At 42.7% G+C, this 1,091,747-nt stretch overlaps 11 protein-coding genes, 4 long non-coding RNA genes and 2 other non-coding genes across 47 annotated transcripts; 8 read left to right on the top strand and 9 right to left on the bottom strand.

Moving 5' to 3' along the window:
• Positions 1-71,872: 71,872 nt before the first annotated feature.
• On the top strand, positions 71,873-92,331 carry LPL (lipoprotein lipase). Its single transcript, XM_053370836.1, has 10 exons — positions 71,873-72,166; positions 78,671-78,846; positions 80,505-80,684; positions 81,704-81,815; positions 83,165-83,398; positions 84,772-85,014; positions 86,600-86,720; positions 88,220-88,402; positions 89,834-89,938; positions 91,454-92,331. Coding segments are annotated over exons 1-10 (1,470 nt in total). The 5' UTR covers positions 71,873-72,051; the 3' UTR covers positions 91,455-92,331.
• A 56,765-nt stretch (positions 92,332-149,096) lies between these two features.
• Positions 149,097-169,622, top strand: AMTN (amelotin). 3 transcript variants are annotated; one of them, XM_053371501.1, is made up of 12 exons: positions 149,097-149,179; positions 153,548-153,611; positions 156,183-156,251; positions 158,756-158,800; positions 159,745-159,801; positions 161,269-161,352; positions 162,670-162,762; positions 163,771-163,830; positions 165,840-165,935; positions 166,821-166,856; positions 168,282-168,308; positions 169,155-169,622. In XM_053371501.1, the coding sequence occupies exons 3-12, from the start codon at positions 156,198-156,200 to the stop codon at positions 169,602-169,604; spliced, it is 1,002 nt and encodes a 333-aa protein (XP_053227476.1). In that variant the 5' UTR covers positions 149,097-149,179; positions 153,548-153,611; positions 156,183-156,197; the 3' UTR covers positions 169,605-169,622. The 3 variants fall into 3 exon arrangements, with proteins under 3 accessions (XP_053227476.1, XP_053227477.1, XP_053227475.1); XM_053371502.1 differs by lacking the exons at positions 149,097-149,179; positions 153,548-153,611 and adding an exon at positions 155,961-156,090 and having other exon boundaries at positions 162,673-162,762; XM_053371500.1 differs by lacking the exons at positions 149,097-149,179; positions 153,548-153,611 and adding an exon at positions 155,965-156,090.
• Positions 169,623-184,272: 14,650 nt separating this feature from the next.
• On the top strand, positions 184,273-202,436 carry AMBN (ameloblastin). The gene is made up of 9 exons (XM_053371662.1): positions 184,273-184,401; positions 187,980-188,097; positions 192,089-192,136; positions 193,987-194,106; positions 194,899-195,138; positions 195,448-195,495; positions 198,533-198,577; positions 199,494-199,538; positions 201,564-202,436. Exons 2-9 carry the CDS (start codon positions 188,044-188,046, stop codon positions 202,038-202,040), a joined length of 1,077 nt encoding a protein of 358 aa, XP_053227637.1. The 5' UTR covers positions 184,273-184,401; positions 187,980-188,043; the 3' UTR covers positions 202,041-202,436.
• A 14,892-nt stretch (positions 202,437-217,328) lies between these two features.
• Positions 217,329-226,854, top strand: ENAM (enamelin). Its single transcript, XM_053371461.1, has 8 exons — positions 217,329-217,395; positions 217,495-217,539; positions 219,047-219,088; positions 219,843-220,190; positions 221,509-221,550; positions 222,986-223,036; positions 223,592-223,633; positions 223,980-226,854. Exons 1-8 carry the CDS (start codon positions 217,342-217,344, stop codon positions 226,692-226,694), a joined length of 3,339 nt encoding a protein of 1,112 aa, XP_053227436.1. The 5' UTR covers positions 217,329-217,341; the 3' UTR covers positions 226,695-226,854.
• A 3,831-nt stretch (positions 226,855-230,685) lies between these two features.
• Positions 230,686-265,588, bottom strand: LOC128405218 (uncharacterized). Its single transcript, XM_053371625.1, has 8 exons — positions 265,446-265,588; positions 262,626-262,755; positions 254,990-255,105; positions 246,573-246,678; positions 235,418-235,561; positions 234,412-234,542; positions 232,418-232,588; positions 230,686-230,956 (listed from the first exon to the last, which is right to left on the bottom strand). The coding sequence occupies exons 1-8, from the start codon at positions 265,527-265,529 to the stop codon at positions 230,831-230,833; spliced, it is 1,008 nt and encodes a 335-aa protein (XP_053227600.1). The 5' UTR covers positions 265,530-265,588; the 3' UTR covers positions 230,686-230,830.
• A 40,494-nt stretch (positions 265,589-306,082) lies between these two features.
• LOC128405248 (uncharacterized) lies at positions 306,083-317,951 on the bottom strand. Its single transcript, XR_008328248.1, has 3 exons — positions 317,854-317,951; positions 306,348-306,417; positions 306,083-306,249 (listed from the first exon to the last, which is right to left on the bottom strand). It is a non-coding gene; the product is annotated as an uncharacterized LOC128405248 (long non-coding RNA).
• Positions 317,952-322,890: 4,939 nt separating this feature from the next.
• On the top strand, positions 322,891-849,232 carry NRG1 (neuregulin 1). 15 transcript variants are annotated; one of them, XM_053371933.1, is made up of 15 exons: positions 322,952-323,557; positions 532,728-532,802; positions 704,798-704,981; positions 710,509-710,633; positions 720,750-720,800; positions 722,533-722,583; positions 816,123-816,249; positions 822,739-822,797; positions 827,861-827,884; positions 830,366-830,401; positions 833,001-833,103; positions 836,205-836,331; positions 839,640-839,770; positions 841,090-841,297; positions 843,123-843,895. In XM_053371933.1, exons 1-15 carry the CDS (start codon positions 323,395-323,397, stop codon positions 843,771-843,773), a joined length of 2,115 nt encoding a protein of 704 aa, XP_053227908.1. In that variant the 5' UTR covers positions 322,952-323,394; the 3' UTR covers positions 843,774-843,895. The 15 variants fall into 15 exon arrangements, with proteins under 15 accessions (XP_053227913.1, XP_053227910.1, XP_053227920.1 ...); XM_053371947.1 differs by having other exon boundaries at positions 323,481-323,557; positions 532,732-532,802; XM_053371938.1 differs by lacking the exon at positions 720,750-720,800 and having other exon boundaries at positions 322,891-323,557; positions 843,123-849,232.
• Positions 442,026-442,099, bottom strand: TRNAN-GUU (transfer RNA asparagine (anticodon GUU)). Its single transcript has one exon. It is a non-coding gene; the product is annotated as a tRNA-Asn (tRNA).
• On the bottom strand, positions 516,318-516,396 carry TRNAM-CAU (transfer RNA methionine (anticodon CAU)). Its single transcript has one exon. It is a non-coding gene; the product is annotated as a tRNA-Met (tRNA).
• Positions 769,808-878,146, bottom strand: LOC128405384 (uncharacterized). 2 transcript variants are annotated; one of them, XR_008328272.1, is made up of 4 exons: positions 878,001-878,146; positions 847,205-847,352; positions 844,351-844,407; positions 769,808-770,112 (listed from the first exon to the last, which is right to left on the bottom strand). It is a non-coding gene; the product is annotated as an uncharacterized LOC128405384 (long non-coding RNA). The 2 variants fall into 2 exon arrangements; XR_008328271.1 differs by lacking the exon at positions 769,808-770,112 and adding an exon at positions 835,244-835,571.
• Positions 878,147-920,956: 42,810 nt separating this feature from the next.
• FUT10 (fucosyltransferase 10) lies at positions 920,957-932,975 on the bottom strand. Of its 4 annotated transcripts, none has more exons than XM_053371949.1 (5): positions 932,853-932,961; positions 929,833-930,141; positions 927,884-928,178; positions 923,477-924,312; positions 920,957-921,965 (listed from the first exon to the last, which is right to left on the bottom strand). In XM_053371949.1, the coding sequence occupies exons 2-5, from the start codon at positions 929,911-929,913 to the stop codon at positions 921,741-921,743; spliced, it is 1,437 nt and encodes a 478-aa protein (XP_053227924.1). In that variant the 5' UTR covers positions 929,914-930,141; positions 932,853-932,961; the 3' UTR covers positions 920,957-921,740. The 4 variants fall into 4 exon arrangements, with proteins under 4 accessions (XP_053227924.1, XP_053227926.1, XP_053227925.1 ...); XM_053371951.1 differs by having other exon boundaries at positions 929,921-930,141; XM_053371950.1 differs by having other exon boundaries at positions 929,833-930,138; positions 932,853-932,954.
• A 7,148-nt stretch (positions 932,976-940,123) lies between these two features.
• FNTA (farnesyltransferase, CAAX box, alpha) lies at positions 940,124-953,641 on the top strand. Its single transcript, XM_053370781.1, has 9 exons — positions 940,124-940,374; positions 941,495-941,580; positions 943,313-943,427; positions 944,067-944,171; positions 945,763-945,889; positions 946,095-946,243; positions 946,902-946,964; positions 949,998-950,169; positions 952,898-953,641. The coding sequence occupies exons 1-9, from the start codon at positions 940,241-940,243 to the stop codon at positions 953,027-953,029; spliced, it is 1,083 nt and encodes a 360-aa protein (XP_053226756.1). The 5' UTR covers positions 940,124-940,240; the 3' UTR covers positions 953,030-953,641.
• A 6,198-nt stretch (positions 953,642-959,839) lies between these two features.
• On the top strand, positions 959,840-1,005,094 carry KCMF1 (potassium channel modulatory factor 1). 3 transcript variants are annotated; one of them, XM_053370300.1, is made up of 7 exons: positions 959,840-960,443; positions 988,007-988,174; positions 994,242-994,381; positions 998,107-998,208; positions 999,917-1,000,091; positions 1,000,601-1,000,883; positions 1,002,989-1,005,094. In XM_053370300.1, the coding sequence occupies exons 1-7, from the start codon at positions 960,428-960,430 to the stop codon at positions 1,003,248-1,003,250; spliced, it is 1,146 nt and encodes a 381-aa protein (XP_053226275.1). In that variant the 5' UTR covers positions 959,840-960,427; the 3' UTR covers positions 1,003,251-1,005,094. The 3 variants fall into 3 exon arrangements, with proteins under 3 accessions (XP_053226275.1, XP_053226277.1, XP_053226276.1); XM_053370301.1 differs by lacking the exon at positions 959,840-960,443 and adding an exon at positions 961,064-961,168; XM_053370302.1 differs by lacking the exon at positions 988,007-988,174 and having other exon boundaries at positions 960,348-960,443.
• Positions 965,325-965,684, bottom strand: LOC128404607 (uncharacterized). Its single transcript, XR_008328144.1, has 2 exons — positions 965,596-965,684; positions 965,325-965,490 (listed from the first exon to the last, which is right to left on the bottom strand). It is a non-coding gene; the product is annotated as an uncharacterized LOC128404607 (long non-coding RNA).
• A 4,194-nt stretch (positions 1,005,095-1,009,288) lies between the features above and the next one.
• Positions 1,009,289-1,012,791, bottom strand: LOC128405251 (uncharacterized). Its single transcript, XR_008328251.1, has 2 exons — positions 1,010,812-1,012,791; positions 1,009,289-1,010,656 (listed from the first exon to the last, which is right to left on the bottom strand). It is a non-coding gene; the product is annotated as an uncharacterized LOC128405251 (long non-coding RNA).
• Positions 1,012,792-1,013,336: 545 nt separating this feature from the next.
• On the bottom strand, positions 1,013,337-1,066,201 carry HOOK3 (hook microtubule tethering protein 3). Its single transcript, XM_053371674.1, has 22 exons — positions 1,065,880-1,066,201; positions 1,055,121-1,055,206; positions 1,049,203-1,049,275; positions 1,045,440-1,045,490; positions 1,043,832-1,043,964; positions 1,043,294-1,043,361; positions 1,038,396-1,038,458; positions 1,037,231-1,037,314; positions 1,036,132-1,036,295; positions 1,034,935-1,035,075; positions 1,034,134-1,034,335; positions 1,032,593-1,032,703; positions 1,029,838-1,029,925; positions 1,029,035-1,029,104; positions 1,028,659-1,028,799; positions 1,027,274-1,027,361; positions 1,021,556-1,021,590; positions 1,021,126-1,021,208; positions 1,019,883-1,019,983; positions 1,019,358-1,019,462; positions 1,017,707-1,017,778; positions 1,013,337-1,015,380 (listed from the first exon to the last, which is right to left on the bottom strand). The coding sequence occupies exons 1-22, from the start codon at positions 1,065,934-1,065,936 to the stop codon at positions 1,015,240-1,015,242; spliced, it is 2,157 nt and encodes a 718-aa protein (XP_053227649.1). The 5' UTR covers positions 1,065,937-1,066,201; the 3' UTR covers positions 1,013,337-1,015,239.
• Positions 1,066,202-1,066,227: 26 nt separating this feature from the next.
• RNF170 (ring finger protein 170) lies at positions 1,066,228-1,091,411 on the top strand. Of its 9 annotated transcripts, none has more exons than XR_008328250.1 (9): positions 1,066,228-1,066,362; positions 1,077,983-1,078,072; positions 1,079,654-1,079,797; positions 1,081,551-1,081,626; positions 1,083,679-1,083,787; positions 1,084,398-1,084,471; positions 1,085,578-1,085,682; positions 1,087,880-1,088,049; positions 1,089,135-1,089,232. XR_008328250.1 is itself a non-coding variant. In XM_053371675.1 (9 exons), the coding sequence occupies exons 2-9, from the start codon at positions 1,078,068-1,078,070 to the stop codon at positions 1,091,102-1,091,104; spliced, it is 888 nt and encodes a 295-aa protein (XP_053227650.1). In that variant the 5' UTR covers positions 1,066,230-1,066,362; positions 1,077,983-1,078,067; the 3' UTR covers positions 1,091,105-1,091,411. The 9 variants fall into 9 exon arrangements, 8 of the variants coding, with proteins under 8 accessions (XP_053227658.1, XP_053227657.1, XP_053227650.1 ...); XM_053371675.1 differs by lacking the exon at positions 1,087,880-1,088,049 and adding an exon at positions 1,090,835-1,091,411 and having other exon boundaries at positions 1,066,230-1,066,362; positions 1,089,135-1,089,239; XM_053371676.1 differs by lacking the exon at positions 1,087,880-1,088,049 and adding an exon at positions 1,090,835-1,091,411 and having other exon boundaries at positions 1,066,230-1,066,362; positions 1,077,978-1,078,072; positions 1,089,135-1,089,239.
• The last annotated feature ends 336 nt before the right edge of the window (positions 1,091,412-1,091,747 follow it).

Raw genomic sequence — 1,091,747 nt, 5'->3', positions numbered from 1 at the left:
TGTGGGAATGAATGAGCCCAGAAGTGTGGCATTTGTGAGGCAGTGGCTCGCAAGTTCTTCTGCCGTAGCTCATTTTTCACCAGTGGTTCAGAAAAGTCAGCAAGCTGTCCAGTTATAATGAGAAGAGAGAGACAGCAATAAAGTGACAGAAGCGATTAGCATTGTCTAAGAAGGAAGAGGTGACCTTGGCTTCACTGCTCTGTGTATCGTCTCTGGTGGAGTGCAGGCAAAAAGTGAAGATGACTTTAAAAAGATGGGGGGGGGAGGAAACGCCCACTGTTTTGAAAGCTGGGGAAGCAGGTAGAGGTGAGAAAAAAAGAGAGATTGCAGGTACCAACATGTGCAAAGCCATAATATTGCATTGTGATTCTCTCTGGTGTTTTCCATAGATGGAACAAATTGAATTATTCAGGAGCCTTCTGTGTTGCTTGGCTGTTGGTCTCTATGGCTGTTTGCTGAGTGTTGCTGAGTGGTGTTTGCAAACTCTAGAATAGCAGTTTTTCTTGGAATGGCTGCGATGTAGGTTCGGACATGGTTTCATCCTAAAGCTTGGAGTAGGAATTATCAGGTGGTGGGAGGTATTCACCTTGCTTCCACTGAAGATGCAGAGTCACGGGGTGGTCAATATGCCTTTGCACAGTTAAACCACTATAGTCTGATGATCAAAGGAGAGGTAGTGACTCTTTATACCCTTCCCTTGGAGGTTAATGAGCTTTGCATCAGCTAAGATTTGGGAAGGAAGGATACATATTGCAGTCATGCAACAACTGGGTGACCCAGTTACGACTCTTTTGAAGGAGAGATGACTGTGTGTGTGTGTGAGAGAGAGACAGAGAGAGAGAGAGAGAGAGAGAGAGAGTGCACAGAGGAGCTGATCCAGTATAATGCCCATATTTGTGTTGGCTACAGTATGCTTTAGGGTGCCCAGATGCAAAGGAGAGCTGGGCTCTTGTATATTTCTAACAGCTTTGTAGGAGTTTCAGGCTGAGAAAAGCTGCTCCTTCTGAGTCTACTTCTTCTGCAACTGTTTAAAGGCACACAAGCACTATCTTCTTTTGCATTTCCCCCTATATATACCCACCCCTTGACAATCTGCACTGTGGGGCAGAGAGCTTTTCTCTTGGCCAGATAGCACTGTCTTGGGAGTCTCATCTGAGAGGTGGGTGATGCAGACATTGCTGGAGGCTTAGGGTTGTACTCACTGCAATGCCTACTCAGTGAAATTAATAGACACAACTAATTTTGGGCCATTAATTGCAGCAGGTCTGTTTTGAGTGAAGCTTAGTTGAGTGCAACCCTTAGTACTTGGTACCACTTCCCAGGTGCAAATTGGCAGTGTCTTTTAGAGCAGTGGGTGGCTTTGTATTCTAGGGGACAGGAGTACTTGTTTTGTTTGCCTGACAGTGGTCCTTGGGCTGGAACTGCCTTTTGTGCAAACCTGATCTCTTCACTGATGGTTCTAAGGATGGTTTGAGTTTGAGCATGGCTTCTAAAGAGAATGAAAGAACTTTAAATTTCAGAATATATATATATATATATATATATATTCTCTACACACACACACACACACACACACACACACACACACACACACACACACTTTGAGTATTATTTTCTTTCCTGAATGAATGAATCTGTGGGTGTTTTAGTGACCTGGATTGGCCCAAAGGCCAATGGCCATCTTTGCTTTAGAAAATTTGCAGGGAGAGGAGAGCTGAAAACAGTAAAAGAGCTGAGTACTGGTAGTTCAGGGAAAGGAAGGAAGGAAGGAAGGAAGGAAGGAAGGAAGGAAGAAAGGGCACCTGGGGAGATCCGTATCCTCAAAGGAAGGTTCCCCAGTGAAACATTCACCTTGCTCTTTTGCCCATGGATAAAACATAGCTACTACTGACATGCCATCCTCTTTTCCCCCCACTTCCTGTTGTTGAGAAGCTAAGGATGCAAACTGAGCCCGTTGTACACCGCGTTCCTGTGTGGTAGCTTAAAAAGGCTGGGTAACCGCAGAGAAACCTTCTGCTGATCATTTTGCAGTACTACAGGGCACCAAAATAGCCCCCAAGATGGCAGTTTTAAGTTGCCCAATTGAAAGCTGGAGTGTGCTTCAAACGTGCTCTCGTTCGCAATGTGTACCATAATGAATGCCGAAGCCTCATTGTGAACGTTGGCGGAGCAAATAAATTGAAATGTTGCATTTTATATCTGTTCTTATTTATTTATTTTAAGAACCGTAGGGGAATTCTAATTATTTATTACTAGCAAAATGTCCGTCATGATGACGGAGCGTATGTGTTGAGGGAGTGCTTGTAAATTGCAAGGACAACCCCCACCCCACCCACCATTCCCACCTTGCGCCTCTCAGAAGGTTTTGCTTTCAGTGCAGCATCGTTCCCAAGAGTAGCTCTTTGCTTTTTCTCAAAGCACTACATTTATTTTTCCTGCATATTTGCTTCACGGGAGAAAACTGAAAAATGCACTTGAGGAAGCTAAGCTTTTTCCCTATCCCTGGTGACATGGGGACTCCAGCCGTTTGGGGCTCTGTTTCTTGGTCACGCTAGAGTGCGACTGAACTATGGGTTGTGGCTTTTATATACATTCAGATACTTCTTTTATATTCACTTGAGAAGCAAGCTATAGATGTTCTGATCTAGCATTTCCATAGTGGAGATAGGGACATACATACTCAGATAAAGGTGAACGTTGATATAAAAGTACATCCCTACCTGGAATTATAAGCCATGTGCTTGACCTTAACTGGGGCCAGTTATTCCTTGAAATTATGCCTTGTTATTGTTTAATCACTTCTCTTTCTTCTCACCCCTCTTGGCCTTAACTTTCACCCCTGGATCTGTTCTTTGTGCAACAGCTCCACAGTCCACAACACTGCAGAGTAGTTTCTATATCCATGTGTATGTTAACTTGGCTTGTACAGTATATTTATAAATACTCTGTTGGTTGTACAGTAGATTTATAAATACTTGGTTGGTTGGTTTCTTGCTTGCTTTTAAAATTGAGAATCCACATAGTCCACAGTGTAGTAGCAATCTGGGTTTTCAAAAGGAAATAGGATTGCAAGCAGCACTTAACCTTCTGTACAAGAATTGACCCTCAATGGAGGGTGGCCGACTAGGCTCAATGGGGCGCTGCTCCACCCATGTTAGTCTCTCCTCCCAGTTCCCACTAGCCTACCTTCTTACTTAAAACCAGTCCAGGGAGAGGCACTGGCTGTCAGCTTCTTCCCCCTTAGGCTCAGTGTTGCCCTTGCAGAACTCAGCGGGGAGGAGAATTGGAATAAAAGTAGAATTAGTTGGCTCTACCTCTCATTGGCACTGGTCCTGTCTACTGTTTTTGGCTCCCTGCATTCCACCCCACCACCTTCGATGGGCACCAGCCAGAACTGATGATGAGGTTATGATGAGATGGCCAAAACAGATTTGTAAAGTGTTGCTTTGTCTGCTCACCTACCGCAAGTAAGAATTGTCTCCAGGGAAACCATTCAGGATAGCTTTAGAAAATTCATTTACACAAATGACTAGCGTGGGTATGTGTGGGCAGATAGGCTTATAGAACTTTGGGTGTTAGTAGTTTCTGTGGTCTAACTTGCAAAGCTGGCCCAAATGCATCTTCAGCCGATGGGTTTTTGCCTAGTCAGGTTGCTCTCACACAAACTGAAATGGTTGGAAAGTATTCCAAATGCTGATTCCTCCCCATCATGTGCACATGCGCAGAGCTCTCTAAGTCAGTATTTCAATTTTCCTCTGAGGAGTCTATAAGTAAACTAAGTTCTGCTAAGCTGAGATCTTGCATCTGTTCCTGTTTTATTGCAATTAAATGCTAAGTAAAAATTATGTTAAGAAAGAAAGAAAGAAAGAAAGCTCTTCGTTCATTTAAAAAAGACGATTTGCAGCCTAGCCATTGTTCAAGGAGTCATTTATATTCTCCTTTAATTGTGAATATGACATTCCTGAGCTCAGGAAGCTTCTGGCAGACAGTTTGTATGGCATATGTGCTTGCTTTTAACATCTTGCAGTCATATCTTGCAGCTTCTACAACTTGGCACCTTCCCTGTGCCAAATTTGTGATCCGTTCCCAGGATCACTCCAAATGGTGGATTAAATCAACTTAATTTTCCGATTTGCAGTGTGCCCTAGGTACCATTGTCTGCAAAGAGGTAATGTGCTCACGTTTCTCAGCAGACAGACTTGTCTGAAAATTGTTGATTGATTTAAATTCCTCTTTCAGACTGTCAAGACTGCTTTAACTGGTACATGGCAGAACAAAACTGTCTTTTCATCAGGCACTGTGCTAGAGTTTACTAGGTTGCCAGACATGGTTGTAAGTGTCAGAAGAGATCGGGGTCTTTATGTGAATATTTTTAAGCAAGCTTCCATCCCTAGCCTCAGCTCCCCATCTGCAATAGGCAGAAGGTAGCACTGGGCTGCCAGATAGGGTTGTTGCAAGGCTTGCTTTGATAATTTATGTTCAGTGCTTTGACCACTCTGGAAATGTTCAAGTGCTAAGAATGATTCTATCCCAAACTTCTGGATTTCATTTTGAATTTGGGCAGAATGAAAAGATGCGGATGGCAGGAGCATAGTGGGTCAATACCACGTCTGGGCTATTGCTAAGGAAAACAGGCAAGATCATGAGACAAAACATGAACATTTGCTAAATAATGGGTCTTGTATTCTTGATGAAAAGGCCTGTAAAATATTTTGGACAGCTGGCTAGTGTCTCCTCAAAATAAAAAACAACAACAATTCTTTATAGAGGCATATCGTAGCACTTAGGAGGTGTCATACTGCATGTGAATTTTGCCTTGAGAACTTGAATAGACTGGCAAATTTAGAACTTAAATTTCACCTTTGTACTAGTAACGTGTGCCATGCCTTTTAAGTGACTGTGTGTTGTATGACAGGTAGCTGTTGTGGCAGAATACAATAGGTCTCCTATTGTATAATGAGCTTATTGTTTCTGGGTGCTTTGTTTTAGTCATCATTTCCTATCTCCCCCCCCCCCCCCAAAAAAAAATCAGCTTTGAATGGATGTAAACTACAGCAAGCAGTTGCCTCTTTTTCAGATGCGGCTTTAGGAAGGAATCGGCCAGATGCATTAGCTATTTTGTTCAATTTACATAAGGGTTGCTGGATAGTAATTCCAGAAATGTTCCCTTTAGTCCAAGCCTTCTCTGACTTCTGTGTTCATAGCAGAGATGGCATTTAAACCGCACGTCCTTCCCACTTGTTGAGACTTATGTTTAAAGTTTTTCTGTGTTTAGAATAGTGGTTTGTGTGAAGCAACAGTAACCACCTTTGCTCAATACATAGCTGCAGTGAGCTTTCCATCCTCCCTTACGCAGAGGTATGTGAGATTCAAAAGCTTACATATTCATGTGACATTAGAAGTTAGTCCAGTCGGGACCCACTTTATTTCTTTGTTACCTCTTGAAGAAATGGTGTAGCTGACTTGACATTTGCAGTGACTCTGAGGATGAGGTTTTATTTATTATTTCTAACAGGGAAATGCCAACTCAAGGAGATCTTTCTGTACCATTGTTTTGTGGTTATTCATTTGATTTCTTGGTGGAGACATTTCCCTGTCAAAGCTGATTGTAAACGGTTAGTGGGAGTTTAAAGAAGTACTGCTGCATAATGTGTCGGCATATGAATCAATCGGTTGTGCATAGCAGTACTGAAATGTGCTCATGGGATCAGAAATACCATTAACAGGGACTTCATGCCTTGCTTCTGTTTCAGTAAAACACCCTTAACACTTGCTTAGTTCCTCCACTGAAATTATACACAAGGGCTGGGCTGGACCCTGCTCTAGGTCTTGAAAGCCCATGTCCTGAGCGGTGAAGCTTTCACCATAGCAACACCGAAAAGGTAGCACTCCATTTCTCTTTTCTTGGATCGCCCAATGTCAAGGAAGAACATTTAGAGCTTACCCACACTTTAACTTTTGTCTCCCTCTTTCCAGGTCTGCACTTAAAAGTTCAGGGTCCAAGCGTTTTATTTTTCCTCCGGAGCTTTTCCTGCAAAAACATGCTCTTTAGCGCTCAAAGCAAACATCAATTTGGCTTGTCGTTTACTCCGATTAAGCTTTAAAGAGCGGGTTTTTGTGGGCAAACCTCAGGAGCAAAAGCGGGGGGCGCTTGGATAGAGAGCTTTAAAACGTGGACTGTACCTGGAAATAGCAGAGGAAAGCATGGATAAGCCCTTAAAGTCAAGGCAGAACATGGAGCTCATCTCTTCCTCCTAAGCTTTCCCTCTCACCTCTAGTTCATCTGAGGCCTGCACACAGAAGAATCAGAGTTAAGATGGAAAGCATATCTCTCGAGTATCCCTCACATTGAGGGACATAGTGCATTACGCACCACTGCCAGCCTCCAATGACTTGATGATCTTATCTCAAGACAAGGAGAGTAGGCCAGACTTTTTTCAAAGGTAATCAAAAGTGTGTCCTAATGAAAAACATGTGGATACTATTGTAGAAGGCAGCATGTGGAAGAGTTTGGTGGTGGTGGCATTGAAGGCTGCCATCGGCTGTGGTGGCTTGTGACAGGTCGTCAGAGCCACACACAGTCAAGAGCATCAGCCTTGAGTTGAGTTGATGGAACTCCCTCCTACAATTCCAGCAACCATTGAGAATGCTGGTGTCGAGGTTGAACTTCAGCAGTCCTATACACAGTTGCCACCAAAATGGTTTGTTCTTGCTGGTACGAGCTTATAGAACATGACCTCTCTGGGGAATGTTGATCATAAGCATAATAGGAAGACAAAACAATTGTTCCTGTGCACTCATGCACACACATACACACAAACCTGCATGCATGCAAACAAACTGGTGCAAATTCCTTTGTTACCCCTTTATTTTTATTTTATTTTTAAGGAATTGTCCGTGTATATTCTAAGCTAAAATCTAAACAACAACTGAGGTTGAATTATAGACTATACTAGCCTTCATCCCGTTACACGACTTGAGGTTGGAATAACAGACTATAACCCTAACCATGTAGGTTACCTGGCCTCCATCAGTCTTGGTTCACGGCCAAACCTTTCCCCTAATTGTTGTCCTTCCACTACTGTTCATTGGCCAATTGTACTATTGACCAATCATTTTCTTCTTAGATACGGAGTAGATTTTGTTATGCCAGGCAGGATCCTGAAGCTACCCTATGTGCCAGGATTCTGCCCATGAAGGTTAATTTCTCCCTATGGGAACAAGAAGGGGCAAAGCACAACCTACTTCCTTCATACCAGTAGCCAAAGGGTCCAAAGCATTTTGTTAATATTCTCTACAGGTACTATAGAATTTCCTTTAAAATCTCTATTCCCTTTTTACAGGTACTAGAAAGGCAATTTCATATTTAATGAAGGCACTTATGGAGATCCTCTTCCACATGGTAGATGGACTCACTTATGTGGATATTGTTTTTATATCATTGAAATAATATTTTGGGGATTAAGTTTACATTTGCTTTTGGTTTTTTTCCTGTATATAAATACATTTCTGTCTGTTTTACCATTGCTGGAGTCTCCCTTCTATGGTATGCAGACAATAATTTGCCTGATGTTACAAAGCTGTGAGATATCGTAGTTCCCCCCCCCAGCCCCTTTCTTGTGTACATGTTCATGACCATGACAACTACGTTTTTTAAAAAATGAGTTGGAATATTCTTGCTTTGGCGCAACGAAAACATAAAGCCTCTTGGATGGATTTTTATGTTTATGGAAGTGAACAAGCTGGTGAAGGATTTCACTTATGTATATGATATATGTATATGTAAAAACAAAACAAAAAAAACTAGAAAAGAAATAAACCAAATGTATTTCATCTGCTGGAACGGAAGTTCATTATTTAAGCTTGCCCTATGGTACCATTGCCAAAGAACAGCATAATTATCTGATTGGTTTTCACTTTCTCTGAACATCCCCACATTGTGAGTCATGTGTAATAATAATAAGGCACAAATCCCCATTCAGTTTATTTTTTAACCCCCCCCCCATTTTTTTAATTGATATTCAGTTTAAGGTAACATTTCGTTTTACAGCTCCATCAACTTTCACTCCCAAGTTTTTGTGGGCTCTTGACCCAGTGGGCTGTCATCAAACACTGCTAGTGTCCTGAGGAAGATTTTGAGCATTTATCAAGCATGGTAGTCCACTGGAAAAGCTATTAATTCATACTGTGTTCATTTGTGCATTTTTCACCCATTGAATAAAGGCATATCACTGGCCTATGAAACCATCATCATAATCTAATCCTCTCAGTGCTCAGACTTCCTTGGCCAGCTTCTCTGCTAATGCATTAGACCATTCTTGTCTTGTACATCCAGCCTTTTCTCCATGGAATAAATACACTTGTTGACAAACCTGGTGACACTTATGACAATTGCTTTTTTCTTCCTTAAATCACTATTCAAAACAAATCTGGTTACATAACAAAAAGCATAAGGACAACTGGTTGATTTTTTTTAGGCTGATAATTTCAGGGTAAACATTTCACATGAAAGACTGACCACTGGATAAGACCCAACTAGTTCAACCATTCATGGAATATTTCGCTTCACCTCACCTATCTGTAAAAATGGCAAGCAAATACATGGCAAAGTTCTAATATGTCTTAAAGGCTCCCTGGGACTACACTACCTCATAAGACATTGGTATATATTTCCCAAACAACATATATAACCCCTGAACCCCATTCCCAAACCTGGTATCCCCTCCTTGCACCTTACCTGCATCCCCTGTGCTTATCGACCTTGGGCAGTTGCCTCTGGATCACATTTTGGACCTGAACCAAGTCTCTGCGCTGGACCCTGACTTGCTTGGATGGTGTTGCGCCTTCAAACCTGCTGTCCTTGGTAAGTGTTCTGGTAAGAGGCTTATATCTCCTGGCACTGGGACATTAGCCCCCAAGGGTACCCACTGGAGTTTGACAGTCAGCATCATAATCCCTTCCCAGCACATCTCTTGCCCAACACTGAGAGAAGGGCTACTTTAAATGACCAAGCTGCCTTTCTTCTGGCAGAGAACCCAAGATAGCACACACGTGATTCCTAGGTAGTCAGCCCTCCAGGAACTGACCAGATGCAGACCTGCTTAGCTTCAGTAAGCTGGTGGCCTTCAAACCATATTCTGGGATCGTGTTTATCTGTCTGAACAATTTGGAATTGATGGAAGAAGTTGAAGTTCTTGCTTTTCCCATCTTGCCCCGAGAAGTAGGTATGGTGATGAGAAGTTTTACCAATAAGATTCCTGTTTGCCATTCAATAGTTAAAATTAAGCTGATATGCCAGCCAGTAAGAGTCACGCTCTTGATTTTACCCAATTTTGATCAGGCTGTTAACCTATCCCAAAATATTACGCTATTACATGAATGTTAATGTCATGGATATTCACCATCTCTATATCATCATCTCTCTCCCCCACCCTGCCACTGACAGCTCTGATAAGCATTTTCTGCTGATCCCTTTAATCTTTACTCATCTCGATTGCTCAGAATATATTAAGCAAGAATGGAATGGAATGGAATGACAAAGCAGTAGCTTCCGATTGCAAACTGGAAGACAGTTGTGCCTATTTTGACTGGGGCTGTATATTGTGCATTCAAGCCTTTGTTCGTTCATTTAAGAAATTCACATCCCACCTTTCGAGGTGGGGGGGGGGGAGGAAAGGAAAGGAAGAAATCCTTGCAAGGCAGCTTTACAAAAATTTTAAAGCAGGATCCAATAATTTAAATACACTTAAAACCAACCAAATCCCAAAAAATAACAGCAGTCACTAACAACCAGCATGCATCATGTGTCAGTCAAATGCTGAATGAGTAAGAAGCTCACACACTATTTGATTATTGCACCATCAAAGCCATCTTTGTTTGTTACTTGTGTGTCAAGGCATGTTGACATTGGGGGCAGGGCATTTAGCTCTGCCCTCCCCAAGCCATGCAGCTATTCCTACTCCCACCATAACTTACACAGGGGAGCTTTCTCTACAGCTGGATAGCTATTTTGGGAGTTCTAACAAACCTGGTAATGGTAGGAGTCACTGTATTTTTTGCTCCATAGGACGCACTTTTTCTCCTAAAAAGTAAGGGGAAATGTCTGTGCGTCTTATGGAGCGAATGCCTACTGATGGCGGGGGGGGGGGGATCTGCTGCAGTCGCGAGCAGAGGATTGATGGTTCCCCTTCCTTCCCTCCTCCATCGTTCGCTTTGAAGCAGCCCAGCGGGAGAGGAGCCGCTTACACAATCTGGGGCACAAAAACGTGGTTACAAAGCACGGATCCACATGGATTCTCAGGATTTTTGCATTGGGCTACCCCAAACTCACCGTCAGAACACATGTCTGTGGACACAGCATGAACCACAAAAATCATACGTCCACTGTTTTGTTCAGAATATTTTTTTTCTTTTTTTCCTCTAAAAACTAGGTGCGTCTTTTTGTCAGGTGTGCCTTATGGAGCAAAAAATACGGTAACTTCAGGGATGCAGCTAAATGTGAACAATGTGAAGAGGACTTGGGTGACAACTTGCCTGTTGGAATGCAGCTTTGGAGATCAAACATCACAAACCACGCTTCCATATAACCTCATCCTAAACCCAGTGTTTTTCAATGGCATACATTTAGTTGTCAGTCACCAAGTGTAAAGAAGAGAGATCAACAGATGAACATGCATGTCTGAACCAGCCCTTTGAGACACATTGAAATAGCTGTGATGGGTAGTAGGCTACATTTCTGTTCTAGTAAATAAATACGACACCCACCCCTTTTCAGGGCATCTTCCCTCAGTCAATTTTTTTCCCAGTGCTCTTCCCCCATTCCCGCAAACTGTGCTCGTGTATATGTCAACAGTGAACCGCAGCAAACCCAAAACACATTTGCAAGCTTTGTCGCATGTTCATGTTGGTCCAGAAGGACTCAGAAAGAGAGTATGAGAAAGAAAAGAATCTCCAGCCATTAAGCTCATAGGCACAGTTTGTGATTTAAAGCACTGTGTCTGAACGCCATTTTGTTGTTGTTGTTTCAGAGTTTCCCCTGCTAAAATCTCTTTAAAGTGCAATTGGAACAAACATCAATCCACAGTATACCTGAATTGATGTTTGCTCCAGTTCAGCTTTAAAGAGCGGGTTTTCATGGGGAATGCCTGGGGCAAAAAAATATTTTACATGCTCAGACACAGAGTGTTAGCTTGCAAACCTCTGCCTGGAAAGAGTGATGTGAAAGCCAAATATGAATAAACCCACAGTCTCTCAGCCTGTTACCTCTTTCCACCCCCCAATTATATCGTCAACATTTTTAGCATATACAGTCAAAACACAATTCCGTCTTTTATTTTTGTAGACTCTCCATCCTGTTTTCCATGGAGTTGTTGTTTCTCCCCTTCTGCTGCACCCTATCTTCTATCAAATCATAACCACAATACTATAATCTAATTACTTCTGTTGCTCAAAGCTCTAATCCTCCTTGCAAGCTCATCACACTGGCGGAGGAACGGGACACACACGGGGGGAGCGCACCGCCCCCTGCGCCATAAGGGCCGCCCCCGGACATGCGCCATGCACCCCCCTGTGCCGGGCACCATGCCCCTGCAGGCAGCATGCCACACCCAGCAGGTGGCATGTCACACCCCCATGGGCGACGTGCCACGCCCCTGGGACACATGCCAGCCACACCCCCGCCTTCTCTCCGCCCCCGGTGACAGAGCATGCAGCTTCACCACTGGCACATCATACAGTGGTACCTCAGGTTAAGTACTTAATTCGTTCCGGAGGTCCGTACTTAACCTGAAACTGTTCTTAACCTGAAGCACCACTTTAGCTAATGGGGCCTGCTGCTGCTGCTGCGCCGCTGGACCACGATTTCTGTTCTCATCCTGAAGCAAAGTTCTTAACCTGAAGCACTACTTCTGGGTTAGCGGAATCTGTAACCTGAAGCGTATGTAACCCGAGGTGCCACTGTACTATAATATTTCTTTAAATAGTCCGAAAAAGGCATCCATTCTTCCATAAGCACCCATCCTTTTGCTGTTAATGTTGCCAGTTCTGCCTTGTGCATTACCTTACTTACCTATTCTTCTTTGGTTGGAATTTCTTCTTCCTTCCATTTCTGCACGTACAGAATCCTAGCTGCTATTGCTGTGTACATAAAAGTCTAAACTACCCCAAAGGGTTGTGAGGGTAAAATGGAGAGAGGCCATGTATGCTGTCTTGAGCATGGTGGAATATACGCGTAAAAAATAATAATGAATCATTAAATTAAATAATACTGCCACCAGCACAATTGACTTATTTGTAATGCTAAAGAAGGGATGAGTAAGGTTGGCACATCACTTCCAGCAGACCTGAAATCTTACCAGCTGTGTGACTTGCATGCAGTTGTTAAAGGCACCAAAGATGGGCAGGGTAGAAAGTTGGCATGGTACCCTATTGCTCTCTGGTGCCAGGAGGAGGACCAGCCTAGTCTTACTGTATCTGTGAAAACGAGACTCATCCTGCCAGATGCCAGGAACAAGTGCTTCCCAATGCGAAGGGAGGAATGTTTGCTCAAATGCTGAAGGCCAGGCAAAAAGCCAAACTGTACTTCTGGTTTTAAAAGCGGGGCAGGGAGTGGGAGGCTACTGAAGAGCAACCAAAAGGAAGGATAAGGTAATCTCAGGCCCTGGGCAAATTCTTGTGTATCTGGAATGATGCAAATGATTCCCCCCCCCCTTTCTGCGGCACCAAGTTGGAATGATCTTCGGTAGCCTTGCGGCTATGCAATTGCAATTGAGAAGAATGTGAGAAGAGTCACTGAGAAGCGGGGGAGGCCAATTGGCTGTGTTTTCCTAATGCTTTACAGCAGCTAATCTCCCACTTCCCAGAATACAACTGAAAATTAACTGGACCAAATAACTAGCAGCCTTTTTGGTCTGGTCAATTTCAGTTTTAAGGTGATGGAAAGTGCCCCAAGAGGTGAGCAAATCTGTCGGCTTTGGTTTCTCGTAGTTTGTCATGTTTTCCAATACAGTGGTACCTTGGGTTAAGAACTTAATTCGTTCTGGAGGTCCATTCTTAACCTGAAACTGTTCTTAACCTGAAGCACTACTTTAGCTAATGGGGCCTCCCGCTGCCACTGCGCTGCCTGAGCACGATTTCTGTTCTCATCCTGAAGCAAAGTTCTTAACCTGAAGCACTATTTCTGTCCTCTTGGTTCCTGAGGCTTTCCAGTCAACTTTGCCATTTCAGCATAGTCCATCAACTTGATTTGCCATTCCTCTTTGGTAGGTTTTATTTTATTAATTTTTTATCTTATACTTTGGAAATGTACATCCAGTTTTTCCCCCTTTAAATTTTTTAGAGAGTGAGGCCCTAAGCTAAAGCTTGTTTAGCTTATACGTAAATCTGACAGTGGGTAGACCAACCTCTGGCATGTGGCTTTCAGACTGAAGAAGGCTCCTTACCCCTGCTTTATATGCTACTGGAGCAGAGGAACTTCCTTCCACCGATGGGGAGTGTTGAAGTGAGGGTAGCATCAGAGGACGTGTGCTGTCTTGCCGTTCAAAACGAATGTTCTTTCCCCCTTTTGTGCAACAATGCGTTATAAAAGGAAGCGATGTCTGCAGCCTGAACACTAAGCTGAGCCACAACGACTCTTTGTTAGCGCCAGTGCCTTTTATTTTAACAGTATTTCTTAAGCACTGGGAATCAAGAATTGTCAGTCTGCATATGCAGGGTGGAATATTCCTGCCAAGCTACCGGGGAGTTACATGCTGTGTATAAATATCAGAATGTACTTGCTTTCCATCTCGCCTCTGAAGCCAAATTTCTCTCAGCTAGCCAAGGGACTGTATGGCCCTCCTGCTGAGATAGCTGGGGGTCTCGACCTCCTTTGAGAACATCAAGTCTCTCAGCTGCCACCCGTCTCACCTAGCTTTCCCCCCGCCCCTTAGGAGTTTGTAATTCTAAGCATGCCGTGCTCAAACAGGCCCCATCACGCAAGACCCTCTTGCACTCCTGTGCTTCTCAAACTAGTTCAGTACTTTGGCTTTCTTTGAGAGGGGATCTCTTTGTTCATGACTGAGACACACATGCAACTCAAGAACAGCATTCCAAGTAGATGCTGTAAGCCACATTGAGCATGGAAAGGCAGCATACAAGTAAAATTATGTATGATGTATGTATGTATGTATGTATGTATGTATGTATGTATTCTTTGTTTCTTGTTCCAGAAGGCAGTGGGTACAGATTTTTCCTCAGGGTTTACTCCCAAGGCCACAAGGCAGTGGAGGTTTAGGACCAGAGTTTTCCTTCTCCTAGATGGGCTATGAAGTGTAGGTGGGTTCCCACGAGGCAAGACACAGTGATAACAGCAAGAACCTTGATTGAATTAACAGAACTGAACAACAGGGGCAAAGCAACTGCTTACATACATTTCTGAAGGCCTGGGCCACTCCCACTCCCAACATGATTGGCTATCTAAACTTCCAAGCTGCGAATCATAACTCTGAGTTTAAGGGGCAATGGCAGAGGCCCAAATTCTGAAATGTTCTGTGATTGGATATCATGTACCAAATCAGAAGACAGGGGCTCATAATTCTTCATTCAAACTCAAGCTTAGGCAAACACAGACCACTGAATACATAACAGGCTACCTTCCCAAGTTGACGAGCCCCATTTGCCCCTCACTTCTCTCTACAGCATGTGCAGAAACTGCCTTCTTGACATTTGGACCCACATTTGGTCTCAGCTGCTCATTCTGCCAGAGCCTGTCTTCGCCTGCAGGGGAAATCCCTAACTGACCGACAGTCTGAGACTGTGGGCATAGCTGGGAGGTGGGGGGGGGAAGCTGCCCCCTGGACCAAGTAAAACAATACAAATATTTAACTAACTGACCAATCACCTCAGTTCTGCTCCCCCCTAACAACAGTCCTGCCTCCACTAATGAAAATCCTGGCTACATCCATGTCTGAGACACACCGGCTACTCTCACCTGGTTTAGCCACCCAGTCAAAGCCATTCCTGGGATGTGTCTGTTGACCCATGCCGACAGCTTCTAGGAGCCATAGAGTGCAGGGTAGGGACAAAAGGTGGACAAACTACTCCAGAAGGAGCACATTGTGTCCCCCACCAGAGGTACAAAGTACATTTCCGGGCACAATTCAAAGTGTTGGTGTTGACCTTTAAAGCCCTAAATGGCCTCGGCCCAGTATACCTGAAGGAGCGTCTCCATCCCCATCGTTCTGCCCGGACACTGAGGTCCAGCGCCGAGGGCCTTCTGGCGGTTCCCTCACTACAAGAAGCAAAGCTACAGGGAACCAGGCAGAGGGCCTTTTTGGCAGTGGCGCCTGCCCTGTGGAATGCCCTCCCATCAGATGTCAAAGAGATAAACAACTACCTGACATTCAGAAGACATCTTAAGGCAGCCCTTTTCAGGGAAGTTTTTAATGTGTGACATCTTAGTGTATTTTTGGTCTTTGTGGAAGCCGCCCAGAGTGGCTGGGGAAACCCAGCCAGATGGGTGGGGTACCAATAATAATAATAATTATTATTATTATTATTATTATTATTATTATTATTATTATTATTACAAACCAAGGGAGAAATGCTGGGTCCCTCGGCCTGAAAGCAGAGATGAGCGCCACACCCCATAGTCAAATTTAACTGGACTTAACTGCCCAGGGGTTCTTGACCTTGACTTTTACTACTCTGCCCCTAACACCACGTACACCGTACCCAAATCCAGAGTGGAGTTCCTAAGGATGGGTGGCTGGCGCCTTGTATGCCGCCTTCTGGTAACTTCTGCAGTCAAGAAGGTGCCAAAGGTATCACTCTGCTTTCCTTTAGATCACATCAATGAGGTTGAGAGGGAGGTCTTGTCGTCTGGGCAGCCCAGGACCTCCATACACACTGCTCAGGCCTGCATCCAGGAAGGTTACCACAGCAAAAACAAGGCAGAAGAGGTTATTAGTGCATGTGCTTGTATATGTGTGCGGGCTGGGAGAGGGGATTTGTTTACAGGTATATGTCCGTATAGGAAAAGCTATGATTTTCCCAGTAGTGATGTATGGAGGTGAGAGCTGGAACATAAAGAAGGCTGAGCGCCGAAGAATTGATGCTTTTGAATTATGGTGCTGGAGGAGACTCTTGAGAGTCCCATGGACTGCAAGAAGATCAAACCTCTCCATTCTGAAGGAAATCAGCCCTGAGTGCTCACTGGAAGGACAGATCCTGAAGCTGAGACTCCAATACTTTGGCCACCTCATGAGAAGAGAAGACTCCCTGGAAAAGACCCTGATGTTGGGAAAGAGAAGGGGAAGGGGACGACAAGGAGAAGGGGACGACAGAGGACAAGAAGGTTGGATAGTGTTCTTGAAGCTACCAGCATGAGTTTGACTAAACTGCGGGAGGCAGTGGAAGACAGGAGTGCCTGGCGTGCTCTGGTCCATGGGGTCACGAAGAGTCGTACACGACTAAATGACTAAACAACAACAACAACAACATATGTGTGGAGTAGAAGGAAGTGTGGAGGGTGTCAGTCCTTAGTCACACACACACACACACACACACACACACACCGTTCTCACCTACTATCACAGGTGACATCCAAGGCTAAAAGGTCACTCTGCTATGTGACAAACACCTGACAGGTGTTTGAAAACAGCAAACACCTCCCCAGAAAAAGCAGCAAACCCAGGAGGGTTATTGAGCCCCGTAATACGTAGCTAGAGGGTCATGACATTCTCGGGCCAGGGCTAAAACCCAGCTCTGATAGAAAACTGCCTAAGAAGGAAGGAGAACTGAATTTCAGTCATGGAACTCATGCCCACGTTGTGTTTCTCAGGCAACTGAGACACTTGAGTGGTGGGTGGTAGCTAGCAGTTTCAGCTGTATCCAAGAAACCAAGAAAATCCCAGTCCTGTGTGTGTGTGTGCGTGCTAGCAATTTGTGACTACATTTAAGACAGGCTGGTGTAGTTCAACTCAGGCTGACCGAAAAGCAAAATTCTTCAGAAGGCCAATAAAACAGCATAGTCACGCCACAAAAGGGGCGGAGGCTGGAATCGAATTTGTTTGGCCCTTTCTGGCAGAGTGACCTGCCATTTTGTGTGCTCTGTGGAGGCGGCAGCTGACATCTGTTGATCTTTTTCTGCTTCCTGCTCGTTGCACAGATTACGGTTTTTTACCTGTGGCAAATCGGTTCCCCCCAGAGATAGCTGAAATCCATGCTGGTGTTAGGGTGCACTCACAGTTAGGAATTTTGATAAACGATTTGATGTGTAAAACCTTTGGGCTGATTAAGTATGAAGAGCTCCATTGCTCTGGCATCCAGACAGATGCTCGCTATGCTGTTTTGACCAGCTGGTGGGGAAACTGGGGGGGGGGGGAGCGTCACGCTAATTAACAAGAAGCTTGGCAATGATTATTTATTACCCTCCTTTCCACACACCCCACCCCCAAACTTTGTCGTGAAAGGGGAAAAGCTACATAACCCTTTGAATTTCAAAAGTGGGCTTTGCTGTTTGAGACTTCCACACAACCTATTTAGCATTCATCCCGATTTGTTTGCATGGAGATTAGACAATGTTGGCTATTTAATGAGCATTTGTTTATATTTGTTTGCAGAGAGGCTAGATGACATTGCTTCGAAGCAAGTGTTATCTCACACTTTCCAGGGCATTTTCCTTACTGGAAAAAGTCTAGCCTTTCAGAGGAAATGGATTTGTTGCGCTAGACATCCTAATCAACCATAATTGTGCAACCTGAATTTGCCAGATTGTGACAGTGTCAGTGAGAGTCTGGGCATGCCGTGACTGTAACTGCTGGGGGAAGACATGCTCTCAGTCCCAATTTTTTTTGGGGTGTGTGTGTGTGTGTGTGTGTGTTGTGACTAGAAATAACCAACCAAAGAACAACAGCACTGAGAACAATTATATGCCAGAGCAATGAGCATACAGATGAAATAGAATCCAGAATGTAAAACCAAAGGAACATTTTTATAACAAGTTATTGTACTCTGACTGTTCCACCTAAAACCAGCAATTTCCAGCATGCCAGGACACGCTGTGGCGCTGAGAAATGATTTAACGAAAGGACACAAGGCTTTTGTGAGCACAAAGACAGAAGCTGTGGAGAAGCATACTCGTTGTGTCCTTGGGACTTATGACTCTGTCATAGATTCAGTCAGACTATATGTTAATCTAGGCCAGCATTGATTGTTCTGAATGGCAGCAGCTCTCTAGAGTCTCAAGAAGAGAGTCTTTCCCATCACCTGCTCTCTGATCCATTTTAAGTGGAGATGCCAGGGAGTGAACTTCTGAATACACAACATGTGAACTACTACTGAGCATGACCGGATGCTCTGATCTTGCCTTTTTGTGGTGGCGGGTATTTTGCCTGTCGCCCTAAGGTAAAGGTAAAGGGACCCCTGACCATTAGGTCCAGTCGTGGCCGACTCTGGGGTTGCGGCGCTCATCTCACTTTACTGGCCAAGGGAGCTGGCGTACAGCTTCCGGGTCATGTGGCCAGCATGACTAAGCCGCTTCTGGAGAACCAGAGCAGCGCACGGAAGCTCCGTTTACCTTCCAGCCAGAGCGGTACCTATTTATCTACTTGCACTTTGAGGTGCTTTCGAACTGCTAGGTTGGCAGGAGGAGGGACCGAGCAGCGGGAGCTCACCCCGTCGCGGGGATTCGAACCACTGACCTTCTTATCGGCAAGTCCTAGGCTGTGTGGTTTAACCCACAGTGCCACCCGCGTCCCGCCTGTTGCTCTAGATGCAGATAAATTGGCAGATCCATCCCTCCTCAGAGAAGGCTGTACATTTTGTTGCTGGCTGAATGGCAACCTATCAGAGACTCTGTAGGAACCATAGAATCATAGAATTGTACAGTTGGAAGGGTCCCCGAGGGTCATCTCGTCCAACCCCCTGCAAAGCAGGAATAGCAATAATCGCTTCCTCTGTGCCAGATTCAGGCCAGAGGCCAGAGGGCCTCCATTGCCCCCAAGCACAGATCTAGACAGCTTCCTGAAGCACTCCAAGACCAGGAAATGCCACAAAACCCATTATTTTATTACAAAGACCTCACTCAAGATGGTGTGGCTGTCTTGCATCGGCAGGGGCTGGACTAGATGAAATTTGAGTTCCCTTCCAGCTCTATGATAGCGTGATTCCACCCGGAGCAATGACTCGCACAGCAACAAACACAAATCCTCTGAGAATGGATCATTCTTATTCTTACACACTTGAAAATAAGGCTCTCCTGTACAGTATTTGAGAGTGAAGTGGTTTTGCTTCAGAAAAAAAATATGTACCCTCAGGTATGAGAAGTTAGAAAACATTGATCTAAACAGAACTCTGACTTGACTGTGCCTCACAGTCCTGGGATTATTTATCCTTTTTTTTATTTAAAGAGGAAATGTCTTCCGATTGTGATGGGGTTCCTCAACAAATCTCTTCACAGGTATAGAGAGTTGGGTTCTCTGAAAGACCAACTGCCCTGAGACTGCCTACTAATGTGTTTTGGTAAGTGTGTTATTAAAAAAAAATCACTGGCTACCTCAGGTGTGGATAGTTTGTTATAAAGAGTAACTTGTGTTGTGGACAGATGTCCCGATCCAGTATCCAGGCCAAATACATGGGACAACTCGTATGTAACTATGCCAGCTTGTGATCAGGCCATTCCAGTAGTACCTCAAGGTGGACAAGCATCTTCTATGGTCAATTTGGCCTTCCTGTTTCCTTGGCCTAGTGATTTACTTCAGGCCCTTACTATTTCTGTCCCTTTTCCTCCTTTTCTTAAATTCCAACAGTGGCACATTCTTCAACATTTTCCCAGAGTTACCACAGAACTTTTTACATGCTTATTTTGCTCTCTAGATACCAACCATGGTCACACAGAGTCTTTCTCTATGTGGTGCAGTGATGTTAATCTGGACTCCTATCTGGACATTTCAGCAGCCCATTGGGTTGTTGCCAGAGGGACGATAACCTCACCACTAGTTTGGACAGCACCATATAGTCTTTGCCTTCTGTTTTTTTTTATCAGCAACAGAAGTTTAAGCTTGAAGTCTTTGAAAGTGTTGAAAGAGAGACATTCGAGACAGCTGCTTTTTAGGCAGTCTAACAATCAAAGCTTGAAGCAACTGCTCCTTCGAGGAAGAGGCATGTTTTGCTTCGCTGTGACGTCTTTGGACAGTTGTCTCATTCTCATAGCATCTGTTTTCCGTGTCTTGTAGGTGGTAGCTGCTTTCGAGCGAGAATCCGGCTTGTGTGTGTGGAAAACCATGGTTTATCAGCGTGCTTGACATAGGAGAGTTTGCAATCAATGGCTAACAAAGTCTTGACAGATGCACCAACTCTAGGGGCTGAACTGTCTTCGGACCCCTCAATATTTGTTTGATGAGGGTCTGGCACCCTCGACGTTGAGAGGGCCAAGCACGCTGCCACAGAAGGCTACACCAGGCTGCACAGCCTTGGGAGACACTGCAGGGACTGGTCTTGCTGCTCCATGTTTTGGGATCGGACAGAGAAGGCTCAGGATGCTTGTTTTGCATTCTCTAAAATGGGATGAAGTTTCAAGAGAAACATTTCCTTTGTGGGGGTGAATGTCAGTAGCTTCCTTGTGGGAGTAGCTATAAGCAATCAAAAGAGAAGAGAAGGGAAATTGGGGTCTGGGGTGGTCTACTCCTTAAGTCTCTTCTTGGTGAGAGATCTTCCATATACCTTTCCGGTCTTTGAGAGGAGACACTCGCCATATTCCTGAAAGTTGCGAACACTTCCCTTTGTCATTTTCAATTTCCCCAGTAAGTGGTCAGCTACACAATTGTTTTGTTTTTACTCTTGCAAAGACATTGTTTCTCATTAGGTGACTGGTATCTTTTTTCCCCTTTTCATTTTTGGTGTTCTTGCCAAGATACCTTTTATTTATGGGAACAATGGGTAAATTGGATTGTTGTGTTTACTGATATTTTAGAGCAATATTCATTTGTACAGAGCATATCTGGCCAAGTGCATCAACGGTATCACCCTCATTCCTCTTGGGAATTAAGCTTGAGACTTCAAACCCCCACCCTCCTTGCGCCATTGTAACATGTAACTTCCATTAAAGGAAGGAAGGAAGGAAAGAGATTGATTGTATAAATGGCGTAACCAGCTATTAAGATCTCAGTGTGGAGCAGCAAGGTTTTCCTTGATTTTGTAAAAGGTTTCTAAAATGGCATAGCACTTTGTTCTTGATCGCATCTTACTGGAGCCTGAATTCTCATTACTGCTCCGTCTGACAAAATGGTTAGTCAAAGCCTTCACCATTCCATACTTAAAAGGGAAAATATGGCCAATATGCAACATGGGAAGCAATGAGGCAACACAAAGAACATCCTTCTCTTATTACTAAATTGTGGTCACTGTTAAGAAACTCGCCTAGATTGTGGGCATTTCCACCTGCCTCAGGAAATATAGGCACCATCCTGTGGGTTCACAACAACAGAAAATCTTCCATCTCCCGCAGCTGATTTGGATAGGCTGAAATCCAACACAGGTGTGGAGCATTGGCCCTCCAGGTGGTGCTGAACTACAACTCCCATCAGCCCTAGCAAGCATGGTCAGTAGCCAGGGAGGATGAGAGTTGTAATGCTGCAGCATCTGGCAGGCAAAAGGTTCCTCCCAATGGGTTACAAATCTGATATCAAAATCAACATTAATTTTGGTCTTGCAACAGGAATAGGGAACTGTCACAGGAGTCAGTATTCACAAAGTTCGAAGTCAGAGTTGTCTTTATTAGCAAAAACACCATCTCTACAGACTTGGTTGAGTGTCAGGCCTAATGAGCAGAGCAGCTCGTTCCTGGCTGTCTTATTCTATGAAAATCAGTTGATAAGACTGAAAGTCCCCGCCTCCCCACAGGTGTCTAATACCCTTCCTCTCCAAGGCTTTTCCCAAGCACCCGCAGACTATGCCTGCATGCAGCCAACCTCTCCTCTGCCCTTTTCGTGCCTCTTCTGGTTCTGGGAGACAAGTATTGCAGCAGGAGGGGGAGAAACCCATGACTCATCAGCAGCCTGACTCATCTCTACTTCTGGGCCTCCCTCCTCCCATGCTCCTGCTTCAGTTTTGACCTCTTATTCTGGACTTCTTTCTGCCACAGACTCTCCCAGCTCACTAAGCCCTGTTACCTCTTCAACATCCAACACCTCCTCTTCCCAATCTTCTCTCTCTGGCCACTCATCATTGTCCTACCAACCCTCCCTGGGCTCTGAGCCTTCTTCCCTTGGGGGTTCCCCAGCTGGTTCCTCCCACTGTTCCTCTGTGTCCAACCAGTCCGTCCATGACAGAAACCTTAACCCCAGAGGCCAAGTATTCCCAAGATCTCTGTCCGGCCCTAAGAATCTTCCCAAGCCACACACCTCACTGATCCTGCTTCCCGCCTTCCTCAAATTACTTTGCCAGGCTGAAATACAGTCTTGTAGAAGGGCAATGTCTCTTGCTTGCCAGAATGGGGTGTGTGTGTGGAAATCTCCGGCTTTTGCATGGCTGGGACATAGCCTACCATACAAAGGGTAAGAGTTGAAACTGTTGCTCCAACCACTTTGTCTCTGTTTTTGTAAGTACAGTGGTACCTCAGGTTAAGTACTTAATTCGTTCCGGAGGTCCGTACTTAACCTGAAGCACCACTTTAGCTAATGGGGCCTCCTGCTGCTGCCGCGCCGCCGGAGCACAATTTCTGTTCTCATCCTGAAGCAAAGTTCTTAACCTGAGGTAATATTTCTGGGTTAGTGGAGTCTGTAACCTGAAGCATATGTAACCTGAAGTGTATGTAACCCGAGGTACCACTGTACAGTTGGAAGTACCTTGGAAGTCGAACAGGTTAATTCTCGAATGTTTTGGCTCCCAAACGCTGCAAACCCTGAAGTGAGTGCTCCGGTTTGCGAACTATTTTTGGAAGTAAAACGTCCAATGGGGCTTCCACGGCTTCCGTTGGCTGCAGGAGCTTTCTGCAGCCAATTAGAAACAGTGCTTTGGTTTCTGAACATTTTGGAAGTTGAATGGACTTCCGGGACAGATTCTGTTCCACTTCCAAGGTACGACTGTACTTGTAGTAAAATATCCTTTTCAAGTTTTCAGATCTGTTGTCCAGTTAATTGGGGCCTCTTTATACTCAATCAAAAGGTTTGTATTCATGGCCGTACTAGTGGCACTGTGTCTGCCTTGGACCCCTGCTTGGGTTTATGTGAAATATGAGTCCTGGCAATCCAAGAATCTCACCAGACAAAACAGATGACGAGTGGGAGGATTGTGATGTGGAGCAACCGATATGTGCTATTATTCAGATTTGCTTCTCCGTCCTTGCCGGTAAAATGAATAAGTGCTCATCAGGTGCTTCGACCAAGCCAAGAACCTCATGCGAAAGGTTAATAAGGGTCGCCTCTCTGAATCTTCACCTGTCGTAATTCTTCCTGGCAAGAGCTAAATTCTTAGAGATATGCGAAGTTGTTAAAAAAGCTCCAAGGAGTTCTTTAAAATTTTGCTGGGAAGGTTCATGCCAATAAAAACGACCCTTCAATGAGCCCATCTTTCCTTCTCCTTAACAGCTTGGAACTATTTTAAAATATTCCACAAGGGGTTATCTCTTTTCAAGTTAGCCTGCAGTGACACTGCAGTGCCAGTCAGTAAAACAAGCGACCTTGATAGCTAGGAATATATTCGTGCCAACGAATGTTCATCTGTGTTAAAGGCCCTTCTGCAAAATAACGGAGGAGGACTAAAAGGAATAATGCATAGTTATTCTCTATTAGGATGATTAAGAACAATAATGAACGTTGTTATTATCAGTTCTGATTATTATTTATGAAGACTCCCAAGCTTTATATGCTGGATGCTCCCATCAGCCCCAGCTAGCACGGCCATGTTGCCAGCAGCTAATGTTTGGCGCAGTCCAATACCCACCGCAGGGCCACAGATTCCCCTTCTCTGTCCTAGGAAATGAAGTTTCCTGATTGGTGGAGGATAGTGAGAACAAGCTGATGACTCAGTCCTTCAGCTCTCCTCCTATGGGATGGAGCCAAGGTGGAATGGATGGTGAAATGTGAGAAATGGCCGTCGCCTTGGCTTTGGTGCGTTACACACATAAGGCAAACGAGTTTGCCAAGCCTCCTTATTAATTTGACGCTGTGAGCAGCCATGAAACATTTAGAGCCTGTATGAAATATTCAGATTCCTCTGTGGCGATTTTTGAAAGGCCGTGTGCATAATTTAAAGGTAAGTGTAATAACACCAACGTCATTAGTGCTCAGTTTAGGGAGGCAGGAACAGAACCGGAACAATATGGATGTATGATCTTAGAAAAACACCCTCTTGAGCATAAGGCCACACACCAAAAGAATGTCTATCGCCCACACATTTTTAGCTACTATTTAGTTACGTGTTTTGTCCTACATTCAAAGAGCCCAGAGCATTGTGTATATCCACCCCCCCCCCGTGGCGATTGCCCTCCTAGGTGGGTCATAAGGAAAGGGTTAAATGAGTGTGAAGTGATTGGCCAGTGGGAACCCAGGGGGAGGAGTTAGAGTTGGAGTTGTTGGGAAGTCAGTTGGGAGTTGGAGAAGGAAAAGGGAGGATAAGTCTGTGGGTTGGTCTAGTTTTGATGTGTGAGAGTGAGGGAAACTGTTAGGAGGAGTCAGATAGATGGTTGGGATAATCATTTAGAAGTTATTAGGAAGGTATAGGCCGAAACTAAGATTAAGAAACTGACAAGAAAAATTATCTGAAACCATAAACTTGTTAAGGCTTATAAAATAAACTTGCTTATTTGATTTAATGTTAACAGCTGTCTGGACTCTGTGTGTACCCGAGAGAAACGGGTTGGTGGCAGCGGGGAAGCAATCACAGTGGTGGCACAGGGATCAAAATAGACCGTCAAACATCCGGGGACCCTGTGTGATCGCCACCCCCCCATTATCTTCACAATAGCCTTGTGAGGTAGGCTGGAAGGCAGAGAAGTGGCAGCTTGCCCAAGTTCAGCCAGTAAGCTTTGTGACTGTGTAATTTGAACTTGGCTCTCTAGCTCAGTTGGTTAAAGCATGGTGCTGATAATGCCGTGGTTGCAGGTTTGATCCCTGTATGGGACAACTGCAAATTCCGGCATTGCAAGGGGTTGGACTAGATGATCCTCAGAGTCCCTTCCAACTCTACAATTGTATCATTCTATTATTCTGCTTGGTCTGCCGCAGCACTAACCACTACGCCACACTGGCACTTGAATGTTTAGATTGTTTCTGTGGCTATGAGTACAGTTTGAATTCAGGTAGCTCCTGCACAACTTCCAGAATGAAGAGTTTAACATAAAAGAAAGAACCAGGGGTCTAGTCCTTGAGCTAAATTAAAGGTAAAAATTAATTCAGAAATTATGCATATCACTTGTCTTAATGTCGCTTATCTACAGCAACTCAATACTGCTTTTAATTCCAAACTGAAAAAGAAGACAAATCCTAGATAATACTTAACTCAGTGGGGCTTACTTCTGAGTAGCCATATTTAGGATTGCACTGTTTGTGTAACAAAATTGTATGAAGAGTAAATATATCATACAGATTTTTGAATAATTACAAAGTACGGTGACATATTTCTGGCACCCGTCAAACGCACTTCTCTTCCTACACTATAGATTTTTAACTTTTTAATTTGGCTTGAATTTACAAGAAAGGAAACAGAACAGAAAGAAAAGAAAAGAAAATCCCAACACAGTAACTGAAATGTATCATGTCATTCAAATCAGGACCAACAGATCTAATTATTCTAAATCCAAATTCTGATTCCAATAATTCTGTAAGGCTGCCATTTCTGAAAAGCCAGAGAATGATCTCTTTAATCACTGCCCCTCGGAAGGATGACAGTAAATCTGTCCATATATATGATGTCTAATAGTTTTGTCAGCCTGCCTGTAGTTATGGATAGACATTGCAAGCAATGAGCTAAGGCCATTTTTGCAGAAAGTTCATAAACCAAAGCTGAGTTCTCTAATAAGGTTCTTCGTCAAGGTAAAGCATGAGAAGAATCGAGACAATATTCTTCCATCGTACTCACAACATAAATCTGCTGACTTGAGAATCACGTCCCACAGTTAAATGGGTTCACATGGTAAGTCCCTGGGGAAGGGGTCATTGTTCAACATATTTTTAATGTTTTTTTAAAAAATAAATTTATTAAAGAAAGAACAACACAAAAAAGAGAAGGGAATGAGAGGAAAGCAACAAAACAAAGACAACACTGTCAGCTCATCTTCGCAATATATCAATACATCTGTCATCAATTACACATACAGATCCAAATGTCTGAATATGTATCCAGACATGGTTGATATTTCTAGAAAGTGCTTTCAAAAGTAGAAAGGGTATTAACATCTTCAAAATATTGCATAACAGATAGTGACTATTTACCCTCCCAAGCTCAAACTATCTTAGAAAGGACAACAAGTTAGTCACCGCTGCTCTGAGGTACCATTTTACAGGAGCCTATGCTGTGTCTCCTGTAAATTAAGAGATTATAAACTGCTTAATTGTTTTGTGGATCTTTCCTCACATCTGATTGGATGTAGCATTCCTGTGCCTCTAAACCACAATCTTAAGAACAATCTCTCTTTCCCTTTTCAAATTCCAGATGATCTGACAGACCATTTGCCCAATGGCTGAGCAGCTGCTTTTTTTACAAAGTCTATGGCAAGAATCTGCATTTGAGCATTTGCAAAATTGCATAAACCCAAACAGAAAGCAGTCATCATGAAATTATAAAACCGTATTTTAAAATCAAAGTGCTCAAACAGTAAAACACATCCGAAGGCAGATGTCATTCATAATTATGCAAGGAGAAAGGCTTGACTAGGAAGGGAAATGACACGATGCGTAGCTTCAAGTTTCAGTCATGCAGTCTTCTCCAATAAGGTCACATTGACTGAGGCTGATGGAAGTTGTCCAAAATATCTTGGTGGCCATCAGTTTGGGGAAAGCTTCAGCAGTGGCTGGATGGCAAGATTTACCAGAAGGGGGAAAGACCTGATCTTGGATGTGCCCAAATACTTCATTTTACGACCCTTTGTTGTCGTTCAGTTTTTTAAATATCTCACAATAATCAATGGTGCAAATGTTCCTGATGGGGTGTTAGGGGAGGGGTGGTACCCCTGGTGGGGGACATGTTGTGCTCCTTCTGGAATAGTTTGTCCACCTTTGGTCCCCAATCAGCTCCTACAAGCTGTCAGAATGCAACAGCAGCTACACCCCGGGAACAGCTTCAACTGGCCAGTTCTTCTTTCTCTTTGGTGATCACTCGTAGCCAAATAAGATTGTCCTCCATTAATATGGTCTTAGCAGTGTGTCCATAAGTGACTGTGGAGGCCAATTGTGGATCCACACATCCTTCCACAGTGGGGACATCCTCAAGGTGAGGATCTGCCACATGTGCCTTCCTCTTAGCTCGTCTCTCCCTTTCGTGCTTCTTCAAAGTTCACAATGCCTTTGGTGAAGGCTGCTCTCCAGCTGGAGTGCTTGCAGGCCAGTAATTCCCAGTTGCCAGTGCTTAAACTACATTTTTTAATATTTGCCCTGAGAGCATCTTTCAACCTCTATCGTTGTCCACCAGCATTACTTTATATTCTTAAGTTGGGAATAGAGTACAGTGGTACCTCTAATTACGGACTTGATCCGTTCCCGGGGGGCGTTCGCACCCCGAAAAGTCCATAACTAGAGTGCTGCTTCTGCGCACGCACTTGGCGTGATGGAGTGCTTCTGTGCATGTGTGAAGCACACAGAACGCTTCTGCGCGCGCACACGTGGCGAAACCTGGAAGTATACACTTCAGGGTTTGCTGTGTTCGCAAGCCGAAAAGATGCAACATGAACCTAACACAACATGAGGTATGACTGTAGTCGCTTTGGAAGATGATAATCAGGCATCTGAACAACATGACAGGTTAAAGCAGGTGATCAGCCATTTGCTTGCCACTGCATCTCACTGGTTCTCAGAGTTAGGGTTGTCAACACTGATTCTGGCCAAGAAGTGAGGAGCATGTGACAGATCCCACAGCCAGTCCAGCAGCAGAGCCTGGGGAACATCTCCAGATACTATTTTTAATGGCACAATAGTTACCCATTTATTTTGGGGGTACAGTTAAGATAGGGGGATTGCTGTTGGGGAAAGAAAGCCATGGCCTTGCCCCTTGCTTTTCTGGCAACTCCCCTTAAGTCTGGTGGGGGGGGGGCAAGGTGGCTCTTTACCTGGTTGGGCCTCGCAGTAGGTGAGCAGCTGAACCAAAGATCCACAGCCCTCCCAACTTGGGCCTCCCCGGACCGCGTATCCACAAGGCTGGGGCATGAACTGGATACGCGGCATGAATATTTCATTCCCCATTCTCCGAGCGAACTCCAGGCTCCCATCAACAGCACCAGTGTGTCAACATCATCAACAACTCCTTCTACCTTGTTCCTGTCACAGCAGACAGTAGAGTACAGCGGATTCCCTCCTGAACAAGACCTGCATAGTATATGCTCCAGCAGTTATTAAACACATCACTCACGGAATGATGTGACCTTCACAGGGGATCAGGCAGTAGAGTTGGCGATGCAAAAACTGATATTCTGTACCTGATCGGAATTATTTCTGAGGGAGGCAGGAGGACTGCTCAGGGGAGGGTGGAAAACTCCAGTCACGCTGCATAGCCGCCGCTCTCCAAACAACCGCAATCCTGCCATGCCTTATTTCCCTGTTTATCACAGATGGGTGCCTATTCAGCTCAGTTTTGAGAGTGGAAATATAACACCCTGTGTGACTTGGATGTTTTAAGATGCTGATAGATGGAGGTGGGAGTGTAATGCTTAGGGGTATGGCCATGAATGCATTAGCTGCCTCCAGGTATACTAAAACACTGTGCTGTAAGCCTCTTCCCTTCCCTCCACACTGCTTAATCTCAGGGGAGCTGTTATGGGCCAGCCTAGGGCCTTTTCATTTGCTCCCTCCCCCTACTGCAATCTTGATTTTAAAAACAACTTTACTTACAGGATAGCCAAACACACTGCAAAGTGCAATTAGATCTCAGTCACCCACTGTCTTAACTTATCCAGAGGCAAATTATTATTATTATTATTATTATTATTATTATTATTATTATTATTATTACCTCAGCCACTCTGGACAGCTTCCAGCAAAATATAAAAACATAATAAAACATCAAACATCAAAAAATTTCCTGATACAGGGCTGCCTTCAGATGTCTTCTAAAAGTTGTGTAGTTCTTTATCTCCTTGACATCTGACAGGAGGATCTTCCACGGGGAATGTGCCACTGCTGAGAAGGCCCTGTGCCTGGTTCCCTGTGACCCCACTCCTTGCAGTGAGGGAATCGCAAGAAGACCCTGGACCTCAGTGTCCAGGATGAACAATGGGGGTGGAGACGCTTTAACAACAAGAGACAAGAGTTCATCACTGTCGCCTTAAAGTGGCTTAAGTCTTCATATTTCCTTATAACTTAGCATATGATATTTTCTGCAAATTTTTGCCATGGCCCAGTGCCCCAAATATTTTAATTACCTAGAAACATGCAGCCTGTCTGTCATATGGGGGTAAGGTAAAAGGTAAAAGATAAAGGACCCCTGGACGGTTAAGTCCAGTCAAAGGTGACTATGGGGTTGCAGCGCTCATCTCGCTTTCAGGCCGAGGGAGCCGGCATTTGTCCAGACAGCTTTCTGAGTCATGTGGCCAGCATGACTCAACTGCTTCTGGTGCAGCGGGACACCATGATGAAAACCAGAGCGCACGGAAACGCCATTTACCTTTCTGCCTATTTATCTACTTGCACTGGCGTGCTTTCAACTGCTAGGTTGGCAGGCGCTGGGACAGAGCAACGGGAGCTCACCCCCTCGCGGGGATTAGAACCGCCAACCTTCCAATCGGCAAGCCCGAGAGGCTCAGGGTTTACACCACAGCATCACCTGCGTCCCGATGATAATACTAGTCTACCTATTACTATGGTAATACAGTACTAGGCTATCTTACAGGGTTGTTATGAGGATGAAATCATATGCACAAATCACTTTGAACAGTCAGAGGGCTTCTCCAGATCACTCATTTATGGAGCATCCTCTTGATATGTTTGAACAAAATTTACATGGGGATTGTACTTACTACATGGAAGGTTGTATTTCTATTTGATGTGCATTTGTTCTGATACGTTTGCAGGGAGGTTATAAGGCAATGAGCATTCATCCTGCTAACACGATTTCTTTATGCATTCCACATACTTCAATGCATTTACTCATCCCTTTCCAAGCCACAAAAGTCTATTTCTTTTTTTAAAAATGGACTTACACTTTCATCCACTCTAACTGCACAAGCCTAAATTTTCTGATATGTGGCATGTGCTTGAGCCCCTTCCAGAAAGTGTTCCATGTATACAGCACTAATGTCTCACAACAAACGTAATCGATCTGTAGAAAATACAACCTGAAAAAGAGAAGTTGCACGTACTTTTGTAAACCAAGAATTTATAAAACAAAAATTATTATAAAATAAAAGCAGTTATCACTTAAGGTCCTGCCAGAGGTTTATTTTAGCTTATCTTCTCCTGTGTGCACATTTTATTTTGATACTTTTTGTGATGGTCTTTTTTAAATGTAGATTGCAGATTTGAAGTACAAATTATATTATTTTGCTATTTGTCATGTCTGCTCTGTCCTTTGGCTGCCAGCAATGTAATGAACTTTAACTTAATGGGTGCTGCAGTCTAACCAACACCCGTCTGCTCAGGCCGTATGTCTGCAGAATTCATTAGATGAACTCGGCTGTGAATTTTGTGACTCGAAGGCCAAAGATTGATAGCTGCAGGGTGGGGTGGAGGGATACATTAAACAGTGATGTGGAAGTACTTCAGACAAAGAGCGGCAGGTCCTAAGAGTAATGCCCAAACAGGGGCACTTATTTGCCATGTTAGTGTTGCTGGAAGGAATCTTCCCTATCCATTACTGGTATACTGATTCGCAGGCCATAAGAATTGTCTCTATGTGCATCTGTAAACAAGGAAGTTGAGGTGATGGCACCACCACAGCAAATAATTATAAGGTGAAAAAGAACGGGAAGTAGCAGAACTTCAGGATACTTCAGGCAGGATACTTCAGGCAGCAGAACTTCAGGCAGTTATCAGACTAGCTCTGTGTTTCAAATACCTGCAAACGTGACACGAAGGCTAGCAACAGCAAATGTGGGAATCCCTTGCAGACCACAGCACTGCCTGGAGACAGTCAAGCTGGGATCAGGGGATAAATGACCCCTGAGAAGAACACAGAGAGAAGAAATGCCGTGGTGCATCTGCAGCAGCACAACCGGACACCTTCATCTGCCCCAGCTGCAGCAAAACATGTCTCTCCCGCATCAGTCTCTACAGCTACAGCAGGCACTGCAACCTTCCAACAGTTTGGCTTCACCCTCAAAAGTGCACTCCTCCATCGTTCCCCAAGACAGATGGATGCCAACCAAATTGATGGCCATTTCTTGAGTTCTTTCATGTGCTGCTGGAGGAACCAGTTTTGGAACTTGAACTAGCCAGAGCACTCCTGAAAGTGCTCTGGCTAGTTCATGGAGGAAAACAGCAGAGGGGTGATATATTCTAGGCATTACTATTCCAGCCGCCCAGAGTGGCTGTGGCAATCCAGTCAGATGGGCGGGGTATCTCAGCTAAAGCATCTGTGACAGATAGCCATCCAACCTCTGCTTAAAAACCTCAAAGGAAGGTGAGTCCTAAATGTTAAGTTGTGGGTGAACATATCAGACGACACAGCGATTCTCCAAACAGCTCTTGTTTATTCACAGGTCAGAAGAGAACTGAACTGAAGGGTTTAGCCAGTCTGCTTATATAGAGCTCCAGTACAATGTAACTGTAACAACTTTCTGTAGCTATCCAATCACTGAACGTCACTTTCTATCCCTTATTTGCATATGTGGACCTGAACTATCTACAGTATCCCCCTGCTGGCCCAGGGTGAGAACTTCAGTACATAACACTAAACCTTTCAATAATCTAAGTGATTACAGTTCTCTCCTTTCAGACGGTGGGCAGTAGTGGTACATGGTCTGAATCCAAAAGCAAATATTATTGTAAGGTCACAGAGCTGGCAACCTAAATCCCATTCTGCCATGCTTCAGCTCATCACTTTTAAGAGCTGACGTGGACTTGAGTCCTGACTGTCTCACGAGGGTTAGGCCCACAGAGCAGCGGGAGGGAACTTGAATGCTTATTTTTACTAGGCTGACAAAACCATGCCACTGACTCTGCTTGCCACACTGCTGATCTTGTCCCAGGATGGGAAACCTAGGGCCGTCCAAATTTTGCTTGACTACAACTCCCATCACCCTGTAACCAAGCGGGCTGGAGCTGATGGGATTTGGAGTCCAACAACAGCTGGAGATGAGCTCAAGTTTCCTATTCCTGGTCAGACCATCATGGTGCTCTCTCAGCCAATGTTACAGGCAAGAGGAAGCCAATGCGATTGGATATGTTCTATAATGAATATTCATGGGATGTTCTGCTTATTGCCTGCTTTGCCTCCCCCATCACCTTTCTTTATGTGGTGAGGCTAGTGGAGGTTCGGTTTTGACTCGGTCCTACTTACCTCATACAAAAGATACTGGCAGCCAAAATGCACATCTACAGAAGGATCTCTCAGGGCAAAGAATAAAGGCTTACTGTGCAAAACGGCGGCTGTGCTGGCGCTAATCGATACTTGCCTGATGGATGGCCTGCCAGGAGTCTTTCAAGCACATCAGTTCAGGAGCGAGATTTTCTGCTTGCTCACTGCTTAACAAAATAAATAGAGATGAATCCAGGCATTTAACATTAAGTTCTGATTCAGGACTCAGATTGTTTAAGATGCATTGCTATCGCTGCTGGGTTTCATCCTTGTAAAAGCATGCTACGCTCCCAATTGTTTTTAAAAGTGTTTTTGTGTGAATGTTTTTTTTAAAAAAGAACTGTGCCCTAAATATAAGAATGCTTGGGAAGTAAACATTTTTCTTCGAGGGAGGGAAGGAGCAGAGTTCTGTTTTTCAAAAGAATCAGGCCAAGTATTCCCTTCAGTTTTATAAACTTTGGTTTCTTGCACTAGGCATAAAGAAGGCTGATCGCCAAAGAATTGATGCTTTTGAATTATGGTGCTGGAGGAGACTGTTGAGAGTCCCATGGACTGCAAGAAGAACAAACCTATCCATTCTTAAGGAAATCAGCCCTGAGTGCTCACTGGAAGGACAGATCGTGAAGCTGAGGCTCCAATACTTTGGCCACCTCATGAGAAGAGAAGACTCCCTGGAAAAGACCCTGGTGTTGGGAAAGATGGAGGGCACAAGGAGAAGGGGACGACAGAGGACAAGATGGTTGGACAGTGTTCTCAAAGCTACCAGCATGAGTTTGACCAAACTGTGGGAGGCAGTGGAAGACAGGAGTGCCTGGCGTGCTCTGGTCCATGGGGTCACGAAGAGTCGGACACGACTAAACGACTAAACAACAACAACTAGGCATAAGCAGCTGCAACTTGGGGAGTAGCTGAGATTGCTCAGCTAGTAGAGCATGAGATTCTTGATCCTTAGGGTTGTGGGTTAAAGCTTCACGTTGGGTGAAATATTCCTGCATTGCAGGGAGTTGGAATAGATGACCCTCAACTCCATGATTCTCAGAAGGGTGTCAAATCCAGCCCCCACCTTACATGCTGTCACTGCCTTCAGAAATCTGGCTTGAGGTGGATAGAAACAGGCTCTTTAAAAAAACAACAACTACTGTCTCATTGAATGTTCTGCCTACCAGACTTGACCTGGCCAGTTCACTGAGACAGAAATCAGCGGGCCTAAGCTAGTTGCAACTCCCTAGTGATTTCAATTTAACCTAAGCAAAATTAAAGGAAAATCCTTTGGATTGGAGTCTGTATGCTTTAACGATAATGATAACGCTAACGATAACGATATCTTTATTGTCATTGTCCCATGCAGAACAATGAAATTGAAAAACTACATAAAACTACATAAAACTACCACAAAACTACATAAAACTACTACAAAACTACCGTATTTTTTGCACCATAACACTCACTTTTTTCTTCCTAAAAAGTAAGGGGAAATGTCTGTGCGTGTTATAGAGGGAATGCCTACGGGTGGCATGCCTACGGATTTTCCTCCTCTAAATACTACGTGCGTGTTATGGTCGGGTGCGTGTTATAGAGCGAAAAATACGGTACATAAAACATTAAAAAACCCCTAAAAACTCTAAAACCCCATTTTAAAATACACTATACTATAGAGACCCCTTATGCTGCGTTTAGAACCAGAATTGCATTTGCATAGTAACTGTGCGGTAGCCACCACAAAAGTTAAAGCAGCCCCATGTTGGTACCAAGTAAATTTTGAAATGACAAGACAAAAGAAGGGGGTTAAAAAAAAATGCAAAAACACCAAATAACACCAGTGTTTGGGTGGTTGTTGCTTAAATCAGATGGATGCTTTTAAGAAAGAAAAGTAAACACCGCTCAGAATATAGTTGTATTTGTCTGATAAGCTATGCATCATTTCACTAGAAAATTTGCATTATGTTTTGCAATGGAAAATGTGGATTGTGTGAGTGAGCAACAGCTTAGGTTTCGGTTGGCTTGTGTTTTAATAGGATAGGATTAACAACTCTGCCAGGAGAGAATGAATGCAGAGCCTTAGAACTTTTGTTTGCAATTTCAAAACTTCTCCATCTCTAGCTGAAGAGTCTCCCCAAAAAGCTGGGGGAATACAATACAGTTTAGGCTGCGATGTCATATGTACATATTTATGAGCAAGTCCCACTGAACTCAGCAGAATTGAGTAGGATTGCAGGATTGTTTTAAAAGTAAATTAGGCAAATTAAATGGAGGTTAAGGCTGTCATTGGCTTCTATCCAAGAGGAGTTTGGATTTGGATTTGATATCCCGCTTTATCACTACCTGAAGGAGTCTCAAAGCGGCTAACATTCTCCTTTCCCTTCCTCCCCCACAACAAACACTCTGTGAGGTGAGTGGGGCTGAGAGACTTCAGAGAAGTGTGACTGGCCCAAGGTCACCCAGCAGCTGCATGCGGAGGAGCGGAGGCGCGAGCCCGGTTCCCCAGATTACGAGTCTATCGCTCTTAACCACTACACCACACTGGTTGGTTATCTTCTGCCTTGACGGTTGGAGGCAGTATGAACCTGAAAACTAGTTGCTGGGAATCCCAAGTTGGAAAAGTGTTGTTGTGCTCAGGTTCTGCTTTTCAGTTTGCGATGGGCGCCTGGTTGTAAGAACAGACTGCTAGAGTAGATGGAGCTTTGGCCTGGTCTGAAGCTTCGGCTCTTCTTACATTTTTATGCCTGAGATCATGTTCCCAGCAGAATAGAGAAACTCACCTAGCAGCTTTGAGCAAGCCGTAGAGGGCTTCTGCATTTTCAAAAGCAGTAAATGGGAAATGATATGTAATGAATTAAAAAGGATGTTCAAAATAACCTTTGTATAAAAAACAAACAAAACCAGAAATTTTCCTTCTGGGAATTTTAGGGACCGAAATACCTAAATTGTCTAGAAATTTATTTATGTATGCTACTACAGCAGCAAGAATGCTACTTGCCCCAAAATGGAAAGAAGCAGAAGTCCCAGCAAAGGAAGAACGGATACAAAAATTTATGGAATATGCAGAAATGTCAAAACTTACAAACTTGCAAACAGATAAAAACATTGGCAGGATTATAGAAATAACCTGCAGTTTCATAAGAGTACATATTTAAAGTAGATGAACAAATGAGCAAATTAAATGAGTTTGGATATGCAGAAGATATTTAAAAAATAATAATTTAAGGAACCGCAGAAAGAGGTGGAAGGAAGTCAAGTTTTGAAATGTCAAAATGATTGTAAAATTAGTGAAATGTATAAACTTGAAAAGTATAGATAAATTTAAAAAAATAGAAAAGGAGGCCTTAAATACCCTGAGATCGGACTTGAGGGAAACCTATGTACTCTTTCAGGTTCATCCCCAAGGAGAACCCTGTCTCCAGGCCTGCCTGCTATTGGCCAATCTGTAGGTAGGGGACTTCCACATGTTCAAAAGCATTTGCATAGTGTAAAAGATTGATATGTGAGCAGGATATGCAGGAAAGGGTAGGAGAGTCAGATGCAATGCAGGACAAAGCTTGATGTGGTTGGTTGATAATTCTATATCTGGACAGATGCAGCCATCAGTGATGGTGGTGGTGGTGATTTTATTATTTGTACCCCGCCTACCTGACTGGGTTGCCCCAGCCACTCTGGGCGGCTTCCAGCATATACAAAAAACATAACAAAACATTAAAAACAAAAAGTTGTATAGTTACTTATCTTGTTGACATCTGATGGGAGGACATTCCACAGGGAGGGCGCCACTACCAAGAAGGCCCTGGTTCCGTGTAACCTCACTTCTCACAGTGAGGGAAATGCCAGAAGGACCTCAGAGCCTCAGGGTCCTGGCTGAATGACAGGAGTGGAGATGCTCCTGGTGTGTACATGCCCTTCCCAAACTGTCTCAGATCCTGATAAATCTTGTGTCCTACACAGGCATTATCCAATCACCTGCTCTGAATCCGTGCATGGTACTTACCAGCTAAAGAGTTTCAGGACATCAGGAGTGTTTGATTAAACTGCATCTCTTCTCGCCTCTAGGCTGTGCTTTGCTCTGTCATTGTCACCTTCCTGCCATTTCTGATCTTGTCTGCTATGCTTTCCAGAGTAAGTGGCAACATTAACTCTAATGGCATTTAGACTAATAGGACTCACTTAGTCCCAGTTCCAGCCCAGTGCTTTTGCTTGACAAAAGAGAAGGGGCTAGAACATAAATTAAGCATCTTGTGTTTGGTGAGAATGCATTGGAATGGCCCTGATGTCTACTCTATCCTCCCGCCCCTTCCTATCAGCAAAATCTAGCTAAATATTTTCCAGGCAATACAGTGGTACCTCGAGTTACAAACACCTTGGGTTACAAACACTTCGGGTTATAGACTCCACTAACCCGGAAGTAGTACCTTGGGTTAAGAACTTTACTTCAGGATGAGAACAGAAATGGTGTGGCAGCAGCGGGAGGCCCCATTGCTAAAGTGGTGCCTCAGGTTAAGAACAGTTTCAGGTTAAGAACAGACCTCTGGAACGAATTAAGTTTGTAACCAGAGTTACCACTGTAGTGAATTTCTAGTCTTGGGGGAAAGTGTCATGGGAAAGCTTAGAGGAGACACCAGTCAAGAAGCTAGACAAGAACTTGATTGTCTCTCTCCAAAAAGAATGGAACAGTGAGGTGAAAATTCGGATTCCCCCTACATGCTACCAAGTCCAGGGCCACCTAGTGTTTAACCACATGATGACACTATGTATAGACAAAAGGACAGCAGATAGGAGGAAATGAGAAGATAATATTGTCTTTAGAGAAATGTAGTAGATTTTGTAGCATTATTTTGTGGGCATCCAGGGCTGGCCCTGACCGGCAGCAGAGTGAAGTGACCGGCTTCATGTGGCACCATCAGAAGAGGATAGATGAAGGCAGGAATAGTGCAGGAAGACATTTTCAAAAGCTGGACCCATCTAGGAAGCAATGGATCTGTTAATTTTGGTTTTTTGAATGTATCAATTTATTCAATCAACAATTCAGTTCTCTACATGTCTGATGCAATCTTTCTTTCTTTCTCCTTCCTTCCTTCCTTCCTTCCTTCCTTCCTTCCTTCCTTCCTTCCTTCCTTCTCCTCATGAAAATTGGTGAGCTTTTTGGTCCACATTTTGCCCCAGTTTCCTCCAGCTATTTTTTGTGATTAGTTTAGCCATAGTTCCTGAATTTTGAAAAATGTGCTTTAGATATGCACATTTATATTAATGTCAGCAATGGTTTATATGGAAAGCAAATATATATGGACCTAGCTGTATGCTTGACCACCCACTTGCCAGCTACAAATTACTCCAATAAAACACATGTAGGCTAGAAGCTAAATAATTCAACTTACAGCTTTGTTATTTACCCTAAATCTCAAGAAAAATGGATTCTTTATTGCATTTTGCTTAAGATGCCCAGTAGCAAGTTGGGCTTTTTATGCTTTGGGGAGGGAAAATAACATAGCCCATGCAAACAAAGGATTCCTTAAGTGTTCCACCCTGGTTAGTTTCTTCAGTGGGCTATTGGAAATTCAACAGAGCATTTAGGATCATGGGATGCTGTCTTGTGCTGAGTCAGTGAGACCATTGGTCTAGCTAGCTCACAATGGTCCATGCTGATTGGCAGTGGCTCTTGGGAGATTCAGATAGGGTCTCTCCCATCCGTACCTGGAGAGGGCAGGGGTCCAACTTGGGACCTCCTGGAAGCAAAGCCTTTCAACGTCTGCCCAATTGTAATCATGCACTAGCTTGTTTTCAGCCTCAAATGAAGCTTTTTGGTGTGACTTTCCTCCAAGCCCACGGGCATGAAGACCACCAGAACATCTTGACTGCCCATTACTTCATTCAGCCTGAAGTTCAGAAGCACACAGAGCAGGACCCATCATTCTATATGCTTAGTTATAATGCCCCGGGTTTACTCCCTGGTTAAAGCAGCGATAGGGCTCTGCATGCGGCTACCTTTGAAGGTGACCCAGAAACTACAACTAATCCAGAATGCGGCGGCTAGACTGGTGGCTGGGAGCGGCCGCCGAGACCATATAACACCGGTCTTGAAAGAGCTACACTGGCTGCCAGTACATTTCCAAGCACAATTCAAAGTGTTGGTACTGACCTTTAAAGCCCTAAACGGCCTTGGCCCAGTATACTTGAAGAAGCGTCTCCACCCCCATCGTTCAGCTCACTGAGGTCCAGCTCCGAGGGAACCAGGCAGAGGGCCTTCTTGGTATTGGCGCCCGCCTTGTGGAACACCCTCCCATCAGATGTCAAGGAAATAAACATCTGACTTTCAGAAGACATCTGAAGGCAGCCCTGTTCAGGGAAGTTTTTATTGTTTGATGTTTTATCATGTTTTTAATATTCTGTTGGGACCTGCCCAGAGTGGCTGGGGAATAAATAAATAAATAAATAAATAAATAATAAGATCTGTGGCATCCCCAGATGGCGTTGGACTCCAACCTTCATCAGCCCCAGCCAGCATGTCTAGTGGCCAGGGATGATGAGAGGTGGCCCAGGACCATCTGGCCCTTTAAATAATCCTCTACCCTGTTCTTGTTTGCATAAATTGATGGGCAGAGATGAGCATGGAACTCTCCCACAAACACTACCCTATGTACCTCTTGCTTTAAGTCTGCAGTCCTCCCAACTGACTGGGAAGTAAGGCCTACTGAAATCAACAAGACTTATTTTGCAATCCTCACCCACCTACCAAGGAGTAAGCTCCATTGAATTCAGTGGGACTTACTTCTGAGTAGGCATGTTGAGGATTGTAGCCTTAGTTCTCAGTCAATGGAATTAGGACAAGGCAAAGGCAGCAGGCAGGTCAGAAGTTAGATGCTCCTCCATGATACATATCCCCTCATACACCTATGGATGTCAGATGTGTAGGACCACCCTCAGCAACACAGCCCAAGCTTTCAATTGTACATGCCTGGGATTCATAGCACATTGAATAAGCTTACAGTTTTCAAGTCAGGGTGAAGCTAGCTTGCAGGGAAATGCCTCACAATGCAATATTTCAAAAGGAACTATAAGATACCTGTGGGTTGTGAGTAATCTCTGTTGCAGAAAACAGGTGGGAACACACTGGGACCAGAGTGAATGACAATGTGCACACAGCCTGATTCTCTAGTGCCAGTTTCTAGACCATTTAAATATCACACAGCAAAGAAGGTATTTCTGAGTCTACAAGTCATTAAAATTACAGGTAATAGCTAGATTGCATACTTATCAGCTTCTGTAGTGCCTGATACTTGCTAAATATTAATGCATGTCAGGCAGGAAAATTAACAGCAGCAAATTGTGTCTATACATATTTAATAAAGCGTTCCAATGTATTAAACCATATGATTTATGCTTAAACATGAATATTTATTGCTTAGTACGATTATTGAGGGCCTGGGTCAAATCAACAGATGATTTAACCCAGTGCTAGTCCAATGATGTCAATATAGCAATGATAATCTCATACCCTTCAACATTTCTCTGATGAAAATAGGGATGTCCTGTTTAATAATAATAATAATAATAATAATAATAATAATAATAATACCCTGCCCATCTGACTGGGTTGCCCCAGCCACTCTGGGAAGCTTCCAACATTTTAAAAAACATAATAAAACGTTAAACACCTGCCGTATACAGGGATGCCTTCAGATGTCTTCTAAAGGTTGTACAGTTACTTATCTCATTGGCTTGGGGGACCCTCCAACATTTCTCTGATGAAGATAGCGACGTCCTAAAGGAAAAGTGAGACGTTCCAGGATCAAATCAGAAACTGGGACAAGACTGTTCCTGGAAAAGAAGGACACTTGGAGGGTCTGAAAGGAGATGGTGTTGGACTTTCGGAGGAAGAGAGGAGAACTAGCCCCGCTGTCCATCAGGGAGGGCTGTGTGGAGACAGTCTCTTCCTTTAAATTCCTAGGAGTTTATCTCAGTGAAGACCTTACTTGGAAAATAAATACAACCCAGGGGGTTAAGAAAGCCCAACAGAGACTCCATCTCCTCAGAGTATTGCGAAAGAACAATGTCAATCAACATTTGATTATCTCCTTCTACCGGTCAACAATAGAAAGTGTCCTTTCATACTGCATCACAGTGTGGTATGCTGGTTTGACATCAACTGATAGGAAGTGCCTACAGAGGGTAGTGAATACAGCACAAGATATTATGGGCTGTCCCGTGGATCCGCTGGATGAAATAGCGGAAGAATGTTGCTTCAGGAGAGTGAGGAAAATTCTCAGGGATGATTCACACCCTGGCCAGCACTTTCTTGATCTCCTGCCCTCAGGCAGAAGATATAGAACCATGATTAGTCGCACCAACAGGGTAAAGAGCAGCTTCTATTCATGGGCTGTTAGGCTGCTGAATGAAAAGATAACAAGAGGGCAACTGACTTCTGGGTTTGGTGGGTGTGTGTCAGTAAACACGGGGAATAAAGACTAAGAGAGCTGAGTGGGGGGTGCTCGTGTAATCTCACTGTATACAAGTTGTACAAGTGACAATAAAATATTTCAATCAATCAAAGTCTGGAACTTGGATGAGAGTGGTTGGTTCAATAATGAAGCAGCTCAGCCTGGTAACTTACAAAGACTCTGCAGGCTCCAACTCTTCCTGGTCCTCAACCAACCTTCTTATGTTCTTATGGCACCACCTCAGTTGCTTTCAGGTGGACCAACCACCATCTCATTTCTTCACAGACAGACAAAATGGAGTCTGGCCTAAGCAACTTGTTCTTCCACCGCTTATGGCACTGAAGTGAACTTCTGTAAATCTGGGACTGTCCCTGGAAAATAGGGACCCTTGGAGGTCTGCATGTGCAAGATCTTCAGAAATGGCTGTAGCAAAGATAATAGTTGGTTGCCTAGTTTCTCCCAAAGACCACTGTGATGGGCAGGGCAGGCTCAGCCACTGCCTAGAAATAACCTCTTACACCAGTGAATGATATGCTTCCAAAACAAAACTTGAGTGCAAGATAAGCAGGCTCCTCTGGGACAGATCAACGATCTATCTCAACTCACTACTTTTAAATCAATAAATCGCCTACCCACTTACGTTGCCCTTGAGTGCTTATTAAAACGCTCTCGCTCGGTGTTACTGCAAGCACTGACCTTATCCAGTTTGTAATTCTAATTTTTATTCTTTGTTTGAAACTTGGCTCTTTGCCTCAGCAATAATGGAGAATTCGCAGATTGGGTATATAGCTCGTGAAAATATTTCACGGCAACTGCCTGAGGTTTATGGCCTGCAAACTTGGGTGCCGGCTGGTCCTGGCTTTAGAGATTAGTGGAATTATCTAGCTGAACCTCACCAGACAGTAGATTATTTCATACATCTCTATCAGCCTCTTTGCAGATATGTGGTCTCATTTTAAATAAGGACCTGGCTGTAATAATTTGCTATGGTGAGTAACTTTATATAAGCAGTTTCTTTAAACTCCAGAGGGGTTAACTAACAGGGTAAAGTTCATAAGTATGAGTATTTTATAGATCAAATCTGTATTAAGCTTCTTCTAAGCATGACTATAAATGTGGGAAAGGTGTAGGGAACGTTTGGCTATCAAGATGATGCTGAACGAACTACAACTCCCATCACCCTGAACCATTGGCTATTGTTAATGGGAGCTAATGGGAATTGTTGTGGATCCAATCTGGCCCTCCCAGTGGTGAGTTTGGACCATTTGAACCTTGCCCCTCCCACTCTACACCCTGTTAAGCAGCAGCAGGAGGTCAGATGAGTCTGGCCATAATAGAACGGTACCATTAGTGTTTGCGAAGTAGGCACTATACTTCTGTCGATGCTGCCTAGAATTGCATTAGCTTTCTAAATCACTGCATCACAGTGCTGACTCATGTTTAGCTCGTGGTCTACCAATACATCCTCTTCCCCCTCCTCTCTCCTTTAATTTTGACTGAAACCCTACATTTTAAATTCCAAAGTGTCAAAGTTTCTCATCCCTAAATTCAAATGGCAAAACTGGAAATTTGGGTCTCTGTGTGTGTCAGTGAAATTCATTTCAGCTCTATAGAAGACACGGTAATGTGGTAAAATTCTAGGTAGGTTTGCAAGGGTAAGGATGCCAGGATTAGTTCAGCATCCCTCCAGTAACAGATGAACTATGCAGTGTACACCAGTGGTCATGTCCACAAAATGCAAGGTGGCAGGAACCCAAGGACATGTTCTACGGGGAATTGCCTTCTGTGTCTAGGCCTGTTGGCAGACCAACTCTGTGTTATGGAGAAAGGCTGGCAACACCAACACTGCCATATGGGAATCTCTTGCAGGTGACCACAGGGCCTGGAGACAAGCAGTCATGTCATGTATCTGTTAGAATTCCTGCTCCATGACTGCAGTCATGGGATTGTTGTCTATCACATGACGGTGTATGTTTTGACTCCACAGAGTGGGATGTGACGGAGACAGGATGTTTCTGTTACTGTGTTCCGTGAAGTGGGACTATTGTCCTTTGTTTTTTCTCTCTTTGCTGTCTGATGCTAGAGAGAGAGGGAGCCATGTTGCAGTGCTCCGTGTGTGTTTATATGTAAATAAAGTAGATTAGCCAAAATGCTGAGTCGCTGAGGTCTGTTATGCATGATGCACAAACTCTGCGGATCCCTAAGTGTGCCAGTGTCTGTTGGCATCGTTCGCTCTGATGTTCAGGCTGAAGAAAGCTTTTGAAGCTCCCGAACGATTGACCAGGAGGGAGAGAACATGCCAGTGAGGCATGTGTTTCTACCAGGGTCCTACTCAAGTGTAGGCTTAGCTCTTGACAGTATCCATAGCTGTGACCAGAGCAGAAATGACCGCTGCAGGGAGCACAGAGAGAATAAATGCCATGGTGCATCTCCAGCAGCACAACTGGACACCTTCATCTGCCCCAGCTGCAACAAAACATGTCTCTCCTTTATCATTCTGTACAGACACAGCAGGTGCTGTGACTCTCCAATGGTTTGACTTCACCCCCGAAGGTGCACCCTTGCCATTGTCTCCTGAGACAGACAGATGCCAAAACTAACAACGCCAGACCAGCATCCCTCCAGGCAGTCCAGTCCAGTCCATGCACGCCCCTGTAAGTGAGTATACTGCGTTTAGAACAAATACAGTGCAGGAAACAATCTTCTGTCACTCCAATTCAATTTTTTTCCCCACCTACACAACCTACCCAAACATCTCCTCTTTTTAGAAATTATTAAACGTATCATCACAATCCCACAGAATTTATGGGAGTATACGATTTCATATAGCATGGGTTTCTTTTTTCATATTTGAATGTTCCTACATGCAAGAAAAACTCTCTTTATGTGGAAAATGAATTCGCCAAGAAGAAACCCACACTAGAATGCTTCTCCCTGACTTGCCAGTTTCCCACAGACAGGAAGATTTTTTGTTTGTGGGAGAGCATTCAAACACGTTTTTCTCCGCATGCGATCTGAAATGGTGCAGTCCCAGAAATTCTGTGTATCAGCTCTAAATTGAAGGATGGGCAGAATTTTCAGACATGCCCCAATTAGAATGTGAAAAGCTGTTAGGGACCCCTGACCATTAGGTCCAGTTGTGACCGACTTTGGGGTTGCGGCGCTCATCTCACTTTATTGGCCGAGGGAGCCAGCGTACAGCTTCTGGGTCATGTGGCCAACATGATTAAGCCGTTTCTGGTGAACCAGAGCAGCGCACGGAAATGCTGCTTACCTTCCCACTGGAGCGGTACCTATTTATCTACTTGACTTTGACATGCTTTTGAACTGCTAGGTTGGTAGGAGCAGGGACCGAGCAACGGGAGCTCACCCCGTCTCGGGGATTCGAACTGCCGACCTTCTGATCGGCAAGCCCTAGGCTCTGTGGTTTAACCCACAGTGCCACCTGCATCCCGTGAAAAGCTGTTAAATTGTTGCAAATATGCACATACATTAGACTGGGATCTATGGCCTTTATATGCCTGTGTACGTATGCGTTTGTCTGTATACGTGTGAAAAGCTTTAAGGCTGTGTGGGCCATCAAAATCAGTGTGCCGCCTATTGACTCAGAGCTCACTGAAATGCTCAGGCAAACATGTGTTACAGTCCTCCATCTGGCTGATCCGCTCAGAAGCCATGTGTCCCACGTTTAAAAAAATCTTCTTCCTTATGCAAAGCAGGCATATCAAGAAGGATGTTTGTTCATGGTCCTGTGAGAGGACTGTACCACATGCATGTTTGACCTATGGATGGTTTTAAGCAAGCAATCTTCCATGGGCATTCTGGTACACCACAGAGACAACTTTCCAAGTATCTCTTGCTGAAAAATGAGTTTATTTAGGATTAGAGTGCTAGCCATTTTTCAGAGTAAGAGGTGGTATTTTGGCTTCTTTGCCATTTGGGATGCTTGGGAGCAGGGAGGAGCCAAATTTAAAGGTGGGAATTTCACTAACTTTCTTTTAAAAATTCCCTAAAGACTTCATATTTGATTCTCTTAAACCGATGAAACGTAAAGTGGGTTTTTAAAATAATAATAAAAATCCTCAACATTGCCACTAGGGGGCATTGCTTACTTTCATATGGCTGTAAAGAATTCTTGGAAGGTTATGCAAGTTTCTGTGAAGATGCGCGTGTGTTATAAAAGACAAATGGGACTTGCAACAAATTCTTGTAGTGAATTCCTGACACCCCTCCTTCCCCTCAGGAGCGCTCATGTTCAGTGTTTCAGCCATCCTAGCCATGTCCTTCTCTACAGTACTATAAACTACAGTATTGGGGCTCAAGCAAGCCAAATGACCCCAACCCTGGCTGTCTGCTTTTCCTTTAGAACTGACACTCAATATTCTATGGTTCATCCTGTAAATGAAGAATGCTCAGTCTTCACTGGGCTGCTATTTATTTATTTATACATACATACATACATACATACATACATACCTTGCCCATCTGGCTGGGTTTCCCCAGCCACTCTGGGCTGCTTCCAACGAAAGATTAAAAATACATTAAAACATCAGTCATTAAAAACTTCCCTAAACAGGGCTGCCTTCACATGTCTTCTAAATGTCAGGTAGTTGTTTATTTCCTTGACATCTGGTGGGAGGGCGTTCCACAGGGTGGATGCCACTATCAAGAAAGCCCTCTGTCTGGTTTCCTGTAACTTCGCTTCTCGCAGTGAGGGAACCACCAGAAGTCCCTTGGCGCTGGACCTCAGTGTCCAGGTTGAATGATAGGGGTGGAGACACTTCTTCAGGTATACTGGGCCGAGGCCGTTTAGGGCTTTAAAGGTCAGCACCAACACTGTGAATTGTGCTTGGAAACGTACTGGGAGCCAATGTAGGTCTTTCAAGACTGGTAGTCTTGGCAGCCGCTCCCAGTCACCAGTCTAGATTAGTTGTAGTTTCCAGGTTGCCTTCAAAGATAGCCCCACGTAGAGCGCGTTGCAGTAATCCAAGCGGGAGATAACTAGAACATGCACCACTCTGGTGAGACAGTCTGCAGGCAGGCAGGGACTCAGCCTGTGTACCAGATGGAGCTGGTAGACAGCTGCCCTGGACACAGAACTGACCTGCGCCTCCATGGACAGCTGTGAGTCCAAAATGACTCCCTGGCTGCGCACCTGCTCCTTCAGGGGCACAGTTACCCCATTCAGGACCAGGGAGTCCCCCACACCTGCCCACCCCGTCCCCCCAAAACAGTACTTCTGTCTTGTCAGGATTCAGCCTCAATTCGTCAGCTGCCATCCACCCTTTTAGGGTTTTTTAGGGATTTCCCCCCTGCCCAATTGCATTTCTGCAAGGCTCAAGTTCCTCCCAGGTGTCTTGATATACCTTTTGCTTGTAACTCAGTGGCCTTATTTTGGCTCACGCCCTGTGGGGCTACTGAGTTCGCATTTCTAGGAGAGATTGCTGAAGTAGGCTCTAGGCAGCCTCCCCCAATGTGGTACCCTCCAGTGTTTTGGGCTATAACTCCCATCAACCCCAGCCAGCATGTAAAGTCCCGAGGGGGGTGGCTAATAATAGGATGAGAGGAAATGTCAGTGGCACAAAGGGAAGTGGGAATGGATGCTAAATGTGGGGGAAATGCAGAAGTGTGAAGGCCAGTCACCAGTGCCCTCGGATGCTCATAAATGATCATCCGATGAGAACAATCTGTTTCTAATTCTGGAGAAGTCACATGTGAAATCCCAGATGCAGAAATGCATCATTGATGCTGCTAGTGATGTTCAGTTAACACAAGAGGTTTGGAAAAACTAATAGTTAAACCACGGGGTGGGATTTTTATTTATTTATTTTCCACTGAGATTTGCTGTGGTGGAACTAAAGACTGTGATTGGCTACCGGACGCTTCATGGGCATCATCCTGTAGTCATTTGGGCTCATTTACAGTGCACTCCGCAGCCCAGAACCTACCAGGTCTACTGCTGGAGTCCGGCAGCAGTTAACAGGTCCCGGTAGCAATACTGTTTCTGCAGGACCTGGGAGAGCTCCTAGGAAAGAAGGATGGAGCTCCAGCAATGTCCAAAGCTCATTTGAGGTCTATATTTTCCTCTTCCCATCTTAGGCTTCATCCGCACCAAACTTGTAAAGTTCTTGGAAGAGCCACTATCCTTTGGAGTCGTCGCTACCAAAATAGGTGGGTTAGTTCTATTTGGTGGGTTCACATGTTCAGCTGCTCCTGTTCCCTTGTCTGACAGGCCTTTGGACAGTTCTTGGCATGGATGGCAAGTTCTGGAGGCAGAGCTGTCAATGACCAAGCAAGCTGTCAAGCTAGCAGACAGAGTAAACAGTCAGAAAGATGAACACTCTTGAGATGAAACCAGTGTTTATAAATTGTGCAGATGGGTGAGCCAGGACAGTGTCGAAGGCATAACAGGCGCACATGAAGACACACCAACACCTTGTGCTGCCTGACCATTGCTGAGTTGGTAGCTGTGGCACCACCCTACAGCCATCTTCCTTTGCGGTGCCAAAGGACAACTGGTGGGCCAGCAGCTTTCTCCCCTAGGAAGGTGCAGAGAGTGAAGGTACCTGGTCCAGTTGAAGGTCACTGGTGTGAGAATGTCTACAGTTCCCTGGGGATTCTAGGTCAGGAGCATCTGAGAACTGTAAGACCTCTTGAGGAATGGGATGGCCCTAGCTTATTATCAGAGCAGTCACCGTCAAGCCATGTCAGGGGTACAAGAGCCAAGAAATTATTTAGCTGAAGATTAGGCTGGTATAGTACAAGAAGCGCAGTTCAAAGTGTTGGTGCTGACCTTTAAGGCCCTAAACAGCTTTGGCCTGAAGGAGCATCTCCATCCCCATCGTTCAGCCCAGTTCGTTCTGGCGGTTCCCTCACTGCGAGAAGCGAAGCTGCATGGAACCAGGCAGAGGGCCTTCTCGGCAGTGGCACCCGCCCTGTGGAACACCTTCCCATCAAATGGCAAGGAAATCAACAACTATCTTACTTTTAGAAGACATCTAAGGGCAGCCCTGTATAGGGGAGTTTTTAATGTTTTATGTTTTACTGTGCTTGATATTTTAATTTGTTGCAAGCTGCCCAGAGTGGCTGGGGCAACCCAGTCAGATGGGTGGCATATAAATAAACTATATCTTCATCATCATTCCTCTCATTCAGATCATGAGAAGGGCCATGATTCACAGGGTTGCTTCATAATTCAAAGACAGCATAAGGGCACCTGTTCCTCAGCTCAGGACCAGATGACAGACTTCATCACTGCTGACATTAGTTTATTATCATTTTTTTAAAAAACCATAGCTCTTTTCATTGTTTAAAGTGCTTCAGCTGAACTTACTCCAGATTCCCCCAATGTCAGAGTGACGTCTCCTTTTCTGATTGTTTGGACAACAAGGTAGTGATGGCTCTTTTGTGTCTGTACAGAAAGTTCCCTGGTCTCTCTGCAGGGATTCATTAAGAGCTGCCGCGAGGCAAGGAGAGAGGAAAACCACAGAGTCGAGTGTTGGACTTGGCGTTTAGCTGGGACTATACGAAAAGGAGTCTTAATGTTCAGTGAGTCAACTTGCAAAAGGCTGCAGGCTGCCTCTTCCTCTCCCCTACCGTTACTTGCTCTCGTTACGGTTTTGCAAAATATAGATTATTTTCTTAATGCAAATCCTTTGGCTGTTACTCAAGTTCCCATGTGCAGTATTGTGCATGACATACCATGCTGGAACCAGTTCCATTCTGCCCCTCCTTCTCCTGTTCCCTTCGAGGGAGACAGTGCCTGAGATTAGCTTTGCTTCATTTCTGAGAATAACTCTAGGGGACTCTGTGGTTCCGTTTCAATTGAAATGGCACTGAATAAACCATTTCCACAGAATAAACAAGCGTGGATGACAGGCCAGGAGAAACGGCTGAGTCAGAAAGTTCCTTTTCCTTCCTTCCCACCCACCCACACTAGATCAGGGTCCATAATTTGTGCTGGGGCTTCTCAGCACTTAGCACGTTTTCAGCGCCATAGCTCAGGGCTTGCTCCAGGTTTTGAGGAGGCCCTGAGAAAGGAGACTTCTTGCAGGAACCCTTCTCTGCTCAGTGAGGCCTGATGGATTCACCTGAGCTCCAAGCCCTGCTGGGAATTTGGGTCTCGCTCGCCACCCTTTTGATTCCCCACAATGCCCCACAGCAGTGCTAGGTCAGAGGTGCAGTGGGAACTTGAAAGGAAGGCTCGGCCCCATAGCTCTCTGGTAGAGCATCTGCTTTGCATGTAGTGGGTCCCAGGTTCAAATCCTGCCATCTCTAGGTAGGGCTGGGAGGGAAGCCTTCCTGAAATCCCTGGAGAGTCAGTGTGACATTATGGATGAAATATACTCGGAGTTGAGAGTAGATTTCATGCTCTTTATTCAGCTCATAGTGGTGAGGATTAATGGAAGTTCTCCCAGAATGTCTACTTTATATACATTGTTTACACATTGGGCCCCATGTGATTGGTTTCACCTGTAGGCCAATCAGGTTGCAGATTCACTTCCACCTGGAGCTGGATTGGGTGGCTCCTGTGGACCAATCAGACTGCTGCATTCTGAATCCTATTGTTCTAGGGCCAATCAGACTGCTGCATTTTGGATCCTATTCAACTCAGTACGTAACAATGGAGGTAAATGAACTGATATTCTGATTCAGGATAAGGCAGCTTCCTATGTTCCAAGATCCAGCCACCTGACACTGCTCAGTACCAGACTAAAAAAATAATGAGATAGATAGATGATAGAGGCCTCCATCAGCTGTGCCCCACTCCATCAGGGTGCTGGGGGTATGACAGTTGCCCAGTGATACCAGGTGCTGAAACTGGTGGCCTTGCCACAGCATAACCCTGGGAAGAAAATATGATCATATCCCTGAGCAGGTGCAGAGTGCAGAGTATGTTGTTCCTCAGTTGTAGAATAAAATCTTCCACAGAGTTAGAGGCACTCAACCCCAATGATCACAATGGCCTCTGTTAACTGCACGATGCTTCTCAGTTGTGTGATGATTGTGTCTTTAATTTATTTTCCAGTGTGGGTTCATAAGTTGCCCAAATCTTGTTTACTGGAAGGGCTTTTTGTTTGCTCTTTTGTGTTCTGAGTTTCCCTGGAAGTCCCGCAGGACTACTGTAGCTGTTTAGATTGGATGCTACCTCTCTGCAGAGAATCCTGCCTATGCTTTTCTGTTATCTCTGGTGCTCCACTGCATACAGAAAAACCTCTTCACCCCTCATCTGGTATTGACACAAGCCTTACCAGTGCATCACAGCTGCCCTTGGGCATATTGCCTAGCACACGAGAGGCTTTTGATGAGGCAAATACACACAGAGCGGCGGAAGTGTGCAAGATGTGTACTTGTATAACTTGGAAAAGGAGACCCAGCCAGCGGTAGTAGTTCTGTTGACTTAACCGCAGATAACCACAGGCCAAATATGCAATGGAAACAGATGCGCCCAGCACAGTGGCATAACATGGGGGAAACCACACAGGTAGTTGCCCCGGGCACAAAATTCTTAGGGGTGCAAAAATTTCAACACCCAGTGCTGCCTCTATACAGCTATGCACTTCCACCACTGTGCTCCATTGAAACTGACTTCTCCATGCAAACCAGGAAGTGACTTCTCCAGGCAATGGAATGACTCTTCTTTTCTTATCTCTGCGTCTCCGATTTCCTGGGTGACAAGGACGCCATTAGGCAGTTGAATGTGCATGTGTATTCCAGCTGTTTCCCTCCCTCCCACTGCCCCTCGGTGCTGGACACCCACGCTATGCCACTGGTCCAGCATAATGGAATACAAATAGTTTTTTTTTCCTATATAGAAATTTGCATTTGTTACTCTACAGTTATATTCCAATTCAACAAAACCAGTGATTTCCTGCTCAAGCATAGGAAGGGTGGAAAGAAAAGAGACGGAAAGAAGATAAAGTCCCTAGCAGAGAAGAATGACAGGTCAAGTTGTTGGATTCTGCTGAAATGGCTAAAATGACTGGAAGAATCAGAAATCAGGAAGACCAAAATTTTAATAAGGAATGGGGAAAATTTATAACTTACCTTAAAGCCATTGTAAACACTTAAAATCGTTAGTGGGATTGGAATATCACTTGTAGTTTAATGGTGAATTTTGGATACAATGGAGAGATAAAAGATTTGGATTATTATAAAAGATGCAGAAGGAAATGATTAACAATGGGACCCACAAAGGGGAGGATGGAAGTCTAGGAGATGCTTTGGAATCTTGTTTTTACGTTGTATGTTGGATATGTGACTGTAAAATGTTAATCTGAAAAACCAAATAAACAATTTTCTTAAAAAAAAAAAAATCCTGCTCACCCAACATCAATGTGTATAACTCAAATTACACACAATTGCATTTTAAGGTTCTGCCTTTCACCCTCTCTAACATGTTTCATGGTCAAACTTGGTGTGAGGCAGCTTCCTATAGACAACATCTCATTTATTCTGAAATGAGAAACCTTTACAGCTCTCTCCTCAAATTACTTATTAGTATTAGTGCACTACGCTTGCATCTTTACCCCTTCCTCTGAGGAGCTCAGCCTGATTTCCTGGGAGTTATGGCATTTTATCTCCACAACGTCCCTGTAAGACAGGCCAGGCCAAATGACCCAAGAGGGAGATGCTCCTGCTAAATGCAGATGGGAAGAGCAAGTGAGGCCACTTCGGGGGAACACGAGGGCAGAGTTCTCCTGCTGCAACGCCAACAGTAGCTGCCTTGGAATGTGGCACTAGGACTTGCCGATCAAAAGGTCGGCAGTTCGAATCCCTGCAACAGGGTGAGCTCCCGTTGCTCGGTCCCTGCTCCTGACAACCTAGCAGTTTGAAAGCACACCAGTGCAAGTAGATAAATAGTTACTGCTCCAGCAGGAAGGTAAACAGCATTTCCGTGAGCTGCTCTGGTTCACCAGAAGTGGCTTAGTCATGCTGGCCACATGACCTGGAAGCTGTACACCGGCTCCGTTGGCCAATAAAGCGAGATGAGCACCGCAACCCCAGAGTTGGGTATGACTGGACTGAATGGTCAGGGGTCCCTTTACCTTTACCTTTAAGAACCACCAAGGATGTGTCCACCAGCCATGCAAACGTGTCCAGAAACAAACAAGAGCTTTGCACATATGGACAAAAGGCATCAAGGCCTTGAGGGGGAAGCTTGGGAGCTCTGAACGAGCTCACAGAGAAGCCCTGTGCTCACAAGGGTTTCCCTGCTCTCTTCCCGGAGCGGCAGAATGATCCATGCCCAGGGCGATAAATGATCAGGGAAATGCAAAGCATGTTCTGTCAGAGAGGGAAAGGGGGAATCCCTTTCAGCTGCCCTCTGACCTGGGAGAGCAGACATGCCGTTGAAACAGGGAAAATCCATTCAGAGGGGAGAATTTGGAGTGGGGAAAAAGGATTTGGAGTGGGCAGGGAAAGGGAAGGTGTCTCTTCCTGCTTCCACATCTATGCCGCTCGCAGCTGTAACCTCCCAAAGCAGCTTTTTCAATCATGAAAGGGTGCATTGGTGAGGCACTGCCTTCCCTCCCCCACCCCAGTCTTTAGATGGTATTATCACACTTTGCAATGTGATAAGCTAGCCCTTGTTGTTTCTCATTCTGCTGAGTTTGGGTCCTGGACTTCTGCCACAAAATCCTGCCCTGACGACATCACTGATTTGCACAAGAACATGTAATGTTGCCTCGGTGGTGGTACTAGATGTCCCAGACAGCAGCGAACAAATGCCAGAGTCTCATGCCCCATTGCCCATCCTCTTCCATAATGTCAAGTTCAATTCACCTTGTGTCCTCCTCAGGAAGAACTTTCTGGTGGTAAGAGCTGTTTGACAGTGGAATGGTTTCGCTCGGGAAGTGGAAGACTCTCAGATCCCCTATTGGACTGAGGAGAATGTTGCAAGCTCTACATTAATACTGTGATCAGCATGAGCTCCAACCCAACTATTCTAAGACCAAGATCATGGTCTTCTCTGCCCGACCGAGACTCCATCGATGGTCGATGAACGGGATCCCCCTAGAGCAGGTTAACTGCTTTAAATATCTGGGACAAGTAATACGGTCAAATAGGTCTTTTCTGGCCCATAGAGACTATATAACAACTAATGCATCTAAAGCAGCCATCCAGATTAGATCTCTATATGCTAAGAATCAGGCTCAATCAGTGAAGATAGCTTTGAGACTCTTTCAAATGAAAGTCCTCCCCCTTCTTTTGGTGGGCATCTCTTTAGGCTCCCGTAGGGATTTTTTGAAACTGGATTCTATCCAAACGCGATTCCTTAGAGCCATCCTTAGGATTCCCCCCTCGGTAGCGGGTGCGGTTATGAGATTAGAGGTCGGCTGGCAAGCTCTACGGTATGTGGCCTTGAAGACGAAGCTCTGGCTATGGCTCAAGCTTTGTTTTAAACCAGTGGGTATTGCCCCCTTGATATTGAGGGACGATTTCCAATCATCGTGGGAAAGGGAGGTCATTAACGAGGTTCAATCCTGCGGATTGTCTCACCTTTACTTTGAGTCTATGACGTACAATCAAGCTAGAGCTGTGATCTCCCGGAGACTGAGTGACATTGCCAGACAAGAGGACATAGCCCTGGTAAAACCAGGGATGTTCCTAGGGGATCAGATTTATCGGACCATACCAGCCCCCTACCTTGCAGAAATCCACTATGTTGAATACCGCAGACTTCTTACAGCGGCTAGATTAAATGTCCTTGACTCTGCGATATTGTGGGGAAGGTACAGGGGAGTACCATACGCCCAGAGAACCTGTCATTGTGCCATGGGTGTGGTTGAGTCCACCGAACACATTCTCTTGACTTGCCCTTCTTATGCAGAGCTTATATTATTTTATAGACCCACACCTATGTCAATTTAGCTTCCTACCCGGAGAAAACCAGGTTTTACACTTGCTGAATAATGTCACTAGAGCTGTACCTTCCTTGGTGGCCAAATTTCTTTTTTTAGCTTTTAAGCGTTGCAAGACTATAATTGACTGTATTGATATGGGGCTATCTGTTTAGCCCATTTTAGTGTTGGCTAAGTTCTAAAATCTTCCTGGATGTTTTAACTGTGTATTGACAAATGTACTTTTTTCTGACTGACGGTCGAATAAAAGGTTGATGATGATGAGTGGAAGATTCTCGTTCCTTGGAGGTTTTTAAGCAGAGGTTGGTTTGGCCATCTGTCATGGATGCTTTAGCGGAGATTCCTGCATATTAGAGAGTTGGAATAGAGGACTCTTGGGGTCCCTTCCAGATTTACGATTCTACGATTCCTGCTGACAATATGCTGAGCATTCCCTTTGCCCTTGTCAGTGATGGCCAATCTATGCTCTGGAGCAACAGCAGGTCACCACAAACGGTAATAATAACATTAAGACTGAGAGGTAAATTTACCTAGGCATTGCAGAGGAGGAGGAACCCAACATAAGGCTGCAGCTTTCGGCAACAGTTCCACGTGCGTTTTGGTTATATCTCCTTAAATTGACAAGTAAAAAAGGAGATTTCACCCACAGAAGAGTTCTCATTGCACAGCAAATTGGAATGTTGCCTACCAACACTTTAGAAGACATCTGAAGGCAGCCCTGTTTAGGGAAGCTTTTAATGTTTGATGCTTTATCGTATTTTTAATATTCTGTTGGGAGCCGCCTGGAGTGGCTGGGGAAACCCAGCCAGACGGGCAGAATATAAATTATTATTATTATTATTATTATTATTATTATTATTATTATTATTATTATTATTACCACCATTGACCAGAAGTGCGATCCCATGCATGTCTACTCAGGTCAGAAGTAAATCCCATTTAATTTAATGGGATTTATTCCCACGTAACTTTGTATGCCTGAATCATGAGCAATGAAGAGCCTTGTGCAGGAATGTAAAGACTAACCAATTTATTACAGCATAAGCATAACTCATGATAACATTCCATGCATCTGATGAGTTGGGCAGCAATCCATGGAAGATGATGGCATAATAAATCTGTAGGGTTGCATCGAACACTGACAGAACTTCCCTCTCCTCTGCAACCAGTGCTATTTTTCTAGAAAAAGAGGTGCCGGAACTCACCCTTGTTCTCTTAGAATGGCAGCAGCATCCCCCTGAGAAGTGCCAGAACTGAGTTCTGGTGAGTTCCAGCTGAAAAAAAGCCCTGTCTGCAACCCCTCAGGTTTGAGAAACTGTCTGGAGCAGATGTTGGGTTGGATTCAACTCTTAATCTCTGAAGTTCCACAAGACTCCTTGCTGCAGCACACTGCTGTGGCTCTCTCTGAAAACCTGAGAAAATGAATGTTACTTTTAAAAAGCTAAGTTGAGAACAATATTAAAGCAGAAACATGTTTTGAAAGTCATTTCCCCTCAAACTGGCCTACTTTAATAATCCAAAGAACACATATCTCTAGGTTGCATGGATTTTAGTTAAGAGTATTGAGCATATGCTTAAATCTCCCCCTTGGAGAGCAGTAGGTCAAAGAACTTTAACTGGGCCATATGCGCTCTTATTTTCATAGGGTGTTTTTTTACTTTACTTTACTGTGGTACCTCGGGTTAAGAACTTAATTCGTTCTGGAGGTCCGTTCTTAACCTGAAACTGTTCTTAACCTGAGGCACCACTTTAGCTTAATGGGGCCTCCCGCTGCCGCCACACCGCTGCTGCGCAATTTCTGTTCTCATCTTGAAGCAAAGTTCTTAACCCGAGGTACTATTTCTATGTTAGCGGAGTCTGTAACCTGAAGCGTCTGTAACCTGAGGTACCACTGTATTTGCAAATATTTACCACCTGAAAGGACTGACCAAATTCTTCAAATTCACAGTTGAACTGTAACTTTCAGTGAATCCACAGTTCTTATCAAACCATGTTTGTTTTGGTTCTAGAACTGTCATGGCAAGCCAATTAAGGACGAAACCCTATACACACCAACCTGGAGAGTGATTTTTAATTGAGCTTAGTGGGATTTACTTGTGAGTAGATGCATCTAAGATTTGTGAGAGTGACTACCACTCATTGCAGTGGAGCTTGTGCATGAGAATTTCCCAGTGGATCATGCCCTAAACTTCTGACAAATCCTCTAGAAGTGGATTTTCTTTGCATTGCATTCCACAAGATCTGAGTAGCAACATCTGAAAACCAAGATTCTCCCCAAGAGCTTGTTTTCTTCTGCTAAATCAGGTAGCTAACACAGTGAGCCCCACCTGAAAGGGCCTTTTCAGTTGTGGTACCATGACTCTAGTACGCACTGTGTGTGTGTGTGTGTGTGTGTGCGCGCGTGCGCGTGCGCGCGTGCACCATCATTTTATTGGGTCATATTTCTATTGGTTTTAACTGTAAACTGCCTTGCTAATCCCAACTGAAAGACAGGGTGTGCATTTTACTAAATAAATAGAGGCTCATGGTAACTCCTGGAACATTATCGACACAGTTCAATGACTTGCCTTTTTTCTGATGAAAGCAAATGTGCGCCTTTGGCACGCATGCCTCGCGTACGGGTCTGTTTGCTTGTTTGGAATGGTGTGTGTTGACAGAACCTGTGGGCTAAGCTGATCGGAGATGGATGTACTTCTGGAAAGTAATCACCTGTGGTCTGAAACAAGCGAGTGATAAATGTCCCTCCCTCTCCCTAAACAATGCCCCTGAGAATCATAGCTGTCAACTTTCCCCTTTTTTTAAGGGAAATTCCCTTATTCCGAATAGGATTCCTCGCAAGAAAAGGGGAAAGTTGACAGCTATGCTGAGAATTATGTGTTAACATGTATACTGATCCTAGACACATTAATTGGGAAATGAATATGAACTGGTTATTTTAGGCGGACTTCAGGTTTATGAGATTATTATTTTTATTAATTAGACCCAAGATCTACCAACCAGATCCAGATGCAAAAGATATCAATGTAGAATTATACTGTTAGAATTGGGGGGGGGGATAAATTTGATCCAGTTTGCTTTTAAAAGTGAACCAAACTGATTCACACTTTCTGGAACAAAACAAAGCCACCTTCAGAATTCTCACTTCTCTGAATTTTGCAATGTTGTTCTCTGGCCAAGAAACACACAAATATGCATATACTAAGGTAAAGTGTGCACAGTGATGCATATATTAGTGAAAATACCATCCAGAAATGTATTTATATTGGGGGAAACTTCTTTGCAAAAATGTGTATATTAGGCAAAAATTGCATACATATATATAAAGGGAAATTTGCGTTAAAATGCTGGTGAATTTTCAGGAGGATTTTTCTTTTTTTAATCACAAAACTGATGCAGAATTGCAGAGAACTGAATTTAAGACTGCAAAAGTGAGAAACTTGGAGAAAATGAAATGGACAGATACACCCATCCCTAGCTGGAATTAAGGAACAGGGTTCCTTTGAGCACATTCTGAGGCTAGGCATTTGATTTCGGTATCAGAATTGCACTGCACGCAGTCCTTTCACACTCCCACTCCTGGTTATCTTCCTTCATTAATTTATTGTAGGGGAGCCATTTTCTCATTGTTATTACTGGGAGTCAGAAACCTTTACTGCAAATCACCCAAAGATCTCACAGGAGAACCTGATCTACCGTCCACCCATCCTGGTCTTAGGAAACCAAGGATAATAACAACAAAATCACCGGGGGGGGGGCTCCATTATAATGACAGCTAATACATTATCTTCCCTCTTGCTGCAAGACACTTCATTAATTCTCTTTGCCCTCCAAGGGAACAACAGATTCCGCCTCCTGTAGCGTTAAGTGGCTGGCAACTGGAGCCTGAATTTGATTATTACAACTGAGAGCCAAATTGCACCCCCGAGAGCCACACTTGGAGAGGAGGCAAACCACGTCAGCACATGCTAAAAGTGCCTGGTATGTGTGGGCATCTTGGAAAAGAGACGGAAACGACATTGGCAGGCATCCATCTCCTGTACACACATTCAAACACACCGAAAGAAAGCAGTTTGCAGTTGCAAAGCTTAGAGGTGGCCATGGCAAGGATACATTTTTCTCTCCATCGCCCCAGGCATCCACTGCCAGCTTCAGAGGAAAGGAAGAAAATGTCACCTTGTAAAGGAGACCAAGAAAAATGATAATTGAGAAGATGTATGAGAAAAGGTGGGACGCAGGTGGTGCTGTGGTCTAAAAGTTGGCGGTTCGAATCCCCGCGACGGGGTGAGCTCCCGTTGCTCGGTCCCTGCTCCTGCCAACCTAGCAGTTCGAAAGCATGTCAAAGTGCAAGTAGATAAATAGGTACCGCTCCGGCGGGAAGGTAAACGGATGACTCTGGGGTTGCAGCACTCATCTCACTTTACTGGCCGAGGGAGCCAGCGTACAGCTTCCGGGAAGGTAAACGGCGTTTCCGTGCGTTGCTCTGGTTCGCCAGAAGCGGCTTAGTCATGGTGGCCACATGACCCGGAAGCTGTACGCCGGCTCCTTCAGCCAGTAAAGTGAGATGCGTGCTGCAACCCCGGAGTCATCCGCAACTGGACCTAATGGTCAGGGGTCTCTTTACCTTTATGAGAAAAGGCAAAGTCATGGCTTGCATGATTTTCAAAGATCTCTTCCTCTCTCTTCAGCCTAATTATGTTTACGATGCATAAATAATTTCAGTTCATAGTTCATAAATGATGCAGTCCACGCTTAAGGACATGTAGTATCTAGGATGCCCTCTGATGCACAGAAAAAGCCTGGGATTGTACTGAAGCAAGACTTTACTGGACAAACTGCCCCAGAAGGAGCATGATGTGTCCCCCACCAGAGGTACTCCTCCTCCCCTAACACTCCATACACCCCAAACGACTCCTGTTAAATGTAATAGTTGAGGAGGAGAGGGAATTTCAGCATGTGCAGCTTTTCTCAGTCCTGTATGGCTCAAGTCACACCTTCCAAAATTCCCCCATCTATAGGACTATTAAACAGGAACCCCAGCAGGACCTCTGCTGCTGAGTCCCTCCTCCAAAATCCTTCGGCCCATTCCTTCATCTTGCTGATGTTGCCTCTTCATCTGGCCTCTCCAGGAGACAAGAGGGCCAAAGGAAGGAGAAGCCCTGCATGCTCTCCTTCTGGGAAGTGGTGCAGATTGGGGCCAGAGGGCAAGTGAATGGGTAGTGGTGACAACAGCAATGAGTTGAGTCCACGTGGCCTAAAATCTGGAGCCAATGCTGCTGTTACAGACTAGCAATGTGTACATCGCAATCCACCCAACCCTAGAAGACACAATGCGTCTTTGTGTCCTCTGCACACGCAAAAGCACATCATCTCACATGTCAGCAAGGCCAGGCCACCTAGGATCAGGGGGTCTGGTCCTGGCTGCAACACTGTCCCCAAGTGCTGTGCTTGTTTTCCTGTATGAGTGAATGTCACATTCACAGATATGGGATAAAATAATGGTCTTCCCGGGACTGGGGCACAGGCTAAATCTGCTCCCTGGATGCCCATCCACTAACTATCAAGCCAAAATTTATCTCCATGGACCCAGCATGGTTTCTGTTTCTGCGTCACAGGATGGAGTGTGTTTTTATTTATTTATCCCATTAAATTTTGTCCATCAATCTCTTCCCATGAGTTGCATCCAGAAGCATTTAAACAACAATAACAACAACAAAACCATCAGCAATAAAAACATCAGTAAATACGATTTCTAGGGCCAACATGGGTGAAGGCCACGATCAACATCTCCACTTAGAAAGCTTGTTGGAAGAGGAAGTTCTTTAATAGTTGTAAAGACAATGAAGGCAATGGGTATCTAATATAGAATGGAAGAGTGTTCTAAAGGCTGGTGCTTCAACAGGGTGGGTGCTTCCTGATAAGAAGTTATCCACAGGAGGCTGTCTCCTGGCACAGCCCAATGACCGAATGGGTATTCAAATGGGTGGGGTGGTATTTCAGGTATCCTGGTGCCAAGCTATATAAGGCTTTGTTTGACAGCACTAGCACCTTTAACTGATCCCAGCTGCTGATTGGCAGCCTGTCCTTCAGCAGTGACTTAACCTGATGCTGACTTTCTGACCCAGCAAGCTGCTGCATTTTGCACTAGCAGCAGCTTCTGGCTCAACCTCAGGGCAGCTCCACATACAGCACATTGCAGTAGCTCAATCGAGAGGTTACCAGCACATGGATGACAGTGGTCAGGCTGCTCCTGTCCAAGAGCATTCCTACTTGACTTACCAGTTGAAACTGCTAAAGGGCACTCCTAGACGTCACCTGGGACTCGGGCTTGGACTCAGAACCAGAGGAGACTCAGTCTGCACCAGATCCTTTGCCTCAGGCATCACCTGAACCAAGTCTGGAGCCTGATCCTGAAGAGTCCCGGTCTGCACAGGTTCCCCTGCAACAAGCACCAGCTGGGCCGAATCAGGGGCCTAAGCCTGCCCTGGCTCCAGATGCGGGGATTACCTTGTTGCCTTCAGCTGGGCCATTGCTTACAGCTGCTCCACTACCGGTTTGGTATGGGGAGGCTGAGGAGGCCCCTGGGTCTAGTAATCCACCGACGTCTCCCGAGTTGCAGAGACTAAGGTCTGAGAGAAGGAGAGACCTGAGTACTTGCAGGAGGAATGCTCGCCTTCGGGTGAAACAGGGAGGTGAGTCGCCAGGGGATCAGGACTGGCTGCTACCCCAACAAAGATAAAAGGCTGTCAGACCCTGCCCCAGGTTGCAGGAGCAACATTGCTGTATGCTAGATCCTGCCTGAGATCCTATACTTGTTCTTGCCTGGTTTCCTGCCTTGGCCCTGTCGGACTGATTCCTAGCGGAACCTCTAAATTCTGGACCGTTCCTGGACCGCGTTTCATGGGTTACCCCCGGGCCCAGGACACCATGGCCTCTAGAGAAAGATGGTTCTAGTAGGACCTCCAGACTACAAACCTGTTGCTTCATGGGGTGTATGGCTCCTTCCAAAGCAGGCAATTGACCAGTTACCTGGACTTGTGAACTGAGCTCACCCAGGGTGCCTTCCCCAGGATTCAGAACCAGTTTGCCTTCCCCAGGATTCAGAACCAGCCCACCGCAGAGTCCAGGCATTGTCTAAGACTTTCACAGACTCTCCTGATTCAGATGTTACAGAGAAGCGGAGCTGTGTATCAGCAAACTGATGGTACCCAAATCACTGCAGCACAGTGGCCCAAATACCCTGTTCACTGAATTTGTTCAGGTCAATGGTATCAAAAGCCACTGAGATATCAAGCAAAAATAACAAGAGTTGTACTCCTCCTGTTCTTCTCTAGATAAAGGTCATTCAACAAATTGATGAAGGCCAATTCAGTCCCCAAACCAGACTGGAGCCTGGGACCAAAATGGCTTGAGATAATTAGTTATCATGGCTGAGCTGGGACGGGGGAGTTCTGTCGGTCCAGGCTCAGCTGGGATATTCCAAGATCTGCCTATTCCAGACTTGCTCATCCTGAGGGGACCTTGGGCTGGATTCAATTAAACAAGCAGGAGCCGGCACAGTGTGCCCATTCCACTACCCTGTGCTCCCTGCACCTCTCAAATAAGCTCTGGAGGGAGGAGGAGAGGGGAGACTGTTTCGTCTGGCAAGCAGAACTGCTTGTACAGACGGAGCAATAATAATAGCCCAATGTTGAATTCCTCTCCTTGCATTTGGATCTTACTGTTACATGGAAGTGTTATGTTGATAATTTCCCATTGCCAATTGCAGTACAAGGTGACATCTTTGTGTTAGGTCATGACTCTGGGCCCCAGATCTTGAAAAATCATGCCTTCAGGGGGAGACACATTTGCATTTCTGTCTTTTATCCATGTAGAAAATATAGGAGCTAATTTCCCCTTTGCATCTGGTGACATCGGTCCAGAATCTTAACCCCAAACCCTGGTGCAAAATGAAGAGAAGTCAAACTCTTCCAAGATGCTTTTGCTCTACTCTCTTTACTATTTTCTTTCCTCCCCCCTCCCCAAAGAAAAATTATATTTAGCAATTGCTCGGTCTGTTTCCTAAGCAAGTCCCGCCATGCAATCAAATGTCAGACTTTCTCAGGGGGGTTGGTTGTGCCACAAAGTCCAAGCTCAGAACTGTGGAATGTATTTTAAGTACAGCAACCACCAGCTGCCTCTGAACCTCCCATGCTGCAGACCTTGGTTTCCTCGCTTGTGAAATAAGCAGCCCTTCTGAGCATCTGGGGCAAAGATCTTGGAAAGATCTTGGGAGGAAAAAAGCCAGCAGATTTTGAGAGTACCCATGCATGATATGAGACGACAGACAGACCATTGCATATTTGAAAGTTAAAGGTAGTTTGTACGACTGAACAGTGGCATGGGAGGAGGGGCGGGAGCACAGGAGCAGTTGTCCCGAGTGCAAAATTGTGTGCTCTGTTTCCCTTTCTCCCACCCATCCACTCTGCACGGCCCCTGGCAACCCACGCTACGGCACTGCAGTAGACCTGGGGTGGTGGTGAGGACTTCTCTTCTATGACCTGATCAAATTGGGCTCAGTGAAAAAGCAGGTCCCTTGGTGAGCATTGCTCAAATTCCTAGTGGCCCAGCTAGTTAGCTATTCCAATGGGCAACATTGCAGAGCAATGTTTCTCATACTACACAAAACAACTACTGTGTTGTTTTAATGGCTGCATCGTCTATTTTAATGGTGGGTGCCTATATTTTAATGTTTGTGTAAAGGTAAAGGGACCCCTGACCATTAGGTCCAGTCGTGACCGACTCTGGGGTTGTGGCGCTCATCTCGCTTTATTGGCCGAGGGAGCCGGTGTACAGCTTCTGGGTCACATGGCCAGCATGACTAAGCCGCTTCTGGCGAACCAGAGCAGTGCACGGAAACGCCGTTTACCTTCCTGCCAGAACAGTACCTATTTATCTACTTGCACTTTGACGTGCTTTCGAATTGCTAGGTTGGCAGGAGCAGGGACCGAGCAATGGGAGCTCACCCCCTCGTGGGGATTCGAACCACTGACCTTCTGATTGGCAAGTCCTAGGCGCCACCCGTGTCCCTCTCAATGTTTGTGTAGCTGGTTGCTATACTTTAAACCACCTAGAAATCCATTTTGGCATTAAGCAGCATATCACATCTTAAGTTGGAAAGGCAGATAGCAAGATAAGATAATTGGAAAGGTGTGCTAAAGAAAGAGGTTGCTATGAAACAAATCCCACAAAAAACACATTACTAATGAATGGAGATGTTTTCATGACCTCGCTTGCTGCTTATCTGAGGGTGGGGCAACTTATCTTTCTTCTCTTGGCAGCTGGATCCTTATGCTTACCATTGTATTTCCACATAATACCCTGGATGTTGCATTTCCCCAGAGCATTCTGGGGGAAATGGTGACTGCCATCGAGACTGCTGATTTTCTTGTGTTGACCACTACCCCACCACACCCTCAGAATGCTCCCAGAAGAGCGTACTCTAGGAAAATAAAATTGCTGCTACCAGGAAACAGTCCCTGGAAAACTCTGCTCCCACCACTTCTATAAGCTATGTAAAAAAACCACAAATAAGTACAAATGCATTTTTTAATGAATTAATGCAGGCAAACTTATTTTACAATGGGGTCATTCAGGAGAACTTCATGACGGACTGTGCCCAGCGAATGAATAAGATTGCGACCAAACCAAATGCTTCGGCTACATTCATGTGGACTGACATTGAACTGTAGCATAAAATGCCCTCTTCAAATACACATTTCCCCTACAATCCGTGAAAGGCCATCTTCACATTTAAATGACACGAATGCCATATTTTGTTTTCCAACACACTACATTCCAAAAAACACAAAGGAATTGAGAAACTGAAAATTCAGCACATAGGGGCATGTGCTGTTTTGGATCTAATTAAGTCCTGGGGTTCGTCATAGTATGTATTATGGTGTATGCAGAACAAATCAAATCAAAACATGATTTGCTAAAAGGGGTGGTGGCAGAACACAATGAAATTACAATGCTTCGTTCCAGTGGAATTTTGATCCACCCTGGATAGTTTTAAAAATAACAACCAATTCTCCCAGGCCTTTGGCTAATTAATCTATGACCTTTTTTTGAATTGCGTGTACAAGGGGAGCTTATTGTTTTGTTTGTTATTATGTTATGTATCATTGTGTCTTTTATATTGTATACCACCTTCCAATCCTCAGATGAAGGGTGGCATATACCTTGAATGAATGAATGAATGAATGAATGAATATCAACTGCCAGGGAGTAGAAGAGACAGCCATACACACATCCCTGGCTTCCAACACCTTGTATCTTTCTTTCCGTTAGATTATAATGGATTGTACAACAGGCAAAATACAACCATGCGCAGAATTGCAGCTGTGCTTCTGCCCTCTGTGCCTGTCCTCAAGTCAACTGATTAATTCTGTGAACTCAGATTAGGTGAATGCCAAGGTTTGCTTTTGCAAACAGCTGGAACAGCTTCTATGAGCTTCTAGTTAGGCTCCCCCCCCCCCGGGGGGATGGTCCACATAGAGAGGTGCAAATATGTGCTGGGGTAGTAGCTACCCTTTTTCTAGGTTCACAAAACTCTCTTCTAATCTCCGCCCCCCCCTCCAGAGGTCCTGTACCTTTAGCAACAGAGCTCTGGGGCCTGTGCCATTGCAGGCCACTGGTGGAAGAGGATAGGTCTGAAAGCTCAACCACATTGAATAAATAAATAGACTTTCCCTACATACAGGAAATTAGACAATTTGGGACTATCAGTATCTACGTATTAAAAACAAAAACACCTTAGGCTCCAATCCCATGCTAATTTACTTGGTAGTAATTGTACTCAGGGGTGTTTCTTCAAATAGGTGTGCATATGTATTGGGCTGCATGTTATCAAACTATAACCCCCAAAGTGCCCTCATGGAACAAACTGCAAACTCACCTGTTTCGCAGGTATTTGTGGTGCCATTTTCTTCTATACAATGCTGTCAACAGCTCATCCAAGGCAGACTGTGTAATAACTATGACTTGTAGTTAATTCATACTTGGAGTTTGATCTTTGCGGAGCATTTAAGCCTCTTAGGAAGACACTGAATGGGGTCTTTATGTATGTCAAACACAGAGTCATTTATTGCCTCTTTGGGGGTCATTGAATAGTGAGTTAGCAAAGGGATCTGCAAGAGCAACTGTTTTCATTTCTTGGCATTCCTCTATGACAGCATAACAATCATATAAACACTAGACGAGGCCTACAATTGTAGATTAGCTATTGTACCATGTGGTAGACTCTTTATGGAATACAGTGCAGTGAAATTTAGGTCATCTCCAGAAGGACGGTATTTTGTGGGAGGGATTCAGGTGCATACAAAAAATGTAAAGGTAAAGGTAAAGGTACCCCTGACCATAAGGTCCAGTTGCAGACGACTCTGGGGTTGCGTGCTCATCTCGCTCTATAGGCCGAGGGAGCCGGCATTTGTCCACAGACAGCTTCCGGGTCATGTGGCCAGCATGACTAAGCCGCTTCTGGCGAAACCAGAGCAGTGCACGGAAACGCTGTTTACCTTCCTGCCAGAGTGGTACCTATTTATCTACTTGCACTTTGACGTGCTTTTGAACTGCTAGGTGGGCAGGAGCAGGGACCGAGCAACAGGAGCTCATCCCGTTGCAGGGATTTGAACCGCTGACCTTCTGATCGGCAAGTCCTAGGCTCTGTGGTTTATGTAGGTTTGCACGAAATGAGTTTAAATGCTCTGTTACCCTGCCACAAATACCTTTTTGCTGTTAGGAAAGTGATAGGGCAATGGGATTAATGGGAAGACGCAGGACTACAGCACAAACAAATCGGAATGAATTAAGGGACAACGTTGTTTGTCGTGTAACCCCCCATTCCGCAAACAAATGGAGAGGAATGCTCAATAAAGACCAGAGATTGTGTAAGTTTTGTGCAAGCAAATCAGGATAAATGCTCAATAAACAGGTCTTCTGGGGGAACCCTGAGAGGAGAGGGAATGGCCTATTCCTAGAAAAGCTGCTTGATCTTTTTTCACCGCACAGAGATCAACATTATTGCTTGCCAATGACCAAACATCAGGTTTCTGTTAAAGGCACAGCTACAGTTGAAAAGCTGGCAATCCTAGCTTGTGGGGGTTGAATGAGAAAGGGCAGCGGGAGTCCAGAAACTTAAACTGGAGAATTATCCAAAGCTCACCATGGCACTAATGCCCTCTGTGGATATGCCATTTGTTGGCAATCTGGCGGACTCTGTTTGGCAGACTCTTGTGGCATTTCAGTCCACTGTTTCTGTAGCAGAATTGCTTAGGCAGGGTTTGTTGAAAAAGAGATGCAAAATTCTGAACAGCAAGGAGATGTTTCCATGTAATTTTCGTTGCTGGCAACCTCATTACCAAAACTTCAGATTTCTGAATTTCTGTGGCAGCCCCCGTCCTCACACCAACCAGTGCCAAAATGTTAGTATTTCACATGCCCAAGAAGATGAGAAGCCGTTTTAGATCTTGGCACATTATTCCACTATAAGCATTTCACTAAAACTATAGGACACCAAAAGGTGCTTCGGAGGTGAGGGAAGCTAACTGAATTAAATGGTTTCAAGAAATGTTGAATGAGTTTGGCCCAGCTGGCTGAAATTCAATTTAGCACTCGACATCGACCTAAATCTGAAAAAGTTGCAAGGACCTGGAGGCAGGGAAAGGTTAGAATTGAATTCAGCATTAACAGGAAGCGTGTGCAGCAATCGCCAGAAGATACAATTAGAATTGTAGGAAGGCTCCATACAAAGTTAATTGCCTTTCAGGAGGTGACCAGCGTTACTGAAAAACTAAGGAAAAGCATACATAAATGCTGTAATTCGGAACCAGGTCTAAGATAAGCAAAAGTGACTTAGGATATGAACACCCTGGAATATAAGAAGCTGCATTTATTCATTACTGAGTATTCTTTACTGTGCGTGGGTGCTCCTCTACTTCTCCTAATTTTATTTTGTTTGGAGAGAAAGGCTGTGGTCAACAGAATGAAGAGAATCTGTTCCCATGGCTCAAACGATTTGTTTAATAAATATATGTAGGATGGAAGGGAGAGGGGTGGGGAATTGGCTGGTTCAGAGAGGGCTGGCAAGGGAAGCGACTTTGTCCGTGAGGAAGACAGAGCTCTGCAGGAACTAAACGTTTTTCTCTTGGACCAAAATAAATAAATAAAACAAAAGCCATCATTCCCCACCCTCCTTTCCCACCAGCCAATCATTTCCTCACTCTTGCACTTTTATGCAGCCTGGCAAAGGGCTGGAGGGACGATGTCTTTCCCATGCTGCAGAAATAGCCAAGGAACCATGTGAGCCTGATCAACAGAGGAGGGAAAGAACCAATGGCAGAAGGGACTCGGGCTCCACACCCACCACCCACCCCTGCAGTGGGAAGGGGCCGGCACCCGGCTGCCTCTCTGCATTGCATGCTTTTAAAAAATGGCTGGCAAGACAACCAGATACACTTGGCGGGTGGTATCTGCCTCTCTGGCATTATGAACTAGACCGTACTCAAAAAATGCAGCACGGGCTGTTTTAAATCCAGTGTCTGGATTTTCCTGGAATCTGGCTTTTGTTGTCTAAATCGACTTCTTTCCCTACATGAAACAGAAGATTCCCTCCTGCTTACAGTGAAAGTGTTAAACATGCCTCTAAATTGACCCATGGGTGAAAGAGATGGAGACTGGAAGTTAGAGAAGAAGGAGAAAAGACAGAAAGAGAGAGAGAGAGAGAGTTAAGGGCATCTGAAGGACTAGAGCAGAGCGTCACTATTCTACCTGGTAGAAGAGAGATATAAAAAAAGGAGATACCTGCCCAGAAACTGAAAGCTGGATTCAGACTAAGTTAATTGAACTTAGTTCACATTGAAACCAATGGGACTGATGTTAAACCATGACCCACTTATTTCAATGGGACCTACATTCAACCAATTTAACCAGGATCCACCACGGAGTAATTTGGACAGCCTATAATGCAAACAAAGAAATAGGTCACCAAGGGTCATACCACAACAAGAACCCTATTCGCTTTTCCAGTGCCAAAACTTTATCTCTCTTGTCTCAATTATCACAACCCCAAATATTCTCTTCCTGCCCTTGTTGGTTTCTCTATTGCTGGGTGTGTGAAATTGTTAGTTAATTAATTAAATAATAATAATAATAATAATAATAATAATAATAATAATAATAATAATATATAGCTTACCCACCTGGCTGGGTTTTCCCTGCCACTCTGGCTGGCTCCCAAGAGAATATTAATATTAATAATAATAATAAAGTGACAAAACATCAAACATTAAAAACTTCCCTAAACAGGGCTGCCTTCAGATGTCTTCTAAAAGTCAGATAGTTGTTTATTTCCTTGACATCTGATGGGAGGGCATTCCACAGGGCCGGTGCCACTGCCGAGAATGCCCTCTGCCTGGTTCCCTGTAACTTGGATTCTCACAGTGAGGGAACCGCCAGAAGGGCCTTGGCACTGGACCTCAATGTCTGGGCAGAACAATGGGGGTGGAGATGCTCCTTCAGGTACAGTGGGCCAAGGCTGTTTAGGTCTGTGAAGGTCCGCACCAACACTTTGAACTGTGCTCGGACTGTGCTGGTCCCATATGGGCCAACAGAAAGAGCCAAGGAGGCCACTTACATACAGGGTCCCATAGAAAGAAGGGGGTCAGACTGGGCCCGGACCAAAGGCCTGGCAGAACAGCTCCGTCTTGCAGGCCCTGTGGAAAAATGTCAAATCCCGCAGGGCCTTGGTCTCTTGTGACAGAGCGTTCCACCAGACTGGGGCCAGGGCTGAAAAGGCTCTGACCCTGGTTGATGCAAATACATATGTAATACATTGGATTAATTAAAACAGGTCAATATGCCTGTCTGCCTAGCTATCTGCTATGTGTTCTGCTCTCCTTTTAAGGTATTTAAGACAGGGCGGTTTCCATTTTATCTTCACAACAACCTTGCGAAGTAGATTAGGGTGAGCACTGATGTCTTGACAAGGCCACCCAGCCAGCTGCAGGACATGTATCCCTTATTGTGGCTGGGTCTGTAAACATACACATTCCTTGAGCAAGTGAGCTAAGCAGAATCAATCATTTCCCAACTAGTTTATATGAAAATCTAGCTAACGCAATGTGTATCGTATTACTCCAGGATGCTTGCTCAGTCCTGGCTCTGCAACTCTTTGGATATTTCTGAGAGTTTTCTTCCAGCGGCAGATAATTGTAATCAGGTTGAGAAGTGTTTTGTGCCATGGCCTAAATATGCTCAGTCCAATGTTAGCTGGCTTTGAGCCTCAAATCCCCGGCGAAGTACGTAGCCTTAATATGCTAAACATTATTAGATCTTCGACTTAACTCTCCCACTGACACCACTGATATTTCAAAGTGCTTAACTAAGGTTGGATCACAGAATCGTAGAGCTCAAAGGGGTCCCTCAAGGGCCAGCTAGTCCAACCCCTTGCAAAAGCAGGTGCCCATAGAGAAGTCAGCCAAGGCAGTATGGCAAAGGCAACCAGTTTATTATGGTCATAGACCAGCAATTTAAAAATGGCCAAAAATATAATAGTTATAAGAACAAGATACAATAGTTATCAGAACAAGCCAGAATAAAAGCAGGCAGACAAAAGAGTCGCTAACCAACTAGAATTTTAGTTGTTACTAAAACAATTCAATTGCATGCCCAAGAAAAATATGAATGCAGCTTTTTGGGGGGGAGGGGGGTCAAACTGTGTGTTCTCTCTCACTTGTCTTCTCAGGAGTGTAGAGCTTGGTGACTGGACAAATAGAAGCAATAGAGCATGTGCTTCTCCAGTGCCTATATTATAGAGACCAGGCATCCCCAAACTTGGCCCTCCAGGTGTTTTGGGACTACAACTGCCATCATCCCTAGCTAACAGGACCAGTGGTCAGGGATGATGGGAACTGTAGTCCCAAAACAGCTGGAGGGCCAAGTTTGGGGATGCCTGAGACATTTGTATTAGCCTCCCCTCCCCACTACTCCATAAGTACCCAGGGTGCACAGGACAATTTTATACCTCCCTGCTGCTGTCAGATACCAATTCTGCTACAACATACAATGCTGCCAGATTCCGCACAGCAGCATTCAAAATTTGTCATATGATGACGACCTGTGCCACAAACTAGATTTAATGAACACTCACATCAGGGTGCTCTCTAAACTGATAGTTGTAGTCTTTTATATACTAACCTTTCACGCTATCCATTTAATGTTCCTAACCCTTCTTTTAGATTCTTATAGTCTGTTAGACATACCTTCTGTTTTAATACTTTTTAGCCTTTTACAGATTCTAAATGATTGTACCCCAGCCTAATTATGCTGGTCTATGACCGTAATAAAGATTTGATCGATTGGTGAAGAAACTCTCCATGCAGTTTGGAAAGTTGCAAAGTCCTGGGACTAAGGTTACCAGTGATTTTGACTGTAGTGAAAATTCTGGAGCAAGTTTGGAGGCCTCTGTTCGGGGGGGGGGATTTACAAGGAAGAATGCAAGAGAAGTTCAGGAAGGTTTGTGATATTCCTTGGGCGGGGCAGGGGGGGCTCTGCATGTTCCAAATTGCGAAACAGGAGAACATTAGAAAATAAGATGAGCCTGCTGGATCAGACCAATGGGCCAACTAGCCTAGCATCCTGCTTTCGCAGGGGCTGACTAGATGCAACAGCACTCTGCCCACTTATGATTCCCAGAAACCAAGAGGCAACCTTTGCAAACTCTGGAACATCTTACCAATGAATTTTGGGCACAATACCTCAGGAAACTCTCCTGCGAAAGCCAATTGAAATAAATCTACTTTCATGTGGGACATGTGCAGGAGAAATTCTTGATGGATATTGCCCTTTATCTTTAAGGTGCATTTTCCCAGACCATATGGAACACACATTTGACGCTTTTTCCTTTAAATGCCTAACACCTGTATATTTTCCCAGTGTATACTACCATGTGTGCGTAACTGCGGGTTTTTTTAGAAGTTTAAATGCAATGCACTTTGTCTGAAGTTAGTTCTACCTAAATGCAAGTTTTCTGTCCCAGGTTGTAGTCTGGCTGACTGGTGATAACAAAGCAAGCAAGCATTTTTAAAAGTCATTTAAGTCGGAGATGAGTGGGCAGATTTCAAGATGCACTTTTACAGTATTCTGAGCTCCATAATTTGATTGAAGTACTAGAACAGAAAAGAGATCGCCTGTCCCTTTCTTAACAAAAACCGTGTTCTAGAAAATTCATCTCCATTTTTCTTTATTTCAGCAGAGGGTGGGGTTTTCTTGGGGAGGGGCTCATTTTCGTATTGGTTAGCAATTGTGACTGCATTAGAAATCTTGCTCCTAACTTCTGTCATGTGCAGTGTGAGTCCGATCGATGACGGTATTGCATCTGCCCCGCTCCACCTTTGCGGGAGTAAGGCTGCAACCTTGCGCAAAACTCCCCCAGTTCCCCTGGCCTGAACACAGTGGGATTCCACTTTGGCAGGCACAGGTATCGATGAAAGTATGGTAGCTTTGGGGAGGAGATACCAGGTGGGAAACCAAACCAGTCCGTCCGGTCCCGCTCATGAATCTCCCCCATCAAGTCTGGTTTAGCAAGGATTTTCCTATATCCACGTCGTGACTTCGGGGACGGGGAGACACCTGAGCATCTTAATTCAATTCCCCGGTGGTTTCCTTCCGCGCCTTTGCAGCCCCTCGTCCTTTAAGTTTGGGGCTTGCAAGGCATTCCTCCGCCCGCCCACTGCCTTCACGGCTCCGAGCAACTCCAGCTGCGCCAAAAGGAAGCGAGCCTTGCAGAACTCTTTGAGCGAAGCCTTCCTCGCGCGCCTTGCGCAGCCAAGGGTCGGGCCCCTCCTCCCCTCCTCGAACCAATAGGTGCCGAGCTTCATTTGCATATTTCTATAAAGCGCCGGCTTGGGCGGGGTGGGGGGCAAGCGCGAGTATCTTGCCTTCGTGCCATTCCGAGGGCGCCCTCCGAATCCTCCCCGCCTTCGCACGGCACAACTTGAGGGGAAACTTTCCCGCACGGACGCCGCCCGCCACCCGCCACCTTGCGCTCGCGGAGCTTCTACCCGGCCTCTGCTACCCCGGTCTCCGGAGCGATGGACAGGCGCGCGCTGCTGGCAGCCCTGTGCCTCGTCGCTCTCGCCTCCCAGCCCGGCGCCCCGAGCAGCAGCAGCGGCGCCGCCTCCGCCACCAGCACCACCTCGGTCCCAAGTAAGTGCAGACCCGCACGCAGCCCAGAGAGCGAGGCGGCCACGCGACCAGCGAGCGCTCTGCGAAGCGAACCTGGCTGCGGTTGTCGGGAGAGAAGGAGCGTTGCGCGGCGCCCGCGCTGGCTTTGGGGTGGCGGGAAGGCGAGCGGTAGTAGCAGGTAGACGCGTCGAGCTGGCGGAGTGGAAGGGAACCCGCGGAGGCGGCTGAGGGGCAGCGAGGGCGGGAGGAGGACAAGCGGACGTCTGGAGCGCGAGGATAAGGCGCTGGTCAGTCAGAAGCGGGCGCCAATTTTTGCGGCGGGTCTTGGAAGGGCGGCTGACAGGGCGAGCGAGCTCGGAAGTAATGCGCGCCGACGTCAGGGGACTTGGCTCCCAAGTTTGAGTGCATGGGCGCCTCCGGTATCCCGGGACGGTGCCAAGTGTCAAGCGGGTAGGGGGGGTGTTCGGAGAAGTTCATACTTGAGGATGGTAGGGAAAGGTATGAGCAGAAGCGCGGAGGACCCTGTATAGGCTTGTGGCACAGTCCGCGTTTCCGCAAGCAATCCAGCCACGCGGGATGAAGCGACTTCAGTTTTTGCCCGGGACTGTGGAAGAAGCAGGTGTGCCGTTTGGTAGCGAACCTGCCCCGCCCACTAGGGCTTCTCGGTGATGAGGCGCCCTTAAGAGAAGGGTTGGACCATTGCGCGGCAGTTTTGTGCGTATTGGCGGGGAAATGTGAGGCGCCGCGGAAGGGAGAGAGGGGAAGAAGGGTGAAAGGAATGGAAGTGGCGGCAGCGGCGGGTTAGGATACATAAAGAAGTTTGGGAACGCTTGACGGGGTTACGATGCCGCAGCTCGACGCCCTGCGGAACTTGAGCCGAAAAGGAAAGGCGCGCTGAGGCGAAGGGTTTGTGGGGCTCGGCGTGCGCGTCGGGGAGGCGCAGGTTCTGTGGCTCGGGGCGCGCACGCTGCGAGGCGCGAGCTTCCTTCCCGCCCCTCGGCTGCTTTTGCGCGCTTCCTTGTTGCTGCCCGCCGCCCTTCCTCGTGTCGGCGCCGGCGCCGCGTCAGGAGTGGGCAGGGCGGCTCTCCTCCGGCACCCGCGCGCTCCGGAGGAGTGTGCTGGGCGGGGAAGGGGCCCGCCGGCTGACGGCTGCTGCTGGTGACCGCTAGTAACTCCTCCGCTCGCGAGCCCAGGAATGCCTGGAACGTGGGCCAAGGTCACCCTGGTTCAAGGGCTGCTGGGAGCCGGTGCAGGCAGGGAAGGAGGGAGGGATCGTGCGGAGGGAGAGCGGCTGCCGCCTCGGCTCCAGCTTCCGTGCCGGGGAAAGCCTGGCTGGGATGCTCCCTGGAGGATGAAAGCGCCACTCAAGGGAGGGAGGGGGGAGGAAGTGCCTATGGAAAGTTGTGTAGTAACCAGAGAGGGAAGGGAAGGGGAAAGCGCTGTTTCGCGGGTGTTTTGGTCTCCACAAGGTGCGTTGGAAGTCAGTCGTCTAATCCTCATGCACGCGCATTTATGTTCTTGTGCCTGATGGAGGCAAATATAGCCACACACACCCCAATCTCCAGATGCAACCCTTAGAGAGCCGGGAAGAAAGCTGGAAGGATGGAAGGGAGATTGGCCATACACTAGATTTGCAGTTCAAGGCAGATAGATGGACAGTGGCTAAAATTCTCCTTTCCACCCCTCACACAACCCACACAAAACTTGGCAAAGTGTTACCAGAGGGCTTCTCTAATCACACTGTGCACACTGCATGTTTTCTGTCTGCAAGATGTAGCCCTTGTTTTTTGGTATATATGCTCCTAGTAAAGTACTTTCGCTGACTACCACCACCCCATTGGGCTCCTTGAAGACGTTGTTGTTGTTATTTAAAAGCCTTAGTCGGAGTTGCTAGAGTTGTTGAAAGTCCAAAGTTGCTTGTGCAGAAAAAGCACCTGTTCATTGCTTTTTAAAAGCACCTTTCACGACTGTAGGTAACAAGTTACCATCTGGTAAGGTAGTGTTCAGTATTCAGGCTTACATATTACAGATTAGTCACTCTGTGACCACATTCCAATTTTCATATGTTGCATTATTCCAGTCTTATGGCTGCATGAGCAAAATGGCAGGACTAATGTGCTTTTAACAGATTTATGATGGGTAGAAACAGCAAGTTCTGCCTTCCCTAGCTTCACATATTCTGAAGTCAAGGTTCATTTTACAGTTCGCTTGCTTGCTTAACAGGTTGTAGTGAAGAAAGAGATCCTTTAACCATGATCCTGGGTTCACACAACACACAAAACCAAACCTTGGCTTAGTTGCTGTGCCATACTGACATAGTAAGCCTGGGAAGGAACAAAACAGAGGGAAATTCTCCTCTGGGAGGTAGCATGTTTGCATGGTAACGGCAAACCAAATTCTGACTTACCATGGCATGTGAAGAAGGCAATAATTTGAGCACATGTGGATTCTTTCAGAGTTTCTGTCTCATGCTGCTTTGTGAATAACACTAGCATGCATGTCCTGCTGAGGCTTCTTTATATTTTTTTGGGGGGACCATTCACATCTATTTTGCGTGTGTAAGATGGCAGTTCCATTCCAGAAGTTACTACAGTGGATTCAAACGCAGTGCAAGCATACCTGTGCTGCACCACTGCCCTCTGGGAGGCCAGCATAATAGACCAGCGTTGTAGATCTAGAGGACATTGCGGGCAGCAGACATTTGGCCATGCCTCTGTTTATGAACTTAATCAGTTCCGGAAGTCTGTTCTTAAACCAAAACTGTTCTTAAACCAAGGCTCGCTTTCCCTAATGAGGCCTTCCGCTGCCGGTGCCCTTCCACCGTTTAGATTCCGTTCTTAGACCGAGGTAAAGTTCTCAAACTGGGACACTGTTTCCGGTTTTGCCGAGAAATCGTTCTTAAACTGGACTGTTCTTAAACCAGGGTACTACTGTACTGTTAAGTCCTGTGTACTTCACCAGCAAAAGTTTAGGCCACCAGTCTAAACTGGGCAGAACAGGACCACACATCATCAGCTTGAAACGTTCTGTGCTATGCTCTGAAAGCATTCATAGCTAAAATGCAGAAAATGAAAAGAATGACAAGGAGAACTCTTTAGTCAAGTAGGAAAACCCCCAAAGATTTTCTTAATCCCCCTTGCAAAATACCTGACTTGCAACCAAGTTAAACACCCATTTCTCAAAGATTAGGCTTGGCCTCTGGTTCACCATCGGGTGTCAGTCGGTGGGCTTTTGTTCCTAATCAGTGAAGCTGTTTACAACATACCACTTGCCAGCCATTGATCACAGCATCTTTTTTGTGTCCTTCCTAGCGTGTTAGATCATAAAGTCAGTGAGTTACACTGCAGGAAGTTAAGTTAATAATGTAGCTTATTTAATACATATTTTCCCTATTTCTATAATAGGGGAAAATAACTGCTTGAAAGGAACTTGGCAAAGCTTCATTTTATTGTGAATTGTAGAATTATAGAAAATTTGTGACTGATAACATAACATTGGTCAGTTAACAGCTGAATTGAACTTCTTATCTGTAGCAATTGTTTCCGGAATACAGTTTGTGTAAATGCTGATACAGTAGTTGCAAATTTTGAGTATTGTTCATGTAAATTGCAGCAGTTTTGTGCACAAAGTTCAATAAATGCTCTCCTTCTGTGCTCAGCTGATATGAATGGTGGTTGCAATGTTTTATAGAGAATACTCTTTCCCTGGTTTTAAACTAGCAGCCTTCTTTTCATTTTTAGTGGCTAATGAAGCTTCTCTCCTGGGATTAATAACAGCGTCAGGTGGAGAGGGTGGGGCTTCACTGGAAAACATTAACTCTATCCCTGATTGGAGGTTTTGATTGGGCCTCCAGATGGTTGGCATTACAAATTGCAGCAATAAAATAATAATTCTAATGCAAGTGATGTGTTAGTGTTGCATCCTGCTTTTGGTGCTTGACCCTGCTTTTGATGGGTACTAGCATTCCTACTATAAGTAATTGTACTTCAGAGGTAGGAAAAACATTCCCACTAAACTTTACTTGCTTGGCAAATTCTATGATTCTAGGGCAGAGCTTTCAGAACTTTTTGTGGGGGTGACACACTTTTTAGACATGCATCATTTCGCAACACAGTACTGTAATTCAGTTTTACTAGAAAACCAGAGGTTAAACTAACCCCTTTCCACCAGCCCCGGGAGGAGGCGGGGAGCGTTCATGCAACACACCTGCACACTGCAGCTGACACACTAACGTGTCACGACTCAGTTTCTAAAGCTCTGTTCTAGGGTGTATAGACTGTTAGTCGGTCTAGACAGTTCATATTTATTTGAGCTCTTCAGAGGTGCTGTAGAAATCTTAAGAACAGTCATATATGCATAAAGGCAGTATATGTGTATGCTGTGTATACTTAGCTGGCAGGCAGCAATTCAAATGAAATAAGCTTGGCTTTTCATGCCAAGATGTCTTGCTAGGTATAAACTGGTAAGTTTTGTGTTTATGAAATTATATGAACTTACTGGAGTTGTAGAGTAGCTAAATATAGAAATGCAAAGGTGTAAATAAAATACAGACAGGGTGTCCTTCTTTGTGTTCCTGTTTGGAACAAGTACCTTTCATGACCAGAAGTCTATTACGGGGTTTCCTGTATGCATTCTGTATAGTTGAAGGCTCTTTTTATTCCATCCAGAAGTCTGTTGATTCATCACTTAATGGAGCAGCAAAGAGTTTGTTTTAACTTAGCTTAAGACCTACTCAACTATGAATTTCCTTTTCTTAGTGGTTAAAATGAATATTTATTTAGCAATCTGTGATAAACCTAAAGATGTACTTAGGAACTGGCAATAGGTTGAGGAGACAATGCATTTGTTTTGCAAGGCTACTGTGAGTAGTACTTGAGACTAAGAACAATGAGGTGCAAAAGCTGTCATAAAATACCATAAGCGGTAATATGAACTAGCACCAGTCAACATAAAAAAAAGAAACCCTGTACCATTAAACAGCATAAACCTGGGAATGCCTGCCTGAACCAAAATTCTTCACCTAGGACTGAAGGAATAAAATGTATTTCTCTTGAAAGGGAGCTCCCTGAAGATGGCAGTGAGTCCTAGCAGGTTGAAAGGCATTATGTAAAATAAACAAATGGAAAAAAATTCATTCTAACATTTATTTAGTTCTAATAAATGCACAATATGGTATGTGTGATCCCAGCCATACTAAAATATTTTCCTTCAGAGGCAGGGGAGCCAAAGAGTCACAGATTCCAAAGTCTGAGAATAATTTCCACAAAAATAAATGAGTTTAATTGCTTCCTTTACTTCCCTTCCACTATGCACACCTTTTAGCCTTCCTGGCACCAATGCACAGAAGCCAGTGAGACAAAAGTCCTACTGATTTCAGCCCAAGGAATATAGCGCTGGACTCATTTTGTAAATATACGCATGCTTAACTTTTAAATGGGAAAACACCCTTTGAAAATGCTGGCATTTCTTCACCTAGAGCTTAGGTTTGGGTATTAAACATATATCTGTTAGAGGGACCATTAAATAATAATAATAAATAAACTCCAGCTCAACATTCGTGATTTCAGTGGGAAAACCTGTCAGTTCAATATTTTTGTGTATATACATCCTAGGATACATTTAATAGAATGGTAGTTTTTGTAAGGGTCATAGAAAATAAAATCTCAGCCTAATCCAAGTCTCTGTTGTATTTGTACACATATATTAGACGCTGTGGTTTCATCATTTCCTTTGCTAGTTCTGAACAGCACTCCACAAATACGTTCCCAGAACATTGTGAAACTCTTATGTGAAACAACAAATTGAATACACAGTTAGATAAACAAGGCAGCTGTAGTACCAACATTTGCTATGTTATGAAAAGGTGAATAAATATTTGATAGGTAGAAGCAGATCAAGAGCAGCCTATTCAGCAAAGAACTGAGATTAGACCATGCTTAATGTTAAAATTAAGCAACCTTCACTGCAAAATATATTGTCTGCCCCTTTTGTTAAAGAGCAAGATGGAAGCTGCTAGTGAAGTCTAAATGTCTTGATTCAAGTAAAGTAAAATATTTGACAGTAGGGTTTATAGATAGCCAGGCACACAAGCCAGGAAAGCTTTTATAAACTGTGTTTTGTGAACTGTGCTGTGTACACACACATGCAGACAGGTTACTAATGTTTGTGAATCAACTTACAAGGCTGAGCTAAGAAAAAAACCATTGGTAATGCGTTTTCTTTGTGCAGCAAATGATTTACATGTGGATGCATTCCATCGTAGCTAGGGATCAGAAACAGGGTGGCCCATCTGCCTCTGTAGCTGCTAATACAGTTGCTAAAGCAATGGTAGCTGTGGGCTTGCCAGCATCCTAGGATGGGCAGGGGACAGTGGTCCACCACCCTCCATACCATCCTCAAGGAAGACCCTTCAAGAGAACTATGGCCACACAGGCTGTGTGTGCAATGCAGAACGATCACATTATTTGCTGGCATTCCTTTTCTTTTAAGTCATTTTAATGTTTTCATGTTTTGTTCTCACATTAGGGAGCACTACGGACAAAAAGTGGGACTTCAGCAGCATTGAGAGCAAATTTTCTTTAAGGACACCTGGGAAACCTGATGAAGACACCTGCCTCATAGTTCCTGGCCAGGAAACCAGTGTAGCGCAGTGCAGCTTCAATCACACCAGTAAAACCTTTGTGGTTATACATGGATGGACGGTAAGAGGGGTTGCACTTCTCCTGGTGCTTCACAGTTACTTTCTGATTCAGAGCCATTTGAATAGAGTCTATTAGCGATTTTTCTGTATCATTCTCATATGCAATACCACTTCAAATAGTTGTCACATTTCTGGGTGGTGGATAGAATTCTGAGCTCCATTTAGTGTTAAAAAGTCTTTAGACTTGTTCTTAGAAATACATATTGAGTGTTTCTAAGTAATTTGCAGCAAATACAATATTAAGCTTAAAAAATAACTGTAGCAAAATAAGAGCAGCAGAGTTCAGTGAGAAAGCAAGGGCCAGTCTAGTGCAGGGTTTCTCAAACTTGGTTCTCCAGCTGTTTTTGGGACTACAACTCCCATCATCCCTAGCTAGCAAGACCAGTGGTAAGGGATGATGGGAATTGTAGTCCCAAAACAGCTGGAGACCCAAGGTTGGGAAACACTGGTCTAGTCCATCATTCTGTTTCCACTGTTGGCCAGCCAGATACTTCTGGAAGCCAAGAAGCTGTCAAGTGTGAGCTGTAGGCAGCTGTCAGAGGTGGTTCAAGAGCCAGAGAGTCAGGGCTAAGGGGCGAAGTCAGGCACAGAAGAAACACACCACTGTTGAAAGACCTTACTATTCAGGTAGTGTCCCAGCCCAAACAGGGAAGGCTTTCTGATTCAGGAGGGCCCAATAAGACAGGGCCACCCAGAGCTTGAGAAGACTTCATTGCTGGGAAGATGTTCTTAGCTGCATCACTTGCCAGGGCCCCATATGGAACTGAAGGTTCCTAGTCCCAGCCCTGGTCCTTAAACAAGCAGGGCATTAAGACAAGGGCATTGTTCTTGTTTGACTCCAGCACCTGGTATTCAAGGGATATATTGCCTTGAGTTTCCATTTAGCTTTCATGGTGAATAGTAGACTTATCCATCGTAAATGGGTCCAGTTCTGTTTAGGTAGATTTCCATGTTCTGCCTCCATTCCATTGCCTCCACATGCCTCCAAATGACAGTTGCTGGGAATTGCACGTGGGCAGACCTTGTGCTCAGGTCTCGCTTGCAGGCTTTGCACAGGCAGTGAGAGAACAGGTTGGCAATTGTCAGAATAGATGCTGGACTAGACGAGCAGAGTTTTATATTCTTATTTAAATCCATCTAGACTACAGCTGATCACCACATCTTGTGACAGGGAATTTTGTGTGTGTTAACTATACTAATAATAGGTCTAAATTGGAAAATTGTGTATTCTGCATGGAGTCCCCAGTCTAGGTGTGCATCTGCATTCTATGATTTTGATAGTTCAGGCAGTGGCTGTTTATATATACACACACACACACACACACACACACACACAGCTATATATGGGACGTCGGTGGTGCTGTGGGTTAAACCACAGAGCCTAGGGCTTGCCGATCAGAAGGTCGGCGGTTCGAATCCCCGCGAGGGGGTGAGCTCCTGTTGCTCAGTCCCTGCTCAGTGATTCCCATCCCCCTAAAATATACCTTAGATGCTGCTGTGATATAATTCCCTAATCAAACATGCTTTCCTCTTAGGTTCCCACACTGGAAACCTTTGAAAATTGTGTTAATCTTGTGTGTTCATACACTGCTTCCTTGGTTGGGGGGTCCCTGTGACAGCTTGAGACAGAATAATGTGGTTTCTATTCCTGTCTTGCAGGTGATTGGCATGTACGAGAGCTGGGTCCCCAAGCTGGTAAAGGCTCTGTATCAAAGGGAACCCCATTCAAATGTTATTGTCGTCGATTGGCTGTCTCGATCCAGCTTACATTATCCAGATTCTGCTGCCTACACAAAGGAGGTGGGAGAAGACGTTGCCAAGTTTGTTGACTGGCTGGAGGTAAGCAGTTGCATTCCATTTTAGTGCATAATACATTCAAGGAAGGTTAAAGGTGTAGAATATGTACTACAAACGCTATATATTAAAGCATAGCTATGCAGTCAGCGAAATCTAGCGATGCATCTCTTGTTGAAGTGTGCCACATGGGGCTGCAGGTGGGGCAATTACATTTTTAAATATTCTCCCAATGGAGGAAACGTTCTGCATATAGACCATTACCTACTGGGCAGAAGGCCAGACTGGAGAACCTTCTTTCCGTCCTATTGGATTTCTGTCCAGGGATTTTTTAATATGGAAGAACATCTGAGAATCTGAGCTGCAGCTCGAAGCGCTACACTTTGGCAAGGATCACACCTCTTTGTCCTTTTTTCATGCGTAGATTGTCTCTTAGTTTCCTGGATATATGAATAGTAGCCATGCTCCAGTGCAGTGTCCGCCAGCCTTGGGTCTCCAGCTGTTTTTGGACTACAACTCCCATCATCCCTGACCACTGGTCTTGCTGGCTAGGGATGATGGGAGTTGTACCCTGCTCTAGCGCAAGTTGAGTGGGTTTGTGGTAGGCTTCCTGCTGTAGTATTTTTGGACTAAATCAGGGGTGAGGGCCACATTCTTGTATAGATAACCTTCTGGGAGCCTCATTCCTGTGCTGGGAAGCACTGGAAGCAAAAGTGGGCATAGCAGTAAATGTGAACTTTACCTTTGTACTGTAGGTTGGTATATACACACACACACACACACACACACACACACACACACACACACACACTGTTCTGCAGCCTCCATCCAAGCAGGAAAGAGGCATGGTCAGAGTTCAAGGAGCCAATCCAGGCAGGCAAAAGCACTCAATGAAGGTGCAAAGCAGCGCTGGGCATGACTTGGGTGTGTGTGTGTGTAGTCTGGGAGCAGCCCAAGTGCTAGGCTGGCCCCTGTCGCAAATCAGTTCATCGGCTGTTCAGTGTCAAGCAAGATAAAAACTATAGATTTAGAGCTTAATCTTTTTAATATGATTTTTTTCATAGGAGCAATTCAGTTACTCACTGAACAAAGTCCATTTGCTGGGATACAGCCTTGGTGCCCATGTTGCTGGCATTGCTGGGAGTCTGACCACTAATAAGATTAACAGAATTACTGGTAAGCAAATATTGACGCCATTGAGTTAAAAAAGGAAAGGTTGAATGCCGTGGTTCCTTCCACGTTACAAAATGAATTATCCTCAGAACAAAACCAGGAAAGGGTCATTAAAATGTTACATAAAGGCTTTACAACCTTTCTGAAATGGGAAGTAGTGCTGATAGTTATAGGATTCTGTTTCTAGCATCATCATCATCATCATCATCATCATCATCATCATCATTTATTATACCCCGCCCATCTGGCTAGGTTTCCCCAGTCATTCTGGGCGGCTCCCAACAGATTAAAAACAGAATAAAACATCAAATATTAAAAACTTTCCTAACCGGGCTGCCTTCTGATGTCTTCTAAAAATCAGATAGTTGTTTATTTCCTTGACATCTGATGGGAGGGCATTCCACAGGGCAGGCGCAGGTGCAGTTGAGAGCTATTTATATCCGTGGGAATTTTGCCATTGAACTGAATGAGAAATGGGGAGGAATTCAATGTTACACCAATCCATTGGTACAAGTATTTCTACTTTCCTGACAAAACAAATCTCCCCTGTCCTCCCACTAGGGTTCTTCCAATCCTCATTTGCGGAAAGAGAGGGGGCAAAGGCCCATTGTGCTAGTGGGAGACCTTGCATTGGCTTCTGCTAGAATGCAAGGTTAGCTGAATCCGGCCTATGGAACTCTACCACTAATATTCATTCTTTTAGACCAGAGTTTTCCAAACTGTGTTGCGACACGTTAGTGTGCTGGCTGCAGTGTGTAGGTGTGTCATGTGAACACTCCCTGCACTCCTCCTGCAGCTGCAAAGGGGTTAGTTTAAATTCTGGTTTGCTAGTAAAACTGAGGGACGCGGGTGGCGCTGTGGGTAAAACCTCAGCTCCTAGGACTTGCCGATCGCATGGTCGGCGGTTCGAATCCCCGCGGCGGGGTGCGCTCCCGTTGCTCGGTCCCAGTGCCTGCCAACCTAGCAGTTCGAAAGCACCCCCGGGTGCAAGTAGATAAACAGGGACCGCTTACTAGCGGGAAGGTAAACGGCGTTTCCGTGTGCGGCTCTGCCTCGCCAGGGTAGCTTCGTCATGCTGGCCATGTGACCCGGAAGTGTCTGCGGACAGCGCTGGCTCCCGGCCTATAGAGTGAGATGAGCGCACAACCCTAGAGTCTGTCAAGACTGGCCCGTACGGGCAGGGGTACCTTTACCTTTACTAGTAAAACTGAATTACTGTATCACGAAATGATGTATGTCTTTAAAAAAGGGTATCACCAACATGAAAAGTTTGGGAAGCTCTGTTTTAGACAATGTGCCGTACAAAAGCATCGTACTTACAGGGATTTCTAACAGTTTTCTTCCCTCCTAAGGTTTAGATCCCGCTGGCCCTAACTTTGAATATGCTGAGGCATCCGTACGCCTTTCCCCAGATGACGCTGTCTTTGTAGACGTCTTGCACACTTTCACAAGAGGGTCCCCAGATCGCAGCATTGGAATACAGAAACCTGTTGGGCATGTTGATATCTACCCTAATGGAGGTATCTTCCAACCTGGTTGCAATGTCGCGCAAGCCCTGCTCCTGATTGCAGAAGGAGGACTTCAAGGTGAGTTTTCAAGTCTGGTTGTTAATAAAGGCATAAATATGACCGAAAGCTAGTGGTTAATTGTGTTCATATGTGCTACTGAACATTAAATTCTTCTGAAAACATGCTTCCCTTTTTTCAGATCCTTTGCAGAAACATCCATTAATTTTATACTTGTTTGAATTCACGCTTATTCCAAGTTTAGCTAGATTTTTTTTTTTTTAGTTTCCCAATCACATTATCAATTCTCAACTGGGGAATTCAAGAGATGCAGTGGATGAATGGTTAAGACAACACTCAATATTCTCCAGAGGTGTTATGCATTAGAGAGCTGCTTATTTTTATGTTGGATGGCTAGGTCCAGCATATCCACTGCAAATGGGGGCTTGACCCACAATATTTTACAAGTAAAATGCAATCAACAGTGTCATAGAATGCATCATTCTTAAATGTGTCAGAAACACTCGTTTTTAATTTATGATAGCTTAATCAACTATAGCCTTCAAGGTAATAGTATTTAACCTATATCATATATATGTTAGAATTAATCTTCTTGCTCGTCCCTATTACAGTGGTTCTTTCTTCTTATCTATAGTGAAAATCCTTACATCAGAATGAGCAGAAAAATCACATTTCTTCAATGGCATTTTCAGAAGTGCCAAAATCATCTCCACGCTGTAACACTTTGTCAGACCTCATTTTAAAAGTTTTTGCTCGTTTGCATTGACTTCATTTGACTTGACTTTGGTTAGACCAGAATGACATTATCATGCAGCCGAATATGATTGGTTACAGAGCTTTTCAGCATTATGGGATGCAGAGCGGGATCTACTATGAAACTATTGAAGCTTAAAAGCTTCAGGGCCCCCAGAAGCTACTTTAGTCTACTTAAGGTAGACAAGGTTTGAGTCGCACAACTCAAATTGATTTCATTTTTTGTTGTGTGTATTTCAGCAATCCCAAAGTCTGAGGGTCAGTATCACAGATGTTTTAAAGGTTGTTGTGAACAACCCCATTGAAGAAGATAACAGTTGGTTACCCAGACCTTGTTACTGGTTACAAACTGGCCCCCATAACAGTTCAAGCTTCAAGGCCCCCAGAAAGGATTCTCCACTGATTGGATGCACTGTGTGTATCTCCTTCCTTATTGGAGGGAGATGACTGATGTGACTAAAGTGAGGGTGGCAGGGGTAGCACTGAGAAAGCAGCAGCCAGGAGAAACTTTTCTTTTTCTGGGGGGGAAATCTGCGTCATTGAAACTTACTAATTTTGGCCTCCTCAAAGTCAAAACTGGAGGCCATTTACTGCGCCTGCATATATTGTATATGTTGTTTAACAAAGGGCACACATCTGTAAACTGCATCTGTAACATAATGGCTTCCTTTTCCTTAAAGACGCAGATCAGCTGCTGAAATGCTCCCATGAACGCTCCATTCACCTCTTCATCGATTCCCTCTTGTACGAGGAGAAACCAATCATGGCCTATCGCTGCAACTCAAAAGAAGCGTTTGACAAAGGGCTCTGCTTGAGCTGCAGAAAGAACCGCTGCAACAACTTGGGCTACAAAGCCAACAGAGTAAGAAGCAAGAGGGGAACCAAGATGTATCTGAAGACTCGAAGTCAAATGCCTTACAAAGGTAAACGTGGTGACTTTCTCTATTCTAACAATCGGGGGGGGGGGGGTTGTATGAATATAAAAAAATTAAAGAGAATGATGGAAAAGCCTGGTAGCTCTCTTGCATAAAGGTAAAGGGACCCCTGACCATTAGGTCCAGTTGTGACCGACTCTGGGGTTGCGGTGCTCATCTCGCTTTATTGGCCGAGAGAGCCGGGATACAGCTTCCAGGTCATGTGGCCAGCATGACCAAGCCGCTTCTGGTGAACCAGAGCAGCGCACAGAAACACCGTTTACCTTCCTGCCAGAGCGGTACCTATTTATCTACTTGCACTTTGACGTGCTTTCGAACTGCTAGGTTGGCAGGAGCAGGGACCGAGCAACGGGAGCTCACCCCATTGCAGGGATTCGAACCGCTGACCTTCTGATCGGCAAGTGCTAGGTTCTGTGGTTTAAAGTAAGATGAGCACCACAACCCCAAGAGCCGTCTGTGACTGGACCTAATGGTCAGGGGTCCCTTTACCTTTACCTTAGATACTGGCACAGACTAAATGCCTCTGAGGGCCTTATTCCTACTAAGCTCTTCTGGTTAGAACAACTAAAAACAAGTGCCTGGGTGCAAAAGTGTCGCAATAAGTTTAGGGCTCACAATCTCCAAATGGAGAAATATTTGGCCCTGAGTTCACAAGACCTTAGAAATTGGATCTTTGACCAGAATGCCAATCAAGATAGAGCATCCATTATAGCTGCTTGTTACTCTTCCTGGTACCCCCAAATTAAGATCAATCCTTCAAGACCTTGAGACACTGACTTTCCCGTGACTGAGTGGGGCATTTGTTGAACTAAGGTTCCAACAGATGCCCTCAGCATACTTAGAGGGGAGATACCTGGGAATTCCCAATATGCAACGCAAGTGCATTTATGGATGCAATCAGGTTCAGGATATCATGTGCTACCTGCTAATTTGACCCCTATATATACAATATAGGGCCAATCCCCCCAGGAAAGTGACAGTCGAACTCTGATAAAGATCTACAGATGACACACCTGGTAGCCAAATTTGCTCTGGCAGCTAAGAAGCTCTGTTCCAGACATGTTAATGTTCTCTAATTTTAAAATTTTATGCTGTAAACTTTTTACGCTGTAGACTTTTATAGGGTATGTCATGCAATTTCAGAGGAAAGCTTTGCCTTGCCCTCAGCTGTACATTGTAAAGGCCTTTGGCTATGCACAATAAATTGATTGATTGATTGATTGACATTGTTAATTCATTCCATTATTGTCCAGAATCCAGTCACAATGCAAAAAAAAGCATTGTTTGCAGATATGAGATAATCAGATAAAGTTCTATGATTGGGTATAAATTGATTTATTTGTTAAATTTATACCCCACCTTTCCATCACATGATACAGAAGGTGATTATCAGTGGATTTTATGATCTTTTCTTAATTCATAGAGAATAAATCTTACAAAACTGACTTTGTGACTTGCATGCAGAAGTATTGATATGCTTGAATAAAAGTAGCGGCTTCTAACTCAAGATAATTAAAAAGAATTGAATTTAGGTTTTTCATCTGTTGCTTTTGTCTCTCTTTTTGTTGCTTAGTCTATCATTACCAAGTCAAGATCCATTTTTTCGCAAAGGTGAATACAACCAAGAAAGACCAGCAATTCCGTCTCTCTTTCTATGGCACGAAGGATGAAAGTGAGAATATTGCAATTTCACTGTGAGTATTGACAAACAACTGCATTTATTTTGGGTAGTAGAAAAACGTTAAATGTATGGACATACAGACAGACACACAGAGTTATGCAGAGACTCTATAATCAATCAGTCATGCAGATGCCTGCTTCTCAGTCTGCATCTTGTAGTCTGTCTGAGTCCAAAACACACGCCTCAAAACACTTCCGCATACAAAGGCAGCCATCCAGTTTGAGAAATAGTTAAGGAGCTAAGCAGCTACGCAGGGCAAAGAGTAAAATCACTTTGCCTCTTTCTGTATTGTGGGACTCAACTGACCAGGTATGGCAAAAGCTTCAAATTACTTAGGAGTTGTGTTGTGTAAATGATAAAGCTATGAGTTGTGTATGCAGATCTCCATTCATTCACTTTAAAATAAAATGAAGAGTTCAGCTTCAATAGGTGCTGTATTTTTATGTCCTTATGTCTTGTGACTTAATCACATAGATAACTGAATTTTTATTGCCGAGTTCCTCTAATCGTATCTTTGTGTACAAAGATTACAGTCACGAGACAATTAGTGGCACCTAAGTCCACTACAGATTTAAAATTAAATCTGAACTTCTTTCTCCCATGTGAGACGTAGTCTAATAATGCTAATGAACAATGTGTTCTGTCTCTACTTCTTGCTCTCGTTTTGAGTTGTCTCAGCTTGGTATGTTGCAAGCCACTGTCCTACTTTCTCTCTATGTGGGGCTCTCTATGCACTCTATGTGGGGCTACCTTTGAAGGTGACCTGGAAACTACAACTAATCCAGAATGCGGCAGCTAGACTGGTGGCTGGGAGTGGCCGCCGAGACCATATAACACTGGTCTTGGAAGACCTACACTGGCTCCCAGTACATTTCTGAGCACAATTCAAAGTGTTGGTGCTGACCTTTAAAGCCCTAAATGGCCTCGGTCCAGTATACCTGAAGGAGCGTCTCCACCTCCATCGTTCTGCCCGGACACCGAGGTCCAGTGCCGAGGGCCTTCTGGCGGTTCCCTCACTGTGAGAAGCCAAGTTACAGGGAACCAGGCAGAGGGCCTTCTTGGTAGTGGCACCTGCCCTGTGGAATGCCCTCCCACCAAATGTCAAAGAGAAAAATAACTACCAAACTTTTAGAAGACATCTGAATGCAGCCCTATTTAGGGAAGCTTTTAATGTTTAATAGGTTATTGTATTTTAGTGTTTTGTTGGAAGCCGCCCAGAGTGGCTGGGGAAACCCAGCCAGATGGGTGGGGTATAAATCATAAATTATTATTATTCTCTCTAGTGTGCCTGCGTGGTTGCTACAATAAGGATTGACATAGTGGGTGGAATTGATTATTTAGTGGCACATCTTTGCTCCTATACGTGTTTGATACAATGTGTGATATGTCCTATGAGCCAGCACCTTAGTCTTTTCCATGTTTCCTCATTTAAGAAACAACTGCATTCTCAGATAACTGAATTCTTATGTTTCAGAGACGTATTGCCTAAGCATAGATTTTCTTTTTTAACAGGCCCGAGATCTCCACAAACAAAACCCATTCATTCCTGATATACACAGAAGTTGACATTGGGGACTTGCTCATTGTCAAAATCCAGTGGGAGAAGGGCTCATTTCTCGACTGGGCCGATTGGTGGGGTACTCCAGAGTTTGGCATCCAAAAAGTCAGAGTCAAGGCTGGAGAAACCCAGAAAAGGTAAGAGAATGGATTGTGCCTTATGACTCTCTCTCTCTCTCTCTCTCTCTCTCTCGTGTGTGTGTGTGTGTGTGTGTGTGTATCATTTACCTTGCAGCGCATTTTGCTTTCATTTAGGACTAGTTGCCATCTATTAATTTTCTATGAAAGTGGTATGATGAAATTTTCTGTAGATGGGAAACCCAGATGTGTTCAGGCAGAGCTGGTGAACCTGTGGCCCTCTAGCATGTCCCATGGTCAGGGAACATGGGATTTATAGTCCAGCAATATCAGAGTTCCACGGGTCCACCAGACTTGAGTTAAAACATCTCTACTAGTAGAGTTGAGAGAGACCTTGGCACCATGAAGTGCACCATGTGAGCAAAAGGCAGTTCTTCTCATGCAAGGGAGGCTGACTCCCTTCACCACCACTAGCCTGCTACACCATATCCCACATTGTTTGAGGGTCCTCTGATTCTTGTGATAAGCTGCTTTGGGGATGCTGGAGGATGGAGAGGAACAGCCCATTCAGTGAGTGGAATACTTGGCGCTCTCTGGACACTTTAGACCATGGGTTGGCAAACTTAGGCCCGGGGGCTGGATCTGGCCCAATTGCCTTCTAAATCTGGCCCACGGACAAGCCGGGAATCATCATGTTTTTACACGAGTAGAATGTGTGCTTTTATTTAAAATGCATCTTTGGGTTATTTGTGGGGGTTCATTTCTTTCCCCAAAATATAGCCCGACCCCCCCACAAGGTCTGAGGGACAGTGAACCGGCCCCCTGCTGAAAAGTTTGCTGACCCCTGCTGTAGAGTGTCTCCCAATCAGTAGACAATATTGAGCTCGATTAGCCAATGGACTGTCTTGATATAAGGTAGTTCCATATAGTCCCAGAGAGAGCATAGAGGTGGGCTTCCTGTCCTCTAGAGTGCAAGGAATCATCAATACATTGTGCAGAAAGCAAGGAGGAAATGCTGTGGTAGGTCCAGTAAAAGTTTTACCATACAGGTTTGCTGACAGTGTCAATAGGATAATCGGCAAGCAACATCCCCTCCCCCCCGGCCCAGTGTTTTTCAATTTAGTCTTCTGCTAAAGATCAGACTTCAGTGGGGGTATATAATTGTAATACTCTGCTCTATACAATGGAAACTTGCAGTATTAAATGTTTTACAAAATATGGACCAGGTCCCTGCCGCAAAATCTTTGTGGTTTGTAAGCAGAACTTGCGTCTCTGGAATAATTGAAAGTGCCATATGTATAATTTCATCATAGGTTATGTTCATCATGTTACTTTATTTCTCCTATCTCAATTATAAAATGCCACTATTCAGAAGACTTTTCCAGTGTAAGAAACAGATTAAATAACAAGAGAATAAGATGTTGCATTTAGGATGGTGTATTAATAGCTGTTTTGGGAAAGAGCTATGGTAATATTCTGTGTACTCTGCAGGTTGGTGTTCTGCTCTCGCGATGGATTCTCTTACCTCAAAAAAGGAGGCGGAGCTGTGGAATTCGTGAGATGCCTTGGAAAAAACTCCGTTGATCACGATTCATGGTAAGAACTTTGCAGCTGTTATCACTGAGAACTCGGTCATGAGTTGCCACCACTGCTCTGCCACCACTTACAACACTGCTCTGCCCCATCTCAGTCTGATTCAGGCAAGCTGCAGCAGAGGCATTGTTAGTTAGCAAGGTTAGTATCTTGAGTACAGCAGCTCCACCCCACCACACAGGTCACTGTAGAATCCAACCCATGCCTGCTCTTCCTAAATGGTGATTAAGAGCCAAGTTCCATTATAAGCGAAATCAGGTGATGCACTCTTGCTAGACTGTACCTCAGTGACAGGGGGCCAGTTAGGGCCAGAGGTGCCACCTTGAGAGCGATTGGGTCGGTGTGTGCTGTGTGAGCATTGTGCCTCCCTCCCTAAGCTGGGCAGAATCTTTCTGGGGTTTGGGAAGGAGGTGCCAGGCCTCTGACAGGGTGCTGGAGCTCTGCTGCCTCTTTCCCAATGCTACCTGGATTTGAGAAGGTGGAAGGAGGGCTTTTGGACCCATTGGAGCAGCGTGCTCCTGTCCCTAAGCCAGGCAGAAGCTTCCTGGGCTTTGGGAAGGAGGTGCCAGAGGAACATTTAAGGGGCTAGCCTAGACCCCCTTAGTCCACTGACCGCACATACTGCAGGGTTCTCCTCGTTCTGTACGTAACCTGCTAGGGCATTGTAGAGAAAGTCGAACATAACGCTTCTCTCTGATTGTGTGCAGGCATCCTCACATGGGATAGAATTCAAACATATGCTCTGCATTCTGAGGGAGAGGGGGGGGAAAAGCACAAACCACCAAATACTTCCGGGAATGTTCAGGGATGCAGGAGAGGATATATTGTTTGATTATACCCTTTCCAACTTCTGTTAACAAGTTCTACAGTTTAGCTGAGTAACATTCCCCTTTTTAAATTTGCACAGCGGATGCGTTTGCTCAGGCTCGCTAAAGCCTCTAAAATACGTTTCCTTGGTAATTCCCCATTTAATCCCTCACAAAAAGATAGACATGACACAGTCTTCTATAAAAGTATAAAAAGAGTTTACTCACACATTCTGTTCACAAATGGATCCCAGAAGGCAGACCTAAGTTACAAAAGTAATATACACCTGGAAACGATCCCATAAGGAGACAGCTCCTTTGTCCTCTCTTGGCTGGAAGCAAAGACGAATGTGGTCACAGAGAGAGAGATGGCTGACCAGTCCTGCTCTTTGGTTACCTTTGCAGGTGAGGTCACACCTAACTCTAGTCACATGCAGAGGAAGTCTGTCCCAGCCTAGGAGAAACAGGAAGTTCCGACTGGCTGGTCCAGACATCCCCTTTGATGTCCACTCTAGGGATGTTGTACTTGACTGCTCTTGTGTTTCACATCCCACAATACTGAACCCTGGTGGACTCATGCCGACAAGCTATTTTAACTGCCCCCTCTTCTGCCTTCTGTCAGCAGTTCCCACCTCCACCCCCAAGTTCAATCCTGCTGTGCCCATGGATCTCATGTTCCTCTTTCTTTGCCACCCCATTGTTTTCTTTTTAGAGACCAGGTCAAGTCACGAAATAAATATCAGCGCTTGAGTTCCTCGAAGACTAGCAAGTGGGTGAAGAAGTTCCATTCAGGGAAAGAGCCAATATGTTGGCTGTTCGGGGGCTGAACCCATTGAAATATTTATCGGTCTTCTGCAATGCTGTCTACTTTCTTCGTTGCTCTAAGAGACTCTCGCCCAACCCAGGCTCTAGACTGGTTGCACCAGAATGCGGTTGGGGTTGCCCAGTTGAACGCATACCCAACTGAAATGAATGCAGTGCAATAGACAACATTTTCAACGAGAATTCAAGTCTTCGCTGTATTCCCAATCCAGCAAATGATATGCATGCAGAAGCCTGCTTAAAATATGGGGATGCCCTTATCTGGGTCAGAGCATTTTTGCGCACATTAGCCAACTGTTCTTTTTAAAAAGAAGCCTCTCACATTGCATTGAGAGCAAACTACCATAATTTTCACACCACCCTGTTACAAAGTTTTTCACTTTTTTATAATGTACTGTGTGTAAAAAAAAAACCAAAACTATTTATTGAAAGGCTAGATATTTCAACTGATGAGTTTGTATTTTTATAGGTTTTTTTTAATGATCACTTGGACATTTTGCTGGACAATTTCCATTCAGGTCATTCATTCAGTGTTGCATCCTTTGACTGAAAGGCAGTAATTTCACTTGAAGGGGGAGGGCAATACATAGTTCTCACTTAACATATTCCTGTTATATACATTTCTCCTCCAACCCTGAGCATGACTGAAAGACTGCAGGGTGAAGTCTCTGCAGTTGGTCAGCACTTATGTACACTTAGGTATTACTTATTGAACACTTACTTTTTAAATAGGATAATAAATTTTCCAGAGAAGAAGCTAGCATTTTTTTTAATGTCCTATCTTCATTTTTTAAAACAAGAATGCAGTGCATCTGTATAAAAACATATGCACTCTCTGGCACTGTACCAAGCAATTAGTAAAAAGGAGTAACAGTGTGTTAAAAGATTGCAGGAACACTATTTCCGTTATCATTTTCAATTTGACAACTCCTAGTCTTGAGCAATTGTTACAGCTGCAATCATTGTTCCTAGGGCTAGGATAAAGGACAAACACCTCTTTGTTGCTGTTACAGAAACAAACACCTCTTTGTTGCTGGTATTCTTAAATTTGGGGATGGAACCTCTTTTGTTGCTCAGCAATATGAAGAACAGCAGAAGCTTGAATCACAGTGTTTATCTGAAATCATCCAGGTTTTAACAAAAAGCAGTATTGCACACTTTTAGAATATGCACACTTTCAGATTATGCACAAGCATTACACCCTTTGAATCAGAAAGTCATGGACACATGGACAAGCTATAAAACAAAGGGGTCTTAAGAAGTATTTACTAGAATGCTCAGAATACTTTAGTAATCATTTCAGTTTTGTAGCCGATAACTCAGTTAAAACAAAAAGCTGTTTTATGAGGATACCTGAAAAAGCATACCTGGAAATATATATGTACTGACCTTCTATCTCTTGTTCTGAGGGGCTATCTGACATCTAATATTCATTGTTTGAGCAAAAACATGTCACAAATAAATTGTTACCAAAATTCTGTGTGTGGTGACAAAACTGTGGTCCAGTACGCACATACCCCAGTCTAACACAACAGAAACTGCATCCTTCAAGAACATTCTTTTTAAAAAAGAATTTATAATAGTTTAGTTGGCTCAAAAATGATTTCTATGCCCTGATGAACCTGGTGTAGGCAGGATGATTTTGAGTTTGATAACTAAGTATTGAAGGAGATCTATAAAGATAAGGCAGTGTTTCTTCTTGTCGAAAGTTCATACTTCCATTTTCAAATTCCTGAAAAGTGAGGGTTCAGTATCTATAAATGTATTATGAATTGCACATTTCAAGGCAAAATCAAATATAAATATCAACAGCATTTGATCACCAAATGGTGAAGTATTTTATATGTGAGAAAATAATACTAGGCTTTAAATGTTCTTATTTATTATCTGTAAAATACCTGTATGTATATGTGCCAAAAGGTTAGTTTGTATATATTGCTGAAGTTATCATGGCTATATGCATAATAAAAAAAAGTGCCAATTTTTCTAAATGAGAAATTATCAATCAGTTATATGAAAAATGCTGCAATGAAAAACCTTTCCCCCTCCTCAAGATGCATCTCCATTTTGTACTACACTGAAATATGAAAGCTTATTAAAAGTTAATTTAGAATGAAATCACTGGCGTGACTTTCTTTGGAACAGGTGGGGAACTAGAACTGATCATACTTACAGAAAGAAATTTAGCAATGCACTGGAATATATGTATGAAATTAACACTTTCATCCCGTCTGCAAGCAACACCCTGTCTCCATAAACATGCCCTCTAAATAGGATGGGCAGTCCATTCATATAACTAAAATCCCAGCAAAATATTGAGAAAATGAAAACTTGGTGTGATACATTAGGACAGTCCATGGGAGGGGAAATCATTCCTTTGTTGCTTCGAGGTTTTTCACATCAATTGTTCATAAGGTGCAAATTGTCCTAGGATCCCTACCAGAAGCTAACTCAATTATGTAGAACGTTTGTGTTTTTTCTTAAACCACTTGGCACTAAGGACATATCTTACATGGTGTTAACAGTTTCACATTAATTAACTGTTGTGGCATCCCTCAAAGAATATCATCATCACGATTTATTATTTATACTCTGTCCTTTGGGCTGGGGTTCCCCAACTACTCTGGGCGGCTTCCAACAAAATATTAAAAATACAATAAAACATCAAACATGAAAAACTTCCCTAAACAGAACTGCCTTCAAATGTCTTCTAAAAGTCAGATAGTTGTTTATTTCCTTGACATTTGATGGAAGGGTGTTTCACAGGGAGGGCGCCACTACCAAGAAGGCCCTCTGCCTGGTTCCTGTAACCTCACGTCTCGCAGTGAGGGAACTGCCAGAACGCCCTCAGAGCTGGACCTTAGTGTCTGAGCTGAACAATGGGGTGGAGATGCTCCTTCAGGTCTACTCGACCGAGGTCATTTAGGGCTTTAAAGGTCAGCACCAACACTTTGAATCGTGCTCGGAAATGTACTGGGAGCCAATGTAGGTTATGTGTTAGGTCGTTTTAATTTGGCGAGGGTGCAGAAAAAGAGGTCCCTGTCTCACTCCTCTCCACAGAACTACAGTTACTTTTAAGGTCATGAGGCAAGTTGAGGTTGAAAAGCCTTGGGCGGCAGAATCCACAGGGTTTAGCAGATCTGGCCTCTGAGGAATGCATCACTCAGTGCCACAGTGTCAGTGACAGCTGCGGCTCACGTCTTGGAAGTCAGATCTGCCATCTGTTCAGCAGCCCCTTCCTCCCCGACATCTCACAGCCCTAGTGAAGGAATGCCATTTAGTGGTTCGCCTCGGGTGCCAGAATGTGTTGAGGCTGGCCTTGTTTTAGTTGCTTCCAGTGTGGAAGTGTGTGCTAAATATTGCAAATGGGTATCTCAAATGGGTCGTTGGCAGCTGGCTAGTGTCTTGTTTTAAACAAACTTGCTGCAGTTTCCATGGAAGGGATCGATCGATTAAACTGGGAAGAATGAGGGCTGACATTCTGATGCCAGTGATTATGTGAAAAACATAAGTGCGTGAGGAGCACCCATCACACAACAAACAACCATCTGGAACCCCCACCCACAGGGAGTGGAAACTGTTGTGAAACCAGTTTATTCTGTATGGTAGATATACCCCCTTTTAAACCCTCAATGGTTTTCACGTGGCTGGAAATACTGAATTTTTTGCTCCATAAGGCGCACCTGACCATAGGGCGCACCTAGTTTTCAGAGGGGGAAATCAAGGGAAAAAATATTATTTCCCCTCCAGCTCAGGGAGAAGCGGACAGGCTGTGTGCAGCCTGTCTGCTTCTCCAAAAGCTTATCGGGGCTGCCGGGGGAAGCCCGGTTTCCTCCCCCCCCCCAGTCCCAAAGTGCAGCCTGCCCGCTACTCTTTGGGGCTGGAGGGGGGAACCCGGTTCCCCCACCTCCCCCAAAAGCCCACAGGAGCCATGCACCCTTCAAGGAGCGCACGGCTCCTGCGGGCTTTTCTACGAGAAGGGAGAAGGGACTGAAGCGGCCAGTCAGTCCCTTCTCCCTCCTGGGGAAAAGCCTGCAAGAGCCGCGAGAGCTTTTTCTGCCTGCCTCCCCCCTGCATTCGCTCCATAAGATGCACACACATTTCCCCTTACATTTTAGGAGGGGAAAAGTGTGTCTTATGGAGCGAAAAATACAGTAAGTTCAAAACAGTAGCGAGGAGCACAGGAGTCTGTAAATCGGGCTGGTGGTGTTTTGTTTTCATTTATATTCAAAAATATAAATTATATTCAAAAATATGTATTGCCCTTCTCCGTCATTGATTCTATGATGGCTCTGACTGAGAGCACCCAAATGCAGAGGCCATAAAAGTCTTATTGGTTTCATAAATTTAAGACAAATGAGCCAAATGCCAGCTCTTTTAATGCTGATGCTCTATTTTTAGTTTTCTAGCTCCCTGATTTTCAGGACCTTTTTCGTAAACTGTTATCAGCTTATCAGGTTGCCCACTTATCCAAATAGCTTGGCTAAATAGTTATGCAATTTTATTTAGAAATAAAATTGTGAGATATCCTGTTGTGAATGGGAGATATAAGAAGCATGCATATGGTCTGGGACTACCCAGTTCGAAGCTTTCACTAAAAGCCCACGTAGCTTCAGTGGCAAGGAATGTTTATTCCCAGCTTCAGCTGATGCACTAGCTACAATAATTTCTGAACTGGGATAGCTTCGTGTAAGTAACCTATGTTCTAATATGTCCAGACATCGGGCTGTCCGTGAAGTTTGTCTGGAAGCTTAAGCTAATGTTTGAAAACACTGCAGTCAGTCCCTGTATGCCATCCACAAGGCTCAATTCAAGGCTCTTGAAGTATAGAGCTGCTGACATCTCTTTAAAAAAGACAGGGTCTTTTTTTAAAACTGAAAGTTGGTATATACTGCAAATAAGAGAAGGCAACGATTTATTTAAAGCCAAAAAAGCTCTCAAAACTACCGACAAAGATCAGTAGTAAGACAATCCCTGCTCTCAGACTTGCAATCTAAAAATCCCTCTCCAGAATCCCCTGAAATTAAATCTCCTAAGGGGTCAGGAGAGGCCACCCCACAACCTTCAAGGAATAACCAGTTCCCACTAAGGGTAGAAGTACTGCACTTTCTTCTAAATGGAGTTACATAGGACTGTTAGAAAGCACAACTCAGCTTGCTGTTGTTACTTGGCTAAACAACTGAAGTAAAAAAATAACCTGGGCAAGCTCAGAAGCACTGATCTCATTACTCCACTGTCAGTGAATGTTTAGTTAATAATAGCGCTCCACAGTCTGAATTGGTGCTGCCTCCTCAAATAAACTAATATTTTACCAATAGCTTCCCTTCTACATGCTTCACTCGTTTTCATATAAAAATACCCTGCATGTGCTCAGAGGGATTTTTCCATGGCCAGGGAATATGTTTTTGAGACTGAAAAACCCTCTTGAGAAATTTAATTAGTCGTACTGAAACTCTTCTAGCTCCACTTTAAATTACTCTCTCCCCCCACCCCCCCGAAGTAGGAACCTCTTTGGGAGCCTAGAAGTGTGAAGATGGTGAGGGGAAACAGCTGAGGAATTTTGCTGGTCTTATCAAAACTTGTTTGGCTTGCTTTGAAATTCCCCAGATGTTTTGCACAATCAAGAGGTCCCAAGTGTGCCTCAAATCTGGCTTTAGGCAATACTTGAGGCCAAGCTATAGGTATTCTAGAAGCCAAGGGGATTATACGGTGGTGAGCACTGCTGAGATAATATATGTGGTATGTTCTAAAGTACGATATGGATGACATATATTGATATTTCTAGTAGTAATAGCACTAGCACCATTGTGGTAGTGGTTACAGGAGGAACCTGTTGACAAAATATCCATCGCTTTAGTCCCGTGTGAGTGAAAGCTGACTTGCAGAGTCAAGACAGTAGACGCAGATCTTTGTCCTCCTCATATGATCCTCACAACAGCCCTGTGAGGTGGTTGGACCTGAGAGATGGTGGCTGACGCAAGGTCATTCCAACAAGTTTCAGGGCTGAGTGGGGATTTGAACAGGCCTCTCCACTCCTGGTCTGTCACAGAACACAAGGGGGGACCTTATCCAGAAGGAGGGACTCATACCATCCTTGGCAGCCTTCCAGGACCTATGTGCAAGGGGTGGGTGGTTCCAAAGGCAAAAGTGGACAGGTGTGTTGAACCAAATGTGATCTGCTCCGGAAGGTCTGATAGCACCATCTTGGCACTCAAGATGACCCCACAATCAATTGGTAGCGGTTGTAGCCAAGAGCTCATATAGGTTTATGTTCAGCTTGCTTTGAGGGTACCCTTTTCTGTGGGCTTGGGATACTGGGCTCCGAGGCCAGAGAGAGGGCTATCTGTGATGTTTTGGGTACTGGTTACCTGCCAGTCAGGTGATTTACGTATTTTGCTTTGCTGTATGAAGAAGCTAGTAGTATCCGTGCTGCTGTCATCGCATACATAAATAATCATCTCTGCTCCTTTGGTATCTCCGCACCTAAAATTCCTAACAAAAAGCCTCTGGATACTATTGGCCCAGACATGGAAAGAAGATAAAGTCCCAACCAGAGATGAATGGCTGATGAAGATGATGGACTACATCGAAATGGCGAAATTGACTGGGAAAATCAGAAACCAGGAAGAGAAGAACTTTAAGAAGGAATGGGGAAAACTGACAATGTACTTAAGAGAACACTGTAAACAACTAAAAACATTGGCGGGATTTGAATAATGTTTGTAATGTACTGAAAACTAAGGTAAAATTGGATTATATAAGAAAAATAGAGAAAATAAGTGAAGCAGTGGAAAAAGATTGAAAATGGGTAACCGTGGAAGGGTAGGGGGAGTGAAAGGATGCAGGGAATCCTAAATGATGGTGATGATTGTTTGAATTTAAATTTGCAATGTAAAATTCAATTAAAAAGATTTATAAAAGAAAAAAGAAAAGAAGAAGCTATGCCCTTTTGCTTGCATGCGGACAAGCTATCTCCTTGCTGCAATGCCTGCAGGCTGCAGAGTCTGTCCTGTGTCTGTAAAGGCAAGGGGAACTAGCAGGCTGCTTCACTGTAAGTCTATGCCTTTCTTTAATAAAACATTAGAACTGATCGCTCTGATGTTTCAGAATTCTTCCTTGGAACTCTTGCGTATCACAAACTCCCAAGAGCCCTGCTCTGGCTCTGTGCTGAGCAGCGACGGAGCAACAGACATAGCGTTTCCTCTGCACAACGCTTGCACACAGATACTTGCACTCCAGCCACCCAAAGTAGTTTCTACTCATCCACATCTCTCTCCATCCTGGGAAGAAAGAGGCTTTCTCTTTCAGTTCAAAGACACATCCCAGCCACACAAATGCCAGAGCAAAGCATTTCTGCAGGAAAAAAAACCCACTGGAGGGAACAAAATCGTTCAAGATCTACTATTTCCAATAGCCAGCGTCCCTCAGATCATCAGTCCAAACTGGCCTGAGTGCTGGGAGGACTGAGGCGAATGTTGTGGTGAAAATGTTTAAAAAAGAGGTTAGAGGAGATTGTTGTTGTTTAGTCATTTAGTTGTGTCCGACTCTTCGTGACCCTATGGACAAGAGCATGCCAGGCACTCCTGTCTTCCACTGCCTCCCGCAGTTTGGTCAAACTCATGCTGGTAGCTTCAAGAACACTGTCCAACCATCTCATCCTCTGTCGTCCCCTTCTCCTTGTGCCCTCCATCTTTCCCAACATCAGGGTCTTTTCCAGGGAGTCTTCTCATGAGGTGGCCAAAGTATTGGAGCCTCAGCTTCAGGATCTGTCCTTCCAGTGAGCACTCCGGGCTGATTTCCTTAAGAATGGATAGGTTTGACCTCCTTGCAGTCCATGGGACTCTCAAGAGTCTCCTCTAGCACCATAATTCAAAAGCATCAATTCTCTTGTGATCATCCTTCTTTATGGTCCAGCTCTGCAGGGTCACCCAAGATGGACAGGTCATAGTGGAGAGTTTTGACCAAATGTGATCCACCTGGAGCAGGAACCGGCAAGCCACTCCAGTATCCCTGCCAAGAAAACTCCGTGGACAAAGCTAGAGCAGATATTTCCCCCCCAAAAATCCTCTGACATTGACAAGAGGAGTTCACAATGGGAAAAACTCCACCACATGTGGAAATATGTGCCTGGCAAATTACAGCCCTTCCAAAAACCAAGAAGGAAGAGATCGTTCTTTTATTAATGCACCAATGTTGGGCTGTTGCTGTAGAATTCCACCACTATATCAGTCGAGCATCTTCTCTAATCCCTGCTAAGACTTATTTCAACAGTAGTTTTCAATAATCTGGCATTCTAGCTTGCTTCCTACATTGACTTTCTCCACTTCCTTCAGCCCGGCTGCACAGTTCTTTATCTTTAAAATGGGCAGCTCATCGATGGAGGTCTGTCCTTCAAAGAGAGGACTGTGGGACACATGTCAAGCAGCCCACATGACCACTCCAGTCCACTTTCTCACAAGCTTTCTTTCCACATTAATTGTGTGGTGTGTGATACAATGACGTAGCCTGGAATGACATGGTAATTCATAGGCGATGGCTGCTCATATCAAGTATTAGAGATATATTAATGAATTGGGGTGGGGGGGAGTGTATCTGAATGTGGAGAGCACAGCTGCACTCAGATCCTGCTTGATTTTGATGCTGCCCATCTGGTGATGCGACTGTGACAACAGAATGCTTGGCGAAACGGGCCTTGGGTCTGATCCAGCAGGGCTTTGCTTAGGGTTTTAAGCATCCAACAAAAGGGGGGCAGATTGAGGCCATGGGCATAAGCATAATGGGGCAATATCTGGTTATATGCCTACTGGGAATGAGGAAATGTCAAAAAGATGACAAAATATGGCCAGGGGACCGTGCACTTATCTGGAAGCAAGACAACAATGCAAAAGGAGATGCATAGCAGGCGGTCTGATCTGAAAGCAGAAGATTAGGAAAGTGTTTGCTGTCTCTGTCCTGAAAAGTTCAGCACATCAGCTCAAGACATTTGGCTGCCCCCAGGAAGCTGCACTGCACAATCCAAAAGTACATTTCCTTATTCCACCATGTTGTGGTGTTGTGGTTTTTTTAATGAAGCCTTTCTCACCAGGCATGTAGGTCAGATATTACAATAACTTAGAATTAAAACATTCAATGGCATTAAAAATAGTCGACATAGTTAAAATTATTGGAAATTCCACAACCAAGTTTAAAAAGTCAATAATTTTTGAGTAGCTGTTTGCCAAGAAAAACTAAATTATATTAAATTCAAGTAGGTAGACGTGTTGGTCTGCCATAGTCAAAATAAATTTTAAAAATTCTTTTAAAAGATAGTTAAAAAGACTTTTCTTAAAAACCTTAAAACTCCCTTAAAAGAATCAAGCCTTCAAAAAAGTTATATGATCTAAGAAAGTCTTTAAAAGAATCTTTCTAAAAGAATTTGAAAATTGTAAAGTAGCACCTTAGAGACCAGCTGAGTTGTTTTAGGTATAAGCCTCCGTGTGCATGCACACTTCTTCAGATACATATAAATTATATTAATTTAGCCAGCTTTTTAGCACCCATCATTTCTGGAATTTGAAAGCTGAAAAATTCAACACTCCCTATTTATATAGTTATATGCAATGCATTAAAACAGCAATCAGCCCCAGTAGAACTATGCAATTACAATATAATATGCATGGTTGGAAAAGAAGATTTGCATCACCAAGAGCAGAGGACTAAAGAGGACACCAATTTACATTAAAAATGCATATGGTAATTTTATATGTGTAGGCACAAAGTTAGAAATGATCACTATAATTAGAAAAGCAGTAAATCTCAATATAATCAAGAAGACACCAGGAAACTTCCATGCTTGCTCATTCTGCTGACCAGGTGATGCTGTTGATGCCAATTTCAAAGCTCTCACCCTTCCTTCTTCTACCTCTTTATCTTTAAACCAGTCTCAGACTTGGACAGCTGTCAAACAGAGTACGCTTTCAAACAGGATTCGGCAGCCTGATTAAAACCATCACCAAAAACCCAGTTTTCAAAGCCTGCTTAAAGGCTTGGCAAGGAGGAGCCTGTCCAATCACACTTTGAACACAGTTCCACAAAGGTGGGGCCACTGCTAAAAAAGCCCTCTCCCTTGTCCCTGCCAGAACGTTTGCTCTCCCAGGTAGGTACACAAACAGGGCCTCAGAAGCAGAACTCAAAGTGTGGGCAGGCTGCTCGAAGTCCAGTATAAAAATTAAGAACCTCAGTGATTATTTCTGAATTTCCATCTATGTATATAAATTAGCAAATACAAATCTGTGTCCTTCATGGTTCTACCCCTTGTATGGTCACACATTTCTTCATTTTTGGCTGTGTATACACCTTGGGTCAGCAAGTTGGGGGGGAAAGTTTTTTATTATGTATGTGTGAAATTTTGGAAAACGTAATTTTAAAAAATGGAAACAAGTCCTGAGAGATTTTGCATGAAGCAAAATTCTCTGGTGTGCAGATGCACACACACATACACACGAAGAGCCAGAAAACAGCGTGGAGAGTCAAAAATCAGTTTGTTTGCCAGAATCAAATGGGAGGATGAAGAAAACATATTTCCTTGTCAAGCTTCGTAACATGGCAAATATTCAATTAATTTCAGACCATTTTTATTATTCTTGCTTTACAGCCATCTTCAGCCAGCTGAGGAAGAGACATCTGAAAGTGGATCAAGATAAAAAGAAAATCCAATATAAAGTTATCTTTACTCCTCTTAAAAACAGTCATGCAAGGGAATGTTATCATATGTTGGCACAATGCCTAGTGACATAGGAAGTTTGATCTTGGCTGAGGTCCCAACACAGTATCAAAGAAATGATGGAGAAGAAACTGGTTTGCTTTCTTTATCCTGCTCAGTTAGACGTCGTAGAGACATCTCTAGAGGCCCATTTGAATATCAGTCTTAAAATGCAGCCTTCTTCATTAATTCATTTTATGGAGCTTCATGGAGAGATTTAGTAATCTGCATGATATGTCTGTCTGAACCCTACAGAAATTCTTTTCACTTCCCTCAAGGCTCGAGGCCCACAGCTGAAGATTCACACCTGGTTTTCCAAAAAGTTTGCTTTGCCGCAAAATGCAATATTTTGAAAAACAAAAACAAAAATACTGTTCAAAGGAGAGTACCTCCTTGAAACCCTGTGAGATACTGTTGCATTCACCCCACTTGAAAGTCAGCATGGTATAGTGGTTCAAGTGTCAGACCAGAACGTGGGAGGCCCCGATTCAAATCCCCATTCAGCCACGAAGCTCACCTTGGGACAGTCACCACCATAGCGGTCAACTTTTCCCTTTTCTTGCGAGGAATCCTATTCGGAATAAGGGAATTTCCCTTAAAAAAAGGGAAACGTTGACAGCTATGGTCACCACCTCTCTGCCTAACCTACCGCTCAAGGTTGTTTGTGGGGATTAACTGAGGAGCAGGGAGAATCATGTACCTTACCTTGAGCATCTTGGGGGAAAAGGTGGGTTATAAATGCAATAAGTGATAAATACCGTATTTTTTGCTCTGTAAGACTCACTTTTTCCCTCCTAAAAAGTAAGGGGAAATGTGTGTGCGTCTTATGGAGCAAATGCAGGCTGCGCAGCTATCCCAGAAGCCAGAAAAGCAAGAGGGATTGCTGCTTTCACTGCGCAGCGATCCCTCTTGCTGTTCTGGCTTCTGAGACTCAGAATATATTTTTTCTTGTTTTCCTCCTCCAAAAACTATGTACGTCTTGTGGTCTGGTGCATCTTATAGAGCGAAAAATATGGTAAATTTCTTGTGGTGACAGGTTCCAGGGGCTTAACCAGGATTGGTTACCTTTAGAAGGAGGTCATGGGAGGCTAATTATCTCACCACATTTGAACATGACTGCAATATATAGTTTTTGCAAACACAAAAACTTTTAGTAATTACACCACAATAAAACACTTTTGTGAGGAAGGTCAAATGAATGCTTTAGAAATGAATGGCAAAGGTGTTAAAAACAAAGGAAGAAGAGATTTCTTCAGAACGACATCAAGACAACAGCGCCACAAGGCATGATGGGCATCAGGAATAACCAAGATAGACATAATATTTGGCAAGGACAAAAAGGAACAATATGGTTAAAATAAATACCAGATTGGATTGTAATTGGATTGAGTAGCGGTTTTGAAGCAGAATTAAAGGGAATTATTAAACCTTGAAATCTAGCACGCAGGGGCCACCTAAATTATTAATTGGCTATTTGATTGATTGGTATTGAATTGGTATTGTAATTTGGTATTGTTATAATAAGGCTTACGTTGGATTTTTGTAATTGAAAACTAATAAAAATTACTGCAAAAGAGAGAGAATGCTTTAGAGAGAATTCTACAAGTGCTTTGTTAGACTGAGCATTGAAGTCAGTTCCTTTAGCCGTCAGCATCCCCTCCATTCTCAGAGACACAACAGCAGTTTCCAATTTTTCAATAGTTTGGGTTCTCAACAGGCGCCTTGTCTACCTCTTTAGCCTGTTTAATCTAACAACCTGCCTTCCTTGCTAAGTTTTTTGAAGGCAAACCTCAGAGCCACCTGAACAGCCCTGCTTTTCCTTAGTATCAGGACTTCTGTTGGGTTTTATTTATTTTACTGATTATCACATTCATTTTCCACCTTCCCTCCCATTCTACCCCTCCTCATTTCATCCTCACAACCCGATGCGAGATGAGACAACTGGCCCAAGATCACCAGTGAACCCCATGGCTGTGATTGGGGATTTGAACCCCTGTCTCCCAGGTCCTAGTCCAACACTACCCACTAGACCTCACCGGTCCTGTGCCAGACCAGCATCAAGCATGACCGAAGCAAGAGCCACCAAAGCTGAAGGGATCTTTCCCCCTCAGTAACCTTTCTTACCTGGTGCAGGCAAGACAGGTTCAACACTTGCTGGCATCAGAGGGAAGAAGGAGTGATAGAAGCCTCACAATAATTCGTTTCCAGAAAAATCCTGCTGGGGAGTCAGGGGCATCAAAGACTTTGCATCATCCAAAGCCAGAAGCTGCCTCGCAGAGTGGGTGGCGCCACTAGGCTAGCTTGCCAACAGGTGTGTTGCAATTGCTTAGCAGAAAGAAAAGTGGGTGGAAAGGGTGACAAGGAGGTCAGTACAGGGCAAACGCGCTGGCAGGAACCCCAGATGGGCTCTGCTGGTGTATTTCACAGCATCAACCTCCCCGCTGCTTCACCCCACTTCTTTACCTCCCAGTAAGCAACTGGCAAGCTAGTCTAGGGGTGCTGCTCCACTTCTGCCAAAGCCTTTCCAGTTTTTCCCCTTGAAGATTTTGTGGGAATGTTCAGGCAGGCAGGAGAGGATATATTGTTTATTAATATCCTTCCTAACTTGCACTAGCAAGTTCTATAACTTAGCAGAGTTTTGCATTCCCCTTTTAAACACACAGCAGATAGCTGGTTGCAAGCTTGCTTAAGCCTCTCAGTACATTGGTACCGTGGGTTACAGATGCTTCAGGTTACAGACTCCTCTAACCCAGAAATAGTACCTCGGGTTAAGAACTTTGCTTCAGGATGAGAACAGAAATCATGCAGCGGCGGCACAGTGGGAGCGGGAGGCCCGATTAGCTAAAGTGGTACCTCAGGTTAAGAACGGACTTCCAGAACCAATTAAGTTCTTAACCCGAGATACCACTATATTAGATTCCTGGTAAGTTCTCTTATATCCCTCTTAAAAGAATAACACACACACGCCACAATCTTGTGTAAAGTATATAAAAGAAGTTTGTTCACATCATCAGTTCACAGTTGGATCCCTGATGGCAGACTTAGTCACAAAGTATATAAATGTGGAGCTATCCCATATGGAGATAGTCCCCATGTCCTCTTGTTGGCTGGAAGCCATCTAAGCATCTCTAGCTAAAAGCTGCTGCTCCACCTGTGCAGGAAGTCAAAGAGAGAGAGGGTGTTGCATGCCTTGTCCTTTTGTTACCTGGACAGGTAAGGTCATGCCCACCTCTAGTCACATGCAAAGGAAGTATGTCCCAGCTAGGAGGAAACATGAAGTTTTCGATTGGCTGGACCAAACATTCCCTTGCATGCCCACTCTAGGAAAACAAGGAATGTTGTACTTGACTGCTACTTATGTATCACATCCCACAGATTTCCTTCTCTCTCCAACCCCCCCCCCCAATAGGCTGGCATAGATGTGTCTCTGGACTGGGAAAATATTTGGGGACTGGGAAGGCACTAGATCCTGCAGATATATATCTCGCCCTGGTACATCCCCGGCATGCTCTCAATCTGCCCTTGGCATGCCTCCTTCCATCAGAGCTAGAGAATCTGTGGCCCATTGTTGTTGGGCACTGTGGCGATCACACAGGGTCCCCGGACGTTTCACCGTCTATTGGTCCCTGAGTCCAGTCAGAGTTAAAGTGGAACATAAACTTCTGTTTATTTATTGCCGTTTAACAAGCGTGTGGTTTCATAAACGGTATCAGTCAATTACAATCATGGGGTGCCTATCCAGACCTAATACTTCCGCTACCTGCTCTCACTCACTAAACCACCTCTCAGATATTAACTTGTCTTCCTAGCTCCTAACTGCTCCTGACTCAGCTTATTTCGCTACACTAACTCAACCTACCCACAGACTCTATCCCGATTCACTCCCACTCCAACCAACCTCCCAACTCCCAATGAACTCCCCCTTTGCCCATCCCAGAGCTGGTTTTATAGTACCTCTGACTCCACCCCCGGGTTCTGATTGGGTAACCTGTTTAACTATTTCACCTCCAGCACTCTCATATGTTAACATCACAGGCACCAACCCCCATCAGCCCCTGCCAGCATGGCCAATGGCTAGCGATGCTGTGAGCTGGGAACTGAAATGTATCACATTTTTAAAAGGCCTTCTCCACTTCCCCCCAGAATGTAGAATGGAGAACAAAACATGGCAAGACATTTTGTGAGGAACAGGCATGGTCCCAGTGCAGAGTAGTGATTAGACTGGTGAACTAGACCCAGGAGACCAGGGTTCGAATCCCCACTCAGGCATAAAGCTCTTGACCTGGGACCAGTCACAGTCTCTCAAGCCTATCCAAGCTCAGAGGGTTGTTGTGGGGCTGAAAATGGGGAAGAGGAGAACCACGTACGCCACCTTGTGTATCTTGGAGGAAAGGTGAAATATAAATGTAATAACAGATGGAAAAGTACAAGAAAATGGGGACTATTCCTGGTGTAGAGGGAGAGTTGCAGTGCAGTCTGTGTTGGCCAGCTGTGCCTTTCCTTTCTAAGAAAATAAAGGTAAAGGGACCCCTGACCATTAGGTCCAGTCGTGACCGACTCTGGGGTTGCGGCGCTCATCTCGCTTTATTGGCCGAGGGAGCCAGCGTACAGCTTCTGGGTCATGTGGCCAGCATGACTAAGCTGCTTCTGGCGAACCAGAGCAGCACACGGAAACGCCGTTTACCTTCCCACTGGAGCGGTACCTATTTATCTACTTGCACTCTGACGTGCTTTCGAACTGCTAGGTTGGCAGGAGCAGGGACCGAGCAACGGGATCTCACCCCATCACGGGGATTCAAACCGCCAACCTACTGATCAGCAAGTCCTAGGCTCTGTGGTTTAACCCACAGCACCACCCACGTCCCTCTTAAAAGAAAATACATCCCATGAAACAAAGCATTTCTTCAGTGCACACATAACCCCCTCTTTTTCCTTGGTGACATTTACTCTACTCGTCTCTCAATGACAGTGTCTGCCAACAGGGAACTATATTCCATATGTCTCAACTCCTGAGAGATGTGGAGGGTTAGATCGTGATTCAACAATCTGCTACGCCTTGGGAACAGTGGGTAGCAGGGCACAGATCGAAAGTTGATGTGGAGTCAAGTTTCATTTCCTAATAAGCTATGCTACCCTGAGGAATAAGTAAGCAATTCCCTGACTGGTGAAAGAGCCTTGTGCCAAGAACTGAAAGTATGAGCTCCCTCACTGTGGCATTTAAACACGGGAATATAGGGAACGGTCTTAGACTGAGCCAACCTCTTTTTTTGGTATATTTTTTATTACATTTTAGAATATTCATTTAAACAACCCTAAAATACCAGTGACTTCCTTTCTTCTCTCTCCATGGTTCATTTTGCATCACATAAATCCCTGCATATTTTATATAAACTAAACCATTCAGTATTCCATTGTTACACCCACCAAAACATATTTACACTGCTGAATTTATCTTAATGCTGCCCATGTTTTCAAATACAGTGGTACCTTGGGTTACAGACGCTTCAGGTTACAGACTCTAAACAATGTCAAGCACACTCCATCTAGAATTTGCATATTACTGGGGGTACATGGTTTTCTTCTACTTTCTAAGTTATAGCCCAGTCTGCAGACTTGCCATGTCCGTGAACACGTGCTTAAGATAGGTGTGCAGACTGTTAGAAGATTACCATGGAGTGTCGGGAATTAGCTTTCGTATGTCAAGATTTCATGCTGATAGACAACTTTTCCCTTTTCTTGCGAGGAATCCTATTAGGAATAAGGGAATTTCCCATTAAAAAGGGGAAACGTTGGCAGCTATGCTGCCAGAGAAAAACAATTGATTATCTTTATGCTGCAAGTGCTATTGGGACTCACTCAAGAAGATAACCATGATAACCATGCTCCTGTTTCCCCCCCATTTGGTGAAAGTGTTTTGTGAATTGAAGTTTTTTAAAAAAATAATAATAATGTAAAGATTAAATTTGCATTTAACTTACAGCTGAGCCACACAATCAGCAGACTTAGGTAAGGTGATATATCTGTTGCTGGATTGTACCACTTCATAGTGCAGGGGAAGACTAAATCTGAATACTGTAGAATGCTTCCTCCTTATCAAACTCTTAAAACATACAATAGCACCAGGGAGAAAGTTAACTCCAGATTGCCTGGTTAACTGCACTAATATTTGAAGGACACTTCACTTGCTCTGGATTGTGCCCCATAATTCCCCTCATTGTATGATTCTGTGGCCTATCACAAGACGTGCTGTGAATCCCAGCTAACTCCCCTTTACTGAACTTCATGTTGCAGAAATGGCATTTGTTTGCACTGGATTCAGGACACCTAATCCGATGGTCTTTGCCTGGAGAAAGCAGTTTCGAGTTCTCCAGCAATTCCTGGCTATCTCTGTTTCAGGTCCTTCTGCTAACTTGATCTGTATCTCTGGTGCTCTTCGCAATCGGCACCTTTTAAGTTAAGCCACCCATTCAACAAAGTATCTGAAGAATTTCATCTTCCTCTGAGAAACGGTGGTGGAATTTCCCCTAACTGATGCACCAGTGCAAAAGATAATGATAAATTGTGGGATTGCTTTGTGTAAATATTGTTTCACAGTTATCTGTTTCCCTATGGTGTGGAGAGTTCCAAGAGAGAACATGGTCCAGCACTGGGCAAAGGAAGTTTGAACCCATCAATTTTAATGGACTTGAGTGTGACTAACACCATGTAACCATAGCTGTCAACTTTTCCCTTTTCTTGTGAGGAATCCTATTCGGAATAAGGGAATGTCCCTTAAAAAAAGGGAAACGTTGACAGCTATGCATGTAACCATAGTGTTTTTATGACATCCTATTACCGTATTTTTTGCTCTATAGGACGCACCAGACCATAAGATACACCTAGTTTTTGGAGGAGGAAAACAAGGAAAAAAATATTCTGAATCTCAGAAGCCAGAACAACAAGAGGGATCACTGCGCAGCGAAAGCAGCCATCCCTCTTGCTGTTCTGGCTTCTGGGATAGCTGCGCAGCCTGCATTCGTTCCACAACACACACACACATTTCCCCTTACTTTTTAGGAGGGGAAAAGTGAGTCTTATAGAGCAAAAAATACGGTATATATAAATCACAAGCTGAGAAAGGGGCAGCAACCTGGAAAATGCCTGCCTTTAAAGTATCATCTGTTTCCCCAAAGGAAACACGATGCAATCTCAGATTCCCCCATCCCAAAGGCAGCAATTGGCCAGGCAACAGAACTTCTTTCTCCTTTGCTGGCTGCATTTGAGGACATAGGGCATGCTCAGTGATAACCTTCTTCTCCATGAAATTGTCTTACTCCTATATCAACTTCCAAATGTTTGTTGAGAATCTTTCATTGCTACTTTGCCTTATCTTCCATAATTCCATTACTACCTGGGAAGTTCGTTCTTCAGCCTTTGACATGCGTTTGGTGGGGCTTACTCCCAGGTACATGAGTATACAGTAGGTTTGAAGCCTTCATGACATTATCCAACTGAGAGGTAATTTGGGCAAAGCACATGGGTTCTTCAGTAAGATAGAACAGAACAGAAAGTAGAGGTATGACACAAGATTTGGAATCATGGCGCTGGGCGACTCCATTGGCTTTGGCTAAATTTGAAAAATATGGAGTCAGCACATAAACATTGTGTTCTGAACAAAATTTAAAGGGGAAGTGGGGGCGGAGCTGATTTTTAGGAGCATGTTTCAGCAGGCTGACCAGGAAAAAAAACCACTAATGGAAGAGGAGAGGTCATGCCCAATGGGGTTTGCACAATTCTGCCCCTCTGTTTGTTTTTTAAGAGTAACTGTGACTTCCGCACAGGAAGTGAGGGGAGCACAAGATGGGAGCATGTCATGAGGTCTTCATTAACAGTTCTGGCCAATTATGGTATCAGGAGGAGGATTGCATTAATTACATGAGTTGCGTCCCATGTGCATGCATGCTAGGAAGAGGTTAAGCAGGTCACACAACCCCAAATTTCATATCTGAAGCCAGTTTGGTGTGGCATTTAGAAGGTCGGACTAGGACTGGGGAAAACCGCACTCAGCTAGTAAGTTCACTGTGTGACTTTGGGCCACTTCCTATCGCTCAAGCCCGAATTAACTCTCAAGATCTTTGCGAGAATAAAATGGAGGGGACCATGTGTGCTCCTCCAAGCTCCTTTGAGGAAATGTGGGAGAAAGACGTCAGAATGTTATAGTCCTGGGAGAATTTCTTATCCACATTTTCCTCACGTTACCTATTAAGACTAGACTGTAGCATCTTGAGATGACCACTGGGGAAGGACCATATACCGTATATACTCGAGTATAAGCCAACCCGAATATAAGCCGAGGCACCTAATTTTAGCACAAAAAACTTGGAAAACTTATTGACTCGAGTATAAGCCAGTTCACCACACCACAAACCTGGTGGTGGCGGCAGCGGCGGAGGAGGAACAAGCAGCCCAAAAGGGCTGCTTTAGGGCTGCTTGTTCCTCTTCCTCCTCCGCCGACGACAGCGGCAAAGGCGGCAGAGGAGGAAGGAGCAGCCCAAAAGGACTCCTTTTGGGCCACTTGTCCCTCCACTGCTGCCTCTGCCGCTCGCAAAAGCAGGGACAGGAGCCATGGTTGGGAGAGGCACAGCGCAGCGCAGCGCCTCTCCCAACTGTGGCTCCTGTGCCTGCCCTTGCGAGAGGCAGATGGCAGCAGTGGGACCAGCGGTGAGAAAGGGCTCCTTTCCGGCTGCTCGTCCCGCCGCTGCTGCCCGCCTCACTCGAGTATAAGCCAAGAGGGGCTTTTTCAGCATTAAAAATGTGCTGAAAAAAGTCGGCTTAAACTTGAGTATATACGGTATATCAGGAAACACCGCAGCTCATGGGGAAGAATGGTGGCTAAATGGGAAGGAAGGACCACAGCTCAGTGTTAGAGCAAATATTTTGCATGGAAAAGTACCAGGTTCAACCCACAGCAAATGCCAATTCGAAATGGGGCCTGTTTCTGCCAGTCAGTGTAGTAAGTGAGTAAAATGGACCAGTGATTTGAAGGGGAATGGATTCTTTTTTTCCTATACTGGTAAACTATGATATGTCAAAACATAACCCTATGCAGTGTTTTTTTTCCTGGGAGGGGGGAAGTGGGGGAACTCACCATGAAGTTTGTTTGTTTGTTTATTGAAGGCCTAGCCACAGTGGCTAAATGTAAGAAGTGATTAATAAACTCAAGCAGACAATGATCTGGTACTAGAAATGGCCACAACTTTATTGAGGTGGATTTTTGGCTCAGGTCACAACATTATTGATTATATAGATAAGTGGTACAGGGCGATATATAAATTCAATAAATATAAAAAAGAGAAATAAATAAGAAATAACCATTTAATTTTAAAAATGTAAGGGAACTCAGTTCCCCTGTGTTCCTGCTCAAAAACAACAGCAACACAAAACAACAACAAAACCCTGAGCCTGTGACTTATATATTTATATATATTATTGATTTTTAATTTCAGATAACGAAACATACCCACAGAAGTGGCAGCAGTGGGTGCTGCCGGGCCTGCATGGCGGAAAGGCTTCTCTTCAGCACCAGACACTTACCGGTACCTCCCAGGCAGGCCTTGCACACAGAAAGCACAAGAAAGGCCAGCACAGCGCCTGCCTGCCCGGCCTCCCACTTGTCTGTCCATTCCCAACTGCAAGGGCTGGCGAACTGGATGACTGAGCTCTCTCACTTGCTTGCTTACTCGAGGCTTTCCTCTGGACCACATCAATGAGACCAAGAGTGCGGTCTTGTCATCTGGGCAGCCCAGGACCTCCATACACCCTTCCCAGGCTTGCACCCCAGGGAGGTCACTTTGGTGCTACTAATGCAGCAGTTTGACTTCACCCCCAGAGGTATACTCCATTCTCTCTTGAGACAGAGGGAGGCCAACAATGTCATTGTGGCTTGTATATGGTTTTCCACTTGGCCCCTATGGGGAGCAGGATTAGGTACGCCTTTGGTCTGACCCATAGGAGCCAACTCCTAGGGCCCGAGGTCCCTTCTACCCCCACCCCTATAAAATATTTGAAGGGACCACTCCGTCCCCAAAGTTGGTGGTGTTATGTACTGAAGTTCTCACCCTGGGCCAGCAGGGGGATACTGTAGATAGTTTTCACTCAGGTCCTCATATGCAAATAAGGAATTGAAAGTGACGTTCAGTGATTGGATAGTTACAGAAAGTTGTTACTGTTGCTTTGTAGTTGAGCTCTATATAAGCAGGCTGGCTGAACCCTTCAGCTCATTTCTGTTCTGGCCTGTGAATAAACAAGAGCTGTCTGAAGAATCGCTGTGTCGTCTGATATATTCACCCACAACTTGAAAAGGTTGGCATTGCCGTTCAAATGGTGTGTGTGCATTGCATCTTGTGGTCGATTATGCAGGGTGAGGGTTACCTGCCCCCCCATATTTTATTCAAGTTGACACCCCTGGTCTGAACCAGCAGGGCTTTTCTTAGGGCTGAGCCAAACTATGAGTTGTAGTGCTCAGTTTTGCTTTCAAAGGCGTCTTGCAATATAGCCATGGGTTATCTGTTTAAAGAAAAAGAAATAAAACCTTCCACTGGAATCTTTCTGCTTTTGCCTAAGCAGATCTTCATTTTGTTTTTTTGTTTGGCTTTGCTTTTTTCCAGACATCCAGAATATGCAAGTAGCATGAAAACCACAAGCCCCATAGACTGATGGGAAAGCATGATAACCAGTTACCCCAAGCGACTCCCAAGGTAGACATAACTCTTCTTCATGCTAAAACGGCAAGGTTTTTCCTCATATCAGTAATTTTCCAAGGCAGGTTGTTCAGCAGCTCATGTCAGATAAGAAGATTATAACTCATTGCCTCTGCTCTGAGCTACTTCCAGCCTTAGTTTTTGCATTGTCTCCAATCCACCGCACAGCAAGCAAAGCTGCAAACGTCAACATGTGCTAATTAAGACTGGGATTGTTAGAAACTTTGCCATTACATATATGCATACAATCATTTTATTTATATGCCACCTGTGCTTCGTTCAAAGCATGCTCAAGATGGCTTGTGTGGAAAAAACACATAATTACAACATAACAAAAGCAGCCGGAAAAAACAAATAAAACCTCAAAAAAGCACATAACCTAAACTTCCTAACCTGGCTTCCTAAACTCAGCATTCTTCCACTTTTGCTATGTTTGTTCTTTGCCCTTTGCAAGGTATATCTTTTCTAAATCTGACTATAGAAGACTGTCTTGTACTAGCTAAGACTAGTATTGTCTTTTCTGATGGGCAGTGGCTGTCCAGGGTCTCAAGCAGAGACCCCTGCTCCCTGACCCTTTTAACTGGAGTTGCCAGGGATCAGAAATCCTGCCTGCTCAGCCTTTGCTTTGCAGTCCCTTCTCCAAGCAAAACATATGGGGATATACTTGTAAACATGGCCAACTTAATTTACACATTTTGTTCTTGAATGCACAATGTCGACATTTGGGGTGGCCAAGGAGGTACGTCCTTCCATGGGCCTCATCCAGTACTTAATCTGTACAGCCTGTCAGCTGGTCAGTTCCTGCTCCTGTATATTATTGGGGGGTAGGGGGAGGCATAGAGGCCACTGAGTTCCTTGATCTGTCTCTCCAAATGCCTATATCTGATCTGACCTCGTCCTTTGGCACTAGAACACTCTTATTTAATCTTCTGCAGAAAATATTACTTGCTGCCATGTGGCCTTGAGCTAATAGCTGATTTCTCAATGTGTGCATGGCCTAAGAGAGTTGAACAGTGACTTACACAACATGGGTAGTTCTGCTTCTGCATTTTTTCTCCCATTTTTAAAACCAGCTGTTCATCTCCAAGTGGGAAAATGAAGCAAGAATATTTGCTCTGGGTTATGGGTGACCAGCAGCAAAAAGGCAGGAGCTGGTGGCAGTAGGATGTGTGTCAACATTCTCCTACCCTGGATGGAAAATGGGAAGATGGAAACACACCGGCTTTGAACAGCTGCTAGGACCGGCTTGAAATGGTAGTGACCAAATTTCACAACCCTGCTCCTGGAGTTTGCAGCTGGGAGCCATTTCACTTTTTTAGTTGGAGAGAGAAATGATTTGTGTTATTCTTGAGTAGTGTGTGGGCTTCCCATGAGCATCTGATTGGCCAATGTGAGAATGGACAGGCCCTTGGGCTGTTGCAGTAAGGCTCTTTCAGTGCTCTGAGGCATGTACAGTGGTACATTGGGTTACAGACGCTTCAGGTTACAGACTCTGCTAACCCAGAAATAGTACCTCGGGTTAAGAACTTTGCTTCAGGATGAGAAGGGAAATCGTGCTGCAGCGGTGCGGCAGCAGCAGGAGGCCCCATTAGCTAAAGTGGTACCTCAGGTTAAGAACAGTTTCAGGTTAAGAACGGACCTCCAGAATGAATTAAGTTCTTAACCCGAGGTACCACTGTATAGGATTGTACTGCCTTAGGCACCCTACAATCTCTTGGTCTCAGCCCCTCACCTACAACATGAATACTCATTTATCGTTTAAGGGTCACAAGAACCAAAGCACACCTAGCAAGCATTGCCATCTTGTTCTTAGAGCCTCTTTGCAGTGGATCCCAGCACCAAACCTTTAGAGATAAATCAGAAACAATTGCACTACTCTGCATTTAGAACTAACAGAGAATTAGTTGATTTGCAAAGATATACGTTTTATATGCTCAGTTGGACATAACATCTTCTCATTCAGGTGGCAATTCTAGAAGCGTATATAAAAAGTGACCCAACAGCACTAAACTTTCCATTTGTAGATTAACATAACTTGGTTAACAAGACTAGACGGCAAACCATAAGCAGGGACTTGTAGTTTTATTTTTCACAGTGCCTTGTGCAATCAGTAAGAGGAACCTCAATAAAGTACTTGTGTAGCTCCTTGTCCAAATGATAAGCTTCACCATGGAAGCAGCAGCGGGACATGCTTTAACCCTTGCTCTGCTGCTTTCTCAGTGCATACTGGGCCCCCCTCCACTTGGTATTTGCCTTGGGAGAGAAGCTCCCATTGCTGTCCATGGGAGCTTCTCCCCCAAGGCAAGCAGCAACTGGCAAGCAGCAATGAAGGATTAGGACTGTCATCAGGGCAATGGATTAACTTCCCTCTCCCTTATGCCACAGCCTCAATTCAGATCAGAATGATTAAATTTAGGTGTATATACATGTATACATATATGCACAAACACGCTGATGAATGATATAAATCTGCTTTGGCCTTAAAATTGTGCAAAGCAGAAAACAGGATACTCCCTGGCTGACACTGCAATGAGTTCTTTCACTTTTATGATATCTCTTCAAGGGAATGAACTTACTGGCCAGATAACTCAGGCTGGAGATTCCGGTAACCTGAGATGGTGTGTGTATTTTCCAAATATGGATGGACACCTGGAAACACTCAGCCTCATGTGTTTGCAGAAACAATGCCCTGAGAATATCTGCATTGAGATGTGAGTTGATTTGGGCAAGGAGGTGTAATCTGATCAACAGTCTTGATAATGTTCCAAATGCAGGGTTCTCAAGACCAGGTTCTCAATTGCACAGGGAGTCTCCATTGGATACGCAAGACTCCCTGCTACAGAAATTTACTCCATCACATGAGGGGCTGGAAGGAATCATGTGGCCCTGTGGGTGAGGCTAAACCTGTTCCCCCAGCCATCCTGCCTCTTTAGGGTAATAATTCCTGAAGAAGACTAAAGGTATTGTAAGATGGTTCATGAGACTATAACAATGGTGCCTGGCTTGTTGTGGAGCAGTTTGCAATACTCCTTGAAAACCAGGTTTGCAGCTTGAGGGTGCTTTTAGAGCCAGTTTGACAGCTGTATCATGATGTGCCTTATCCCAATTTGAGTTGGTTGATTGACAAGGAGCATGCTCTTCTGGAAAAGAAATCATCTGGCCACAGTTTCCTATCACACTTTGGTAACATCGTTAGACTAGCACTGCAATACATTGTATGTGGGGTTGCCTTTGAAAATGCATCAAGCACGTGCACCAGATTCAGGATACTAGGCTGTTGACTGGGACCCATGTCGTGTCGGCTGCCAGGTTCTTCCCAAGCTCAAGTTAAAGAGCCCCTTTTGACCCCTGTAAGTCCTAAAGGGTTTGAAGCTGGAGCGTCTGAAAGACTGCCACATTCCATGTGAATCTGCCCATTGGCTGAGATCCTCAGATCTGAGGATCTCCTCCTTATATACCAGCCATTGAAGATTCAACAAAAGACTGCATGCCCACTGGCAGCACGGTGGGGTGGAAGCATTTCTCTGATCTCCTGCCGGGTGAGTCACTGCTGTTTACCAGGAGAGGCAGTGGCAAGGGTGGTGCGGTGCAAACACACCAGCGGAGCCAACCCAGTGGTCTTGCCAGCACATTTGCACTGCACTCCCCTCCCCACCACCTTGCCCTTCCTTGTAAGCGGCAGTTACTCACCTCTTTGGACATCTCAAGTGTCTTCAACCCACCACGCTGTTTCCTATTGACTGACTGGCAGAAGCTCTCCAGGGATTCCGGCAGGAGTCTGCCCCAGCCTTCCCTGGAGATTTCAAGGATTGAACCTGGGACATTTTGGATGCAAACCATAACTCCTCTACTTACGTCATTCCCACATTACTATTTCTTATGTACTGTCCATCTTGTTCTTTTAATGCACATTTTATTTTATCTGTCTGTAGATAGATAAGCAGGCAATGTCACTTAATCAGGCCTCCTGATCAGTAAGCGCTGCCTTGATGGAAATATATATATGAGAACAATTTTTTATTCCCTTAAAGGGTCTAAAAAGCTTGATGCACCCAGTTGGCACATAGAATATAGCAGCCCATTTGACGTCAGCGAAGCAGAGGCTGTTTGGAAAACTGGGAGGATAATCTGGTCCCCAGAGTGTGCTCGGCTGCAGTTTTAAGCAAAATAAAGATAATATTCAAGGTTTGTTGGAATTCAACCACAAAATAGAAAGAGCTCGATAGCAGTCGGTAGCTGCTTCCAGAAGGGAGCAAGAAACCCTTGCTCTTCTGCTGTAATGTACAAATGAAATTGCAACTCGCTTTTTTCACTATTCGAGATGTGGGACATTTTCCTGTGGGTATCTCTATACATGCATTTAACGCAGTACCATACCACTTTAAACAGTCATGGCTCCTGCCAAAGAATCCTGGGCCCTGTAGTTTGTGTATTATCCCCTTTACAGAGCCACAGTTTCCTCGCAAAGAGGGGTTAATTGTTAAACCACTCTAGGAAATATAGGGGGAATAGAGGTCTCCAAACAATATAAACTATAGTTCCAAGGATTCTTTGAGGTAAGCCACAAATGACTGTTTAAAGCGGCCTAACACTGCTTTTAGGGACGCGGGTGGCGCTGTGGGTTAAACCACAGAGCCTAGGACTTGCCGATCAGAAGGTCGGCGGTTCGAATCCCTGCAACAGGGTGAGCTCCCATTGCTCGGTCCCAGCTCCTGCCAACCTAGCAGTTCGAAAGCACGTCAAAGTGCAAGTAGATAAATAGGTACCGCTCCGGCTGGAAGGTAAATGGTGTTTCCGTGCGCTGCTCTGGTTCGCCAGAAGCAGCTTAGTCATGCTGGCCACATGACCCGGAAGCTGTATGCCGGCTCCCTCGGCCAATAAAGCGAGATGAGCGCCGCAACCCCAGAGTTGGTCATGACTGGACCTAATGGTCAGGGGTCCCTTTACCTTTTTAACACTACTTTTTAGAAAACTTTTCATTTGTATAATACTTTTCTATATTATTATACACAAGCTGAAGAAACAACAAAGATCACACACCTTATAACAGATCTGATACAATTCAAAAATGTAATAATAAAAACATAACTTTAAAATAAACAACCTGAATCAAATAAAGTAATATTCAGCAACTCATTATAATATAATAGCACACAGTAAAATTGAATATCAGCAAATAATAATTAAACAGAAATTCACTCTTAACAATGGCAATAAATAATTTCTAAACTATAAAAATAACAGCAAGTCACAGTGCATAAAATAACAATACAAATCGAGAAGCAAAGAGGCAGGATAAAAATTATCCCTGAACTCCTGCTTTAAAGGTAGAGATGGAGCCTCTGTTCCATCCACACCAATGGGCTTGACATACCTGCTGCAGCTGGAGAAGATGGAGACACAGTTTACTTGAGGGGATGTTGAATGAAAAGTTCCAAGAGGGCCTTTTTTTAAAAAAAACCCACACACACACAGACACAGACACACACAGACACAGACACACATCATTATTTATTTAGTGCCAAAGAGCTTATGCATTTAAGCATGATGACCTGATTACTACCCATGAAGCTTGTCTCCTTCGTATTAAAGGAAAGATAGACTTCACCGCTGTAAATTGCTAGTGAGGGTCAGAAGCTCTTCCCTCAGCAAGGACCCTTGGGGTAACAGTGCCCTTTCTGGGGTGAGGCAGCGGACCAGACATTTTTGGGAACTCGCCTTCTCCTGCAATACATATCAATGCAGACAGTGGGGCATTTTTAAAAGAAACATTACATTACATAAGCTTCACACCACTTTCTCACTTAAGTGCTATTGCAAAAATGTTTTTTAAGATGTAGTTGGAGAAGCATTGGCTAATAATATTAGTAATAATAATAGTGAAACTTGGAGGGTCTGCTGAAGTGGCAAGTAAGGTGACACATTTGGTACACCAGAATTTCCCAATTGCACTGCAATTCACATTCAGAGGTTAAGTGTGCCTTTGAGGCTGCCAAGCCAGTCTTCAAGAATTACACAACATGCAATAGTATGGAGAAAAAAGCAGACCTTTTAACACTGCTGTCTGTACACTCTGCCCTACGCTCTAAGGATAATGGAGCCAGACAGCGTCAATGCATTATGAAAAGGCTGGGAAAGAGATTGTATCTCTTCTGCCATCTACCGGCCACTAAAATAGCTACAATGGGTTGTGGAGCTTTCCATTCCAATGAAAATTGCACAGCTTCAGATACATATGAATGACAGGCTCTAAATAGTTTTAGTGGAAGCAACAGGTCTCTATCTACCCTCTAAATTCTCCTCGTCAAGAGGAGCTCTGAAATTGCCTTGAATGTCTCTGTATTTACTTAGTTATCTCAAACATTTTCATCTTGGCTCATCATATGGCTTTACAATCTAAAAGCCACAGGGTCTAAAACATTGCAATGTGATAATGGAATCAAAACTTGACAGTAGTGAATTTCTGTTTTAAATTACATTTTGGTGGCAGCTTTCCCAATTGCCTCTGTCTGAATGGTCAGGGACTCTTCCATGCGTTATCAGCAGGCAAATCCTTCCCAAGAGTAAGAGATGCAGTGATCAGTGTAGCCGCAGCTGTTGATTTCCAGCTGTTGATTGCTGAGTTGCAGAAAGTCAAAAGGTAAATATTTTCTGCAGCATAGAAACAGGGTGATAGGAAAAGTTGTAGAGGTTGGATTTCTGTCTTTTGTGGAGCTGTTAGAAGCACCTGTCCATTAAGATTCCTTTAAAAACAAACCCCAAACCCACAAGTGAGGTGCACTAAAAGTTTGCAATGGGAAATGTTCCTGTTCTTGATTCCAGGCAGCTGGCTATCACCACCTGCAGGATATTCCATTCCCCTCCTCCCGTTTTCCCATTCTGTTCCCGCCAGGATGTTTGGTCCTCATCAGTGGCTTGTGGTCAATGGACTAGGGGGACTAGGCGAGTTCCTTAAATGTTCCGGGTAAATTAGAGTATTCTAGTATTAAAAGTTTGCAACTCCTTTCCAAAGCCTGGGAAGCTTCTGTTTGGCTGAGGGAGGGAGGTGCAATGCTCACATGAGTGACATCAGCCAGCTACACCCCTCCAATAGCTCTCACAAGCTGGCACCTCTGGCCCTAACTGTTCCCCTACGAAAAAATTCACCGCATGCCACCGGTCCTTATCAAGGTTTTCCTCCCCCTTTAAAAAAACCTTTTCCTTTTCTACTAACTTTGGGGTTCCCCTAAGATTGCTGATTCCTTCCTCTTTCACATGGATGGTACCAAAAGAGGTTTGATGGAGATAGCAAGCTGTTGGCTTGCTGCTGTTTACCAGAAGGATGCAAATCTGGCACACCTGGTGGTGCTTTGCACCACGCTGACCTCGCAGCCACCTGGGCCGCCCCTCCTGGTAAGCAACAGTGACCTACCTGAGAGGAAGTTGTGTTGTGGCTCTGTCTCTTCTCTGGCAAGCCGCTTTTGCATGGTACCATTTTGGCTATAAAAGCAAACTCATGCTCCAAGAATGAGTTTGCTATTAGTGCACAGGATGCTTTTTCAAGAAAACAACAACACCAGTGAACAACTTTGATTTTGTAAATCAGAGACACCATCAAATGCATCGTCTTTTCCTCCTTGAGTGCCTCCTGCTGTAATAATAATAATAATAATAATAATAATAATAATAATTTATACCCCACCCTCCCCGGCCAGAGCCGGGCTCAGGGAAGCTAACACCAGTAAAATTACAGTAAAAACATAATAGGGCAAAAAAATAATTTAAAATACAGGTTAAAATGCAATTTAAAATGCAGCCTCATTTTAAAAGAAGCCCATAGATCAAAACCATAAGGGGAGGGAAACATAAGGGTCAGACTGAGTCCAAACCAAAGGCCATTTCTGCTTGCCATCAGTGGATTTCAAATTGTGCCCCGAGGATCTTTCCTGTGTGTGTGTGTGGTTTCTAGGGTGCCCTCTTAGAATCATAGAAGAGTAGAATTCGAAGGGACCATGAGGGTCATTTAGTCCAACGCCCTGCAATTCAGGGATCTTTTGCCCAACGTGGGGCTTGAACCTGAGACTGACATTAAGAGTCTTATGCTCTACTGACTGAGCTATCCAGGGAAGTATTTTGCGAACCTTCCTGCACTCCCCTTTAACCTGTAGCGTCAGAGGTTGAAGCAGGGAGCACGTTTTGCAATCCTCCCTGTGCTTCTTCCGTCCTCCCACAATATTGGAGGCACAAAGGAGAAGTGCAAGGATGCTCACATCCTCTGCCAACATCCAACTTTGAACCCTAGGACACCTTACAAAGTGCAGGAAATCCAGGGCAAATGTCCACAGAGGTGTTCTGCAGTGGATCATTGTGATGGGATGGTGAGCTGCTTGTGCGTAAAATCCTAGTCCCTCAGAGTTTGGCTAAGTCCACAAACCTCTGTCTCTGACGGAGCTCCTTAAGCATGGCTCCATCAGTCGCTCGTTGAATCGGACAGTGGGCGTTTACGGAACTTCTTCCAGCATAAAAGCTCCTTAACGGAAACGCGTCTTCTGGACTCTCGGCGTGACAGTTTCCGGCGAGGAGTGGGTGTCCCTACAGGAGGTCTTGAAACCTCCCCACTGTTTTCGCTTGAAGTGTCTCTGAGCCCTCCCTCCGACTCACTTTCCCTTGGAACTCCACTTCTCCCCCTGCTGGTCCCCTCCTCAGCTGAATGGTCTCTCTCACCCTCTGTGAGCCCTTTCACCTCCTGCGTCTCAGATGGCAGTTCCCTGACATCCACCTCCCCTCCAGGGCCCCCTTCACCCCCTTCCCTCCCCTCCTCTGCGGGAGGCGAGGGAGCAAAACCCCTGAATGAACCTCCCTCATCTTCCGAAGTTTCGAACACTTCCCTCCACCTCTTGCTGTTACCGGTTTCCAAGTACTCCTCCTCATCGGAGTCTGTTCCTCCTTCCAACTCCGATTCCCTGAATCCTTCCAGTTCCTCCTCATCGTCGGTGGTGCCAAAGTACTCCCTCCGGAACCTCGCTATTGGCTGAGGTTTCCTGGGGAACCTTTGGTGGAACGTTTCGATCAAGATCTCGTCACGGACCTCCTCTGCCGTCACCCAGGTGTTTTCCGACTCCGGTTCCCCTTCCCACGCGACCAAATACTCCACCTGATTACCCTTCCACCTGGAGTCGATGATTTCCGCCACATGGTTGCTGCTTTCCCTTTCTTCTATGGCTGGCCCCCGTGTGGATACCCCTTCACCTTCCCCCCTATATGGTGACAGTAATGACCTGTGGAATACTGGGTGCAGTTTCATGTGGTTCGGTAACCGGAGTCTGAAAGCCACTGGGTTGACCTGTTGGATGACCTCAAATGGTCCCAATCTTTTGGGTCTCAATTTCTTGCAACCCCCCTTGAACGGCAACCCTTGGGTTGATAGCCAGACCTGACTCCCCACCCTAATAGTTTCACCTTCCCTTCTGCTCTTGTCTGCCTGCCTCTTATATTCTTCTTTGGCCCTTTCTAAGTTGAGTTGGAGTTGACGATGGATCGCTTCCATTTCTTCTACAAAATGTTCAGCGTCCGGGACACTCCATCTCTCCCCTCCTCCCCCTGGAAACGCCCTGGGGTGGTACCCATAATTAGCCAAAAAGGGGCTCATCCCGGTGGACACATTCTCTGCATTATTGTAAGCAAATTCCGCTAGCGCCAACTTTTCGACCCAATCGTTCTCTCTGTCATTGACATAACACCTCAGGTATTGTTGGAGGATACCGTTTGCCCTCTCCGCCTGCCCATTGGTCTCAGGGTGCCTGGCAGTCGAAAAGTTGACCTCTACGTGCAACAAGCTCATAAGTTTCCTCCAGAATCTGGACGTGAACTGTTTCCCTCTGTCGGAGACCACCCTCAAGGGGGCGCCATGCAGCCTAAAAATATGTTCTACAAACAATTTCGCTGTCTCTTCCGCCGTGACTGCATGTGAGCAAGCTACAAAGTGACCCATCTTAGTTAACAGGTCTACTACGACTAGTATGGCGGTTTTCCCCTGGGATTTAGGCAGATCAGTCATAAAATCTATCGATACCGCCTCCCACGGTCGTTCTGGTGTGGGTAACGGTTCTAATAACCCCGCTGGTGCCCGCCTTTCTCCTTTGGCTCTCTGGCATTGGTCACACCTTCTCACATACTCCCGTACATCCTCCCTCACCTTGGGCCACCAAAACTCCCTGGTCACCAACCACATGGTCTTGTGTTGCCCAAAATGCCCCGCTGTGGGATTGTCGTGCAGCTGTTTGAGTACTCTCCCCCTCAATTCCCCTTCGGGTATATATAGAGCCCCTTTGTAATACAATGCCCCGTTTCTTTCTTCAAAACCTCCGGGGTCTTCTCCCTCTCTCCTTAAACCTCTGAGCTTATCCTGGGCATATTCATCATTTACCGTTCCCTCTACCAGTTCCCTTTGCCCCACCCAGGCCGCCCCACACACCCAGTGGTCCTCTGGGATAATATGTCTCTCTTCAGGCGCTCCCTCCCCCTCCAAATATTCAGGTTTGCGAGAGAGAGCGTCCGCTCTGATGTTTTCTGGACCTGGCACATAGCAGATTTCAAAATGGAATTTGGAGAACTCCTGGGCCCATCTCACTTGTCGTTGGTTGAGCACTCGTGCCGTTCTCCAATACTCCAAATTCTTGTGGTCCGTACACACTTGCACCTTATGCTGTGCGCCAATTAGTAAGTGTCTCCATCTCCGGAACGCTTTGTGAATGGCGAGTAGTTCTCAGTCATATACGGTGTAGTTCCTCTCGGATTTGTTCAGCTTACGCGAAAAGAAGGCACAAGGTCTCCATTCCGACTTATTGCTCCCTGGCTGAAGCAGCACCGCCCCCACCGCCCGGTCTGAGGCATCAGTTTCCACTCTCATGGGTTTTTGTAAATCCACATGCAGGAGCTGTTCTTCCGAAGCGAATGCCCTTTTCAATTCCTCAAATGCTTGCTCCGCCTCCGCCGTCCAAACGAATTTCTTCTTGCTGCTTAGACAGTCCGTGATGGGAGCCGTTAAGTGGGCAAAGTTCTTGATGAATTTACGGTAAAAGTTCCCAAACCCTAAGAACCTTTGCACATCCTTTTTCGTTTTCGGTGTCTTCCATTCCAGCACCGCCTGGACCTTGCCTGGATCCATGGCTAATCCCTTGTCTGATAAGCGGTACCCCAGGAATTCCACCTCCTTGGTGTGAAACTGACACTTCTCCAATTTCACCCACAGCTGGTTTGCTTGCAGCTGGCTCAGCACTTCCCTGACATCCTTTACATGCTGCTCCTCATTCTCTGAATATATCAGCACGTCATCGAGGAAGGCCACGCAATTCTTGTAGAGCAAAGGTCCCAGGACATGGTTCATGAGCGATTGAAAGCAGGCGGAGCCTGATTGTAATCCGAATGGCATAACGAGATATTCAAAAGCCCCCAAAGGGGTGAACATGGTGGTTTTCCATTCATCCCCTTTCTTTATTCGTATCAGGTTGTATGCCCCTCTCAGGTCCAATTTCGTGAATATCTTTCCCTTCCTCACCCTGGTCAAAATGTCATCAATCCTGGGCATGGGGAAAGTCACTGGTTCTGACACGGCATTTAGCCGCCTGTAGTCCACTACAAGCCTGGGTTTATCCGTGTTTTTTTTGTCCACAAAAAACACTGGGCTCCCCCCCACCGCTCTGGACTCTCTGATGAAGCCCCTCTTCAGGTTTTTATCAATAAACTCCCTTAACTCCTGCATTTCCCTGTCTGACATGGCGTACAGCTTGCCCACGGGGAGCTGGGCCCCAGGGACCAGGTTAATTTGGCAGTCAAAGTCTCTATGCGGTGGTAGTTTATCTGCTTCCCTTTCGCTGAAGACCTTGCTCAGATCAGCGTATTGTTTGGGCACCTTCCCTTTGTCTGCCACTTCCGTCCCTGCTAGAAAGGCTTTTGCCCCTTCTGGCACCTTTCCCTCTCTGCAATGTTCCAGGCAATGTGCTGACCCAAAGGAGACCACTCTCTGATGCCAGCCCACTAGCTGGTCATGCAACGCTAGCCAGCTCATTCCCAAAATGACGGGAGCCCCTCCCAGGGTGGTCACATTGAACGCTATCCTTTCGGTGTGCCTGGCCACCCTCATAACCATTGGGACGGTCTGTAGACTAACTTCTCCTCCCAACAGCTCCCTCCCATCGATCGTGGTCACCTGCAGGGGGTTGCTTAAAGGGAGTGTCTGTATCTGGTGTTCAGCTGCAAACTCCTTACTCATAAAATTACAGGAGCTGCCTGAGTCCAACAGCGCCTTTGTCTTTAGTGGGTATCCGTTTGCCAGCTCTAGCAACACCTCTATTACTAGGGCTGGTCTTGGAGGTTCCGGAGTGGGCACTTTTACTGCTCCTTGGCCTGGCTGCAGTGCCCCGACGGTGGCAGCCAGGCGTTGGCTTTTACTGGCTCCTGGACTCCCTCCTCCTTCCCCCCAACAGCTCCCGCCATCCCTTGCCATTCCTTTCTTTGCGGGCAGACTCTGGCAAAGTGACCTGGCTGCTGGCAGAGATAACATTTCTTGGCGCTCTTTCCCTCCTTCTTCCTCCCTTCACTGGGATTTGAAACTGCGCGCGCGCGCGCTGTTCCAACTTCCATCGGCTCTCCTGGCGGGAAACTTGGCTCTGGAATCTCTGGAATGCGGAAATCCCTCCAACGCTCTCCTTTCCCCTCCCGCTTCTCCAAGGCTCTTGCCTCCTGGCGCGCTCCAATGGCCAGCGCTGATTTGGTCAGCTGGTCCATAGACTCCGCCCTGGGCGCCCGGGAAAGTTCGTCTTTCACCGCCGAAGAAAGCCCTTCTTCAAAGAGCATTTGAATGGGTTCCGCCGATAGGTCCCATCCCAATTTATGTATCAACATTGTAAACTCAGTCCAGTACTCACGAACCGATCGGCTCCCCTGTTTGCAAGCCATCAATTGTCTGCGCACCAGTCCCTGTTCAATCTCGCTGGAAAACATCAAATCCATGGCGCGAAAAAACTTCCTTGTGTCCTTCAGCATTTCACTATTCCCTGCCATCAGGGGTCTAACCCAGTCTCTCGCCCCTCCTTCGAGATGGCCAATCACAAACGCCACTCGCGATGCCTCGTCGGGAAAGTCGTTAAACTGCAGCTCGAGAGCATACTGCATCTCTGTCCTAAAGGCTTGATAGTTCCTGGGGTCCCCCCCAAACTTCTGCACCAATCCTGGCATCTTTCTTGCTAGTGGGGCGCCTTTTGTCTTATCTGCATCCTGTGCCCTCCTTTCCTCTAGCCTCGCCGTTTGCAGCGCTAGCTGGAGCTCCAACACCCTGTACCTTTCTTCCAGGCTTGGACCCTCTCCAGCTCCTCCTGCTCCCCCGGCTCCGGCTGGGTTGCTCATGATGCCTCTTTGCACAAGCTGCTTTCAGGGACTGTCCGATTGCTGTGATGGGATGGTGAGCTGCTTGTGGGTAAAATCCTAGTCCCTCAGAGTTTGGCTAAGTCCACAAACCTCTGTCTCTGACGGAGCTCCTTAAGCATGGCTCCATCAGTCGCTCGTTGAATCGGACAGTGGGCGTTTACGGAACTTCTTCCAGCATAAAAGCTCCTTAACGGAAACGCGTCTTCTGGACTCTCGGTGTGACAGTTTCCGGCGAGGCATGGGTGTCCCTACAGGAGGTCTTGAAACCTCCCCACTGTTTTCGCTTGAAGTGTCTCTGAGCCCTCCCTCCGACTCACTTTCCCTTGGAACTCCACTTCTCCCCCTGCTGGTCCCCTCCTCAGCTGAATGGTCTCTCTCACCCTCTGTGAGCCCTTTCACCTCCTGCGTCTCAGATGGCAGTTCCCTGACAATCATGTATCAACAATGAAATATCTCCCAAATACAGGAGGCTTCAAAAATTCAGACTGGGGTGACTGCAAAACTGTATCATATCAAGGAGACTGGTTTCGCTAGGCTTCTACCATCCTGGAAAAGAAAGACATTCAGGGACTGCAAAACTACATATTTCAACCCCCCTAGCTGCTCAAGTCGTCTCCCAATGGAGGCCTTGTCAGGCTAGGATGTTTGTGATGACAAGGATCTGTCTTCTGCAGCCAGAGGTTGTTGAACAATGTACAGTTGCTTCTGAAATGCCTTTTTGCCGCTGCCTAGTACACAATTCTGCTTACTCAGGAAAAGCTTGCTCCGAAGTTCTCAGTTTGTGCATGTATTATGGCTACGCTGGGGTCAAGTAGGAGTACTTATTTGCCCAGCACATTCTGTTGCACAACATTAGAGAGCTAAGAAGGCAAAAGGTTTTTTTGGGGGGGGGTGAGGGAAGGAAACCACGTTACTAGGGAGCAGTGCCATAGCTACAGGGGTGCTAGCTGGGTGAAGCCTTCTGAGGAGCACCATTGAGGCTCCCAGCCTCTGTGTGTGTGTGTGTGTGTGTGTATGCAAATGTGAGTGGCAGGGTGTCAAACTGGGTCTTTGACCTGGGTGATATAAAGCCTAGTTTCGCCCCTGCTGGGGAGGAAAAGAAAACCCACGACACACTTAGAACTGTGTGTCCTGTGCTCTGTGTGAGGGTTTAAGGCTGCAATGTTATACACCTTTACCTGGGGAAAAGTCCCACTGAACTCTGTGAGGCTTACTTCTGGGTAGACAGGATTGCGTCCTAAATGGATGTTAAATGTAAAATTCAGCATCCTGGCTTTGTTTCCTCTGCAATTTTCTGCAAAGGTAAGGCTGGAAGTATGGGAAATGGGCAGAATCACCTGATATGAAAGAAGAGAGATTCGGCAGAGAATGGAGCATGCATGTCGTGCTTCACACCCGATGCTCTGCTTGACTGGCAGATGCGGAATCAATCATGCAAATAGTCAAACATATCATTTGCATAATAGATACAAAACATAAAATATTACATTTGTGAGAATGGAGTTTACCATGATACAGAAGGCCATTTTTATTCTGGATAACTTAACACAGCATTTATTTTAAAGGGATAGGCAAGGATCTCTAGCACTCGCTTAACTCTCCCACTGCAATAAATAGAGCATGGATGAGGAACCTGTGGCTTTTGGGCCAGCTCCCATCAGCCCCAGCAAACATGGTTGATGGTCAGGGATGATGGGAACTGTAGTTCATCAACTTCTTAGAGGACCACAGGTTCTCCACCCTTGCAACAGTGCTTCAAAGAGTTATTGTCGGTCAGAATGATCCACTAAATTATCACAAGACAGTGATCAAAGTGCCAAGTTTGGCAGAAGTCTTCATCAGATGATTTTTAAACGGTGTTACGTATATTCTTGTCAAGATATTTTTATACTGCTGTGCGCCATTTTGTGTGAACTTTGTCCCAAAAGCTGCTTTACAAGTGTGTATAGTTTTATAAACATTTCAATACATAAATAAATAAAATGCTAACATTCTATGCATGTCTGCTTAGACATATATACCCCATAGAGGTCAATGGGACTGCAATCCTATACTGACTTACTTTGGAGTAAGCCCCACTGAGTGCAATGAGACACTTTTGAGTTAGTTGTGCGTAGGACTGTCCTCTAAGAAGCTACATCCACATTTTCGTTTGCTCTGCCGCTTCCCCCTGGGGAAACCTGTCATTTAGTGCTGAACTGGAACAAACTACAATTGGATTTTCCGCAGATTGTCATTTGTTCCAATTTAGCATTAAAGAGTGAGTTTTCCAAGGGAAAGCAGTGGGACAAAAGCAAAACAGCTCAGACCCATGCCTAGAAAGCATGAGGCAAGCGGCAAATTGCTCAGACAAATGGAAGTGTGGGTAAGTCCTTAGTTAGGCTCTACTAAGAGACATCACATTGCTGACAAAGGTCTGTATAGTTAAACCTATGGTTTTCCCAGTAGTGATGTATGGAAGTGAGAGCTGGACCATAAAGAAGGCTGATCGCCAAAGAATTGATGCTTTTGAATTATGGTGCTGGAGGAGACTCTTGAGAGTCCCATGGGCTGCAAGAAGATCAAACTTATCCATTCTTAAGGAAATCAGCCCTGAGTGCTCACTGGAAGGACAGATCCTGAAGCTGAGGCTCCAATACTTTGGCCACCTCATGAGAAGAGAAGACTCCCTGGAAAAGACCCTGATGTTGGGAAAGATGGAGGGCACAAGGAGAAGGGGACAACAGAGGACAAGATGGTTGGACAGTGTTCTCAAAGCTACCAGCATGAGTTTGACCAAACTGCGGGAGGCAGTGGAAGACAGGAGTGCCTGGCGTGCTCTGGTCCATGGGGTCACGAAGAGTCGGACATGACTAAACGACTAAACAACAAAAAAAGTGTTATGCAGATCCCAAGTTGCACTGGAGGCTGATAGGACAAAGAAAGGAATCATGACTGATGCCCCATTTTTGAAAATATGAAATCCAGCAGTTTTTATAAGGCAAACTAGCATTCACCCATGGGCTGCTTTTGACGCATGAACTTTCAGCTGTTTCCTACTGCTTATAGATTGAGAAATAGGTTTATATAACCCATCCTTAAAGCTTTATATATTTTCCCATTTTACTGATCAAAACATTTGCCTGAAACTGCATGTGGTCTTGCTAATGCAGCCTATTGTAGACCTGGGTCATCTTTCTTCTGTTTGGTAAGCCTTTGCCTGAGAGTGTAGGAGTGTAGTCAGGTCGGTATTAACTCACGCATGCCATCAACTTGTCAACATGACGTTGCTTAATCTTGAGGCTAATTGTTTCCTTCCCTGCCCTTCTCTCTAATGCTCCTCAGACATAGATGGTAAGGGGAAATATGCGAAATTTAGAATGGTCCGTGAGTCATTTACCAATCACGGGGGAAATGTTGCTAAAGTAGTGCAATCTCACATGTTATATCCGGATAGATAAGGAAGTCAGTGGTATATTAGGCTTTAGCTTGTGGAAGTCGCTGGCCACAGGGTTACACAACCCTGCCTTTGCCAAAACAATACCAGTCATTCTTAACATGACAGGAGCAATCTGGGTACATTCATGAGGTTAGTAGTCAGGAAACTGTCAACCCCTTTGAGAACTTTAAAGTGGTCTATAAATAAATCCTTCAGGTGGGTAGCTTAGTTGGTCAGAGCCTGGTGCTGAAAACACCAAGATTGCAGGTGCTTCTTCTTCTTCTTCTTCTTCTTCTCCTCCTCCTCCTCCTTCTTCTTCTTCCTCTTCTTCTTCTTCTGCGATCACTCGCAGCTGAGTAAGATTGTCTTCCATAAACATGGTTTTAACAATGAGACCGTAAGTGACTGGGGAGGCCAGTTCTGGATCCACATGTCCTTCCACAGTGGGGACATTGGTTTCTGAGCAGGAGTTGATCATGGTGTGGATTTGCCAAGCGTGCCTTCCTCTTAGCACGTTTCTCCCTTGTGTCCTGAGTTTTAGTGTCTTCAAAGCCCATGACACCTTTGGTAAAGGCTGGAGCGCTCACAGGCAAAGTGTTTCCCAGTTGTCCATGTTTATACTACATTTTTTTAGATTGGCCTTGAGAGAGTCTTTAAACCTCTTTTGTTGACCACCAGCATTACGCTTTCCATTTTTAAGTTCGGAATACAGTAGTTGCTTTGGAAGACGATCATCAGGCATCCGCACAACATGACCAGTCCAATGAAGTTGATGTTGAAAAATAATTGCTTCAACACTGACTAGGTTGTATTGATGCTTTTGCAAGACTCTTGCTGGTTATGCACACTGTCACCAGGGTTTCCTACCTGACCCTATGTACCAGGGCTTGTCTCTATTTTCTGGGATTTGCCTCGGTTAAGTGCTATTTTTTGTCTTTATTTTGCCATTCACGGAAATGTTAGGGATGCTTTTTCAAAACACTGATAGTGCAGAGAGCTAGCAATTAAGTCATCGCAGGGGAGGACAGGTGCGCCTTCTCTCTCACGAGCCCTTGCCTGCTGGTAGGACATCTGCAAATGGGCATAAAATGCTTCCCGCCTCCATCCTCCCATAACCTCCCATTAAACCATTAATTCATTAATTGTCGCCAAATATGTTCAAGATCTAGCTGTTTAATTTTTTTTTAAAGGTACAATCAGATCCATTATGAGAACAAACACACAACAACAACAAATAATTATACAATTCTGGTCCCTTTTCTAATAGACTGTGTCTGCTTAAAGAAAGCACAGCAAAAAAAGGGGATTGCAGAAGGAAGGAAGGAAGGAAGGAAGGAAGGAAGGAAGGAAGGAAGGAAGAAAAGAAGGGAGCGAGAGAGAAGAAAGAAAGAAAGAAAGAAAGAAAGAAAGAGGAAGGAAGGGAGAGAGAGAGAGAGAGAGAAGAAAGAAAGAAAGAAAGAAAGAAAGAAAGAAAGAAAGAAAGAAAGAAAGAGGAAGGAAGGAAGGAAGGAAGGAAGGAAGGAAGGAAGGAAAACTTCCAATACTGTAGTGATGAGGCTGATGAGATTGATTTGGGATCCTAGGAAGGAACATAGGAAGGTGCCTTACACAGAAACAGACCCTTGTCCCATCTAGATTGGTATTGTCTGCACTGACTGGCAGCAGCTCTCCATATCTGGAGATGCCAGTGACTGAACATGGGACTTTCCACCTGCCAAGCCTAGGGAGTATTCTACACTGTCTTGGATTCATCACAACACAAACAAGCTACAAAGAGGAGCACTTTGCATTCACTGCATGCATGACCTGAGATCACCCCCTGGACAACCACCTCAGTTGCGGTGTAGCTGCCCAGATAGGACTAGTGCAAACAGCGGAGGATGCAGAAAGAATGTGACCCCTGATACGCTGCAGTGAGGAAAGGAAGAAGCCCAAGGGTGGAGAGAAATCTTTCATTTCTTAAGCTGCAATTGACAAGATAGGCTTTGGGGCTTTTAGACTGATCCTTAGGCAACACCTGGTGATCCTTTGTGGTGAAAGTCATCCTGTATAGGTGTGTTTGTTTGTTTCTGTTTCTTAGCTCACCTTCCTACAGCCAGCAGAAGGCTTAGCTAGATATAATACAAAGGGCACCACATTCAAAGCCATATTGATTCACCACCATGTCCTAAGCAAATCAGATTGTGTGGGAGACGAGGTCTGTCATCACAGAGATTTCAGCTGGATGCATGTAAAGGTAAAAGTAAATGACCCCCTGGATGGTTATGTCCAGTCAAAGGTGACTATGGGGTGCGGCGCTCATCTCGCTTCAGGCTGAGAGAGCCGGTGTTTGTCCATAGAGAGCCTTCTGGGTCATGTGGCCAGCATGACTAAATCGCTTCTGGCACAACAGAACACCGTGACAGAAACCAGAGCGCCGTTTACCTTCCTGCCAGAGTGGTACCTATTTATCTACCCACACTGGTGTGCTTTTGAACTGCTAGGTTGGCAGAAGCCGGGGCAGAGCAACAGGAGCTCACCCTTTCGTGCAGTTTCGAACTGCCGACCTTCCCATCAACAAACCCAAAGAGGCTCAGTGGTTTAGACCACAGTGCCACCTTTGTCCCTTGAATGCATGTAGTCCTTTCAAAAGGGCAAGAAATATTTACTAAATTGAAGAATGTATTATAGTATGGGTTACATCACCTTTTTTTATTGATATGCACACCTGAGTACAAAATACAGTGGTACCTCGGGTTACATACGCTTCAGGTTACATACACTTCAGGTTACAGATTCCGCTAACCCAGAAATAGTACCTTGAGTTAAGAACTTTGCTTCAGGGTGAGAACAGAAATTGTGCTCCTGCAGTGCGGCAGCAGCGGGAGGTCCCATTAGCTAAAGTGGTACTTCAGGTTAAGAACAGTTTCAGGTTAAGAACGACCCTCCGGAACGAATTAAGTACTTAACTCGAGGTACCACTGTAGAGACAAAACTTGTGAATTAAAGCATGCACACATGAGTGGCCATTTATCCGCACAAAATACACAAGTTTTAATTGTTTTTACCTGCTTGAATTTTATATTGTTATTAAGTTGGGAGTAAACAGGCATGTGATACACAAACGCCATGCCTGTACCCTTTTAAGGTGGAATGGAACTATATCCTAACAGACGGATCATCTATGCTGTTAAATGAAGTGTCCGCTGGCTGGGCTATCTCTCCCCGTACTTCTTCTAACCCTTCGTAACTTGGCAGCTCATCAGTCTCTGCCTCATTATCTCCCTCACAGCTCGGCTGTAATTCTTTCTTTTTTTAATATACATTTTTATTAATTTTTTAACATATCATTTCCAACAGTCATTTAACATAACTTCTTATCTTATACAATATTTTAGACTTCCGTCAACAACCTCTGAAGATTTTCCATTCTTTATCACTTGTTCTGCATTTCTTAGTTTCTCTGTTACTTTTAATTATCATTAACTAATAATTCTCTCCATAGTCTTCCTTGCAATATTACACATAATCCTCCTTACAGAACTTCTTGCAGTCCTACTAGCGTAATCTCTTTATTACAATTGCTTTTCAAATAGTTCAAGTATTTACTCCAGTCTTCTAAGAATCTCTGGTCCCGCAGGTTTCGAATCCTTCCTGTTAATTTATCTAATTCTGCATAGTCCATTAATTTCATCTGCCATTCTTCTTTTCTCAGTAGTTCTTATTGCTTCCATTTTTGTGCCAATAATATTCTTGCTGCTGTTGTTGCATATAATAACAACTTACAATCCTGTCTGTTAACATCCTCCCCAACAATGCCAGCTCGGCTGTAATTAAAACTTTGCTCATGTGCTCATGACATTGATTCCATAAAACATATTTTGTTGCACTGTGCAAAATACGAGCAAGCCAGGGCTGAACTGATACTACCCTTGCTGGTACCTTTCCCGGGAAAATCAGAGGCTCACTATGTCAGGTTCCTAATGGAAGACTGGACAAATGCTAGAACATTAGCAGTGGCAAAGCTTTTATTGGTGGTTGCAAGAACCAATGATCCCTATATTCTGAACAAAATGCTTGTTTAACCTGGATGTAGGCTGTATGAATTGTGTATTGCTTTGTAACGATTTGTTGGGTCTTTGGACCGTAATAAAGATTGTTGTTGTTGTAATTCAGACTGGCTTCCCTCCTCCCTGTCAGCTACAGGAGAAGGGTGAGGCGATCTCCACCATTCATCTTCCTCTTGATTCCAGTCCCTGACTGCAGGCTCCGGGACCCAGAGACACACATGGGCAGGGCAGGGCACGCTGTGGAAGCTGGCACCTGCATGGGCGCACCTGGTTTGCACCACCTCAAAATTGTGTGCCCAGAGCCACTGTCCCCCTAACTCCCCCCCTGCTATGCCTCTGGAATTATGTGGCCATATTCTACCCCCAAATGAGCACCACGTGAGCATGGAACATGGCTGTGTTGGGGCCTTCTTGGTGGTGTCCAGCTTGTGCCCCTAGAAAACAGCAAAGCCCCCCCCCCAAAAAACTTTTGGTGTTGTCTGAATCTGACAGTGGCCTGGTTCACAGTTCACATTTGTTGTTGTTGTTTAGTCGTTTAGTTATGTCTGGCTCTTCGTGACCCCATGCACGGAAGTGAGAGCTGGACCATAAAGAAGGCTGATCGCCGAAGAATTGATGCTTTTGAATTATGGTGCTGGAGGAGACTCTTGAGAGTCCCATGGACTGCAAGAAGATCAAACCTATCCATTCTTAAGGAAATCAGCCCTGAGTGATCACTGGAAGGACAGATCCTGAAGCTGAGGCTCCAATACTTTGGCCACCTCATGAGAAGAGAAGACTCCCTGGAAAAGACCCTGATGTTGGGAAAGATGGAGGGCACAAGGAGAAGGGGACGACAGGACGAGATGGTGGGACAGTGTTCTCGAAGCTACCAGCATGAGTTTGACCAAACTGCGGAAGGCAGTGGAAGACAGGAGTGCCTAGCGTGCTCTGGTCACAAAGAGTCAGACACGACTAAATGACTAAACAACAACAACAACAGGGCTTGTTTGGAGAGAAAGAAAACCACAAATGCAGCTTCAGGCATAAAGCTAGCCCAAACCATGGTTTTACTCCTGGCTGCTCAGCAACAAAGCCAGAAGCAAGCGAGGGAGAAGCAAAGTACGTGAATTTTTTAGCAGTGTGCACTTTTAAACCTTAAAGCTGATGTCTCTTTAATTCCTTTTTGCCTCCCCAGCCCCCCACACTGCACCAAATAAGCACCAAGTTGCCATGGAAAATGGCTGTGCTGGGGAATATCTAAGATAAAGATCTCTTATAGTGCTGATCTTGGGCCCTTGTGAAGAAGCCTCTCCTTTGAGGGGGGCGGGACTGAATACAATGGTCCTTCCAGTCTCCAAAATATTTCAAAACAGATGATTTTAAAGGTATTGCATGCACATTTAGAAACAGATTAAGCTGAAATGTTCTAATCCCAGAAGATGTTTGGCGGGATTTACCACCTAATCCCAGGAAGCCTCTGAGCATATATAACTGCTGCAGATACATCACAGGTATCAAGTCAAGAGAGAAGTCCAAGCTGCTAAGTGAAGACCAATAAAAAGGTAAGCAATAATACTTGCATTGATATATGTTTTGTGTCTTTGTACTTTTATGGTAAATAGGAATAATAGGTAGGTTGAAAAGTAAGACGAGAGCCAGCTTGCAAAATCTAAACTGCCTTAAGCTCCTTGAGTTTAGTGGAAGTAGCATCTCCTGATCTTTCACATCAAAATCAAATGACTTGTTGTGACTTAGCGCTCCATTTCTATAATTTCTATAATTCTGATGTCCTGTAAAATGTGTGCGCTCTCCACTCTTATCAGTTTGCATAGTTAGTGATGGTCATTAAGTGCATGGTGCTTTATTATGATTTTTTGTAAACCACAAACTAAGAACATATGACCGAAGGACAGTATTAAAATAGCTATAACCAATAAATGAAAAATGAACATTTACTCCGATTTCTTTCAATAGCATCCTCCTAATGCCCAAACTAAAGCAGCCACATGAGATCTGCTTATAGTGAATAAGTTCACAGAGTCCAGGGCTGTCTCCCCTGAGAGGCAGAAATTCCAAGTCCTCTGGAATCTTTCTTAATTTACCTGTGCTCTTTTTTTAAATCAGAGATGCCAGAAGGTGAGCCTGGGATTGCTTGCATGCAAAGCCTGTGCTCTACCCTTGAACTATGGCCTCCCCCTAATAAAACTGGACAAGCACAACCCAAATTAAATCTTGACTTTGGATCCTGTCCACATACTGGATTCAGTATCTCAGGTTATGGTATGGGTCTTCTGAATGGCACAGGGTACCCATCCAGGCTTGTTGACTGTAATATGGTTGGAAAATCTGCAGGTGAATTGTTTGAAGAGCAACTGTAATCAACAAATTACGCTAGTAGGACTACAAGAAGTTTTGTAAGGAGAAATATACGAAGTGTTACAAAGTAGAAAAAAGATAGAGATATTGGTTATGAGTTTGAAATGTAATAGGGAAAATAAGAAATGCATACTAAGAGATTAGATTGGAAAATTTCCAGACAGGACTGATGGAAGTCAAAAAAACTGAATAAGATGTAAAAGTATGTTTATTGTTGAAAATGATATGTTAGAAAACTAATAAAAATTTATATATATATATATATATATATATATATATATATATATATATATAAAAGGAAAATCTCCAGGTGAAACTATAGCTGGTGAAAGAGGTTTATTAAATATTGCTAGGACCACCAATTATAGGTAACAACAACAACTTTGGGAGTGAGATAGATGCCACATACCCAGAATGTTCTGGTCAAATATAGCCACATTGTTCACTTCCACTCCACTTCCGTTCTTAATTCTTGCCCCTGCCCATTCTCCCTCTCTCACAGTCCACATGTGAATACCTAAGTTCAGTTTTAGTAATGCTAGCATTCAGTGTTGACTCTATGAGATTGTTTTTGCTTATTGCTCTTAGGGATCGAACAAGCAGAATGAAGACTCTGATCCTTCTTGCCTGCCTTCTGGCCCTCACTGCTCATTTTGAGGTAGGCATTGAGAGTTGCCGTTAAATTGCAGCAAGGGCTGGGAAGTGGGGGTTAGGCGAAGGTCAGGCAGCAGCGGCATGTGGCAGTGGCGGGTGAAGGCTGGGCAGTAGCGGTGGCAGGGGGCAGTGGTGGCAGGGGATGGAGGCTGGGCACCCACAACAAAAAAAATTGTGGATGTCAGGGGCCCCTTGAGTTGGCACCTGTTTGGCCCATTTTTGCAGTTCTGGGCAGGCAGCAGAAATGGTAGACTGGCTGATCACATGCTGGCTTGCATTTCGCTAGGAGAGTTGCATGTTTGGATAAGCGGTATGATTGATGATGAACTTTGACTCGCCGACCTTCTGATTGGCAAGTCCTAGGCTCTGTGGTTTAACCCACAGCGCCACCCGCGTTCCAAGTTGATGGGTATTGACATTCAAATTGTGTGGGTGCACTGCATCATGTGATCAATAATGTGGAGCAGTGCTTACCTCCCCCCCAATATTTTATTCAAGTTGGCACCCCTGAACCCTTCCAACTGTAGTTAGCTAAACGTACTTTTTATATACTGTTGAGGCCCCTCACGCCCCACCACCCTGATGCTGCACCCTTGCTTCCCCCTTGTTTCCAATGCTGATCTTCTCTTGGGGAATACAGTGGAACTTCAGTTTTCGAGCGTCTTGGAAGCCGGACAATTCAGAACCCGAACGCCGAAAACCTGGAAGTAATTGCTTCCATTTGCGTGGACAGGTGGAGTCCCCAGATCCTGAGCAGTCCCCCCCGTCATGTGGAATAATGACTCAAGACAACGTGCTATGGGATTAAATTGGCCACAACTTTATTAAATTTCAAATGTGGGTAGACCTTGGCTCAGGCATTGGGCATTCTCCCTCCCCAGTCCCCAGCCGGGGACCTAGGGAGCTTCAGGGCTATCCAGTGTGTGTTGGGGGGGGATGGGCCGGCTCTGGAGAACATATGTTCAAGCAGAGATAGCCGCCCCCGTTACGCCACCGACGCAGGGGAGAGCAATGACCTTTCAGTGTATGGTCAAAGCCTCCCTTCAGAAACCCCTTTAACGGGGAACCCTGGTATTGCCGCCGCAAAGAGGAAGATGGATTAAAGGATTCCGCCCAAGGCCTGATACCGCCAAAGTTGTGACGTTTTGCTACAGGAAAGGCGAAACCTGCCAATGCAGGGAAATTCCTTTCCGGCCCTTTAACAGCGACCTTATCATAGCAGCGCCCGCATACCTGTGAAGAAAAGTTAACCTGCAAAACCTATGAAGAAAAGTTAACCTGCAAAGGAAGACATTAACTGAGGGTGGGTAGGGTGTGAGAAACTCTGGAGCCAAGTGAGGATTCCCAGGTAAGATCCTCCCTCTATTGTGTGGGCAGGTAATCCCTCCCCCTACCTGGCCTGGTCTCCTTGGCAATGCTTCCCCCAGGTGGGCTTGGACAACTGACTGAGGTAGGCGGGGACCTCCAGGTATCCCACCTGAGGGAAGGCAAAGCCAAGCCTATGCTGATGGGGCCGCTCCAGATCTAGGGCTGCGCGCGTCCACGCAAAGGGCGCCCCCCGGTTTAAGCGGGGAGCGGTCATTATTAACATGCCTCACAAGTCAAATGGCTTCTGAAGTGCATTTTTCATTCCACCATTGACTTTGCAGCCAGCCCATTGATCCTCCGTTTTCGAACATTTCAGAAGCTGAACGGTCTTCCAGAATGGATTACGTTCAAAAACCAAGGTTCCACCATATTGGAAATGTTGGGTGAGAAGATCAGCATCAGAAACAAGGGCAGGGAGAGAGAACCCATGCTTTTATTTTCTAAAAAAATATATTTAGGGGTATTCTCATTTTCCTATTTATATTGAAATACTGCCCCTCAATGAGGCCAAACTTAGATTCACAAAATGTTTCGGTGTATGCATCCCCCTGCGTCCCCCCAGAAAAAAAAAGCACTGGAGACAACACAGGAGAAATGTTGGAAATGGGAGAGTCAAGATGAGCATCGGAAACAAGGGGAGGGAGTCAATATAAGCATCTTAAACGAGCATGGAGATCAGCATCAGAATGAAGATCTTCACTCTCCTCTTCACTCCCCAATTTTATCCAGTGCTGATTTACACTCCTTCCTTCTTAGACGTCACTCTTTGCTGCTTCTCCCTCTTCCCCAAGAGAGGGAAGTGAGGCTGTGAAACAACTCCTTTGAGTTAGGGGAGGTTGGTTGGCTCACGACAGCTGTGATTCCCTCCCTTAGTTCACCTTCTCCACTGCCTAGGCCCGGGATGAGCAAACTTTTTCAGCAGGGTCCACTGTCCCTCAGACCTTGTGGGGGGCCGGATTATATTTTGGAAAAAATAAAAAAAATGAATGAATTCCTATGCCCCACAAATAACCCAGAGATGCATTTTAAATAAAAGGACATATTCTACTCATGTAAAAATCCGGGCTGGATTTAGAAGGCAATTGGGCCAGATCTGGCCTCCAGGCCTTAGTTTACCTACCCATGGTCTAGGCAGTGCTGCAAACTGGGTTGTTGTTGTCTTATTATTTCTTTGTGTATTTCACTTATTAGTTACTCACTACAAAAGGTTCTCTAAGCTACTGTCAGGGACTGGGCAGAGGAGGAATGGTGGAGACTGCCTCCCCACCCTGACCCTCCCAGGGAGGAGGAAGAGGAAGACAGTATAGATTTACAACAGGGGTTTGTGGAGGTCACAGCACATAGGCAGATGAGGGGGAAAGTTGGGAAATAATAGGAGAGGAGGAGCAGGCAGAACTGGAGCAGCAGCTGGCGGACACAGTGGCGTTAGAAAGCACTCCAGACCCTCCCTCTCCCAGAATCTGGAGAGCCTTAAAAGTAGGGGAGCAAAGAGCTCAAAGACAGAGGGCACGCAGCAGCATCCAGAAAAGTGACGAACGAGGAAGTGGGAGAGATGGGGGGGTGGATTTTCGCTTGTGACAACGGCGTTATCCAAGAGGCTGGGTTCTATAGCCTCTCTCCATAAAGATTAAAATAAAAAAGAAACTTTTCCTTGTCTTTATACTTTCCTGGGCAACCAGCTGAGAGCCACTGACAGCATCCTGACAGCTACATACAAAAAAAAAAAAAAGACTCAAAGGCATAACATAAAAACAAAAATAATGCATTGCAGCCAACCTAAATTTCTTAAATTTATATCCTGCCCCTCCTCCTGAATGACACATAAACAGACCCAGAAAAACAACATCATCAGAAGAAATTTAGCTACAAACAGCAGAATATTTAGCACAATTTGTCGAATGCCTGGGAGCAGCGAGAGTTTTTCACATGGGGCCATAATGGTGTTAACGATTGTGTCTGGTGGACTCCACTGGGGAGCTGCAAGTGGGGAGCCACAACTGAAAAGGCCTTCTCCCATGTTGCCATCCTCAATCTCCCTCAGAGGGGTTACCTTGAGGAGGGCCTCAGATGAAGGCTCAAGGACTTAGGTTCATATTAACTCTTCCTCGAATCTGATTCCCACTGCTGTTTAAGGTGAGAGGGCAAGGAGGTGACAACAGCTGCTAGTGCTTCTCATTGCTCCTAGCACCCACAAATTTTCCTCTTGGCAGCAGTGGCAAAAGAAGTAGCCACAGGGTCCCTGCTGAGGTTGTGGGCCTTGGGAATTACCTGAAGAAGCCAACTCCTGACATAAGCCCTGGAGACAAGGAAAAACCAACCTAAGATGCATCACAAGGCAAGGATGATGGGGCAAAAAGAAAAAGGTGCTATGAAGGATGTCAAGGCCGTTGACTTTAATGCTGGTCATTAAAGTAAGTCCCACCAACCTTATTGTGAATTGAAGACTGGTGGTTGTGGAAAATGGAGGATATTGGTCCCAGTCTGATGACAGTCCCATGTTTAACCAGGTTAGGGAAGATCACTTGGGGCATAACATGAAACTGGCTCCTATGGCAAGGAGATTGGCATTCCATAGTGAGATCTGAAAACTCATACTTAGTTCCTGGTTGTATTCTTCAGCAGAACTCACCATGAGTTTTCTGCTCCAAATCCATGACCTGGTGGCTTCCAGTGGGGATGGTAAAACTCACTAGAAGACACCCATGACCACATTGTGGGTGTGGGTGTGTTGGAATGGCAATTTGTCATCATAAGCCACAGCAACATATAGGCCACCTCTCATTTCAGCCTCTGGGGCTTCCTAAACCAAAGCACAACGAAAGCAAATTAAGGGATTATCATCACACAATAGTTGACTTTAAGAACAAAACCCAGTCATTCCTTTCCTTCCAATTCATATCAGCCAAACCACAAAGCTCATCTTGATGAGGCTATAAATCCTTTTTGTTTCCAGGTCCTTCAGACTTAAGTTCTTATCTCAACCCTACAAACATTATTATTCATTAACACATTTGCATGAATCAAACATGAGGTTTTGGGCTTATTTTTTTAAAAAATAAAGACTGATAACAGCGATACTGCCTTTCCTGTGACGAATGCAACTTTGGAGAAGCCAATAGGCTGGGTGATAAAGGGGGTCAGGTACAAATAACGTGGATTGCCGTGGGACACCCGGTCCAAGGTGCCACAACCAGTTTTTCTAGGAGTGTTGCATTAGGAAGGAACAGTCAGCAGGTAGGTAAATTATCTGTTTTTCTAATCAAAGTTGCTTTATATTTTTCCTTGTCGTGTAGAGTGATGCTTAAGATCTAAATCTGCTTTCACCGATTATTTTCTAAGTGGAAGCTGGGCTTAATCAGGCCCTAGATGAATTTATGAATTTTGAGTGAAGAATAGCCTAAAATGACTACAAGAGAGGAAGAAGGGTCCATGGGCTTAAATTAGCCATAACTCAGTGATTTCTGGGATCATGTCTTTGAGAAAATATATGATTTCATAACACATGAACCTGTGAAATTCATTGTCTGAAATTCACTGACTGAAGCATCTGGAATTGATCCCTCTTCATGAACTATCTTTCTGCCTATCTTAAACAGTATAGTAATACAGAAATTTTCTTTTTTCAAGTAACATTGATTTTTTGATATTTTTCCATTATGAATATTATTATTGTTGAAAACATCCCACTCTTTCTTCAAGGAGCTCAACAGGACTTACAAGATTTTCCATGTCCCTCACCCAGTCCTATTTTTCTAGAAAAAGAGGTGCTGGAACTCACCATGAACTCCTCCATTGTTCTCTTATAATGTCTATGGTGCCCACCTGAGAGGTGCTGGAACTGAGTTCCAGTGAGTTCCGGTTGAAAAAAAAAAAGCCCTGTCCTCCCCATATTTTTCCAAAACATGCCTGTGAGGTAGGTTGGACTGAATGATAATGGCTAGTCCAAGGTCACATAATCAGCTTTGTGACCGAGTAAGGATTTGTAATCTGGATTCCCCACTTCAAAGCCAATACTCTAACCACTATGCCACACTGAATTTCTGTTCCTATTTCTCTGTTCTGCTTCAACAGTCAACCTTTCAAGAAATAGCACCCGCCTATGAAATGACTGGTTTGGCGAGGACTATGGAGACCAGATGCACAGAAGCTTAGGGCTCCTATATTCTTATCAGACCAGCAACAATGGGGATAGCCACAGCGCCAATGTGGGTGGCGCTGTGGTCTAAACCACTGAGCCTCTTGGGCTTGCCAATCAGAAGGTCGGTGGTTTGAATCCCTGCTGCGGTGGTGAGCTCCTGTTGCTCTGTCCCAGCTCCTGCCAGCCTAGCAGTTCAAAAGCACACCAGTGCAAGTACATAAATAAGTACCACTATGGCGGGAAGGTAAATGGCGTTTCCGTGTGCTCTGGTTTCCATCACAGTGTTCCGTTGTGCCGGAAGCGGTTTAGTCATGCCGGCCACATGACCCGGAAAGCTGTCTGTGGACAAATGCCAGCTCCCTCAGCCTGAAAGTGAGATGAGCGCCACAACCCCATAGTCGCCTTTGACTGGACTTAACCATCCTTTACCCTTTTTTCTTTTCTTTTCTTTTTTCCACCTTTTAGTCACCTTTTCTTCCCAAGAATACCCCAGGCAATAACACTACATAGGGTTGCTATATTTCAAGAAGTTTTTTGTGTGTGTGCAAAGTCTCCATATTCACCAATTTTTTAACACTTCCGATATAGCCATACGCCAATTCAGCAAGTCACCACATGATCCTGCAGTAAAGTATTCTTCAGGTTGTTAAAAGAAAGAAACAAATCCTGCCATCTCACGTAAAGTAAGTAAAAAAATATTGGCGTTCACTCACAACCCCTAAAGTTCAACACAATATTGAGGGGACATTCTTTACCCCAACCTGAAACTAATGAAATCCACGTGGGCTGAATATTCGGACCAACATGAATGCAAAAGTTTCTAGAGCTGTTTACAAAGATCAGTAATAACACTAGACAGTCATAAGGTGGTTGTCCCTTTGAAGGAGAAATTTAAAATTATTGAGGAAGTGGGAGAGGAAGTGCAAGCACTGTGTTGGTTGGAGGAGGCAAGGAAGTGTGAACACAGAAGGGATGGTGTCTGGGAAGAAGTGGAAGAAGTGAGAGATGGAGGAGAAGGGTGGAAGAAAAGAAAGCAGGGAAGGCAAGCAAGGAGGGGGGGAAGAGTAGCAAAAAGCTAAAAAGAAGAAATTAGTTGGTGGGGAACTGAGGGAACAAGGAAGTGAATGGAGCTAAGGGAAACTGAGGAAGCAAAAAGGAAAGGATGGGAGGGAGGAAGGATGAAAACAAAGAGGTAAAAAAACAGATGGCAAGGCAATGGGAGGGTGTTGTGCTCCCCTCTGATCTGGCCTACCACTGCCAGATGGCCTGCACAGGTAACAATAATATTATTGTTACTATTAATATATTAATTATTTATATTTATATAATATTATATTTACAGTGGTACCTCGGGTTAAGTACTTAATTCGTTCCGGAGGTCCGTTCTTAACGTGAAACTGTTCTTAACCTGAAGCACCACTTTAGCTAATGGGGCCTCCTGCTGCTGCCATGCCGCCGGAGCACGATTTCTGTTCTCATCCTGAAGCAAAGTCCTTAACCTGAGGTACTATTTCTGGGTTAGCAGAATATGTAACCTGAAGCGTATGTAACCCGAGGTACCACTGTATATTATATATAATATATTAATTAATTAATTAATTAATAATGTTAATAATAATAATGAACATTCTTAGCCTCATGAATAATATCCTTAATGAAGACAAGTAAAGCAATCAATGTATACATAAGGAAAACTGCCTCCCCTACTTTGTCGGTGTCCTCCACCCACTGAACTTTGAGCCTGGCTATGAGAGTAAGGCTCCAGCTAATTTGTATATTATCCTGGTATGTGGCTGAGGCAATTTTTTCTACCCTGGAGTGCAACTGGCACTTGGTTCATGTCACTCGGCTGGTTTCTCTCCCAACAGAAATCATCTGTACCAGATGAGACCCGCCATCCTGTTGCTGCTCTTTTTATTTGTCGCCATGGGTTCCTCTCGCTCGGTGCGCAGAGTGAGTATAATTACTTCGTGACAGTCGCCATCTAACAGCTTGATCTGCCTGTCCAATCAATTGAAGTCACAGCCTAAACTTTGCACTCTGCTATGTTGTGCTGGTTGCCTGTGAACCTTGCCAAGGCATATTCAGCAAAAAAATTGGTTCCCCTAGTGCCTCTTAATGTAAGCACAAAAGGCGTTTGATAGAGCAGAAGGAATTTTTAAAACTGATCAGGGCCGGCCCAAGACATTTTGCCGCCTGAGGCAAAAGAGAAAATGGCATATCCTCCCTCCCTGCCACCATCTTTTTCACCACCTCACCGCCCTCCTCCTCTGCTGCCTGAAGCAACTGGAGGTGGCCCAAGGAAGCCCCAGCACACTGAAGACAGCGGAGGAGAAGAAGAGTTTGGATTTGATATCCCGCTTTATCACTACCCAAAGGAGTCTCAAAGCGGCTAACATTCTCCTTTCCCTTCCTCCCCCACAACAAACACTCTGTGAGGTGAGTGGGGCTGAGAGACTTCAGAGAAGTGTGACTAGCCCAAGGTCACCCAGCAGCTGCATGTGGAGGAGCGGAGACACGAACCCGGTTCCCCAGATTACAAGTCTATCGCTCTTAACCACTACACCACACTGGCTAGCACCAGAGGGAGGCCAGAAAGAAGCAGGTTCTGCTCTTCCCGGGTGATGCCAGAGGGTGGCAAATGCAGAAGGTGGCAAGCTTCCTCCTCCATGGGAGCTTGGATCTGCTGCCCCTCCAGTCTGCTGCCTCACTGAGGTTAATGGATGGGCCGGTCCTCTTGTTGATGCAGGGCAGCCGCACCATTCAAGAGAGTGGTACATGTGACACTAAAGCATACTGTATTTTTTGTGTGATCAGCCAGTTTGCAGCACACTCTCCCAAATCGGAGATGATGAAAAACGGGACGTGGGACCCCCAGACCCAGTTTGCAGAGACAATTGCACCACCCCTCCCCACTGCCAAACAGGGGCAAAAGCAGCAGGGGAGGGGGCCCTCCCCTTACCCCTGGGCCAAAGCATGAGCCAGGACTCACCTCTGGTGGGGGCATAGGTTCAACAGTGCGACGGAAAGCAGGAGACAGAAACCAGCAGCGCAAGGAGACTCCATTCTTCAGGAGCCGATCTGCTCCTACCCTCGGCTCAGATCCCCACTCCTCTCAGTGCTGTGGGGCGCATGTCCACACACACACACACACCAGCCCCATGCAAAAACACATGTCTTTTGGTCCTGCTGTCTCACGAGAGAGTGCGGAGCAAAAAAACAGGGACATTCTAGGATCCATTCAGGAGCCAGGATGGTTTCTGTAATTCTGGGGTGTCCTGGTCAAATCTGGATGGTAGGGGGATATGTCCATTCAGAACTGAGGAATGTCTCATTTGTGGTGGCTCAGTGGGGCTGAACAGCCCTTATGATTCTGAAAGGGAATGTTCAGAATCTGGTCTCCAGTCACATCCAAACCATCCATTCAAAACACTCTTAATACCATTTCAACAACCACGGCTTCCCGCAGAGAATCTCAGGAACTGCAGTTTCTAAAGAGTGCAGAGTGCTGTCCGGAAACTCCCTTACAGGGTTAAGCTTCCCAGCACCCGTAACAAACTATAGTTCCTGGGATTCTTTGTGGGAAGCGTTAACTGTTGAAGTGATATGAGCCCTTAAAATGTGTGTTGTAGGTGTGAGCTTCTTCTCTGATCTCTCTCCAAGACCCTAGCAGATCAAAACAGATGTTTCCACTTCTCTTCATTGTGCAATGAAATGACCAGCGTACATGAGAACATGCTTTGTTTTCACAGCCTAGAAATGGAGATTGGACCAAGTATAGGCCAACGCTTGGACTTCACTACTGGTGGTTCTCAGGAATTCCCAGGCTGCCACCTCATGTGGTGGTGGTTTTTGTGCCTTTCAAGAAGCCCTCGGTGACCTCTGGTAATGCAAAACCTGTGACACCTGGAAGAGTTCCAGATATAAACAGAACTAATACAACACCGGGTTCAGAAACAGGAACTAGTGGTAGAGGAGACAGGAACATGGGAAGAGGGGATAGTGACCCCCTGGTCACACCTACTCAATATTGAATTGCTGAGGGAGTCCACGGTTAGATTTCCTGCATTTCAAAAAGGCAAATGCAGCCGAGTGTGTGTCATGCAGATTAGGGTCAAGGTGTTGAGAAGGGGGCTTTAATTTCCCCACCCCAGTGCCATTTTATCCTGATCTAAATTGCTCTCTGGAGCTGCTCTGTGCTTTGGGAGGCAAAACATACAGGCGCTATACGGGCTCCAGTATGCTTTACGCCTTAGCACAAATAGCAGCGGGGTGGGGTGGGAGGCGGGATTTAGGCATGAGAGGAAAGGGTTAACAGTGGTTCTGAATCCCCTCCAGCCATATTTTCTTTTTAAAGAAACTGTTAGAGAACCAGTCATGAATCTTCTGCGCTCTCATTTTGTTGAGCCCTCAGATGCTGCACAGAATTGAAATGAAACACCATGTAATCAAAAGGAATTACAGAGATCTCAAACTGAGTTAGCATTCATATTGGGGTATAGTTTTTTGTTTTGGTTCTTTTAGGGTTTTTTTTTTTTTTGCTGTAAGGAAAAGTAAGGAGGATAAGTATTGACCTTAGCTGTGTTTTCTTTTATTTCTGTTTTCTTCCTGTTCCCCTCAAAGACTCAATAGTCCCTTAGTTTCTTTCAGATTTGTTTCTTTCTGTATTTTGGTAAATTATCTTTATTATTTTTTATTGGTTGAAAGCTAGTTGTGATTTTTGTAACCATTTAATATATATACGTACTTTTACATTAAATTGGAAATCCATGTTAAATATCATGCCATTGATATTTTTTTGTTAAAAAAAAATAGTGCTTGGCTGACATGGTGCTTAAATAGTGCTTAAGTTCAAAACTCTTTGACCACAGTGTCTGATTTGTAAAGTGCTGACTTAAAAAAACCAACAGTTTTCTTCAATCTTCACATCTCTGTACTACATATTAAAATCATAACATGTTGTATACCAACAGAACGGTGAGATCAACTGTGACATATGAAATAGGTTGGATGGTATGTTGCATTAATAAGTGAAGCTGAACCAAGCAAACAATTGTCTAGCTAACAAATCAATAGCCAGCCTGATTTTTGTAAATGGCATGATTGCTGTATTTCCTAAAATGGACACCAGAGGGAGGAAAAACACAAGCTACTACAGGATAGCATCTTATTTTATTTTATATTTTAAAAACAACTTCATAAGAGAGAAATAAACGACATTTGTTTTGAGTTCAACACAATTTCTAAGATCAGGAATTGTAAGGAAACGATTGGAAACATCAGTAGTAATCTTTTAAATGAATATAAGAAAGGCAAATATAATACCTTGAGCTGTTTTTGGTGCTAGAAGTAGGTGTAATGTTGTATCTTACATTCACCAAGAATCAGAGAAAAGGAAGTCTATTTTAACCGACAGTGCAGAGTCGGAATCAGTGTCGGATTTACGTATAAGCTAAACAAGCTCTCTTAGGGGCTCCCCAAAAATTTAAAGGAAATAAAACCTGGATGTACATTTCCAAAATATAAGATAAAAAACAAATAAAATAAAGCCTACATACAGCAACAGTGTTTTGTGTTGTGTAGGCTCCTATGATGTAAGTAATGGGCCCCACCTGCTAGCCTGCTCCCTAAAATATCACTGGTTTGCTATTATTATTTCATGTTATAGCAAGTTTCTAGAGACTAGATTATGATTCTTTGTAAATTGTGTGTCTAAAGGAACCTTTGTTATTGCCAAATGCCAATGTGTTTGCATTATTAAGTTTGTTATGAATAAAAAATCATTTTAAGTTACAGCTTAATAATTATTTCACTCTTAATATACTTCTTAATTGTATTTCACTCTTAATAGACTTCTTAATTGTACAGTGGGACCTCGCAAGACGAATGCCTCGCAAGACAGAAAACTCGCAAGACGAAAGGGTTTTTGGTTTTTTGAGTTGCTTCGCAAGACGATTTTCCCTATGGGCTTGCTTCGCAAGACGGAAACGTCTTGCAAGTTTGTTTCCTTTTTCTTAAAACTGTTAATACAGTTGCGACTTGACTTCAAGGAGCAAATCATAGCATGCGGTGTGGTAGCCTTTTTTGAGGTTTTTGAAGACTTTGGTGATTTTTGAAGCTTTTCCAAAACTTTTCCGAAACCGTGCTTTGCAAGACGAAAAAATCGCAAGACGAAAAAACTCGCGGAACGAATTAATTTCGTCTTGCGAGGCACCACTGTATTTCAGTTCAACAATTACTTTGATAAAATACATATTTTGTTATGTGCAAGTGGCTTTAGGTACCTATTAGGTTCATAAATTACCATATAGCATATATTCAACACAAAAAAACCCAGTGACAATTTGTTGTTGACAAAGGACAGCTGGACATATAAAGGGCCCCATTACCTTCAGTGGCTTAGGGCCTCATCAAACCTAAATCCAGCCCTGGTCGGAATCATCCAACAGCAAGTGCCACACAATACAGTCCTAGTGTTTGAGGCACCCTGGATTCAGTTGGCCTAGTTGTGCTGGAGCTTCAGTACAGGCTCCTGCAGTTGTGAACCCTTCTTAGCAAAGCAGCTAGAAGAGGAGGAGGAGGAGAGGATAGAGGAGGAAGAAAGAGCTGTTAGTGGAGAGGGAGCCTTTGCCCATCCTTTGGACCCCCTGGGAAACTCAACAGGGTGTGGAGAGCGCAGCTGAAGGGGACAGAGCTGTGGGCAGCCAGAGGAAGGGCCATCCATCTTGGGTCTACCCATAAAAGCAAGTGAGAGACTAGGGTGATGTCTACAATTTCCAGAAACTCTTCTTGTTGTGAGATTTTTGTGGGAGAGCTGAGAATTTATTTGGACCCTGGGTGAGAAGCCGGAGATTGAGAGAGCTGATTTGTATACCGTATATACAGTGGTACCTCAGGTTAAGAACTTAATTCGTTCCAGAGGTCCGTTCTTAACCTGAAACTGTTCTTAACCTGAAGCACCACTTTAGCTAATGGGGCCTCCTACTGCCGCCACACCGCCGGAGCACATTTTCTGTTCTCATCCTGAAGCAAAGTTCTTAACCCAAGGTAATATTTCTGGGTTAGCGGAGTCTGTAACCTGAAGTGTATATAACCCAAGGTACCACTGTATTAGTAACTTTGTATTAATACAGTGGTACCTTGGTTCCCGAACACCGCAAACTCGGAAGTAAGTGTTCCGGTTTGCGAACGTCCATTTGGGCTGTCAGCATTGTTTCTGGGGCCAATCAGCCAATGGTTTGTGAATGTTTTGGAAGTCAAACGGACTTCCAGAACGGATTGAGTTTGAGAACCAAGGTACCACTGCATATGTAACTGTGCACTTCTGTAATAATTTAAGTTGTCTGCTATTGCTCCAGGTGTTTTTGGTTTTTTGTTTTTGTTTTGGCACACAGCTTCGAGATATTTTAACACATTAAGTGTTGAAGAAATAATAATTTTATTTGTACCATGCCCATCTGACTGGGCTAAATTATAATGATACCCCCCAAATAGGTCTAGGGTTTGCGCCGAATTTCAAAATTCAACAGAGACTTATATCTAAAACATACATGCTTCCGCACCTCAGCTGAGCACCTTAATATGCCCCCTACATCTCCGGTTCGCATGAGCCGGAGCAGCACGGAGGTTTGCTTAGCTAAGGTGTGGCTCCCCCTTGCATCAGCTGTTAGCTGGGCTGGGAGGCTGAAGAGCCTCAGGAAAGCTCAACTGTGCCTCCAGCTCACGAGGAGACCTTCCCCAGAGTGCGTAGAGGGACCAGCTGAGAGGTGCCAGAACATTGTTCCAGCTCAGTCCAGCTGAACAAAAAGCCCTGCTCAGAGCCAAGTGGTGGGACACTGAAGACAGGTCAGTGGATAAGTGGGGTAGGCAAAATGGTTGGGTGCTGAACAAACAACAGGCTTGAGTGAGAGAGAGGAAGAAGCAGAAGCAGAAAGCACTGCAGACATAGGACAGACAGCTGAGGCGGAGGTTGGGGCTGAGGGGGCTGAGGCTGGAACAGATTCCCTGGAGCCTACAGATCCTAGTATATTCAGCTCCCCTCCTTCCTTGTCTCCAAGAGCATGGAGAGTTTTGCATGTAGCAGAGCAGAGAGCGCGGGGGGTGGGGCTCCCCAACAGAGTTTAAGACTGCTGGGAAAACAGCTGGGTGGTGGAGAAGACTTTGGGGGAAGTGGGAGGCACAGACCATCAGTCCTGGCAACTGCTTTACCAGGGCCAGTCTTGCCCATAGGTTTCTCTGTTTGTATTCAGTTTCCCTGAATAAAGAATCAACTTTACTGCTCATCTCTAAGTCCCTTTGCTGACCTGCAATAGCCCTGACACCAGGTGCAAGCAGGCCCTTTACAGAGGCGGAGCTAGGTGTGCGGGGCTAGCAGTGGGGGCGAGCTTCCCAGGGGGGCGGCATCCCCTGGGATGACACCAAGGAGGGGCACCCCCACCGCACCCCCTTTCTCTGCCAGTGGCCCTTTATCATAGAACTGTTCTGAAATCCTTTGTGATGGCCTGGGAATCAGATTCAGAGGCTGAACCTGAGGAATCTCAGCCTGCACAGGAGTCCCCGCCTCCAGGACCAGCTGAGCCGGGGCTGGGGCTTGAACCTGAAGGGTCTTCACCTGTGCCAGATCCTCAGGTGCAGGCACCAGCTGAATCTGCTCTGGCTCCGGAGGTGATCGAGGACCCATTGCCTGCAGGTGCTCCACTCTCAGCCCCGTCAGGGGAAGGTGAGGTTGCCTCTGGGTCCAGTAACCCTCTCAGCCTCTCCTGAACTGCAGAGGCTCAGGGCAGAGAGGTGGGAGGAACTAAGTTCCCGCAGGAGGAATGCTCGCCTCCAGGCCAGGAGAGGCAAGTCAACTGTGGACCGGGGCCGCCCTATGCCTCGGGGCACATAAAAGCTGGCCAGCCCAGTCCCAGGTTGCGGGAGCAGAATTGTTGGTAGCCTGTTCCTGCCGGCACCCTGTCCTGCTCTTCTGCCAGAGTTTCTGACCACACCTGATTCCTTGCCTTGGACCCCGCTTCAGCCTTGATGGACAGCCTCCATACCACAGCCTCGACCTCGGACTGGACTTGGACCACGCCGCATGGTAACCCCCCGGGACCAGCACATCCTTACTGTGGCATAGTGGTGTCACCTTGTGCAGAGGACAGGGATAAATCAGGATTATTGATGTGGTATCCTCCAGAGGTTTTGGCCTCCGACTCCCACCATTCCAGCCAGCTTGACTGGTGGTAGAACATGATGAGAATTGTAATCCAAAACATTGGAGGGGCACCACATTAGCCTTAAAACCAGGCCTTAAAACCCTAGGTAAATACTTGGGACAGGTATGGGGGGAACCTTTGGCCCTCCAGATGTTGATGAACTGCAGTTGTCATAATCTCTGGCCATTGGCCATGCTGGCAGAGCCTGATGATCATTGTAGTTCTGCAATATCTGGAGGGCCAAATGTTCTCTACACCTGACTTAGGAGATGGAGATATAGAAGCAGCCTAGCTAGGAGGTTAGGGTTGGAGCAGGAATGTTGTTATTGTCAGCATCCATCTGTCTGAAGAGACAATGGAGTGTGCCTCCAGGGGTGAAGTCAAACTGCAGCACCAAAGTGACCTCTCTGGGGTGGAAGCCTGGGTAGTGTGTATGGAGGTCCTGGGCTGCCCAGGCGACAAGACCTCCCCCTCGACCTCACTGATGTGGTCCAAAGGAAAGCAGATCAATACGTGTGGTACCAGCTCGGCTGCAGCAGTTGCCAGGAGACATTCAAGGCACCAACCAACCATCTCTGGGACTCCATTCTGGATTGGGGTAGGGTTTACTTCTTAGCCTTTTCTTCTCCTGAAGATGTCCCACAAGGCAGCAGAGGTTTAGGACCAGAGTTTTCCTCCTCCTAGATGGGCTTCCTTCCCAGGTTGCCAAGCCCCACGAGAAACAAGCCCTATAGAAGAGGGACGGAGAGATAAAAATTTTAGTGCACAGACATGCAAAGGATGAGTTGAATCAATGGTTCCTTTATGTGGAGCAGCAAATGTGAATAAGAGAATGGGGGTTCTGCAGGCTCTCCCCATTTTGGAACCTTGTTGTTGTTGTTTAGTCATTTAGTCGTGTCCGACTCTTTGTGGCCCCATGGACCAGAGCACGCCAGGCACTCCTGTCTTCCACTGCCTCCCGCAGTTTGGTCAAACTCATGCTGGTAGCTTTGAGAACACTGTCCAACCATCTCGTCCTCTGTCGTCCCCTTCTCCTTGTGCCCTCCATCTTTCCCAACATCAGGGTCTTTTCCAGGGAGTCTTCTCTTCTCATGAGGTGGCCAAAGTATTGGAACATCAGCTTTAACTATACAGACCTTTGTCGGCAAGATTTTGGAACCTACCTCTGCTTTATCTTGAGAAAAGAGGAGGCTTTTTTCTCTTTAGGAGTGTTCTGCAGGGGGAGTTCATTCTCCTTAGACACCCAGGAATAAAGAGCAAGTGTGGATTGTGTGCTTTCAATATGTTGCACTGCCAGCCCAACTGATTTTGATATGCAACTGATTGCATATCAAACAGCCCAACTGATTTTGATATTTGGCAATTTCAGTTGTGAGTCAAGGTGAGTTTGGTGTTACATTACTAGTCACCAGACAACCAGGAAGCCCTTAATTGGCAGCACAAATCCAAAGCTATTTTAGGAGATCAGTATGGGATTAGGAGCACCTTTTGAATCAAATGTGTGCATTGGTTCTTGCTCATTATGTCTACTTATGCTAAGTCTATTATGAATCACATTTTTGCTTACTGCACACTTTGAAAATAGCCCATTTATTACATGTAATTCTTAACCTAAATGGGAAACATTAGTTTCTTCACACTGTAGAGAAAAGTTGGAGAAGTAAAATTATATACCACCAGTTGATCTGTCATTTTCATCTATATTATCACAATCTAATTAACCATCATTTCTGTTTTGCTGATGCTGTGTTCACCTCTACTACAGATAATCTTGAGGACATTTTTGCCTTGTCTAAACCATTAATTATGGTATGATGGTCAGGTTACCCAATTCCAGAATTAGGTGTAGGTTTGGTGCAAGAAGTAACTTGTTATAAATATTCTTTTTGTTTCCTTTTTCTTTTTTTGCGTAATTAAGAGAGAGGTGGGGAAGGAGGAAAGCATGAAATCAAGAGGTGATCAGAAAAAGTGGGTGAGTTAACGTATGTATTTTTAGAAATGTATTGCTCGTGTAAAACAATGAATTTCAAAAGAGAGAGAATGACCTAAAAATAGGAGTTTTAGGCCCAGTCCTAAATATATTTATTATTCTGGGCACTTCCCACTAAGTTTAGTGACATTAACTTCCACCCAAACATATGTAGGGGTTAGGCTGTGTCCAATTTGCAAAACTCTTTGCATTTCATCTGAACTGACACTATATATGGTTGAGTATCTGGATGCACCTCTGTTTCTATGGTTACTGTTCAGTTTGTTCAGCCTAAGGATGTGCTCAGAATGTCCGGAGTTGTAAGGGCATTTGCCTAGCTGATTAAAGTAACCAGAGGTAGCATGTTCTGCTGGGTGGGCAAGACAATAAACGCTTCTTTATAGGAAAGCAATGTGCCAAAGGTTTGGAAGAAAAGCATGGCAAGACTATTGCAGAAGGAACTCTTTTTTGACCCCACCATTTTAAATGACTACTGGCCTATACATTCCATCTGTGAGTCAGATGCGTGACACCTCAGCTTCAGGTGTTCCTGGAAGATACTAATTTTTTGGATCTATTTCTATTCTGGCTCTCAGCCTGGTTTTGAGACTGAAATTGGAATTGGACAGGGGGGCTTGCATCCTCATGCTGGATCTCTGATGGCCATACTGACCTATCAAAGGGATTCATGGGGAGGGGAGAGATTAGGATCCAGTCCACCAGGCAAATCCAGTTCCCCACTCCTGGTTTATGAGACCCCTTAGGCTTCCACCTTGTCCCCAAACTATTTAATATTTGCATGAAAGTTCTGGATAAGTTGTCCAGAGATTTGGAGTGTAGTGTCATAGAATCCAGAGAAAAGGGCAAAGTCCCCCCCCCATTAAACCCTCCAAGGAGGCCTTTGTCGAGCCCACTCAAGCTACTACCCATCTCATGGGCTTCCTATTCCGTTGCTCCTCCCACTCACAGCCTTTTCTTAGTAACTGCAGTGATGCATCTTCTGTTGCCTCTCTACTTGCTTCCTGAACCAAATAGGAAGCAAAGACACAGCTTATACCTCATTTCTCCCATTCATCTCCCAACCACCACCACCCAGGACCAATAGCACAGCTGCCTTTGTGATCCCCCCAGGGAAAACACATACATACACTGGGGGGGGGACCTGACCTCTCCCCACAAATGTCAGGAAGAGAACAAAGGGCAGGAGCGAGCCTAATGGGCATGTGCTGGGGAGGGATGTAGTGATGCTTGCAGGTGCCACAACAGAGGCTCTGATGGGGCTGTATGGATGCAGACCCAGAGAATGAATCAGAAGAGGGACCACATTTGCAGAACACATATAATCTGTCACCCAGCTAAGACTGCACATACACCATACATGTAAAGCACATTCCTGCCCCCTCCAAGAATCCAGAGAACTGTAGTTCATTAAGGGTGCTGGGGACTTTAGCTCTGTGAGAGGTAAGCTACAGTTCTCAGGATGCACAAAGCTACAATTTGACGCACCCTTAACTACAATGCCCAAGATGTGCTTTAAATGTGTTCTGAATATTTGTTGTGTGCACAGCCTAGCAATGTTTGTGCAGAAGCACTTTCTGATTGTACATGTCCCCTCTGTAAGTTGGGCATCAGTCTGAAGAACCGGCGAGTTGGCCCTGGATATGGGTGCTCCTGAATTATGAATTATGGTGCTGGAGGATTGAATTATGGTGAATTGAATTATGGTGCTGGAGGAGACTCTTGAGAGTCCCATGGACTGCAAGAAGATCAAACCTATCCATTCTGAAGGAAATCAGCCCTGAGTGCTCACTGGAAGGACAGATCGTGAAGCTGAGGCTCCAATACTTTGCCCACCTCATGAGAAGAGAAGACTCGCTGGAAAAGACCCTGATGTTGGGAAAGATGGAGGGCACAAGGAGAAGGGGACGACAGGACGAGATGGTTGGACAGTGTTCTCAAAGCTACCAGCATGAGTTTGACCAAACTGCGGGAGGCAGAGGAAGACAGAAATGCCTGGCGTGCCCTGGTCCAGGGGGTCACGAGGAGTCGGACACGACTAAACGACTAAACAACAACAAACAACAACATGGGTGCTCCTGAGGAATAATGACATGTGATCTGAAAGTGGGGTGATGGTGGTTAATTGCCTTCTCTCAGAGGCAGGTGTGTTCCACCCCTCAGAGAAGTGGGTCTGGTTTGGTTTAGCTCATTCCATGTGTGTTCCACCTCAGTGAGAAAAGACTTCCCTCAATAACCACAGACTTTCTGTGACATAATGATACTTGCTGCTAATAAGATGTTGGGCATTGCGTGAAACACAAATGACTGTGTGTGGGTTCGGCTTTGATTACTGCCCACTTGGAAGAGAGTTTAAATTCCATGCAGGAGACGGGCACATCCCAAAAAGTCTTCAGCAGCTGGGGAAAGAGCTTCAACAAAGCAGCAGGAGGACCAAACCATTATTTCTTCTGAATTTGCCATACAACCACGTGGTAAGAATTCCTTGTAATGCCAAGATTGAAATTTGCAATGTGAATAATGAAAGATGGTGGGGGGAAAAATCATTTCTGATTCTTTCATGCAGGTACCAATTTGAAATATGAAGATTGTAATTCTACTCCTTTCTCTTCTGGGGCTGGCAATCTCTTTACCAGTAAGTAGCTTTTAATCTACTCAAGCTTGGCTGTTTTGGTAAGACACATACATACCTAGCAAGCTACAGCAAGGTACACTTAATGCACGGCATAGCTCTGGGCTTCTAGCTGATAATGGTTCAAGATGCTTCTCCCTAAATCCAAGCCTGCAGGGGCAGTGAAACTCACCATTCCACATGTAACTTGGCTTCCTCTGTGCTGCAATGCTTTCCCAAACAGGAGGCAACCTCATGCTCCAAATATTGATGCTTAGGTGTGAAAATGTTCATTTTCAGACTTTATTTTGTAATCAGCATTTGCACATACCAAATTTCAGCTGGTTGAAAGTAGTATTTTTTGGGTGTGTGTGTGTGTGTATCCTTATCTCCCTCCCCCCCCATTTCCTAGGGAGAGACTTACAAATGTCTCAATTTCACACTGTGCTAGTAATCAGGGGACTGCAATGGGCTTTGCCTATGCTACATGCTAGCTTTCTGAAAGTATTTTCAGCAGCGGCGGTATAATGTTTCTGGGGGCAGGCCTGTCAATGTCTTTCTTTTCAGACTTTTTCTGATAACTAGTCCCAGACTAGGTGTGTGCTTTCTGTGTGGCAAAATACCTTAACCACATGGGTTGCAATTTATAACACACACACCCCAATTTGAAGGTGAGACATAGAAACGTCCTGCTTTCAGGGGGGGTGTGTGTAGTAATTGGGGTGCACTGAACTTTACGTGTGCCCATTTTCAGAGCTCTAGCTCACTGAGAATTACTCATTTTCATTTCTCAAGTGAGCCAAGCAGACAGTAAGGGGTATATGTGTACATTTTCAGAGAATGAGAAGGTTTAGAAAGGTTTATATGCAGAGGAGAGATTGCCGGCTTGCTTAATTCAAGGCTAGGCATAACAACAACAACAATTTAAATAACAGTTTGCTGCCCTTTCATGCTGTCCCAAATCAGCTGCCTGAGGTGGAAGGTTTCCTTTGTGTAAAGGCAGCTGCTTGCCTTTCATTGCTCATGTTAGTTTGCAAAGCATTATGTGCATTGATTGTGCCATTTCTGTGTTTCCCAAGCTTCTGATAGCTGACACACATTTGGCTTTTAAAAAATAATAATAATAAGTAAATCCTGAATTAACATTAGGGACATGCATCGGTTTCAAAGGAAATTCTAAAAGCTTACTTTTATGTATGAGAAAGAGCTACCCACACACCGAAGTGCTCTCAACCTTGCTTTTTGAGGCATCTGTATCCTGTATGAATCTTACCTGGAGTTGCATGTCTGGACTTTCCCAGAGATATTTGAAATACCGTAGTCAGCAGCAGTGTCTGGGCGAAAATTGGTGAAATGTCCAGGAAAATCCAGACATCTGGCAACCGATGTCGGCAGTGTGTCGTTTTTGCTGATTTCCCATAAAAAATAGTTCAGAAACATTAATTTTGTTTGTGGTTTTGATAAAAAAACTCAACAACCTTTCTGTCCGCATTTTCATGGTTTGAAATATGGTAACCCTAATCCTCCAAGGATAGATCATTCTGCTATGTGCCAGGTTCAACCCCTGAATGTCTCCAGTTTAAAGCAGGACTGGGTAGCAGAGGTTGTGAATCCTTTACCAGAGGCCTTGGAGAGATTTTTAAACGCTTGGAAACAATACCCAAGAAAGAATAAGCAGTTCCGTGTATATTCCCTTAGAGTAACAATATTTACACATGTAAATACAACACTAAAAAGTTCATCAGCAGCTCAGTGCAGATGCACCTGGCAAACACAGAGTAGTGAATTTTATGTGATAATTTATGCCATAAATATAATGCAGCAACTCACAAAGCTCTGCTGATGCTTGATCTCTGCCCATCTCATTGCGCAGAAAGTTCTGTGTTCTGTTTCTGTAGACTTCTGAAACTTCAAGCTGTGATGCTGGGGAGATGTTGCTACCCTGATGCATTGCGGTAAACGGTGCACTGCCCAAGCAGTTGGTGCGACATGACCTATCAGACATAAGCATTCAGGAACTGCTGCATTACCATTATTTTATTTTGAGTAGGTTGCAATGATCCTAGAACATGAACTAGGCAACTGTTATAGGAAAAGCGAATGAAATGCAACGCCAGTGGCGGAGGAAGGGGGTGCGGTGGGGGCGGGCCGCCCCGGGTGTCACCACTGAGGGGCGGGTGACAAAATGCAGGGCAGCACTCACAGCGGGGCCTGCAGCGTGCCTGAGCCACGCGTCTCTCCTGGGAGTGACATGGTGGCTTGTGTACCTGCAGGCTTCGCGCTGCCCCAAGCGGTCTGCCCACTGCCTCCCCCTCAGCTGTAGGGCGGCTGAGTGGGAGGAGGCAGGCAGACTCTGGAAGCCCCATGGAGCATCCTGCCCCAGCTCGCTCTGCCCAGTGGGGAGCTGGCCCTGCCCTGGGCACAGGGCACACGCACCACCCCAGGCGCCTGATTGGCTTGCTCCGCCGCTGTGCAACGCCAATCCATTTTGGTGTACTTCATCTGGAATGCATTTGCTTTCTCCTTAGGTGAACCAAATGGGCAGAATCCTTGCTACAAGCAACAGCAGAGAGGTAAGCAGTGTGCTTGTGTGCATGCTTTGTATTGTTAGGAAAGGGTTTTTTAAACTATGTATTTCCTCCTCGCTTTTACAAGCTGGATAATTAGCTAGATAAATGCCCATCAAGATGGCAGTGATGCTGGAGACCGGCACAGATTCTTCCCCCTATTGTGAGTTGCTGGGTTCCCTTGGCAGCTCCTCAGCCTCAGCCGCCCCCCCCCAAACTATTAGTTCTGGCCAAAGCAGAGGTGGGCATGTTTCTCAAGGTTTGGCACTGTTCAGCACTAAGCCAGAGTGCACTTTGGGGTGAATTTGAGGGCGAATGCTCAGTAGAGGAAGCTGAACAGATGATCTCTGTGGGAATTAGACTGTGGTTCCTATTTGCAGAGTATGCGGAAGACAGACCTGGGCTATCTGACCCTTTCATTCTCTTTTCCCTCATTTAGAAACGATGCAAGACACTCTCATTTAAAGTTAAAAGAATGCGTAACTTTGTGTCCTTGCAGTTGTGATGTTGTTCTCCCCCCCCACACACACACATTGCCCTCACAAGCTAGTACCTCTGTTCAGGAGTTTTGTGTTTCCTGCAAATACTTGGCTTCTCTGATGTACTATCAGCTCTGGTGACAAATGTTCCATAAGGGCTGGTGAAGGTGTGGGGGCTGTTATTGTGCCATTTTTGTTCTTTTCCTCCTTTTGTACCAATCCGAACATCTCCTAAAAGTCTTCATCGAAACACTCTATTTTGTTTTACTGCTGTGGACATTTTGAATAGTTTTCAGTCAAAATAAACTGCCTCCCAAGCTTAAGTACATGTGTGTATAGGAAAACATCCACAGTACAAGGGAAAGCAAATTACTATATATCATAGTATATGAATAGTCTACATCACTTCTCCAATGATGAATAATTCAGATTTATCACTTGCAAGAAACTGTTCTGTAATTCAATCCTCAGATACTACGACTGATGCAAAGATACAAAGCCATGGGGAACAATCCACAGCAAACACAGGTACCTTAAAAGCAAAGTAATTGAGGTGCAACAAGTTGGGAAAGAAAAATTAAGTTTTAACTGCATTGTTCTTGTGAATGTGACTTCTCAAGATAATCTTTAACTGCTGCAGAATTAGGTCATAAGTTTAGTTCTGTATTCCTGTGTGCAAGGCTAATTTGATGGCTCAGTAGAAGTATCCAGTTCAAATGGCAGTGGAACGAGAAATGGAGTACAGGGAGCTTAGAATGCCAACAATTCCTTGTCAGACAAGGCTGTCCCACTTCAAGTTGTGCAAAGCCCACTTTAAGCTTCTCCTAACTTAGATTTGGGCTTGGACAACACCTCTAATCTTTGCAGCTGGAGACTGAGTACAAGACCCACAATCCTCAGCTGCATATGGCAGCCAAGGCTAGGTTCTGCTCAGTGAGGGAGGTGCAGAACTAAGAAGGAGGGGAGTAATGGGGGAGGGTGTCTATATTCTGAGTTTTGCTAGCGTTTATTGTGAACATTTCAAGGTTTTTGAGTACATGGTAGAAATGCTTCCAAAACCCAGGTGGTTTTTTGAGACAAATAGGAGAGTGTCTGCACATGTTATAATCCAGGAGAACTAATGGAGTCTATTCTTGCCTCAAAGGGACATTTGGCACCACTACTCAAATAGACTCCTGTCAGTATCCTTATCTCTGAGCCTCTTGCTCTCTCTCTACTTTATGGGACTTCCTCCCAATCTTCAGCATCCCCAGTAAAGCTATTTCTGTCCCTAGAAGCTGATGTGTGGTTTTAACCCCAGCCAAACTGACAGCATTGCTGTCCTTCACAGATCCACATATACTGAATTGCAAACATTCTGATACACTTCCCACCCAAATATGATAGATAGATAGATAGATAGATGATAGATAGATGATAGATAGATGATAGATAGATAGATAGATAGATAGATGATAGATGGATAGATAGATAGATAGATAGATAGATAGATAGATAGATAGATAGATAGATGATAGATAGTTGATAGATGATAGGTAGTAATAGCTTGCTCTTCACCAAATGGTTCAGGGCAAGTTACAAAAATATCACAATAAAAACAGGTGCAATTTATATTAAAATCATAAAAGACCACAAAACTAACCGATATCAAAGTTAACAAAACAGGAGCCCAGAACAGCAATGGATAGGAAGGAAAGAGGAAGGAAGACATAGACTCAACCAAAGGCAATCCATACTGGATCTTCCAACAGGTATCAGTGGCTAACTAGTACAACCTCAGTGCAATATAGAATTAATTTCATCATTAGAAAGAGAAAATCTTGGAGCAGTAGCAACACTTTGGGAGTGCTTTTCTTTATTTCGAACAGAGGCCATCTCTCTTTTAGAGCTGAAGCAATAAGAGAACATAAACCTGATCCTTAAAATAAAATAAAATAAAAATAACGTTCAAATTGCATACTTCATCCTTAATTTGTGTTCCCTCCTTGATGGTAGCAAAGGCCAAGATTGGGGCCTGGACTGCCTCCAGCAAAGCTGGTTCCAGATCAGAATCCATCAGTAAACCAGGTGCCCAATGAGGTAAGCTGGAAAGAATTCATCTCACAAGTCAGTGTTGTGTAATGCGTTTCCATGGTAGTGGGTACCGCTATTTTAGAAGTGCAGACAGAGAAATCAATGCCAGCTGCTCGACTCCAAATTGCAGGCCTTCTGGCTCATGGGGGAATGACCCAGTGGAACTGGTCTGGCTAGGTCCATTAAACAAGATGCTGCAGGTGGGCTGAAAGCAAGGAGCTTAGAAGTCCCAGGCCTTATGGTTTGAGGGCAAAAATGAGAAAAGTTTGCAGCAGGCAGATTTGATATAATGGCTCACATTCTAGAGGGAGTCTGGTGCCTGACTGCCTTCACAGATGAGGCTTCTGTTACTGTTATGGAAGGCTGCATATACATCTGCTCTGTGTGGTTCAAGACAAAGAGATCTGGGCGCTGAATGGGAAGACATTTCTCTCTTACCGCTGGTGTTATTTGTGCTACTAAATTGACTGTGCAGAGAGGAAGTGAGGTGGTTAGAAATACATTTTCTTAAACCCAAGTAAGTGGTTCCAGCTACGTCCCTCTGTACTGCACATGAAGGGGTCAGTCTATGGACTGACAAGAATAATGATGATTCTGGGTCTGTGGCAATACTAGTTCACATTCCTGCAGCAGCAAGTGTAGGACTGGTGGGTCAATCCTATTCAGAATCAGAACTGGGACTAATGGACCTCGAGAGTCCCAAATGCTCTTGCTCTTGTGTGTTTCAGAGCTAAATACCCTTGTTTTGAAGTCATTTCCTTAGTCTCATCTTTTTCCACTGGACCTACTTCTGAATAAATGTGTTTGGGATTACGTACAAAGACTTTTCACCACAGCTGACTCTGGCTCAGATTTCAACTAAGAATATGGGAGATACATTTGACATATCTCATGCCCAATATGTTGATTCAAACTATGCTTATCCATATTAGATGAGTTTGGATTTGATATCCCGCTTTATCACTACCTGAAGGAGTCTCAAAACAGCTAACATTCTCCTTTCCCTTCCTCCCCCACAACAAACACTCTGTGAGGTGAGTGGGGCTGAGAGACTTCAAAGAAGTGTGACTAGCCCAAGGTCACCCAGCAGCTGCATGTGGAGGAGTAGAGACGCGAACCCGGTTCACCAGATTATGAGTCTACCACTCTTAATCACTACACCACACTGGTGTATTTACTCTGGCTAAAATTCTATACACAATGGGGTTAACTCCTATTGAATTCTGAGTGGACTGCACTGTCCATCTGTTCCAGCATAACCAACTTTCCAGGTTATATTTATTAAATGCATGTTGATCAATGTGATTCTTTGTCACCCTTTAGCAGGTTGCTCCACTTGAATGGACGTTTGCAAATTTCCCAGTTACTTCCAATTTCCCACAAAACCCATCAGAGCTGGGAGGGCCAAACATGCAAGTAAGGAAGCTTCTTAAAGGGTTATGTGCCATCTTAAAAGCAGATCATAAATGCATTGTGCTTTTCTAACTTGTAACAGAGATTTGACTATTACTTTATTTCATTTCTCCATGTAGTCCAGGAATTATTTCATTTCAGCATATAGTCCAGATGTTGTTCATCTCCAGCTCCCACCATCCCTGACCCATAGGCTACGCTTACTGGGGCTGATGCAACATTTGGAGGTTCCCCTCCTATTACCTTCTTCTAGGACCTTGTTTTACCTTTTCCAGTGTTTTTAAATAAAACTGAAGCACACATTGGCCTGGTTGACACATCACAATGAGTCAACCATGGCTAAGCACATGTGTGTTGTGGTCTCAGCCACTTCGTTCCATTCTCCTGTTGTGCTGAGCTAAGCCATGGTTTGGCTTAAGAGGTCTTCTGAACCTGTGCTCATGATGTAGCTCTCCCAGACTCTCTCCACAAGCCATAGACCACAGGACAAACCTTAAAGCTCATAGTTAGTCTGTAGAGGGCTAAACCACAAGCCCATATTTAGATGACATGATAAGCCAAGCTATGGTTTATTTGCAGTGCAGTGCAGCTCAGCAGCAAAACAACTGTAGAGGAGAATATCAGCAGCAGGAGTCCCCATGTTAGTACAGTCATGCTAGGCCATGGTTTCACTTAACGTGGTATGTGAAACAGGCCATCAGTTCTTCACTGTTGTGAAACATTCATTGTGAAGTCACTCAACAGTAAGTTTTAAAAATGAGATTTCAAATGATTTGATCTTTAAGGGCTAACCTAAATATTCTAGAGCTGCTATTATTGATTTGAGTGATTTCTCCTATTCCGCAGCCTAGAAAAGTTCCCAGAGCAGCAAACACTGCTCTGATATCCAGAATACTCCTTGAACATTAGAATACAAAGTAATATTCTGCCTAGCAAACGTATTATATACAATGACTTTCACTGTTTTTGCATAAATCACTTTAAAAAACCTCAGTCATTTTTGTGTTACAGAACTTTCCTGGCTATAATGTACTACCATTCACCCAGATGCTCCCAATGGACCTTAATTCTGTAAGTTATTTTTCTTCCTAAGCATGCCATGTTCTATATTTGGTTTCATCACTGCAAGATTATTATTTTTAACAAAAAGAAATTGAAGAAATCATTCTGGTTTTGCTCTATAGGAAGTTTTGTTACATCTGAAGGTGTTCTGATGCAAGAAGACACCATTATTGCTGCTCCCATTAGAGAACTTCTATTTCTCTAAAAGAGTCAAAATATAACGTCATAAGCACGATGTGTCCCAATTTTTCTGGTACATCTCTCTTTCAAGCCACTGTCAATGACTTCCTTTTCTTTTTTGAATGGTTAAAGTTGTTGCTCTTTGGGGTTCTAAGAAATACACACACACACACACACACAAAATATAATATCTCCCAACCCTGTAGCAGCAGGTGCTGGTGCTTACAAAGAGGGGGAGGGGAGGGACAAGGTGCCAGAGACCTGGGTGCAGGGCGAATGGGCCAGATGAGCCAATCTGGTGCTCCCACAACCTCCCTGCCACTGTCCCAATAAGCGGCGGTGACTCATCTGCCAGGAAACTAGTGTGCTGGCTCTGCCCACCCACTGACCTCATGGTCAGATTCAAGCTGGAATGAAATTTCTCTGAAAACAATTTTCTGATAAATGTTGTGAATTTTTCTTTTTTTCTTTCTTGAACTGAACTGCTGAAGATTGTATTTTGAGGGAAAACAGCCCTAATCCAGAATGTAGTTTCTATCAGTTTCCTGCTTGAGCAGCACCCTCCACCCAGCTGCTTTTTGCCCCCAAATAGCAGCTGAGAGGAGAGGGAATTTTCAGCAGGAACCTCACATAGGTTGCCTGTCTAAAACGGGACCCCATGTCTTCAAAGTCAAAGCACACTTTTTAAAACGCTGCAGATAAAGTAAAATGGTGTTTGGCCCTGTGTGCCCCCGTTTAGCAGGCAAGTGGAAGAGGATCTATGGATCACCAGAGGCACAGGTGCAACAGAACAACCAAAGGGCTTCCAATGTCCCATGGTGGTCTGCTCCTAAACTGACACCTTCTTCTCAGAGGTTTCTGTCTGCTGTAGTTCCCTGTTCCAAACTGTGGTTGGTGCTGTGAGTAAAAAAAGCCAGTGCCCAATTCTCAGGGCTTCAGGTTGAGGCCACACACTCATACCCTCCAACATTTCTCTGATGAAAACAGGAACTTCCTATTCCATAATAATAATTTCATTCATTATACCTCGCCCATCTGACTGGGTTGCCTCAGCTATTCTGGGCAGCTTCTAACATACATAAAAACATAACAAAACATTAAACACTAAAAACAAAAAACAAAAAACCTTCTCTATAAAGTGGTACCTCAGGTTAAGTACTTAATTCATTCCGGAGGTCCGTTCTTAACCTGAAACTGTTTTTAGCCTGAAGCACCACTTTAGCTAATGGGGCCTCCCGCTGCCGCGCTGCCGGAGCACGATTTCTGTTCTTATCCTGAAGCAAAGTTCTTAAGCTGAAGCACTATTTCTGGGTTAGCGGAGTGTGTAACCTGAAGCGTATGTAACCTGAAGCATATATAACCCGAGGTACCACTGCTTTCAGGTTGTATTTTTACATAACTCCTTGGCTTGGGGGTCACATAACTCCATATTTTGCTGATGGAAATAGGGACATCCTAAGGAAAAGTGGGACATTCTGGGATCAAATCAGAAACTGGGTTGGCTTCTGTAAATACAGGGCTGTCCCTAGAAAATAGGGACACTTGGAAGGTCTGCACGCTGCCTGTCAAATGATGCAAACGACATTCTTCAAACTGACTCAACATTGTCTTGGCAGCATTGTGGCTGCCCTGCTTACCCATCATGAGCTGGCCTGGGCTGAAGGCCTCTGCTATGGCAACAAAGCTCATGTCCCTGTCATCTGCTGTGTTTGGAATTAAAATATTTATGGTTCTGAGAAATTTTAATCAGATTTTACATAATTCATTTCAAATGGAGCATTTCTTCTCTTTCTGTATTTGTCCCTGATAGTTTCAAACCCTTATTTCTTTTCACATAGCTTGCTATCCTGTTGGGGGCATTGACACTTCCTCAGACGCTGCCTGTAGCGGGCGTTGGAACAACTATGCCACAACAGCTGCTGCCACCCCAATCTGTAAGTATTTTATAGCACTTTGAGGCTGCAATCTCATACCGGATTTGTTGCTTGGTCATTTAGTCGTGTCCAACTCTTCGTGACCCCATGGACCAGAGCACGCCAGGCGCTTCTGTCTTCCACTGCCTCCCGCAGTTTGGTCAAACTCATGTTAGTAGCTTTGAGAACACTATCCAACCATCTTGTCCTCTGTCGTCCCCTTCTCCTTGTGCCCTCAGTCTTTCCCAACATCAGGGTCTTTTCCAGGGAGTCTTCTCTTCTCATGAGGTGGCCAAAGTATTGGAGCGTCCGCTTCAGGATCTGTCCTTCCAGTGAGCACTCCGGGGTGATTTCCTTAAGAATGGATAGGTTTGATCTTCTTGCAGTCCATGGGACCATAATTCAAAAGCATCAATTCTTCAGCGATCAGCCTTCTTTATGGTCCAGCTCTCACTTCCATACATCACTACTGGGAAAACCATAGCTCTGATTACCTGGCAGTAAATCCCACTGAACTCTGAGCATGCACTTATAAGATGGCACTGTAAACATACTAATGGTGCAAACCTATTATAAGTCTGCTCCAAAGTGAGCAAAGGATGGCGGCTAATAGTGTCTACACTATTCACCCTTCGCGATTTGGGAATTTATGTTGGTGCTAGTGAAGAGATACTGGTGCAACACTAGAAAAACAGCACTCACCCTTCTAGATAAGACAGCACAGCTAGAGATTGGAAACTGGAATGCAAATGAGAATAATGTCCCAATAACTTCTGTGATTACTTGTAGCTTTGTAAGGGGCAATCTACAGCTTCCAGGATCATTGGGTAGGAAATGTGCTTTAAAAGTATGGTGCGTATTTTAAATTTGTCAAGGAGGTGCCAATTATGACAACTTTTCTTGCAGATGCTTCCAATTATAGTTGTGCAAATGGGGCCACAGGTAAGAAGTTAGACAAAATTATTTTAATAATAATAATAATAATAATAATAATAATAATAATAATATTTATACCCCATCCATCGGGCATCCACTCTGAATCTCTTGGGCTCTTGAAATATAGTTGTCCCTTTCTTTTTTTCTTTTTGCCTGAAAAATGAGGGGTGAACGCCTGTCAGATATTACTGAGCTACAGTTCCCATCATTGCGGACCACTGGCAATGCTTGCTGGTGCCGATGGGAGTTGTAGTCCAACAACATCTGAAGTGCCACAGGGTCCCCATCACTGCCATGTTCTCTCATTGCACCTAGTTAGCAGTTGGGTGAGGGAAAGGAGTGACCTCACATTCCCTGCCATATCCACTCTCCACGTGCTGGTGGAAGGTCTGGTGAACCTGTACTACACATATAGGCTCCCTGCATGATTTAGCTCCCCCATGGCCTGGCAGGGGGTATGGCAGCAAGGGGGGGCTAATGGCCATGGCCTCGCTTTCCTTGCCCACCCTCCAACATTTCACTGGGGAAAATAGGGATGTCCGATGCTGTTTTTCTAGAAAAAGAGGAGCCGGAATGCACCATGAACCTCATTCTCCTAGAATCTGACATTATTGTTAATTGCGTGAGGGAATATGGCTCTAGCTTATTACAGATGCTCATTCTTATAGCAAGGGGAGATGTCACAGAGCATTTTCCTCGCAAGCAGAGGGCTGCATGTTCATTCCCCCAGCATCTCTTGGTAGGGTTGGGAAAGATGCAAAATACTGAGCTCAACGGTCTGGCTCAATGTGAGGCCGCTTCCTTCCCACGTTTTGCTCTCGAGAGAAGCACACAAGTGGAATGCATGGGGATTATTTCTCTGTCCTGGATCTGGCAGGGTGTTTTAATTCCAATGAAACCTGCACAGAATCACACACAGGCAGATACCAGATGGCGTAGATGCGTGCTAAAGAGCTAGGAACTGGTGGTGTTGCATAGTGGCTACGTTTGTTGACAGACCGAGCTGTGAACAAGGAAGTCCATTTTGTACGTTGCCTCTGCCATATAGTAGTTTGCCTCTTAAGACTACTAGGCTACTATTACTACCAATACTACCCAGTTTGCGTTGAATTCGAATAGACGTGTGTGTGTGTGTGTGTGTGTGTGTGTGTGTGTGTGTGTAAGTGAGTACGCGTGCACACACACACATACACACCCCATTTCTATTGTTTTTATATACTGAATCGTTTCATATCTGTTATTGGCATATTGTAAATTTATTTTGGGGTGCCTCATGGCAAACTACTCCTAAATGAAATAAACAACAACCACAAAGCCTGCTGGTGTTAGTATGTTGTGTACCTTCTTAAAGATATCATTTAGAAATATATAAAAATATTTCTGCAAATTTAGCTTTTACTTACCTCACCCCTCTCCTTTTTGGGTCTCTAGGGTGCAGTGCTCAGTTCTGAAGAAATGGTAAGTAGCTCGCTCCTTAATTTCTTATATTCATTTCTCAAAATAGTTGGTCAGCAATCACCACCGAGGTGTTTCAAGCCCACCCTGTTAGTGTGGCCCCCTTACTTCTGTGGCCTCCACTACATAAGAGAACAATGAAGCACCCATTCCAAGATCCTGGGTCAAGGGGGGGGAGGGTGTGTCAGAATTTAGTCTTGGTTTCAGGACTCAGTATCCCTGAGTATTTTAGTTTTAGTTTTGAATGTGAGGAAGCCTTTAGTCAAGGTATATGAAAACTCTGGACTGAGGGCCAAAACTGGACAGCTTGGAACTCTCCCTTGGCCTCCCCTCCCCATCCCCTCCCCATCCCCACCTGATGATGCTCTAGGTACAACACACTCTAGGCAACTTCCTGGTGTGGGTTTGTGTGACTACCCACTCTGGCCACACCCTCACACTCTGGCCTCGCCCTCTTTTGGCTCTGACCACACCCACCACTGGAATGTAAAGGGGCTTCTGTTAGTTGGATCTGGCCCAATAATAACTAACAAGGATTAATGTGTGGGTAGGCTTGCCAAAACAAAAAAAGGTTCATGTGCATGACAGTACACCCGTCACCAAATCCAGCTTTTCTTGGAGCAGAATTTGGTATTCTCCCATCTCACCACGGGGTTTAGGGAGATGCAGAAGTTCCAACTCAAGCACTGTGGATACATTTCTCCTCCTCCTCCTCCTCCTCCTCCTCCTCCTCCTCCTCCTCCTCCTTCCTTTCTCTTTCTCTAATGTCCAAAGAGGCTCTCTGTGATGTTGATGTTAGTCGTCAGACATCCTGACAAGTGTTCTATTGCTTGTCTTCTCCCTTTGTAGCCACCACAGTCGCAGATTGTTGGGGTTCTAGTCCCTGGAGGAGGATTCTTCCCTTTGGGCCAGGCCCTTCCTGAAGGTCAAGAAGATCTTCTTCCAGCAAACCAGGCTGGTTCTAATCAGGGCAACCTACCATTTCCAGAGGTCACAGCAGCAGCCATCCAGAAGATTTCTCCAACAGCAAGTGATGGTCTGAGCGAGGTTGCAAGCGGGTTATACCCAACCCCCTCGGGCTTCAGACAGCCAGGCCCTGTGACGAATGGTGTGTTTGCCGAACCAACTGCTGGCATGAATATGGAGCCGAGTGAACTCCGGGAACCGCCTACTTCTCTCGTAAGACTTGATAAGGACAATAATGGGAAGCAGCAGCACAATCTGTCTCGGTCACATGTGAGAGGAGACAGCTACGTGCCATTAAGCACTGTGGCGAGTAAGCCATTGAAAGAACCATAAAGGGAGACCTCTCAATTATCATGTCTTCTGTATATTGTATATCGTATGCAGATGCTAACGTGTGTGGTAACTGAGTTGAAATTTGGGCTAGGGGTGGTTGGAGGATTTTCTTGTTTTTTGAAAAAATAATAATCATTATGGATTGTATCTAACATTAATCTTGCTTAGAGGAGACCCAATGACATTAATGGACACAAGTAACTTAGGCCCCTCAACTTTAGTGGGTCTTAGTTGGATACAACCTTACTAGTTGGAAACTTTGGGAATTCCCATTCCAGAAAGGGAAATTCTCTTTTAACAGCCTTATAACACTGCTTTGCAGCTTTTAATTCCGGCTCTAGATCTTAATGACGAGGGGTTGAGTTGGGTGATAAATATTTTAAGAAAGATTATCGTGAGAATCTTTTTATTTAGTTTCATGCCTCTTTACAGTGAGATCCTTTTTCATAACAATTCTCTCTTATATACAGGGAGGAATCTTCACATGCAGAAGTTCCATTTAGGGAGGGCAACCAGAATCTCCCTTTTCCCTTTTCCAGACACTGTGCAATAATTCATTGGAAGCATAGATCCGTAGCCTGCAAACAAGTTCCATATACTGAGCGGCTATTGTGATAAATGATTAATGGCCAAATTACACATGTGGGAAGAAGACCTGAGTTTTTAAACATAGGAACTGCCCAAATCACATGTAAAAGGGTGTCATTTAAAGTACAAAAGTGGGTGCATGATGTCCTCTGTCCTATTTTTGTCTTCAACTAAGTCTGCAGGGGCCACATGCCAGTTCCTGCCTGCTAGGGTTAAGACTTGAAACAATGCTTCATCCACTTTCTTATATGATGCAAAGCCAAAAAAACCACCAAATTATAAATTCATGGGAGATAAATGTATCCTGCCGAAGATATCAGATAATGAGAGACTGTCCATCAAAGAACACATTCATTATATTTCACGATTTGACATGACTTGGTGAACAGTGTGCCACAAATGTCCCTTTCCTCATTGTGCCATATTGCATCTGATAGTAATTTCTGGCAGCAATGCATAATAAACAATGTCAATAAATATCTTTTCAGAGGCATGTGATTGGGCTTGAATTTAGTGTGCTATTCCAGCTGAAGGTTTTGATCATATTAAAGGGAATGAGAAAAATTTCCATTCACAATACGAAGCTTGTTCTGGTTATTTCTTCTTTATGGTTGCTTGGAATTGTTTGTCACGCTATTACAACTATTATGCCTGCACAAAGGTAACAGCTTGCCAGATGGAATGAGCTCCCCTCCTCCCCATGTCCTGTTCTGGGGTTTCCTCATGCACACACCCCGATTTTAGGGACACGAGGGGAAAACCCTGTTGCACAAGCAGAGGTTCATGAGATAACAAGAGTATCATAACAAATGTTGCTCAAGTTTAACAAAATCTAATAGTTTGAAATTCAAATGAGAGGTTTAATAGCTACTGTGTTATTGGTGGAGCCTCTTCCCACCTCCTAGTTTTGTCTGATTGTCATTCTTCTTGCAGTAATCCCAAGAAAACCTATTAATCCCAATTTTATTTTATTCTTTGGTAGATTTACAAAAAAGAAAAATACACACCAATAAATATTTTCTAGAAAGGAGCAACTATATATATATATATAGTTATTTATACCCTACCCATCTGGTTGGGTTTCCCCAGCCACTCTGGATGGCTCCCAACCGAATGTTAAAAACACAATACAACATTAAACATTAAAAACTTCCCTAAACAGGGCTGCCTTGAGATGTCTTTTAAAAGTAAGATAGTTGCTTATTTCCTTGACATCTGATGGGAGGGCGTTCCACAGGGCAGGCGCCACTATCGAGAAGGCCCCTCAACTTTAGTAAGTCTTAGTTGAATACAACCTTACTAGTTGGAAAATTTGGAAATTCCCATTCCAGAAAGGGAAATACTCTTTTAACAGCCTTATAACACTGCTTAAAGGTACCCCTGCCCGTACGGGCCAATCTTGACAGACTCTAGGGTTGTGCGCTCATCTCACTTCCGGGTCACGTGGCCAGCATGACGAAGCTGCTCTGGCAAGCCAGCACCAGCGCAGCACACGGAAACGCTGTTTACCTTTCCGCAATAAAGCGGTACCTATTTATCACTTGCACTTAGGGGTGCTTTCGAACTGCTAGGTGGGCAGGAGCTGGGATCGAAAGAAGGGAGCTCACCCCGCCGCGGGGATTCGAACTGCCGACCATACGATCGGCAAGTCCTAGGCACTGAGGTTTTACCCACAGCGCCACCTGCGTCCCATAACACTGCTTAGCAGCTTCTAATTCCGGCTCTAGATCTTAATGATGAGGGGTTGAGTAGGGTGATACATATTTTAGAGCTGACATGTCATGTGGGGCTGGACCTCAATGTCTCCCCCTCCTGGCCTGCTCTCCAGAAGCCACTACGAGCTGCCCAAGAGAGGAGGCTTGTGGTGGCAGCCAAGGAGAGGCCATGGAGAGGCAACGGGATGCTCCTTCATAGACACCACTGCCATGATTGCTGCTCTGGACAAGCACCAGGTATTCCTCCTCCCCAAGCTCTGCAGTGGCAGTGGTGGTGGGAAAAATAGGGACATTCCAGGATCAAATCAGAAGCTAGCCTGAATCCTCGCCAGAGTTTTCTGCCAAACACTGCAAGGTCATGAATCATGACAACAAGAGCATTCTCTCTCACAGGCTCACCCACCACAGTGTGTCTGTTTACCCAGGTACTATTTCTACACACATACTATTTCTTGCTGCAGAAGCTTACGACAGCCCTGCTGATTTGTTGCAGAAAACCCTCACTGAAACACCAGCAATTGTGGCACAACATGTGTGCTATTGCTGTTTTCCCAAGATATGTTAACCTGAGAACACAGCATGTCTGGGAGAAGCTTTCACACCCTTCAAAAAACAGGGGAGTTGTGAAGCTCCTGCAAGGTGAAATCCCTAGGCTGTCCAGCAAAAACAATCTAAGGTGTCAGGCCTGCGAAAGACCCCCAGAGCCTGAGAGTGTCTGGAGACGGTAGACAATATTGGACTAGATCAAGGTGTCCCAACCTTGGGTCTCCAGCTTTTTTTGGACTATAGCTCCCATCATCCCTAGCTAGCAGGACCAGTGGTCAGGGATGATGGGAATTGTAGTCCCAAAACAGCTGGAGACACAGGTTTGGGAAACCCTGGGCTAGATGGACATATGGTGTAAGGCAGTTCTGTATGCTTCTTGTTCATTGGCCATGTACTGCAGCCCTCCAGGTGCATGACAAACTTTCCCCAGCTTTTGCAGTCTTAGGCAAGCAGCAAGAGTCATGCAGCTCCACAGCTGGCCCATCATATAGCTTAGTGGACTGTGTGACTTGTGATAGGTCACCAGTTGTTTAAGCAGCCATCCTGCTCTGTTGCTGTTTGAGACTTTCTTCCAACCAACTGCTGAGACATGTAACTACTGCCTGTCTCTCCACAAGTCTTTGCTCCTCCACTTCTCTCCCTTTCTTCTCTTCTCCGTTTACTCCTTTGCCATTTCAATCCCTCTTCCGGAACTCCCTCCTTACAACGAAGGCACGAGGTACCTGTACATTATTACAATTTATGAACTGTCGCCCATTTTAAATGGTTCGTGCAGCTGGAATGTAAGTGGCTCTGAACACTTGGCAATGCTAACCGTGATTCCCTATTTGCTCAAATGCCCCATCTGGTCTCTTCAGAAGCCACTTATATGTATTGGGTACGCAGGAGACATCAGCTGGGTAATTTGCTAATACTTTAGGTTGCTCATGGCAGCTCCTGGTCTTTTTGTAATTAATATTTGCTCAAACGTTTCCCCAGGCTAATCAGTATTGATTGGAAAGACCAAAGCGCTCCCCAATCCTGTGCGATCTTTACTTCTTTTTAAATGAATTGCCCCTTCTCGGACATGCATGGAATCTGAAACACAGTCTTTGCAAGGAGAATATGAAAGCAAACTATTTTAGGATGGAAACGTATTTCCATTTCAAAGCCCTAAAGAAATATTTCTCTGGATCTTCCACTGGCAAAGTCTAGGCTAGAAATACATTCACTGCAGAGATTGCTTGCCTCTAAAAGCAGTGGCAGAGCTTCATGCTCCGGCACGGGGAGGTGGAGAGCAGGTGGGGCAGGGCTGGCACACGTCCTGGGGGCGTGGCATGTGTCCTGGGGGCGTGGCACCCAGCGCGGGCGGGGGGCAGCCGTGATTGCACCCCACTGGGATCGTGCTGCTGGGGGCAGTGCGCTCCCCCCCCCACTCCTCTTCCTCCGCCAGTGTCTAAAAGAAGCTCAGTTGGTTACAGCGTGGCGCTGATAACACCAAGGTTGCAGGTTTGATCCCTGTATGGGACAGCTGCATATTCCTGCTTTGTGGGGCGTTGGACTAGGTGATCCTCAGGGTCCCTTCCAACTCTACAGTTCTGTGATCCTGTGAAGACCAGACAAAGTCTGGAGCTCCAGCTCTTCAAAGACTCCAAGGGAAAGCACTTGCTCTAAGCTGGTTTCACTTCTACTTATGCGGTTGGTTTCACAAAATAGTATTGGGTGACTGTGATTCAACCCCTGCAGTGGATTAGGCAGGGTGATATGAGTCCCCAAGGCTACTTAACAGTTACACGAAGCCTCTGGGGGCAGTCTTTTGAAGATAGGGGGCAAGGGGCCACCAGTATGCTAATGACACCTAGCCCTAGTTTGTGAGATGTAAGTGAGATGTGGGATATTATTTCTTAATTTTGGGGTGGACTTAAGGGTGTTGGGGAGTAATAAGGCTAAAAGCAACATGCAAAAATCACAAACATATCCTTTATCTCCCAAAAACCTCCAAGCCAGGATGCCTTCATGAGATATAGGAAATGTGTTGCAGGGTGGGACAATGTAAGAAATGGAAAATTGCTTAGGGTGGAAAGCTGTGTAAAATAAGGAGTAAAAAGGTACAGGTAAAGGGACCTCTGACCATTAGGTCCAGTCGTGGCCATGGTCCAGCGCTCATCTCGCTTTACTGGCCAAGGGAGCCGGCGTACAGCTTCCGGGTCATGTGGCCAGCATGATTAAGCTGCTTCTAGCGAACCAGAGCAGCACACAGAAATGCTGTTTACTTTCCCGCCGGAGCAGTACCTATTTATCTACTTGCACTTTGACGTGCTTTCGAACAGCTAGGTTGGCAGGAGCAGGGAATGAGCAATTGGAGCTCACCCCGTCGCGGGGATTTGAACCGCCAACCTTCTGATCGGCAAGTCCTAGGCTCTGTGGTTTAACCCACAGCGCCATCTGCGTCCCAAAATAAAGAGTAGTTAGCCCTTATCTGTGTGTCGCCAAAATAAAAAAACCCTCTCAATTCAAATCGGATTGGCTATCTTTCATTACACCCCTAAATAATCTTCCCATTAAAAAAAGGGCCAAGATTCTGTGTGTTCTTTCTTTCTTTTTTTCTTTCTGCAACTCTGAGTTTTCCAGTTGTCCTTATCAAACTTAAGCCATAAATTCTCCTCCAAGCCTGGAAGTAAAACCTTGAAATCACCTGGTTTCTAGCTAAGATTGTACCCTCATTCCTCAAACTAATTGCCCCAAACAAGATTTCTGTCTCTAAACAGGGATGAAAAACTTGGTTAAAATAAAAACAATCCAATTTAACAAACATAAAGGCACACACCTGGGCAATTTCAGACAACAGGGGAAGTCATCACTCACACAATTTAGTTCATATCTTATATCCCCAAAGTTCATCCCATAGTTTATAATTGGGGTGTTTTTCCTTGAACAGCTGCTTCCTAGCTGAATAAAAGAGGAGAGACATAGGTAACTCTAAAATTCAGAACAAACATTGTGTAACATCAAAAGGTACCTAAAGATACAAATGGATGAAAGGAGTAAGATATTTCATTCCCAATTAAGCAACAATTCTGTGTTGCTCCAGAACAGGCTTGAGTGGGTCACAGTGATAAATCCACTCATTTTTAATTAGAATAGGGAGTAACCAGAATCCTCTTCTCCAGGGATTCCTTTGGTGCTGCTATCAGAAAACTGTCAGCCAAAACTATATTCAAAGGAAAATATAGTGTCCATCTCTCTGTTAATGTCAAAGTTTGTAAGGTGGGAAGAATGATCCATGTATTCAAGGATGTTTAGCCATCATTTATTTTGCTCCCTCCAGTCTTTGGACTTGGCACAATCTTCAAAGCTTTCTGAAACCCAACTTCGGTTCATACAGGAAGTGGATTTGCTTCTTCTTACAGCACCCCAAAACCCAGAAAATAATAATAATAATAATAATAAATTTTATTTATATCCCGCCCTCCCCAGCCGAAGCCGGGCTCAGGGCGGCTAACAACAATAAAACAATACAAAAATACAACACAAACAACACTCTAAAATCATTCATTATAAAATTAATTAAATTAATTAAATTAAACACTTAAAAATAAGTGTTTAAAAGTCCAGCAACTAAAACAAAGTAGTGGATACAAAAAATGCATGTAGTAGAGTAAAGTTTGAATAAGATGCCTATAACTATTAGGGATGCTTGCTTGCAAAAATGTGCCCATTAGGAAAAAATTGCCTGCAAAGTTGTGTGTAATAGACAAAATTCATACTAAAGCGCTGCTGGATTTTCATGGGACTTCCTATATGAAAAAACACAAACTGATGTAGAATTGTGGAGAACTGAACTTAAGAGTGGAGAAATGAGAAGCTGGGTAACTCAGTTGGTTAGAGTGTGATGCTGATAACGCCAAGGTTGCAGATTCGATCCCCATATGGGACAGTTGCATGGCAGGCATTTGGACTAGATGTTCCTCAAGGTTCCCTTCCAACACTGCAATTCTATGATTTAGCCATTACTAGGTGGCTTGATCCATGAAAAGCAGAGACATCACCATGCCAACAAAGGTCTGTATAGTAAAAGCTATGGTTTTCCCAGTAGTGATGTATGGAAGTGAGAGCTGGACCATAAAGAAGGCTGATCGCCAAAGAATTGATGCTTTTGAATTATGGTGCTGGAGGAGACTCTTGGGAGTCCCATGGACTGCAAGAAGATCAAACCGATCCATTCTTAAGGAAATCAGCCCGGAGTGCTCACTGGAAGGACAGATCCTGAAGCTGAGGCTCTAATACTTTGGCCACCTCATGAGAAGAGAAGACTCCCTGGAAAAGACCCTGATGTTGGGAAAGATGGAGGGCACAAGAAGGGGACGACAGAGGACGAGATGGTTGGATAGTGTTTTCGAAGCTACCAGCATGAGTTTGACCAAACTGCGGGAGGCAGTGGAAGATAGAAGTTGCTGGCGTGCTCTGGTCCATGGGGTCACGAAGAGTCGGACACGACTAAACGACTAAACAACAACAACAAAGGTGGCTTGAAGTCCTTTCTTAGTTACTGGAACATATTATGGCTTCCTTTCCACCATTGCCACTTATTTTTAGGAATATTGCACCAGAGGCCAGACAGCCACCAATACCGCAGGGCATTTAGGCCATTTCCATTGTCTAGCCAGATCTCTGCTTGCCTTGCTGAGTTCTAGGCAAAGCTATATTTTTCTAACCACCACAGATCGTGCTTGTGTGTATCAGCAAGCAGAGCACCATCCATTACCAGCAATTTCAACATTGTGTGCTCTGTCTGCCCCATTTTAATTACCGTTTGTGCAACAGTGAACTGCAAAAGCTTCTGAAAGTCTTGCCTCATCATTCTGATCTGAGACACTACTTCACTTTCACACATAACCCAGCCTTCTGAAATGTGCAGAGAGATCAAAATAGGCACTTCTTCAACACCTACCCAGAAACATCAACTTTCAGCCGTTTTGTCTTCTTCAAGAGCCACCCATAATTCAGACAACTGATGAGTCAAAGTCTGTCTTGGTCCATTTCCAGCCCCTTTCACAAGCATTGCTGAGGGTAATTTTCTTCTCCTGCCTGTACTAGCAGAGGTCACCCTATGGTTCAGGCTAGGCTGCCATCTGAATATTCAAGATGAAATGGAAACAAACTCATCAACATTCACCAGGTTTCCCTCTCTAGCTCTGGGGTTATGCTTCAGGCACAGCACACACTTTGGCATCAAAAGTGTTCCTTCCAGTGTTGTAACGCCAGCCTTTTGGCCACCAACAGGGTGCACAAAGACCACTTACATTACCCTTCTGTCAAGGTCCACAGTATTGGAATATAAATTGTGTGCATCCTAGAATTTTAGGAATTTTCCAAGGACAAAGCTGATATTGACAATGACTTCCATCCAAAATGGCGTCACTATAAGGCACCACCTAGACAGCATCTCAAAAAGCAGAGACATCACTTTGCCAACAAATGTCTGTATAGTTAAAGCTATGGTTTCCCAGTAGTGATTTATGGAAGTGAGAGCTGGACCATAAAGAAGGCTGATCGCCGTAGAATTGATGCTTTTGAATTATGGTGCTGGAGGAGACTCCTGAGAGTCCCATGGACTGCAAGAAGATCAAACCTATCCATTCTTAAGGAAATCAGCCTTGAGTGCTCACTGGAAGGACAGATCCTGAAGCTGAGACTCCAATACTTTGGCCACCTGATGAGAAGAGAAGACTCCCTGGAAAAGACCCTGATGTTGGGAAAGATGGAGGGCACAAGGAGAAGGGGACGACAGAGGACGAGATGGTTGGATAGTGTTCTTAAAGCTACCAGCATGAGTTTAACCAAACTGCGGGAGGCAGTGGAAGATAGGAGTGCCTGGCGTGCTCTGGTCCATGGGGTCATGAAGAGTCGGACACGACTAAACGACTAAACAACAACATAAGGCATCACCACACCTTTCAACACCACACTTGGCAGAATGTCTGTGCATGCAAGACGTTTCTGACAATTCCTTCATCCAAGTTGTTTATGAAGCCATTGAACAATAACGGGCCCAGGACAGAACCCTGTGGCACCTCACTCTTCACTTTTCCCCAGGATAACAAGGAACCATTAATGAGTCCTAGTCCAACATTTCAACCAGTGCACCACACTGGCTCACTTTAGTACCGTTTGCATGCAAATTCTTTCCAAAACCTTTTCTTTTTCTTCTTTGGTCTTTTTTGTCTTTCTTTCATCATAGATGCAACAAGTACTAAGAATATATTCCATAGCCTCCTTATTCCCGACTGCAAGGGAAGCAGGAGATGGTAGAGACAAAATTGACTTTGCCACGAATTTCTGCCTTGTTTGAACATACCTAGAGCACTTAAATAATACAATTTCCATCGACATTCTCTTGAATTCAATTCCTGAATTCTTTAGGCACTTTCAAAATTTCCCCAGAGAATCTGGCTATGTGACAAAGTAATTTTGCCTCGAGCCTTTAATTTAAAGGATGAAAGCAAGTCAAATCACATCACAGTGGAAGTCAAACGCCTGACTGCTGGTTTTGTCCTTTCTTCCAAGTTAAGAGAAAAAGTTCAGTGAAAGAAAAATAGTGCCACAGCAGGAAACAGAGACAGCTTTATTGTTGTAATTTCATTTAGACACGGGGGTATATTTAAAAGGAATATCGAGATGTAAAGGCCTTATGTTAAGGGAGGCATTCAGAATGTGTGTGAGGTACATATATTCTAACTTCATTTATCAGAAATTTACTTTAAATATATAGAGTATTTCAAATCTCCCATTTTGGAGCATTAATATTGGTTTTAGGTAAAGGTAAAGGGACCCCTGACCATTAGGTCCAGTCGTGGCTGACTCTGGGGTTGCGGCGCTCATCTCGCTTTATTGGCCGAGGGAGCAAGCATACAGCATGACTAAGCTGCTTCTGGAGAACCAGAGCAGCACACGGAAACGCCGTCTACCTTCCCGCCGGAGCGGTACCTATTTATCTACTTGCACTTTGAGGTGCTTTCAAACTGCTAGGTTGGCAGGAGCAGGGACCGAGCAATGGGAGCTCACCCCGTCACAGGGATTCGAACCACTGACCTTCTGATCGGCAAGTCCTAGGCTCTGTGGTTTAACCTACAGTGCCACCTGCGTCCCAATATTGGTTGTAGGTGAGCTTTAAAAAATGGTCATGTGACAATTCTATGTCCCCTTTGAAAACAAGTGTAGAAGTGATTTGAATTCAATGATTTTTATCTGGATGCCATATTCTGAAGGGTTTTTTTGGTTTGGTTTAGGTTTTTTTTTAAGGAGGGCATTATATGACTTTATATTTTCTGAAGAATCCATGGGATTTTGGGATGGGAGCATCCTGTTCTTAATGCAGGGGTATGTTCAACATTCATTCACTGTAGTCATTCAACTAAGTGACTCACAGGTGTGAACCATCACAAAATAATCACCTCATACAGAACCACCATGTCATTTCATAGAACCGTAGAACTGTAGAGTTGGAAGGGAGCATGAGGGTCATCTAGTCCACTGTTTCCCAACCTTGTTGTTTTTGGACTACAAATCCCATCAACCCTAGCTAGCAAGACCAGTGGTCAGGGATGATGGGAATTGTAGTTAAAAAACAGCTGAAGACCCAAGGATGGGAAACACTGATCTAGTCCGACCCCCCCGAAATGCAGGAATCTTTTTGCCCAATGTGAAACTTGAATCCATGACCCTGAGATTAAGAGTCTCATGCTCTACTAACATATCCCAGTCATATGATGTCAATTAAAATTAAATACCTTTTTTCAGTAAAGGTGTTTCCCCCCCCTTCAGTAAGGGATCTGACGTGGTGCTATAATCTAAACCGTTGAGCCTCTTGGGCTTGCTGAAGGTCAGCGGTTCGAATCTGCATGACGGGGTGAGCTCCTGTCGGTCTGTCCCAGCTTCTGCCAACCTAGCAGTTCGAAAGCAGGCCAGTGCAAGTAGATAAATAGGTACCACTGCAGCAGGAAGGTAAACAGCGTTTCCGAGCGCTCTGGCACTCATCATGATGTCCTGTTGCCCTAGAAGCTGGCCACATGACCCGGAAAGCTGTCTGTGGACAAACGCAGGCTCCCTCAGCCTGAAAAGCTTACCTACAGAAACAACAAAAAGAGATGGGCTCTTTGGCAGGTTTTGAATAAACATTCACAATCTTATTTAAGTAAAATATGAAGAAAGACAATGCAATAACATCTAAAGTATATTAATATGCAGACAATAAAAAATAATGTAACAAAACATAAGGGGAAGGTGAGGGAAGTCATTGGGGAAGGTGGGGATTGTAAAATGTAAAATTGGATAATTGTATTTGCAATTTGTTATAACGAAAGAAATTTAATAAAATATTTATAAAATAAAATAAAAAGCGAGATGAGCACCGCACCCCATAATTGCCTTTGACTGGATTTAACTGTCCAGGGTTCCTTTGCTTTTACCTTTTACCTTTGCTTTGCTATTAAATTTCTTGAGATGAAATATTACAAAACAATTCAAAGTTTTCATTTCATACTTGTGTACAACAATGCACTCACATCTTTCTTTCTTATCTGAAAAGTCAACATCGTCAACGAAATGTTTCTGGTTAAAGACCACAAACCAATTCCAATTATCATTATGTCTCTTTATCTTGTTTATTCCTTTCCTTCATTCTTGATCCAACACATCCTCTCATCAGATGTGTTGATGTCAACATAAGCATAACATCTTCTATATCCTGCTCTGACTGATCCCCCTAGTTACAGGGCATATCCAAGTTCTTGTGGCTGCCATTAAATCAATGATAATTAATTGGGGATATCCAGTGCTTTTTTGGGGGGGGTACTCTCATTTTCCTCCTCATATTGAAATACTGCCGCTCAATGAGGCCAAACTTAGATTCACAAAATGTTTAGGGGTATGCATCCCACTGCATCCCCCCAGAAGAAAGCACTGAGGATATCTGTGACTTCCTTCTATGGAGCCTAAAATAAAATTATTATTATCATTAACATTATCATCATCATTATTTATTTATTTATACCCCACCCATCTGGCTGGGTTTCCCCAGCCACTCTGGGAGGCTTCCAACGAAAAGTTTAAAATACATTAAAACATCAGTCATTAAAAACTTCCCTAAACAGGACAGCCTTCAGATGATAGTCAGATTTGGTGGGATAATAACTGTAGGTATATTATGCCTGATTACTGATGAAACTTCCTTCCAGAATACCTTAATTTCACCTGGCTCAAACAGAATTTTCTGTGGGCCCAGTTACACATCAATAAGTGGGTGAGTTCATACATGTGACTGCTTATGTGTAATCACCTACTGTGACTGGGGAAATTCCTGGAGAAATTCTAAAACTGGGAAGTCATCAGTCAGAGAAAAGTGCTTCAAAACTTCTCCAGAACTACACTGATGGTGCTTGTAAACATGCCACAATCTCCAAAGCTGGGAGTCTGAGTGAATCCCCAAATATTGGAGTCTTGATGAATCCCCAAAGCCATGAGTCTGAATGAATGCCCAGATCCTTAGGCTGTCTCAGGACCTCTTTTAACCACTGAATATTTTGCAGGATTGGTTGCCATCCTTTCCCTCTCTCTTTACAAACTAAGCCTCCCACCTGCTTGTACCTCCTGCACCTTCCTGATCAGACCTTTTGACTCCCATGTAGCCACTTTACCCAGCCTTGCTTCACTGCTGGAGAACATTCCCCAGGGCTTCCTAGTGTCCCTATTTTCCAGGGACAGTCCTAGATTTACAGAAGCCGTCCCGGTTTCTGATTTGATCCTGGAATGTCCTGCTTTTCCTTAGGAGGTCCTTATTTTCATTGGAGAAATGTTGAAGGGCATGAAGGTTGGAGTGATCCCCAAGCCAAGGAGATAATAATAATAATAATAATAATAATAATAATAATAATAATAATAATAGTTTATTATTTGTACCCTGCCCATCTGGCTGGGTTTCCCCAGCCACTCTGGGCAGCTTCCATAGAAACCAAAAATACACTAAAATATCACAGATTAAAAACTTCCCTGAAGATAAGTAAGTATACAACCTTTAAGAAGACATCTGAAGGTTTAATGTTTTATTATGTTTTTATATATGTTGGAAGCAGCTCAGTGTGGCTGTGGAAACCCAGTCAGATGGGCAGGGTATAACTAATAAAATTATTATTATTATGGAATAAAGGTAAAGGTAAAGGGACCCCTGACCATTAGGTCCAGTCGTGGCCAACTCTGGGGTTGCGGCGCTCATCTTGCTTTATTGGCCGAGGGAGCCGGCGTACAGCTTCCGGGTCATGTGGCCAGCATGACTAAGCCGCGTCTGGCGAACCAGAGCAGCATACGGAAACGCCGTTTACTTTCCCGCCGGAGCGGTACCTAGTTATCTACTTGCACTTTGAGGTGCTTTTGAACTGCTAGGTTGGCAGGAGCAGGGACGGAGCAACGGGAGCTCACCCCATCGCGGGGATTCGAACCACCAACCTTCTGATTGGCAAGTCCTAGGCTCAGTGGTTTAACCCACAGCGCCACCCGCGTCCCTAGGATGGCCCTATTTGGATGTGCCCTATCAGCACTTGCCAATGTGGGACAGCACTGGTTACTTGTCAAATCTCCAGGATTAGCCTCAGGAGATTCCTGGAGATTAAGGTTGATTCCTGGAGGTTCCTGGCCATACCTGTGGGGCTGGCAACTCATTGAGACCACCAAATAAAATCAATTACATTCAAATGCAATAAATGAGATGACATACCTGAACATTCTACAAACAGTTATCACACAATAAGAGGTACATTACCAAGTAAAACATCGAAAAGGGTACACAGTATACAAATGGTTAAGCTTACACTAATCAGTGTAATTGGCTGACAGTGTTAGCTATTATTATCAGCTGAGGAAGAACATTTAAAACAGTCGGTTATCCTGGAAGGACTGTCCTGCTGTTGCTGTTTTTGGAGCACCAACATCCTTCAACTTATTCCCTGCAAAACACTGCATGAGTTGTGCTTTGTCTGATTTTACACTTACCTTGGAAGGCATGTTGCCTCAAGTTTCAGTGATTCTTTGTGAAGTTATACTAGCCAAAAAAATCCCTTACTTTGCGACATTTTCTTAACTCATATTAGGTGGTGTCACCATGTATATATTGTACGCTGATTGTAAATTAAGATACAATTCAGTAGTGATATAAAAGTGTTGTAACCATATTATTAGACTACCGTGTTGCTTTTGGATTGTCAGATTAACATATAATGTTGACACTGGAAGAAAACATGAAATGAACTATAAACCATTAAATAAACTTCAGCTGCTTTCACTTATATATTTTTCTTTCTTACCAGAAGATGAGGTTATGTCCTTAAATCAACATTTTCTCCTGGTTTTAGTTCATTTTGTACCTGCAGTGTGTCCATGTTTTGATACAGGTTTTGCAACTTGAACAGCTGAGTGGCAGGTTGGTATTCCACAGGGCAGTGTTTCTAGAGCTGCAGCCAGGTGGAAAGCTACACCTGTGGGACAGCTACTAAAATGGAGCCGTTTCAGGTAGAACACTTCTGTTGCGGCATGGAGAGGGTGACCGCCGAGACACCTGGTGTCATAAACAAGATTTCATCTCCATTTTGCTTTGTTGCACACATTCTGTTTTTGTGCTCATTTTCTATGTGTTAGACAATGGTTTCTATAAATATAGACCTGAGGATGCAATTATAAGTAATGAGATATCATGGCTTTGAGTTTTATGTGCTGTGGTAAGGGTAGGTGGGATCTTGGTGGAAGTGTGTAATTCCCCTGCCCTTTTGCTCGGTATTGATTGGTTGGCCGGCCATTTCAATAAGGCTTATATTCTAGAGAGAGAAGTTTACAAATCATTGCTGTGAAAGCTTTATCTTCTGAAGATTTCTCAAGTTGCCTGAAGACAACAAGGGTTGGGGGATTTTCAAGACAGCGTGAAGGTAAACATTTCTTTCCATCTTCTGTAATAGATATGAGTGGAGGAAGGGGACTGTATTTCATCACAGACAAGAGTTCTGTCTCAGAAAGAAAGCAGTCACAACAGCACACTTTTCCCTGAATTTTTGGTTCTGCCTCAGGCTAGTGGGGTGTGTGTGTGTGTGTGTGTGTGTGTGTGTGAAGAACCCTGTGAAAAATAGTGACAAATCTTACATTACGAGAGCTCAAGGCAAGTGTGCTAGGCCATTTCCAGAGAGTCACTATTTTGTGGGTAGGATTTAATTGCACACTGACAACTTTAGTTTGGGCAATTAAAGTGGATTTGGTGCTCTTGCAGAACAAACCCACTCCCCTTCAAAAAAAGATAACAATGGGCCTTTTGTGATGAAGGAAGTGGTGAGGGGAAGCACTGGGGAAAAGTAGGATAATAATTGTGTGAAGTAGGTCCTATAGCCTCCTCAGAAACAAATCAGAGTGAATGTTCAAAAAGTAGGGGGTTTTCATTACCACCGCCCTGCAAACTTTGTGGAAGTTGATTAGGACAAATGCTCGCTAAACATAGATCCTCCAAGTGTCCCTATTTTTGAGGGACAGTCCCAGATTTACAAAAGCCCTCCTGGTTTCTGATTTGATCCTGGAATGTCATTAGGATGTCCCTATTTTCATCAGAGAAGGGTTGGGGGGCATGGAGTTATGTGACTCCCAAGCCAAGCAGATACCATAAGTAACTATACAATCTTTAGAAGCCATCTGAAGGCAGCCCAGTATAGGGAAGTTTTTTTAAAAAAATGTTTAATGTTTTGTTATGTTTTTATATATGTTGGAAGCCACCTAGAGTGGCTGGGGCAACCCAGTCAGATGGGCGGGGGGGGGGATAATAAAATTGTTGTTGTTCTTGAATAGGATGTCCCTATTTTTATCAGATAAATGTTGAAGGCTACGTAAACAGTCTTCAGGAAACAACCTTAGTCTTTAAGGTGCCAAATAAGTTACTTTGGTTTTGATTTTTGCTGTAATGGGTTGTCATAACTTCTTCCCTAAAATTTATCGTCAAGAAACCCTTTCATCTTCTCTCAGCTACCACGAGGCAGAATGTAATGGCTGCCACAGGCAGCTGATTTGGGGTTTGTTGTTGCTGTATTTTTATTCCCAGGGAGAGGCACTTTTCTACCTCAGGTGCTAAAGTAACTTGACTGGCCGTGTGTACAAAATACATTTTGTGGTGTGTGTGTGTGTGTGTGTGTTTGTTGACTGGGAAGGGCACATAACATTTGCTGCTTTGCTTCAGGCAGCAAAATATATTGGGCCACCCCCAACTCCCCAAGCAAGAATTTCCACATTTGTCTTCCGTTCCTCTATAAGTGAATTACAGGACAAGTGTATTTAATCTAGAAGCCCTGCCACTTGTGGAATATGGCCCCGCTGTGCTGGAGAGCTTGCTTGGGATCAATTCATTAGCATTGCTTTTTATATCTCTGTGCACTCTCAGCCTAAAATTACTTTTTGCAGTGTTAGACTATAAACATGTGACAGAAGCTATTCTTTAGGGAAGAAAAATGTTTGGCACAGGGTGTATATTATGTAGGCCTGATTGTGATTGTTATGAAAACTCTCATTATCTTGTAGACTAAAGTTTCAGACAGTTTCAGCATTATTCTTATTGGAGATTAGCCTATGCTCAAAACATGAAGCAGCAGAGCCACCAGGAACCAGAGAAGGGTTTATTCATGAGGCTCTCAACTGGCCCAAACCAGTACAATGGTACCTCTACTTGCGTTCACCTCCAGTTATGTATCCTTCAGGATACATACATGGCAAACCTGGAAGTATTTTTCTGGGTTTCGCCCCGCACGCATGCGCAGAAGCGCTCTGTGCCACGTGCATGTGCAGAAGCGACACCTCCGGTTGCAGAAATCTCAGGATCTGACCGGAGCTCCGGAATGGATCCCGTCCGCAACTGGAGGTATTTGCAAAGTCCATTTTTAAAAGGAACAAGTTTAGTTCAAGTTCCTCTTACGTGTTGAGTGCCACTATGCCACCCACCAAAAAAGTCACACTTCACACATCAATTTTTGTTTAAGGTTTTTGGCATAATTTTGGCCACAACATTATTCAAAATACAAAAAATGTGAGTGGTTGCTTAGGCATTGGTTATGACTATCTGTCCTTGCCCTCAGGGACAGAGCTGGCCTTCCGGACACCAACGGAAGCCAGCGTGGGAAACAAGTATTGGGTGAGAAAATGAAGCTGGGCATCAGTCCCCCACTTCTCACCCTCATGTTCCTGTGGGGCTTGGACAGCCCAAGTCCGATGCCAGGGACAAGGACGAAAAGAATGGCAAGCCCCTGGATTCCTTTAACGGAATTTCCTTTCCGCACCATTTGGAGGGGTAGGCACTTACCCCTCCAAGAACCAATTTAACCAATGCCTAACCGCCAACCTTACAAGTTGTGACAATTTGCTACGCAGTAGGCAAAAACCAAATGGCACCAGCCAATCAGCCAGATGGCAAAATTCCTACCAGGCCCCCGCTCCAAGGCGGACAACCCCATGACAGGCATAGCAAGGTCAAGCAATCAAGAAACCCCCCCTATTAAAGGGAGGGAGGGCGGGTGATCTGATGCAAAATGGCCAAGAGGACGCCCAACGTTGGGCGTCCTGTATTTAAAGACTCTGACCCCTCCTCCAAATTGGCAACAATCAAAACTCCCCAGCAACCCAATTAACCACTTAAAGGCTTGGGTTCCTGCCAAAATCTGCCCAGTAACAGGCAGGGTGGCTTGTTCCCCCAACCGCAACACGCGCTCTCTGTTTTGGAGAACACGCTTTATCCAAAAATGAACTTGTCTGAGTTCAAGTCTGCACTTTTACTCCCAGTTCATCCAAGCTTTTCAGTTCATAAAAACTTTATCCTCACCTGCTTCTATGCTGAAGTGTAGGGTCTGAAATCAAATCAGTAAATGGCACACAAGTAATAAGCTCTCTTACAGCCAGAATATTAACAGGTAATGATTCCCCCATAGCTGCAATACAGTACCAGAAAAGGCTTCCCTGCTACACAACTGGCACAAGGCATTATTCATTTAGTTCCTGTACCTCTCCTTTTCTCCATAAGCTACTCCTGTTGGAAGAGCAGGACTCCGTTCAACAGGGAAGATTCAAAAATGCCTCGCATTCCTCCTTCTGATTGCTTGGCAACAGTGTTAAGGGACCAAGCATCCTTAAACATGCAGAGCATCATGGGAAGGGCTCCCTCTACCATTAGGTTGAGTGTGATGTCATGATTTGGGGTATAGTGAAAAAGCAGCAATTAAATCCATTTAATTAGTGATTAAAATAAATTATTTGATTTATTAGCATTGTATTAACATTGTATTGTAATGTTGCATAATAATTGTTTTCCCCCACTCCTCCTAGGGATGTTGAGAAATGGTTGTGGATTTTTTGTTTCAGCTGATAAAAGAACTTCACCAGCCTTGGGTATTAAGCACCTCAAGCTTGGAAGGCAAACCACATTTGTCAAAGGGGTCTTTGCACTAACTATGCCACTATTTCACTGTTTACTATATTTCATTTCCAGGACCTCATCATCCTCTGAAATTCTTCCCAGGTCCTTTTTTTACTCAAGACATAACATCAGAGATATGAAAAAATGGATCCTTATCTCAGTCCTGTTAGGAATCAGCTCTGCAATGCCGGTAACTAATACAATTTTACCTCAAACTGTTGTCCATCAAATTAAGGAGAACCTGTTTCATGTTTTGTTTTGTTACTAGTAGCATAGATTGTTATTTTGGAGACTTGACATGCACAGTGCTTTCCAGAGTAGATGATCCTCTGGTTTTTTTTTCTCATGTTGGAGGGAAATATAACATCATAAATATCAAGATGGCTTCCAAGGCATTTTACAAATGGTTTGAATTTTATATGGCAAAGGCCCAGTGTTGCTACAACCCTGCTGAGACTGGGAGCAGATTATGGGCTTGGTGGCTTGCTCCTCACACAACCTCTTTCCCTATCCAGAGAAATCCCCCCCCTTCCTTTCTTCTCCCAACATTAACTTTAATTTTGCTTCAGATGAGCAGCAGCAGAAGCCATGGGCAATGCAAACCAGGGCTGAAAACTATTGTTTGCAAGTCTTACAACATTAAACAGACATGGCTTCCTCCAAAAACTCACGAGAAATGTAGTTTAAGGGTGCTAAGAGTTCTTCGGAGACCCCTATTCCCCTCACAGAGCTACAATTTCCATAGTTCTCTGGGGAAATGGGTTGACTGTTAAACCACTCTGGGAACTGTAAGTTCATATGGGAAATAGGTATCTCCTAAAAACTCTCAGCATCTTTAACAAGCTACAATTTGCAGAATTCTTTGAGGGGGAGCCATTATTGTTTAAAGTGGTATGATGATGCTTTAAATGTGCAGTGCAGGTGCAGCCTAGGTGATGAGGAGTCCCATTACTTTAATCAGGACTGCGTCATGCCTAACCCAGCTTGGATCGGGTCCATTCAGTTTTGTGTCAACAATGCGTGGTTGCACAAAGGTGAATCTGTGGCCATTTTTAGACACCTAAGCCTCAGTACAATATAAATTCCATGCAAAAGAGCAAGTCAGCAATGGCAAACTTGCTTCTTCCCTTTCTGAATACAGGTGATTAGCACCTTCTCAAATGTAAGTGTTGCAAAAGGGTGGGGGGAGAGATTCAAGAGATATTTTGTTTGTCTGCAGGTGCTTCTTCAACATGCCGGGATACCTGGAAGGGGTGGTATAAGCCTTGAGGTATATTGTACCCCCACCTGCACTTGCAAGTACAGTGGTACCTCGTGTTACATACGCTTCAGGTTACATATGCTTCAGGTTGCAGACACCGCTAACCCAGAAATATTACCTCGGGTTAAGAACTTTGCTTCAGGATGAGAACAAAAATCACACAGCGGTGGCAACACAGCAGCGGGAGGCTCCATTAGCTAAAGTGGTGCTTCAGGTTAAGAACAGTTTCAGGTTAAGAACGGACCTCCAGAACAAATTAAGTATGTAACCAGAGGTACCACTGTATCTCTAAAATATCTGGAAGTCATTATGATAACCTTCAAGGAGAGCTGGTCCAATTAGCATCTTAAAATAAGCTTTTCTGAATGATGGTGTTTGCTGTTTTAAATCATTAATGCAGTAATGAATAATTAGCCAGGGCTGCAGTGCTACAGCTGGTGAAAGGCTAGCTGAATTGTCTTAGGAAACTGTAAATGCCATCCTCCAGCAGAGAGGGAGTTCTACAGACAGGCCTTGGCACAGAGAGCCCTGCAAGTGCAGATGTTCCACTAGCAGTGGGGGTGGGCAAATCAAGGCATTCAGGGGGCATGTCAGGGTAGCCATGGATCATGGGGCCAACACTCCCTCATGCCCCTGGCACACCCACAGGTTGACCCAGAACCAAAGGCAGCTTTTGCGTAGCACGACCAGAGGTGCCACCATTGTTTTGGCTCTCTCCAGTATATTTTCTGTGATGCTTAAAGGTAAAGGTACCCCTGACCATTAGGTCCAGTCGTGACCGACTCTGGGGTTGCGGCGCTCATCTCGCTTTATTGGCCGAGGGAGCCGGTGTACAGCTTCCAGGTCATGTGGCCCGCATGGTTAAGCCGCTTCTGGCGAACCAGAGCAGTGCACGGAAACGCCGTTTACCTTCCCGCCAGAGTGGTACCTATTTATCTACTTGCACTTCGATGTGCTTTTGAACTGCTAGGTTGGCAGGAGCAGGGACCGAGCAACGGGAGCTCACCCCATGGCAGGGATTCGAACCGCCGACCTTCTGATCAGCAAGTCTTCGGCTCTGTGGTTTAACCCACATGAACAAATAAATTCTGTTGCATATGGGCTTTTATAACTAATTCACCACCCAGGACTGTACCTGCCATTATTTACTCTGCCTATCACCTGCAACAAACGATGGTTACAAGAGTTAATCTCAACATCACCTAAGAACTGTCATGCAGCACACACCTGCTGGGCTGCTGATATGCACTATCTGCTAGTGGAGGTTGTTTCACTAGGGCTAATGTGGCAGTGCCCCCAACAACCTTGGTCTGCCCTCTGCCAGCCCCTGCTTGCCTGCCTTCTTACAGACATCCAGTCCAGGGGGTGGCACTGTCTGTCAGCTTCTCTCTCCCCCTCCTCCACCATCTCAGCATTGTCTTTGCAGATGTCAGCAGGGAAAAGGATGGGGACCAAAGTAGAATTAGTTATCTCTGCCTGTCATATATTCTCTGGACCATTTGATAGATGAGAAGGATGAATTTTATGTATACAGTGGTGCCTCGGAAGTCGAACAGAATCTGCTCCGTAAGTCCGTTCGACTTCCAAAATGTTCAGAAACCAAGGTGTGGCTTCCAGTTGGCTGCAGGGAGCCCTGCAAGTCATGTCAGACGTTTGGGTTCCAAAGAACGTTTGGAAACTGGAGCGCTCTCTTCCGGGTTTGCGGCATTCGGGAGCCAAAATGTTTGACTCACAAGGCGTTCAGGATCCAAGGTATGAATGTACTCTGTGTTAAGAGCTAAATATGAAAATTACCTTTAAATTCTCAATGGCAATATCTTCAGAAAAAGCATTTGTTAACTACCATTTATGGACCAAGAGCTTTTACAACCTCAGAGACCCCAGAGATATTAAAACAGCTGATTAATTATTATGTAACAAGGGGGAAAAAACCTATTACCTTATAGAAATGTTTATTAGCAGCAAACCAGTTCAATGCACATATATTAAGGGAGGAGCGGAATAAAGAATCTGAAATATCGATCTCTGCCAAGCAGTGAGAAACTGTGTTCAGCTCTGTAACAGGGTTTCCCAAACTCCAGCTGTTTTTGGACAACTCCCATCATCCCTAGCTTGCAGGAGCAGAGGTCAGGAATGATGGGAATTGTAGTCCAAAAACAGCTGGAGACCCAAGTTTGGGAAACCCTGTTCTATAACAAGGGTGTCTCTGAGCCTTAAACAAAGACTCATACAACCTGCAAAGAAGAAAATTTGACAGATTTTCACTACCTCTTTCCTCTCCTGGATGCTAATGCTTCGGGCCATCCCATGAAACTGTCCAGTAGGAGATTCTGAACAGATAAAAGAAAAATGTGTCTGTGCACAATGCATAAGCAGCATGTGGGAATCGCTGCCACAATGCCCATTAGCTTGGATGACTTTCAAAGAGGAACAGACCATTTTAATACAGGATTGGTCTGCCAAAGGTTACTAGCTGTGATAGCAACCTCCACTTTTAGAGGCAATGTATTTCTGAATACCATTTGCTGGGCACAAAAAGTTGAGAAGGGCTATGGTTTCATGCTGTGTTTGAGGGCTTCACAAAAGAATCTGGCTAGCTGCATTTGGATACAGGATATTGGCCTAGACTGGATGTGTGTGATCTGGGTGTGATCCTGCAAGGTTCTTTTATGTTGATCTGACACAGGCATTCTACAATATCAGGGAGTTCTTCCATAATAAGTAGGCTCTCTGCATGTGCTTGGAAGTGTTATTACTTATGTTCCAGGCACTATCTCTGGCATCAAAAGATAAGGACCTTGAGTTAAATACCAATTCTGAGCATCAGAAATGGGTGGGGGGGGGCGCAATAAGAAGGAGAAGAATATTGCGAAGATAAAATGGTTGGTATTAATGTTGTGGGTTTTTCATTTCTTTTCAGCTGATGAGACAATTGGCGGGACCAAACGTGGCAGGTGTACTCCCGCAGGTAACTGCAGCTAACTACAGATACCCTCTTTGAAAAATTCTCTTTCTAAGTGAATGTAACTGCAATAGAAAATACATGATGCAATTCTAGAATATTTTCCTATATGACAAACTACCCAAAAAACCTATTGTTCCTTTGGCAATAGAAATCCAATTGTAATATCCTGCTTGCTCAGCAGATGTCTGCTTGCATCTCCAAAAAGTTATCCGGAGGGTTGGGGAATGCCTCTAGAGTAGATTTGCGGAGGCCCAAATCTTCATGGGGGAAGGAGATGAAGGAGAATTCCCATCCTATCTGCTGGCATGATGTTGGATCTTGTCTTAATATTCAACAACTGATTATTTCCTTCTATCGGTCCACGATAGAAAGTGTTCTCTCATACCGTATTACGGTGTGGTACGCTGGTTTGACAGCCATGGACAGAAAGTCCCTACAGAGGGTGGTGAAGACAGCACACAATATCATGGGCTGTTCCCTGAGTCCATTAGATGTCATCGTAGGAGACCATTGCCTCAGAAGAGCAAGGAACATTCTCAGGGATGACTCACACCCTGGCCAGCACTTTTTAAATCTCCTGCCCTCAGGCAGGAGATATAGAAGCATGATAAGCCGCAGCAACAGGTTAAAGAACAGTTTCTACCCGTGGGTCATGAGGCTGCTGAATGGAAGACAGCAACATTGCAGCTTATGTTCGGGGTTGGTGGTCGTACAACAGCACACAGAGTATAATAAGGACTGAGAGATTGTGGGAGGGAGGGGAGGCTCATTTAATCTCACTGTAAACAAGTGGTACAATGACAATAAAGTATTTCTATATTTCTATACCAATCACATTGTGTTCAACATGCGCACAGCCTGTGTACCCAGATAGTTGCGCTGTACACTTTGTTCAACAAGTGTACAGTCTATGTATCTCTGTACACAATAGCTGAGCTGTACAGATGAATGAATTGCACTGCTTCACACAAACACTTGTGCATATGTAGAGACAACTTGGGCCTGTAGGCTGTGCAATGTGTGATCAATCCTCAAGCAGTTTAAAAGTCAATTAAAAGAGACAAAGGAAAGGTACATTCTGGCTCAAGTTGGCCATGACAAAGGCTGCAATCCAATCTACAATGATTTTATGTTCAGTGTGACATATAGCTTAGTAAACGTAGAAAGGATTTGTCTGTTCCACATTGAGAGGAATGGAATCTACTGTGTTTTCCTTTACATGTCTTCTCAGAAGTGAATCCCGCTGAATTCATATAGGACTGCAGTCTTAGCCTGGGCTATCTTTGTTCCATTGGTACCTTGGATATGCAGCCTATTTTAATGCATGTTTACTCAAGACTAAATATGCTTACTAGAGAATAACTACTTACTTCCAAGCAAACTTGCCTAGGATTGCAGCTACGTATGGTCACAAACTAACTTTATCTAGAGGACTATGGATAAAAAGTGCAGAGCTTTTTATTTCAGAAGGCATTTGGAGGTCTTAGAGTTTAATGCTCCTGTTGTGCTCTTGTAAGAAAGGCTTTATGTTTTATTCATTGATATGGGTTTATGTTGTCTGTATTTCTTTACTAATTTGTAAACTAACTTGAGGGTTCCTTGGGTACCCAAAGGCGGAATAATTGTAAATACTTCTTTGTTCCACCTTCCTCTTCTGCCTCTATCTCTCTGTAACGAAATATATGGCTGTATTATCGAGCAGAAAAGAACTGGGCATGTCAACATAACAGAAATCAATAAGAAAACCCATTTCCAACTATTTATGATGCCACATTCTAATGCGAGTTTTTAAGAATGCTAAAATGTGAATTGCAGCTGCAGAATATCTGCATTGATTTGTGCCATTTCTTTAGTATGCTCAGCCTTATAGCTATGCAGATCCGTTTAATACAATGTGGATACACAACTTTCTTCCGCCACATTCATCTTACTATTGGTTAAGGGGAAGACCTCAGCAACATGAAACTCAACAGGTAAGCTGCTTGTGCTACAATAATTTTGGGAACTGTACTCAGTGTAATGAGGATTAAAAATAAGGTGCTTCCAGGGCATTAGAATTTTGCGGGAGAGATTCAATCACTTACTGGGACTTTAGGTTTGCCCAATTAAAGTGGACTAAAGCCTGAGTGCAACAAATCCTTAAAAAAAACAAAAGGCCAAAAACCCCTTCAGCTTTTTGTGGTTTGGAAAGCAATGGGGAAATGCATTGAAAAGTGTGGGGAGAATGAAATATTACCAGGAAGATGTGCAAAACAGCCTGCAAGCGAATCAGGATGGATGGAGGATAAATGTTCATTGTCAAAAAACATATCGGAATGAATACTCAAGTCATAGTCTATTTTGGGCAAAAAGATCAGGATGAATGCTGAATAAACAAGGCATCTGGATGTGATGCAATCGCTTTCATGTCTCTTAAATGATGACAGCCAAACTATTCTCCAAGATATTTGCTAGGAAGAATGGCAATTTTCTGTTTGCTGTCAGGGCACAGTTTATAGGGAGAAAGCCCTCTTGGAACACATAGGGAATGATTAAGGCTTGTGCTATATAGGCATTTAAAGAGATCATCTTTATTTCAGTACAACTCAGTCATTAGCATCTTTTGCTAATTATTTGGCATCTTGAATACTAATGAAAGCACGTGAGATTTTGCATTAGATACTTTTTAAAAAGGCATGCACTGCCTTTGGTATCATGGACATAACTTCTTAATGACTGTACCCTTTTCCTTCTGGCTATTTGTCCTCCCACGCTCCTCTCTACAGTATGAAATCAGCATGCCTGTACACCCTCCTCCACTACCATCTCAGCAGACACCCATTCTGCTTCAGCAGCCTGAACTGCAAGAGCAACCTCTCTTCCAGCTCATAAATCTCATTCCTACAAGGCAAGTCCAACTCCAGCAGTACGATATGCAGCCACCATTCCAGCAGAAGCCATTTCTGCTGCCGGAGGGAAACCAGCCAGTTGTCCAACAGCAGCCATCAGAGAGACAACCTCAGCAGGTCAGTTTTATAAACAGGTGACATCTAAGTCCCAAAACCACCAGTACAGGTTTCAGGGACTCCAGTGCTTGAAAACTGAGCTCCACCCACCCCCAGATGATAGGTTCATTTTCCTACCAAAGGCCAGTTTCTGAATTTTTGGAAGATTTTTCTTCCATAGAATTTCAAATTTCCATCCAAGCTTGGTCAGCTGAAACAGTGCTGTAAAAGCATCCAGCCTCAACTGCAAGTTAGGATTAAGGTCTGTCTTTGCTTTTCTTTTTCACTTTGCGTCTCCTAGTCTTATATCTCTAAATGTTTTCTTGATAGATACAGTTACCCGCTGTACAAGAATACTCAGGGACATTAGGTCAGGCAGTCAGTATAGAATTTTATTTCACATCGTCTTGAAAAATTAACATTGAACTCTATGCACAAATAGGCAGCGCCCATAGTTCTTTGATACTTTTCTTGGGTACGTATTATAGTACCTATTCTATATATATATTAGTTTTTGCCTTGCATTGCATTTCACTGGATGTTTCTATGCTCCTTTCTCTTGCAAAGCTCTACCCAGGTTTACTTGGAACCCCACAAGATACAGCCCAACAACCACAGCATAGATCTGTATGTTGATTCTCAAAACAGTCATGCTGCCAGCACACTGATTCCCATAGCTGAACTCTCTTAACATGAAACCACAGTGGTGCACTTAGGTGCTTTCAGGCTCAGAACTTTGTGGTATTACAGTGGTACCTCTGGTTAAGATCTTAATTCATTCTGGAGGTCCGTTCATAACCTGAAACTGTTCTTAGCCTGAAGCACCACTTTAGCTAATGGGGCCTCCCACTGCTGCTGCGCCGCCACTGCATGATTTCTGTTCTCATCCTGAAGCAAAGTTCTTAAGCCGAGGTACTACTTCCGGGTTAGCGGAGTCTGTAACCTGAAGCGTCTGTAACCCGAGGTACCACTGTACAGGGAAGGTGTGAGACAGTAATACATATTACTTTGATCACTCCAAAATGTGGTCAGTCAGTTTTTCTGCTAAGGGTGGAAGAAACTGTCAGTTTCAATTCTCTCAGTTTCTCATTTTTCTTAAATTTAGTTCTTCACATTTCTGCAATTCTTAAAAAAAAAACCCTCAGCATTTTAATTTGAATTTCTCATAATAAACACATTTTTTCATACAATTTTGTCTCAAGTACACATTTTCTTAAAGCAATTACCTATAGTATAAGGCATTTTAATGATATTTTCATTGACATATTAGCTTTTACACACACTGTCCCCTAATATATTAATTTTTGTAAATGTTGGAGCATTGGATAAGAGTCCATTTTGAAATATCCATGTGTTTCAGTTCTTACATTGCGAATTTGATGCAGTCCCCTTTAAACTGAACCACACATCTCACCCATCCATATTTGTGGGTTGGTGGGGGGAAGGGCTCCTGCTCATTCTCATGAGTTTGGCCCTGGACTTATGATGCAAAGTCCTAGCTTGAGTGCATCAAGTAAGTATCTTGCACAGGTTTAAAAATGAGCTTATGTCCAAAGTGACCTTTCTGAGAAGTTAAGCTATGCAAGAACTCTGTTTATATAGGTGCTTTCTGCACCATCCATCATGAAGGAAAGCAGTGCATGGGAACACAGAGATCTAAAGCAAAGGCAGCCATCAAGTGTTTTCCTTTCAGCCTCGCTACCCCACATGCACACCCCACATTGACCTCACAGACAAGTCTGGGCAGGGCAGTAAAGGACTAGGCCAGGCATTCCCAAACTTGGCCCTCCAGATGTTTTGGGACTACAACTCCCATCATACCTAGCTATCAGGACCAGTGTTCAGGGATGATGGGAGTCGTAGTCCCAAAACATCTGGAGGTCCGAGTTTGGGGATGCCTGGACTAGGCAATACAGGGAGGAAATCCCACTTTCTTTATTATTCTTACTAGTAGGATTTATTGACTGATCTGGAGAAAAGCCATCAGTACAGTGAATCACGTAAAATTTTTAACCTTTAAAGCCCTATACGGCCTAGGACCCTCGTACCTACGGGACCGCCTCTCCTGGTATGCCCCACAGAGAAACTTACGGTCTTCAAATAAAAACATCTTGAAGGTCCCAGGCCACAGAGAAGTTAGGCTGGCCTCAACTAGAGCCAGGGCTTTTTCGGCTGTGGCTCCGACCTGGTGGAACACTCTGTCACAAGAGACTAGGGCCCTGCGGGACTTGACATCTTTCCGCACAGCCTGCAAGACAGAGCTGTTCCGCCAGGCCTTTGGCCAGGGCACAGCCTGACTCCCTCCCTCGGCAATCTTCGCGGAGCTCTGGCCCAATGGTGGCCAGTGGCTTGAATTTAATTAATTTTATAATGAATGATTTTAGAGTGTTGTTTGTGTTGTACTTTTGTATTGTTTTATTGTTGTTAGCCGCCCTGAGCCCGGCTTCGGCTGGGGAGGGCGGGATATAAATAAAATTTTTTATTATTATTATTATTATTATTATTATTATTATTATTATTATTATTATTATTATTGCAGTACCTTAATTCACCCAGAAGAGGTGTTGGACTCTTCTTCCTTGGAGGTTTTAAAGCAGAGGTTGGGTGGCCATCTTTAATGTATGATCTAGTTAAGATTCCTTTATTGCAGAGCTTTGGGCTAAATGACCCTCGGGATCCTTTCCAACCCTACATTTATATGATTCTATAGAAGAGGTGATGACTTAAGTCGACAGTGTAGGTGCTAACTATAGGAGCCAGAATTGGGAACCTGTGGCTCTTCAGATGTAGTTGGTTTACAACTCCCATCATCCCTGACTATTGGCCATGTTGGCTAGACTGATGGGATCTGGAGTCCAGCAGCACCTGGAAACTCAAAGGTTCTCCATCCATGTCTTAGGGCATTTTGGTTAGTCTACCATTGAGAATATGGGATGCGGGTGGCGCTGTGGGTTAAACCACAGAGCCTAGGACTTGCCGATCAGAAGGTCGGTGGTTCAAATCCCCGGGATGGGGTGAGCTCCCGTTGCTTGGTCCCAGCTCCTGCCCACCTAGCAGTTTGAAAACACATCAAAGTGCAAGTAGATAAATAGGTACCGCTCCAGCGGGAAGGTAAACGGCATTTCCGTTCGCTGCTCTGGTTAGCCAGAAGCGGCTTAGTCATGCTGGCCACATGACCCGGAAGCTGTATGCTGGCTCCCTCGGCCAATAAAGCGAGATGAGCGCCGCAACCCCAGAGTCGGTCATGACTGGACCTAATGGTCAGGGATCCCTTTACCTTTACCTTTACCATGGAGAACAAGATGCTGACGGGCCTATGGTCTGATTCTAAGCTCTTCACTGTTTTTCATGAAACAACAAAGAGTACTGTTCCTGAAAGCAAAACTACTGCTAATTGGTTTTCTCCTTTGTCTAGATGCCACCCAGTCTGCATTACATGTCCTACATAGGCAACCAAGGAGTAAGTATGTTGCATTCATTTACAAGCAATGAAATCCTTATCATTATCATGTCAGGGAGACAACCAAAACATTAAAGGAATATCTGGGGTGCAGTACATCTCTGTGTGCTCTGCACACAGTATGAGAATGCTGGCAACACCAATATGGTTGTCACCCCACTAGAAGCTGTGGCCAGCTACCACCAGAACCAAAGGGCAAAGTGTATCTAAGTGCAGCACTTTTCCCTCATAGGAATGAATGGAGAAGGAACTCAGAAATGCCACCTGAATGGGGGCAGAGCTTGCCCTTCCACTACGGCCAATTCCAGCGCTCCCTTTCCTCCCCACCCAATGTTTTCCTTATCACAGCTTGATTACTTTGTCTCAGAAAGCTCAACAAGAGTATCTGAGAACTAACTTGCCACCCATCTACACATCTCAACCAATTCATCATCATAGTCTCATCCTTTTTGTTAGTCACACTAAAATATGACAAACGGATAGAATCAAGGAAATGATTTTTCCGTATGCTGCTTGCAAAAGAATAATTGCATTCTAATTTAGCTATTCAAATGTGTGTGAGAGAGAGGGGGGGGAAGGAGGGAGGGAGCACGCTTATGGGAATGATCATAAACCTACCCCTGGAAGCTACACATTGCAATTTTTTTAATTTCAAAAGACAGGAAGAATTTTCAGTGAAGGAAAGCAAAACACTCCAGAGCTCATTAACTTGTTTATGATACACTAATGTTTCAAAGGGAAGGAAATAATATAAGCAGCAATGTGGATTTTTAAACCATGTAGACAGAAATGTTTTATGAAGTACAATCAAATGGGTATAATATGCTTTAAAATGAAGGGTGTTTTCCCACCACTGTACATGTATTGGCCTGGGATGATTTGGTCCTCATATGCTGTTTACTTATATGTTCCTTAGGCGGCTCCTGCAAGACTAGGAATAGTAAGCTCAGAAGAAATGCCGGTGAGTCATGATAAGTTGAAATATGCCTCCTTAATTACTACATTAATTTACACTGTGAATGAATGAAAAAGCAAATTCTGTCTACAAAGATACCTTTTGCCAGTTTTCCCTTACCTGGTGCCACCCAGATGTTGATGGGCTCCAGCTCCCATCAGATCTTGTCTACATGGCCAGCGGTCAGTGACGTTGGGAGGTTTTTACCCTAAAACATCTGGGGGACAGCTGGTTGGGGGATGGCTGTCTTATGCTATAAACATTAAAAGTGAAGTATTATAATAGCTACCATTCAAGGGACTCTATGAATTGTAGTGATGGCATTCAGAGTTGCAAAGGAACATTTCTCAGTTACCTCACAAAAAAATTGACAGTACTTAGAGAGGTCATTACCCTCAAACTGATATAATGCTGATTACAGGATTGTAATGTCAGCAGATCTCCGTAATTCTCCTACATGGCTAGATAAGTATCACAGTACAGGTTCACCAATATTGAGTGGTGTATACAGTTTACCACTGATGCTGGAAGAGAAATATTTGGGAGAAACAAATATATAACAGGGTTTCTTTTTCTTTTTTCTTTCTTTAAGCCTGTCAGTGCCAAGGAGGGTTAAAAAAAAAAAAGCTTGGCCTTTGAATAAGCAGCCACACCCTTTTTGACACAAAACATTTCCCCTCAATTAAAAGAAACTACTCCAATCTGAAGGGACGTGGGTGGCGCTGTGGGTTAAACCACAGAGCCTAGGACTTGCCAATCAGAAGGTCGGTGTTTTGAATTCCCGTGACGGGGTGAGCTCCCGTTGCTCGGTCCCTGCTCCTGCCAACCTAGCAGTTCAAAAGCACGTCAAAGTGCAAGTAGATAAATAGGTACCACTCTGGCGGGAAGGTAAACAGCATTTCCGTGCGCTGTTCTGGTTTGCCAGAAGCGGCTTAGTCATGCTGGCCACATGACCCGGAAGCTGTCTGTGGACAAACGCCAGCTCCTTCAGCCTATAGAGCGAGATGAGCGCCACAACCCCAGAGTCGGCCACGACTGGACCTAATGGTCAGGGGTCCCTTTACCTTTTACTCCAATCTGAATCAGTAAGTGATCCCTAACACTAAAATCCTACATTAGACTCTAATTCACCAGGAGGTGAATGAGAATCAAGCCCAGAATATTCCATTAAACACATACCTGGCATCAGAAATGCCAGCCCTATTTTTTAATACTCCCTTCTCATCCCAAAACATCTAGAGCAAATGTTTCAGCACTGAAGTCACAGCCCCCACTAGTAACAGACCATGATGTGGAGCAGGAAAACATGCATTGGTTCAGTTTGCTCGACGCCTCTCTCCTCCCCTGGCACAAGCAGCAGCAACAAACCATGCTCCCTAGTTTAGCCTTTCATCTGAACCAGGGACTGTTCTCTTGTTTCACTCAGGCCACAGTTGGTAAGCCCAAGAACAAACGAAAGGGAGCAAAGGAAGGGAGTGAAAACCACAGTCTCCAGTTTGGGTATAACACTAAGCCAGGGGTTGTGCAAAGCAAGGAGTGAAGTGAGAGTCCCCTGCACATTCACAGCTATATTAACTATAGCTTACCGTAATGTGAAAATACTGCTGCCAGTGTGGGTATTGGAAGAGCTCTGCTAAATGCTACTGGGGTGGGCAAGGGCAGAGATTTAAGACATGGTTTTCATTTCATGGACATGTAGCACTGCTCCCTGGAGACCACCTTTCCTCCTAATATTACTGGGAGGTTGACACCAGTGGTACAAATGGAAATACCAGTGCAAATGGTTAGAGCATGCTGCTGATAATGCCAAGGCTGCAAGTTTGATCCCCTTATGGGAAAGCTACACATTACTGCATTACAGGGCAGATGATCCTCAGGGTCCCTTCAAACTCTACAATTCTATGAAATATCTCAGTTGAGATTCTAACTTTGGCAAAATCCACATTTGTTCTTCATAGCAGGGTAAAACTTAGCAATGGGAATTTATGGCAGTCGTGGTAATGGGACACTCTGAAATTTTTTCTCTCCCAGGGTGGTGGATTTGGCGCACCAGCCTATCACGCACCGGGCCCAAACCTGTTTGCCATGGATGCTAGATATGGAAACATGCAACCAAACCTCGGTGGGCCAGGTGATTACACTGTGGAAGACGACCAGCTTGGAATAACAGAGCAGCCTGAAGTTCAAGGAGGAGCCAACGCAGGAGCTAACCCTTCAGGCAAGGGGAGCAACATCATCTCCCTAGATGGCAGCCAGGGTGGTGCCTTGCCCAATGCCAACAGCAACCTGCTAAACCCCGCGGCCCAGAGCAAAGGACCAGCAGGTGGACCCCAGGCCACAGCAGCCCCTCCGGCAGCTGAAGGGCTCCCTGACAGCTTCATGCCTTTTAACGCTGACGCTGCCATGCCTTTGGATCCCACCATGTTCCCCGTATCCACAGCCAATGCAGGAAATGAAGCTGGCTACCCACAAGTAGGTCAAGATATGTGGCATTTCCAAGAGCCTTGAGTGCCCTTAAGGAACGCATGCCCACTCCTGCTCTCCAGGTATTTCCTGTGCTTGATGCATTGGCTTAGGAGGACTATTAATCTTCTACAGAACGAGCACCAAAGCATTAAATGTGCTAATCAATGTATGCAGCTTGTGGCAGTGATGGCGTAATTTCCCACCTCCCTGCCCCCCCATGTCTTACATTTCACATCTGGAAAAGCAACGGAGGTGCCAGATGATTAATGGCTAAAAAATGAATTCTGTTTCTGCTGGCAATCGCGGAGGTTCCCTTCCCTTTTGTTTATGCCACTTTAGCTTTCATATGCTTTAAGCCCTCACCTGATTGATATTTTAAAGAATGATTATTATTTATGAAACCTTTGGCATTAGAAACCAGAAATGCACTCAAGATTTATAAGCTTACGGTTGGTGTGTGTCTCTGATTCTGATTAGAAAGCTCACTGTGTTGCATTGATTTATGTAGGCAGCATGTAATAAACTTTTATTTAGCCATATTAATGCTTCTTGCGGCTTGCTTTTCTTAAAATGTCGAGTAAATGACAGCGCAGTTATGCAAAAGCTGTTCGCAAACATAAGCAATTCTTAACCCTCAGTTGGGTCGCCTTTTCCTTCCCAGATACTTTGCCTACTGCACATTACAAGCAGAACTTTCAGGTAACCAGATTTAATTTGGGGAAAACCAAAGTCCCCCATTCATACTCTTCCCTGAGTCTTCAGTCACTTGATGGGTCATGTCCCTAATCCCCAGGGGCAGCCATCTTGTTTTGCTGCCTGATGAAGAATGGGAAAGTGCTGTCCCTGCCTACAGCTGAAATCTCATTTACCAGGGTCACATGGCAGTAGCTTATGGTGAAATCTCTCTGGAAGCCAGCCAGAAATCTCTCTGTGCCCCCCCCAGCAGTGGTAGGGGGGCAGGGGACCCACAGAGGCACCATGCCATGGGATTCTACTGCCCAAGGTGGCTGCTTTACCCTGCCTCATGGGCCTGCCAACCCCATAAACTGAACTGCTGGCACACCCAATTTTACAGATGCAACTCCCTTCACATCCCTCCTCACTTAGGAGGACAAGTTTGGATTTGATATCCCGCCTTTCACTCCCCTTCAGGAGTCTCAAAGCGGCTAACATTCTCCTTTCCCTTCCTCCCCCACAACAAACACTCTGTGAGGTGAGTGGGGCTGAGAGACTTCAGAGAAGTGTGACTGGCCCAAGGTCACCCAGCAGCTGCATGTGGAGGAGCGGAGACACGAACCCAGTTCCCCAGATTACAAGTCTATCGCTCTTAACCACTACACCACACTTAGCATATAGATTTGCAACTGGAGAAGCTAGGTGTAGCTCAAGGGCTTTGTTGCTTTCCTAGCACAGACCTTGAACTGCCAAATTGTCATAATCTAGGCTAGGGACATGTGATGCTGGATCAGAGCAGGGTCCATGCATTCTCTCTTCAAAAGCAGCCAGCCCAACTTCCTCTGGGAAATGTTCATGCATTTCCAACACACTTTGTGAAAGATTTCTGGTGGTCAATCCAATACATTTTGCTGCCAGAGGCCATCCTGCTACTGCCACCATCAGACCCAAGTTAAAGTACAAAACTATTCAAGGGGCACTAAGGCATTTTGAGAACTGTGGCAACATATCCCACAAGCACCACCCTCTTCTTCTTTTAACAGACTATTTGCTGCCCTTTCATGACACCTCAAACCAGTTACTTGTCTTTACCTAGACCTGGTTTTATTTCTTTGGCTAAAAGAAAGAAAGAAAGAAAGAAAGAAAGAAAGAAAGAAAGAAAGAAAGAAAGAAAGAACTTGCTCTCCCACTGCTGGTTGCACCAGCCTTCACAGACATTGTTTACTGGTGTAATAAATTACTGCATTGTGACCTGAAGGCCAAATGAAGAGTCTGACACAGAGTCTGGGTTGAACTAGAGCCTCTTTATATAAGATTAAAACCCATAGAAACCCTGCAGAGGGCAACACTATTGCATACCCTCCAATATTTCTCTGATGAACATAGGGATGTGCCATTCCACAACAACAACAATTTTATTATTTATACCAGCTCATCTGACTGGGTTGCCCCAGCCACTCTAGGTAGCTTCCAACATATATAAAAACATACTAAAACATTAAACATTAAAAACCTCCCTATTCAGGGCTGCCTTCAGATGTCTTCTAAAGGTTGCACTGTTACTTATCTCCTTGACTCAGGGGTCGCATAACATAACTCCATATCCTCCGACATTTCTCCCATGAAAATAGGGATGTCCTATTTTCCCTAAGGAAAAGCGGGGCATTCTGGGATCATATCAGAAACCAGGCCAGCTGGAAAATAGGAACCTGTGGAGGGTCTGCTATTGGTGCAGGAGCAAACCTGAACCCAACTGCAGCCTCTAGAGTGCAGGCGCTGGAAGCATGGCTGTCCAGCCTGCATTCTACTTCCAGACTATACCCTGAATGTGTGTAGGAAGGTCTATACTGCTCCACCAGCAAGGCTCCATAGCTTCAGGCTGATGAAGCAGTTTAGTGTCAGAAGCAGCCCATATCCCACCTCAAAGCCCAGACAGGAAGCCTCAAGGGCAACCCATCACCCTGAAAGTTGCCTAAAGGGGGTCACCAGGCTGAAACACAGCTGCTCCCCTTCGCACACCTGAACTCCCACAAAAGGGGGCAAATCTCTATTTAGTCCCCTTTCCTCCATAGCTCACCCACTGGGCTAGTGAGATGGTTATATCCTTGCAACACTGGTCCGTCTTCAACAACCATAGCCGAAGATGAGCCTGGCCATCAATGGTCATCTGAGAAAACTGCTCCATCAAAAAACTGGCACTCCCCAGAATCAGAAGTGCCAGAGAAAATCATTTAAACAGTGCACCACCTGTGCCAGACCTGATCACCTCTTGACCACCCACTCCAAAAAATGTACCAAACATGTACCAAGCAGCCAATTGTAAAAGCTAGGTCAACAAAACAAGAGCCATCCATCAAGGCCCAACAAATAAAAATCCCAGGGCTGACAGGCAAAAGGTAGATTTAATGTCGCATTTGCCCATCAAGGACCCACTAACACAGTTCCGAACCATACAGATCAAAGGAGGTACAGTGGTACCTCGGGTTAAGTACTTAATTCGTTCCGGAGGTCTGTACTTAACCTGAAACTGTTCTTAACCTGAAGCACAACTTTAGCTAATGGGGCCTCCCGCTGCCGCCGCGCCACCAGAGCACAATTTCTGTTCTCAACCTGAAGCAAGTTCTTAACCTGAAGCACTATTTCTGGGTTAGCAGAGTCTGTAACCTGAAGCGTATGTAACCCGAGGTACCACTGTATTGGAAACTGTGCACAACTGATCTGGGATGTGATGATTTAGTGATAGGACAAGTGGTGAATAAGCTTAAACTCGCTTGGGGCTTTCTAGGGCATTATAACTAGAGGCAACACCCTAAGAGAGGGCATTGGAGGAACAGAAAAGAGGCCTAAAACCTTTCTTTAACAAAATTCCTTATCTATCTTCTGCCAGGCTAGAGACTCCATGCCTAATACCGACTTCAGATTCCTTGCAAAAGAGGGTGCTGTGGGCCCTCATAAGGGATGTGAAAACTAAAAAGAAAACCTCCTTGAGGTAAACAGTATCCTCCCTAAGGGTATAGTCCTCCAGAATTTGGCACATGGCATCCACCCTAATTGGACATGGCCTTTCTTGAGATGTACTGTCCCCAGGCCCTGGATTTTTGCCCTGGGAATCCCTGTAGCTGTACTTTAAGAATTGACACATTCAAATTATGAGAGGTCCCACAGATGGAGCAGTCATGTTGACATTTGTAGGGATTTGGTGTGCAAGAACCACAGGAGCTGTACTCCCACAAATACATCCCACTGGCTGGTACTGAGGTGGACCAGGTAGTGGACTGGACCTTTGCCATATACAGAGGCCTCATAATCCAAACTGTGTTGGCAGCCATCACAGAGGCAGTGTCGTTTATTATTACAGCTGAGCGATGTGTTGGCAAATATGGATTCTTACCATTCTTAGAAAGTTTTGAACTGGACCTTTGGGACAGCGTGGACACTTTTTGCAAAAAATAAAATAAATGAACCACATACACATTTACGTTTTTGAATATGTAAGGCCCCAGAGGCAAAATGAGGCCATATTCTGGAGCTGCTTGGCAGGAGCTTTTGGCTGGAAAGATGTGTGGAGAATAATTAGTTTAGTACTCAGAACTCCAGAAGAAATCTGTGCCTCCACAGCTATCTTGGGAGCGTTGCAAAATGCTGTTGCCATGAGCAACGAATCCTGTCCTTGTGACCATGAGCCCAGTCTCAGAACGATGTGGATGTCACGAACACCCCCTCCTTCCCTGAATTCCCTGCACATGGAAAAGCCTTTGTAAAGAAGGGGAAGGGTCATGTCTTGTGCCTGGTGGGACTGGCAACCTGACTCTCAGGGGATCATGAGGAGCAGAGAGTCAACCTCTTATTTAGCACCCGGACCCTGCGCTGCAATGCAGCAATCGCCTCTTTCTCTTGCCTGATTCTGTGTGTCTTCAAAGCACACATTACTTGTGGTGACTCAAAAGGGGGCTTCTTCACTGGTGGCATCAGTGCTTTGGAATGCACTCCCTGATGAAACATGAGAGGTCCAATCTGTATTGGCACTGCACTGTTTACACGGGCATTCCCAAGATCTTTAGATCCAAATCTCCTGTTTGTATTGATGTGTTGTTCTAACGTATATTTTAATCGTGGGTGTTTATATTTTAATGTTTGTATAACTGGTTTTAATAATTTTCAAACCATTTAGAAGCCTATTTTGGCATGAAATGGTTTATAAAGTTGTTGTTGTTAAACATGAGTGAATGGCTTATTTTGTGCTGTGCTTTGAAGGCACTCTAAGGCAGTTAGAACAATTCTTCTGCCTCTGTGAGTCTGCAAATCTCATCACACAGTGAGAGTCTGACCTCATTCTTCCTTAAATCCCCCAAAGACACCAAGATCTCTTAAAGATGTCTCGGGATGGGGCGGGGATGGGACAGGGCAAACAAAAGTAATGACCGGGCCGCCTGTATTTTGGATCTGTATATCCAACATTGTAAGTCCTAGACAAATACACACTACTGTGAATTTACAGAGCTCTGTTAACAACTGAGACTTGGTGTTTGGATAGACATTGGCCCCATGTGCACTGAACAGCACAACACACTAAAATTTACAGTTAGGAGGCATATTATGAGCTGTAGAGCACAGAGAAATATGGAAAGATTTGTTCAAGGTGTTTGGAAGGTTTTGATGAAACCCATTACAGTTTTATGAATGTAACTTGAAAATATATTCCCAGAGGGTGAAAATAGGGCAGCACCAAATAGAAAAGAGAAGGAAGGAAGGAAGGAAGGAAGGAAGGAAACCTTGCAAGAACAAGTCAACAATTTGTATTCTTGTGTTGCTGAGGAAGATTTCCACTGAAACAGGCTGTGCAATTAACTACTCATATGATCACATTTCTCCAAGCAGTGAGATGTTCCAGAGGTGCTGTTATATGTTGTTTTCACAAATGCATGCATCTTTATGCAGACTTTCCCCTAATCTACACCTTTGTGTTAATATGTTTTTGCTGGAGAACTGCACCACAAAATTCAGAGAGGTGCAGAGTTTGAGGGATAATTGGGAAGGTTTTGGGAAGTGTGAAATTGGTAATTTCACATTTAAACGTGAACCAAATTTCTCTCCCCCCCCACCCCCAGCTTGAAGCTTACTCAATATTCCCCCTCATCTTCATATTGAAAGGGAACATCAGTAGCGATAAGCAAGTGGTATTTCAGGTAAGCTTGTCTATCATTGCTGATCTTCATACCAAGAAGTACTGACTGGATAGCCCAGCTTGTTAGGCAGGGGTCAGCAAACTTTTTCAGCAGGGGGCCAGTCCACTGTCCCTCAGACCTTGTGGGGGGCCAGACTATATGGGGGGGGAATGAATGAATTCCTATGCCCCACAAATAACCCAGAGATGCATTTTAAATAAAAGCACACATTCTACTCATGTAAAAACACCAGGCAGGCCCCACAAATAACCCAGAGATGCATTTTAAATAAAAGGGCACATGCTACTCATGTAAAAACACCAGGCAGGCCCCACAAATAACCCAGAGATGCATTTTAAATAAAAGGGCACATTCCACTCATGTAAAAACACACTGATTCCCGTCCCATCCGTGGGCCGGATTTAGAAGGCAATTGGGCCAGATCCAGCCCCCGGACCTTAGTTTGCCTACCCATGGGTTAGCAAAACAACAACAAAAAACCTATGGTTACGTGAAACATACTCAATAGACACACAAGATGTAACTGGCTGTACTTTTGAATAAAGTATACTATTCATTGTATCAAATTGTAGATTTCAACAGAGGTTACATAAGGTTCAACAAAAAAAAAGCAGAAGACCCAGTAGATTAGTTCATTCTCTAGTCAGTTCATGTATGAAACTTCCGTCAAAATCTACAATTTGATACAATGAATAGTATACTTTATATATTCAAAAGTACAGCCAGTTACATCTTGCGTGTTTATTACCCATGGATTAGAGCATGGTGCTGATAAAGCCAAGGTTGCAGGTTCGATTCCCGTATGGGACAGCTGTATATTCCTGCATTGCAGGGGGTTGGACTAGATGATCCTCAAGGTCCCTTCCAACTCTTCGATTCTATAAATCCCCTTCCAAGCCAAGGAATCACCAGAATGCAGTCTAAAAGTCCCTGGACCAGTCAGCTGAATATTTATGCACTGATTTCTATTACCCTTTCTGGTTCCCCTCTCCCCCCCAAAAAAATCTTGTGATCACAATTTGCTGTGAATTGTGTTTTCTTTGCTTTCATAAAATACTAACCCACTCCATAAATGCCAGACAGCACATGGTGGTGATTGTCCAGACCAGTCCTCAAAATCCTTTCCAGCAAAATGCAATTCAGCTATACTTCTTTTCCTTAAAAATGCCTGATGTTTGGTAGTAAATATATGTTGTGAGAACAGAAACAAAGTAAGCCTAGGAGAAACGTTCAGACAGTGGTGAAGCAGTGCCAGACCTCTGGAGCCTAAAAGGAATAATCAGGAAATATGACGTCTACCCTGGTTCTGCTGATGGTTTCTGTATTCTCCTTTCATCTTTCATTACAGTTCAGCACCTTTCTACTTTCGTTTGCTCTTAGATGGATAATTTCATACCAGGGAAAACAAGCTGAAGGGAGAGAGCGTTTTTTGCCAGGAAAGGTGTGCAATGTAAAGAGTTCTCAATGCGCTCAAGGGCTGTTTATAACAAGGAGAGGGTTTGTTGTTTTTACAAATGTAAAAACAGGGCAGAATGATACACTAGCATCATGGCAGACACTGCAATCATAATTTTACATTTCTGTCACTTTTTCCAAAAGATCAGCATAAGAAGGCTCCGTATGCTGGGTGCAATGGATGGGTAAGAGCCCTGAACTAAGTTGTTGTTGTTGTTTAGTCGTGTCCGACTCTTTGTGACCCCATGGACCAGAGCACACCAGGCACTCCTGTCTTCCACTGCCTCCCGCAGTTTGGTCAAACTCATGTTTGTATCTTCGAGAACACTATCCAACCATCTTGTCCTCTGTCGTCCCCTTCTCCTTGTGCCCTCAATCTTTCCTAACATCAGGGTCTTTTCCAGGGAGTCTTCTCTTCTCATGAGGTGGCCAAAGTTTTGGAGCCTCAGCTTCACGATCTGTCCTTCCAGTGAGCACTCAGGGCTGATTTCCTTCAGAATGGATAGGTTTGATCTTCTTGCAGTCCATGGGACTCTCAAGAGTCTCCTCCAGCACCATAATTCAAAAGCATTAATTCTTTGGCGATCAGCCTTCTTTATGGTCCAGCTCTCACTTCCATACATCACTACTGGGAAAACCATAGCTTTTACTATACGGACCTTTGAGAAAGAGTTGGGGGGGGGGAGATTTGCACACATAAAATCACCTCAAAACGGTCATTTGCAAATTTTGGTGACAAATGTTTGCATTGTAGTCTCTGATTATTTGCTGGGTGCTTCTGTTCGACACCCAGGGCAGATCCACACTATGCGTTTAAAGCACATCCAGTGCAGATTTAAAGCAAATGATTGCAAAGGTTGCAGGTTCGATCCCCATATGGGACAGCTGCATATTCCTGTATTACAGGGGGTTGGACTAGATGATCCTCAGGGTGCCTTCCAACTCTACAATTCTATGATCCCCCCCACACACACACTCAAAGAATCCTGGGTGCTGTAGTTGCCCTCTCATAGAGCTACAGCTTCCAACGCTGCTGAAAAAACTACAGTTCCCAGAATTCGTTGGGGCAGTCATGTGCTTTAAATGGGCATTACGTCTGCTTTAAATGTATAGAGTAGATCCACCCATAGTCATACTAGTATTTGTTATTGACAGCTGGTTGTTGTTTTTTTATAGTATTGGAAAACTAACATGAAGTGTAATAATGGTATCTGGCAATCCCCAGAGACATATGTTAGTCTGTTGAAGCAAAGGCAACAAAGAGTCATGCCTCAGCACTTTAAAAACCAAACACCATATTTTTCCGTCTATAACACGCCCCGTGTATAAGACGCCCCCTGTTTTGGGCGACTCAAAATTAAGAAAATGGGGGGAGAGATTGTATCCGTGTATAAGATGACCCCCAATTTTAAACATATTTTTAAAAGTAAAACCTAGTCTTATACACGGAAAAATACAGTAATTGCTTATGGAATGCACCTTTATAGATTAGATGGCTGTAGTTTGCAAAAATGCCATAGTAAATCTCAGTGCTTTAAGGTGCCACACATCACACGTGTGACATTGAACCCCCCCCCCAATCGCCCTGGCACCTCTGGATGACAGGATCCACAGGGGCAGCAGATTCTGATGTAGATCTTCATTCCCCGCTTGCTCCTGATCTAGATCTTCACTTACTCCTTCTTCCCTGGCGAGAGAGGAGGGATGCCATTTTGTGCTTTGCCTCAGGTGCCAAAATGTCTTGCGCCGGCCCTGACTGGCTGTGCCTGCAGTTTTTGAAACCGTGAGCTTTAAAAATAATTGCATTATAGAAACAAAAACCTGCTGACCAATTCATCAGAGGTATGTTTTTAGTAGATTGAAGTGTTTTTAATCCAATGAACTAATCAATTAAATACCGTAGGGCTGAACACATTATTTACCCATTGTGAACAGGGACTATTCCAAAGAGTACATTCAGCATCCATCTGTAATTGCATACAGCACTTGTGACAATCACTTGTTTTTCATTCAGGAAAAACAAACCATGAACCTGGGTTTGGACTTACCACCCAGCCAGACCATGGTTTGTTTCCCAGCAGTGTGGTAGCAGCAGGAATGGGGGAAGAAGATAGTGCCCACAATTTCAGCAGCTTATGCCACCATGCTAAAGATTTTCATTTAAACCATAGTTTACTATATGGTTTAAAGTGATGCACGAATAAGGCCATTGGGCTGCATATGCTTATATGGATGGATGCACATATAGCAGTGCATATTATTTACTATGCCTTACTAGCTTGATACGTAAATTATTTGATTTCTGTAAAACAGTGCTTTCTCAAAGCTTCTTTTTTCCAATGCAATTCATGAACCCTCTTTCGATGCAAGTTTAGCTATTATTTGAATATGGTCATGTAGTTTTTTGAAGTTGCTGTTCCAAGGCTACACTTCTATATCCATTTACCTGGGAGTAGGGATGGAGGAGAAATTCAATTTTGTTTGCATTGTACCAAATTTGCATTTCTCAAGGCAACACATGAACCAAAATGCACCCGTCCCCCAGATTTTAGCCATCCTATGAAATTTGTACTTCTGTGAAGTTTGCAATGCAGTTCTCTGGTCAAGTAATGTGTACACACCAAAATGTACACACGAGGATAATGTGTGCATAAAATACGTATATTAGAAAATAACACACAAAAATGCATTATACAAGGGGAAATTGCTTGCAAAAACATGCACCTTAACAAACCCGCATACAAAACTGTTTATTAGGAGAAATTCACACTAAAATGCTGACAATTTTTCATAACGATCTGAAAAATAAAACCTCACAAAGTACAGCAGAAATATGAAGAACTCAGTTTAAGATTAGGAAAATGAGAAAATGAGAGAAAGCAGAAAGGACAGCTTTGTCCATCCCTATTCAGGAATAAGCTCCACTGAACCCAAAGAGACTTACTGCTGAGAAGACATGTATAGGATTGCACTGTAAGCTTTTCCTCCCCATGACTTGTTATTAAACATAATAAGAGACTCTGAGATTTGGCAGCTCCTGTAATAACATATGCAAGACCCTACATACAGTATCAACTGCCTGGCTGTAGCCTAGAGTGACGTCAAATGTCTCACGAGCACTGATTGGCTCCAACCTTGCAAAAACAACATTTAAATGTTGCCCTGCAGATGATTTTAGAATGGAGAGCAAATTGCTTCGATTTTCAGTCTTAAGTTGTTTTCCCCCCTCATCCCATCTCAGGATCCCAAGAATGCTTCCCCACATTTAAGAGGTAATTCTATTTCATATGACTCCCCTTCATTTTGATTTTTGAAATTTGTGTTTTACTTTGCTAAAGAGCATAATGGTTGATTAATTGAAAAAGGAACAAAAAACAATCAGTGACCGCGTGATGTATTAATTGATGTCATTTTTTTCATTACTTTGCAAATACTGTGCAGCAAAATAGATATTGCTTTAGGTTTAAAATCATAATAACAACAACAACAGCACAGTCCAATCAGAGTTATGTGACAAGTCCCACTGATTCCCACAGGAGAGATTTAAACATTCATCCATGGGACCTACTAATTTAGGAATAAATCCAATCAAACTCAGTGGGGCATACTTCTGTGAGGACAGGTATAGGTTTGCACTGTAAATCAATGTTAAAAAAGGCAGTGGGGACCCAATCCAACATGCAATTGGGACTATCTAAATTCTTAGGTATGGCTTTTGCCATGATTCCTTTGCTGTATCAACTTTGTAAATGTCAGTAATTTGTCTTTTTTATTTAAACTGTTTGAAAACAAGGATGGTTGGTGATGTGATGTTTCTTGGGATTTTGTTGTTATGTATATTGCCTGATCTTCCCAATGTCTATCCTGCATGATACAAAATATTTAGATTTTTTCACTGTCTTTTGAGATTTGCAACCCAATTCTGTTTTAAAATATTAATAAAGCTCGTTACTTCTATCTATATGGTATAGTAGTACCTCGGGTTACAAACACCTTGGGTTACAAACACTTCAGGTTACAGACTCCGCTAACCCAGAAGTAGTACCTCGGGTAACAGGGTTAAGAACTTTACCTCAGGGTGAGAACAGAAATCGGCCACCGCCATCCGCCAGCAGCGGGAGGCCCCATTAGTTAAAGTTCAGGATAAGAACGGTTTCAGGTTAAGAATGGACCTCTGGAACGAATTAAGTTCGTAACCAGAGGTACCACTGTAATGTGTTCATTTTTGAACCTAAAAGATGGAGTTGTCCACAGTAGCAGATCTGATGTGGAACTTCTGCTGGGGGTAAATGTGCATAAACTTCCCTAGGGGCATGTGTTAATCTCTTCTGCGTGATCTGCAGATTTTGCAATGTTCTACTTATGCAAGATCTTTTAGGCTCGCAGACCAGAGAGGCGAAACTTCTACTCCAGCTATGGACTTATTTTCTCCTTGGGGCAGGGTGTGGGGTGTGAACAGTGCCAGATTTATGTATAAGCTAAACAAACTTAGGGCCCCACTCTCTTGCCTGTCCCCCATACAGTGGTACCTAGGGTTACGAACTTAATTCGTTCTGGAGGTCCGTTCTTAACCTGAAACTATTCTTAACCTGAAGCAGCACTTTAGCTAATGGGGCTTCCCGCTGCTGCCGCGCTGCCACTGCGCGATTTCTGTTCTCATCCTGAAGCAAAGTTCTTAACCCAAGGTACTATTTCTGGGTTAGCAGAGTCTGTAACCTGAAGCGTCTGTAACCTGAGGCATCTGTAACCTGAAGCGTATGTAACCTGAGGTACCACTGTATACTTCTTAATTGTATCTCACTATGAATATACTTCTTCTTAATTGCATTTCAGTTCAACAATTACTTTGATAAAATACATATTTTGTTATGTGCAAATGGCTTTAGATACCTATTACAGTGGTACCTTGGTTTACAACCATAATCCATTCCAGAGGTCCAGTTGTAAACCAAAACAGGTTGTAACCCAAGGAGTGCTTTCACCAATTGGTCCTCAAAAAAAGGGGGGTTGTAATTTTTTAAAAAAGGGTTGTAATCCAAAAAAAGGGACACGCACTTCCGGGTTTGACGTGGTTGCAATCCAAAACGGTTGCAAACCAAGGTATCACTGTAGGTCCATAAATTACCATATAGCATATATGCAACACAAAAAAACAGCGACAATTTGTTGTTGACAAAGGACAGCTGGACATATAAAAGTCCCCATTACCTTCAGTAGCTTAGGGCCTCATCAAACCTAAATCTGACCCTGGGTGTGAAATAGCAGAGGCATCATATCTTCCTGTGCCTCTTCTGGGAATATATTTATCAAACACTGTATAGTCTTATATACCTACTACATCTAGGTAACAAGTGCATTTACCTGAATGGAATCAAACCAATGAAAACACATGGATCAGAAGACACATACTCAAACCCATGTCATCAATAGACTCAGTGTGCCCAGAGTGGCTGGGGCAACCCAGTCAGATGGATGGGGTACAAATAATAACCATTATTTAAAGGAGGCAACCATCAATTGGCTGTAAATGCCATTTCAGAAAGGGTAAAAAGACAATAAATTAAACAAGTTATGGAATTATGAACTGGGTGTCAGCCACTGAAGGCGCCTGGGTGAGAGAGATTCAGTTGGTCCTCCAGATGTCAACTCCAAGGCAAGAGGAGTGTGTGGTGACAGACTGGCCGCTGTGGAAATTGAGCTTTCTGGCAGTCCACTTTATGGAATGGGGGAGGGACTTGGGCCACCACCCTCAGCCCTGCTCCCTATTGAAGTCATGGCTCAGTTCTGTAATTACTGGGGTTTTTCATTATCTGTATTGTTGCTTTATACTATTATGCTGCACATTTTTAAACAGTATGCCACCTTGGGGACAGAAAGGAAATTCGTAAATTGTTGTATAACTAGTAAATGAACAACCATGGTTGAAATGGGTTATTATGCTACACATATATAACAGCAGCGCTGGCTCTGAGTTCAGAGCAGCTTAAAATTCTATGGGGCAACCCCGGCCAGAGTCTTAATAGCACAAGGATGGAAGAACGAAGAAACCCAGACAAAAGATCAGTGGCAAGGGAAATTGATGGACTATGCGGAGTTGGCGAAATTGACGTACAAACTCGTGACAAGGACAACTGTGACTTTAAAGAAGAATGGGAACCTTTTACAAAGTACTTTAAAACAACAACAAATTGAACTGGACTCCTTGGCAGGTTTTGAATAAACATACACAAATTTATTGTTGCTAATATAATAGATGGATAACTGAAGGATCTTTACATTTTTGCAACATTCAGAGAATAATATGAATTAAAAAATCAGAGAGAGGAGCTGAGGGAAGTCGTAGGGGGGGAGGGGGGAGGGTATGTGGGGGAGGGAGGGGAAATGGGGGGAAATATAATGAAGATGATTTGTTGGAATAATTTGTTATGTGAAAACAGTTAAATTAAAAAAAATTAATTGTATGGGGCAACTCAGCCTGCACTCTAAAATGTGTGCATGCATGCACACACATGCATGAGAGAGAGAGAATGTCTGATATGTGGGACATACAATAAAGTTAATTCAGGAGGGATTCCACACACATGGGGAAGGAGACAGAACTTCCTACAGCCTGCCAGGTCCAGGACAGTCAGTGGGGAAAGAGTTGGGGGTCTTCTTTTCCCCCTTCCTTCCCAGTATAACTTTCTTGATCCCCACCCTCCTGTTGCTTTCAGCAGGAGGAAAATGCCCATGCCAGCTGCAAGCCGGAGGAGTAATAGTGATGGACCTTTCTGCTACCCCAGTGAGGCACTTTCCACTAACAGGGAGGGAAATTCACAGGATCAAGCAGCCCCACAGCAGACAGGCTGGAAAGATACAGCTGCTCCCTAAAGCATTATTTAGCAGAACCCTGCTGCAGTGGTGGTGGCGCTGTGGGTTAAACCACAGAGCCTAGGACTTGCCGATCAGAAGGTCGGTGGTTCGAATCCCCGCAACAGGGTGAGCTCCCGTTGCTCGGTCCCTGCTCCTGCCAACTTAGCAGTTTGAAAGCATGTCAAAGTGCAAGTAGATAAATAGGTACCACTCCGGCGGGAAGGTAAACGGCATTTCCGTGTGCTGCTCTGGTTCGCCAGTCATGCTGGCCACATGACCCGGAAGCTGTACGCCGGCTCCCTCGGCCAATAAAGCGAGATGAGCACCGCAACCCCAGAGTTGGTCACGACTGGACCTAATGGTCTGGGGTCCCCTTTACCTTTTTATTGCAGTGGTGGGGGAACAGCTGGCCCTCCAAATGTTGTTGCAGCCCCAGCTTGCATGGCCAATTACATGCTGCAGAGGAAATTTGAGACACACAACTCTCGGGGTCTCGCAGGTGGCTCTAACGAGCGTTTTTTGGGGGCCGTGCTCTTGTGAGAGCCAAGACAGGATATTCCAGGATCCAGTCAGAGGCTGGGATGGCTTCTGTAATTCTGAGATGTCCCATTGAAGTGTATGTAATAATTAGGGGTGACAGGAGTTGGAATCCATCATCACCTGGAGGTTCACAGCTTCCCCACCCCTGTGCTTGGCAATTATAAAAAATAACTGTCCTGCGTTTCTCTCAGGTGTCGTTTGTGGGGTGTCTTCTTACGCAGTGCAGTTCTGAGGCTCCATGGTAAAGGAGACGACGTTTTCAAGACATAGTCAACATCAGGTATGCCTGGTTCTGCTTGCTGAGGTATACCAAAATCTGTTCCTGCTTCACTTCCAACTATTCTACGTATCTTAGAACTAGGCTATGTCAGTCTTCCATAACCTGGTGTCTTTCCATCTGCCTTTTAGGTAGGTTAGTATTAACATGCAGGCCACACAGATGTCTCCTCCACCCCTGGTCATGTAACCAGAATGAAGACTGGGGTGCTGATTTGCAGTAAAGAAGGCCTGAAGATGCCCTCTCTTAAAATTATTGCATGATATAATAAAGGCAGTGTGCTAAAAGGAATGGCCCAATATATGTGATGCACTGTTGATTGTGCATATGTTTTTTTATAGGCCGGAAAAGGTGAAGGATGAAGCTAACCCTCCTGTATCTTTGCCTCATGGGCACAGCTTTTGCCATGTCGGTGAGCATTTCAGACCCAGCCAATTTGCTAGGCCTCCCCCCTTTTTAATTTTCCTCTGTGTGATCACTCAGCACCACTTTTTCTTTCTTTCTACCTTAGCTGCGCAAACCCCGTAAGGCGGGATTTGGAAGCAAGAGTGAAGAAGTAAGTAAATTTCCTTCCGTTTTTCTCATTCAGCCAGATTTATCCAGCTCCGTATTTCCAGGGGCTACTCTGTCCCCCAACAATCCAAGTCCCTCGCAGGTGGTTTAGTCTGTTTCAGCTAGTAAACACTGCTTCATAGTAATGGAGCACCCTGACTCACAGATGGCCAAAGCCAGAGGTGAATATAGGGGAAGGACCATAGTGGCAGAGAAAGTCTGAGATTCAATCATTGGCATATCCAGGGCTGAATCTACACAGATATTAGAAAATAAGCTGCTTTTTAAAGAAACGTAAAATATATATGGAATTTGCCTTTAGCTCACCAGCGCCACCTAAGGTTACATTTGTATAATGCACTTAAAACATTATAGCTGAGTCCTAAGTATAGCTAGGAAAAGCCCCTGCCTGAAATTCTGGAGAGTCCAACTCACCTCTGTTCCGAAGCATTGTACAGTGGTACCTCGGGTTAAGTACTTAATTGGTTCTGGAGGTCCGTACTTAACCTGAAACTGTTCTTAACCTGAAGCACCACTTTAGCTAATGGGGCCTCCCGCTGCCACCGCACCGCCAGAGCATGATTTCTGTTCTCATCCTGAAGCAAAGTTCTTAACCTGAAGCACTATTTATGGGTTAGCAGAGTCTGTAACTTGAAGCATACGTAACCTGAAGCGTATGTAACCCGAGGTACCACTGTATATACACCCCATCCCCAAAGAGAAGCAACAGTCTCACACACTCTCTTATGCAAACATTTTCCCTTGATGAACTCAACATCTGGCAGCATAGAGTGGCCAGGTGAAAAACAGAACAGGACAGGACTCTTGCACCTTTATTTGTTGTGTAGAAGACTGAAACTCAGCTGGTGTAGCTTGTCAGGTGGGGGGGGGAGGGTTGAGCCCTGCCTTCCTTTACCCCTGTCCAACCTAGGCAGAATTCTTCCATGCCTGGGTTCAAATTTGCCCATTTCAAGTTTGTCTCTGTACAGCTGTAGTTCTCAGCTTATTGTCTAGGGCTGGGTCAGCACACTTTTTCAGCAGGGGGCCAGTCCACTGTCCCTCAGACTTTGTGGGGGCCAAACTATATTTTTTTGGGGGGAGGGGGATGAACGAATTCCTATGCCCCACAAATAACTCAGAGATGCATTTTAAATAAAAGGACACATTCTACTCATGTAAAAACATGCTGATTCCTGGACCATCCGCGGGCCGGATTTTGAAGGCGCTTGGGCCTGATCCTGCCCCCAGGCCTTAGTTTGCCTACCCATGGTCTAGGCAGCTCTGAAAACAAGTGAGGTTCGGCAGGCTTAGAAAATAATTTATCACTTCCAGCATTTTGAAATGACTGACAGGATGCAGGCCAGGGATAATTTACCCTCTCTCAGTACTAGTGAAGCCAGTGGGACTAGAATCAAGTTGATTCAACTGAAAACCGGTTCTGTTTAAATACTGTTGTTCACGGAGAGCCAGATTCAAATGAAACACAGTCTGACAGATATATTTCTTCACAGATGATGCAGTTTGGTCCGTATGGCTACATGAATTCCCCACAAGTAAGTTCACTCTTTTCTTGGTTCTTGAAACATACACTTTCTATACTTCAGTGGATAGCTCAGTCAGTAGACCATGAGACACTTAATCTTAGGGTTATGGGTTCAAGCCCCACATTGGACAAAAGATGCCTGCATTGCAGAGAGTTGGAATAGATGATCCCGTTCAACTCTATTATTCTATAATTTTATTACATGTTTTTATTATTATTTCTTTATAATTTGTACTGCACCCATCTGACTGGATTGCCCCAGCCACTCTGGGCAGCTTCCAACACATACCGTATTTTTTGCTCTATAAGACGCACCAGACCACAAGACGCACCTAATTTTTGGAGGAGGGAAACAAGAAAAAAAAATATTCTGAATCTCAGAAGCCAGAACAGCAAGAGGGATCGCTGCGCAGCGAAAGCAGCAATCCCTCTTGCTGTTCTGGCTTCTGGGATAGCTGCGCAGTCTGCATTCGCGCCATAAGATGCACACACATTTCCCCTTACTTTTTAGGAGGGAAAAAGTGAGTCTTATAGAGCAAAAAATACAGTATTTAAAAACATGTATATCCTGCCTTGCCACTAAGGATCTCAATGCGGCGCATATGGCTCTCCTTCAATTTATCCTCATGACCCAAGGCCATCCAGCGAACTTCATGGCAGAGAAGGTATCTGAACCTGGGTTTCACTAGTCTTAGATCAACACTCCAGTCAGAAATGCTTTCTCACCATGTGCTGCTTTTATTTCTCTTTTAATCACATTTCAGCTGGCTCATTTGGCAGCTTCTTTATATGGCTATCGCTCGGGTTTCCTGCAGATGTTCCCCCAGCAGCCTATGTTGCCCCAGCAGAGATTTCTCCTCTGGCCACAGCAGACACCAGTGCATCAAGTCGCCAGGCTGCCTCCACGCAAACCTCACCAAACTCCAGTGGCCAGGCAGCCAAACATCAGGCTGCAGCCAAGGCCGCAGTTAAAACCACAACTTCCGAGGCGTCCGCAGCCACAACCACGATTACAGCCGCCACCAAAGCAGCCTCAAAATACCTACCCTTCTCAGACTCACCAACAAGTGCTGGTTCATCAACCCCAAAGGGGGAAGCAGCAACAGCCTCAGGTAAACAAGCAAGTTTGATCTGGGGGGAAATTGCTCCAGTGTCCCCGGCATCTCACTGTCTACCAGCACAAGGGATCAGCAGGGACGGCCCTATCATTAGCCAGAATGAGGGATCTGCTTCAGGCAGCAGATGTTTTAGGGCAGCAGTGGAAGCCATACACACACACACACACACATGCTTCCCTCTGTTGGAGGACAGAGCTGTGAGTTCCACACAACCTTTCCTGAAGCTCCTAATATAATTTGTTTTGCTCAGGTGGGTGGCGGATCATGCTGTCCCATTGAAGTAAGAGCCGGCTGCCAGTCCAGTCAGCTTCTGTACATGGACCAGGGCTGAGAGGAGGTGCCATATTGACCTTTGCCTCAGGCAACAATATGTCTTGGGTCAATCCTTGCCTTCAACCCTTACTCCCATCGCTGCAATTTGCAGGTCAGGGAAAGAAGCTGCAAATGTTCTACTTATCACAAAATGTTAGGGTGACCCCTTGGCCTACTTTACGGCGGGGGGTCCTATATTTGAAGGCATTCTCTATTTGAAGGACTGATCTGCCCGTATATGGGTTAAAAATAAAGAACCCCAAGATGGGAGAGCTGTGGCCTTGAAATTAGTATTTGGATGGCAGACTGAGCTGGCACCAATGTCACTTGGTCACAGTCTTCCCACTATGGGGAGATTCACTTTCTTCCTATGCAAATTACAAAAAATTTGTCTAAATTGTGCCCATGCATAAGTGGCCACCCTAAAGACACAGGAAAAAGACACAGGTGGCGACCCTAGTTTTCATTTTTAGGCTATGATTATAGGACATACGCATCAGAAAGGAGGGGTATAAGGGGAAGAAAAATGAGAGCATGTGACGTATTGCACATGTGCCAGCACTGGACTGTACACACCATACGTTTAAAGCACATTTCCCCCCACAAAGCATCCCAGTTCCCCGTAGGGCTCCAACACGCTGCGGATAGCAGCCTGCCGCCCCGTGCACCCCATGTGCCAGACAGACATCGGCCAGCCCCACAAGCTCGGGGGACAGCAAGGAGGCACAGCGCCGCCGTCCCGCTGTTCCTCGACCTGCTTCGGTTTCCTCGACCTGGTTTTGGGGGGGAAATAAAGGGGGGGAAATTCCTTTATTCCCCCCCCCAAAAAAAAAACACCTAGGTGCGTCCTATGGGACGGAGCATCCTATGGGACAAAAAATACGGTAGGTGGAATCACACTATTCTTTTTTATTGTAATCATTACATAGTGACTGGTTGTTGTTTTTTTGCAGGGAGTGTTAGATTTTGTCACAATGACACCTTCTCTTTCCTCCTCCAGGCATTTCCACCACAGCAACAATCTCCTTGGCACTTCCCTCAGGTGAATGGATGTCCCTTGTTTTACACACACAGAGAACTTTTAAGGGCCACAGTTGTGGGGTATTTTGTTTTGTTTTGTTTTTGATTAAAAAGGACTTCTGATTAATTGGCCAGCAGATCTCTCCTTAAAATAAAAATGCTTCTAAGTTAAATTCTTCTAAATTCACAGGTGGAAGATGCTTTCTCAGGGCAGCCAAAGCTTCCTCCTCTCAAACATGGGAGGAAGTGCTTAGAAGCTCATTTTGGCATTAAGCGGTATATTGATGGATTCATTAATATCATTAACTGCCAATAATCATACTTTTGAAAATGATCCCCATTGTGACACGTGTGTACCTTATCTGAAAGAATGCCTACCCCCTTAGTAGAAATCTACTAAGATTTCTTCAATAGATCCAGCACCACGACAACATTGGTCCAATGCATGCTTACTCACAGATCTTTGTGATTTTTGTTTACATAGGAAGACTAGCGAACCACCGATAAATCAGAAACCACGCCTGTGGTTGGGTGATTTTGAGGAGATTCCTTGTAAAAATTATGCAGTTCCATTATGGTCCATGTTTTTGTACCATGAAAACACTGGGAAACACCAGATCTGTGGTTCTTATGGTAGAGTCAACAGGTGCCAAAATGATCTGTCATGTGATTAGGGGTGAAAGGAAGAATCCACGAAAAACTTAAGCAGAATCAGGGGGCTGCATTTTTTTGGATCGTTGTGTCTCCTAGATCTCTCCCCATTCTCTCTTATCTTCTTGGTCATTCTGATGCTGTTCAGACGCTCTGATCTCTGAAAAGCACTTAGAGCTAGAAGCGGAAGTGGGAATTGGTGCTGACCTGCTGGGAGCCTGAAGGGCCCTGCCCTGCTACTCTCCACCTGGCTTGGGGTGGGGCCTGACAGGCTCCATAAAGGAGTGTTGCTGCTGCTCCTCAGCAGAGAAGGCCCTGTTTTTGTTTTGTTTTTTTAAAAAATGCTTTTATTTTTTATCTATGTCATTTTAAATTGTGATTGATATTAATGCGCCAGAAGTGGTTTAGTCATGCTGGCCACATGACCTGGAAAGCTGCCTGTGGACAAACGCCGGCTCCCTCGGCCTGAAAGCGAGATGAGCGCCGCAACCCCACACTCGCCTTTGAGTGGACTTAACCCTCCAGAGGTCCCTTTACCTTTTTAACATTTTTACCTAGATTTTATGATTTATGTGGAAATTGTTTTCAATTTCATAGTGTACTTTTGATGTGTTTTATTTATTGTGTATGACTTTTGTTGTGTTGGTAATTACATAAATCTTGTCATGTTGTAAGCCACCTTGAGCACTGATTTAACTATGGAAAGGTGGTATACAAATAAAAGGATGGATGATGAATGGAATTGGTGCCACTTCCTCGTTAAATTACAATTATGCTAACGTGGCTGTTTTTCTTCTGCATTGTAGATGTTTGGTCATGGAGGCTTCCAACAGCAACCATTTGGTCCATATCAGGGAGTAAGATATTCCATTTAAAGGCTTTGGGGGTAGTGGGGACAATTTTGGGGACCACTTAGCTCTATCCCATAGCTAAAATGGCTTGTTTAATCAGGAATGATTGATTGACAATGCCTTTGTCTGAATTCTATTAGTATCTCCATGGGCTGCTAGAGATTGTGTTATATTCTTAAGATTATGGATGTTTTAATTGTGTTGTTGTGGTTCTGAAAAAGTTATAAAACTAAATAAACAAGCCCTGTGAAACTAATATAGATCCATACAGTGAATCCAAAATGATGTTGATTCTTCCATTAGAAATATAAAGAAACGAATTCAGTAGAACAAAGGGGGAAGAAGTTAAGCACTTTTTGTAGTGTGGTGGGTGGGTATGAATCTGTCCCTCATTATTCATCAGATAGCTCATGTCTGAGAAGCGAGGGAGAACCTTGCAAATTTCAACACATCATGTGTGCTTAGACACTGGTCTTTATGTTTTAGAATAGCTAAGCAATCTAATTTCAATGCCCTCCCCGCAAAGTCTGTCCAAACTTACTCGATTTTCTTTTTCTCCAGCGTATGCCATTTGGACAGCCACCTGCCAGCAATGAAGAAGGGGTAAATACAATTTGATATAATTGGGATGGTGTGAGCTAAACTGTATATGAAGCTGCAGGAAAGAGGACGTCTGAGGCATCCTTCTACGTTCTCCTGCTATAATGTTCACTTGGGAGCCCTCCCTTCCCTTGACCTTCAGGAAGGTCAGGATGCACAGACCACATGGCTTTAATGTTTCCTGATTCTAGTGCTCAGGACTGCTGAGTGATGGATGCAGTTCTGAGGTCAAGGCCTTTAAGCCACAGTTAAAATAACTTTTATAATTCTATTAACAATAACATTTCATTCACAATTTTATTGCATTGGGTGGTATCAAACTGTTTTACTCTCTTAATTATATTTGTAGACCCCCTATTATGGATATGGCTACCTTGGGATGGGAGGCAGAGCTCCGTATTCTGAAGAAATGCTTGAGCAAGACTTTGAAGAGGCAAAAGAAAAGGAAACCCCTAAAGAGAGCCCAACAGCTGATCCTGCAACCAACTCAACGGTCTTGGAAACAAATTCAACCATCTCTAATCAACCAAGCCAGGCAGCGAATGGCACTGCTTCTGGGCTCAGTTCAGCCGGCAATGGGGCTAATTCGCCAGGCCTTGAGAGGAACTTGCTCAGTGGAAACGGGATCCCAACACCGTCACCCACGGCTCATGTGTCAGCAAGGAATGGAGCAACATGGAATGGCATTGATCCCTCAAGTCAAAGGCCTCCATCTCCAGATGTCAATGTCATTCAAAGCTTTCCTTCAGGGGGCCAACAACCCCCAGGGTATGGTGCACATGTCTATAAGCCCCAACCAGATATGGGAGATACAAGGCACAATGCTTTGATTTCTAGAGGAAACCCCTCTACCCAAACTGAAAACCCAAAAAATTCCTTGACTTATGGAGAGTACTCTAACCACAGAGGCAATCTCCAGAATACAAACAGCAACCCTCCCTCAGTAAACAATAGACCTAACTTATATGAGCAACCCCATTATCTTGAGAGGAACCCATCAGGTCAAAGAGAAAGAGTGCCTTTTCCTAGTTCTGATCCACAAGGCCAGTGGAATAAAGTTCCAGTCTACAGGGATAATGGTCTAAATCATTCTCCATCTGAAGGCCATTCCCTGGATTCGCAGTTTAATACAGCAGGACGAGTTGAGGATGTCTATAATGAAAGAGAATACACTGAACGGCATCAGCCTTCTGGAATGCACCGAACACGTGCATTTTCCCATCAGGAAGCATTCTCAGCCACAAGCAGAACTCCATTTGAAACAGAAGCCCGGTGGTATGAGTGGAAGGAGAAGCCCTTTATTCATCCAGATCATGAAAGAGAACAATTTCAACCTTCACAAAACCGGAGGTGGAACAACCAAGAAGATCCACAGGTCTTCGGAGATGCTCCTCCCAGGTATAATTCAATGTATTCATCTGGTTCTTTTCAACGAACGGGACATTCCGCTTACTCCGAAAGCGATCTCAATGCCCAACAATCCCATTCCTTTTATCCCAGAGGATGGGAGGATAGAGAACATTCACCCACAATGAGCCCAGCAAACCAAAGAGAAAGTCCACCATATTCTCCAGATTTGCCTTCAAATCAGATGCAAAGAAACACCTATCACAGAAACGTTCTGCAGGAGCGTGAGCCATATCCCAGGCAAAACCCATGGACCCAAGAAAAACAGGTGCTTGACCTTGACAGAGAATACAGAAACCCTCCATACAATCCAACTCAACACCATGCATATCCAAAATATTCTATGGAGAATCCAGCCAACCAAAGAAGTAATTTGCCATATGAGGAAATTAACCGGTGGACTCCAGAAGAACATTCTCCAGTTCGTGGTGCAGAACGTTTGAGACAAACAGAAAACACCCCATATCGCGTGAACAATGCATTCGGACCCAGAGAAAGGAATCTGGAGAACCAAGCACCACATTCTCCATTACAAAGTGGCACTCTCCTTCAAAGCAGACCACAGTATCCCGAAAGAGATGTTTGGGTCCCCCAAATGGTGGGCCCATCTGCCCCGAAAGAAACTTCGCACTACTTTGATACCTACCCCACAGACTTCAGGAAAAACCCAGCGCATGCTGAAGACACAGAAGGAGCCATGCATGGGAGACCACCAATCTCCAGTATTGATATTGCAGAAAGAAGACATCATTCTGACACACTGAGGTACCCAGGTGATTACCCAAGAGAACCCAGAACTGTCACCTCACACACGACTGACAGCCACCTGTGCTGTGCAGGTGACTCCCCAGCGCCAAGAGAGAACTTACTGGCACCACTGCAAAGTGCCCCTCATTTCCAGTTTGCTTCATGGGAGCAAAAAGGAAGCTCGACATATCCAGAGAGCAACCATGCAAAGCACGCCAGGCATGCCCCCTACCCAGCTGGCATTCAGTCTAATCACAGGGATATTTCTCTAAAGGCTGGGGAAACAAAATCACAGAGAGAAAACTTGGATGCATATGGAGAGGAAATAGCAGGCCTACAGACTGGTCCACCCTGCTCCAAATCTCACCTAAGAAAACAGAATGAACCTGAAGCCAACTATGAAACTGGTCTACCTGTACCAAGGAACACACCTTGCTATGGAAGCAGCATCCGAGGTGACGGACACAATGTCCTTGCTTGGATCGTGGGGGAAAATCAGTCCAAAAGAGAATCTGAAAGGGCAGCTTCTATGAAGTTTGTACCTGAAAATGTACCACCGCCACCTCAAGGGATCAGAAGTGCAGCTCATGATGGTGAAGATGCTAGGAAAGGAGAACGCTCAGCACTTGGGTTCAAGAGGACTCCATGCTTTGGAAGCTGGTTAAAGCAGTATTTATCCAGCACGGGAGCTCCATCTGGTGATCAGCAGCACGATCAGTTTTATCCAGATAACCCATTGCCCACCAGGAAGCCAAACATCATGGTGCCACCTGTACCACAGCCAATCTCTAGTACTGATCCATCCCATGATATAGAAGAAGCACCATTGAAATTCGGATCCCCGGGAGAAGAATTGGCTGAGCAAGCAAAGGAAAGGACACCGGACTGTTTACTGTTCCCAAACAAATGAAATGCTAAAGAACCTCCTTTTTTTCAAGTTTGGAAAACAGCATCTCTAAAAAATGACAACGGCAGGCTCATTCAGAGCACAGATGCAGGAAAATGGAACGTACATAATTGCATAATTACAAAGAGGGGGAAATAACAGCTGAACTGTGTAGATAGCTTGTGTAGGTCATTTGGTATTTGGTTTTTCAAACCTCGCTGGCGTTTCACCCTTCAACATTCTAACCTTCAACCTTTCTTCTGGTTTTCTGTAGGACTCGACCAAAATGGGCTCCTGAAACTCTCTAAAACCTAAGCTTACCAGATTCCCCCCCCCCCAATAAATCCAGGGACACTTTTCAACTTCTCCATTCCGGAGATGGATTTTGTCAGGGGACTGATTTGTAAATCAAAGGACTGTCCCCGGGAAACGGGGATTTCTGGTAACCTTACTATAACCTGTTTGCAGAGGATGGTGAAATTCTTATTAATATATTTCGATTTATTATCTGCCTTCACCATCAGGTCCCAGGGTGGGTTACAATAATTTAAAATTCAATATTAAAAACAACTTAAAACAAATTATGGCCATAGGAATAGGTGAGGGTGGGGAAGTTATTTCCCTAAATATTCTCTTGGAAGCATGCAGAATTCAAATGGAGAGAGAGAGAGAGAGAGAGAGAGAGAGAGAGAGAGAGAGAGAGAGAGATGGACTATGTACTTTTGGCAGACTTCTCTCCTTCAGACCTTCCCTCAACATGTTTGTAGTGTGGGACTGGTCTGAGATGTCGCAATATGCCCATGTTGAGTGTGTGCAATCCTGCTGGCTCTCTGAATAGGGCCTTATGTATATGCACTAAGCCTTTTCCTTCCCTGCTGGTTTCACTTTGCACAATGCTTTTCAAAACGGCAACACCATCAACATTATGGAAACATCGGCACGGCTTTTCCTTACTGGGGCACAAATTACTTGTTTGAAACAAATGTAATCTTCCCCTTCTTTTCTGAACATTTACTTGACATTAAAGTGCATTTATTATGGACACTTTTCCTCCCTTCATGTCTGTGTGGCGCATTTTCCTGGTTCCATTTTGCTCCGTCTCTCATCGCAGAAGATGCCAATTAAACTGCCACAAGTTTAAAGAAGTTCAGAATTCAAAACTGGCAGGGTTTAATGGTGCTCTTAAAATAGCATAATTAACCAGCTTCCACGGAAAACGGCAGTCTCCGTCACTTCACCAGTGATATGATGTAATATAGTCCCGGAGACAGCAAAGTGGTTTAGTACTACCTTAAAGCCAATTAAATGTAAGAGGTGCTGATTTAATCCAACAATAGAAGTACCAGGATGTCAGGTTACATGGGGATAATGGTCCTCTCTGTCCTTCAGAAAGCAATTAAAATGTTATTTAAGCACATGGGACACTAAATGCACAGGAACACAGGAAACTGCCTAATACATAGTCAGGGAGCTGGCCCTTCTACCTTGCTATTGTCTGCTACAGTGACTGGTAGCATCTCTCCAGAGTCCTGGGCAGGTGTATTTCTCAGCAGATGTTGGGGACTGAACCTGGGATATTGGACATACCAAGTGTGTGCTTTGCCCCCAAGCTATGTGTACACAAACAGGATGGGCTGCAGTCTTGCACATGGTAACAACAATCCACACACTGAGCTGATTTCAATGGACTTAGTTAAACCTAAAGGTGGACAGGTCTAGCCTATTCTGCCTTGGATGTCTTGCATTAAGGCATTGTCCTTTTGATACATGTGGTCATGAACACACCTGCCCCAAGTAGAGAAACACAGCATGTGTTAGTAAGCAGTCAGATAGCTGGGAGCAGCCCCCCCCCGACACAGAATGGAATGTTGATAAGGAGTTAGCAGAGAGTGGGAGGGTGAGAGGTCAGCTCACTCAAGAAGCACAAGCAGACTTGCAAAGCAGGAGGAACAGCATTTCTTCACCGGAAGTGGAGGCAATTGATCATCTGAGCCCAAAGAGTTGACATATTGGAAAGGTATTAGACAGGAAGCAAATCCAGAAACGTAAGGGTCATAGGTTCAGGATATTCTGCAGAACCAGGAGGCATTCTTCAGAAGGGTCAACTGATTCATAAGCCGTGGATGTTTGCTTAGACGTCTGAGGCTAATTGTTTGCATTGCAATAAATCTTCTAGCTAATTACGACTTGTGCGCTGTGTTATCAAGATGGCAGCCTCGGCTCCTGACACATGTCCCCAAATGGATGTTTGGACTAAAGGTGGGTTTTGTGTCTGAAAACTGGGTGGCTGCTGCCTGCTTCTATGCATGTCTCAATGGGTTTAATGAGACTTATGCCCAGGGATGCCAACTTGAATCAAATATGGGGGGGAGGTAAGCCCTGCCCTGCATAATTGATCACATGGGGTGATGCACTGATACCATTTGAATGACAACGTGCATCAACTTTCTGCAATCCTTTGTGTGGCAGGGGACCATTTGTAGTACTTGGACACACACACTCCAGGGTAATGAAGATGTTGGTTGATGAAGTGAAAAAGAGGGTCAGGCTTCTGTAGCTTTAATCGTTGAGTGAATGAGATGATTTTAGCAGGTGTAGCTTGCATGAAAAGCTGTACCTGCTCAGGTTCCATCTACTACACAACTGTGAAAGTTGCCAGTTCCATTTCCCCTTTTGCAACTCATTAAATGCCAAGGTTCCAGCCACCTCTAGCTCAAGCAAGGCCTGTGGGCTGGATGCAACCCTTGACATCTCTCCATCTGACTCTTGGGAAGAAGCAGGAGCTATGGGGCAGACCATCCGCTTTGTGTGCAGGAGGTCAATCCCTGACATTTCCAGTATGGACGACACTGGGCTGGATGGCCACATGGCCTGACTCAGGGGTAGATGGCCAAATGGTAAAATTGAGGATGGAAAGAGATGGGTGTAGACAACTCTGACTTTTGCCTTTCTAGAATGGAACTCTACAAAAGTATGAGTCACATCCATTGCTCCACCTACTTTTGCCTCTTGTCATCCCCCCACTATGACAGAGGTTTTCAACCTTTTTGAGTCCATGGCTCAATAATAATAATAATAATAATAATAATAATAATAATAATAATAATTTATTATTTATACCCCGCCCATCTGGCTGGGTTTCCTCAGCCACTGGGCGGCTTCCAACACAATAGTAAAATACAGTAATGCACCAAACATTAAAAGCTTCTCTAAACAGGGCTGCCTTCAGATGTCTTCTAAAAGTCAGATAGTTTTTTATTTCCTTGACATCTGATGGGAGGGTATTCCACAGGGCGGGCACCACCACCGAGAAGGCCCTCTGTCTGGTTCCCTGTAACTTGGCTTCTCGCAGTGAGGGAACTGCCAGAAGGCCCTCGGAGCTGGACCTCAGTGTCCGGGTAGAATGATGGAGGTGGAGACGCTCCCTTGACCAACTGCATTCTTACTGCGGCACCCCTGTGGGGCTCAGGGGCCCCCTTGCTTGCAGAGCTGGCAGCCTCTTACTCTTTTTCAAACACCCTTCCTTGTGAAGTGTTCCTTCAGCCTCCTCTCCTCTCCCCTCTCCTTGGGAGTCATGCTGCTGCCACCCCTGGTCTCTGAGCTGCCCCCACCCCTGCCCCAAAGAGAGGTGCCTCCTCACACTGCCCCATAGGGGCCTAGGACTTGTCCATCCATTCCCAACAGCAAGGGCTGGTGGGCTGACTGGCTGGGCTCCATTGCCTGCTTGCTTGCCTACTCCTCAGCTCCTGGCAATCAGCACCTCTGGCCAGCCCCAGAGACACCATTTGCCTGCAGAGCTTGTAGCCAGGGCTGCTGCAACAAACAGCTGTCCAGCTCTTTGGGCAGCAGATACACAAGAGGGCATCAGAGGAGGGAGGGAAGGAAGGAAGGAAGGAAGGAAGGAAGGAAGGGGCGGGCCAGTGTTGCCCATGGCACCCTTGACCACCATTCAATGCACTCCAGGCTGCCACGGCACACTGGTTGAAAGCCACTGCACTACGGTAAGCCATCTTGAGTCCATATCAGGGGGAAAGGAGGGGTTTACACAAATATATAACAACAGCATTGCACAAAAGAGAACGTCACCCTTAGGCTGGGAAAGCTAACCCACCCTGACGTCAAACAACTATCCTCTCCTAGCAAATATATATATATATATATTAAAAGCTCAAGTGGAACACTTCGTTACAAATGTCTACATTGCCACTTTCTCGCAGGGCTGCTTGAAGTATGGGAAGAGGAGCTCCTTGACATGCTCTGTGCCAGCTCAGTAACATTTTCAGGATCTGCACATAAAAACAAGAGGGGAGCAAAATATTACCCTGAACCTTTCTCAACAGCTATAGAAAAGCAGTAAAATCTTATGACAGTCATATGGTTGGTTTTACCATATAACTACCATATACCATCTCATATATCAGTACTGTATCTGTTCATTTCACTTCATTAGCCTCAAGCCTGCTGGTTTGCGAGAAAGTGAGGGGCACTTCCTGTAAGCTACAAACTGATGGGCTTGTGAGGGAGCCTTGCTGCTCAGTGGCACTTTCTTTGTATGCAGAAGCCCCTAATTTTAATCCTTGGCATCTCCCAGCAGAGTTGAGAATATCTCCTGTTGGAAACCCTGGAGAAACTCCACCAGCTAGTATAGATTGGGTTCAGACCCTTTGGCCTGCCAGATGTTGCTGGACTACAACTCCCATCAGCCCTAGTAGCAGTCCTAGTATCTGGTAGTCCATGCCCAATGGCAAGGGATGATGGGAGTTGCAGTTCAACTATGTCTGGAAGGCCCAGGTTTCCCACATCTGTCCTGAGTTAGGTGGACCAATGGGCTGACTCTGTCTGAGGCAGTTTCCCTGTTTTCATTACATTACAAAACGACGCAGTCTTTCACAAAAACATTTGGAAGATTCTGTGCTCAGATCCCCCTTGTGAACTTCCTATAGGAAGTTCATAAGACCAGAACTATGGACTGGAAATCCCAGTCGCTTCCAATCTTGTCACAGTAACCATGCAAAGGCAAGCCAGCTGTTCTGGTCTTCTAGGGAAGATGACTCAGGAAAGAACTTCAGCCTTGTGGTTGGGGACTCTGACAACTAAGCATGCAGCATGAGCCCCTCCTCATGAGTTAGCTCCCCAAACACCCAAGCTCCCTCGTGTAATCCCACACTGGAAATACCAAGAGGCACACAAGGAGGATGCTGAATGTCAGAGATGCACACATTTCCAAGCTAGCACACAGCCCCTTTGAGTCCACTCCACTCTCTGTTAAGGGGTGTACAGCTTCAGAAGTCATCAACTCCTCCATCAGGACAGGAGGTAGAGATGTGGATCCCATGGTCCTCCAGGTGTTACTGCTCTCCAACTCTTGTTGTCCCTGACAATGCTGGTCTGGGCTGACAGGGTCTAAGAATATCTGGAGGGCCACAGGTTCTCCATCTCTTCTAGAAGACCTTATCTGAATGCCACACTCTCTTGAAACAACATGGGCTGTATTTGACACCTTGCTGCCAGCTATGCCCCTTTGGATTATGCTTAGTGCCCAAGTATCCTGCCACTGGAACAGGCAACTTCCAATACATGGCTTTCTCCGCCGACCTAACAGGTATGCCACTCTTTGTCTTTCAATATGGCTGTTGCATTTTTATTATAATTACTGCATGTTCCCCAACTCCTGATTCAATTTGGTTTTGACACTTGCAAAAGATTCCACACCCATTCCACACCCATCCACACCAAATCTGACTTACTTGGTCCTTTGTTTTCCCATGCTCATTCCCCAAATGGAAGTTGTGCTTCTCTGTAACGCCAAGCTTACTAGCAAGAAGCCTCCAGTTTCTTTTTCTTGTGGCTATCTCTGTGGCCACCTTAACAAGTTGCAGATCACTCAGTCCTTCTTTATCCTGAATATCTACAGTGAACTGCAAAAACAAAGTGGATTATTAGAGAACTGCATTCCATGGGTGAGCCACATGGGCTTCGATGGACTCAGCTTCTGGTTAGAACTTTATTCTGATTGGTTAACAACATAAAGTTATATTTTAAATGACCTTGCTAAGCGGAAACCCATTAAACTAAACAGTAGCCATATTATAAAAACTTCTGAGGAGTTATCAGGTTTGCATCTAACAGCCTTGTATATTTCTCTTTTGCTCCCTTCACACTCTGTGAAAAGACAGAGCATGTAGAATGATGTACAGTGGTACTTCCGGTTACAAACTTAATTCGTTCTGGAGGTCTGTTCTTAACCTGAAACCGTTCTTAACCTGAGGTACCACTTAAGCTAATGGGGCCTCCTGCTGCTGCTGCCGTGCCACCGGTGCGCGATTTCTGTTCTCATCCTGAGGTAAAGTTCTTAACCTGAGGCCGTCTTAACCATTGGCACCACTCGGGTGCCGGGCTCTCAGGGGCGCCAGGCCGAGAGTCTGGGGCCCGAGAGTTGGAGTCTGGGGAAGAGCCTGCCCGTCGGAGCACCGCAGCAGGCTCTTCTGCTGCTGGAGGCTCTGCACTATGAGTTCGGGGGCAAGTGAGCCAGCGAAGCGCTGAGGCGGCTCCACCCTCCTGCATGACTGGGATTGGCGTAGGGCCATGGAGAGGCCCGCCCAGCGCATGCTGCTCACACCACGAGGCGCACGGCTTTGCTCAGCCGTCAATACTGACGCTTCGGGCTGGTTTGTTGCGCTGGGCTGGGGGGGGGGATAGGAGGATCTTTGCACCCTGGTGCCGCATGTGCTTAGGACAGCCCTACCTGAGGTACTACTTCTGGGTTAGCGGAGTCTGTAACCCAAAGTGTTTGTAACCCAAAGTGTTTGTAACCTGAGGTACCACTGTGATAGGGCTGTGCTTGTGGCCCCGCCCAAACCATGTGCAGCTCCTCCCATTCATATCATTCATGAAAATGCATGGGTGCCTCTGCATGTAGTTACTGGCTTCCTCAGCTCTGGAACCTCACACAGTAGATGATGGGGACAAAGGGAGAAACAGGTGTGTGTCTGGGCAGGTCCAGATGTGTGGGCTCACTGCAGCTTTCTAAGCACTTTGTCCCTTCATGCAAGTAACTGTTGGCTGCTTTCAGCAAAACGGTTGGCAACATCTCGCTTTGGATCACAAGACAAGATGGTATCCAAAATGCTATTTCAGAATGTTCCGCTGAGTTCTCTTTAGAAGCTATGATTCCATAGGAACAGGTCAAGAGTCTACATGGACATAGTACTGGGATTTCCACAAGATTTGAGACATGTTCCATATGCTCTCCATGCAAACAGCCCTACCTGCCATTTCTAGACTACTGCATCTCAAACCCTTGGGTCAGATTAAGTGTACTTCAAATAGATACACAAATCAAAAGCAGACGATTTAGAATTGCACTCTCTCTCACGCACATCCTTCTGAATTAATTTGATCTTTCAAAAGCCAGACCAATAAGAATGCCATTCAGAAGGCTGCTAAGCCTTGGCATTTTGCAGTTCTCTGTATTTAACAGATACGAGCTTTGCAAATATGTGGACTTACTAGAATTCTGGAAAGAGATGTTGACTGTACTCATATTGCTGGTTAGATGCAGAAATATTAAAAGTCCAACAGATATAATCTTGTTACGTGTTACGTATAATATGTCATGTGCATATTCTTTAATATAGATTGGTAACCACTTTCTTTTCTCCCACAAATTATTATTAGTGAAAAGTGACAACTTTTTTTTAAAAAAGGGAAATCTTAAAAATAAATCATAATGTCTACTTACACTCAGATAAGAAGTAGGGTGCTCAATTTGTGTCAGATTTGGAGGTATTATTGGAAAATCTAGTGTAGATTTGACTATTTCTTCTGAAAAGGATAGAACCCAGGCAACAAACATATCTTCAGAGATATACCCTAAGGAGAAAATGTTCTTCTTACATTAATGCTATTTATCTGCAAGATAATGGGTGCTATCCTGTAACTAAAGTTACTAAATACTTGTCAGTGGCAGCCCCACACAGAGCACATTACTGTAGCCCAGTCTGGAAGTTCCCAAAGCATCATGGATATTCTACTACTAGGGAAGGTTGGTTTTAAAATGTGCTCTGATCCAAAGCTCTTCAGATATTCAGAGCTAGAGAAACGACTCCTAGGAAGAGCAGGACTCCCTATTCACTGAATTGCCAGGGGCAATAGCTGCACATGAGTGCAATGAGGATGGTTACATATTTCTATCTGGAATTGTCATGAATAGGAAAGTTCTTGTGGATGCAGAAAAGCTGTTTGCACACTGGGTTTCTGCGTAGAAAATAGCCTCTGGATCACAGAGTAATTTACAGGTATGTATTTACATACATAAATACTTACTGCAAATTTATGTATGTAAAAAACCAGCAGTGACGGTATACGATGCTTTGGTTTTAAAATAATAAACACGATCTAGCCATAGTTAAGCACTTTTAAGCCCCATTGGTTTCAGTTGGGAGAAAGTGAGTACATTCTTAATTGTCTCATTGGAATTAACAGGAACAGCTTGACTTCGGTTGAGTCATGTAAAAGCAAAATAATCCTGGAAACCACATCTCTTTTCAAACTCCCCCTCATTTCTGTTTGCCACATAACGAAGAATCCACAAGATGGTGCTGTGTCACATCCTTTATGAAAAAAATACATTGTTTTTGATCTTCTTTCAGTCAATTTAAGTTTCCTGTTAACATGGTATCCTATACATCATGGACCCTGGAATGCGCATTTCTTCAATCAATATTCTCAAAAAGTCAGCAAACTACCTTGATTGTCTTTATCCACTTCCTTGAGGAAAGTAGCAGAAAGTTCATCAATGGCACTGCAACTTTGCATAGGATATAAGTCATGCAGCAAATGCCTGAGTTGTTCCTTGCCAACAATGCCAGAGAATAATGTTTGGTATAGTCCTAAGCAAGGGAGATGAATAACAAACTGGAGGTTATTTTCTAAATCTGCTCCAAATATTTTTCCTGTTTTTATTATTAGTTAGAATTACTGGCCATTTTGGAGAAGTAAAAAATCCTGCCATCGTTGTCCCCCTCTCCCCAAAATTACTGATACTTCCACCTTTCAAGATTACTCACATGGGGAATTCCAACCAGTCATGGATTACAGAGTGAACAGGATGATTTTGTGCCATGGATTCCATCTAACAAGTAGTGGAGGCTAAAATCTTGTGGGTACAGAACTGAAATCTTGGGTCAGATTAAAAAGCCCGTCTAGATCTCTGAACATTTTAGATCAGGGATCAGCGAACTTTTTCAGCAGGGGGCCGGTCCACTGTCCCTCAGACCTTGGGGTGGGGGGCGAACTATATTTTGGGGTGGGAAGAAATGAATGAATTCCTTTTTTTTTAATTATTAAATATTTATTAGCATTTTCAAAAATTAAACAAGAGCAAAAAATAAACAAAACAAAAGAAAGATACAAAAATACATAACAAAGTTAAACAACAAAAAAAGAAAAAATAGAAAAGAAACACATAAAATTATTCAAGCTTATTGTTCTTAACCTTATTTCTCAGACCTCCTCACACCTCCCCTTCTTGTATTCCAATTTAAATTATCAGTTCAGCAAGTCCTTAACTTATTTCTTTACCTTAATTTATACATTTATTCTAACATACCATTATTTTACTTTGCTTCTTTTTTCCATTTCCTCCATTTATTTTTTACAATCTTATTTTCAATTAATTTAAAAAAGAAGAAACCAATTTTACCTTATTAAAAACACACATCAATACTTATGCCTCATTAATTGTTCTTAAACCTTTTTCCTAAAGTCGACCAAAATTTCCCTTCCACGATTTACCCAATTTCCTTACCACTAATTAAAAATGAAAAGAAAAACAAATTATCCTTATGTACCCTTTGGATTCCCAACCTCCACCCGCCCTTTTTCCCGGTTCCAGTCCCCAACCAATGTCCATCAGTCTTTATGTTATTTATTTAGCCTGGAGACCTCACATCCGAGGCCCTTTTATCTCTCTCAGTTCCTTTCTGCCGGTCTCTTTGATGGTCCTTAATGTTAAACCCCAAGTCTCGGAGGGGCTCCGGCCCAGCAGAATCCTTGTTGCTTCCAGCCAGTCTTCCATACTTGAACGCAAAGCCTATGGGTGGCTCCAACTCTTGTTTCAAATTTCTTACAGATCCAGATGTCCCCAAGGCTCCAGCTTTCACCTTCCGCAGATTTATAATCTCCCATTCAGACCAGGCTTTCCACATCCAATTTTTATTGTCCTTTTTTATCATCATGTCAGGCCTCATATTGTAACTCTCCTTTAACTCCTGCACATCTCCTGCTTCTCCTTCATTTTCTTCAAAGACAGCACCTTGCTCCATCATTTCTGCACTTTCAGTTTCATTTACTTGTTCAGTTAAGTAGGCTTCCTGTTTCAAGTCCTTATCAGGCTCAAAACTGTTGTTCACTGTCCAGTGTAGTAGTGATATCTTTGTAGACATAACATTGTATTCATCTTTCAAGTTTCCCAAGAGAGCGAGTGTTCTATCCAGTTCTGCTTGAAATTTACGTACTCCAGCCATTTTTGTAATGTAGTATCCCTATTACCCCTCTAGGGGGATTTTAGTTCCTTAATATTCCTTTCAGCTCAAAACCAAAAGTCCAGTTAATTTGTATCAGCCCTCGTTATTTTCAAATAAAACAACAAAAACAGCAGAAACAATGTTCTCTTTTTCCAGCTGGCAACTAGCTGACTCGCAGCTCTCTTGACAGCTGTCAAAATCTTCCATGCAACAGACTTTCTCTTAGGACGTTCCCGGGTCTCGGGGGGGGGTGTGAAATTTCAGTCCCCAAATTCTTTTTATCCTCCAGTAAATCCTTATAGTGTCAAAACCGTGAAATCAAGATCTTTCCACTAAAAAACAGGTTCTCTCGACCTTAGTTGCCCAGTCCTTTGCTTTAAATTGTTTACAAAGAGGGGGGGGTGACTTCCTTTTTAGCCCCTTCCCGCTCGTTCCAAATCCAGAATTAAGTTTTTTAACGTTCCAATCTCCGTATTACTCACGGGTTTATATTTTAGAGTCCAGTCGGTCTTGGAAGAAGTTGGCGCTCTCTGTCTATGGCTTGCGGCTTCACTCCGTAGGCGAGGGAGTACTCTCAGCACCACGCCTCACCCTGCCTCCGTTCCGAAGCCTTTAAAAAGGCTCCGGCGCGGATTGGGGGGGCGCAAATGGTGCCCGCCGAGTCTCTGTGTTCACAGGCATCCGCGCCTGTGATTTTAAGGGTCCCCGCTTCGCCGCAGCGGCCAGACCCAGACGCTACGGAGCCGATTCCCTCCGGAGCTCGGAGGGAATCCGCCATTAAACAATGGCGCCAACCCGGAAGTCGAAATGAATGAATTCCTATGCCCCACAAATAACCCAGAGATGCATTTTAAATAAAAGCACACATTCTACTCATGTAAAAACACCAGGCAGGTCCCACAAATAACTCAGAGATGCATTTTAAATAAAAGGACACATTCTACTCATGTAAAAACATGCTGATTCCCGGATGATCTGCGGGCTGGATTTAGAAGGCTATTGGGTTGGATCCGGCCCCTGGGCCTTAGTTTGCCTACCCATGTTTTAGATGGGTAGGAAGTCATAGATGGGGCACAATGATGTTAGCTAGCAACCTGGCATCAACAGTCAGGTTCTGAAGACCTTTCCACATCACACTATGGAATCTGAAGCAACCAAACAGCACCGCCACAGAAACTACTTCTCTTTTGCAAGTAACCAGTTTTAGCAGGAGTTGCTATTCACCAAGAGGCCACTGTAGATATGGCTTTGGGAGCACGACAAGGAGGTACAGCAGTGGCAATGGGTGTATAATTTCTTGGAGACTGGATCTACTGCCCATATGGATCCTGCTGCCCGAGGTGGTCACCTCATGGGTGGGCTGGCCCTGGATCTAGCCCACAGCCACTTTCTGCATCTCCTCCCTCCTCTGTGGTAGTGGCTTCAATCATGGATTTAATGGGACTTTGGTCTGAGGAAGCAAGGAAAACAATCTTCTCTTAAATATATTTATCCAATACCACACAGACAGATGAAAGGAGATTTAGCCAAAAAGGGTTCAAGAAGAATTGACTTTGGCCTCAAGGCAAATACAAGCTTAGCATTCACAATATTGTTCTCTGGTGACAATATCAGAATGCCACTTTTATAAAGCTAAACTCCTGTGTACCAATGACACTTACAATCCGGAGCACCCTCTGCCCCACCAATTTTGTTAAGGAAAAAAAGAAAAGCATGCACTTGGGAAATCAATAAATCTTTAGATGTGCGTCATTATCATTTTTATGAGTTTGGTGAAATCACAGATGCTGTATCCTCTTCATTTGGGATAATTGCATTGTTTGCATGCATCACGGGAATTAGAGTGGAATGACGGTAATTTATTGATTTGAACAAAAGGGTTACCACTCACGTGGTAAAAACAAACAAAAAGGTATTGGCTGGTTTAAAAGCCAGATGTGCCCCAAAATCCTGTCAATAACTGATGTTTCTAAGAACCATTGATTTGTTCTTAAGCAAAGCCAATCTGCAAAGGGGTTTTTCTCAAGTTTCCCATGTTGGAGCAAGTTAATTGAGCTAAGGGGCAGGATCTCAAAAGATACAAGAACTGTTTATGATTATTCTTGAGCTCAAACCTGGCACTTTTTCTGTGGGCACGACCAGTGCTATTTTACTAGAAAAAGAGGTGCCAGAACTCACAATGAAAACCTCCTTCATTCTCTTAGAATGGCAAAGGCACCCACCTGAGAGGTGCCAGAACTGAGTTCTGGCTGGAAAAAAAACACCCTAGGCATGGCATTGCTGATGTTGGCAAGGTCACAAGCTGATCTTTATTTTTTTTTAAAATAAATTTTTTATTAATTTTTCAACACATATTAAAAGACAATACAAAGACAATACAAAACAATACATAAACAAACAAACATATAAACACGTATAATTTCTTAACCTTCTTTTCCTTAAGCCTTCTTTCAGCGACTTCCCCATACCTCCTTTTTCTGCATCCCTGTTTTAAATCTTTCCAGCAACCCCTGATTTTAATTACTTATAACACTTCCTTTAAATCCTTTTTCTCATGTCCAGTTGTTTATCGCTGCAATTCTATTTTGCATTACTCAAAACATTTTAACACTCATTAATTTTACAACAGTTCTTAAGATAAACTTTAAATTTCTTCCAATCTTCTTCCACCGTCTCTTTCCCTTGGTCGCGGATTCTGCCGGTCATCTCAGCCCACAAGCTGATCTTTAAACCCTAAATGGCCTCGGTCCAGTATACTGTACCTGAAGGAGCGTCTCCACCCCCATCATTCAGCCTGGACACTGAGGACCAGCGCTGAGGGCCTTCTGGCGGTTCCCTCACTGCGAGAAGTGAGGTTACAGGGAACCAGGCAGAGGGCCTTTTCGGTGGTGGCACCCACCCTATGGAACACCCTCCCGTCAGATGTCAAGGAAATAAACAACTATCCAACTTTTAGAAGATATCTGAAGGCAGCCCTGTTTAGGGAAGTTTTTAATGTTTGAAGTTTTATTCTGCTTTTAATGTTCTGTTGAAAGCCGCCCAGAGTGGCTGGGGAAACAAAGGCCCTAGCATGATAGAAAGGAATTCATTTTTTAAAATTTTATTTTAAAATGGTTTGCAAGTAACTTTAACACACAATGGTGGATCCAAACTAAGGAAACTGTACTTCATTCCCATTGAGACCATTGGGCCAAGTGAGCCATGGTGTAAGTAAGCTCCATTGATTTCAATGGAAACTAAGAGAAATTAAAATGCAGTGCGATCAGCCCTCTGTTTATTTGGGAGTATTCTATCCTTTCTATTAATTGCTTTATTCAGCTGCCCGAATCTTTCAACATTGCTAAAATGTTGCCATACTCCCAAGCTTCTCTTTTCGTTTTCTCTCCCCCACAGCTCAGTTTTCTTCATTGAAAAACAGCCTTCAGCAGAGGATATCTAGATTATTGAAGTGTGAATCTCCTTGCAAGCCTGGCAGTAATCCAAAATTCCTATTAATTTGGAATATAAGAGTCAATTTCATGGTTTAAGTCTCACGATGCAAGCCCACATTTCAACGCTGGTCAGAGATACCAGGCTGTGTCGCAAATACTGCGGACTAATGCTCTGCCCTACTCAGAAATGCTGGGCCTTGCCAACGAACCTTATCAGGGATTCTCAAATAGCCACCCTATAGAATCAAGCAATGCCTAACAGTGACTGATGAATCTATTTTTGATGCTATTATTCTGTGACCAGAGTTAGTACAGTCGGGCTGATGAATTTTTATTTGGACGTCAGCTGCTAGCTACACATCTGAATAATTCTTCAGCCTGCAGGAAAGATGCGTTAGTATCTGTCGTGGCCCTTGGAGGGCTCTGTAGCTATCTGTTTTTGTTGCTGTTTCATTGTCACAGATTTGCAAGAATCCAAGCAAGCTTCATCTTATTCCAAGAGAAAAGAAAACAATCACGGAATCCAGCACCCCAAAACTACAAAAGTGTTATTATGGAGGTGGATCCTCGCTTCCCCTGAACGTTTCCCCAGCAAGCATCTAGTGTGGCTGTTAACAATTTGATAACTCGGAACATCCTAGTCTGATCTATCAGCCACGTCTGGATCAATAGCTGCAGCAAACAGCTTCAAACACAGTCATGGGTCCCTAAAGCATGCAAGCCCCACAGCAACGACCCTTGCTAAAAAGAAAGCAGTAGAAATCCTGAATTCTAGTCCCTACCATTCCTTCACTAATATGTTTTCCTGTCAATGATGGTGATGTGAGGTGCTTAATATATCATTCATACCTTCAGACTCACTGATTCAGTACACGAAAGTTTAAAGCCCTACAGACATGTTCTAGAATGAAGTGAACCACTCATAAGTCTCTGACGCTGACCTAGCTAGGAAGATCCAGGTATCTTCTTATTATATAATATATGAGGAGAAATGCACCAAAATTGAGTGAATATATGGTATAGGAGGAACTAGTATAGTGGTACCTCGAGTTAAGAACTTAATTCGTTCTGGAGGTCCGTTCTTAACCTGAAACTGTTCTTAACCTGAGGTACCACTTTAGCTAATGGGGCCTCCCACTGCCGCCGCACCACCGCCACGCGATTTCTGTTCTCATCCTGAAGCAAAGTTCTTAACCCGAGGTACTATTTCTGGTCACTGGAAGGACAGATCCTGAAGCTGAGGCTCCAATACTTTGGCCACCTCATGAGAAGAGAAGACTCCCTGGAAAAGACCCTGATGTTGGGAAAGATTGAGGGCACAAGGAGAAGGGGACAGCAGAGGACGAGATGGTTGGATAGTGTTCTCGAAGCTACCAGCATGAGTTTGACCAAACTGCGGGAGGCAGTGGAAGACAGAAGTGCCTGGCGTGCTCTGGTCCATGGGGTCACGAAGAGTCGGACACGACTAAACGACTAAACAACAACAACAACTATTTCTGGGTTAGCGGAGTCTGCAACCTGAAGTGTCTGTAACCCGAGGTACCACTGTACTAGGCATATTTACTTGGGCAGGAGTGGGGAACCTCAGGCTTCGAAGTCAAATGCCCTTTGTATCTGCCACTCATGACTCTTCCCAGGCCACACTCCTGGTTGGCCCTGCTTTGCTCCTTGATTGTTTTTGTCTGGCTAGAATGTCTCATCCCATCGAGTCATAGAGTTGAAAAGGACCCTGAGGGTCATCTAGTCCCAGTGGCATTGCTGGCAACATCAACCCTGCCATGTGGGAATCCCTTGCAGATGACAACAGTGCCTGGAGACAGGCAGCAAAGTTGTGGAAACAAAGTAGCGGCCAGAGCAGAAAGGACCGCTGGGAGGAGAGCAGAGAGAAGGAACGCCATGATGCATCTGCAGCAGCACAACTGGACACCTTCATCTGCCCCAGCTGCAACAAAACATCTCTCCCACATCAGTCTCTACAGCCACAGCAGGCGCTGCAACTGTCCAACAGCTTGAACTCACCCCAAAAGGCACACTCCTCCACTGTCTCCCAAGACAGATGGATGCCCACAAATTACCGTATTTTTTGCTCCATAAGATGCACTTTCCCCCACCTAAAAAGTAAGGGGAAATGTCTGTGCATCTTATGGAGTGAATGTGTGGTTAATCGCTGGCTCCGTTTCTGGCCCCGCCCCCTTGCCCAGGCCTCCATTGTTGAATGTTCTGCAGACGGAGGCTGTTTCTTTCCCCAGTGACATGTGACTGGCTGATTAAATTATCTGTCTGGAAATTGTAGAAATGGCTCCCTTTCCTTTCCTAAATAAGCTGCAGAACTGTGAGCTGAACCCCATAAAAACAGGATTTTTTCCGTCTGCAAAGTAAGCTCAACAGCTTTGAACTGATCCTCAAAAAAAGGGGCTTTTCCCCTTTGCAAAAGAAGCTGCAGAACTGTGAGCTGATCCCCCCCCAAAAACGGGGTTTTCCCCCTTTCCTGCTCTAAAAACTAGGTGCGTCTTATGGTCAGTCTTATGGAGTGAAAAATACGGTATTTATATACTGAGTACTGTAAAATCTATATTTATGCTATTTTCCTCTCATATACCTACCATGTCCATACCGTCTGTGTGTTTTGTTTGTTTGTTTTTCTTTTTCTAAGATGTATATCTGCTGAATCTTTTTTTTTTTTTTTTAATGACAGAGCCACCCATTTCTACTCGCAACAATTCTGTAAGGTAGGTTAGGTGGAGAAGCAATTGTGGGCTCATGGTCACCCAATGAGCTTTGTAGCTGAGTGGGGATTTGGTCTTCCAACATCTAGTCCAACACACTAAGTAGTCATTGGACCACACTGGCTCTCAAATGAAGTTTGATGGGTAGGCTTATAAGGAAAGACATGATCCTTCAGATATCCCGGTTCTAAGCCACTTAGGGCTTTACATGTCATAACCTATAGAAATCACAAAACAACTGAAGTTACTCCTAAGAAATTCACGTCCATATTTTTCAATCAAAGCTCCTTTCTCCCATGACTGTAGGCGAAATAATTTTAGAAAATGCTGTGAGATAAGAACTGGATTACAGTCTTTTGTTTCACAGAGAAGGCCAAGCCCCTAGAGCTATATAATTTCTGTAAAGCATTGGGTGTGTGCCTGGGGCTGGGGTTTTGAGAAGAAAGGAGCAGTTATTCCTGTTTGGTTGTTTTTAAACAAAATGATTTAATAGCAATAATAGTTGTTCCAGCAAAGGATTGTCCAGCAGCCAGCTGGAGGTAATAGCCCAAAACAAAGCAAAATTCCAGAATATCAGTTTCCCCCATCTGGCCATTAATCTGCAGGAAATGCACTGTGTGCTGTAATTGCTTTAATTAATCAAATGAACTCTGCACTTCAAAACTGGTATTCCTGGGTTTTTCAATTGAGACAGCTAATCCCATCAGGTATTTCAAAAGCAAAACCTTTCAGCACTTCTTCACTCCTTCCAAGCCTGGGTAATGAATCAATAATTTCATTTTGAATGCAGAGCAGCTGAACGTGGGCAACAGATTTATACCTACAGCAATGTGATGCCTGAGTATAATGTTATTCAACCTGTTTCTTGGATTTCCCAAGAAGGCTAATCCAATAGAATTTATCATTAACCAACTACAGGAGGAGACCCTCCCTGGAGCTTGAAGAGGACCTCTGTAAAGTAGAACATATAGTCACCTTACAGGGCAACAGGGGAGAAGAGAGGATGATAATTTCATGAACTAAGAATACCATTTTAGGATCCAGCCCCATGCCCAGGAAAGATAGTTGATGTATAAAATCATTCTGATAAAAGTCCTGATCTAAATATACAGCAGAATGGACTAAAACAACCTAATGGAATACACATAAGAAAGTGAGTAAACCCTGAACTACAAGCCAGTAATGAATTAGTATGCAAAAAGCAAGTAAACTAGAAAATCCTGTGGCTTCAATTTCTACTCACTCATCTGGAAGCAAGTCCCATTGAAATAAATGGGGCCCGTGTCTGAAAACATGTAGATGCCATCAAAAAGTAAATGGCATTTTCCATTCCAAGAGACACAAGACACAACTTTTCATGAATACTAAACTACAGAGAAAATTGATAGTGATCCCTGGAGAAAAAAATACTGGGTAGAAGAATATCCCCCGACAACACGACAAAACTACCACACACGACTGCTTCTGTATAATCATCCCACACAAGCAAGCAAACCTCCCTGGACTTGACTGGAGTTCGGCTGATTTACAAAGGCAAAGCCCATATCTTACTCAGACTCTTAGTCTGCCAATAGGTTGCAGACTGCAGTACTGAAATAGCCATACATTCATTCTCATTTGCAGCACAGGGCATTTGCTGATTTGATGTCCCAAGCCATAAACTTGTCCACAATGAGGTGGGAATTGGGCTACAACCAATGTGGGTGCAACCACCTATACAAGTCTTCATTGTTGAATAGATAGGTCTTTTTCCTTTGCTCTTTCTTCCAAGGCTCTGCCTTGCTGTGTATTCGATTCATTCATTTATTTATTTGTCATAATAAAGTGCTTGCTTGGTCTATTCTGCATGGTCTCTGATCTGGCTTTTTTTGTTTGGGCCAGAAGATAACCCTGTAGAAGATTCTTTAAGTACTTAGAACATAAGAAGAGCCTACTGGATCAGGCCAGTGGCCCATCAAGCCTAGCATCCAGCTCTCACAGTAGCCAGCTAGATGTCTATAGGAAGCCAGTAAGAAGGATCTGGGCACAACAGCAACTGAGACTTCCTGCTTCTTGTAGAGATGGACCATAGCCATCATAGCTAGCAGCCTTTGATGGGTGACAAACACATTTATTTGAGTTGTGATGGTGTCATGGCTAAAGCCACAATGATGGAAGATGCTTCAAGATGAATCTCTTGAAATATTTAGATTGTTTTCAACCTTCTTTACTGGTGTTCTGATAACAGTAAGGACTTGTGAGATAACACACATCAGACAGAGTTTTATACATTAATAGCACGTTCTGCAATTACATTCCTAATCAATGCGGAGAATACAATAGGTGGCTTTTATTTTTTTAAAAAAAACTAGTTTTGTGAGTGAAATATCAGTCTTAATCATTTCCTCAGTTATTATTTCCTCAAGAACGTTAACCCTTGATTGGGTATCATATAGATTCATCATAATGACTGTTGGATAAATCTGTCAATTTAAGCTTCTCTCGGTTTCTTATTTTCCCAGTCTTGTTCAGTTCTCCATATTTCCACATTCAGTTGTGATTTGTTTTTAAAACTCTTGAAAATTTACCAGCGTTTTAGTGTGAATTTTTTCCTTATGTACACAGGTTTGATGTAGTTCTGCCTAATATACATATTTTTTGCAAAGTGCATAATGTAATGCATTTTGTGTTATTTTCATCTATTTCTGCATTTTTATGCAAACTTTCCCCTAGTAAATGCATATTTGTGCACATTACTTTGTGTACAAAATTCAGAGATATGCAAAGTTCAAAGGATGGCTCCATTTTGGTTTATGCACTGTTTCAGAAAGTGTGAATATGGCAGGTTCCCCTTAAAATGCAAATTGAAATGGATTTCTCCTCCCTCCTTACATATGACATGAATGGATCTCTCAGTAGCCTTACCTTATTATATGTTTAACAGCGGTAAGAAGGAAAGGAAAAAGTCTAAAGGCATATCTGCTTCTTAAGTATATTCCAGCTGTTATCTTACCCAGCTAGGGACAGTATCTTAACATTTGTTGTGACAGCAAATAAGAGCTCAAGATCAGATGCCAGCATACTCTACAAGGATAATACTGTGCCGTGCGAGGCCTCTGTCGAATGTGTCAGCAGATAGTGTCTACTGCAAGATTTAACACTGAAACTAACGGAATGTTGTGCTTAAGAGCAATTGAATAAACAGAGAGGACTAATATAAATCCTGGAATTATGTCTTACCTTTTACTTTGGTCTCCAAGCTGCTTTTAGATAGCCAGGCCAAAGCATTACAGTAAGTCTGGAATGTTAACTGGTCACCATCCGTGACAGGAATTTGCTTTAACAACTGAAACAAACAGACAAACTTATTCAAAACCAAGGAGATAAATGATTTCTCTATCTTAAATACAGTGGTACCTCGGATTCCATACGGTTCAGGTTACATATGCTTCAGGTTACAGACTTTGCTAACCCAGAAATATTACCTCGGGTTAAGAACTTTGCTTCAGGATGACAACAGAAATCGTGCTCCGGCGGCACGGCAGCAGCAGGAGGCCCCATTAGCTAAAGTGGTGCTTCAGGTTAAGAATAGTTTCAGGTTAAGAACAGAGCTCCGGAACAAATTAAGTACTTAACCCGAGGTACCACTGTATTTTTCTCCCTAAATTTCCATGCAGGGCCAGCCATAACATTAGGCATAGTGAGGCAATCGCCTCAAATGACAGGTGTTATGGAGCAGCAGCAGCAGCAGCCATCCAGCCACTCCACCTGAGCCTCATATTTGTTCTCTTTCAGAAGACACAGCTATGTGTGCCGCACAGACTGTCTACCTTCCTGAACCCCCAAATATTAGCAAAGGTGGAGATTAGTACTGAGCGATCCATTGTGTATTGATGACATTGTTTTCCATGCAGAGCAAGACGCTCATCGCAATGCAAATATCTGCATTCTCCATTGGCTACATGCTCAGGATTGATGAACCCAGTTTTTGCTATAGTACACATATAACTAACAATTAAGCTCCTTATTTTGGAGATTTATAGCATCATCACTGTGTAAGATTGAGAATGAAAACAATATCTGCCAATTTCTTCTATGTGAAGTGACTGGCAGCAGCTTTGACTGTTGCACCAATTATGCTTTGCACATATCTATTTTAAGAGTACAGGACATGCATTCCCCTTGCCACAGGAGGGAGCACTAGAATCAAATTTTAAGCAAGCAACATTTCCTGCCTCTTTGCTTCCTTTCATTAAATAGGTTAACCAAATATATTAAAAAGCACCAGGCAGCCAACTGTAACTGACTTCAAAACATAATTATTTATATTACTTGCCAATTAACAGCTCTTTTTTCTCTTAAAGAGTCATCATGTTTCAGAATATAAGAATACAGTTACTTATACGTCTTAATTTTTCATCCCACCTTTCTTCCAAGGATTCCAAAAATTGTAGAATTAGAAAGGTCATTGAGGGTCATCTAGTCCAACCCTGTGCAATGCAGGAATCTTGCATTATTTTCTTGCGCCCCCCCCATATTTAATCTTCACAACTACCCTCCAAGGTTGGTTAAGCTGAGAGGATAAAAACCAAAACAAAAGTGTTGTTTCTACAGCAGCGGGCACAAAGGAACAGGGGAGAGAGAATCACTGCTTTCTCATATAAAATATTGATTCTATAGATTGGTTGCTATGCACATTACTAACACTTTCTTCCTTGGGGGGGTCACTGCTGAAAAATACTTATAATATATCATCTGGATGATGTGCTGTAACTATTCTTCAGAAATTGCCCCTGAGAGAGAACTCGAGTTTAAAGTCTCCAATATATAGAATAAATATTCCTTATCATTAATCAGTGGTTTTCCTGTTTCTTTTGTTCCACTTTCAACCGCCAGCCGCAAATCTTCCCATTCTTAATCTGTGGAATGAAGGCAAAAACTTTTATGCCTTTGGCCACATGTGTTTTGTCCTGGCTGCCAATATATAGTAGGCTTACAGTTCCAAGTTTTTAACGATGTGTAACGATTACTGGAAGTTCTTCTCGTATTTGCAAGACCTTTTGCATCGCACACATTCCTTCAACTGGGTTCTGTGAACAGCTAGTTCTGTGAGTAGCGAGCAAATTTCTAAGGAATGTTCAGGGATAAGGGCTGACTTACTGTACCTTCAAAGTGCCAAGAATCTCCATGGGAACACCACTACACGAGGACCAGACTGGCAAAGGAAGAGAAACCATTGCTGGAAGAAACTCCAGAAGGCAGTGAGGTTGATGAGTCTTGATGGCTGTGATGAGCAACTAGCAAGGCTTTTTCACATTTTTATTATTCTTTTAAGGAGCGGGAATACTGTCCTTGACCACCTTGTCTGTGAAGTAAGCTAATCCCCCACCTCAGTCCCTGAAATTCTTAGAAAATTTTCCTGCTCAGTCACAGTTTGGAGACGGTTTTCTTTCCATCTCGCTATTAGTTTGACCAAAAATATTAGGCTGGCTGTAATAAAAAAATGAACCATTTTCATACTTTCATTGCAATTAGGTTCTCCCTAAAGACATTCTATCTGTTGCAGAAATGCCACTTGTGAAATGCAAGCATATCATTTATTGACTCATAAATAAACCTTCTTCTATATAGAGATATATGTTTATTTTCATAGAACATTGTCTATTTTGCAGTGTGTTTTTTAATAAAAATAATAATATTGTAACCCACCATGGAACCTTATGGTGAAGGGTGGGTAAGAAATCTGATAAATATCATATTTTTCTTGGCTTCCACTGCAAATGTTCTCCTGTGGGGCATCCAGGGCCAAGCAAGGTTTTCCCCCTCCTTGGACAAATCCCTGTTTAAAATCCCCATGAAAACTTCCTTTAAAAAGCAGGAAGTGGAAGTGTTATGTAGGCATTTAGTCCAATAGATGCAAGCATTCAAGCTGTATGATCTCTTCATTCAAAACATAAAAGAAAACAATACTTTTTATATTAAAAAAAAACCTAAATTCCACCCTGTTGGAGGCGAGTGGAGGAGGTATTCAGACATGCCTGCCTGAATAACAGTTTAATAGAGTCTAAAGGTCTCTAGGACTCTAGGACAATTCCCCATCTTTTTCAAGGACATGATCAGAGAACAAAAAGCAGGAATAGGACTGCGACCACAGAATTCCAAGTAGAAGCTTGAATCTGAATTCCCCTGGAATGAAGAATCCAGCCCTGAAACAACGAAAGCCTTTGGGAAAAGGTGACCGCCCACCTCTTATGGCAGGAGCTAACCTTGCAAGTGTGTAGAGATGGCGAGAAGGGAAGCTTGTGCAAAGCGAACAAGGGAAGCTTATTCAAAGATAAGGATTCCATTCTCCCTATTACACGCATTTGGTTTGAATGAAATACAGTAAAATGTTGAGCCATTAGCTAAGTCAGGAAGGCTTACATCTTCCTAAGGTTGTCTAGGTGACAACAGAACACAAGCGAGAAGAAGGATGCACACAGTTTCCTGGCTCCCAAACTGGCTGTTGAGCTCTATAGTAGCCATGACAAGCAGGCCAGGCTCATAACATTGTTGTTGTTGTTGTTGTTTAGTCGTTTAGTCGTGTCCGACTCTTCGTGACCCCATGGACCAGAGCACGCCAGGAACTTCTGTCTTCCACTGCCTCCCACAGTTTAGTCAAACTCATGCTGGTAGCTTCGAGAACACTGTCCCACCATCTCGTCCTCTGTCGTCCCCTTCTCCTTGTGCCCTCCATCTTTCCCAACATCAGGGTCTTTTCCAGGGAGTCTTCTCTTCTCATGAGGTGGCCAAAGTATTGGAGCCTCAGCTTCAGGATCTGTCCTTCCAGTGAGCACTCAGGGCTGATTTCCTTCAGAATGGAGAGGTTTGGTCTTCTTGGAGTCCATGGGACTCTCAAGAGTCTCCTCCAGCACCATAATTCAAAAGCATCAATTCTTCGGCGATCAGCCTTCTTTATGGTCCAGCTCTCACTTCCATACATCACTACTGGGAAAACCATAGCTTTAACTATACGGACCTTTGTTGGCAAGGTGATGTCTCTGCTTTTTAACATATACCCTTCATAACATCATAACATATACCCTTTCTAATCTAATGCTATTTGAAGGAGGTAAAGAAGTAAGTCTCACTTCATGTCATTGTAGTTCATGTGTGGCTTGGCTTATTCTCTGTTGCAATGCAAGCAACTGTTCACTATCGCAAAGTGAAATTCACAATTTCTGCATGTCAGAAATAAGAATGGTCCTTTCCCTAGTAAACAAACTCTCTGTGTACTGATTTTTAGACTTTGTTCTTTCAGAGCAGACGGAATCCTGTTGAAACCCCTTGAGGCTGGAACATCTTATAAATATAAAATTGATCCAACAGCTTTGAAACGCTGTTGCTCTTCTGCATGACCTTGATTTGCAGCAGGTTTATGCAATTATGAACCTGTGGAAAAGTTCAACTATGTTATTTCCGATATCTTTGTTTTCAATTGCAGGGTGGATCTGTAGGCTGATTGGCTCTGGAGCTTTTCTGTATCTCTAGAAAGAAACAACTTCTTGGCTTCACAGACAGCAAAGCAATTATAAATTCCTCAGACTCTAATTAAAAACCAGATAGGTTTCCAAAACACTATTAAAGACACACTGGGGGAATAAGGATTTCAATTTATTGTCATGAATATCAAGCTCGTTTCCTTATTAGCTGCAAAGCAGTGAAGAGTAAATGTTCCATAGGCAAAGCATTCTGTTTAACAATGGGGGGGGGGAATGTACCTCAACAAGAAAATGGTGTTTTGCAATTTGTGCCTTCTTTCCACTGAAATATATCTACAGTAAATGAATCTGCACTAATGAGAAATATTTCCCATTAGGAGACACTATAATCTGCAAGCAAGTGGCAGGCATGTCGCATCTTGTGTAGGTTTATCTTTTTCGTTGTATGTTTTCAAAATCTATGCATATTAATTTTGATTTATGAGCTGAGTTCTTCCACTGGATACCTCCTTAAAATTGTTCATTCCATTTGACTGGTAACTATCTAGTTCATTAATGCCCCTCTCCTCCCAAGTTAAATGCTGTAGGTCAGGCCCGTCCAACTCCCAAGAGAATGTGATCCACTCCCAGTATAAAAATACTGGCAGTGTGATCTACCTATTGTCATTGAGGATTGACCAGAGTTGTTCAGCTTTTCTTGGGGAGAGGAGAGTTATTAAACTTGGGGGGGGGGGGAATCAGAGTTGTTGAGCTTTGTTGGGGGGGGAGAGCAGAGTTGTTGACCATTTTTTCGGGAGGACAATATATTTTTAAGGGGGAATACATACACCGCTCACCTCATTCTCAAAACACCAACGAACAACATCGAGTGGTTGAACATCTCTGCTGTAGGTTATGCATGTGCAACTGTCAAATCTTTCCCCCTGAGGAGACACAGATGTCCACCATGTCAACTTACGTAAGTGGGTGGGGAACAGAAGGAACAGCAGCTATGGCCATGGGGAATGCTCTTAAGTTTGCTTGGATCCTAAATCACATACTTTTGCCTTCCTGTGCATGAGCTAGAGACCCCACATTATCATGCCACATTTTCCTGTTCATTCAGCAACTCCTGCTTCACTTACAGCTAGTAAGTGAACTGCACCCACCTTGAAATATTAAAGATAATCGCCCCATTTATCTGGTCGCATTCAAAAATGAAACTGAGATGAGTCAAGACCCTCTCGTGGTTCTGAGGCTCTGCTCCGCACTTTAAAGTTCACATCAGATTTATTTATTATTTTAAAATGTTTGTGATCCAGACTTATACTGTCTATTACATAGTGGTCTGAGGACCTCACTGGCCTTACTCTTCGGACATCTGGATGGATTATATAAATTTATATGTTTTAATTTAAGATGGGTGTGCTGGTGGTTATTTCATGTGAGCTGAAGTTTTTGTTGTCATTTTTCCTTTTCCCTTCTTTATTTTTTAATAGCAAAATTAACAAACAAATAAAAATATTTCTTATCATGCTCACCTTGGGTGGAAACCTCTGATAAACCAGTAGATTCTACAAACAAATCACTGATGTTAAGGTAAAATTGTTGGCCTGTTTCTAAAAGAATTGTAATTTAAATATGTGCTTTTATAATCAGACAACGCATTTGCAATGGATCAGCTAAGTCAGCTTTCAAAAGCAGTTCCTAGTCCTTTAACAATGGACAAAGATTATTTTGTGTGTATGTGTCATAATATTCCAGTCCAGATATTTTAAAGGGATGCTGATAAAATGATGTTCCCTTTGAGGCTCTCATGTCTTAAGTACAATTAAGACGTTATGCAATAACAGGCTATTCTGCAGTTGTCTCATTTTAATAAGGGGAGAGATTTTATTGTTTATAGTCAATTATTAATAGCAGTGGAACTATGCAGAGTAGGTCAACTGGCAATTGCTGACTCTGATTATTATTTCATCTGGCTACAAACATTCATTCTTGGTTTTTAACTCTCTTAATAAAAAATATGTTCCCTGTCCTGGCAAAAAGACCCAGTGCCTCTTCTTTCTTAAGGCTATTGTCTACTGGGGAGCGAAGCCAGCACGGTGATGCCCCCTGGGTTTAAAACACACTGCTTTAAACTAGGTTGTTTTTTTCTAGACTGAGCTTCTCTGCAGCCAATAGACCTTTATTGGAGCCGAGTGAATGGTCAGAGAACATTGTAAAGCATGTTGCAGGGCTGTGGCGTCATTGAAGCTGAGCAGCTGTGGACCTAATCAGTGCCTGGATAGGAGACCACTGGGAGCCCCACATTAGTTGCTCTGAGAGCAAAAGTTGCAAAGAGCAGGGGGGCAAAAAACCCAAAAAAAACCCCATGATGAGCTCCCCCAACCCCGCTAACTGTTTAGTTGAGCTTATTCATTCTTCTAACATCATTACAATGTCCATGTCCTGGCTTTGCTTCAGTATCTGCTGAAGCCAGTGCTGCTGGTGCCAGAGGCAGAAAAACATAAGACTGCAACAGTTTACAGATGGGAAGTTTGCCTTGTACAGAATGAGACATGGCTCATCTAGCTCAGCAGATCTCCAGGGTTCCCAGGAAAATGCTCGGATGTAACCAGGGACCTACTGCGCCACTGAGCTATAACCCTTACCTAATGGCTATTTCTGCTAGAACTTTCCAAGGAAGGGAAGTATCCAAGTACAAAAGACCAGGTAAAACTGTGAACCCCTAGGGGTAATTATAATAATAATAAATAATAAATTTATTTATATCCCGCCCTCCCTAGCCGAAGCCGGGCTCAGGGCAGCTAACAACAATAAAATAGTACAATATTCTAAAATCATTCATTATAAAATTAATTCAAATCAAATTGATGGCAACCATTGGGCTAGAGATTCTGTGAAGATTGCCAAAGGAGGGAGTCAGGCTGTGCCCTGACCAAAGGCCTGGTGGAACAGCTCTGTCTTGCAGGCCCTGCGGAAAGATGTCAAGTCCCGCAGGGCCCTAGTCTCTTGTGACAGAGCGTTCCACCAGATCGGAGCCACAGCCGAAAAAGCGCTGGCTCTAGTTGAGGCCAGCCTAACCTCTCTGTGGCCTGGGACCTTTAAGATGTTTCTATTGTTCATAGAAGTGGCTTGGATAAAATAGGCTGAATCCAGAAAGTGAAGAAGCTGGCAAACTTTATAAGCGGGTAGGCTGAACAAAACTCTAGCAGTAAGATTGCTATAAATAAGAACGTACAGAGTCGTCTGGTTAGCAGTCAGACAGAAGCCTAATCTGCTCTGCTCTGCTAAAAATAAATGAATGTATTACTGCAACTAGAACACACTGGACATTCTTTTATACTCAAGAAACTCAGGCTGAAGGAAACTTCTTTGGCTCCCCCCAGGAGCTCTTAATTAGCTGTCAATTAGCTCAACCACCATGAGTGACTCTTGCAATTGCACCAACTAGCGGCTTTAACACTCTAAGAAGAAATGAACTCTTAGCTTACATTTTGATCCCTTCGCATTGCCATTCCAAGATAATAATACTATAATCAAGCAAAATACTAAGTTAGATCCATTCATTTCAATAGGTCTACTCTGAGTAAACTTAACTGAATATCACCCAATGTTTTCTTCTTCCACCCCCCTTTATTAAAAACAGCTTTTCCATTTCATTTTCTACCATTATACCCTGACGTTAAATACAAAACTTTCCCAGAAAGGCTGACAAAATAATAAACATATATATAAACCATTCAAGACAAATCAATGCACAACAACAACAAGTGAAACAGTAGGATAAAAACAATAACCTACCATCAGTTGAACAAATCATTACAAGGGAAATGTTAGGGAAAATAAGATGGTTTTTGCCTGGTACTGAAAGGGCATGGAGGCTGCCAAGCATGTCTCCCCTGGGAGAGCATTCTAGAAGAGGGACACCCACAACTGAAAAATGAATGCAAGAAAAAAAGATTTGCAGTTGCTACTCAGTTAAGCCTGGAGCCAAAAACCTGAGCAGCCAATTGAAGCCAATGTTGTTCAGAAAGGATGCATGTATAGCCGTGACGTAAGTTTTCTGGGCACGACTTTTGCAGTGACATCTCTATCAAGTGTGTGAGATTCCTAATGATTGTCTGGATGACTCTCCTTTCTTCCCTTGCTTATAAAGAGCAGGAAAGTTCACCCAGCGGCTGCTGGTTGTACCTTCTGGCCAAAAGGACTGTTGGTTTGCAGGAGGCGCATTCGAGGCACGTTCCCCTTCTGGTCTGGCTGAAACATAAGGAACCTACTCCAGCATCTTTGAACCTCTGGCACTGGCACTGTTCAGAGAAAGAAGGCAAATAAAATATTGACCATTTTTAAGAGTACATCCCAGAAATTTATTTATTTTTAATTACATGTTAGGTGTAACATTGTGTGGATATGCCAAATATGTGTTATACAGGTATGGTGGTAGCTCAGGTAGCTGTGATTGGCTGCAGAACCCTGTTGAATGTAAAATAACCAGAATTACTACCATGTATGGGAGGTAAAGGTAAAGGGACCCCTGACCATTAAGTCCAGTCACGGACAACTCTGGAGTTGCGGCGCTCATCTCACTTTACTGGCCGAGGGAGCCGGCATTTGTCCTCAGACAGCTTCCAGGTCATGTGGCCAGCATGACTAAGCCACTTCTGGCGAACCAGAGCAGCGCACAGAAACGCCGTTTACCTTCCCGCCAGAGTGGTACCTATTTATCTACTTGCACTTTGACGTGCTTTCAAACTGCTAGGTTGGCAGGAGCTGGGACCGAGTAACGGGAGCTCACCCCGTTGCGGGGATTTGAACCACCAACCTTCTGATTGGCAAGCCCTAGGCTCTGTGGTTTAGACCACAGCGCCACCCACGTCCCTGTATGGGAGGTGGATGTCCTCAAATCTCAAAAACCTAAGCTTACCATATTTGCACTAAAAGCAGGGAGAGGAGTCTCTGGGTCTCTCTGACCTTTGAGGCTCTCCTTAGGCCATGAAATTTTCCCAAGCCACACCCATCACAGGTTCTGCTCAACTCCACCCTTAAGTGCTTAACTGTGACAGTGCATCTTCCCAGCTTAGATAGAGAGGTCCACTCACTTTTGCCACTTATCCCTAGCATATGGCCCCTGAAAGTTTGCTCATGTGAGAATGTGGCCCTCAGGCCAATATAAGTTTCCCACTCCTGCACTAAAAAAACCCCTCGAATGAATTGAGTGATATTAGATTAAGGCCAGGTTTAATGTGGTGAATGTGTACATTTTTAAAGAATGTAAATAGCAGCTCAGTCAGCACTGGGGACACAGGGGTGGGGGAGGGTAAGTTTAACCCCTTCCCCCTGCCATAGTCCAAGAAAATTCCCCACCCCACTTGCTATTTTTATCAGGAGGGAAGGATACCAGTGACGCCATTGGAGATAAGCTCCTCCAGCTCCAGCGAGAGCAGAGTTTAGGCCGTGTATTCCCTCGTTTACAATCACACAGATATGAGCAAAATATGGGTGGTTGCTCCTCTTCTACTTCCACAAATATCTACTTGCAACTGTAGTCTTTAATAGTAAGCCTTCTCAAGGCCAAGCTTGGATCGGGATGCCATTGGGACCAGAAGGGTCCTCAGAAGGTTCCTCAAAAGATTGAGGAACCACCCGTGCCAAGGTAGTGCCTGCCACCCCTCCAATTTACGGTACTTTTCAAAAGCCATTCGTGCCATTGTGAACTGCATGGTGTCAGCTCCAGTTTGACCCTTATTTATTCAAGTTGGATGCTCCTACCATCACCCTACTGCAAAGAACAACCAGGAGGAAAGCAAAATGCCCCCAGACTGCCACTACCATCAAAGTTTTTGAAAATAGCATTGTTTGAGAAAGAAAAAAATAGGCTTTTAAAAAAATACTGTTTTTATTTATTTTGATGGTACAGAAGATAAATTTTGAAAAAACAATTGTTACAACAGTAAACATCAAGTAACTTGTCCTGATAAAATTACAGACTTTTATCATGACGTGTGTTAAAGTTTCATTTGATTACGCTAAGAGATCATGCCACATTTTCCTATGAGTGCTGGGTGGGTGCTGGCATTTTTGTCAAGGCAGATTCCAACTCAGCTGCAAAAACAGAAAGTGATTTTTCCCCCCCACTCCAGCACAAGTTTTCAAAGGAGGTTCTGAGTCAGTGAAGCTTCACCTGTTATTTGCTTGAGAGAATTTTGGTGCAACAAGAATGTGCTTGAAAGACAGATGTTGTCTTCCCTTTCTCAGCTACAGGAGTCTTATTGCTCATTTTATTACTAAATTCTGTCTGGAGATGTGCATCAAGAAATGCTGATGTGATATTCACCCTGGGTAGAAGACGGCTTGCAGGGCTTTCTGGAGAGACAAGAATCTAAGCAAGGCTAAACAACCCCCTCTCTCCAGATTGAAGAACGATTGCTTTGTTTTTTGTAACAAAAAGTCAAGTAAATTGAATTAGAAGTGTGTCTACACCAGACCTCAATATGTTTGGGGCTACTAATCTCGTCAGCACCAGCCAACTTGGCCAATGGTCAGAGATGGTGGGAGTTATATTCAAACAACATCTGGGAGGCAGCAGGTTGGTTTACACCTTGTCCTAAAGAAGGGACATCTTTTGGGGTTTTGTTTTTGGCTTTCAAGTCAATTCACGCATTTTTAGTTGCATTTCAGCATCAATAAAACTGCTAATCTTTTCAGTTCTGAAGGTAGTGTAGGGCTTTTCTAGACATCAAGCAACAGTATCAATTGCAAGCATTACTATTGTCATAAATTCAGATTGATTAATAAATCATCAATAAAGATCTGCAGTTCAAAGTGGTTCACAAGATATTTTTTTTAAAAGGTTCATTTTTAATTATTACTAAGCATACAGTGTGAATTATTTTAGCTTATGTCATGAGCCACTATGAAGGTCTATGGACAAAAGGTGGAATGAAATTAATAAATACTGCATTGGGCGTTCTACTCATGTGTAAATGCAACATGTGAGTTGGGAGAGTGGGGCCAAGTATGCCAAGCATTGTTCCTGTTGTCCTGTGTCAGCTGGAAGATGAATTTCCTCAGTCAGTAGAGCATAAGACTCTTAATCTCAGGGTTATGCAATCAACCCCCACATTGGGCAAAAGATCCCTGTGTTGCACGGGGATGGACTAAATGAACCTCAAGGTCCCTTTCAATTCTACAACTCTATGACCTTCTGGTATTTACGGAGGGTTCCAGTTGTGAAGGGACCTTCCACAAGTACCATAACCTCTCCACTTTGGAAGTTCATCCTCCAACTTAGGGAGGGTGGTGGCAACAGCAGACAGAGCTTAGCATGCTCATCAATACTTACATGTTGTTTTGACATATGAGTACAATGCCTGAATGTCAACAAAGGTCCATATAATTAAAGCTATGGTTTCCCCATGTGATGGCCTGGGTATCCGATTCAGAGGCTGAACCGGAGGAATCCCAGCCTGCACAGGAGTCCCCACCTCCAGGGCTGGCTGAACTGGGGCAGGGCCTTGATTCTGAAGCGCCTGCACCTGTGCCAGATCCTCAGGAGCAGGCACCAGGTGAATCCACTCTGGCTCCGGAGGTGGTTGAGGACTCAGTGCCTACAGGTGAGTCTCCCCCTGGGTCCAGTAACCCTTCAGCCTCTCCTGAACTGCAGAGGCTCAGGGCAGAGAGGCGGAGGGAACTGGTTTCTCCCAGGAGGAGTGCTCGCCTTAAGGCCAGGAGAGGCGGGTCTCCTGGGGGCCGGGACCACCCCTGGCCTCAGAGAAGATAAAGGCCAGTCAGCCCGGTCCCAGGTTGTGGGAACAACGTCATTGAAGAGCTGTTTCGGCCAACACCCAGTCCGGTTCCCCCAGAGTTCCTGTCCTTGCCCGGCTCCTCGCTGTGGACCCCACTTCGCCCGTGAAGGACTGTCTGCCAACCCTTGACTCAGGTCCTGGACCTCGCCCCACGGTAGCCTCCCCCCTGGACCAGCACAGCCCAGTAGTGATGTATGGAAGTGAGAGCTGGACCATAATGAAGGCTGATCGCAGAATAATTGATGCTTTTGAATTATGGTGCTGGAGGAGACTCTTGAGAGTCCCATGGACTGCAAGAAGATCAGACCGATCCATTCTTAAGGAAATCAGCCCTGAGTGCTCACTGGAAGGACAGATCCTGAAGCTGAGGCTCCAATACTTTGGTTACCTCATGAGAAGAGAAGGCTCCCTGGGAAAGACCCTGATGCTGTGAAAGAGCTGATGCTGTGAAGGAGAAGGGGATGACAGACGACGAGATGGTTGGACAGTGTTCTTGAAGCTACTAACATGAGTTTGACCAAACTGCGGGAGGCAGTGGAAGACAGGAGCATCTGGCGTGCTCTGGTCCATGGGGTCACGAAGAGTCGGACATGACTAAACAACTAAACAACAACACAATGCCTGAAAGAGACTGTAGTGGTTTGCCCAAGGCAACAGAACAAACTTTTTGGCTGAGAGTGCTTTGAACCTTGGGCTTCAGTCCTATGCACAATTACCAGTACTTTTGAGTGAACCTGTATAAGATTGCACTTAACTTAGTAGCATAGACAGGTATAGGATTGTATGTTAAAAACTGGCCAATATTCTCCTCTTATCTTTGTGGAGAGTTCAAGAAGAGGAGCCAAGTGTTAATCTAAAAATTGGTTGCAAAGTTGAACGATTTCAAAAGGCAATGTTACTGCTTCATGACTAGATGTCAGGGACTGGGCTGAGGAGGAATGGTTGGAGCCCCACCCCCCTTTTCTGAAGCTTCCCAAGGGCAGGAGGACAGCATTGATTTAGAACAGTGGTTTGCAGAAGGGCACAGCCCAGAGGGGAAAAGCTCGGAAATACTGGGTGAGGAACAGCTAGAAGAGGAAGCGCCGAGAGAGACAGCTGGTTAGATTCAGTGTCCTGGGACAGCATTCCTGACCCCCCCCCCCTTCGCCCAAGACTAGATGGGCTTGGAAAGGGATAGAACAGAAAGCGCAACAGCAATAAGCTCAGATTACCCGATGTAGGAGTGACATATATTAATGGGGACGGAGGGGGTAAACCTTTATTGGGAGAGACGCCATTTTTTAGAGAGATGTGCATTCCTTTGTCTCTCGCTTTGATTATTAAAGAATTTATGTGGTAAGAACACTCCTTTCGTTTGATCCGCTTAGTTACTGCCACCAGGGGAGGGATCCGATTCACCAAAGCCTGACACTAGACAGAGTGTGTAATGTCTTGTTTTGCAATTCTTTCCCTCCATACGATTTATAATTGTGATTGGTTTGCTGATGGGGCAAACGTCAGGCCTGGAAAGGAGTACATTCAGTGCCCTCCTGCTTCAGCAAAACTACTGATTGCAGCTGGACTCAAAGCCACCACTAGCCATTGCTTCAGGGTGGAGGGATTATTTGTTTTGTAAGAAGCTGGAAAGTTAAAAAAAAAATGTATCAGAAGCTAAAACAAATACCTATTTATGGGTTGGAAAGATTTGCTCTTGAAAAGTATAGTATAAATGAATAAAACAACGATAAATGGCATCAGATGTAATAAACCAAGTGTGTGATGGCACAACCATATGGAAATGTCATTTCATAATGACTATGTTGCTACATTGCCACTTCCCTCGCTGTCCCATCTTCCCATCAAAAGTTGCACCTTTTGTAATCAGAAAATGTCTCAGATACATTAAGCTGCCCAGCAAGGGAGGAATCAGCAAATACAGTACCTAGGTGTATAAATTCTCCTTGTGGCTGTGCAATGTTTCTCACACTTTATTACACTTTCCAGACCCCCCCCCCTCTGGTCTTCCCATGTGTGCAGTAACTTAGCGCATCACAAGAGAGCTGTTGAGGATTTAGTACATACTTGTCCATTGTTGCCTCACTGTTTATTGGATGCAGAGGAAATGGATATGTTGATGAGTTGGAAGGAGTGGGTCCTAATAAGTGCTTAATTTCCAGAACAAGAGATGCTGGATCTGGAAATAGCACTCTCAGCTAGAAGCCTGTATGCAAATCCCCAGTATGTTTGGCAGCAGGCGTGGGGTGGGGGCTCTCTGTGCTTACTCCATGAGAAAGGAAACCCACCCTGAACCTGTGCAGGGTTGCTTTCATCTATTATTCCTTCATCTGCCCCTAGCACTGTGGACAGATGGTAAAGACAGGGTTCAGCCCTGGCACAATCAACTGATCTAATGCAATATTAAAGCACGTGCATTAAACCTTGTGCATTGCGGTTTTTCAGCACCATCACTGTTTGAAGGCTCTGTGGACTTGCACATTCTCCAAACCACATGGCTAACAGGAAAAGCATGTACAATGCAAAGTGGGCTGGATGCCTTAAATGGATGTCCACCACAAACCGCATGCACTGCCTCATTCCATAATCTTGACCACACAATCTTGCATAACAATTGCTTCATTCCGATGACAAACGTCCTGCAACATCAACTCTTTTTGGAACCATGTTCAAAATCACTTTGTAGGCTTCAGGCGATGGAAACTGCACCCTATCCCAAGGCAGAGCGCTCTACTTTACGTGTAGGGTGTACGTACACCCTATTATTGGATGTAAAAATAAATTGCTTCTCTCCATGGGACATTTCGAAATCTGCTCTTTTATATTAAAATTGGGTTTGTAATTAATGTGGCAGCTGCAGTCACGTGAACAAAAGTTCAAAATCATTGTTTTTTCTTAGTAAATCATTAAGATTTTGCTTTTACTTTTTTTGGATTTTAATCTGTTAGTTTGTGTTCACAACAGACTTAACACAGCATGTGCTAGCCTTACTATAATGATATCACACATGGAATCTGGGCGGCATGTCATTCTTCCACGTATCCCCATGCCAGCATCAGTTTCTACCACAAACCAGTGGCACTAGAATGAAGACATATTATCTGGGGGGTGGGGAATATAGTGACTAGGTCTAGATAATATTTATTTATAAATACATACATACATACATACCCCGCCCATCTGGCTGGGTTTCCCCAGCCACTCTGGGCGACTTCCAACAAAAGATTAAAAATGCATTTAAACCTCAGTCATTAAAAGCTTCTCTAAACAGGGCTGCCTTCAGATGTCTTCTAAACATCAGATAATTGTTTATTTCTTTGACATCTGATGGGAGGGCGTTCCACAGAGTAGGCGCCACTACCAAGAAGGCCCTCTGCCCTCATGCCATGGCAGCAATAATAAGTCATGACTGACTGGGCAACTGTTTCAAATTGTTCCCTTGTGAAAAGTGCAAAAACATAGGAAGGTGCCTTATACGTAGTCTAATTGGTGTGTAAGGTCTGATGAAATGGACAGTTGCCTTGAGTAACCATCCAGCCGAAGCCAAGGTCTCATTTCCATTACAAACCTATGCTGGGTTCATTCCCCCTTTGACCATCATTATTTCCTCAAGGAATCCTAGGAACTTAAGTCTGACAAAGCGCTGAGGATTTTCTACTTGGGCCTCTATCCATTCCTTTCACGGAACTAACAGATTTTAAAGGGGAGAGGAAATGGCTCAAACCAGCACAGTCTATTACATGGAGAAACTATGCCGCTAATAATATCACCATAAATATACCATTAATTAAACTTATTTTGCCTACTTAATGGGTAAAAGGCGCTGTATGAAGTCACTATGAAGGGATACATTATTTTTAAGCATGCAAATACTGTACTGTAAGAAGGATTACAGGAATGTGTTCAGCAATTATTGGTGTGGACAGAAATAGCACTTTATCCTTCAAAGGCCAAGAGAGAAGATTAAGGTGTGAGTCACAGCAGTGGCTGATGCTTTTTTTTTAATATAAAAAAAGAGATGCTCTTACTTTTGCAGGTGTCGGCATGGATCGCAATCCAGTTGGCTTGAGATGGATCTGTAATTGCCGTAAGGATCTGACCGTCATTCTTTTGGAAGTGACTGGCATAGATTCCCATAGTCCAAACAAATCCTACAACCTGAAGCAGTGCAGTAAACTACTGTAAGAAGAACTTGATTCTGCTACGCCAGAGAACTAGAAATCCTCACTTTATTCTAGAGCAGAGTAGGGACACTTTTTCAGTGTGATAGCTTCGTTTCCTTCTGGGCAACCTTTCAGAGACAAAAGGCCTGTGGTGGGTGTGGGCAGAGTGAGGAATGTATATTTTACCTACAGTAAGTACACTAGGCTAGGTTCTATACGAACACCCTCCTTTCTTTCCTGCATTGTTAACTGTTAATTTTGAATGGGCTCCTTCATAGTCCTGTTTCAAGTCTTCCCAGCTTTGGGGAAAACTAAGTTTGGAATCCTAAACAGATGTGGTTAGAAGTAAGCTGCAGTGAAATCAGTGGAATTTCCTTCCGAGAAAATATTTGGTATATTTATTTTTATTTTATTTACCGTATTTTTGTTCTATAAGACTCACTTTTTCCCTCCTAAAAAGTAAGGGGAAATATGTGTGTGTCTTATGGAGCGAATGCAGGCTGCGCAGCTATCACAGAAGCTAGAACAGCAAGAGGGATTGCTGCTTTTACTGTGCAGCGATCCCTCTTGCTGTTCTGGCTTCTGAGATTCAGAATATTTTTTTTCTTGTTTTCCTCCTCCAAAAACTAGGTGTGTCTTGTGGTCTGGTGCATCTTATAGAATGAAAAATATGGTATTTATTGAATTTATATACCGCCCTATACCCGGGGGTCTCAGGGCGGTTCACAGAATAATTTGGCTGTAGGACTCTACTGCTTGCCAGAAAAAAAATTCCATTGACTTTTTGGGCCTTGCATACTAGGGGACTGGATATATATCTTTTCACGACTTATTCGTATTATGTGAATTAAACATAGGGCATCTGAAGCTACAGTTTGCTAGTAGCCATGATGACTATATACAGGGTTTCCCAAACTCGGGTCTCCAGCTGTTTTTGGACTACAGTTCCTATCATCCTTGACCACTGGTCCTGCTAGTTAGGGATGATGGGAGTTGTAGTCCAAAACCAGCTGGAAACTCACATTTGGGAAACCCTGCTGTATTCCATCTCCAGTACAGGAACAGATAGGACTCTATATACCAGTTTCTCGGAATTGTTCTGGTGGACTTCCCCATAGGCCTATGATTGGTCACTATGAGGGTAAGGATGCTGCACAAAATGGTCCTTTGTTCTGATCCAGTAGGGTTCTATTCCAAGTCTTACTTACTTACTTATTTTCTAATGCTAGTAAGAAGGTATCATTTACTAAATAGGTAAATTGGAACAAGCTCCATGCAATAGTTATCCATGAGAGTTTTTTAAGAAACTCTTTAAGGATATTTAACATTTCAGAAGTTATCTCCCATTACACTCATTTGGAAAGCACCACCTTCCCCCATCCCACCCCCATAAATAAATAAATGTGCCAGGAACAGATTTTGAGCCTGGAGTTACAGAAGATAGATAAGGAAATTGAGAGAAGCATCCATGCCTGAGGTGTGCATACTCATTTGAAAAAATCCAATCACTGTCTCCAAGCCAGCAAGTTTACATGTTGTTGTTATTTTGAAACAAATACATGTGAATAGAATGGGATGAGAGACATACACCCTATACTCAATGATGCCTCAGAGCTTGGGGAGTAGGTAGGGACCTGTGTTTCTCCAGCCAAACTAGTAACAAACTATAGCAAAAGTGCCTCTGACTTTGAGGTCATCATGTTAATTCACAATCCGAATTAACTCAAGACACAGCTTTGCTGAGTTTGTGGCAAAAAGAAACAAAGGTTCTAGGGAGTGGTCTTGCCTTGTGGCTCCCTGAAGGGGTAACCCGAAAGAGAAATACTCTGAGTCAATACTTTGCAGATACCCCCACTACCTGCAGCAGGCCATACCCTGGAAGTGGTACTGCGTACCCTGATACCCAGCTGCTGTTAATATCCAAAAACAAGGTCTTAGATGGCCTTGCATCCACACATACACCCATGCGCCTCTCTTCAAACACTGGTAGTGATTGCAGTGGTTGCTAGCCACTGGAGAAGGGGGGATACAAATTTGCCACCCCCAATTTAGTGCCCCACACTCTCTTGCTGTCCTGGACCCATTGAAATAGTTCCACTGCCTAGTTCCCCTCCTTATGCAGAAGCAACACCTGCAGAAACTAAATGGGGCAGGGGGGCGCACGTTCTTTCTTCCCACTTCAGTGGAACAAGAGCTGCTTCTCACCTCTGGCAATGCTGTTGGGGAAATGGCTGAAGAGTTGTTGTTTTTAAATTATTCCAGGAAAGCAGATTTGCAAGGGGAGGGTGGGAAGAAAGCCGAGAGAGGAGGGGGCTCTGCTCCTTTAAACTAGTTTAAGCAGTTGAAGTTACAGATATGCCTGGGGTTGCTATTGCCTGAAGTGAGAGACAGAAATGGCTGAGGAACATGTCAGTCTTGCTGCTCCCAGGCACCTTTCCTGAAACAAAGCAAAGGACTCCCTTGCCCCCTTCTTCCCACATACAAGTTTGATGAATCCATTTGAAAGAACTCCGACAAAGAGGGAGAGAGGGAGATTGCAGTTCAGAAGCAAATACTCCATACACTGACAGCTCTGCCTCGCATATAATATTACACCTTGAAAGGAAAGATCAAGCATAATTTAGAAAATGTCTCAAGATCAACTGAGCAGGGAAGCGGGGACGAAAAGAGCAGCAATGCACTCACCTCGTTTGTTTGTTCTCTCTGCAATACACAAACACACCTTTTCAGGTTGCTACAATGCACTGTATCCAGGGAAAGCCTCCTCATCTTGTTATTGGATGGAAGTTCTCAGGGTTTGTCTTTGCCCAGAAGCTCTCCACTCATGGCAAGTGATGGGGGAGGAGAGGGGGGGAGAGTCACAACAGCATAACCTGCTGTTGCCTGGCCTTCACCTCATTCTTCCAAAGCAACCAGAGCCTCTGAGCATGCTCAGGTGAACTCTCCCTTAGGATGATTTTGTATGTTATACAGGACATTGAGAACAAGTTCTGGGACTGAGATCTGGAAGACTCTCACACTTAGGGCTGACACTTTTTAACCTGCCAGCTTATGAGCAGTTCAGTCAGCCACTCACTGTGGCAGTGTACAACATCTCAGGGTGAAAAATAGCATCCTTGAGACCCTGGTGACATTTATTTTAATGATTAACTACAGAGCTGGAGATCTAGCCACAAAATCCTTGTTATCCCATAATATGCCTTCTGCAATCTGGTGCCCTTCAGAGGTTTTGGACTAAAATTCTCAGCATCCCCAGCCAGTATTGTAACCTGAAACATCTGGAGGGCACCAGGTTGGAAAAGGCTGCCATAATGCAATTACAGTGGTACCTCAGGTTACAGACGCTTCAGGTTACATACGCTTCAGGTTACAGACTCCAGTAACCCAGAAATAGTACCTCAGGTTAAGAACTTTGCTTCAGGATGAGAACAGAAATTGCGTGGCGGCGGCAGCAGGAGGCCCCATTAGCTAAAATGGTGCTTCAGGTTAAGAACAGTTTCAGGTTAAGAACGGACCTCCGGAACGAATTAAGTTCTTAACCCAAGGTACCACTGTATAGCTTTCCAGAGTGTGGTTAACAGACAAGATAACACCAGTATAACTAAAATTTCAGCACCCCATCCCCTTTCCCTCCTAATTCTATCCTACACTCACATTTTAGCAAATTTCTGCTGCTTTTGAAGAAGAGCTCTGTCCCTTTGCCCTTAAAAATGTGTTCCTGCAAATGAAAGCAGCACTGATCAAAGAATGTTTACTTTGGACACACAATTCAGTTTGCTCATTGAACATGTGAGCAAACACCACCCATGCTCTGCTTTCTCCTTATTATGGAGAGAGTTTTCAAAATATGAACTGTCCACGGAAATGATAAGCAAATGTCAGTCTTTCCTGTCACAGTTTAAGCTTTACCTAAATTGCTTTCTGTTGGGCCAGCCCTAGATTTCCAGGATATAATGTGAAGTAGAATAAAAATGTTGTACCAAAAGCACAACCTGCTACATCACCTTCCAGCTGAGATTATTCCTTTCCCTGTCATCTGATATAGGATGTCTGTCTGCACCCCTCAACTACTAAAGTTGCTTAGAGACGCAGTGGGACTTACTTCTGAGTAGGTGTGCATAGGATTGTGGAGATAGTTGATTTCAATGCAAATTACTGTCAAGTAAGTATGTTTTTGAGGCAAGGATATAAGAAGGGGATATGAACATCCCTAGGCTCCTGTTCCACTAGCATAAGAGACTTGCACTAGCAGAATGGAACTCTCCCCGGCAGCTCCTCTATATCTCAAAATCAGCTCAAAGGGGTTGCGGGACCCTTAGCAGATTTGATTCCAGCATGTAGCAGGAGGAGAGGAAACTGAAGTGGCTCAGCACCAATGGAGCTCTGCTTTGGACATAGTCCCTATTTTACTATGGTCAGGGGCAGAGGAAGGGGGATGCGGTGGGGGTAGTCTGCCCCAGGTGTCACCACTGAGGGGGGTGACAAAATGCCAGGCGGCACTCACCAGTGTGGCCAGTGTGGTGTAGTGGTTAGGAGCGGTAGACTTGTAATTTGGTGAACCGGGTTCGCGTCTCCGCTCCTCCACATGCAGCTGCTGGGTGACCTTGGGCTAGTCACACTTCTTTGAAGTCTCTCATCCCCACTCACCTTACAGAGTGTTTGTTGTAGGGGAGGAAGGGAAAGGAGAATGTTAGCCGCTTTGAGACTCCTTTGGGTAGTGATAAAGCGGGATATCAAATCCAAATTCCTCCTCCTCCTCTTCTTCTTCTTCTTCTTCTTCTTCTTCTTCTTCTTCTTCTTCTTCTTCTTCTTCTTCTTCACCATGGGGCCTGCAGTGCGCCCGAGCCACACATCTCTCCTGGGAGTGACACAGTGGCTTGAGTGCCTGCAGGCTCTGCGCTTCCCCAAATGGTCCTCCCGCTGCCTCCCCCTCAACTGTAGGGCAGCTGAGTGGAAGGAGGCAGGCAGACTCCTCAGCGGCCCCACGGAGTGTCCTACGCCGGTTGGCCCCGCCCCCAGGTGCAGGGCACACGTGCCACCCCAGGCACCCAAACGGCTTGCTCTACCACTGACTATGCTTACCAGCTAAAGAAGTGGTCTGGCTTTCTCTTTTGACTAGAAGACAGTGCCTTCCACACAGCAAGGATATAAGCATTGTCATGTGTGTATGCCTGCAATTAAAAAATTCAATTCAAGACAGAGGAGCAGTAGCCAGTGAAAAACCTGGCAAAACCTTAACTTGCTGGAGAATTGTTAGGGGTATTCATATAATATCTAACTGTCTAGGAGGTCAGTGAGTTTTTTGTTTTGATCCTGGAGCCACCAGTTGTCTTTGATATGCCACAGAGTTTTCAGCCTTTAAGCCTAGCACCTCTTGCCGGGGACCCAACAGAGATCCAGTCTGGAGTCTGGATTCAGCTTGTTGAGCATCCATAAAACATTTGGGCTGCTCAGCTCTTCATTCAGAGTTACTTCCAGATTGAATTTCAAGTGGCTAGACCCATTCCAAGGACAAACCTAAGCATGCCAAGCAGCTACCTAGCAACGCTTTCCATTTTCCTTTCAACTTGCAGGATGCAGCACACAGTAACTGCGGCAGCATGAGCTTCAGTTAAGAAGCCTTTCAAGCCACCATGGCAGCCATAATTTAAAAATATATCTGGCGGCCAGAAAAGAACAAGCAAGCAAAAACTGTGGCCTGTATGTTTCCAAATCATTGACTTGAATTAATGCAAGTCTTCCTTTTAAACTCCCCCCCCCAAAAAAAAACTTTTTTGGCAAACTTAGTACAAACTGGTCCAGGGTCTGAATCTGTTGCCAAGGACAAAACATGGGGCTGCACTCCTAGGCTCTTAATACACTGGTTGCTGTGAAGGGGAAACCTCTTAAAAACTAAAGTGTGCTGTTCTATAACAGTGTGAGTTACGTATGCTCATATTGTTAAGAAGCGCAGATTCCCACCTTTCTCTTTAAAGTGTAGATTCAACTGGTGATTCAGTCAATGATCAGGACTTGAGGGTCTGGAGTACAAAATTTTACCAGGAAGGAGCTTCCAGGCTAATTGGAAGCTGAGCCCAGAAATTACCAAAAAGTATAAAGGTAAAGGTAAAGGGACCCCTGACCATTAGGTCCAGTCGTGGCCGACTCTGGGGTTGCGGCGCTCATCTTGCTTTATTGGCCAAGGGAGCCAGCGTACAGCTTCCGGGTCATGTGGCCAACATGACTAAGCTGCTTCTGGTGAACCAGAGCAGCGCACGGAAACACCGTTTACCTTCCCGCCAGAGCGGTACCTATTTATCTACTTGCACTTTGACGTGCTTTTGAACTGCTAGGTTGGCAGGAGCAGGGACCGAGCAACGGGAGCTCACCCCATCACGGGGATTCGAACCGCTGACCTTCTGATCGGCAAGTCCTAGGCTCTGTGGTTTAACCCACGGTGCCACCCGCGTCCCTACCTAAAAGTATACTCCCTTCATGATTAGTCTGAGCCCAAATACAAATTCTTGTTGGTGTAGCAGCATCCATGCACTCTCTTCTCTGGCTTGAGTTTCCCTGGCTGCATGGATGCTGATGAGAACTGATGCTACAGTCTTTATTAAACACTGCAGTGTGGGTACTTACACCCTAGGAGATGTTAAAGATAGGAAATGTTAATAAAGTCCTTATTAAAGATCAATAGCTTCATGACTTGACAACATTTACGGGGATCAAGCAATGTATGTTGGAAGTGTAAAGCAATTAACAGTGACACATACCATTTATTTGGTATTGCTCAAAAAGAACATCTTTGTAGGAGAGATCGTAACAGGATCGTAACTTACCAGCAGGCTCTTTCCGCACTATACATTTAAAGCGGTATCATACCACTTTAAACAGTTACAGATTCCCCTGAAGAATCCTGGAGACTAGTTTGTTAATGGTGTTGAGACCCCTATTCTCTCCACAGAGCTGCAATTCTCAAGAGTTCCCTGGAAAGAGGGGTTGACAGATAAACCACTATAGGAACTGTGGCTCTCTGGGGGAAATAATGGTCTCCAAACAACTGTAGCACCCAGGATTATTTGATGGACACCATAACTGTTTAAACTGGCATAACACTGCCTTAAATATATAGTCCAGATGGGACCTTAATGATAAAACATTCCAATTGGCTAGTTATAGGCAATAAGAACCCATCAGTCATTGTGGTGTCTGAGTGGGAGGTTGGCTGACCTCTAAGATTGTAATTGAACTGTATTTCACTACAAGGAGGGGTGAACCCTCCTTTGATGTTCTAGAACTACCTTGTAAGCACATGAGGGTTTGTGGCACACTTCAAACTCCTTGAACTCAATGGAGCTTATATCTGAGTAAATATGTATAAGCTTGCATTGTACCTTTCAAGCGTACACTTTAAAATGCAGCGTTTAAAGAGTCTTATTAAAAAAAACCCCTATGTGACAGCGATTTCTGCTCTTCCTTTTATTCTAATAGTGTGGAGAGTTTTGTAATTGATTTAAGGCAGATCTTGGCACCAATCTTCAACTCACACACGAACTCTTGGCTTTATGTTGACAATCTTTTCAATTAACTGAATAAATTAATTAGCAGACATTACAGACAAGAAATGCTGTGAACTGCAGGCATTGTGTTGCTGACCGTATGAAGTCTTCCTTTCGTTAAACTGCTGACAAGGATGTTGTGCTGCGATCACCGAGATGACTGCAAATTGCTCTGGGTCTCAAGCAATGTGCAAAACAAAAGCTTTTTTGAAAATATTTGTGCATGAGTACATTACATTATTTTCATGGCCCCATAGAATGCTCATAATTATGAAGTTCAGGGTGTTACTGGAGGGTGTGTGTGTGTGTGTGTGTGTGTGTGTGTGTGTATCACAAAAGATATCTGTCTGATCCAAGAATGCCACATGGCCACAGCTAGTCTGCTCAGCCAACTCTATTCGAGCTAGAATATTGTTGCCAGTAAACAAAATAGAAGCACTATTAAAAGTTTTTAAACAGGACCCCTTCTCAGTAAGGAAAGAAGTCCTATCCCCCCCTTGGAGCCAACTGCCAGGTGACTCAATAATCATTGACTATTCCCCATTCAATCAGCACCCATTGCTCATTCCCCACTCCCAGAGGGATAAACAGAATTTGAGCCATATGTCCTGACCTAGTGAGGAACTAGCCAGGCAAATAAATTTAGAGCAGCCTAGCAAGGGGAGCCTCCTCCATGAGCTATAGGGAGTCCTAGCTGATGAAATGCCTTAGCTCCATCTGACAAAGGGTGAAGAAGAGTTAAGCAGATGTTCAAGTTCAGCAGCAGGGCAACAAAGCTGGGGCACACCACTATCCCTTGACCTAAAGCAAAACCAAGCTCTCAATAAAACAACTTAAACTACAGAAACAATTATGCAGGTAGAATGCTAGTGGGGGTAGGATAAATGCTTTTCATTGTTTTGCACTGTCTGTCACATGTACAACTATCTCCCTGTTGGACAGAAGCCGTGGGTATGTCCAAGGTGCAATGAACTCCTGGCTCTCCAGGAACAAGTTTGTTTCCTTGAGACCAAGGTGGTTGACTTGGAATAGCTAAGGGAGGCAGAGAGGTTGGTGGGATTTTATAGTTGTGCATGCTCAGGACAGGGTACTGCAAAATATTTGCAACCCATTTGTGTCCTTGTGCTGTATGCTTAAGGATGACATCATTGCAACTTATGGTGATGATGAAGGAAACAGCCAAAATCTGGCAAAGCAATTCCCAAAAGGTCTGATTAATTTTGGCACAATCCCTTTACACTGCATACATTTTACACTGTAAAAATAAGACCAGATTTGGTACTGGATTCCTCCTCTAGAGGGGCCCAATGCTTAGACAGACAGGGCAAGTATCTTTTAATTGAAAAGGAAATCTCAGGAATTACAACTTGCCATTCAAAAAACTGTATTTGAAGAACGTTCAGGAACTGAGGTTGGTGTAGGATGCTGCTGTCAGAGCCTTGTTGAGGGCCCATTATTCATAGCATATATTATTCCAATATTATTCAACCTCTACTGCTTTCCAATTTGTTTCTGAGCCCAATTCAAAGTGATGGTCATCACCTATTGAGCTGTTATTGGTTTGGCTCCAAAATTGAAAGGCCTGCTGGCTCCTGCATGCTTCTCCCCACCCACTGAGATTTTTGGGGGTGACTCTGTTCTGTGTTCCTCCTCTGTCTGGAGCAAGGTTAGTGGTATATGAGACAGTGTATATGAGACAGTATATGAGACACGGATCCTCCGATCCGTGTAGTGACTTCCTGATCCGCAGAGCTATTGAAGGTTGGGGCAGGCTACAACCCCCCAGGGCCGAGGGCCGTAAGCCAATTTCTTATGGGTTGCTATCTCAGATACGCATAAAGCTCAGGTCAATTTGCTGGACCAGGTTTGAAGCCCGCCTCTTTTCCGCGGCATACGCTATCGCCTTTTTGGCGCTCTGGGAGTTGGTGAAGCTGTGGTTGAAGTTAGCGCAGGCGGTTCAACGCGTGCCCTCCTTAGGGAGGACGTGCAGTGGTCCGAATCTAGCTTGACGGTGCGGATACGTCAGTCCAAAACTGATCAGGCCGGTATGGGTGTTCTAGTTAAGCTTACAGCGTCAGCGCAGCAGGGCCCATGCCCGGTAAAGGACACTAGATGGTACCTTTACCTCAGACCGCCCGGTTCTGGCCCGCTCCTGGTTCACGAGGATGGGTCACCTTTGTTGAGACACCAATTCACAAGGGCACTCCGCAAAGCTATTGATGCCTGTGGTTTATCTTCCCAGGATTATGCGGCACACTCATTCAGGATTGGCGCCGCCACAACAGCTGCACGCTTGGGCCTGCCAGCAGATAAGATTAAGGAAATGGGCCGGTGGAAATTCGATGCTTATAAAGGTGACACTCGTTAGAATGCGCTCTGCTCCTTTACCTCTACTTATCCGTAATTTTTTACTTTCCTTTATTCTCAGCCATTCTCAGAAGTGTCTGGATTTGTGGCCATGGTATAGTCCATTCGGCCCACGTACGGTCAGTTAGCTGTGGCCTCACCCCTAACCTTGGATTGCCACCTGGAGTGCGAGTTTCCTGGTTTTCGAGACGAGGCATTGCTTATGCCATTGCTGAGTGCGAGTTTCCTGGTTTTCGAGACGAGGCATTGCTTATGCCATTGCTGAGAGGGAGAGTTGCCGCGTTTGGCCCTCCTGACATCCTTATCCTTCAATTAGGGGAAAATGACCTTGTTAGCAGAAGAAGTGTGGACTTGTCGTGGCACATAAAAAGAGATTTGGATGAGATTGCTGCCTTGTGTCCCAGAACAACGGTGTTCTGGTCCTCCTTCCTGAAGAGAGTTGTGTGGCATGGTGTGCAGAACTGTATGGCCATTGAAAAATCCAGGAAACTCTTGACTCGTGCAATAGCCCGTTGCTTTTTGTATGGCCGAGTCATCTCTCCTGACCGTATCCGGATTGGCGACCAAGCCTTGTACCGGAATGATGGGGTTCATCTTTCAGACCAAGGGAATGACATTTGGTTAACTAGCATCATCAGCAGCATCAGGGATTGGTTACAGCTGTGAGGGTATTGGCGGCGAGCCTTTCGGCTCGGGTGGCGGTTAGGCATTGGAATAATGTGTTGTGGTGTGTCGAAGGGCTAGGTGTGGCCATCGCCTATGCCTTCAATTTTTGGGTATTCCGTTAAAGGAATCTGGTGGTCGTGTATTCTGTCCGATGCCTGCTTGGCGGGAGGCCATGGCACGACCCTCAGTGACATCAGGGGTGAGCCTATAGTTGGATTAGCATCAACAGGCTCCACCTACTGGTGAATAAACCCACTTGTTTTAGAGATCCAATGCCTAAGCCAATACCTTTTCACTGCTGTAATCAATAAAGTTGTAGCCTTTCCTTGCCCATTAACCTTATAACACGTGTCCTTGTGTATTCATTTCACATTGCGGGGGTCGGGTCCTCGAACCACAAAGACTCTCCTCCCTGGAAGAGAGGGGAGTGGTTGTGGGCGGGAGCCCGAGCACCGCCCCTAGCAGGGGGCATTAGCCCCCTGCCTCCACCTCTCCTGGCTGGCGCCCACGCCCCTTGGCAGGCACCCAACCAGGTGCCTCCGAGGGGGCGTGCTCAGCAGCCTTTTGCTGCAGCGCCAGCCTCTCCCCGGCCTCATTATTCGCCGTCGTCTTGTTGCGAGTCACCCACCCTCCACTCCGTTTGAGTTAGGGCTTAGGTCATTGGCCTTGCTATGGACCTTAGGTTGGTCGCCCTGGTTGTCCAGGGGGCCTGGTAGGAGTTTTTCCATTTGGCATTAGGCCTTTTGGTTTTTTCGCCTACCTCGTAGCAATCGTCACAACTTTTGTGGTATTGGTGGGTAGGTTAGGCATTGGAATAATGTGTTGTGGTGTGTCGAAGGGCTAGGTGTGGCCATCGCCTATGCCTTCAATTTTTGGGTATTCCGTTAAAGGAATCTGGCGGTCGTGTATTCTGTCCGATGCCTGCTTGGCGGGAGGCCATGGCACGACCCTTGTTTTAGAGATCCAATGCCTAAGCCAATACATTTTCACTGCTGTAATCAATAAAGTTGTGGCCTTTCCTTGCCCATTAACCTTATATCACGTGTCCTTGTGTATTCATTTCACATTGCGGGGGTCGGGTCCTCGAACCACAAGGCACATAGTAGCACCAAGGACAGCTCTTATGAGCAACTCGCTGAAGCTGAACAGATGTATTTCAAAGCTCTAACACTCTAATGCTCCATCCTCTTTGTTGAAGAACTAGAGAAAGGGCCATGCATCTAGCCTGAACATGACCTGCTTCTTCATACTATGGCCTCCTTCCTGTGTCATTGGACCAGTGAGGTATTTGGGAGGTATCTACTTTCTTAGACCCATGAGTCTGGTTCTGGTTCTATGGACCCTGGTGTTATGGGATCCAGTTCAGCAGGTTTCTGCCCACCTCAGGTTCTGAAGTCCCCTGGTCACTACCATCAGGGTCAGAGGCAGAAACCTGGTTCAGTGCCCAACCAGTGACACTGTAGCCTCTGACATGATGTCCTGCTCAACATTGGACTCTGACAGTAGCTGAGGAAGACAGCTGGAATGCCCTCATTTAGTGCTCTCTCTCTCTCTCAACTTTTAGATGAACAATGAAGACAACAACAGTGTTGTTGGTTTTTACTGATGTTTTATTTAGTTTGTTGTTGTTGAAAACCTGTTTTTGTATTTTAAGACTGTTGAATATTGTGTGTGTGTGTGTGTGTGTGTGTGTGTCTGTCTGTCTGTCTGTCTGTCTAGAGATATAGATGCATACATCACACAATTTCTTATATCTCAAAAAGTCGAATTCATACAATCTTTACAAACTTGGGTGGATTCAGAATTCAGATATTTGGTGGCAAGATATTAACATGTGTCCCACTATTCACAGCGTCATTAAATCTAGATTTTGTAGATTTCAAAATTAAATGCTCTTGTATGTACTGAATTCAGCATTTTATTATAGAGCTTTTATACTTTACCAGTTCTAGTGTTCTGCCTGCCTGCCAATTTACCATTTGGTTATTAAAACACTTATTGGTGTTACCTCTAGCAAACTTTAAGAATGAAAGCTGACATATATATTATATTTTAACTTCAGAAGGTTAGCCATGCCTCTGCAGAATTAGTATTATTAACATCATTATTATTTTATTTACTCAGTGACACACACACACACACACACACACACACACACACGAATGAGAGAGAGAGAGAGAGAGAGAGAGAGAGAGAGAGAGAGAGAGAGAAGCTTCTGTTCTTTCTCTGGTATCACTTAGATTTTAACTATAAAAAACCTTGCTGAATTATAAGCCAATAAAATGAACTTCCCGCCCCCTCCCAACCCTGCCCTTTTTGCTACTTTGCTTTGCATCTCCTGCCACGAGAAAACAAAGTGCTGCAATGTTCCCCAGATTTATCTGTTCATATATTTGGTTGACGTTCTACAAGGCCAGCAGCAGAAGCTGGACAGAGAATACTGCTGTAACTTTTACCTCCGTTTATGCTGAAGACTGCGTCATTTCTTTTTCATGAATTGAATTATAAATCTTTTCCTATTGATAATATATAGATCTTATATCTCAAGGTTTACTTCTTATAAGCTTGTCATCAAAAGCAGGGACAAATCTGGGGCCACTTTCTCATTGGCTCCAGAATTTTGATTGGCTCTTGAGCCAGGCATCCACAGTGGGCTCTCTTCATATGGAAAAAAATATGATGAGCAAACTGAGAATCCTCACACACTGCTTTCCATGCAAAGTAAGGATGATAGCTCCATTAGGGTGGGGTAAGGGGCTCCTGAAGCCCTGACCTCACACCATCTAGAACTGACCCTGCAATTTGCCTTAAATTCCCTTTCCCTCTCTGTAAACTGAATGATCCAAGCACACTTGATTTGCGGGATGGCAATTGTGATGTAGGAATGGCAATTGTGATGTAGCAGACCTGTGCTGAGGAAGATTCAGCTGCTGAGGAAGAAACAGTGGTTCTGGCCCAGTCCACATCTCTCACACTTACCTACCTTTTAGGACTGTTGGGCAGATAAATGAGTCCCTTGGAGGAAGGTTAGGACACAACCATGATAACATTTCGAAAAACAGCTCTGAAACATTTTCCTTCTTACAAGAAAAGAGGAACATCAGTATCCCTCCACACTACTGTGACAAAGAAATGTGCTCTGTGCTAAGAATATTAACTTAGCTCTCTAAGCTCTATGACAAATTACAGCTAAATTGTAATAATGTGCCTGCCTTTTCTTTAATGAAACGTCTGTGTTTTGCTGCACATGACTGCACTTCTGTTTTGCTTCCCCCCTTTTCCCCCTCCCTCAAATGGAAGGTGTTCTTATATAGCTCACAGATGATGTTTTTGTGCATAAACCAAAGCTCCGAAAGACTTTATCAACTCATGTCAAGCTGCTTGAAGACCTGGCACAAGCGATTTCATCCAGGACTCTTGCCGGTGATGTATTTTGAAGGGAAATATTTTGTGAGAAAGATCCAAAGAGTGATTTAAATATTTTGGTTAAAGCAGGGTTGGAAAACCTGTATCCCTCCAGATTTTGTTAGACTACACCTCCCATTCTCCCTGACCATTGGGACACAGGTTCCCAGCCCCTGATTTAAAGACTACAACTCCCATCATCCATTGGCCATGCAGGCTGGAGTTGATGGGAGCTGAAGTCAACAACATCTGGAGAAGGCCACAGGCTCCAAAACTTGATCATAAGTTATTCTAAGCAGACTTCTATCTTTATGACAAGATATCCGGCAAAACCTTTGCTTTTCTGTTTATTTCAGTTCACAGTATTGTCATACCTTGGTTGTCGAACTTAATCCATTCCAGGAATCCGTTTGACTCCTGAAACAGTTCAAAAACCAAGGTGCGGCTTTTGATTGGCTGCAGAAACACAGCAAGAAGAAGAAGAAGAGGAGGAGGAGGAGGAGGAGGAGGAGGAGGAGGAGGAGGTGGTGGAGGAGTAGTTTGGATTTGATATCCTGCTTTATCACTACCAGAAGGAGTCTCAAAGCAGCTAACGTTCTCCTTTCCCTTCCTCCCCCACAACAAACACCCTGTGAGGTGAGTGGGGCTGAGAGATTTCAAAGAAGTGTGACTAGCCCAAGGTCACCCAGCAGCTGCATGTGGAGGAGCGGAGATGCAAACCCAGTTCCCCAGATTACAAGTCTACTGCTCTTAACCTCTACACCACACTGGCTCTCTCGGACACTCAGTTGCAGTGAGAGAGCAAAATCTACCCTGCAAACATGAAGCTGAGTGGCCTGGAATTCACTGGTGGGAACTCTGAAGGGTGTGTATACCTAGTAATTGTGAGCAGAATGCCTTTTGCAAACACCCAGGGTCCTTGCAGTATACAAGTCAGATATGCACTTCAGCCATCATAATGGCGGGCACTTTGTGAGAGCTATAGAACAGTAATTATTTGCTACTTTGAAGAACACATTGTTCTGGTATGCTTGTTTTGGGGGGAACCTTTTCCACCTCACAGTATGGTCTCCGCACCACAGCCTGCCTCAGAGATTTCTGTATTAAAATTCAGCTCCTCTTGCACTCGGCTTGTGTGTACTGCAGTAAGGGGGGAAACTGTGGCTTGAAGGGAAGGCGAGCTAGGCAGCCGTTTGACACTGATAGGTATGGCAATACATCATAGCAGTATCAGTCAAAACACTGCGACTCAGGGCTAATTCTTACATATAGCTGACAAATGGGAACCAAACATGCTGCTACATGCTTAAATAATAGGCTGCAGGGAAAGGGGGGAAGAGCAGCGAGTGCAGGTACTGTTGCCATCAGAGCTGCTGGGAAACTGGGTTTGCTCCTCAGTTTTCCGGTGCTGAGACCCCGGGTGGTAAAATACTTTGGATAGGCAGCCTGCCAAGTTCAGGCTACCAGCAGTTGGTAAGACAGGGTGCAGGCTGAAGATCAACAGCCTGGATGCATGGAGGAAGAGCCTAGTGGCCTCCCTAAGCAACATGTTAATCGGAAACTGGGATGAATGGTAGGCAGGCAGGCAGGCTGGCAGAGACAGAGTACAGTGCTATTTTTCTAGACAAAGAAGTGTCAGAACTCACAATGAACACTACCCTTGTTCTCTTAGAAAGGCAATGGCACCCAACTGAGAGGTGCCGGAACTGAGTTCCAGTGAGTTCTGGCTGGAAAAAAAGCTCTGGATAGATGATGATTATAGATAGGTAGGTAGGTAGATGATAGATAGATAGATAGATAGATGATAGATTTGGTGGTTTAGAAATAATTTATAAATAAAAAATAAATAATGCCACCCCAAGAGAAAGAAGGTAGCTGATCTGGAAGCCAGTGGCACCAAGCTAGCTTTCCAGTACCACCAGCCTCCACAGGTCAGGAGGATTTGTGGCTGCTATGGCTGCATTCACACGACACTTTATTCTGTTTTCCTGATGTTTCCCTAACTGTTGATTTCTGTGCTCTGTTTAAGCTTTCACATGAAGTAAAAGCAGAATATGGCACAATTTTAATACTCGTTTCCATGTTATTTGAAAACAGGTGCGTGTTTTTGTCCTCTGGAAGCAAAGAACACAGAAAGGACTGCTAAATTAGCACTGTCTTCTGCTATATTTATGAAAGCAGCTTTTATGCCGTGTGAAAGCTCAAGTGTAACGCAGAAATTTACGGTTAGGCAAGTGTCATAAAAATGGAATAGACTGCCAGGTGAAGGCAATCTCTGTTAGTATCCCAGTTGGAACTGCCTACCTTTCCTCCTCTTGCCAGGAGCCCAGGCAGCGACACAGAGAGTGGAGACCCAACACCTGATTTGCAAGTCCTACATCCACCTGATAAAGTGTTATTTTGAAGAGTAAACCCGGCTTGGGGAGCAGTGACATACTTTGGGCTACTAATTGGCTAATAACTGTGGGAATTAAATTGGGGGTAGAGAGAATCACACACCCCATCTTGAGCTTTTTGGAGAAAAGGCAGGCTATGAATCCAGTAATTACAACCAAGAGCATTGTCTACTGTGCTCTTTTGGGTCTCTAATTTATTTAGCCAGAGTTTGCACAGGAGACTGTCAGTTCATGCCATTCCCTGCCCCTCTTGTGCTCCAGAAAAGAAGATGGTGCAAAATAGGATAAGTGTTGTCTTTACCAACAGACAATATCACTTAGTTCATTTCATCTCTGCTTCATGTATACAGATTTTCATCAATGAAGTGTGTAAGCTGCCTTTTCAGATATATGGTTTTAATAGTATACAGTCATACCTCGGGTTATGAATGATGTGGGTTGCGTGTTTTCGGGTTGTGGACCTCACTGAACCTGGAAGTACCAGAATGGGTTACTTCTGGGTTTCGGCACTCACGCACGCGCAGAAGCACAAAATGACATCATGCGCGTGCGCAGACACGGTGCTTCAGGCTGCAAACGCTGCGGGTTGCGAATGTGCCTCCTGCACAGATCACGTTCACAACCAGAGGTATGACTGTCTTTGCATTGAGACCATTTCAGTTTTCTTCTAATGGAAAATACAATGTAACTAACTGTAGCTGTCCAGGTGAACAACTAGGGAATGTTATTGAGCCGCCTCACCTTTCCTTATGCCACTGCAGGTCTACTTTAAACAAAACAATAAAAGTCTATTTAAAGCCAGTTATCTCCTTTATACTGAGATGCTTGGAAAGGTCATATGGACCTTTAGAAATATTTTTGCATGAATCAATGCACATCCAAATTGATCCAGCCCCATCTTAATGTTTTGTCAGTATCTGGTAGCGTATTTCATATGCTGCCCACTAGTAGCCTCTCTAACAGCTTCAAATGATGATACTTATTCATAGGATGGTTTGCAATGGCAAAGTGAAACCAGACAGATTGTCCAGATGTGTAAAAACTGAGGAAAGATATGGCACATTGCTCCAGGTGTCCAAAAAATATTGCATGGAATGCAGAGCAGATACAGACAGAAAGAAAAAGAAGCACTTCATAAAAGCAAGAAAGAGTAGCTTCTGCAAATAAGTTTTCTCCCTTTACCCTCCCATTACCGTCTTACCTCTTTATAAGAACTAGGCCATTATCAGTAGTGTGTGCCATCCATCAAATTATGTTATATTTAAAAAGGACTGAAAATGCTTATCAGGAAAGAGAGGCACTGGGAAAACTAATTTGATAAAGGCTTGCAAACTTGAACCCCATGATGAAGGCTGGATGGCTCTATAGGCCCTGGTAGTAAGGGCATATAGGGTTTGTGTCTGTGTAGTATGCCAGGTTGATCCTGATTGCAGGGAGCATATGAGCCAGCCAAGTAGTGCAGCCGAACTGCAGCTAAAAGCTCCCATATGGAGCTATCCAAGGTGCTGTAATCCTTGCTGCTGAGTTGTGTACCCATTACTCAGCTGCTGTGCGATTTGCCGCTTGGCACTTAGCTCCCAGAGGAATGATTTAGAGAGGGTGGGTATGCCTCCTCCCACATTTGCAATACGCAGTTGTCCAGAACACCTATATTTCTGGCCAACATATTGGTTCTACAGTTGTTACAGAAGTTTATATGGGCCTACATATTGGCTGTATACTAAGCAACAGAGCGCCCACAGCTATTTCTCTGCCCTTGTCTCTGTTTGATGCAATCGTTCTTGCTTTATTGCACATTGTTGCACACATACCCCAAACTCTGAGATGTGTGAGATTCCAGGGGTCCCAGGTGCTTAACGAGGATTCAGTTTCCTCGAAAGTGGGACAGTGAAGGCTGGCGTCTTTATGATATATGGTTTATTTACACAGATATACAACCTGAGCCTACAAAGGAGGGGCTCTCAGCATTAACACTTCAAAATGGCCTTGCTTCTCCCATAGCCATAGCCTTTGATTCCTGCAGAAATCAGGCATGGTTCTGTCTCCCAACTGCCTAGCCTGCAGCCCTGTTTCAATGGCTTCTAGGTAACACACACTTCAGCTCCACCCTTTGTCTTTCTAACTACCAGTGAGTTGAGGGAAGCGGGTCCACTCATTTGCCATACTGCCAAGATCCACTTCCATTGTTGCCTTAATAGCTCACCAGGAAACTTGCATTTTTACAGGAATTGAATCCATGCTGTATCCGGGAATTAGAAGGGGGCTCAGGCATACAGCTTACACCCCTCCAAAAAGGGGAAAAAACACATCATAACAATATTATGTGTCATATATGAGAAACTGAAGTTTCATATTTAAATAATGGATCAGGTTCCAGAATCAGGATGGAATTACTGAAAATCTTTATGTCTTCATTTCTTTTATTTTTTATTTATTGCATTTATACTCTACCTTTTGCTTTAAGGTGGCTCATGGTGGCTAACACAGTTCTCCACCTCCTTGTTTAATCCCCACAACAATCCTGTGAGGTAGTTGATGCGGAGAGGCAGTGGCTGGCCCAAGGTCACCCAGGGAGATTCATAGCTGAGTGGGGACTTGAACCCTGGTCTTCAAGGTCCTAGTCTGACACTCTAACCACTGCACCACAGTTTTCATGAAGTGTAAACAGAAGGCTTGGAGACCAGCTTAATAAGATCAGTTAAAAAAAGAAGAAGTAAAGGACCCCTCTATGGTTAAGTCCAGTCAAAGATGACTATGGAGTTGTGGCGCTCATCTCGCTTTCAGGCCAAGGGTGCCAGCGTTTGACCACAGACAGCTTTCCAGGTCATGTGGCCAGCATGACTAAACTGCTTCTGGTGCAGTGGGACACGGTGACGGAAGCCAGAGCGCATGGAAATGCCGTTTACCATCCTCCCCTCATTGGTACCTATTTTTCTACTTGCACTGGCATGCTTTCAAACTGCTAGGTTGGCAGAAGCCGGGACAGAGCAACGGGAGCTCACCCTGTCACAGGGATTTTAACCACCGACCTTCTGATCAGCAAGCCCAAGAGGCTCAGTGGTTTAGACCACAGTGCCACCCGCGTCCCATAATAAGATAGTACAAACAAGATAGTCCCTGTGCTCAGGCTTACAAACTCAAGGCAGGGACCTATAATTAACTTACGTTACTCTGTAAAGCATTACATCAATAGTGTTGTTGTTGTGTTTTAAAAGCATTTTTACCAGGCTCTTCAGCTGAAAAAAGCCCAGCTTAATAAGGTCAGTACAAACAAGACAGTCCCTGCGTTCAGGCTTAAACTAAAAAATACAATGCAAAAGGGAAGGTGGGAAAAGCAAAGCTTGACCCCAGCTCTTAAAGCTGCCCAGTTCCTATAACGACCTGCTTGAATGGAAACAGTTCTGCTATCTTTCTGCAGAGCTTATCAAGTGGAATGTGCTTCTGATCACTTCATCTGCTAAAGCCAGGTGAAATACAGGTGGAATGATGAAGGTGATTATTTCATACCATCTAAAGATAGAAACACACCAGCCTGGACACTGTGTACCAAGCATTTTGATAGCAAACCTACTAGCCCTGTCTCAGATATACTCTACAACTCTACAACCTTCAATTCCATCTCATAAAACATATGCCAAGAAGGATCTGGAAAGAATTCATCCCATTTGATCCACTTAACAATGATGTCATCTGTAGCTACTTCATCACCAATCAGTTTGTTGCCAAGAGTTTAGCACAGACTGGTGGATGCCAGTGTTGTTGTTTATTTTGCTTTTCTTCCAGTAAGTCCAAACTATAGCAGGACAAAAAGCATCACTGGTGCCAAAGTGCAAAAGACTCAAGTTAAGTTTTGACAGCTGGGGTAGAGAGAGCAAGCTTTAAAGTCCTGTGGTGTATTAGCATTTCTGCCTTATGCTACAGATACTGCCGTGGGAAGAAGAATTCATATAAGAAAAATTATGGTGGTGGAATATTGCAGCCAATGGTGGCTGTACCCATTGTGATGGATAGGGCAGAAGGCAGGGAACAAACAAACAAACAAAAATAGCCAGTGTGGGAGCCAATGCTAGACAGAGCCAAATAATTTTGGTCTTGTCCCCATCTTCCTCCTCTCTGCTGAGTTCTAGAAGTGCAACATTGAGACTAAGGAGAAGGAAGCTGATAGACAGTGCCACCTCTTTGGCTGGTTAAAAGAAAGAAACAGACAGGTGACTGAGGACAGCAATGCCCCATTGGCCCAAACAAATCAGACACCACTTATTTCAGCTGCGCGAACTGAAAACGTGAATTAATTCAAGAGAATCTGAACCCAAATACTTGACCTTTGTCTCTGTGTTTAGAAATTAGTGCTCCTTTAGATCCTACTATCTTCTTAAAAGGTAGCTCAGATTCCACCAATTGTGGAATTTTTCTTGCATTGTTTCTGAAGAGCGATATCAGCTGCACTAACCTGATGACATTATTTGAAGAATGGTGTTTCATTGTTTGTGTCAGGATGCTGTCAGTGGTTCCCAGCTGGTTGTCCAGGAAAGTATAAAGCAAGGAAAAGTTTCTTACCATCCTTTTTTATTTCAGACTTTACAGAGAGAGGTTATACAACCCAGCCTCTTGGATAATGGCGTTGTCCCAAGTGAATCTCCACCCCCCCATCTCTCCCACTTCCTCATTCACCATCATTCTCATCAATCCTCTATAGGTGCTGCTATGTGCCCTCTGTCTTTGAGCTCTTTGCTCTCCTACTTTTAAGGCTTGCCGGGTTCTGGGAGATGGAAGGTCTGGGATGCTTTCTAATGACAACATGCCAGCCAGCTGCTGCTCTGGCTCTCCATGATTTCCCAACTTTTCACCTCATCTGCCTCTGAGCTGTGATCTCCCACAAACCCCTGTTGCAAATCTATACTGTCTTCCTCTTCCTCCTCCCTGGGACGGTCAGGAAGGGTCTCTACCATTCCTCCTTTGCCCAGTCCCTTACAGTTTAGCTCCCCTTGTTCCAGGAAAAACACTAAATGGACCCTTCACTCCATGCTTACCAGGGATTCAACAAATATTCATGCCTACCTGCTCTGAAAGCAAGAGCCATTTATTACCTGTGGCATATAAATGTCCTGATGAGGTAACAGGCTTACAAATATTAGTGTGTACACAGTAACAAAAGACATTAAGATGAGTGCTGAGTCAGAATAAGGTGCAGGTTTTGTGAATATTTTTCTCCCCCATGTGAAATGCACCATCCTCTTTGCTGATTTTTTATGAGATGCCAAAGGGGGGCACAGTCATGACATACAGTGAATGTTCCTCAGAACCTTGCCTTGGAGGAAAACTCCAAAGCGAGTCTCTTCCCACCCCGGATCAGCTGTTTTTTCAGCACCACTTTTGGTCCATATCTGAGTTCTTCCTTACAACAGCCACATCATCATGTAGCCTCCAGATGTTGTGAACTACAACTCCCCTCTGTCCCAGCCAGCATTGCCAATGACCAGGGATGACGGGAGTCATAGTTCATAACATCCACAGGGAACCACATTAGCTATGCCTGATATAGCCACTCAGATATGCTAGGGGGTGGAATGAGGTAAAAACAGCACCAAAGTGAAGCAGGAAGGTACATATTTATGGATAGCAAGAAACTAAGTGAAGAGGATTTTCCCTACAGCAAACATATGGACCATTCATTATTCTGATTCCGGGGCTGTGTGTGTGTATTTATTTTAACACCAACCCAGTTTGATAGGATCTTCCTTTCGCTGCCCTTCTCTTTGCTTCCCATAGCTGACTGTGACGGCCGGCAGCTGCAGGGGGTGTGATAAGTGCAATTTATTTCCATCTAATGCAGATAGAATTTTAATAGCACTAATTCATGAATATATTTATATCCTCCCTCATTGCTTTTATTCTTTATGAATAGCTGTAGGGGGAAATGTTGGGTTATAATTCTCTCCCCTCAGGACAAGGGAAGAAAGGGTGGGGGGGAGAGGAAATGATAATACCTTGGGGAAGCCATAAGTCTAGTTTTCAAAAGGTTAAAAGAGGCAGGGGGAGAGAGGTTTTACAGGTTCCAGGGCTTAGCAGGGGAAATTGTATGGCTGCACCAAAAGCAGAAGGGAAACACACATTTGAGATAAGTGCAGCTCTGCTCTGAAATAGTAAATGAACCAAATATCTATGTGTGAAACATTCCAATGGCTTGAAACCCAAATTTCCATAGTCATGAGCTGTGACTGCTTCCACCTTTGCTGAAATCAATATTTTGCACGTTTGTTTTTTAAAAAATCTGCCCAGTTTTCAAAGTCAGATTTTATTTTTTTTTTATAAATTTTTTTATTGCTTTTTTCCAGAATCTAAATCCATCATCAATAACACAACAAAAGCGGTTTTACAGAAAGAAAAAGAAATTAAACAAGAAAAAATTCATTTTTCGAAGTCTTTTTTTTTTTTTTCATCATCCACTGGACTTCCCCATCTCCTCCATCCCTGCATTCTTTATAATAAATATAAACAGCAAATTAATACCTTGTTTCCTGTGTTTTTGTATTTTCATCTAATTATTCACTCTGAAATTAAAACTTTTCTCAATCATTAACTTTGTTTCTATCAACTCCGAATTTCAATACTGAAGCATATTTACCTCAAACCTTAGCAAATTTTTAACATTCATATATCTTATAATGTTTTTGTAAATAGTCCTTAAATTTTTTCCAATCCTCTTCCGCAGCCTCTTCTCCCAGGTCTCGGATTCTGCCAGTCATTTCGGCTAGTTGCATATAGTCCATCAGTTGTGTGTGCCATTCTTCCAGTGTGGGTAGCTCCTGTGCCTTCCAGTATTTAGCTATGAGAATTCTTGCTGCAGTCGTTGCATATAGAAAGAAGGTTCTGTCTTTCTTAGGTATCCTCTGGCCCACAATGCCCAAGAGGAAGGCCTCTGGTTTCTTCTGAAAGGTATACTTAAATACCTTTTTCAACTCGTTATAAATCATTTCCCAGAAGGCCTTCACCCTCGGGCATGTCCACCAGAGGTGGTAAAAAGTTCCTTCAGCCTCCTTACATTTCCAACATTTATTATCAGACAAATGGTATATCTTTGCAAGTTTGACTGGGGTCATGTACCACCTGTACATCATTTTCATAATATTTTCCTTTAAGGCACTACATGCCGTAAATTTCATACCGGTGGTCCATAACCTTTCCCAGTCCTCAAACATAATGTTGTATCCAATATCTTGTACCCATTTTATCATGGCTGATTTGACTGTCTCATCTTGAGTATTCCATTTAAGCAGCAAGTTGTACATTCTTGAAAGCACTTTCGTCTTAGGTTCAAGTAATTCTAGTTCTAATTTTGATTTTTCCACCTGGAAACCAATTTTTTTATCTTTTTTAAAGATCTCTAAAATTTGGGCATAGTGAAACCAGTCTCGCACCTTCCCTTTCAATTTTTCAAAGCTCTGCAACCTCCAAGTGTCACCCACTCTTTCTATTATTTCACAGTATTTTGCCCAGCCACCCCCCATATTAAGTATTTTTGTGGCTTTAGCCTCCATCGGTGATAACCACCTCGGAGTCTTGTTTTCAAATAAGTCCTTGTATTTAGTCCAGACAGAAAACAGAGATTTCCTTACAATATGGTTTTTAAACAACTTATGAGACTTTACCTTGTCGTACCACAAATATGCATGCCACCCAAAAGCATTGTTGAACCCTTCCAGATCTAGGACATCAGTGTTTTCTAGCAAAAACCAATCTTTCAGCCAGCAGAGGGATGCAGCTTCATAATACAACCTTAAGTCCGGCAGGGCAAAACCCCCTCTTTCCTTTGCATCTGTTAATATTTTAAATTTTATTCGGGGCTTTTTGCCCTGCCAGACAAACTTCATAATGTCCCTCTGCCACTTTCCAAAACATTCCACTCTGTCCACGATCTGTAGGGTCTGGAACAGAAACAGCATTTTTGGCAATACATTCATCTTTACTGCTACAATTCTTCCCAACAAGGAAAGTTTCAATCTTGACCAGATTTCTAGATCCTTTTTAATTTCAGACCAACATTTTTCATAATTATCTTTAAACAGATTCAAATTTTTCCCAGTCAAGTTGACCCCCAGGTATTTCACTTTATTAACAACGTTTAGTTCTGTTTCCTTCTGAAACCCATCTATTTCTAAAGGTGTCAAGTTTTTTGCCAAAACCTTAGTTTTTTGTTTGTTTAACTTGAATCCCGCCACCCGACCAAACTCAGAAATTAATTCCAATACTCTTTTTGTGCTGGACACCGGCTCCTGTAATGTCAAAACCAAGTCATCTGCAAAGGCCTTCAGTTTATATTGTTTTCCTCCGACCTGTATTCCTTCCACCTGCTGATCCTTCCTAATCAAATTTAGCAAAACCTCAAGGACAGAAATAAATAGCAAGGGTGATAGGGGGCACCCCTGTCGTGTTCCTTTTTCAATTTTAAACTCTTCTGTCACCACATTGTTTACTATCAATTTAGCCTTTTGTTCTGAATATATTGCATCTATGCCATTTTGGAACGCCCTTCCCACTCCCATCCCTTCCAAATTCTTCTTCATAAATTTCCAAGATATATTGTCAAAGGCCTTCTCCGCGTCTATAAATATCAAAACTGCTTTTGTATTCAAATTTGTCTGTAGAAGTTCCAGAACGTCAACAATGTTCCTAGTATTATCTGACAAATGCCTGCCAGGGAGAAAGCCTGCTTGGTCTTTATGAATAACTCCATTTAAGACTTTTTTCAATCTATTTGCCAAAATGTCAGCAAAAATCTTGTAATCCACGTTTAGGAGTGAGATGGGACGGTAGTTCTTAAGTTGAGTCTTTTCAGATTCCAATTTTGGTATCAAAGTGATGAATGCCTCTTTCCACGATTCTGGTGCCCCCTTCCCTTCCATAATTTGATTACATACCTCCATCAATGGCTGAGTCAGGTATTCCTTCAATATCTTATAGTATTTGGAGGTAAGTCCATCTGGGCCCGGGGATTTGCCTAGTTGCATGTTCTGAATGGCATTTTCGATTTCCTGTTGGGTTATTTTATAATTCAGGTCAGTTTGTTTGTCTTGTGTTAGTTTTTGTAGGCCATAGCTTTTTAAAAATTTATTTATTTCAGTCTCCACTTGGGGTCCTTGGGAAAACAATTTTTTAAAATATCTCTGGAAACACTTTCTAATTTCCTCTGGTTTCTGAATACATTCTCCTTCAACCTCTAGATTGGTAACAAAGTTCAGTTTTTGTCTCTTTTTCAGCTGCCATGATAGCAGCTTCCCACATTTATTTGCCGATTCAAATGATCTTTGTTTCATCTGTTTGATTTTCCATTCAACTTCTTGATTTATCAGTTTTGCATATTGTGCTTGATGGAATTTTATTTCTCTCAAAACTTCTTTTGATTTTGGATTTAGTCTCAACTTTTTCTCTCCGTCTTTTATCCTTTCCAAGATCTTGTCCTTTTTACCGTTCCAGAGTTTTTTCTTAATAGAATTCTGCTGTATCAGAAACCCTCTCATAACAGCTTTGCTTGCGTCCCAGATTGTTTTTTTTTCCACCGAAGTGTTCAAATTTAGTTCAAAGTAGTCTTTCATCGTCTTTTGGGCCTTCTTCACTATCTCCTGGTCTCTAAACAATGCATCATTCATTCTCCATCTGAAGGATCCAGCTGGTGTAAGTCTCAAGTCCATTTTCAAGGGGTTATGGTCGGAGCAAGTTTTAGGGCAGATCTCTACTTTTTTGGTCTTGGGTGCCAGTCCTCTAGATATCCAGATTTGGTCGATTCTTGTCCAGGATAGGTGGGCCTCAGAAAAGAATGTTCCCTCTCTACCTAGGGGGTTCTTTGTCCTCCAGATATCAATCAAGTCCATATTGTCTGTGAGTTCAAAAAAAGTCTTTGGTAATCTGCCATCTTTAGTCACATTTTGATTTTGTGACTTATCCATGTGTGTGGAGACAACCCCATTCATATCTCCCATCAGAATGATGTTATTATAGTCCATATGGTCCAGCATTGTCTCATGCAGCTTCCCATAAAATTCAGATTTCCCCTCATTTGGTGCATAAATTCCAATTATCAAAAATTTTTCTCCTTGTGATTGTATTTCGATCGCCAAAATTCTTCCTTGTTCATCTTTGAACACAAATTTTGGTGCTAGGCTCTCCTTTGCATATATCACGACTCCCCTTTTCTTTTCTTTAGCTGATGAAATAAATTCTTGGCCTAGTCGCTTGTTTATTAGCACTCTTCTGTGGAGCCTAGTCACATGGGTTTCCTGGAGACAAATGACGTCTAGTTGTTCTTTCCTCAAAATGTGAAAAATCCTTTTCCTTTTTTCAGGGGAATTTGCCCCATGAATATTCCAACTAAAAAGCTGCAGAGACATCCTGGATCAGCTTGTTAGCCGATGGGGTTGTCTCCCTTCTCGTCTATGTCTGGAGGTGGATCTTTTGTACCAGGCGTGGGGGGTGGCCAGGTACCTGCTGTCCCTTTTCGAAGGTCCTCCCCGTGATCGTTTAGGAATTTTTCTTGCTCTTCTGCTGTTCTGATTCTCACCTTCTTCCCTTTCAAATTAAAAGATAATCCTTGGGGGAATTCCCACCTGTAAGGGATTGTGTTGTTTCTTAATAATCTTGCCAGATCCTTGTATGTAGTTCTTAAGTCCAACAATTGTTTTGGTATGTCTCTGAAGATTTCTGCTGTCTTTCCCTGTATCACCAATGGGTTTTTAAAATGTAGGCCAAGTATGTTGTCTTTTTCTTGCTTGTATCTCAATATGATCAAGCAATCCCTTGGTTTATCTTTCTTGGCCACTCTTCCCAATCTAAAAGCGGTGACGATTTTGAAGTCTTTCTCTTCTGCCAAACCCCAGAACTTGGATATTTCTGCAGTCAAAAAGCCAGCCAAATCTTCCTTTTCTAGTTCTGGAATATTTCTAATCCTAAGATTACTTTCCCGGTTTTTCAGCTCCGCCATAGACAGATAGGCCTGTTGTTCAGTGACCTGTCTACTCAGTGGTCTTACTTCCCCTCTTAATTCCTCAATCCTTTTTTTGTTTTGGTCTGCTTTCGTGTTTGCGTCCTCAGCTAATTTTCGGTTCTCTGATATAGTCTTTTCAAAATTTCCTATCGCCTGTGTGTTTTGAGCAACTTGGTCTGTCAACTTATTAATCGTTGCTGTAACCTGGTCAAATTTAGCCGCTTGTTCATCAGCTTTCTTATTTAATGCTGCCAGTTGATCCAATATTTCTTTAGAAATAGGGTCTAATCCTCCTGCAGCCATATCCTCCAAAACTGGCTGTTTAAATTGTCCTTCTTGCAGACCTGTCACAATTGGAACAGATGATCTGCGTGGCTGCACAGGCAAAGTTGATTGCAATAGTTCAGTTTGTTTTGCTTTCTTGGCAGCCCTTGTTTTTCCTGCCACACTCATTCCACAACTGTCTAGGTTTCAAGGTCAAATTCAGTCAGATTTTAAACGTTAATTTTTGACATTCTAATTTGCATTTTCAACACGGACTTAACCCCCAAATTTGAAATCTGGATGCTTTGTACATCTCGGTGTCATTTTATTGTTTTGATTTTAAGAGGCATCAAAGGTAAATTGTTATAAAATGTAATCAATCGCATATTGCTTAGCATTGCTGTTTCATCCCCTTTTCTTTGTGTTTTTCCCGTTGCTGGTTCCCCCTTTCCCCATTTTCTTTCTTTAATAATTTTGCAATTATAAGCTTTTTTTTTTTTTAAAAAAAGAAAAGCATGGCATTGCTATCAGATGCTAAATATTAGCACATGTCATCTGGCCAATAGCAAATTCATTTGCACAGAGCTATGTTGCAGAGTCTCATAACTGCCTGGTTCAGAATACTAATTAGATGTGGTTGAATATACGCTGATATTCTGAGCTGAGCCTCCATGGCTCTTTGCCCTCCACTCTTGCCCTCCATGGTTCTTCCCTGGCTCAGATTATAATGTCCCTAAACACTCTTCAGGAATTCAATACCAAATGCATGAAATGGCTCTCAAGAAAGATGAGGCTAGCTTATACATCTGCATGTGTGTAAACCCCCTTAAAAATTACAATTGCAAATTGCAAATCACCTGGTTTTGGGGGGCTGGTTCACTCATCACAATCTAGGGGATAAGCAGGTTCACTCCTTCTCAAGAAGACCTCCATGTGTTTGTGCCAAACATACAGAAGTAAGCATATATGCTCACTTGTCGTCATGGGTCATATCAGAATTCCAAGTTCTGCAGGAATGGGGAGGATGAGGAAAATAAAATGAAAGAAAGAGATGGAGGGTGAGAAGGAGTAAGACCAACTTCTGCTACTCTCACCACCATCCACAATGACTGCCAGAGCCCAGAAGCTGCAGATACCATGCAAAAAGGGGGGAGTTCAGAGGTTAGGGGCTAAGTGGGTGAAACCATGACAAATACGAGGGAGGGAATTTTTAAATTAAGAAGAGTTGAAAGGCTGACTCTCCTTATTGATTGCTAACTGGTTAAAGAACCGTAAGCAGGGAATGAGAATAAATGGATAGTTCTTATGATGGAGGGATGCAATCAATGTGGTTCCCCAAGGATCAGCATTGGGACCAGTGCTTTTGTATATTTGTGTGTGTTCTGGAACATTACAACAGAATGTGTGATGCTACATTACAATTACAATTCATGATTTGCAGTGCAATCCTAACCATGCCAACTCAGAAATAACTCCTATTGAATTCAGTTGGGCTTACACCTAGATAAGTGGGGTCACATCACAGTTGCTGCCTTAATTTCTAAGTCCTGTTTCAATCTACTATGGGAGAAACTAGCATGGGTTTCCCTAAAGATATGGTAGTTAATATTTCCCCAAATTTAGTTTAGCTGTAAAAAGAACAATTTCCCCTGCTTCCTTTTCATATGTAATACATTAAAATAAGCTACATTCCCCATGTAGTTGAGGAACAGATTGTCTTCAGCATTCACTTAGATTCTTCTGCAGTGTTGATAATGGGAAGCAATTCTACGAATTCAGGTGTAATGCTGAGCTTTCTGCCTGGACAATTTAGGAAAATGTTTGTTAGCTTTGTACATTCAAATGGCTTGAATAGCTGCAAATCAACAAAGGAATAATACATGTTCTTGATATTCTTTCAGCCTATTATTAACATGCAGCTTATAAATGCAGGGGGAAACAGCAGGCTCTTTTTAATTTTTAATGCTTCAGGGCATGCAAAATTACTAGTAGTAATATAATTACATATTATGATACAATAAATGTTTGCACGGATTTGCTTAACATAGGTGCACAAACGCCCTACCTTGGACAGCCTTTGCGTCAAGTGGTTTTTCTGATTCAAATCAAATGCATTTCACAGGTGTAGCTCTCACCAGTCACCTGTTAGGAAATTTATTCTGAATAAGCACATTTCATTGTAACAGCTATTGACATTTAAATGTTACCGCAGTGATCTACTCTGGTCTCAATATATTTATGTTCGTGGAGATTTATTTTATTACAGTCATTTGGCAACTTTATACAATAGTAGATGTGAAATGAGTCACCCTGTATGTCCTCTGTGCTACTATAAATAAATAAAAAGAATTATTTGTTCATGTGGGGGAGGGGAGAGAGAGAGAGACTCATGCACTTGTAAGGGCGAGAGCTACTGGGAAGGGTTGAGATGTTCTAAGCAGAAGTCTTATGTGTCCTTCCCACATGCCCAGTGAAAGAAGACATGTTGCTTGACAAGAGTGTGGGAATGTTAAAGATAGTAGGGAAGGATATATTGAATAAGTATTATCCTTCCCTCACTCACACTAGTGAAGTGATGTAGCAGAGCAAATTCCCCTCAATACAGTGGTACCTTGGGTTACAGACGCTTCAGGTTACAGACTCCGCTAACCCAGAAATAGTACCTCGGATTAAGAACTTTGCTTCAGGATGAGAACAGAAATCGTGCGGCAGTGGTGCAGCGGCAGCGGGAGGCCCCATTAGCTAAAGTGGTACCTCAGGTTAAGAACAGTTTCAGGTTAAGAACAGACCTCCTGAACGAATTAAGTTCTTTACCCGAGGTACCACTGTATACCGAACTTTTCTGTGTATTGGACCATCTCCCCCCCCCAAAAAAAAAGTATGTGAAAAATTGTGGGTCTTCTTATACATGGGTAGTGCCTTGATGTGGACTTGGGATTGGTTGATGCCAAATTTGTGGATGTGGCAAGCTGTGTTGTTTATTGGCTGTTGCTGGGGCAATTGGGTGGGTGCTTGGCTGCTTCTGCCGGAGAGGGGAGCTCAACAACTCCGGGCAATCTCTCCCCCCCCCCATTTTCTAAATTTGGAGTCCCCAAAAACAGGGGGCATCTCATACATGGAGGGGGTGTTATACACGCAAAAGTACGGTAGTTGGAAGCTAGTTTGAAGATTCATTTGAATCTCTTAGTTAAGATTATTTCCTGGTGTCCCCTTTAATCCCTCTTAAAAGCATAAAGACATGAGAGTCTTTCTGAGTAAAGTAACAAAAGGTTTACTCACATTTCAGTTCACGGTTTGATCCCAGAAAGGCAGATTTTCCTTGGTAGTTACACAAAGAAACTGTGAGTTCATCTCATATGGAGACTGAATTCATGTGCTTCTGGCTGAGAGCCAGCAGACAGCAAACTTACATTAAGACAACAAAATGGCTGCAGGAGAGCAGCAACAAGACATCAAGAATCAAGATAACAGAAAGGCAAAACAGACTGAGAAAATGGCTGCATGACTCGGCGCTTTTATGGAGTCAGCCAGAGCCATGCCCATCTCCCAGATCACATGCAGGGGGAGGAATAAGGAATGTTGCATTTGACTGCACCAATGGATTACATCCCACAATGAGGCCTGGTGACAAGCCAATTTAGACATTGTGAGGAATGTATGACTGTCATGTAGGGCAGTAGTCTTCCTTAAGTGCTCCTTATAGCTTCCCAGCAATGTCTCGTAAAAAAATGATTCATGACTGAACATCATTGTGCTCAGACTATCCTTGGCCCCTAGAAGTGATAGCCAATAATGTACCTTGGAGGTCCAGGGGATTCTGGGAAGCCATGAGGACCACTTAAGCAAGACTACTGCCCTACATGACAGTCATACATTCCTCACAATGTCTAATCTGGGTCATCACTTGGCCTCTTGGACTTAATGAGTGGCTTCACAAATTCCTTGCCCTGCATGGAAAGAAATAAAAAGAGAATTAGTTCATTCACAACATCTACGTATCTTGATTCCAAGGCTGATTGTTCAATAGCAGAAATGTGTAGACATTTGAGATCTCTTGGCGGCTTCCTTCTCCCTCGCCCGTCACTAGAAAATGTAAGGCGATTGTTCTCAGTATCCCTGTCATTTCCTGGACTTCTGCCATTATTTTATTTTGTGTGTCATTTATATGTCAGTAAATATTTGAACTATTGAAAAGCAATTGTGATAAACAGATTATGCTAGCAGGACTGCAAGAAGTTTTGTAAGGAGGATCCGGTGGAATATTGCAAGGAAGACTATGAAGAGAATTATTAGTTAAGGACAATAAAAAGTAATAGAGAAATTAAGAAATGCAGATTAAGTGATAAAGAACGGAAAATCTTCAGAGGTAGTTGACAGAAGTCTAAAATATTGTATAAGATAAGAATGTATGTTAAAGGACTGTTGGAAATGATATGTTAAAAAATTAACAAAAATGTATGTTGTTTAGTCGTTTAGTCGTGTCCGACTCTTCGTGACCCCATGGACCAGAGCACGCCAGGCACCTCTGTCTTTCACTGCCTCCCGCACTTTGGACAGACTCATGTTTGTAGCTTCGAGAACGCTGTCCAACCATCTTGTCCTCTGTCGCCCCCTTCTCCTTGTGCCCTCCATCTTTCCCAGCATCAGTGTCTTCTCCAGGGAGTCTTCTCTTCTCATGAGGTGGCCAAAGTACTGGAGCCTCAGCTTCACGATCTGTCCTTCCAGTGAGCACTCAGGGCTGATTTCCTTAAGAATGGATGCGTTTGATCTTCTTGCAGTCCATGGGACTCTCAAGAGTCTTCTCCAGCACCATAATTCAAAAGCATCAATTCTTCGGCGATCAGCCTTCTTTATGGTCCAGCTCTCACTTCCATACATCACTACTGGGAAAACCATGGCTTTAACTATACGGACCTTTGTTGGCAAGGTGACGTCTCTACTTCTCAAGATGCTGTCTAGGCCTGTCATTGCCCTTCTCCCAAGAAGCAGGCGTCTTTTAATTTCGTGGCTGCTGTCACCATCTGCAGTGATCATGGAGCCCAAGAAAGTAAAATCTCTCACTGCCTCCATTTCTTCCCCTTCTATTTGCCAGGAGGTGATGGGACCAGTGGCCATGATCTTCGTTTTTTTTATGTTGAGCCTCAGACCATATTTTGCGCTCTCCTCTTTCACTTTCATTAAAAGGTTCTTTAATTCCTCCTCACTTTCTGCCATCAAGGTTGTGTCATCTGCATATCTGAGGTTGTTGATATTTCTTCCGGCAATCTTAATTCCAGCTTGGGATTCATCCAGCCCAGCCTTTCGCATGATGTATTCTGCATATAAATTAAATAAGCAGGGAGATAAAATACAGCCTTGTCGTACTCCTTTCCCAATTTTGAACCAATCAGTTGTTCCATATCCAGTTCTAACTGTAGCTTCTTGTCCCACATAGAGATTTCTCAGGAGACAGATGAGGTGATCAGGCACTCCCATTTCTTTAAGAACTTGCCATAGTTTGCTGTGGTTGACACAGTCAAAGGCTTTTGCATAGTCAATGAAGCAGAAGTAGATGTCTTTCTGGAACTCTCTAGCTTTCTCCATAATCCAGCGCATGTTTGCAATTTGGTCTCTGGTTCCTCTGCCTCTTCTAAATCCAGCTTGCACTTCTGGGAGTTCTCGATCCACATACTGTTTGAGCCTTCCTTGTAGAATTTTACACACACACACACACACACACACTTTAATTATTTTTTTAATAAAAAATTCGTACCCCTGGAACGGATTAAGTTCTTAACTAGAGGTACCACTGTGCCATTGTAGAACGTGGAGGTGTGTCTGGATACTGGGTGCTGGATTAGTAACCAGTTCTCAGGAAGTAGAGACTGAGGTTAGATCTGCAAATGCCCTACAAATGCTACTGTCACTGCTGCTGCTGACTGCTGCTCCTCACTTGAGTGCCTGGCTATTTTTCTTTGTCATCCTATAGATTTCTTTTTTTAAAAAAAATATCCTGCAAATTTGTAAATAAACACCTATTAGATGAGCCTCCAGTACTTTTCCACATGAATGTGATAGCACCGTAATGGCTGCTCCTAAAATATCCTCCTTCTCAAGGAAGCGGGGGAGCGTGAAGCAATAATTTAAGTCCACAAATTAATCTACTGGAGGGACTCTTAAATGCAAAACCAGGGCAGCTCAGCAATGCATGTGAACTCCTAGGGACCACAGAACATTCGCATTTGATGGAGGACACTACGAGGATGAGTGCCCTATCTATTTTGCCCACCGTGCAAATTAGCCAAGGATGCTCTCTGCAATTGGCTGCCATAATCATGCAGCTTCCACGACAGGCTATTTGTGACAACCCGTAAGGTAGCCGTCAACCTTTAACAACTTCAGAGAGGGGAAAGGAAAGCCTCCGGTGAGCACTCACACCCTGCTCATTATGTAAACGCTGCACTTGGCTGAGATGTGGCACTTGGGAAATGAATTTAGAATAGAGAGGATCTGCAACAACCCATGTACAAAAATATAACAGATCTACAGCATTTGCCTTCTGTATACATTCAGAAAGCAGCTGCATCTTCACTGCACAGTCTTATATATACACACACGCATACACTGACCAACAATGCCAGGGAATGCTTGAGTTCATTGAAGTGCAATGGCGAACTGGGAGCTAGGCCGGGGTGAGGAGGGAGAGATGTTTTTCAATGTTGGAGGTAAGCTATGAAAACAGGAGCTCACAATGACTCACTCAGATTTCACAGGGATTAATCCCTGCTAAATTGTTCCTCTAAAGAACCATTTTCTTATAAAACAGCACATGTGCAAAAGTGAAGACCCCGCAGCTCATCATAAAAGGATGATTTCATCAGTCACTGAAATTACCTCTCTTCTCTCGCCGTAGATTTGTTTGTCATAAATGCAGACATTTTGTCTCCTCTTCATTTGTCGCAATGTTTCATTTCCATCCTTAATTGGAAAGCTGAAGCACCTAAAAATGAGGTGTAGTTTCAAAGGATAGAGTTGCATTTCCCATTTTTTTTATGCCTGGGTCACAGGTGGCTTTCGGGGATTTTTTTTCTGGATCAAAATTGGAGTTCCATTTCCTACTTACATAAAAATACATCTATCCTTGAGCAGTTTTCAGATGAATGGGCGGCCATCACCACTGCAACAGCAAGGGATAGCCCAGTTAATAGTGCCATTCTTATTTCTTTCCTCCTCCTCTCTATTTTCTTTCTCTTCATAATAGCTTAGCTTTTATTTATTTCCTTCCCTTTATTTGCTACACATTTCTCATTCACTAAGAATATAAGAACATAAGAAGAGCCCTGCAGCTGGGTCAGGGCAAGGTCCCATCTGGTCCAGTATCCTCCTCTCGCAGAGGCCAACAAAATGCCTCCAAGCAGGAACTGAGCACCACAGCACTCTCCTGGGAGTGCACATTCAGGGGGAGCAGTCCCAAAGTGTGATACAATGTCAATAAAAACACAAAGTTATATATCAATAAAATACTCTGATGTGGTTTGGCACTGAAACCACCTTGGCCACCTTTGGGATGATCTCTGTTCCGGTAGAGAGATGGAGAGTGTGAGTCTGTTGATTCCCAGCTGCTTTCAAAACCACCAGCCATGGTATCTTTCTGGAGACACTGTCCAATTAGGGTGTGGGTGGCACTATGTTGCAGAGTTTGTGTTCATATTTAGGTGGCCATTTCCAGAAGGTGGCACTGGCAGATCTTTGCTTGACCCAAACGTATCTATACGTCAAGATTCTGCCTCATCCCTCAAGCAGGACCAACCTGAGATGGACAGCAGTTCTGATGCAACCAACTTTCCTCTTCTGATCCCCCAACAAACTGAAGCTCAGTTCCTTCCAGAGAAGACAGAGGCACTGTTAGTAGGTGGCTCCTCTGTCCAGATGGCTGTTTTTTGTTTTGTTTGTTTTGGGTGTTGTTGTTTGCTTGTTTGTTTGTTTTCCTGCTGGGGTGCTCCTGGATTCATCACTGTCATTAGAGGCTCATGTGGTCTCTGTGGCATGGAGTGCTTTTAACCAGCTTAGACTGGTTTTCCAACTAGACTCTTCAGTGGTTCATGCACTGCCCACTTGAATTACTGTCATGCACTGTACATGGAATCCTAGAATTGTAGTGTTGGAAGGGGACCACAAGTGTCATCAAATCCAGTTCCCAGCAAAGCAGGAATCTTGTGCCCAACATGGGACTCAAACCCATGGCCCTTGTATTCAAACTGAGCTATCTTCTATGAACATGGTGCTGCCTTTGAAGATGATCCAGAAAGTACAGCTGTTGCAGAACTTAGCAGCAAGACTTCTGATAGGAATGTGAATTAAGAACATATTGTGGCATTTCTTCTTCACTGTCATTGGCTCCTAGTCCATTTCTGGCCTAATTTAAAGTGGTGGTTTTGATCTATAAAGCCCGGTGTGGCTTGGGACCTCAGTATCAACATCACCTTACCCCATATGGGCCTACCAGAGCCTTAAGATCTCCATCACAGGCCCTTCTCTGCCTTCCCTCTCATTTTGGAGGGTGGTTTTCCCTAGAAAGACTAGACTGGTGCCCATGCTAATGTATTTTTGGTGCCAATGGCTTTTTAAATTCTTTTTTTATTCCCAGGCCTTTCAGCATTGTATTTTGATATCCTCTTAGCTTCATTTAAACATATGCATAATATCATTTAAATATTGATATTGCATTTTTGCATTTGTTTTGATGGCAGTTAGGGTGCATTTTAGCCTTTTTAAGGTTCTTTTAGTTCTATGTATAATTTGGTTATTTGCTGTTTTAGTGTTGGTTGGTTGGTTGGTTGGTTGGTTTAATTTGATTTTAGTATTGTGTTGTGTCGTGTGGGGTTTCTATGCTTTTCAATTGGTTTCAGTTGTCTGTATGTTACCCAGAGAATTAAAGAATATAATAAAAATATAAACAAAGAGTGACATCACATCTGAAGCAGTTCCATGTATCTGTTGTACCATATATATTCGTCATTGCAATTGAGCACACACACAGTTATTCCCCAGGAAACTAGAAGAATAAAGTGAAATATTAGGTGAAATTATCAACAATAAAACATGCATTGGGTACACAGATCAGATAAAAATAAAAATAAAACATGTTATAGCAGACTATAATAAAAAGCTCTGGTCTGACACAAAATTATTAGAAACCAACACCCTGTTAAGCAGATCACTGAAATGTGAAATAGACTATAGCTCTGAAAGTCAACAGAAATCTATCCATGACTATCTCTGAAGAATTTAACTATAAGAAGCCATATATTGCTTATAGAGTCATCAGCCATGTATGGATTTCATGAATTAGCAGAAAAAGTAATAGCCTGCTTCCTTTTCTGGTAGGAAGATTTTCTGAATAGGAACAAACACATACTTTACACAGCTGCAAATACGCCCTGCTTTAAATTTCAGTGATGTGCTGAACTGAATAAGTCTTTGTCCACAGAAATTTTAACCAAAAGGCTTGCCTTTTATGAACTAATATAATATATTTTTACTATTGCTACGTATCTATTGCATTTCACTTCCTGCAACAGGAAACAGTAACTGCCCAGGACTGCCCAGGGCATAAACAATGCTTATGCACTTAGACCCAGTTCAGATGTAATGGGAAAGTATGCCTGACCAAGTCTCAGGCTCACAAAATACCTCGCCTTGCCTCACCTCTTCTTCTGCATGTTGTGAGGAGGGAATCAGAAGCATCCGGTTCTGATGTTAAACTAACCACAGTTTTCTGTGTCATTCAACTTGGGAAAATGTGGTTTGTTTAAACTATGGTTCTGAAACCATGGTTTGATCGTGACCTTTTTTCACTATAGTTTAAATAAGGCAGTTTCACAAGCTCAGATGTCACAGGAAACAATGGGTCATTTAAAATCAGTGGATGCTTCCCAACTCCTCCTCTGGTGTGCAAATGAGCACAAGGACCAGGCAGTTTTGTTGCTTGTTTGAAACCATGAAATAATGCACATTCTCTATATTGATGAAATAATGGCTACCTAACAATATTGGTGCTAGCTATTATTATGAGGGTGGTCATGTCTTACAGAAGACAGGCACTTATATAAATGAGTTCTATATTTGAAGTGCTATTCAGACTGATATAAATATTTTTAAAAATTTTAGGAATGGAGAAGAGAAACCTTGAAGTTGCCTACCACTGAACCTAGTGAACTAGTGAAGCCTAGTGGTTGGCTGTTCAGAGTAATTGCTCATATGGAGAAATGTACAATACTTTGATTAACACTTGAATTGTTATTTCTAGATTTGCATCAGTAACTAAATTAGCAAATGCAAATTTCATACAACGCTATGTCCTTTTTGTCCTCTTTTTTGGGGGGCCTGTTATGCATTTCCAAAAAAGAGGGAGGTGCATTGACAAGCCACCCTTATTATAATTAATGTCAAAGTGGTGTGAGGGGTGAGATAAGAGCTAGCTAAAGTGTTGGTATAAGATCTTAGTCTAGACCAGTTGTACAAAAGCTTAGTCTCTCTGTTAATGACGAACAAGTTTTGTATCCACGTAGATACACGCACAAGCAAGCACGCTCACTGGTTTAAGGAAGCATTGAGAGAAGCACTCAATCCTCATACCTCCCTACGGAGCCTTCTTTCACACATGAAAGACCATGGCTGTGAATTGCTCATTTGGGCAGGCTGTCTCACACATATTCCCATCCAGCTAAATGAGGGGAATGTTGTTAAGTGATGCTAGCAAAATCAAGTCAGAAATTAGTTTTCTTCTAAAATCTCCATCTTTAACCATGTCTCCCATGGTCAGGGGAAAGGGAGCTTGCATCAGAAGCCAACCAACACAACACAGGCATTTTGTTCTAAATCTGCATCATAGATTGCAATGGAAAGGATTAAACGTTAACCAGAAGCTTGTAGCCAAAGAATTGGCTGGTTGGTTCAAATCAACCTATGAAATTTAAGCTTCCCTAACTACAGTGGTACCTCAGGTTAAGTACTTAATTCGTTCTGGAGGTCCGTTCTTAACCTGAAACTGTTCTTAACCTGAAGCACCACTTTAGTTAATGGGGCCTCCTGCTGCTGCACCACCGGAGCACAATTTCTGTTCTCATCCTGAAGCAAAGTTCTTAACCTGAAGCACTATTTCTGGGTTAGCGGAGTCTGTAACCTGAAGCGTATGTAACCTGAGGTACCACTGTATTTATTTGCACTTGTTACCCCATTGAGGGACCCCAAGCCCCAGTGCTCTAACACAGCAGAAACAATTTAACACATGTCTTGGTGCACAGGGGAGCAACCTACATCTGAGAGGCCACACATGGCCTCTGATTTCATTTTATGTGGCCCTCATCTATTCCTGGAGCTGTCCCATTCTTCCATCCCACCAGCTTCTTCCTTCTTCTTCATTTCCTTCTTACTTTTCCTGGCTTTAAAAAGTATTTTTTCCCCTCCCTTTAATTGGAAGGGGAAGTGTTCAATTCACTTAAAAATGGTTCAGAGTAAATACTGCGGCATTAATGTCATTATTATTTATTGTCAGCTGTGTCTCCATTTTGATAGGAATTTAGCAGTAAATGATCCCAACTCCAGTTCCTATTGAATTCAAGCTTAAGCCCCTCTCAACGAATGAAGGAGGTTTTAAACTGCTTAACTAGCTCAGGGATGGGGGGGTTGGTCATGCAGAAATATCCTGCAAGACCATAACACTGATAGCCCTGCAACATCTAAGTTGTTTTGGATTTTTGTTTAGAACATGTATGACTTAAGAAGAGATGGATTACTTGAAAACCTTGTCTTCTGGCATTTTGAGCATTAGTTGGGGATCACTTGTGGGCTCAGATATTTCCTGGAATTTGTCTAAATCTGAACCAAACAACTTATGAACCAACCCAAAGAGGTTGGCCAGCCAAGCCCACCACCAAGGACTTGAGGTTGCTGCCTGTCTCAGCCTGCATAAACAGGGGAGAGGGGTTGCCTATTTGACTGGCCATATCACATGTTGGCCATATCACATGTTGACTGGCCATATCACATGTTGTTAAGACCTAGTCTAAAGGGAGACTTACAGTGCAAACCTAATTATACTTACGTAAAATTCAATGGGGCTGACTCCCAGGTAGATGGGGTTTGAACTGCAGTCTGGAACAGTAGCAAAATATATTATCACAGAACACTCACACATACCCACTAAATTAATAGAATCCTTTTCCACAATTTAAAACACTTTGTAAAAAAAAGAAATAATAAAATATATGGCATAGTGTTAATATGTTTCAGCCATGTATCAAGAAAGATTATTAATGATTAAGATTTATGTGTGAATATTTCATTTGTTTATATATTGATTTTCTTTCTTTTCAGCCTTCCTGAAAAGGCAAGATCTTCCTAGCAGAAGTAATTTATGTGCTTATTCAATATCTTATCAATTCAGTTTTGCATATCAAGAAAAAATTACTTCTCATCTAGATGATTTCTTCAGCATCTGCACTTAATTTCTTTCTAAATGTCAGTGTGACACCGCAGTGGTAAAAAAGAGAGAGAGACCAATTTTCCAGTTAACATTCTCTACAAAGCAAAGTACAACTAGTACTAGAAATGAATGCAAATGCTTTCTGTGGAAATGTCTCTATTTACTTTCCTCAGAGAGCATGCTGCAAGCTAGCTCATGCTGCCTAGAGAAGGAATTAATAACTATGTTTATAACCATTATAAATATTATTATTTTTAATTGGGCAAATGCTTCTGAGGCAATACACTTTTGTTAATGTGTTTAATTAAATAGAAATGCCAGTTGCTACTTCTATCAGGGGCTTTTTTCAGCTGGAACTCACAGGAACTCAGTTGCTGCACCTCTCAGGTGGGGGCCATTGCCAGTGTAAGAGAACGAGGGAGACATTGATGGTGAGTTTCGGCATCTCTTTTTCTGGAAAAATAGTGCTGCTTCTATCCCAGTTTGCTGGAGTTACTCGATTTAAACCAGGCATACCCAAACTCGGCCCTCCAGATATTTTGGGACTACAACTCCCATCATCCCTAGCTAACAGGACCAGTGGTCAGGGATGATGGGAGTTGTAGTCCCAAAACATTTGGAGGGCCTAGTTTGCCTATGCCTGGTTTAAACCATGTGTGTATTGCCCCATTTCCCTGTGTGGGAAAGAACCACACTATGCATCCCTCCCTGTCAGGGAGCCCCCCCCCCTTCTCCTGAACCTTCCTGAGAACAGGAACACAGTATAGATTTAGAACAGTGGTTTCTAGAAGGCTATATTTCAGAGGTTGCAGAGGGGGAAAGCTGGGAAATATTAGGAGAGGAAGAGCAGGAAGAAGCAGCACCGGGGGAGAGACAGCTGACAGATTGAGCATCTTTGGAAAGCATTTCTGAGCCCCCCTCTCCCAGGACTAGGAGGGCATTGAGAGCAGTAGAACAGAAAGCGCAGAGACAGAAAGCTCAGATCAGCCGGCATAGGGATGATGTAGAATAGAAGAGATGGAGGGGGTTGGACTTTACTCGGATCAACGCCGTTATTTCATTGTCTCCTTTCTCTCTCTCTCTGTGAATACTGAATAAATTACATGGTAAGAACTCTTTTTGTTTATCTGGTTTGGGGCTGCTACCGGGGGAGGGATTGGATTCCCTGAAGCCTGACACTCCCACATGGCTGTCCAGTGAGCAGCATGGAAAGAAGATACACCCAATAGCTCCAATGCTGCTAAAGATGATGTCAGAAGGCTTCCAAAAAAAATTCCTATGGTGATGCTCCATGTAACAGGCCAAGAATAACTTTTTAAGGCCTTTCCCCCTTTGTACACTGTCCAAAATTCATGCAGCAGCTCCATGTCAGGATTATACCGGAAGTGCTTGCATGCCATGGACTGATGTACCGGGGAAGAGGCTCTCCAACTTTATGCATGGAGATTCAAGTTGTTGTTTTTAGTTTTACACCAGCATATAATGATCTCTGGCAGGCAATCAGCCTGATAAGCAGCAAGGACTCTCCATCAGTTTTATGTAAGTTTATTTACAAGAAAAACACACTGAGAGATCAGCTCCCCACCTGCTCTCATTAACAGTAGCTGATCAGTCTGAATCATTGTCCACCCACCAACAGGAACAACACCAAAACAACGCCTTTCTTCTCCTTCCCTTCCGTTGTTCTCTGAGCTTCTCCAGTCTCCTAGTACGGGGACTGAATGGCTGGCCTGTCTCCTCCCCACTCCCAGAAGACACAGCCTCAGACTCTGGCTTATCTGCTGGTTGCTTGGCAATGCTCTGATCGCCTTCCAACTCTTTCTCTCCTTGGGAGCTAACAGCATCTTCCCTGGGAAGAAGGGGGGGGCAGGCTGCTCTTTCTAGACTCTGACAGCCAGCTCTCATCTGCAGAGTCAGTCCCCTGCTTGCTTAGCTCAATTTCTGAGGCTGAGTCTTCCACTGCGCTCTGGGGGGGGGGGCACGTTCCTGACACAGCAGCTGCCTTGTGGGCAGGAGCAGCATGGATAAAAATCAGCCCTGAGATATGCCACCCTTTACTTTTAATCCAAAACGTATTCCCTCAAAATAAGGCTCTACAGTTTACCTTAACCATTTGGATAGGAATCGATGCAAGGATAGTGTGTTCTTCCTATTAATTCTCCATAGGAAAATTTTTGTTTTCTGATGTGCCTGGAAAATTAGCATTTTGTGAAACCTAGAAAAGGCAGATGGAGTCAGAGCTGTGCAGGTGGATCAGCAAACAGCAGTCATGACCCAAACTCCCTTATAAGGAGTTAGGAAGGACTACCTTTCCAATCAATGTCAATATGCATCCTTGCTGATGTGCCTGTTTTCCCTGACGCCCCCTCTTTGGTAAGAGCCACATAGTGGTGCATAGACCAAATCCCTGCATGCTCCAGTTGCCTGTTCAAGAATAAGCCTACTGGGCTAGAATCCTGGCAAGACACATGAATCATGACTGATGAGGCTGCATTGAGACAAGGTTAAGCTGTGTTGAAAGTGTCAAGGCATAGGGAGGGAAAATAATGGTAGGGATCTAAATGTAGCTTTGACTGCATTCTGGCAAATACAATCTGTTCTACTGATGGGCCAATTGCTTGGCTGAATGTATTTTTGCAGATTATTAGCAGGAATGCTATGGTACCCTGTGCAGGAGAAGGTAATGATTCAGATTATGCAAATGAGCATGGTTTTTTGTTTGTTTTTTAAATGGCATTTTCCAAGCGAGTTGTTCCTTTAATCCAAATAGAAACATTAGGAAGACACGACACAGAGTAGCAAATAGAATGGCTGTAAATTTTGGAAATGGGATGTCAAGCTAAAAAAAAAAAAAATGCACAGAAACCCATGTTCTACAAGCTGACTGCAGATATGTGGTGATGCTATGCAAAACAATGATCAAAGGATATGAATTACCCAATTCAGGTGACATATGTAACATCCTACCAGGATGCGCCGAAGTCATCATAGCAGTCAATTAAAGTCACATTTCCAATGCATGTTTCAAATCTGCCTGCTTTCATCTTTCATCCAGCGGCACTTTTTAAAGTAGTATTCTGAGCTGAAACACAAACATGCTGCTTTTGAGTTCTATTCAAAGGCTTTGATTCAGCAAAACATTCCAATGTATACTTTAACAGAAATCCTATTAGCTTCGATGGAATTATAAGCATGTCTTTAAATAATGCTAAATGAAACAGAGGAAGATAAGCCATAAATTCTGCTGCCGGTTTTACTGAGCAAATTATGTGGCTGAGAACACAGGGAAATTCCTTTGGAAAACTCTGTCGGAATGATCTCAGCTGTCCACGGAAGTTTACAAACATCGCTCTAATCCACGGGAGGTGGACAAAGGGCTTCTTTTTGACTCATCTGTTCAGTATGTCTGAAAAGGAAACATGTTCAGGATGGTATTCAGCTCCCACTTGCTACCAACTATGCAAGGATTTTCACTTGTTTAAAGGGATTTGCCCTCCTTCTCACCAAGTGCATGTCCCAGGTCCTCACCAAAACTGCTGCAGAGGATGAGAAGAACCCCTAGATCAGATCAGATCTGGAGGAGAGGAGGAGAATGTTCCATTGAACAAATGCACTATGAAAATTCACATAACACCACACTGAATACAACCCTTAATGTTTAGGGCTTAATGTTTAATACCCACCCTTCAGCCTAAAGTCTCTTTTTTTTAAAAAAAATATTTTTTATTAAACAGTTTTTATAATCACACAAACATAACGTAAAAACAGCAAATACATAAACAAACAAAAACAAAAACAAAACAAAAAACAAGTATCATTTCATATCTTAATTTCATATACCTTTCTTCCCCGACTTCCTCATGCCTCCCTTTTCTGTATTCCAGATTCTAATCAATTATTCAGCAAATCTTCCCTTATTTTACTTTAATTTTAAGTTAATCTTCCTTATTCTCCTTGTCTTCACCATTACTAATACTAACCATTTACTTTCCAGTCCAACATCATTCTAACTTTCATTAATTTTGTAATATTTCTTTAGATAGTCCTTAAACTTTTTCCATTCTTCTTCCGCTGCTTCTCTTCCCTGGTTTCGGATTCTGCTCGTCATTTCTGCCAAGCCCATATAGTCCATCACCTTCATCTGCCATTCTTCCAGTGTGGGTAGATCCTGTGTCTTCCAGTACTTTGCGATGAGTATTCTAGCTGCTGTTGTAGCATACATAAAGAAAGTTATATCCGTCTTTAACACCCCTTGGCCGACAATGCCCAAGAGAAAGGCCTCTGGTTTCTTAGGGAAGGTATATTTAAATACCTTTTTAAGTTCATTATAGATCATTTCCCAGAATGCCTTAATCTTCGGGCACGTCCACCAAAGGTGAAAAAATGTACCTTCCTTTTCTTTACATTTCCAACATTTATTATCAGGCAAATGGCCTTCAGCCTAAAGTCTCACGACAAGTCCTAAAAATATACACCTCTAGCTTTAAAAGCCAGGGCTACTCGCCACATTCTGCAATCTTTTTTAAGTAAAAAAACCCCAAACACACACACACTCATCCCAAGAGTGTTAAGAGTAGTCAACATGATTAAATAGCGGTATTTGCAAAACCACAAAAGTAAAGAAGGAGAGGGATGATTATGATGCCTCCCCAAAAAGCAGCCAGGATGACAACAGGGCACTGGGTGGCAGCAATTATACAATAAAAAATCATATACAAATATGAATCGAGGGGCTGAGCTATGGGCAGTTTGATCAGTTGCATTAGATTAACTATACAGTGGTACCTTGGATTAAGAACTTAATTCATTCCGGAGGTCCGTTCTTAACCTGAAACTGTTCTTAACCTGAAGCACCACTTTAGCTAATGGGGTCTTCTGCTGCTGCCGCACTGCCGGAGCACAATTTCTGTTCTCATCCTGAAGCAAAGTTCTTAACCCGAGGTACTATTTCTGGGTTAGCGGAGTCTGTAACCTGAAGCGTCTGTAACCTGAAGCGTCTGTAACCTGAGGTACCACTGTATATGAGGCAAATACAGAAAATTAGAGGACATTCAGTATAGTTCTAGCAGTGACAATGTATAGTACTACCTATGAGTATTCCTGATACCAGGGCTGGACAAGATACATTTGGTCCACTTCTTCATCCAATGCTCCCTAACTTCCTTGTGAACTGGAATGCAGCTCCTAGTCACATTATGCACATGACTGAATGTTGTAATGCATTTTTGGAGTACAAAAGGGGGCACCCCAAAAATGTGTTTTATATAAGAGTGGTGAGTGAGAAAGGACACTGCTGCATACCCATTCTCCTGACAGCTGAGTTGCTACGGGACCGCCTCTCCTGGTATGCCCCACAGAGAAACTTACGGTCTTCAAATAAAAACATCTTGAAGGTCCCAGGCCACAGAGAAGTTAGGCTGGCCTCAACTAGAGCCAGGGCTTTTTCGGCTGTGGCTCCGATCTGGTGGAACACTCTGTCACAAGAGACTAGGGCCCTGCAGGACTTGACATCTTTCCACAGGGCCTGCAAGACAGAGCTGTTCCGCCAGGCCTTTGGCCAGGGCACAGCCTGACTCCCTCCCTCGGCAATCTTCGCGGAGCTCTGGCCCAATGGTGGCCAGTGGCTTGAATTTAATTAATTTTATAATGAATGATTTTAGAGTGTTGTTTGTGTTGTACTTTTGTATTGTTTTATTGTTGTTAGCCGCCCTGAGCCCGGCTTCGGCTGGGGAGGGCGGGATATAAATAAAATTTATTATTATTATTATTATTATTATTATTATTATTATTATTATTATTACTGTTTACTGGGAGGGAGAGCGATGAGGTGGCAAGGAGGTCAGCACTGTGTCAGTGCACTGGGAGCACCAGATCAGGTCAACTGATGCACCAACACAACACTGACCTCCCTGCCACATTGTCGCTCCTCTTCTAATATGTGGCAGGCACTCAGAAGCTGGAAAACCAAGTGTGTGGTGCCTCCCATCCTCACCAGCTACTTCTGGCTTTACATAAGTGATGCACACAGAATGCACATGGGAATGTGTTTTACAGGTGAATGTGTTGAAAAGCACCTTACGGTCTTCTAACAGAAACATCTTGGAGGTCCTGGGCCAAAGGGAGGTTAGGCTGGCCTCAACCAGAGCCTGTGGCTCTGAGCTGGTGGAATGCTCTGTCACAAGAGACTAGGGCCCTGCGGGACTTGACATCTTTCCACAGGGCCTGCAAGACAGAGCTGTTCCACCAGGCCTTCGGCCAAGGCACAGCCTGACCCCCTCCTTTGGTAATCCTCACAGAACTCTAGCCCAATGGTTGCCATTAATTTGATTTGAACTGATTTTAGAATGAATTGATTTTAGAATGCTGTATTATTTTACTGTTGTTAGCCGCTCTGAGCCCAGCTTCTGCTGGGGAGGGCAGGATATAAATAAAATTTTATTATTATTATATTATTATTATTATTGAAAAGGGGATGGATGGATAGAGGAATAGGTAGATTGATAGATGGACAGACAGACAGACGGTACAAATGAGGGAGGAAATTTTCAGATTCACATGCAGTTCAGCATAAAATAGTTGGCAAGTGATTCAGTGGCGTGCCTTCCAAGCCCATTTCAGCAAAATGACCCAGAAGAATGAGATGCCATGGTAGATTATGACTGAAGGTTGCTGAGAGGTCTAGAAGAATCAATAGGATCACACACACACATACACTAACACTTTAGTTTCAGGCACTTGGGAGAGATCCTGCTACAGCATAAAAAGGTAAAGGTAAAGGTACCCCTGCCCGTACGGGCCAGTCTTGCCAGACTCTGGGGTTGTGCGCTCATCTCACTCAAGAAGCCAGGGGCCAGCGCTGTCCGGAGACACTTCCGGGTCACGTGGCCAGCGTGACATCGCTGCTCTGGCGAGCCAGAGCCGCACACGGAAACGCCGTTTACCTTCCCGCTAGAAAGCGGTCCCTATTTATCTACTTGCACCCGGGGGTGCTTTCGAACTGCTAGGTTGGCAGGCGCTGGGACTGAGCAGCGGGAGCGCACCCCGCCGCGGGGATTCGAACCGCCGACCTTTCGATCGGCAAGCCCTAGGAGCTGAGGCTTTTACCCACAGTGCCACCCGCGTCCCGCTACAGCATAGGCAGCTTCAAAACTGTCTTCAAACCAGCTTCAAAGCAGCCTTGTTTCATTTATTGATTTGGAACTTTCTGTATCTTTTACATACACCCCTAATATTTACTCACTCAAAATATATATTAAAGCATGTGTTTTCTCTCAAATAAATGTGTATGTTTAAACTACTGAGAATTGTGCTGCAATATTCAGAGATGTGTGAAATCCGGTGGACGGTCTAGTTTCCATCTGCACAGTGTGTGAAAGAAGTGCAGAGAAGCCATTTGATATAGGAACACACAAAGGTCCAATTCTTCAAGCATCCCTTTCACTTGTGGATAATAAAATCCATCTTATACATACATATTAAAGATACATAACCTTTTCCCGACTTTGAATATGGTCACCCTAATTGTTGCATTTTTAATCTTTAGAGGAGCATTGCAGATATAATTTACCAAAAGAATTTGGGGGATTCAATAAGACATGCAGTTATGAGGGAAACATGGTATAACTTTTAAGCAGAATTATCAGTGCACTCTTTTATATAAAGAGAGTTGACATACAACGTAAATGGTATTGTCTGGGGACATTTTAGAGAGAATGCTTTTTAATTGTTGGGGCAGTATATGTTTTGGAGAGCTATAGTAGCATAAAGGGAAATTTTCAGATTCACATTCAGATCAGCCTAAAATAATTGGCAAGCCATGCAATGTTGAAGCTTGGATGTTACTGCGAATCAGACCTCATTGTAGTAATGCTGGTGGAAATTACTGAGCCGTTTAACAAAGCTGAATCCTCAGTAGATTTTGCAAATTATTCGCTTCTTTTTGTGATTGCCAAGGGCTTGATCCTCAATTTGCACACAGAAGAAAACCATTTCTCCTGGCCTGCTGTTTCTCTCCACTCTGTAAATTGGGATTAGCAAGGAGTGAACAGGCAAGGAACAGGGCTGGAGAATTCGAAGTCACTCCTAAGCACCTACCATACTTTTCCATCTATAAGACAGTGGTTTTTTACCTTATAACAACGCTTAAAAATTGGGGTAGTCTTATACATGGGTAGTGCGGGGGGGGACTGTGGAAATGATTTCTGTCTTGGGTAGTAGATTGTCACTGGTGTTATTGTGGGTGATAGGCTGCTGCGACAATGTCTGCTTGTGATTGGTTGTTGCTGCGAGAATGTCCGCTGACAATTGGTCGCTGCTGTGAGAATTTCCGCTGGCGATTGGTCGCTACTGCGACAATGGCTGCTGGTGATTGGGCTCTGCTGCGGCAATTGGGCATATGATTGGCAGCTGCTGGTATCGATTGGAAATAGTATAGGAGGCTACTGTGTTGCGTTCGATTGCAAGTGTTTGGAATTTGGGTGAGCTTTTTTTCAGCATTCCACCCATTCTGGACAATCTCTCCCCCCCCTTTTCTTGATATTGCGTCCCAAAAATTAGGGGGCGTCTTATCCATGGGGGCGTCTTATAGACGGGAAAGTACAGTAGGTCATGCTCCCCCCCGAAGTGAGCATAACTGCTGAGCCACCATGAAGGAAGAAAAGTCCATTGCAAAACCTCTTTGCTTCACTGAGATGCCTGATGAGTTAAATTCTAGTGTAGCTGGCCTCTTTTATGGAAGCAGTCCCATTGAGCATCAATAAGAAAAGGTCAAATCTGGATTCAGTATAGCGTCTCTTGAAAGTGACAGCACAGAAGGTCCTCATCAACGTGTAAACAAATCACTGTCCACTTCTGATTCACTGGAGCCTTGCAAGTAGGCAGTTGCTTGGCTGTGCTTTTCAGACTGGTTGGAAGTACTACTGAACTATATATTGAGATAGTGGAAATGTTATTTATGTATGCCACTACTGCAGCCCGTGTTTTGTTAGCCCCAAAATGGAAAACAAGCAAAGTCCCAACTAAAGAAGAAGGGCAACTTAAACTGATGGGATGTATGTTGTGGACCTAACATATAGAATAAGAGAACAAGAAGAACATATGTTTAAAGAGGATTTGAAAATGTTTATTGAATATATGGGGGGAATTGTGTATATTTGAAAACGTGGGCAGCATTAAGATAAATTCAACAGTGTAAGTAAGTTTTGATGGATGTAATAATAGAATACTTAATAGTTTAGTTTATATAAAATATGCAGGGATTTATGTTATGCGAAATGAACCATGGAGAGAGGAGAAGGGAAGTCATTGATATTTTAAGGTTGTTTAAATGAATATTCTAAAATGTAAAACAGAAAATTTAATAAAAAATAGATCAATGGTCTGATGCATAAAGCAACTTGCTGTTAAAAGAAAGAAAGAAAAAGAAATGTTGTAATAACAAATTATCTTCACAATGACTTATGTTCTTGTTATGACAAAGAAATAATATTTTGAGATACAATTAATTACTATACTTTTCAACACATATTCATGAAGTCAACTATAGAGGATATGACCCTGAACTTAATCCTGATTTGTGTCCTAGATCTGGTGTAAGATGTAAGTGCTGTCAAAACTGCTTGGGAACAGTGATCACATGCTACCCAATTCAATATAAATCTGAATGAAAAATCACCCAGAAAGTCTAACATGATCATTTTTAGTTTTCAAAAAAGGGAACTTCTCAAGTGTTAGAGCATCAACTGAAATACACTTAAAACATAGGAGCTAGCTGTTGGAGTGTTGTGGGTATCAAGGAGTTAACACTCTGTGCTAAGTGGAAATGCTGACTCAGCATCATGTGATGAGTCAGCATCACAAGATAAGTGGAGAGTTGCCTAACTGGTCTATAGGCAGCTGGTGGTGCTGTGGGTTAAACCACAGATCCTAGGACTTGCCGATCAGAAGGTCGGCGGTTTGAATCCCCGCAATGGGGTGAGCTCCCATTGCTCGGTCCCTGCTCCTGCCAACCTAGCAGTTCAAAAGCATGGCAAAGTGGAAGTAGATAAATAGGTACCACTCCAGCGGTAAGGTAAACGGCGTTTCTGTGCGCTGCTCTGGTTCACCAGAAGCGGCTTAGTCATGCTGGCCACATGACCCGGAAGCTGTACGCCGGCTCCCTTGGCCAATAAAGCAAGATGAGCGCCACAACCCCAGAGTCGGCCATGACTGGACCTAATGGTCAGGGGTCCCTTTACCTTTACCTATAAAGTGGTATGGTTGACTTTCCTGTGCTGGCTTCTCCCCTGTAAGTAATCCCACCTGTGTATGCTGATTCCTGGATGTAAGAAGACTGCAACTGAAATGAAGCCCTACTTCAAATATAGCTTGACTCCTGAGTGCTTCCATACATTGCAACACCAACTCCTAGAGGCAAAGGTTTGAGCGGGGCATCCCAAAAGTTGCCCTTCAAATGGTGTGTATGTGGCACATCTGGTGATCAATGATGCGAGGTGAGGCTTACCTGTTCCCCCCAATATTTTATTCAAGTTGGCATCCCTGCTTGAAAGGAAGAGTCAAGTTGGTTAAATCTCTTCAGGGCACTTTGATGGTATTTAAATCCGGACAAATAGAAGCTCAGACAGAGTATCTAATGCAGAAAGTACAAGTAAACCTGCATGGTTAATGAGCAATCAGTGGCTAGGCACACATTACCATTTACTCTGGCTCCAGTCTACTCCCACTGGTGGTGTTTGAAGATGAGGACACATGACATTAGCCACAAGCCATCCTGTAGTTTCTTGAGATTTACTGCTATTTGGTGCATTTCCCCTTCAAACCAGCTTTCATCTGATTTGAAAACATAAGCCCACATTCTCTTTGCAGATGAGCAGGGGTGTGTACATTTGAGACAACAGTTGCACATGAGCGGCAGACAGCAGATATTGCAGCTTCATTGAATAGGATGAAACTGAGACTTGAAACACAGTAGGGGGAAATGACTTCACTATGTTTTGTGCTGCTGATGTGTGCATAGCCTAGGATGCTATGAAAGGCAAGGCAGCTTCTTTCAGTGGAGTTTGGATTTGGATTTGATATCCTGCTTTATCACTACCCGAAGGAGTCTCAAAGCGGCTAACATTCTCCTTTCCCTTCCTCCCCCACAACAAACACTCTGTGAGGTGAGTGGGGCTGAGAGACTTCAAAGAAGTGTGACTGGCCCAAGGTCACCCAGCAGCTGCATGTGGAGGAGCAGGGAAGCGAACCCAGTTCAGCAGATTACGAGTCTACCACTCTTAACCACTACACCAAGCTGGCTTTTACCCAAATGACAAGACCAGGAGTCAGCAAACTTTTTCAGCAGGGGGCCAGTCCACTGTCCCTCAGACCTTGTGGGGGGCTAGACTATATTTTGGAAAGAAAAAAATGAACGAATTCCTATGCCCCACATATAACCCAGAGGTGCATTTTAAATAAAAGGACGCATTCTACTCACGTAAAAACACGCTGATTCCTGGACTGTCCGTGAGCAGGATTTAGAAGGCGATGGGGCAGGATCTGGCCCCCGGGCCTTAGTTTGCCTACCCATGGACAAGACTATAATGGAACCTGGCAATACACACACATGCTGATAATAAGGCAAACGGCAAAAGGGAAAGCAATAACTTGAGGAAATAATGAAAACAAACTATGAACATTATCTAGATGCATTAGGAAGAGGAAACCAGCCAGCAGTTGCACTAATAGGCCACAAATTTGTGAAAGGATCACTGGAGGAAAATGAGGAAATTGTATTATTTGCAGTGGTCATCACTGTGGAAGATATTGGGCAAATTCTCCAGCCTCAAATCACATTTGCTACGGGGTAAGGTCCACTGCATGGTTGCCGTCGTTCCTGTGTTGATTTCTTTAGCTGAGAGTCTTTTGACAGCTATTTGGTAGGATATAAACGTAATGCATGCATACAGTTATTCATATATACATGGCTGCATACATACATAAATATATTTGCTTGTTCATTCATTCATTCATTCATTCATTCATTCATTCATTCAGGGTGGTGAAATCCCAAGCGCACAGTGAAGATCTCTGAAAGGATCTCTCATAATTGAAGATTGGGCACCACCGTAGCAAATGAGGCTTCCTTGAGTAAAGTGATAGAAAGATGTAAGCGTAACGTCCACAGTATTCCTACTGGTGTGCCATCATTGCCATTTCCCCACAGAAGTGGGGGACATGCAGCTCTGTTAAATTTGGACAATGGAAGCACATGGGACTGCCAGATTACAGTTCCTGCATCTCCTTCAGGGTGTGGGACTTTGATGAGACTTTCACACTATTTATCCGTCCCATGTAATTCCATAATTCAAAGGTTAAGAGTCCGTCTGGCTTCAATCCACGAGTAAGGCACCTCCCATACAGTTGTGGCAGTCACACCAAAGCATGGGTAGGCAAACTAAGGCCTGGGGGCCAGATCCAGCCCAATCGCCTTCTAAATCTGGCCCACGGACTGTCCGGGAATCAGTGTGTTTTTACAGGCGTAGAATGTATCCTTTTGTTTAAAATGCATCTCTGGGTTATTTGTGGGGCCTGCCTGGAGTTTTTACATGAGTAGAATGCGTGCTTTTATTTAAAATGCATCTCTGGGTTATTTGTGGGGCATAGGAATTCATTCATTCCCCCCCAAAATATATATATATATAGTCCAGCCCCCCACAAGGTCTGAGGGACAGTGGACTGAAAAATTTGCTGACCCCTGCACTAAAGCAACCTCTCTTTTTTGAGGCAGCTTGTTTAATAGTTGCCACTTCCAATTGCTACCACTACATAGCAGTTTTGTTTCACACATCACTTTTGCCACATGGAGCAGAGCCCACATAATTTCAATGCAGGTGGCAACCACACTGCTGAGCTCATATATGAATTGGGCCTCAGGCTAAGACAAGAAGCAGAAGAGCAGTATAATTGGAGGCAGCCCACTGGAGCCAAGACTACAGAGGTGGTCTTTCCCCTTTTTTAAAGATAAGCAGATGGTATGAATAAAGTGGCATGCTGACAACTAATTCAGTCCCATCACTAAACCCAGAGGCTATTCTAAGCCTTCTGTTTCTGACGGGAGGTCCTATCTTAGCAAACCAATGGATAAAGCTTTTTTCACCTGCCATGCAATTATCCTGTAGAACTCGTTATCAGCCAAGAGACAGTATGAAGGCTAATGGTATATGAAGATTCAGAATAGGATTAGATACATACAATGCACAGTTTCTACACTTGCGAATTAAATAGCACTAACTGACTTAAATGCTAATATGTAACAATGCTCCTGAAAGAACAAATTCTTGGAGAGTTATCAACCTTATTCAGCTCTCCACTGGTGTGTATTATATTTGAAGCCTCTCAAGTTATTCTGAAGAGAAAATGACCAAACCATATCTCTCTGTTTTTGAAAACTAGTTTCCATGTCTTTTCAGACAATGTTGCTTGTGTGATGTCATTCTGTTTAGCTGGAATAGAACACATTGCTAGAGAGATTCAGCTGGAGACCTGCAGCAAAATGGTATATGTTCCTGAAGTGTGTGGCTGAGGGGGTTGAAAAAACAAAATTTCGTGCCAAAGACAGGCATCCCTGTTTGCATTTTTTTAAAAAAAAAGTTTTGGAACATTTACAAGTGCAAGCAGTCTACATGCAAGTCAATGGAGCATGAGGATTCTGAATGCAGTTCAGTGCTTGATTGGGCGTCCGTGGTGACTGAGGAGGTAATATAGGACAATACAACATGCACAAATTGACATTGGTATGGTAAATGCAGTTCAACATCAGTGAGCCATGCTAAAGAAAAGCAAATCCCAACTTTGCATATACACTGATGGGCACTGAGTTGGCAGTTGTTGCTGGCATCCATCTGTCTCAAGAAACAATGGAGTGCACCTCCAGGGGTGAAGTCAAACCGCTGGGGAATCACAAAGCCTGCTGTGGCTACAGAGACCGGTAACTCGTAACTGTTGCCTCTCAAATTGGTTTTGCTGCATTAGCAGCACCTAAGTGATCTCTCTGGGGAGCGAGCCTGGGCAGTGTGTATGGAGGCCTCGGGCTGCCCATCTGGCAAGACCTCTCAGCTTGGCTGCAGGAGTTGCTGGAAGGAGGCATACAAGATACCATCCAACCATCTTAGGGACTCCAGATTTGTGTAGGGTTTTCTCCTTAGCCTTTTCTTCTCCCCAAGATGTCCTGCAAGACAGAGGGTAGAGTTGGTAATGACTGTCCAGAAAAGAGATCTTAATGGTGGATAGCTCAATGAAAGGTTTGATACCCAGTGTGTGTCAGCTGTGAAAAGACGGGCTCCATGCTGGAGACCATTAGGAAAGGAATCAAGAATAAGAAATGGAAGGAACAGAATGCTGACCTAGAGAGAATGTTTACTGTGATCTAGCAAAGCTCTTATGCCCTTATGCCATTACCTTTTCAAATCTATCCTTGCAGTCATGGAAGTGGGAAATGCTTTACTTTTATAAATGAAAGGTCATAGTCTGGCTTTGTGGCACCATATTTCACCCCAAGCGATGTAGGAAGCTTTATAATGGCATCCAATGTGTTGATGTCTTGGAAACCTGTTCTCAACAAATTTTGTACCTCCCATGGCACAGTACTGCACCCCAGCTTTAAGTTCCTCCCCAACCCCAAGATCTTGTGGCATGTCACCTTCTTCTTTGGCAATCACTCAGAGCCGAATAAGATTGTCTTCCATAAACATGGTTTTCATAAACACGTCCTTCCACAGTGGGGACATTGGTTCCCGGGCAGGAGTTGATCACGGTGTGGATTTACCAGTCGTGTCTTCCTCTTAGAATGTTTCTCCCTTGCATCCTGAGTTTGAGTGTCTTCAAAGCCCATGACACCTTTAGTAAAGTCTGTTCTCCAATTGGAGTATTCGCAGGCCAGTGTTTCCCAATTGTTGGTGTTTTTATACTACATTTTTTAAAAAATTGCCTTGGGACAGTCTTTAAACCTCTTTTGTTGACCACCTTTGTTTACCTTTCTTGTGTATCACTGTTGTGTATCACTGCTAACCCAAAAGCCACGTCAGGGAGCATGTGTTCCTTCAGGTGTGGTTGGGCTCCTGCTTCCATCAGCCTCAGATGATGATCCCTTCTCTGTGCCACCAGAGCAGCTGATCGCGGAAGAGAACTTCAACCATTTCAAGCCAGAATGCTAGCAACACAGAACAGAGTCCTTCTGGTCCTTTGAATCAGATAGTCACAGACAGCTGAGCCAAGCCACTGCCTGCTTTGAAACACCAAGTTCTGTTCCATTCATTTTGTATGGGCAAGTTTGTCTGGAGAAAGGGCTACTTGGGTATCTTTAATGGAACACAGGCAGGCAGCTTCCTTCTTTTCTAAGGACTTGCTGCCTCTCCAGGTTTTTTGGGGGTGGGGGTGAACCTTACCAGCACTTGTGCCTGGGTCAAGCTCCTAATTGGCCACTTTGCTATTCTGTGATAAAGCAGTGTTTGTGCTTGTCATCTTGCAGTTGCCAGGCAACTATAGAACAAAGTCCTCATGTCACCTATAAGTCAACCTTGGAAGATTACTGAGTGGACTTCCACAGAAGCGAGTTTCTGGGAGCAGTGGGAGCACCCAGCAGAGAGCTGCTTAATGCCCCCCAAGGCTGACATCTGGTCCAAATGTCTTGTTTGCCTTTTGGGCACTTTGGCTCCATATGCATCTTAATTCAGCTTGTGCTCTTAAAATGTCCTCAATTATGTCAGATTGAACCTTGCAAAAACAGCGGGGTGTTAATGAGATTATTTGTAGAAATAAGGCTGACATGGTTCTCTCCCATAACACTAAACGGAAACACATTGTTTTTCTGGTTGATAGAAAAACCCCTAAGTTTCATTTTCTAACTTTAATATGTATGTTGTTGCTTTGGGCAAAGTTTAGCATGCTTCCGAAAATATACATGGGGGCGACCTTCGCCAAAAAATAACTAAATACACTACATGGAGTGGTTGATGTGCTTAGCATTTTACAGTCAATATTACCCTCGCCCCTTGGGGCTGTTTGTGTGTGTGTGTGTGTGTGTGGTTAGACCAAGGGATTGTTTTTAAGATTTGATTACCAGTGTGGTGTAGTGGTTAAGAGCGACAGACTCGTAATCTGGGGAACCGGGTTCGCGTCTCTGCTCCTCCACATGCAGCTGCTGTTTTGGGCCAGTCACACTTCTCTGAAGTCTCTCAGCCCCACTCACCTCACAGAGTGTTTGTTGTGGGGGAGGAAGGGAAAGGAAATTGATAGCCGCTTTGAGACTCCTTCGGATAGTGATAAAGCAGGATATTGAATCCAAACTCTTCTTCTTCTTCATATTGTGAGTTGATTTTATAACCATACAATGGCAGAGTTGGAAGGGGCCTCAAGGAACATCTACTCCCACCCTCTGCAATGCAGGAATCACAGCTAAAGAATCACTGACAGATGGCCTTCCAACCTTTTTTTATAAAAAAAAATCCAGTGAAGAAGAGCCCATCACTTTCTGAGAGGGTCCATTTCACTGTTTAACAGCTGTTAATGTCAGAAAGTTATTCCTAATGTTTAGTTGGCATCTCCTTTCTTATCGTTTGAACCCATTTAATTATCTTGTATTATGCTATTATTTGTATGAAGCTTGGAGATACTGGTATAATGTTACAAGTTCCTGGTGCTTTATTATACTTATCTGTAAGATGCCTGGCAAAGAGGTTCTCCCTCTGTTATTTGCATATTCTTCCATAAGCACACATTGATTTAATAGAAGTCATCACCCTGATATTTGGTACTTCACTAGGGACCAATCAGGCAACCACATTCTGCACATAAACATACAGCAAATCCACTTTAGGAGGGATCTTTTGTTGCAGATGAAATGCGAGGGAGAAAGAAAAGCAAAGAAAATGCTAGATTTGTCTTAAAGGAAAGCAGGCATTTTTACTGCCTCTTGAATCTTGAGACATCTGGCTAGCTATAGAGGCAGTGAGGACATATTTATGCAATAGCCCTGATGGGCAGGCTCTCCCTCCATCCTTGCCCAGTTGGTATTGATTGGCTGTTTACTCTCATTAAGTGGCTGAGAAACGCAGCTACAGCCACTTGTCAGCAGAGGCTGCTCTGCTGCCCTAGTAGAAAACTAGGAACTGTATGCCTCCAGATAATGTTTCCTGAAAAACATTTCAAAACAATGCTACAGCACCTCAGGATCCAGAAGGCTCTGAAAGTGACGTCTTTATGTTAAGCAGGACCTGATATTTCTGAAATCAAGTTCCTAGTTTTCCTACAAGCACTAGTGTGATTCAGGAAGAGGCTATGCAGGCAGGGGATTGCTTGGTTCTTAACAGCTGAGCTTACTATGGCCAGGGACAGATTTTTAGAGTTTCGCCTAAAGTGATTTCTATTTGCTGCTAGGAAGACAAAGTAATGTGCTACAGTTTTGCTTGGGGGTGGCGGGTTGTACCACTATAACACAATGTTCCACTCTATGTTCTCACAATTTAATTATTTGAATCAAATAAGATATATTTGTGGGTTTGTCAAAATAATGGAAGGAATATGCTTCTCTTGGCTAAAATCCTGACTAGCCCTTCTCTTTCTCTCTCTGTACGGCAGGGTTGCTTATAAATAGCTTTTTTTAAAAATAATAATAATAATACAGATAGCTTTTTTGCTCAGCTGGGAGGTTACAAGTTAAGTTGCATAACTCAAAATGCATTCTTCATATCGCTTCTTATCTGCCCCTCTCTGCATATGACAAAACAATATAAATGGATGCATATGGACTGAGAAATAATTCATGTTCAGTAGTTCAGTTAAGTAATTTTAGATTCTGGACCCAGTGCTTTTATGCCTCCCCAACCTCTTTAGATAGTAATGGGCATTACTTCAAATAGCATTTGTGTGTGAGTGGGGACCTCTTTAGATGGTCATGTTAATTACTTCAGTTAATTCTCAAAATGTAGTAAACCAGCCCCGCTGATATTTTTTTTGGGTAGTGGGGCTCCTGCTCATTTTGCTGAGTGGGACCCTGGAATTCTGCCCCCTTTCCTGTCTGGAGAGCACTACCTTTCATGTCAACATAGGCACCCAGATAAAAGTTTTCCCACTATGGAGCTCTTTGCATGAACTGTACATTATTACTTTGAAGCTCCTAAGATCTTCATGTGGGGGAAGTAAAATATAGCTGAAGCTTCTGTTGTGGTTCTTCAGTGGTCAACTAGGAAAGGGAAGGATGATGAAAAGCAAGAGATGAATGTCTAATTACAATGGCACACAGTGCTATTTTTCTAGAAAAAGAGGTGCCAGAACTCACCATGAACATCTCCCTTGTTTTCTTAGAATGGCAATGGCACTCACCTGAGAGGTGCCAGAACTGAGTTCTGGCTGGGGGAAAAAGCCCTGCTAACACATTCTATTTCTCCTCCTTATACAAATGAGTACAAACTGTTGCCAAACATATCTTTTCATAATTCCATCAGATTAGATGGCTGCTTGTTATGGGTCCGCATTCTAAGGGCTGAACAACACATATGTTCAGATTCGTATGGACATGAATGTATGAATCACCTCCATTGAAATGGAGACACCTGACACCACTGAAGTTCCCCTAAAGCTAAGCAGCTTTGGCCCAAACTCACCTGGAAACCACATGTAAGGTGTTCTGAACGCTTTGGAGCATGAACACAGCGTAAGTGTAATAATGAGCTCCATCTGTGGTGTTTGTTGTACGATTTCTCATTGTCGCATGAAGGCACCACACGATGGTGCATCATTCACTATGCAGAGCCCATGCAGGCCAACTCAGGAGTAATTCCAAGTTAAATGATGCTTACTCTAGGACTTTTTTTCTGCCAAAATTCACAGGAACTCAGTTCCGACACCTCTCAGGTGGGCCTGACCATTACCATTCTAAGAGAAAGAGGTAGGAGTTCGTGTTGAGTTCCCACACCTCTTCTTCTTAAAAAAATAGCACTGCTCCTAGGCAAGAGTGGACGTACAATTGCTGTCTTAATGATGGACCCACATGAATGCCCATCATCTCAAGACAGTCGTCAGGTGATGAGCATTCAGACCCGGGGTTTAATTTGTGGTTCAGCTGCACCCACACTTGTCGCCTGACCAAGTTTACACATCAGTGATGGGTTTGAAAGGCATCTCTCTCAAGACGCACACATATAAACAAACTGCACACAAATACCCCCACGTGACTGTGGGGGAGAATGGTGCCATCATGCCCACACTCCAAGGGGGCGTAGTGGTGACTGAAGGCAATGCTTCAGAGGTACTCAGCACCTAAGCTCAGGCATCACGTTGCATCCTCAGACACACCCCTGTGAAGTGGGGGAGGGGCCAGGCTAAGGCAGAAAGGGGAGGAGCTTCTAGGCAGGTGAAGCATTAAAACTGGCGCGTGAGGCGAAAACATGCTGCCCCTCCCCCATACCCTAAGCAGCTGAGGTAAAAGCGCGCGCCAAAGAGGGCGCCCGCAGAGCCCGCGCGGAACGTAAACAGAGCCCAGGAAACACATGGCTGCCGGCGCTGCTGCTGCTGCTGCTGGTGGTGGTGGCCTCGCGCCTTCAGCAGCTCGGCAACTCCGCCGCCTCCCGGCCTCTCGCTGCCTCCCTCCTCAGTCAGCTTCAGCCACTGCGGGAGCAGCTCCTGGCGGCAGAGGCTAGAGAGGACTGCTAACAGTTGGGCAATATCAAGCAGCGTCTTCCCCGGCCACGGTCGCCACCTGCGCGCAGCGGCGAGGCGCGTGGGGCTTAGAGAGCAGCGGCCCCTCCCCCCCCCCCCGCCGCCCGCCCCTCAGGCGCTTTCCCGCCTTCTTCTTCCTCCTCAGTCAGCAGCAGCGGCGGCAGCAGCGGCACCCTCCCCCTCCCTCCCTCCCTCTCGGCCAGGCCAGGCGGCGCGCAGGTGGCGAAGCTCGAGGCTGAGGGGCACGCTGGCGGCGCCCGGCGCCAAGAAAGCTCGGGGCTGCCCTCGCCGCTTCCCGCCGGCCATGGCCCCTCGCCGCTGTTGCTGTCGCGTCCGCCTGCTGCGCCCGGTCGTCGTCCTGCTGCTGCTGCTGGGCGCCTCGGCCTCGGCGGGGGCGGCTCCGCCGTGCCCCTCCTCGCCGCCCAGCGTGGACTCGGTGCAGGGGCTGGCCCGGCGCGCCTCCGTGGTGATCGAGGGCAAGGTGCTAGCTCACAGCGTGGTGGAGCCAGGAGGAGGCGGAGGCGGCGGCGGAGGAGGAGGGGAAGAAGCGACGTCGCTGTTGCTGCTGCTGCCGTCGCCGCCGCCGCTCCTCACCCTGCCGGAGCAGCAGCAGCAGCCGACCGCCGCCTCTGCTTCCAGCACCACCTTCTCAGGGACAGTCCCCTCGCCAGCTCCCCGCGCGCTGGTGGCCAGCCCCAGCCCGCCGCCCGTCTCCTGGGTGACTCGGGTGCGCGTGCACCAGGTGTGGCCGGCCAAAAGCGGCGGGCTGCGCAAGGACGGGCTGCTGTGGGTGCTGCTGGCCGAGCGCGGCTCCGCCTGCGGGAGCAGCCTCAAGGAAGAGAGCCGCTACATCTTCTTCATGGAGCCCGTCGCCGCCTCCAGCCTCAACGCCACTGGGGCGCCTTCGCTGCTGCTGCCGCTGCCGTCGCCTTCGCCGCTCTTCCGGGCGTCTTCCCCGCCCCTGGAGACGGGCAGGAGTCTCAAGAAGGAGGTCAGCAGGGCGCTGTGTACCCGGGGATGTGGTAAGTGAGCTGGCTTGCGAGGGGTGTCCGAGGAGCGGTGCCTGTGCTGGGCTGGCCCGCATCCGCTTTGCGGGGCAGGTGGGGGGATGAAGGTGGGGAGAAGGATGAGGTTGGTTGGTTCTTCGTTCCTTCGCTGCTCGCCCTCTTTCTTGCCCCCTCCGTCCCCGAGGTGTGGGACTTGTGGCCCGCTCTGGATCTTTCCTCTTTGGAGCGATTTGCAGGTGGATGTGGATCGCAGGTCGTTCAAGTTGGGTGCCAACCATGGGTGGGAAACTTTGCGAAAGCTCCCTCTCTTATACACACAGCAACAAGCAGGCTACGAGTTTGGGGTTGTGGAGAGTGGGTATATTACTGCAACAGAATGGAGCCTTTATCTCTCCTGCCGATTTATTTTTTAGTTAGTTTGCTAAGAGAAGGCTGCATTTCAGGCCATCAAGAAAGAGGGGGGGAACTGGAAGGTTGCTTGGTGCTGGGCAGGGTGTCTTTACTTCACCTGAATAAAGGCCTTGGCTGTTTGTTTGTCTGTGTTTGCTTTCTTAGAAGGAGGAAAGTGCTTGGTGGGGCGATGCTTGCCAACCCTTGTTTACGTTGGTATGTTGTTGGATGTGTAACTTTAGATGAAGCTGTAGGCTTTTGAAGAAGAACGAAGGAAGAATTTGGTTGCATGTTGTATCTGGAAAGGTTGGTGTTTGGTCGTGGCGAATACTTCCTTGCCTGGATCTCCTTTGGCATATGGGAATTGGATATGTATTGAATAAATAAATCCAGCAGGGCCCAGCCGTTTTTCAACTGCTCACGTTCTGTCCAACCTTAAAGTCTTCTGATGCCTCCAAAATCATTTCCCTCAACAAAAGAAGCAATTGCTCTCTCTCTCTCAGCTTCTGGAATTTCAGTGGCTGCCAAATGTTAACAGTCCTCTAGATGTAATTCTGCCCTCCCATTCTAGATGTGTTAGTACTCATGAGAGCCACTGGATTTAACTGGATTGTTTGCAAATGCAGTGCCCTGTCTTGTTTTATAGCACCTGAAATTCAGTCTGTCAGCTCTTGTTAACGTGAGGGTTTCAAGATGATTTTGTTTTGTGGCTGGGAGAACGTAAATGGTTGTTGGAGGCAGAGCTGCTGATGCTGACCAACCAAATCCATGAATCTTGGTGATCCTTTTCATTTTGTGTACTTTCACCTCAACTCAGTTGGTTTCTGTTTTCCTGTTTGTTTAATTTGTAATTGTTACCATAATCATTTCGGCATTTTCTAGCTACCCTGTGCCAAATTACTTCAGAATGGCTGCAGAAGGGAGCTGTCCACATTAAACGGTGCTGATGTTGAGTGAATGACGTCGGGATTCCCCAGGACTGGCGGATAGATGTCACTGTAAAACAAGGGAAATACTCTGCGGGGACCTGACATATTGGCTGACATAAAAGCTGAACATTTTTCTACATCAGGTTGTTTTTTTCTTATGGTGCAGTGAGGAAAGACCATGTCTTTATCAATCCTTTGTAGTAAGGTTTCTGGTGTGATTAAACAAGATACAACAATGAACTGGGCTGCTGCAAACAAAACTAGACACTGGCATAATATGAATTAAGTGTGGGGGAAGAATTATGGGAGTATTAGAATCCTGTTTATTCTTGTCTATTCCAAAACATTGTCATACATCTCACAGGTGTGTTAACATTAATAAAGCTTCTGCTTTTCCTGTGACTTTCATTCACAACAGTTTTGAGGCTCCTGTGATCTGCAAGCTAACTTGAAATATATATTCCATTACATGTAGGATGTTGTTGTTGTTGTTGTTGAGACACACACACACACACATGTGTTTAAAAATCTGAATACTTCAGTAGTTGAGGCGTTCTATGGAAAATGAGGAAATATGCAAAGGCGAGTTAACGTATAAGAGTTAACCAGAGTGGAATGTTTTTGTTCCCTTTTTCCTGCTGTGGACCTGAAGTATGCAAATGAACATATACAGCATGACTGAGTTTCTTCTCAGCTTGAAATGTGAAAACATAAAGATGGCAATTTCTCTCTTTTTTTGCAGAACTTGAATTTTAAAATGTAGGTTGTGGTGTTGGTTAACTGTGTGTATCTGCTGTTGATTAGGTAATAAAATGTGAATAACACCCTTTGGTGAGGTGGAGGGGGCTCTCAGCAGGTTTTTGCCTTAACCATATTGAGTTTAGCCATTCCCAGAAAAATTAATGAGAGAATGGCTGATGTATCATTGCTGATGTCTCAGTTCCCTTTCTGTCCATAAATTGATGCTTGTTTATGTATTTAAAACATTTACCATCTATATAAGGCAGTTACTGAGTCAGGATTACTGCCTCCTTTCATCTTAAGATAGGATTCCACCCCTTTTGCTTAGTCTGTAATAAACTGAATTTACCCTGCTGCTGCGACTTCTCAGCATCTGACAGCCTTTGACTTCCATAAAAGTCAAACCTGGTGAGCTCCAAATGCTCTAGACACTGCAGTGAGGCCCTAAACGTTTTTTTCAAGTCAAGGACTAGGGTAAACCATCTGTTATAACAGTATTTAGTGAATGATGGTGGAGAAGTGTTAAATGGAATATCAGATGGCATTAAAACCTCTGGCTTCAAACTCAGCAGTTCAGTTCTAATACCATGCTGAATCATGACTAATGGAAGTTTAACTACAGTTTAGTGTGATGCCTGAACAGATAAACCATGGATTGCTATTGATCAGCAGTTCGGAATCAGAATCAATGTTTAAAATAGGCTTGTAAATTATTGCTTGTACTAATTATGATGTGTGAATTAACAGAAGGTAGAAACTGCTGCCTTTGGAGGCCACTGCATCTAGTGATTGGTGTGCTGAGCATATGTAAAATTAAAGCTGATGAATAACTGTAACCATGTTTTGCTTGCACACTGGGAAGCTGTACCCATAGTTTGAGTTTTAATCTATATGTAGCTGTGAGGCCTATCAGAATAGATTCACTATATGATCAGTGGTTGATATGGTTTGTCAGGGTGTATTAATTACAGAGAACATCCATTACCATATATTCAAAAGGCCAACTTCTGAATCTAGATAACTAGGTCTCATGCTTGTGAGATTTTATTTATAGATGGATATGTTTTATTTCATGTATCAATCAAGTTCTTAATTTTATGTTGTTGTTTACTTAATTCTGAAAGGAATGAATCCTTTCTCTTTATAAGTGTAATTTTTAATAGCAACCTTCTCCCCCCCCACCATACATTAAATATAGAAGATTCCCCCCCCCACTTCCCAGTTCAGGATTGTAGGAGAAAACTGGTTTTTGACTTCAAGTAAAATCTCACAGAAGAAGGGGTATTATTTCAACCATCACCAAAGTTACTTGCATTTCAGGAGTAATACATAACTCAAAGATAAAGACTGTAAACCTTAATGATGTGATTGCTCCTTACTCAAAATAAGATGTTCTATTGACATCATGGGTTATAGATTATACAGAGATCAAAGCAGTCAGATAAAGCTCTTTTTTCATGCTGCGGTAAAACTTACACAAGCTGCCTAATGAAGGAGAAGCTGTTTATCTGCCTGTTTTGTAATGTACAAATGATTAGCTGTGTGCACCCTTACTCTCTCATTAGTTGCATAAAGTCCACACTATATAAATTATATGCTTCCAATATCAGAGATGCTGCCAGCTACCATACAGTCTCCACGCAGTGCATATTTTACTACGATTCTTCTCTAACACTAGCAGCAGCTGGTCAAGCTAGAGGAAAATGCCAGCCATTTCTGGGGGGGCAATCAGTTTAGGGGGTGGAGGGAGGGATGTCAATTCCTTCCTTTACTGGTTGGTAATCATTAGGATTTGGCATTGAAAGCAGGTGGTGGGCACTGCAGCCATGTGCAAGGGTATGATTGTTGATTGGCCCCCTTCCCGCACTGATATAGCAACTTTGGGGGCGGCTAGCCCATCAATATCAGTGTAGTTACCCTGTGCTGGCAGAAGTGCCCTTTGTCTCCATTGCCACCTTCCAACAGTTACTGGTAAATGTGGGCATTCTCCTCCCCATCTTGATCACTTGATAGCTGCATCTAGCAGTTCGTTAGGGCTTTATTGGCCAACGCTGACTACCACCCTAAAAGAAAACCAATACCGAAGTGCTAGAATTCTGGACTGTACTACATTAGACTATACATGTCTCTCTCTGTGTGTGATATTTCCTGAAAGTTCAGATATATAGGGTGAGTCCTTTGAAAGAGACCCTGTGGATACAGAGTACACATGTTCCACAGGGCCTCTTTTAAAAGACTCACCCTGTAAAAAGCTCACTCTGTGTAATAAACCAGGGATCAGACAATACCAAACCCTTTTCTCTGATGTATTAGCATAGATGGAGGTGGGGTTGGTTTGTGGAGAAGCATTCAGAAGCATGTCTTCCTCACCTGCAATCTGAAGTGTTATGGTTGAGAAGTAGTGCCATTTCAGTCTGCATAATTTGTGGATCAGCTGTTACTGCACGCCACTATACACAGATGTTTTACAGATCCCTTGATTATCTGTTTCATACAGATGGGGTATGCAGTGTAGCTTCCTAGTCCCTGTGGACGGCTCCCGTTCCTTTGTCCTACATACATTCCAGTGCCTTGTACTTGGGTCCTTTTTAAGAAAAAATGGGCAGGGGAATGCCATGCAGTTGATTACAGGGGACCATCTGGCCCAGGGTTTGTTTGATTGGACTCTAAATGAGCCAAGAAACATCTGTGTACTTCTCTCTTGAATCGTGCAAAGCAGCCTTAAGTCCAGCCAAAATTAAAGTTGGCGTCTTCTTTCTGTACTATGTGTTTTGATTTGGCCTGCAGGAGAAGATTAATTAATAGCATGCACGAACTTGCTTTGTGTTCATATATATCAGGTATTTGGAGAACTGATTCCCTTTGTGCCTATTGATCTGCTGTTTTTGAAGCATCCAGTCATTTGCATTTTCTATTTCTTTCTTGTAGTCTGTTGCCTTGTTTCATTTACCTACTGTGAGGGATTTCTAAAAGCAAAACATTGCACTTGTCAGTGTATGTTGACTATGTGCCTCCATTTACATAAAATATTGCTGCAAAGGATTTTCTGTCCAGAGCTAAAGAGATTTCTTATAAAGCTGTATTAAGTGGTAAGCCTTAAGAATAGCAATAACTTTACTGCCAGTTTTACATATAAGAGTGCAGAAGCAGACTTAGACAATAGCCAAGATAGCCTGCATGTGCATCAGTATTATGTGTAAATGTGTGCATTGAGTTTGCTAAAAGCCACATAAAGGAGGGCCTTCATTACTTACTTAACTTCTTACATTCTTTCAGATTCAGTATCTATCAAGACAGTTATTTGGGTGCCCCCCCATCCTGTCTCATCTAACAGAGTAAAACTTGAAATATAGTCACCTGGGGAAACCTTATGTACAATCAATTTTAAATGTATTTGAAAAGCTGTCTGAAAAATAGTTCACTTCCTTATTTACCCACTGGGGAGTATATTTTCATCTCTATATACTAGGTTAGACAGACTCAGTACTAATGGAAGTGACATACATATCTTCCTAGACACAGGAGTTATGCAGTTCTCAGGAGGTTTGAGGTTAACAAACTTGTTTTCTTTTTTACAAAACAAAACAAGTCTCAAAAGAGCATATTGTAAATATCATTGTCCCTAAATCAGTGCAAGCTTAGGCATGTCTACTCTGAAGCAAGTCCCAAGGAATTCAGTGGGCTTCTTTCCTAGGTAAATATGTATAAAAAGGTAAAGGACCCTTGACAGTTAAGTCCAGTTGTGAACGACTCTGGGGTTGCGGCACTCATCTCGCTTTACTAGCTGAGGGAGCCGGCGTTTGTCCGCAGACAGTTTTTCCGGGTCATGTGGCCAGCATAACTAAGCCACTTCTGGTGAAACCAGAGCAGTGCACGGAAATTCGGTTTACTTTCCTGCCGCAGTGGTACCTATTTATCTGCTTGCCCTTTGAGGTGCTTTTGAACTGCTAGGTTGGCAGGAGCTGGGACCAAGCAACGGGAGCTCACCCCGTCATGGGGATTTGAATGCCGACCTACTAATCAGCTGGAATAAGCTCCATGCAAACGCAATAGTTATCCATGAGAGTTGGTTTTTTAAAGAAACTCTTTAAGGATCTTTAACATTTCAGAAGTTATCTCCCATCACACTCATTTGGAAAGCGCCACCCTCCCCCATCCCACCCCCATAAATAAATAAATGTGCCAGTAACAGATTTTGAGCCTGGAGTTACAGAAGATAGATAAGGAAATTGAGAGAAGCATCCTTGCCTGAGGTGTGCATATTCATTTGAAAAAAATCCAATCACTGTCTCCAAGCCAGCAAGTTTGGCTAGGTTGGCAGGAGCAGGGACTGAGCAATGGGAACTCACCCTGTCACGGGGATCCGAACCGCTGAGCTTCCGATCAGCAAGCCCAAGAGGCTCAGCGCCACCCGCATCCCATGGTAAATATGTATAGGATGATAAATTTAAATGATTTAACCAAATGAAAGAGAAGAGGACAAAAATAAATCTCTCTCATATTATCAATGTAGCTGCAAGCGGTAGATCAGGTTGGGTAACCTATAACCTAAAGGGCTGCATGCAGCCCTCCTTTTGGTTTCGTGTTCCAGGCTCCAGGCAGCCTGGAGGGAAGAAAATGGGGGCTGTTTTGAAATACGGAGGACAGAGCCCTCTGCAAGCGATCAGTTCACACCCCTGGCAAGAGCCGCCTGTCCCCATTCAGCAGCTTATTGAATGTGGAGGAAGAGAGAAAGAGGGAGAGTGAAGAATTTGGGTGTTCTCCCCACTTTTGGCTCTGGACTCACCCACTGCTGTCTTCTGCCCTCTGCACATTCAGCACGTTCTTCTCCCTCCACAGATTACCATTGAGGCAATGAGACCCTTGGTTGAAAAAAGGTTCTCCACTGCTGCAGTAGATTGATCAATGAAAAGTTTAGCTGGTTAACTGGTGAGGACCAAAGGCAAATTTTAATAGTTTGGTTGTTTCGGCTCTGGTGTGTTAATGTAACACAGACGTAGGAAACTCCCATGGAGTTTCCATGTATGGCAACTTAAAGTCTCCTTGAAAGACTTCAAGGTCTGCCGGAGAAGCTCTCCTTTCCATCTCACCATTGGGTGGGTCAAGGGAAGGGATATGGCAAACATCTTTGGTGTCTTGTTTCCACCAACCGTTAAAATCATTCTTAGTTTCCCAAACTAGACTGCTTCATTATCCCCTGCTTAATTGTGTTGTTGTAGCAGTTTCGATGTTGTTTATTATTGTATAACAGTTTGGGTACTTACGTGAAAAGTGATATATAAAATATTTTATACACCAGTGTGGTGTAGTGGTTCAGAGCGGTAGACTCGTAATCTAGTGAACCGGGTTCGCATCTCTGCTCTTCCACATGCAGCTGCTGGGTGACCTTGGGCTAGTCACACTTCTTTGAAGTCTCTCAGCCCCACTCACCTCACAGAGTGTTTGTTGTGGGGGAGGAAGGGAAAGGAGAATGTTACCTGCTTTGGGACTCCTTTGGGTAGTGCTAAAGCGGGATACCAAATCCAAACTCTTCTTCTTCTTTAATAATTGAATAAAATAAAATAAAAACCCTCAGGTCTAGAGTCCGAATGCATTCCTCTAGGCCTCTCTGTCTAAACCTTAGGACTTTCACCAGGTCACATGCCTTACCAGTCATGCACAGCACCCTTCTTTACCTCTACAGTAATTGTGCCATTTAATTGTGATAACGCCTCCTGCATGCTTGGGTGAAGAAGGATGGAGAGGTGCTGGTGGGTGGGTCAACAGCTGTAGAAGTCTCTGACTTGTGTGACTGAAATGTAGCCTATTGTACGAAGCCGCACCCATTTTTTGCCTCAGGCCCCACTTACCACTGGAATATGATGCCCCAAACATTCCCTGTGAGGAAATGTGTGTAGCTCTAAGGCTGAAAAAGTTCCCTACCCCAGCTGTAACAAAATGAAAAAGACAATATTAACAGATCACTTTTCTTTCTAAGAATGGCTGGTAGCTGCAACTCATTCAATTCTAAATAATCTTCAATTACCTTCATTACCTCAAAATGGGTGTCTATATTGCCACTTTTGTACATTCATTTAAATGTAATCGATCATCAGTTCATCAGTTAAATGGTAGAGGAGTAGTCAACTAAAAGTTATGTAATTCAGCTGGCAATCTGGGTTGTTTTAGTTAAATATTGCTTCCATATTAAACATAAACAAACGGGTACATCATATGGTGGCTATGTATGCTCAAAAGTGGGAGCAGCGAGAAGTCTACCCAGAAAAGAGGGATACATTTTATTTCATCTAGGACATCACCATACCAACAAGAGGAAAGAGACTCAGCAGGGTCCAAGTTGGTCCCACATTTTAGAGTCAAGATGCTTGTGTGTGTGTGTGTGTGTGTGTGTGTGTGTGTGTGTTACTGGTTCCAACAAAGTGCAAATGTAAAATACATATAAGAAAATATAGAAAAAATAAGAAAAGGGGAGAGTATCTAAGGAAACTTACTGACACTGAGTACATTATGGGAATACGTACATAACTCATATCACCCACATTAAAATAGGATACTATTTTTAATTGTTTTTTATGTTCACATTATCCTATGGAGAAATCACAAAAAGAGAAAATATGGACCAGGTCTCCAAATCATCTCTCTTAAGCTTGGTACCAGCTCAGGTTATTGGTGAGGGAGACTGAATATTTGAATGCCCCAATATATGTATTCCCTGTGAATAGAAAATGAGCATGACAGGGGGAAATTTCTAGGCTAGCTAGCTTCTTGATATTCAATATTTAAATGTGCTGGGATCCTACAGAGTCTCCAGTGCAGGAGCAGATACTGCTGCTGTGTTCTGCCTCTTTTTCATTTCTGCACTGTGTGGGTCTCATAATGCTGCTTGAGTACATCTGATCCCTGAAATAAGCACCATATGGATGTACCCTAGGTAACAGAAATGTCAGATTGCAGTGAACACTGCTTGTCAGTACGTTGTACAGACACTTTTTAAAGAATGTAAATCCTACTGCTGATTAAGTGAGTGGATTACATGACTGTAGTGCAGGCTACTTGTGTCTCTACCTCTGAAATAAGCTCACTGATTTCAGTAGACCTAGTTTTCTGAATAAAACCAGCTGAATGTTGTTTCATATGTGCAGTGATTGCAGAGATATGTCAATGGAGTTTTTGTGGTCTTAAGGAACAATTCTAATAGGGTTCTTAAGCCAGAAAACGTTTTGCAAGTTACTTTGTCCAGTTACAAATCAAACAATGCTAATCAGTTAAGCTGCCATCTGCTACATTCATATTATCACTAGTAATTATAAATATGAAAACAGATTTCTTTTTCTTCACTGGGAAGAAAGGAATAAGGATTAAAGAGAGAGACTTTAGAATAGTGTGGAAACTCAAAGCCATTGTTTGCACAATTGTTTAATTTAGTTTTGATTGAAAATATACCTTTAAGGCTTTCTGATAATGGGTGCAATTATCTATCTTGAGATTCCGAGTGTTTATTCTATGTCTATTGCCACATATAAGTCATATTTTATTGTGTAATGTTCCGGAACTGCAGTACTATATTCCTCCTTGTGCCAAGATTATCTTTAGAAAAGCAATGAGAATCTAAATTACAATGTGCCATGATTATTTTATCTGCAACAAAAAATGTGAGTCATAGACAACATGAGTGACTATCTTAAAACACCTAAAATGAATTGTACTACAGAATGTGTAGAACAAACGCTTCTTAACGAGGAACAATATATTAAGATTCACTTCTTTCTGGAACTTATATGTTTAATTTATCTCTTGGAGCAAGTTGCATCAATATTTAAAGTTCACCCTTGACTATGCAGTTGTATTTATTTTATTTAGTAAATTTAGAGAGCCGCTGTGTTTTATCCTGATAAATGGTGAGATTATTGTTCTGATAATTGACAAAATGTTTGAAACAGAATGTTTTGTCATCAAGAGTGAAACACCCACTCAGGTTATTGCAAAGATTCCAAAGCTTATTTAAAGAAACATGCACCTGTATAGGAAAAAAAGCAGACATGTCTTACAATGATTAAAATCCTCCCCAAGTGACCTTTGAGAAAACTAAACAATAGATGTTCTATCTCAACTGTCACAGGCATTATGCCTTTGAATATGAGTTGCTAGGAATCACAAGTTGGGCAAAGTGCTGTTGTGCTTGAGTCCTGCTTGTGTGTTCCTACAGGTATCTCATTGGTCCCTGTGAATACAGGATGTTGGATTAGATAGAGCATTGGCCTGATATAGCAGGTTCTTCTAATGTTCATTTCCTATTACAGTGAACTGAAACAAAAACATGGTAGGAATGGACACGTTCAGTTAGTGTTACAAAGGAGAACTGTCCCCGCTTTATGTTTTGCATAATACAATATAAAATGCATAATACAAAAATATAATATAAAATGCATAATACAAAAATAAAAGCAAAGATAGAACTGGAAAAATCTGGGGGGGGGGGGAAACATGTCATTGCACCAAACTGAAATATTTTTCTTCTCCTGCAGCCATATTTTCCAAGCTGTATATCTGCCCATATTATTTAAAACATAATAAATGAATATCACTTAGCGGAAAATATAACCCTCTGGTAGTTATTATTCTTTAGCTTTAAATAACTTGTTATTTTTTTGCATTATTGCTATATCCCATAGTTTAATCAACCAACTCCATATTTCATAATCAGCGGTACAAATATTTTCTGACACAATCACTCATTGAATCAAATCATGATCTTCACAACTGATATTATCAAGGGTGTAGCCCATTAGTAACAGGCCTCAAGCATCTGGTAACAAGTACATATAAATTATGCCTATTACACGTGAAATTTCCATCCAAACTTTTCTCATTTGGGGGCAGCCCCATCACATGTGCAACCATGTACCCGTGGCACCACAACCCTTTGAACATATGCTGGTTCCTAAAACACTTTCTAAAAATCATCCACTGAGTAAGATGCTACCTAGATACTGCCATAGACTGGCCTCTTTTAAACATTAGCAGTAGGGGAAATATGTAGTTACAAAAATAATCTTTAACAATATTTAAAATAGCACTCTCCCTCAGAAATTATGGTGGCAATGAGAAAAGGAAGCTTGTACTCCTCCTCGCCTCAATTTCTATGTTCTAGCATAATTTTAATTGCAGATTCTCAAGTATTTCTCTACTAAAGTGTGGGTTCATGTCTTTGTGCAGTTACTGATACTTAGGTTGTTGTTGTAAATCAATCAGGCTTTTCAAAATTACCATATAAATTAAATCATTTAATTCCTATGACATTTTTAAATGCTAGCCATACACATGCCGACTGCTGTAAATGTACCTCATTGTGAGTTTTCATACACTGGTAGGTCTATATACATTTAAACTTTTCTATTACGTTGAGACAAATATTGATTTTTATTATAACCCAGTTAATATCAGTCAGGATGCTCTCTAGTGGTTGTGTTGTTTTTGTTTTTAATGGGTATCTGTGCAAGCAACTGCACCTCTCTCCTTGCGTTGAAGGAGAGCCTCAGAACTGAAGAATAGAGACACAGCAAATGTCTTTAATAGCTACCTCCACACACTCCATCCTCTTGTGATGCTATGTTGTTAACATGATTGCTAACCATCTTTTTCCTTGTCCCCTCTTCCTGGTTTATTATTTAGCAGTGTGCTAAACTGCCTCATTAGAAGCTGCTGTTAGAACAGTTAATGCTACTGTATTCAAAGCTTAGAGACTCGTAAGAGAAAATGTACAGGATCTAGATAACTGCCAACTGGATAAGGGAAAGCGTTAGAACTAATTTGAGATCTTGACCTTGAGAAAGCAACCAGCATAAATGAGTTTTCAGTAAAAGCTGTGTATTGTTCAAAACTGACTTCATGCAATGAAGTAGTTAATATTTCTTTTATAACTTTCATAACCACAAGTTGGTTTTAAATAAAAATATACGTTTCCAGTTGTAAGAAACCACGAATGAATCAACTGGTTTGTTTGTTTTTTTATTGCTGTAGGTCACTTTGGATGTAATTTGTCTAGAAAAGTGACATGTAACAGACCGTCGAAGTGTCTCTATTTTCCAGGGACAGCCCCGGATTTACAGAAGCTGTCGTGGTTTCTGATTTGATCCCAGAATGTCCCTCTTTTCCATAGGACATCCCTATTTCCATCAGATAAATGTTGGAGGTTTTGGAGTTATGCAATCCCCGAGGCAAGGAGATAAGTAACTATACAACCTTTGGAAGACATCTGAAGGCAGCTCTGTATAGGGGAGTTTTAAAATGTTTAATGTTTTGTTACATTTTTATATTTGTTGGAAGCCGTCTAGAGTGGCTGGGGTAACCCAGTCAGATGGGCGGGGTATAAATAATAAAAGTATTAAAAGTATTAATGTTGTTAAATAGGGCACTTCTTTCATTGGAGAAATGTTGGAGGGTATGATATTATAAACACTCTGCAATAAAAATTAATAATAGTAAAACACAACATGTGAAAGGCTTTGTTTAAGTTATCATGTTATGGAGTTGCTCACATGTTTCCTGAGTTGCTTACATGTTTCACAGTGAATGGGTATTGAGCTAAGTCAGGGTTGGGAACCTAAGTGGCCCTCCAAATATTCGTGATCTGCAGTTCCCATCACTCCTGGCCATAGGTCATTTTGGCTAGGGCTGATGGGAGTTGGAGTCCAGCAACATCAGGAAGGTCACAAGGTTCTCCATTCCTGACCTAGGGTCTGAAATTGAATGGTAAAATTGTGTTGTGGGTGTGCATACCAACTTTCAATCTCATATTGTATGTCATTTTAAATTTGGCTTTAATTAATTTTATTTGTTTATATTTTATTGAAATATGTCATGGGTTTGGGCTAGAAATACCAGTAAAGGAAATTCTGGCAGCAGCATTGTTGTGCAAATGGTTGCATAAGAGCTCGTAGAATACTTTTCACAACATGGACTTGGCACCAAGCCTACATCTTGAGATGCGGTGCGGTTTCCTGTTCTTGCAGACATTGTGCAAGAAATTGGTCGGTGCTTGTGCCAACAGGTGCATATTGCTGGATTTCAGGTCTCTTTTTCTCATGCAAGGATATTGCGCTAAGTTAGGGAGAGTTCTTCCACTTATAAAGGGGACATTCCGCTTGCCAAGGGAACCTCTGCATAGATGTGGAGACTGAAATGAATGCTGAGAGCTGTGCTGACTCGGGGCCTGCACCATGTGTACCCCTTGTACCCCCTTCTTTGCTGCGAGCCCTGACACACAGCACACTAACAACAACAACAACAACAACAACAACAACAACAACAACAACAACAACATTATTTATACCCCACCCAACTGGCTGTGTTTCCCCAGCCACTCTAGGCGGCTCCCAACAGAATATTAAAAACATGATAAAACATCAGACATTAAAAACTTCCCTAAACAGGGCTGCCTTCAGATGTCTTCTAAAAGTTGTGTAGTTATTTATTTCCTTGACACCTGATGGAAGGGTGTTCCACAGGGCGGGCGCCACTACAGAGAAGGCCTTCTGCCTGGTTCCCTGTAACCTCACTTCTCGTAGTGAGGGAACCGCCAGAAGGCCCTCGGCCCTGGACCTCAGTGTCCGGGCTGCACACTGCTGAAAAGTTTTTTCATAAAAGATTCATATCAAGTTATTAGTACATTCCTCTTTTGCTGCATTGTCAGGATACAAGCCAGGCTCTAGCACCAAAACACTGCTTGTTCACATTAACAGTAGTGCACCAAATCAATGAGCTTGTTACAGTAAGTGCCATACTTTTAACCATTGCTTGTCTTCAAGAAAAAACTCTCTATCGGGGGGGGGGGGGGGTTAGGGGGATGTGGGACTCTTTCCTCATGAAAGTACAAAAAAATAAGTTGTACATTGTAGCCTTGTGGTCTGCATTTAAACTCTTTCAAAATGGGGGTGACAGATCTTATTTGTTTCTGCTATGTATAGCAGGCATTAGGTCTGGCATCTACAACCTTTGGCCTGCCAAATGTTTTGGACTACAATTCCCATCATCCCTGACCACTGGTCCTGTTAGCTAGGGATCATGGGACTTGTAGGTCAAAACATCTGGAGGGCTGCAGTTGGGGATGCCTGCATTAGGTTATATGTAGAATTTAGGAATAAAGAGGCAGTGGATGATCCCTTAAAAAAAAACAAACCTAAAGGCCAGCTGTTACTCAGTTCTCTCACACACCTTGATCAAAACATACTGGTTCCTGATTAGGTAGAGTTAAAGTTTAGTTGCTGAAATTTGGAGTTTATGTAGTGCACTACGCTTCTTCTTGTTCCTGAATTGTTCATTTTACTTCCATCAATGTTTTCCATCTTATTTCAGCAACTATGAGGATCACAGAGGTTCTTTAAAAGGATTGAAAAGTGGCATTCTTGATATTTCTTTCCTTTCAAAAGCCTGCAGGCTACACAAACACGTATTGCGTGCCACATACTGTGCGCAGGCATATGTTGCCCATCCCCAAGATAAAGCAGCACACAAAAAGGATTATATTAGCTAAGCTGGACGTTAATTTGCAAAGCCCACTAGAAACAGAGTCAGTTCAATGCCAATTTGATCAAATTACCTACTCCTGTAGGAAGGAAGGTTGTGTGATTTTAAGCTCTCTGTGGGAGCACTGCCCTGTTTTTTTAGAACTCTTTCTTCTTTGGCGATCACTCATAGCCGAGTAAGATTGTCTTCCATAAACATGGTTTTAATGATGAGTCCGTAAGTGACTGTGGAGGCCAATTCTGGATCCGCACGTCCTTCCACAGTGGGGACATTAGTTCCCGGGTGGGAGTTGATCACGGTGTGGATTTGCCAGGCGTGCCTTCCTCCTAGCGCGTTTATCCCTTGAGTTCTGAGTTTGAGTGTCTTCAGTCAGTCAGTTCAATGCCAATTTGATCAAATTACCTACTCCTGTAAGAAGGAAGGTTGTGATTTTAAGCTCTCTCTGGGAACACCGCCCTGTTTTTTTAGAACTATGGAAGGCTCAGTTAACACTCTTGGTGTCTCCCTTTATTCTTCTGCTGTAAAAATCCCATTTGGGAACTTAAAAAATCAGACATCCCCAATAGATTTTTAAATTTAATTTTACTATTTCCACTTAGTGTTCCTTTCTCCTTTTTATTTTACTATTCAATAAATATGCAGTTATACAATCAACATCTAATGTAAATATTTCAAAAGGCATATAGATATTAATATGCAAATATTTACTATGTTTATAAATAAAAGGAGGCCATTTTATACCCGGGCGATATTTAGATACGCTCCGCCACTAACCTAGGCTCTTAAAAATATGGTTAACACATTAACTCTCATAGAAGGCAGAGATGCTTTTGGACAGTAAGAACCATAACGTGGGGAAGGGTATTTACCCTGTTTTAGATGAGTTGGCACTAACTCTGAAGGGTTGAGTGAGGTGCAGAGCATGGGAGCATGGGAATTCTCTTGAGCCCAGCTTTGCTCTTGGATATCCAGATGAGAAGTGCTTGGATATCCAGAAGGAGAGGTGCTTTTACACAATTTTGGTAGGTGTACCAGCACTGGATTTCTGACCACTGTCACACGTTCTCAGGTTATAGCTAGACTACACTATGGCCGCCTGCTGTACCTGGGGCTACCTTTGAAGAGCATTTAGAAAATGCAACTGGTGCATAACGCTTCTGCCAGGGTAGCGCTAGGACGCAATTATTTGCAGCTTATTACTACAATACTTTCCCAACTACAGTGGTACCTCTGGTTGCGACCGGGATCCATTCTGGAGCCCCGTTCGCAACCTGAAAGGAACGCAAACCATGTCTGTGCACGTGCGGGTCGCGATACGCTGCTTCTGCGCATGTGTGTGATGTTAATTTGCACGTCTGCGCATGCACGAGCAGCGAAACCCGGAAGTAACCCTTTCCAGTACTTCCGGGTCGCCGTGGGATGCAACCTGAAAACGCGCAACCTGAAGCAAACATAACATGAGGTATGACTGTATAATGATTCCCAGTTTATTTCTGAACCCAGTTCAGAGCACTTTGATATTCAAAGCTCTGAATCAGGATTTCCAAGCCACCCTCTCCTTGACCTCACTGGTTGTGGTGGCAGAAAACTCTGCTGCTATCTAGGAAGAATTTCTGACAATGCACAGCCCTCTCCATGGGCAAAACATCAAGATGCCCACTAGGACACTCTCCAAAGGACCGTGTGATTGAATCCACTGGGGCTTTTATGAAGAAAATGTTGTAAACATTATATTTGAAAAATATTCAGAAGATGGCATAGTAATACATATAAACTCTTCTTTGGAAAGACAGTAAATAGAATGGCTTTCAAAACTGGTGAAAGTCATCGCTTACTTACCACGATCACTTTCCTCCAGTGAGGCAGGGAAATCTTTTGTCTGAGCTGCTCTTTTATAATAGCTCCAATAAAAGGCACATGCAACAAAGACAGGTCAGAGAGGGAGTATTTTTGCAGTGGCACAGAATGGCTTTGAGAAAGTTAGTGAATCAGTGGAGCTGACAGACGAGGCTCTCTCAAACTGATTGATATTTTCCAAAAGAATGATTAAATACGAAGAGTGGTGCCTTGTCACAAAGAAAAGAGCTTACCCACTAAAGATTAGGGATTTGATATTACACTGATAGATGCACACTTTAAAAAGGGCTTACCCCGGTTGTCATATTTAAGGGCACCTAAATCTTATCAAAAGAGCCAGCCTGTTTTTGTTGTATTTTGCTCAGGCATACTAGATCCAAAAAGGAGGTTTGTAAAAAACAAAACAAAAACAAAGACCTCTAGGCAAACCTGGTATGTATGTATGTATGTATGTATGTATGCATGTATTTAAAAATGTAAAAGCAATCCAAAGGATTTTTGATACATGTGACACCAAGTAGTGCTGATTATCTATGGGACATAAATAGATTTTGATGTCCAAATTTATTTTCTGTATAAAAGGATTGAAGATGCTTTGGTAGCCAAACCATGAGAATGAGATTTTAATTATTTACCGTATTTTTCTGTGTATAACATGCCACCGTGTATAAGACAGCCCCCTATTTCGGGGGATTCAAAATTAAGAAAATGGGGGGAGATTGCCCAGAGTTGTTGAGCTATTTTCAGGGGAAATTGCTGAAAGTTGCTCACCCGTCTGACCTACGCTGCCGCTCGCACTCATCACTAAAGCCACCTAGCATCCCTCCCACCGCCAATCCCCTGCCCTACTGACGCAGCGACAGCCAATAAACACCAGCCCTTGACGCAGCCACCAGTAACACCCCAAAAAGCCACTGACAATCTCAGGCTCGTGGCAGCAACCAAACCCACGTCCCCCCTATGCACTATCCATGTGTAAGATGACCCCCAATTTTTAACGTAATTTTTAAAGGAAAAATCCACATCTTATACACGGAAAAGTACGGTAGTTCTAATTTCCATTCTGTTCTAGTCTGAGAATTCAAAATGTGGCAAAATACTTTTTAAAAAAGTAAGTGATGCATATTATGGTAAATGTCAGAAACTTGGAGAAAGCTGACACACTGAGCAGTTTATAACATTTCTGTTGAGCCTGTTCAAAAACGTACAACTTAGTAGTAAATTTCATATTTTACCACATGTCAGATTTTTGGTGTAATGTACCCCATAACATACCTTATATGAGGGGGAGGAGAGAGGGGGGGAATAAGTTTGTCTGTTTCCACTGAAGGGCACTGCCAATAATAATAAAGGGACGTCCTACTCCGTAGTAGTAGTAGCAGTAGTAGTAGTAATAATAATAATAATAATAATAATAATAATAATAATACTTTTATTATTTGTACCTTGCCCATTTGACTGGGTTGCCTCAGCCACTCTGGGCAGCTTCCAGCATATACAAAAACATAATAAAATATTAAACATTAAAAACTTGCCTATACAGGGCTGCCTTCAGGTGTCTTCTAAAAGTCAGATATTTGTTTATTTCCTTGACATCTGATGGGAGGGCGTTCCACAGGGTGGGTGCTACTACCGAGAAGGCCCTCTGCCTGTTTCCCTGTAACCTCACATCTCACAGTGAGGGAACCGCCAAAAGGCCCTCAGAGTTGGACCTCTGTGTCCAGGCTGAACGATGGGGGTGGAGATGCTCCTTCAGGTATACAACTCTCCCAACGAACATCAAGCAAGCACTAATGATGTGTGGCTTTTGTAGACAGCAAAAGACCTCTCTGTTTACCCTGGAAGTTCCTGATATTGAGCTTTTTTCATTTTGTTTCTTGTTTCTTTTTGTTCTGGCTGCTGTAGTTGTTGAAGTTTCACAACCATTTGGATGTTTTAACTGCAGTTATTTATTGATTTTAATGGTTTTTATGTGCACTGTGAACAGCTCTGAGATTTATAAATCTTTAAAAAGTGGTATATAAGGTTGGTTTTTTTTAAAAAAAAATAATGAAGTTTTTTTGCTCTTTGTATAACCCCCACCAAAACACCCTGCACCATCAGAAGGCAATGTCAACAAATACAAGATTTGCTTGACATTAGCAGAAGTTGAAACTGGTTGTTTGGTTTCTGGACTCTACACTTCAATCCTAATGAATCAGCTGTTTAGCTCTAGTCCTCTGTGACACCATAGCTTCATATTCAACAGCAGCCAGAGCAGCTGTAATGACAGTGCAGCCTGCAAGCCCAGAACCAGGCTTCTTGGGGAATTCTAACATAGCCTCACTGTGATGTCAGATCAGACGCTGTCCTCAAGACTGGTAGCGCAGGTGCAAGGGCAGTGCATGAGTGGGGTAACTCTATAAGGATGGAGGTTCAACAGTACACACTGCCTGTAGTACCAGCTAGGGGTGGATCTACACACTGGGAAAAGAACGCTATAAACAAGTCAGAAATTAAATCGTTATAACGGGGGGGGGGACGCTATGGAAAATCACATAGAATATTTTTTTCCACCAGTGCCATCTGGTGTTGCACGACCATCGAATGCATAACAGATTCAAAACACTGTTTTTTTTACTAATGTAGCTGAGTTCAAGGTCTTTGCTGGGAGTCAGGTACCACAGAACCCCCTTCTCTCCACTTCCGGCTGCATGTGTTTATAAACATCCATAAAGAAAACTTGGGTCCTATTGCCTGGCTCTTCTTTGACGTCTATGGTGCAAGCCATATTTCTTCACACCCATGATTTTCCTGAGCTGCGAAAAAGCTCATGAGTCAAGGGCAGACTATGGCAAGACTGGCAATTTCCTCCTTTTCTATCAGCTGCTAGTGCAAGAGAGCTGACCCAACAATGTGCAGTCATAAGTTGTCAATCTTTGTGACGTGATACCTTATAGTAGAAGCTTGTGCTTCGTTGTAGTGCTGTAATTTATCCCAGCCTGAGGTTCTTTTAAAGCATTTATTTATTTCAAAGATTTATATCCTGACCTTTAACAAGCGTCTCAGTCAGGGCAGCTAATAAACAAAAATACCTCCCAATTAAATACACACTCATAAAATATAAATAATAAATAAAACTCCAGTAAACAACAAAAAAAATGATACGTTCTCAATCCCACATCACTAGTCTTCATGGAAAGTTGACATCTTAGTGCCATTTGTAGCAAGAACGTATCCATTCCCTTAATATGTACAGATTTTCAGTACAATAGGGTTTTTAACTAAGAATATTCAAGAGGGAGGCAGGCTGGCTATATATGGTCATATCAATATTTGTATTACTAATGCAGAATAACCCCTCCTGATTGCTGGAGGGAAGATATTGATCTGAGAAATCCCTTTCAAGTGGCATAGCAGTCTATTTAACTTCCAGACATAGTGTGGAGGGATAGGAGAATATCTCCTTTTTCAGTCTTGGAGATGTGATCACCCTTATTCCCTTTTAATTAAAACTAGTAATGTGAGTGAGTTCACAACTGGGGGAGGGGATAATGTCTTGCTGAAGTCTGCTCCTGCTCCTAGTAAACCCTCTCTGCCATTTCTGAAGTTCTTGTTTTTATTTTTAAGGTTTTAAATTTTTACTTTCGAGAAGGGAGAGAAGATAAGAGAGTAGGTCAGCTATGGTAATGGGTTCATGGGAGTTGATTTAGAGGAAATATGAACCTCCGCGCTTATTTTTCCTCCAAATTTTTCCTCCATGTTTCTTACTAGACAAATCCAAGAAGGATATCCTTGACATCTCTGTGGAAATGTTTAGCTCTAATCCAATGGTGGAGGATGTGCCTTTCAAGCATAATCTGACCAATTTACTGGTTTGAGATGCCTTTTTTCTTGTTTGTTTATAACATACTAGCACAACTTTTGATTTGCGAATGTTATTGCACCTCACCAGTCATTTATTCAGGTCTGCCAAGAACATAACAGCCCTGCAAAAAGAAGACAGACCACCAAACATAAGTTGTGACCTCTGTTTGGCTTGTTGGTTGCAAATGGTGCAGATCTGGTGTATAACAATAATTTGGTCCCAACCTAACAAGCTAGCAGACACCCTAATAGTAGCAGAATGATCACCAAATGGTGGGAAAGCATATTGAAATGTGGGCTAGGGAATCTTTCCATCATGTATAAGGGTTGCTTTGTTGCCTTCATACCTTGAAAATCTTATTTTGTCACTCAGTTATCTGTCCAGGGAACAGTTTTTCTGATTCGACAATGTTCTGAAATTTGCATGGGCCCAGATTGCCGCTTGCTTCTCTTTTTAAAATTAAGAACTTTTTCTCAAATATAAAGATGTGAGTAGTAGGCTTTGTTGATTTAATTGCAGATATTTTTATTCATATTTGCTGTAAGTATCGCCAGCTGACTTTGACCAGCCCAGGCCTTCTTTTAAAATGTGATAATATCATCTATACAGTAATGTCATAGGAGATATTATGGTGGGTACTGGTGCGGTGATTAGTAGTTGAACTTCACTGATGTCACAGTGAGGCTGCACAGCAGTAATGTAGGAACTAAAAGCACTACAACTTTCCAATCCTCTGCCAGGCAGCATAGGCTAGAAACTCCCTTTGACTGCAATTGCAATGATAGCTCATGGATTAAGATGCCACAGGACTCCTTATATCAAGACCTCTCAGATGATAGTTTAGAAGTAAGTGAGTCCAGAGTCAGGGTTACTGAAGGAAAGAGGCAAAGCAGGCATTGCAATGAGAAATGGGAGTGTGCTTAAAGCATAGGTTTAAAAGGAGGTCTGAGGAGCAAAGGGCAAGGGATTATTAGTGGAATTATTATTATTAAAGGGTGAGTGTTCTGGGATGGTGAAATATTCAGCAAATGTTTTCTGTGAGTTGCCATTTTTAATGGAATATTTTTGCCTGTCATTCTCTTGTACAGTGACTAAACATCCAACATTGCTACAGTCCACTGGCAAATTATACGCAATCCATTATTTTGCCACTTCCAAACCATTCTGATGATTGTGGGGTAGGGGGAACGACACTTCAAGTGTATTAAGGGTTAACTACTCAGGAATAAATTATATTGTGTATATGCCCTATGATTCCTTGATAATTCATAATGTTCATTCATCAGTATGGGTGACAATTAAAAAAAAACAGAAGACAGTTATGAGGTTGGCAGGCAGGTAATTATTTGCAGTGTGTTTTGCAATTACAGAATACTCAACCATTTAAAATGCCAACAAGATTTTTAATTTTTTTTTAACAGCAACACAATTTTGCATAAGGCTTTCTGGAAAAGCATTCAACGTATTTTGCTGGAAGAGAGGCTTTTAAAATGTAAAATACTGTTGAAAATTTGAATGTGAGCAGCAACAATAATGATCTGTGTTCCAATTTTGTTAATTAAGGGAAAGAGGCTGCAGGAGAAGCAATGTGAATGTGTTCACAGAGTCTCCCATTCTTATAAGCATATGAAGTTGTCTCATTAAGTCAGAGCATTTCTCTGTTTAGCTCAGTATTAGTCCCATGTTATCTGCTAGGACTGTTGCTGTCACTCTTGTGTTCCAGGTGAGGTCTCCCCTTCCCTCTGTTTTTGATACCTGGGATCTTTTTGATGGGCATGCCTAAATCAACTGAGAACCCTTTCCAATGCCCTATCATTGTCTACTCATAATGACCTGTGCTCATGATCATACTGGGTTGGTTATATGTGATCCCACTTTCAGTTCTATTTACAGCTGCCAAAGGTTCTGGGTGGACATCATGCTTTGTTTCAGTGCGTGTCCTGTAGCTTCCTGCTGAAACGCTGAAACTTTTTATGCCACAAACATTATGCTTTTGTTGTGCTATAGTGCAAGAATGGCCCTCCAGACAGCAGTAATGTGGTAACATGGTTCATTAGAACAATGAAATAAAGTGGAATGATTTCTGGATGGTGCAGTATAGATCCAACAGCAATGAACTATTGTTGGGTCAATGACACCTTGCCAAATACACCTAACAGCAACAACACACCAGGGTGATATGATTAAAAAGGCTAAGAGCCTGGTGGGGTGGATGATGGGACCTTACACCCTCTTTCTCCCAAGCTTGGGGGTATAATTAGGCTTGTCCAGTAGCCTTTAGAACCCTGGAAATCACATGGTGACTGTTGCTTTTTTGTTTGGTTTGCTGTCTATGAGCATCTTCCACCGTCCAAGACATAGGATGTCTTTCAAATAGCACTTAATGGACACGTCTTTTTAAGTGCCTTTAAAATGGAAATGCTTTTATCTACCTGTCTTCCACATCGCACATTGACTCCGAAGTAAGAGAACAATGACACCAATGACCATTGTCCAGTGGCTTGAATGGAAGACGCCAGTTTACAGGCAGCAGCAAACCACTTGCTCTCCCAAGCACAACCAAAAATTCCTCTCTTTCCTGTAACCTCAGCACAAGCGAGCTGCTGCTAGGGTAAATGAAAATGAATGAAGAGATCCATCATAAACATTCTGAACATTCTTGTTTCAATTTCTTTCATTTTGGTATGAATAGTGAATGACACAAATGTGCTGTGCTTGTTTTAGGTTCTTCTTGTTTGTCACAAAACAAATGTGCCTTCCCAGGATCACGTAGACTTCCTCCTCCAGTTAATAGGCAGTATAGCCAAGTATAGCCAAGGAAAGTCCTATAATGATCCCTCTGTTAATAGCCAAGGAAGTTGTGCCCTTCATTCTTAAAACTATTTAATGGAAAAATGTCCTTCATTAAATGCTTATTTGCTTGGAAGTCCATTTTTTAAAATGTCATAAATATATTATATATCTAATATTAGTAAGCTGCACTATGGGTGAATGAACTCCTCTACGCTTGGTTAAAAACAAGTCTCAGAGAGCATTAAAAAAAAGAAAGAGTGTTTCCTGACAGTTTTCTCCTGGCTGATCATGTTAGTGTGTGCACATTATCTCATTGCCCCCTAGGAACTGTAGTTTGGTGTTATCTGCCCTGCATTAACCACACAGCATCAACTACAAAGGAGAAAAATGGGGGGGGGCAGGCAAGAGAAGGTTTTAGATCTGAATGCAGGACAGCAGCCCCACAAAATGCCTGCAGGAAAGTTGATGGACCCAAATACAGAAGATGCTCACTAAGCATAAAGGGTGCTTTATTGAGTAATCTGGTCATTTACTTCACACAGCAATCCAGGAAACACTTATCAAGAGAAAAGGGTTAGCAATGCATTAAAGAACTTCCATGCAGATAATTTCCTGCAGCGCAGTTAGATAACATTAGACTCTGGTCATAGTAGTTTTACAGGCGTCCCCCTCTTTAGATGGAAAGATGTCTTATTTCACTTAAGCCAGCACTGCTCCAATTCACAACGAGCTGCACATTGCGCTGTGTGGGGCCCTGGACTTCTACAAAGTCCTGCTTTTACAGTGCCAGCATCACCTGGATGCTTGGTTTATTAGATGTGGGGGGTTTTGTATGCATGCATGGCAAGAATCCAACATTCCAAGCTGGAGGAAAAACTCTCAGGTAAATGGTGCTTCATTCATAATACAACTGAGTAGTATAAGGTTAGATGAAATCGGCATAACAGAAGATGCAATTTAGCAACATCCTTAGTACTTTGTAGCTTGTTTCAAAGATTATTACAAAGATTTGTCATTGCCAGGGAAGCATATAGGTGTGCATCTAACCGGTGGAAAGGATGACAAAGCTTTAAATTGTTGTGCGCCTGTATTTGTTTGTTTATTGCTGACATGAATTTCAAATCAAGGTATTGCTTATGAAGAGGTAGAAGCATGACTGTGGAGTTTTGAATTTGTAAAAGAAGGGTTCGTTTTCTTTAGGCCTACCCAAAGCCATTCTGATAATCTACCTAACTTCTGAGTAACACTTTGCATAGCATTCCAACTAGAAAGTTGTACTGTATATTGATTCACATCACTCTGTTTGAACTAGGTCATTACTAATTCCTAAAGCACATGTCTCTTGTCTATCTAGATCTCCTTATTTATGCACATCTTGTTCTTCCATTCTGTTCACCCACCCTTCAGTTAGGGATTTTTCCATACATCCAAGTAATTCTGTCATTTGGCATGCTGGTATACCAAGAGAGATGCAGTCTTGGGGTGGCTGTTCTTGTGTATTTGCACATGATTTGTACCTCATCCCATGCCCTAGTCCTTATCTTTATAATACCACATTAAAACAAGCATTGGGGTCACGAAGAGTCGGACACGACTAAACAACAGCAAAAACAAAAACGAGCATCTTATAGATGCCAACATTGCTTGTGTGGACCACTTATACTTCTCTTTGATTATTTTTCCACCACTGCTTCTCAACTGTTAGTAACTCCATTTCTTTTGTTCATCTAATTCTGATACTTCATTTTGTATTTTGGCAGGAACCCTAACCCAGTATTACACAATTTCTGGAAATTCTCAATCCTATTGAGATTGAGATGTCACTACAGTAATTCCCTTTCTGCAGGTGTCACTCTGAGTGTACAAGCAAACACAAATGTGTTTGCGCATACTTAATATTGTTCCTGAACATTCCAAACTCTCAGTGAGACGAAGTGTGCATGCAAAGATCCTAAGCGTTTGTACTTAAAAGTCAGTCCCATTGAGCTCAATGGAACTTATTCTCTATAGAGATCATGCTCAGCCTTGCCCTCTAAAAGCAAGAGGGACACTGAGGCAAACAAAAAGTCAAATAAAAGAATGTATAAAGGGGCACCCTATGTGGAAAGGGACAGGATAATTAAATAGCTAAATCAATGCAAGTGTTGCGCATATTTTATTCTATAGTTCCCTTGTCCTGGAATTAGGTGTACAACTTGTTCTGGGCGGGATTGCACTCCTCCTAAAGGAATAGGCTTATGATTCTATGATTTTACTCCTGGATTCCAGTTTAATGCTACAGCCTAAAGGTGGCTTATGTGGTACCGATGCCCAACGTAGGCTGGTTTACCAGCTAGGGTAGCCTGGTCTCAGTTACCCATGCTCTGGTGACTTCCCATCTGAACTAAAGTTCAGGGAGCGCGTCTTCCAGGATTCACAACTAAGAGGGTACTGCTTGCCTCACTCATTTATTACCTCCACCTGCAGCTTCCCTCCAGATTCTGCCCCCTCTCCAAATTGTAGCAATCTATGCTGAATCACAGGCACCATTTCCAGTTCTGGACCATGACTAGAGAGTGGTAGGTGGGTGGGATTTAAAAAGGTACTGTGGTGACAGGTGTGAGGCGGGTGCGGTTTTATCTCCAGGGTGCAGACCTGAGTTGGAGTCCTCAGTGGACCCAGACAGGCCCCTACACCCCAGAATAAGCCTGCCCCGAGCCTGCCAGCCATTGGTCCAGTCTTGCAGGCGGGCTGAGTTCTAAGTAACCAACCAGAGGGAGAGAGGTTGCAGCGTCTCTCTCCCAGCAGGAATTTCCTGGCTGTGGTAGTGGGCTGTCCCTGTCCTGCAAAGTTGCCCACTGCTCAAGTAAGCAGCATTCGCCTGCAGAGGTCCCCACAGAGATGGGAGGGCAACAGCGGTTGAATAGGAGCTCTTGAAACTGCAGTGCCTGCACACATATTTACTCCTGAGTGGTTTTCTTAGTGCTTCAGGTGGCTTGCAACTGACAACGAGCTTTGCCATTGGCCTGAAGAAAGGAAACCATCTGTCAGATAACCTATGTGATCAGTTTTAGCCAGAGTAAAGGTTGATTTCAGATTTATTTTCATTCAGAGGGCATATATGGGCATCAGCAATGGTGAAGGTAGTAGTTCTTTTCTTTAAGAAGAAAAGAAAAGAAAGTGACAGCAATGAAACCGATGGGCCACTTTTATCAGTTTCACTGGAGAGACAGCTATAATCCCAAAGCCATCTAACAGTAGAGATCTCTCTTCCCCAGCCTGCTAAGACAAATGGGTATATTTTTGTTCAAAAGGGCATCTGTGCACACAGTATTTTTTCCTTGATGTTTAACATCTGAATTGAAAACTTTGGCTCTGGAGTCTATATATGAAAGCTGAGTATCGCACACAGGGTTCTTGTGGGATTTGCATACAGGATTTCAAGAATCATTCATACTGACGTACATAACACTCTTTTCAGGCTCCGGAAGTGCAAGCTATAATAATGGCAGAAGGCAAGTATGTGGGTGGTACTCCTTGGCCATGCAAGGTAAACTGGAACTGCTAAATCTGGGGAGGAAATTGGAAGTCTCCCCTCCTAGGAATGATACAGACATGTGACTGTATATGTCAGAAACAATTCTGCTTTCTTCACTTCTGAGCAAAGTATCACCAGACTCCAACCAGGTTTTGTTGTGCTGTCAAGGACTGCTGATCCCTTTACGACATTCCTCAATTATAATAGCTAAAAGGCTTCAAGTTTGCAAAATACCCAGTGAACAAGGCTGCAATCCTACAAACCCTTGTTTAATGTTAAATTGCCTTGCAATCAGTCGGTTTTACTTCTGTGCCTGGGGCACAAAACTGAAAAACAGTTGCTGAAAACATCTTAAAAGTATTCAGCAGTTGGTGGAAATACCTGCTTTTTCATTTTATTCAGACCTGTCCTTCCTAGCTAATTTTGCATTACATAATTAATGCGTAGGAGGGTGGTTGTTGTTGTTTTCCTTCCTGCGGATTCTGGATTAGCAGTTGCAGAAGCATCAGATCACAACAAATATATTTGTTACGTATTTATTTAAAAAACACCCCATGAGCTTCTTCTTGGTCCAGTTACCTATGGAGCATGGGAAGTTACTAGAGTCATAAAGAACGGAAGCAAATGAAAAAGAGGTAGTTTCTTGATTTATGTAAGAAATAAGAAGAAGCAAAGTACCTTTTAAATTGAGATGCTTATTGGCAATGTTTAGGTCAGAACTTCTGTCTACTGGCTGCCATTTTATTTGCCATTTATTTCAAGAGCACCTGTGCTTTGTAAACTCAGTGTGACTTGCTGCATGTATTTCAAGGTGCATATGCTTTGTAAGTGATGAATAAAGATGTCAGGTGAACTTTAAAGAGAACTACTTTGTATAGAATGTCATACAACAACTTGGAAAAGCCAAGTTAAGATCCTTGGTCAGGAAACTCGTTATGTGACCCTGGGCTAGTCACTAAACCTACTTCACAGGATTGTTTTAAAATGGGGGGGGGTGTTGCATCTATGCCACATTGAGTACCATGGAGGTAAGCCAAACCATAGTAATTAAGCCTATGGGGTTTTTCTAAATAAAAAATAAAGGCGAAAACAGCTCCCCTTAAATATTTGGTGTTGACTTGTTTAGTTGAACTTGTTGAGAGTGCTCCATCAACTTGGAATGAAATATTTTGGCATGTCCTATCAGTTACACAATTATTTCTTTGACTTGAAATCAAAAATTTAAAGCAGTCTTACATATACATAACCGAGTAGTAAAAATAAATGAACGAAATCTTCCTGGTTACCTTATTGCAGACACAACTTAAACTGTGAAGCAGCACTGTTGCATCAGGAGGGGAAAGCCACCAGGGAGGTATATTTTGCTTAAAAGCTGAAAGCATTTCAATTTTAACTTTTAATAAGGCAATATCAATATATCTGGGCATGCAGAGAATGGCACTCAGTCAAAATATCTCTTCAAGTATGAAGCACAGGGAAAATTGTTCTTAAAATACATGCCTTTGAAAGAAGCAGTGGCAGCTTAGGGACTTGCTATTCAACATCACCATTTATCATCATTTATTGGAATTGTCAAATCCTTCTAGGAGGTGCATGCTTCTTGGTCTGACTGCTTTATTGCTGCATGTGTCACTCAGCATTTATGTAACCGAACTAATTTCCTAACATTGCCAATTCTTCCTTCAAATTTCTCCGTCTTGTGCTCATTGAGACTCTAGGCCACTTAATCCCTTTTAACAGTTTTAAAAACACACACACGGCTGTAAATTTCCGAAGAGACTCCAGCAGCAGCCTTATTTTCACATCACAAACCAGGCTCTATACTGATATATTGCAGTATTCAAAAGATGTAGGTGAACAAGGCTACAATCTTATAAACACTTACATTGAAGCCTTAGATTAGCAGTACCCGGAGGTCCAGCGGTCCGCCAACCCCGTGGCCAGAGGGGAAAAACAATTCCAGAGACTTCTTGGTCAGAGAAAAGAGATTTATTGCAAATCTGTGCACAGAGACAGTCAGCAGAATATAGTTTCTGAAATCTGACTGTGTTGTTACCATGTTCAGCAAGCATTTTTATACCTGAAAGCATTCACCCTCCTCCCATACCTCCCCCCCAATATTTGCTGGCTAAGGCTGCTAGCTAAGCACTTCCTCTGCTGGTTAAGCATTTTCTCTGCTCAGTAAGCACCCCCTCCCACCTTCTTGTACACGTGTCTTTCTTTTGCTAGCTAAGCATTTCCTTCGTATCTCTTCTTATCTTGCATTACTTAAAGCAGAAGCAAAGCAGGAAACATCTTGCTAGTGGTTTTTAGTTGACAGCAGTTTTTGGCTAGGCAGGAAACGACCTTCTGACCTGTAGCTAGCATCAGCAGTTTCAGATAGCTGGTTAGACAGGAAACGGTCTCCTGACCTGTCTGATTTAGGCTTTGCAAATAACTGCATTTTTTGAGTTTGAGCTTGTGTAGCCATCCTAGCAGAGTGCCGGAATTTACTATGTGTAGATAATATTAATGATTAACCGTTCCCCTCTCCCTTCACTCCCTCCTCTTCTTCTGAACAACCTAATACTTAGGTTCGTTCTGGGGTATGGGCCTATACTCCCTCATCACAGCGATGACTGTGGGTCCTAGCTTCCGTGACAGGAGTCTTTGCATCATTTGCTGCAAGCATTGCAATAAGCAGGGGATACAGAGGCAAAGAAGCAAAAGGATTAATAGCGGTCCTGCCAATAATACTATAACATTCCTGAGCCAACTGCCATCAGGGAGCCAGGAATACAACCAACCCCATGCATCACTCCCTGTGGCTTTCAGCGGGTTTTCAGCTTACATTGTTTCCATGTGGTTGATGGTGACTGAAATATTATCTAGGACATATCTATTTTATTGCTGAAGGGCCCACTGATACTCGTGCTCTATCAGCTGCCTTGCTTTTTGGGAGGTTGTGTCCCACCTCTCTGAGGAGGAGCCTATTATCTTAACCAATTTCCCCACCTGTCCTTGTGGATGCTTAATACTCTCATGATTTCCTCCCAACACACTGTATCCGAAAGGGGCTTCTCCCTCTACATATATTAACATATACCCACAGGAATATATATATCCACCCTTGCAGAGGCCTGACATACGGAGTGACCATAAGGGATCTGGTCTGGGTGGACGTTCAAGATATTTTGATATAGTGGGCTGATTAGTTGCAAATCAAAGCTCCCCTCCGAGGGCCAGTTAGTTTGTTGGGGCCAATCAACTTCACACAATGTCCTCATCCTCTGTCTTCTCAATTTGAACCCCCAATCATCATGCTTTGTGGCCGCTTTCCAGTTCTTTAAAAAACATTCCAGAGGACTACATTGGCTTGCCCCAGACCCCATTTTTTTTTTTTTTTTTTCAGATACCCCGCACCTAATGGGCTGTAAATTCTTTCACACTCCACGCACTACAGATTGTGACCTGCCGAGGTCGCCCTGGCAGAAAATGCACAACCCTGCAATCGCTCGGCCAAGGGGACGCTAAGCCCCGACCCACACTTGACAACAATTCAGTCACTGGGGTATCCGACATGCAACATATAACATACAAATCACACCATTATAATTTCAACATGCAACACACAAAACACACCAATACAATTTCCCCTCTGTTTCCCTTTTACCCAACCTTACTGGCGGCACTCTACTGCTCACAGCCAGGGGAAGCTGATCAGGCTTCCTACCACGCCCTTTCCCTTGGGCTTACCTGTTCCGCTGCGGACCCCTCCTTCGGCCGTCCTCTTTTCTCTCCCGACTGGGTGTCTCGGCTCAGGCACAGCGTGGCGATCTCCCCCTACAAACTGGCAGGGTGCGCGCTGGAGATTGCGAGCCCTGGTCCTGGTTGCTCACCCGGTCGAGTCTGGCCCCTCGGTCCACCTTTCGTGGGGTGGGGACCCATCCCGGACGAGCCCCCAAAACTGAAGCCTTAGATTAGCAGTACCCGGAGGTCCAGCGGTCCGCCAACCCCGTGGCCAGAGGGGAAAAACAATTCCAGAGACTTCTTGGTCAGAGAAAAGAGATTTATTGCAAATCTGTGCACAGAGACAGTCAGCAGAATATAGTTTCTGAAATCTGACTGTGTTGTTACCATGTTCAGCAAGCATTTTTATACCTGAAAGCATTCACCCTCCTCCCATACCTCCCCCCCAATATTTGCTGGCTAAGGCTGCTAGCTAAGCACTTCCTCTGCTGGTTAAGCATTTTCTCTGCTCAGTAAGCACCCCCTCCCACCTTCTTGTACACGTGTCTTTCTTTTGCTAGCTAAGCATTTCCTTCGTATCTCTTCTTATCTTGCATTACTTAAAGCAGAAGCAAAGCAGGAAACATCTTGCTAGTGGTTTTTAGTTGACAGCAGTTTTTGGCTAGGCAGGAAACGACCTTCTGACCTGTAGCTAGCATCAGCAGTTTCAGATAGCTGGTTAGACAGGAAACGGTCTCCTGACCTGTCTGATTTAGGCTTTGCAAATAACTGCATTTTTTGAGTTTGAGCTTGTGTAGCCATCCTAGCAGAGTGCCGGAATTTACTATGTGTAGATAATATTAATGATTAACCGTTCCCCTCTCCCTTCAACATAAGAGTAAATTTCCTTGCAATCTGTCATTTTTGCAAACCTGTAAAAAAAACTGATATAAAAATCACACTTTTCTCATTTAAATTTCTTACATTTGTGTTTATACCTAACTAGATACCGGACTGACTCTGAAAATCATATTTCTCTATCCACTTCAGCTGGAACAACTTTTCCCTCTTTTTGTTTGTTTGTTCTTATCTAAAATATTCCTGATTTGGACAGAAAATGTGAATTATAGTACAGTACTGAAATGGTATGCAGTGGTAGTAGGAGAAAAGACAATTCCACATGAATTTATAATGAATTTCATGTATCCTATCCTAACCTCCTTGCAGAATAGTAATGTGGTTTCTCTCACACACACACAAAAAAACACCCACTACATTATCTCTGCACTGGTATCACAAATGGAGTACGTGGGTGGCTTTGTCTCAGCCCCGAACCAAGAGTCATATGTATCACACTTTCTTCGTGAACAGAATATTAACGCTGTTCTGTGTTGTTGATGGCAGTGTTGGTCAACTTAGGGCTGATTCTTATATAATTGTTGCAGCTTGGGCGTTGTTTTTGCATGGTTCGTAGCAGCAGAGGCCGGTTCTTATTAGATTTAGTAGGGCAAAAGGCCAGGGGATGCCAGCAACTCATTCTTCTTCTGGCCCCATCCTTCTCCAAGTTGAGTTTCTACAAGGGCAGTACTGAGTCTAAGAAGAAGGAGGCTAATGACAGCCAGTAGCACTCCCTAGACTGGTTGTTCAGTAAGGAGGTGGGCAGGTGGGGGCAGGCTGAAGGCAAGCTGAGCTGGTTATGGCAGTGCCCCCATTTGCCCTAACAGACCACCCTTCGTTAGTTCCTAGAGATGCCAAGAGTAGCAATTTTGCAGGTGATTTACTTCTCTGGCCAACGCTGACATGGAAAGTACCCGTGTAATCCATCTGTTGCATATGGTTTCAGGTTGAAGGCATTCCTGATGCAGAATGAGACTATACAAAGCAGAACTGATTCCCATGCCATGACTATGGTTTTAAGAAGTCCACTTACCTTACGCAATGCAAGAACAGGCCTTTTCTGCAGTGGCTCTCCATTTGTGGAATGCTCTCCCCAGGCAGGTTCGGCTGATGCCTTCATAATACACCTTTAGGTGCCAAGCAAAAACATTACTCTTTCACTAGGCCTTTGGCTGACTGACAACCAGTTCCCTTTTAAAATGTGTTGGAAAGTGGTGTGAGGCATTACTGGGTCATTCTTGCTTTTATTTTCAATGTGTTCTGTGTTTTTATATTTTGATTTTATGTTGTGAACTGCCCTGAGACCTGCAGGTATAGGGCGGTATAAAAAAGGTAAAGGGACCCCTGACCATTAGGTCCAGTCATGAACCGACTCTGGGGTTGCAGGGCTCATCTCGCTTTATTGGCCGAGGGAGCCGGCGTACAGCTTCCGGGTCATGTGGCCAGCATGACTAAGCTGCTTCTGGCGAACCAGAGCAGCACATGGAAACGCCGTTTAGCTTCCCGCCAGAGCGGTACCTATTTATCTACTTGCACTTTGACGTGCTTTCAAACTGCTAGGTTGGCAGGAGCAGGGACCGGGCAACGGGAGCTCACCCATTGCGGGGATTCGAACTGCCGACCTTCTGATCGGCAAGTCCTAGGCTCTGTGGTTTAACCCACAGCACCACCCGCATCCCTATAGGGCGGTATACAAATTTAATAAATAATAGTAATAAAAATAATACCTTAAGTGGTCAGGCGGCATTGCAGCCTGGCCATGGGCCCTATGTCAGCGATCTGGCTGGTTGGCTGGGAGGACTGCAGGCCTGTCTGCAGATTGGCCAGTGGTGGGCAGGCCTCAGCCTGGGGATTCCCCAGGGGTATGGGCATCTCTTGGGTCCGCCCCTGGGGGAATAAATTGAGGTCAGCCCAGCACTTCCCCTTGGGGGCCTTGGCACGCATTCAGCCTTGCATGAGGATTTTATGGTGTGGAAAAACGTTAATATATCCAAAACTATGTACCATAGCCATGTTGCCTGCAGCTTACACCCCCAATAGCAGAGAATTGCTCTATATATTTCAAAGGCTGTCTCTGGGAGATGGAAAATCTCTTTCCCCCCACCTCCCTCTCCTGCATGTAGAAGCTTTAGATGTGGAAATTAATGGTCTGGTGCTTTCATCATATCTGGTCAAGAGCTTTCTGCTCCATGTTCTTAGGCTAACTGCTATAATCATGTTCTTAGGCTAACTGCTAACTGCTTCCCGCTTTTTGGAGGGAGGGCGAGAGTCAAAACTAGCAACAAGCCTTCACTGAAAGTGGCCAACCTTGCCTGAAGCACGGGGCCTCCTCCGGAGTTCGCCCCATGCTTCGGGCTGCAGGCTGCCGCCCCAAGCCTTGCGCGCCTGGCGGGACCTCCCGGCAGGAGCGGGAGGCTTGCGGACACCTTGCCCGAAGCACGGGGCGTCCTCCGGAGGGCGCCCCATGCTTCGGGCTGCAGGCTGCCGCCCCAAGCCTTGCGAGCCCGCAGGAACTACCCTGGGCTCGCAAGGCTTGTGGATAGCTTCCTGAAGCCTGGAGAGCGAGAGGGGTCGGTGCGCACCAAGGTGCGTCCTATGGTCGGGTGCATTCAGTGCGTTCAAGGTGCTGTTCAGTCGCCTTCAGTGAAGGCAACCCGAAGCCTCCGGAGCACAGCGGGAGCTCCCGCTGCCCTCTGAAGGCTTCAGGCGGCTACCTTGGAAGCCCGGCTTTCTCCCGCCAGCCCTCTGTGTGCAGCCTTCCCGCTGCTCCCCGAGCTTGTGGGGCTGGCAGGGGAAGCCCGGGTCCCCCCCCCCAGCCCCAGGGACCACACATTCGCTCCATAAGACACACAGACATTTCCCCCTAGATTTTAAGAGGTAAAAAGTGCATCTTATGGAGCGAAAAATACGGTAAATTGTGGATCTGTGAAATGTATTGCTGAATCAGCATCAAATCAAATGCAGAGCTCTTGAACCTAGTGGGGAGGGAACAGGGATGATAATTTTATGATCCCCAATGATGCTTCAATTATTTGAAGGGGTAAGGAGGAAGGGATAAGGAGTAAGACCGAATTAAAAACTTGCATGAAGAAAATTTACAATAAAATAAAAAAGCAGAAAAGATTACTGTCCCCATCTTATTGCCATGATCTGCCTCAATGGTGAGGAAATCATCACCATCATTTTGTGCCACTTTTCCATAAAAAGAATCATGCTCAAAGCAGCTTACAGCAAATAAATAGTGAGAGGAAGAATTATTATTATTATTATTATTATTATTATTATTAGCATGTCTGAGAATGTCATTCGTTTCTAGCAATCTTGCTCATGTGTTTCCAGCTGCTGTTCATGTATATGCATCTTCCAAGAGCAGCTCAGAAGGTGGAGACTGCAGTTAAATAATCATCTTAAACTTCTCCAGTGCTTTATATGGCACCTTCTTTAACCCTACTACGTGGCATGAGGCCCATTTTTAATTGTTTCCTATTAGGTAATATATGGTTACATAGCTGTGCAATAAACAGACACTAATCTTAAAACTTGTAACATGTAGTTTGATACTGTGCAATATACATAAAAGCAAGGTTTTAATATATATATATATATATATATATATATATATATATATATATATATATATAAAAGCCTGAGTAGCAGTATTTACATTTGCCAGTAGCTTTATACAAAAAGAGCCTCAAAGCGACTTAACAAGATAACGTACAAACAGATAAAGGCAATTAAAACCCAGAATAAAGTAAAAACAACACAATTCAAAATATCTAAAATTATAAAAAGAATTATGGAAATCTAGCTTTCCTTTTTCTGCTATTGGCAGGTTAGCATACAGCTTCTTAAATTGTTTCTATGTTTCTGCAGTCCTTCCTCAACTTCCTTGATCTCAAATAATTTTTATAATTTAGCTTCATGGTATGGCTGCTGAAGCAAAATTTGCATTCTCTTTGTAAATGAACAGATGGGTATGGGAAATATCTTGCTTGCTTGGATGTGCCCTACATCCACGGTTCTTTCTGTCAAAAAAAGTTTCCCCAAACAGGAGCAGGAAAGGAAGGAGCAAGCAATGTCATGGTGGGCAGTTTCTTAATGAGAAGGCCATTTTCTAGAGAGACTCGTCTGAGTGTCTCTGCAATCTTTATCCTCCCATTAGCCAGAAAGTGCTGCAGACCTTTTGTGAGTTCAGAATTTATGCACTACTAATGTCAACATTGAAGCGGATGAAATGATACCACTCGCTGGGCCTCCTGTGCTCTTGGCCATTAGCCACCAATGATTGCAGATCCATTGTGAGTTCAGAATCTGCGTGCATTAATGTCAACACTGAAGCAAGCTAAGAGGTGCCCCTTGCTGGCTTAGTGGTGAGATAAATACTTGGCAGTTAAGAAGCTGAGCATGAAAGATAAAGCTGTGCAGGAAAGCTCTGGCTCTTTGGGTTCCTCCCACGCGGGCAAAATGTATAGTCAAAACTAAGCTCTCCACTCCAATGCTTTCTGCTTTTGCTTCATTGCAAACAGTCCCTCTATTTCCTTATTCTCTTAATGTCAATTGCTCAGACATCGTCCTGATGAAAGCTTTTTCCTTGGGGAATCAACTCTCTATTGGACTCCTGTGTCTACATCCAAAGCACCAAAGATCACACCCTGATCTGTCTGCATTTTTGGCTCACAGCCTGCAGGTATCTCAACAATTCACTGGCAATTCTCCTCTATGGATTTTCCCATGAAACTCAAAACTACATCATCTCACCTAGGTTGGCTGAAACAGATCCATAGGATGCACCCTTTCAGGGTTGGAGATTTTCCTTGTGTACACCCTAGCACAGGGGTGGCCAACCTTTTTGGGAAACTCTTCAGGGCATCCCCTTCCTCCCAATAATTTTTGACTTGAATTCTGAGAGTGGAGCAAAATTTAGAAGCTACAGAAACAAGGGTGGGCAGTGGTAGTCTCTACTCATAATAGCAGCAGTGGGTTTTGTTTTTTTAACACATGGGCTCATATCTTCATGATCATTGATTTGTCAGCCACTTTTACATGATAAATCATGCATTCTCAACGCAGCTTGGAACATCAACAGATTTAAGTAGGTTAATTCACTAACAATGACGAAGTACATACTTTTTTAAATAGCCATGTGAACAATAAGCTAATGAAAACATTTCACCTTCATAAATGTATTCATAATAACAATACAACAACACAACCCAGACAACAGCAAAAATAAAACATCTCCATAACCAAACCTTGACCTGAGCAACAACCCCTAAACAGTTCCCCCCCTTGATGGCCTTTAGGCACTTTGGGCAGCAGGAGCAGCCTTTGCAGGTGGAGTCAGTCAGGGCCCACTCTGCCAGACCAGGTGGAAATGAGCCAGACAGAGAGCAGGTTTCGTTTTTTTGCAAGGCTTCAGTGAGACGGTCTCTGGCACCTTCAGAGTGCGATTGTGCATGGCTTTTTTGTTTTGTTTTTACTTTTTGCTGACGGCTGTGGCAGCGGCGGCTGAAGCAATGCTGCTTTTTGGTTGCCCAGCAACCATTTTGTCCCCCCCCCCACACACACACATAATGTCCCAGACACAGTATCTCTCTAGACATTTTGGGGAAATACAGAGATCTGTAGGTTAACATAAGTGATGAAAGCTTGGACCAGAAGCAAATGCTTGGATTAAAATACAGTGGTACCTTGGGTTACATACGCTTCAGGTTACATACGCTTCAGGTTACAGACTCTCCTAACCCAGAAATAGTGCTTCAGGATGAGAACGGAAATCGTGCTCCGGCGGCGTGGCGGCAACGGGAGGCCCCATTAGCTAAAGTGGTGCTTCAGGTTAAGAACAGTTTCAGGTTAAGAGCGGACCTCCAGAACGAATTAAGTACTTAACCTGACGTACCACTGTATAAACAAGTCAGTGTGTGATTACAGATAAGAAATTTCGATCCCTTCAAGATTTTCAAAGTATAGGCATGCTATAGAAGTTCTGTAAGACATTCTGCTTGTTTAACTTTGAAGGGCAGTTTATAACCTCCCACTTGGCTCACCTGCTGAAATCAGTGGACTTTTTAAACTTTGCTTAACTTGAACTAGATCATGCCCAGATTTGTAATTTGTTATATACTGTTGTTATACACACTCTAAAAACACACACATGTGTTATACATATTCCAAAGCAGCCAAGTAGTGTGTAAAAATAAACACCAACTTTAAAGCAGAAGCAATGAAAGTCATATTTTTGTTTTCTTGGGTGGCAAGAAAAACAGCTTTGCTAATTAGCATTCAGCCCTATGAATGATGCAGTTATAGCCATGCCAATGAGAAACCTCAAAATATGTGTAAAAGATAGCTGTGGTGTGAACAAAAACTTAACAGACTTCACTTCAATATTTAATTATACTATGTTGTAAAAAGAAACCACTGGAATTGTTTCTGCAACCTTTCAAACCAGATCTATCTAGTTTCTTTTTGCTATACACATTCCTTTATTATTATTCTCAAAAAAATTCAATCAATATTTAATATCAGAGCAGGCACTAATATTCAGTTCTTTCTCATCATTTACCTAAGACTGCAGGTTTCTATATGAACCAGAACAAAGCTGTAATATCAGCAAACAGTAGCAATAAGTATGTTTGCTTGTTTTGTTGCGATTCGAAACATGGCTTTAGGTCAAAAACTGCTGTCCTTGGAAAATAGAATTACACTCTGTTTTTTTTACCAAAGGCTAAAATGTAGTGAAAATATTGTTTAAGATACATAATAGATTCAGAATCCTTTGTTATTTGTTCTTCTGTAGATAGTGGAAGAAATAATCAGGGATTATAGACCCGTAGGGTAAAAGATGTACAAAAAGGCTGTTGTACCAACATTTTGTTCTAGTTTCGGATGCTCCTTTCCTCACAGGATTCTACGCTGCATGAGAAAATGGGTGAGATTCATGTGTGCTTTCACTCATTTCTCCTATGACTTGGGATCTCCTGGTTCACCTACAACAGGGGTCAGCAAACGTTTTCAGCAGGGGGCCAGTCCACCATCCCTCAGACCTTGTGGGGGTCCGGACTATATTTTGCGAGGGGAAATGAACGAATTCCTATGCCCCACAAATAACCCAGAGATGCATTTTAAATAAAAGGACATGTTCTACTCATGTAAAAACACCAGGCAGGCTCCACAAATAACTCAGAGATGCATTTTAAATCAAAGGACACATTCTACTCATGTAAAAACACGCTGATTCCCGAACCGTCCACAGGCCGGATTTAGAAGGCGATTGGGCCAGATCCAGCCCCCAGGCCTTAGTTTGCCTACCCATGACCTACAACCTGTGCTGTAAGAGGAGTGGGAGATGGAGCGCACAGCCTGTGTACTGCTCCTGTTTTCACCCCAGACAGAATCCTGTTGTAGTAAAGTACCACCAGAAATGGCCAAGAAATGGTGCAGAAGAACAATGCACCCCTATCTTGGAGGCATTATTATTGATGTGCTTGTCATCATGTGGTGCCAGGAGCAGATGCCAGGAGCAAGTCAGCAATAACTCACACGGTTTCAGTGAAGTTAATTCAAATAAACAAGACAGCTCAAGAGGCCAAGCCTAGAGAGCACAGCAACTCTTCCTGGTAGAACTTGCTCTGATGAGGCAGTTGTGAGGACTAAAAGTCCCTGCCTTCCCACAGTTCCTTCTCCCAAGCAACCTAAGGCTCTGTCATCTTGCCTGTCTTTACTTCACCCTCTTTATACCTTTTCAGATTCTGGGAGATCAAGAGGGAGGGAGCTGGTCTCCACAGGATGGGGAGACAGCCTGGCTTCCTCACCAGCTTGAGTCATATACCCCTTGGTCCCCTGTGCTCTGCAACCTCCTCTTCTGGACTGTTCTCTGCCACAAACTCTTCCTGCTCACTAAAACCTGCCATCTCTTCAGCTTCTGACACCAGCACCTCCTAGTCTGATTGCTCTTCTGACGCTGGCCACTTATCAGGTTCATATGTGAAGAGGCTCAGAATACCCAGAATAGGCACACTGATGTTAATGGCCATGGCTAACTTAGGTTTGCATATTTCAGTGGGTCTTCTCTGAGTAGAATTTAATGGGATGCAACCTGCAGTGCCTGATGCAGTGCATATTGAAGAACATCAGTGTGACAAAAGAGGCAGTGAGGTGGAAAGCTCTTAAATGGATTTGACATGGGACACTTTGGGGACAGCAAGGAGAAGATTATGACTCATGCCCCTTGGAAACAGGGACAGGACAATCGTGTGTTGAAAGGAAGGCAGAAAAAGGATCTTAGCAATATTGCTTAGAATAGAGTGAGGAGGTTCACTTTCAGCCCACCAAGAAGCACTCGTGCACATACTGGGAGAATTACGTCAAATTATTTTTTGCTTTTTGCCCAAGATTAAAAACCTTGGATTGGAAGATGGGAAACAGATCAGGTGTCGAGTCGTATTAGATTCAACATTCTTTATACTGAATGGATTTCCTTTTTTCTTAGGGTGGAATGGGTTTAGTCCCACATGTGTGGCAAAAAGAACCTTTCAGCTGATGTTTACAGTTTCTCTGAGCTTCCAGTCCAGACTGTTGCTTTTGCTTTTTCCTATTTTGAAGTTGTACCTTTCTTGACATACGAGAGTGGTTTTGAAAAATTAAGAACATTTTTGAGTTAATGAGCATATGAGCAGTTGCTTACAAATTCTTAGCTACTCATTTGATTCTGTGATTAACCACTTTTCACACATTTTAAAGCACCGAGACCAGTTCAATCATTTATTTATTTTCTTTCCATGCTAGCAACCATAAATTTCCCTAGGTATGTACTGACAGAGAGCCATTTCATACATTACACAGAGGAATACCTGAATTTGCCACATACACTGGACAGGGAGCTGTGGATCTTTGTTTATGCTACAGTTGTGCTATTATTATTATTAATTATTATGGCTACTACTACATTTATTACCAGCCCTTCATTAGCAGGTCCCAAGTTGGTTCCCACAATCTAAAATGCAACATTAAAAACAGTTAAAACAAATTACAGACACAGGAATATGGCGGCTCCTGAAAAACACACGTCTCAGGTGTCAAAAGAGAGGTTAAAGAGGTGTGCAGTAATTTACATTAGCTTTAACGTATTGTTTGCTTTCTCTGCTATGACAGCTTTCACCACAGTCAAGTTTTTACCACTGTAAACTTTTTCATAAGTAAGGAATTATGCTACTTTTTATTCCCCTGTTTCCAGTCAGTGTTAATTGGCTGTTATTGAGCCAAACTCTGAGTATCTCAGGTTTAGGATTATCTGAATATTTCTTTGATTCCAATCGGGAATCAAAGAAGCAAAAAAGATAAAATATCTAGGAGTGTGGCTAACGATGAAAAATATAAACTTAATGGCTGATAACTATACAAATACCTGGAAGGAAATCCAAAAGGAACTAGATACTTGGAATAGGATAAAACTCTCCTGGTCAGGCAGAATGGCTGCAACCAAGATGTGTATATTACCGAAACTTCTATTTTTATTCCAAAATGTCCCAGTGATTAGAGGAAGTGCAATATTTAAAAATTGGCAAAAAATTCTCTCTAAATTTATATGGCAAGGTAAAAGACCGAGAATTAGATTTAAACTGCTAACGGACAAAAAAGACAGAGGAGGATTCTCGGTCCCAAATCTGAGACTGTATTATGAAGCCTCGTGCCTTTGTTGGCTTAGAGAATGGGTTACTTTAAAAAACACAGATCTGCTAGATTTAGAAGGCTTCGATTTAAGATTTGGTTGGCATGCTTATCTCTGGCAGAATAAGGAAAAGGTGCATAAAGGCTTCTCAAACCACATTATCAGAGGAACATTGTTAGAAGCGTGGGAAAAGAATAAAAAACTACTGAAAAAAAATACCCCCTGGTGGCTATCCCCTATCGATATATTAACTACCAAAAAAACAAATATTGAAGGTGAGAGATTGACCTATGAAGACCTCCTGGAAAGATCAGAAAGAGGATGGAAAATTAGATCTTATGAAGAGTTAAAAGCAAATTAACAGGTTGGCTGCAGTATCATCAAATTAATGCCTTATGGAAGGAAGATAAAAAGATTGGAATGAATGAGAAAAAATCAAAGTTCCAGGTAGAGATAATAGAAAGTAAAACTAAACTGCTATCTAAAATGTATAATCAGCTATTAGAGTGGGACACCAAGGACGAAGAGGTTAAGGAGGTTATGGTAAAATGGGCAATAGACATTGGATATAATTTGGATTTTGAAAAATGGACGAAGTTGTGGACTAAAGGAATGAAATTTACAGCCTGTACTGCCCTCAGAGAAAATATGGAAAAGATGATGTATCGTTGGTACATCACTCCCGTGAAATTGCAAAAAATGTATAAGACTGGCAACAAAAGGTGTTGGAAGTGTAAATCTAAAGAGGGAAGCTTCCACCACATGTGGTGGAAATGTGCAGAAGTTAAAAAATTTTGGGATTCCATCTACAACGAACTAAAGAAAATACTTAAATACACCTTTGTCAAAAAGCCCGAAGCCTTCCTTCTGGGAATGATCGGAGAGGAGATTAATAACCTCCACATAATTTAATTAGCCAAAGGCCTGGGATAAGAGGAATGTTTTTGCTTGGTACCTATATGTAATGAAGGTCCCAGGTAAAGAAGAGTTAGGATTTGATATCCCGCTTTATCACTACCCGAGGGAGTCTCAAAGCGGCTAACATTCTCCTTTCCCTTCCTCCCCCCAACAAACACTCTGTGAGGTGCGGGGGGCTAAGAGACTCCAAAGAAGTGTGACTAGCCCAAGGTCACCCAGCAGCTGCATGTGGAGGAGCGGAGACGCGAACCCAGTTCACCAAATTACAAGTCTACCGCTCCTAACCACTACACCACACTGGCCACACTGGTGAGTGCCGCCTGGCATTTTGTCACCCCCCTCAGTGGTGACACCTGGGGCAGACTGCCCCCACCGCAAGCAGAGGATTTTGCCCTTAACAGTTAACACATCATGTGCCATCCATCAGGCTTGTTAGAAGCGATGCAGGCAATGAGGAGATGGAGCCAACACTGGTCTTTCATCCCAAATATTAGGAGCCTTTGGATAGGTGTTAAAACGTTAGCTTATGCTGCACTTTACAGCCATAGAATAAAAAGTCTTTATATTTTCCACTGTTGTTAAGGCAACAGAAACCACATTCTCATTCTCAGTGGACCAGGGGTTTGCCAGACATCAGGGTTTTATGAATATCCTACTCTATGTGAAATGCATTTTACAAAGATGTTAAATATTCATGGGCTTTTATGCAGCCAAATTTCTTCCTAACATTAAATGATATACGATATACTCTCTAGTGATTTTTAAAGGGGGCTGGTGATCATTGTTATGCTGGTAAAGAAGAAGGTATCCAGCTAACTGGGCTAGGCTAGGTTTTAATTTGAACACATTGGGTGATAAAGCTTTTTTGCTTGTGTAGCATCATGGCTGTGGACCAGTCACAATTTAAATCTTATCTCTGCCATGAACTTACTATATGAACTTAGGTAAGCCACTCTTTCTCAGCCTCCACTTCATCAGTATTACATGGGTGATGATTCAGCCCTGTAACAAGGACTTCTGAGCTAATATACATGAACCACTCTTCACGAAATACTCTTAGTGTGCTGTATAAATGCAAAACCTGGTTAGCATTTTCCAGAAGAGCAGCCTCATTAGTACATTGCACTGAAAAATAAATCTTGTGGCACCTTAAAGAGGTAAAGGACCCCTGACAGTTCAGCCCAGTCGCGAACGACTTTGGGGTTGTGATGCTCATCTCGCTTTACTGGCCGAGGGAGCCGATGTTTTGTCTGCAGACAGTTTTTCCGGGTCATGTGGCCAGCATAACTAAGCCACTTCTAGTGAAACCAGAGCAGCACATGGAAACGCCATTTACCTTCCTGCCGGAGCGGTACCTATTTATCTACTTGCACTTTGATGTGCTTTTGAACTGCTAGGTTGGCAGGAACTGGGACTGAGAAATGGGAGCTCACCCCGTCGCGGGGATTCAAACCGCCAACCTTCCAATTGGCAATCCCTAGGCTCAGTGGTTTAGACCACAGCACCACCCGCACACCTTAAAGACTAACAAATTTATCGAGGCAGATGCTTTCATGGACTTAAGCCCACTTCATCAGATACATTACTCTGAGTTACAGGTATATCTTTTTGTAGCTGTTCCACTGCATCTGCTATCAGAAATGGTATTATTTATAAATAAATAAAAAGCCTGCATTTGAAGACCCTGTTTAACTGACCTGGTCATCCTTACACAAAGGGAAGCCGAGTGGGGTATGCATGTGTGGAACAAGATCCAATCATGCAATGAAAATTTTCAAAAGGCATTTTTATTTAAAAACAACAACCAAACAACCTTTAATATCTTGTTAGGTGTCATGTTCTGAATCAACATGCATTTTCAAGTTTGTTTTTCAATCCTCTGTTCTGTGCATGTTTCTGCAGTCTTTCTATCGGCTTTTCTTTGTGCCATGACTGCAGATTAAAACAAGACACAACTTTATTGTTCTTAAAAAGAAAGAAAAAGATATCCCTGATACCTTGGGCATATTCCAGATGGAGTGTGAAAAGTTTCGAGAAGAGTTTCCTCCTTGTGTCCTAGCCTATGGATAAGATGGGAGGGTGGAATACAGAGTGCTGCACCCTGTAGCAACCCTCAACATGCATTTGAAAAGTAACACAGTTAATTGCTCCCCTGTTGCAAAATGTTTCCCCACAACCCACCATTACATCTGCAGGGGGAGCATAGCAGCTAAAAAATTAATGGTAAGGGAAGTTGTGCATTTCACCTCAGTTATATATGTAGTGTGATGGGCAGCTATGGTGTCTTCCTAATTCTCCCACTTTCCGTGTTGGTCATTGGGGGTGAATGATGCAGATCAGCTGGCCAACCAACCTGCCAATGAGTGTTCAGTAGCTGGTCCGTCCCTGGTCCTCTATCAGTGGCCAGATGCTCATCAACAGAGCTCTTGCTGGCTGACTAACTAATCTTTATCTCTCTCACACACACCAACACAGAAGGGAGAGAAATAGGAAGCCACTGGCATTCAACCCACTACATATACATAACTAAGGCAACTGTGGAGATTTTGCTATGTTTTTATCCCCCCCCCAAATTACCATCCCATGGGGGGCCTTTTTTGTTTTACCCCTCTCCTTCAATGCATCAAAAGAAACAATTTCAGCAAATTTGTTCACAGCATTCATTTCAGTGTTTAAAAGATTATGTGTTAATTAATGTTAGTTTTCTTTTTGCTATTTTTTAATGACTACAGTATGCTTCTCATCATAGTAAGGCACATTTCCTTGATAATCAACAATGGGAGACAAATGTTGTCTTAACTTAAATAAGGCTGAACTACCTTTTAATGTTGTTGCTTTTTTGCCATAGAAGACACACCAACAAAGATTTGATTGAAATGTTTGGGGCAACCCAATATACTTTATCTTGATACTTGGTACCTTCTCTCTTTATTTCATGGTAATTAACAACACAGAATTTAATACCCTTTATGAGCATTTGCAAATTGAATAACATCTATTTTATTTGTGCTGGAAGGTAGTCCCCATTGCTTCACTTAAGCAAGCAATTGCCGTTGGGGTCACTTAAGCAAGCAATTGCTATTGCCACACAGGACCTTAAGATGAATTTATGTTGGAAGTTCCAAACAATCAAGGAATATCAAAGATGGGGCTGAACAGATAAACGAATAGCCATGTCCCCCAAATCACTACATTTATAGCAACCCAGCTGGAATCCATCTGCCTGGCATAGGTTTTAGGCTGAAAAATTCCTGATGACGTCACGAGTTGTATGCTGGGCACTTGATCACCAGAGAGCTGCTGTCAGTTTTCTCTCCCCGATTAATATACCTGAATAATAAATTTATTTGCAAATGTTTGTTTACTGTATTCACACATTTTAAGGTATAGTAGTTAACACCCATTAGGTGTACTTTCTCAGAGAAGATTATCAATCCATGCCGTAACAACAATCCCTAGTTGCAGTTTGAGATTTCAGCACCATGGGTAGTTCAGCAGTTTAAGCTTGAAGACCCCACCCCCCGAAAAAAAGTGCTAGCCATAAAACCCTTACCTTTAAGGAAAAGCAGTATGGAGTAGAGGAAGCCCCGTGAAACCATTCACCTTTCTTTTTCTTTCGTTTTTATAAATTTTTATAGGTTTTTCTACATATCATTTCCAACAATCATTTAACATAACTTCTTATACAATATTTTAGACTTCCGTCAACAACCTGTGATGATTTTCCATTCTTTATCACTTATTCTACATTTCTTAATTTCTCTATTACTCTTAATTATCATTAACTAATAATTCTCTTCATAGTCTTTCTTGCAATATTTCAAATAGTCCTCCTTACAGAATTTCTTGCAGTCCTACTAGTGTAATCTGTTCATTACAATTGCTTTTCAAATAGTTCATATATTTATTCCAGTCTTCTAAGAATCTCTGGTCCCGCAGGTTTCGAATCCTTCCTGTTAATTTATCTGTGAAACCATTCACCTTTCAGCCTAGCCCAACCTTTCCATATCTTTATTAGAAACACCCAAGCAATCCTTGCCATCTCCCTCCAGAAGTGAGGCCTTTTTAATAGGTAGCAGTTTAGGAAACTGGAAATGATGTGCAATCCTAAAAGGCCTGGGTTCTGTCAGGGACTGGGCAGAGGAGGAATGGTAGAGACCGCCTCCCCATCCTAACTCCTCCAGGGAGGAGGAAGAGGAAGACAATACAGATTTACAGCAGGGGTGTGAGGGAGGTAGCAGCTCAGAGGCAGATGAGGGGGAAAGCTGTGAAATCATGGGGCAGCCAGCTGACACGTCATTAGAAAGCATTCCAGACCCTCGATTTCCCAGAACCCAGTGAGCCTTAAAACTAGGACAGCAAAGAGCTCAAAGACAGAGGGCATGTAGCAGCACCCGTAGAGGAAACAATAAGAATGACGAATGAGGAAGTGGGAGAGACGAGGGGTGGAGATTTACTTGGGACAATGCCATTATCCAAGAGGCTGGGTTCTATAGCCTCTCTCTGTAAAGATTCAAATAAAAAAGGACAGTAAGAAACTTTTCCTTGTCTTTATACTTTCCTAGGCAACCAACTGGGAGCCACTGACAGCATCCTGACAGGTTCAGGAACTGGAGTTGCTCTAAACATGAATCTTTTTATCGTAAACCAGTCTGATCTCAGTGTGGTTTTATTATTATTACTTGCTGGTGGAAAAACTCCACAAATCAGACTGCTTAGCAATGGTCATTTGAGGAAACGTCACAAAGGAAGCTGAGATCACACATGTACGGTGGTGTCATATTAGGTCATAAGAAGATACACAGAATTTAAAAAACAACAACACACACTTCCCTTTCCCTCTCAGAAAATCCTGATTTAAGGTGTTTCCCACAAGCCAAGTTTTTCAGGTCTGCACAATTTGTGAATTATCAAGCCAAATCCAGTGTGCCAACCACATGGCAGCTCACTGGGGGCCCTATAAACCTCTTCTGGGACTGGAAAAATGAGAGGCAGTTGCCAAGCACCTAGCAGACCACAGCATATGGAGGGCTACATTCCCCATAGCTTGGCTGGCACCATCCTTACCACAAGTGATTGCTGGTTTACCATTGAGCCCTTAACACACGCATCAGAGGAATGGTTTATAGCATTGCCCAGTTGCCTGGAGTGAATGACTGAGGCAAAGATCTAGCAGTATATCAAGAAATTGCCATCTATTTGTCTTCATGCAGTAAGCCTATTATTTTCAGAAAGTTTTCTTCATCATTGCTGCCCACAATACAATGCATGCTATATTGCTGAGGCCGATTTGAAATAATTGTGGTTTGTTTTTGTTTTAAAAAAATTGGTTCACTGGCATAATATATTTAGCTGTATTTTGTCTTTGCCCTCATGTTTTATTTTTATTTCCTTTTACTGTGTGCCTGATGTTCGTTTGGTTACCTCCCAGGCTTGTCTCCCTCTTCCTTTCTCTCAGTTACCCTGAGCCTAATTCTGTTACCTAGTAAAAGCTTTTTGAGAAGGAATCTTCATTCCTTCCTACAATTCTATAAATATTAATCATATGCAGTTGTACTTCAGTGTGCTGAGATGTTAATGTGGTTTGCATTGTGCATTTTTATAATTTCATGGATAACAAGAGAAGTGGAAAGGAAATAAACATCCATGGTGTTTTAGAACATAATGGCTCAAATGATAACACTAAAGAGCACTGAATAAATTTAATAATCCACTGACCCTGAAACACAATTGAGAAATCTCATCTGGACTTTGGTTGAAAATGTTTGGCATCTACAGAGAAATGACAATTTTTGCTCCACTATTTACATGCCTGTATAATATATACCTATGTGTATATGTACCAGTCAACTTTGGATACCACATCATGCACCTGACAATGTAGATGATAAGTCTGTGAAAGTTTAAGCATTAATAATTTTGCTCATTAATAATTTTGCTCATCTTTAAAGCTGCCATAATATACCTTGTTGTTCTAGTTCTAAGGTGTCCTTGTTCAGGTATCTTTTTTGTTCTGCATATGTTGTGTAAGTATCATTTAAATGCCAGAAAGCTAATCAATAATACTAATCCCACTAATAATAAAAACCACAGATAAAAACAGCTCGTGTCTCAGATACCCGAAAGAATGCCTTCCTCCATACTAATCTGCCGCCAAGACCATATAACACCAGTCCTGAGAAGACCTACATTGGCTCCCAGTACATTTCCGAGCACAATTCAAAGTGTTGGTGCTGACCTTGAAAGCCCTAAACGGCCTCGGCCCAGTATGCCTGAAGGAGCATCTTCGCCCCCATCATTCTGCCTGGACACTGAGGTCCAGCGCCGAGGGCTTTCTGGTGGTTCCCTCACTGCAAGAAGCAAACCTACAGGGAACCAGGCAGAGGGCCTTCTTGGTAGTGGCACCCGCCCTGTGGAATGCCCTCCCATCAGATGTCAAAGAGATAAACAACTACCTGACATTTAGAAGACATCTGAAGGCAGCCCTGTTTAGGGAAGTTTTTAATGTGTGCCATTTCAATGTATTTTTAATCTTTGTTGGAAGCCACCCAGAGTGGCTGGGGAAACCCAGCCAGATGGGCGGGGTACAAATGATAATAATAATAATAATAATAATGATAATGATGATGATGATGTATTAAGATCTGCAGAAGAAGCCTTTTTGTCTGTAAAGGACCATAGCATGAGGAACTATGGGAGAGGGCTTTCTATTTGGATGTTTGAATGACCTCCACTCTAAGGTGCTGTTGTTTAGTCGTTTAGTCGTGTCCGACTCTTCATGACCCCATAGAGCAGAGCACGCCAGGCACTTCTGTCTTCCACTGCCTCCCGCAGTTTAGTCAAACTCAGGCTGGTAGCTTCGAGAACACTATCCAACCATCTTGTCCTCTGTCGTCCCCTTCTCCTTGTGCCCTCCATCTTTCCCAACATCAGGGTCTTTTCCAGGGAGTCTTCTCTTCTCATGAGGTGGCCAAAGTACTCAGGGCTGATTTCCTTAAGAATGGATAGGTTTGATCTTCTTGCAGTCCATGGGACTCTCAAGAGTCTCCTCCAGACCATAATTCAAAATCATCAAGTGAATTAAGGCATGACGCACCTCTAAGGTGCATCATGCCTTAATTCACTGGCAGGGGAAGACACACCTCTTTGGGGCAGGTGAATATGCATGCCACTGGGGCAGGATGAGATGCATAAGGGACTGAGGATGCTAACGGGCTGCTGCATATATGGCTGATGAATTGAAGTTTAGATTGATGGGTCAAAAATTGTGCTGTTTTTTGTAACAACATCTAATAGCAATGTACCAATGCCAAGATTACATAAAAGTTATTTCGTAATGGATGCAACTCTCATGAACTAGTATAAAAATAAAGTGAAAACCACGTGGCAAGACTATCTTACCAATATGTGACTCTTAACTTTCGAAACATTGCATTGCGGAATCTATTTTGTTATGTTGCCTGCAAAAGTGTACTTGAACCCTCTCTTCATTTCATTCTAGCTGCAACAGTGAGCTCCACAAAGCCTCTGTCCTTTGTTTCCTTATTGTTTGTATTATTTGTATGGAGTTGCTTTTGAAAACTCAATAAACACACCTAAAAAATAATAATGTGAAAGCAAAATGAAATTTCAGTTCAAATAAAAAAACAAAAGGTACTGTCATTGTTAAAGGATGGATTGGCCCTTTCTAGTAACACTGCATCAAATATTTAAGGTATCATACATTTTTAAGGTGGTTTTAGCTAAATTTAATTTCTGACAGGAGTACCTTTCTTGTTTAAAAGCTTTGTTGTTTGTAACCTCCAACCCCCTTCTGCTCTGTTTTTTCCCCCTTTTATGTTTTGTAACCACCCTTCCTTTACCTTTAGTACACCTTTTATGTCTGACCCTTGACCACCAAACCAAATAAAATAAATTCAGACAAGCAGCTCCTTTTCATTGCAGGTGTATCTGGGAATTTCTAAAAACTGTGTTAAAACAGATTTAGAGTTTGGGTCTGTTTTGTAGCTATTATCAAAATGCACAGCTCTTTAAAAATTAGGGCAGTTTGTTTTCCGACTGTAATAAGCCTACTAAGATGGCTGATAAATTAGGGTGTCGCTACGTAGGGCGCATGGGCGGAGTCACTACGTATGACACGTGCGCCATATGTAGCGACGCCGCACATGCACTGTATAGCAGTTTTCCACCGGCGCCGCTCCAGTGCCATACGGACAGCTGTAGCGGCAACAGAGGGATCCCAGCACCATCCGTACGGCGCTGGAGCAGCGCTGACGGCAAACTGCTATACTGCTAGTTTCTTCTCTAGCATGGTGAATTGTCAGTTCCGTTGAATAGCATGGCGAATCGTCAGTTCCGTTGCTACCCCTGATGGCAGCCTCATTTCCTGTCACGGTGTTTCCTGAGTTTCAGACGGAAGCGGGCATTTAATGTGTGAAGTAGGAGTTGGAATCTAGCATGGTAATTGGTCAGTTTCGTTGTTACCCCCTCCAATGGCGGCTTCGTTTCATTTCCCGGTGATTTTCTTGAGTAAAAATGAGAGTATCCCTAAACATTTTTTTAAAGAAAAAAGCACTGGTTGTACACATATCCTGTATCTATCTTGTCATTTCTTATGAATGACCTACTTGCGTTTTAAGCTGGTAATGTGTACATAAACTTAGAATGCATTTGTGTTGTTCATCCAAATTGCAGAGCACATTGCAAGCTGAAGGGCCTTCTTCTACTGTTGTTATTATTATTTATTGAATATGTATTCTGCCCCCCATCCGAAGATGGTTCGCAACATAAAAATACAAAATCAGAACACAAAATGCAAAATAAAACAAGAACAGAAACAAACCAATAACCCCCTTCCCCACCTACAAATACATTTAAAAAGGGTATATCATATTACATATACACAATACACATCTGAAAGACAACATACAAACCTCTAATCTGATAAAAGACAGAGTTCTTCTGCTACTATAGACAGAAAGGCTTGATGAAATAAAAATATTTCCAGCTGTTGTCAGAACTCAGGTACCATAGGAGACTGCATAATTTCATAGGCCAACTCATTCCATAGTCAGGATCTTACCACCAAGAAACATGTTTTCCAGGTTCCAGCAAGTTGGATTTCCCTTGATGGTGGAAAAATCCACAGAGCCTCACCTGTCATGTAACTTACCTAGCTGAAGACTGCCCATCCCCTTATCTATGGCAGCCCATCAGTAGCCTTGCAGTTTCACACCATGTTCGATTTTGCCACATGCAATCCACAAGGGTTCTTTCTTATTACTGACTGCAGTCCCATTTCTGGAAATTAAATCCACAGATTAAACCCACTACACAAATTATTTTTTAAAAAAATAATATTTATTAAAGATTTTTTAAAATTATAAAAAAGAAAAAACAGAAAAAAAGACAAAACAGAAAAATAGAAAGAAAAAATACATCCATCATTCTCAGATTTTTAACTTTCATTACCTTCTTTCTTTGACCTTCTCCTCCTCCCCTTTCTTGTATCCTGGTTAATAATTATCACAGCAAATCCTTTCCATAGTTCATAATATTTTGTCCTTACATTATCTTAATCTATTTTCATCTTGTCTTATAGCAAACCTTAAAACTTAAAACTTAAAACTTATTTTTACCAACTTCTCATAAGCATATCATTAACCTAATTCTTTAAACATTTTTACTAGAACCAAGTAGTTCCATTTCAACATTTTTCTAACATTCATCAATTATTTTAAAACAGTCCTAATGATAAAAGAAAAAAAAAGTAAAACAATCCAATCTTCATCCAGCGTCCCTTCCTCCTGGTCCCGGATTTTGTCAGTCCTTTTTGTCCCATTAATCTAGCGCATTAACCTGGTATCCTTATATCCGAGGCCCTCAAGTCTCTTCCATGTCCCTTCCGTGACTCTTCTTCATATTTTCCTTTCACTCGTGGGAACTCCAGCTTAGTAATGTTTTTGACCCTTTTCAGCAGATCAGCCCCATTTCCATAGTCCAGACTAAACTCCATGTGATATTTAAACACCTGTTTCAGATGCCCTCCAAAATTAAGAGCCCCCACAGCTCCAAACATCTGACGGCCCATTACCAGACTCAGAAAGTCCAAACATCCCTGCATGGGAGGGTCAGTCCAACCCCCCATTTCCAAACCAAACCAAACTTTATCTTTCCAAATCTGGTTTTTTCCAAATTCATTTATCAAATCCAAAGGCTCGTGATCCTGTAAGGCCGCAACTCCCTCCATTTCTAGCACCCAGGATTCAGCAGCATCCTCTTTTCTCATCTGTGCTGTCATAGCACACTCCTGTTTTAGTTCCTGGGTAGGCTCCATGTAGTTTCCTACTGCCTGTTCAAAATTTCTGGCCGCATTAGTCATCAAATCTGTCTTCTGGCTTAACTGATCCAATAGGGCATTTATTTTACAGAAAGCACCCAACAGAGCTTCTGAAAACATTGTCCTACAAGGTCACAAGTCCTTTCCCACGATTGTAATCTGTAACAGCTGCAAGCTCTTGAAGTTGGTTACAATTTCACAGTCTCCCTCTAGGGGGGAAACTTCTGTTTATTCTTTCTTTTAAGAACAATAGCAACAAAGTTTCTTTTTTAAGATATTCAGTCAATATTTGTTCCTTTGAAATGCGAAAGGAAACAATGGAGTCACTGTGTTACTTTTCTTTTAGCTGTCTGTCAAAAACATTTGTCTCTGGTCAATGAGCTTCAAACGTCAGTCCTGACACTCCGTTCCAGGATCAGGACAGTGGAAAGTTACTTTACTTTAAACTCACTTCTGCAGGTTCAAACAGTCCAAAAAGAGATCCCCCTTCTTCTCCTGCTACCAAAGGGGGGGTTCCACGATTTTAAATGATGAAAGCCAATCCTTTAAAAGTAATTTTCTAAGCTCTAGTTTACGTTGTCTTTGCTTTATTCTGACTACAAAGAAATGGAAGGCTGACTTCCTGTTTAGACCTTCCCGTTTCAGTACCAAATTGAAGTAAATTTTAAGTCCAATTCCTCTCTACTGGCCAGTCCTTATTTAAAGTCCAATTGTTCAAGTTTTAAGTACTCACGGGTGATTCTTTAGATGCCAAATTGTCCCAGGAAAAAGGCAGCGCTCTCCGGCAACGGCTATGCGGCTTCGCTCCACGGAAAAAGCAGTAGACTCACAGCACCGCGCCACTTCCCCCTCTTCACTTCAGAGCCCGTTAATGGGTTCCTTTGCGGGTTGGGGGGGCGCTAAAGGTGCCTGCCGAGTCCCATGGTCACAGGCTTCACCTGCCTGTGATTTTTTAAAGGGTCCCCGCTTCGGTAGCGGAAACGACCCGTTTCGCGCGGAGCTGGTCCCTCCAGTTCAGAGGGAGTCCGCCATTGCCGATGGCACCACCCCGGAAGTCCGCCACTACACAAATTAAATCCACAGCAGAATATTCAACATATTGTAGTCTTTGCTTGGCTAGGTATCTTTACATCTTTATTCTCCTAGATGTCCGTAACCAAAGAGATTCTTATACAGAGACTGCCTCTCTTGCTTTTCTTCCTAGAACATAATCTGTTTAATTGATGTATGTATGTGTTAGTACTAATGCTACTCCCATACTGAGATGAGAAAGAGTGACCTTGTATGTTGTTCCCAGAACAAGTCCCTGGATCAATGCATTTTGATTGCAGAACATTGTTTTATTAGAGGTATTTGTTGGGTTTAATCTCCTTAACATCCCTCAACACATGGCAGGCATTAGTGATCCTTATGTCTGTAAAAGTGTTTCAAGGGACAGACCTTCAAAGCCATTAATAAGCTGATTTTCAGAGATGAGGAAAAGGGTACATTCTACTCAGTGGTGTTCAAGTATTGGATAGGAATACAGAAAATGTACAGGGAGGAAATAACACCAAATGGGAGGCAGGAGTGAGCATTTTAAGGCAAGGAGACATCATACTTACAGTTGTAACACTGGAAGATGTCCATCTATATGTGCACGTTTCTGTGCATATTGCTGCTATGAATGAATGCTTGCATACGACTCCAGCAAATATATGCTAGATGTTGGTGTCCCAATTATTATGTGCAATCTGCAAATTGCTTTTTCCAAGAATATCCTTGGGTGAAATTCCAGTAAAGGCTTTGGGAGACTGCAAGGCAACTGAGGAGTAAATGGTTTGTAAATTGCAGATTATTTTTTATAGATTTCTGAAAAGTATATAGGACATTTTTCAAAATGAATACTTGGAACAAGTGGGGAGAAGAGTCATCTTATATGACAAGAGGAGCTTTTTAAAATAAACATTATTAAAATTTATCCACTGCTAGAATGATTCAGGCACTGTATGATTTCAGGCAATGCAACTCTCTGACCTTGGGTGAATCTATACACTGGGGGGACGGGGGACAGACCACTATAAATAAGTCAGAAATTAAATCATAACAAAACAAAACTAAAAACCCGCTAGGGAAAATCCCATGGAAAATTTTATTTGCTCTCCATCTCCATCTGGTGTTACATGTTTATAACGCATTCAAATCACTGTTTTTTGACTAATGTAGGTGAGTCTCTTGTGCCTCAGTTAGCTCAATTGTAGGAAAGGGGACAGAAGCTGCATCTGGCTGAGAAAGGCAACTGGTGCTGTGGTACAGTGTTGTTTTAAATGAGAAAATTATTTACCTCTCCAGTCCTATTTGCAATCAGAGTGATTCCTGCTGAGTACATACACACACACACACACACACACACAAGTTTCTCTCTCTCATCTTTACTCAAGGATGATTTCCTTAGCCATATATTGGTGGCTAAAGCAGGGTAGGGAACACAATCAATGCCTGGTAGAGGCATTCAACATTACTGCTTTCCTAGGCCTAAAATTGATTAGGGAGGTTAGGCTAGATCAGGGGTTTCCCAAACTTGGGTCTTCAGCTGTTTCGGGACTACAACTCCCATCATCCCTAGCTAGCAGGACAAGTGGCTAGGGATGATGGGAACTGTAGTCCCCAAAACAGCTGGAGACCCAAGTTTGAGGAACCCTGGGTTATATACTGGCGCTATTGTGCCATCTTGAGGCACACTTATATGGCCTGGCATGTGGTCTGGGAATCATTGTTGCAGACTGCTTGGTGTTTTGTACATTGTGGTCTGCTTGTGCGACTCTTTTGCCAGACTATAAAAGGAGAAACGGGCAGGTCCTTTTAATTTGTCTCATATAATTCTTGCTTGACATTATAGCAAAATACCTACTTGTGGCTGAGTTCATTACGCGGAATTGGAAAATGCTTTTGAAATGCATTGCTGTTCTAAATGCCAATGGAGTGTAGAAGCAGATAAAAAAGGAATGTGAGCAGCATTTGCGGGTTTAGATTTTATTTTTATTCTGTGCGTTGATGCCCTGAAGCCTGCCCATCTTAGCAAGTTGTTAACAAAACCAGAATTTAATTACTGTTTTTTGCTGGGATAGTGACTCCAATTATTGTGTCTACCCACCCACCCACCCACCCCACACCCCGATAAAATCACTTTGCCTTACTAGAGCTATGATTGGTGCCTTGAACTAAAGTGTGGTTGGAGAATCTTCTTTGCTGTTGAGGGTTATATTCTCTGAGGCATAATCTGTCAAGGCTAGCATGTTGGAGGTGGGAGGGCCAGAGCCAACTCTTTGCCACTCCTTTCTCTTCTTTCACACCCAACAGACTGGGGGGGCGGGGGCGGGAACAGGTCACTCTAGCTGGTGGCCTGGCTCTGAAATGATGGTTTGCAGAGGGCCTTCCCCCACTCTCCCTCCTTTCACTACTCCATCCATTTCAGCTTCCCCCTCCTCTTTCTCTTGCTCCTTTTGCTCCCCCTCCACTCATACCTAATTAAACCAAAATCTGCATGCACCCATTGGGCCACAGGCTAGTCAGTGTGGTGTAGTGGTTAAGAGCAATAGTCTTGTAATCTGGTGAACCGGGTTCACATCCCCGCTCTTCCACATGCAGCTGCTGGGTGACCTTGGGCTAGTCACACTTCTTTGAAGTCTCAGCCCCACTCACCTCACAGAGTGTTTGTTGTGGGGGAGGAAGGGAAAGGAGATTGTTAGCCGCTAGGGTAGTGATAAAGCAGGATATCAAATCCAAACTCTTCTTAGTCACCGTCACTTAAAAGGCAGCACAGTGGTATCTTGGTTTATGAACTTAATCCGTTCCGGAAGTCCGTTCTTAAACCAAAGCATTCTTAAACCAAGGCGTGCTTTCCCATAGCAGCGGGGGACTCAGTTTACAAATGGAACACACTCAGCAGGAAGCGGAACATGTTCTGTTTCCAAGGCAAAGTTCACAAACCAAAACACCTACTTCCGGGTTTGCAGCATTCTTAATCCAAGTTGTTCATAAACTAAGCAGTTCTTAAGCCAAGGTACCACTATACCTGTCATTCACACTTTATGTATTTGCCGTGGGAAGCACTGGGGTAATACCTATACTGTAATACCCTCAGCAAATATGACTGCTACATAAATTGTGAAAGCGTGTAATATTCTAACAGTGGGTCACAATGGATTCTTCACTCAAAGTGCGAGTGTCTCTTCACAATGTACTTTGTACACCTGAATTTCAGCAAGTTGGACCCTCCATTCCTACTTTAGGCCGTCTGCATTTTTTTAAAGTGGCCATTCATGCTTCATCTACTTTTTTATTTAAAGAAAATAAATAGCTACAAGACTGCCCTCGATTTATTTGGAGGGATGAATAGGCAATGTCAGAGGCACTAGCCAATTGGTGCTGTTCAAATCCAGCTATTCGGTTTTAAATTCAAAACACTCTCGAAAGCTGCAGAGTTGATTTCCCCCCCCCCCTCAGAGCTTGTCTTGGGAGGAAAAACATATAGATTTGGAACAAAAACAGTGAAGTTTGCACACTTATTTGAATTAGCCAAGACAGCCTTCACAAACTGCAATAAACCCCAGGACATCAAAATACTACAGCAGCCTTTGCCAGCTCAAGTTGATGGGAGATGCAGTCAAACAGCTGGAGGGCACCTGGTTAGTGAAGGCTGAACTTTAGGGTGTTGACTAACAGACACTGTGGCAACTGATGGCATGTCCAGAGCCAATTGCAGGCAGCTATGCATCCAAGCTATCATATTATTGGCTGGCACTGCTCCTCAATGGAATTATCTCATGGAAAAATTGTTCTTCAAGGGATGATTGATAGGGAAACATTTAGAAGCAGAAACGTTATTGCATTACAATTACAGACCTGCAACACTTGCTTTTTATTGCTTGGTTATATGCCTCTGTGCTACACTATCAATGGATAATAAATAGTTGTGTATCTCTCTCCCCCATCTGTTATTGATGGCAGAATCTCAAATAATGACCACAGGCTTTTTTCTTTCTTTCTTGAAACTGATAATTTACTATTCTTCCCCTACCCCAGTTGAGCTGTTCCTGTCTTTCCCTTTGTTTTATATTGCATGCAGCAATTATATTTTTCGTGACAAAATGTTTGTTAATGTGTAGAATGCCAATTCAGCAAGCACTTGTTACTTAATTCAGGGATACATGGCAGACCTGAATTCAAAACCTGCAAGATCTCCTGGAAATTTTGTTAAAATTTCAGGAATCTTTACTCTCACTTTCTTTAAAACTCATGTGTCTAAACTCATGTTCCCTAGTAGTAGGGCTTAAAAATGCTGAAACTATTGTGCCAAAACAGCAAAAAAAAAATAATCATGCACTCTTATACGTGTCTGCTCAGAAATGAGCTCCACTGAATTCAACAAGACTTACTCCCAGGTAAGAGACTATAGGATTGCAACCTACATTGTTAATTAATGGGGCAGTGGGAGATCAGACTATTTCTCTTAACATTTGACATGGCAAATGGCATTTGTGGGTTTAGGTTATATTTTTACGCCGTGAGTTGGCACCCCAAACCCTACCCATCTTAGCAAGTTGTTAACAAAACTGTTCTAATGGTAAGTTTAGCATCAGAACACACACCTTTCACTGGTCCTGGTCCGTACCCTCCTGGCGGTGCTTTTGCCTGTCTAGAATGTATGTTTGAGCTATAATAATGCTTCTTCCTTGCCTGGACATTGGATGGAGGGTGTGGGTGATTGATTGATTGCATTTATATCCCATTTTCAGTGGTACTTCGGGTTACAAGTGCTTTGGGTTACAAGTGCTTCAGGTTACAGACTCTGCTAACCCAGAAGTAGTACCTCGCGTTAAGAACTTTACCTCAGGATGAGTACAGAAATCGTGCTCTGGCGGCAGTGGGAGGCCCCATTAGCTAAAGTGGTACCTCAGGTTAAGAACAGTTTCAAGTTAAGAACATACCTCCAGAACGAATTAAGTTCATAACCAGAGGTACCTCTGTATAGGTGTGTGTTCTAACAAGCTAAACTAAGGCCTCACTATAAACTCAAGATCTTAACACAGGGCTAAGGCAACAAGCAGTGGCCATGATGCTACATGGCCAGTTGCTAACTTTACTGCCCAGAACATTCACCTAGTGAGAGCATGGCCTGGTGTAGACATAATGCTTAACCAAGAAAACTGTGGCCTGCGGTGAGGTGAAGGGAGAATTATGTGGGATGGATAGAAAGGCCTTTAGTCCCTGGGCCTGAGGTTCCCCACCCTAGCACAGAAGTTACATTTCACAGCAGTTTGATTTTAGGACTGGTTTATTTCCCCTAAAAAGAACCCAGGAGGCAGACAGAATAATGAGACTTGTATTGCTCTATTCTAGAGAGGGAAAGAATCACACACAAATTATATTGGAGGGGCTGAGAATCTTTATATTAAATAGACGTGATTTTTCAAGTGAATCCACTGAAGTCTTGCAATTCTACAGCATTAGATGTTCCTCAAGGAAACATATTAAAATATGGTATGGTCTCTCGTGGAAATAAGTAAGTAGTTCAGTGCAATTCAGATAATAAAGTTCATTATATATGCTCCCTATGTCTAGGTTTATAAGGTTATGAGGCGTGAGATGTATTTAGTAGAAATATTTGCAGATTCCTACTTGGCAATACGTTCCGTCTCGTTGGTTGGAATTTTACCTAAACAATCTCTACTGCCCACTGGTCTTTGAACTGAGCTGCCTTGTTAATTAAGTCACATGCAGCACAATCTTATGCATGTTTGTTTGGAAGCAAGTCCTACTGTGTTCAATGGGCCTTATTCTGAAATAACTATGCACAGTCAGAAGAAAAGCCTATTTGAAGCCCAACTGGGTCATACACCTCAAGTAGACAGTCCTTCACAAGGAGCCTTGGAAACTGAGCTACAGCTCTCTGACGTAGGGGAGTTTGGGATACCCAGCAAAGGATTCTCAGCCCTCTGGCCAAACTCTTATTCTCCTTTCATAAGGTACCGTTTCTTCTTTCATAAGCTATCACTATTAAACTGGTATAAAAGAGATACAAGTCCATAGTGTAGACGTGTCCACAGATGCAGCAGGGGTTCCTTAGGGGACAATTTTTTATTTATTTCATTTCATTTCATTTCAATTTTATTTTATTTTATTTTCTTATTACATTTATATTCCCCATGTCATCCCCACAACAACACAGTGAGGTAGGTTAGGCTAAGAGATGGAGACTGCCCTAAGGTTACCCAGTGAGCTTCAAAGCTGAGTGGGGATTCGAACCCAGCTCTCCCAGGTCCTAGTCCAACACTCTAACCATTATGCTTCAGATAAGCAGCAGTCACTAACAACATGTCTGGGAGTGCAAAGATCAGAGGACCAGGATGCAAGGAGCACACCAGCCTTAAGGAGCAGGTAAAAGCCTCAGCGCCTAGGGCTTGCCGATTGAAAGGTAGGCGGTTCGAATCCCCGCGGCGGGGTGCGCTCCCGTTGCTTGGTCCCAGCGCCTGCCAACCTAGCAGTTCGAAAGCACCCCTAAGTGCAAGTAGATAAATAGGGACCGCTTACTGGCGGGAAGGTAAATGGCGTTTCCGTGTGCTGCGTTGGCTCGCCAGATGCAGCTTTGTCACGCTGGCCACGTGACCCGGAAGTGTCTCCGGACAGCGCTGGCCCCTGGCCTCTTAAGTGAGATGGGCGCACAACCCCAGAGTCTGTCAAGACTGGCCCGTACGGGCAGGGGTACCTTTACTTTACCTTTAAGACCTACCACCAGTCAAGACCTACAAGATGCTAAGTAATCCTAAGACTATTCACCCCTCTTGGAGAACTTCCAAGGAAGTGGGGGAGAGATGCCCTTAGAAAGCTAGGAAGATGCCTATTCACTATTCATGCTGGATAGTCCAGGTTTTCCTCTAAGAGCTTCCATGAAAAGCTATTAGGAGTCGGATAGACTCTGGCAACTAACTGATGGTAGCTCCTCTTTCACCTTTCTCCCCCACAAATATTCATCATGATTTTTCACAGGGCTAAAGTGGTCATGTGTAGAGGACAGTCCTCTCTTTGAAGGCATCTTCTGTTTGAAAGGCTGTCCACTTGAAATTTAAATGGAAAGAGTCAAAAGAGGGGAGAATTCACACTTCTCCAAATCCGGCTGTTCTCCAGCCAGGTATGGTGTAGAAAATGCATATATTAGGATAAAGAATGCATGGAAATGCATATATCAGTAAAAATAACATACAAGAATTAATTATACTAGGGAAAATTGCATGCACAAATGGGTGCATTAGGAGAAATTCACAGCAAGAGGCTTTGGGTTATGTATTTCTTCTTTCAGCGATAAATAAGTGGCTGCCGTATTAGGGCGTGTTGAATTTTTCAAATTCCCAAAATGAGGAGTGCTTAAAAAGTTGCAACATGACTTGGGGATTCAAAATATATTTTGGCTAAATTAATATAAATCAGCTTTGCTTTGTAAGGAAAGTGTATGTAAAATTCCATAGAAATAGTTAAAAATTATTACCAAGTACTTGTATTAATCTTAATCTATATTATATTATATTATATTATATTATATTATATTATATTATATTATATTGCATTTACCTGATCATTTTAGAAGGTAAAATTAAAATTATTTGGTTTTCCAAAAGCAGTACTGTATACGTACTTCATCAAACATAGACTTACCAGGCTAAATGTTGTCCAATCACAAAAATAATAGCAGATTTGAATTCCTCACACCCCAAAACATATATTTAAGAGTCACTGAATAAATTTGCAAAAATTAAGTTTCACCACTTAAAATGATGCGCTTACATAAGCTTCAATTGGTAATGCAAATTGATATTCAAATCCATGTGTTTTTATGTAGCTGCTGAAACATACAAAGGAATTCATGCATGCATATGTAAAGGCATCAAATGGGATACAAGTATTTACTTACTTTGTTCTCGGACTTCCCTTGGGGGTAAATAAATATCACAGCTGGGTTTTCTAATCTTTAGCCAAAGGTCAGTCAAAGTTCAGCTAGTTGTTTGTCAGCTATTCATGTCCATAAATGACACTGATATTTGAAAGCCAAGGAAATGTGTGCGCATATATCTCCCGGTAATTATTAATTTATCAGCTCAAAATGCAACTAAAAACAAATTTCAGATGCTCTAAATCAATCGCTAGTCAATAACCTCACACATATCCAAATGTATTCAGATGATGAAGGCTTTCCTAAATTGCTATAGAAGAAAAATTACATCAGGAAATGAGCGTGCTTCATTTCCCTGACACAGCCAAATTAAAATGAGACAAAACCTAAAGGGTGAGGACTATTTCTCCTGCTCATTTTAAAAACAAGCAAGCAAGCAAGCAAGCAAACAAACAAACAGTGACTGCTTTAACTTGATTTTCAGATTTACTCAAAGGATTTACTTTGCGGAACATAGATTAGATTGAATTTCATAATCTGCAGAAGATATAGAATGCAAACCAGCTGCACTGACTTTAGTGGGAGCTAGATTGCATGCTGCCAGAGGTAAGCCACAGGTTTATGGGATGGCTCATATGGGATGAGCCAGGAAAAAGGAGTTGCACCAGGGGATCAAAGCCAATAGTGGAGGCCAAAGGACAAAAAGGAGGCAGAACTATGTAGAAGGCAGAAGGCAGGACCGGGGGGGGGGATTATATAGGATGACCATGTTGTTCAACATAAGAGAACACGAATTCTTCCTATTTTTTTTCCCTATGAGAATTCAGTGGTCCACCAGGGCTGGAAAGCCCAAGCACACTGCTGTGAGCTTCCATTCACTACAATTGAGATTGGCTTTGGTTTCTCTTTTGGGCCCAGCTGCTGACTTTGTCCCTTGACTCTGATTCCCTGGTGCAATCCCTGAAACCCAGCTCATCTCACAGTGCTACCTGTGGTTCAGCCCTGGCAGTTGCTGATCGAGCTCCCACTGAAGTTAATGTGCTTGTTTTGCATTCTTTATCTCTGTCTGTGTGATTGTATGTGTGCAAGTGCTGTGACTTCCAGATGACCTGTACATTGAGCATTCATCCTGATTGGCTCATGTCCTTCTGGCTTGCACTCTTTATAAAGATTTGAGGAGTGAGGTTATCACCCCTCTATTATTATCCATTCCGGGTCACCCAACCACTGTTACAGTGTCCTTTCTCTTGGCAGATCAAGATGAGCAGGTGACAGCAAAGGTTGCAAGGTTTTTAGCTGGGGCAATTAGAATAAGATCCATTATTTGACTATTGACCCTACCCCCAAAATGTATTTTATATAATTGACTTTTTACCTTTATCCCCTGTATACCACATTTTGTTTGTTTTATTGCTATGGCCGGTGGCTGATGCAAATAAATATTCATTCATTCATTCAGCCTGATTTGCATGTGGGGATGTTGCTTCAACAACATCTTCCAGTGCATTCACCTGTCACTTTCCTTACTGCAGCAAAGTCTGGTGGGGAGATGGGGGTTTGTTGTGCAAGAGTGAATTTGTCTTCATGTGATTTAATTCCACCCAAAACCAGCAACCGTCTGGACTTGCCCTCCGTATGTGTATTGTAGACGTTAGAATGAGTTGCCTATTCCATTCAAACGCTGTCCATTTCTTTATATGAAACATTTTTGAAGGATGCCAATTTTTGTTCAGTTTCTCCACTTAATGTGGCTCTTAGAGACTGTGGCAGGTAGACCAAGGTCCCTGTCCATTTAATGAAAAGGAAACCACATCTCTCTGCTTTATGGAACTCTTAGAAATCTTAGCACGTAAATGGCGTGTTTGTCTAAAGTGGATAAAGTAGGTAAGGGATTGCAGCTTAAGCACGAGACATACACTGGAAAATACTCTGGTTTGATAATCCCATCTGCCTTCTGTCCGTATTTATGGTTTACAGTGCAATCCTAAGCATGTTTACTAAGAAACAAGTCCATTGTATTCCATCAGCTTTATTCCCAAATAAATATGCATAGGATTGTACAGTTTGAACTTTTATTATCTTATTTCTGTTGGATCCATAGGTTTTTCTTTCAAGTGCTATAGTATTCTTCACTGTTTTCATTACAACAGAATAGCTGTAGAATGTGGCACTGCGTAATTTAGCTGCCTGAAAATATCAGCTTTTCTTTTCATTATTTTTGAACATGTTGCCAATATACGCTTGACCGTGACTCGTTCTGCCTGGACACTGAGGTCCTGTGCCAAGGGCCTTCTGGCAGTTACCTCGCTGTGAGAAGCCAAGTTACAGGGAACCAGGCAGAGGGCCTTCTTGGTAGTGGCACCTGCCCTGTGGAACACCCTCCCACCAGATGTCAAAGATAAAAACAACTACCAGACTTTTAGAAGACATCTGAAGGCAGCCCTGTTTTAATGTTTAATAGATTGTTGTATTTTAGTATTCTGTTGGAAGCCACCCAGAGTGGCTGGGAAAACCTAGCCAGATGGGCGGGGTATAAATAATAAATTATTATTATTATTATTATTATTAGAGATGCTGAGTAAGACCTCTGGTGGTGAATGGGGCTGAACCAGAGGTGGAGGAAGGGGGGTGCAGTGGGGCCGGGCCGCACTGGGTGTCACCACTGAGGGGGGTGTCAAAATGCCAGGCAGCACTCACCAAGGGGCCTGCAGCGTGCCCACAGGCTCCACGCTGCCCCAAACGGCCTGCCTGCTGCCTCCCCCTTAGCTGTAGGGCAGGTGAGTGGGAGGAGGCAGGCAGACTCCTCAGAGGCCCCGCGGAGTGTCCTGCCTCTCGGCTTGCTGGCCCTGCCCCTGGGCGAAGGGCACACACGCCGCCCCACGCACCCAATTGGCTTGCGCCACCACTGGGCTGAACTTCAGTATCCTGTACAGTTGCTTCCTGTTCCCCAAGGACTAAGCAGAAGCTGAACAAAAAACGATTCACCGAGAAGTAGTAATAAAATAAAATAAAATATAAAATAAAATAAAATTTGTAGAATAAGAGGAGCCATGCACGTTGGCCAAATCTGCATAAACTGTACAGTGCACAGAATCCGGTTGTATTGTAATCAAAGTGTTGAGATTCCGGCATTGCAGGGGGTTGGACTAGAGAAGTATACATTCTATGATTCTAAGTGGGGTTTTTTAGCTGCAAATTATGCATAGTGCTAGCATGTAATCAGCAGAAAATCTCAAAAACTGTCGTGCAGTTTACCATACAGAAGCCTTCATTACCCCTGGATTTGTCATGAGTAATGATTTCCGTTTTCTGCTGTGGAACCCTTTGGAAGCGTGTGGGGCTCCAGTTTCTGTACATGCATTTAACATGTGAGGCCTCCCATCACGTTTAGGAATCTGATTGATTAGGATGTGAGACAGGCCCTTTATCTGTCCCAGCATACAAGTTGTGGAACTCCCTCCCTAGAGAAGTTTGTTTAGCATAATTTTCTTTTAAGATTCAGGTGGGCTAGTAAGAACTTTTTTAATTTTCCAAGCTTTTAATGTGGGTTAAATTTCCTTGTTTTATTGTAATTCGACTTTTTTTAAAAAAAACACTGCATTTTGTGTATTTCTGAAAACCCTTTGAGTTTATTTTGTAAATAAAAGTGGGAATACTTGGCCAACAAGCAAGCGAGACCAAATAGCATTTGCTTTTATAGCAAAGATGCACTTGCATAAAACACTTGCATTTGCCTCTTCATAGTTTTCAGTTTTTCATAATTGTTGAGTGTTCAATGTCAAAGCAATTTATTAAGGTTGAAAGCTAGGGAAGATATTCTCTCCGGGGAACATGCAGTAGTAGTATATGGTTCAGAAAACTACAAGGAAATTAGAAAGAATTTGCAAGTCTAAAATTCTAAACTCCCTCCATATCCCTTACTAGATATAAAGACCCAATGCTGTCTTAATAATGGTATATTCTCATTTTCATTCCCCATGTCAACTCAGGAACCTGTCATTGAGACATGACTGTCATATAATTCCTTGTTCATGCATTTTCACACACAAAACCCCCTAAACTTATAGACGAATAGATTCATAGAATTGTAGTGCTGGAAACTGTGCAACCTTTTCTTCAAGTGCTCAAGTCCATTTTACTCTCAGCTTAAATGTTAAAATGAAAATATTTTAAGAACTAGCCTGACATGCTTCATTAATTTGGAGTTGGTTTCTTTTTTAGAGCTGGTGAGTAATTTCCATGTCGACACAGCAATGGCAGGGTAAGATTGGAATGGATGAGATTATAGCATGGTCAGAGGTTATACAAATGAATGCCAATAATTTAGAAACAGAGTTGATTTTTTGGCACAGTTCTCCATGTAGAATTATTGTGATTTTAACCACAGGGATCTAAAAACAGAGAAAGGGAAACAGTTTTATACCAATCTGTTCCTAATTAGGATTATGCAATGTTTGCCCGTGATGTCTTTGCTGAGATGCATTTCACATTTCTGATAATTATATGTTTACAACGGCACTACAGATTAACCTAATTTTTCTCTAAACCAGATTAAAAGTTATAATTGTTCCTAAGCATCTCTTTCATCACATGGCCAAAGTAGCACCTCTGTGGTCTAGCAGATTCTATTATCATGTAGGAGATCACATTATAAATGGCCTTGGTCCAGTATACCTGAAGGAGCGTCTCCATGCCCATCGTTCAGCCTGGACACTGAGGTCCAGCGCCAAGATCCTTCTGGCGGTTCCCTCACTGCGAGAGGTGAGGTTACAGGTAACCAGGCAGAGGCCTTCTTGGTAGTGGCACCCGCCCCGTGGATGTCAAGGAAAAAAACCTGTCCCATCAGATGTCAAGGAAAAAACTTTTAGAAGACATCTGAAGGCAGCCCTGTTTAAGGATCTCAAGAAACATGACCTTAAATCATAGAGAAATGTTGCCAGTTAGGGCTAGATAGACTAGCGTTACTTGAGCTGAACAACCAATCATCCAGTTCCATTCGTCAGGTTCGTATTTTTAGCTAGACACAAGGCCGGCATGCTAATAGATGGTGATCAAATGTTCACATCAGAAGTGGGAAATTACAATTAGTGACATTCTCTAATAGGAAATTGTCTCGGGCTAGCTAGTTGCATGGCTATGATTTAAACTTGCGTCTTGACATCAAACTAGGAAGTGCTTGTGACTCTATAAACCAAAGTTGAAGAATGTATATATTGTAAAATGCTGCCATTCAGAAGGTTTTCCCCCCTTCTCCTAAATGTTTATGTGAGAGTCTATTAAGTTTCTAATGTAACCCTGGTGACAAGGTGACAAATCAGCCTTGACACAGACATCAGGAAAATTACCACAGTAGCTTATAGCAAGAGAAAGGAAAACTGCAATGTAAAAGATTCAATTTCCTGGCTTCTGAAGGATTTTGGTAGGTTGAAGCCAATCTATTTTTGCTGAATTGTGTGTATTCCCAAAGCTTGCCAGATGCTGGAATGAACAAGCAAGCAAGAGGCAGGTCCCTGGAGATAAAAAGTTCTCAATACAGAAGGGAGGAATGTGCCTGCTGTAAACAGGGAATTAAAAAAAGAAGTTGGTTTTGCTGCAGTGACAGGGCATGTGTGTGTGCGCGCGCTTGCTTGCTTGCTTGAAAGAGATATCTATCAAGAGCGATGTGCAAACGAATGTTTATTTTCTTATATTTAGTAAGTTTGAAAAATTATTAACCATCTTCACGGTGGAATCTGAAATTAGGGATGTTGCAGAACTCTGCCATTACAACACTTCTGCAGTAAATGAGGCACTAGATTTTTTTATTTTTATAATGACGCACTAATTTTGCAATTAAACAACCAAGGACACTGCTGGGACCGCTTGGGCTTTGCTTTGGACCACCTTTGTCTATCCCACTTCCAAAACCCACTGCCGGTCCTCTCCTGAAACTAGGATAAAAGGTGTAGAAGAGCAGTTCCTCGACCACACTAGTCCCAGTCTGTTTGCTTGCTTGGAAACAACAGGGCCGCCAAGCTTTAAACAAGGACTCAGAGTCACCTGCATTATGGTGATACGAGTGTCTGTGGGGACACTGGCAAGGGAGTAGCAGATACAGCTATGAATACTGAAAGCTGCCTTCAGCTTCAGTCAGGTCATAGGTCTACTTAGTCAGCGATTGTCTACACCGATGGACAGTGGCTCTCCTGGGTTTCAGATCGGTTCTTTCTCACCCTTGACTGAAAATGCTAGACATTTAATTTGAGACCTTTTTGCATGCAAGGGATGTGCCATCCCACTGTGCCTCAGTCCTTCCCAGTACTGTTGCCTGGCTGAGAACTACGGCTGCTTTTGCAAGGCAAAGGCAAGGCAAATTGCATAGATGGGTACTGTGTTTCTCCCCAGTGCCCACCCCTGTGATACCCATTCTCTCACTATCAGTGGGAAACTTGTGAGAGAAGTAGCCCGAATTCAGAATATGTTTGAGGCTTTCAAAAAAACCCCAACCTTATCAGAACTCGTTATTATTTTCAAATATAAAAAGGACCACTAGAGCTTAATCGTAACATCTCATTTTATAATATTCAGATCTGAATAATATTCAGATCTGAATATTGGTACAGGCATAGATACAAAGACCCAGAGAACACATAGTCCATTAAAAAATTTTTTTTGGAAAGATTAATCACGCTGCAAGTATAAGTAACCACTGAAAAATGACTTACAAAACAATAATTTAAGTTATTGTCTACTTCATGGAAATAACAATATTTTATTGATGAAATAGGGATGGGCTCATTTAACAATTTCCACATTCTTAAAGTTCTAGGTGATACATTTGATATTATCTGATATTGTTATCTGATGACATCCAAATTTATCAGTCATAAAATTAGGCAATTGTGGTTTATCAGCTTATTTGAAACATTATTAAATAGTTTTATAATGATGTCTGTTGGATGGATGTCAATCTTAGCACTCAAATCACTCTGCCTTCTGACTTCTACTTGCAGAAGCTGCTCCCCATATAATCCCTCAGGAAAACCTTGCATTATCATGTTGTTTCTCCTGGTTCCATTTTACAAATAATGATAATGTTTCTTTTCCAGATGATCCAATTTATTTTGCCATTTTCTCTTTTAATCTTCAGCTTACTTATCTGATATATCGAATTTTCTTATCACTATTGTGTTCTGCCCATTTTAGATAAAAGATTATTTTAGTCCTTCTGATGCAATTGTAAATGTAATCATTACACTGGTCAACAACAAATTTGTTGTCTGCGTTTTTTTCAGCTGATTTAGGATGAATCTGATGCGCTGAATCCAAAAATCACATTGGTTTTGCTCAATCAGGTCAAGTTTTTGAGCTATGGCCACATGTCTTTTTAACGTTTTTGTTCACATGTACGCTTGTGTGGAGCATTTTAGAAGAAGTTGGTGGGGGTAAAATGCCTTGTCAAATAATTGTTTTGATTGGAAATGATTATTTTAATGACAAGAAGTATTCAGGTCCGATAGTTCTGGGTGATTATGTCGAAAAGGGATCAGTTTGAAGTCATAAAACCTCGAAATCTTCCATAAATTGGTCCAGCAAAGCATAAAGTTGGGGGATCAAAACTAAGTTAATGGGGCAGCCGCCCCATGAAGTATCCTGATCTTCAATCAGCACGTCGTCCTGTAGCTCATTGTGATGAAATTCCAGTGCCTATCTTCGGAGAACTTCCTGACATTAGTGACGAAGATGCCTCCAGTGTTGAAGGACATGAAGAAGAAGTGGTTCTTGAAGATGATGCTCCACATCCATTTTCCCAAAAGGAGTTGAATGATCTAGTTTGCGACCTCAGCTTGTCAAAGGACTCTGCCGAACTGTTGGCATCCAGATTGAAGGAAAAAAACCTCCTCTCTGACAGTGCTCGCATCAGCTTCTTGCCCAACAGGCATCAAGAGTACCTCCATTTTTTCTCGGAAGAGAAGGACTTGGTGTACTGTGCAGATATTGCGCAGCTTCTGCTCAAGCTTGGAGTGCCACAGTACGAACCCAAAGATTGGAGACTGTTCATTGACAGCAGCAAGCGATCACTGAAATGTGTTCTGCTACACAACGGCAACCAGTTTACCTCTATACCCCTGGCTCACTCGGGTACACTGAAAGAGAACTATGAAGCGGTGAAGTATGTGCTGGAGAAAATTGGTTATGATCAGCATAAGTGGTTTATTTGTGTTGACTTGAAGATGGTGAACTTTTTGTTGGGACAACAATCTGGCTTCACCAAGTACCCATGTTTTCTGTGCATGTGGGATAGTAGGGACCGTGCTCAGCATTACACAAAGAAGGACTGGCCTGTGCGGGAGGAATTGGTGCCTTGCAAAGAAAGGAACATCATCAACGACCCTCTGGTGGACAGAGACAGAATACTCTTCCCACCGCTGCACATCAAGCTCGGCTTAATCAAGCAGTTCACCAAGGCTCTGGACAAGGATGGTGACTGCTTCATTTACTTGTGCCAGGCTTTTCCAGGATTTACCATGGAGAAGTTGAAAGCTGGCATCTTTGACAGTCCTCAGATCCGTCAGCTCATCAGAGATCCAGAGTTCGGAAACTCAATGAACGAAGTGGAACTTGGAAGCGTGGAAGGTATTTGTTCTGGTAGTGAAGAACTTTCTTGGCAACAATAAGGCCAGAAACTACACAGAACTTGTCAACAACATGCTGACTGCTTTCAGAAACCTGGGCTGCAACATGAGCATCAAGATGCACTACCTATTTTCACATATGGACCGGTTTCCTGAGAACCTGGGTTCAATGAGTGACGAGCAGGGGGAGAGATTCCATCAGGACATGAAAGAGATGGAGACCAGGTATCAGGGTCGCTGGGACGCAGTCATGATGGCTGACTACTGTTGGACTCTGAAGAGAGACCTCCGTGCTGCTGAGCATTCCAGGAGTTCCAAGAAACAGAAGTTCAAGCCCTGAAGTTTGAAAAATGGTGAAGCAACATGCAATTTACGTGTACTTACCTTTATCAATGCCCACCATTCAGTTTACAGAAAACCTGACCTGATGGAGAGAAACAGATGCCATTTCCTGATTCAGCAGTGCAAAAATACCCTAAATCAGTTGTAGAAATCTAGACAACATTCAAAAAGTAAAAAATTGTTGCCCAGTGTTATTGTTGTATGTGTCTTTTGATTTGACCTGCAATGAAGTTGAGCAGCCATTTTGTCAGGAAACTATTCCGGATGCATCTTTCTTCATTTCCCCTGCCATTAGAAAGTTTAAAGATGTCCAATTAAACTCAGTTCGGTTCACAATACAATCAGTGAATCATTCACTAACTCAAAAAATAAAATGTAATCTATCTGTTCTGATTATGTTAATTGGACTAAGCACAATAGACAAACCTCTATCTATCTATCTATCTATCTATCTATCTATCTATCATCTATCTATCTATCTATCTGGGGTTCCAAGCAACATGCTCTGTTAGAGCAGAAGACTGTGGTATGGATTCAGAGCGGTCTTGTGCAAGAAGAATGATGCTTCTGATTATGCAAAGCAGCACTGTCAAAGTCCACACTCAATGCAGCCCCCATGGACCCTCCTTTGAGGAAGGCTGAAAGGGGCAGGAGTGGGAACGAGAAGCTAGGAAACCTCTGTTGCTTGAACTCCGTTGCTTGAACTGAGTTCCACTTCTTCTCTGGATTCAACCTATAGCGTTATATTGAGAGATGAAGCATTTCTTGGTACCTGTCACTCCTGTTACTCCTAATTCCACTGCACAAATCATATCAATGTTTGTATTTAAATACATATTCGAATACATGCGTTGTCTAAAAATACAGATTTTAAAAACATATAATAACTTTTTATTTTTATTTTTAAATTGTATACCTCATCTATAATACATAAAGACCACCCACTTAAATTACAATAAATTAAAAGCAACGTGGTTGTAAATTATCATTAAACCTTTTATTACAGAAGCATTAAGGAAAAGTCAATTTGTTGGTTGATTAACTTGTGCTTTTTTATAATATGTTAGTTTGATCATTATCACAATAGGTCATTTTGCCCCAGTTCAATCAAGCACACTCAAAGAGCAAGGTATACTTGTTAGGTTGTGGGCGAACATAGCAGACGACACAGCGATTTCTCGAGAGCAGCTCTTTACCTGTAAGCTGGACAGAACTGAACAGCAAACAGCTCAGCCGGCCTGCTTTTATAGGCAGCCGGCTGTCAACATTGTAGCAACAACAACCCAGGGTTTCCCGCCTAAAATAACTGACGTGGACCTGAGTGAAAACTATCTACAGTATCCCCCTGCTGGCCCAGGGTGAGAACTTCAGTACATAACACCCCTCCCCACCGAGATAAGGCGTTAGTTACAATCGTAATGGTTTCCTTATATACAGCACTACACGTAATGGTTCAATTAGGCACAAAAGCATATCGGTTACATTTCCCATACTTAGACCAACAGTGATACATGTCCAACAACATAGTCCTTTAAATAAGTTGGGCGCTTGGAAACTCTGCCAGACCGCCGGGGACTGGTAGCCAAGTCTGGAGGGCCACACAATTCTTGCTGAGGCTGTGGTGCGACCCTAGGTGGCGTTGAAACCAAATCCCCTGGATCCACTGCTGTGGGTGGAGCCTCCGCAAGTGGAGTGGTCTGAGTCTGTGGTAAGTCTGGCAGACCCTCTGAAGCGGCTTGGTTTGGCTCCATGCTGGCAGTTTGCGAGGGAGGTGTAGGTGGAGCCTCGCCATCTGTAAGTGTCTCTTCTGGAGCCACAAGCGCAGTTGGGGGCACCACGGTAGTGTCCAAGTCCCCAACCCTGCACCTAAGCTGGTCTATGTGCCGGCGCCACAAGCGTCCGTCTTCGAGTGCCACCTGGTACGAGCGAGGTCCAGTGACTCCCACTACTGTGGCTGGCACCCAAGGAATGTCCCCCACATAGTTCTGGGCAAAGACTTGGTTTCCTGGAACAAATGACCGTGGCGCGTTGGCACAGCCTGGGGGTTCGGCCACGGCAAAGTCCGGGTGCAGCCGGTCGAGCGGTGACCTGAGGCGGCGGCCCATAAGCAGTTCAGCAGGACTCCGCCCTGTGGCAGCATGAGGGGTGATGTGTTGCACGAACAAGTATTCGGCGACCCGCTCGTGCCAGTCTCCCCGGTCCAGGCGCGCTAGTGCCTCTTTTGCCGAGTGCACCATTCTCTCCGCTTGCCCGTTGCTGGATGGATGAAAGGGTGCCGTTAGGGCATGGCGGATGCCCAGTCCCAAAAGATACCGCTCAAAAGTGCCTGACGTGAACTGCGGTCCGTTGTCGGAGACAAGGACATCAGGACACCCATGCGTCGCAAACAGGCCTCACAGCACCCGGATGACAGCCTCGGTATTGGTGGAGGGCATCAGGGCCACCTCCAGCCATTTGGAATAGGCGTCCACCACTACCATAAAGGTCCGGCCGTGAAAGGGGCCAGCCAGATCGATGTGCACCCTCGACCAGGGTGTCTTTGGCGTCTCCCAGGTGTGTCCCTTAGCTGCCGGTGGTGCAGGCTCGACTCTTGGCACGCTTGACAGGCAGACACCCAGGCAGTGATGGCATCGTCCATAATAATAATAATAATAATAATAAATTTTATTTCTATCCCGCCCTCCCCAGCCGAAGCCGGGCTCAGGGCGGCTAACAACAATAAAACAATACAAAAGTACAACACAAACAACACTCTAAAATCATTCATTATAAAATTAATTAAATTCAAGCCACTGGCCACCATTGGGCCAGAGCTCCACGAAGATTGCCGAGGGAGGGAGTCAGGCTGTGCCCTGGCCAAAGGCCTGGCGGAACAGCTCTGTCTTGCAGGCCCTGCGGAAAGATGTCAAGTCCCGCAGGGCCCTAGTCTCTTGTGACAGAGTGTTCCACCAGGTCGGAGCCACAGCCGAAAAAGCCCTGGCTCTAGATGAGGCCAGCCTAACTTCTCTGTGGCCTGGGACCTTCAAGATGTTTTTATTTGAAGACCTGATCCTGTACTCCACCGGGAGCCAGTGCAGTTGATATAGCACCGGATGAATGTGATCTCGCAGCGAAGACCTCGTAAGGCCACCAGACGTAACACCGAGCCAACGCCTTCATTTTGACAATTCCCGGGTGGCCAACGTGCAGAGCCTCCAGGACGAGCTGACGGAGTCCCTGGGGAATCACGACGCGGTCTCCCCACAGCAGACAGCCGCGATGAGCCAAGAGTTCATGTTGTCTGGTTGCGAAGGGCTGGAACTCTGATGCAAAAGGCCCTTGTGGCCACCCCCTCCACACCCAGTTGAGCACCCGGCTGATGGTGCGATCCTGGGCAGATGCAGAGGCCACAGTGGCAGCCGATACAGGCGCTGCTGGAAGATCCTCAATCAGGAGGAGCGATGAAGCTGGAGCTGGGTCTTCCACAAATGCTGGAAGAGGCCAACGGCTGAGGGCGTCAGCATGGCCCATCGATTTCCCCGGGCTATCTTATCGACGCCTCTGGCCTTCACCTGACCACATCCAAGATCCGCGCTATCCAGCAGGCCCCCATCCCAAAGAACAAGACGGAGTTGCAGGTGTTCCTGGGGCTGCTGAACTTTTATAACATGTTCCTGCCCCACAAAGCCACGGTGGCTGAGCCTCTTCACCGACTCCTCAGCACAAAGACGCCTTGGTCCTGGGGTCATCGGGAGACGGCGGCCTTCAACGCGGTCAAGGCTCTCCTTTCATCGGACAGTGTGTTGGTACAGTACAGTGAACTGGAAATTACAAGAGAGCATGACCCTTTAATGTGGAGATTCTAGAGGTGGAGGAAAGCCCATTAATGCAAAGGGAGAATTAGGAAGCATGAGCCAGAAATACAAAACAGCACAACTTGTTATTTGTTTTCCTTCAACTGAATGTTGTGAGAATTCTTCAGTGAAAAGCTGCCTATGTGAGAATGGTACTCTGTGTTGTCAATTTGATGAGTGAGTCAGGTGTGGAATGTCAATGTACTCAAGGAAAGAAAGAGACGCAGCTGAAATGTGCTTGGCCTTTTTTGTCAGATGTTGCACTAGGAAACATGAGGCAGAAAGAGTTGGTTTGCCTGCTCTATCAAAATGCTTCCTGTTTCAGGATTCCTGTGGTGCCTCGAGGAAGACTTCAGGAAGATGCCTCACCTGAGCAACACACGCACGCGCGCACACACACACACACACACTGCAAACCGTGTGTGATGGGATGGTGAGCTGCTTGTGCGTAAAATCCTAGTCCCTCAGAGTTTGGCTAAGTCCACCAACCTCTGTCTGTGACGGAGCTCCTTAAGCATGGCTCCGTCAGTTGCTCGTTGAATCGGACAGTGGGCGTTTACGGAACTTCTTCCAGCATAAAAGCTCCTTAACGGAAACGCGTCTTCTGGACTCTCGGCGTGACAGTTTCCGGCGAGGAGTGGGTGTCCCTACAGGAGGTCCTGAAACCTCCCCACTGTTCTCGCTTGAAGTGTCTCTGAGCCCTCCCTCCGACTCACTTTCCCTTGGAACTCCACTTCTCCCCCTGCTGGTCCCCTCCTCAGCTGAATGGTCTCTCTCACCCTCCGTGAGCCCCTTCACCTCCTGCGTCTCAGATGGCAGTTCCCTGACATCCACCTCCCCTCCAGGGCCCCCTTCACCCCCTTCCCTCCCTTCCTCTGCGGGAGGCGAGGGAGCAAAACCCCTGAAGGAACCTCCCTCATCTTCCGAAGTTTCGAACACTTCCCTCCACCTGTTGCTGTTTCCGGTTTCCAAGAACTCCTCCTCATCGGAGTCTGTTCCTTCTTCCAACTCCGATTCCCTGAATCCTTCCAGTTCCTCCTCATCGTCGGTGGTGCCAAAGTACTCCCTCCGGAACCTCGCTACTGGCTGAGGTTTCCTGGGGAACCTTTGGTGGAACGTTTCGATCAAGATCTCGTCACGGACCTCCTCTGCCGTCACCCAGGTGTTTTCCGACTCCGGCTCCCCTTCCCACGCGACCAAATACTCCACCTGATTACCCTTCCACCTGGAGTCGATGATTTCCGCCACATGGTTGCTGCTTTCCCTTTCTTCTATGGCTGGCCCCCGTGTGGATACCCCTTCACCTTCCCCCCTATATGGTGACAGTAATGACCTGTGGAATACTGGGTGCAGTTTCATGTGGTTCGGTAACCGGAGTCTGAAAGCCACTGGGTTGACCTGTTGGATGACCTCAAATGGTCCCAATCTTTTGGGTCTCAATTTCTTGCAACCCCCCTTGAACGGCAACCCTTGGGTTGATAGCCAGACCTGACTCCCCACCCTAATGGTTTCACCTTCCCTTCTGCTCTTGTCTGCCTGCCTCTTATATTCTTCTTTGGCCCTTTCTAAGTTGAGTTGGAGTTGACGATGGATCGCTTCCATCTCTTCTACAAAATGTTCAGCGGCCGGGACACTCCATCTCTCCCCTCCTCCCCCTGGAAACGCCCTGGGGTGGCACCCATAATTAGCCAAAAAGGGGCTCATCCCGGTGGACACATTCTCTGCATTATTGTAAGCAAATTCCGCTAGCGCCAACTTTTCGACCCAATCGTTCTCTCTGTCATTGACATAACACCTCAGGTATTGTTGGAGGATACCGTTTGCCCTCTCCGCCTGCCCATTGGTCTCAGGGTGCCTGGCAGTCGAAAAGTTGACCTCTACGTGCAACAAGCTCATAAGTTTCCTCCAGAATCTGGACGTGAACTGTTTCCCTCTGTCGGAGACCACCCTCAAGGGGGCGCCATGCAGCCTAAAAATATGTTCTACAAACAATTTCGCTGTCTCTTCCGCCGTGACTGCATGTGAGCAAGCTACAAAGTGACCCATCTTAGTTAACAGGTCTACTACGACTAGTATGGCGGTTTTCCCCTGGGATTTGGGCAGATCAGTCATAAAATCTATCGATACCGCCTCCCACGGTCGTTCTGGTGTGGGTAACGGTTCTAATAACCCCGCTGGCGCCCGCCTTTCTCCTTTGGCTCTCTGGCATTGGTCACACCTTCTCACATACTCCCGTACATCCTCCCTCACCTTGGGCCACCAAAACTCCCTGGTCACCAACCACATGGTCTTGTGTTGCCCAAAATGCCCCGCTGTGGGGTTGTCGTGCAGCTGTTTGAGTACTCTCCCCCTCAATTCCCCTTCGGGTATATATAGTGCCCCTTTGTAATACAATGCCCCGTTTCTTTCTTCAAAACCTCCGGGGTCTTCTCCCTCTCTCCTTAAACCTCTGAGCTTATCCTGGGCGTATTCATCATTTACCGTTCCCTCTACCAGTTCTCTTTGCCCCACCCAGGCCGCCCCACACACCCAGTGGTCCTCTGGGATAATATGTCTCTCTTCAGGCGCTCCCTCCCCCTCCAAATATTCAGGTTTGCGTGAGAGAGCGTCCGCTCTAATGTTTTCTGGACCTGGCACATAGCAGATTTCAAAATGGAATTTGGAGAACTCCTGGGCCCACCTCACTTGTCGTTGGTTGAGCACTCGTGCCGTTCTCCAATACTCCAAATTCTTGTGGTCCGTACACACTTGCACCTTATGCTGTGCGCCAATTAGTAAATGTCTCCATCTCCGGAACGCTTCGTGAATGGCGAGTAGTTCTCGGTCATATACGGTGTAGTTCCTCTCGGATTTGTTCAGCTTACGCGAAAAGAAGGCACACGGTCTCCATTCCGACTTATTGCTCCCTGGCTGAAGCAGCACCGCCCCCACCGCCCGGTCTGAGGCATCAGTTTCCACTCTCATGGGTTTTTGTAAATCCACATGCAGGAGCTGTTCTTCCGAAGCAAATGCCCTTTTCAATTCCTCAAATGCTTGCTCCGCCTCCGCCGTCCAAACGAATTTCTTCTTGCTGCTTAGACAGTCCGTGATGGGAGCCGTTAAGTGGGCAAAGTTCTTGATGAATTTACGGTAAAAGTTCCCAAACCCTAAGAACCTTTGCACATCCTTTTTCATTTTCGGTGTCTTCCATTCCAGCACCGCCTGGACCTTGCCTGGATCCATGGCTAATCCCTTGTCTGATAAGCGGTACCCCAGGAATTCCACCTCCTTGGTGTGAAACTGACACTTCTCCAATTTCACCCACAGCTGGTTTGCTTGCAGCTGGCTCAGCACTTCCCTGACATCCTTTACATGCTGCTCCTCATTCTCTGAATATATCAGCACGTCATCGAGGAAGGCCACGCAATTCTTGTAGAGCAAAGGTCCCAGGACATGGTTCATGAGCGATTGAAAACAGGCGGAGCCTGATTGCAATCCGAATGGCATAACGAGATATTCAAAAGCCCCCAAAGGGGTGAACATGGTGGTTTTCCATTCATCCCCTTTCCTTATTCGTATCAGGTTGTATGCCCCTCTCAGGTCCAGTTTCGTGAATATCTTTCCCTTCCTCACCCTGGTCAAAATGTCATCAATCCTGGGCATGGGGAAAGTCACTGGTTCTGACACGGCATTTAGCCGCCGGTAGTCCACTACAAGCCTGGGTTTATCCGTGTTTTTTTTGTCCACAAAAAACACTGGGCTCCCCCCCACCGCTCTGGACTCTCTGATGAAGCCCCTCTTCAGGTTTTTATCAATAAACTCCCTTAACTCCTGCATTTCCCTGTCTGACATGGCGTACAGCTTGCCCACGGGGAGCTGGGCCCCAGGGACCAGGTTAATTTGGCAGTCAAAGTCTCTATGCGGTGGTAGTTTATCTGCTTCCCTTTCGCTGAAGACCTTGCTCAGGTCAGCGTATTGTTTGGGCACCTCCCCTTTGTCCGCCACTTCCGTCCCTGCTAGAAAGGCTTTTGCCCCTTCTGGCACCTTTCCTTCTCTGCAGTGTTCCAGGCAATGTACTGACCCAAAGGAGACCACTCTCTGATGCCAGCCCACTAGCGGGTCATGCAACGCTAGCCAGCTCATTCCCAAAATGACGGGAGCCCCTCCCAGGGTGGCCACATTGAACGCTATCCTTTCGGTGTGCCTGGTCACCCTCATAACCATTGGGACGGTCTGTAGGCTAACTTCTCCTCCCAACAGCTCCCTCCCATCGATCGTGGTCACCTGCAGGGGGTTGCTTAAAGGGAGTATCTGTATCTGGTGTTCAGCTGCAAACTCCTTACTCATAAAATTACAGGAGCTGCCTGAGTCCAACAGCGCCTTTGTCTTTAGTGGGTATCCGTTTGCCAGCTCTAGCAACACCTCTATTACTAGGGCTGGTCTTGGAGGTTCCGGAGTGGGCACTTTTACTGCTCCTTGGCCTGGCTGCAGTGCCCTGACGGTGGCAGCCAGGCGTTGGCTTTTACTGGCTCCTGGACTCCCTCCTCCTTCCCCCCAACAGCTCCCGCCATCCCTTGCCATTCCTTTCTTTGCGGGCAGACTCTGGCAAAGTGACCTGGCTGCTGGCAGAGATAACATTTCTTTGCGCTCTTTCCCTCCTTCTTCCTCCCTTCACTGGGATTTGAAACTGCGCGCGCGCGCTGTTCCAACTTCCATCGGCTCTCCTGGCGGGAAACTCGGCTCTGGAATCTCTGGAATGCGGAAATCCCTCCAACGCTCTCATTTCCCCTCCCGCTTCTCCAAGGCTCTTGCCTCCTGGCGCGCTCCAATGGTCAGCGCTGATTTGGTCAGCTGGTCCATAGACTCCGCCCTGGGCGCTCGGGAAAGTTCGTCTTTCACCGCCGAAGAAAGCCCCTCTTCAAAGAGCATTTGAATGGGTTCCGCCGATAGGTCCCACCCTAATTTATGTATCAACATTGTAAACTCAGTCCAGTACTCACGAACCGATCGGCTACCCTGTTTGCAAGCCATCAATTGTCTGCGCACCAGTCCCTGTTCAATCTCGCTGGAAAACATCAAATCCATGGCGCGAAAAAACTTCCTCGTGTCCTTCAGCATTTCACTATTCCCTGCCATCAGGGGTCTAACCCAGTCTCTCGCCCCCCCTTCGAGATGGCCAATCACAAACGCCACTCGCGATGCCTCGTCGGGAAAGTCGTTAAACTGCAGTTCGAGAGCATACTGCATCTCTGTCCTAAAGGCTTGGTAGTTCCTGGGGTCCCCCCCAAACTTCTGCACCAAACCTGGCATCTTTCTTGCTAGTGTAGCGCCTTTTGCCTTTTCTGCGTCCTGCGCCCTCCTTTCCTCTAGCCTCGCCGTTTGCAGTGCTAGCTGGACTTCCAACACCCTGTACCTTTCTTCCAGGCTTGGACCCTCTCCAGCTCCTCCTGCTCCCCCGGCTCCGGCTGGGTTGCTCATGATGCCTCTCTGCACAAGCTGCTTTCAGGGACTGTCCGATTGCTGTGATGGGATGGTGAGCTGCTTGTGCGTAAAATCCTAGTCCCTCAGAGTTTGGCTAAGTCCACCAACCTCTGTCTGTGACGGAGCTCCTTAAGCATGGCTCCGTCAGTTGCTCGTTGAATCGGACAGTGGGCGTTTACGGAACTTCTTCCAGCATAAAAGCTCCTTAACGGAAACGCGTCTTCTGGACTCTCGGCGTGACAGTTTCCGGCGAGGAGTGGGTGTCCCTACAGGAGGTCCTGAAACCTCCCCACTGTTCTCGCTTGAAGTGTCTCTGAGCCCTCCCTCCGACTCACTTTCCCTTGGAACTCCACTTCTCCCCCTGCTGGTCCCCTCCTCAGCTGAATGGTCTCTCTCACCCTCCGTGAGCCCCTTCACCTCCTGCGTCTCAGATGGCAGTTCCCTGACACCGTGCATGGCCCATAACTACACACACACACACACACACAAACACCTGCAAGTGTGGTCATCCCAGACATGTACCCCTAACCAGCAATTAGTCTTGAAAATGTAGTTTTCACCTTTTTTTCCAAACGCTTTTTTTGGGGGCAGGGCTGTGATCTTCCTGAAGAATACAGCGGGGGAGGCAAGAAATTACCTTCCATCTCTGGTTGCAATCTCCAGGAAGCTCACCAACTCCACAACAGTCAGGGCTTTTAAGAAAGCCTCCCACCAGAGCCAATATAATGTTTCATACAAGCTTAATTGCAACTGGAGAGCACTAAGAGGCAGTTGTGGAGGGGTCCCCAGCTGCAGAGGGAAAGGTTAATGCTTCCTTCAGAAGCTACGACTCCCCTCCACCCCCAAAAGAGCCTCCCACCAGCACCATTCAGTGGTGGACTTTGGGCTCTTCAGCAGCACCCTGTGCAACACTAAAATTCAGCGCCTCCTTCCTGTGTGGTGTAGTGGTTAAGAGCGGTGGACTCGTAATCTGGTGAACCGGGTTCCCTTCCCCGCTCCTTCACATGCAGCTGCTGGGTGACCTTGGGCTAGTCACACTTTTCTGAAGTCTCTCAGCCTCATTTACCTCGCAGAGTGTTTGTTGTGGGGGAGGAAGGGAAAGGAGATTGTTAGCCGCTTTGAGACTCCTTCGGGTAGTGATAAAGCGGGATATCAAATCCAAAATCCTCCTCTTCTTCTTCTTGCACTCTATTCTACAAGATGGTTGTGGTGCCCCCTGCAGTGTAGCACCCTGTGCGTCCAAAGCAGTCATGCTACCCTAAAACCACCTCTGCACCCTTATTTATAAGATTTTCTATTCAGCCTTCACCATAAGATCCCAGGGCAGGTTAGAATGTTAGAATAGACCATTATAAAAACCTATAAAGACCATTACACTTACGAAACAAAAAAAACTGTCCAAAGGGGGAAAAGAACAGTATAAATAAAACCTTACTGTCAGATGCTAGGCTAGAGTAAATATGTATGTCTTCAATTAGTACTGAAAGAAATATTCAATTGGCTACGGTAGGAATATAGCCTTTAAAAACCATCAGTTGAGCCACGGAGGGAAAGGAGGTTAATCCCCATGCCACTTGCCCCATCAGCTGAATTGCGGGGCCCCTGTTAGTCATTTAGTGTTGCAGTGCTGTGATTGGCTCTGCTAAAGTGGTGTGGGAGAAGACGTTGATGCATAGGAGAGAGAGAAAAATTATAGGCCACCTCATTTATCAGTATAATGCCATAATAGCCAGGAGTGGGGTCTAAGGAAGCTTTAAGATTTTGATGCCTTCCAGGTCTGCCTATTTTCAGCCACTCAGTTGATGAAGTTATACCGGCAGTGCAGATATGCCAGGATAAAGTTGCCTTAGTTGTGTACCTTTGGCATAGTATCTCCAGTAGTGCCATATATCCACCATGCTGGGAACATACAAAAAATCCGAAAACATTCCATCCCTCATAATTGAACATTGCATTGTGATCCAATTCATTAAGGAGATATTTATCTTTTTTATTATTATCTTCAGTCCCACCCTAGCATATTAGGGAGGATAACAGCAGTTTGCATATGCATAAGCGGCAAACCAGATGGGACATTGGAGATCCGTGAACAGCTGTCTTGATGAGAGCTGAGTAGAGATACTCTTTCTGCAGAATAGCCATTGAATTTGACAATACCGGCGAGACCACATAACACTGGTCCTGAAAGACCTACATTGGCTCCCTGTACATTTCCGAGCACAATTCAAAAAGTTGGCGCTGACCGTTAAAGCCTTAAACGGCCTTGGCCCAGTATACCTGAATGAGTGTCTCCACCCACATCGTTCAGCCTGGACACTGAGGTCCAGCGTCGAGGGCCTTCTGGCGGTTCCCTCACTGGGAGAAGTGAGGTTACAGGGAACCAGGCAGAGGGCCTTCTCGGCAGTGGCGCCCGCCCTGTGGAACGCCCTCCCATCAGATGTCAAGGAAATAAACAACTATCTGACTTTTAGAAGATATCTGAAGGTAGCCCTGTTTAGGGAAGCTTTTAATGTTTGAAGTTTTATTCTGTTTTTAATGTTCTGTTGAAAGCTGCCCAGAGTAGTTGGGGAAGCCCAGCCAGATGGGCAGAGTAGAAATAAATTATTGCCAGCCTTCCTTAGTCTTCAAAAATATGCATTTACTCTCTATTTACCTTGATACACAATATGTATTATACTGTATAACTTAACTTACAGTCTTTGGCTTCTGCTATTCAAATAGCAAGAACTGAGAGGCTGGAGACAGAAATGTGCCTAGGAATACACTAGCTGGCACACCAATCTTAAACTGTGAGTCTGACATATCTAGCCTAGTGGATATCATCTTGTACCAGATTAAAAGAATCATTGTTATTTATCCTCACTGTCCAGTTTCTTTGGTTTTTGTATTTAATTATTGTTTAGCTTATGTAATGTGCAATAATACTATTTGTAAGCTACCAGATCATGATTGCACAGCTTCTGTCTGTTTTTCCCCCAGACGAACCATCTGCATTTGGTTCTTTTAGACCAGATTAAAGTAATTCTCTCTTTACAAGAGATTTATGTACAAATTGCTTGCTTTGGTGAAGATCAGTCATGAAGGGACAATTGCAACATCTACTTCATAAACAGGAACTCATGATAAAGGGCTCAACAACAAGAAAAATCCATGTTTCAAATAAATCAGTAAGTCTATGTTGCAAACCTCCCAAGAAAGGACAAGCAATTTGAGGCAGGATGGGTCATTCCACGGCATACATTTGGATTTCATGCACAAAGAGTTTAATCTAGGTATGGACATGCATCCTAAGGCCCCCATGGAATGGAACTTCACCAGATGGTCATTTTTCCTCCCGAAACAAGCAAGCAAACAAACAAAATCTGAAACATTTGTCCGGGGAGGGGGTTAAATAAAAAAACCCATGCATTTAGTGAGGTTGAAATGTCATATCCAAACAAATTCAAACTTTTACTTGGCAGTTATTTTTATGAGAATACTTGTAAATATTTTAAAACATGACAGCACAATAGCACACCCATTCCTCACATTTAATTTGAACACACACACATCCCAAAAGTGAAGGCACCAAAAACTGTTAGCAGACTAATTTTAGTGAAGATTGTGTGCCAGGATATGCGTATCCTGGGAACAGTCACTTTAAAAAGTTTATTGCAAGTTTGATTTTTATATTAGACTGGCATTGTGTGCATTCTGATTGTGAAAATGTAGTCACCTGGTTCTCGATAAATGGTGTTGTCAACCCTCTTCGAAATAATGATGACATAGCCCAGGAAATTCTCAGTTGCTCAATTGTGTGGGTGAGGTGGGGAGGGATGCCATGAGGAAGGAGCGATTGGATAGAAGGATAATTCTTACTGTAATAAGCCAATATATGTTGAGTCTGAACTGGGTCAAATTACCTCATACTGCCCAAAGACTTTGTATCAAATTCTAGTCTTCCCAGTATGACTACTGGAAACCAGGCCGACCCAATACATTTTGGCTTCTGGGGCGAACCACAGAATGGCAAGGGAAGAAGAGGTGAGTGAAGATCTACATCAGGAACAGCAGGGGAGGGGAATAAAGATCTACATTGGCATCTTCCACCCCTGTGGATGCTGCTGCCTGAGGCAGTCGCCTCACCTTGCCTCATGTGTGGGCCAGACCCTACTGCAAATGTGAACTGTTCTACACAAGGTTATTCTGGCTGGTTATTTTTAAGCAGTATGAGATAGCTGAAGGAAATTGGCAAACCCCCAGATAGTCTGCAATAATGAATTGAAAGCTTTGTGTTTTATTAGTTGTAAGTGCTGGATAATTATGTGGTTAAGATAATGCCAGTATAGGAATCATTCTGTAATAACTATAAGCAGAGATACAGGAACAAGCATGTGATTTGTCTAGATAGCTCTTGTTACTTACATTCTGTTATTGCAACAACAACAACAAAGGTGTTTGTCAGGGTAGTGGAACTGTCATAAAAGCAGAAAGCAGTCATAAAATGTGTTTGTTTCTCAGACCCAAATAAGACCATTTATTATAAATGTATATATTAAACACGTTCAGAAAACCATACAGTTCAGGTGTCTCCCAGGATTGTGCCACTTTAGGATACAGCTGTAGAGTGTGGAGGAATATTCTCCCAGGTCAAAGACTCATGGGAAGGCTAACATTTCAGGAACATGATACAATCAATGCAACAATTTTTGAATTTCGCTGTAGCAATTCATGAAGACTGCAAAGACTAGAATTGGGATTGGCTGTGTCACTGAGTTCTTCAGTGAGTTCCCCTTGCAAGGGGAGGCCTGCTCAGCACTTCACATTCAGCTTATTGGTGGTACTTCAATGTGTTGCCCACGAGCTTTTTGCACGTGCTGCATTCCACTTCAAAGTGTCCCATCATCTGACATCATGTGATTGACAGCATGGCAACACGCTTGTCAGATTTGGCCTGCAAGTGGAAGGAGAGGGTAAGGATCTGGTCCACTGGTCAGATCTAGTTCCCCATGCTGTGCATGAAGCCAAACTTTGGTTTAGCTTGGTGTGGCACAGCAGCAAAAAAGGTACTGGGGAGGAGCATAGTGACTGCAAACTCCTCTCCACGAATCTGCACATTTATGCACTAGAGCTTAGACAAGGTTCAGCCAATATAACAGAATTAGGCTGCAGTCCTTACCTGAGAATAAGCCCCATTGAAATGAGGAACTTGCTTCTGAGCAGACATGCAGAGGATTGAAAGCTTTCTAAATCAATTATCCAAGAATATAATGCTTTATTTGCAATGTCAACAAACTCTCAGTCTTACAGACTAGGCCTTTGTCATTTGATCAGTAAATGAAGTTTGTGCAACGTCATGGTGCTTGATTGCTTTAAAAAAGAGAGAGAGAGAGATACCGCAATACAGTACATGATGGCATCAGTATAGACCTGTAAAATAGCCATGCCAGGAATCATAATACCAGCATTTCTTGTATTATTATTTTTTGTTTAATTTTTTATTGGAAGTATTCTTCCCTTCCCCACGCTTCACCCTGGCCAAAAACAAAATAAGGTTCAGAAATGAATGAACCAACAATTCAATACTAGAACACCAGAACAGGCAACATCTTCTATTAACCTTAAAAAATAAAGCTCACATCTAGAGGTATACCCAGATGTTGGGAAAGCAGCCTCTGCCCACTCCCACCCCCTTTCTCAAATACTTCACCCAAACAATCCGCCTTTCTTTTAACAGAGGCCAAGCTTTTAGGTGGGTTGTGATCTCGCAAGGCTGTTTCTCTCTTTTGTTGCTCAAGTCAAAGCCAATTTAATGGTGGCTTTTGCTTAATTAACATGCTAACCAGTGACTGTTAAGTCTGTGGGAGTTTTTTTGTTCTGCAGTACTCTGATGCCGTAAGGTGGAAAGGCACCTGCTGGCATGCATTGCCTGTGCTTCCCTGGTGACGGCTGATTGAACCGGCGCCTGCAAATTCGACTGTACTTGACACAGTTATATTAAAAGGTCAAAGTAATTGCTGCACAGAGCCAAGGTCACGACACAGCCCAAACGTGGTTGGCACAAGGCCTTCCTTTCATGCTCTGCTGGCTTCAGTAATCCCCTGAGGTTGTGGGTTCTGATTGCATTTCCAGATGGTCTCCTTTGGTAGGAACACCAGTCATGATCTGTCCAGAAGCATCATTTATGCTGGCAAAGAGCAATGCAAGGAGGTCGCAGTAGTGCATGAATTGCAGTGGGGACGTGAGCAAAACCTTGGCTCCTGGCTAACTATTATTCAGGAGAGGAGCCTGTGTTTGTTTAGTTTCCGCAGACAACAACAGGGAATATAAAGATAAGCGGTAATTGGTACTCCTCTAATTCTCATTGTTCATACTTCTTCATTACAGAGTATAAGGGGAAGCGTTAAGACTCCAGAGTGTGCAGAACTCCTCTAAGAAATGTATCTAGCCATATTGGTAAAAGTGAAATGTAGCTGTCTGATATGCATTTTGGATTTGTTTTTTTAAAAAGAAATATTTATTGGTTTTTAAACAAACACAAGAACCATTAAACATTTATTCAGCAGTACATCTAGTACATTTGTTCTGTCTTTAGACATAAGTTCACACATTCAGTGTTCAAACCTATTGCTTAACATAACCTCTCCACTGAGAAGATGGAGCAGTTGCTATAACAAAGTCTTGATTTGGGTCATTAACATAGTTAAAGAAAGGGGTTCAAGTTTCTTGGAAAGTGACTCTTCGCATTACACCTTTAATGGCCTTTTGTGTCTGGTGAGATTCCCAGACATTCCTGCATCCCAGATAATATTTCCTCATATCTTCAGGAGTACTTCAGTCTGGTTCTTCCACTGCTGAGCTATCCCTAATCATGCTGCGCTGAGTAACAATTCTGCTAGTTAGCCTACTAGTTCTCTGTGGTGCAGGATGGAGCCTAAGTCTAGGTCCAAAGATAGTAGGACCAGGGCAGGATTTGGAGAAAGAGGTTGGCTTGTAATTATGGGTATAATGGAGAATACTTTATTCTAAGAGGTTTTTTTTAACATGGGGACATTCCTATTAAATGTGAATAAATGAACCAAGTTTTCCACAATCCTTCCAACATGAAGGAGAAAGGGAGAGATTCATTTTTGCCAGCCTGGTTGGCATTCAGTGCCAATGGAGGATGACCTTGAGTGAGGCCTCCTGTAAGGTAGCAGAGATGGTTTTAAGGGGGGGGTAATGCAGGCTGTTAGGGTTGTCATATGTCCTCTTTTTCCAGGACATGTCCTCTTTTTCATGGGTATGTAAAATGAGAGTCATCCATAATTGAAAGCAGAAGTCGGCAAATGTGTCCTCTTTTTTGTTCTTCAGAATATGGCAATACAGTGGTACCTCGGGTTAAGAACTTAATTCATTCTGGAGGTCGGTTCTAAACCAGAAACTGTTCTTAACCTACCACTTTAGCTAATGGGGCCTCCTGCTGCCGTCGCGTGATTTCTGTTCTCATCCTGAAGCAAACTTCTTAAACCGAGGTAATATTTCTGGGTTAGTAACCTGAAGCGTCTGTAACCTGAAGTGTCTGTAACCCAAGGTACCACTGTATATCTGATTATTGCTCATAGTGAATACTGTATCTGAAGAAGTGTGCATGCACATGAAAGCTCATACCAAGAACTAACTTAGTTGGTCTTTAAGGTGCTACTGGAAAGAAAAAAAAAAATTTGTTTTGACTATGGCAGATCAACACGGCTACCTATCTGTAAGTGAATACTGTAGTCATAGAGATTACTGGGTCCTAAGAAGCACATGAGCAGAGCTCCATGCTCTTTGAGGAACAACATTTCTCAGACAACAATCTCCTCCATGACCCATGGCATTAGGATTGCCAAATAGCAGTGCTGTTTTACAAAAAACAATGTCATGTCCTGGTACCTTTAACAGCAGCTTGATATGTGGGAATTAGCGGGTGAAGCTTTCCAAGGCATAGAGAATAGTCACCTGCTAATTACTACAAGAACAAAGGGCAGTTGAAAAGTTAGCAACCTTCAATAGCATCCTCTTTTGATGCTGGAACAACTTTCAAAAACAGTTTGTGCTGTGGGGGATGTCTGCTGTTCAAAGGCAAAAAGCCTAACATCTACCTGGCTACGTCCACAATAGCTATTTTGGATACCATACACAGTGTTTTATCTTCTTTTTATACAATAAAAAAGCAAAATGCACACTCAGAGTCAGACCAACAAGCAATAAATAGTTGCATGAGGAGGCAGACCTAATTAAAAAAAAGAGACTTTCCTATATCCTAGCCTACTTCAAAGCAGCTCATCACATACTTTTTACATGAGTTATCCCATGAATACTTAGAAGGTCAGCTACAGAAAAAAGCATCCCATTTCTTTCTAAATTGGGATAATTAGTAAAAGGGTAATTAATTTATATACCCAAATCCCTGTTTCATCTCTTTTGACCAGTTTGTTCAACATCACTGGCAACACTGGTCCCCCCCCCATATTTCCATAAGCTCAGCTGTACTAAAAGAAAACTTTATAATTATTCAGTGGAGGTGGTGTCTAAAAATAAATCTAAAACTAAGAATGGAAATAAATAGGTGCTGGGTTGCTTTCACACCAACCCTTCACTGGAATTGTCATTTGTGGTTCACTCACCTTTTACAGTCAGGTGCTGCCGCCAAATTATTGTAGTCCACTATTTTCCTTGTTATCCTCTCATCTTATTTCAGATCAGACTTATAGTGAACTTTTTGTACAAACACAAAATGCAATTGCAGCACGGTCCTCCCTCAAATTTGAAGTGGTACACCTATGGCTCTGGTGTTAATTATTCTTAGCGTATTAGCATCTGGATTCTTAGTACAGGAAGGAAGCCCCACCGACAGAAATTAAGCCAGTTTATACCCTTATGCATGCTTACTTGGGAGTAAGTCCCACTGAGTGCAGTGAAGCTTGCATTCTAATTAAACACATTTTGTGAATTCTATGCATGCAAAATTATACTGACTCCAAAATCGCACAATTCAATTCTGCTTTCCCCTGCAATCTTAAATAACTCTTCCAAATTAGGAATTTGCTAGTTAAGAACCTTGTGCATGATAGCTATATCATGCTCAATTTGTTAGAAATGCTGTTATTTTCCAAGAAACAGCTGTATGCACACAAAAATAGTCATGCCCATAATGCATTTTTTTATTATTGCTGAAATATCTCTTACTTAAGATTGCTTTCTGTCTGTTTTATAAACAGTGTAGAGAAAAGGGGTTTTTAATGCATGCTAACTGCACTTAATTGAACAAATTGCTGAAGTATCTATAATTTTCAGAGCTCTTAATTTTTCAAAGAAATAGGAGAGAAGGCAAATTAAATCCTTGGTTAGCTTAAAGGCAGGTTCTAATTTTAATCTTTTTGTGCTATGAAATCTTAACGCTGGCTATGAATCAGCTTTATTTCCTATCTCAATTACCTGTCAAGAGCTTTTAAGACTGTATGAGCAAGACTTTTAATCCTGCAAGGACATGATTTTCATAGGATTCCTATTGGCTTCCTTGGTGTTTCCCACTGGACAATAAAGCTTCCTGAGAGGCCTTCTGCAAGTCATTTGGTGTCACCTAGCCTACATAGAATCATAGAATTGTAGAGTTGGAAGGGACCACGGCAGTCATCTAGTCCAACCCCCTACATCACAGATTTGTTTTGAGAATAAAGGGATAATCTCTCATATGCTGTCCAGAGTTGCTCAGAGGAAGGGTGCTTTACACACTGCATAAAGCCAGAAGCCATCACCAGAATTTATTCTCTCCTATCACTATAAATATTTATCTAAGGTGGTGAAAGGCAATGACTGCAGAGGTGGCAAGAACGTTCTGCTTCCTATAGATGCCACCTTCCAATCCACAAGTAATTTTTTTGTAGAAAATACCACACCTTTTCCCACCTGCTGCAGTAGTTCTGCTCTCTGCGATAGCATCTTCTCCTGCCTCCCTTCTCTACAGATGGACTCTTTCCTCCCCCCCACCTCCCGCCAAAAAAGATCAGGCTATTCCGTACAACTGCATTTAGAAATGTCAAAACGATTTCAAGTTGGCTTGTTTCAAACAGACCGTAGCTAACATTAGCCACCATTTGTCAGTTTGTGTGACACAGCAAGCTGCAGTGGATAAGCAAAAATGCAAGTGAAACTTCTGAACTCCTGGTATCAGCAGAGAGGGAAGGCTTGCCTCAACTTGCTCATCTCATTATTAAACTACAGTGGTACCTCTGGTTAAGAACTTAATTCGTTCTGGAGGTCCGTTCTTAACCTGAAACGGTTCTTAACCTGAGGTACCACTTTAGCTAATGGGGCCTCCCGCTGCCGCCACGCGATTTCTGTTCTCATCCTGAGGTAAAGTTCTTAGACCTGAGGTACTACTTTTGGGTTAACGGAGTCTGTAACCTGAAGCATTTGTAACCCGAGGTACCACTGTATGGTTTAATGCAGGGAACAGTTGTTGCTGCCCTGTAGACAGGACACAACCTCTTTGGTACTGGGCCCTGTGTCTTCCCTTCCTTTACCCTCCTGTGTAACACAATTAGCAGAAGAGATGTACATGGGATCTCATTTGCTAAGCTTAAGTGCTATGTGGGGGCAGATTTTGGAGGGGCAGGTGCCGAGGAGGCACTATGCAATTTGATCTTTCTGAAAAGGATTAATCCTTCCCTGTGAATTGATTCACCCCCACCACCCAAAAAAAACCTGTCCATATGGTAATTAGGCTTAGAAAAAAGTTCCAGGGAACTTTTCCCCAAAACTTAATTGCACTGACAGGTGGGGGCATGCAAAGGAGGCAGCCAGGAGGGAAAGGGGGATGAATACAGAAAAGTAAAGGTAAAGGGACCCCTGACCATTAGGTCCAGTCATGACTGACTCTGGGGTTGTGGCGCTCACCTCGCTTTACTGGCTGAGGGAGCCAGCTTACAGCTTCCGGGTCATGTGGCCAGCATGACTAAGCCGCTTCTGGCGAACCAGAGCAGTGCACGGAAACGCCGTTTACCTTCCCGCTGGAGTGGTACCTATTTATCTACTTGCACTTTGACGTGCTTTCGAACTGCTAGGTTGGCAGGAGCAGGGACCGAGAAACGGGAGCTCACCCCATTGCGGTGATTCGAACCGCTGACCTTCTGATTGGCAAGTCCTAGGCTCTGTGGTTTAATCCACAGCGCCATCCGCGTCCCTATACAGAAAAGTAGGGGAGGAATAAAAAGACTGAGAAAGGGAGAGAAAGATATGCAAAGAGGGTGACGAAGAAGGATGAATATGCCAGAGCAGGGATGGAGAGGGGAGGGGTTGTCATTGCCCCTGCCCACTCTTGCACCCATCCCTGTCCAATGCAGCCCTCAGAATAGGTGAAGCAATGTGAACTGTTCAGCCACTTTTTGAGTTCTGTATTGTTAAGGGGAAAATGTTGCTTTCTGTTTTAGTAGTTGTTTGGACCAGGAGGTTTAAACTTTTACAGAGGGATGGAAAGTTCAACCCAGGAACTTGGGGTAGTTATGGGGAAATGGATCTGAAAGGTTTAACAGGGGGGTGGGTGAGAAGCTTGACAGATTTGGAGAAATGGAAATCGCACCCTGCTTGGCCAAAGTAGGGGAGCAGAGAATCTTATGGGTGAATAGAGAAGACTTGGTTGAGGGATAAAGAAGAGAAGAAGAAGAAGAGTTTGGATTTGATATCCCGCTTTATCACTACCCGAAGGAGTCTCAAAGCGGCTAACATTCTCCTTTCCCTTCCTACCCCACAACAAACACTCTGTGAGGTGAGTGGGGCTGAGAGACTTCAAAGAAGTGTGACTAGCCCAAGGTCACCCAGCAGCTGCATGTGGAGGAGCGGGGACGCAAACCCGGTTCACCAGATTATGAATCCACCACTCTTAACCACTACACCACACTGGCTCTCATAAAGAAGAGTAAAGTATTTTACAGCACACTTGCAGCTCTGTAGAAGAAAGAGAAGACCACAAATGGGCTCAGGAGCTGAAGTCGGAGCTGCAAATGTATAAGCACTGGCTAGGTTAGGAAACAGTCTTGTGTAGGTTTAGCGAATGGTGCATTCCTTTGCTATGTTATTATTTTGCTCTTACTGATAACTGTTCTGACTATTACAAAGGGTTAGTTAAAAGAGCAACTTTTCAAAAAATGTTAATCTGTTGCCTTACAAAACCTTTCAGGAAAACTTGAGATTGTTTGGGAGGATAGTAGCTTAGTGGAGAGCATCTGCTTTGAATGCAGATGGTCTCAAGTTCATTCCTCAACATCTGCAGGTAGGGCTGGGAGATATTCCTGCCTGACACCTCAGTAGGTCACTGCCAGTCAATGTAGACCAGGGTTCCTCAAACTTCGGTCTCTGGCCGTCTTTGGACTACAACTCCCATCATCCCAGTGGTCAGGGATGATGGGAATTGTAGTCCAAAAACAGCTGGAGACCCAAGTTTGGGAAACCCTGGAATACTGACCAAGGTAGACCAATGGCCTGACTTGGTATAAGACAGTTTCTTATTCTCCTACCATAATGATAAAGGTTATCTGCCATCTACACAGTGCCATTCTCAGAATATTCGACATTTGACCACAGTCAAATAATAAGAGAGTCTACCATCAATATTTGGCCAGCATTTCTATTTTAACATATTCTCAGATTTATAATAATAATAATAATAATAATAATAATAATAATAATAATAATACTTCCATGCTCTTTCCAAAAGAAAATTGTTAAACAAAAACATCACCATACCCATTTTTTTTGGTACCTCTTGTTTTCTGGGGAGAAACACAGCCATAATGCTTTAAACAGCTGTGGAAAATATCGCAGCTAACAAAATAGTTCCACCTAATGGGTCTAGAGGGGCAGATTTCACCGTACATTGAAAGCAATAGGGTTTTACCATAATTATTGCAATCAAATGTGAAGGTACAATGGCATATAAAAAAAAAAACCACACAAAGGACAAAGATTACTACGGAGAGAAAGAAAATAATCCTGGAGCACATGACATGTTACTTTTCTCTTCCATTTTATTTAATTGTAATTGTTTTTAAGATTAAACGCTCTCTGGGGACACAATCAGTTTTAAAATTGAGCTCGAAGGCAAGCAATTCTTTTAGACTATTTGTGATTCCAGGGATGTGACTATAATTTATCAGCTGAAGGGAGGAAAGCAAACTGTCCCTTGGTAATTAGGTCCTGGTGCAGGAGAATATGTGTTTTCCTTACTGTCCCATGTTGAGTGCCACAGGATTTTATTTTATTCTGTTTTTGTATTTTGTAAGGGCACTGCAGTGATAATAAATACAAATAATTGGCAGGTTGTTAAGGGAAGGAAGTTAGAGGATCACTTCTTTTGGAAGCCTAAAATTGATTCTCTTGGGAGTAGCATTGCGTTGCCTGATTCAAAAGTAGCCCATCTGTACTAAAGATCTACAGGTGCAATTTGCAAACTACCTTTGCCTAGGGTTGCATGTATATTTAGCTGGGGAGAGGAACATAACAATCAAAACTGTAAATCAAAAGAAGCTGAATTCTGTGACATGCACAAATAAATTTGCCTAATTTGTTTTGCAGTGAAGTCTTCCCTCTGTGATTTATTATCCAGTTGAATAATTTCACGAGTGGAATGACTTCTACCTGTGCAGTGGGACTTCCCCTCTCCATCCCCTGCACACACCCTAGACCAGGGGTAGTCAACCTGTTTATACCTAATACCCACTAATGCATCTTTCTTGATGGTAAAATTTCCTTACCGCCCACCACTGCTCAATGGAAGGAGGATTCAGCTTGTGCCTTGGAACCCCCTACCGCCCACCCAGAATCCTGAAACACCCGCTAGTGGGCGGTAGCGACCAGGTTGACAACCCCTCCCCTAGACCATCTCCAAATCTGCTCCAAAGGGTTGGGGAGAAACCCACAACAGAAATAGTGAGGTGGAGGAAGGTCTGTTGTACAAGCAGAAGTCATGCGGTGAGATACTTACTGCTACTTTGGATACGCCTGTTGTTTTTGTCTTTGTCCATGGAGTTTTCTTGGCAGGGATACTGGAGTGGCTTGCCGGTTCCTGCTCCAGGTGGATCACGCTTAGTCAAAACTCTCCACTATGACCTGTCCGTCTTGGGTGGCTCATAGCTTCTCTGAGTTATTCAAGCCCCTTCGCCACGGCAAGGCAGTGATTCATGGACTGCAAGAAGATCAAACCTATCCATTCTGAAGGAAATCAGCACTGAGTGCTCACTGGAAGGACAGATCGTGAAGCTGAGGCTCCAATACTTTGGCCACCTCATGAGAAGAGAAGACTCCCTGGAAAAGACCCTGATGTTGGGAAAGATGGAGGGCACAAGGAGAATGGGACAACAGAGGACGAGATAGTTGGACAGTGTTCTCAAAGCTACCAGCATGAGTTTGACGAAACTTTGGGAGGCAGTGGAAGACAGGAGTGCCTGGCATGCTCTGGTCCATGGGGTCACAAAGAGTCGGACACAACTAAACGACTAAACATCAACACTTTGGATACAACCTTATATATTACATATATTTTCCTAAAGACCCCACCAAGCCTTCTTAGGGCTCTCCTGACTTCACTAGGCTTCACACACTTTTGCTATCTGAATGGCTACATCAGCGGGTTTCCTAAACTTAGGTCTCCAGCTGTTGTTGGACTACGACTCCCATTGCCCTTACCTAGCAGCACCAGTGTTCAGGGATCATTTGGGAACTGTAGTCCAAAAGCAGCTGGAGAAACAAGTTTGTGAAACCCTGGATATACTTTCTTTCTTTTTCTTTTATAATGAAAGTTGTGGTTGTCAGGCCAAATGTTATGAGTTTTCTCTTGCACACAAACCTTGGCCGCCTTGTTAATACCAAAGTCGAGTCTACGAGAGGCTTGTGCAGGTAGAGCAAGCACCCCCAAACTCGGCCCTCCAGATGTTTTGGGACTACAACTCCCATCATCCCTAGCTAACAGGACCAGTGGTCAGGTATGATGGGAACTGTAGTCCCAGAACAGCTGGAGGGCCGAGTTTGGGGATGCCTGAGGTAGAGGAACCCTCTGCAATTTGCTGTAGAGGTTCCTTCCATTTCACATTTATTCCTATCCAGCAGACAAGCTTGAGCTGGGTTTTTGGTGTTAGCATAACATTTGGCAAAGAAATCAATAATTGCGTACAGTCTGAAGGGGACTATGTGTCCTTGTTCTACCTCTGCTTGCTTCTGTGTAGGCTCACATTTAGCTATATCCATGAAACTTAAAAGCTTGCATATTTGCTCTCCAGCTGAAATAGTTTCAGCATTATCACATGCCATCTTATCTACTTTGGCCTCTTTTCACAAAAGGGTATTCTATCTATTGTTATATCCTGTATCTGTATTATGGTGGAATAATAGTACCTAGCACCTCAGAGAGTTCAAAGCATTTCACATACATTTACTAATCTTTACAACAGTTATGCAGAATAGGTTAGCATTGTTATTGCCATGTTTCTGATGAGAAGCTAAGATTCTGATGGGCCAGGGAGGACTTTGAGGTAGCAGATTGCCTGTAGCTACTTAGTGAGTTTATAACAGGCAAATTTTGAATTGGGAATTTCCTGGTTCAAAGCTGTTAAAATGCCCCATCAGCTTCCATTGTATTCTAATCTACATGATGCATTTTCTAGTCCCCTTGCTAAAACCAGTTTTCTAACTCTGTTTTCTAACTCCAGTTTTCTAACTCTGAAGAGCACTTGCACCCAAGAATATGTTATGTTTCTGTTTGGTGAAAAATCACGATCAACAATGATATTCTGCCGGGTCCCTTTACCAGATCATTCATATTATAGTAACTTCTGTCCCAAATAAATCATATGAAGAGAATAAAATGTTTCAGGTGGCAGATGATCTGAATGTTTAGCACAAAATGGTAGCATTAGTGTTCTTTCTAATATAAATAAAATAAATCTGAAACACAGTTCCATGTATTAACCAAGGAAGTATAAGAATAAACACCATCTGGGTCCTGACTGGCTCCTGCGAGATGCTTATCTTAGATGGATTTATACATAAGCTCTTCTGGCAACAAAAGCTAGAGAGGTCTGACCTGTATCCATGCAGATCCCCCCAGCAAATAGTAGTCAAGAGTAAAAGGACATTAGTCTTGGACCAGCAATACCAAACAAGACTTTTCCTTTTTGCTGACCCCTGCTCTAGAGCATGACTAAGAAGCCTGCCTTGTTAACTTGGAAGCTTTTGAAAGATAAATCCCCAATCCATATGGGACAGACAGCACTTGAATCATAAAGGTTGTGATCCTGCACACAGTTATGAAACCTATGGAATCTAGGGAGATTTAAGCAGCTTAAATGTTGAGCAGAACTGCCGTTGTGGGCTAGAATTAAAAACAGTGGTGCAACTAAGGCTAGACCTTGGGAGGAAGCTCAGAGCTCTGCAGCACAGGGACCCCAGAATGACCACCCAGGAAGCAGCAGTTGATAGGAGCAGTGGAAAACAGTTCCTGCTTCGGCACCTGGTATGGCATGGGCACCCTAGGGTGCACACTTCTTCTTTTGAAAAGCATGTTATTGGATTTCAGTATCACACTATTAAGAACATTCTCTCAGCCAAACAGTTTTGCTTGCCAGAGACTGGGGTTTCAACAATGCTGAGTCATGTGGCATAGCTGTCAACGTTTCCCTTTTTTAAGGGAAATTCCCTTATTCCAAATAGGATTCCTCGCAAGAAAAGCTATGTCATGTGGTGCCCGATGTGGTTACATATTTGGAGTTACAGGTGCTCATTTTATTACTTTTACATACATACATACGTACGTGTGTGTGTCTGTAATTCTTTCCTTCTTCAAGTCAGCAGAAGCACACCTCATTTTACCCCTGAAGTCATGATGGTCTGTGACTTTTAAGTGAGTTTAATCTATGAAACTGTATGTGCTCAGGGTATTCTTTTTTAAAAAAGCAAAGCATTGGCAGACTGTTTCTTTGCTTAATTTTTGCTGCATCATGGAACGTTGAAGGCAGTGCAAAGCACAAAATGGTGGTGTGGCAGAGAGAAGAGAAATGTTTTTTTAACCTGCTTCACAAGTGAAATAATACACATGGACATCTCAGTGCTCTCTGCCCGCCCCGCCCCCCCCCCCCTGGTTAAGACCACCTGCCCCCCCAAAAAAACCCATTAAATCCAGGGGCCTAAAATTGTCTAGCTAAAATCACAAAAGGTAGCTCTGTGAGCCTGAGGACTTTAGACAAACTACTTGCGAAATGGTGCGGGAGAGGAGGGTATATAAAACAATTCACTGTGCTAAAAACAAGGCCACTTGTGAGAACTTAAGCAGCTATTTGGATTCTGTCTCTATAGTTACTGAAGTTTAAGTTAGTATGGAGAACTCCCTTGACTCCAAAGAGAAATTGTGCATAGGATTACAACCTTAGTTAGTTAAACATTTGTGTGTCGAGGTCCCCAAGCCACCCCAAATAATTCACACATCACACAGAAATTTTTGTTTAAGGTTTTTGGCATAATTTTGGCCACAACTTTCTTAAAATACAAAAATGTGAGTGGTTGCTTAGGCATGGGTTGCGACTATCTGCCCCCGGTGGGGACAGACTGACATTTCACAAGCCTGTGAAAGTCAGAAAAGGGGAATACATTTTGGGGATAGCGACAGAGCAGGGAACCTGCCCTCAGCCCTCCCCAAATGCAACCAGGGGCTCTTGCGTGGCCCTAGCCCCTTGACAGGGTTCGGACAAAAGCAATGGTGAGCCCCTGTATTCCTTTAACGGAATACCCTTGCAGCAACAGCATTAGAGGGGCAGGCACAGCCAATCCATGCCCCTCAACCAACCAAACCAAAAACCAATGCCTAACCGCAACCTTACAAGTTGTGACGATTTGCTACGCAGTAGGCAAAAACCAAATGGCATCAGCCAAATGGACAAAATTCCTACTGGGCCCCTGCCCCAAGAGCAGACAACCCCATGACAGGCATAGCAAGGTCAATGCGAACAACCCCAAATATAGGGAGGGGGGGACAGGCAATCCGATGCACGGAGCGAAAAGAGGAAGCTCTACGTTTTGTGCAGGGAGTTTTAACGTTTCTAGCAGTCAATCACAAAATGGCAACATTAACTTCCTCCCAACAACAAGGGAAGCCCAATCACAACAGTGGCCAATGATCAATTAACCCGCCCCACAATTTTGGAGTGTCTTGTCGGCCCCCACCGCAGCATGTGCTCTCCATGAAGGAGAACATGCTTTAGCAAATTTCTTAGACAATTTCTAGTACATAGACCTGATTAGCACCATGTATTCTCAGAAGAAGCATGGTCCTGGAAGACATCCAAAGAATGCAAGGTCTGTCATTACAGCCATGACAGTCAGCTAGGGACTAGTTAGCAAACATAGAGCAACTGCTAACAAGAACTGAATTCCAAATTTCAAAGCACCAACACCAATAAATCAAGTTTAGAACCCCCCCATCCCCTGTCCAGCCCTTTTATACTTATTGTCATGGAAATGGATTCCTTAGGGGATTAAGGAATTTTACAGAGAGGGTCAAGCTGTTTTCTTCCACACTGAGTTCAAGGTTCGCTACACTAATGTCCATCCCTTTATATTTGGCTTCAAGTAACATGCATCTGACAGTGGTAATGGATTCTTGGCAAAAGCACTGAAACATCAGGTAGCTCCACATCCTGCCAAGTTTAGGGCATCATTGCAAAAACAAACAAAACAAGGGATCATTACTCGGACCATCATAAACATTTAAATATCCATCATATCTACTTAAGCCTCCTTTGCTGTAACACTGTAATACTGGCACCAAGCAGTATTGTGAGAGGTCAGGGAAGCTAATGACCAGCCTCTTTTTCTGTCCCAAGGGTTATGGAGATCCATTTAAAAGTGGCATGGTGCAGGGAGGGAGAGAGAGAGAGAGTGCTAATACTTAGCATTAATCCAGTGAACTAGGCTAATATTATTACCATTTTCTAGGGATGCACTAATCTGTCAAATTCGGTTTCTCTCCGTTTCTACTTTTTCCAGTTCACTTCTCCAAATTTCTGCATCAGTTTTCAGTCTTTCCCAATTAAAAAAAAAAAAACCCCATGAAAAAACCATCAGGATGTTTAATGTGATTTGTTCACTAATACAAGCATTTTTGCACATGTTATTTTAATAGGAGAACAGTGTCACAAAAGGGGTGTGTGAATTTCGAAGGATGTGATTTGGTTTGCATATTTGCTTTGGAACTGTGAATTACCGTATTTTTTGCTCTATAAGACTCCCTTTTTCCCTCCTAAAAAGTAAGGGGAAATGTGTGTGCGTCTTATGGAGCGAATGCAGGCTGCGCAGCTATCCCAGAAGCCAGAACAGCAAGAGGGATTGCTGCTTTCACTGCGCAGCGATCCCTCTTGCTGTTCTGGCTTCTGAGATTCAGAATATTTTTTTTCTAGTTTTCCTCCTCCAAAAACTAGGTGCGTCTTGTGGTCTGGTGCGTCTTATAGAGCAAAAAATACGGTAGGTAGGTTTGCATTTAAATCTGAACAAGAAAATCTAATTTGCTGGACACAGGGGCACTGGTTTCTAAGGGTCGAGCCCTTTGGAGGGGGGGCCTATATTTTGAGGTAGGGGCCAGGCATCCCTGTTGTCCCTAAAGTGCAGAGCCAAAGTAGGGTTCACATGGTGGAACTGAGAGAACAAAGTGTTTGGTAATCCTTCCCTCCAATGTGAAGGGATGTGACCTAGCTAAGTCTGGCGAGCAACTTACTCTGTGGTCTTAACCCCTTATTACATAAGTTAGAGTTAAGCATGTCGGTTATATGAGGGTGATGTATCCCACAACTTTATGAGCTAACTAACAGCAGGACTATCTTTATCCATTTGTCTTTTATCTCTTCACAATGTGAAGATACACCCATCTCCACCCTTTTTCTCCTTTTTCTTTCACCAGAGTTTGCATTATTTTGTTTTGTTGTAATCAGGTGTGTGTGTGTGTGTGTGTAACTAAATAAAAATTAACAAGGAAGAACAAGGGGAGGTGTTCATGTTGATTTCTAATTGTGTTCTAATGGTTCTTTTTTATTTCCTACATTGTATTTTATTGTATTACAGTTTGAAATCTATGGAATACAGTATATAATTAAAATAAAAGAAGAAATAAAAATACAATTAAAAATCATACAGCACCCAGCACAGCTGGCCCAGACTACCCCAAACTTTCAGTATCAAGAGCATTACTTTTTGGTGCAGTATTGATCTGCACATAGGAAATGTTATATAAACCAGAACAGCTCTGTAGACTTCTGCCACTCTTGACATTACACCAACCCCACAGTGAAACAGCACCCATTGCCATTCTAGAAAAATCAAGATGTGCTTTATGTTGCCAGGATGCACGCAAGGCCAATATTCTGGTACTAAATTAGGTTATGGATAATTAAATAGCAGCTAACGTATATGTGCCTGGGAGACGGTTCTTAAACAGCCTGAAAAGCAATGATTTGGGAGAGCTTAATGTTTTTGGGGCACGAGAGGGAGAGAAATTAGAAACATTTTACAGAGATATGAAAGGCACTTACATCCATTCTTGTCACTTATCATCTCCCCTGAGCTTTAACAAGAAGCAAGGTTAACATTTGGTCATTGTTGTTGTTTTTAATGCAATTTGCCTCATTACATTACCCTGTTAAAATTAGATTCTTATAGCCTCCTTAGTGTGCAGCCCACTTAAGGGTTTTCTGTGGGCTTGGAAAGTAAAGGTGATATTAAGGGGAATCGCCAATCAGTATAATTATCCTAAATAATAGGGAAACAACTCATGCAAGTGATGATCTTTTACTCTGCTCCCTCTTAAATACAGTTCTGGCATTTAGCTGCTCATGTTAGGAAAAATAGCTGCAGCTGCTCTGTAGAAGTGGGCTTGTTTATTTCTCTTTTTCTGTTAATAGCATCTTCCTAAGGTATGTGGAGACCACAGGTCAGAGGCAAAGCAGATTATGTTTAATCAAATATTTTCCCCCTACACATTTATTACTTAAGCTGAGAGTTTTATATAAGAAGAATGTCCCTGGCATTTTCAGAGGCCAAGATAGGAGAAGGACCATGGTTCAGTCCTTGGCATCTTCATGCATTATTCAATATGTGTTGTCCCAGTTTGGGACCTAGATCTTGCTCATGACTTAGTCCCACTGAAAGCAATGGGATTTCTGTTAGTGAAAGGGGGTGAGTGAAAGGGGAATGACTAACTGTAGCCGGATTTGCAGCTTTATGTACATTGCTTGAGCAAAATATGGCATTCCCTGTTTAGTCTGTCCATTTCTGTGCACGCCATGCTTCATCCATTCATGTGGGCGTGCAAAGCCAGTGGTTTTATGTACATTCTCACACCCTTTGATGTTCGCGGCAAGCCATCCTCCTGCCCTCTTCTTCTGCCTAGAACATTGAAAGCACCTAAGTTGGCTTTCAACTCTAAAGTGCAGTGCTTTTTTCCCCTTAAAAAATGTTTAGGGGTACTCTCATTTCCCTACTCATATTGAAATACTGCCCCTCAATGAGGCCAAACTTAGATTAACAAAATGTTTAGGGGTATGCATACTCCTGCATGTTGTTGTTTAGTTGTTTAGTCATGTCCGACTCTTCGTGACCCCATGGACCAGAGCACGCCAGGCACTCCTGTCTTCCACTGCCTCCTGCAGTTTGGTCAAACTCATGTTTGTAGCTTTGAGAACACTGTCCATCATCTCGTCCTCTGTCGTCCCCTTCTCCTTGTGGCCTCCATCTTTCCCAACATCAGGGTCTTTTCCAGGGAGTCTTCTCTTCTCATGAAGTGGCCAAAGTATTGGAGTCTCAGCTTCAGGATCTGTCCTTCCAGTGAGCACCCAGGGCTCATTTCCTTAAGAATGGATATGTTTGATCTTCTTGCAGTCCATGGGACTCTCAAGAGTCTCCTCCAGCACCATAATTCAAAAGAATCAATTCTTCGGCAATCAGCCCTCTTTATGGTCCAGCTCTCACTTCCATCCATCACTACTGGGAAAACCATGGCTTTAACTATACGGACCTTTGTTGGCAAGGTGATGTCTACGTACCCACCGGGGGGGAAAGCACTGCTTAAGTGGAAAGAAAAACCCTCAACGGAGGCAACCACACACAGCACTGCTTCTTCACCAGGGCACAGTGATGCACTAGGCTTTTGTCACACTGCAACAGCACAGTGAGATTTGGGGATCCTTTATCAGAGGGACTGAGCAACTGCTCAGGGCCTGCTTTCATAATAATAGCACGGCAGTTCAATGCATTCTGCAGGTGAACAATGATAAGTGCTTTTTATTTGTCTTTGTTCTGCAGCCTGTCAGTTTTACTTGTGTGTCCCCTACTTCTTGTATTATGAGAAAATATAACTTAAGTTTTCCCTGGTTGCCATTTCTACATCATCCATATGGTTCATAAAATGCATACCCTATCACATATATAAAAAAGATATAGCTATACAGCAGTGCTTACGACTGAACCGGGAATAAAATGGATTATTATTCTGTGTAAATGTGAGTATTGTAAACTGACCTAGACCCTAGAGTTCTCTTCTTTCTTTCTTTCTTTCTTTCTTTCTTTCTTTCTTTCTTTCTTTCCAGTGGCTGGAATTTTAATGGGTGGAGGATAATGCGCTAACAGGAAGGGAAATGAAAAGGGAAAGTATTTGTAAGGTACAGGAAATTCGTTTTTTGCTGTCATTTATTTGCTTTAGGGACAGTTAGGGTTGAGTTGGCATTTCCTCAAAGACTCTTTTATGTACAGAGAAAGTGTCGAAATACATTTACAGCAAGGACGGCGCTTGCTTTTAGATTGCAAGCCATTTGTAACCCCTGGGTTTAGTAATTGCTGTTGATAAAAGGAGGTATCAAGGTAAATAGAGATCCATCACTACAGCAGCAGCATCCACACTGCTGCAATTGAGCTGGTGGCAAGCTCTCTCTGTTCAGGGTTGACTACCTGACCTATAGGAGCGATGCAGCAGCTGAAACACTCAGTATATTGAAATGCTTGCCCCCGTGTATCATAATCTGAGAAAAAAATTGAATTGTGTAACCAGGAGAGAGGGATATTTTTCAAGATCACTGGCAGTCATGCATAAGCCTCTTTCTATTGGGCCTATTTAGAACTGGGTTATTTCTACTGCATATAATTGAGTTGTTAATTCTGGATGCAATTTGATTATTTTGTTTTAATTCTTCACTGCCATCAATATCCCTGCATTCATTCATTTACACAGAAAGGCGGTCTGCAAATAAAACTAAATTTTTAAATGTTGCAAATGTATATAAATAGTCCAGAAGGGAGCCATTCTCCAGTCCTGGGGCCTGAAATGCAGCAGGCAGAAGATAAGAATAGAAGGCAAGGCTTGTCGTTTTTATATAATGTGGCCAATTTCAGAGTCTTGTAACCCTACTGGATTCAGCAAAAGACCCATCTAGTCTTGTGTCCTGCTTCCTGCAGCAGGTGCATCGACAAAGCCCATAAGTAGGGCAGAAAGGATGCAGTTATTTCTCAGTAGTTGGTAATTCAGAAGCAGAGAGTCTCTGATTCCATCTGATATGCAAATAGTGAACCCATTCTCCAAGTGTGGATCCTTATGTAGTCAGCAGGCCAGGGGGAACCAACAAGTTTTGCAGAAATTGCATTCTCACAGGGCACAGCATGATAGCTGACAGTTGGGGGAATGTGGGGAGAAGAATGCAGTTGAGAATTCTGGAAGAGGACATGGCTGTCCTCAGACTGTAGGGCCATAAGAAATGCCCCCCCCAAACGGCCTTTCTGAGAAAGGAGAGGTCCGCCAGGAGAACAAGGCTGGCATTGATGGAACAGGCTCAAATGTTTATTATTCAAGGTTGTAAAGAGATAAGCAGACTTAGGAATGCACATTGCCATGGTGCGGTGAGGCTGGTGGGGCCATTGCAGGAAGGGGGGGGGCAAGCCCATGTAAGGACATAGGAAGTTGCTATAACTTTCGATTTCCCAGAAATCAGGTGGTATTGTATTCTGCAAATGTATAAAAAGTGGGCGCACCCTGACTGGGGTGTGCAGATTGCGTACTTATCGCTCTGTACCTTTGTTCTGCATATGCATAAATCCTGTTGAATCCTGCAAGGTTGGTTGCCACTTCGTGTGAATCTGTGCTCCGGGAACCCAGTAGCAGATATGGAAAATGTCCAACAAGACACTTTAGGTTTTCATCATAAGGAAGGTGCTCCAAAACTGATAATTTTAGCTGCAACCCTGGCCCTTTGTTTGTTTGTTTGTTTCCCCCTTTTCTAGCTGTAAAGCAGCTTTCCCCCTTCGCCTGCCAATTGCAGGGTCTGATTCTGCATTTCCTTGTTGCATTCTGTGGCTGAAGAATACATACATGTGATACCAGGCTTGGCCCCAGCTTCAAGTTCTTATCAATATTTAAGGTACAAATAGGTGTATCTGCCACTACTAGCAAAATGGAAATTTATTGTATAGGAGAGGGAGGTAAAGAGGCCCCAGAAAGAGCTCCTGGTCCTATAACTACAAGAGCTGTCTTTAAACACCTGTGCACATTTTTCTTTCATACTTTCCATGTTTTGTGCAGGAAACAAAAGTGTACACAGTTTATGCAGCAATTTCCCTCTTGGTTATATAGAGGATGCCCTCTGGCTATCCTGCATTGCTGCACTGCCAACACCAGGTGGTGCTGTATAAAGCTATTATGTCACCACAGCCCACACACCACTGTGCCATAGATCCCCTTGGTTTTTGGTACAGTATTTTAATATGGTAACCCAACTGAAGCTGGATTTCTAACCCCACATACCCGGGAGTAAGCCCCATTGAGTTCTACAGCACTAACTTCTGAGTAGATGTAGTTGGGACTGCATCCTAATAACTTAGAAATGAAAACTTCAAAAAAAATGTATGCAGTTTTATGTACTTGCATTACGTTTTGTGTCACTGCAAGTTTAGGATCATTTTTTGCACAGAATTCTAGATCCCATAGCTATAAGCTGCTCCAGTGCAGACAAAGGACAAGTATTTATTATACTCTGCAGTGTTTAACCAGTTGGGGAAACTGTAATGTGATCAAATTAAAATATATTCCTGTAATAATGAAACATGTGCCTCACTTTGGGCTAACATCTGTCTTTGTCTTAGGCTGGAACTATACATTATGCTCTCACTCTATTGTGCTGTTTGCTGCTATTTGCCGGGGGAAACTTGGAGAGCGCTGCAGCCATGTCAGTTTTTGAATGACCAGATATTACTGAGGAGATGGGGGAAATGAGATGCAGCGCTGCTGTTTTTTAAAAAGCAGCCAAGAATCGTCCACAGTGTCTACTTCAAGGTGATATATACAATCTGTTGCCTCACTGGCAATATTTAAAATAGACATGCTACAAATCCCGCTAAAGATTGTGTCTTGCGAGCCTAACCTCTCACCCCCAATTGAATCCAACTTTCTTCCGAGTAGATATGGTTAGGATTGCATTGTGGTTGACTGCAAAGTTAGTTTTGTTTGTTTAGATTAAAAATAAAAGTTCCAAATAGAGTTCCGTATAGATTCCCTCTAAAGTAGGTGTTAGTTTTAAAATATTTATAAATAGAAGTGGAAAGTTCATTATTCCTTACGAGTATTGCACAGGTCAACAAGTCTAACGCTGAGTGACTCACAGTGCGCGAGTGTCAATCTAGTTCAAAGTACTGTAGGGAATTTGTCATAAAGTATTCCACTGCGGTGTGAATAGATTAATTACTTAAGCAGAGATTCCCTCTTCACTTCAATTATATCATAGTGGAAGACTTTGTACATCCAGTGTGTATTCAATGACATGAGCCTGGCTGCTTTCTTACTCTTGAACGTCCCTCCAATAAGGATCCACCTGACCACAGATTTCAGTGGCTGAAATCATATCTAGAACGATGTAATCCGTATTGGATCTTACAGCATAGTCATTTCAAGAGGGGCTCACAGCAGTGCAGCCAGCCTGCAGCCAGCCTGCCCCAGATGGATCCCAGTCTTTCTTCCTCCTCCCTCTTCCCAGGACACCCTGCTAAAAGCTATTTTCCTGTCACCTCACACCTGGCAACCTTCCAAACTCCCAGCCTCTGTTCACACCTCAGGACAAGGGGGGAGGACAGTTCTGTTGCATTGCCAATGGCTCTCATTGCTGCTGTATTGTTTCTTAATGGCCAGGCTGTTTTGCATAGGCTAGCTCAAAAATTCCTCTGCAGCTTGTATTTCTCCCTTCACATCTCAAATAATCAAAATCCTACCATTTATTAATTTCTAGGATTTAGAAGGTAAAGGTAAAGGGACCCCGACCATTAGGTCCAGTTGTGGCCGACTCTGGGGTTGCGGCGCTCATCTTGCTTTATTGGCTGAGGGAGCCGGTGTACAGCTTCCGGGTCATGTGGACAGCATGCTTCTGGCGAACCAGAGCAGTGCACGGAAACGCCGTTTACCTTCCCGCCGGAGCGGTGCCTATTTATCTACTTGCACTTTGACGTGCTTTCGAACTGCTAGGTTGGCAGGAGCAGGGACCGAGCAACTGGAGCTCACCCCGTTGAGGGGATTCGAACCGCCAACCTTCTGATCGGCAAGTCCTAGGCTCTGTGATTTAACCCACAGCGCCACCCGCATCCCAGGATTTAGAAGGCCCACACCCCAAATCTGTAACAATATATTTGTTGTGTAATTTCATTTCTGATAAAATTCCAATGATTACGGGTAGAGTGGACTTGGCTATGAAGTAGCTAATTATGCAGAATATGTTGCTGGTGATTAAATATAAATTAATGAATAAAATATGTGTACTGTCCCTTAAAAAGAAAGCCACCGTGATTTGTTTTTGATGCTGTTGGAACACATTATATCACATGTCTACTAAGAAGTTAGCACCACTGAGTTCATTGTGACTTACTCCCAGGCAAGCATGCAGCGGACTGCACTTGAAGGCTGCAATTCTGTTTACTTACTTAGCTGGAAGGACGGAAGCCCCATTGAACTCAGTGGGCCTTGCTGCTGAGAATGGGATTGCTAAAGAATCTCAAAAATCCATTACCTGAAGATTATCAAGAGCCTGCTGTCTCCTTTTGGCTCTCTCACCTTCATCACTGCTCCTTCTACGATAAGAGCTTGTTCAGAGCTTTCTCTGACAGTGACTGAATCTCTTTCTTTTCAGAATAAAATTACTATACATCTCTATTATTGGGACTAATGTTGTGCATCTGGTTTTGGCACTTTAAGATTTATAAGAGTTCCCCCCTGTTGAAATAAACATTTGGTTTAAAAAATATTCTCAAAAACATTATTAAGAGCCTTTGCACCAGAGGCAAAACATGCATTAGCCAGAAATCTTCTATCCCAGAAGGAGAAGGAGGAGTACTTTGCTGGGTCAAACCAAGTGTTCATCTAGTCAGCATCAGATTTCTGACCATGACCAGCCATGTCTAACAGTGCTGAATTAATAGAAGCGAAGCTTTTAAAAAAGGTTTGTTTCATTCCATTCTTTTCATCCCCCTGCAGAAGGAAATAAACATCATAGAATCATAGAATCATAGAGTTGGAAGAGACCACAAGGGCCATCGAGTCCAACCCCCTGCCAAGCAGGAAACACCATCAGAGCACTCCTGACATATGGTTGTCAAGCCTCTGCTTAAAGACCTCCAAAGAAGGAGACTCCACCACACTCCTTGGCAGCAAATTCCACTGTCGAACAGCTCATACTGTCAGGAAGTTCTTCCTAATGTTTAGGTGGAACCTTCTTTCTTGTAGTTTGGATCCATTGCTCCGTGTCCGCTTCTCTGGAGCAGCAGAAAACAACCTTTCTCCCTCCTCTATGTGACATCCTTTTATATATTTGAACATGGCTATCATATCACCCCTTAACCTCCTCTTCTCCAGGCTAAACATGCCCAGCTCCCTTAGCCGTTCCTCATAAGGCATCGTTTCCAGGCCTTTGACAATCAGTTGGACATGATAATGTACATTTTCTTTTACCACTTTATGGATATGCTTAGTGTCCAAAAATGTCCCCTTTATTTAATCAATAACCCTATCAACCCAACTTATCATAGAAATACACGAATATTTCCATCAATGTCTACCAAACATGCAGGTGACAGAGTAGGACCAAAGAACAGAGGATGGGGAAAAAAGGTCCCATTCCATAAAGACACATCTTTCAAATTTTACATCATCCCAAGTCTTGTTTCCTGGTGTAATTTTGTCTTAAACAATGCATATTGGAAGGTGTCCCACTTCAGTAGGCTGCCCCTTGCAGTAGGTACTTACTGTTCCTGACATCCATGTACCATTAATTCCACCACCTTTTTCTCTGTTGATGGGGTACAGCTGCTGTTTTGCAGCCTTTGTTCCCTACAAGACCATACATTGTTCTTCCCCGGGGCTCATGAGTGCGTGGGCATCAGCCAAAGCTTTCTGGCTTGCAAAGCTTAGGAGTCAACAAGTGAAGCACACACCACCAGTTGTGTATTTTGACATGTGAGGTGCTGGGCAGCCCTCCTGCTTCTGCATCCCCAGTCAATCTGTAGAAACAGGCAGCTTACTGAGCACATAGTAGTATGCCATGTGTGGCTGGTCAGCTGCATTTGGCTGGGCCAGTCACAACAAGTGGCGCACATCTCTGGAAGTCTGTTTCCGCCTTGTACGAAAAATTTACAAATCCTAAAGGTGATCAGCAAGAGCCATGGCATCCCATTTTTTATTCTCAAATAGTGGTGCCAAGCTCCGCTGTGAGCATTTACGAGAAGAGATGCAATGGAACGGCGCACTCCCGGCAAACCACTGTGTGGCACGCCTGCCAAGCACTCAAAAGCACAGAGTGAGGGAGGAAAGTTGGCCCTTCATTTGCTACAAAGAAGGCTTTAAATGTCGGTGAAGTACATGGCAAGTTGCTTAATAAGCCTATTCGCTCCACTTAACACTGTAAAGGCAAATGGGCTTTGTGGGAGCCCCTGTTCATTGGATCTGCACTGTAGTGTCTGCTAAGAAAAACAAATAAATTGAAATGCACTGAGGGGGAAAAACAAACCCACATGAGGTGTTCGAAATTATACAGTGATGCCTATTGTTTCAAAACAACAAGTGGTCTATCTTCCTAGCAGTAGGTACTGCGCCAGATTCTCTCATTTGCATCCCCACAACTTCATTCAGTCCAACTGGTGCCTAAGCAGGCAAAGACACAGTCTTTCAGGGAGGATGAAAATCTACAGTACTGAAATTCTAGCAGAGCCTATTCTGGTTGATTCTAGTTAGGTGTGGTCATTTGCAATGCAGCTGTGAGCCAACAGTTTTCAACAATGACCCATTTTCCTCACTGGAGCCAGCATTTGTCTGTATGTCACAGGAAGTTCCCCTGATCACAGCGCCTATGTGATGCCAATGATTCGAGTGGTGCTTGTGGGTATTGCCATGTGCTGGAGGAAGAGGAACGAGCCACTCCTTGGGAGGGGCATCTGTCAGGTGAAATGAGGGTCACAGGTTGAGGGCAGGGGCACTTGCAGGTCACCAAAAATGAGGAAATGTGTCAAACCCCCCCCCCAAAAAAAGAGGACAAAAGTAGACATATGTTTGCATAACTTTTTGTATATGTATTGAGAAATATGTACTATGATTCAATGGAAATAGAAATGTAGAGTCGTAGAATTGTAGAGTTAGAAGGGAACCAACCTTCTGCAATGCAGGAATGCAAAGTCCCTGACAGATGGCTGTCCATCATCTACTTAAAAACCTCCAATGAAGGAGATGGCATCTCACCATAGCAGGGAAGCCTATGACCAGGTAACCTGTGTACCTTCTGCTGCCCGGGTGCTGATTATTGATCAGCGGCTTCAAAGCCCACTGTTCTCCTTTCTTTTGTTCTTCCATCTTTCAATTTGGCTTAGGTCAGATGGCCCTTCAAATAGAGCAGTGGTTAGGGATTATGGGAGTCCTAGTCCACAAAATAGTGTGGACTCCATGCTTGGCTACCGCTGAAATAGAGGGTCACCCTCTGTAAAGTAGGACACATGGCCACTCTAGGATGCCAAGGTGAGGGTCCAGTATGTGCAGGAAGGCAGGCAATGCCAGGTAACAGGCAGTTGAACTGGTGAGATCAGTGGAGTTGAGAAGAAATCTATAGGACCCACAATAAGTACTGTGGCTTGTTGTGATGAGTCCGGCAGAGGAACAATGACTCCAATGAGTTTGGTTCCAGCTCAGATTCAGGATTCAAGTCTCTTCTGCCCACAGGTCTTGAGGAAAGGCTGTTTTAAGCAATAGGCTCACTTTACGTGCTACTACAGAACTCTGGCTGCAGAAAGGAACTGCAAGATGTCCAGCCAGTCTATCAAGAAGAATTTGCTTTTCTGCATTTGTTTCAGTATTAGTATCCTCCACAACCCTTGGGCAAATATTTCCTTTTTTTCTTATTATCGCCTCAAAGGAATGGTCCTCCTCCTCCTTCTCCTCCATGGACTCCATGATCTCAGGATGGTGACAGTTTTTAACTTTGAACCAGAGATGCTCCTGTTCTTATGTTCTCATCCCTTTAGTACCTTCTTGTCTTCGATTCCCAAGACCTTCCTCCCTTCCATTTCCTCTGCTTCCCCATTTTCAGGTTGAAAAGACTACATGCGAGCTTGAATACTGAAATCATAATAAAAGCGGTCACCAAGTTAATTGTAGAGAAAAACACTTTGTGCATTCTGAATATAGAATTAGACTCTCTACATCTCCTTTTTTTAAAAAAAATCACAGCCACTGGGCTATGCTTCTTTGTCATTGGCTGCTCCCATTTCTTCCCTCTGTTTAACACAGAGGGAATCCCTAAGAGAATGCTGTCTACGACAATGTGGCAACTTGACCTTGGTGTATTTCTCTTTTCTCTGTTTAAAACGCTCTCCAGAGGGCGGGGAGAGGGCTTGCACATATTGTAGTTGGCAGGGAACTCAAGCAGAACATACTCATTGACATGGATATCATTAAGGCCTGTGGGAGTTTGATCTGCTTGGTCTCAGATCATCAGAGATGCATGGAGTTTCCTCTGCAGGAAAGGATGTGGAAGTGCTAAGCCTGAGGCTGCGATGCTGTGGCAATGGGAGAAAATTGGAGCAGGGGATAAGATGCAACCCATTCCCCAACCTGCAAAGCATCGGTGACAATGAAGCATTGCTCCGTTTCAGAATAGGGGTGGAGGAGAAATCCAAGGGCATTAGTATAAACTGGAAGAGGCAGGAAGAGCAGCAGAAACATGCCCAGTATTTGGCCTTATGGGATCCTTCAAGCTTTCTAACTTTGAAAGTAGATTTTTAAATCAGAAAAGTCAGTAAAAGAAATAGGAGAAATCCCAAAGTCAAACAACAGTCTTTTCCACCTGCTTTTCCTGTTTCTCAGTGCATTATTGTATAATCCCACCATGGGTGATGGTGACTGCAGAGGTTTGAAGTGATGCATTGCAGGTGAACTGGAAGAGGATAAAGCTCAAAAGTAAACAAAGTTGTAGAAGGGCTTAAGGACACATTTTGAGTTAAGAGTAATGTGCCCTTCAGAGGCAGCTCTGAATCTATCAGCATAAAAAGACATATTGCTCTTCTTTCCATTTCAATCTCCTCCCCTCACTCCTTGTTATTGGCTCAAGAGAAACATTTGCTTCAAAAGTGAAAGTTTGGGCTAAACGTTTTATGGTGCTCCAAAGGTAGCAACTCGTGCTGAACTGGCATGTTAGACATCAGACATCCTTTACATTTTTGGCTTATCTTATAAAGGGCAGCTGTTTCCTTTTTCTTTGAATTTGCTTTTCAAGACCCTTCCCCTTAATTTGTTCTCTTCCCCATTGCCAGTGTGGTGTAGTGGTTAAGAGCGGTAGTCTCGTAATCTGGGGAACCGGGTTCGTGTCTCCGCTCCTCCACATGCAGCTGCTGGGTGACCTTGGGCTAGTCACACTTCTTTGAAGTCTCTCAGTCCCACTCACCTCACAGAGTGTTTGTTGTGGGGGAGGAAGGGAAAGGAGAATGTTAGCCACTGTGAGACTCCTGAAGGGGAGTGAAAGGCGGGATATCAAATCCAAACTCTTCTTCTTCTTCTGCCAAAGTATTTGAGAACTTTACAAACTTCATAGGGATGAAGACCTATCTCTTTCTCTTTTTCTTTCTATCCCTCTCTTTTCCTTATGAAACAAGTTCTTTAATCTTGAGTAAAACTTTGCTTTCGTGTGTGCTTAGGATTTCAGTCATATTCTTATCCTTACTGACCTTCCAGATAAGGCATGATCTAGTCTCCTTCCAGATAAACATTTGCATGGAGATGTTCAGTTGCACTGTTGTTAAATGCTGTCTTGTCTAGTTGAATAAAATTGACAATAAACAAAATCCTTCTGCCTTAATCCAGAATTCTTGTACCTTAAATGGCACTGATTTGTAGTTCTGTTGAGCTGGTCTGAGCTTTGTACTTCCCTGTTTAAAAATGAAAGCTCTTGGCAAAAAACATTTTCAGACAGGCAGAGAGGAAAGGCATCTTTTTCCCCACGGTTGCATCCCCCATCTTCCCCATGTGTGTTGGAATACTAGTAAAAAAGAGACTTCATTGCTCTAGCAGGGAAAGTTAATTGTTTGGAGACGTGTGTATTTTAAAAGGACAAATGCATGGAAGTTTTATAAACACAGTGCATAATAATGAAATAACAAAAGCAGAGCATCACGTGGCAATCAATCAGGACACAGGTCAGAAAGATTGACTTACTGAAATGTCTGAATAATGAAAAGGGCTTGCCCAGTGTAGCCAATTCTATATCAGCACAAAAAAGGTGCAGTTAAGTGGAAGGAGCAGCATGGCATTAGTGGAAGACTGGAAGCTCACACACTGAGCACCCACTAAGAAGAAAGGAAGTGGAGGAAGCTTCTGTGCTCAGCACCATTGGTAGGAGCTGCATAGCTTCCACATATAGGGCTGGCATGGCAAAGATAAAAAGGGAAAGTAGATTGGTAGGAAGGGACACAGGTGGCACTGTGGTCTAAACCACTGAGCCTAGGGCTTGCCAATCGGAAGGTCGGCGGTTTGAATCCCCCCAAAGGTGTGAGCTCCCGTTCCTCGGTCCCTGCTCCTGCCCACCTAGCAGTTCAAAAGCACGCCAGTGCAAGTAGATAAATAGGTACCGCTCCGGCGGGAAGGTAAATGGCATTTCTGTGTGCTGCTCTGGTTTCGCTGGAAGTGGCTTAGTCATGTTGGCCACATGACCTGGAAAAATTGTCTGCAGAAGCGGACAAACGCCGGCTCCCTCAGTCTGTAAAGCGAGATAAGCGCCGCAACCCCAGAGTCATTCGCAACTGGACTTAACTGTCAGGGGTCCTTTGCCTTTTTTTAGATTGGTAGGGGAGGAACCCCTGCATATTTATTAATGAAAAGGCACTTCTCTGCTTTATCTTTTAAACAGAATGAATTCCATGCATACATGTGTGACTTATGGGAGCACTGTTGGACTGTGGGTTTTTTTTTATAAAAACAACAACACATAAAAGGGTCCTTCAATACAACAGACAGTGCTTATAAGGTGCCCAAACTGCTGAAGTACACATGCTAATCTGACAGTGGCCCATCACCCCCAGTGTGTTTTGTTTGCAAGGCAGCATGAGAAGCAGGTTTTTGCAAGATGTGTTTTGCAGCTCCTAAAAAGGTAAAGGTAAAGGTACCCCTGCCCATACGGGCCAGTCTTGCCAGACTCTAGGGTTGTGCGCTCATCTCACTCTAGAGGCCGGGAGCCAGCGCTGTCCGCAGACACTTCCGGGTCACGTGGCCAGCGTGACAAGCTGCATCTGGTGAGCCAGTGCAGCACACGGAACGCCGTTTACCTTCCCGCTGGTAAGCGGTCCCTATTTATCTACTTGCACCCGGGGGTGCTTTCGAACTGCTAGGTTGGCAGGCGCAAATATTACCATCTCCCCGTCGGGGAATCGAACCCCGGTCTCCCGCGTGACAGCTCCTAGAGGGGATTAAATCAGGCTCCAAACTGAAACCGAGTCCTGTCATTTTCTTGGAATTGGGAGGCGTTCTGTTTGCTGTCCCTCATATACGAAACAGCATAAGAGCAAAGCGCAGGAACTGCGTCAAGCAGAAGAGAGCTTGGTCAGCAAGAGATTTTCAGTTGTTCCTTTACTAATCAAGGATTTACTGTCAGAGTACCTTCCCGCTTATCTCTTATACAGGAAAATTTGTGCCTATTCAGCAGATTAAAGATAAATCAGACTTGGAGAGGAAGGTGTCCTCTGTAGATCCTTGTCAAATACGCAAACACACAAGGTGGAAACCTTTTGCTATATTGACATTTAGTGCTCAATTGCTCTCATGTTCCATTTCAAAATACATTAAAGATTTATTCCAGGCGCACACATAAGTTGTTGAATACAAAAGGCAGGTGCTGCTGATAGAAATGTTTTACAATAAATATTTTGGTAGTGATGTTGCCATGTTGAATCCAGGTTTAATTACTGCATTATCATAAGCACACAGTACTCTACAGTATTTTTGAAACCAAATGTAACTGACCTGTAGAAAGGAATCTATGAATTGACAACAGAGATGCTGTATGTACCCTTCTTAACTATGAGAATCCTTTAATAAAAGCATTTTTTTAAAACAACAACAACAACACTGTTCTACCATCACTTAGATCAGAATTTCCCAACTTGGGTCTCCAGCTGTTTTTGGACTACAGTTCCCATGATCCCTGAGCACTGGTCCTGCTAGCTAAGGATGGTGGGAGTTGTAGTCCAACAACAGCTAGAGAACCAAGTTTGGGAAACCCTGACTTAGATCAAAGCATCATGTCCCAATGCAGGGTGTTTCATAAGCAACACTATTTGTCTACACCAGGCGTAGGCAAACTTGGCCCTCCAGATGTTTTAGGACTACAACTCCCATCATCATTAGCTAACAGGACCAGTGGTCAGGGATGATGGGAGTTGTAGTCCCAAAACATCTGGAGGGCCAAGTTTGCCTATGCCTGGTCTACACTTATACCGCCTTCACACCTGCAGGTTGGCTGCTATGTTTCAGATTATAGCAATAAATAAGGAAAAGGGTGAACAAAGTTCCCTGTGACTCAAGTGAGGGGATTAGAATGGAACTGTTTCATAGATGCATCACTTTCAATTCTGAGATAGAAACTAGAAATCAAAGACTCCTTTTAGGATGGATTCCCTGCCCCACCCCCCAATAAAACCATAGATCGTACATATATTAACTTTCTCACCACCACCTCAATGATTTATCCACTCATCCTCCACTCTGATGCTGCCTCCTCCTTCTATTTATCACATACTGTAAGATATCTTGCACCATCAGTGATTATGCAGCAAAAGTGATGACATCACAAGCCTATGCAGGCACCAGCTGATGATGTCAGCACCAAAACATCCTTCTAGATGTTGCCTGACTACAACTCCTATCATCCCTGAGCATTGGCCATGTTGGCTGGGGATGATGGGAGTCCAAGAACATCTGGAGGAAGGCAGGTAACTGTGTTTAAAGGTAAAGGTAAAGGGACCCCCTGACCATCAGGTCCAGTCGTGACCGACTCTGGAGTTGCGCGCTCATCTCGCTCAAGAAGCCGGGAGCCGGCACTTGTCCGCAGACAGCTTCCGGGTCATGTGACCAGCATGACTAAGCCGCTTCTGGCAAACCAGCGCAGCACACAGAAACGCCGTTTACCTTCCCGCCCGAGAGCAGTCCCTATTTATCTACTTGCACTTTGAGGTGCTTTCGAACTGCTAGGTGGGCAGGAGCTGGGACAGAGCAATGGGAGCTCACCCCGTCGCGGGGATTCAACCGCCGACCTTCCGATCAGCAAGTCCTAGGCTCTGTGGTTTAACCCACAGCGCCACCCACGTGTTTAAAGAATAACAAAATTTATGCACCGCCTACTACTCAAACCAAAGACCTCTCAGTGGTTTATCCTTGTTCTTGCTAGGGAGCACCCGCAACCATTCCTCCTCTCTCTCCGTCCCACAGTGCCTGCAAAACCCCAAAATAATAACAAAATGTGTTGGTGCCCTTGCACTTGATGTAACCCAAAAGGCTGCTATGACATAACTTGTGAGGAAAGCTGTTTGCTTTGATTATTTGCTCCTTGTCAGTGTACATTTCTCTCACAGATGTCAAACATCGGATGACAAAAAAGAAAAGAAAAGAAAAGTCACTTTCAACTCTCTTTTTTAAGGATATGGCGGCAGGTGTGGGGGTGGGGAGGAATCGGGCCCAGAGAATTGCTCAGTGTCATGCGGTAACTCTCCCGAGTTCCAATCCATTGCCTGAAGATGATATAAAATTGACTGATAGATGTTAACCCTCTGCCTTACTTGTTTTGCTGATAAGTGGTGTGTGTGTTTAAAAATGTGGCTCGCCTTCTTCATCCCCTGAGATTGGCAATGCTCCTGGGTGGCACATAGATAGGGACGATAATGCCTTTTTGTATTAGTAGTGCTGAGTGGCACTTTTCACAGCTGCTGTCTTCCTTCGGAGCCGAGGGGGAAACAGTTTTATGGCCTCTCATTTGCACAGGGATTTCTTCAACTCCTGCATCGGAATATGAAGCCAAATGATGAGAGGATATGAGCAACGATTTTCCTTTCAACAGGAATGATTTGTCAGAGGAATACTTTGCATCGGTGTGCCGTATATACTGAAGGCTGAGGGGAAGGTACCCACCCTCATGATGAGGGGGAAAGTGGGGGGTGCTACGAGACTTCACAGGCAACAGGGGAAGCCCTCTAGGGTGTCGTTATGTCCATGGGCACCACTCTGGCAACTCCAGCTCTAAGCATTGGGGCAGAGTGTTGTTAGTTAGAACACCTGTGTGTGTGAGGGGAGGGTACACCTAGGCAGCTAGACTGGTGACTGGAAGTGGCCACTGGGACCACGTAACACTGGTCCTGAGAGATTTGCATTGGCTCCCAGTACGTTTCCGAGCACAATTCAAAGTGTTGGTGCTGACCTTTAAAGCCCTAAACAGCCTCAGTCCTGTATACCTGAAGGAGCGTCTCCACCCCCATCGTTCAGCCCAGACACTGAGATCCAGCGCCGAGGGCCTTTTGGCGGTTCCCTCATTGCGAGAAGTGAGGTTACAGGGAACCAGACAGAGGGCCTTCTTGGTATTGGCGCCCGCCCTGTGGAACGCCCTCCCTTCAGATGTGAAGGAAATAAGCAGCTATCTTCTCTTTAAAAGACATCTGAAGGCAGCCCTGTTTAGGGAAGTTTTTAATATTTAATGCTGTATTGTTTTTAACACTTGATTGGAAGCCGCCCAGAGTGGCTGGGGAAACTCAGCCAGATGGGCGGGGTATAAATAAATTAATATTAATATTAATATTAATATTAATATTAATATTATTATTATTATTACACCTGTTCACCTACACTGATCTGCCTCTGTCTTTATCTACTGGCGAATAACTTTGTTGCTGTTGTTTAGTCGTCTAGTCGTGTCCGACTCTTCGTGACCCCATGGACCAGAGCACGCCAGGCACTCCTGTCTTCCACTGCCTCCCGCAGTTTGTTCAGACTCATGTTTGTAGCTTCGAAGACACTATCCAACCATCTCGTCCTCTGTCGTCCCCTTCTCCTTGTGCCCTCCATCTTTCCCAACATCAGGGTCTTTTCCAGGGAGTCTTCTCTTCTCATGAGGTGGCCAAAGTATTGGAGCCTCAGCTTCACGATCTGTCCTTCCAGTGAGCACTTAGGGCTGATTTCCTTCAGAATGGAGAGGTTTGATCTTCTTGCAGTCCATGGGACTCTCAAGAGTCTCCTCCAGACTCCTCCAGTCAGAGACTGACTTTTGGTTTGTTCATACTGCATGATCTGTGTTGTGTCCTGAAGTTCTGAAACAGCCTTTCCCAACCTGGTGCCCTCCAGATGTTTTTGGGCTATAACTCCCAACATCTGGCCATCCGGCATTGATGGGAGCTGCCGTCCAAAACATCTGGAGGGTAACAGGTTGGAAAAGGCTGTTCTCTAAAACGATATCTACATATCTCTTCAAATGGTGTCTTATCTGTGCTGTGAATATGGGGGGGGGGCGGAGGGTGGGAAGCAGGATATATTCCCGTTCAGTGCAATGCAATTTACAAAATGGTTTCCAAAGTGCCAAAAACATTAACCAAAGCATTTGTTTGGTTAAATCAATATTATCATTCTCTTTTCTTTTTTTTTGCATGTGTATTGTTAGGTAAAAATTGTGCAGAATTAGTCAGAATATAGTAGCAGGTGGAACCCCCACAGTGCTTGTTGGTAGTGCAAAAATTGCAAATGGAAATTAGCGCCTTATGAAAAAATTACAGGATATGGCCTGGCACAATGATCTCTCTCCCTCTCCCTCCCTCCCTCTCTCTCTCTCTCTCTCTCTCTCTATATATATATATATATATATATATGATTACAAATACCTTTTAATCAGCACATTGTGAGCTATTCTGTTAAAAAGTCATGTCACCATCGCTAGGTTTATTATACAGCTTTGCTTTTGTCATGAATATATTAAGGACATGTGTATTTTCCTCAAAATCCGCTTTTGAAATTCGTTGACTACTAGGGAATGGAGACAGGCACCGTAGTTTTCTAGTCCCAATGGTGATAATTTATGGAGATTCAGGCCCCCAAATGTCTAAGAACTAAGGAGAGAAGTGGAGCCACGTTGATAGTTTTCACATATAGAGCTTGGCATAACATTATTTGAGACTTTGGCATATTTGTGCTTGGCAAAATCTCTCCATGCAGAATGTGTGTTTATGTTATTCAGGTAATCTCATGTCTCCAAACCTGGATGTTAAAGTAAATCAGCCGGGAGTAAACTGAATTTATTCAAAGGCAAACAGTGAGCTTAGCAGAGCTGTCTCAGATGACAATGAGCAATGAAACAAAATTTATAGAAGTTGAATTGTGAGTTGTTTTCTTTTTGTGTTAGGTTTAGATTAATAAATTTCCCATGTGAGACGCCACCCAACCAAGAAGCATAGGTTATGGTGCACGTACTATATAAGACAGATATATTTATGTAGCATGGCTATTATTCTACAGCAATGAGCCTAGAAGTATGCATTCCTAACCAGGTAGAATCATAGAACTGTGGAGTTGGAAGGGTCCACAAGAGTCATCTAGTCGAACACCCTACAATGTAGGAATCATTTTCCCAAAGTGGGGCTTGAACCCACAGCCCTGAGATTAACAGTCTCATGCTCTACCAACTGAGCTATCCCAGGAATAGGCTCTGAGACGATAGTGAATACCTAAGAGACTGCTTCTGCTCCTTCCCCCTGCTTTGGGAAAGGTAATTATTGCCGCTTCAGTATTTCCATTCCTCTCTGCCTCTGTCTCCCTTATTTTTCTGATCATGCCCTCTTCCCACACATGGCTGAAAGGCAAGCCATTTACACTTCAATTTGCCTTGTTGCTCTTGGTGTTATGTACTGAAGTTCTCACCCTGGGCCAGCAGGGGGATACTGTAGATAGTTTTCACTCAGGTCCACATATGCAAATAAGGGATTGAAAGTGACATTCAGTGATTGGATAGTTACAGAAAGTTGTTACTGTTGCTTTGTAGTTGAGCTCTGTATAAGCAAGTTGGCCGAACCCTTCAGTTCAGTTCTGTTCTGGCCTGTGAATAAACAAGAGCTGTTTGAAGAATCTCTGTGTCGTCTGATATGTTCACTCACACCTTAACACTTTGGGCTGCATTTTAGCCTGTGAGATTCCTGGCATCTTCCCTACCTCCATTTTTCTCTCTTTACTGTTATCCATAGAACTAGCCAATCAAGCTGTGGGTCCAGTTATCTGGGAAGCCTTTGCATATATAGCTGTATCTGCTAGCTGCTTCTGTGTTTTGTAAAACATGCAAACAATTTTCACACCAATTGGGTGCCTTTCCATACCTACTTTCCTCTGTAAATTGTTGTGCAAGACAACATCCCCATGGCATTTTGTGACTAAAGGCCCAATATCCTTGAAATCACATGTTCAGAAATTACAGGTCTTGATAACTCATGGGCATGTGTTAATACTCCTCCTTCTGGAAGGTGATAAGAACTGCTGCTCTTCCTCCTTGCCAGTGGCTGTTGGCTTGCTTATCTGTTGGCACTCTGGGCAAAGAGGTGAAGCAGTAGGGAGGAGCTATAACTACTGACTCCTGTTCAATTGCTACCTCACTAGCTTCTGAACGAACAGACAGCACTCGAGGGGAATCACTGCAGAAGGGTTGAAGGTCCCTGCATAACCTATTTCCAGTGTTTTACAACCCGTTTTTGCAGTCCAAGGCAGGCAACAAAATGTCTACTGAGCTACAGCAGGCTTCCCTGTATGATTGGTGAGCTGTGTTCAGCATGGTGGGTCACAAACTGTGCGTGTCTGAGTTAAGACGGGTTTATCTGAGACTCCTAAATGTCATTGCTCATAATGCAGCCAGTTACTAGCATTAAAGAGCCTAAAGAAAGCCTAAAGTGTGTTCTGTGGACATTGTTGGCCCTCATAGTTCTTCATAACACCACCAATACTAAGAACAACAAATGTCAGAAGGCTCAGGGATTTCTCCGTCGTATTTATTACCAGGGACAGAACTTCTGGCTATATACTATGCAAGGCTAGATCACCCTGTGCATTGAATACTTGCCACTTATTTAGCAACCAGCAGGGCTTTTGGATACCCCCTCCCTGCCATGGCATTACAGTGATTACAGAACTATAAACTTGAATTAATGTCCTAGCATTTCAAGGAAATTGTGGTGTGTAGCCTAACAGCTTTTTAAAAAATCCCCACCCCTGTAATTTTATGGCAATCTGCATTGGTCTGCCAAACAGTGGGTAAAAAAATTTCCGTCCTTGTAACTCTTTGATGTCTCCCAAAGTGAAGGCACCTTTACCAGTCTGATTCTGTGATTTATATAGGTAAGGTCTATGATCAGACTGATGGATGAGAGACATATAAGCCCCCCAGCAGAGGGAGCAATGTCAATGTCACTGCTTTTGCTTTTATGTGCAATAAGAAAAGGGTAGCTAGGAAGCCAGATCTGAGAAGTGAGCACAGGGCATTGGTTCACTGCATGAGTTAACTGGCCTTAGGCAGGTCTCACCCACCAAACACACAAACACACCACAATATATAAATAATAATACTTGCCTCTCTTATAGGGTTATTGTCGGGGTAGCTGGAATAGAGCATGTAAAGTGATTTAAGTGTTTAAGCAAAAGTGCTATAATATTTTCTTATTTATTCATTTTGCTGCAGAAGATTAAAGTCATACAGTCCCGTTTGCAGTCTAGTTAATAAAACAACCCATGGCAGGGGAAAGGGGGGGGGGCAGAGTGGGAATGAAGGCAAGAAATCAAGAGGAGGAAGAGGAAGCTGTACAAAATTATGGGAAGGGAAAGCCAAAAAACACGTTTAACTCTTTATATAACAAAACAACTTTTAAAATCACTACAGTGACAAGGACTAAAGTGTGAATGACAACTGATAACAAGGCAGATAAAATACAAGCTCAGCTATATAACTAGGCAGCCATTGCATGGAGAGACCACCTAGCCATGTGTAATTGTAAAACTGCCCTGTTAGGTCTCAATCCTTTTTTCTCGCTTCTGCCTACTCTTGGGTGGTTTGTGGAAGGTGCAGGGAGGTGATGGCTGTTAAACACATCTGCACCATCTACCGCAGGCAACTTGGGCCCAGATCTCCAAACCTTTTAAAATATGATAGTCACACATTGCTTGAGAAGCAGCCCTGACTGCATGCCAGTTTGATCTAGTCAGGTTAAAAAACAAGCATTACTTGTGTTGACAGTCTGGCTGTGTGAGCAACACCAATAAGCGACAGCATCTCAGACATGTTGACATTGCTTCCTGAGCCACGTTAAAAGATATTACCACTTAACCTGTTGAGCAATGCTACAAGTCATACAGTGCAGTAAATGTGCAGGTATGTCAGCAACAATTGCTGGCGGCCGGCTGGGAATAAGACATTGTAGTAGACAGAATGCTTTCCCCCCCCTCCGTACGCTGTCCTAAGCTGTCATTGGCACATGCTTTTGAGGAATATCAGCTGTAGGATTGGCTCCAAGTTTGCTTCCTTATTGGTAAGTTACGAACAAAGGGTGGTACTCAACTAAGTCATGCTCAGAGTAGAAGCCTACTCCACCTCATTTGTCAGACCATGTGATTATGTCTGCATCCCTGGAAATTAGCCATATGAAACTCAAGTGTGTAGACATGCATAGGATTGTGCTGTATGCCTCTGGTCACCTCTGCTCTGTCCCAGCTCCTGCCAACCTAGCACTTCGAAAGCACGCCAGTGCAAGTAGATAAATAGGTACCGCTGCGGCAGGAAGGTAAACGGTGTTGCTGTGCACTCTGGTTTTCATCACGGTGTCCCACTGCGCCAGAAGCGGTTTAGTCATGCTGGCCACATTACCCAGAAAGCTGTCTGTGGATAAACACCGGCTCCCTTGCCTTGAAAGCGAGATGGACTTAACCCTCCAGGGGTCCTTTACCTTTACCGTTTTTACCTTGTACATATGGACATAGCAATCTTAAATTGGTAGAACTCACACTAGCTTAAGTTGTTGTTGTTTAGTCGTTTAGTCATGTCCGACTCTTCGTGACCCCATGGACCAGAGCACGCCAGGCACTTCTGTCTTCCACTGCCTCCTGCAGTTTGGTCAAACTCATGCTGGTGGCTTCGCGAACACTATCCAACCATCTCGTCCTCTGTCGTCCCCTTCTCCTTGTGCCCTCCATCTTTCCCAACACCAGGGTCTTTTCCAGCTTAAGTTAAGCTGGTGTAAATTAACCCTATTTCAAACTCCATTCAGGAGCTGGGCTATTGGCAGCTGAATCAGCCCATGCCAGACAGAGACAAAACAAGCCTTTAAAATACAGATTGACTTACACCATTCTTTTGGCCAGCCTATGTTCCACCAGGTTGTCAGGTTACATGATTAACCTGAAGGAGGTTTGGAGTAGGTGTAACTCTGTCCTTGCCTCACCACACCCCCAGAACAACCCTTTTGAGGGTGAGGCCTATGTTCTGCTGACTTAAGTTCTGTTGTCTGAGTCCTGGCTGAACCAGAATTGAGGGATTTATACCAGCATATCCCCAATGAACCAGGCTGCAGGTGTTACAGTGGTGTAGCCCTGGCTGAACCCTAGCATGGCCAGGACAGCCCAAGATCTACCAATTCCAAACTCACTCATCCCAGCAAATCTTGGGTTTGGATTCTGTTGTGAGCTAACAAATTAGATAAGCTAATGTAAATTTCTGGTGTTGTTTTTTTGGAGGGGTGTACATTTAAGTTTTTTGGGGTGTAGCTTGCTTATTTCTTCATTTTGTAGCTGCATACCTGCAGAGTGTGTGTGTGTGTGTGTGTGTAATTTTTTAAAAATAAAACCAAATACAATTAAAATAACTTCTTTTAAAAACACCAAAGAGATCACTGAAGCTATTTTTATTCATAAGCACCTACACATAGTTGCGCCATGTTCATAGCATTATATCCTACAGAGACTGAAATCCTCATAATTCCTTTTTTTGTAATCAGAATTTACTTCACTGGGGATTTGCACCAAAGGAATAATCCGGTGCCTGGATGTGAGAAAAGGGGTGGGTGAGTGAGGATTTTGTCTAACTTCTCTCTTGACACAGATTAAAGGAAAACTGATGCTCTCTTGATGGAGGGTTTCTTAGCTACTTGGAGCATTGTTCAAACAGCCTTTGGACTTGCATCTTGCAGCTTCAATCACATAGAAAAGGGAGAGTTTCTGAAATCTAAAATATTGGATTAGCCGTTATTTCATTCTTAGCATGCTGTGAAAAATATATCCGGAGTCATTAACAATACCTTAGCATAAATGGTTATGCATTAAAATATGAAAGGTACCGCATAGCTTGTTGTGGCATACAGCTGAGAAAATGGTAGTGGCTTAATGCACAGCTTTAACAAATAAATAATTCCATGCTGCATAATGAGCTTCGAAATATATATTTCCAGCTCTGTGACTTAAATAGACCCACAGCTAAAGAAAGATTGAGTGAGGTACTATTCTACTTGCACTTACAATTTATACCCCACCTCACCTTCCATTGCCATGTTGCAAAAACATGTTAGATTTCCCTCCCTTACAGCTCAGTCCTAGGGCTTACTCTCCTGTGTGAACAGAACAACCTTTCTGCTTAAGTCTAATTAATTCATGAAGGGGTTAATGCCATAGAGTAAGCTGTACTGTCAGACTTAGCTAGGTCATTCCCCCTCACCTTGAGTGGAAGGTAATCAAACTACCTGAAAAGCTGAGTATGTGAGGAAGCTAAATTAGTTGCTCCAGCTGAGCCAAATGGCTCTTACAAGCCACTCTTGATTTGCTGTATGTTCCAATAATTTAGGAACTTTCACCACTGCAGCTAAGCCAAGTTTTACTGCCTCTACTGCTTTTTCTGAATGTTGTATGGAAAAGCACATGAATCTGACCTTTGCAGAGTTTGTAAGTAAACCATTTTTAACCTACCCAGTGTGCGGTCTTTTTCTATGCCAACAGAGGATGCAATCTTTTGAAGGCACTTAGAAGGGCATAGTTTAAATATATTTCAGTGCTTAACTTTGCTGCCTATTTCGTGATTTTAAATCTCTGCTGGAGTTCTGTCACCCAAGTGTTCCTGCCCCAAACTTGGATCTTGGCATCCAGGAATTCTCCTTTATTTCTGTATTTATTTTTTACTTGAACAAACATATATCATCTGCCCTGTTGCTCCTATAGACAATAGTTTGAATATTTTATCACTCTCAATGACTGTGTGTTGTAAATCTTTTACATGTAAGGGCATTCCTCTAAAACTCAGCCTGAAAAAACAAGTCAGCGATTACTGGAGGTGTCAGTTTAAGTTATTATTAGGGTAAGCCTGGGGAATTGAACAAATTCCTAAGAGTGAGCTACAAAACTGCTGCTTGGCCACTACTTGGCACTCCATTCAACTTGATGGCAAATAACATCATGATCCGTGATAATAAATTGAAGTCCTTCAGGCTTTGCGTGGCTGGGCATCATGATTGGGAGGGACTGGATAAATATTGCGGGGAGAGCAACTGTTATGTGAAGTGCCCTGCAATTCACTGTGAAATAGGCGTGCCTCAAAGGAGTATAGGCAGACCTGGCCTAACCCCAAAACCTACAGGTGCCCAGAAACACAGCCTGAGGAAGGAATAATTTTCAACATCCATGGCACTTCAGTTTCCATTTTGCTCCAAGTTCTGACTTGCTGGTGGTGACTAGCAGACCCTTCCAAGTGTCCCTATTTTCCAGGGACAGCCAGTGATTTACAGAAGCTGTCCTGGTTTCTGATTCGATCCTGGAATATCCAGCTTTTCCTTAGGACGCCCCTATTTTCGTTGGAGAGTATGGAGTTATGTGACCCACAAGCCAAGGAGATAAGTAACTACGCAACCTTTAGAAGACATCTGAAGGCAGCCCAGTATAGGAAAGGGGTTTTTTAATATTTTATATTTAATTATGTTTTTATATATGTTGGAAGCCGCCCAGAGTGGCTGGGGCAATCCAGTCAGATGGGTGGGGTATAACAACAACTACTGCTGCTGCTACTACTATAGAATAGCACGTCCCTTTTTTCATTGGAGAAATGTTGGAGGGTACAGACTAGGAGTAGTGAGAGTGAAGATCTACCAGAAAATGTCCAAGTAATGGCTCACGTAAAGAAGTTATTTATGTTATTCAGACAATTTATATACCACTTAATAACAACTCTGTTTAAGTGGTTGTTGGATCAAGACAGCAGTGAAGAAATAGATGGTTCACTGACTTCCTCTCTTCCCAGTCACAGAATGCTTTCTGCTTTCTTGGTGTTCATGGTTGCAATTCTCCCTCTCTTCCTTTGCAGTTACAAAAAAAGGGTGAGGTTTATTTACCTGTTTTCAGCATTTTTAGTGATGTTTCCATTCTCTCCCAAGGACCAATAATGAAAAAAAACTAAAGGATGAGCTGTTGGTTTTTTTGTGGTTGTTTTTTTTTAAAGCCCCATGAGTTATGTTGAAAACTGTGAGCTAATTACATGCATCATCAGAATGAGAATCTCATTTCCGTGAAGGTGGTAGATGTCAAGCCACAGCAGGTGAACAGGCAGTTATTCCTAGCTTGTCTTTGCGCTGGCTTTTTCCATTGGTTTAAACATGGTATTTAGCACTGTTAAATGGGCATTGCACAGCAGAGTCCACAATCGATAGCTACTAAAACCAATTTAGCTAATGCAGTGAAGCTTCATTTTTAGTAGCTGGGAAACGTTTCATCAAACCACAAGGCAGAGCTGTGTGTACTCTGTACTAAATGTACAATTCTGCAACGCTAACTTTAATAAGATGCTAAGAAAATCCAGAATCTGCTACATGTGTAAATTATGCAAAACAAGTGAGAAGATTTGCATTCTTGCTTATTTTGCATTATTCATTGGCTACAGGGGACAGAAACCCTGTCCAATTAAAAACTAAAAACCTTATTTAACCATCCCTCTGACTTCTGAGATTCACACAATTCCAAACATACCTTTTCAGCCTTAAGACCAAGAAGCCTGACTGGAAAAAATAATAAAATTAAAACAAAAGGAAGCTGAATTTTGCAGCCAGCAGTGCATTCTGTGGCTTCTTATGTATTCCTCTAATATTATACATAGCCAGCTTCTGAGAAATTAAACTACCACCCTGCCATGGAAGAGCTTTCATGGTGGGCTTATTCCTGTATTTATCAACTTGCCCAGCTGGATGAATGCTTGAAATCTGATCACAGAGTAAAAGTGCATATGTCTACTGGGGTTTCTTTCTTAAGGCAATAGCTTTCTTGTATTTATTGGGCTGCTGTGATCTGTTGGAATGCCCCACCATAATCCTGAATATTCACTCTGACTTGCAAATCTCTTCCTTTGGAGTGAACGTAAGAAAAGCCCTTCTGGATCAGAGTAAAAGTCCATCTAGTCCAGTATTTTCTTTTCACAGTGGCCTACCAAGATGCTTGTGGTTAGCACAATAGCCCTATCCTACTGCTGTTTCCTAGCAGCTGGTATTCTCAAAGATATGCTGCCTCTGATTCTGCAGGTAATATAGGCATCACTTCTAGTACTAATGCCCATTATTGTTATTATTATTATTAATAATAATACCCCACCCATCTGGGCGGCTTACAGCATACCTTAAAAACACAATAAAAACATCAAGCTTTAAAAACCTCCCAAAACAGGCCTGCCTTTAGATGTCCTCTAAAAGTTGTGCAATTCTTTATCTCCTTGGCATCTGAAGGTAGGGCATTCCACAGGGAGGGCACCACTACTGAGAAGGCCCCCTGCCTGGCTCCCTGTCACTTCGCTTCTCGCAGTGAGGGAACCAGCGGAAGACCCTCAGAGGAGGACCTCAATGTTTGGGCTGAACGATGGAGGGTGGAGGTGCTCCTGACCCTCCCTTAATTCTTGTAACCTTTTGAAGCCATCCAAGCTGGAGGCCATCATTGTGGGAGTGAATTCCATACTGATTAACTATGTGCTGTGTAGTTAAGTATAGTACCTCCTCCTGCCTTTCCTGAAACTTCCAAAATTCACCTTCATTGGATAGCCCTGAGTTGTAGTGTTACGACAGGGTGTCTAGCCGCTTTTGTCAGACCATGTATACACCTCTGTCACATGTCCCCCTTACCTGCCTTTCGTCTCAACTAAAAAGCCCCAAATGCTGTAACCTTGCCTCATAAACGTCTTGCTTCAGCCCCTTTGATCATTTTGCTTGCTCTAGCCTTTCCAGCTCTTCTACAGTATCCTTTTTAAGGAGTGGCAAGCAACTACACTGAGCATCCTAAGTTGGGGTCACACCATAGATTTGTATAATGGCCGTATGATATTGGCAATTCCCCCCCCTTTCCTTTCCTTAATGTTCCCCGAATATGGAATTCATATTTTTCACAGCTGCCGCACACTGAGTGAGGTTTGTACTCTGAAAACATGGCAACCTTCATGACCTAACTCTAGGTGATTAATGAACAAGTTAAAAAGCACATGGCCTTGAGGGGACTCCACTTTCTGTATTCCTCTATAGGGAGGATCATCATCTTTTTAAAAACATACCAACAAAAAACAAAGTCAATATGTAAATACACCAAAATGACTAAATTGTGCTAGTAGGAAAAACTGACTTGAGGTCTCTGGATTTGAGGAGCTGCCCCATAGTGCTTATACTTCACTTCTCCAGACATGTACACAAATCAGTTTCTCCAAATTTTGTGTTCACACATGTACTTCATAACAACAATAATAAGTATTATTATTATTTGTTTACTCAGCATTTGATGAGTAAACAATTTGTGGACTGACTCCATTTAAAACAATTTGTGGACTGACTCCATTTAAAAGCTCTGCATCCTGAGATAATTTACTGCCAGTAAGTCTTCTAAGCTACTAGAAAGAGTAACAAGTAATTATTGCTTTGCAAGAAACATCGGAAAGCATTGCCTCGATGCAGAGAAAGGCATAGACCTATAATGAAGAGGCTGCAGTATCTAATTGGGACAAGGTTCCTTTGTTTCACTTGCGAGTAATGAAGCTCCATCCATCTTGTACACATAAAATGCACATCCTTCTTTGTCATCGTGATATATTTCCATGTGTGAGCACATAAATAGTGATAATATATGGGAGGAAACTCTGGTGTGCAGCTGGCATGCATCCCAGTATACATAAACTTCTGATTTAAAATAATAGGGACATGAAGAGGATGCCAGGATGGAATTCTGTTGTTTCTAAATATGCTGGTGAAATTCATGGTTAGAGTCAATTAAAACGGAAACACTTTATTATAGGATTAAGGTAAAGAGTGTTTCTAATTGGGAAGCACATACTTTGAATACATGCTGGTTCCTTAATTAGAGATATTCTTCTGGCTTTTGGTAATCATGGAAATTAGAGGCTAGTTGGTCCCCCACAACTTTTCAGATTTTTCTCCTTAGTGGTGTTTCTTAGGATGCTTTGCAAATCATGTCATGTAGATCTGTCCACTGGTATTAGTGTCTGCAGTACTTAGGCTGTTATGTTCATAGTATTCAAGTTAGAGTCCAAAAAATATGACAATCACAGCTTTACCTTTTAAATTAATAATCCGCAGGCATGTAGGAATAAACTCTCTTGAAAACACTGAGTTGAAATATACCTTAGAATTTAAGCATTGGAAGGGGGCCCAGGGATCATCTGGTCTAACCCCCTGTAATGCAGGAATACACAGTTGCCCCATACGGGGATCAAACCTGCAAACTTGCCATTATCAGCACCATGCTCTATCCAACTGAGCTATCCAAAGAACAAGGCAGCTAACAAAATGGAATGTGTAAAAGTTCGATATGAAACATACAAAGGTTATAAAATAAAATGGTAACAGAAGTAAAATAATGGCAAGGTTTTTTATATAAAAATACTACTATTCCTCTCCCCCAAAGAAGGCTTTCCTAAGAAGAAATGTTAAAGCATGTGCTTTATGGATATAAAAACATTCCATGTTTGGGAGTGGGGGACTGGAAAGTTGAATTGAGTATGAGAAACAAAAATATCTCTGGTAAATTGCAGAACAAATGATTCTGGACTGCAGCTATGAATGAATGATTAGTGTAATATAACTAAGGCTATAATTGATAAATTGATCCCTTGGGGCAGTTAATGGAGGACATAAAGGGGAAGGTTGTTCACTCTTGAGAAGGAAGTCATTACAAGAAAATATGAAAAAATAATTGCTCTCGTGTCATTTTGCAGAATATCTAGTATTATTGAACAGATAGGGTGTTCTGGTGCAGAACAGGTGTAGATATGGTATTTAATGATTGTCACATATTGAAAACTCAATAAAGACTTTTTATATGTTATACTATATTTCTATCCCACTTTCCCATAGAGTCCTAAAGGCAGTACTTTACATGCTAAATTGTCCCCATCTCTCCATGTTATCCTCACACCAATCTCCTAAATTAAGTTATGGCTGAGGTCATCCATTCATGGCTGAGCGAGGATTTGAATCCAAGTTTCCCAACTCCTAGTCTAATCCTAACTTCTACACCACCCAATTTTGTAAAGAATAAGAAACATCTTAGGGTTGCAAATAGAAAGCTGTGAATAAGAATCATCTGAGTGAGGTCTGTGCTGGAGATGACTAAACAGAGCCAGACATTTACATGTGAGCCAACAGCCCTGAATGACATTTTTTTTAAAGGCCCTTATCTGATCATTCTCAACTCTATCGTATGTCTTGCCTCATATGGCTAAATATAGTTAAAATAGTTGATATTAAAACAGCTCCTAACATTTCAGTGCAGTGAAATAAAGTTATTAACTGCAGTGGGTTTTAATAAGGACTTGAAAATGTCAGGAGTAGTAAAGGATGCAACCAGAACATTTGGATCCCAGGAAGAGTTGAGGAAATGCAAAATGGGAACCAAGGCTGACATTTCAGCGGGTTTAGCCAAGCTGGGGCCTACGCGGGGGACAAGATTCGTAGCAAGTGTCAAAGGCCTACCTTTGGCTATATTGAAGATTAAATATCAAGGTAGGGAAGTTGGCACAATCCAGGAAAAGTTAATCACCACTAAGTCCCCTTGAACTGAGTGGAATCTAAGCTAGCTGTGCCTGCAACTGAAGAAAGAAATGATTAGGAGGCAATACGATAGCCATCTTCAAATATTCAATGGGGTGTCACATGTTGGGAAATTTCCATTCCACCTTTAGTTACAGACATGGGATTGTTACATGTCACATGTCTGTTTACATTCCAGCACTGTTTGCTGGCGTAAGCGGAACTTCCGCTGTGTTGTAATGCTTTTGCTTTTCTCTCTCTCTCTCTCGGAAGAGATGGCAAGGAGAGACAACATGTTTCTTTGTCTTGCTTTATGTTTAATAAATCCATAGTATATAGTATGTCTCCACAAGTCTCAAGCCTCTTTCATTTCGCAGTTTGCTCTGCTAAGTAAAGTGTGCCCATGTCAGCAGACTTGGGTCACTGATTTATGTCGTACCAGAGGTCGAAGGATCTTTGCAGCATGACGGTTGGAAGGAGACGATCCAGCTGGGGGCTAGCCCGCTGGCCGTTCAACCCCTGGATGCCAACATCACATAGCTGATGAAACAAATTTTCTGCTGCACTGAAGGACAGGACCTAAACATTTGGAGGAATTTCCGAATGCTACAAGCTGTTTGACAGTGGAGCAGACCACACTTGGAAGGTGGTGGACTCCTTCATTAAAGATTTTTAAGCAGAACTAGAAGGCTAGCAATCAGGAATGCCATAAGAATGGATTTTCCTGCTTCAATAGGAGGCCGGACTCCATGATGATCTTTGACTCTTCTTCCGACTCTTAATTCCCATGATTCTAATTCCCATTCTAAAGCTTTAAGTGGAATTGACTGTGGTGAACTCTGACAGGACAGTTATTATGATTACAATTAATAAATTAAGTAATTGCCTCCTAAACAACCACCACAAGGCAATTTACACATAAGATAATTAAAAATGCAAATACTGTACTACAAATTTAAAACAAGACTAGTGGACGCTCATTGATAAAGACCCATTTATCCAACAAAAATGTCTTCAACTGCTTCTGGAAACTTCCACTAGTGGGCACCTGCCATATCTCAACAGGAACACTATTTATTCCACATTATGTGCATTAAGTGCAGCCACAGTAAATGCCCTGCTCTGAGTTATTGTGGAGCAGGCTTCTGAGATATTTGGAACTTGCAGGGGGAACTTTCCCACAGACCACAGTCATCTACTGGGTGCACCAGCTATATTTTAAGATTGCTTGTTGTGGCTACTTTGTAGACCTCATCATAGCTCCCCCCCCCCCAAAAAAAATTGGTATGCTCCTGAGAAATAATCATATTTGATAGATCACACTTGATGGGACTTGTTTGCACAGGGACTATTAGAATAAAAGGCAGATACTGCATGCTAATAAACCAGAACAACATTCTGTTCTGTTTGCAGAGACGGCGTTCTGTTAAGGATAAATATTTTGGGGGATGAATACTAATATACAGAAGCATTTTACCAAATACATTATTCCCTTAGTGGGGATTTTAACATATCAATCAATCAATATCCACAAAAACAACTTTGCTGCTTTCCAGCACCGTCCCCTCTTCCACAAAAGTCGGCTGGCATCTCAGCCCCATCGGTGACCACCTAAAATTAAGCACTCTCATATAAATGTCAGCTCCGCAGTCCCCATAACCTAATGCTGAATGAAGACTTTAACAACCTTTTTAGCCAGAACTGCGAGGAAAACATGATGTCTCTCCCTTTGGTACTTCTTCTCATTAGCTGATTAGTTCTGCTGTAAATCTCAGTGGCTAGAATCCAAAGGACTGTGGAACTACTTTCAGGAGCTGCCCCCCAGAGAGGGTTTTTTCTTTATTGTTTTTAAATACAGTGGTACCTCGGGTTAAGTACTTAATTAGTTCCGGAGGTCTGTTCTTAACCTGAAACTGTTCTTAACCTGAAGCACCACTTTAGTTAATGGGGCCTCCTGATGCCACCATGCTGCTGGAGCACGATTTCTGTTCTCATCCTGAAGCAAAGTTCTTAACCTGAAGCACTCTTTCTGGGTTAGCGGAGTCTGTAACCTGAAGCGTATGTAACCTGAAGCATATGTAACCCGGGGTACCACTGTAGTAGTTTCCGCAACCCTCCATGCCATATGGCAAATAGCTTTTGAAACTGAGGGGGAGATTCAGAATCAGTTTATATGGTAATGGCAGCAAAGGCCGCAGTGCGAAACCTGTGCTCCTCCAGAGATTGTTGTTGGATTCCCATTAGTCCCAACCAGTATGTGTATGATGGGACTTGTAGTCCAACAACATTAGGAGGGCTACCAGTACTCTATATCCCACGGAGCTGTTCAAAGAAGGGAGTCATTTAAAAAAAGCAGCTTTGCTTTAGGGATTATAGGGACAGAAGTCGCCAAAAAGATGATTACCATAAGCTGTTTATGTATGTAACCATAGTAGCTGGGATTTCTTTATGCACAGAAATGAAAGGAAGAAGTTCCCAGCAAAGAAGAATGCATAAGTAAAGTGATGAACTATGCGAAATTGGCAAAGCTAACAGTCAAAATAAGAGAAGCTAATGATGATTGTTTTGTGGAAGAATGGAAGCCTTTTTTGGAAATATATATATATATATATATATCATATGATGAATTCATGAGCAGGATTTGAACTACGAGCAACAGAAGGAAATAGAGATTATTGTATGGTGGTTGTGATTTAAGAGTGATGGTGAGGGTGCAGTAAGGGGGAAGAATTAATAACACCATGGAAAACAGGAGGATAAGTCGATAAAACCAAAGGGGAAAAAATTATGTTTTGGTGTGTATATGTGAAATTGTTGAAATTTAATAAAAATATAAACTGCATATATATATATATATATATATATATATATATATATATATATATATATAATCGCCACCATGCAAGAACAACCCCTTTCCAAGAACCTAAGTAGCCCTATAAATCCCAGACAATATTTCTTCTCATTATCTCAAACTATGCTATGCTATAAATCAGGTCTGCACAACTTTCTACCCAGCTAAACATGGCCCACCAGCTATATATATTGTGACTGGCTTGATGTTTTGACAACTCCCTTGTTTTTGTAGGCAAGTTTATCTAGGCCTTGGGGTTAGGCTACCACGGTGTGGGCGGTGGTTGGCTCAGAAAGACAGCCTTTTAATCCTCAACCTGATTTACTGAACAGTGCTACAAATGTGCTTGGCGATTTACAGAGTAATGTAAGCCAAAAAGTGGGGTCGCTGCCCCAACGAAATTTCGTCCTCAGATTCAACAGCAAGAGGGGACCACAGAGGAAGACCTGTGGGAAGGGGTTGAGAGAGAGGAGCAAGGCTAATGCCGAATAAATGAGAGCAAGTTATTTAATAATTATTTTAAGATTTATAAACTGATTTACAGCCTGAGGCCAATGTGGTGGGCAACAAGTTAAACATAAGATAAAATCCCCAAAGCACAAATTCTAAAAACAATTGAAATAATTGTCACAAACTCTAAAAACAACAAATCTATTTATATAAACTATTTTTTTTAAAAAAAAAAACAACACACAATTTCTACAGATGTACAGTTAATATTTTATAAGTGACTGGGTCACACCTCAGGGAAAGCCTTCTTTAAAAAAAAAAATCAGAAGGTACCTAAACATTATTACGCTTGGTGCCTAATTCATTTCAGCTAGAGGACTGGGGCTGCGACATGAAAAGCTCCTAGTACCTATGGGGCATGCCGTATTCTCAGCAGTGCCCCATCTGAGGAGTGCCGTTGCTAGGCAAGAATATATAGGGGAAAGGCGGTTCCTTAGATAACGTGGTCTGAAGTTGTTTAGGGTTTAAAGTGCCAGAGGAAAATCTTGAACTCCACCCAGTAGCATATTGGGAATGAGTTTAGCTCCCACAGCAGAAGTGTTATAGGGCATTAACAGGACAACCCATTCAACAATCCAGCTGCTGCATTCTGTGCCAGCCGCTGCTTCTGGTTTAAGGTGACACTTTGCTCCAGATCTCATTTTGACCACGCCCAACAGCTTCATATAGGTGTTAAATAGCACTTGGGACAAAATAGTGCCCCAAGGCACCCCATAACACAAATGTCATGCCCCAGCATTACAATGAAGAGCATTCTCTCAGAGCTACAGCATTCTTTCCAACATTTCTCAAGTGAATTATTATATAGGGAAAAGATGATGATGATGATGATGATGATGAAGAAGAAGAATTATTTTATTATTTATACCCCACCATCTGACTTGGTTGCCCCAGCCACTCTGTGTGGCATCCAGCATATTTAAAAAAAGGTAATAAAACATTAAACATTTTTTTAAAATCCCTATACACGGCTGCCTTCAGATGTCTTCTAAAGGCTGTATAGTTACTTATCTCCTTGGCTCAGGGGTCACATAACTTCATACCATCTGCTGAAGATAGGAACGTCCTACCATACTCTCCAATGTTTCTCCAAAGAAAATAGGGATTTCCAAGGAAAAGCAGGACATTCTGGGATCAAATCAGAAACTAGGACAGCTTCTGTAAATCTGGGGCTGTCCCTGGAAAATAGAGACAGTTGAAGGGTCTGCTACATTCTGGAACCAACCCTATAGGTAACATCAGAACCATGGTAAAACAGTTCTCCCCAAACACCCACCCAATATACAGTCATACCTCATGTTACGTTTGCTTCAGGTTACGTGTTTTTGGGTTGCAGACCACGGGAAACACGGAAGTACCGGAATGGGTTACTTCCGGGTTTCGCCGCTCGCACATGCGCAGAAGTGCCAAATCGCACCGGTGCAGACATGGTGCTTCAGCTTGCGAACACTGCGGGTTGCGGACGTGCCTCTGTCACAGATTACGTCCGCAACCCGAGGATCCACTGTATCCAGTCCAGGAGAATACCATGGTATAGAAAGCCGCAGAGAGATTCTATGGATGTGCTCATAGAAGTCAAACAAATTGAATTCAGTGGGTCTCGAAAGTAACCATGCAGGGGATTGCAGCCTGAGGCTTTGTTTTGACTTGGAAATGCGTAGTAAGAAGTTAAGCCAAAGGTCATAAGCTCACCTGTACTACATCTGACCTTGCCAAATTTAGTCAGAAGAATTATAGTTCAAGAGTCCCTAAAACATACTTGTCCATTTTACATCTGGTGCACAAGGGCCATTAGGTGTCCTATGTAAATTGTAAATTGCCTTTGTGGGAGCAATTAATTTACATATTTGGTCTGCAATGATATTTCCTGAACTGCAGTCATAAAGTTTCATTGAATGCCTTCTCTTTCAATCTCTCCCCCAGCCCTGTGCTCTTTCTCTTGTAATCTATCTTTTCATCATATAATTAGTGCACTTAAAATCAATTTCCTTGCCATTTCTTTCATTTATTACAATCACCCACTGCCTATGGAACCACTCCTGTTTAAAGAAGGGGTGTTTAACATTTGATACACGCTTTATATTTTCCATGTCGTATTCAAGAGACCTGGAACACAAGCCTGCTGGACTCTTTTTTGCAACAGTAGTAATCCTACTTGGCACTTCTGCACATCATGACTTTACTGGCCCCTGGTAGCTCTGAGGTTATTTTGGATTCACTCTGGTGGGCTTGGAGTGACGTGATTTCCTTCCTGCCACTCACCATTGGCCCTGCAGCTTGTCACTCAGTGCAATTCCTCCTCAAAGGAAGGAGAGGTGAAATACAGTGGTACCTTGGTTCTCAAATGCCTTGGTACTCAAACACCTTGGTTCTCAAATGCCGAAAACCCAGAAGTAAGTGTTCTGGTTTTTGAACATTTTTCGGAAGCCAAATGTCCAATGCGGTTGTTGGCTATTGTTTCCGAGCACCTGCACCAATCAGAAGCTGCACCTTGGTTTTTTGAACATTTTGGAAGTCACCTTTCTCTAATGGCCACTTCTGTGTAATTTCGCTGAGAAAAGTAGCAATTTATGTTTGCAGCTGCCACTCTCAACTAAAATGGCTGCCTCTCAGCCCAGAAGTGAATATTCTGAATGCATAGAGCTTCTAATTAGGATAAGTAACAAATTAAAGGAAAATGCCTAAATGTGCTGCTGGCATTTTAAAAGCTTAAAGAGGGATCTTCCAGATTCCAGCCACTACATTTTCCTACAAAGTAATGCAAGTCTCATCTGATAAGGGTGGATCGTACTGCACCAAAGCTTATGCCAGGCGTGAGGAACAGAATCCAGTCAGTGGGCCATATGCTTTTCTCCACACACACCCATGGGCCCAAGTGTGACAGGTGTCAATCACCTGATGCCACAACCTGATTCCAAAATACTAGCAAGCAGCTTTATGTCATAATAGATTTGTTGCCCTATTAGGTGCTGCAGGATTGCTATAACAGACCTAACACAACTTATCTTCCCAGGAAATTAAGCATCTCATCTCCTGAAACCAATTGTCTCATTGCGTTCATGGTTGTGGTAGTTCTGATTCCCGTTCATTCACCAGCAGTAAAGCCATCATCTAATTTCATACTGCCTGCCATGACTGAAAGCAGCAAAAGTTAGTATCTGGAACCCTCCTCTTTTTGGGGGGGAGGGGCTGTGCATGAATGCAAAAGATGAGGAACACTAGACAAGGAGTTGAACTGTCTAGTTGCTACATACTGTAACTTGGGCATTCAAAATTCTGTCTGTGCTCTTGCCTTTTTTTCATGAAAGTCAAATATCCCAAATTGTAAACAAAATGTGGTGATTGACAGAGGAGATTGACAGTAATCAACAAAGCTCTCTAGTGCCCTTAAGGCACTCCAGAAACTTTCCAACTAAACAACTGAGAATGTAAGCAACTGATATTGTATCCTCAAAAAGGGAAGCACTTCAAGAAGCGGGTAGTGAGGTTTTCTTAATGACCCCACATACAATAAGAATTTGTCTGCCAGAGTAAATTGTATATTTAATGGACTAGGTGATGTGCTACCAACTGGGAAATCTGCTGTGTTAAGCATCTAAATTCAATGCAAAGAGCACTAGAATGATATGGACTTTTGGAACTGAACGATTACGTTGGTTAAATTTGCATGCTACCACTGTTTAGAATTACACCATGCAGGAATGTTTTTTTTTACTGCATTTTGAAACCTCCGGATCAGAATTATTTAACACTTTTATAGCAAAGTGTGAAGAAAACCCAGCTGCTAGCATATATGCAAGCTGCAGTGTGGACAAAGTGTATATCCATGCAAGGTTTAATATGCCCAAAGGTGCTATCCACATTTAAATTAAAAAAAAAAAATATCTGTGTACTGGTGCCTTCATTTGCACCTTTAGCAAGGTAATCGTAACATTTCAACCCAGATTTGCTTGTGGGGTGTTTATATGTCTTCCTGTTAAGTCATTCATTCGTCCCACACTTCTCAGTGAATTTCCCTGTCATTTTCTTAATCCCAAAAATGATTTCTTTTTTTACGTAGATTTATTGCTCTGGAGTGACAAAGCCCTTTAATCCACTTTAATTTTGCAAACCTCAAATTCCAGTATACTCTTGAATCCCTGCTACAGAATAATGTTATGAATTTGCAGGCCGTAAGCTGTATGCCAGAGCCCCCCTTCTAATATCTGGATACAGCACCATACCCTCCAACGTTTCTCTGGTGAAAATAGGGACGTCCCGTTCCATAATGATGATTTTACATGAATGCAGAAGGAACGCTTGTCGTACATCTTGCCTTGCCAACAAATCAGAATAGACATTCAGTAAAGACCGGGTGCAGTCTAACCACTGCATAATCTTGGTGCATGCAAATCAGGATGAACGTTTCGAAAGCAGAGGGAGTCCTAGGAAAAAGGGGATTGTGGGAAACTTCATAGAGGGCCCAATGACAAGTGGGACTGCTTTCAGGAAGGGAATAGCTGGAAAGCCGGGCTGTGGGAGCAAGGAGACCAGAAAGGAGTTGTGGGAAGAGAAGGATATTAATTTGAACTCATGAAAAAAATATTTGCCTAATCTCTATTTTTTTATATTATTAACATCATCATCATCATCATCATCATTAAATAATTATTAAAACTTTATGAGCTGGGAGAAAAAGGATTCAGGAGAACATTTTCCCTGCTAATTAAGCCATTTAGAAGTCGTTCATAGAAAATAACCTTGGCAGAATTTTATGTCAAAATTATAGCTCGCGCTATAACACTCAGACCAAGTCCCCAGTGCATTTATTTCATGCCATTTTTTTCCTTGTTGAATATCTTGCTACATGACCGGAATAGTGCTCTGGGTCTCATTTAATAGTCCCAGAAAGGCTGGAGGAGGAAAAGCCACATCATCTTCTCCCCAAAGCGAAAAGAACCTTGATTTTTGTATGGCTGGCTGCTATCTCTCTTGTATACTTTTATGAAAATGCCACCTCGGGGGCAGGGAGGCTGCATGTAATTGGCAGGAAAAGTCTCCGAAACTGATGTTAACTTTCAAACTCGAACGACGGCTTGCGGGCGGGGAGGGCAGTATAGGCCCTGATTAATGGCTCTCCTCTGCAGCGCTCAAGGCTGCGGTTTGGTGGACATCACAGATTTGCCTCTCTGTGTACCTTTGATCATGAAGCATGAAGGTTATTCCCTTGTGCATCTTGTGCCGTAAGCACATTCGTTTCTAGAACTGTAGATTCTTGCTGCTCCGTCAGCTTTTCAGCAGTGAAATTAGCTGTTACAAATGCAGTTGTAGTAGAGGTCATTTCATGTCAGAGTGGGTTTCGGGAAGGGGGGGGGAGAGAGTTGTCATCTGTCTGCTGTGTAAAAGCTAAATGTATCATGGGAGAGGGCTTTGACAAGTCCGTGCCTTTTGAAAGTAGCAGCCTAACATTCTGAAGCAAACCCCGTTGAGTTCCAGGGAGCTTTCATGATCTACATCCCTGGAGAGCATGGCATTCAAGTCAGAAAAATAAGTATATAGATAAGAGATTAAGTGTTTCGCCAATGCTGGGCGTGCTGAAATAAATGTAAAACCTAGGCTTAGCTGTTCATTTCTATTTATAGGCACCCATGCTTTTTTTTTTTTTTTTGCTAGTACATTCTAATCTATGTGGATTAAAAGTTTATCAAGTAGTTTATACATTTATTTATTTATTTATTTATTTATTTTTGCTGCATCTGGGTTTTTTGGGATGCTAGTTCATGAAGCCAAAAGAAAAGGTGTGACTTGTCAATAGAAGGTCTGTTATTCTAAGTTGAGCCTATCAAAGGTCCGCCCCCCCAACACCCAGTTTCTTATTTATGCTCCTTCAGTCTCATACCCTGCAACCGCACCAATCCATCCTGTATTCACTGCTTTCGGTCTCATGAGATTAACTATTAAGTTAATAGCTGCTTTAGAAGAAAACGAGGGTTTTGCTCCATGGATAGTGTTATGACTGGAGCAGCTTGCCTGGTGGGGCGGAGCCATGCTGAACTTCGCCCCTCCAAAAAGACAAATAAATGCATACAGATGCCTCCCTGCGGTCTTTAGGCTGAAATTGTGTACAGTGGTACCTCTGGTTACGAACTTAATTCATTCCAGAGGTCCGTTCTTAACCTGAAACCATTCTTAACCTCAGGTACCACTTTAGCTAATGGGGCCTTCTGCTGCTGCTGCACAATTTCTGTTCCCATCCTGAGGTAAAGTTCTTAACCTGAGGTACTACTTCCGGGTTAGCAGAGTCTGTAACCCGAAGTGTTTGTAACCCGAGGTGTTTGTACTGTATTTCTGTATCTGTATTTCTGTATCTGCCGCTTCCTTCTTGCCAAGCGGTTGTCACAGTGAGTTTTCCTTGAAGGTGATACATTTCTACTCATTTCCTATTTGCCACCAAGCCTCTCCAGTCAGCAAGAAATGCTGCAAGGCATAAAGTGAAGGCCCTTGTCAGTCGACTTGTTTTGGAAATCACTGAACCCCTCTTGTCAAATCATTGCTAGTCTTCTCACACACAGCCAAGCCTTTCGTGTTTTTGTTGAGGAGTCTGAGTCATGGGATATGCATCGCTGGAGCCGCTGAATCCCCACATGCCTCTTGCAGCCAGCCACCTCTATAATGATTTTACTTGGTAAATAAAACAAATGTGACTGCTTCTCAGTACCGGAGAGCTTTGTTTTCAGTCAAAGAAGTGCTTCTGAATAGTTAGCACAGAGTCATATGGTACGTTTCTGGGCACAATTCAGAGTGTTGGCGCTGACCTTTAAGGCCCTAAACGGCCTCGGTCCTGTATACCTGAAGGAGCGTTTCCACCTCCATCGTTCTGCCCGGACACTGAGGTCCAGCGCTGAGGGCCTTCTGGCGGTTACCTCATTGCGAGAAGCCAAGTTACAGGGAACCAGGCAGAGGGCCTTCTCGGTAGTGGCGCCCGTCCTGTGGAACGCCCTCCCCCCAGATGTCAAAGAGAAAAACAACTACCAGACTTTTAGAAGACATCTGAAGGCAGCCCTGTTTAGGGAAGCTTTTAATGTTTGACAGACTATTGTATAATGGGCGGGGTATAAATAATAAATTATTATTATTATTGTTATGGGGAACAGGGTCTCTCCCCACCCCCATATTTCCAGTGTTAGGGGGGCGAATTTCCACACAAATCACCACAGTTTGAAATTGGTATATGGGTAACTGAGAAAAGCAAAGCAAAATCTCAGTCTAACTGGGAGAGTTACTGGAGGGTCGTCCCCCACCCCCAGCTCCAGCTTTTAGTGAAAAATCTTTGGCTTTTGATGGTCAGCGTTTTGGAATATATATATAAAAAAAACTTCTGAAATTGAATATTAGATACAGTATTTGTGTATTAAACAATCAGTAGTCTGAGGAAACAATGCTTTAACATTTAAAACTCCCCCTTCTTCCCCCAGTTAGGGTGATAGATTTGTCATTGATTGTTGGTGGTTCCCCCCCCCCCCCAGATACTCTGAAATTCAAAACTGGGATGGAAATTAAGGAAATACAAGTAGGACCTGCGACAAGATATTGCTGTGTGGAGTGTGCGCCTGTTCAGGATTTCCTTCTTCAGGATACTATATTCTGTGTCCCCTCCACAATTTTCTCTAAGCAACAGTCAGTCATTTTGTGCCCACTGTACCCACATACAGTACCTTGGGTGCTTTATATGCAATAAATAAGCAGCGAGTGAAAATCGACATCAGGAACAAAGGGGAATAAAGAAAGACATTGAAATGTGCTGCCCCTGTGGATCTTGCCGCCTGAGGCGGTTGCCTCCTCTTCCCTCATGGATGGGCTGACTCTGTCTGGCACTGAAAAGACTATAAAGATGGGTGCCAGGTGAGCCGCTTTGGAAGACTATTTCATAACTGGGATTGCGACTGCTGAAAAGGGGGCAAGTTCAGGAAGTATGAAGTTCTGCAGGCCATAACACATGGTTGTTGGACAGTATTCAGCTCAATAAGTCATTAGCTGGCCTGGTCTATAAAATGAAGCTTTGTCTATGCAAGGCTTATACAATCTACAGGTGCAGTACATATTTTTGTATTCACTTTCCAGTGCCACTGTACTTCATCTTGCCCTGTGCATGCATAAAATATGTAACAGCCGAGGGTTCTTTTTCATGCTCAGTTAATGTCATGGGTTTCTTTGAACAAGATGGGGCCATCGTTGTATAGAATCCCAGGTTTTCATAGGGTTTCCCTTGGATAGGTAGCTAATCTTGCAAACGGTTTCTTCTTTCTTAAGTTTGGATTTTCCTCCAGTCTTTTCCCAGTTCAGCCCACCAGCTGATTCTGCTGTCCTGAACAAGCAACACCTTCTGGTCAGCAGGTGGCACTAGACAAAAAGGTATTTAATAACAAGTGATGGTCCTCTTAGGAAAGAAACCTTTAGATTTTTGCTATTGTAGTTCTTGGTTTCAGCTTTGACAAAACCTTATTTCAGATGAACTGTGATACTGGAGTATCATATATCAATAAGGAGAGACCAGGAATTGTCATCTGCATGGACTAAGTTTCCAGAGAAAGGAACATAATAGTTTAAAGCCTGACTTGACCAAAGCAAACAAAACTGTATTCATTGTGTGTTGTGGGTAACTGTTTAATCCTAAAATAAAAGAACATAAATGTTATGCTTATCAAAACAAAATCTAGGAAAATATGAGTGTTGCAATCACAGCCATCACTCGTACCCCCACCCATAATGGTTTGTTATACGTTATCTCCAAGTTATCTCAAATGTATCCAATTTCCAGAAGCAGGTGATAAGGAAAACTATCCAATTGGAGATGAAAGCCTTTATATCTTTAAATAGGCTATCTTTGCTAATCACGGCGTAAGGATATTTCTTCACTTTGCATTTTCCAGACAATTATTGCTTGATGCAGACAGTTTTAAGGGATTAATTCTGGATGTAAAAGAAGCTAAGAAAGTTTTTTCCCCTGATTAATGGCCCTGAATACTGATAAAAGGAACTGATAACACTAATAACCTGTCCATAAAGGAGTTTAATGACAAATCTAACCATGCAGGCAATTATGGAGGTAGGGGTGATTTAAAATGTTTCCCAAACACCTTTATGTGGGTGTTTTGTCTTCCTCACTATCCATATAGAAAAGCCAGTTCCCAACATTCTGTCACACTCTAATATAACCAGGAAACAGAAACCAGAATTAGGCTGTGCTGGTGAATGGTTCAGGCATATACTCCATGCCTCTCCTGCCCTTAATGGCTGAGGTCAGGAGCAGTGTTAGAAACTCAGATATATAAGTTAGGCACCAAATGGCTCCTTAAAGCAGGATTACAGTCACAGAACAGAATACCTTGTTGTCATTTGGAGGCAGGATGGCTTGAAAGTCGTATTTTTCAGTACAATTTTTTGGTTCCTGAAATTCATTCTGATTGTGCAGACAAAATACAGAGTTCTACAGGATGTGTTACTAGTGTGAGAAAACACTAGTTTTCATCCAAGGATCCCCAGGCATAAAACTTCCAGTTGGTGGAGACATTATGCGCCATCCTGGCACTTGAGCATCCTTACTTGGTCGCAAAGGGTTGATTGTTGTTGTTGTTTAGTCATTTAGTCGTGTCCGACTCTTCGTGACCCCATGGACCAAAGCACGCCAGGCACTCCTGTCTTCCACTGCCTCCCGCAGTTTGGTTAAACTCATGCTGGTAACTTCGAGAACACTATCCAACATCTCATCCTCTGATGTCCCCTTCTCCTTGTGCCCTCCATCTTTCCCAACATCAGGGTCTTTTCCAGGGAGTCTTCTCTTCTCATGAGGTGGCCAAAGTATTGGAGCCTCAGCTTCAGGATCTGTCCTTCCAGTGAGCACTCAGGGCACTTAAGAATGGATAGGTTTGATCTTCTTGCAGTCTGTGGGACTCTCAAGAGTCTCCTCCAGCACCATAACTCAAAAACATCAATTCTTTGGTGATCAGCCTTCTTTATGGTCCAGCTCTCACTTCCATACATCACTACTGGGAAAACCAGAGCTTTTACTATACAGACCTTTGTTGGCAAGCTGATAGCGAGGTGCAAAATGCTCCTGTTGCCTGGTGAATTTAGAACGCTGGTCAGGAGGGGTGGAGGACATACTTAGTCTCACGCCAGTAGTGTAACTAAGGCAAGTCAGGGCCAGCCCTTTCCCTTCTGACATGGGTGAGAACTGACTACAACAGGACAGCTGCCTGAAGTAGCAGCTCTGGAACTGCAGCATCTACTCCACTTAAGGTTGATTTTAATTAAGCGGTATATAAATTGTTGAAATAAAAATAAATAAAAGGGAGGCCTGCCAGAGATGGCAAGTTTATGAACCATTCACATTTCTGGTTATGGAAGCTTTATGAAAAAGTAGTTCTGTAATTAATGTATTGGTATTGGGCATAAAATTGCTGTGTCTGTATTTTTATAATTTGGGTACTGCATTCTGCTCAGTATTAATTATTTTTACATAATTTTCTTGCTATAATGGCCAGCATTAAAATGTAATGATAAACAGATAAATGAAAGGGGCGTAATAAATGAAAGAGCCGTAGAGGCAGCAACCCCGATACAAAATCTCAGCCTAGGAAATACCAGTGGGTACGCAACCCATTGTAGCTCTTCAGAGCACTTATTAGTTGTAGAATTTCTGTCCTGCCCAGAGGCTCTCAAAGTAGCTTACAATAATTATTAAAACGATAAGATCGATAGGTGGGGGGAGAGCACAAAGAAACAGAACTCTTCAGTACCATATGAGGTTAAAACAAGAGTCTAATAATTGTACAATCTGAAAAGGCCTTGGCAGAAAAAGTGGTTTTCACTTTGCGCTGGAAAGTCCTCAAACTCATTGCCAGACAAGCCTCCCTGGGGAGAGAGTTAAAAAGTATAGCCCAATCTCAGATTAGGAGTGGGGAGAAATTAGGTTTGGTTTTCATTCTAAAGTGAACCTAACTAATTCACACTTGAAATGCAACCCAAACGTAGCTGTCTTTTGAACCGCACACTTCTTTGACTTTTGTGATGCAGTACAAAAAGTGCAGCCTACAAAATGTATATATTAGAAGGAAATGTGTATTAAAACGCATGCAAAAAAAGTGCGCAAAAATGCATATATTAGTAAAAGCATACAAAATGCATTACTGTATATATGGGGAAATTGCTTGCAAAAGCATGTACCTTAGGCAAAACTGAACATTAAAATGCTGACAAATCTTCCTGGGGATGGATAGATGATAGATGATAGATAGATGATAGATGATAGATAGATAGATAGATGATAGATAGATAGATGATAGATAGATAGATAGATAGATAGATAGATAGATATAGATAGATGATAGTAGATAGATAGATGATAGATGATAGTAGATAGATAGATGATAGATAGATGATAGATAGATAGATAGATAGATAGATAGATAGATAGATGATAGATAGATAGATAGATAGATAGATGATAGATAGATAGATAGATGATAGATAGATGATAGATAGATAGATAGATAGATAGATAGATAGATAGATGATAGATATAGATAGATGATAGATAGTGATAGATCAGATTGATGTAGAAATGTCATTGTAACATCTTAATTTAGAAGCCTAAATTGATCCATCCCTTATCTCAGGTGAACCTGACTCATCTCCCAAGGTGAACACATTGGTGCCAGGGAAAAATAGGTATAAAAGGAGAATTCCTAGTTTCCAAGATTTGTGGCAAGAACTCCTTCGGGAGAACCACTCGTATTTGTTAGTGAACAGCTGCTACCACTTGCCCCTTCCCAGAATGCCCTCAACACAGTGCCATTCTGGGGGGTTCTGGGAAATGAATGGCAGGTGCCATTCTTTTGTGGCGGCCACCAGACAACTGCTGTAAATATATTTACTGTTCATCCTTGCTGAAAACAGGGCCAGGGCCAGGTTTTGGGGAGGCCTTGGGTATCCCCACCCACTCCTCAACATCACTATTGCTAATGCTAGAGAAAGAGGGCACAGTGAGAATGATTTATCACAGCTTCTAATTGCTTTCTCTTCTAATTGCTTGATCACACAAGATCAAACAAGACGTTAGGTGGGATTCAACTTAACACTAAGAGGGGTGTGCATGTGTGGAAAGAGGTCTGCTCATGCAACTGGGCTTCCCCCCTCCTTCCCCCACTTGCCTTCTAAACACATGCTGGAATTTACACTAACACACCCCCCCCCAGCAGATTTAGGGGATGCAGAGGGCATGCAGGGGAAAAGTCCATTGTGTGAGTAGACCTGTTTCTATGCATGCAACATATTAGTTGAGTCCCACCAATTATTTTTAATATGTAGCCTACTGTCAGGGAATTGACATCAGAGCGAGAGGCGAAGGGGAGGCTCCCAGATTCTGCTGGCGAAGGACCAAGCACCAGGGGGAGAAGCAGCTCGGTAGAGGGGGAAGGAAATCAGCGCAACACCAGGGATAAAGGGGGGCAGATGGGGGAAGCGGAGAGAGAGCTCCGGGACTCTTCACTGGACATCAGTGAGGAGAGCACAGGTCCCCCACTACCCACGCCCTCCCTGCGCAGAAGACTCCCGCGCAGTGAGAAGAGGAGATTGGGAGTCAAACGGCTTTTATGCTGGAAGAGGTCTAAGAAACGCCCACAGACAGATTCTGCCAGCGACTGAGACAGCCAGCCGGAGCTGGGCTGTGCAGTCAAAACGGTTTAACAAGGCAATTTAGCCTAGAGAGGTGGCAGTTTACGCACGAGTAACTCATACCCATTACACCTACACCTATATATGTGTGTGTGTTCCCCCACCCAACTCTTTTTTAAAAAATCCATTGTTTTTCAATGAAGTTCACCTCAAGGAACATGAAATCCCTGATAATTTACCCACATCACAGCTCCATGCTTTTCGCTTCTTCTCAAACTTGCTACAGTTGTTTTCCATTTCGTGTTTCACATGGAAGATTTTCTAGCTACTGCAGGTGGGGTGGGCGTGGGGGGTGGGGAATAATCCAAATAACAGTTTTTATTTCCTCAAAGCAGCAGCAAAAGAAAATCAGTCTCCTGGACTGTAACACAATTGCAAAATTTCAGGGCTTTTCCTCCCTGCTGTTCTCTCTTTGAACTTTTCACTAAATTACTATTTTCAGATCTCTGGGGGAAAGATCTGGCAAGTTACGATGACATCTCTTGGCAAGCACTGTCTTCGGAAGCGTGTACCTGTCAAAATATGTGATGAATTCAAATGGCCTCAATGGAAGGAAATGTCATTCGACTGTCATCATGACAAATTATATCTCTGCATGTAATGGATAAAACTTTATCCCAAGAATCAAGAAACTTTATATATGTGTGTGTGTGTACACACACACACACACACACACACTATCCCCCCAGGGGTTGGCATTTGCAGGGCTGGGGCGGGGGTACTGTCTTTGAAATTACTCTCCATTTCTCTGACATGGCCAGACTTCTTTCTCTGCTGCTGCTTCTCAGCTGATTTCTATATCCTGTAACAGTGTTCGGTTCTCTATTTATTTACTTGTTTGTTTGTTATTATAGATAATATAATAACAAACAAACAAATTCACAAGTAAATAAATAGAGAACCAAACACTGTTATTACAGAACCTTATTTTTTGTAAAGTTAATTATTATTTCCATTTTATAATGTACATAAAGCAGAGAGGACGATTCTAACAATGGACAAAAATTGAAATATGAAACACAAAACTATAAAATAGGCGTTTAGAATGAGTAGTTGCACATGAGTTAAAATAATAGCGTTCAAGTCATGAAGTTATCAGGTCATCAAATATAGTTCCAGAAGTACTGTTTCGGGGCGGGAAGGTGGGGGGGCTCCCCGAATGGAGTAATTGTGCCCCTAAAGGACCAGGTGTGCAGCTTGGGAGTCATTTTGGACTCACAGATGTCCAGGGTGGCACAGGTCTGTTTTGTGTCCGGGACAGCTGTCTACCAGCTCCATCTGGTATGCTGGCTGAGACTCTACCTGCCTGTGCATTGTCTCATCAGAGTGGTGCATGCTCTGGTTATCTCCTGCTGGGACTACTGCAATGCGCTCTGTGTGACCCAGAAACTACAACTAATCCAGAATGCAGCAGCTAGACTAGTGACTGGGAGTGGCCGCCAAGACCACATAACACCAGTCTTGAAAGACCTACATTGGCTCCCAGTATGTTTCCGAACACAATTCAAAGTCTTGGTGCTGACCTTTAAAGCCCTAAACTGCCTCGGCCCGGTGTACCTGAAGGAGCATCTCCACCCCCATTGTTCAGCCTGGTCACTGAGGTTCAGCTCTGAGGGCCTTCAGGCGGTTCCCTTACTATGAGAAGTGAAGTTACAGGGAAGCAGGCAGAGGACCTTCTTGGTAGTGGCTCCTGCCCTGTGGAATGCCCTCCTATCAGATGTCAAGGAAATAAACAACTGTACAACTTTTAGAAGACATCTGAAGGCAGCCCTGTTCAGGGAAGTTTTTAGTGTGTGGTGTTGCATTGTGCTTTTATATTATGCTGGAAGCTGCCCTGGTTGCCTGCAGCAACCCAGTCAGCAGCATATAAAATAATTATTATTATTATTATTATTATTATTATTATTATGATGATGACATCAGCGAGGCCAAGAGAGCGGTCATGTTGTCTGGGCAGCACAGGTCCTCCATAGGCTTGCATTTGGGGAGTTCACTTCAGTGCCAATAACACAGCAGTTTGACTTTCTCCCCAGAGGCACTCTTTGTTTTCTCTCGAGACAGATGGATGCCAACCACAGATCCCATATCTTTTCAAGTGGTTTCATAGATTCATAAATTAAATTAAGCAATAAAGGGTACAATTTAGAAACTAATCTCCCCCCTATCTATTAGGCTTAATAAATTTTCAAATTGTGTTAAAATGGAACCCTATTATAATATAATAACATAGTAATAAACAATGATATAAGAAAACAAAAGAGATCAGCAGTAACATCAAGCAATAAAGCATCATAATACCAATGTATTAAAGTCCCATCAAAAACATCATGAAACAGCAGGTTACTGACTAAATGCTAGCCTAAATATTTATTTATTTGAAATCTTTATATACTGTCCTTCACTATGTGTGTGTGTGTGTGTGTGTGTATCTCCCCCAGGGTGATATACACAAAGAATGAAAACAACAATATATTACTATGTAGCAAATTATCCACATTAGAAACCCATCAGTATTTTCTTCAATATATATATAAAAAATAGCATATTATCGGATATCAGAATTGAAAGCCAGCAAATAACTGGGTGAGCAAATTGTGTTTTAAAAAGCTAGATGTATGTGTATATGTATGAATGTTGTGAACATTTGCGGGGGGGGGGTGTGTGGATTGAACATATAGAGAGGTAAAACTTCACAAACAGAAAACTTTCCTGTGACTTTCCTACATATTATTACAAATTATGGATGTGTATTGTTAGTTTCGTAGCCGAAGATCTTGCCAGAAGCTAGGAAGACAGGGACTCTTATCTCTTTGTGGAACTAAATATAGTTACAGATTATCAAGATGGTTTTTCTTCCTTATTAAAACACTTTAAATAGGAAATTCATATGCATAGATTTACATTTGTTATTTTGTAACATGCCTTTCATCATCCAACTTCAGAGCATGCTACGAAGCATAAAATCAGCATAATTAAAATAGATATTCATCAGCCTCTAACCAATTATAATAAGTATGCTTCATACCTGTTTTAAGGATTCACTGCTATCCACACTGATCCATTGAGTAGTTGGGACATACTGCTGGGTGAACCTTTACGGAACAATAAACAATTAAAATCTTCCCCAACTAGAAGGGGAACAATTCTGGAAATCTTTTTATTCCTTCAGGTACTCCTGTATAGGCCTATCAGCATAACCACCAGCACTTAGAACTGTGATCAGAAATGTACTGGTGATGTACAGGGAAGATGTTTAAGAACTGGCAAGGTAAAAGGCAAAGGTAAAGGACCCCTGGGTAGTTAAGTCCAGTCAAAGGCGACTATGGGGTTGCAGCGCTCATCTTGCTTTCAGAACGAGGGAGCTGGTGTTTGTCCACAGACAGCTTTCTGGGTCATGTGGTCAGCATGACTAAACCGCTTCTGGCGCAACAGGACACCGCACAGAAATGCCATTTACCTTCCCGCCGGAGCAGTACCTATTTAGCTACTGGCACTGGTGTGCTTTCGAACTGCTAGGTAGGCAGGAGCTAGGACAGATCAACAGGAGCTCACCCCATTTTGTGGATTCGAACCACCAACCTTCTGATCGGAAAGCCCAAGAGGCTCAGTGGTTTAGACCACAGCGCCACCTGCGTCCCTAGAACTGGCAAGGTGTGACTCCACTGACTACTCTCCATCAAAAGCTTGCAACTATGTTCTGAACTAGGTGACAGCCTTCAAAAGCAACACCACATTCATTGTATGAATCTAATCTGGCAAAATTCTTCAAACGTGAGACGAACAGTTTTGGCTTGATATTCTAAATTCTTTTCATTCAAATGAAAAACTTAGCCCTGGTTAATTTTGTTTATTTTTAACGTGGTAAATTAATTTTTCTCCATGAGAGCTTAGTGAGAAATGAACAAAGGAAGACAGGCTAGGCATTGTGTTGCCTGTGGCTGCTATCCTAGATGTCACGAAGAAAGTGAAGACCGTTTCCCAGGTGGAAGACTCCATTGTGTTGTGTTTTATTGTTGATGATAAACAGAAAGTGGTGTGTCACTGAGCACTGCCTGTCACACCGCTGGCATTCTGCAGGTGGAAATTTAATTGACAATACTCAATTTCCGATTTCAAGGGGAGTGATTTCCTCGGCTGGAGACATACTCCTGTGCCTTCTGCTGACATTGTTTTTTAAAATGTGTGTTGGAAGCCGAATTAACAAGATCACCTCTTATGATATAGAAAAAGAAGAAACAACTCGGGGGGGGGAATAAAATGATACCTAATAGCACATAACAATGCAAGTATTTGGTTAGGTGAAGTTTGCAGGGGGGTTTCGTCTATCTGCTTGACTCCACTGATTGCAATTCTCTCAAAGCAAAGGCCAAATTTAGAGCCCTAGCTGGACCTGCAACAAAATTAGCCAGCCAGCCAACCCTGCCTTATTTTAGTGTATTCCATTTCACTCAATCCCAGTTATACTTTTCTTTTCCTTTTTTACCCCTCCAGACACTTGGCATTCTGTGGCCACTGATCAGTTTTCATCGTGCTGTTTTGGAGTTTGAAAGTTTGTTTTCGTTCCTTGGGTTGTTTTCCTAAATATTTTTTTCTACTTCTTCAAAACTTGAGGTTTCCCCAAAGCATATCAATATCTCCCTTTTGCGTTCCTCGTAGCTTTCATAACACATCACTTGAGTTCACTATCACTACATATAAAACTGGGATTTGTAACAAATCATTGCAGTATGGAATTCTGCTCTTCAGACAATGCATTCCATCCGTCTCCGAACCCTCCCCAGTTTAACATCCCCACCAGCAACAATTAATCAATTTTTTATGGCCACTGAGTATGAATGGTCCTCACTTGGCAGTTTGGGTATCCCATTTTTATATTACATTTTAAAAAATTTATTTTGTACTTCTGCAAATGCTGGAATTCACCCAAGACTGTTGGTGCCTCCCTACTGTATGTGTCGTGGTGCTGTTTTGCTTATAGAAGCGATGGCGTTCACAGCCTGAACACCAAAAACAGAGGGAATTATGATTCAATGTTCATTGCAGAAGATATTAGAGGAATGCCCACATCTAAGCCATTTTTCCCCAGCTGGTGGATCTATGCCGAACTGAGGCCACAAAATCTGATACAGTGGTACCTTGGGTTAAGTACTTAATTCGTTCTGGAGGTCCATTCTTAACCTGAAACTGTTCTTAACCTGAAGCACCACTTTAGCTAATGGTGCCTCCTGCTGCCGTTGCGCCGCCGGAGCACAATTTATGTTCTCATCCTGAGGCAAAGTTCTTAACCCGAGGTACTATTTCTGGGTTAGCGGAGTCTGTAACCTGAAGCGTATGTAACCTGAAGCATATGTAACCCAAGGTACCACTGTACTCGAGAACTAAGTGCCCACTGTTTTAATACTAATTGACATATTTAAAGACAACCTTTGCTTGAGCATAATACTTAGCTTCTGCACAGTACTTTTTGATTGTTCAAAGTGCCACTCAGTAATCTTGCAGTGCTTCATTAAAATAGATAATCATTATTCTGTTATAGATGGTCGGGGACGAAATATGAATGATAGTTGCTTGCTTTAAAAACTCCAGAAAATTCATGGGGCCCAGCTCACACTCTTAGATACAGGGGACCTTTTTAATTAAAATTTTATGGTGGAATGTTTTACAGATGTTACAGAATTCAAAAATAATAACAAATAGGAAAGATTAGATTTGATGTCATATAACATAACATGACACTTCCACAGTCTTAAGGCCAATTTTTATTATTTTATTTATTCCATAAAATTTATGCACCACTAGATGGTAAAAAAACCTCAAAGCCACTAAATCAGGAAAAAGATATAGCCACTAAATCAGGAAAAAATAAACATTAAATATATTAAAACATACGATAGGTTAAAATACTAAAACAGACTAAAATTCACACCAGCTTTCCTAAGCATCTGAGTAGGCTTGACTAAACAAAAATGTTTTTAGCAGGTACCAAAAAGAATACAGTGAAGGCGCGTGCTTGATATCAATAGGCAGGGAGTTCCAAAGGGTAGGTGCTTCATTGAGTTTTTACAAATGTGGAATGGGTATTATGTAGCACCTGTAGTAGCACCAATTCTACTGATCCAAGTGGGCACATATGGGGGAAGGTGATCCCACAGGTACACTCATCCCAAGTTGTTAAGTGCTTGACCCAGTAGCAAACTGGCAAATAGTGCATACCAGTGCACAGGTTTTATATGCTGACAAGGCCCCACTGCTGTCAGCACGCACATTGCAGCATTCTGCATTAACTGCAGCTTCCGGGTCAAGCGCAAACGAAGCCCCACATAGAGTGCACTGCAGTTATCCTACAAAATGCTGCACTTAGGGGGTTGTCTTCAGTGTAAGTCCTACTCAAAGTAAACCCATTTAAATTAATAGGCATGGCTAACATAGGGCCATAAGTTTCAATGGGTTTGCAACTTAATTAAATACAATCCAGAGATACTTTTTTTTTTTTACTTTTTCCTCTCCTCAGTTGCATGGAGTCCAATGACAGTGAAGTCCAAAAGAATGGCAACAAAGCAAACAGATTTGTCAACTCCCTGACATAGAAATGCTTTGAAATGTTAATCATTTACGGTTTTGCAAAGTATATAGTGAGTGCTGCCTAGAGGTGTGATGTCAGCACAATGTGTTGTCATTAGCTATGGCACAATAAACACTGTAATATTACTTGTCAATATTATCTTAAATGTCAAGGTATAATAGCTACCGTAAGTTTACAACAATGTCTGCTTGTTTGTTCGCCTCCCCAGCCACGCATCATGCACCTTCCCTTGTTAAATATTTCTTCTGCGCATCACTTTTCTGACAGCTAAGCAATAAAGTTGTAATAAACTCAAATTATGTACCTAAGTAATGGGTCTTCTTCACAGACTCACTATGGTAGGTGTCAAGTGCTGCGGTCGTTTTGATTTAGCAGGCTATTAATGGCTGCATGTGGCATGACATAATCAAAGCATTAAAGCAGAATTGGATTCCCAGAGGATTCATTTACAGATGATTTTTTTTTTTTTGGAGCGGGGTTGTTTGCTGAGAAAGTTAATGGAACAGAATTTAGATGACTGAGATTCAGTGTAGCAGCTCATCACTTCTTTTGCAAAATATATCCACACCAAACTATCCCATTGTTTCCTTCTGCATATAAAACATTTGCTTTGAGGGAGCTTATATGCTTTTTTCAGCTGGAACTCACTGGAACTCAGTTCCAGAACCTTTCAGGTGGGCACCATTGCCAGTATAAGGCGTTCATGGTGAGTTCTGGCACCTCTTTTTCTAGAAAAATAGCACTGAAAATATGTGGTCGAGAGCCAGTCTTGCCACAGTTGTTGTAGAGGAAGTTTAACTATTTAGAAAATCGTATTATCTAAGAAAAAGTTTGGGAGGAGTACGATGATTAATTAAGCTAAAACAATTATCAGAAAGAGGTGATCAAAATTTTGGGCATTTGGTTGTATGCAATAGCAGAGTTGGGGAAACTTTTTCAGTCTGAATCAAGTAGAACTGTGCTGAATATTCTCCAGTTTCGATTTTCAAATAGAAACTAGCAACATATGTCTGGCAAGTTTTCATATTGGCACAGTCTGAACGGTGAAAACAGAAAGGTTGTAGGGGGCATTGTTACGGCTTCATCTGCCCAAGCTGCAACAAAACATGTCTCTCCCGTATCAGTATGTACAGCCACAGCAGCGCTGCAACCTGCTAACAGTTTGACTTCACCCCAAAGGCGCTCTCCTCCATTGTCTCCCAAGACAGATGGATGGCAACCAACCAAGCCAATTAGACATTTGCAAGAGAACGGATAGTGAATACAGACAGTAGGAGTAATTTAAAACAGGACTCTTAGTGGTGTGGTAATGCCTCCATAATTTTCAAGGATCAGCTCCAGACTTACAAAATCCAGAAGATTTAAGGTTGAGGGCAAATATAACCTGAGAGAACTGAAGTTCTGTAGCTAAACATTCACTTTACTCAGTCTTGGCTATACAACTATCTCATGTTGTTGTTGTTGTTGTTGTTGTTGTTGTTGTTGTTGTTGTTTAGTCGTTTAGTCATTTAGTCGTGTCCAACTCTTCGTGACCCCCTGGACCAGAGCACGCCAGGCACTCCTGTCCTCCACTGCCTCCCGCAGTTTGGTCAAACTCATGCTGGTAGCTTCGAGAACACTGTCCAACTATCTCGTCATCTGTCCTCCCCTTCTCCTTGTGCCCTCAATCTTTCCCAACATCAGGGTCTTTTCCAGGGAGTCTTCTCTTCTCATGAGGTGGCCAAAGTACTGGAGCCTCAGCTTCAGGATCTGTCCTTCCAGTGAGCACTCAGGACTGATTTCCTTAAGAATGGATAGGTTTGATCTTCTTGCAGTCCATGGGACTCTCAAGAGTCTCCTCCAGCACCATAATTTAAAAGTACAATTCTTTGGCGATCAGCCTTCTTTTTGGTCCAGCTCTCACTTCCAGACATCACTACTGGGAATACCATAGCTTTAACTATACGGACATTTGTTGGCAAGGTGATGTCTCTGCTTTTTAAGATGCTGTCTAGGTTTGTCATTGCTTTCCTCTCCTACTATCTCATACTTTATGTTAAACATACTGTAAGGGTAAATTGGAGGTTATAGGCCACCTTTAGTTCCTGTAGAAAGAATAAACAAATGAAATGTTCATCTCGTGCTGTAAGCAACTTCATGATGGTGAAGGTGAGAGTAAATACACTAAGAAAAAAAGAGGTGGCCAAGCTATTCTTAGCATGAGATGATCAAATAAACAGTGGAAATAGTTGCTGAAAGCATTAGTGCAGAGAGAAGAATTACTTTTGTGTAATGGAATTGCAGTGCAGGCATAGTAAAAAAAAAGCCGGAACAACCTGGCAGACGTTTTGCAGAGAACATGGGCTTAATTTCCCTTTCCTCCGCATCCTTTTTAAAAAAAGAAGAATCTGTCCCTTGAATCCTCCTAAATATGACTAAGAAGACATTTCTGTGGAATAACCTTTCTAGAAGTAACAAAGCATGATCTTCCTTAATTTGTTGATCTGAGTCTGCTCTCCCAATTAGTGTTTTAATTGCTGGCTTGAAACATTAATATAATTCAGAAAATTCCACCATGGCACTTTGCCCCCAAGGTTTTCTGGGGAGAAAGGCATTACATTTAATTCATCTTTTCAAAAAACAATTAGTTGTTTTGGAAACCTCAGTTGCACGCAAAGATTTCAAAGTGAGGTGCAGTCTGTAGAAAGTAGTGAGTTCATATGAATTGTCAAATTACTTTCCTTTTTTGTATTCACGAGAAAGGATGGGGGCATTTTCATGCCTGTGAAATAATTATGACAATCCACATGGCGTGGTTTTTTTCCTTTGAAACATGATTTCATCCTTCCATTGAGAAGGTTTGGCTGGGATTATCTCCATTCGACAAGAAGGGGTGGTACTGCTCCCTGTCACCATTGCTACCCTACTGGAGCACTCCCGAAACAGGAACAGGCACAGTGCTTCCCAAACAATGGTGGGCAGGAAGTTGAAGAAGAAGAAGAAGAATTTATTTATTTATACCCTACCCATCTGGCTGGGTTTCCCCAGCCACACTGGGCAGCTCCTAACATAATATTAATAACAATAATAATAAAAAAGCAATAAAACACCAAACATTAAAATCTTCCCTAAACAGGGCTGCCTTCAGATGTCTTCTAAAAGTCAGATAGTTGTTTATTTCTTTGACATCTGATGGGACGGCATTCCACAGGGCGGGCACCACTGCCTGGTTCCCTGTAACCTCATTTCTTGCAGTGAGGGAACCACCAGAAGCCCCTCAGCACTGGACCTCAGTGTCCGGGCTGAACGATGGGAGTTGAGACGCTTCTTCAGGTATACTGGGCCAAGGCCGTTTAGGGCTTTAAAGGTCAGCACCAACACTTTGAATTGTGTTCGGAAACATACTGGGAGCCAATGTAGGTCTTTCAGGACCGGTGTTATATGGTCTTGGCGGAATATCACAAGTGCTTCATCCACTAATACTGGCCATGTTGCTGGCTTCATTGAGTTGATTCACAGGCCAGTCAGCCAGTGGAATGGTGGTTTACCACCTCTGCCATATCATAAGAAATGGGTTTTGGCCACTTCTCAATGTTATTGGAACTCCATTCATCCCCACCCCCTGCAGGGAACCAGAACCCTAAGCCTAGTGTATTTCAGGAGAAATGTGTGGCTATTACATTTACGGTAATAACAATATTATTAACTTATTTTTTTTTTACACTTTTCCTTTTTATTGCTGTGATCTGGACAGTTTTAAAAGACTCTAAAAAGTAACTATTGTGTAATAATAAACAAACAAACAAAAGAAATGCCCCACCAATTTTTTCAGCAATTTCCACCCAACCTTGAAAGGCATCATTTCCTGAAGGAGGTGTTCAGCATATGTCTCCAACAAGCCTTTACCAGCCACAGATGACAAGCTTTTGCCAAGTCTTTAAAACTTCTTAAATAAATTGCTAGTATCTTTCATATGAACTGTCATGTGTGAGCCTCCCCTGGGAATTTTAGCAGCTCACTGTGTTTGGTTTTGTCTGTTTCCAAACAGTCTTCAAGTTGTTGTTAAAAAAACACAAAAACACCTGGAGAGTCCACTTGGTATTATTTCCTTGCAGGTAGGTTTAGCATGAAATACCAATCTCCGATAGCAATATATAAAAGCAAATAAAAGTTTATAGCAATATAGCAGCATACTAAAGGGGGGGGGGCAGAGAGAGCTGACATGCCAGGGGGAAATGCCATTCAGAGAGCTGCATTTTAATAGTTCATCCAGTATTCCACCAGAACATTTAAAAAATAAAATAAAACCAGGCAGTAGAAAACTTTAGAATCATAGAATCATAGAGTTGGAAGAGACCACAAGGGCCATCGAGTCCAACCCCCTGCCAAGCAGGAAACACCATCAGAGCACTCCTGACATATGGTTGTCAAGCCTCTGCTTAAAGACCTCCAAAGAAGGAGACTCCACCACACTCCTTGGCAGCAAATTCCACTGTCGAACAGCTCTTACTGTCAGGAAGTTCTTCCTAATGTTTAGGTGGAATCTTCTTTCTTGTAGTTTGGATCCATTGCTCTGTGTCCGCTTCTCTGGAGCAGCAGAAAATAACCTTTCTCCCTCCTCTATGTGACATCCTTTTATATATTTGAACATGGCTATCATATCACCCCTTAACCTCCTCTTCTTTGTATTATATGGATCAGTCATGCTGATATGGTGCAATCCAGTGGGGGTTTTTTAGCGTCAAAAAGCTGCTTTATGTGCATTAGAACAGGGTGGGCAACCTTTGGTCCTCCAGATGTTGTTGGACTCCAATTCTCACCATCCCAGATTATTGACTATGCTGTCAGGTGCTGATGGGAGCTGGAGTCCAGCAAAATCCAGAGGGCCAAAGGTTCCCCATCTTTGCTTTAGAACCGGTTTTCTACTATTTTACAGTCTCACATTTAATAATACTAAAAACTCAGCATTTATGCATTGCTGGGGGTTGGACTGGATGGTTTTTTATTTTGGCCCTCCATATACTTCACAACCATATATGGCAGGTGAGTATTATGGTGGTGTACCTAATTGGCATCTTTAATCCTCCGGTTGCAATCTGACTATAATATACAGGTCTGGAATAATTAACCTTGTCACAACCAAAGCCCTTTACAATATATGGGGCAGGGGGAGAGATAATTGGGTACGGTAACAAAAGGCTCTCATATTGATGTTCTGTAGCCTTAACTATGCAGAGGAGATACCTATTGGAAAGGAGATTAATTCTCTAATAAACACAACTTATATTAGTATTTGCTGGCATAGAAACATAGAGTTGGAAGGGACCCAAGGGAAGAAGAGTTCACCACCTCTCACGGGAGTCTGTTCCACTGCGAAACAGCTCTTACTATAAGAAATGATTACCTGTAGTCAGAATCTCCTTTCTTGTAACTTGAAGCCATTGGTTCGAGCCCTACCTGCAGAGCAGGAGAAAACGAGCATGTTCCCTCTTCCATGTGACAGCCCTTAATATATTTGAAGATGGCTATCATCTCTCCTCTCAGTCTCCTCTTTTCCAGGCTAAACATACCCAGTTCCTTCAAACACTCCTCATATGGCTTAGTTTGCAGACCCTTGATCACCTTGGTTGCCCTCCTCTGCACACATTCCGGCTTGTCAACGCCCTTCTTAAATTGTGGTGCCCAGAATTAGACACAGGACTCCAGGTGTAGTCTGACCAAGGCAGAATAAAGTGGTCTTTACTTGTTTAGAAGGATGCTTCATTGAAATCAGTGGGATGCCGTTCCCATATTAAATCTTTAACATGCTTCCATTAATTATCGCAATATAATACCTTACATTAGAAATATATAAGTAAAACATAATTTATGCTAGGTTAGATATTATATAGGGACGTGAGTGGTGCTGTGGTCTAAACCACTGAACCTAGGACTTGCCAATCGGAAGGTTGGCAGTTCAAATCCCCATGACGGGGTGAGCTCCCTTTGCTCGGTCCCTGCTTCTGCCAACCTAGCGGTTTGAAAGCACATCAGAGTGCAAGTAGATAAATAGGTACCACTCCAGAGGGAAGGTAAATGGTGTTTCCGTGCGCTGCTCTCGTTTGCCAGAGTCATGTTGGCCACATGACCCGGAAAAAACTGCCTGTGGACAAACGTCGGCTCCCTCTGCCAGTAAAGCGAGATGAGTGCCACAACCCCAGAGTCATTCGTAACTGGACTTAACTGCCAGGGGTCCTTTACCTTAAGTATTATATAAGAGGCAGGTACCAAGGAAACAAAGGACCCATGTTGAGGTTGATGGAAGTCAAAACATAAAGAAGAAAGTTATTTTATTTTTATGTAACAATTTCTTAGTATTCGATGTTATGGGTTTTTTTATTTGTGTTGTGTTTGTGTGTTGTGTTGCTTGAATGTTATATATAAAACTAATAAAGAGTAATTAAAAAAAGAGAAACCAGTGGGATACCTCTAAGTAAATGTGCTGGAGTTTGGGATGTAAGGCAAAAAAGTGATGGCCAATGCTATTTTTACGCACACCAGACAATCGCTATAATTTGCACTGCAGTTGCTGTAAGCTATTGATTGCTACCCACTCTGTGTTATACTGAGGCTGAATATTTCATCTTTTTTTATACATGAAGATGAACTTGTTGTCCTAGTAGTCCCTGTTGCTAAGCATTTTCTTTCCCTACTAAATCCGCACAGTCAATAACCTATTAGTATTCAGTGCTCTATTAAAAAAGAAGAGGCTGAAAACAGTTTAAACTTTCAGACTACCAAGAAATCTATAATGCAAAACAATGCTGATGAAGTACAGCATGTTGGCTTACAATAAAGTGTCATCTTTCTTCTTCCTGAAATGCTGCTGATATTTAAATGCTTGGGTGCCTGGTTCAGAAAGGCACGCAGCATGGAATAGGAGATAACAGCTGTAAAGCCATGATATAGTTCCATAGTACAAGGACTGGAAGCATCACCAGTTTTTGCAACCAATTGGGAGGGCAGCTATGCCTTTCACAAATTTAACCTTGCTTTTGAATTATGGTGCTGGAGGTTACTCTTGAGAGTCCCATGGACTGCAAGAAGATCAAACCTCTCCATTCTGAAGGAAATCAGCCCTGAGTGCTCACTGGAAGGACAGATCCTGAAGCTGAGGCTCCAATACTTTGGCCACCTCATGAGAAGAGAAGACTCCCTGGAAAAGAACCTGATGTTGGGAAAGATGGAGGGCACAAGCAGAAGGGGACGACAGAGGACGAGATGGTTGGACAGTGTTCTCGAAGCTACAAACATGAGTCTGGCCAAACTGCGGGAGGCAGTGGAAGACAGGAGTGCCTGGCGTGCTCTGGTCCATGGGGTCACAAAGAGGCAGACACGACTAAACGACTAAACAACAACAACAACAACAACAACAACAACAACAACAACAATGTTATGATCCTGGCCTGAGGAGAACTGAGTTCCTTCATAGAGTTGTAGATTTCACACCATTGTCCGTCAATGAGTGGATTTCTTAAATACCCCCCACTCCCTCCCACTCCTTATCTAGGTCACTTGACCACTTAGTATGAATGTGACAGGGTGTCTCATGTCACTGCCTAGGTTACTGATGGGAGTCATGAAAGTTGGGATAGGCAGCTACTATTATTTGTGGCCTAACAAAAAACCTTGTTGCTCCTGGAAGCAGAGTCCAGGTGACTAGGGTGATACACATGTACATGTATAACCCAACTGCAGTCTTAGACACTGAGGGAGCATCTGTATTGCAGAGCAAAACAACATTCAGTTTCAACAAAAGGAATTATTTGTGTGTGTTTAGTGGGCAGGCAGCTATTTGAAGGTCAACCTTGGTAAGAGAAGTTATTATGGAATCTTCATCATGGAGGAACAGTAGAGAGATGGAGGGTGATTACAGCCTACCATTGTAGTATCTTATGTTTGTTAGGAACACAAGGAAGCTGCCTTAAACCAGGTCAAACCATTGATCCATCTAGCTCAGTATTGTCTTCTCCGACTGGCAGCGTCTCACCAGGGTTTAAGGCAGGGTTCTCTCCCAGCCCTAAATGGAGGCACCAGAGATTGAACTGTGGGCCTTCTGCATACAAGGCAGATGTTCTGCTACTGAGCTATGAGCCTTCTAAGCCATAATGGACAGTCTGATTATTTTTGCCTGTCTTCAAATTAAGAAATGCTTCTTCTTCACTATAGCCTGGGGTATTGTTAGGCAGTAGGGCTCATGCTCCAGCAATGCTGTGGCAGGCTCCAGATCTCCTGCCTTATTCTTAAATAATAATAATAATAATAATTTTTAAAAACTCTGCTTACAGGGTATCTGAACATATCACACAGCTCAATATCAATGACAGCCTAGTCACCCACCATCTTAACTTGCCAAGAGACATGTTATACATTTATGTAAATTCCTAGGTACTTGTGCCCCAAGGACATAGCAATACCTCCGGCTGTAACTACAAACTATGGACACCATGGTCCATAGAGGAAGGTGCCATCAAAAAAATTATAACAATTGGGATTAACCAAATCAAAGATCATGTTACTTTTTAAAAAAAAAAAATTGGTAGCCTCTATTGGTTGGTTCTTTGAATATGGATATATGCAATGAGTGACTAATTTGCAGCACTGTAAAGGATGTTGGATTCCAACTCCCATCAGCCTCTGCCAGCACGACCAATGGTCAGGGATGATGGGAGTTGTAGTCCAGCAACATCTGGAGGGCATGCAAGTTAGCTAACCTAATTTAACCAACAAACCTATCAATTACCTTTTGGTCTTCCTACAATACAATAGATTTCCTCCTGCAACAAGTCTAGAAACTTGGTGGCAGCAGAAATTTATAAGAAATGTACCTTACCTCATTTTAGTAATTATATAGATTACAATTTAGTCTAGATCCAACCTTATATGGATGAATTTGATAGATGCATGATTGCTAGTTTTGTTTGTCTGTAATTGGGGGTCATTTTATTATTCTCTTTTAATTATACTTGGAGCTGCAAATTATATTTGAGAATGTTTAGTTGTATTTTACTGTTTGTCAGCTAATTATTGTGTGTCGTAATGGCCAGCTGTCTGAGCAATAAACCCAAGCTTGATTTGACTATTCAAGTAGCTTTGTACAATTATGACATGAATAACCATTTAAAGTAACTTGCCAGTATTCCTTGCTGCTGTAAGGGCAGTTCTGCAAGCAGGTTTGTATGTGCACAGACTTCTTGGATAGACAGCAATTGTTGTTGTTGTTTAGTCGTTTAGTCGTGTCCGACTCTTCGTGACCCCATGGACCAGAGCACACCAGGCACTTCTGTCCTCCACTGCCTCCCGCAGTTTGGACAGACTCATGCTGGTAGCTTCGAGAATACCATCCAACCATCTCATCCTCTGTCGTCCCCTTCTCCTTGTGCCCCCCATCTTTCCCAACATCAGGGTCTTTTCCAGGGAGTCTTCTCTTCTCATGAGGTGACCAAAGTACTGGAGCCTCAACTTCACGATCTGTCCTTCCAGTGAGCACTCAGGGCTGATTTCCTTAAGAATGGATAGGTTTGATCTTCTTGCAGTCCATGGGACTCTCAAGAGTCTCCTCCAGCACCATAATTCAAAAGCATCAATTCTTTGGCGATCAGCCTTCTTTATGGTCCAGCTCTCACTTCCATACATCACTACTGGGAAAACCATAGCTTTTACTATACGGACCTTTGTTGGCAAGGTGATGTCTCTACTTTTTAGGATGCTGTCTAGGTTTGTCATTGCTTTTCTCCCAAGAAGCAGGCGTGTTTTAATTTTGTGACTGCTGTCACCATCTGCAGTGATCATGGAGCCCAAGAAAGTAAAATCTCTTACTGCCGCCACTTCTTCCCCTTCTATTTGCCAGGAGGTGATGGGACCAGTGGCCATGATCTTCATTTTTTTGATGTTGAGCTTCAGACCATATTTTGCGCTCTCCTCTTTCACCCTCAATAAAAGGTTCTTTAATTCCTCCTCACTTTCTGCCATCAAGGTTGTATCATCTGCATATCTGAAGTTGTTGATATTTCTTCCGGCTATCTTAATTCCGGCTTCGGATTCATCCAGCCCAGCCTTTCGCATGATGAATTCTGCATATAAGTTAAATAAGCAGGGAGACAATATACAGCCTTGTCGTACTCCTTTCCCAATTTTGAACCAATCAGTTGTTCCATATCCAGTTCTAACTGTAGCTTCTTGTCCCACATAGAGATTTCTCAGGAGACAGATGAGGTGATCAGGCACTCCCATTTCTTTAAGAACTTGCCATAGTTTGCTGAGGTCGACACAGTCAAAGGCTTTTGCATAGTCAATGAAGCAGAAGTAGATGTCTTTCTGGAACTCTCTAGCTTTCTCCATAATCCAGCGCATGTTTGCAATTTGGTCTCTGGTTCCTCTGCCTCTTCTAAATCCAGCTTGCACTACTGGGAGTTCTCGGTCCACATACTGCTTGAGCCTTCCTTGTAGAATTTTAAGCATAACCTTGCTAGCATGTGAAATGAGTGCAATTGTGCAGTAGTTGGAGCATTCTTTGGCACTGCCCTTCTTCGGGATTGGGATGTAGACTGATCTCCTCCAATCCTCTGGCCACTGCTGAGTTTTCCAAACTTGCTGGCATATTGAGTGTAGTACCTTAACAGCATCATCTTTTAAAATTTTAAATAGTTCAGCTGGAATACCATCACTTCCACTGGCCTTGTTATTTGCAGTGATTTCTAAGGCCCATTTGACTTCACTCTCCAGGATGTCTGGCTCAAGGTCAGCAACCACACTACCTGGGGTGTACGAGACATCCACGTCTTTCTGGTATAGTTCCTCTGTGTCTTCTTGCCACCTCTTCTTGATGTCTTCTGCTTCTGTTAGGTCCTTACCACTTTCGTCCTTTATTACGGTAATCTTTGTACGAAATGTTCCTTTCATATCTCCGATTTTCTTGAACAGATCTCTGGTTCTTCCCATTCTGTTGTTTTCCTCTATTTCTTTGCATTGCTCGTTTAAGAAGGCTTTCTTGTCTCTCCTTGCTATTTTTTGGAAATCTGCATTCAATTTCCTGTATCTTTCACTATCTCCCTCGCATTTTGCTTGCCTTCTTTCCCCCGCTATTTGTAAGGCCTCGTTGGACAGCCACTTTGCTTTCCTGCATTTCTTTTTCATTGGGATGGTTTTCGTTGCTGCCTCCTGTATAATGCTGCGAGCCTCCACCCATAGTTCTTCAGGCACTCTGTCCACCAAATCTAAATCCTTAAACATGTTCCTCACTTCCACTGTGTATTCATAAGGGATTTGACTTAGATTGTATCTTACCGGCCCAGTGGTTTTTCCTACTTTCTTCAGTTTAAGCTTGAATTTTGCTATAAGAAGCTGATGATCTGAGCCACAGTCAGCTCCAGGTCTTGTTTTTGCTGACTGTATAGAGCTTCTCCATCTTTGGCTGCAGAGAATATAATCAATCTGATTTCGATGTTGCCCATCTGGTGATGTCCATGTGTAGAGTCATCTCTTGTGTTGTTGGAAAAGCGTGTTTGTGATGACCAGCTTGTTCTCTTGACAGAACTCTATTAGCCTTTGCCCTGCTTCGTTTTGATCTCCAAGGCCAAACTTGCCAGTTGTTCCTTTTATCTCTTGATTCCCTACTTTAGCATTCCAATCCCCTATAATGAGAAGAACATCCTTCTTTGGTGTCACTTCTATAAGGTCTTGTAAGTCTTCATAGAATTGGTCAATTTCAGTTTCTTCAGCACCAGTAGTTGGTGCATAAACTTGGATTACTGTGATGTTAAAAGGTCTGCCTTGGATTCGTATCGAGATCATTCTATCATTTTTGAGATTGCATCCCAGTACAGCTTTTGCCACTCTTTTGTTGACTATGAGGGCCACTCCATTTCTTTTATGGGTTTCTTGCCCACAGTAGTAGATATGATAGTCATCCGAACTGAGTTCTCCCATTCCCGTCCATTTTAGTTCACTGATGCCCAGGATGTCAATATTTATTCTTGCCATCTCATTTTTGACCACATCCAACTTACCCAGGTTCATGGTTCTTACATTCCAGGTTCCTATGCAATATTTTTCTTTACAGCATTGGACTTTCCTTTCGCTTCCATGCATATCCACAACTGAGCGTCCTTTCGGCTTTGGCCCAGCCGCTTCATCAGCTCTGGATCTACTTGTACTTGTCCTCCGCTCTTCCCCAGTAGCATGTTGGACACCTTCCGACCTGAGGGGCTCATCTTCCAGCGTCATAACTTTTATATGCCTGTTGTCTTTGTCCATGGAGTTTTCTTGGCAGGGATACTGGAGTGGCTTGCCGGATCCTCCTCCAGGTGGATCACGTTTGGTCAAAACTCTCCACTATGACCTGTTCATCTTGGGTGCCCTGCTCGGCATAGTTCATAGCTTCTCTGAGAGCAATAGGAGAGGCTTAAGTAAATATGATCATTCTGTGTCTGTGGGTAGGTTATAACAGACACTTCTTCATCTGTGAAAATCCATAGGTATCTTTCTTGTATACGTATAAAGTTCCAACAATTATTTATCTTCCATTCAGAGCACTGAACAACTTTTTATTGTAAGTCTCAGTGACATACACAGATTTTGCATCACAGCTGTGGCATGTTTGTACTATGTGTCCAGCACTTCTGTTGGATGAAACCATGAACACGGCAGGGGCTCTGCAAAGTCTTCACAGCTCTTTCGAAAATCTGCAAAAACAACCTGGTATCTTGCAAAACCCAGCAGGATTTTGCAAACTCCTGAAATTTATATTGGCAACACTTTCTGGCTGCCGGCATCATAAATAAATTCTGATCTATCTAAATAATGAAAATGTGTTGATTGTAACATGAACAAAACAGCTATATTTTGCTCTTCAGATTCTGAAGACCATTTGGCTCACAGCAAGATATTACATCAAGGTGTATAACCAGCCTGTTAATATTATTGCAAGCAAAACAGCAATTTGTTTAAAATGATACTTCTAATATTTCTGTTCCATTTTGCATTAAACTGGAGTTTCTACATGGTGTGAGTCCAGGGTCACTATGGCCAACACTCAAATGCACATCTTAACTTAAAATTACAGGTTGTTTAACAAACCTAAGCCCCCCAAACCTATGGTTTGCAGGGGAAAAACAAATTCTATTTGGTACCTTAGATATATTTCCAAAGCTTTCTAAAGAACTGTCTATATAAATCTATTCAGGCTTTTATCCCTTCAACTATGGCATCATTGGTTCACATTTAATGAGAAACAGCAAGTCCATCAGCTTCATCAACATTTATTTATTTCAAAATGTATAGGCTATTTTTCCATCCAAAGGCTTTTCAGAATTGTGTACCACCCCTCTCTAAAAAATGCCCTGCAATGAGAAAATCAACCAATTACAATGAAAAGAACCAGTTACATAAAACAAACATTAAAAGCAGAAGTTAAACTCTTTAAAAAAGCGGGATCAAAAATTAAACAGTCTGAACTTATTTTCCTATTAAATATATGTTCTATGCAAGTGCCAATATCAAGTGTATTAATATAATATGCAGAGACCTTCCATTGTCCAAATAAACATATGAAATAAAATGTTGAGAATTTGATGAAGTTTTAAATTTTGTAATTCACACTTTGATGTCAAGATCCAACTTCATAATTTAACATTCAGAATTTGAGGTGAAAAGTCAAAGGGTGCCTATTCAGATTTGTCATACAATATAAATGCATTGAATTACAGTGGTACCTTGTTTTACGAACTTAATCCGTTCCAGAAGTCCGTTCTTAAACCAAAACCGTTCTTAAACCAAGGTGCGCTTTCCCTAATGAGGTCTCCCACCACCGGTGTCCTTCCACCATTCGGATTCCGTTCTTAGACCGAGGTAAAGTTCTCAAACCAGGACACTATTTCCGGTTTTGCGGAGTTTGTAAACCAAATTGTTCTTAAACCGGACTTTTCTTAAACCAAGGTACCACTGTATACTGCAGATTAGCACTGTCAAATGTTGATTGGATTACAGAAACTTTGGATGCCAAATATTGTTGCTAGAAATCAAATATTTGCACATCCAGAGAAGACTAAAGATAATATTTGCTGTGAAAATTCCCAGAGAGAGACATTCATTTGAGCAATAGCGGCACCAGTTTGATATTGAAGTAGCCTTGGTTCTGTTCTTCATTGTTTACAGTTAGTCTTCTATTCTTGTTATTATTTGTATTAATCTTTCCTTTTATTACAGAAATGATTCCTCCTTTCTTGAGGATAGTGCCCATCTGGTAAAACATGCTGTTTTGTTCCTTCCTTGTTGGCTCTGGACACATAAAACAGACAATAGAAAGAGAGATTAGCAGCTTTCTGAACTCTTAATTGCTGCTTTATAACTAGAGTGTCAGAGACAAAATTAATACCCATGTCTGTTCCTTTAATTTCTCTCACCTCATTGAAATTATTGCGTCTCACCGTTTGCACCAACAGTGAGGGATCCATATGAAGTAATTACAGTCATATCTTGGAAGTCGAACGGAATCCCTTCCGGAAGTCTGTTCGATTTCCAAAATGGTCAAAAACCAAATCGCAGCTTCTGATTGGCTGCAGGAAGCTCCTGCAGCCAATCAGAAGCTGCAGAAGCCCTGTTAGACATTCTGGTTCCAAAAGAATGTTCACAAACCAGAACAATCACTTCCCCATTTGCGGTGTTCCAGAGCCAAAACATCTGAGTTCCAGGGCGTTCGGGATCCAAGTTATGACTGTACTGTATTAGATGAGAGAGCTGGTTAGATTATTATTGATTATGTTGTATTTTGTTTACTTGTTCATCTACCCACTAGAAAATGACATGTTTGATAGACGATAGATAGATGATAGGTGATAGATAGACAGACGGACAGACAGATTCACATTCTATCACTTTGCGTGTCGAGGTCCCCAGGGCCACCCCAATAACTCACACATCACACAGAATTTTTTGTTTAAGATTTTTGGCATAATTTTGGCCACAGCTTTATTGAAATACAAATTTGTGAGTGGTTGCTTAGGCATTGGTTGCGACTATCTGCCCCCACCATGGGGGACAGACTGACATTCCGCACGATGCGAAAGTCAGAATAGGGGAATACACTTGGGGGTAACGCGGAGCAGGGAACCTGCCCTCACCCCAAATGCAACCAGGAGCTCATTGCTATGGCCCGAGCCCCCTTGACAGAGTGGACAAGCAATAGTTAGCCCCCAATTCCTTTAACGGAATCCCTTGCAGCAGCAGCATTAGAGGGGCAGGCACTCAAATACTTCCCCTCAACCAACCAAACCATAAACCAATGCCTAACCGCAACCTTACAAGTTGTGATGATTTGCTACGCAGTAGGCAAAAACCAAATGGTCCCAGCCAATCAGCCAGATGGACAAAATTCCTACCGGGCCCCTGCCCCAAGAGCAGACGACCCCATGACAGGCATAGCAAGGTCAAAGCGAACAACCCTAATTCTAGGGAGGGGGGGACAGGCAATCCGATGCACGGTCGAAAAGAGCCTCGTGCAAGGAGTTTTAGCATTTCTGGCTGTCAATCAACAAATGGCAACATTAACTTCTTCCCAACAACAAGGGAAGCCCCAATCGCATCAGTGGCCAATGAACAATTAGTCCGCCCCCAACTTTGGAGTGTCCTGGCGGCCCCCACTGCAACACGTGCTCTCCATGAAGGAGAACACGCTTTGCTGTACAGTGAGCAGTCACTCTCACACCATGGCAGAACCAGGTACTAATAGGTTTAGGAGAAATACAGAGGAGATGAGTAGCAGGTATGCAGTTTTGATACATTACCATTAATCTCCCCTCCTGCCTTGCCCACCACATTGCAAAGTCAGCTTCTGGTTGGGATCCAAAGACTGATAACCTACTGCCTCTCAGAGCCTTGGGCTATTCCTTTGAGTTGTTATTTCTTTCTATATTGAGTTGTACGTAAATCTATTATTTTTATCCAGCCCCTGGGCATTTCCAGGAACTCGTTCACTGCTGAGGTGGTGGTCACTGCTGAAGTGGGGCTGAAACCACTTCAGAAGGAAAGAGCCCTACCTCAGCAGTATGTATAAGGAAGTTAGATGGTGCCTGGCTGATGAAGGTCATTCTGGACTGGACTGGCCCACCAAGCGAAAGGGCAAAATGTGGCATACACTGATGTTTCCCCAGCCCATTTCAAAAATATTTGCAGCACCAATTTCTAAATTCTGAAAACTTGTCCACCCATACACAAAATCATACATTGGATGTAAATTTTGCAAAACATGGCATACAGTTTGTAATTATGCCTACTAATAGTCCAATTGCAGAGTCTGAGCTTATTATTCACTGGGTTTGGGATGCTCCTCCGTACTCAGTACACAAATAATTCAAGATTCTTAAGTGTAAAATAGAAAGGATAGAATGAAATATGTTTGTCCTTATCATGCCATTCAGCAACCCCTATAATATTTCTTTCATGTACTAATAAGATTTTTTTAGGGTTAGAGAGGGATCGACACAGGTGTAACGCCAGGTGTAAGAAAATGAGCATCTCTAATGGGCATCTTATATATGGTGAAAAATTATCTTGCTGCATGGTGTTGCATGCAGCTGTGTAGAAGCTCTGCACTTTCCCCTTGAAGAGCATATACTGGGAGCAATTCTGCTTACATCTGTTTGCGTGTGTGGATTTGTGACTTGATACTTCTGAGTCATCCTCTGCTGCAGCTGGCTTGCAAGACCATTCATGGAATCATCATTCATCTTATAAGTGAATGTAAGATAGAGAGAGATTTCTCTGGATCCTGGCAGGGAGGGGATGTTATTCCAAAACTAGCCATCCTATTTCTGCAGCGGCAGGAGAGAGACAATTAAACATATTAATAAAATGTTGAGTAATGATTTGACAGATCTCAAAGCAGCATTTTCTCCTAATGTTGTCTAGCAGGCAGGTTATGTCAGTATTCCTCTTACTGCTGAACCCTAACTTAATTTTTGGACTCTGAAAAATCCAGATAATTCAGGCTACACGAATATCTTATAACTCAAACACATGATTTCAGGGGCATTCACTGTCCTGGTTAGAGCTTTAGAGCTAAGATTGTTGCTGCTGCTGCTGCTGCTGCTGCTGTTCTTGTTGTCATTCGTCCCAAGCAATCTTTGGCTACCAAGGCCTGTTTTCACTTGTCTGTTCATCATTTAATCAAGAGATGACCTTGAAAAAGAGGAAGGCCCACACCACACACCCAACACCCTGAGAGCAGTGAGAAGAGATGACCATGCTTACTATTGGCATGCAGCTCCCAGAAAAAATAGCTGTTTGTGACATATAGAGAGCAATACCATACAATATATAATATGAAACAAAACCAATGAGAAACAAAATCCATTTCACAAGAAGAGCACAAGAACATGATAAGCACCAACAGAATCCTTAAAACTACAGAGCAAACATCACTCTTCTATCCATAATATTAATATCCTGCAAATGCCTTGCAAATACAGTGGTACCTCGGGTTACATAAGCTTCAGGTTACACACGCTTCAGGTTATAGACTCCGCTAACCCAGAAATAGTACCTCGGGTTATGAACTTTGCTTCAGGATAAGAACAGAAATAGTGCTCCGGCAGCACGGCAGCAGCAGCAGGAGGCCCCATTAGCTAAAGTGGTGCTTCAGGTTAAGAACAATTTCAGGTTAAGAACGGACCTCCAGAACGAATTAAGTACTTAACCCGAGGTACCACTGTAAATGGGTTTTAATCTAGTGCCAAAACAAGTGTATTCTATAAGCAGGGCATGGGCTGTCTGGTACAGAAAAGTCCCTCAAATGTTTAGGTCACAATTCACTTAGAGCAGGGTTTCCCAAACTTGGGCCTCCAGCTGTTTTTGGACCACAACTCCCATCTTCCTTAGCCAGCAGGACCAGTAGTCAGGGATGATTGGAATTGTAGTCCAAGAATAGCCGGAGACCCTAGTTTGGGAAATCCCAATTTAGAACTTTTAATGTCATCACCAGGCACCTTGAATTTGACCCACAAGCATTTAGGCAACTAAGGCAGATCCTTCAGAATCGGTGCTGGATGATTCCAAGCGTCTTTGCCAATTAACATTCCGACAGCTGCTTTCCGCACTAATTGCAGCGTTCAGTTCCCCTTCAAGGTCAGTCCTGTTGCCTGCAAGCAATAAATAAAGAGATGTGTCTGGAGTGTAGAAACCCCTTGAGCTCTATTGTGCAAAGGTAAGAGTGTCACCTGCTGCTCCACCTACTCCTGCCTCAGACCCGCCCACTATTTGCATGTGGCCCCAGGAAAATTGCTCAGGAGGGTATGTGACTATCAGGATGAAAAGGGGTTTCCCACCTCTGTTGTATAGGGCCATTGATTTGAAGAGAGGATCCATAAAAGGAATGGTGCATCTCTCTCTCTCTCTCTCTCTCTCTCTCTCTCTCTCTCTCTCTCTCTCACACACACACACACACACACACCACACACACACCACACACCCAAGGGCAGATTAGCAGTGGTCATCATATGCCTTTTCAGACATTCATTGCATGGACAGACAGTGGAAATGTGAACATTTTTCCTGCATCACAGGCCACCAGTTGGCCAGTCATGCTCTGTGATGTCAACAACATATCTGTTTGAAGGCTGGCATACAAATACTTTAAATAAATACATTATTATGCTCTAGTGCAGGGGTCAGCAACCTTTTTCAGCTGTGGGCCAGTCCACCACCCCTCAGACCATGTGGTGGACTGGACTATATTTTTTGACGGGAATGAATGAATTCCTATGCCCCACAAATAACCCAGAGATGCATTTTAAATCAAAGGACACATTCTACTCATGTAAAAGCACGCTGATTCCTGGACCGTCCACGGCCTCCGGGCCTTAGGTTGCCTACCCCTGCTCTAGCGGGAGCATGAAAAGGCATACAGTGGAACTCGGGTTACAGGCGCTTCAGGTTACAGGCACTTCAGGTTACAGACTCTGCTAACCCAGAAGTAGTACCTTGGGTTAAGAACTTTACCTCAGGATGACAACACAAATCGCGCGGTGGCAGCACGGCAGCAGTGGGAGGCCCCATTAGCTAATGTGGTACCTCAAGTTAAGAACCGTTTCAGTTTAAGAACGGACCTCCGGAACGAATTAAGTTCTTAACCAGAGGTACCACTGTACTTTGGTGTAATGTCTACACCAAATGACTCTCTGTTTTTTTCCCAAACTGTATGCTTACATGATTTGGTGATATCGTAGGGTGACCAAAGAATTCTGCCAAATAACTTTGAACTCAGTCCTTCTAAATGAGGAGCTCTGTGGACATTTAATCAATATTATGTATTAGTTTTAGAGGGGACATTCTCGGCTCAATAGAAATCTCTGTTGGCTTTCTTCTACAAAATGTCACACCACTTATACTCAGATTTATTTCGGACACTGCCGTTTTAATTAGAGCAAATAAGCCAAGGTTAATATTTTCTTCTATAATCGTTGAAACCAATTTTGTCCCTGCAGTAACTCCTGGGATAATAGCGACCCTTCTTCCTCCTTTGTTGCAGCGCTGCTCAGATGTCCCAAATGGTAGTAGCTCAGTGCTTAGCTCTGCTATCTACACACACGTACCACATTCTGCAGACTGTGGTCAGATGGTGCTTTCACATCTATCAATGGCTACTAGTCAATGATGGCTATGTGGGGCTTCCAGGATCAGAGGCGGCGGGCCTCTGAAGACCAGCTGCCAGGGTATCAATGAGTGGAAGAGGGCTTTTGTGCTCATGTTCTGCTTATGGGCGTCCCATAGGCATGTGGGTAGCCACTGTGAGAATAGAATGTGGACTGGATGGGCCTTTGATCTGATGCCAGCTGGGCTGTTCTTGTGTCCTTATCTTCACGTGGATATGAAAGGGAATGAGACTGGAAATCAAAAGATAGGACTGTTAACTGATTGTTATTATTTTTTAAAACAGCTGTTTAATTCAATTGAATTATCAAAAGCTCAAAAAATGTACATTGGAAATAACTGAGAAATTGAAATATTGAAGGAAATAAACTTATTACTTAAGAAACAACAAGTAATAAGAAGGAAAACCATATTTATCATATTGTTTTTAATTATCACTGCCACAAGGCGGAACCCAAAAAATAAAAAATAAACAAGTGTGCCCTAAAACATTAGCCACACCAATTGAAGCTTTAATCAACTGAAGCTTTAGATGATAGATCAGCTGATGAAACCACACAGCCCTAAACAAATACTTTGTTCCGTAATGGCACAGAGAGGGTTTCCCATGAATGTTACACAAGGCAGTACTGTTTTTCTGTTGGCATTTGTTGAGAAAAATTGCCATGAACAGATTAGCAGGTGGTGAGAAAGCTGCTTGAGGCTAGTCCTGTACACATTTACTATGGAATAAGTCCCAGTGATCTCAGTGTTTGTGTGTTTGTTTGTTTGTTTGTTTGTTTGTTTGTTTGTTTGATATTACACCTTCTTCACCCTCTTGCAGGACCTACAGGGCTCATGACATGAATTAGATACAGCTAAAAAAACAAAACCCAAACCAGTCAGTTATAAGTATTTAAAAAGCAATTAAACAAGTTGCTATATTAAAAACAGCACTGAATCAAAACAACTTAAAACCATTTAAAAGCACAAGAGAAGAAAAATATCAAACCCTCCAAATGTCCCTATTTTCCAGGAACGTCCCTGATTTAGAGACGACGCCAGTTTCTGATTTGTTCCCGGAATGTCCCGCTTTTCCTTAGGATGTCCCTATTTTCATTGGAGAACTGTTGGAGGGTATGGAGTTATCCAACCCTTGAAGTGTCTGAAGGCAGTCCTGTACAGTGGTACCTTGGCTTAAGAACTTAATTTGTTCTGGAGGTCCGTTCTTAACCTGAAACTGTTCTTAACCTGAAGCACCACTTTAGCTCATGGGGCCTCCTGCTGCTGCCGCGCTGCCGCCATGCAATTTCTGTTCTCATCCTGAAGCAAAATTCTTAACCTGAGGTATTATTTCTGGGTTAGCGGAGTCTGTAACCTGAAGCGCCTGTAACCTGAAGCATCTGTAACACGAGGTACCACTGTATAGGGATTTTTTTAAATGTTTAATGCTTTATTATGTTTTTATATATGTTGGAAGCTGTTCAGAGTTCTGGGGCAACCCAATAAGATGTGTGGAGTATAAATAGTAAAATTATCTTTATGAAATGGGACATCCCTATTTTCATAGGATAAATGTTGGAGGGTATGAAATATGCAACCAAGCAGCCACCATAAAGGCTCTCTCTCAAAGTATAACTTAGTTCTTCATAGACATGCATAGGATTGTACCTTGAATAATGAGCTACAAAACTCTTTTAAGGTGTTTTTTTTTAAGCCATTTACACAGTTTGGGTGGTGTTCCATTAATCATGGAGCCTGTAAAATTAACTTGGAATTCCATTGTGAAGCCTTGCAAAATAAGCAAACACCACTTACAGCCCATAAATGATTTTAGGAACTGCACACCTAAATTAGTCACACACACCCTTTCTTGCATGGGCACTTTGGAAGAAATTTTTATTCACTACAGGTGACCTGATGAGGGGCTATTTACAAGCCTGGCCCTCTGCCGAAATACTCTTTGACCCCTACAGCTCCCTGCCTATTTCCAGCAAGGAAGGAGCTCCTGTGCTCTTTAATGCTTTTATTGGAGGGAGAAAGAACATCAGCAGCTGCCACAATTCGCACCACTGCATCATCTGCCAACATACCCCCATCTAAGCAACTGTTAAAAGGGCATGGAAGCCTTAACCTGTATTGAGTTTGGAAATCCTGATTCAGTGCTCCATTGTTCCTCTTGCAAACTGTGTGGCCTTGAATAATAATAGCCTTCTGTCTATTTTTTCCACCCCTTGCCTTTTGTGTTCTTTTAATTCACTTTCACAAAAGAAAACAGCTATCTCTCTGCTAAGTAACTTTGCTCATCAGAGAAAGACTCCTCCCTCCCCAGCTTTTCATCATCATCATCAACAACAACAACAACAATAACAATTTAAGGTATAGCCAAAATGAAGACCTTTTCTAATGGGGAAGATTTAAAGATATACATAACTATCCTATTGACATCGATGGGATTTAAATGTGTCTAATTTTGGATGAATCACTAAACCTTACAACAAAAATCCTATAGGTCACTTAATTATTTCCATATGGCAGGTGATGGGGAAGGGGCCTGAGGCTTCTGCAATCTGGGAGAAAAGGACACTTGGAGGTTCTGCTTTAATTCTTTCCCAACCCTTAACCAGCTTTTGGTTATGTATAGCAGCTGAAATTTACATCCAAATTCCATCCCCCCCTCCCCATGCACATTTCCCAGCCCCATTTAAACTAAAAAAAAAAAATGGTTCAGGAGAGTGTGAGTGCAAGAGGAAGTAATGGCAAGGGGAGGGTTTGCTTTCTGTAAATCACCCTCCCCATACTAGATGTGGAAGCAAAGATGGAAGCAGCCTTTTCCTACGAAGAGAAAAGCACATTGAGATGTGTTGCCTTGAGCAAAAAGTGGCCAGAGGTGAAAGCGGGTAAGGATAAATAGTTATGCATCTCCACCAGCCTGTTGTGGCTGTTTTTGGGTTGTTTTGTTTATTTGTTTTTTGTTTTGTTTCAACCGGGAGGGGAGGAGATATACACAACTGCATGTCACATCTTGTTTGGGTCTTAGTGTGAGATTGTCCCTAATTGGGCCGTGAGTCTTCAAACTATGCCAGCTAGTTAAGCTTCATTTTTTTTCTTCCTGGCTTGTCAGGATGGTGACAGATGTCAAACAGTCACATGCTTCCAGAGCAGCCCAAGCAACTAAATTGTTTATTGACTTCTTGACATATACAAATAAAACAAGTTTCATTTTGCAGCAGCTAAGCTTTGGGTTGCTGCCAAATCTCAACAATGGCAGAATCTGGCTCAGAAACTGCAGTTCCAACATACTGGAATATTCATTGAAAAATGCAAAGTAGCCTTACCAACTTTCACAACACTTTTTTTCAGATCCATTGCATGCTCATCCAGGAGTGGATTTGTGGTTTCAGTGAGCATTTTACAGTTTAACAATATTTCAACCCTTTTGTTCTGAGATCTTGGCCATCCCATGATACTGCCTCTATATGGTATGAAGGCCCCTTTCAATGTGATGAAAAATTTGCTATTCAAATCAGTTGCTGGATGACATTGCAAAGCTAAGTGAAATATTCATGTTTGAGAAAACCTATTAACTGATTCGTAGGAGATGATGATGATGATGATGATGATGATTTTTTACCACCCTTCATCCAAATATCACTGGGTGGTTCACAGGATAAAAATACAAAATGAGAACACAAAATACAACATACATAATAAAACAAAAACAAGCAATAATCCCCTTCCCACAAACATATCTTAAAAGCCTTAGAATGTTAATCAGCCAAAAGCCTAGTTGAAGAGAAACCTTTTTGCCTAGCGCCTAAAGAGATGTAATGAAGACACCAAGTTAATCTCCACAGGAAGAGCATTACACAAGCAGGGAGCCACTGCAGAAAAGGCCTGTTCTTGTGTTGCCCTCTTGTGGAGGAAGTGCACAAAGAAGGACTTCAGTTGGTGATCACAGGGCCCAGGTTGGATCATATGTGGAGAGGTGGTCCCTGAGGTATTGCAGTCTTGACCTGTTTTATAGGTTAGAACCAGCATTTTGAATTGGGCCTGGAAAGTAATTGGCAGCCACTCCAGTCAGGCCAGGATCAGTGTAATATGCTCAAACTGTCTTATCCCAGTGAGCAACCTGACCGCCAAATACTGCACCAGCTGAAGTTTCAGAACCATCTTCAGAGGCAGTCCTATATATAACACGTTGCGTTATTCTAACCTAGAGGCAGGGCTGGATTTAGGTTTGATGAGGCCCTAGGCTACTGAATCCCCACGGCGGGGTGAGCTCCTGTCTTTCGGTCCCAGCTCCTGCCCACCTAGAAGTTCGAAAGCACCCCTAAGTGCAAGTAGATAAATAGGTACCGCTTTATAGAGGGAAGGTAAATGGTGTTTCCGTGTGCTGCGCTGGTGCCGGCTCGCCAGAGCAGCTTCGTCATGCTGGCCACATGACCCGAAAGTGTCTCCGGACAGCGCTGGCTCCTGGCCTCTTAAGTGAGATGGGCGCACAACCCTAGAGTCGGACATGACTGGCCCGTACGGGCAGGGGTACCTTTACCTTTAAGCTACTGAAGGTAATGGGGCCCTTTATATGTCCAGCTGTCCTTTGTCAACAACAATTGTCACTGTTTTTGTGTGTTGAATATATGCTATATGGTAATTTATGGACCTAATAGGTATCTAAAGCCATTTACACGTAGCAAAATATGTATTTTATCACAGTAATTGTTGAACTGAAATACAATTAAGAAGTATATTCAGAGTGAAATACATGCCATGCAACCAGTCCATGCAGAATGTAGACACCCTATATTTAGAAATGAGCAAACCAGTGATACTTTAGGGAGCAGGCTGGCAGGTGGGGCCCATTACTTACATCACAGAAGCCCACACAACACAAAACACTGTTGCTGTATGTAAGTTTTATTTGTTTCTTATCTTATATTTTGGAAATATACATCCAGTTTTTCCCCCTTTTAATTTTTTGTGGGGCCCCAAGAGAGTGGGGCCCTAAGCTATAGCTTGTTTAGCTTTTAGGTAAATCCGGCACTGCCTAGAGGTTGCCAGAGCATAAAGGACAGAAGCTGGGCTATCGCTGTCCAGATAGGGATGCAGCTGGAACACCAGCCAAAGCTGATGGAGGGCACTCTGTGCCACCAAGGCTACCTGAGCTTAAAGCAACAGCAAAGTATCCAGAAGTACTCCAAATTACATACCTACTCCTTCAGAGAGATTGTAACCCTATCAAGAGCAGGCAACCTCCCATCCATCTGGTCTAGGGAACTGTCCACTAACAAGAGCCTCCGTCTTACCTGGATTGAGCTTGAGTTTGTTGGCTCTCATCCAGTCCATTACCGAGGCAACACAACTGTCCAACACATCCACTTTCACACCTGCAGACGTAAAGAAGTAGAGCTGACAACGTACTCCAAAACTCCAGGTACATCCACTCAGCAATTTCATGTAGATGTTAAACAGCATAGAGGATGAAATTGAACCCTGAGGAACTCCACAACGAAGCCTCAACAGGACCAAAGTGCACTCCCCAAGTATTACCTACTGGAAACTGCCACCCAAGTTGGACCGGAACCACTGCAAAATGGTGCCACCTACCCCTAACTTGGACAGCTGCTCCAGAAGATACCATGGCTGATGGCACTGAAAGCCGCAGAAAGGTTGAGAATTAACAGGGACACATTTTCACTGTCTCTTTCCTGACAGAAACCAGGCCTAAACCCTGATTGAAATGGATCTAGTTGCACAATTGCTGTTGTTTTGTAGAATTCCTTCCTTCCTTGCATAATTTAATTCACTAGCCACAAGGAGGGACACTAAAGCCCTGACAGCAGCCTCTTCTGGTTTCTTAGGGAGGAATTCAATACCATGCCCAGGCATTCTGCAATCAACTGCTTTGCTCTTGAAACCTATATTTCAGTGCACTTGTTTCGGCAACTCTGCTAATGCAGGGAAAGCAGCTCAAGGGAAGCATAGCAGGTGGCTTTCCTGTTGACCAGTATGCTTGGAAAACAGCTGGATGCTGTCTCAGTAGCAGTTCCTTCAGAGGTATGGCAGCAGATGGCAAAGTGCTCCTTCTTTGATGGGCAATCCAAAGACAACTGTACTTGAAAGATGCACATGTGTAGTCTCTCTGAAATGAAGAAGAAAAATGGCTCCACCTGTTGATCAGCCTCTGGTAATGATTGAATTGGTGTACATAAGCTTTCCTGCTCGTTTTTCTTGGCATCACTTTAATAATTTGGAGATACGTGATAAATGAAAAATGCAGTTTGTAAGCCTAAAGAAGCTGTAAGGATTACTGTATGATGGGAGTGTGTGTGTGTGTGTGTGTGTGTGTGTGTATGGTGTTGGAATGTGCAATGTTTAGATATTGTTCTCATTGAAAGAAGAGGAGTGTAGAGTTTAAGTTGCATTGATCTTTTGCAGGAGTATGGAGGTGTTATTTCTATAAACAGGAGTCATGGTGCAATACCAAACTGATAAGCCTTGCTTCATGAGCAGGCTTACAGGAAAATGGGACAATTTATGCAACTCAGTGTTGGTTGGTGGTTTGGCTAAAGAATAAAATACTAGGTGTAAAATAAAAGGAGAATTCCCTGGATGCCTAAATCCTCCCTGGCCCCAAATATGGCAACAGAGTATAGCATAACGGACAGGATGGTTGGGTGGAAAATCCAGCAACGATTAGGCAAGAGAACGGCCTGCCACTCCCTTAAATTGGCCAGGAGTGGGCTAGGCGCAGCCCCCAAGCCCCTGCCACTGATTGGCCTCGCGGGCATTGCCCACCCATACCTGAAAGGCCATTATGGCTAGAGGTGCGTTGACCAACCTCTCCCCCCCAGCCGAAAATGGTGGCCTCCATGGACCCACCATGTGACAAACGTCACCCACCTGGAGCCCCAGGTGAGCAGTTACTATTGAGAGTTGTTTTTGCATGGCGCAAAACACACATATAGAACTAGGGCTTTTTTGGGGGGGAGGCAGGGTTGGTTTTTGGCTCAGTAGGTCAGAAGCCATGCACTCCTCGATCCAGGGAAAGGTAACATGGAGTTCAGGCTTCCTCCTCCTTACCTCCAGCTCACAAACGCACACAGAAAAATGAAATAACAAGGAGAAAAGAAATGCAGAACAAAAGCTGGCAGCCCGGTCATATGGATTAGCTTAAGCTCTGCACAGCAAAATATTATTTATCCCATGACAGTTAAAATGAAACCCTGTCCCTGGGAGAGCAGGGCAGAAGCTGCTGATTCTATTCCAGTATGCAAAGCAAGTTATTTGCCTTCCCTGTGGCTCACGAAGCCAGGCAAGGAGTTGGGAATGGACCCTGTTTTCTGTTTTGCTTGCTCCCATCAGAAACAGTGGATTTCCTGGTGGAACTACGTTGTGCGGGTTTGGGGAAGGCAGAACATGTTGGCTCTGCCTAGGTTTAACCTGCCAAACAAAGGACAGAACTCTTAATAAAACCTGAGAATCTGTGCTGCGTAAGGGCTAAGAGTATGAGATGGGGAGCTTGGGGCTCAAACCTTGTCTCACCGCAAAACACGAGGCCCTTAGGAAATCACTACTTCTGTGACTTCAGACCCTCTTCCCCTCCATGGGCATAAAGCATTGTTACAAGAATTGTTACAAGAATGCAGTTGTCAGGATTACTTTAAGGATGTGGTATATGCAGTATTATAGGGCATCTAGTCTAGCATAGCTGTCAACTTTTCCCTTTTCTTGCGAGGAATCCTATTCGGAATAAGGGAATTTCCCTTTTAAAAAAGGAAAACATTTGCCGGCTACAATGCAGGAATTTCAGCTAAAGCATACATGACAGATGGCCATCCAACCCTTGCTTAAAAACCTCCAAAGAAGGAGAGTCCACAACCTCTCGAAGGAGACGGTCCCACTGTCTAGCAGCTCTTACTGTCAGAAAGCTTTTCCTGATGTTTAAGCAAAATCTCCTGTCTTATAACTTGAAGTCATTGGTTTGATCCTACCCTTCAGAGCAGTAGAAAACAATCTTGTTCCTTCTTCCATGTGACAGCCCTTGAGATACTGTATTTGAAGATGGCTATTGGCGGATTTGAATCAAATAGATTTAAATCACAATTTAAATCACTAGTCAGTAAGACTTGATTGAAATCATTTTTTTTACAGAAAGACTAATTCTTGCTGGTATCATCTTAATATCGACAACCAGATGAAGGTTTCATTTTGGGAATAATAAATTATCAGAGTAGTTTTTACATTTATATCAAAAATTACTTATTTGGTTATACTATTAGAAATACATAGACAGATAATTATGAAATTATTGTGAGGTTTAATAAGTTAACTGTTTATATTTGGACAACTTTTCTGCTGTACTTTATTGGAAAGAGAAAAGCAGTCATTTCCTTAATAACAATTTAAACAATTTATTTAACTAAAACAATAACATTATAGCATATGTATCTACATTTGTTAACAGATGTGGTGAAACTTTTTTTATAGACTGAGTTTTAGCATAAATGAAAAAATTAAACAAATCCTTATTTCCTAATGAATAGCCTTTAGACTATAATGTAACTTCAATAGAAAACTATCTTTAGAAAGATTTTTCCTCCAAAAGCATTTTATTTTAAAAATCCAATTTAAATTTTAAAAAATCTGATTTAAATCAAAAACATCTGATTTAAATAAAAAAATCCGATTGTTTTATTCTATTTAGAAAAAAATCATTGATTTTTATCTAGTCTGATGGCCATCATATCTCCTCTCAGTGTCCTCTTTTCCAAGCTTAAACATAAGCTTTATTGTTAACAGAAGGCAAAAAAGGAAATAATATTATATTAGGTGGCAGTATTTTTAAACTTCTCTCATATCATTCAGTTCATTTTGCTTTTTTCACACCACAACTCCTCCAGACATTCCTCTTCTTGGTCTTGTGCTGCAGACTAGTTTTGTAAACCTCATGGTCAATGGCAGGGACCAATTCAGAAACATCCACATTTGTGATTCCTTATATGTATAACCAACTCTTCCTTTTAGAAAGCCCTGTGGCTTAAATGGAACTGACTCCTGGTGGCTTCCACCTTTTGACAGCGATCAAGTCAAAGCACTATTGACTATTACCAGAACTTTCACTAATCTCAATAAATTCTGTGTAAAATAATTATTCCTGAAGGGTGCTCTTTTATCCAGAGGCTGATAGTACAGTGGTACAGCATATGGCTTACATACAGAGATACAAGGTTAAATCACTGACATTTACAATAAAAAGGGCCCTTCAGGCAACAGGACTGAGGGGAAATGATAGCACGATAACATGTTGGAGAGTTATTTGGTAAGGTTAGCTGGTCTCCTTAAAGGACAGCTTTTTACGGTCAGTAATAAAAACAAAGTGAAGTATTTAAGATAACATTATGTTTCTGTCCATAATTCAATGCAAATCTTTATTCATTTTCTTCAATAAAAATTTCAGACGCCAACTCATGAATCATAGCAGAAACCCACAAAGCCAAATCCATAGACTTTGTGGGTAGAAATAAAAAGAGACCGTAAGGAAAAGATACAAATGTATTTTGCAGAGAAACACAGCACAGTCTGTCATATGTACATGCCGTTTCAAATGTCTCTCTGGCAAGTACAGAATACAAAGAAACACTCAGTTCATCCACTTCTGAAATATGTCAGGAAGGAAGTACGGCATGCAAGATTAGACAGGCTCATTGTACATTGTTAAGTGACCTTTTTCAAGCTAAAATCCCATTCTGAGATATTTCATGTCCAATCATGCACCTGGCTTGGCATTCAATTGAAGGGAGAGTTCCTGTTTGTCAGTGCTGCAAACTTTTTCAGGAATAGGCCAAAGTGGAAAGGTAATTTTCCTAGCTGCAATCCAGATTTTGACAGGATCACACACTGATAATTTTATAAATGTCCCCACCACAGGATAATGCAGATAATTCCATTTATTGCTTGTGGAATTAAAGGAGAACACTGTTGTGCAATTTCAACTGAGATGACCTGTTTCCTAATCTTTTAGTTAAAAGCTGCAGATGATTCCCTCTTGGCCAACCTACCTGCAAGAAGGAGCTGGTTGGGACTGAGGAAGGGAGGAAGGAAATCTGTTTCCAGTTGGAATGGGGCCAGAAGGACAGAACTGCCTGTGCTTTGAAGCAGGTTTCAAAGAAGTAGTCATAATAATGAGAAAGTGGGTTCATCAAAGGCATGGTCATTCGATTTGGAGGATCTGATTATTCTTTATAGACACAAGCTTTCTGTCTGTGTAGCTTCTCCGTAGCCACTGTGTAGAAGTGTAAATAAAAGTAGCATCAGGCATTGTTAAGTCCCTAGTAATGTCCCATCCAGATAGATACACACACCCTCTGAACATTGGCCCAAGTAAAACTACAATTCCTGGACACAGCAGCATATCTGAGCAAGCACTCTCCAACACCAAACACACACACATTTTCCTGAAACATGCAGGAAAGGTCTTGCCATGGGTTGTTTCTGTCACAAGTCAAGGATCGAGTCAGAGTCAGGTATGTGTAGCATGCTTATAGAACAGAGATGGGGAACATTTGGTTCCCCAGATGTTCCTGATCTACAACTTTCACCATAGCTCATGATTCCACCAGCAATATCTGGAGGACCAAAGGCTCCCCAGCTTTGTAACACAGAACATATCCAGGACGAGCCACCCAACTCTATCCCTTCTTAGTTGTAGGCTGCAAGTAAAAACATTCCTGTTTGCCCAGGCATTTGACTCCTGGAGCTGAGTAAAATGTTGGACCTCTGGCCCACAACTCCGAGAAGAAATAAAGTGAGGTTTCTGCTGGCAGGTTGGGACAAAGATACCACTGCTCTAGTAGCTTCCTTTTTAGCCACAATTTTACCCAAAAGGGTTCCCAATGAACCATCCCTTCAGGAAATAGACTGGGCATAGCAGAATATCTAAGTGCACACAGCCACAGGGTGACCCTATAACCCATGACAGCTTTAACCTTGTCCTTTTAATTATCCCAGTGGTTTTATATTATGATGCCAATAGAGATATTTTATTTGATTTTACTCCTGGAGCTGAAATCTGAAATACACTTACTAGCCACATTGAACGCAGTGTTGCTTCTGAGTAAACATCCGTAGGATTGAACAGTAAGCTTTCTAAAACAAAAAACCTGTGATGCTTTTTCTCCCTCTCCTTCTGCTGCTGCTGCTCAAGAAATTGTTTAAATAAAAAATAGAAATAACATGGTCAGCCTAGAACTCCCCCTCTGTCCTGGCCAGGTTCAGATGTTACAACAAACCATGGTCTGTTGTTAGATGTATGAACCAGCACAAGCCTCATTCTTCTGTGCTCCTGTCCCCCATTCACACACAAGAGTTAAAGCTTCCATTCCTGGAATAGAAAAAGAAGTGGTTTATAGTGGCACTTGAACTGAGCAAACTGTTTTGTTAACAGAATATTTAACCAAAGGCATTGGGCTTGTTCTTAAACCAGGAAAGGACGCTTTAAATCTCTTCCCCTCATGCATGAAGGTGAGGGGGAGTGTGCAAGCCCAAGGCTTATGCCAGCTCAACTTGTAACAACAAATGATGATTTGTCATTATATCATACCTGGGCCACTGAGTCCATCCAGTATATGAATATATGGTGACAGGGAAGCTGAGCACTTCAGCTGCAAACGCAGCCGCCTAGAAGAAAGTCTTTCTGGTTTTAATGGTACTTAACTTCCAAGTAGCCTAGGATGACAGCCTTAATCCAATACTTCTAAGTATATTTCAGGAGGAAATGAAAATGCAGCTATCCGAACAAACATTCAGTGCCCTGTTATCTCTTTCCCTTCTGAGAAAGCAACATGACATTAAGCTTTTCTTTGTGTTATGCGAGTACTTTTTTTTTTTTAGTGCCAGTTCCTTTAAAGTTCAGTAATCTTTCTAGTTCTTATGTGATCTAAACTGTCTCTGGAGAAGTGATCGAGAATGTTGTTAGGGAAATGTTTGAGAATAGGCTAAAAGGATGGGTGGGTGAAAAAAAAGCACACTCCGCCACTGAAGTCCTCTGTCACATGCTTCAGTCCTAAGCACATTTACTCAGATGTTATTGCTGTTTAATTCCGTGGGGCTTACACCAAGGGAAGTGGGGTTAGAACTGCAGCCTTGGATGAGGGCCAAAGTGGAAATCGTGCAGACTTTTTTGTCCAAAGGCTCCTTCATGAGGTGTTCATGAGGTGTGGTGGGTGTCATTCCAATAGTATTGTGGAGGAAAGGGGAGACAGAAGCCAGTGTGGTGTAGTGGTTAAGAGCAGTGGACTCGTAATCTGGGGAACCAGGTTCGCGTCTCCGCTCCTCCACATGCAGCTGCTGGGTGACCTTGGGCTAGTCACACTTCTCTGAAGTCTCTCAGCCTCACTCACCTCACAGAGTGTTTGTTGTGGGGGAGGAAGGGAAAGGCGATTATTAGCCACTTTGAGACTCCTTAGGGTAGTGATAAAGCAGGATATCAAATCCAAACTCCTCTTCCTCTTCTTCTCTCTACTATCCAGATAAAGATCACCTGCCCCATGCCTGCCATTAAAAAAAAAATACAGTACGTAGCAAATGCCTCGTTTGGCTCCGAGTCCAAATGAAATCAGTGGGGCTTGGTTCTAGAGCAGGCATCCCCAAACCCGGCTCTCCAGATGTTTTGGGACTACAATTCCCATCATCCCTGACCACTGGTCATGTTAGCTAGGAATGATGGGAGTTGTAGTCCCAAAACATCTGGAGGGCCGAGTTTGGGGGTGCCTGTTCTAGAGCAAATACATTAAAGACAGTGTGGCAAAAGGAGCAAGCAATTGTTTTCATATGAAGCCATGTTCCGCGGTGGGCAAGGGGACACAAAAATGGGGTTGTGGCTGAGCGGAGTCCGTTTGGGGGAGGAGTGAGAAATGTCCTTATTTTCATCTGAGGAATGTTGGAGAGCATGTCGTTGCAGGCAGTCTTCCGTGGATTGTGGAAAGAGCCTCTAAAGCACAGTGATGTCAATAGTCATAACTGTGCCAGCGATACATGTATAGGATTGCAGTTTTAGTGTCTTTGAAATAGCCGCTTAACCATATTGATGTAGGCATCAGATGGAATACTTTCCAGACTTTCCCTCTACTGCCAACATATAAGCGGACTAGGGTAATATATTAAATGGCAACCTGGGATTTTGCTTGTTAAATCACCTGTTTGGAACTTTTTAATACTGTGCCTTTTTTTACAACCAGATCCTGGAAAACAACAGCACCTTCCTCTCGGCTGTCCCTGTTTTACAATGGGCACTCACACCTGAAGCCTGTTTTTCTAAGCCCCAGCATATCCTGTGCAGGCCTTAGTAGAATTTGCTGTTTAATACTTTAAACTTTTGTAGTTCAGTTTACCCACTCTTCATCCCAATCCTGCATTTATGGAGTGGGAGCTGGGCCAGATACCCTTCCATAAAAGATTTACATTGTATTTTTTTATTTTTAATCCTCTGAGAGAGATCTTCATTTGTTATTAGCTTTATTTTGAGAAGCAACAGGAATGTATGCCGTCATACAGAAAGACAAAGCAATCTTTGAAGGCGGGGAAATGTTGCTAATTTCAAATTTCCTCCCAGGTTTGCTGAGGCAATACTTGCAACCCCTGCAAATGTACAGAAACAGATGTTAGTAGCCCCACCCCACCCCGCTCCCTCTCTGAAATAAATTGTATTTATTACTATGGAAGTTAAGTGTGGAGGCCAGAATCTCAGTACTGTAGAGGAAACTATACCACTTGCAGGACTATACCACTGACAGTTGAAGATCACATTTTGCAATGATTCCTCACGTTAATGAAACCAATCTTTTTAGGAAGAATGAAGGAACATTTTCCTTAACGTGCTAGTTTTGTGTGTGTGTACGCGGTTTCTCTTTTTTTGCTCACGTTCTTATTTTTTACTTGGAGGAGCATTCAAATATTTGATGCCCTACCCGCAATCTGCAGTGGTTTAATCTAGCAAAAGATGTCCCTCTCATTGTTCTGCTGATCCTGTAGTTTCACCATTATAAAAACTGAAAGAGGGGGAAATGAGATTTTATGCATAGGCTAACCTTTATCCACTCAAAAACTGAAGAAGGTGTTATGTACTGAAGTTCTCACCCTGGGCCAGCAGGGGGAAACCGTAGAAAGGTTTCACTCAGGTCCACATATGCAAATCAGGAATGGAAAGTGACGTTCATTGATTGGATAGTTACAGAAAGTGGTTTCTGTTGCTCTATATAAGCAGGCTGGCTAAACCCTTCAGTTCAGTTCTGTTCTGGGTCTGTGAATAAACAAGAGCAGTTTGAAGAATCGCTGTGTTGTCTGATATGTTCACCCACAACTTAACAGAAGTCTCAAACAGGAATATGGCAATTTGCATTCATTTGCAAGGCTGTTATCCCTGAGTTTAAGGGCTCATCCAGACTTCCCAGCAGGCAATGTGCAGGTCACTGGTTTGAATCCAGCTCTGGGCTGAGTTCTCTTGACAATAATGCTGATCAGGTGAGGAGGAGGGTTTTGATCTTCAATACAGAACCCCGGGCAGTGGAGATTAAGCCTCCTCACCCAGTACATCACAGTGAAGAACAAAAGAACCCATCCTTATTTATCGGGGTTCCCAAATAACAAGGAGGGAGAGAGGTGGCCTGAAGGACAGGAATGGATTGGGGGAGTGTCAGGGGAGGCTCTGAAGGCGTGACTAGGCCTGGGGGAGGGTTGCTCATCCTTACACATAAGATGGGAATTCCAGAGGTTGGTTTCCTCTATGGAAAATGCCTTAATAACCTGCATTGCAGCCAGATTCATCTTTGAGAAACAGGAGACAGCGAGCAAGACCTACCCTTTTGACCAGTTGTGTTTGTGCGTGTATATGCCTACATTGCTTTGAGCCATCATGGGAAAAGCAACTAACTATGTGATCATAAGGATATACAAATTCAATGGGACTTAGTCATTGTTTTGGAATGCAAGCTAAGAAATGTTTTAAATAAATAAGTGAATGCATGTGGCAGAACGGTGTTGTGGCATGTAATGGTTATGCTTTGGGACCAATCCAAAGGATGAGGGTTTTGTAAGATGGTTGTTTCCTCTGAGTTGGTGTAATGAATCAAGAATCCACCATCTACATGGAGAGTATTTCAGGATGTTCCATCTCCACCCTTTCTCTCTCTCTATGAGGCCATTTATTAGTCATTAAATTTACAGGGAATTCTGCACACCGTCAACTTTGCATACCAGACACAAATGTGCTTAATTTATTCTAATTTTTTATTGCAAAGATGTTCAGACTTCCTGCTCTCAGGAATTACTGTCTCACAGGGAAACTATTCTGCTCCAGGATGGGACTTGAGGGATTGACTTAACTGTTGGGCCAGAGACAAAGAGTGAGGAGATTGCTTCAACCCTTCCAGCAATCTTGTGCAAGTTTGTTTGAAAGTAAGTCTCATTGTGTTAAGCAGGACTTACTCCAAGGTAGATGTGCAAAGCATTGTAACCTTGGTAGCTCAAAATATAGCTATTTGCTGAAGCGTTATCCACTCAGAAACTGAGGAAGTCTCAAACAGGGATGTGGCTATTTGCATTCACTTGTAAGGCTGTTATGTACTGAGTTGAATAGGATCCAAACTGCAGCAGTCTGATTGGTCCTAGAACAATAGGATCCAAACTGCAGCAGTCTGATTGGTCCTAGAACAATGCAGCAGTATGATTGGTTGGCAGGAACCACCCAATCATGCTCCAGATATAAGTGAATCCACAACCTGATTGGCTTACAGTAGAATTCCAGAATAAGCCAATCATGTGCAGCTCATTGTGTAAATAATGTATATAAAGCAGATACTTTGAGGGGACATTCATTCATTCCTCCTCACCACTATGAGCTGAATAAAGAGCATGAAATCACTTTGCGACTCTGAGTATATTTCAAAGGCTGTTATCCCAGAAGACATCACTGAGTTTAAGGACTCATCCAGACTTCTTTTTGTGCTGCACGTTCCTGGCACAGGCTCACACTTTAAAGCTCCTTGTCTGAGGGTGTTTTGTTTTTTGTCCCAGTGCGTTCCACGGGAAAACCTGCATTTTACTGCTGAATCAGAGCAAAAAATACAGTAAGTGTTGTAACAAAAACAATAAACCACCAGAAATGCAGCACAAAAGGAAGTTTGAATGAGCTCCAAGTCTTGTGGGAAAACCTGGTCAATTTAAGTCCCAAGAATAAATGATTCTTGTGAAGGTGCAAGAATGATTCAGGATGTCCTTTGAATCTGCAGGAAATTATTAAACCTCAGGAACTGATTCAATATTGATTAGAAATGAGTGTGTGTGTGTGTGTGTGTGTGTATATATATACGAGTGCGCCTTTATATATTTAAAATGTTATCCTGAAGGAGTAATTCTGATATTGCTGAATAGACTATCCTACTAGAGAGTTAAGAGAAAGTGACATAAAGATAGGGAACGTGATAAATATATAAAAAAATAAATTTTGGATTATGATGACCGAACATACATTTTGAAATATTGATGTTGCCATTTATATTATTACAATAATTATATTAGTATATGTCTAATACATTTTGGATGCTTTTCTGATGTATGCTATGCAAGTCTTTAAACACACACACACACACACACACACACACACACACACACCTCATATCAGTTCTCTATAGCCTAAGGCTGCAATCTGAAATACTCACCATAAGCCTCCACAGAAAGCAGTAGGACTTACTTCTGAGTAAACAGAAGTATTGCACTGTGCATTTTGCATTGTGAATGTGTTGACAAACCGAAACTATACCCAGAACAAAATCACTTGAGGATTGTGGCGAGGTGGAAATATAGATCCCTGAGCTCTGTTTTTGCTTTCTAGATTCAAGTGATAAGTAAAAAAAGAGAAGAAGAAAGAGCAGCCATAAGCAATAAGCTTATTGAAGAAAAAACAAGCAGAAGCAATAAGCGTTAAGAGAACTGGGTGGAGGGGGGGTAGTGATTGCATTTCAAGTAAGATGAAGCGTTTTAACATAAAGAACTCGATGTTTAAGTTTGAGCTAATTTCTTTTACCATTCTGCTTTCTAAAAATAACTGCAAACGATGTATCGTTTTTCTGTTCCATCTTGTTTAAGAGGCTGATGTCAGTGTGCTTGCTTATGTCAGTGGCCCTGTAACTTCAATTTGAGCGCTGTGTACTTTGCTCCACATGACAACATCGGCTGTTATCAGCGATAAACAGAATGGAAGGCTTTGCAGTTAAAGGTGTCGTGATGGGGCAGGGACAGGATTTTAAGAAGCAGGCGGACACTTATCAGATTTAGCAAGGAATGGGCCCTGGATTTTAGAGAATACAACCCATGGGTCAAATATAGGAATTCCTTTCAAGTCAGGTAACCTCCCTGTTCAGGCCCAAATGAAAGAAAACTCTTAAATGTCACTCGTGTACTGTTTAGATTAGAATGTATTTCGTAAGAACTACTGTGATTGCAGTACTTTCCTTCATTGGGATCAGGTTTCTGTCTGTCATTTGGGCTAGCGTGCCTAAGGAGAAAGTTGCAGTACAATTTTACAATGTGTACTGTAATACTGTCTTCCCACCCGCCACCCCCCAAAGCATCGCTCCTCAAACTTGGGAAATCGAAACTATACTGTCTTTGAACCAGAACCTTCATTTAGCTGTCATGGCTGTTGATGCGTCAAGCTTCCATTTACAGTGGTACCTCAGGTTAAGTACTTAATTCGTGCTGGAGGTCCGTTCTTAGCCTGAAACTGTTCTTAACCTGAAGCACCACTTTAGCTAATGGGACCTCCTGCTACTGCCGCGCCGCCGGAGCCTGATTTCTGTTCTCATCCTGAAGCAAAGTTCTTAACCTGAAGCACTATTTCTGGGTTAGCGGAGTGTGTAACCTGAAGCGTATGTAACCTGAAGCATATGTAACATGAGGTACCACTGTACATATATCTGAAAGAATCAAAATGGTCATCCAATACAATGCAAAGCTCCAGAACTTTCTGAAATGTTGTGTGAACTGCCATAACCATTTGATTGTTCTTCTTGATGAATTGTAACATTAGTTCATAAACCTCAATAAGCAACTCTACACATCTCTGGGCTCTGGTAAAGCAGCTGTCTATCCTTTATAAATAATGTTTTGTTTTTTTTCCAAAAAATCATTAATTGAAAAGCCCAATTAACAAATGTGGATAATACTGTACATTTAAACTTATGGTAGAAAATGAATCTGAACCTGCAAAAGCAGGAGGATAATTTTCTATGAACTAAAATGGCCGTAGTTTTGAGAGATCTGATGAAAAATTGTCACTGTCCCTTTGTGTATATTGTGCCATTTTTTATTTTAAAAATTCTTATTTTCCACATGGAAAGTCTTGTTGTTTATCTTTGCACATCTCTTTTATCCAGTGTATCATTAATAATAGTTAGGCTCTTTGTTCAAGGCAGCTACAGCTATTTCTGAGCATACCAAGTAAAACTGTGGTAGAGAGATGTGGTAGAGTGCCCTACCAATAGGCAAATTGAGGAGTCCTCCTCAGGTGGCAGATGCAAGGGAGTCAGCAGCAGCAAACCATTGGTTGTTCTTATGTGCCCCCACCCCGCAAACCCCTTTCTTTTGGAAGGTGGAGCTGCATTGGTTACGTGGTCTGTCCTCCTGCTACCTTAGGAGCAGTGGAGGTATGTAAAGGTAAAGGACCCCTAAATGATTAAGTCCAGTCAAAGGCGACTATGGGGTTGCAGTGCACATCTTGCTTTCAGGCCGAGGGAGCCAGCGTTTGTCCACAGACAGATTTCCGGGTCATGTGGCCATCATGACTAAACCGCTTCTGGCACAACAGGACACTGTGATGGAAACCAGAGCACACGGAAACGCTGTTTACCTTCCCACCGAAGCGGTACCTATTTATCTATTTGCACTGGTGTGTTTTGGAGCTGCTAGGTTGGCAGAAGCTGGGACAGAGCAACGGGAGCTCACCCCGTTGCGGGGATTTGAACCGCCAACCTTCTGATCAGCAAGCCTAAGAGGCTCAGTGGTTTAGACCACAGTGCCACAGTGCCACCTGCTCCCACAGTTGTGTAGGACACTTTGTCCTACATTGGGTAATGTTGGTAGGGGTGTGTTCGCGCAGCCCTGACACTCCAAATTATACTATCCATATTGCTCCACAGCAATATAAGAATCACAATATTTTTTGGGTTTCTTCGAAACCAATTCTAAATGCATTCTTCAGAATTCAGTAATATAAAGCACTGTCAGAAAACACACACACACACACCATACAATGCTTATTTTATTTTCCTCTTCTTTTAGGCACTGTGCTTCTGATATTTTCCTCAGTGGCAGATAGACCAAAGAATCACTCCAGAATGTTTAGGAAAGCCCACGGGATCGTTTGTGTGCATTTACACATGAGAGCCTTTGCGCCCTGATACTGCAATATGTTGCATTTGGTGGTGCCTGTCAAGAGTTTCCTCCAGGCTAAGTGAGGCGCCTGGAAATTTAAAACAAAAAAAAACAAAAAACACCAATCCGTTTCTGCACAAGCATGAGGAATCAGCTTTGCAGCAAATCTTTCATGTTGCTTTGCTTAGTTAAAAAATGTTGTGATTCTGATTAAATTGTGACTGTACCAAGAAGGGCCAATTTATACCACCTGCAGTCTTGATTAGAAGTTCTTTCCCCACCCACCAAAGCATTATAGAGCAGCTCACTGTTGCTTGCCCTGGGCAAATTTGGAAATAAATGTGGAAGGCAAATAATAAATAATGCAGGTTGCTTCATGTGACCGACTGCTGTAGTTTAAGGAGGCAAGGGACAAGATAGTAGTCAAGGTAATAATATAAATTCACTGGGACAGGAATAAAGTTTATAAATAGGCAGGGGCTGGAATGCACCATAGCGTGCTCCAGGCAGTGATGATGATGATGGTGGTGGTGATTTATTTCTGTGGCTGAGAAAGCTAAATTCTGCCCCAAGAAAAAACACACACATACCCTGGCCAATTGATTAAAATACAACTTAAAAACAAGATTAAAATACTACTTAAAATGCAGCCTCATTTCAGTGGAAGCCCAGATCAAAAACTGTTCGGGGGGAGAAAACGTCAAATCTTCACCAAGGCCAACTATCCAGACTGGCCCTATGTGGGCCAGAAAAGTCAGGCAAGTCCCCAAATAGGGGTTCCATCACAGAAGGAAAATGAAAGAGGGGGAGGGGATCAGGCTGGTTCAAAGCCAAAGGCCAGGTGGAACAACTCTGTCTTACAGGCCCTGCGGAAAAAAATCAGATCCTGCAGGGCCCTGGTCTCATGAGACAGAGCATTCCACCAGCCGGAGCCAGCGTTGAAAAGGCCCTGGCCCTGGTTGAGGCTAATCTGACTTCCTTATCAGGACCACCTGAAGGGCAACCCAAAGAGGTTTGAGGCTGAAACCTGCATGGCTCATGACAGACTGCCCCTGACATAGAATCATAGAATTGTTGAATTGTAAAGGACCTGGGATCATCTAGTTCAACCTCCTGCCATGCAGCTGTACCATACAGGGATCGAACCTGCAGCCTTGGCGTTATGAGCACCATGCTCTAACCAACTGAGCTATGGGGCTTGGACATGTCTTTCTGCTCCTTTCCCCCCTGCTCTGTAACTTTTAAGTGATATGGAATGTGTAGCATGATGCCAATAACCAAGATTTTCAACCTATGGGTCCACTTCATTGTCTTCTCTTTCAAGGAGTGGGATACTCCAGTGCAGCGAAGTAACATCAATCATTTTATTATATCACTAGGAGTTAATGCTACTGAAGAGAGGAGTTACTGAGATGCAAGGCTGCTGTATTCAGCAGTGGCACGGCCTCCGTCCGAAGCTGCAATTCTAAGCTCTCCATTTCTTGTTCCCCATTCCAGTTCTTCTGTTGGAACTTTGAATTCAATTTAATGTGCTCATGTAACAGGCAGATTATTGTGAGAGCTATCAGAGTGCTGAAGGGCAAATGGAATAAATTGGCGAAAAGAATGTATATAGGAAGGGCATGCAGAACACAAGTCCATTTAAATCAACTGGTTAAAGCCTAGAGGGATGCTTGAAAGAAGAGTTTTTATATTAAGGATTTTAGAAGCTTTCTATACAAAAGTGTTATATATGGAGTTAGGGTCAAAGAGAAAATATAGATTCCTCTCCGAAATACAGAATTACATTGCTATTGTCCTCTTAAAATTATTCACAACTAAAATGATATTTGTTTTACATTTCCTGGGGCTTTGTCACTGTAGCTGCCTGCAACATTATTCACATTTGAAAGTAATGCCCTTCTGATATTTTGGTGTTTTTTTAAAATATATAAATTGCATTGTACTGGCTTATAGATGGTAGCCAAAGGAGGAGGAGCAGAGAGAAAAACACCTGAATAATTTGAAACACAACATGAAGAAGATCTCCTTCACATTGCAGTTCAGATTATTCAGATGTTTGTTTTTCTGCTACTCCCCCCGCCCCATAACCTAAAATACATTGGCCTCAATCCTGTTTTAGTTGTGTGCAGCAATTGTTGCCGCAAACAGCAAACTCTTCCTGGCAGTTTAATTGGGCCCAGATAAGTTATGCAGATGTGCACCCAGATACACACTGCAGCCTCAGCACCTGCCCAAGCAGAAGCCTGTTTCTTGTTCCATGTACAGATCTCCTTTGCTGGACTGCAGCAATGATGCTTTCTGACTTAATTATTTCAAAATGGATTAAATAAAAACGCTCCCTCAAATACAATACCTCATATACCCCAAATGATTTGCTGCTTTAGAAAAACTTAATACTGCTTTGCACTAGAGCTGGTAAACACCCCAGCAAGTGTACCTTCATAAAATATTGCCCTAGATTAGCAAGAGCCCTGAAACAATTTTGCCATATGCTGTCCTCATCAGGACTCGTTTTTTAAAATAGCTCCTTTATGAAGGCGTTTTTACACAGCTCTGCTTTTACTACACTCCAAACTGCACATCGTGCGCAGGAAGTTAGAAGAGAAACAAAGACATGCAAAACTTTTAATAAATTTAGACTGCAATCCTATTAACTGGGATGTTATGCCATTGAATTCAACAGGACTTAACGTCTCCTGAGAAGATAGGTCTAGAATTACACTGTCAGGGGACAATTGAAACCCTGCATCCGCCAGAAGGAGGGAGTTAGGATCCGGTGGATCTCTGGCTCAGCCAGCTGCTTCCTGGCACAGTCATGCTATGCCTGTGTAAGCCCCACATCCCAGCTCTGCCAGAGATATACACCAATGTAACACCCTTGTGTAGACAGAGCTGGGACTCAGCTGGCTGAGACAAGGAAGGTAGATATTACACTGGTGTGCACCCAGAAAAATGGACTCAGGAAACAGGGGGACTTTTGCTGGATCTTAACTCTGGTTAGCTTATTCTGGTGGAACATACATCAGCAAAAACGGTGATCTGAATCAAGCCCCTTGGGTCAGCTGAGAGACCAGCAACTTTTGGTTCCTCCTCTCTTTGAACACTTTCTACTTGGCCCTTATAAGGTCCCTGTTACTAACATCTAGTGACTTTGTTTGCTTTCCTCCCTCTGAATCCCTTTTTCCTTTTGTGTCATGTCTTTTAGATCATAAGCCACATTGGGTGCCCTTCTCGACTGGAGAGTGAGGTAAAAATATTTTAAATAGGTAAATTTGCTTTCCTGTAAAAAGTGTGTGTGGTAAAATAGTAGGGTGAGGCCTGTATTCTATGACAGGGGGTTCCTTTTATGAGATATCCCTCTGTGACTGTTATCCACACTTCTAACACAGCAGCTCCCTTTAGCTCGGTGCCACTAATGTGACCTATTTTCCTTTTCTTTGTTGATTCATTCAATCTGGTTTAATTAATGAAATATAATTCCAGCCTTTTCTCCAGTCCCATTTCTAACTTATCACTTCACAGTCAGCACAGCATGGCAAATATGGCAATTTAAATGGATTTTTTCTCTCTCTCCTAGAAAAAAAATATATAACTTGCCCAATACTAAAGTGATGCATTGATTCCTGGCAACAGCTGCTAGGAAGCTATTAGGAACTGGAGTTAATCATTCTTGATTGTTATTGTCAGTCAGTTCCCATATTCACAATGCAGAACAATGTCAATACTGCTTACACTGATTTTATTTACAGCCATATCCACTGAAATTAGAAAAAAAGAGCTGCTAGGGGTTTTTCTTCCCCTGAGATGTGAAACTTTAGGCTAAGTCTGATTTTTCAGTTCCACAAAGCTTTTGGGTAGAGAGTCTTTGTAGGAGTGTACCAGTTCAGTCTGCCGGTGGGATAAAACGTTTCTGAATTCTCCACATTGCACAAGTCTCATGTTGATTTCGTAGAACTTCTTTCTTAAAGGGATGAAGAGAAAAGTCTGCTGGCAAGCATCTATTAAAAAAAAGAGAATGAACACATACATTAAATAAAAAATACATAACACCATAGAGCAATAACAACTTCCAGAGGTGCACTAATATTATTTATTATTATTTCTTGGACTTCTTATCTCCACTTAAATTGTACCTGCCTGGTTTGAACAATATAAAAAACACAAGACTAAAATCAGTTAAAACAATTTAGAAACAGAAGACGGAGAGTATATAGTGCATCCATTCTCACTTAGATGACTTACTGTGTGAGCCACTGCCAATTTTAATCTGGGGACTATTCCTCGCCATTGCAGCTGGCCAGATGTGTAAGCCCCTGGCCGTCTTTCTGCTTTATGTCAGCACTACCACCAGCGCTGGATTTAGGTTTGATGAGACCCTAAGCTACTGAAGGTAATGGGGCCCTTTATATGTCCAGCTGTCCTTTGTCAACAACAAATTGTCACTGTTTTTTGTGTTGAATATATGCTATATCAGGGGTCAGCAACCTGCAGCCCATGGGCTGCAAGCAGCTCACGAGAGCAGTTTAACAAGCCCACGAGCTGCCCCCAAACCCAACCGCCCGCTCAGCGAGTCCCCGCATGCTGTGCTAAACTGGCACGGCACAGGGACTCGCTTCCGTGGCGCTGGAAATCACGTCTGCATATGCCCATACACCGGAAATCGCACACGCACGCAATCCACCCACGGAGAGATCTCTGCGGGACTTGACCGGCCCAGGCAGGTAAAACCTTGCCGTGCCCTGTACTGTATGGTAATTTATGGACCTAATAGGTCCATACACAACACAAAACACTGTTGCTGTGTGTAGGTTTTATTTTATGTGTTTTTTTATCACATATTTTGGAAATGTACATCCAGGGTTTTTTTCCCCTTTAAATATTTTTGAGGCCCCCAAGAGAGTGGGGCCCTAAGCTATAGCTTGTTTAGCTTATACGTAAATCCAGCACTGACTACTACTGTAGATAGCCAAAGAACATTACTGGAGCAGCCAGCTCAGGAAGGATCTACAGTTCTACCTGGTTGGTTAATGACCTTCTTCTCTCTAACCAACTTGTGGCTCAGGTCCAAACTGAGATGCATTGCCTGCCCATTTGCCACTCTCCAGATCCCCAGTCCTAATACCCTTCTTACTCAGGCCATTCTTGCTATGTTCACTGTCCCCTGATGGCTCATGGCATGCTTCCAAACCTGTACGGCATGTCTTAGTTGAATTAACATTGATTTCATATACTGCTTAAGTGTTCATAGAGCCGACGGCTCTTGCCAAGGGTGGTTCATTCTTTTTGCTTTGAGAAGCAAAGTATTGTGGCACCTGAAAGCCTCATAAATTTACCACAGTGTGATTACTTTTGTAGAGAAGAACCTACTTTATCAGCTGCATGAAATGGAAGCTCATGCTGCAATTGATTGATTGAATCATAGAATCATAGCATCATAGAGTTGGAAGAGACCACAAGGGCCATCGAGTCCAACCCCCTGCCAAGCAGGAAACACCATCAGAGCACTCCTGACATATGGTTGTCAAGCCTCTGCTTAAAGACCTCCAAAGAAGGAGACTCCACCACACTCCTTGGCAGCAAATTCCACTGTCGAACAGCTCTTACTGTCAGGAAGTTCTTCCTAATGTTTAGGTGGAATCTTCTTTCCTGCAGTTTGGATCCATTGCTCCGTGTCCGCTTCTCTGGAGCAGCAGAAAACAACCTTTCTCCCTCCTCTATGTGACATCCTTTTATATATTTGAACATGGCTATCATATCACCCCTTAACCTCCTCTTCTCCAGGCTAAACATGCCCAGCTCCCTTAGCCATTCCTCATAAGGCATCGCCTCCAGGCCTTTGACCATTTTGGTTGCCCTCCTCTGGACACGTTCCAGTTTGTCAGTGTCCTTCTTGAACTGTGGTGCCCAGAACTGGACACAGTACTCCAGGTGAGATCTGACCAGAGCAGAATACAGTGGCACTATTACTTCCCTTGATCTAGATGCTATACTCCTATTGATGCAGCCCAGAATTGCATTGGCTTTTTTAGCTGCCGCGTCACTCTGTTGGCTCATGTCAAGTTTGTGGTCAACCAAGACTCCTAGATCCTTTTCACATGTACTGCTCTCAAGCCAGGTGTCACCCATCTTGTATTTGTGCCTCTCATTTTTTTTGCCCAAGTGCAATACTTTACATTTCTCCCTGTTAAAATTCATCTTGTTTGTTTTGGCCCAGTTCTCTAATCTGTCAAGGTCGTTTTGAAGTGTGATCCTGTCCTCTGGGGTGTTAGCCACCCCTCCCAGTTTGGTGTCATCTGCAAATTTGATCAGGATGCCCTTGAGTCCATCATCCAAGTCGTTGATAAAGATGTTGAATAAGACCGGGCCCAAGACAGAACCCTGTGGCACCCCACTAGTCACTCTTCTCCAGGATGAAGAGGAACCATTGATGAGCACCCTTTGGGTTCGGTCAGTCAGCCAGTTACAAATCCACTGAGTGGTAGCATAGTCAAGACCGCATTTTACCAGCTTCTTTACAAGAATATCATGGGGCACCTTGTCAAGTGCCTTGCTGAAATCAAGGTAAGCTACATCCACTGCGTTCCCTTCATCTACCAGGCTTGTAATTCTGTCAAAAAACGAGATCAGGTTAGTCTGACATGACTTATTTTTCAGAAATCCATGCTGACTATTGGTGATCACAGCATTCCTTTCTAGGTGCTCACAGACTGTTTGTTTAATGATCTGCTCCAGAATCTTCCCTGGTACTGATGTCAGACTGACTGGGCGGCAATTATTTGGTTCCTCTCTTTTCCCCTTTTTGAAAATAGGGACAACATTTGCCCTCCTCCAGTCTGCCGGGACTTCGCCTGTTCTCCAGGAATTCTCAAAGATGACTGCCAGTGGTTCTGAGATCACATCTGCCAGTTCTTTTAATACTCTTGGATGCAGTTCATCTGGCCCTGGAGACTTGAATACATCTAGACTAGCCAAGTATTCTTGTACTATCTCCTTAGTTATTCTGGGCTGTGTTTCCTCTGCTGAATCATTTGCTCCAAATTCTTCAGGTCGGGCATTGTTTTCTTTATCGGAGAAGACTGAGGCAAAGAAGGCATTGAGGAGTTCAGCCCTTTCTGTGTCCCCTGTTTGCATTTCACCATCTTCTCCTCTGAGTGACCCCACTGTTTCTTTGTTCTTCCTTTTGCTACGAACATACCCATAAAAGCCTTTTTTGTTGCTTTTAACCTCTCTAGCAAGCCTGAGTTCATTCTGTGCTTTAGCTTTTCTGACTTTGTGTCTAAACGTGCTGGCTATTTGTTTGAATTCCTCTTTGGTGGTTTCCCCCCTTTTCCATTTTTTGTACACATCCTTTTTTAATCTTAACTCAGTTAAAAGTTCTTTAGATAGCCACCCTGGCTTCTTTAGGCACCTTCCGTGTTTCCGTCTCATTGGTATTGCCTGAAGTTGTGCTTTTACTATCTCCCTCTTTAAAAACTCCCAGCCATCATGAACTCCCTTTCCTTTTAGTATTACTGTCCATGGGATCTCACCCAGCACTTCCCTAAGTTTTATGAAGTCGGCTTTCTTAAAGTCGAGAAATTGAGTCCTAGTATGCTTGGCTGCTCCTTTCCGCTGTATAGTAAACTTCAGAAGAGCATGAGCACTCGCGCCTAATGATCCTTCCACTTCTACCCCACTAACCAGGTCATCAACATTGGTTAGGACCAGATCTAAAATGGCTGTTCCTCTTGTTGCTTCTCCCACTTTCTGGACAATGAAGTTGTCTGCAAGGCCAGTGAGGAATCTGTTTGACCTTATGCTCTTGGCTGAGTTTGACATCCAACAAATATCTGGGTAATTGAAGTCCCCCATTACTACTATCTCCCTTCCTTTTGCATGCTTGGCCATCTGTTCCAGGAAGGCATCACCTATGTCCTCCGTTTGGCTTGGGGATCTATAGTAAACTCCCACAATGAGATCACTGTTATTCTTCTCTCCCTTAATTTTGACCCAAATGCTCTCACTTTGGCTTTGAGGTTCTAAATCTTGGATCTCTTCACAGGTATACACATCCCTGACATATAACACCACTCCTCCTTTCTTGTCTGGTCTGTTTCTCTGAAATAGATTGTATCCCTCCATTATTACATTCCAATCGTGGGTCTTATCCCACCAGGTTTCAGTGATTCCTATTATGTCATATTTAGTTTGCTGTACCAAGAGCTCAAGCTCATCTTGTTTATTTCCCATGCTTTGCGCATTAGTGTACAGACATTGAAGTCCATTAATCATTCCCCCGTGTCTCTTATTTAAGGATTTTTTCCTCCCACCACTAGGTCTGCGTGCTGTTTGCTCCATTCGGTCTATGACATTTGGATGATCATCTTCATCAATTGATAGACTCCTACCTTCACGAGCACTGTCTCCCTCCCCCACATTAGTCAGTTTGATGTCCCTCCCCCACATTAGTCAGATTGATTTGGGTATTTAATATCCTGCACTTCAGCACACAAGGGACACGAACTTGCTGATCAGAAGGTTGGTGGTTCGAATCCCCGCGACGGGGTGAGCTCCCGTTGCTCAGTCCCTGCTCCTGCCAACCTAGCAGTTCGAAAGCATGCCAGTGCAAGTAGATCTATAGGTACCGCTCTAGCGGGAAGGTAAATGGCGTTTCCGTGCGCTGCTCTGGTTCGCCAGAAGTGGCTTAGTCATGCTGGCCACATGACCCAGCAGCTGTACGCCAGCTCCCTTGGCCAATAAAGCGAGATGAGCGTCGCAACCCCAGAGTCGGCCACGACTGGACCTAATGGTTAGGGGTCCCTTTACCTTTACCTATCCTGCACTTCAGCACACATTTCTGGGGCAGCTTCCAATACAGAAGTGTAAAAGTTTGTAAACATGTGCTAGTCTTCAAAAGTTAATGTATGAATCCTTATGGTGCCATGTCATTGGTCTTACTTTAGTGATTCCACTCTTCCCAGAAATTACAGTGGGGCTCTTGTCCAACACTGGAATTCCCCACTGTGTCCCATCTCCCCTTTCCCATGCTGACTACATTTTTATTGAAATTTCACATTTTTTCCAAATACAATTCAAATTGCATAGCACAGTACAAGCTTACAAGATTACAACAACATATTTTTTTTGTCCTAACCCCCTTTTTGCCATATCTTCTTAGGTTTAATGTCTCAAACCTCACTTTTATTTCTTCTGTCCTGTTGTCCTGCTCATCCACTGAGGACTTGCTAGCAGACCATTCTACCCATGCCATCACCATACTAATATACTTTCAGCCATATTCATGGCTGAAAAGAAGCTGCAATTTCCTCCACACTGTTTTCCTGCTTGGGAAGAACTTGTACCTAGGATTTTAATTCTAATTTGCCCGCTCAGTGGTGTGTTATAAGTGAAGTGACTGTTGAAGAGACATGGCTTTACACTTGTAATTCTTTTAAGATCCAGTCAGATCCCATCCTTCAATTGTCAAAGGAATTTTCTCAAAACAAAAAAAGTCTCTCTGTCTCATATATCTAGAAGTTACAGAAAACAGCAGTGAGATTGCTTGGTCTGGTTGTTGTTGGTTTTTTGTTCGCTTGCAATTGTCGACCGACTGAAATTGGACTTGTTTTCAAACTAATTCTCTTTTTTAACAGATTGAGTTTGCTGTTTAAAATAACCTATCACTCTACCGCATGCAAGATGAGTTCAGTAGACCCTAGGCTCCCTTTAACACCACATTTTGTATCAAACAAAATATTGAACAGACTTTATTGGGCTCTTTGGACTGCTCTGGAAAGGCACAGGAAAAGTTTATAGTGTTGAAAACAATGCAAAAGTAAAGCAATGGTCAGGAATGAAGAATTCTGTCCAGTTCCCTTGATTATATAGTTAAAACTTACCTTTTTTCTGGCTCAACTTTTTAAAGGTCAGGCAAACACATGATTTAATTATCGTTGCATTATTAAGACTATTGGGGTTGTTCCCTAGTCCCAGATATTTCCCAACATTAATGGCAAAGTTGTCATCTCCACAAGTGAACACAATATATTACAGTGGTACCTCGGGTTAAGAACTTAATTTGTTCTGGAGGTCCGTTCTTAACCAGAAACTTTTCCTAACCTGAGGTACCATTTTAGCTAATGGGGCCTCCCGCTGCTGCGCCGCTGGAACACGATTTCTGTTCTCATCCTGAAGCAAAGTTCTTAACTCAGGGTACTATTCCTGGGTTAGCAGAGTCTGTAACCTGAAGCGTCTGTAACCCAAGGTACCACTGTCGTTCTTTTAAAGCGAGCAAAGGGTGAGGTGATCTTCTAAACCTTCCAAGCAGTTTCAGATCTTGGTATACAAAGATCCTGTTGGGTTGCTCTAAAAATCTTCAGGTGTATTGTAATACTAGTGGGAAGTATCTGGCATTGCTTGGAAGCCAATAGTACCACTGACTGACAGTCAGTGCAGTTTTGAAAAGTTCAGTCCACCATTTTGAGTCAGTATGGTGAGCAACAGTTCAGAATGATAAGAGATAGAGACAAATCGTGCTTCTTGATCTCTTATGCTCTACTGATTGAGTTCTGCAAGTAAATTGGCAGCAGACTCAGCTATACAGCTGCAAATACAGTGGTACCTCGGTTTAAGAAGAGTCCTGTTTAAGAACGATTCGGTTTACAAACTCTGCAAAACCAGAAATAGTGTCCCGGTTTGAGAACTTTACCAGTCTAAGAATGGAATCCGAATGGTGGAAGGGCACTGGCGGCGGGAAGCCTCATTAGGGAAAGCACGCCTTGGTTTAAGAATGGTTTCAGTTTAAGAACGGACTTCCAGAACAGATTAAGTTCGTAAACCAAGGCACCATTGTATAATGTTTTAAGTGTGTTTTAAGCGCAATATTCAACATGACAATAGATGGCAATGGTGAGCCTTATGGAAAAGTCAATATTTTTTTATATTAAAAAACACTTTTTAAAAAAGCATTTTCAACGCGGTTTTTATGTGTGTCTAGATCCCACCAGTGTTTGTTGGTGCAACTCATGGCACATCACTGGAGACGGGACCTGAGTCTGCCAGGCCAGCTTGGTGTCCAGCTGTAGCTCATGTTCCTCCCCAGTTGTCGGGCAACCTCTCTTGCAGGAAGTAGCTTGGGCTGGCTAAACTGAACTTGCCTCCGCGACTCCAAAATGTCAGGCTGTTGCAGGGTGGGGATGCCGCCCAGTGAACCACTCAGCCCCTCATCAACTGTCTCAGTGGTCTCACCCCAATCCCTCTCTCCCTGGAATCCTGCCAAGAGGTCCCCCATTTGAGGGTGATAGCACATGGGATAATTGTTACTGCACACCATGGGGGATGAGGAAACATTCAAACTAGATATGTCATTTTTGTGTCAGCAAACCTTACTCAGAGGCATACTTCTTAAGCCAGTGCTTCACACTTCTCAAACCTGTGTTTCCACAGGCAACAGTGCAATTTCATTTGTGCACAGATCGTGCTTTTGATTCAGTGTATGAATTTACATATGCAATGTGGGGAAACAAGCATTTAAAATCCAAATGTTAGTTCTGGGGAATGAGCTCCCTGCCATCTGAATGATGTGACAGGCTGATGGGTTGTTTTATATGCTGGTAGGCACAACTGATAGTGTTGTGACACCTTAAAGGCTTGCAGATTAATTGTGGGCTCTGCTGCGCAAAATATGCCACAATGTGAGTGCAGTCTTCTAAGTACCTTCCTGGGAGCAGGTCCCATTGAACACAGTGGTCTTACATCTGAGCAAACATGCGCAGGATTCCACTGCACTTCTTGTTAATCTTTAATGTTCTTAAGACTCTTTGTCATTCTTAAATATGTGCATTATGGAAGGCTAATTTGTTGTTGTTGTTGTTGTTGTTTGCCCAAGATTCATGACATGTAGACTTACGTTCATGGCAGACGGTAATATGGATGATGTGAGTTAATTAGCAGGCAACTGATGATTAAAAGATCCTTAGGGCAGGAGCAGGTTGCCCTAGTAATAAAACATTGAACATTTAAAAACTTCCCTATACAGGGCTGCCTTCAGTTTGTATATTTACTTATCTCCTTGGCTCAGGGGGTCACATAAGTCCATACCCTCCAACATTTCTCTGATGAAAACAGGGTCGTCCAGAGGAAAAGCAGGACATTCTGGGATCAAATCAGAAACTGGGATGGCTTCTGTAAATGTGGGACTGTACTGTCCCTGGAAAATAGGGACACAGAAATCTGAAAGCACACATCCTGTGCTGTTGAACTTCACTTTTAAAATATTTTTACATCAAAGATTATAGTACGTTAGACTAAAATTAAAAAGTTAAAGCTCTGAGAGTAATGAGCCTCTTTAAAACTGTACCTCATCTACACCTTGCATGCAGTTTATATGCATGCCATCTTGACACTGCGTTGAGTCTTTTGTAGTCATACTTGCATTTTTAAAAATCTCCTTGATATATTTTCCCTTGAGGAACTTCCAAATGCACCTGGATTTCTGTACACCTTTTGGAATTTGTTTCTGTCTACTGTTTCTAAGTTTATCTCCTCTGTTGCTTGGACTGCTTCTTAGCTCAGAAGTATGCACCAGAGAAAGACATGATCGAAGAAGAAGAAGGGGAAGAAGAAATTGATATACTGCCCATCTGACTGGTTTGCCCTTACTCTGGGCAGCTTCCAACGAACTCAAACACAATATGCACTGTCCTATTCAATAAACATTCCATAAGGGTTAAGGTTTGCAGCACTGAATTTGAAGCTGGTTGCATTTCAAAGCATGTTGTTTAGATTCTTCCAGTCAGGTCAGCAACACAAGCCTCATCTTCAATTGATTTCAGCAGGGGCTTCTCAGATGTACCCACATGCAGAATTTAATTCCTGTTGAGCCATTGATTTGTGTGACTGGTTATGGGGAAAGACTGTAAGAGGCTTGATATAGTTAATATCCTAAACTGCCTTTGCTTAAGAGCAGCTTGCTGTAGTAAAAAACAGCCCTGAAGGCATCTATTCTATTATTTTCCCCTCAGGTGTGGGGGGAAAAAATCTCTTCAGAGTAGATTGCATAGCCAGCAGGTTTAGCTTCTATTTTGGAAATGGAAAAAGGAGTCTGAATGTTGTAGATGGAAATGTCTAGGGCACCCTGGAATGATTTATTTGCTATCTTTCAGAAGGCTGAATTACCCTAATCTATCAGCATTTAAACTCTGTGCTTCGGGTGTCATTTAAAATATTTAGAAGCTTCATGGATAGGCTTGTAGACCTATTTATCCTCAATGTTCTCATGTGAGACAAGAAGGATGTGGTATTAACTACATATGTGTATAGAGATGTTTCCGTATATATATGCAGATCTGAATGTGGCATGTTACATTGCAGAATCTTCTCTTATATAAAAACATGTGCATCTATGCATTCGGACATCAAGATCCAGTACCTTGTCTGTTTGTAAATTGCTTTTGGATTGCCCTGGACAATATAAAGCAGATTAATAATAATAATAATAATAATAATAATAGTAATAATAATAATTCCTTCCTCCCTGCAAAATACAGATTTAAAGCTTATTCAGAGCCATAGCTACGGGGGGGGGGGGGCAGGTTTTTTTGCCCCGGTTGAAGCCTCCTGAGGGGCACTATTGAGGCTCCCAGCCTGTGTGTGTGTGTGTATACACAAATGCGTGTGATTGTGTTTGTCAAACTGGGTTTTTGACCCAGGTGAAATAAAGCCTTGTTTTGCCCACCTAGGTTTGTTCACATTGTGGGTTTTGCATCCCACTCCTGGAGAGCTGGAATTAGTGAGTGACAGACAGCAAGAAAGAGACTCTTTGTGGTAGCCATTTTGTATTAAGACACTCTTCCCATGGGGGCCATTTTGTATAAGACCTCAACTTGTGGTCATTTTGTGAGTGGTGCCCCAGGGCACTTTCTCGAAACGAGTGCTTCACAGGCCAAAAACGAGCACATGTAATTTATACGTAATAATTGAATTTGGGCTGTCAACTTATTTGAGCAGGTTTGAATGTCATGCTACACAGGCAGTAGACATGTTGTTCTTCTGTGCCGTTCTTAGTGTGAAATTCTTAATTTTAAACCTGGCAACGTACCTGATAAGAGATTTGTTTGTTTAACTGTGGTCCAGATATACACTATTAATCCCATTGGTTCAATGGGATAAATTACATATGTGCTAAACGCTCCCAAACTGAAATAATTAAAGGTGCTTCATGTTCTTTGGTTCTCTGCCCACTATTCCCAAGTGTTCATTACAGAAGCCAAAAACTCTTCTTGCATTGGATGTAGATTGGAGGCCTAATGCCAATCTCATCAGCGCACAGGAAAAATCTCTTTGTCTGCATATGTGTGTGCCCCACAGATGCTGTGACAGTCCATATATCATCGTAATAGGTACCCATTAATTTCCGAGAACCTGATTTTTCAATTTTCTTGAGTTGACAGAAATGCAGTGGCAATCCTTTGAACTGAGTTCAGGAAAGCATTACATGCAGGGATGGTACATTGATATATTTTATTCCTCAGCTGTATCTTTATTCAGGATAAACCTGCGTCTTCCGTAAGGCCGAGCACAGTGCATATTTGTTTGACGTTGGTTCATGAGGCTGATGCCACCGTTATCCTTCGCTGTTGATTTTAGAAACTGCTGCTTGCATTTTAAACAGACCCGTGTTTACAAAGCAGAGAGCTGTCTTATGGCCGAGGCTATCCCAGAATTATAGGTATCATTTTGTTCCACTATGCTATGGACAATGGGCACAGTCGACAAAGTGAGGTACTTTTCAGCCCCATTGATTTCAGCGGCAGACATTTAAGGATGTTTGATTAACTCTTCCATGGAAATCAGCAAGACTTCAGGGGGATTTGGACAGAGTAATACCCAGTTTTTCCTTGCTCGCCAGCTTCATACTTCGTTAAATAGAATAACGCAATATATTCTACATGACACATTGAACTCTATAAGACTTAGGCTGCATTCCTTTCTATACACACTTAATTTGGGAATAAGTTTAACTTCTGAGTAGACACATAGAGGCAGAGCCATCTTTACCCAGAGGTGCAAGGGGTGCGGGGCACCCGGGCGCCGAATTCTGGGGGGGCACCAGGCACCTGCTGCTGAAGCTGCCTAAGCTCTTAACTATCTACCTGTTATGAAATAATAAATAATTTTGATCAAGCTAGAAAAACAAAATACATATATACCTAGGTATTACCGAAATGTATACCTACTGTTTCACTAAAGGACTTTTGACTTTGTGTGCTCGTTTACCAAAGATGCGCAGCACTTGTCGTTCACAACAGCGGCACTTGTCAGACTCAACAATGGCACTTGTCATTCTCAATGGCGCCGTGCACACGTAATTGACTCTTACATCAAAATATTATGTTATGTATTGTATTGAGCTGGTATGCAGCTGCGGGGTCAGCGACACCTTTGGGGGCAGCTAAACTAAATTTGGGGGCGCTGGGCGGATCTTTGCACCCCGGCGGCGCATATGCTAAAGACAGCCCTGCATAGAGGATTGCCCTATTGCTGGTTGTAATCCTAAATATATTTGCTGCTACTATCCATAATTACTTCCAAATAAGCATGCATATGGTTTCACTGCAAAAGTGCTTATTTATATATATATATATATCATGCTCCAGTATTAGTAGTACTTAATCTCAAAAGTTGGTTCATGTGGATAGCCACAAGCAGGACACAAACATAATAGCTCTCTTATGTTTGTTATCCCCAGCAACTAACTATTATACCCTTATCTTCCAAGAATCTATCTATTTCCCCTTCAGATCCACTCAAGTTCATGGAGAATATCATTCTACAATGGAGAAATAATAGAGGTACAGGAAGCTTGCTATTAACATTAAACGGGGTATGGACATGCCCTTGGTAGAGAAATTATCTTCATTTCCCAGGGGATCTGTTTAGGAGGCGGACATACACTACAGGCAGACTCAGGTCATTGTTTCAATATTCTTTATTTAGAATATGAAAGGCTCCCAGCAGAGATGCAAAAGACACAGACCCAACACAAAAACAAGGCCTGATAGAAAGGGATGATGGGTGTTGTAGTCCAAAAACAGCTGGAGACACAAGTTTGCTTTAAAGGATGTTTAGACAGATTTATAGAGAATGACTATCAATGGTTATTACCCATAATAAGCAGAACAAATGTGTTTGGTGTTTGAGCTTTGTTGTTGTTGTTGTTGTTGTTGTTGTTGTAGTTGTTGTTGTCGTCTCCTTACTCTGTTCATTGGCAGCTGATTGGCCACTGTTGGAAACATGATCTGGGACTAGATTAGATCTTTGGTGGATACAGCCAGGCTAGGCTCTTAAATTTTTCGGCTGCTAATGAATGGAAAAAAGTATTCAAGCATGCAGACAATCTAAATGTTTATTTTTCTGGAAATGTCCTGCATAATTGATCATTGTAAATGCATTGCCCAATCTAATTGTCTTTTGTTTTGCTTTATGCTGCTAATCATGTCAGTTAACCCTGCAATCTATTTCAGAGAGCAACAGAAATCAGAAAGCAGCCCGTTCACGTTTTTTTGGGTTAGAGCCTTCTGAATAAATGTTCTACTGGCAAATTGTCATTTGCTAGAAAAGCTCAGATGTACACATGTGATCTAGATGTTGCATTCACCATATGAGGCTTGGCATTATGAATTTTCTACCCTTTAGCAGTATTGTCTGGTAGAACTCATCACATGAGTTAGAGCCATCATCACATGGTGTGCTTACCCATACCATGTCAGCAAGTAGCACTGGTGCAGATTATTGCAGAAAAAAATTACACATAAGTTACGGGTTTCTAAGGGACAGGAAAATTCTGGTGATTCTTGCTCATTGTGGTAGAATTTTATTTTATATAGTTTTGTTTCAGATTTGCAGGTATCTCTGCCAACGCCATCTACAGAAATCTGGATGGCACGATCTTAGATTGGATGTCATTACTTAATACGCTTAGGTTTTGTATGCCCTTACTTTAGTTGGTCATATTATGAATTTTTTTTTAATCTGTCTTTGTGGTTCTGTAATAATTAGAAAAATGAATGAAGCAAACAAATAAATAAACAGCCAATCACCAGATATAGGTGTCGTGAATCTAAGATTCCTGGATTGACATATTTTGTTTGGTATAATAAAAGCTGGCCTATTGTTAATTGGGCAAGATAAAGAAGTCTACCTCAGGCAACATATTACCAATTAGCTATACTATGCTATTTTTACCATCAGAAGGAGGGCATCGTGTTGATATTTTGCCTCGTTTACTGGAATGTCCGGAGGGAACACCATGGAAAACTGACGTTAAATGCAGATCCATATGCAGCTTTATATGCTTGAGGACTGTGAGAGAGGCACTATGGTTGGTAAGGGAGTTTTCAAAGCATGAACAGACAAGAGAATAAAACAAGTGAAGTTTATTGGTATGCTTTCAAGTGAGAATATCTAAATATTCCTTTCCTTTCTCTTTCTCTCTCTTCTCTCTTTTCCCTGTCCCTTCTACCCCTCTCCTTTCCCACTTACTGTCAGGAAGGGCCACTTCCGAAGGGCCAAGTCAGGATAGCCTGGTATCGGCAGAGACTAATGGCAACAGCAGCTACAACAGTGAGTGGATTTTGAATTGGGGGGGGGGAGAGGGGAACCAAATGACAATGTTATCAGGTGTGGCATTCAGCTCCTGAAATATGCTGTAATTGTTGGGATACTGCCAGGGAGACGAAGTCCATCATGGCCCCACGTCTCCTCTGGAGCGTCCATCGATCTCCCGTAGACACGCAGTATCAGCAATTAGCGACACGAGTTCCAGAATGTAGTCCCACATTCCAGGGCTGGTGCACACTCTTATCAGCAGATAATGCACAGCGAAAGATGCACGCAGGAGAGCATATTTACAAGTTTATTCAGCGTTGGTCAGAACAAAGAAAAACATGACCGCCTGCTTCAGTGTTCAGGCACGAAGAGAGAAAACGAAAGCAAAGACACAACAGAAACATCCTGTGAAACAGGAAATACACAGGCTGTGACACAAACATCCTGCTCCCTTTTAAGGTGGAACGGAAATATCCTAACAGTAATAACCTGTGTTGAGGAACGGAGAACATGTCTTCCATCTCCAGCAGTCCTAATCAAAACAAGACTTAGCAAAATGGGGTTCGTGATTTCAGCAACAGTTTTGTCTCCTTGGCCACTGTGGGTGACTGAGACAGACCCATCTGCCTTACTCCATTGTTGCTCATAAAGACGTATCAGTGGCATAAGCTGATGCAAGAAAACAGAGGCTTGGAGCCAGGCATACAGTTAGTGGCTCATCAGCTAAATGAGTCCCATCCTTGGCATGTGCTAATGGGCCTCTGCCAACCCCCAGTTTGGTGCTGAGCAGGAACGTTGATTTATGATGCCGCATATGCTTTTCCTGCTCTATTCTTAGAATGGGCAGAGAGACCCTGCTTTCTGCACAGCTTGACTTACCTCCAAGCCTACTTTAACCACGAGAAATAAAAGTCATAATTAACCTTAGTAATGATTTGGTTCCTTCTTCCCAGAGTTTTGCAAAGGACCCTCTTTTCCCAAAGTTTTGCAACGAACCCTCTTTTTTAAAAAAATAAAACAAGTTATTCCTCGCAAGGAAACAGGAGAGGGAAAATATCTTAGCATCTAGGGCTCTTCTGCTAGCTCCAAGACAAAATATCTGCCCCAAAGGTTATGGGTTTCTGCAGAAATATCCTTGTGGCAAGGAATTCTGAGGCCCTTAGCTCGATCCACTGCAGTGTTGATAGAGGAAAACTGAGAATGGGGAAGAGCAATACACGTGGGCTGGATAAGAAGTTCTAGTTTGTGTGCCGGGTGATGATGTGGGTTGAGTGATGCAGGCAAATGACAACTGATGCTGATGAAGGAGGCAAGAAGGATAATCCGTTAGATGTACTATGTGAGGATTAGCAGAGAACATGGAGAATCCAGCATCTGGCAGTGTGCCTGGAATTGGGAAGTACGGGCTTTCTAATAAAGCCATATGCATGAAAAATATATTTGGGAGGTGCATGGTTAAACAGAATGTTAATTCAAAGAGGTGGTTCAAGAACTTAAAATAGTCTCTGTTTTCTTTGGCAATGCAAGACAACCCAGTGTTTTTGAAAATGTTCTCTTCAGTGGTTTAAATTGCCTTCATTGTCACATGTCCTGATTTGTCATCAGTGACATCACAGAATCAAATCTGATTGGATATATGGTGTTGTGAGTGGGGATAGTGCATAATCCAGGAAGGAGGAAGCAAGGTGCCACCAGGTTAAAAAAAAAAAAATTAGTGCCAAAGCCGCTGCGGCTGCTGCCACAAAGTGTAAGAATGTGAAAGGTGAAAATTGCCTAGTTTTTAAAGAAGAAATTTCCACCTCACCACCTGCAAGTAACTGATATAGCTGGATCAAGCACTTCTTTTCAGATTCAGGGCCTGACATAAAGCTCTAGACCTCTGTCTCTTGCCTTAAACACAGTACCTTTAATATGTTTGGCTGTGAATCATGTTGATACCAAGTTCATTGAGTAGGTTTTCCTCCGTGTATTTCCTCTCTCTTTTTAATAAAAAGAATTTTACTGCTCTTGTGTGAGTTTGAACATAGTTAAAATGTTAAATAAATGCAACTCACACACTTAAATACCAGAGCTGTTTGTTGGAAGTCATATTCTTGCTAAAAATATAAGCAGTACTTTTTGTGTGTCTCTCTCAAAATCCGAAGCCTGCCTCCATATATAGAACTGTGGGCATTTCTGTTTAATGCGTCTGCGAGATTAGGCCCCACTCCTATATTTCTTCATCTTTTGGATATGTCTTGACTGGGTAAGAAGTGATCTAAAAAGTGCAAGGTGTACATATAGAGGGAGGGAAAGAATCTAGCTATGGCATTGTGCTCCCCAGCCCCAGATAATTAAAAGACCACTGAGACTGGTTTGGATCGAAACAGGCCACAACTTTATTGAATACAGAGGAAAGAGGTTTAGCTTGGGCATGGGGCAATCAAAATACTTCTGACTTGCCCACCAGATGTGACGTGTAGGTCAATCCAGGCGGGGGTTCCTAAGACTTACATCAAATAGGGTGACCACTGCAGTGACCGCCATCTGGGAGAGTGCCATTGGCCCTGGCCCCGCAGACATGACCACTCCCCCCAGATCCCTTTAACGGGATACCCCAGGATTTGGAGGGGCAAGCAGAGACTACAACCTCCCCTCCACCCAAGGCAAAGGATTGCCCAGTGCCCGACCCAGTTGTGATGATTGTTGTTGTAAGCCAAAAATGGCTTATCTCCTGAGTTTATGCCAATAAAACCCAGAAGCTTGAGGAGTTAGGAGTCCATCGTTGTTTATTGCAAAGCAAATGGTTGCTGTCGGGTTGTTTCACAAAACTGCAACCACGCCCAGTGGTCCAGACCGTGGTATTTATAAAGTTTCAAACAAAGCATTTCAGTTTTCACCAATCATATACCGTATTTTTTGCACCATAACACTCACTTTTTTCCTCCTAAAAAGTAAGGGGAAATGTCTGTGCGTGTTATGGAGGGAATGCCTACGGGTGGCATGCCTACGGATTTTCCTCCTCTAAAAACTACGTGCGTGTTATGGTCGGGTGCGTGTTATAGAGCGAAAAATACGGTACATCATATACATCATTTCATGTTTAATACACATGCTCAATAAGCACTGGCAATTTATGCTGATACAGTTTTGATTCCCATTGTGTTCTGTTACATTGTGTTAGTATGCATGTTGGGAACCTGTGTTATGTGTAGCCATTTGTACCATGTAGCATCTTACATTCTAGCTTTGAGCTATATCTTTGTGATTCACATATTAGCGGTCTTTCTGTCCCAGTGGGGGGAGCGGCAACTTGCAAAAGCATCAGTTTCATAAAGCAACAGGCAAAACTTGCAAAAGCATCAGTTTCATAAAGCAATAGGGAAGCAACAATAACTTCCCTATTAGAAGCACACACAAGGATTTACAGGGGTACATATTATCACATTTATTGTGGCCCTTTGGGCCACCACCACACTATGAGGTAGGCAAAACCACCGGGCTGGAGCCAATTTGCCCAGTGGACAAATTCCTACCTGGCTCCATAATATGGTGACCACTGTAGCCAGAGCAAAGTCATTGACCATTGACTTTAACCAAGGGTCGGTGAGTAGGGAACCTGAAGAAGGAAAAGGAGACAGGGCCCTAGGTGCGGGCTGCTTAAATGGCTAGGGAGTGGTCCCAAGGAAAGCCTTCCTGCTCTGCTGGCTCCCCACCCCAGCCCAGCCTCTGTCTCAGCATCCATTCCTATTCACAAATCCCGGGAGCAGGCCAGGATCCAGCTTACGCCCACACCACCTATCCGGACAGGGCACCGATGCCACAATTCCCTTGTTGGGGTCTTAGAGGAACCTCTGCCGTCCCTCAACTGCTGCACCAAAAGGGTGAGAGGACTTCTCAAAAGCCTACAGAAAAGGGGTCCATGTTGGAGATTTGAGAGCTCCCCAACCCTTGAAAATCTAGGTTTAAGTACTGTTTTGAGCCCATACATTCCAATGGAGAAGGGAGGGGGACTTTTAGATGAGCAATTCCTATTATTCCAATATTTCTATTGTACTGTTGTCTCTTCCTAGAGTTTCCTGCCTATTTCCCATTTTGTTTACTCTGCTTAATTAAAAGTTGAAATAACATCATCCTAGTGAACAATGACTGAACTAGTTACCTTTGTTTGTTTCCTGTCTTTTCGTTCTCTTACTGTTTGTCTGTGTGGCAACCATTATTTAACAGGTGTTGATTAGATCTTAATGCTAACTAGATTATATACTATTTGCCAGGCAATTGCTCTAAATGCCTTATCCCATCAAGGAATAGATGTGTTTGTAATAATGTCAGGGTTATAAATGAGTTATGCACATTAACTGTGATGAAGAACATCAGAAAACCTTTGTTACAGCAGAGGGATTTTCATATGCAAAATAAGGAAAGAATTTCCTTGTTTAGTTTAGAGCCTTAACTGTCAGGACCCCTGACAGTTAAGTCCAGTCGCGGACAACTCTAGTGTTGCGGCACTCATCTCGTTCTATAGGCCGAGGGAGCCGGCGTTTGTCCACAAACAGTTTTTCCAGGTCATGTGGCCAGCATCACTAAGTCGCTTCTGGCAAAACCAGAGCAGCACACGGAAATGCCGTTTTCCTTCCTGCCAGAGCGGTACCTATTTATCTACTTGCACTTTGACGTGCTTTCGAACTGCTAGGTGGGCAGGAGCAGGGACCAAGCAATGGGAGCTCACCCCATTGCGGGGATTTGAACCGCCAACCTTCTGATCAGCAAGCCCTAGGCTCTGTGGTTTAGACCACAGCGCCACAGTTTAGGGCCTTACACCTGACTTAATCTTATATAGAAGGGATTAGAAGCAGCTGTTGATTAAAAAACTAAGTTGCATTAATATTCAAAGTACAGTGGTACCTCGGGTTAAGTAATTAATTCGTTCCGGAGGTCCGTTCTTAACCTGAAACTGTTCTTAACCTGAAGCACCACTTTAGCTAATGGGGCCTCCTGCTGCTGCCGCGCCACCGGAGCACAATTTCTGTTCTCTTTTTTTAAAAAATAAATAATTTTTATTAACTGGCCAATCAAATCAAATTAAATCACATCACATAAATTCCGAATTACAAAGCCGAATTTTAAATTTTGTTGGGGGGACCCATACTTCAAGATTCTGTTCTCATCTTGAAGCAAAGTTCTTAACCTGAAGCACTATTTCTGGGTTAGCGGAGTCTGTAACCTGAAGCGTATGCAACTCGAGGTACCACTGTAAGTCCAGGTAGACTGTTGCTATAGCTGGAGGCTTCACATTTTTAGTTTCCTTTTTGATCAAAAGATTATTTGCAAGTAAAGTATTGTTGTATTGTAAAAAGAATGAGAATAACAATGAGAAAGTGTGTCTTAGTGGACTAAAGGAAAACAAATCAGTTTTTTTTTCTTCAGACTCAAATCATGCAAGCCCTTTATTTAGAGTGTGTAATTTCACCTGCAGTAAATTTATCTAGCCATCAATCTAGGACCTCCATGCACACTGCCCAGGTTTGCACCCCAGAGAGGTCACTCCAGTGCTGCAAATGCACACTCCATTGTCTCTCGAGATAGAGGGATGCCAGTGACAACATGTGCTCATCTTTACACAAAGTATTAGGAGCTCAGGACGGCTCCTCAGTACTCTCCAGGACACATTTGAGATTAGAATGGTACCAGGGTCAAGAAAGTTCATAATGGGAATCTCTTTTCTTATTAAGTTACACCAACTTTTACTCATGCCAAGATCTACAGCAATAAACCATGGGCAGGGGGGGGGGAATCAGGTTGACACACACCTGTTCACACCATGATGGGAACAGGTCTGGTCTTTTCTGTTGGGAAGACAGAGAATAGAGTACAGCTTGCTCCTGAAGAAAGAAAAATACCAAAAATACAGCTATCCTAATCTTTGAGGTGATCCGAGACCCTGAAACTGTGATAATCAGTTTAACTGTCATGGTTTAACATAAACTACAGCTTGCTGAAGGTGTGGAGAATTCTCTGTTGATAATTACAGTTCTCAGTGATCCCTGGGGAGATGGAATCACGGGGCAGATTTAAAATTGTTGTTGTTGTTGTGTCCCCATCGTTCTACCCAGACACTGAGGTCCAGCGCCAAGGGCCTTCTGGTGGTTCCCTCATTGCGAGAAGCAAAGCTACAGGGAACCAGGCAGAGGGCCTTCTCGGGGGTGGCACCTGTCCTCCCACCAGATGTCAAAGAGAAAAACAACTACCAGACTTTCAGAAGACATCTGAAGGCAGCCCTGGTTAGGGAAGCTTTTAATGTTTGATGGATTACTGTATTTTAGTATTTTGTTGGAGGCTGCCCAGAGTTTTTGGGGAGGCCCAGCCAGATGGGCGGTGTATAAATAATAAATTGTTGTTGCTGTTGCTGTTGTTTGACTTTATATACCACCCTATCCCTCTAGGTCTCTGGGCGGTTTACAGAATAAAATCATAATATAAAACCACAAACTCCATAATAAAAACAACAACCCAGTAACCTCTCCCCCCCCAAAAAACCCCACATTTTAAAAGGGCATAGGATGTGAATCAAATCAACCAAAGTCTTGGTTAAAACGTTTTTGCCTGAGACATAAAGGTGTATAATGAAGGCGCCAGGCGAACTTCCCTGGGGAGTAATTTCCCTCTAAAAAGAAAAAGAAATCCTTCTCTACCCACATATTAACTAGGCAAATAAATTTTCATAGGTTCCTGCAAATTAAAAAATACTGGAGAGGGAGGTTTTAGAAAGCACCTATGTTATAGAACTGAATTATTGCTTCTGCAGTCTTGGCTGGGAAAGGTAGAGCGAGCCATCCTCATTATTCCCTTTGTACTGATGAGAACAGTAGCCATTTATCAGTATGGTAGATTTCCTGTATCCAATAGGTAAGCTAGGCTTTAACAGTCACTGAAATGAGAGCTAAATTTAGAGCTATTAAGTTTAATAGCTTATGGAATAATAAGTTACACTTTGCAAAATAACAGAGAGTGGAGGAGCACAATTAGACAGGGACCAGAAATGTGTGTCTATTTTTAAGCTTTTTGTACTACCTTTCCACTGTTACCTATTCCCCAAAAATGTACTGTACTGCAGCAACAGTAAAGAACCGCCATAAAAAACTCTATTAAAAGTTCGCAAGTTTAAATTTTACCGAAGCAGTTCTGCCTTAGCTTGGCATCTAAAAATATGGAAAGGTGACACATTGGAAAGAATTCCAGAGAGCTGGGATGAAGGAGAAATTTCACTCAGTGTGCATTTAAATTTGAATCTATCAAATTCACACTTTATGATACAATATACAAGGAGAAACATAGTTATCCTTTGACATTGTCACTTATCCAGATTTTGCAATGCAATATTTTAAAGACCATTTTGCTGGTCTTAAAAAGCAGGCACGTGGATGTGTTGAAGGAGTTCTCTTGTTTAGTCGTTTAGTCGTGTCCAACTCTTCGTGACCCCATGGACCAGAGCAGTCAGGCACTCCTGTCTTCCACTGCCTCCCGCAGTTTGGTCAGACTCATGTTTGTAGCTTCGACAACACTGTCCAACCATCTCGTCCTCTGTCGTCCCCTTCTCCTTGTGCCCTCCATCTTTCCCAACATCAGGGTCTTTTCCAGGGAGTCTTCTCTTCTCATGAGGTGGCCAAAGTATTGGAGCCTCAGCTTCACGATCTGTCCTTCCAGTGAGCACTCAGGGCTGATTTCCTTCAGAATGGATAGGTTTGATCTTCTTGCAATCCAGGGGACTCTCAAGAGTCTCCTCCAGCACCATAATTCAAAAGCATCAATTCTTCAGCAATCAGCCTTCTTTATGGTCCAGCTCTCACTTCCATACATCGCTACTGGGAAAACCATGGCTTTAACTATACGGACCTTTGTTGGCAAGGTGATGTCTCTGCTTTTTAAGATGCTGTCTAGGTTTGCCATCGCCTTTCTCCCAAGTTCTCTAGGACATGCTAATTAGATAAATAAAGATAATAAACAATGCAAAAACTGTTTATAGCAATATATTTAGTCAATAATTTTCTTTTAGAATTAGTTCCTTGTGTCGCTGTGGCGTTATATTTATTCTTTTTAAACTAAAAAAATGTTATATTTATTCAGTGTAACAGTGAAGCATGTCCCCAGATTTAATTTAGTAATAGCTTTGCCTCAGCTATCAGGAGGGAATCTCTATTCAAGATTAAAAGTAGACTTAGCACAGGCAGTGAAACCTTCTTTTTTTAAGGTTGGGCCCAGGATTTACAGGGTTTTGAGGATCAAAAACGAAACCATGACTCATTTCTGGAAGTCAATGTAATTGAGGGAGTCTTGAGGAACTTCATCCTTGTGACTTCTGATCTGCATCTCCCCAACAAATGTATGATTTAGAACTTGGCTAGCCACGTGCTTTCATCCATTCCAAATGTTCTGGTAATGTCCAAAAGTATACAAAAATATATATCTGAAATTCATAATTTGTGAGAAAGTATGTCATATGTATTTAAAAAAGAATTCCCGTGTGTATTTGGACACACACCTCACAATTTAATGTAGAACTGGGACAGGTTGGGGGGAGCAGAAAAAAATATATGTGAACAGGTGTGAGAATGACACTGACCTGAAACAAATGAGTACACCTGCTAGTCACTGATAATAATAATAATAATAATAATAATAATAATAATAATAATAATATTTTATTTATACCCTGCCCATGTGGCTGGGTTTTCCCAGCCACTCTGGGTGGCTTCCAGCAAAACAATAAAATACAATAATTCATCAAATATTAAAAGCTTCCCTAAACAGGGCTTAAGGGACGTGGGTGGCGCTGTAGGTTAAACCACAGAGCCTAAGGCTTGCCAATCAGAAGGTCAGCGGTTCGAATCCCTGCGACGGGGTGAGCTCCCGTTGCTCGGTCCCTGCTCCTGCCAACCTAGCAGTTCGAAAGCACGTCAAAGTGCAGTTAGATAAATAGGTACCAATCCAGCGGGAAGGTAAACGGCATTTCCGTGTGCTGCTCTGGTTCACCAGAAGCAGCTTAGTCATGCTGGCCACATGACCCGGAAGCTGTACGCCGGCTCCCTTGGGCAATAAAGCAAGATGAGCGCTGCAACCCCAGAGTCGGTCACGACTGGACCTAATGGTCAGGGGTCCCTTTACCTTTACAGGGCTTATGTTTAAGGAACCCAGCAACCCAGGTTAAGGCTTAGGTGCTGTTTGTAACACTGCAGTGCTAGAATGTTCATAATGCATTTGCAAGGGAGGAGAATGGCGAACAATTTGGCCACACCCCTGTGACCTCCTAAGAGCCCTACTAGGTCCAGTGGGCACCAGCCCCCCCCCCCCCATGCTTGCAAGTCATCTTAAAGTTCAGCTTCAGAGTGTTGCATCATTAAGTGCTGCAGGCACCTATTTGCCATTTTTCAGCAAGCTTGCTTGGGGTAAAGATGGTGTGGTTGAGCATGTTTGTTAACACCACTGTCACCCCAATAATTGAGACATATCTTTATTTCTAAGTATGACTGAAATTAGGAAAGTGTGCTAATATATTTGTAGTACCAATATTATTTTGTGCTTAATACTGCCTAGTTTGAAAAATATTGAGAGAAAGACAGAGAAAGACACACACAGAGATTCCATTAAATCTATTGCATACACATGCAGGTACCTGTATGTATCTGACAGGCTCTTCCAAGATTGCATTCAGCCCTCTACCTACTGACCCCCTGAGGAACTCCATTACAAATACACTGATTATATTCACTTCGTGATAAGAGGAAGAATTATGCTGCACAAAGTCAGATGTGGGGAAACAGTCTGTATTACTCGCTTATCTTATTTTGTTCTAATTTTTGTACTGGTCAGTAGAGATCACCATAAAAGGGCTATCTTATTTCTCATCACATCCTTTTTTTCTTCGTCTGTATACTGAATACTGATTTATCCTGGTCTCCTTTTCAGTCTCATTCACAGTCACTTTTCTATGCTGTGTTACTATTTTTAGTTCTGGATTCGGCTCTCCTATATACTTTCTAAATTTAAACCTAACTTCATATTAGTGCACTTCAACAGAAGTGTAAACTATGCAGCTGGATTTTTCAAATTCAGTCCAACGGCTGAGAACAGAATTTGTACCTGAACGACAATTATTTGGAAATGTGGCTGTTTGAAGAGAGAACTGTCCACTGTGTCATTATGATGAATTGTTGTCTTCATGTGTAACACATGTTCACTTGAATCATCTGGAGCTATTTGTTTTTCAACAACCTGCTTCTGGCACATTTCTGGAGTCTCAGTTATTGTAAACTGATCTCTGCAAGGCCGAGATTTACTAGCCTAAGTGTGGTCCAAAAGGTGCAATCCAGTATCCCTTAAAACCCTTAACTTGGAATGTGCGCTCACACGGGTCAGCTTAAAAGACAGCAAACCTAGACAGCATCTTAAAAAGCAGAGACATCACCTTGCCAACAAAGGTCCGTATAGTTAAAGCCATGGTTTTCCCAGTAGCGATGTATGGAAGTGAGAGCTGGACCATAAAAAAGGCTGATCACCGAAGAATGGATGCTTTTGAATTATGGTGCTGGAGGAAACTCTTGAGAGTCCCATGGACTGCAAGAAGATCAAACCTATCCATTCTTAAGGAAATCAGCCCTTAGTCCTCACTGGAAGGATAGATCCTGAAGCTGAGGCTCCAATACTTTGGCCACCTCATGAGAAGAGAAGACTCCCTGGAAAAGACCCTGATGCTAGGAAAGATGGAGGGCACAAGGAGAAGGGGAAGACAGAGGACGAGATGGTTGGACAGCGTTCTCGAAGCTACAAACATGAGTTTGACCAAACTGCGGGAGGCAGTGGAAGACAGGAGTGCCTGGCGTGCTCTGGTCCATGGGGTCACAAAGAGTCGGACACGACTAAACAACAACAAAACTCCACAGAAGAAAGCATCTTTGTGTCTCCTTTCCCAACTTGATCAAAGGTGCCTTGGAACCTGTTTCTTCTCAAAGCTCCCTACTTTTCTGAAGAACCCATCACTTAGTTATTTTTACTAGTCAGTTCAAAATACTCCTGCCTTTCTCCCCTCACAAATAGAAGTGTTTGCATATATCACCATAGTGTCTTTTTTAAATAAGTAAAATTATGTTGGTGGCATAGTGACCTCAGTATTGTCCACATAAGAAAGTAATCCTGCATCCTTTTGAAAGTCTGTTGTTTTTCTCCACTGATGATTTGTAAATTTGTCTGTATCGTATTTCCTCTTTTTCCTGCTGCTTATGTCAGTGGGAAGTGTTCCAGAAGGCATCAAACAGACCTAAGTCTACAGGGAAGAGAGATATTTTGGGATGTTTGAACCATGGGTTGTTCAGTTTCTAAACAATATAGGCACATAGGCATTTTGTCAACAATGGTGGCAATGTCCACCATGTTTGGTGGGAGAGACAGACATCACCATTGGCCACTATTTGATCAGGCATTTCAAATGTATGGTCACACATGTACACACACATCTGGTCAGAGGTGTAAACGCCACCTTTAGTTTTATTATAATAAATAATGATCTCAGGCTTGGATTTCATATATGAGATAGCTGCATCATTGTGCACTGAAGAAAAGGGGAATCCTAGTCTTTTCTTTCTTTGGCACATAATTTAAAACTGTCAGATCTCCTTGAAAGTCAAACATGCTGCTCTGAAGATTTCTGAATTTGTAGACTAGAAAGTCTGGGGGGATTTCGGGTTATTTTTTCCTTCCAATGTTCCAACCAGTGCCAGATTCTTCTTAAGTAATTCCCCCTGGCCAGTTTTTATTATTGTTCTATTCTGTTCTAAACACTATGAATGTGCTGTTAGTTTCTCAACTGGTGTCTGGATGAAGTTTCAAGCTGTTGGGGCACCTTCTTCCTTCTCCACATATATATGCCTGTTTCATAAGCATATGACGTTCCAGAATGGCAGCACATCCATTTTATGTCATTGTTTGTGGTTTTGGGTAGCACACACAGCCTCATTGGGCATCTCCCTTTGGATGGTGCTAATTGTTCATCACTTGTCACTTTCTCATATGGAATGGTGGGAGGGTGATGATAGACATATCCCTCAGGTCATACACAGGAGCAAGCTTGTCTTGCACACTGGGAGTTCGACACTGAAGCCAGCCATCAAATCTGTGGCCTTCAGTGATCCTTTTGAAGGGGCCACGGCACTGTGCTCAGGAAGTGTTGAGGGCAACTCTCAGCAACATATTTTGCAAAGGAGAAAAGTGGTAATCTGGAATGTGAATCACATATGACTACCTGCTGAAGTGAGTGCTCATTGCTTGCAAAAACATTTGGAGTCTTGTAAGTGTAATTAGTAATTTGTTCCAAATTACGGCTGTCATAGTTATGCTGATTGACAAGGAAGGTCCTCACTGAGGGAATTTCTTTTTTTTAAAAAAAAAAATAGCTTGTAAAGTGGTTTTAAAGGAAACCTTTTTCGGTACTGTTGACTCCCGATACCATTTGTGGTGGCGTCAAGAGAAGTGAGGGATTTGTTTGCTATCGGAATGAACAAAGTGTTCTTCTCTCTCGCTCTCTGTGCCCCTTTCTCACGCTAGATAGTCTAAGTGGGGCATATTTCTGTGTAGACATTTATAAGACTTTACTCCCTGGCTAGGCTGCTGCTTCTGCCAGCAACTGAAGCTGCAGATCTGCCCCCATATGCATGGAGAGTGGAGTCTGGAAGGGCTCCCACAGGAACACAGTAAACCACTACTGTCCCTTCCCTCTTTGCCTATCCAGCGTGTAACTGCTCTTCAGAGTGGACTGTGTCACTCGGCAGCATTCAGGTTAGAGCCTCCTGCCTTGTCTTAAAATATCACAGTGAATGCTCTCCCCCAAGTTCCCCCAAATGATTCTCTGCTCATTTGCTGGAAGTAGCCTGCAGACCAGAGGTCTGGAATGGCAAAGTGGACAGTAGGACAAGAGATGGTCTTGGATGGACTGACCAGCACGTTCGGAAAAGCAAGAATTTGCTTCTGGGGGTGGGACAGAACGAGTACACAGGTTGTTGTATTAGACAGTGTTTGAAAACTTATGAAATGCTCCATAGAACTGCCTTGTCAGATAATGGAAACTGGTACCATAAGGTTTTAGGATAGTTTATTATACTAATAATTTTGAATCAACAATGAACTCCAAATGCAGTTTTCACATGGGAAACTGGGTCCAGCAAGGAGCCGGACTATTGACTTTTCCCTTTAAAATATACTTCACAAATATCTTGGTCAATAAGTTTGAGCCTGTCACTGGTACTAGGCTTTTGTAAATTTGTGTATATATTCATTTTCTTAGAAATTCAGGAGAGTTTTAGGTTTGCTGAAGGCAAAATGCTGCTGAGAACAGAAGTATGAAACTTGGGTAGATCAGGAACAGCGATGATTCCTTCCAGGTCCTTCCATAACCACCAGGCCATCAGTAATTGCTTGACAACACCTCTCATAAGGCCGGCTATACAAAAAGAAGAGGGAAATATTTTTAAATAAAAAAACAAGAGTTTAAGGATATGTGAACACAGTACTCTACATGTTTCTCCTGTACACATCCCCTGAAATAGATATGAACCAGAAATTCCATACTCCTGCTCATTCATTTCAATGAGGTCTCCAGTCCCCTGGTGCATTGGTTCTTAGCACATTGGCCTATGATCTCCCCACCCCTGCAAACAAGTTTGAGTGTTAGGGTGTACAGCAAAAAACACATATCGTAGCCAAAGAGCAAGCAGCTATACTGTGTGTATTTGAAGTGTTACTTTAATAGTCAATATTAGGGCTGTCAGTCAATTAAATAATTTTTCATTCATTTTTCATTAGTTAATTTTTCATTAATTGCTTGGGGCAGAGGAAGCATGAGAACTTAAGAGAACGCTTTGGGGGCAATGTATAAGGTGCATTATACAATGCAAATTTTAAAATACGATTTTTTAAAAATGAACTCTTCTTACAAAGAAGAGATTTTGTGATGAAACCATTAGAATATCACCAGAACAGAGAAGTTACACTTGAGATGGAGTAATTGCAACAAAGTTTCTTATGTTAAAAAATAAAGTTCCCTGTCATCTGCTGTAATAAGGTTTGCCCGAACTGAACTGCAGAAAATCTGATTTTATTTAGTCATCATCACTATTGGCCTTAATTGGGCATCATCATATTGTCTAATAACTTTTAATTAATTTAAATTATGTTCATATCCCAAAATAGCATGATGATGCTTTATCAGCAGCTTTAGCAGAAAACAGGTTTCCTGGCACTTAAATTGGTACTCTCATGTGCTCAGATTTACTCAGCAGGGAACAATTAGATTCAATTAAACATTCATTATATATTAGGTGATGAAAAATGGAGGCATGTTTTGTTGCTGCAAGTTCAGAGAGGTGAATGCTCCACTGTTTCAAATGGGAAGGCTGTATGTGTGAGGTTTCAAGATGCGGTATCTTTTTAAGTCATGAGTTTCTGGAGCTCCTCAGGAGGAGTTCCACAATATTAGCCAAATCAGAGACTTAATCAACTGGATTCAGTTCCAGAGCAATTTGCTGCTTGTCGCAAGTCTAGGCCCAACCCTGCTTTGGTAGCAGATAGCCATAGGGAAGAAGAATAGGAGTCTTGCTTTAGGGAAAATAGGCATGGCAGCAAGGAGGGAGAGCCTGTTTGCATCTTCAAATAGCTCGGTCAGTAGAGCATGAGACTCTAAATCTCAGGGTCGTGGGGTTGAGCCCCACATTGGGCAGAAAGATTCCTGCATTGCAGAGGGTTGGACTAGATGACCCTCGTGGTAACTTCCAGCTTTACAATTCTAGGATTCTACTTTTCTTAGTAAAGGGACCCCTGACCATGAGGTCCAGTCGTGGCCGACTCTGGGGTTGCGGTGTTCATCTAGCTTTATTGGCCAAGGGAGCCGGCGTACAGCTTCCAGGTCATGTGGCCAGCATGACTAAGCCGCTTCTGGCAAACCAGAGCAGCGCATGGAAACGCCGTTTACCTTCCCGCCGGAGCGGTACCTATTTATCTACTTGCACTTTGATGTGCTTTCAAACTGCTAGGTTGGCAGGAGCAGGGACTGAGCAACAGGAGCTCACCCCCGTTGCGGGGATTCAAACCGCTCACCTTCTGATTGGCAAGCCCTAGGCTCTGTGGTTTAACCCACAGCACCACCCATGTCCCTCTACTTTTCTTAGCTTCACTTAAAAGGACCGTCATTAAAACATTCTAATGCTGCTATTTATTCATTTCAACAATCTTTTCATCTGTTTGCTTAGTTACCTTCATTGCCTTTGGCTGTTTGCACAGTATACCTTTAAAATGCATTCAAAGCACATTCTTGCCCTCAAAGAATTCTGGGCACTGTAGTTTCTTAAGGGTTGCTGGGAATTTCAACTCTGTGAGGGGTAAATTACAATGCCCAGGAAAAAAAATGTTTTTCAAATGTGGTGTGGTGTGTAAATTTTGTATTTTACAGTGATACATAAAGCCATTACATTCTGACATGTTGAAGAAGTTTATTTAAAACTCCAGGTGTTTTGACGCGTTCTCGTTACACTCTTGACCAAAAGTCAGAAAGAAGAGGCAGCCGCAAGCAAAGGATGTAAAGAGTTCTTAGGGCTACTTACAGCCACTGCTGTTACCTTTTCTCTAACTCATTGGTTGTAGAAATTCTGTTTCTCAGTGGGCAAGACAGGAATTCCTTACACATTTGAATCTACTCTTTGCTTTGTTAGTGCTGCACAGGATCCTGGCGTAACGAAATAAATAAGTTTTAAAAACTGTAGCCCTACAAATTCCAATAGTCAACAGCTATCCTTGTTGACATCATTCTGCTGTAGAAGAAAACCCAAAATATTCTTCTTGAATAATAATGGATACAGAGAAAAGGGGGAGTTGCAAGCCATATTTTAAAATAGCCTTTAAACGAGAGCAGGATGCTGTTTTGTGTTTGTTTGTTTTTTAGTCCTACTGACAGATTGCTAAAACACTGGGTTATCCATTATTCTTACTGTGATCCTGTCAGAGCACCAAGGCAGAGTGTGGCATGTCAGTCTCAGTGGGCAGCTATGGTAACCACATCCTGAATGGTGCTTGCCAAAAGCTGGGTTAGAGGGATAAGGAAATATCTTCACAATGCAGGGGCACTGAGGCACGCTCTGGAGGTGTACCCACACAATTAGGCGAAGCACACTTCAACCATATTTTACTTTTATACACCCCCTCCTGCCAACCCTTCATAGCACTATATGCCCTCTTTTTCCTTTTTCCTTTTTTGCAGGGGTATATGCCAACCTAGCAGTTCGAAAGCACGTCAGAGTGCAAGTAGATAAATAGGTACCGCTCCAGCGGGAAGGTAAATGGCGTTTCTGTGTGCTGCTCTGGTTCGCCAGAAGCGGCTTAGTCATGCTGGCCACACGACCCAGAAGCTGTCTGCGGACAAACGCCGGCTCCCACGGCCAATAAAGCGAGATGAGCGCCGCAAAACCCAGAGTCGGTCACGACTGGACCTAATGGTCAGGGGTCCCTTTACCTTTACCTTTATGCTGAAGATACAGTTTGGAGAAATAACTATGCCCCCCTGTCCCCTAAAGCAGGACTGTGTGGATGCTGGAAACACAGGAAAGGAAAGGCTCCATCTAGTCAGGGGCACAGAATTCAGCTTCCAGACAATTCCAACTTTTCTAGACCTTGTGGCATATGTTTGAAAGAAGCTCGTCATTGCTGCCTAAATAAGCACTAGCCAATATATGCCTGTATAGGAGCTGATGAAGCACAAAATGGCTTAGTGATGCTGCTCTTACCTCGAAGACGGAAAAGCAGAACAGTGGTACAGTGATACCTCGCACTACATATGCTTCAGGTTACAGACGCTTCAGGTTACAGACTCCGCTAACCCAGAAATAGTACCACAGGTTAAGAACTTTGCTTCAGGAAGAGAACAGAAATCGTGCTCTGGCGGCACGGCAGCAGCGGGAGGCTCCATTAGCTAAAGTGGTGCTTCAGGTTAAGAACAGTTTCAGGTTAAGAATGGACCTCCGGAACGAATCAAGTTCTTAACCCGAGGTACCACTGTATAATTATTTTATATATATATATATATATATATATATATATATATATATATATATATATATTTAAAAGAAACTTGAATCCAAATTGAGATAAAATATTGCTGGTAGTTTCTTTAAAAAGTGTTATTCATGCCGCTCTGCAATAGACACATGACAGCTGAATACAATACATGCAATAAAATTCAGCTATCATGAAAGGGCAATGGCTAAAATTCATTCTCCCAGAACCCATTTCTGTCTCTGTTAAAAAATATTTGGCAACCTAGGACTTTATCTCTCCCTGAATTGCAACAGATAACCCCAAAATGCTCTGCCTCCTTACTACATCAGCACAGCACCTTTAACCTGGGAGGGTCTCTCAACAGCTATCAATTCTTCCTTAGCTTGACATGATCTAGTTCTTTTCACCAGTCTCTTCAGCTTGCATTGACTTCCTAGAATCTTCTCATTCAGAACTTCTGATGCAAATTTTTAAAACGATTCTAATGCTCTGGGAAGCCCCGTTTAATTAGGGACCTCATCCTGGCTACACTTGAGGGGAGCCACCTGTTACAATCTTCCATAACATTCTGCCAGCAGCTGTGGGGCCTAGATTCTTTATAGCCATTTGTGTCAAGGAGAAAGCTACTAGTATGATCTGCATGAATTTTATACTTTCTGCTGGTGTAAGATTACTGACTACACCAGGTGCAGAGCAGTGGAAGCTCAAATTGTATTTTCCCCCTTCTTTTGTTCCACAGCAGCTGTAAGCCCTGAACTAATGGCATCTTCCTGTTGTGTTCTGAAGCAGTGGGGGGCAGTGTTGGCCTGTAGTATGAATATTATATTTGTGCATTCCCAGTAATAGTATTTCAGAAATATATAGCATTGGGCTTTTCTCAGGAGGCACAGGTTTATGAACCTGAAATGCATAGTGCATTGTGTTGATGGGAACCTGGGGCTACTGTTTGCTATTCTAAACTATCTGAGCACCTTATTATCTGCATCTGAACTGACCATCCTGCAGTCTAAGGCCTGAGCTATTCATTACATGTAGCCCCATCTTGCTTTCTTCCCCCTCGTTTTTTCCAAGTTTTGTTATTTGGTGCAGTCACTGAATCTGCAGTCTGGAGCAGAAGACCTGCACAGGAAGAAAAGAAAGTACTTTTTTTTTTTTTACCCCTTTCCTCATACTATGTTTCTGTTTGAAGCTGGACCCCAAGCTGCTTTTTACCTTTGCTAGGGGAATACACAAGTATCTGTATTGTTTCCCCAGTGGAGTTAAGAAACCCCATGGAGGGGGGAGTCAACTCTCTGTGTAGGGGTAGGGAGGGGGACAATCAGTGGGATAATCACCAGAGGGTGGGGGGAGTTAAGAAGTCCTTTGCTGCTGCTGTTATTTGCTTTGAATTGCAATTTCAACCATTGCACAGTATACCAACAATTGCATGGTATACAAAAAACGAAGACCCAGAAAAAGAATCACAGATAAGGAGAGAGGGGAAAGGGCCATAGCTCTGAGGTAGCATATATGCATTTCACGCAGGAGGTCTCAGTTTCAATCCTCGGCTTCTCCAAGTACCGTATTTTTCGCTCTATAGGACACACTTTTCCCCCTCCAAAAATGAAGGGGAAATGAAGGTAGATTTAAGAATGTCCACTGACAAAAAATGTCCAGTGTCTAAGCATGTCCACTGTCTCAAACCCTGAAGAGGCACTGTGTAGACTATTCTGAGGAAGACAGACCCGTGGTCTGACTTAGGAGAAAACGGCTTCCTAACAACACTGAATCTTTGGTTTTGGCCGCAGGTGGCTTCCTGGGCATCTGTTGAAAGGGCAGAGCCTGTTTGGTGCCTGCTTGATCTCAGTTTTGTGGTAGAGACTTTGGAAGCTTAGTGACACTGGAGCCTCTTTAAAGTACAATGTACAGTGGTACCTCGGGTTATAGATGCTTCTGGTCAGGTTACAGACTCCGCTAACCCAGAAATAATACCTCGGGTTAAAAACTTTGCTTCAGGATGAGAACAGAAATCGCGAGGCGGTGGCGCAGCGGCAGTGGGAGGCCCCTTTAGCTAAAGTGGTACCTCAGCTTAAGAACACTTTCAGGTTAAGAACGGACCTCCAGAACGAATTAAGTTCTTAACCCGAGGTACCACTGTATTGCAACCTCCCCCCCCAGCCTTTTATCTCTACTGCTAACCCTGACACCCAGAAATGATGTAAGTGATTTCTCATCCCCATAGCACGAGGATAAGGGGAATCATTTTAGCTACAAACTTTCTGCAAGTTAGGCTGCCATTAAAGCATTCTCTGTCTTTTATTTCTATGCTAGGAAAAGCTTCATCAGCTCCCCACCCCACCCCACCCCCACGTCACAGAAACAGAGCTGGTAAATAAAAGTTGGCAACCTTCTGTGTACACCACTGTAGGCAGAGGAGTGAAGGTTCCTGTGAATCACTGTGGTATCAAGACATATCTAGAAGCACCTTAGGCTGTCATATAAATCTCACTGAGCTCAATGAGGCCTCCACAGCTGCTGTTGTTGTTGCTGCTGCTTTGGGTGAAGGAAGTAGGAAACTTTGAAGATGGGTACTGGACCTTTGGGGAGCAATTTAGATTCTGTCATGCTCTGAGTTAGGTGCATCAGGATCCAAAAAAGGCTTGGAATTGAGGTTGGGTTTGTTGTTGTTTCAAAGCAGCCACAAGCTATTTCCAGGGCGTGGGTGAGGGGGAATAGCTTGTTTTTTCCACAACCCAATTCCACGCCTGACTGGAATTCACCCACCATTAATCCCTTGTTGGAGGATAGAGTGGAAGTTGCAGTGTGTTTTCAGTTGGGAGTCCTCGGGTTCTGAGAAGAATTGGCAATCTCTTCCTATGCACGAACTGACAAAAGACGATTAATGCAAATGGCTTCCTACTTGTGTGAAATGCCCTTTCCACATCATGTTTTGTCCTTCTGTGCTCTAACTGTACACAAATTGAGGCCAGAGAGGTGTAACCCTGTGCCACATTCCCTGACATCAGAGTATCTGTCTCCCTGTTGGGTATTTATATGTTGTCGGAGCTCTGCGTGGAATTAGTGTGAATCTAGCAGCATGGTCTGAGGCAGAATAAGATTTGGTATATGTCTGTATATCTCCCCCCGCACCCCTGTCTCTTGGATAAACTTGTGCCAGCATACCCCTGACATTATGGCTGTATGTTATTACTGGCAGAAAAATATCTCAAGGTGTGCAAATGCAAGGGGCTTTAACAAAATTGTAAAGTTGCAGGGTTTGCTTAAGCCCTCAGTAAATTATAAGAATTAGAGCAATAATAATTTCCATTATTGAGTTTGGCATTCAATATCTGGAGGGAACAGTAAGGGCACGAACATAGAAACATAAGGCTACACCTTCTTCCATTCAAGAAGGCTGCTGTTTTAATAGAAATCTGAACTTTCGTTGCATATTGTGATTGAATTAAATTGTATAGTGACAAGAGTCAATTCAGCCTACGTTTTGCTATTTCTCCGGCTGCAGTGATGCACGGCTCATTTGAATGAAAGCAAAGTTAATTTTTCAGTTTACAAAGAGAGCAGTTCTGTGCCATTCTTGTTTCCCTGACAACACTTGCTCTAATATTCAGCACTGTCCTAATATTTTTGATATTATAGTGCAGGGATGTGGCAAACACGGCACCGGAGGATTCTGAACAGCAATGCCGGGTAGCAGAGGGAGGGGAGGCAATTTTCCTGCAGGGTTCAACAAAACAGCTTCACACACACATACCTTACACAAATGCGCACGCGCACACACACCAGGAAAGCTGAAAGGAATGGGGTGAGATGGAAAAGAAAAATATTGGACAAGCCTGGGTGAGCAGAGATTTCCAAAAATATCCTCCCACCAGTCGGACTGCAGATGCACCACTGTTTATCAGAAGATCAGGCCATCTGCTATAGTGTTTCCCTGGAAAATCCTAGCAGTGCCCCTCCCTCTGTCTTTGCCAACCTTCCCTTGCTATCAACGACTGCCCTCCTATGCACAGACTGTGTAAGTTAAAAGAAAGAATTTCCCGATGATGTCAGTGCTGTTCTCTTGCAGGGAATCCCTGAGCAGGGTGGGAAAAATGTTTCTCGAGAAAAGCCAGTCTCTCCTCTCATATAAGGAAGGAAACCTCTGGCCATAAAGAATTATTATGGTGTAGGAGATAGGGCACTGCTACAGTCCACATAATGCACCTCTCAATGGGTTCTTCTGAAAATTGTTTTTTGGAACACCCCCCCCCAAAAAAACCACACACACCACCCTGATACAGCTGTCTGTTAAAGATTGCTAGCCAGCCGTGGCAGCTCTGCAGCAGATTACCGCTGGGAGCATTCCTTAATCCACATGCTATTACAGGATCAAAGCAAGTGTAATGAAAAATTGAAAGATTTTGTAGACCCTCCGATAGCAAGCCTGCACCACTCTTTTATAATGAGTGGTATTTTCCTCCCTGAGTTGTCCAAAGGAAATCAACAGACTGCACAAAGGGGCAGAACTGAGTGTGCCTCATCGGCAGAGGTGTTCTGCAATTTTATAGAATAGATTATACAATATATTGTTATAAATAACTTGTAGATTTATCTTTTTCTTTATTGGAAATTTCTGCTCCTGCGTGCATAAAATGTTATGAAAGTTCCATTCTTTCTGTGAGTGAGGTAGTAACAGACTGAGAGTATATATATCTGTATTTGTTGGATATGTGTGTATTTTGTAAGAATTAATATCTAGGATACCACAAAATAGTTTGGAGGAAAGGAGGGCAAATGATTATCTCTATTTCATAAGTACATAGGAGGAGCCTAGTGGATCAGGGCAAAGACTCATCTAGTCTAGCATCCTGTTCTCACAGTGGTTACCCTGTGGGAAACCTTCAAGCATGAACAAAGAACAAGAGCACTCTCCCTTTCTGTGGTTTCCAGCAACTGGTATTCAGAAACATTGCTTCCATTCGTGGAGTCAGAGCTTCTTCTTCTTCTTCTTCTTCTTCTTCTTCTTCTTCTTCTTCTTCTTCGGTGATCACTCATAGCCAAGTAAGTTTGTCTTCCAAAACCGGGTTTTAGCAATGAGTCCATAAGTGACTGTGGAGGCCAATTCTGGATCCACACATTCTTCCATAGAGGGGACATAGGTTTCCAGGTGGGAGTTGATCACGGTGAGGGTTTGCCAGGTGTGCCTTCCTCTTAGCGCGTTTCTCCCTTTCGTCCTGAGTTTGAGTGTCATCAAAGCCCATGACACCTTTGGTAAAGGCTGTTCTCCAATTGGAGCACTCGCAGGCCAGTGTTTCCCAATTGTCAGTGTCTATACTACTTTTTTGCCTTGAGAGAGTCTTCAAACCTCTTTTGTTGACCTCCAACATTATGCTTTCCATTTTTAAGTTTGGAATAGAGTCGTTGCTTTTGAAGATGATCCTCAGGCATCAGCACAACATGACCACTCCAAAGAAGTTGATGTTGAAGAATCATTGCTTCGACACTGATGATCTTTGCTTCTTCCAGTACACTGGCATTAGTTCCCATAGCCACTGCGACTAGTAGTCACTGCTGGCCTTATCCTCCATCAATTTGTCCAGTCTTCTTTTAAAGCCATCCAATTTGGTGGCCATCAATGCCTCCATCAATGCCTCACCTTGCCAACAAAGGTCCGTATAGTTAAAGCCATGGTTTTCCCAGTAGTGATGTATGGAAGTAAGAGCTGGACCATAAAGAAGGCTGATCGCCGAAGAATAGATGCTTTTGAATTATGGTGCTGGAGGAGACTCTTGAGAGTCCCATGGACTGCAAAAAGATCAAACGTGTCCATTCTTAAGGAATCAGCCCTGAGTGCTCACTAGAAGGACAGATCCTGAAGCTGAGGCTCCAATACTCTGGCTACCTCATGAGAAGACCCTGGAAAAGACCCTGATGTTGGGAAAGATGGAGGGCACAAGGAGAAGGGGAAGACAGAGGACGAGATGGTTGGATAGTGTTCTCGAAGCTACCAGCATGAGTTTGACCAAACTGCGGGAGGCAGTGGAAGACAGGAGTGCCTGGTGTGCTCTGGTTCAGGGGGTCACGAAGAGTCGGACACGACTAAACGACTAAACAACAACAACTATGTGCTGTGTGAAGAAGTACTCTCATTTATATGTCCCGAATTTTCCAACTTTCTGCTTCATTGGATGTCCGCAAGCTTTAGCGTTATGAGAGAGGGAGGAAAAAACTTTCTACTATACACTTTCTCCGTGCTATTCATGACTTTATAAACTTCTACCATGTCACCTTTTTTGTAAAATAAAAAGTCCCAAACACTGCAACGTTTCCACAGAAAGGAGTTGCTTCGTTCCCTTGATCATTTCCTTACATAATAAATGGGAGAGAGCCTTTTTTGATTTTAATCTGAGCATAGTTTCCCTTAGAAATAATACAAAACAGAGAGGGATAGGATTTCTTTTACACGGCACTATCCTATTCTTCTGCCTGGCGTGCTCTGGTCCATGGGGTCACAAAGAGTCGGACACGACTAAACGACTAAACAACAACAACATCCTATTCTTCTCTCCAGTTTACCTTGCCAAGCAGCGCAGGAGACCAATAAGATCTTGAGTGGTCACCAAAAACGATGGAGTGGATTGTTCTAATATGGGGAATACTTTAAGATCACATCAGAATGGCTTGGCTGGGTTAGATTGAAAGTCCCATCTAGTTCAGCAATTGTGTTAGCAACATCAACATCAGGCAGGCAGACGCATCTGGAAGCTCCCAAGCCAGACACGAAAGTGATACTCATTGTGTGTGTGTGTTTTCTTATTCCCCCACACCCACCATAGCATCTGGTGGTACATTGAGGTGGTGCTGTCAAAATCTGGCCTCCCGTTTGTTGGATGTTTGCTTCCTCTGTGAAAGAGGCGTCTGTTTTTCTGCCCCTTATTCCCAGGGGACTTGAGAATTTCTTTAGCGTTTGGGTAGGTGCAGGGTTTTGAGTTGAGCTAAGGTGGCCATAGACAGGGCTGGCCCACCCATGAGGCAAGGTGAGGCGACTGCCTCGGGCAGCAGATCTGGCCTCCAAAGAACACATTTGCTTGCTGTGGCATGCTCCTTGGACACCAAATTGGTGGCCTCCTCAGTAGCCCCTCCCCATGCTGCCTTTACAGAGCCTCTCAGCAAATAGGAGGCGCTGCCAGTCTCCTCCCATTCCTAGGGATGCAATGGCAAGGGCTGCCCTCTGGGGTCTCCTGGGGTCTGCACTCACCCAGTATGATTCAGAGAAGGCCAGCCCACCACCCCTCTGACAGCCTGGCCTCCCCTGATCCTCTCCCTCTTGCTCCTAATGTAGATCTTCACTCACTCCTTCCTTGGTGGCAGGTGGGTGCCATTTTCTGGTTCGCCTCAGGTGCCCAACTGTCTTGTGCCAGCCCTGGAGTTGATGAGTGTGTTTTTCTTTTGGCAAACATGTCCCCAGTACTCTGAAGCCTCTTCGGCTCCTCATTATTCCTGATCTGAAAAAGCCCCATGGGAGAAGCCCCCTCATGATAGTCTTTAAGCACGGGCACATGTGAAGGTTGCAGAGTGCAGACCACTGGGAACATTATTGGCAGAATGAAAGAAAGGACCCTTCCAAAACCCAAAAGTAAGGCATGAGAATTTCCACCCTCCCCCCCCCCAACTCTCTCCCCTATGATAATTTTCAAATGCAGTTTTGTTTCCCATTAATTGATGGAGAATAGTTGGAGGTGGGTGGATTAGGAGATTTTTTTGGCCCAGCACTAATTTGAACCACGCCATATCGTTTTGTGTGCTTCTGATTTAGCGCAGAATGTCTGGATTTGGAAGAGGTTCTATTCCAGAATTCTGGAGCGGAAAGAAAAAGCACTACATGCTGAAAGAACAGCAGGCATTCAATTCAAGATTCATGTGCACTGTGTACGTGTGGCATTCTTTGTGGAGGGAGAAAAAGCAGGCAGGTCACCACAAGTTCAGGAAGTCCCAGTTCCTTGCAGCAGGCTCAGAATCAGTAAAAAAGGAATATGTGCAGGGGAAGGGGGAAGGGAGCCATGTCAGTAAGCATTTTTCTGCCATTTAGCTCAAAACCTCATTCTCTAGACTCAAGATTTAGAAATTCTAAGATCAGGATAACCATGCAAAAAAAAAAAAAGTCACCGCTATCTCTGCTAGGAATCATGTTTGCTATTGTTATTACAGCACTTTTCATTGTAGAATATGTACCTTTTCCAATTTTAGCACATCCACAGATTTAATATTATTTTTGGCAGTGGTAAAGATTCTTACATCATTCCATTATCTACATAAGTAATGTAGAAGATGAGGTGTTTCCAGAAACTATTATTGTCAACAGCAGAACTCCTTACAATCAACAATAATCAGGATTTTTTTTCCCTTTTGTGAGCAAGATATCTGCATTCTTAAACATCCCTTCACCATTATTCCACTTAAGGAACCTAGCAAAACAGCACAAGCTTGAAATGTGTACATCTGGATTCATTTAGTCACTTGAGCATAAAACTTAAATGTGGAATGAGCATATGCCAATACAAAGAGAACAATTAATAACTCAGTGCCACTTCTTTAAAAAAGAGGAACTGATTGATCTACTGCTTCAGGATTTAGGGCTCTCTTGTGGATCTACACTGGCTTATGTCCAGATTCCACCAAATATTTTCAGAGCTGTCTTGATCAATTAATGGGTAGACAAGTATTCAATGCGTTCTGCAGGTGCATATTCTGTTAACATAAATGAAACTTCATTATGGTATAAAGTACATACAGTTGCTTATCATTCGACTCACAAAGTAGTTGTAGTAGTAGTAGTAGTAATATATTATTATTATTATTATTATTATTATTATTATTATTATTATTAATACCCCACCCATCTGGCTGGGTTTCCCCAGCCACTCTGGGTGGCTTACAGTACAGATAAAACACATTAAAACATCAAACATTAAAAACCGCCCAATACAGGGCTGCCTTCAGATGTCTTCTAAAAGTCATATAGTTGCTCATTTCCTTGACATCTGATGGGAAGGGCATTCCATAGGGAGGGTGCCACAACAGAGAAGGTCCTCTGCATTTTGTGAAGAAAAATATTGGGAGTCTTACTGTCCTACAGACAGTCCTCACTGTAAGTCCCACCCCTTCTCTACCAAACCTATCCTAAAAAGTGGGGATGGGATCGGCAGCAAGGAGGCCCATTTCTTAAGGCCTGGATATTGCTAAACATGTGTAGGGACATCCTTCCCTGCCACAGAGTGAATGGGAGTTCTGTTTAACAATAGGCCAGGAGGCATGAAGTGGTAGCATATTCTGCTTTACAAAGGACTGTCCTCTATTTGAAGGTGTCCTGTGTTTGAGGGCTTTCCAGTCCCAAGTCTGGTTTAAATATAAAAAAACCATAAAATGGAGATAAGGAGCCCTGAAGTCCTTTATCAACAGTGAGCAGCATATGATCAGCCAAAGTGCTGCCATCTGCCTTATTGCAGGGCAGATATGAGGGTAAACCGTTTGCAGAGCGAGTTTGCCCCTGCGGTCTGATAGAGGTGAAAACCATCTCTCATGTCTTGCTCTCAGGTCATTTTTATGAGGATATAGGCTCACCCCTGTTATACAGAAAATTGCAAGTGGGTCTGAACCTCAATGCTTAAAATCCCTGATAGAGGAAAAGGATCCAGAGATCACACTAAGGGTGGCCAAATTTTGCACAGCTGCCGTAAAACTCAGATGTAAACCCTAGATAATATTTTAGAGACTGAGACCTAAACCACATTTCTCACAGCTGTCATATTCGTATTGTTTATTATTATATTTGATTGTTAAGTAAAAGTAAAGGTAAAGGGACCTCTGACCATTAGGTCCAGTCGTGACCGACTCTGGGGTTGCGGTGCTCATCTCACTTTATTAGCTTCCGGGTCATGTGGCCAGCATGACTAAGCCGCTTCTGACGAACCAGAGCAGTGCATGGAAACACCGTTTACCTTCCCGCCGGAGTGGTACCTATTTATCTACTTGCACTTTGACATGCTTTCGAACTGCTAGGTTGGCAGGAGCAGGGACCGAGCAACAGGAGCTCACCCCGTTGCGGGGATTCAAACGGCCGACCTTCTGATCGGCAAGTCCTAGGCTCTGTGGTTTAACCCACAGCGCCACCCGCGTCCCTTCTATTTGATTGTTAATTCAAACTTAATTCTATTGTGTTTTATGTTCACTTAGTATGGTATGTGTATCTGGTCTGGGACTGTAATAAATTTCATTTCATTCATTTCGTATGATCAGCAGAACAAGAAGGCACACCAGCACCTGATGTCTTTCCCTCTGTGGTGAGATTGTTATATTATAGTAACCATTTCTAAATTTGCCTCATACATTTAAATCACCATGTGAAAATGTTATGTAAATTGATAACATCTCTTCCTTTTTTTATGGCGACACGAAGGCTATTTTTGGCAATGCGTAACTCCGATGCATCCCAGTGGCAAATGGCACAGTGGCCAGGCCTTAAGGATGAAGCTTACAAGCTGTTTCCTGTCTCCCGTCTATGCCAGCAGCTCATTCAAAAGGGCAAATTTCATAGGGAAGGGGGGAAATGTCAAGCAGAACTGGTTGTCAGCATTGTTGGCAAACCCATTAAGAGCCAGGTCCAGATTTCAGAGGGGGTTTGAACTTCGTTTGTAGTGGGACCAGGATTTTTGGGGTCTCCATCCCAAACTGGGTTTGGTAATTACCGTATTTTTTGCTCTATAAGACTCACTTTTCCCTCCTAAAAAGTAAGGGGAAATGTGTGTGCGTCTTATGGAGTGAATGCAGGCTGCACAGCTATCCCAGAAGCCAGAACAGCAAGAGGGATCGCTGCTTTCGCTGCACAGCGATCCCTCTTGCTGTTCTGGCTTCTGGGATTCAGAATTTTTTTCCCCTTGTTTTTCTTCTCCAAAAACTAGGTGCATCTTATGGTCTGGTGCGTCTTATAGAGCGAAAAATACGGTAAGTCTTCCAGTGTGGAATTAACCCCACTAGCTAGCTGTTCTACCACAGAACCATATGTATATGTATGGGCAGTAGCCACATATGTATTAAGGATCTGAGAAACTCAGAGGAGGAATTCAGTTGCTTTGACATTCCCCATTTCTCATCCTTGATTAACAGGGGGAAAGCATTGGCCAATTTGAATTTTTCCAGCCTCATCATGGAAATACTTCCTCACCTTTTCAGTTTACTCTTGGTTGAAGATGTTGCGCGCGCACACAACATCACACAAATCTTCATATGTGAGCTGCTCCGAAGGTTTTGTGTTTATTAGCTGCATATTTAGCTAGACAGGCACCCTCTTCTCATATCTTTCTGATCAGAGCAAGGAGTCTTGTTTATTTGGAAAGCCGCTGGATGGTGTGCTTACCATTCCCTTGGAAATAAATCCCACTGGAACCTCTTTCCCAATGAGTGACTTCAGACTATAGCAAAGGAGTGTCATTTAATCACATTCAAAGACAGACAGAAGTGGATAAATGTAGCTTGTACTTGGGGCTGTAGGAAAAAGAAGAAGAGAGACTTCCCTTTTTAGCCATATTCAAATTGCAATGGTTTATACTTCAATCTTCTATTGATATGCTGGAATTAGTTTAATTCTGAAACGTGTGATTGGGGGAAAAAGCTTGCTAGACTAGAAGAAATCCTTAGTTTGTCTGTAAAGCAAGCATTTTGTTCTACCACGATGCATTATAGATCTATTGATCAAGGCAAGCCCTGAATAATAATAATAATAATAATAATAATAATAATAATAATAATAATTTTTTATATCCCGCCCATCTGGCTGGGTTTCCCCAGCCACTCTGGGCGGCTTCCAAAAAAATATTAAAAAAATATTAAAATACTGTAATGCATCAAACATTAAAAGCTTCCCTAAACAGGGCTGCCTTCAGATGTCTTCTAAAAGTCTGGTAGTTGTTGTTCTCTTTGACATCTGGTGGGAGAGTGTTCCACAGGGAGGGCGCCACTACCGAGAAGGCCCTTTGCCTGGTTCCCTGTAACTTGGCTTCTCGCAGTGAGGGAACCGCCAGAAGGCCCTCAGTGCTGGACTTCAGTGCCCAGGTAGAACAATGGGGGTGGAGACGCTCCTTCAGATATACTGGACCGAGGCCATTTAGGGCTTTAAAGGTCAGCACCAACACTTTGAATTGTGCTCGGAAACATACTGGGAGCCAATGTAGGTCTTTCATATGATTATGATTATCATATGATATGATTATCTCGTAGCAGATGATGTCTCTACAACCTGTGACCTAAAAGCAGCCTGGTAACCATAGAGCCTGCTAGGTGTCTGGCAACCACCACCAGCCTTTGCAGTCCCAGGCAGCTGTGGAAATACAACTGACCTTGGTGAGCTGCTGTATATGCCTGGTGGGCTGCATTTGGTCTTGTGAATCACCAATTGTGCGGGTCTGCAGTAGTTGGCAAGTATTAGGATGTTCTGTCCCCATATTGTCTGAAATCATTGACATCCACAAGGATAATTGTCCACAGTGATAGGCATCCTTTCAACTACAGTACGGTGGAACCTCGGGTTGTGAACATGATCCGTGTGGGAGGCATGTTCACAACCTGCAGCGCTGCGTCTTCGCATGTGTGGGATACAATTCGGCCCTTCTGCGCATGCGCAAAGCGCGATTTAGTGCTTCTGCGCATGAGCGAGTGCTGAAACCCGGAAGTAACCTGTTCCGGTACTTCCGGGTTTCGGCGCGTCCATAACCTGGAAACGCATAACCCGAAGTGTCTGTAACCCGAGGTACCACTGTACTTATTTCAGTCCATAAAAGGACTCCCAGGTGAATTTAGACTCACAGTGGGAAATAATCAACTTGAGGCAGAAGATGCACTGCCTCATTATTAATGAATCTCCACCACAGAGATAAGCATAATAAAATCATTCTGCTCAGTAGAACGCTTAGGACGTAATACGAATTGTCACGGAGACCATCCCTGGAAGTGAGGTTTCCTTCCTCCTTTCTAATGTCTTTCCCACTCATTCAGGCTGTTATTTTCTTAATCTCCGTGTCAATGCCAGTTTGGATCAGTGAAATCTTGAGTCATTAGCATTCCTCCTCTCAAAGAATGACTCAGGCTAAATAAACTGGCAACAGTACATGTCAGGGCCCTCTTCGCCTCTTGGTTCCGGCCCTGCTTTGTTCGTCCAGGAATGAAATTCCAACCCACAGCATTCCTTAAAAGCAAACTTTAAATTTGGTGTCTGTTAGGTGTTTCAACAAATTGTTTGGTAGTGTAATAGGTCAATGCTGGAATGGAACCCAGTACAGACTTGCAGTGCATGTCAGAGTGACATAATTGCATAATGAACATGATCAGATACAAAAGGATTGAAAAGGTAAAACCTGAGGGGGAAGGCATCATGTTATTTAAAACTGCTTATTGGTTTCTTTCCGCCATCAATCGTTCTCCTTTGGAAAGGTTTTTACAGTATCTGGTGAAATAAAATAATACATGGAACTTGAATATCTGCACAGGGGTTGGTTATTGGCAAACCTCCCACCCCAAGGAAATGTCACCCGGCTTCTCCAGATACCAAGGCCCTTTCTCTGTCACCTTTATGTAGCTTGAAATACTTTGGGGTGTGGGGTAGGAAGATGCATTGAGACACAAGTGGGCAAGAAACCTTCCTGTAACTGGAAGCGTATGTAACCTGAAGCGTATGTAACCCGAGGTACCACTGTATTTACCCTTTATTCTAGATGGGAAGAGATGAGGAACCTGAGTTTGTCAACAGCCCATCAGGGGAAGCGATTAGCTTTGAAAATAGACCATAGTAGAACTAACTAGCTGTCGAGTAGCATTCTTAAAAAATACCAGGTATATTCAGAACAAAATAATGGACGGACTCCCATCTTGTATTTGTTGGTGCTACTGCTAGCAGGTCTGAGAGAGAGGAGGTGTAGAACAGAACAAAGCATAAACCAGATGAGATTTGGCTGGCATGGCAATAGTCTACTTCTGACAGAGCTGTATATATGGCTTCAGCCCTATAAAGACCATTTTTCTACTCTATGTTCCTTGTTTACTAATCCCACCTGTATGCCATGTTTAGGTTGCAAGATCACGTACACACAGTTGTTTTTGGTGGCTACTGCAGTGCAAAATCATTTAAGCTGGAAGTTTGCCAAAGCTCAAAGATCCACTGGTACTGCCATTTGGTGGTTAAGTTTAAGTAGTCGGGTATTATTTTAAGTTACTATATTTCACTTCTTTGTAGTTTAATTGTTATTGCTAATATTATATCACTTGCATTGGACTTTTGGGACAGGGGAAGACAGAAGTTAAAACCGGTGTATAATTAAATACAGTTTTGTGGCTTTCTGAATTTGAGGCTTGAAAATCCATATGAGATTACAGTCTGACATCCCAAATAGATTTTGTGAAACCCCAATAGACACGGTGATCTCATTAGTGATGGTAATATTCGTTCGTACGAAAGGAAGTTAATACAAAATGAAATAAATGGTTCTTCAATTCATCTATCAGGTCCTGTCAATTATTGACTCCCACTGCATGCCAGCTGTCAGATACTATCAAATGTTGATTGCTACATGTCTGATACTGTCAAATGTTGTTGTTTACTGCATGTTGGCTGTCAGATACTGTCGAATCTTGATTACTAATGTACGTCAGCTGTCAAAGGTTATCAAATACTGACTTCTACATGCCAGAGACTGTCCAGTACTGAATCCTTTTACATCCCAGCTATCAAATGCTGGCTGTTTTCTTCTAGAAACTATACTGTACTAAAAGCCACTGCATCCTGCCTGTCAGGGCAATGTCCATTACCGACTGCCACTGCATCTTCTGATGTCAAATGCTTGACAGAAAACATTCAATGAATATTCAAATCTCAAATATTCACACTTCAGGAGCATGTTCTTTGGCACAGTATTGTGGAGCAGATTGTTTCAACTATAGCCCCATGTTATACAGGGAGCCTGAAAAGGCGAACCTGCAAATTTTAAGACAAAAACCCCTCCCATCCACAAAACATTGCTTTGGCCTCCAGAAATCTGTACCAAGCAAACCTGGCTCTGGATATAATCCTGTACTGAGCCCCATGTTCTCTTCTTCTCTTTTCCTTGTCCTGCTACTTGGCTATAAATTAGCTCCTGAACTTTAGACGGAGTTGCTAACAGCAAAAAAGCAAGTTGCAACACTCAGATGGGCTCCATTTCCAGTTCTTTGCCCTGACTTGATGAGATGAGTGATGCTGGGTCTTCATTGTCATGGTTTGAGTCTTTATACCAAGGTGTGGCTCCTATGTCTGCCTAAACTTGCTCTGGGGAAGTCTATATTGCTACAACTTCAGTACCACCTCTGCATTCTGGGTTTTTTTGCTTTAAAGGGAGTGGCGGACCAAGAACGGGGGGTGGGGGGGGAGAAGAGGAGCATACCAACGAAACAAGGAAAAGCAAATAGCATTAGGAAACAGCAGGCAGCATCTTACATTTCATGGCTGAAAACTAGATATACATCTGAAGCCCGATTATTGTGTCATATATTAAAACGACAGCCTCTGCCAACCATTTATCACATTCTTATCACACGTTTTTTCTTAATTATCCCATATGATAAGCATTTTGCAGACAAGTGTTAGAGGCAAAGGGTATATGACTATATATCTCACGTTATTTTTATGTTGCTCTCTCAAGTGGCTTAAGTATATTCACGTTGGATATGAATGAGATCATTTTTAAATACATGCCCTTGGGCATATCCTGTCTCCAGCAGGTAAGGGTAAGGAAAGCGAGTGAGATCAGATACTATGGAACACAAGGAGTCATCATGCCAGTGAGTGCAATACAGGGATGGGTTTTTTGCCATAGCAACATTTCCATGGTCTTGTAAACTTAGGAAACCCTGGATCTTGCCTCTGGGACTCTAGCAGAAGGACCTGCATGCCAGGAGAGGGAGTTGCTGGACTACCTCTGCTGTGGTTCAGTGCTTCCACTGCAGATGGCCAAAGAGGGGTATTGCACCTACCAGCTTAGAGTAGGTCAAGTAACACTGACTGCTGTTGACTCTGGCCTGACTCCCCTTTATGAGCATCTTTCCCCTTGGATACAGACTAAATTGGTCTTGGACTTCCCATCCCAGCTTATCTACTTGCCTCCAGGCCACCAGCCCTGATACATAGGAACATTTGTTTATGTGTTAGGGTACCTGAATGTGCCCGGTTCATTTGTGCGATGGTTATAATGTAATAATCTTGTTCTTTGTGCAAACTTCACTGCAATTGCATTTGATGAAAATAATCCAGTGTGTGTGACAGGTAACTGACAGATTGAGGGGAACGTGACGGTTGTGTTATGGTATCTGTGATGAAAAAATATGCTCCTGGAAATACCATAGGGAAACCAATATATTTTTCAAGCTGTATGAAATATTCTAAAACTCTTAAATGAGCATAGAAAGGCATATGTTTTCTCCAGTGCCACGCTGTTCTCCAGTGCCACTGGTGGCTGTTTTTAATGTGGTTGAAGTCCTGCCATGTGGTTTTTGTCCTGCTAAATATTCCCAATCTAGGCCACTACATTTCAAAACTTCTACCTTCAGGTAAGCCTTTCCACATCAGTTTTTCTGTGGGCACTAGCACAAAGGGGCTTCCACGGGCAGCAAAAATAAGGAGTACCACTTGTGAGTACGGTCACACACAAAAACCCCTTAGGTCTGTCTATCTACATATTGAAAGTACTATTTAGAATGTGTCCAATGCCCTTTTGCAGCTGGTCAGTGCAAGAGGAGATTGATAACAGTAGACAGACTATCTTTTAGGCATTTCATGTGCCCCTGCCAATCTTTTCATTGAGGGAACCCTAGAGTTCCTAGAAACAACACTGGATTAGGGTAACTACTTTGAGCTCATCCAAGAAAATAACAGTGAAATCCTATACATGAAGACTCGGATGTAAGACCCATGGAGTTGTATGGGGTAAGTGGGTATATGTTTTCAGCTTAAGTCACACACTGAGGCTCTCATTTCAATGTCAACTTTATACAGGTTTGGAACATTCAGGAGATGTTTAACATCCAAAGTTAACAAAAACTAACTTTCATATTTATGTTTTAAGCCATGTAGCTTGGTACTGAGGTTTTAATCAACCAAGGTTTACCCAGTATAGACCCTCTGAAATTAATGGACCTAACCTGGTCATGTTCATTAATTTCAGTGATTCATCTTTTGAGTAAAATTTAGTTGAATACCACCCACAGATTCAAGAGGCAGTTTTTAAATACACAGGGGATGAATATTCACTATACACAACTCTTAAAGTTGCTGTATTTATGCATGTTTAATACTTAAATATGCAGGCACAGAAGAGCAATGTCTCCACATTTTAAGAACATTTAAAAAACATGGGTGAGCTCCCCCTCTCTGGCATGCTCATACTTTAAAAAAAAAATCTTTTTGGAAATAGAATTGACTGGAAGCTGCTGCCCTGCAAGTCTAGTTAATTTTATCACTCTTGTATGAAAGAACAAGGGAAAGTGGTTGCAAATACTTTTTTTTCTTTTTCACAGACTTTCCCTCTTTTCTCTTCCATTTGAAATTACTGTTATTGGCTCAGGACTAGGGTCGTGGTAGCAGCAGCAGAGAAGTCTCTTCCATTGCTTTATGGCATTGGTGACTAACCTTATTTGGCCTGAGGGCAACATTCACCCTTCGCCAACCCTCCAGAGACTGCATGCCAGGAGTGAGTGCAACCAGATGCAGGTGTGGCAACCCTACATTCTCACATGCACATGCGCACACACATAAACATGCACAGGAGGCACATGGGTGAGCGCACACACAGATGCCAATCTCATGCCAATCAGGAGAGGAGTGGTTTTTATTGTTCCTTCACTGCTCCTCATATTATCAGTTTGATGACCAGGGATGGGATTATTTGCATTCCCCAACAAGACACTGGACTTTGCCCACCCCAGTGTTGTGTGTCTACTTTTTTTAAAAAGGTGCTGCTACCAGCAAAATTGATGGGATCTTTGAGGAAGCGGAAAAACTTGCTTGGGGACCAAATGACCCCCCCCCCCCAAACTGGGGGTTAGTCTTCCTTGTTTTATGAAAATGAGTATCTGTACCAGAACCTTTAAAGATAACTACATCATGTATAATAACTCTTACACATCTGTTCCATGAATCTTCAAACTTCAGGGCCTGCGCAAGATATTTTGCAGCCTAAGGCGGAACAGCAATTGTCACCTTCCTCCTGCAAATCAAGGCACGTTGCACTCAACCTGGTAACTCCCATTATTTGACCATTGACCTTATGCTGGATGGGGCTGGAGGTCAACAGGTTATGGAAGGCTGCATTAAATATTTTGGAAGGAAAGGGAACTGGAAACACAGGGATATCATTTTCAGGGGCAATCATGGCTTCTTTGTTATATATAGTTCTACATGAGAGGTGCCAACTTTTAAACAGTCCCTGTAGCAATGCCTGAGTTTAAAATTCAACTTATCTTAAAAGTAGCAGGATCACTGAAAGCTGTTTCATTGTTTAAAATTGTATTTCCCATTTGATAGATCCAGTATCTCTTATCCATACAGTTTGTTTCCCATACCCCAGTTTGTTATTATCCTAATAATAATCTTCGTGAGAAAGGTTAAGCAGAACCCAGTGATCTTCCTGGCCGAGTGAGGATTTTCACCCAGTTCCCCCGCTACCCACTACACCACTTTGAGTATGCTGAATATACTTTCATTACTTTGTTTATCTGAACTGTGCGGACTACCACAGATTGAAGTTATTGTTCCTATTTTTTGTGGATTTTCTCAAAATGACTTTAAGCCTTGGGCTGAAGCGTAGCTGTGCTCAGTTGGTTCCTGCCAGGTAATAGAACTAGTCTAGTTTAAAGAAGCTCAAGAGAAAAGGGGACCTATAGTATTCACAAATATCACTGCTGCCACCCCAAATCTGACAGGGTCACTTTCCTCCACCTTAACATTTTAAGCTGTTAAAGATTAACTAAAAAGTTGGACATTAAATGCCGACAAAGGCAATTGGCTTCACTGTTTTGGCATTGCCGAGAGGCCTGGGACATTGCTTCTCTTCCATATGGACTCAGAACTCTATTAATGACACCAGCTATTTGTCAGTGTGTCAGAAGGGAACAGCCAAGCTGAGAATATTTTATATGGCAATAGGGAAATAACTGGGAAGAAAGCTTATTTGTTGGGCTACTGGCAAGAATATCATATTGTTTCATTCTCCCCTTTTCCCCAAGCAGTAGGATGTTCCAGGGTAGCATTACGGGATCAGTTTCCTTGTGAAGCGACATAATACACTGGGTATGTGGTGCTTTTGTAATACATGTTTATTTACAAATATACGGGCTGAAGCAGGAAGGAAGCAAGAAGGCACAGGTTTCAGGCACTGCTGGCTCCCCGTATCATCAGTCCAGCACCCAAAGATCATAAAAGTCAAGCCAGAAATGTCCGAGTCATATTTTCTAGCCAGCTGCAAACACAAAACTATTTTCTCTTTCTCTTAGGCCAAATGCATACTACTGCTCCTTTCAGCCTGCAGAGGGGTGGCATCTAGGTGCCTTCCACACTGGGCAACATAATTCTTTGAGGGAGGAAATGTGCTTACTCTCTTGCTAAATTTCTCGTGCCCTTAAGAGGGATTACTTTATTAGCTTTGTGTGTTTCACATTCTGGAAATCTTATATTGGGCCTTCCAAACTTCTTTGTATTGAAATCACAGCTAAGCGACAGAGTTCCAGCCAGCAATTCTCTCTCAAGCTTGGTCCAATCTCATTTGTAAAATGGGAATAAAATTATCCAGGCTGCCAATAAGAATAAGAATTTTTTTAAAAAAATCCACCCTAAACCTAAGAAACAGAGTGGACTATACAAAATAGGTAGATCTGCATTGTGCTTTGTCCCCAAATACATTTTTAATTTATTTAAAAAAACTGTGTAGAGCTTACATACTGACCCTAGACATCGTTAACAAAATTCCCTTTGTAGAACAGATCTATGGTGTGGTTTCATCAGAAGACTATTGAAACATCAGTTCCCAAATAGTGGGTTAACTGTGTGTTTGCTTCCTTTCTGTTGCCATTAAATTCTTTTAAACACAATAACTCAATTATTTTCTTGGGCTTTCTGCCTATGTGCAAGCTTTGTGCTTTAAGGAAGATATGTTCTCTTGGAATTTGGCTCTATAAGACATTTCAAGTTAAGTCCTGTAAAAGAAATTGAGGATTAAAGAATGGGAAGCATTAGGAACAGGGATGGAAAGCTGGGGATCTTTACCTGCAGGCCAAGGTTCCTTTCTCATCCAATGACTCTGGTTTTGCTGGACCACGTCTAACAAAGGTACCTGTATGCTACAATGATGACTTGTACCCTTAGTATTTGACTCCCTAGAAGTTTGACAGTACTGTACTCCAATCTCTATGCTCACTGTTTTATGGGAGATTCCATTACAGCCCACAAGATGTCACTGTGCAAAAGTAAAATCTGAAATGAAGCAAAATGTTATTATCGATAATTACCTATCATTTTTTTTCCTCCTTACCCTTCATGAGAACTCTGGAGATTTTCGCAGCTATAATCAGAGGGAGAGAGGGGTGAGGTAATGTGGAAATTAGATGCACTGGATTAATTCAGGGCTTTCGGGGGGGGGGGGTTGGCATTTAATTGCATATGTTTAGCACACAGTTAATTGTATGTACTTCATAAAGTATGATATAAAAAATAGGGGGTCCTTTGGGGATGTCGGATAGACACAAACGTGACACGGTTACTATGAATTAGGCCTAGCACAACAAAAATTAATTCATTTAAAACATAATAATTAGTATTGTGAGAAAATAAATTGTCAGAGAAATGCATGCAGCTACAAGGAGCAATTAACAACAGATACCATAATTAAAACAAGCAGAACTAAGTACTGCATATCTGTTAAGTACAATAGTTACAGCAAAGCATATGATTATGTTCTCGGTTGCATTGTTTGAAATGCAGATATGAATAAGAACCCCCCCGCCAAAATCAAAGCACTGGAACAATTTATGGAAATCCACACAGCAAAAATTATATTTAATATTCCATTTCTATATGTAACCTGACAGTTCAATAAGGAGTATATCATGAAAACTAACAAAGGGTACTTTATGCTGGTATTACTCTAAATCCTTTTTTTCAAAAAAGTGCTTCCTCATTGTAAGTATATTGTAGGCCACTCCATGGAGACATGAACAGTTGCTAGGAAAGTGCAAATAAGACTGCTGTCCTGGGAGCCATATTTAGCCAGTGATTTTTCTGAGCATAGAGGTGCAGTATGAACTTGGCTTTTACTTATGTAAGGTAAAGGTAAAGGAACCCTGGACGGTTAAGTTCAGTCAAAGGTAACTATGGGGTTGCGGCGCTCATCTCGCTTTCAGGCTGAGGGAGCCAGCGTTTGTCCACAGACAGCTTTCCGGGTCATGTGGCCAGCATGACTAAACCGCTTCTGGCACAACGGGACACCATGACGGAAACCAGAGCACACAAAAGCTTTCCGGGTCATGTGGCCAGCATGACTAAACCGCTTCTGGCACAACGGGACACCGTGACGGAAACCAGAGCACACGAAAACGCCATTTACCTTCCCGCCGCAGTGGTACCTATTTATCTACTTGCATTGGTGTGCTTTCAAACTGCTAGGTTGGCAGGAGCTGGGACAGGGCAACAGGAGCTCACTCTGTTGTGAGGATTCAAACCACCAACCTTCTGATCGGCAAGCCCAAGAGGCTCAGTGGTTTTGACCACAGCGCCACCCTCGTCCTTTACCTTCTACTTACGTTTTGTCGTACTATAGCAAGTCTTTCCCAGTGTTCTGAGTTATAGTACTATGGGCATGTAAAACAAGCCCTTTAACTTTTCTGGGCTATTTTGCTTGTGACCTTGAAGCATGCCATGGGCTATGTGGAGCTTGATCTTTAAACTTTCTGCAAGTTTAAAGTGAAACAAGAATGAACTTTGCCAAGGGAGGTTTCTTTTTCTTAGTTGAGCTTGGGGAGGTGAAATCTGCTTCTGGCCTTTATAATTAGGGAGGTTCCCCTGTTGCCCCAATGATTCATTAATTTGCTGTCAAAAGCATCCATGAGTGTATGCCCACCTTATGGCCCTTCACTCTCTGTTCAATGGATGGGGTAGCTCCACACAGAGCTATTCTGTTACTTGAAGTAAATAGCAAAACCCACATGTTTAGGGGCTGTATGCGTACATAGAAGCACATACAGAGCCCTAGAGTGCCGAAACTTCGTGCTTGATGCTCTAATGCAGGGGTAGGCAAACTAAGGCCCAGGGGCCAGATCCGGCCCAATCGCCTTCTAAATCCGGCCTGCGGACGGTCCTGGAATCAGCGTGTTTTTACATGAGTAGAATGTGCCCTTTTATTTAAAATGCATCTCTAGGTTATTTGTGGGGCATAGGAATTCACTCATTTCCCCCCCCCAAAATATAGTCCGGTCCCCCCTAAATTCTGAGGGACAGTGGACCAGCCCCCTGCTGAAAAAGTTTGCTGATCCCTGCAGTCTAATCATTACTAATTCTGCACTTAGGTGGGCTTCCTCTTCGTTTTGTGCAGAAAGCAGGGGAGACACATAGCTGCAGTAGGCTTTGTTATTTCAAGTGCAGTGGAATCATTCTTTCCCCAGACCATCTCCTTCCAAGTGAGGGTATATAGCACCCCCCCCAAAAAAAAAACCACATTGCAAACAAATGCAATACTTCCTGCTACAATAGAAATTACATTCATAGTAATTAAAACTCCATTTAATTACAAACTCACATTACTTCCAGTAATGGGGATTTCAGAACTATCATAGATGAACTCTGGGACAGATCAAACCTCTATATAGCACTAGCCAAATAGGCACGAGAGAATTATGGATGTAGTGGGAATTTGCAGAAGCCTGGCTTGGGTTTGGACCCCATGGTTTAGAAATGTCAGCTGAGCCTTCTAATCCCCCCCCTTTTCCCCTCCTTCCTGCTCAGATCAAAATCTAGAGAGTCAGGAGAGGAAGTCTTATTCCTCTCTGATGCCCTCCAGCTCCCCACAAAGCCATCCTTGAAGCCCTCAGCCCCCAGGATATTCCCTCTTACCTTGGGTGGCTCTAGATACAGGAAGAAGAAAAAACTCTACAAATAAGTCAGAAATTAGATCTCTGTAACAAAAGAAAAAAATCTCTATGGAAAATCATGTTTTAAAAATTTCCTGCTCTCTGGCGCCATCTGGTGTTGCATGTTTAATAGTGCATTCAAATCGCTGCTTCTTTACTAATGTAGCAGAGTCCCTCGTTTGGCAGGAGCAGTGGTGGTGGCAAAATAGGTCAAATTTGGAAAATATTGTATGCTGTGTAGAGCCGTCAATCTACATGCACATCTGCATTTTATGATCTTGATGGTTCAGGCAGCGGCTCTGCTTTTTACATATACAGTTTTCTTTTCCTGACGGTGTTTGTATGGTTTGGCTAGTACAATAAAGCTTATTTTGATTAGAAGATGCAAAATGGATATCTCCTTCCCCCTTTTCCTTCCTGGACCTCTCCTTCCTTGCTTTCCATTGGCCCATACTAAGTGACACTATATCTCTGGCCTAATCCCCTGCTTCTCATCCCTGGTTATGTCTGCTCTTCCCCCAAGGCTTTCCTTCTGTCTTTACCTGCCTCCTCATCCCTCAGAGCCACTTTTCAGCTGCCTCCCAGCCTCTCAGAGTGCCATCGCTGCTTCATAACGGGAATAAGAACTATGGTGATGTCAGTCAAGGGAGGTGGACAAAGAATGGGCATGAACTGCTGCCTGCCTGCTACTCTGGGGACAATTACCATACACACACACACCCAACATTTTGGGAGGGTAATTTGGGTAGCAGCATAAGCCAGGTGCAACTCTGGAAGTCTGGGCTGGTTTTCCACACACCGCACCGGGCCTGCGCCTCATTGGGAGAAGCGGCGTGGCCTGGTGTGGCGTGCCCAAGCAGCTTTGGGAAAGTTGCTCCAGCCTGTTGCTGACTGGACCTGCTTCCAGCACCTCCAGTGCCACAGATGAACTTCTGGTAAGTTTTTCTTCCTTTTTCTGGTCCTGTTTGTGGACTCGCACCACAGCAGAACTAAAAAAAACGCACGTCTTTTGCTCCCTTGCTCTGGCGCAACCAGCGCAGGGAAGCAAAATAGGGACATTCGGGATTGGGAGAAGTAGGGGCATCTTCTGCCAATTCGGGATGCCCTGAATAATTCGGGACTATTGAGGGGTCTGAATTACTACTCACATGGTATTGCACTTCTGAATATGCCCTGGGCTAAGTAAGGAGTACGTGTGAATGCACACTGGTGTACTAATACCTAAAGTTATGCAACAGGATTCCACTTAGTCATTTTGCTGATTAATTGTTTCTGCCCCTGGAGAGAAATGCTAGCTTTATACGTACGTATTTTTGGCCAAAAAAGAAGGCTGTTGTTCTGACATTTTTTTATATCTGCCTGCCAGAACAAATAAATATGACAAAGGAAGAAAATTATAGAGCTACGTCAGAACTAAAATAAGAGGAATGAAACAAGAACCGTTCTAGGCCCCAATGCAGCAATACACTTGCTGGATCGTGGCCTAGATGTGTTTTGGCAGAAAGGGCAGCATAATTCTTGATTAAATTACTTAAGTGCTATTGTCAGGCAAAGCTCAGGCTGAGTTGAAAAGCAACTTCCCTCCTCCTTTGTAGTGTAGACATTTTGTTAACAATGTGGTGTTTGGCCTTGCTAAACTGCATAGAAGCCAGATATAAAGGATTCAAATACCCGTATAGGAAGCAGAGTAATCATTTGGTATTTAAGTAGGTGAAAGCCTGCACATTTATTTCAACCAGAAAGTTAAGAGGAATAGTAGTAGTAGCTTGTACTGTACATTGGAGCTCAGTCAGGTTGAAGGTGAGCGAGAAGGGCAGACAGGAAGAAAATATACCTTGAGTTTTGAAGCACAGGAAGAAGAAAGCACCCAATCAGCAACAATCAGTGAAGGAGAAATCAATAATGCGTGCAAAATTGGATTTATTAAGTGGACAGGAAACCCTAAGATAAAACTGTATATATTATAAAGCATATATAAAATAGTATTGAAATCTGATATAAGAAAAGGGATGCAGGTGGCACTGTGGGTTAAACCACAGAGCCTAGGACTTGCCGATCATAAGGTCGGTGGTTCGAATCCCCGTGACGGGGTGAGCTCCCATTGCTCAGTCCCTGCTCCTGCCAACCTAGAAGTTCGAAAACACGTCAAAGTGCAAGTAGATAAATAGGTACTGCTCTGGCGGGAAGGTAAACAGCGTTTCTGTGCGCTGCTCTGGTTCGCCAGAAGCGGCTTAGTCATGCTGGACACATGACCTGGAAGCAGTGGCGTAGCGTGGGGGGTGCCAGGGGTGCCGGCCGCACCGGGCGCAACATCTGGGGGGGGGCGAGTCCAGACGGCCCAGCCGCGTCGTGCCCTCGGCCCGCCCCCATTGTCAGAGGCTCAGCGCGGAAGTGTTAGCAAAGTTTCAGAGGGGGGAGCGAGTGGGGGGGGACGCGGGGAGGGGAGGGGGTCCCAGCTTCTCCGGCCGACTTGCAGAAGCGGCCACCGCCCGGCGGCTCTGCCTTTGCTCGCAGGCCTGCCTGGGGGCTCTCTCGGCTCCAGCGCTGAGCTGGCGGCCCCGATCCCGGGAGCGGCTAGGCCTGCGCCAGGGCCCTGACCTGACAACTTCTCCGGCTCCCCAAGCCGAGGACAGCTTCGGCTGTGAAGCTGCGCCTTCCGGGCTGGCCCCTTCTCGGCTTATCACGCTGGGCCTCGCCTCTCCAGCTCCCGGTATGTGTGCTCCGCGGTGGTCCCCGCTCCTTCCAGACCCTTCCACCGCCCCCTGCCAAACTGGCTGTAGATACAAGAAGGGCAGCTGGGGTGGGCGATAGAGGACCCTGCCTCTCCCTGCGGGGCTCATCTCTGGCAATTGTCTTAAACTGCCGCAAGTGTCTCTGCTCAAGGAGCCCCCTGAGTTTTGGCATTGTCTCTCCGCCCCCCCCCGCCTCTCTCCAGGAGCTTTATGGAGCCGCCTGGATCGGGTCTGCTTTGGAGGAGGGGAGCCTTCCTTGACCGGCATGTGGGGCGCCCTTTGCGGCCTTTCCTTCTGGAGAGATAGTCACGCTCCCTCTAGCGCAGTTCCTAATCGCCAGTCGCCCTTCTGTGGCGAGGATTCTTCCGAGCCGGGTTCTTCCGGGGCCCTCCGGCTGCTTCTCTTTCGGGCGGCGGCGACCCTCCAGCTAAATACCCCTCGGGGGTTTGTGGTAGCCTCGCTTATTGTTCTCGGGACTCTGGTTTTACCTCGCCGCGCAATTACGCACAATTGCAGCGCCTTCACCAGCAGTGGCGTAGCGTGGGGGGTGCAGGGGGGCCCGGCCACACCTGGCGCAACATCTGGGGGTTAGGGGGCGCAAATCCACGGGTTAGGGGGCGCAAATCCACAGGTTAGGGGGCGCAAATTTCTTGCCTTGCCCCGGGTGCTGACAACCCACGCTACGCCACTGCCTGGAAGCTGTACGCTGGCTCCCTCGGCCAATGAAGCAAGATGAGCGCCGCAACCCCAGAGTCGGTCACGACTAGACCTAATGGTCAGAGGTCCCTTTACCTTTATCTTTTTGATATAAGAAAGCGTTTGTGTTTTTCTCCTTTTGTGTTCCACTTTTTCTCCAAAGACCTCAAGACAAATGTGCTGAAATCTAGTTTATGGAAGGCTGTAGCCTCTCCTTCTAGGAGTGCAGCTCAATGCTGCAGCCATAAGAACATAAAAAGATTACTTCTGCATCAGTCCTTTTAGTCCAGTAACCTGTTCTTACTATGACCAGGCAGATGCCTATGAGAAGCCCATAGTCAGGACCCAAGTGCAACAATACTCTCCCTACACATGTGAAAGAGTGCTGTTTAGGATGTTTAATCTTAATTATGCTAACTAGAAATCATCTAATTGAACTCAGTAGGATTTCCCATAAGTAAACATGCTTAAGCTGTGCTTCACATCTTGATAGGAAAGTTTGGGTAGGGACGATTTTGCTTCAATTAATTATAGGACTACAAAACGGGTCCCCTCTAGCTGTTATGAGTTTGTGGCTCTATCATCATACACAATTATGAAGATAATTATCAAAAATGAATAATTCACTTGGGTGTCTCAGCTGCGGTACTTGGAAGAAAGCAAATAAACATTTAAGTATGAAGCATTCCTGTTCACCGTTCCTGTCAGTCAGCCTTGCCCTTCCCCAGAATACGCCAATTCATTCCTCCTCCCTTTTCCCCACCCAACAGTAAGTCAGCATTCTGTCATTTGGCTATTTTTAGGGTGTCTCCCACTTAGGGTTTCCCCCCCCTAAATATTTCTGTACTTCTTCAAACGTTGGGGTTTGCTTAATGATACCACCATCTTGTGTAAGCGTGGCACTATTTTGGCTACATGGTCAGTGCCATAGCTGTCAACTTTTCCCTTTTCTTGCAAGGAATCCTATTCAGAATAAGGGAATTTCCCTTAAAAAATGGGAAACGTTGACAGCTGTGGTCAGTGCCCACCACTGAACTCTCTTTTAAGTCACCACTTAGACAGGTGGAAGGATTACCTTAACTAAGTAAGGATTAGCTTAGCTGAGCCATCCTTTAGTTGGAGTCCCTAAGCCTAGCCATGGTGATGCAACCACGGATCGCAGTAAAAGCTCTGGAAGACTGGCTTCATTGCTTCCATTCTGTCCCCAGCTCATTGGAACCAAGTACCAATTGTGTTTCCCTTTACATATCACTTTCCTTTCTTCTCTCTACCTTCAATATTTTCCAAGTCTTGCACATCCCTGACTCTCACTACTCCTCTGAATGTTAACTCCTTTCCTGGTTCTTTTGCATTCCCCATAGCAAAGCTGCGTCTCTAGACTCTACATTGCAATTCGATATTAGGAGGACTCTCTGCCTAGACAACACATTGGTGCATTGGCCTATGCAATGTATTTAATAGCTCTTTCTATTCTGTATGTTTCTGTAGTGGGGTTTCAAGTCATAAAGCATTTTGTTGTTTCTAAATAATTCTATATTTAACTTTAGTCCTTTATTCTTTTATAAACAAATGTTGCAACTGCAACAATGACGTAGTTTTTGCTGGCTCTCCAAAGCAAGCAAGCAAGCACACCAATACTGGTCAGTGCTAAATCTCCCCCCCCCCCCCAACAATAATTAAGATAATCAAAGCCATCACAGTTCCATCTGTGTGCAAGCAATTATCTCCTGTAAAGATCCAAAGAATAGTAGTACTAATTCTAAGTTTAATGTTGAATGGACATATAAGATACATATGTGTACACCGACACACTTAACAGATCTGGCAATAATTTCAAAAAGCAGTAAGTAGAACATTCAGAAATGATAAGAGTTGCCAGCTGGACAGGAAGAAAGACTAGGATGGGCATAGACATTTTCATGGACTATTGTCTAGTAAACATGCTGTTATTAGGAGCATAGACTACAAGGAAATTTAAAAAGCTGGTACACTATTTCTAAGATATTGAGTGAAATTGTTAGGCACTTTTGAAATACACTCTAGGTTGGATTCCAAAATACCACACCAGAAGCACATATTCCTTTTCCTTTCCTTTTCTGATTTCAAAATGAAATCCTTCTAGTTTCAATGCAGCTTTGCTGCCTGAGTGTCACTGGAACTGTATAGTAACCTTTCTATGACAATCTGGGAGAGGTTGATGTTGTTATTTCTCATGTTCTTTTCTGTGAAATAGGACTAAAAGTTTCCTACCTGACAAAGAGTCAAGCAAATCCAATCCAAAATAAGTTAATCGTGTTTAAGTTGCCACTGAGATTAATTTGTTGAAGATTTATTGTGACTAACATACCATTATTGATTTTAATGGGGCACATGTGTATTAGCTTCTGGTATTAGCAAGTCCATGCGTCATTAATTTTGTTTTGACGTTCCTAGTAATAGTTCTTCCCCCAACTTCACAACCCTTAAATCTATCTGACTCGAAGTTTGCAACAGTGATGTTTTGATATGGGTAATCTTTGTGAAATGCAGCACTTAACTTCATCAGAAACTGTTCCACTTCATCAGCTTTTCTTGGGCAGTTCTGGAACACTCGGAATTGGATGGTGAGATCTCCATTTTGTAATCACTCTGAGATTTTCAGGGTCATTGGCACCACCTTTGCTGCTAAACCATGACAGCTACTGTCACAGCATCAGCCCCTTTTATTTCAGTAACCAAGCACTTTAACAACAGAAACATTTTTGATGAGTGTTACGTTAGTAAGCTTTCAGAACTGTGGATAAATTTCATACAGGGTTTTGCTTCTGAATTGCCTATTCTCTCTCCTTGTCCCCCATCAATAAACCCCATCTTGTGGGCCCATTTCAACTTAACAATACAGTTGGCAAACCTATTTTCCATTGACTAGTAGACAAACAAGTCAGAGTCATCTAAAGTAGCCAAGTCCCCACAATAAAAGATTTGAGGGGGCTGGGCACCCCAAAGTTGGCGAGCATTCCCATTCAAATGGTGTGTGTGCACTGCATCATGTGATTGATTATGCCAAGCAGGGCTTACCTGGGTCAATATTTTATTCAAGTTGGCAACCCTGGTGGTTATCTGTTGTTGCTGTTATAAAGCACCAGCAATATCCACTGTGTAGCATGTACAATAAGCAAAAAGGAAAGAGAGAATGAAAGAAGTTCCCACCGCAAGGACCTTAGAATTGGAAGTTTTAAAAATGGGGAGAAAACAAAAGGTACATTTTATTTTATATAACAGCGATGATGATGATGATGATGATGATGATGATGATGTAAAGCACCCCAAGATCTTCGGATGAAGGGCGGTATACAAATTGGATGATTAATAATAATAATAATAATTTATTTTGGTGGTTTACAATTCCTGGCTAGAGTGAGGAATTATCCCACCTCTCATTCTTTCTGTGATAGCAACTGTAGTACGGTGGCAAGACTTTTCCGGCAGGTATTTGGACTACTGTGTCGTTCATTTTAAACTGACTCATTTTTTCACAGAAGTACTGCCTCCCCCCCCCACCCCCAGCTATCTCCTTTATCACTGTTTTTTATTTTTACTTTTTTATTATGTAATTGTTTTGACTTCTTGTTGAGATTGTCTGCTGCCGTAATTGCAAATGGTAACAATTACGGAAACAACTGTAAACAATTGATTCCCAAGCTTGTGTCTCCAGCTGTTTTTTGTGTTTTTTTACTACAGCTCCCATCATCCCCAGCTAGCAGGGCCAGTGGCCAGGGATGATGGGAATTGTAGTCCGGAAACATCTGGAGACCCAAGTTTTGGAAACCCTGCTCTAGTCAGGGCCACAGTGAAGACTCTTCTCCATGCACCAAATCCTTACCTTCCAGTTCATTTAATCAGCAGAATCAAGTGGTGAGCATCTCTGTTCAGACTCGGGGTATACAGTGGTACCTCGGGTTACAGGCGCTTCAGGTTACAGATGCTTCAGGTTACAGACTCTGCTAACCCGGAAGTAGTACCTCAGGTTAACTTTACCTCAGGATGAGAACAGAAATTGTGCTCTGGCGGCATGGCAGCAGTGGGAGGCCCCATTAGCTAAAGTGGTACCTCAGGTTAAGAACAGTTTCAGTTTCAGAACGGACCTCCAGAATGAATTAAGTTCTTAACCCGAGGTACCACTGTATAGTGGGTTGCCGAGGTGGGGAAGGGGAGAAGAAACCCTCCCGAAAAAGAGCGTGTGAAAAAGAGAAGGTTCCAGAAAGCATTGATAGGCTGAAAGTGGAAACCTAGTTCTGGAGCGAGAAAAGAAACTGAAGAAAGGATTGCAAAGAGAAAATGAAAGGCAGAGAGAAGAGGAAGGCTTTAAGTATCCCTTCCAGCTGGCTGTTTCCATGCGCCTCCCACCCTTTTGCACACTGGAGGCATTTGCAATTCCGTTCGCCACCAAACAACTCGTTCTGCCCACAGGCAAGAGCTGGAACTCCAAACAGTGAGCAAGCTGTATGTTTATATGTGCCCACATAAGACTACCTATAGAAGCATTCAGCTTGCTTGCCTTTTGGCACACCAACCCTCTCCTGTACGTGATCCTCAGACTGGAGATGTTAATAGCATGCCTGGCGGCCCAGCCCAGCCAGGTGCTGGTGAAAGTGCCACTCCTTTTGTGTCAATCAGCAAAGTACAGTTATGTAAGATCAGGAGTGGAGCAAATGCTTCTCTGAGTATGTGCTGCCTCAGGCGGGTGATTTGCATGTGCCATTTGTGTGTTGAGAAAGAGAGATCAATTGCAGCCACATCCCTTGGCGTGCACATCCAAGAATAATATATGGCGATTAGAATGATGTGCGCACACACTCCACAAATGATCATATAGATGCAATCATGAGACTTAAATGAAGAGCCAAGACAAATTGCAACCTGGCACTCACAACCTGCACTTTGTCTAGGACTTCATCATAATTCTCTGTACAATCCAGTATGTCTAAATTCAGGAGAGAAATGAAAGAAAAGCATTGTTTGTCTTTGTCCTCCTAAAGCATAACAAGGAGAGCACTGCAGCTTTATGCTGTAACATTCCAAAGGGTGCAGGTGAGATCCTGAATATAGTCCCCCCCCCCCAACATCTGCCATGTTTCAATTCCCTCTCTAGATCCTTCGGGAACTACAAATCAATTTTACAAAACCTCAAAACCCAATTGCCAATATTATTCATTACTGTGAAAATAGTCTACATTATATTAAGATGAAAGATGAAGTTGAGGTAATTTTTTGTGTGTGGAATACAGTGGTACCTCTGGTTACGTACTTAATGCGTTCCGGAGGTCTGCTCTTAACCTGAAGCACCACTTTAGCTAATGGGGCCGCCTCCCCACGATTTCTGTTCTCATCCTAAAGCAAAGTTCTTAACCTGAGGTATTATTTCTGGGTTAGCAGAGTCTGTAAGCTGAAGCGTATGTAACCCGAGGTACCACTGTAATTCCTCCTCCCCACAAAAGCCCCCCTCCCCATTTTAAAAAGTCACATCTTGCTGCAAAATCACAGTCCATTCCCCACTTATCAAGGCACGTGCCAAGAGAGTGGGAGGACCATAATGTTTATGATTCCCTCCATTAGAGCCTTCCTCCCTTTTGGACAGAGAGGGCAAAGATCACATTCTGCATACTGCTGTCCATTGCCTCCTTTTCAAGTGACATGCGCTCGAAAGGAGACGATCTGAAACACTGCAGGCAGTGTGTGATCGAGTCTCTTGACAAATAGTCTACTGAAGAGGAAAGATCACATCGCATATCACAGAATGGGCTGTGGACACTTGAAAGGGGGCAGTCCACAGCACTATAGAAGGTATGATCCTCCAACTCTTGCATGTGCTTCAACAAGAGGTGCATGGATTATGAGTTTGCAGAGGTGATTCTCTCTCGCCCTACCCCACTCCATAATACTGCTCTTTCAGATAAAGCATGTTCTCCTTCATGAAGAGCACGTGTTGCGGTGGGGTCTAACAGGACACCCCCTCTTGGTTACTGGGCGGGACCATTTGGATGGCCATGACTGTGATTGGGCCAATTTGGGTTGTTGGGGAGATTTTGATGTTACTGTTTAGAAGGTTGGCCCTAAGGTTATATATTCTTGGCACACAGTTTTTTCTGTCTCTTTTGCTGCGTGCATCGGATCGCCCACCCTCCTTAATTTAGGGCTCTTTAGGGGTCATCTGCTTTTGGGGCAGGGGCCTGGTAGGAATTTTGTCCATTTGATTGGCTGGTGCCATTTGGTTTTTGCCTACTGCGTGTCAAATTGTCACAACTTGTAAGGTCGCGGTTAGGCATTGGTTAAAATTTGGTTGGTGGAGGGCTAAGGCCCTCCAATGCTGCTGCAGCTAGGGAATTCTGTTAAAGGAATCCAGGGGTTTGCCATACTTTCGTTCGTATCCCTGGTAAGGAGCTAGGGCTGTGCAAGCCCCTGGGAGCATGAGGGGAGGGGTGACGGTATGGTGCCCAGCCCCATTCTCTCCCCAGTATTGTTTTCCTTTACTGGCTTTCACTGGAATCCGTAAGTCAGTTCTGTCCCGGAGCGGGGACAGATAGTCGTAACCAATGCCTAAGCAACCACTCACATTATGTATTTTAATAAAGTTGTGGCCAAAATTATGCCAAAAACCTTAAACAAAAATTTCTGTGTGAATTGCATTTTATTTAGGGAGGTGGCTTGGGGACCTCGACACGCAAGTTTGTGCCCCCTGAAAATGTCACCTTTTTGCTGTTTCTTCTCTGTTCTGACATTTTCTATAGAGAGTTCATTAACTTCCTATTCTTCATAGAATTCATAGAACTGTAGAGTTGGAAGGGACCCTGAGGGTCAATTAGTCCAACCCTCTGCAATGTAAGAATTTCAACTTATCTAGCTTCTCCTTAAAAACATCCAAGGAAGCAGAGTCCACAACCTGCTGAGGGAGATTGTTCCACTGTCGAACAGCTCTTACTGTTAGAAAGTTCTTCCTGATGTTTAGTCTTTCTTGTAACTTGAAGCCATTGGGCCGAGTCCTACCCTCAAGAGCAGGAGAAAACAAGCTTGCTCCATCCTCCATGTGGCAACCCTTTAAATATTTGAAGATGGCTATTATATCTCCTCTCAGTCTCCTCTTGTCCAGGCTAAACATACCCAACTCCCTCAACCATTCCTCATAAGTCTTTGCTTGACATACATCTCTCAGGATGGCATCTGTGTTTTCAACAACTTCGGGCTAACCCTTTGTTATTCCCTGTGAGTCTATCTTGCATTGCCAGATGTGGGAAAGCCTGGAGCACCTTCTTTGTCATTACAGTGGAATGTATTTTAACTTTGCCTCATCTTTTATCACTCAGTATAAAAAGCATTGAGATCCTCCCTTTTGGATCCCTGATGGCCTGATGCTGTAAGTTGAGACAGTAGCTTATAGGACTGAGCAATAGAAACCTAGCAATACATGCCACAAAGTTGGTGACCTACCCACACTGCTGGGGCCAAGACCACTGATTTGATGAAAGAGCAGTAGTGAAGGTATGTGGGGGATTTGAATGGACAGAAACAACTTCTGATATCTTTGTACGGTGTCCAGTGACCCTTTATACTGTACAAGACTCATAGAGGGCAGTAAAAGTTATCCTAGCCCATACTCTATAGTAAGGGAAGCAGGGCATGTTGCTCAAAAGTAAATCAAATGAATGAACCTTTAAAGCCCTATACGGCCTAGGACCCTCGGACACGGAGCAATGGATCCAAACTACAAGAAAGAAGATTCCACCTAAACATTAGGGAGAACTTCCTGACAGTAAGAGCTGTTCGACAGTGGAATTTGCTGCCAAGGGGTGTGGTGGAGTCTCCTTCTTTGGAGGTCTTTAAGCAGAGGCTTGACAACCATATGTCAAGAGTGCTCTGATGGTGTTTCCTGCTTGGCAGGGGGTTGGACTCGATGGCCCTTGTGGTCTCTTCCAATTCTAAGATTCTGTGATTCTATGATCTCGCTTTATTGGCCGAGGGAGCCAGCGTACAGCTTCCTGGTCATGTGGCCAGCATGACTAAGCCGCTTCTGGCGAACCAGAGCAGCGCACAGAAACGCCGTTTACCTTCCCGCCGGAGTGGTACCTATTTATCTACTTGCACTTTGATGTGCTTTCGAACTGCTAGGTGGGCAGGAGCAGGGACCGAGCAACGGGAGCTTATCCCGTCGCGGGGATTTACCATTTACTTTGTGCTCAGGTCCTGCTTGGGGGCTTTGCATGGGCATCTGGTTGGCCACTGTGATAACAGCATGCTGAACGAAATGAGCATTTGGCTTGACCCAGCAAGTTCTGCTTATGTTCTTGGGCTGATGCCTTTTAGCCTATTAAGGCCCTACGTGACCTAGCTTCAGATTTGCAGCATTCGTTTGGCATGATTTCTAATACTATTGTGCTCTTTAAGCCAGGCCTACACCACTGAGCCAAACAGCTCAACAACCAAACACTGTGGTCTGCCAAGTACTTGACAGCCAATGTGCTTTTGAAGCCCCAGGCTGGAAGCAGAAGCAGGATGTTTATTGAGTATTGGTGGGCTACCATACATGGCTGGACTGCATTTGGCCCAGTAGGTCACAGGTTGTACAGGCTTGTCTTAAACAAGTTTCTAACAAGTCAAAGCATATTGATGGACGGAGCTTCCTTGAGGCAACTGTGTGCATGTAAATATTGATAGGGAAGGTTTGTTTATAATTATTACTGAGAACTGAACTGAACTTGTAATGGGTGTATGAGAGAGGGAGAGAGAGAGAGATCATTGTTTTTTAATGTGTGTGGGGAGGAGAGCCCCTAATTTACATATATTCAGAAACTATGCTTTTAAGAAGTCCAGGGGAGAAATGCCAGCACTGTTCTAGTTTTGTCCAGAAAGGGAGAGGCGTGTTGAACTTCCTGATGGGCTTGCCCACCCTCTCCCTCTTCAATGAACTCATTTAACTTACATTGTCATATGCCAAGATAGGTGGGCCTATTGAGGCTGCTGCCCATTCACCATAGCTCTTGCATGAATCATTCTTCTTATGAATGAATGCTGAAGATGAGAGAGAAAAGGGCACAGAGCTTGTTGGTGGTGCCTTTGATATTTCATGAATGATTTCTGGAAATAACTTCCTATTGTCTTCGCATTTTTCTCCCTCAAGAAAAAGGGACTTTCTGGTATGAGCTATTTCATTCACATTCTTGGTCCATTTACTAGTTGCCAGCATGCATAACATTCCGAGGAAAGGAGGATTACAAAATAAAGTAACAAACTGCTACTGAGACCTTCCAAGGGGTGGATATGAGCGCAGCCAGCCAACAAAGAAAAAGGTTGATTAATCATTTACCTTTTAACCAATCAGTTAAATTTAAATAAAAACCTCAGTGTAGATGCCTTTTTGAGATAGGCAAGTGGTAGAAAACCTTATTTTTTTAAAAGCTAGTATTTAAATATATCTAAATAGAGCATTTCATCCTAGCAGCAATACTGTTACATAGTACAAGAGAGTGAAAAAATAAAGAAAGTGTGTCCTTAACTTGCAGCCCCTGCAGTTAAAAACCACCCACTCATTTAATTTGGACCCAGGTTAAAGCAATGTTAGTTGCAAACCCTTGTAAACAGAGATTGTTTAAGAAGAAGGTGTTCAGTTTAAAGCTAAAGCGCCTTCATAGGGTTTGAACAGGGGCCTTGAAGTTTCCCATCAGCAGCTAGCACCTGGACAGCTCATCAAGCAGTCACACAGGTCACAGTCTCAGCCTCACACAACAGGACTTCTCTCTGTGCCCCATCCAAATCCCCCAACCCACTGGAGCAGACGTTGAGAGCATGCAGAAGTGAGGAAGGGGAAGTTCCATTGCACAAGTGGAAATCTGTTGCATAAGTGGAACAGCACTGTTAGACGCAACTCATTATCCATAATTTAGCATCTATACAAATGAATTAGCACATGTATATTTTATCAATAGGGACGTGGGTGGCACTGTGGGTTAAACCACAGAGCCTAGGACTTGCCAATCAGAAGGTTGGCGGTTTGAATCCCCACGACGGGGTGAGCTCCCGTTGCTCAGTCCCTGCTCCTGCCAACCTAGCAGTTCGATAACATGTCAATGTTCAAGTAGATAAATAGGTACCGCTCCAGCGGGAAGGTAAATGGCATTTCCGTGCGCTGCTCTGGTTTAAGTAGCGGCTTAGTCATGCTGGCCACATGACCTGGAAGTTGTACGCCGGCTCCCTTGGCCAATAAAGCGAGATGAGCGCTGCAACCAAAGAGTCGGCCACGACTGGACCTAATGGTCAGGGGTCCATTTACCCTTTACCTTATTTTATCAATAAGTGTGTCCTCTCTCTTTTTTTAATGCCTAATGCCCCCGCATTGACTCACACTTGCATGTGTGAAAGAGTTAACCTAAGCTCAGGTTGCCCATAGGTATGGCGCTTTGCCGGCTCCCTGCAGTCTTTTGTTTTGCTCCTCCTATTCTCCCCCGCCCTTCTTGCTTCCTGAAACAAGCAAGAAGCCATGTGGATATGGCTCGCTGCTGCAAGAAAAGCCAAGTGAACTAAATTTCTCCAAAAGGGAGATTTTACAGCCTGCATCTTTGCTACCCCAAATATTGTGTGGGCCTTTTTGTAAGGAAACCAAGTACTTTTCTTTCAAGTCATTTGGAAACTTATTCATCTTCAGTTTACTGCTAACAGAAAGAGACCTGTTTGCTGTAATTTCTGGAAACTCTGTAAACGAAACATTCACTTATTTGCAAAGCTAAATGTCTGCAATTTAGTCTAAGTATTTTTATGGAGAATGTTGACTTAAAGGTGTATGAGGGTAGCTATAAATTGAACCAAGTTTAAGTGTGCTTGTAGCAATCACCATTGTGCTAACTCTGCTTCAAGAGAATAAGAATCTCTCTTCCAAACCTCTCTCTGCAACACTCTACAACCAGTCTGTGATATCTGTGTATTGAGCTAGCTCCAATTCATTCTGGCCAGCTACAGAGTTATGCACATACGAAGAAACTCCACGATACACAATGGAAAAGAATATATTCTGGGTAAATTGGAGTCCACTACCTGCTATCCCCTCCTACTTGCACAAGGTTAGGGTATTTTTCTTGCAGAAGGAGTAGCAGAGAATGATGGCAGTGAGTTGCAGGCCTCAATTTGAGACTTGCTTTTTTGTGTGTGTTCACCTCAAACTGGGGGCTCAAAAGTTTCAAGCATCTACTCAAGTAATTTTCTCATCACTAAAACTTACATTGCTCTGCCAGAGTCTGTACTCCTTTTTATCCCCCCCCCCCCTCATTTGGGCAATATTTTTATTCTTTAAAGGCAGCCCTTTTGTCTTTTATAACTGACTTGACTCTGCTTGCTTACCATGCTGGCCTCATCTTGATCCTGTTCATGCTTTTCCTAATCTGTGGTGTACATTCTAGCTGGGCATCTATTATTCTGGTTTGAACCTCTAAGCTTCCCAGGGAGATTTGACGCTGTTGACTCTCCCTTTCAACTTCCTTTTAATTAATCCTCTTCTCCCGCTCCACCCCCCCCTTTAAAAAAAAGTTACTTCTTTTGAAATTAAATATGGCTCTTCATTGGCTTCCTGGGCCATTGGCTTCCTTTCACTTAGAAATATGCTGAATTTGATAGCGCCAGTTCAACAATATCTGCATCTCTTGTCAGGTTCTGGGACTAAGTCCAGAGTCACTTCCCCTCTAGTTGGTTCGGTGGCCAAACTTTCAAAGGCACAGGCCTTTGAGGATAATTTATGTCACCCACTAATGCAATACTTTCTCCTTTGGCTTGCTCCACCACTCCCTATTTGCAACTTGCTCTCAGTGAGAGCCAGTGTGGTGTAGTGGTTAAGAGCGGTGGACTTGTAATCTGGTGAACTGGGTTTGCTTCCCCGCTCCTCCACATGCAGCTGCTGGGTGACCTTGGGCTAGTCACACTTCTTTGAAGTCTCTCAGCCTCACTCACCTCACAGAGTGTTTGTTGTGGGGGGGAAGGGAAAGGAGTTTGTTAGCCACTTTGAGATGCCTTAGGGTAGTGATAAAACAGGATATCAAATCCAAACTCCTCCTTCTCCTCCTCCTCCTCCTCAACATCAGGAGAATAGTAGTGCATTCCCAGTTCTCTTTTTCAGACCAGTTCTCTTTTTCAGAACATCACAGTTCTGCTGAAGAATTTGTTCTTCTCAATTTATCTGGTTTATTGGACTGTATGCATGCCTTTGACATTTGAAACTCCCTCCAATACACCCTTCCCTATCCTTCTACAGACTTTATATCTACATATAATCATATCCCACTTATTCTGTCCATTCCATCATATTTCTAACACACCCATTACATCTTTGTCTCTTGTTCTACAGCACAAAATACTCACTTTACGCCCAGCTTGCCATTGAGGCTCCTAAGATTAGCATACAAACACTTATACATTGCATTGCCCCCTTAATGTCCTTTGTATGTGTATTTTCCCCAATGACCCTTTGGTCTCTTTATATGAAAAACAGCTGGTGCAAACATATTCTGAGTATTCCGAGAACAGTACAAGGACTGGGGAGGGAGGATCTATAGACCTGTATGCATCTCTAACAGATGCACAGAGTGGTCTCTGAGGATTTCCCCATACTCTCTGGATTATCTCTCTTCTGACCTCCTGCATTGACTTCCATTACTTCATTTCCCTAAACAGACTTGTTTCTAATATTTTTACATATTCTTGAAGCAGAAATGATTTATAGGACATATAACATGAGCTGTTCCATAGCAAATATTCACAATGGGTCCATTCTGCCCGTATAGTGGGTAAAAAATAAATAAACTCCAGTATCATTTATTAGTGCAGTGAGCTATTTGAACAATTTGCAAACACCAGCTTTTTACTGCTTTTGTTCTTTAATTCATTCATTCTTCTGCAATTTGGGAGGTTATTAAATTCAACTAATACTAATTTAGAAAGAGTAAAATAAATCCAAATCAATAAATCCATGTAAAAAGACACTGTGAAATGAATTGTGCTTGCTTTATGTGTATGCATATGTGTGCAATTTTACATGGCTACTTAACTACCTTTTGGCTAAAAGAATTTGCTTCCAAGAATAAAACAATGCTTGAAATCATAAAGCACTGTCTGTAACTTATGCCCAGAATTAGGTGACTTATTCAGATTTTATGGCTGAGTTGTCAAATCTTTGTCTTTAAAAGTGACCTTATTCCTCATTTTGTATTAACTTTTCCAGTAGTGCTTCCCCCATAATGAAACACGCCAACTAGATCCCAGTTATGTGAAGATTTTATTCCCTGTTTTCTAGTTTGTGGGACAAATACATATCTTTGAAAAGAAGAGTCATGTTTCTGGTAACAAACTCCATTTTGCTAGCTGTCTTTACTTAAAGCATCAGTTTCTGACTGTATATTTTGTGACAATATTGTTATTATTATTATTTAATTTACAGTGAAGAATTGCCATTCCTTTAGGACTGCCAAGAACAGCTTGGAAACATGAACTGTAAGGTCTCAAATGCCCAAAGGCAGATAAAACACTCCAGCTGCTTGAGATCCCTTTGCTCCAAACAAAATAGGTCCCTACACTCTACGCATGTGCCTTGTTTTCCCCACCTGCCATTATCCTATTGCAGCATTTATCCCTTCCCCCACCCCTGTTTTTTTGTCCCTTCTTCTACCTTCTGGCTTTTCTGCTCCTGTGTTGTCTTGATCTCTCCTATCTCCTACCTCCTCCTTGACCAAGAGCAGGTGTGGCATGGTGGATAGAGTGTTCCACTCAGGCCGGGGAGATGTTGGTCCAAATCTCTGCTCAGCCATGAAACTCACTGTGAAGTCATGGTCCACTTGCTGTCTCTTAGCCCAACCAACTCACAGCATCACTGTGTTTCACAGTTTCATAAAGGTGGCGGGTGCCCTGTATAATCTGGAGAAAAGCTGGAGAAAACCATGATAGATGGATGATGGATAGATAGATAGATGATAGATAGATAGATAGATAGATAGATAGATAGATGATAGATAGATAGATAGATAGATAGATAGATAGATGATAGATAGATAGATAGATAGATAGATAGATATAGATAGATGATAGATATAGATAGATAGATAGATAGATAGATAGATAGATGATAGATAGATAGATGATAGATAGATGATAGATAGATACTGTATTTTTTGCTCTATAAGACTCACTTTTTCCCTCCTAAAAAGTAAGAGGAAATGTGTGTGCGTCTTATGAAGCGAATGCAGGCTGCACAGCTATCCGAGAAACCAGAACAGCAAGAGGGATTGCTGCTTTCATTGCGCAGCGATCCCTCTTGCTGTTCTGGCTTCTGAGATTCAGAATATTTTTTTTCTTGTTTTCCTCCTCCAAAAACTAGGTGCATCTTGTGGTCTGGTGCATCTTATAGAGCGAAAAATATGGTAAATAGACCTCCTACTTCTCCTACTTCTCTTAATATCGACCCCATGCTCTGGCCAGTTGAGCAGATTTCTTTAAAGCCAAACAAAAAACAAGAGCAAAACAAATGGCCCTATACTGTGTCACATCCCTGATGTCTCTGAAGCCACAATTACCTGCTCTGAGTGACAGCAGTATGTCAAGGCCATCCCATGTACCTGGCTGGGGACTGACACTCAATCTTTCTGCATGTGCTCCAGGGCTGAAATTACAAGTGGAGCAGAGGGGGCCTGGCCCCCATACCTTTTGCGATGGCGTCAAATTATTGTTCGTGCAAGGCCATAAATCAGCTAAAATCAGGAGAAGTCAGGGATGAGTATTAATTGTAGGATGCTTTCTTTAAAAAACAACAACAACCAAATGAAGCTGTGAAGGGTGCAATTTAGAGTGAAAAAGCAATATGGGGAAGGGATTTTAACCTTTACCACTCCAGGACTTTCCCCCTAAAAACAAGCAAACAAACCCATGAAGCTCCTCTGCAGAAGAGAAATGTGTGTTTTATTCTAGTGAGGCTGGGGATCAGGTTGAGAAGAGGCAAATTTTCTTTAGGAAAACTATCAAAGGGCTAAGAATCCCTTCTACAACTGGATTGGGCTGGAGTGGCAGGAAGACTAAAGTCCCAGAAGGGGAAATTTCATGCTACTGAGCATCATGTGTAATTTGGTCCTTAGGCAAAGAGGAAATATGAGAAAATCTGGTGAATTGTTTTTTTTGGGGGGCGAGGGAATATTTGAGCATTCAGTAAAGGAATGAGCAGAGAATTCCATGCACCCACATGCTCTCGCTGAATTATCCGAAAACTCCCTCCAGAGTTCAACTTGTCAGATACAGTTTTGTCATGTTCTGGTAGAAAATATTTAATTTTAGCCCAGTCTTGGTGCTATGCTTCCTGGGGTGAACATAATAGGAATTAATATATTTCAGCTTCTGAACGTGAGAAGAATGGTTCAGTGTTCCTTCTCATCACTGTATGGAATTTTATGTTCTGGAAGAAGTCACCTTTTGCCTGATCATGTGTATTTATCAGTTGAAGGTCCAGGACTGAGAAATAGAGTGTACCGTATTCAAGTAGTTCATTAACAGAGTTGTGCAAAACTACACAGAGAAATGTACTGGACTTTAATTATAACAAAACAAATGAAATTGTTGTGATTGTGAAACATTTTTCATTCTCTACTATGGTGCAATGCTGCCTGAGCACACATTTACCAAGCGTCTCATGTGGGGCTAACTCACTTTTCACCTTCCTTTTCAAGGCATATTGGAACATTGATAAGAAGCAAAATGCACAGTGAAGACAGAAGGAAACACGATTCAAGTAGGTAGCCCTGTTGGTCTGCCTTAGTCAAAATAAATTAAAACAATTCTTTAAAAAGATAGTTAAAAAGACTCTTCTTAAAAACCCAAGAACTGCCTTAAAAGAATCAAAAAAGTTATATGATCTAAAAGTCTTTAAAAGAATCCTTCTAAAAGAATTTAAAAATTAAAAAGTAGCATCTTAGAGACCAACTGAATTTTAGGTATAAGCTTTCGTGTGCATGCACACTTCTTCAGATACACTGAAACAGAAGTCATCAGACACAGAAGGAAACAAGGTTATTAATAAACTAATAATATTTAGGACTTCCTGTTCCTCTTAGAAATTTGGCTGAAAAGGCATACATTTTTCAACTTTCCAACAAATTGTTTCTCTCTCTCATTATCTCACCATTGCTCTTTTTCTTTGGCTGTATTATAACTATTGAATTCATGACCTGATAGAAATTCAGGCTTCTCTTGCTCATCCTCCATTGTTGTTTTTTTAAGAGGCAACTTTAAAAAAAAATGTTTTAGATTATGCTTTCCCTCTATAATACTTGTTTGCAGATTAATTTACACACTTTTTTCCCTTTCAGTGTTAACGGTTCTCTTTCTTGAATAATTTCCCTGCTTTCATTTCTTTTAAAACTTCACTTAAACAGTTAACATACAACTTTTTTTTTTTGCTGCTGTGTACAGTGTGTAATTACTTAGATGCTTAATAATAATTATCATCATCATTATTACCTTCAAACATTGCTGCAGCCAAGTGATTGGGGCAAAGAACGTCATTCCTAGTGAGAAACTACAACAGCTGCTCCTACAAGGAAAGGAAGGAAGTGAAACACAGCTTTATTCTTGTGGTCGCTTTCTGGGCATCTGCACCTCCTTGAAATAAATGCCCTATCCCCAAGGATTAGGAGCAGATGGAGCATGATCCGGCTGCATTGAGGCATTCTGTCCTGCTCTGAAATAATTGGGGTCTAAGGCACGGTTTAACTCACCTCTGCTGGGGGCATTTCCAGCCTATGACAGTGCAGAACAAAATCGTTGGCGTCGTGCCATAGTGGAAAACCACATCTCATTGCTCACCGATGAACAGACTAAACAATGGTGAGTGATGCAATGGAGGTGATATCCACAACTAGAAAAGACAATATAGCATTTGGGTATGGTGCAACAAAGCTTGAATCTTCAAAAAAATCAAGATGTGTGCCAGAGAGTAGATGGAAGAACGGGTTACAAACCCCCTTCTACCTGCCAATTCCTCCCTCAGCTAGAACACAAGTCAGCTTGGCAGAGGACTGTGTTTATGTGGGTGTGTTGAAAGGTGTAGGAATGGCCTTGGAGAAGCTGGGCATTGCCAGAGGAAAATCAGTGGCTACAGAATGGGTTAAGCCTTCTCTTCCACTTGCCACTTTCCCCTTGCAATTTATTGGGTGTGGGAACAGTTTCTGCATTGGTGGCTTCAGGTCTCAGCCAACAGTGAAATCCCATTAATCTTTATGGAATAAATCATTTATTATTCTATATGTTTTTGTAATGTCCGCAGATAAAGAAGACATTTTTATATACTGGACAAAAAAACCCCTAAGGACTAAAACCCAAAATTTATCGTCCCCCTTTGTTATGCTACGCCTTTAAAATGAACAGTGAAATCTCATGGCTCATCAATAATTTTCAAGATTCTCAGTGGTTTTTTGTTTTTGTTTTTAAAGGAACATCTCTTGGTGTTATTTTGATTACAAAATAAGTTTATTTTATTTTTTTTAATCTTCCTACCTACATATGGGATGAATGAATTCCTGCAGTAGGTGGAAGAATTCAGAAGCAGACTCTGAAACTGCAAATTATTGTGCACTTGTAATCTCTTGTTTGAGCCTGACAGTTTTAAAGTTACCCGTCAGTACTTCCTTCATAAATGTTCATAAAAGTGCTCTTTTTATTGGGTTATGAAATGCGTTTTGAACGTTGGTTTTAACAGTGAATTACTATTTCAAACTGTGTCACAGTGACACAGTTACAGTGTCATTTGGCTGCTGTTTGCTTGTGAATATGTCCATGATGCCCCAATCTGCTATGTCAGAGAGATGAAACACATACCAGCTGTTAGAAGAGATCCCTTCGAGATCAGATGTGAACCTGTTGCATAGAGCGTTCCATGGGCACATACCCAGATCAAATTCAGGAAGGCAAAGAAAAATGTTGTTTTTTATATAATAATAATAATAATAATAATAATAATAATAATAATAATAAACTTCTTCATTTGGGAGGACATCAGGTCCTACCAGTAGGCAGAGTGAAGCAACTGCTTAACATAACAGACACTAGGCTGTTCCTCCAGATCGCCTTAGCCATTCTCCTCTTCGGAAGAACAGAGCTATATATGCAACATGTCCTGTCCTCAGCGCCCTAAACCAAAACTGCTTCACAGGATGCGGTTGAGGATGGTATCCCATTGCTGAAGCAAGACTCAGCTGCCCGCTCAGTTATCTTTGGTACATGGATGGAGTGTGGGCACTATCCTGTCCTTTGCCTCAGCAAACATGCCTTGGGCTGGCTCTGCAGGACGTTATTACAGACCATCAATCATTTATACACAGATCATGGGAACTGACCATTTGGTGAATTTGGTCCCATTATTTGGGATGGTTCAGAGTCTCTTATGGAAGCCAGGAATCTTGTTTTTCAATACACCAGGACTATGACTCTACAGAGGCTTCCAAGAATTAGTCAGTAGCTTTCCCCTGCTCAGTCACTATTCCACATTCAAAGACAGTGTTTTCCCTAGGAATTAACACGGAAGTGTTTTTGAATCTTCAGAGACGTGAGACCCTTTGCCCTTGGTGAATATGGACTTGGACTGTTCACCAGCAGCATCACCATCATGACCAGTTAATTAGATTTAACTTACATTTTAATTAACAACTACATTTACATTTTTGTTTTGCACACAGCTCTGTTAATGAATGTGGTTTATTCTCATGCATCCATTCATTCTGGCCATTCATATAGTTCATTTATACAAATATAGTTCATCAGACAAAACTGCTCTCTTTTTATGCAGAGCACCTATTCTTCATTGTTCTTCCCCCATTCAGAGCTCTTTAGGTGTGCCAGAGTCTGAGTCCTGCACCAATGCCTTATCATTAGAGTTTTCAACTTCCTACATGGGGTTTATAGGCTTGTGGTGGAGTGCTGTGATTCGGTGCTAAGCTACACTATATCCTATATCCTATGCTTTGTTGTGATCAAATGGGCAGGGTGGTCATAATGACAGGGGCAGCTATTTTCTAATTTCCCCCCTCCCATTGCAACCAATGGAAATGAGATTCCTTGCACCAGGTCCACTATCAAAATGAGCAGAAATGTGATATGGGGAAGCACAGAATATGAGTATGGCTTATGGGTTTTCCTCTCCTGTACTGTCTTCATCATGCCCATGACTCAAGCCTTCTCTAGCTGTTCTGCCTGTCAAGATATGCCAGTGGAACAGCTACACCAGCAGAACATCTTCCACCAGCATATCGGTGGAGTGCCACCAGCATACTTGTCATGACTTGGATATTCTGCTAGTGTAATGAGGCTTCTGAAAAATCCCATAGTGTCTCAGAGGGAATTACTTAAGTATAGGATTGCCCTGTCAGTCTTGGTTAATTTGTGAACACATTAGGCACCTTCAATACTGTTTGCGTTCTTGAAAAGCTAACGAGGACAAATTAGTTTTTAATTCCTAGTAAATATGTATTTAATAGTCCATTAGCACTGCGTGAGTGTGCAATAAACGTTAGTATCCTTGAAAAGTAGTACTTAATAGCTGGCTTAAGCACAGGCTTCAAACCATACAAGCCATATTTTCCCATCAGGTAAGCAGAAAGGTACAAATCAAATGGGAAGGTATACATTCACTTCATTCATTCTCCATGACAAGGAATGTTCATGTCCAGGTGACCACAGAGGCAAGCTTTTTGAGGTTCTTTTGTTTTCAGTCAGGCTATGTAACAAAGGTCCATATAGTTAAAGCTATGGTTTTCCCAGTAGTGATGTATGGAAGTGAGAGCTGGACCATAAAGAAGGCTGATCGCCGAAGAATTGATGCTTTTGAATTATGGTGCTGGAGGAGACTCTTGAGAGTCCCATGGACTGCAAGAAGATCCAACCTATCCATTCTTAAGGAAATCAGCCCTGAGTGCTCACAGGAAGGACAGATCCTGAAGCTGAGACTCCAATACTTTGGCCACCTCATGAGAAGAGAAGACTCCCTGGAAAAGACCCTGATGTTGGGAAAGATGGAGGGCACAAGGAGAAGGGGACGACAGAGGACGAGATGGCTGGACAGTGTTCTCAAAGCTACCAGCATGAGTTTGACCAAGCTGCGGGAGGCAGTGGAAGACAGAAGTGCCCGGCGTGCTCTGGTCCATGGGGTCACGAAGAGTCAAACACGACTAAACGACTAAACAACAACAACAATATGTAAGGGTAAGAAGGTTTCCCTAGGGAACTGAAGTGGGTAGGCAACTGCTAGCAGAAGCCAGATGAAGCTGCCTTTAACTGAGTCAGGCCATTGTCCATCTGGTTTGGCATTACTCCATTTGACTGATATTGCACCGAACAGTATTTTCATGCTGTGTTGCCTGAAATCTTTTTCAACTGGAGATTGAATTTGGGATTAAGCTCTTGTGCCGTACCACCGAGCTATGGACTTTCTAAGAACTACCATTTCCTGGTCCCAGAGACTAAGTGGCAGTTGCTGGCCGTAAATTTGGTGAGGTCCACATTCCATTAATCACCTCTGATTGGCTGATGTTGCTATATTGCGTAGCAAAGCAGCTATTATCAACGAAGTCCTCTGCAAGCTACAGCGAATGGCTGGAAAAAGCTCTAGGTCAGAAAACTACTGAGATCCTGGCAGCAAGAAGTAAAAGGAAAGGTCTTCTTTTTTCCTTTTTTTTTAAGGGAATGGTGCGGTGGTAGTTATGAATCAGTGGCTCTTTATGAGAAACCTCTAACCTCACCTATGAAAGATTTATTTGCAGATTGTTAAAGAGATGTGCAAGACTTCAGTTTTATTAGGGCAAATTGTTTATTTTGGTCAACCACCAGACAGTTAGGCGGCACTATTTTTGCATATGTAAGTAAAATGTTTTGAAAAAGGGGTTTGACTTTGTTCTTATATAAACATCATATATATTCAGAGGCTGTCACTATTTGAGAGATTCTGAGACACAAATGCCATGGAGTGCCTTCCTTTTACTCCGCATTTTCAAAAACCTTTTTCAATAGTTCTGGAATGTCTCCTCCCCTTCTATCTCACATTCAAAATTGGGTTGCAAATAAAGTGTTGAACATTTGGTGCCAGATGCACACTTGTTTCATACACTTCCATATCACTTTATGGTTGATATAGACAGCTATGAAATAGTCCTTGAAACTTTGTCTTTAACAGCAGCATAACATCCAGATGTCATCAAATGTCCATATTTATTAACCCCATTCTCTGATCAGCATCACCTGAAATCAAGGTAAAAGCATGGCTGTGGACCCCTCATGGACAACCTTCTAGTGGCTTCATGCTAGTTCTGGGTTTAACCTGATATAAAAATGGGCATGGCCAGAAGCTAAAGTGGGAGGAGCAATGGTTTGAAGGCTACCTTTATGAAATGAGCTATATTCCAGTCATGCAATAGCAGAGGTTTCTATACACGTGTGTATACCCACTCACCCTATAGCCTCCATTCAGGCAAGCAATAAGCATTACCACAGTTCAAGACCCTTTCCAGGTAGGGTAAAGCACTCTAGGCACAGAGCTGGGTTGATGAGGGGTGCAAAGTGGGGAGGAGGCAGGGTCAGGAGAAAGTCCTGAAGGTCAGATAAAGGCCTGAAGCGTCCCATTTGGGCTCATGGTGTGAAGATACAGGGGCCCAAGTTAAAGGCTCAAGAGCATGCCAGGCTATTTTTTTCCTTGTCAACTGACAACTTAGGAAGGTGGGCCTGAGACCCTACAATATTCAGAGGAATTGTACCTCTGAATGCTGGAACAAAGAACATGAGATGATGATCACCTCCATGTCATCCTTGTGCTTCCAAGATTCATATTACCAGCTGCTGTTGGAGATGATAGTGATACTTCCTTATTTATTTCCTGTTCTTCTACTAAATGTACACAGCATACCATATGACTAAGATAACAGCCATGTGATCTAAGCCTTGATAAGGCAGAAATAAAATTAACAAAATTTATACAAGCTAGAACGACCAACTTGTAATATAGCCAACTTTAAGCAGACAAAAGCCAAATAGCAGGAAGGGTGAACCTAGCAACAGCCAAACTAAATGATGGACACTCAAAAACAGGTTTTGAGATGCTAGTTTCCCTCGTGACACTAATTTGGAAGTATTGCTCTAGAGAATACTTTACCAGCTAATGTGTGTGAGGTTACTGGCATTTTGGATGCAAAGAACATAATCAGTGGTTGCTTCAGGAAATGTAAATTCTTGTCCTGTGATACTGGAAAAGGGGACAGGGCTAATGGTCTTAAGGTACAAGAGGATAGATTTCTGTTGAAGGTTAGGAGAAACATTTACAGTGGTACCTCGGGTTAAGTACTTAATTCGGTCCGGAGGTCCATTCTTAACCTGAAACCGTTCTTAACCTGAGGTACCACTTTAGCTAATGGGGCCTCCTGCTGCCGCCACGCCACTGGAGCACGATTTCTGTTCTCATCCTGAAGCAAAGTTCTTAACCTGAAGCACTATTTCTGGGTTAGCAGAGTCTGTAACCTGAAGTGTATGTAACCCAAGGTAGCACTTTAGTAGTTAGTGCAGTTCTACAATGAAATAGATTACCTAGGAAGCGGCTCACCAGAAGTATTGAAACAAAGGCCGATCATCCATCTTTTGAGAATGCTCTAACTTGGTCCTCAAGGCCCTCTCCAACTCTGTGATATCTATCACATCATGCCATACATTCGGAGTCTTTATATGCACCAGTGGGGAGAGTATGAAGAGACAGAGAGCTGTTGCTTTCTGTCATAGCTTAAGTGTGCATTAACATCTGGTTGCTCCACCATGTATTTCTGCCTGTGTACATCAACTGTGTGTCAGTGCACATCTAATGCAAGCCCAATTCATGCCCACCCCCCAACCCAAGAACTGTGCTCATGCATGCAATACCATGCACAAGTGAGCCTCACCTCCTCTGAGCTGAAACTCTAAAGCCATTCAGCAGCAAAATCAGACCTTTGGATTTCCTTGCAAGCACTCCAAAGACCCATAAACATGGTATTTTTTAATAGGTGTGGAAGGTGAAATGGGTTATGGGGAAAAATAAAGCCATGTTGCGCCAGTCCAAAATGAATGGTTAGGAGCAGTAGAAATATAATTATTATAGTTACCTTTCACAATCTAGATGGTGCAGAGTTGCTTAATTATACCCAGCGAGAGTTTCCTTCAAATGATTGCTTTAAATGTCATCTTTAGCTGAGGAATGTTTTCTTTAACACCATCCCCACATAATACTACTCGTTTTGTGTTCTTGCCTCAATGTCCCTAAACACCACTCCTCTTTCCCCCCCGCCTCGCTTTTATAAAAGTCCAGATTTCCCACATTGTTTTTCCACAAATAAGTGTAAGTGTAATTTTTCTCATGAGCCCATTACATATTTGCCAAAACTATTTTTATGTTGCTCTTGGGTGGTTATTTTGCCTGTAAGTTACATGTGGACTAAGAAAGCAATTGTTCTTAAACTGTAGTATTTTCAACAGTGCTTGGGCCTGGAAGAGTAATTATAGAGAACGAAACTGTAACTTTCTCAAATGTATGCAGCAGTAATAGAAACTCTTAAGGGCAGCCCTTTATACTCCTGGTGTTCTAAATCCTGGCCACATAATACAGCAACTCCTGAGCATTGTTGAAATTCAATAGTTAGAAACAAGCAAGGATGCCTTCTGAGCCCTTTCTTTTGGATTTGCTTTTCATTTCTTCCACTTGAGCACCTAAGAGGCCCAAGTGCATCACATCTCGAGATTGTAGATACCTTTCCCACAGTGCTGTGGGGAATTCTCTGGTGCAAGCCTTGTTGAAATGAATGTTTGAAACACAAGTGCAGCCTGCAGTGACAAAGTGTTTTGAGAAGTTGGCCTCTGGCCGAGTTCTCCAGACTCTCGTGTACACATTCCTTAAGACCCAAAGCCTAAATTTAGGCTGCAGACCTGTACACTCTTACTTGAGTGTAAGGCCCAGCCAATGCATAAGGAGTTGTTTCTGAATGAATGCACATAGGGCCAGGCAGTCACTCTCAGCTTGTGACATATCCTGAACAATTGTCACTAGCCCTTAAATAGTGTCTTATGTCATAGCATTCCTTATTTCCAACTTCTGCTATGAAAAAGCTTGTTCTCCATTAAAGATGTGCAAATCCTTCAGTGATTGCTCTTGAACAGAGGTCTTTCACTTCCCTCTAATAATGGCTAAAGCTGCAATCTGAAGCCTTCTTAACTGGGAGTAAACCCCACTGAATTCAATGGGACTTGCTTCTAAGCAGACATGGCTGGGATTGCTATTCAAGTTAACATCCTTCCCTAAAAATAAGATACCACCACACCCCTTGGAGCGTCTCAGAAAATTCTAAATAGTTAAGGTGTTTATGCATCTCCTGAATGGACTCCTGAAGCACAACCAGAAAGCGGCTGCAACACGTCCCTCACATAATTATTTTTTGTCGTGATAAATCTTTCATAGGAGATCCGATTCTCTGTTAGGATTTTGCATGTAATAGAGAAGCCCTCTCACCAGGATAGTGTATTATCAGAGCTTTTTAAAATTTATGTTTAATGCTTCATTTGCACCTTTCCACTGGTACATCCATTCACAGCAGACATATAATAATTTCTTTTTTTCAGAAGCTCAGCCATGTAGTTTCAAGCTCCCGGACCCTTGTTCCTTCATAATCTTGCAGGGTTACCCATTGCCATATTTCTTTTACAATTGGGAGGGTGGGGTGGGTGATTTTCATCGGAAGCACAGCGTAGGTGGCAAAGTGTTAAATCCCCCCCCCCCGCATTTCATGGTCAAATGCTGATCATCTTCCTTCCCCTCCACTGCTGTTTTTAAAAGGAAATAAAATTAGGGGACAAGACAAAGCAATATTTAAATGCAACCCACACATTTAATGACTCACCTGCTTTGACCCTGGGTTCTTTGTAGCTGTTTCGTACAGGTCTGAATAACTGTATATATCGCTATTAGTTCATGAATGTTTTCCTCCACCCCTCAGGATCTATGACAATTAAAATGATAACATAAAATATGTCTGCTACTCTATTGGATAGGAAGTGACTGTTCTTTCCAGAATTACTATCCTTAGGGGATTTCAAATCTACTATGGTGAGTCAGCCGCTGGTAATGACTAGCATGAATACAAGTTGTTTCACCAGTGACTGACAAGCAACCCATCTTGGCCTGTTCTGGCGCAATCCTCTTGCAAACTAGAATTTGAGTATAATTGTTTACATTATGAGCAATTATACGACTCATGTGCAACAGCATGCTTAGATGTCCACAAATATCCAGCAAAAATTTGCCTATTCTCAGTATCTCTTGTTACTCATAAGCAGTGGCGTAGCGTGGGGGGTGCAGGGGGGGCTGGCCGCACCGGGCGCAACATCTGGGGTTAGGGCAAATCCACAGGTTAGGGGGCGCAAATTACCTGCCTTGCCCCGGGTGCTGACAACCCACGCTACGCCACTGCTCATAAGAGACATTTAAGCAGAGGGTTCCCAGTTTATTAGGTTCATTGAGAACAAGAGTCAGAGGATGCACTAACCCACTTCCTTACATAAAAAGTGTATATAACGCTGAAAATTAGAGAAATGTGTTTTTCTTCACTTTGGTTGCTCCCTTATATTAAAAATGCCAGTTTGTTATCTAATTGCACACATTCCAAATCTCAGTGGTATGACAACTAGGTCTGGCAGATATATGGTTTTCAGCACTATGATATATCACCAGCTAAACACCAAAATATGCTGATATATCACAGTGTCTGGAATAAGGATGGAGCTCTGTACAGGCATGGGATGCGGGTGGTGCTGTGGGTTAAACCACAGAGCCTAGGACTTGCCAATCAAAAGTCGGCGGGTCGAATCCCTGCGACGGGGTGAGCTCCCATTGCTCGGTCCCTGCTCCTGCCAACCTAGCAGTTCGAAAGCACGTCAAAGTGCAAGTAGATAAATAGGTACCACTCCAGCATGAAGGTAAACGGCATTTCTGTGTGCTGCTCTGGTTCACCAGAAGCAGCTTAGTCATGCTGGCCACATGACCCGGAAGCTGTACACAGGCTCTCTTGGCCAATAAAGCGAGATGAGCGCCGCAACCCCAGAGTTGGTCATGACTGGACCTAATGGTCAGGGGTCACTTTACCTTTTATGTACAGGCATTGGCTGGCTTCACAGTTTTCCCTGCATCATTTTTTGCATAGCACACACACTCACACACACATCATGATTCCCAACATATTACCAGGTCAGAAATTATGAAACCGATATCACGGTACGGACCAGTTTGGGATGATATATCTATCACCCAGCCCTAACTACAAAATTGGGTTTGGTCACTGTGTGGCACCTCAATTACTATAAGCCAGGCATAGGCAAACTCGGCCCTCCAGAAGTTTTGGGACTACAATTCCCATTATCCCTGACCACTGGTCCTGTTAGCTAGGGATCATGGGAGTTGTAGTCCCAAAACATCTGGAGGGCTGAGTTTGGGGATGCCTGCTGTAAGCAGATTCTAACTGACTTGGCCACGCCCAACTTATAGCTGGCTTGCTAATATTTCTGTCCTACCTGGATCTTTGCAACTTGTCCACTGATAGGGTCAAGTTAACCTAGCAGGACAAAATTCTGCTATATTACACCAGGGCTTTTAGTAACTGTTATAAATGAAACTGGCACTGTAATCCCTAAATCTGGTATGAGGAGCAGTATCCCAGGGTACAGCCTAAAGGCATATAGTGTACAAAACTTGCTGAAGCTAAGTGAATTTAACAGTGCATTCCTGCGCACATCTGTTCAGAGCTAAGCCCTGTCGAGTTCAGTGGGACTTCCAGGAAAGAGTGTATCGGGGTTGCATACAGGCTGTGCATCTAAAGCACATGACTTTGCCCAAGGAATTCTGGGAATGGTAATTTAAGGGGGCTCTGTGAGGAGTGAACTACAGTACCCAGGATTCTTTGCAGGAAGTCATGTGCTTCAAATTTATGGTATGTATGTACAAAGAGCCTAAATCTGGTCAGCTCTTGGATAGGAGATTAGGAAGAAAGGATGGGATTAGTGAAACAAGCGCTATATATTTTGCAGTCATGACGCGCATCAAACCTCAGCTGGGAGTCTGGCTGCATAAAACACACACACACACACACACACACATACACTTCCCTTCTGACTTCACCAGAATAGCATTGCCTCTGCACACTCTCATGTAGCTCTGACACTTTTTCTGAAGTTGAGGCACAGAGGCTCTTTAATCCCATCTCTTGCATCAAGAGAGCCTTTGAAAGGAGCAGAATAACCCACCCTTTGTGTACCCCAGCTGTTTCCCATATACAAAGCAAGAGATACAGGCATGGGGGTGCCTAGGTAACTTCTGGAGGGCACCAGGCTCTCCAACCCTCTTCCTACCTCTGGGTTGAGGAGCCTGTGACCCTCCAGTTATTGTGGGGCCCTAACTTCTATCTGTCTCAGCCAACATGGCCAATGGCCAGGGGTATTGGGAGGTGTAGTCCAGAAACAGTTGGGGGGGCTCTGTCCTACAGGCAAGCTTTTGCTGTTCATAGCATGAGAGAGGGAGTTAAAAAGTCCTTTGCCTGTGTCTCAGACTCAGCATGAGTGGGAGTGAGTCAGTAGGTGGAGCCAACGTTGCCAGCCCTCCAGCCTTTGTTCAGTCAAAACTATGTCCCCTGTTGAAAACTCATTGCCAGGAGTGAAATGAGTGAATGAGTGTATAAACCAGAAAAGAGGGTGGGGATATATGCCAGATGTCACAGCTCTAGACACTACACAAGAATTTACAGGTACAATAGGTCTGCACAGCTCAGGGTTGCTAGGATCCGTTGCCAAAAATCCAAGGCCCAGATCCACAGAAATAATGAGATAATTGAGCTGATGAATCAGACAGGTTTAGCTTGCATGCTTTTTCTAGAGAAGTAAAAGTTCAGTTTCTAAGCAATGCAACCATATACCTAGTTCATTTTTTTAAGAGTTAAGAAGTACACACCCATACATTAAAGTTTTTAGCGGATGGCCTTCTTGGCATTGTTATCCCAAGTGGTGGAATTCTCTCCTCAAAGAGGTTTGTCTGGTGCCTACCTTATTTTCGTTTCAGTACCTCAGAACTTCTTGTTTCTGAGGGTATCTTCACCTAGTAAGCTGCTAAGCAAATAAATGAGATTCCCATATCAACATGCAACCAAATAAATGAGTTAAGCAACTAAATAAGATTTTCTCCATTTCACCATGCATATATGAAAAGGGAACTGTTATGGTCTTGATAAAACTAACCAATATATGCAGTTAACCACTGAACATGGACACTGAACCACACATGACAGTTGTTGAACTTAAAGGTGGTGTCTATGTGCTAAGAAGTCACAATATGCACACTGGCCTGAAGGAAAACTATTAGTTTATTATGTTACAGATCTTGAAGCAGGGGGAGAAACACCCATGAGATCCTTAATAATTACCATCTGGAAGGCTGCAGGTGTTGGATGCTGGATTTAGTTTTCCAAAGCAGACAGAGACATTTCCTGAACATTGGAATCAGATCTTCAGCTGGTCTGAATCAAACCTGTTTCATTGACTTCAAAGGTGAAATGACTTAAGCTGAAGCTCTGTTGATCTAACCCAGTACAAGAGCTGGCCTGGGATCCACAGTTTCTTTTATGTTATGTGCAGCTCAGAAGGTCAAGCTTATTACAATGGTATTGGATGGGATCCCAATTTTTTTTTAAATGTACTTCAAAAAAGATAAATGTGCTTCACCTTGCTCCGGGCCCTGAGCTCATACAAGCAATCAACCTGCTTCCTTTTCATAAGGATTACAATGTCAAAAATGGTGATTTATTTTTTAAAAAAAGATAGCTAAGGTGTCTTTTCCAGAAACATCTGGAACACACCACATTCTAGTTAGGGGAAGTATCAGTCTCTGGGTGTTGATAGCATGTACAAGCTGACATAAGACAAGTGTGAATGGGCCTCCGTTGACTACTTAACACGTTTTAATACATCTGTCTGCACCAATGGCTTTCCATGCATCTTCTAGTTTAGCAGTTACAACGCCCAAAAAATATGAGTGGGCACAGCCCTTCTTGATCCTCCTGCCATATTTTGGAGTTGTCCTCTTCTCCTGAAGATTGTACCTGTCTTGGTTGTTCTTTCCAGGCCTTCGTTCATGGTTTTTGTTTGTGTAACTATAGTACCATGCTGAAAAATATATACAGTAAAAACATCCCCAAAGCACTTGATTTTTCTTCTTTCCCTTTTTTGATTTTATACCTTGAATTCTAGTAAGCACCATTTGCATAGCCATGGTGTTTTAATAGTAAAATAATAATAATAATAATAATAATAATAATAATAATAATAATAATACCTTTACTGTCATTGTACAACCTGTGCAGGATGAAATTAAATGAGCCTTCCCCCCCCCCACACACTCTTATTGGATATTTGGTCCAGGTTGAATAATCCTGCTGTGAAGATTTTAATTGCTGGGAGCAGCCATCCACACAGTGGATTAAGTGGTTGAAAAATTAGGACAATATTTTGCTCAAGGTGTAATAAAAACATGTCTGCTCTTTCTAAATATAGAAAGTCAAAAAGTAATTGAAGGGATTGCATTTAGTAAATCAGGAGGGAAATTACATGCAGGCTCATATATAAGCTTTAGACTGAAAGAAATTAAGATACATATTTAAAAAAACTACTGGAGAAAATAGTTCTAATAATGGAAAAGCCAATTGTTCCCTCACATTTGTATGATGCAACACCCAACTAAATTTTTATATAGCACTTAACATCACAATGTAGCACAGAGTTAGGTGTTTAAGTCAGTGGCTTTCAACCAGTGTTCCGTGGCAAACTGGGGTGCCTTGAATGATGGTCAGGGGTGCTGTGGGCAACACTGGCATCTGTCCCCCTTCCCTTCCCTTCCCTTCCTCCTCCGATGTCCTCTTGCGTCTCTGCCTCCCAAAGGTTTGCACAGCTGTTTGTTGCAGCAGCCCTGGCTACAAGCTCTGCAGTTGAATGGTGCCTCTGGGGCTGGCCAGGGGTTGCTTTCCAGGCCCCTGTAGGGCGGTGTGAGGAGGCACCTCTCTTTGGGGTAGAGGAGGCAGCTCAGAGACCACGGGCGGCAGCAGCAGCTGCTCATAAGATTCCCAAGGAGAGGGGAGAGGAGAGGCAACTGAGAGAACACTCTACAAGTGAGGGTGTTTGAAAAGGGGTGAGAAGCTGCCGGCTCTGCAGGCAAGGGGGGACATAACTGTTGACATTTCCATTCCACCTTAAGGAGCAGATGTCCCTATTTTCATGTTGGAGGATATGGTAGGATGTCCCTATTTTCTTCAGATAAATGTTGGAGGGTATGTGACCATGTGAGCATGGAGTCTTCTTGAATGGAGCTCACAGTCTCTTTGCTACTCCCTGGGCCATTTAACTGCCACACTGAGCTATGGTTGGTCACAGCTTGCAGCTAGTGAGCTTAACCATGAGGCCTTGGACAGACTAACACCCTTAGTGAAACCTTGCCTTGCCTCAGCACAGCAATAAACAGCAGAGGAGCAAAGTTGCCATGAGCACATTCCCCTCTCAAGGATGGCACATCCATGCCGTAACGGCAAGCTACCGTTATCGAATCATGCAAACTGCTCCCTGCTTCGCAATCCAAATAATCACATCCCTTCAAATAGTTTCTGTGTAGTGAAGGAGGGTTTTGACAAAAATCTTTACAAGTGGAATTGTAAATGATTTCCTTTCCACTAAAACAATAACTCTAGTGGGCAGTTTGTCGATGAGAAATCAGGAAACAGCCACTTAAGGCTGTAATTTCTTGAGTATTCTGTTCAGTTTGACTTGTCTGGCATGAGTTATTTTCTTGGTTAAATAAATAAGATGTAGATTGGTTTACGTATGATTTGCACTCACTGTGCTGCTAGAGACAGATAAGGGTTCTTTTTTTATCTTCACATTAGAAGCATGTTTTATTCCTAGAAATATAATGTACATTAAAGTGTCAAGAGGGTGGCACTCCTAAAAAGCATGGAGGCTTGTTATGAAGTTTCTGAGAGATGGAGGAAGGAGGAGGAGATAAAATTGTTTTGACATGTCAGAACTTGTCACATTTACCCTGTAGTATTTTCCATTGATTTCAAAGGCCGTTGTTTCCAGTTAGCAAGCTCAGGACTGCAGCCTAATTCTCCTGCTGCCAAACAGTGCAATTTACTATGTCCAGAATTTTCTATAAGTAACTGTTAAAAAACATTGCATCAGTTTTTCATTGTCAGACTGTTGTGCCACCATTGCAAATTTGTGACGATATCCCACTTCACAAAGAGGAAAAGTAGTCAGGGATTATTTAATTTATGTACCTATAACACCACTGTGGAACAGCACAAAGTGTGGAACCAAGCAAAAGAGAAAGCACTAACTAGACACCATTTCCGTTTGTTCCTGGCTTTTATATATAATAATAATAATAATTTATTATTTATACCCTGCCGATCTGGCTGAGTTTCCCCAGCCACTCTGGGCGGCTCCCAATCAAGTGTTAAAAACAATACAAGCAATTTTAGGCAAGCAATTTGAAAATTCATGGGAGCTGCCCCAGCTGTGATACAAAATTTTCTCCCAAAAGAATTCTCAAACAGATAAAGTCCCCCAAAAGAAGAGGAGTCTGAATGCTGATGGGGGAGGGGGAGTCAGAAATGAATTCCCATAGCAAATTCCTGTGTCTTTCTAAGAAAGCCCACCGTACAATATTCGGCTCTAAAATGAAATTGGTTTGTCTACTGACTCCTTTTAAGCGTTAGGATATGACATTCTAATGCGTTTCTCAGCTGTATGTTTGAAAAGTGTGGCCACCTCAGGCCCAATCCTTTCTCATTCCTCAGTTAGCCTGAACAGCAAAGTGGCATTAAGTATGTTCACAGTAAAAGACCGACTGTGTCAAAAGCATTTTTCTTACTCAAATGCTGCCTTGGGATGGTTGTGAAAGTTTGACCTTTGTGTCCCCTCTGGAATGGAGCAGCTGTTGATTTAGAGCCCCCAAAATATGCACTTTGACACTTGTTCTGCTAATATGAGAACAGCTGAGAACTCGCCCAGGAGTCGCCCAACCCACTGGGCAGAGTGCAAGCCCCATTGTAATGAATGGGATCTGTGCTAGAGTGAAAGTTTGCTCTTTGCATCTCTCATTCATTCCAATGTGTAGCCATGTTTGCGTGTTCATAGACTTGAAGGTGCCACAAAACATTTTGCTGCTTTCATTTTAATGCAGCTTTTATATTAAATATATACTTTACCCTTCAGGGATATATTTTCACTCTTAATTGCTAAACTAACAGTTAATAAGAACTATTTAAACAGAGAAGGATAGCACAGGAATACTGTCTAATGGATTGTGCCATGCAGACACACTAGGCAGCTGCTTAGGACATCTCAGTTAAAAGGGTCTGTTAATGTCCCTTCAGGGACGCGGGTGGCGCTGTGGTCTAAACCACAGAGCCTAGGGCTTGCTGATCGGAAGGTTGGCAGTTCGAATCCCTGCGACAGGGTGAGCTCCCATTGTTCAGTCCCAGCTCATGCCCACCTAACAGTTCGAAAGCACGTCAAAGTGCAAGTAGATAAATAGGTACCGCTCCGACAGGAAGGTAAACGGCGTTTCTGTGCGCTGCTCTGGTTTGCCAGAAGTGGCTTAGTCATGCTGGCCACATGACCCGGAAGCTGTACCCCGGCTCCCTCGGCCAATAAAGCGAGATGAGCATCGCAACCCCAGAGTCGTCTGCAACTGGACCTAATGGTCAGGGGTACCTTTACCTTTACCTAATGTCCCTTCATGAACTGAGAGACTACTGCAGAATCCTCATTGTTGTCCCTGGAAGTGGCTGAAGAAAACTTGGAGCCAGCTTTGGGGATGTGCCCAGTGCTTGCATTATTTCCCAGGCTGGTGGAATTTGCTGTAATAAATGGCCCTTGATGTTAAAGCATAACCAAAATTAGAAAACTAGTGTCAGATGTGTACTCTTTTATAATTAACTCATCTGAGAATAGTGGCATGTGGCTGATTGCATCATTTTCACGTGGTAAAGCTTTTAATGATAAACTATCAAGACTTGATAAGTTATGCATGGAGCTGGTGTTGGGATGAATGCTGCTTCCTTGCTTGATCTTCACTTTTGTATCTCACTTCTTTTCTCATTTGACCTTTGGATAGGCATCAAATGTGCAGCTTGCATAAGGCCAGTCTCTAAATAAACACTGAAATGTAAAGGCATGAGGTACAGACAATGGAGAGGAGATTGACTGGAAAATTTAGAGAATGTTAGTCACCAAGCACTGTGGGATGGTTGTACTTCTTTTATAAATGTGTGCCTTCTTTTCTATAATATTTGAGGCCATTTGAGGGAGGACAAAATTCCTAATTCCAAGTATATAATTGTTGCTATAATAGGAATTATGCTCAAGAAGATGTTTAACTAAGAGAAACAGTGAAAAATCAGAACAATTCTCTTTCTTTTAATTGAATTGCCGTGAGAAACAAAATTGGTTATTCCTAATGCTCCTAAAAGGAAATTAAACGACCACCATTTGAAAGATAAATGCAACTCATTATGGTGATGGATGGAATAAGTATGATTATTTAATGCTAGAACTCTGCAATAAAGGTTGTCACCTTTTCCTCCTGGACAGAAAGTCTGTGCATTAAACATCTGGATGGCAGGCAGACGTTCACCAGACAAGGCCTTTTTAGCATGGAGATGTTTTAGAAATAACTTGGGAATTATTGAGAAGAGTAATGGGAAACACTCCAAGGATGGGATTCCTACTTCTTGTTAAAAGAAAAGCAGGCTGGGTGATACATGAAGATCCAGGCAGATCCCTGTCCTTCTGTTTAGAATTGTACAATTGTAGAGTTGGAGAGGACCACAAGGTCCATCTAGTGCAACCCCCTGCAATGCAGGAATCTTTTGCGCAGTGTGAGACTCAAACCCACAACCCTGAGATTAGGAGTGTCATGCTCTACCGAGTGAGCTATCCCAAAGAATACTTTGCAAGGTCCTACATCTGCCATCTTCACAGTCCAAACAGTCATGCTTCCAAGAAGAGCCTATAGCCCTTATCCTAAGAAGCAGCCAGCTGTGCTGATCCATATATGTACTGCTTTGCGGAGTGAGCGTGTGTGTGTGTGTGTTGGTGCCTGAAGCATCCCACCCAATCTGGGCTGTAGTAGAGTTGCTGCAGACTGAGAGCTAATGGCTCATGGACTGGCACCATCGAATGGACTACAACTTTGAATAGCATCCAATGCTGTGTGTGTGGAATTCTGCTTACACGCTAAAACTTCCATTTCCTCTCTTCCTTTATGGCCCGGCCTCAAAATCTGCTCTGGGGGGGGGGGGGGGAGATGCAGGGGGAAGGAGGTGAAAGTTCTGTTGTGCAACAGACATCTGTTGTGCTGGGGGAACAGCAGCGCTGGAATTATTATGGAGAAAATGCTTTATGTGAACAAACTGTATCACGTTAATTCTGTAAATGCAATTCTGAAAGAATTTCATTAAACTAACAGCCAGGTGTGTTTCATTTGCATTTTGCTTTGTTTTGGGTTGTTGTTGTTTGTTTATCAGATGATGGGGGGAAGGAAAAAACAGACCTTAAAGAATAAGCAATGGGCTTAAGGACTTGCTTTTTTCCCTTAGATAAACATGGACATGAAATACACCAAATTAGTTCTTTTTTTCATCTTCGCCTCCCCCAATGGACATGCATGTATTTAATGCTCCATTTAGAGTAGGCAGTTTATTTGTCCAATATCAGTAGAAAACAATTTAATCTACAAAGTCTCACATGTATGTTCTGCTCGGGGCAGAGTCCCAAGTCCTAGGGGAGTGGACATTGCCTTTGGTTTCTGACCATAATTTCATCTGCATTTGCACCATTGGCTTGTATCTAATGTAAAGGTAAAGGGACCCCTGACCATTAGATCCAGTCGTGGCCGACTCTGGGGTTGCGGCGCTCATCTCGCTCTATAGGCCGAGGGAGCCGGCGTACAGCTTCCGGGTCATGTGGCCAGCATGACTAAGCCGCTTCTGGCGAGCCAGAGCGGCGCGCGGAAACACCGTTTACCTTCCCGCCGGAGCAGTACCTATTTATCTACTTGCACTTTGACGTGCTTTTGAACTGCTAGGTGGGCAGGAGCAGGGACCAAGCAACGGGAGCTCACCCCGTCGCGGGGATTCAAACTGCCAACCTTCTGATCGGCAAGCCCAAGGCTCTGTGGTTTAACCCACAGCGCCACCCGCGTCCCTGTATCTGTCCCTGTACCCTGTCCCCAGGTAACTATTACATCAGTGTAATTGCTTGTGCAATGGGACATCTCCCCCTTGCGCCCTCTAAGTCCAGAGCAGATCTGTGGGGAGTGCAGGGGTGCGCATGGGTAAGAAGACAGAGTAAACTGCACTAGTGGGAATCCTAGCGCTGCTGGGACATAATCTACTTTATCTACTTTGTAGATTATGACATTTACTTTGGTCAGCCTGGTAAGTCAAAACAAGCCCTGTTGTTCAATAATTCTTAAGATTTACTGGCCATTTTCAAGGCAAACCAAGTGCCATTGACAAAATCTCACCCCTATTTCTTGCAAAGGAAAAGAAGGCAAATGTTCACAGGGAGACATGTGTCATATCGTGCTTTTTTACAGTGTTCACAGCAGTTTAGATACAGCTTAGTCGGTAGAGCATGAGACTCTTACTCTCAGGGTTGTGGGTTTGAGCCCCCACAATGGGCAAAATATTCCAGCATTGCAGGGGGTTGGACTAGATGACCCTCATTGCCCCTTCAAACCCTACAATTCTGTCTTAATGGCCTTTACAACACATCTTTGCAGTGGAACAGAATTATTGTCTCCATGTTGGGGAAAGGGTCGCAGTAACGGCTTGCCTCGGGGCAACGAGTGAGTCGCCCATCCTCACGGCGTACACCCCTCACAATTTTGCTTCACCGGTTCTCAGTTTTATGTTAGTCATGTGTCATGTTTACAGCATGTGCTCTGAAGAGATTGTGGTGGCTCTGTCAGGCTCCTAAATGTGGCATAAAATCAATCCCTCAGTTCTATAGAAGAAACAGACTCAACTCCTGATAAAGATCATCTGTGGCTTCCTGTACTGGGGACGAAAAGTTGAACAAACTTAAAGGTCATCTGTGTTTATATTAAAAAATACTGGGTTGCACCATGTTTTGTAACAAAGTTGGGTCATTATTTATCTACTTATCCTTCTTTTCTTTCTTTTTCTTTGCTTTGCTTTGAGCTGGATGAGTTTGCTTATCGTGATATTTCCAAGTCTGTAAACAGCCGATGAGTAGGAGCTCTACTTCCCTAAATAGAGTGTTAGCTCACTTTTTATTATCAGTACAATAGAGAACTGCCCATCTGTTGCTCTTTCACATCTGGAACCACAGATGCTCCCTCCTTGCAGCCATCAATTATTGCAAGGAAATTACTGCAGTGTGTTTACTAGTTAGATTCTGTCTCACCTCTTCTCCTCTCGCTGCCTTACGCCATTGCTAGTGTCTTTGAGTCATCGCACTTTAGGAGCTGCCCAGGAAACCAGCAACTCTAGTCGCTCCTTGGCGTAATACATTTTTGGAGATGGGTATTGTGATGGGATGGTGAGCTGCTTGTGCGTAAAATCCTAGTCCCTCAGAGTTTGGCTAAGTCCACAAACCTCTGTCTGTGACGGAGCTCCTTAAGCATGGCTCCATCAGTCGCTCGTTGAATCGGACAGTGGGCGTTTACGGAACTTCTTCCAGCATAAAAGCTCCTTAACGGAAACGCGTCTTCTGGACTCTCGGCGTGACAGTTTCCGGCGAGGAGTGGGTGTCCCTATAGGAGGTCCTGAAACCTCCCCACTGTTCTCGCTTGAAGTGTCTCTGAGCCCTCCCTCCGACTCACTTTCCCTTGGAAATCCACTTCTCCCCCTGCTGGTTCCCTCCTCAGCTGAATGGTCTCTCTCACCCTCCGTGAGCCCTTTCACCTCCTGCGCCTCAGATGGCAGTTCCCTGACAGGTATTATAGCAGCAAACATATGCATATGACCGGTTGTTTGTTAGTGTTCTGTTGGCTGCTCATTGTATATGTTCTTTCAGTGGTAAGAGAGCAAACTAGTACTTTGTGGCTATCTTCTAAATTTCGCCACAAACAAACAAGAAAAAAATAGGTATCAAGTTATTTGAGCAGGGCTTCCCACACTGGTGTCCATGGACCACGAGTGACCTGCAAGCCTCATTCAGGTGATCTGTGGCATGCCTGTGTATTGGTGTTTGAAGACGGAAGATGAAACATCCATCACAGTAAATACTCATATCGATTTTTTAATTGTCTTTTATTGCTTCTTTTGTTTCTTATATTGTGTTGTATAAAATATAATCTATAAGAAATAAAAGAAGCAGATAAAAATACAATTAAAAAAAAACCCATAAAACATCTAGGACAATTGCTACAACAGGCAGAAAAATTATCAAGTGGGCCCCTAAGGCTCTCAGCAATTTTCAAGTGGACCCAGCATCTTATAGAAAGCTTATTTCTTTATGGCAGAAAACCAAAGTAGACTTGGGCATCCCGGGAGCCAGTGTGGTGTAGTGGTTAAGAGCGGTGGACTCGTAATCTGGTGAACTGGATTTGCATCACCACTCCTCCACATGCAGCTGCTGGGTGACCTTGGGCCAGTCACACTTCTCTGAAGTCTCTCAGCCCCACTCACCTCACAGAGTGTTTGTTGTGGGGGAGGAAGGGGAAGGAGAATGTTAGCCGCTTTGAGACTCCTTTGGGTAGTGACAAAGCGAGATATCAAATCCAAACTACTACTACTACTACTACTACTACTACTACTACTACTCTTCTTCTTCTTCTTCTCCTCCTCCTCCTCCTTCTCCTCAATGAAATCTTTAAGAAAAAATTCTAAGTCCTTTCTGGATCAGACCATGGTTCCAGCTAGTCCGTATCCAACTGTGACCAGTTACGAACAGAACACAAGGAAGATAATTCCTCCCCTACTTGTCCTTTGCATCTCATCATTAAAGGTATATTATCTCAGAACATGGAGGTTCTCTATCGTTGCCATGGCTGCCAGTAGACCTCTTCTCCATCAGTTCTGTCCAAACTACTTTTATTAAGTGATTTATGATCGTATGTTCTCTGGGGACAGAGTTGTGGGCACCTTAAATACATTTCTTGTGGCACGATCTTTTGCAGACAGTACTGCATTGTCTTCTCCATTGGATACATTAAGTGGTAGACAATGAAGAGTTGGAGAAAATATATTGGATCCAACCTTTCCCTTCCGGGAACAGAACGGAGGTAGCATCCACAGGGTGGGACTTCCGTACCTTATCCTTCCCTCTGCAGGCCCCTGTCCCCAATTTGTGATCCAAGTGCTAACCTCTCTCACATGCACCCTTAACCCATCAAGTTTGTGTGCGTGGGGGAGGGAAATATGGATTTAAAAGATAAAGGCACACATGCTGAAAGTAGTGATACATTAGCATTCACTACCCTGGTGCCCTCTAGCTGATTGGACTACAACTCCCATCAGCCCCAACGAAGATAGCCATGTTTGCTGGTGCTGATAAGGGTTGTGGTCCAAAACATCTGGAAGACACCAAGTTATTGAATGCTGCAGTGCATTAATTAAGTTTGTCGGTATATGTCTGCTTAACAGGGTTTTATATTCCTATTTATAGTTATGCAGCCAGTTTATTGTGGCTCGGGTGAGCTGTCATTTAGTTCTAGATCGAAGCACACATCTGCATGGGATCAGAGTGCAGAAGCCTCTTTCCCAATGGCATAATCCTGCATACATTGAAAATACTAACCAGGCTCCCTTTGATCTATATATAAATGAATAGAGTTATTTTGTAGAAGAAGAAGAAGAAGAATTTTAGAGTCTCAAAGCTGGTTTCACTACCATACAGTAGCATCACCAAACAAAAAATGAATGCAATGTATGAGTATTTGCTGCATATATTCTTATGCTGATTTCATAGGCACATGAGAACTTGCAAAAACACACAGGAATCCAACTTTCTGATAGTTCTCTTCTGGAGTTTCAAGAGAAGCATTACTTTATATACAATACTACAGTGAGGGAAGTGGAGTGGCCAGAGGCAGTGGATGTGAAATCACTGACATTACATCAGAAGACCCCAGTCTGAAGCAGTGCACTCCTCCCTGCGTATATGTATGCTGTCCTGATCTTTTTAGTGTTCAGACTGGTATTCAAGCATGTTTTACTCAAAGCAGGCCTAAGTTAGGTCCATTAGTTTCAGTGGGTCTACTCTGAGTAAAACCTGAAACCCAAACTCAATACGAGAGCCATATTTTACATGTTAAAAGCTTTCTCTCTCCGAGCTGAAAATTCATGGTTTATCTCACTACAGCCACTATTTAGATAATTGCAGACAACAAGGACAGCTTACGCAAATTAGTGCCTGCATAACAAATGTCAGCAGACCAATTTACGTAAGTTGCACGCAGTAAAATTCACAATACGGCTTTGCTTCTCCGAAACCAATATGCATCTGCAAATCAATGGGGGGTGGGTGTTTAGGACATGGTCTGAAGACAGTTGGTTCAACTGCGGGACCTGCTGCCTCTTCTACCATCTACAAGCAGACGCTACAGCTTGCTTGCACAGTATGTTAAATAGTATGTGATATTATACTCTGCTTCTCAGTCAGCAGCAGAACTGGTAATATAATTCCGTTCCTAGTGCCTTATATTACTTGACTTCAGTTCTCCTATGTGGAGTGACTTCTGGGAAAGAAAAATGGAATATCAGGGGCAGGGTGGGGGAGGTAATTGGCTGTCACTAACAATTGTTTAATTTATGTAGACCTGTTCTATCCTATTGCTTACTCATTGGTTGACCTATCTCATTGGACTATTTTCTGAATTCATTGATTTCCCTATCTCACGTTCCTCCCACTATTTCAGTTATGTGTTCCACTCAGTTTTTCTGTGATCATATTATAGAACTGTAGAGTTGGAAGGGAGCCCTGAGGGTCATCTAGTCCAACCCCCTGCAATGCAGGAATCTCAACAAAAGCACCCATGACAGGTGACCTTCCAACCTCTGCTTAAAAAGGTCCAAGGAATTAGAGTTCACCATCTTCTGAGGGAATTGAACAGCTCTTAGCATCAGAAAGTTCTTCCTAATGTTTAGTCAGAATCTCCTTTCTTGTAACTTGAAGCCATTGGTTCGAGTCCTACCCTCTGGAGCAGGAGAAAGCAATGTTGCTCTACCTTCTATGTGACAGCCCTTTAGATATTTGAAGATAGCTATTATATCTTCTGTCAATCTCCTATTATCCAAGCTAAACAGACCCAACGTCCTCAACCGTTCCTCATAAGGCTTGGATTCCGGACCTTTATCATCTGGGTCACACATTCGGGCTTATCAATATCCTTATTAAATTGCATTTTTTAGATTATCTCCCTTGGTTACCCATCGTACACAGATTCAGTTTAAGATTGTATAGTAGCTTTTACATGAAGTATTTGTTAGGCTCTATCATGTTTTTTTGCTTTCATTTTGTTCCCCCCCCCATTAAAAAAACACAACAGAATCTTCTTTATTATTGCTTTTTCTGACTCCTGGAATTTACTGTATTCTAAAAAATAGGGATGCGGGTGGTGCTGTGGGTTAAACCACAGAGCCTAGGACTTGCCGATCAGAAGGTCGGCGGTTCGAATCCCGGCAACGGCGTGAGCTCCCGTTACTCAGTCCTAGCTCCTGCCCACCTAGCAGTTCGAAAGCACGTCAAAGTGCAAGTAGATAAATAGGTACCACTCCAGCGGGAAGGTAAACAGCATTTCTGTGCACTGCTCTGGTTTGCCAGAAGCGGCTTAGTCATGCTGGCCACATGACCCGGAAGCTGTACACCGACTCCCTCAGCCAATAAAGCGAGATGAGCACCGCAACCCCAGAGTCGGTCACGACTGGACCAAATGGTCAGGCGTCCCTTTACCTTTACCTAAAAAATAGGGGGTCAGTCATTGTGTATTTCTTTGTACCAGAAATCCAAGGTGCAATCTGAAACCTGTATAGCATCTAGTAGAACCCAATGCAAGTACATGAGCTATCTCCTTCTAAACTCCATTTGAAGACTATGACTGTATAAAGACTTTAGGTTTGAACCCGAATACTGCTTTTCTTAGCGTCCATCGTAATGACAAGTTTTAGGAAATATCAAAAATATTGCTCACAATTCTTTTTTTACAGACCGACACAGATTCCTTTGCTTTTTTAAGATAACTGATTGTAAACCATATCCATCAATTTATTTAGAAATCATTCCAAAGTTAGTAGAAAGCAGGAACACCCTGTTATCTTCCAATGTTGTAATTTTTGAACCTGCAAAATACTTTTTTTTTTCAAAAGGCAGGAATAGCTGGTTGACACAAGAGGAAAATATGTGATCCATGGGAGTGCCCTCCCATATACCGGTAGGCATTTTGGGAAGACGTGATAATCACTCTAAAGGGCAGGAAAGATACTGTGGCAGCACAGGCTCTTTTGTGTTTTGGTGGACCAGGAAAAGGAGACACTTTCAAAAACAAGAGGGCATGGAAAATACTAGGAGCAGCAACAGCCACAATCATTATTGTGGCTTTAGTAGGAGGGAGGAAATGGAAAGTCACTTACTTTCCTTAGGCTTGCACTTTGCTAATCTAGTCTTTTGCAGAGACTAAAGAACTAAAGAACAAGTGACACTTGTTCCATGTCTCTGTGTTTCAGTTGCCCTTTGCATCCACAATCTGTAAATCACGTTGCAGTAATCATAGGATGCATTCACCCTATCTGGTAGCAAACACATTATTAGGCATTATACGATTCCGTTGTTGCCATTCCACCCATGCCATCCAAACTGCCATTCTTCAGCAAATATATTTTAAAGAGTGATTCCAGCATGGAGCCATGGAATTAAATCTCACCAAGAACTTTGGTCAGTTTGGGCAGGAATGCAGACCATGGTTTTCCTGTCCCACGAAAGGTGTTAACTACCTTAGCATTGCTAGGATGATTTTTATATCCGTAAAAATATTAATATTAATAACAGAGTCCGTTAATTATTATTGTGACTTTGTAGTTATTACACTTGTCTCAGACTGCTTTATTTAATGTTATTGCCTTTTAAAATAAAATAAATAAACAACTTTTATTAAGTTTTACAATTTTATATTCAACACAATTATCATTATCGCATACAAAATATATGAATCCCAATCTCCCCAACCCCGCTCCCATGACTTCCCTCAACTTCCTCTTCTGGTTCTTTAAATATTTGCTTTTCCTGCCTAATTTATTATACCTTAATTTTGTAATCTTTTATTTAAATATTGTTATATTCTTACCATTTTTATACCATATTTCCCAAATCACATCTTATGTTCTGTTATTTACCCAATTAATACCTCTTAACTTTTATGCTTATTTTCTTAATTGTAAGTGTTTACTCAAGCCCTGCTAGTGAGTCCACTTCTTTACAGTGTTTCTGTAAATACACCAGTCCTTTTTAAAGTCTCTATTGTCCTTGTCTCTTAAGTTTTCCAGTTGGTTCTGCCATTTCAGCATATTCCATCATTTTTCTTGCCGTTCTTCTTTCGCTAGTATCTTGTCATCTTTCCATTTTTGGGCTAGTAATATCCTAGCAGCTGTTGTAGTGTACATAAATTAGTTTCTTCCATTCTTTTGGCAAGTCTTGACCTGTAATGCCTAACAAAAAGGCTTCTGGTCTTCTAACTAAGGTTATCTTGAGCATTTTTTTTCATTTCATTATAAATCATTTCCCAATAACTTTTAGTTACTCATGTTATTGCCATTTAACCCTGCTGTTTACATAAAAAAATTTTCTACAGCCACATATACATGTACCAGTCTACTAAGGATAATATTTTGTCCATTGGATTAAATGGACTCTAGTCAACGAAAGCTTGCACCATAAGAATTGTGTTAGTTTTTAAGGTGCTATAAGATTCTTCATGGGTTTTGCTGCAACAGATCATCATAGCTCTGGAAATGGTATTCCAGGAATCTATGCATTTCCCCAGTCTTCTAGAAAATAATATATAGCTGTTTATCATCTGAGACTTAATTATGGCACTACACTAGTGCACCTTGTGCCAGATTTTACTCAACCATTCTCCAATCAGTTGTTGTTGCTGCTGTTGCTGTTGTTTCAACATATGCTTCTGTTTGTAGCTTCTTGAACTCTGGGAGGATGGGATCATCTGTCCCAGATGAGGTCACATGCTTCCTGAAGGATCATGTTTGCATCCCAGTTGCTCCTGGTTTATACCCTCAAAGCTCAAACAGCCGAGGCTTCTTGTATCCAAGGTAGCACTTATTCCCCTCAACCTCAGGTCTACAAGGAGAAGCCCTGCTCCGGGGGCCTCCTATTAAAGTGCTACGATGAATGAGCATTCAGGGTCATGGTTTGAACTCTAGCATAAAGTTTCCTCTTTCAGACTGCTAAAGCTTAACACACGGGAGTTCTCACAATGTTGTGTGGGTTTTGTTTCGGGATTTTTTAAAAAAAGCATTATCCGTGTTCATTTTCGAAGTAAACTGGCCATTCATCAGGGCACATGAGGTACGTGTGCGGGGGTTTCTTATGTAAACTCACTTGGCTGGAATCAGTAAACATTTCTGCATTGTCGCAAATAATCAACAAGAGTGTAACAAATGCAAGTTAAGGCCTGTTTATCATTATGACTTTAAACTGTTTATAGGAAGGGGAGCACTTTGGACGTCCTTCAAGGGAGTGGGCAAAGCCATATGGGGTGGTTTTGGTTTGTTGTTTTCAGAGGGACACATGGTCATTATTATTTTTTTGCATCCATGTTGTGGCTAACATTTAACTGTTATGATAACTTGCAATGTTTATGATTATTCTAGCAATATGATGATTTGAAAGCTATTAGACAGGTCTAAAGCTTAACTTGCATTTGTTACATGCTTGTTGACTGTTTGAGTACCTCACATGCCCTTTTGAATCACTAGTTTGCCCTGAGAAGGTGTGTGGATAATGCTTTCTCTGCCCACATAACATTATGAGAGATCCCAGGCATTAAGCTCCCAGCAGTTTACAAAGGGAGGCATAATGATTGAGATGGAAGGCACCACCCCATTTCTTGGGCATATGCATCCTATAGGACAAAGGCCCCGGTAAAAAAGATAAAATGAACCCAGCTGTAGAGATCTTCATCATAATTTATCTTTAAAGGTTGGGGTTTTGTTATTGTTTATAAGGATAATGCCTGCACAACTTTTCATCTGGGGAAAATAAAAAATGGCCAAGATAAAGTGGATTTTCTCATACTTGCTTGTGCAAAACACTGAAACATTCGCATGGATAATGTTTCTAATTTTTGTTTCACCTGTTGAGCTTCTTAACATGTTTATACTCACCGATGAGAATGTACTGTATTGTTGTTTTACTGATGACAACAGTTGCTTTTTATCTCAGTTTTACACCCCCAAACAGTTCACTTTTGTCATCAGTATAAAACAACAGCATTTCTTCTTCTTTGGCAATCACTCGTAGCCAGGTAAGATTGTCTTCCATGAACATGGTCTTAACTGTGAGTCCATAAGTGACTGTGGAGGCCAGTTCTGGAGCCACATGTCCTTTCACAGTGGGGACATAGGTTTCCGGACAGATCATCACTTTTCTGTTATGATGATGATGATGATTTTATTACTTATACCCCACCCACGCTAGGCGGCTTCCAGTACATATAAAAACATAATAAAAAGTCAAACATTAAAACCTACCCAATACTTGGCTGCCTTCAGATGTCTTCTAAAGGTTGTGTAGTTCTTTATCTCTTTGAAATCTGATGGGAGGGCGTTCCACAGGGAGGACACCACTGCCAAGAAGGCCCTCTGCCTGGTTTCCTGTAAGTTAGCTTCTCGAAGTGAAGGAACCGCCAGAATTTCTCTATCTCTCTCTCTCTCTTAGTTTTCTTCTTTTAAGTTCATACTTGTGTTGTTTCAGAACAAGATGTACAGCGTATGTCTTTTCAAACAAAACAAAACCCAGTGCCAATGAAGATGTTACAGTCTCTCACAGTCGATGCGCCCAGCTGCATTGCATTTATATGGTAATATGCTAACTACGGTGTGTCCTTCGCTGGTCACAGGGATTATTAGTTCTTATTGCAAAATAAGAATCTTGCATCAATGGATCCTGTTTTTTTCCAGTGTTTGTTCCTATAACGTTTGTCCATTCAGCTTTAGGAGTATAATTTAGGTCTCACAGCAGTTCAAAAGATCATCAAATCGCCTGTTTGGAATCTATTTTAAACAAAAGAAGACTGCATTTGGCAGAGCAGTAGTAAGAAAGAAAAGGAATAATGCATAGCTAAACATTTCAAAACTCCTCAAAATATGAATGGATTAAATAAAACAGATGTGGGAAGGGAATAAGAGGTCAGTTGGTTCTCTGGAGTACCTCCATCAGTTCCCTCATAGCCCAGGTTCCCCATATAACTATGGATAAGAGCCAGCCTTCTGACATAACTTTCTGCCATCTCATCCACATAGAAACAGCAAGCATTGCAGGGCGTGTTGCTCTTCATGTATATGAATATCCCACTCTGCTTGGCTAGAATTCATTGCAAGCGTTCGTGCCCGCCCCCCCCCCCCCGCACCAATGGTCTAGCACCTTTTGCAAATTCCTGGAACAGCATGTCTTAGGATGAAGTAGTGCTTTGAAGGCTATTGACCATAGCTGCTTACATTGGGCTGCATCCAGGCTAAATTAGTTAACCTTAGTTCCCATTGATATCAGTGGGAGTGTTAGTTGAGAGCCAGTGTGGTGTAGTGATTAAGAGCAGTAGATTCGTAATCTGGGGAACCAGGTTCGCGTCTCCGCTCCTCCAGATGCAGCTGCTGGGTGACCTTGGGCCAGTCACACTTCTTTGAAGTCTCTCAGCCCCACTCACCTCACAGTGTGTTTGTTGTGGGGGAGGAAGGGAAAAGGAGAATGTTAGCCGCTTTGAGACTCCTTAGAAGGGAGTGAAAGGCGGGATATCAAATCCAAACTCTTCTTCTTCTCTTCTTACGACTTAAGTTCAATTAATTTAGTCTGGATCCAACCCATTGTGGATCAAAGAACAGAAAGTAGAGAATCGTCAAAAGAGAGAACACGGGTTTGCATAACATTTGCATAATTTTTATGTATAGATGCAGATTTAGAAATAAGTATCCTAACTTTGCGGGTGGCGCTGTGGGACGCGGGTGGCGCTGTGGGTAAAAGCCTCAGCGCCTAGGGCTTGCCGATCAAAAGGTCGGCGGTTCGAATCCCCGCAGCAGGGTGCGCTCCCGTTGCTCGGTCCCAGCGCCTGCCAACCTAGCAGTTCGAAAGCACCCCCGGATGCAAGTAGATAAATAGAGACCGCTTACTAGCGGGAAGGTAAACGGCGTTTCCGTGTGCGGCTCTGGCTCGCCAGAGCAGCGATGTCACGCTGGCCACGTGACCCGGAAGTGTCTCCGGACAGCGCTGGCCCCCGGCCTCTTGAGTGAGATGGGCGCACAACCCTAGAGTCTGTCAAGACTGGCCCGTACGGGCAGGGGTACCTTTACCTTTACCTTTATCCTAACTTTGCAGGCTCCTCAGCTTTTTTACCCCATTCCTTCGCTCTGTGTCTCCAGCAAATAATGTGGCATCAGGGGTGGGGAAAGGCAAAAAGTCAGGAATGCTGAGCAAAAGGAGCAAAGGATGCATTTGAACATTGCAGTTTTATACATACTTAGCTTCCACAGACTGAACTCACTGGGACTTGTTTCATAGCAGACATGTCTAAGATTACACTGTTAAACAGAAGAAAACTGCTCCCTTTTTGCTTACTTTTCTCATGTCTGTAAGACAGTGCAATTTCTCACATTACAAAATGCATACATAGAAGTGAAGGCACCTCTTATGAGATGATGATATACACAGGTGTATTACGTTTAACAAATTAATAAATTAATTTTTAAAACACAGACACACATATACACGCACACATGGGTATATTCTACAGCAATGTGTATGAGTGTCACAATCAAGATTCAAGCAATATGGATTCAAGATTACTGTAATGCATTAAAATTATCGTAAGAATTTTGTAAAAATGTTAAGGACTCCTAAACAGATATTGTATTCCTAGAATTTGGTGTCCTTAACAAAGCTGTTCAGAGAAATGTCTTAAAATATGTGGACAGCATAGGCTAATTATGCTGCTACCAGAATGGAGATTGCTTTTGCCATTCAAATAATAACAAAAACTATGCTTGAGTTGCTTTGCAATTCATTTGTAAGTGAGAGGCCATTAATCATCAATTGACAAACTCAATCAGTGAAATTAGATTTTGCCTCTTTAGCCAGAACAAAGGCCAAAGTAATTATCAATGGTAGATGGACTACCTACTTCAGATTAATGACCTTTGGGCATCCTCATGTACTCTCTCTCTCTCTCCTAATTTTAAAACTTCAAGGCATTTGCTTATAAAAAGATCACTGAACATTCCTTGGGTGCCCCCAAGAGTTTCCAAAACTAACAGAGCAATCCTATCTCACCTTGGAGAATTACAAGTGTCCCAGCATGTGGTTTGTGGTTGTTTCTCTGAATGCTTCATTGACTGTATGAATAGATTAGCAGCGCTCTTCAGTCAAGAAAAGAATTAACTTTAGTCCTTCTGCTGCGTTTTCTGTTCCATCCCAAATCATTATTGCCAGAAGGATACCTAAAAGGTTGGCCTCACCGCTGGTGGCTGTAGCCACATTTATATCCACTTGAAGCTGCATCCTGTTATTTATTTATTTTCTCACTGAGCTACATTCAGATTACAGTTCCTGCTTCTGACATTGCTGTTCTAGTGCTTAGCTACTTTATCCACCCTCCCTTCAGTAGTGCAGCTAGGCAGGGGTGGGCCAGGTGGGTGGGGGCTTAAGGTGCCACTGCAAGGGCCCACCCCCGAAATTGGCAGCTATGGAATTTAGGCAGCTCCCCTACAAAAAGCTCAGTAACTGATTTTCCAAAAAAAGGTCAACAAATTTGATCAACCCCTGGTGCTGGCGGGGGTTGCTACACCACTGCCTCCCTTACAAAAAATATATTTCCCCTCACAAATATGATAATAATAATAATTAATATAATAATAATAATAATAATAATAATAATAATAATAATAATAATAATAAATTTATGCCCTGCCCATCTAGCTGGGTTTCCCCAGCCACTCTGGGTGGCTCCCAATCAAGTGTTAAAAACAATACAGCATTAAATATTAAAAACTTCCCTAAACAGGGCTGCCTTCAGATGTCTTTTAAAAATAGGATAGCTGGTTATTTCCTTGACAAAGATAGCAAAGCAAATGTGCTATATGCAAAATTTTAAACAACGCTGTAGAATTGAAAGCATTTTATTGGGGGGCGGGATTTGCCACCACTAGGCTCTTACGGGAATGACAGCCTCTCCTTCCCTGCCTAACATTGTTTTCTGCAACTTGGCAAAAGGATTGTTTGTAGGCCATATTTGAGTTGCCAGGAAATCAAACCCTATTAGGACTGTAGGTATAAGTGATTGTCCTTATGACCACTTGGTTGCATAGGTCAATTGTGGGAGGTGCTATGGGATCTTCCTACAATGGTGTGTGGGTGTTGTGTGTGGAAAGGAGTATGCACCAGATTCTACCTCAGCATTCCTGTTACAGCCACATATTGACTGGTGCATAATTGACGGGAGGGAGGTGGGTACTGTTAGTAAAGAATGTCATGATCAGTGGGTGGCAAGTAAACGTGTTAGTCAGTAAGATTCTATCAATGGTGTCTCCGAAAAAATTTACACATCGCTTGGGAAGATAGGCGAACTAATATCAGTGTACTGGAAGAAGCAAAGATCACCAGTGTTGAAGCAATGATTCTTCAACATCAACTTCGTTGGACTGGACATGTTGTGTGGATGCCTGATGATCGTCTTCCAAAGCAACTACAGTGGTACCTCAGGTTACATACGCTTCAGGTTACACACTCCGCTAACCCAGAAATAGTGCTTCAGGTTAAGAACTTTGCTTCAGGATAAGAACAGAAATCGGGATCCGGTGGCGCAGCAGTAGCAGGAGGCCCCATTAGCTAAAGTGGTGCTTCAGGTTAAGAACAGTTTCAGGTTAAAAACAGACCTCTAGAACGAATTAAATACTTAAGCTGAGGTACCACTGTACTCTATTCTGAACTTAAAAATGGAAAGCGTAATGCTGGTGGTAAACAAAAGAGGTTTAAAGACTGGCAAATCCACACCGTGATCAACTCCTGCCCAGAAACCTATGTCCCCATTGTGGAAGGACGTGTGGATCCAGAATTTGCCTCCACAGTCACTTACGGACTCACTGTTAAAGCCGTGTTTATGGAAGACAATCTTACTCAGCTACAAGTGATCACCAAAGAAGAAGAAGATGCATGGGCCTACAGCTCCTTAGTCATAAAAACACTCAGCATTGTGTGAATCCATGACAACTCACATTTAAAAGGAACTCAAGCAATAGTGTTGGGAAATAGCTTGGAAAGATGCTGCTGGACTCGATGCTAGAGTCACTTAGCATGACAGCTTCAAATGTTAATGGGCACAAGTAATCACTTCCACATGAGCCCACTGAATGATGAAACAGCAACATCTGCAGACAGGATACGACATGGAAAGAGCAACACCAGTGTGGGAAATTATCATGTCATATGCTTCAACAACATGGTATCCTGTTTGCAGATGTTACCATTGCAGCATGCAATAGAAACATCTGTCACACCAAGACATTCATGCAAGAAATAGCTCTATCTTAAATCCCGTTATTGTCAACAGGCACAACTAGTTATCTCTTGATCAGAAGAAAAACATGTGATGTATTTGTGCTTTTCTGCCAGCTCTGAAAATCATGCTGTTGTTCTTAACTAAAATATTCATTGATATGTGATCAATCCCCCCCCAATTTTAGGCTTTTAAAATTGCTAGGCTGGTAATTAGGGGGAAATGACAACCCGCTGTCAAAAACTGAAAGAACCTGCACTTTTCCATTGTCATTATCTGCTGCATTTGTTGGCCAAAGAGTTCTACTTTCTACTTTGTTCAGATGTAGAAAAGGCAGATGACCAAAGTACTTATGTGACTGATAGCTGCTATCCATCTTACTTATCACTTCATGGCACCTAACAAGAGAAAAAGGAGATTACAGTCATACCTCTTGTTATGTTCAGTTCAGGTTACGTCTTTTCAGGTTGCGTCCCGTGGCGACCCGGAAGTACCAGAAAGGGTTACTTCCGGGTTTTGCCGTTTGCGCATGCGCAGATGCTCAAAATGACATCACGCACATGCACAGAAGCAGCGAATCGCTTCTTTACAATCTGTACAATCTAAGGCTGCAGTCTTAAAACACAATTCACTTTTTCTTTGTTAACTTTATATCCTGCCTTCCCATCAAATGATGCTCAAGGTAGCTAACAGCAGTAATGCAATAAAATAAATACAATTTTAAAAAATTAAGTAAACTTAGGTAAAAGCAACCACTTAAAACCACACTGGGTTGGCATCTGTCTGTCTTAGGAGACAATGGAGAAGGGCACCTTTGGGAGTGAAGCCTGCTGTGGCTATAGAAACTGATATGGTTGCAGCTGGGGCAAATGAAGGTTTCTGGTTTTGCTGCTGCACAGAATATTTACATGTCCATTTATGGACCAAAGCCCTATTTTAATAAGATCTTCTGAGACCAAAATAGCCAGGGCTCCATTTTACAAAGAGAAGGTTCCATTGAGCAAAGTGGGACTTACTTCCAAGTAAATGTACATAGGGATGCAATGCACGTTTCCATAGTGTGAGGGAACAGACAGAGGAAGGAGGGAACAGACAAGGGCAAGGGCAACAGGGTGAATATGCAGAAATGCAATAGCTAGGCTTGCTAGGTTACCTTGAGGCAATGATTTCTCTTTAGGCTAAGAGAAATCTGCTTTAATCTACTTTACTGTGTTGTTGCAAGAACAGAACACACACACACTGCCCTGGATACCTTGGATGTTTCAGTAGTCAGTGAGAAAAACTAAGCGATTTGGCATTAGACCTCCAGAAAGAGTTGAGATTTGAGGTGGAATTTTAAACAAGAAAGGAAAGCAATAGCACACAGCAAACAGGAGGGAATTCTGGGCATAAGTGACAGCATGGGATAAAAATGTGGAGAGTCCCAGGGGTCAGCAACCTTTTTCAGCCGTGGGCCGGTCCACTGTCCCTCAGACCATGTGATGGGCCGGACTATATTTTGAAGGGGGGGAAATTGACGAATTCCTGTGCCCCACAAATAACCCAGAGATGCATTTTAAATAAAAGGACACATTCTACTCATGTAAAAACACACTGGTTCCCGGACCGCTTGCGGGCCGGATTGAGAAGGCGATTGGGCCGCATCCGGCCCCTGGGCCTTAGGTTGTCTACCCCTGGTGTAGACTCTTGAGAGGCATGATATGGACAGCTTGAGCTAAAGATCTTAGCCATGCAAAGTAGTGAGGACTCTCATGCGTGGTTGGAAGCAGACAAGGACAGAAATGGGAAATGAGGTCAACTTATGCTCTGATTTTCTTATTCTTTAATAGGCATTCTGTGTATTAATTTGCTACTAATATCCTTTTTGTTCTTATATCTCAACTCTTGTCTTGCATGGCATTTGTGATATCATCAAGCTCATTTACACCCTATACTCTCCTAGTGCTTATGTACTGTTGGAACAAATTTAATAATAATAATAACAATAACAATAATATACCCCAGAAAATTAAAACACAAGCTGTTAGTGCCCAAACATGTATTTATTAGTCCCCAAATATGTATAGTCATACCTCAGGTTACAGACGCTTCAGGTTGCATTTTTTGCGGGTTACAGGTGTGCCGAAACCCGGAAGTACCAGAACGGGTTACTTCCAGGTTTCGGCAGTCGTGCATGCGCAGAAGACCACATCGCAACCTGCGCGTGCGCAGATGCGGCGCTGCGGATTGCGAACACTGCAGCTTGCGAATGTGCCTCCTGCACGGATCACGTTCGCAACCTGAGTGCCCACTGTATTTATTATCCTGGTAAAGCAAGTTAATATCTATGCTGGACTTTTAAAACGTACTGCTGCATGCCAGCCCAATCTCCAAGCAGCATGAGATTCCAGAGGCTGCAGGCTCTGACCCTGGGTTCGTGTTTCTTTTTGGAAATGAGACACAATAGATACCATTTTGTCTTTCGTTTATACATGAGCCTACGATGGAGGAGTTCACAGCATCAGCACCCTAAATGGGTCTTGTTTTTCCCACAGTCGCAGGCTTGGATTCAAACAGAAATCAAACATTGCCTTCAAATGTTGCACTCTCTCTCTCTCCAGCTTACTGCTTTACTTCTAGGTCACATCACTGCAATCTCTAAACTCAGGCTTTGTCCTTCTATCAGTTGAGGGAGGGTCCTCACCCAATTGCCCATCTCTCACAGAGCCCCCTTTCCTTTGTTCTCTTAATGGCACATCGCCCGAGCGATCACCTCAACACAGGAAGCTGGCCTGGCTTATATTTCAACACTTGCTGGATCCAAGAGTTAGGAGAATCTCACATACAGCCTATTCACCCCCCTCCTCCTGCAAATTCTTAACACTACACTTATGTCCCTTATCTCAAAATGTGCCTATCTTGCTGAACCAACAGCTGAAATAAATGACTTGTCACTTCAGAGATGCTGATTTCACAATTCTCGTTGGTGTCAATCACATTTAAGCAACATAATTGATGGATTTTATCCAGTACAGGGAGGAATAAGAAATTATATTCAATTGATGAGCATGTTATTATGCAGAACATAACAATATTGAACTTGGACTCCTGCTTTTAAAATTTCCCGCTCTGGGCAGGAAATTGAAGCAATTAAATGCACAAATTGTCATCTCATCTGTCCTCCCAGTTGAACGACGTGGCCCAGGGAGAGAGGGAAAAATAGTGGAAGTGAACAACTGGCTTCGCAAATGGTGTAAACAGGAACGGTTTGGATTCTTAGATCACGGAATGCAGTTTCTTGAAGATGGACTTCTGGCAAGCGATGGGCTGCACCTCACAACGGTTGGTAGGAATGTTTTTGCAAAAAATCTCAGAAACCTCATCAGGAGGGCTTTAAACTGACTAATGTGGGGGAGGGAGACAGTGCTCCTGAAGGTAGGAGTCTATCAATTGATGAAGATGATCATCCAAATGTCATAGACCGAATGGAGCAAACAGCACGCAGACCTAGTGGTGGGAGGAAAAAATCCTTAAATAAGAGACACGGGGGAATGATTAATGGACTTCAATGTCTGTACACTAATGCGCAAAGTATGGGAAATAAACAAGATGAGCTTGAGCTCTTGGTACAGCAAACTAAATATGACATAATAGGCATCACTGAAACCTGGTGGGATAAGTCCCACGATTGGAATGTAATAATGGAGGGATACAATCTATTTCAGAGAAACAGACCAGACAAGAAAGGAGGAGGAGTGGCGTTATATGTCAGGGATGTGTATACCTGTGAAGAGATCCAAGATTTAGAACCTCAAAGCCAAAGTGAGAGCATTTGGGTCAAAATTAAGGGAGAGAAGAATAACAGTGACCTCATTGTGGGAGTTTACTATAGATCCCCAAGCCAAACGGAGGACATAGATGATGCCTTCCTGGAACAGATGGCCAAGCATGCAAAAGGAAGGGAGATAGTAGTAATGGGGGACTTCAATTACCCGGATATTTGTTGGATGTCAAACTCAGCCAAGAGCATAAGGTCAAACAGATTCCTCACTGGCCTTGCAGACAACTTCATTGTCCAGAAAGTGGGAGAAGCTACAAGAGGAACAGCCATTTTAGATCTGGTCCTAACCAATGTTGATGACCTGGTTAGTGGGGTAGAAGTGGAAGGATCATTAGGCGCGAGTGATCATGCTCTTCTGAAGTTTACTATACAGCGGAAAGGAGCAGCCAAGCATACTAGGACTCAATTTCTCGACTTTAAGAAAGCCGACTTCATAAAACTTAGGGAAGTGCTGGGTGAGATCCCATGGACAGTAATACTAAAAGGAAAGGGAGTTCATGATGGCTGGGAGTTTGTTAAGAGGGAGATAGTAAAAGCACAACTTCAGGCAATACCAATGAGACGGAAACATGGAAGGTGCCTAAAGAAGCCAGGGTGGCTATCTAAAGAACTTTTAACTGAGTTAAGATTAAAAAAGGATGTGTACAAAAAATGGAAAAGGGGGGAAACCACCAAAGAGGAATTCAAACAAATAGCCAGCACGTGTAGACACAAAGTCAGAAAAGCTAAAGCACAGAATGAACTCAGGCTTGCTAGAGAGGTTAAAAGCAACAAAAAAGGCTTTTATGGGTATGTTCGTAGCAAAAGGAAGAACAAAGAAACAGTGGGGTCACTCAGAGGAGAAGATGGTGAAATGCAAACAGGGGACACAGAAAGGGCTGAACTCCTCAATGCCTTCTTTGCCTCAGTCTTCTCCGATAAAGAAAACAATGCCCGACCTGAAGAATTTGGAGCAAATGATTCAGCAGAGGAAACACAGCCCAGAATAACTAAGGAGATAGTACAAGAATACTTGGCTAGTCTAGATGTATTCAAGTCTCCAGGGCCAGATGAACTGCATCCAAGAGTATTAAAAGAACTGGCAGATGTGATTTCAGAACCACTGGCAGTCATCTTTGAGAATTCCTGGAGAACAGGCGAAGTCCCGGCAGACTGGAGGAGGGCAAATGTTGTCCCTATTTTCAAAAAGGGGAAAAGAGAGGACCCAAATAATTACCGCCCAGTCAGTCTGACATCAATACCAGGGAAGATTCTGGAGCAGATCATTAAGCAAACAGTCTGTGAGCACCTGGAAAGGAATGCTGTGATCACCAATAGTCAGCATGGATTTCTGAAAAATAAGTCATGTCAGACTAACCTGATCTCGTTTTTTGACAGAATTACAAGCCTGGTAGATGAAGGGAACGCAGTGGATGTAGCCTACCTTGATTTCAGCAAGGCATTTGACAAGGTGCCCCATGATATTCTTGTAAAGAAGCTGGTAAAATGCGGTCTTGACTATGCTACCACTCAGTGGATTTGTAACTGGCTGACTGACCGAACCCAAAGGGTGCTCATCAATGGTTCCTCTTCATCCTGGAGAAGAGTGACTAGTGGGGTGCCACAGGGTTCTGTCTTGGGCCCGGTCTTATTCAACATCTTTATCAACGACTTGGATGATGGACTCAAGGGCATCCTGATCAAATTTGCAGATGACACCAAACTGGGAGGGGTGGCTAACACCCCAGAGGACAGGAACACACTTCAAAACGACCTTGACAGATTAGAGAACTGGGCCAAAACAAACAAGATGAATTTTAACAGGGAGAAATGTAAAGTATTGCACTTGGGCAAAAAAAATGAGAGGCACAAATACAAGATGGGTGACACCTGGCTTGAGAGCACTACATGTGAAAAGGATCTAGGAGTCTTGGTTGACCACAAACTTGACATGAGCCAACAGTGTGACGCGGCAGCTAAAAAAGCCAATGCAATTCTGGGCTGCATCAATAGGAGTATAGCATCTAGATCAAGGGAAGTAATAGTGCCACTGTATTCTGCTCTGGTCAGACCTCACCTGGAGTACTGTGTCCAGTTCTGGGCACCACAGTTCAAGAAGGACATTGACAAACTGGAACGTGTCCAGAGGAGGGCAACCAAAATGGTCAAAGGCCTGGAAACGATGCCTTATGAGGAACGGCTAAGGGAGCTGGGCATGTTTAGCCTGGAGAAGAGGAGGTTAAGGGGTGATATGATAGCCATGTTCAAATATATAAAAGGATGTCACATAGAGGAGGGAGAAAGGTTGTTTTCTGCTGCTCCAGAGAAGCGGACACGGAGCAATGGATCCAAACTACAAGAAAGAAGATTCCACCTAAACATTAGGAAGAACTTCCTGACAGTAAGAGCTGTTCGACAGTGGAATTTGCTGCCAAGGAGTGTGGTGGAGTCTCCTTCTTTGGAGGTCTTTAAGCAGAGGCTTGACAACCATATGTCAGGAGTGCTCTGATGGTGTTTCCTGCTTGGCAGGGGGTTGGACTCGATGGCCCTTGTGGTCTCTTCCAACTCTATGATTCTATGATTCTATGATTCTATGAAAAATACCTAACTTTTTTCGATTTGGAGAGGGGCTGGTTACAGAGCTTTCCCTTTTTCTTGCAAAAAACAGTGTATTTCCTTTTTGTGGGATTATAAATAAAATGGGTCTGGTTCAGATATATATGCATACATATATACCCCACAAAAAAAGTAGATAATTATAATTATAAGCACAACTGTGAATGGTATACTTATGTGTAACATTGTAGAATAAAGACTCATTTGCACAACATCCCAGTTCTCCCCAGGTAATCCTTTTCAAGTTTGCAGCGTCTGCTTGGGAGAATCGGGGGGGGGGGGAGCATCAGTGCCCAGGCCATAGCTGTCAACCGTCCCTTACTTGGCAGGAAACTCCCTTATCCCAGCGCCGCGTCCCGCTGCTGTCCCTTATTGATGATGTCCCTTAAATTTCCCGGGTTTCAAAGGAAGCAGCTTCTCTCCCTCCCTCCCTGCCGACCAGGGAGGAGGGAGGCTCCGACTGTGTTGCTTGGCTGCGTTGCTCACCCAATAAGGAGTCTAAGAACGACTGGGGGGTGGAGCTTGCATGCCTTGTGCTGATCAAATCTGCTGCGTTGCCTGGGCGAGTGCCTTTGCTCAGCGCTTCCCAGCGGAGAGGTGACAGTGGTTTTCCTTGCTGCATCCCCTTTGCCGGGTTGCTGCGCTGTGGGAACCACCGCTTGAGGCTTCGTTTGGCTGCTGGCTGGGCTTTCTGCCTTTGGCTCAGAAGTTGAACATACCTGTGCCTGGAAAATCCCTTATTTTGGCTGCTGATCCTTTATTTTTGAGGCTGCTGGTCCCTTATTATCAAATCTGTAAGTTGACAGCTATGGCCCAGGCTCTTGCACTCCTTTTTGTTCTTTCTTTCTTTTGTTTTTTCTGACTGCATTGTACACATGCAGCAATCTCCCACTGAACTTGTATACTGAGTGCCATTTGCTTGTTGAAAATCTCACAGAAGGCAAAACCTTTCATTTTGGTCATACCCTAACCAGCAACAGCCTCAACCTATCACAACATGTGCTTTAATTGCTCCTTCGTGGCTTCATATGCAATGTTCCCCAAGAACATGGAGCTCAGGGACTCCTCCGTAGCAGGATTCTGCCCTGGCAGGCCCACCATGTTCCACCTCTAAATCCTCCAGACTCCCAGTCTTACATGAATTATTTAGTTCTTTTCTTGCGTTTTCATTTGAAAGAGGGATGATATTCTTAAAACTTCTTAGAAGAGTTTTTAGAGACCTCTCATACAATTGCATTAATTGTTGTGACTGTTGTAAATTTTGAAGTGATAGTTTTGTCGAAAGTACATAACTACAGTACATATAAAATACCATTGAACAAACTATACAATACCTTCCATCTTTTCAATTGCTAATCTCAGCACATTTGTCAAGCTTTTTCATGATTCATTTCAGGACGTTTATTAATCTGAGGTTGTGTTTCGGCGGCAGCAATGTTGAACACAGAATACAATTCTGATTGACAGGAGCAGTATTAAACAGCTCTATTTTGGCAGCTGTTGATCAAGCAACATCCACTGGTAGCTAAGAAGTTGGTTCTGCTGCTGGAGGTTAAAAGGGAAGTTGGAAGATCAAAGTGGAGGGAAATTAGCATGTTAGAGCCTTAGGTTTCTCTAAGCAGTCTATCAAACCGCGATTTTTAAAAAATATTTGGAATTAGAAGGTATTTTGTTTTAGGGAATACTGTGAAGTCATGTGGTACGTACCACTGTAAAAGTTGAAATATGCAAATCAGTTAAATTAGAATCCTGGTCTGATTATGATGTAACCTCACCTCCGTCCCCCCATTATGAAGGAGGCCATGAAGCCTGGGTCCATTAATGAGGTGAGGTGAGCGAAAGAGATAACACCAGGGCCCTTAAATTACTGGAAAGAGCCAGTGAGCCACTAAATTCCACTGTTTCCAACCACTAGTGGAATGGAATTAGCAATAAGCAAAATAACATTTATGCAGATAACTCAGGTTAACCTTCTTCACATGCATTGTAAGGATAAAATGAATTCAACAAAAATGGTGGCGTTGGAGAAAATTTAAACTGATATATGCACACATTATCAAATAAGAACAATAACAGCATTTTAATATCCAGAATCTTTCCCCTCAAGCTGTCAGTCAAGAACCAATTATTTAGTTTAGTTTAGAAAATGTTTATACCACTCTTCCTTCAATGATTTCAAGTGGTTTACAATAAATAGAATACTAAATACATACCATTTTTCAATTAGAACCTCAGATTTCTTCAAAGCTGACTTTTGAAGATTCCTGCAGACCTTCAATCTGTCTGTCTGTCTGTTGCTGGTTGGCTAGATCAGGCATCCCCAAACTCAGCCCTCCAGATGTTTTGGGACTACTACTGACCACTGATTCTGTTAGCTAGGGATCATGGGAGCTGTGGTCCCAAAACATCTGGAGGGCCAAGTTTGGAGATGCCTGGGCTAGATAGTTGGACAGCTGTGACATGTTGCAAGTTGGATGGGGATAAAAGACCATTGACTTCCTTCACTCTTTTCATATCTCCTCTTTGAACTTCTCTCCCAACCTCTAAATGATCTCCATCTCCTGTGCTTTAGTCTCCTCAGACTTGTGAGGGCTGATCCTCAGAGACAAAAAGCCCTTTCCCAGAACAGAATCCAGCAGAGTGCAATATTAAGTGCTTCAAAAATGGTGTCAGGGTAACAAGATAGTGTTCATATCTAAGCCATACATTCAAAGCACTCTTACACCACTTAATGCTTCTAGGAACTGTGGTTTGTTAAAGGAGCTGGGAACTGCGGTTTGTTGAAGCGTCTTCTAACAACTCTCAGCTCAAAATCATACAGCCCTGCAAAATTCTTGCCTTGTCACTCCTGTTACCATCATGTACTGAGTCATCAAGCAAGATCTGAATTTAAATGAAATATGCCTGGCTGAGAATGGCAAAGCTTTACAGTGCAATTCTGTATGTGTCTACTTAGGAATAAGCTGGATTTAGTTCAGTGGGACTTACTCCCAGGTAAGCGTGTATAGGATTACAGCTTTTATTAAATCAGTTGAGAAAGCTATGGATAGTGGAAGCACATGGGACTGTAGAATTTTTGGTTCTGGCAATGGATTCATTGTCTGAGGAAATCTATTAATTGAGCTTGGATAGGCTTTGTGCTGTCTAGGTATCCCAAGTATTACCTTGTTATAAAGAATCATGTGAAGTTATGGAGCTATGTAATGGATGTATGGGAAACAACAGCTCTCTTGTTATGCACACTAACTATGATTCTTATGCATTCGCATTCGCAGGTATTGTTGTATGTGAACTTAGCTGCAATACAATAGGTTCAGCCACTGATTCCTGGCAATGTTTCATGTAGTAACAGGCTGAAAACTTCCCGCAAGGAAGTTGCCCCACAGAACTTACCACAAGGAAGTGGCAAGTCTGAGAGAGGCTATAGAATGGACATTATGTTAAATTTGCAAAATTCTACCAATCTAATCACCTGGCAGCACTGACATCGACAGGGGACACACAGTTATTGAGTTATTAGTTCAGTACATCCAGTGCAGTGTAAGCACTTTTTGCAACACTGGTAACATTAATGGTGATTAATAAAGGATTTTTAGGACTGCTAAATCGTTTGGAAAACATTTTGCAAAATGACTCGGGGGCTGCATCCTCCTCCTCCTCCTCATTATTATTATTATTTCTGTGTTGGTGTCATTGTACCAAAACTTGACATGTTGGGAAAGAAAACTGCCATTTGGTCAATGGGAAAGAAAAGCAAGAGTCTGTGGTTACACATTTAACTGAATCTGGGTTGCCCCCAAATTCTTTAAATTGGTTTTAAGTATCTGCAGTTTTGCTGTCCAGCAGGAGAGTATACGGTCTCCTTTTCTAAAAATCTGTGACTATTTGAAGGAGATAATGGATTGGACAGCTGACTAAGCAGTCTGTTGACCTCTGTAGCAGCCAGCTAGATTGATGGTCCTTTCCTTCTCTCCTGGGGAACTGAAGCATGCAAACCTATCTTTTGTTATTTTGGAAATACAGAGTTCTTCTGTAACACTTTATTGAGGAGGACTCTGTAAGATAACCTGTTGAGGGTAGCACCTCTAGGATACAATAGATGTACATCAAAGCAAAGGAGAAACGAGGAGTTCATAAAACGTGAAAGTGAGCACAGCAGAGGATTGATGGCCATGGGATCAGAAAACCAATTAAGTTAAATATTCGCCCAGCAATGACTGCTGTTCTGTCTGACAGAGAGGCGGAGGAGAACAGTATTATGGGATTCACATGCAAACACATGCTGCTCAATTTCTGTAAACCTAATGAAATGAAGAGTAGATCTGCTGTCAATTCATATTTTAGAAATATTTGTGAATTAGGAATAGCAGCAGCAGCAGTAGCAATAATTGTACCCTGCCCATCTGACTGGGTTGCTCCAGCCACCCTGGGAGGCTTCCAGCATATATAAAAACATAGTAGAACATAAAACCTTAAAAGGTTTCCCTATACAGGGCTGCCTTCAGATGGTTCCTAAATGTTATCTCCTTCACATCTGATGGGAGGGCATTCCACTGGGTGGGATTTTATTACTTGTTCTACAGTTACTTTCTGACTTGGGCCAAATTCATGGGCGACTCTGCAAGGCCCTCCCTGAATTTCAGCTTCCATTTTGAAAAGGAAAAACCTCTAGCCCTTTCTACTAAAGATATATAATTTAAAACATGCTCACAATATACTACCAAATCATTCAGTAATTAGAAATCTGTCCTGCTTTACTTAGAAAAGCTCTTAAAGCATCCAAATAAGGGCTATCAAAGCATTTTGTCTTAACCAGTCTCAAATAATATATGAGATATAAAACAAGTCACTGATTATTTCATGTGACTATAGCTAGCATCCCAGTATAAACTAACACACCAGCAAACATCCAACCCCAGTGCAGATAATATTCTCCTGTCTTAACCTCCTCTTTATGGCTTCTTGCAGTCTCCAGAACTCTCCTGGTTAGCTCCAAGATTTGAGCTGGAATGAGGAGTAGGCAGTTTTTTCCTGACTTCATGTTGTGTTTCAGAGACATAGTACAAGGTCAGGGTTGGCAACTATCATTCTTTAGTTGGCCAGCCAAAATTGTCAACCTCTGTCCCCTTCCAAGTACAGTGGTACCTCGGGTTACAGACGCTTCAGGTTACAGATGCTTCGGGTTACAGACTCCGCTAACCCAGAAATAGTACGTCGGGTTAAGAACTTTGCTTCAGGATGAGAACAGAAATCGCACGATGGCGGTGGGAGGCCCCATTAGCTAAAGTGGTACCTCAGGTTAAGAACAGTTTCAGGTTAAGAACGGACCTCCAGAACGAATTAAGTTCTTAAGCCGAGGTACCACTGTATCCTGTGTTCTGGGTGACAGCTTAAATTTAGAAAATCAAAAATTTAGGAAAACAAAAGTACCAAGAACTAAGCTGAAAGGAGCGGAACCAAACTGAATGCCTATTCTGTCATTGTATGGAATTATTATTTTTCTTATACATAACAAATCCAACAGTGACAATAAGCAGCCTCATTGTATAAAAATGAAACTAATTGGCCTTAAGAGCAATTCCACCTCTAAAATTCTGTGAGCTGCTAAACTATCTTAACAATTAAATTTGTGGGGGTGGAGGGAGTTTATAATCAGTAGCAGACTCTGACAACACAGGCAACACTTAATATCCTTCATGTGGTAACACAAAAAAAATCTACTGAAAGTTAACAAAAATGCATTTATAAACTTCTTTCCCCACATTTCCTGTCCAGTATTTCTCTCTGGAAGTTGTGAAGAGTGGCAAATGCAACAAGGTTTTTTAAGGGTTGTGGGAATCATAATATTTAGATACATCTGAATGACACAGCTTTTTCCCGTCAGCATTTCTCCAAGCTTCGGAAGGGGCCACCGCTCAGCAAAAGGTTCTAGGTTCATTCTCTGTCATCTCCAGGTAGGGCTTAGAAGGACCTCAGGAGATCTGTTGCAAGTCAGTGCAGGCAATAGTGAACTAGCTGGACCAAAGACCTGACTCTGTATCAGACAGCTTTCTATGTCCATCACATGGTACAAGATACCTATAATTGCTTCAACTGCTTTTTTTACCCCCACTGACGCGGGTGGCGTTGTGGGTTAAGCCACAGAGCCTAGGACTTGCCAATCAGAAGGTCGGCAGTTCAAATCCCCACGATGGGGTGAGCTCCCGTTGCTCGGTCCCTGCTCCTGCCAACCTAGCAGTTTGAAAGCACATCAAGTGCAAGTAGATAAATAGGTACCGCTGCAGCGGGAAGGTAAACGGTGTTTCCATGCGCTGCTCTGGTTCACCAGAAGCGGCTTAGTCATGCTGGCCACATGACCCGGAAGCTGTACACTGGCTCCCTCGGCCAATAAAGCGAGAGGAGCGCTGCAACCCCAGTGTCGGCCACGACTGGACCTAATGGTCAGGGGTCCCTTTACCTTTGCCTTGATGCTCAAATGGTGTCAGTGACCATCCCAATGTTTCTTTCAGTGACTTAAGAAAAGTGACAGTGAGCAATCATGGTCAATCCACAAATATTATTGAAAAGCATTGAAACTACTCAGTTATCTGAGGTTCTCCCCTCCCCCCCAGCAGAAGCCTGCCCCCCACAATGTACTATTTAAATAACTTTGATTTCCTAAAAGAACAAAACAAAAAAACCCCAACAATTTTGGTTGCCTCCTCCCCACAAAAACTCCATGTGACCTATTCTGAAAAACTGTTTTACACAGTGAGGGAGGTAATATGTTAAAAGAGGAAGAAGGGGCTGTGTATATATCTTAGTATCCCCTTCAGCCCGTTTTCATTTTTAGCCACCCCGGGCATGTCCCAAGAGTGGTTGCTGAGGGACATCTCGGGTGAGGACTGTGAAGCACGTATCTGGCCAGGGTAAGAAACCACAAACTTTCTTCACAAGAGCCTCTTGGATTTCAATAGGTCAAAGTAGGCCGTATGCCAAAGCTTGTAACTCCAGTGGAAAGCTGGTCTGGGATTTGGTCTGAGCAACAAAGAGCTTGCTGCTGCTCCCTGCTCCACTCTTGCTGTGTCTTCCCCCACTTTGTCTTGCCAGACCCAACCCAGCCTTGTATCCCTTCTCTTTGGTCCTTGTGGTCAATGACTTGGCAGTTGCTGAGTCAGACAGGCCCTATATTATTGAAAGTGTGCAAGAAACAAGGGACCAGGTTGTTCCACTCCCCAAGGGCCTGTGAATAGACAATTCATGGCATAATAATTTTTCTAGGATCGCTTTCATTAAAGGTCTAACATGGGGTTCATTGCTTCAGAACAATGACATGCAGGCTGTGTCGTGGAAGCTGCGCACAGAAAGTGTAGTAAAATATGTGATGCCAGGGTGCTCATTCTACCCAGAAAGAATGTCTTAAAGTGTTCAGATAATGGGAAATTAAAGATGTGTATAAAGAGACTCTCACATCTGCTATTTTTGAAATTCAGGGGTAACTCATATAGGGGAAGCCACACAAATTTCCTAGGAGAAAGTACGTGAACTATAGCAATGACTGGAGCTTGAATATCTTCCTGGGGGCGGGGTGGGGAAGAAGTGTCTATTTAGTTCACTTACCTCCCTAAAAAACAGAGACATGTAATTTTCCCGCTTTGCATTATTACCCTGGAAGCACAAACCCTGCAATAATGACTCACACACAATTTTCACCATTTCCTATAAAATGGGAAACCACAATATATAAACTGAGGTTGTTTGTAAGCCACATGTTCTGTACAGACAAGATTGTACCAATGTGAAGGCAGCCGCAAAAATGATATAGTTTGCAATGGAATTTAGCAGGCTAGAAGCAATAAGCAGGAACATATTCAGAAGATGACCAAGGTGTGAGAAACCAGGTATTCACCATGTACACAAACTGGGAGGCATATGCCAGTAAACGTCCTGCTCCAGGAAAGACAAGCCCCGCCCCACCCACCAAAAATCCTGCCAAACTGTGCTTCCCTTAGCAATGACCCATTCCACCTTAGGGATCCTTGATTCATATTTTGAGACATAGAGGCCTAGGTGTTCTCCAGGCCTAGAGTTTTCCTGTCTCACCTTCAAGTCACCCCAGAGAGGCAGTAACCCATCAGTCACCCATGAGAGCAGCTGCAAATTTATTGCCACTCCTCCAGAAAAAGCACTGATGCAACAATAAGATGCCAAACAGCAAGGAAGTTTAGCAATCTGCTCTTGAAAGGAAAAGAAAAAGGAAGGAGTAGGTGGGAATATCAGTAAGTGAAACATGGGAGCAGCTGGGCCCTCGTTTTGGTCAACGTATTATCCAAACTGTTTGCAAAGTCAGATTATAAAGATAACAAAGTGGAATTCAGTCATCCTCCGTATACATCTAACGTCCACAGGCTGGAGCTACTGCTCAAGAATGAGTGTGTGCCGCTCTTTAGCAGCTAATTGAACATGGAGTGGTACAGGCGGAGCAGCTGTCTCAACTTGTGACATTGTTTTGAGTTAGTGCAATAAATCTGAGCACCAATCATCTCTGAACACTAGAACTGCATGGCATGAATATAAAACGAACCTGCTTCCAATGTGGACAGGCTTGAATAGGAATCCTCTTTTAAGGAATATTTCTTGATTAAAAATATGAATTATTCAACAATCTTGCAAGAGTGACTCACTCTAAATCCACAATTAAAGGCAACTGAAAGAGTTCCATTGGTTTCCATGGTAAAATGGCACAAATAGTTTGTTTGTTTGTTTGTTTGTCACTTCTAAAGGTATGGTACTAACATAGAGAGAGAGGGTGGGGGAGAGGGAGAGAGAGAGAGAGGAATATATGTCTTCCTAGTTAACCACTGCGAGAACAGAATGTTGAACTGGAAGGGCATTTGTTGTTATCCAGCAGGGTGCTCACGTTCTGTTGAGGCTGCTTCCAGCACTGTCTGGAACCAACAGCTTCTCGCTTTGTGCCATTATATTTGGCCATAGCCAGCCTGGACAACTTATTACCTGTGGAGTACCTACCATGTTAGGGATGCAGGTGGCGCTGTGGGTTAAACCACAGAGCCTAGGACTTGCCAATTGGAAGGTCGGCGGTACGAATCCCCGCAACGGGGTGAGCTCCCGTTGCTCGGTCCCTGCTCCTGTCAACCCAGCAGTTCGGAAGCACGTCAAAGTGCAAGTAGATAAATAGGTACCGCTCCAGCGGGAAGGTAAACGGCGTTTCCGTGCGCTGCTCTGGTTCGCCAGAAGCGGCTTAGTCCTGCTGGCCACATGACCCGGAAGCTGTACGCCGGCTCCCTCGGCCAATAAAGTGAGATGAGCGCCACAACCCCAGAGTCGGCCACAACGGGACCTAATGGTCAGGGGTCCCTTTACCTTTGCCTTTACCTTTACCTACCATGTTGTAGTAGCAGGCCAGCTGCTTGAAATCTGTCTTGTTTTAGCAGTCTCAGGCAGACAGAAAAAAATAGGGATGCAGCCAATAGGCTGCCAAATATGACTTAGTAGACTGTGTTCAGCTCCTGGATCGCAAGTTGTACAGGCTAGAGTTACAGAAATTCTTGCCATTTTAGCTACACCACTTCACTCCTCGCCTTAACTTAAACCATTTTTACAAGTGACACCAGGAATGGTGGTCAGTCTGGTATATATCACATGACCACTGTTAAGAGTAAAGAAAGCAGATGATTCATATTAAAATCAAATGTCCGTTCCAGGCTGTGTAGCTTTATAAATTTGATTTGCAAATACAGAAAATGCAAAAATGAGGACCCCAGTGAGGAGTTTTGCTGGTTATTGATTTTTTCAAATATTTTGTTTGGTGAAAGGGCCCCTAAATCTGCTTCAGAAGTTTGCTTTAAGTAAAAGTGTTGCTGTGCACCAAGAAAGCTTGCTTCAAACTGAGCCGTTCCCAACTCTCCCTAGCCAAGGTACTGCATGTTGTACTGTTCACATGGTCTGTGGTCACGCTCATACCTCACTGGGGAAAGAGCAAAAGCCAAGTCAAAGAGAAAAGGGTTAATACTGTGTACACCTGATGCCTTTACAGCACATTTGCAGCACACTCTTTCTCAAAGAATTCTGGGTGCTAATTCCCAGCAACTCTTAAACTTCAGTGCTCAGAATTCTTTGGGGGAAAGACTGTGCCTTGAATGTGCTCTAAAGGTATACTGTGTACACTGCTTAATTCAACAGTATTGATTTCCTTCTGGCAGAAGGGTGAATGGATGTTAGCAATAGCTGGACGAGGCCTGTCCAGCTCCAAATATTTGTAGAAACCACTGGCACTAACAGCCGTTACAAGTACCCAAAACATTTGTAGACAAAGGGATCTCCCTTAGAGCCTATATTGGGATGGTTATGCCATGGCTCTCTTCCTATCTTTTCACTCCCATTAGTCCTGGTTTTACCTATAGGTTGTGCAGGTAAATAAATGAAAAGCTGTACAGAGGTACAGAGTTAATAGTGACAAACTCCTGTTACTAGGCTCAACCCTATTTTTCTGGCTTAGAATTAAAGTTGTGCAGAATAACTTTAAGCAGTGCGTTTGTGACTAAACATGACTCTGCAATGATTAACTTAATTTTCTTATTATCATTAGTTGACTTAATTCATTGGAAGTAAGGGCTACTTCACACAGGCTTTTTTAAGGCACACACCAAAGTATAGCCTTGAAAATATAAAGTGTGAATGAAAGAAACAGGCTTTCCATCATGTGTCTCACACAGGTATACTTGTTAGGGACCTGAATTGCTCTGTAGAGTGTATACTAGGGGCAAACCCAGATTAGTTCCTGTGTAATGTGTAAAATCACTGTTTACCCAGTCCTGGGGTAGGTGATGGTTGCAGCCCATCATGTAGACCCTGATCCTGGGAGAGCTATGCAGGGCAGGGTGGCTGGCAGTTGGGGGAATCCCCTGGCCGGCTGCTTGGATTGGCGGACTTTCCCCCCTACTAGTTACTTGAATTTTGGGCTTCTCAGAGGAAAGCCTTGCCTTGCCCTCTTCTGTACATTGTAAAGGCCTTTGGCTGTGCACAATAGATAGATAGATGATAGATGATGATAGATAGATGATAGATAGATAGATAGATAGATAGATAGATAGATAGATAGATGATAGATAGATAGATAGATAGATAGATAGATAGATAGATAGATAGATGATAGATAGATGATAGATAGACAGATAGATGATAGATAGATAGATAGATAGATAGATAGATAGATAGATAGATAGATAGATAGATAGATAGATATAGATAGATGATAGATAGATAGATGATAGATAGATGATGATAGATTAAATTTTGGGCCAAGCCAAGTGGGTGGGGCTTGGTTGGGAGCGAACAGGAGTGGAGCAGTCTTCACTCTAGTCCTCTCCTAGCCAATAAAAGCCGGCTGCGGCTAACCGTAGGACCGTAGGCCGAAGAAAACATCCTTAGAAGATGACTTCTAAAAGGGTATTATTGGTACCTAAAATGTTTAGAAGTCGTCTTTTTCCTGGCTTATGGTCACACGTCAGCCCAAGATGAGTTATACCTAAATGTAGTCACTGAACAACCTGATACTGTAATACAGAACACTGAATTTAATTTCACACTTCACAGAAGGTAAGTTCCCATTTTTTTCCATTCATGCTTCTTTTTTTAACCAAGAGCTTTGTCCAAACTAGAGAATGAAATGTTGCAATAAAAAAGAGTTTTATTTTGTTTGTGGTAATGACATTATGTCAGCCCTGTAACTTAAGAGACCCCCAAATCATTCCACTATAAAGCACAGGGGGTGATCTCTCCTGTGGAAACTTTTATTATACCTGCACTGCTGCTCCCAGTTGCCTAAGATGACTCACTGGGTTTCCGGTCTGAGGCAAGAGCCACTGTACTTACCTGGCATCTCAAGGGGCAGAACTAAGTGGAATCTACCTGGTGGGTGGAATCAAATTAAGGTTGATCTGCAGGGCCAAGGGGAGAGCCAGGGCAGAATCTAGCAAGTCAATTGTGGCCACCCAGAAAATGTTCTGATACTGCAAAAACAACAGCAACAAAATTAAGAAAAAGCAGAAGCAATGGTTGAAATGGGTTTCCATATTTCCCAGCTCAAACACAAATGCTATATAGGGGGAAACGGTCCCATGTATAAATTGGATTCGCTCGAACAACAGCTTTCTAAATCTCATGCAGTTTATTCCAGAGTAAATGAACCAAGCTATTACTGCTTAGTGCTGACTCAATAAATGAGCAGCTCCCATTTAGCATATAGATGTTGCCTTCTTCTCCATTTGGTTAGCACATTTTACGTTCAAAATGTGCTGGGGAATTTGAAAACCATTTACTAAGAAACCTGCCATATGTCTGCCCTTTGGTTTGCCTTCTGTATATTTCTGTGGCGATTACCACATCCAGATGTCAGATTAGCTCTAAAGTGTAGTATTCGTTCAGATTTTCATATTGGTTTCTGCCACAATGCAGATAATTAGTCATTCTAGTTTGACTGGCAACACTACCTGGGCACTTTAGGATACTAGACCCTCCAGCCTTTAGTTCTTGCTTGCTTGCTTGCTTGCTTGCTTGCTTTGGATAACTGACCTGACAGCTGCTTACCATACATCACTTTTTAGGCTTTTGGATGCTGTTGCAGAAAAGCATGATAATTTGTGGCAGATTACCCTTTTTTGCTGTTGCATCATGGCAGCCCTGGTGCAAAAGTATCGAGGATCTAGAAAAGGGATGTAGTGAGTGACTTGGTTGCCCTAGAATCATATGGTGTCAAGAACCAGCAAATTAGCTCTGCAAATATCCATCCTTTAGCATGCACCCATAAGGTGATCTGTTGCTAAACAGCTGTAGTTATAAATCTTCCACCTTTCTGAAGCAAATGCCTGCATGACCCTGAGACCATGCATAGTTGAAAAGCTGCTGCTGCCAAAGGGGTGTCTAGATCTGTAAAGTGGGGCTCGTTAAATCACCACAAGCTTCTCTGTTTCAGCTGTTTATCGTTTCTCATTAGGAATGGGTCCATTAACCCTCTGTCAACACTCCTGTTGGTGGGATAGCCGCCTGGATTGCCTTAATTGCAATAAAAAATATATCCTTTTAGATACAACATTTTAGATACAACATTAAATCTGTGGCGCTTTGAAGTCCCAAATTACATTGCATCAAAATTTTAACGCCATAGCTATATTTTTGAAACTACAATGGAATATCTTCAAATACACTGTGACACTAAAAAGTTTATATATTTTTTGATTAAAGAAATTTTTCAAAATCGGAACTGCTCCTGATATTTTAGGGCTAGAGATGCAAGCTTTAATCGTTTAATTGGCAGATTAATTAACTAAAGGTTTAGTTAACTGGAATGGAACTTCAAAATAATGGCAGACCTAATACAGTTTTTGAGGCTATTTTGGTTCTGGCATGTTGCTGTCACAGGGAAGAGAAAGGGAAATGTCTTACGTTTCCTTTCTTTTTAGCAATGAGTGATCATTTTTCTTCATTAAGCTTTCAATTATTATACGCTAACCTTTGTTATCTCTAATATTCCATTTATTTAAATTTAATGAATCAGTTGCTCATAAGCCAGCAGATTAACGAACTAGAAAGTATAAAATCATTTATTAGCCATATTTAAAACTAAATTTTAAAAATGGAATAAATGTTCAGAAACTGGCACAGTCATTATTAGTTTGCCTATGTATAGCCACTGAAGTTGCAAAAAACCCCGAAATTTCCTGTTCTTTATAGATTTTGTAGTTTACAAGTCTCATATCCACTTTTGTCAACCTAATGTGAACATTACATGCAATTTTAGCAGTATTTAGTGCTTCCCTATTTGAAAAGTTTTGGCATTAGTCTTTATTTGCTAAATATCCTGGGACGCATGTATCTCAGACATTTCACCACTCTAAGTTCAACTAAAGGTATAAATATTTAACAGTTTTCACAGAATTCCATTGGGACAACTGACTATTTAAGTTCCTACCTGAGTAATTGCAAACATAAAATGTTAAAAGAAAATGTTAATATGAAAAGTTGTTTATACAAGTTTTTCTGGAGGTAACAGACTTTTTGTACAGTTCTAATAGATGTGACTTAAGGCCTTGATAGGGGACGCGGGTGGCGCTGTGGGTTAAACCACAGAGCCTAGGACTTGCCAATCAGAAGGTCGGTGGTTCGAATCCTCGTGATGGGGTGAGCTCCTGTTGCTCAGTCAATGCTCCTGCCAACCTAGCGGTTCAAAAGCACGTCAAAGTGCAAGTAGATAAATAGGTACCGCTCCAGCGGGAAGGTAAACGGCGTTTCTGTGTGCTGCTCTGGTTCGCCAGAAGCGGCTTAGTCATGCTGGCCACATGACCCGGAAGCTGTATGCCGGCTCCCTCGGCCAATAAAGCGAGATGAGCGCTGCAACCCCAGAGTCGGTCACGACTGGACCTAACGTTCAGGGGTCCCTTTATCTGTACCTTTAAGGCCTTGATAATGGATTATGATTATTGTGTTATGATGTTTAGACCAGGGGTCCCCAAACTGTGGTTCATTGACCACCAGTGATCCACGAGTTTCATTCAGGTGGTTCATGGTGTGCTGTGGATTTCGGGTTGAAGACAGGAGATGGCATATCTATTGCAATAAATACCCACCTTGATTTTTAATTGTATTTTTAATGCTTCTTTTATTTCTTATGTTGTGTTAAAATTGTAATACAATATATGAGGAATAAAAGGAACAATGTTAATACAATTAAAAACCATACAGCACCCAACACAGTGCACTACAATTGCTACAAAAGGCAGGAAAAAATCATGAAGCTGTTTGATAAGCAATTTTCAAAGTTGTTTGTAATTTTTAAAGTTTGGGAACCATTGAACTTGACTATTAGAATTCTGCTTTTAATATTTGTTATTGTCTGTTTGTATTATTGGGTACTATGGTTCCTTTTTGAAGGCAGAATGGCAGGATATACATGAATAAACATGCCTGTAAATTCTTGAATAATTCATAGCAGATCCATCATGTTTGCTGCCTAAGGATACTATCTGATAAGGTCCTTTATGGCAGTGCTGGATGTTCCCAGAGATGTGTAGCTGCTGCCAAACAAAGAACAACACTAGAAACATGAGGTTTAATTATAGGTAATTCAAAGCATCTTCCATTTGACAGCTGTAACATGCTCACAGGTCTAGTAAACCACTGCTGCCTACTTGGGCTGATCTATACATTCAGAAGAATCACATGATACAGCTTCTCCTGTACTGTACTGTACAATATACATATGGGACGCGGGTGGCGCAGCGGTCTAAACTGCTGAGCCTCTTGGGCTTGCCAATTGGAAGGTCGGCAGTTCGAATCCCCGCGACGGGGTGAGCTCCCGTTGCTCGGTCCCTGCTCCTGCCAACCTAGCAGTTCAAAAGCACATCAAAGTGCAAGTAAATAAATAGGTACCACTCCAGCGGGAAGGTAAACAGTGTTTCCGTGCACTGCTCTGGTTCGCCAGAAGCGGCTTAGTCATGCTGGCCACATGACTCGGAAGCTGTACGCGAGCTCCCTCGGCCAATAAAGCGAGATGAGCGCCGCAACCCCAGAGTCGGCCATTACTGGACTTAACAGGGGTCCCTTTACCTTTACAATATACATAGAATGATACTTCACATTGTACACAGTCCGTGCACAAGTGGCACACGACCAGTGTAATAGCACATACTTCAGTACAGTTCATTAAAAAAACAACAACATTTTATTCTTTGAAAAAGCAAACTCTAAAGGTGGCTAGCATGAAACCCCCAGGAGTTACCTGTCTGAAATTGGCAGGATTAACCCCCTCTTGAGGGGATATCATGTCTTCACGTTACATGCACATATGTGGAAAAAACCAAGGAAGCTAGGACCATGTTAGTTTTTCAGTGCAAGCCAACGGGGTTTCTGAATATATTTTTTTTATTGGATATGGATGTCAGGTCAGGCTGTGACCAGATTGTTCCGGATCAGATTGAGGCTAATGTGAATTTTTGAATCCGGTCCTGAATTGCGTGAGGGACTGTGTGCACAGCCGTATAGTCCGAGAACATTAATCACTAACATGTGGGGGAGAACAAGATAGAGTTTGTTCTTAATTCCATTTGGATCATGTTCACAGATTTATATTTGGAAAATACATTATGTGCCATGCCAGGGGGAAAATATTATAACTCCTAGCAAAATGGCTGTATTTGATCGCTATTAACAATGTTGTGAGTTCTGCAGAAGATCAGCAACAGAGAATTGTAATGCTTACTACTAGAGGAATACTGTATGAGTAAAAATATTTCCATCACAGTTACACAAGGGTGCAGCTTAGCTTGGTCGAGGCATGCCTTCTATACACTTCTCTTTGCCTACTCAGACAGGATACATTTGCTTTTTGTCATGTTATCTCCCTGGCTTTAACTAAGTCTTTCCCTTTTATAGTCTCAGAGGTTGTTGAGCAGTATTCTTAAAGAATACGACAATGGAAACAACCGTATATGGATTCTTAAAAAAAAATAAAAATAGCTCTGCTGGTGCACATACATCAGTCTTTTAAAAATGTGCTAACGGTAGCCAGACATAGGCTGCACAGTAATTAATAACAGAATACATTAAAATATGTTCTCAAGAGTTCAAAGGAGGCTACAATCACAGGGGAGGACAATAAACAGCTGTGTAAGGAAAGGCAGTATCCTTTATTTCCAGTGTGTTTGGAGATCTATGACTAAGTATATCTTGAGAAAGAATATAAGTCCAAAAATGCAGTTGCCAGGTGGCAAGTGGCCACCATAAATCTTTTTTTCTGGGGACCACCTGATCTTGATTACTCAGCACAAGTTGAGAGACTTCCCTCCCCTTTTCTGAATTCTTCAAGCATCGCAGAGACCTCAAAAGCGGGAAAGGGCTCTCACTGCAGCATACAAACTTGCGTGCCATGTTCCCCTTCCTTCAGGACATGAGGAATCACCTAGGAGGCCTTTGCTTCATCACCAAACTCTCTGCAATAGCCTCTCAGTTCAGAGGCATCTGTCAGTTTCTTGAGTTTGGGACCAATGTTAATCTCAAGGGTGACACTGTTGGATATCCTGGCTTGGTAGGGATCCAGCCCCCAATTGGCTTCACTACGCTAAGTTCTGCCTCCCAAGTTCAATAAATTGGCTGCCCTGTTCTCATTCACCCAGCTTTGTGGATGATAGAGGGGGGAAATGCTGCTGACAGCTACTGATAAAGTCCATTTATGCTATATATTGTACAGCCAAAGAAGGAATATCTACATCTATATCTATATCTATATCTATATCTATATCTATATCTATATCTATATCTATATCTATATAGATAGATATATTAAAAACAGTGAAATGATGATGATGATGATGATAGGTACTTGCAGACTAGCTGCATTGTATAGTAGGGCCAATGCATTACATAGCTTTGCATTCTCATTACAACTCCATATTTCAAGAAACAGTTTAGACAAATACACAGCTTAGCAGGTCTCGTGTAAATCCAGCAGAATTGAAATAGAGTATTTAATAACAAACTGGATGATGGCCCCAGATGATGCTCTACCACGTATACCATAGTGCATATGTTTTGAAAGGTGTGTTCATTGACATAACATTGTAGATGTCCTAGAAATATAACTATTTGAGGTTCCCTGCCTGTCTTCATTTCTTCAAAGATATATATTTGCTTCCCATAATACATGAAGTGACCCCAACTGGAACCACCTGACACCAGTGTTGGCAGTAAGGAGGCATCTGATGATGATGCTGAGGTCACATTACTGTGTTTCTCAGTTAGCTATCTGTATTGACTCACAGACTAATTCAAAGGCAATATTAAAATAACATTAATATTAACAAAGGCAATGTAATAACATTTTGCATAGCACTTTGCAAGTGCTCAAGCCCTCTTGCATACATTATCTGGTTGTGATACTTATAATAACCCTATCAAATAAATCAGTATTATATTATCCCCCATATTGCACACTGGGAAACCGAGGCTGACAGAGAGACTTTTCTATGACCACCTACTGAGTTTAATAGTAAGAGAAAGATTCAGACTGGAGACATCCAGACTTTGTGTGTAGCTCAGCCATGTAGACACTACGTTACACCATCTGTAAATGGGCAACTGGCAGTACAGTGGTACCTCAGGTTACATATGCTTCAGGTTACATACACTTCAGGTTACAGACTCCGCTAACCCAGAAATATTACCTCGGGTTAAGAACGTTGCTTCAGGATGAGAACAGAAATCGCACGGCAGCGGCACGGCAGCAGCGAGAGGCCCCATTAGCTAAAGTGGTGCTTTAGGTTAAGAACAGTTTCAGGTTAAGAACGGACCTCCAGAACGAATTAAGTATATAACCAGAGGTACCACTGTATTAGGCATTAATTTAGGCCCTGGGAGCTTCCCATCATGTCCTCAACATACCCTCCAAGTCCAAACCCAGCAATCCAGGGCCGGATTTAAGTTTGATGAGGGCCTAAGCTACTGAAGGTAATGGGGCCCTTTATATGTCCAGCTGTCCTTTGTCAACAACGAATTGTCACTTTTTTGTGTTGAATATATGCTATATGGAAATTTACGGACCTAATAGGTATCTAAAGCCATTTGCACATGCAGAATGTAGGCACCCTATATACAGAAATGAGCAAACCAGTGATATTTTTAGGGAGCAAGCTAGCAGGCAGGGTCCATTACTTACATCATAGGAGCCTACACAACACAAAACACTGTTGCTGTGTGTAGGTTTTATTTTATTTGTTTTTTATCTTATATTTTAGAAATGTACATCCAGTTTTTTCCCCTTTACATTTTTTGGGGGGGGCCAAGAGAGTGGGGCCCTAAGCTATAGCTTGTTTAGCTTATACGTAAATCCGGCACTACAGCAATCTGTTCCACGCACCTTGGGCATGACTTAAGAAAGGCACAAGCAAATGGCTCTTAAACTCTTCCCCACCCCACCCCACCCCACCCCACTGTGAATTGTAACAGGAGCTTGGGCAGGAGCAGAGCCTTCCTCGCACTATGTACCTCAGTCTCTCACCCCAGGAAACAGGCAAACATTTCAAACCTCCTTTCCCTGTGAGGCAGTTAGCACAGCTAATGCCACTGACCCCATCCACCCTTGGGTCAATTAAAAATACATTGTTATCCCTCAGCCTCCTGCTTACAAACAATTGTTAATTGGTGATATATGAACTGAGTGATTTCAGATCAGCCATTGAATCCTTTTTATTTTCCAATTTTCAGGAATTTAAAGATAGCCTTACTGGCTAAGCTTAAGCAGAAGCTACACAAATATACATAGTACATGTTGAAATGTGAAAAAATGTGTGTGAGAGGCAATTCCATAGAATGGTTATTTGGGGGTTGTCATGACCAAGCTTTTATGGCTTTAATTTAACACATGAGTAGTTTCCTGGGTAAACTTTCACTTTAATCCCCATTTCACGGCATGAAATAATATGATATCCCCACACAGCATATTTCCCATTCGGAGGGAAGCTCAGGCAATTCTCATACGCTTGCATAGCTCAGTTACCGTATGAAACTTCTGTGGCAACTCAGTTGTACTGCAAAAGAGGAAGAAGAAGTAAACCTGTTGAAATACATTTTTCAACTTAGTTGCTGCTGCTGCTGCTGCTGCTTTGAGGAAGCGTGAGGGAAATTTGCACTTGTGAGGCTTGTGTCGGTTTTTTAAAGACAGAATGTCAAAATATCCAGCGTGTTCCACATTTAACACACAGGGCAGGTTAACATGCACTGAGTAAGATTCAAATAACAGGGTGTTTTCTGGCCAAAAGAAAAAAAGAGAAATGCAGCTGCTATTATCTCTTGTCTCTTTACTGTCATTGCACCATGTGCCAGCTCCTCCTTATCTCACATCAGCAGGGTGGTGGAAGTGAACCAACTCACAGCACAATGATGTTCCATCTCATGGACTTTTTATTAGCTGTGGCAAGAAAGTGTTAAAAACGTTTAAACCCTTGGGAATATGGCCTTAAACTCTTTTAACCTGACTGAAAGGTCATGTCTACATTTATACCTATTTAATGGCCATGGCTTTCCCCAAAGTATCTTGAGAACCATTGTTTGGTGAGGGCGATACAGCTGTGGGCAGGATTCTTGCATCGCAGGGGGCCAGACTAGATGACTCTTGGGTCCTTCTCAACTCTGCAATTCTATGATTCTGTTAGATATGCCTCCAACACATGGAGTTTCTTTGGAATGAACACTGAGGTCCAGCTCCGAGAGCCTTCTGGCGGTTCCCTCACTGTGGGAAGTGAGGTTATAGGGAACCAGATAGAGGGCCTTCTCAGTAGTGGCGCCTGCCCTGTGGAACGCCCTCCCATCAGATGTCAAGGGAATAAACAACTATCTGACTTTTAGAAGACATCTGAAAGCTGCCCTGTTTCAGGAATTTTTTTATGTTTGATGTTTTATTGTGTTTTTAATATTCTGTTGGAAGCTGCCCAGAGTGGCTGGAGAAACTAATAATAAATTATTATTATTATTATTATTATTATTATTATTATTATTATTAGAGTTACAGGTTTTGAGGGGCCCATGGGAAAGGTTATTTCAGTGTCCCTCCTCCCTGAGAGCACCTATTTTCTTCTCTTTATCACTGCAGCCATTGCTCTTTCTCTTGCATCTTCCTCTGGGTCTGGCTTGCAGCACCTCCCACTGTTTGCTCACTTGGACAATGCAAATGAGAAGGTTTCAGTAGCAAGGAGCATTAGGTTCCCAATTATTGGTAGTAATCCTCCATGGGCCTAGCAGGTGTGTCCAATAACACCAGCCCCCGAAACGTAAGTCCTGCACTGTATTATCCCCGATAGGTCCATGTCACAATACGATGTGTAAGATTAGCACTCTCATGCATCCAGATAATCGCTTATCCAACTGTTTTGGATAGCTTTGTTTAACTATAACATGGTGGGGCAAGCGCTCTCTTTAAAACACAGAAAATTGTTCCCCATAAATCCCTTCCATGATCAGAAATTCTTATGAAGTGTCTTGCTGGGATGTAGCCATTTCCGGCTTGTTAACATAACTAGCGGTTACTGGTTTTAAGACCTTGAGAGCTCAGAAATAATAAATATTAAAACTTTTCTGCCCACATGATGACATTTTCCTGAACTTTAGCAGATCAGGTCCATAAAATTGGTGATAAATCAGATGATGTTAGATCTTTCACATCACTTTGTGTATACAAAAGCAGATATACAAACAGCTCAAAAGTCTGCCACCGCCGCAGAAAATACGCTAACGAAACGTCAGCCGCTGCCACAAGTATTACTGCTGCCGAGTCACTAGTTTAAAAGCCTGACCCCCCCCCCTCCCAATGTTCCCTTGGACCAGTGTTTAGATGTTTTATATAATCTGGAACTTTATAAATGTCAATAGAATAAAAGCCACTTTTAGACTGATTCAGCTGAGTAGGTGCAAAAGATTTTTATTAAGCTTGGAATTGTTTAATTGCTGGGAAAACATGGAGCTTAGATACAGAAATACTGTTGTCTTCTGGCCAGACCCTCAACTTCTCATCAATCAATCCTTGACAGATACACCACATCATGTGGATATAAACATGAGTGTTCCCCACCCCAACATCCTTTTTGTACCAGGTTGGGATTGTAAAGCAAAATAAATTTGGTAAATTTGATTCTTTTCATATTAGCTATGTCCATGTTGGCTTACAATCCCAACATAGAGAGATACATGATAACCAGATGGAAAGGCAGAATAAAATCATCCTGGACTTCAATCTAGATGCCAAAAAAATTAGAGGCAAACATGGCAATAATTTATTTTCATCTATAAAGAACAAGTCATACAGTTTTGGATGTGATACCCAAGCAGAATAAAACATACGTATATGCATACCTATTATGCACATGGAGAGAGTGCAATATGATCAGTATGATATAAGGATTTACAAAATCAGTACATGGAAAAAATACTAAATTGGAATATGAACTCAGAAGAACTGACCAACAATGATGAAGGATGAAAAATATAATCAACATTGTCCTAACTACATGCTCCCTCTTGCTTGTGGAGATAGTTAAATAACACAAAACTCATGACTTCTGTTATCAGCCATGTGTAGTGTGAACAAGCAGCTGTGCAGGTAAATGAATACTCTTCTGCAAAATGGTGATTACAATAAGAAAAATCCTCACCACAGTGTTTCAGCATTTACAAATTGCTAATTGTCCGGTGCTAAAAATATTGGCAATATCTAAAGCAGTGTCAGTGAAGTTCCACTGGTGCAACAATGTTTCTATTTCCTTTTGTTCCCCCATCTTCTTGGGATGACCCCCCAACTCCCTGGAGCTGATTTCAAGGGTGCCCCGGGGGTGGGGCTGCAGGGGAAAGGAGAGGAGGGAAAAGTTCCATTCTGCTACTGCAAGTCTTGGGACATTAGATACCACCCCATTAACTGAAGAAGTCTTCCATCAAAGTTCTGGAGAGGGTCAGATCTGTGTATGTTCAGTTGGAAGTATATCCTATTGAATTCAATGGGGCTTTGCAGTTTTAAAGAGACAGAAATACATTGGACCACACAATTGCATGTGCCTTAGCTTAATAATACAACAACCAGATATAAATGTATCACCCCTTTCCATGATCAAGCACATTTTTTGAATGACCAAAGATATATTTCACTTTATTTGAACTGGCTGGTAATGTGATTTAATTCATAAATTATTATCTAAATATATATAAAAGTCAGTACCTAACGTTCCCTCATTCTAGCATTACTAACAAACAGAATGCAGAATGTATCTCAGAAGCTGGAGACAGCAGAGGCAGTGAACAGGTTTAGTCTTTGCCCCAATGGTATTGCCAACTGCACACTTTTACTGTACAATATCCCATATGAATGAATGATTTCCATTCACCTGTAGGGGTGAAAGTAGGGAACAAAACCAGCCCTTCAATTGTTGGTTGGCTCTGTGATGGCAATCATTTTGGGCAATGCAATGTGTCTTTGTCAGGGTAGTTCACGAAGGAAATCTTAACACTCAAATGATCCTTGAAACATACACTTCTGTGTCTTGCTAATGATGGGCATTTTCATCATTTTAAACAGCAGTGAACCTGAGCATTTCTGATTGTTTTGAAAAGAAACAATCTCTTTTAGCCCTGCTGTGTAGAGGGGGGGGAATCAAACTTGTGCAAAAATTTAACTATGAAAATCCTCACATCTGTTTTAGAATTATATTTATAAAGGCACACATTCAGCCAAACTATTTGCTGCTTACTGAGCACTGACCTCTTAAGGAAATAGAGAGATATTACATCTCATAATATAAATCCCCTTTCCCAGTGCCCCCACTCTGCAAATATTACTTAAGCTCCAATTTGTTTTCTGTTCTTTAGATGATTCTGCATTTTGATAGCTCAGGAAATGATGTCACAGTATTATGCGCCAGGAATTCAAACACAACATGAAAGCATTGAAGATTGCAGAACTGAGTCTTATTTCATAATTTGTTTCTCTTTTAAAGCATTCTGTAGTCATATCCCCTGTTCCTTGTAGCGTGAGATACTAACATATGAATTGAATTCACAGGATAGCTTCCAATTTGATGGATTCAATTTTTGCGACTGCTTTCTTTTTTCTCATCATACTGTAAATAATAATAACTCCGCTATTGGTTACCATAGTGAGATACAGTACTGCTAATTAAAGGTAATAAAGTTTCTTTGGTGTTCAACAACTGTTGATTAATATAAAGGTAAAATGTCAGCTAAGCTAATTTGAGGCTTTTAACCTTCTTTACTTGAAAAATGCAATGGCATCTAATGTAACTCTGATTATTCCTTTTTTTCCCCATGAGACCACCTGATCAAACTTGCAACTAGGTTGAATATTTTGTTAGTCTTTTAAAAACCTGCAGTTGCCAGAGTGTAGAAAAATGACCACCTTTTCTGCCCCAATTCAGTCTACAGCACCACTTTGCTGTTACGTCAAAATCAGGAAACTTCTATTGCACTACAAACTAGGATCTTATCCGGAAGGTAGCTCAGAATTATCCCAAATGTCTAAACCACTGAGCCTCTTGGGCTTGCCTATCGGAAGGTTGGCAGTTTGAATCCCTGTGATGGGGTGAGCTCCCATTGCTCTGTCCCAGCTCCTGCCAACCTAGCAGTTCAAAAGCACTCCAGTGCAAGTAGATAAAAAGGTAAACAGAGTTTTCATACACTCTGGTTTCCATCACGGTGTCCCATTGAGCCAGAAGCATTTTAGTCATGCTGGCCACATGACCCAGAAAGCTTTCTGTGGACAAATGCCAGCTCCCTTGGCCTGAAAGCAAGATAAGTGCCGCAACCCCCTAGTCTCCTTTGGACTTAACCATCCAGGGGTCCTTTACCTATATCATGTTGCCTCTTAGCATCCTGATTATCTGACAGTGCAATCCTATGTATATTTAGTCCAATATAAGGCGCTGTGGGTTAAACCACAGAGCCTAGGACTTGCCGAACAGAAGGTTGGCGGTTCAAATCCCCGTGACGGGGTGAGCTCCCATTGCTCGGTCCCAGCTCCTGCCAACCTAGCAGTTCGAAAGCACGTCAAAGTGCATGTAGATAAATAGGTACCGTTCCGGCGGGAAGGTAAACGCTGTTTCCGTGGGCTGCTCTGGTTCACTAGAAATGGCTTGGTCATGCTGGCCACATGACCCAGAAGTTGTACGCCAGCTCTCGGCCAATAAAGCGAGATGAGCGCCGCAACCCCAGAGTTGGTCACGACTGGACCTAATGGTCTCTTTACCTTTACCTAAGGCACATTATCTTCAAAAATGTTCAGGAGTAGGAACATTATTAAATTTAAGAAATCATGTATTATATGTAGGATCAGAAATGGAATACCATTATTATAGGTTCAAAATAAAAGCTGCTCTGCTAACTTATTTTAGACCGCTCTTCTGCTAATAGCAAGTTTGCACAACTTGTTTACATTACCCAAATGTTATAGGTCACATTACCGAAATGAGTGATTATCAGACTGTGAGTCAGGGCACTCTGATGTCCTACGACTATGAAAGGGGCAAGCCTTGAAAAAATAAACTATGTTGGGTGTATACACCATTTGGTACACTCTGAATGTGGAGAACAACAGATTAAATGAGCACTGATACTCCCTTCTCTCTGCCAAAATAGGGATCTGACATCATCCTGTGTGAGACAGTAAGGATGAACCAGGATACCCTGATGCAATGACTGACAGTTACACGGAAATCCCAGAAGCATCATCATTACCCAGAAAGCGCAGTCTTATCTTTAAATTCTAAATAACTGGGTAGAAGAGAGAGCAGGATACAGTGATGCATAACTAATCTATGTATCTGGCAAAGCGGATGTCTGGCTATTGCTTTGTGGGCTAGTTAAAAGAGTATACATATATCGTATTTTTCCATGTGTAAGACGATGCTTTTTGCTTTAAAAAAAGGCAAAAATTGGGTGTCGTCTTATACATGGATAGTGAATGCAGAGAGGGGACATGCAATTAATGGCGGCAGCAAGCAGGAGATTGGCAGCGGTGACTGGGCGGGTGATTGGTGGCTGCGGCAAGGCCTGCTGGTGATTGGCTGTGACTGTAGCAGTTGGGCAAGCAATTGGCGGCTGCGGCAAGTAGGCGGGTGAACTTTTGGTGGCAGCGAGTGGGCAGACAATTGGCAGCTGTGGCAAGGTGTGCGATCTGCAGTGGCTGTGGCAAGCGATTGGCAGTGGCGGGCAAGCGGGTGAGCGATTGGTGGAAGTGACCTCCTCCATCCCACCCCACCCCCAAAAAGCTAAACAACTTAATTTCTTAATTTCGGGTTAAAAAAAAATAGGGATCGTATTATACATGGGGGCGTCTTATACATGGAAAAATACAGTATATTTCTTTCTAGATAGGTAACTGGGTTAGTCTGCTACAACAAAAACAACTGAGCCCTGTGTCACCTTAAAGATCAACAAATTTGTATGGCATAAACTTCCATGAACTAGAATCCAGTTCATCTATTAATCTTAAGACACACACACACTACGTGCCCTATGTGTGAAAAGTATGAGAAACATGAGTCCAAGTACTAAAAGATAAAGTCACTCTAGCTTCTTACACATCTTGATTAAGAAAACAGCACTTCATTGTAAATGCAAATGAAGTTCCATGTTAAAGCATGCATCACTCCTCGTTCAGGAATTATCTTAGAAATCTGAAGATGCTGACATCATTACTGTTCTTATGACAACAAGGAACATACAATATGCATGCAATACTGGTCACTTCTTTTCTGAAATCACTTGAAGTTAATCAGATTAGGGTGTCAAATAACTTGCATTGATATCTAGATTTTATTCTCTTAGAAGCCAGTCCGCTACCTTCCCTTTCTAAAGGGTGCTGCGGATTTCTTTTCACTATTTATTTACCTAACTAGGAGATGAAACAAAACTTGAAAAGAGACAACAGTGATGTCAGATTACTGCTAAAAGTGTGTAAACTGCCATAATTGTAGTCTTTTCAGCTACTGGCTGCCAATATGCTCTCAGACCCAAATCAAATGACTTGGGGCCCAAATACTTGAAGGAGTGACCCTCCTTGCCACATCAAGCCTGATGATGTGCTGAGAGAGTCCTGCTAGTGGTCCTGTTGATGAATGAAGAGTAGTGTGCATGCGTTTGTGTGTTTATAATGTATTGCAGGGCCTTCTTGATGGTGGCACCCTGGTTATGAAAGGAGGTGTAATTGGCTTCCTCATTAGATAATTTTCAATGAAGCCTTGAGACAGATCTCTTTACTCAAATGCTTGATGTTACTCATGAGTCTTGTGCATTGTTGCGTTTGTTTTATGAACTTCCGTTTTAATTTTTATTACTGGTTATGTGGTTATTGTATTAATTGTATTAATTTTCTGACTGCTGCCCTGGGATCTTAATGAATGCATGGTGGCTAATAAATTGAGTAAATACTAAGTAAATAAACTCTAGGCAAAAACTGAAATACTAGTAAACCTGTGATTGTGGCACCAGGTGAGTAGATATTTTGCATGTCTGCCTAAGAATGGTATTGCTCGCTTTCCACATGATTCTTCTATAATTGCTAATGTTCACAAAAGCTGTACTTCAATCGGATAATACACTAACACCATGCAAAGGAGTGGGTTACAGAATCTCTTTCAACTACCAACATATAGCCTGGTTCATAGGATGTGTAGCAAGATTAAATCTGTTGCACCTAACAGAAACAGCTCATGCTAACATGGGAGAACTTGCTTTTTTGAGACCTTGGAGTGTGGCCCTGCAAATATTTACATGTGAACTAAACAAATGTCTTTCTTATACAGAGCTCTGGATCTAACCCAATTTGTGGGGTGCATGATCAGGATCTACCTGTGTAGATCCTATATAGTTTCTGCTAGCCTGCGGGGCTTCAGGCGATGGGGGCTAATCAGGAAAACAGCATGGGAAGAAAATATTAAGCCACCCCCAGCACTACAGCCTCAAGCCAGTTCACACACACCAGAACTCAACCAGCAGATCAGCTTTTATAACAAACAAATCCTAATTTCCTGATCAGAAATATCCTGACTCACATCTAGTTTGCATTCAGCATAGCCTTAGGTAGTAGCTGGTACTACTACTTTTATTCTATCTCACCTAAGTTTTGTGCTAATATTTTTTATTGATTGTAGTTGTTTTTAAGTGTTTAATTTTGTAGTTGTAAATAGTATGGTTGTGGGCTTTTTAAAGCCAGCTAGAGAATAGCAATAATGGGCAGCTATGCAAATTTAATAAATACATTAAATTAAATTACAGTGGTACCTCGGGTTACATACGCTTCAGGTTACAGACGCTTCAGGTTACAGACTCCACGAACCCAGAAATAGTACCTCGGGTTAAGAACTTTGCTTCAGGATGAGAACAGAAATCGCGCAGCGGCGGCAGTGGGAGGCCCCATTAGCTAAAGTGGTGCTTCAGGTTAAGAACAGTTTCAGGTTAAGAACGGACCTCCAGAACAAATTAAGTATTATCCCACTCTACTGGGATAGATTGAGCCATGAAACAGCTCTGTATAGGACAGTTTTATAAATAACTTTAATCAATAGGATGGTTCTATGAATGAAGTTCAGAATCTTTTCAGAGTATGGTATTTTCCCAAAAAGAATACTTTTTTCTCCCGTGCTTTATTCATGTTAGACCAGGCTTCCTCAGCCTCAGCCCTCCAGATGTTTTTGGCCTACAACTCCCATAATCCCTAGCTAGCAGGACCAGTGGTCAGGGATGAAGGGAACTGTAGTCTCAAAACATCTGGAGGGCCAAGGTTGAGGAAGCCTGTGTTAGACACAGCAGTGATATACCACCCTAATACAATAGAAAAGGACAGAGATAACCTTGCTGCAGGGGACAGTTCCCTCCTCCTCAATCCCCAGTAATGTGTGCTGAAATTGATGTGTTGAAGGCGGGGGAATACTGAATAAAGCTAGCTTTCGGTGGTTAGGAATTTGAAATGGTACAGGAGCTGTGGAAAGGACTTATTAAACACCTTGCAGTGTTGCACGGGTAGGTTACTGTGAGAACATCAAAACGTATGAAACAGTTATACTTGTTGGAGCCATTCTGTCATCAATAAAGGTGTACACCCACATGCATCATTAATAGGATTGCACTTTAAAGCTGAAATTCTAGAGACAGGAAGTACCATAAGTATCCCTATTTTGGGTTAGGATGAAATCCGGGGGGGGGCAACACTTTTCTGCCCCACCCCCACCCCTAGTATGCCCCAAAAAACCTCAGCTGGGATCCATGATGTCACAAAACGATGCATTCTGGAGACTTTATTAAGCATGACTGTTGATCCACAGGTTCTAAAGCTCCCTTGCTCCCCTGTAACACCCACAAAATTGGCACAATTTTATGCAAGACAGTGTGTGTTCGGGTGGGGAAAGGAAATTCTACTAAATGCATGGAAATTTCCATGCTGGGGAAAGATAAAGGATGAGAGAAGATGATGCTGTGTTTAGAGCAACACAAGCATATGAATAAGTTTTTCTAAGTACTACAATGTGCCCTACAATAACCCTGTTGCTCAGTATTGCTATCCTCACATAACAATCCTCACATAGGGAACCTTGCACGATATAGTAGTCCACCCTAGAGAGCTTGTGGTTAAGAAGGTGAACTTTGAAACAAAAGCATTATCTGATCCACAGCTCACAAAAATATCCAGTTTACACTGGGAAGTGTAATATTGTTACTCTGATTCTGTTTACTGATTGAGGCTTGTTCTAAATAAAATCATGTGAATTGCTGCCTTAGCCAAAAGGCAATAGTAGGTGCAGCTCTTCTGGCCTGATGCAGTTAGGCCTCTAAGATTTCCCATAAAAGACCAGACTAGATGAAACAACCCTTCTCTGTCTTTAAATTTTGGTCAAGGGCAGAGAAGAGAACTGGACAGCCCTACTGTGCAAGCAGAGGGTGTTCAAACCCTTTCCAGCTCCACTATTATACCAACACTTTCCCACTTACCCCTGGGGAAACATATGTGCCGGGCAGGGGTGCCAACTTAAATAAACTATTGGGAGGGAGAGCAGTTAAGTCCCGCCCTACATACTATAAAGAAGGCTGATCGCCGAAGAATTGATGCTTTTGAATTATGGTGCTGGAGGAGACTCTTGAGAGTCCCATGGACTGCAAGAAGATCAAATGTATCCATTCTGAAGGAAATCAGCCCTGAGTGCTCACTGGAAGGACAGATCCTGAAGATGAGACTCCAATACTTTGGCCACCTCATGAGAAGAGAAGACTCCCTGGAAAAGACCCTGATGTTGGGAAAGATGGAGGGCACAAGAAGAAGGGAACAACAGAGGACGAGATGGTTGGATAGTGTTCTCGAAGCTACCAGCATGAGTCTGACCAAACTGTGGGAGGCAGTGGAAGACAGGAGTGCCTGGCGTGCTCTGGTCCATGGGGTCACAAAGAGTCGGACACGACTAAACGACTAAACAACAACATAATTGATCGCACGATGTGGTGTGCGCACACCATTTGAATGGCAGTGCCTGTCAAGTTGTGGAGAGGGGCAGCCCCCTCAAATATTTTATTGGGAGTGGACGAAGGGCATAGAAAGTTAAGTGACAGTGGCCACCCTCACACCCATCTCTCTAGCAATACCAGCTAAAGAACAACAAGGCCCCTGGCATAGATTATATTCTGCAGAACTTCTGAAGACCAACATTGGGTGGTGGGCCCCCCTGCTGGCGACAATATTCTCCCACATTGATTCAACAGGCCTATTTCCCGAACGGTGAGCCGAGGAGATAATCATCCCAATTTATAAAAAGGGCCCCACATTGGACCCAGTGAGTTACAGACCTATTAGTCTTTTACCTATACCTAGCAAATTATATGCAAAACACCTCTATATCAAATTAACTAGTTGGATGGGGGCCATCTTGGCAGAGGAGCAATCTGGATTTAGGCAAGGCAGATCTACCATAGATCACTGTTTTGTCTTAGCACATCTTACTGACAAATACGCCAAGAAAACCCGTGGGGTCTTATAGGCAGCCTTCAGTGATTTGAAGGCTGCCTTTGATTCAATTTCTTTGGCAATACCCAATGGGAATATTTTATTTCAAATGGAGAAGCATTTAAAGCCCTAAATGGCCTCGGTCCAGTATACCTGAAGGAGCGTCTCCACCTCCATCGTCCTCCCCAGACACTGAGGTCCAGCGCCAAGGGCCTTCTGGCGGTTCCCTCGCTGCGAGAAGCCAAGTTACAGGGAACCAGGCACAGGGCCTTCTCGGTAGTGGCACCCGCCCTGTGGAACGCCCTCCCAGCAGATGTCAAAGAGAAAAATAACTACCAAACTTTTAGAAGACATCTAAAGGCAGCCCTGTTTAGGGAAGCTTTTAATGTTTAATAGGTTATTGCATTTTAGTGTTTTGTTGGAAGCTGCACAGAGTGGCTGGGGGGAACCAGCCAGATGGGTGGGGTATAAATAATAAATTATTATTATTATTTAGTCACTGAGACCCCTGCATTCTGAGGTGACAGCCAATACACGGGTCTAGTATGGGCTGGGGGAGAACTAGGCCCGTGTCCTGTTAGGTTGTACTAGTTTTTTGTTTACTTCAGAGTGTGTGTGGTTTTTGTGGGGGGTAAAGAAGAGACCCTGGCTAAGAAGCAGCGCCCCCCCCCCGTCACTGGTTTAAGAACTGCCTTATCCAGCTGCAACTGAAGCCACAAGGTGTTTCCCTCGGCACCAGCCGGAGCGCGTTTCACATCAAGCCCTGCCCGGCGTCGCTTTCCAGGCGCAGCTGAGGCGACCTCTGCCGGGCTCTGCCTGCCTCGGGAAGAGCGGCCCGCCGCCGCCGCCCCTCCCCGCCCGCCCGCCCACATTCCCACACCCTCCTTGCCCCCAGGGGCTGGACGAGGCTCCTCCTGTCCCCGGCAAGCGGTGCTTGCTTGCGTGCGTGTGGGTGCCTGGGGCGGGCAGAAAGGAATCCCCCCCCCGCGCAACTTTTCCTTCCTCCTTTTCACTCCCTCGCTCCCCCTCCAAAAAAGAAAAGACAAACCCAAAACGCGGAGGGGGGGGCCGAGTTTGAAACCAAGCAAGAACTCCTTGCGCCGAGTTTCCTCTCTCGCAGCAGTCCGAGGGATGGGAGCCAGGGCAGCAGAGTGAGAGCCGCCGAGGCAGCTGCGGGTGCGCAAAGAGGAGCGGAGGAAAGCGCGGGGGGCTCAGCCACCCCCGAAGCCAAAGCCGAGAAGAGCCGAGAGAGGAAACTTCTTTGCCCCGCCGCTCGCGACTGGAGGATCGCTCGCTCCGTCCGCGCGCCGTTGCCAGAGAGGAGCGAAGGTTGCGAAGGCGCAGCGGCGGCAGCAGCAGCAGCAGCAGCGCTGGACATGAGCGAGTCGCGCCGCCGGGCAGCGGGGAAGGAGCGCGGGGCCGCCTCCGCCTCGCCGCCGCTCGAGGGTCCCGCGAAGAAGCGGAGAGGCAAGGGCAGAGGGGGCGCCGGCCGGAGAGGCGCCGCGCGCGAGGAAAGCGGGCCAGGTACGTCTTCCATGGAGGCGAGAGAAGGAGAGGCGAAAGAAGGCTGGGGTTGAGCACACAGGTGGCGGCGGCGGCGAGGGGTAGCTGCTCCGTCCCGGGGGGGGGGTGCTCTGAGGGCTGAACCACACGTTAACTTTCTATCTCTCCCCCCGATCCCCCAAAAAACTTTTCTCTTTCCTCCTCCACAAGCCCCTCTGGGGGGAAGGAGGCGAGAGAGCTTCTGCTCCCAACTTTTGGGGGAACCCAGTGCTTCCCCCCCCCCCCGTGAGCGTCCCCCACTCTCCTTCGGCCTATTCCTTTCTACCAACATTGCTGGGTCTATGGAGATATTCGGTTCCTCAAGTCATAGTCCGCCTGCAGCTGCGCGCCTAGGTAGCTCCTAAGTCAGGTGCCCGTCCAGGTGGCGAAGGAAACCAGGCGCGCGAGGTTATCCTCGCTACTTGGCAGAACAAATGCAGGCGAGTAGCTTTAGGGAGTTGCCGCACGGATCCCATAGGAAGGGGTCGGCTGTGATAAGGGGCGATGTGTATTTACCCTTTGATACTACTCCTTTTCCTCTTGGGTTGAGAGATCATGTCTGAACAAGTCTGGTTCTCTTCTCCCCACCCCCACAGCCTAGCCTTCCTGCGTACCTTTTAAGCCACCAGCCCTAAAGTAACTCGCTAGGGAGCAAGCCAGCAGAACTTTTGATTACGCATCCTAAGGATTGCGCCACACAGGGACAAGGAGCCAGGGAACGTATTCCAACCCTTCAGCATCTTTCAGGTATCTGGTGCATAACATCTGGTACAGTTACCTCACTTGGATGCCTTGCCATCATCCCATAATGTGTTCTAGCCTCCCTTCTGTATTCACAAAGTGATAAAAGTATGAATTGATCACATTTTTTACCTGCCCTTTCCCTTTATGAGTTCAGGGCAGCGTGTTTGAGATGATCTCATTTTGTTCCCTTTGCCCCATGAGGAAGATGGTGACTTGGCCAGGCTTACCTGTGTGGCATAACTCAATATGGGATCTGCCTAAATCATACTCTGAGGAGACCCTTTGAAATTAATGGACTAACAAGTCCAGTTACTTCGTTTGATTAGGTCATGACTCTTTTAGGTCCATTGATTTCAGCTGGTCTACTTTGAGTATGACCTAGCGTTAATCCCATCTTTTGACTCAGGCCTTCCATATTCAACAGCTTCTACTATGCCACTCTTGACTTTTCTCCAGTTTTTATATATTTCTCTGGATGAAGTAGGAAGAGTCTCTGATTACGCATGCAGAGCCACAGGTAGAAGCTCCAATTTAATTAGCACAGAGTTACAGAAAGGTGTGGATTGTGTGCATGTGGTGTGTTACTCCAGTTGCTGAGGGCACAAAGTGGACATTGCCATATCAATGCATTCTTTTGGTTAAAGTTTGGACTCTAATAACTGGATAAATGTGGAACAAGAGGAGACTGATCCTTCTTAAGAACTGATGAATTAAAAACCACTAACACTGCCTCTCTTATACCCATTATATCCATTAATACTTTGCTAGTGGCATATAAATTTTGCATTAAAAACTGGGCTAGAGCACTGCAAATGCTACACTGTTGGGACTGTTCCAGAAATAGTTCTAGCTGCCACAACACCTGTAATGTGCTACTGAAAACACTGGTAAGATTCAGCAGTCTTTTATTCAAGAAAATACGTGGTTTTGTGAGAATATAGTATCTCGCAAGTCAACTGACACCATAGTAGACAATAACGCTGGGGAGGAAATCGGCTGAAACATTTACTTGAAAGTCCCATTAATTTCAATGCTTTTACTTCAAACAAGTGTGTTTAGGATTGCAGCCAAAGTGCATTTCATCATTTCCAGTGAGATACAAAATCAGTAAAGTGATCCTCAATTGGATTTACTTCTGTGTGACTTTAAACCTTGAAAAGTCATAACTCCAACATAATTTTGCAGCACAGTCCCATGAGTTAAGTGAGACTCCTCCCAGGATTGTAGCATTAGTCTGATAGAGAGAGCTGATGGGGTAGTTAAGCATGGGAGCGGGGAAGTCCTTGTTTGAAATCTCACCTCAAACTCCTGGTAGCCTTGGAGAAACAATATTCTCTCAGCCTCAGCCCTGCATTTACAGTATGGAGATAATACGGATCTATCATGCAGGACTGAAATGATTTAAGTTAAGCACTTTGAACGTTTGAAATGTGGCATATAAATGCGAAATACTATTTTTATATTTTGTGTATTGTATTTCCTGAGGCCAAAAACAGCACTTGCCCTTTCATTGGGTTTATTCTTAATTTTTTCAGGTTCACAGATGTGGATTCCAAAATATGTTAACTTAAGGAAGTTCATCTGACCCCTCCTTCACCCTCCAGTCCCCTAAAAAGTCTCTTTGTAAGGGGGGGGCCTCCCAGAGCAATGCAGGAAGAGGAGAGTGCTGGGTGGCAGGAAGAGATGGGAATTTTCCATCCATGAGCTTCTTAGGAGCTATGCCACAGTGTGACTTAAAATCTTATTGTGTGACAGCCCAGTCCTGTGAACATTTACTCAAAAATAAGGCAAACTCTGCCCAATGTAGGTAAGCAGTGTTTCTGTCGGCAGACAATGGAGTTTAGAAGTCACACAATTATCAATCTCCATCGTACTGGAAGTTTGATAGGAACCGTATCACTATGAAAAACTCTTTAATTGTTGTGGTCCAAAGCTTTATAACTTACAAGGCTGGGGAAACTTAATGATAAAAAGTAAAGCTGCAAGCGGAGCTGCCTTTTAATTTAGAAACTCATAGATCTGCTCACAAATCCAAGCCCCTTTTTAGGCATTCAACTGATGGTTAACACCAACGCACAAGCAGAGAGTCGGGTTGTACTGAGTAGCCCCTCCCACTGGTGTATGTGTAATAGGCTGAACATCTGGAATGAGATACTTTGGTGTCTACAGACTGCCATGTGATCTGGAATCCCAATGGCTTAGGTTCCAGATTGTATAGAAGCTCGTTTAGGAGAAAGCTACTACTCACTTCAGTCACTTGGACACAGAAACACCCAGAGGAGGGTCTAAGGCAGGGTGGTCCAACACGTGGTCTTTTGGGGGGGGCAGCCCTCGGCAACATTTGACAACCCCCTCCCAGCCCTTGTGCTGCCTTCCCAAAGCCAGGTGTGCAAGGCACTAGGCTTGGGGAAAGAGGCATGTGGACTCCTTAAAGCCTAGTTAGCATTTTCCTAGCTTTGGGAAGGAGGTGGAAGCGCTCTAGGCCCCTGCGAGGAGCCTTGCACTCCTTCACCAAGCCTAGCGCCTTGCTTTGGGAAGGAGGTGAAAGGGCTGGGGTGTGTGTGTCCAATGTTGGCTTCACTCCCCCCCTCCCCACGTTATAAGGCAGTGTGCAGCCGGTGGGTTCCGTGTCAGAGTACTCTTGCAGCCCACTTGATATGAAAACTTGGACCACTCTGGTCTAAGCAGTGCAACCCTACTTCTTGCTTATGTATTGGTGTTAACCTTTAGTAGCATGGCCAGGTAGGTTCATGTCTCCAACACTCATCACTGAACAACTTTGAACTGGCAGTTTCTTGTCAAATAATGAAGGGGAGATGTGTGTGTGTGTGTGTTTTGTTGCACCCTGTTTAATGTAAATTCTAAATTGGTAGACTTCAGTGCATTTTAAGGTGTTTCGAGACAGACTGCCAGTAGGACCAAGCTGTTTATATTAATGCCACTAAGAAGATGTAAATATTATGCCAATAGACGGTCACTATAGAGGACCTTGGGGAACACTTCTAGATAAGGAGCACTTTTTAATGGAGTTTTCTGTTTAGGAACAGCTTTGCAAGATAATGTTGTAAAATACTGCCCTCCCCTGTTGTTTTCTCAAACTGTGTTAATGTAATAATGCCAACATTGCAAAAGCCAATATGCCATTGTACTAGGCGGCAAGCAAATCTATGGGGACAAGTAGATTTGATCCTGAACCTAATATACACCTATAATCTTGTTTGTTTTGAGGAAACCGTATGTTACTAAATACTTCTTTATATTAAACAGAGGTGGGAGAGATGTCACTCTTTTGCCTTAAGCAGCTTTTAAGTTGTAAGCTGAAAATATTTTCAGATAGTATTTTTTATTCTTCTTCTTACGTTTCATGATATCATTTTCAGGTGATGCCAACAGATACTGCTGCTAAGTAATTAAATCTATGGAAATAAAGTTCTGAAATAAGCAAGCTTATTTAGAACAGCAGGTTATATATACTCTGTGTTTTTAAGAAGTGCAAAGCAATGGAGAAGTAACCATTAAGAAAACAGAGTGGGTTATTAGATAGGATACAGTATTGTTTGTATGTATGGAATGAGGGACCATTATACAAGGAATGCAACCACTTATCTTCAGAAGGTTGAAAATCACAGTGTAAAAACCTTTAAAACTAAAAAAGGTACGCAATTGAGATTAACTAACCAGACAATAGAAAAATTCAGCAATTTTATCAATTTGAAAAAAGTTAATAACTCAGATTTAAGCCTCCATTCTAAATCCATCATTTGGAAGTAAGTCCTGATTTTAGTGTTGGTTTGAGGTCAATAGCGTGCAAGAAACAAATGAGGCAGTTCTAAACCCTTGCTGTTTCTGCAAAAGAACAACAAACAAGCTGTAAATTCTTGACAATGCTTATAAAACCTTTGTTAGCCACAGATAAACAGTTCAAGTTAGATACGTTGAAGCTAGAAGGCAGTTCAATAGTTTGAGCACAGGATAATTTGTATTGGGACATCACTCCAACCAAATTGATCTGAATGCTAATGTTACCCAAGAAGATGATCTATTTTAAATTGATAGTTCTGAAGGCAAGTGGATGTCAGCTTGTAGTTATTCATCTTTGGACATGACATGGTATGATCAGATGGTTTGGTGCATGCAAGCTTAGCCATAAAGTGGTCCTAGAACATTATCAGATAATGTTTTGAAAGGTTTGTTGAGTGTCTCTCTTTTTACAGTAATTTTGATTGATCTACAGCTACAATATTTCTAAACAATGTACATAGGCTTTACAGATGCACCTAACCACAGATGCTAGCGTTGGTACACACACATTTTCATTTATATAAATAAGGGAGCATTGTAAGTTCATGTAAGCAAAAGAGACTAACAAACTCATCTAGTTATCCCTGAATGCAGGTGTGTTTTTGCTGTCTTCCAGAACTGAGTAGGGCATCTCATATGTACATAGTTCACAGGATCTCACCCATTCAAAATACAAAAGAATTAAATACTTTTTCTAAGCAACTGAAAGCTAATGACTTGCGCCAAGTTGCATCATTTGCTCAGTTTTATGTACTAGCATGGTCAAGTGTACTCAAACGCTAAACTTAGTATTAAAAAGAACAAACACCAAAAGCCTATGCCTGTTTTAACTATAAACATATTTCTTTCCTTTGGAGGGAGAGGAAAAGATTAAGTATCATTAAATATGACACTCTAACGGCACTGCCTGATATTCCAATAAAACTGAAGAGGGGAAATCTGACATAGCAGGTGAAAGAGCAGACTATGCTGCAGGGGCCTAGTATGAAAGAATACTTTGAAAACATTGCATTTGAAGTTGTATACCTGTTGTATCCATCTGGGCATATAATGTGTTTGATAGATGCTGTAATCCAGACAATCCATTTATGCATGCACAAAACACTCCGCACATGCATAAGAATATTTTTCTTCCTTTTTTTGACCCAAGATCCTCACCTCCCACTCATGTAAATGTTACAAGGACTTCACAGTACTACTAAATGGGAGGGGATATGTTCTATCAGAAAAAAGGGAACTTGCTGCACACATGGCCTTTCTTGGGCCACAGCCATTCCTAGTCAGCATGCAAGTTCTCTTTTCTTTTAGCTTGTCCTGTTCATCTGTGCTTAGAGGATTTCCTTAAAATTGTAGCCATCAGCTTCTGTATTCCTCTTGCCAGTTGTTTCCATGAGATTCCTGGCTCTCTCCCCAAGATGAAATGTAATAGTTGTGGGGAGGTGACACCCCTTTGATTCTGCCAAGAGTTATAGGAATTACTGAAAACACATATATCCCAGGATATTCAGGTAAGCAGAGATTTCATTTGTCATCTCAAATTCTTAAATCTCTTCAGGCATTCTGGAAATATATCATGTGAGAGAGGCTGTCGGAATGTGTGTGCTAGGTGCATCGCTTTCTCCTATCTGGGAGCCAGTGCGGTATAGTGGTTAAGAGCAGTGGACTCGTAATCTGGTGAACCAGGTTCGCTTCCCCGCTCCTCCACATGCAGCTGCTGGGTGACCTTGGGCTAGTCACACTTCTCTGAAGTCTCTCAGCCCCACTCAGCTCACAGAGTGTTTGTTGTGGGGGAGGAAGGGAAAGGAGATTGTTAGCTGCTTTGAGACTCCTTAAGGGGAGCGAAAGGTGGGATATCAAGTCCAAACTCCGCCTCCTCCTCCTCTTCTTCTTCTTCTTCTTCTTCTTCTAACACTCTCTATGAGTTGGAAGATGACCGTATGAAATGGGAAGCCCACTTCTGTTTGTGTAAGGCTCCCCATGTGATGTTCAACTCTGGATTTTCTACAGTTCTGCACCATGTGGGGAGCTGCCATAAATACAGGAGGGTTCTTGCTTGCACTGGCACAAGGGTAGAGCCAGCACACTCATCTCCTTGAGCTCCCTTCATGAGCTATGTTTTTGAATGCCTGAATAAACCTTGAGCATTGTGTGTTTCTATTTGTAGGGTTGTCATATGTCTGGAATATTCCGGACACAGCCGGTATTTGGCCCTTGTAAAAAGCTTGACAACTTTTGTGTCCGGGTTTTGACTTTTTGAAATACGGCAACCCTACTATTTGTGCCTTTATTTGTTGTATTTCAAGTTATTTCAGTGACACAGATATAAGGGGTGGGATTCAACTGGGTTGTTGCATGCGTGGAACAAGGTCCATTAGATTCAGTGCCCCTCACACCTCACCCTTTCAAACTCCTGGGACCCCTTTATTTTGTGCTTTGGGGGAAACCCCACAACAGGCTTAGGGAGCATGTGTGGAGTGGAGAAAGGGGAAAGTTTCATTGCAAAAGAGGACCTTGTTCCATGTATGCATGCTCCACTTGTCCACCTAAGTTCTTTAAACTCATTTCTTAAAAATACAGTTTTCTTTAGCCAATTGGGAAAAAGTCACTTTAAAAATTGCAGATTATACATAGATTTTCTTACTCTGTTCCATGGTGAGATCCTTTTGGAATATGGATTAATAAAGGCATTCAGTTATTTATTGGTGGCTTCCTAACTATCATGCAGACACTCCCAAGTAGTAAAATGTGCGTTGAAGAAGACTTGAGTTCCACACAGCTCTCTCTACAGCTGACTGAGCGGAGAAACTAGTCATGTGAATCCATCCATAAAATGTCTATAAAAAATTAACTTATGAATCAAAGGTGATGGTTAATAAAACCATTTCTGTAGGCCTTGGAATTGTTTGGTCATTTTATGTAACAGGTACTAGGTAAGGGGCACTATCTCAGGTTCAGTGGAGCTTGAGTTTCATTGAAATCAGTGACACATGACATAATGCCGTACATATGTCACTGTTTGAGAAAGCTTGCACTTAACTTTTCCTTCATCTTCATATATGAGATTATATGATAGTATAGGGCACATTCCAAATATTTGATGTAATATTTCTAGGACCATTTGCAAAAGCAGAGATATTTAGTGTAGTCGTCAGCAGTCACCACTTCCAGACTGAAGTTTTCTTCTTTCCTCCCCTGCTAAGCTACTCAGTTAGGGAGTGGTGGCACGTTGGAAGTGATTCTGGGTTACAGCAGTTCCTTTCTGTAGCTTGATATCTTATGGAAGGGGAGTTCTCCATCGTTCCACCTGTTCATTCAGCACAGTGCAAGCAGTAGATAGTCTGTGTGCATCTTCCAATTTCTGTTGTAGTACTAACAATTTAGGAAGAATGTAAAACCATGAAGACACCCCATTAACTTTCTTATTCCCTAGAAGTCCTTTCTGGGCCTTAACACATACTGTGTTAGTTTTCCCCCCTTTCTTTTTTGTGGACTTCTTCCAGACAATGGATGACCCACCTAGCTACTTACTCGAAAAAGTTTCAAACCTACCCATCCCCTCAAAGAGGTTCAAGATAAGACCTTATGCTCTAATCAAGTTGGATATCAATTTTGTCCACCGTTACTATAGACCCACATATTTTCTGTGACTCTTTATTGAAGTGAATGTTCATGTTCTCTAAGGCATCTACCTGTTTGTATGCAAGAGAGAGGAGACATACTAATCAAATAATGCTAATTGTGGCAGCATATCAGCAAGACCTCTTAAGGACTAAGCAGGATGGTATAGTATGGATTTGTGTGCAGACCTGCAGTTGATACAATTTTTAGTGGAAAGGATGCATACATATATTTGATTCATGGCTAAAACTGTTCATTGTAGCAGGTCAATAAAAGACTTCAATTGTGTGTTTAGTATTTTACTCCTGTTTGCTATAGCAATCTTGAATTAAACACTAGGTTACACAACATTGTTATACAGTGGTACCTCGGGTTAAGAACTTAACTCGTTCAGGAGGACTGTTCTTAACCTGAAACTGTTCTTAATCTGAAACACCACTTTAGCTAATGGAGCCTCCCGCTGCTGCCGCGCCGCTGGTGCGTGATTTCTGTTCTCATCCTGAAGCAAAGTTCTTAACCCGAGGTACTATTTCCGGGTTAGCAGAGTCTGTAACCTGAAGCGTCTGTAACCCAAGGTACCACTGTATTAGGTGTGATGGCATAAGATACAACTCTGACTTTGTGAGGCAACAGCTCCTTTCTTACAGAAAATATGCATGCATGGTCAACAGTAGTCCAAAGGGGGAGAAAAACCAACTTCTAAGCACTTTTCTGAATTGGTAGTAGTACGTACATTGAAATAAATGTCAGACTTTAATGTGAGCAAATGTGGAAGCAGGGTTTGTTGCTGTGTTTTATTTGTTGCTAATACTTCTCTTGCCCTCAAATGTTCTTGAACAAATGGATTTAGCTTGGCTTGTTCTTAAATCCGGAAAAAATTGCGTCTCCATTCAATGGGACATATTAACACTTGTAAGTACAGGTGGCGGAAAAACTGAGAGGCTTGGAACTGCAAATCAGTTGACTCCTTCTCTCCAAATGATATCATCAAACTGTTATTCTAACCAAGTTTGTAAATAAGCTCGATAGTTTTGCTGGGTATCTTTGAACTTTAGCAGAGTGCCCAGTATAGGCAGTTAAGATTCACAATGACTGGTTCTGGAACTGTATATGCTAGATTTCTGTAGGTGCAGAATTGCATATATGCCGCAGTTCTGTACGTGTATATCTCACAACAAGACCCTTTGAATTCTGAGCAGATACGTACAGGATTACACTGTAACGGTTTCAAATTTTTAGCCTCAAGGAGAGGGTATACCAAATCATTTGCTAAGAAAAAGCAGCCTGTTGAATTGACAAATACACTTAAGCCTATAAACATAATTCAGTGTTTTCTACTTGTGCCACAAATAAAACTTTGTAAAGAGGTTCTTAGAATACGCAAAAGTTGATGTAATTTACTCCAGATAGTAGTAAATCTGATCTAAATCTACAGGTTGTGGGGAGAGTAGAATCCCGGGAGGTAGACAATACTTTATATAGACTTTATGGCAAATGCTTTCAACCAAATCATCTCCATGTGTACTGATTTCTACTTTGCATTCAGTCTCTGTGTTGGACAAATTTGTCTCCATGCTTCATGCTGATACCAGGCTCATACAGCAAACCATAGAGTGCAAATCACAGGTGTATGGCGGTCTTAGAAGCCGCAGTTCCAATAATATTTATCACTTTTATTCATGTAGAAGTATTTAAGCTCAATGGAAATTACAAGTAAATTTGTTCATAGTAGGAACCCAACTGCTTCTCAGACTTAGACTGGACAGAACACAGTTTTTCCTTCTGTCTGGTATAAGTCCAAGGTAACTCCAGTGATTCATCATATGCATGTGGTTTGCATTTCCTTGAAACCAGTGAATACTCCTTGACCACCAAATGTGTTATAACATTTTCATTATAAATACAGTTCAGGGGGGAATATGAAGCGAGAGGGTTTAGAAAAAAGGGGAAAGGGTTGTAAAATGACAAGAGCATATCTGGAATCATAAGTTGAGCTTGTAGGAGTGCCAGCAACTAATCACCAAGTAACAGAGCATCCTCGTGTCTATCAGCATAAGACAGAACATAAGTGCATTTTGAACATTTCCTCTTCAGGGTATGACTATGCAGTCAAGTGCGCTTTGTCAAATCCCTACTCTACATACCTGCCCACTTGTGAGATCGCAGTAAAGTTTACTTCACTATTAGTCTGAATGAGCCAGGTTCTCAGTATAATTGTATTATTTATATGATGAATTTAGGAGTGGCTGGGGAAAGCCAGCTAGATGGGCGGGGTACAAATAATAAATTATTATTATTATTATTATTAGCCACTGTGCCTCCTGAATATTCAAATATGAGGGAAAGCTTAAGGGAGTCTGAAGATGGCTGGAGGGGGTGGGGTGGACTAAAAAATGAATGGTTGTCAAAAATGGATATATGGAAAGTAATAAAATAAACTGTGTGTGGCCATGGAAGATGGACCTATAGATAATTGATAGAAGCTAGGTGGGTGAAAGATTTAATTGTGAGCATCACCACAGCCATCAACAAAAACTGTTTGCTGACTCCTTAAGAGATGCATTAGACATTGGGAAATCTAACTGAATTGTCACTGGCTTATGTACTCAAATCCGCTCAGGCAGTTTCCTGTAACTAAATCAGTCAACTAATGATAAGCAACTGCTGGGTCTTCTTTAAATGTTAGAAGAAAGATGTGTCATGTCAGATAATTGCTGAAGAGGCCAACTTACAAGATCTGGTAAAGGTATGTCTAATGATAACCTCTTTTTGATATTTCTGTTAATATATTACATCAAACTTTAAAACTCCGTTTTAAATCTCTTTATATCTGAGTTTGGAGTGGGGGGGGTTTCATTTTACTTGAGCCGAGGGCATTCCTGAGATGGAAAAGTAATGCACACTCCCATATTATAAAGCAATAGATAGTGGAACTGGCAACACTGCTTTTGTCTCCAATCCTATATGAAGCAAGGTACCCAAAGCCGTTCTTATTTATTATGGAAGTGCTTTCTAGAATGGCACTGTCATGGAGTATTGGAACGTGGAAGGCTGCATTCTGGCCAAATTACCAACTAGAATGAAGCATCAGTGGTATTCTAGCTGCCTATACATTTCTAAGCCAAATTCAGAATTCTGGTTTTAATGTACAGGACCTTGTATGCCTCAGGGCCCAAATCCTGCACAGAACACCTCTCCTAACATGAACCTATCCACACTATGTTCATCACCTGAGGCCCTTCTCCATGTGTTCCTTTTTTGAGACATCTAAATGGTGGTAACATGGGAGAGTGCTTTTTCAATTGCGCCCCCTCCCCCCAAGCTATGGAATGCTCTTCCTAGTAAGCCATCTGGCACTAACTAATGTATTTTCAGTTCCACGTTAATACACTCTTTCCAGGCATTTGGTGGATTGTGACAAGTCACCCTACGGTTGATATTTTTAATCTGGTGGTGCTGGTGTGGTTCTTGAGGTTGTTGTTTTGTTAGTGTATTGGTTGCTATGTGTTTTAACACTGTTTTTATTGTTTCTGAGTCATTTAGCCTTTTTTTTTAATTAGGTGACTAATGCAACAAATAAATCAAATTAATAATATAAAATAACTGTAGAAAGCTGAGGGTCTTTAAATCTGTTACACCCAAACCCCAGACTTTATTACTGTCTTCCATTCTGAGTGCATGTCACAACCAGGCTTGCCTTCTGTTTCACCCCAGTATAATACTCTGATCAGACCTCTATGTGCGTTTCACAGGCAAAAACTTATAAATTGTAGAGCTATACCCTTCAGTTTGGAGTTAGCAGTGTGGACTTGAGAAAGCACAATTAGCTGCTTTTGGCTGGAAGGTAGAGTGTTGATTCCTGACTCAGCAATTGCCTTTTATTTTAGGATTTTCTTCAGCTCGTAAGATACGATTGTGCTTTCTTATTATGCCAGCTAGTTTAGAAATAATTATTTTCTAAGTTTATTTAACCGATTGCAGTTTGTGTTGGGCCAATAAATCTAGTTGTTCAGTTAATTACAACTCGTGTGGTCTGATCCAAGGCTTTTCTAATTAACCTACTTATCTAAACCGAGCCAATATCCTTTAAGAGTGAATGAGTGCTGACCTCTCTTGGAGAGTTAGGTGAGCAGAGATTGGGAACTGACAAAATGATGACTCAATCCACTAGTGAGACTTTTCCAGCCCATAGCAATGGAGTGCTGCTGTTCTGTTGGCCTCATTTATTGTTGGTTTAGTCCCAGTCATAAATGTGGAGAAATTAGACCCTTATTTGGCTCTTCTAGTGACTTCTGGGGTGCCAAGATTAGAAGACTCTCCAGGACCCAATGCAGATGCAAACAGGTGAAGGCTGGCCATTTACATAGCCAATTAAAGATATATGTTTTAATGTTATGTTTTTACCTAAGGTCATAATAAAAAGTTCTTCTACTACTTAAAAATATGAAGTAGATAACCAAGGAGGAAGAGGTGATTTTTTTGCAGTTGGTTTTACCATCTTACTTATCTTTATTCATTTCAACAGTTAATGTACAGCTTAACACCTTGGTATCTAAGCAGTGTACAGTAAGATTACAAGCGATAAGATAAAATCAGTTAAAACTAACAATATAAATCAAAACATTTACTTAAAATGCTTGCTTAAAAAAGGTGTACTAGATGTACTAAAATCTAAAAAACTATAATTTGCAGCTATCACATGCAGTGCAGCAAAGCAGGCCAGCCAACTATCTTCCACCAGGGGTTCAATGGACAATAAGGCGTTGTTCAGTCTGTGATCTGAATGAAAAGGACATATTTGCACTTGCTAAGAAGCTGCCAATCTCTCTAGCCTTTCCACAATACTTTTCCTTCCTTGTGCTCTTAAATTAATGTTAGAAAGTGGGCTACAGTTGGCTACTAATATGTCATTTAGAACATAAAACCATGTTAAAGGTGCAGAACTCTAGAAAACTTGGGAGAGCTATGTCAGGTGTGTGTCTCAAGCTTGTCTCTGACCAGTATAGATGTACAGTATCTCTGTGTGGCCATATTCTGACTGCTTTATATGCACAATTTAAGATGATGATAGGAACATTATCCTAACAGGCGAGATAAAGTTACCTCTCTGAGAATGTTGAAGGTAAAGGGACCCCTGACCATTAGATCCAGTCGTGACCGACTCTGGGGTTGTGGCGCTCATCTCACTTTATTGGCCGAGAGAGCCAGCGTACAGCTTCTGGGTCATGTGGCCAGCATGACTAAGCCGCTTCTGGCGAACCAGAGCAGCGCACGGAAACGCTGTTTACCTTCCCACTGGAGCGGTACCTATTTATCTACTTGCACTTTGATGTGCTTTCGAACTGCTAGGTTGTCAGGAGCTGGGACCGAGCAACGGGAGCTCACCCTGTCGCAGGGATTTGAACCATCGACCTTCTGATCAGCAAGTCCTAGGCTCTGTGGTTTAACCCACAGCGCCACCCGCATCCCTCTGAGAATGTTAGGCCTTTCAAATATTGTTTCCTCAAAGAAGCAGAGAATGATGGTTTGTCTTATCAACTTTATCCTTGGCTGCAACATTGAACAGGATAGTACTTCGAATCTTAGCATTGCAGTACTGGAAGGGACCGCAAGGGCCATCTCATTCTTATGTAAACCAGGATAAAAAGTGAGTAGGTTGCAGGTACAAGATTTAGAACCTTGTTTTCTCTCTCCGATAGGTCCCCCTTTTTTTGTGACTCAGTAGTGGGCATTTGGAATTAAAAACAAACAAGCCATGATACCACTGGTCTAGTGAAGAGGAAGAGCAACCACACTCCCAAATAAGATACGGCTAATTGTTGAGGAGAAATAATCTTTTGAAATGAGTGACAAATTAATCTTGGAGGTGTTTTTTTCCTAGTAAAAATATTTATATGCTCTTGGCATGCCTGCCCTGTTTTGTTTGAGGAGGGAAAGTTAAAGCCTTTAACCTGGATGTAACACATGAACGACTTCAAATATGTCATGAAAAGGGTAAAAAACAATTTGATAATTCGTCTTCCCCGAAGTGTTTGAATACAGGAATCGTTTGAGAACTAACTTTACCGCTCAATCTTATTTTGCCTGGAAATGACAAGAGCTACTTGGCTACAGCCAGTGGAATGCAAATAAAGTGGTAAGGACATACCAGTACTGTTGCAGCCCAGCTCTACAGTCAATAATATTTGTGTACAGAAAGACAGTCCCTGTGCAATAGGCACAGAAACTATTCTGGACATTGTGCAAATATTGATAGGAGAGAAAGGCAGAGCATATTTTGTGTCTGGTGTAAAAAGTTGAGGTTTGTTAGCTTATGTAAGGTTTTTTAAAACAAACAAAAAGAGATAAAAGGCTGACAATGCATGCATTTTTTTTTCCTTCTGGGAAAATGAAATACCCCCACCCCCAAAAATTAGAAGCATCTAATTTTATTCTGTAAACTGCATAGGATTGACTTTTCTTCCCTCCCATTACTTACTCCCTGTTATAAAAACCTCTAGCTCAATAATTTCCAAATTAAGCCAGATTGGGGTAGGGTGGGGACAAAATAAATCCCTGTTACTTTTTAAGATTCAGGAAAAAGTGGCACCCAGTGAGCCTTTTTAAAAAATAATTGTCTAATAGTGTGTCTGTGGCAGGTGCTTAACAGTAGACAGTGAGGAACAATGCTTTCAGCAGAGTGCTGAGTGTTCTGGAAATGCTATGAATTCTTACCAAATCAGTGTGCTGTTAACATTCCAAAAGTAACAAGACAGAATGCAACTTTAACAGTGCTGATAGTTTATCATGTTCCGTTTTGATACAAGAGAGCAAACCAAGTGTCAATAGTTTATGTGAGTCATTCAGGCAGAGCAAAAAAACCTACATGGATGTCACTGGTCATTTAACCCTCAGTTACTTTCCTCTGCATGCTGTACTGTTGTGGATTTGATTTGTTTCTGCGTTAAGTATTGTTGCAACGTCACAAGGTTGGGATGAAGTTGTCCTTTCTTTTATAGTTGATATAAAAGCTGGAGCCACCTTCCACTTGAATGTCCTGTCTGCTAGAGTTGCTTTTATTTTTAATTAATCTTCTCAGCATTGCATCGGAACGCCTTACTTTCTTTTTATCTTTCCTTTCAGTGATGCAGGCTTTGTGTAGAGGGGAGGTTGGAGTCTTTGAGATTGTTTGAAAGGAAAAGTAGAGGTGCTCCTCATATTTAACTTGGACTGTGCATGCCTTGTACCCTTATGAGAATGTTGTGTATGTAAGTTGTAAGAAACCTTAAAGTAGTCGTCTATGTATGGGACCTGAAAGGGAGTGCCACTTGTTGTGTTAGACAACGTACAACTCGCTGTATTGGACATTGGTCTTAGTACTAATTATAGATAATATAATCTTTTCCCATTATACCATAACTTCATATGTAAGTTATATGAAAACTACATATTAGGGATTATAAATACGTACATCTTCTATCTTCTGCTGCATGTGGCCAACAGAGAATTTGCTCCAGGTAACCATGTAGGAAAGATTTTTAAATGTTCTTTTTTTTCTTTTACTTCATGAAGACCATGTTCTTTGAGCAAGTGGGCTAGTAACACTTGTGGGCTTCCTTGCAAAGTTGCACATCACAGTTGGCCTGGTGCCAAACTGGAAAGAAAGTGCCTACCTCCAAATGATGTGTCACTGATTTTTCTGTTGAGAAAGGAATACATTTGGTAAAGCTAAAAAGGTAAAGGACCCCTGGATGATTAGGTCCAGTCAAAGATGACTATGGGGTTGTGGTGCTCATCTCGCTTTCAGGCCGAGGGAGCCAGCGTTTGTCCACAGGCAGCTTTCCGGGTCATGGGACCAGCATGACTAAACCACTTCTGGCTGCATCGGTACCCATTTATTTACTTGCATTGGAGTGCTTTCAAACTGCTAGGTTGGCAGGAGCTGGGACAGAGCAACAGGAGTTCACCTTGTTGTGGGGATCTGAACCACCAACCTTCTGATTGGCAAGCCCAAGAGGCTCAGTGGTTTAGACCACAGCACTACCTACATCCCTCTCTTATAGCTTCCTAAGATCTGTCCCCACTGCAGTGTCACAAAACATTCAGGACAAACATTTTCAGGCATATATGGTAGTGCAAACGTGCATCATCTGGAATAATTTGCCTTTTCCTGGTGAAATCTCCTGGTGGAGTCAATTCACATAGCCTAAAAATGGGGTTGTTGTTGTTTTAAGTAAGACGTGTAGGAATCTAGAATGGCATTTCTCTTATTGCAGTCTGGCTATCACATAATCTTTTAATGTTGCTACTCCCCTGGCACATTTTTCTGGCCACCAGAGGGTGCTCCAGGAGCAGCACATACCAAAACGCAACCTTTTATGCGCTTACTTTTCCTATACTCATGTAAAATAAGAATTCAAAGTCCAGGCCTTGCATGTTCCACACCTCGTGCTTAACATTTTTGGAAGGTTTTTAATCAATCCCCAGTCACTAGCTGTAATATATATCCACACAGAGATCTTCGACTACTTTTTCCTTTAAGTCTTGCCTTTTTATACTATAGTCTACTGCCTTTACTTTAGTTTGAAGGGGTTAGGAAATGCTTGTGTATTGTTCTTAATATTCAAGGGGAAACGCAATTTGTTTTCTTACTGCAATTGTTATCTGGCAGGCTATAAGGCTTAGTGTGTTGTTTTCAGTTGAAACAATGGTTTTTAAAGTCTTCCCGCCTCCCCTGGTTAAAATTGTGGAGCACATGAAGTTTAAATACTTAAAACAAAGAAAGAAATGTGTTTAAACCAGTAACCAAGCAGATGGGGAACTGTTAATATGATAAAGTAACCATAGGTTCTTGCAGCAGTTGGTATTCTGTAATGTAGGGGTAGTGGAAGAGTCCTTGCTTAGTTTCCACATACACTTTTTTAAACCCATTGTGAGCATTTACTCATTGCATGAGGAAGTGCCTAAGCAAACATTTTAAATCATTAGTGTATACAACTGCAGGATTTTGGTCACATTGCCAGGACATGCCAGGCCTTTCAGATCACTGTGACAGCAAGGAGGCAGCTGCTTTCACTAGACAGCTGTTCAGCTGTAGAGTTAGCCTTGCGTATTTTACTGGAACCATATAGTTCCATGGGGTTTTTGCATTTGTTTTATGTGCATCAGGAAAGTTTACTAAAAGGCTGTTTTTAAAGAGTTTTCAAAAGTTGCCATTTTCAAAAAGTTAAAAAGCTCAACAGAGCTATACTGGTGCGCATGTGCATACATGTGCTTTCACATACACATGCACACACAGGTGGACTGGACTTGGCATGCATTCTGATCCGATCTCATGCAATATGATTGTGGAATAGGTTCAATGTGAGGTCAAAGGGATGTTCATGAACATGCTGTCCTTTTTCATTTCAGATTCCTTTTTTTTCAGCTCCGCTCTGGTATTTATGTTTACTTTATATTTCTGCTAAGGGGAAAGAAAACCCATCAGGGATTGCTGAGTGTGTGGCCAGTTTCCTTTCTTCTTTGCCTTTATCCGTACAGACACAAGACCATATATATATCAGGAGTCCTGTGGCACCTTAAAAACAAATGTACAGACTTAAGCGCAATAAAAAATGCAGTCCATACATAAAATGAAATCTTAATTAGCAGGTATATAGAGGCGAAAATTGTATGGTCAGAACTGAATGACAATGAGATACGAAATAACAGGATAATTAGAACTTTAAAATATGTTACACCAGCAAATCTTCAACCTTTTACAGTAGGAGAGATTATTGTAGTGGGCTAGGAAACCACTTGAAAGGAGCAGTTGTAGATAGATAGGTCTCATGTTCTTCATAATTCTGTCTTAAATATGCCGACACTTTTGCCAGGAGCCTTCTTTCACAGTGCAAATTTATGTTCTTGTTATGGTACGCGTAATATATTTCACGTTCTTTAAAACACTAAAGTAAGCTGAGGCTTAATAAAGTTATAACGATTTTATATAGTTACATTTTTTTACAGTGCCGATGTATAAAACCACCCCATGACTTAAATTTCCTGTAAATTTCATATCTCTAACAACTTTATTCCAGCCATTTCATCTGTGTGTTTTTTAATAGTCTTAACTTTGGCTGATCAAAGTGTGTAGGTATTGATCTCAACCTTAGGTCTGATTCTGAAGCTATTACAAGCTGCTTTTCCCAGACCAAGTTTAGGCATTATGTGCTTAGATCAGCAATACTAGCCAGAGCTTCAACTAATAAGGGGAGTAATTATACCCAGCAATACAGTTGTTGGCCTGAAGTGAAATTTGACACAGGGTACTTCAGAGTTGCCTCCTGCAGTCAGTTCTAATACCAAAATGGTTGTGTTTTGAAAGTGAAGTTTCCATTGCTTTGGTAACCTATCATAGGTAGCTGCAATCTGCTATTATGTTCCTTAATATTATTATTAAAAAGTAAAGGACCCCTGATAGTTAAGTCCAGTCGCAGACGACTCTGGGGTTGTGGTGCTCATCTCGCTTTACTGGCCAAGGGAGCCGGCTTTTGTCCGCAGACAGTTTTTCCAGGTCACGTGGCCAGCATGACTGAGCCGCTTCTGGTGAAACCAGAGCAGCACATGGAAATGCCATTTACCTTCCCGCCGAAGCAGTACCTATTTATCTGCTTGCATTTTTGGCGTGCTTTCGAATTGCTAGGTTGTCAGGAGCTGGGACCGAGCAACGGGAGCTCACCCTGTCGCAGGGATTTGAACTGCCAACCTTCTGATCAGCAAGCCCAAGAGGCTGAGTGGTTTAGGCCATAGCGCCACATGCAAATGCACTCTATGTGGTTGGTATGGAAGCAGCAGTTAATGTGGAATCTGGAGACTCAGCTATACAGCTGCAAATAAAACGTTTTAAGTGTGTTTTAAATACAATATACAATGTGGCACTAGATGGCAATGGTGAGCCTTATGGAAAATTCAACGTATTTTTTAAAACGCTTTTTTAAAAAAAATTCAGAACAGTTTTTATATGTGTGTGGCTTCCACCCTGGAGTGTGGTTACTGACAGGAGCAAAATCTTGTCAGCATATTACACCTCTGCCCAAAGATCTGCATTGGCTGGCAATTTGTGGCAGGCCAAGGTCAAGATCATACTAGCATATAAAGCTCTTAACAGCCTGGGGCCAGTTCACATAAGGAGTGACATTGCCCCCCACTCCGGTATGCCTGTTTAATAGCTTTGATCATCAGAACTTTGCAACCTTGCACTTGTCCTCTTCACATCTGTAAGTCATTGCAGCAGGGCAATTTGTGCTCTGTCTGACACCAGACGCTTCTGTTGTGCTGTTTTAGATGCTTGGTTTCAGCAAGCCTGTCTAAAACATGTAAATAACATGTGTGCGTGTTTTTAAATTTTGTTCGTTTTATTTGTACATTGCTTCTGCCTAGCTGCTTAAAGGGTAAAGGGACCCCTGACCATTAGGTCCAGTTGTGGACAACTCTGGGGTTGCGGCGCTCATCTCGCTTTATTGGCCGAGGGAGCCGGCGTACAGCTTCCGGGTCATGTGGCCAGCATGACTAAGCCGCTTCTGGCGAACCAGAGCAGCACACGGAAACGCCGTTGGCAGGAGCTGGGACCAAGCAACGGGAGCTCACCCCGTCATGGGGATTTGAACCACTGACCTTCTGATCGGCAAGCCCTAGGCTCTGTGCTTAGAGAGGCATAATTGGCACTTCTATGCACTCCCTCCTTCCAATCTGAAATATAAGGGACAGGGCCTTTTCAGGTGCAGTTGTAGAACACCTTTTTAGAGAAGCCAATTTGGCACTATTGCCATTGGCCTTTCACCATGTTGTAAAGATGTGTCTCTTCCACAGCATTTGGCAGGAGAGCTGTAGAATAATTAAACATTTCTTTCATTCCTGGCTAATTTCATCTTTTTGGCAAACCCTTAACAATATTTTGCTTTGTTGTAACAAGTTTACCGAGATTAATTAGCGGGATGTGTGCATAGTTTGTTTATTAAAACGTACTTAAGTATAACAGCAATGTACAACCCAAGGTAGCTAATACGTTAGTTTAGGTGTGGCTGCTTTGAGGCCCCTTGAGCTATATCTTGTCTTCAAAGGAATTTTATCAGGCTCCCTGCGCCAAATTTGTATCCATCTGTGGTTCAAAAACTAGGGGGGGGGGAGGTTTCTCATTGTATTGGTGCACAAAAGGCTTACCTGCCCTAACCCTTCTTCCAATTCATTTTTGGAATGAAAGAATTGAGTTCAAAAACGTTTTCCACCCAGTTGCCTGGAGACAGTGTCAACTTGCCCCAGATAAGGGGATGTTTCATTTTTGGTGTTTTTCATATACACTTTGCTGTATATATGGTACTTTGATGTGGCACCTTTAATTGCCAGTCTGCCTCAAATATTTCATGTAGGACATTTAATTCCTTAGCTGCCGTTTACCATCAAATCAGTGACACTGTGCCATGTGTATATGTGAATCCCTTACTACTAGCTTATGAAATTGGTCAGACATTTTCAGACTGCAGTCAAGTTTTTGGAGCTTAAGGTAAAGGTAAAGGGGACCCCTGACCATTAGGTCCAGTCATGACCGACTCTGGGGTTGCGGCGCTCATCTCGCTTTATTGGCCGAGGGAGCTGGCGTACAGCTTCCAGGTCATGTGGCCAGCATGACTAAGCCACTTCTGGCGAACCAGAGCAGTGCACGGAAATGCTGTTTACCTTCCCGCCGGAGCAGTACCTATTTATCTACTTGCACTTTGACGTGCTTTCGAACTGCTAGGTTGGCAGGAGCAGGGACCGTCGCGGGGATTTGAACCGCTGACCTTCAGATCAGCAAGCCCTAGGCTCTGTGGTTTAGTGACTCAAAAAAACCATCCCTGGCCTATTGCATTTGGGTAAATTAGTTGGCATTTGTCTGTTTCGAGAGAGAATGGAATGTGCCTCTGAGGGTGAAGTCAAATGCTGTAGAATCACAGTGCTTGCTGCGGCTGCAGAGACCGGTAACTTGCCTCTCACATTTTTTGCTATGTTAGCAGCACTGAAGTGACCTTGTCAGGGCACAAGCCTGGGCTGCCCAGATGACAAGACCTTCCTCTCAGCCTCACTGATGTGGTCCAAAAGGAATGCAGAGTAATACATTTAGCACCAGCTTGGCTTCAGGAGTTGCCAGAAGGAAGCATACAAAGTGCCACCCAACCATCTTAGGGACCCCATTCCAGATTTGTGTAGGGTTTACTCCTTTGCCTTACCTTCTTCCGAAAATGGCCCACAAGGCAGCGAGTACAGATTTTTCCTCAAGAGTTTACTCCCAAAGCCTTTCTCACAAATGAGTATAGCCGCAAGACAGCAGGGGTTTAGGACCAGAGTTTTCTCTCTCCTAGATGAGCTACCTTCCCCACATTTTCCTCTACAGCTTGTGCAGTGATGGTCTTCTTGACTGTTTGGACCCACTATTGCTCTTGTCCATTCAATCCACCAGAGTCTGTCTTCGCATGCAGGGGAAGTCCCTAACTCAGGGGTCGGCAACCTAAGGCCTATGGGCCACAAGTGGCCCATGGACCCCCGACGCCCACTCGGTCAGCTCCCGTGCACTGCGCTAAACCAGTACGGAGCAGAGCGGAGACCACCTTCCATGACACTGGCCAGCTTCCCATTGGCTACAGAAAGCTCTTGCAGCCAATAGGGAACTGCGCACACCTCCTCCGTGCTGGAAGGAGCACTGGAAATAGCATTTGTGCATGCATGCGGGCGCACACAAACACACACACTCTGGCCCACCACAGCGTCTGTGGGACCATGAACTGGCCCAAGCCACAAAAACTTTGCCAGCCCCTGCCCTAACTCACCAAGAGTTTGAGACCCATTGGCTACCCTCACCTGATTTTGCCAGCCAATCAAAGCTGTTTCCTGGGATGTGGCTGCTGTCACATACAGACAGCTTCTAAGAGCCACAGGTGAGGAGGAGGAGGAGGAGAGTTTGGATTTGATATCCCCCTTTGTCACTACCCGAAGGAGTCTCAAACCGGCTAACATTCTCCTTTCCCTTCCTCCCCCACAACAAACACTCTGTGAGGTGAGTGGGGCTGAGAGACTTCAGAGAAGTCTCGTTCACCAGATTACGAGTCTACCGCTCTTAACCACTACACCACACTGGCTCTCAGTGAGAGCTGAGTGCAGCGTGGGGAGCAAAGGTGGACAAACTAACCCCAAATGGAGCATGACATGTCCCCCACCAGAGGTACTGCCCCTCCCCTAACACCCCATGAACCCCATCTTGCTCACATTTTATTTGCCAGTTTTGCTTAATATTTCCACATTGTGTGCGCATATTCTTTTCCTCACAGAAGGAAGGAAGAGGAGCTAATCCTGAAACTGTTTTCAGGACTATGTAGAAGGTAATTTAATTACATCATAGACTCTGTCACCACCTAGGTAGGGGTGATGGTGAAAGAAAAGCCTGTGTTTTAAAACTCTGTTTAATTTACTATTTCATTAAACCTTTGGCACTTTAGTGAGCCAGGCTCCCTCTGGGAATGGTTCTGTGAAATTTGTCAACAGCTGAATCACACAGATTTGGAAAATGTTACCCTTCTTAATGAAGAAAAATAAGGACTACTGAAACAGTTTCATGTTTTACTCTATTTCTGCATTAATTCTGCAATAATAACCTCTTTTTTCCCTAGAGTGATGTGGAAAGTCATCCAAACCTGCTCAAAAGCAAAAATTTCTATTTCTGAAAATAGCTAGTTTCCTTACCCCCTTTCTTTGAACTGAAGTTGATTCAGATTTCCCTTGACAAATTAGATGTCAGGCATCATTAGGACTGGCTAGTTTCATGGTGGATTTGTGACTAATGACTCCCACTCTGAGCACTGACTATCAGTTTTCATGGAAAAAGTCACAGTCCAGAAGAGAAAGAATAAACAAAAGTACGTAGCGAAATGCTTTGAACATGTTCTCTCTACCCACCCCCAGCTGCCCCAGAGAAAAAGCTTGAGGTACTGAGAGAGAGTTCTGAGGCCACTTAAATTCAAAAATCTTGTCCTGCATAAACTCTCAACAGTAGTATAAAGGTAAAGGGACCCCTGACAGTTGAGTCCAGTCGCGAACGTCCCTAGGGTTCCGGCGCTCATCTCGCTTTAAAGGCCGAGGGAGCCGGCGTTTGTCCACAGACAGTTTTTCTAGGTCATGTGACCAGCGTGACTAAGCCACTTCTGGCAAAACCAGAGCAGTGCACGGAAACACCATTTACCTTCCTGCCGGAGTGGTACCTATTTATCTACTTGCACTTTTGGGGCGTGCTTTTGAACTGCTAGGTTGGCAGGAGCTGGGACCAAACAACGGAAACTCACCCCGTTGCGAGGATTCGAACTGCCGACCTTTTGATCGGCAAACCCTAGGCTCTGTGGTTTAACCCACAGCACCACCCGTGTCCCATCAACAGTAGTATAGGCAATAGTATTTTAAGTAATGTAGGCAGCCTAGTGGGGCTGTTTTCTCATTGATAAATAGGAAATTCATCTGTCATTGTTAACAGCAATATTAATTTTGCCTTCTGCCCCCTCACCCCAAATATAGGAGGGGGTTTTTTGTCCTTTTTTTTGATGGGACTTGAACCTAGTTGATGCCACTGAGAAACTGTCTCAGGCCACAGATTCATGACATGCATTTGTTTGTTTTCACACCTTCTGCATCTATTGGGAGCTGGTATCCACGTTCATTTCCCAATGCATGTATCATAAAAAGGTGGCAACTGCTAGCTGCTGGAGGAAACATAACCCATTTGTGAAAGCTGTATGGACTTCTGCCAGAAACGGGGGTGGGGGGGGAATCACCTCTAATTTTCTTCCTGTCTTTCTTCTTTCACTCTTGGTGGCATTTGAAATGACTTAGGGCTGTGTTTTATAAAGTTCACATTTTTGAATTAAAATTGAGTCGGTTCTTCACATTTTAAACCCAAATGTTAGCTTTTTGTGTGTATTAAAATAAAAATTACCTTGCTTCAGAGAAGCTAGCTGTTTAAAGCAGAAAAACAGTTACTGCTTGGATCATGGCTTCTTGTCATGGAAAAAGGTGGGATAAAAATTATTATTATTATTATTATTATTATTATTATTAGCCCAGAGCTCATGCAGAGATTCAGCGGTTAGCCTCCTCTGAGGACAGATAATTCTAAGTGTGTCTGCATTGGGATTGATTGAATGAATGATTCAATCACATCCAGTACAGAAAGCCACAATAAATACCTGCCCCTAGGACAGCCTGCTAAGAATTCATGCAGAGGTACAGTGGTCACGTCCTCTGTTGCTCATTACTTTGGTCTCATGTGAGCCTTATTTGTGTGAAGGGAAGCACACAGAGTTCACAGAGCACACTGTTGAAGAATTACTGATGATGATGATGATGATGATGATGATGATGATTAATACCCCGCCCATCTGGCTGGGCCTCCCCAGCCACTCTGGGCGGCTCCCAACAGAATTAAAAACACAATAAAACATCAAACATTAAAAACTTCCCTAAACAGGGAACAGATGTCTTCTAAAAGTCAGATAGTTGTTTATTTCCTTGACATCTGGTGGGAGGGCGTTCCACAGGGTGGGTGCCACTACTGAGAAGGCCCTTTGCCTGGTTCCCTGTAATCTCACTTCTCGCAATGAGGGAACCACCAGAAGGCCCTCAGAGCTGGACCTCAGTGTCCGGGCTGAATGATGGGGATGAAGACGCACCTTCAGGTATACTGGGCCGAGGCCATTTAGGGCTTTCAAGGTCAGCACTAACACTTTGAATTGCGCTCGGAAACATACTGGGAGCCAGTGTAGGTCTTTCAGGACCGGTGTTATTTGGTCTTCCATAATAATGACTTTCATAATTACCCAGCTTTGTCAGTGTTAGAAACTCAGATATATAAGCTAGGTTCCAAATGGCACCTTAAACCTAGGTTACGGTCGCCACAACAGAATATCTGTTCGCCAAAGGGGTTGGACTAGATGACCCATGGGGCCCTTCCAACATTAATTCTAAAATTCTATGATCTCGGCTACATTGCTTGACTGTAGCCTGCTCTTACAACTATTTACTTGTCCCAGTATGCAAGAAGGAGAAACACACACAGTGGAAACACAAATGGTATTAACTATGGACTAAGGCAGTGGACCTATGCCAGTTGCAAAACGCACCTGGTGCCTGGCTAATTTCTGACACTGCTTGTCATTTTCAGCCTTGTCAGCAGTACCTAGATATTGTTGCAATATTCATGAAATTTTGAATTTTCAGCAGCAAGTTTAGTTTTGTGTAGGCAGAGAGTATCTTTTAAACTAATGACTGCCTCAGAATTTTGTTGGAGAACAATATGTTTGACCATTGCTGTACCTCTTTAAAACATTAAACCTTCGGTTGAAAGCACAATGCTGCAAATGTTTAAAGGAGGACTGTGAAAAGGGCATTTTATGGCGAACCCTTTGTCAAAGAAGGGCTGGCATTCCATTTAAGTACATCATACAGAAACTTGTTTAATATTGTTCCATTGGAGAATCAATTCATATTTTTTTTCTGAGTATACTTTTATTGTACTATGGCATAATTCCAAAAAGCTGTTTTAATTGATTGGTGAATTCAATTTAATACACACACACAGTGAAAGCTGTGTATTGCTACAAATATAATAGAGGTCTTAAACCAAGCTATTCAGTAGTGAAAGCTTTAAAAAGCACTACAAGTCCTTTCAGTTACTTTCAGAAATGCATTTCTCTCGATTTTAGACTCCATGATAGACTTAAGAGCATCGTAGTCAGCAAGTACATTCCATCAATCTACCACTAAGATGAGGATAGTTAATTCATTGCCTCTTAATAAGTAAACTCTGCAGAATAGTCTTCTGAAAATTGATACAATGCTACATCAACACATTTGTAGTCTTAATTTGAGAAATATTGAAAATCAAGGGTTGATTACAGGGAAATTGTTACCTTCCCAAAAATGTGACTTCATACAGTATGTTTAAAAGACAAACTTGACCTTTCCTTCTTAGTTTAGTTCACATAAACCTCTAGGTTTATGCTACTTAAAAGACATCACATAGATTGGTGAGCATGCATGTTCAACCTTTGTTGACTGTGATGCAATGTCACATGATTGCTTGCATGTATGAAACAGCCATTATAGATCAAACACCACAGAATTTTCATTATCACTTCAAATAAATATGGAAGTAATGATTCTCAATGGGGGAAAAACAACCATATACTTATCTCTGAGTAATCAAAGCAATGAACAAGCAGTTATGAATCAACCATATGAAAGCTACATTGGAATAGCATATTCTACAGAAAAGGCTGTGGAAAATTAGCAAGCAACTTCATAGTAATTTCCACCATTCTTCACATCCCACTCCCCGAAACTGTAGATGAACTCAAAGCCTAATCAGGGCCATAAGTTTGAGTCTGGCACAGAAACCAAATTCTCAACCTGATGAGAACATTTAATTTGTGAATCAAGAGCATATGGGAACTATACACCAGATTCTAGATGGACTAGCTACATGTCTTCATCTGTACTGGAGAAGAACCTTCCATTGGAGAAAGCAATTATCCTATATGCTCAGAAGCTTGTTTGCTCTTGCAACTGGGGAGCTTGAAAGTTTTACTCTTTTATTTCCTTATATAGCTTTGTATCGTCTTGGTTTCCCCTCAGTGTATATCCTCCTTCTAGCCTCTCTGTGGGCTCATTCAGTTGATCAGCAACTGCACAGTCCTCTCTTTTCATGTGGGACGTGCTTATTTGAAAGCATCTCTTCTATAACTTAATACTACAATAGGATCCATACTCTTGAAGTTTTGTTGTTGGGTAGAGGTTTTTCACATAGAAGTGCTTTCAAAGAAGTAAGTCATGTGCAGCTTTAGATGTATTTTGAGAAGACTGTACCACATCAGGTAATGTATGCTTGATTATGATGGGGAGGAGATTATTATATCCCATACAGCAAGCTCAGTGTTTGCCTCTATCTCCCCCCCCCCCTTTTCTTATTATTTAGATTCTGGGTCTAGGGCTTGCTGACCAGAAGGTCGGCGGTTCGAATCCCTGCAACGGGGTGAGCTCCCGTTGCCCGGTCCCTGCTCCTGCCAACCTAGCAGTTCGAAAGCACATCAAGTGCAAGTAGATAAATGGGTACTGCTCTGGCGGGAAGGTAAATGGTGTTTCCGTGCGCTGCTCTGGTTCGCTAGAAGCGGCTTAGTCATGCTGTCCACATGACCCGGAAGCTGTACGCCGGCTCCCTTGGCCAATAAAGCGAGATGAGCGCCACAACCCCAGAGTCATCTGCGACTGGACCTAACAGTCAGGGGTCCCTTTACCTTTACCTACATATGACAGAGAACTCTACAAGCCACATTTCCTCCCCCCCCCCAATTTAATAGAACATAAAACTTGAGAGACCAGTATTCAAAACTAATTCAGGGCGAAGTAAATTTATGGACTCTGACTGAGTGGTTTAGGTAGGGTCTTTTAGGACTTGCCATGGAGGAAATGTGAAGGGGGAGATAAATTAGTGCAGAGTTCTTGGGGGCAGCGGTGACACAAGTTGTAATGAAATTAGACATGTAGTGAAGGGGAAGGAAACTAAGGAGACTATGTATGAAAAACTTGGAGGAGGTTGAAGCAGGAAGACGGAGCTCAGTGGGAGCATGAGAGCGAAAGAGAAAGGATGTGTGAGTGAGGAAAGATCTGTAGCGAGGAAAAGTGAATGCAAGGGAGTAGAAACTGGAAATGCAGCAGCAATTGTGGGAGGTATGCATTGCTTATGAGAGCTGGGGGCTCTGTAAGGGGAGGATGGGGCTGAAATCATTTCAGGGGGCCTTGTTGTGCTCTCCCCTACTGTACTGAAGCCAAAATTCTTCTGCTCGACCTCATCCTTAATTTACTTTACCTAGCCAAGAAGTCTTTATGTGCTCACTATGGCAACAAGGACTCTTTGCTTGTTTCCTCCTGAAGCCAGTATGAGCATGGCAAGTCCGTCTGACTGTGGGGAGAGCAGCTGTGCAGCAGAAGGAAGTTGCTTGACTGCAGTAATCGTGTTTGGCAGGTCAAGGGTGATTCCTTGCCTGCGGGGATTTGTGCAATGCTGTGGGCTAGCAAAGTGGTGTTATAATAACCCCCAGATGTTTCCTCTACTTTCAGTGTATATGTTCTGCATAAGCCTAAAAATTAGTCCTAGCATAGGAACAATGAGAATTTGACCAGGGTGGGTGGGTGGGAGGGAGAGAATAGCTGTTTGTTCCTTAAGAATTGCTTTTTATGTACTGCATATATCCCTTCTTAGTACTGATGGCTGCCTGAATTAGAAATCTTTCAGTATATTTCATACTTGTGGCATGTCCCCAGAATAAGCCATTCGATTTTGATATCATTTGAACACATGCATAACACTCTAGAAACTTTATATTTTACAGTTCAGGATTTGTAATTGATATTTAGCCATAGCTAATACAAAAACCACCAAAAAGCAGGTTTCCATTTCTTTGTCATACTGATATATAGACAGCTTGATATGCTAAATCTTCTATTTTACACCACAAAGAATCTAGCATAAAACTGGATGGCGTATATAAAACCAAGAGAATCTCTAGTTTAAAACACCAACTATGTTAGCTTTCATAGTTCAAAATCTTGATAGGAATTCTACCCTTGCCCATCTTCCTCTCCTTATCTCCCCCCCTTTTCACTTTCTCTCATGTATTGTCTACATTTTAAACATCAAATTGAAGGAAACTGGCTAGGCTTCTTTTCTTTTAACTAACTCTGGTTTGCATGAGATGGATTTATATAGTTGAAAAATTTGAGTTTCTAATGCAGCAGTACAGACCTTGTCCCTAATGATATATCGCTGTCTTATTGACAGAAAGCATCTCTGACAGTAACTATATTTAGCAGCCTCTATCTCAGTGCAGGTTTTTGTAATCTTATAAACTTACTTCTTTCCTGTGATGAATTGCAGGAGTTTGCATTTCCTTTTGAGGCTTTACAAACCTACTTTCATACTAGGGTTTTTTTTTATTATTCTTTATTGTTCTTATACAGCACAGGCCCCCTGGGTAACCCAGAAAAAACTAATAAGAATAAAATAACAGAATAACTCTCCAAATGTGCTTTTTGAATTTCTTCTAAAGCATTAAAGTCTGAAATATTACATTGTCAAAACTTGGTTTAATCCTGTCAAGATTGGGGGGGGGGGGATACTGTTATGCTGTTTCATTATATCATCCACAAATTCCAGACAGAACCACAGCCTAGATAATGACTTGATCTACACTCTGCAATAAATATATTTGACCTGGATCTCATTTTCCTAGAGCAATGTGTGTCCCTCTCTGCTTCTCTGTGTGTGTGGATTCATAATTCTACCAGCAGGGGGCTAATGATGTGTGAGATTAGCAGAGCTGCTTTTCCTTTTAAAAAGAAAAACCGCCCAAAAACATTTCTATCCCTTGCCCCCCCCCCCACATTTCTCTTTCTAATCACTTCCTTCTAAGCATCTTCCCATTTCACTTTTGTCAGATCAATATCAGTTTATTGATCAGGTTTACTGAAACAAAATGCTGGAGAATTACTGGCTGTTGGATCATAGACTCATAATTTGTAGAGTTGGAAAGGAGCACGGAGGGCATCTAGTCCAACCCCCTTCCATGCAGGAATCTTTCGCCCATCGTGGGGCTTGAACCCACAAACCTGTGATTAAGAGCCTCTTGCTCGATCAGCTGAGCTGTCCCAGGCTTGTCCTTGCTTTATCTAACTGGGGCTCCACACTGAACTATGGAAAAGGCAAACACACCTCATTAAGGACTCGGTGTAAGTAATCTTCCTCCTACCTTGTTAACTATGTATTGGGGAGAAAACAATATTGATTAAGAACTAAGCTATCTTCGATAAAATAAGGTTTCAATGTATATTCCAGTAAAACTAGAATCATCCAAATCTTCATGGTGCTTACGTTGCATATATTTAAGCTTTAAATATACAGGCTCAATAAGATTCTAAACTACTGTAGTAACTGAGCCACCAGCCAAGTTAGCAGTGGTGCTCAGATTGATTTCCTAATAAACTGTTTTTTGCTGCAGATAAATGCATAGCATTCCTAGTGATTCCCTTCAGTGTCCTTTTCAGAAGCATCTTTACAACCATAAACCTCCAACGATATAAGTTAAGGCAGCTTCATAAACCATTAAGGAAATTAAGGCAGGATACATTCTCGTAGAAAAAGCCCATTGAATCATGCATGTGTATTTAAAATACTTTGTTGGGAAGCAGTGAAGCAGATATTTGCTACCATTTCTCTTCTCTCCCAAGCCATAACGTCCTAATTGCCCCAAATTAGAACAGTTTTCTAAATGCATTGCTTTTGCTGAATTTGAGCATTTAGAGAGAAAATACTTACTACAACATCAGCAATGCTATGCCAACAATTACATTACACCATCGTTGCAGGGATGTTGTGCTGGCATTGCAAGTAAATGTAGCTTAATGTATGCTTATATTCAAGGCGCCAATAAATAAATTAAGTTAAGATTGTGTGAACAATATTGTTTAACTTGGGAGGTAAACTGTGGCTGATTCACACTTCTGAGTTTCTGATTGTGATCAGGTACACAGTCACAACTGCTTAGAGGTATCTCAATGTACAAAACGGGCAACAGATACAGTAAGTTTACAGGCATGTCTGTCACAGCTACCCTTTTTTTACAATAATGCAGATGGCTGTCACTTTAATTGCAAAATATAGGCTGATTCACACTAGCTTTCTCTATACAGTTGTGTGTCTGCTTAAATGATTACATGCAGACATTCAGCAGCTGTTGGTCAGTTCTTACTCAATACTTTTTTGTGACATGATAGCTACTGACCCATGCTAGGGATCATTAGGAAATGAATTGAAAATAAGACTGTCAATATAATTATACCATTATACAAATCTATGGTGCGACCACATTTGGAATACTGCGTACAATTCTGATCGCCTCACCTCAAAAAGGATATTGTAGTGTTGGGAAAGGTTCAGAAAAGTGCTACCAAAATGATAAAGGGGATGGAACGACTCCCTTAAGAAAGCTTGCAACGTTTGGGACTTTTTAGTTTAGAGAAAAGGTTTGTAAGAGGGGACAGAAGTTCATAAAATAATACATCACACAGAGAATTTCGGCAGAGAAATGTTTTCTTTCCCTCTCTCACAGCACTAGAACTCTTGGAGATCCAGCGAAGCTGAGTGTTGGAAGAGTCAGGATGGATAAAAGAAAGTACAGTGGTACTTTGTTTGTCAAACTTAATCCGTTCCGGGAGTCTGGCCGACTCCCAGAACCGTTCGAAAACCAAGGCGCAGCTTCCGATTGGCTGCAGGAGCTTCCTGCACTCAATCAGAAGCTACGTCGGACGTTTGGCTTCCGAAAAATACTTGCAAACCGGAAGACACACTTCCGGGTTTGCAGCATCCATGAGCCGATTTGTTCAGAAGCCAAGCAGTTTGACAACCAAGGCAAAAGCCTAGGTAAAGGTAAAGGGACCTCTGACCATTAGGTCCAGTCGTGGCCGACTCTGGGGTTGCGGTGCTCATCTCGCTTTATTGGCCAAGGGAGCCGGCGTACAGCTTCCAGGTCATGTGGCCAGCATGACTAAGCCGCTTCTGGCAAACCAGAGCAGCGCACGGAAACGCTGTTTACCTTCCCGCCGGAGCAGTACCTATTTATCTACTTGCACTTTGACATGCTTTTGAACTGCTAGGTTGGCAGGAGTAGGGACCGAGCAACGGGAGCTCACCCCATTGCGGGGATTCGAACCACCGACCTTCTGATTGGCAAGTCCTAGGCTCTGTGGTTTAACCCACAGCGCCACCCGCGTCCCGCGACAACCAAGGTACCACTGTACTAATTCATGCAGCACATAGTTAACTATAGAACTCATTTCCCCAGGAGACAGCAATGACCACCAACTTGGATGACTTTAAAAGAGGATACATTTTTTCTCTCTCTTTATAATGTCTTTCATAATGTTATGTTGGAAACTTTCTCTAAAGTCGTTTCCTGGTGTCTGCCTGAAGCTCTTCTAAGAAATCTGTTAAGAGTATATTGATCCTGTACTATGGATTTTTTGTGGCTTTATCGCGTGTAGTAATTCACCTAGCGAGGGTAAACTTGTCTCTGAATCAGGTGCTCATTTACACACTCATGAATTTAATTATGAGTGTATTTAAAGTCTTAGACTTGAGATTTTGAAATGCAAACACCACATGGATTTAAGCAGGCCTGAAATTAATGTTGCTTTATTTCCATACCAGAATGGTTTAAAAGAGCGCATACCCTTGAGCTTGTTTTGGATTCTAAATATATACTTTGCCATGGAGAGACATGGATGTAGGTTAACCATTTTAATGAGTGCTGCCCATACCAACACTCAGCAAGGTTAGACAGCTATGTGAGACACACATTGAACTTAGGGGTCACTACCCCAAACATGAGACTTGTTCTTTAATTGGTGCATCCAGCTTCTCTCTGTGTTTCTTTTTTATTATAAATTATTTTTATTATTTTCCAATACAAATATACAATTCTGCCAAATTTTCACAATTTTAGTTCTTTTTAGACTTCCTTCAGCTTCTCTGACAATCATCCATATTTATCCCTCAATTTACGCATTCCTCTGTTTATATTGCCATTAAACTTCCCTCCCACTCCTATTTCTTTTTAACAATATATCTCAACTTTCACAGTGCTTCTTGAAATCCCGCCAGTGTTGTTTGCACATCACATATTCTTTTCAGATATTCGACAAATTTCCCCCAGTCCTCGATGAACTTTTGGTCTCGGAGATATCTAATTTTTCCGGTTAGTCTGTCCAATTCTGCATAATCAGTCAGCTTCAGTCTCCATTCTTCTATTGTCGGTATTAACTCTTGTTTCCATTTCTGGGCCAGTAGAATTCTTGCTGCTGTGACTGCATATTGAAAAAGTTTACAGTCTTTTCTTCTAATTTCATTCCCTGTAATTCCTAAAAGAAAGGTCTCTGGTTTCTTTACAAATGTATATTTTAACATCTTTTTCATTTCATTATAAATCATCTCCCAGAAACCCTTCACTTTCTTACATTCCCACCACATATGGTAAAACGTACCTTCTTTTTCTTTGCATTTCCAACACTTGTTGCACGTCTTATACATTTTTGCTAATTTTACCGGTGTAATATACCATCTGTAAAACATTTTCATAACATTTTCTTTAAGTACCGTACAAGCAGTAAATCTTAGATTCTCTTTCCACAGTTTTTCCCAGTCCTCAAACTGAATATTATAACCAAAATCTCTGGCCCATTGTATCATTACCGATTTAACTTCTTCATCTTTGGTATTCCATTCCAACAATATTTTATACATTTTTGACAAAATTTTACAATTGTTGTTAATCACGTCTGTCTGGAACTTCGAATCTTTTTCTACATAACCACTTTCTTTAATATCTTTTTTAAACATTTCATTAACCTGAAAATAATGCAACCAATCATATACATATTCTTTGACTTGTTCATATGGTTTTAATTTCCATTTTCCTCCTTCTTTGATTATCAATTCACCATATGTAATCCAATTACCTCTCATATTTATTTTCTTTACACTCATAATCTCTAATGGCGACAACCAGTGTGGAACTTTCGGTTCTAATAGGTTTTTATACCTATCCCATATTTCAATTAATGAACTCCGAAATATGTGGTTCCCAAAGCCTTTGTGGGTTTTCTTCTTTTCACACCATAGATACGCGTGCCATCCAAATCTATTGTCAAATCCCTCTAAGTCTAATAGTTCTTTATTCTCTAATTTTATCCACTCTTTCAACCAGCAAAGACCTGCTGCTTCGTAGTATAATTTCAAGTCTGGCAGGGCGAAGCCTCCTCTTTCCTTTGCATCCGTTAGTAATTTAAATTTAATTCTTGGCTTCTTGCCCTGCCAGATATACCTTGAAAGCACTCTTTGCCACTCTCTAAAGATTGCTACCCCCTTTAATATGGGGATAGTTTGAAATAGAAATAACATCTTTGGAAGGACACTCATTTTTATCATAGATATTCTACCCCAAAAAGATAATTTCATTCTTCCCCACACCTCTAAGTCTCTCTTTATTCCTTTCCAGACCGGTATATAGTTGTTCTGAAACAAGTCAATATTCCTAGGAGTTAACCAGATTCCCAAGTATTTAACCTTTTTCAACTTCTCTCTGTGTTTCAAAGACAAGTGTGAAGGACATATTTAAGGACTCTGGAAACAAGAGGCATAGGTCTCCTGGAGGCATAGGTCTCCTGTTCCAGGAAAGACCCAATACAAGTCTCTTGCTCAGGAATGGATGGGAAAATGTAGAACTGGCTCTGAGACTATATGAGTAACTTTTAAAAATGCATTGAGAGGGCTTAATAGGATAAATCTGAATGGTTATTTCCCTCTACAAAGCAAAAGTAGCTAACCATTTAGATTATTAGTCTCCTGTACGTTTACAAAGCATCTCTAGACCTCGGAAGCATTTTCTCCTCAGAAGTCTTGGTTCTTATCTTGATTCTTACTAAGTCTTGAGATTGTTACCTAAACAGTTTGCAAATTTGTGAAAAAGTTGAGTTTTACCCCTCACTATCATACAGGGGCTTATTATGTAAGTTTTTGGAATGATTATAAGGCCTGTTGTTTTTGTCCCATCTAAATAACTGAACAAAATTTAAAGGGTTTTGTATGTTTTTTAAGCAGTCATGAAGATTGGCTGTCTGGCCATGTGGTACTTAGGCACAACCCCTTTAAAAAAAACCTGCACAGATTAAATAGTTTGTGGATCATGTCTTGATTTGAAAAGAGGCAATGTATTAATTCTATAGCAACCTATTAGCCTATGGACTGTGTAAAACATAGCAATTTACCAAATGTTAAGGAATGCAAAGCAAGCACACCTCTTATGAGAAATGCAGACACCCCTTCTTTCTTTCTTAGTGTTTGTAGCTCTCAAAAGAGGAAATAGATTATGTGCTTGCTTTGCATTCCTTAATATATGGTAAATTGTTAAGTCTTAAATATGGATTTAGGAGCTCCTCTTGTGGTTTGGGTCCCCAGTATTTGGGACTTAGAGTTCTTTATTGACTTTATTGCTTGCTTTGTTTGTTTTGAAGGTTAAATATGGTCTAAGTAACAACATTTATATCTGACGCTCTCTGTGAATTTTCCATTTTCATCCGGAGAGATTTATGTTTTACTGCATATAGCAATATTCTGTATATTCCAATAAAAGGAATCACTTTACCTACTGTGGATGTTTCAGAGGTTCATTGGAGAAACCAGAGAGTTTGGCAGCTAAAGCAGAGAGTTGAGGCACATAAATGTACTGGGCAGTAGTGTGTAATTGGGAGAGGGGGATGTGCCTAGGGTTAAGTCTCAGTGGAAACCACCTTCTGCTCTGAAAGTTCTGTTATCTATCTCTGACATGAGGATTTGGCTTAAGTAACTTAATATGGAGGCACATGCAAAACATCTCTTCTGTATATAGCAAATGTTTTTTCTGTACTGTATATACAATCTCAGGAATTATGATTAGTCAATTTATATAGCAAATAAATATGGCATTTTATGAGAACTGGTTTTAAATATTGCATTATGAATTATTTTATTTTTATTGTATACAGTCTTGCAGATTTTTAGGCAAAGGATAGTATAAAAACATATCATAAAAAAGATATAGGAGATCTGAGTGCTAGTGACTGACAGTGTGTTAAGTGAAATAAATTATGAGACTTACTCCCAGTTAAGGACCAAGTTGGATCCGCCATGATTTTATCTTGAAAAATTTGTTATTTCTTTAGTAGAAACAATTTTTTTACCAGGTAGGTTGTATATTGCTACTACTGCTTACTACTTAATACTGTATATAACATTTGCTGTACACTAGAAGAGGGCTGGGAGATTCTCCTCTTAAGCAGAGATACTAGTGTCAAAGCGTTAATTTCCTTAGATATGCCTATACTAAATTATGCCATTGAAAACAGCTTGCAGCAGATTAATGGCTGATCCTGTTTGACTTTAAAAAACCAAACCTCTCTCTTGTCAAGAAGAAGACATTATTATCAAGTATATTTGCAGAATGTGATTAAACTGTCTTTACTAACCACAACCTATAGGCAAGCAGTTGGCAAGCCGCATCAAGCAGTTGGTCCCGTACCTTTCCCGCCCTGACCTGGCCACAGTGATGCATGCGACAGTCACCTCCAGGCTTGACTACTGTAATTCATAGAATCATAGAATCATGGAGTTGGAAGAGACCACAAGGGCCATCGTGTCCAACCCCCTGCCAAGCAGGAAACACCATCAGAGCACTCCTGACATATGGTTGTCAAGCCTCTGCTTAAAGACCTCCAAAGAAGGAGACAACACCACACTCCTTGGCAGCAAATTCCACTGTCAAACAGCTCTTACTGTCAGGAAGTTCGCTCTACGCAGGGCTGCACTTGAAGCTGTCCCAGAAACTCCAGCGGGTGCAGAATGCAGCAGCGAGGCTCCTCACGGGGTCTCTGCCATGGGAGCATATTCACCCAGTGCTTTTCCAGCTGCACTGGCTCCCAGTGGAGTACAGATTTAAGGTGCTGGTTTTGACCTTTAAAGCCCTTCACGGCCTAGGACCCTCGTACCTACGGGACTGCCTCTCCCAGTATGCCCCACGGAGAGCCTCAAGGTCCATAAATAGCAACACCCTAGTGGTCCCGGGCCCTAAGGAAGTTAGATTGGCTTCAACCAGAGCCAGGGCCTTTTCAACACTGGCTCCAGCCTGGTGGAACGCTCTGCCTCATGAGATCAGGGCCCTGCAGGATCTGCTTTCTTTCTGCAGGGCCTGTAAGACAGAGTTGTTCCGCCTGGCCTTTGGCTTGGAGCCAATTTGATTCCCTCCCTCCCTCTCTTTCTTTTTTCATTTCCTTTCTCCTCCTGCGATGAGGCTACATTTTAATATTTTAATGTTTCAATATTTTAATTGTTGTATTTTAATCTTGTTTTAAAATTGTATTCATTCAACTTGTTTTTATTATTGCTTGTTAGCCGCCCTGAGCCTGGCCTTGGCTGGGGAGGGCGGGGTATAAATAAAAATTATTATTATTATTATTAAGGTTTGTTATGTTAAACAAGCATGATGAAATGTGGTGCCTTACAAAAGACCATTTGCCTACAAAACAATGGCTACAGGGGGTTTACAACCAGAGAAAATCATGATATGGTGGCTGTTTGAGCTGGCCAATCATACTTTTATTCAGAAGTAGGCTTCACTGAGTTCAGAGGGACTTCCTCTCAACTTAGGTCTGCAAAGGCAGCCAAGCTGCCGTCGTAATTTGCAGCGCACTTTCTTCCCATGCACCTTCCTTTGAAGTTTAACTGATCTGGCCTTGCAGTATTGTAAAACCACAGCAGCTAAGTGACTAGTACAAGGTCAGTCAATGACTCATGATGGAGCAAAGAATAGAACTGTGGTCTGCCAAGTTCGGGGCCGATTTCTGCAAGATCATTTCTCTCATTTCTTCCTGGGTAACCCGGGCTGCTTGTTTCTTTGGAAATTAATCATGTTAAAAGAGGGACATGGAGGATCATATTGAGGGGGAAGTAAGAAATCTCTAAGGTAGATTTGGATGTCTGTCTGTCTAGTTTTCCCCCGTTACATATGAGACTGTGCAGTATTTCAGTGAATTTTCAGGCATGGAATGTGTATGAAACATGGCTCACTTTACCTTAATATGAACACTGCTGCTTTGAGGATAGTCCCTTGGGCATTCTTAACGGCTTTTCTTTCTTTCTTCTTTCTCTCTGAGTTTGTTTTTGACTGTCTCATGGCATATCATGTAAAGTTACAGAAATTATTTTAAAACAGCTCTGTCCAATGTCTTCTTGCTCTGCGAGGGATCAGAACTCTGCAAATGGTGCATTTACCTTATAAGCAAATTGATTTGCCAGCAACGTTTGCTTTAAAAGGAGCTATTTTTCTAGAAGCTGAAAAGCTTTATTCTTAGGATGTCATTCCTGATGTTCGCTAATTGTTATTTTAGTTGCTGAAAACTATAAATGCTTTTGCGTATTAATTGGTGCATAATAGTAAAAAAAGGAAAAAAATCAGATCATTTTGGCATGTGCTCTTTTAACAAATGTTGGTAAATGTCAACATTATAGTAGTGGGAATTGATTAAAGTGGTTGCAAAACATTTGAAGCCTGATAATATTACTGCAAAAGTGAAGAGCTTAAAGTAGAGAGTTTTCTCTACTTTAATTTATAATTCCCACTACTATAACAAACGAATATGAACCATCAAGATTTAATCCAAATAGATTTCTGTTCAGAATATTGCATTTGCTATGTGAATTGACAGCCTAAACAACAAATTTATTATATCAAGAAATGTAAACCATTCTCACCTAATTTATTATTAATAGGATATATTGAACCTAGGAACATTGTCTTTCATTTGTTTCAATGGTGAATAACGAACTAAGGCTGCAATCCTACCATTAAGGGCTAGCTGAGGGCATTGAGAAGTGGTTTAAGTTCTGATGGAGGTCTGCAGACAATATGCTGCCTACACTACTGAATATGCCTGAACCCTGAAAAAAGCTGGCTTAAATGCCTCAAGCAGCAGAAGGGGATAAACAGAGGTGTTCAAGAGAAGTTTGGGGTTGCCAAGGATCCATTAGATCCAGAGCCCCCTCATTTTTTCTCTTTCACAGGGATAGGTCTGACCTTTCCTTTGTATACACAACAATCAACCGCCGTACATCTTTCCAGTTTGAATGCACCATTAGCTGTTGGTTTTGTACGCACGTGTGCTACAGGCTGATTGTCTACCTCAGTTTTTCCCAAGCTTGGGTCTCCAGCTGTTTTTGGACTACATTTCCAATCATCCCTAACCACTGGTCCTGCTAGCTAGGGATGATGGGAGTTGTAGTCCACACAAAAAAACAGCTGGAGACCCAAGTTTTGGAAACACCGGTCAACATTAACACAAAGTGTTTAAGAGCCATCTGCACGGTTTGTATTCTTGAAAGTTCATAGAGGGTTTTAAAAAAAAGTTTTAAAGTGCTTTGGGTTTTGGGGGTTTTGAAGCCAAAGTCACCAACTGGAAATGAAGCACGTCTCAATTCACCTAGTTTCTTTAGCAGAGTGTTTATGGTCCGTTCATCAGATTCGAGGGGGCAATCATGCTTTATATGTGTTGTTTAAAAGTTTAGTGTAATAGCTAATTCACTAGCTGTACCCTTACTTTTGCCCATATGTTCATGGGTATACTACTAACCGATATCACCTTAGGATGAAGTGGTGGAAAGATACCTGTATCTCCCATCTATTCATTGCTACTTTGCAGTAGATGCTTGTATAAATATGTGGCTTTATAATCCAATGAAATTAGTCTCCCTGCAAAATATTTCACCTCCCCAAGTAGAAATAGATGTTTTAAAGACATGCTAAAAAGAACATTATTTTTGAACCCATGCAACTTTGGTTACACTGAACATCTGCATAAACTTTTCTTTTTCTTTTTGTTAAACTACAATTTCTTCTTTGTATGTGATAATACTCTGAATATATCCACATGGCTACCATGAATTAATGGTTCTCATTTCTTCCCTGGCTCTTGATGCTTGACTCCTCCACCCCTCTCCTCATTATTCTTGTAAAAAAAAAATGTCAAATGATCTTTATGAATCTTAGAACACCCTGAATTGTTCAGATGAGTCACCTTTTGTCTTTGAAAGGGGAAAAACAAGAGCTAACTAGTCACTTAAACATTCTTTTTTCTTTCTTTCTTTTTTAGCTGTGCCTCCTAAATTGAAGGAGATGAAAAGCCAGGAATCAGTTGTGGGTCAAACATTAATTCTCAGATGTGAAGCCATTTCTGAGCACACCTCTCTCAAATTCAAATGGTTAAAAAATGAAAAGGAAATAACAAAAAAAAATAGACCGGAGAACATCAAGATCAAGAGCCCCAAAAAACAAAAGTAAGTATACAGTGATGTATCTAAAAAGCTGAGTTGTAAGAGGAAAATTGAATTATTCACCACAGAGTGGGCATCTACTGCATTAATTACCTCAGTGTGCCCAACAGTGTATTGTGATGTGTGCAAATTAATGGAAATAGGTTATCACTTCAGTTTCACAGAATGGTTTTATGATGGTGCTGCTGTTATACCTTGCTTCATAATAATAACAACACTGTAGCTCTTATATAATCCTTATATTTGTTCCAAGGCACATACATTGCTTTATCGTTATTATCCATATTAGCATCTGTTGGAAGAACCAAACTGTTTTAAACCCAGTTAGGAAGATTTGCATCCACAGTGCTTTGGACACACAAAACATAATAACTCTTTGGGGAAGGTGTTGAGGCTTTTCATTATTTTCTTTCTAGGTGTTGTGTTGTGTTGTGTTGTTGTGTTGTGTTGTGTATTGAAAGGAAAACATTCCCATCCTCTCTTGGACGCTCATGGACCTAGACCAACATTAGCTAACCCAGATGCCCTCCATTTGCTGAGCTGGGGAACACCAGTTGGCAAAGGCTGGCCTAGACACTATTAGCAGAGTCTGTGAATATGTGATCAATCTCATGCATAGGTCCATGGGTGTTAGCTCCAGTTTTTATTAATGTGGCTGGATCAGTTTTTAATCATTAATAATGGTGATGTCCATATCCAAAGCTACTATCATACCACAATGACATTATCCAATTTGGGCATTTAAAAAACCCCGTTTAGCTATGAAACCTCAATAAATCTCATAAATAGTTGGTTGCCTCACCTACCTCACAGAGTGACCATGAAGCTAAAATGTTAGTGCAAACTACTTGAAAAATAAGCATTTCACAAAGAAAATTTTATTTTTTTGTGCAGGCAAGTCTGAGGTCTGCCTCCCTTATTTGAGTAAAGGTGCACATTAATTCCTACAGTGCTTTATTTTCATTGAATTTATATCCCACCCTTTTCTCCAAGGAGCTCAGGGTGGTGTACATGGTCTCTCCCCCCCCCCACTTCACTTAATCACCACAAGTTATGCTGAGAGGCAGTGACTGGCCCAAGGTCAACCAGTGAGCTCCATAGCCAAGTACAGATTCAAACCCTATTCTCCCAGTTTCTAGTTCAGCTCTCTAACCACCACGCTATGGTTTGCGAGACAGAAATATTAGTACAGTAGTTGGCTGAGCCTTGCTTTGCATAGTCTTCCCCAGAGGTAGTAATATGCCTTGGTTCTTCCTTTGCAGCAGTTACATTTTATAACTTAAATCCTGTCATATGCCTCACCTGAACAGTGGCCCAATGTCAGCATGTACAGAGGAAGGGAAGGAGATGGCTTATACCGTAGATTCCGGCATATTAGGCGATTGGGCAGCTGCCAATTTGGGGGGTCGACTTATACGCCCAGTCTTATACACGGCAGCTTCGCTGGGCAGCAGAAGTGGGTGGCGGGCTCCACTCCAGGAGGAAGCCACCCAGCGAAACCGGCTTAGCATCGCTGGGCAGCTTCGCTGGGCAGCTTCCTCCCGGCGCAGAGCCCACCGCCCACTGCCGCTGCCCAGCAAACCCATACCTGGCGTATAAGACGACCCCCAACTTTTTAGAGGATTTTCCGGGGTTAAAAAGTCGTCTTATATGCCGGAATCTACAGTACTTTAGTTTCATGTCATTGGATTCCCAGATTCATGAAACATTGGTGTTTTTAGTGAGTTCTTCCTGTTCAAATGCTATTGGATCAAGTATCAAGGCACATATGTCCTCCATGCTGCTGATCTTGGCATATGTCATTTGCTAGAGTGAGAAAGAACAGAGCTTTCGTAGCTTCATTTCGAAGAACTAACATATGGAAAGCTTACCGTGCTTATTGTCATGGCTGCAGTACTGCATCCCACACAGCAGCCAGAATCAAAGAAAGCACTTAACCTTTTTTTGTGGTACACAAAACATTTTTTGCTTCTTACAATTAAAACCAGATAAATGCTCTGTTGTCCTCATCTGTCATTGTGTCAAAGGTAGTGACAAATGGTTTGGTAAGAGTCTGCAACCACAAACTGAGTCTGATTGATCGTGGCAAAAATATTTTTAAGAGCTTTGCCCAACGCCTATGCAGGGAAGGCTGGCGGAGGAGACATCACACCTGTACTTTCTCAACTGTGCCTCCTCCAGGATACTTCATGCACTACCAATGTAGATGGGAGGGCCAGGAAGGGCATTGCCATTGTTCATAGGGATGCAATCTCTCACTAGTGAACTAGTCTCCTTAGGAGTCAGGTACAACAAGTTGTCCCTCGTATTGAGCCAGAGAAAGAGAGAGTTTGGTTGTGCCACCCACCACAAGTCGCCAACATTCTCCCTCTCTGAGCTGGCAAGGGTGACATGGTTCTGGGAAGAGGATGGGGCGGGAACCCAGACTTCGATTCTAGGGGATTACAACATGCATCTTGAGATCACCTTAGGAGGGCTGTTTTGGGATGTCATGGCCACCATGAAAACAAGGAGCTGTCCCTGTGGTCATTTGTTTTCTCGTTTTCTGTATTTCAAAATTCTAACAAAAATCCATATATCATGGGCCCAGTTCAGATAATATGACGTATCTGGAATTTAGTTATTAATTATTATTTTTTGCAAATGAGACCAGTAGATGGTTTTGTGGCATGTTAGTAGTGGTGTTGCCCTTCATGGATTTAATTTTTAGCATCTCTTTTTGAATTTTCTTGCAGCATTGAAGTGACCATTTGTTTTCATTTTTTTTTTAAGGAAGAGCAAAATATATCCCCGCCAAAGGCTATTGGTTTGTTGAACCCTTAAAATGCAAAACAAATGGCACACTGTTACTTGGAAAGCAGCAGGGGATGACGTGTAAAATAATTGTACTGAACATTTAGTACAAATATGTGTTATCTTTTCAAAAGCGATAATAAGCCAAAAGCTGTGATTTCTTCCCCTGCCCCCATTTGCGAGCGGAATTCCCAGAAGCCTTTACTTGTTAGTACTGCTTCACCTGGCTGGTGAAAATTAAAAATGAAACCACTGAGGACGGATGGCACGTGAGTGCTCCAACACGTTGCACAATCAGAGTAGTTTCCTTTTAATTCTTCCTCAGAGACACCTATTCCAGTTGACAGGCCCCCAGAGTTCAAAGGTGATGGGAAAGTGACTGTGGCTACTCACATATACAATCTTTTAGCTGCCTTTTCTTCTTTGAACATGCCTGCTCTGCAGTGAATAGATACAGTGGTACCTTGGCTTACAGACGCTTCAGGTTACAGACTCCGCTAACCCAGAATCAGTACCTCAGGTTAAGAACTTTGCTTCAGGATGAGAACAGAAATTGCGCGGTGGCAACGGGAGGCCCCATTAGCTAAAGTGGTGCCTCAGGTTAAGAACAGTTTCAGGTTAAGAACGGACCTCCGGAACGAATTAAGTTCTTAACCTGATGACCACTGTACATCTAAGGCTGAGATCCTGTTATGCACACTCACCTGTAAGCTTCATTTAACTACGTGTCTGAGTGGACATGCATAGGATTGTACTGTTAATGTTTGAGGAGGTGTTTTCAACCAAAGTGACATAGCTGGGGTTTGGGGAAAACAAGGCCTCACTAGGCTACAGCTTGTCACTATTCACTTGACAGACCTATGCGCAATAGCAGGTTGGCCATTCCTTGAAGGCTGGGGTGCTTTCTTGATGGTTTACTGACTGCAAACATCTTTAAAGTTGGCAAGCCATTAGGCAAGCAGCCCAGGCATATGCCTGGTTCTTGGTGCAATGCATACTTGCCAATCAGCTGGAGTTGCTTTTTCAAGGACGTATTTCCTTTAAAGCTTTTGTTGATAGATTCCTGTGCCAAATGTAAGAATATGTACCTGTGGATTATTTTTCACTTGCAATATCTGTAATGGCTAAACTCTTGGGGTGGCTTTCTGAGTTCTTACTCCAATTAGAACACTTCATAGAGGTTTGTCTTAAAAAAAAAGTCAGTGTAAGTCTTTTAGATGGGAAGCTTGCAAAGAAAATGAGAGGAGAGAGGTCAGGTGGTGGTGGGTTTGGGGGATATTGTAAGCAAGTGTTTCCCTTGCTGCATCAAAATAGGATATATTAGATGGCACTGACTGTCACTGCTGTTTTTGTACGTTTATCAAGCATTCTACCCAAATTATCTGAACAACATAACAACAGCTGTTAAGTGGTTTCCAGTATGGATTTGGAGGTCTTAATAGGTCACTAGGAGAAGCTGGAAGTGAAGCATTGAATAATTTTGAGGAATAGTTTCATGAAGATGTAAAAATCATGGTGGGTAACCATGCTGTCCAGTGCAGAAGACAATCCTAAGATTCAGATCTCATTTTTTTAAAAGTTTACAAAACTGAAAGCCTGAAACTAATGATGTAAAACTCTCCAGCAGTCCCATTTATTTCAGTGAGAGAGTTAAAATGTGCTAACCTTCCTAAAATGCTTGATTTTGATTAGATGGGTAAAATACCTGCTTTTCTCTTGTCTGTCCCTATGTGATATGATTTTTGGAGAGTGTAAAACACACACAGAGGATGTTTGTTTCCAACCCGCTTGTGAAGATTATCAGAGATCGCAAAGAAAGGAATATACGATAACAACAAGAAGATGAAGAAAGTAATAAAGAGACTATCTGGACAGAACTGGATAGAACTGTCTAATTAAAGCAGCAATATAAGTGATGTTTGGACCCCCGTTCGGAGCTTGGAGTATGGGCACCCCCAACAAAATTTAAAAATCTGGCTGTATAATTTGGAACTAATGTGATTTGGAAATAATGTGATTTGATTGGCCTGTTAATAAAAATTATAATTTTTTTTAAAAAGGAAATTAAATAACCATGCGAAGAAACTGCTTGTGTTATAGTGTAGCCTTCCACAGCCTAGTGCCCTCCAGATGTTTTAGACTACAATTCCCATCAGACCTAGGCACCATGGCCAATGGTCAGGCACAGTTTGACTTGTCATCCAAAACATCTGTAGGTTGGAGGAGGCTGTTGTAATGTATAAGTGGTGTGTCAGGGAACTGCCATCGGCTCAGAGGTGAGAGGGGGAAAGGCAGATGGATTACAGAGAGCCTCCGAAAATCGTGGGAAGCAGCACTTCCTCAGCGGAGGAAGGAAGCCAGGCCTCTAGTGGGGAGGAGATGCAGGGCTCGGAGGATGCAAGGCGGTGCCAGGACACCTTGCCTGAGCAAAGCGGGGAGGAGGGAGGTCCCCCTTTACCCAAGCCTTCCTTGTGCAGTAGGCTTTAGTGCAGAGAGAGGAGGCATCGGCTGGGGGTCAAGAAACTACTCTGCTGGGGAAAGTTTAAGGACCGCCCATTCTCGGATTCTGCTAGTGAGTGAGCAAGACGTGGAATAGAGGCGTTCTGCATTGTAAAGGTTTTAGCACCAATAATAAAGCTTTTGAAAAGACCAGTGAGGCATCTTGCCTGATCGCTCTCAAGCAACCACCCAATAGCCATAACATGGTGTAACCCTGATTGTTCCTGTTTTCCCTTAGGACATTCTCAGAACTTCGCATTTCTAGGGCTTCACTGGCTGATGCTGGAGAATATACATGCAAAGCAAGCAACAGGCTTGGGAATGACAGCACGAGAGCTCGGGTAACAATTACAGACACCAATGGTAAGACACCAGTGCTTTTTATTTTATCTGGAAGTGCTTTCAGAAGTAGGCTTCCTTGAAAAACATGGGGGGAAGATCACATGGGAGAATCCTAACTGAGACAAAAAAATGCTGGAATGAAAAATACTTGTTTGCTGAATGTAGGTAGTAAAAAGCACCTAATATAGGTACAAATAAATTCCAAATGGTATGTTATTATTCAAAATATGAGTAATGTAACCGAGTACTGTCTGCATTAGTTTCTTTATTAATAACTTGAAGCAACTTGGAACGCTGAAAACCTAACTTAAATATGTAATTAGCACTCATGAAAAATACACTGGGTATTTCACCATATCTGTTATATTCTGCAGATAAGTGTGTGCATGTTTCTTAAGTGTGGAATCAGTCTGTCAGGGTTGGCATTTAGAATCTAGGCCATCTTCTCATGCTGTACTTGTCTTCAACCTACCTGCTAAAATGCCTACCCCCTTTTCTCGGTGTCGCTCTGGTTTCTGGGCAGGTAACAAAATTGACAAATTTATCTCTAAGCATGTGGGTGCTTGGTCAGTTACTGTCCTCATTAGGTGAATTTTTGCAATACATGTTATATGAGGGATAAAGGGAATTGTTAAATGCATTACCTTTTCTTGAGGAATGTAATTTAGATTTGTGATTGTGAAGAGCAGAAAATAAGCCAAAAATAGGTCTTTCTGAACTAAGAAACATGTATGTTTAAACCTTTGTTCTGCTTTACTTATCTCAGCAGATACTAAAGGTTCTGTTTACTCCATCAATATGCATAATCTTTATACCAGTACTTCTGGTTATGAGCCTCTTGGCATATATACACAAGTTGCCATATTGTTTCTTTAAGTGGACTAACTCTGACATACTGACAGCAGCAATATGTCTGTATTTAAACACACCAGAACACAATGGAACTTTGGGCTCATTAAGCTTCGTAAAACCTGAAAGAATTTAACTCTTTTGAAATGCTCCTTTTAAAAATGTAGTTTAGAAGGGAAAGCCGCATACTAGACTCTTTGGTCATTACTGTAATTCTACATGCTTTTTTAGTGTATAGCTTATGAGTTCATGCTTGATACAAAGCTTACAGTTATGGTCGCAGGTCCATTGAAGTAGCTGAAATTTAATAGCAAGTGGTGCTAATGTGTTCTGTAATTTGCATAAACTAAAGCTCTGGACTAAACATCTGAAATTTTAATATTTTTATTTCATTACTATAGTGGGACCTCGGTTCCCGAACACCTCTGTTGCCGTACGTTTAGGTTCTCGAACGCCAAAAACACAGAAGTAAATGCTTCCGTTTTCAAACGCTTTTTGGGACCCGAATGTGTGACGCGGCTTCTGCTGAGTGCAAGAAGCTCTTGCAACCAATGGGAAACCGCGCCTTGGTTTTTGAACGTTTCGGAAGCCGAACAGGCTTCCGGAAGGGATTTCGTTCGAGAACCAAGATACCACTGTATTACCTTTCCCAGAATTTGCTTACGCCACCAAATACATTGTTCTCCCATCACTGAAATACTGGACCATTTGCAGGTAGATTACATATTATGCAGGATTATGTTGCTGGCCATTGCATGTATAAGCAGAAAAAAGCCAGACTGACCTAGGGAAGAGCCCTGTGCTACCATCCCAACCTGTTTGAACCCAGCACTGACCAGACTTTACTCCCTTCCATGCAAAGCAGGTAGCTTTTGTAACATCATTGCTTACTGGGCTCTGGGAAGGTCTTGTGAGATATCAGGTGGCCTTTCCAGGTGAGTTTTCTGCCCCCCACCCCCTTTTTAATTTAATCAATTTTTGGCGATCCGCAGAAAGTTGCAAATGGCATAAGTGAAACTGGCATAAGATGTGATCTACCTGTATACACATTTTGATTATTAGCAGCAACCCTTCCCCAACCTCCTTCAAATCTTTAAACCAATTCATACATTACCATAAGGAAGAACGAAGCCTGGTGTCATTACCTTGTCTATATTATTGAGTATTGCCAAAGCTGCTAGGCAATCCAGTATGCGGGTGGCTTGGGCATCAGTGTGGTAGCATATTAATTGATTCCTCATTTCTTTCCTGTTCAAATTACAATATTTTCAAGGATGAAGGTATTGAGGAGTTTCTCCTGGAGTTCTTGTTCAACTTGCTCACTGTTGCTTTCATTTCTCAAATATTAATAAGGTAGATTCCATGCAGACCATTAATGCAAGCTGTTAAAGTGTTGATCTGTATACATGTAATCCAGATGAACCATGAAAAGATACCTAAAAATTAATAATGTAACAATATTCATGGTACTTTAGACTCACTACATTAATTATTGTGCTGGACTACTGTTGTACAAATATTGGAATGATGGGTTGAGCAGATTTTTATTTTTCTTTGTAAACTTACATAGTTCCCATGCATAAAGGAGTTGTTTGCTCATAAATCTGCACCGTTTCACACTTGGAATAGATTTACCAGTTCCGAGCAATATCCCAGAGAGTCAGGACTAAGCCAGACATGCTAGGCTGAAGTAATGACTCAGATAAATGGACAAATGCCTGAGCATAAGGTTATTCCCATACTGTGTTCTAGCCAAAGAAATGGGGAAAGAATTGTAGAATATGTGGGGGATCTCATTCAGAAACCTAAAATGTACATCAAAAAATTCCAGCAGAATACACACATCATTTGTTACAGTTGCATTTTTGTAGCAGTGAGGGCCTTGAAGATACTATAGCTAAATAAAATTGGCATAATTACTAAGGAAAGCAAACTAACCAAGATGACAAGTTTTTGATCGTGTAAAGAAAATACTTCGTACAATATATTTTTCCAATAAAAGGTTCTGAATTTCCATAACTGCTTGCTGATACAACCATAGCAACCATCTTTCACGTTAATAACAATAACACTTGGCACTTGCTATTTCAGACTCTTTTGAGGAAACAGGCTAAAATTTGTTTTTGTGTATGAGAGAAAGACTTGGATTTGATAAAATTAAAACTGAGCCAGATTTATCAGTGGACACCTGGAACATGATGGCAAAACAATTACTTGTAGTGGTTATGATTGGATTTATATTATGACAATAGTAACGAGTAGATTAAAAAGGAACCCTCGCATTGGGTAGGGCTAGGCTATCTAGAGACATGCCCACTGGTCTCTTGCAATTGTGAAGCTTACCATACTGCCCTGCATCCGACATTACATTTGCAGACTCTGTACAGTATATGCTAGGGACATGGGTGGCGCTGTGGTCTAAACCACTGAGCCTCTTGGGCTTGCCGATCAGAAGGTCGGCGGTTCGAATCCCTGTGACAGAGTAAGCTCCCATTGCTCTGTCCCAGCTCCTGCCAACCTAGCAGTTCGAAAGCAAGTAGATAAATAGGTACAGCTGTGGCGGGAAGGTAAACGGCGTTTCCGTGCGCTCTGGTTTCCATTATGGTGTCCCATTGCACCAGAAGCGGTTTAATCATGCTGGCCACATGACCCGAAAAGCTATCTGTGGACAAACACCAGCTCCCTCGGCCTGAAAGCGAGATGAGTGCCGCAACCCCATAGTTGCCTTTGACTGGACTGAACCGTCCAGGGATCCTTTACCTTTGCCTTTTTTACAGTATATGCTATTATTTTCACTCGACATCTAATTGGAGAACTGGTGAAATTGTACACAATTTGAGAGGACTGTTTCAAGACAATTGGTCAGGGGGTGAGCAAGTAGAAGATCAGAACGATAACTGTGTTCACAACAATTGGAAGGTTGGTGTGCACATGGGGAGAATAGTAACGGAGGTCTACAAAGACCCCTGTTGTAGTTGTCAGTTGATTTTGACAATTGCAGACCCCTTGTTGCTCAGCCTTGTTCACTCTGAAAAATCTCTGAATAACTGTGGAACATTCTACTCCCTCTTGAATGGAAACGAGAGTTGTTTCAAGATAGCTCTGTATTGCTCTGTGATTTTGCTTGTCAAAAGTTAACATTCCTGGTTATCCTTTGGGAATGCCTTGTATTGTTTTTCTGAAGGGGGCTATCTCATCTCAAGAAAGTGGTATTAATCTCCATTAATATCAAAGAAAGTGATGTACAATTCGGTGAGTGCACCGTTGCTGCCCATTAATCTGGTTTGCACAGCACACTTGCTCCAATCCACAGCTTTGCATGAAGGATCCTGGGGGGGGGACTGTGGTCATTTATTATTATTATTATTATTATTATTATTATTATTAGTAGTAGTAGTAGTAGTAGTAATAATAATAATTTATAGCTCACCCGCCCTGGCCGGGCTCAGGGTGGCTAACACCAAATATATAATACATTAAAAACTCAAAACCAATCGATTAGTTTAAAATACAATTCAAATCACATTGAAAATCAAAATAAAATTAAGTGGGAACCCATGAATCATAACTGTAGGGGTAAGGAATTGAAAGTTCACCAGGCCCGGCCACTCGTGCTGGTCCCATATGGGCCAGTAGAAAAAGCCAAGGAGGCCACTTACATACAGGGTCCCATAGAAAGAAGGGGGTCAGACTGGGCCCAGACCAAAGGCCTGGTGGAACAGCTCCGTCTTGCAGGCCCTGTGGAACTTGTTCCCAATAGTTCTGCTGCTGTGCCACATTGAGCTAAGCCACTCTTTGGCATAGCATCTCAAGCAATCTCAGGCTTGTGTTGTAATTACCCAAACAAGCTGTAAGAAAGGTTTGTCCTAAGGCTGGGTGAGCTAAAACCATCGAGTACAATTTTGGATGACACTCTATGCAAAACTATAGCTTACCTCACTGCAGTGCAGCAGAAAAATGGCCAGGAAGGAGCAAAGTGGCTGCAGTCTCCTCTCCCAGAGTCTGCATGCATGAAAAGCCACCTTCTCACACCTACAGAAAAGTATGACTGGAAGCACAGTGAGTGCCTCCTTGTTAGCATCCATCTGTCTCAAAAGTCAGTGGAAAGGTGTGCCATTGGGGGTAAAGTCAAACCATTGGTAAGTTACAGCTCCTGCTGTGGCTGTACTGACCAATATAGGAAAAGACACTTTTTGTTGTATATGATGATGGTCTCTTCATTTTTTTCTTTCGCCACCATCTTGTTCTTTAGATTTTAAGGGTTGAGAATCCACATGAAGGCAAGCTCTGTTTGGGGTTTCCTTCCCGACAGGGGCATGTGAATGTTCTAGAGGCTGCCTTTTCCATCTATATTTGAAAGATTTTTTTCCTTAATAAGGCTGCTGTTCATTCTGTTTTTATCACAGGTTATTTCTCCTTTTTTTCTGCTAGCTATTGTGATGCTGGCAGTCTCGTCTACCCTTCAGCTTATTGTCCTCCCAGGAATATTATTTCCACTTAGCCAGGTATTTCCTGATAAGGTTGCCTTACTAGCAAGTATTTGGATAGCTCACCTAGGTCACCTTCAAATAAATAATATTTTGAAACCAATTAATAGAATCGGGGGGGGGACTAAAGGTCACATACATATTTAGCTTTTTAATGCTAATAGGTTCTCTGTTCTTTAAAACTACAATAAAGAGTGTTATTTTGCCATGTTTCAAAATGCAGCCCTCCTTAGGAGAGAGTAATTGAGGTCAGGAAAGATGTGTGAAGTTCTCCAAGAGGGTGATATAAATAGCAAACACTGAGGCTTAGGTACATTTATGATAATTGCTTTTCACCAACTAATTTGTCACTTTTTTTCTCTACAAAGAGTCTTGCTACACCTTTATTGTGTGGGCTTTGTCACACTGTAAGTATCTTATGAAACTCTAATGAAGGGCACTGATAACATCTCTTATAAATTAAGGACAACATTTTAAGGTATGTGTGCCAAATGTAATAAATTTGAATCTATATTTAGACTTGTATGGAAAGGGCTAGCAGCCTCACAACCAGCATTGCTTGAGAATTCCAAGAAGCCAACAAATCAATGAGTAGTTAAAATCAGTGCAGTTGTATAAAGTTCAGTCCTCCAGTTTGCTTAAAATTGACATCCACTTGTGTCCTAACGTAGGTAAAGGCTTCCTTGCCCTAAGGACCATGATGCAAAGTTTGTTTACCCTGTCTTAAAAAGTGTCCAAATGCATGCTGAGCAGCAAAATACATAGTAGTGTTTAGCATCCGTGGTGTTGAACCTGGGAGGTAAAGGACACTGTGTTCCATGCGCCAGAAATAGTTTAGTCATTTTGGCCACTTGACCCGGAAAAGCTGTTTGCGGAAAAACGCTGGCTCCCTTGGCCTGAATGCGGAGATGGTGTACCGCAGCCCATAATCAGATTTGACTGGACTTAGCCATCCAAGGGCCCTTTAAAGGTAAAGGTAAAGGTAACCCTGTCCATTAGGTCCAGTCGTGGACGACTCTGGGGTTGCAGCACTCATCATGCTCTATAGGCCGAAGGAGCCGGCGTTTGTCCGCAGACAGTTTTTCCGGGTCATGTGGCCAGCATGACTAAGCCACTTCTGGCGAACCAGAGCAGCGCACGGAAATGCCATTTACCTTCCTGCTGGAGCGGTACCTATTTATCTACTTGCACTTTGACATGCTTTCGAACTGCTAGGTTGGCAGGAGCAGGGACCGAGCAACAGGAGCTCACCCCGTTGTGGGGATTCGAACCGCTGACCTTCTGATCGGCAAGCCCAAGAGGCTCAGTGGTTTAGACCTTTACCTAAACCTCGGACCTTTTTGCATGCAAAACACAGTGCTCTACCACTGAGCTACAGCTTTATCTCTTACCTTGAATAAGATAATTACTGGGTTGGTTACCTACTGTATTGACAGCTTCAAGGGCTTAAAGCTAGAATAATGCTTATAGTTCTAGTATGCCACGCCTGCCTATAAAATGAACTGGTCCTTGCCCCTCAGAAAAGTTTGAAATGTGGCTTGTAAATAAGTTTAAATTCTTAACCAGCTGTTAACAGGAAGCTGACCAAAGATCATTCATCCTCCTCTATGGATTAGGGTTTAAAGAAAACAAAAAACAGATTATTTGAGGACTTGAGCAGAGGACTTGTTCGGATTCCAGGAGTCATGCCTGCTGAGTTTCCTGTGGGAGCAAGGAACTACTCTCCATCAGCTAGCCAAATCTATGTGCTAGAACAATTGATTGTATCTAGGGTGGCTGAACTTTTCTGAGGATTTCTTAGGCTACAGATACCATCTTTGATCTGTTTTCTCATTTTCTTCTAAATATATGCTTATTCCTTCTGCTCACCTGTAGAAGGGGAAGACGCATGGGTCAACATTTCTCATTTCCAGGGAATTTTGTGGTGCTTCAATCAAAGATTGAATTATGAATTGGCTCCCTTAGAAGAAATGCTTTGCTGTTGTGAACATAGTTGAAGGAAGACAATGGTTCTGTGTATTTCTTGAAGGCTGGCAAATATTTAGAAGGCAATTGTAGCTCTTCCAGAAATCTTGTAGCCATCTGCCTTTGGCAAGCACTGGAGCAAGTACTGCACTCCTTCTAGTAACTTCTTCCTGTTTTCTGTTTATCCCATTCCTGTTTTCTTCTAATGGAGCCAAGAACTAGCTTTTCCTAGAACAGTGATTTTACACCAGCTGTAACATAAATGTGGTAATGATAGAGTTTAGTAGTTACTGTCTCAGGGTCTATGTGACTCGACTTCATATGACTATCAAATTAAATACTTGGTGTATATTATTAGCTCACTAATATTTAAGTTGGTTCTATAAGCTTGGCCTTTATTTGGCTGAATGATACATTTGTTTCCTGTAAGAAATCTGCTTCCTAAAAAAAACCCTGGACTTTTTGTTAGGAAAGTGATGGGGAAATGCACTGAAAAATGTGGGATGAACAAATGATTAATTTGAAGACACTACACAAGCAAATCACGAAGAATGCTCATTGTTGCATTACTTTCCTGAGAACAAATAAGAACAGATGTTCAATAAAGACCGGACACATTCTTCTAACCTCTGCATAAGCATTGTGCAATTAAATCAGGATGAATTTTCAATAAACAGGTAATCTGGAGCCCTCTACAGCATCCCCAAGGATGGAAGAGAGGCTGTATGTTAGTCTTGGAAGCCTTGAACTGTACATTGGAGAGAAGTAATAAAAGTATTTTGTGTGGACACCTAGTGGCTTTGTATGACTGGGAATGAGTACAATTAACAGAGGAACTTCCTTGTATTTTGCATAGCATTCAGTATTTCTAAGAGTCTGGCAGATCTGAAGAATTGGATTGCCATAACTACATCTATCATATTCCATCTGGCATATTCATTCCTTCAAATGTCTGAAATTTCTTCTGCCTGCTCTTACCATTCTAAGCCAGAAAATCCTGATGCATCTTGAAATAAGATTACCCATGTCTTTTCTCATGTTTCATGTTGAACTATAGACACCATATAGCTCATATAGAGAGGTGAGATACACATGCATTATGGCTTTTCATACTACAAGCTGAAAGTTTACAGTTTAATTGAAAGACTTGTCTATTCAGGTATCACTAAGAACAACCCTAGCAATCATCTTGGGAGGTGACTAATAGTTATATATAGTTGACTTGTCAAAAGGTTCATGTGTTAACAAGAGTTAAGTGTCCAGAATTAACTGAAGTATTTTTGTGTGTGCGTGCTCATTGAGATACTACATTAGCTGGGAAAAAATCAATTCTGAAAATAGACACTCAAAACATTTTTTCTTTGGTACCACTTCTGCATGAATAGAATTCTAGGTCTTGGATGGGTGGGGGGGTCATCTAGTCCAACCTCTTGCTCAATGCAGATGCAATGACAGCATCCCTAACAGATGGCTACTTATGGATGGCTATCCACCATGTACTTAAATAGCTTCAGCAAAGGAGAGTCTACATTCTCTTCATGATTACACTGTCAAACAGCTTGTACCATTAGAAAATTTATCCAAATATCAGCTTTCCTGCAATTTCTACCTAGAAGGTCTAGTCCTGCTCCTAGTCTTGTCCTCTGGAGCAACAAAGAACAAGTCTGTTGCATCTTCTGTGTGACAGGCCTTCAGATATTTGAAAGCTGCTACCATGTTTCCCCCTCAAATGCCTTTTCTCTCCAGGCTATGCATACCCAACTCTTCCAACTGCTCCTCATAGGCTTCAGGTCATTGGCATCCTTGTCCCCCTCCTCTGGGTGTGCTCCAACTTGTCAGTGCCCTCTTTAAAATTTGGTGCCCAAACCTCAACACAGTACTCCAGATGTGGCTTGACCAACGCAGAATAGGGTGAAACTCTTGCTACTTTGTACAGTTCTATTTACACAGCATAAAAGTGCATTAGGGTTTTTTTAGTAGTCATATTGCAGTGCTGGCTCAACTTCAGCTTGTGATCATCTAAGATACCTAGATGCTTTTTGCATGATCAGAGGAGAAATGACTGGGAAGAGCACAGAGAGAAGAAATGCCATGGTGCATCTGCACCAGTGACACCAGACGCCTTCATCTGCCCTGGTGGCAATAAAACATGTCTTTCCCATACTGGTCTGTAGAGCCAGAGCAGGTGCTGTAATTCTCCAATGGTTTGACTTTACCCTGGGTGGTACACTTTTCCATTGTCTCTCGAGATCAGTGGATGCCCACAATAAACACTTCTGTGAAACCAGGTCTCCCATATCTTATACTTGTGCCTTGTTCTCCCCCCTCCCTTTTTTGTACAGGACATTTGCGCACATCTATATCTGTTGAATTTCATCTTATGTGATTCAACTCTGTGTTCCAGATAGAGAACATATCTATCATTTTCCAAGTTCTAATATAATTCCCCATGTTGGAACAGACAGAGGCAAAATAGCAATTGAGTAAAATTAATTCACCAGGACATGGCTTGCCAAACTCTACACAGCCTTCCCTTTTCAGTTTTGCCAATTAGGATATTTAATTGATATGATGCTTGTTCTGATCCATCCACTTATAAGATGTAATTTTCTTAAGTCAAATGAAGAGTTGTAAGAAACCAAACCTCACTAATTGTCCTAAGAAGAACTAGCTCTTAATTTCTTCCCTGTTTCTCAAAAAACATTTATATTAGACGTTTTGGGTTATATTAGAAGTTGACTTTGCTTTCCCTGCAAGTTTCATCAGGACACAACCTTTTACACATGGCAATGCCCTGGCATGTGTAACTGCTTCTCATTTTTGTTTTGTTTTGCAGAACCCACCAACATGATACCAGTTTTGACAAAAGCATCAAACACATCCTCACGTAAGTCAAGTTGAAATGTTTGCCTCCTTGAAGCAAATTCTGCAGGCTCAGCCTTTCTCTACATCTTTACAGTTTACCTTACTGGATCTTTAGCATGTGGGAGAAAAAAGAAATCAATCTGATTTCCTGGCTCTGTATCTGTGGCTTTGTTTAATGCAGTATTGAGACCTCAGCTGAAGTTTAGTGCCACCATCATCTTTCAATGTGGTCTTGGGTTGCCCATTGCAACAGTCAGTCACTTACAGTAGGGCTCTAGAGATCACTGTTTATAACTTGGAACCTGCTAGGTGTTCATCCTTTCTTCTTCCTTAATAATGGCATCTTATTTCGCCTAGTATGTAGATGCATCTAATTTCTTCTGCTGTTGCATGTGCCTTCTTGTAGCATGGCAGTGCTGAATTTTAGTGCTTTTGGAAGTTGTGAAAAAGCAAACTCAGAATAGGTCTTTTGCTTCTATAGTTAATATCACATATGCTTCCCTTCTAGGAACATGCATGCTTTATAAAATATTATATTAGTGGAAGCATTTTAGATCTGCCTTCCTTGGGATGGTTCTCAGGGTATTTATAATGGGGGACACATTCAGGTTTTCTATTAACTTTTCTTTAGGATGTCTCAAGATTGAGTTTCACCTCCCTGATAAGTACTTAATGTGCATACTGCATGCAGCTGCTTGTTCTGCTAATTTGTCAACTTCGGAGGACTTCCAGTTTTCTGAGACGCCTCTGTTTAACAGAGCCTGGCTATAGAATGAAATGGGATCATTTCTGAACTAGAGCAAAAGGATTCCTTTGCAACATTAATGTGTATTTTGAAATTGTCTTCAGCCTATTCTTGGCTCGTTTTTAATCGGTCCTATGCTCATTTTCCATACAGTTTCAGAAGCCTAAACAATCCTGATTACTTTCCTAGTTCTCCTTATTTCAACTAGTCTTCAGAATCATTTTTTAATTATTTGTCAGCTGGTCTGTATCAGTTCTTGCATTTTACATTTTAAACTAATTCAAGTTGAGTTTCTATTCACTCTAAAACTTCCGCACTTTACACTGGCTAATCTGAAGCTTCTTTAAACTTGCCTCTTGGTTTGGCTTTCCCGTCCTAGCATGGATATTTTCAAAAGAGCTACATGTTACAGATTCTTTGTTTGCAGAACCATCTAAACATAGCATTTTTTTCTTGTGAAACCGAAAGTCCAATTGTCATGAGCCAGGAAGTGTTTTATTTCTTGCACTTTCTGCCAATTTATGTAATAAAACAAAGTGATTCTTTTCAATCCTTGAATTTCTGGGTGGCCTGTTACAAACAGCTGAAAACATTTCCCAAGCTCTACCTATTTTGTGCCAAGGACTATGGAGCTTGCTTATTTATTTAATGGGTTATTCATAGTGTACCTAAGACATCATCAGATTGCTTTCTCTATTGTTTATATATTGAATTTATATACCACCTTTCATCCTTGGATCTCAGGGCGCTTCACAACATAAAAATACAAAAAAAAACAAAAAAAAACCATGCTAAATACAAGAACAAACTGGTAACAACTCTCCCCCCCCCCAACACACTTTTGAAGATATGGAATATCAATCACCTTTTCAAGATTCTTCCTTTCCAGAGCTGCTTTTCCTTCTTTTTAAGGGGAGAAGTATGTGGTTTTTCTGGGAATGCACTGTGGGCTCCAATAGGAAGGCAGAGCAACTCTATTATCTATCATATTGCCTTCTGTGTATTGCAGAACTTATAGACAAGATTCCAGCATCGACTGAAGGAACAAATACATCTTCTTGTAAGTACATACTAATAGCAATCTTACTGAATTCATTCAATGCATTCTTTCTGGTTTGGTTAGTACGCAATAAATATTCAGGGCTGCAGAAGTTTTCCAAAACATAAGCAACAATGAGATTTTCTAGAAATGGGTTTGGACTCCAGGTTTCAGAGGGAGAGAGCAACGGAGACCTAAGTGTGCCATTGAGAGGAGGGGTCTTTCTCCCCCTTCTTGGCATGTTTTAGTCTTTTCCCCTGCTTACAGCAGGGATGGGCAGATTTCCATTCTACAAAGATTTGGCAGAAGTGGAATAATATAATTCTGCTAAAGCTACAAAATGGATTGAGGAAGTTAGAATGGTGGATGTGATGACTGCAGGCAAAAGTTGTGCACTAAGAGACATCTCTGAAAGTGTTGCATACATTGTGGAGCGGTGTTTTTCTGACACAGAATCATAGAGTTGTAAGGGGCTCCGTGGATTAGGTAGTACAACCCCCGTCAGTACAGGAATCTTAACTACAGCATCCATGACAGATGGCCATCCAACCTCTGCTTAAAAACTCCCAATGAAAGAGAGTCCATCACCTTCTGAGGGAGTCCGTTCCACTGTCAAACAGGTCTTTGTTGCTGTTGTCTTTGTCCATGGAGTTTTCTTGGCAGGGATACTGGAGTGGCTTGCCGGTTCCTGCTCCAGGTGGATCACGTTTGGTCAAAACTCTCCACTATGACCTGTCCATCTTAGGTGGCCCTGCACGGCATAGCTCATAGCTTCTCTGAGTTATTCAAGCCCCTTCGCCACGGCAAGGCAGTGATCCATGAAGGGGCAAACAGGTCTTACCGTCATAGAATTCTTCATGATGATTAGTTGGAATATCCTTTCTCGTAACTTGAATTCCACGTGACAGCCCTTTAGATATTTGAAGATGGCTATCATATCACCTGTCAAGTCCCCTCTGACTCAGTCGGGCTAAACATACTCCTCCTAGTCAGGCTAAGCAACTTCTCTTCATCTTGGTCGCCTTTAGCACAACTTGTCAGTATCCTTTTTAAATTGTGGTACCCAGAATTGGACTCAGTACTCCAGGTGTGGTCTGACCAAGGCAGAATAGAGTAGTACTCTTCCCTTGATTAGGACACTACTGTATATGTCTATTGATGCAGTGCTAGCTTTATTTGATGCTACCAAGACCCCTAGGTCCTTTTCACATGTACTACTGGCAGTCGAGCTGTATTTGTACAGCTGGTGCTTCCTGCTTATGTGTAGAACCTGACATTTGTTCCTACTGAAATTCCTTTTGTTAGTTTGGGCCCAGTTCTCCAATCTGTTAATGTTCTGATTCTGTATTCTGCGGAATTAGCTACACCTCCTGGTATGATGTCATCTGCAAATTTGATAAGCATCCTCTCAACTCCTTAATCTGGGTCATTTTTAAAGACGTTGAACAACAACAGGTCCCGGACAGAACGTTTTTCCAGGATGATGAGGAACCTTTAGTGAGCATTCTTGGGGTTTGGTCAGTCAAGTTAGTGCACAAGGATGCTACGTCTCATATTGGAGGAAAGGTTGTGATACAGCACGTTCAGTATAAACACCACCATTTCATTGTAGCAGAAGTAAGAGTATAAGTGCCTTATCTCTCATTCCAGTAGTCCTGCCTTGTAGGGGCAGATGGTGTATTGTATTGTATTGTATTGTATTGTATTGTATTGTATTGTATTGTATTGACTCGCTGCGGGACGACGACGACTGAGGAGGAGACAGAGCTGGAGCCGCAGCATTAAGCTGCTAAACACGCCCCCCGGAGACACCTGGTTGGCTGCCTCCGGTGGGCGTGGGCACCAGCCAGGTGAGGAGGGGCGGGGGCTAAGGCCCCCGGCCAGGGGCGGAGCTCGGGCTCCCACCCACAACCACTCCCCTCTCTTCCAGGGAGGAGAGTCTTTGTATTGTATTGTATTGTATTGTATTGCATTGCATTGCATTGCATTGCATTGCATTGCATTGCATTGCAGGCATTCCATCACGGGATGAGGATGTTCTGTTGTGCTTGGGGGTGTCATTTTGGTATGCTCAACTCACATGGAGGGTGTGAGGATAAAAAAGTGGGGAAACCATCCATGGGACCCTGGGCTCCTTGGAGCAAGAGTGTGATTGAAATGTCAGAAATGTGTAATATATTCCACCTGCTGGCATGGATGGTAGTTGTCTGCAAGCAACGCTTCAGAGGGCCATCTTTGCCCATTGAGGCTACTCTTGTAGCCCATCGGCATGACAACTTTAAACAGCACTTGACTGATCCAGTGTGATCTTGGGAGCCTGGAGTTCATCTCTGCTTCCCAGCACTAATTACTTAATTATTCCTCTTTTATTGATAGCCCAGACCTAGTGCTCTATATGAGATAGACCATTGGACTGATCCATTATGACAGCTCTCGTGTTCTGTAAAGCCTACTGTGCAAAACTGCAGATGAACTATATATAACTGACCTTAATTCACACTGGTAACTACAGCAGAAGTGAAAGATCTAATTCTTCCAAAGCATCTTGACCTTGCTATGAGGAGAATTGAGGGAAATATGTCTTAAAGTTAGTATTAAGATTCCACTTGCATGGGTCACACAATATTTATTTTTAGGTGCATATAGTAAATAAGTCTCTACCAACAGCAATAAGAAAGTTAGCATTTTCAAAGGTATCCAACACCGTTTTGAGGTTCAAGCTAAATTTCATCCTTCTATGTTAATGTAAAATAGAAATACATTGGGGTCCACATTTTAAAACTGATGAGCTCAACATTTGCAGTTGTGTGCCACACTGCAAAGATGTTATTTTTTTAAAAATGTCCAAAAGACAGGGGAAATGGAATTGGCCTCTTAAGAAACTGATTTTCTTATTCTAAACACAATTATCCGAAAATGCCTAATGGATTTCAGCTTGTCTCTCCCCCTCCCACCAAAGTAAGCATGGCTGAGAGCAGAATGACTATTCTTAAAGTTTCACAAGAACATTGCATGCTGATAGGTATTTCACAGTTACGTACAACTTGTAACAGCCACCATGAGAACAAAGTAACTTTCTTTCCCTTCTATGACAATATGGGAGCTTATTTTAGAAAATTACATATTAATAACACCTTTGCACCAAATGTTAGAAAATTACCATAAGACCATTAGGGGGGAAAATTAAGAGGCAAGCTTTTGCCTCTATGACACTTTTAAAGAAACTTTACCAAAAACAAAGAACCATGGCTATTTAAGTCTTCTTGCAAAACATGTTTAAGTAGCTAATTTTCCAGAGTTCTTATGTTTAATATTTTTATGGAATTGCTTTAGGCTTTGGAAAACATATTTAAAATCCATAATTATCTAATTTTGCAGAAAGGTGTTTATTTGATGCAGTATCACTCTAATGCTTTAATTGAAGTTATTTTATTATTAAATATTTATTTATACCCTGCCTTTCAAGGCAGTTTACAGATGAAAATAAAAACTACTTAAAAACATAGAAAAAGTAATCCTTAAAAACAATTATGCATAGAGAGAATTAAAACTATATACATATATAAAATATATTAAAACTATATCAATAATTGCAATAAAAAACAGCACAGTCCCAGCCCATTCATTAAAAGCAGTCAGTTTCCCAAAAGCCTGCTGGAACAAAAGAGTCTTCACCTGCCGGTGGAAAGAGAAGAGGGAGCCAGTCCGGCTCCTCTAGGAAGGGAGTTCCAAAGTCTGGGAGCAGCCATTGATAATGCCCACATCCCTACCTCTTCCCACACCCCTACCAAGCACCTGTGAAGGTGGCAGGACAGAGATAAAAGCTTCCCCTGAAGATCTCAAAACCCGCTGCTCTTTGGGGCTGGGGGGAAAAATTTTTTTCCTTGATTTCCCCCCCTAAAAACTGGGTGCGCCCTATGGTCCGGTGCGCCCTATGGTGCGAAAAATACGGTAATTAACATTATTTTTTAATATGTTAGTGGCCATGTGGTGATTTTACCCTATAAATTTTATTGTTTAATGTCTGAACCTGTATATTAAGGTACTTTTAAAGCTTTGTTCAGAGTAGGCAGTGGCTTGATAATATAAATGTTTTAAGTTTTTTGTATTAATCCAGCATATAGATCATAACCAGCACTTTGAATTGTGCCTGGAAACAGACCAGTAACCAGGGAATCATATGCTTGCTATAACCAGCCCCGGTCAACAGATTGATTAGGATGGTAACTGACTACTTTTGAATTGTTAGGGAGTCCAAGAGAATGTGAAAATATTCATGTATGGTTTTAATTAATTCCACAATAACTACAAACGACTACATTATTGCTTTTCAATATTGCGATTTGTTTGGAGTGAAGAAAAGTGACAGTACCCATTATGGTGCCACAGGTTCTGTTTTTTGCTGCAGCAAACCAACATGGCTATCCCTCTGAGAAAAGAACCCACTTAAGTACAACGTATATTGCAGAAAATTGAGTAACACAGGGCCTTTTTCCTTCTTGCTTGTTGCAAGTGAACAAATAGCTGACATTTAAAACTTACTGTGTTTTTCATTAAACATAACTTCCGAGCTCTTCCTTAAAAGTCTTTGGATTAGTTAAGCAGTAGATGCAGTTTTTCTTGTGTGTTCAGGGTTGCAGTGACCTGGAACAAATCTCTTGCAATCTCCAGTTCTTTTGCATTTTGCTGGTAAAGGAGAAGTGGTTCTGAAATCCTATACCCTAGGGCCTTGGTGGCTTGATTTCATGAGTTTTAAAGTTAACTGGCTGCTTTTACACCCAAAAGGGAAATGCTGTCATTTTGTGATGTTAAAGGAGGAACTCACAGAAACACACTGCTTCAACATCACAAGAAAATAACTATAAACTGCGCTTTCTAAACACAAGTTGTTTTAAAATCAAAACATGTACACAAATAAGTTTAAATTTTTAGTGCAATGGTGGAATTGAATCCAAGGCCATAATCAAGGTAGCCATGTGTGATTGGCTATACAGTGGTACCTTGGTTGTCAAACAGCTTGGTTCCCGAACAAATTGGCTGCCAGACACCACAAACCCAGAAGTGAGTGTTCCGGTTTGTGAACTTTTTTGGAAGCCGAACGTCCAACGTGGCTTCTGCGGCTTCCTATTGAGTGCAGGAAGCTCCTGCAGCCAATCAGAAGCCACGCCTTGGTTTTCGAACTGTTCCAGAAGTCGAAGGGACTCCCCGAAAGGATTAAGTTTGACAACCAAGGTACCACTGTACTCCCAATGGAAGGTGAATGCATTTAATTTGGGCAGCAGCCCTACACATGCCATGGCAAATTTTGGAAGTTGGTGTCTCTAATATGCAGAAACATGTGTAGAGTTTTCAAGTTTTATTGGACACACTTAAATAGCTCTCGGCATTGGGATATGAACAATGAGAGTGTCACGCCTTCTGTTCAAGCAAGTGTTGATACATCACTAACCAAATGCCTATGGAGAGCCTACAAGCAGGACAAAAGTCCTGCAAAAGCACCCTGCCCACTTGCAATTCCCAGCAATTGATATTCAGAGGCATACTGTCCCCAGTAGTGGAGGTTATAACATAGCTTGTCTTGAGGAAGACACTATATCTAGCAGACTAATGTACTGTATCACAGAATTTTGAAGATTAAACATTCAGTATAGGTAACTTTGTACTTGGAAAGTGTTGTAGGAATCATTGAGTAGTGAGTTTATTTTTCTAGGGGCACCATTCCTGAATCTCTGGAAAAGAACTAAAACAAATAGCCTTCTAATTTTCAAAATACAAAAATGCTTATCAGATCTGTATATATTGAAGCTGGTGCATGTTACATGTGGCCTTCTCTGGAACAGCAGTGTACTGAAATGGGTTGGACTATTTGCCTTCAGCCCAAACCCATTTTGGTGCAAAAATTAGATAGTATGGGTTTTTCCATTACTACCTCTGTCAGCACTTTGTTCCTTCTTTGACATAAAAAATATGGGTTCAAGGACAAATATATACATATTAAATATCAGTATAGATAACTTGTAGACACAGAGTCAGGAATAAGTCCTTCATATATTCAGGTTCAAATAATAGTTTATTTTAGGGTTCAGAAATGCTACTCTTATCCAACTTTTTATTTTTCTGTGAGAATATACTTTATTGTCCGAGCTTTTGGTAAAGAATCAATCAAGTGCATATTGTTTGGTTAAGACTCCTTGATATTTATCTGGTTTATCTACATCTCAAAACATATTAAGACTTGCCTGTTTAAATATAATTTAGACAAATAGACCATTTGCAGCTGAAATTAGCCATTAAGGAAAATTCATTGCTTTGTACTTTTCAGAGATTTTGTTTGAAATATTTACTATTATATTAAAAAGAGAGAAACATGGAGGGAGAAGATAAATTTTCTCAAAAGCTAAAGGGGCCACATGTTGATTCGAAGCCTGCAGTTAAAAGCCTACTCCGCATCTCTTAAAGAGGATGACGCCTGTGGGGATGTAATTAGCACCTGGATTCCTTCCCTCTCCCCTCCTTGCCAATGTCAGAGGCAGTTCTGACTGCCTTGGCAATGAGATAAAGAGTCACTCTCCCCTCGAAGCATCTCCACCCATGACCAGACACAGAGGCACAACAGGTAACAACATCGGAGCCAGGAGCACAGGGTTTCCCTGCCACATAATTACTCTTCTCAGGCAGCAGGTATGGAAAGCAAATGTACAGGCTGTTTAGTTATTAGCATGATAAATATTCATAGAGAACTGAACACATTGCAGAGCTACAGTAGTTGAAGGGCACTGAATATCACCCATGTGGAATTCCTGTGTACAGTGGTACCTCGGGTTACAGACGCTTCAGGTTACAGACGCCACTAACCCAGAAATAGTACTTCAGGTTAAGAACTTGCTTCAGGATGAGAACAGAAATCGTGCGGTGGCAGCACAGCGGCAGCAGGAGGCCCCATTAGCTAAAGTGGTGCTTCAGGTTAAGAACGGACCTCCAGAACGAATTAAGTTCCTAACCCGTGGTACCACTGTAGATCCCAGGGCCTGTGGCGTCTTCCTAGTTCTGGAATCCAATAAGTCTGCAATGGAAACACAATGAATTTCTTAAAGTGTAACTTTTACTATTTTTCAAAAGTTGCTATACGAGCCAAGTGTTGTTTTGCACCATATTTGAATGAAATGCATATCTCAGGCTTGTTGCAAACAGGATCAAGCACTTTACATTCATCCCCTTGCACTGAGGGGGTGGGCGCTAGTGTGTGAGCCAGAGTCTCTCTGTGCCATGTTTGTGTAAATTTGTGAGCCTTTCTGGAGGAGGGTATTTCAATTAAGGCCACTAGTGAGAAGGTCCTCTGTCTCCTTGGCCTCGTTTCATTCGGTGGCCCCAAACTCACATGGTCCCAAGCTTATCAATAGGCAAAGCCAGCACTTTATGGACTAAAGTGCTACAGCACTGACATGATGTAACTGAAACACATGAGATGCCTTCCTGTCTGTGTTCCTGGTCCAAGTTCTCCGGCACCTTACAATGGCTGACATTCATTCCTGCAAAGCTAGTGGAAAGTGAAACACTCTATTTGAGGGTCATATTGCAGTGATGGCAAAACCCTGCCCTCTTGCCCCTGACGCAGATCTCTCTGGGGAATATAATATATTTTAATGCAGAAATCACACAAAGGCAGGCTGCGCTCCACATGACCATGTCATTAGAAAAGTCTTAAACACCCCAGTAATCCCAAGGGATTTCAAATCCCTGCGGCGGGGTGAGCTCCCGTCGTTCGGTCCCAGCTCCTGCCCACCTAGCAGTTCAAAAGCACTCTTAAGTGCAAGTAGATAAATAGGGACCGCTTAATGGCGGGAAGGTAAACAGTGTTTCCGTGTGCTGCGCTGGTGCTGGCTCTCCAGCTGCAGCTTCGTCACGCTGGCCATGTGACCCGGAAGTGTCTTCGGACGGCGCCGGCTCACGGCCTCTAGAGCGAGATGAGCACGCAACCCTAGAGTCGGGCACGACTGGCCCGTACGGGCAGGGGTACCTTTACCTTTTAATCCCAAGGGATATGGGTGGCGCTGTGGGTTAAACCACAGAGCCTAGGACTTGCCAATCAGAATGTTGGCAGATCCCCGTGACGGGGTGAGCTCCCGTTGCTCGGTCCCTGCTCCTGCCAACCTAGCAGTTCAAAAGCATGTCAAAGTGCAAGTAGATGAATAGGTACCGCTCCGGCGGGAAGATAAACAGCATTTCCATGTGCTGCTCTGGCCAGAAGCAGCTTAGTCATGCTGGCCACATGACCCGGAAGCTGTACGCCGGCTCCCTCGGCCAGTAAAGTGAGATGAGCGCCGCAACCCCAGAGTCAGCCACAACTGGATCTAATGGTCAGGGGTCCCTTTACCTTTACCTTTAATCCCAAGGCAAGTATTTTATGCGTATGAAATGCTTAACATTTATACCACTTTTCAATTGATAAGAGTTCTTCACACGCATTATCTCAGTTCTAGACATTAAAGATAGGCCATTATTATTCCCATATTGCAAGATGAGCCAAGTCTTGCCCAAGGCCACAGTAAGTTTGTGACTGAGATGAGATTTGAACCAGGACTTCCTAACTTGCAATTCTTTTATTTGCTACACAGCATGCTTTTTGAGTTTGAGAAATTCCTTTTTTGTCCTTTCCCATCCAATTTAACTGGCCTAGTATGTCAACAGAGCTGGCCTTGGGCCCCTTGTCCCTTAAAATCAATATGTCTCCTATCACTGAGAACTTTATCACACATAATGTGATAGCTAATATGTGCTCAGGAGGGAGCTGCAACTAATACTTGATTCTTGACAAATTTATTTCTGTGACATCTGTGGTTATAAATCAGTTTGGCACATTCACACTTTGTAGTTTTATGTATGCACACAAAGCATATTGCATTAATACCTTAAAAAGATAATGTGTGAAGCAGCTTTAACTCAGCTTGATCTTTTATTTAACTATTTAGAAGGGTATCTTGTTCATGCTGAATGTTCGGGATGGGCAATAGACGTTGAAAAACGGAAATCACCTGTCCCTTCACAAATACCATAAAAATGTGATCTAGTTCAAAATTTCCCTATGCTTTGCTGATATAAACTAGATTGCTAAAGTCAATAGGCATTACAACTCTTCTGAGGCATCTTTGTTCACAGGGATACTTGGGCACTGTTTGGATTTTGTGAAAATATGTGGCTTTTGTTTTCAAGTTTAGAAGATGCACTTAGCAACATGTCATTGTTATCTTTAGTAACACCTACTGAAACGTCTGTGTGGGAAGAACAGAGCAGCTAAGGGAAAAAGGCTTTGGGTAGAAAAACCTGACAATTGGGAGCAATTTGTACATGCCGTCACCTCAGAGCTTTCATTTTTTTATTCCATAGAATAGATCAAGGACTTCATGCTGGCATAATAGCTGTGGTCCGGGTTATTCAGTTTCATTGGATAGTCTTATATGCACTGTCCTTTTGAGATAAAACAATTGAAACACAGCTAGTTGTATGGTCTCTCCAATGGAGGTCCAAGTGATAAAAAGGCGATGATAAGTGTGAACAATATTGGAGCTGAAAGAAGCTGATGCTGCAGTCGCAGAGGTCTAAGTGAAAGGATATATAATGATTAAATATACCTGGTTAAATTGAAAAGGTATTAAGGAATGATCACTATCAGCTATTTTCTGCGTGTGAAAAATAGATATCTGGGATAGGCAGCTGAGACTGCTGGTTGGTAATAGGAATTGTTCAAGAATTTTCAAGCTGCTTTGGGGGGTGGGCGTTATGGGATTGTGATCCTAGATACAGGGGTACCTCGGGTTACATACGCTTCAGGTTACAGACTCCGCTAACCCAGAAATATTACCTCAGGTTAAGAACTTTGCTTCAGGATGAGAACAGAAATTGGGCTCCGGCAGTGCGGCGGCAGCAGGAGGCCCCATTAGCTAAAGTGGTGCTTCAGGTTAAGAACAGTTTCAGGTTAAGAATGGAGCTCCGGAACGAATTAAGTACTTAACCCGAGGTACCACTGTATATTTTTTTTAAATATAAAGAAACAGCTTGTACACATTATAGATGTTTATTTATGCAGTGCTATATACTTTCTTTCTTTATTCAATATAAAGAAACAACTTGTACACATTATAGATGTTTGATTATACAGTGCTATATACTTTATTTATTTATTTGCTTGCTTGCTTGCTTGCTTGCTTGCTTGCTTGCTTGCTTGCTTATTTATACATTGGATTTTACAGCAATGGTAGATGCTAGAGTTGGAGGAGGAAATTCACTGGAGGGGTGTAGTTGGAAATAAGTGGAGACATTTAAAGATGATGATAATAAGCAGCTTGAGTCGTATGCATCATAACATGATGAAAAACCAGTGCAGGGATTTGAGAGGGATTGTTACTACAATATTTTGAATCTCTTACATTGCTGTGAAAATGTCCACTCATAAGAGTAGACTTCAGAGTGGTTCTTCTGATTACTTTAACTGAGGCATCGTCATAGAATTCCAGTTCCTATACAGAAAGTGTTACTAACAAAGTGTGTTTCCATTGGTAACGCATCTACAAACCAAAGTTCTAATCTTTATAATATATGTGAAAAACAGAAAATGGACAATAAGAATGTTTAGAGTCCCTCACAGTATGGGGCTTCCTCGTACAGGCTGCTGCTGATTTCTCTTCCAGCTTTTGGGTCTCAGTATATCACTTTGCACTTAACATGCTCTGATTCAAGTGACTAGTTTGAGTTGGCTTCCAAACTAGATGCTGATTATTTACCTCCTGTGCTTTGCATTTCTAAAATGTTGGAAATTGTGGAACAGATGACAGGTTGCTTTGTTTTTTAAAAACATAATTTATAGAGCTGGTGCTTGCGAGCTTGTGATTTATGCAAGGCAGGGAAAATTATTCTGTTTTTTAATGGCAGTAATGTCTTTCCCTCACTTTTATAATACTTTCCCTGCTGTATTTCATCCTTAAGCATAGCTTGCTAGTTCATAATTGTTTTGCATCTTCAGTCTGTTAAAAATGCATGGTGAGTGGGCACAAGAAGCTCGTTTAGATTGTCAGGAAGGAAGTTGTGGCCTTTTGAGTCATTGTGATTTATGAATATTTGGGTGATGTCAGTGTTTCTTCAATGAGTACATACATATCTAAACACATGCATGTTTCTTCTTCCGATTGCCCTTTTTATGCTGCCTGCCTTCATCTTGGTAGTACAGAGGTACCTCGGGTTACAAACACCTCGGGTTACAAACACTTCGGGTTACAGACTCCGCTAACCCGGAAGTAGTACCTCGGGTTAAGAACTTTGCTTCAGGATGAGAACAGAAATCGTGCGGCGGCAGCAGTGGGAGGCCCCATTAGCTAAAGTGGTACCTCAGGTTAAGAACAATTTCAGGTTAAGAACGGACCTCTGGAATGAATTAAGTACATAACCAGAGGTAACACTGTAGTTGTTTGTTGTGGATATTACCGTATTTTTCGCTCTATAAGACGCACCAGACCACAAGACGCACCTAGTTTTTGGAGGAGGAAAACAAGAAAAAAAGTATTCTGAATCTCAGAAGCCAGAACAGCAAGAGGGATCGCTGCGCAGTGAAAGCAGCAATCCCTGTTCTGGCTTCTGTGATAGCTGCGCAGCCTGCATTCGCTCCATAAGACGCACACACATTTACCCTTACTTTTTAGGAGGGGAAAAGTGAGTCTTATAGAGCAAAAAATACGGTAATTTTTGACTCAGAGTTTACTACAGTGAACCTTCCTAATTCTGGAAGCATAGCAATAGAATCCTCATGACCACAGTGCTAATTCGGAAATGAGGGTAATCTCTGGCTATGAGTGGGGGGGGGGGCGAGGGAATATTAAGAGACAATGCCTATAAAAGCTAGGGTTTGCCTTATGAACTTATGAAGCTATTGGCAAAATAACTGTGCGTCAGGAGTGTTTTTATTATTTGGGGGAACAATTCATAGCAGAGAGTTGTTCACATGTTTTCTAGTAATAGTCTACAGGTATGCCTCTTTGAAAAGTCCTTGATGTACCCCTTCAGAATCCTGACTTTGAATTACCATTTTGGAACTTGTGTCTTGGGATCTGGCTGTCATGCTGAAAAATATGCTGCCAATGAGATGGTGGTAAAACTGCTGTGTTTCTGGTGGGGGCTATTCCTCACCTGGATCTTCATATCTGAAAATCTCAAAGTAGTGTACAGTGGTACCTTGGGTTACATGTGCTTCAGGTTACATACACTTCAGGTTACAGACTCCACTAACCCAGAAATAGTGCTTCAGGTTAAGAACTTTGCTTCAGGATAAGAACAGAAATAGTGCTCCGGCAGCACGGTGGCAGCAGGAGGCCCCATTAGTTAAAGTGGTACTTCAGGTTAAGAACAGTTTCAGGTTAAGAACGGACCTCCGGAACGAATTAAGTATTTAACCCGAGGAGCCACTGTAATATGTATGTAAACAACAAATTTTTAAGTTATACAGATAATGTGTTTTATTGTTCCCATCCCAAAGGATTTAATGATACACTAGGAAAATAAAATGATCAGAGTATCAAGTATCAAGTTTAAAAATTGACTATTGTTATCCTTGAATACCCCACAAAAAATAGGTAAACTTTTTAAAATAACCAGGTCATGAGTAATATGGTTATGTCGGGGAATGAAATGTTGGCAAAGTTTAAATTCATCTTTCAGCTCTAAATAATTGTTGAATGATCAAAATAGACATTGGTTTGTTACAAAACTTTCACACTGTTTTATCATTCATTTGCCTGGCCATAGAAGAAAATGAAATTGATAGTCTGTCAACATATACACATTTACTTGCAATAGCCAACTCATGCAGGGCTTCTCTGCAACTTTACCCATGATTTTGATGTCCCTAATTGTGTGTAAATGGGCCCCTGAATCTAGAATACTCCCTTGCCTCCATTTAACATGCTTGTCTTATACAGTAAACCCACAATGCTTACAGACTCACTCATTCATTCATTCATTCATTCATTCACCCCAGTATACCTGAAGGAGCATCTCCACCCCCATCGTTCAACCCAGACACTGAGGTCCAGCTCCGAGGGCCTTCTGGCGGTTTCCTCACTGGGAGACGCGAAGTTACAGGGAACCAGCCAGAGGGCCTTCTTGGTAGCGGTCCCCACCCTGTAGAATTGCCTCCCATCAGATGTCAAGGAGATTAAATAACTATCTGGCGTTTAGAAGACATCTGAAGGCAGCCCTGTTTAGGGAAGTTTTTAATGACTGATGTTTTAATGTATTTTTAATCTTTTGTTGGAAGCCGCCCAGAGTGGGTGGAGTTGGAAGCCAGCCAGATGGGCGGGGTATAAATAAATAAATAAATTATCATCATCATTCATTCATTCATTCATTCATTGAATTTATATACCGCCCTATACCTGGAGGTCTCAGGGCGATTCACAGAATAAAATCAAAATATAAAACCACAAAATACATAATCAAAATAAAAACAACTCAATACCCCCCCCAAAAAACCCCACATTTTAAAAGGGCATATGTTATCAAATCAAACCAAAGGCCTGGTTAAAAAGGAACGTTTTTGCCTGCCGCCTATAGGTGTATAATGAAGGCGCCCGGCGAACCTCTCTGGGGAGAGCATTCCACAGATGGGGAGCCACTGCAGAGAAGGCCCCTTTTTGTGTTGCCAACCTCTGGACCTCTCAAGGAGGAGGCACAAAGGAGGGCCTCAGAAGGTGATCTCAGGGTCCGGGTAGGTTCATATGGAAAGAGGCAGTCCTTGAGGTATTGCAGTCCTGAGCATTCTGCATTATAGCAGTAGTCTTGTTCAAAACTCAGCAATCCTTTCCATTCTGATTTTTGGTTCTTGTTGCCAGATCTGAAATGTGACGATTTAACAGGCATTCAAGGATATAGTAGCCAGAAAGGGAGTTGAAGCATTACCAGCGGGAAGGTTGGTCTTTTGCTGTAAACCAAATTGCAAAAATCCAAGCAGGCCATGGAGACTAAATTGCAAAAAAATAAATGACCTGTTTTTGCTGTGAAGATTCTGCTATATACAAATTACTGGAAACCAGTTTTGGTATAATGGGTGATATATTTTCTTTTACGCTTGTTTGCTGGATGCTGTATGGATTTAACAATGAAAACATTTTCTTTATATTCCAGAGAGGTAGCTGTGTTAGACTGCTGCAGCAAAAGCAACAATAAATTCTAATCTTTAAGTACTACAGGAGTCCCTTTATTGCTTTGTTGTCCTGTAATACAATAATGAGAAGAGTTAGAAGGATTGTTGATCATTTAAAGCAGTAGAACAAATACAAGTTGACCTTATTTTAGTTTAATCATATCCATCAATACCGATTGTATCTGTTTGGGATTGCAGACTTCTTACTGCCTTTTATGGCTGTTCTAGATATATTTCCCCTGTATTTGTGTATATATAAATATATGTAAATCTGCCAACAAAATGCAACACTTCAAGGGGTCTGATAAAGTGTGGGGGGGGCACAAGATGCCTTTTTGTTCTTTCCAGATCAGACTAACATGACTTGCCTTTCTGGAATTCATCAGCAACCTTGCAAAGTGGAGGCTGGGTGAGATTCACATGTGTAATAAAGCAAATAGTGGATTATTATTATTTTTCTAGTTGCATAAAATATATTTGCTTCATTAGTGAGCAGCCCTTTTCCCTAATAGGATTAGCGCAAAGAATTATAAAGGATCTCCTTATCATCCAGCACTCTTGTTCTGTATGCCCCAGACACTGAAGGGCATTTGTATGGAAAGTGTATGTCAGCTGTCGGAGCCTAGCTAAAGAGGCTGCTGGTAATCAATGGCCACATGGGAGAGACAGAGCCATCATTCAAGTGGAAGACTGCAGCTTTTCCTGCCATGGTTCTCAGATTCACATGGACAAGAAGGAAAAATAACGACTTGTTAAGTGCCACCAGCTATTAATGGTACACCGCTAATAAGAACTTGGATAAAAGGTGAAAGTCCATAAGATAAAGAAGAAAAACCTGAGCACTGAGGCTTGTTGGCTTCCCCACTTTTTAAACAACATTTTTTGAAAGATGGAATTGCTTTTAGTAGAATTCTACTCAACCTCTTCTACTGCAGACAAACGTAGCTACCCTGTTGCGTCCAAGCGGTTTACTAGGTAACTAGGCTGCTGCACCAGGCCCTCACCTCACACCTGGTTTAAAGTGTTGAATACTGTTGGTTTAAAATTAATACTTAGATAATCAGAAGCCATATTAAGCGTCTTGTGCATGGGTAGGCAAACTAAGACACAGGGGCCAGATCCGGCCCAATCGCCTTCTAAATCCGGCCCGCGGACAGTCCAGGAATCAGCGTGTTTTTACATGAGTAGAATGTGTCCTTTTATTTAAAGTGCATCTCTGGGTGATTTCTGGGGCCTGCCTGGTGTTTTTATGAGTAGAATGTGTGTTTTTATTTAAAATGCATCTCTGGGTTATTTGTGGGGCATAGGAATTCATTCATTTTTCCCCCTTCTAAATATAGTCCGGCCCACCACATGGTCTGAGGGACATTGGACCGGCCCCCTGCTGAAAAAGTTTGCCGACCCCTGGTCTTGTGAATTTCCTCCCAGGGCTGGAGTTACTTTACTAGAATAAAAAGTATGAAACACAATGGCTACACACTATGCTCCTAGGTGCGCTTGGAAAGAGCTTCGCTGTCCTATGTATGTCAGTTTCACCTTTCTTGAAATCTTAAAAGATAGGGTTTGGGGGTTTGTTCATTTTTATTTTTATTTTACTTCTTGCTTTTACTCATTCAGTTTTCATACAGACGCTAAATTCTGTCACTGCTCACACCACGTGCCTTCTGGAAATTGCTGAGTAAATACACTTGCACTTAATCACATTAATAGATCAAAGGAAATGTGCAAGCCTATTACAATCAGTTAATTGCTACAGAATAATTTGAGGTTGTCTGCTGGGGCTCTGCAGAGCTCTGCTATCCCCACAAAATCAAACATGGTTTGGGGGGGTTTCCCCCTTCCTAAATATTATTTGTTATTACTTAGCTATTCTATTTGGCAAGACTATAGGTCTAGCTCATCACCTTAATGCACAGCCTCATGCTTCCCTCTGCCAATAACTATAACTTACTATTTCAAAAGTAAACGGCATGCATAGACTTTCTAGCTGCTGCATGCACATAAATAATGTATTAGGCTTCCTGTACTGATGGATGTTGGTTGGTGCATCGAGAATGGGGGAAGGAGTGGCTGGACAATGAGCTGTAGTAGAACCGACTGCAAACAGTTATTACCCTCTAGACAAATGTTTTTTAATCTCATCAACGTCTACTACTCAAAAAATTATTGTAATATCTTGGGTGCTTTTTTAAAAAAATGGCAAAAGCTTTAAATGATTAATTCTGCCCCTCCCCGTTTTACACTGGACCTTTATAACACGTTCGTTTTTCTTGCTGCAGCAATTCTGGAAGCGACTATTGTCCATCCGCTTGATGGACTAAAATAACCTGGTTGGTGATTCTATTTTTGTTTTTGTTGATGCATTGCACTGTGTTCTTTGCAGCAGTTCAGAAGCTGCTTGTACTGAGACAGAGCAGGAGAGGCTCAGCTTTCAGCTCACCCTGCTGGTGTTCGGTCAAAGCAAGGTTAGAATTCTGCGAAGGGTTGTACGTAGGGAACGTAACATTTAAAACACAGTTAGAACATACCTGAAATTGTCTTTTTCCTATCATAGCTGTGAAGACATTGAATTTGACCTCTCTTCCCTTCTTCCTACCATACCTCTTTCTTAGTAGAATCAGCAACTTCTTAATGACATCTGATTATGCAAGCTTCCTTGGATTTGATATGGCCTAATCATTGATGATCAATTAGGCTGCCTTACATCCACAAAGAGCCAACTTGGAATGTCACCTGTCAGGTGGAGGGGTGTGTGGTTTCAATTATTATTGCCAGGAGATGTGTACATACCAAAATTGCAAAAGGGGTAACAAAGTTTAGAGCTGTATGGCAAAAGTGTAGATTTTCAAAACTCCTACTGTTGATTTGGAAGTAATAATGCCACTGGCGGAGGAAGGGGGTGCGGTGAGTGTGGTCCACCCCGGGCATCATTCCTGGGGGAGTTGACATCACCGTGCTCCCCCCCCCCGGGACACTCGCCACAGGCAGCACCCCCCTGCCCCTGGGACGTTCACCATGGGTGGCAAAATCACATTTCAGTTTACCAGAGTGGACAAAGACTGCCTCTCCTACCTCACGAACCCTCATGCCAAATTTGACGATATTTTGAGAGGCGACATAACCTGTGCCAAAAAATGGGTGAAGTCAAACCAATGTGATGTTTTACTCTGACATCTTGAATCAAAATGGTGGTTGATGTCCCAAGATAGATGAAGATCGCCGTCCCCACCAAAGGAACCAAGTTTGGTGATAATATATTGAGAGGTGGCCAGACCATAGAGAACAGATAGCCAGACAGATAAACCACTTTCCAGAATATATACTATATTGGCCCGAATACAAGCCAGCCTTTTATTCCAAATTCCAACCGTGAAAAATTTAAGTGCGGCTTAAATTTGCAACCTTACCAAAAAATGGCTTTTATGATATCACTGTAGGATTTTCTTTCACATTTTACAGGTGTGAGTGGCTGTGGAATTTAAAGGGAGTGGCTTATATTTGTGTATTGTCTTTTCTTCTATTTTCCCCTTGAATTTTAAAGGTGCGGCTTATTTGCGGGTGTGGCTTATATTCGGGCCAATACGGTAGATGTTTACCTGTAGTTTTATGTGATTGAGCAATGTACTGGTGCATATTCCTAAAGACTCCTTGCTTTGGTTCAATTGTTTATTTCATCTGGTTGGTGCATAATGTAGAATTGTCTTTCAACAAATGCTTCATCTTCTAGGAGGTTGCTGCATTCAAGAATATGCTGGGCTATTGAGGAATCCATTTAGGGAGTACAGTGAATCTAATTTAAGGAGCAGCTGCTGGATATTTAAAATCTGACAGCTTTTAGTGGCAAGAATAAGACTAATTGTGCTAATTCTAAAAAGTAAACAGATTTAGGTCTGGGTGGCCAACCGAGATTAATGGTAGTAAACATTTGTTGCATTCTCGTGGGCAGTGGAAGGGTTCTTTGAGCAATTTCTCCTTTTAAAACAGTGTTTTTCTTCTAGAATAGTTTTCTCGTAAAAATAGTCCCCTGTACTAGGATGTTGGAAAGCTACTTTATCTATATTCCTTCCAACAGAATCCTTGTTGCTAACAGATTGTTTCCCTGCTAAACTCTTGGCAAGAATATAAATTTAAACTGGGACAAATCTTGATTAGTGTTCACAATTTGGCCACAAAATAAAGTAAATCTGAAAATTCTCCAGCCCTTTTTTGTGGGGATGGGGGTGTTGTAGATCACTAACAGTATGCACAGTTGCCATTACATCCTCTCTTTTATAGCAGTCACAAATTGTACGTGGGATCACACATACTGTCCGGTACAGTCTTATAGAATAGCGCTTGCCTGCCTAGGGCTTCTGTTGAGTAAGTCCCTTTTTTCCCTTTAAGTCATTCTCAGCCATGGCACTTATCTAGTCCATTATAGAAAGCAGAGCAAGTTATATTCAAAGCATCCCTCTTCATATACTGTCTGGCGGGAAGGCAAAAGATCTCATGTTTATATGTAAAAAAATGCTTTCCTGGACTAAGGCTTGTCATGCTTCATGCATGTTCTACCTGATACACTCGTGAACCAGGGCTTTTTTCAAAGTCAACTCACAATAACTCAGTTCCGGCACCTCTCAAGCGAGCACCATTGCCATTCTAAGAGAATGTGTTCATGTGGAGTTCTGGCACAACTTCTTCTAGAAAAACAGCACTGCTCAGAACCCTTGCTAATTCATCACTAAATGGCTTGGGTCCCAAGCACTTGAAAGAACATTTTCTCCAATACCTCCTGACCCAAAAATTGCTGTCTGGGAGAGAGGCCTTACTTGTGGTCCCACCAATGTGAAGAATGTGGACGCAAGATTAGTCATTCTCAGTGACAGCATCTCAGATATGTAACTCCCTCACAAGGAAGATCCGTCAGTCCCCCTTTTTATCTGCACTAAGGAAATAGGTAAAAACATTCTCATTTATCCAGACTTTTGGCCAATATTTTAATGAAGTTTTAATTCCTGTCTATATTATTAACTTCTGAATTGTTGTGTGTCACTTTATTATTATGAGATCTGCCCTGGGCTCCCCTTACTAGAAATAATAAATAGTGATAAATTATGCAAGGGCATATCTCAACTGTCCTACCTCACAAGGAAAGCAGAAGGAGGTTTTTGTTACAGTGTGACTGTAAGGAAAGAATATAATAATATAAAAAGCTCCATTGAGATGAAATTGAGAAGTGTGTTTAAGCGTGTAAAGCAGGTCTGCAAAAGTGGAATTCCATGATAGTCTGGCAGCCATGTTTGTTCCTTCATGTTAGTTTAACTTAGTCCACAACTTTAAATAGAATTTTGGTGAAAAACTACTTTCCTTCTTTTTCTTTTGCCTGTACTGTAGTTACTTGCATCAGAGCTTAGCAGGGTTAAGGTATGGATAATGTATTTCGTTTTTCTTATTGATGTAGCTGTTGCAAAGCCTTGGGAATCATCAAAAAGGATTTGAACAAAGGACTTGGAAATAGATCTTAAGTCAAGGATAAAGCATTGTTACCAGCAGCAAGTTTACTGCAAAATCTCTACACTTTATGCAATATTTCAGTACGCAGTGGTTTTCTCTGGTTTTCTCTTAAGGTCACAGAATGCAGGTCATTAAATAGCTTTTCTTTCTGCATTTTCTGTTATATCACATTACCCTTTCTTCCCCATTCTATGATTTCACAAAAGGATTTCTTTCTAAGACTGATTTTGCAGTTCTAAAGTAAGATTATAGCCCCCTCGCCTAACATGGATTTACTTTATTAAATCTCATAGATCTTAACCCATTTGATAATAGTTTCTGGCTATGCCAAATGCCAGTGTTAATAACTGGTGGCAATTGTACAGCATGCGACTCAAGGATGGAGTTTTGTTTTAAAGTGAACATGTGGTTCTGAGGTTGCATTCAGTCATGGTCTCTGGAAGTAGTTTGCGTGTCGAGGTCCCCAGGGCCACCCCAATAACTCACACATCACACAGAATTTTTTGTTTAAGATTTTTGGCATAATTTTGGCCACAACTTTATTAAAATACAAATTTGTGAGTGGTTGCTTAGGCATTGGTTGCGACTATCTGCCCCCACCATGGGGGACAGACTGACATTCCGCACGATGCGAAAGTCAGAATAGGAGAATACACTTGGGGCTAGCGACGGAGCAGGGAACCTGCCCTCACCCCAAATTCACCAGGAGCTCATTGCTATGGCCCGAGCCCCCTTGACAGGGTGGACAAGCAATAGTTAGCCCCTGATTCCTTTAACGGAATCCCTTGCAGCAGCAGCATTAGAGGGGCAGGCACAGCCAATCCATGCCCCTCAACCAACCAAACCGTAAACCAATGCCTAACCGCAACCTTACAAGTTGTGACGATTTGCTACGCAGTAGGCAAAAACCAAATGGCCCCAGCCAATCAGCCAGATGGACAAAATTCCTACCGGGCCCCTTCTCCAAAGCAGACGACCCCATGACAGGCATAGCAAGGGCAAGCGAACAACCCTAATTCTAGGGAGGGGGGATGGGCAATCCGATGCACGGGCGAAAAGAGGAAGCCCTAGCCTCGTGCAAGGAGTTTTAGCATTTCTGGCTGTCAATCAACAAATGGCAACATTAACTTCTTCCCAACAACAAGGGAAGCCCCAATCGCATCAGTGGCCAACGATCAATTAGCCCGCCCCCAACTTTGGAGTGTCCTGGCGGCCCCCACCGCAACACGTGCTCTCCATGAAGGAGAAACGCTTTCTAGTGAGAGGGTCCTTGCCATGCTTTATTCAGTTCTGTTCAGTACCAGACTGATGTTAGTAAAGCAGAACTGATTCAGAACAAACTGACTGAAATGATGCATAGGCTGCAGGGGCTGACAGGAGAAAAGATTGAAAGAGTGAAGTATGTGGAGGTTGCTCAAAAGGCTGCTGTGCAGACAAGATGGGATAGCAGAGCCCTGATAACCCTAGGGCAAGAGAATCATGTCTGAGCAATCATGCAAGGATGCTTTTGTAAATGAAAGATGGCTTAATTCTAATTTCTCTCTCTCTCTCTCTCTCTCTCTCTCTCTCTCTCTCTCTCTGATGGTTTATATGATACAGATACAGTATCTTCTCTCACTCACACACACATATAGGAGGGAGGCAGACATGCTAGTAAAATTGTGGATTTGCAAGACTTGAATTTGTTCCACTGAGAACAGTCACTATAAAGTGGGACAGAAATAGAACATATTTTTATGTATTTTTGAAAAAAATCGCATACATAATTTGAGAAAAAAATTCAGAAAAGTTGCTTGGTTTGCAGCAAAGAAAAGCAAAAGCAAAACATAAAACCACTTCAGCTCCTTAGAGATTAACAAAGCTTCTCTGTTATCCTTGAACTTTCTTCAGCATAGTTGAGGCATCCCCAAACTCGGCCCTCCAGCTGTTTTGGGACTACAAGTCCCATCATCCCTGACCACTGGTCCTGTTAGCTAGGGATGATGGGAGTTGTAGTCCCGAAACAGCTGGGGCTGAGTTTGGGGATGCCTGGCATAGTTAATCATCAACAACTAGACAGTCACACTACAGTATTTCCTGGGAATCTTTTCTTCACCACAAGCCATATGCCCTTCTATAAACTGAAAGTTTATTAACAGATTGAAAATGCTTGATTCAGTGGCTGCACTCCACAAACCATAGATTACAATGAGTTTTTAGTATGGTGAGAGTTCTCTGTATGTTGCCACTTATGTAAGCAAGGTTGTGAAGCAATGGCTAAGACTATCAGGTTTCCTTCTGCATTTCAATCACTTGAGAGAGGAGGGGGAGTCTAGCCGAGTCCAGCCCTACCATGCTAAATCTCAGTAAACAGCAGAGGCATACTAGGGTCTCTTGCACCTTTACCAAGGAGCTGTATCAGTGGCTTCTCACTCCCCGAAAAAAAAATCACTTTACTACAATAGCAACATTATAAATTACTGCATTTTATGCAACCCAAGTACAGAGGTATCTTGGTTTAAGAACAGCTTTATGAACAACTTGGATTAAGAACGCTGCAAACCCAGAAGTAGGTGTTTTAGTTTGTGAACTTTGCCTTGTTCTGCTTCCTGTTGAGTGTGTTCTATTTGTAAATTGAGTCCCCTGCTGCTATGGGAAAGCATGCCTTGGTTTAAGAACGCTTTGGTTTAAGAACGGACCTCTTGAACTGATTAAGTTCGTAAACCAAGGTACCACTGTACTCAAAGTACGTATAGCAGCGGTTCTCAACCTGTGGGTCCCCATATGTTGTTGGACTACAACTCCCATCATCCCTGAGCTCTGGCCTTGCTAGCTAGAGGTGATGGGAGTTGTAGTTCAACAACATCTGGGGACCCACAGGTTGAGAAAGGCTGGTCTAGAGTGTAGGTGAAGCAAAGGGGAAGGGCAAAAAGTGCATGTCTTGTGCCACAGTGCATGGATGGGAAGCTTATTGCCACACATATGTCATATACTCCATAGCCTGCTAAGTGATTTTTGCATGGTACCTGCCCCCGCCCCCCAAGCCTGTATCCCTGATGGGGTGGTGGTTTTAACAACCCCTAGGTACACCTCTGCTTAATATCACTGACTTCTTCATTTAATAGCTTTTATCCCAGGTGGTCTCCCATCCAAACATTGACCAGAACTTTGAGTTATCAAGGATGTAGGGCGTCAGTGTTTTGCATAGCTTTGTATTCCTCTCATATAACTCATGTCCACCTTGCCTTAAACGTCATCTAACTATCACGTGTACACTCATCAATCTTCATTTTTCTTCTTTCCTACTGCTGCCCTAATGTGTGCCTTCAATTACCAAATTATCAGGAGTGGGGAAACCTAAATCTTGGGCTAATATATATGCAGATTTTATCTTACGTTATTCAAGAACAGGGTTTTGATTTCTAAGGTTCAGGAAAAACACGAAACTTCAGCTATTATTTATGCTGCTCACCTCCTAATTTTTTACCAGGAGAACATGTGGAATCACAGTCACATTAAACCACAGTCAAATTAAAGCTTACATGAGTATACTGTACAGAAGAATCACAGAGCTGGTTCATGCCAATATCACAAGAATACCTATCCAAGGCACAGATCCTGTCAGGTGCTGTTGCGGTTGCTCAAGAGTAACCAGGCAAGACTCCGACCTGTCTTTTACAGGCTTTATTTTGGTGCAAACTACCGTATTTACAGTGAAGAGCGTCATAAGTTCATGTCTGGCTCAATTGCCAGCAGAATCCGGGAGTGCTCTGTTTTTGTACCTCCCCCGACATAAAAGTCTCGTCACCCCCAGCCTTTTCCGCCCCTCCCTGAGCCTCAGACTACTGCACAGGATGGGCGATGGCAAGGGCGTGCCCCCTGCCTCTCCGGCTTGCTCAGGCTCGGTGTTAAGGCTCTTCCTAGCATCCTCTGGTCCTTGCACCTCTTCTCCACTGGAGGTGGGGCTTTCCTCCTCGTCGGAAGAGGAACTGCTTCGCAAGATTTTCGGAGGCTCCCTGTAACACAACTGCCCTTCTATCTCTTGCCTCTGAGCTGATGGCAGTTCCCTGACAGATCCTTGTGGAAAATTTCATAGCTTTTCACAAAGAATGATGACAAAAACCCAACAAATCACCTAACACTTCTGTAGGCAGCAGATTCCCAATTTCCTTAAGGGCTTCTCCTTAAGGTGGTCTCTCTCCACTCCTCAGGGTGGGGCAGACCAGCAAGCAATGCTGAGCAACAGAAGGCTATGCTGCTCTGCTGCTGCTGAAGCCTCCCTTACCTGGGTTGCTTCTCCACCAATGGCAGAAGCGATGGGGAGGGTGGCACCAGTGGCAGCACCGCCTTTTGCTCTTCCTCCACCTGGTGGCTGAGCCAACTCTGGAAGGCTCTATGGTGGCCTTTTCATCTACTTGAACTGGAAATTTAAAGGACAGTACTGGAAGTAAAAGCTGACCGCCCTGACCCCAAAGCCTTGAAACCAAGCAAAGTTACTTCGCATGGAAGAATTCTGATTGTTTTATTCACTTACTGCAAAGAATGCTCAACATTCAAAAAATTGGTGCCTTTAGTGGTTAAGCTTGCTTGCATTGAACGGAAGGTATGTTGTTTTCTACAGGCTTACATTGGAGAGGATGAATTATCAGTATTAACCAAAATTCCTCCCTGGTGCCTCTTGATTAAAGCTCATAGAGACGCAGTAGGCTCAGCGGTGCCAGGAAAGCTGATGCAGTGTTCAGTCTCCAGCAGCTGCTGATTAAGGGTTCCTAGCACGTTCCATCACTATATATTGACACATTGGGTTGCAAAATCTCCAAAGAAGCTCCTACAGTGCCAATAAATCTGCTTTATGCAAATGTTACTTACATTTCCATGGCTGTACTTAGGCTATTCTTTGGCGCAATAAGGATCCAATATGAAGCAATAAAGAGGGAGAGCTGCATTTTAATATTTTGCTGAAATAGCACCAAGATTAGGGTAGGCGAGTTCGGCGTCCTGGTAACTTCATTGCTTCTGATCTTACGTAAAATGACAGTCAAAATCAGGAGAACAACTATTGCATATATTTCAGTAGTATGGATCCAGCAGAGATCTGAAAGTGGGAGGACAAGATTCCCAGCGTGGGACCAATGCACGCCCTTGGATATATTCAATAGGAAATTCTAAAAGAGATGTACGTTTTAAAATCATTGTTGTGGTAACTTTTCATAGGAAACATTGGTGCTCTTGTGGAATAATAATAAGGATATGGTGTGGGGCTACCTTCCAAAAATGGTGTCCCTGGCTATTTTTAAAAAATTATTGGTGTAAACAACTGCACAGAAGGCAATGGGTAGTGAGGTCTGTATCCCAAAATTCCTTTTCTTACAAATATAAATAGTTTTATTTGGCATGACTTTGTCATGCAAGTCATGAACCATCTATAGGAATTACTCAGTCTGTTGCAATTCTCGCTGATAGAAAACCTTTGACCATTTTTCATTGGGAAACCAAATGTGAATTTTATTTGCCAGTTAATTGTGTTTGGTTTCTACTCAAATTTATAGTCCTTGAAAATGGACTATAGTGGAGCTGATGACATTTTACTCAATATAATTAGTAAATGGTTTGTAAATACTAAGAAACACTGGAAGATGTCAAACTGAATAAACTTTAGCTTTGGTCCTCTTTAATTTTGGAAGACAAAACATAGTATTTTCCAAGCAATTTTTCCCCCACACACAGCTAATGCAATACTAATATAGAATTGTGTTCAAAATATTTATTCCAAAATCTAACACGTGGATCGTATGCTTGAAAAGCTTCTATTTAAATAAACAAAAGCAAACAAACCCTGTCCTTTAAATCATAATTGTGTTGCCTGTGATGAATTCTACTTACTAGACTGATGAGAAGGCAAACTTTATCTCTAGGTAGCAGGCAGAAAGAAACTGCAGCTGAAAGGCCTATGTCCCCTGGGAGGGATCGGATATCCGACAGTCTTAGCATTAAGTCCAGCCCATAAGGCTGCCACCTACAACCTTCCCCACCCTCATCCTCGTTGCAGCTTTGTTAGATTGCTCTAATCGATTGTCATCCTTTCGTGACCACACAGTAGGAGAAAGAGAGAGAGTCTAACTGGCTCCTCCATTTCTCCCTTAGATTTTATGGCCTCTCCTCCATCTAATTGGATGAAATAGGAAGTCACTGGCAGTCCTGGGTGTGCTGATTTAACTCAGACCAGCCCTGCAGAGGGGTGGGGGTGGGGAGAGAGGAAGGGAAGCAGAGGGAATCTGTATGTCAGAAGAAGAGAGTGGAGGAAAGAAGAAAGGGAAGAACTAAAGGGAAGGAATACTGGGGAGGGACAAAGAAGAGGGAGGACCGAGGACAGAGTTGCCATTATCTCCTTTTCGAATCTCTCTGTAATGATATTGCTTGCAGTGATGCCCAGGGAGCAGGCACCTGCTGCTCTGTAATGATTCAGCCTCTTTCTGCCGGCTCTTTCACACAACAGGATGCTGTTGCTACTGTCATTGCTGCTGCTGCCGCCGCCGCTGCTACTGCCGTTCTTACTGATTTTCCTTTTGCTTCTGCTGCATGACGGCTGTGTTTTCCTCCATCTAAGCAGCCACCCGCCTCAGATGCTCAAGGTGAGAAGCCAGCCTCTTGCTCTGGGCTCTTCGTTCACTTAAACAATTTTCCTCAGGATTTCAGATTCTTCTTCTTTTCCCTTAATCTTCTTATTTTTCGCTCTGTGAAGAACTGAGATGGCTTGAGAGGAATTATAAACAACAAATTTTTAAAAGTGAGCAAGGAGGAGGAGCAGGAGCTGAATCATTATGAGAGGCTTTTCTCCTTTCTGAATATTTGGAAGGATTTCTCCCCCTTTATTTGGATCGTGTTCTGACACTTGAACTCTTGAAACCTATGCTGTGATCCGGTAAGATTTCTCTGGATCTCCCCCCCCCCTTCTTTTGGCTTGCTTGTTAGTGATAATGGAAAGATTTTTTGAGGCCTTCTAGAAGAGAGCTCAACTGAAGAAATACATGCTTAAATATGTCTGAAGCTACTCTGGAGAGTTTTCCCAACCCCTCGAACCAGCTGAGTCCCACTCCATCACTCGAGGGGCTTCCTGCTGAAGAGGACATACCAGAGAATCAAACAGCAGACACAAGGGTGCAGGGAATAGCAGGCCTTGCTGCTACTTGCTGTGTGTGTCTTGAGGCAGAGCGGCTGACAGGCTGCCTCAACTCTGAAAAGATCTGCATTGTCCCAATCTTGGCTTGCCTGATCAGCCTCTGCCTCTGCATTGCTGGCCTCAAGTGGGTGTTTGTGGACAAGATTTTTGAATATGATTCTCCAACACATCTAGACCCAGATAGGATTGGGCAAGATCCAGTGACTGCGGTGGATCCTACTGCACTCTCTGCTTGGGTGCCATCTGTAGTGCATACTTCTTACTTTCCAGTACCCACCAATGTAGCTAACTTTGAAGTCACAGGGCAGCCTTCTGGTTCACCAGTTCCCCCTGAGGTTGCTTCTAAGCCATCTCCATCTAGAGGTGACCAGTTAGAGGATCAGTTTTTACTCTCTTCAGTGCCCTCCTTACCCCCACCTAGTATAGAACCTGAAGTGAAAGGGTCCACGACAACATCTCTGCCACAAGAATTTGAAACTAATATCCAAACAGCTCCACCAAAACTAGGTAAGCATTTGATCCTATTCCCTGTGCAGATTGTCGTTCATATGCATACAAAGCAGGTGCAATCTATATTAAAGATTATTCCTATTGTGATGATACGATTGATACTAACAGATTTGCTAATAATTAAAGAGGAGCGTGTTAGCTCAGATATTAGCTTTAGCCTGTCCTTTTGTTAAAGTTGCAAAAAGAGATACTTGAGAAAGCGGGGGTGCTAGTCATGATGGTACTTTACAAACAGTTCACCTGGTCCATTTAAGTAACGAGTTGTATATGACTCCCTTTTGATCTTGATTCTTTTGTGTCCCTGACAGATTATGCCCTTCAACACTCGTTCATACTCCCTCCCCTTAAGTTAGCTGGTTAGTGCAAAGAGAGAGAAAATACTGTTAATTTGTCAAAAGCAATGAAGTCCTGCGGCACTTTAAAGTCTAACCAATTTTATTATGGCATGAGCTTTCATGGCCACAGACTGCTTCATCAGATGTATGGAATGTGAGCTGCACTCCTAGCATATGATGAACTGGGCTCCAGTCCATAAAAGCTTATGCCTATAAAATCAGTGAAGTCTTCAAAGTACCACAAGACTCTTAGTCTGTTACAGCAGAGGTGCCAAGCATGACTATCCTTCTGGAAATTTGTCAGTAATTCTGATCATTTATATTTCCAGTTAGAGCCTGGTACCAACCTGTACAGATATGAGCTACTACACCAGTGTCTCTCTGGCCCAGTATACTATTGTGTATAACCCCTCAATTTATGGCTAAATTTGAGCAATAGCTTGCCATAGGCTAAGCCCTGGAATCTCTTTATATTGGGAGTTCTGTCTTGGGGAGTGTGATGATAAAGATGAAGATGAAAGAGACTCTAAGCATGTGTGGAGTGCATTTTCTTTGCCACTGAGTAATTTCAGCCATGTTCCAATATCTGGGATGAGGACAAACCATTTTCTGCTTGGAGGATGTTGCTTTTAGCCTGATAACTTATTTTTCTTTAGAAAATCCCTGGAAACATTGGAAGCAAAAAATATCAATTTGTTTAGATGTATAAGCTTGCCCATTCTGAAACAACATCAACAAATTTATTGAAATTCACCCCACCCTTTGCTGGCTTGCGTCTAAGCTCCACAAAATAGCTTAAACTGGAAGATCTAAACTCTAAAGTTTCCTTTTCTTTTATTCCTCTATGTAAGAGACTGGGCATGAACAAGCTTTTAGCTTTCACTTGAACCTCTTGCTATTAACATATTTTAGATAATAAAATGCTATGTTGGAAAATAAAATTGCCAACTTTTTTTGAAATGCAAATCACTGAAATGACACATAAATAGTGAACTTCTATTAAACATGCAAAGGGGGTGTGTTTTGAGAGGGTGATGATATTTAACAGAGATTTGCAATGGTGAACACTGATTTGTTTGTTCTTATAACATTGTAAGCTTTATTCCCTACCTCTTCACCCCCTTTTTGGCTTAATATACTTTTGAGATGTTATTTCGAGAGCATCATAAATCAACCACATGGTCATTTCTGGCAGATGTATGTCAAATGTAAAAAGATTAGCAGTTAATTTACAGACCAATCCTATGCATGTTTGCTGATTTGGACTTTTCTGTCTAGTAAGTATGTTCAGGATTGAGTCTTCATGCACCAGATGATTTGAACAGTATAATGAGAAATCTCCATTTCTAGCAGTGCAGCTACACCCATCTGCAGGACCTGTGGATCTTGCCCAGTTATTATAATAGTCCAAATGTGAGTTCTGCTGAGACAGGATTCAAAAGGCACAACATTACAGCTCCTTCAGAGATCCTTTGCATGAGAATCCATTACAGAAATACTGGCCGAAGCACAACTTACCTGAGTTGATAGTCTGTCAGATTGCTGAGCAAATAAAGTTGATTAGTATAACAAAGATTGGTCATGTATTTGCCACGTTGACTTACTGAGCTTAACCAATTTTAGGTAGATGGGGGGCATGGGGAGAGGAAGCTTCTTTCTCACCTTTTTTGGGGGGGGGGTGTCTCCTTAAGAATGTTGCCATCCCTCTGCAGTTGGCAAACTGAACATCGTTTACAAAAAGCAGCTTCCCGTAGGAACAAAAATGACAAAGACCTGTAAAGAAGCAAAACCAAACGTATACACAGCCTGCAACATTCTGTACAACAGAGAAGAGTTTATGAATCCAGTAATTTGAAATTGAGACAGAATTCGCTCATAGCCCACCCATCTAGTGGGTTTCTTGAGAGGAGTGGGGCGGGGGGGGGGAGGTGGCCTAACAGCAAATCATTATCTGCATTCCTCTCAGCCCACATTTGCAGAAGGGAGGTGGTGGAGGAAATTTTGGAGGATTGCAGCAACTGTTTTGTTCTTTAAGTCTTAAATTCCATATAGTTATTTACAGAAGGAGTAAGGAACTTGTTAACTGATTTGTCTTCGGTTTGCGTTGAGTAAGAATATTTACTTAGAAGCATAAGCCAATACAAGCTTTAGAACTATGGAGATCCCTCTAGAATTGGTATGGGGAAGCAAGTCTGCAAGATACTTCCCATGGCTCTGAACTTACCATGTGCATTACCTATTTCACGCAGTGCAAGTCATTTGGGTAAGGGAGGGTTTTATTTATTTATTTAATCCTCTAGGTGGGTTGTAAGAGCCGGGTGGACACTTAAGCAAGTAGATATTTATTCCTAGTAAGATTGCAAGGCTTCATACCAGCACTTCTTCAGGGCTAAATATGTGCTGTCATCGTTCATAGTTTGAGACTGACATGTCATTTTTGAACCAGACTTTTTGTGGTTACAGAATCCCATTTTCTCCTCTCCTTTTCATCCAACTCAGCATATTCTGTTTGGGGCTCTATCTTTCAAGGTCATAGTCTGACAAGGGCTAATTGATTCTTCTCTGTACTGGAGTCTGGGGGAGAAGCAATCCTAGTAATTGTCTCCGCTGTCTCGAGAACTCTCATACCTTTTAGTACCGTACGCTTTGTATTTTTTCAATATAGAAATAATCCCTTTTCTTCCCTATGCATTCTCATTCTAAATTAAATGTCACCCTGGTTCTGTTGAAATAGGAAAGAAAACCTAGTCTTTTACGCAATCATATATAGGGCATATTCATATACACATCTGAATGATGTATCTATGGTTTACATTATATTCTTGCCATAACCTGCAATCTCTCTGTGAAGATGAGTTGGTTTCATGATTACTAATCACACTCAGATGAAATAGTGCTTTACACATAACCCACAAAACACCTTCGTTACTATAATGGTTCTGTTCAGGACGTTGGAATCATTTCTGTGGTAATAGCTGTATTGTATTATATCGTCAACATTTTTTCCTGTTATTAGAGCTTATTAGGAGTTTGAGCTTTTTTCATTTTCTATTTGAATGAACTGTAAGGAGTTCCTGTGCAACATTTGATCACTAGCTTCAAACAGCCCAAATATTTGATAGTGGCTTTTTACCTACCACTCCCTACCTGGTTTCACCTGCCAGATTCTGACTCTTTGTTTCTTTGCATGTGCATAATGAATAACAGAAAGGCACAGTATATATATATATATATATATATATATATATATATATATATATATATATGCATATGCATATATGTATGTATGTGTGTGTATATATATATAATTTCTATCAGAAGACATTGTGTCCCTGTTGGCCAGCAGGAACAAAGCAGTGCTTTTTAAAGTGGTACCTTCAGTCCTATTTAAGTTACTGTTGAGGAAGGCCTAACTAAATCTAAGCTTGCAAGGTTTTAGGAAGCAATGGCTGTGATCCAATCTAGGCTCTAGGCACACTTGGAGCCTTCTTGAGTAGGTGGGAAATAGACTTAATAAATCTAAAGCAAATATATTATTTATTGTAAAGATGAAAAAAAAAGTTGAATTAGGATCTTGAACAGAGCTAAGGGTGACTTTTCACAACTGCACAAAGTTTGAGAGCAGTAAAACTCACTCAACACTAAAGGTAATCATTGTGCAGCAGGTGTGACTTATTTTCAGCGAGTCTTACTCCCAGATAACTTAAGAATAGACAGCCAGCCACGGGGGTGTGAAATGTAGCCATATTAACTTTTCATTTGTGAACAGAACTCTACTACAAGCTTTATTAATTTAATCATTGTGTCTCGGTATTACAAGATAGACAAAAGTGGGTGAGATTAATCTCTTTAATTTAATAATGGCTCAACCTCCATAAAGTGTGTTATACCCTGCCCCTTGGCATCCTCTGGTTCATTTTAGCTAATGCCCACTGCCGCTGTCTGCCCTTCCTCACACCCTGAGTTAGTCTTTGACAAAAACTGCATTACTATGTATGATAAAGCTTCATACCAGGATACCTGTTGCCACGTCCTAATTATACTACAACTTAACTTAGGTACTGTTTCCACAATTTGCTGTATTCAATTCTGGAGGTGTAATGCTTTTCATCTGATAATAGTCACATTCTTTGCTGCAGAATTCATTTTAACTTTATCTAGTAATAGAGCTGTCTTGGACAGCACACCAACTTCACCTTGTAGATGCAAGCAGAGTCTTCAACTGTAAACTCATCCTCCCCAGTAAAAGAAGAATAAACACTTTCTTTTCCCTTTCCCTTTTTTGAAGTGTCCATAAGAGGAACTTCTTGGGTCAGGCCAATAGTCCAGTATTCCCACAGCAGCAACCCTATGGGAAGCTCAAAAGCAGGACCTGAGCACAACAGCTCTCTACCAACCTGCCATTGCCAGCAACTGATACTTAGAGGCATATACTGCCTATTACAGGGGGACGTGGGTGGCGCTGTCTTCTAAACCACAGAGCCTAGGGCTTGCTGATCGGAAGGTCAGCGGTTCAAATCCCAGCGACGGAGTGAGCTTCCATTGCTCAGTCCCAGCTCTTGCCAACCTAGCAGTTCGAAAGCATGTCAAAGTGCAAGTAGATAAATAGGTACCACTCTGGCGGGAAGGTAAACGGCGTTTCCGTGCGCTGCTCTGGTTTCACCAGAAGCGGCTTAGTCATGCTGGCCACATGACCCGGAAAAACTGTCTGCAGACAAACATCGGCTCCCTCGGCCAGTAAAGCGAGATGAGTGCCGCAATCCCAGAGTCGTTCGCGACTGGACTTAACTGTCAGGGGTCCTTTACCTTTACCTTTTACTACCTATGACAGTGAAGGCAGAACCTACCCATTATGGCTAGTAGCCATTGATAGCTTTATCCTCCAGCATAAACGCAGGGGCTGAACTTAGGGATAAGTTACGTATTTTTATTAGTAGATCAGCAATTTCACATTCGAGTTCTTTAAGAACTCATGTGGGGATGCCTCCCAGACCCAGCAATTCACCAGCTTTTAATTTTGTCGATAAGGCCTAGAACTTTGTCTCTCATCACCACTATCTCCATCAGTTCCTCAGACTCCCTTCCTGTGAAAGTTAATTCAGGAACAGGGACCTCAATTTGCATCTTCCTCTGTGTGGCATTCAATCTCTTTTTGTCTCCTTTATTATCCAAAGAACCATCTCCCTAGGCAGTCTCCTGTTGCTAATGCATTTAAATAATTATAGTGGTTGGGGTATTTGTGCTTTTAGGAATATGCTCCTTAAACTCTTTTAGCATCCCTTGTTGTTGTCCACTCCACTAGCATTTCTTTTGCCAAAGTTTGTGTTTCTTTTGGTTCTCATTTGGATAAGACTTACATTTTCTAAAGGAAGTCTTCTTGCCTCCAACAGCTTAAGTGACTCTGTTCACTAACCACCTAGGGACTACCTTTGTTCTGGTGGTGCGTTTCTTGATCTGCAGTATACATTCTAACTGAATATCAGTTTTGGATAGCACTATGGTCACTATTCCCAAGTGGCTAAGCAACACCTACATCACTCCTGGTCCTGGGTGCCACTCAAGATAAAGTCCGGGGTCGCCACCCCTCTGCTTGGCTCTATGACCAACTGTTCTAGGGCACAGTCATTTAGAGTATCTAGAAATTTTCTTTCTTTGCCTTGACTCGAACTCACATGTAGCCTGCCTGTCTGAGAGTAGTCACCTGTTACTAAACCAATCAGTGTCAGTGCTTATCTGTGGCAGTGTTCATTGGGTCGTCCATATTCATTCATTGTGCAAACTCAATATTGTACTAGGAAACAAATAAATTCTTCATTGGTGTTCAGTGCTTCATGTAAGATGCATTGGTTCCTTCAAATAGAATAAAATTTTATTAGGATTTTTTTAGGAAACAAAAATAAATTGAAGCATTTAAAGTACCTATGGAAGATAGTAGAATTTTAAAGTGGCATAAGTTTAAGTGTATTACTTAAATGCATTAGATGTTTTTTACCTGAAAGGCCTCTAAGCATAAATATATTATGCCATAGGGACAAAAGGAAAATGCATCTAAAATATTACAATTTCCATACAACTTACAACCCTCTGCACCCCCCATAACAGCCATAGAAAATTTTCAGGGCAGTATCAATAGAAAAGAATCAGCTCAGGCCAACAAATTGCCAGGGGGAAAGGTAAATCTTTACCTGCTGCCAAAATGATGTTCATGAAGGTGCCAGGTAGATCACAATTGGAAGAACATTCCACAGAAGTAGAGCCACAGCTGAAAAGGCTCTCTCCTTTAACATCATCGTTTAAGCCTCCCTCAGAGTAGGGACCTGGAGAAGGGCCTCAGAAGTTGATCTATGACTCTGGGTAAGATCTCAAAAATATTGGGGTCCTGAGGCATAAAGAGCGATAAAAGTCAAAACCAGCACTTTGAATTAGGCTCAGAAGCCTACAGGTACTAATTGCATTAGTACCGTACTAATTGCATTGACAAAGCAATCAATTAGAGCAATTAACATTGCCTTCTAATTTCCTCCAGCCCCTCTATCTGGTTGTAAAACAGAATTTGTAAGTTTCCTAGCATACTAGCATTTGGGAATAAAGTTAATAGTTGCCCATCTAGGGCTGTGGGTCAAGATTCTTCAGCTTTCAGCTAGGTGAAAGCAAATAAAGCAAAGTTGGATAGATAGCAAGCAGAGAGACTCTGGTATTTACTCAACATTATGTATTAATAAGAAACTGGACAAGGAGGATGCAATTTTCCATCATTTCCATTAAGTTTGTTACTTGTGTAGGTGAACCTACAGAAATTGTTGACTATGGATTGCTGTAATCTGTCGGGGGGGGGGGTAATAGCTGGGACCCCTGTTTTTCCATCACATTAATTTGGAGCATTCCAACAATGTCCATTGTGGCACTCTTGTCCCATTCTTCTCATATCTTTATGTTATCTTTAGTCTTCTTCTCATCCAAGATGCCAAGGTCTCACATGATGGTCAATGACACCTAGCACAAACTTCCAGCAAACCTACACATAGTATCACAGACTTGAACTTTTCCTCCATTTTGCTTGATGTTTGCTGTAGTTAATGGTTCTGCGAACCTAGCAAGGTCCAGGTTAGCATAATACAGTGTGTTCTGTTGTATAATAATATTGTTAGTTGCTTTAAAGTTTAAATTTGGTTAAAAGGTGGGGAAATAACACTTGATAGTTCAGTGTCTGTGTGCCATCCTACATTGCCTTGTCATCCTTTCACAAGTATCTTTGCCGCACTAAAAGTCAAATGCAAGTGAATTGGTGTGACAAGGGCTGGTGCTGTGATGTTTCATTGTAACATCTGTATGTGATCTTCTATTTGTATATATTTTAACTCTACTAATGCTTAATTGTTTAAAAAGGCGGGGTGTGACATGTGGGCCTAGTTGATCTCCTGGGAGTGAAAAATGAAAACATAAAAGTGGAAATAAAAGCAGTCTGGTAAATATGAATTGAGGGTATGGCTGTCCTTTCATCTATTTCCCCTGGGCTCATCCTCCATCACCCACAGTCCCCTTTTGCTTCTCCAACTACACCCCTGTTACCATCACCCTACTCCCAAAAGACCAGGAGGGAATTAGAATGGGCAGCTGTCATTATCTTTTTTCTGCCTTTTCATTGTACAGAACAAATGGCAGCTGTTCTCCATCTTGCACTAAGTCCCCAGAGAATAGTCTTAAGTCAGGAAGGAAGAAAAAGAAATATCCCTTCCATACTGTTACGGAAGTTGTGCATTAACTGTCTCTTCCTTAACCCTCCACACAAGATTCAGGAAAAGCAGTGTCTATGATGCACACACAAACTTCAAATTTAGGCATATAGTCAAAATTAGACTTGAACCTGCAAAAATCAAGTAAGCAAATGCCTAACTACACAGTCTCTGTGTGAGCCTTTCTATAAATGGAAAGGCTTCAACATATCTAAATCACATTTGAAAACTGGAATCCTCGCTTTCTAGATCATATATGTGAGTGTGACCTTGAGTGAAATAGCCAGGTGTGCATACATATTTTGGAAGAAGGTGTCACATATCAGAACGATAAGTATCTTAAATTCCTTGTATTGGTAGCAGCAGAGTAAATTAATAATACTGTAGTTACCCAGCTGATGGCATAAAATTGTACTATGCCATTTTGAATAACTAGGCGATACTTTATACACACGTGTCATGTGATACCATTCAAAGTGTCATTGTACCCCACTCCCATTTAGAAATTTACTAGAAATAGCTGCCATCAATTATCCTTTTTCATTGTTTTAGTGATGCTTTATTTGCCTTTGTGCATTGCAGATATGTACGGATGAATTTCCCTTCGGTTTGCAATACAGTCATTTTTATTTTGGAACAGAAAAAAGAGTCTTTCCCAACAGCTGACAGCAAGGCAAAATGGTGTTTCCAATAGGGCAATGTTTCAAGTTGATGTGTAGCTGTGCATTTATTCCGCAGTATGCAGCTAGAAAGATATAAATGGAAGCTTTTATGCTTTGAACATTTGCAGTCTTGCTAATGGAAATGCAATAGATTTTGCTGCAGAAACCTAACTCGGAATCAATACTGATGCAGTGAACCAGCTGGTTCAGCAGTGGAGCATGTATCTATAGAAAGAGATAGAACCCAGCTATACAGGCTCCTGGAGTCCATATTAATTTGGGATAACAAGGCTCAACCAAGCTTGGAAAGCAGGTTTGGCCCCACCCATTCCTTAGTATGGCCTCACTGATGGACGAGATGGGGGAGTGGGAATTGAAGGGGAAATAACTTCACTATTCCATAAATCACTGAGGGTTAGTACATGTGATGTTAGGAGCAATGTAGTTTCTGGATACAGCTGAATAATGCTTTGGTAATTGTGCTTGCCTTGTTCTATCTATCCTGCAACTATTCCTATACTATATCTAGCACCAGCACAGCATAATGAATGATGAATATCAGAGGTCAGCAAAAGTTAAATATTTGTTCACAAACCATGTATGTAATTGTAGGAAACTGGCAACTATTTCTAGTCAGCGCATATATAAAAACAAGCTTTCTTCACAAGTTTTGTCACCATCCCATGATCATCCTCATTGCTGCAGTAGCCTGGTTTTTGGTTTTACTCCCTGTGCTCTCACAAGCCAATTGCATATTGACTGATGCTTCAGTTAGCTCTTGACTGCTGCTAAATTCCTAAAGGCTATCCAATGGATTATCTTGAATGGTTGAGGTCTATGACAACTGATTGCCTTGGGGTATGTTTGTATGTAATGCATGATAGTTGGCCACTTGACTTGCAGAGCAGTGCAGACACATCCAGCCTACATATGAATTCTTATACGTAGTAATGGGACCAAGACTTGTTTGCCACAAAAAGTAGGTCACCAGTGTGATAGCCCAAGGTCACCCAGCAGCTGCATGTGGAGGAGCGGAGACTTGAACCCGGTTCACCAGATTAGGAGTCTACCACTCTTAACCACTACACCACACTGCTCCTGATGAAATTAGATTTGAAAGAAGCATTCTTTGGAAGCCAATAGAGAATAGGTTGTGGTGTTGGTGTCATGCCCAGGACAGTATCTGGTTTGCAAATATGCCCCCCTGATGCAGACTCTTGATGGGTGTCTAATTTACTCCTATGATTACCACACACAAAAAAATCCACTAGGAGGCAGTTCAGGCCAAAATAGAGTGCAGATATAAGTCACTGACAACCACATTAGCCAGGGGTGGAATCCAATGTGGCAATAAGGCAACATTTCATCAGTACACGGAGTTCTGCTTGTGCAACAGAATGGTCTCTTTCCCCCCCCCCATCCCTCCATGCACCCCTTAAATCTCTTCTGGGGGTTCCCCAACACTTTTGAGCAGATACTGGGGAGGGGGAGGGGTGTGCATGGGGAGACAGGGGGAAATACTGTTACACAAGCTAGGTTAGTAGGTCTCTTAAGTTTCTGTTCTCTTACATTGGAGAAAGTAAATATAGGCCTTGATGGGACTGCACATTTTGCCAGTTACTGATAATGGTAGTTGCTTGTAATATGTTACATCGGCTCATATCTCATCCTGGAAATTTCGCCATCAACAATTCACAGTATTTTAACTTAGCGCACTTGTTGACAAAGATATTGATGCCCAGTAAGGCATATTGACATCATTAGATAAACAGCATCTAAGAAATTGATGTCCCCTTGTGATATAGGCCCCACAAAATAGACATAGACAGACATTAATCTTCAGTTTTACTGACACTACAGTAATGATCTTTCATACTTTATAATATGTTTTCCTCTTCTACTAACTGTATATGACTTTTTCCTCAACAATTTGTACATTGGTGATTCATGGGATATGGTTTTCAATCATTTAGTAGCAGATCATTTTTGAGATAAAGGGAAACCAGCAATGGCTCATTCATGTAGTATGCAGTGGCATGCGACATGCAAAACAAATCCCAGCTCTGATTAGAGTCTTTGCTGTTACTCTTTCACCAGTCAATTAATTCTGATGATGAAACACATCAAAGGGGAATAGAAGGCACCAGGTATATGCAAATGTTTCTCAACCACACAAACCCAGCGTCTTAAAATGGCTTGATTTTTCTAAGGTCTTAGCTGAAATCTACATGAAGGTACTAGAACTAGGTCTCTGCTGTGATGTTTACAGTTTTTTCACAACAGCTAAGTTAGACTGCTGACAAAGATGGTATTTTGAAAGTGAGGGATTTTTTTCCCCATTAAAAAAATGGCATTCCCTAACCTGTGGAGGTACAGAGGTACAGCTAGCATCCTCATTATGCAGTTTTTGTCACATGCAGAAGACTTGCCACATTTAACTTCTGAGATGTATATGCAGCTTACACAGGGGTTCTGTTCCATGCATTACATGAAAATTGTGTATACCCAAACCCTTATAGCTTCCCCATGACGGACAGGTGAAGGGGAGAATGGGAGCATTCCCAGCACTCGCAGATCCAGTGCACTGAGCAGGCCTTGCCCAGCAAGCAAGGCAGAGGGCTTAAAAGCTCTCCACCTTGCTGGTTAAACCCAGCATGATAAGAGCTTGTAAGCTCTCCACGTTGCTGGGGACTTGCACAATTTCAACCAGCCTGCCTTCAGTCATGTGTGGTGGAAATCATGCAAGTCAAATGTGCATAAAATGAGGGATTGCTGTATTTTACAGCCCACCCCATTAGTTTGACTATAATTTGCTTTAATTAATTTTAGTATTGTATTTTTGCATTATTGTCACCTTATAGTGAAGGGCAGGTAAGAAATCTGATGGTGGTAATCATAATGATAATCATGAGTTCATAGGCAGGTCGGAAGTTTGGAAATCTGGACCAAAATGAGAAGACAGGCAGAATTTAGTCAATATTTCAAATCCTGAAAGTAAGGGAGGTTGGTGGTAGGACTTTCAGGACCACGGACAGAGCCCAGGCAACAAACTTGGTGTTCCAAGGAAGGCTCCCTGCACTCCCTAAGCCTGGCTACATCTCTCAGATTCTTCCTTCAGGCAGAAGCCAATAAAAGATAATTTATGACCTTAAAACTCATGAGTTAATTGACTTCTTTTTGAAATGTGATTTCTATTCTGTGCTAAATATCCGAGAAATGAGATTCCTCACTTTTCTTTGTAAGACTTCTATTAATCTTTCCCACCCCACCCTTTCTCAGTTTTTAATTAACTGTCATTCATGCAAAACCAGTGTTATTGACTTCACAAATTTGTTGTATATCCTTTAACCACAATTAGACAGTATAAGCTCCTTGTGACTTTACCAGATGTGCAAAGTCATGCTTTTATAGAGGCCTGACTTCCAGGGGGAGGAATAAATTGTGAATGATGTACATTTAGCTTGATTACTTAGTTAAAAGAGCATTAGAAAAGAGAAGGCATGTTTGGTGAATGCATCAGAGATTCAGGATGAATTAAAACATTCTGTTCATTTAGCAAATCATTCTAGGTACCATTTGGTAATCCAACATGTGGACTGTCACACATGTTCAAATATGATGATTTTGGGCTAATTTCCAGCAGCAGAAGCCAAGCTAATATATGCACATCACATTTTGGCTACTGCCTGTTATATGCGGCTTATGTATATGTACATTTATTTGAAAATTTATATAAGTTTGTATAACATTAGGATAAGCTATTCAATGTTGATTTATTTTATTTATTGAATATTAAACCCTGCATTTTCATGTAAAATGGCAATGGCAGCTAACAACAATAAAAACAACCAATATTACAATGAATGTAGTAAGCAATAACACAGTAAAAATATTGATTATCAGGTTAAATGTGGATAAAAAGTCAGACAATGGTAACTAGCTAAAAACATATTCAGATTAAAATACGTATTTAATTATTTTGGTTTAGGGGTTTGGTTGTTTGTTGTTTATATACTACCTTTTCATAGTGAGCTGTCCCCAAAGCAGCTTATAACAAACATCTAGTTATCAAAATATAAAATAGTGAGGTGGGGGGAGGGGGACAGTGTACAGAATTTGCCAATACATTCAAATATGACAAAACAATTGAAAAATATAGAATAAATTAAATATTACAAAAGGAAATAATCCAGGTTTAATACATAAGTATAGTGCAAAATTAAAGTTAACCTCCTTCCTAAAACTGGTGATGCCAGTCAGCAGCCTTGTTGCAGCATTCTGAACCAGCCTAAGTTTCTGAGCAGCCGTCAAAGTCATCTCCATCCTGACAAAAGATGACACCTCTAGGAATGATGTAGTTGATACAGCAGCCTCAGATGGGCGAAAGTGTTCAGGCCACTGCCGAAGTATTCTGGCCAGTTCCAAACTTGTAGGACTTCATTCAGGAATACAAACTATAAAGTTGATTCTTAAAAAATGCAATCCATCCAAAACACAATCAATTCCAATTCTTTGAAGTACATTTCTACTGATCAGGAGCTTTTCTGTCTTATCCAGAGACAACACATCCATTACTGACACCAAACAGCTATTCAGAAAAATGAACATCTTCCTTGGATTTTGATGGAGAGGCAGATGATTATCTGCATACGATGACACAAAAGTCCTGGCAGCCTTCCTGATCAGTTTTATGTAGATGCTAAAATACCACACAAATATACTGAAAAGAGGAGAAAGAAGAACACTGGAATTTAGGAGAAGTAAGCTCTGGATTGGAGAATGGGAGAAGGGATCCAGAGAAACGTGAATTGAGGATCTGGCACACAAACATCCTGACAATCTGTTAAACTATCAGAAGCTATTTGCATCAGACACAAAACCAGCCCTAGTTTTACGCCACCACCCCTTTCCACTGTGGTTGACTTCCTCAGATAGCATAGTATGTGATAATATTATGTTTCCCATGCTATTTTTTACTCTGTGGAGGGAAAGATAAAACGCTCATCCATCAAGCATCACCTAACTCTGTCTCTTTGTTCTAGCCTAGATTCAGCAAGGTGCACAGAGAATCATTTTGTACTACCAAATAAACTTTAGTTTCTTTTCTCACACACCATCACTAATGAAGTTCCAGCTATAACACATGATTTATTGAGCACCAGGAAAAGGAATTCACCCTCCATTACAATACCATCCCCCTCTGTCATTACATCATTATATTTCCTTCATATCTCCTCTCTCAGAACATTCCAAGCCCTGACATTACTTTAGTACCTTGCAGGGAATCAACTTAGTTTCATTGCTAATGGAATTTTGCAAGATATCAATAACAATATTCCCAATTTGTAGATCCTTCAACCGTGTAATTTTAGTGATCTGTGGCTATAGGTATATTCCATTATGTTTAAAGAGAAGCAGTATTTCAGGATCAAAGAAGCAATCAATATGTTAGCACAAAGTATTTTTCAATGCTAGTTAACTGAAAATTGATGTATAGATCCCTCTTTGTGTTAATAAAAATGGGAACAATAACACGAAAGTATTGCTAGTAATTTTCAACATTAAAAGACCACAGAATATGAAAATATATATATATATATATATATATATATATATATATATATATATATATATATATAAAAATAATTTGCTGTCATTGGGGTATGGAATATAATTAACATGTATTGAGGTAAAACTTGTGTTATATTATAATGTGTGTGTGTGTGTGTGTGTGTGTGCGTGTGATGAAGGTCATGAGGCAAAAATGTTTGAAACTTTCATTCATGCTTTTAAATGCCCATTTTCCTGATCATTGATTATCATGTTGTTTTACTTTAGTTTAAGTCCCAAATACTCAACGTAGACAAGAATGGCAGATGTGCAAGGGGGGAATGTGGGTTAGTAACATTTTGTACCTTTGTGGTCAAAATGTACGCAAAAAGCAAGTTTTCTTGCTACCTAGAAAACTCACCTATACTTTCAGATGTCATCTGCGATTTCCCCAGGGTATTTGACTCTCAGGTTTTTTATTTTTATTTTGACTCTGTTTTAGAAATTGATTTGTTGGATGCAGTTCAAACAACAACAAAAAGTCAGAGTTGAATATTGACATAGTTAGCTGTGTAGGTTAGATGATATATCTCAGTACCTGACGCTGCAGTAGCTGAAGCCCAAAGTGATAAAACACTTTCAAGAGTAGGGATGTACATGGAATTTGATGGTTTCAATCTGATCAAGCTTTCCCCACATCACACCACCTCCTGCATCAAGTGCCCAAATAAGAGCATGCTGGGGGGTGAAACAGAAAATATAGCAGCATATACGTAGCATGATATGCTGGATATCAGAGAATCGTTTGAATCAAAAATAGATTTAGAAAATATAGAGTGGAGAGTTAAGCTCATGAACTTCATTAACATTATGATGCATTGTGCCATTTTCTCATGAGAAGGAAAGATAGATCATCAATGCTCAAAAAGAGTGCAGGAGGTAATGTAGTTGCTTAAATGACTATAGTTAAGATTCCTGATGGTTTCTCTGCATCTACAGCTATACAGTGGTACCTCATGTTACAGGCGCTTCAGGTTACAGACACTTCAGGTTACAGACCCCGCTAACCCGGAAATAGTACCTTGGGTTAAGAACTTTGCTTCAGGATGAGAACAGAAATCACGCGGTGGCAGCGGGAGGCCCCATTAGCTAAAGTGGTACCTCAGGTTAAGAACAGTTTCAGGTTAAGAACGGACCTCCAGAACAAATTAAGTTCTTAACCCGAGGTACTACTGTATATTACTACCACTATTAATTGGGGGATACGTAGCATGATATGCTGGATATCAGAGAATCGTTTGAATCAAAAATAGATTTAGAAAATAACTTTTGTTGGATTTCTTAGCTGTATTGATAATGGTAGGATAGGGATCTTTTTGGTTTCACCAAGTTATTTCCTGTTTGAAGGAGGAAGGGATAAAAGATATAATCTGCACTATTTTAGAGCCTACGTGTCAATCAGTAGGACTGCAACTACAATTTGAAAACATTTCGGGGGAGGCCCATAGCTCAGTGGGACAGCACATCCTTTCATGCAGCCCCAGCATCTCCAAAGAGAGAGTCCTGCTGGAAAATTGCCCTTCAGTGCCAACTACATAGGGCTAGATGGTCCATTGATCTCTCTCATTGTAAAGCAGCTTTATATGTTCCCATGTTTCATTCAAATACAGAGGTTATTGATTTGGGCGGGGGGTTGGCTTGTATTTTATAAACTAGAGGAATGCTGGTGGAGCTTGGCATTTAGAGAATAGTACTGATCTGGGTTCCAGCTCAGGCTCTGTTACCCCACCCTTCTGTCCATGTACCACCACAGGTTCTTTTGGTCAGGTTCTCTGTGATCATAGCATTTTTCACTATGCTATATAGCCAATGTGCTCAGTCCCTACGCACTCCCATCCGTTAACCTACTGGTAATCTTTTCTCTCTTTGCTTGCATCACACTTTTCGTATACCCCCATTTCTCCATTTGGAATTATCCAAGAGGTTTGCCCACAAACCTTACATTGTGCACATCTCGTTTTAAGCTACCCCAGGCTATTTTGCACAAACAATATATTCTGGACTGCACTGCTTGAGAACTAGAGGCTGGGCAATTACAAGTTTGACTGCTCCCCCTTACTACTTTTTTATTTTAAAAAAGCTCAGTGTATATAGAAAAAGAAAATATGAGGGGGATTTTTTTGCCTATGGGAACTTTGGAATGAGTGATTCCACCTAGGCATTTTCTGCATTAATCCTCAATTTTCCAATTAAATGTGGGTCCTAAAACATACTGTTTTATATTAGCCATCATGTCAATACTGTCATACAGTATGCAACTTCCTTCTTAAATAGTGAGACAGTACTGTGACTGACAGTAGCGCCAGCACAGACATTCACTATTCATGAAGAGCAGCATAAACACCCCTTCATTTCATTTGTTACCAGTTTACTTTTAGAGAGAGAAAAACCTGCAATCCAGCCGGAAAATGAGCTCAAATGCTTTTATCCTGCTTAATTTTAATGCACAGCCTACAAGGGTAATTGATCTCACAATTGTTCTTCTCTCCCCAAGCCTCCTGCAGTCTCAATTGACTTGGTTAGTTTTAAAGCACAATTAGTGACACTATGATTAAGAAAGGCATTCAAGAAACATGAATGAAATACCGAAGGGTTCTGGAAAAATCTTTTCAGATGAACTTTCATGGGAAAGGTGTCAGTTAAGAGTAACAGTCATTGAAAACAATGCTGTAACGCAAATAGGAATTGTCCTTTGTTCACAAATGAGTAAAAAGGTAAAGGGCCCCTGACAGTTAAGTCCAGTTGCAAACGACTCTGGGGTTGCGGTTCTCATCTCGCTTTACTGGCCAAGGGAGCCAACGTTTCTCCACAGACAGTTTTTCTGGGTCATGTGGCCAGTATGACTAAGCCGCTTCTGGTGAAACCAGAGCAGCACACAGAAACGCCGTTTACCTTCCTGCCGGAGTGCTATCTATTTATCTACTTGCACTTTGACGTACTTTTGAACTGCTAGGTTGACAGGAGCTGGGACTGAACAATGGGAGCTCACCCCGTTGCGGGGATTTGAACCGCTGACCTTCCAATTGGCAAGCCTAAGAAGCTCAGTGGTTTAGACCACAGCGCCACCTGCGTCCCACCACAAATGCCTAGCTGGAGGCTAATAAAGTTTTGGAATGTAAACTATCACCGCAGTTCTGTTACATAGAACGAATTACATGAAGGAGCACTTTTTCAGTACCTTCTGACCCGGACTTTGGAATCATTGGGAGAGATTCTGCCTATGGAACTCCCTCCCAGGTAAAATCAGGTAGTTTCCCACTCCAGCTATGTTCAGGTGCAATGTGAAAACTCACCCATTTGCCCAGTCTTTTGAGGAGAGATTGATGCTATGGGGGTATTTTTTCCTGTTGTTTTTGAGGATGTTTTATTTTTATTTTTCAAGATTAGTGTAGTGTTTTATGTTAGCCATCATGTGATCCTGTTTGGGAAGAAGGGTGGGATATAAAAATGAATAAATCTGTATTGCAGGATTTGTGCTTTATTTATTTTTCCAAACAGTGCTAGACAAACGTGACTCAAAAGCCTTCAAATCAGACATATGCTGTTTGACATTCTGAAGGTAGGCGAAGCTGCCTGTCTGCTCCTAAATACAGTTGGCTTTTTGAATTATGCATTAGGCTATAATATGGGGACAGCACTTCATATTCTTCTTGGGGGGTGATGATGGAAAGAAAGGGGGAGATATGAGATATACTGCCACTTTTCATTTTTTATGTGTTAGCTGGGTTAAAAGCAACCCTTGAATTGTGTCATTTTTTTCCCTGGGCCTAACTATTTAATCATCTAAGAGAATATCAGCCTGAGTTTTGTGGTAAGATTTATTATGCCCCTAACTGTCAGCAAAGTGCTTGCTTCAGCCGAGCATTGGGAAGTACTCCAGTTTAGAACACTAATGGGCTTCAGTCTCAGAGAAAAAATAGTGTTGGTGATTGAAATGTCACTGCAGAGTTAGCCCTTCGAGCTGCATGCTAAATGGGACTGAGATCTTGGAGAGATTGGTCTCTCCTTCTCCCTGAGATATTTGTGAGCTATATACCACCAAATAGTATAATGGCAAAGGAGCTTTTATTTATCCTTGTTTTAGAAGCAGCAGGTTTTTGCCTTCAAATGCAAAGAAAATAATCTTATGTTCTGGACATCATTTTATTGTCATTATTAGTTTGCACAGATTGGTCCAGGTCAGAAAAGACTTAACAAATTTCCAAATACTGGGAAGCAAACCAGCAACGTCACTGGGAATAGAATGAATGCTTCAAATCAGACTGAATGCCATTCTGCTCCATCCCTAATCCAAGCAATCTTAGTGAGAGACTAATATCAGTCTGTGTAAAACATAGAAAAATATTCCCTTTTCATCAATATTGGCTTGACAGAGAAGCCATTAGTTAGGAATGTGGAAAAAGGTGGCTGTTTCCGTGGCATGAAGACACTGAGAACACTCTCGCTTAGCTTTGTCCTTGACTGATGTTGTCATTGCTTTAGTCCTTTTAATAACTCTGGTGCACTGCAAGTATGTTACCTTTAAAGCAGAAATTGAGGAGAGGAAGCTAGAAATAAGCCTTTCTCCCTCTGCCAGTTTGCCTCTTAATAATCATAGATGCCATTGCATCCCATTTAATTGTTCCTGCTGCCATGAGCAAAAACAGTCACGAAACACTTGCCTCAGCTAGAAATTCGGGATTGATTTGATTAAGCTTGTACTCTATCGAAACACACTTTTGCTAGGCTGCAAAACAAGGTTTGGGACAATAAAATTACTATGACTCTCCCTGTGTGGATTCCATATGATGTCAGGAAGAGAAGCTGTAAAAGCTGCATCTAGGCTTCTGTCACGATCCCAAGATCAGCAGTGACCCAGACACATAGACTGAGGTGCCATTGTTGCTGACCGAGGAGACATAGGGTTTAAGAACTAGATATCGCTACAACCTCCACTCCTAGGCCCCCAGAAACTGCAGTTCTTGAGCCCATTACCATCAAAGAGCCAACATACTCCCTGCCAAGGACCTTTTGCACTCTGCAGTGCTAGTGTGACAATGCTTGTGGAAAGTTGACAAAATGCTAGGCTCTAGGTTGGGAAGGCTCTGACCTCAGCAGGGAAGTAGAACCTGAAAGGTGTGTGGTCAGTCTCTGGGAACATAAAATGGATCACTTGAGAAGGAAAGTGTTGAGCCCTGAAGCTGAGCTCTGTCCAGGGTCCTGAAAATTCTACCACCAACCTCCCTTGCTTTCAAGAATTCTAATCTTCACTGAATCCTGCATTCCATGAATCTCATTCTAGTCCAGACTCCTCACTGGATTTTTAACCTCTAGTCTGTGGGCTCCAATTTACCAAGACAGCTGCAGGAACGCAGAAATAATACATCATAGTATATTTGAGCTAGGGAAACTTAAGTCTTCCATCCATGTTGAGAAAGTGCTGTATTACTAGTTATAAATGTTATATGCACCCTGTGTACTTTTCCTGCACATTTAGCCCTTTGCTCCAACATAAGAGTTATCTAATCAAGAAAAGTCAATAATTTTCCATTGTTGCTGCTTTTCAAGGGGGGGGGGGATTTATTCTGAATTAGTCCTGTATTTTTTCAGTCCCTGTGTCTCTCTGTCAACCCCCGTAAGAAGTGTCAGACATGCTCAAAGATATGGGTTGTGAATTGTATTTCTAATCAAGAGAAATTGTTGTTTTCTGTATATCTCTCATGCTAAATAGAAGGCTTGCACAGGAGGCTATAGATCAAGGATGGGGAATCTGTGCTCCTCTATAGGTTGTTGGACTCCAATTCCCATCCACCGTAGTCAGCATCTATTCATCTATTGCAGAGATAGGGATGGCAACAGCTAGATGATTCATTGATCTCCATCCCTGAAATAGATCATTATAAAATTATTGTCAGAAATGGCCGCTTCCCCAATTTTCCTTGTTGCAGCCAGAGTATGAGCCTACACAGAGCATGGAGAAGATTGAACAGGGATCAGAAGCCTACAGTGAACAGTGCACAGCAAGTTCAGGTGGCTAGGGCAAGGTCAGACTGGGACAACTATCGGTACAATCTCAGAAAGAAGGCTGTTACTTGAATAGAAGTCCGAACACCTAAATAACATAGCCTGCCTATTCAGTGCCTGCCTATTCGCCCACTCATTCATTGAGAGCAAATGGGAATGAATGCAATTATGAGGGTAGAGAAATAATGGAGGTGTGAATTCTGGTTACCTAACTGAAGAGTGTAAATCCTCTGTTTTGGGGGCCACAGAGCAAGCTTCCTTGGAGTCAAATGAGGGCCAGCTTTGGGATCTGTGGATTCCCACTGACTCATATTTCTAAAGGCCTCATCTGCCTCCAGTTCATCGACTTTGTGACGTAGCAAAATATCTTATTGGAAGTTGTCACACATTCGAAGAGATATATTAATGATAACATAAACTGTAAATGAAAAACACGTTGTGTTGGTGCATTTGGCCTACCTGCGCCTTAAGAACCAAGAATAGTAGGGTTGGGTCTCTAGATTGTGGTAGATCTCAGCAATTGTATCCTACCTATCCTTAATTGCTGTCTCTTGAGTTTTGGAAATGTTAACCAATAAGAAACGTCTTGAGTATAATAAGTCATTCAGTTGTTCAACCTTTGGGTGACCTTGGAGTAAACGGAAAGGAATTACCATCATAAATATACAATCTAATTATATGCAGCTGATGTATTTTCTACTGTCTCTCCAGTTGGTGTTTATTTTCAGGCCTCCTGCACTGTACTGCTTCAGCTGAGCAGGGTTTTATCTCCTTTTAAGCATAACCAAAGATTGCTGATCTGAAAAATAAATGTTTAGGGTGGGCTATATAAACTGTTGTGCCAACAAAATACTAATGTCATTATTACTAATTGTTATTATTTGCCCGCTCCTCCACTCTAAGGTCCCAGCTGCAACAATTAAAGCACAATATTAAAAAGAGTTTAAAACAACTTAGTCACAGGCATAAGACGGGTCCTTATTACTCAAGCAATGGTATCAGGAGATTGACAAGTCAAGCTTGTCTTAATATATATATATTAATATATATATGTACATAATATATATATATGTACATAATAATATATATATGTAGCCACCCATGCCTGGGCATTGTTTTTGCATCTAAACATTGGAGCTGGAAACTTACAGTGGTACATGACTGGCTGATTCTATGCCCTCAGGTACTATGATAATCTACCTGTTAGCCCTTGTTAGCAAAATGTTTTACAGAATTTGCAGATGTCTTCCTGGTCATTTTTTTGCAGTTGCTCTGACAATAACTCTTGTCTCATTCTGCAAACATACCCTGTATATAATTTCCGTAATCTAGGCGTGTTTCAATGCACTATTCAGTGTAGAATAGTACTGTATAGTATGTTTCCTGTAGCAGATCACAGCCAATCTGCTCTCCTTAATCTTTACTTGGTGTTGCAAAGGTAGGATACAATCCAATCAAAATTAAGCACTTTTAATTTCACTGATTTCAGTAGGGGAGTTAGGCACATGCTTGAATGAAATCAGAAAGCTTAAGGGGAAAAAACACTTTAGCAGGAGTATGTCTGTTGCTTTCAACTTTGCTGCAACCCCCACCCACATTTAACATTCTGAATGTATTAATGGGGTACTGGGGTGAAATGGAATCACACAGGAAGGAATACATCATCAAATAGCTTTAAAAATATAATGATTTGTACTCTCTTGGGGGTTATTACTAGCAGTGTGTATTCACAGGTTAATGCCCATCTAATGTAGCCGTAGTTTGTACATAAGGATGAAGAGTCATTAACAAGCCCTTTAGAACATCCAAGTGCCTTCTACTATTTTCAGTGTTCATATGTTCCCCAGAATTAGCACAAGATTGCTGGGTACGCTGAATCCAAACAGTTGAAAACTACTGAGCAACGTTTGGTTAGGAATATTGCCTACCAACAGATTTTAGACGATCACAAGTAGATCTTAAAATAAATTGTTTAAATGGCAGGAACAACCATATAAACATTGTAAAGCTAACAACTTTGCAATGGCAGCCTGAAATATCGGGGTAAATAAAAGCTTTTTCTTGCTTTCATCTGTTCTATAATTTGCGTACGATTTATGAGACTTCTAAAAGGCATGTGGTAACTTGCACATTAGAAGGATATTGTGCGATATTCTGTATCATGCTTAAGTTATCTGATATTAGCACAAAATCACTTTGTAGTAGTAGAGAATCTTTATCAATTGCCATTGGACATGAATAAAAAATGTCTTTCAATTGTGGATTTGTTTTCTGATTGAATCTGGGGCAGAGAGGAGCTTTTACAAGGCCAAAATGACATACTGCTATAAAGTAGAATGCTGCTGGCTACTGCCTCATATCAACTGGGAGCAAACAGAAGGAAAAGCATATCAAAAGCATTAATCTCTTATGGCTGCAGTCTAAAGCATATTTATCGGTCCTACCCAGTGAGACTTACTACCAAGTATAAATTTAGAATCAAGCCTTTAAAATCATTATTCCACTTTCTTTGCCAATTAAACCATAAAGTCAATAAATGGTATTGTTTATGCAATTTAAAGAAATGCAAATAACTTCTCTGCAGAAATATTTCCAAAATGGCCACATATGCTTACCATTAAATACTTCCAAAATTCTAATTTCCACCTATCCCCATTGCTGTTTTGACATCTCTCCATCATCCTTATGCATGCATCTAAATAGGGTTGTGGATATTTATTTGGTTTGAGGCTTTGCTCTACTCAAATGACTTTTTGGGTGTGAGGACCTTCAACGCCTTCTCTCTCTCACACGCATAATCCAATAGGGAATTTTGTTCCAATTCAAATGCATGTTTGAGAGGAAACATCCATCAGATCAGGTTGGTTGACTGCAAAAGTCCACTAAACAAATTCCTCCCCACTCCCTACATTCAACTTCAGCCATGATGGATCAAAGTGCCTACAGTTCTCAATAGTGTCATCAAAACTGTCTCTATCTCGCTATAAATGTGTCCCTTAATTTATTCACCTCTTTTCACAACATACTAATGAATATTGACCAACTGTGCTCTCATATGATAATTAAGATTGCTCTCCTTGGGAAATATCTGTTTTGTAATAAAATCCCTTCTAAGAGATGGGTCTAAACAGAAGTCTTTAAGGATGTTTTACAACCTATCACTAGCTGGAGTTTTAGTGTTCTAGTCCATTAACACTAAGCTGCTGGAGACAAAGATCACAAGACCAGGTTAGTTTTAAACCTGAGCCTGCAGAGCTATTTCCTACAAAATCATGTTGTAGCTGAGCAGCAGGATTTCCCCCAAAGTCATGAGACTAACTGACATGTATTGTTAAAAACAACAACCCCAAATGCTGTTTTGTTTTCTAACCTCTCAAAGAGGCATCCTATAACCAAGATACATTACTCTTGTGACTAAGCAGCTGCCCATGAATTGCAGGTCATAGATTGCCATTTGTAATCTCTGCATCCTTGTTTCTCTCAAAGCATTTATCAGTTACAATTAGGAATAGAGGAGAAATCAGATTCAGTTCCAATTTAAATCTGAATTTATCAAATTCTCACTTTTCAAAACAAGATGGAACCAAATCACAACCATCCTTTGAAATTTGCACTTACCCAAAGACAGAGTGAGCTCCAGTTGCTTAGCCCCAGCTCCTGCCAACCTAGCAGTTTGAAAGCACGCCAAAAAGTGCAAGGAGATTAATAGGTACCACTCCAGCAGGAAGGTAAATGGTGTTTCCATGCGCTGCTCTGGTGTTGGTGTTCTGTTGCACCAGAAGCGGCTTAGTCATGTTGGCCACATAACCTGGAAAAACTGTCTGCGGAGCGGACAAACGCCGGCTCCCTCAGCCTGTAAAGCAAGATGAGCGCTGCAACCCCAGAGTCGTTCACGACTAGACTGTCAGGGGTCCCTTTGCCTTTAAATCTTGTGATGCAGCTTTCCAACCAAAATGTGTATAAAAGTAATATATTAGTTTTAAAAAAAGTGTTTATTAGGAGAAATTCACACTAAAATGCTGATGAATTTTCATGGAATTTTAAAATAAAAATTGCAAATTGCTGTAGAAAACTGAAGAACAAATTAAGATTGGAAAAATGAGATATGGAAAGAACCAACATTAACAAATCTTTTCATCCCTACTTATAAGCAACAATGGAGCAGGAGCAACTACCAATATATAGCAAGGATAGTAACAGATTTTAACTCCAAAGTAAATAATGTATAACAGTTTAGAAAGTGACACCTACATGATTCCAGAACTCACCATTTTCTGAAAACATTTGGGTGATCCAGGCTACATTAGTTGAATGGCTATCCATGGATTTCAGTTGGAACTGGTGGTCATCCTAAATCCACTTATCTGGGAATAAGCCCCATTGAATTCAATAGGACTTTTGAGTAGGCATGTTTAGGGCTGCACTTTTAAACAGGATCCAAATTGAATCCAAACTGCTACCCTTTGTAGGTAGTTTGTGCATTTCAACTAAGGCATTACAGAAAATATAGTATCCTTTTACTAAATAGATCAGTATTCTTTAGAGAGATAAATATACAGCTAAAAGTTATCACACTACTTTATCAGCACATAATGGAAGATTTAAATGTGTGTGAGTACCTCAACATCAGTTAATCTCTTGTTGTATTGTTTTTAAGATTGCATTGCTAGAATAATTCTTACTTACATAAATCACAAGAGCAATGAAATGTGAGATAAAAATTGACTCAGCAAAAATACTGCTATTTATCTTATTTATTTATTAAATAATTAATAATTTGCCTCTCAGTTGCCCAAACCAGCTTCCCTTTCACTACCACCTTAGAAAATATTCCCCTTCTTTCTGCTTATCATGAGTCAATCTTCTTATTTTATTTTATTATTTTTTTAAAAAAACAACAACCTTGAATTGGGGGACACTGAACAATGCAATGAAGTGGTTTGCAATGTTGTGTAGTGATAAGGAAAGGAAGGAAATTGCTATATCTTTCTTTGGCAAATCTCTACAAAACCTTTCCGAACAATGGCACTTGTCAGACTCTGTAAAACTAACATTCTGTGTCTGCAACAGGAATTGCTGTGGGCAGAAACCTGTAAAAGTTTGTGTTGTGACCTTCTCATTTTGTGTTATTGGTGTGGAATTGCATACTTCATATGGAATGCTGAGTATCTTAACTTCACGAAACTCTTTTGCCCCCTTTCACATGTCTGTAACATTCACACAAAACTGGATGGAGGGTACTAATGAAACATGCTGAAGCCACAAATGCCACTGCTGGACTTGGAAAGCGCAACATTTAATTCAGAGTAGTTTTCACACTTAACTACCAAGCTACTACATCTGATTGGCAGTCTTGGGAAGATCATGAAATAATTCATATTTCAGAGGGTTTTAAAAAAAAATTCCATACAGTGGTACCTCAGGTTACATACGCTTCAGGTTACATATGCTTCAGGTTACAGACTCCGCTAACCCAGAAATAGTGCTTCAGGTTAAGAACTTTGTTTCAGGATAAGAACAGAAATTGTGCTCCGGCGGCACGGCCGCAGCAGGAGGCCCCATTAGCTAAAGTGGTGCTTCAGGTTAAGAACAGTTTCAGGCTAATAATGGACCTCCGGAACGAATTAAGTACTTAACCCAAGGTACCACTGTACATATTTGTTGTACATAACTGTACATATAAACGTTGGCACTCAGGAAAACTCATGGGTCTCTTAGGATCCTGATCAGTGCCATTCCATTTCCCAAGCCATACTTGTTTTCCCCCACCTGAATTATAGATACTAAAATACTATTCCTGAGAAAATATGAAATATGCATATGTCCTAATCGTGGAGCCAAATATCAACAGTCAAATATTTAGTTTCACACTTGCAGGTGTTGAGCATCAGTTGGTAAATGTAAAATGGGATACTAGGAGTAGGATATAAGGGAGAAGCAATATAATAGAGCTTATTTCCTCATTTCAACAAAAATTTGATGTAACGTTTGGACAACGCCTTGTACTTATGACACAAGGCTTAACTATTTTAACATAGGCACTGCCAATGAAATTCTAAGGAAGCCTTTATCTGCATGATTCATTGCCACAGTATTAAGGGTAGAACGTCATTGCAAATTTTAACTGTATTTTTGGGAGGGCTTCTTCAGCTAGAAGGCAGCTGAGGAACTTGTGTAAGAGGGAAAATAATGAGGGCATATATGTAGGAGGAGAGAAAGAAATGTTTTGACACTGCAGAGTGACAGATATGGTGTAGTGCCTATCACTGGGGCCAAAAATAGGTGTGTGTGTGAAGTAGATATTCAGGCTGACTTGAAATGAGGTTCTGTGTGGATTTTACAAAAACCTGCTGAAGTGAAGGCACAAGACAGGTGTTGATCATCATGTGAGCTGCGCACAGGTGGGCTGCATGCAAGCTGCCGGCCAGCCCTGTGGAGGCTCCTTTTATTGAGACAAATATGCAAGCCAGGCAGATACATTTTGGGCTGTGACCTTTACACATCTTCGGTCCCGAGATCGTGGGGTGGTACAAAGTTATTTTGGCACCTGTTTCCACCGCGTCATTTTCCCCTTGCACAGTGTATGACGAAGGAAACAAAAGGTCTCAGGGACAAAGGTTACAGACACCGCAGACTACTGAGACCGCAAAAAGTCAGACAGAGGGAACGATGTTCCAGACAGCCGTGGCTTTGTCTGTGAGGGGGAGTATGCTACGCACCCCAGGGTCACGTGTGCAGGCAGACTGTGGCTGCCTGCTGGTGGGGAAGTGTGCTCCCTCCAGACCCCACTGCCCACTCTGCGATCATCCCTACAACCTGCAAAAGAAAAATAATGGCCTGAATGCCTATAACAGTAAGCTGTAGGTATTTGAATTCCCCATTTGGTTTCCTTCTCTGTTTCCCTTCCCTCCAGCACCTCTGATTTTTAACATGCCTGCTTAACTATAAATGGCAGGATATTATTATTATCCTTGGGATTTTATATGTAGGTCCCGTCCCCCCAATACACACCTGTCTGGCAAATGTAATAGAGGTTTTGCATCCATGAATATCAACCTAACTTAAAACATGCATAATTTTTCTGAGATGCCGCTGTTAATGCAGGTCAGGAGCGTGAAATTTTGTAAACAATAGATGCCTGGCTGGTGTAAATCAAAGCAGCTTCTTCGGCAGTTAGCTGAATGGCACAGGATCTGGCCCTTAGTCTCTGCTGCTGACTCACTGCTGGCAGCAACAGGAAAAGCCGGGAAATCTGTGATGGGAAGTTGTAGTGACATCCCATCTACTTCATCCAATAAATTCTGCAATGAAAGTAAGAGCAGGATGAGAATGAAAATGAAAGATGGGTCTGGCTGCCTTGCACTTCTCTGAATAAAATGTCTCGGGGATATCATGCTTTGGTTTTGATTACCAGCATTTCTTCTTTTAAAGCATTTGACAGAAGGTGTCCCACTCCTCTCTCCAAAGGAAGAGATTCTTCTTAACAAAAGGCAAGCCTTTCTTTGTAGTGTAATCATCCACCTCTTTTTTTTTTTTCATGTGCATATAGCTGTCGTAATTTCGAATGCTACTTTGTGGGCCTTCCTCATTATTGCATGTCTTAGGAAAGCCCCTCCCCACACACACACATTATGATTTTAAGACGTGGCATGACGCATGGAAGCACTTCCATGTCTGAAAGGAACGGCACATTTTACTGTCTGTCTAGCACTTTTCAGTGTAGTCTTGTTCTGTAGTAGTTGTCATTTTTATTCTTAGCAGAACACTGTGAGAGAACACTCAGAACCTATCAGCACCAAACGGGTGCATTAGAGCTTACGGTTTCTCCAATACACTGGTACCTCGGGTTACATACGCTTGAGGTTACATACGCTTCAGGTTACAGACTCCATTAACTCAGAAAAAGTGCTTCAGGTTAAGAACTTTGCTTCAGGATGAGAACAGAAATGGTGCTCCAGCGGTGCAGCAGCAGCAGGAGGCCCCATTAGCTAAAGTGGTGCTTCAGGTTAAGAATAGTTTCAGGTTAAGTACAGACCTCCGGAATGAATTAAGTACGTAACCCGAGTTACCACTGTACAGAGAAATGCAGAAACTTCATGGAGTTTCAAGGTTTGCTATGAAACAAGAACATTAAACAACAAAGTAGCCATCTCCTTCCTCGCTTCAGCCTTCAGATACAGCTACTATAAAGTATCAGATAAAACGGAAGGAAAAAAATATGATGAAGATTATTGAGAGCTGGAAATGTTTTAGGAAAGTTATGCAGAACTTTGCACTAAACTTTGTGCTAGATCAGACCAAAAGTCCCATCTAGCCCATTCTCACTGCGGTGGCATTTGGGATACCCAGAAAACAACTTCCCTCTTCTACAGCTGTTCCCACAACAGCTGGTAAACAGAAGCATGCTGCTTTTCCGTTAGTGGAAGTAGCGCAGAGGCATTATGACTAGAAGACATTGTCCTCTCCATGAATTTGTCCAAACTCCTTTAAAGCTATCCAGGTTGGTGGCCATCGCCACATCTCATAGTGAATTCCATGTTTTAACTTTGTGCCAAGGAATAAGTCATTCCTTTTGTCTGTTATAGAGGATAAGGCTGTCATTGGCTACTAGCCATTATGGGTATGCTATGCCTCCAGTGTTAGAGGCAGCATCTCTCTGAATCCCACTTGCTGGGACTTGCAGGCGTGCAACCTGTTGCAGTCAGGTTCTGCTGGTGGGCTTTCACAAAATGATCTAGATGGGCCTTTGGCCTGACCCAGCAGGTTTTTTTGTGTGTGTTCTAATGATTCCTCGGCCCTCCAGCTTCATTAGATGATGCCAGGTTCTAAAAAGACTGTCTCCCTACCATACACTTCTATAATGTCTTCTCTTCCTCTTAACTAAAGAGAAACCCCGCCCACCCTTAACTAAAAAGCCCCAGGCATTTGTCATATAGGTAACTTGCAATTTATGTGCATTCAGCTTTAGGTGCTTGGCAAATATATACACACACACACACACACACACACACACACACATATATATATATATATATATTGGGGCAGGGGAAACATTTGGCAATTTCAGAAGCTTCCGGTTTGTCTGCGGAGGGAAATGGCAGCGCGGAACAGATCGTCCGCTTAAGTGACAACTGTTACCAGGCAATTTGGATGTCAGGGGTGCATGCCAGGATTAGGTGCCCCCCTTAAATAGCCTCGTGGATAAGCGGGGTCTCGGGACCAGCCAAGCAAAGGGAAACTCGCCGCGCTCACGAAGCCCCGCAGCTGCATTGGCAGCGATGGGAGGGGTGAGAGAAGCGGCTTGAGTTCGCAATTTCATCTGCCATTGCACCCAGTATGTTTTGACTATACACGATTTGGGCTGTATGCTCTATCCCTGGAATGTAATGCCCATGTAAGTTGAGAGTTTTCTGTATTTCCTTATAGGGAGTTGCTCCAGTCTTCTTATTGTTTGGATTGTTCTTTTTTCCAAAATGAAATACTTCTTTTTTTGTAAGGGTAAAGGGACCCCTGACCATTAGGTCCAGTCATGGCCGACTCTGGGGTTGTAGCGCTCATCTCGCTTTATTGGCCGAGGAAGCCGGCATACAGCTTCCGGGTCATGTGGCCAGCATGACTAAGCCACTTCTGGCGAACCAGAGCAGCGCACGGAAACGCTGTTTACCTTCCTGCCGGAGAGGTACCTATTTATCTACTTGCACTTTGACGTACTTTCAAACTGCAGGAGGAGGGACCAAGCAATGGGAGCTCACCCCATCGCAGGGATTTGAACTGCCGACCTTCTGATCGGCGAGTCCTAGGCTCTGTGGTTTAACCCACAGCGCCATCCGCGTCCCTTTCTTTCTTTCTTTTTTTCTTTCTTTCTTTCTTTGTACAAAGTGCTAATACTGTGTCTTTTCTTGTCAACTTAAATCAGTCCTGAGACCTTTTTTTCTTTGAGGTAAAACATAATTTAGCTTGATGAAAGCAGTTATTGCGGGGGGGATTGTTTTGTTTAGCAAATCTAAATTAGGCATAGTTTACCTTCTACATGTTCTAAATAGGCTTTGCTGTAGATTGTAAGTGAATATGGAACTTAACGTGAAAAAGAAACAGAAAATATAATTGCTATGAGGTATACTGCCACCTCATAGCAATTATATGTTCTGTTGATATTGGAGTCAGTGAAGAATAGAACTGATTTTCAGTTACAAGCAGTGGTTGTATTCAAAACCCAAGAAGGCAAAAATATACTAAAAAGCTGGCACAGTTTTCATAGGTTTCAAGGGGATGAGTGCCAATTTGGGGGAGGAAAATATTTATGGGTGAGTTGGGTTGTGAGGAGTAAAATGGAAGAATTACTTGAGTTACTTAGCTATAGCATTCTGCAGAAAAAGAGTAATTAAATATTAACTACATTCAGCTCCTATATATGCACTGTAATCTCACAGCAGAATGTGGAGGCTGTATATTCCAGAAGTGTAGGAGAAAAGCTTGAGAAAAACTGCATTGTGAAGTTAAATAGACTGATACTGCCTATGGTAATGCCACCAAATTTCACAAAATTAGAAGTCATTAGTGGCCATTGACGTATTCACCCCCACATTGTAAATATATAAACAAAATCTCTGACCATTGGATGAAATGATACCAAATTTTAGAAATATAGAAGTACAACTGAGACATTTGGTAAATGCTGAAAATCATTTCAGAAAAAGCGACTTGACCAGCTGGCAGGATCAGAAAAACTGAAGTCCATATTAGATTTGAGAGGGGGGAAATTTGCAACAATAGAGCAAAGATACTAGAGCAGAATTCATGTAGCATGGTGTATTAAATATACCTACCACAAAGCAATGTCCAGCTCAATGGCAAAAGAACATGTATAGCTGTTTGTGCTCAAGACTCTGAAAGTCAAAAGGGATCCCCAAAGAGTGCTAAATGACTCAGGGACTCAGAAGATATATAGGGTTGAAGGAAAACCTGACAGCCCTTTAATATAACTGCAGCAACTGTGTTTCTCAAATCAGTTAACTGTTGGCAATGGCAGCTTAACTGCAGAAGGAACCATCTGCAGTCTATTTACTTTGCAGTAGTCTTAACCATAACTGTAACAAAATTAAAATTAAAGAAAACACAGAGACTTGGCAACTACATTGATAACAGTAATAAGTATCCCACCAGTTCTCTAGAACAGGTAAAAAATAAAGTTAAGTTCCTTGCTCTCATTTGTATCACAAGAGGAGTAAGGTAAAGGAAAAGGACCCCTGACAGTTAAGTTCAGTCGCGAACTCATCTCGCTTTACTGGCCGAGGGAGCCGGTGTTTGTCCACTGACAGTTTTTCCAGGTCATGTGGCCAGCATGACTAAGCCGCTTCTGGCGAAACCAGAGCAGCACACGGAAACGCCGTTCACCTTCCCCCCGGAGTGGTACCTATTTATCTACTTGCATTTTGAACTGCTAGGTTGGCAGGAGCAGGGACTGAGCAACAGGAGCTCACCCCATTGTGAGGATTCGAACCACCAACCTTCCGATCGGCAAGCCCTAGGCTGAGTGGTTTAGACCACAGTGCCACCCGCGTCCCACAAGAGGAGTAGTTGAGAAAGAGGCTGGAGAAAGTTAAACTCGCCAGATTGTGCTATATGCTGTTGGAGGAGATTGCTGATGCTCTAGAATGCTGGCAAACATTATGTTTAAACCAGAACTGTAGTTAGTATTAGCAATGGTTTGTGTGAACAAGCCAACTTCACCTTATGGTTTGTGATCCTGGCTTGTTTGGATAAACAATTGTTACAACTAACTTGTTTCCTGTTTCAGTCATAAAAAGATACTGTAGTTAGCTGAAAGCAAATGTTCTCAATCTCGTCCTTGCAGCTGCAGACATATACACATACAACTATTTCTGAAAAGGTCAGTCGCTGAAATTATAGATCCAGAATGTCTTTGAGGACCAATTTAAAGGGTAAGAGAACATTAAGCTGGTATAATGGTAATTACAGACATTTGGAGCACCCTGGAAATGTGAGTAAAAATAAGCCTGTTTAGTTACACAATAAGCTAAGAAAATAACTTTCTTGGTAAAGGGGCCTTATAAACCCCCAAAAGACAAAGTACAGCTGACATAAATCTGAAGAACAGATGAAGACTAGGGAGTGCAGCAAGCTTAAGAAAGCATTTTAGTGTGTAGAAATTGAAAGCTACTGTGGCACCATTCATTAAGTTGGCTTTAGACAACTGGCATCTAATTCTGCAGACCTCTATGACAGGAAGAGGCTTGTTTGCAGTGCTTCAGCGTCATTGGTGAAGTGCAGCTGTAGTAAAAGCTGTTCAGCGGGATGTTTCTGTTGCTTCCAATGCACGTTAAAGGTAAAGGACCCCTGATGGTTAAGTCCAGTCGCGAACAACTCTGGGATTGCGGCGCTCATCTTGCTTTACAGGCCAAGGGAGCCAGCGTTTGTCCGCAGACAGTTTTTCCAGTTCATGTGGCCAGCATGAGTAAGCCGCTTCTGGCGAAACCAGAGTAGCGCACAGAAATGCCGTTTACCTTCCCGCTGGAGCAGTACCTATTTATCTACTTGCACTTTGACGTGCTTTTGAACTGCTAGGTTGGCCGGAGCTGGGACCAAGCAACGGGAGCTCACCCCGTCGAGGGGATTTGAATCGCCGACCTTCTGATCGGCAAGCCCAAAGCTCAGTGGTTTAGACCACAGCGCCACCCGCCAACGCATGTTACATCAAGGCTAAAAGACTGGCAACAAATAATGCCAATAAGACAGCATAGTGGCTGTGAGGTGGCAAAAAGTGGCCCATATACAAAGGAGATTATACACATTTGTTATTTTGGTTTCAAATACTTCTGGAGGAGCGACAGATTTGTGTCTGTAAATGTCCATGTCTCTGCACAGCTTGACACAGAGGAGAGACAGATGAACTTGCTGGCTTTTAACTTTAATGGAAAGCCACTCTGTCATTCACTGTGCTTTGTAGCTTATTGTCCAAAACTGCCTCCACCATCCTGGCATTCTGACACCTCACTCTTAAATACAACATATGCCTTGTGTCCCAGATGTCTTCCAGAAAAGGATACAGCAGCCAAAATAAGCAAGATGGTATCTTGAATACACACAGGGACTTGATGTTACGGAAAACATCTGCACAGCCAGTCTTCTAGTTGCATGAGGAAATGTGAACACACAATTTGTAAAACAGGGGTGTTGTTTTCAACCCAAATCCTTCTCAGTGTGGTTTTTCCCCCCTTTATAATGTTTTTTACTTCATAGATTTTTGTAAACTCTGTCCATTTCTCAAGCAAATATTAGCCTTTTCTCGAGCAGATAAGCCTTTTCATAACTGAAGGAGTTGCATATGTTGACTGCATAAGCTCACTGTGATCTAAATTAGCCTCAGCCTGAAAATTGCAATGAATATGTGAAAGTACTGGACAACTAAACCCAGGGCAGTCAGTCTGACATTATCCCCAGCAGATGGGCCCCTTTTCCTGTTCTTCCTCATACAACAAAAAAGAAAATATTTCTTCCTCCACCACCTGAAATCCAGCATGCAGAAAAGACTGCTCAGCTGACCAGGCAAAGGCAGAAGCCTATTTTACTTGACCTGGTTAGTTAATGCAGAGGCTGTCTCCCCAACTACCATTCAGAAGCAGTATTGTACAGTGGTACCTCCGGTTATGAACTTAATTCGTTCCAGAGGTCCGTTCTTAAGCTGAAACTATTATTAACACGAGGCACGCTTTTGCTAATGGGGCCTCCCACTCGTGCTGCGCTGCCGGCACGCGACGTCCGCTCATATCCCAGGGCAAAGTTCGCAGCTAGGGGCATCTACTTCTTGGTTAGCGGAGCTCGTTACCCGAAGCATTCGTAAGGAGGACGGTACATAACCCCAGGTTCCACTGCAGACTTCTGGTTTCTTCTGAGCCTGGAAGTTCCAGCACCCCAGGCCACATACAGTCCACATTAGCTCACTAGGCTAGTTTGCAGCCCTGACATTATATGGTTCTGTCTGCTAAAGCTCTGTACAGTCATACCTCATTTTACATCCGCTTCATGTTACATTCTTTCAGGTTACGTCCCGCGGCGACCCGGAAGTACCGGAAAGGGTTACTTCTGGGTTTTGCCACTAGCGCATGCGCAGAAGCACAAAATTACGTCAAGCGCATGCGCAGAAGCATCAAATCGCAACCTGTGCGTGCGCAGATGTGCTGCTGTGGGTTGCGCTCTTTTCATGTTGCAAACGGGCCTCTGGAACGGATCCCGTTTGCAACCAGAGGTACCACTGTAATTGATGAATCCTGACAAGGGTGCTTTGTTGGCCACACTGGTGTGTTTGCAAACCTCCCCACCACATTGCCTCTCCCACTCTCCTTCCCAGGAAGCAGAGGTGACACTGCTACTGGGAGGTCAGGTCAGTGCCCCCCCCCTCCTTCCACTACTGGGATGGCCTCTTTCTTGTGTTTAGTAATGCTATTTCTTATCTGGATGGATTCCTGCATTCTAGATTTTAATATATCACAACAGAGTCTTTTTTACCCTGACGTTTGGCAAAGTGAAATAGTGTCCTGTTTGTTTTGATGCTGGACTCCTAGTGGTTGCTTGGTATTCTCAGTGTCCTAAGTCTGGAGGCCAGGACACATTGAGTAAGGAGGGGGGGCAGAGGTACAACAGCTGAAGAGAAGAGAGATTGACAGAAACAGAACAGATAATTTAGTGAGTGCCTTCTAGGAAAATTAGTTATTGCAGTCACTTTTGGTACTTCTGTTCTCAAAGAACAGTTCAAAGGGGAAAGGATTCCCACTGGCTATGGATATGATTAATGTCTAAGGGAATATTAAAGACATGTTTCACTTTTGACAAGACTTTTGATTCAGCCTTAATGATGGAGAGAATAAAGGATGGGTAGGCCTAGCATAGGATCGTGTCACCCTCTGCGTGGTGAGCTCTGATTGAATCTGCTAAGCATTTTGTACTGCTGAAATAATTAATTAACCTAAATACTATTTTTACCTCAAAGGATGTATTTCTTTGTATAATCTGTTAAGTGATGTGTGCATTACAGATTTAGCATTACAAAAGAAGAGATAATTTAAAAAACCACCCAGAGCACTTTAGGCTTATGAGCTATACCCCTAACAAGCTGAACACCAATAATCCCAGCTTTCCCCTTTTCCCCTTCTAAAGTGCTGCCTTTTCCCCCCGCATCCACCAAACTCTGGTTAGCTGTACTCAGTCAATCAGAATGAGGTTACAGCTCAGCACCATGGTGGAATTCTGCTGCACTGCACCACCAAACTCTGCTCTAGTTCTGAGCTCTCAGTCACAGCACCATATCTTCTATAAGAAAGTATGTCTGATTTACTTTATTTAAATCAGATTTACTCTCCAGTTCCAGTAAGAAATTTGGAGCTTTGTCATGGGTTAGTAATAGTAATAATAATAATAATAATAATAATAATAATAATAATAATAATAATTTATTATTTATACCCTGCCTATATGGCTGGGCTTCCCCAGCCACTCTGGGCAGCTTCCAGCAAAAGATTAAAATACAATGGTCTGTTAAACATTAAAAGCTTCTCTAAACAGGTCTGCCTTCAGATGTCTTCTAAAAGTCTAGTAGTTGTTTTTCTCTTTGACATCTGGTGGGAGGGCATTCCGCAGGGCGGGTGCCACTACCAAGAAGGCCCTGTGCCTGCTTCCCTGTAACTTGGCTTCTTGCAGCGAGGGAACTGCCAGAAGGCCCTCAGCACTGGACCTCAGTGTCCGGGCAGAACGATGGGGGTGGAGACACTCCTTCAGGTATACTGGGCCGGGGCCATTTCGGGCTTTAAAGGTCAGCACCAACAGTTTGAATTGTGCTCAGAAATGTACTGGGAGCCAATGTAGATTTTTCAAGACCAGTTAGCCCACATAGAAGAGCAGTGTTCCTCTGTAAACCATCGGTGGGGGTGGAGGGTTCAAATTCCGTCATAGGTTCGTCCTCCCTTTCCACGTTACTTTTACTCTCATGGATCAGGGCTTTCAAATACAATTTCTGGTTCAGTTTGAAAACTAGGTTGGCCAAAGTAGGATAAAAGTGGAAGAAGTTATAATAAGCGCTGGGATGAAAATTTGAAATCCAAATTAGCCTTCCTTTGATAAGCAGACTCATTGCAGTATTGGGATGTTCTCTGGAAATGAAAGTCCTTCAAAGGGAAGCTAGGACATAAATAATAAACTTCAAATACATCACAAAGTAAAGGTAGTCACAGACTTGTTAAGTGGAATAGCATTGGCGCAGGATTGGTTTTGTTCGCCATTAAAGGAAATTCCCTCTGGAATTTCCGCAGGCACTTTGAAATAGATGAGTAGCACGAAAGGCATTTTAAAATAGGGTGCCTACACTTGTCTAGTTATCTTTATGCCTGATCGAAAGGTCTGTTAAAAAACTATCTTTATAGTTTCTTCTTTCCATTTTTGTAGACTTTTTTTTCTATTTTAAAAAAATTACTCCTCATCTGTGAGAACTGCAAACAGGTCTTCTGTAAAGTCTCCTTGCACCTTTTGATGCTGTCGTGAGCTTTTGCCATTGAGATGAGCAAATTTTCTCAATTTTAGCATTTCATCTTTCTTATCAGAGCAAGTGGGTGAAATGTATTGCGTCTGTGAAACCAGGGAAATGTGTTTATCGGGTAAATTTGCTTGATATCTTATCAGCTGCACAATGTCAGGTCTGATGTTTTACCTTAGCTTCTTACATACAATTTTAAAATTGACATACTTGCTCCTCAAATGAAGAGTCCCAGGGAGCTCCTTGCTTTGGAAAAAAAATTAACACTGCTCATACAGACATTGTGGTACCCTTGTTGAGATCAAGTTTTTGAGTTAAAAGATACAGTGGTACCTCGGGTTACATATGCTTCAGGTTACATACGCTTCAGGTTACAGACTCCGCTAACCCAGAAATAGTGCTTCAGGTTAAGAACTTTGCTTCAGGATGAGAACAGAAATTGTGCTCTGGTGGCACGGAAGCAGCAGGAGGCCCCATTAGCTAAAGTGGTGCTTCAGGTTAAGAACAGTTTCAGGTTAAGTACGGACCTCCAGAATGAATTAAGTACTTAACCTGAGGTACCACTGTACTTCTGTTTTAAAACACACACACACACTTTTTTGTCCTTCATCAAGTCCCACTGAAAAGTATCTTACAGTCCATGTACTATACACACAACCGGACCTGCAGTCCAAAAGCTCTTGTTAGCATCCTGAAAATAGCAGCCTTCATTCTTTAAATGTTCATGGATACAGAGAAGTTTTTGAGCAGATGGTTGAGCAAAAAGGCCAGTCAGATCTCCATGCCTGCCTTTGAAAGTACCAATCACCTGACTATCCTTCACATTTCATTTCCCCCTATGCAATGGATGTTTCTCTTAAAATGAGCCTAAGACTAATGAGAAATAGAATGTAAATAGAGTTATAGTTTAGTGAAGTCATTGGGCGAGCAGAGGTATAGGATTGTCTGTGAACAATGACCTGTGCTCCTGTTGATGAGAAAAAGGTGTTCTTGGACAACCCCCCCCCCCAGTTCCATATTTTGTAACACAGATAACACAAAACTAAAATTTGTCATTAATAGTTAAGCTTGTAAGTATACAGCAAAACATCCTACTCCATTTGTTTTGAAGTATAGCTGGTGATTGTTTTGAAGTATTCTCTGGTATGCATTTCTCTAATTCAATTTAAAGTTCTGTGTCTGTGATTTTTTCATAGATTAGAGGATAGCCAAGCATATGTCTTTATTTTCAAAACATTGCTTCTGACCCAGTAGGAATAATTACCAGTTGCCCTGAACTGTTGGGGTGTCTGTTGCTCCACTCCTATAGCAGCAAGTTTGTCCTTTGATTTTAAACCAAGGTACCACTGGCACTGTGACTTGGTGTGACAGAAACTGCTGTGCTGTTATACCCTTGCCTTTAATTAAGTAGTCATTAAAAATGAAACACTTTTCACTTCCTCTTGCTCAGAAAGTGACAATGATGGAAGGGCCCAGCACGCCCATGATGGTGCAGAAATTGAATCATTAAATTAAAGGACTTGTTAAGACCCCTATGCTGATTAGTTACACAGCTTGCTTTGCTTCGTGATTAATGGGATTGCAAGAATCAGATCTGATTCCCCCTTAAAAGAGAGACTTGCCTGAATGATGATTAGAATATGTGCACGCAAACAGATGTGGAGATGTTGCAACAACAATAAAAATGAAGAACCATCTTATTTTGGGAACACACAGCCTTCGTTGTGTTGTTATTGTCCATTATTGTCACATAGCACTGAATGATTTGTAGCAATCACTGCCAGAGTTGAAATAAGAGGGTGAAGTCTTAGATGATCTCTACTGGAGTTGCCATTCAGCCAAGTTGCAAATTCTGATTTGCTTGTTTGTGTCTGTCTGTCTGTCTGTCTGTCTGTCTATCTGTTGGACTTGGTACCTTCTTCCAATGAGCATAGTCAAGCTTATAGCATTAGACACTTGCCTTTCGACCAGAGCTTCCCTATGCATGTTCGTGTTCATTATTGGTCAAACAGGACAAAGTGTACAACACCCAAAGAACAGCCCATTGTTTGAATTATAAATGGATGTTAATTAAAAACATTTAATTTCGTGTTTGTTTTTATGATTTGATCTCGCCTCTGACTCAGAAACCAAAATACCGTATTTTTCGCTCTATAAGATGCACCAGACCACAAGACGCACTTAGTTTTTGGAGGAGGAAAACAAGAAAAAAATATTCTGAATCTCAGAAGCCAGAACAGCAAGAGGGATCGCTGCGCAGTGAAAGCAGCAATCCCTCTTGCTGTTCTGGCTTCTGGGATAGGTGCGCAGCCTGCATTCGCTCCATAAGACGCACACACATTTCCCCTTACTTTTTAGGAGGGAAAAAGTGAGTCTTATAGAGCAAAAAATACGGTACTTATGATTTCTGCTCAGTGATAGCTTAGTTCCTTGACTCATTTCTGTGTCAACTGAGATTACAGTAGGGGAGATCAGCTTCTCAACTAAATGCCAAAATAAAATAGAGATCCTGGGCAGAAAGGTGCCTGGAGGTAATGTACTCCAAAATCTTCCCTACCCTAAAGCATACTTTAAGCATTGTCTACATCAGACCAAAAAAAGCACACCAAACAAATGTGTCATTTTTTTAATGGTAACTCTGTCACTGGAAGATATATATACTTTCTGTTTTCCTGGCCCAGTTCAATTGTATCTGTCACTGTAGCTCCATTGAGGAAGACTATACACAATTATATTTTCAAGAAATCTCAAATGCTTTGTGATTGTCTTGCCAAGGGTTTTAAAAATAAATACATACACAAAATTAATCTCCTGGTCCTGATGTTCCCACATTTCCAACCTTGCTGTCTGCAGTTGATACTGAGCAGTGTAGCCATCTGCAAATAAAACCTGTAGAGACGATAAGAGTAATACCGGAACCTTTCCCTTCTAAAATGAGGATATCAGGAAGGTGAATATGATAAATCAGAAAATCAATGATGGGAAAAGGAAATTGGAGGGTCTTCTTTCACTTAGCATATTCCCTCATGATTCACAACATGAGACTGATTGGTAGAGAATTTTCATGCTAATGACAGATTTGGTGTAGCATGTACACCATTTCCTTTTCTTGTAGCCATCCTTCCTCCAAATGTGTTTCAATAAGAAAATGATGCTAGAAACATGCTGCTCTTTATATCTTAGCCTGACTATTAAACTAAAGAATGTAATACAATACCACTGGGACATCTATCATACAGAAAATGGAATGGAGAAACAAGACTGAATTCCATCTTGTTCCTGCACACACACACACACACACACACACACACACACACACACACTACATTCCCTTAAAAATAATAATATAATATGCCAACCATGTTATGAATTCCAAGGACAATGACTAGCTTACTTTCATCTTTTCATTTTCTTCCTATCTTTTTTCCTTGAATACGTGGATCAAAGGAGTTTTAAAAAACAATTTCCTTTCTAAACTTTGGTTGAATCTAGGTCATTTAAGTTTTGCTGTCTCTTGGGTGCATAGCTCTGCCTGGATTTGTTCAGAGTAGAGGGGATACAGTAGGACTGATTTTTGCTTCTGCATATTAACAATTCGGTGAATAATGCATCATACAGAAATCAAAGAGGGAGTTGTAGAATGGATATGGAATGAGGAAAAGACCCACTTTCACAAATTTTTGATGAGGTTTTCTCCTCCAGATTTTAATTGACAATTGAGTATCTGTCAGATTTGTGTGACATACCAAGTTTCTACAGAAGTTTTTTTTCCTTTAATATGTATTTGTATGAGCATGGACAGTTTTATAAGCCACGGACAAACATTCAGCATAACCATTCAGCATAGCAGGGCAGCCCTGATTAGGGAAGTTTTTAAGGATAATTTTTTTTTAATGTTAAATCTATTATTATTATTATTATTATTATTATTATTATTATTATTACTACTACTGTTACTATTTGTGCAACCAAATCCACAATATTAGATTGTGGAATAACAGACCAGTGGTACAATTAACACCCAGAATAAATGCCATTGATTTAGTCATGCCACTAATATTTGGAGTACAACATTGAAAGAGCAGTCACATACGGAATCTAAATTTATGACTACCTGCTGTAAATTCATATGTGATTATCTATGTTTTGACAAGCATTACAAGCATTATTTGTTACTTCATCTATACTTTATATACTGTATGAAATTCATTAACATTTTATAATTGTACAGTTGTTCAGTTGTTTCTTACTGTTTGGTGAGGTAAGATTCTACAGCCCTACAGTTTAGATCAGGGGTCAGCAAACTTTTTCAGCAGGGGGCCAGTCTACTGTCCCTCAGACCTTGTGGGGAGCTGGGCTACATTTTTTTTTTGGGGGGGGGGGAATGAACTAATTCCTATGCCCCACAAATAACCCAAAGCTGCATTTTAAATAAAAGCATACATTCTACTCATGTAAAAGCACCATGCAGGCCCCACAAATAACCCAGAGATGCTTTTTAAACAAAAGGATACATTCTACTCATGTAAAAACATGCTGATTCCCGGACCATCCGCAGGACAGATCTAGAAGGCGATTGGGCCGGACCCAGCCCTCGGGCCTTAGTTTGCCTACCCATGGTTTAGATCTCTTGACACCAGCATGTGGCCAGAGCAGCTGAAGTAATTGCAAAAAATGAAGAGTGTTTTCTGCTTTGTCCTCTGCCGCCTCATCCTAGCACAATTGGCATTTAGACAGCTATGTTGTTTCAGCTCCTTGGGGAGGCAGCTACACAGTTGGGCTGTGAGTTGTGCCAGAATACACAGCTCGGGCACATTTAAGTTACCCCAGTAAGGAAAAACAGTAAAGTTACATCAAGATTCTGCTTCTGACAGCTGAACTTTTGTTTCTCCTCTTGGCCAGATAGCAGCAGCCTGCTGTTCATTGCTCCCTGATCATTAGAGCTGTTCTAGCGGTTTGGTAGGCGCTTGTGTGACTTTCAGCTGCAGGATTGCACCCTACCTATTCGAGGTCATTGGGTGTTGGTCCTGCAGGAAGTTGTGATGAAAGGCTTGGAACTGACAAAGGAATGTTAAACTGGGATTATCAGTTGTTGAAACAAGTTCTGAAAAGACCTCTAAACGTTTCTCTTTTGAAATGTTAGAAGGAGATGCCCTTGCAGCGCTGGCGGGTTTATTTGAGGCTTCAGCAGATGTGGTCATGTGTTTGCCTTTTGATAGACCTTGGCCGATAGCAAAGGGAACAGAGGTGCTATATGTGCCTCCTTTTCCCTATTCTCTTGCTGAATCAAAAGTCTGCGCATATGAGTTCCCAGAGAGGCATCTTGTCAGAGATCATAAGGAGGCTAGATCTTCAGAAGGATATGCTTTTCAAGTTTCAGTAGTTTAATTCTTAAAGCATTTATTGAATGGAGGCTGAGGAAGCCAGAACAGCCACTCCCACACTTTGGGTCCATACATACTTGGGATTCAACTATTAAGTATAATTAGTTGCAGTTGAAACTTTCCCCTTGCTACTTACTACTGTATTTTATGATCTTTTTATCCATTTGGCAGTGGCTTACCTCTTCATAGAATATGTGTGAATGATGGAAGGTAATGAACAGGGGGTTTTCTGTTTTGGCTCAGTTGGTGAAATTTGTGAACTATTGACTTAGTGCCAAATTCATATACCTGAGCATAAATCAATAACAATTATGCTAAAATCAGTGGAATGGCTCTTAAATTACCGTATTTTTCGCCCTATAGGACACACTTTTCCCCTCCAAAAATGAAGGGGAAATGTGTGTGCATCCTATGGGGCAAATGCAGGCTTTCGCTGAAGCCTGGAGAGCGAGAGGGGTCAGTGCGCACCGACCCCTCTCGCTCTCCAGGCTTCAGGAAGCTCTCCGCAAGCTGTGGGAGAGCTGCGCGAATTCGCGCAGCTCTCCCACGGCTAGCGGAGAGCTTGCCTGCACCCAGAAGCTTGGGGCGCGCTGAGCTCAGCATGCCCCAGGCTTCTGGCTTCGCGCAGCTCTCCCACGGCTTGCGGATAGCAGCCCCACACCTGGGGGGGGGGATAATTGTTTTTTTCTTTATTCCCCCCCCCAAAAAAAACCTAGGTGCGTCCTATGGGCCGGTGCGTCCTATGGGGCAAAAAATATGGTAATCTCAATATGTTGGGGGCAGACTTAGCAGTTTGGATAAATTTAGCTGTTCTAATCTAAGGGAGAGAGGTGGCAGAGACTGTTAAAATTATAACGCACATTGAGACAGTCAATTTGAGGGGGTGGGGAATCCCTATTGTGTTACATGAAACAACTGGTTGAATATTCAGAATGTCAGAAAAGGGTCTGCCACCATGCAGCACACACATACACACACACACACACTGTGCATACTCTGCAGCTGAGGCCTATAATTTGAATAACCAGGAGGTACTTTCCACTCGCTCTGTGGACTTTACCTAACAGGAGCTGGTCTGCTACAGTGGTAGAATCTATGCAATGGCACAAGATAGGCCCAGGGTCATGTGTATATGTGTGTGTGAGTTCCTCTGTGTGTGTGTGAATGCTTCATCTGCCACTCTCATAAGCTCCTGCCTCTAAGCCACTTTGACTAAGTGAATGCATTGATGGATTGATTAAACTTGTATCCCACCTTCCTCAGTGTGTCCTTCGTGATTCTGTCTCTTTCATTTTAAGCTCACAATCACCCTGTGACTTAGGACAGGCTGAGAGATCATGATTATACTATCATCTCAAGTAATGGCGCCACCCCCACCCCTTGCCACCATTAACAAAGAGTCTAAAGTAATATCCCACTTCCTGGGGACAAACAACAAAAGAAGGCCTTCTCCAGCTGCCCTATGTGGGAGCTTTCCAGGGGCATCTAACTAGCCACTGAAGGAAACAGAACACTAAACTAAATGGCTCTTGGTCAAACCCAACAAGGCAATTCTAAATTAGTTATTATCTCCAATTTTGACAGCAGCAGCAAAAACCAAGGTGGACATAGCACTGGGTTAGGCAGAGCCCAGCTCCACAATGGGGGTGCAGATCTCCCCCTCCCCAGTCATCAAATCAATGATTTAATGAGAGGAGAGAGGACAATAACCACCTGTCCTCACCTGATCTGCACAGACTTGCTGAGAAGGGGAGCTACTTTTAGCCATGCCCAGTGATTGGTAGGGCCCAGAAACGAGGCGCATGTCTGTGATGTCACATGTGTGTCAATGGGAGGCCTTGCCCAGTCCATGCAGCTTCAATGGCCACAGCTCCTACTCTCGCACACTTAGAAGGAGCCTGCCTTTGATGTTACACCATGCTCAGCTCAGTTGTTTGACCTCCTCTGTCCCCTCAATATGGGGGGAGTCCCCCGAAACCACTGCTAAGGAATATTGAGGGGACTCATGTTACTTCTTCCACCTAGAGTTGCCACACCTGGCCATGCCCAACACTGGAGGTGGCCAATCAAGACTGGAAGTTGACCAGAAGACATGACCACAGTGAAGATTAGAGCAGGGTATGCAGTTTCTATGAAGAGCAAGTATGGAAAAGCCTGGAGAAAAGTCAGCATCTCATAGGAATGTTATTAAATGATGATCTGATTGTTAGATTCTTATTCATTAAGTATAAATGATTGTAATATAATTTATTGGGCAGGTTCTAATAAAAAACAAATAATTGATAGTAAAAATGTTAATAGTTATAAAAAGTAAATTTATCAAATATTCTTTGTTGAAGTTGACCACAGGTATTTTTCAGTGCCTAAATCATTTTTCCTTTTTTAAAAAAATTAAAGACTTTAAAATTAGTTTTACTAAAGTTAAATATACCAAATGTTTCATGAAAGCTAAAACAATGTAATATTATGCTACTTTATATTTCCTTATTTATTACACATCCTAGTTTGCCTTCAGAGTCTTTCCAAGGTCATTGAGCACTTAACTTAATTACTTTTCATTGATTTCTTGATATTTCAAGCCTGCTTTAGTGGGCCCCTTCTTTAAAAACAGAAAATGTAAATTGTGCTTTTAAAGACACAATTTTCTGCCAATATTTTAGTCACGTTTGTGAACTTAACTGTTTTCAGAAAATGAGTGAAAATACATTTCAATTCATTTAGTAGTACTGCTCCATTTTTAATCCTAATTTATTTTTACTCGGTATCAGCAAAATAAATAAAGACACCCTCTTTTGTTTTGCATTTCCAAATGACTTAGCACAAGGGATTTAGTAGAGGAGGGAGAATTAAGAATCTGGGAGATTGTGGAATATAATGGAAGTACATTTTGTATTGTCTATTATTACACCGATTTGGTTATGAGAGAAGCCATTTAATCACAGCTACTATCCACTGAATAATACCTTTTTTGTGATCTGAATAATTAAGGCTTGAAACAACCGTGAAGAAATGACCTTGCACTGCAATCATAAGATTTGGTGCAACAATAAATAAGAATTTAGGCTGGACTGAATTGTTGCACTTAGTCACTGACACAAGAATGCAGCGTACAGCTTTTGTATAGTAGGCAGATATGCCAGCACAGATGATTAAGATCAGAAGGCCAGAGAGGAATTAAGTGGCTTGCATGCTCTCCTGGTGTCCTTCACACACTGTAAAGCATTTTACATGCTATGGAGATTAGATGTTATGGTGTATATAAGTGAGCAGATCATTTTTATAATTCTTTCAGCAGTATCTTCACAACTGACTAATTCACACCATCACTTTTCAAGCAAAGCATTTCCTATCATGGGTTGACTGTTTGGAGGAGTTTATTTCATCTAAAACTGCATCGCTCTGGTATCAGGAAGGAACAACAAAGTTCTTCTCTAATCCTGCAGAGATATGTCAGCAATTGTGTTGACCTTACCACTGAGATGCCATACTCTTCTCAGCTGAGATTAAGATGTACATGATTGATCTAGATGTATAGCTCCCAGGAAAGCCCTAAAGTCAGCTCTGCCGAGTTGTAATGGAATAGCCCGAAGAAAGATTCTGCTTACAATTTTGCCCTTACCTAGTCAAATTTAGTTATATCTTAGCTGACCTTGACAAAACTTTTTTCCTGGAGAAATATAATCGTGCTTGGCCCACTGAGTGAAAACAGCCAATGATATTATATTTCTTATGGCATAAAATCACTTAAGTCATTTGAACAAGCCTATGTAGTAAGAAGCATCAACATGAGTGGTAAGGTCCAGATAAAAATACTGAAAATCAGCACAAGCACTTATTTAATCAATTGAACGTATATGATTTAATTCAACTCAATTACCTTTTTATTGAGTGCCATGAAGGCACTAATCCAGAATGCGGCAGCTAGACTGGTGACTGGGGGCGGCCGCCAAGACCACATAACACCAGTCTTGAAAGACCTACATTGGCTCCCAGTACGTTTCCGAGCACAATTCAAAGTGTTGGTGCTGACCTTTAAAGCCCTAAACGACCTCAGCCCAGTATACCTGAAGGAGCATCTCCACCCCCATCGTTCTGCCCGGACGCTGAGGTCCAGCGCCGAGGGCCTTCTGGCAGTTCCCTCATTGCGAGAAACAAAGCTACAGGGAACCAGGCAGAGGGCCTTCTCAGTTGTGGCACCCGCCCTGTGGAACGCCCTCCCATCAGATGTCAGAGAGATAAACAACTACCTGACATTCAGAAGACATCTTAAGGCAGCCCTGTTCAGGGAGGTTTTTAATGTATGACATATTAGTGTATTTTTGGTCTTCGTGGAAGCCGCCCAGAGTGGCTCGGGAAACCCAGCCAGATGGGCCGGGGTACAAATAATAAATTATTATTATTATTATTATTATTATTATTATTATTATTATTAGGCAGGAGCACACCTATGTAATGGATTCATTCATACAATATTTTTATGGGCTCTCACTGCACTTCCTACTGCAACAACTGTAACGAATATATGAATATCCTTGAAAGGAAGCATGGCCTGGAATCAGCACTGCTCAAAGCTTCATGCTAGTTCCAGCATTGGCCATCATTCTGGTGTCCTGCTGGAATGCTGTGTGGTTCAGGTGAGAACTGATCTGGTATCATGCACATTGCACATATTGGCTTTGAAGTGGACCCCAATGGTCCATCGACTTCACTAGCCTGTTTCCTTCTAGTACTGAATTTAAAACATTTTCCCCTCTTGCTCTTTGTTTTTGGTAATGTGCACCTCAGATTCTTTTTTTTTTAACATCCCTAATTGTCTGCTTGCATTTCTTTTGCCAAAGTTTGAGTTCCTTTTTTGCTCTCCTGTTTCTAAAGGAAGCCTTCTTGCCTCTAATAGCTTCTTTGACTCTGCTCCTTAACCACACAGGAATCCTCTTCATTTCAATGATACTTTTCTTGATCTGTGGTATACATTCTAGCTAAGCTTCTAATATTGTGGTTTTAAAGAATATCCAAGCATTTTGGAGATATTTGACCCTTGTGACTTTGTGTTTCAACTTCATTTTTACCAGTCTCCAGAAGTTTCTTCTTTTTGAATCAAAATGTGACTTGTGTTCGCTTTTATTAGCAACTGTCCATTTACATATATATTGAAATTGATAGCACTATGATAACTGCTCACAGTCAATTCAACAGCATTTATATCTTGCTTCGGCTTTTAGGTGCCATCCCAGGTTCCAGGGTCACCATTCCTCTGGTCAGCTCCATGACAAATTGTTCTAAGTCTCAGTCATTTAGGGTCTCTAGATGTTCAGGAAAGTGTATTGGGACAGCTCTGCTCAGAGGTGAGCTGATGGGATGGGACATAGTATGTCAGCTTCACTTCAGTGAGGTTGGTGATGGGGGTTTGGCTTCTAGAATGGGCAGCAGAGAGGCACAACTAATCTCATAAATGTGCATTGGTGTTCTACAAAGCAATCTTCTCATAACTGGAATTGGGCCTACACAATCAACAAAATCCACATTGTGTTTCTGTTAAGGCAGCGGTTCTCAACCTGCGGGTCCCCAGAGGTTGTTGGACTACAACTCCCATCACCCCTAGCTAGCAAGGCCATAGCTCAGGGATGATGGGAGTTGTAGTCCAACAACATCTGGGGACCCACAGGTTGAGAACTGCTGTGTTAAGGACTTAAGAGCCCTGCTGGATCAGACCAAGGAAACACCTAGTCCAGGAACAGTGACCAACCAGATGCCTATAGGATGCTTATATCTTACCCATTAGATCTTTTAGAAATTAGGCTTGCTTTATAGAATGAGAGTCAACATGAAAAACAATCAAATCACTCTTAATAATGATTGCATGTGAGATAATTTCAGCATTTGGTCCGAGTCCAAAATTATAATTGAGCAGAGTTAAAATAGAAGATTCTCATCCTGGCTTTGAGTGTCATTTGTCCATTATTAAATTAGCAGCTGAAACTCAGGAAATAATATTATATGACTAGAAATATAATTTTGCAACGTAGTCAGCTATCAGGTCCTCCTAAAGAAGTGTTGACAAGGAAGTTGCCTCAAACTTTATATAGTTTAAACAGGAAAAAAGAAAAATTGTTAATTGTTTTGTAGCATTACTATGCCAGACTACTGGTGTTTGTAAAGTTATGTTGCAGCTCTTTATCCTGTTACAACTTCATTGGGATTATTTTTTATATTAGATAAAATATACTACACCTTTCTATTACAATAATACAGCAGCTTACAATATTTCTAGAAAAGGGCACTCTGAATTCAGATGGTCAAGGTTGGGTATTTTAAACCTGGGGTATTAAATAAAAAACACCAACATTATAGAGGACTGTATATACCAGGAGTAGGCAACTTTTGCGGCACTCCAGATGTTATTAAACACTGGTTCCTAATGTCCCTGGCCATTGACCATGCTAGCTGGAATTGTTAGAGCTGGAATCCAGTGAAATTTGGAGGGCCACATATTGTGTTAACTTTAACTAGGAGGGAGTGTCTGGCATTGCTGCTGTTTAGATTCAAAATGGCACCCAATGGTTTCCAAACACAGACCAAAACCAGCTCCTCAACTTCAGTGGCTGTTGTGCCAAATTTGGTTAGAATGTCTTAACAGTTCTCCAAAAATGTGCATTTTTGAAATGTTGAGTCAACTTTTTCAAAATGACATCCAGGTTATCCAGAAATAGACGAAACCATGTTCCATGACCATCATGTTGGATATATTAAACTGTGTATAAATGTTCTGACAAACAATTTTTTTCAAAATACATTTGATTGGTTCATTATGGCACACAATTGTGTTCCAGTCAAAATAAGTTAACCCTGACAGCCTAGGAGGTTCTCAGTTTGTGAAGATAAACAATGAAGAAGCAGTGCTGCTTAGAGAAGTTCATGTAAAGGGTTTTTACGTTTTCCCCATAAACTATTATTAAGATGACAAAATGCAGTTGTTACCTTAAAATGGGTTAATACAAACAACAGCAAACTATAATAATAAAAAAACCGCAGTAAGACAATACTATCTACCCATACAATGTTTTTACTGTTGTTTTCAACTAGGTGTTATAATTGGTCTTTATTTTATCAAAGGGTATATCTTACCTGTAGCTGAGTAACTTTAACTGAACCTCTTTGGAAACAGAGCAATGAAAAATGTCATGAGGGACATCCTCACTTGCTCCAAAGATTCAGTGGTGAAGGTTAAATGGAATAATATGGAAATGCCTGTCTTGGCTGTAGATAGCACTTACTGAACGCTGAGTAAAGTGAAATCTTTCCTCAGGGGAAATTTACAAAGGCCCAATAAAGAGGATTCATAGCCATGATAAAATTTTATCAATGAATACTAAGGAACCATCTTAGAAATTGGTATGGGTGATGGATCTTGTTGAATAAAAGTATTGTGGATTTTATTCCCAAATTCTATTTTGGCAGCATAAAATTTCATTATACAAAAATGTTCTACCGAAACACCATCAGTTGACTCATTTTTGCTACCCATGGAATCTACACGGGAGAACAAAGTTTAAGTTCTTAAGACCGAAATATCTTAGGTAACCTATCCTCAGCTGGAATTTAAAGTTTAATGCAATACTGCTCCAAATTTGAATAAGGAAAGATATGTGGAGCTAAGTCTCAGCTAATGAGGTTCCTTCAATGCATTTGGCGGCATCAAATATAAACCTGTATATATTGAAACAAAACAAAACAAAATCTTTCCAGTAGCACCTTAGAGACCAACTAAGTTTCTTATTGGTATGAGCTTTCGTGTGCATGCACACTTCTTCAGATACCGCATGCACACGAAAGCTCATACCAATAACAAATTTGGTTGGTCTCTAAGATGCTACTGGAAGGATTTTTTTTATTTTGTTTCGACTACGGCAGACCAACACGGCTACCTACCTGTAACTGTATATATTGTTTTTTTCTTGTCATCCTCTTAACTCCCTCTGCTCAGAGAAGTCATACTCGCTTTATTTGTTGTGTTGTTGTTGTTTAGTCGTTTAGTCATGTCCGACTCTTCGTGACCCCATGGACCAGAGCACGCCAGGCACCTCTGTCCTCCACTACTTCCCACAGTTTGGTCAAACTCATGCTGGTAACCTCGAAAACACTGTCTAACCATCTCGTCCTCTGTCATCCCCTTCTCCTTGGGCCCTCCATCTTTCCCAGCATCAGTGTCTTCTCCAGGGAGTCTTCTCTTCTCATGAGGTGGCAAAGTATTGGAGCCTCAGCTTCACGATCTGTCCTTCCAGTGAGCACTCCATTCCTCTTGTTCCTATCTTTATCGTAGCCAAAGGACAAAAAAGACCACACAAAAAGCTGTGTACCTGCTAATCTGTTTGTAGCACAAAAATGTAGTTTTTCTCACACTGAAGTAATTCATGCTCTGCTTCAACTGCTTTCAATATAGATTAATTCTAGATCCTACCATCCATATCGGTAGGTGTGGTTACCTTATAGGCATTTGAAAATCATCCCCTTGATTAGATTAGATCCACACTACTTCCTACTCCCTAAATATGCCCCAGGGGAATGAAGAAGGAAGTAGTGATTGTGATCTTGGTATACACTCACCCGCAACATTATTGGGCAGGTGTGGATATACTCTCCCCTATTGCCAGATGTGCCTACATCTGTTTTCAAATGGACACACTGCAGGGAATCAATCTGCAATGAGCTTTTATTTTTGGAATGAAACCAGTTTCTCAAAAAGTACTTTCAGGAGCAAATAATCTGCAGTAGATCTAGATAGTGTGTGGGCTGCATAGGAAAAAAACAAGTACTTCAGTCATGCGTAAGCAGCCTTAGATTTTAATACTTCAGGGCAAAGCTTGTAAAAGAAATAGTCTCAGGGTAGCCAATGATTGACCAATACAGATTTAAATAGATTATTTAAATGAATTCTTGTTCATTTTGTTTACTGTGAGTAATAAGGGAGGGAGGGAGGGATATAGATTTATTATTGCAGCATCATTACATTAGGAAAGCTACAGCGAGGGAACTTTTTAGCATTTCATTGTAAATCTTATTTTTGACAACCTAAATGCATTCTATAAATATTAAATAACAGAAATGTATCAATTTAGTCTCTGCGTGAGATATCTATGGAATCACTTCTGTCGATGAAATAAGATAACCACACAAAGAGACTAGAGGAGAGCCAAGAATTCACTGTTTGTTAAATGTAACTCTTCTGCTACAAGAATCTGTAGCTTTTTTGTACATTTCAAAGCATCACACACAACAGGGGAGGTTAATCCATTGTGGAGAATGCAGTGCTTCCCCATTAGTCAGGCTGTCCCAGACTGTCCACTGATAGCCTCCTTATTACTATAGCTAGAGGGTGTCACTGACTGTTCACGATGTATGGTCACTATTCCGTGATCTCTAGTCTAGAGTATTCTGCCTGCAGTTAAAAGCTTGGGGGTAAGAGTAAGCAGGAGAAAGGAAGTAGCTTTAAAATGTGAAATATTCTATTTGATGAATAGCTGCAGTGTGTCAGTGACATTTTACTGTAAATGTTCCTTATGTGGCTGAAAGGAAAATCCCAATCAGGCTATTCTGCAACTGTGATGAGATTTGGAGGAAGATGGTTGAAATGAAAAGGGTGTATTTTTTTTTCAAAAGAGGGAGATCATCCATCTTCTTGAGTTTGCAATGTGCAGCATGTCCATGCAGAAAATCTGATTTCACTGTTTAAATGATTAGTAGCTCACCGAGAGCTGCCGAGTGATTCTTAGATTAGGAACTGCATTGTCAAGAGTTTTTAGTTTTCCTAGGAGGAATCTCTTTCTGACTCCAGTAATTCTTCCCTTTGGGTGATAGGGCAGAAATTAGATGAATCTATATTTGAAACTTACGGTCTTCAAATAAAAACATCTTGAAGGTCCCAGGCCACAGAGAGGTTAGGCTGGCCTCAACCAGAGCCAGGGCTTTTTCGGCTGTGGCTCCGATCTGGTGGAACGCTCTGTCACAAGAGACTAAGGCCCTGTGGGACTTGACAAATTTGGCCAGGGCACAGCCTGACTCCCTCCTTTGGCAATCTTCGCGGAGCTCTGGCCCAGTGGTTGCCATTGGTTTGATTTGAATTACCGTATTTTTCGCTCTATAAGACGCACCAGACCACAAGACGCACTTAGTTTTTGGAGGAGGAAAAAAAGAAAAAAACATTCTGAATCTCAGAAGCTAGAACAGCAAGAGGGATCGCTGCGCAGTGAAAGCAGCAATCCCTCTTGCTGTTCTGGCTTCTGTGATAGCTACGCAGCCTGCATTTGCTCCATAAGACGCACACACATTTCCCCTTACTTTTTAGGAGGGAAAAAGTGAGTCTTATAGAACAAAAAATACGGTAATTTTATAATGAATGATTTTAGAGTGTTGTGTTGTACTGTTTTATTGTTGGTAGCCACCCTGAGCCCGGCTTCGGCTGGGGAGGGCGGGATATAAATAAAATTTATTTATTATTCCTTTTTAGATGATTATTTTTAAGGTTGAACTAGACCATGGGTAGGCAAATTAAGGCCTGGGGGCCAGATTCGGCCCAATTGCCTTCTAAATCCAGCCCAAGGACGGTCTGGGAATCAGCATGTTTTTACATGAGTAGAATGTGTCCTTTTATTTAAAATGCACCTCTGGGTTATTTGTGGGGCCTGCCTGGTGTTTTTACACGAGTAGAGTGTGTGCTTTTATTTAAAATGCAGCTCTGGGTTATTTTGGGGGCATAGGAATTCGTTCATTTCCCCCAAAAAAATTTATAGTCCAGCCCCCACCCAAGGTCTGAGGGACAGTGGACTGGCTCCCTGCTGAAAATGTTTGCTGACCCCTGAACTAGACACACGCATAATCATTACAACCCACTGGGAGGAGTGCAGAGAGAAGAAACCCCATGGAGCACCTGTTACACCAAAACCAGGCACCCTCATCTGTCCCACCTGTAGTAAAACATGTCTCTCACGTATTGGTCTCTCCAGCCACAGCAGGCCCTGTAACTCTCCCAACGGTTTGATCTCGCCCTCAAAGGCACACTCTTCCATTGGCAGATGGATGCCAACAGTATATTAAGAACAATCAGGATCTACCCCTGACCATTCATTCATTCATTAAGCATTTATTGGCGTAACCCCTGACAACTGTCATTCTAGTTCCCTTTTTGTACAACAACTCAGATTCTCCCAAGTGTTCTTTTCTTATCCTATCTGCTGAACAGCTAGCTGACATTTAACGCAATGCGTTACTAAATATATGGCATAAAGAAGAAGGAGAAACCCAAGCAAACTAGTGTGGTCCAAACCAAGGCAGCAATGGGGGAATTTCCTCCTAGAGCTTATGTCAGCTTCCTCAGGACCAGAGCAGGGGAGGAAAGAGTTAAATCCCTCCTCCACACCTGCTGCCGTTCCTATAAATATGAGCCCCCCCCCCCCGCCCCGATGCTATTTTGGCCTTTAATTGATATGACAAAGGACGCTGAATATGCAATGGATTTGTTTGCATTATTGGGGCTATATTCTAGTACAATATTCTGAGGCTGAGTTTCCCAAAGTTAGGTGTCCAGAACTCTGGTACCTGTTTCCCATTTAGGTTTTTGTATATCCAGTGTAAGTAGCACTGGACCCATCCCTTTTGGCAGGACATTTCTGCTTCAGTTATGGATTCTGCTAACAAATATGAGTTTTGACTGCCTTAAATTCATGCTGTTTTGGCTCTTATGGCAAACGGAGAGATATGTGTGCTCTAGGCAGTTAAAAAAAACATTTTGGAGTTAGAGTACTCAGAATGATCTATCCAAATATGAGTACCGTGGTACCTTGGTTTAAGAACAGCTTAGTTTATAGAACAACTTGGATTAAGAATGCTGCAAACCTGGAAGTAGGTGTTTTGGTTTGTGAACTTTGCCTTGGAAGCAGAACATGTTCCACTTCCTGGAGTCCCCCACTGCTATGGGAAAGCATCCCTTGGTTTAAGAACGCTTTGGTTTAAGAACGGACTTCCAGAACGGATTAAGTTAATACACCAAGGTTCCACTGTATTTATTTTCTTATGGAGAGATAAATGCATGCTCATCATCCTTCCAATTTTCTTTTCCCCTCCTATGGTGCTGCCACCCATCACATACAACATATAAAGAACTATTATTATATCACACTGTTGTTCTTTCTGATGATGTAGAGTTGACCATCAAATAATTTTAGTAATAGAATAATTTCTATATTCATTTCTTAGAACATGATACAAAATCTGCAGATGATTGGTTTTGGTTTTTTAACCCAAGTGAAATGATCCATGTCCAGCTTTGGGAGAGAGAAATGTTTCTCTTTTCTGCTCTGATTGACCTTGTTAGAATTAGGCTTTTTAAGACTCGAGAGATAAGATTTGATTCCGTTCAGAATCTGTAAAGATGTCTTGTCTGATGTAGTAGTAGTGTGTGTGGTTTAAATAAATAAAAGATAAGGGTCTTTTCTGAACAGTCATTTTATAAAAGTACACTTGTTTCTCATTTGTTATACTGTATTGGCCCGAATATAAGCCGCACCTGAGTATAAGCTGCATCTTTAAAACTGGAGTGGGGGGAGAGAAAAAATTCCTGAATATAAGCCACTCCATTCCTCGCTGCTCATGGCTGCAAACTGTGGGGGGTGAGCTGCACTGCGTTGCTGGCAGCCTTCCCCCTTCCTTCCTTCCTTGCTCTCTCCCTTCCTGGCCTTGGGGGAGAGGAAGGGGGACTGCGCGTGGGGCGGGCACCACTTTGCCCCGCTCCTGGCGCTCTTTGCCCTGCGCTCCTGGCTGCATACTGTAAGGTCGATGTGGCGTTTGCCCGTTCATTTGAAAATGTTTGAATAGGGGGGAGAAAAAGGGTTAAAAATATAGACCAATAGGAAAGCCGGAGGCGGAGCCTACCTGATTATAAAAGGGCTTACCCCGAGGTTTGAGTTGGTTGGTTGGTTTTAGTGGGTTGATTACTTGAGCAAGGCAGTTGGAGAAGCAGTTGGCAGGCAGTTGGAAATAGAGAGACAGGGCAGTGGGTTCTTGAGTGAGGGGAGGTAGAAGAGATAGAGGAAAATAAGGCCAAGAAAGTAAAGAGTAACAACATTTGGAATGCCGTTAAAGTTTGTTTGTGTCTGAAATAAACTACAGTGGTACCTGGGCTTAAGTACTTAATTCGTTCCGGAGGTCCATTCTTAACTTGAAACTGTTTTTAACCTGAAGCACCACTTTAGCTAATGGGGCCTCCTGCTGCCGGAGCACGATTTCTGTTCTCATCCTGAAGCAAAGTTCTTAACCCAAGGTACTATTTCTGGGTTAGCAAAGTCTGTAACCTGCAGCGTATGTAACCTGAAGCATATGTAACCCGAGGTACCACTGTACAGTCTTCTTTATTAACTTGAGAACCTGACTGAGACTGAAGTGATTTTACCGGTGAGGACCTGGTTGGTGGCAGCGCATTAGTGGTGTACGGGTCAATAGTCCGTGAGACGACTGGGGGCTCCGTACGAATGCCACAGTCACGAATATAAGCTGCACTTTAACTTTGCACGATTGGAATTTGGGGAAAAGGGAGGCTTACGTTCAGGCCAATATGTAGTACTAAGAGTCTTCTTTCAGTATTGCAGTTCTGTTGAAATGGAAGTATGAAAATCTTTCTAGACCCCATTGTCATGGTCAGACCATTTCCTGGTGAGACTTAGGCTTGCAGCTGCTTCTGCTCTTCCTGGGTAGTTAAAATGGTTTGTCTCTGAAGGTTGATGGAATCTGATAGATTCTTTAGGGTCTTTGGGGAGTTTCCAGCTAGCATGGCAGGCACTCTATCAAAGCCCTAGTTACTCTGTAGAATATAGAAATGATTCCAGTTGTTTCACAATTACTTGCAAGTGCCCCCACACACAGTGCACAGAGTCTTGCTCCTAATTTACTAGAGAGCTGGGGGCATTGAAGCAGATAGGGAAATGGCTTGAATCCAGGTGGCAGAAAATATCATGCTGGCAGAAACACAAGTAAGAGCAAATTGCAATCACGCCTACTTTGTGCCACCGATGGCAGAAAATCAATATTTAGCCTCACCATGGCACCTTCAGGAGACTGTCAGGTGGGTCTTTTCTCGGTGATTCAGTACCTACTTGGTCTTGTTTTAGTCTGTTTTTATACTGATTTTTTTTAAATTGTTGCTTCTATCTTCTTGTAAACTGACTGGAGAACTGTCTGGTTGAAGCTTGGTATGTACAGTGGTACCTCAGGTTAAGAACTTAATTCGTTCTGGAGGTCCGTTCTTAACCTGAAACTGTTCTTAACCTGAAGCACCACTTTAGCTAATGGGGCCTCCAGCTGCCGCCGTGCCGCCAGAGCACGATTTCTGTTCTCATCCTGAAGCAAAGTTCTTAACCCAAGGTAATATTTCTGGGTTAGCGGAGTCTGTAACCTGAAGCGTCTGTAACCTGAAGCATCTGTAACCTGAGGTACCACTGTACATGCAGAGGATAGATAAGACTGTCTTGCAGTCCCAGCTCACGGATGCTTGAAAATGGAACAGAAGCATTCCAGCAGCAATGCAGTATCACAAATCAGGGTCTTAATCTGGCATGACAATGACGTAACCATGCTATTATAGGAACATAAGACGGCAGAAATTATAAAGATCAGGATGTTAGTGTAAGTGAGAGTGAGAAGCATTAATTTCATTGTTGTTTAGTGTATGTTTTTAATCTTTATTGTCTTAGCATATGCAGCTGCCACCATATCTTGCATTCGTTTTTTTCCACAGAGCTTACTTATTTATGTTGTGCATAAGGATAGTCTGCTTTTCCTTATATTGGGATATATTTAATAATAATAATAATAATAATAATAATAATAATAATAATAATAATAAAAAATAATTCATTTGTATCCCGCCCTCCCCGGCCAAAGCCGGGCTCAGAGCAGCTAATAACAGGTAAAAATAGCACAGTGCACCTAAAATCGCACAATTAATTAAAATACATTCTAGAATCAATTCAGAATCAAATTAGTGGCAACCATCGGGTTAGAGTTCTATGAAGATTACAGAAGGAGAGAGAGGATCAGACTGTGTCTTGGCCAAGCCCTGCGGAAAGATGTCAAGTCCCGCAGGGCCCTAGTCTCTTGTGACAGAGCGTTCCACCAGATCGGAGCCATAGCCAAAAAAGCCCTGGCTCTGGTTGAGGCCAGCCTAACCTCCCTGTGGCCTGGGATCTCCATGATGTTTTTATTTGAAGACTGTAAAGTCCTCCATGGGACATACCAGGAGAGGCGGTCCCCGTAGGTCCGAGGGTTCTAGGCCTTATAGGGCTTTAAAGGTTAAAACCAGCACCTTAAACCTGATCCTGTACTCCACCGGGAGCCAGTGCAGCTAGTAGAACACTGGGTGAATGTGATCCTGCTTTTCTGCTTATAGGCTCTTAAAACCTTTTAACCACATAGATGTGGCAGTTGTAATAGTCTCCTAAGCATGTTGGATTGCTCACTGCCCTCCAAAGACCCTGATTATACTCTTAATGAAGCTAGTGAATACCATTTATTTTAGTGAACATAAAAACAAAATCCAGATGTTAGGAAAAAGCTTTACGGTTGCCTTTTTATCTTGACGATGCTATTTCTGTTTTCATATGTAAAATATTTACTGATAAAATTGTATATTTTATTTATTTCAGGTGTTCAGCTGCCCTTAAGAGTATTTAAGTTATGAGGACATACATTTTTTAGAATAATAATATTAATAATAAATGCATTATTTTAGTCTTTGGCTGCAGTGCCCCTTTGAGTTCAGTGAGAGGTCACCATGCATCAAGATCGGGGTAAACTAGGTTTAAAATATAAGCTTAGAAATAACTAAAATTTCTTGAATGGTTATATGCCTCAGATTACATTCGAGATTTCAGAATTGCTTCTTCCACACTAACTTCAGAGTAACATTAAGAATGAAGGCCTGAATCTGCTTCCCTCTTTCTTTTTATACCATGTTGATTAGATTGTAAGCCTGCTGGAAAGAATAGTAGTAGTAAAATAGTGATACAGATGTGGGTGCTATCCAGTAAAGTGAAGCACCACTTTTTCCATTTTCCTTGCTGCTCACATTTGGTGGAAGTGAATGCATTCCCAAAGAAACTGTGTCTTTGGTACCAAATAATAATAATAATAATAATAAATTATTATTTCTACCCTGCCCATCTGGCTGGGTTTCCTCAGTCACTCTGGGCGGCTTACAACAAAAGATTAAAAATACATTAAAGCATCAGTCATTAAAAACTTCCTTAAACAGGACTGCCTCCAGATGTATTCTAAATGTCAGGTAGCTGTTTATTTCTTTGACATCTGATAGGAGGGTGTTCCACAGGGCTGGTGCCACTACCAAGAAGGCCCTCTGCCTGGTTCCCTATAACTTCACTTCTCACAGTGAGGGAACCGCCAGAAGGCCCTTGGCACTGGACCTCAGTGTCCGGGTTGAATGATGCGGTGGAGACGCTTCTTCAGGTATACTGGGTCGAGGCCGTTTAGGGCTTTAAATGTCAGCACCAACACTTTGAATTGTGCTCGGAAGCTTACTGGGAACCAATGTAGGTCTTTGAAGACTGGTGTTACATGGTCTCGGTGGCCTCTCCCAGTCACCAGTCTAGCTGCTGCATTCTGGATTAACTGTAGTTTCTGGGTCACCTTCAAAGGTAGCCCCACATAGTTGCAGTAGTCAAAGCAAGAGATAACTAGAGCATGCACCACTCTGGCGAGACTGTCTGCGGGCAGGTAGGGTCTCAGCCTGCATACCAGATGGAGTTGGTAGACAGCTGCCCTGGACACAGAATTGACCTGTGCCTCTATGGACAGCCGTGAGTCCAAAATGACTCCCAGGCTGCACACCTGGTCCTTCAGGGGCACAGTTGCCCCGTTCAGGATCAGGGAGTCCCCCACACCCGCCTGCCCCCTGTCCCCGCAAAACAGTACTTCTGTCTTGTTAGGATTCAACCTCAAACATTGCTCAACTTCCTTTCAAAACAGCCTCTGCTCCATTATCTGCTCCCTCTCATCTCAAAAGTCAACACAACCCAAATGTTTCTGGTCGTGCTGCCTGCACCATAAATTAAGCTAGCCGGCCTCTTCTGCAAGTTTAGATGCTTTGCAGAGCCAGCACTGCTGCCAACTGGGTCAGTCTCAAGTCTATCAGTGAGAAGGCAATCTGGCACATGAAACCAAAGTGTTTGTCTTTTGTATTTCCTTTTCTTTTTTCAGCTTGAACTCTGAAAGGAAATCAGTCCTGACTTTTGAGTCATGTACTGCAATAAGACACATGAAATTGTTTCAACAAGTTTACATACCCTTGCTTTTTCCTGAAGTGTCTATCTTCCAGCCCCAGTGGTTTCCTGTTTTCCTTAGGAGTTGACTGGAATCTTTAAAGAGAGACGTCTAGTGTTCATATTCTAAAACTGTATTGTAAAGCTGTGGAAATATCATCCCAGTTCAATAATCGGTTTCTTTAGGAATAAGTAATAGGGGTTGATCTTTTTCCAAAGGTAAACATGGCAGAACAGCAGATGTGAATTTTACTTTTGTGGACTAGTTTCTACATTCACACCCCTCCCATCTAGGCATCCAAGCAGCATGAGCACAGAAAGCACACATTACACACTTGCAAAAATACTCAAGAAGGATATGAAGTAGGGGTGTGTGGTCCAGGGAGAATCTCAAGGTCCAGTTAGAAGGACATGGAGGGCTGCAGTTGGCCTTTGGCTCTGAGGTTCCCCACACCTGTCCTAGATAACCAACACTAATAGTTAATGGCATAAGCTGTACTTCATACCCACGCAGAGCTCCTTAACCAAGCTGAAATGATGTGCCACTATCTCTGTGCTAGGGACGCAGGTGGCGCTGTGGGTTAAACCACAGAGATTAGGACTTGCCGATCAGAAGGTCGGCGGTTCGAATCCCCGCGACGGGGTGAGCTCCCGTTGCTCAGTCCCTGCTCCTGCCCACCTAGCAGTTCGAAAGCACGTCAGAGTGCAAGTAGGTAAATAGGTACCGCTCCGGCGGAAAGGTAAACGGCGTTTCCATGCACTGCTCTGGTTCGCCAGAAGCAGCTTTGTCATGCTGGCCACATGACCCGGAAGCTGTCTGCGGACAAACGCTGGCTCCCTTGGCCAGTAAAGCGAGATGAGCGCCGCAACCCCAGAGTCGGCCATGACTGGACCTAATGGTCAGGGGTCCCTTTACCTTTACCTTTTTATCTCTGTGCTAGAAACATCTATGGTGGTTGAGGAGCCCTTTGCAGTGGGGTTACTGTTTTCATGCTAAGGAATTAACAGGTGACTCCCACCCGTCTAACTTGTTACTTGATTCAAAATGGTTTCTTAGTGTTTTTCCCCGTTTTCTAGAAAATTGGCAGTTCCCAAGGTTATATATATATATATATATATATATATATATATATATATATATATCGCTTGTTGAAAGAATAAAAGTAGTGAAGACCAATCCATTGCACATTGGTTTCTCCAGAAAGCCGATTCTGTCGCACAATGGTTTACTCTGCGATTTAGGAAGCTGTTAAATGAGAGATGTTGGGGAGAAAGGAAGCATATGGAAATACGGTGTCACGATTTCTCATTATGTTATTCTCCTCCTCTTACTGCTTCCTTGCAACTCTGCCTGCACCTCTTGAAGTGGAGTGAGTTACAGCGAGGCGTCTGCTGACAGCAATGACAGCAGTACTTATTCACAGAAATGTGTGATAGAGTGAGCTCTTTCTTCTTCCAGTCATCTCTTTTTTTGCCAAAGGAGACACCCTTGTCTACTTACAATTCAGCAAAGGAGTCTTGTTCATGACCCATAAGTTCTGAGACTGGCACATTTTCTCTTCACTGAGCAATGACATCGTACCTTGTGGGTCTGATCGTGTATCCACTTGAAATTACACCTGACATCGGCAGAAACCCTATTAAAATACGTACAAGTATATCTTGTACTTGAGTTCACACAGATCTAAAGGTAGCCTGGGGAACATGGGGCTTTTAAAAAAAGATTAAGGCTGTATAAAAGATACTCAAAAGGTACTTGTAAGCTTTAGCGGTGGAGTGCAGTTTGTTTTGGGGTTTTTTTAAGAGAAAGAATATAGAATGTATTTCCCTAAGTTAAGGCACAAAAAGGTCAACAATGCTTCAGGTAAGCAAAACTTTACCTTGGTTATTTTTTTTTACAGAGAATATATTATGATGAATTATTAAATTGGTTTTATTCAGGAAGTTGTTAGGTGCTCTGTTAAAGGCAGAGGTAAAGAAATATTTAGAAGAATAGATGAATTATTATTCTCTGACATGAGAGCTTTTTTCATTTCCTTTTGGTAAAGTACAAATCCTTCTGGGATTTTCTGGCTGCCTTAAAATATTATACTTTGAAAATCTAAAAAGAGAGAGAAAGAGCTGAGTAAAAGTAAAATTGTTACTTGTGACATTTCATTGTGCGACACTTGAGACAACTAGTTAGTAATTCTGTATTTCTAAATATTTAGAACTTAAGTTTTCTTCTTTTGGAGTGAATATGACTGCTTTGCATAGATTCATGGAAAATAATAGCCTAGACTATCGATCTAAAGTCAAGATCAGTGCTATTTACTCAATTCCTGCTTGGAGTGAAATTATTCGTTCTAATTTAGAAGGATGTTTTTTATCACTTTGTCTCAGTATTGTTTCATTGATACTGTTTTGGAGTTGTTAGCAGTTGAAGTCAGACTAATGAGGTCAAAAGAATCAGCATTAAGGGGGTATTAGTAAAAAAATAAAAAAGAATTGCATAGAGGTGATGCATTGATGTTATGTAGAAGGATTTCTGCTTTATTAGCCATGTTAGAAAGTATTGAACTTGGTAATGTATCAGCGTTGGTGCAGATTAATTTAGGTGCATGTAGCACAAGTCTGTGAAGGATTTACCGGTAAGTCTGAAGACAACAAGGCAGCCACTTAGCAGAGGTTTACACTATAAACTTGCATAGATTTCGTACCACTTTAACAAACACGGCTTCTCCCAATTGTACTTTGGGAATTGTACTTTGGTGGGGATGCTGAAAATTCTCTGGTGGAGGCCCTTGGCTTGCATCACAGTTCCCAGGATTCCCTAAAGAGGGGGAATGACTGTTAAACCAGCTTTGTCTGCAGTCTAGATTTGTCCACAAGTTTGTATCAGCTAAGAGCTAATTGTTACTCTGAAACTCCCAGGGTGATCAGTTCTGATCTCACAGCTGCTGGAAGAAAAAGTGCAAAGCAAGAAGGCCGCAGCAATTATAGATAGCTTTAGGCATGACTCCTCTACAACCATCCTTGTAATTCAATTTAAAGCATTCCATTAGCCTTTGTGGCAGTAATAAGCTTTGTCTGCAGGAGCTCAAGCAGACAATATTGCTTTTCTTTTTCAAATTAATGCATTCACTTTCTGAGCTGCAGGGCGTCTCCAGAGTAATAGTCTGCTTTCAGGAGGAAACATTTTAGAGGGTTAAAGTGGGAGGAGTGGGAAATGGAATTCACATGTGATTCTAGGTAGGCATATGCAATAAATATTTTGACATGCTCAAACTTCTTAACACAGCCTGTGGATTATTAAACCGATGTCTAAGTAAAAGGAGAAAGAAGATTATATTAGGAGAGATTACTTTCCAACCTGGAGTTACTTAACAACATCTCTTCCACATATTGAAGATAAGATGTGGAGTTCCTTAGAGGACACTGAGTCAGGGAAGACCTCCTGGAGCCTCTCCCTCCTAAGGGCTTGACCATATGCTTGCTGAGCGATTCTGCAGAACTACGCAGAAGCAATGCCAGCCCCCAGACTGCTAAACCTTGGAAATCAGTAGCCCAGTGATCTGGAGAATTGGCAAATGCCGTGGAATTGGGAGCAGAGCAACTAGCAGTTCACATATGAGAGAGAGACAGAGAGCTGAGATTGTGAATAACGGTTCTCCTACTACCTGTTATATCTCTCTTGTGTGGTGGGTGCCATCTAGACATTATCCTAGCCATGTGGGAGCCACCTATCTATGAACAATTCCTGCTGCTTTCCTGGGAAGACATTTCAATATTTTTTTTTAAATTATATTTATTAAGATTTTCCACCATAGTACAATAAAAAATCAAAAAAGAGAAAAAACAAAAAAAGGTTAAAAACACGTAAAGTTCACAATCTTTATTTTCTATAACATATTTCCCTGACTTCCCCACACCTCTCCCTCTTGTATTCCAGTTCAGATTGTTGGTTCAACAAGTTCTTATCCCTATTTTTAAACCTTTTTATATTTAGTTCTTTTTTTTAAAAAAAAACCAATTTTGCCTTATAGACTTCATATTTATACATCATTGCTTATTCTTTAAACCTTTTTCTAAAGTCGGCCTAAATTCCCTTCCACGATTTCCCCAATTTTCATACAAATATCCAAACAAAATAAAAACAGAACAGGTTAGATTATACACCCTTTGGATTCCCAAACTCCACCCCCCCTTTCCCAGTTTCAATCCCCAACAAACGTCCATCGGTCCATCTACTATCAGCCTGGAGATCTCACGTCCGAGGCTCCTGGGAAGACATTTCAGTGTCCCAGCCGCATGGAACGAGTCAGATCACCCAAGTCTTTTGTATGGGTTTGGCACGTAAACTTATATTCCCCAAGCTACATGGAATTTCCTCATTGTTGAACAAGCACCAGTGTTGAGATCATACATGTGTGAGCGCTTTGAAGGGCAGTTATAAAATTAATGGTTATAGCATTGGTGGTATTATTAGCTTCCTTCCCATGTGACCCTCTTATAGCATTATAAAAATTATTAGAGGCCTCAAGCAAAATATTCAGCTATACATTAGTTTCAGCCATCTTCACTTCTGTTTCTTCCTTTTCCTTCACCAGCCTCTTCTGCCTGCTTTGCCCCTCTATAAAATTGTCTCATACAATGGCTGCAAAGCTATTCCTATTTACTCAGAAGTGCATATGTTCAGTGGAGCATACTTCCAGGGCAGTGTGCATAGGATTGCAGACTCAGCTAAATTCTTCATTGGAGTGCTGGCGATTTATTTTCCACACTGTAGTGTCTGACCATAGCAAAATAATTGCAATGAGCATATTTGCAGGATTACCAACATAATTCTGTATTTGGTTATTTCCTTACAAACGGTGAAATGTATGTGAGGCCAAGAGCTTGCCAGGCTATTAAGGTCCTGTTTTGGTTCTGCATGAGAACCAATGGAGCAAGGCAGCTCCAAGGAGAGCTCCTAGTGAACAATTTACCCCCAGAAGAGTTGGAAATGAACCGAGGCCTGTTTCAAAACTAGGGTATCTTGAAGGGCCAACCTGTCAGCCTGAAAATGGACAATTCTCCTATATTCAAGGCCTTTTTGCCTGCAGAGCTGAACTGGTGAGGTGGTGAGGCACTTGGACCAAGGGGAGGAGGACTGTGAGCCTCCTCATTCTGGTTCTGTGTGCCAGGGAGTTGTGACATCAGATTCAGTTGGTTCCTGAAAGTGTCCTTTCATACTGCTTCACGGTGTGGTACGCTGGTTTGACATCAACTGATAGGAAGAGCCTACAGAGGGTGGTGAATACAGCACAAGATATTATGGGCTGTCCTGTGAATCCGCTGGATGAAATAGTGGAAGAACGTTGCCTCAGGAGAGTGAGGAAAATTATCAGAGATGATTCACACCCTGGCTGGCACTTTCTTGATCTCCTGCCCTCAGGCAGAAGATATAGAAGCATGATTAGTCGCAAGAACAGGGTAAAGAACAGCTTCTATCCATGGACTGTTAGGCTGCTGAATGAAAAGATAACAACAGGGCAACTGACTTTCGGGTTTGGTGGGTGTGCGTCAGTAAAGGAAGGGAATTAAGACTAAGAGAGCTGAGTGGGGGGTGCTCGTGTAATCTCACTGCATACAAGTTGTACAAGTGACAATAAAGTATTTGAATATTCCTGCTTGGCAGTCTATAGTTCAGTGGATCACCAGCAAGTTCTCAGGCTGGTTCCATAGCCAGTGACACCATAGTCTCCAGTTTAATGCCCTGGTCACTGCTACATCCAAGATCAGGATAGTGTTATGGGTTTTTGTTGTTGTTTTGCAAAGAAAGGAGACCTGCAAGATACCATGGGCTCATCTACACTCATTGTTTATAATATTTAAAATGTGTTATTAAAATGTGGCACCAGGAGGCGCTGTAGAGCAGTGAGCCTTTGGCAATGAAAATGCATTGAGCGTTTTATAACAATATTTTTAATGACGTTTTACAGATCATTGTAGACCCAGCCCATGTGTAATAGAACTCTATGGCTTTGCATTGTATATACATTTGCAAATTTGTACAGTGACTTTGTTACATGCAAAGCATAGTTTACCAATTATTTTAATTTCACTGTTAATTATAGCTGAATGATATAGTTCATCTTTTCTTTAAACATTCTCAGCTGGAGTGCTTTCCTTTTGGGCTTTTAAAACCAATGCAGTGCACCACTGGGTGTGTTTTGTGTGCCTGAGCTGCCCCAGTCTCCTCAAGAGCGTGAGGTGGGGATTCATTTAAACACACAGGTGATGACTGACTCCAACTTCTCTCCCAATCATTTCCGCCTTCTGCAGAACTCATGGAGGTGAACTTAGCTGGGAGAAAGATCTGATCACACCACTTCCTCTTTCTTTGTGACTGGTGCAGTTCTATATTTAAACACAGAGGGCTAGGTGACACGATTGCAACGTGTACAGCGGGTGTAAGTGAGGATGTAGAGATCATAGGAGTACCCAAAAATATTCTGGACAGGCTCGTAGTTGTTTTTCTTTGTAATCAAGAACCTGAATGTTTGTAACATTTCAAACACTAAAATGCAAATGCTGTCATTCTAGTTTGACGCTGTTCTGTGCAACAATATTAACATTCCCCCCCCCCCTTTGTTTAATCTAGCCACATCTACATCTACCACTGGGACAAGTCATCTCACAAAGTGTGGTGTGAATAAGAAAGACTTCTGTGTAAATGGAGGCGAGTGCTTCATGGTCAAAGATCTCCCAAATCCACGATATTTGTGCAGGTAAAAAAACAAAAAACCTTTCTTTAGTAGAGTTGTAGCATCTATTGACAAACGCCTTTTCTGTGTTACCTGGTAAACTGTTTAACATGAATAATTTACTTCACAAATGAACAGCAAAGTCACTGCATTTATTTAACCTCCAAAACACATTGTATTATGGTCTGGTTCCCAGAGTCACCTCAACAATTTACTAATATTAACCTTAGATCTATTGTTAGATCCAGGGTTGGTTTGGCAACAATCATGTGCATTATTGGGAGTGATGTATGTAAGTGTGGCACTTACATAAAAGGTTTTAAATGCAATTGCTACTGAAATGAAGCAACGTTTAATAAATCAGAAGGTGTAAAATACAAGATCTGTTTTGCTTCCATTTTAAACTAACCAGTACACTGTCAGCAAGAACACCTTCCAATCTTTAAGAAATGCATGTTCTTTTTAGTTTTATGGCCATCCATATTAGCATTTAATGACGGAGCTGACCGAAAACAGTTTAACTGATAATGAATTCTTATCAGACATATTATACCTGTCCTGTAATAAACACAATTAAAGTTCATCCCAAAACCAACAAAAACAGTACTTAGAAGAAAATTAAAATGTATCTAATCATATTCCTTAAAAGATGACCTTTAAAAAATGGAAGTCTGCAAGCAAAGTATTATCTCATTAGCTGAAATCAATATATGAAATTCACATCCGCTGCTCCTTCCAACCTCTTGGCCACATCGTCCCCTTAATGTTACCAGGTCACAGCGCTGCAGTGATATTGGCAGATTTCCTAGTCAAATTATAGATTTCTCTTCAGAAAGGGGATGATTTGGATTAGCATTATATGTAAAGATATCTGTGAATCTGAGAGTGAAAACCCTGCCAAATGCATCTGATTAAAGTTATGAGGACTGAGGAACAAAACTGATATTGCTATGTCAGTGTATTATGTCCAGCCAACCAGAAGACGTGGATGATCCTTTCCTTGTGGTTACAAAACTTTCACAGAGAAGAGTCATAGTATTACCGGGGTATTTCAACCACCCTGACATCTGATATCAGTCTAATTCTGCTAAGAATGAACTATCCAATAGAGTCTTGCCTTGCCTTGCTGACAACTTCGTATTTCAGAAAGTGGAAAGAGTAACAAGGGAGTCTGCAATCCTGGATTTAATCCTGATGAACAGGGGAGAACTGGTTGATGAATTGAGAGCAGGGGAAACTCTGAGGGAAAGTGACCGTGTCATCTTGGAATTCATAAAGGGAAGGGAAGTGAAAAATGAGCAGAGGTGGACATCTTTCATGGACTTTGGGAAAGCCCATTTCAAATGGCTCAAAGAAAAGCTGGGCAGGGTTTCATGACTAGAAATACTTGAATGAGGAAATAGTTCAAAGGGGATGAGAGATTCTAAAAAGTAAATTGTGGAAGGCACTATCACAAACTGTTCCATTGAGAAGGAAAAATGGAAGACAGTTAAAGAAGCCTGTGATTCCTCCCAGGGAGCTCTTCAACAAGAGACTTAAAGGGGGCATGTGTGGAAGATAGCAAGAGGAACAGATCGCCAAATATGAGTGCACTGGAGTAGGCTGAACGTCTAAATATGGTGTCAGGAATACTAAGGCTCAGAATTAGCTAAGGCTTGCAGGGGATGAAAAAAAAAACAGCAACCAACTCGCTTATGTTTGGAGCAAGAAAAAGAACATGGAAGGACTGCAGCTTGAGGAAGATGGCAGAACTACTTGAATGTCTATTTTACCTCAGTCATTTCCTGCAGTGGGAATTCTAACATCTTCCTACTCATATTGAAATACTGTCCCTCAACGAGGCCAAACGTTCATCGGTAAAACACCACACATCCACATTCCACACTTCTTCACACATTAAACGCTCACTTCCATCTGATACTCATGTTTCTTTGAGAACACTGTCCAACCATCTCATCCTCTGTCATCCCCTTCTCCTTGTGCCCTCAATCTTTCCCAACCTCAGGGTCTTTTCCAGGGAGTCTTCTCTTCTCGTGAGGTAACCAAAGTATTGGAGCCTCAGCTTCAGGATATGTCCTTCCAGTGAGCACTCAGGGCTGATTTCCTTAAGAATGGATAGGTTTGATCTTCTTGCAGTCCATGGGACTCTCAAGAGTCTCCTCCAGCACCATAATTCAAAAGCATCAATTCTTCAGCGATTAGCCTTCTTTATGGTCCAGCTCTCACTTCCATACATCACTACTGGGAAAACCATAGCTTTAACCATTTTTTTAATCAATAGGTATCACCATTTCATGGCCACTTTTGGTTGCTGCAGAGACAGACCCTATAGCATAACAGGGGAACCAGCTGGGTATTTTTGAGTAATATGTGGCATGGAAAAGTTAACCAAATGTTGCACAACCCCCTTGGCATGAATGGCAAACTGACATTTGATTTTAATTGCTTTCTATTTCTTCCTTTATGTATTACTTCTGCATATGCTACATATATACTTGTGTCAATAAATTGGCAAGAGTGCTAAATAATAAAAGAACAACTGTACAAATTACAAAATATGGGGGCCTTGCCACATGGAAAAACCTCTGTGTTGTTGTTAAACTTGAACTTGTCTCCGAAGTTTCTATGGATGTATATTTTATATCTAAAGCCATTTCTGTCCACTTTTTGCATCTGGTAAATTAGTAAACAGGTCACAATAAACATTACACTGTAAAATTAGCCTGTTGCAGCAAAAATAACCAAGAGTCCAGTTATGCACCTTTATCTGAAGAACTGAATTCCAGTCTATGAACGCCTGCAATGCAACAATTATGTTAGTGTTTGGTGCACCACTCAGAATATTTTATTCGTTTCATGCTGCAAGTTGCTTCATGCACTTTGCAAAATATGACACATGTTCTATAAACAAGAAGCCTACTAATTTGATGGTACCACATGAAATTTTGTCTGTTTGCCGCAACATATTTAGATAGCTTCTCTTTTTATCATTTATTTATAGAACATAATTGAAAGGAAAGGTCAAAATACCTTATTTACATGTTGGAAACCCTATTTGGGAGTTAGTGATTTTTCACTAATTGTGTGGGAAGCCTTCAATCTCATACTTTCCAGAGTTCAATTAGGTTCAGCATGACCATAGATAAGAACAGTGCTTTTTTGCTTTAAAAAATGTTTAGGGGTACTCTCATTTTCCTACCCATATTGAAATACTGCCCCTCAATGAGGCCAAACTTAGATTCACAAAATGTTTAGGGGTATGCGTACCCCCCCCAGGAAAAAAGCACTGGATAAGAACATAAGAAAAGCTTTCTGGATCAGGCCTGAGGCTGTCTAGAAGGGGGCTCTTTCATAGTTTGAATCCAGACATCCATTTGACTTTTTTTGTACTTGTTCCAAGGCATTATTTCTGTCTTGGGTTCAACATAGTACTGAATGGAAATGATAAATGCAACCAAACACTGGCTAGTGCTTAGCTGTTAGTCTACCCCATGGCAGTAATAGCAACAACAACAAAAGAAGCAACACCATTGCATATGATTTAGAAGTTTAAGGGTGACTTCGTGCTTAACACATGCCCATTCTGGTTACTTAAAGGTTCCAGAGGCAGTTTCTACAAGTAACCACTGGGAGAGGCTATCTGTAGGTTTGGAGTATGGTGTCATCAGTATGTAGATGATACCCACCTCTGCCTTCCTTCTCTATTAAGATTCTGAAGAGGCAGTGAAAGCCCATAACCAGTGTCTGGAGGCTGTGATGGGCTTAATGTGAGCTAACAAGCTGAGATTTAATCCAAACATGACAGAGGTGCTCCTAAGTCTGTTTCCTGTTCTGGAAAGGGGTGTGTTTCCTCTGAAGAATAAGGTGCACAGTTTGAGTGTTCTCCTGGACCTGGCTTTGCTCCATGATGCTCAGGTGGTAGCCATGGCCAGGAGTGATTTTGCACAGCTTTGGCTTATGCGCCAACTGCGCCGCTGCTTGAAGGGCAGGTCTGACCACTGTTGCACATGCTTTGCTCACCTCTGAGTTTGATTATTGCAACACACACTACTTGGAGGATTCCTCTGAAGAGTGTATCTAGCAGCTACAACTGGTGCAGAACGCTTTGGGCAGAAGTGGTGGCGAGGGCATGTTACTTGTGCTACGCTGGCTCCCAGCTTGCTTCTGAGCCCAATTCCAAATGTTGTGTTTGGCCTTTAAAGCCCTGAACAGCTAAGGTGCAGGTATCTGAAGGAATGCTTGCTTGCATCCATGTGAGACTGCCTGCCTATTGTGGTCATTTGAAGGGTCCTTACGCCACAGCATGTCTTGCCTTTGTCTGAGGCGAGTGTGCGAACCAAAGTCTAATCCACATTGGTACCTAGGCTTTGAAACGTCCTCCTTCTGAGTTCCTTAGACAATACTTTCCATTGGGCTTCAGCTTTCCCCCACCAACCCCTGATGTTCCTAAGGTATTATTATTGTTTGTCATATCATAATCTGACAGCAAATTTATATTTTATATATTACATTTTGTAATTTAAGTTCTTGTGCACCACTATGAGTGGCCTTTCAACTAAAATGTGGCATTAAAATAAACCTTAACTTACTTTACCTTTTTTAAAAAATGAACTCAAATGAATTGACAGCTTTATTTATTTTTGTCATTGTTTATCATTTACATTGCAATGTCAAGAGTATGACTTTGTTGTTGGAAACGAATGCAAAGAGAAAATGTGATCTAATAAGTTAACTAATCAGCAAGTGATGAGATGGTCCATTGTGAATATACAGTCGTACCTCGGGTTACATACGCTTCAGGTTACATACGCTTCAGGTTACAGACTCCGCTAACCCAGAAATATTATCTCAGGTTAAGAACTTTGCTTCAGGATAAGAACAGAAATTGTGCTCCGGCGGCACGGCGGCAGCAGCAGGAGGCCCCATTAGCTAAAGTGGTGCTTCAGGTTAAGAACAGTTTCAGGTTAAGAACAGACCTCCAGAACGAATTAAGTACTTAACCCGAGGTACCACTGTATGGTGCTTTTTTTCATGATGTAGATTTTTTTGTAATAAAATTGCAAATTAAATCTATGCAATCAGAGTATCTATAATAAATTAAAAAATTGTCCAGTAGCACCTTAGAGACCAACTAGGTTTGTTCTGGGTACAGTGGTACCTCGGGTTAATAACTTAATTCGTTCCAGAGGTCCGTTCTTAACCTGAAACAGTTCTTAATCTGAGGCGTGCTTTCACTAATGGGGCTTCCTGTTGCCGCTGTGCTGCTAGCATGCAATTTCCATTCTTATCCTGGGGCAAAGTTCTTTACAAAAAAAATATTAATAATTTCAACATACATACTATCAAAACCTATCATATTCATTTATTTTCCCCTTTCCCCCCCCTCAAACCCTCCCCCCCTCAAAGACTTCCCTCAGCTCCTCTCTCTGATTTCTGAGCACATGTTATTCTCTGCATGTTATCAAATTGTACATATCCTTACGTTAACTATCTATCCTGGGGCAAAGTTCTTAACCTGGAGCAACCACTTCCTAGTTAGCTGAGTCTGTAACCCAAAGTGTCTGTAACCCGAAGTGTCTGTAACCCGAGGTACCACTGTATAAGCTTTCATGTGCATGCACACTTTTTCTTCTTCTTTTGTGCATGCACACAAAAGCTTATACCCAGAACAAACTTAGTTGGTCTCTAAGATGCTACTGGACAATTTTTTAATTTATTTATTTATTTCGACTTCTTCAGACCAACACAGCTACCTACCTGAATATAGAGTATCTATAAAACAGACTTGGATATTTTGTCTTTTTCCATTATTATTTTTTTCCCTCCCAGAGGTCTTTGCGAGGAGTTTTCATGTTCCATAGGAAACAGAGTAGCATTCTCTCTGTTTTTCTGGGTTTTGCTGGTTTTTTTCAATCGCTGATCACATTTTTGCCCTTTAGGTGCCTACATGGATACACTGGGAAAAGATGTGCTGAAGTTCTGCCCATGAGAAGCCAGTACCCAGAAAGTATGTTGTAAAATAATGTGAAATCTGCTTTCTCCTCCAACTGCAGCAGTCAAAATCAGTGTCACTTGGTGTTTTCATCCTTCAGTTTGAACTGGGCTCTGTTTCTTCTGCCTTGGGCTGTACATTGTCATATGTACATTATAAATCAGTGTAATGTTTTTTCAATGCATTTTTTTTTTATTAAAACTGCAAGCTATCCTATATGTCTCCTGAAACTTTTACCTAAAAAGAAAGCTTGCTAGTGTATACTGATCTCATTTTGCCGTAAAACAAAAGTGATGCTTTCATTTGGAGTGTTGTACTCTCGTGTTATATTTCTCTAAAGTTCACCTCAATTCACTTCACTTTTGAGCTTTGATGGCAGTGATAAACAGAATCGGTTGCTGGAGATGAACACACCAAGTCCAGGCCACACACACACTAAAGAAGCTTCTCTCTTAGCGTGTATTCACCTCTTCTCTTTTTCTCTGTTTTCTCTACCTTTTTGTTTTTGTTTTTACTCTCAGGTGCCCAAATGAATTTACTGGTGATCGCTGTCAAAACTACGTAATGGCAAGCTTCTACAGTACGTCCACTTCCTTTCTGTCTCTGCTTGAATAGGAGCATGCTCAGTTGGTGCTGCTTTTCTTATCGCTTCATCTTTCCTCAGATTTTTTTATCTGTTAACTAAACGGATTACACAAACTCTGGTGTAGATTGCCTCTGCCTTGTTTGCATGGAAAAGTGACGGCACAAGGAATTTCAAGAATTCAACTAAGATTTGAGTTGGCAAAATTAGGCAAATGGTAAAGGTACCTCTCTAGTTTTAACAGTTGAACTCAGCTGCTGCAATATGAAATAAGCCTAAATAATAAATAAAGTGTAGTGCTGCGCTAATGGAGTACACCCATAGGCCTAAATCCAACAGAGAGCTAGGCAAACTTAAGCCCACCGAAACCAGTGAGCTTGAGCAAATTAGATTTCAACCATAGTGGTTATCCAAACAATAACCATGTAGCAAGCACATTTTGAAAGGTGAATTTAGGTGGTCCAATTTTATCAGCCATGGCCATGTGAAAAAGCACGTAAGCTGAGATACATAAAGGTGGTTTTCACTGGTGGTAATGAATTATCAATAAATATTTTATATCACACTAGTCTTTTTTTTTTCAAAGGGTGTTTAGTTGCAAATAATGTATTTTAAAAAGTTTGCGGTGTCCCTCAAAATCTCACTAAGCATTTAAAGTACCTCCTTAGATGCCAGACAATTTTTTATCCTAATGAGGATAAAAACAAGTAAAAACACCCTCATAAAAAGCTGAGACTGAGAAAACCCCTTGAATGTCAATAGAAATATAATTTCATATGTTCTTACAAATACTGGATCCACTCATGGAATGAGTGTCCTGTGTTTGTGCTAAGTTGTACAGTTTTTTTCTAAAACTAACTAGAAAAGATGGAACCAATCAATATACTGTAAGCTAGTTCAGTTTAATTTCCATTAGTGTACAGCCTGCACTGGACATACAGTTCCATCTTCCTCATCTATGAACAAAAAATGTATATGAATAATCTACAGTAACCCTCCTAAGCCTTACCTCTCCCATATTTCAAGTTTTCTGTTGGGAATGGAGGGAGTTAGATTCCACACTGGCCAGATGTTTATCTTAAGTACTAAAAAGCTCATTTGTATAGACTCGACGTCATAGTGCTTTAAAAGTTTTCTTGACAATCGTATTCCCCAAATAATATGAAACTATTTTCTAATTTATTTTCTATTGCTCTTCTTTTTTAAAAAAAGTATTTTTGATGGTCAAGAATATATGAGGACATAATATTAAAATGGAGTTGTTTGCCTAATTAGATTAAAAGATTGAATATTTTATGCATTTGCTGCATTTTATGTGTTAGCCATTAAAATAATTGATTTTGACTTGTGTTGCTTTCCTAAAATATGGACCTAAATAGTTCTACTTAAGTATTCCCATAGAACATTACTTCTTTTGAATTCCAGATTACTGTTACTGTGGACAACAACAAACAATGTCCACTCACTTGCACAACAGAAATCCTATTGCCAAACAGAACCCCTGATTTGTCTTCTCTTTACCCTACTCCCATCACCTGCATATCCCTCAAAATCTTCTCCAGAGATCCTCAGTCCTCCAGAGCAATTTATTAATTTGTTAAATTGCTTTACTGCCATTCATCTGAAGATCACAGGGGCGGTTCACAACATAAAAATACAAAACGAGAACGCAAAATACATAATAATAAAACAACCAATAATCCTTCTTCCACAAACACATTTTAAAGGGCTGTCAAATGTTAATCAGCCAAAGGCCTGGTTACAGAGAAAAGTTTTTGCCTGGTGCCTAAAGATATGTAATGAAGGCTCCAGGTCAGCCTCTTTGGGGGAGGAGACAAAAGAGAACCCCTGTTGCATGAGGGGGTCACTTGCTCATGCGACATGGGATTCCACCCTTTATATTTACATAGAATACATGCACCACACAACTTTCTTGATATTGCTTTGTAATACAAACACACATTTCCTTTTTGTATGTTACAGTGATTCTCATAGTGAAATCCTCCCACTATAAAACACATGGTGGTCAACATTGACCCATTTTGAGGGATATACAGTACTACGTTTTGGATTTGTGTGCCTAAGATGTTCTTAATGTCTTAAGGTATTTTCAAAGCCACACCTACTCATACTTCTTAGCTCCCTCAACTTCTGAGGAACTTGAACAGTCAGAGAACCATAGAATATTAGAGCTGGAAGAGACCCCAACCCCCTGCAATGCAGAAATCTCAACTAAAGCATAATTAAGAAACAAATTTACAACAAGAACTAAAAAGTGCACTATGTTACTATAAACTGCAAAGGGCAGAGCCCAGAGAGAGTATTAACTGAGCATGCAGCCAATCCATATTCTCTATATTTTTGTTCAACATAATGTAGTTCAAATATGGATATTAAATGGAGATGGATGCCATTTCTGTGCTAGATTGCTCTGTCTTCAACTGGATTGAAAATAGCAATTTTTATTTTGTTGGCATAGAGAATTCCATCATCAGTTTTAGCCAGGCATGAATCCAAAACCCATGGCCAGAGAGCCAGCAAAACTATGAACATGTTGATCATTATTTGGTTTAAATTTACATAATTTTGGGATATGAAACAGGGCTCGTTTCAAAAAGAGGCAGCACTTTGTTGCAAGTGTCTTAAATATTGCATTTGACATTCAAAGTTAAGACTTTATTATGTTAAATATGAACGTACATAGATGGTATTATACCAGTCTTTCCTAGTTTTAATCATAGCTGGATTATTATCATCATAATTTATTATAATTATCCTTATTATCACAGTCAATATGATTGAAAGCTGTTGGACAATGAGCCATCACCACATGGGCACAGCTGACCTCAGGAACAGATAGTTGCATGTGTGCTGCCAGAAAAGTGCAAAAAATACTCAGTTGAATCTAAATTCAACTCTCGCATGCATTGGCTGCCGTACCCTCGTGGTGATGGATTTTGTTCCCTGTATTTAAAGTAATGTTTTGTTGCTAATATATCACAAATGATGAAATATTAAGAGAACAGTAGCAGAGTAAATTAGAATACATATATAACAAAGCACAGCTGTCCGGGTTATTTTTTAAAAATCAGGGGAATGTTACCATGAATATCAAATATCAATTGGAGTGATACATATATTATTCTGGAGTCAGAATGAGCGATGCATGTTTCCCTTGCATGCTTTTTGGCCAAGGTTTACGTGCCAGAATATATTTTCTTTAAGTACCGATCTCCCATTGAATTATTTCAAATAGAAGCTGTCTGAAATGAGTTACTTTCACTGGAATTAATTTCCATTCGGCCTGCCCACCTTGCCTACAGACTAGTGTAAATGCAGTAATATATACGCATGAGCATGTCACTAATTCTATTGAAGACTCAACCAAGCTTTCTATGCAACTAATATATATTGTTAGTAGTGTTCATGTAGGCATGTCATACTGGCTCTGTAGGGGAAAATCTCTGAATTCAGATTCGTTTAACCCTTAAAATGTTACTGATTGCTGGGAGGGCAAATCCCCCCCCTTACCATGTATAATTTTTTACCTTAGGTTTCTAAAACAGAGTAAATAAATGTTGGTCTTATTTAAATACAGAGGGACAGAAAAGGTGGTTGTTTTTAAAGATGTAGAGAGGGGATCCAGAGGTAAGCAGAGCAGTAACATTTTGGTGCAGGAAATAAGGATTAAATATAATATGGGCAACCATATGTTTTATAAAATATCCTCTTGTGCACACACATGTAACTCCCACTATTGTTGGCCTTCCAGACCTAGCAGCCTGTCGAAGAAAGCGCTTTTTTTCTTAAAAAATGTTTAGGGGTCCTCTCCTTTTCCTACTCATATTGAAATACTGCCCCTCAATGAGGCCAAACTTAGATTCACAAAATGTTTAGGGGTATGTGTACCCCTGCATACCCACAGAAAAAAAGCACTGGTCGAAGACAATTTCAAAGGAACTATATAAACTAACACCATGGGTACTATTATTTAGGTGTTGCTTCATTGATTAGTCAGAGTACCAGTGTGAGAGACCTAGGCACTCCAAAATTTGCTCTGTCTAATCTGGCCCCAAACTTTATTTTTCTGCTCCAAACCCTTTATGTTACTGGAGATACATTCTGTCTTATTTCCAGTTTATAATAAAATGTAAAGAACACGGGGAAATGAGTTGTATCCCCAGTAATTTTCAGCACAGTCAAAATGTTCTGGTGCCAAAATGTTTTGCAATGAGGAATGCTGTTTTAAAATGAGATCCTAGCAACTCTATTCCTTTTCAAGCAGTTTCCTCCGTTCCTAATTCCTCTTCTGAGACTTCCATCCCAGACGATAAGATAAAAGTAGTGTTTTTCACATTTGTGCCTTTAAAATATAAATCTACCTAGTTGATCAGCATGTGAAACCAATTAGCTCCACAAGGCAATGGACAAAGAAGATGGCACTTTCCCTTCAGACATAAGCACTGTCAAAATATAACTTGGTTCTGTTTTAACTAATAAACTCCCCGGGTTCAATTTATCACTCTGTGTAATAGACTGAAAGTCAATTTGATACAGCCCAGCGTAAGAGGGGAAATATAGAAATATAAACAGGAAGACGTTGCCCTGCTAGAGTCACTATTTTAAATGCCCACTATGAGTTACAGGCCTACAGACTAGCAAATTTCACATACAGATGTTTTTAGATGCACATGTTGGGCAGATGCTACAATAGCCAGGTGTTACAACAATCAGTTCAAAGAGTCCGTCACCATGATATATCAGAAATATATTTAAGGGTTCACATAAACTGGTGCATTCACCATGTTCCTCCAGATTATATACAGATGCCAGTGTGTATTTGCTGTAAACTATCATTTCACAAATGGACACAGGAGCCTGCCAAAGCTTACATGAACTCTGCCACATCAACCTCATGCCATTTGTCCTGTCTCCGTGTGCAAACACCAAATAGATATAATATCCATGTGTAACTTGTTTTTTTTCAGTACAGTGTATTGCTCTTTTCTGAAACTATTTTCCTTTTTCTTTCTTTTTATGTCAACTTTCTGCATTGGCAGAGCATCTTGGGATTGAATTTATGGGTATGGACCAATCATTCCTTTTAGCTTGCAAATTTTAGACCCTGAGAGATTGAAAACCTTTTTTATTTCCCCCTCTCCCTTCAATTCCTAACCAACTTCCTTATGCTTTAGAAGGGATCATACAGCTATAACAGTTTTTGCCAGCTCCCTATCTGCACTTAACATAAACATGTATAAACTGTGGATTATGCTTGAGGTGGCCATAAAAGACTGGAAATTTACTTTTCCTGTTCGAATTCTTGGCTAACTTGCTTTTGCTACAATCTAGTATTGCTGCTGTCCTGTCTTGGAAGAACCTGCCAAATTTCCATCTGTTACAAAGAAAGAAAGAATGGCCATTCTGTAGAATGGCAGGATTACTGTGCTCCTATTTAGGACATAGGAAACCTATTTTGTTAGGGAAAACTTGAAGCTTGCACCATTCTACCACCACAAATCCTGCTGAAGTGAATGCTTTACTAGAGGATTTGAGGATTGCAGATTGAAGCACTTGTGGACTTGACTTCTTCCATGTATTTGGCGGGCCTGAGCAGTGCCTAGCATGTGAAACAAAACCAGGTAAAACAGAGGCAATGTAAGGCAAAGGACAGGGAAAGTGTAGCAGGCCTATAGCAAGGGATATCTGCAGCAGTTTTAGTACAGACCAGAGACCTCTACTTGAAGGCTTTTCACATGATTTGCTGTGACCTATTGCTTTGCAAGGGACGCGGGTGGCGCTGTGGGTTAAACCACTGAGCCTAGGACTTGCCAATCGGAAGGTCAGAGGTTCGAATCCCCGCAACAGGGTGAGCTCCTGTTGCTCGGTCCCAGCTCTTGCCAACCTAGCAGTTTGAAAGCACGTCAAGTGCAAGTAGATAAATAGGTACCTCTCCGGCGGGAAGGTAAACGGCATTTCTGTGCACTGCTCTGGTTCTCCAGAAGCGGCTTAGTCATGCTGGCCACATGACCTGGAAGCTGTACGCCGGCTCCCTCGGCCAATAAAGCGAGATGAGCGCCGCAACCCCAGAGTTGGCCATGACTGGACCTAATTGTCAGGGGTCCCTTTACCTTTACCTATTGCTTTGCAAAAGGCTTTCTGCAGGATATGTTTGCTATCCTTTGGTCCCCTATTTTTCCAACTGCTTGGTGACTGTGCACAAACAGCCTACCTGACATTCTTCTTGCTCCACGTTGGGACCCTCTGTGGGCTCAGATCCTAATGTCATTAAAACAGATAATGTTCTCTGTGGCAATGAATACACATGTTGTGTGTGTTGCACTGCTTGCGTTTCTGAGCACCAGCCCAATATATAATATTGGAAGCACAATGCTTAAAGAGAAGTCCAGACCACTGGAGCGTGCAAACCACCGGAGAGATTATTTGTAGCAGGAAAGGATGCACCTGACTGATGATTTTTAAAGTAGGATAAGGACAATAAAAGCCTTATACTGGCCACACCCAGTGTAATAATAATAATAATAATAATAATAATAATAATAATGCTGCAGGAGGAATTTTCAGCAGAGTGCTAATCAGATGCAGCAGAATGTAGATGAGGTCCATCTGTTCCTCATTATTTCCAGCTGGGTGATGTGTATTCAGATATACATCCCCATCCAAAGTCGTCTGCAATTAACCTGTAACACGTACAGCTGGACTGGGGGCAAGTAAGCGTTCTTCCCTCTTGGCCCCCACTCCCTTGCACAGATGATTGAACCCTTTTAGAAAGAGACACAAAATCACCAAAAAGTGGGGGTGTGGTTTTATGGAGGGTTTGCAAAACGTTTCCTCCATTTCGGCACCAAGAGAGAGTGGGCAGGTGTGAGAACGAGCTGCAGGATTATAAACTTGGAAACTGTCGAGGACGTTGCAAGAGTGAGGAAGTGAAAGGACAAGGAGGGAGAGCGCAGGTCCACCAGGAAGAACGTTTGTAACACATTTCTTCAGATGACTGGCTTTTAAGTAATAATAAAAGCTTCTCAGAAAGTATCACAAGAAGTTCACCACACGTAGCATGTTGTATGCCTTGAGAACACCACACAGACTGAGAGACTTCTTGTTAATAAGACAGAGGCTGAATCAAAACAGTAGCGAAACGGTTTACGTTTTTACAAACGTTTTATTGTCTTTTCCATAGTCACGGCCATGTTATATCTTAAGCTGGACACAGGATTGCCACCAAAGCCAGCATTCCCGTGAAGTAGCCTCTGCATGTAGTAATATCTAGGAGTACTTGCCACATGGCAGTTCTGCATCATGCAACACATTATTGCAGGGAGGGATCGCCATAGGAGATGCCATTGGTGATGGTATCCCTGGCGTTGGTGTAACCGTAACCCTGGTCTGTCGTGGGCAGGAGGGAGGAGAAAACACTATTTTCACAAGTTAATAACTGATAACTACAAACAGAATTCTATGTTAACCCTTTCTGAACTGCACTAATTAACTGGATTGCATTTAGCATGACCTTTCTGTCTCTTGTTGTATTGTAACATTATAAGACTCCAGGTGCTTGGCTGCTCAATCAGTGCTTTCAGGTGAGCATAGGTTAGGAGTTATGCTGTATGTGAAATCCCTTCAAACTCTGCTTCAATCTTATTTTCAAGCATTTTCCTTCACTCTTTTTTCCAGTTATCAAGCATGCTGTGCCAGGCTTATAGTTGACTTCTCAAACTTTTAACTTTCTCTTTCCCTTCAGTTCCTCTCTTTTTCTTCTCTCCCATATATTTGTGATTGCTTCCCTACCTTAACTTCCTTTCCTTGGATTTTTATTTGTATAATCAGTTCAATGTTCTAGTTTTTCTTTTCTCACAAAACTGACCCTTCCTTCCCTCTTTTAATAAGTAGTGCTATTAATTTTTGCCTGAATATGTTCAGAAGCCTGTTAACTGATGTTTACATTGGGATTGGCTTGTAGGAAATAACTCATCCAACAATAGGATGCATTGTATCATAGAGATGAAAGGCTTTTTTTAATTCCAGTCTTGGTTCATAGTAAATTTCAAGTTGCCCTATTTCTTTGAAGTATGCCTCAGAAACAAACTAGATGATATCTCATGGCTTTTTTTTAATTAGAAAAACTATTTTCAGAGGGGTTATGGTTGTGGGAAGGGAGAGAATATGCCTGTGATCCTCTGTTCAGTCCTAGATGAATAAATCCCATTGAATTTAATTCATTTTAAGGAACGTAAGAGATCACAGCAAAAGGGGCAATACCAAATCTAATAAAAAATAAAGTAGTCTTGCTAGAGAGCCTAGAAATCTCAATTATCCATTAAACATTTTGGTAACTGTTGTTTAATCTATGATACAAATAAAAGTCCACACAGGCAAAGCCTGAGGATAATAGATAAGTACAGGGGGGGGGGGGGGAATCTCCATTTAATCTATTTGTCTCAAAAGAAATGGGCAGAGAAAAAAATCGCTTAGAAAGATGTGCCATGAAAAACAAAACTATCTATGCAAAAACACCAGTGCACATGTAGAAGCCAAACTACATTTTCCAAAATGCCATGAAAGGAAAGCAAAATTTCTTCCAGGCACAGTCAGCACTTCATGGAAGTTCCTTCCTCCCAAACTGATACACCGCAGCGTATCAGCACACGCCGCCAATTATTGGTCAGTGCCCACTATGATGTAATCAAACTATATGCTGGGTCAATGTCTAAGCAAATATTTACGCTCTTAGGAGCAACAGTGACGGCAGAGGTGAAGAATTTGGGACCTAAGAGGCTAGTGCCAAAAATCAGTTGGAGAGAACAGATGAAGGCAAAGCAAGTCCTAGCAGATGTCTTATCTGCAAACATACAAAGATCAGCAGACCAGGAAATTGCCAAACACTGACAGACTCTTAAGCATAAAAGGAGCAGACTTTCAGATTCTGTCCCATTGATGGTAACCTCATTTCCAAAAGAAATTGAAGTTATTTTTTCTCCCCCCCCCATTAAATTTAAGCATTTATGTTTATCAGCAGTGCTCCATTCATTCAGGGATAGGGAACCTGTGGTTTTCCAGAGGTTGTTGAACTACAACATTCCTGACTGGCTGGACCTGGTGGGAGTTGAGTGCCCTACATCATCCAGAGATCCACAGGTTCCCCATCTCTGCAACTCCTTGCTGGATCCTCACACCTTGGTTGCATTAATTTTGTTCTATCAGGATGATGTAACATTTTTGCAATTTTGTACTGAAAATACAAACCACAAAAGGACTAGAGGAAACAAAAAGTTCCACGAGCCAGTGTACAGTTAGTATCAATGTTCTAATTGTAACGTTTCCTTTGTTCAACATACAAAATGATGTTTTGCCAAGTGTGACAGACAATAGAATGTGGTGGGGGGTTTTCCAAACCAAACATTGCTTGCCCTAAGAATTACTTAATAATGATAAAATATCACTTGAGTGAGGTCATTGCAGTGGAACAGATCTTCTTCACGCAACTGTTCTTTCTGCTACAGTTATGACATTTGAGTAAGCACAGCAATATCTATGTGATACAATGCATTGCTGCCTATTGCTGCAGCCACTTTGGGGCCAGTGGAAAGATTTGGGGTTAGCAGATAAACTGCATTAGCAATCCTCTAAAAGCGGTGCAATTTTCACCGGTGGCGTAATTGCAAGCCAAACTCAAAAGTACAATGGTAACTTTTCTCATGTAAAGATTGCTGTGATCTAAGTTAATACCGGAAAAGCAGTAGTGTGTTTTAAAATGCCAAAGAAGAAAGGGGGGAGAAAATTGTTGGGTTCGGGGGAGAGATTGCTATAAAGCTATCTTCATCCAGCTCTCTTTGCAAGGAGGAAAAACCTGTTTCAACACTACATGCATTGTTGTTCTATCAGTGCATTTTATTTTTCGTAATTTTTTGCTTTTCTAAATTTTTATTAAAATTATGTTTAAAAACAGAATTTTTGAACTACAAGTACAAATTAATTTGAATTATATTTATTTTAAACTTCATATTCCTCCATCCCTAGTATTGCATTTGGATCTTAATTTCTAAACTTAAATTTTGTATGGTGATTGTGCCATTGATTTCACTGCGTGAGATTGTAAAATAATTCTTTGTGGCATTGGTTACTCTGTCTTTTATTATTTAGTGTACATTTTGTAACCTTCTCCTTTTTGCCCCTTTCTAGAAGCTGAGGAACTCTACCAGAAAAGGGTGTTGACCATAACTGGCATCTGCATTGCTCTCCTAGTAGTTGGAATCATGTGTGTTGTGGCCTACTGCAAAACCAAGTAAACTTTCCTCTTCCTTTCTATATTTGTGTTTATCCCTGAGGGATCGGGACCCTGTCAAAACAAGAGGCTAAGAAATGTGCTTGCAACTGTTGATGCAAGATTAAACAGCTAAATAAACTCAAGAATTTATTTGCAACCTTATAGTGAAGCTGGAATGTGCTATATTGTATAATCACAAAAAAATTCCTATGGTGTTGACCCCTTAGAAGACTATTATTGTTATTGCAATATTATTATTATTATTATTATTATTATTATTATTATTATTATTATGCCACCCATCTGAATGAGTTGCCCCAGCCACTCTGGGCAGAAGGCTGCCTTCAGATGTCTTCTGAAAGTCAGATAGTTGTTTATTTCCTTGACATCTGTTGCTACTACCAACAAGGCAGGTAGTTACTGGGATTGTTTGTCTATAAGGAGACGATCCCTTAGATTTTTCTAATCTAACTCATGACCCACTGAGATAACTGCCTAAGTGTCCCATCTGTTCTGCAGGGCTTCAGAATTAAAATTCATTGTTAGAAAGTTCTTAATCATGCTGTAGGATGACTCCTGAACCAGGTTTAAATCCAAAAATCTCATCTACACTTTAATATACTAGCTCAGTATGTTAATAATGAATGTCAAAATGCATGTTGATAGGTAATTGATCTGTCACCCCATGAACTGGCAGCCTTCAGTGGTGTCCAAACGTTTTTCAAAGAGGGCCAGATTGGATGAAGTGAAGGGCCAACCAAAGTTGCTGACCTTTTTTTAGGATTGAAGTTGTTGACTTTTTATGATTTTACCCCAAAGTTGCTTAGTAGTAGTAGTAGTAGTAATAATAATAATAATAATAATAATAATAATAATAATAATAATTAATTTATTATTTATACCCCGTCCATCTGGCTGAGTTTCCCCAGCCACTTTGGGCAGCTCCCAATCAAGTGTTAAAAACAGTACAGTGTTACAGCTTTTTTTAGGATTGAAACTGTTGAGGTTTTTAGGATTTTACCCCAGGAAATAAACTCCCACAGGGGCTGGATTAAACCGACCAGCAGGCCAGATTAGGCCCCAAAACGAACATACCTGCACAAAAGTCTTATTACTTAAGATTTATTACTTCAAACAAAAATGGCTCCAGAGCTGTGTCTTGTATTGTACACCTGACCCATGGTTAAACTCTGATCTATTTATTGTGCCTCTTGACATTTGGAAATGCATACACCCAGTCTGAATATAAGCCTAAGCCTAAATCGCATGGCAGCAGCTGGACTAGGGGAAGAGCACTGCAGCTGTAAACTTCATTCTGAGAACCTGCTCATTTGCTCATGCTAAACCATGGGCTGGCTAAATTTTACATGCAAAATGGGCCATAATCTAATTGCAGTGTTTCCTAATCTGATGACAGAGGCACACTTGTTTGTGAACTAAAATTGGAGGTGCACTTCGTTCTTAGAGAAATATAGGGATTTAAAGCATATTGGAATAAGAATTGCTTATTCTTAGAGCAGCCCATCCTTATGTTTACTTGCTGGGGGTAGGTAATTCTGTTTCATCTCTGTATTGGAAATGGGCCATTTTTTTTTCTGCACATGAAGGGCACTCACTAATCAAAAAAACACAAAAGCAAAACACTAAAGGGGAACAGAAAAGAAAAAAGTATTGCAAAAGCTAAATACTCATTCTGTTCCTTACATCGGTGCCTCTTCATTGAATTAACTGCTGTACAGATGGAACATTTTGGAAGAGTCAGTGTTATGTGATGTCACCTTATCACTTTATTAACATTGCCACTGGAAATGCCACTACACTTTCCTATTAATGAAATTTAAATAAGAAAAATGCATACACTTATTTTGCAGCTAGTAAAGGTTTTAGTGAGGGATCTTTCAGTCATTTCCTGCTATGAGAACACCTATTCTTAATCAAGCGAACGCCAGCATTAACCTTCACGCGCAGAGTCAAACCAATATAAACATACACTATAATATTATATAATAAAGCAGATTTCTTTGCTGCGGCTGTATCACTTGACTCAGGTGAATTTGCAGTTGATGCAGTATTCTCCTCCCATCTATAGTTCAGCACAGGCCAGCGAGTGATTCAGCACTTTCTGTGGCAGCAAAGCTTGGGGAAAAGCTCAGTAAAAAAACAGTTGCATCTTTCTGAACAAAGTTCATACCTTAAAACAATAAGAATTACCACCTTTGGATTTTACTTTATTTAAAAGCATTTTGAAACAGCTTACATTTTTAAAATATATGGCTGCTGTACAAAAAAAGATTCTTTTTTTATCTTTGCACAGCTAAAGTCAGTACATGTCCACAGCTGTACATGACATTGCAGGCAGGCATCAGGATAACCAGGTTATTTCAGAAAAGTGATAAGATGCACATTAATTCAGAATAAAGCCTTGCAAGGGCCTCTGCACTGAGATACTATACAAGAAACTAGCTGCTGCTGGGAATGGTGCTCTCCTGTAAAGATAAGAGATAAGAGCATTGTTTTCACTGAATTCTAAGGGACCCAGAGGGGCATCTAGGCCAACTCCCTGCAGTGCAGGAATCCTGCACACAGCCATCCCTGGGTGGGTTAACAACCAGATACACTGACCCATTCTGCCACCTGAGTTTCCTAGAGCCCACCTATTAGTCATAGGCACACTGACAAGGGGAGAAACATGATCATACTCCAAAGAAAGTCCTTGTGCATTGTGCCAAGCACCTTCCAAAACATATGAAGTGCACATTTTGGGTAGAGACGAAGAAACAAGGGTGAACGTGAATAGATAACATATATATCATAGGGTCTTGCTTCTCAATTGAAATCCATGGCTGTCATCCCCCTTTGATCTCAAAAGAGCAACAGACTGTGAAAGTTTCAGAAAGGCAATTCATTTTGGAAGGTAGAACACCTTTCCCGATAAATCCTCTCTCCTCATAAGCCTGACAGAGTTCTGGAAGTCCTGAGGTCTTCACGTCATACAGTTCTCTTGGAGTTTCTTGTTGTTCAGATAATCCATGTATGGGAATGTGCTGGTCAGATATGGTTGCAGAGCAGAACTGCTTTGTCTATTTGACTATTAAAGCTGTTCTTTATTTGAAACGCAGGAAACAGCGGAAAAAGTTGCACGACCGCCTCCGGCAAGGCCTTCGATCTGAGCGCAACCATAGAGTCAATATGGCCAATGGGCCTCACCACCCTCACCCGCCACCAGAAAATGTCCAGCTGGTGAATGTAAGTTTTGCACAAGTGGCACCGCGAAGTATAGCTCATCACTTCACCACCAGTTTTTATTTAATCAGTTATCAGATAGAAATGATAAGCATGCTTCTCTCCCCGCCCCCCAAATAACTTGTCATTCTACCATGACCACCTAAAAAAGCAATTGTAAGAGTGAAGAAAGTTTTCCAATGTAACTGGTGTGCCAACCTGAATAAAATAAGGGGGAGGCTAGGTAAGCCCCACCCTGTATAATCAATCACAAGATGTGGCACATGCACACCATTTGAATAACAATGCCGATTAACTTTTAGTGGGGGCTGAGCCCCCTCAAATATTTTATTGAGGATGCCGAAGGAACCCTAAGCCCCTAGGAGTCGGCTCTTATGGATGTAACTCAGAATAATTCTAATTTACAGACTTTCTTTTTCTGGGCAAAGGCGTAACTGAAGTTACATAAAGTTACAGAGAATTCAAATCCTGGTAGGTCTTCTATATGAAATCATGGAAATTAGATTTTATCAGCACAGCAATGTAAAGACATCCTTCTGCACAGATTGTCCACAAAAAAACAATCACGAACCATGTACCTTGTCCTGACAACAACAGTCACCTGAAGTTAGAAGCAGGGTATTTTTGTGGTCACCCTTTCTGGTTTTGTACATGGAATTTTACTTTGAAAGCCATCTTAAGGACATAGAATATTAACATCAAAATAATACTGAGCACTGCCAACTCGGATTGAACCTTCTGCCTAAAAGGTAGGCTACAACAATGTTTGTTTTCACAAAATGGAATCCATGTGAGGAGGAATATTCCCATGGTTGAAGCAAAGGATACACCATATCTTGTGTGGATCTCACATTCATTCATTCATTCATTCATTCATTCATTCATTCATTCACTTTCTTAATCACAAGATGAACCATGCCCTTGGTTCTCTGAGAAAGTAGATAAGATTTTGTTGCAGTTCTTTTGCCTGCCACCACTTTGTTTCAAGTCAAAGAGCTGCCCCTGGTCATACGTAGCTCATGTAAAATATTACCAGTGTGGTGTAGTTGTTAAGAGCGGTGGACTCGTAATCTGGTGAACCGGGTTCACGTTTCCGCTTCTCCACATGCAGCTGCTGGGTGAACTTGGGCTAGTCACACTTCTCTGAAGTCTCTCAGCCTCACTCACCTCACAGAGTGTTCATTGTGGGGGATGAAGGGAAAGGAGATTGTTAGCCACTTTGAGATTCCTTAGGGTAGTGATAAAGCGGGATATCAAATCCAAACTCTTCTTCTTCATGTTCATTTCAATGGAGATGAACATAATGCTCATAATGCTTCCAAGATGTCTTTAGAGCCCAAACTTACTCCCAAGAAAGTGTTTCATGAATATAGAGGAGCTACTGGCTATGTTACTCAATGTACACACAGTGCTTAAGCTGAGTGCATAAATAGCATTAACGATGTGATTTCTCCTAATACATGCCTGCTGGCAAAAGGAGAAGCAGCTTCCAATCCACTGCTACTGAAGAGCTTTTTCAGACATTCTCAGGTTGGAAAGGAGCAATGTCTGCTGGCCAGAACAGAAGTGGAGAGTTCCTTGCAAGATTAGACATGCAGGGCACCACCTCATTTGACAGGTGCCACTCTGAGCTAAGGAAAGGGCTAAAAAAATAATGACAATGAGAGTTGAATGCAGTCCATGGCCTACTAGCCAAAAAACCTGATTTATGGATTAAAGATAAAAGAATGGGGTGAACTCCTGAACAGAACCAAAATAGCACTCAGCTAGCAGTACATTTTACAGATGAACCAGAGCTACCTTGGGGGTAATCCTAAGGATCTTTGCAGTCAATAAGAGTTTTGCCGTCAATTCCAGCAGACAAAGGATTTCACCTGTTCTCTGTGTTTAAACAATGCAGATATTCCTCATATTGCATCATTCCCTGAGAGAGCCAATTTGTAGACAAACTATGCCTGTTACTTAGGCACCACATAGGCAAACTATTTCTTCTGTCAATTGCTTTTTGAGCCATTAGGAAAGAATAGGCCAGAATTCAGACTCCATTGTTCCTATAAAGTCCCCAAATGATGGCCAAACTAAATATTTTGAAAGACTAGTTTGTAAAAATACAGGAAATTTATGCTGCCCCTAACACACTTCACAAAGAACTTAAGAACAGATTGCCGCCTCACCACTGAAATTCAGGGGACCAGCATATTATTATTTTTTAGTTGTTATGGGTGGAGAGAGAAAGTATTTGAAAAGGGAGGTCAAAACATATCCATAGCCCCTACTCAGAAGTCTACCCTTGGTTAGCCAGAGCATTAGGAGAAAGCCAGTCCATATTCTGGCCTGATGTGCTGTTCTCAGAAAGCACCTTTGGTGTTGTAATTTTAGATAGCTAAACCTTTCTCCCTGATGAACTAGTTTGTAAGATGGAGGGAGTTTCAGTGGGAGTATTCATAAATTGTATTTTTGTGTTTTCTATTTTACATAAACAAGTGAATTAAATACATAAACATATAATCCCTTTTGACTTCCCTCCCCGCCCTCCATTGTGGATCTTAATGTAATGATTTTCCCCTCTGCATCTCTTTCATAACTCTTATTTTTATAAATCCTTTGTCAATCCATAGTTCAAATTTTTACTACAGTGGTACCTCGGGTTAATTCGTTCCGGAGGTCCGTTCTTAACCTGAAACTGTTCTTAACCTGAAGCACCACTTTAGCTAATGGGGCCTCCTGCTGCCGCCACGCCGCCAGAGCACAATTTCTGTTCTTATCCTGAAGCAAAGTTCTTAACCTGAAGCACTATTTGAGTGGGAGTATTCAAGCACATTAACTTGCCAGACCCAAATATATAGGGTTCTCCTGACACACACACACAAGCCACTGGTGGGAGGCCACGAGGGAGAGGAGAAAGGCCAGTTACAGAATCCCTGCGACAGGGTGAGCTCCAATTTCTGGGTTAGCGGAGTCTGTAACCTGAAGCGTACGTAATCCGAGGTACCACTGTACAAGTTTTCTGTCAATCCTGCCAATGTGTGTAATTGTTTGCAATAGCTTTTCAAATAAATCATAAACTTTCCCCATTCTTTATTAAAGACCTCCTGAGGTCTCAGTGGGAGTATTCAAGCACATTAACTTGCCAGACCCAAATATATAGGGTTCTCCTGACACACAAGCCACTGGTGGGAGGCCACGAGGGAGAGGAGAAAGGCCAGTTACACAAGTAGAAGCCCTTCCATTTAAAGGACTAATTGGGTGAATCCCATCCATGATGTATGAGTTGTGCTTATAAATATGAGTTATGTCTCCCTTTTATTTAGCAATATGTATCAAAAAATGTAATATCCAGTGAGCATGCTGTGGAGAGAGAAACAGAGACATCATTTTCTACAAGCCACTATACCTCAACGACTCACCATTCCACAACGGTCACCCAGACACCTAGTCACAGGTAGGAGACTGAAATAAAACTGCAAGTTGTTTTTTCCCCCTTATTTTTAAGAAAAGGTGCATCTTGGTAAACTTTTAACCATGTTGGACCTTTCCGGTGATCGCAACAAATCTTTGATTACAGAGACTTTTTACTGGTTGCTGAAATATTCACATATTCTTCTAAACCATATTAAAAAGCAGCTTTTGTTGGCTTAGGGGAAGGGCTAAAGCAAGTGTCAACCTTCCATGATTTTAGAGTCCATGTCTTTTGCAGAAGAGCTTTCTGTCGTCACAGGTTAGTGTGTCGGCTGCAGTGCATAGGTGTATCACACAAACACTCCCTGTGCCCATCCCGGGGCTGGAAAGGGGTTAGTTTAACCTCTGGTTTGTTAGTAAAACTGAATTAATGTATCTCGAAATGATGCATGTCCAAAAAGTGTGTCACCAATGTGAAAAGTTCGGAAAGCTCTGTGTTTCAGTAATCTCACACCTTGATCGCACTATTATTGTTAATGGCTAATACATCATAGGATGCGGGTGACGCTGTGGGTTAAACCACAGAGCCTAGGACTTGCCGATCAGAAGGTCGGCGGTTCGAATCCCTGCGACAGGGTGAGCTCCAATTGCTCGGTCCCTGCTCCTGCCAACCTAGCAGTTCGAAAGCACATCAAAGTGCAAGTAGATAAATAGATATTGCTCCGGCGGGAAGGTGAACGGCATTTCCGTGCGCTGCTCTGGTTCGCTAGAAGCGGCTTAGTCATGCTGGCCACATGACCCGGAAGCTGTACGCCGGCTCCCTCGGCCAATAAAGCAAGATGAGCGCCTCAACCCCAGAGTCGTCCACAACTAGACCTAATGGTCAGGGGTCCCTTTAGCTTTAAGCTACAGTATCCCCCCTCTCTCCCACAGCAACCCTTTCCCCTCTTATCTGTGGTTTGTGTATCCAACAATTAGGTTTTAATGAGGATGTGCAAGACCGTTAGTGATATTCCGAATATATTCCAAGTAAATACGCTTATAGTGAACTTCATAATTTATTCAGAGCATATAATTTCTTATTTGTTTATATAATTTCCTTGACACAGAGCGATACCATTTGTTCCTTTGTATGACAGTAAAATCTTGAAGACTATGTCAGTTGAAGGCTGAAAGTTTCAGGGTACCCCCCCCCCCATTTTGTGTACATAGTAGTTTTTTTAAGAATTATCTTCTTAATAAGCAGCATTAGAAAAAATTTACCTCTATGCACACTCCTGGATCATGCATTACGTAGTTTTCTCTTTCCCGTGTTAAATTTTAAAATATTCTCTTCTGTTCTTCCCAACGGCTTTTTATTAGTTGGAGCAACGGTCGGACCGAAAGCATAATCTCCGAAAGCCATTCTGTGCTTGTGAGCTCCTCGGTTGAGAACAGCCGCCATGCAAGTCCGTCAGGCCCCCGAGGGCGTCTCAATGGCATTGGAGGGCCACGGGAATGTAATAGTTTTCTCAGGCATGCACGAGAGACACCCGACTCCTACCGCGATTCACCACACAGTGAGAGGTACCTACAGCCAATAATTCGAAAGGTGTGACTATCTGGGATACAAGCCGGCAGAAATGAGTTCATTTTTAAAACTGCTTTTTCAGTCTTTCAAGAAAATCCTTAGGTTTTTTGATTGTATGTTTGTTTATTCATCTCAAATTTAAAACTCAGTGATAGATGGGAGTTGGGGAGGGGCGGGGGAGAAATTATAAGCTGAGAGCAGACTTCTTTACGAGGGGATTTTATGATCTTCTGAATAATTAGCCAAAGATGTTGATCCCTCCCATGGCACAATGTCTTTTGGAGTGGCTTTTTAGGAGGAAAGTGGAGCTTAAGTACAGATGCAGCCAAAGCAGTCTGTGAATAAAGCAGGTGATCAGAATAACCAGGAAAAAGTTCCTACTAGGAATCTGGTCTGCTTTTTCCAACCTCCAACCTGATGCACCGTTTGTGTGAGAGAGAGATGTGCTTAAACTATAACAGAAATACACAGCCTATCCCCTTCTCCTTATTTTGATAAGAAATTTCAGTTGATTTATTCTCAGCCTCTTTCAAAGAGCAAAAGATACAAAAAGCAGGTTGAATGCATCTTCCCTTCCCTCAGTTGAGGTTTCGGGAGAAGAAAACTCCACTCACTTAGATACCACTAATTGATGTCATAGTCACGTAGTTGCCTCAGTTCAACCATATATTTAACGTGCATCAATTCCTATTAAGAGAAATGTGGAATATAGAATTATTGTTTATGTGACTATTTATTATCAGAGTAGGGCCCACTTGATTCTTCTCCAGGAGGTCTCTGTTAACTTCCTTTCTGGAAAGCAAATACACTGAACGCTCGGGTTGCGAACGTGATCCGTGCGGGAGGCACGTTCGCAACCCGCAGCGGCACATCTGCGCGCGCGTGGGTTGTGATTCGACACTTCTGCGCAAAGCGCAATTTAGCACTTCTGCGCATGCGCGACCACCAAAACCTGGAAGTAACCCATTTCGGTACTTCCAGGTTTCGGCACGTCCGTAACCTGAGAAAACGCAACTTGAAGCGTCTGTAACCCGAAGTATGACTGTATCTGGAATATACTCCCATGACTCGTACCCAGCGTGGCACAGCAAATGGAAGACACACATGGAGGAAATAAATCAATAGTAATGATAGATACATAACTAAATCATATAAATGCGAGACACGCACCTCTGAATGACCTTTGCAGTATTATTTGCATGTGGTCATATAGAAATGGCTGAAATGCTGCAGGGCCTTACAGTAGATTAATTAACTGGGAAGAGTGCTTCCATTCTGCTACTATTCTTAAACTTAGCCTTGAATGCGTTCTGAATTCATATGTAAATGAGCACCATGATGAAGATCCTTGGTGTAAAACCTTGAAATTCCTTTGACATACATACAACCAATTTGCACTTCCCAGCCTTGAAATCTTTCAGCGCTAAAGATTAAATTTTCTCTTCTCGAAAGCTGATGGAAATGAATATCGCTGGAGATGTTATCTATATTTCATCATGGGTTGCTATTCATTTTCATGAAAACTTGTGAAAATGAGGAACATTAATATATAAAATTTAATTATACATGCTAATCAGTTTTGTCTCAAGCATTGGTTGTACAGATTTGGAGTTTAGGAATGCAAGTATTTTATTTTATTTTTAGAAAATGAAGAAGTGCAGCCCCACTAATGTAATTCAGTATTACTAGCAATTTGGCAGGCTGTGCATCAAGAATCCAAATGGCTTGGGAACCTCCAAGAAATTATTTTTCTTAATGCTGTCACGTTTTTGTTCTTTCACTTAATTCTTCTCCAGCTCAATTTTATCTGTACTTCTTTAGGTACGTATCTGCTATGACAACACCAGCTCGCATGTCACCCGTAGATTTCCATACTCCAAGTTCTCCAAAGTCGCCTGCCTCAGAAATGTCTCCGCAAGTCTCCAGTTTAACAATGTCTGTCCCTTCTGTGGCAGTCAGCCCGTTTATAGAAGAGGAGAGGCCTCTCCTTCTGGTGACCCCACCCCGGTTACGGGAAAAATACGAGCACCACATGCAACAGTTCAACTCCTCTTACCACCACAACCCCGCGCATGAAAGCGGCAGCCTGCCACCAAGTCCGCTGAGGATAGTGGAGGACGAGGAATACGAAACCACACAAGAGTATGAACCGGCGCAAGAGCCCCCCAAAAAACTAGTCAACAGTCGGAGGGCCAAAAGAACAAAGCCCAATGGCCATATTTCCAATAGGTTGGAAATGAACACCGACACAAGCTGTGAGAACAGTAGCTCAGAGAGTGAAACAGAAGATGAGAGGATAGGGGAAGATACACCTTTTCTGAGCATACAAAACCCCATAACAGTCGACCTGGAATCAGCTACTGCATATCGACTGGCTGACACCAGGACTACCCAAAACAGTCGGTTCTCAACACAGGAAGAATTGCAAGCAAGATTGTCCAGTGTAATAGCTAACCAAGATCCCATCGCTGTATAAAAGAGAGAGAGCGAGAGAGAGAAACACTTAAAAAAAAAAAACCAACCCACATAGATTCACATGTAAAACTTTATTTTATATATTGAAGTACTCCACCTTTAAATTAAAAACAATTTATTTTATTTTAGCAGTTCCGCTATTAGGATTTAAAAAGACAAAACAGGAAAAAAACTTTTATAAATTAAATATATAATGTATATACAAAAAGTGTTATGTGCCATATGTAGCAATTTTTTTACAGTATTTCAAAAATGAGAACGATATCAATGGTGCCTTTATGTTATGTTATGTTGAGAGCAAGTTTTGTAAAAGTTACAAGTGATTGCTGTTCCACAGTATTTCGCAGAAGTCTCTAACATTCTGGGTTATATCTTCCCCACAACCTCTGCCCACAACCCAGCCCCCTTATTTTCTTTGTGCATTGCATTAGTGGCGACTGGCTGTACAACTTGCAAGAACTGCAACAGTCCCTGTGTTTGCTTGCTGTAGCCCCTGATCAAAAACGTTCTGTACTGGCATAGCTACCTAAAGAACAAAGCATACACCTTTCTTTTATAAGAGGTGGTTATTTCCTTACCTTATATGAGTTGGGTTTTGTCTGCTCTCTCACAGGACCACGGTTTGCTTTGGGAGCCTTGAAGGAAATGGTAGATCCAACCGTTATGCCATTGTTTACGACAGGTCAATACCAAAAGACGCAAAGCTATATTAAATATTTAACAGAAATACTGTGGGCTTTAAGTTTAATAATCAACCAAGAATCTCCCTGAACCTCTATAATTTTTTGTAATCGTGTTTCTTTGAAACACAAGTTCAGGCTTGCTTGGTCACAAAAAGTAAATGCGCCATAATCCAGCAGGGAAGTCCTCCTATGCAATCAACTTTGAAATAAATGGGATCTATATCACAGCCCTTTTGACCAACTCCTATTTATTTCAGTGTGGTTTATACAGTACAGGAGAACACCCTGCTGCATTGTGCCCAAGGTAAGTTGGTTGCAGTTCCTGGGTAAAATATTAGAGCAGCTTTTGTAACCAAACAAAAAAAAGAGAGGGACTCATAGTGCGGGGAATTAAAATGCCAATGATAAAACCACAGTCATTTTGAACCTGTATCTGTACCCCTACCATGGAGTGAAATCTGGTGCGCTTCAAATGGGTAACATTTTTTTATGTTCAAACTGGAAAACAAATGTCTCTTCTACTGGGGGGATCTCTTCCTTTGCAATCATTGGGACTTAAACATGCTTAACTTTGGTTAGATTTGGATCGAGCCCCAAACTGCCAGCTTACATACAAGATGAAACCCAAATAAGCTAGAATGAGCAGTCTGGTGGGGAAAGGCTAAACATTTAGTAAAATAGAAGGAAAGTGTTGATCTGTATTGGTTTTCATCTAAGTATCTGTAAGGCAAAAATGGTACATTTGTCAAGCATGCATTTTGTTAGATACATTATGCCACTAATCAATCAAATGACTTTTTTGCCCCTGTCACCTAGAAGGTGAGCTACGCAAGACCCTATTTTTAGAGAAAAGGGGAGTGCAAAAGGGGATCATCTCCCCACATCACTTTTCACCTAGCCAAACATATTCCTCAGAGCTCAACTGAGGGTAAAAGAGCTGGGGATAGGGCAGGCTGTATGGGGATATGCTGCAGGTAGGCCTCCCCTCCATTTTATCCTTAAAATGTGGGCCTCTTACCCTGATTTTATGTGTGAGTGAGGCAGTCTCTGGTTTAAACAAATAGGTATCCCATCTAGTTTGGTCCTTAGGCACCAGGAATAGAGTTATTTCAACTTCTCACTTTACAAGCCAACAGCCCCTTGTTGGACCTGAGTTTGGGTCAGAATGATAGTCCTAGCCTTTATACATCTCAGTTTGTGCAGCACAGACTGGTGACCGAAGGTGGTATTTTCATTCATTTTTGTGAATGAAAAATAAGGTTGGTTGGGCTGACGTTGACTCTCAGGAGAGGGTTAGGAAAAACAAATCTGTTCACAGTTCATAACTAGTCCTTTGAGTTCAGTTAACACTGATGTATGAGGCTGAGATCTTTGCAACTCCCAGAGAGCCTAATCTGGATAATGTAACTTGAGTGCACCGTAGTCTAAGGCTGCAGTCCTAATCCTATGTACCAGGAGAAACTTAATCAGTAGGATTTACTTCTGCATAAAGCTATTTAGAATCATGTTGTAACTGTTGATTAAGTTATATCACAGGAAAAAAACCATTGAAACAACTTTCCTGCAATGTAATTTACATGAACACAAGCTTGAAGTTTCCATTTCATCATACTGACTTCAAGCGCATGTTTAAGTGCTTTGCTGAGTATTGGCTGCCGGTTCAGAACCTAACAAGGGAATGTTTTGTAGCATTAGCTTCCTGGAACCCCGGGATTCAGCAGTATTGTCTTCCTTTACTGGTGAAATCTTGTTTTCTCAAGGCAAGAGAAAGCATTGCTCTGTTACCCAGAAACCCTACACAGTCTCCTAAGCCAGCTCAAAACATTACATGGCTATAAGACTTATACTCTTGTGACTTATTTGACCAATGCAGTGTAACAGTAAGAGGCAGAAGGAAGGAGATTCTTTACCAATCCCCAACATTAAACCTAAACCCTGCCACTGGCCTTGGAAATGCATACCTTCCGCATTCATCTTTATTCCACTTCCTAAGGTTTCACATGTATTAAGGTGAGCTACTGCTTCAGTTTTGAGCTCTAGTGTGAGTTAGGCCCTGCTACTGTGTGGATCTGAGAGAAGAGTTTAAATTGAAAACGGATCAGCTTTAATCCACTTTACAGAGCAGCTGATGTCAGACCTCAATGTTTGGACTGAGTACAACACTGTGCAGTTAAAAAAACATCAATAGAAGCTTCAGACTTCTCATTAATATTCCCAATAGATTTCTTCATTGTACTTGTCTTCCTTTTAGCTGTGTTTGTTTTGCTCCATTTTGTCACATGACAGAAAGGGAACTCACTGGACCTTGTTCTTCACCCGTGTCAGTTTTGATGCTAGCTAAATTCACTCTTCCTAACCTAGGACTCGTGCAGACTTTTGCTTGTCTTGCCACTTCCCACGCCTCCCAGTCTTTACCTCTGAAATGGAGTAAACTTCATCGGGTTTTCCAGCGATTGACAATTCAGTGCTAAATAGTGAATTTTCCCAGGGGGAAAAGGCAGGGCAATCAGAAAACCTCTTAGTGCGTGACTGTACAGGATTTTACCATTATTCTCTGGTGCAGTGCACACTTCCAAGTCCAGAAAATGTTACCAGTTACATGATGTCTTGTGTACCTACCCACTCCCTTTAATGCTGAACATTCATGATTTCTCGAAATATGTTGTGCAGACTACTGCAAGATGAAAACTGAACGTGGTACATCAGCCCATCCAAAAACCGAAGAAGAAATAGCACATACTTTTATTACCTTTTGTCCCTTTCTGCTGGCTAGCGTCATTGTTGATAAAGGTTGCTGGATCTCACACTGCTCTGTTAAGCTCATATCTAGGCAAGGAGCTGTCACATTTCTCCATTTAGCACCCTGCTGCAGCTGACAAGTCGCCACTAGAAACTGCCTGTTAAAATCATAAAAGTGGGGAAAGAGTATAAGGGCTTAATAGTATCCCAGTATTGTAATAATATCTTGGAGGGTAAGTCTGAGTATATATGATATATAAAATATATTTGGTGATACATTACCAAAGGATATTTTAAAGTAAAAGCTAAATGTGACTTTCCCCTGGCAAGGTGATAAAAGTTAAAGAGTTCCGCCAAAAGTAGCAAGGATTCAGAACAGTTATTACATCTCTTATGCTGACATTTTATTGATGTAAAATAAAATAAAAAGTTATTTGCTACAGCTGAGGTCAGCATTTCCAAGGTCCGTATGCACTATCATGGAATTGAATGCCGTGGTAGAGGAATTATCAATTTAAAATGTCAGTGCAAATGCATTTTGTTGTTCATTCTATCTGCAACTACAATATAGAAAGTAGGTCTCATTCTTATGCACCAGTTTTATCATTGTTTCTATATTGACAATATATCCTCAGCTATGCTCAAGCATCTGTCATTAGCTGCTGTGCAATAATATAATTAATTAAAAGTTACTAGAGAAATTCTGGAAAGAATGGATTAAAGAGATGAGAAAGTCAGTAGCTAAAATGGAAGGGGAGTATCTATGCATTTTAAGGTGGCCCTTTCATTTACTATTATTTTGCATTTTGGAAATATCACTTAGTTAACGAGAGCAAACACCTATGAATGAGTAAAATATTTGTGAAGCGGATGTTTATAACCAAATCACAGAAAGGCTGCTGAGAATTAGGTGTCTTTTGCTAGATCTCTAAGTTCTTCTGAAAACAGTCTTGTGTAAAAAGTACCACATCTGATTTTAAGTGGTTAGACGATGAGGGGATTGGTAATACTTACATGCGCCCAAGTAAAAATGGGTTACCTATGTATCACCACCTTTGCTTAAAAAATACCTGGAATGTGCTGTACATTAACAACAGTCCTCTGAAATGTAGTAGCTTCTCTCTGTTCTGTTCTTAAAGCTCTGTTCTCTGAAGCACATGAGGTCATAGATTTCCAAAATGGGAACAGTACAAAAGAATCTGTTTTAAAACAGTTTTCCCCCAGTTGTTGTGGTTGCTAAGGAGCCCACAGCCATTGAAATCTAAAAAAGAGAAAAGCCACCAGTGATCAGCTGATTCAAGTGGATTAGAATTTAGGCACAATTTTTTGAAGTAGCTTAAGTTCAATGAAAAACTGGTGGTAAGGCCTTTTAGACTTTAAAAAAAATCTCGGCAATACAACCCTAAGACAATACAGCGGAACCTCGGGTTTCGAAAGTCTCTGTTGACGAACATTTCAGAACACTCAAAACCCGGAAGTAAGTGCTTCCGTACGAGCTAGGAAGTCGAACTTCCAAGGCGGCTTCCATTTTGAGGTTCCCCATTGTATTGAGTCTTTTGCATTGAGTTTTCGGTTTTCAAACATTTCGGAAGTCGAACGGTCTTCCGTAACGGATTATGTTCAAAAACTGAGGTTCCACTGTATACAGAGTGGCTTAAGACAGGGATGGGGATCTTGCAACCATCCAGGAGTCATGGAACTTCAAATCCAATCATCGCTGACCACTGGCCAGTGACAGTCATGCAGATGCTGGAGGAAGTGTGTAAGAACAGAGGGCACAAACAGAGGGCAACAAAACATTCTGATCAGCATAAAGCTTCCCGTTAGTTCATATATACATGAACTTTGGTCTCTTGTTAATTGTTTGGTCTCCCGTTACTTGTTTACAGTTAAATGTATTATGTTAAAACAGTTTATTTTGGATGACAGGAACATTCCATCTGGGTTATTAATCGGCAATGGCTCATTTGCACTTCTGCAGCAATGCTGCATCTATGACAGAGAAACATGAGGAAATAAATCAAACGCTTAGACAACAGCTGTGGTAATGAGCAAGAATTTCTGACCCATCAAAGCAAGCTCTAGAAAAAGCTGCTATTATTATTAATATTTTTTAAAAAGCAACTTCAATTCTCAGGGCACTCTGTTCCAATGCATTCAAGCTTTGCACCATCATCACGTGTTTATTAGGTATAGTCTCCCGTCTCCCACTTAATGTTTGCTAAAAACTTGTCCTGAACGAAACAGCAGTCAAAATAAAGAACTCCTATTCTGAATGTAGTTCATGCTCCCCTGTGGCAAATAGTACCCTATCTCATAAGAAATAAGAGTTCTCCGCACAAGTAAATATCTGCCAACGGATAATTTGTCTGCATCCTTCTTTTGTATCCCATCTCACACTGCCATTAATGCACAACCAACAATATAGGCGATGCCCAACATTGGAGTGTACCCATTGAAATCAATTGGCTTAAGTTCATTTGTTTCAGTGGGTCTACTCTGGGTAACAGTCTTATGTGTTTCCTTTTACCTCTTATTTCTTGATCCCAAAGCTGCCACCATGTCCATATTTTCCCTCAGCCCCTTCATCTTAATCCAGCAAAGGATTGGCACCTTAAGCATTTAGAAAGCCTGGCTAAAAGTACACATCTTTCACTTGGAGACGTAGCAAAGGCTGTTCTCACTCTTTTCCAGTACTGGCTGAATTCCTACCAGCCGTGGCAATATCCAACAAATCAAACATATATACGAAATGCTGCAGAGAAATGTAGACAATGAAATGGCCACATACCATTTTAAGTATATATTCTTTTTTCTGTAAATACATCTTGTACATATGTGGATGTTCCCCCACAATCATTTATTGTCTTTATTGTCTTTATGAGTTATATATCAGTTATATCACTGTAAATAACAATGTTCTTTATTATTTATATTTAGGCATTTAAGAGAAAGAAAAGAGGAAGTCTTTTATTTTAAGATAAATGTCAAAAAATGTTTGGTTATACCTTCTCCCTCCCCTCCCAAAAAAATCCTATAATGTATCCATTAATTTTCATATATATATGAAAATTATATATAATTTTCATATGTATATATATATATATATATAATTTATTGGTTTGGAGAGAATGTATCTGTAATGGAAAATGTACAAGGAATGCACAGTGGAAGGCCGCAAGGTACTGATAAACTAAAGAATCTATAATCCCAAATATTAAGCAATAAGCAATTGTTGATTTATTTAACGTTTTGTTGTTCATTTTCAGTAAAGAGGTGCTGGAATAAATTGCTACTGTGTAGTATTGGCACAGTTGCTCTGTAGACCATTTCAGTCCACGAGAGTTCTCCCAACACCACCTGCTCCTCCAGTTCCTGGCACTTGTGTCCAAATATAATGACAGAGTTCTAATGTCATCTATGTTCAGACATCTTTTTGAGAAAAAGTTTGATTCTTTGTTGTCAGTTCCCCCTCCTCTTCCCAATTTCCTCTGTTCTTATTTCTGGAGTAGAGTTGACCATCCAAGTCTGTTACTTGTTGCCTGTGTTCTTAGAGATCACATGTCTAATTGCTGCTAAGCAGTTTGGCATTAATCAGGGTTCAATAAAACAATTAACAATAATTCAGCGACATGTCTGACATGTCCTTAATGTCGCTAGCGGAAACAGCGCAAAAAGATTAGCGGCGGTGGTAGGAATGTGGAAGGGAGAACAAGAACCCGCAAACTGCAGTGTTACGTTTACATGGCTAATTGCAACCATTTCATGGTAACAAAGGCACTGTTAGCAAGACGCTACGGCCAACCCCATCTTCCTGACAAGGGCGCCTGTGTGCATGCTCATTTTCAAATACCTGCTTCTCACATTTGTATACACCTACATAATTCACTTTTACATTGTCAAAAATATGAGCTGTGCACCTTGAAAGGAGAGGGGTGAAGAAGACTGTCACATTGCAAACCAGTCCGTATCCTGAAAAGCAATGGAACTAATTTTCACTATGACCACAGCATCCCTTTGTGAAGCTTAATTCAAGCATCAGGTGCATATGCACTATACAATAGGTTACTTAAGAATGCTTGTGGGCCACTCATTGCTACACAGTTCCCTGGTTCAGATAATTGGCTTACAAGATGCTGCCCATCCAGACCATCACCATTCTATTATTCGACCCAGGGTATATTTTCTCCACAAATATCCACACACATCAGGGCTGGCCAAGGAAAGTGTGCATTTTTCAAAAATCCAAGGATTTAAAGGAAAAAGCCTCTTGGGAGACACAGTTATTCATAACTATCCCATAGTAAAGGTAAAGGTACCCTGACCATTAGGTCCAGTCGCAGACGACTCTAGGGTTGCGCGCTCATCTCGCTCTATAGGCTGAGGGAGCCGGCGTTTGTCCACAGACAGCTTCCGGGTCATGTGGCCAGCATGACTAAGCCGCTTCTGGCAAACCAGAGCAGCGCACGGAAACGCCGTTGACCTTCCCGCCAGAGCAGTACCTATTTATCTACTTGCACTTTGACGTGCTTTCGAACTGCTAGGTTGGCAGGAGCAGGGACTGAACAACGAGAGCTCACCCCGTTGCGGGGATTCGAACTGCCAACCTTCCGATCAGCAAGCCCTAGGCTCTATGGTTTAGACCACAGCGCCACCCGCGTCCCTATTAATATATACATATATACTATCCCATAGAAACAGCATATTTATGACATGCTCTTGTGGTAGACTGACATCACAGTTGGACACGGAGTAGACAAAGGAATTTGCTCAACCCACCCAGCTGAAAAATAGGGAACACAGCATGATCGGCTGGGATGGGTAGAGCATGAGGCTCTTGATCTCAGGGTTGTGGGTTCAAACTCCACATTGGATGAAAGATTCCTGCATTGCAGTAGGTTGGACTAGATCACTCTTGTGGTCCCTTCCAACTCTACAGTTCTGATTCTAATGGAGAGCAGACAAAATCAGGAAAGAAGAGCAGATTAAGTAGGGTTAGAAAACCACTCTACAGTGCTTACAGCTACAAATGTTTTTAAACTATTCTTTGCTGAAGCAAGGAAAATTGCTCACTCAATTTAGGTTCCACCTTTTCTGATATTTTCTGCTGAAGACAAACTCATAATTTTTCAGTGAAGCAAATGACCAGGGCTTTTTTTCCCAGCTGGAACTCATTAGAACTCAGTTCTGGCACCTCTCAGGTGGGCGCCATTGCCATTCTAAGAGAACAAAGGTTCATGATGAGTTCTGGTACCTCCTTTTCTAGAAAAATAGTGCTGCAACTGATAATTTGCGTATTAGAAAGACCAGATAAGTTCCACACATAGTTCAGTTCCAGTACTTTAAAGGTAAAGGGACCCCTGACCATCAGGTCCAGTCATGACCAACTCTGGGGTTGCTGTGCTCTTCTCGCTTTATTGGCCGAGGGAGCCGGCATACAGCTTCCGGGTCATGTGGCCAGCAGGACTAAGCCGCTTCTGGTGAACCAGAGCAGTGCACGGAAACGCCGTTTACCTTCCCACCGGAGCGGTACCTATTTATCTACTTGCACTTTGACGTGCTTTCGAACTGCTAGGTTGACAGGAGCAGGGACCGAGCAACGGGAGCTCACCCCGTCACGGGGATTTGAACTGCCGACCTTCTGATCGGCAAGTCCTAATCTCTGTGGTTTAACCCACAGCGCCACCCGCGTCCCTCTCCAGTACTTTAGCTGGGTACAATTATCTTAAGTCAGAGTATTGGCTCATCTAACTCAGCATTGTCTCTACAATGGCTGGGAGAGGCTCTCCGGGGTTTTAGGCATGTCTCTCCCAGCCATAACTAAAGATGCTGGAAAATTCTGCATACGAAGTGGATGCTCTGCCACTGAGTGGAAGTGCTAGCTTCCCTTAGGAGAAGTTGCATCAAACGGCAGGCAAAACTAGTTTTCTATTGCTCATGCCACGTCCTGCTCCTACAAACAAAGGAAGCTGTGCATATTGCAGCTTGCAAAAATTGAACGTGCTAAGCAAAACCAAAACCTTATTTCAAACCCTTGTGAAAGTTCTTAGATGTGGTGAGAGTACATTATTCAAGGTTAGGATCTATTCAGTAAATACAGTCGTACCTTGGATCTCAAACACCTTGGTACTCAGACGTTTTGGCTCCCACAAACCCAGAAGTGAGTGTTCCAGTTTGCAAACGTTCTTTGGCACCTGAACCTTCCACGGCTTTCGATTGGCTGCAGGAGTTTCTTGCAGACAATCAGAAGCTGCGCTTTGGTTTCCAAACGTTTTGGAAGTCGAACGGACTTCCGGAACGGATTCCGTTTGACTTCCAAGGTACAACTGTAAATGGCATTGTGTCTAAAAAAGCCCAAAACCATGTTCATGAGCTGCTTCTCATTGGACCCAGTAAGGATGCACTATGTACAAACACATATCTGCACTCAGATGTGTGAAAAATATACACAAACAGCCATGTATGTCCTCTCATCAATGCACAAAGATTCCACACTCTTCACGCATAGTCCCATGAATCCAAGACAATGTGCCTGTAATCATGTAACCAAGTGTTGGCCTGTAACCATATGTACATTGAAAACGACAGTCAGGGAGAAGAGTTCTCACCTAAACTCCCTGACATGCAAATTTTCTTTGTGTGGGGATTTTCTTTCAGGGGAGGAGCATTCAAGCAAACATGTCTCTTTCCCAGCACATGCACACACCTGCAACAAGTGGTATGATTCAGGAACAGTAAAAGCCATTGTTTATGCACATCAGCCAATACTACATTTGCCTGGGAAGCAATGGGAGTGAGCACAGAAGCAGAAGATTCAATTAGGAAATCAGATTAATCCACTCACATGCTTGAATAGGATCTGCTAAGTGGTCACGGTGGGGGTGGGGACAGCTTGGCCTGGGGGTGAGGATTCAGCAGCTATAGCTTTCCACAAGAAGGAGATAAACACTGTTGCCTGCTAACACATATTAGGGAAAAGTTTGTATTAAAACACAGAGTGAAAAATAGAATTAAAAATGCCTTTTACTAGGAGAAACCGCTTGTAAGAATGGGCATAGTAGGCAAATTTGCATACAAAATTGTATGTTGGGAGTAACGAACAATGAAATGTTGACAAATGCTTGTTAGGCCTTTAAAAAATACACCCACGGAAACTGACAGGGAAATGTGGTGGAATCAAGTCTGGAAGGCTAGAAACTGAAATTGACTGGTGTGCCCATTTCTGACCAAGCAGACAGGTACAATTCCACCTGCCCTGGGCCCATTTGCATTGCCTGTACAGTGGTACCTTGGGTTACATATGCTTCAGGTTACAGACTCCACTAACCTAGAAATAGTACTTCAGGTTAAGAACTTTGCTTCAGGCGAGAACATAAATCGTCCTCCGGCGGCGCAGCAGCAGCAGGAGGCCCCCATTAGCTAAAGTGGTGCTTCAGGTTGAGAACAGTTTCAAGTTAAGAACGGACCTCTAGAACGAATTAAGTACTTAACCCGAGGTACCACTGTACATACAAAGAACAAATGTCCAGGCCTCTTGTCCGATCCCCTCGCTTCAGCCGGGAAACTCCCAGATTTAACAGAAGAGTAAGGATGTAGATGCCCAGAACAGACAGTTCTTGGCCGACCCAGGAGGAGAACTTACAGTCTGAGCAGCTCTGTTAGGCTAAGCGGAATTGCTGATAGGTTCATTTCTGCCCTTGGCACTTTGCCATTTATCCTTCACACTGCCTCTGAAATGAAAATTACTGTGATAAAGACCCAAGTGCTTGGGGGGGGGGGTCATGCGCACAAAGGGAGGGGGGAGCATTTTGCTGTTCATCACTTTCCTGCCCTGTCCTACAAAGCACTCAAGAGAAGCCCAGTCCCCTATATTACTTACAAGACAGCTCCATATTACTTACAAGACAGCTGCTTGGTCCTAGAGCCTTAGAAAACGAGACAGCAGCCTGCTCTGTCAAGTAACATAAGGCAAGACTTCTCTTTTTCAGATTAGAGATCTAATAAACGCAAATGCAGGTTGAGATGTGAAGCAGGAGAAGCAAGGAGGTTAGGATGGCATTATAAGGCTGCTATTCCTTTCCATTTTAACAGTGTTAGTGGGATTCTGGTCTGCTATTTAATCTTCACGCTACTGGTTGGCACCGACCCAAACTGTTCTATAAATGTCAGCTACTACAGACCTTGCAGCTTGCTTTATTAGAGAAATGCCTCTTATCTAATAGGAAACAAAATGTTAATCTGTTCGGCCAATTGGGCTTATGCAGAGCCTGATTATCATATGCAAATAGAGAGCACGCTAATTGCAAAATGCTGAAGGGCCCCATTTGTCTTCTGACCTTTACAAAAGCTTAGTGGATAGATTTCAAAGACATGCTGGTGGCGGGGGCGGGAGCAGAGGGACAACCAGCTGAACTCTGATAGGGCATTTAGCAAGAGGAGACTGCTGGCACAACCTATCAGTGGACTGCCACAACCTATAGTTAGAGTTACCAGCTTTTTTTGGCAAAGCTCCTGTGCTATTTAGTGGGACGTGGGTGGCGCTGTGGTCTAAACCACTGAGCCTAGGGCTTGCCGATCAGAAGGTCGAATCCCGGCGACGGGGTGAGCTCCCGTTGCTCGGTCCCTGCTCCTGCCCACCTAAGCAGTTCGAAAGCACATCAAAGTACAAGTAGATAAATAGGTACCACTCTGGTGGGAAGTTAAACGGCGTTTCCATGCGCTGCTCTGGTTTTGCCAGAAGTGGCTTAGTCATGCTGGCCACATGACCCGGAAGCTGTCTGGGGACAAACGCCGGCTCCCTCGGCCTATAGAGCGAGATGAGCACTGCAACCCCAGAGTTGGCCGCGACTGGACCTTTACCTTTACCTGTGCTATTTAGCATTAGGGTGCTCAATGTGCTGTGCATGGGCACCACTAGCACTCTCCTTAGCACCCCCAAGGCCCACTCCCCTCATAGTTTTTTAAAATATGTTTTTTGGGGGCGGGGGGGGATTTTGCTTTTTATTTTGATGGTTTGGTTAAGAAGGGCTGTCTGGTGGGGAGTATGGATTTTTGTTTTTTTGTTTTAGTCTGTGTTCTGTTTTGTTTTGTTTTTGTTGTTGTTTTTGTAGGTAGGTAAATTGCTTTTCATGGGGTAGTACTTCTCAGCATTACCAGTTTTCCTTCTCAGAAATGGATATTTTTGTGGCGCTCACAGCAGCCTTGCAGCTTTCCAAATGGCTCCCCAGGCTCAGAAATATCAGGGAAGCCCGCTTTAGACAAGCAGACATTTGGCAGATGATGCCTGTTGGGGAAAGCTCCACTTACTGAGACCTCGTTAAATGCAAAGGACAGGAGCCATGCCAGAAAGCTCCTGTTAGAAGAATTAGCCTTTCCCCCCCCCACCAGAATGTTAGTCCCAATTTTTGAGACTGTGACATTCCTATGTGATGGTGTCTAAAATGTCCTTGCTCAGAAGAAGCTCCAAAAAAAAAAAAAGTATGCTTTAATTTCAATCTATCTCCCCTTCTAACTATAGATTTGCTACTTCATTCACAGAAAGCAGCTGCAGATCCAAGCCTGAAAAATCACAGTCATTCTCTTCCCCCCGCCCTTTTCTATCCGTTTAACAAGGGCAGCTGCCTGGATAACAATTTCAATTACTATACAGAAGAGGGAAGGAGAAACCTTCACTGCATCTCTGTAAATTCTCTCAATCAATAAGGCAATGGAGTGATGTTGCGGGGAAAACAAACTGTATTTACTCTTCCAATTCAGGCGATTGTGAAGGGCTGCTGGAAAGGTACTTACTGAGAAATTAGCCCAGTGTGAGTCCAATTGGAGGACAAAGCAGCATGAAATGGATGGTGGCCTGGGGGTGCCACTCCATCCAGGGGAAAGTCGACTGACAATGAACACTGGATGTGCCCCCTTCTGATTCGGAAACTGCTGCAGCCAGAGAGAGAGAGAGAGAGAGAGAGAGAGAGAGAAGTTGGGGAGGTTAATTTCATGATAGCAAGCTCCAGTTCCCCTGCAGCAATAGGGAGACGACAATTCCTCCACACAAATTGCTTTAAAAAATGTGAACTCCCCGCAAAAGCTGTGCTGATAACCTCTTTCAGCTTTATGCTAACTGTAAAGGATGGGGCAGGTGCTGAGAAAGCCATAAAGGGGCCTGGAAGAACTATTTTCACATTTAGCCAAGAAAAGAAAAGAAAAGGAGTGCTACTGCACTAACAAAGCCAAGTTCCCAACACTTCTTTACACACCACAGTGAAACTTTTGCACAGCAAAACATTATGTTTCTGAAACAAAATATATATTAAAAAAAAATTCCTTCCAGTAGCACCTTAGAGACCAACTGAGTTTGTTCTTGGTATGAGCTTTCGTGTGCATGCACACTTCTTCAAATGTTTTTGTTAGTCAGGGACAGTGAAGTTCTACTTCCTAAAAATGAAAATCCTGCTCTGGCTCCCTCTGGCTTTTGAGTTTGCATCAGGCACTATAGCAACATGCTTCAAGTTTAGAAAGTAGAAGCAAAAGCTGAGGTTCTCCAGATGTTACGTTCTGCTGCTCTGCTTTCAGGTGAAGTTTGTTTATAAAGTGACACTTGGCATCAACAGAAATGGAGCTTTAGCTGAGGTCAGCCTCTTCCATGGCAAAGAACCTAACCACATAATGCTATGCATGTTTAGCTAGAAGTAAGCCCCACTCCCCCCCCCCAAGTAAATGAGTACAGTGGTACCTTGGTTCTCAAACACCTTGGTACACAAACAACTTGGAACCTGATTTGCGAACTTTCTTTGGAAGCCGAACGTGCTCCATTTTGAGTGTTATGCTTCCGATTTGAGTGCCACACTTCCATTTTGAGTGTTACACAGAGGTCTGTCTGTTTTTGCTTTTGATTTTGTGTTTTTGTTTTTGCGGCTCTTTTTTTTTTGCGACTGTGTGGAACCCAGTTCAGCTACTGATTGATTGATTGTGTGACTTCAGTACATTGATTATTGCTTTCATCTTATGGATCAATGGTCTCGTTAGATAGTAAAATCCATGTTAAGTGGCTGTTTTGGGGGTTGTTTTTAAAAGTCTGGAACGTTAGATAGTAAAATCCATGTTAAGTGGCTGTTTTGGGGGTTGTTTTTAAAAGTCTGGAACGGATTGATCCATTTTGCATTACTTTCTATGGGAACACGTGCCTTGGTTTTGGAACGCTTTGGTTTTGGAACAGATTTCCAGTATTAAGTAGTGGGTTGACAAAGCAGACGACACAGAGATTTCTCCAAGTGGTTCTTTATAGTAAGCTGGAACTGAACTGAACTGAACTGAACAGCAAACTGCTCAGCCGGCCTGCTTTTATAGGCAGCCGGCTGTCAACATTGTAACAACAACAACCCAGGGTTTCCCACCTAAAGTAACTGACGTGGACCTGAGTAAAAACTATATAAAGTGGTACCTCGGGTTACATATGCTTCAGGTTACATACGATTCAGGTTACAGACTCCGCTAACCCAGAAATAGTGCTTCAGGTTAAGAACTATGCTTCAGGATGAGAACAGAAATTGTGCTCCGGCGGTGCGGCAGCAGCAGGAGGCCCCATTAGTTAAAGTGGTACCTCAGGTTAAGAACAGTTTCAAGTTAAGTATGGACCTCCAGAACGAATTAAGTACTTAACCTGAGGTACCACTGTACATGATACTCCTGGTGGCCAGGGTGAGTACTTCAATACATAACATCCAGAATGGATTAAGTTTGATAATGAAGGCACCACTGCATAGGATTACAGCTCAGGAGATGGGAAATTGGTGGCTACATTCTGCTTCTGCAGACCAGTTGCTGGAAGCTACAGTTCCTGCAGGCATCTGGGTGACCACTGTTGGAGCAGAGCTCATCTTGTGGTCTTAGGAATTCCTCACAAGATGAACTCACTGGGTAGTATTAGGTAAGCCACCATGCTGTTAATCGAACTCCCCCCTACAATACACCATGAAGATATTATAGAGTTGTTGTCAGGATTAACTGAAACCAAACTCTCCAAATGCCCCTATTTTCCAGGGGCAATCCCGGATTTGCAGAAGCCATTCCAATTTCTGATTTGATCCCAGAATGTCCTGCTTTTCCTTAGGACGTCCCTATTTTCATCAGAGAAATGTTGGAGGGTATGTGATATGATGTACTTTTACTGTAAGGCCCTGCTGTGCAGGCTAGGTTAAGCTGGAGGTGGGAGATTAGGGGTTTTTTAAATGCCATTTCAAAATAGGAACATGTTTCTCAGGATTACACTGAAGAGGGAGAGCATCAGATTGGGGGGGGTTATTTTAAAATAGAGGGAAATCTTAATCAGTGCTTCATTAAGTTTCCCCTGGCTTTGTTGGCTCAGACAATGGCAATACGCTGGATATTTTCTCTTTTGTTTATCAACATCTGTGAGTCGTTCAGGTCAATTAGTTCCATCTGTAGCTGTGGCAGCAGCATCTTCTGGTGACACAGCAAAAGGGCCATTAAACGGCTAGAACAGCTGCCTTTTATGTTCCAAATAAGAACTTCCTGCAGTTTCTTTGCAATTCACGTTTGAGTCCAGCATCTTCTGCACTGTTCTTCTGCTAAATAATGGATAGTTTCTATGCAGAGCTTAGTGTGCTCTGTTTTTTTTATTTTAATCTGCACCTTGGTAAGACATCTTCTGTGTCAAGAAAGGCAAAGTGCTGCAAACTGAATAAAGTATGCAAAACAAAGACATTTTTATTGCTTATTAATTTTACCCTTTTTCCCAGTTCTGCTTCTTTTATTTACAAGGCCAGGTAAAGACACAGAGGTTCTGATGAACAGTCACTTCTCCAGCTTTTCACTAGCCAAGCCCTATTGTGGGCTGGTGTCAAAGTCTTATACACATTTACTTGGAATTAATAGGTAAAGTTTGACTCAATGGGGTTTACAGTGAACTTGGGGAACTTGCAGTCTTATAGATGTTGCTTTATGATAACTTTCATCATCCCTGACCTTGATGGCTGGGAATGATAGGAGCTGGAGTTGAATAATTACAAGTTCCCATATAAGTCCAGGGTAAGGTAAAGGTAAAGGGACCCCTGACCATTAGGTCCAGTCGTGACCAACTCTGGGGTTGTGGCGCTCATCTCGCTTTATTGGCCGAGGGAGCCGGCGTACAGCTTCCGGGTCATGTGGCCAACATGACTAAGCCGCTTCTAGCGAACCAGAGCAGTGCACGGAAATGCCGTTTACCTTTCCGCCGGAGCGGTACCTATTTATCTACTTGCACTTTGACGTGCTTTCGAACTGCTAGGTTGGCAGGAGCTGGGACCAAGAAACAGGAGCTCACCCTGTCGCGGGGATTTGAATTGCCGACCTTCTGATCAGCAAGTCCTAGGCTCTGTGGTTTAACCCACAGCGCCACCCGTGTCCCATAAGTCCAGTAATTACAGAAAGAGGAATCCTTGCCTCTGAGATGTGTGGGAAATCTCTATGTCTTGATGTAACATCTTTGTTTCTGTTTGTGTGAAAGAGGGAGGGAGGGGGGGATTTGGAACAGCTCAACTCTCTGCGCATTGCTTTAGATTGTACAGCTTTTTCCCCTCTCACCTCTCCAGCAATTAGCAAAGGCAGCTGAACACCCAGCTAGATCCAAGAAGGTCGGGTTTCTAGTCCAGAATGGAAATGGCTGCATGCATGACCCAAGAAAAAGCTAATGGCAAAAGTATGAACCCAGATCGTAAACAACAAAACGTAGCTGGGAACAGAGCTGGGCTCTTCTACAGCAGTTGTGTTCATTCAATCAAACAGAGCCGCCAGCAAACACTCACTTTTTCTGAGCAGAAGCTAACAGTTCCCAGGCAGACCATATTCAAAGTACGTATGGACACACACACACATACATATATATGAGGATGTAGAAGCACAGCTGATATGATTGTGTAAGAAGCAGAGAAGAAGCCTGGAGAGATAAAAGCCATTTTAAAAGCTCTGAACAGCTCCTGCCACGTGGAACAAGCAAGCAAGCAAGCAAACATCACTGCCCTTTTCCACATGGCTAGCATTTTAATATCTGCTGCAAGAGCCCAAAGCCCGCTTACAGCACAATCCAATGCATGCCTGTTGTTGTTGTTTAGTCATTTAGTCATGTCCGACTCTTCGTGACCCCATGGACCAGAGCACGCCTGGCACTCCTGTCTTCCACTGCCTCCCGCAGTTTGGTCAAACTCATGCTGGTAGCTTCGCGAACACTATCCAACCACCTCGTCCTCTGTCGTCCCCTTCTCCTTGTGCCCTTCCATCTTTCCCAACATCAGGGTCTTTTCCAGGGAGTCTTCTCTTCTCATGAGGTGGCCAAAGTATTGGAGCCTCAGCTTCATGAGCCAGTGTGGTGTAGTGGTTAAGAGCGGTAGACTTGTAATCTGGGGAACCGGGTTCGCGTCTCCACTCCTCCACATGCAGCTGCTAGGTGACCTTGGGCTAGTCACATTTCTCTGAAGTCTCTCGGCCCCACTCACCTCACAGAGTGTTTGTTGTGGGGGAGGAAGGGAAAAGGAGATTGTTAGCTGCTTTGAGACTCCTTCGGGTAGTGATAAAGCGGGATATCAAATCCAAACTCCTCTTCTTCTTCTTCTTCTTCTTCTTCTTCTTCTTCTTCTTCTTCTGTCCTTCCAGTGAGCACTCAGGGCTGATTTCCTTAAGAATGGATAGGTCTGATCTTCTTGCAGTCCATGGAACGCTCAAGAGTCTCCTCCAGCACCATAATTCAAAAGCATCAATTCTTCGGTGATCAGCCTTCTTTATGGTCCAGCTTTCACTTCATGCCTACTTAGAAGTAAATCCCTAGGTAAGTGGATGTAGGACTGCGGCCATAGCATCTCTGGTTGGCCACTGTGTGAACAGGATGTGGGACTAAGAAGGGCCATTGCCCTGATATCTGAGAGCAGCAGAGAGATAGCTCAGTTAGTAGAGCATGATACACTTAATCTCAAGGTCATGGGTTTGAGCCCCACATTGGGCCAAAGATCCCTGCACAGCAGGGGGTTGGACTAGATGACCATCGTGGTCCCTTTCAACTCTACAATTCTATTCTTCTTATGTTCTTGGCTGTTTAGCAAGCCAACTTTAATAACAGATGAAAGATCCCTTCTTCTTTGGATTAGAAGGAAACAACATCACCCTACCCTTAAAAAAAAAAAAAACACTCCTACATGATAGAGTGTTCTATTCTCTTCTTTTATCCAAAGCTGTTTCAATTTAAATGGAATATATTCTCCCCCATGCAATTTTCATGAGGTACAACATGAGAGAGAGCGCAGAGCGGTTGTATCATTAGTAGTCGTGCAGGAGAGGGATTTCTGCAAGTGGAGTTTGTCACGCCACAGGGCTGAAGGGATTTGAGAAACTACTCCTACCCAGATCCCCTCCATCTACTGATATTACTGGTACAGAATCCCTTAGCATTACTATCTGGAGTGAAAAAAATAAGGCAGCCCCTTTTTTGAGCCTAAAAAAATGATGAGCCATGTTGGGCATTGAAAATGAGTAGTTTTCACAGGAAAAAAACCAACATTACAATGTAATCCTATACATACCTACTCAGAAGTAATTCTCAATCTGTTAAGTTAGTCTTACTCCCAGGTAAGGATCACAGCCTTAATTGTGTAAAAAAAAAAAAAAAACCATAGTCAATAATAGATAATTTTTAAAAATCTAATATTCAAGTGGGCTATCGGTTTCATGCCTTTAGCCCAAGAGGGCAATAAATTTGTGGAGCTTCACTGAAAAAATGCAGACTGAACAGTGTAAACTCTGTAATGATTGTGATGGAAAAACCTTATATTTCACTTATGGATAAAATTGAACTGTCTTCTGCATTTAATACAGCAAAATGTTCCTCACTTAGCCTGCTTTCCGACACTGATGAGCGATTAAACATCTCTTTATCGAGAGAACATTGCTAGCGGAAAACAATATTCTACTTTCATCCGTCAGCACAATTCTAATTATACAGACTTCAAAATGGGGTGGTTGGTACCATATTGAGGAACTAAACTATTTTTATAGACTTATAACCTTAGTAGAATTACTAGACATGCTGGCAGTACTGGATAGCTTTCACTGAAAAAACATCTTGGCTGGGTAAAAGAGTAGGCTGAATCTAATCCATAATACCCAAATTTGAGCAACAAAACAACTTGACAAATCTGACATATTCTGTGACAGTGGATTGTGTCCAATGAAGTCACTTCACAATACAGTGGTACCTCAGGTTACATATGCCTCAGGTTACATACGCTTCAGGTTACAGACTCCGCTAACCTAGAAATAGTGCTTCAAGTTAAGAACTTTTCTTCAGGATAAGAACAGAAATCGTGCTCCGGCGGCACAGCGGCAGCAGGAGGCCCCATTAGCTAAAGTGGTGCTTCAGGTTAAGAACAGTTTCAAGTTAAGAAAGGCTCCCATAGGTGGGAGGGGCCCAGAGAGCTTCTACCCAGATCAAAGGACCTGATGCTGGGAGACCAACGGTCGGGGTCTTTCTCCTGCTGCTCTACCTGGGGCTCCGGGCAGCTGAAGGGGAGATTGGGTAGCCCCTGTCGGGTATGTTTTATTTTATGCTTTGCATGCCTGCTGTTTATTGTTAATAAAACTGTTTTGGTTCCCCTTCCACCTCCTCATTCCTTTTGTCCTGAAAGAACTGCTGTATTTGGCAGCACAGCAGCTTCCAAATATGCTCTGTCTAGCCCAAACGTCCCATGGAAGGGCATTGTACAACCTTGGAGCCACTACTAAGAAGGCTCTGTCCCAGCCACCTAGACATGGAGGTGAATGTAAAAGACAGTTCATGTAGAAGAAGCCAGCCCTTCAAATACCTTGGCCTCAAATTGTTTAGGAAGTTGATCCCTGAAAAGTGGACTACACATCTTAACCACATTCAGTAAGGCAGGCAAGAGTGTTTCAATTGGGTCTTTCCGGTCCAAGTCTAAACACACAATCTGCTAAGGGTTTATGTTTGCGTGACTTTGGGCTAGTGACTTTCTCTTAGCCTAACCTACCTCAGCTGGTTGTTGTGAGAATGAAAGAAGATAGCATGTATGGGTGCTCTGAACACTCTGGACAATCTGAAAGAATTTTGTTATTATTAAAACTATCCAATGAGTTCATACTCAGTGCCCCAAACAGTCATTCCCTAAGAATGCGCATCTAACCATTTTTGGCATAAGAGCCTACAGAATGGAATTTGTCACACAGATAAAGCTCTCAAACAACAGCGAGCCCTGATTCCAAGGACATTTCCTCTGATAACAAACCGTCAATGTGAGGGAGAAAAAATATATATTATCCACTAATTTGTCTGAGGTCAATGATTTCAAAAACAATGTTTAGGAACTCCAGACAAGCCCCGTGCAAATAATGGTTTTATAACTAATCCAGGCTGCAATCCTAAACATGCTGGCAGCAAATCCTATTGAACTGGATGTGACTTCCGAGTAAACATGCTTAGGAATCCTCAGGAAGGCTGAAATTCTACGCTCAGTTGCAGAAGAGTAAGGTACATTGTGCTCTATGGGACTTCCTTCCACGCACAAGAACGGGCTGTGGGTAGTTTGCTAAGTCTTGCAGCTTTTCTTTCAGCCAGGTACATACACATGAAGTAGCAGGACAAGCCACAATGGGATCAGTGCTGATTATTTAAAAATCCAAACATGAGTTTAAGCGAGAGTGCTGAGGTTGGGGGGGGGGGACTTTGGCTCAGTTCCCTTTTCTGATATGAAGCTCACTGTGGGTGTTTCTAGACACTGGTGCTAGGAGTGACAGCAACATGAAGACACCTCCTGAAACAGGACAGTTTACTCTATGGTTTTAACCCCTTCATGAATTAATTAGACTCAAGCATGCTGGTTATACAGTCATACCTCGGAATAAATACGCTTCAGGATAAGTATTTTCGAGTTGCGCTCCGTGGCGACCGGGAAGTAACGGAGCGTGTTACTTCCGGGTTTCGCCGCTCACGCATGCGCAGACGGTCAAAATGATGTCACGTGCATGCGCGGAAGAGGGTGAAACGCGACTCGCACATGTGCATCGTGTCTTACGTTCTATTCAGGATGCAAACGGGGCTCCAGAATGGATCCCATTCGCATCCCGATGTACCACTGTATGAGTCAAATTTCATATACAAATCTCATCTTAGAATGCTTGTTAAAAAGGAAGGTCTTCAATATTTTATTTTATTTTATTTTTTTTATTTATACAGTCGTACCTTGGTTTTCGAACAGCTTAGTTCTCGAACGTTTTGGCTCCTGAATGTCACAAACCTGGAAGTGAGCGTTCCAGTTTGTGAACTACTTTTGGAAGCTGAACGCCCCACCAGGCTTCCGTGGCCGGAAGCTTCCTGCAGCCAATCAGAAGCCGTGCTTTGGTTTCCGAACGTTTTGGAAGTCTTCCGGAACAGATTCCGTTCAGCTTCCAAGGCACAACTGTATTTCATTTCATTTATTAAATTTGTATACCACCCTTCTTCCAAAGATGTCAGGGTGGTTCACAGCATAAAAATACAAGATTAAAAATACATAATAAAAACAAGAATAAAAACAAAGCACACTAATAGCACCCTCCAGCAGACACTGAAAAGACAACTATTCAACTGTCTACTATTCAAGGGGAAGGACTTCCACAATGTTAAAGGCCCAATTCCTATATTATGTGGAAAGGACCTTTCAATGAATCAGCATCCACAGACACGCCTCACCTGCAGAACGCAAGGATCAGCTGGGCACATAAGTAGCTTTCTCCACCTACATAAAGGCAACCCAATGAATCTCCATAATATTAATAATGTGCTTTTTAGCTGCCAGCTCTGCATGCCAAAAAGGCGTGACAGGGGTCTGACAGGAAAACCTCAAATCTGCATCCTTTTAAGATTCAACTTCTACACCGCATTTCTGGGTGACATTTCAGTGCTGAAACAGGAACGAGCCGTTTCATCTATTGGCAAGCTGTAGCTCAAATCCTGGTCTCTAGAGACTACCAGTTAGGAAACAGAAGAGTCTCTCGAAGGTTGCTTGTACATTTTGTAAACTTCCCCCTCCCTGCCACGCACCTACAATCCCCATCTGGAGGGGTTAATCCGATGACAAGTAAAGGGATTATTAATCAAATCGGCTTTAGACAAGTGCAGTCCAGGGAGCTGTATACTTCTGCCAGTACACCTGCAGACTCCTTTCCCTGTCTGTAGCCCACCCCCTCCCTCCACAACACACACACACACACACACACACACACCTGCTATTCTTAGGCATTCCCCAAGGAGAGACTTGAAACACTGCCAAGTGGTATGGTTCATTCTGCGTGGTGGATTAATATCCACTCAGGGATCGGGATGAGATCATCTCGCTCAGTTTCATCCATGCTGTCAGGATTCTGAATCTTTCCTAAGACCTCATATATGCTGCAGGCTTTAGGCCCAGTACCCCCATGAACTCAGAGTCCACTCTAACATAAGGCTGTAATAGGAACATGTCGCATTAGTACTGCAGCAAATGGCAAAAACCCAAGTCCTCATGAAGAGCAGCTCTAGCCAATAAAGGTAAAAGTGTGTGTATGATGGAGGAAAACCAGCTGAGGAATAATGTAAGTATACAGTGCCATGCATTCACTTAATTTTGGAAGAGCCCCCACCCCACCTCAGAGTTAAGCACTTTGAGTTGTGAGAATTAAGGGACGTGGCTTCCTGAATGGAGATAAATGCTTCTCTTTCTTCCCATGGTTCATAATAATAATAATTATTATTATTATTATTAATAATAATAATAATAATAATAATAATTTATTATACCCCACCCTTCTGGCCAGGCCTCCACAGCCACTCTGGGTGGCTCCCAATAGAATATTAAAAACATGTTAGAACATAAAAAAATAAAAACTTCCCTAAACAGGGCAGCCTTCTAAAAGTTGTGCAGTTGTTTATTTCCTTGACATCTGATGGGAGGGCATTCCACAGGGCGGGTGCCACCACCGAGAAGGCCCTCTGGCTGGTTCCCTGTAACTTCACTTCTCGCAGTGAGGGAACCACCAGAAGGCCCTCAGCTCTGGACCTCAGTGTCTGGGATTAACGATGGGGGTGGAGATGCTCCTTCAGGTATACTGGGCCAAGGCCAAAGATGTGATGATGGCCATTAGCTTAGCCTCTTCTTTTTTTTAAGAGCTGGAAAAATTAATGGAGCATAGGTCTAACAATGGCCATTAGCCATAGTAGCTACATGGAGCCTGGGCACGCAGATAATCTGGAGGTAAGTTTTTTTTTCTCCAACATTAGTTGACAAGCACTCTCCTTTCACTGGCCTTACTCAAACTTGCAATGGTTCGATGGCGAGATTGGGTACTTTTCAAAGATCCTTGCTTCTAGCAGCTGTAGCACACATTTTGGCAGGGGAGTGACCTGTCACTTGCAAAAGCAGATGGCGTCTAGGGCATCCTGGAGCCAGAACTTGTCATTTGCCAGCCTGTTGTTTTCCCATCTAGCTGAGGTGGCAGGCTGGAAATGCCACTGAAAGATGACAGGCTGAAAAAATCCCACCTTCGCTTAGCAATGACCAAGTGAAGGGAACATGCATACTTTGATCCATGAAGGAAATGTTAAAAATGGCTCTGTCGACAGTGGTAGGATGATACGGTCAGAAGCACAGCTACTTGTTATCTCATCTACCCCACGCCCCCCTCGCATCATGGTTCATTTATGAGAGCTGAGCACCAGTTTGTGATCTGTCCGTGCCTGCAAGCTATGAACCTCAAACAGACATCCATACATACATATGGACAGCTCCCTTGCACACCGAACACAAACATTTTATAATTTCTATAATATACCCTGAGTGCTCACTGGAAGGACAGATCCTGAAGCTGAGGCTCCAATACTTTGGCCACCTCATGAGAAGAGAAGACTCCCTGGAAAAGACCCTGATGTTGGGAAAGATGGAGGGCACAAGGAGAAGGGGACGACAGAGGACAAGATGGTTGGACAGTGTTCTCGAAGCTACCAGCATGAATTTGACCAAACTGTGGGAGGCAATGGAAGACAGGAGTGCCTGGCGTGCTCTGGTCCAGGGGGTCACGAAGAGTTGGACACGACTAAATGACACAACAACAACAACAACATAATATTCTTTCTTTCTCTCTGACACCCAAGCATACACTGCTCCCTATCCAGCTATACTTCTATAGAAGACAGTGTGGTATAGTGGTTAAGAGTGTTGGACTAAGATCTGGGAGACCAGGGTCCTAGCTTCCACTCAGCCATGAAGCTTACTGGGTGACCTTGGGGAAGCCACACTGGTGCCAGATTAAGGGAGGAGGATTTGCAGCAATAGTCAATAATATAAATCTGAAAATAGGACGAACGTGACAGAACAGGGGGTAGGCAGGAAGATGACAATCTCCTCCTTCACTTGATTTGACAATCATCAGAGAAGGGAGGGGTGGTAGTCCAGAACATATGTTTGCAAAAGGCAATGTGTATTTACTAATGTTTAGCAGTGGTTTTAGCAGCGAGTCTGCTACGCCATGAGCGAATGAAAAAGCAAAATAAGAGTGCTGCAGGAAACCCTCAGGGGAAAGTGTCTCATGATGGACAAAATCTACTGCTCACAAAAGCGGCCCGTAATTTTTTTACTAGCCTTGCAGCCGTGTGGGTAGGGTGCTCACCTGACACCACAGCCAGGATTTACAAGTTTCCCTTGCTCAGCCTCATTCAAATAGAAGCTTCTTCCAGTGACATTTCCACGTTTAAAGCCTTGATGAGCACTGGATGCTCTGGCACCCATATAATTTATAGCCTGTCATTAAGGGCGTTAGATGGAATCTTTTCAAGGCTCGCAAGTTACACGGGGGTTGCTTATGGCAGTGGATGCTTTTGATAGACTCTCAGTCTCACTCATCCTACTGCTCTGTGTGAGCAACTATTATACTTTTATTGCCTGCAGAAGATGAGCTCGACTGGTTTTGAAGTGTGACCAAGTTCCTGGCATTGTATTGCAGTAACCCAGAATGACAACATGGCTCTGTTGGGGGATTCCCCACCACCTAATGGTAATTGCCCCACCGGGGACAGGGGGAAGGGATTTTAATGGAAATTGAGACTGGGGAGGGAAGGCTTATTGCACAGCAATCTCTACAAGCATCATGGGGAGAATTGCCTCAAATCTGGTTTTCTCTTCATTAGAAGGAAGCTTTTCATTAGGAACGTATCCCCTTTAAAGATAGCCTTTCCCAGTCTCAAGTCTATGGTTGCTACCTTTGTTCTGGCAAAATACAGGACAGGGTGCGCAATGGGTGGACAATTTTTTGTCTTCAAAAGCAATCCATTACAATGTACAGTGGTACCTCGGGTTAAGTACTTAATTCGTTCCGGAGGTCCGTTCTTAACCTGAAACTGTTCTTAACCTGAAGCACCACTTTAGCTAATGGGGCCTCCTGCTGCTGCCGCCACGCCGCCGGAAGACGATTTCTGTTCTCATCCTGAACCAAAGTTCTTAACCCGAGGTAATATTTCTGGGTTAGTGGAGTCTGTAACCTGAAGCGTATGTAACCCGAGGTACCACTGTACTGCAGCCTAACAGGATGGTCCCTCTTGAATTTCTCTCTCTCTCTCTCTCTCTCTCTCTCTCTCTCTCTCTCTCACACACACACACACACACACACACACAATTTGTAAATTTGTCTATGCTTGGCTACCCATAGCTTAAATACATGACCTTTCACACACCTTTTCCAACACATGCCTTTGGAGAGGATCCCTAACTTGGTAGAGAAAGAGAGAGAAGACCTGAAATACAGGACAAAACTGTATCAATACAGGATGTAACATTTTACATTGAAATACAGGACAATCCTGTATTATACAGCACAGGTGCCAACCCTACTCAAGTCCCCAGATGTTGTAACGCCCATCAACTCCAGCCCACATGATGCCCAGTTGGGATTGTGGGAATTGTAGTCCAGCAACATCTGGAGGGACACGGGTGGCGCTGTGGCTTAAACCACAGAGCCTAGGACTTGCCAATCAGAAGGTTGGCAGTTTGAATCCCCGGGACGGGGTGAGCTCCCGTTGCTCGGTCCCTGCTCCTGCCAACCTAGCAGCTTGAACGCACGTAACAGTGCAAGTAGATAAATAGGTACCGCTCCGGCGGGAAGGTAAACGGCGTTTCCGTGCGCTGCTCTGGTTCGCCAGAAGCGGCTTAGTCATGCTGGCCGCATGACCCGGAAGCTGTACGCTGGCTCCCTCGGCCAATAAAGCGAGATGAGCACTGCAACCCCAGAGTCGGCCACGACTGGACCTAATGGTCAGGGGTCCCTTTACCAAACTCCTCTTCTTCTTTTACCCAGGTTTGGGGAAAGCTGTCTTTAAGCCTCAATAGCAGCGTTTTGCCTGCCCATACTGGATAAGCAGCAACCGTCCCTTATTCAATCCGGAAAACTGACATAAATCAACGCAGAAAACAATGAATTACAATGATTTGACAAAGATGTCGCCTGGACTCTCTGTTAAAACAAATGGGGTGGCGGTGGGGAATTGCAATTCCAGAGGAAAGATGGACTATAATTCACTTAGTCCATCTCTAGAATAATGACAGAATTCTCTCCACATCGCCACCTAGGCATAAGCATGGCAGTCCATTATGGCAGCCAGCCCTTGCTAGCAGATCATTTATGGCTAAGGCTTCACATCTCTTTGACAGTAAGCACTGTTTGGCTGCCCAACACTTTTGCAAAATAGAAGGCAGGTCATTGGCCTATGTCTGTACACACAGCACAGAGAGACACCTAGTGGACACACCTGGTTTTGCCTTGTGCTGCAAAACAGCTACCTGCCTTCTAGACTGACCAAGTTGCTTCCATTTGGACCTTCAAACAGGTCAGTGGGGCTTTACATTTCGTTGCATTTTTAAGCTAATAACATAAAATCTATTTTAAAAGTGCTTTTTTTCTTAATTTCAAAGTCTGCTTGAAAGTCTGTTTTAGAGGAGTCTAAACCTCATTTTTTGTGAGTTGGAGGGGGGGATAAGGAAAAGCAATGCTTTTTAATCCTCATTAATCAAATTCAGCCAATTGAAACAAAGTAAAGGAGGAGCTCCCAGGCTAACATCAGCTTAAATGCAAGTGTTTGGTTTGGTTTCTGAGCCAGGGATGAAGGGAAAAAATTGTTTCCTTTCACATTTTAATGCAAACCCAGCTTATTCGCGCTCCCCAAACCCAAATGCGCAAACCAAAGCATAGCTACCTTTCCAAATGTGCACTTCTCTGAATGTTGCGGTCCCACTGGAAAACCAAATAAAAGCATACAAAAACAAGTATATTAGGGGAAAGAGTGTCCAAAATGGAGTATGTTAGGAAAAGTAATGTGCACAAATTCCTATTTGGGGGGGGGGGACATTTTGCAAAAATGTGGGCATTAGACAAAAAATTGTGTACAAAAAAGAATGAAAGAATGTATTGAGCGACATGCACATGTGTATTTGGTATGTACAGATTTACTTTTTAAAAAAGCAAATGGATACGTATATGAATTTAAGGTTGGGGGCATGAGACACTTATATCCGATTATCTTCCATCGCTTTCTGGGTCATTTGCTAATGGTGCCTGACAAACTTTCATTCAACATTACGCACCACAACCAAATATCTCTACCTAACTAAAAGCGTGCCAAAATTACATGTGCAAAGTGTGTGTGTGCATTAATTATCTGTCGTGGTGGGGGGAAGCAGGTGCCAGCCAAGAGGCCAAATACCTATCCAAATAATAAATTATTATTATTATTATTATTATTATTATTATTATTATTATTATTAATACCCCGCCCATCTGGCTGAGTTTCCCAGTCACTCTGGGCGGCTCCCAATCGAGTGTTAAAAACAATACAGCATTAAATATTAAAAACTTCCCTAAACAGGACTGCCTTCAGTTGTCTTTTAAAGATAAGATGGCTGCTTATTTCCTTGACATCTGATGGGAGGGTGTTTCACAGGGCCACTACCAAAAGGCTCTCTGCCTGGTTCCCTGTAACCTCACTTCTTGCAATGAGGGAACTGCCACAAGGCCCTCAGCACTGGATCTCAGTGTCAGGGCTGAACGATGGGGATAAAGACGCTCCTTCAGGTATACAGGACCGAGGCCGTTTAGGGCCTTAAAGGTCAGCACCAACACTTTGAATTGTGCTTGGAAATGTACTGGGAGCCAATGCAGATTTCTCAGGACCGGTGTTATGTGGTCCTGGCAGCCACAAAGGTGCTGTCCTTAAACATTTCTGGCCACAGAAGCTCTTGTCTCCCTCCACCCATCTTGCCAGGTAAAGCCTTGCCACTGGTTAACCAGGACAGAACTATTCTGTCGCCAAACTACAAATCAGCCCCATATACAGCCCCTCTTGCTGGTGACAAAACGGTTATTGAAGGCTCTCCATCGCTAGCATTGCAGTTGGAATGTCACAGTTCCAGATGGCACAGCCTCCTGGAAGGGCGGGGGGGCGGATGGAGGCTCTCTGCAAATACTCTTCAAGAGTAGCTTCCATTTCACTTCCAGCCTATTGCTAATTTTATTTAGTCACTGATGCAGGCTATTGATTTCAAGGCAGATTTAAACGTCTAACCAAGCCACGGGGGAATAGCGGCATGTATTTAAATTCCATATGTTGATTAAAGCTGTCAAGGGTCACAGATGCAATTATATATGCAAAGCTGAATGCAGTCTATTCCCCGTGTCCTGAAAGGCAGTGATTAAGGAAATGGAGCAAAGCTAAATCCAGAAGCCGAAAAGATTGCGGAAAGGGGGAGATGGGTTCCTCCTGCGAAGACACTTACATGCGCTTATGTTAGAGGTCCATGGATATTGCCCATGTTAAAGGGTATGTGGTGTAGTGGTTAAGAGCGGTGGACTCGTAATCTGGGGAACCGGGTTCGCGTCTCTGCTCCTCCACATGCAGCTGCTGGGTGACCTTGGGCCAGTCACACTTCTTTGAAGTCTCACAGCCCCACTCACCTCACAGAATGTTTGTTGTGGGGGAGGAAGGGAAAGGAGACTGTTAGCCGCTTTGAGACTCCTTAGCGTAGTGATAAAGTGGGATATCAAATCCAAACTCCTCCTCTTCTTCTTCTTCTTCTATGGCAATCCACTGGGTAAGCCATGGACTATTTACCCATCCTAAGAAAGTGAGGGGCAAACCCCATGTTGGACTATAGCCACCAGTTATATTCAGGGCTGGATTTAGGTTTGCTGAGGCCCTAAGCCACTGAAGGTAATGGGACCATTTATATGTCCAGCTGTCCTTTGTCAACAACAATTTGTCGCTGGTTTTTTTTGTGTTGGATATACAGTGGTACCTCGGGTTAAGAACTTAATTTGCTCTGGAGGTCTGTTCTTAACCTGAAAATATTCTTAACCTGAAGCACCACTTTAGCTAATGGGGCCTCCTGCTGCCACTGCGCCGCCGGAGCACGATTTCTGTTCTCATCCTGAAGCAAGTTCTTAACCCGAGGTAATATTTCTGGGTTAGCGGAGTCTGTAACCTGAAGCGTACGTAACCTGAAGCGTATGTAACCCGAGGTACCACTGTATGCTATATGGTAATTTATGTACCTAATAGGTATCTAAAGCCATTTGCACATAACAAATTGTGTATTTTATCAAAGTACAGTCATACCTCGGGTTACAGATGCTTCAGGTTGCGTTTTTTCGGATTACAGACCGCCAAAACCTGGAAGTACCAGAACGGGTTACTTCCAGGTTTTGGCGGTTGCGCATGAACAGATGTGCTAAATCGCGCTTTGCACATGCGCAGACGCACCACTGCTGGTTGCAAACGCTGCGGATCCCTCACGGAACACGTTCGCAACCCAAGCATCCACTGTAATTGTTGAACTTATCTTACGTTTTGGAAATGTACATCCAAGTTTTTTCCCATTTAATTCCCCCCCCCAAGAGAGTGGGGCCCTAAGCTATACAGTGGTGACTCGCAAGACGAAATTAATTCGTTCCGCAAGTTTTTTCTTCTTGCGAGTTTTTCGTCTTGCGAAGCACGGTTTCCCATAGGAATGCATTGAAAATCAATTAATGTGTTCCTATGGAGACCGCTTGCCAGGCTGGCGGTGCGGAGAAGGGCTTTTCTCCCCACCACAAGCCTTCAGGACAGGTACGGGAACAGAGGGGAAGGCGCGCAGCGCTTCTCCTCTGTTCCCGGGGCTTGCGGTGGGAGGAGGGTTTTTCCTCCCCACCGCCAACATTCAGAACAGCATTCTGAATGTTGGCGGTGGGAAGGAAAACCCTCCTTCCACCGCAAGTCTTCAGGACAGCCATCCGAAGGCTGGCGCGGGGAGAAGGTCTCTCCGCCCCACCGCCAGCCTTCGGAGGAGCCTTCCGAAGGCTGGCGGTGGGAGGAGGTCTCTCCGCCCCACCACCAGCCTTCGGAGCAGCCTTCCGAAGCCTGGTGGCGGGAGGAGGTCTCTCCGCCCCACCGCCAGCCTTCGGAGCAGCCTGCCGAAGGCTGGTGGCGGGAGGAGGTCTCTCCGCCCCACCGCCAGCCTTCGGAGGAGGTCCGAGGACAGTGGGGAAGACGTGCTGTGCTTCCCCGCTGTCCCGGAGATTTCCCTATGGGCTTTCATCTTGCGAAGGAAGCCCATAGGGAAATTCGTTTTGCGAAGCGCCTCCAAAACGGAAAACCCTTTCGTCTAGCGGGTTTTCCGTCTTGCGAGGCGTTCGTCTTGCGGGGCACCACTGTAGCTTGTTTGGCACTAGTTGTATCAACAGTCACACATTATGCCAAGTTGCAAAGTGCCCTTGGGAGGAGGGAGGGATTTGTTCCAAGTAACTTTACCCTGACCCTCCCACAAAGCTACTTCCACCCAGATCCAGTACTGACTATCAGGGATCAAAACTGATGGTGGGAAAATTTGAGGGGAAAGTCAGACGGCAGGGATAGGATTAAGTAACCACTTTCCTTCTTCTGCACAAGCATGCACTCCTGAGAGCACTTTGCAGCAGAGATGGGCAATGTCGCGATTAGGTCATTTTAGACTTTGAACCTAATGGTGAGGAGGGGCTGGCGGGTGAGCACTTTGCAGCCGATATTTGTTTATTTATTTACCTAGCAAAATTGATACATTTACTTTAGTCGTCGGAAGACCTCTAAGCAGCGTACAAAGGACACTGCTTAAAATAGTCATTTAAAAAAAAAACCCTTATAAAAACAAACTTTTAAAAAAAAGTTAGCATGAAATTTAAAATATGAATAAGGCCAACAATGTCAAACAATTATAAATAAAATATAAACAGGAATCAGCAATTTTAAACAATTAAAAATAAAATTACTAGGTGAAGAGTTTCCAAGAGAAGATAAAAGACGTTTTATGTATGCAACAATGGCAGTGAGAATGCTTCTAGCCCAGAGATGGAAGGAAGGAGAAATACCTACAAAAGAAGACTGGCAGATGAAATTGACGGAATATGCGGAAATGGCGAAAGTGACAGGGAAGATCCAAAACCAGGAAGATCAAGTATTTTCTAAAGACTGGAGTAAATTTGTAATTTACTTAAAACACTACTGTAAACAGTTAAAATCTTTGGCAGGGATGTAAAGACACTTGTAATGTGGAATTGTTTTAATGGTAATTATGGTTATATAATAGATAGATAAAGGTAAAAGATGCAGTAAATTTAATCTTAAAGATGGAACCCATGGAGGGACGGAAGGTGGTCTAAGAGTTCGAAAGAACTCTGCATTTTGATGTTTGACATCGCTATGTTTTATAGGTATTAAAACTTTTCCAAACTTAATTAAAAAATTATAATAAAAAAACCAATACAATGAAGACATCTGCCTAATATCAATGGGCAGGGAGTTCCAAAGAGCACAAGCAACCACTCCCTTATGCAGGGGTTGTGTTCTGGGCCTCTGTGCGCAAAAGCCGGTGGCAGCTGTGGTGCAGCAGTTGGACAATGGCAGTGAGGAGGCATATTCATGAAGGAGGGGGACTTGGTGTTTTGCTAAGAGCCTTCACTGGAAATTAAACATTATGGACATAAATCTGATATCAGGAATCACAAGACAGAGAAACCAGTAGGAGAACACTTCAATCTCCCAAGACATTCTATACAAGATCTCAAAGTAGATGTCTTATTACAAAAGAATTTGATAAATAGACTGGAAAGAGAAGTTGCTGAATTGCAACTTATTACCAAACTTAAAACCATGGAGAGACGTGGTCTGAATACAGTGGTACCTCTGGTTACGTACTTAATTCGTTCCGGAGGTCTGTTCTTAACCTGAAACTGTTCTTAACCTGAAGCACCACTTTAGCTAATGGGGCCTCCTGCTGTTGCCGCGCTGCTGAAGCACGATTTCTGTTCTCATCCTGAAGCAAAGTTCTTAACCTGAGGTAATAATTCTGGGTTAGCGGAGTCTGTAACCCAAAGCGTCTGTAATCCGAGATACCACTGTAGAGACATTGGGTTCTTATCTCATTATAGATGATAAAGCTATTTTTAGCCATCTCACCCCTTGCTTTTTCCTGTAAGACCAATTGCAGTCGTTAACAGTCGTCAACAGGTTTACCACACCTATCAGCCAATCACCACCTTTCTAAGTAATACCCCTCCCCACCCTCCCACTATATATAAGGGTCTGGTGACTTCTGTTTCAGTGTATCTGAAGAAGTGTGCATGCACATGAAAGCTCATACCAATAACAAACTTAGTTGGTCTTTAAGGTGCTACTGGAAGGAATTTATTTTAATTTTTTGTCCCACATTAATTAGTCTATGCAGAGGAAAGAAATGCCAGGATGCAGCAGCTGCACAACCGGACAGCTGCAACAGAACATGTCTCTGCCGTATCTGTCTCTAGAGCCACAGCAAGCGCTGTAGCCTTCCAACAGTTTGGCTTCACCCCAAAGGCGCACTTCTCCATTGTCTCCTGAGACAGACAGATGCCAACAATTAGAGTGACTAGGGAAACCCAGCCAGATGGGTGGGGTATAAATACTAAATTATTATCATTTTTATTATTAAATGTTTTCAAAACTTGGTTCATTTGCCATGCATCTGGGCACGTCTTAAGAGACTGTCACCCAATTTTGCATGACGGCTCCTCAGATCACGGAGCAGATTTCTGTCTATGTTTGGATACAGTTGGGTGCCATTTTGAATCAAGATGGCGGCAGATGGAACCTTTCAAAAGTGCACAGATTTTAACCGCCGATATCAAAACTTCACCGACTTTTTGGCTTCTTAGAATACCTGAGCAACAGCAGGTATGTATGAAATGGCTAGTAGTCTATACAGATGACACTCAGGCAGTGCTGCTGACCCAAACCTGCGTGGCAGGGCTGGGTCTGTAGGAAGAAGAAGAGGAGGAGGAGGAGGAGGAGTTTGGATTTGATATCCCGCCTTTCACTCCCTTTAAGGAGTCTCAAAGCGGCTAACATTCTCCTTTCCCTTCCTCCCCCACAACAAACACTCTGTGAGGTGAGTGGGGCTGAGAAACTTCAGAGAAGTGTGACTAGCCCAAGGTCACCCAGCAGCTGCATGTGGAGGAGCGGAGACACGAACCCGGTTCCCCAGATTACAAGACTACCGCTCTTAACCACTACACCACACTGGCTCTCACTGGAAAGAGTAACCTTCATGGTACTGCCATACAACGGAAAGCCGGTATTTGCGAAGACCAACACACCCTGCTTACTGCAATTTGTCATAAAATTGGATGTTTCCCCACCTCTCCTTCAGCATGATGTCTGACCCACAAAAACCACAAAACAGATGGAACAGAATGCTGGGGTCTTCCAGTTTCACTCTCACCTTCAAGCAAACTCAAGAAGGGTGTCAAACGCAGACTCAGAGGGGTGTCAGAGGTCCAGCAGTAGGAGATGAAGCTGAACAGCTGCACTCCTTCAGACTGCAGGCAGAAAACTGCATGTTGTTGGAATACTCTCCGCATGTCAAAAGCTAGCAGAGGACGAGAGAAAGACAAACCTGTTTCCAGTGCAACTATAGAAATGAGCACTATTGAACGTTTGCCTCAGTTTTGATTACCGTATGTTATTATTTGGCTTTTGAGAAGTGCACAGGTGACAAGCACTACCTGTTAAGCGTTAAGACATAACTGAGGCCTGGTGTGTGAAAACATGGCAGTAGAAATACTGAGGTGGTAGAATGGACTGTGCCAATTTGGACCAGAGTGCTTTTCATTTTAGAATAAATTCATGTTTAGAGTTCTCTGCAAGATTTGTTGTTGTTGTTTTTAAAAAGCGTAGCATGTAAGGGAAAGGGGTTCCAGCAAAGCCCACACCCTGCTATTCTAGTTTTCTACATGTAGTGAGTTTTTATGCAAAAAGCAACCACCACCAAACCGTTCCGTTGTGTACGTAAACCAGGCCTGTGTTCCACGCAATTGCTTTCAATGAGATATAGATCATGATGAGTCTTTGCTACGTTTATACTTTTATGTCTTTTCCTCTCTTTCATTGCAACTAAATGCCTTGTTCCACTTAGTCCTTTGGCTCAACTTTAAGCGCTGCATCAGTTGGCTGTGTTTAAAAATGTACCAGTCTTCCTATTCATAAAATCAGGGCTTAATCAGTTGTATCTCAGGGCCTAATTTCTCTTAAGATTCATGTTTGATCTCTAGAAAATCTTTACCCAATCTTAGACGGCACACTTACCTGAGAGAAGCTTTTAGGCAAGACTTTCCAAAGTACATACGACCTGTCACAGTCTACACTGCCGGTCACTGTCTCCTTCAGCGTTAATTAACCCCTCTCCACTTCAGAGGTGGCATTTTTGTTTTTCAGCTGCTTCCTGTGGTTTCACAGGACTATTTCTCCTGTGAACACAGCAGAACCAGATAACTAAATTGCACCCAATCATTACTGATTTGCTCAACCTGAACTGCCTCAAGTCAGCTGAAACATTTCATTCAACCTGAGCAATCACTCCTGTAATAACACTTTTAATGGAATTTGTAATTTTGACATAAAAACACAGCATTTCTCGTTTCATAAGCTCATTTACCCATGGTTTAATAGTGTGTGTATTAAAACTTCATTGATCCAGATCACCCATATCAGAATCTTTTTTTTATAAGCTATGAGTGTTTTATGTCTTTACTTACATGGATTTTTATATGCCTTATTTTCCCTTTCTGTTTCTGAACCACACAACACACACCATGAGAGCAAGCCTTGGGCTCAAGTGTGCCTCTGACCTGTCCTTCTTAACACAGAGACAATTAAATTATTAAATTCTGTGTTTACCATGTTATATTTGTAAACACAATCTTTCTATCACAACACCGATTCACTCCATCCATGGATGGGATCACCATTAACAGGCCTCCTCAAAGATCCACAGAGGCCTGGGGGTCACTTCCAACTTTTGGGGCTCCTGGCCATGATAAATATTTAAAAATGACAACACAACAAACCCAAAATAAGGCACTCCCCTTTAGGGAGTGGGGCATAAGGCAGCTGTCACTAGTTGTGGTTTGTTTATATCAGGTGTGGAGAATCTTTGGCTCTCCAAATGTTGCTGAACTACAATACCCATCAGCCTCAGTAGGCAAGCTCAATGGTCAGGAATGATGGAAGTTGTAGTTCAGCTACACAGAGGGTCCAAGGATCCTCACACCTGGTTTATATAATCTGCTCATTTGAAAGGACACAGTCATCATAGTCTGCTGTTGTGCCATCAGAATTGATATATTTTTATATCAATTTAGACCTGAAGGAGCATCTCCACCCCCATCGTTCAGCCCAGACACTGAGGTCCTCTTCCGATGGCCTTCTGCTGGTTCCCTCACTGCAATAAGTGAAGTTACAGGGAACCAGGCAGAGGGCCTTCTCGGTAGAAGCGCCCTCCTTGTGGAACGCCCTCCCATCAGATGTCAAAGAAATAAACAACCATCTGACTTTTAGAAGACATCTGAAGGCAGCCCTGTTTAGGGAAGTTTTTAATGTTAGATGTTTTGTTGTGTTTTTATATTCTGTTGGGAGCTGCCCAGAGTGGCTGGGGAAACCTAGCCAGATGGGCGGGGTATAAATAATTTTATTATTATTATTATTACTTACTTACAAACAATATTCTTTATGGCAAAACCTACCGTATTTTTTGCACCATAACACTCACTTTTTTCCTCCTAAAAAGTAAGGGGAAATGTCTGTGCGTGTTATGGAGGGAATGCTTACTGGTGGCATGCCTACGGATTTTCCTCCTCTAAAAACTATGTGTGTGTTATGGTCGGGTGCGTGTTATAGAGTGAAAAATACGGTACATCATTTACCAGAACTCCGTGCCTGTCATCACACATCTTATTTGCAGCTCTAAGCCAAGAGTGTATGTCACATTTTGGTCCACTGCCCATAAGAATAAGTTATCAAATGCAAAACCATTAACAGGTGTCTAAATTTGAGGCCCACTTTGAACATAATGTGCAGGCCACATCCCCACCACCAGGGGACCCCTGTAATTGGCCCTGAGCTGAGCACAAAGCTCTCTGCAGAAGAGATGTTCAAGTGTTGAATAATTTCTGAGTGAGAAGCAAGGGCTCAAAGCCCACACCGATTTTTGTTCACATTCGGCATTGATGCCTGTAGGTGGGGAGCTGGTAGATGTGCCAATGCACAGATCCCAAGGGGCAAAGGGAGCTGGCACATGTGGTGTTTGGGGAGGGGCCATGTAGCACAGCCCCATTCCCTGCTGATTCAACAATTCAAGCATTGCTTCTCAAGAAGGCTGCAATGTCAGGGAAATCCTAGCTACAGATTGTGCCATTTATTCCTCTAAGTGGTGAGGAGGATTCTACAACTCTTCTGCATACCCAGTTAGAAACCTTGGCATACCCTCCAACATTTCTCCAATGAAAATAGAGATGCCCTATTATTATTATTATTATTATTATTATTATTATTATTATTGGTAGTGGCACCCACCCTGTGGAACGCCCTCCCACCAGATGTCAAAGAGAACAACAACTACCAGACTTTTAGAAGACATCTGAAGGCGGCCCTGTTTAGGGAAGCTTTTAATGTTTGATGCATTACTGTATTTTAATATTTTGTTGGAAGCCGCCCAGAGTGGCTGGGGAAGCCCAGCCAGATGGGCGGGGTATAAATAAATTATTATTTTTTATTATTATTTATTAATCCCCCGCCCTTCTGACTGGGTTGCCCAAGCCACTCTGTATGGCTTTCAACATATATAAAAACATAATAAAACATTTTTTTAAAAAAAATCCCTCTACAGGGCTGCCTTCAGATGTCTTCTAAAGGTTGCACAGTTACAGTACTTACCACCTTGGCTCGAGGGTTGTATAGCTCCATACCCTCCAACATTTCCCCCGATGAAAATAGGGACGTCCTAAGAAAAAGCAGGACATTCCAGAACCAAATCAGAAATTTGGGACGGCTTCTGTAAATCTGGAACTGTTCCTGGAAAATAGGGACACTTTGAGGGTCTGCAATGGGAGGAGTACAGGGACTCGGGTGGCGCTGTGAGTAAAACCTCAGTGCCTAGGACTTGCCGATCGCATGGTCGGCGGTTCGAATCCCCGCGGCGGGGTGAGCTCCCGTCGTTCAGTCCCAGCTCCTGCCCACCTAGCAGTTCGAAAGCACCTTTAAGTGCAAGTAGATAAATAGGTACCGCTGTATAGCGGGAAGGTAAACGGTGTTTCCGTGTGCTGCTCTGGTGCCGGTTCGCTGGAGCAGCTTCGTCACGCTGGCCACGTGACCCGGAAGTGTCTGCGGACAGCGCTGGCCCCCGGCCTCTAGAGTGAGATGAGCGCACAACCCTAGAGTCGGACACAACTGGCCCGTACGGGCAGGGGTACCTTTACCTTTAATGGGAGGAGTGTTACAGCTAACCAGGTGCCTATGTAATAATGAATTCTTGCAGTTTCTTCTGATTCAGGTTTGGGGCAGATGTGCGGTAAAATTATTCCGAGCAACTGGAGGGCGAAACAGATGATCTACCTGGCACGTGATTGCATGAGCACTACGATACGTGACCTTCCAGGTGGATGGAAGTGGACGTTCCAGAGCGAGAGAGCGCCACTCCATCATAACTGGCCTCCTGGTTAGGGATCTTTGTACACAGCCGCCCAAGACAGCAGCAGAATGGCATGCGTGCTGAGAGAAATATGCAGTGCTCAGCACCTACAAAGCTTCACATCTGCAGCAGAAAGAGCTGCATGGCTCTCCAAGATTGAAGCTAGCTGCGGCAAAAAAAAAGGATGGACGGTCCTCCTGCCAACTGCTAAAAGCTTTTCTCCAGCAGTAACAGACTGCCAAGCACTATCCTTCTGGGATATGGCTAGGTCATGTCAGGGTCAACTGCTCTGACAAATTACTGGAATTCTGTCAAGGTACGGAAACTCAGTACTTCCCCCTCCTCCCCTCAGCCCACTTGCGCTACAAGAATCCCCCAGGCTAAACAGTGGCTGCTCTGCTGAATGAATGAATGAATGAATGAATGAATGAATGAACTAATCTAGGAGTTAACATCAGGAGTGTGCGCTGCCGTCAGTGGTACTGGATTACAACTACATCCAATAAAGAGGTGGCCTGCAGCGCAATCTGGGTTTGTTTGTGTAGAAGGAAAACCTAGGGAGTTCCGTGGTGCTAAACTCCCCCTAGTAAGTAAGGGCATATCCTTAAGACCTTAGCTTTCACAGCGGTTTTTCAAGCACACAATATCTATATTTTTTCCAATAGCGCAAACCTATACGTGTCTACCCAGGAGTAAAACCCATTGAGTTCAGTGGGGTTTTATTCCTAGGTAAATAGTAAAATCATAATATTAAAACAATAAAAACGTAATAAAAATCATAATAACAGACAGCATAATAATGGAATAATCATAATAACAGTCCCCGTCCCCCCAACAAGCTTTAACAGGCCATAGATTATTTAATGGCTAAAGACCTGTATCCCATATAAATAAACAGTAGTAAAAATGCCCTGGACCCTTTTAGAGTCTAGGTCAGGCATAGGCAAACTCGGCCCTCCGGATGTTTTGGGACTACAACTCCAATCATCCCTAGCTAACAGGACCAGTGGTCAGAGATGATGGGAGTTGTAGTCCCAAACCACCTGGCGGGCTGAGTTTGCCTATGCCTGGTCTAGGTGAAGGCTCTTATGACTGAACCCTCGTGCCATACAAGATGAAGTTCTGAATTAGAGATGGAATTTCCCCCATATACACACTTTCATATGAGGATGCATTCAGTCATGCAATTCCCCACCAACCGGTGTAGATCCAGTCTTGTCAGGTTTTAGGAGGACGTACAAATATCACTCGTAATGCACAGGCTAATAATGGCCGATACAGAATTTCAGCACAGCAAGGGGAAAAACAAATTGGTACCACTCTACACTTCCCCATGGTAAAGATATGGCAGTTGCTTTCACACCCCTTGCCAGTTTAAGTGACTCCTTAAACTACATTCAGATATGTAGTATAGCCAGAATCTATTAATTGTTTCTTTCTCTCAATTTTCCTGAAGCTTCTAACATCACATAGGCCTGTGCAAAGAATCACTTCCTGAAACAATTCTCACATCGCCAGTGAATTAGAGCCTGGAAATTTAACACTTTATTGCTCTTTCATTATTTTAAGTACTGAGGAGAAGGGGAGGGAATTCTGCACTGAAGACATGACCTGCCCACCAAACATTATTCAAAGATCAATGTAATTTTTAATCGGACTGCCATCGCAACTGCTTGAATGGCCTTACATGTTCATTACAGAAGGAACAATTCTTCAAAAATTATATTGGTTTCTTCTATTGACTGGTCGTCTGGATAGCATTTCTTCAATTTGGAAGCATAAAGGTCACCTAGAATTACAGATATATTTTAGACGAGGAAAGTACCTGTAAAAATATTTATCCGAAAGCCAATTGTAATCAACCCCAGTGACTTGCTTGCGCTAATCCAGATTTTTCATTTGTGTGCTAGTGAAAGCCCTCTGTGCACACAATACAGAACAGGGAATGTGAATGCAATGACAATTCTCTATATAACCTGCACAACTGAGCCAAAAAAACTATAGCTCTGCAAAGAAGGCTAGGGAGGGGCATAGGGTCCACCTCTCCTAACACTTTCCTGAATATGGGGAAGGGCACACAGCTAGCAATGTCAGAGGATTCCCAAGGAAATGGGAGCAGAAATTGCCAAGGTTTGCTTCTTTACCAAACGCTCGGAAAGGAAATCAATCCAGTGAATACAATCAATATTCACTGTTGCTGTTGTTTTCAATCCATAAATAATATGGATTGAATTTGCACTGCATTTCCTTTGCAGTTAAATGAATGGTGTGGAATAACATGAGAACCATGTAAGTAATTATGTAGAATTGTGCCACACCAGGCAGCAAATCAAGTAACATAGCTTTTGTCAGAAGCCAAGCTGCAGTGGAATGGAAACAGCGCTGCATGTAACTGGTATTACTGTACACGGAATACCAGTACCTTTTACGCCTCCATTAAATGAACTCCCCGTCCTAAGTATCCCAGTCTTGTTTTCAATTTTGGTCACAGTGGCCACCGTTTCCCTGTCTTTCCTGTTGGGATTGCATGTTGGGAAACATGCATGCCATTGCATGTTTCAGTAAGGGTCAAAGATATTTTGGAGTTTGTAACTAGAATGAAGATTCCCAGCAAAGATCAGAGGATGGTTTTCTGATACATTCAAGATTAAACTGCAAAAAGCAGCACAATGTAAGAACATTTATTCTGGTTATTTTTTATACTACCCAATAACCAGAAACATAGCTACCTATGAAGAATGGTCATACATGATCTGTGAAAGAATGAGAAGTGTTGCGTTCTGTTTAGAGGCTGTTATCCTAATTGCTCTTATGATTAACTGCTAAACTGTTTTGATTTCCCCCCCCTTAGAAACATATTCTTTGAAAAATCTTAAATTGTTGGTGATTAAACCTTGATGGCTTGATTTCCATACCATGCATAACTGCCTTAACCAGATTTATCCCCTCACAGAGCTACAATTCCCAGCACCCATAACAAACTGCAGTTCCCAGGATCCTCTGGGGAGTGCTTTAAATATATGGTGAGTACATGGCTGAAAGCTGGGATAAGTGTGCATGTGTCCGCTTTCAAACAGTTTTGGGGATTGGGATTTATGACCTCAAATCACTTAAGTTGAGCCTATTGGGGGTCTCGCTCAAAGCTGTGCGCATAGCCCTAAAAATATCTACATGTCAACCCCCTAATTGTAGGTTTATAAATGTGGCCTCTAGCACAAGGCAATATAAATCTGTAGAACAATTTCATTTACTGTATATGAATTAACTGGGCTGACATCCAAAACATTACGAAAAGTGGAATTATTGGGAAATGGGATGTTGCTTCTCTATAGTACAATCCAGCAAGGCTAAGCAGTTTTAGGTCCCATTTAATTTAGAGTTAAGCAGGTGCATGGCTAAGGAAGCCTATGCTGATATTGTAGTGCAAGGAAGAGATGCTGGCACTAAATGGATGCAATGGCTGCCATGTTTTATACTCGCCTAAGAAGGGAAACCCATGGATAGGAAATTCTCAGAGTGACAGGGAAAACAGCATGCTCACTGTCTCCTCCACAGTCAGCAACGTCCAAGCATCACATGGGCAATAAGAGAGCCAATCTGGCCGGTCCAAGCCTCTCAAACCCCCAAACCTCCAACACAGAAAGAAACCAGACTACCAGGTGGCTGCCACAGGTACAACCAGGTAGGACTGGGAGAGACTCCTGCCTTGCTACCAGCCAGTTTAGACAATGCTGGGCTAGAAGGTCCAGTGGTCTCATTTGGTATAAAGAAGCTTTCTACAAGGTGTGACTGGAAAGTTCAGTGAATGGTCAAAAAAATCGGACAGCAAAAAATAATTGAACATACACACCTTACAGGCCTTCAAAGTAGGCCCCCTTTGATACAATGCACCATTGACAACGTTCGTAGAAATGTTGGAAACTTCTGGAGAAGTCCTCTTTTCGTACTGCTTTCAGTTCCCTCGTCACAGCAGCCTGGACGTGTGAAATGTTGGGAAATCTGTGCCCTTCCGGTGCAGATTTCAGTTTTGGAAACAGAAAGAAATCCGCTGGGGCCAGATCGGGAAAATGTGGAGGGTTACTCAGTAACCTCAGTAACAATGTCACACGGAATATGCAATTCTTCCGCCATCATTCGGACAGACAAATGCTGATCCCACATCAATAACTCACGAACTTTGTCAACATTTGTCACCGTTCTGCTTGTTGGTGGTCTGCCAGAGCAAGGGTCATCTTCAATGGTTTGCCGCCCTTCACAGAAACGCTTAAACTACTCATACACTGTCTTTTGAGTTACAGCTTCATCTCTGTACAGAACTGTGAGCCTTTCGTGGGTTTTCGATGCTGATTCTATGTTCGAATATTTCTCGCTGTCCGATTTCTGTGACCATTCACAGAACTTTCCAGTCACACCTTCTATATTCCTAGCTCTCTGGAGAGTTCTATGATCCCCTTGTAGCTGTCTTTCCTCTAGTGGAGGAAATGCATCCAGCCGCACGGCACCAACAACCAGTGCGGGATTTACGTATAAGCTAAACAAGCTATAGCTTAGGGTCTCCACTCTCTTGGGGGATCCCCAAAAAATTAAAGGGAAAAAACTGGATGTACATTTCCAAAATATAAGATAAAAAACAAATAAAATAAAACCTACATACAGCAACAGTGTTTTGTGTTGTGTAGGCTCCTATGATGTAAGTAATGGACCCCACCTGCTAGCCTGCTCCCTAAAATATCACTGGTTTGCTCATTTGTATATATAGGGTGCCTACATTCTGCATGGACTGGTTGCATGACAACTTGTGTAAATGGTTTTAGATACCTATTAGGTCCATAAATTACCATATAGCATATATTCTTCACAAAACAACCAGCGACAATTTGTTGTTGACAAAGGACAGCTGGACATTTAAAGGGCCCCATTACCTTCAATAGCTTAGGGCCTCATCAAACCTTAATCCAGCCCTGCGAATAATCAAAGAGACGTTATGTGATGTGCCCTACTAAAGCCCAGACCTAAAGCACAACCACTGGCCCAGAATCAACACTTCAAAAACGCACAAGGGATATTTGCTCCATTCACTTCATCTGAAGTTTTCAGAGAACTTACTAGCACATTTTTCCATGTCATTAATTCTGGATCCCACAATGTCTTGTTTGCCTGTCTGTTTACCGTTACTAGGTATTGGGCTGTTGAAGTCAGTCCCTTTCGCATGGACCCCTTCCCATTTGCTGCTCCATCCATCAACTATTCCCTCGACTGCTTCTTTAATTTCAGGCAAATAATTATTTTATCATTTTGTGATGATTTGTGCCATCTGCTAGCCCAGACACTTCAGTAATCCAATCTTGGTGACATTGTTTCTTAGTATTTGTGCCTGCTTTGCTTCTTTGCGTGTGTGTGTGTGTGTGTGTAGGGGGTTTAACTATAAATTCAGAGACCAACTCCACCTTCAGCCATACCAGTGTTTTCGAAACAATTCTCTGGCATGCATTTTCAACACCTCTATCCAAGAAAAAGAGGGCTGCATTTTTATGTGTCGGTAATTTACACGCTGTGAACAACAGATGTCCTAAATTTAGCAGCGAGGGAAGTGTTTCTGAAACTATCAATACCTGAGGCAGAGGGTTCCCCCTCTTCACTGCCTCGCAGGATATATTCAGGAGACGAAAAGGCTCAGGACAAACCCCTACGCAAATCGGAAGTGGAGTCCCTAGGACAGTTGAATGGCACCTCCTTCTGGCAAATCCTGCAGCCAAGCTGGTGTCAAACGTATTGCTCTGCTTTCCTTTGGACCACGTCAGCAAAGCCGAAAGAGGGGTCTTGTTTTCTGGGCAGCCCAAGATCTCCATATTCACTGCCCTGGCTTGCGCCCCGGGGAGGTCACTGCTAATACAGCAGTTTTACTGCACCCCTGGAAGTGCACTCCATTCTCTCTTGAGACAGACGGATGCCAACAACATGGCTGGATCATGCCCACACGTCGATTCCAGCCCAGGTTAATACATTTTGCTGCTTAGCAGAAGCCTGAGTTTATTTAATGCTCAGTTTTCCCGCTGATAGAAAGTATATAGCAGTACATAATACAACACTTGTGACATGTGTCCGGGGATGACAGTTTATGGCACTTTGTGGAATAAACTGTAAAAATCCTGGGAAGCCATCAGTTGCGTTTTGCTGGACAATTTATGCTGGGATGCTGGGAAAATGAAAGCAGCATTGTTAAATAGTAACTGGCCCCCCTCAACTCCTGTGAGAAATAGCACTTGTTGGGGGGGAAGGAAGCAATCCAACACATTTCACCACAGCACTCCTTATTCTCCTATTTCAACGAAGGTGCCAAAAGTTACAGCCCAATGTATTTTTATTTTTTTATCTGTGAATGTGAATGGGCCCGAATAACTGAAGAAACCATGGAGACAAGGCATGCTCAGGATATGGGGCAACCCATAAGAACTGCCATAGTTTTGCCCCCATCAAAGCTGCTATGCCTTTTTAGCAGCTGGGTGACAAAGCGATATTTGGGCTTTTCTCCTCACAGAGGCCCTGTGAGGTAAGTTAGGCTGAGGGACAATCATTGCGCCAAGACCACCCAGTGAATTTGACTGACCTAAAAGAGACGGGGCGGGGGGGAGAGATAAGATACAGGGAAAGAGGAATGGATAAATGTGTTATTTTAAATTTCTTACTTTTCCAATCTTAAATTCAGTTCTCCTTGATGCTGAAAAAATTTGTGACTTTTTTTTTTTAAGGCTCATTAAATGTTGTCAGCACTTTAGTGTGAATTTGTCCCAAGGTGTTTTTGCTATGGAGTTTCGACTAATATAATGTACAAGCAGGTCCTGCTACCTGCCCACTCATTACCATCCACAAATTCACTTATGCAAACATAAAGAATTGTGCCCCAAACCTGACTATATGCTCTGAAGATTCAAACAATATCCAGACAGCTGCAGCTTTCTCACTTCTTTCCTGTTGTGCTTTGCTGGTCAGCAGCAGCTATTTTGGGGCAGAAAACTTGGAGAGAGCAGGGAGAGAGATTGGACAAATCAGAGAGCAGGAGAGAACAGGCAAATCATTTTTTTTCCTTTGGCTCTCTTCTGTTCATTGGCCACAGCAATTTTAGGAAGAAACCATTTCAGGAGCGGGGGGAGATCACTGACTCTCATTGAAATCAATTGAAATCTTGGGCTCGTTAGGCAAATGGGACCCATGTGTATACATTTTTGCAACTACCTTCCCCTAAAATAATACATTTCTGTAAGTTATTTTCAGTAATATATGACATTTTGTGCACTCTTTACCATAGTATATGTGCGTTTTCGTCCACATTACTTAGCTGGAGAACTGCATTGCAAATTTTAGAGTATTTCAAAGGATGGTTCTCGTATTGTTTTGGAAAGTGAGAATTTGGTAGGTTTGCCTTTAAATCTGAACTGAGTTGAACATCTGCCCCCTCCCCAGTGCCGGATTTATGTATAAGCTAAACAAGCTATAGCTTAGGGCCCCAGTCTCTTGGGGGCCTCAAAAAAAATTAAAGGAAAAAAACCCTGGGTGTACATTTCCAAAATATGATAAAAAAACACTATTGATATACTTCTTAATTGTATTTCACTAGTAATATACTTCTTAATTGTATTTCAGTTCAACAATTACTTTGACAAAATACATATTTTTGTTATGTGCAAATGGCTTTAGATACTTATTAGGTCCATAAATTACCATATAGCATATATTCAACACAAAAACCAGCAACAATTTGTTGTTGACAAAGGACAGCTGGACATATAGAGGGCCCCATTACGTCCAGTAGCTTAGGGCCTTATTAAACCTAAATCCAGCTCTGCCCCTCCCAATGGGGTAATAAGCAGTGGGAAAGGAAAGTTTCAGCTCTTTTTAAGAAAAACATATACCATAAGCGATTGGGACGGACAACGTATCTCATCTGCTGTCATCACATGCAACATTGATCCTGATACAGCAAGAAGAAACCCCTGTTTTGAATTCTTAGTACTGTAACGCTTTTCTGTTGCCGTTCCAATTGACAAATTTACTCATCCGCGGCTTACCGCTGCAGCCTTTGACACAGAAACCCTGGCCACATATCTGTCAGTGTTAATAAGTATACATGCTATGTAGATCTTTCAGTACACATCAAGTCCAAGTAAACAAATTGCAGTTCCATCTGGTCATCTCCAAGGCAGGTTGCCATTAGCAAAGTGACTAGCAGTCCTCAGAAAAGCTTTCGATTGTATGAGTCATACTTTCCCCCAATCAGTGCAGTCTACAATGTAGGTGGTTGTGTAAGAAAATGTCTGGAATGCAATTCACCTAAGTTTAGAATTGTGTCGCAGGGCATGGCTAGGTAAAAATAACAACCTTTGCTCTATGATGGAGGTGGGAGAGGGAACATTCATTCACACTCACATCCTCACTCTCTCTCACAAACACACTATACCTGGTTTAGTTCTGAACTGTTGAAAGATGTCTTTAATATTATCAATAGAGAGATTTTACTTTCTTGGGCTCCATGATCACTGCAGATGGTGACAGCAGCCACGAAATTGAAAGACGCCTGCTTCTTGGGAGAAAAGCAATGACAAACCTAGGCAGCATCTTAAAAAGCAGAGACATCACCTTGCCAACAAAGGTCCGTATAGTTAAAGCTATGGTTTTCCCAGTAGTGATGTATGGAAGTGAGAGCTGGACCATAAAGAAGGCTGATCGCCAAACAATGGATGCTTTTGAATTATGGTGCTGGAGGAGACTCTTGAGAGTCCCATACACTGCAAGAAGATCAAACCTCTCCATTCTTAAGGAAATCAGCCCTGAGTGCTCACTGGAAGGACAGATCCTGAAGCCGAGACTCCAATACTTTGGCCACCTCATGAGAAGAGAAGACTCCCTGGAAAAGACCCTGATGTTGGGAAAGATGGAGGGCACAAGGAGAAGGGGACAACAGAGGACAAGATGGTTGGACAGTGTTCTCGAAGCTACCAGCATGAGTTTGACCAAACTGCGGGAGGCAGTGGAAGACAGAAGTGCCAGACAGAAGAGTCAGACACAACTAAACGACTAAAGAACAACATTTTTTAAAAAGTTCTTATAACTATATTTCCAATCATATTTATGCCTGTAAGTGGCCCTTAACGGCTGAAATTCCCTGGCATTTTGGAGCTTGAACGAGCACATAGCTGTCAACATTTCCCTTTTTTAAGGGAAATTCCCTTATTCTGAATAGGATTCCTTGCAAGAAAAGTTGACAGCTATGAACGAGCATGGAAAGAAGCCCTTAATACAGCAGGTTACACTTAAAGGTTTTTGTTTTAAGTGAATCCTCCTTTCATTTGCTTTATGTGGCTGTATCTAGCATCTTGGGCTGCCTCTGGCTCCTCTTCCTTCCAGCTTCCCTCCCATTGCATCTTGAACCAGGCCCTCGTTTCTTAGGATATGTCCTGTCCTGCTTAATTGCCTCTTCCTCATGCTTTGCACAGGTCATAAAATGCAATTAAAATAATCAAATTCAGTTCAGCCTCTTATCATGCTACTTTCAGGATTCTTACAGCCGATTGTCTTGTCTCCAACCTGCACCATCGTGTTGCCTTTAAGCAGATCTAAATCAAACCTAAAGCACACAGGGCTTGATTATACTGAAGTATTCTTTTATCAAATTGCAACCATAAACCATTTTGGCACATAGCAAACCACAGCCATCCTTGATTCAAACCCCCTCATCTCCCCTGGCTCTCTAGTACTCCAGAAGCTTCTTAGAGTCATGTCATGCACACAGTTCCCCTGCTTTCCTCTCTCTCCGCCCCACAAGCACTTCGATCCCACATGCCATTAAGTGCTGTCAGAAATAGAACCGACTGGGCTGATCACCATTTATTTCTCATCCTGCAGCAAGATCAAGGAACAAGGTCAAGAGGCTTCTCTTGACATATTAAAGAAAGAGGGAAGGGAGGCACATAAAAATCTGTTTGCAGAACAGCAGGCATGTTCGTGTCCTGTAGCAAGAACAACAAAGATCCCAGTGGCCCACTAGAAAAGACTTGGGCAAATTTATTGCTACATGAACGGCTGCAGGATGGAGCCTCTGCCTTGTCAGATGCCTGTTGAAGGAGTCTAGAAGTTGGTAGGGAAAGGGATGAAGATCTGTAATTTATTTATTTATACATTTACAGAGCAAATCTATATAAGTCTACTCAGAAGTAGGGCTAGGGGAGAAATTAGATTCTGGTTGCATTAACCTGCCCACACACTTTCTCGCCAGAATGGTATATGCCCTGGTTATCTCCCACTTGCAATACAGCAATGCACTCTATGTGGGGCTACCTTTGAAGGTGACTCAGAAACTACAACTACAGTAGAACCTTAGAAGCCGAACGCCTGTAAACTCAAACGTTTCGGCTCCCGAATGACTGGAAACCGGAAGTGATTGTTCTGGTTTTCGAATGATTTTTGGAAGCCGAACGTCCGGGACAGCTTCCGCCACTTCTGATTGGCTGCAGTACGCTCTTGCAGCCAATCGGAAGCCGTGCCTTGGAAGTCAAACGTTTTGGAAGTCAAACGGACTTCCGGAATGGATTCTGTTCGACTTCCAAGGTATGTCTGTTGTCCAGAATGCCGCAGCTAGACTGGTGACTGGGAATGGTCTGTGGGATCACTGGCAAATTTGCTGTATTGGGTCTTAAAAACCAGGAGCACTTGGGAGCAGCTGCTCCTTCAAACATGGTGATAAATGTCCTAGTCCTGCTGGTTTCAATGGGAGACTTGCTTAAATCTCTACCTTTGACGTCAATGGTATTTTTTTAAAGGTTTATTTTGCCTAGGCAGTGCTCTGAAAATTAACCTTGTTTAATTGTTTCTCACTGCATAGTTGTTTTCTGCATGAATAATCTTCAATTTTTCAATATAGCTGATTTGTAACACATCCCTAAAATTATTGGTCTGTAGAACCGACTTTTGAATGGCATTAGTTAATGCATATCCATTGTGCATGATGCTTTCTGCAGATTCCCTCTATAAACCAGCCTATAATTTTGTGAATATAAATATCTTAGTACTTCATGGGTAGCAATTAACCTTTCCCCAGCAAGCTCATTTATCACTTGAGGTTGCCCATGAAGAAACATCTAGATTCTACTGCTTTCAAATAATTCTAAACGTAAATGAGCCCAGAAATTTGCAGTATGGCATATAAACACCGAGAACAATATAGAGATGTTCAGCATGCTTGCATCTTATTGATTTTGCAGGGAAGTATTGAAGTCCTATTGATTTGATGGGACATAAAACTTGTTCAACATGTTTCAAGGGCAGCTTTGAGCAATTGTGTTGGGAGGGACCCTATGTCTGAATTGGCCAACTTTATAAATTTGATTTTGCACCAACAGTTCTGTGTGAAACAGAAATATCAAACACACAAAAATGTATCACTGTATTGCAAACGTGCCTTCAGCAGCTGGTGAAAATACGCACACTCCTATCCTTTGGGTTGCCAGAAACGAAACAACTGGGTATTGCCCAAGCAAGAAGCAAATGAAGTAGGAGGTGCAGTGACAGAAAGTCCCCAACAGAAAAGGTAAAGGTGAAGGACCCCTGGGAGTTAAGTCCAGTTGCAGACAACTCTGGGGTTGCGGCGCTCATCTTGCTTTACTGGCTGAGGGAGCTGGCATTTGTCCGCAGACAGTTTTTCCAGGTCACGTAGCCAGCATGACTAAGCCACTCCTAGTGAAAACAGAGCAGCGCACGGAAACGCTTTTTACCTTCCTGCCGGAGTGGTACCTATTTATCTACTTGCACTTTGACATGCTTTCAAACTGCTGGGTTGGCAGGAGCTGGGACCAAGCAACGGGAGCTCACCCCATCGCAGGGCCTCAAACTGCCGACCTTCCGATTGGCAAGTCCAAGCAGCACAGTGGTTTCAACCACAGCGCCACCCACATTCCCAACAGAAAGCCACCACAAACTCATGGTGAACCTCCCATTGAAAAATGAAGGCACAATGCACTGAAGCACATCTACAGTTGGGCAAAGTATGAATTTATGCAAGAGGTGGACCTAAGGTCAAGAAAGTGCAGGCGGGCACTTGAATGAGGATGTTAAGCAGATGTCGGGGAAAGCATGCAGGTGTGAGTAGCTCCAGATTCACTGCCATGTGGATGGGCTCCTGGTTCAAGAGATGAGGGAGATGGACTTGCAGGCACCTCAGAAATCCCCAGAGAGCTGCTGCTAAGAGGGTGCTATGCTGTCTGGGCAGGAAAGCCAGTAAATCATAAACTGAGAATGGCACCTCAGTGATCAGTAGGCTTGCCGCATTTTTCCTGGTCTCGAAAGACGACTCAATCCACTGTTCCAGAAATGACTCTGCTTTCCCCACTTGGATCTGTACTAATTTGCTGACGGTCTTATACAAAGCATCTCATAAAAGCTCATAAAGTCCCAGCTTGGGAATTGCTAAGAGACGTTCATAGCATTGCCACCTAGTGGCCAGAAGCCAAATTCATTTCATTAGAAAAGTTGAGACTCAACGTTCTTCAGAGGTCGAACACTTTTTCCAAGATGGATGCCATAGGCTTGGGGCCTGTGTGAACAGAGAGCAAAACGAAAACCAGTCATTACCTCAAATTGCTGGCCTTGCCTCAATAAGTTATAACTGACACAAGGCATTACCCAAGTTTCCATCTTAATGTGACATCGTATACCAATTTGTTTTCCCAAAGTTTTATATAGTACAGTGGTACCTTGGTACTCGAATGGCTTGGCTCCCGAACAAATTGGCTCCCAAACACCGCAAACCTGGAAGTGAGTGTTCTGGTTTGCAAACGTTTTTTGGAAGCCAAACGTCTGACGCGGCTTCCTTGGCTTCCAGTTGAGTGCAGGAAGCTCCTGCAGCCAATCAGAAGCCACGCCTTGGTTTTCAAACTGTTTCAGGAGTCGAACAGACTCCCGGAATGGATTAAGTTCAAGAACCAATGTACCACTGTACCTACTGTATAATGAACACTCATTCTGAATTGTCTCTACAGAGGTTATATGACACTGTGTCAATCAATTGTTATCCTGCACTTTCCAGTGCTCCCCCAACCTGTGACTTTTGGTACTGCGAAAAGTTCGGGTTTTCTTAGCATTGAGTTTGCTGTTCCAGAGTGTCAAATCTATGTTTGTGCCCCCTAAACTTGCAGTGTATTATTTAATCCCACCTGCCAAAGACAGGCAGCCTGAAAGTGGATTTTTATTTTCTGAAAACTTAATCTCTTATTGTGTGGTGTGAGAATAACATTGTTAGAGCCACAGCCCTTTTCTATTTCACTGCCTTAATCTTCCATACTTCATTTACATCGTTAAGAATCAAAGCTTTTTGGCTGTGCAGGCTTTCGAACTTTTGAACATGCTCACACTAGTGAGTCACGGTTTACCAAGCTGCTTCAGAGCACACAGTTGCTTTCCTTGCGGTAAATAACGGGAAATGGGAGGGGGTAAGAGAAAATATTTGCTTGAGCTATGCATAAATGAAGCAAACTGAGTAAGAGGCAGAGGCAATGAGGAAAGAATACAGGCTGGCATTAGGATTTCTACCATGAGCCCTCCCTGTTTAAAACATACAATGAAACAGACACTTTATCAAAGCTTGTGGGGTTTTCCAGTGTTGAGTGGGATCAATGCTTCCTTCCCAAATGCTTGGGGAATGAGTCACTAATCAAATGTCAGCTACAATTTCTTCATTGTGCAGAATACCGATTGCTCTGCAAAACTTCACAGAGATGTTGTTTTGCAGGAGAGGGTATTCTGGAATGGGCCCCCCTCCCACCAAATCTAGGTCTCCCACTCCCAAATCTAAGTTTGTTCTTAAATGTCACTGTAAAATATTGACAGATTCTAGAGTTGCCATACATCTGGACATATCCAGAATACTGCAGTCATAAGCAGTGCCCGTGCTACCAACTATGTGAACCACCAGTGGCTTTGCTGCCTGTCTGGATCTGCAGAAACAGGAAGTGTTGGTTTGGTGGGTTATGAACTGTGCAGGCCTGCACTAGAAGAAGCAAGAAATCCACTAAATGTTTGGAATCTGTATTTTTAAATGGGTGAGAGGTGGTGGTGTTGGAGAGAGGTTTGGGAGAGAGAGTCTTACTCTCTTGTGGCTGAGTGAAGCACAATGGCAATTGCTCTTAGCACATTAAAACTTGGTTAGATTTACAGTTGCCCTCCCCCACCTTTAAACAAATGTTCCCCACAAAAATACTTAGGCTAGAATAAATCACAGACACTTAGCTTTGTACATAGGTGAATATTTTACTAATGAATTTTCCAGATGTTATGGCAAACAGGCCTCCATGCTGGCAGTAAACAAAGATGAAAAAGGTTCCAAACAACTTTAAAAGAAGATAACTTCGTTTCCTTGCAAAAGGGATCTTGGAATCTTTGGGCTGGCAAAGATGCAGGCTTTAAAAGCTCCCTTTGGGGGAGATCCAGTTCACTTGGTTTTTGTTGCAGTTGGGAGCCATAGCCACATGGCTCCTTGCTTACTTGTTCCTGGAAGTTACCTTAGCAAGGATCATGCCACCCTGACTTGTGGCTAGATAATACCTCCGCTACCACCTCTTGGTTGACTGCCTTACTGTCACCAGAATTAAGCCTTAAATTACTAACTCAATAATGCCTTCCATTGTACTTTCAACGCTTCTCCTTCTTAGCTTCTTTAAAATGTGATAGCAGTGTGTATGTGTGTGTGTGATAACTTTCAGGAACCAGAGAACAACTTCTGTATTTATCATTTTCTTACTGCATTCTTGCAGAAATTTGCTTGGCACCTGTAGAGCAATAGGAGGGCATGTATAGGTGATAGAAGTTTAAGCACCAGCAGAGGCTCCGTTTTAATTTCATTAAAAGCTTCTCGTAAAGTTCTCATTAATCACTTGGTAATGCTTTCACATTAATCTTCCCACTGTGAAGCAACTGCAGCTTTGTACCTCATCTTTAAGATGCAGGGAATATAATACTGCTGCTTCTTTGCAAAGAATAGAACTTGGAAGATATGATAGGCTGGCCAGGATAGCCCTCCAAAGTCCCTTGAGCCAATCAGAAGGCTGCCAGGCCTCCCTATTTAGGCCAGCAGTCCCTGGGTGGCTGAAGAACAACCCTCCCGCCTTCACATTATGTTGTGCTATGTGTGTCTGTTCTTTCACATTCAAAGATGAGGTGCCTGATGTGTGTAGTTGTATGCTAACCCCTTTTCTTTCCTTCACTACTCAAATGACCTTTGGTGGAACATCCCTATCCCAAACAGGTGTGATCTCAGGGTACCCTGTTAGAGGGGTCTAGTGGGAAGTCTCTGTCCAGAAGCCAGGCGTGGAGCAGATGGACCAAAGAGCATTCAGCGGCAGCCTCAGAGGTCCACCTAGGTAGACTCTCATCTTGAGGTGGTCCTTCCATTCCAGGTTTGACCAACAGGGGCTGAAAATGAATATACACCCAGTGCCTGAGCCAAAGCCTACCTACATCTGGAATCAATAAAATTGATACCACGCCCTTAGAAACTCTTGGCCCTTCTGCATAATTTTTTCCTAGGTACTTGCATAGATGTTTGTGCTGTGCTTGGACTCTGTGCCTCTTTGCCTGAAGGTTATTATTTATTGTTAAAGACTGCAGGCATCACTCCTTAGCCAATTGTATGCCTACATGAGCTGCACTTGATTTTAAAGAAATGCTCAGATTTACACTACTGGAGAATCTACTCCATTATGTGAACTGTGTGTGACTCAGTGACAAAAGACATCAGCAACGCAGCAATTTGAAAATGAGATAGTTACTGACAGAGAAATTTACTAATGGAAAGGCCATGTAAAGCAAACTAATGATGTTTTATCTAGACTTTTGTCAGTATGGTGTAGTGGTTAAGAGCGGTGGACTCATAATCTGGTGAACCGGGTTCGCTTCCCTGCTCCTCCACATGCAGCTGCTGGGTGGCCTTGGGCCAGTCACACTTCTCTGAAGTCTCTCAGCCTCACTCACCTCACAGAGTGTTTGTTGTAGGGGAGGAAGGGAAAGGAGATTGTTAGCCGCTTTGAGACTCCTTAAGGGGAGTGAAAGGTGGGATGTCAAGTCCAAACTCCTCTTCCTCCTCCTCCTCCTCTTCTTCTTCTAACTAATACCTTGGAATGGCACTTAATTACCACTGGTGACTATTAAGTAGTTACTTAAATGAGAATTTATTGCTGATGGCTACTAGCTAGTGAGCACCACACCACACTCAGTACTTAATTTTAAAAGTTATTAAATTTAATTACAGCAAGGAGTCAAGTACTTACTGGAAATTTACCGGTAGTCTAGTAAGTGGATTAAAAGCCCTTTGCCACATTTGTGCAACAAATCCACTTTTTAATATATATAAAAAATCAGCCTTTTTGCTGTTAGAAAAGTGATGGGGAAATGCTCTGAAAAGTGTGGGGTCAACAAACAATTAACAGGAAGCTATATCAACACCCCACAAGCAAAGCCAAGATGAAAGCAAGATGAATGCTCTTTGTTGTATAACCCTCTGCAAACAAATCAGAATGAATAAAGACCGGACAGAGTCTAAACCTCCGTTTAAGCTTTGCAAATCAGGATGAATGCTCAATAAAGAGGTTATCTGGAGGACCCTCATGTCCCCCCAGCTTTGGAAGAAGAAGAGTGATATTGCACTTGATGGTTCAGTTTATGCAGCACCTCACTTGCTGGCACCAATACGAAATGATCTCACTGCTGCTTTCAAGCAACCCGCTCCTAAATTCACAAAAGCAATCTCTTTTTATGACTCTCCGGTGCCAGATATCTTTGTCATGTCAGAGTGTATGTTTGTGCTGGTTGTTACTTTGATTGATCTTTACAGCTTAGCATTTTCGCTTTTTATTCACCAGCGTTACAATCCCATGTCACGGGAACTTTATAAATGCTCTGCACGACAGCACTCCAGATTCAGGCAGTCTCTCCCAGGAGACCAGCAGCGTCAGCACTGTCATTCTCCTGCCTCTTCAAGCCAAAGGCTTATTCCGTCTTGACAGCCAGTAGGTAGGTATGTGGGTGTTCACATCCCCACATTTCCTCCAAGGAGATCAAGGTGGCAAAGATGATTCTCCCACTTCTCATTTTCTCTAGCCCAAGGTCACCCAATGAGCTTCACGGCTGAGTCAGGATTTCAACCTGGTCCTACATGGACACTCCACTTTTGGTGCTGCATTCTGTATACAAACTCATTTGGGTATCATGGTGCACATAGGCACCAAAATACTTCGATACAGACTCCAAAAAAACTTCAATCCTGACTCAGCCATGGTTACTTTCTATATTATAGCAGCTACACAGGGGCTGCATCTTCCAAGGAGCATCTTCTCATGGTCCTGTCCTTTCCAAGAGTGAACACACCTAAGAAAGGCATCTTTGGCAAGTTGGGCAGCTCCAGGTAACCAGCTTCTTCTGAGAATAGCCCTCTAAGGTGTCCTCACCACCATCATCAATATTACTTATACCCTGCCCACCTGGCTGGGCCTCCCCGGCCACTCTGGGCAGCTCCCAACTGAATGTTAAAAACACAATACAACATTAAACATCAAAAACTTCCCTAAACAGGGCTACCTTCAGATGTTTTTTAAAAGTAAGATAGTTGCTTATTTCCTTGACTTCTGATAGGTGTTCCACAGGGCAGGTGCCACTACTGAGAAGGCCTTCTGCCTGGTTCCCTGTAACTTCGCTTCTCGCAGTGAGGGAACCGCCAGAAGGCCCTTGGCACTGGACCTCAGTGTTTGGGCTGAAAGATGGGGGTGGAGACGCTCCTTCAGGTATACGGAGGAGCATCCATGAATACGGAAGGAGCTCTTCTTCAGATACCCTCCAACCCACAGAGGGTGACCAAAATGGCAACAGTGTTGGGTGGAGCTGGAACTTTCAACTGTCCATACATACACTTGCTTGTTAAAGTCTAATCAGAACTAATCACGTCTTGTGGGTTTTCCTCTTTTCTCACCAGCAGTATTATATAGGTCTGGGCACTGGACACTGCTGAATCCCGGATCCCAACCCAAATCAGGCCAAGCTGGGTTGATTGGATGGGGTTGAGGACCATTTGGTCACCTTGGTTAACCTGGAGTGATCTGGGGGGGTGTCAAAGTGGGGGGACAGTCTGCCAGTGTGGAGTAGAGCCTGCTTGTGTCTCCTTGACCCCTCCATCCACATGTTTAATTTGGATTTAAAATCATGATTAAACATGTGGATGGAAAGGGGGGGTAGGAGAGGCATGCCTCGCCCCCTCCCTCTCAACTGACTATGGAAGGCCCCCTAATTGGTTTGGGGCCCGGATCCAGGTTGGATCGGGGCCACTTTGAAGTGCTGGATCAGGTCCTGAGACAGATAGGGGTCCAAATATGCTTTACTGTGTCAGGCTGCAGGCATGGAAGTCAGTGAGGAGCTGCAACAGCATGGACTTTCCTCTGAGCAAGCTGTTATACCTGGCTTGAAGACAAGCTCGAATATATGGCATATTGAAAATAAAACATAATGTATGGCAGTTTAATACAATTTTAACAGCTGTCAATATATGACACAATCTATGATGCCCATGTTGGGTCCTTTTCCGCATTGCACCCGTGCTAGGTCTGGTGGACCATTTACGCAGAGTTTCCCTGTTCTTCTCTGCCCCTGCATCTTATTAGCATGCGACAGAGCATTTTTAGAACTGCTGAGTCATCAGATGTCAGCCTCTAATATTGAAACAAATCAATTGAGTGCTGCAGCGAGCGTGCATTTCTGCCAGTTTATGTCACGTCCCTGAGGTTAATGCTGTTGCTACTTCCAGGGTATATTACATTATTGTGCCTGCCGTTTTCATGTCTGCGTCTATTTTTGGATTTCAGACACACACTGTTAAAGACGTCGCCCTCCCGTTGAATTACAGCGTTGTGAGATGTTAGCTGTGAATATAGGCCCAAGTGTGTGTTTTTCTCTCAAAATCAAAACAAGATACAGTGCTTTGCATGTAATGACAGACACCTAGATAAAGGTAGGTGTACTCTGTAAAGGTAAAAAAGGTAAAAGGTAAAGGACCCCTGAATAGTTAAGTCCAGTCAAAGGCGACTATGGGGTTGTGGCGCTCATCTCGCTTTCAGGCCAAGGGAGCTGGTGTTTGTCCACAGGCAGCTTTCTGGGTCACGTGGCCAGCATGACACTTCTGGCTCAACGGGACACCGTGACAGAAACCAGAGCACACGGAAACATCATTTAGCTTCCCGCCACAGCGGTACCTATTTATCTACTTGCACTGGCATGCTTTCAAACTGCTAAGTTGGCAGGAGCTGGGACAGAGCAATGGGAGCTCACCCTATCACGGGGATTCGAGCCACCGACCTTCTGATCAGCAAGTCCAAAAGGCTCAGTGGTTTAGACCACAGCACTACCCGCATCTCTCTGTAAAGGAAGATGACCTCAATGGCCGTCTAGCCAGTGGGATGTAGTGGTTAGAGTGTTGCACCAAGGCCTGAAAAACCAGGTTTGTTATAAACAAGCAAACAAAGCCATTTGCAAACTGATGCAAAAAACATGGAGAACCAAGCTTCAGAATGGAAAAACTGGAAACTGAGAGGAACAGAAAGTGACAGGTTTACTCATTATTATAAGGAATGCCCTGGAGAACAGGAACTGGCTAAGGTGCTGAATTACCAATCCAGTTCCCCAGGCATCAGCACTCAGAAACTGGTGCCTAGATAGTCACAGTGGGCTGTGTCATCAGGCATGCTGAATTTTTCAGCTGTCAAATTCCCAAAATGAGGGTTGCTAGAAAGTTGCAACATGACTTGGGGATTCAAAAGGTATTTCAGTTAAATCAATACAATTTAGTTTTGCTTGGTATGTAAAATGCGTGTAAAATTGCATAGGAATCGTTAAAAATGATTGCCAAGTACTTGCAATTATGTATTAATATTAATAGTATTATTATTTAGCATTGCTTGACATTTTCAGTAGGTAAAATCAAAATTATTTTTGTTTTCCGAAAGCAGTTTATGTGCTTCTTCATCAAATGTAGACTCACCAAGCTAAATGTTGTCCAGTCCACAAAAATAATAGCAGATTCAAATTCCTCGCAACCATATTTTAAAGAAATCTGTCTTACTGAAGAAATGTGCAAAAACTAACCCCTGTTACCTGACAATGGCACGTGCCCTACTGTATCAGTTTGACTTGCCACTACAGTGGTACCTCGGGTTAAGTACTTAATTTGTTCTGGGGGTCCGTTCTTAACCTGAAACTGTTCTTAACCTGAAGCACCACTTTAGCTAATGGGGCCTCCTGCTGCCACCACGCCGGCGGAGCACGATTTCTGTTCTCATCCTGAAGCAAAGTTCTTAACCTGAAGCAATATTTCTGGGTTAGCGGAGTCTGTAACCTGAAGCGTATGTAACCTGAAGCGTGTGTAACCTGAGGTACCACTGTATTTGCCTGCAAGGGCACAGGGTCTCTAGCGTGGGTTTAGGCCTGATTCTGTAAACATCTGACCCTGTACATGTACTGGCTAAGTCTAGAAGTAAGCTACAGAGCCCAGGCTTTCAGCTACCTGGGAGGTCTGAACATATCAGTGCAGCCAACTACCGATGCTGAAAATACAGATGATATATTGCAACAGCCCTGAGAAAGTTGCTGTTGTGAGAGGCACACTAGCAGCAGAAATGTGCTGGGGTTGATGTGTGCCCAGCAGCAGCTGTTGAGTTTTACATGACCCTTTTCATGAGAGTGTCAAGGAAAACAGCCCCCACCCCAATGACTATAACAGACCCCAAAAAGCCACAAGAAGCAAGCATTTCATTTCAGGCAGTTAAGGGTGATGCTGTAAGAGCCAGGCAAGTGAAGGAAGGAAAATGCTGTATTGGGCTTGAGAAAACTCATCCCAAGTCAACCAAAAGACAGCAGTGGGCTCAGAGAGTCATGAGGTTGCTCCTTTGATTTTAGCCTAATTAGGGTTTTTTTTAAAAAATAGTTTCATAAGTTGTTTCTCAATTTGATCCTTTTACATGGTTTTGTATGCATTGTGGCATTTTATGCGTTGTGGCTTGCAGTTATTTTTTATTGAACATAGTTTAATAATTATTTATTGTAGTTGTTAAAGAGTGAATTTCTGTTTAATTGTTCTGTTTAATTATTCTAATAGATTATTGAATATAACTTGCACTGATATATAGTTGGAAAGTGCCTTTGATATGTTGTGACTGCCACCGTGGCTATTACAAAACCATTGTAATTTGTGGCATGCCATGCCTCCCTTGCTTGAGGTTTGTATGCTGAATGTCGGCAGAGACAGAAAAGAGCTGAGTGTATCCCTGGCTGTTAAGAAGCTACCCTTGGGGGCTGCTTTTTCTTTTCAGAACTGATGCTTCTTCAGGAATTAGCATTGTCTGCAATGGCTTTTCAACCTACACATATAAGGTAAAGGTAAAAGGTAAAGGACTCCTGGAATGGTTAAGTCCAGTCAAAGGCAACTATGGGTTGTGGCGCTCATCTTGCTTTCAGGTCAAGGGAGCGGGCATTTGTCCACAGACAGCTTTCCAGGTCATGTCATTTACCTTCCCACCATAGCAGTACCTATTTATCTACTTGCACTGGCATGCTTTCAAACTGCTAGGTTGGCAGGAGCTGGGACAGAGCAACGGGTTCTCACCTCGCTGTGCAGATTCGAACCGGCAACCTTCTGATCAGCAAGCCCAAGAGGCTCAGCGGTTTAGACCACAGCGCCACCAACCTACACACACACACATATATATAGTGTTCTACAAAAGGTGCCACTAAGCGCCAGCATTCTGTCCTCACAAGAAAACTGACCCTGTAAAAGTTTGCCCTTGGGATTTCCTGCACCTTGGGCAGGTGCAAAATGACGTGAGTGGGTTATATTTGACAAAGTTGCAGGGAGAACTTTTAAGCAAAATGAAAGCTAAGTATTCGGCATGATAAGCTTCTTCTTTTTTTGTTAGCAATCTCTAGTCCCCGTTTCATCCGAACCGTGGAACTGTGCAAACAAAACCAAGACAAAAAAATGGAAAGACTCTAATCAACTCTGCCTATAATGCCAGCCCTATAAACTGGAGATTGGCTTGCAGACCAGATGTGCTATGATGTTTGCAGATACAGATTATTTGTCTCTTTCATTACGGTTATCAAATGATGCATTTGTGGCGTATGGCATGAAAATCTCCCTGTCCTATTAAGTGGAATACCAGCAGCCTTAGGCCAACCAATCTCTCTCTCTGCATTAAATATATATTGCCTTCCAGATTTCTATCTTTTTTATTTTTTTAAAAAAAACAAACCTAAAGAAACTCACAATGAAGAAATGTGTGTTCTTCAGCCACCTTAAAAGGATTAGCTGCATCTTTATCTGTAGATCTGGCCAAAAGCCAGGAAAAGCATTCATGCTGTTACAGGAACTGAATATATATTTTTTTAGCAAATAGGAATGGGCAGTGGCGGAGGGGGGGGGGGTTAGCAGGGGAGACACTCAACCAAGTCCTGGCCTGGCACCCAGCAAGCCAACTGGGGACAAACTAGACATATGCGTGATTGGATCAGTCTGTGTTAAATTGTTTTGTTCTCCTAAGAGAAGCTGGAGAGGTGCTCCTGCTTTTAATCAGATCACAGCATGGAGGCAAGGAGGCTCTAAACATTGGGCGCTGGTCTGTTAGGGCAAATGGGACACAGACCCACCTACCTCGTCTGCTTGCCATCCTACTTAAGACCGTCCAGGGGGTAGCACTGGCTGTCAGCTTCCTCCTCCTTGGTCTCTGGAGCTACCCTTGCAGAACTCAGCAGGGAGGGTGATGGGGATAAAACTAGAATTACTCAGCTCTGGATGTCATTGGCTCTGGTCTTACCTACAGTTTGGCTTCCTTCCCTTTTGTCCTACCAGCCCCAGTGGACACGAACCACTATTCTGCATGAGGCTAGATGTTGGGGAGGGGGGTGGAAAACATGTGCTTATGAGGTGGAAAGAGTTATGTTCAGGAAAACTGGGTCAGGGAGAGTTTTGAAACTTTGCCCAGCTCAGAACAATTTGTTGTTGTTGTTATGTACTGAAGTTCTCGCCCTGGGCAGCAGGGGGATACTGTAGATAGTTTTCACTCAGGTCTGCATATACAAATAAGGAATTGAAAGTGACGTTCAGTGATTGGATAGTTACAGAAAGTTGTTACTGTTGCTTTGTAGTTGAGCTCTATATAAGCAGGTTGGCTGAACCCTTCAGTTCAGTTCTGTTCTGGCCTGTGAATAAACAAGAGCTGTCTGAAGAATCGCTGTGTCGTCTGATATGTTCACCCACAACTTAACAGTTGTTGTTATTGTTATTTTGTTTTCCTGAATACTTACCTGACAGTAAGAGTTCTCAGCGGCGCCGTTTCTTTTCACACAGTATTTTACATCGAAAAGTAACCACTGCAAGGCCCATTCTCATAATTTTTTTTAGTGTGTGGCAAAACTTGTGGTTTTGAGGCAGCCTGCGTGTTTTCTGTGAAGAGGCAGAATCAAACAGACATTCTCTTCCATCTTCAAAGGCCACAAGCAAAAGCGGTTGTATGAATGCGGATAATCTACACAGAATTCAGATGTCAGGATTCTTCGTGCTGAGCTTATAATCCTTCCAACTGTACTAAAAGCTTAAAGCAATGCCTCCTCCCCAATTTCTTATAGGCACACTTTTAAAAATTGCTGGTACACTTCGCTCTTAGCAACCCATGAGAAAGTCATGTCAGCTTTAGGTTCTCTCAGTTTTTCCGTCTTAAAAGTTACTTGTGAGTTTTTGTTCCAGGTCTGGTGTGCCTTCTGATTGGAAGGTAGCACATATAGAGCTGTGTGTGTCTCATGCAGAGACACAGTAGGAACCCATTTCGGAAGACAGGTAACTACCGTATTTTTCGCTCTATAAGACGCACCAGACCACAAGACACACCTAGTTTTTGGAGGAGGAAAACAAGAAAAAAAATATTCTGAATCCCGGAAGCCAGAACAGCAAGAGGGATCGCTGTGCAGCGAAAGCAGCAATCCCTCTTGCTGTTCTGGCTTCTTGGATAGCTGCGCAGCCTGCATTCTCTCCATAAGACGCACACACATTTCCCCTTACTTTTTAGGAGTCTTATAGAGCAAAAAATACGGTATTTGTTTAAGAAGTAGCAGAGCAACTCATTTGGACCTGAATGAGGCTGTTTGGAAGGACAGCAGGCTGGTGCAATAAGCCATGCATAGACGCAGCAGACAGAAGTGAAGACAGAGAACCCATCTCCATTGATGGTTACCTTAAATTCACATAGGAACTTTTAACTATTTTTATTTTATTTTTCGCAGCACACAATCTGGCCTAGAGAGAAGGCCGTCATGCATATACCTAAAGACCAAGTTGGCAATAAAACTACTGTTTCACATAACGGCTGAAATCGAAGCACTTATCTCTCTCTCTCTCTCTCTCTCTTCAGGACAGCATGTCTTTTTAATGTGTTTTGAGTGGAAACTGTGAAATACAAGTTTTATGTATTATTGCACACAGCATCCCTCCTGCCAATCACATGCCTTATAAATGGCAACAGGCATAAAAAGCAAACCTGTGATGAAAAGTTAGGATCAGGATACTGAGTTTCACGGGGAGCCGTTTTCAAGGCCTTAAGTTTGCCTCCATCTGTTTAAACGCTCCATAAATCTCACCAAGTGCACAGATGTACCCACTGAAGCAATAATTACGTGTGTGAGGTTTGATCCTTGGCTGGTAGAAGCAGAAGTTAACCATTTTACCTCAACTATAGAGTCAGCCTTGTCCTGGGAAATAAACAATACACCATACCATGATTAAAAAAATGCACAGTACAGTGAGAAGATGACCTAGAGCGAAATAAGGTGCTTCCAGATTGTCATGTTCAGTGCTTTTTTCTTTGGGGGGGCACAGGGGTACGCATACCCCTAAACATTTTGTGAATCTTTGTACTTTGGTCCATATACTGTATTTATTTCCCCCTATTTGAACTATGGGATGCGGGTGGTGCTGTGGGTTAAACCACAGAGCCTAGGACTTGCCGATCAGAAGGTGAGCTCCCGTTGCTTAGTCCCTGCTCCTGCCAACCTAGCAGTTCGAAAGCACGTCAAAGTGCAAGTAGATAAATAGGTACTGCTCCGGCAGGAAGGTAAACGGCGTTTCCGTGTGCTGCTCTGGTTCGCCAGAAGAGGCTTAGTCACGCTGGCCACATGACCCGGAAGCTGTACACCAGCTCCCTCGGCCAATAAAGCGAGATGAGCGCCGCAACCCCAGAGTCGGCCACGACTGGACCTAATGGTCAGGGGTCCCTTTACCTTTAAGCTACAGTATCCTCCCCTCTCTCCCACAGCAACCCTGTCCCTTCTTATCTGTGGTATTTGAACTATAAAATGGTGGTTTTCTTCAGTCAAAAGGAGAGTACCCCTAAACATTTTTTTAAGGAAAAAAGCACTGGGCATATTTACACACAATCCTATATTATTATTCGTATCATTATTGTTACATTTATTTTATTCATACACACCCTTTCCTGCAAAACGCTCAAGGTGGCACACAGCGTTCTCTGTGTTTACCTTCTTGACAACCCTGCAAGGTAAGCCAAGTTGAAAGATTGCGGCTGGCCCAGGGTCACCAGGTGAGCCTCATGAGATCTGAACCCAATTCTCCCTAGCCCCAGGCCCAACATTTTATCCACAACAACCACAATAAAACTTTTTTTTAAAAAAGTTTTTATTTATACTTTTCAGGTTTATACATTTCATCAATTTTACAATCATTTTAACATTTCAAAGCTTAACTTCCTTCCCCCACTTTCTGCGGTTCCTTACATTTATTTTTTAATATCTTCTGCATATCCTAATTCATTTAATTAGCTCAATGAATTATCTTTTAAATATATACCCTTATGAAACTGCAGGTTATTACAATAATCCTGCAAATGTTTTTATCTGTTTGCAATTTATCTGTAAATATTCAATAAACTATTTCCATTCTTTTATCAACAGTTTGTTATCTTGATTTCTTATTCTTCCAGTAAGTTTTGACATTTCTGCATATCCCATAAGTTTTTGTATCCATTCTTCCTTTGCTGGGACTTCTGCTTCTTTCCATTTTGGGGCAGGTAACATTATTGCTGCTGTAGTAGCATACATAAATTAATTTCTGTACAATTTAGGTAATTCTGTCCCTATAATTCTTAGAAGGAACGCTTCTGGTTTGTTTTTTTACAAGGGTTATTTTGAACACCCTTTTCAATTCATTATATATTGTTATGTACTGAAGTTCTCACCCTGGGCCAGCAGGGGGATACTGTAGATAGTTTTCACTCAGGTCCACGTCAGTTATTTTAGGCAGGAAACCCTGGGTTGTTGTTGCTACAATGTTGATAGCTGGCTGCCTATAAAAGCAGGCCGGCTGAGCTGTTTGCTGTTCAGTTTTCTGTTCCAGCTTACAAAATAAAGAGCTGCTTTGGAGAAATCGCTGTGTCGTCTGCCATGTCTACCCACTATTTTACATATATCATTTCCCAGTAAGTTTTAACCTTACTACAAGACCACCACACATGATAAAAAGAACCTTCTTTCTCTTTACATCTCCAACAACCACAACAAAACTTCCAAGGGCATTTCCCCACAACCTTTGGTGTAAGTAATGTTTTCATTTGGGATTTCAAAAAAGACCCATGAAACTGAGCGGGACTTACAGCACATGTCCTCTCAGAAGAAAGTGCTGCTGAGTTCAGCGGGGACTTACTCTCAGGTGAGAGGTGGGTAGGAATGCATCCAGGGGCATCTTACCCATAGAGGCTAGTGGTGCGGGCGCCAGGGCGCCAAGTTCTGGAGGGCACCAGGGATGAGGCGGAGGCTGGAAGAGGCCTCCTGGCATCAGCTCGCCGCCCTCACCCACCTCCACCATGCCACGCCAAAGCGGCGCCGCGCCTGGAGCCTCTGTCTGCCATGGCCACCATGGCACGAAGCTGCCAGCTGAGCTGGGAGGCGCCGTGTCCAGCCTCCGCCTCTTCGCTGCCAGAGGAGCCACCCTCTGTGGCAATCACACAGGGTCCCTGGACGTTTCACTGTCTATTGATCCCTGTGCCACCACTTTATTTCTCGCTGCCACCACCCAGGCCCTACCTGGTACAATACTGAGTCCAGTCAGGGTTAAATTGGAACATAAACTTCTGTTTATTTATTGCAGTTTAACAAGCGTGTGGTTTCATAAACGGTATCGGTCCATTACAATCATGGGGTGCCTATGCAGACCTATAACTTCTGCTACCTGCTCTCACTCACTAAACACCTCTCAGATATTTACTCGTCTTCCTAGCCCCTAATTATTCCTGACTCAGCTTATTTCGCTGCACTAACTCAACCTACCCACAAACTCTATCCCAATTCACTCCCACTCCAACCAACCACCCAACGAACTCCTCCCTTTGCCCCTCCCAGAGCTGGTTTTATAGTGCCTCTGACTCCACCCCCTGGGTCCTGATTGGGTAACCTGTTTAACTATTTCACCTCCAGCACTCTCATATGTTAACGTCACACCCTCCAGCTGCTGCCCGCCTCCTCCAGCCCCACCGGCAGTGCCGTCCTCCCTAAAAAAAGGTCAGCAACTCTGGGAAGGGGGGGGCACCGGAGGGAGCTTTGCACCATGCCACCGGATATGCTTAAGACGGCCCTAAATGCATCCTTACTCACCAATGAACATGCATAGGCGCAGGTCACAACATTTTCCAATACAGCAAGTTGTATGAAGGTGGTTTTTTTTAGAGAGAGAGGCGCTCAGACTGTCCCTTTTAGGTCAGGCCGTGCAAAAGCTGAACCAATGCAGCTGAGGTAATCTGAGCCCTCTGTTTATTCACAGAGGAGATAAAAGCAGACTGCACAAGCCCTGCCAGCTTCCTTAACGCTCTTATGAGCTTCAGTGAAAGACTTACTTGATGGGGAGAGAAGGAATTTCAGTCTAAAGTAACTCATGGGTCACTGACCTTCCGACTAACGTCGCTTACCAGCCACATACACACCGCCCAGATTGCTCTGGAATCTTCCATCAGAAGTTTAACTGGTGTGAGACTGGGAAGGGATGGCACAGATAGTGAGAGAAAACCCATTTCGAAAGCGCTGTTCTAATTCTTTCACTTTTCCTGAAGAGGTGACTCTTCCAGACTAAGAAAATGCCTGTAAATGTCTTAACAACCTGCGCGTGCATCGTGTTAAAAGTCAAAACCATTTTTAAAAACTGTTCAGATGACAAGGATGCAAATTGTGCTTCTATGGCCTACACCACAGTGACCCCTGGTGGTCTAGATCCAGACAGCCCCATCTGCAATGTCGAAAAGACCTGGGGAAGTTATATGCCATGAGACCACTTAAAGGCGGAAAAAGCCATGGTAATTTCATTTCAATATTGATCCTTAGGATGCGGTTGGAAACTTTATGAGGAGGAGTATATATATTGTAAGAGCTAATAAAAACCCCTGGAATTAAAATGTTGTTTTTAAACATCTAAGTCGCTGCTCACAAGAGATGTAGCTGGCACTATGCTGTTAAGTAATGTTCTGCTTCGTCCTCGGGTTTGTCTGTGTTAAGAATTTACTTATGCTGAGTTCCAGGAATTGACGGAGCAGTCATGACAAGATGCACTTGCACAATTTACGATGTGCCCCTCTGAAGAAGGTAATACTTTCATCTAAAATTATGCAGAAATGTTGTTGTTGTTGTTTAGTCGTTTAGTCGTGTCCGACTCTTCGTGACCCCATGGACCAGAGCACGCCAGGCCCTCCTGTCTTCCACTGCCTCCCGCAGTTTAGTCAAACTCATGCTGGTAGCTTCAAGAACACTGTCCAACCATCTCGTCCTCTGTCGTCCCCTTCTCCTTGTGCCCTCCATCTTTCCCAACATCAGGGTCTTTTCCAGGGAGTCTTCTCTTCTCATGAGGTGGCCAAAGTATTGGAGCCTCAGCTTCACGATCTGTCCTTCCAGTGAGCACTCAGGGCTGATTTCCTTAAGAATGGATAGGTTTGTTCTTCTTGCAGTCCATGGGACTCTCAAGAGTCTCCTCCAGCACCATAATTCAAAAGCATCAATTCTTCGGCGATCAGCCTTCTTTATGGTCCAGCTCTCACTTCCATAGAAGTATTATTTCCGCAGAAATATTATGCGGAGACAAAAGAGTTTTTTTCACAAACCTTTTTTAGAGTGTTGAAAAACATACACCGTTTTGGTGTTAGGGTTCCCCTGTCCGCCCCGCCCCCTTTGATTGTTGTGAAAAGGTATCTGTCCATTTAGGAAGCATTGCTCTCAGCTGCCTTTGTTTCTCCTCCCCGACTTTGTCCCAAAGTTAAATCTGGCGATGGTTCCCATTGGAACTAGCAGTTTGGAAGCCAGGGAGGCCAACAGTAGGCAGAGGCAGAGCCAATGACCTCTACAAAGGCAACACTGAGACTAAGGATGTCACAGGAACATGCCAGTCAATGATCACGCAGTTAAAAGTTAACTGTATTCGCAAAAACACAATCTTCATAGGTTTGGCTGAGTGTCAGGCCTAATGAGCACAGCAGCTCATTCTGGTAGTCTTACTCCATGAAAATAAGTTCCTGAGACTGAAAATCCTGGCTTCCTCACAGCCGTCTAAGCCCCCTCTTCTCCAGGGCTTTTTCCAAGCAATTGGAGACTGTGCCTGTGTGCAGCCAACCTCTCTTCCACCCTTTTCATGCCTCTTCTGGTTCTGGAAGACAAGGAGGAAGGGGATATTGTCGCAACAAAAGGGGAAGATACCTGTGATACTTCACCAGCCTGACTCATCTTCTACTTGACCTCCCTTACCCCACTTTCATGCTTCAGCTTCTGATTCTGATTCTGGACTGCTCTCTGCCACAGCCTCTCCCAGCTCACTAAGCCCTGTTACCCCTTCAGCTTCCAACACCTCCTCTTCCCAGTCTTCTCCTTCTGAACACTCGTCATCATCCCACCACCGCTCCCCTGGCTCTGAGTCTTTTTCCCTTTATGGTTCCCCAGCTGCTTCCTCCCACTATTCCTCTGTGTCCAACCTGTCCATGCCAAAGGAGGAGGAAGCTGGCAGCCAGTGCCATTCCCTGCCCTGGTTGTATGTAAGAAGGCAGCCAAGGCAGTACTGACTTAGCACAGTCTGAGGTAGGGGGACAGTGGCCCACTTGCCCTAATAGACCAGCCTCCTCTGGCCAAATCTGATTGGCTGCAGAGCATCATGACATTATTCTACCAACTCTGCAGTGTTCAAAACTCCCATTGTTCTATGCGCATTTTGCAGTGGGGGATTTCATTAGTGCGAGCAGTTTCTGAGCTCTGGGTGCAGTGCTGAGCCTAGGATTTCAGATTACAACTGCAGAGTGGAAGGAAAGGAGGGCCTTTTTCTGCCTCCCCACTTCCAGCTATTCTCTGAAGACTGGAGAAGAGACCCTCTTAAGAATATTAGTGGGGTGGGAAGGGGAAGGACTGGACCATGTGAAAAATGAATAGAATATTTTAGCTGCAGCTCATTCACTTTCAGCTTTGTATTCTTGTTATATGTATAAAAAAGTGTGCCTAGACATTCCATTGTTGCGCCCACAACCTAGGTTTAAGGTGCCATTTAGCTCCTAGCTTTCATATCTCAGTTTCTAACACTGCAACTCTGTGGTCCCTGTGTGGCTGAGACTGGCCGTGCTACTTTACCTAGGAAAAGGAGACTCCATAATTATAAGGGGGAAAGTGGTCCCAGGACAGCAGTAGGTAGGCAGCGAAAAGCGTCAATGAAAGCTGAACCATCGCACCATTTCACGGGGAGCAGGAAACATTTCTGTGCTATTTTTGACCCCAATGTGGGAGAACATCTGGCACAGCTCTAATTCTTCGTGAACCGCCGCTCCCAATCAGTCGTCTTGATTGCTATGGATTGCTGAAAATATATACCACAACCCAGAGCCAGCTGTCAAATATAAAATATACAGATCAAAGTATGTAACACGGTGAAAACCATGTTTTCATAAATATGAACCTCTAGAGGTCAACCTTCATTTTAAAATAAAGTGTCCTCATGTAAGATGCTATTGTTTGCAATGCAACCAACAACAACAAAAAGAGCTGGGAATCCATATTACATTCAGCTGCAACACATGGAGTGAATAAGGTGATGATGCACTAATAATGTGCCGGTGTCAGGTGGCTCTCCATTGGCTCCACAGTGTGATCAGCCTGGCCAAAAGTAAGCAGAGGAAAGCCAGCAGTGCGGCAAGATTGCCAATGCAGACGTCACCCCATATAAGATGATGCTGTGGTGAGAGCAGTGGGTCGCTGGAGGGTGAGGCAGCAGCTGGTTAGAGGGAGTGGAAGGGTCACGTTTCCCAGCAACTTGGCCTTAAGGACAAGGTGAAGGCAGAGCTAAACGGATTTGGAAAAAGCTAAGCCAAGATCCTAAGGAGAAGATTCAATAAAGGCACTTTTGCCACTCCTCCCTGCCAGGAATAGAAGGTGGTGTGAACACTTGCTGGTGGAGCACAGTAGAGGCAGCAAGAAGTGAACATTTGGTACAGTTGCAATCAAAATTATTCAATTCCACCCCATTGCAAATCAGGGGTGGAATAATAGTGAGACTGGAGAAACCAGTACAGTCATACCTTGGTTGCCGAACGCCTTGGAACTCGTACGTTTCAGCTCCCAAACGATCGAAAACTGGAAGTGAGTGTTCCAGTTTCGAACGATTTTCGGAAGCCGAACGTCCGACGCAGCTTCCGATTGGCTGCAAGAAGCTTCTGCAGCCAATCGGAAGCCTCATCTTGGTTTTCGAATGGTTCTGGGAGTCGAACCGACTCCCGGAACGCATTCTGTTCAAGAACCAAGGTACAACTGTATAAGTTGCAATTTCAGCTGAATTTGGAGAAACCACTTGAAGCATCCGTTGTGTTAAACTATTTCAATTGCTTTTCTTTGATTTGCTCATTGCAAACAGCTGAACGTCTGTAAATAGACCCGACTACCACCATGGATGTGAACTCTCTAGAACAGAACCTTCTGCAACATGCACACATGAACACACACCATTCTAAGGCAAATGGCTTTGGTCCTCCTGCAGATACCTCAGTTCGGAAAGTATGAAAAAAAATCTCGCTGTAGGAGAGGAGCAGTCCACAACTGAAAGATCTTTGTGTGTTTAGAAATCATTTCCCTCTGTGATCCTAAAAGCATTTTTCAGCAATTAGCACACACATGCGATGTCGTCAAAATGGGAAAGAATGCAGAAGAGATTTTTAAGATCAGCTGTATGTTCCAGGGATTGTAGGTTTCACGTTCCCGTTGTAGAAATGCAAGAAGCGATTTTCCTGGTGCGTGTGAAAGGTGCATACGAAACCTTTCACCGAATTACAGGAGACTGGAGACAGACTAGGCTTTCTTTTGGGAGAGTAGAAAGCGATTTGAAACAGCCATCACACTGTTTGTGCTCTTGCCCCATTCTTGCCTTTGGTAGGCAGGACACGGGTGGCGCTGTGGGTTAAACCACAGAGCCTAGGACTTGCCGATCAGAAGGTTGGTGGTTCAAATCCCCATGATGGGGTGAGCTCCCGTTGCTCGGTCCCTGCTCCTGCTGTTAGGATATTTCCGTTCCACCTTAAAAGGGAGCAGGCTTTGTGAGTCACAGAGTCTGCGTATTTCCTGTTCACAGGATGTTTCTGTTGTGTCTATGCTTTCGTTTCTCTCTGCCTGAGCAGACTGAAGCAGGCAGTCATGTCTTTTCTTTGTTCTGACCAACGCTGAATAAACTTCTAAATAATACTCTCCTGCGTGTATCTTTCGCTGTGCGAATTCTGCTGATAGAGCGTGCATCAGTTCTGGAATGTGGCAAGCTATTTTCTGGAGCTCGTGTCGCTAATTGCTGATACTGTATCTATGGGAGGTCGATGGATCGTCCGGAGGTGACGTGGGGGCCATGATGGGCCATATCTCCCTGGCAGTATCCCAACACCTGCCAACCTAGCAGTTTGAAAGCACGTCCAAGTGCAAGTAGATAAATAGGTACCGCTCCTGCGGGAAGGTAAATGGCGTTTCCCTGCACTGCTCTGGTTCGCCAGAAGCGGCTTAGTCATGCTGGCCACATGACCCAGAACCTGTATGCCGGCTCCCTTGGCCAATAAAGCAAGATGAGTGCTGCAACCCCAGAGTCGGCCACGACTGGACCTAATGGTCAGGGGTCCCTTTACCTTTATCTTACCCCAGCTGTTAAAAAACAAAACCAAGTCCTAGCAGAAAAAAATGGTGGCAACACATCTAGGTACCTACATATATACAGTTGCCATTTTCCCCCCGGTAGGGCTGTTGCACTTTTTTAACAGCTAGGTAAAAAGCACCAATTTTCACTGATAAAAGGATTTCCCCTCTTTTATTTCCCCCTGGAATCAGCATGTTGGGAAAAGCTGCACTTACTATGCATGAAGAAGTCTTTTGGCCCCGTACTTCCAGATACTTCCAGGTTAATCCCCCTTCCCCATTCAGCAATCTTAATCTGGATAGTGGATCCCCACAGCTTTTCATTAAGAAAAAGAGGTACTCAGTCTTAAGCACACTGTTTAAATATGCTGTTATTCTTGTATGGCATAGTCTCCATTGGGAACATGAGATGCTAAGGAGTTAGAATTTTCAGTAGCGGGGTTGAAGCAAGGCAGGATATGTGTATTATTCCAGGAGGCTATGCCAGGAACAAGGGGAAGCAGGGGACAATGGGAGGAGCCATTCCTCAGAAGACCTGTAGACTTACCAAAAAAAGAGTAGATCTGTAAACATTGCAGCAAAAGTGTAGAGCTGGTTGGAGTGATACATGATTCTCCTGCCCTTCTATGCGAGTTTACCCACGTTTGCCATCTTGCTCCTTCCGTTTCTGCTGCATAGTCTCATCTTTCCAAATCATAAATGTGCCACAAAAGCTCCCCTTCAGTAGAATTCAATTTTTCATGGACACTAAATTATTCATGCCCTAATGTGTCCTCCTAGCAGTTGCTTGCAATTTAAGCTATTTGTTCCTCCAACCCCAACCCTCCGGCCAACACACAATAACTCTGCCATTTTGACTGAGCCAGCGAAAACATATCCTGGGCCTTCCATCTCGATGTACATGTTTACAGTTACCACAAGTGTTTTGCTACAGCTGGAGCTTTGCACTGGATATTTTACTACCAAGAGTCAAATGGATATTCTTGGAGATGTCCTTCAACAAAGATCTCCATTAGTCCTGCTTTTTCCTTTTCCTTTTACACAAATGACTCAAACATATAATAGGTTAAAATACAGATTCTGTCACAAAGACTCATTTAAGTGCGTCTCAGTAGCTGACTCATGCAACGCTGCCTACAGAAAATGTGCTAAGGAAAATTACCCAAATTATCCTAGCACAGAATTTTCCTTTTTCATAACTGCTGCACACTGGGTTGACATCTTCATCAAGCTATCCACCTCAACCAGTCAAATTCCTGGTAAATCATTGCCAGTTCAGACGTCATGAGTGTACATGTGAATTTAATAAATTTTTTTGCCTTGATATGCATTGCTGTACAGTGGTGCCTCTGGATACGAACTTAATTCGTTCCGGAGGTCCATTCTTAACCTGAAACCATTCCTAACCTGAGGTACCACTTTAGCTAATGGGGCCTCCCGCTGCCGCCACACCGCAATTTCTGTTCTCATCCTGAGGTAAAGTTGTTAAACCAAGGTACTACTTCTCATCCTGAGGTAAAGTTCTTAACCCAAGGTACTACTTCCAGGTTAGCCAAGTCTGTAACCCGAAGTGTTTGTAACCCAAGGTGTTTGTAACCCGAGGTACCACTGTACACAGCTTTACAGTGAATTGCACTTGCCATTTTAGAAAACCATAGAATTGTAGAGCTGGAAGGGACCATGAGCTCATCTAGTCCAACCCCCCTACGATGCAGGAATCTTTTTGCCCAACATGGGGCTCGAACTCATGACCTGAGATTAAGAGTCTCATGCTTATACTGACTGAGCTATCCTACCTTTTTACTACCCATTCACTCTGTTTGGAGAGATCAGATGGGGCTCCTCACCATCCTTTTTTGTTTTAACTACCCTGAACAATTTAGTATCAGCAAACTTGGCTGCCTCACTGCTCACCCCTCTCTAGATCGTAGATCGTAGAATTAGAAGGGACCCCGAGAGTCATCCAACCCCCTGCAATTCAAGAATATCAACATGCAGTCTCCCATCCAATCTGAAACCATACCGGACCCTGCTTAGCTTTACAAACATGCTAGAAGTTTTATTGCTGCCCACCTGTCACTCAACCAATGCCATGATGCCAGATTAGCTGGTCTTGTGTCAGCCATGAAACCACCAGCTCTCCCTAACCAGAGCAAATTTGGAAGTTTAAACAAACAGTGAGCGAAAGCTTTTCTCTTTCTTTCTTTCTTTCTTTCTTTCTTTCTTTCTTTCTTTCTTTTAAAGAGCACCCAGAAAACCCTACAGTGGATAAACTGGCAGGATATGAGGAGTGGGGGGGGGGGAGTAGAATATACACCCTGCCTGGAATAGGTGGAAACTTCTTGTGATCCAAAGTCTGTTTGTGGCCAGGGGAGCCAACTTGAATAAAATATTGGGAGGGGGGCAGATAAGGCCTGCCCTGCATAATCAATCACAAGACACGGCATACGCACACCATTTGAATGATGATGCCCGTAAACGTTGCAGTTTATTTTATTGGAGGGCGGAGGGACCTCAGCCCCTAGGAGTTGGCTCCTATGTTTGTGGCAACTGAGGAACAATGAAAGGCAACAGAACTCACCCTGCTGTTGAAAAAACCCATTCCTCTTTGGGTGTACAGTGGTACCTTGGGTTAAGAACTTAATTCTGGAGGTCCATTCTTAACCTGAAACTGTTCTTAACCTGAAGTACCACTTTAGCTAACAGGGCCTCCTGCTGCCACTGCTGCACGATTTCTGTTCTCATCCTGAAGCAAAGTTCTTAACCTGAGGTACTATTTCTGGGTTAGCAGAGTCTGTAACCTGAAGTGTGTGTAACCCGAGGTACCACTGTGTTTTAATGACGATACACATCACAATCCCTCCCTCTGTAGATGGAAAGCTTTTTTACAACGGCAGGCTGATCGTCTGCACTCAGAAGCATTGCAGCCTGCCCAAAGGACACAGCTTTCACTTTGATTGAATTTATAGGGAGACCTTTGCTAAGCGTTATGGTTGCCAGCTTGCTCTTGAGGTTCTGAGAAATGTCAAGGACCACGTCAAAGAGGGAAGAGCATCAGTAAACACCGGATCAATGAAACTGAGGGATGCTGGAAAGGAATCCGGTTGAAGTCCAAGAGGGGGCTGGTTTGGTTTTCTTTTCTTTAAGTACGTAAAGTTAAGATAACCAAACGAAATGTAGTGAGAATGAATGGAAGCATTGCTCCTTTTTTAAAAAAAATACTACGGTGGGCTTTGGTCTGCATAGACTGGCTGGGGAACCTGTGGGTCTCCAAACGTAATAATAATAATAATAAATTTTATTTAAACCCTGCCCTCCCTGGGCTCAGGGGGCTAACACCAATGTAGCTGGGCAATTCTCATCACCCCTGAGCATTAATGTGCAGGCCTGTGTTAGTGGGGCAAAATTCAAGGCTGCAGTCCCAGGCACACTTACCTAGGAGTAAGCTCCATTGAATACAGTGGGGCTTACTTCTGAGTAGGAAGTGGTGTTGTAAATATGCTACCGAGGATATTTGGAATGATGCCCAAGAATCAGGAATGCAGCCCCTGTCTGTGGATGTTCCCTTTTTAAACACTAGATGGTGGGTAAATCTTAACCAGCACTTTTTGGCCTGTCTCCGGATCTCAGCATATGAGTGCCAAGGGCTAATGCATTTTATATTCTTCCTCCGTATCAGGAAATTTCAGTCTGCCAAGTAACAACGGAAACTGCTGATGCTGGGGGTCGGGGTGGGAACGGATGATGCATAAACATGCTGAGCAAAGGAGCACTCTGATAGATCCACTCACCTGCTTTGAGGTGTGTTTGATCAGAGAGGTCAAACCTGCAGTGCAATCGCTGTTCTTGCCGCCCAGCATGGCCTCCATCGCTCACCACAAACAAAATGCGCAATCAAGAGCAACAAGCTGTGTGTTTTTGAGCCTTGATTATGCCTTGTCAGGTCTTGATGCTGCAAATAATGATGTAGTCCTAAATTGTCCCCGGTTCCACATGCAGTGATGAGAACATGTCGACGCAGTGAGTGGAGGGGAGGGGAAACCTCTATCAGCCCAATTTGTACTTGTTTACCCCAGCTGTTGGGACGCGGGTGGCACTGTGGGTTAATCCACAGAGCCTAGGACTTGCTGATCAGAAGGTCGGTGGTTCGAATCCCTGCGACGGGTTGAGCTCCCGTTGTTCGGTCCCTACTCCTGTCAACCTAGCAGTTCAAAAGCACATCCAAGTGCAAGTAGATAAATAGGTACCGCTCCGGCGGGAAAGTAAACGGCATTTCCGTGTGCTGCTCTGGTTCGCCAGAAGCAGCTTAGTCATGCTGGCCACATGACCCGGAAGCTGTACGCCGACTCCCTCAGCCAATAAAGCGAGATGAGTGCCGTAACCCCAGAGTCGTTCGCGACTGGACCTAAAGGTCAGGGGTCCCTTTACCTTTATATTACCCCAGCTGTTAAAAAACAAAACCAAGAGTCCTAGCAGGAAAAAATGGTGGCAACACATCTAGGTACCTATATATATGCAGTTGCCATTTTTCCCCTGGTAGGGCTGTTGTACTTTTTTAACAGCTAGGTAAAAAGTACCAATTCTGGCTGATAAAAGGATTCCCCCTCTTTTATTTCCCCCTGGAATCAGCATGTTGGGAAAAGCGAGACTTACTATGCGTGAAGAAGTCTTTTGGCCCCGTACTTCCAGTCCCAAGTAACAAAAACCATAAAGATACTCAAATCCCACATGTGGTGGGAATGTAAAAAAGTGAAAAGCTTCTGGGAAATGATATACAATGAGATGAAAAAAAATGTTGACATATACATTTATAAAGAAACCAGAAGCATTTTTACTGGGCATTGTAGGAAGTGATATAAATAGAAAAGAATGTAAGCTGTTTTTATATGCAACAACGGCAGCAAGAATATTATTGGCACAAAAATGGAAGCAAGAAGAATTACCGACGAAAGAAGAATGGAGGAGGAAATTAATGGACTATGCAGAACTAGATAAACTAACAGGAAGGATTCGAAATCTGCAGGACCAGAAATTCACAGAAGATTGGTATAAATTTACAGACTTTTTGAAAAATAATTGTGATGATTGTAGGTTTGCAAGAAGTTTTGTGAGATGAATTATTGGAACTATTGCAATAATGGATAAAGGAGAGGATGGTTAGTTAAGATAATTAAAGGCAATATGAATTTAAGAAATGCATAAGAAGTGGTTAAAACAGTGGATCATCAGAGGTGTTGATGGAAGTCCAAAAAAGATTGTATAAGTGGTGAAGTTTTGTGGTATGTATTATAATTTATATGTTAAAATTAATAAAAAATATTATAAAAAAAGATAAATCAAGCCCCAAATCATCTGATATTGTGCAGGTCTTAACAAAACAAAATCCCTGCCTCCATGAGCCTCTGCACAGTCAGCTCTCCCTCCTTAAGAGAAATGCTTCAGACATTATCAGAGCATGGACATGCTGCCTTGCCATTGCTGTTTATAATACTGTTCAATAGATGACATCTCCATCACCCTGGCCCAGCCAGAAATGGAAAGAAACAAGGTCCTTCATTCAAACCACAAAGTGGCTCTTTACAGAATTTGCCAGAGTAGCACAGAATCCAGTCTCCAATAACATGGACCACACTTAGGTGAGACTCTATTTCTAAGGCCTGCTTTCCGTAAACCATCCCCCCCTCCCAGAGCATTTGGCACACTGCCCCTGAGGTTGCTCCTCCTCCTCCACTGCTCTGCGATTCATCTGCAAGGTTCTCCTTTCTCCTGCACGGCTTGGCTTCCTGTCAGGTGCAGAAATGACATAAGCAGCAAGGCCACCCCTTTAGACAAGGCCCTTTGCTTGAGAGATGCCAGGAAGCCAAACCATCTGGATGGAAGACTTGACACGTATCCAACTCAAGGGTGGGAGGAACTGCAGAGGCAAAATAAACCACACACAGAGAGAGGGAAAGTAAAGTGCAGATGGCTGCATTTTGCTATGAATGCTCCAATGTTAATTACACTAATAATTTATATTAATAGTTTATACTGAACGTTAGTATAAAAAATATAAGATGACCCAACTGGGTCCTTCGTCTTCTGGATTAGTATTCGCTGAATACGATGATTTCTCATCATCTCAGTGGTTAAAACTGCTTCCTATCTTATTAAGGCAACCGACAAACAACAGCTCCTCATAGAGGCTCCTCTGTGTTGGTTTGTTTCCCCCTCTAGCTTGAGTCAAGGGCCTATTGTCTCCCTCTAAGCTCATTCTCTAAACACCATAGTCCAAAACTCCTGAGCTGTGAAATTTCTGTTCCTTTCGACCAGCTGCCTCAGCGCGTGAGCTTCTCTCTTGGACTGCTCAAAGCTCGGTATCCACATCTCCCGCAGAGCTGTTCTGTGCGTATTGCGAGATGAAAAAACAAATGGTTGAGGTTTGGGGCAGCTCAGGTGGCTTGCTTCTGCATTCCACTTTTTTGGTAACATTCCCTGGTTGAGAGAGAAAAAGAGAAAAAGAGAGGTGGGAGGACACAATCTGAAATTTATCAACCACCACGTAAGCAGGGATGAATATACACTCACTTCCACTTAAATAGTGGGGCAGGGGCCTTGGCTGGGGAGGGCGGGGTATAAATAAAAATTATTATTATTATTATTGTTGTTGTTGTTGTTGTTGTTATGTTATGTTAGTGGAATGGCTTGCACAAGAGAAAGTGCAGGAAGCCGGAATGGTTCTGATGGCTGGTTGCACAACAGACTCTTGTAGGCACAACCTGTCGCACAGCCATCTTCCACTAGCACAACTGTTGTGCTGGATTTCATATTACACAGGTATTATCACCATCATGTGTTTATTTATATAGCGCCATTTGTGTGCATGGCTCCGCATTGCGAATGCAGCCCTGCGTCTGAAAAAGACTCCCCTCCCCCCTGAGCTAGGAATGAGGTCTACATGTTCGCTCCATGTAGCTTCGAACGGCTGAAACATGCTTGATGCATTTAATAATAATAATAATAAATTTTTATTTGTTATTGTATCCCGCTCTCCCAGGCCAAAGCCGGGGATGCAAACTTGACAGGGCTTGGATGAAAATGTGCCCGCCACTTCTTACAGTCTTTTTTAATGCTGCGGCGATTCTGTAAACAAGCATTATGTTTCACTCAAGAGGCTGTGAAATATTGCAGTTTAATAAACTGTGGGCTGTCATTAGATCTAATCATTGCTTGATGTGTGCAGCCCACTCTGTAGGTCAGCCTTGACTGCCAACTGAAGACTAAGTCAGCAGCAATTTCACTCAAGGCAATGCCTGATGAATTATTTCGCTGCAATATTGTAGGTAGCTGGAGAAGAGTTGAACTCACAGAATATGAGACTGCGGGGGAGGGTATTTGAAAGCAAAGAACCTGTGGCCCTGCAGATGTTGTTGGACTCCAACTCCCTTCCACCCATGACCATGTCCATGCTGCTAAGTCTGATAGGAGTTGGAATACAGTGGTACCTCTAGTTAAGTACTTAATTCGTTCCGGAGGTCCGTTCTTAACCTGAAACTGTTCTTAACCTGAATCACCACTTTAGCCTATGGGGCCTCCTGCTGCTGCCGCGCCGCCAGAGCACGATTTCTGTTCTCATCCTGAAGCAAAGTTCTTAACGCAAGGTACTATTTCTGGGTTAGCGGAGTCTGTAACCTGAAGCATCTGGAACCTGAAGCGTATGTAACCCGAGGTACCACTGTACTACCACAGCTGATATGCCACAAGGTCCTTATTTCTCTTATAAAGACTCATATAAACTCGGAACTCTGGAAGAACAACATCTGCCTTCCTTTCCTTGGGAGCTCTCCTTGGTCCTGGAGAGTGTGTCTCTGGCCCTGCTTCTATCTGTCAGAACTCATACATCACACATGCCACAAAGTGACTCCACTTGACAATTAGTACCTGGCAAGTCTGACTCAGAGATGGTGCGAGCCTGGCTATAACAGGGCAGATGGCTTTATAATTACCTTTGCTTGTCTCCTCATATTTCCCCATATTCTAGTGCACACCATGCATTCAAAGGCATCTATGTAATTGTCCTTCATGATATCTTGCACTCCCCATGTGCGTTCCTTTATAGCAGCAAGCAGGTGTTGGTTGGAGATGTCCCCTTTCAGCTTCCATTCAAGGTAGGCCTCATATTTCTCATCATCTGCATCCAAAGCTTTGATGTACTGTGCCAGGTCCTTGGGGTGTGAGAATCCTGTGACCAGGATTGCACTCTTATTGCTGGGAAGCCAGTCTTTGACGCTAGGAGAGCCGTAATAAACTGGTACCACACCCAGCTTCAGTGGTCTCCAGAGCTTTTCAGTGATATAATCTTCACAGACAGCATTCTCAAAGGCAAGGACAAATTTGTACTGAGCAAGTATCTTATAGAAGTTATCGTTATCCATGGAGGCAGGGTTTTCAAGCTGCTCTGGAAGATCTCTGTTATGCAAGCAGGCACCATAGGAGTCTACTTCAATGTGAGCCATAAGCTCCTGTACATAGCTGTCCCGGTCAGAGGGAGGATCGCAGTCAGACTGTACATATACGAGGGGCGCGAGCCTTTTCCTCAAGCTGTTCTTGTTTTGCAAAGGAATCATATACCTCAGGGACTTTAAGGCCTCAATGCTTTCAAGGTACTGTGTGGTGAGTGGCAGATGTGAGTGGCGGCTGAACGTTGCTGTGTGGTTGAACAGAGTGATGGCGGGTCTCTGGAAGAGCTTGTAATTGTTTTTGGGTGACTCCTCGTGGAAAAGGGCCCAGTCATGGTGGTATTTTCGGGGGAGAGGTAAGCTATCTATGCTGAAGTCAGTACCTAGATGTTGAAAATACAAATGGGAGAGAGAGAAACCAGTATTGCTCCCAGTGAAAGAAATATTGGAAAACATTATTCCATCTGGCTGCGCTTCCATGAATGATATGAACAGCATATTACCAAGGCAGCATAGTGTTTATGACCATCACCACCCCTCTCTCGCCTATGGCTCCTCCCCACAACATCTTACTAACATGCAAAACAAGTGGGACCCACAATGGAATGTTGCATGTGCTTCTGTTGAGAGAGCCATTTTCCAGCATACTCCATTCCATTCCCCTTTCTCCTTCCCCAAGGTTGCCATTCCACTCATCACACACACACTGTGGCGATCACACAGGGCCCCCGGACGTTTGACGGTCTATTGACCCTGTGCCACCACTGTGATTGCTTTCTTCGCTGCCACCACCCCGTTTCTCACGGGGACACACAGAGTCCAGACAGTTGTTAACATTAACAAATAATCAAGTTTATTTTAAAATGCAGAACAAGCTTATGGTTTCAGTTAGTTTTTCTTGACAGTTTCTTAATCTTAGTTCCTAACAACTTCAAACTGATTATCCCCAACTATCTATCTGACTCCACCTAACAATTCCTCTCACTCTCTCACAGTACAACTCTACCAACCCACACCTAATCCTCCCTCTTCCTTCTTCAACTCCCAAACCTCAACTGACTTTCAAAACCTCCCACTCTAACTTTTACTCCTCCCCTTGCATTCCCACTGGCCAATCACATCACACTCATTTAACCCTTTCCTTATGACCCATCTAGGAAGCAAACACCACACACACCAACAGTTGGACAGCATTTCATGCCTGTTGAGGATGCTCAGTTGTCAGAAGCAAGCCAGTGGCAAGTCACACTGTGCAAAGTGGAGTTAATGAGCAAAAACATGATCACTTGGCGGAGTGTCAGGCCTAATGAGCACAGCAACTCGTCTCTGTCAGGTCTTGCTTCCTATGAAGTAGTCACTGAGAATGAAGATCACAGCTGCCTAAGTACCCTCATCTCCATGGTTCTCCCCCCCCCAAGAGATAGGAGACTGTGCTTGTGTGTGAATCTAACTTCTCCTTCACCCTCTTCATGCCTCTTCTGGTTCTGGGAGACCGGGGGGAAGGGAGCTGGTCTCAGCAGAAGGGGCAGACACCCATGACTCTTCACCAGCCTGACTCATCTCTGCTTCTTGGCCTCCCTTACCCCAATTTCATGCTTCAGCCTCTGGTTCTGGTTCTGGACTGCTCTCTGCCACAGACTCTCCCAGCTCACTAAACCCTGTTACCCCTTCAGATTCCAACACCTTCTCTTACCAGTCCTCCTCCTTCTCCCTCTGACCATTCATCATTGTTCCACCACCACTCTCTGAGCATTGAACCTTCTTCCCTTGGTGGTTCCCCGGCTGGTTCTTCCCACCATTCCTCTGTGTCCAACCAGTCCATGACATCAGTCCTCAGTGAGCTATACCCAGATATACACTTGGGTTCTTCCTAAAGCTTGGGTTTTTTTCTGTACATCTAGTCCTTGGTGTTCCTCCAGATCTGCTGAGAACTCCCAGTTCTGTGTGGGTGATGCCATTTTAGCTACAAATGGGATCCTGATTCTGCTTCTAAGCAGGTAAGCAACAAAGGCTGCAGCAAGGCAGTTCCTAATGGATCTTCGCAATATAAAACAGTTAACACTGCAATCCTATATACAACTGTGAGACCCATTGAATTCAACAGGACTTGTTTCTGAGTAGACATTTATAGGACTGCACTGTAAGTTTATGCTAGGTTTCTACTTGAAGTTCATAAAACATTGCAGGATAAAAAGTGCTGTGATAGGTATCTAAAGTTATATATAAAAAGGATGCTATACATTCTGAGAAAAGCTCAATAAAACTTGATTCCCTTAAACTTCCAGTGTTCGGGTCTATCTGAATAATAAATCTTTCTAGATGTGGTTTTGAATTATAAAGGGAATATCCTGCGGACATGTATTGTGAAAATAATATTTTTATTACAGCTCTGAGGAGAGAGATAATAAAGTCAGTTTTGTGCTTGACAGCCAAAATAATTCAGCCCAAGAATCACCAGCTCCATGGGAATCGTGAAACTTGTTTCAAAACTTTTATCTACTTTTCCTGCTCCTGGATTTGAGTTGTATCCATTGGGGGCAGCTGCATGTTTTTAAAGAGAGTAGCTGCATGTTGTGACTTGGGTTTCAGAAACGGAGGCTTTGACAACATTTGTAGCAACAAAAATTGCAGTGCACCCACTAGAGAAGTACTGAATACAATTTTTAAAACCACATTAAACTGGGGAACTATGAGCACCCGTGAGTGGATATTACAACTTTTTGGTGATATTGTAAACAAACAGAGTCCAATTCTTGCTGAGAAAATAAAGTCAGAGCTGTCTACTAATGGTGAAGATAAAGGATATGCAGAGAGAAGCCTATAAAAGGATACTTCCAAGGTGAAACACTAGGATGACTGATTGATTTGATACAACGCATTAATCTTAGCCAAGCTGATAGACAATATGTCTTAAAGGATGCGAGAGATGATAAAAAATATGCTTAAGACCAGAAAAAGACAGAGAGGCATTACAAGGTTTATGAAGAGAAAATGCAGAATAAGATTTGCAATTATGAGCACATTTCATACTTTAATGTTTGTGACAAAATAAATAATGGTCTAAGTTACGGATGGGCAACATGCAGGTCACTGACATAACTGAAGTTTTCTTATGACCCCCATAGGTATTTTCCAAGAGCTTTTATTAAAGTAAGTAGCCAGTCCTTATTTAGTAAGTAGCCAGTCCATTTAGGCTTGAACTGAGATCATGGTTTCCTGTCCCACTTAAGGTATTATTAAGATTTGCAGTGCTAGGATGATTGTGTTACAACCAAATAGTATTGTTGTGAAAGGTACGTAGATTTTTCACAGACTGTACTTTTTGCATTTTGTTGCCATTTGTCCTCATTGTTTGCAATATTTTTTCCTCTAAAAGTGTGTACGTATGCACACACACACACTCTACAACTGAGGATAACAATTCATGCACCTGAATTTACGCCCAAGTAAATCTGTTGGTCTTTATAGTAACGATAAAACTAGTTTTTTTGCTTGAAACTAATATGGCTACCTCTCTGAAAACTGACTACTCACATTAATTATCTCCGTTTCCAGTGTTCAGCTGTGAGTGCCAATCTTTATATAGCCAAATTGGCACCGTCCCCACATAAAAGGGAGGTTTCAGCAGACTTGGGGAAATCTCAGGGTTTACAGAAGTACAGAAACATCCTTTGGGTGGGAGGGAACTTAAGGCAGTAAGATCAATGGCCATAGCATGCTCACTGACCATGGTGGGGAACAGAAAACCCAGAAGAAAGGAGGACTGAAATAGAGTGGCTGGAATCCCAAACAGCAGACCCCGAAAAGCAGCACGCCACGCTGCAACATTCTGTTGCAGGCCCCACTTCTTTTCTCTGCTATGCTTGGCAGCTACAAGATAAATGAACCATGTGGGCGAGGGGGAAAGGCAAAGTCACTCATCATCTTGAAGAATAAAATGAACCAGCCTCTTACCATAAAACAGAAATGCTTTAGTCATAGAGTTGTGCTGATAGGTCCTGTTGATAGTAAAGAAGCAAGCGTCTTGTCCGCACCGACCAAGCCGCCCTGTCTCTCCTGTCAGCGGAGACCACCACAGCAAGACAGGATATCGGTCGTTGTTCAAAATGGCCTTTGTATCGCTGGGGAGTTCCGGTTTCTTTACAAACAGATAGGTGTATTTCTGCCATTCTTCATCTTTCAGTGCGCTGTTTTGTGAAATGGAGGTTTTTGTCATCTTCCTTTCAGACTTTCCAAGCTCTACAACCACCTTTCAAGGGGAAAGAGAAATCTGTCCTTATTGAAGTCTCATTATACATGGCATGAACTATCGTTCTGTATAACAGAGCACCCACTGAGGCCTGCTTTAAAATGGAGAAAACAGTAGGCCCTGGTCTCTGTAGAATTTAGTTCTAGTAGATAGTAGTTGGGGAAATGATTCAATGATTGTGACCTTACTATTCTCATGTGACTTAAGATGTTGGGTTGGTTGGATTATTGTTTTCATCATTAGGTTGCCAACTTTTCAATCAACCACTGCAGCTGTGTCTCTTAACAGTATATCCCTGAGAAGCTCAGGCTTCCTCAGCCCTGCAGATGTTTTGAGACTACAATTCCCATCATCCCTGACTACTGGTCCTGCTAGCTAGGGATTATGGGAGTTGTAGGCCAAAAACATCTGGAGGGCCAAGGTTGAGGAAGCCTGTGGTACCTCAGGTTACATACGCTTCAGGTTACAGACTCCGCTAACCTAGAAATAGTGCTTCAGGTTAAGAACTTTGCTTCAGGATGAGAACAGAAATCGTGCTCCGGCGGCGCAGCGGCAGTGGGGGGGCCCCATTAGCTAAAGTGGTGCTTCAGGTTAAGAACAGTTTCAGGTTAAGGATGGACCTCCGGAATGAATTAAGTACTTAACCTGAGGTACCACTGTACTGCTAAAAGCTTCACATGTTAATATCATGCATGCATCAAATTCCTTTACTAATGAAAAATCCATCAATGGGGGAAGCTCATCAGCAGAGGGCAGAGGTTGGGAGAGTTGACTCAGGGAAGGGATGTTGCAGGAGTACACAACTCCCAGCAGCCCTGACCATTAGCCATGCTGGCTGGGCCAGATGAGAGCTGGGAGCCCAACATCCCTGGCACCAATAGGAGACCTAGTATTTTGGAACACTGTTCTTATTGGATGTAATTCAGTGTAGTGCTAACTGTGGCATGCATGCAAGGACTGCTCATGCAATAAGAATTCCCCCCTTCGCCCCCTTTGTCTAGGTGTTCCCCCAAACCTCCAGAGCAGATTTAGGGGGGCATGGGGAAATCCTGATGCAGGAACAGGCCTTGTTCCATGCATGCACAACAACTTAGTTCAATCCCAATGAAATCAGTCAAGCACCTACAATTTTGGTGCTCTGTCATCTGCTGAAAACGAGGTCTTTTTGTTTTGGTCTTGTCAGGAGTTTTTATTTAGAGAAATCTATTATTGGTCATTTGCTTTGATGTATTATTATATTTTAGTCCGTTGTGATTTGGGTGCACACAGCCACAATGTTTTTTCTTATATGAGTTGGTGCCTTATAAATAAATATAAATACAATCTGGGTGGTCATGGAGACGCCGCATCCCTGGGGTAGAAAGATAGGCAAAAGAGGATCTCCCTTAGGCCCTGGGAACCTAGGGAAAGGTTATGTGGGACTGTGCTGAAGCTGTCTGGGTGGGCAAGCCTGCCCTCCCTTCTCTTCATGCCAACAGTCCCGCCATAGAATCATAGAGTTGGAAGGGACCGCAGGGGTCATCTAGTCAAACCCCCTTCAATGCAGGAATTATTTGCCCAATGTGGAACTTGAGCCTATGACCCTAAGATTAAGAGTATGGCATGTTTCAGCCTAAATCAGTGCTCATCTCCTGACCCTGAATATCTGTAGTACCTGGAGGGTGACAAGCAGAAAAAAGATGGCCATTAAGCAGAAACAGGATGCCCAAAATCTCTTCTTCCTCATTGCATTCATGCCTTACGTTTGGGCATAAGAAGCAGGTGTTGCCTCTTCAGAATTGCTGCAACATACTCCACAGATGGTCTTAACTGCTGTTTCCCTTCACCTCCTGGTCCTTCTCCATTGCCACCAGTGATGGGGGAACCGATGCCATCAAGGGCAGTGATGAAAAATTGGCCGCATTTCTGATCTTCTACCATGCAGCTTCTTGAACCAATGGCTTCTTGGAAGCGAATGCATCTGCTAAAGGAAAACAGGGCAGAGGTGTGTTTTAGAGGCACTGGTACAGCCAGTTTGATATACAGTGGTACCTTGGGTTACATACACTTCAGGTTACATACGCTTCAGGTTACAGACTCTGCTAACCCAGAAATAGTACCTTGGGTTAAGAACTTTGCTTCAGGATGAGAACAAAAATTGCGCCGCTGCGGCGCAGCAGCAGGGGGAGGCTCAGGTTAAGAACGGACCTCCGGAATGAATTAAGTACTTAACCCGAGGTACCACTGTATAGTGGTACCTCTAGATGCGAACGGGATCCGTTCTGGAGCCAGAAGCAAACGCAACCCGTGTCCGCATGTCTGCGCATGCGCGGGTCATGATTCACCGCTTCTGCGCATGCCATCATTTTGACCGTCTGCGCATGCGCGAGCGGTGAAACACAGAAGTAACGCGCTCTGTTACTTCCTGGTTGCAGCAGCGCGCAACCCGAAAATACTTATCCCGAAGCTACTTCAACCCAAGCTATGACTGTACTGCGCTTCACTTTATATCAGAAAAGATATTGGACACAGATGTTATTTCATCGTAATCAAGGCTTTGTGTGTTTTATGTCTGTCACCATACAAGTACAAAAGAGAACAGTCTTTCATTTTAGGAACAGAATTCTGCAGTCCAAGAACTTCAGCTTTCTTTATATATAACAGAGTTTCTATTAATAACCAGTTTATAGTCCTTATGGGCTTTGTGCAGGCAACCCCCTTTTAAAAACTGATGTTCCACTGACCACTTTCTAGTCTGCAGGTATGGAGGCTCATCTAAGTGTCAAGATATACATACTGTTGTTAGAAGACCAGCAAATTCACATTTGAGTCCTTTAGGAAATCTCAACAGAGTGCCATCTGGACCCAGTGATATGTCAGTTTTTAATTTGTCAGTTAAGGCCTAAAACCTTGTCACCACTCACTTCTTCAGGTTCCCTTTCCAAAAAAAGTTAGTTCAGGCACAGGAATCTATCTGCCTTCTGACTTCCAGTGTCAACAACACATTCAATTTCTCTACCATCTTGTTTGCCTCTTTTAGCACGTATCTGACTCCGGTCATTGCTGAAAGCTCCCTATCTCATTTCCTGCTACTGCTGTACTTAAATATTTTCTATGGTTGGCACTTATGTTTTTAGGAACATGCTCCTCAAGCTTTTTGTTGTCTCCATAATGGTTTGATTGCATTTATGTTAACAAAAGTCTGTATTTATTTATTTTTTTCATTTGCCCAAGTCTTCCATTCATTTGCCCAAGTCTTCTTGCCTTAAATAGTTTCATTGACTCTGCTTATTAACCAATAAGCAGAGTACTGGCATCCTCTTGCCCCTGGATTATCTGTTTGGGACAAAAAACCTAAAGCAATTTGTTTCCTTTTTGTGGGATACTCTGGCGCAGCACTACAGGTTACATTCAGGTTACATTCCTTCAGGTTACATATGCTTCAGGTTACAGACTCCACTAACACAGAAATAGTGCTTCAGGTTAAGAACTTTGCTTCAGGATGAGAACAGAAATTGTGCTCCGGCGGCGCGGCAGCAGCAGGATGCCCCATTAGCTAAAGTGGTGCTTCAGGTTAAGAACAGTTTCAGGTTAAGTACGGACCTCCAGAACGAATTAAGTACTTAACCCGAGGTACCATTGTACTGTTAACTAGCTAAGGCTCACACAAGACAAGACCTCTCACTTTAAACAGGGTAGTACAGTGGGTCAGCCTTGACTGCCAACTGAAGACTAAGTCAGCAGCAATTTCACTCAAGGCCATGGCTGATGAATTATTTCTCTGCAATATTGTAGGCAGCTGGAGAAGAGTTGAACTCACAGAATATGAGACTAGGGGGGAGGGTATTAGTAAGCAAAGAACCTGTGGCCCTGCAGATGTTGTTGGACTCCAACTCCCTTCCACCCATGACCATGTCCGTGCCGCTAAGTCTGATAGGAGTTGGAATACAGTGGTACCTCGGGTTAAGTACTTAATTCGTTCCGGAGGTCCGTTCTTAACCTGAAACTGTTCTTAACCTAAAGCACCACTTTAGCTAATGGGGCCTCCTGCTGGTGCCGCGCCGCCAGAGCACGATTTCTGTTCTCATCCTGAAGCAAAGTTCTTAACCTGAGGTACTATTTCTGGGTTAGCAGCGTCTGTAACCTGAAGCGTCTGTAACCCGAGGTACCACTGTATAAGGATCCCTTTGACTAGAAGAAGCTTCCAGAGTCAAAGTTGCCAACTTTCCTTTACTGGCCCTACTCCTCTGCCTTGAACAGTAGTGACAAGCATAACTACCACTACTTCTTCTTCTTAAGTAAAGCTGTTCCTGGCACAAGGATAAAATAAAATGTGAAAATTAAGCAAGCAAACGTTTCCCCATTAGCCTTCTGCCTTCTGTTACAGGCACAAGGGACCAGGCAGCAAAACACGATTAGAAATCTGAATTCCTATCCTTGTTTCCCGATAGACTGAAAGACTCAAACGGCCCTTTTATCAGGGCAGCTGGGAGGGCGGGGGGGGCTTCAGGGAACCAAGAAAGTCTTTCTTTTCTCTCTTTTCCCCAGTCCTTTAAAACATACAACAGCCTCAAGCGCCTCCTTCATCTTTATAGCATTGTGTAACATCCTAGACTGCAGGAGATCTGTCTCTCTCTCTCTCCCTCTGTGTATGTTTATATATCTATATTTATATTATATTTATAAAAAACTCACCCCGGATAACAGCTCTTCCGTCTTGTTGCTGCTAGGCTGTTTTTTGTGGTTTGGTTTTTTTTTGTTTTTTACTTTCAGTTTGTACTTCTTTTTTTTAATCGCCCTCGGGATTACTGCAAAACCTGGAGAAGGATCGGAAAGCTACAGTGCTAAAAACCGACCGTCCGTTTGGGAAAGCGCCTGGGAAATCCAGTTCATAAATTCCCACGTTCCGGGTTTCACTTAGGAACCAGCTTCGGGAAGCAGAGCCGGAGCCAGGAATTGCGGAGAGAGGCGACGTCGTCTCTCTTTCTCTTTAGATTTTGTAAAGGAAAGTTAGTCTAATTGCACTAATAATATCAGCATTTTAGCGAAGTCATTCCCTCCCTGGAAGAAACCATCGCCCGAGCCAGGCGATCTCGGCAAACGGGGTAGGAAACAACAACAACACGCAATTAAATAAATTAAGCATCAGCTACAATCTGGGGTTTTTTTGGGAGAAGGGCTTCGGGCTTCCCGTTGGAAAGAGCGCGTTTAAAAGAACCGGCGGCTGCGGCTCTCGCTTTTGCAGGATGGACGGCTGCTGCATTATGCTAAAGCTCTTTGCCAGCGGGAGGACTGAGCTGCGTCAGTGGAATACATACATATATCTTTACAGGAGCGCTAAAAAGCCCTTTGAGATCATTCATCACGAAGCAGCTGAGGATCACACACACATCCGAATCATTTAAGGCGGGACAGTTCCGTCTTTTATCCCTTAGTAATGCTTAGCATGTCTTTACTTAAGGTAATTTGTGCATCGCGCCTTCTTCTCACGAGAGAGTTCACATAAAACTGAAAATAAGAAACTCAGCAGCCAGCAAATTATCTGTCTTATCAACTTTTCAAATATATATTTATATGCATAGATAATTTGAAATATGCATACTCTTCAAATATATATTCATATGCATAGATAATTTGAAACATGCATACTCTTCAAATATATATTCATATGCATAGATAATTTGAAATATGTATACTCTTCAAATAGATATTTCAAATTATCTATGCATATGAATATATATATCTACTCTTCAAATATCTATTCATATGCATAAATAATTTGAAATATGCATAACTGGTCATAGAATCATAGAATTGTAGAGTTGGAAGGGTCCACAAGGATCATCCAGTCCAACCCCTTGCAATGCAGGAATCTTTCACCCAGGGGTGCCAATCTGAATAAAATATTGGGGGGGGGGGCGGGCAGCAGGTAAGCCCCATCCTGCATAATCAGTCACATGATGTGGCACTCACTATTTGAATGGAAATGCCCATCAACTTGAGGGACGCAGGGCCCCCTCAAATATTTTATTGGGGGAAGTTGGAGCCTATGCTTTCACCCACCATGGGACTTGAACCCACAACCCTGGAATGAAGAATCTCATGCTCTACCAACTGAGCTATCCAGCCACTGATGTGGCATTGTGGTGTGCCTAGGACAAGGCTCAGCAAACTTTTTCAGCAGGGGGACGGTCCACTGTCCCTCAGACCTTGTGGGGGGCCGGACTATATTTTTTGGGGAGGGGAATGAACGAATTCCTATGCCCCACAAATAACCCAGAGATGCATTTTAAATAAAAGGACGCATTCTACTCATGTAAAAACATGCTGATTCCTGGACCGTGGGCCAGGTTTAGAAGGTGATTGGGCCAGACCTGGCCCCCAGGCCTTATTTGCCTACCCATGGCCTAGAAGAACAGGTTCATATCCCCACTTGGCTATTGAAAACACTGGGTGGCTTAGGGCCAATCACAGCCTAACAGCAAGGTCATTGTGAGGATGGCTTGGGATGGCTCATGTATGCCCTTTCAAGCCCTTTGGAGAAACGGTGGGATGAAAATAACACACACACACACACACACACACACACACACACTGTCTCTTGAGACAGACAGGTGCCAGCAACAATATATGCACACATACACCAAACACTATAGGGACGCGGGTGGCGCTGGGGGTTAAACCACAGAGCCTAGGACTTGCCGATCAGAAGGTCGGCGGTTCGAATCCCCGCGACGGGGTGAGCTCCCGTTGCTCGGTCCCAGCTCCTGCCAACCTAGCACTTCAAAAGCACAAATCAAAGTGCAAGTAGATAAATAGGTACTGCTCCGGCGGGAAGGTAAACGGCATTTCCATGTGCTGCTCTGGTTCGCCAGAAGCGGCTTAGTCATGCTGGCCACATGACCCAGAAGCTGTACGCCGGCTCCCTCGGCGAGATGAGCGCCGCAACCCCAGAGTTGGTCACACCTGGACCTAATGGTCAGGGGTCCCTTTACCTTTACCTTACACCAAACACTCAGGACAGATAGTAGTGCACAGTTAGGTTTTTTGTTTGCTCTGAACTTGTCTCATGCCTCCCCACCCCACTTTAAGGGACATCCTTGAAGCTGAGGCAGAAAATCCAGCTACTGCAAAATGCAGCGACTTGGCAGACTATTAGCACCATGTTACTTATGCCTGCTGCCAATTAGCTACAGCACCAAACTACTGAACAAAATTCAGAGTGTTGGGTCTGCTGTACAAAGCCCTTTACAGTGTGGGGTCGGGATGCTGAGAAAATCCTCCCACCCCTTATGTACCCACCTGTGCTCTGCAGGAGAGGGCATCCTGCTCATAGGATCTTACCAGGAGGCCCATTGCGCATATTACAGGGATCAGGCCTTTAGCCTGTCAGCACCTCCCAGCTTAGGAATTCCCTCCATTATATATCAGGTGTCCCCTTTGCTAATTAATTGTTATTACTTTTCAATTTTTAAAATGAATTTACATCCAATTAATTCAATTTAATACAAATTTAAAGTTGACCTATGTTGTTTTCCGTGGTGTTGCCCTTCTCCCCCCCATTCTGGCTGCATCATACTTTACTCTACTTCACTTAAAATAAAAAACCTTTGATAGCACACTGCTTCCAATTGTTTTTAAATTGTTTTTTATTTTTACTTAGATTTTTTTGTGAAACGAAAACAAACAAGGAGAAGTACATATAGCATCTCCACTTTCAATTCATAAGAGTCTTTTTTCACAGTTCGTTTACATTTGACATGAGACACCATTCTCATAGACTTTGATTGTTGAAGATAATTTGGTGTTGGATAGATAGATTAGGTTAAGTACTTAATTCGTTCTGGAGGTCCGTACTTAACCTGAAACTGTTCTTAACCTGAAGCACCACTTTAGCTAATGGGGCCTCCTGCTGCTGCCGCACCACTGGAGCATGATTTCTGTTCTCATCCTGAAGCAAAGTTCTTAATCTGAAGCACTATTTCTGGGTTAGTGGAGTCTGTAACCTGAAGCGTATGTAACCCGAAGCGTATGTAACCTGAGGTACCACTGTATTGGTTGATGATGTGATAATGAGATGGAATATAACCATGTTACTTGACCTGCTCTGCCATCCACAGGAATCAAGAGGTTACTACATTCTTACTACTGAGAAAGTTTAACATGAAGTAAGTTTCAAAATTTAATGTATGGAGGGCAGTGTTGACAACCTACAAGCTATGAGCTCTTCTTCATGGTACAGTAGTAGGCAAAATACATTGCATCCGATGTGTGTTCACTGTTGACACTTCAGGGATCTGATAACAATGTTAAACCTTTATTGCAAGCTTGTAGTCAGGGCTCTTTTCTTATGTTTAGGGTTGAGCAGAAATGGAAACATTTTGCATGGCCACAAAAGTGGTCCTTATGTCTCCAGAGTTCTTTTCAGACTGCTAGTTTAGAGAACAAGAGGCACAAAACACAAAATCACTCCTCCCAGCTTTTCTCCACTGCCACTCCACATTTCATCTTTCCCACAAATCCCCATTTGCTCTAGGGCAGTGTTTACCAAACTTGAGTCTCCAGCTGTTTTGGACTACAGTTCCCATCATCCCTCACCTGCTAGCTAGGGATGATGGGAGTTGTAGTCCAAAAACAGCTGGAGACCCCAATTTGGGAAACCCTGTTCTAGGGAATAAAAGAGGAGATCCCAGCAAACCCCAGTATTTGGTAATTTGGGCCAAATTGCCAGCCTTTTATAACAGCAGCCCAGCACTGTTTTTGTTTTATTTTATAGTGAACTGTGCCTTGCTTTTAAGGCATTTAGGAAATTGTTGTTACTGCTTGTTTATTAAACTTCCAGTAGAGGAGATCACAGGGCACAATAATAAAAACCACTGCTCCCCCGGCAGCGCCTCCTGCCCTGCAAACTAGTTCCAAGTCCAGTCATGCAAAACTTGTGGGCTCAGATGCAAATGTGCAGAGCTTTTATTAAACAAGTACAAAACTTTGGCATCAGTTTGGAGGGGGTCCCAAAATTTGGGGTCCATCTTTAATAAAGCTGATGTGCCGGTATGTAAAAAGCCACATGGGGTCTGATCTGGATGAGCACTGTGATGAGCAATCCAGATGTCACTCTGCATGTATGCATTGTCTGAAGACTCCTGCTCTCCCACAGAGATCTGTCTGGACTGGGTTGTAATGATCTATTTTAGCTTATAGAGAAAACCAAAGTAATGATACATAAAAGCAAAATGTACAGCTCAGCTCTGTGCATGTTTACTTGGTAATTAAGGCTGCAGACTAAACCTCATTTGCACCTGGTAACCTGGACCATAAAGAAGGCTGATCGCCGAAGAATTGATGCTTTTGAATTATAGTGCTGGAGGAGACTCTTGAGAGTCCCATGGACTGCAAGAAGATCAAACCTATCCATTCTTAAGGAAATCAGCCCTGAGTGCTCACTGGAAGGACAGATCCTGAAGCTGAGACTCCAAAACTTTGGCCACCTCATGAGAAGAGAAGACTCCCTGGAAAAGACCCTGATGTTGGGAAAGATGGAGGGCACAAGGAGAAGGGGACGACAGAGGACGAGATGGTTGGACAGTGTTCTCGAAGCTACCAGCATGAGTCTGACTAAACTGTGGGAAGCAGTGGGAGACAGGAGTGCCTGGCATGCTCTGGTCCATGGGGTCACAAAGAGTCGGACATGACTAAACAACAACAAAAAAGGTTTGTATTGGGCAGAGGTGGCTAGGTGCAAACGAGGGCAGGGTTCCTGCAACCTAACAGCAGGTACAGTGCTGAAATTTCCCTCTTCTGTTAAAGGTTCAGGAACTGCCTTCCCCTCCTTTTTTTGCAGAAATTTTGTATTTATGCAGCCTCTGAGATGGGGGGAAGAATCTGCAGTCTTCCTAATGCTAATACAACTTCTACTCTTCCTAACCATTGACCATATTTTATGAGACGGATGGGAGTTAAGAGTCCAGCAACATCAGGATCACAGGTCCACACACCACCCCCTGCTGCCTACACGGTAGCTAGAAACTGTGTTGCAAACCATAAATAGCCTCTGTTATAAATGTCATCGCACCAATCTCAGACAAGTTACACTCTTGCAAACGCAACTCCTGCATTTGTACCAGTACTTTCTCTATTGAATTCTGTTTAAAATATCAGTCCTCAAAAGATATGACACTATGCTAAAGAAGAAAATCTCTCTGTAGGGATGGGATTAACATGAATCTGCCTAATTTACTCTTCTTGAATAATAATAATAATAATAATAATAATAATAATAATAATAAAATTATTTATATCCCGCCCTCCCCAGCCAAAGCTGGGCTCAGAGCGGCTAACAACAATAAAAATAGCACAGTTTACATAAAATCAGAGTCAATTAATTGAAATACATTCTAAAATCAATTCAAATTAATGGCAACCATTGGGCTAGAGTTCTAATGAGGATTACAGAAGGAGAGAGGTCAGGCTGTGTCTTGGCCAAGGGCCTGGTGGAACAGCTCTGTCTTGCAGGTCCTGCGGAAAGATGTCAAGTCCCGCAAGGCCCTAGTCTCTTGTGACAGAGCATTCCACCAGATCGGGGCCACAGCCGAAAAAGCCCTGGCTCTGGTTGAGGCCAGTCTAACCTCCCTGTGGCCCGGGATCTCCAATATGTTTTTATTTGAAGACCGTAAGGTCCTCCGTTGGACATACCAGGAGAGGCGGTCCCGTAAGTATGAGGGTCCTAGGCCGTATAGGGCTTTTGAAGCAGCCATACTCCAAAATTCACACAACTCTGAATTGTGCAGTGCAGTTCTCCAACCCAAAAATGTGTACAAAATCATGTATATTCGTTTTTCTTCTTAAAGTTGTATCACTATGCTTGAAAGTAAGCCCCACTGAACTCACTGGGGACTTCCTCCTGAGTACACGTGCCTAGGGATCAGGTTGTAAGAATCAGGCTGCAATCCTACATGCATATATCTGGGAGTAGACCCCACTGATCTTCCTCCTTTGGTCAGCTAGTATTTGGTCATCTACACAGGTCCCCACTAGCAATGCTGCGCATTTCCCTCCATGACATAGACACTTGAACACCTCCATCCTGTAGGAGAAACCATAAACAAGAGAAAGAGACGGATTCGACCCTTTCCTACCAAGAGACACAGTTAAAAACATCTTCACAGGCTCTGACTTAGCAGCCCTCTGATTACTCCACGCATTGGGGGGGGGAGGGAAATGGGTTGGTTTTTTTTTAAGGGTAAATAAAGCAGATATTTGCAGTGCATTGAAATAATCATGCTCTTCATCTCCCACCCACAAAATTATTTATTCTCAGGAGGGTGATCCTGATCCTGTTCCCTTGTCAGATATGTATATATATGTATGTATGTATGCATGCATGTATGTATGTGTGTATACATACATATATACATACATACATATATATACATATATATATATATATGTATAATGTATATCTAAATCAGTGGTTCCCAACCTTTTTTGGCCATGCCCCACCTAAGCATCTCTAAAACCTTGATCCCCCCACCGTGACATATACCGTAATTCTTATTATTCAAAAAGTGAATTCCTATTCACATGGGGGAAGCCTAAAAGGCCATTAACTGTTAATAACTCATCCTCGAATTGCCCCCCTTAAAAAAATCAAATTGCCCCCCTGTGGGGCGTGTGCCTCATAGCGGGAACCACGGATCTAAGTATGCTATTTATCAGTATATATATATATTAAAAGTACAGACGATGAAAAGCCCCACGATGCCTTGCATATGGCAATGAAGGCGTTCAACTGAGTACCCGAAGTGGAACTAAGGAATGCAAAGCTCTTTGGGCATCTTGTTCTTCCTGAACTTCCGGTGCGGCGACTTCCGCTTTCCTATCTCTATGGCAAAAGCCTTGTTCCCGTTGGCGGAGAGAGAAAGAAGGGCGCTGTGAATCTCTCCCGTTCCTTCCGGCGCGGCTCTTTCGTTGTGGAGGCGCTCTAGGCCCAGCCGCTGCGCCTCTATGCTGCGGGGCGGCGCGTGTTCCTCATAGAGCAGCCTCTGCCGCTTCCTCTCTTCCGGGGTGGGCGGGAGGCGGCTGTGATGATGGCGGACGGGGAAGGCGGCTTAGACCCCGAGCCCTGCGCTCCTCACCTGGAGGCGGAAGGCGAGGCCGCTGGGGACAGCGAGCTGGACTCCGGGCTGCCCCTAGACGCCGACGGCTACGTCCTGTACAGGTATGTACGAATGTCGTGTTTTATATACATACATACATGGGGCTTACTTATGAGTAGACGTGCAAAGGACTGCGCTCCAAAACTTAATTATATATGGAGAGAAAGAGAGTGTTTTGGAGCGCAGTCCTTTGCATGTCTACTCATAAGTAAGCCCCATGAAGTCCAATGGCATCGACCCCTAGGTAAGCGTGCTTAAGATTGTAACCTCGGGATGCCTCTTTTGTTGTTGTTTAGTCGTTTAGTCATGTCCGACTCTTCGTGACCCCATGGACCAGAGCACGCCAGACACTCCTGTCTTCCACTGCCTCCCGCAGTTTGGTCAAACTCATGCTGGTAGCTTCGAGAACACTATCCAACCATGTCGTCCCCTTCTCCCCTCCATCTTTCCCAACATCAGGGTCTTTTCCAGGGAGTCTTCTCTTCTCATGAGGTGGCCAAAGTCTTGGAGCCTCAGCTTCAGGATCTGTCCTTCCAGTGATCACTCAGGGCTGATTTCCTTCAGAATGGAGAGGTTTGATCTTCTTGCAGTCCATGGGACTCTCAAGAGTCTCCTCCAGCACCATAATTCAAAAGCATCAATTCTTCGGCGATCAGCCTTCCTTATGGTCCAGCTCTCACTTCCATACATCACTAGATGCCTTTTTTATGAAAGCCCAAAGCCCCAAACCTGCTGTTTGGTTTATTGCTAGGTTTGTGTGTATTTTGTATTTTGAGTTTGGTTGTTTTAGTAAGTCTGGGTGTAAATGTCCAGATAAATGAATGAAACAGATTCACCTAAGCAAGGCTTGGGTTTTTAAAACGAAGGATGCCCAGGTGTGTTTGGAAATAGCATCCTCCACTTTCCTGGGCCTCCTTATTACCAGAGAGGGGCTGATCGCTGTGCTTAGCATAGATGGAGAGACACTCTGAATTTTATAATGTCATGAAACATGTGGTTGAAAATAGGGAAATTGTGGATGGGGTGCAGGGCAGTGGGGAAATTGCCTAAAGGAATCATGCAGTGCTGCCCACATGTGCGAACCAACCTTGGTCTTTAGGCAGTAGCTCTGAACTATATATGTCCTAGTATTTCATACTTTCCTTCTGGTTGTCAAATTATGATTATTATTATTTTTTACAGGGATAGGAAGGAGTGGGCTGATGTTGAGCCAGTACCTCAAGATGATGGGCCAAATCCAGTAGTCCAGATCATATATAGTGAAAAGTGTAAGTTTCAAGTTCTTCGGTTAAAAAATAAAAGTGGTATGCCCACCTAAACTAGAAGTGTGGCCATAGAAAGGTGATTCATTGTTCATTACTATTGCCTTTATGGGAATTCAGAAGTGTCAGAACTGACAGAGCAATTAGGATGATTCAGGTCATGAAAGAGGGTGTGAGATTAGAACTGCACTTTCTACTAGCACTTAGGTGGGGCTGAAGATTGTTTACAACCCCACCCACATATTAGAAAGCTATCATTAAAGCTTCATGTATATGAGAAGCTGGGATACACATTTAAACCTTATTTGATGCTTGATTGCCCTGGGTTTCTTCAGAAGAAAATACCATCAATAAAGAGGTGTCAGAGTTGTTGTTTTTAGTAGATAATCTAGAGGCAGATAAATCAGTAGCTTTAATGCTTGTTAATGCTGCTGTTTCAGCAAGAAAAAGCAAGCTACATTAGATACTTCTCTGTTTGATACACAAACGTACCAAAAGGGTATTTACGTTTTATGTGCATTTTCCAGATTACTGTACCTTCAGTGGGTGGGGGTGGGTTTAAAACAATATTTCTGTAAGCTGCTAAGAGGTTTTCTTACAATCAAGCAGTGTATAAGTTTTGTTAAGTAAATAAAACACAATAAGTAAAAAAAAATAGAGAAAGAGAGGACAGGTTTCTTCCTCCTCTGAACCTTCAATCCAAGTGTCGACAGTAGGAGTGACAAAGCAGGAGGAGGGGAGGCAAAGTTAACGACAAACGTTAACAAGTTAACTTCAGCTGAAAATGGTAATTAAAGGTTAAAGCCATTTTGAAGAAGGATTTAAAGGAAGAGGTTGGGAGGTGACCAAAGAGAGAGAGAGACTCAAACTGTGTTGGTTTTCTGAGAAAGAGTTCCAGGCATAAGGGTGAACGGGCAGAGTTGATGAAGAAAGCTGTGTGGACTGTGTGGCACATCCCTTGCTCTTGATCTGGAAGCCGCAGTTAGTGTAGAATGCAGCAGAGCAAGACCCTGTCAGCATATAACACCTGAGCTGGGAGACCTGCGCTGCTTGCCGGTTTGCTAGCAGGCCAAGTTCAAAGTGTTACTATTATTGTAGAAAGCCCTTAACAACTTGGAACCAGGTTACCTGCAAGATGGCCTTACCCCATATAGACCCACTTGGCTGCTTCGAACTGCGGAACTGGCACTGTTACAGGTGTTGCATCATACTGAAAATGGCTTAGGGTGCCAAGAGTTGGAGAAGGGAAGATCACAGGCAAGGACGGGGCAGGTAATAAGGGCAGGGAGAGGGTGGGGCAAAGCAGTGGAGAGCTCTAAAGGCCACAGGGCATTTATGCTGGATAGGGAGCCAGTCTAGGGAGCCCAGGGTCTAAGCCATCAGGGATGTGAATGGTTTTGGCAGTAGAACTTTGGGAAGAGATGAGAAGATCTTTGTCCTTCGAGGAGGATAAGACAATTGATGGTCATGATGGCTGGTGTACTGCCTCCAGCAATGGCCCTGGTATGCCTCTGAACACCAGTCACGGGGGGGGAAGACTGTTGTTGTGTTAATAGCCATCTTGAGGGATTCCCATAAACATCTGGTTGGCCACTGTAAGATTGTGGACTAGATGGGTATTTTGTGGATTGTGGATTTTGTGGATTGTGGACTAGATGGGTATTTTGGCTTCTTCTGACCATGAAGGAAGGCTAGAGAGTGATTTGACATAAAGCAATTTTTTTCTCTCTCTCTCTAGTTAAAGATGTGTATGATTACTTCCGGGCTGTTCTGCAATGTGATGAAAGGAGCGAAAGAGCATTCAACTTAACGGGGGATGCCATTGATCTTAATGCTGCGAACTACACTGTGTGGTATGTAGTGATGATGAATCTGTCATTTATTGTTAGTTGGGAATTGCTGAGCATACATGAAGAAAACCAGAAGTTGAGTCTGAATTTCTTTTAGTTTTGTGTGGAATCTCTAATATTTGGGTAATTTTTATCGGAATAGCTTGATTAAAATGCATTTTTAACTAAGCACAAGAAACTAGTAATGAAACTGTCCTAAAATGCTACTTTCCCAGGCCTTGTTGCAAAATAAGTGAGTAGACGTTTTCCTTGCAGAAAATTATTGCTCATGTGAGACATGCCATGAGACATGACTGCCATTAATGCATGGCATTGTAACCTTGAGGTTGAGGTTGGATTACTGTCATGAGCTCTAAGTTTGGCTGTCTTCTTTTTTAAAAAAAAATGACCAGAAACTGCAGGTGATCCAAAATGTAATGGCTAGACTCCCTTCTGGAAGAAGCTGGGGGAGAACCATGCAATATCTGTCCTTCAACAGCCAGTGATTGCTGGCCTCGATGAGAAGTGCTGGTGTTCACTTTTAAATCTCTGAATGGCTGCACCAAGGCCACCTGAAGGAACAGGTCCTCCTGAGGATTCTTCTTTGGGTCTCGCATTTTACTGAAGAATATTTTTCTTGTCTGATTATTTTTTCTTCTGCAGGCATTTCCGCAGGGTTCTTCTGCAGTCCCTGAACAAAGATCTACACGAGGAACTCAATTATATCACAGCTATCATTGAAGATCAGCCAAAGAATTATCAAGTCTGGTAATGTCTGGCTCCTTTTTGATAAGGAAAGTTATTTCCCTAGAAAGGAAATGCCCACTTGCTTGGTCTTGCCTGTCTTTTCTAAATTATAAGTGCAGAATGCTTACATGGAGACCATTGTACATGGCAAGAATGCTTAAGATGAGGAGGGTTTTGTTTATGTGATGACGCGACATACATAATGCGTTTTGCAGAAATGCCAGTATTGTAAATGCTTATAGAAAAACGAGAAGAAAGTAGGAGTGTTTGCAAACATGCACAAACAGCAACAGAAAGAAAGAAAGGGGGGTGACCCAAAGCAACACTTCATTGGCCATTTTCTGTGTATAACTTGAGAAGAATTACAGTGGTGTGTGTTAATATATTATGAGGTATGTTAATATATTATAAAGTCAATTGCAGCAAACCAAAAAGATTTGGGGGAGGGCACACAAACTCACAGTCATATAAATTCAAAATTCTTTATAAACATTCTGAATGAAAAACAACAATAATTTGACGTCCACATAAATGCTTTGAGAAGGTGAGCAAAATGTCCATATAAGCCAAGCTACTAGGTCCATCAAGAATTACTAGTCTATGAAAATGGTCAAAAGCCTACATACTAGTTCTTTATAGCATAACAAATAACATTACCTTTGTAAACTTCCCTGTCTAATCACCTTTGTGCAGTTTGTGCTTGCCATAGATAACTAGGGTGATGGCTGTTTTCATGGCTGCCTTTGTCCCTCTTTATTTGCCCTTGGTTTGAATATGACAGGCTGGCAGATGCTTTTTGACTGTGTTCTTGGTCTGTTTCCTTTCTCACCCCTTGCTCAGTTTAACACAACAGCCTGCATTTCTTTTGATTCCTCATTTGCTAAGGGTCCAACAATAGCTCAAACCCCAAAGGGCAGCCTAAGCCCAATGAGGCTGCTTTAGTCCAGCAGTAGAACTGGTAGCTTACACTGTTACAGCTGCAGCATCTTCCGGTACTTGACAAAACAGGGCAGTGCCATGTGGCTCTTGTAAAGTGCCTGAAAATCCTTTTGCTAGCAGGAAAGCTGTGAGTAAGAGTCTGCTGGTTTTCCATGCTAAGACTGCATGCATTGGGGTGTTGCATCTGTGGGTGGGACTCTGTGCCCCATCTGATTAATGACTATTAATACTTTGCACAGAAGACGTGGCAAATTCAGACACGTACATCACTTGCTTGGTGACTGTGGCATAAAATGATGAAATTGTGCACATGAATAAGCTAAGTAGATTAATCGCTGCAAGGACAGCTTTCTTTCTGCCTCGTATAAACTCAAAACACAATGTTCGCCAGTGGGTGCAACTCGCACTTTCAGCGGGAGAGCAGTGTGATAGAACATTGCAGCCTTTAATGAGCTGTCTCGCACTACAAGATCAGAAACAACCAAATATGACGATGTTCTACTCATTCAATTACCATTCCATTGTTTTCGAGTGCAAATGCCCATTATCCATCACTCTTGGCAGGATTGCATTCCAATAAAAAAAAAAAAACTAAACAGTAAACAGGCACTGAAGGGATGCTGGTTTTTTTTTTTTTTAGTTTTGTTTAAATAAGGATTTCTTCATGTTTTAGGCACCACAGACGAGTGTTGGTGGAGTGGCTGAAGGATCCATCCCAGGAACTTGAATTTATAGCAGACATTCTTAACCAGGATGCCAAGAACTACCATGCGTGGCAGCACAGGCAGTGGGTCATTCAGGTATTTTGATGTTGCTCTTAGTAGCAAAATGCCCACTGAGATTTGGGGTGGGGACCTTGTACATTGCAAGGAGCCCTGGGGAATGCCACTGGGAGTGAAATCCCTTCACCGATCACTATGGTGGGTAGAAGGCAGGTTTTCCCCCCTCTATTTCCCAAATGTACTTCCTTCTTTTAGCATTTCTACTTTATTGTTGTGCTTTTAGGAATTTAAACTGTGGGATGATGAACTAGAGTATGTGGAACAGCTCCTGAAAGACGATGTCAGAAACAATTCTGTCTGGAACCAAAGATACTTTGTCATTTCAAACACAACTGGTTATAACGACCCTGCTGTTTTAGAGAGAGAAGTCCAGTAAGTAAAATAAATACTCCACTTCATTTGTGGCCATTTACACTTGTCACAGGCAGAAGGATACATCAGAGATGCTTGCTTATATATCCTTGCATGGTTTTTCTTTTGTTTTAGTATATTGGGTTTTACCATTAGATAAGGTAGCCTCTGCCAGCCTGATGCCTCCTGATGTTTGGGAATAGAACTCCCATCAGCCCCAACCAGCACAGCAGAGTTTGAGAGTTGTAGTCCTCAAACTTTGGAAGGCATCAACTTGGTGAAAGATGAGCTAAGGACATCTGAACTCATGCCCTTGGATTATTTTTGCCTTGTGAATAAAAATTTCTATAGTATTATCTTGAGGTATCCCCCACTATTTTCTTTTTTAAAAAAGAATCTGTAGGACATCTTTTCCTTGGTAGGAAATTTGTTTATTGGAGAGAAGACATTTTTAGTTGTGTTCAGCTAAGTCATACTTAGAGTAGACTCACTGAAATTAATGAGCCTGCTAGTCCAGCAGGTTTACTCTGAGTAGGACTGGTGTTGAATACCACCTGCTCTATGTTGAATGCCGTTTACTCTCTGCTATTGGGGGGGGGGAATGAGTACTTTGATATGCATAAAATATTACTCCATATTTCCACACTTCTTTATCAAATACTCTGCTTTTCTTTTTCAGGTTTACCCTAGAAATGATCAAGATGGTGCCCCATAATGAAAGTGCTTGGAACTATTTGAAAGGGTGAGATAAATTTGTTAGCGGCTTTGGCTATTCTGAAGTGCAGAATATGCTAGTGTTTGTTATTTTATTTATTACATTTATATACCACCTTTAAAGGATGTGGGTGGCGCTATGGGTTAAAACACAGAGCCTAGGAATTGCCGATCAGAAGGTTGGCGGTTCGAATCCCCGCGACGGGGTGAGCTCCCGTTGCTCGGTCCCTGCTCCTGCCAACCTAGCAGTTCGAAAGCACGTCAAAGTGCAAGTAGATAAATAGGTACCGCTCCGGCGGGAAGGTAAACGGCGTTTCCATGCACTGCTCTGGTTCGCCAGAAGCGGCTTAGTCATGCTGGCCACATGACCCGGAAGTTGTACGCCGGCTCCCTCGGCCAATAAAGTGAGATGAGCACTGCAACCCCAGAGTCGGTCACGACTGGACCTAATGGTCAGGGGTCCCTTTACCTTTACCTTTTTACCACCTTTATCTTCCAAGGATCTCAACGTGGTGTTCATGGTTCTCCTCTTCCCCATTTCATCCTCACAACAATCTTGTGAGGTATGTTAGGCTAAGAGATGGTGACTGGCCCAAGGTCACCCAGTGAGTCCAACACTCTAACCCAGGGGTTAGCAAACCTTTTCAGCACAGGGCCGGTCCACTGTCCCTCAGACCTCGGGGGCGGACGGCGGACTATATATGAACAAATTATATGCCCCACAAATAACCCAGAGATGCATTTTTAAATAAAAGGACACATTCTACTCATGTAAAAACACGCTGATGAGCCGGATTTAGAAGGCGATTGGGCCGGATCCAGCCCTTGGGCCTTAGTTTGCCTACCCATGCTCTAACCATTATGCCACACTGGCTTGCTGTACTAATAGCAGGCCCAGGGTTCAGCTTCCTGAAAAATTTTGCTTTCATTTTAAAAACAAGTTTCCTGCCTTTCACCGCAGAGGTATTTGTGAATGTACATGGGCGGTGCCTATTGCAGCCAATGCAGTTGTGGAATACAATTTCCTACGGTTGGTAAGCTCTAAGTGCATTTCCTTTGCCCCCATGACTAGCAAAACCAGAAAGAAATTGTGCAAAAGAAGACGAAAATGTAAATCTATTCAGTTTGCCTAATTGTTATAAGATGCAGAACCTATGCTTTTTTCCATTTGTTTTTGATTGTGTAACTTCCATATTTTTAGCACAGTGTACGTGGAGCCCTGGATATTTTGTAATTCCAGATATTTTGTAATTCCAGAGGCTGTAAGAAGGAGTTACTCCAAATGATTTTCTGCTCCCAGTTTTGGCAGGGGTAGCAAACTGTAACACAAGTAGAGGATGACTGAGTTGCAAAGCAGCGTGGAGTGCAGACACAAAATGGCTTGCAGAAGGGCTGTGTCCTCCATGCAGGTTTGCTAGAGGGGTGGAAGTTCTCCAAGTGCTTCAGGTGCTGTTGCATGTGCAGAGTGATATTGATCAGCTTCGGGTACCAGAAAAAGACTGCCACAACCCAGCTCTGGAGGCTTTGCGTTTAAGATCAGAAAAGAAAATGTCACATTGTAGAGGAAGCACATACTGGTGAGGATGTGGTTGTCTTCAGGGTTGTTGTGTTTTTTAAAAAAAAATTAAAATCATGTAATTTTTCGAGCTGCCCCTAAGCATTCAGGGATAGAAGTTGTGAAGAACTGTTGTTGTTGCATATTCTGTACATGGTGGGTGAGTGTCTTACATAATGTAAATGGCTTACATAAACATATTTATATTCGTGTAAGCCATTTTATTGCATAGAGCAAAGTGGTTTGCAGTCAGCATAATCTTCTTCTTTTTTTAAGGCTACAAAAAATAGAACGAGACCAGGAACCACAGGTCTGAAAGAGCCTATAGCCTTGGTTGTTGTTTGTTTCTTTAAAAAATAATTTTTATTAAATATTTTCTTGGTTTACAAAAGTACGTGTCTCTTTTTTCAGGTTGTAAAGTGTTTTCTGCAGATCAGTTTTGAGACATTAGCGTTGTGTACAGTCTAAGGTTGGGGAAGAAGAGAGGGAGGAGAGGAGGGGCGGGGTGGCGAAACTTATATTCTGTTACATAGTGTACGTGTGGGGTTTTGTGTCAGCATCAACTGAGCAGGTTCTCCTGCCTTGTTGAATTAAAGTTGTACCTGGTGCCCAGATGACATCTGGGAGAAGGCCAGTCGGATTGCACACGCCATGGAGATCCAGATGTTGTTGGACTCCAGGTCTCCCAACCCCAGCCAGTATAACCTGTGGTCTGAGATGATGGAAGGTAGGGTCCAACAATGTCTGTGGAGCCACAGGTTCTCCAGCCATAGTGTAGACTTTAGTGCTGAGCAAATTGCCGAATCCTGCTTGGTCTGTTGAAGTGCTTTCCAGGGCCTTGTTTCGTTTTCCAGGACTTTATCAGCTGTGCACGTTCCCTCTTCCACTTAGCTCATTGCCATATTTCAGGGGCAGGGGGATCTTGCCGCTTGTCCTCTGAATAAAGGTAAAGGGACCCCTGACCATTAGGTCCAGTCGTGGCTGACTCTGGGGTTGTGGCGCTCATCTCGCTTTATTGGCTGAGGGAGCCGGCGTACAGCTTCTGGGTCATATGGCCAGCATGACTAAGCCGCTTCTGGCAAACCAGAGCAGCACACGGAAACGCCATTTACCTTCCCGCTGGAGCGGTACCTATTTATCTACTTGCACTTTGACGTGCTTTCGAACTACTAGGTTGGCAGGAGCAGGGACCGAGCAACGGGAGCTCACCCCATCGCGGGGATTCGAACCGCCGACCTTCTGATCGGCAAGCCCTAGGCTCTGTGGTTTAACCCACAGCTCCACCCGCGTCCCTCTTAATACCTGGCACTGATTCATGATACTGGTTGAGATGGGTTGTAGGTTAATGATACCTGACACTATTTGTAGTTGCTTGCTTATCATTTTATATAGACCATAGGAGATTTCCACGTTCTGTAGGAAGCGTCAGATTGGTAAATATACAGCAAATGGTGTGGTGATTGCATGCAAATGAGGTGTGGCGTTCACAGCTGCATTTTATTTCAGGATCCTGCAGGATCGTGGCCTTTCGAAACATCCAAACCTCTTAGGACAGCTACTGGAATTGCAGCCAAGTCATAGTTCCCCCTACCTGATTGCCTTTTTGGTGGACATATATGAAGATATGCTGGAAAACGAGTGTGAAAACAAGGAAGAAACTCTCAGCAAAGCATTAGAGGTTAGTTTTTAAAAGTTGTTCAGCCCTCTGTGTTACCCTTTCAATAGACTAGTTGCAATAAGCAGATTGGGAACTCAATCTTTTCTCCAGTCTTCTGTAGAATTTAATCTCACCTGTGGATAAATAATCTGTCAGTTTGAATGTTGTAGCACCAACTTTTGGTACCGCAAACAAATTTAGTGAAAGGATAGTGATTTTTAAATTGACATAATTGCAGAATGTTATCCATTTTTGCAGAATTGAAAATTGGACAGAAATGCCACAGACCACTTCTCTGCCATGCACTGCAGTCTGGAAGTTATAATTCTGAGGAAAATACTTGTTTAAGATGCAGTATTAATATGCTGCATAACTGCTGTCACTATTACTTCATGCATGCTGATTATCAGATTGCTAACTATTTAATCCCAGCTACAAAGGAAACGTAAAAATTAAAGGGGTTTCACTTTTTATGTAACCATTTTGCCTCTTTCCATATATGCTGTTCTGTACAGCAGCTGACTCCCATTTCATCCCTAAAATATGCGCTCAGAACTTCTGACTTATTGTTAAGGGCTTTCAGCCACCTGCTACCAGTCAACACATGAGGGACAGGATTTGCCTTTCTGTCTAGATTCAGCACTATTTATTATTATTATTTTGGTTAGAACCGTGGGAGTTTTTTTTAAAGGCTTGGTGCTACATTGAGAAATGCAGTCTTCGGTTGACAAAAAAAAACTAGACTTGAAGGGTTGGAAAGCTGTATTTTAGTGTCCATTAAGAGAATTAGGCTTGTATTTTATCCTGCCATGTAGGAGAGAGAGAGAACTTCGTGTATTTCATTTGCTTTGCCAAATCTTAAAAGCCAGGCTGAGCTGCCAGATTATCTGGATAGAGTATTTTGCTTTGAGAAAAGGAAAGTCTTTTTTTACATGCTGATAAAGCCCTCTACCAACTTCCTTTGCGCTCCAAAAGATGCCTTTTAATTATTATACTATTATTACAATATTGTATAAACAGTGAAAGGGCAGGTCCCTGCCTAGTGGTGCTTACACTTTAGAAATAGAGAAAAGGGAAGCAACAGAAGGAGGTTAGGAAAACTGAAACTGGTAGGGGAATACAGTAATGTGAATGAATACTCCAGTTGTACATTATTCCACTTCACTGTTGGTGTGTATGGGGCTTGGGGAAAATGCTAAAGGTTGTATTCAGAATTAGGTGACAAAATAGTGAACTGATCCGCTTCATTCTGCAAGAGATGGGATGGGGTATATATAAATGTAATATCTTGCTGCATATACTAAGCCTTCTCCTTTCTTTTGGAGATAACAATTGATTTGCCATTTCAGGATGTTGTCACTGGTACTGTGTGTGTGATGTTCCCAAAGGAACATGAATTACTGTTAACTATTTTCTTTCTAAGCAAAATAAATACCCACATACAATCTACCCCATAAAACAATTTGTTTTTCTCATTGGGGGTAAGTTTGCACCTTGGTCAGTGTTATATTTTAAGGTGTAAAGATACCCTAAATATGTTTCCTTTGTGTTGCCCTGCTGACTGTCATTTCATCACCTCAGCTAAATTTCTGTTCTTTGCTGTACCTTAATATTTATTTATTTCTGCTAGAAAAGAATTCTAAATCAGTTAGCGTGGAGTGGGTTGGAAATTGGAAGATTGTTGGGTATTTACTACTGGAGAATCAATAGTGAATTCAATTACTTGTCTCTCTTGAATATTTCAAAATAAATATCACTGGTGAATACCACACATAACTTTCAGGCTTTCTAAGGGCTCTGATGAGTATTCCCCAGGAAAACAACAGCAGAGGATTCCATCCTTTTTGGGTCCAAAAATATTATAGAAACTTTTATAAATAAAATCATTGGCTTAAAAACAATCCCTGTAGAATTAGTCTTGATAAATCTTGGTTAGGTTAGGATTCCACTGCTGAAAAATAGAAAATAATTCTGGCAGGGGCTGATGGGAGTTGGAGTCCAAAACATCTGGAGGGTTACCAGGTTGTGGCACGCTGGGCAAGATTAAACTCATAGTTTGACTTGGCAGAATGTACCGTATTTTTCGCCCTATAGGACGCACTTTTTCCCCTCCAAAAATGAAGGGGAAATGTGTGTGCATCCTATGGGGCGAATGCAGGCTTTCGCTGAAGCCTGGAGAGCGAGAGGCGTCGTGCGCACCAACCCCTCTCACTCTCCAGGCTTCAGGAAGCTATCCGCAAGCCTCGCGCGCCCGGCGGGAGGTCCCGCCGGGCGCACGAGGCTTGCGGGCAGCAGCCTGCAGCCCGAAGCATGGGGCGAGCTGCGAAGCCCGCCCCATGCTTTGGGCAGATGTCGGCAAGCCTTGCGCGCCGGGCTCGCAAGGCTTGCAGGCAGCAGCCTGTTCTGGGCGATGGAGTCGGGGGAAGCTCGGGCTTCCCCCGCGCCAGCCCTGCACCGGGGGGGAGGGAAATTTTAAAAAAATTCTTTATTTCCCCCCAAAAAAACTAGGTGCGTCCTATGGGGCGAAAAATACGGTAGTTTCAGATCCATGCACCTGCTGACCCAGCAGAGTTCTTCCAGTTCCACTATCCAGTGTTGTCTTCTGGTCTGTTGCAGGTTTCCAGAGCAGGGAACTGCCTTTCTGCTTATATTGGCAAAACACCATGAGGGTTTGGGGTGCTATATAAAAAGCAAAATGGCGGGTATAAACCATGCAAACTGTTCAAACTTGTAATTCTCCTTTCTGTAGCTATGTGAAATCCTGGCTAAAGAAAAAGACATAATCCGGAAGGAATACTGGAGATACATTGGACGGTCCCTTAAGAGCAAACACAGCCCAAGTGAGGAGCAGAATGTGCCAACTTACAATGATCCGCAGTAACTCCATGTTAAAGCAGGAAAGAATATGGCATTCGGTTCTGGGTGAACTACAAGAACTTTGAGAGTGGAGATAGCTAGGCAGGCAATTAAACAGAGTGATGTTCTCCACCCCTTCCCAAAATATGTTGCAACTCTACATTACTACAGAGGTATTGCTTCTAATCTCACCAGGAGTGTAAGGCACTCTCGATAACATACTGACCCCTGGTTACTGCTGCTGTACAGATTAACTGTGGGGGTGGTCCAAAGCACTGTGCATTTAAAAAAACACTTAGCAATTACTTGAATTGTACCAAATAAAGGAATTGTTTTCTTCATTTTATGTGAATAATGCTGTACTAGTGATTTTAATGCCCTAAATTGGTTCCCAGTCTTGGCCTCCGCAGAGTGGCCCCTGTTCTCATAAAGCAAGCGCATGTAAGATTCTGAAAGTATTTGAGTTGGATTGCAGAGTCCTCGTTTACAGTGGATTTATGGAGTAACTTAATTTCAGTTACTTGAAAGGAATGAAGTTGTATATCTGATCAGCTATGCAACACTGACGTGTGTTTTCATTGTATCCAACTAATGCCATCAATAATTTGTATTAAAAGATATAGAACTTGTACAAGGACTTGATGTGTGTTTTGAGATTTGGATTTTCTTTAAAAAGAAAGAAAGAAGTGGTGTCCCATACAAAGTGGGAATGGCGATGCTGTTGTGAACTCACTGCTAGTTTTGCAGTGCAGGGAAAATGCCTGATCTTGCCACCTCGGCAGCCAGCCTTGCAGCAAACCCACTCAATATAGTACAGTACAGTCAAACCTCAGCTCCTGAATGGCTCCATTTTCAAACGTTTCAGCTCCCAAACGCTGAAAACCTTTGAATGTTTTTCGGAAGCCGAACATCTGACGTGGCTTCCGCTTAAGTGCAGGAAGCTCTAGCAACCAATCGGAAGCCGCTCCTCGGTTGTCTTAACATTTCGGAAGCTGAATGGGCTTCCGGAGCGGATTACGTTCGACAACCCAGGTTTAACTGTACTCGGTAAAGACCTTAGCCATTGTTTACAAAGCCTGTGTGTTCTCTTCCAATAATCGGGTCACAATTTTTTTAAAAAAATGCCATAGGCAACTCAATATCTTTTAGCCTCAATATTCCATTTGCAATATGGAGATGATATTACTGATTTAATTTGCAGAGTTCTAAACATCATGACGTGACACTAAAGAATGATAAAAATGCTAAATATTAGCATTCCTTTCCCTAGAGTGTTTCTGTTCACCACAGACCATATAGTTATTTTCATTGTATGAAGCTATTATTATTTCTTACATTTATATACCACTGTTCATCTGAGGATCACAGAAGCGAAACCAAGAACAATTCTGGATTATTCCACCTCAAACCCAATATGAGTTTGCAAACCGTGATTCTCTTTCTGGGGCAAAATCAACATTTTCTTTGCTGGGGCTATCTCGAGTGTGCATGGGGCTTCCCCTCCATTTAATCTTAATAATATCCTAGAGCTGGATATTTCTGTGCAATCTACCTTCCAAACATCCTAATGGAAGCATCTTGCCACTTAAGTTAATGAAACCATGGGGCATAAGAATGTTTCACTCCAGCATGTGGAATTTGAGAGTACTTTCAGCATCTAATACAGTACTCATATATTTTGTCTTCCCAAAGGGCCATGGCAACAGAGCCATAAAGCTGCCCTTAGTAAAAATGGCTGGCCACTTTCCTATATTCTTTCTTTGAGGCCAGGCTGCCACTAGCAAAGATGGCCACTTTTTTTGTTGCTTCCAAGAGGACCAGATCAAAAAATGTCCTGAGACATTGTGTCAAGAGTGTCACAATTTGGTTAGGGGAAACGATAGAAAATCACTGGAGGGAAAGAGTAGGCAGTGAAATGCAGGAAAGGAACAACAAGTACTGTGGCATCTTAATGACTAACTTATTGTGGCTGAAACAAAATAAAAAAATTCCTTCCAGTAGCACCTTAGAGACCAACTAAGTTTGTTATTGGTATGAGTTTTTGTGTGCATGCATACAGTATGCATAATACAGTAGTCCACAAAAGTTTATGCACTGCTATAATAAATTTGTTAGCTCTAAGACACCATAAGTCTTTCTTTGGTTTTTATTGCAAGACACTAACACACAGCAACCCCACTAAAAAAAGAGATAGGTGTTGGAAAGGATACTGGAAATGGGCAATAGGTCTTCAGAGGTGTGAAGAAAAATGAGTGAGGTTGATGAAAAGTTTGGGGTAATCAGGGACAATGAGAATCAAAGCATGGCGCTAAAAATATGGAAATTTAGCCTATTGGAATTATTTATAAATAAATCAAAATATACCTTGTGCCCCAGCTCTTGAAGGGCCTGCCAAGACGTTCATGACATGGGCAGTCAAAGACACACAGTGACACCAGCAGCCTCCAAGTAGGATGGGGGGAATGGAAGGTGGTGGGTGCCCTCGTGTGCAAAGGTATACCTAGGGACTGGTTAGGTTGGCCCCTACCAAAGGTGCAGGCCCAGGGGGTTGCAAAAATGGTGCCTCTTACTCTGGTTTGGAGTGCCTAGGAGCCCGCCCGCCCATCCAAGCACTCCGTGAACTGCTTTGCCTCGTTGGGTGGCTAACATCTCCTTGCCAAGCGCCCAAGGGAGCCTAAATACGCCTCCGGTCATGTGTCAATATATAAACAACTACCTATTTATTTTCAGCGGTTGATGTGCGCTATTAAAACAGAAGTACTGTATCATTATTGCCTCCCCCCCATATTAATCTTACATAAAACCTTTGTTTATGTAGGATTGATATTACCTTAATAGTTTGTGTTCTATAGGGCTCACATACATTATTTTGTAATAAACAATGGCAAATAAAAAAGGGGCAATACAAAAATGGAGATTGCTATGGCAAAAATATCAATACAGTTGTACCTTGGAAGTCGAACGGAATCTGTTCCGGAAGTCCGTTCGACTTCCAAAATGTTTGGAAACCAAAGCTCGGCTTCCAAAAATAGTTTGCAAACTGGAACACTCACTTCCGGGTTTGCTGAGCCAAAACGTTCGAGAACTAAGCTGTTCGAAAACCAAGGTACAACTGTACATAGCATTTATATAGGGCTTTAGAATTTGAAGTACTTCATATACGTTGTCTCAGTAGTTCATGGCTGGAGTGAGATGTGAATTGTGGATTTCTCATATCCTGGTTTTGGCTTTATACCATAGCTAGCTATATCTTATCCTTCTCCCTTTGTAGTGTTGATCTTTCAAATAATATAGCAGCAACAGCACAGCAAAGTTTGCACCATTGTAATTATTTCAATTCCCCCCACAAAAGTACACTGGCAATTGAAGAAATTCAACATACTACTTTCATTAAACTTGCCTTTTGTCACAAAGCTGTTATTATGGAGGACCATTTTGAGAATTGAGTGAGGGGGCCGACACTTCAAAACCCATCCCATAAAATGGCCTGACAGAAAATTCTGCCACAGGCTTCTCCACAGCTTTTTTGCTGCTATATTGGCAGTTGTTTGAGAAGTCAGCATCTTGCAGTTGGTCAGATTTGGACCAGAACAAAATTAATAAATGGTGCGAATCCTGTTCTTCTGGATTTACTTGCACTTCCAATACATTTTCTGAGGTCCCAATTTGTTGCAAATGGTCACAAACGATAATGCAACACAACCACATATTACACGTGTTCACCTCATGCAAATTCAACCATGCATGCTCAGCCAGAAAAAAAGGGGTGAGCCATCAGGGAAAAAAGCACAGGATATCCCACTCATCAAACAGCCTCAGAGTAAGTGTGGTCCCCTCACTGAGCATGGTTAGTGATTAAAGAAGAGTGCAACATTGCCCCAAAACGCAAGTCACCCCTCTGTATTGGTGTGCAGCTGAAGAGCCAGCAATGTTTCAAAGCTGGAGGAAAAACTTCTTGTGCTGGTCTTACTGAGAGATGGCATGTCGATCTGCGTTGGTTCCACAACTACTTTGTCCTGGAGATTAAGTGGTACCTTGCGGAGAAAGAACTTGACCAAGTGTTGCTGTTTGTAGACAATGCTCCTGGTCACTGCACTTTGCACATACAGTGGTACCTCAGTTTATGAACTTAATCCGTTCCGGAAGTCTGTTCTTAAACCAAAACCGTTCTTAAACTGAGGCACGCTTTCCCTAACGAGGCCTCCTGCCACCAGGGTCCTTACAGTTCGGATTCTGTTCTTAGACCGAGGTAAAGTTCGCAAACCGGGACACTACTTCCAGTTTTGCAGAGTTCGTAAACCGAATCGTTCGTAAACAGGACTGTTCTTAAACTGAGGTATCATGTAGTAATGTTGAAGTTGTCTTTCTCTCCCCACCCCCCATATCAGCTCCATCATCCAACCTGATGAGCAAGGTTTTATTTGCTGTTTCAAGGCAACTTACATAGGCTTACATCCTCATGGGTCCATAATGCTAGGGGTGCTGATCCCAGTCTTAATGCGATTGAGTGTTGGAAGGCCTTTAACATTACCAATTGCATCACATATATTAAGCAGGCTATGGATGCAATCAAGCCTGAATCAGTCAATGCATGTTGGCGAAACTTAAGAACGTGTGAATGATTTTAAGGATTTCCCTAGTATTGACAATGAAGTGGAATTGTTCAGATGGCCAGGCAAGGGGTCGGTGATGGCTTCACTGATACCCTTGAGGAAGAAATTGAAGAATTAATTGAGGGACAAAGAGTAACATTGACTAATGAAGTGTTAGAGGAGCTGATAAAATTATGAACAAAAGAAGATGAGGGTGATGAACAGGGTGAGCCAGCAAGTTGGAATCTACATAAATTAGTTGAAGTGAAATGCTTGAATAATTTAACTGCGGACTATGATCCCTCTATGGAATAAAGGCTCAAAATCACACATCCTGTTACAGACACTTTGAGATCATACCAAAAGTGTTTATTTTATTTCATATTACATTTATATTCCATCTGTCCCCCAAAGAATGCACGGTGGCATACAGACTTCTCCTCTGCCCCATTTTATCCTCATAACGAACCTGTGAGGTAGATTAGGTTGAGCCTATGACTGTCCCAAGATCATCTACAGAGCTTTATGCCAGCTTGAACCCTTGTCTCCCAGGTCCTAGTCCAACCCTCTAGCTGTTTCACTCTTCCACAGTGTGAATATATATGTGAGGACCCACTACACTACTTTTACCTGTAAACAAGAAAATGGATTAAGAGAAGGATTTGCAAGTGTAAATATGTCTCCGACTCTGAGTTTGAAATTCTAGTGGATTTCGAGACAGAATTATATATGGGGTTTTTTGGGTGGGAGGGGTGCTCTTTGGTTTAAAAAACCCACACAACTACCCACGGCCAGGGCAGAAAACTGATCAAGAGTAACAGTGTGAGAGGGGAAATTAGCAAACAGGAAGGAGTAGCCAATATCACAGAAGACAGAATTAGGATTCAATGTGACCTTAACAGATTGGAGAGGTTCTGCACTTAGGTAGGAAGAACCAACTGCACAAATATAAGATGAGAGACACCTGGATTGCCAGTAGTACATATGTGAAAAGGATCTAGGGATCTTAGTAGACCACAAGCTTTGCATGAATCCACAGTGTGATGCAGCAGCAAAACAAGCTAATGCTGTTTTAGGCTGCATTATCAAGAAGTATAGAGTCCAGATCAAAGGAAGTCATAGTAATAATCTATTCTTCCTTGGTCAGACCAGACTAGGATTACTTTGTCCAGTTCTGGACACCACAATTTAAGAAGGATATTGACAAGATGGACCTTGTGCAGATGAGGGTGACCAAGATGATCAAGGGTCTGGAAACCAAGCCTTACTGAGGAAAGGTTGAGGGAGTTTGGTATGTTTAGCCTGGATAAGAGGACTGAGAGGAGATTTGATAGCAATTTTCAAATATCTCAAGGACTTGTCACATGGAAGATGGTGCATGCTTTTTTTCTCGTGCTCTGGAGGCTAGGACATGAACCAATGGATTCAAGCTACCAGAAAAAAGAGATTCCTCCTAAACACCAGCAAGAGCTTTCTGACAGGAAGGGCTGTTCAATAGCGGAACAGACTCCCAAAAGAGGTGGCAAGACTCTCTTTCCTTGGAGGTTTTTAAGCAGAAGTTAGATGGCCACCCGCCATGCCTAATTTAGCTGACATCCCTGCATTGCAGGGGGGTTGAACTAGATGACCCTCAGGGTCCACTTCCAACCATTCTCTGATTCCAAGCCGAGCCTCCCGAGTTTACTCGGAAACAAACCCTACTGTGTTCAAACGATGCCTTCCTGACATGTGAATTAACGTGGTAGCCCAGTGTGTGCTACTGGGACCCCCAAAGCTGCAAGGGCGGGGAACAAACCAGCGCTTGGAGTTTGGACCGGAGTCTTAGTAAAAAAAACCAAATCCATAAGCGATGTAGGAATTCCGCCCCGACCCCCGAATTTCTGCACATCTCCCAAGCTGTACATCTATGGGGAGGGCTGTGGGGCCTGGTCTTCCGAGGCTGAAGCCCAGCTTCTCTATTTTATTTTCTTCTTCAAACGAACGGTTGTTGTAGCCGCCCAGAGGGGGAAAGCGCGTTTTGTGAGGGAAAAGAAGGCGGTTTTGTGAGGGGAAAGGCTTGAGAGCCGAAAGCGGGGCTGAGGTGCGTGAGGGGAAGGCGAGACCCTCCTCCCCTCCACAGCCCGGCCGGCTCTTTCCTCCCTCTCTGGCCCGCTGTGCTATTTCCTCTTCCTCTCGGCGGGCGGGAGGAGAGACAGAGAGAAGGGGAGGTAGGCTGGGCAGGCCGGGCTAGGAGGAGGAGGAGGAGGAGGAGGAGGTGGAAGAGGCAGCGGCGGCGGCGCTGTTACCGCCGAGCGTGGTGGTAGGACGACGACGACGACGGACGACGTGGGGAGGGGAATAGACCAGGGAGACCGGCGAGACCCGCCGCCGCTGCTGTCGTCGTCGGGCGGGAGGGCGGCGCTAGGAGCTGGCGGGGCCCTGAGCGAGCTTACAGAGTCACCGTGTCACGGCGGCGGCACCCGCCCGCCCGCTTGCTGCCTCCCGGGAAGGCGGGGAGGGAGGAACTGCAGCCGCCGCCGCCACCATCCCGGAGAGGCCTCACCATCACTACTACTACGAGCGCCGCCGCCGCCGGAGTCGATTCGCCTCCCTCCGCCCGCCCGCGCCGAAGCGAGCCGCCTCCTGCACACGGAGGGGGTGACTTGGGAGAGGCTAGGCCCAGCCTCGAGCCTCGCCCGGGCCCAGGCTGCGGAGCCGGTGCCGGACAGCCAAGACCGGGGGTGGGTGGGTGGGTGGGGAGGGAAGTGGGGGGGGGAAGGGAACTGGAGCCCGGGACGGGCCTGGGCTGGGCCGGGCCGGGCCGCTGCCGCCGCCTTCTCCTCTGAACTAGGATGTCCCGACATGAAGGTGAGTGAGTGCGGGGCCGCTGCTGCTGCTGCTGGCCGGGCCTGGGCGACACCGGGCGGTGGATGGGGAGAAGGAAAGGGAGCCAAGGAGAGAGGTGGATCATCATGGCGCCGCCGACGCTGCACTAGGAGGGGTGGCGGTAGTTCGTAAGTCGGCAGCGGAGCCGGGCCTCGGGTAGCAGCCGCAGCCGGCGGTGGCGGGAGAAGGGCGGGCCGGAGCTGCTTTGCATTGTCATGGGGCCTGTGTCCGTTACGGCTCCCTTTTCGTCCCGGACCAGGAGGTGGCCTGAACTGCGGCCTAAAAAAAAACGAGGCCCAGGCGGTTGTGGGCGCCTCAGAGCCTGGCCTGGCCTTGGCCCCGCCCTAAGGGGGGGAATATAGTAGTTATGGGGCGAATGAATGCCGCCCCGTTTCCCGGGACGATCTGCGCCTTTATGGCGGGCGTGATTTGATACGGAGAGGAAGAGTGGACGTGAGCGAGCCAGGCCCAGCTGGCAGGGCAGGGAAGCCCATGGCTTGGCGGGGTTGGGGGGAGAATAGGAAGGGTGGGTTTTAGGGGCAGGCTTGCATTGCCGGACAGAGTTGGGGGTTGTTGTGGGGCACGTGGGAATGGCGTACATAAGGCTTCAGGGCTAACGGCAAGTGAGCGCTTGGGACTGGAGCCGGAGAGGGAAGCTACATTTCGGTGCCTAGGCTTGGTGAACCAAGAGGAAGGGAGAATGGCAGGTAGGGGTGGCTATGCGCAAGGAGAGGATGTTGGGAAAGAAGTGGGGGCAACGCAGAGGGAGGACAAATGTAGTTTGGCACTGTATTGCCGAAGGAAAATGGATGCATGCTCGTCAAAGTTATGGGTGGGGTGGACGATGATTAAATGGTGGAGAAAAACTGGCAGCAGTACCAGTGGGGATATATGCCTGGCAAGGAGGGTAATGTATGGGTACCAGAAGCCTGAAAAGTGCACAGAGGGCACTTTGTATGTGTGTTAATCTGGTAAGAGAAATGTGCACACAGAGTTGTGCCGAAGTGAAGTGTGGACATGTGAGGAAGTGAGTTTTGAAGAGGAAGTTGAAATTGGGAACACTTCAGAGTTGGTGTGACTTGCAGCATATGCTTCAGGGAATTCTTATTTTGGATGGCAGAGAAAGGCTTGCGATGGGTGGTAGCCATGAAGAGCAGAAGATAACGTAAAGTTGAAAAGGTTCCCTAAGGGAGAGTGAATATATAGGGCCGGATTGTTGATGTAGATAAGGGCTTGGATGATATTCTAAGGTGGTTGAATATACATTTTCATACTTTTTTGCTGTAAAGTTGATTGTAATCTGAGTAGCTGTTGAGAAACTAGTAAATTGCAATTCTATCTAATCTGATAGGTCTCCCCTAGTCTAGGGCAAGTAAGAATTATTTATTATTGACCACATTTACATTCTGCCTTTTTCTCCAAGTTGCTCAGTGTGGTTCTCCCCCTCTTCATTTAATCCCCCCAATAGCCCTGTGAGGTAGGCTAGTCTGAGAGGCAGTGGCTGGCCCAAGGTCAGCCAGTGAACTTCATGGCCAAGTGGGAATTTGAACTCTGGTCTCGCAGGTCCTAATTTGACCCTAACCAATGCACCATACTGGCCGACCATTCAAGTATATATTCAAGCGTCTTTGTGGCATATATGTGCATATGGGCTGATAAATTCACAATAGCTATTTACAATATGACACCTTAAAAAATAAGTGGCTAATGTGTGGTCCTCCTGATGTTGCTCTACAAGGACCTTCATCTTCCTTGATCGTTTACAGTTCTGGTGGTGCTTATGGGAATGGTAGTTCACCAAGTTCTGGAGGGCCACACAGCTAAACTTTCTTTCTTGGATATAATTGTATGCTGCCTTCCTCCTTTTGTTTACTCACATTTTGCAGCACCATAGAAGACAACACGGACAATAGTTCACTTTGCTCTTGATATTCTTTTTTTGTTGATGTGGAAGTAAATGGATGATCAATAATCAAACAGTGAGAGGAACTGAAAATTTGAAAAGGTTTATGGGTAATAGGAAGAATTATGTGTGACTAATGGATCACATTCTGTTTTGTTTTCATTTTTCTGGTGATGTTAATTAGCAATAAGATGACATACAGAAGTTATATGTAGTAAAACTTTTAAACAAGCAAGTACGAATTTAACAGCCAATGGATATGGAATATTGTCATGGAGGCAGATACGTATATATTAATGATACTGAGGAATAAGTAATCCATGACAACCAAAAACTTTTGTATTTAAATGTTAAATTTTGCTGAAAGTGTTAACTTCGATTACATGAAAAATAATCTTCCATTTTTTTACTAATGGTTGGTGTCTTTTTGATAGTTGGAACTCCATTAGCTAATTCCATTAGCAAATTCCAGCTATCAAAGGGCACCATGAACCCAACAGTAAAAGATGGAAGATAGTTTTTCAGTGTTATGTAAAGTTCAGTCTTCCATATTTACTATTGGTTAGTGCCTTTTGACAGTTGAAATTCCATTAGCTAATGGAATTTGCTGCCAGATGTGTCAATGAACACAGCTTAAATAACTTTACCAGGGGATTTGATGAATTCATGGAGAGGTATGCCTATCATGGGATGCGGGTGGCGCTGTGGGTAAAAGCCTCAGCGTCTAGGGCTTGCCGATCGAAAGGTCGGCGGTTCGAATCCCCGCAGCGGGGTGCGCTCCCATTGTTCGGTCCCAGCGCCTGCCAACCTAGCAGTTCGAAAGCACCCCCGGATGCAAGTAGATAAATAGGGACCGCTTACTAGCGGGAAGGTAAACAGCGTTTCCGTGTGCGGCTCTGGCTCGCCAGAGTAGCGATGTCACGCTGGCCACATGACCCGGAAGTGTCTCCGGACAGCGCTGGCCCCCGGCCTCTTGAGTGAGATGGGCGCACAACCCTAGAGTCTGGCAAGACTGGCCCATACGGGCAGGGGTACCTTTACCTTTACCTTTATGCCTATCATGGAACCTCCCTGTTCATAGACAGTAAGCCACTGAATACCATTTGCTAGGGGCCAAATGATATGGGAGTGTTGTTCCCTTTTGTGCTCTGCTTGTTGGCTTCCTGCAAGCCTCTGATTGAATACTGTTGGGGACAGACTGCTGGACTAGATGAATCCTTGGTCTGATCCAGCAGAGCTGTTGCTTTTAAATTAGTGAATAGTAAGTTATTTTACTGTTGTCCTTTTGAGGCTGAATGGTTCTTACAAGGGCTGCAATCCAGTTGTGTGCAGGCTTCAAGTATAGTAGTGGAATAAAGCTCCATTGTAGCTGTGCTAATTAAAATTATAACGGAGAGATGCCAAGTACGTCTGAGGTTTATATGTATCCTGTAGATGCCAGCTCTTCAAAGTGTGAGAGCTTTCTACTATAAATGACTGTAATAATAGCAGATTTCAAAGTATTTGCTTAAGTGTGGGATCTTGGAGATTCTGCAGCCACACAATCAACTTGGTGCATGTGCACATGTCCTTGTAATTTGTGAACTTCTGCCATTTTACAGCCTGATCCTGTGCATTTTTACTTGGAAGCCCCAGTTCAATGTTCGTAGGGCTGTAGCCTTAAAGTCAGTTTTAGTTCCTGCAATGAGATTTCAATGATGAAAAGAGATAATATTTTTTTTATTAATGTGGATCAACCCAAACTCAGACGCTCTTAAAAAATCTGAAAAAAAGTGTGATAATCTGGAGTGTTGTTTTGCAAATTATGGATATTATTCTTAGCTGCATCTTGTTTTAGTGTTTGCTGTGTTAGTATTTTGGTTGTTGTTTTTGTTGTGGCCAGTCCATAAGAGAGGACACTAAAATATGATGCAAACATGGCTACAATGCTTGTTTTGGCACCTTCTGAGTTCCCTGACCTTTTTGTCCACTAATAAATCTACATCAGCTGTGAAATTACCTGAGTAACTCCTGTTTCAGTGAGTAATGTTGATTTTCTCACAAGAAGTTATCTGGACACCCAGTTTGAGTCTTAGCAGGAAGCAAGTAAGAAGACAAATGGAAATACAGTAGAAAGTTTTTGTGCATCAGACAGCTGTTTAGAGAACTATGTGTTAATGATCTGAGAAGCCTTGGGTTACCAGGGTCCTGTTGTTCAGGAGTAGGTTGGGGTATATTAACAGGCGGCAAAGACTTGGGAACCAAAGCTGGAGTTCTAGGAAGTCAGCCTACTTAACTTTTAGTTGATCTGATACTGGATGTGGCCTCAGTGCCTACTAGAGCATGCTGACAGTTTATGTAGTGTGGCTGCTCAGATCCCTGCTGGTAGCTTAGTAAAGGAAAGCTTTGATTCTGCAACTAGTTATTGGCTTTCAGTGAAACTGCTTGCTGAACAGTTGTGTTTGATATATTTTCAGTGCTCAGGCCATATTTTTTGTTGCTCCCTCTTTGGGTTATGGCAGCTGAGCAATCTTGATCCTGGCTGTAGGTTTGTGGGAAGATTTGTTGGGGGAAAGTATCTGAAAGGCAAATTCTCCTCTGTTTTATGATAGTTCTGAACTACCCCATGACATTGTCATTGTTTTTAAAGAAATTGTTTTATTCATCCTTCAGTGCAGATGCATTGTAGTGGGGATGGCTTGGACTTAGCTTGATTCCACACTTATTTTGGCATTCTTTGGCTGGTACCTGGTTTTGGCACTTAGGATGCACAGCTCCAGAAACAAGTACATAACAAGTTTGAAACAATGTCTGTAATAATGTGTGACATTGCAGGTTTGTGTATTGCTCCAAATATTGTACAAATTGGTCTCTGTAATGTATGGATGTTGAGAATTGCCAAAAGCCTATCTCATCCAGAATTCTATTTACAACAGCAGTTAACCAGATGACCGTGGGACAAACAGGGCATCAAGCTAGCAGAGGTATACTGCCTTTGAATAGGAGGTTTGTTTTTAATTCTCATGGCTCATAATCAGTGAGATTCTTGATGCTCCATGAATTCTTCCAATTCTCTTTTAAAATCATTAAGATAATGGAAACTACATCTTGAAGTAGTGGGTTCCTTTTGATTGTGCTGACCCTGTCCTAATATAATGAAAAAGAGGAATAACTTGATTCAATTTATTCTGTGTACAGTGCATAACATAGCCTGGATTCCCCGTCCCTGGCCCCTAGTTCATAGGTACTCACAATTGTTGCAGGGGATGGGAGACCTTGTAAGCACTCTACTCTGCTTGTCATCTTGTACTCTGTAAAGCCACACTGACATTTGACATCACAGTAGACAAACAATCTGTAACTAAAAAATGAAACAACAGAGGTGAGTGGTGGAAGTGAAGGCAGGAGTTAACAGAGGAATAATGTTATTTCAGTTATACACAATTAGGTTGAGTTATGGAGGGGATCGTGAGTTGTGTCAAAGTCTTCACAGAAAAGCTTGGTTTTGAAGGAAAAGAGAGGGGGCACCATGAAGTTTTTCTGGAAGGCAGGGGAGAAAGTAATTTCAAGGAACAGGGGATCTTGGGACACCTGTGGGTAGTGGAGCTGGTGGAGCAAAGGTCACAGGCAGTCATATATAGACATGTAAAAATCAGAGATAAAGGAGGTTAAGGCTATGGAGAGGTTTGCAGGTAAGGACAAGGAGCTTATACCTGAGACTGGAAACCAGTGTAGGAATACAGAGAGGGGAAATATGAGCTTATTATCCACGTGCCTAAGCAGGAGGAGGAATACTGATCAAGGAATGTTGATCAATTTCCTAGGCTAAGTGGAGTGAGGAGGGCTGCTAGTTGTATTAATGAATCCCACTTTTCTGTTAAAACAACAGAAGCAGTTTACAGTAGGAGTATAAAAACACATTAAGGTAAAATGAAACTTCAGAAACACATAACAATATAATAGCAGCAATTAAAACTATCAAAAAGCGAGCTAAAAACTCCAGGAAATAACAGTTCATATATCGTACCAAACTGGGATTTTAAAGAAAGGCTTTACTAACTATCTGAAAGCAGGAGATAAGCATGGTAGATCTAAACCAGGAGGAAGTTTTCTAGACCTTTTACAATCTTGGTGCTACAATTGAGGAGGATCTGTCTCAAGGACCCACCTATCTGATCTTATGTATGAGTAGCCCAGAGAGCATGACGTCCAATTTTTTTTTTAATTGACATTTTTAGTAATCTAAAAGTGCAGTAGCAGGATTTTACATTGTACCATATACATAAAGGTAAAGGTACCCCTGCCCGTACGGGCCAGTCTTGCCAGGCTCTAGGGTTGTGCGCCCATCTCACTTAAGAGGCCGGGAGCCAGTGCTGTCCGGAGACACTTCCGGGTCACGTGGCCAGCGTGACAAGCTGCATCTGGCGAGCCAGCGCAGCACACGGAACGCTGTTTACCTTCCTGCTGGTAAGCGGTCCCTATTTATCTGCTTGCACCCGGGGGTGCTTTTGAACTGCTAGGTTGGCAGGCGCTGGGACTGAACGACGGGAGCGACCGCCGCAGAGATTCGACCATGCGATCGGCAAGTCCTAGGCGCTGAGGTTTTACCCACAGCGCCACCCGCGTCCCATATACATAACAACCAATAAATAATAAGAAACAGAATTAGTGACACCAAGACATCCATGTTTCCTTAGCTGGCATGAATGTTGAATATTGAACACCTAAGTCTGAAGCAAAGGAAATAAAAGTTCCACCAGATGACATAAAAATGTTCTGGATCTTCTGTCCGTCCTGTAAATATGCAGTTTTGATATGCAGGTGTGTTTTTTGGGTGTTGTTGTCGTTTAGTCGTGTCCTACTCTTCCTGACCCCATGGACCAGAGCATGCCAGGCACTCCTGTCTTCCACTGCCTCCCACAGTTTGGTCAAACTCATGCTGGTAGCTTCGAGAACACTATCCAACCATCTCGTCCTCTGTCGTCCCCTTCTCCTTGTGCCCTCCATCTTTCCCAACATCAGGGTCTTTTCCAGGGAATCTTCTCTTCTCATGAGGTGGCCAAAGTATTGGAGTCTTGCCTTCAGTATCTGTCCTTCCAGTGAGCACTCAGGGCTGATTTCCTTCAGAATGGAGAGGTTTGATCTTCTTGCAGTCCATGGGACTCTCAAGAGTCTCCTCCAGCACCATAATTCAAAAGCATCAATTCTTCGGCGATCAGCCTTCTTCATGGTCCAGCTCTCACTTCCATCCATCACTACTGGGAAAACCATAGCTTTAACTATACGGACCTTTGTTGGCAAGGTGATGTCTCTGCTTTTTAAGATTCTGTCTAGGTTTTTTGGGTAATCTGTCCTAATTTGTTTAGGGCTTTAAAGGTTAGTATGAGCCCTTTAAATTGAACCCAGAAACAAATGGGCAAAGAATACAGATAGAACAATATTTCTTTTTTTTTCTTTTTTTGTCTCGATCCCTGAAGATGCCAGCAGCATTTTCCATTAATTGAAATGTCTGTGTTTTCAAAAAGGCAGCCCCATGCAAAGAACTATTGCAGTAGTTGAGTCTGGAAGTAACCAGGGCATGGGTAACTGGCAGTAGGTTCATCTTCTCCAGAAAAGGCTGCAGCTGATGAACCAGTTAGAAATGATAAAAGGCCCATTGCCCATTGCCACCTTCATTATCAGAGAGGTAATGGATGAAGGGGTACCCACAAGCTGCATACCTTCTGCTTCAGGGGAGTATGTCTAAAATAGGTTAAATACCCTTATGAAGAAATACTGCTGGACAATATTTTTATTTTATCTGGATTACATGTGAAGTTAGGATTTCTTGGTGCTGAAGTTGAATCTGTTTAAGTTATTCTGTTTGCTTAAAAAAATTCCAAATGATTTCGTGACACAATTACAAACTTTGACTATCAGTGCTGTTCACTCCAGCTTGCATTCTGTGCATTAACTGGCACTTGCCAAGTATATACATTGTTGTTGTTGGAGTGTTCACTGTTTACTTCCCTCCACTGTGAAAAATATTCATGTAAGACTATCCCATGCTTTTCAGCTTTGCTTAACTACTTAGTAGTTTGTAACACCCATCTCCTTATCCTATAACTGCTAAATTTCCTTAAGAGCATTTAGTAATGCACAAAGTCTCTTTGAAAGCTCAAACACAAAATGTCAAGACTGTCTTTGTTCTTGACATCCTCAATGTATCTCAAGAGGCTGGTGAAGCAAAACTTCCCATTGCAGACTGCTGATTCCCCCCCCCCCAAAAAAAAGCAAATGATTTTCCTTCTATATAAAGCCTTCATATCCTTAAGTTTACTTATCACTAATTTATCTGATGGACATGTTATTTCCTGAAGACTCTTGTTTTGAAATTCTACACAATTGGCTACTACCCTATTGGCAAGGAGGCAGGCAGATTTTTAGAAATCAAGTGTTACCATATTTTAGTCCTTAAAATATTAAATTGGATTGATGACATTCCAACCCTAGTTACTTGTTGCTTTGAAATTGAAATTCGAAATTGTCAGTTCTAAAGCCTCATCCTTTCTCACCTCTATCCTGTTTTAAGATTAAATGCTTGAAAATAAAGGTTCACTTGTAATCATCTTTCTAGCATTTTATGTAGTAAATAAACATGGATGCAAATGACTTTGCTTCACCACAGTTTCCCTTTCATTAGTACTCCTTGCATATCTTTGTTACCTACTGATCTCACTGCCTCTTTGATGGGATTCTTGTTACTAATGTGTATTTTTATTTAAGTTCTGAACTTGAGTTATTGTAGTTTTATAAGTTGAAGATCTTTATCAAGCAGAGGCCCTTGGCTTTTGTTCTTTAGTTCGCATACAACATGGAATAATTTGTGGCCCCCAGGAAGAGAAACTAAATCTTTACATCCTTTGTTTTAAGACAGCCAGAGCACAATCTATTCATATATATATGGCCAGGATGTGGGCATATTACATATTGGAATATGCTGAATGTGTATGTCTTTACATTTTCCTGTTGGTGCAGTTTAGATTAGCAATTCAGCTATTAATGAATTCTATTTATCAGTAGCTAATGGGATGAACTGCACTTTGAACCATTTTACTTGCTAAATGCCTGCCTTGGAAGGCCTGCGCAACATCATGGTTGTACAAACGTAATGATCTGTGCAGAACAAGGACTTAATAAGACATTAATTTTTTTTAGTCTTGTCTGCTGCTCCTAAAGACCTTATACCCAAGGTAGAAGTGGACGCTGAGCGGGGTGAGATATATTCCTGATTCTCTGGTTCCTGCCATCTGTGATTTTTTGGAACATTGTCAGTTATTGGCCTTAAATGCACAAAATCATGGGTGGCTTATGAACGGAATTATAGAATAGGCCTGAGTCCTCTTTCATACTTATATTTATAACCCTTCCTGTCAGTACTGAATACATATTGAATAAATATTCCAAGATTTATTCTACAACTTTGTTTACAAAGTGTGTACCTTCTTACACTGAAAGCTTGAAAGTCTTGTAACTTCAGTGGTTGGAATTCAACATATGTACTGTACATGATGAATGAGGTCTACTCGTGCAAGAGGACTTCCTCCCCCTGTGTTTTTGAAACACCTTCAACTTCTACACAGGAAACTAATTCAAACTCCAGAAATATAGTTTCTGTGCAGCATTACTCTACACACTTCACAAAGCTTAGAATCTTAGAATTATAGAGTTTCAAGGTACCAAAAGGGTCATCTAGTCCCCTGCAATGAAAGAATATTTTGCCTTACGTGGAGCTTGAACTCATAACCCTGAGATTAAGAGTCTCATGCTCTACCAACTGAGCTATCCTGTTTTTAATCAAGGAGTAATTTGCACTGATATTTTCTGCGCTTAATATAGTTTGCATCTGCCATTTGTTCCTTCTTTTAAAGAGACAAGATAGTATCATTTAGTAAGGCCAAGTGGGTTGAGCAAGTCCTGTGCTTACCTTATGCTGGGTCGAGATATATCACAGAATCATAGAGCTGGAAGAGACGACAAGGGTTGTCTAGTCCAACCCCCTGCAATGCAGGAATCTTTTTTGCCCAGCATGGGCTCAAACCCATGAGTCTCATGCTCTACCAACTGAGCTATCCTTCTCACATTCTGCTGCTGTGCTGGCAGAATGGCTGCCATATCCAATACAGGTCAAGCATATGTGAATAGGGCATATTCAGTAGAATGGTGGGCTCTCCCTGTGTATTTTGCCTGCAGCAGCCAAGAGGCCATCTACTTGGGACACTCATTCACCTTATTCAGGTGATGCCTTGCAGCAGCTGCTGCTGCTACTGCTAATGGCTTTTCTCTCAGAGGGGTAAGAAGTATCTAACAGATGGCCTTAATGGAAAACTTGTACTACCAGAACATACAAATGCAATGAAATGCAAATGCACTACCAGAACATATAAATGCAATGCAAAAAAAGCAACACCCGCCTGCATAATCTTTTGAAATACAGCCCATTGGTGGGTACAGCCCACCAATCAGAGACACTTCTAACAGCCAATGAAATCACCATGATGAGCACACACTTCTGCACCATCATACACGCAGCAGCCAAGATTACACCAGGACACCCCCTCCTCATCAGCCTCAGTGACACCACCAGCAGTTAGCCCACTATTGCCAGTCTCCAGACATCCTTAGATTGCCATAAGGGGTTCCAGTTCCTTAAAGCTTTTCATAAGCACATACACAAAGGAATGGAAGGAAGATACACACAAGACTTGCATATATTTCTGGGCAGGCTTCTTCTGCAGAGCAAATACAGCATTCCTGCAGTGGGTTCAGGATCTACAAGAGAAGGAAGCATCCTTTTACAAAGCAGCCAAGGGGATGGGCCAAGACATGACAGCAATGATACATACACAGTGACAGCCTTCAGTGACATTGTAGGAGTTAAAGTCCTATGAAGGAGAAGGGGATGGGACTGGCCCTACTCGCCTTTTGCATACATGGAAAAGCTTAGTCATTTACAGTGGACCCTCTGGATATGGATTTAATTCATTCCGGGGGTCTGTGCGCACCCCGAAAAATATCCAGAGGTGCCACTTCTGTGCATGCGCACGATAGGCGAAACCTGAAAAAACACTTCCGGGTTTGCCGCTTTTGCAACCTGAACTTTACGTTACTCTAGAGTAACGTAACCTGAGGGTCTACTGTTTTTATTTAAATATTTGTAGGACACTTTACAGGGATTAGTCCTTGCAAGGCAGCTCACAATATTAGTTACATTCAAGTGTAATTAAACATTGAAACATCTAAAATTATTATAGAATTGGCAAGAAAACACAGTATCAACAAAAAAGGTATAAATATAAAAACAAAAACAAGCTATACAGAAAGTTTAGAAGACAACAGTGAAACAACAAAATGCTCTCTTCCCCTGTGTTGCGGGGTGGAATATTTTCTGTTTCATAAGTTAAGTACTAAGAGTGAATAAATGCCAGTTGCAAATACAGCATTGGCTAAGCTTGAAAGTTTCAAAGTTTTTAGCTTTGTTTACTACAACAAGAGGCCTGGAAGGTTGCATTTGGCCCATGGACCTGAGCTTTCCCATCGCTGCTCTATAGTGCATCAGAAGGATTTCCAATGCAAACTGAAGAATTAACCTAATTTGCTTAGGAGAACCCACACCATTGCTTCCTCCACTATCTCTTGAGATATTGGAATAATGAAAGTTTTCCTGTCTGGGGTAGTTTTAGGAGTTACTGGGATCATGTACATGAAGCACTCAAAATTTGCTGTATAAAATCAGAAATGGTTTTTTAAAAAAACATTGTTACTGGTCTTCTTGCCAAATTGAATTTATTTTTAGCCTTGCACATCTTTGGGTAGTTCTCAGATCTTCTACTTCAGCTTCTTATTAGACTTCTGTGTAACATACCATGTTTAATTTAGAATCATTTTGCATTTGAAATCTTCTGCAGTTTGTGGAATTATTTTGGCCCTTTTTGTTGTAAGTGTGCCATGCTGTTTACACTCCATGCAGCTTGCAGGCACTTCTAACTGCTGATGACGCATTGGGCAAAAGATTCCTTCATTGCAGGGGGTTGGACTAGATGACCCTCGTGGTCCCTTCCAACTCTACAATTCTGTGGTTCAATGATTCTATGAATAGCAATGCACTACCAGCCCTCATTTGATTTTGTTTTAATTCAGATGCTGCACTAGATTTTATAGTTGTGTTGTCCAGCGACACAATGTTGAATTTGACCACTGTTGTGCTTAATTATGGTCAATGCTACATTCCTTTATTCAGTTAACAGACACGCAGAATCATTGGGTTGGAAGGGGACAAAAGGCCTCTGCACAGTCTTGTTTGGTATCATTTTCTTTGATTAAAAACTGAGACAAACAAGACAAATGCTCTTTAATCTCCTTTCCATCCTTTAGGTACAGTGGCTCCACATGATTTCTGTTCTTTTTATATATGAAACTGCAAAGTCTCTTGCTAGCTTCAAGGGATTCTTTTATATTCTACACAAGGATGAATTTTACTTTGCCTTTAGCTCTTCTTTCTACTTACAACTCCTAGTATAGGCTTCTTATATCACACTGGTCCAGAGCAGACTTTACATTGATAGAAAGTTCACCCATAGTTGCATACATACATCATTTTATTTATATGCCGCCTTTCCATAGTTAAAACCAGTTCAAGGCAGCTTACAACATAAAAATTATAATTGCAAACATAGCAAAAGTAGTTGTAAACAATAAATAAAATATCAAAAAGTACACAACCAAATTAAACAATTTCCATATAAATCGTGATAGGATCTAAAATAAAGGTACAAAAAAATAATATTAGTAGCAGCAGCAACTCCCCCCCCCCAAAGAAAACCACCTAAACCAGGGGTCAGCAAACTTTTTCAGCAGGGGGCTGGTCCACTGTCCCTCAGACCTTGTGGGGGGCCGGACTATATTTTAAAGAAATGAACAAATTCCTATGTCCCACAAATAACCCAGAGATGCATTTTAAATAAAAGCACACATTCTACTCATGTAAAAACACCAGGCAGGCTCCACAAATAACTCAGAGATGCATTTTAAATAAAAGGACACATTCTACTCATGTAAAAACAGGCTGATTCCCAGACTGTCCACGGGCCGAATTGAGAAGGTGATTGGGCCGGATCTGGCCCCTGGGCCTTAGTTTGCCTACCCATGACCTAAATGGTACCCTAGTCCAAGGGTCTGTTCAGCAGCATTCGCTTTTGTAGCTGGAGTCATTTGGGGCCTCGCCCTTTCAGGGCAGGTGGCAAAAGGCCTGCAAGGCAGGGAGCCGGTATTCCAGGACTCACAACCAAGATGGTCTGATAGTTATGAGATCATTAGTGGGACATGAAGTTGCCTGTCCTCTATCTCCGCTTACCCCCCACCAACATACTACAGTGGTGCAGATATTTACTATTGTTAAGGTTAATTAGAGTTCCCTCTTGTCAGGATGTCAGACACCTACCGATGAACATTAGCCACGGAAATATGAAATCTGGATTGAAGAGCATAGCCTTTTCTGCATCCTGCTTCATTTTGAACATTTTGCTCATATTCATATTTTTATTTAATATTTGACTAATAATATAGCTTCTTACCTGATCTTTCCTCCCTTTCAAAATACAGCTCTTCAGCAGTTCAGAATTGTCACGTTTGGACTAGTTGTCTTGCGTGTCAGGAACTGCAGTTCTTGAGTGACAGTGATGTATTGGCCTGGGCATTAGGCTTGCATCTGAAAGATCTTGGTCAAATCCCTAGTGAGCCACAAAGCATACTGATGACTTTGGCCAAGTCACTGTGTATCAGTTGATTCTGTCCCAGAGGTTGTTAGGAGGAGTAAGGAGAGGGGACCCTACCCTGTCTTGAGCTCTTTGGCAGAAAGATAGGATAAAACTTTAATTCTGAAGAACAGAATTAAATTGACAGAGCAACAGTTTTTGAACATCTTGTTGTCTGAGATCTCCTATACATTGTAGATGTGAAGAAGTATAATTATTTGTTAAAACTTAATTATTTTTCTAAACCTGTCAATTTGGTAGTTTATGATGGAGTAAATGGTGTCTAACATGTTTTTAAAATGTCTGATTTCAAGAGAGAATGGAGGTATATGGCGGAAGGAGGTTTTCTTTGAAAACAGTTGAAAGAAAATTCTAGGTACAGCAACAGCTTATAACTTACAAAATCCATGCACTTTGCAGGCTCCTGGGCTAGACTGCTCTGTACTATTTTGGAGATTACAAAATGTGGATAGAGAGGATTTCAAGCATTCCCTAGGAGACCTGGTACAAAAAGTTTGATGGACCACTCTGTGTACTAATATGAAAATACAGTGGCTTGTGTGGTTTATGATTATGGGAGCTGGTAAGAATACAATGAGTGTGTTTACAAACAGTGTGTGGGTGGTGTAATGCGGTGCTTGACGATTCATAAGTCTAAATGCAGGATGAATCGGAATGGGTGTTTTGTCTTTAGGAAATGAGACTTGTGAACTGGTGCAAAGTATTCATAGGCATCAGTTTTTGAAAAAGGTGTCATGTAGTCTCTTGAATTTATTCCAATACATTAAATTGACAAGGAGTTCAAACTATCTGAGGAAAAGGTACTAAATAAAGTAAAACAAGGAAGCATATGGCCTGTGTGCTGGATCTGGCCCACCCGTCTCCACAGCTTTATCTCCAATTCCTGGCATGATCTTTTAAGGGCAGCTTGCTTTATTGTTTCATCTCAGGAGATAGCAGAGGTGGGAGAGAAAGCCCCTGCCTGCTCTTTAAGTGTAATGGGCAGCATTTTCACTCACTCCAGCACTAGAAATGTTGCCTTTTAGTTTGCAGCTCCTTTAGCTGAGGTTCAGGAAAAGCAAAACTAAATGCTGCAGAAATTGTCTTCACAGTTGCATGGGAGGAGACAAGGGAGAGGGGAAGTGTGAGAGCTTGATACTTGCTTAGTCTTGTTCCAGCTTAAGCATAAGTGACATGCATGTGTGTTTTATCAATATAAAGAAAAGAAGGAAAAAGAAGACAGTGATCAAGTAATTACCTGAAAACCAGTAAAAATTTCCTTCAATACTTTTATTTAAAGAATTGGAACCGAAAACTATTTTTATTGTGGAACTGAAGTTAAGCTTTCCCATAATTGTATTTTCATGCTAGAAAAGGCTTAGCCTGTTGAATTTCTGTATGCCATATTAAAGGCACAAGAATCCTGTGTCCCTCCCCCAATGTCAACCATAAACTGAAGCCTAGGTGAACCTTTTAGAGACCGAGTGCCCAAACTTCAACCCCAAACGCACTTATTTATCGCAAAGTGCCAACACAGCAATTTAACCTGAATACTGAGGTTTTAGTGTAGAAAAAACAATTCATACATTAACATCTTTTGTCTTAAAAGGAAAATGCAATAACAGAGCTTTCAATGATACAAACAACTTTTTTTGAAAGGTAAAAGTTTGCATTTGGCATGCTTTTGAACAATTAATGTGATTTTTGCTGTTGTATGCATGCCGATAATTTGTCTAACCTTGCTGAACTCAAGGCGGCTTCCTCCCAAGTAGAAACAACAGACTGGCCAGAGGCCCTGGCGCTTCAGAAGTTGACAACTGCTCACCAGGGTTACCACCCGAGAGCAGAACAGGAAGGCAGGTCGGGCACAACCAAGCTTGATGGCGGAGAGGTGGAGCTAGCCCAGAGGCGGCCGTCAGGTTTGGTTGCGGTGGCAGGTGGGCTTGAGTGACTTGAGTAGCGGTGGCACAGGCTTTGGATGCAGCAGCAGTTTCCCAGCATGAGCCCTCCTCCCCACACCCCACCCCCGGTGCAGCCCTGAGGGTGAAAATGGTGCCCTAACAGTGCTGGGACCATGCTGGAAGCGGCCAGGAGCCTCCTGCAGTGCTGGAGTGCCAGTTTCACCCCCCTAGCTATGGCCCTGCTGGGGTGACGGTGTGTGTGCCCACAGAGAGGGCTCTGAATGCCCCCTCTGGCACATGTACCATAGGTTCGCCACCACTGGCCTAGGCTGTCAAATATTGTTGGATTACAGTAGCTCTCATAAGCCTTAACCATTGACCAGCTCTTACGAGCTCCCTGGTGTCCAAACAACTCACATATGAAACACAGCTCTGACTCCAGTCATTGGCCAAAAGCACTGTGACTAAAAACACTCAGAGGTCCTCTTAACGTTAGGTAAATTTTAAATTGAAATACAGTCGAACCTCCGTTTACATAACCCTCTGGTTACGTAAACATTGAGATGCGTGCACGGCAAACCAGAAAGTATTTTACCAGGTTTCGCCACGCGTGCATGTGCAGAAGTGGTCCCCAGGTTGCGGAAACTTCGGAATCCACCTGGACCTCCGGAATGGATCCCGTCCGCAACTGGAGGTACCACTGTTTTAACCTATTCTAGTATTTTTTCCCCCAGAGGAGTAACCTCTTTGTAGCAGAAAGAACACTTTGTAGCACCTTAAAGACTAACAAATTTAAGTAACTAAATTTGGCACTGTTTATATACTTTAGAAGCAACATGTATATATTTTGTAATAACACAGATTAAATATTTGTTTTGCAACTATGGATTCTAAGAGCATTTAGTATGTGCATGATACAGTTAATTGTATTGAAGCTGCATTTCTTAGTGATGGCAAATTTAAAATCTGGCGGCAGAGTCCTAATCACGCTTCTCATGTCAGCTGGTCTGTAGCAACATTTTTTATTTCCAGAGTGCTCCTGTTCCATTTTCTGGTTGCTTTGTATTCTGTGATCTGTTCAAGCTTTTTATGAAAGGAAGATTGCATAGAAGAGATCTCCTTCCTGTCTATGGTCCATAGCCAATGGTAGTGAAGAACCCCATTGTTGTAGTATTATTGCTGCTACTACGTCATCCATGTACAAGATGTTTTACACAGAATGAGAGGACAGGCCTATTTCCCAAGGGGCTTACATTCTAAGACTCGCATTGTTCTAGGCATGTTTTGTGACAGGGAATTTCATTAATGCAAGCAGTTTCTGAGCTCTGGAAGCAGTACTGGGCCTAAGATTTCAGTTTAAAACTGCCACTGCTGGAACGAAAGGAGAAGCTTTTTTGCCTATCCACTTCCAGCCACTGTAGGAGGACTGAAGAAGGGACCCTCATGAGAATATTATGGGGGTGGGCAGGGGAAGTAGGGTTTTGTTTTTTGCAGTCTTCAGATGAGGACTAGACCATGTGAAAAATGAATATAAAATGAAGTTCATTCATTTTCAGCTTTATATTATTATTGTTTTTAAAAAGCGCGCCTAGTCATTCCGTTGTGGCACCTATAATTTAGTTTTAAGGTGCCATTTCGCTCCTAGCTTTCATATATCAGTTTCTAACGCTGCTCTAAAAATGGACGTGAGGGAGACAACAGAGGAAGGAGAGGGAAGCTTATGTGGAATAATTAAGTGGCTTTAGGTGTCCCTGGTCTCAAGAATGCATTCTAGTCTAATGGTTTCAGTTCCCTGGTTTCCCTTCCTATTGTGAAGGTGGGAAATTGCCTGAAGACAGGTACAAACAGGCAAGCTGTTCTTCAAGGGGGGGGGTTATCAAATCATAGGACTGAGCAGAATGAGGAAGCAGAGCCAGATTGATAGATGTCCAGTGGGAATTGGGGACCAATTTTCGAGTGTTGGTAAAGGAAATCAGAGTTGTCTTTAGTTTCTATTTGTTTAAAGGGTTAAAACACTTTTAAAAAACCTCATAAAAGTATTCCCCACATTGTTTTACCGTTATTTGAAGTTAAAGACAATCATAACTATTAGGGAAATTTTCATATCTTTGAGATGCATTTGTATTCAGTAAATGTTTTGAGATCATGCAGGGCAGATGCAAACTGAAAAAGTACTGCAGTTGTTTGTTATGGCGTGTTTCTGTCATTTTACTAATTCAAGAGTGTATGCACTCCATTAATTGGGCGACCTGAGGGTATAATAGTTTTCTGTCTGTCTGTCTAATTCAGTTTGGAAATAGTTTTCCAGTGTAGACCAGTTTTTGTGCAGAATTGTGCATCTTAATTGAAGTCCTAAAAGGGGTAAAGCACCTTGTCTACTTTGTTAGCCTCAGTAAACAATAATCACCCATCAAAATAGGACAGTGGTAGTATCAGTGGTGTCCAGTGGTAGTATCCTGGTTGTTGTGGATGCAAGCAGTTTTATTCTCCCAATTTCAAACTTGTGTTACCAAAAGCTCCTTCACCAGCCCCACCTGGGCAGACTGCAAAAGACAGAACCATCCAGAAAAGGTCTGTTGAACAGCACTTTGTAGATGTTGGGGTGGGGAAGAAATCTTTATTTGCCATAATCTCTGCCACAAGAGGAAGGTGGCATAATGAGCTGTGTTTGATCAGAATTGCTGTGATTTTTTTGCCACCTGGGTTTTAGCACCCTGAAGCTCTGATGTATACCAAAGATTGGAGCAGACTCTCTGAAGCTGGAGAGGGAGCTGGAGAAGAGTCGCATCAGCCACCTGGTGTTGTGTCTCCATTCTGCAGAGTAGCCAGTGATTTGACAGGACTGTTAGCCATGCCAGCTGGAAAGCCCCCTCGGGTCCCCAGTAAGTCTATTAGTCTCCCTGTGTGTGTATCATTCTAATAAGGCCACCATCCTTGCATGGAGGAGAAGCCACCAATAATCTAAACCTCGACAGGAAGTAATCTTGACAATGACAAGGTGTTTGCTAATAAATTCCTCACCCTCACATTGCTGTTCTCCTGCTCAGTTGAGAAAATTGAGTATGTCTTGCCATATGTTGGTACACGCCTTTGATTGTCATGGTTGCAAAATGGAAACAAAGCAATATTCCCCTCCTTTACTTTGCTGCAAATGGTCTTATGTACATAAGAGTATATTGGAAGTCTCACTGAAGTTAATATTCCTTGTGGAAATATGTGTCACTAGCTCTGCTAGAATGTGGTTTGCAGTACGTATCTGAGTGCACATCTAGTTCAAAGTAGTGCAGTGCATTGAAATTAGATCTGCTTTTGGATGTGTTTTTGATTTAAGCTCTCAGGTGTGTATATAAATGCTAATATGTATCTTGGCTAGATAATTTTCATTTGCATGGACATTCCAACACAGCTAGTCACACATAGCCATGACTAGAGTTAGAATAAGGTAATTGCGTATTGTGGTTTTCTCATTCCACAACTTGGTGCTTTCTAGATGCTACAGTTTCCATAAGCCTGATCCATCACAGCTGTAGCTGCTATAGTTAATAATTGTTGTTGTTGTTGTTATTTCATTTATATCAAATCTTTTCCACCAAGGAACATTTTCTCCAGGTTTCTCCCCCTCCTCTGTTAATCCTCACACAACCCATGTGAGGTAGGCTAGGTTGAAAGGCAGTGACTGGCCCATGGTCACTCAGTGAGCTTTATGGCCAAGTGGGATTTGAACCCTGGTCTCACAGGTCTGACATTCTAACCTCTCTCTACACCACACTCATAGTTAGTGTTTTCATCAGTTGGGGTAACTAATGCTACAGTGTTGCCCAGTTTTCCCTGTTGTACTTTTTGTGTCTACAGTGGTACCTCGGGTTTAGAACTTAATTCTTTCCGGAGGTCCGTTCTTAACCTGAAACTGTTCTTAACCTGAAGCACCACTTTAGCTAATGGGGCCTCATGCTGCCGCTGCGCCATTTCTGTTCTCATCCTGAAGTAAAGTTCTTAACCCGAGGTAATATTTCTGGGTTAGCGGAGTCTATAACCTGAAGCATATGTAACCCGAGGTACCACTGTACTTTGAATGGAAGACTAGGTTGCCATTTAGAAGCCTTTCTAGAAATACAGTTCCCTTAAATTGAACGTCGTCGTAGTTCAAATGGACATAAAACCTTGGTGCATGATACCATGATCATGGGCAAATCAAGCAGACTTCCATGGGAGAAATATTTTTGTTCAGTCTTATTCATAGGTAAGGATTTTAAGGTGAAGTCCTATATCTTCATTGATTTTTTTAAAAATATAGTCTAGTTCAACTAGTAAATTACATGTCCAGTGAAATTCTGTGCATACTTGGAATGAGCCCCATTGTTGCTCCTTAATAAGTGTTCATAGTACTGCAGCCTGCATGTTAAAATGTCCAACAGGAAAGCTCTTTTTGCTTTTGTACCAGCTGAACTATAAGAAATTGGGTCAGAAACCAGTAAGAGATGGTCGCTCCTAAGGTATTTGTCTGAGGATAAAGCTGATAATTGCTCTTGATTATATTGTTTCCTTGTCTTCAGCATTGGAAAGTAGTTTTAATGAGTGAGGTTGCACAGTTATAGACAGGAAGCCCAACTGAAATTAGTTGGACTTAACTTCTGAATAAACATGCTTGGGAACTTGCTGCATATATGACTTCAGCATATAAAATGTGTCAGAATTGTGAGAAAATTGAACTATTTCCACCACATTATATTCATTGGAGCCTGTTCAGAATCGTAGCTTGTTTGTATTTCTCCTCTGCTACTCATATCTGTGTGTTTGTTTTTTGCCAGAACTATTTTATTTGCCCTTCCTGTTTTTACCTTGCAACTTCTCTGTTTTTCTTCATGGCAGCAAAGTGTTACGTCCCTACTCAATACAAATTAGCCTGTTGTTTCTGCACTAGGACTTCCCCTCATCCCTAGTTAGAACAACTGAAATCTGTTTTGTAGTGTTTTTCTGGTACACCGGCAAGCCTTTCAGTCCATGGATATTGTTCAGTGATACGCCTTCTTGAATTAATTATAGGAATGAACATTTCAAGACATTATATTGGGTGCTTGTGAAGGAGGCTGTGGAGTCTCACATAAACAAACTCTTTGAATTCATATTTTTATTGATAACTTTAATTATCAATAAACATACATTCAGGAATCCTACCTACAAAAAACTACATTTATAAAATATGTAATATGGTTTTTCCATCACATAGCAACAACAACAACACCCCCATAAGGGTATAAATATTTTTTGCCCCATAAGCCACCTCTCAATGCTTGGTAAACATTGAAATGATTTCAGATATAGTGGATTGAAATGTCCTTTGTTCCTAATGCAATATTAATTTTATTAAGCCAACAATGAACTGAGAACAATTCATTAGTTTTTCATTACTCTGCTATTAACATTATTGCTGCTACTAAAAAAATTGCAACTAATTTTTAGTCCTTGTACCAATATAATTTAAAATTTTCTAAGACCAATTTTGAGCACAGCAGAAGGCAGAGAAGCCACATTATAATAACATGAGTATGTAGTTAAGGAGTAAAGTTAATCTGTAAGGCCTAAAGTATAATGTCAGCTCCTATACAAGTTGAAATTATACTTAATACTAAAGATACATTTAGTGTGGAAGTCCAATGATCTCACTAATAAAAGCTAAGGAGAAATTAGGACTTTGGGTGAATTTAAAATGAAGACAAAACCAAACTTACAATGTTTTAACATAATGAGTAACAGAGCGGGAGTATTTAGTATATTTGGAACAATACAGAACTGTAAATCTGTACATTTAGAATCTGTCCCCCACCTACCCACAGGCATAAATGATGTAAGATCCAAGTTTCTTTTCAGTTTTAACTAGATTTTGAAGTATGGGGTTCTTGGAGACTTCTTTGTTTTGTGGAAATAGGTGTGATAAAAGACGCATACTATTCCCAGTTTGTTTTATATTAGGCTGCCAGTATCTGCAGCTATAACCTCTTTCCCCATGTTACAGAGAATGTTGGAATCTTTCTTTGGATAAAATAATTACTAAAGTATACAAATTAATATGATTCAAAACTTAAACAGGGTAACTTAGCTTTTCTAAAAGCATTATTTTATTATTGTGCAGCTCAACTTGATGTCAGAATGCTTAAAGGATGGTGATAAATCTTTTTACTTCCTAATTGTGCAGGAGGGTGTCTCCTTTATCATTAAAATACTGTACATTCTGTGGGCTCTGGCTAGTCAAAGGAAATGAAGTGATTACAAAAATATTGTGGTAAGCATCAGCACTTAGTTTGTTTTATGCTTAACTGTAAACTTATTCCAAACTATTTAAAAAATTTAGCTAAATTGCACCCTACGCCAGTGTTTCCCAACCAGGGGCCATGTGACCCCCTGGGGGCCCCCTGGATATTCCAAGGGGGCCACAGGTGAAAATCACGTAAATGGGGGTCACAGCATGAGGTTAGGGGATCGCCGAGGGAGGTAAAAAGTGAAGGGGGGGGAGAATCATTTCTTTTAAAAAAATCCTGATTGACTGGCAAGCCGCTTGGTCAATCACAAGTGGGTAACCCACCAGGGCTTAATGCTCCTTTTTGCCACATGAGTTTTCTTAGAACAGTCCTGGTTTGTTTCTGGTGGGAGAGAGTGATTGCTGAGCCTCCCATTTTGACCAGTAGAACCTTCAATCCAGAACCCCCAGGTCAGGTACGTGTGGTGGTGGGGTGGCAATTGGTAGGGCTGGGCGAGTCTGAGCTGCTTGTTGCTGCCACCAGTGTAGGCCTGACTCTGCAAGGTGCAATCCACCCCAGCGCCTGGCAGATCAGGGCTTTCAGATGTTGCCAAGGGACACGGCTTGGCTGCTTTGGCCCAGCTCTTCAAGGCACAGGGTGAAATCCACCCCATTCAGTGCCTTGCTGAATGGGGTCGTCTGGTGCTGATGACTTGCATCTAGTAAATACCTAAGTGTCTACTCAGAAGAAAGCCTCACTGAGTTCAGTGGGCCTTACTCCCAGGTAAGGGTGTGTGGGGCTATGGGGTTTTATCTAGGCAGCCAGGACTCCTCGGGATGACAAGATTTTTTTGCACCAGGTCAGTGAGGGCCACTTGCTTTTTAAAATTTTCCCATATATACAGAACTCCCTGTGTGCCTTTTGGATTGTATCTGTAGGTTTCCCCCTCTGTGTCAAATAACTGTGCTCAAATGAATGTTGTTTACTTTTTATAATACATGGAAGATAGATCTCCTTTGGGAGGTTCTGAACTCTCCTTTCTTGGAGGTTTCTAAGCAGAGGTTGGATGGCCATCTGTCATGGGTGCTTTAGCAGAGTTTCTTACATTGCAGGAGGTTGAACTAGAAAGATGATTCCATGTTTTTCTGCTCTAACTATTTCATTATGTTCCTATCATTTTATGTAATTGTATTTTGTATAAATTATAAAAAATATAAATAAAACATGTTCTATTTACAAACAAAACATTTAAATAGGTATAAACCTTTCTACCGGTAGGACAGGAGGGGACATGGGTGTAGCCAGAATTTTTGTTAGGGGGGCAGGTTTATGTTGGGGGGCAGAACCTAACCTCAGATTTATATTGACTTGTATTGCTTTTTACTTATGGGGGGCAGTTGCCCCCCTTGGCTACACTCATGGGGGGCCACAGTTGGAAAAAACCACCATTCTGAATTCAAAAGTTCTGAAAACCGCAAAATGATAGCTGTTGGCAATGATGAGAACATGGATGTATTTCCTGTACCTTGAACTTGTCATCATGGGTTTATTTTTGAGAAGTGCAGATGTTTTTTATTTTTATATTGTATTCTGAAAACTGCCATGAACAAATGTGGAATTCCAAGATGTGGTTTATTACTGTACATAAAGGCACATCCAAATCAAACATTTCTCTTATTAGGACTGAAGAACGTATTTTTTCTCCCTTTATTGCTTATTCATCTTCTAGAAGTTGAAGGGGGGAGGGACCGTTGCATATCCTGATGGCTTAATTAATGCAGTGTCGTGTGATGCTTTTGAGTCAGTGTGAAATAAATTTCCCTATAACTAGGGTTGCCACATTTCAAAAAGTAAAAACCAGGACACCTCAAAAAAATGGTCGAGCTTTTTTAAAAAATTGTTGAGAGACATTTGGGTCCATTTACGAACACTGATTACATAATTTTTAGTTACTGAATGTATTTTAACTAATTGATTTAAATTAATATTGCCAAAATATCATTTATAGGTATTTTAATAGATACTGTAATAAGTTTAACATACAAATTTATTAACCCCAAACTACCATGTAGTATTAAAAATCACATTTGCTTCTAAAAATACTTTTTCAATCTCTACTGTAGTAGCATATTGGAACCATAGTTGTCTCAACCAGTAAAGGAGTGTAGACTTCACTCTCAGCCACATCTATTACAATTTGACTACCATTGTTTAATTAGGAGAAATTCTCAATTTGTGGTCTGCAAGCTTTGTTCGTGTGGTCACAGAAAGAGTCAAGAATATTTGACCTTGGCCCTGTGCTTGATTAATTTTTTTCTGATGGTGGAGAGTGAGGCTGTTTTGACCAGTGCCAGATTATTGAACTAGATAACAAGGCTCTGGCATGGGGCCCTTGACCTTCATAGTATGTTGCTGGTGATTACTGATTTCTCCCTAAACACCTGCCAGTTAAGGTACTCATCTTAGCAGTCTAGCCTGGTTTATTACAAGATCCACAAAGAACCGCAGCAGTTTTCAAGTGGCCTATGGAAAATACAGGGGGGAAAGTGAGAACGATTGGTCAAATGACACTTTAGCTCAATCTGCCAGTTTAAAATTGATCCTTCAAACAGAAGAGGATTTGCACCTTCATGGACTGGTGTAGTTTGGGTACTGGAGTCTCTTGAACTTCCTTGCAACAAGTGATCAGATTCTTGCACCTACACTGGAAAGATGTGTAAGTGGTGTAAACTGGGCTATTCCCACTTTATGAATTGTAAATCAGTGTTAGAAACTTGGATGCAATCGCCAAATGACAGCTTAAACCTGGGTTATAGTCGCCACAATGGAATATCTAGGTGCCATCCCCTCCCCCCATCGCAATGCTGAAAATAAATTGTGTACAGTGGTACCTGGGGTTACATACACTTAAGGTTACATACGCTTCAGGTTACAGACTCTGCTAACCCAGAAATAGTGCTTCAGGTTAAGAACTTTGCTTCAGGATGAGAACGGAAATCGTGCTCCGGCGGCAGCAGGAGGCCCCATTAGCTAAAGTGGTGCTTCAGGTTAAGAACAGTTTCAGGTTAAGTATGGACCTCCGGAACAAATTAAGTACATAACCAGAGGTACCACTGTATATCATCAGTACAATAAAATCCAAAAAGCATAATGTGGTATTTTTCCACACTTTTGCTGCTGTTTTGATTCCCTTGGGTTATTTCAGGTGTCTTTTGTGGCCTTTGAAAAGTGGAAGCAATTAACCATTCTGAAAAGAAAGGATCAAAAGGAGCACCGGAAACTGCACAAGGTTCCTTCAGGACTCCCCCAATCAGAGCCCTGCAAAAAAAATTGGGGGGGGGGGCGCTCTTGTAAAGGAATCCAATTAAGTAAACACTGCTCCAGAGCTTTTAATTACAGAATTGAAATACTGTGATATTGTATATTGTTGTTCTGACACAAACATTATTTACACCTTCATTATAAGAAAGCTTATATCATTTTGTTAAGAAAGCAAATCCCTTTAAGTTCACCTTAACATTTCTAGACGATACCAAAAGAAACAGCAGCCTTTTAAATTTGGACACTGAACGTTAGCGGCTGAAAAACGTTGAAAACATCTTAGGAAAGTAGTCTGTTCCGTCATTTAAAATTAGAATGAGCCATTTTTATCTTTATCCTTCTACCCTCCAGTGGCATAGCTTTCAGTGGTTCTGTCCTATTTCTATTGGCAATCTAAATCTGTTGGGGAAGCAAAAGTGTTTGTGGGGATTGGGGAGACAGAAAACACCTCGGCTGAAGTTCAAGGGCGCATGGTCATAGAGCGACGTTGGAAATTGGGTCAGCGTTCTGGAAATCCAAAGAGAGGTGGTTTTATTGCTGATAAATGGAGTCCTTGTATGTTGATTGAGGCCTGCCATTTAGTTGGAGGACTGTTGGCTGAAAGTGTGGGTGTGATTTTTGTTAGGAAAGCAGTTCTATTGTATTGTCACTGGTGCACATTCATATTTCACTTATCAATAATTTACTAGGGCTGGCAACGTTGGGGGGGGCATGTCCTCATTACTGTTGTTCATCCAGGTAGTCTGAAAGACGAAAATGCATGGTGCATTCTTGGTACAAGCTCACTGCATAGCAAGTTGCTATATTTTCTCAGCCTCGGTGCTCCCTGCCCTGCGCCGAATTGTGTGGTCTATGTTACAGTGTTGCTGTAAGCGCTATTTCGAGTACCTTGATTTGTAATAAGTGATCCGTGGCAATACTGCCCTTGTGAAGGCTGTGAGCTGGTGTCTGCCAGTTAAGTGTGAGAGTCATTGTAGAAATACAGAACCAGCTGCCAGGGTCTTCTGAAAAATAGTTGTGGTTTTGAGAGATTGGCGTGGATTCAAGCGAGGTACTGCTCACGATCTTTGCTCTAGATCTGTAACTGAAAGAGAACGTTCAGTTCTCTTTGAACTTTTGCATGGCAATTACAGACAGGCAATTGTGCAATTACTATAAATTAGAAGCTTGAGATTATGATTTTACTAGGTATCTTAAAACATACCTAGAAACATTTTAAAGTTGGTTAAATGTTATGTGGCACTTAACAGATACATAAATAAGATTCCTATTCATGCAAACTTCTAAATAAAAAGTGGGAAGGTTATTACACTGTGTAGTTATGGGTTGTTGTTTTTTGCAAATTGTTATCTTTAGGATTATACGTATGTTGAGTTGGATCAGGATATACTCTTGTGCAAATATAAGAGCAAACAGAATAACTTACTCTGTTTGGTCAATGGGAATCTGCTCGAGCAGTAGATCCACCTTAAGGACAAAGTGGGGGAAAGTGATTTTTGCAGATTTGCCCCTAGCACCATCTCCCATGCTCTTCTTCTAGAGCTGCTTTCAAAGGGCCGTAGGTGAATGAGAAATTGGTGAAAGTCTTCTTACCCTTCCTCCAGCAGAGTGTTTCAGGAACAGTATTATCCCTGGAAAGTCTGCATCCAAATCCTTGCTGCAGAAACATTGCAGGATGTGAAGAAAATTTGTATGGTAGAGCGAGGAGCTCTCTGGAATGTTCAGCTGCACCTGTTGTGGGTTACTGTGGGTTTTGAAAGGGAAGATGAATGATTTTTCTGTGTTTTATCTGACATGTTGACGGAAGAATAACTTGTTGCTACTTGGGTAACAAGGACTAATAGAGTGGTTGTGTGGTTGTGTCAGATGAAAGATGTGGAGTTGAAAATTTCCTTCTACCATATTCTTCTGTTGAAAAGTTTCTCCTTTTAGAAACTCATTATTTCATTTTGTTATTGACCATTCTTCTGTATTAACACATTGCAAGTCAACTGAAGTGGGCACAATAGTAGTTATAGTTAAACTCAAAGTTACAATTAACTTTTAGGTGACTATTACTAGGAAGCACAGATATTTATCTACACAGCTCTTCAAGCATGCTACAATTAGTATGTTAATGATATCTAGTGATTTTCATAATTTGAGTTCTTGTTTTCAGGGTTAATCAAGAAGATATTCACTAAGCAACCCAAATGTTTCTTTCACATAACTGCAATAACTACACCCAAATTTGTTGTTTGTTTGTCCAGTTTATAGCCCACCTTTCTTTCCCAATAGAAACTATGTGGCTAACATGAAACACTTAACAGTGGAGTTAAATTAATTTTAAAAGTTGTAGGTATTACTAGGTTCACTACTTTACATTTAAATATAGTATAATGTATAGTTAATAACCATTTCTTTTTGTTTGTAGGTGTCAGCTGCGATGCATGTTTAAAAGGAAATTTCCGAGGTCGCAGATACAAGTGTTTAATTTGCTACGATTACGATCTGTGTGCATCTTGTTATGAAAGTGGTGCAACGACGACAAGGCATACAACTGACCATCCAATGCAGTGCATACTAACAAGGGTAGATTTTGGTAAGTGATTCTTGGGGTTTTTTTGGTCACAATACATATATCGTGATTTTTATATAACTTAGGATGTTTCCGAAACTAACCTTGCTCTTTTCAGATGGGATATGTATACATTATTTTGTTTTGCTTTTACTTTTCTTCATTTAGTTTTGATTTCATTTAATATGAGCACTATTCAAACAAGCACTGCACAGGGAATTTAAAAAAGTTAAGCCTCTTGCTGACACTTTATGATTTTTAGCCTCCCATCCAATCAATGTTTACTTGGGAGTGAAGCCTAACTGGACTCAGTGAGACTTCTGAGTCAACTTGCATAGAATTGGATTTTGTGTATAAGAAGAAACAGGAAGATGGGAAGGGATATTCAATTATTTAAAAAGCACATGAGAATTTTCATAAACATGAATAATCAAATACAGGTTAATTCCTTTTTATTGTTGCTGTTCATCAGTGGTTTGTTTTGTTTTATTTTGTTGAACCCGGAATTAGAAGGAAAAACAAGTTAATTCCTTAGCCTTTCAAGAGGAAGTAGTAGTGTGGCAAGTGGAAGTAGAATGCAAATTGTAAATACAGAATTCAAAGTGTAGGGAGATGTGAGAGCGAGAGAAAACATTTCAAAAATGAATTGCTACCTTTCCCCAGAAAAGCGAAGGTATAAACCAGTGCAATATGGCTATTCTCATTTTAGTGGTACAGAACTTCAAATATTAAATTCCAATAATATATATATGAAAAGCCCACAGCATAATCAGAGCAGAGTAAAAGTGGCCAGCATTCCATCAAAAACAACAAGTTGTTCCATTTTGGTGGTCAAAACATGTGTTTGCTCAGCTGGTGTGTGTTTTGACCACCAAAATGGAATTAGATGTCTAATTTGTAACTGTTTCTTATTCGTTTTCTCTTTCTCTCTTTCTCTCTCTCTCTTGTGGCCACTGCACTACACCTTTTGACTTTCATACATAACATATTCACTTGCTTAAACCATGTAATTTTGCCTTACTAAACACACTACAGGTTTGGGCAGCCTCTGTAGCTTCAGTGCACCTTACTCATTTCTTGTATCTCCTTGGGACATACCGCTACCTGGGTTATAATGGTGCTACGGGAGTGTAGCTATAAAATACCTTCCAGTGATGTAAGCAGGTTCTCTTTTACTAATTTTATAGACCTCTCTTACCTTGAGGTTCTATGACTTTATCATTGTTGAAAAGTTATTTTTAATATCTATGATCAAAATTTATTTGTTAGAAGCATTTTAAACTCCGTTCTTCAGCCTGAGATAAGACTTCTTTGAGGCCAATATTTTGTTTTGAAGTGGTATTCAAACAGAGGGGGGGCATATTAGCTCTCCAGACAAGTACCAGAGCCTATATTTAGCAGAATACTGCTGCCAGTGTATGTGGTTGTACGTCTATCAAGTACAGGTTTGTTTATAGTGTGGTTTACCTGCCTCCTCTCAAGCTTGTTTGGTGATTTGACAAAAATCGGAGAGCTGCAGTTAACTCATTCACACATTACAGTGTTTCCTCCTCATCCACTTAAGAAGTAATGTTTGTCTGCTGTATTCCAGGTTCAACATACAGCCCTTAGCTTGTCCTGTCCCTATTCTCTGAGTGAAGTTGCAGGAAGTCCAGCCAGAAATTTCCCTCAATTTATTCCCTCCCTTCTGCCTGTCCATTCCTCAGCCAGGCTTTCTGTCAAATCTTTGGGAGAAAAGGATCTGTGAAAGAGCCTGTGTGGTGTCAAGCAGGGAACTGGGGAGACCCAGGTCCAAGTTTCTACCGCACTGTCAAGCTCATTGGCTACTTCACAGCTTGTTGCAAGGATAAGATGGGGTTGAGGGAAAATCTAAAGGCTCATATGTGTTTATTTCAAGAAAATGGGTTCATCCTGGAAGTGTGGATGTTGTTGCATGTCAGGGTTCCAGTCATGGAATATCTGTAATTGCCTCAATGGATAGGATGGTTTGCATAGTAAATCCCCACAACCCGTGCCAGTACAGGGAAGTGTATTGTTGGTATGGTGCCTTTTATTATAGAAGAGTCTGCACAGGACATAGATTACAGATGGTAACTATATGCACAACCAGCAGAGGGTTGTGATTGTGCCGGGCTGTGCGTTGAGAAGAACTATGCTGCTTCTGCAGCGCTGTGCAGCAGAAGCACAAGGGGAGATGTGGCAAAGTATGAGTTATGAATCAGGCCTGAGTGGAACTAACTTGCTGTTTACAGACCAGCTCATATCCTGTTCTGCTTTCTGGTTTGTTTGCTGTAGTGTAGAAAAGGACTTCTGGAGCTGCAAACTTCTTGCAGAAAAAGAGGAGGCCAAGTTTCACTTTGTAAAATGTGACTAATGTCTACTGTGGCTTATAATTTTTCCCGTGTTACATTTTGTTCAGACATGTGTCACTGGAAGGCCTGAGTATACTGCACCTTTCCCGCTATATTGGCATATCATTTTGCTTTGCATTTCATTTTAAAAGAAGATTCAGGAGTGAGGAGCAGGAACAATTCATAAACACAAAGGAACAGGCGGCTCTTTGCATTTCCTTCTCTTTGATGAACCAACCCTTTTTTAAATTGTTTATTTTTAATTCAGTGGTGGGTATGCATGTGTTTTTTTAAAGAGAAAAGAACAAAACAACAATACGCATCTTGGGTATATAAAAGAAAAAAATGGCATCATATATATATATATATATATATATATATATATATATATATAGGCACATTTAGATTAAAATAATGAAAGAGCGTTAACAGATTCTAACTAAGAAAGAAAAATTGGGTAAGTCATGGATAAGGTAAACAAATGGGGGAAATACTAAAACTGCTTTCAGATAAATAATTTGTGGGGACTATATTGAGCTTGGACGATTCTGAGATATGTAATAAAATTACAACAAATATCCACATAATCCTCAGGCTCTGCATTTTCCTGCAGCATACACCACTGATGAGCAATTTTTTCCATGACTGCAGCATGTACAACCCTTTTGAGCCAGTTATTGATTGTAAAATTTGAAACCATCTTTCCATCCCTGGGCCCACAGCAGGGCAGGTTTCCGCTACCAGATAAAGGACAAATGGTTTTAATGTTGCTGAGGAGTTGTTGCTTTAAAACGTAGAGAGGAGGTGCCGAGCTTGAACTGGCTGGACTACGTTACCAATAATGTTGCTAATTCCCCCATAACTGCAACGCAGAACTGACTCTTTGCATTTCCTTCCCTCTGATGAAACAACCTTTTTTATGCTAGTAGGGTCTAGCATAACCCTATAATCAAGTGAGGTCTAATGAATATCCCAGAAAACTATATCCATGGCAATAAGCTAACAAGCTCCCTACGCCACCTTGTAGTCAACCAATATTTTCTTAAATGAAAATCTACTGAATACTTCTATCCCACTTTTAAATATGGGTTCTCAGAGCTGCTTGTGAAAGAAAAATAAAACACTATGAATAAGTATCAAATGAAAACAAATAGCATAAAATGGAACAGGCCCATCAAAGCCAGCAGTTAAGTGCCTCAGCAAATTGATTCACCTGCAGGGTTGACTTGCTTCAGCCTGGAGTTCTACTGGCAAGCACCATGCTGCTGTCAGGAGGACACCACTCCCCACCCCCCAAAAAACCCCCACCACAAATCACCACTAGCTTTATCTATGGTGTTATGGATACATTGTGATGCCTGGATTGCAGTGTGAAACTTAAGATTTGCCCTATTCGGACATGGATTCCAGAGGTTTCTGGCTAGTGTCTCGGATGACTGTTGCAAATAGCTAAACCAGAACATCATTTACAGAAACAGCGGTAATGGTACCAAAAGCTTTTCTCTGCAGACCAAAACTGATTGGCAGGCTACGTGTACTCTTAAAAACTCTTCATGCTCCTACAGAGATTAAAATCCTTTATAGTGAGAAATACATGTACAGAGGTACCTCTTCTATATTCTAGACCCTACTATCATAAAAAAGGTTGTTTCATCAGAGAGAAGGAATTGCAAAGAATCAGTTCTGGGTTGCAGTTCTGGGGGAAATTAGCAACATTATTGGTAACGTAGTCCAGCTAGTACTTAATTCATTCCGGAGGTCCGTTCTTAACCTGAAACTGTTCTTAACCTGAAGCACCACTTTAGCTAATGGGGCTTCCCACTGCTGCCGCGCCCCCAGAGCACAATTTCTGTTCTCATCCTGAAGCAAAGTTCTTAACCCGAGGTACTATTTCTGGGTTAACGGAGTCTGTAACCTGAAGCGTATGTAACCCGAGGTACCACTGTATTACAAAAAGTGATGGTTCTTCAGTAGATTTTCATTTAAGAAAATATTGGTTGACTACAAGGTGGCGTAGGGAGCTTGTTAGCTTATTGCCATGGATATAGTTTTCTGGGATATTCATTAGACCTCACTTGAAAACCGTATTAATGTCACTTATGTGGCCTCATTAAAATCTGCTTAAGTGCTAGAGTAGAGATATACAGAGCAAGCTTTCTTAAGTACTGTCCTATTTCTGTTGGTTTCTGTGGGACCAAGTAGCAGTCTGTATTCCCGAGTGATGTTCTTGCTCTTCTTCAAGTTCACATAAGCATCATTTGTGAATTTTCATAGCTTGGTACGTACAACAGCATTCAAGGATGTTTTCTGTTTTGTATGTTTGAGGAAGAATAGCTGTACTTGGATATTTTACCCAACCTTTCTTGTATTCACTGTGGGGAGAGTGGGATCATCCAGCTTCAAGCGTTCCGTGTTGCTTTAATGTTTGCATTGTGCAGTTATAACATTTGTTCCCTGTTGAGAAGAGGGGTCAGCAAATCAGAATCCAACATCTGGGACCTGCATTCTGTCCCTACAGCCTGTCTCATTCCTGAAGCAAACCTTTCCCGAGGACTGCATTTAAACACTGGTGGTGTCGATGTTAATCTTGGTTTCAGATCCTGGTTAAAGGGAATTGTTGGTTAGTTCTAACTAGTGCTGACAGATTCCTTCAGCATAGTTAAGACATGGAGAATAGGTGGCAGTTTTTCAAGGGAGGCAGCACATATATCTAGTAGAGGTTATGTCTGTCATTATCGTAGAATCGGAAGGGATCACCAGGGTCATCTAGTCCAACCCCCTGCAATGCAGGAATCTTTTATAACCCACAACCCTGAGATCGATTCTCCTGCTCTACTGGCTGAGCCCAGTCTGCCAAGTGCACTGCTGCTGCTGCTACTCATGGTATATTCATTCAATGTGGGACTTCTGCGGGAACAAAGAAAATGCTTCTGCTTTCAATGGGGAAATAACATTTTCCTTGCATAAACACATGTCAAGTAAGGCTTTATTGCCATTCTACAGTTGTGGTGGTGGAGAGCAGCAGTTTGTGCTTCTGCTTGTATATTTGTTTGGGGTTGCTTGGTTTTGTGACCACTTTCTTGTGAGTCCTGGTGAACAAACTCCTACTGGCTACAAATGCAGCAGAGGAGAACTGGATCTGGTGTTTGAGCTTTTCTTGTTTAAAGAACTAATGATGTATATTATTCTGTAAGATGCCTTAGTGGTTGGTGACACTGGTTTGTTTTCAGATGTGAAAATATTAACACACTTAGCACTTCTAAGCATAGTATTATTAGGATTACTTTGTGTAGGAAAATGCCATTAGCCTTGTAGATTCTTTCTCAGTTCTGAATAATAATAATAATAATAATAATAATAATAATAATAATAATAGATTATGTGGCTAACAAAACACAAAACGAAAATCCTTTACTGTGAGAGATGGTTAATCGTGTTCAATTGGGTGTGCAGAACAACTTGTGTAAGCACAATAGAACTTCCCCCTCCCCAAAATCTGCTCTGGAGAGTTGGGGGGCAAACCCAGAGCAAATTTGGGGGCTGCAGGGGGAAGAAAGAGAGGGAATGTTGTGTTGTACTCATGGAAGTTCCACACATACTGTGAATTAGTTGGATGCAACTCTTCTTAATTGAATTGTACATTAGACTGTATGTTTGAGTTAAGTTTGGTGTGTCCTGTATTTGTAACAATGATCATTTTTTATGAATGGAATTCTCACTTATCTTATTTTTTTTTCCAGATTTGTACTATGGTGGAGAAGCTTTCTCTGTAGAGCAGCCACAGTCTTTTACTTGTCCTTATTGTGGAAAAATGGGGTATACGGAAACATCTCTTCAAGAACACGTTACTTCAGAACATGCAGAAACATCAACAGAAGTGGTAAGCACAGTCAGCCTTGCTTCTGAATAACAGCAACAATAACTTGAACTTGAAGTTCTGCCTATCGTGAAAATTAGTTACAATGTATAAATACTAATTTAATATTAAAAGTTGCAGGAGATCACTTACCAATGTCTTTTTCCCCATTGACAATTTAATTTTCCCCTGGAAAATCCTCCCATGGAAAATAATGCAGACTTTACCTTGAGAATGCTTTGTACCATATCTGAGCAAATGCAGTTGCCCTTTCTCCATTCTGAATGCAAGGCCATGCCATTTACACTTGGAGGAAAAGTGTGACCAAAATGCTTTAAAAGAGAATCAAGCGAATTCATGGAGCAGAGGGCTATTGAGGGCTAGTAGCCAGGATAGCTGTGGTCTGCCTCCATAGCTGGTGGCAGCAGAGCTTTTGAATATCAGTTGCTGGAAACCACAGGAGGGGATAGTGCTCTTGCGCTTGAATCCTGGGGACTGATTTCCCACAGGCATGAGTTCGGCCACTGAGAGAACAGGATGCTGGATTAGATGGGCCACCGGCCTGATACAGCAGGCTCTTCCTATTTTCATTGTTTAGAATAAAATACCCAACACTGGAAAGAAACACTTCAGCCAAATATCTATCTTTAGGGTGTTCAGAGACCTTCACGTACATTATCTCAATAATCCTTACAACTGCCCTTTAAGGTAGACCAGTATTACTACCCATGCATTGCCAGAGGCAGCCCATCAAGCTCATTTGAGCCAGAGACTTGCTGGCTTGTAGCTCATACTCTTACCTATGCAATATGCTAGTTTCAGAGGATAGCATTCATGGGAGAATATTCAAAAATACTTTGGGGGGGCATCGGAGGAAACCTGGTTCTCTCATTTTCTATGCACTGGTTACAGTAAGATCCCTGTTCTTTTGTTAACATCGCAAGCTTGAGCTTAGTAGGGTGCAGTTTCACTTTTACCTAGGTAAAGGCACCTGTATAGTGTTGCCATTGAATCAGCATATTCTGAGTCCATCAGCCTGTGGACAGTTTAGTGGTTGGAGAATAAAACAAATTTTGCTTCCAAGTGCAGGGTTAAATAAGAAATTTGGTGCTGAAATTTGCTAGTTTTCAGTTAAATAATGTTCAGCTGATTCATCATTTTCCTTTTAATTGATTATGTGTAACTAAATATGCACATTATCAAAACCTCCATGTGCTGGCTTGAAATACTGGATGAAGAACATCTGTTCCATTATTGTCCTTATAGCAAGGTGTTCCAAATATGTAACCAAGCACACCTTTCTGCAGTTGAGGTGTTTGTATACCTTCTTGAAAGGCTCAGTTAATACTCAGAGTTCAAGCTTTCATTGACTAATCTACCAATTAAACCTTGCAGCACTGATCTTACAATTCAGCCTGTAACATAGTTTGGATTGATTCCACAGGGTGGCAGTAATGTTTCATAGATGTGAAATACTATACCAGTCTGAATGGTGATGATAGTGCTTAGCAAAGTGCTCCATTCTTCCTGGTATCCCAGGCATTGCTCTTGAGAGTTTTCTGTGCAATGCCGTAGGGAGGTAGGCTTATTCCAGAAGTAATCAGAGGATCCATAATCCTGTCTCATTCACTTAGAAGTCTCTCTGTCTCTGCAAATGTGGCAGGTTGCTTGCAGGCAGCTCTTAAGGTTTTTCCCCCATGCTCCAAACTGGTGACTTAGCAAAGGCAGTTCAGGTAACAGCAAAAGAGAAGACTGGAAGGGGCAAAGGTGCCTGAGCACTGCCTAACAAAATCAGAACTTGTATATAGGTTTATTTAAAATTGTATTCATCAGATTTGATGCACCAATAGGTGTGGCACAGAAAAGCTTTGAAGTCTTCTATGTTTTGGTCTCCTGGACAAACTCACACAGGATTATCTGTCATTTATAAAAATGCTTGGGTTTAAAGAGACTCTGCATAAAGGGATGGAAGAATTATTGGGAAGCAAAACTTTGTATGTGTCGATGCATGTTCTTGCATAGTCAGATAAGTCTGCATTTTGTGTTCACTTTGCTTCTCATTATTGAAAGCAGAATGGCACAAGAAGACACAGCAAGCTTAAAAATAGGGAGACATGGCTGAAGTTGTTTCCCGTCCCTTTAGTAAAATGATTGAGCTAAATCAAATCACTCATATTTATTGAAACACAAGTGCTGTTAAATCTTCCCTTTGTAATCGTTTGTTTTCTGTCTAAAGTGGCTGCTGTGTGCCATGTTTCTAATTATTATTGCAATTCTTTTATGTATTGCTTTTTGAACCACTGAATCAAGGCAATTTGCACTTTAATTAAAAACAGTTAAAAACACAAAAAAGAACAGATGCCTTTAAAACAGTACTAAAACTTTTAACAAATGGACACTCGTGGTAAACACCCATATATCCATCTGGGAAATATATTTGATGTTGCATCTGCTTTGTGGTTTTGTTTGTTTTTTGCACAAGTCCTACTTTCAGTACTTTTATCTGGCCTGAAAATAACCTCTTGGCTGGGGTAATAATTGTTTTCAGACAAGACAGCCCTGTGTTTAGTATTGTCCTGTAATACTAGTACAAGTGGTAGGTGATCTGCTTTTGTTCTCATCTCCTGGAAAGGAGAAACAGCTTCTGTGTGCTTCCTCCAGAATGAAGATCCTCTGCTTTCAAGGCTGCTTACTAGGCTTTCTGTTTCTCTGCCTTTCTAGAGAGGAGGGGGGCGGGTTTGAGTGCAAACCTCCAGAATGAAGCTCTCTCATACAGAATTCTGTTTGGAAGGATGTGCCCCAGTTGCCTGGACTGACCCTATATTTCTTTCCTCCTCTTTCTCAGTAGCAGAGCATTAGGGACAAAAAGTAGTTCTGTTAGGGAGAGATGGCTAGAGAATCAGTCCAAGCAGGCCCCCTCCCCTGGAGTTTGCCAGGATAAACTAGGTGGAGCTGATGAACTACTTCTTCTCTAGCAAGGAAGAATACGGTGGTACCTCTGGTTGCGAGTGGAATCCGTTCCGGAGGCCCGTTCGCAACATGAAAAGAACGCAACCCGCAGTGGTGTGTCTGCACACGTGCGGGTTGCGATTTGCCACTTCTGCACATGTGCTTGACATCATTTTGTGCGTCTGCGCGAGCGGAGAAACCTGGAAGCAACCCTTTCCGGTACTTCGGGGTTGCCGCGGGACGTAACCTGAAAGAACATAACATGAGGCGGATGTAACATGAGGTATGACTGTATACCAGCCCGCACTCTGTCTCCATAGCAGTGCCATGGAAGCTCCCTGCAGACGGCAGTTCTTTTTGCCTTCTTTTAGACACAAAGTCCTCCATATTACGTCTGGGGGAGTCAAAAAAGAAGCAGTTGCTTTAAGAGCCGTGGTTTGTGAAGAAACTATGAAGTACCAAGGACAGTTGCTCATCTTGGCTCTTGCCTGTCCAGGAGCATGAAAGGCACAGGGCTGTACCTGTTTGTATGATAGCAGCTCCTTCCTGTTTGTACTGGCAGCAAGGAGGGGAGCAGTGCTCAGGCGACAGTCAGGTGAATGAATCTGGTTGGGGGCTTTCACTGACTTCCTGATTATTTGGAAGGCTGGTCTTGAGAATCATTATGAACTGGAGGGTGAGTTGTATGAGGGCTACCGTTTTCTCAGCATGAGATAGTAGCTTCTGTTCAGCGTGTTGGTCTTTTTTTTTTTTTGGCCTTGAAGACACTTGCTCATATGGCCTTTCTTCTGTCATTACAGATTTGTCCGATATGTGCAGCATTACCAGGAGGAGATCCCAATCATGTTACGGATGACTTTGCAGCTCATCTTACACTGGAACATAGAGCTCCAAGAGATTTAATATCCTTGCCTAAGTCAAGAAGCAGCAACTGAAGAATTTTTGCCTTCTATACTAATAGCCACCCATGTTGATTCTGAAATAGGTGCTTTTGTTAGCGTGTTACATAGTTTTCTTTGAATAGCTAGATAAGCAAAAGAAACTCTGCTTGGAGCACTTCATGTTAATTGCACCACTATTGGCTAGTATAAACTGATAGGATTTATTTTCCTTTCTTTTGAGGAAAGATTTGAAAGAAATACTTTTTCTCTGAGCAAGTAACCTCTCCTCAAGCTTTGGGAATGCTCCAAGAAAGAGTTCAGAAGAATACATTCCTGTAGCTTGTAATTCTGTTGGCATGTTGCCTCTGAGACTGTATTTTCTTGATTTGCTTTATTATAGTTCTATGCCGCTTTTCATTCAGATATATCCCAAAGTGGCTTACAAACAATAAATGACAATAACATGACAAAACATCACAAATACAGCACAAATTATATAGAATAATTTACAAATCCTCAGTGAAACAATTACAATCTATAAAATACTATTAACAAAGCAACAACTAAAAAACAAAGGTAAACATCACAATTAATGCAAAAATATATGATTTAACAAATACACACTCCCCACCCCCATGACTGATAATCTTTTACTGTATTCAGCTCATTAAAATACACATACCCATAATACCCAGGTGAGCAACTCCCTTCTGAAGGTTCCTTGGGTTGGAACTGGGGCAACGTGGGTGACACTAGCCACCCCCTGATAGCAAACAAAGTCTCCCCCCCCTCACAGTTCTTCCTCTGGATTTGACGTTTGCTGTGCATTGCCCTGCTCTTTGCATCTATAATGCTGATATTGTGCAAAATTGTTTTTAATACACCCAGTGTGGTTTTTTTTAGATAAGGGGATCTGAAGATAGAAATGCAACTGCTGGGTTAATTTTATGACCTTGCTAGTTATTGGGGTTGTGCTTGGTTCACACCAAGCTAAGCTTGAGAAGACACAAAATAGCAGTGGTTCCCAATTGGGAATTGCCTAACCCACCCAGGGGGTCAGTGGCACCATTCACATAACAAAAACTACCTTGGAGATAATCAAAATTTTCCAAAGTAGGGAGTGTCCATGGCTTGACTTTTAAATAACAAGAAATCCATGATACTTAGCTAATTGGGAACCACTGTCTTATAGCATTGGGGGCAGGCAAGCTGGAGCATGCCTCTAACTCTAGCAGAGCAGCGCACCCCAAATTCAACACAGTTGGGATGCCAGCGGCATACTAAGCAGAGTCTGCATACTTGGTGCATCTGCTTTATGTGGCCATAATTGTGTCGAATAATTGGGCCCTTTCACCAAGTCTGGTGTTCCATTCCTCCCATGCGAGTCATGCAATGGGGAGGCAAATTGCTGTGTCTGCTCTTCAGATGCCATGATTGCAGCACTAGGCTTGGGAGGAGAGATTTAGGGCTCTCAGCCCAGCGCTGGCCACGAGAGTGGTGTGTTCCAATTAACAAGAGCTGAGGCAGGGAGGTGTGTTTGCATACAGTATGGATGCCTGGTGAGTGTAGTGCACGGGCCTTGGAGGGCTGGCTAGCCTTGAATTGTGGCCATTTCTCCTCTAAACTAAGAAGGAAGCTTTGCTCCTGTTCTTTACAAGTCCATTGTCTTAGTGGCTAAGGCGTTCCTGTTTGCATGTTGACACTTTCCTTCCCTTAACTCATTGCTTACGACGAATCCAGTGGTGTTCGGCATGTACGTAGAATGTTTCACCCAGGCCGGGGTTTGGGTGGCCCTCGCGCACGTAGATCCAACATGCACTTTACTAGCAGTTCCACTGGTGGTTTTTCATCTTCGCAGAGTTCATATTCTCCAAGCAATAGGGAAGCCATGGATCCTATAGCTGGTAAGATTTGTGAACATTTACATATCCCTTTGTATTTTTGTGCACTTGCATGATTTAAATTCTTCCACCTCGCCCCCCAAAAGCAGGAATATCTGTTGTTCAATTTTATCTCTGTTCCCTCTAGAATAGTCTTCAGCGAATCATAGCTTTAAACATCCACATGGATGTTTACATTTTTAAGAAGTTGCTGCAATGATGAACTATTTGGGCTGGCTGAGAGTTTTAAGGAACTGCTTTGAGCAATAATTCCAGCCACTTCAAAAGTATCCTCAGGGCTTGTTGAATGTACTACTGTGCTGTTAAAACACTAATGATGTGTCAGGGTAGGGGATCATTGGGGCTGCATTTTAGGGACTATTGAGTATACCTTCGTCTGTTTTACCTTGTAGTAGCAAAATGGGAAGCTTATGGAATAGATACTGTGGGAGAGTGAGGTGGTAGTGGCAGAGGACTGTTCGGTTACATTAGATTTCACTCTTAATTCCCGAATCCTTTTTTTATATTGGCAGAGCTTTTATCTCAGTTGTCCGGTGTGAGGCGTTCTGCAGGGGGACAGCTCAATTCCTCTGGCCCTTCCGCGTCTCAGTTGCAGCAACTGCAGATGCAACTGCAGTTAGAACGGCAGCATGCACAGGCGGCACGGCAACAACTGGAGACTGCACGTAACGCGACAAGGCGCGCCAACACTAGCGGCGTCACCACCACTATTACACAATCCACAGCAACAACCAACACATCCAACACAGAAAACAGTCAGCAGGCTATCCAGAACTCTCAGTTCCTCCTTACAAGGTAACTCGTTCTAGAGGGTCGGAATTGCAATTATTGGTTCTGAATCACTCCAGGAATTCAGCCCTGCTTTTGAAATTTGTGTATTTTGATGGCATGTTCCTCCTTCCCACAAACTGCTTTTTAGCCACCTCCTTCAGCAGTCATTATCTGCAGCCAAGCACACGTAAACTTTCGTGCCTTTTCTGTTACCGCTTGTATCTACTAAAACGAAATTGTTGGCTTAAGTGGCAAAGGGCAGAGAGGGGATAAGAGTTTTAAAGTGGCTCAAACTGCAATTTAGAAGTAGGCTTTGAATACAAGTTTTTCTTCCAATTCGCATTCCTGGAAAAATCAAGAAAATGACTGAGCAATCTGAGGGCTGTTTAATACAGTGCTGTTATGTGTAGATGCACTTCATTATGTTTAACTCTCAATTCCAAGATGCTGGCATATTTTAAAAAATATTATGAATCAAAATATATTACAACAAATTAAATCCTTCATATAAAGGTAAAGGTACCCCTGCCCGTACGGGCCAGTCGTGTCTGACTCTAGGGTTGTGCACCCATCTCACTTAAGAGGCCGGGGGCCAGCGCTGTCCGAAGACACTTCCGGGTCACGTGAAATCCTTCATATACATATGTATAAAATCCTTCATATACATATTCTCAAATCTACGCATTACAAAAATTGTATCTATTGTAAAGTAGAAATACCGAGATAGTAATGGATTAATCAAATATTTCTCTTTAATTCCTCTTTAATTCTCTTTAAACAAAATCTCTATGAGAACTCATAATATAGAACAAAAGGGGACCAATTAATAATGGTCCTCCACTGTAGACTGATTATCATATTTTAAATATTATGTTATTTTTAAATCATTTTCATTTCTTCTGACACCTTCCAAAGACATTATTTTACTGAAGGAGACTGAGTGTGTTGTCAGTATCAAGCTATGGCCAACTTTGCCTTCACAATTTACATTATATGGTAACTTTGAAATTGTTTATAAAGCCTAAAAGGAAAGTTAGATCCTGTAGAACTGGGACTAATAATCATTTGCTTGCCTCGTGTGCCCACTACATATGATTAGCAGCTTCCACTGTCTCCCTACAGCCTGCTTTTTTACCATTAGAAGTCTTAGGTAACCCCAGTGGCGTAAAATACCACATATGGAGTACCATGGCATGGGCCTCTCAAATCTACACAGATATACACAATTGCCATATTTTGAAAAACTTAGCCACATTTTTGAAAAGAGAATTCTTAAGCCACTTTCCCACTTACTCATATTGGCCTCAGTAACTTTGGCCCCTTCAGTTTGGCCCTTCAACTTTGCCTTGCTTACTTCCTCTGTAAGATTATTCTTCCTTCCTCAATTTTATCTTAAGGGATAAAATTATCTTATTCTTTAAAAAAATAGAGAAGGAACCTTGTTTTAAACATCTTGTTTGTTGTGATTCCTTCATTTAAAAAGGTCTCCTTCTTTGCTTACATCTCGGCAACTTTTATACTTTTGATCAGATAAATTCTAAAAGATACCCAATACCATCTTTGGGTCAGAATAATCCCTGTGTGAAGATTCCTGGGAAATAGATTTTAATCTCATCTCCTGAATAGGTTCCTGGGGTCCTCCCTTTGTAGCAGAATGTCACAGCAGCCCTCCATTTTGTTACATTTTCACACAAAAAGTACCAAGGTGGCAAACTATCTGATAGCAGAAGATGGGAAAGTTGAATGGTGTGTGCAGCATACATTCAGCTATCTGAGCAGTAATCCCTCCAGTTACTATGCAGGTTTGCTAAAGTTGTATTACCCTGTGGTAAACCGAGAATTTTTCAGGGGAACTGAATGGGTTCCATAGAAGCAGCATTGGAGCAGTTAAGGTCTCAGAACGCTGGTGGTAGGGACTCCGGATATTGGATATAAGCAAGGAGTGATCACTGGAAGTCTCTGATCATCTCTTTCCCAGTGTAGAAATAAATCAGAGGCATCTTTTCTGAACCCAAGACATCCACAGGTCTTTTCATGATCTTGTAGATTATTAGACACTTGGTGTGTACAGTGCTCCCAAGCCTCAGAATTTTCAGCTATATCCTGTTTTGTCTCTCCTTCTTGTGCAGGTTGAACGATCCCAAGATGTCTGAAGTAGAGCGTCAGTCAATGGAGAGTGAGCGAGCTGACCGCAGCCTGTTTGTTCAAGAGCTTCTGCTGTCCACTTTAATGCGGGAAGAAAGCTCCTCCTCTGATGAGGACGAGCGTGGGGAGGTTGCCGATTTTGGTGCTATGGGCTGTGTAGATATTATGCCTTTAGATGTTGCTTTAGAAAATCTAAATTTAAAAGAGAGTAATAAAGGAAACGAGCCTCCTCCACCTCCTCTTTGATGACATCCCACTTCGCAGACAATGTCCTCTGTGCTGTATTTGCCAATGAAAGTGGACAACAACTATCTTGGGTTTGTTTTGGTGATTGTAATTTCAGGTCTGTCACTCTTGTTACATTGTGTACATTCAAAGGAAGAGAGAAAGATATATATGATAATCATTTCCACTTAAAAATAATTTTTACTTCTAGCAGGTAAATGTAGGTTGCAGATCAGAGGGGAAATCCTCTGTGCCCTGTACTTTTTGACATGCAAAAAGGTTCTCCTAATACTCCACATTCAAACTGAAGAGGAAAAAAAAATGAAATCTCTAATGAAGCTGCTGTGTGTATTTATGAATATTAATGAATAAAAACTGCTTGGATGGTTTACCTTTACTGCATGAGGTTTTTTGCAGCGTGCATGAGTTTTAGTGACCTTGTCATTTAAAAAAATTTAAATACAAGGAGTAAAACTATAAACGACTCCCTCCCCCTCCCCCAAAAGCTTTCCCATTATTCAAAGGTTACAAGGCAAAGAAGTTAATGCTCACTTAGCATTGTGTGGCCATCAAGTAGCTTTTGAATAATGTACGTCTGAACCAGTTTTATTACATGTGCCGTTTGCACATCATGCAAGCTCTGCAGTGGGACAGCTTGTTTCCGGGGTGTGACGTTTTGCTCGGTGTGACCCTTGTGTTGCTCTCTTTAACCACCGCACATCCACGTGGAGTTTCAGCCTGCTTTTTATGCATCTCTAGGAGACACAAAAGTAAGGCCACTGCCAAAATCTTCTGGCAAAGGGGGCTTTTTGTGTGCCCTATAATCAAAATACTTGTTCAACTTTGTTTAAAAGTTTTTTTTCCTTTTTGTGGTTGTTAAAAGAAAACCATTTTCGAACTGTTAAAACATGTTTTATTCAGGTGTAGATTATTCATTTGCTCATTGTCTTAAAAGAAAACAAAAGTTAACCTGGATTATGTTGTCTTAGTTTTAAAAACCTTCACAGTCTCAAATCATATGTTTTTGAGTTATTTATGTATTTGCTACCTAGTTTGCAGAGACTTGTCAGCAACAGGAGAGCTTGAGGAGGTTGACTTCCCAAACTTTTGTCAATATATTACAACTGCATTCTTAATGCTAATTCTAGCACCTTTTTATTTATTATTTCTTGATTTTTTTCCTGGTATAAAAAAAAGTAAAAAGCCTTTTTAATTGAATCATGCCACCTACATGCCTATACTATTAATCCTGTATGTATAAAAATGTACAGTGTTTTTGTGCATAGACTTTCATAATAGCCCCAAGGCAGGGACAGGAGGGTTTTTTTGTTTTGGGGGGGTTGGGGTGGTGGGGAAGGGAATGTAAAGTTAGACTATAAAGACAAAATTGCACACAGCTTCTGATTAAATCTAAACTAGGCTTAGACAATAATCATGTTTCTCTCTGGTTCCCTAACTTTCTTCATCTCTATCTCCCCTCTCTACCCTTTCCACTTCTGCTACATAGCAAGCATCTTAGAATTGCAGACTTGAGCAGGATAGTGGGGTTTTAAAAGGACAGATTCTCATCGAAAATGGGAAAAAGCCCCACCCACTGGTTTTTAGTTTCTGACTCCAGTTATTTCTATATAAAATACAGTACTAGATTTGGTTCTTCTTCCTTTTTTTAGTCTCTGCAACAGAATGTTCTAAGGGGGAATTTTACAGCAGCCCTCTGGTTATCTTGGGAGTTTAACCCAGCTAGGGATTTTTTTTTTTTTAATTGTTGAGGATTTTCAAAACCAGTTTTCAAGCTGTAGTCTTTTCAAACACACCTGCACATTACAATAAGACACGCAGTTCAATAAAGCATTTTCAAGACTGTTGTTCAGTTGGTTCTTCTTTGGTGTTGGCGTGTTATCCAGACACATTGATGCCAGGCATTCTTTTTTCAGTGGTATTTTAATAAGACCCACACTGGGGAAGTTCTTGGCTCATAAGATGACATTGTTGTTTTTTTGAGTTTGTTTTGTTGTAAAATGTAAATCTCCAGTATCCGTTATGTGTTGGGGCATCTGCGGCAGAAGTACGGGTTTGAGACTGTGCCGAACTTGGGCACCCACAGCATTCCCTCACCAGCTGATAAAGACAGATCCAGTCTCTAAAGCCTCAACTACTGTGAACTCCCCAGAGTGCAAAGGTGTGTTACATTTCAGTTTTTCCAGGCTTTGTTAGATGTTTGCTGGCATCCTGCTCTTCAATTATGCTGGCAGTGTCACTACCAATCAACACAATTCAGCACATCAAAGCAGATGGCTATCACAGAAGTAGACTAAAATTAGATTCAGTTAATGGTTATCAGTGACTGACAATTTTGTTCTTAAAAAAACATTTTTGGCAGGAAAAGGACAGAAGTGTGGGCACCAACCCAAGCATTTCTGGGGACAGCAGTCCAGAGATGGACAGCTGCACCCACAAAGGCCTTCACCACTCACCTAACTGAACAGGTTTGTGGGGGAGCCAAGGCACTTTCAACACCTCTGTGAAACTTGCAAGTAGGTGTATAGATTCCGATGCTGAGAATACAATTGTCGTGACACTGCACTTCTCAGTAATGCATTTCAGGCATTGTATGTGAACATTTTTGGGGACCTTCCAACCTACCTTCAATATTGGGATTAGCTCCACATTTCTGAGAGGTTCTTGGTGAATGGGTCATGTGCCATTTTTTGCTTGGATGCACTGCTAAGTGCTGCTTGTTCCTGGTGCTAAGCTTCCTTCACGGTACAGGACAGTGGCCAAAATAATGTGCTAAAGTTGTCCATTGGGTGCTGATTCCCTTCCAATGTTTTATGTACTGTTTTGAGATCTTTAAAAAGGTATAAAAGTCACGTCACAGGTTCACCAGTGGCAGTGCCTAGACGGTGAAATGTATATATACCTTTCTGAGCTGGCTGCAGGTAGGGGGCCTTTTTGCCAGCACAACAGCATCACATTTTGCTTCCCCTGATTGCATCCAAGAAAAAACACCTGATCAGACTCTTCCAGGTACTGTAGTTGACAGCCCATCTGTTTCAACCTGCTACTGTCCTGGGTATAATACTGTAATCAGGTTATTTGGAGAAACCTGTATCATGGCCAGAAGGGCTATGTATTGTTTATGGAAAGTGATTTTATCTACTTTTATCAGAAGTAATCTATATTAGCACGAGAGGCAACTTAGCATCTCCAGCGAGTAGTCACAATGTGCTATTTATTGGTGAATGCTTGCTTAGTGTTTTGACATACACCATACTTCTCCTTCAACACCAACTAAGTTCAAGCCCATCTGACACGTTGCTAACTTTTGGTTAGGCTTTTTTGAGAATGAGATAGTAAAGAAAAGTCTATAATCTTACCTATTTTATGAAGTTTATCACTGCCTTTGAGGATGTCTTCACACAATGCAAATTACAAGCACCTTCACCATCTGCGTAGATGAAAATTACCTATAGCCTGCTTGCTCAAAGCAACATAAAGCTGTTACCACCCAACCCAGCTGCATCTCTTCACTCCTCCCAAGACAGCTCTTGGGGCACTGCTAATAGACTATTTGTGGTGGTGGTGGTGAAGAAGAGTTCTGCAAAACCTGTATTAGAGGAAGTTTGTAACCAAACCAAGATAACGAAACTTTTGCTTTAAAAGGCATTTTCAAAACGGGGGTGAAAAAATCAGTAGGAAAATAAATGAGTAGCGTAAATAAGTGTGATGTTGCAACTTCCTCAGACAAATCCCCCCCTTTCCAAATTGGGGGTTTGATGCATTTTGGGGCTAGGGTAGCATGTTGGTTGACATTTGGTTCTCTTTCCTTTGGAATACATTTCTTCTGTGCAATAAGATTTTCTCCCCTCTATCATGGTTCTAGGTTGATAACTTTGATTGTCTCACTGTTACGTATAATTACACTGCCTTAAAAACTGAGTGTGCAGCACTATTAAACATGTTCAAACTCAGATTTTCAGCGTGGATAAATCATATCTAATAGCCCCGCTTTTCTTAGTGGTGAATTGTCTTGACCCTCCCTCACAGGACTGAGTTTTCCAGAGAAATGCCGGGATATGTGTGTGATAAATAACAATTGCTTCATGTAATAAAAAGCAGCACCAAGTTTTATATAAGCCTTTATTTACAACTTGTTTAACAACTGTACACTGGTTTTGTAGCCTTGGAAGCATTATTATTTGAATGGGGAAGGGGAGGGTGCTTTGAACACCTGACCATATTACCTTGTCTTTACACACATTCATACTAAAACCTCTACCATGGCAAGATGGTAGATACAGGGTAAGATTCATAGGTGGGGGGGGGGAATTAATATTTGGTGGTTGGAGGAGTTTACACTCTTACGGGGGGGGGGGGGGAAATATCAGCAGTTTCATAAACAGTAATTTTGGTAACCAGTCAACATCTAGGTCAGGACAGTCAAGTTGCCATTGAAAAATGGGCAAGGGTAGGGGGGGGGAGACAACGCGAAAACTACATAACGCACAGTAACCGATATGTTTAAAACATGCTTAGGATCTCAAAGTTGCAGTTGCACAAACCCAAACCGTTTCAAATAGACAGCCAAAAGTGCCTATTGGAGTTTTTACTTTAATCTCACATTCCTCTATGACTCCAGCTAGTGGTCTGACATGTTTTAGTAGGCAAGGGGGGAAAAGACACAAGATACAAAAAAGCCCCTGAACTCAAGCCATGTATGCTAAGAGCAGCAGCAAACACAAAACAAGAAGACTCCAAAAGCAACCACACCAGACCAACTACAAGGCAATTCCTTGCAAACCAGTTAACTCAAAAGTTTGTGCAAGAGAAGAAAAGGTAGGAGAGGATATTGATGTCTCATGATTAGGTATTGGAATAATGAAGGCAGTGGACATCTCCCCCTCAAACTGCAAGGAGTTCGGAACTTACATAGTACTTGTCTAGCCAAATATCTGGCAAGTCTTACATTCAAATGTTGAACATCAAATTCCTACTACTGGGTCCTACACATCTGCCTAATTCAATCCTAAGCCAACAGCAACCTAGCTTCTCGATGTCAGAGATCCCCACATCCAAGTGGGCAATGGTGAGTGACATGCAGGCCTCATCATCCTTGACATTCGATCTGAGCCTGCAAGGGAACCCAGGATTCAAACTGGACCTCAATCTTCCCCCTCCCCTGGCGCACACATTCCTTACTCTAGTTGGGGTGAGAGCAAACAATGGAGAGAACTTTTGCCACCATGCCTATCTTGGAGGTAGCTTGGGAGAACTGCACATTTTCGCTGAGCTGCTCTGCTACTTTGGAAGTGATCAATTAGCTTATTTCCACCTAAACTACGTCCTTGAATCATCAAATTCGGAGCACAACCAACATTCTAGGGGGGGAAAAAAGACTACGTTTAGAAGTTGCTGGTGCTCAGCAAGAGGAAAAGTCTTGGATCAAATAACTTGTCCTCAATTTAATCCCTCTCTGCATGCTCACAACAGAGAGAGAGAGAGGCTTTGGTTCTGCAGAACACAGTCTTCCTCTCTGTTTAAGCAGGCAGAGGCTAAGCGACACCAGGACTAAGGCTGTGCTAGAAAAAGCCTGCTAATCAAACCATACAGCGCTTAGTAAGAGTTTCTTTTTTCACTTGACTGTGTAGACAATTCCTATGGCTTAAAAGCAGAGACCAGCAGCTGCACGCCTTGAGGCCAAGTCTGTCCCCTTGAGCAGTCCCAGGATGAAGGCCAGCTGTCAACCGAGAGGCATGCAGAGTGGATGTGATAGCCCTGCCAATGGGACTTGCTGGCATTTTGGAAGCACAGGGATTGAGAGCTGTCCTGCCAATTTCTATTCCATCCTCAAAGCAGCCCTCCTATAAAAATGGTTGCTGGCCAGAGGCTTGGAAGGATCATTCACCATCCCGCAGGACGGCTAACGTAACAGTAAGATACTAATGCAGCCACAAAGCAATCTTTCCTCGGGTTTTCTATCACACTGCCGTATTTCCTAGGTCTGCTTCAATGCAAAACAGAATCTAGAGCAGCACAAGCGTGTGCTTAAAAGAGTATAACCTTTTTCTTTTTTTAAAAAAAGCAGCTTTAAAAATAGTTAAAAGGCAGCACAAAGCATTCCAAGTTACACTGTCAACATAATGTACATGTATCGCATGGATGATAGCAATAATTCATAACGTAAAGAAAGACATTAGTGCAATCTGAAAGGGGATGAGGAAGAGAGAACATAAGATAAATACAGACAACCCTAAATGTAATCCAGAAAGGCCATGTCACATATAATACTGAAACCAAGGAAGGGTATGCTTCTTTGATATTTGTGATCTCCACTGATGTTCCTTTCTGGAGCTGCTTGTACACATCTGCACAGATGGGAAAAGAAGCCTTTAAAAGGAAATGTACAAGTCCGCAGTGGGCGAGGGGGGGAAAGCAAGAAAGGATATATACACATTAAGACAGGATGCAACATCAATAAATAAAATATTGCATATATGTCAAGCCTCGGAGTTTCAAATAAAAAACCTGGAAGAGGTCAGGCACCACTTCCTATCTGCTTTCTCCAAGGAAACGTCTTTCTGGACTTTGCTGGTATTTTTTTAAAAAAAAAGTATATATATATATATATATATATATATATATAATATCTATATGTATGTATATAGTATTGAACAACATGGCTCCTTTAGTGCACTTTTAAAATAATAGCAGTAAACAAAGGTGCATTTATAAAATACATTTAAGATTAAATGGTAGCTTAGTAAATGGAAGAAGTTGCAAGAGACTTGCATGTTAATACTGTTAACAGGAAGAATTAAGTAGCAGCGGCAATGGATGTTAGCATACTAAGTGCTACAGGAGCTCAACAACCTACCCAACACCCATTTTTAGAACTTATGAATACTGTATCAAGTTTCACTCTCTTGGTGGCTGAGAAGAATTGGGGGCTTTATAATGTTGGATGGGAAAGTGGTAAAATCGTACGCACACACGGAGATAAGCATCTTTGCAAGCAACTTTTTGCTTTGGAGAAAATGTGCCAAGACCTTTAAAATGAGAGGTTTTGCTTATGTTGACTGAACATGAGATAAAGAGAGAGATGGCGTAGACCAAAGAGCCCTTGTTTGATAAACAGTGCAGCAGGTTAAGCAGCCACATATCATCGCATATATCCAAAATAAAACAGGAGGCTTAGAAGCAGCAAATATTTAATTGCTGTCGAAATGTATTTTTTTAAAAGACATAAAAAACGATGACTACCCTGTTTAGAGACATTTTAAGAAGTTTAGCAAATATGTATAGTTTATGGACTTACACACTACAGCATTGCTGTGACAAGGAAATGGTTCATAAAACGTAAGCTACAGTATTAAACGTTGAAAGCTCATTTGCTAATAAATCCACATAAGATTTTACCAGCTGACTACCTATGTGCCCCAGTGGCGTAGCGTGGGGGGTGCAGGGGGGGCCGGCCGCACCGGGCGCAACATCTGGGGGTTAGGGTTAGGGTGCGCAAATCCACGGGTTAGGGGGCGCAAATTACTTGCCTTGCCCCGGGTGCTGACAACCCACGCTACACCACTGATGTGCCCCTATATTAGATAGGATGTCAATGTGCTGAAAAAAAAGAAAATAAAATAAATTGCTCTTGCAATTTAAAACTTTCCTGACTGGTTGACTGGAGGAGATCCTGACCATATGCTTCCCCACCCCCCCCCAAAAAAACCCATTGTTCAGAGCATGTAGAAGTTGGTTTTTAATATACTAAAAGATATTTTGTACATCTTAAAAACTCAGAATTGCTTCCACTGCAGAAACATCAAGGCTCCTCTGACATTGAGGTCGACGTCTTTTCTCCTAACTCTGGCTGGGGTTCTATCCACGTAGTTTTATAAAAAATTCAACCCAAACTGACAGTGTTTTGAAAAGAGCAATCAGTGTCAGTCTGCTGGCAGTAAACACAACTAAGTGTCTTGTAGCACCTTAAATACTAAGAGATATATTATGGCATAAGCTTTCGTAGATGAGTGTCCATTTCAGATGATGCTTTTTTTAATTATTGGTTCAGCCTGAACCATTCTCCAACCCAGACTTCCAGCATCCAACACAGAACTAGCATGGGAGGATAGTTCTAGTCTGTCTTCAAGCCACAAACACATCTTCAGACTTCCCCTGTATGTGGAAGTGGACTGGGGCTATTGTGTTAAGTGACCTGTAACCTGAAGTTCATTACAGGATAAAGACAGGTTCAAATGTGTATCAGTCTGAAAATGAGCACTCCCATTCAGGAATAATGTCCCTTTCTTTTTTCTCTAAAAAAGGTGTCCCAGGGATGAGTTCCACGTTTACCTTTCTCTTTGCAAGGTGGAGGAGCAGTTCCTGATCCTGCTTGCATGCAGTGATTCACACAAAGAACTTTGTCAGACATTACCCTATGGGGGGGTGCACACAGCTAACCCAAAGAGAATTATCTTCCTCCAGTATCATCTGTTTTAATGGCTAGGAGACTGAAGATTTTTCTCTCTTTAAACCTCCCAGTTATGACTTACTAGGCGACACCGTCAGAAATGCCGCATATCTGATCTGTTTGCAAGCCATAAAAATAATCTGATACACCTTTCAGAAGGTCCCTTCACTTTCCAGTATTCAACTGCAACCGAATATTGTAACCGATGAAAGACCTAATTCGACAGGAAGAACGCAAGAGACAGATAAAAATCTACCAATGTCCTAAATTTGGAGAAAAATACAAACATGAAAAGGAAATTTTTGGAATACAAGAGGGAACATTGCCTAATTTTTAAGTTAAAAATCATACAAGCAAAAGCTACAACCCACACAACTGTAGGGTGTGTTTTTTCTTGCATCAAGGCAACTCATCTTACAGCAGCCCCCTCCGCCTCCCTAGCCTTCACTGCCTGAAGACAACTTAGTTGGAGGGATACATTTAAATACAAGCCTGGTAATGCCCACACAACTTGCTGCTATATGTTTCTTTTAGAAAAATATGAACTCCATTCCATTTGCCTAGCCCAAATTTTATCCATCGTTAGAACACATCTCGAATAAGGAAGTACAAGCCAACATTACTGCTGCTCTATCTGAGGAAAATTCAGTGAACATGTTTATAAAAAATTAACAGACTTGCTTGGTTTATGAATTGTTTCCATTCCACCCAATATAAATATTTTAGAAACAAGCCTTTTATTTCTGTCTTTGCCACAAAATCTGCATACAGCAGCAAGACACAATGACCTTGATATATAGAAAGTCAGTTGCACTTAAGTCCTCTAGAAATTAGAGACACTTAATTTAACCACAACTGTCTTTATTCATTTCAAAAGGCATTAAGTGCAACTGTCGTTCTGGGAATTTCGTCCTTGACTGTTGCTTTCCTTGGTTTTTAATGATCAACAAGAATGTATATTTGGTTCTCAATGCATCAAAGTAAAATTTAATTGTGTTTTTAATGAAGGGTTTTTGACATTTCAGAATACTGATTATAAGCCTGCCTCCCACTTCAATGCAAACAAGAAATATGGCAGCCAAAGTGGAGAAAGAAGTTGCTAGATGAAAAACGAAACAAAAATAGGCTGTGGAAGACAGGCAAAACCCCAGCGCCAGCGAAGAGAGAAAGGAAAGCAAGAACGGAAATCAAAAGCAGAAAAAGAAAAAGATGCGGGTCTAATTGTGAAATTAAAGTTGTCTTCAAGTTTCTTTCAGGCACAGAACAAACACGAATAGTTCTATCAGATGCACAACAGCCTGTGGAAAAGAAAAAAAAACACTCTCCTGCCACTCCCAACAGAATAAGAAGTTTTTGCCTACAGAAGCATTCAGCTGGCAAAATTAAGACTGCTGGAGATGTTATCTGACCCGGAATAGCAAGTGTAATAATAAGCATTACTCTAAAACTGGTTAACTCAATACTAATCACTGCTCTTTTGCTTCCAGTACACTACTTGCCACCAGCAAAAAAAGACAGGATGCCAATATAACACCTTTGCTTGTAAGTGCAATTGAAAACTATGCATAGATACCTCCCATATTTTGTCTCCAGTTTCAAATTCACCATTGCAGAAAATAGGCAGATTACCAAGTGAATGATCCTGTGAAGGATTTTTTAATTTACTTTTATGCCTACTGAGGGAAATACCTGACTTACTTCATCTAACATTAAACCATACTACAAAGGGCTAACAGCCACACCCTGCCTTTTAATTACTATTCTACACATTACTGAACTTTAAGAACTCCTTTTACGTACTAGGGTGGTGCTGAATAAAGGCAAAATTCCTTTTTAAAAATTAAGATGTGCTGTGCATTCTCGCACAAAATGAGGATGAGAAGAAAAACATTTTATACTGAAAATGTGGCCATAAAAACCAGGTGGACTTCCAAGTTAAAGCCATCTCCGATTCCTTTCCCCTCCTCGAAAGGAAAAGGTCACTATGATCTACATTTGGAAGGATACACAACAAAAAGCTGTTCTCTGCTGAACGTTAGACACACTGAATTTTTATTTTAAGGTGAAGTTTTCCAACAAAACCTCTAAACTACTTCCATGGTGGATCCATATGGAACTACTCGTCTTGAGCAACCCCAAACTTCTCACACATTAATTTGAAAAGGGTGCAAGTGGCTCAACATCTAGAACGCAATACTTGGAAGGATCAAAATCTGAAGGGGAATTGCTAGCCTTCCTTCATGACAAAGACCCATTAACAGTACAGGCATGTATGAAGATTTGGCACAAAAGGACAGCGAGCTTTCATGTCAGAATCACCAAGCCTGAAGGCAATGGTACCATCTGTAAGGCAATGAATGGACTCTCCCTCCTTATTGACCTATTAAGAATAGTCCTCAGTGGTAGATGGCAATTTGAAGACAGCATCCACCAAAGACATCCAATCAAAATCAACCCTGATACACCAGGGGTGGGGAACTTTTTGAACTACAACTCCCATCATGCCTGATCATGTTGCCTGGGACTCACGAGGAGTTTGAGTCAAATGTTATCTGGGGGATCAGGAGAGCACTGTTCTACACAGTTCACTGCTTCATAAAATTTCTCCATGATGGTTTAACCATGTAGAATACTAGGCATCTGTAGGATCAAGGCACACAGTAAGTAGAATACTACTATGGTCCCATCTCCTAGGATTTCCAAGCAGGTGGAGAACTGCGATAACATGGCAATGAAAAGGATGGGTGCTTCACTTGGTTAGAGTGCAGAGAGGGAAGCTTTAAAGCAATTGGCCATGCAATGAATGGTTGCCATATTCCACGGTGATTGAACTAACCAAGAATGGAACAGGAACATCAAATCATTTTTAACCTTAGTGATACTAAAAGGAAAAAAAAGAACATGGGCAAATAAGGACAAAAATCAGCTTGCCACTCCAAATTAAAGCCAAGAGAAGGATAAATAGAAGGACATGAACACACGCGATCAGGTACTTGCAGCCAGGTTACAGCTTCTGCCAGCATCTGACTATTGCTGCTAACACATTTCATAACAATTCTATGCAACACCATTGCAAATTCCATCACATAATTTAAACAGACCAGACTGGATTGAGAAAGAAAAGGTAATTCCCTTTATACAATGGTAGCCTTGGAAAGGATGGCAACATCATTTGCCAACGGGACATTTTCGGTTTGCTACTTAGCCATCATCAGCTTTCAGGTGAGACAGGACAATTCCATATAAACAAGGGGAAGAGAGGGGGAGATTCCATTATTACATTCCACTAGGTGTTTTCCAACATTTTGGCACATCAAAAGACAAAGGGAAGGCTCCAGAAAGTAAGACTAAAAACATTGAGAAAGTGTTTTCTTAAAAAAGAAAAAAGAAAGAAAGAACCACCTTCCTGAAATGGTTAACAGCAACCGCAAGGAACAAAGATACAGAAAGGATGCTGGCTAAAGTTTCCTGAAATGCTGTCACTCGTAACAGAAGTAGGCCTTGATCCCAGGATGGCTTCCATTCAAAAGGCAGGGCCTTCTTCTACCTTGCTGTCGCTGGCTGGACATGGCCAGGATAGGCTCTTCTTGTGCTGGTGGCTTGCCTTTGTCTAGCCAGGAAGGACTGTCCTGAACCTGTGGTAGCAAGTCTGTCTTCTGCTGCTTTTTTATGAAGAGCCATACCCTAGAAAGACAAAAGGCAGGTAGATATAAAAGCAGCCTTGCTGGATAACATCAAAGGCCCCTCCTGTCCAGTACAGTGGTACCTCGGGTTAAGTACTTAATTCATTCTGGAGGTCCGTTCTTAACCTGAAACTGTTCTTAACCTCAAGCACCACTTTAGCCTATGGGGCCTCCTGCTGCCGCCGGGCCGCTGGAGCACGATTTCTGTTCTCATCCTGAAGCAAAGTTCTTAACCTGAGGTACTATTTCTGGGTTAGCAGAGTCTGTAACCTGAAGAGTATATAACCCGAGGTACCAGCCAGATGCTCATGGGAAGCCCACTATGAGGACATGAGTGTAACAGCAAACTCCCATTCATGCTCCTCATCAACCAGTACTCAGGGAGACAGCGCTTCTGATACTGGAACTAATGCAACTAACATGACTGGTAGTTATTGATAGCTTTATCCTTCATGAATTTGTCGAATCCCCTTTTAAAGGTGTCCATGTTGGTGGCCATCACTATAAATTGCGGTAGCAAGTTCCATAATTGAACCATGTGCTGTGCAAAGCAGTAATTCCTTGGTCTGTCCTGGTTCTGCCATGGATCAGCTTCATCGATAAACCTGGGTTCCAATATTATGAAAGAGGTAGTAACTAAAACATACATTGAGTTTGCTCTACTACGGTGTGTTGGCTGCGCTGGACCATCCCTTTCCCAAACAGGGCCACCCAGATTTGGGGCAGGGAGCCAAGAGACCATAGTAAAACCCAAATGTTCATTATCAAATTTAGCATTTCCATTGCATGTTTTGAGAGTTCTGGCTAAAGCTAAGAGAGAGTAGTTTGCTTAAGGCTATCTAATAAATTCATGGCAGGCATGAGATGAACTTGGCAACTTCCCAGGTGACAATCTTAGCCACACTGCACCAGCATGCATGACCTCTATCAATTCTCCAGTGGCAGTGGTGAACAACTAAACTTCAGAGGTATGGCAACTATAGTGGCATGTCTGTGATGAGGTTGCTTCCTGTGTACATGTGCAAAGCTTCCACAGATGAGCTGACGCTTGCCGGCCAACCCCTACGTATGGGTAACTCCTGGAGGAAGACAAAAACATGCCAATAGACCCAGCTTTAAGGTTATCAAAACCTTTCCTTTCACACTGCTTGATTTATGATTCTTGAATTATGGAGGCTAAGACAGTAGGAACCTGCCACCCTTTATTTCCACGATAGCTTTCTGATTAGGGTAGGAATACTTGCAAGCCTCACTTCCTGGCCTGTAGAGAGAAAATGGACTTTGGAGAAGGCAGATGCTCATAAAAGAAAGGCACGTAAGGCAGCACAGGGCCACCGTGAACACCATTTTTTCAAAAGCTTTCCACCTTAGCTTTGCTGTGTGTTGCTGAATACTTGTTTACATCTCACAGAAATTTGCCTTTTCCCATCCAACAGCTAAGCTGGACATGATGGGGCAGCAAATGTGTATTTATGCATGTGTCTGTCCTGTTTGCGTGCAAAGCAGGAGGTGGTTTTGTACATCTATATGTACATACATGAAAGTATCTATAGCACATGCACCCTACCCTACAATGACCGGAAATCTTATTGAGGCCTCTGAAATTTTATTAGGCTCATAGCTGATGTACTTTCAGGTGCATCTTCAGAACCAAGAAATATAGAAAAAAAGCTCTTTTAAAAAAATGAAAGCCGAGATTCTCAGGAAGCTAGATTTTGTACCCTGCTGTTTCAGGCAAAATCAGCCAGCCATTTAGAAGGGTTTTTGAACTATGTTTGACAATTATAATGAGACAGCTGAAAGAAATAGGCCTGGATACAGAAGCCACAGAAGGATGAGTCATGTTACGGAAAGAATTTAAAAAATTCCTCTAGCTTACACCTGCAACTGATCTACTAATCAGAAGGAGGGGTGAAAAGTAGTATTTAGGTGGCATTTTAAAAATCAAATATGGGTTCAAAAAAAAAACCTGAAAGAAGGTAGGCTTTTCATGTGAAAAGTGACTTTAGCCACAATAGACTATTTCATGTACCTCCATTATGGAGTTTCCAGGAATGTTTGGGGCTTAGGACCAATGCTGTGCTCTCCCACCCCTCTCGCACCTGTTTCCTGCAGCATCACAGCACACACACTTCCTCCTTAGGCCTGGAGCATAGGTCCTGAAGCAGCAAAGAGTAAAAACATACCACAAACTACAAATCTCTATGGTAATCAAATCGACACCCCTGCACTTAACACTCTCAGGTTTGAGAGTCATCCTTGTTCAGGAAAACCTATTACAAACACAAGTCATATCTGAGTGTTTATTTTCACTTTGGACTACTTACCATATTGTACCAGGCACTGACAAGGTATTTCTCCTCCATATCTCTTTGAGTTTTCGTTTTCTCGTATTCTTTCTAATTAAGAAAAGCATTATCAAGAACTTTTGATTATTTGGCATTCATGCTAAAGGTATTTATGCAGCATTGCAGGTCCAAGTGCATGAATTTTACTCCCCATTAGTTGTAGCATTAGAGCCATCATAAAAAAAGCATTTTCAATTAGTGACCACATGGTGCAACGGGGTGAGCTCCTGTTACTCTGTCCCAGCTCTTGCCTACCCAGCAGTTCAAAAGCACGCCAGTGCAAGTAGAAAAATAGGTACCACTGTGGCAGGAAGGCAAACAGTGTTTCCATGTGCTCTGGTTTCCATCACGGTGTCCCGTTGCACCAGAAGTGGTTTAGCCACATGACCCAGAAAGCTGTCTGTGGACAAACTCTGGCTCCCTCGGCCTGAAAGCGAGATGAGCGCCGCAACACCATAGTCGCCTTTGACTGGACTTAACCGTCCAGGGGTCCTTTACCTTTTACCTTTACATGGTGCACGGCTGCCTGTTTTTACATTCAGGCTGCTACTTCAAATCAGGAGCCCAGGATGAAAACTTAACCCAACAGTGAACATTCAGGAGCACAATATAATTGCCAACAGTGCAGCAATTCTATGCACAAGGATAGAGCAATCCTAACTTGGGGCCAGGAAAGAGTGAAGTGGCAGATCTCCTGCTGCATCTGGAGCTCTGGCACTCACACCAACCAGGGCAAAAGGTTTGTGAGTGGAGGTGGGCGTGTGAGGAAGCAGCTTCTTGTAATTGTTCATTATGCCAGCTCCAGAGCTGCAGGCATTGCACCCTGCTTTTTTTGGCACTCCAATTGCTAACACTGGAAGGAGATCTGCTAGTGGTGGCTTTCTGCCTGCCTGGGCAAAGCTGGGACCTCTGACACAGAGGATAAGTCCCTCTGACTGGCAATATTCCTCTCTGTGATGAAGAGGCAGTTGCTCACAATGCAAATCTCGCCCTCATCCATCAGCATCAGGGGAGGGACAGGACTGCTTTCTCGCCAGAGGATTAGCCAGCTGGAAAATCAGTGGAACTTGCTTCTGAGAAAACACACATAGAACTGATCTGCAAGTTACTACTACAGTGGAACCTCAGTTCTTGAACGTCTCCGTTGACGAACGATTCGGAACCCAAACGCCCAAAACCTGGAAGCAATTGCTTCTGTTTTTGAATAGCTTCTGCTCCGTGTTTTTCCATTTTTTCAATGGAGTTTGCCAACCGCCCATTGATCCTCAGTTTTCAAACATTTCGGAAGTGGAACGGTCTTCTGGAATGGATTACGTTCAAAAAGTGAGGTTCCACTGTACTGCTATTTATTACAGATGTCTTACCCACCCTTGGCAGTAAGGTCTCAGGGTAGGATACAACCGAGTAAAAATACAGTGGGCAAAATTCAATGTAGCTCCATGGCAATTGTTCCATCGGTGGAAGCTTTTTAGCTTCCAAAACAAGTCAATTTTGAAGGGCATCGTGGCGGAGGGCGAGGGGGAAGCCCCATTGCGCAAGTTCAGGCTTCCATTGGCGGGACTTGTTGGTTGAATCCTGCCCAATGTCAAACTCAAGTTAAAACCATTTAGGCTAACCCAGCATAAGTTACCTCTAAAGAATGGAACATCCTGTCACGTTCTTGCAGCTGATTCTTCAGTGCCTGAATCTCAGGTGCCGACCCTTGGTTCTGTTTGGGATCTAAAGTACGGATCACCTGCAAGGGGCAAGAACCATACAGCACAAAGTAAGAACGCAGGAAAATTCCTTCTCCTGGGTCACACTATTTCCCCATCTATCCTAGCATTGTCTGTTATCCTCGGAAGTGCCTCCGCAGGGTCTCAAGACAGACAGGTGTCTTTCCCATCACCTACGTCCCAACTGCTTTAGGTTGAGATGCTAGAGAACCTGGGGACCTTCCGAATGCAAAATATGCATTCTACCAACTGCGCTATGGATCCTTAACAAGATACACAGAGCTGGCAGAGTTAAAAAAAATAAAAAAATCTTAAAACACAATCTAACTCATTCTTGGTATTGGCATATTGTTAATTCCTATTGATAATTTTGTGAGGCTACAGAGGGAGAACAAGTCTCAGCCCTCTAAGGAAGGTGGTGGAGAACAGAAGATACTCACACTTTTAGCCTTTTCCAAGTATTTCTTGTATCTTTCCTCCATTTGCTTCATTTCTTCTTCTTTTTTACGCAAAGCTTCTTGCAACTCTTCTATTTTGAGAGCTTTATTGGGAGAAGATGTCACATTTCAGATATTGCTGACAGCTTATAGAAACACTTTTTAAAGTAAATTTGAAAAGACAGATGTGTTTATGGGGCTATTAAGAATATTTGAAAATGGAAATCCAATCCCTTTGACAGGGAAGATTGCTGGCTTGTAAACACCCTCCCCCAAGAACACCCCCCATTGCACATAAACATGATGTTCAAGTCAGACAGCTCTCTCTCTCTATACCTATACCTACACACACACACACACACACACACACACGCTCTGGGTGGGGAGGTTGAAACCCCTCCATCCAGCGTAACAATGGAGATGCAGAGGAAAACTTGGCAGCAGAGTACACCAAACCTTCCTTTGGGTTTCATTTGTGTGGACGTTTTTTATTGCGAGTTCTTCAAGGAACATGAACCCATATGCAATTAAACTGCTGTTAGGGAGTTTAGTACACTATTTAAATGATGTTGTGCAAATGGATTTCCAAGGCTGGACAGGGTACTCAAAACTAAAATGTTGACAAGCCTAATACTGGCATATGTATTGGGGATGTTCATGGCAAGGAGAGTGCAGTGTCTACCTCAAGCAGAAGATCTGAGGTGTAATTAAGGGACAGCAAAATGTTCTTTATTTATTTATACTCCCGGGGAGAGGTGTTTGTGGGATTTTTTGCATCAAGTGCCAAAATGATATGGGCAATCTTACATACCATGATCCTTGACTCAATTTCTTTTGGGAGGTGGGGGAGTTAGGGGATATCATTTGCTGTTTTGCTACAGGCAGCAAAATGTCTTGGGACAGCCTTGCAACCTGTGGTTTTGTTTTGTTTTTAAATTACCTGTCTCCACATGGTGGTGGTATATAATACAAATGGAGGCTACCTATGCCAGACTATTCCATTTCTGCCATTTAGAGTGAGTGCCAGTTACAAACATACAACACTGTGTTATCTAAATGAAGAAAAGAGCCAATTATCATGGTTTAGCTGATTTAAAGGAAAACAACTAGATGCTGTGTTGTAAAAAAACCCAAATGCAGAGTCCTAAATTAGCTGTGTTAAGACATTTATTTGTGTTTTGAAAGAAGTGTTTTTACGATTGTAACAATAAAATTCAGTTACGAGGCAAAATATAAAACTACTTACAACTGTTGTTATATCGAGGCTCTAACTCTTCAATGATAGCTCGCTTCTTCTGAAGCTCATTATTAGCTTCATGCAGCTTTTCACTATTAAAAAAGATAGAGCCAGAGTATGACCGGTTGCTGAACTACTTTTCCCTGGAAAATTCCTATTTCAGAATAACACTCTAAAACTTCTGTCAAATTTAACAAAATATATGCCACCTGATTCCTATCAGTAAAATTCATTACGCTAACAATGCAGTCCCAAGATACCCTGAACGGGTGGTACTAACTTTTCAATAAAAATATTTAGGGTTGGGATCTAAAAATATCTTTTAAATGCTCAATGTATTAACCATCTTCAGCTGGTTCACTCCTAACTGTGCTGCCTGGGATAAGAATAATTGTTTTCCTATTCTTACGTAAGTAGTAGAAAACATTTTACTACTTACAGGTGTTCATCAAGCTTCTTTTTCAGAATGACTGACTAAAAACAAAAGAAAAAAGTGTTATTTGAAGCATTCATTGTGGCATAGATTTGAAAACTGAGGGTAGAACAAAAAGTTAAAGCAAATGTGTGCAACAAAGCCTAAATGGGCAGCCTCAGGTACTTAATACTTTTCAGCTGGACCCTCTTAAGTTTATTTCTTCTCACAGTGCAAGACATGTGAAAGCAAGGAAAAACAAATATAAACCTGGAATCCCACCAGGGGAGGGGTGAGAATTGGAGCAGGAAAAGGTTAAGGACCACCTGCTCTTATACCAAATATCGCCCCCTCCTAAAAGTAGCTTTTCTCTGACAAAAGTGCACCACAAGCACAATTCAAAGTGTTGGTGCTGACCTGTAAAGCCCTAAACGGCCTCAGTCCTGTATACCTGAAGGAGCGTCTCCACCTCCATCGTTTTGCCTGGACACTGAGGTCCAGCACCAAGGGCCTTCTGGCAGTTCCCTCACTGCGAGAAGCCAAGTTACAGGGAACCAGGCAGAGGGCCTTCTCGGTAGTGGCGCCTGCCCTGTGGAACGCCCTCCCAGCAGATGTCAAGGCAATAAACAACTATTTTACTTTTAAAAGACATCTGAAGGCAGCCCTGTTTAGGGAAGCTTTTAATGTTTAATAGGTTATTGTATTTTAGTGTTTTGTTGGAAGCCACCCAGAGTGGCTGGGGAAACCCAGCCAGATGGGCGGGGTATAAATAATAAATTATTATTATTATTTTTTATTATTATTATTATTATTATTATTATTGTTATTATTATTATTATTATTATTACCACCACCACCACTGGGTTTTGTTGCCAACATTAGCATATAGATAAATTGTAAAAATGTTAGTTCCGCCCATAAAATATAACAAAATGCTTTTTAAAGAAAGATTAAGGTTGTTCTGCTTTGTACCGCTCATGTACAATGTAATGTGTATCGATAAATTCATTTCGAGTCCAGTTCACACAGCAGCCCCTAAGCAAGGTCCTACGTGACCCATTCCATCTGTAGCAGCTACCTGTTCACTCACCCACCTCGAAAGATGAAGGAATCCTTGAAGCTGTCAGAAGGTTAGTGAAAATAATAATATAATAATAATAATAATAATTTATTATTTATACCCCGCCCATCTGGCTGAGTTTCCCCAGCCACTCTGGGCGGCTCCCAATCAGTGTTAAAAACAGTACAGCGTTACATATTAAAAACTTCCCTGAACAGGGCTGCCTTAAGATGTCTTCTGAATGTCAGGTAATTATTTATCTCTTTGACATCTGATGGGAGGGCGTTCCACAGGGCGGGCGCCACTACCGAGAAGGCCCTCTGTCTGGTTCCCTGTAACCTCACTTCTCGCAATGAGGGAACCGCCAGAAGGCCCTCGGCGCTGGATCTCAGTGTCCGGGCTGAACGATGGGGGTGGAGACGCTCCTTCAGGTATACAGGACCGAGGCCGTTTAGGGCTTTAAAGGTCAACACCAACACTTTGAATCGTGCTCGGAAACGTACTGGGAGCCAATGCAGATCTCTCAGAACCGGTGTTATGTGGTCCCGGCGGCCACTCCCAGTCACCAGTCTAGCTGCCGCATTCTGGATTAATTGCAGTTTCCGGGTCACCTTCAAAGGTAGCCCCACGTAGAGCGCGTTGCAGTAGTCCAAGCGTGAGATAACTAGAGCATGCACCACTCTGGCGAGACAGTTTGCGGGCAGGTAGGGTCTTAGCCTGCGTACCAGGTGGAGCTGGTAGACAGCTGCCCTGGACACAGAGTTAACCTGCGCCTCCATGGACAGCTGTGAGTCCAAAATGACTCCCAGGCTGCGCACCTGGTCCTTCAGGGGCACAGTTACCCCATTCAAGACCAGGGAATCCCCCACACCAACCCGCTCCCTGTCCCCCAAAAACAGTACTTCTGTCTTGTCAGGATTCAACCTCAATCTGTTAGCCGCCATCCATCCTCCAACCGCCTCCAGGCACTCACACAGGACCTTCACTGCCTTCACTGGTTCTGATTTAAAGGAGAGGTAGAGCTGGGTGTCATCTGCATACTGATGAACACCCAGTCCAAACCCCCTGATGATCTCTCCCAGCGGCTTCATATAGATATTAAAAAGCTTGGGGGAGAGGACAGAACCCTGAGGCACCCCACAAGTGAGAGCCCAGGGGTCTGAACACTCATCCCCCACCACCACTTTCTGGACACGGCCCAGGAGGAAGGAGCGGAACCACTGTATGACAGTGCCCCCAGCTCCCAGCCCCTCTAGACGGTCCAGAAGGATGTTATGGTCGATGGTGTCAAAGGCCGCTGAGAGATCCAGCAGAACTAGGAAACAGCTCTCACCTTTGTCCCTAGCCCGCCGGAGATCATCAACCAGCGCGACCAAGGCAGTTTCAGTCCCATGGTGAGGCCTGAATCCTGATTGGAAGGGATCCAAATGGTCCGTTTCCTCCAGGCGTGCTTGGAGTTGTTCAGCAACCACCCGCTCAATCACCTTGCCCAAGAATGGCAGATTTGAGACTGGGCGATAGTTGGCCAAATTGGCCGGGTCTAAAGATGTTTTTTTAAGAAGCGGTTTAATGACCGCCTCTTTCAGCGGGTCTGGGAAGGCTCCCTCACAGAGGGAAGCATTCACCACCCCGCAGAGCCCATCGCCCAGCCCTTCCCGGCTTGCTTTTATCAGCCAGGATGGGCAAGGATCAAGGAGACAGGTGGTCGGTTTCACTTGTCCAAGCAGCCTGTCCACATCCTCGGAGGTAACAGATTGGAATTGATCCCATGTAACAGGACCAGACAGAACTCTAGCACTCTCCCGCCCTGGCCCTGCTCCCACGGTGGAGTCTACCTCCTTCTGAATCTGAGCGATTTTATCTGCAAAAAACTTGGCAAAAGCATTGCAGGAGATCTTGGGGTCCCTACCAGGCCCCGGTGGTACAGGTGGTTCCGATAGATTGCGAACCACCTGAAAAAGTCTCCTGCTGCTGTTTTCTGCAGATGCAATGGAGGCGGCGAAGAAGGCCCTCTTCGCCGTCGCCATTGCCACTTGGTAGGCTCGACGTTGAGCTCTAACCCGTGTCCGGTCTGATTCAGAATGAGTTTTCCGCCACCGGCGCTCTAGCCGTCTCAACGATTGTTTCATCACCCTCAGCTCCGGGGAAAACCACGGGGCTGTCCGGGCTCCATGCAATCGGAGAGGGCGCTTCGGAGCCAGACAGTCAATAGCCCTGGTTAACTCCGCATTCCAGCGTGCCACCAGGGAATCAGCTGAAAGGCCATCAACTTGGGATAAAGCATCCCCTACCACTCTCTGGAAGCCAATTGGATCCATTAAGTGGCGGGGGCGGACCATCTGAATCGGTCCCACCTCCCTGCAGAGGGGAAGGGTTGCGGAGAAGTCCAGTTGCACCAGGAAGTGATCTGACCATGGCACTTCTTTCGTTTCGCTTTTAGTTAGTGTCAGATCACCAACATCCATAGAGGTGAACACCAAGTCTAAGGCATGTCCACGGCTATGAGTTGGGCCAAACTTATTCAGGGACAGCCCCATGGAGGCCATGCTTTATCCCTCCAAACCATATGCATGGCCAGGCAGAATGGTCTCATTTAGTGCCTGCTGCATGAACTGACCCACAGTTGCATTGGGCATGCTATGTTACAGGCTGGGCATGTGGCTGCTCTGTTCTGGCAGCAATTTTGTCAATTGTCAGACAGCTACTACCCTCAGCGACTTTGTAAAAAAAACGAGATAAGGTCGAGGGAGTTAACCGGTGCCATACAAGCCAAAAACATAGCTGCTACATACATGCAATGTAGCCCTATTCAGACAAGGTTCATAGCATATGTGCAGCGTTGATCTAAATGCACTAACTTGAGCAAGTATGGAATTTTTTTGCTTTCTAAATATATAAGAATGCGTAGTACATAAATTTGTTAAAACCACTTCCAAATTGTTCAAAAAGGTATAGCTAGGTTTTGAGGAGCATATTGCAAGTCTCATGTAAAAATCTTGTACATGCAATCGACATGTACATTGCCATGTGCAACATTTGCAAAGGAGCGGTGATGATCTCCAATGCCCTCCCCTTCAGAAGGTGTTGAGTCATACATGGGTTTCATGCCAATTCCTACACAGAAGTGTGTTCATTTAGGAATGTTATAAAATATTAAGGCATCCCTATTTAAGAAACAAGGGATTTACAGCCCATGTCATGATTTCTGTTATAAGAACAATGCGCGAACACCGCAATAAATGTAAATTTTAATGTGGCTCAGTCCTGTATGGAAACGCCTACATAAAAATAGTGTAAAAGCATTAACTACAAATTAAATAACTGAAATTGTGGTTGATTGCAGTACTTGCAAACTTCTTCACCTGTGTCTAAGGAAGCATGCAACAAACACAGCTGAAGCATTGCCACGATAACAACACACATAAAAATATTTGGGAGGTGTACGCCCCCTAAGGTTCTGCTAAGCCACAGGTGCACAACACGTAGAAACTGTGAAACATAACATGAATAAGAACGGAAACTTTATCCATTTAAGTTTCTCTTAAAAAGAAAAAACAGAGCCACAAATCGGCATTGACTGATTAAGAGCAGATTGAAGTAAATAGGAAGCCATACTCACAATAGCCTTCAGCAGAAACCAGTGCCGAGAGACAGAGGCAACAGATTAGTACGAAGCAAACAGCAGCCAACAGAATAAACTACATAGTATCTTTCTGAAGAGAACACATTTAAAGCAAGGCATTCTCAGAGCATGCACATTTTCTTCTCTCTCTGCTCTCTAAGGTCTCTTCCTCCTGTCTCATCCTCTAGAGAGCTGTGGAAAGCTAGCACAAACCCGTTTCAAGTATATGAATAAGTGCGCTAATTAAAACACAAATGCTGCAACGAGACATCTTTTAAATAAAACACATACACGAATATCAACTCGACCTTAACTTTCAAAAGATGGTTGAGGTCACTGTAAGGTAAGGACTACATGCGAAAGCAACCAGAAGTAATTAGATGAGGTGAATGGCAGCCCACCTAACAATGATACAAAATGCTAATCTTTTTTCCCCCCCATTCAAAAGGGGCTGGGGTTGTACAGTATATACATCCAAGGAAAAGTATAAAACTGACACACTTTGTTGAATGCTTTTAAGAGCATGGGCTGCTAATCTGTGGGCCTCCAGCTACTGCTGAATCACAACTCCAAAGACTCAGAGTGGGAAGGGACCCCAAGGGTCATCTAGTCCAACCCCCTGAAATGAAGGAATATCCTGCCCACAACCATCCCTGGGTGGGCTCGAACCAACAAACTTCTTGTCAACAGCCAGACACACTGACTCATTGTGCCACAGATGATGCAAACTGTAGTTCTACAATGCCTGGAGGTCCACAAGTTAGCCACCTATGATTTAGTGTTTACATGGTGGTCCTCGTACAGTGAACACACCGAACAGGTGATCAACTCAGTTGCTCCATATTGACTAGACTTGCCAGCAGGAAGCTTCTTATCTGAAACTGGGAACTCTGATCCCATTTAAAAATAGTTAGAACCAGGGAATCACATTATTTTATTTTTACATGTGAAAGCAAATGAAGCTTTGAAAAATTTAAAGTCGATTGAGTTAGAATACCAGATGCTGGAAAAGTCAGCATTATTATAAACTGATTGCAAGAAGTTTTTGTCTTTTTCCACTTACATCTTCTGTTTTTAAACCTTGCTCCTGTAAGGATTTCTGCAGTTCTTCAACCTGAGATTGTACTTCAAGCAGTCTCTGATTTACGAGCCTAGAAATAATGAGAAAAAGATCACTTTCTTCTCAGAAACAACCATTAAGTCTTATTTATTCTCCTTAAAACAAAAAACCATAGTCGCCCAATTTTGTTTACAATTCAGTGTGCAATTCATACAGCATTTGAACAAGTGGCACAAAGTATTATTTTTAAACACACTGATAGCCTCACCTTGTGCATTTCAAGGTGGCTAACAGAAATCATAAAACATGTGAAAAATAGCAAGGTAGCAATTGAAGAAGTTAAACATAGCAGCAATAAAAATCTAATAGACAAGTAATTATGACAAGGCCAAAGGCCTTAACTGTAAGGTGGCAGGCCAAAAAAGGAGGCAGCAAAACAAACCTCTGTAGGCAGGGAATTTCAAAGTCACGGCATGGCAACAGAAAAGACCTGCTCTGTCATTCCAACCAAATGGGGAACTGACACTAATAGGGCCTTTCTAAACAAACTTTATAGTGTGATGAATTAAAGGGCAGCTAAAAGAACAATATTGATTGCCATCTCTTGCTGAATACAGCACCTTGCAAGCTGCTTCCAAAGGAAAATCAATAAGAAAATATTAACACAGTATAAAAAAATCCCTCTGACATTAAAACTTTTCCAGAATCCCGTTGTCTCAAACTGCAAGAAAGCAGAGCTCGGCAGGGCATGCCTTTGAACCACCAGGGATAAAGCTTGTGGCTAGAAGACTTCCTAGAGCCCCAGTTTAGAAGCATAATTTCACCAGAGAGTATGATCTTTTGTGGAATGGAGAAAAGAAAGGAGAAACTGGGTCTTCAAGCCTGAAGAATTTTAGAGCTACCTTTAAAAACATACAGCCTGTGTCATAAGACTTCCCTAAGACCTACATTTAAAACATGGGTCTTTTTGCATTTTGTACAGATTTAGGAATGCATTACACAGTACAAATGTAGGTGTATGCGATAAGTGTCTCCCATGATGAACACAGCAGCATATGTAGGGGGCACACAAAGATCTTCAAACATGCAATAAATATATCCTGGGGTCAGCTGTGGCTTGTAAGTGTGTTTACCAAATATCTGCAGACACAATGGCCTTCTTCAAAAAGCACAGTCTTATTCCTTTCAAATATTATCATGTTTACCTTGGGTACATGCATCTCCCCTTAAAATACTGTGGAATTCATTGCAGAAACAGAACTTTTGTTATGTTGTATGATCAGTGAAAGATAAAGCTATTAGAGCCCATAACCTTTGTCACAGGGCAAGTAGAAATGAAGAAAAGAGGAACATAGCCCCATTTTGAAGGAAAAACAGCCCTTTCTTACCTGTTCTCAGTCTCCAATTCATTCTTTCGGAGATTAGCATCATCCAAAAGGCTCTGTAACAAGGCAATTTTTTCATTATCAGATCCTTCTTGGTTCAACTTTAGTATCTTGTTTTCATGTTGAAGGCGAATGAGTTTTTCCCTTGAATAAACAAGATGAGAGCCAGGATTAGAAATTCAGCAATGGGACTCAGAAGAACACATCAGTAACATTAACACAGAAAGAACAGTATTTTAAGAACTGCCTTACCAAACATTGGGGGGAGGGAACATTATAAACAGAGTGGAGACTGATAACAACAGCTTCTCTTACTACTAATGAAAATATTAATGAAATACAATGCTGACATAAAGAGGACCATATAATTCAGACTTACTTGATTTCAGGGGTACTAATTTCAGCTGCTAAACTGTCAGAAGATTCCTGACCTCCCAGGGGCAACAATCCTATTTTAAAGAGTGAAAAAGAAAATGCTTAGATCATGTAGGGCTAATCTGGGATGTGACAGAAATAAATTATTTCAAATGTATTTCAATGCATATTCCAACTTTCATGCTACAATAGAAAGACTTAAAATGTAACTGATATAATCTTAAACTTAATTTTGATTAATGAAACACAGGTGCTTGACAAAAATTCTGAATTAAGGCATTTTGAGCTCAAATTGCTGAATCTGCATGCACCCTTGCAGGATGGCTCCAGGTGAACAGGCAAATGAACTATATTTCAATAGACTGTTACACCTTTTATGACCCCTGAAGCAAACCACTGTGAGATTTTTATGATATTGTGAGAAACAACAGCCTGATTTTCCAATTCTCTAGAAATCAAGTGCTCTGAAAAAAGCAGTTTATTTATAACATCTGAAGTCTCTCCCTCCCTCCTGCATGTTTTATCTTCCATATGGAAGGAACCTACTCTTACACCCTAGGACCATAAAGCAAATGACCCTCTTCTCTGGTAACGTCAACCAATTTATTTATTCCATGCAATATAAACCAAAATGTGGGAAGAGCAATAAAGGAATATTAATGGAAAAGAGACCCAGCAAAGGATACTAACTTGGGGCACACAGATTATTAAAATATACTCATGAATAACAGCACCAACCTACTCCCTGAAATGCCACAACAAAATCTTGTATTTCACACACCACACTCTCTACATGATTTTCTTTACCTGAAGTAGTAAGCTGCCCCTCTTGTGCTTGTACACATCGAATCTCTTCAATGGTTTCTTTCAGAGAATCTCTCTCCGTTCTTAACCGCTACATAGAAAGAAAAACATAGATAAATATGTGACAATTCTACAAGTCAACTCATGAAGCACTGCTAAAATGGCTACCATTGCATGTCAGGATTTTAATCATCTATGTATCCAAAAAAAGTCTTCCATGTGAAGAACTTCAAAGCAAAACTAAAAGAAATGAAATGAAATATCTGCTAGTTTGTCTTCTGAAAGGGCCTATTATGCAGTAGGCAAATATATCCAGACTCCACAGACTTGTGGAATCTCAAACCCATCAACATCATGCAGGGCTTTGAACAGCACAGGAAAAATGCCAGTGCCAACTGTCAAATAGTTCCTTGCACTAACTGGAAAATTGTATTAGCAATTCCAGAAAGTTATGGGGAAGGAAAACAGGCAAAGTAATGCAGTGAAGAAGTATCTGATATATTCCCCATGCCACTTTTTGGGGAACTTTTTGGGGGAAATCAGCAGCATTGCTTTAAAGCAGAAAGGCATTAACTCCTTGTGACCCCCAGAGCAATAATGCCTGTGTGCCTAGCAGTTTAGAGCTGGCCGTATCCATCTACTAAACAGAAAGAAGACAAAGACCTCCCCCTGCTATATATTAATTGAATGTTTGCACACACTGTCCCAACAGTCCACCACCTCCAGTCAAACCCTCTTTTACATTGAACGAGGGGTTGTTGCCAAAACCAAGAGTTCTATAGCAACTAGTTCAATTTTTGTCGGTGTTCCAACATCATTACAATGTGCATTTCCTTGCCCGCTGTCAACCTATGAAATGGAGTGATGCAGCAAAATGCACAACATAACAGCGTCAGGGCCAGACAAGTTGAACTAATTGTTAGTGGAGGGAGGGTTGAAGGGCTGGGGAAGAGACCTGGCAAGGGGCTGCCATTTTCAGCCACATCTCAGTGTTCTAACATGTACTTCATAATGTATTTGAATGTAAAAAGCTAGACAGCCACTGCTCTAGAATGCTTGGCCCTTTAGAACCTGAAATTAATATACGTTTTATGTTTTCAATGTATGAATGGTATGTAGGTTCAGAAATGGCCCAGTCAGGCCTACACTATGGTGGCAGCAGGGCCCTCAACAATAAACAACAAAAAAGGAATCATGCTGAAATACTTTGAAAAGAGATTTAATTTCTACCTAGGAAGCAGACAACGATGAAGCAGACAACGATGAAGCAAGAACCAAGATAAGGCTTTGACACAGCAGTTGCAATTGTGGGAGGAAGGAGAGACAGCATTAGGCTGGAGAGACAGAGGTGTGCCTCCAAGCACAGGGAAGGCGAGGACGAGACAGACAATAGCAGGGAGGAAAAGCAACGAACACAGATGTTGGGAGAAAATATGTGCAGCAGGAAAGGGTAAACTTGTGCCAAGCCAAAGACATGAAGATGGAAAGTGACCCAGGTTTTTAACGAGTAGACCAAGAGCAAGATGTTGATGTACAGACAAACCTCCCTTTCTCCACAGAGCCTGCTCTAGTTAATGAAATAAGGGCTTTTCTACCTAAAGTTGTGCAACTACTCATGTATATCAACTGAAGAAGGGAAAAGTAGTGTTGATGACAGCTGAGCTGGCTCTGGTGTTACAGCCAAATCCATTTTCTCCCTGCACACTGAAAGCTTTTTCAAGTTTATTTTATGCACTTTGTCGACAGAGAATCGAAGTATAGAAGCAGATTTAAATAGAAGAGTACAATGACCTTAGTGATAGGATGTTTTGTGAAAGGTATTCTGAAGTTTTTAAAGGATAGTGAAAGTGGCAGGAGAAAATGTCAGCTCTGGGGCATTGCCTGAAAGTGTGTCAAAAAGAATGCAGAGATGAGCTAACTAACTATAGTTCTGGTAAACAAGAAAGATAAATGCATCACAAACTGTGATGGAAAAGCATAGGATAGGGAAAGATTAAGGTAGACAGTGAACATTTCAATTTTCACCACATTAAATCTGAGATGGGAGATACCCACATCCAGAAGGAAACATCATACGTCAAACAATCACATGGAAGACAAAAAGTCAGGTATGAGAAAGTGGATCTGGGAATTATTTGCATAAACCTAAAACCACAGATGAAAATGCAAGCACCAACAGACACCATGGGTTGGTTGACATGTAACTCCAAGCTATGGTTTTATGCCAACAAGAAAGAGCCCTGTGCTCACAATGCTCTTTCGTACCTGTCTGAACTGCTAAGTTATTTGGTTTATGGCAAACCATGGTTTCCACGGGCCCTCTAAACACACAAATAAACTGTGGAGTGAGAGAGGGGACAGCATGCAAGTTCAACCCATAGACAGGGTAAACCATGTTTTGGCATTACATATGAACTGACATGTGAAACAGCGATGGAGCCTTGCAGAAAACCACGCAGAAAGTGAGACAACATTATCAGTTGCAGTAGTTAAAAGAAGTTACTAGGAACTGTCATGGAGTCTTAGAGCGGGAGAGGAGGTCAAAGAAGGTAGATAAAGATAAAGAAGGGAGGAAACCAATAGAAGAGCTGGAAGAGGCTTTTAGAAGCACTCCGGAAATCTACTACATTACAGCACAGAAAAAGACATTTAACCTAGGATTTATAAGGGGACAACATCAAAAACCAACTCTTTTAAGAGATAAGAGTTAATAAAGTTGCTTCTATCAAGGATGAAAAAGCAACATTTAGATACATACATCTTTTTCTTTTTGCAGACTGTCTACTTTTTCTTTCAGCATCTTGTACTCAAATTCTAATTTGTCTGCTTTCTTGGATTCTTCAGACAATCTATTCTGGAGTTCAACTACCTGTAAGAGCAAGAAGGGATCACATCACCAATAACACAAAAATGTATGAATCATCGTAAGAGCCAATGGCACGTTCATTTGCAACAATAAAAAAATGTTTATTGTTACAAGAATGAGCCCAGGTGAGTCTTGGACTTGTGCACTCCCCGGTGCAATCTTCCTTGGGTGCAGTAACGACAAGTTCAGAAACTTTTGCTTCTGATTTCAGTTAAGTGCAGTTAAGTGCAGATTAGCTTTATATCGCACCCTAAACTGGTAAACTTTTCTGTGAAACGATTCATTGAAACGAACCAGCTGATAAGGGAGCTGTATCAATGGTCGATTTTCACTCAATGGCAATCATAGCTGCCTTCCATTTTCAAATACTGAAATTGCTAAACTGAGATAAATACAATTACTACTCAATCTGTTGTTTTACTGGTGGTAATATCAGTAGATATGGAGAAGTATTCATGGAAATGAAACTGGTGTCCAGCTGCTGTCTCCTGCAGAATTAATTACCCAAAGATGTAAGCAGACTGCTAATGTTATCTCACAACTTACTCCATAACACAGCTACGTTAATGCAGCTGAATCTCAATTCACTCTGTTCAACACACTGTCTCAGAGTTTGACTTGCTTTTCTGGTTATTATACCAGATATATAAAATAAATGCAATATTTGTTCAGCCGTATCAGGGACTCTTAAGAAAGACAAAGCTGTTGTTTCCTCAGATACATGGAGAAATATCAGGTGGATGATTTTGCAACAAAGGATAAAACTAAACCAAAATGTGGCAAATTGGAAGCCTTTTTTTGGACCATGGGCCCCAAGTGCCCTATAAATAACCCATTTTAACTCCCTTCCCAATTTACTTTAAAAAAATTAAAATATTAATGCAACTGAAAACGTTTGTACAAAAGAATATAATTACAACAAAAGGCATTATATTTTGTATTTATGTTTATAATTTCAAAACATTATAAATAATGACCGTTGTTTGAAAAACTATTGGCTGTTCATTACACACTCATCTAAAATGTGCCATTTTAATCATAATTATAGTTGACCAGATTCTATCAAACACGTCTGTTAATGACAGGGATTGTTTTTCTTCTAGTTTTTACTTGTTAACAAATTCACCACTATTTCGAAGTTCACTTCTAAGACTTGATCCTTTAAAAATAGCAGTCGCCAAGTGAGTTTTGTAGCTGTGGGAATATAAACCTAATCATCCCTAGTCCAAGTCCAACTCTCAATCCAAAATATCATATGGATTTTATGAAATTTGAAATAGTGTTTCAAAGCATTTCTGTGAAAAACTGCATGAGGGATTTTTTGGTCACTAGCTTGGCTGAGGTACAGAAGAAATTGTAAGGTGACTGGCATAAAGCGATTTACAAGTAATGGGAAATGTAGTAGCTCCAATTTCACTCCCTCCTGTGCTCACCTGTCTCTTGTACGTTTCCAGCTGACTGCGGGCTGCATTGGCTTTCCTCAACTCTTCTTCTAAGCTGACAGTGTTTTGCATGTACATTGTGTTCTTCTCTTCCAAGAGCTTCACTTGCCGCCGTAGATCTCCAAGATCTTCCAACTTCTTTTTGTATGATTCCACCTGGCCTTCTAACTTGTCCACTTTGTCAGATGAATGCCTGGAGGGAGGGATGTTGCACAGATTCCATAGGTGGAAAACCTTTACTACATGTGTTTTAATGTAAGCATTTATTAGCTGCTGCTCGGCCAAAGCTCTTAGAAAGCATTATTAAAAAAATAAGCATACTATAAAATAACAACAGAATTCCAGCGTAATATAAAATCAAGCAATCAAAAAGAAAGGGGCAAACAAAGATATTTTCACCTGGCAGAAAAGGAAGGCAATGATTGCACCAGGCTATCTCTCTGGGAATTCTAGAAGCAAAAGACACATCTGAATATGCACTGTCTCAGTTATCACACCACCAGCCTTAGTTCAGATGCTGGGAGGACATTGAGGCAGATCTTAAATGTTGAGGGAGTCAGACAGACAGAGGCAAGCTGTTAGGTAGGCTGTTCCTAAGCCATTTAGGGCTTTAAAGTTTAAAACCAGCACACTGAATTGTCTCAGTAATGGACAGGAAGCCAGTGTAGCCTATTCAGAACCGGCAACGTACATCCATTAGAAAACTGTGTATAGAATGTATCACTGAGCTTTGTTCTTGAGAATCAGCCCCATGAAGAAATATGCACTCTTATGGGCAGAGAACTGGCTTACCTTAATACATCCATTTCGTCCTTCAGAGACTGAGCTTCTTCAGCCAGGTTTGTTAATTCTTCATTTTGTTGCCGCAAGTCTACAATTTCCTTTTCCAACTCTTCACAACGAATTCGATAATCATCCTTTGCAGCTTCTAATCTGTAAACCACAACAGATTTCTTTTGAATAAACAAATAAACAAGGCAACACACACAAAATGCTTAGCAGCTCCTAAGCAGGATTCAAATTTTCCTCTTTTGAAACCTGAAAACAAAGAAACATAGATAGGACACAACTGAGTTGTTTGTTTCTTTAATAAAAGAAACTTAGATTACGGTGGCTGAAAATCCAAAAATAGTGTGCCAGAGTTGCCACATTCAAGCTCTATCCTCCAGTGACCTCGCAACCCAAAATATATTTTGCCATATAAATTGATCTATTTGCATCAGGAACTGCCATCTTGTAGTAAAAACTTCACAGTTACACAGCACATTCGGCCAAGCTGCACACAAAATTGAAACAGAGCAGCATAACATGAAAGTGTGGAATTTCTTTCTCTCACATGCAGGCATTTAAAATAGTTTTCTTTCTTTAAAGTGAGGAAAGAGATAATGGGGCCTTGCTCTGTGGCCCACAGGTCTGAGACAGGTGGGTATGGTTTGGAGACGGTTGCAGGAGAAATCAGGACTGCGCTGGACCTAATTAGGCTTGTAGTCTGAAGGTTGCCCACCCTAATCTAACAAATGGGAGGGAATACAAGTGAATTTCTGATCAACTTTAATTTCTTCAGTTTAGAAAGTGAAATTGTGCTAGTTCTCAATGCAACATTCATAGTAAGCTTTCAGTGAACATTTCAATTGCTTTCGTTGTCAAAATTATGTGCCACTGTGGAAGTTTTCATGATCTGTGATCTAAAACAAATGAAAGAAAAAAAACCATTGTGTTCCCTATTTCATAAGTCCCTTGTGCAGAGGACTTTAGGTGGTGGGATATCAGATGGTTCAAAGGTGGATCATCCCACCAACCTGTCAAAGCTGGTGAATGGGTGGTGAGGACAGATAGTGATCTGGCTTGCCAGGCCAAAAACATTCCCCACTCATGACCTAATGTGAAGTTATTAAAATATAACTGAACAAGTTAATATAGTTGGACTGAATCCATTATCTTCCAATTCATGGTGGCTGCTGCGACTTTGCACCACCATGCAATTCTCACCTGAAAGTTTCCTCTTGGAGTTGCTCTAACTGTGTCTGTAGCTGCAGATGTCTACGGCCCGCTGGGCTGTTGGGATCTTCTATGGAATCAGACTGATTTAGGCGTTCCATCAAGACCTGGTTCTCTACTAGCAAACTACTCTTCTCTTCTTGCAGTGTAGCAACCTATTACCAAAACACAACAACAGACAAATGTACAGCTAAAAGCAAATGATGGTGCCACTAGTAAGTCTTAAAAACTAACGCAGAGGTGCAGGACCAAACTACATATTTAACAATAAAATCAGGTGGAAATCGTTTTGGGATACATGTGTGTAATTCTCATAGATAAACCAAAGATAACTCTATGCCCACTTAGCAACTCAAACAGGGGTTGAAACAGTTCAACTATGGGACAACCAATTGAGTATGAAGGAAGAAAAATAATAATAGTGAAAGGCAGGAAGAGCATAGATAAATTATTTTATCAATAAGGAAAGTAAATGCAACTTCAAATACAAGTGAACCAACAATATATATGGTTGTATCCAATGTTAGTCATACTCTGAGTAGATGCACTGAAAATAATGAACATAACTAGCATAGGTCCATTATTTTAAGTGTGTCTACTCTGAACGAAACTTAGTTGGCTAAAATACATTCACTGGTATGGACTGTAAGCTACTAGTAATGGGTGGACAGATGGGAACACCACAGACATGGTTCAGATTACATATTCCCTCCTCCCCAACTTCTTCTTTTGCAACAAAGAATGATTTGATGCAATACCCAAACCGAGCAGACTGGTTTGCTATGAAAGGAGAAGTCAGGGAGAGCACAAGGGAAGTGGGATGTGAGCACACAAGCTTGAGTCTGCTTCATGTAAAGCCAACAATAATAATTTTATTATTTATATGCCACCCATCTGACAGGGTTGCCCCAGTCACTCCATGCCAAATCATAATTGACCATGCTCAAATCAAGACACACAATCATGAAATGCACTTTAAATATACAATTATATCTGTAATATGTTATACAAAAATATTTTATTTCCTACAGGTTGAGATTTATAATGTCAAAAATCTTATTTTACATTTACCGTGCAATAGTCTGCTTACCTGCATATCAAGTTCATGGCATCTCTGGGAAATTTCTTCTTTGGTTGCTAAGGCTTCATTTAGTTCTTCTGTTGTTTTCTTCAACTGTATTTTTTAAAACACAATATATTTCCATTTGCTAAAAAGATTATGATGCAATAATTTTCTAAGGCTGTGATCCAAAGAAGCCATTCATGGACAAGTAAAAGAAACTAGGCATGCAAGGCACAGCTTAGTTTTATTTTTTAATCATTTCTCTGCAAAATCTCCCACAGAAAGGCAAAAAACCTGACAAAGCCTTGCTTCTTTTGGGCTATGAGATGCTGCAGAGAAATGTCTGAAAGCACCAGACGTATACACAAATGATTTTTTGGAATTACAATGCACCACTGTAACAACTTGCATAGTTACAGCATCTTAAAAGGGCAACTAGTATCATGGTTAGACCACTAATTATATGTAAACAAGAAATAGAAGTATTTTACATATTCACACTGAGCCCTATGATCTGTACATTAAGAACGCTACAGAAAAACATTACCACGCAAAGTTAATAAAGCTTTAAAAAAAACCACTTTTCTTTATAGTTGCATGAAATGAATATTGTTTGCTTTAACTCTTTTGCACACAACACAAAAGACTGGGAAACAAAACACAAGGAATAGACATTAAAGGTAAAACCTGCATAGACCCCTATCCTTACTAGGAGATATTCTATCCTTACTAGGAGAGACAGTGTGCTGGGTTATTTAGGAACATACCAAGCCACTTTACATCAGGTCACACAACTTGTCTATCTAGTCCAAAACTGTATCAGGCAGAGGCCTTTCTTTTTACCTGATACTTGATCCTCTTTAAAGTAGAATCATCCCAGATTGAATCGGGGACATTCTGCCAGCGAAGGATGTGCTCTACTAACTGAGCTACCAATTTCTTCTAAAATTGTTGCAGCGTTCACCCATATTCTATAAATAAAATGGCTCACATCCAGGTTTCTACACATAATGCTTATATACAATTAGATTCAGATTTATTGTATGCTGCTATCTTTGATTTTTTTTTTTAAGATACAAACTCAAAAAAGCAAAACAAAAAACCCCCAAGCTGTACTCATTTACAATATGCCAAGAAAATTGCATACTGAGTTCTACTAATAAAAAGAAAGAAAACATCTGGCATTAGGTACCTGACGGTCAAGATCAACGTAAGCATCATTTCCAGCAGAGACTGGAGATTCTTTACTCATCAACTGCAATTAGATTACACTGGATTAGAAAAAGCAAAAGATTTATTTTTATTCGTTTAATAAACAGGGCAGTCTAAAATGTTCAGAAACTTTGGAGTTTGTAGATATATACCCAAAAAAGAAAGCCAGAAGCAAGCAATCAGGAAAATAACTTACTTTTACTAGTTGATTTCACAAGAATAAATACGCTTTTGCATCATTGCTTGGAGAGCGGGTTTGGGTGTGGGGAAGAGACCTTTTTTGTTAGGCTGTGTCTATGTGTCAAAGGCTGCCACATTCCTTGTTACTTTATAGTCCCTTGCTATTCCAAAGTTATCTTTGTACTGTACATTTACCAGACAGAACACTTCTCACTCCTAGAACGGAATGGGCAAGGAGTTTTCTTTTGTTTTATTATCAACACCGAGATTTCCTAACTGGGCCTGCAACTGTATGCCCTTATTCACGTTCTTAGTTTTATGCTGTGTCGTGATCAAAAGCAGAGATTACCTTTGTCAGGACTGGTCGTTGTCCTCTTCAGATCACCACACAAACGCTTCTTGTTCTTTTATAACTTTTTATTGCGTATTAACAAAATAATCTTATAAACAGTTCTTAACTATTATTCCTCAGAGTCACTTCTTTCAGATACCTTCTGAGCTCTGCTTCTCCGTGACCAGCCACCCTCAAAATGGCGAAGGCGCCTTTCCCTTCGCTTTCCCGCTCTTTTTTCTAACCTCCTGGCTAGAGCTGGCCTGTATCTCCCCTCCTCCGAATCTGAGCTAGAACTGAACCCTTGCCTTTCCTGTGAACAGCCGGTTCCTCCCTGTTGTTCCTCTTGCTCCTTTCTATTAGATTCACTGCTCCCTTCCCCCCCTTGGGGAATGCTTTCTCCCTCTGATAAACTGAAAACTTCTAACTCTTCCCTGACAACCTTGAGGCGTGATCATAAATCAGACCATATCCAAGGTTGTGGAAGAGCCAGGTTGTCAGCTTCTGCTAGCAGGTGCAGCTGGACAACTCAGTATGTGAATGGGTATGTGTAAAAGCGCCCACACGCAAAAATGACCAGCTCCAATGGTAAAGGATAAAGGGGAAATGGAAGGCTAGGATGCTTGGATGTCTTTTCCCCCTTTGATCTTGCAAAATGAGCACCTGGGCCACAGCTCATACAGTGCCAGTTCATGAGATATAATGAACATTAGGACCGGGTTGTATGAAAAACTGCAGAAGCAAACAGAACCTTAGTGTTTATGATCAGGACAGATGAAGATGTATATAAGACATTGTTATTGTTGGAGATCATGTGCATTTTAAACTAAGCTGAGGTCACCACGTGAATGAAGTGTGCCAATGGCAGGAAATTCACTTCTCTGAGCAGTATTGTAGTTTTAATATTAATATTAATTGTGTGCCATGAAGGGGAAGAACCACAATACACCATCTTGGAATAAAAACAGGACACAACTTAATTGACTATAGATGTGAGATGTCAGGCATTGGGTACTTCCTAAACCAGCCAGCCCACCTGCTGGCTGCTCAATGGGGGTAAAGGATAGCCCCTATGACAAACATCAAATAGGGGCAACTTATCAAGAACACCACCTTTTGAGGTGTGCCATGGCCCTCAGCCCCTATCTAGATGTTCGAACAAAAGCACCTCCCCAAGGTTCAGGATACTCTGTTACCATAGAGGGTGAAGGAAAAGACTTATAACCCCATCAACAGACTAAGGATCCTACCCAATGCCTTACAAATGGCATGAAAGTTCACTTCTTTGAGGAGTAGTATATTCAGTAGTTTATTTTTAATATAAATATTATACTTTACTATATACAGTACCATCAAGGATATTACTTGGCATTTTGTGCAATATTCAAATAAGTGGCTGAATTACACCTAGATTTCTAGTCTAGACACTTACAAATTTTCTCTGAGGGACTCACGCATGATCCATTGTTATTTGTTTGCCATTTGTTGCTTGTCATTTATTGAAGCAATCTAAAAAATGTGATGCCTGATGAGTTTCAGGTATGGTATAAAGCTTTCCATCACAGCAATGGTCTCTGCTTTTCCTGCTCAATGTACTTTCAAGTGTGTGTTTTAATAATAATAATAATTCTTCTTCAGTAGTTTTCAGAATTGTGTCTGCCTTCTTTCTTTACCTTAAGGCTTTCCCTAGATTTCCTGGATCCCAGAAAGTTCCAAACATTTTAAATTCTGGGGTCTAGAGGAATGCGCATCTTAAAGCACAATTTAAAAACACAATGTTGAAAAGTAAGCATACTGTTCTACACCAGAATGGTTTTAGTACCTTCCCTGTTGACTGCAGAAGAACCTCAAGTGCTATAAAGAAGAGATGGGGAACCTGTGACCCTCCAGACATTGTTGGACAAAAGCCATCAGCCCTAGACAGCATAGCCAATAGGGATTATGGGCAACACAGTCCAACATCTAGAGAACCACAGATTCCCCACTCCTGCTATAAAGGGTCCAACACTGAAAGTGCAGTGCACTGACTTTCCCTCACCTGTTATGCATGTGCTTGTTATCAACATTGCACTCATGCTGGACAAAAGCCAGAGCCAGTAAAAGTAGTTACTGTATAATTAGTGAATGCTCTCTTCAGGGCCAAGGTGACTTAGCTTCATAGTACCTAGACTGCTTCCATGCTGTTTTCTTTACAATTGCCATCCTTTGCAAGAGACTTAGTGCTACAATGAATCCCACCGTTCTTCTATGCAATTTTCCTCTTTTATACTATTCCATGCTCTGGGCTTGGAGATTAATGATGAAAACCCTCTTGAAATTACTCCAATGATGGTTTTTTTCCTTGTGAAAAGGTAAAGGTAAAGGTAAAGGTACCCCTGCCCGTAACGGGCCAGTCCTGACAGACTCTAGGGTTGTGTGCCCATCTCACTTAAGAGGCCGGGGGCCAGCGCTGTCCGGAGACACTTCCGGGTCACGTGGCCAGCGTGACAAAGCTGCATCTGGCGAGCCAGCGCAGCACACGGAAACGCCGTTTACCTTCCCGCCAGTAAGTGGTCCCTATTTATCTACTTGCACCCGGGGGTGCTTTCGAACTGCTAGGTTGGCAGGCGCTGGGACCGAGCAGCGGGAGCGCACCCCACCGCGGGGATTTGAACCGCTGACCTTTCGATCGGCAAGCCCTAGGCGCTGAGGCTTTTACCCACAGCGCCACCCGCGTCCCTTGTGAAAAGGTAGAAGGTTTTAATTACTGATTTGATTTATATTCTTGTTTTACTGTTTCCTCTCACAATTTATTATATTTTTAGGGGCAAAACAGTACGAAGAAAAATGTTAGGAAATCAATAAATAAAGCCACACAAACCCCGGCAGGAGAAACTGACACTGGGGCAATTCAGAGAGACTATTCAAGGTGCAAATCAAAGTCTACTCATAACTAATTCCCAGATGCAATCAAGAGGAAGTGAAAAACAAAGGCTGAAACTTGCAAACAGGAAACTTTTCAACTGGCATTTGAAAGGACCTTTGTTGAATGGACCCTGCAAGCAGACATTTCAGAAAGATAGGGAAGGGCACTGCTGGAATATACAGTGGAATATTGATTTTTATGTCAAACCTTTACTTAAATTCAACTTCCAGCTAATTGCAGAAAAGCAGTGCACTAGAGTAGAGCCCTTTTCTGCAAGTGTGGAAGCACTCCTAGAGTCCGTCTTTTGTCTCCAGGAGTCACAGGGCAGCTTACTAAGCTGTTCATTTTCTCTAAGAATGTCGGATGATGTTTTAGTAGGAATGTTTCATATGGGTTAATTTACTTTAAGGCTGGTAAGACATTCAATAAAATTACCTGCCTCGCCCAGAAAAACCTGCTCAGTGTTGACCAACCAGCTATGAATCCTGTTTCATGCCATATACAGAGCTACCAATACGCAGCAGTGGTTGAAAAAATAACTCCACTTAAATTCATAAATCAAATGATCTTTCAGAAGCAGCAGGGTTCAAAGAAAACATTGCCTAACACACCACCCTATGAAGTATCCAAATCAACATTTACATCATTCTCAATTGCACCACTTGCAACATTAAAACAGAAAGCTGAAATGACTTCCCTTCACTTCCCTTCAATTAGAGCATATCAGTTTCTAGCATTCCTTAAGCTGCTAAACTGAAATCTGGGACACAATCCAACCTACATCAAAACACTTTTCATCCCTATTAATTTAAACAATTTTTTAAACATGCTCTCTTAAATTAAGGGGACTTAAAAGTGCTTAACTTTGGTTCAAGTGGATCATTGGTTTTCTAATTTATTCCAATACTACTTAATTCACCTTTATGCTAGCATCCTGCAAATAGTGCTATCAAATCCAATTACAATTAACCTGAAAACTAGTCATCCAGTTTTAAAATCAATGTTCAAATAACATTTAATGATTACCGCAGCATAATCCTATGCAGAAGAAAGTCCCATAGAATTCAGTGGGATTTACTTCCAGGGATGTGTGCACTGAATTACAGACTTATGAGCCTAGTTACCCTTACTGGAAATGAAGTTCAATCGCCATATCTTCTACTGCAAACTAAACTAGTAGTTCTAAATTGTTGTGGGAACCACAGGGAAGGAAAGACAAGAAGGGAACCTAGTATTGGTATCCAGAAGGTTATATCTTCTAGATTTAAAGAAAAGTGGAACAGTTTATTAAATATTCAATATACATTAGAAATTTTATTTTGCCTATCAGAGGGTGACAATATTTCTCATTTTTACATGCCATGCCCTTTTCTGTTAAATTGCTTCTTTCTGCTAAACTGAAAGAAGCAGTTGTAACAAACTGCTGTCTCAGCCTTCCATTTACCACCATCCAATTCCTTACCTCCTGAATGGCTGTCATGACAACATGTTGAACAGACTCCTCCATCATCATGATGGTCTGGATATACTCTGTAAGAGAGAAATTTGAGCATGTAATCATCCATACTTACAACAATCAAAAGGATAAATAGCTCTGTGCTTCCTGCGGTATTCAAAGCTTCCATCTATCATATTGTAAAGATAAGTTTTTTGTTTATAAACATAAATGAGGCAGGAGAATGGTTTTCAATGCTTGCTGAAAACCTTGCTGCTTAGGCAAGCCTACTCAAACATGAAGTTTTATTATGCATTTTTTAATAAAAAAAACACAACCTGTTGATTTTATCTATATTTTGATCATTTTATTATGTCTACATATGTTTGAAGTCTGTTAATTTTATTGATATTTTCTAACAGGTATTTTATGTTACTTTATGTAAACCACTTAAGAGGGTTTTTGTTTTTATTAGGTAATGTATAAATATTGTTAAACAAAACAAGAAAAGTTGTTTGTGTGTCCACTTTGAATGATGCACCCTTCCCACCAAAGTTTAACTGACCTTGTTTTTGTTCACAGTTTACAGCACAGCCCAAAATAAGTTGAAGCATTCTTCCAAGCTCAGCAACTTCCGAATGCTCCCCAATCAAGTTGACATCAGGAAGGATAAAATCATTGATCTGTTGCCCCAAAATCTGTGAAAATACAAAGATGCAGACATGGTGAATAGTATAGGGAGAGGGCACATCTCTTGAACTTGGCAAGCCTCCATATCTCAAGGACACCAGATCTTCAGATGCAGGTCTGGGCCAAAAAGGTACTAACCAACAGTACAGAAGGGGTTTATCTATAGTGGAGAAAAACTGAAGGCAGGAACAAGAAAACCTTTCCCTTGCCTGCTAATTTCATCCAGCAACCCATTCTGCCAAGATGCTGGGGAAAATTTAATTTTAGTCATGCTGTGGTATATGACCCATGACGTGGGCGGCTCATTTGGTCTAGACGCAAATGCACATTGAACCAACTAGTCCACTCTTTCGTTGAGAACAGTCTTCTCTTATTTAAACAGCACAGTATCTCTTCTAAGCTACAGCTGACTTTTAACAAGTCTCTTGAGCCACCAACGTTCAAACACTTAGCTCCATAAATATTTGTTGCTGTTGTTGTTGTTTACATTTACTGGTTGCTTTTTTGCCATGGCAACTCAAAGCAACTTACATGGGTAATTATTATTATTTGTCCAAAATAGTGGCATACTTACCGTATTTTTCGCCCCATAGGACGCACTTTTTCCCCTCCAAAAATGAAGGGGAAATGTGTGTGCGTCCTATGGGGTGAATGCAGGCTTTCGCTGAAGCCTGGAGAGCGAGAGGCATCGGTGTGCACCGACCCCTCTCGCTCTCCAGGCTTCAGGAAGACACCCGCAAGCCTTGCAAGCCCGGTGGGAGGTCCCGCGGGCTCACAAGGCTTGCGGGCAGCAGCCTGCAGCCCAAAGCACGGGGCACCCTCCAGAGGGCTCCCCGTGCTTCGGGCTGGTGCGCCCTATAGGACGAAAAATACGGTAAATGTTCTTAAATGTATTTGTTGTAGATTGTTTCTCTTTGTGAAAATAGAAAGCAGAAAGAAATTTTCTGAAGTGAGAGGCTCTCCTAGAATTGCATTAAGGACTTTTTTTTATTAATACTACAAAGCTGTCTACAAAATCAATTAATGCTAAACACTTGATGTTCCCTATCTTTCCAAAATAAATTTGAATTTTGCTACTGATGGGAAGGCATAGCTATTGCTGAGATAATAAAGCTTAGCCTTTGTGGTTTTATCGAGAGACTTTCCAAAAGTATCTATTTTAATTGCTCTAAGAAAAATAAGCTATGTGAGGAAGCATTCATCAGCTTAATAGGAGGTACATAAACAATGGACAGCATACGGGGGGGGGGGAGTGAGTGTGTGCAATTCCTTTTCTATAAATTACAAATTTGGGGAAAGATTGTCAAAGGGCCATCTAAAATATTTATAAAGGATCAGTTTTCTGAATTAAAGAGCTATACTTTTATCTTTAGTAATCCTTATTTACCTGTTACAGAAACAGAATAATGAAAATGAAGCATAACAAGTTGTAAGGAGAATGAAGTGGAAAAATCAGTTTGTATGAGCAAACAAAAGACCTTACCTCATGATTGTAATCCAAAATTCCTTTTAAAATTTTCTTCAGATTGCTCACCTTTTAAAAAAAGGAAGAAAAAAATTGCATACTGAGAAACTGTGAGAGTAGGCCACACCGAAGCACAATCTTACGTTGCTGTCTACAAGAATTAATCTTTCTAGCCAAAAGCCATTTCTGCCTAAAACAGCCAATTGTTAAGATTTTTTTCGGCCTAAAGCAGCCAATCATCAAATCAAGATTTTGCAATTAATTTTATTTCTCATTTATAGATTTTCTCTGCCCATATTCAAAGGGACGGGAAAGCAAATAGATATAGCAACTACCTACACCAATGAGTTTTGGGGCTCAGCCTTATACCCCCATGGTGCTTCTCAAATATAATGATTTCTTTTTGGGCCACACTGGGAACACTGTGCACACAGCAGGGTTTCTGAGCCCTTTCTTGGCAGTATCTGCTTGTCCAAATTGGCAGAGCTTCAAAAGCAGCATCAACGCAACAGGAATTGGGGGTTGGGAAGACAGAAACAAGTTCTTACGCACAACAGAGCCATTAGACAGGCTTGAAACAAGTATGTTCATTTTTCTACCCCACTTCTGAAACTCTTTGGACCTTGCGGTCCTTTTAAGTTGATAGCAAGATGTCAAAATGCCATTAAATTTAAAAAGCTGGATGGCATTTTGACATCTTGTTTTCAGGTTATCAAGACCACAAGCTCCCAAATAATTTAGATTTCCTCATTAGCCAATAAAAATCAATACTTAGGCTTGCTTTCGTTCTTAAATTCTTTAAATGGGCAATGCCAAAAATTATACCCTAGGCAAGAATCAGGACCCACGAGAATGGATGTGCCAGAACTTTAATAAAATGCTTGAAATGATTGTGCAAATCAGCATAATAATTGAAGTGAAAAAAAATATTGGGCAGATAAATTATAGTGTAAACAGAAGAAGTTAAGATTCATTACTAAACTTTTTGAATTAGACAGAATTTAAGGAGCGCAGTTCAATGGGAAGACATAATTTACTGAGAAAATTATACAAACTGATTATCAGAAATGTATATCTGGATCATGCACAATGCTTGCTTTGTCAGATGATAGAGCATAGAATCACAGAATTGTAGAGTTGGAAGGGACTATGATTGTCATCTAGTCCAACCTCCTGCAATACAGGAATCTCTTGCCCAATGTGGGGCTTGAACCCACGACTCTGAGATTAAGAGTCTCCTGCTCTACCGACGGAGCTATCCTTCTTTAAAAGAAGCCATGCTTCTTAAAAAAAACAACCCTCAATCATCTAGACAAGTTATTTCTAAATGGAACACAAGGGGTCGGGGAGTAAATGGTACCAACATAGGATACAGTCCTGAGTGCCAGAAGATCATAACAAAATTCCACCCAAGAAGAGCAAAGTATTTAATGTCCCTGATGGCGCACAAAGCAGTCTTTAGGGCAGTTTATCTTTTACTCTTCTGTTGGCATGCTATTGGTTGCTCCATATTACCATCAACCATATCTTATTTTTGAAATACTGAAGTATCATTTCAAATAGTCGCAGGCAGAACATTTTGACTGTACTGAAACATCTTAGTTTTTGTTCTCTGCCATTTCCCCCAAAGGGAAAGCCACCAAACTGTTTCTTGCAAGCAACTGTGTACATAAGAAATAATGAAGCTTGGGTTTCAATGCTGCTGCCTAAGCCTGCAGTGTGAATTCCGAGACAGATTTAGACAACCTAGAGTGACCCACTGACAATACTGCTTCCATGATTCTACTGTGTATCCTACTGTTAAGAAATATGGAAAGCTGTAAGACCCCTGGCCGAATGCAAATCTTTGATACGTCTTCATGAGAACATTGTCCACGTATGGAGTGGGGAAGTGTTCAAGTTGCCTCAACCCTGAAATCATTACAGATATTTTGGCTATGGGTCTCAACAGCTCTTGTTTTCAAATATCTTCCAGGGATCAAAATGCAGCAGCAGCACCTTAACTGTTTAGAAAATTTATTCATACAATTCTCTTGAACTTTCCTGTGAAATTTCCCATCTTCTAACTGCTCAGATATGTAAGAGGGGCAAGTTTTTAATCTTCTGTATACATAAGGAATGCAAGTATCTATGTGTACTAGAACATTTTCATTTGGGAACAGATGGGTAGGGGGGGGGGAAAGTATTTCCACCATCAATGCAATTGTCTCTCAACTTTTTACATTCATAAGTCTTACAAGGACAAAGCCATTTGTGCAAGTAAACAAGAACTGTCAAGGATTCTGTTTTTCTCATCCATGAATCACCACAAGGCCAGATTATACTCAATCAAATTTAAAAAGGTAATTCGTAATATTTCATTTCCCCCTGACAACAGTACCATCAAGAAGCAAAGATTTCAGCAAAAGCTCTTGAGACTTGAAAATCAACAAATGTGGAATAATGAGAGTAAGGTGTAGCAGTTCCTCCCCTCTGATTTTTACTAGCCAAGAGGAATCTGGGATTCAAGGCAAAAGCTCCCATTTTACCTCCAGATCAGCAGGTTAGACTGAAAAAGACTCCAATGGAAAGAATTTTAAGCCTTTGCCTTCTGCAAACATGAACTGCAAACATAAAAAGGATTAATTCAGTCTTTTGGCCTGTAGTGTAGACTCCTCATCAGCAACTGGTATGATGAATATGGCACGTGGAAGAAGGAGTGGAGAGCAGTGGGACAGGCCATCCCCACCAAGCAAGTCATGAAACCACAACCTCCACTTCCTCCATGCATGTTCCTGCCTCCAGGCTGGCAATTTGGGGCCAGCTGTACATTTTGGGGTAGTAAGAGAAGAGCATTTTGGCTGTTGAACTGAGTGGGAGCCGTGACCACAGTGCTATCAAATTTAACATATATGTAAGTGGACAATTGCCAAGAAAGTTCGCACAATCACATTTTATTTCCAAAATGGAAACTTCCTGAAAATGAAGGATTGGTAAAAAGGAAGCTGAAAAGAAAAGTCAAGAGGGTCAAATCTCTCCAGAATCCTTGGGGGTTATTCAAAACCACAATTACAAAAACTTCGCTAGAATGTACACTATAAGGAAAGGTACCCCAGGGCCAATATGATGCCAGCATGGTTGATGAGCAAAGTCAATAAAGCTATTAGGCATGAAAGTCTCTGATTTCATGCAAACATTGAAAGTTCAGAGGCATATGGCATACAGGGATATTAGCTGAGGGTCTCTTAGTTTCCATGTGGTCCAACAGAACTCCCTTTACCGTGCTACTTTCCTCTCAACTCATGATCTCCCAAAAGAATTCAGAATTTTTGTTCCATTAACACTTCACTTCTGAATCAGCATAGAGTAGGGAGTGGTACACTGGGATAAAAAAAACCCACATCTATATATAAGAAGAAAGATTTCGGTATTATGGATGATATTGAACAAATTTTTACTCAAAGCGGGCCTACTGAAATTAATGGACCTAGCCCAATCCTTTTCATTAATTTCAAGGGGTTTACACTGCATAAAACGTCTCTGAATACCACCCTATATATTTATTTTGGCTTGATCTCATGTCAGTTGGGTGCAGAGAGTCCCATTGTGCAAGCATAAGTTCTTCAGCAAGGCTTTTGCTGACGGGACCGGTTAGGTAAAATCAGCCCTGATTCAGTATTATTCCATAACCTACTCTGAAACTCCGGAAAAGGCAACATAAAATTCATATAATGCACACACACGTATAACTGCAATACTTTGTGTACTGAAAGTTAAAATCAGAGTTAAACTGTGAAAATACCTTTAGTCTCCAGTTGTCCCCTACTTCAGTTTTGATTCTGTTTAACCAGTTTTCATCAAAGTACGTTGGATCACTGAAAAAACAAAAGCAGAATAATAGTTAGCAATGTCTCTTACCACCATCTATAGTTTTTAAATAAAATATTGGGCTATTACTTAATAATATTATTCATTTCATTTCTATTTGGCTATCTGGAATAGATATCACGATTGTCAACTCCAACAAAGCTTTCATAAGTGTATTATTATTATTGACATTTATGAGTTGTATGTCTCAATTATATGTTATATGTTTACTTTCATCCAAAAGTTCTAGAACATTAATTAATGTCTTATGGTTCCTATATTACTTATCACAATGTTTTTGCAGCCCCTCATTTTTTAAAAAAGCTACTTTATTTGAAGATTTTCTTGCTTTCATTAACCACCATTAAGCCCTCTCATGTTTCTATGAAGTCCTAGAATTCCTCAATTACAAGATCAGCTTCCTTGCCCACAATTACCAATGCACAGTTGAAGGGAAATATTGGATGTGTTCTAGCACACACCATTTCATCGGAGGAAAGCCAAACTGACATGATTGACAACTTATATAACTGAATGAATGGAACATTTCCTAAAATCCTCTACTGCAGTTTTCTGAAATACTTGCATCACAAAGTTTTCTGGTGCCCTAGGGTGCTTTAACTGAGCATGTTTATTTTACTTGTATTTACTGACTTGTGGGGTTTGTTTCATTCTTGTTTTTGTAACTAAGTCTCATTTTATTTGAAAGTCCACACACTGGCTGACTAGATCTGCTACGGAATTACAACTTAAAAACATTTTTGGTTCCTTTGCCTGTTCATACTTTATTGCTAGATAACTCACCTTCACTTTCTTTATTAAGGTTTATAACAGTGCATTTCCTGAGCTTTTGGAAGCAGAGGCATCCTTTTTCAGACATAAAAATCAGTCTTACACTTCACTCACACCTGCAAAATTTACTTTCAGTGTGTATAACACCACTAAGAACTACTTACCCACAGAGGAGCCTATTCACAGTTTTTTCTGCACAAGTAATTGATCAGAGTGTGGCTCCTATCTAGAAAGAGCTAAGAGATGAAGCAGGAAGCCCTTGCTGCAGCTGGGTACTTTGGGTTAAAGGTAAAGGTACCTCTGCCCGTACGGGCCAGTCTTGACAGACTCTAGGGTTGTGCGCCCATCTCACTCAAGAGGCCGGGGGCCAGCGCTGTCCGGAGACACTTCCGGGTCACGTGGCCAGCGTGACAAAGCTGCATCTGGCGAGCCAGCGCAGCACACGGAAACGCCGTTTACCTTCCCGCCAGTAAGTGGTCCCTATTTATCTACTTGCACCCGGGGGTGCTTTCGAACTGCTAGGTTGGCAGGCGCTGGGACCGAACAACGGGAGCGCACCCCGCCGCGGGGATTCGAACCGCCGACCTTTCGATCGGCAAGCCCTAGGCGCTGAGGCTTTTACCCACAGCGCCACCCGCACCCCACTTTGGGTTACAGGCCCTTAAAATATTTAGGGTGGAATTCAACTGGATACTTTGTGCTCACAGAAGAATATTTCATCTAGAGGACAGTTCTCCTAATGGAAGAGGAGGGGAGGTGAGTTTGCTGATTTACCTTCATGCCTGAATTTGCTGATTTACCTTCATGCCAGAATTCCCTCCTCTTCCATCAGAAGCGGCATCCACCAGGATAGCTCGGTTGGATAGAGTGTGGTGCTGATAATGCCAAGGTTGCAAGTTTGATCCCCATATGGGACAACTGTGTATTCCTGCATTGCAGGGGGTTGGACTAGATCAGAGCTTTCCAAACTGTGTGTCGGCTGCAGTGTGTAGGTGTGTCGTGCAAACGTTCCCTACACTCCTCCCGAGGCTGAAAAGGGGTTAGTTTAACCTCCAGTTTGCTAGTAAAACTGAATTACTGTGTTGCAAAATGATACATGTCCTAAAAATGTGTCCCCAGCATGAAAATTTTGGAAAGCTCTGGACTAGATGATTCCCAGGGTCCCTTCCAACCAGATTCTATGAAAGGCCCTTCTGTGAGTACAACAGCACCAAAGGTATTCCATCTTTAATTTCTTTCTCATAGCCTGATAGTGCACTCTGCCCCACAGATTTGGAATTTCTGGTCTAACACCTACCTTCCTGCTGTCATGCCTTTTTACGCTTGCAGGTCGTCCCCCCCCCCCCCCCCAGAACTGCTTGATTTTGAAATAGCAAATTATGCTACTGATCTAGAAGCATGTCAATCCCTTGGACACCCTCCCTCACTTGAACAGTCTCACCTGCCTCTTGACTAAGTCTTTTCTGTGGTACCTGTTTGGAGGAGCAGAAGGAAGAGTAATTTGGATATGGTATAGTAGTTCATAATGTTTTTAAATCACAATTTTTAAAATCATTGTTGGGAGGGGAACTTTTTTGCTTACATTTTTAAAAATGCTATGAAAACATGTTCTGTATTTTTCTGTTTCATTATGCTCTGGGAGGATTCAAATTCAGTTTTTGCTGTTTGTTTTCTTTGTTCTAAAAACATCTATTCTTCAAAGTTATGGAAGTTCCGACTATGAGATTAATGTAACTCACAATGAATGAATTATTGCATCAAGTATAGCTTTGTACCAGGCTGTAATTAAGAACAACTAAGAACTACAAAATCCATGGTATAGAGGCCAAATAATCTGTTATGAAGCATTTCTGGCAAAAGATTCATCCAGAATATTCTCTATGCCTAGAAGTCTCTTAGAAATTGGTTTGGCAGATCCATCTTCAAAAATGAATTTAGTATATACTCTTATTATCTGAAAGGGAAACTTCTGACATTACTCTCAAATTACACAAACTGGAACATTCACAGTTAAATATAATGCCTCTGTTAACTGACTTTCATTAAGTAAATAGGTTGTAATGATAATTAATTAATGTTAAAATTTATATTAAAGGCTTACAGTCTCACATCTACTGCAACTGACTAAGAATTGTCTTGCAGAACAAACAAGGAATTAGGAGCCAACGATGTTAGCAGTGTCAAAAGGACTGATGAGTGCTCATTTGTACACTCCTACTTAAGTCAATCGCATGGGGATATAAAGAGCTGCCATATAAGTCAAGGGTGGGGAACCAGCCAGCATGGGCACCAGTCAGGGATAACAGGAGCTGTAGCTCAACAACATCTGGAAGGCCAAAGGTTCCCCACCCTGATATCAGTGCTTCAGCTCTGTCTGTCACTCTCATTTCTAGAATAGATGAATGTAGATCCATTAGGAGCTTATACCTGCAGTTTATATGGAATGTACATGAGAAAAGTACAACCTTAAATCTGAAGATATGTTTGTATACTGTAGCAGCGTGAAGGTCAGAGTTGTACTGACCTCATTGCCCTGTGCACTCTTTTCTGGTTCAGACTGCACACGTTATTCTTCAAACATAGATCACCATCTTTCTGCTCTAGATCATGAGATCCAAAGTGTGATATGCAAAAATGTGATTAGCCAGTGATATGTTGGGACAGCTCTACAGTTGTCATGGCAGTCATAAACCTCTGAATTGCCTCAAAAAGGCTCCTCATGGACCACAACCATCCTTTTGAGAACATCTAGAACAAGTCAGGTAGGAGAATGGTGGGAAGCAGGAAAGGCTTGCTTTGGGTGAGGGGGATAAGATTTAACTTTCGAAACTGGAGTTCAACAGGACAGGAAGCCTGGTGAGTGTGATGGAATCCTCAGAGACTATGATCCTCCCTCCACCCCCCCCCATCATTAAGCCAAGGCTCTATGGCTCGTTTATCTCATAATTCAATATTCTTAACTTGTTTCCGCTGAAGAGGAAGTTCATCTCATTCCACACGCCACTCTTTAATTTGTAGGAATTTGAGAGTTACGATATTAGTAGCACAAAATCTTTGAAGATGCAAGTTAAACCTGCTGAAGTACAGCTTGATTCTCAGTGGTGAACAACAGGATGGTTGAAATAGAGATTACAGATGAAATGCCGGTAACAAAGCCCCAACAAACTGGTTTGGTTAGTTCAAGAAGTGAATGAGCTAGCTTCCATTCCATTTCTGGCATGTTGTGGAGAAAGCACATTCACAATTTCACATTCACAAATGTTTTATGCCATATATTAACTAGCAAGATGTCTACCAAATGGTGGGAATGCCTATGGAAATGCAGATCCAACTTGCGATATAGCCAAAAGAACGAGTAAAGGAACAAATCAACTTCTTTTCCTTGATAGCTTTGATCTGTCTTTATTTGGCATATCCCCACGTCATTTCACTCTCCGGGCCAATTTCTTCTGCTTCATCTTTGCTTTACTGCAGCTGCATACCCCTTTTTTTCAGTCCCATTAAACCGTAGTCCACCCACACTGTCACATTATTCAGAGAAAAGCCCAGTACAACCAATCCCCACCAGGAAGTCAATGTCTCTTTCTTTTTCAAAATATTTTTTTATGAATAATTTTCTTTCTTTACGTATGTTGATTGCTAAATACAGATCCACGCCGAAAGTAGGGAGTAATGTAGCAACTGCTGATGTCACAAAGAAAGTTATTCATCCTTAATGCGAAAAAAATCTGTGCTGTTTCCCTTCACGGTTGAAGGGAAAGGGTCTTTTTTTACTCCTCTCTTGCGGATGAAAGGTTGTAGGCCCACCAAACATAAGCTGTTACTTTTCTCTCCCTCTGGTTTCAGACTATACCTCTCCCAGATAAAGGGAGAGCTGTTTGGGAGGAAAAGGTGGAACAGTGACAGAGAGGTATAGGACATTATTATATTCTAAATGCTTTTCATGAATATTACCCTCAACAGAAAACCAAGTACTGGGGGCACGGGGGGATTAGTCATCTTCAAGCACATTTAATGTCCTTGAAAGATGCTAGATGTAGAAGTGCAAGAAACAGAGCCACTCTGTTTCTAGCAGAAGGCATCTTATGTAAGCAACAGCACTTCCCCCAGCACTGCCTTGACAGAGTCATGACACTGAAAGGCTAACACAGAGTGGGGGGTGAAAGGGTAATTTAGACAGTTTTCAATAAACAAGGTCATTAACAATGCTACTTATGAAGAATAGCAACATGGAGACGTCATTAACTGAACTCTTAGTCACACCAGCTCTGCTATTTCTTTCACTACAGTGCAATTTACTGAACAAGCAGTTTTATTTTTTATTGTGTATGCTCTATATAAAAGCCCACCAAATACATTAAACATCCATTCCCCCTATTCCTTCCTCTATTGCCAACACGACTGTCAAAATATGCTCTTCTGGGTGGAGATCCTTATTCTTTAGTTAAATATGCTATCTTGCAAGACATCATATGCAGTACATTAGTCACAGTCTATAAATAATTTTTTTTTAATTTAAAAAACTACTACTAAGAACTGGCCATGTTTGCACATAATGCTAAACCATAAAAGCCTGGGTTATGAAACTATACTGTGCAGAAATGCCTCCCTTTATGAGAGTGGATAAACAAATCTCAATAAAGATAGCCTAACATACCAGATCAATCTGGCATTGTGGTTTGTTTCACTTTAACCGCCTTGAACTGCAGTTTTCTATTGGATTGGCAATTGTGGTTTCCTGGGTCAAGGAAAACCAGGTTTGGATGTTACATTAAGCTATGGTTTACTTGCTCATGCAAAGCGAAGCACGCAGCTCATGCACAAATTGTTTTCTGTGTTTGAAAACAAAAGCTTGATTCACCAAAAAATACATTCATTAATAAAAGTCATTAATGTTTTATTGTTAAACAAAACTTATTGTTGAGCAGTAAAAACACTTAGGATCAGAGTATAACATAGTAAGTTCATATTAGGTGGATACTTGTCGGGGCAAAGGGGAAGTTACTTACTTACTGAGTAAGTAAACACATTCACAATGATTTTTTAAAAGTGTTCTCTTACATCTTTTGCAGGACTTGGGCCATCACGACTCCATTGGTTAAATCATCCACAGTCTGGCATGGTGCTTCAACATTAAATGTCTGGATCTGAGGAGGAAAAGGTACATTTAGTCAAGTTACACTGTATTGCATCACACCAGCACATCAAGACATTTCAAAAGCACTGCAGCTCTTACTAGCTGACTACAATACATTATATTATTTATACAATGCAGAGAAAAGTAACAAACGAAAACAATTTAGCCCAAAAGGATAAATACACTGTCCCTACTGGTAATCAAAATTGTAAATAAAAAACTAATGACTTCCTCCGCAAGGCAGTAACTCTCTCAGCCCCTTTATTTATTTTACAATTTATTTATTATATCTCACCTTTCCTTCAATAAGCTCAAAGTGGCACACACAATTCTCCTCCCTCTCCATTTTATCCTCACAACAAATCTGTGAGGTAGGTTAGGCTGAGAGACCATGACTGGTCGAAGGTCACCCAGCAAGCTTTAGGGGTGAACAATCATGAACAGTCCTCATAAAGTGATGGATCCTTTAACAGGCTATCTACATTAGATTTCCCCAGCCCTCCAGTCACTATGAAATTTACTTTCCGTAGGTGGTATGGTAGCTGAGCCAATGACATCTTGGCCCTTTTAATAAAACTTCTGCTATAAAGATGCCCTCAGAAGGTGACTGTTAAAAATCACTGTAGGTTAAATGTGTCAACTGAACTTAACTCAAGAGAAAATAAATTATATGATCTGCACAGATCATATAATGGCACATTAGGTTAAAGTTTATTTTTATGTCACTTTTCAATCAAACATGACTCACAAGAATAAAATACAAAAATGCAAACTAAAAAGCAAAAGCAAAGTAAAGTTAGTATCAATCAAATCCAACAACAGTGACAAAGGGCACAGTATCTCACACAAGAACCAATGTATCTATGTGTGAATTTGAGCAATCCATGGATAAGAAGCCCTTATCGGGATATTTCTGCATGCTGTGTCTTGGCTCTTTCCCTCAATTAATACTTCCAAACTTCCACACAGTCCATCATATTTTCTTATCTGGAGATGCACAGGTATTTCTATACCTGAAGGCACACACCTTTAGAAGCAATTTCCACAGGGTGGAAGTGTGCATAACAGAAGATTGCATCATAAATTTGTTAAGCATTTTGCGTACTTTCCCCTAAAAGTGAATGTTGTTTTTCTCTGCACATTGACATGCTATAAATAACCACTCTAAGCTTCTTTGACTTTGAAATTACACCCCTTTCCACCTTTAAAATACATATTTTGGCCTTCCTGACATGCTGTGATGAAAATGCAATTCACCTCTTCCCTGTCTGCAGCAGCCACCTTCCCTGCCTTCTAGCCAAGTGTACAACACCAACTCTGTAATATTTGATAATAGTGGTGATTGCAACATTAAGACAATGTCTGCCCATTATCTCCTCCTTTTAGTGTGTGAATGTCTTCTCAAAACTAAGTCTCTGCATTCCCAGTATATGATATTCAGGAGTAAGTGGCCTCTAAACTTGAAACTTTTAGCTAGAATTTATTTAAAAAGTGACCTTTCTCCCACAGCTCAAAAAAGATAACCTCAAAACAAAACATTAACAATAATCAATGATGCTGTTACATGCCACCCCCGTCTCGAAACATGGTATCTGTATGATATATAGTTTATTTACACACATATACAACCTGCAGCTATGATAGAGTGGCTCACACCATTATCACTCCAGCAAAGTGCTGTTTTTCCCACAGCCTTGGATTAAAAAAGAAACCATCCTTTCAACATATGGAAGTCCTACTCCCAACGTTAGATAACTCCTTGTTCCACAAATTTTTGAGTCAGTGGACTTAGCTATGGGCACAAACTCCCTTCCACATTTAAGCTCATCATCTTCTTGCACTCTGGGAAGGACTAAACATTCCAAAATACTTGTGCATTATGTTAAAATGGTGATTAAAAACACAGCTACCTCCTCCCCTTTCATAATAGGTGCTGGCATTGCTAATACCTGCCTTGGTTCCTCCTTTTTAAAACTTTCAGTTTTCTGGTCACTATGTGTTTTTGTAGTGGCGGCCATGTTATTAACATACATTATCTGGGGGGGGGAATGGGGACTAGGCCTTGGGGTGGGGGGAGAAATAAAAATGGCAGCTGGAAGACACTTGACAGTGATCAGTACTGCCTACAAGGTAACTACTTTGGCTGAAAGTCCCATACAACCTTGAACCCATCCCTGGTTTTACTAGACGTTATGTCAAGGGATGTTCCTTGGCAGCAGCTGATCTTTTATTTTATTTTTATTGTTGCAAAGTTCCAGTTGCAAAGAGGCCAGTTTTGGCCTCATCAGATTGCAAATGAATGGGAAGCACCTGGAACAGCTAAGGGATGCCTACTTCCTGCTTCAGAGAGGGAGGATATTTTGGACTCTTACAACTGAGAAATCATAAAACCCAAGGCATGCTGGCATGTGTTATACTGCAAACAAAGTGGCTGCTCTGAAAACAAACACTCTCAACACACAAACTACTTTAGGAACTTAAGTCCTTCTGTAGAATGCAGTATTCTACAGTGCATGAACAACAATTTTCAAACCTATTTCCTAACCCTGGAGAGTAGAAATATTCAACCAGTTCTTCATAATAAAACAGGAAGTTAACACCCTGGAAAAAGAATGGGAACACATTTCAGCCTGCCCATCTTCACCCAGCTGCTATTTTTTATATATATGGAGAGTTTCAGCTAAACAAGCTTGTCGACCTACCGATCATTTAATCTACCCTAACCAGTTCTTAAAATGTTCACAAACAGGTTAGAGTGCTTGGGTGGATGTGGAAAGTTTCACAAGCAGCTCAGGGACAAGTTTAACTCATTTTCTCACCCAAGTTATCAAAAATACATTTTGGAACAGCCTTCCATCAAATAATTAACATACACGCTTTGGACACAAATGTTAACACTGGAAATTTCCTTTCAGTTGATATCTAAGTGGCTCAAAGCCTTTAACAACAGGAAAGTCTTCTGTTTGTATGCAGCTTCTTCTTGATTTTGATTGCACATTGTTATTCTTATTATCCATTGTTAGGTGCCCTGAAAGGAAGACTGACAGGTTTCAGTACATATTTTAAAATAAACTGTGTACTATGACTTATTAATATCTGTTAATCTCAATGTGAACAGATGCCCTGGGCCCAGGAAACACCCTTACGCATGCCCTTTCCTTTCCAGTTTGGTTCAGATGTTACCATCTCAGTCCAATGAACCACAATTTGTGTAATTGGAAACAAGCTTTGTGCTCACATGCTCCCCCTCCCTTATTTAAATATTTACAGGCTTTATTTAACCATAGTCTGTGACTTTGAAACCAAGGAAGCTATTGCTGCCTTCCAGATGTTTGGACTACAATTCCCATCATCCAGTGACCATTGGCCTTGCTTCCTGGGGCTAATGGAGTTTTAATTCCCAACCAACTAGAGGGGTACCACGCAATGTTAGAAACTCAGATATATAACCTAATTGCCAAATGGCACCTTAAAACTAGGCTACAGTCACCACAGCAGAATGTCTAGGCACCATCCACCCCCCAAATAAGATTTATTGTTATTATTATTTTTCATTTCATTTCAAGACTGCTTTATATTTTAAAGGGGAAAAACTCAGCGGTTTACAACACATTAAAACATTAAATAAAGCAATCCAAATAAAACAAATTCATTCTGTAAGTGACATTTTGCTTTCTCCATATTTATTTACCTACTTAATTTATATAGCTGCCCCATAGCAGAAGTACTCTAGGAAGCCACTATGGTATTGTGGTGAGAGTGTTGGACAAGCACCTTGAAGATCAGGGTTCAAATCCCCACTCAGTCATAAAGCTCACTGGGTGACCTTGGGCCAGTCACAGCCTCTTAACCTACATCACGGGGTCACTGTAGGGAATAACTGAGGAGGGGGTGAACCAAGTACACCTTGGAGAAAAAGGTGGGATATAAATGCAATAAATAAGCTCTTCTGCTTACCTGCTTAAGAAAGCTGGGGAGGGGTCAGCCAGGTGGAGATGTCAGCCACCAAACTGGCATCCAGAGATCTCCACATGGTCACAACTGGACCCGCACCAGTCACAAAACACACCTGGCACATGGCTAATTTCAAACACTGACACCAGGTTAAGCAAAGCTGGTTTAAGGAATCCCTACTTTGTGATTCCTCCATCATGGTTTGATATCCTGGGCCATAGGAATCACCTGTACAGACACCACAAGAAACTGTGGTTTCTCCAACCTCTGGAAATCTTGAATTAAGGCACACAAGATAAGTGAACAGACAAATGGATTTTTCTTAGTCCGATAAACTATGATTTGTTAAACTGAGATAATTATGTTTCAACTGACAAGCCACTCCAACAGCTGACTTTCAAAAGCATTTGCAGGCAGCCCTGTATCAGAAAGTTTTAATGTTGATGTTTTAGTATGTTCCGATATATGCTGTGAGCCACCCAGAGTGGCTGGGGAAACCCAGCCAGATGGGAGAGGTATAAATAAATAAATAAATAAATAAATAAATAAATAATAATAATGCCTATAGTGCTACAGGCGCACTGTGACTGAATGTGCATGAAAGGGTGCGTGCAATATTCAGCAGTAACCTCCATTGTACATTCATGGCATTTATTCTTTGGATCCCAGCCCATAATTCCAACATAGGCATGTCAGTGAAACAATAAAATCTTCTGAACTAGTCAACTCTAAGCAGAATTCAGTGCCACAGCGCAGACAGAATGACTCAAGTTTGTGTAACAGACATATGACACAGACTCCTTTTTGTCAATTTCATTCCTACCAAGCAAATATTCTGATGAAAAATCATTCTCTCTTGCTTACAACTTACTAAATTGTGTGTGCAAATATAACTTCTTCCCATCATAAATAAATAAATAAATAAATAAATAAATAAATAAATAAATAAATAAAATAGGAATCTGTTAAATCAGTTGCTTTATAGAACCCTAAAAATTTAAGTTTTTAAAATAAAAAGAACAGCCACCACCTTACAGACCGTAAGTATAGGACTGCTGCAAATATGTTTGAGAAACATTTCTCAAAGGCTGTGCTGCAGTCCATAGTGCTATAGTTCACAGACATGAAGAATTCCAAATATGAACCCAATAACCACATTACTTAAAAAGTCTTCATTGCTGATTGTTGTTAGTTACAAACCACATACTATCCATAATGTAGTAAATTGTCTTCCTCAGTCTGTACCAATTAGCACACACAGATTTTGCAAATCCTTCTAATATTGGTCTCCATTAGAACTATCAAAACAAAAAGGTCCTGCAAATGCCTTTATTTTAAAATGCTTTTGTTCTATTCAATAAAAGCAACCAAGAGAGTTTTCTACATAGGGTTGGATGCAAGTTAACTTTAATTGATGTTTGGGGCAGTCCCTGACTCCATCTTCCCTGGAGCTACTTAAGTCTTGAGGGAACTGAGGAAAGGCACAGGGCTGTCTTACCCATAGGCACTAGGGGTGCGGGGCACCCGGGCGCCAGGCTCTCAGGGGCGCCAGGCCAAGAGCCCAGGGCCCAAGAGTTGAGTCTGGGGAAGAGCCCGACTGTCAGTCAGAGCACTGCGGCGGGCTCTTCTGCTGCGGGCGGCTCTGCACCGCGAGTTTGGGGGCGACTGAGCCAGCAAGATGCTGAGGCAGCCGGGTGGCCCCGCCCTCCTGCGTGCCTGGGACTGGGCAACCAGGGGCGGCGCCAGGTGGATCTTTGCACCCTGGCACCGCATATGCTTAAGACAGCCCTGGAAAGGCAGAAGAAAAAGAACCCAGGTAAGAGTCCTTGAGTCATCCATTTCTGAAGAGACCACCACTTGGCCTTACAGGACTCTGTTGCTCTACATTTTATACCATTTATTCTTTCGGTATTTTAAAACTGTATACTACTTCAGGTGCCTTGGTATAAAAATGGTATATAATAAATGCAACAAGTAAGTATTGCAAGTGCTGTGTATTTCACTGGGTTGACTCTTAAGAATAACTAAATATGCATCCAACCCATAAATGTTTCTCATACTGATGACAAGTCAGTTTAAGGAGAAACACTGTGGTCATGTCAAAACCTGTGAAAGTAGTAGCAGAGTAGTAATTTGTAAGATCAACTAACTATAAAGTCCTGGGTATTTACAAGCTTATGAATAAGTACAACTGTGTGACTTGAAGAACACATCATACCAGTGTGTCTGGATTTAGGTCTCTGCTTCCTTCGGAAGTGCAGAGTATGAGCTACAAAATTAACAGAGAGCGTCCTCTTAAACCTACCAGCTAAACACCAACATAGGATTGCAAAGGCATTCCTGGTAGCTACCCTCACCTAAATAAAAAATATTCCCCTAGAGACTCACTAAAACCCAAGTTTCTTCCAGAAGCAGCATAAGACATGATGTATCAAATGATTCCCATTGACAAGAACTAAAGTGCTATTAGGATATAAGAAGGAACATAGGAAGCTGTCTTATATAGAGTCAGAATACTGGTCCATCTAGCTGAATGTTGTCCACAATGACTGTAAGTGGGTCTGCAGGATTACCAAGAGGGTTCTCTCCCAACCCTACCTGCAGATGCCAGAGGACCAACCTGGAACCTTCTACATGCAAAGCAGATTATCTACCACTGAGCTACAGCCCTTCTGCAATTTATTCTAGTCACCCATCCATAACTATACATTATAATTTTAAAAACTTATTTGAATTAAACTGTAAATGGAATGGGCTTGCTTAATCGCTTTTCTCTCTCCCTTAAAGGTTATGCTGATTTAGGCAATGAGAAAGACAATGCACAAATGGGATACATCTGTCTGCACTGTAAATGCAGAAAACAAGGTCACTGAAATAGGGAAAAGAGAATAATTTATTCTGAAATGCATTTTCATAATAATAATAAAATAATAATAATAATAATAATAATAATACAGTAATAGGATCTGATGTGTATCCCAGGGCCATTTAAAGGTTCCAACATGCAAGAACTTTCTACCAGTTAAGAATGGTGCAAACACTGCCTGTTATTTACTTCTGTTTCCAGGAAATGTAGAATGCAGTAAGTATTCACTTCCTTATTAATTACTTTTCTAGAGAAAGCAGAAAGTTGGAGAGAAAAATACCAGCAATTAATAAATATGGACTCAATGCAAAGCAGTGGAACAGAAAGCCTGCCCTCCACATTGTTGTTTACACACAACGAGAAGTTTCTCTTTCTCTCTTACGACACTAAAACTTGAGGAACTTCAATAAAGCTGAATTTTGAAAGATTCAGAACAGACAAAAGTGTGCACAATGATTTTATACAAATCGTTACCCCAAGTTGTAGCTGATGGCTACTAATCTGGATGTTTTTAAAAGGGGTTTAATCAAATTCACAGTGGATAACCAATGTAAAGTCCCACAGATTTCAATGAGTCTAGTTGAAGCATGGCTTAAGTTTGGAATCAACACATGAAGTCTAAGATGCATATTAACTAAAAAAAAACAAAAAAACATAAATGCAGAATACAGTTGCAGGAAAATGAAACAACCAGTCAAATTAAAGATTACATGGAAAATAAAGGTGTCCAGTTCCCTTTGAAAGTCAGCGTGTATGGACAGCATTCCAGAGATATACCGTACTTTTCCGTGTATAAGACGAGCTTTTTTTTACCTCAAATCAATTCAAAATTGGGGGGAGGGGTCGTCTTATACATTGGTAGTGTGTAGTTTGCCCATGTGATTGGTTTTTGCCGCAAGCCTGAGATTGTCAGCAGCGATTGGGCGGGTGCTTGGTGACTGCAGCATGCTCTGTTGTCTACTGGCTGCCGCTGCGTCAATCAGGCGTGCTCAACAACTCTAGGCAATCTCTCCCCACTTTCTTAATCTAGAGCCCCCCAAAATAGGGGGTCATCTTATACATGGGGGCGTCTAATACACGGAAAAATATGGTAGTACTGCAACAGAAAAAGTCAAATCTGGACTCTACATAAGGTGAAACTGAAAGCAGTCTCATTTGAAAAATATTAGTTTCCAGGAACTCGGCCTGGAAATGAATTGGCAGCCAGCACAGGTATTTCAGTCTAGCACAACATTTGAGTATGCATTCTCAAACCTTTCAATAGAAAAAAAGCAGTATCTTAAACTAGCTGGAGTCTGATGAAGAGTGTACTGGTGTGATCTTCTGTAGCATGGTGAGGAATACTGTACTTTGCTAACTGGAAAACATCACAGGCTGTTGCACTAATACAGCAGAATCAAGCCTGCACTGGCAACAGTCACCCTCCAGGTACCTAGCATTACAAACACAGAAATGGACATAGCATGTGGGTGGCAAGTACAACACTGGAGGCAATTTATGCTCCTTTTCAGAAACCACAAAACTAACTATGTCCGAAGATAACACAGTCAATATGTAGCTGTTAAAAATCAAAGTGCAGTAAGACAGCACAATAAACTCTGCATACATTCATTCGGTTATTTATTTATTTATAGGTTTAATGTGTAAGAGACAAATTTTCACCTGGCAAAGTCCTATTGAAGTTGTGTATCATCCCTGGTTTCCATGTACTTTTTGCTGACAACCTGAAGGTAATTCAGTTCTAGGGATAACAGATCACATGTTCTTGACTGGTGAGGCAATTCTAACCCCAGAGATATGTCAGCTGAGAGAGGTTAGGCTGTGGCATATCTTCTCACCCCAGAATAAACCAATATAAATGGCTTACTCTGGCATATCTACTTACAATGGCTGACAAAAATCCAGGCAGTGGAACGTTACTCTGGTGTAAAGGTCAAAAAGGGTGTGTGTCATGGAAAAACTAAGTTATGCTGCATCCTAACTCCATTCACTGGTCCCACTCACAGACTTCTGTGTAACTTACACCATCAAGAATGAAGGTTAACTAAAATTCAGTCCACGGGACTTAGTGGAAGGTCGGAAATTAAAGGTTTACACTGCTCCCCACAAACCCACACAGTGGCTGTTAGGATACACTTCACCTTAAATTGAATATACACTGGCATATCTGTCCAATTAAGACTGCTCTGTAATTTAATCAACAAAGCATTCATTTGTAGGCAACAGCATCTTTCAGAATAGAATTTGATCTTAAATAGCCCTGCTGCAATCAACAGAATTGAATATGTTTAAGTTCAAGGCTGCAGATTTCTTTTTAATTGAAGTAATAATAAGAACACTACTGGACCCCGATACAAGTTGTTATTCTTTATCTCCTGCACATAATGGGAACTTTATCTTCAGAAGCTTTGTATTCCAGGGTATTTGATTATGGATTCACACACAAGAACATAGGAAACCAGGCATGGATCCCAACTGTCTGCATACACATCTGGCTGAAAAATACACATATGAAATTAGCTTCAACTATTTGCCTCTTAGCAATGCAGGTTGCCTTTATTTTCTCCCTGCACAGTGCTCTACAAAAGACTGAAAAATATGACAACATGGAGGTATACCCCAAATATCTCCAACAGTGTATCTCTGTGTTCCATCACTCCTAGCTCTAGACCTGTGGAAATAATGCTCCTCTGGGCCCAAATACCTGAAGTCTCTTTAAAATAGAACAAAGACAACCTACTGATTTTAGATAGACAAAGTACACTACAACAGAATGTGTGGGTAGATTTCCCCCCGAATGCCCAAGTTGCTTGGATGTCAACATCTGAAAACCACAACTAGATACTTACTTCTCTGAAATTAACATATTATAAGTAATACCCCGCCTTCAAGAGAGAGAGATAGCTATGTTAGTCTGTTGGAGAAAAACCAACCAAGAGTCATGCAGAGTCCAAGTACTAGCCTTTAAGTAGTTTCTCTCCAAGAAACGTGATTAGGTGCAAACTGTCCCTGTGGTAGCCACAAGTACGAAGTTTTGCACAAGTTTATACAAACACTAAAAGAGACTGATGAGATTTAAAGGGAAGCAGAAGCTGCATTTACAGCAAAGCTGTGAAGGGAGAGATGGCGAAATAAGCAAGCCCAGCCCTTTCATGGCTTGATGACATTAATGCCTTCAAAGGACAAGAAAGATGGGGCGGAATCCAATATTAGTCATAGTCCATACAGACTTATTGAAACTAATGGACATCAAATATCTTAGATCCATTAATTACAGCTGGTCTACTCTAAGTAAATTTTGCTGGATACAATCCACGGGGAGAAGAAAGGAGATACTAGGTGTTCTACTGTGCTTTTTCACACACTAAAAAACAAAACAAAAGCCAGGTGGGCCTTCACAGGGAAACCAATGGCTGGTTCCTTGAGACTGTGTACCTGCCCAACACATGCTTTGCAGAAACTTACTTGCCACCTTCGCACTCTGAATTTTGCATATGAAAACAAATAAATACATAGAATCATACCTCTCACTATACGCAGAGTGAGTTGGTAGTTAAGCAGCCCGGATGAATCCAGCGGGTTGCCTGCATCTGAATACGCAGGATGAGGCTGGACACATCTTAGGGGGCCGAAGCCCATAACCGGGGTGAGCGAGGCAAAGCGTGTGGAGCCCCTCAAAAGAACAGAGACCGGCTCGAGGCATGGCAGGGCCCAACTGGGAGCTCGAGTTGGAGACAGAAGGAAGCCGCCCAGGCACCAAACTGGGAAAGGGATGGAAGGAGAGAAAGAAAGCACAGGCCCAGGGGGCAAAAGCTCCCGGGGAACGGCACCTTTCCCCCCCGCCACAAGCCTCGGTCACTCACCCAGGTGAGCAAGCTCTCCCCGAGCTCGGCCCGCTCCAGACTCTCCACATTGAACATGGTGAAGGCCGGGCGGGGCTTTTTCTTCCAGCCGAGGAGCTGCTGCCGCCGCCGCCGCCTGGGCCTCCTCGCAAGGCAGAGTCTTCGAGAGGCGCCGGCCCGCTTTCCGCCGCTCGCTTTCCGCCGCCTCCTCTTTTCTCCTCTCTTCCCCTCAACCCAGGCCGGCACAGCCGGGCCGGGCTGCTCTGTAGCGCAGACACGTCAGCCGGGCCCCGTCGTGGGGGATCCGCCCGCTCCGCTGGCACACAAGGCGCAGGCGCCCGCCGGCCCACTAGGCCCGCCTTCCCTCAGTCACGCCGCGAGGGAGGAGCGGCGCTCGGGTTGGCTGAGGCGCGCGGGGGGAAGCGGCCGAGGCTTCCACTGCCGCTGCCGCTGCCGCCGCTTCTGGTTGCTGAGAGGCCTCGCTTGAGCCCGTCAGGAGCTGAGGTACTGAGGCGAGTGGCCGAGCGCTCGTGAGGCGACTCGCCGCGCCCACTTTGGCGCTCTTTCCCGGCGCGGGCCGGCGGCTCCCGTCCCGCCATTAGAGGCGCACCCCTCGTTTCCTTTGAATATTCTTCCCACTCGTGTTCGCCAGGGCTGAGGCAGCTTTTCCTGAGCCCCTTCGGCGGGACGTGATCCTTATTCCGAGTCCTGACGGTTCTCAGGGGTGACTAGGCCGAAGAAACGAGATTTTTTAATAATAATATTTTTTTGGAGGGAGGTAGCTTTAGGGTTCTTTCGCGCCAGGCCTCTCAAACGGTATTGTGAAATATTTGCTTGCGGAGGATGCACTGAAATGAACAGGGAGAGTTTTATTCCACACCCACCCCCGTTGGTTTTATTTTATTTTTATTTGGCAGTGCAGAAGTACTTCTCTGTAAAGCAGCGTTTCCCCAAACTTGGGTCTTCGCTGGCTTTTTTTTTTAACTACAACTCCCGTCATCCCTAGCTAGCAAGACCAGTGGTCAAGGATGATGGGAACTGTAGTGCAAAAAAGCAGCTGGAGCAACACACAAGTTTGGGGGAACGCATTTCTCGTCCCCATAAAGTATTGAAATGCTTTATTCCATGCCGCTGGCGCTAGAAAACTTTGATTTAAGCGAGGCTGGTTGGTTTTTTACTGCTGAAATTGTTATTCTGGTAAGCAGCTGCGTTTTGAGTGGGTGGGTGTAAATTTACCCTGAGGTTGCAGCGGGGGTGGGGGTGGGGTTGCGCTCCTTATGGGGGTTGAGGAAAGAAAGAAAATTTGAAAATGGATCTGGTCTATGCAGTCCCAGTTTTGAGCATTCTGGAGGGTAAACTCAGAGAGCTTCTCTTTTGGGTGGTGCTGTATTGGGGTGTGTAAAAATACAGTGAAACTCCTATCTGGGATTAACTGGGAATAACGTGGCACTTCTCAGTCACTAATGCATTTATGCCTTCAAGAGTTGCCTTGTCAATCTTGCATCTTCATGAGTCACTCCAAGGTAGAAAATGGCACATATACACACCCACCTTCTACCTGGTCACACTGAATAGCCATCTAACCCAGTATTGTCCACTCTGACTGGCAGCAACTCTCCAAGCCTCAGAAATCTCTCCAAGCTCCTGAAAGCTGGTGCCTTTAACAGGGTTTGCTAGGGAATTGAACTTGGGACCTGCTGCATGTGACTCAGGCAATCTACTACTGAATTATGGTTCACAAGGTACAAATTATTGGAAAACTTGCTCTTGCAAGCCCTACTGAAATTAACAATTGCGTTCTTGCAGAAGCTTTACTAAATATCAGTTGGGATTGCAAAGGAGAAAGGCCTAGTATGTTGGGTTTATTGTTGCTTTCTGACCCTGGGGGAGGGGGAATTTAGGAGTCCGCTTCTATGCTTCAAATAACAGCTTGTGGCCCTCTTGGTGTTGTTTGACTACAATTCCCATCATTCCTGACCATTGGTCATGAGGGCTGCAGCTGATTGGAGGCCCAGGAAGATCTAGAGGGCCAAATATTTGCTACCCCTAGAGAGAAGCTTTACACGACTTCGAGTTTAATGCTCTTAAAGCAGCTTCAGAGACCAGTGGTGTCCAAATCTGTGCCTGATCCAACTCTCTCACCTCATTACAAACTAAGTACAAATCATTGCAGACTTCTTATACCAAATTAGGCCATTGGTCCATCAAGCTCAGTATTGTCTACAGTGACTGGCAACAGCTCTCTGGGATTTCAGACTAGGGATATTCCTAATTCTACCTGGGATTGAAACTGGGACCTTCTGCATGCATAGCAAATGCTGCACCACTGAGCTGTGGCCCTTCATTTAATGCCACCTCTGCTCATTCTCTGCTTATATACCTGTCTAGTTTATGTTACTCTATAAAGCACCATGTACACAGCTATATAATAATAGAAAAAACCGGCTAGAATTCCTGCTGTATCCGAAACATGCACTGAGAGTGGTAGGTGTGGGGTGCACCCTTCAGTAAAATACCATGTATACATAATTACAACCTATACAGTTCTTCATGCTAATGAACAGGAAATAGTTTTTATTTACAGTATTTCCTTTGGATACTTGTATCTTGCTTTATAACCCAAATAGAGCAGTTGCAAAGTATTTTCATAATAAGAATCAAATTTGACTCAAGTTACCCTTTAGAAGTTACTCTTTAACTTGAACCAGCTTTCTGTTCCACATATAAGTTGGTGGTGAAATACACTCCTTTGTCATTTAGATTTTGAGTGGGCCAGGGTAGTTAAAATTATGTTCACTATGTGTCCTTATTGTGGTCACAAAGAGATAGTGCACTCACATTTACAGTTTGCTAATATGTAAGAAGCACCTCAATTAAAATAGTATAGACCAACATCTAATGGAGATTCTTGAAATCTAGTATATCCTGCACTGAAATGGAGGTTGCATTGGGTGTCTCCTAAGGTCCTTCCAAATTGTTTTATTTTCTTATTCCAAAACCTTTAATGTTCTAGGTAAGTTTTAAAATGATTTTCCTGAGTCTTTACCTGGAACATTTATTTCAATGTTTTAGCTGTATGCATTGTTATATTTAACTATCCTTTAAGATAATAATAATAATAATAATAATAATAATAATAATAATTATTATTATTATTTATTATTTATACCCCGGCCTCCCCAGCCAAGGCTGGGCTCAGAGCGGCTTACAAACAATAATAAAAAGAAGGTGAATGATTACAACTTAAAAACAAAATTAAAATACAACATTAAAATATTGATACAAGATCTATATTGTATAGATTCAGTTTGTATATATTTGGGTCTCTTCGTTTATTGTGTAGATAACTGATGTGAGGCTCTTAACAGTGTAGTTAAGACACTGAGTAAATGAAGTACATGTAACTTGCAACTTATGCAATTAAACTTGCACACATTTGGTTTTATGTGCTCTGTAAATAAAAATAAAAAGGGGTGAAAGGGGTGGTCGTTCGGGGGGGGGGGACTTTGACAATCACACCTGCCATGGAACCCAATGTGTTTTGACTATATGTGATTTTGGCTTTACGTGATATCATTGGAACATAACCCCTGCATAAATTGAGAGTTACGGTAGGTAAAGGTAAAGGGACCCCTGACCATTAGGTCCAGTTGTGGCCGACTGGGGTTGCGGCATTCATCTTGCTTTATTGGCCATGGGAGCCGGCGTACAGCTTCCAGGTCATGTGACCAGCATGATTAAGCCACTTCTGGCGAACCAGAGCAGTACACAGAAACGCCATTTACCTTCCTGCCGGAGCGGTACCTGTTTATCTACTTGCACATCGTGCTTTCGAACTGCTAGGTTGGCAGGAGCAGGGACCGAGCAACGGGAGCTCACCCCGTCGTGTGGATTTGAACCACCGACCTTCTGATTGGCAAGTCCAAGGCTCTGTGGTTTAACCCACAGCGCCACCCGCGTCCCTAAACTGAAAGTTACCTGTACACCAAGAATGGTGTTTTCTTTCTAAAAAGGAATATAATACCAAATAATCCAGGCCATTCTTAGTTTTCAGCATTATTTTCAGCATTATTTGCCAACCCCTAGTCGGAGCTAAACAGTATAAATTGAGAGCATTTGCAGACGATTTAGTACTGACATTACAGGAGCCAGAATCTAGTACCAAAAGAGTTTTGGAACTGATTCAAGATTTTGGTCAGGTTGCTGGATTCAAATTGAACAAGCTAAAAACAAAGGTTTTGGGGAAAAATTTAACAGAGAATGAAAGAGAGAGGTTTCAGAATGAGACAGGTTTAACAGTGGTTAAAAAAGTGAAATACTTGGGGATTAACATGACAGCCAAAAACGTGAATTTATTTAAAGATAATTATGAAAAATGTTGGGCGGAAGTGAAAAAAGACTTCGAAATTTGGTCAAACTTGAAGCTTTCACTGCTAGGCCGTATTGCTGCGATAAAGATGAATGTATTGCCAAGAATGTTATTTTTGTTTCAAGTATTGCAAATTGTAGACAAGATGGACTGTTTCAAGAAGTGGCAGAGAGATATTTCTAGATTTGTCTGGCAGGGCAAGAAGCCCAGAATAAATTTTAAGATTTTAACGGATGCAAAGGAAAGAGGCGGATTTGCCCTGCCAGACCTTAAATTGTATTATGAATCAGCAGCTTTCTGCTGGTTGAAAGAATGGCTACTCCTTGAGAATACAGACATTTTGGATTTGGAAGGTTTTAACAATGTATTTGGTTGGCATGCATATCTGTGGTATGATAAGGTCAAAGCACATAAAGCATTTAAAAATCATTTTGTCAGGAAAGCACTATTTAATGTCTGGATAAGATATAAAGATTTATTTGAAAATAAAACCCCAAGGTGGTTATCACCAATGGAAGCAAAGGCCTTGAAAAAACTCAATATGGAGACCAAATGGCCGAAATATTGGGAAATTTTGGAACAAGTAGGAGACAAATTGAAATTGCAGAGTTATGAAAAACTAAAGAATAAAGTGCGAGATTGGCTTCATTATTATCAAATAATGGAGGCATATAATCAGGACAAAAAAATTGGATTCCAGGTGGAAAAATCAAAATTGGAAACAGAACTGTTAGAGCCCAAAACTAAGATTTTGTCAAGGATGTATAACTTGCTGTTGAAATGGAATACTCAGGATGAAACGGTGAAATCTGCTATGATTAAGTGGGCACAAGATGTTGGACATAATATTATGTTCGCTGACTGGGAACAGTTATGGACCACAGGTATGAAGTTTACGGCATGCAATGCCTTAAGAGAGAATATTATGAAAATGATATACATGACCCCAGTCAAGCTGGCAAAAATTTATCATTTGCCCGATAACAAATGTTGGAAATGTAAAGAAACAGAAGGTACATTCTTTCACCTTTGGTGGACGTGCCCAAGGATTAAGGTTTTCTGGGAGATGATATATAATGAATTGAAAAAGGTATTTAAATATACCTTCTTGAAGAAACCAGAGGCCTTTCTTCTGGGCATAGTCGGCCAACAGGTGCCAAAGAAGGACAGAACTTTTTTTATGTATGCCACAACAGCAGCAAGAATACTTATCGCAAAGTATTGGAAGACACAAGACCTACCCACCCTGGAAGAATGGCAGATGAAGGTGATGGACTATATGGAATTGGCAGAAATGACCGGCAGAATCCGAGACCAGGGAGAAGAGTCGGTGGAAGAAGATTGGAAGAATTTTAAAGACTATTTACAGAAATATTGTAAAATTAATGAATATTAGAATGATGTTGGATTAAAAGTTATGTGGTTTTTAGCTATAATGCTATAAGGAATATAAAAAATGGACTATTAATAAGCAAAAATCTAATGTTATATTATTTTAAGATTAAAGATTAGGATAAGCAAAGAGGGGAAGGATTTGCTGAATTAACAAATTAAACTGGAATACAAAAAGGGAGGTTAGAGGAGGTCCGGGAATTAAGTAAATGAAAGAATGTAATGGAAAGATGGAACTGTTTTTTATTTGTATTTTTCTTTTTTCTTTTTTCATTTTGTAAAACGTCAATAAATATTTTATTTAAAAAAAGGGAAGAATAACTCAGAATGCTTATTGGAACCTTCTAGTTCCCTGTTGTGCCCTTTGTAAATATGAAAGAGAGTAAACACACACTGAGAGAAGGTATGAACAAACCTTTGAATTATTGTCAATGGAGAAAGAAATCATTCAGCATGAATGTAGTTTCTCTTTCTTGCCTGATGAGAGGTGTGGTGGCAATTCATAAATCTTCCCTTCTTAAGAACAGTTTTAGCTATGTGTTCTTTCTGGATGTCCTCCTGCTTAGGAAGGGATGCACCTTGGTGCTCAGAACAGTGAGAACATTCTATGGGCTTTTCAGAGTGCTAAAGTAATAAATTAACATATCAATAGATCAGGCATCTTTTCTGAGTAGCATGAGTCTTGAATTCATCTGTGCCTTTAGTAGGACTGGGATACACTTACTGCTTTTTCTTGGTTTTCTTTGCCTTTTAGTTCCCATGTGTAAACAAAAATATAAAAGCATAAATTTTGGGGGTTTGTGTTCAGTTGCTCTGGTTTGGTACCAATTCATGTCAATAAAAGTTCAGCAACTGATTTGGTGCACATAATGTAACTAGTACAATTCAAGTTCACATGATAAATTTAAAAGAAAAGGCACATGATGATCATTTGCTCACTGCGATGGAGCAAGCCAACAGTGTTGCAACTAAAGGTGTCTTCAGGCATTCTGCTGAACACACATAGCCAAATCCAGCAGTGCTATCCTTCCCCCTTTTCTTGGAGGAAGGCTTGTTACCTCCCCCATCAAGATTTGTGTTTCACAACTATTCATTTCTGTGTATGCTGATAGCTCCTTATCTCTTTCTTTGTTTCTGCAATATTGGTTTTTCATGTTTGGCTTCACAGTTTATTCCCTATTTCTATTTTAAATTTACATATATGGTCTCATTAATTGCACAGGTAAAGAACATTTGATAAATATGTACTGTATTGCTTACTTTGTATTATTCTTTCACCTCGCATATGTGTTGCATATTCAACGCTTCCATTTTTTAACTTGTATGTTGACCAAGCCCCTATTATAAGGAGAAGGAGGTCTCCATTGCAATCCTTGCTTAATGCTTCCCAGCCCTTTAAAAGGACAGAGTATAAAATTCTGGGAGAAACCCAAATATATAAACCCTCCCACACACTGGGTTTATTTTATGTGCTTGTTCTGGTTTTGTGTGAGCCAGAGAGTGTACTACATCAATAGTTTTGTTGCTTAGATGAATACTTATTTGAACTGTTTTTTTAAAAAAAGTTTCGTTGCAGTTCATACTCAACAGAGACTTCCTGTTATGGTTCAGTTCTCTTATGGTTTTTGATTCAGGTTTGTTTTGACTCCCTATTCTAAACTAAATAATGCCTCTACCAAAGAGTTCTCCCCCCATACAGGCCGAAAATTATTGAGTACCTGCCCTCCCCAGTCACTAAATAGTGCAGGAGTAGAGCTAGTAACACAGAGGCAGAAGATAATGACAAAGATTGGCATAATCAGCTGGCAATTACTAACTGCATATTCTATTGCTATACAATCCACTTTGGAAATTGCCATCTGCTGCCTTTTTGTTATTGGCTCTGCCCATGCACCACCATTTTGTGACTGATGGGCCTCGGTAATTTTCAACCTCTCAAGTGGGCCCTGAACGTAGACATTTTGAGAACCTCTAATATAGACCACTGTTTTCCAAACTGTATTCTAGGAAATGCTTACATTCTTCTGCACAATTATGGAATTCCATGAAAAGGTACAGTGGTACCTCACAAGACGAATGCCTCGCAAGACAGAAAACTCGCAAGAAGAAAGCCCATAGGGAAATCTCCGGGGACCTCTTTTAAAATGCTGGCGGTCGGGAGCAAAGACTTTCGCCCACCGCCGGCCTTCAGAAGAGGTCCTGGACCTCTTCTGAAGGCCGGCAGGGGCAAAAGTCTTTGCTCCCCCCCCCGCCTGCCTTCCCGGGATAGCGGAGAAGCGCAGCGCGTTTCTCCGCTATCCCAACGGCTTTTGAAGGCAGGCGGGGGGGAGCAAAGACTTTCGCCCACCGCCAGCCTTCAGAAGAGGTCCTGGACCTCTTCTGAAGGCCGGCGGGGGGCAAAAGTTTTTGCTCCCCCCCGCCTGCCTTCCTGGGACAGCGGAGACTTCTCCGCTGTCCCGGGGGGATCTTAAAATGCTGGCAGGCGGCAGCGAAGCCTTTGCTACCGACCCCCAGCATTTTAAGATCGCCCCGGGACAGCGGAGAAGTCTCCGCTGTCCCGGAGGCTTTTAAAATGCTGGCGGTCGGCAGCAAAGCCCTCCTGTCCCCGGAGCTTGCGGGGCGGGAGGTGGGGAGAAGGGCTTTTCTTCCCACCGCCAGCCTTCAGAACAGCCTTCTGAAGGCTGGCGGTGGGAAGAAAAGCCCTTGTCCCCCCTCCCAGTCTGTCCCCCGACCTCTTCTGAAGGCGGTTTCCATAGGAACGCATTGATTGATTTTCAGTGCATTCCTATGGGAAACCGTGCTTCGCAAGACAAAAAACTCGCAAGAAGAAAAAACTCGCGGAATGAATTAATTTCGTCTTGCGAGGCACCACTGTATCCCTACCAACCTTTCTCTGCTATCTTGACTTGCAGGCAAGAACTAGGAATGGGAGGTGCCTGAGGGAGCCATGCTGCCTCAATAAGGCTGCCATGATGCCCCACAAGTTATCTACTCTATATGCCAGATTATTAACAAATTTAAATTGGATTTGGGTTCATGGGGTTAGACTCTAGCTTTGCTTTGTACTCAGTGTCTTGGGCAAATTGTTAGCAAGGTACCCACACCAGCCTTTATAACTAGCAACTATAACTAGCAACTATTTTGTGGCAGTGATCACTAGCCCCTAAAGGTTGGCATCCCATAGGCCTAGGGCAATATTGTTTGTATGGGCTACTGGTGAAGCCAAATATTTTTCCCCAAAGAGGCCCCGAAATTCTCTGCAGTACACATAGGGTTCAATAGTAGATGCTCAGGTTCCTCAGCAGACAGGCATTCTTAAAAAAGTTTTCTGAAGGTAGAAAATCTGAAAACCACTGGTGTAGAAGATAACTGAGGTTAATCTTCAAGGAACAGTCTTATAAAATGTGAAATGCAGTAGAGAAATCTTTCTCTAATTTTAAGACTTTAGCTTTAATTGGTCTTATCTGAATGTTAAATTAATTGATTGAAATTTTAATCAGAAATTTAAATTTTAACCACAGATTAAAATTTGTCTGATGGAGGTGAATGTCATCAGTCTGACATGTAACCACTCACGCTTGCCTAATTAGATGGGCAGAAGAACCAGTTATGCCATATAGTGGCATAGCAGCAACTATACCTCTCCTTGTATCTTTCAAGGACTTGAAAAACAGTGAAATGAGCAACCCATGTGAAAAGTGAAGCAATGAAACTGAACAGCAGATAACTGAGAAGCTCTTGGATTGTGCTGCATGCATGATGTAAAAGGGTAGCTAAAAGAAAGTGAGAAGCAGATAATTTTTCTGTACTCATTTCTACTATTGAACTTCCCACTCGCTAGAGAGGAAATGGATGCTACAGTTATAATACTTTGTAAAGTTCCAATTGCTGCACATCAAGAAGGATATTGTAGAGCTGGAAAAGGGTAATCAAAATGATCAAAGAACTGAGGCAACTGGAGAAAAGGTCAAACACTTGGGGCTTTTTAACTTAGAAAAGAGGTTGGGAGACGTGTAAATTATGCATGGTGTGGAGAAAATGGCTAGGGAAAGGTTTTACTACCTCTTGTATGATACTACAACCTGGGTTATCTGGTGAAGCTGAAAACTAGACAAGAGTGAATACAGTACTTTCATTTATCTGCACACCCCTATTTTAGTTTTTGTTTCTTGGTCATGCTAAAGTGTGATCACAACTTGGAAGAAGGGGACAAAATGTTGGCATTTTGCTTTTACACTTATTGGTTAGGTGATCAGCATATTTATTTAAGCTCACTTTCTTTAAATTATAATGGTTACACTATAGACATCACTGCCTGTGCTTTACTACATAGCCTAACTATTCAGGGCAAAAAAGATTCCAAAACAGTTACTTATGGGAGTTTGCAATCAGTTAAATGTTGCGAATTCATTTTTCACCATGTTTCTATTGTTCAATTTAAATTGATCCTCCTGGAAATAGAAAACGACACTATAGAAAATAACTCTTACATACATTTTTGTTGCTTTCCATTTCTTTTCCCCATCACACAGATGTGAGCCGAGAAAAGCCAATTTAAGTCTCTTTTATTAAAATGGCCTTGATTAACTCAGGAATGCAGATTACCAGACAACATGTATTCAAGGCAGCTATAGAAAAGGTTACTTGTATACTCAAATATTAAGAGTCTTACATACCCATTGTGCATTTTACATGAAGAGCAGAAGCTGTGGTTTGCCAGTGCCAGCTGACAGTGCAAACCTATAAAGGTCTACTGAAAACTAAATTTCATTGAGTTCAATGGGACTTACTCCCTGGTGAGAGGGCATAGGAGTCTTTTATCTAACATCAAGAAAGGAGTACAATAAATGTAGTTACTCTGGAAGGATATAAAAAGATCAGGGCACATTATTTGAAATTACGTAACGTGCTGAAATTAGCTGGACCTGCCTCTAAGGCTAAGCAGATGCAATTAAGATTTCATTTTATTTTGACTGGCCAGTTACAATTATTTATTCCATCCGACACTGGAGGGCATTCTAAGTATTTCTGAACCATGCCATGTGGCAAAATTCCAGCTTTACCACATGAGAAGCATTTAACAAAGTATTTTCAGTGTCTCTCTTATTAGCTATCTATTCAAAAGCCTAGTGAAATAATACATCTGCACCAACATGTTCTTTTGTGACCTTAAAATTCAGTGCTTTTTTTTTTCAAAAAAGAAAGAAAACTTTGCTCACAAGAATAAAAGCATCTGTTGTAATTAAAATGTAGCTGTTTTGTGGTTCTTTGTTCTTATTCAAGAAGCGATGGAAATAAAAAAAAGAATGTGAATAACTTGAGTTTTTTGCCGTGGGGACAGTAAATTAAATCGGCCTTCAAAAATTCTATTTGCTAAAGGCAATAAAATTGTTTTTCTCCCCTGCACTCTGCTTTCTTGTTGTGTTTTTGATTTTCGTAGCAGCTCTCATCCTGGTTTTGCTAGATACAAGTAAATGCTTCTGCTTTTATCAGCACTTACCAGTCTACGTATGTATATTTGTAAACACTGATGGGACTGCGGTTGCTTTTGGTCTGTCTCCTTTCCTTGGATGCAAACCTTAACCAAGTACTGCTCAAAATATTTTGAGTCACAGGTTATGTGCATATTTTCTTCTCCGTACTCTGTTCCTTTTCAAATGCAATTCCCCTGCTGGATGTACCTTCAGCAAGCTGATCAGTAGTAACATTAACCCAATTGTAGTTTAGGGTTAACTGTGGTTCCTCTTTAACCAACTTGAAATCATGGTTTCAGATCCTATTTCAAGCACATCCCTGTTAGGGTTAAGTGCAGTTCATCTCACTTCCCGCACAACAGCTAACCATGGGTTAGGCCCAACAGCATCTTTGCTCCATAGAGAAGGAGTAGCTGTTCTTGATTACTTAATAGCATACTTCGGATTTGCATATTTGAGGAGTAGTTAACAGGTCTTCTGAATTTTGTCAAACATGAATGATTGCCATGCACAGAAAGGTGCAAGATAACACTGCTAGCATTTTCCCCAAATTGGAGATAGAGGGAGAGTGACCCAAAACAGAGACAGATTAAGTGGATACTTGTTTATATCCAACTTAATATTTTTAAATGTTAGCTCTTTCATCAAATTTCACCTCAATTTCTTAATGTTTGCACCTCTGTATGTTTCTTGAGTGGATAGGGATGATTTAATAGCATGTTCCATCCAGACCTGACTTGTTTTATATACATACAGCTGCACTTTACTCTGTGTGGGCATAGAAATTACTCAAGCCTATATCTGCAGGTGCGAAAATAATGTAAACTTATGCTGTGTTGAAGTATATTTTAAAAAGTAGCCAGAAAATGTTCTCTTTTTGCAAGTACAGCACAGCGGTTTCTCAGATGCTGTGTGTGAAACATTTGCTGTGGGCCTGAAGAAAGCTGCTAATGACATGGTGCTGAGTCTTCCAGATGAGGTAAATAGAAGGAGTTGATGTTGTCAATGTCATGTCACTAAACAAAAGGATTTACCCATTGGCATTTTCAGTCATGTCCTTTGAGGAGGGGAAGCTTACCTGAAAATCAATTTATGCAAGCATAAAAAGGAAAAGGGAAGGCAAGCAAAGAAATTAGCATAAAATTATCATCTTAAATGCATTTACACATCTCACCACTGCTACTACCACTAATAATAATTTTATTATTTGTACCCCGCCCATCTGACTGGTTTGCCCCAGCCACTCTGGGCTGCTTCCAACATATATAAAAACATAATAAAACATTACACATTAAAAAGCTTCCTTATACAGGGAAGGCTCAGTGTTATTAAATGCATTTACAATTAGCTAATTTCCTCCCAAAACTGGAAAAGCCAGCTGGCGGTGCAACAGAAGATTGAAGTGGTCAGGATGGAAGATAGGAGTAGTTTGGATGAGGAAAGTGCTTGATTCAGTCTGCCATCAACTTCTCTGATATATTGATAAATTGCAAACAGGAGACCACGGTTGTTCAGTGGGAAGGGGAAAGTGGTCTGCATATGCTCAGATGGGCTTTCCCAGGACTCAGACCTGGTGTGGAAAACAGACTCCTGGGCTAAGCCCTTGTGATGTCTTAGCACAAATTAATTTTCCAGACTTTGGGGGAGGAGCTTGGAAAGTAGAACAAGTAAGGACAGCTTGTCTGTAACACAAGTGGAGGAAGAAAGAGCATGTTATTGTGAAGAGTTGCTGGAAAACTGAAAACAAAGCATGGATTATTGTATGGAGGGGAACACTGTGTATGTGTTCTCTGGTTCAGTTGTCTGGCAATGGAGGTGGAGTTAGTACTCAATTTCAAGGGAGATGCTGGAGCTTTAATCTATAGGGCAGATATACCATTACCCTGTAATCCTCTTAATTCTGTGATGACAGAGTAGGCCGCAACTTTTTAATGCTGGGGGGAAAGCACTCTGTATATGCCCCGAAGCACACACCATTACTACATATTTCTGCTTCAAAATTCTGTGCCATAGCTTAACTGACTGATTTTGGACTAATACCTTGTTACTGTGCCTGTGCTGCCTAGCTGTTAAATGGGACTGACCTCCTCTAAAGGATAATAAGTGCCGTATATTGCATATATGCATATTATATATGTTTGTCTTACTATGTAGCACATGGCTTGTCTATCTGCTTTTGATTTTTGTCACTTCTAGTGCATACTTTCCACTGGCAACACACTTGAGACTGGATTGTGTTGGACGTGTCATTAAGCTATTGGCTATTCCCACTGCCTATTGTCCAAATTGTCATCCATTTAAGCACATGTCACCACATGAAATCCCATGAAATTTTAGAATTCTAGGATGTAGCAGGGTATGTGTGACATGGAGTTTGGCCATGTGGAAATTTACCAGTGTGCCAACTTGTCACAGAACACAGTTTGATTTTAAAGTTTGAAGACCAGTGGCAACTTCAAGCGTTTTTTGTCTACTCCTTTTTAGTTGTAGATGTGAGCTAAGCATGAATAATTTTTATGTGCATGTATAAATCTGAATGCATGTCTTTCCTGGATTCTAGCTTTGGAATGGCCAGCCAAGAAACAGAAGTTCAGAGATTGATCCTAGATAGTGATTCAATGATCGAAGGAATAAGTGACCAGGTCCTGCTGGCAGTGGTGCTTAGCATCACATTCCTTGCTGCACTGGCATACATGCTTTTAAGGTGAGATACTGTTAGCACTTGACAATGACCTACTGTATTTGTAATGTGTCAGGCATATATATTTAAAGTAATTTAAAATATTTTTAATGATGCAACACACCTGTTTTTTGACTGCACATTCTTGGAAGCAACACTTCAAAGAATCAAACTAGAAAGTCAGTAGGGTTGATTAAAATCTCCCTTCACCCACAAAGCTTTTACTGAGCTTGGGCCAAATGAGATGACCTCCAGTCCTGCATGCCACTCATACTTGGTATATTTACAACACTAGCCAAATTGGGGAAGGAGACAGAGAAAGCATCTTTCCACTGCAGAGTTACAAATATATATATATATGTGTACACCCTAACCTGAAAAACCAGTCATAGAAATTGTATATGTTAACACCCTTAGCCTAGCTAGCTTGGAGCATTAACTAGCATAATAAAACTACCGTATTTTTCGCACCATAGGGCGCACCGGACCATAGGGCGCACCCAGTTTTTTTGGGGGGAAATAAAGGGGAAAAAATTATTCCCCCCCCAGGCGCGGGGCTGGGGCGGGGGAAGCTCGAGCTTCCCCCGACCCCAGCCCCCAAACAGGCAGCTCTCTGCAAGCCGTGGGAGCGCTCCCACCGCTTGCTGAGAGGTCCGCGAAGCCTGGACGCGCTGAGCTCAGCGCGCGCAGGCTTCAGCATGCAGGCAAGTCTCCGCAAGCAGCGGGAGCGCTCCCGCTGCTTGCGGAGAGGTCCGCGAAGCCTGGACGCGCTGAGCTCAGCGCGCGCAGGCTTCAGCATGCAGGCAAGTCTCCACAAGCAGTGGGAGCGCTCCCGCTGCTTGCGGAGAGGTCCGCGAAGCCTGGACGCGCTGAGCTCAGCGCGCGCAGGCTTCAGCATGCAGGCAACTCTCCGCAAGCAGCGGGAGCCCAGCGCTGCTTGCGGAGAGGTGTGCGAAGCCTGGAGAGCATGAGGGGTTGGTGCGCACCAACCCCTCTCACTCTCCAGGCTTCAGCGAAATCCTGCATTTGCACCATAGGACGCACACACATTTCCCCTTCATTTTTGGAGGGGAAAAAGTGCGTCCTATGGTGCGAAAAATACGGTATGATATTTTCCCACCCAAGTTCTCTGTTTCCATAGCTGTTGCTACTTAAAACTGAAAATTCAGCTTTAAGATAGCCCATTTTCAAAATTAATATATGATGAAAACTAATGTAGACTACTTTGATGGGGATAAGAAATTCATTAACATAAAGGAAAAGGGAATGATGTTATTACTTTCATCCTAGAGCACAATCCTGTGCATGTCTGCTCAGAAGTAACTCCCACTGAACTTGATGGGACTTACTCTTAGGTAAGAATGAGTAAGATTGTAGCCTTGAACACTCAAATATTTTTTAAAAAGCTTTCCATTTATGTGCTAATAGTATTTTTTTGAAAAAAAAATGCATAGGGTTAGAGTTGTATCTAATGAAGCTCTACCCAGAGTAGACACATTGAAATAATGGACCCAAGGTAGACACGGTCATTCATTTCAGTGGGTCTACTCATGATAGTATGACTAGCATTGGATACTACCCTTACTCTCTGGGACAGGGGGAAGGAATATTGCGCTGAAGTTTGGATCAAGTGACTTACTGCATAAAATGCTATTGTCCTGCAGTTAATTGGAGCGTCTTAGAATTATGAACATGCTAGATGAATTCCATTGTGTATAGCTCTGATTTTGAAGTTTTTTGTTAGCATTGTATTATGCACTGTATTTTCTCTTAACAGAAATGCCCACCCAGCTATTCATCCAGAAAACCAAGAGCTAGTGAGAGCAATTAGACAACAAATACAATCAGAACAGGTATAATGCTAACTGCTCTTCCTTGCATAAATTGCATTTGGTGCCAATTCTCAGATAATTTCTCATGCGATGACTAGGAGGTAGATAAATCTGAACCTCGTGGATTTTGTGCTCCTTTAGAGCCAAATCTGGTTATAATACACGGATGCTAGAGAATAGAATTCATGTCTCATGAACCTTTTGTAATAGCTGGAGACTATTCCCTCTGTTTCCCAAGTTCAAGGATGGGTGCTGTGACTTATGTAAAGAAAATGGCATAGCATATGCACAAGAAGGAAGCATTGGCATGCTTGAGGCAACACTGAGAGTGACAGAGGTACACATTTAAAAGAAAAGAAACATTTGGGGGTTGGAGGAAGCCCAAAAGAGGGGGAAAAGATTGACTCTGTATGTGTGCAGTCCCAGGAGGGAATGGTGCTAAGGAAGGAGCAAAATAAATACACAGACACAACCATCCCTCAGTTGAGAAGACTTCCCCATTCTCAGCAGGCTCCTTGCCTGAGAATGGGGAGCTTTAAAGTTGCAGGTGGGGCCAGCTGACAGTCAACCTGATCTGCAACTTCAAAGGCTCCTTCAAAAGAGTTAGAACAGATAATCATGCCTCCTGTGTGGTGGTGTAGGCAGCAAAGAAAGTCTACTTCATAGCCTCCGTCACATCCCAAAGTTGCCACTTGGTAGAACTCTTCATTCTACAGCCATACTACCCTGAACATGCCTGCTCTTGAAAGCTAAGCAGCTTCAGGCTTGGTTAGTAATTGGATGGGAGACCACCTGGGAATACTGGGTGCCGTAGGCCTTTGCCTCCTTTGTGGGACGTGGGTGACGCTGTGGTCTAAACCACAGAGCCTCTTGGGCTTGCCAATCAGAAGGTCGGCGGTTCGAATCCCCGTGACGGGGTGAGCTCCCGTTGCTCGGTCCCAGCTCCTGCCAACCTAGCAGTTCAAAAGCACACCCAAAAAGTGCAAGTAGATAAATACCGTATTTTTAGCTCTATAAGACGCACCAGACCACAAGATGCACCTAGTTTTTGGAGGAGGAAAACAAGAAAAAAAATATTCTGAATCTCAGAAGCCAGAACAGCAAGAGGGATTGCTGCGCAGTGAAAGCAGCAATCCCTCTTGCTGTTCTGGCTTCTGGGATAGCTGTGCAGCCTGCATACGCTCCATAAGACACACACACATTTCCCCTTACTTTTTAGGAGGGAAAAAGTGAGTCTTATAGAGCAAAAAATACGGTAGGTACTGCTCCGGTGGGGAGGTAAACGGCGTTTCCATGTGCTGCTCTGGTTTCAGTGTTCCGTTGCACCAGAAGTGGCTTAGTCATGCTGGCCATATGACCAGGAAAAACTGTCTGCAAACGCCGGCTCCCTCGGCCTGTAAGGCAAGATGAGGATCGCAACCCCAGAGTTGTCTGCGACTGGACTTAACTGTCAGGCGTCCTTTACCTTTACCTTTTAGAACTCTTCAGCGAGTGGTCCATGGTCTGATGAAACCAGCTTCAGTACACACAGACTTGAACCTTCTGGGAATGTGCTATGACTCTTTTGCTAGGCACTTTGAGGACAAAATCACCAACCTTTATGGTGTTGTTAATGTGGCCTTTCCTTGTATCATCCTGCTTGAACCCTTAGGCCAGAAAGTTTATTTAATGAGTACCCAGGGAAGAACTTTGTGTGGTGGCACCCGTACTTTGGAATCCACACCCAACAATTGGTTCTTTTAGGCAAATCCTTAAGACTTTTTTTAATCCAACAAGGAAGGCCTTTTCAGGGTACATTGTTAGATAGTTTTCTCATTGGTTTCTCATTGGTTTTCTCATTGGTTTAATTAACTTAGTGTTTTGTTTTTACTTTTTTAGACTCTGTAGGCTAACAAGTTGGGTTTCTGCCCTTCATTTTCTACTGTATGATTGTTCTTATGTGAGAATAAAGTCAGGAAAATATACTTGTGAGAAACACTTTCTTCAGATCTTGCAATAAGGATTAGTTTGCTGCTTCTGGCAGGTACAGCGATTTGCTCTGCTTGAACAGGTGACACTTCTTATTTCTTCCAGCAGAATGTACTTGAAGACAGACAACGTTTCTATACCGATATGTCATGCCCAGTGTGTTTACAACAGGCTACATTTCCCATTGAAACAAACTGTGGACATCTTTTTTGTGGTAAGCAAAATACGTTTTTGCATCACTTATTGCACTCTGTTATGCTGGTAAGATGTGTTAAGTAAATGATGTACAGAAAAAGTTGCTTTTGAAAATGTGGATTAGTTTTACAGCAGCATGGAATTCCCCTTTGATTGTTTTCATTCAGCTGACGGTGTTAGATACTAGTTGTTTCTAACAGGTATTTAAACTATGTCCAAAAATGTAAAAATGATAATTGCTATAGCAAATATATTAAATTACTGCCCATTTTTATTCCTGTCCCACTTCATATATATATTATGTCTATTTGTGTAAGAGGCTCACAGCAACTCATAATACCAGTTTCATAAGAAAGGTTAGGCATCATTGGCATTTAAAGCTGGCAACCGCTTAAAAATGTAGATTGACACCTATTTCAATATTGTTTGTAAAGATTTCTTAAGATACTGATTTGCACAGATGATTTAATGTGTTGTGGAGAAAATAGTCCTTTCACCCCACAAAATGACACTGTTGCATCAGCTTATCATTTCGATCAGCTCATCATTTTTGAGTGTTTGTTGAAATAGCAACTTCTATTTGGGATACTGTCAGTTTAAGAAAATAGTAATGGTATTATTTTATCTAGGTTCCTGCATTATTGCATACTGGAGGTGTGGTCCATGGGGAGGTGCAATACATTGCCCTATCTGCAGGCAAACGGTAATAAGCTGATATTCAAAATTCTGATGTTAACTTTTGGTAACTTTCCCTTCAAAGTTTTTACATGTTTATGTTTCAGGAATATACAGAATACCATTGATACCTGAGTAGAATAGCATTTGCTTTCAAATCTAATGGCTAGGCATCATTTTAGATTATGAATCCCAGAGCAGTATCTACATTAATCTTTGTAGCAAAGACAACTAATAATCCCATAGCACCTGCACATTTAAAAAATAAATAATGACATTTATTTCAAAAATCTCTTAAGTGGGGAGGATAGTGATGTCATCATCAATTACAGAACAACCTACTGCTCTGTCCCAGCTCACAAAATAATAGCAACATGCTGCCATCTATATGTTTTCTCATGTGCTCAAAATGAGCAGTTCTTATGGGATATGCATCATAGCAAACACAGGACCGAAAAAGGAAACTTTGACTCCTGGATTTCTTCCTCCCTGATAATTCCTGTTTCAGAGACAACATCATGACAGCTAAGCATCTTAAAGGGAGTAAAGCAGACACAGTGGAACAAGATGAAACAGATGCCATGGCAAGCTTAGTTTCATAGATTTGTGAAGAACTAGCATAAGATTGGTCTAAAGTTCTTCTATCTCTAAGGGAAGATATCTCTAAACTGACAAAAAGTACAGCTGAAACTAAGGGCAAGTGACATGATCAGGGTGTGTGTGTAGTCTTGGTAACATAGTTTCATATGTAGATAATAGTTCAATGTTTAAGTCTCTCCCCTGCAACCATTCAAACCAATCTTATGGACTGAATTTCCTGTTTGCTTTGGGTTGTGGATAATTCTACAGTAATATCATGGACAAATTTGGCAGGTGGTTCACAGCCAAACATCCTGGTTTTCAGAACTTGCAGATTTCTTTGAGCTCAACAGTAACTTTAATCTCTGTGGTTATAAGAAGATAACTACAACTGCACCCATCTTAGTGCTTGGATTTTGCTTTTATGCTTCAACACATCATTAGTTGGCTTTAAAAAAACCCACACACATTACATTCTGTAACCTTTTAAAAGTACGGTATAAGAAAGGAAACAATCCATGTAAAATTATTAAAATTATTTTCTATTGTGTTCAGGTAATTTTATTTTTACCTCTCTTCAGTGAGGGGCGAGAGGATGCAGTGCAGGTGCTTCAGGATGTCAGTGATTACAACAGGAGATTCTCAGGTCAGCCAAGATCGGTATGTGTAGGGACAGAGTCAGGAAGACCAGGGACCCACAGTTTCACCCATCTGTTGCATCCAGCTTTCCTGCCAGACTAGCCTTGGGAACTGAAGAGGGAGCTGAGGATTCTCCTTCCATTTAGTGTACCTCTGAAATCCACAAGGACAGTCCCCTCCCCAGCTGCAAGATTGAAAGAAGGACTGGGCTTCTGAGGTACCTGTGGCGCTTCAGAAGCAAAGCAGGATAAGGACATGTCTTAACCTTCTTCTTTGGCTATCAACAGCGCAGCCAGGATTTGTAGTTTTGAAGCTGTGGCTCTGAGAAAAGCCCAGGCTGTGTAATATAATTCTAAGGCACAATTCTCACCCCTTCCCAAGCCCCAAGCTTGAATTTGGGTTGAGGAGTCAGGAATTGTCTGACTTGGCACTGTGTTACAGAGATGGAGGAAGAAGCCCCCACCCTTTGTGGGGAGAGGACTAGAAACAACATCTTTTGGTTGGCCAGCAAAGCCAGCCAAATTTGAGAACCCCAAAATTTGAGAACTCTCTTGGATGGAAGTTGTGGGTGTGTCCAAGGCGCAATGAGCTCCTGTCTGTTCAGGAACAAGTTTGTTTCCTTGAGGCCAAGGCGGCATATCTGGAAAAGCTTAGAGAAGCAAAGAGAGTGGTGGATGAGGCCCTCAGGGACATTATAGCTCTGTTCCACTTCCACAGTGATAGCTCCAGGGAGAGTGAGGGTCTTGATGTAGTAGGTATAACAGAATCATGGTGGAGTGGAGAGAACCAGTGGGACACATTATCTCTGGATATAAACACCATAGGAAAGATGTATTGGAGATGGTGCTGCTCTGTACATCAAAGAGAGCATTGAGTCCAGCAAGCTAAAATTCCCCAAAGGGGTGGACTCCTCCACAGAATCATTGTCGGTGGTGATACTGGGCCCCAAAAGCAATTTAGTACTAGAGATGTGCTAATGTCCCCTTGATCAAAACGCTCAGGGAGATCTTGAGATAAAAAAATGAACCAATAAAGCATCCCAAGGGGGAAATGTTGGTAGCATTACTACATTTGTGTTCCAGTCACAACAAATAGGTAAAATTTCTAGATACTCTAAATGATTGTTACTTAAAACAGTTGGTCATGGAACCAACCAGAGGGGTGGTGACCCTGGACTTGAATGGCACCCAGGAACTCTAGTGTCTGGACTAACTTTTGCAGGAGAGTCAGAGGAACTGAGGCAGATAGCAGGGACAATAGATGAAGTTCTAGGCCTAATACAGTGGTACCTTGGTTCTCAAACGCCTTGGTACTCAAACAACTTGGAACCCTAACATTGCAAACCCGGGAGTAAGTGTTCTGGTTTGCGAACTTTTCAGAAACTGAACGTGCTCCGTTTTCAGTGTTACGTTCCATTTTGAGTGCCACACTTCCATTTTGAGTGTTACGTTGACAATATGAGTGTTATGCTGAGGACTGTCTGTTTTTGCTATTTATTTTGCATTTTTTATTTGCGGCTTTTTGTTTTTGTGACACTTGGAAAAAACTAGTTAAGAGGGGGAAAATAACCAAGCATGTGTTGAACAAAACTTTACTGCATTGCAGGGAGTTGGACTATGCGATCCTTGTGGTCCCTTCCAACTCTACAATTCTATGATTCTGTGTATATAGAAGAACAAACCTTGCTGAAGCAGAACCAGCATGGCTTCTGCAAGGGGAAGTCCTAACAATATCTGAGTTATTTGAAAAAGTCAACAAGCATATTGATAGAGGTGATCCAGTTGATATCGTGCACTTGGACTTTCAAAAAGCTTTTGAAAAGGTCCCTTGCCAAAGACTCCTTAGTAAGCTTAGCAGTCATAGAATAAGAGGAGAGGTCGTCTTGTAGGTCAGAAATAGATTAAGTAGCAGGAAGCAGAGAGTAGCAATAAATGGACAGTTCTCTGAATGGAGGGATGTAGAGAGTGGAGTCACTCAAGGATCAGTATTGGGACCTGTGCTTTCTAACTTCTTCATCAAGAGTTAGGACTGAACAGTGAGGTGGCCAAGTTTGCTGATGATACTAAATTGTTCACAACTGTTAAAAAAGGTATTGTAAAGAGCTCCAAAAAGATCTCTCCCAACTTAGTGAATGTGTGGTAAAATGGCAAATGCAATTCAAGTGCAAAGTGATGCATGTTGGGGCAAAAAAATATTAATTTCACATATATGCTCATAGGGTCCGAACTGGCAGTATCTGACTAGGAATGAGATCTGGGGGCTGTAGTAGATAGCTCTATGAAGATGTGCAACAACTGTGAAAAAGGCAAATTCCATGTTAGGGATCACGAGGAAAGGAATTGAACACAAAACTGCCAATAGCATAATGCCATTGTACGAATCTATTGTGTGAGTACATTTGGAATACTATGTGCTTCTGGTCCCCGTATCTCAAAAAGGGTATTCTCATTTGGGCCAAATCTGTGCCATTTGCATTTGAGTTTCCCTATTGTGTTTATTAGGCCTTCATTGAGCCTGCTGGGCTCCCTAGTGCCACTCCCAATCCTCATACGGCAACACTAACATTCCCCCACCTCCATCTATCTGTATAAAATTAAGCAAGTGTAAGTTGTTGGCCTAGCCATAGTGATGTCTTGTGAAATCTGTTACGCATTATATGCCTGTTAACCATATTTATATTCTACATAGAATTTAATACTATATATTCTTACATAGTCTTGCATTTCTGTAATAATTAAAAACCCTGATTCCCACTGCATGGGGATTCAGTGGCCTGATGCTAGTCCCCCTTTGTAATCAAAATTAGAGGCAAAGTTCCCATGGCAGAATACAGCTCTAGGCTCAAGTTCTTGCGAAATCATGCCTCTGTAATGATACATGTGTTTGTGTAATAATACATGTTTGTGTGTAATGTGATATGGGGCATGTGTAGTCTTGGTAACATTTTATGTGCAGGTAATAATTTAACATGTTTTAAAATCTCCTTTGTGCAGCCATCCAGATGAATATTTATAGTGAGATGCTATATTTATATTGTGGGCTGTTTCCTGTTTTGCTTCAGACTATGGATAATGCTACTCTAATGTACTGGACTACTTTGCAAGTGCTTTGCACCTTGGTTTTCAGAACTGTCAAATTTCTCTGAGCTGTATGGTATGTGTAACGCCTGTAGTTGTAAGAGACACCTAGTAAGAATATTTACAGTCACATATTTTGTTCTTATGCTAGAGCACGTCATTTGTTAGGGTATGGCTTTTCTGTAACCTTTTAAAATTTGGGTGGGGAACCTGTGGCTTTTCATCTGCGATCGTTCCTGAGCAGTGGCCATGGAGGGAGTGGTGGATGGAAGTTGAGAATCCAACAACATTTGGAGGGCCAACAGATTCGTCACCCCTGTTTTAAAATCACTGCAGTGGAAAGGGTGGGAAAGTTTGCATGCAGGTATTAAATGTTCAATTTTCTATTGTGTTCAGGTAACTTTATTTTTACCACTCTTCAATGAAGAACAAGAGGATGCAGTGCAGGTTCTTCAGGCTGTCAACGATTACAACAGGAGATTCTCAGGACAGCCAAGATCGGTATGTGTGGGGATAGAGTCAGTGGGACCAGGGGTACAAATTCCATTCACCAGTAGCACACAACATTACATAGGAGGAATGGGCTTGTTTGGCTATAGTGCTTTAAAGGTACTCAAGAGTATGGTCACAAAAGGACAAGCCCTAGCCTTGTTCTTTAGCTCTGGAGAGAAAGCCCTGGGTTTGCAGTTTTGCAACTGGGCTTCAGAGACAGGTCCAGTCGTCCTTCCAGCCTTGGAGATGGAGAAGAGTTTGTTCCCACGTTTGTGCTAGAGTTCGTCCCCACTTCATCCCTTTCTAGCTCCAAGGTGGAGAGGAGCATTGGGGCTGTTTCTATAATGCACTGTGTAGTGTAATTCTAGGAACAATCTTCCCCGCCCCCTTTCCTAGCCATAAGCTTGCATTTGCGGTGAGGGAGCAAGGGATTCTCTTTGCATTTGAGTGTGTTGCAGAGGTGAAGGAAGTAGACAATGACCTTTGTGGTGAGGGATCCAGAAACTACATTTCTTTTTTTTGGTCAGCCAGAAAAACCAGCCAGATTTGTGGACCCCACCCAAGACAAATAATAATCCCTGTTGATGTGGTGAATTTTTGGGAATAAAATAAGGGATTTAATTGAGAAATACCAGCTTTAGAGGCCCCAGGCATGGAGAGTTCCCAGCTTTTGTATGTCTTACTAACCTTAGAGACTCAGCAAGCTTAGTCAGAAAAGAGTTTATGCTATGTAGCAGTTAAGAGAGGGAGCTGTAAGCCTAAAGCAGGGGTGGGCAACCTAAGGCCCATGGGCCACAATTGGCCCACGGGGGTTGTTTAACCAGCCCACGAGCCACCCCCAAACCAAGCCATCTGCTCGGTGAGTCCCCACGTGCTGCGCTTAACCGGCACAGCATGGCGCAGCGACTTGCTTCCACGGCGCCAGAAATTGTGTCTGCACAGACACAAGATGCCAGAAATCGGGGGGGGGGGCGCTCAGGCACACACGCGTTCTGACCCATGGAGGGATTCTGCTGGAGTGAACTGGCCCAAGCGAGGTAAACCTTGCCAACCCCTGGCCTAAAGGCTCCTTGTTGAAATCTTGCCCCAACCCGTTAGTGATGCTTTGGCAAGCCACATTCTCTCACACTCCCCCTCTGCAATCTATTATGATTACGGTAATAATATTGGTCTGCCTTCTGGGTTCTTTTGGGTAAGGATTGTTGAGATATAAAGCATTCTAACACTTAGATAAAGTGATGTTTCAATATTGAGTCTTATTTAAGTATGTTTTGTATTGAATGTAAAACCTTGAACAATATTTTGTTTTTCCCATGTGTTTGTTTAATCTTGTACTTGTAACCCTAACCCTAAAAAAACCCTGATCCAAGATGCTGTTTATATTCAGAGTCCCTATGAATGAGAATATAGATCTTTAAGAGGGAGATACTGAGGGAAAGGGTCATGGACACAGTCCAAGAAGGAATTACACTATCATGCATTTTCACCAATATTACAATTTGTGTAAACGCACGTGAGCTTGAAATATATGTGTCAAAAGTCCCTGAGATAAATGTACCATGTATAACATTTACCAAAAATTGGTCTTTCTACATTTTGTTTAGATTATGGAGAGGATTATGGATCTGCCCACGTTATTGCGCCATGCGTTCAGAGAAATGTTTTCCGTTGGCGGTCTCTTCTGGATGTTCCGCATCCGAATATTCCTCTGCCTCATGGGAGCTTTGTTGTACCTGGCTTCTCCCCTGGATTTTCTCCCCGAAGCCCTGTTTGGAATTTTGGGGTTTTTAGATGATTTCTTTGTGGTGTTTCTGCTACTCATCTATATATCTATAATGTACCGAGAGGTTGTAACACAGAGACTGAACAGATGAAGGCGAATGTCAGTGACCAACATTCAGGAGCACTAAGGGGGGTGCTTAACTAAATGAGCCACTATGAAATAATCATCTTGACACATTTTCAGTTTCTGCTATTAAATAGCTTCTAGCCAAACATCTTATGTAAGCATGAAAATTGTCATAATGGTGATAGCGAACTGGATTTTCAGTGTTTGTTATATAAAAGAGATCTGATTCAATATGTAATAGACTGCTTACATATGTTTACAGTGGATGAGTAATTGTACGTTATTCAAGCTACCACCAATTATAAGGGAATTTCTTTTTGAATGTTTAACAACAACAACAAAGTATTCGGTTTAGCTGGACATGTATTTAAGGCACTACTCAATGTACAGTTTTTTATTCAATGTACAGTTTCAAAGACTGCTTAATGTCTCATTGTGGGTGCTGAAGTGGGAGGGAATTGTTGATTTTTTTAATAACCTAGTTTAGCATCTCTGCCTATGCAGTAAATGCTCAAGCTTGGGCAGCAGCATACTATTGCACAAACATTCTAAGTACAGTATTGCTTTAGCTGCAATTACATACATCTCTCCATATAACATTTGTACCTTGCAATGTACACTTGTCCATGCCATGATTAATGATGGTATGTGTTACAGATAATTGCTTT

Source organism: Podarcis raffonei, chromosome 17, assembly GCF_027172205.1.
Source record: "Podarcis raffonei isolate rPodRaf1 chromosome 17, rPodRaf1.pri, whole genome shotgun sequence".
In the NCBI taxonomy this organism is placed as follows: Eukaryota; Metazoa; Chordata; class Lepidosauria; order Squamata; family Lacertidae; genus Podarcis; species Podarcis raffonei.
The sequence above is the reverse complement of the archived record's forward strand: the minus strand, read 5'-3'. Positions and strand labels throughout refer to the sequence as shown.

Bases quoted from the DNA above. Each gene is read 5' to 3' on its own strand.
- ENAM (XM_053371461.1), top strand. From the start codon at position 217,342: ATGAAGCTAACCCTCCTGTATCTTTGCCTCATGGGCACAGCTTTTGCC. The intron at 217,396-217,494 runs GTGAGCATTTCA...TTTCTACCTTAG, and splicing joins GCACAGCTTTTGCCATGTCG to CTGCGCAAACCCCGTAAGGC. The intron at 217,540-219,046 runs GTAAGTAAATTT...ATTTCTTCACAG, and splicing joins TTGGAAGCAAGAGTGAAGAA to ATGATGCAGTTTGGTCCGTA.
- LPL (XM_053370836.1), top strand. From the start codon at position 72,052: ATGGACAGGCGCGCGCTGCTGGCAGCCCTGTGCCTCGTCGCTCTCGCC. The intron at 72,167-78,670 runs GTAAGTGCAGAC...TTCTCACATTAG, and splicing joins CAGCACCACCTCGGTCCCAA to GGAGCACTACGGACAAAAAG. The intron at 85,015-86,599 runs GTAAACGTGGTG...TTTGTTGCTTAG, and splicing joins AAGTCAAATGCCTTACAAAG to TCTATCATTACCAAGTCAAG.
- AMTN (XM_053371501.1), top strand. From the start codon at position 156,198: ATGAAGATTGTAATTCTACTCCTTTCTCTTCTGGGGCTGGCAATCTCT. The intron at 159,802-161,268 runs GTACCTTAAAAG...CCTTGATGGTAG, and splicing joins ACAATCCACAGCAAACACAG to CAAAGGCCAAGATTGGGGCC. The intron at 168,309-169,154 runs GTAAGTAGCTCG...CTCCCTTTGTAG, and splicing joins TGCTCAGTTCTGAAGAAATG to CCACCACAGTCGCAGATTGT.
- FUT10 (XM_053371949.1), bottom strand. From the start codon at position 929,913: ATGAATGCAATGAGGAAGAAGAGATTTTGGGCATCCTGTTTCTGCTTA. The intron at 928,179-929,832 runs GTACTACAGATA...TCCCCTTGAAAG, and splicing joins TTCTGCTTGTCACCCTCCAG to GTGGTTGTAGAGCTTGGAAA. The intron at 924,313-927,883 runs GTAAGAGGCTGG...TTCAACATCTAG, and splicing joins TAAAGCATTTCTGTTTTATG to GTACTGACTTCAGCATAGAT.
- RNF170 (XM_053371675.1), top strand. The intron at 1,079,798-1,081,550 runs GTGAGATACTGT...TTCTCTTAACAG, and splicing joins CTGGCATACATGCTTTTAAG to AAATGCCCACCCAGCTATTC. The intron at 1,083,788-1,084,397 runs GTAAGCAAAATA...TATTTTATCTAG, and splicing joins CTGTGGACATCTTTTTTGTG to GTTCCTGCATTATTGCATAC.
- NRG1 (XM_053371934.1), top strand. From the start codon at position 749,258: ATGTCTGAAGCTACTCTGGAGAGTTTTCCCAACCCCTCGAACCAGCTG. The intron at 816,250-822,738 runs GTAAAAAAACAA...TTTTACTCTCAG, and splicing joins AATCCACGATATTTGTGCAG to GTGCCCAAATGAATTTACTG. The intron at 822,798-827,860 runs GTACGTCCACTT...CTGCATTGGCAG, and splicing joins CGTAATGGCAAGCTTCTACA to AGCATCTTGGGATTGAATTT.
- HOOK3 (XM_053371674.1), bottom strand. From the start codon at position 1,065,936: ATGTTCAATGTGGAGAGTCTGGAGCGGGCCGAGCTCGGGGAGAGCTTG. The intron at 1,021,591-1,027,273 runs GTAAGTGGAAAA...TTTTGTTTTTAG, and splicing joins AAGGTTTAAAAACAGAAGAT to TCAGTCATTCTGAAAAAGAA. The intron at 1,019,463-1,019,882 runs GTGAGTATCTTC...TGCCCCTTGCAG, and splicing joins ACTTGGAAAAGGCTAAAAGT to GTGATCCGTACTTTAGATCC.
- FNTA (XM_053370781.1), top strand. From the start codon at position 940,241: ATGATGGCGGACGGGGAAGGCGGCTTAGACCCCGAGCCCTGCGCTCCT. The intron at 940,375-941,494 runs GTATGTACGAAT...TATTTTTTACAG, and splicing joins GACGGCTACGTCCTGTACAG to GGATAGGAAGGAGTGGGCTG. The intron at 944,172-945,762 runs GTAATGTCTGGC...TTCATGTTTTAG, and splicing joins CCAAAGAATTATCAAGTCTG to GCACCACAGACGAGTGTTGG.
- LOC128405218 (XM_053371625.1), bottom strand. From the start codon at position 265,529: ATGAGGAGGCTTTCCCTGGATACAGTGCATTGTAGCAACCTGAAAAGG. The intron at 255,106-262,625 runs GTAAGAGCATCT...TTCTCTGAACAG, and splicing joins CCATGCCGACACCTGCAAAA to TGCCAGTGCCAGAGGTTCAA. The intron at 235,562-246,572 runs GTAAGACATAAT...TCCCTTGCTTAG, and splicing joins CTTGGAGACCAAAGTAAAAG to GACTATACCAAACATTATTC.
- AMBN (XM_053371662.1), top strand. From the start codon at position 188,044: ATGAAAAAATGGATCCTTATCTCAGTCCTGTTAGGAATCAGCTCTGCA. The intron at 188,098-192,088 runs GTAACTAATACA...ATTTCTTTTCAG, and splicing joins GAATCAGCTCTGCAATGCCG to CTGATGAGACAATTGGCGGG. The intron at 195,496-198,532 runs GTCAGTATAGAA...TCCTTTGTCTAG, and splicing joins CAGGGACATTAGGTCAGGCA to ATGCCACCCAGTCTGCATTA.
- KCMF1 (XM_053370300.1), top strand. The intron at 994,382-998,106 runs GTAAGCACAGTC...CTGTCATTACAG, and splicing joins CAGAAACATCAACAGAAGTG to ATTTGTCCGATATGTGCAGC. The intron at 1,000,092-1,000,600 runs GTAAGATTTGTG...TTATATTGGCAG, and splicing joins AGCCATGGATCCTATAGCTG to AGCTTTTATCTCAGTTGTCC.